The 1,153,433-nt window shown below is 37.7% G+C and overlaps 1 protein-coding gene, 2 long non-coding RNA genes and 3 pseudogenes across 7 annotated transcripts; 4 read left to right on the top strand and 2 right to left on the bottom strand.

Annotated features, from left to right (window-relative positions):
- Positions 1-50,626: 50,626 nt before the first annotated feature.
- Positions 50,627-112,218, top strand: LOC128314868 (uncharacterized). Its single transcript, XR_008297020.1, has 3 exons — positions 50,627-50,754; positions 90,813-90,913; positions 112,114-112,218. It is a non-coding gene; the product is annotated as an uncharacterized LOC128314868 (long non-coding RNA).
- LOC113594663 (tubulin alpha-1A chain-like) lies at positions 104,982-106,685 on the top strand (annotated as a pseudogene).
- A 61,993-nt stretch (positions 112,219-174,211) lies between the features above and the next one.
- Positions 174,212-174,844, bottom strand: LOC106981664 (deoxyhypusine synthase-like; annotated as a pseudogene).
- A 27,006-nt stretch (positions 174,845-201,850) lies between these two features.
- On the top strand, positions 201,851-1,057,133 carry GRM7 (glutamate metabotropic receptor 7). 5 transcript variants are annotated; one of them, XR_008297019.1, is made up of 12 exons: positions 201,855-202,796; positions 476,050-476,266; positions 633,594-633,735; positions 641,856-642,010; positions 734,934-735,074; positions 776,538-776,738; positions 783,918-784,057; positions 896,053-896,988; positions 999,812-1,000,058; positions 1,005,565-1,005,656; positions 1,009,014-1,010,345; positions 1,010,452-1,022,349. XR_008297019.1 is itself a non-coding variant. In XM_027042527.2 (11 exons), exons 1-10 carry the CDS (start codon positions 202,278-202,280, stop codon positions 1,005,633-1,005,635), a joined length of 2,769 nt encoding a protein of 922 aa, XP_026898328.1. In that variant the 5' UTR covers positions 201,855-202,277; the 3' UTR covers positions 1,005,636-1,005,656; positions 1,055,930-1,057,133. The 5 variants fall into 5 exon arrangements, 4 of the variants coding, with proteins under 4 accessions (XP_053074998.1, XP_026898328.1, XP_026898329.1 ...); XM_027042527.2 differs by lacking the exons at positions 1,009,014-1,010,345; positions 1,010,452-1,022,349 and adding an exon at positions 1,055,930-1,057,133; XM_027042528.2 differs by lacking the exons at positions 1,005,565-1,005,656; positions 1,009,014-1,010,345; positions 1,010,452-1,022,349 and adding an exon at positions 1,055,930-1,057,133.
- LOC106984176 (60S ribosomal protein L30-like) lies at positions 781,214-781,555 on the top strand (annotated as a pseudogene).
- On the bottom strand, positions 874,108-875,434 carry LOC113594638 (uncharacterized). Its single transcript, XR_003415052.2, has 2 exons — positions 875,285-875,434; positions 874,108-874,711 (listed from the first exon to the last, which is right to left on the bottom strand). It is a non-coding gene; the product is annotated as an uncharacterized LOC113594638 (long non-coding RNA).
- Positions 1,057,134-1,153,433: the final 96,300 nt, after the last annotated feature.

The raw sequence follows: 1,153,433 nt of genomic DNA, 5'->3' as shown, positions 1-1,153,433 counted from the left end.
AGAATCTCACATTCATTGCACCATGCCCTAATGCACCTTGAGAAAGCTCTGGAATTCCTGGATGCCTCCCAGACTTTTTTTAAATTTTTTTATTTTTAATTTTTTTGTTGTTCTGATAAATGTTTTTATTATTTTAAAACAACTTTTTCTTATTTGGCTTTTCTTTAACTAGAAGGCAAAGGTTTTCTTTCTTTTTTTTCAGTAATATAAGTAAAACAGCGGAATAATGTCACTATCAAAATAAAAAGGTTATGCAGGGCACCTGGGTGGCTCGGTTGAGCATCTAACTCTTGATTTTTGTTCATGTCATGATCCCGGGATCATAGGATCAAGTACTGTGTTAGGCTCTGAGCTGAGCATGGAGCATGCTTTAAGATTCTTTCTTTGCCTGTCTTTAACTCTCCCCTGCTTGCACTTGCTCACTCTCTCTCTCTCTCTCTCTTTCTCTCTCTCTCTCTCTCTCAAAAAAAAAATATGCCTCCTAAATAAGTTAGATTTAGGCAATTCTAAGTGTAGCCTTTTTTTTGGGGGGGGTGGGTGGCCCTGGAGACATAGCTTCAATAAGATGTAGTAACAAATGTAAATTTATATTTTTAAAAATTGATATTTCACTTCACCATATGATATGAACAGGTTTTGAAAATGAAAACAAACTTGGGATTTTAAAGACTTACAAAACTATAATCAATCAGTGGTGTGAATGAAGCATTCTTCTTGACGAATCCCTCCCTTTTAGGATATTTGCTTTTGCTAAAATGCCTGGACTTAAGACATGTCAATGCAAAGCATAAGTGAAGAATTTAGAGAAACTTACTTTCACCAGTGGAAGAGATGAGGAATGGAGATTAAGGAAGCAAGGAAGTCTTTGACAAAATTAGGCAGAACTAGGGAGGGGCTTAATGTAGGTTGAGGGTGATGGGCTTTTAAGAAAGGTCTGAGGTTTCCCTTTCTCTGCATCTTTGCCAACATCTCTTGTTTCCTGCGTTGTTAATGTCAGCTATTCTGACAGGTGTGAGGTGGTATCTCATCGTGGTTTTGATTTGTATTTCCCTGATGATGAGCGATGTTGAACATTTTTTTCATGTGTCTTTTAGCCATCTGTCTTCTTTAGAAAAATGTCTCCTCATGGCTGCTGCCCATTTCTTTGCTGTATGATGTGTTTTTTGGGTGTTGAGTTTGATAAGTTCTTTATAGATTTTGGATACTAACCCTTTATCAGATATGCTGTTTGCAAATATCTTCTCCCATCCCTTCAGTTGCCTTTTGGTTTTGTTCATTATGTCCTTTGCTGTGCAGCAGGATTTGATCTTGATGAACTTTGATGAGTGGAAACAAAACATTATCAAGAACTGTGAGGAAGGGTCAGCCATTACTTATTAAACTGTGTTCTTGCAAGACTCAGTGCTTAGTCTCATTAACTAGTAGAGGGAGTTCTCAGGAATCTTGAGGTTTGGAAGAACATGATTGCATTGTATAGGGAGATATGATGAGCTAGGAGGTAGAAAAGAGACCCTGACAGGTGGGGTAGAAACTTGAGATTCAGAACTGTTACTGTTAATGTCAGATTATGGGCAACCTTGTGAGGCTTATTAGGGCAAAAATAAACTTTTTAGCTTTTTAATAAAAATTACTATAAAGGAAAAAAATAACTGACCGTAAACTGAGACCCAGGCGTAACTCTTGTTGTGCTATCCTCTTATCAGAACATAGATTGCAGAGAGGGGAGAGCAATGAAGCTACTCTTGTCAACTTCAAAATGCCACAGAGCTGGCAATCAGTGATAGTGCCATGTATCAATATTTTAAGAAAACCATCTTAACTGTTTTACCAGTATAATCCCAGGATTTTCACTTTAAGGCAGTGTTAATTCTTTGCCCTAGCAGGAGATCACACAAAGCGTTTATTTCTTCTTGATTTAAAAACAGTTGATTTTTTTTCAGGTAGATTTAGTTGAACATGTACTAAGTGAAAAAACAATATCTGGTCTGTCAATCCTAGAATTCTCCACACCGTGACCACTAGAGGCTGCTGTTTCAGTGCACCAACTAAGGCAATCAATCTTGAGTAGCAAAATAATCCAGGGCAAAATGAATTAGTAAAAGATTTCTGGGACTAAGTTATTATTATTTTTTATTGCTGTATAATTTGTACCCGATGAAATGTACCATTGACTACCCTCTTTATGAGTTTTTTTTTTCCCTTGAATTCCATGAAACCATATGTTGCTGGTCTTCCTTCTACATCTCTGTTGTCACTCCTATGTCATCTGCCTGGTAATTTCTTCTCTTTTCAGGTTGTATGTTCTCTTTGTATTATGTTGGGCTTCAGTTAGCATTTGTATGCTTATCACTGCTTCCACATATCTAGACTCTTTCTCCCATCTGCCTCATTTGTACATATCCAATAAGCAATGGGACATTTTCACTTAGTGCTCCTATAAGAACTTTACATTTATCATGTGTACAACTGAACTTAATTGTCTTTTGCTACAAATATGCTTTTAATTATGTTTTCATTATTTTCACTAGTACAAGCTATTCAAAACAATTCAAGCAATTGAGCACCTTCATGTGACTAGAGATGTGCCAAACATTACAGATTGGGTGACCCTGCTTTTAAGGAACTAATAGATTAGCCATATATTCAAGACAAGCATGCACATCATTCTGGAGTTTTGTTTTTTCCTCATTGCACCCATCCCAAATCTCCCCAAAATGCTACCTCCCTCCAAATCATCATGTACCCTTTATTCTTCCTCTGGAATTTCCTGGTGCTGTGCTTTTCTTCAATCACTATGTTGTAAAAATCATTTTCCTTTATTTCCAGGATTCCTGTGCAGATAGTAGTGTTATAATAGATTCAGACTCTGTACTTTGGCCATAGAGGTAAGGAAAATATGAATTCTGATTGGAGGATCTTAGACTTTACTCATCAACCATGTATTGCTTTTTTACTAGGCATAAAGTAAATCTAATAAAGTAGCAGAACACAAATATAATTGAACAATAAAGTAGACAACTCATTATGGGAAAATCTTCTAAATAATGCCTATTTTTAATCCTTAGATTTTCCTTTTATCAGTTAATTCTCTGCTGATCTTCTAAATAGATTACTGTTTGAATACTCACTTCTGATTCACCTTGAATCCTGTCTCAGGCTTAGATTCTCCTGAGACTATTATTTTCTTGGTTTTAGGCTATTTTGGCAGAGACATTTTCTGGGCTGCCTTTTCCAGCTGCTATTGTCTTATCTCTGTCTTTCTGTCATGGTGCCTGCCTGCCCACGGGCCTAAATTGCTACACTTGAAAATCTGTTCACCCTATTTAGTTTAAATTAAAGGGATTGCTTTATTTATTGCTTTTCAAGCCCACTGCATCACAAAAATCTTAGTTAAAAGAAGGTTTGAGGACATCTAGTTAAATTTTCCAATCAGCACTGGAAATGCTCTGAGCTCTGAGTTGCTATCTTTCTGCTCACATGGCAAAAGAGGCAAAAATAGCTGAATGATACAGCTGAGAAACATGTGTACATCACCTAGCTATAAAAGGCACTCAGAATAAGCCTTATGTTTTCTCTGGCATTCTCTTTCCCTCTTTGTTCATTTCTGTTTCTCATCTCATATCACTGTGGGCAGTGATATGCCCAGAGCATCCATCCATGCATTTTCATGGAAAGGATAGAATTTTCACTCTTTCCCATTGGAGAGAAGACATCTGTCTCATCCCTGAATTCTACTCCTCATAATTCTTTCCCTGTTGAAAGAGGAATGGATAATACTGCTACAGAACCATTCAGTGGTCTCTCTGAAGATACTTTCATTGGTTTCCTGTCTCTTGCCTTCACTCGTCTTGGTAACAAAGTACCTAAAGGTAGACTTGATTCAGCCTCATGTCTGTCTTCTAGCAGCCTTTAGATCCACTCCTCCACAAAAGAATACCAGGATTCTGGGTTTGAGGGTAAAGAAAAAGGATCAAGTTCAATTTAAATGCTCCAAGGATTCTCAAATCCAGCTTTACAAGTAATGAAGTTCCTGTTTTGGCAATGGGGCACTCTCTCTCCATTACTCATTGTTTCACTAGTTTGGGATTTCATAAGCAAGTCAGCAAATGGGAGAGAAAGAGAGAAAGAGAGAAGCAATTAATCAAGGTAAACATCCCTACATGCAACATCCAATCAAACACATTAACCAGTTCCCAGTTTGGAGCCATGGATGACCTGTCGTCAATGGTTTATATTGATTTAGTATGCATTTACCTGAGCCATAACTCTATGACAAGCATTGTGCTAGGCACCAGAGTTTCGACAGTGAACACAGGAATACATTCCTTAGTTTCATGGGACTTACACATTTACAATCTAAAAGGAAAGACAAATATAAAGCTTATCCCATATTACTTAAACGTCCAGACCTGAAATCAAATTCTAATTGTATAAAGTATTAACTGTGATAAAATACCTTTGGTTGGTTATTTTCTTAACTATTTATTATAATAGGTAGCCATGGGTATTTTGTAAGTATCATTTCCTATTAGAGAGTCAGACAAGAAGTCGTAAGAAGAGAACTGGATTAGGACTCAAAAGACATGAGTGTTGGTGCACTTGGCTAGCTCAGTTGGTAGAGTGTGGGACTCTTGATCTCAGGGTCATAAGGTTGAACCTCATGTTGGGTGTAGAAATCATTCAAAAATAAAGTCTTTAAAAAAATCCTTAAAAAAATATTTGAGTGCCAATTCAGGCCCATGAACTACTTGTCTTTGCCTCTGCAAAAGTCATTAATTTTTCTGAAGCTCTCTTCGTTTGCATTGTAGAGAAATTCACAGTATTCTGGTGAAAATTACAGGAGATTGTGAAGTTAAGAACGAAACCATGGTATACCCTAGGTGTGTAGTAATTGTCAGCTCCAGCTTGTTGTACTGTTTAGGCATCTCCATTCTTACACAGCTAGCCCTGGGACTTTTCAGGAGGTAGGATTCAGCATAGAGATGTGATGCTTTGAAGTTTTATTATTTATTTTATTTTATTTTATTTTATTTTATTGTATTGTATTGTATTGTATTTAAAAAAAATAATATTTATTTATTTTTGAGAGACAGAGAGAGACAGAGCTTAAAGAGGAGAGGGAGGTACAAAATCCAAAGCAGGCTCTAGGCTCCAAGCTGTCAGCAGAGAGCCTGACGGGGGGCTTGAACTTAGAAATTGTGAGGTCATGACCTGAACCAAAGTTGGTCACCCAACTGACTGAGCCACCTGGGCGCCCCAGATGTTTTTTTAATTTTTAAATTTTTAATGTCCTTATATAAATTGCCACTAGAGAGGAAAATGAAACCATTCTTCCAGAGGGAAATGGATCTCATGACATCTTCTACTTGTATCCATATGCCTGACCATGTTTTCACATACACAGCTTCTACGGTTGAAAATATAAGCTTTCCCTAGATTATTTGGGTACTTTGCAAACTGTAATTTATATTTAAACTAAATATACCAAGTCTTTATAGAATGTGGGGACTATAATTTCATAACCAAACTATTTGATATTCTAAATAAGAGAAGATATTTCTAACATGCAAATTGCTGGCATTTGCCAATATATTTGCAAAATACCAGGGTAGCCAGAGGGAATTTGTCTATAAATGTTCCACACGCTGTTCAAGTAATGAATTCCTTGTTTTAAGCAAGTCTAAAACATAGTTAGTTCCTAGTTCTAGGATCCCAACGTTTTGCCTATCTGTTTTAACAAATACTTCTTGATCCCCAATGTGGAAAGAGGAAAGAATCTATTTCAGTTGGAATTAATCATGATGCTTACCCAATTCATAATTCCAAAAGCCTATTGAGAAGCCTAAACTTTTGGATATAATAGAACATTATCCTAAGGTGTTTCATAGATTAAGTTATAAAGATATATATTTGTTCAGATCATCCCTAGCACTCTTAAAATCATACTTACTGAGAATATATTCCAGACCTTGTTGTAGGGTCTGTAACATAATTTAGTCCTTCCAAAAATCATATGTGTATAAAATAGCAAGCTCTTTCTGCCCACCATATCTTGTTGTTAGCTATTTACGGTAATGGACCCCTGAGGTAAGTCAGTCCTAGAGGGCGGTTTAAGTGTAAAATTTCAATTTACCGAAACTATATATTATTATAATGGTCTCTTCTCTCCACTTTCCAGATGCTCACTGATATATTCTGAGAATTCTTTCAGTGCCCACTATGTGCCAGGGAGACAAAGAGTCCGCTTGAGACAGAGGTAAGTAATACTCTGTGTGATCTTCAGCATTCATCATTCTTGTTCAAATTATTGGATGAACAAATATTCCAACAACACATCATATAGTATTAGTAAAAATAAGGAGACTGTATCTTTTGTTGTTTTAAATCACATTTTTGTTGATTTCAGAGGGTTACTTTAGGAAAATTTCTTATAGTGAAGAATATTTACAATGCAGCAATTACTTCCTCCTTTCTTCAACATCCTCTTCATCTGTCAAATGCAAGCAATAGTAAATTTATTCTGAAACCTCCAAAATCATGTGGAATGACCCCATTTTTTTCTGATTATCTGTTTTTGTCTTCCTTTTCTTCATCTGTCCATCACACATTTATTCACTTACCACTTATCCATACATAAATACATGTAATACATACATAGGTTTATTTACAAATGTCCCTGCCTTAAAACAGTTAAACTTGGGATTTTTCAACTTTATGGTGGTGTGAAAGTAAATGTATTTAGTAGAACCAGAATTTGAATTTTTGACCTTTTCCTAGCCTAGTGATACACAACAGGATCCTCTCTCCTAATGCTGGACAGTGGCAATGAGCCACAGTTCCATCAGCCCTGCAGTCACTAGGGTAAACAACTGATGTACTTAGAACTATTATATACCCCCAGAACATTATTCTCACTTTCAGTACAAGCAGTCAATAAATTACATGAGATATTCAACACTTTATTATAATATAGGTTTGTTAGATGATTTTTCCCAACTGTAGGCTAAAAAGAACATGTTTAAGGTAGCATAGGCTAAGCTATGGTGTTTCATAAATTAAGTGTATTAAATGCATTTTCACCTTAGGGCATTTTCATCTTACGATGGGTTTATTGAGATGTAACCCCATTGTAAGTCAAGGAAGATCTGTATTTTCTTATTTGCATAAGCAAGGTCTGAAATGTATGAACAATATTAGTAATTTTTTAAATAGAGGGTTTTTTTTTTACTTTTTTGTATTTTTGTGATTATGATTTTTTCCTTTAGTATTTTTACAAAATAAAGTTTTTTTAAAAATACATAAAAATAAAGCTATTATTTAAAAAAAGTAATGGTTCCAAAGTACATAGATGAACACTTCAAAGAGTAAAAAAAATCAATTTAAGGGCTCCATGCTAAAAATCAACTTAAGAGCCCACGCTGATAGCACGGAGCCTGCTTGTGATCCTCTCTCTCCCTCCCTCTCTCCCCTTCCCCACTCATTCTCTCTCTTTTTCTTTCTCAGAATAAATAAATAATCTTAAAAAATCAACTTAAAATGATTTTGAATCATTTAAAACTTTTAAAATTTAAAACTTTTTTGAATTAATGAAATGTATAGAATGTGCATTTCAGATATAAGAAAAAAAAATTCTCAAGACCTGAATGGATTACAAACCAGACTACATATAGATAGCATGTGTAAAATAAGAACAAATAAATGCAAAATATACAGTATAACTCATCCCAAGTAACACTACAGCTTTAGAATTTCTGTGTTGAGACACTATATGTTATAATGAGAAAGTATGTACCTAGTGGATCAAAATGAGGTTTTAATAAGTTATCAAAACTAATCCAGTACTCTATTAATGAGCAAGGCCTTTGCTTAAGAAAGAAATCCTAAATAATTCCAGATGACATTTTCCTCACTCAGAGCAACACATTATATAGATGTCAAAATGGTTATTATCAAGTAGAAAGATGTCTACATATTTGTTCTTAATAATTTCTACTATTTATTGAGCATTTACTATTAGGCACAATGCCTCACTCTTCATAAGAACTTTTTTCAGGTAATCTGTTCATCAACTGTTGCCATTTTCACTGGAGGAAAACAAGTTTTAAAAGTTGCAAGAAATTGATTCAAGTTTATACAAACTTGAAAATTGAAGAAGAGTGGTCTGAAGCCAGTGTTTGTCCTGACTCTAATCTATTCCTGTTTCAAAAAATTATAATACCATCCTAAGGATATGTATTGGTTACATTTTATGTGTCAACTTGCCTAGGCTATAGTGCTCAGTTGTTTGGTCAAACAAGAGTCTAGATGTTGTCAAGATATTTTGTAGATTTGATTGACATCTACAGTCATTTGTCTTTAAGTAAACAGATTACCTTTTAGAATGTGAGTGGGCCTCATTCAATCAGTCAAAGGCCATAGGAACAAAAACAGGTTTCCAGAGAAAAAATTGTGTTTTAAGATTGTAACAGAAATCCTCACTGAATATCTTGCCAGCCAGCCCTACAGCCTTCAAATTCAAGACTATAATAGCAACTTCTCTCTGAGTATCTAGCCTGTTGGCTTGCCCTATGTATTTTAGACTTGCCAGCTCCCACAATTGAATGAGCCAATTCCTTAAACTTTATAGTGTACACACACACACAAACACACACACACACCCTATTTGTTCTGTTTCTCTGGGAACCCCTAACTGTCATAGTCTATACAGTATCTTTTTATTAGGATAGCTTACTTTAACTTCCTCAAGGTATTATTTTACTAATTATTATTTATTTATTGATTTATTACAAAATTAATTACAACGTTACTTTCACTTTATGTTATAATGTTATAACATATGTTATAATTAAATGTTATAATTACTTTTATAATAAGTACATATAATCACTTGTAATTAACAAATAGAAGTATAAGAAACCTTACTCTCCCTCATCCAAAATATAAATATCCTGTTTATTTTGGGTGTATAGTTGAAGCTAGCTTCTGAACAGTTTTTCACATCTATTTTGTTGCTAACTGACTTGTGTTACATATTATTTACATTGGAAATTGTTAAGACTGGGGCCAATAGAAATGTTTCTTACCCGCCCCCAAAACCTGTAGAATACTATACTACACTTGGAGCTATTTGATTTCAGAATAAGCTAATCTATTTATAATCTACTTCAACATTTTCCAAACTTCACTATTTGAATACTACTTTATATTTTTTCTATAACTGTTGCCACTATACTCTCATTTACTTAATATTTTTAAGTCATTTCACATTTTATGCACATAAACTTATTTAAACAGTAAACTTTATATCCTATCATAAATTAAAATTTTAAATGATTTCCATAAATAAAAGGTAACGATGAAAATGAATATGAAGGTAACAAAACAACAAACAGGTACACCTTGTTTTGTTGTGCTTTGTAGAATATAGTGTTTTTTACAAATGGAAGCTTTGTGGCAACACTGTATCAAGCAAGTATAATGGTGCCATTTTTCTAACAGCATTTACTCACTTCATATCTCTGTGTCACATTTTGGTAATTCTTGCAATATTTCAAACTGTTTTCATTATTATTATGGTCTGTTCTGTGTTCATTGATATGACTTGCTGAAAGCTCAGATGATTATCAGCATTTTTAGCAGTATTTTTAAATTAAGGTATGTACATTGCTTTTTAGACCTAATGCTTTGGCACACTTAACGGACGACCATATAGAATAAACATAAGTTTTATATGCACTAAGAAATCAAAATATTTATTTGTCTCACTTTATTGCAATATTTGCTTTCTTGCAGTAGTCTAGAACCGAACCGTAGTAACTCTGAAGTATGCCTGTAATTATGTCCTAGTGAATTATAATTATCCCTTAAATACTCTGAGTCTGAGGCCTGCATTCTTCCAGTTAAAAATATTATGAATTATTGGAGTCATATTAGCCCTGAATGGAATTTTTCTCTCCTTGGGACCTAGGAAGAGTGAAGAATAACTTCGTTATATAGTTAAAGTTCTTAATGCTACCAACTAAAATTATCTCATATTGTCTTCCCCATTGCTGACTTTCACTTGAACATACTTGATAAGTGGCTACCTATTCTAAGAACTTGATATTCCCAGAGTCAAAGGTTTCATGAGACATCACATTCCCTTTTACTAAGTTAGTTTAGTTGTGAGAACACTTCTGCTAGTGAACTAACATCTTTTCCTTTATCTATCAGTCTTAGATCAGCCATCTGTATCCAGAGCAAAGAGACTAATCTCTTATTCATAAAAGATTTTTTTCTTCATTATCACCTCCATTTTCTACCTTATAATTTCTCACATGCCGTGATGTCCCTCTTACTGAACTCATATGCACATGTACCACAGTATTCAAAATGGGTAAGAAGGCAGCTTCCTTGGCAAAGAGAAATTCTTTCAGGAGGTAGAAGTTAAAGAAGTTTCGTTGTTGTTGTTGTTGTTGTTGTTGTTGTTACTTTCCCCTAGAAGAGATACCATGTTTACTGTTTCATAGCATTATTTTTAAGGTTTTAATTTTAAGAAGATGCAAAATAATAAACACAAAAAGGTAAAAAATACATACTTATGCTACAAGTAAAGGTAAGATAGGCCAGCAGGTGATATGATGGTATTTGTTACTCTGGAGTAGACATATCTTTGCTGTGGTGAGTAAATTAGGCAAGACTTAGTGTTTAATCCTTGCCACATTGCCTAGTATAGAAAGCATGCTCAGTAAATTATGCTCTAAAACACTCATCAAATGAGTTTTTTAAAAATTTTTTTTAACGTTTATTTATTTTTGAGACAGAGAGAGACAGAGCATGAATGGGGAGGGGCAGAGAGAAAGGGAGACACAGAATCGGAAACAGGCTCCAGGCTCTGAGCGGTCAGCACAGAGCCCGATGCGGGGCTCGAACTCACGGACCATGAGATGATGACCCGAGCCGAAGTCAGACACTTAACCGACCGAGCCACCCAGGCGCCCCTAAATGAGTTTTGTTTTATTTAATGAAGAATTTTACAATTTCTTTGTGTGAAATACTCTTAAATTTATCCTGTTAAACCCAAAGTCTAAGGTAAGTCATATATAGTTTTTTACTGTAGAAAACATGGCAACAGTGGACAGGTTTTTTCATGGATATAAGAAAAAAAAATTCACTGTGAATCATTAGTCAAGAATTCTTGTAGTCTTATTAAGAAAGGAAGGAAAGAATGAAGAAACAGCCTTAATATTAGTGGACACTAGGGAGTTGATACAGACGAACTTAAATATCTGTTTGAAGATAATTACTGAAACAAATCTCTAAGGTACAATTTGTTTATGTTTTCAAATGCCCTTGTCAAAATATGTAACTAATATAATTAGAATTATGGTGATGATTTTTAGATACAACACCAAAGGTGAAGTAAAAAAAAGAAATAATTGATGAGCTAGACTTCATTAAAAAACAAAAACAAGGACACCTTGGTGGCTCAGTGGGTTAAGCTTCTGACTTTGCTCAGGTCATGATGTGGTTTGTGGGTTCAGCCCCATGTTGGGCTCTGTGCGACAGCTCAGAGCCTGGAGTCTGCTTTGGATTCTGTGTTTCCCTCTCTCTCTGCCCCTCCCCCACTCACGCTCTGTCTCTTCTCTCTCTCTCTCAAAAATAAACTTAAAAGAAACAAAAACAATAACACCAAACTTCTGCTCTTCAAAAGACAATGTCAAGGAAGGAGAAGCCACTTATTAACAGGAGAGAATGTTTGCAAAAGACACAAAAAGGTCCTCCTATCATATGTCATCAGGGAAATGCAAATTAAAACAATAGTGAGATACTACTATACATCTGTTACAATGGCCAAAATCCAGAACACTGAAAACACAAAATGCTGATTAAGATGTGGAGCAATAAGAATTTTCATTCAGTGCTGGTGGGAATGCAAAATATCCTTCAGTAGGTGAATATGTAAGCTGTGGTTCATCTAGACAATGGAATATAATTCAGTGCTAAAAAGAAATAAACTATCAAGCCATGAAAAGACATGGAAGAACCTAAAATGCATATTACTAAATTACTAAATGAAAGAAGCCAATCTGAAAGGCTACAAATTTTATGATATTCTGGAAAGTTTAAAATAGTCAAAAGAGACACTGAAATGATCAGTGGGTGCCAAGGGTGAGGGTGGGGAGAGGGATGAACAATTGGAGCACAGAGAATTTTTAGGGCAGTGGATATACTCTTTATGACCCTATAATGATGATGCATGTCAATGTATATTTCTCCAAACCCAAAGAAATTACAACACCCAAGTGAACTGTAATGTGGACGTGGAGGTGACAATGATATGGTATAGGTTCATCAGTTCCAACAATTGTACTACCCTATGAGAGGTTATTAATGGAGGATGCTGTGCCTTTGTGGAGGCAGATGTCAAAAGGATAATAAATTTTTCTCTCAATTTTTCTGTGAACCTAAGAATGCTCTAAATTTTTTTTCTTTAAAAAAATATAAGGGACCCTTACAATTTGAGTTACAACCTAATATTTTTGTGTTGGTTTCACGCTAATTATTTGGGTCAAATAAAAACTTGGTTTGTTGATCTATTTGTACCTCGTGAATATAGCAGTACTGACTTGAAGCAAAGTGTTTTGTGCTGGAATAGAGGATGTTAATCACTTACTCTGTGATCCCTTTGGGTCCTACAAGTGTGAAATCAACAAAAGGAGTCTTGAAAAGTGCAGTTGGTAGATGTAGCTTAAACAAGGCCTCTTACAACTCTTTTTGAGTTGAAGATGTCCAGGGCCCCAGGGAGCTCTCTGTACCACTCTATACAGGCACAAATAGTGACTAGCTGTACTTTAAGACAGTCTCTAACACAGACCACTTTACTTCCCATTGGACAGGGGGCTCTTTCAATTGGACATGAGACCTCTTGTCTTAGTTTTAGTTAGTCACATTTCTAATGTCATGAAACCCCTCTTGTTTAATACCTATGCTCATGCACTATCACCCTGTCTTTGAAATGAAATACAAACCCTGACCATAATAATTTACATAGTGTTTATCTGTGATGCAGACATACAGGGAAAAAGTAGTGTTCTTAATAGCAAGGCTGGTTTCTTTCAAGGATACAAATTTTCCTTGATCAATGCCAAAGATTTTTCTAAAGGGTTTCTTATTTCTGTGACACCTTTAAAGAATCTTAGTAGGGCTTCACACGGGGGAGGTCAGCAGCAAATTTTGAAGGTTTTGATGTCTAGGTGCAAATAGTATAACACAAGTGTTTTAAGGTGGGAAACTAATTAGGACAGGACAAAGTTCCTAATATAGTAGTTTATCATGGGTGATCACAGCAAAGTGAGAGCCTTGAAGTGAATTTGACAAATGAGCTGTTTGCCCACATGAGCAGTCTAATGTCCCAATAGGAAGTCTATTTGCCCAGGTGAGCGAAGTGTTTGTTCAAGTATATTGGTTTATAGGAATTTACAGAAGCAAACAAGGTAGGTATCTCTTGATTTACAATCTTATCTTTCTGGGCAAGATTGCCCTGGAACAAATAGTTATGCTGATGGAGGTCTCCTCTTTTCTCAGGTTTGTTTGGTTAACCTGAACTAAACTATGTAGATGCAGGTGGCCCCAGTTCTGTTACCTCTGCAATTTCTTCTCTGTCACTGCTCCCCATTCCAACAAAACATTTCTGCTGTTGGGCAGTGACTTTTTTTGTTTTTTAGTAACAAGTTTCTTATCTTCTCTTACAGTTTACTTATGTGTCAAGCATTAGGTACACTTAGATTGTGTCTTCTTAGAGGATAGGGATAATGATTATTATTATTTTTTTGATCTCCACCTTTTAGATCAAAGTTCAACCTAATTCACAGAAGATTCTTCAAAAGTTTCCTATTGTATTTAAACTTGGTTACTTTTTTACTTCCTTATCAGTCCTTATCTTATGGTTGTCTCATATTCTTAAGCTAGGCTTTCGTTCATACAACAAATGCTTCTTGAGCATCTGTTTTATGCCAAATATTAGGTGAAGTCAGATTTTTTTCAACCTTGAATTCCATTTGAAATGTGCTAAAAGCTTTACAAGTAAAATACTAAGAAACTTTAAGTAAAAACAAAAACAAAAACAACTGATAGCCAGATCAGCACTCCGGGTTTCTGATTTATTTCATCCTGGGGCATGGCCCAGACACCAGGATTTTAAAAGCCTCTCCAGGTTATTTTAATTCGTAACCAAGAGTAAGTACCATGTGATGAAAAACACACATGTGGGTTCAGGGAACTTGATGGAGGAAGAAACACATCACACAGATATTCACAGTTATAACTTTGAATAAAATTGTGGTAAGTGAGACGAAAGAAAACTTCAGAGTGCTATGAGAGCTTATAACATGGCTACCTGACTTGTTAGGGAAGTCAGAAGAGGATGCCCTGGAACAGAGACGTGTAGGGTAGACTTGAGGATGAGCTGGAATTAACTGGAAGACAAAGAAAAGGAAGGAACAACATGCTTTGAGACTGAAAAGATCTTATGAGTTAAAGGATCACTATGAGTGAATACGGAGCTGGTTGTAGTATAATTATCATGATAAGATAAATATTTCAGGGGATTGCAGTGCAGTGAATGATTTTTGACTTTATTCTAAGAGTAATGGGAAGCTGAAGGTGGATAGTTGATTCAGAATATACTTTATAAAACTCCCATAATCAATGAACGATATAAGTGGTAGGTTTCATTGAGGGGAGATGGAACAGGAGGGGCTATGGAGCTAGAATTTGAAGATTGGAGGCTATTGCGGACTGTGTGGAAACTGCCAGATTTGGGTAGGAGTGGTAGAAGTGGTTATTGAGACAAATGGAAAGATTTGAGCTATTCTTTGGTGATGTAATCATTAGGACTTTTCAATGTCTTGGATATGGCTTTTGTTAATAATTGTGTTGATAATGTGAACACCACTAATTCTAGCACTCCTTTCTATAATTACATCATTTTAATTTAGTCAAAAAAATTTTGAGTCCAACATACTAAGGCATGTTGAGCTAGGTATTTAGAAGTTCTTGAGGGGTGCCTGGGTGTCTCAGTCCGTTAAGCCTCCATCTCTTGATTTCAGCTCAGGTCATGATCTTGCCCTTTGTGAGTTCAAGCCCTGCACTGGGCTCTGTGCTGACAGTATGGAGCCTGCTTAGGATTCTTTATCTCTCTTTCTCTGTCTCTGTCTCAAAATAAATAAATGAACTTAAAAAAATTAAAACAAAAAGTTATTGAGCATTCCATATATTCCAAGCGCTGGGTGAGTAAGTCAGTACAATTTTTTAGATGTATTGGGGAAAAAAGGAGCTTGAGAAATTAAAACTCCTTATAAATATCTGATAAAATTCTAAACTGTTCTTTTTAAAGCAAGCCAGTATCAAGAAAGTTGTCTCTTTTGGTACATTCATATATTCAAAGTGAGCTCACCAGTGTGAGCTAGATTGCTTAGGTGCGTAAGTGGCCTAGCACAAGAGATTTTAAAATAATAAAGATCATTTTGCTACAAATTAATCTCCTTAGTTGAATAATAAGAATGAAAAGGTCATTCTTCCATTTGGAGTAAATACAAAATTTGATCTTTACCTTGCTACATTAATGTTCATAGGTCTGTAGTAAACAAGGTAATAATTACAAAAAAAATTAAAACTTAGCATAGAAACAATAGAAACAATTTAGACTCACTCTGGACTCCCATGAAAAATTCATTATTTGTATGTTTAAGTATGTGTACTTAATACTGGAACATCATATACATTTCCTGAAGCAGATTTTAAGACAGTATTTAGAAATGTTGTGAAGGTTGTCAAAGCTACACTGTTGCCTAGTACCTATTGCTTTTATGCCTTTTTATGAATTCCTACTCAAACATTTCATTAACTGTATGGTGGCCCAAGATTTCTATAGCATGTGAAGATGCTTTGTTTTCTAAGACAAACTCTAGTTTGATTTGCAATTGCTATCGAAATCTGACTCCAAGTCAGATTTGTAATTGCTAACTCAGAATCTAGATGCAGGCAGTAACTATAATGATAGATATGTGCCATTATATATTTGTGAAAAGTCACAAAAATATATAATAACAGTGAACTTTAATGCAAACTATGGACTTTGGGTGATAATGATGCGTCACTGTTGGCCCATCAGTCATAACATATGTACCATTCTGGTGGGGGATAGTAGGGGAGGCCGTGGGGGTGATAGGTTGGGTATACAGAAAATCTCTATACTCTCTGCTCAGTTTTGTCATGAACCTAAAACTTCTCTAAAAAGTAAAATCTGTTAAAAATGCAGGAAATATTCAAATTCAAGTGCTCTATTGAAAAGAACAAACTGTATACAATGTATGTTACCTAACTTGATAATAAATTATATTAACAAAAAAAAAAGAAAAGAAAAATTTGCTTAATGAAGCAGAAGTCAAGACTAGAAAACACGTAACAGAATGCAGGTATCCCAGTCAAGAAGTTACAGGCTAACCTTGGTGTTATTTTATGGTATTGAACCCTCATATAAATCTGTGTGAGAATGGTGCTCCTAGCCTATCTCTAGTTGTTTATTTTTTGTCTTTGCACTGGATTTGTATTTAAAACTCTGCAAATTTATAAAAAAGATGAGTCTTGCCATTTGCAACATGGATGGGCTAGAGAGTATAACAGTAAGCGAAATAAGCTAGTCACAAAAAGACAAATACCATATGATTTAAATGCAGAACTTAAGAAACAAAACAAACAAGGAAAAAAGAGCGAAACAAATAAACAGACTCTTAACTATAGAGAACAAACTGATGGTTACCAGAAGGGAGGTGAGTGGTGGGAATGTGTGAAATAGGTGAAGGAGATTAAGAGCACACTTTTGATCAGAACTGAGTAATGTATAGAATTGTTGAATCACTGTATTGGACACCTTTCATGCTGTTACAGAACCAGGCTGGAACGCTGGTGGAAAAACCAAGCGGCACTCGGAGATCTTGGTGGATTGGAGATTTATTTAACACCTGTGGGCTCAGAGGAGACCATTTCTCCAAATATCTGGGCCCCGAATGAAGGGGGGGGAGGGTAATTTATAGTTGTCAGCTTCCATATCTGTGGCAGGTTTTCGTGCACGTGGCAAACAGGGCAAGAAGAACCTGGAGGAGGGGTCTCTAAGCTAGAGACCAGAGCTTGTTTTAGTCCTGTTGGCCATCTTTGGCACAGTACTTTATTCATTTTTCCAACATTCCCCCCTTTGATGCCTTTTAAAAAAACTTTTAGTAGGCATCACCTTTCAATTTTATAGGTTGGTACACTCGGAGGGCTAATATATGTGCTGTAGTTTGGTGAGCGACAGTGTTTTCAGTACAACGTACCAGGGTATTTAGTATACAGGGGCCAATGGTCACAAGTAAAATTATGGAAAGGAGGGGCCCTGCCAGGGCAGGGAGCCAGGATGCCCAGTCTGTGAGATCCCATCCTCTCCATTGACTGATATTTTCCTGTTGTCTACGTTGAATTCTTTCCTTGAGTTCCTTAACCTTAGTCCTGACTATTCCTGATTGGTTTACAAAATAGTAACATTCCTCCCCCAGAAAGATACAAGTCCCTCCTTTTTCTGAAGTAAGGAGGTTGAGAGCTTGCCTATTTTGGAGGGACACTGCTGCCAGGGAGTTTATTTGGCTTTGTCAGGTTAACAGGGAGTCTGCCATCCATTCCATGTCCTAGTTTGTTGGTGCAGTCTCTATTAGCCCAACAGCAAGAAGTGAGATCAGGGCTATGACACCAGTAAGGGGTAAGGGCTGGCAGAGTTGCATCTGAACCTCTGACCAAAGTTGATTCTTCTTGTTGATTCCTCAAGCTTCTGCCATGCACAGGCCAGCCAACTTCCAGGTTCTGGCTGGAGCAGGTCTGGAGATGTCAGGGGCTACTGTCTTTTTGAGGGTCAGTTTAAGTGGGTTGACTGGATCTGGGTCACTTCGCCAGGTTGAGGGTTCCTCTGAGTTGGCCTTCTTAACTCTGGAGTGATGGACCCATAGGGTGATACCTGAAACTAAGTCCTCTATTTGGTTGTATATCTGTAAAGTCTACCTCCAAGTCTTCGAAAGGGGTGGGTTTCTGGTAACTATCAGATTAGGTTTAGAGAAGACATGGTTTGCATATACAGAGATCCATCCTATTTTCCAGTTGTTTAAATAACCATATGCCCATGGGGTCTTAATATTATCCCCACAGAATAACAAGCACAGAAGATTGTCTATACATGAAATACTGTGACAGTTTTTCTGAAGTTTGCCTCAAGTTGTCTAGTTGAGGTAAACAACAAACATTTAAAGACAATCATAACTAGAATTTAACATCCATCATGGTGGATTGTTGAAACATAGTTTTTTTTTCCTCTAAAAACCCCCCTTTCTTGAGATAGCCAAATTGAGACCAAGCATTTGTAGAACAAGTCCAGTGTTAATAAACCTTGCCTAATTTACATAAGCTCAGCAAGAATCGTGATTGATCATGAGGATCTTTTAAAGTTTGCTTTGCTGGAACCTTTTATAAGGAATCTCCGGGTTGAACTTATAGTAGCCTTTCCAGGCCAGAAGCCAAGCTAAATACTTGCCATCAGACAGGCCTGCAATACCTGTAGAATTGGGTGAATTCCTCTTCATGAGGTCCCCAAGATATCCTGAGGTTCCTGCACCTGCCAGGAAGTGACCTTGTTTACTCACCTGGTGAGGCTGCTGGGAACTCTGTAAGCAAGATATTGGGCCAACATTTCCAAGGGGCTTTATGGCTCCACATTTTATAAAGCCAACCCTAGTTCCTTAAAGCTGTCTGGTCATATCTGAGTCTATGAATATCACTCTCACATATGACATTCCAGTCAAAGCCTTGGTAAAATAACCAGTATTTCCAACAGGTGACCTGTTACAAGATGAACAGATTCTTATTGAACTTATGCAAACAATTATAATTGCCATGAAAGAAAGAATACTCACTGAGAGTTTTGGAATTTCAAGGGAGTTATGTAGAGAAAAAAGATAAGTGCTTCAGTTTACAAATGAATACTTTATGACATTTCTGTATATCATAGATGTCTTAAGAGAGTTTCCTTAATTTGGAAGAGCAAACATTAGAGAGCCAGCAATAGTTTCCATAAGAATCACAAAACTATAATCTTCCTCGGTTCATTTAATCCCATGTTCCTAATTCTTGTTCAATTTGAATGCAGCTTTTTAGTACCAGAAATTCTTACCCATTTTAGTATTAATTTTAAAGATGTCGAATACCTGTATTTGTCCCCAAAGTCCTTTTTATAAATCTTCTTGAAGAAGAAACATGTTTTGTGAGAGAATAAGAACAATTATAAATGACAAAATCTCACAAATAGACATTGTTAAAGATCTGATGAGAGTTCATTATGATGCAATTGACAAAGAAATTCAGTTATTTCTGTGACACATAACACTTCAAGTAATCAGAATACTAAGTGATGACCTTATACCAAAACATTAAAACTTTAGGAATTGCATATATATTTGGGCAGTTACAGCATTTACCTTTGCAGTACAACCTAAGGTTTACCACTGTACAACAATGCTTTTCTAAGTAACTTAGCATCCCAAATAAAAGGGCCTAATTGGTCAAAAAACTTCCCATTTAAATCCTGGGAAGTTTGTTAAAACTTGAGGAAGTTATAAGTACATCCTAAATAGGATTACAGATCATTACAAATCTTAAAACTTTATTTATTCAACCAAGGTGGCAATGAAAAATCCTAAAGGTGAATGTATAGCATTATATAGTTGTTACCAAAACCTAGCTCCTTTAACATTGAGAAGTTTTAACTAAGTAATCAAAGACCTGATAAAGATGAAACCTAAGACTTTGGTTTTCCCAGAAGACAAACCTTTGTTTGCATTGTTTTATCAAGAGCAGATCAACAGTCCAAGAAAACTTTGTCATTTGAGCGAGAAAAGCAGAATTTCAACCTTATACCAGTGTACTTTAAAATTCCACTCATCTCAACCTTAGTCCGTCCTGAGCACACATAAAATTCCTTTCCAAAGATTTCCCTTCATGAACCTTTTACAACTTTACTTTGCCTTCAAACTTTGTCCCAAAGCCATTTCTCTCTAAATAACCAGTCTCATTTAGTATAAAATTACTTTCTTCTACCCTCAACAAAAATGCATTTCCATTCCTTCTTTCTTACATACCTCCTATTTTCCTACATACAGGGTTGCTTTCCTTAATTTCCATCAGTCTTAAGTACACTTAACAGAATTTTAACTCTTAGGAAACCTTAGTCTCCAATTGAGGACCTAGTGACCAACTGAGAGGTGTTTACACCAGAATTTTTTAGATGGTAAATTCATGAACCAATTAAGTACAAATCGTGTTTTCCAATAGGTCCATATTGCCTTAATTTCTCTGCAATAAGAAGTTAAAAACACAAACTTATGTTCAGTAATCAAAACTTTAGCAATTTATTCTATTTGGAAAAGACCTAGATGTCCAAGGGGGTGCACTTTACTCCTTGACCTTGAGGATGGGAGGAGGAGCCAATGGTGCCTGAGGCACTCAGGAAGGTAGAGGAACCAGTTATATAGACCACACCCAAGTTGGTGCAGAAACAGTAGGGGGAAGGGAAGGCAGAAGAGGCAAGGTGCCAGTAGAAGGCAGAGAAGGAAAACCTAATTCAAAACCTTAACTCAGACAGAAGAACAGACACCATGTTTTTTTCCTGCAAAGTGGAAATACGGAGTCCACATTATGCCAGAGAAGACCGGGAATTTCCCCAAAACAAATGAGTTTCAGCAACTGCTTGGGAGCATACCTTAAAGTCCCCATCCTGAGGTAGACTAACCACAGTTGGCTCCAATTATAGCTGTTAACCTGGGAAATGAGGGAGAATCCCTCACATCTATTAGGCAGAGGAACAGGGAGAGATAGTGTCCCCTTCAGTCTGATTCTATCTCGGCCAGACCAATAAGGTCCCCTTCTCGAGGTTCCTCCTGATATCAGCTGGGTTTCTGGGACTTTCCCTGGTTGGGATATTTATTCTTTTAATGTCCTTTTTCCTTGCAGTAGGCTCATTGACCCCTTGCTAAGGAGGTTCTGGGCCTCCCCCCTTTTGGTGGCTAGATCTTCCCTGTCCTTTTGTCATGGCTCTCTTTTACCTCTGGAGCAAACAGGTTATAAGCCTTGCATCTCATAATAATCATTGGGGTTATCCCCTTGCTGCTGGTCGTATTCATGGGCTTCTCAGTCCCTGCTCTGATCCCCTGGAGGAGAGCCTCTTGGTATGGGCGGATGTGGACCGGCATCTGGAGAGTACCTGCGTCTGGCCGAGGGTGCAATCTGGCTGCTGGTTCTTGTGGGGGAGGGTTCTCCGGGTCCAAGAGGGGAGGAGAGATGGCAGTGGTGTTGGCCTTAGTGGTGGAGGAGAAACAGACGGGGAGGAGTTTCAAGCTCAGGGGCAGGGGTGAGGGAGCTCTGTGAGTCATAAAGTGGTAGAAAGAAGGGATCTTCCTCCGGGTCTGCTGCAAACACTAGGGGAGCGGTGGGTTGCTTCTTTGGCTCCCTGGGTGAGTCTCTGGATAAAGTGGCTAAAACCTTTGCCTGGCTCTGCTTGCTATGGATGAATTGCACCCAAGTCAGTGGATTTTGGGCAATTTCAAGCCAGGAGTTGATGTATGAAAATTGATCAGGGTGACCTGGGTCTCTGGAGACAACATGCCAGATGCAGCAGACCATTGGGACATCCACGGTTCCCTCAGCTCTCCTACGCCAAAAGTGGGTCATTCTGACTCACATAGGGTCTTTAACGTGCTGGAGGTTATCTTAATTCCATAGTCTCCCCCAAAACCCTTCTTTGCTCTGTCTTGACCCCATAATGTTCCCATGAGGCAGAGTTGCAAAGACAGACAGAAGGATAGGGATGCCCCCTCTCATGAGGAGACCAGTCAGATGCCCATCTGGCCGTGTCCCAAAGGAATATTGGTGATGCTTAGCCGTAGCAGTCTCAGCTTTGTGACTTATGATTGGAAACTATTCCAATGCCACCATAGACTGTGTGCCATTCACCTTGGAATCACAGACGGGCCCACTCAGACTCTGTAGGCTTTTGGGGACCTTAAGGGTGCTTGCCTGTGGAGCCACAGAACCAAACTTGGCAGGCAAGCTAGACCGAGTGGCACATTCACACTCACATACACACCAGAGGTTATTACATTCCCTCCCACAGAATTCCTATCTCTGAGACCTCTGAGGTCTCCAGGGAGTGATCAGGTCCGTCTTCCACTCTTGCTAGTAGGCCTGACTAGATTGTGCCCTAGCCTTACTGGTTCCAATGTCAGGTCCAGGTCCTCACCTGCCAAGTCTTCTCGAGTCCAGCAGGAACAGTGGAGCAGGACTGGCCCAAGGTAACCGAGAGGGAGACTGCCGAAATTCAGTCAGGGCACACCTTCTCCCTTGCGATTCCTTGTTCTGTCACTGCCTTGCAATTCTCCCAAGCTGGTGGCAACAATGGGCCAGCGTAGTTGGGTTTCCCAGTCAGGGAACCAAATATGTTACGGAACTAGGCTGGAATGCTGGTGGAAAAATCAAGTGCTCAGAGATCTTGGTGAGTCTGAGATTTATTTAACACTGGGGGGCTCAGAGGAGACCGTTTCTCCAAAGATCTGAGCCCCGAATGAAGGGTGGGAGGGTAATTTATAGTGTCAGCTTCCATATCTGTGGCGGGTTTTCGCGTTTGTGAAACAGGGCAAGAAGAACCCGGAGGAGGGGTCTCCAAGCTACAGACCAGAGCTTGTTTTAGTCCCATCAGCCATCTTTGGCACAGTACTTTATTCATTTCTCCAACAATACTGGAATTAAAATTTAAAAGCTTAAAAAAAATAATGCTCAACTGAAAAGAAATCCATAGTTCTTTTAACCCCTTCAGTGATACATTATGTAGTAGAACTATGTTATGTTCATGGAGAGTTTGATATCGGGTGTGTGTGTGGCATATGCATGTGTACATGCATGCACATATGTGCATATGTTTGTGTGTATGGTATGTGTATGCATGTATGTGTGTGTATGTGTAAGACAGAGAGATTTTGAAAAAATTAAGAGAGAATGGACTCAGAATTCAGAGAGTTTCATTTCAAATCATACCTCTGCTATTTTCTACTCTGCTTCCTCAAGCAAAATTAGTTCACTTCACTTAGACACTTCTCTTACATATAAGATTGTGATAATAACATGACCTATAGGGGTTGTGTTGAGGAATTAGTGATAAGTGCTTTTATTTGACTAAGCACAGTGGGTGGTGCAGAATCAGTGTCATTCACTGTGTGACCTTTGATAAGCCCCCTAACTACTTGGGGTCTCCATTTCTACATCTGAAAAGAAGGTCATTGTATGAAATTATGGTTTGATCCCTTTCAGATGTAAAATGTCATGATTCTTTTCATTGCTAACTGGACCTTCAGGGAAACAATCCCGTGAGCTACTTTCTCATTAATATCATTTGGTGAACAACAGGACTAAATATTCTACTAGGCTGGAAAAATCAAAACATCATTATTTTACAGGTAGGTTTTCATTCTCCTTCTGAAAGTCTGGCAGATATTGGAATACTGGGAATATAGAGAAGGCAATTTCTGTTACATTTCCTGTGTGGTAGTAGGAGAGCTTATTTTACTCTCAGATAATTGTGCAGGTATAGCTTCCCAAATCCCAAAACCAGACATGGTCCAAGACTTGGACTTCTGGATTAAATTCAGTATGCTCAGTTAAATTTGAATTTCAGATAAACAACACATCATTTTTTAGTATAAATACTTTCCACATAGTGCATGGGATATAAGTTAAATTTATAATTTGCTTATCTGAAATGAAAATATAACTAGGAATTCTTATTTTTATTTGCTAAATCTGACAGCCTTATAACAAGAAAATTCACATGACTATTTTATTAAACTTCTGCCAGAAGTAAAAAATTTACAACTACCCTCAAATCTGTCCCCTTCTCAGTATCCCTACTATGCCTCCTGGTTGAGACTTTTTGGATTGAATGTTTGTACTCCACTCCCATTCATATGTTGAAGCAATACCTGCCCCCACAGTTGTGATGGTATTTAGAGATGGGGCCTTTTAGAGATAATTAGGGTTAGATTAGGTCATGAAGTTGGGCTCTTCAGATGAAATTAGTACTTTAGAAAAAGAGTCCAAAGAGCTAGCTCTCTCTCTTTCCTGTTTGTGAAGCTCCAAGAAAGGTTATCTGCAAAACAGAAGGAGGGTACTCACCAGGAACTTAATCAATACCGATCTTGGACTTCCAGCTTTCAGAACCATGAAAAATAAATGTCTGTTGTTGAAGCCACACAGTTATGGTATTTTGTTATAGCAGCCTGAGCAGACTAAAATAAAGCTCACAGTATCATCTCTGAGGCTAAAATAGCCAGTGGCTTCCTAATCTCTTTGCTTTCATTTTGTCTTCTGTTTGCTTTGATGGAAGTTTCTAATAAAAAAATGCTAAGAGGATGAATTTTTTCACACCTCAGTAAAGTCATAGTTTTTGCTGTTTTGTATCCTCCAGTTCTTCATTGTCCTCCAAATTCATTAACATAGCATAAAGGTAGTAAATGGTTATGGGAGACAATCACATTTTGCAGTTTTATAAGATAGTCTCTGAAATGACAAGGTTTTTTTCCAGGGTCTGTCACTTCCTACCTCTGGGGACTCTTTAATTTTTCTGAGCCTCAGTTTCCTCATTTGTAGAATAAAAACAACTGATACTGTCTGACATATATTCCTGTTGCAGTGGTTGAATACATGAAATACATTGGTAGGTTGGAAATACTGAACACAGGGCTTGATAGAGAGTGAAGTGTTAGAAAATATTAGCTGTGATGTCATTTTCTTGATGCCCCTGCCTTTTCTCCCACCACATGACTGTACTCTCCAAGTTTATCTGTCATCTTATCTCCACTCCTGGAACAATTATACTTCTGCTATTCCTCTCATCCTTTTCACATGTTCTTCTTTCTGTCTGACATGCTCCTTCTTGTAGAATTCACTTTTCTAGGCTGGTAAAATCTCATTTATTTGGGAGATCTTTCCTTGACCTTAATGAATATTAGTCTCTGTCTAGAAGTACACTACTCAAAATGTCTTATTGATCTCTAAAATCATACATGAGAGGAATAATTTGTTAAGTCTTTCCTCTAAAATGCTCATTCTGGCAAATCATCAGCAAGGTATAGCATCCTCATTTGAGTTCCTTAGGAACAGAGCTAGAGGCAGCCAGAGGCTGAGATTTGGGTGCATTATTACTATTCAGGAAGTGCTTTCCAGGAAGTGAGGAGTGAAGGAAGCAGGACAGGGAAGAAGTAAATCCAAAAAATTATGTGGACTCAAAGTGTGGGTTTAGTGTGATACTGTGGGAGTGAGGGGGTATACTGGGACATAATTTGTACCAGAGTTGTCCCTCCATCTGCTAAGAGGCTAGCTTGTGTGCGACCATCACAGGCCGCCTCAATAGGTGAGGATCAGGAAATGGGACTTGTATAATCTCTCAAGGAGTGTCTCCCTTTCTTGGCCAAGGGTGATTTTCCAAAGAAGGTCACAGAATTACCTGCACATCATCTGGAGGATGAGTACACTGGTCTGAAAAGAGGATCTGGGCAAGGCACCAGACATCTACTAGAGTCTTTTAACTGGAGAGAACTTAAGACCCTCCAATTTAATACCTTTATTTTACTACCAAAGAAATGAAAAACTAGAAAATGATTTGTCCAGGTCCATTGTATATTAAATCTGAGCTGGGACTAGAATTTGGGTCCTCTTTTTTCTAAATCAGAGTTCTTTCCACTACAAAAAAGAACATTTATTTCTACAGTATTTTCTATTAATGAACGGGACTTCATATACACTTACTTATTGCCATACTTTTACCCAGACTCTAGGTCCCCAAGGCATGCTAGCTGACCTATTTGAAAGGTACAACCTTTGATCAAGGCAAGGAAACTAACCTGCCTGCCTTGAATGAGTCAAGTTCACAATGCTCATGGAGGATAGTTTCAACTTGTTGTTATTCCAAGGTTAATACCAACCAGGTTAATGAGGTCAAAATTGCATTTGTTGGGTCAGAGAATGAAGTGGTGTTTAGATGAAAAGAAAATTGTTAAAACTGACAAAGAGAGCTAGTGATAATGAGATGCTTAATGGTGTGATGGAGGAGAGAGACAGATGTAACACTCTCCTAATGGAAGTTCAACTGATTTTTGCTGAACTTTCTCTTAATTCCTTTGCTCTTGCATAATGTATGATTTATCACAACTAAAACTGAGCAAGTGGATAAGTCAGGATTTTGAGATATGCCTTCAGACAGTCTTTAATCAGTTTCAAGGTTTTGTGATGTATAAGCTCCCTTTCCTCTTGAAAATAAACTTAGGTAGTACTTATAAGCAAGTACTGAGGAAATGTATTTGTGGAAAATATAGTGGAAAATGACCAATCCTGATTGTGATTATTAGATTCGTTGAAAAAAATTACTTTTCTAAATTATTGCATTGGTGGGCAGAAATATCCAAAACCAAACAATATAGTATTTATTGGGAATTAACTTGTCTTACAGTGTCTCCTTTCTTCGTAAAATGGCACAACCTGTCACTTATTTCCATTCATTACCACCTCAGTCTTATAAATTTATTCTTCTATGTGCTTTCTAGGAAGCCAGCATCTTAATGCATTTAAGTACTCCAGAATTAAAGGTAGGCTATATTCATGGCTCTGCCACATTGCTGCTTAATAGCTCTTTGACCTTATAGCAGTTACTTACCTTCGCTGACCCTCAATTTCCATTTTTACAATGAACATATATATAATCTGCACCTTGGTATTGTAGTGAGGACTAAATGGGTTGTTCACATACAGTTCTTTGTACATAGTAAATTTGCATTATCATGCAAGAACATAATTGTTAGTATTGGTTTAAATGTGAAATATAAAATAATACTAGTATTAGGAAAAATGGGTAAATTCTACTATAATCTTGGAGGGGGAAAATTGTCTAACTGTGACCCAAAATCAAAAATAAGAAAAAGGAGGGGCACATGGGTCGCTTAGTTGGTTAGGCATCTGACTCTTCATCTCAGCCCAGGTCTTGGTCTCAGGTTGTGAGTTCAAGTTCTGTGTAGGATTCTATGCTGAGCATGTAGCCCACTTAAACAAAACAACACCGACAAAAACAACAACAAAACAAAAACAACAAGAAGAGATAAGTTGAACTTAAAACAAACAAACTGCGGTGCCTGGGTGGCTCAGTCAGTTAAGCATCTGACTGGGTCTGATGATCTGGCTCAGTCAGATGAAAGCATCTGATAATTTCAGCTGTGGTCATGGTCTCACACTTCATGAGTTCGAGCCCCTTGTAAGGCTCTTTGCTGACAATGCAGAGCCTGCTTGGGATTCTTCCTCTTTCCCTCTCTCTCTCCTTCTCTCTCTGCCCCTCTCTTCCTTATACTCTCTTTCTCTCTCTCTCTAAAAATAAATAAATAAGCTCAAAAACAAACAAAACAAGCCAGCCTTTGCTTTGCTTAGCAATAATCAGCATAAATAAAGTTAAAACAAACAAACACCAATATCCCTGATGAGTATGGATGCAAAATTTCTCAATAAGATACTAGCAAATCAAATTCAACAGCATATAAAAAGAACTATTCATCATGATCAAGTGGGATTCATTCCTGGGCTGCAGGGCTGGTTCAACGTTCATAAATCAATCAATGTGATACATCACATTAATAAAAGAAAAGATAAGAACCTGATATGATCCTGTCAATCGATGCAGAAAAAGCATTTGACAAAATTCAGCATCCTTAATAAAAACCCTCGAGAAAGTTGGGATAGAAGGAACGTACTTAAACATCCTAAAAGCCATTTATGAAAAGCCCACAGCTAACATCATCCTCAATGGGGAAAAACTGAGAGCTTTTTCCCTGAGATCAGGAACACGACAGAGATGTCCACTCTTACCGCTGTTGTTTAACATAGTGTTGGAAGTTCTAGCATCAATAATCAGACAGCAAAAGGAAATCAAAGGCATCAAAATTGGCAAAGATGAAGTCAAGCTTTCACTTTTTGCAGATGACATGATATTATACATGGAAAACCCGACAGACTCCACTAAAAGTCTGCTAGAACTGATACATGAATTCAGCAAAGTCGCAGGATACAAAATCAATGTACAGAAATCAGTTGCATTCTTACACACTAACAATGAAGCAACAGAAAGACAAAGAAACTGATCCCATTCACAATTGCACCAAGAAGCATAAAATACCTAGGGATAAATCTAACCAAAGATGTACAAGATCTGTATGCTGAAAACTATAGAAAGCTTATGAAGGTAATTGAAGGAGATACAAAGAAATGGAAAAACATTCCGTGCCCATGGATTGGAAGGATAAATATTGTTAAAATGTCAGTACCACCCAAACCAATCTAAACATTCAATGCAATCCCAATCAAAATTGTACCAGCATTTTTCTCGAAGCTAGAACAAGCAATCCTAAAATTAGTATGGAACCACAAAAGACCCCGAATAGTCCAAGTAATTTTGAAGAAGAAGACCAAAGCAGGAGGCATCACTGTCCCAGGCTTTAGCCTCTACTACAAAGCTGTACTCATCAAGACAGCATGGTATTGGCACAAAAAGAGACACATAGACCAATGGAATAGAATAGAAACCCCAGAATTAGACCCACAAAAGTATGGCCAACTAATCCTTGACAAAGCAGCAAAGAATATCCAATGGAAAAAAGACAGTCTCTTTAACAAATGGTGCCAGGAGAGCTGGACCACAACATGCAGAAGAATGAAACTAGACCACTTTCTTATACCATTCACAAAAATAAACTCAAAATGGATAAAGGACCTGAATGTGAGACAGGAAACCATCAAAACCTTAGAGGAGAAAGCAGGAAAAAACCTCTCTGACCTCAGCCGCAGCAGTTTCTTACTTGACACATCCTCAAAGGCAAGGGAGTTAAAAGCAAAAATGAACTATTGGGACCTCATGGAGGTAAAAAGCTTCTGCACTGTAAAGGAAACAGTCAACAAAACTAAAAGGCAATCAATGGAAAGGGAAAAGATACTTGCAAATGACATATTGGAACAAGGGCTAGTATCCAAAATCTATAAAGAACTCACCAAACTCCACACCCAAAAAACAAATAATGCAGTGAAGAAATGGGCAGAAGACATGAATAGACACTTTTCCAAAGAAGACATCCACATGGCCAACACACATGAAAAGATGCTCAACGTCACTCATCATCAGGGACATGCAAATCAAAACCACACTGAGATATCCCCTCACATCAGTCAGAGTGGCTAAAATGAACAAATTAGGAGACTATAGATGCTGGCGAGGTTGTGGAGAAATGGGAACTCTCTTGCACTGTTGGTGGGAATGCAAATTGGTGCAGCCACTCTGGAAAACAGTGTGGAGGTTCCTCAAAAAATTAAAAATAGATCTACCCTATGACCCAGCAATAGCACTGCTAGGAATTGACCCAAGGGATACAGGAGTGCTGATGCATAGGGGCACTTGTACCCCAATGTTTATAGCAGCACTTTCAACAATAGCCAAATTATGGAAAGAGTCTAAATGTCAATCAACTGATGAATGGATAAAGAAATTGTGGTTTATATACACAATGGAATACTACATTGCAATGAGAAAGAATGAAATATGACCTTTTGTAGGAACGTTGATGGAACTGGAGAGTGTTATGCTAAGTGAAATAAGTCATACAGAGAAAGACAGATACCATATGTTTCACTCCTGTGTGGATTCTGAGAAACTTAACAGAAGACCAGGGGGGAGGGGAAGGAGAAAAAAAAAAAAAACGTTAGAGGGAGGAAGCCAAACCATAAGAGACTCTTAAAAACTGAAAATAAACTGAGGGTTGTTGGGGGGTGGGAGGGAGGGTAGGGTGGGTGATGGGTATTGAGGAGGGTACCTGTTGGGATGAGCACTGGGTGTTGTATGGAAACCAATTTGACAATAAATTTCATATTAAAAAACAAACAAACAAATGAAAAACTGTCAAACTAGAAAAAATTTGAGTTCTGCTGAGGGAATACCTCTAGGTAGGCACATGCTTCACTTTCCTCTACTTCAGGCTTCTTCCTAACATCCGCATGATTCCCTCTTTCTTGTTCTGTCTACCTAGAACAGTCCTGTACATTATATCCTTCTCTTTCTAGAAGATACTTGTATCCACCCCTGCTTTTTCTCTTTCTAAACCTCACCAGAATGCATCCCCCAGCTCCCCAAAAAAGAAAAACCTAAATGGGAGGTATGTATTTTATAAATAGCATACCCTTTGTCCTTGGCTGAGTAAATTTCCAAGAATATGACCACTCTGTGTTAGAACCTATTATCAGGGGTTGTGTGTCTTTCTTCTCATCCTGAGAATATTCACAGAGAAGTAAGAAAATGGTTAGAGGAAACGGGAGACAGATCCTAAGAATCCTCCTCCTTCCAGAAGTGGAATTTCCTGAAATGAAAGAGTAGTGAGCTCCCTGGGTGGATTCTAGCAACTATCTCCTTAATCTCAGTTGCTCATGGGTTGTCTTTCTGACTCACAGGATAATAAAAATTGGGCGCTCAGCTTAAATGCTGATCAGATAGCATTTGTGTCTATCCCATTTTAACTTTTTTTTTAAGTTGACCTCCCCATTTAACACTTGCATTTACATTCATATTCCAGCATGACTATCCTGTGAAGTAATCATGTGCTGGCTATTTCCAAGAACTAGTACCTACCCTTCACCCAGTCATGTGGGATTTTGTTTGCCCAAACACCAAAGATGGACAATGGTTTTAAATCAATTAGGTACATTCTCCATGTCACATGGCAAGAAAGTAGAAAGATTGGAATTTAAATAAAAATTTTTTGACTCCCTAAAGGAAGCTCTTTCTACAAAGTTGAATCTTAAATATAATGTTACTCTTTTGTGTCAAGGAATTTGTTGATTCTAGGTTTGTGTTTGAGTGGGAAAAAGATGGAAATACTCTCACCAGACTGAACCTACCTTCAGATTCCTTTTATTTTGCTGCCACCCTCTCCTTTTCTCTGGCTTGATTCAAAGACAGGGCCATTGATATCTCTGGAGTTGCTTCTAAATGGATATAAAATTACACTGTAAGTGAGATCTTGAGTTCAATTATCTTAGTCTTTTCCATTTCAGTCTGTGCTTTGGATGCCTATAAAAAACTTCCCAACCTGGCTGTATGTAATTACGTTTTATATTCAAGTATTGAACTTTCTATCAATTCAATTGATTTTGTGGAACCAAATCCATAGATCATTCCCAATGAGAGAAAAGTGGTCTGACTGGTATCAGGGTCACTTCCTTTGCTGTTATCCTTAGTGTTATGAAATAATTTAAAGAGAAATGTAAATGAAGCTCAGAGGAAAACATGGAACGTTTCAGCAGAACATCTCTACTTAAAGCATTAATTGTAATGAAGCTTTGACTCAATTCTACTATAGCTTAGATGTGGGAGTTTGCTAATAGGATATATTCAGTAGAGGAATTCACAGAACTCACAGGTGGTTAACATAGTATATGGTTCTTAACCTCTTTGGTGACTCATGGGCCCATGGACCACAAATTAAGAACCAGTTCTAGGAGATCAGTCATGGAGAGATCATAAATGTCCTGTGAAGTTTGTTTATTACCTCCTTGAAATTATTTGAAAATTGCATACATGTGTATGGTCAGTATCTGGGGGGATAAGGTCCAAGGATTTTATCAGTTTCTTGACCTCGAAGCAAGTATCACAGATCAAATAGTTTCCTTAAACTCACAGTTTTATGAAAAATAGTATTTTAGATTTTGCAGTTTACAGTTTATTATTTACAAAATAAATAAAGAGATATATTTATTTACCTCAGTGTTCAAAGAACCCTTTTCAGACACCATATGCATATTGTTTTGGAGTGGGACAAATTATGAGTAGTAGAGGAAAGCCATGCAACACATGGCTACTTAGAGGTTTTCTTGAGACTGAAATGTTTGTTACTATGCCTAGGCTTCCCAAAATAGAAAACCAGACTCAAAGTAGTTTTAAAAATGTAGAAGATTCGTTCATACAACTGAAAAGTACAGGGATAAGGTTTCACTGAGGTATAACGTTATCCAAAAGTTTATTTTGTGATTAGGGCTTTAGCTCAGCCACAATTAGTGGATCAGCTTTGTCCTCAAGCTGGCTTCTGTGTATGGACACAAATGGACATGGCAGGTCTATGTATCATGTTGTGTCAGCACAGTGAAGAGAAAGAGATCTCTTGATTGTAGCATTCCTTGGATAGTCCCAAGACTGTCTCTTTTGGGCTAGCTCATTAGTTCACATCCCAACTACAGAACTCACTCATTATGGACAGAGGTACCAAATATGCTCATTGTTTTAGCTTAGTCATTGACTGTTCTGGAGGAGCTGAGAGTAGAGTCATCCTCCCTGGGGCCTCCTGGACATCAAAATGGAAAACTGGCGGTCTTAGAAGAGGAAGGGAAATGTATGAATGGTAGAGAAGCAGGAAGGTGATCATGACACTGAGACCATAGGCACATGGAAGAAACAAAGGTGTTGACAACAAGAACAAGGAAAAAAATCTGGTGACATAAGTGGTAACAAGGCTATTTAAAATGAAGATGCAGAGGCTGAGAGTATTGGAATAGTAGCCAAAATGCATGCAGCTGGTCAGTGGAGGATTTGGGGCTCAAACCCAGAACTTCTAACTCCAAATCTATTGTACTCTCTACCATATACTGTTACTTTTACAGAGAACCTTTGAGTAATAATTTGCGAAGCCACTTTGGCTGTACCCCTGGCAATAAGGTGTGGAGTAATGTATTGTATAGACCAATGGCAGCTGCTAATTTTAGTTTCAGTTTCAAATCCAGAGAGTTTGGGGAGTGGCATGATTTTCACTTGCAGGGCACAGTAATGCTTTGCACTTCTCAGAGGCTTTTCAGCTGAGACTGTCAAAGGTCTCTGTAGAGATGAATCATCTCCTACTCGGTAATTGAGGAGCCAGAGGCAAAGGGTGGTGAATTAGCCAAGCCACCCCTCGAGCTACCCAGATGGCCTTGGTCTCCAATGAACGGTTTATGGTTGTTTTCTACTATAAATAAGTACATGCACTCAGGAGCCTTGAGAGTCCAAAGACCAAGGGTGACCCAGAGAACCTGTGATTAACTTTTCCCTGGCTAGAGAGAGAAAATGGAAAAATTAAGTAGGAAAGTATATCTTTGCTAACATGAAAGTGCCATGACTCAAGGCAGCAGATTGAATTCTGCTCCTGGCTCAGGAAGAACATGACCTTGGGCGTATTACTATTCCCCTCACTTTAAGATGAGGTGGCTGGGTAGACCACCAGGGAGGCCCATTTTAGCTTTAATAACCTCTGTTCTTCATTTTGGATCTCTTTTCCTATCTCAGCAGCTGGGGTATGGAACAAAATATCATTCAAAGCAAAGCAGACAGTGCTTAGATCAGTGCTGCTCATACCTAATGTGAAAATGGATCATTCAGAAATCTTGTAAAAATGCAGACTCTGATTGATCAGGGTGCAGGGGGAGCCCAAGAGTCTGCATTCCTAAGAAACTTCTGGTTGATACCACTGTGGCCCATTCTCAGCCCATATTTTGTACACTAGGAATAAAAAGCCTTTAGAGTTTAGTATGCTTACAGCATATCCATCCAGAGAAGAAAACAAGATGAGAAAGGGGATAGAAGAAGTGGTGACTATCAACACAAAATTAAAGAATGTATAAGTCAAATAAGAGTTTGAGACCTATAGATGAAAAAACAAAACTATACTTTGATAAAAGTATTAATCCAAACCAAAAAACTCCATCGGAAGAAGTTAAATGAATTATTAATGTCTTTAGGGTTGCTTGTAGTGATAGCTGATGAGGAGAACTACATTTGGTTCTCTCTTCTTTAATTGGCATGACACTGAGAAATATGAAATAGGTTTTATTTTTTTTTATTTAAAAAAATTTTTTTTAATGTTTATTTTTGAGACAGAGAGAGACAGAGCATGAATGGGGGAGGGTCAGAGAGAGAGGGAGACACAGAATCCGAAGAAGGCTCCAGGCTCCGAGCTGTCAGCAAAGAGCCTGACACGGGGCTCGAACTTACAGACCGTGAGATCATGACCTGAGCTGAAGTCGGAAGCTCAACCGACTGAGCTACCCAGGTGCCCCTGAAATAGGTTTTAAAGGCTGCCTGCACTGAGCAGATGAGGGCATTCCCCATTATAGAGGTTTTATTTTATTTCTTCAGTGGCCTGGGGTTGTACTGCCAGGTAGACATGTATGGAAACTCCTACCAGGATCTCTAATTCCTGGTCCAGGATGATTCCTATTACATGGCACTGTTCCACAAGCCGAGTCATTTCCTCTATGCCCTACATTCTTTTTTTCTTCTTGTGTCAATGGAATTATTATATCCCTGCAATGAAATGCAAATCATTTTTTTTAAGTAATGACCGTGGTGATCTTGAAGCTTTTTGTGTGGACACCCTTCATTTATCTTTCACTGTAATTTCACTAATGAGCAGAAAAGGATCTGGACAAAAATTTGTGTGAAAATACCCAACATAAGATCTCGCAGTGACTCATTTCACAAGCTATCTTTTATTTCTGCTATTCTTGCTCCCTGGGTCATTGATGATCTCACAATGAGCCTAGTTGCAGGCCTTGCTTCATATGCTCCCTCTTGCATGTCTTTCAATAATAATAATTAGAGCTTCAAATAAATGCATATCCTAGAATGAATGGACTGTCCTTTATTCACCAAACCAAATGTAATTCAAGATTCTCAATTTTTTCATCACCATTTTTATTCTGCACATCCTCTTTGTTCTCTGCAGTGCTTTATCGACCCCTGTCAGGTTGAAAAGAAGCAGATAAGACAGGCAGCCAATCAGGATTTGGGAAGCATGTGCTGTGTGAATGCCACCTGGCTCTGAAGGAGCAGTAGGCTGCAAGCCTGGGCATTGCTTTCTCCCTGGTTTCAGTAGATTGCACAAGTACATTAGGTTATGTATTTACTGATAATAATATCACACTCACCCCCTTAATTTAGAAGGACACTGGGAAGAACATCATTCTGTTGGCCATTTTCGGGTATCCTGGTTACCTATTTCAAGTAAGTTTGATTCCAGGAGAATATTTTTGGTTATTAAAACCATAACATTTATAAGTCATAGGAAGACGGTTGGTAGTTCTCAAATACAACTCAACTCCTTAAGCATACACATGTTATTAAATCCAGTCCCTAACAATAAAAGTATTACCTCATTTAGTATTCTTGGTGAAAGTATAAAGCAGTTACTAATCATTCATCATCATATAATAATAGCAATAATAATTATTATTATTGTTATTATTATCAGCAGCAACAACAGCATCCCTTGTCTATAGGTGAAAAATTCATAGCCTGAGGAAGAGTAAGTAACTCATCAAAAAGTCAGGCACTTATTGGTTCTAAAGCCAGTATTGAAACTCAGCTCCAGAAATTTTGCTCTTAACTCCTATAGTTGGGCTTCCCTGGCTAAAGCCTAGTATTGCTTGTTCTGTTAAACGTTCTTCCTCATTAGAGGGACTCCCTGAGAACAGACGTCCTGACTATCCTATTCCTGTAGTGATACCAGCACTTAGAATTGTGCTTACCACATAGCAAGGACTTAATGACTAACTGGAGAGACTGAGTTAAGAGGGTGAGATGAAGAGGAGGACAAGGAAGGGGAAGAAGAAGAAACCAAACAAGAAAACATGTGAAGCCTTGAAAGACTTCACTGTTTTCTGTTTAATCTGCGTCTCTCAGGAAGCCACTGAAGGAAGGGCAGAAAGAGGACATGATAATGATGTTTGAGGAAAATTAAATCAACCTGGCAATACTGTAGGTAAAACTTTCTGCAATATTGGGTTTAATGCAAAATAGTATTTTATAAAATATTCATTTAAAATCTGTCACACAGGGGCACCTGAGTGGCTCAGTCAGTTGAACATCTGATTTGGGCTCAGGTCATGATCTCACGGTCCGTGAGTTTGAGCCCTGCATGGGGCTCTGTGCTGACAGCTCAGAGCCTGGAGCCTGCTTCAGATTCTGTCTCCTTCTCTCTGTGCCCCTCCCTGCTTGCCTTCTCTCTCTCTCTCTCTCTCTCTCTCTCTCTCTCTTTCTCTAACATAAATAACCCTCAAAAAAAAATAAAATCTGTCACAAAAATTGGGAAGATACCTCAAAATGCTTTAGGTGGTATAAATATATTTATAAGTAGTATAAATATATTTGCAGATATATGTATATACACACACAGATAGATATATATAGATTATATACATATATATACAGATATATATGTATATATATGCAGATATATATATATATAATATATATTATATATATATCTCACCAAGAAATTTTGATTAATTGATATTTTAGAAGGGCAGATGAGTCAGTTTATGTTATCAGTAGTTGCAGTTGTTCTTTTAAAATATAATTAAGGGGCACCTGGGTGGCTCAGTTGGTTAAGCATCCTATTTCAGCTCAGGTCATGAGCTCACTGGTTGTTAGCTCGAGCATCGCGTCACGCTCTGTGCTGACAGCTCAGAGCCTGGAGCCTGCTTCGGGTTCTGTGTCTCCCTCTCTGTCCCCTCTCCCCTGCTCATGCTCTGTCTCTCTCTCTCTCTCAAAAATAAAATAAACATTAAAACATTTAAAAATAAAGATGGTAACTAAAGTTATTTTATGTGACATAAAAGTACTTTTATTATTTGATTATAATGGTTTATAAAAATGCTTTTTTTAAAACTTATTTTCTCTCCCTCTCTCTTAGTAAATTTTAGTGTCAATATAAAAGATGCTGAAGAAAATATACCATTTGACAATACATGTTGTATTTCATTAAGTTATAATTGCTTCTCACCTCCCTGTTCCTCTTCCCCTTTACCTCTAAAATTCCAATAACCAGTGTTGGCATAAAGATTTGGATTTATCATCACCTAAAGCAAAATGCAGTGAGATTGCCATAAATGATCCAGGAGCTTGGAAAAAGGAAAGGGGGAGAAGCATGCATATTTATATATTAAACCCTTCCCTTCTTTATGCCATTAAAATGTAATCTTTTATGTTTGTAAATTCACCAGAGAGGGTGATATTAACTTAGCTCCTCTCCCTGGGAATGTGATATCCAGCTGTGTTTTCATGATGAACTTCCATCACAGTAAACACTCCAGATGCCCTAAAGGTTTAGATGTAATGGGATTTGATCCATATCAATTTTTCATAATGTATTCCATGTTGAATTTTTAATCCTTCTCTCTTCAAAAACATTGGGATGTACTCCACCCTACATGGCTCCCTTCTGAGCCACTCTTTTGATAATTATAGAAAAAATTACTCATCATGTTTTCATTAACATAAATCTATCTCTGTTTTCATTACCACAACCAAGTGAAATTTGTCAGCAGTAAGAATATAGGTAAATAGGAACTTTTAAAGTCCTCCCAAAACCATATGCATTGTAATTTTGAGTTAAAGCCACATACAAAGTCAGTTTGAGATAATTTGATATAAAAAATAAAGAACTAGATTTAGCTTGAGAGCTTGAACTCAAAAGACACCTAGTCCTGCTAACTCAGAATGAATATATTATAATAGTCTGTGTTTTTATTCAATTTAACCTTTCATTGTTCAACAAATATTCATTGTTCCAAGTGCTGGGAACCTAGGAGTGAACAAGAAAAAAAACAAAAACAAAAACAAAAACAAAAGACAACAGTGCCTGCATGGAACTTACGTTAATATTTGATATTATCTAAGAAGGGTGTGTGTGCATATAGATGGTCAGTAATGTTTGCACTCACTCTGCACATGCACACACACACAAATCCATTTGATATAAAAATCTCCTTTGTATCTTCAGAGGATATTTAGAGTATAATTCATAGTAGAAATATGGTTTCCAAAATTAACTCCCGAAAATATATTTTTGTCCCTCTTATTTGTCAGGCAGAAAAGCAATAGGTTTATAAGAAAGGGAATGAAAAGGAAGTTTTGATAAAATTGTATAAGTGAACATAATTTGAGGAAAACTTATTTGGAGGCTTTATTAGTTTTTTTTATTAGTGCTACAACAAATTACTACAAATTTAGGGCTTGAAACAAGATAAATCTAGTAACTTAACATTTCTGGAGGTCAGATGTTTTAAAATCAAGGTGTTGGCAAGGCTGTGTTCCTCCTAGGGACTGTAGGGGAAAATCTATTTCTTTGCCTTTCCAGCTTCTAGAGGCTGCCTGCTTTCCTTCGCTTGTGATCTCTCCCTCATATAACACCAGTCCTACTTCTGTCATTATCTTTTGTTACCCTGCCCGAGAAGCTAGGCTAATTTCTATATTTTAAGATCTTTAACATAATAATGTGTACAAAGTCCCTTTTGCCATAAAATAATATACAGATTTGTGGGTGAGGATACAGACATCTTTTGGGACCCATCATTCAACCTGTTACAGAGTCTGATGCATTCTATGAAATATTCAGGTTCTGACTTGAATATTTGTTCCTACGGTGCAAGTTTCTGGGGTCATAGATGCCACCTCTGAATCCTCAGGCTCCCTGGGTGTTATATATCATCTTTTAAACCAACTTCTGTTTGCATTGCTGCAGATAACATGACAATCAGAATTTCCTTGTTTCATCATTAGCAGGAATGCCATGACATTCATCAGTTAAAATCAACAGATGCCTGCTATTCCTTTAAATTTACCATTAGGAGTTGTATCTCTATAAACACACACATGCACATGCACACATTTTATTTTTTTTAAATTTTTTTCTATATAGTCTTTTCTGGTAGTGCTCTCAAATGAAATTTCTTAGGTTGCTTAGCTATGGCTATCTTTTAGAGTTAGAATTGTCAGTAATATAGGAATTAGTTGTATTTTATTTTGTATGTCACATTAACTTGTTACACACATTCATGTGTTTTCTTCTTTTATCTGAATTATTCTTTTAGCATCACTCATCTGAGACAATGCAATGCATATAGAGTTACATAATGACAGCGTTAAGTGCTTTTTGTAAAGAACTTAAAGATTCTGAATTGTGAAGTTAATTAAATAAATGGCCCTTTCTCTTGACAGCCCTAAATTATGATGGAAATGACTGAGAAAAATGATGCTATATAGTTTTTCGTATCCAACTTACATATCATGTTTATTGACATTCAATTTTAAATACTGAGAACAGGTTTCAGACTGGAAAAAGTAGTTTTGAAAAACATATAGATTTGTTAAGGTCAGGACAAGATGGTATAGAACCATGTCTTCCAGCTCATGCCCTAAATTAAAGAAAAAATAGGTGCAACTAAATATAATTATCAACCATGAATGCAGCACAAGGGACAACCATCAAAGACCTCTGAAATGTGGTAAGAAGGTAAACTAAAATTAGGGACCTTAGGACTAGAGAATAAACACAGCTGCAGAGTATTTTATGAACCCCATTCAACACGAAGAAGGGTACTTAGATTGAATGTTTCCTGACACCCAAACCAGGAACAGAAAGTAGCCCAGATAGCCCTATCCCCCATTCAAACTGAGCCAGAACCCCATGGAAAATACAGAACTTGCAGGATTGGAAAGAGGATCAATTTGGAGGTCCACTAACAATAAGCCAGAGAAACACTCTCCTTTTCATCAGACCCGAGGTGAGACTTACTCTTCCAAAGAGAGATGCTAAAGCTGCTCTTGGCATTTGAAAGAGAAACATAAGAGATTTTACTCGGAGAGGGACCAACATGGCAGAGAAGTAGGGGTATCTGTATTTCCTGCATCTCTCAAACAAAGAAGGGCTAAAGCCAAAGGACTTTGAACCCCAAGAGTCTGGAAGGAAAAGAGAAAGAGTCTATCAGGGAGAAACTGGGACAACCTTAAGGGGCGTAGGGTTACTTCAAGGAACAAATCAAAGCACACCTGGTGGAGGGTCCAAAACATCACTAGGAGTAGGGAAGTAAAATAACCAAAGTCACAACAACAGAGAGCAAGTAACACTCTCCAAAAAACACCTCCTGAAGGTGCAGGCCTTAGACAGTGTATGATCCCCCCTTTAATATAGCAGTGCTAGCAGTTTCAGAGTATACAACAAGTTTTTAAAACTCATAAAGGACAGAAAACTAGCCAAAATGACAAATGGAAGAATTCTCCTCAAAAGAAATTCCAGGAAGAAGTGACAGCTAAAATATTGATCAAAACAGATATAGGCAATATAACTGAACAAGAATTTAGAATAATAGTCACAAAATTAATCACTGGGCTTGAAAAAATCATAGAAGACAGCAGATAATCAATTGCTACAGAGATCAAGGGGCTAAAAAATAGTCATGATGAATTAAAAAATGCTATAAATGATGTGCAACATAAAATGGAGGTGGCCACAGTGCAGATTGAAGAAGCAGAAGGGAGAGTAGGTGAATTAGAAGATAAAGTAATGGAAAAAGAGGAAGCTGAGAAAAATAAAGATAAAAAAATTCCAGGATCACGAGGGGAGAATTAGCGAACTAAGTAATTCAATCAAATGGAACAATGTCTGTATCATAGAAATTCCGGAAGAAGAGAGAGAGAAACGGGCTGAAGGTTTACTTGAACAAATCATACTGAGAACTTCCTCAATGTGGGGAAGGAAACAGGCATTGAAATCGAAGAGGCAGAGAGAACTCCTGCAGACATAACTTGAATTGATCTTATGCACAACATATCATAGTGAAACTGGCAAATACAAGGATAAGGAGAGAATTCTGAAAGCAACTAGGGATAAACAAGCATTAACACAAAAAGGTAGACACATAAGGGTAGTACAGACCTATCTACGGAAACTTGGCAGGCCAGAAAGGAATGGCAGGAAATCTTTGATGTGATGAACAGGAAAAGTATGCAGCCAAGAATCCTTCATCCAACAAGCCTGTCATTCAGAATAGGAGAGATAAAGGTTTTCCCAAACAAAGAAAAACCGAAGGAATTCATCACCACTAAACCACCCCTACAAGAGATCCTAAGGGGGAGTCTGTGAGTGAAACGATGCAAGGACCGCAAAGGACCAGAGACATCACTATAAGCATGAAACCTACAGACATCACAATGACTCTAAACCCTTATCTTTCAGTAATAACACTGAATGTAATGGACTAAACAGTCCAATCAGAGGATGTAGGGTATCAGAATGGATTAAAAAAAGCAAGACCCATCTATTTGCTGTCTATAAGAGACTCATTTTAGACCTGAGGACACCTTCAGATTGAAAGTGATGGGATGGAGAACTATCTATCATGCTACTGGAAGTTAAAAGAAAGCTGGACAAACTTATATCAGACAAACTAGACTTTAAAAACTGTAACAAGAAATGAAGAAGGGAATTATATAATAATTACAGGGTCTATTCATCATGAAGAGCTAACAGTTATAAATGTCTATGCACCGAATTTGGGGCACCCAAATATATAAAACAATCACAAACATAAGCAGTCTTATTGATAAGAATGTGGTGATTGCAGGGGACTTTAATACTCCATGAGAGAATCTGCAAAGAAACAATGGCCCTGAACTATGCATTGGACCAGATGAACTTGACAGATATGTTTAGAACTCTACATCCCAAAGCAGCAGAATATACCTTCTTCTTGAGTACACACAGAACATTCTTCAAGATAGATCACATACGGGGCCACAAAACAGCCCTCAATAAATATAAAAGAATTGAGATCATACCATGCACACTTTCAGATCACAGTGCTATGAAACTTGAAATCAACCACAGAAAAAGTCTGGAAAACCTCCAAAAGCATGGAGGTTAAAGAAAATCCTGCTAAGGAATGAACAGGTCAACCAAGCAATTAGAGAAGAAATTAAAAAAAAAATACGGAAACATACAGAAATGAAAATACAACAATCCAGACCCTTTGAGATGCAGCAAAGGCAGTCTTAAGAGGAAAATACATTGCAATCCAAGCCTATCTCAAAAAACAAGAAAAATCCAAAATGCAAAATCTAACAGTACATGTAAAGGAACCAGAAGCAGAACAGCAAAGACACCCCAAACCCAGCAGAAGAAGAGACATAATAATGATCAGAGCACTAATAAACAACATAGAATCCAAAAACAAAACAAAACAAAACAGTAGAACAGATCAATGAGACCAAGAATTGTTTTTTTTGAAAAAATAAACAAAATTGATAAACCTCTGGCCAGGCTTCTTGAAAAGAAAAGAGAGAGGACCCACACAGATAAAATCATGAATTAAAATTGATTTATTACAACAAATCCCTCAGAAATACAAGCAATTATCAGGGAATCCTATGAAAAATTATATGCCAACAAACTGGACAACCTCAAAGAAATGGACATATTCCTAAACCCACACAGTACCAAAACTCAAATGGGAAGAAATAGAAAAATTGAACATTCAGACTCATAACTAATGAAGAAATTGAATCAGCTATCAAAAATTTCCCCAAAAATAAGAGTCTTGGCCAGACCAGATGGCTTCCCTGGGGAATTCTACCAGACATTTAAAGCAGAGTTAATACCTATCCTTCTCATGCTGTTCCAAGAAATAGAAATGGAAGGAAAACTCCGGGACTTATTCTTTGAATCCAGCATTACTTTGATTCCCAAACCAGACAGAGGCCCGGCAAAAGAAGAGAGCTACAGGCCAATATCCTGGATGAATATGCATGCAAAAATTCTGAACAAGATACTAGCAAATCGAATTCAACATCATATAAAAAGAATTATTCACCATGATCAGTGGGATTCATTCTTGGGCTGCAGAGCTGGTTCAGTATTCACAAATAAATCAGTGTGATTCATCACATTAATAAAAGAAAAGATAAAAACCATATGATCCTGTCAATAGATGCAGGACAAGCATTTGACAAAATACAGCATCTTTCTTAATAAAAAACCCCCAAGAAAGTCAGTATAGAAGGAACATACTTAAACATCATGAAAGCCATTTATGAAAAGCCCACAGCTAATATCATCCTCAATGGGGAAAAACTGAGAGCTTTTCCTGTGAGATCAGGAACACGACAGGGATGTCCACTCTCACTTCTGTTGCTTAACATAGTGTTGGAAGTCCTAGCATCAGTAATCAGACAAGAAAAGGAAATCAAAAGCATCAAAATTGGCAAAGATGAAGTCAGACTTTCACTTTTTGCAGACAACCTGATACTCTACATGGAAAACCTGACAGACTCCACCAAAAGTCTGCCAGAATTGATACATGATTTCAACAAAGTCACAGGGTACAAAATCAATGTACAGAAATCAGTTGCATTTGTGTGCACCAATACTGAAGCAACAGAAAGAGAAATAAAGAAACTGATCCCATTCACAATTGCACCAAGAACCATAAAATACCTAGGAATAAACCTAACCAAAGATGTAAGAAATCTGTATGCTATAGAAAGCTTATGAAGGAAATGGAAGAAGACACAAAGAAATGGAAAACATTCCATGCTCATGGATTGGAAGAATAATTATTGTTGAAATGTCAATACTACCCAAAGTAATCTACACATTCAATGCAATCCCAATCAAAATTGCACCAACATTCTTCTCGAAGCTAGAACAAACAATCCTAAAATTTGTATGGAACCACAAAAGACCCCAAATAGCCCAGGTAATATTGAAGAAGAAAACCAAAGCGGGAGACATCACAATCCCAGACTTTAGCCTCTACTACAAAGCTTTCATCATCAAGACAGTATGGTATTGGCACAAAAACAGACACTTAGACCAATGGAATAGAATAGAGAACCCAGAATTGGACTTGCAAATGTATGGCCAAGTAATCTTTGACAAAGCAGGAAAGAATATCCAGTGGAAAAAAGACAGTCTCTTTAACAAATGGTGCTGTGAGAGCCAGACTGCAACATGCAGAAGAATGAAACTAGACCAGTTTCTTACACTATTCACAAATATAAACTTAAAATGGATGAAGGACCTGAATGTGAGATAGGAAACCATCATAACCCTAGAGGAGAAATCAGAAAAAAACCTCTCTGACCTCAGCCATAGCAATTTCTTACTTGACACATCCCCAAAGGCAAGGGAATTAAAAGCAAAAATGAACTACTGGGACCTATTGAAGATAAAAAGCTTCTGCACTTCACAGGAAACAATCAACAAAACTAAAAGGCAACCGATGGAATGGGAAAAGATATTTACAAATGACATATCGGACAAAGGGCTAGTATCCAAAATCTATAAAGAACTCGCCAAACTCCTCACCTGAAAAACAAATAATGCAGTGAAGAAATGGGCAGAAGACATGAATAGACACTTTTCCAAAGAAGACATCCACATGGCCAACAGACACATGAAAAGATGCTAAACGTCACTCATCATCAGGGAAATACAAATCAAAACCACACTCAGATACCACCTCACGCCGGTCAGAGTGACTAAAATGAACATATCAGGAGAATATAGATGCTGTCGAGGATGTGGAGAAATAGGCACTCTCTTGCACTGTTGGTGGGAATGCAAATGGTGCAGCCGCTCTGGAAAACAGTGTGGAGGTTCCTCACAAAATTAAAAATAGATCTACCCTATGACCCAGAAATAGCACTGCTAGGAATTGACCCAAGAGATACAGGAGTGCTGATGCATAGGGGCACTTGTACCCCAATGTTTATAGCAGCACTTTCAATAATAGCCAAATTATGGAAACAGCCTAAATGTCCTCAACTGACAAATGGATAAAGAAATTGTGGTTTATATATACAATGGAATATAACTTGGCAATAAGAAAGAATGAAGTCTGGCCATTTTGCAGCAACGTGGATGGAACTGGAGGGTATTATGCTAAGTGAAATAAGTCAGTCAGAGAATGACAGATACCATATGTTTTCACTCATATGTGGATCTTGAGAAACTTAACAGAAGACCATGGGGGAGAGGAAGGGGGAAAAAAGTTACAGAGAAGGATGGAGGCAAACCCTGAGACTCTTGGATATTGAGAACAAAATGAGGGTTGATGGGGGGTGGAGGAGAGCAGAAAGTGGGTGATGGGCATTGGAGGAGGGCACCTGTTGGGATGAGCACTGGGTGTTGCATGGAAACCAATTTGACAATAAATTATATTAAAGAAAATAGAAATATTGAAAGAGAGACATAACCAGCTCACTAGTTAGAAGAGCCTTCTTGTTACCATGGGCCTGAGATACCTTCTTCCAGTGACATCAGAGCATCACACCACCTGTTCTAGGAAGCTCTCTCCAGATCCCTGCAGGCAGGGGGTCCTTGCTATATAGCAAATCCCAAAAGAATGCCCCCTGCAGGCCTAAGAATGCCTACCTGTCCTGGGAAACACCAATGCAGGCAGATAGACTGAAAGGAGAGACCTAGCCATGGAAGGTGTCCTGATCTACAAGGTCTTCTTTTCTATCCACAACAGAGACACTGGAGCATTTGGAGGTAGAGAAGCACAGATAGAGTGATCCAACCACAAATGGGCATCTGGCCACGGAACATCTCCCTGCTAGATCTGGCAATTCTTTCTTCACTAAGGGGATACCCAGTTCTCCCACCTGAGTAATTCTCCTAAATTCCTCCTCAGGCAGCACCATTAAGAGCCAGTGGGACCCCTAGGGGCACCAGACCAAAATAACAATAAAAGTAAAATAGTAACACCACAATGGCTATGAAAATTAAACTATTAAGGAACTCCAGTCCTCAAAATAGACTAGGATTAGCATGTTACAGTGAGACAGGGTGACTGCCTGCTCAAATGAAACATTTAAATAGGCTCCAGCATCTCCTAACCCAATAGACATTATGTCTAAGATACAACTGAAAATTATCCATCATACTAGGAACCAAGAAAATGAAAACTTGAATGAGAAAAATACAGTCAAATGACAGATGTCATCATTGAGATGAATCAGATGTTAAAATTATCTGATGAGAACTTTAAAGTAGCTGTCATAAAAATCCTCAGCAATCAATTACAAAGTCTCTGGAAACAAATGAAAAAAAGAAAAGTTTCGTGTAAAATACAGAAGTTGTTTAAAAAAAAAGGAAAACAATACAATGCTAGAAATAAATAATTCAATGGGCAGGTTCAATAGTAGAGTGGATATAATAAGGGTTAGAATCAGTGAACCTGAAGATAAATCAATATAGTTCACCCCTTGAAAAAGAAAGAGATGAAGAAGCAAAAGCAGAGAAGAAGGAAGAGGAAGAAGAATAAAAGGAGAAGGAGAAGAGTTAATCAGTATAACCCACCATATTGACATACCACATTGAAGAAGAAAAATTACATGATCCTATTTGTTGGCACAGAAAAAGAAATTGACAAAATTCTACACCCCATTCATGTTAAGGAGACAAGCAAGTCAAAGGTAGAGGGGAATTACCTCAACTATTTCCCTATAACAAATTACTTACAGCTCATATCATATTTAATGGTAAAAGGCTGAATGTTTTCCCCTTAAGATTGGGAATGAGGCTAGCATGTTCACTATCACCATTCTTACTCAATATAGTACTGGAGTCTTTAGGTATTATGGTGAGGCATACAGATAAAAAAGGAATATATAAAAATGTCCCTGGTTGTAAATGACATAACTGTTTACATAGAAGATCCCAAATAATCTACGAAAAAAAAACCCATCCCACACCTCCTATAATTAATATGTGAGTTCAGCAAGGTTTCAGGATATAAGATCAACACATTAAAGGAATCATTTCTGTATACTAACAGTGAATGTGCAGAAACTGAAATAAAAGGAAATACCATTTACAGCCACTCAAAGATAAGAAAATAGGTACACCCTAAAACAGGCTCAGGTTCTGTTTGTTGGTTTTTACAAAATGTTGCTAAAAGAAATTAAAGAAGACCTAAACAAATGGAGAAACATTCTCTGTTTAAGGATTGGAAGATTCAACATAGTAAAGACAACAGTTATTCCCAAGTTTAGGTACAGGCTTAATGCAATCCCAACAAGTTTTGTTTTGTGTTTTGTTTTGTTTTGTTTTGTTTTTACAGGCATAGCGAAGCTTGTTCTAAAACGTATATGGAAAGGTAAAATTCCTAGAATACCTAAAACAGTCTTAGCAAAGAAGAAAGTGGGAGAAATCACTTTACCTGATATGTAGGGTTATTACATAACTACAATATTCAAGGCAGTTTGCTATTGGCAGAGGGATTGATGTATAGATCAATATAAGAGAATAGAGAATCCAGAAATAGCTCCACACAAATATGCCCAACTGATTTTTTACACAAGTGCAAAAGCAAATCAATGGAGGATAGATGAGTTTTTAAACAAATGGTGTTAGTGTAATTAGACATCCATAGACAAAATAATAATCCTAAACTTAAGTGTCACATCTTATACAAAAGTTAAAAAATGGATTGTGTACTTAAATATAAAACATAAAATACAAACCTTTTTAGAAAAAATATAGGAGAAAATATTCAGGATTTGAATTCAGGCAAAAAGTTCATGGTCTTGGTAATAAAATTATAATCCATCAAAGGAAAAATTCACACATATGACTCGATAAAAATTAAAAGCTTTTGTGCTATGAAGATTCATATGAAGAGGATGAAAAAGCAAGCTACAGACAAGGGGAATATATTTGTAAAACTCATATTTGAAAGAGAACTAGTATCTAGAATGTGTAAAAAAACCTTAAAACTCAATGTTAAGACACAACAAAACCACTACAACACAACAGTCTAATTAAAAAAAAATATTCAGACATTTCACTGAAGAGAACATATAGGGGCCAAATAAGAACATAAAAAATTGTCAACACCACTAGCCATCAAATAAATGCATACGAAAACATTAATGAAATATCAGTACAGACCTAAGGAGATAGCTAATTTTTTTTTTTTTAGATGACAATAATGTTGGCAAGAATGCAAGGAAACTGGATCACTCTATATTGCTAGTGGGAAAGCAAAATGGTACAGCCATTTTGGAAAACAGTTTGTAAGTTTGTTACAAAAATAAACATATAACCATACAATCCAATAATTGTACTCTTGGCATTTATCATAGAGAAGTAAAAACTTGCCTTCACACCAAAGCTTATACACAAATATTCACAGCAGTTTAATTTTTAATAGCCTCAAACTGGAAACAGCCCACATGTCCTTCAGCATGTGAGTGGTTTAAAACAGTATGGTACAAGGGCGCCTGGGTGGCTCAGTCGGTTAGGTATCCGACTTCGGCTCAGGTCATGATCTCACAGTCCGTGAGTTCGAGCCCCACGTTGGGCTCTGTACTGACAGCTCAGAGCCTGGAGCCTGCTTCACATTCTGTGTCTCCCTCTCTCTCTGCCCCTTCCCTGCTCATGCTCTGTCTCTCTCTGTCTCAAAAATAAATAAACATTAAAAAAAATGTATGGTACGTACATTCCATGCAGTACTACTCAGCAGTGAGCAAGTGAGTTGTTACCAATGTAGATGATTCTCCGGGGAATTACACTGAATGGAAAAGGCCAATCCCAGAAGGTTGGAAAAGTATGGTTTTATTTATATAAGATTTTTGAAATGACAAAATTTTTTTTAAATGGATAGAAAATGAGTAGTTTCCAGGAGTTGAAAATATTGGGGGGAGGGTGAATAAGGAGGGTAGTATTCTACATACAAGATATTTGGTGGTGATGGAACTCTTCATTGTCTTGACATTGGTTGTGGATAGACCTTCGTTAGTGATGAAGTTGTATAGAATTAAACATATACATGACGATAAGTAGAACTGTGGAAATCTGAATAAGATTGGTGAGTTATATTAATGTCAATAATGTGGTTGTAATATTATAGTATGGTTTTGCAAAATGTTATCATTGGGGAACATCAGGTTAATAGGCATAAAAATGTCCCCTGCCCATATCTGTGTCCTAATCCTGGAACCTGAATATGTCCCCTGAATGACAAAAGGGACTTTGCTTATGTGATTAAGGCTGTAGGAGAGGGATATTTTGCTGAATTAATTACCTAGGCCCAATGTAATCACAGTGGTCCTTATAAGGGAAAGAAGGAGATGGAAGAAGCAGAGATTAGAGTGATGTAATTACTGTCTGGGTGTCCCTAAGCTAAGGAATGTGTACAGTCTCTAGAAGCTAGAAAAAGCAAACAGATTGTGCCCCAGAGTCTTCAGGAGGAATGCAGTTATACCATTATTTTGTTTTTTATCCCAGTGAATCTTCTTTTAGACTTCTGACCCCCAGAATGATCAGGTAATGTTTGTGCTGTCTTTAAGCCACTAAGTATGTGGTCATTTGTTACAAGAGCAATAGGAAATTCATATACTGGGTGCAGTGCATATATTCTCATGTTATTCCTCTGTACTATTCCTTATAACTTCATGTAAATCTATAATTATCTGAGTACAATTTTCAGTGAAGATAGTATGAATCGGATCCCTCTATTTTGAGCAATGCCACTTTGAGTTGTCTTCAACTTATGAAGGTTGGTTGTCATAAAACCAGGACAAAAAGATAATGAAGAGGCAGAAAAGAAATTTCTCCTGTTGTTTGATAAGATTTATAATATTTAAGCTTTTTTGGGGGGGGGATATGTATTATTGGCAGTTGAATAGCTCCCTTTCTATAACACTTCCTGCCTTCTTCCGTCCAGTACAATAATTATGTTGATAAAATAAGGGTTTTGGGGTTCAAATGCCTCTGTTCATACTTCAGCATCACCCAAAGGCTGTGACTCCTTGGACGAATTCCAGGTTTGTTCATTGTAAATTGGAAATGATAGGAGTATCTCTTTCAAAGGACAGTTTTAAGCAAATATTTCTCGGAATGTGATTGTGGTATGTTGGTGGCCAGTTCTGTGTATTTTCCTAAATTCTCCACCAAGAGTCCACAACCACTCTTCTCCCTCTAGGTCCTTATCCTCCAAAAGGTAACCATTTCTGTAGTAGAAGGCTCTGAAGTGGCTTTCAGTGATACTCTCTCCTAATATCCATGCCTTTTTTGTAGTCCACTCCACCAGAGTGTATGTCAGAGTTACTAAATTTTGTTGAATAGAATATAGCAAAATAGCAGGATGTCACTTGAAATATTAAGTTACAAAACAAACAAACAACAACAAAAAAAACCCTGGTGGCTTAAAACTTCGGTGCCCTCTCTCTGGATCTTCTCACCTGCTTGGTCTGGTAATTCAGGCTTCCATGATATGAGCTGCTGAGACATGCATCTAAGGGCAGTCTTCAGCCAGAAGCCAGCATGCACCTGAAGCCCTCAGTCCAAAAGTCCATAGGGAACTGAATCCTGCCAAAAATGACATAAGTGAGCTTGGAAGGAGACCTTTTGCAGTGAAACATTAGGATGAGGTGATTGCCATGGCCACCTCCTTGACTGCAGCCTTGCAAATGATCCTGAGCCAAAAGACCCAGCTGAACCACATCAGGATTGCTGATGTACACAAACTATAAGATAATACTTATTGTTGTTTTAGGTTTCAACAGTTTGGGGTAATTGGTTATGCAGCAATAGATAGCTAATACAATCTACATTCTGTATTATTCACAGGCGTTAAAAAAACAAATAATGACAAAACCAGTTATTTTCCTCATGGAGTAGAGAGAAGAGTAGCAGTCTGAATGAGTCACTTCTTGTCCTATGCAGAAGCTGGAGGTTTCAGAAGTCTACATAAGCATTTATGGTAAGTAGCATGAATATGTGAACAAATGCCTGACAAAACTGCTGAAAGTGTTGTTTTTATTTTAAGAAACTCTTATTAACCCTTATTAAGTCTATTTTTGGTGGGTGTTTATTAAGAGTAACACAATAAAATATTTGAGGCAAGTTTGATGATTGGGAAGGATTGAAGGATAACTAAGAACTGGCACATATTTACAGATCTGCCCAGAACAAGCCTCTTTATTCCAGCTTTCTTCACATTCTCAACTCTTTTTTTTAAACTTAAGAAATTATAGATATTTTCAAAAGGTAAGTTACTTTTCCTTGTGTATGGTAGTGGTATGTGTATTGGGTGTGGGGTATGGTATGTTCCTGAAGCAAGAACATTGGCTGCTTTGTGTGTAAAATGCATGCTGAAGTTAAATATGAGAGAGATTAAAATATGCATTTTTCATCTCCTTTGCTGTGTAACAAGATTTGTCACTGAAATACATAATGGCATTTGCTATAGGTATGTTCTCCTTTATCATGGGGGGAGAAAACAAGGTGATGTTTTTAGATGTCTAAACTACGGTAATTCTGATAGACCATTATTTTCTACCTAGGATCCCACAGACCTAAGTCTGAGAGCTGGACAGGAACTCACTTCATTCACAGTTCATAGTGGTATCTACCTCCTTCAGGAAAAAAAAAATTTACAAAAAGAAAAAGAAGGTTATTCACCCAAGATCCTTCTTTCTTTATTTGTTTTCTTTATGTTGTTAGTATATCACTGATACCACTCAACAAGATGTTTTCTGAAAATAATAATGTCTACCAGTGCAGCAAACACTGATTGCCCTGACTACAAATACAAAGATGAAGATTTTGAAATAGGCTTAAATGTTAACCATAATTTGAGTTAACATCCAAATGTGGCTCTATGCCAATGGCAAGAAATATACAATCAATCAAAGACATCCATTAGATGGAAAATGGATGAAAATGGATGAAGATTCTTCCTTCATCTGTTCTCAGTATTTTTTCCTGATAGCCTGGTCAGGTCCCCAGCCTCTCACTGATTCCATGCTTGGGGTAGTGCATCTGTAGCCTTATGTTAGTGGATGCCGTCATGAAATTTTGTGGCTGAAAGAAGAGTGTCTGAGGGGAGACAGGCTATTCCTTAGTATTCGTAAGACTGTCCCAAAGACCTGCGTATGAACAATGTGAATCAGCAAACTGGGCAATTGCTAAGTGAATTTAGTAATAAAAGATCTCTGTAAAATACCTCCTATGGCTGAGGCTTGGAATTGACATTCTATCTTTTCTGGCACCATTGGCCAAACCAGATCCATAGGTAGAAGACAGTCTGAGCAATGAATCTGGAGAACAGAAGCTGAAACCTTTTTCCTTCCTATTTGATGGTTGGGTTTATAGGAATTTGAAATAGTTCTACAGCTATCAACTATTCACCACTTACTTACAGGAACCATAGGGAAAGAAAAAGAAAATTAACAGTAGTAGCCAAAATGACATTTGAAATTATCTACCAGTTTTATTTACACTGTGTCACAAATAAGTGAGAGTGCTTCTTCAAGTTCCCAAATTTGATAGCAGCCTAATAGGGTAGAGAACATTTTTTAAATTGCCTAATTAATTTACTTTCAGTGCATAGTCTGTATACAGGAGAATCTGAGGCCTTGTTTGAACAACATTCTTATTAGGTGTGTTACATCACACAAATAAAATGGTGTGCTGATGATATAAAATTTAGTGCAACCTAAAGCTAAACTTTGTGTAGACATTTTGTCAATAAAGTTAAGCTAATGAAAATGAAGACAGATCCAATGTAAGTTAATTGAAAATTATAAAAACAATTTTAGTTTCTTCTAATTTATTGTTACTATTATCAGATTTACCTTAATGATGAAATTGTATATAAAGTGTTTAGAGAATAAAGTGAACTTAGTGACATGTATTATGAGGCAGTATAAGATTTTTTTCCATTTACACCAAAGAACTGGTGAATGGTATCCAATTTTATAGCCCCTACAAAATATTTTATAAATTGACTTTTGTCACCATCTTAATACCATATTAACATGATGTAATTATGTTAATCCCCTAATACCACATTAGTATATAATGTATGAGACACTTCCTGTCATTATCACAGATCTACAAGTTAATCTTAGAACCATCCATTTCTCCCTTTCCAGCCAGCCAGGACACAGTGTAGGCCCCATTGAAATGAATGAATGGACATTCATTATCATGACCATTCTAGATCATCAGAGCGGGAGAAAAGAGAGGGAAATGTTATTCCATTTCCTTCTCAATTCTCTTCTTCAAATCTCATTTTATAAATTTGAATAAGCACGTCTCTGAAGGCCAGGCAGTTATGCTGAAACATGTTATTCCCAGATTACTTTCTGTGTGTGCAAAGGCATAGATATTCTATTTCCTATGTGTTTTCTTACGTACTCCTCTTTAAATATGAAGCACCCATCTTCAACATTCTCAGATGGCCAGGTTCTATCTGCCCATCATTTAAAGCAAAAACACCTGCAATACCCTCCCAAGGTGGGTGTAACTGTTTTCTAAATTTTCTAATTTTTTTGTGTGTTGTATTGGTTAAATTTTGTAAAAATAATACTGCATAACAAACTTCTCCAATACTCAGTAAATTAATAATACAATAATCATGTATTATTGCTAATGTGTTTATGGGTAGGTTGGGCTTCAGATGGTGTAGGTAGCATTTCTTTTATTGCAAGTCTACAGGTCAGCACATGTGGCTGTCCTCTTTCCCCTTCTGGGACTATAGGATTAACTATTGTGTGTATTCCTTGTGATGATGACTGAGTTGCCACCCAAATGTGGTTCTAAATGTGGCATAAAAGGCCAAGTAGAATCATAAAACACCTCTTAAAGCCTTTTCTCAGAATTGTCACACTGTCATTTCTGCCCATATATCTTTGGCCAAAGCTGGTCATAGACCAAGTGCAAAGTGAAGAGCCCAAAGTCACATGGCTCCAAGGCTATGATGAGGTAATGGCAAGGCTGTGGATTCAGGAACAAGTGACATTTTAATATATAATATAACCTGTCACTTGCCTCTCTTAAGCAATATCACTGATTATATGTTATGATAGTTATCCGAATGCCTATTTTTCTCTGCTATGTTAGTACCTAATTTCATTGATTATTTTATTTGCATGGTGTGTGCTCTCCATACCAAAGAAATGTAAAAGAAAGAATGACTTTATTCTCTCTACACATAAACTCATATAACCTGTTGTTTCTACAAAGACAGTAATGGGAGAGCTTAAACTTTTTGCACAGAGTTGCTGTTCGGTCTCACTTCACGGAATCATTGTGTACAACTCAGTAGAATTAAAATGTAAGCAATTGTAATAAATGTAATAAATATTTATTTTCTTTCTTTTAAGTTTATTTATTTTGAGAATGAGAGAGCAAGACAGACAAATGGACAGAGTAAGCGTGAGTGAGGAGGGGCAGAGGGGGAGGAAAAGAGAGAATCCCAAGCAGACTTCGCATTGCCAGTGTAGAGCTGGATGCAGGGCTTGAACCCACGAACCATGAGATCATGACTTAAGCCAAAATCAAGAGTCAGAGGCTTAACTGACTGAGCCACCCAGGCAATCCTAAATATGTATTTTCTGAGTTAATAAAGTTACACCATAAAGCTTGTTAAAATTTTTTAATTTAGTTATGACTAATGTCTACCTCATATGGATACTTTAGCTCAGTTACTGTATACTTATGAATTTTGGTGGTGGACAGTGGAAGAACAACTAGAAACACTGAACTCGTGTAGAGTAAATGGTTCATGGCCATACTCTGGACTTTATTCTCATTAACATTTACCTATCTGTTTCCATTTACATACCTCTTACCTTTAGCTCTCTTTTTCCCTTAATAGGTTGGTCATGGCTCCACGTAAAAATTGATTTATAATTTCATATATATATATATATATATATATATATATACACGATACGTATGTGTGTGTGTATATATATATCGTATATATATGTGTGTGTGTGTGTGTGTGTGTGTGTGTGTATATATATATATAATTTTTGTTTAATTTATTGTCAAGTTAGGTAACATACAATGTAGTCTTGGCTTCAGGAGAAGATTCCCGTGATTCATCACTTACATACAACGCCCGGTGCTCATCTCAACAAGTGCCCCCTCAATGTCCATCACCCTCCACCCTCCATTCCCATTAACCCTGATTTGCTCCGTATATTTAAGTCTCTTACGGTTTTCCTCCCTCTCTGTTTGTAACTTATTTTTCCCTCCCTTCCCCTATAGTCTTCTGTTAAGTTTCTCAAATTCCACATATGAGTGAAATTATATGATATGTGTCTTTCTCTGACTGACCTATTTCACTTAGCATAGTACCCTCCAGTTCTGTCCACATTGTTGCAAATGTCAAGATTTCATTCTTTTTCATTGCTGAGTAGTATTTCATTACATATATACCACATCTTCTTATCCACTCATCAGTTGATGAATGTTTGGGCTCTTTCCGTAATTTGGCTCTTGTTGATATTGCTGCTATAAACATTGGGGTACATGTGCTCTTACAAATCAGCACTCCAGTGTCCTTTGGATAAATTCCCAGTAGTGACATTGTTGGGTCATAGGGTAATTCTATTTTTAATTTTTTGAGGAAGCTCCAGACTGTTCTCCAGAGTGGCTGCACCTGTTTGCATTCCTACCAACTATGCAAGAGGGTTCCCCTTTCTACACATCCTTGCCAACATCTGTTGTTTCCTGAATTGTTACTTTTAACCACTCTGACCGGTGGTATCTCAAAGTGGTTTTGATTTGTATTTCCCTGATGATGAGCTATGTTGAGCATTTTTCCATGTGTCTGTTTGCCATCTAGATGTCGTTTTGGAAAAGTGTCTATTATGTCTTCTGCCCGTTTCTTCACCTCATTATTTGTTTTCCAGGTGTCTAGTTTGGTAAGTTATTTATAGATGTTTTATACTAATCCTTTATCTGATATATATTTGCAAGTATCTTCTCCCATTCTGTCAGTTGCCTTTTAGTTTTGTTGATTGTTTCCTTTGCTGTGCAGAAACTTTTTATCTTGATGAGGTCCCGGTAGTTCATTTTTTGCTTTTATTTCCATTGCCTTCAGAGACCTGTCAAGTAAAAAGTTGCTGCAGTCAAGGTCAAAGAGGTAGTTGCCTGTTTTCTCTTATAGGATTTTGATGGTTTCCTGTCTCACATTTAGGTTTTGCATCCATTTTGAATTTATTGTTGTGTATGATGTAAGAAAGTAGTCCAGTTTCATTTTTCTGCAGGTTGCTGTCCAGTTCTCCTAGCATCATTTGTTGAAGAGACTATGTTTTTTTCATCAAATTCTCTTTCCTGGTTTTTCAAAGATTAGTTGGCCATATATTTGTGGATCAATTTTTAAAAATATATTTATTTTGAGAGAAAAAGAGAGAGAAAGACAGTGCAAGCACAAGCAGGAAAGGGTCAGAGAGGGAGAGAAAGAATCCCAAGCATCCTCCATTCTGTCAGCACAGAGCCCAACATGGGCTCAGTCCCATAAACCACGATCATGACCTGAGCTGAAATCGGGAGTTGGACACTTAACTTGCTGAGCCACCCACATGCCCCATGATTTATAATTTCTTTACTGGACTCATAGAGATGTATCTGAGTGAAATCTCCAATTAGAGAATCTACAGCTAATCTTCTATGTACTCATCCAACAATAGGAGAAAAATTAAAAAAAAAAAAACGTTATGAATGTTGAGGTCAGGATTTTTTTACTTCATTTTTTTCCAAAAGAAGTCTACATTATCTTTCACTTGTCTAATATTTTATCTTTGGCACACTTATAAAAGTTGACAAATTTGAGTGGCTATGCTAATGTATTGGAAAGCTTTAAGATGAAAAAAATAAGTAGATAGAATGTTAAATTTAGAGAAAAAACAGGCCATTTGTTCTTTGTACTGGGTGGTTTGCAGTAATGGGAATAATTTTTTTAAATATTTTTAATGTTTATTTATTTTTGAGAGAGAGAGAGAGTGAGCGAGCATGAGTGGGAGAGGGATAGAGAGATACACAGAATCCCAAACAGGCTCCAGGCTTTGAGCTGTTAGTACAGAGCCTGATGCAGGGCTTTAACCCACGAACCAGGAGATCATGACCTGAGCTGAAGTAGGATGCTTAACCGACTGAGCCACCCAGGTGCCCGTTATTTTTTAAGTTAATAGGAGGAGATTAAAAATGAAGTTTTGTCCATAAAGTATTTGTTAGTTTAATGAACAAACAATGAATATTATGAGGCCAAATAAAACTTTACAATACAGAATATCCTAAGCTGTGAATTTTGATTCTTTTTTCAATTTTAGTGTCATAGTGGTGTATACTTATAAATATAGATGTAGATGTATAAGTGCTTAAGAACTGCATAGTGCCTCGATCTTCAAATTCTTTCCTTTTTCTCTCCTGTAAACCTATGTCCCTATTACCCTACTTACCATAAGATCAGACTCAATATGATATTCATTAAGAAAAACTGATTATTAAAAAAATAAACTTTGTAGCATTTACAGGTATAAATCCTCAAATTAAGTTGCACTGTACAAATAGTATATCTGGCCAGTAATATGATCAAAGAGAAAGTTCCACCTGATTTTACTTTCTCCCAAATCAAAAATATAAAAGTTTGTCTTGCTGGATAAGATAATGTTCTCAAATCGTATTTGAGCAAATTCATTTCTGTGGAAATTGGTTTGTGGTATAATATCCTTGATAAAATAAACAGGTTGGGTTTCTACTACTTGGTCCTCAGTCTCATCATTGTCCTGCACACTTCTCTATCAATCATAGGCACCTAAATGGCAAGGACTCTGCCTTACTTATCTTTATATTCCACACATTCAGCAGTGCCTGGTTTATAAAAGAAATGCCAGATAACACCTGTTTAAGGAATATGTTCAGTGGTCTCTTGTTACTTTCTAATTCTTTTGACTCTTGTGTATCATTTAATCCTTCTAAGCATTTTAGCAGGCACTCTTAGTTCTTACCTAAAACCTTCCTTTGCTTCCACCTTACTTTTGGCAGAATCTAATTTATGGTTCATTTCTGCCAGACTGTGTGACCAGGAAAGGATCTTTATCAAGTTTAAGTGAATTATAGGTGAAATCTGTTCTCCTTACCATTGATTCGTTTGGGAATAAGCATAGACTATGAACATGAACAATGAGCAGTGAAACAAGGTGAGCCATTGAACCTGGGCAGTTGTCAGGGGATGATTGTGTGGGGAAGATTTTCTGTGAATAAAAGGAGGTATAAATGAAACATGCCTGTTGTTCCACTGGGCTTCATGATGTACACATGTTATATCTGGAACTGGGGCATCTGAAAGGCACTCACATGCTAAAGATGGTGGAGCAGAAATTTTGCAGAACTTGAACCTTTGCCACTTGTAAGCTATTTAAATGCAATCTATTGAAGAACTGACCTATGTGTAATTTCTGTAAAATTCCCTGTGATTAAACTAATTTAAAGTTGAATTTCCATTTTCTTATAGTCTGATATATAACCATCCACTTGCCCAAACTCTTTATTCTTCAGGTTTATATGATACTGAGATTGACTGCTCTTTCTAATTCTTTAATTGAAGATTTTCTCTGTGTGTTTAATATTTTGTTTGTAGTCTTATTCCAAGATTTTCTTCTTGGTCCCCTTCTCTGCTGGGTGTTCTTGGTGACTTCATCCCACAGCTTTATTTATCAACTGTATTTTGATAACTACTAAATCTCTTCTAAAATTTGACCTCTAAGCTTCAGGGCAAATTTGCTTGAGGTTTTATAGATTTCCTCATATTCCTGAGTTCATTTAAGAACTCAAGAATTTAAGATCTTCCCAATCTCATGCTGGTTCTGCTCTTGTCTTAGAGAACAGCTTCCTGAGTATATTTGCTTAAAATTTGGCAGTCATTTTTGGTACCGTCTTATCTCTGTCTTCACTCTCTTTTAGGTAATGAACCTCTAAACCCTGGTATTTCATCTGAATTGTTTTCTGAATCACTCTCTTCATTTTCATTGCTACTGGTACCATCCAGTAGGTGTTTCAGACTTACCTTCTCTGGGATAGATGTATGAAATAATCTAAGATGAGTTTAGTTTTCTTGCCTTTCAAATTCAACTCTTATTTTCTCTGTACAATCCACAAGGTATTCTGAAGTCTCTCTATAATACAGAGCCTAGATTTGAATTACATTTTATTTTTCCTGCTTGGAATGTGTTTTACATCTGAATCATAAAATACATATTTTCACATCCATATGACTCTTTAATATTTGCTCTTCAGATTCTGCTTACCCTTCATTCTTTCTATTATCTTCTTTTTGAACAAGATAGTACTTGACAGTTTTTCATTTCTACGTACCACCCTGAGTGTCCTTTTAACATTTTTCTCACAATAATTGTATTTCACTTAACTGAAGTAACTTTATAAAAGACTACCACAAATGGAAATGCAGTGTCAGGAGCCAAAAAACCAATAACTGTACCAGGTACTGTTCTAAGTATTTATGTAAGTTAACACATTTTATTGTCACACCAGCCCTTGTAACACTGTTATTATAATCCCTGTTTTATAAATTAAGGAAATACGGCACAGAGGAGTGAAATGACTTTTATTTGGTCATAAACCTCATAAGTAGTAGAATTTGCATTTGGGAATAGGCTTCAGAATTTACTGTTTTAAATATTACATTCATTGGTGGCATGTTTCACTATCCCAGTGTGTTTCTCCTTCAGGGTTCTAAGATATTTCATTGTGAACTAAAAGAAATAATTTAGTAACCAGAATTCAGTGTCACTTAATTAAAAAAATATAAATTGAATGCATAGCAATGAACTAATGAAGAGTTTTAAGATAAATTGTATCAGTATAAATAAATAAAAATAACATCTAAAGTGAGGAAAAGAGATATGTGCAGGTAATATATAGTTTTAGGAAGTGTTTTAGGAAATTTTAACAATGTCTTAGGAAGTTTCATACTATGGTGTCACTAGCACCCAGGCCCTTAGAACAATAAGTTATTTCCTGCCCCCCTCAGCTGCATGATACAACTCAGTCAAGTAAGAAATATATTTTAGCATCTTTATATCTAAATTTTAAACATCACTGTGAAGTACAAATGAAGTGTTCTTTTAAGCTTATAAAAAGTAATGATCATTACTGAATCTGTTATGTGATGTTAACATGCTACATCTACTGTAAAAATACAAAATTATTTTCCTCCTTGGAGAAGATGCATTCAGAGCCCTGGGTTGTCTTTTATGTAATTTTTAGAAGATGGGGCACTTCTGCTTCTCCCATTCATGATAAGAGAGGTGGTAAGCTGACAGAAACATTTTCTTTTTATTTACTGGCCATTAAAGTTATAAAATACTGCAGACATGAGCCTACCATAAATCAGTTCCCTGCAGATGAATGTGCCTTCGGAGAGTCTTTCTGCCAAGGTTTCTCACCTTGGCCATATCTCTCTGGAGTACTCTTGGTCTGTCTTTGGCAGCCTTTTTGAATTTATTTTGCTTTTAATTCTGAATAATCCTCAATCAGGAGACAAATAAACAGAGGCTCAGTACTTGAGAGTTGAAAGGGACTTTAGAGGTTATACCAGTTAGATCATCTCTATCAGGACTCTTTCCCCTCAAGCAACTGAATACATGACTTAAACTCACTTAAGGAAAAAGGAATTAATGGTCTCTGTAAATTAGTAGTCTGAATATAAGTCAAGCTTCAAGAAAGGCTTGATCTAGTGGCTCAAAATCTCATAAGAACTGTATCACTTCCCATTACTCCACTCTTCATTTACAAAATGTACTTCCTTCTCAGTTTTCATATGGTTCCCATCACAAGGAGATGGAATGCATTGCTTTACCTTAGTGATTCAGAGCCCACCCCTTCATTTGGAAGTACAGCCAATACAACCCAAATGAGAACCCAAATGGCTTCTCTACAAATGGAAATTCACAATGCTAAAAGAAGAGGGAAAGATGGATGTTGGGGAGGAAGTCAAAAGATATCTATGTTATCAACCCCATTATCTTGCAGATGAGAAAGAGAGGTCTCCGAGCTACCAAATGGGAAAAGAAAAGCATCTGTTCTATAAACTTAAAGTCACATGACCAGAAATAAATATTGATTTTATTAAGCTAGTGAGATGTCGAAGTTATCCCCTAATAGTAAGGAAATGCAAATTTTGTCCATTTAGTCATCTTTTCAGCATTCATTTTGAGTTTCAGTCATTGAGCTAGGTACTGAGGATGAACATGCTCTCCAGCTGTTACTTATCCAGAACATATACTTTGAATCTTTAGACTCCTGAGTGATTGAGTTTTCTCACTTAGCAAAACAGGGACAATGAGCAATGTATGTAGTGATGAAATAAAACATTCAGTGATTAGTTGGATAGCACATAAAGACAGTTCCAGCTGCATTTCCTCCTGTGTTGGGCACATTACTTGGCACCTACTCCTTGAGGTAGTACAAAGAAGGCTTTTTGTTTGTTTGTTTGTACAGATGAGCAGTAGACTGATACGCCTTTTCAGATGTTAGGTCACCCTCCCAGGAGATGTTGATCTAGTGTCTGACACTGCCAGATCTTTTGTATGGGACTCATTTACTCCATAATATTTATTGAGGGTCTTTTATATGTCAGGCAGTCCTCCGGATAATTGGAGATATGTATGAACAAAATGGAGATAAATTCCTGCTCTCATTGTATTTATGTTACATTATCATGGCACAGAAAGAAAATAAGCAAATAAGTAAAATACATTTACATTAAATGGTATGAGTGCTGTGGAAATAAGTAAAGTCAGAGAGGGGGATAAGATGGGTAGTATGTGATTGATTTTGCCATGGTTAAAAAGCTAACTGATAGACGTTTTCAGATTAATGCCTGGTTTTATTGTACGGTTCTATAATCGTAGGACATTGTCTCCATTGTTATAGGAATTGAGTACAACGAATTAAGACCTTAAGTATTGGTATGTCTCTAGGTAGCGCTGGTTTTTAAGAAGATGTATTCATGACCTCTCTCCCTCTTCAAGTCTTTTTAAGATGTCATTATTCCAGTATGTGTATGCTGACCAATTATTTAAAATGGTATTACCTGCTTTCATACTCCTCATTCCCCTCCCCTTCTCCAAATTTATTCCATAGTGCTTATTACCTCCTAACATACTATATAATATATATACCTGTTATGTTTCATGGGTATTTTCTGTCTTTTCACATAAGAATTTAAGTTCCACTGGGGCACATGGGTGGCGCAGCCGGTTAAGCCTCTGACTTTTGATCTCAGCTCAGGTCATGATATCACAGTTTGTGAGTTCAAGTCCCACATCAAGCTCTGCACTGATGGTGCATAACCTGCTTAGGATTTTGTCTCTCCTTCTCTCTGCCCCTCCCCTACTTGTGCTTGCTTGCTCTCTCAAAATAAATAAATAAACTTAAAAAAAATTAAAAAAAAAGAATTTAAGTTCCACAAGATAGGGATAGTATGTCCCTTTTTATTGCTGTATCCCTGTACCTAGAACAGGTACAGTAACAATAAATACTTGTGGAAGGAAGACCAAGAGAAACAGAGGCCATGGAGTATGGTAGTTAGAGTACATGTTTTGGAGATTCACTTTCTTGGTTCAGGCATGCCCTGAGTCAATACAACCTCTTTAAGCCTTAGTTTATTGACACTATGAAATGAAAGTCAGTAATATTATTGTCTTGAAAAAAAAATCTTTGTAGGAATGACACAAAATAAATATGTAAAGCTTTAAACCTGTTTCTTACCCAAAATAAATAATACATGTGGCTGTTGCTCTTGATCATATTGTGCTAATGTTATTGTTTCATGATTTGACAGATATCTGTTGGATACCTAATAATGTTCTAGGCACAGTGCTAGGCAAATGCTGAGATCAGAAAATTGTGAGATTCTCTCCTCTGGCCCTGTAGTGCTGGAGCTCACCCTATTCCAGAGTTCTGTTTCCAGTCATAGAATCTTTTGGTTATGAATTTCATCTGGTTATGAATCTCAAGACTTCAAAGAATTTGCTAAATACACAGGTCCATGGGGATGGAGAAGCTCACTTGGGTATTATAGCTCAGGTTCAGAATGGAGAAGGCTCAAAGTGTGTTTTCAACAGTTTTGAGATGATCTGTTTAAAAAAAAAACCAGTTGCTCTTTAAAATGAAATTTTAGGAAACCAAAACCTACCCTGCAATATACCTACTAATTGTTTTAAAAATTATTTCAGAAAGATATATTTTTACTGTGACCAAGAACTTCTAGATCTTGATGCTAATTATTAGAAGCAGGCAATCAGTCTTTAAGAAGATAAGTAGTAGTAATAGGGTGAGGTTTATAAGAAGGTTTGGAGTAGGGAGAAGTTTGGAGTAGGGAGAATCTTTCAAGTAATATTTGATAAAAGATCATCTCATGGGTAGTTAAGAGTTTCCAATGTTGGGGATTTTTGAACAAAGGGGAAAAAGAGAAAGAGGGAGGCAAACCAAGAAACAGACTCTAAACTATAGACAACATACTGATGGTTACCAGAGAAGTGGGTGAGGGTATTGTGAAATAGGTGATGGGGAATGTACTTGTTGTGATGAGCACTGGGTGTTGTATGGAAGTATTGAATCACTATATAGCATACCTGCAACTAATATTATACTGTGTTAAGTAATTAAATTTAAATAAAAACTTATAAAAATCTCTGGTTCATTTGAAAATTTGCAAAGAATTTGAAAACAAACCTTTGTGTTATGCTAAATGGGAATCTTTTCATGCTTAGGCACTTTGGCTCTAGGTCTGCAGAACATTCTGGGTCTTTCTAGAAACTAAGATCCAGAGAAATGAGCGGTATAGTCTTTACTTTTCATATCTTGGACCTGGCACAATGCAGCCTTGGGGCAAAATACACCACAGTCAAGTTAGACGTTTTGGCCTTAACTTGGGCATCTTCTGAAATTCTGTATCAAAAGAGACTCAACTGGATATTTCTACTTAATTAAAGCTTTTATCTAGGAAAACTATGTGGAAGGAAATGTCAGCTCATAATTCTTTTTTTAAAATTATTTTAAGAATAAGTTACCTTTGCATCTTTGTATCTGTGTGTGTACGTATGTGTATGTTATATATATACCTATAGATATAGATATGAGGATGAGTTATTACATAATGAGGGAAGGTAGAAATTGGGCAGTTAGCTTTTTCAGAGGCAGGAAAGAGGTAATTTATTGATAGGGCAGGTACCTATGAACAGACAAAAAAATGAATATGGGAATTCTTTCTCCACACAAAAAGAATCGCAGCTTTACAAAGAAAGAAGATGATGCAGGTGATGAAGAAATTAGGGAAGTTGACTTCTAATGCAGTTACAGAACCAAGAGAAATCCCATAATTGAGATAAAGAAGAATCTACGGAACAAAAATCTGGCTAACATTTAGAAGATTAAAAAAATTCCAGGAAGATAACGAAAAATCTAATTATCATCATTGTGTTAGAAGGATTTAATAATGATAAAGAAACTTGATGCCAGTTTGGAAAATGCCACTTACTCTGGGAGGTTATTATGCTGTGGAGATCCAGCTATAATGTTGTGCTGTATATCCAGAGATGAAATTACAGACCCACCATCTGTTTTACTGGTGATGGGGATTCATTTGGACATTTTAGTTTGTACCAATGCTACACATTTGCAAGGCAAGAGCCACTGGCTTCTGTCTGTTTCCATGGCCCATGCCAAGTTATACTTGAGAACAGAATTCATTTGCACTAGCTGGTTTTACCAGTAAGAGATAATGCACCATGTGATAAAGATGATGGCTTCTTAGCAAGGGGTTAGCAATTAATGATACGTGATAGGTCTTGAGCTATAAAGGCATTAAATTTGAGAAGCAGCTAAGTGTCTAGACAGAAAACTGAAAATACTGACTTCTGGCGTTTCATTTGCTATGTGGGTTTCAACCAGTGGTTCTCAACTAACAGGGCACTTTCATCCCATTTAGAATATTTGGCAATATGTGTAGATATTTTGATTTTCACAGCTTGGAGGAGATACATGCTACTGTGATATAGTATGTAGAGGCCATGAGTGCTGCTTAACATCTTAGAAAACATAAATTAGCCCTTCATACAGCAAAGAATTATCTGGCCAAAAAATATCGGTAGTGTCAAGGTCAAGAACCCTAGTTCAGACTAATATTTTACTTTTTCTGAGTCTTTCCCCTGCCGCTTTCTTGGTAATAGGATAATTTCTTACAGGTTAATGTAAAGAATTAATGAGATGACATATATATAAATGCTTGAAAAGTGGTAGATGTTTACTGAATTTTGAATATGAACATTTAAGATTGTCTAATTTTTTTAAATGTTTATTTTTGAGAGAGAGAGAGAGCACAAGCAGGGGGTGGGGCAGAGAGAGAGGGTGACAGAGGATCCAAAGAGGCCTTCGCAATGATAGCACTGAACCCGACGCGGGGCTCGAACCCATGAACTATGAGATCATGACCTGAGCAGAAGTCAGATGCTCAATCAACTGAACCACCCAGGTGCCCCAAAACTGTCTAATATAAATTCATTCTAAAACTTATAAAGTAGGTTAGGCTAGGATTTTGAGTGTAGAAAATGGGTTTCACATTGTAAGTGACCCTGAACTGCACCATTGGGGACAGGAGAAGTACGTAAGATATTTATTTTATGTGTCTTATATAATTGTAATTATGTAATTATTTCCTATCCTGTGCAGGATTTTTTTTTAATTTTTTTATAACGTTTATTTATTTTTGAGACAGAGAGAGACAGAGCATGAATGGGGGAGGGTCAGAGAGAGAGGGAGACACAGAATCTGAAACAGGCTCCAGGCTCTGAGCTGTCAGCACAGAGCCCGACGCGGGGCTCGAACTCACGGACCGCGAGATCATGACCCGAGCCGAAGTCAGTCGCTTAACTGACTGAGCCACCCAGGCGCCCCTGTACAGGATTTTTTATAAGAACTGTGCAGCCCTCTCCTATCATACTCCAAAATATTTTTTATCGTATGTGAATGGACAATTTAATATGAATAGAATTATATAGTTTGAGAATATCATGTTTTTTTTTAATAAGCTAACTTGTTTTACAAATGTTCGCAGGAGGATATGATATTTCCTAAAAGACGAAGGCAGCACTATTTTTCAAAATCTTTTAACATCTCACATTAAAGTAAGTTATTTAAAAATAGTTTGGGAAACGCTGAAGTGAAGGAAAGAAGACAAGAAAGAAGAAGTGAGTGGTAGAAGGGGAGAGGGAGGGCAAGAGAGAAATTGAGAGGATAGAAAATATATATATTTGTGTCACCAGACAAATGATCAGTATTAAATAAAACCCTGGAACAGAAATAATTGAGTTATAAACACACGTCATCAAGATGTCAATAGCCTCCATTTGGAATAGGAAATAATGACAAGGTTAGAGAGTCAGTCATTTGTTCTGGAAGAACTGATGGGACAGATACTGAAGTTGTCCTCACCTTAACTATGTTGTGCTATTGGAATTAAACACAGTCCTGAGAATTGGATTTGGAAACATGTTTATAGTCAGGGAAAGTTACTCATCACAGCTATAATATTCATTTTCTGTGACTCATGTGCACATTCAGCCATGCTGTTCTTTTTGGTCATAATGTGACGTCTTAAAGTCTTTTCTCAAGTGTGAGTCAGAGAAATCTGAAGGAGTTGGAATAGAGAAGGAACCCTCACACTCTGTTTAGTGGTTCTTCAACTTGGCTCCACATTGAACTCACCTGGGGATAATTACACAGTACGGAAGCCAGTTTCTCTGCCCCACCACCACCATCAGAGATTCTAATTTAGTGACTCTGGCTGCCTACTAGGCATCAGAGGTTTTCTATCACCCCTAGTGATTCTGGGGGCAGTGACCTAGTCAGTGTCTAACCTAGAATGCATTAAAATTAAAAAGCAAAAACAGAAGACTTTGTCTTTGTAAAGCATGTTAAGAAGCTATAGGGACATCATTGACAAACTGGATTGGAATACCTCCTGAATAAAGAGAGCAATAATGAAAACAATGCACTAATGGCTGATATTTACTAAATACCTACTCCATTTCAACTTTGTCATTGTCCTTTACTTCCATTAATCCATTTAAGACCCCAAACCACTCTGAAGCAGGTGTTGAAATGCTCAGTGAGGGGATACTTCTGGACAGAGAAGTTAGCTGACTTGGCAGTGTCATTCAGTAAGAAACAGTATTCTTCTAGATTCTGAGCTAAAAAGCAAGGAAACACAAAACACTAAAACTAAGCTCTTGGATTCACCAGAACCTGACCTTGACAGAAAAGTCTAGTTCTTGATTCTGGGTGCACACTAGAATCTCCTGGTGAGCTTTAAAAAACTTCATTCTAATTTTTAAAGTGGTAGAAATATTCTATATGATATTTTAGTGATGGATACTTCACACTGTGCATTTGTCAAAACCCACAAAATTATACAGCTCAAACACTGAAACTTACTATATGCAAACTTAAAGTGTCGATTAAGAGATCAGAGAATCCCAAGATAGAATGCCGACTGTAAACAAAGAATCTAACTATGTAATAAATACATAACCTTACTGAATAAGGTGGAGGGAAAAGGTGTTGCACTAAGTAACTTTAGAATTGAGTAGAGACTAAGGACTAAAGGTAATATAAACTCTCCAGAAATACTGTACTCTAGTTGGTAAAGTTAGTGTCTACAGAGGCACAGGTTCATAATCCTGAAGCTGCTATACACATATAGATAGAGTTGAATTGAACCATTAAGTAAATAGATGGTGAATAATTGAAGCTAGGTTTCTCATTACTGGAGGGAAGGTTTTAGATAAGGAAGGGCAGAAGGCTAGAATCATCCATGGGGTAATGGGTTAGAGCTGGCGACATCAGCATGAACTCATATTTAGTTTATTATAGATACATGCTTATTTATGGGTTAGTAATGCACACATGTAATGTCTAACTCTATTCTTTGACAGAGTTAGAAGCAACAGTACCTCAGAAGCAGTGGGCACACCATACTCCCAGATATTGGCTTCTAATATCATGTTCCAATAAAAGGAACCAAGCAGGGCTTCTTGGAGAAATGGATTACTGTAAGGCAGGGGCAGAGAATATGCAGATAAGTCTAGAGCTCAGAAAACATAATGATAGGGGTATGTAAAGGGGATAGAGGAGCCACATAAAAGAGCTCTCAATAGTCTATTTTGCAACAGTTGGAATTACAAAATAAATAATATAATATTGGAATATAACCCAAAGTATAAACTAAATACCCATGAGTCAATACTAATATAAATAATATATAATATAATATAAATAATGAAATAAATGACTACATGAATAAATGAATAAGTAAGTACATACATAAATAAAAACACTCAAGTCTCCTGAGCAGAAGAATTCCAAGTAATTTATGTAATCATTCCACTTTCCAGAAGGATATAACATAACTACCTTCTCTGTAAGTGTATATAATGACTTCCTTCTGAAGAATGTAGTAACAAAGGTGGAAGAAGTTGTACTTTTACAATGAGAAGCCTGATAAATAGCTATTTTAGCCAAATTATCAAGGTCGTTTTCAACAGTAATATCGTGTTGATGACATGTACTCTCAATGTGATATGATGAGAATGGTACTTTATCTCTGTTTTTTTTTTTTCCTCAAAAGCCCCTAACTTCAGTTCATTCTTGAAAAAAAAAAAATCAGGCAGATCTCAGTTGTTAGATGTTCTACAAAATTCCTGATCAGTATTCCTCAAAACTGTCAAAGTCATAAAACCCAGGAAATTCTGAAAAATTGTCATGGCCAAGAGAAGCCTAAGGAAACACGAGGACTAAATGTAATGTGCCATGGCTGGGATCCTGGAACAGAAAAAAGGGCATTAGGTAAAAACTAAGACAAGCTGACTCAAGTATGGGCTTTATTTTTTTCTCTTAATGTTTGTTTGTTTGTTTGTTTGTTTGTTTGTTTGTTTGTTTTTGGAAGGGAGTGCATACCTGAGAGAGACAGCCCATGCATGCACAAGACAGGGAGAGCCAGAAAGAGAGGGAGAGAGAATGCCAAGCAGGCTCTGGAACTGTTAGTGTGGAGCCCAATGCAGGGCTCCTTCCCCTCAAACTGTGAGATCATGACCTGAGCTTAAATCAGAATCCAGATGCTTAACTGATTGAACCACCCAGGCGCCCTTCAAGTATGGCCTTTAATTAATAACCACACATCACTTTTGGTATAATCATTATAACAAATGTATCATATTAGTGTTAAATGATAGTAATAGGGGAAATTGGGTGTGGGGTATAGGGCGACTCTAAATTATCTTGGAAATTTTTCAGTTATCTTTTGCAAATGTGCAACTATTCCACAGGTAAAAGTTATGTAAACAAAACAAAACATGTCTTAGTACACCTCTAGAGACTCAGATTTAATTTGCCGGGATGGAGTTTGAACACATGTATGTTTTAAAAGAGCCTCAGGTGATTCTAATAAGCATCAAATAAGCATTAAAATCCATCAAAAATTTAAAAATCCATCAAATTAGACAGTAACATGGCACAACTTTTCCTTTCCAACAGGTCCTAAAATTAGCCTTTTCAGTTCAGGGATCTGCCCTCTTCCCTACAGATTTTTTCACAAGTGATCAGTAAAATCATCTCTTTTGAGTGCTTTGAGAAAACTCCAATATTTCTAAATTTAGTAGTATGTCCTGATGTCACTTAACAAAAAAATCATGTAGCCTTTTAAATTAGAAGAAAAAAGACTTAAAATTTATTAACTGAGGTCATGGTCCAGGAAGATGATGCATTCCCAAAATTATGGTGCCTCAAAAGTGGCAAAAGAATGACCGGCTGTTTTAGTATATATGTTACATGTGGCAGATTTATTTTTTTCTGTGCACAAGTTTGGTTTTGAAATCACAGCAGGTCAGTATAATAAACATCACTTAAAGGGACACAATCATAACCCTTTGAGATTGTCCAGTCTAGTGGTTTTCCTCTGTGCCACATATTTCTTTGGAAGCTTCCTTGGTGTTTCGGTGGGGTGAGTTCCAACCTCCGCTCTGTCTCAGTCAGACCAGCTCTAATGTAACTGGTGTTTTCTACATAGTGTCCGATTTTAAAAAAGACTTCTGATGCCAAAAAAAAAATAATAATAATAATTCACCAAACTAGTCCAGGTACTTGCAGGTAAGTTATGTAAGACCCAAAACTGTCAAGGGCACATAGTTCTGATGCCCAGTTATGTCTCCAGTATACATGAAATTATGTGTAACCTTAATCTCAACTTGAACGTCAATGATGGCAACAAACCAGACTTTGTAAGGTCTTGTATGTATGTATTTCTGATAACCAGGTGAGCTCAGTTCGTGAGCTCAAAAATAGTCAAGCATTAGGGGCATTTGGGTGGCCCAGTCAGTTGAGTATCTGACTCTTGATTTCAGCTCAGGTCATGATCCCCTGGTTGTGATATTGAGCCCTGAATCTGGACCCATGCACAGCGTGGAAACTGCTTGAGATATTCTCATTCTCTCTCTCTCTCTCTCTCTCTCTCTCTCTCTCTCTCTCTCTCTCTTTCTGGCCCTCACCCCAACTCATGTTCTCTCTCCCCCTCTCTCTAAAATAAAAAACAGAATTAAAAAAATCAAGCAGTAATAATAAATAATGTTATTTATGACCTTTTATCTTCCTTCTAAGGTATCAGGTGATGTAGGTGTTCCTTTTAAAGGGCAGGTTCCATCATATTTGTTTGTTTGTTTTTAATTTTTTATTTGAGAGAGAGAGATGGAACATGAGTGGGAGAGAGGGGAAGAAGAAAGAGAGAGAGAGAGAGAGAGGGAAAGAGAGAGAATCCCACGCAGGCTCCACGTTCAGTGTGGAACCCAATGTGGGGCTTGATACCACAATGCCAAGATCGTAACCTGAGCCAAAATCAAGAGTTGGACGCTCAACTAACTCAGCTACCCAGGTGCCCCACCTTCCATTATTATTTGTTCAGCTGTAGATACCTGTTTCAGTTGGATCTTGAGCCCAGATGAAGTAAGACATACCTGTCTATGTGTGACTCCTGCATATCTGACTTTGCTGATTCCCCCAGTAAAACATGGCTTAAAGTCTTCCCAGGCACTACTGGGAACTCCCAGGCCACTATTGGTGGGGAGTGCTGAGCTCAGGTTCTGTTCTCTCTAAGGGAAAGTTTTTGTAGCACCAATGGTTTTTAAGACACTTAGACTAGACCTAGGCCAGTTGGCTCCAAAACTGTCAGAATACATTGCAGGAAACTCTGGGCAAATGGCATCCTAGTAATATTACCTATTCAGCACAATAAAGTTTGAAGCTAATCAATTCCAACAAGATGATTCAACAGTTTACACTTAACTGTCACCTTGGCTTAACTTTCAACAAACATACCATTGCACAAAGAGCTTTGGCCTCTCTAGTGGGTACACTTCAAAAAGCTTTAGTGCTTGGGAAACTCAACTGCACAAACACAGGCATGCTTCTGAATATGGCTCAAGAAAGCAAATACCACTGTTATTTTCTCTTAAAAGCCTGTAATAAGGTAGAACTAGCAGATAGGATATGGCCCCTAGGTGACTTAACTGTATAACTCTTTTGAAAGTTCTCAAGACTAAATTACCCTTAGTGTTTGACTCAGCATTTTACAAGCTAATACAAGAACATCTATTTAGCCTTTATTAAACACCCTGGAGAGAACTGTTATCCTGTTTCTGGAAATTTTTAAAAGAATTTAAAGTGTTTTGAAAGAAAAATACTGTGTTCTGTAAGTACACTTTGTTGAAAATCTTATTTAATTTTATTCAAGGTGAATTGTGTTTTAACTTAGAAGTAAAAATTAGTGAATGGAGAGAAACACCAGCGTTTCATTGATTAGAAAACGTGTACCCATGTGTGTAAGTTTTCTGGATAACTGAACCTTATGTCCTTATGCATTACTTCTTTTTAACACAAGTCATTTTGTAAGGATCATTGCATGTTTTATTACACAAAGTGTATTGATCACAGTTATACCATTAATATGTGGAAGGAGTGGATGTTTTGGTTTGACTTCCACTTCTGTAACTTGCTAGCTCTGTGACTTTGGACACATTACCTCCTCCTAGCCTTAGAGTCATCATGTAAAAAAGGGTAATAATTATTATACATATCTTACAGAGTTGTTTTGAGAACCAGAATAAAATAATCCATGCAAATCCTTAGTGACTTGCATATAGTGAAAAGGTATATAGTATAAAAGAAAGATGTAGTAAATATTGGATATTGTTGTTGTTGTTATTTTTTATGGTGATGATATAATACACAGCTCATTTCTGTTTTTACCTGTCTGCCAGACTGTCAGCTATTGCTTTTATTGCATTTTCACCATTTCCCTCCTCCACCTCATATTCCTTCCCCAAATCCTTCTTTTATCTATTTTTAATTTTCCATGGACTGGAAAACTAGGTAAGAAAGTTTATACAGTATAGTAAGCTACCAAAGAGTTAATAGGCTGTAAAGTAATAGAGTTAAACCTTTGGCTTTAGCATGGGAATTCAGAGCAAGATTTGGATGTTAGTCAATTTTTTATTTCAGAGTGTGGGGATCTGTTATATGGAAGTTTCTAGAAATCTGATAAATTGTTAAATATGGTTAAATTATACACATATGACTAAATTCTACATGCTTTCTAATATACATAGCTCACTTATTTTAGTAATATAAAACAGCTTGTCATTTTCTTCTAGTATATAATAATTACTTAATTACAGTTTTTAAAAATGTTTATTTATTTTTGAGAGAGAGAGAGAGATGGTGCTAGCAGGGGAGGGGCAGAAAGAGGGAGACACAGAATCTGAAACAGGCTCCAGGCTCTGAGCTGTCAGCACAGAACCTGATGCAGGGCTGAAACCATGAGATCATGACCCGAGCTGAAGTTGGATGCTTAACAAACTTAGCCACCCAGGCACCCCACTTAATTATATTTTTAAGACAATTGTATTATACATTTACATAAAATTACACCTAAGTGTTCAGCATTGAACATTTTTAGATATTTGAGTAATTACAAATAGTTTATTTTTCGTATCAATCAATATTCCAACAACTTTTAAAATGACTTGACAAAAGAGAGGGAAGACCTCTCACCAATTTCACCATTCAGACATATGTATTATTTCTAATTTTGTGCATTCTCCTTTAGCTCTTAATCATAAACACATAAATTTATATCATTATGATAAAAGAACATAAATTTATAAGGACTAAGAATATCATGTTTTAATTATCAGGTCTGCAAAATTTTAACCTGGGCATAATAGATCTGAAAGTACAGGATTCTCATCAATCATGAACATTTAGCCAGCAAAGAAACCAAGATATTCCCTTCACAGTAGATGTGTTAGTCAATTTCAGAGAACAAAGTAAGAAAGATATATATTAATTTACAGATGATTATGATGATAGTAAGTATTTCAAATGAAAGCATGTTCAGAGTCTTTTTCTCTCCAATCATCTCGTCTATGCTTATGCATATTTTAATCACATACTGACACCCATTTTTGATAAAAGACCAGGAAATCATTTTTCTTGAAGGTTATCAGCATCAAACAGTGTTTAACCAGATGATGAAATAAATTAAGATTCTGGAAAGTGATTATAGTCAGCACATATACACACATGGATTGAAACACTAAAATTTTAAATTATATAAAGATTTTATTTTTTATTAAAAATTTTTAAAAAAATCTTTATTTTTGAGAGAGAGACAGAGACAGACAGAATGTGAGTTGGAGAGGAACAGAGAGAGGAGAGAGAATCGGAAGCAGGCTTCAGGTTCCAAGCTAGCAGCACAAAGCCCTATGTGGGGCTTGAACTCATGAACTGTGAGGTTATGACCTGCTGAGCAACCCAGGTGCCCCAAGATTTTTTTTAATCTAATGGAATTTTTCCATGGCTTGCTGAAAACTTTTTCCCCCAGTAGTCATAGTTTATTGTCACTGAGTTGGGAATGGGTTTGGCTTGAGTGATCATGTTAATAACATCCTTTCTAAAATACTAAATATTCTAGAAGGACAAGATCCTAAGCTAGAAATTCTCATATATGTATAAAGTGGAAAGAGATTGGGGCATACTGCTATCTTAGTGTTACAAATATGTGTTTGTGAGAACAGGCAATGGAGGAAGTCTCATTTCTCTTCAGATCTTGAAGCTTTCTTAGATAGTTTGTGGTAATTAAATGAAAAAAGAGTATGATAACTTTATATAAAAACTATGAAGGATTTAGAAGAGTTGTTAAGTAAAGATTGCATCATATTACAGTTGGCTGTGTTTAAAATAAATACTCAACCTTTTTACACATTATATCATCTATACTTGGAATATCATTTGTTCTTGATTTAAATATATCTGTACGTTTAACAGTTGATATTTAGGTGGTAAGTATGGATCACCAGTGAGATCTGTAATTATATAAATTGTGAATGTCCCCACCATTAGTGTTAAAAGTTTCAGGGTAGCACTTTGTATACCCTGACTCTTAGTGACCACAGAGGGTTTAGGACTGAGAAGTGCTTGTTTGTACTAGAAGTCTTAATCACACTTTTCCCCTGGCCTCTCCTTCCAGTTTCTGCCTTCTGCCCTTTTCCCACTTGTCCTCCATCTGTCTGACTCTGGCTAGACTACATTGTCTTGACCATCTTGATTCCTGACTGGGTCTTCAGTTAGTAGTTTTACTTTTCTGTTTCTGACTCTGAATTATTACCAAGTTACCCAGTCATCACCATTCAAAGAGAACAACTGCAGCCCCTGTCTTTAGCAAATTTCTTCTTTAAATTGTTGGCATCAATCTATTTTCTTCTTTGGATAATAAATGCCATAACATTCACTTGTATCCCTGAAGGTCACATCAGTGATTTGTTAGTCCAGTTGAAAACGACTCTCTAGTTCACCATGATAAATCCATTAAGCAGGCCAATTTCAGGTCACAAGTTTCCGGTAAAGTGAGTTCACGCTGAACATATAATTAGTTCTAAATTGTTCAAACTCCTGAGCCATGCATAAATATAAAAAGCTGCTTTTCACAGCTCCCAGTCCTCTACCTTTCTATATTGGAATTGATGGCCTCCATACAAGCTACAAATGAAATGTCCAGTTCTTGGTAACATGTGTTATTTGAACCTTGTCCTAAGAAAGACTCCATTAAGCATTATCATTGGCTTGGCACTTACAACAGCCAATTTGATTCCTTTTTCCAGGTTATTTTCAGAATAACCAGGTATTTGCAGAATAATCATCTGGTCTCATCTTTGACTTGGGGTTTACTAAAGGGAGCCAACTACAAGGTTCCTTCCCCCTTACATTTTATTTTAGAAATTGTGGTTGGCAGTGGTGCCATCAGCACACCTATCTCATGATTTCTTTCCATCCTCTGGACTTAATGCAGATTCTACTGGATTTTACTCTGTTGTCACTATTGAGCCATTAGTTTTATTTTCTGTCTGACTTCTCTGCCTACCACATCCCTGCATTCTTCATATTAAGAGCCATTTTAGAATCATTTATCATATATATGATTTAGTGAGTGCCAAGATAGAGGCTCATCCAGTCATAGAAAGGGCAATGCAAGACATGACTGAAATGGAGAATAATGAGAAGGTCATTTGACCTGGCTCATTCAGGCTTAGAGACCAGTAAGTATGTGGAGCACAGTTAGAGGAGAATGCAGGAGTGTAAAATAATCAGGTGAAAATCTGACATCAAAAAGGTCTGGGGGCACCTGGATGGCCCAGTTGGTTAAGCATCTGACTCTTGATCTCAGCTCAGGTCATGATCTCTTGGTTCGTGAGATCAAGCCCCAAGTTGGATTCTACGCCGACAGTGCAGAGCCAACTTGGGATTCCCCCCATCCCTCTCTCTCTCCTAAAATAAATAAATAAACCTGGGGAAAAAAAGGTCTGACATAAGTTATTAAAAGCAGAACATGGAGATTATATTTGGAGGGTAGACTTTTGTATTTCGATTGAGCAACAAAACTTTGAAGGAGAAAATAGTCTCTCAGAATACAGTGTCAAGATAGGATCTTAGGTATGAAGTAAAATAAGGAAGTGTCATGTGGGAATTGGTTGAAAAAATGACCACAGTTGTTTCTGTCTCTCTGTATACATGCTTGTCTCCTCAAGAAGTAGAGTTCTATCTCTGTCTTTTGTAGCTGGTCTGGCTTTGTGGGTTGGGACCTGCTTTGGGCAATAGAATATGTCTGATGTGACAGGGGGAGTTTTAAGCCTAAGCATTGGAAGACCTTGCATGTTTCCTCTTAATTTCTTGGATCTCTGCATGCTGTCAGGTGAATAAGCTAGAGGGTGAGAGACCATGTGGAACAAGGGAAGCTGTGCCTATTAATGTTGTCATAGACCAGCCAATCTTCGGCTGACCTGTAAGCTGATAATATACCCATCAGTGAATCTAACCAAGAGTAGAAGAACCACCTATTCCAAATTGCCAACCCGCAAAATTATATGCTTAATTAATAAATGGTGCTTTTTCATATACTTAATAAATGGTCAGTAAATCACTTAATATAAGGATGGCTTGATAATACACAGATAACTAACCACTGAAACTACATTTACTAAAACGGGTTTTACAGAGTTTGGATTTCATGTAAGAAGAAAAGATACATTCAACATCACTATGTGACAAAATTAGTATTGACCAACAATGATACTAGTCCAGAAGTTTGTTTATTTTTGCATAGCATGGGAGTTGTTCTAAATTTAGAATGGGCTTAAGTAAGAGCCATAGATCTAAATTCTAAAGTGTGGAAGCAAATAGAGATTGTTACTGGAGGAAATATTTTGAAAATATCAAGTCAATTAAACTACCTTCATTTATTAAACACTATTAAAAAGGAAGGTGGCCTAAAAGAAGTTAAATAGTGAAAATTTTTCCCAAAAATTTTAAAATTAATTAAAGATCTTGCTGATCAAAAATTCTTAGAAAACAAAAGAGTGAGTTTTGGCAAGGATGTGGAGAAATTGGAATATTTATACACTGTTGTTGGGAGTTTAAGTGGTGCAGCCAGTATGGAAAGCAGTATGGAGATTCATCAGAGAAGTAAAAATGGAATTACCACATGATCTAGCAATCCCACTTCTGGGTATATAACCAAAAGAATTGATACCAGCATCTTAAAGAGATATCTGCCCTCCCAGTTCATTGCATTATTATTGACAATAGCCAAGATATGGAAATGACCTAAATGTCCATTGACAGATGAATGGATAAATAAAATGGGACATAAACATATATTGGAATATTATTTAGCCTTAAAAGAAGGGAATTCTGCTATACACAATGACATGGATGAACCAGGAGAACATTGTGCTGAAGTAAATAAGCCAGTCACAGAAAGACAAATATAGCATGATTCTGCTTATATTAGATATCTGAGATAGTCAAGCTTATAGAAACAGAACAGAATGGTGGTTGTCAGAGATTGAGGAGAGGGGGAAATGGGGAGTTGCTCTTCAATGGATATATAGTTTCATTTATGCAAGATGAATAAGGTCTAGAGATCTCCTGTACAACATTATGATACTTAACAGTACTGCATTGTGCACTTAAAAATTTGTCAAGAGGATAAAGCTCATATTAAATGTTCTTACCACAATAAAAAAATTACAAAAGATCAATAGGAACTAACATGATTTGCAGATTATTTTTTCCATATAAGCATAGATACATGAGATTTAACAGTTGGAACTACTTCATTAAATTTAGAAGAGAAAGGAGTCATAGAGATTATATACCACAGTTCTGTCATTTTTTCATTGTTACCAAGGGTCCTTGTTAGGTCCTATAAATAGTAAATGACAGAATATACTGTAGCATTCATTGATTTCTTCTCATCTGGTGCTTTGCCTATATAATCTAATGAATTCTTTCGAAAGTTATATTGTATAAAATATTTATCTCCAGGGCCAAACTAAAAACAGATGTGGGTTTAATTTTATAAAAACTGTCTACCTTGACTTTTTGTTTTCATTCTTCCTTAAGCACTATTATTATTGCTATTCTGGTAGCATATTCCATTGCTAAGACACTGTTTCCCTGCAATAAATTTAAGAGCCAAAGGATCTAGTAACTACTAGTGTGGTAGGAAAGCCACACTTAGATTGATCTTGGGTAGAAAAAATTAGGTAGGAATGTCATCAGACTTTTTGTTTTCAACCTAAAGAAGAGAAAGCTGATGGAGTCATTTAATAATGTTCCTCCAAATCACAGAGTTTCTGCATAAGCATTGGTGACCAAGTTTTGCTCTTTTTTGTGTGGACATAAACACAGTCTTAAGCACAAAGAGCCTAGAAAAGAACAGAAGTATGAGACTTATTCACTGTTCTCTGGTAGCTTGTAAGTCAGTTACTGGCAGCATGAAGACATACACACAGGAAAAATGTGCTATTGTCATCAGTTCAGGCTGTTATAAAAGAATATCATAGACAATAAACATTTATTTCTCACTGTTGCAGGGGCTGTGATGTCAAAGATCAAAGTGCCGGCAGATTTGGTGTCTGGTGAAGGCCTGCTTCCTGATTTGCAGGTGGCCACAAACAATGGAGAGCAGAGAGGAAGCAACCTCTCTTGCCTCCTTTTTAGGGTACTAATCCCGTTCATAGAGGTTCCACTCAAGACCTCATCATATCCCAATGACCCCACCTCCTAAATGGGAGAGGAGGGTTGCTATTTCAACGTGTGAATTTTGAGGGAGACTCCTATAACAGCTACGCCATACAGCTTTATGTATGGTACATCTAAAATACTTTATACAGACAAAAAATACCATAGACAACATGAGATTGATGTAGTCTAGAGGCGCTTAGGAAATGCTTTTTAAAAATGTGAGATTTGAGCTTGAAGGAAGGATGGAGAGGAACTCTAAGGAAGAAGAACCAGAATGAAATTCCAGGAGAAGGGAAAAATAAATGCAAAAATTTTAGTTTGTCACTGCTGAAAATTTAGTGAGGTAATCTGGAGATCTACGTGATTAGAGTAGTATAAAAAGAAATAAAGAAATAAAGTCAAATTAGCTAGAATAGACAAGATTAATGGGACTATTTCTATGCTAGCATGAAGAAATTAGAATATTATTCTGTAAGCAAATCTAATTGGACCAAATGGGCCCTGTAAACCAAATTAATCCAGTCCTTGGCAGACTACCATCTTCTCACCACCTCTTTTCATCAATAACTGTGGAAGACTATAGCAGTTGATTTTTCCATTCTCATCAAATCTTATCAATCGAAATATATTGACTCAGTCAGAGGGTCAGGGCTCCAAGGATAATTGGCATTTTGACTAGCTTCCCATTTCCCACAGTGGACCATGATACTTGCTGAGAAAGAGAGTATTCCCCGATTTCTAAAAGGTCCCTGGTGAAATTCCCTTAACTTGGATAGGCTTTTAGCTTTGTCAGCCTAGGGAAGCAGAAATCTCACTTTTGACTTTCCAGGTATTTCATTGGCTCTTCCAGATATTTCACTGACCTGTCATTTCTTTTTTAAACTCTAGTTTTACTTTAAACTGTAGCATTGCATTTGGTACAAAGGAGATGTGTACTGTTAAATAAATGAATGAGTAAATGAATGGACTTTGGTGATGATGCTTTACTAAGAGTAGCTGTTAGTAGTAACAGTGTTCTAATATGAGCTTCTTGAGGCAGGCATGATGTCTGATTTTACTCCTGCATTTTTCCCGGACACTTAGCATACCGCTGCATAAATGGTGGGAGCTTAATCTGATAGTTGTTGAACTGAATTGGTTCAGTGACCATAGGATGTTAAAATTGGAAAGCAAATAAAATTCTGCCCTTTCCCTTATTGAGCTTTAAGAATAATGTGACACACAGCAGCATCATTATATATTTAAATTAAGTAAACACTTATTAAAAAAGTGCTGATGAAATTTGGTTTATAATGGGTATTTATTTCCTGACCTTCTTTATCTTAGCTCTTTGGAACTCTTCATTAATTCATAAAGCTACAGGAACAACTTACTGGGGGAAAAATGCAGGTTTTATTGTGGTAAAGACAAAGAAGTGTTCTGTTGATTGTTGGTTTTCCTTGAACGTCTCTTCCCTTTGTGCTCTGCACCTCTTATTGCTCTCTCTAGACTCATGATTCAAATGTTCTAGATGATTTAGGCTACCTAGTGACTCTCAGTTTCTGAGACTGCTTACGGGCAGCTGAGCCATCTTGTCACATTATGTCTTAGCATTATGTCCCATAAACTATACGTGCCAGCCTACAAGTAACAACTCGAAGCTAGGTTCACTGTGCACTTGGCAGTTAATGCTCACTCTTGATCTCAGAAGAGCAGTCAAATTATACAAACAAAGCCTTCCCTGATAGTGCTGTGTGGCTACTGCAATGATATACAATTATTACATTGCTCGTTTTGTGTTAGACTTTCTTGGAAGCCACATCATAAGTAATATCTTCTAGTGGGGGCAGTATCATGTCACAGTTAAAAATGGCAGCTCAAGAGTTAGACCATCATTAAAAATTGCTTCCAAAATATATTAGTTATGTGACCTTGAGCCAGTTGTTCAAATTTTCAGTTTCTTCATCTCTAGGATGGGTACAGTAATAATTGTTGTAAACACTAAATGAAGTGATTGGCATATATTACAGCTACTCCATAAATGACAGCTAGTCCTGTTTTTTTAATCTAATCTTTAATTAGAATTAATATGACTTAGAAATCAAAGAGGCCCAGATTGGAATCCTGCTGCTACTTTCAAACTTTATGATCATTTTTGCACTGATGGCAAAGGCAAAGGTGAACAGAGGATGATTTGCATAATGTTACCAGCTCTGATTTAGACATATATATATATATTACATGGAGCTATCAGGGTGAATATTTTAGGCCACTGGATGTATGAGTAAACGTATTTACATTTAGCATCCATTCATTCGGGTTGCTAACTGATTATTTAATAGTTTGAATATAACACCAAGACACGAGTATCAAATTATTTGTTATTGTTTCTGTTGATGTATGGATTTAAACAGACATTCAAGAAACTTCAGAGGAAGAATAAGGTTACTGTGAGATACCCATAGATGAAAAGCTTTAGAAACTGCCAATTCTGTGAATCAGCTATTCTCATTTTTCTCTTGGAACACATGTGGATCCTTTCCATGGAGTTTCTCTATCATCTTGACACACTACCTTTGTGTCACAGCTTCCTTATAATTTTTCTTTCTTTTCTGTTTTTTTTTTTTCTTAGTTTTCAGGAGTTTATTTTCTGTTCTCCCTTCTCCTTTTATGCATTTATGTTACTATTAATTGTTCCTATTACTTTGTGTTTCCTAGTTCAAATTCCTAAGGAATGATCAGATTACCCTACCTCATTTCTTTTAGATACTGACTGATTTATAGATAGCGGATCTTTTGTTAACTACTCACCTGAGCTCTATAGCTGAGGCCAAGGAGTGGACTGTGACACAAGGTATAAAACATGGCTCAGATATGACAAGGGTAAGCAGAACAGTTTCCCTTAAAATCTGTGTGGCTCAAGCAAGCATGATGACTCCTGTAGATTGGTAATAACATCAAGGCATGCCATGACTTACTTTTGTTTGACATTTTAGTCAAACTGCTTATTGGAGCAGTTCTGTTGAAGACAATGACTTCTGATTCTTTTTAAGGCTTGGATGTTAGAATCTAAAATAAATTGAATCAGGCATAGTATACATGGTGCAGAGGAAACATCTAAAGAGGATTTTCGGGGCGCCTGGGTGGCTCATTCAGTTGAATGCCAACTTCGGTTCAGGTCATGGTCTCATGGTTCGTGGGTTCAAGCCCTGCATTGGGCTCTGTGCTGACAGCTCAGAGCCTGGAGCCAGCTTTGGATCCTGTGTCTCCCTCTCTCTCTGCCCCTCCCCACTTGTGCTCTGTCTCTTTATCTCTCAAAAATAAAATAAACATTAAAAAAATTAAATATAAATAAATAAATAAATAAATAAATAAATAAATAAATAAAATAAAGAGGATTTTGGCCACTTCTTTAAAAAAACTGTTATATTTAATTAAAAGGAAACATTAGTCTAAGAATGGGCCTTTTAAGCCAAAATGGTATAATGTCAGTATTGTTCATGGTATGGTAAATAAAACAAAATAGAATGAACACACAAAAGATTATTAGGATACACCATCAGATACTACAATTTTTACCGCACATATTTATTTACTGATCATTAAAGAACATTTTCAGCTGTCCAGAAAGATTTAGCTGCATTTTATTTTAGCATGTCTGGAGGATTACTTTTCTTTAACCATGGGCAAGAAATGCTGCTAGAGTCATATGCTAATGTACCACAGGATAATCAGTAGTTAGAAATATTTAATAATGAATACTAATAAAAGAAATTTTGTTTGAGCTGTGGAAGAATGAGAATCAATTATTTCATTTCTGTATAATTCCTTGGGCAAGGCATGCTAATTTGTTAACAAATTTACCCCTATCTTTTTTAGCTTTAAATAAACATTAGTCACCAAAGTAGGTTTTGGGGAATCATCAGAATACTAAACATCCCTGCTTGACTTCTCCAAATTCAGCAAAGCCCCCAAGAAAGGCTCATATTGTTTGTTAATAAATGAATAAATAGTTGGGGTGCCTGGGTTTTCAGTAGGTTAAGCATCTGACTTTGGCTCAGGTCATGATCTCATGGTTTGTGACTTTGAGTCCCACACTGGGCTGTATGCTGACAGCTCAGAGCCTGGAGCCTGCTTTGGATTCTGTCCCCCTCTCTGTCTGCCCCTCCCCCGCTCATGCTCTGTCTGTCTCTCAGAAATAAACACATGGTAACAAAAATAATAATAAATGAATAAATAGCTCCATGTTTTTCAAATCTGAACTTAACCATGTATTGATTTCTTGCATGTTTAAAAACTACAGCTAAAGCCTAATGCTCCTAAAGCAGATGGAAGAAAATAGTCGGTTCTGTTCGCTATGTCAAATTGTATAGGTCTTGGCCATCAATGATCCTGTTTTAAAGGTTTTTTTTTTTCCTTCTTAGAATTTAATTTTCACTTATTCTAATTACAGTACTAATTACTTCATAACATCAGTATTTAAGATGAGCTTCCTTAGTGTGAGGGACTGACGTGAGTTTTGTCAGACTCAGCAGACAGCCTTGGAAAACAACACACTTCAGTAGAATCGCTTTTCCCGTTTAGATCGTAGCTGACTGTAGGTAACACTCGATTGGTTAGTAATTTTTGTGCTCCACACACTGATCTACAGAAGCGTAGGTTTTCTTATACATGTTAATTTTAAGAAAAATTAAAATTAAAAACAAAATGCCTTCAGCTAGTCTTGTTTGTACATCTTAAAAACAAAGCTTTATGTACTTTTATTTCACCATAAGTCACTTGCCTTCATTCATATGCACTTGACATTTTGCCTGTTTAACTTTTTGAAAACATTATTTTAATACTGTTTTTGTTACCCAAACAAAAAATAATATATAAATCATTCTTACTCTTTATATATCTGCTGTTGAAATAGGAGATATTTAAGTGCTTTCAAATGTTTTAAGCAAAGAAATCATCTGGCCTGTGCCATAAGGATCACATGAGATTGCTGTGTGTTAATAGTCTAGGGCATAGCATGGGTATCGTTCAGTGGAGTTACGGAAGACTGGAAGCATGAAATACAACCAAGAGGCTTTTTCAGACATGATTTATTTGCGGTTTGGAATAGAGTGAAGACACATGAATCGGGAAGAAATGAATCCTTTTAGAATCCTCTAAGTCTCTCTGTAGAAAATTTAGCATCATTTGCTGATGGGTAGCATGACCAAAGGACGTGTAAAGACCGCTGTATTTCCAAGATTCCAGGGTAGGAAAAATCTCAACCAGTACCCACTTACCACTTAGCGGTAAATGCGTGGTGTGTGTGTGTCTGTGTGTTTTTGTCTGTGTGTGTGTTTTATAAGATGTGATAACTGATGAAAAATAGCACTCTAGATATATCTTAGTTCTGTACTATTTAGATTCTGGTGTTTGGCAATCAAAAGAGAGTCATGCTCCTGTGAGATCCTTTCCCTTGAGTGTGAGCAGACCTGTGACTCACTTGCTTCTAACCCCACACATATATATGTATGCTGCATCTGAGCACCGCAGAGTCAGAGGTAAGGTAAGTGTCCTCCCTTGCTGATTCTGAAGAAGTGAGTTGCTGTGCTGTGAAAGGAACTGTGAGTGCCCTCGAGGAACGGAGAGCGGCCTCCAGCCCATACACAGCAAGAACACAGAGGCCTCAGTTCCATACCTACAAGGAACTGAATTCCACCACCAACCACATGAGCCTGGAAGAAGACCCAGAGAAGGAGTGCAGCCCAACTGACACTCTATTTGTTGCCTTGTGAAACCCTGAGCAGAGGATTCAGCTCAGCTATGCTTGGGCTTCTGGCCCATGGAAACTGTGAGATAATGCCTGAGTGTTGCTTTAAACCTCTAAATTTGTGAAATGTGTTAAGTAGCAACGGAAAGGAATATAGATGGGTAAGAAAAAAGATGAGTATGTTCTAGATGTGTAGAGCCACATGCACTAAGATGCAGAGATCAAAATAAGATTGGTATATCCTTCATCTACTCGTAGACTGAACGAGCATTTCCTCAGTGCTCACTGCGTGCTACAGCCCTATCAGGAAATGAATAGGGGAACTGAAGTTAAGAGATTCAATGACTTGCCCAAGGTGACAAGGAAAAATGTGTAAGAATATAAGAATTCTGTGCGGGAAAATGAAAGCATGTTCATGTAGCATCACGACTAGTAGGGTCTCTGAGCACTTACTTTCCATCTTCGGGTATATCTTGTTTTGAGTTATTTCCTTTGCACTGTAGTTGAAATTTTGCATGCAACCAGCCTCAAAGCACTCATTTTCCCTAGTGTCCAGGGAAGAATTAGGATAATTAAACAATAAATAACTGGGATTATCTCTGTGAAATATTTAGAGTTTTCTAAAACAAACTTACATTATTTGTTTACTAAGTTTCCCAGACGGTAGAATAGAATGCTGACAATTGAAAAAATAAATAGATCCTGAAGAAAAAGTAAAAATAGGAGCTACTGTTTCAAAACAGTAGAAACTGTTTTGATCTTAGAACTGGAAAGCTTAAGTCCATGAAATATTAAGAACTTTGAACTTTGGTCTGACTAAATTGGAAGGTGTTAAATTGTTTGCCTTTCTGGGAATTCTTAGAAACCTCCCTAAATTAGAACTGCTGCTTCTGCTGCTTTGTTAACTGGTAGTTTTTGAAAAAAAAAAATTTTTTTGGCCTGTTGTGCAATAACAGGAAAAAAGTCTTGTTTAACTCGATATTTTGGACAAATGAAGTATTTGTACATAAAATAAAATTCTTTCTGAAATGAGTACCCCTGTGCTCTGCCCAGATGTCCTTGGATCTCTTTCTCTCTTTAGGTGCATCCCTCTCCTGCCTTAGGGCTTTGGAATCCTTTACCCACATGCTGCCTAGTTTATTTCCCACCTACCCCCAGCTTCAGCAGTGGCCCTTAGTCAACTAATAACTGAAACCCAACCACTTTGTCTGGAGCTGGATAATTGAATTTAGTTAAAGCTCCTAAGATCTCTTGCTGGAATAGACTTAGAAACTCCAGAGAGACATTGTCTGAAACCCCCTCTTTATTGGGCTTTCTTCCCTTTCCTGTTCCTCTTCTCCCCCACAGTCCCTTACTGATATCCTGTGGGAGCACTTAATAAATAAATCACTTTCACCCAAATCAAACCCTGATCTCAGGGTCTCCTAGGGGACTCTGCCTAAGACAGGTACCTTCTTAAGTGTTTGCTGAAGTAACAAATTAAGTCATCAATTCAAAACTGCCTAAGGATTAGGTACAAAAAGAGATATTTTAAAATAGGTAGTTGACTTGAATTTTTGTCATTTTAATAGCATTTTTTTTTTCTGGATAATAAAAGTAGTCACATCAGTGTTGAGTTAGAAATAAGATTAAGTAAACTAAATTATCCATAGCAGTTATTCATATGTTGGTCAATTCCCCCCCTCCCAACTGCAATCAAGACTAAATCTTTGAGTGTGTTTACTAATTTTCTTAAACAAAATTGTGATTCTAATCAGCATACAGGATTACACCTGCTTTTTTATACAAAGATAGTTTAGTCATTTAACATGTTATAAAATAAATAGCAGCCCTTTTCATGTTTTAAATTATGAAGAAAAGGAAGGGAAAGAAAAGGAAAGGAGGATGGAAGGAAGGGAAGGAAGAAAAATAAAAAAAGTAAACAATGAAAAGAATGAAGAAGGCATAATTAAAATAGTACTTTCTCCTTTCCATTTTTACTTCCTAAATGTAAACACTGTTAAAAGTTTGGTGAAGATCATTCTAGATTTTATATGCATATACAAAACACACACAAATATATATATATATATATATATTTTATATATATATATATATATTATATATATATTTGTGATTGTGTTTTGTGTGTGTATATATATATATATATATATATATATATATATGATGGGTTTTTGTATTGTCACCTTTTATGAAACTATTTTATACTACATGTACATTTCTACAGTTTACTTCCTTTAATCTGGGAACATTTTACTGAACTTTGTCCACATTAGACCATGGAAATCTACGTTAGTTTTACTCAGTAATAGGTAACTGCTATTTTTCCTGTTAAACAGTACTTCACTTCTTATCCTTGTGCATATCTGTATGCATTTGTAGAGACATTTGTTCCATGTGACAAAAACCTAATAATGTATGTACCTACTGATTACTAGTAGGAAATATTTATTCATTTATATTAGTTTTTTATTTTTATTTTTTGTTTAAATTCATGTTAGTGAACATATACTATAGTCTTGGCTTCAACGGTAGAACCCAGTGATTCATCTTTTACATGTAATACCCAGTACTCATCCTGAAAAGTGCCCTCCTTAATGCCCATCACCCACTTAACCCATCCCTCCCCCATCTCCCCTCCAGCAATCCTCAGTTTTTTCTCTATTTAGGAGTCTCTTACAGTTTGCCTTCCCCTCTGTTTTTGTCTTATTTTTCCTTCCCTTACCCTATGTTTGTGTTGAGTTTCTTAATTTCCACATGAGTGAAATTGTACAATATCTGTCTTGCTCTGACTGACTTATTTTGCTTAGCATAACACCCTCTAGTTCTGTCCGTTGTTGCAAATGGCAAGATTTCATTATTTTTCATTGCCGACTAGTATTCCAGCGTGTGTGTGTGTGTGTGTGTGTGTGTGTGTGTGTGTGTACATGTGCCACATCTTCTTTATCCATTCATCAGTCAATGGACATTTTGACTCTTTCCATAATTTGGCTATTGTTGATAGTGCTGCTATAAACATTGGGATACATGTGCCCCTAAGAAACAGCATTATTATATTCTTTGGATAAATTCTCAGTAGTGTAATTACTGGGTCATATGGTAGCTGTATTTTTAATTTTTTGAAGAACCTACATACTGTTTTCCAGAGTGATTGCAGTGGTTTGCATTCCCACCAACAGTGCAAAAGTGTTCCCCATCACAAAACACAAAAGTTCTCCACATCCTCGCCAACATGTGTTGTTTCCTGAGTTGTTAATTTTAGCCATTCTGACAGTTGTGAGGTGGTATCTCATTGTGGTTTTGATTTGTATTTCCCTGATGATGAGTGATATTGAGCATCTTTTCATGTGTCTCTTAGCCATTTGGATCAACAAAACCAAAAGGCAACCAATGGAATGGGAGAAGATATTTGCAAATGACATATCAGATAAAGGGTTAGTATCCAAAATCTATAAACAACTTACCAAACTCAACACCCAAAAACCAATAATCTAAGGAATAAATGGGCAGAAGACATGAAGAGATAGTTTTCTAAAGAAGACATCCAGATGGCTAACAGTAAGAAATATTTAAATCAGCATGTAATTCAGTGCATTTAGGAAAAAAAAGTCTCTTTTGAGTGTAAATCCCTAGTTTCTCACAAATACCTCCCTCCCTAACATCGTCCCTTCTTTCTCAAAGTATTGTTTTGGTTTAAGTGAATGGGGCAGTTTATGTATCCTCAATTAAAATGTTAACTATTATAACCAAATTGTCCTACAACAAATTACACTAATAAATACTCTATCTAATAGTTTTTATCTGAGTACATCAGTCTTTATATTTGTAAATAATTTTCTGATTCATCTGTGAGTTTAAAGTTATTTATAGTGTTATTTGCCATATAGGAATTTAATTTTTGTTTCTTAAAAATTATGTTTGAATTAAATTGAATATTAATTGTTCAATTAAAATGAAAATTATTTAATTCTTTTATAGCTTGTGGCTTTTATTTTATTCTTGAGGAAGTATGCTTTCTCCAAATAATATGTGTATGTGTGTGTGTGTTTGTATATATGTATTTTTTTCAGTATTTAAAAAAAATTTTTTTTACTGTTTTTATTTATTTTTGAGGCAGAGAGAGACAGAGCATGAGTGGGGGAGGGGCAGAGACAGAGGGAGACACGGAATTGGAAGCGGGCTCCAGGCTCTGAGCTGTCAGCACAGAGCCCGATGCGGGGCTCGAACTCACGGAGTGTTGAGATCATGACCTGAGCTGAAGTTGGATGCTCAACCGACTGAACCACCCAGGCACCCCTTTTTTCAGTATTTTAAAATGTATTTTCTGTCATAAATTCCATTTGGAAGGTGTGTCTGTGGGGGAGGGGTATGCCAGGTAGTCATCTAACATTTTTTTCCACACAAGATGATAACCTCTTATAGATACTCCTACTACTGAATGGTTCATCCTCCACTTACTAATTTGGAATTCTATATTTTCATATAAGAATTTGTATATATGTGGAAATTCATATATATGTATGTCTATTCCAGACTCTACTCTGTTGTCCTGATGTCTCATGTCTACTTCAGCACTGTACTGATGTAATTGTTGCAGCTTTATAGTGTGTTCCCATATGTGGCAGAGCAAGATCTCAGTCTTATTCTTTCATTTCAAGATTATTATAACTAACCTCCCCCATTTATCTTTCTTTCCTGCCTCTCTTGTTTTATGTAGCCTCAGACCTCTTGGCAAAATCCACATTTTCTAGCTTGATAATCTGATTCTAAAGTCAATGTATTTGGAAGTGTTTTGTAAATTCTAGGAGACCTGCAGATGTAAACAGTGCACAGCTCATGGGTAGTAGCATTTCTCAGATAATTCTTATTCATCTTAGCTATGGAGAGAAAAATGCAACTTTTGTCTGTGTTCTGTAACTATTTATATTTGCCTCCTCCAACCTGATCTACAAGTTATTAATACAAATTTATTCAAGGTATTTGGAAATTGTTTAGATTATTTGAACATAATCCCTTACTCTGTCTCAAAGACTGCTCTACCCCAAATATCCCTGCTTCCTTCCTAAAGAAGATGTCTGGGTACAGGAGAGGGATTGCTTATGCTTCCTCTTGCCACTGTTCTGTTGCCCTGGCCTCCAGAGTGATGTCCTTTGTCCATTTTGGAACTGTCAGCCCTGTTGGCATTTAGGACTATAGCCATCATCCTTTCTCTGGGTATAGACAGGGCCCTGTGATACTTTCTGGCTACCTCAGAAACATGTGAGCTCTTGCTGGTGCTATCCATGCCCTGATTGTCTAACTGTCAATCCCAGTTGGTCTGCAGTCCTGGGAACAGAACCCCTAATCTGCTCAACATCCCACCTGTTCACCTGCTCTAGATATACCTTTGCCATATCAGATCTGAGGGCCACCCGGAAACCTAACTCTCTACAGCCTTCTGTTTTTATGTGCCTGTCCTCCACATGGTTGTGGAAGCCCTCTACAAGGCAGTCCCCTTCCAGATTAATAGGGCAATCATTCCTATCATTCATGATTTCCTGAACTATCAGATGCATTTTCCCATCTGGGACACCTGATCTATTCCCTTCATGAACAACTCTGCCCTGACCTTCTCCTTTGCATCACCTAAGTGGACAGCAGAAGTTGTTTTCCCTTCATTTCCCGTCCATCTTCTTGACTCTGGTCTAAATCCATCTGACTTTATGTGGGATAGAAGTATCTCCTTGCATTTTATGTTTTCTATGTAATGGCATTCTTTGGAGAAAACCATTGACTACTGTGAGGATGGTACCTTTTGTAGTTCAGCAACTAAGAGGTCTTGATCTCTACACAGTGAATACAGTGAGGATGGTACCTTCTGTAGTCAAGCAATTTGGAAGGTCTTGGTCTCTACACAGTGGGTGAATTTTGCAGTGAGTCTGACTAGGTCAGTCACGTGAAATGAAAAGACAGAAAATAATGTAGCAGATCTGTTATGAGGACGGTAACATATTTTTCAAGGCTGTTGTCCTACTGAATTTTGACTGTCAGTGATAGTGTCTCCTTTTGGCATTTATTCTATAGTAAATTCTATCGGACAGATAGATACCTAGAAATTCTGGCAATAAGATGAAAACCAGGTACTGTAAAAAGTGTAAGAAAAATTAAACAATTTTTAAACATTACCCTCATTCATAACAGAGCATGTAAGACAGTATTAGTATGAGAAGGAGAACATTAGTCTCAAAGTCATTGTCACCTACAACCTCAGGTTTTGTGTATAGAAGATGGTATAATATTACATTTTCGAACTGTTCATGAGATTTTGAGATGGGCCTGAAAAGCACCATGTAAACTATAGTCTGTACCATTAATCCATGTTTCTCATCACCTCCCCCTCCCTTTACATTTCATCTCAGAAACTGATTTTATCCTCAAATTAAAGACAACAGTTAAATTAAAATCAATTCATATTTTTGCAGCTTCTAGAGGTTAAAGTGTGGCAGGAAAAAAGAGAAATTAACAGTTTGGGGGAAGTTAACAGACATTATGCTTATATTTTAGCTTGGTTAACATTCAGAAGACTTATCTCCATTTTACAGATGAGGAAACTGAGGCACAGGGTAGTCTGTAAATTGTTCCAGCTTACCAGCCAGCAAGTAGCAAAGACAGAGCTGAAATCCAGCCATGACAAACTGCAAAGGTATTCTTTCCAAGGCACTTTTTACTACCAAGGGAGTATGTTGCAAAAAAATTTTAAAAAGTGCCTTTGTGCTTGTTAAAGAGTTATGTGAGTAAGTCAGAGGTCTTTGTGGGATAAATGTCATGCTGCTATGTGATTCATTGTCAGTAGTTTTTTGGCAATTTGAATTCCTCTGGGTTTTGCCATAATAATTTCAAGGTTAGGTGTAAGAGTAAGCCAGTCAGTCAGACTGTGTTTTATAAGAATAAATATCTGTTGTTCTCTAAACCCTGTTTTACTTCTGCCAATCACTCCATCTTGTCATCTCTTTCCCCTCAAATATACACAATGCCATCATTTAAATTTCATCATATCCATGTTCTCACTTTAGTTTTTATTTAACCTTGGCTTAGATCTTAGTTATTTCCAGGGAAAAAGTGGCACACATTTTAGGAATACCTAGATAGATTTAGGAATGATGTATGGTGTGTTCAACCTCATTTAATATTCCACTTTACTTGGTATTTAATTCCCCTGTCACTTCCAAATACTTTGGGTGACCACGACTATGCAATTTGTGTGTTCATTTCACATTTTATATTGATCCTTCTGACCTTATGTATCATGCTTCATGTTTTTATTGCATCTTATCAGACTGGATCTTATCATCAGATGTTTCACTTTCTCCCATAACTAAGATTTACTGTGTCCAAAGGCTCTCAAATTTTAGAAGCTATTTCATTTTAATTTTGTGTCATTGTTTTGAAATTAGCTCCATAATGTATATGTACCTTTGACTTGCCTCAAATTGAAATTTATTATTAATTTCCTTTTGAAATTGGAGACAGTTTATGTGACACCAGGTAAATGGTTACTTGAACAGTGAATTGGAACATCTTATTTGTGTCCTAAAAGCAAAACCATTGCTATAAAAAAAAATTGTAGGTACCAAAGGTCATAATGTTTTCGTATTATCTGGGGTCATGTTCCTTATGTACAATGGAGATTCTAATTTTTTAAGTTTTTTTTTTGTTTGTTTTTGAGAGAGTGAAAGAGAGAGAAAGAATCCCAAGCAGGCTCCACACTGTCAGTGCAGAGACTGAAGCAGGGCTTGAACTCTAACCACGAGATCATGACCTGAAGCAAAATCAGAGTCATACACCTAACAGACTGAGCCACCCACACATCCCATGAGATTCTATTTTTATCTGAATTAATTTTTAATAGTTCTTTCATTGGCCTCTGAACTACCCTGAACCAGATCATGGATGTTCCAAAGTTGAGCAGCTGCTGAAATAAGACTACTTATAAATTTAATAGATATATTTATAGGTCTATTTTAAGGTCCTAGTGAAAATAATTTCCACTGAAGGTTTTGCTTTTAGCTAGTCTCAGGAGCCCTAAGAGTCACCTGCTTTAAAAACAATGACAGGCTTTAAAAATAGATAAATCAAGAGGAGATATAGTCATGTTTAGAATGAACCTTTTGAGTTCAGAATGGCCTCAGAATCTCATTTCTAGGAATTTAACTCAAGGGAATAATCAGACATTCAATGATGTATTAAGTATATTTCTTTTTTATAGTAGCAAAAACATGAGAAACAAAGTATCCATTAATAAGAAATTGATAAATATGGATTTTCTATAGTAAGCTCCACAGTCCTTAAAGAGTTTGATGACAAGAAGTGACATGGGAAAAGTTGCACAAACTGACGTTAAAAAATAAAACAACAAAGTAAAATATGGAAAACTGTTAACATTATGTACAGATATGATGTCAATGAAAACATCATTTTTATATACATATAAAGAGATTAAAGAGTTCACCTTAAAATTATAGTAGTGTGGTAGACAGATTGGTAGAATTAGGGGCAACTTTTATTTACTTATTATAAATTTTGGCAGAAAGAATCTGTAATTTTTTTAGCATTAGAAGCATACTGTACACTTTCCAAAAAACAAGGATGATTCTATCTTTCAGAATGAGCTCAATTCTTGGTTTAAAATATGTATTATTTTTGAGTATACATGGAACTTTTTCCAGAATAGATCACATACTGGGTCACAAATTGGGCCTTGACAAGTACAAAAGGATTGAGATCATACCATGCATATTTTCATAGCACGATGCTATGAAACTTGAAGTCAACCACAAGAAGAAATTTGGAAAGACCACAAATACATGGAGGTTGAAGAACGTTCTACTAAAGAATGAATGGGTTACCTGCTTCCTTAGTGTAGTAGGCAGCACATCGGTCTCATCATAATCTGAAGAATGAATGGGTTAACCAGGAAATTAAAGAAGAAATTAAAAAAATATATGGAAGCAAATGAAAATGAAAACACAACAGTCCAAGCCATTTGGGATGCAGAAAAAGCAGTCCTAACAGGGAACATATATCAATACAGGCCTACATCAAGAAGCAAGAAAAGTCTCAACTACACAACCTAAGCTTACGCTTAGAGGAGCTAGAAAAGGAACAGAAAATAAAGCCTAAAGCCAACAGAAGAAGGGAATTAATAAATATTAGAGCAGAAATAAATGGTATGGAAAAAACAAAACAGTATAACAGATCAATGGATAGGAGGAAGAATTAACAAAATCGATAAACTTCTAGCCAGACTTATCAAAAAGAAAAGAGAAAGAACCCAAATAAATAAAATCATGAATGAAAGAAGAGAGATCACAACCAACACCACAGAAATACTAACAATTATAAGAGAATATTATGAAAAATTATATGCCAACAAACTGGGCTATCTGGAAGAAATAGATTAATTCCTAGAAACATGTAAACTACCAAAACTGAAACAGGAAGAAATTGAAAATTTTAACAGACCCATAACCAGAAAAAAACCTGAATCAATAATCAAAAATCTCCCAACAAACAAAAGTCCAGGGCCACATGGCTTCCCAGGGGAATTTTACCAAACATTTAAAGAAGAGTTAATACCTATTCTCAAACTGTTCCAAAAATAGAAATGAAAGGAAAATGTTCAAACTCCTTCTATGAGGCCAGCATCGCCTCGATTCCAAAACCAGAAAAAGACCCCACTGAAAAAAAATGCAGGCCAATATCCCTGATGAACATGGGTGCAAAAATTCTCAACAAGATACTGGCAAATTGAATCCAACAGTGCCTTAAAGGAATTATTCACCACTATCAAGTGGGTTTTATTCCTGGGCTATAGGGGATATTCGCAATCAATGTGATATACCACTTTAATAAAAGAAAGGATAAGAACCATATGATCCTGTCAATAGACGCAGAAAAAGCATTTGGCAAATTACAGCATACATTCTTGATAAAAACCGTCAACAAAGTAGGGCTAGATGGAACATACTTCAACATCATAAGGCTATATGTGAAAGACCCACAGCTAATATCATCCTGAATGGGGAAAAACTGAGAGCTTTTCCTCTAAGGTCAGGAACCAGACCAGGATGTCCAATCCCACCATTGTTACTTAATACAGTACCAGAAGTCTTAGCCTCAGCAGTCAGACTACAAAGAGAAATAAAAGGCATCCAGACCAACAAGGAAAAGGTCAAATTTTAACTATTCATAGATGACATGATATCTATGTAGAAAACCTGAAAGACTACACCAAAAAATTGCTACAACTGATACATGAATTCAGCAGGCTTGCAGGATACAAAATCAACATACAGAAATCTGTTGTATTTCTATACGCCCGTAATGAAGCAGCAGAAAGAGAAATCAAGGAATAGATCCCGTTTACAATTACACCAAAAACCATAAGATGCTAGGAATAAACCTAACCAAAGAGGTAAAGGATCTATACTCTGAAAACCATGGAACACTGATGAGAGAAATTGAAGATGACACAAAGAAATGGAAAACATTTCATGCTCATGGATTGGAAGACCAAATATTGTTAAAAATTTGTACTACCCAAAGCAGTTTACACTTTTATTGCAATCCCTGTCAAAGAATTTTTCATAGAGCCAGAACAAACGATCCTAAAATTTGTTTGGAATGACAAAAGACCCCAAATAGCCAAAGCAATCTTGAAAAAGAAAGATAAAGCTGGAGACACCATGGTTCCAGACTTAAAGCTATATTACAAAGCTGTAGGCATCAAGACAATATGCTACTGGCACAAAAACAGACACTTAGATCAGTGAAACAGAATAGAAAACCCAGAAATGGACCCACAACTATATGGTCAACTAATCTTCAACAAAGCAGGAAAGAATATCCAATGGAAAAAAAGACAGTCTCTTCAAAAAATGGTGTTGGGAAAACTGGACATTGACATGCAAAGAAAAACAACCACTTTTTTTAAAATGTTTATTTTTGAGAGAGAGACACACACAGAGTGTGAGCAGGGGAGGCACAGAGAGAAAGGGAAGCACGCAGAATCTGAAGCAGACTCTAAGCTCTGAGCTGTCAACACAGAGCCTAACGCAGGGCTCGAACTCATGGAACTGTGAGATCATGACCTGAGCCAAAGTCAGATGCTTAACCTACTGAGCCACCCAGTTGCCCCAAACTTGACCACTTTCTTGGACCATACACAAAAGTAAATTCAAAATGGATGACATACCTAAATGTGAGACAGGAGTCCATTAAAATTCTAGAGGAGAGCACAGGCAGTAACCTTGTTGACCTTGGCTGTAGCACATCTTACTAGCACATCTCTTTAGGCAAGGGAAACAAAAGCAAAAATGAACTATTGGGACTTCATCAAGATAAAAAGCTTCTGCATCACTAAGGAAACAATCAACAAAACCGAAAGGCAACAGATGGAATGGGAGAAGATATTTGCAAATGGCATATCTGATAAAGGGTTAGTATCCAAAATCTATACAGAACTTACAAAATTCAACACCCCCTCCAAAAAAATAATAAATAATCCATTGCAGAAATGGGCAGAAGTTGTGGATAGACATTTTTCCAAAGAAGACATCCAGATGGCTAACAGACACTTGAAAAGATGCTCATCATCGCTCATCATCAGAGAAATACAGATCAAAACCACAATAAGATACCACCTCACATCTGTCTGAATGGCTAAAATTGAGACTACAAGAAACAACAGATGTTAGCGAGGATGTGGAGAAAGGGAAACCTTGCACTTTTGGTGGGAATGCAAACTGGTGTAGCCATTCTGGAAAACAGTATGGAGATTCCTCAGAAAAACTAAAAATAGAACTATCCTATGACTCAGCAATTGTATTACTCAGTATTTACCCAAAGGATACAAAAATACAGATTCAAAATGTAGATGTTTATAGCAGAATTATCAACAATAGCCAAACTATGGAAAGAGCCCAAATATCCATCGACTGATGAATGGATAAAGAATGGATAAAGTATATATCCATATACTTATGTAAATGTATACACACACACAATGTAATATTGCTCAGCCATCAAAAAGAATGAAATCTTGCCTTTTACAATGATGTGGATGAAGCTAAAATATATTATGCTAAGTGAAATAAGTCAGCCAGAGAAAGACAAATACCATATGATTTCACTTATACATGGAATTTAAGAAACAAAACAGATGAACATAGAGGAAGGGGTAAAAAGAGAGGGAGGGAAACCATGAGAGACTCTTAACTAGAGAACAAACTGCAGTTGATGCAGGGGAGTTGGGTTTGAGACGGGCTAAATGGGCGATGGTATATTAGGAGGGCACTTGTTGGGAGGTGCACCTGGTTATATTTAAGTTAAGAATCACTAAATTCTACTCCTGAAACCAGTGTTACATTGTATGTTAACTAACTAGAATTTAAACAAAAACTTTAAAATGCAGGAAACAAAGGCTAAGAGAATACCAAAAGGTTGTTACATTATACCTTTGTTGTTTACTCAAAGTAATGCTTGTTTCATCCTCTGTGAGATTCCTTTACCACACATACATATCCTTTCTCCCCCTGCCCCCAACTCTGTCTCTCTCTCTGTCTCTCTCTCTGTCTCTCTCTCTGTCTCTCTCTCTCTCTCTCTCTCTGGTCTGAATCTCTCTTTGCCTAAGTAGAATCATATTTTGCTCACCATAATAGTCATTTGTGTCTGGGAGGGAATTTGGGACTTTTTAAAAATCATTCTGTGGATTCATAGATAAGTGGTCATGACATTCAACATTAGTCCATTTAAGGCGGCTCCACTAGGCAGGTTCTTCTCTGTTCCTTGGTACCATTATTTAAACTGTAAAGTGACAGTGTTTGTGAAACCCAGAATTCTCCCAGAAGCCTGGAAAGGTTTATTCCTCATTGCATTTGTTGCATAAAGGGGAATTTATGTGTGTAAGAGAAGTATGCACCATTCCTGATGCAACTTCCTTGAGTAAATTCCTAAGTTGTAAGCTGTTAATACTGTTTTTCAGATCCAATCTTCCACACCTCTATAGCTGCATGGTCCTTCCCCTGTGCCCATTGGCACTCACAATCTGTCATTGACAAACTTGCCTGTTTTGCCAGTTACATTTACTCCAACTGAAATCTGCTGTCCCTGGGTCTCTCTCCTTTCTCCGTAGTCCTCTACAGTGCAGCCTGTTTGTCCCCCTTGATGTTTCACAGCACAGGATCTAGAAGTGGGATGAATATCCAACTTGCCTCCAACTGATGGCTGGACCATGTGTCACCCTCTCAAAGCCATTGCTGGTTCTTTTTTGTTTTTTTGTTTTTCTGTTGTTGTTTTGTTGTTGTTGTTTTTGTTGGTTAAGGGCAGTAATCTGTCTACGGTACCTGCTCCACCAGCAAAATGTTTCATCAGAGGTTTTATCAGTTGCTTCTCATACTTTTCTTGCCCCTTTCCTTTCCAGTACAGATTTCATAGTCTTTCAGATAAACATTTGTTTGTACACACCCACAGTTCCCTTGTACCCCTCTTTCTCTGTTGTATTCACTCAGCAAGATTTCAACCCTCACTGCTTCTAGATTTCTGCTTGTGCTGCTAAACATCTGAGGGAGCAAATGACTTGGCTGATTGATGCCATTTACATTTCTACCCACAGATCTCAACTGGGTCTTTAGCTAACATTTTTCTGATGGTCTCCTGCTCTCTAGAGGACAATTTTGTATCTACTTTCTCCTTCTCTGACTCATTTTTATAGAGAAATAGTCATTTTATTCCATCTTCTTTGTCCCTTCCTCCACTTCTTCCTCACCATCCCTTTCCCAGATCTGCTCCTGAACCTGTCTCCCCTCCTGTTATAATGAATGGATTTTGCTTTGTCCCCAAGTACAGCCAACATTAATACATTGCTCCAGTCCATTGTGCTTATTCACAGAAAGCTTTAGACTCTCATTCTTTATTCCTTTTTCACTCCCATCAACATAGAATCATACAAAACTACCTCTCATATTTAAAAATAAATCCCATCTTAAACCCTGAAACTTCTTTCAACTGTTACCCCTTTTCTTTGTTTTGATTTGTAATAAAAATGTTTGAAAATGTTTTCTATACCTGCTATGTATGCTCATCTCTCCCCTTTTATTTTTCAGCGCCCTCCAGCTGAAACTACTTTTGACAAGGCTAATAAATTAGTTTTTTAAAGGGAAGTCTTTCCGATGGTCTTCAGGAAAAATCTTTTTTTTCCCCCTCATTATTGAAAAGAGAGAGTCAAGGTATTAAAAATTAATATTTTCCTTGACCTACTGAAGGCAAAATAAATATGGGTACCTGGTGCTGATTCATTGTATGCTTTGAGTTTGGTGGTAACAATCCAGAGAGGACCACAGTGTTACAATGTAAAAGTCACTAGAATTTAAAGTTTTCTACCAATTACAATTTGTAGGCCACAATATTTTTTTGTCATTGTTTTTGTTTTTTGAGAGAGAGAGACAGAAAGAGAGCATGCACAAGCAAGGGAGGGTCAGAGGGAAAGGGCAGAGAGAGAATCTTAAGAAGCAAATCTCCATGTTGGGCCCCATGGGGCCCGACCAGGGGCTCCATCTCAAGACCATGAGATCATGACTTGAGCTGAAATCAACAGTCCAAGAGTCAGATGCTCAAGATATTGAGACATCTAGGTGCCCCTTATAGGCAGGAATTTCTAAGTTTCAGTTTTATTTATAAGTTGTAAAATCTATTTCCTGATTTCTGGATTGTTTCATTTTTAATTTTAGTGATATTACATTTTTTAGAAGTTATATATTGGCAAATAAGATGCTATACTTAAATTTTATCCAGATTAGAAGATTTTATAAGCTGAGAGATGTTTCTTGAATCATGAAATTATAAGTGTACACAACCTTTAGACATAACATTATGATTTTTAGTCTTTTTAGTTTTCACTAAATCTTACAAATATAATTTTAATATTTTGATGAGTATTAATATATAATTTATTATTTCAGTTCTTTTGGTGTGAGCTCCTCATCCCCCAACCCTCTCGTAGTCAGGTTCAGTGCACCCACTGGATTTGGGCACTTTGACTATTTTCAGTGGATGATGTAATCCAGTATGACCCTTATCCATCTTTAAATAACTGTCTGTTTTAAAAAGTTTGTAGGAATTAGTAGTGCTGAAGAAATATCCTGAAGCAATGTGTGTGTGTACACACATTTGTATAAATAACTTATTTCCCAGTTGATTTTAGTGTTTTGTTGTGTATTTTTCTATTGATGGTTGTTCAGCAGTTTTTAATCTTCATGTTAAGATTACTTATTTGTGAATGACATCTATGAGTTTTTTATTTAAAATATCAAATGCTATTGGGGTACCTGAGTGGCTCAGTTGATTAATCATCAGATTCTGAATCAGGTCATGATCTCACTGTTTGTGAGTTCGAGGCCTGTGTTGGGCTCTGTGCTGACAGCTCAGAGCCTGGAGCCTCCTTCAGATTTTTTTTTTCCTTCTCTCTCTGCCCCTCCCCCGTTCATGTTCTCTCGCGCTCTCTCTCTCTCTTTCTCTCTGAAAAATAAACATTAAAATTTTTTTTAAATACCAACTGCTGTGGTATTTCAGTACACTTTTATTTCATCATTTATAACTTCTTTATTTATATTTTGAATTCTATGATTTTGAAACTAAGCCATCTTTAACTGCCAACTTAAATTTTGACCAAAACAACCTGGGTGTAGAACTCATGTAATTTAGTTGCAATTTAAGTGTGTGTGAAAATTCTTGGAAACTTGTGTGTGTTACATTTGAAACTATTTTCTCTTGTGCATTATCATAGAAGCTTTATACAGCTTTGATTGATTTTCAGTTGATTATAATAATTAAATACTTAATGTTTTTCATTGCTAACATTTGGAGAATGAAAGCTTTTTTGAAGTCAGTTCTTTTGTTCCTCTACCACGATTTCCACATATATTTTAATTTGCTTTTGTTTACTGCACTAGGTCTATCTTGAATTTTCCTATATCCCCCAAATTTCCCATAGCCCTAGTTACTTTGACTGGTTATTAATATACAGATATTGATCTACGTGTTAGATATGTATATTACATAATTTCCTATGAGCACTATATGTAAGTTAGGTAACACAGACTCCTAACAAATTTATGGCAGAACAGAAAAATTACATTTTTGTTGTTTGTTTTTGACAGTGTGAGCATCTGTTGATATTTTTAATTTATCTGAATTTTACCAAGTGCCTTTATATTCTTATATCTTTTTTTTTCTAGCAGACTCATCTCTTTTTTGTGTAGTCATCTTTGTGTTATATACATTGTCACATATGACACAAAGTCATACTGTAACATAAAACATACTACAAGATAAATAACACAAAATACTTAAAATTTGAGAAACAATTTTCTACTACACAATTGAACTTTGCTTAAGCTAGATGAAATAATGTCACTCATGAATAATTCATATACCTTTAGTTTTTAAATTTCAGGAAAAATAATCATGTATGTAAAAATCCATAAATAAAATACACATGGGAATCATCTAATAACTAAACTACGTAGTCTTTTAAATATTTTGTCTGCCCTAATGACTAGAAATTATTTTTGTAGTACATATACCCAGATGATTTACAGTAAGCTGTTAATGTAATTACCATGTATATGGTAAACATGGTGCTTTTAAGCAGTGATTGTAGCAATGTAAATTAGTAAAACATTTGTCGTAAGCAATTAAGAAAACTATATCAAATCCTTAAACTTTGGTTTATCAATTTTATTTCTGGCAACACATATATTTTTTCCATGTGGAAAAAGTTAAACAGTAAGTTGACCTCCATTTTGTGGTTATGTTGTAGAACGTTATCTCCCAGCTTCAAAAGTAGGCACGGGACCAAGTTACGTGAATCATAAAACTTTACTTTTACTGATTATGCCAGCTGGCCTAAGAGATGGACACTGACCCAAGACAAAGGCCAAAATAGGTTTCCATATCAAAATAAGCACAGGAAATTTCTGTTTTGAGCATTGAGCTCTTAAGATGGGAGCCTGTAGTTCTGACGACATGGAAATCATGGGAATAGGAAGTCTGAGAGGCAAATTCAAAACATAGCAAGAAGCAGTGTGAGCAAAATTCAGGGGGAAGAGAAAATAACAAAAAACAAAGACAGCAAATCTGATGGTGTTTTGTCACTGAATCAGTTTCACTCTGTTCTTTCTGTGGTATAGTACGTTAACCAATATATTCTCACTTTTATAAAAACCAATTCCAATTGGATTCATGTTTTCTTAACAACTAGAAAACCCTGACTGATGCAAGCTTTATAAGGACCATAGCTATCATACAACTACTTATACTACAACATTAAATACAGAAATCAAAAATGTCTTATCTAGAACATTATTGTAGATGGCATAAAAGAAACAATAAAAAATATATACTTATACCTAAAAAGAAGAAAACATATCAAAATATGAAAAATAGCTGTCTTTAAGTGGTGAGGTTAAAGGGAATTTTTTTTTTGAGATTTTTAAAATTTGTCTTGTTTTCAATTTTAAAGACTATTTTAAACTTAGTTGAAAAATGAACTCATGTGTAGAAACAATATGAAACTTTTTAAATTATAGTGTTTAGTTCAATAAAGCTATTTCCTAAAGCAGTGATACAGAAGAGAATTACCTGGAGGTCACAGACAAATGGGCTCCCTCCCCATCCTGCCAAGTCAGAAATGCTAGAAATGGGGCCCAAGCATTCATATGCTTTCCCAGTTTCCAGAGTGACAATGTCTGGGACTAGAACAGAGGTGGTATAAGGTAAAGGTTGGGAGTGTGGGGTTGGGTATTTGACAAACCTGGATTTGAACTTTGGTTCTGCCATTACTAACTGTAACTATACAACTTTGAATAAGTCATTTGTTTCCTGTAAGCTGTGACTTTTTATAATCTCTAAAATGAGGTTATTTTCATTGTGAGAGTGGATGAAACAATGTTTGTATGGCATGTAATATGATAATTAGACACTGTTAGCACTGAAAATAATAAAATCTTATTTAAAAACATGAAATAACATAAAAATTTTAAATGAAATAAAAAAAATAAACCCCACCACCATTATTATTAGCCTCCTGTTAGCCTAGCATGATGATAATGCAAGTCAACAGAAAAAAAAATTAAATTGCCTGAAGTTAATTTATGTAAAAATTTCAGGTTTAGTGTGGGGGAAATTTTCTATCATCTTCTCTCCAGGGCATACTTCCAAATAGCTTCATTCTCTGTCAAAAATAACTTCCATGCTTTTTTCTTCTTTTTAATTTTATTAGAAAAGGAATTGAATTTTAAGAATCACTAGTGCTGTACTAGTTTCAAAAATAAAAGCAAACAAACAAAAGTCACCTCCAGTGTTCTTTAAAAGGAAAAAAGCAGAGGGACATTACTAAGGTTGAATTACCAGAGACATTTACTTGCATCCCAGGTGGTTGGTTCAGGCTTGATCCCCATGACAGCCAATGGCAAAACTGAGTTCATGGAACTACAAGGAAATTTCTAGATGAGGCCAGGTAGTTCAACTCACAATCTGAATTCCAGCCAGCCCTTTAACTGGCAGTAAAATTAAAATAATAGGCAAACAAACATTTGTGAAGTCATCATAGGGAAATCTAAACTAGGGTTTTGTATCCTGGAGCTTTTACAGGTGACACGTCAATAAAGTCCATTAATACGTGGTATGAAAAAAAAACTAGAAGATACATATCACAACCATTTATAAGATGCTTGAATATATTTCTTTTTAAAAAAAAACATTATTTATTTACTCCTCCACTTCTGTTTTATTATTCTTCCTCAGGAAGAAATAACACAGTTTTGATAATTATTTTATTTTATTTTTTTTTCAACGTTTATTTATTTTTGGGACAGAGAGAGACAGAGCATGAACGGGGGAGGGGCGGAGAGAGAGGGAGACACAGAATCGGAAACAGGCTCCAGGCTCTGAGCCATCAGCCCAGAGCCTGACTCGAACTCACGGACCGCGAGATCGTGACCTGGCTCAAGTCGGACGCTTAACCGACTGCGCCACCCAGGCGCCCCTTGATAATTATTTTAAATGTATTTTACACAGATAAACAAACGGTATGATAATATATTTCTGGCTGTTATTTCAACGATGGATTGGGGGGGTGAAATTAGACTCAAGGACATTAATTTGAAAGTTATTAATGTATTTTTGATAGAATAGTCATTGTATGGGTGTGTTTGCAAATCTTTCTCCACTGAAATTATATTTTATGCAAGCCAAATGAAATACATGCAGGGCAGAGGGCACTATGTAATTAAATGATTGATTTATTTGTATTAATTAGTTATTCTTAGTTCATTGGGGCAGGGATAAGGGATATGTGTCAGTTGTGTTCATTTGTTGGTTTTGTTTTTTCCCTACTGCTCTGCTATCAGCAGCGAAGGTACTCAGTAATATGTGTTGGGCATTTGACATAGAACATCAATAAGATAATGTATAGGGTGGCAGAATGAGGATACCTCTGTTCTTTTTTATCTGGAACAACTCTGAAAACAAAAGGCACTAACAAAAAACAAACTAATAGATACCTGAACACTTCAAATCACAAAAATCATAAATGGTTAGGAAGGAGTGCCATGGGAAGAAAGGATCTGATGGGGTGCCAGGAGAGGATCACTCTTGGAGCAGAATGCAGCAAAAGTTAAAAAGATACAGAGGGGTCCAAATAGCAATACTTTGTAACAAATGATTGAAATGCACAGGTTGCTACTAAGACTCATCTAATTAAAAGTAAGCAATATTGTAAAAGGAATAGCTGTATAAAGATATTTAAGGAGCAGCCGTAGGTTGTGGGGGAGGTTAGAGAAAAGGAGGAATGGATCTAGAAAAGCAAAAGGCAAAAAGAGAACATACTTCAGAAAAATGTTGCCATTGGGATGGCAAAATCCCATGAGTTGCAAAATATTGCAACCAAAGTTATTGCTATGAACCCAGAAAAATTTTAAGAAACAATCCTAGATTAAAAGTAAGTTGATGCATAGATGATTTCTAGGAAGAAATTATAATTATGCCCAACAGAAACAGATGAAAACTGAGTTGGCAGAGCTCAGGAAATAAGTGAAAAATAAAACTATCTCAGAAATTAAGACACTATCTGAAAGCAAAACAAAATCAAACTAATGAGACTTCAGGGACTTTTTAAAACACAATACAAATATAGAAGACAAGACACGCTAAAGAAAGTAAACACATAGAGTAGAAACTGATAATGGATTTAATAAGGAAAAAAAAAAGGATACCAAAAACAGATAAAGGAGTGTCAGTATACATTTTGTATCGTTGAATAAAAACCTCCTATCAAGGTGGAAACTGAAAACATATTCTAAAATACCATTTAAGAATACAATCTAGAAGTAAAGATTGGAAAACACATGATGACTAAAGAAAAACGAGTTTAAGGTATGTTTAAAATTGAAATACAACCTAGTAAAGTTATGACTTTTAAAGATAAGTATATAATTCTTTGAGCATTCTGGCAAAAGTCAGATAATTTATAAGGGGAAAATATCAGGCTATCCTTAAAGTTCCCAACAATATACATCATTAAAAAACAGTGTTTGGATAAATGCACAATCATCCAGGAAATAAAGTTGAGCAAAACGTTGTATCTAGACAAATTGTTTCAATAGAAAGGCAAGAGTAGATACTTGCAGGTACTATGAGAATTTATTTCCTATAAATCTACCCTGAAAAGACTGTTAAAGGATTAAACCTCAGCTGAACATCAACAGAATAGAGATATGTAGCAAAAATAAACAAAAGAAAACAAAAAACCAGAAGTGAGCATAAAAATGCAATTAACTTTAAAACTAAGTAAAGAATAACCCTTTGAATCAGTTTCAGTATATAATGTGAATAGAATGACAACAAAGAAACAACGTGACTGGTAAAAGTTCGGACGGAAATTAGACAGTTATGTAAGAATATTGATTTTTTCATCTTTTATAATCAGAAGTTTAAAAGTATCATTTAGCAGATTCTCTTCTATTGACCACCTGAGTCTTGCTGTAAGAAGCAACCACCTCTCCTCTTTCTCTCCACCATCTGCTTGGCAGCTCCAAAGCAGCAACCAGATTGGCAATGCCTCTTGGGAGCTCTGTTGCCTGGAACACAGATGGCATCCAGCCCAAGGGTCAGTTGCCAATTGACAAGACCATTGGGGGAGATGACTCCTTCAACACCTTATTCAGTGAGACAGGTGCTAGCAATCATGTGCTCAGTGCAGTGTTTGTAGACCTGGAACCCACAGCTATTGATGAAGTTTGCACTGCCACTTACTGCCAGCTTTTCCACCCTGAGCAGCTCATCACAGGTGACGAAGATGCTGCCGGCAACTATGTCCAAGAGTGCTACACCATTGGCAAGGAGATCATTGACTTTGTCTGGGACTGAATTTGGAAACTAGCTGACCAGTGCACAGGTCTTTAGGGCTTCTTGGTTTTCCACAGCTTTAGAGGGGGCGCTGGTTCAAGGTTCACCTCCTTGCTGATGGAATCTTTCTTTGTTGAGAAGAAGTCCAAGCTGGAGTTCTCCATTTACCCAGCGCTCCCCCACCCCCAGATTTCCACAGCTGTTGTTGAGCCCTATTACTCTGTCCTCACTACCCACACCACCCTGAAGCACTCTGTGGCTTCATGGTAGACAACAAGGTCATCTAGGACATCTTGATAGAAACCTCAGTATTGAATGCCTAACCTATACTAACCGAATTAGGTTGATAGGTCAAATTGTGTTCTCCGTCACTGCTTCCCTCAGATTTGATGGAGCCCTGAATGCTTATCAGACAGGATTCCAGACCACCCTGGTACCCTATCACTGTATCCATTCCCTCTGGCCACATATGCTCCTGTCATCTCTGCTGAGAAAGCCTACCATGAACAGTTTTCTGTACCATGAAAAGCCTACCAGTACATGCTTTGACTCAGCCAACCAGATGGCAAAATTTGACTCTTGCTATGGTAAATACATGGCTTGCTGCCTGTTGTACCATGGCAGTGTGGTTCCCAGAGATGTCAGTGCTGCCACTGTCACCATCAAGACCATGCATACCATCCAGTTTGTAGGCTTGTGCTCCACTGGCTTCAAAGTCAGCATTAAATAACAGCCTCCCACTGTGGTACTTAGAGACCTGACCAAAGGTCTGGAGAGTGAGCTGTGTGCATGCTGGGCAAAGCCATAGCCATTGCTGAAGCCTGGGCTCACCCAGACCACAGATTTGGCCTGATGTATGCTAAATGTGCCTTTGTTCATTGGTATGTGGTTGAGAGCATGGAGGAAGGAGTTTTTTGAGGCTCCTGAAGACATGGCTGCCATTGACAAAGGATTCTGAAGAGGTTGATGTGGATTCTGTTGAAAGAAAGAGTGAAAAGGAAGAGGAATACTAAGGTTAAAAATGTCATCAAGGTACTGCTTTTGCTGGGAAGTTTATTCTGTTTTGAATGTTGAAAAGTTGTGCTTTGATCATTTAATTTGTGTATAACAGTGTATACTCTCATATACAATTACTGACATGTGCTTTAAAACACAGCACTTTGTTACAGACCCAAATTGTCCATTTCTCTAATGGGTTTATAGCTGGTAACACTTGCTATTTGAGTATAGTTTAAGGCATAGAGTAAGCATTAGAAGAACTAATGATTATAGCAATACCTACTAAACTGGTGTTGGAAAAAAGGAATTGGATATATCAATCCATCATTGTTTCTAGTGTCTACAAAATAGGAGATCAAGTGTACAAAATAATGTTTTAGAAATAAAATAAAACATTAAAATGACCCAAAAGAGAAAAGAAAATTTCCAAAACATAGTATGCTACCCAAGTCACGCACAACAAAGCAAAGAAATATACAGAACACAGAAAAAATAAAGCAATAAAAGAGGAAACATATCATAAAATATGATGCTGGAATGAATATAAATAATATATTATAATATAAATGGGATACACTTATTGAAAGGAAAGAGTCTCAGGCTGTATTACAAAGCACAAGCAAAACAGTACTGTATGTGTGTGATAAATCCAAAGCAGAAAGATTAAAAATAAAAGGACTATAACAGCATACTGAGGCCACACATATAATACAATATTTATGCTCTTAATACAGACAAATATAAATCACAACATTGAAAAGCATTGCATAATAAAGATGATGTAGGTTGAACTGTGTTCCTATGGAAGACGTTAAAGTCCTAATCCCTGTACCTGTGAATGTGACCTTACTCATGGGAAATAAGGTCTTTTAAATGTAATCAGTTTAGGATGCGGTCCTACTGGATTAGGATGAGCTCTAATCCCATGACCGGGTTCTTAAAAGAGAGAAGTTTGGACAGAGCTATACAGAGGGAAGATGGATATTTGAAGATGGAGGGCAGAGGTTGGAGTTTAACTGTCACAAACCAAACCACAAACAAAAATTACCAGCAACCATGAGAAGTTGGAAAGAATCAAGGAAGCACCCTCTCCTAGAGTCTTCAGAGAAAGAGTGGCTCTGTTGACACCTTGATTTTGGACTTCCAAACTCCCAAACTGGAAGGCAATACAGTCATTTTGTTCTAAATGACCACATTGTGGTCCTTTGTTACGGCAGCACTAGGAATACACCGGGGAAACAAAATTCTGATTAATACAATTCATAAAAAGTACAGCAGTTCAGTGGAAAATTAGGAAAAACACATTGGTCATAGGAAACAATCAATTATTTATCTCAGGCCAAGTAAGATCAAGTATACCAAAGGTGAGTTCACAGAAAAATAAATGACAAATTGAAGTAGATGAAGTAGATGTAATTTAAATATATCAACATCCATACCCTGAAAGAGATAGTACCTAGTATCCTAGTGCCAATTAAATTACTTACTAAAAGAATAAATGACAAAATATTACAGACAACTATAATTCCAATGCAACAAAACTAGAAATTAAGATCAAAATTGTAAATCATGCCTGACAACCTGGTAAAATAAATGAAAGAGCGAGGGGGAGAGAGAGGAAAAAAAAATCAAGGATAACTGGCAAGGATACGATAGAGATGAATGAAGAGAAAGATCAGGTGAGCATATTACCTTAATGTTGGTTTAGCAAAGAAATCAAAGTAAAAGATTCAGTATATATAAAAAATGATAAGGAAAGTAATACATATAGAATGTATGAGATGCAACTAAAAGAGGGCTCAGAGAAAAATATATAATCTTAAACATTTACATTGTATACAGGTGGAATGAAAATCAAAACGCTTTGAATATGCAAGTCAAAAGATAGAATTAGTATTTGCAACTGTATATTCCCCCAAATCTATATTTAGCCTAGTTGGAAAATACTGTAACTTTTTCTGGAAGTTAAGATATAAACAAGGATGGTTCTGTTTAGAAGTATCAATGTGGCATTAAAAATTGGAAAGAAGAGGACAAGAAATACAGCATGCCTGAAAAACATAAGAAAATCAGCTGGGAACTTATACCAAATGAGAGAATACAGAAAATAACAAAATTAATATTAAAAAATCAGTAGACTTGCTGTATGCAAACAGCTGTATTTTAAAGTGGCAGAAGAGATCCTACTTCTAATAGATATTGAAAGATGAAATCACTATGGATAAACCAAAAACTACTGAAGGTATATTTTTTGAAGAAACTATAAATGTTAGTGATACCTAAAAGGAAACTTGAGTGGAGGGAAAAGCATACTGATCCTGAGTAGGTGGACTCTATGCAGTGAGGATTTAAATTTGCCCTAAATTAATCTATACATTTAATGCAAATCCAGTAAAAATAACAACAGGATATTTTTCCCTTTGGAATTAGACAAACAGATTCTGTAGATCATATTGGAAAATAGCCATTAGATAATAGAAAAGTTCTAAAAAAAAAAAGACTAGAAAGATATGAGAATCAACTCTCCAAATCATACTATAGACATTATCCACCTGAAGTAATGTCAGATGAATTATTGGAACAAAATAGAGTTCACATATAAACCCATATAAATAGGGGATTTTTTTGTATTTCAAAAATGGAGCATATATCAAGGAAGAAAAGATAGATCATTTGATAAATACCATGGAGAATACTGGGTGAAATATAAAAAAGATATAAATGAAAACGTGGTTATACTTGATGCAAACACGGAAGCGTTATTGTTTTGGAGTGAGGCAGACTTTTCTTAGAATGGCTTAAGTGGTAAAAACCATACCCCAAAATTGATACATTCAACTATATCAACATTTTGCCTAGAAAAACAGAAGAAACTCCATTAGCAGTGTTAAAAGGCAAGAGTACAAACTAGGAAAAGATATTTCCAACAAATAGCATAAATACAGATAACAGTCATTTTTACTACATAAAGATTTTTTTTATGTATTAGGAAACAAACCAATGGGAAAAAATAGGTGTAGGATGAAAAAATGTTTACAGAAAAATAAATTATGGCTTTTGAATACTTGAGAAGATGCCAAGCTCTACTTACAACATAGAACCATAGAAAGCTGCATTGACCGCCTTTTTCCATTCATCCATGACAGGCATAGAAAAAGAAACATTGTCTTTCATTGTTACAATAGTAAATTGTGAAACTTCTGGGGCACCTGGGTGGCTCAGTCAGTTGAGCTTCCAACTTCAGCTCAGGTCATGACCTCATGGTTTGTGAGTTCGAGCCTTGTGTCAGCTTGCTGCTGTCAGCACAGTCTACTTCAGATCTTCTTTTCCTTTCTCTCTCTGCTCCTCCCCAGTTCATACTCTGTCTCTCAAAAATACATATATATATAAAATTAAAAATAAACTGTAAAACTTCTGCAAGAGGTCAGCTTGATAATAAATTTAATAATAGTTACCAACATTTAAAATGTACCTATGTTTTGAATTAATAAATTCTATTTTTTTCTTCAAGCACTCTAAAATTTAAAATTTAATAGGTAATACAGAAAGACATATGTATGAGAATCGTTACTCAAACATTTGTTGCAATAGTTAGAAATACTTTCAATGTTGAATAAGATCCTGGATTCAGTCTTGTGGTATAGCTTGATGATATCACTATTTGTGGTGGTATAGGCTTAGATTATATCTGGAAGAATTCACACAAAAAGGGTAATAGTGCTTATATATAAGAAAGCTAACAGGAGAACAAAGAAAGAAGGCGTCTTACTTTTCCTGGATGTTACGTTTGTAAGTTTACTTTTTATTTTTAGACATTTATTCATTTATGAGAGACAGCACAAGCAGGGTAGGGGCAGGGAGACACAGAATTTGAAGGAGGCTCTAGGCCCTGAGCTATCAGCATAGAGCCCCACGTGGGGCTTGAGCGCATAAGCTGTGAGATCATGACCTGAGCTGAAGTGGGACGCTTAACTGACTGAGCCACCCAGATGCCTCGTGTTTGTAAGTTTTGATGGTATACTATGTGCATGTGTTAGTCATTCAAAAAAGAAATGGAAGAAGACATAATGGAAGTGCAAGGGCTGTAGGAGGCCCTTCATAAGTAGTGTTTATACTGACTGACTTACAGTATGAAATTTTCCTTTAAAACTTTAGTGTTATATGATTTTGTTTATTGGAATAGTTCTATTTAATTTTTGGAGGCTAATATACATATTCAATTGTTTGACTACACACAAACTTCCAAAACAGTTAACAAATCAAAAAGTTATCAGTTTTTCCAGCATTGATTTGGTGGCCTATTTATACTTAGTAAGATAGGAAAAAAATTAAAGATGATTTTTTCCCCAAAAATACAGTTATCAAATCACCATTTCCTGCAGGCTTACCTGTTTATATTTGACTCAGAATTGTTGAATGCAGCCCATTTGCATAGGCCAGTTAATAAATCCTCCAAACATTTAATTTGTATGCAAGATATATCTAACCCACAGGCTCTCATCTATCTGGATTTAATTTGATACTCTATTTCTTTATTTTAGAACAGTCTGAATATTTACTACAAAGATTTTAGTTTCCACTGAAATTCTCTCATGGACCTTTTCATTCACTTCACAAATATTTACTTAAGCTCTGGGTGTATGCACTATAGAAGATAGTGGAACAGAGAATTACATGTAAATATCATATTCTGAAGTGCCTTACAAGCCTCTGATTTTTTTGCTGTAATGTGAAATATTTATTTACATTGACATTCAACTTACATTTATTAGGTGGCACACACTGGGTTATAAAAATAAATGAGCCATGGTCTCTGATAATCTAGAAGTATAGAGAGATACATGAATGATTAGTTATAATACAGTGTGGCAAATGCAGTATAGAAAGCAGAAGAATATATATATGGCAAAGAAAAAGACTATATACCCCCACGTGGAGAGTGAAAAAGGGGAAATCTTGCTGGAGTTGGTGACTCTGAGTCTGAAGAGATGGGCTGTGCTTAAGGGAAAATAGAAAGAATATTGCCTAGTGGTGAAGCACTAGTTTTGAATCTCGGTTTCTAAAACTACCTACCTTCATGACCATGGGCAAGTTATTTAACTTGTTTATAATAGTAATTATAATATCCCATACCTGTCATTGTTGATTGAGGATTAAGTGAAATAATTACAATAATAACTGGAGTGTAGTGAGTACACTATAAATATAAGCTAATATCTTATTATTAATTGGGGTAGAGCGGTAGGAAGAAGAAAAGAACCTCATAGGTAAACAAGTTTACTGAGGCAGGAAAAGAAAAGGAAAAGAAAAGGAGCTCTGTTACTGGGTGAAGTTCAAGGGAAGAATGACAAGTGATGATCTGGCAGGGACCAGATCACTGTGACCTTGAATGTCATCTTTAGGCACCTGGAAATCATGCTGACATGGGGATATTCTTTGCAGGGGAATATTGCAGAGATGTGATCCATGGGTCATGTGGATTCCTGCTTGAGACCAGGTTATCAGCAAAGAAGAGAGCGTCCAAGGTAGGGAGATGGTAAGTGAGCAAACAAGTCATTATTCACGATGCTTTTAACCATTTTTTTGAAATCCAGAACCTCTCTTTAAACAGTTAAGCCTTTCAATTTGCTAAAATGTCAGTTCACTTGAACATTATGGAGAATAAGGAAGTAAGTAAGAGTCTCCCCTGACAAATTATGCCCTCTCTCTGTCGATGTAAATGCTCCTTTAAATCACCCTTAAATTTCTCCTGTATTCCTGAGGAACTGGTTGGGAACCGAAGCAGGCTGTAATAATTTAATGTCCACATAAATTCATAAAGTGGAAGTGACAGGACAGAGTTTCCCCCTACTATATTCTGAATGTTCACATCTCATTTCTGGATGCCATTGAATCTTTGCCCATTAAAGGAACATCAGATTCTTACAAATCTGGTAACTTTCTTCTTATTTGATTTGATGTGGCATTCTGAAGAAATTCAGGACATTTTCCTTCTTTGCTTTTACACATGTGAATTCTGTATAGATGCTTTCAAGGTCTTAGTTGCTGAATCTGCATTGTTGGGATGAAATCAGGAGCCTTTTGATTTAATGTAAGAGCTTCATTATTCTCAGCTGTGTCATTTGGTGCCTGAAAATGCCATTAGGATTCATCTAAATAAACAAAACTCTCCTAAAATTTACTTTCTGTCTGAGAACAATAGGAAAAGTAGTGGGAAGGGTAAAGGAAGTTTAAAGAGGATGCACAGTGTAAGTGGGGGAATTGAATGAGAATAAAATATGTACATATTTTCTTGCCTGAAAACTTTGTCTCATGCCAACATTTTGAAAATTTCGGGTAAGTTCAGAGAGAAACCCCCCTTTCCTTCCCAAAAAGGAAAAGTTAATATTAAAGATGTTAAGATATTTTCTCTTTTAGCTTGTGTTTACCTTGTATTTCATAAAGTTGAAATGGATGCTGATTCCTGTGACATTCATATTTTTATTTATTATGTACTCTTTATGGATCAAATTGAGTGTATCAGAGAAGGTGGAACGAGTATCACGTACAATCTTACCTGTGAAATCAGGCTTTGAGATAAAAAAAACAATTACCTTTTCCAAAGAAAGATCTTACTATTAAAGTGCCTCAATGTAAATAAATAAATAAATAAATAAATAAATAAATAAATAAATAAAATAATTGAGAAGTAGAGCCTGGGAGGTTACCTAAGACTTCTGTTTTCTAAAGCGGTGATATATAGCAGAGCACTAAATATGATCTTGGGTATAATACTACAATGGAATTCAATTAAATGGAAACAAATAATCAGGAAAATGTTACTGCTTTAATTCTTTTTTTGGTTCTTCTGATTATTTGAGGGCAGCGTTGTGTTAAAGCTGCCTTGTTGATGTCTTGAGAGCTGATGCTTTGCTTCTCTCCTTTAGTTCAGTGATGTCACCTTGAGACCTTAAAATTATCCATAGTAGGAGTATTTACACCACAGAAATCATAAAATACTGTAAGTCACCCTCCTTCCTCCAGTTGTTGTTAAGCATTGACCCCTACATCTCTGGTGAAAGGGGATGGTTAATCCTTTAAAGACCCAGACCTGAGGCTCAGAGCCTTCTGTCCACATGTAGACTCTCTGAGCACCATTTTCCTTTCTTTGCCTTTAATTTTAGAGGTGTATTCAATTTATACCAGAATGATGGTGGTTTTGCCTTTAAAGTAATGAAATGCATGAAGATATGAAGTATCTTTCTATAAATATATTTATTTAAATCAATCTAGTAAGAAGGCTCAGCCCAGATTTTAGAAATGGTAATAATATAGGGGCACCTGGATGGCTCAGTTGGTTAAGTGTCTGACTCCGGCTCAGGTCAAGATCTCTTGGTTTGTGAGTTCAAGCCCCGTGTCAGGCTCTGTGCTGACAGCTCAAAGCCTGGAGTCTGCTTTGGATTCTGTGTCTCCCTCTCTCTCTGCACTTCCCCCGCTCGTGCTCTATTCTCTCTCTCTCTAAAATATATAATAATTAAAAAATTTTAAAAATTAAAAAAATGGTTGTAATATAAATTGTATGTAAGTAAAGCCAAATCAAGAAAGTAGTACTGGTAAATCTAAATTTGGAGGCACACTGGTCTGGAAAGATTTCCAGTATTTATTACTATACAGTCAATGAGTCTTAGTCACAATTTTTACACTGATAAACTAGCTTGGAGGAGTAAGGCCCAAGTATCAAAGAAGTATGCTTGCTTTCTCTCTCTCTTTCATTTTCTCTTTTTCTTCACCCAGTTCATGTTTCTGTGGAAACTAAAATGAGAATTTCTCTTTGTCTGAGCTTCGCCCTCTCTTGAATGGTTAGTCCTGTTTTAACGTTTGGTGTGGTCCTGTAGTTTTCTGCCTTATACATGAAACTTTTTCCTCCCGGTTCTTCTGTTAGGTCTCAGATGTCTTCCCAGGGCTCATGATGTGAATGTTGGGAAAAGAATTGATGGCTGGGGCAGGGAGCAGAGCAGGGCTGAGACACATGTTGGAAACTTTGTAGTTTCAGAGGCTTTATTTGTGGCTTGTTTTCCTCTGTGTTTGAGAGGAAAGGGGAACAGATAGCATAGGTGCTGGAACAAACTGTGGCAAGTATATTATCACTGTAATGTTGACTTTGATTGCCTCCTTTTGACTGTTTTATTGATATCTAAGATATATAAACAAGACCAACTCCTTCCCATAACTCAAACCAACAGCTGATTTATACAGCACTATATAGTCTCTTCCAGACATGAGCATCAGCATTCGGAAAGAAATGTGCTATTTAATCCCTTTTCTGACTGTAATTCTCTTCAAAGACACTATTTCTGGGAAGATATAAAGGTGAAAATATAAAGTGATGTGGAAAATAGTTTTAAAATTTGCCAGTGTTCAATATTTAGAAATCAAAAATTAGTTACTTCTCCTTGCTGGGGATTTTTTCCCCCCTTCAGTGTTCAGTCTTCTAGATAAGCCCAGGATGGAGACAAAATATTTTAGATGATTTGAAATAGAGGATAAGATTAAACCATCGTTCAAGTGATTTTTCAGTATGGTTTGCTCAAACATTTCATCTTGATTTCCATTTGCTCTTTATATAAAAATAAATCTAGGTAGATAGAAGCTGAGTCACCACTAGAGCATAAGACATTTTACATTGTCTTTCAAATACAAATGCTATTGTAATGACAATTGTGCACATAGAAAATGTCCATGTTTCCTTTTGTTCTCACACAACAGCTGCTATGTGCGTGCATTTGGATGTGTGTCTCTGCTCATGTTTGTATGGTACAGAATTATAGCATCCATTTGCTTTTCTGTTATATGACCTTCTATGATCCTCTGTCTTAAAACAGAGCAACTTCTATTTCAAAATAAATATTTTGTTGAAGGAAACTTCGTGGACTGGAGAGCCTGTGGGGTTTCTCTGGAGAAACTTGTACAGGAGGCTGCCATGGTAAATCTATACTGTAGGTTCATTTACCAGCAAAATAATATGCCAGACTCAGTGAGAGAAACATCTGGGCCTGTTGGAAAAGGAGGTTGACAGGTGGCAGGAGGCAGGCTCAGACCTGTGAGTACAAGACTTTACTTGATGCTGAGGACAACTATGGGTGAGAGAGACCAGGATTGCTGGGAGAAAGACCTATGCCCCTTATGAGGCAGGCCCTTCTTCACATACTGACACGGGTAGCATATACACAGATAAAAAAACATAATTGAAAGGCCCTTGGCTTTGTCAACAGCATAGCCTCAGAGACTCACTGCTGTATGAATGAATGAATGAATGAATGAAAGAAAAGAAAGAAAGAAAGAAAGAAAGAAAGAAAGAAAGAAAGAAAGAAAGAAAGAAATATATGTATATATATAATCAAAATATTTTATAAATGAATGTGGAGAAGTTCTGAGTGGGCATAATTTTCAGACACCCAATATTTTTTCTAAAGCATTATCTAAAAATTCATACACTGGGATGAAAATGTTATTTAGGAAAGGGGGAATGGAGACTGAACAAGAGGGAAGAAAATAGGAATTAACTCTCTGTTTCTAGGATCATTACATGTTGCATCTGACTCCATGCATAATAACATGTTGCTAAAAGAATATCAAGTCATAGGTTCCTCTTTTTATAGAAGAAAACATCGGAACACAGAGCAGGACACCCAGTTTTGATTGGCCTTAGACTGGAATCCAGTTTCCCCATATGCTCTCCCTGTGGACATTTTGCTATTCCTATATGTACAACAAAAATGTGACCATAGCAAACATTAGTTATATATATTATGTAGTCATCACCAAAATATATTCACTGTGTTTATCTAAGAAAGAAATTTACTCGATTTTGTTTTATAAACCTTTGCACAAAGGAATATCAGTTGGAACATATATTCAAAGCTTTCTCTCATGCGTAGTTTAAACTATTAGATGTTTAAAAGAATTCACACATTAGGGTGGCCTTTCTGCTCTTTACTTTCTGGAGATTGTGGTAAGTGTGAACTTGAAGGGGCATTTCCAAACTGTGCAAGTTTGGGCCCATATTCTCCTTCTGTACATCTTGGAGAAGTGGACAGAAAAGCATTGAAGATAAGGTGAGGCTAAACAGAATCTGTCTCCAGCCAAACACACTTCATCCTGTAACTACCTCTTTCCCAGCTTCAACTGTAACTCCCTTGGAACACTGTTTCTTGCCAGATCAACACTTTCAGGCAGGTTGGATGACCCCTCCTGTTCCCACAACATCTTGTGCCAGACTCTGTGTTGAATGAGACTCCAAATTCTTTGAGTATGGCCCAGTAGCCACTGTAGTTCCAGACACAAGGTGAAGCTCAGGTAGTGTTGGTAAAATAATTGTTATCTAAACAATTTCCCCCAATATGAAATTCCCCATTCCCTGCCATCGTTTGTCATTGCCTTAGAGAGAGCCACTTGCATTTTCTAGCTTGATTGCCCAATATCCATTCTTTAATTACATGAGTTATTTGAGATTGAAATCTTCATTTGAATAATTATGGTGAATATTTGTTTGAGCCTGACAACGTAGACTAGAAGTCAAAGCCTTGAGGTTACCAAGCCCCAGGGTCTAGAGCCACAAAAGCCTGTTTTGTTATCCAGGATCAGCTGCTTATTCTCTCAGAGCTTTGGTTTCTTTGCATGTGTAAAAGAAAAATCCATTATTTCCTCATAGCATTGGGGTGAAATATATCCACACAAGTGTTTCATTAAAAATACTTAGGATGTATTTAGCTGTTACTGTGACTTACCAGTCACAAGTTAGTTTCTTCACACCTGTTATCCCAAGTTACATAGAACCGTGATTCAAACTGGGCATTTTGATTCTCATTCTCACTCTACTCAATTAACTCTCCTCTCCAATACTCTTTGCCATCAATTGAGGTAAAATATCTAAGTATTTTGAAATATAGCAATATTACTTATAAGGCTACAAGTACAGACTTGTAAGCCTTATAAGGCTTATAGTACAGACAGTTAGTGTTCCTAAAATAGATGCGTAGCCTGAATCTTTAATTAATAAGCAAGACAAGAGTGACATGGGGAAATCCAAAGGTATATTCTACCCATGGAAGAAAGAGGAAAAGTGGCCCAGAGACATATGTCAAAGGAATGGGGAGAGAAGTTGGGATTGGCTAACAGAATTACATCCTTTCCTACTTACCTGGCTTTACTTCAGGTGGTTTTCTCAACCTAGAATTCCCATTCCAACCTCCCATTCTTCCACTCTCCCCACATTCACCTCCCACTACATTCTCTTAGCTGGTAGAAATCTGCTCCTTTAAGGTTCTGTATAAGATCCACCTTCCCCTGATTTATCCTTGGGTTTCTCAATTACTGCCTAACAAATTAATCATTTCTTCTTCTCTGCTCCCACAACTCTCTTGTTTTACTTCTATTTCAGGGTTTCTTAGTTTGGCATTCTTGATATTTTGGACTATATAATTATTTTTTTAGGGCTGTTCTGCATTAAAAGAAATTTAGCAGCATCTCTGGCCTTTACTCCTTGGATGCAGTAGCACTCCTTCCCCAGTAGTGACAATCAGAAATGTCTTCAGACATTGTCAAACATCCTCTATCAACCAAAACCACCTCTGGTTGAAAGTTACTGGTCTTTTATCTATTGTAACCCAGTTTTATGGTAGTCTTATGCCTGAGCACATTGTTCCAGTTTTTACTTTGGAAAATATTCTTCTGTATCTCAGTGTTTCTTAGGTTTTATGAGCATTGTAGTCATCTGTGTGTGTGGGGGGGTGCTTATTAAAACCCCAGTCACTGGCCCCCTCCCACTTTTCCTCAAGTTTCTAACTCAGTTAGTCTGGGTGAGATCCCAATGCATCACCTTTCTAACACATTTCATAATGTGCCACCAGTGATGGGTCTACTGCTGTTCTGGTGACCACACTTTGAGAATAATTGTCAATATCACGGCTGAGCACTTCTGCTTCAGCTTTTGCTAGTTAGATCCCTGTTAAGCAGGACCATAATTTCTTTGTTGTTTCTCTCTGCGCCCAGCCCTGTGCTTTGCACATAGTAAGCCTACGTTGAATTGAACAAATAAATCAATGAATCTGAAACTACTTTGCTAAAGATTAAAGGGATTTACAGATATAAAGTGTCATTAGTAAGGTACTGGGATATGTGAGAATTTGGGGTCAGGTGAAGACAGTTCTGTTTCCAGAAGTGTTTTGACAGAGTGTTAAATCAAATGCCTCCACTGAATTTGAATTCATTGTGAGTCAGACAAAGGATTGCTGTAAATTATTCTGTTGTCATGGCATATCAAGGAAGTTGATGGATAAAGGGACATGCTAATGAGACTCTAAGTGACAATGCGAAATGAAATCAATGGTCTCTGAGAGACTTCTTTTCAACAGCATTGGAAAAGCATCTATTCTCATCATTGCCAATTATCAGGATCACTAAGCTTTTTAAAGATGTGCATTAACTTGCAAAGATCCTGTTCTTCTGGACCATATCTGCCCAGATATTGGGAGGAAAAGTGGTGAGGGACCATTTTGGGAGTGTAAAAAGGGAGAACGTTTTCACTTGTATGCATGCGATAGCCATGCTTATATTTTCTAAAAGAATTCACACCTAATACCTTCTGCAATCCCTGTATAACCCCTTGAAAGTAAGTAAGACAAGTATTTTTTTACATGTTTAGAAAGAGAAACGGAGGCACACAATCTTTACTGACACAGAAACTCTTCTAGATGAAAAAGAGAAACAGAGGCATAGAATCTCTAATGAAGACCAAAAGTAAACCTTTAAATGAAATACAGTGTTTAAAATAGAGCTAATGTGAGAAGATAAGTACAGTAAAACCTTGGTTTGTGAGCATAATTTATTCTGAAAATGCTTGTAATCCAAAGCATTTGTATATCAAAGCAAATAAGAAATAATGGAAACTCAGATGATTCGTTCCACAACCCAAAAATATTCCTATAAAAATGATTACAATACTGAAATAAAATAAAAAATAATAAATAAAATACAAAATATAGTATGAAGAAAAATAAACAAATTAACCTGCACTTACCTTTGACTTGTTTTATTTTTATTTTTTTTAATTTACATCCAAATTAGTTAGCATATAGTGCAACAATGATTTCAGGAGTAGATTCCTTAGTGCCCCTTACCCATTTACCCCATCCCCCCTCCCACAACCCCCCAGTACCCTCACTTTGTTCTCCATGTTTATGAGTCTCTTTTGTTTTGTCCCCCTCCCTGTTTTTATATTATTTTTGTTTCCCTTCCCTTATGTTCATCTATTTTGTCTCTTAAAGTCCTCATATGAGTGAAGTCATATGATTTTTGTCTTTCTCTGACTAATTTCACTTAATACCCTCCAGTTCCATCCACATAGTTGCAAATGGCAAGATTTCATTCTTTTTGATTGCCGAGTAATACTCCATTGTGTGTGTGTGTGTGTGTGTGTGTGTGTGTGTGTGTGTGTATGCAAGTCTTGCAGAGGCTAAGACTTCCAGTATGTATGAATGTGTACACACACACACACACACACACACACCCTGCATGTTCTTTATCCATTCTCCATCAGATGGGCATTTGGGCTCTTTCCATACTTTGGCTACATATAGTGCTGCTATAAACATGGGGGTGCATGTGTCCCTTTGAAACAGGACACCTGTATCCTGTGGATAAATGCCTAGTAGTGCAATTGCTGCATCTTAGGGTAGTTCTATTTTTAGTTTTTTGAGGAACATCCATACTGTTTTCCAGAGTGGCTATACCACCGTGCATTCCCACCAACAATGCAAAAGAGATCCTCTTTCTCCACATCCTCGCCAACATCCATTTTTGCCTGAGTTGTTAATGTTAGCCATTCTGACAGGTATAAGGTGATATCTCATTGTGGCTTTGATTTGTATTTCCCTGATGATGAGTGATGTTGAGCATTTTCTCATGTGTCGATTGGCCATCTGGATATCTTCTTTGGAGAAGTGTCTATTCATTTCTTTTACCCATTTCTTCACTGGATTATTTGTTTTTTGGGTGTTGAGTTTGATAAGTTCTTTATAGATTTTAGATACTAAACCTTTATCTGATATGTCATTTGCAAATATCTTCTCCCATTCTGTCAGTTGCCTTTTAGTTTTGCTGATTATTTCCTTCACTGTGCAGAAGCTTTTTATTTTGATGAGGTCCCAGTAGTTCATTTTTGCTTTTGTTTCCCTTGCCTCCGGAGACGTGTTGAGTAAGAAGTTGCTGTGGCCAAGATCAAAGAGGTTTTTGCCTGCTTTCTCCTCTAAGATTTTGATGGCTTCCTGTCTTACATTGAGGTCTTTCATCCATTTTGAGTTTGTTTTTGTGTATGCTGTAAGAAAGTGGTCCAGGTTCATTCTTCTGCATGTCACTGTCCAGTTTTCCCAGCACGACTTGCTGAAGAGACTGCCTTTATTCCATTGGATATTCTTTCCTGCTTTGTCAAAGATTAGTTGGCCATACGTTTGTGGGTCCATTTCTGGGTTCTCTATTCTGTTCCGTTGATCTGAGTGTCTGTTCTTGTGCCAGTACCATACTGTCTTCATGATTACAGCTTTGTAATACAGCTTGAAGTCTGAGATTGTGATGCCTCCTGCTTTGGTTTTCTTTTTCAAGATCGCTTTGGCTATTCCAGGTCTTTTCTGGTTCCATAGAAATTTTAGGATTATTTATTCTAGCCCTATGAAGAATGCTCGTGTTACTTTGATAGGGATTGCATTGAATATGTGGATTGCTTTGGGTAGTATCGACATTTTAACAATATTTGTTCTTCCTATCCAGGAGCATGGAATCTTTTTCCATTTTTTTGTGTCTTTTTCAATTTCTTTCATAAGCTTTCTGTAGTTTTCAGTGTATAGATTTTTCACCTGTTTGGTTAGATTTATTCCTAGGTATTTTATGGTTTTTTGTGCAACTGTAAATGGGATCAATTCCTTGATTTCTCTTTCTGTTGCTTTCTTTGTTGGTGCATAGGAATGCAACCGATTTCTGTGCATTGATTTTATATCCTGCAACTTTGCTGAATTCATGAATCAATTCTAGCAGTTTTTTGGTGGAATCTTTTGGGTTTTCCATGTAGAGTATCATGTCATCTGCAAAGAGTGCAAGTTTGACCTCCTGGCTGATTTGGATGCCTTTTATTTATTTGTGTTGTCTGATTGCAGAGGCTAAGACTTCCAGTACTATGTTGAATAACAGTGGTGAGAGTAGACATCCCTGTCTTGTTCCTGACCTTAGGGGGAAAGCTGTCAGTTTTTCCCCATTCAAGATGATATTAGCATTGTTCATATACGGCTTTTATGATCTCGAGGTATGCTCCTTCCATCCCTACTTTCTTGAGGGTTTTTATCAAGAAAGGATGCTGTATTTTGTCAAATGCTTTCTCTGCATCTGTTGAGAGGATCATATGGTTCTTGTCCTTTCTTCTATTGATGTGATGAATCACGTTAATTGTTTTACAGATATTGAACCAGCCCTGCATTCCAGGTGTAAATCCCAATTGGTCGTGGTGAATAATTTTTTTAATGTATTGCTGGATCTGGTTGGCTTATATCTTACTGAGGATTTTTGCATCCATGTTCATCAGGGAAACTGGTCTATAGTTCTCCTTTTTAGTGGGGTCTCTGTCTGATTTTGGAATCAAGGTAATGCTGGCTTCATAGAAACAGTTTGGAAGTTTTCCTTCCATTTCTGTTTTTTGGAACACCTTCAAGAGAATAGGTGTTAACTCTTCCTTAAATGTTTAGTAGAATTCCCCTGGAAAGCCATCTGACCCTGGACTCTTATTTTTTGGCAGATTTTTTTTTATTACTAATTTGATTTCTTTACTGGTTATGGGTCTGTTCAAATTTTCTATTTCTTTCTCTTTCAGTTTTGGTAGTATATGTGTTTCTAGGATTTTGTCCATTTCTTCCAGATTGCCCATTTTATTGGCATATAATTGCTCATAATATTCTCTGATTATTGTTTTTATTTCTGTTGTGTTGTGATACCCCCTCTTTCATTCTTGATTTTATTTATTTGAGTTCTTTCCTTTTTCTTTTTGATCAAACTGGCTAGTGCTTTATCAATTTTGTTAATTCTTTCAAAGAACCAGCTTCTGGTTTCATTGATCTGTTCTACTGGTTTTTTTTTGTTTTTGTTTTTGTTTTTTGTTGTTGTTTTTTTTTTTTTTTGCTTTTGATAGCATTAATTTCTGCCCTAATCTTTATTATTTCTTGTCTTCTGCTGGTTTGGGGTTTTATTTGCTGTTCTTTTCCCAGTTCCTTAAGGAGTAAGGTTAGGTTGTGTATCTGAGATTTTTCTTCCATCTTTATGAAGGCCTGGATTGCTAAATACTTTCTTCCTATGACCACCTTTGCTGTGTCCCAGAGGTTTTGGCTTGTGGTGTTATCATTTTCATTGACTTCCATATACTTTTTAATTTCCTCTTTAACTGCTTGGTTAGCCCATTCATTCTTTAGTAGGATGTTCTTCAGTCTCCAAGTATTTGTTACCTTTCCAATTTTTTTCTTGTGGTTGATTTCAAGTTTCATAGCGTTGTGGTCTGAAAATATGCACGGTATAATCTCCATCTTTTTGTACTTACTTAGGGATGATTTGTGTCCCAGTATATGGTCTATTCTGGAGAATGTTCCATGTGCACTGGAGAAGAATGTATATTCCACTGCTTTAGGATGAAATGTTTTGAATATATCTGTTAAGTCCATCTGGTCCAATGTGTCATTCAAAGTTATTGTTTTCTTGTTGATTTTTTGATTAGATGATCTGTCCCTTGCTGTGAATGGGGTGTTGAAGTCCCCTACTATTATGGTATTACTATCAATGAGTTTATGTTTATGATTAATTGATTTATATATTTGGGTGTTGCCACATTTGGTGCATAAATGTTTACAATTGTTAGGGCTTCTTGGTGGATAGACCCCTTGATTATGATATAATGCCCTTCTGCATCTCTTAATACAGTCTTTATTTTAAAGTCTAAATTGTCTGATATAAGTATGGCTACTCTGGCTTTCTTTGGTCGACCATTAGCATGATAGATGGTTCTCTATCCCCTTGTTTTCAATCTGAAGCTGTCTTTAGGTCTAAAGTGGGTCTCTTGTAAACAGCTTATAGATGGATCTTGTTTTCTTATCCATTCTTTTACCCTATGTCTTTTGATTGGAGCATTTGGTCCATTGATGTTTAGAGTGAGTACTGAAAGATACGAATTTATTGCCATTACGATGTTTGTAGAGTTGGAGTTTCTGGTGGTGTTCTCTGGTCCTTTCTAATCTTTGTTGCTTTTGGTATGTATGTATGTATGTATGTATTTCTCTCTCTCTGTATATATTTGATCTTTTCTCCCCTCAGAGAGTCCCCCTTTAAATTTCTTGCAGGGATGGTTTAGTGGTCACAGACTCCTTTAATTTTTGTTTGTCTGGGAAACTTTTTATCTCTCCTTTTATTTTGAATGACAGCATGGCTGGATAAAGAATTCTTGCCTGCATATTTTTCTGATTTAGCACACTGAATATATCCCACCACTCTTTTCTGGCCTGCCAAGTTTCTGTGGATAGGTCTGCTGCAAACCTGGTCTGTCTTTCCTTGTAGGTGAGGGACTTTTTTTCCTTGCTCGTTTCATGATTCTCTCCTTGTCTGAGTATTTTGTGAATTTGACAGATATGCCTTTTTGATGGTCGGTTTTTGTTGAATCTAATGGGGGTCCTCTGTGCTTCCTGGATTTTGATGTCTGTGTCTTTCCCCAGGTTAGGAAGGTTTTCTGCTATAATTTGCTCATATAACCCTTCTACCCCTCTTTCTCCCTCTTCCTCTGTTGGGACCCCTATGATTCTGATCTTGTTCCTTTTTAATGAGTCACTGATTTCTCTAATTCTTAAATCATGCTCTTTTGCCTTAATCTCCCTCTTTTTTTCTGCTTTGTTATTGTCTATAAGTTTCTCCTCTGTATTGCTGATTCTTCGTTCTGCCTCATCCAACCTTGCCACCACTGCATCCATCCATGATTGCGGCTCAGTTATAGCATTTTAATTTCATTCTGACTATTTTTTTACTTCTTTTATCTCTGCAGAGAGGGATTCTAATCTGTTTTTGACTCCAGCTTGTGTTCTTATTATCGTGATTCTAAATTCTGGTTCAGACATCTTGCTTGTATCTGTGTTGATTAAATCCCGAGCTGTTGTTTCTTTGTGCTCTTTCTTTTGGGGTGAATTCCTTCGTTTTGTCATTTTGAATGGAGAAAAGGAATTAATGAAGTAGAAAAATTAAAATTAAAAAATTAAAATAAAAAATATTAAAATTAAAAAATTAAACACACACACACACACACAAAACTAATAAATGATTCAAGAGCCTAGGTGTGTTTTGGTCTGGATGTTGAAAGTGGTTTGACAGATAAGGGGGAAAGAAAGGAAATCGTTTGGGAATTTGAAAAAATGAATATACTGAAGTAGACTAAAATGAGATAATGGGAGTAAAATAGAATTTGAAAAAATCTACACAAAATAAAGAATATAGTAGGAAAAAAATAAAAATATTTTTAATAAAAATTTTTAAAAAATGAATTTTTTTCTCTTATTGTATTCAAGAAAAAGAAGAAAATGAAAAAGAAAAAAGAAAACGAAATCATTTGAAAGTTTGAAAAAGTGAATACACTGTAGTAGGCTACAATAAAATCATGGAAGTAATATAGAATTTGAAAAACTTTACATAAAAGAAAAAAATATAGTAAAAAATTAAAGAAAAATATTTTAATAGAAATTGAAACTAAAAATGAAGTTTTTAATTTTCTGCATTCAAGAAAAAGAAAAGAAACAAAAAAGAGGAAAAAGGAAAATCAAAAAGAAAACAAGGAAATCATTTGAAAATTTTAAAAAGTGAATACACTGAAGTAGTCTAAAATAGAATGATGGAGTTAAGATAGAATTTGAAAAAAAATTATACAAAAGTAAAAAATATAGTAAAAAAATTAAAGAAAAATATTTTTAATAAAAATTGAAAATAAAAATGAATTTTTTCTTTCTGTGTTCAAGAAAAAGAAGTGTAAAAGAGAAAAATTAAATAAAGAAAGAAAACTGAATAGATGAACCTGCTGACAGATTGAAGTAGGACTGAAATTACTTCATTTTCCTCTAGAAGTCTGTCTGTGGTAGCGCTTTATAGTCCATAAACTCTAAGCCGGTGGTGAGACTTGTGTTCTTGAAGAGCAAAGTTGGCCCAGTTGGGCGGGGCTCAGTGTAACAGGTCCGCTCTCCCCTAGGTGGCGCTGCTAGCCTACTGGGGTGAATTGTTACAGTGCTGGTAGGTGCGTATGCGCAGGTGCAGGAGTGGTGAAAATGGCGTCACCCAGCTACCCAGTCTCTAGTATGGGAACTCTGTTCTCTCCGATCAGCATTGAGGCACCCGTCCTCTGTCTTCAGCTTTCGTCCACTCCCTGCTTCTTCATTGTGACCAAGCCCCAGGCAGTACCTCTCTACCGAGTTTTGTCTCAGATGTGCCTGTTTTCCCTGGCCCCTTACTTCTGAAGGACTGCGGCTTTGACCCATTCTGCCCCTCTGTGGGAGGGTCTCACCAAGCAATGGCCAAATGCTGGTGCCCCAAGACTGTGGCCAGGTGCCAGCCAGCCCCAGAAAAAGTTCGCGAGATAGTGTAGCAGCATAATCCCTGAAAAAGGGATTATGGAAAATCACAACACACATCTGGCATCAGGTTTCACCCTTAACATCCTTGTTCCAGCACCAGCAAATGTGGCCATTTTCTGGGGTCTGCTGGGACCAGGTGGCTTCAACAGTCTCTACCAAATGTCCTTCCAGCAGTGGAACTGATTTTTCCCTGTGGCCTGAGAACCTCCCAGACCCCACTCTGTTCCTGGGGATTCGCCCTTCCTACCAGAGCACCACCAGGTATGGAGCTGCTCCCCTTGTTTACAGTCTTATTGGAATTTAAACCCTCTCCTTTCTCCTTTCTCCCTTTTTAGTTTAGTCCCTGTGGCTGTTTCCAATTTTCCACTTTCTCTCCAGCTGCTTTTGGGGAGGGGTGCTTTTCCCGTATTCTCCCCCGCCCTAGTCTCCATCCTCTCTCTACCTGCAAAGGCGGCTCCCTGCCCGCCGCTGGCTTCTGTCTCCCTAAGTTCACCTCTCTGTGCCATGTACCTGCTGAATTCTGTGGTTCAGGTTGTGCAGATTGTTGTGTTAATCCTCCAATCAGTTTTCTAGGTGTGTAGGATGGTTTAGTGTTGGTCTGGCTGTATTTCATGGACTCGAGACACACAAAAAACCTCCATGCTGTTCTGCCATCTTGGCTCCTCCCCAACCTGCACTTACCTTTGAAAACCTTTGTGGCTGGTGTGAGGGAGACAAGAGAGAGGAGGGTTATTGTGTAGGACGACTTTCACTACCACTAACGAAATCACTCCTGTCTCTTGGCTCAATGGCATCATTTTCTGCATGAGAGTCATTGTATACACTTGCACACATCTTGACCAACGTGCAGTAATAATCAGCTCTTGTCATATAATGTATTTAATGTAACTGGCAATAAGTTGGCAGAGGAAAGGGTCTATATATGCAGGCAGCCTGACAAAGAATGAAGCAAAACATTCCTAAGCTTACTCTTGTATGGAAAAGCAAAGGACTGTCCATAGGTGCTTGGGAGTGACAAAAAATACACTAGTGCCAGTTGTGGGCACCTTCCAATATTCTGAAAAATCACTGAGATCTGCCAGACACCATGGCCTGAGACTGAGCATCCAAGCACGGGAGACTATTACCCACAATCCCGCAGAGAGAGACAGAGACAGAGACAGAGAGAGAGAGAGAGAGAGAGAGAGAAGAACCATTGGCTCACCTGTGATTATGTGACATCTGGCATCACGTACTACTCGTATTGCAAGACATTGCTCTTTTATCAAGTTAAAATTGATACTCTTCAGGTCTGCTGAAATGTCATCTCTTCCAAGAGGCCATTTCTGAGTACATACTCTCTTTTAAGTTATACCCTATCTTCTCAGACCTGTCACCCTGCTGATTTCATTCATGGAGCTCATCACCATCTGATACTGGCTTGTGAATTTTTTTCTCTCTCATTGGATGTAAATTCCTTAAGGGTACAGGCATCTGTTGGCTTATCTATCCTAATATTGAGAGCACCTTAGCACAGTGCTTCAAAATAACAGGAATTTAGTGTGTATTTGTTGACTGAATGGATTCATCCTCCCTTTATTGAGTTCCTGCCATGGGCCATGTGCCAATAATAATATTAAACACAGCTGTTGCCTCAAATAAACTAATTCTTGATGCCTTGAGATCATACTAAGCAGGGCCAATCTCTGTTTTCCCCTTGTAGCACATTATTAGTCTTTTACTGATCTTGCATTAATAATATTGCAGCTGCTAAAAGATGCCAATGATCAACAGATCATTTAATTTAATAAGAAGAAATAGAGCATAATTATTAACAGAATAGGTGTTGGAGCCAGATTTCATGGTTCATTTCCCAGTTTTGCCATTTACTTCCAGTGTGGCTTTGGGCGAGTTACTTAACCTCTCTAAGGCTCACCTTCATTATCTGAAATAGAGATAATAATATTCATCTTTGTTCTAAAGCCTTAATAAGTTTGTGTGTGTAACGTGCTTAAAAGTAGTGTCTCATCTATACTGAGTACATTATTAATATTAATTGTAATTATTATATATAGCCACAGATGAGAGTGCCACTTAAAAATGAGATTCCATATAGATTAAGTTATTGAAATTCAGGAGATCACCCCAAAAGCCATGATCACCATTGAGAAATATTAAGAGATGCAGGGTGAGGATATCTTAGACTTACACATGTTAAGCTAATATGTTTTCCCTTAACTTTACTCTCAAACCCATTTAGATTACATGTGGAGAACATATTTCAATTTCAAAGTAAACGGAATGAACTTAAGAAAATTAACAGCTCTCATAAGATGTCATGTAATAAAGCATAAAGCCACCTTTGATAGTTTGTGCTGAAAAGAGTGATGTATGGTTCCACACATTCTAAGCATGCTTTCATTTAAAGGGACTTATTCTCTTTCTCCCTCTTTCTGCCCCTCCCCCCCAGGCGCGCTCCCTCACATGCATGCTCTCTCTCAAAAAATAAATAAATAAACATTAAAAAATTATTATAAAAAAAAAAGGGGGAGTGCCTGGGTGGCTCAGTGGGTTAAGCATCCAGTTAGTAATTTAGGCTCTGGTTATGATCTCAAGGTTCCTGAGATCTGTGCTGAGATCTGAATCTGTGGGATTCTCCCTCTTGCCCCTCCTCTTCTTACACATGCTCACTTGCTTTCGCTCAAAAAATAAATTAACATTAAAAAAATCATTATAATGGGACTTAGAATGTTTCCACATGGCTCCAACAGACAGGGGAGGAATAAATAGAGAGATGGGCTACATCTCAAGCAGGGGTTATGGGCATATCATAAGTACTGCCTTAGCAGCAATAGCTTTTGGCTCAAAGGATTAGTCTAGAATCACTGAACAGAGATGAAATCAAGGTAGAAACTCAACATCTGAGCAGAAAGCAATTGAAAAGTTTAAATAAAACACACAGCAAAAGATTGGTCAATATAAACACTAATAACCCCATGCATGCCAAAAATGATTGCATGTAAACAACTCACTTTAAAAATGATAACAAATTTTTTTTGACCTTTATTTTGTTAATGTATCCCTTCTGCCGTGTGAAAATGTTTGACATCTCTAACTGAAAATTAAGGTTCCTGGAAAAAGATAACAGCAATAATAATTTAGGTTCTACAATGCAGCAACAGACCATTTGAAATGTGTATGTTCATGTTAACCAGAAAATGGGTTTTCTGATCTTAATTTTGCAGATAAAGTATGTGTCTTTGGTTAAATGTTTCCCAAACCTTTTCCAGATTGTTAAAGAAGTCATCATGCTATAACTTGATCTATTTAATCTTGTTTATATTCTCTCTATATAGCAGCCACTAGCAGTTCCCACTTACTCATTTCCAGACTTTTCACAATTACTGCCAAAAAGCATATCCATTTGACTGTTCTGTTGCAATTTTGCTACTTCTTTTATTATGCTTCTCAATCTTATTCCTGCTCCTGTAAAATTTAGACTGTTAATCTGTGTCTTTTAGATAATCTGTTAACCTGCAGATGACATGATGTCTACTTTATATCTAGACCTCACCATCTACCATTGACTTCCAAATGTCATCTTGCTCACTGAAAATCCCCTATTTGTCACTTCTGCAATAATTTCACCTATAAATGTCCTAATTAATAGGACACTTATTTTCCTTGTTAATTTTTCAAAGGCAAAATCTCAAATTATAAATTCTTGTCATGGACATATATCAGAGACCTAGTGTTAACAACAATGACAACGAAAGGTCACAAAGCATTAAGGCATTATGGGGACTATGATCCTGTTTTTATTACAGTAAAAATGATGTAATTCGTGCATAGAAAAACAATAAAGGGCTTGGTCAATTCATTTACTGATTGTCTCTTAGAACTGAGAGTTTAGGGGAGTTTTAATTTGTATATATTTTGTTTCTGTACTTTTTCTTAATGGACAGTATGCACTAGTTTTATTATCAGGAGAGAAAAACAAATACTTGTTTTCTTAGTAACAAAACAAAGAAACATATCTGTTTTAGTGAAAGAAAGGAGATAACTGTGAGATACACTTGATGGGTTTAATGGTGATACACGTTTAGTAGCAATTATGTGTAAGTAATAAGAGTAACAGAATAGAAAGAAATGAAAGATGGGTCTCAAATCTTCAGGTGCTTTGCATTAACCTACATGATGCAATAAATGATTCAAAAGTCATATAACTATTTTTTATTAAAAAAATATTACAGCCCTTTTTATTCAGTGTCAGGAACTCTTCTCGCGTGGAGGTGTCTTCAAACTATCAAATCCTTGTATTTTTGTAGCTAACATGTTAGTGGAGGAGATACGCTACCAACAAATGAACATCCTACCTGGCAGTAGTGAGTGTGAAGAAATACAATGCAGGGTAAGAAGAGAGAGGGTGACAGAGCAGTGACATTTTAGATACGGCATTAAGGAAAGACTTCTCTGAAAAATAAAGATTTTAGCAGAGACAAATGTGAGGTGGCTCTTTCAGAGGACAGCAGAAGAGAACACCAGTGCAAAGGCCCTGAGGTAGAGCATGCAAATAGCATTTGAAGTAACTCAAGAACCAGTGTGGCTGCAGGATGAAATTAAGAGGCAGTGTGATGGAGAATGAAATCAAAGAGATGAGGTGGGAGATAAATCAATAAGCTCTTAAAGGTCAAAGTAAGGATTTTGAATTTTGTAACAATTGTTACAAGAAGCTGTTGAAAGGTTGAGGGAAATGGAGTTATATAATTTATTTTCATTATAAAAGACTCATCCTGCTGTCTTGTAAAGAAAAGTGTTTGTTGGAAGTCAAATAGTAGGAAAGATGACCTATGTGCTGAGAGATGATAGTTTGGGCTGGTAGTTGGCAGACTACAACCCGTGACCAAATCTATTTCATTGACTGCTTTTGCCATTTAGTCTGAGAGCTAAGAATAATTTCTGTGTTTTAAAATGGTTACATTTTAAATGATTCTATAAGTACCTACATAAGATTCTTGATTTTGCCTCTTGTCATGCTAAGTTTAAGATATTTACTATCTAGCCTTTTAAGAAAAAATTTGCCAGCTTCTGGCATAGGTAACAATGTTAGCAGTTGGGCCCAAGCAGTGTAATCATTTGTTATTTCTCAGTGCAAATTGTTACTCTGGAAAGACGGCAGATGGAATGAAGGGCAGAACATGGGGAAGAAATAGTTGGATTCAGGAGGCCAAGTGACAAGATTTGCTTTTGAATCAAATGTGGTGTGTGAGAGGAGTGAAAGATAATTCCAGAGGTTTGGGCAACTGGATTGGATGATGGTGCCCATTTTTGAGATGGCATTGACTGGGAAGGAAGATGTTGCCAAGTAGACAGAATTGAAGGTATTGTTTTGGACATGTTAATTTTGGGATTCCCATGAGATGTCCTTGTAGAGATGTCTAATGAATGTGAAGAAGGTGATGCAAACAGTATGTGCTATAGAATTTCAGAAGAGAGCCAGCACATGGGGGCGGCTGCATAGCGTAGCTGGCATATGAATAAGACTAGTAATTATAATGAGGATAGTAATAATTAATAATAATAATAATAAGACCGTAATCTGTTTGAAGCATTATGCATAATATATGGCATCCATGAACATGAATCTGGCAGACCTCTAATTATGAGGAGCGTAACTGATCAAGGGCTCCAGCTGGTGAGCTCTGAAATCCTTCGCTGTGGGTGCACTGGAGCTGCATCTCCCATGGTTGACTCCTGGTGAAGGAATGAGCATGGCAGAGATTCTAAGGCAGATGGGACTCCTTTAATGACTGAGTATAGCCCCAGGACATTCCCTCAGCCTGTTGAAACTTTGTTAGACTGTATGGCAGGTAAGGACACTCCCATGCAACCTTCCTTCTAGAGTCAAACTTGCCTCATGGTCCTTTGGCTCCGGTTTTTCAAGTCTCATCCCTTTATCTCTCACATGACCATTTTCTCCAATCAAATATTTGTGAGTTTAATCCCACTTGATTTCTGCTCCAAACTAAACCCAGGAGCTGACATATACAGTTGAACCCTAAATGGTAGAAGGGTTAGGGGCACCGATCTCTGTGCAGTCAAAATTTTGCATACAACTTTTGATTCCCTTGAAACATAGATACTCATGCCTATTGTTGTGCAGAAGCCTAATCAATAACATAAACAGTTAACACATATTTTGTATGTTCCATGTACCATATACTATATTCTTACAATAAAGTAATCTAGAGAAGAGAAAATATTATTTAAAAAATCATAAAAGAAAATATATATGCAGGACTCTGTTGTATTTATTTAAAAAATCCACATATTTGGGGTGCCTGAGTGCCTCAGTTGGTAATCGTCCGACTTCAGCTCAGGTCATGATCTCATGGTTCATGAGTTCGAGCCCCACATCAGGCTCTGTGCTGACAGCTCAGAGTCTGGAGCCTGCTTCAGATTCTGTGTCTCCCTCTTTCTCTGCTCCTCCCCACTTGCACTGTCTCTCTCTCAAAAATAAATAAACAATAAAAAAATAAAAAAAAATTTGTTAAAAAAAATCCACATATAAGTAGACCCATGCAGTTCAAATATGTGCCTTTGGGGTGCCTGGGTGGCTCAGTAGGTTAAGCATCTGACTTTGATTTTAGCTTAGGTCATGATCTTACAGTTTATGGGTTTGAGCCTGCATTGGGCTCTGTGCTGACAGCAGGGAGCCTGTTTGGGATCAGCTGTCTCCTCTCTGTACCCTCCCCTATTCACACACGCTCCCTTTCTCAAATACACGTTAAAAAAATTACATGTTGTTTGAGGGTCAGTGTATTATCTCATTTAAATCCCATTAGGGGTCATTCAATAAACTCTTTAAAACAGATTCCTGTATTATTTAGAGACCAAGAAACTAAGGACTGGAAAGGTGAGGTGATTTTTTTTTTATACTTTTCATCCATTATTTTCACAAGTTATTATTGAATGCCTGCTATCGTCTAAAACAGGGAAAGGAGCTGACTTTCCTACTCTAAAGCATGTGGTTAACCAATGTTATAGTAGTGTTTCTCAGTTGGGGGTAGTTTTTACATGAGATATTTAACAATGTCTGCAGACATTGCTGATTGTCATAAGGAGGTGGGGTGCTGCTTAGCATCTCATTGGTGAAGGCCAGGAATGCTGCTAACCATCCTGTAATGCACAAGATTGCCTCATCAACAAAGGATTATCCAGCATCAAATAGCAATTGTACTGAGGGCAAGAATCCCTACGTGCTACCACTAGAATCAGACAGGGTTAGAAAAAGAGGCAGATCCCTGACACTTAAGAGTATTAGGAGAAGCGGGAAAGTGAGGGTAGAAGAGTAAAAACAAGTAATTGAATAAATGAATAAGTTCAGTCTTCATGTCTAAGTAAAGAAGAAGCAGCAAAAATAACTGTAATTAATTAAATTTTAAATGTCTACTCTGTGAAAAATCTCACACTCTGCATGGCCAAGTAGAATGGGAACCAGGAAAAAATAATTGGTTTGGGCTAATTTTAAAATCATTTGACTTTTGCTGAGCAAGTAGCATTTGAACATTGCCTAGAAAAACAAAAAACAGTTTATATGTAACATATGTATTTGCATACTTAACTATGTGCAAAGCATTTACGCTAAGCATTTTATAAGAAATACACTATTATTGACCTCACTTTAAAGATGAGAAGACTGAGTCTTTGACCTAGAAAGGAATTGAGCTAAAAGAGGAACTAGAGCCTGAACCCAGAACCATGTGCTCTACAATTTTATTCTGAAGACCTGTGAGAGATGGAAAGAAGTGACATGGTTAGCAAGAACTTCTGCAAATTTTAAGAGAGCTGATAATAATTCACAAGCAAACAGTCATTGAACAGATAGCTATCCATTAATTTGATTTCTCTTTACACCACCATTTTCTTTCACTTTTTTTCATACATAATCCTAGATAGCTCTTGTACTTGAATGCAGGGTTTTATCAAAAACAAACAAGCAAACAAAAAAGCAAAAGAAACAAACAGCCCCAGTAGCTTTTTTTTTTAATATGAAATTTACTGTCAAACTGGTTTCCATACAACACCCAGTGCTCATCCCAACAGGTGCCGTCCTCAATGCCCAAAACCCACCCTTCTCTCCCTCCCACCCCCCATCAACCCTTCTTATGGTTTTGCTTCCTCCCTCTCTAACTTTTTTTTCCTCCCCCCCCACCACTGCCGTGATCTTCTGTTAAGTTTCTCAGGATCCACATAAGAGTGAAAACATGGTATCTGTCTTTCTCCGTATGATTTATTTCACTTAGCATGACACTCTCCAGTTCCATCCACGTTGCTACAAAAGGCCATATTTCATTCTTTCTCATTGCCAAGGAGTATTCCATTGTGGAGAAAGAAATTGTGGTTTATATACCCAGTAGCTTTCTTTATTTTGACATGCATATGTGTTGTGTTATATATACTAAATGTGAATAATATGCTCTGGGTTGAGACGTGATACTAAAGTATGATGAAGGTACATTATATCGATTAACTTGAATTTTTTGTACCACATGGAGAATACACATTGGCAGTTACTCTCATTTTCGTTTGCAGATATCACTTGGTTAACAGGAGCTTCACATTTAATTTATTACTTTTGTAGAGATAGGTATTTTATTGATCAAATCCTTACTTAAGTGTTTCAGGAAACCGTCACTTTGCAGGATATAGTTTCCCTAGAAGTTTCTAAAACTGTTTTTTCAGAACGGTAAACAATTGCCTTATCATTTCTTGTTGCAGTATTTATATAGTAATTCCATTGTGGAGAGAAGATTTTGCTAAGACTTTCCTAGAGAACTGAGGAACTGTGGTGATCAATATAAAGTAGTGAGGAAAAGATTTTGGCCATTTTTTGTTGGTGTGTTTTCCCCATTACATTGGTACTTAATTATCTTGCATGAGTTTTATTGGGTGTTAGAAATGTTTCTTGGAAAATACACTGGAAAAACAGTATACACACACATACACTTGGAAAATACACTTGGAAAAATATATATTCTGGAGAAGAAAATAAGAAATAAAGACTGGCAGTTTACACAAAGGACAGAAAATGTTCTGAATAAAGTTCTATTATATGCTATTTTATCTATCTATCTGTCTATTTGTCCATCCATCCATCTACTGACTTACTTAGAAATATACTGGACAGGGGTGCCTGAGTGGCTCAGTTGGTTAAGCGTCTCACTTCGGCTCAGGTCTGATCTCATTGTTTGTGAGTTCAAGCCCCGCCTCAGTCTCTGACAGCTCAGAGCCTGGAGACTGCTTCAGATTCTGTGTCTCCCTCTCCTTCTGACCCTCCCACACTTGCACTCTGTACCTCTCTCTCTCTTTCTCAAAAATAAATGAACAATAAAAAAAATATACTGGACTGATAATGATAATACTAATCACAATGTCTAAAATTTGTTGAGTACTCTCTGTGCTATGCATTTCATCTTTACTGAGTCTTCACATTATACATCTTAAGAGGTTGCTCCTAAATTTCTCATTTTACAAATAAGTAAAAAAACATATAATTAGTATAATATAAATAAGCCTCTGACTCTTGATTTTGGCTCAGGTCACGATCTTGTGGTTCGTGGGTTTGAACCACATATTGAGCTCTGTGCTGAGTGTGGAGACTGGTTGGGATTCTCTCTCTCTCTATCTCTTCTCTTCACCCCTGCCCCCACTTTCTTTCTCTCTCTCAAAATAAATAAATAAACATTTTTAAGTTAAAAAAAAAACAGTTAATTGGAGTCCAGATAGGAAGATCTTGACCAGAAGACCTGCAAACAGCATTGTCTTTTGTGTACTCCATCTCTCATTGAACCCCATGCAGTGACCTTCATTTAGCAAATAACAACTGGGCAGAATGACACACACTATACCAACTATTTGGAGTTAAGGACTCAAGCCTATAGGATTAAACATTTTGGAGTACAATTAAGTCTACCTCTTTGGGTCTAAAGAATATTCATTGTAAAACTTAATGGACTACATTATATAATCTCTGCACTCCTTCTTCACAAGCTCAAAAAAAAAAAAAAAACAACTCCAAAGGAAAATGTCATAGGATTTAATATTCTTCATGTCTCTTTTAGGTGTATTTAGGTACATAGATCTACAGCCATTTCTTGAAACAAAAGTGTGAAATAGGTATGAAGAGCTTCTTTTATAGATGGGTGCTCTTCTGTGCCTTCTCATTAAAAGTGCAGAAATAAAATTAGATACCTGCTCTGTGGGTTTCCCATGGTTGATTTGATACCAAAAGAATAACTTAAATATGAGTTAGTAGGGGCAAGGTCAATAAATATAATTTATTTTAGTATAAACTATTTCTACTTCTCTTTTAAAAATTTTTTAGTTTATTTATTTATTTTTGAGAGAGAGACAGAAAGAATGAATGGGGGAGGGGCAGAGAGAGAGGGAGAGAGAGAATCCCAAGCAGGCTTGGTGTCAGCACGGAACCCGTTGTGGTTCTTGAACTCACAAGCCATGAGATCATGACGTGAACTGAAATAAAAAATGGGACATTTAACCGACTGAGCCACCCAGGCACCCCCTACTTCTCTTTCAGGAACAGTGTCAGCAAACATGAATGAGGATGGCTATAGCATCCTCCTGATAAGGTTTATCATTTGAGAGAAGGTTTTTCATGTGAGATAAACCATCCTGATAAGGTTTATCATGTGAGAGAAATTTTCTTGTGCTGAGCACCTTAACCTGTGTTATGGTATAGCCATATTTCTCCAAATTGAACAATGCAAATTTAAAATAATGAACTAATAAGGATATCAAAAGAGTCTTACTTTACTTATAACATTTGAATAAGGAAAATTCCTCCTCAGTGAAAAATAGTTAAAATCTTGTTATTGAAAAACTGGTGAGTCAAATACACTGGAAACTGATTGCGTACTCCATATGGTGGAGCTAGTTTAGCCGGTAGAAAAATACCCATGTTACCGCCTCACAATTAGCCTTGATTTTTTGACATTGTTTGGACCATATCCCTCTCTCATAAGTTAATGGTTTTGTATCTCTTTCAATCATAACATGAGCTCCTGACTCTATGCCTAGGAATTCTCTTGTTAATATAACATTATTGTTTCCATCTACCTGTTATAATACTAATTTCCACCTGTAAATGAAAATGTGTTTAAATTCGTATATGTGAGCATGAGGTTTATGTGTGTAGGACTAAAACCCAACACTTGGCATAGCCCAAACTGACTACTTGAAGCTTCTTTTGAGGCTTGTACAAAGAAGCTTAAAAGCTAAAATCTTACAGATAAAAACGGAGCTACAACATAGATTATTTTTTTAAGCATAATCATGAACAACCATGTTCAAAATCACATAAATTTGTTGAGTGAGAAAGAAATCCTGTGGCAAAATTCTCATACAGCTTAATCTGTTAGAAACTTTTCTCTTTAGGATATACATTTATCAAAGTATACCTGTTTCTATAAAAACTACATTGCCCTTTAAATGTAGCTAATTAAAAAGAAAGAGCCTTAACTTGTTATTTTTTCCATCTTCAATATTATTGACATAAAAATAGTCATTCAGAATGCTCATAAAAATCGCTTTCCATGTTTCTTATGACTAAAAACAGTTTTTCAGCAATTGGATTAATCCTCAGTCTCTGTAATGTTTGCCAGAACTCTGAGATAAAAAGAAAAACATTCTTGTTATGTACACTTCTTGAGAGAGCAGTAGAGGCAAAATCAGAGTCCAAAATTATTCATTTCTGCCTCAAATCTTTCTTGAAACATTTTCCATGACTGTGATGTGCAACAAATAGCTGGAGAATTTTTATCTCCACCCCCTCAAGAAACACAAATCATCTGCTCCCCTTTTTCCTACAAATATGAAAGAGGGAAGCTGTCCATGATGATTTGTGGAGAGTAGGTGTGTGTGAGATCTGCTATTTCCATGGTTAGTTCTGAAGCTGATGTCACGAATGCTTCCTACACAACAATATGGGAAACCACATTAGCAGCAGGAATCCCAGTTGGCAGAATTGCCAATTGTACCTGTTAAACAGACAGTTTTTTGGGGGTGGAATCCTCAGGACACCTTAGAGAAGTCAGTCAATGTTTTATTTAGAAATTAGAAGCTCCTAAAATGGATCATATATTTCAGTCTTTTAGAAGTAAGTACAGTGTGACACAGCAGTGTTATTAATATTATCATGTTTGTTATTAACTTCTTATAGCTGTATACAAGTCTTCCAACAGACACAAAATAAGTTTGTCAGAAGGCAAGAGTTGTGTTGAATAGGAACGAACCTCAGTATTAAAAATTAAATTAAACATTTCAGAAATTGCCTGGAAGAAATTTGGAGTGGAAATGATGATTTGGAGATAGATTAGAAAATGATGGGCTGAGACTGTGAGAGAACCAAAAACTGAGCATTACTTGCTAGGAGGTCATTTTAACAGTATTGCATTAAGACTAAAATACCTACCCTAAATAGCTGGTACTATGAGACTGAACAACGGATATTAATGTGACAGCAGTAGGGGCATTGCTTTGAACAATTCCAGGGGCTTGTTCATTCATCCATTCATTTATTCCATAAAATACCATGGAATAGAAGATGCTAGGAAGAAACAGTAATTTGGAAAGACCATCTTGAGAGATCCTACATAAAATCAGACTCCTCATCTACAAGGTATACATTGAGATTGATGTCATTTGGTTCTTGCTCTGCAGACACCTCTGTGCTGATGTCTTTTCTCTTTTTTTTCTATATTATGACATCAAAGTGGATTTTCCAAGATACCAAGCTTCTCTATACCTGTGGAGGCTGATCTTCTCTTCTTAGAAAGGTGGCAGTTGTTCTGATCCAGCCAGTGTACCTGTTATAACAAGAAGTTGTTGCTAAATTCACTTTCCATGTTATTATTTCAGTGGTTCATTTGGAGGCCTCCTCTGGTACTGAGCATGGCCTGAACTTGGGAACTACTCATGTTCCAAATATAATGGTTTTCAAACTTCATCTTGACTGAACAGTTCTTTGTTCAAAGAAGAACTTAGAAAGATGCTCAATAAATAAAGAAGAGGAACTGTTGTTGTTGATTTTGGGAGCCTTATCTGTGCACTGCTTACATTCACCTGCGGTCTCTGCTTATTCCACAGTAGCCACTGAGATAATTCCGTGGACCATCTATGTGTCTGCCATATCCAATGTTAAAAACACTGCTTGGACAAAAATCTGTTTCATTGTCTTTACCTCTATTTCTGAAGGTCTGTCATCATGTTACTTGAAAATGTTCTTTTCCCCACTCTAAAAGTAATCTTGGATTCTATTTCATAATCTAAAATAAGGATTGTGATATTGATCTGTGTCTGTAGGGCTGTATTATTAAGAAGTCTTTTGGTTGAAAGTGGCAGAAAACCCTACTCATTCTGAGCTAAAGGTGTTCTATTGGCTGATATTTTTGAGATGCATAAGGATAGGACTGAGTTTACGCACAGCTGCCTTCCAAAAGACTGAGAAGATACAAGATTCCATGTCATTCTCTCTCTCTGTTTTCCTGTCATTCACCTTGTTTTACTGATACTGGCTTTGTTTATGTGTAAGCTTTCTTCCCGCGGTAGCCCTAAGTAGTCTTTAATCGGCTTTTCTTTTCTCCAGTAATTCTAACAGTTTCTGGAATTGTGATTCATTGTATCAGTTGTTTTTAATGAATCGTTTTTTTTTTTGTTAGAGAAGTTTAGGTTTACAGATAAGTTGAACAGAAAATATAGTTCTCGTATACTATTTCTCCCTACATGCAGTTTCTCCTATTAATATCTTGCATTAATGTGGTAAATTTATTACAGTTGAGGAGTTGGTATTGATATATTATCATTTACTAAAGTCCGTAGTGTGTTTACATTAGGATTCACTCCTTCTGCTATACAGTTGTATGGGTTGTGACCAATGCACAGTGTCACATATGTGCCATTACAGTATCACAAGGACTAGTTGTACTGCCCTAAAAGTTCCCTGTGATTCATTTATTTATCCTTCCCTCCCTCCTGCTGAACCTCTGGCAACCAGTGATGGCTTTGCTTCCTACAGAATGTTGTCTAGTTGCAATCATAGAATATTTAGTCTTTTCAGACTGGTTTATTTCACTTAGCAATATGTATCTAAGGTTCTTCCATATCTTTTTGTGACTTGATAGCCCATTTCTTTTTATTTTGGATTAGTATTCAATTGTATATACCAGTTTGTTTATCCATTCATCTACCGAAGAACTTCTTGAATGCTTCTAAGTTTTGTCACTTTTGAATAAAGTTACTATAAACATTTGTGTGCAGGTTCTGTGTAGACATGTTTTCATTTGGATAAATACCAGGGAGCATTATTGCTGGCATATTGATCATGTTGTAAGACTATGTTTAGCTTTGTGAGGAACTGCTAGGCTGTCTTCCCAAGTGGCCATACCTTTTTGAATTCTCAATGGCAATGAATGACAGTTCCAATTGATCCACATCCTGGTCAGTATTTGTTGTTGCATTGTTTGAGATTTTAGCCATTCAAAAAAAAAATGTGTAGTAGTATCTCATTGTTGTTTTAATTCTCAGTGCTGTAATGAGACTGAATCTATTTTAATTGGTCATTGCTGAACCAATCTTTGCAGTAAGAGGCATGTTGATTAGATAGGTTTATATCTCTATCACTCAAGCAAGGACCACAAGGGTTGATAGTGATTTTCAGTTACCAGTTTCACAATGAAGAGATGATTTGCAGTTATTTGAGAAAGAGAATTGGATTGCACACTAAAAATCACTTCAGATAAACACACACACACATATATGCATACATACACAAATCCCCTGACAAAAATATAATAATGTTAGAGGAAGTGTTCATATTTAAATAATTGTCAGATGAAAAACACATGGTGAATTTCAAAGGTCAGGAGGTGGTGTCCATATGAAGTAAGGGTTGGGATAAGTGGCAATGGGAATATTGGACTCAATTTCTACAACTTAAAGAAAAAATAGAATAAAATGCATTTATTTTCAGTATTAATTTTTGGTTGTGCATATTGATTCATGACTATGTATAACTCCTTTCTGTGTGAAACATATCACATAGTGGAAAAGAAATAAACAATCCACTAGAGGTCTTTTATGATTTAAATTAAGCTATTATTCAATGTAATTACTAGTCTGAATGTTTTAAAGTTTCCCTAAATAAGAAGTATAGAGGTTGTTTACACAATGGTTCATTGCACAATTATGAATAATCAGCAATGACTGTGAGTTGACGATCATAGTGCGTGTTTTACTTGAGAACATATTTTTAGGCAATGAATACAGTGGCTATTCAGTCATAGAGCTTTTTACATATGTTGATTCTCTGAAAATGACTTATCTCGGCCCAAATAACAGGTTTCCAGACCAAATCCAATTGATGAGTGGTGCCTAGGTGGCTCAGTCGGTTAAGTGTCCAACTCTTGATTTCGGCTCAGGTCCTGATCTCATGGTTGGTGAGTCCCCACCTTGTAGGACTGCACACTGACAGCCCGCGGAGCCTGCTTGGGATTCTTTCTGCTGTTTCTCTCCCTCCCCTGCTCGCATGTGTGTGTGTGTGTGTGGGTGCTCTCTCTCTCTCTTTCAAGATAAATAAATAAACAATTAAAAAATGCAGTTGATGAGATTGAATCATGCAGTAGAAAGGAGTGAGCATGGGTTAAATGTAGATGAATATTGGCACAAGTTAGTGATGGGACTTCAAGAGAATATAAGGAAGTTAGTGTAGAAATGTCATGGTTTTATAGTATTTGCACAATGATTGATTTAATCTTGGGATTGATCATTAGCAAGAGTGTAACCCATATGGCCACTGACATTTACAAATGTACTTTTGTCTTTTAGTTGTATTCATTGGGGACAATAATTTAAAGAGTCAATATTCTGTACTTTTTTTTTTTAATTTTTTTTTTCAACGTTTATTTATTTTTGGGACAGAGAGAGACAGAGCATGAACGGGGGAGGGGCAGAGAGAGAGGGAGACACAGAATCGGAAACAGGCTCCAGGCTCTGAGCCATCAGCCCAGAGCCTGACGCGGGGCTCGAACTCACGGACCGCGAGATCGTGACCTGGCTGAAGTCGGACGCTTAACCGACTGCGCCACCCAGGCGCCCCTATTCTGTACTTTTTTTAATGCAGTGTTCTGAAGACTTCATTCATTAATAAATACATTGTTGGAAATCTTTGTAGTATCATGGAAGAATGGTGTTAGAAAAGAATTTAAGTCGATAGACTGCTTTTATTTCATCCAAAGACCTGTGTTTATTTCATCCAAAGTTCTGAGAACATCAGCCATTGATGTTTTCAGGAAATGCATTGGCAAAAAAAAAAAGAGAAAAAAAAAGAAAATAATATATTTACATGGGGGATGTAGATTTTTTATATTATCTGTGAAAAACTACATTCAACTGAAGTCAAATGGCCAAGAGATTATGTAATTTCCTAAAGAAATAAAAATCTTAATATATTTCTATGAATTTCATCAATTCCCATCTGTTTTTTTAATCTATTGAGATGATAAGATTTGGGAAAGAAGATAACTGATTTAGCTACCCATTCCACTAAAATCTGTCATAATTGCTATAGGCCTAATCAGCCCACCTTTGTATTTGAAAGGAAATAAGCTATATTTGCCTCTGTAACAGCAGGTAGAAGACAAAGGACCATATTTCCTGACTATGAATTGGAGAACTTAATTCTGAATTAATTCATTTATTCAGGTGGTTTAAGATTAAATCTAACTGTAATTTAAGATAGCATTTAACTATCAGCTTCTAATAATGTAGGACTTTATCATAACATTTCATTTCACGACTGACATAATCATAAATATTACTGTTATCATTTTCATCATCATCAACATTTAATTTCTATAGCATTTTGTAATTGTCAAGTGGCACACTGCCTAAAATAATCAAATCAAACATGGTGCCATGTTTTGGTCACAATTATTTTTGGTTTTGAATTTACAGGAAGGGAGATTAAAAGAGAGTCTATCGAAAAGAATGGATTTAAAGATGAAGTCTATCAGATAGATATAAAACTAACAGCATAGTTAATTTGGATCAGTACATTTTACTGCAGGTACAACACAGGATTGAGGGTAAGAAGGTATGGCTTGATTATTAAATGATTTTCCAAAACACACTTACTCATTCTGAGCCTTAATTTCCTCAGCTGCAAAACTGGGAGAGGAGAGAACGTGAAATCAACATAGATACTTAGCTTATGTAGCCACTGTCTTTCAAAATATATTGATGTTTCAGTGAAATGTCACTTCACTTCTTCCTGGCATCTTTATCACTGTTGCAATTTCTGAAAGAATTGCCATCTCTCTACCCAGCTCATTCTGCTCCACTCTGGGTTATGTAGCAAACTGGCTTTTGGTTCTCTGCTCAGGGTAAGATCAAACTTGCTTCTTGGGTGCTTTATTTTAGAAGATTTCTCCTGTGGCAAAAGACAAATATAAACAGACAAATCAGATAACATCTGAACATTTTTTAAAATGCCTTTGATCTTGAATGTTTCTAGAAAAGAGTGCTCTTAAAACTTGCTGCTAGTATTTGCCCAAATTCATTTATTCAGTTTGGTCCAGAAAGAGGGAGGTAGTTATTTTAAGAGCAAATATAGGACTCAATATTTCATTTATTCAGAAGGGGGCACACTTGTGCTTTTAATAGCAGATGTATTTAGATTTGCTAGTATGCAAAATTTATACATAAACTTTTAGGAAATGATAGAACCATTCCTCATTATCAGGGTTTCTGCCATATATATATATATATATATATATATATATATATATATATATATGGCATACCAATTTAATCCTCCTTAAATATGGAGAGTGACAGATTTCAACATGAAGATTTCTTTTGGGGGATGTATTTTTTTTTAAGTCCAGAGTCCTATCAATTTGAAAACTTTATAATTTGGTCTGATAATTATTCATAGTTATTAGATTTACTGTTCATAAATACTTATATGACCATGGAAATAACATGCTTTTGACAACCTCTGATAAATTTTAATTTTGTTTCTGAGTTTTGGAAAACATATAGCCTTAAAAATGTTTTCCACATTGGTCTTTATTAATAATGTACAATATTTTGTATGTGAAGATGACACAGGCCCACTTGGAAGAAGAAGACTTATGCAGTGAGGTATCTTTCTATAGTTGGGCTAAATTGTACCAAGTCATAATCATCTTTTTCAAGAATACAGGTCCTTGGTATGGTGTTTGTCTAAGATGAGTTCCCTCTGCAGTTTTTGAAAATCATGTCTAGCACCCAAAACTTTGACTTCGTGATTGGTATGCTCTTCCCAGTTTAAGTATTTGGTCAAGAATGATGAAGCCCAGACAGTTTAAATCATACAGGAATATTTGTGCTACACACAGAGAATACAAGAAGATAGGATATAACAAAATTTTGCTTTGAGGTCTTGTTAAACATTATGTTGGTTGTGTCTTGATGACAGTATATATGACAAAGGGGAATGTATTTAATATATAAAGAGCTCTTACAAAGTATAAAGAATAGTTAAAATTTAGTATAAAAATGAGCAAAAGTAAAAGATTATCATTAGACAATTTACAATAAGAAGATGAATGGAAAATTGTTACATATTTAATGTCTATAGGAGAATAGACATTAGTCTAGATTACAATATACAAATTGTACAATACAATGTGTTGTACAAATGTACAAATTGTACAATAGATACAATATACAAATTACAATATAGAGTATTGTATTATACTGTACAATATAAATTGTACAATACAATGTGTTGTACAAAATGTACAAATTGTACAATAGACACAATATACAAATTACAATATAGAGAATAGTCTATATTGTAATTTAAAAACTGCATGCTACACAGTTACTGCTACACAGTAACATTGAGTTTTGGACCTGTGTGAATGTCTAAGATTAATATTAATAACTTATGTTGATTTACATGTTATTAAGAGGTATATGTATAAATGTCTATATACCTATACAGAAATACATATTATAAATTAAGAATATATCTTTTGTGCATATAACAATCAAGACTTTTAAATTATTACATGTGACAAAAAAGAAAAAAGAGATAAGAATAAGATTGCATAGCTTTTGGTTCCTGAGTATGAGCTCTACCTGAGTTATCTCTCCTTTTCAATTCCGAGGGCTGGTGTTTATTACCTCTCTCCTTCCTTCAACATTTTCTCAATCTTCTGCATTCACAAATATTTCTAAGAATGATAATGTTGTTGCAGATGTAAATTGGAGCTGTCTTCCTAGATGGTAATCAGGCAGTATGTATCACCAATTTGAATGAGTATAACCCTTGACTATCCATTCAACACCTCTCTTAATGGAAATAATTGAGCATTTTAAAGAGATAACTGTACACACATTTTTATTGCCATGGTGCTTAAAGTAGTGAGCAGTTGGCAACCACATAAGTGCCCATCAAAGTGAATGAGTTAAGTATGTTGTGATGAAATCCTTTCAGTGGTACTTTGTAAGTATTAATACCATGAAGAGGATCTACCTATATTAATTAAAAAGTATATATGTATATATATATAATAAATGTTTATTTATATACATTTATATAATATAATAATATAATTATTATATTATAATAATATAATAAATGTTTATTTTTGAGAGAGAGAGGGGGAGAGACAGAATCTGAAACAGGCCTCAGTTTCTGAGCCATCAGCACAGAGCCCAATGCAGGCTCTCATGAACTGTGAGATCATGACCTGAGCTGAAGTCAGATGCTTAACTGACTGAGCCACCCAGATGCCACCATATATTTTGATAATTGAAAAAGCAGTTTAAAGCAGAGATTATAGAGTGATTCCAATTATATGAAGTACAAACATATAATTTTGTAGGTATTAAATAAATACATGAACTATATACTCCAAAATTTTTTAAATAATTATTCCCTTGGCCTGGTAGGATTACATATGTTCTTTATAATATGTTTTATAGTATCTGATATTTAAAATCATGTTCTTAACTTCTATTCAGAAAATCACAGAATTGTTGCTTAAAACACAAGTAGTCTTAAACTCAAATTACTTAAGGTTTCTTTGAATGAAAAACACACCAAAAAATTTAACTTTGTAGTGATAAGAGAGATGAGAATAGCAGTCAGAGAGAAGAGGGGAAATGTAAGTACAGAAGGATTGAAAGACCCAGCTTCTAAACCTTTCTCTTCTATCAGATGGTCTTCGGTTTTCTCTAAACTCATACAAAATGAGAAGGTTGATTGTATGATCTCTAGGTTCTCTTCCAAGTTTTAACTTATGACTTCATGTACAGAAATTAGTTTAGTTCATGCAGATTCAACGTTTGTAATGAGGTCTTTTATCTGTAAGATAAGTAGTAAAGATCCTTTGGAGGTGAGCATTGGTATCTACCCCAGCCATAAAATTTAAGATACGTCCCAATCTTTTAAGATCCCTTCTTAAATCATTTAGGTTTTATACATATTCTCTTTTCCTACATGAAGACATGGGGAACAGCCTCAGCTGAGGTTAAGGAGAATCAGGAAAGTATCCATAGGTGGCATGATAGAATCTTCTGAGATACTTTTTGAAGGAGTTAGTCCATTAATGTGAAATATTGAAAGTCTTATGGTACAAGCAAGGTGGTTAGTATGTGGTCTAGGTCAGCAGCATTCTAGCTATTGGCCTCTTTTATCTTTTCCAACCAGGCTGTGAGGTCCTTAAGGGAATGACAGTGCCATATGCAAGATTGCATCTCTCACCATCATCTTCCTCCAGTATTAGCACACTGTGGGCAAAGTGTTTGTTCAAGGAATGCTTATTGAGTGAATAAATAAGTGAAAGATTGAATGCTTAGGTTAATGAATGATTAATTGGACCGTTGGTTGAATTCATAGATAGACGGATAAGAAGATACATTAAGTTGGTGTGTAATAAACATATGTAATACTAGTCACGGCATTCACTGCTTGTATGTTGCAAATGAAATCACTTTCTGCTCCTGAACTTCAGCTTCTTCACATGTAATATGGAGAGCTAGGACTGCATAATTTCTAAGCTCTCTTTTAATTTTAAGATGGCAAGATTCTATAAATATATGTGTACCAGGCAGTTTTTCTGATACGTTTTCTTTTTTTTTTCATTCCCCAAAACCAGTTCATCATCCATTTCTGTTTTGTAAAGGGGGCCTGAATATTTCCCACTGCTGCCACCATCCTAGCCTGTACCACCACCATCTCTCATCTGAACTCTTGCAGTTCACCTAACTGGTTTCTCTGCATTGTTACATTTGTCCTCACACAGTCTGTTCTTGACAACATAGCCCACAGGGTAGCATGTTTTAGGAAACATCTTGGATCATGTAATTCTCATGTTCAAAACCTTCCAAATTACTGACCATAGCAATTTTAATGATATTTAAATCTTACCCTGACTTGTATGATCTAGTTCCTGTTTAGTTACCTCTTCTCAGATCATTCTCCTCCACTGTTTAGCATAGATCTTTCTGGCAACTGGACCTAGCAAACTAACTCCCACCTTGGGGTTTTATAGTTGATTTTCACTCTGTCTCCAAGTCACCTTTCTTAGAACTGTGCACTCCTCCTACATTTAATCATTCAGAATAGAAAATAAATAGTACATAAAAAAAAAAAAAAGCTTTCCTTGATCATCCTAGTATTGTATCTCCAAGACACCATCCAATATACCCTTAAACTGTGTTATTACCTTCATGGTGCCATTTACCTCTCCTAATGACCTAATTTAGTATTTGGTTTCCTAGTGTGTGGTCTGTCTCCACTCTCACTCGCATATAAGTTTGCTAAGCACAGGGAAATGTTCTGTTTATTCATTGCTCTGTCCTGATTGTGTAGAGAACATTGTTAAACATGTAGTAGGTGCTCAAGAAATATTTGTTGCATATTAACAGGTAATTTTCCCTCCAGACATAACCAGTCTGAGTGTGAGTTTTTGACTGGTGCAGTGATTCATATTCACCTCCCTATGGTATTTGTAGGATACCATTCTAAAATACTGCTGAGTGTGTTATCTCCTTCACAGGGAGAGAGGGTGTTATAAGAATTAAGTGAGATATTGTAGATGAAAGTCTCTTTGTCAGAGAAAAAAAATGAACATTGTTCTAATAGTATTTATTATCACCACCCTGATTTCACAGTTGAGGGACCTAAAGCTCTAATGGGTACATAACTGCCGAAGGTCACAGATAACGAGCTCATCTGTCTTTTGAAGAATACCACAGATGCACTTTTACATAGTTTGGGGGGGGGGGTTCTTTTTTCTTTTTTTTTCCTTTGACCTGAATATCCCTCATCAAAAGGTCACAAGTATCACAAAGATGTTTCCTGAAAATTGGGAAGGGGAAAATAAAGCTACTCTGGAAGAGAAATGGCATATATATCAATAAAAACAGCCAAAGGGGATATAAAAATTAAAAAAAAAAATCAGGGCAGAATTAGGCCTACTTGTGATGTTTAATGTGAAGCCTAGAAGAGTTAGTAGATTTGTGAGCAAATGTCCCAAAATCTCAGTTCAGGGTATTATTTCCTAATTCAAGAAACTTTTCTACCTTGAGGGTAACAATTTTTACTCAGCTTTTGTGCAAAGAAACCACCTCTATTTCATATTTTCTTTTCCTCTTTCCTTAATAAAAGTGTTCAGTATTGCTTAGTGGAATTCTGCCCTATTGTTTGATATCATGACACTTTCTTCCAGGCAGTGCAGTGTGTTAGAACCATTGGTGCTAACCAGAATAGTGTGTGATACCAGGGACTATGCTAGTATATTAAATTATATCTCATATTCTTTTATAATTCACAAACAAGCTATTTAAAAGAAATCACTTTCAGAGCTGTGGGATTTCATTTCTAGGATACTTAAGTCACATTTCAATGTGATACATGGTCATTAAAAACATGAATTATCTTATTTGTTTTTACATCACACAGCTAGTAAGTGAAGGAACTAGACTTCCAGACTTCATTATTTGAATTTTTAAATTCTTCAGTATTTGTAGGAAGGCAGAACTTAATTTTTCAGCTACCTCATCAATTTCCATCTTCAAATGGATATATACTGGTGTGTTCTGAAGTTGTGTAGCTTTGATGTGCAATCATGTGACAATGTAACAATACCCTGAATTGGATTTACTGCTGGTTATAATGTATCCCCACACTTCGTCAATTTCTGAGGAAGCTGACCAGAGCTGAACTTGCCACCAGATGGCCACTGAGGGAAAGGCGAGGAGAACAGGCTCATAGGCTTTGAATATTTGATTTTATGCACACAGTCCAAGCTTCTAATTAAAGAACCGTACTGTAGCTTCCTAAGAGAATTTGCTTTCTAGACTCCAGATACCAATCATTCAAAGGGATCTAGTTCCAGTTTAAAAGCCTACATGCAAAAATAAGTGAAGTACCTTGAAATTGCCAGTGAAGAGGTCACCCTGAAATCTACAGAATGAAAAGCAGAAGCTTTCCAAGGAGGAAAATCTGTTTTCAAAAAGAAAACAGGTATTATAGCTTCTTAAATGCCATTTATTCAGAGAAGGTGAACCAAGAGGTATAAAAGACCTTGAACAAAACTCCTTTATCGTGTTGATTTAAATAAGAATTTCACTCAATCTGTGATACTATTAAATAGCCTAAAATTTATAGTGGTATTTCTTATGTCCACATATGTGAAGATGATTTTTTATATAATTAATCATGGGTCATACTGAGGTGGCTCTGAAATTGTGAACACTTTCTAATAGTTTCACCTAAACAATACACTTGTGTTTATTCATTCTTAAACATTCGGATATTGTATTAAAATAATAACCATATTATTACCCGAAATCTAAAATATAATTGTTCAGCCTGGCTTTTAATTCCAATTGTATAGAAGCTACAAATATGAGAGTGTAACACTTTTTTTTTTAGATTGTAGATTATTTTCTAAAAAGCTTATTCACCTGCTGAATAATTCAGTGTACATTTAAAGTTCTGCTCACTTGGTCCAGCCTCTGTTAAACCGGAAGTCTGCTGGAGGAAAAGCTACGTAACCTTCAAATTTAAATGCAGTATAACAAGTGCTATAATAGGGCCAGTGCAGCATATTATAATCACATTTTTCAGGATCCTCTTATTTGAACTTGGGTCAGAGAGAGTTTCCAGGGAAAGTGACACAGAAGGTGATACCTGATGTATTAGTTGGAGTCAGCCAAGTAAAGATATGGAAAAGAATGCTTTAGTCACACAGTGTGCATCATATGTGAAGGTATAAAGGCAAAAGAGGATTGATGTTCTCTGAAGAAGTAAGAGTTTAATGTGACTGGAAGTTAGAATTCTTGAACAGAAGAAATAGGGGTTGGGTATAATAAGTAAGACTATATTGCATCATGGAAGTCCATTTTTACCATATTTAGCAATTTGACCTTCCTTCAAAGAGCATTAGGGTTTTGGTTTTTCAGTTTACTTATTTTGACGAGAGTGAGAGAGCATGTGAGTGCTTGAGTAGTGGAGGGACACCGAGAGACAGGGAGAGAGCGAATCCTGAGCAAGCTCTGCACTGTCAGCACAGAGCCCAATGCAGGGCTTGAATTCCCGAACCTTGAGATCACAACCTAGCCGAAATGAAGAGTTGAACACTTAACTGACTGAGCCACACAGGCACCCTGAGCCACTGGGATTTTTAGTAAGATTTTCTTTTAAAAGCAGCAACCTGGCTCAGATTGCATTTTAGACACATCTCAGTGCCCTAGATACTGAGGGTCTTATTTGGAGTAAGCTTTAGGGTTCCTGGCAAAAGCCCCTATTGACCTCAACTAGAATACCACTAAGGAAGAATGCAGAGGAGTAGCTGGGATCATCTGAGTTTTAGAAGATTACATTGAGAGGGCTTTGGAATTGTTTGTAACTGGAGGAGGGTGAGGGTGAGGGTCAGGGAACCTAAATTAGATCTCTAGAACTTACAACAGTGGTGACTGCTTCCACTTCCAAAGATAGAAAACATAGGAGAGGCTTGCAAGTGAAGGTCATGAGATCATTTGTGGGCACAGGAAGGTTTATGTTTCTGTAGGACTCCAATTGAGATGACCAGAAGAAAGTTGGATCTATGGATCTTGAAGCTGAGGAATGAGATCTGAATTACAGATATAAATTTTGGAGTTTTCAGCAAGTAGATGTTAATTGAACACGTGGAAATAGATGATATTACTCAGGGAAGATATTTATTTATTTTATTTTATTTTATTTTTAAAATTTTTTTAACTTTTATTGTTGAGAGACATAGAGAGACAGAGTGTGAGTAGGGAAGCAGCAGAGAGAGAGAGGGAGACACAGAATCTGAAGCAAGCTCTAGGCCCTGGGCTGTCAGCACAGGGCCTGATATGGGGCTCGAACTCACAAACCATGAGATCATGACCTGAGCTGAAGTCAGACACTTAACCGACTGAGCCACCAAGCTGCCCATCAAGGAAGATATTTAAAAGAGTGATTCTCAAACATTGGGTTCAGATAAATTACCCAGGAGACCTGGTAACATTCAGAGCACCAACTCCAGGTCGTCTGATTGAGCACGTGTAAGATGTAGTTCAGAAATCTGTGTTTTTGACAAATAAGAGTCCCACCCCATTGTTTGGATCAGATGATCCTCTGACCCCCCTCTGAAATAAAAGCAGAAAGAGGGACTTCAATAAAAGCCTTAGTAGGATCAGCACATAAGAGCTGGGCATAGTAACTGGAACCCAGAAAGAAGACTGTGAAGAAGTAACCAGAGGCATTGAAGGAAAACCCAGGAGAATCAAATGACACGAATTCTATGGGAAGAGAGTGGGTACAAGAGAAGGAATGGCCAACAGGGTCAGAAGTGTTGAGAGATAAATAAAGATGAAGGCTGAAATACACCCACTAGATGTAACAAAAAGGAGGTCATAACGAAGTTGGCAAGAACGGCTTCAGTAGAATAATGTGGGCTGAAGCCAGATTTACAGTGGGTTGAGGGTTGGATATGAGATGAAGATTCAGAGACATGAAGCAGAGACAAAATCTTTTAAAAGAAGCTATAGGCTTAGAAAAGGGAAGGAGGTTGATGCAGCAGAGCAGGGGGCGGAGGCCAAAATGTTTTAGGAAGGAAACAACTTGAGTAAAAGTCGTATCTCACACCTGACATGCTCTATTCCTAATTTTTTAGAATTTTTTAGAGTTTCATTGAAGTATAACTTGCATCTTATAAAATCCATAGAGTGAAAGTGTACATTTCATTGGCTTTTAATAAAATTACAAAGTTGTGTAACCATTTCCAAAATCCAGTAGTAACTGATTCCTTTGCCCCAAAGATATCCCTCTTGCCCACTTGCAGTTAATTCCCAGTCCCACGCCCCGTGCCAGGCAAACATGAATGCACCTCCCATCTGTATCAGTTTGCCTTTTCTAGACATTCTGTGTAAATTATATAATATGTGGTCTTTTGTGTCTGGCTTCTTTGACTTAGTATGATGTTGATGAGGTTCACCCATGTTGTAGCATGCAATTAGTATTTCATTCCTTTTTATTGCTGAATTGTATTCCCTTTATGGATATACCACCTATTGTATATCCACTCATAAACTGATGGACATGTGGATTGTTTATACCATTTTGATGATCATTCGTGAATGGTGCTGCTACAAACATTCACACGCAAGTCTTTTTTTCTAAACAGATGTTTTCATTTCTCTGGGCTACTTATAGAGGAGTGGGGCTCCTGGGTTGTACGTTAAGTTTATGTTGAACTTTCAAGAAACTGCCAAATACTTTCCTGACGTGGCTGCGTCATTTTATATCCCCACATTCCCACCTCAGTCCTATGGAAGCTTATATTTTATTTACATTTGTAACAGTATTCATGTAGTTAGCCTGGAAGGAAAAAGAGCTGTGCTCCTTTGAAATAGTGGGTAGCAAAGGAAGTTGCTGCTTCATGTTTTGTGCATGACAGTGATGCTTAAAAACTATTAAAATGTGTCTGACTATCAGTGGTGGTCTAGATTCCAAGCATCCAGTCTTAGAAATGGCTTTTTTCTACGCCTTCCATCACAGGCTCTATCACTCTACCCCTGTCCTTTCTTGCAAATACATGACAGTCAAAAGGTTGTTTAACCACACCCAAACAAATTTAGGTGGTGTATTCTGGGGTCTAGTGGGGCAGATGGACGGAAGTCCCTACATTCTGCTCTGTACTTGAGATACCAATATCTGCTAACATAGCTTAAGCATCACCAGCAGGGGACTTTGGGAGTGATAGTGAACTTCATTTAAGGTCAGTGTCCTCATCTTTACAATGAAGATTATAATAATACCTACTTTATAGAGATGTTGTGATGGTTAAATAAGATTGTATATGTGAAGCACCTAACAGAATTCAACCCACAGTTGGCATTCAAAAATTACAGCTGTTTGTATTTTATAATGATAAAAATGATCGAGAGTATAGGCAAGTACTATAATGCAGTTATATTCATGAAATTTATTTTATGTGGCTCTCATTTGCTCATCTCTTATGTTAATGTTCTCTATCTCAAATTGAAACCTTTTTAAGTTTAGAACTAGATTGTTTTTATTTGACATAGGTAAAAATCACAGTAGTAACGACAGTAATGCCCTTCATGTTTTTAGAGTAACAGTATATCAGGACATTCACTAAAATATTCCTTGTGTAAAATTTAGTGCTGAAATAGTTTTATGAGGTAGGCAAATATCCCAGATGGTCTGTGTTGGAGAAAAGATTTTTCAGCTGTATCTTTCTCACCACGACTCCACATCTTGACTACTTGCTGTGCTGGCCCTGCCAGTGGGAATGACCATATCAGTTATAGCTGGTTAATACTGAGAAGTACAAAGACTAGAAAAGCTTGTGAGTTGTAGCTCAGGCTCATCTCTTGCATGTTTGTTATTCTGACAAAGAGGCAAGACCAGGAATCACCTATATCTGATGATTATAATCAGCTGTTTGGCATTTCAAGCTGCCTCCATTCTCCTTCCCGCCCCACTTCAACATGTATCCACTTTGTTTTCCACTTTAATAGCTGAATTTTGCTCTGAAACAGCCAAATTTAACTTTTGACATTTTGTCCACATAGATTGGACACATGGGCTTTCTCTTTTTATCTCTTAAAAATGCTGCAGACTCTGTTTGTTTAGGATTTATTTTCTGATGGGAGTTTTTAAGTTGCTCATTTTATTGGGGTGTTTTATAACATTAAAGAGAAAGCTCTCCCTTAAGCAGAGAGCGTGCCTCTAGTACAGAAATCAGGTGTTGGGAGAGAAGACCCACCGCAGTGTTCGCACAGTTCTTGGGTGGAAAACAAGGAAGCGTCTTCTTTGTCAGACGTGATGGACACTATCAACGTTCACATGTCACATGCCTCGGGAGGCATGGCTTCTCTTCAGTATTCAGTTATTTTGTGAGAGAAATGTATAACTTAAAGTCGCAAGCCATCATGTAAACACATATGCTAGGCAACAAAATAGATGTCATTGATGCAGATGGTGTCATGAATTGTTATTTTCAATGTGGTTCCACATTTGGAAAATATTTCTACTATTTCTTTCAGTGTGATCAGTTTTAATGTCTTCTATTCCGTCTAATTTTTAAGCTGTAAATATATTCTAATATTTGAAAAGAAAATCAAAGTGACCCTTAATACTGGCTGCTAAAACTAATTTGGTATGCCAGCAAAATTAGTCTTTAGTTTATATGTATCTAAATGCTGGTAGGTCCATAAATACACCCATAATTTAGCCTAGAATTCTTCAGTTAATAGTAACCAATGTGAGAATAAATTTGTTTCTCTCATATAATTTGTTTAAAGTTTATTTATTTATTTTGAGGTGAGGGGAGAGCATGAGGGAGGGAAGGGACAGAGAGAGAGGGAGAGAGAGAATCCCAAGCTGGCTCCTTGCTGTCAGGGCAATGGGGCTCTATCTCATGAACCGGGATATCATGACCTGAGCCGAAATCAAGAGTCTGGGGCACCTGGGTGGCTCACTCAGTTAAGCATCCAACTCTTGGTTTCAGTTCAATTCATGATCTCATGGTTTATGGGTTCGAGCCCTGCATCAAAGCCTGCTTGAGATTATCTGTCTCCCTCTCTCTCTGCCCCTCCCCTGCTCAAGCTCTCTCTCTTTCTCTCTCAAAATAAATAAACATTAAAAAAAAAAAAGAAAGAGTTGGACGCTTAACCCACTGAGCCACCCAGGTGCCCCAGCTCTCATATGATTTTTTGAAAACATGGGAACACAAATTTAAATATCAGGAGATTCCATAAAAAATTTTTCATTTGGACTTCTTTGATAAAGATTTTGGGATGTCTGGGTGGCTCAGTCGATTGGGCATCTGACTTTGGCTCAGGTCATGATCTCACAGTTTGTGGGTTTGAGCCCCATGTCAGGCTCTGTGCAGGCTCTGGAACCGACTTCGGATTCTCTGTCTCCCTCTGTCTTTGCCCCTCCTCCTCTCGTGCTCTGTCCCTCTCTCTCACTCAAAAAAAATGAGTAAGTATTTAAAAAAATAGATTTTAAAATCCTTTCTTAGACCCGAGTAAGACTATGGTCAGGTAATACACTCTCCTCTTTGTCCAAGTGCCCTTGCACAGTTTTGCTTTTGGTTAATATCAGTGCATATTTAATCTACTAAAATATTTTAATCCATTTTACCGTTTAGAAAATTGAACCTATATTTAAAGGGCCCCCTTTTGTTGAATGCAATTCAAGCCAAAGCTATAATTAATTTAAAGGTAATTTGGGGATTAATTTAAGTGTGTAGATGGTATGGCAAAGATTTATTTAATTTCCTGTGCTGATATAGAAATGATACCTAACAAATATTAAACACCATGTCACTTGTGGGGTACGTGGATGGCTCATCTGGTTAAGCATTGGACTCTTGATGTTGGCTCAGGTCATTATCCCACAGTTCATGGGTTCCAGCCCTGCGTTGGGGTCTACACTGAAGGCTCCAGTCAGCTTGGGATTGTCTCTCTCCCCTCTCGCTGCCTCTCCCCCACTCTCTCTGGCACTTGCTTGCTCTCTTAAAAAAATCTTCAAAATAAACAAATACTTTGTCAGTTGCTATGGTTTGCATATATTATCTCATTTAATTCTGACAAGTAGCCCTAAACTAGATGCTAAACTCTATTATTACTTTAACAACAACCTGAAACTTAGGGAATGATGCATGTTGCCCAAGGTCACAAAGCTTGCAAGGAGTTGAGCTGAGAGAACCTTTTCTCCAAAACCATTGTTCTTAATCATTCACTCTCTACTTTGTCTTACTGTGACATTTATATTCTATTTTTAAAGGTATATTGCCATTGTTAAATATTTTAAATATAGATGCTTAAAAACATATGATTATATAAATATGTATATTTATATAAATACATATTTTCCTCATACTAAATAAAGTACTGCAGATACTCTGCTCCCTGTGTCCCTTTGTAGGTCACAGAGGGTTCTCTCTTTAGGAATCACCCATCAAAGGGGTCAGGGTTGTGTAGCATTCTCCCTCAGTATTTTCCTTTTTTCCACTATTGTGAATGAATTATGTATACACCCTGAAGTAATTAGCAAAGACACTGTTGTTCAGCTGAATTTTAAACTAATTAATCTGACCTAATTCCTGTCAAAAATAATTAGGATAAAATATGTCCTCCCTAAGCAACTCTTTCAAGCTAAGATGCTAAAGCACAGTATCTCCTGTGTATTCACTCTGCTAAAATCGAGAGAGCTGTTTATTAATGGTTTTAGAGGAAATGCTAAAATGCTGCTCATGATATGCCACCTGAGCATCACCTCCTCAGTTTCTCTAAGTAAAAACAAGAAGCTGAACTAATAACAGGGAGTGTGACATGCGCCTTGTCAGTGACCCCTTAATGTATTGTGGTTGATGATTAAAACTTAAAATCTAGTTCCTCCTTTTCCAAAAGGCTTTTGGATGAACACGTGTGTTCCATTTCTCTGCACATTCACTTTTCCTAATATGAAAGCTATTCAGCTCTCTTCTAACTCTCCCATTCCTTATCTGTCATTTTTATTTTTTATCTGTAACATCCTTAGTGAGCTCATGAAATGGAGAAGTGTTTCATGTAGTAGGCAAGCCCTCAGCTGTATGTAGGAAGATAATTTAGGAAAAGTAAATAAGAAAGTTTTACTGAGAGATGCAGTTTGTCAACAGTTTGAGATGGTCTCTGGTTGCAACGACTGCAGGTTTGAATGTGATGATGGTGTTTGCTCTCAATGGTTGCCTTAAGCCTTGGCCATTGTCCTGTCATCCTATAGCAGTTTCTTCTGTGTGCCCTCTAACCTAGCTCTCTGATACTTGAAGAAGTTCTTAGAAGTGAGCATTAGAGAACACATATATTGCAAAGCAGTTCAGAGTTAATAATTTCCTTATTAACCCTATGAACCCTTCATGTTTTGTAGTTTTCCCTCCCCAGCCCCCTTCCAAGTTAGTTTCTAGGCAACCAATATGCACTGAATTACATTCAGCTCTTTATTTCAAGGCTGCAGTTCAGGATTTTGCTGGATGTTTGTTGGCTCATTTATGGAGACTGCAGCCTAAAACTCATTAATTCTGTTTAATCTTCAGTACTTCAGTGATTTGGTTCTAAACCACATTACCTGTACCTGTTTCTCATGTTTAAATCACCCCGCTGCTGTGATGCTCTTTTATATGCTGGTTATGCCAGAGGCTCTGTAAGCTCTAATTTGGAATCACAGAAGCAGAATTTCCACAATTTCCAGTTCTTGGTGATCATTCAGCCTTTTGGGGTAGCCTATTAGGAAATTAGAATTTTCAAAGTCTCCTTTCTTGAAAGGCCTACATGTCTAGAGCTGACTTTTGATAACAGAGAACATACAGTTTAGGAATAGTCTGAAAATGTACTAAGCATTTATAAAAGGGTATTGTTTGCTTTAACAAATTAAGATTTTGATGTGGAACAGAGGTTCTTGGAAATATCCCTTTGTTGGTGTGAATCAAGGAATCAAGGTTCTACTTCCAAATTTCACCCATTACTGTGTAAGAATGAAGATTAATCTCTCAGCAGAACTGTTCCTTGTTTTGAATGTTGAATGTTTTGCAATGCTCTCTCAAAAACTCCAAGCAGGGCTTCTTTGTGTTATGTTATATATGTGTGCACATACATTTACATCCTCACAATTGAGCAAAAACATAAATGTTCAATCTCTGGTTTCTTAAAACACAAAGTAATCATCTGCATGGATCACATCAAAGGATGGCTTGGAGAAGAGGAAAGTCAAATGCTTCAAACCCTGATGCACTTCTTTTCCCTTCACCTGCTTGTAGTCTAGCTTGTGGAATATAAGGCTGGATGAAAAAATGAATCGGATAGTCTTATAGCAGGCTTAGCCAGCTGTCCACCTCAATTTCATGATGGCCAAACCTTTCAGAGTATCTTTTCACCAAGACAGAACTCTTCAGACAAGGTGTGCATTGCCCAGCTCCCTTCGCATCTATGAGGTGCCATGTTACTGGGTTTTCCTCAAACAATGTAGGCAGAAGTGATGTATGCCATTCCCAGGCTTGCCCCCCCAAAATCCTCCTGCACGATCTCCCATGTGTCTCTCTTTTTCCCCTCAACCTGAGGTACAGTTAAATATCTTGGCAGAACTTCTATCAGCCACCAGTGACTACATGTAAACACCACCTCTTCAGACCTTGCCAGTAAAACAGTTATTAATTATTGAGAATCTGGGTGTATCTGTTCCAACAGCTAATATTACTTTAACTTATAAAAGTAGGGGAACCTGGGTGGCTCAGTCAGTTAAGCATCTCACTCTTGATTTCAGCTCAGGTCATGATCTCATGGTTCCTGAGATCAAACCCCTCATCTGTCTCTGCGCTGACATCACAGAGCCTGCTTCGGATTCTCTCTCTCTGTCTCTCTCTCTCTGTCTCTCTCTCTCTGCCCCTTCCCTGCTCACGTATGCTCTCTCTGTCTCTCAAAATAAACAAATATTTAAAGAAATAAAATAATAAATAAAAGTAACATGATCCCTGAGATAGTATGGTTCCACTCAGTGGAACCACAAACACTCAGAAAACATTTCACTTACTGCTTCCTTTCACAAATGAGGAGAAATGTATTTTCCACGTTAACAATGCCATCTACTTTAAAGTGAAATATTTAGTATGTACAGGAACTATGTTATTCTCTATTTTTAACAATTTTTTTTTATTGTGAAACTTAGCATCCATAGAGATGAGTCTGCCAGAAAAGATATATAGGTCAGTAATTTACCATGAAATTAACACCCCTGGAATGCTACTCAGGCTGTATATTTGTAACTTCCTGCTCCCCAGAATTGGTAAATAGCCCACCCCAATTCCAACCCATTTTCTTCTCACATCCTTACTACACTTCCTCGTAGGGTCATGATTATTACTTTTCTTTTCTTTATAGTTTTAGTTTATTCACATGCATTCAAAATGATGTTTTTTTAGTCTATTTTAAGTTCAAGTAACCTGAATCATAATGGTATGCATGCTTTTATGTCTGGGTTTTATCATGGAACTCTACATTTGTGATATTCATTCACGTTCTTGTTTGTATCATTACTTGGGTCATTTTCATTCTATTGTATAAATATGTCACAATTTATTCTACTGTATAAATATCCTAAAATGTATCTATTTTAGAAAGAATAACATTTGGTTGTTTGTTATGAATAGCACAGTAGTCTTGTACCTGTCTCTTGGCACACATATGCATATATTTCCATCTCCTAGTTCTCAAACTTTCTTTGGTGTTATATCAGGCAAGCATTCTTCTGTAGAATTCCAAGATATTTTATTATTAAAAAAGGTGCAAAAGGAAGAGCTGAGGTAACATAATAGAACCAGATATACTGAGTTAGTTACCTGTTGGCAGTTTCACAGATTTTTAGTTCAGTCTTTAGTGGATTAAGCTGAGTTCTGTTGTGCATCATTGAAACAAATGAATAGGGAAAATAGATGATCATTGTCCCCTTTAGAGTGTCATTATTCATTCTCTGGTAACAAGGTAGGATGCAGTGCCTTCTTCCTGCTCTCAGGTTTGGATTTTACCATTTGTGTTGTATTACTTCTGTCCTGTTGTCAAGCCATGTTTTTTCCCCACACATCATGGAATATGCTGTTCCATTGGCCTGGAATGTTTTTACTGTAAAACCTTGCATGGCTAACTTTTTCTCTTATTGTGGTCATTTCAACTCAACTCAGAAATCTCCAATAGTCTTCCCTGCCCCTTGTCACCCTCAATTACCTTACCTTTTGTAATTGCTGGTAGAGATTCATCACTGTTTTTTATCCTATTCATGTTTTTTTTCTCTTTTCCTTTTTCCCTTTCCTTCCTTCCTTCCTTCCTTCCTTCCTTCCTTCCTTCCTTCCTTCCTTCCTTCTTTCCTTCATTTTCCCCCCTTTCTCTTTCCCCTCCCTCCTTTCTTTCTCTCTCTTACTTTTCTTTTCTTTTCTTCCCTTTTCTTTCTTTTCTTTTTTTCTCTTTCCTTCCTTCATTCCTACCTTCCCTCCTTCCTCCCTTCCTTCCTTATTCCTTTCTCTGCCTTCCTGAAATATAAGTACTAGGAATCTCATCTCTTTTGCTGAGCAAGCTAGTCCAAGCATCTGGAACAATACCTTGTATATACCTATTACGTTCAATAAATGTCTAATAAATAAATGGAAGGATGGAAGGAAGGAAGGAAAGGGAAGGTGGAAAGCCAAGCAGTAAAAAGGCCATCCACATTTATAAAAAATCTGTAATTCTGCATGACAAGTATAAATGAGAGGAGATTTGTGGGTTCAGATCTTATTAGGAGACTACACACAATCCAAAATATACCAAATAATTAAAGGTTAGGAAGAAACAGAGAGCCCAATGTTTCCTCACAGTGAGGCAGACAAAAAGTAACAAGGGAAACCAAAGACACAGAACAGTGTGTGACCATCATTCCAATTTTCTGTACATCTCTGTGCCAAGCAGTATATACACGAATTCCTAATGGTCTGTTTATCTCAAAGAAAGAATCTGAGTCAAAAGCGACCTCAGGGTTACTAGCCATGGAAACAGAGGAGAGAGAGTGTGTCATTAGATGCTGTTGTCAAAGAAGGGACAAAAAAAAAAAAAAGGAAAGAAAGAAAGAAAAGGAAAGGAAAGAAACCCAGTAAGCAAGAGTTTGATAGTCTGTTGCATTTATTTGGAGCAAATTGGCTGATATCCAAAGTTTAATGTGAGTAAGGCAATTGGGTAACCCTGGGAGAAAAAGTCTTCGAAGGCTTCACAAAATTGCTTGTCTATAGCTATTATGGTAACAGACACAAAGGGCCAATATTTACAAGGATCCATAGGAGTATAAGTCTAGGAATGGCCTCTAGGAAATCACAGAACAGTAAGGCTCATAACAGAGGTATAAATTCTAGGAATTTACTAAAGCATTAGCAATAAAATAAATGTATATTTGACACCATAAAGAAAGGAGAGGCGCATGCAATGGTAGTTAGATTCAAGAATGTAATATAATTCTTGTGCTTATGAACAGGGAAAAATGTTTAAATATCTATAGGGTCAAAATAACATATATTAACCCTTTAATAAAAAAAAATTGCTTTCTACTCATTTGGGCTGTTTTCTTTTACCCAAAGGTAGTAACTTTAATTTTACCGTGTTTGTGAGCATAAGAAATGACTCATTTTACAGATAACTTGACAAGAATATGAAGTAAGAAAAGGAGGGCATGAACTGTGTCCTAAAGATAACAAATTCCTTTTCTAAAGTCATTGCTGAGAAAATAGTGGAATGGAACAACCCAGGAAGCCCAGGGAAATTACATGGGAGAGTAGTCAATAGATTGCAGAGTAGAAAAAATGTGAGCATTTCTCAGAAAAAAAAATGACTTTGATGTGAGGACTATGACACCTAAATGGAGCAGAGAATCTGGGACATACATCCACATCTCTCATTTGTACGAGCTCAACAGGAAAGATTTATGCTGAGTAATTTTGCTTGGTAATGAACTTAACACAGCCCTCCTCTTCACTCAATTAAAAAAAATGCAAAATGAGACTAAGTAGCAGAGCGAGATCATCTCCCTTTTAAAGCTGACTCAGCATTCCATAATATTTATATATTGAATTCCAAGAACTATAATATAAAAATGGAGTTCATGTTGCTACCTTGTAAAAGGAGCTTTCATTTCCCATTTCTCCTACTTGTGGTTCACGTGGTGAGGACGTATGGGATGGGTTGTTCCTGAGGACCAAAGAGACCCAAAAAAGTTACATCGGCATCTCAACTCTGATTTCTGTCTGCCCTGACTCAAAACTGCCAAGCCCTGTGTGCACTGAGGATTTTTCTATTTCTCCACCAATCTCTAAGAACAAAGGTATGACTCTTTTACCTGGGTGTCTCTCAAGGATCCAAAATGTATGATCTGTTTCACTAAAGTAGTACAAGATATCCCCAATGCTGAGAAAAGAAGTCAGTCTAAGTACAACCCTATGAAATTTTATTATTTTCTAGTCTGGGGATAGGCAAAAGTGAATGAAAATTCTCAGTTTCAGCTTTACTTAGAGGTAGTTCAGGTCAGAGAATCGTAACAGTTTCCATGCTGAAAAAGATATTCCTGACCATCTATAAATTGCTCATTTTCCCAATGAGGATATTATAGACTAGGGAGGAGAAGTGACCTATATAATTCATTCTTTCATACATTTAGATAACAGTTATGTACTGGGCACCAACCACACACATGCCAGGCCCTTCATTAGTGCTTATACAGATAAAATGGTCACTAAGACTTGATTTTTGCCCCCAGGAACTTGCAATAAATTGGGCAGCTAAGATGAGTAAACTGTGAATGTTGGCCATCACTATAGCACAAAAGAGGACAGGATATGCAGTCATTAAAAGCATGTACTGTGTACTGAGGCTGTCTGAGTTCACATTTAACACCACTGTTCACATGTTGTATGGCTTTGGGCAATTGAATTTACTTAATTATAATTCAGTTTCCTTTTCCATGAAATGTCGATGTATTTATCTTATAGAATTGCTTGAAGATTAAATAATAATAATGCTTAGTAAAATATTTAATAGTCACTGATCAATAAGTGTATTTTTAGTAGTTGTTGTAGTAAAATAGTAATGTCATTATTACTATTAGAATTCAGACCTGGGGGATGCCTGGTGGCTTAGTCAGTTGAGTGTCTGACTTTGGCTTAGGTCATGATCTCACGGTTTGTGAGTTTGAGCCCTACATTGGGCTCGCTGCTGTCAGTGCATAGTCTGCTTTAGATTCTATGCCCCCTTCTATCTCTGCCCTTCCCCTGCGTTCTCTCTCTCTCTCTCTCTCAGAAAAAAAGAAAAAGAATCTAGACTTGGAAGTTAAAAAGAAAGCTTCCTGGCACTGTAATTTGTAGGTCATAACTATATTAAGGCTTAGGAAGAGTATTCTGTCAAAAGGCATTAAATAGTGTTCTGCTTCTGGTTTCCTGAACTTAATTTCTGACTTTTGGGGGCTTTTTGAATGCCATATTTTGTCCTGGGCTGTAAGTACACTACACACATAACTTGAGGGATGTCTCTCATGCTCATGATGATCCTAGACTCGTATCTCATGTATGTCAGTAAATAACAGTGAAGTTCATGAGGAAGGAGTAGCTATTCCTAATTCACACAAAGCTGTTGTTTCAGTTGGACATGTGGCTTTCTGGGTGAAAGTTCTTACCCACTAACCCAAACACGATGAACTATATGAAACCATTGTATACACCATACTATGTAACTTAAATTTAAGGTGGTAATATTTTCTGTCTTCCACTATAGGCTGTAAGCACTCTGAAGTATGGGATGTATGTGTTACCTATCACTGAGTAACAAAGTGCCCCAGAGCTCAGTAACTGCAACAACAGTAATTATTGAATCGACAGTCTGGGCTCAGCAAGGATGACTTGCTCTGCCCTGTGCAGCGTCAGCTGGGGTGGTTTCACTTGAGGCTGGGGATCTACTTTTTTTGTTAACTTTGCTTTGGGAGAAAAGAAACATTTAAAAAAAAACTTGTTTTTAATGTTTATTTCTGAGAGAGAGAGAGAGAGAGAGAGAGAGAGAGAGAGAGAGAGAGCAAGAGAGAGAGAGAGCTCACAAGCATGAGCAGGAGAGGGGAAGAATCCAAAACAGGCTCCAGGCTCTGAGCTGTCAGCACAGAGCCTGAAGTGGGGCTCCAACCCACAAGCCGTGAGATCATGACCTGACCTAATTAATGCCCGACCAACTGACCCATCCAGGCACCCCTGGGGGTCCACTTCAAAATGGCTCACTCACAGGACTAGCCAATTGGTGACAGCTGTTGTAGGGAACTCAACCAAAACTGGGGGCCTCCTTTCCTGCTGGTTGCTTGTTTAGGCTTCCTCACAGCGTGGCTGCCTCAGGATAGTCAGACTGCTTACCTGGCAGCTTAAGGCTTCTAAGTGAATGTCATACAGAAACTATGTGGCTTTTTTGCTCTAGCTTCAGGAGTCAAATAACATCAGTTCTGGCATAGTTTGAAGCCCATGCAGATTCATGGGGAAAGAATATAGACCCTTCTTTCTCTACAGGAGAAGTATCAAAATTACATAATGAGAAGAGCATATGATTGGGACCACACTGAAAAAATAGTCTGACAAAAAATACTATTTCTACTTTGCCTGCCTGACTGCCCAGTATAGTGTCTGACACAGTATTGGTACTCAATACATATTTGCGTTTTGAATTAATAAATTCACTGCATGAAAATAACATGGTAAATCCTTATTATTATCCTAATTCCTGCTTTTTTTCCCTCACTGACACAGATTCTTGGTATTAGACTCGGCTCCTGGATTGAAATTTACTCTTTAATCTGGGCATTTACTTTTGTATGTCTTCGGTTGATATTGGAGCCTTAAATTCCTTTGGAGAATAAGGAAATGATCACAAAGAAAGATTGATAGTGCCTTTGAAGAATAGTAATTTGAATAAATGAGGTGGAATTTGTAAAGATTTATCAAGTCATCAAAGAATATTAGAATAGAGGAACATAATTTTGAAGGGGGGAAATAACTGATGATGAACCAATGTGGTTGCAGTGAAGGACACAATTTGATGACAAGCAATTGGGCAGCTTCTGGGAGAACAGCAGCCAAAAGAAGTATCAGCAGAACTATGTTTAATTAATGAACAGCAGCAAAAGAGGGTGCTCTAAAAAAGATTAGAGATAGCAATTGAGGCTGTACCTCCTGGGAAATATTGGATGACTGAAGTACTTCTGTGTGTGATGTGATTAAAATAATCAACGAGAATGTTGAACATCAGTTCATGAATTTAAAAGATTCAGTGTCCCTGTCTAAAGCTGTAGAAAACATCAAACAGTAATTTCTGATTAATCTGAGAGTATGGGGAAGACCACCAATATAGTGGCTGTTTTCATAAGTTATAATGGAAATGTCTTCTCCTTTGTTCGTAACAACCTGGTTTATTTTTTGTCCATCAAGATTGAATTCTGTGCCCTTATTATGAAACGTATTCAAAACTGAAATTTGCAACTTGAACTGCATTACTTAGGGCAAGTTACAGATCATAGATTTCTCCTCTGTATTGTCTATAATTATTTCTATTTTTAATGAAAACAAAGAAAATAGTTTGTGCAATCTTGTTAGTAAATGGAAACCCCTCAAATTTCAGAATAGAAAAAAAAAGTTTGCTGCTGACCATGTCATTCTTGTTTTGCCAACATCAAGTGTTTCTTGAATTCTTATGGAAGTGTTGACTTTTTCCCAATTTTGACTGAAGTTAAGGGAAAAGGAATTGCTTCTTTTATTCTCACTTTATCCTTTTCTAAGTTTTTGTTATAGGAAAATAACACACACACAAGGATTTAACCATTAGGTTTCCGAGTGTCATAAATTATTAAGAGAGTGGTATCAATTCCCATATCTTTTGACTGAACCAATCTGCCTACTCTCATGGTGGGAATGACAGATAATTATATTGTTGTTTTTTTTAACCATTATTTCACTTCAATAAATACCTGTGTAGCTGAATGTGTTAGACGTAAAACATACTTTTAGTATGTGATGAAATTTATATTTATTTATATATTAATGGATAGGATTTGGACATCCTAATGTTATCACTGGCTTTAAAAAATACTTAGAGGGGCGCCTGGGTGGCGCAGTCGGTTAAGCGTCCGACTTCAGCCAGGTCACGATCTCGCGGTCCTTGAGTTCGAGCCCCGCGTCGGGCTCTGGGCTGACACCTCGGAGCCTGGAGCCTGTTTCCGATTCTGTGTCTCCCTCTCTCTCTGCTCCTCCCCCGTTCATGCTCTGTCTCTCTCTGTCCCAAAAATAAATAAACGTTGAAAAAAAAAATAAAAAATACTTAGAATATTCTTGATTTAGCGTCAGATTTGCTATGAGAGATTTAAAATATAGTATGTTCTAAATTCAAGGGCTGAATACTCAAAGACATTGTACTTTAAATCATGCTTTAATTGACATTGCTTGCTCTGTGGAAAATTATGTTTTATATAAATAAATTGGAATTAAAAGGTAAATATATAGATTTTCTTTGGCATAATTCATATTCTCAAATTAAGGTATCCCAAGAAGGCTGGTCGTGAGCCTAGTGATGGAGATTCTAGAAATGTTAAACCTTTACGACACATCAAAACATTGCATACAAATACATCAGCTATATCTTCAAAATGACACCAAATGTCACCACGTGGTTTGTGAAGGTGATCATACAGGAGGGAGAAAAATATTCAGACGGGACTGTGGCTACACAGTGAGACCATGACCTACCCACCAACCTAAAGTAGTTTATCTTTGTTATTCTCACTAGCTCCTCATTTACCATAGTCCGAATCATCACCTACAATTAGATTTTTATTTGTGCATTAATATGCTTTAATATCTGTCTCTCTCATTAGTCTGGGAGCTTCTTATGGAAGACGATGGATAAGTTGTGGTTCCCTCTGAATCTCTGGTGCTTAGTATAGGATAGATATTGCATATAGTGGGCACTTCTATTTGGTTTTATTTACACATTAAAGCTACCATTTTAGAAAAGACTTTTCTCATTTAACCTTAAAGAGAAGCATCAGAATCAGTCCTGAGCATAGATTTCAAGGCCTCAACTTGTTATGCTCAAATATATGTGAAATCACCAACATTGCCTTCTCTCTGGCAAGAGTCATAGGAATTTAATTCAGGATCTATTTTCATCTTTACATTTTCTCTTTACATGTCCCTTAGAGATATTACTCCTTTAGATAGCCTCAATATTTCAAGGTGACTTACATGCTATAAAGTCTTTGATAGGGTCTTGAGGCATCTGGTAGAAAGCTATGACTAAAATCTAACAAAAAAATAATAAAATCTATCAAACCATTTCATCTTTCTGTTATTGACATGCCCCTCTAGGGTAAAGAGTAAACTAAACATTTGGCTGGACCAGGCTGTCAGTCAAAAAGAAGGAAAATGGCTTTCTCTGTTCACTTTATTTTTCTCTCATTAGACACTTCTGACTAATATAAGACTAGCTCCATCATTAATTGACCATGCATTTCTTTTTTATCCCCTGTTCATGTCTTACAGCATCTGCTGTGGCACTTTATCCAATGAAGATTTTCAACAATCTCTATTGACTTGAATTCACTCACTGCTTAGTCATATGGTGGCAGGAGATGGCAAAGGTAGACTTAAAAAAAAATGTGAGGTGGAATCACAGTTCTCTGTTGTTGAACCTTGAGGATTTAGTGCTGACAGTAGCACTTTTGAGCTGTGTAATCTTGGTTGAGTTCCTTGAACTCCCAAAATCTTAGTTTCTTCATTTATGAAATAGAATATTGTTGTATTTGATATGATGCAATTTTTGTAAAACTCTTGGAACAGTACCAGCATAGTGTGCGACCATCCCTTCTGACAAAAAAAAAAAAAGAAATGAATATTTATTAGCAAGTAAATAAGAAAATTTACCCTGCAATATAATCCCCTAAACCTTTACAAACTGCCAAAACCAATTTAGTCATAGTATATTAAACTGCTCCATAACTTTAGCTTAAAAAAACGGAAGATCAGAAGATCAGATCTAGTTTGGACTAAATCACGGGGGTTTTGCCAATGACATAAAGAGAAGGATCCAGATCAGAGCCCTTTGTTTCCTATAATATAGTCTTACTTATCCTGAGCTGCATTATGGAAAGATGCTGGTGTATTTGTATCTCTCAAAACTTATTTAAAGGTGCCTTAAAAATGTTTTTTTTTTTTTTTGCAATAACTATAACACAGGAGAAGGTGAGACTCTCACAAGCTTAACAAGGGAAATAGATCAGAAACTTTTTTTCTCTAAATAAAGATCTTATTTTCATGGTGTCTGGTCTCTCTGACCTAAATTGCAGTAATTCAGTATGTGTGAAATTACCTTTTCTAGGACGGGAAGATCGTAGCAAAAAAAAAAAAAAAAAAAAAGGAAAATGATGGGAGAAAGGAAAGAATATACAATATAGGCAAGAGTTCAGGCTGTGTGACAAAGAGCCTGAGACTAATAAGAAACTAAATAGTTTTAACAAAGTGGACTCAGAAAAGGTAACTACTAATAAGAAGGACTAGCAATTATCTCCATTCTTCAGCCATGTTTAGGAGTGTGAGGACGTTTTTTAAGAACTAAAATAAAATGATGCTCAGGCCAAAGAATGGCATCTAATTGAGTTCTCTATTCCTGGGGTTTATTTTATTAAACTTTTTTATCACATTCAAGTTTGTGGAATGGCATCGCAGATTTATTTCTGTAATTAAATGGATTGTTATTTACCAGCAGAAATAAAGCTGGCATAAAAAGACACACTATCAGTAACATAGTTCGGACTTTATGAATTATTACTTAGGGGTGATGAATGGGATCATTATTTCTTTCCAAATAGGTTAGCATTTTGTGTCTCAGGTCTGAACACTGGAAGCATATCAGAAAAGGGCAGTAACCAGCCAACTTGTGACCATACATGTTTCTTTTTTTCACCTCCTCCTTTGCTTTAGAATAAGTCATAAAAATAACACTTTTTTCATAGTGCTGTGGTCAGCACTTGAATGATGTGAGTTACAGTCATAATATTATTGCTGGCAGGTGTTATTGTGGGTTGGATTTTGTAAACCAGGATTTGATGTGTGGGAGCCTCTAGCTTGGTGTTGGAGTCCCACATGTTAGAGGTGGGTGGTGTATGAACAGACAGGTTCTCAGTGAATCAGCCTGATATAGGCTGGACATTTTTACATGCTTGAGGAAACTTCTAGACTTGATAAATTGATAATGACTTGATAACTCTAACACTCAAAGACTTGGGGTTATTACATCTAGAAGGATCTCTAATTGGGCTGAAAAATATTATAAAGGGGCAATGCAGTCTTCATGGCAATAAGAGGGGGATCAAAACAGGGGTTCTGGGTCCAGCATCTAACATAAGTTTCTGCTGAGTTTTTACAATATGTGCTGGACCTTTGTGGAGTACATCTTTAAATACTACTCATGAAATGTGCCCCAGTAGACCAGATTCAGTTTAAGAATGAAGGATAAAACAACATTCAATTTTCAGTTTGAAAAGTTTTCTAAGTCTCTAGCAAGTTGTATATATAGTAAGATCAAATATCCCTCTCTCTCTTTTTTGTAATAGCCATAAACTAGCAGGAGTCAACCTTTTGAAATTTACATACAAAGGAGAGAGAAGACAAGGGATCTATTGGTAATTCATTTTGCTAACATAGTCCCCAGATCATTCAAGGTGGGTATGTTTATGCTGTGCTAACAAATGCCCCAAATCTCACTGGCCCAAAGCAACAGAATCTTTCTCAGGCCCTATGTCCATTTCGGGTCAGCTGGAGTCTCTGCTTCTCATTGTCTCTACTTAGGTCCCCTGCAGGCCCAACTTCAAGTGCAATCTGACCATACTTCCAGAATGAAAAACACCAGAAATACTTGGTAAATAGCCATAGTGACTACCGCAGCACCCATCTTTACTTGATTAACATTGTTCCTCAGGAAATATGTCTTTTACTATTACCCATTGCCCCCCTTTTCCTCCCTTACTGTTTGAAGTAGTCCCAACAAACATCCCTGAGTTTTGTTGTTAGAAAGATCTTAAATAATATATGATCAATACTCTCACTTTACAGAGAAAATTGATGATTAAAATCTGATCAGATATGTTAAATTACCTACCTAAATGCACAAACTAAGTTAATGTCAAAGGTGAGTTCTGATTCCCCAGTGGCATCTCTTCTGTTCCATTGCACAATATCTTTTGGAATACTATAGCAATAACTGAAGTTGTTGAAGACTTTCATTTAGGATATCAATAATACTCTACACAGAAAGCAGAACATTTTCATTTTCTTAATAATGTATTGCATATATCTATATTCTAGTATTTGCAAACCTTTGATATAAGTAGATGACAGTGGGACATTTGTACTTTATGAACTGTTAGATTACCAGTACCTATAAGGGTGTCAGGCACGTAGAAGCTATTGAATTAATATTTGCCATTTTTAAAATCATCTGTTCAGTGTTTGCATATCCACCTACCTGGCTCTCTAGTGAATTGAGGAGGAAAGCTTTCAGTTTCAGTGGTTTGTGTAGCATCAATGCTTAGCCAAAATACTTAGTTCTATGAACAATAACAGTAGTTAAATTTTGTGATGAATGCATAGGTAAAAGAAATGGCAATGTCATTAATTGAGCTAATTATGAAGACTGCAGGGCAAATCTGAATTGGTGGGAGATCTGAACTGCAATATACTTTTCAAAAAAAAATCTGATTTTATTTAAGTTCACATAAATGATGACAAAGCTAACAATATCACTCAAAGAATTCTTTCTTGAAAGTTATAGCTTATATGCAGAAATTTACCTGCCCATTTGTGAATTAGAGTGAAGATCTCATAGATTATCCAGTAAATCTGCTCTTTAAAAGTCATTATCCTTATCTCTGTTCTGAAATAACTGCCATGCATCCCATTTTAAATGTTTAAAAATTTGGAATGTTGAACCAAATTGACCGTTGTCTAGCAAATATGGCAAGTGGACTTGATTTGAATTTATTATATTGTCCTATTAACATGTCTTTAAACTGCTGATTTACACATACTTAAATGAAGTATTCTTAATAATTTACTAAAATTCTCTTTTCACTACAGATTTTATTTTCCAAGTGTGTGAATTGCTTATCTCTTCAGCAAAACATTATTTGACTTAAATCAAATAGCTCAAGTTTTGACACATATACAAAAAATTAAAATATAAGTGCAAACCTCAAAACCAACGCTCCCTTTGGATGAGTTTCTCCCACCTCACCTCATTTTATTTGAAGCTTCTTGGACATCCAGCACATTTTATATGAAAACTGATTGTGTTCTCTGACTAGCCTGGTCTGTCTAGTAATATGGTGGTTAGTATTATGGTGTACTGAGATGTGTGTGTGTGTGTGTGTGTGTGTGTGTGTGTGTGTGTGTGTGTGTGTGGTAGGGTGGAGAGAGCCTGGGGAGCAGGCTGATTTTATTTCTCAGTTGAAGAACGTTAAAAATAAAAAAAAGCTGATATAAAAGGCACATGAGCTTGGCATCCATGGGATTGCCTGGAGCAAATAGCACTGTTAGCATCTTTAAGCAGGATGTGACAAGCTCCTTGCTCACCACCTTTGGAGAAGCAAAGCTCAGCATTTTGACATATCCTAGGAACAACCAACTCTACATTATATTAAAGAAAAATTGATATTTTTACTATTTCATGAAGACCCATGAAAAACAGTCTATTTCAGATACCAGATTTTATAAATGCATCCAAATTTCCTTCCAATTTCCTCTCTATTTTATCTCCCATCACTGCAAACAGTCCTTTTTTTCCCTTTCTCTGCAGCCTTTTCAGTCAGTCAACCTGGTTTCCACTTTCATTACCCTCTCATCTCTCTGTACACACACACACACACACACACACACACACACACTCCTGTTCTTATCTCAAACAAATAATCTCTCTTGGCTTCATCAGTAAGGATTTTGGTTCTCCTTTTATTCAGAAATATAAAAGGTATGTCCTTTTAGGAAGCAGCAGAGACTATCTGTGGTAAAGAATTTTTTCCCTGTCATTCATATAGGAATTGGTCCTCTGTTCTGTGTTCAATTTTGTCCCACGGTTGAATCAACATAGTCATTAATTTAGTCAACAAATACTTATTGAGTGACTGACTACAAGTTCCAGACATTTTCCAAAAGATGAGCTCAATATTTAATAATGACTCTCACATCCATGTTTTGTTTGACTAAAAACCTTCCTGTCATTTTCAGTAAATATTTACTATATAGTAATGGTCAGAGACCATTACTGTAGGTGGTATTGGAAAGAGGAGGGAATGTTTCTGATGCTGAAAAATGGCAGCCAGCTTTCTTGGACATGTGAAATTGTTAGGAGGAACTTTAGCATAATGAAAACAAAGGCTTGGAAATGCACATCAAAACCACAGTGAGGTATCAGTCACTTCACACCTCTCAGAATTCAGAATGGCTGTCTTCAAAAAAACAAGAAATAACAAATGTTGGTGAAGATGTAGAGAAAAGGGAGCCCTCTTACACTGTTAGTGGGGTGCAGCCACTGTGGAAAAAGTATGTAGGTTCCTCAAAAAATTAAACTAGAAATATCGTATGATTCACTAATTCCATTACTGAGTATTTACCCAAAGAACACAAAAACGCTGGTCCAAAAAGATGTATGCATTTGTTTGTTTACTGCAGCATTACTTAAATTAGCCAAGAAATAGAAGCAAACTGAGTGTCCACTGATAGATGAATGAGTAACGAAGATGTGATATGTATGTATGTGTATCTATATATCTATATCTGTATCTATATCTATATCATCTGCAATGGAATATTACTCAGCCATAGAAAAGAATGAGATCTTGCCATTTGTGATAACATGGGTGGACCTACAGGGTATTATGCTAAAAGAAATAAGTCAGAGAAGGACAGATACTATATGATTTCACTTATATATGGAATCTAAAAAACAAAGCAAATGAACAAACAAAGCAGAGAACAAACTGATGGTTATCAGAGGGAAGGAGATGGGGGGTGGACAAAATGGGTGAAGGGGACTGGGAGGTATGGGCTTCCAGTCATTTAATGAATAAGCCACAGAGATAAAAGGCATTGCATAGGGAATATAGTCAATGGTATTATAACAGGGTTGTATGGTGACAGATGGTAGCTACACATGTGGTGAGCAACAGCATAACATATGGAGATGTTGAATCACTATGTTATACTCCTGAGACTAATGTAACATTGTGTGTCAGCTATATTTCAATTAAAAAAAAAGGCCTAAAAGGTCACTTTCACCACTGGATACTAATTTCTTGCTGGAGAGTAAAGTTTTATAGATCCAAGGGTGAGTATCAAAGAGTAAGTAAACTAAGCCTCAGGCTAAATAGGAATAACAGGTGGTCATCTAACCACCCTGAACATGCCCGATCTTGTCTGATCTCAGAAGCTAAGCAGGGTCAAGCCTGATTAGTACTTGGATGGGAGGAATAACAGGAGGTCAGAGTTGGAATGGACCTAGGAGTACATACTCTTCAGTTTTAAACAGGAAATATGGGAGTCTTAACCTTTTTGGACAGCCAGCATCTCACCTTCCTTCTTAGACTTAGGACTAGGAAGGACTTTTTTTTTTTTCCAGGCTCACAGAGACCATTTATCATAGACCTGCTGCTGACCAAGGAGCAAGGGGAGGACTGGGTGTGCACGCTAATAAATAGAGGAGGGGAGGCTTCGCTGGTGCTGTAGCCATTCAATCCTCATTCTTCTCAGGCGTGAAAGCATCTGTCTTCTGGGCGAAGGTTTCAGCCACAAGCAGGGGAAAGACCAGGGAGTCATGGGCATAGACTTTGACAGGCTGTGTGTCCACCTAGATCTTGCCCCAGGAAACCGCTTCGTCTGGCCTGGCCCCAGAATCGGAGCCATCAAATTCCTGGGCCGAGTTAATGTAGACATCATAGTTGGCCCATTCCACATGAGGTTGGCGTTGGTGATGTGGTGCTTGACCACACTCACGCCCAGGATGATCATGATGGTGCGCTTGGCAAAGATGGCCTGTGTGTTGATGAGCCTCAGGTCCTCAATGATGTCCAGGACCAGACCTGGATTCTTGTAGGAATGGAAGTAGATCATGTCGCCCAGAGAGCCATCTGTAAGCGCTGGGCTCAACACGGGGATGTGGTTCTTCTGGGCCCAGTAATACACGGATTCTGGGTTGTTGATCTCCTTGCCCAGCTGGACGATCATCTTGGAAGGTGTCCACTTCACACCCTCTGTGTTCTGCTCCAGCACCATCTGACCCAGAATGGGCATCAACCAGTCCTCAAACTAGACTTCCACAGACTAGGCTGTGAAGCAGTCTCCCCTCTACTACTGCAGTGAAAATGTCCAAACACAAGCTTTCCTGGCTTACTTTTACGCAGGGGTGGCAGACCGATTTTTAGGTGTCATTTATAGTGTTACAGTCACTGTCCTAGATTGGCAACATTCTAGAAGTCCTTGAAGACTCCTAAAATTTTCCTAATAAATCATGTTTCATCTAAATTAACCAGAAAGGTTTCTGTGGTATGGCCTTCAGAATTCCACATACATAGTATAGTGAAAGAAGATAGAATTTGATGTGCAAAAGTGATTTTTCTTTCTGAATCTCAGCTTTTTAAACTATGGAAGTTGGGATAATAATAATGAGCTTGCAAGTTAATAGTGAGAATTAAGTAGTGTGATAATTGTCGAGTTTGAAGTGCTATTATCTCGTAACCGAAATAGGGTTGTATAGTTGTATGATCTGGTAACAGAAATAGATTTCCATACAGTTCCTACAAACTAAGGAATTCTTTAAAAAATTAAAAATAGGAGACTTCACAAATTTTCAGAGAAAATAAAAATTAAACACTGACTTTATCTTGTAAGCAATGGGTTACAAATCTCTTTCTTTCTGACAAATTCTGCTTTTGGAAAATGATCTTCCTTAGAAGATTATCTCTCACCCTTGAGGTAATTTTCTCTACTCCTAAACAGTCCTTTCTTAGTGAATAGAATCCTATGGTAGAAATCAGCATTAAGGAGCATTTATTGAACATAAGCTCTGTTACCAGAAGTTTTACATGTTATTTCAATCCGTCCCTAAATCTGGCATAAACTTGCTGAAAATGCCCACTTCTGAGACCCGAAGAGTAAAAATGTACTTTATTTTATTTTATTATTATTTTTTTGTGCTGGCTGAAGTTTTAAAATCAGGCACACAAGGCTATTGGAAGCCATATGTTTTAATTTCAAGCCCAGGACACTTTCTACTTTTGCTTACAATAACAAAATACTCATTTTCCTGCCACCTCTTTTCCTGTGTGAGAGGTGAAGATATCAAGCCTATCAAATTCCTGAGAAATTCCTGGAAAAAACAAAAGAAGTAGGTATTATTTCACTGATCTTTGAAATGTATTGTACACATTTATCAGTTTGTTGTTGTTGTTCCTATTTAGTAGTGCAGTAAACTCAGCAGAAGCCAAAGGGGAAAGGAGAAATTCATTTCAATTTTGGGTGATGCTTAAGTAGAAATGTCTTTGATACATGGAGTTTTCCTCTTTTACTATAACTTTTTTGCATTTTATTGACATTTTATTAGGCCCATATAAACACCATTTTATTCCTAACCAGCTAAGCAGATTAGCTTAAATTTCAACTCATCCAATATCTAGCTGTGTAGGCCTAGGAAAATCATTTAAACTTTCTGTGCATTGGTGTCCTCATCTGTAAAATGAGGATAATGTCTGCACAGACTTCATAGAGCTGTTGTAAGAATTAAATACTAGAAACATTTCTGTGTAGTGCAAAATGTCCATCAAGCATGTAGTGCCTAGATTATATTCATTTATATTTCTAAAAATAAAATATTAACTGCTTTCAACAGTTATTTTCAACAGAATGTAGTATTAAATATTATAAATATATTAAATATGTAATTTATATATATATGTTCAATATATTTACATATTTGGTCAAATTAATCAATATTAATCAATATAGTTACATATTTGGTCAAATTAATGTTTCCTTTATAATTATATTCATAATTACTGACTGCAGAATAGTAAAACTAAATGGTGGTGGTGTCTTTTCTTGTTTTTGTTTTTGTTTTTTGGTATAATTGCCTGTTAATGACACTGCAGTTTTTATGCACTGAAATAAAGAACAATCTATACATTGTTATAATTAATAATGGCTTGTGCCGATTGAATGATCAATCCCATTTGCACATTATTCTACCCCCATTACTGCCTAAGCTTGGCACAGGACTGGAGGATTATGGGTTCATTTATCAGAATGAGATCCAACCCAGCAACTAATTCCAATGATCTCTTGAACTAAAAAGGATTTTCCCTTCTATTTTTCTGGTGATTAAACCAGATTAGGTAAATATTCCTCTAAATCTATTGTTTAGGAACTGGACTCTTGATTCACAAAAATGCACTGGGAAGCAGAGAAAATAGGAGTTGATTTCCTTGCTACCTGAATATCATCAACTGTGCCTCTAATTCCATACCTTTTTTCTCATTAATTTTATATGAATATATACTGAAATGATATTTTAGTTATATTGAGTTATGAAAATTCATTTTATCTGTTTTTATTTTTTTTTATTTTTTATGGAAGCATAGTTAACGATGTTTCAGGTGTACACCATCAGGATTTGACAATTCTATACATAATGAAATGCTTGCCACATTAAGTGTAGTCAAGTCTGTCATCATACAATGTTATTATAATAATTGTGACTACATACCTTGTACTGTACTTTTCATCTCCATGATTTTTCATTTTACAACTGGAAGTTTGTACCTCTTAATCCTCTCCAACTACTTAACCCATTTCCCACTGCCCCCCTCTGGCAACCACCAGTTTGTCTCTTTATTTATGGATCTATATCCAGGTTTTATTTGTTTTTTAGATTCCGTGTATAAGTGACATCATATAGTATTTGTCTTTTTCTGACTGACTCATTTCACTTAGCATAATACCTTTTGCTGATGTTGATGGTGAGGGGTCCCATGGCTACAAGGAAATTCAGGGTAAGGAAATCTCTTATCATGTCTCAGAATGCATCTGAGATGCTAACTGTGGTTGGGAAGCTAAATGGCATTAGGATATGAAAGTTAATAGCATCACACTCATTGCTTACTTCATGCTTAATTTTTTTGTTTGTTTTTATTTCTCTGAATTCTCTTTCTCCTCCCCTCCCACCCTATTCTTTTTTTCTTTTCATTTCCTTTTTATATTCCATTTCCTCGTTTCCATTCTCTGTGGTTTCTTTCAGTAAGAATTGGGAGACAAATTCTTAAATACATTTTCAATACAAGCATGTGTTCCTTTGACTGAAAAGATACAATGACTTTATTTTACTGTAAGGTATAAATGACTACCAGCAAATCCTTTTCAGAGAGAAGAATTTTTAGGGTATTTAGCTGGTAAAGGGGCACTACAACCCGCTTAGAACTAAGACAACTTCAGAAGAAACACAAACATATGCTTCTAGGCACCTTTCTTGCCAGAAGAGAAACTTTTTGAAGTTTGTCACTGACTGAGATCTCTGTCTCAAATACACTCGCATTTATATTCTTTGACCCAATTGTCATTTTCTTTTGATCACCCCGGGCAGAAGTTCTAATGATACTGTCTATGTTACTTCATCTTATAAAATAATTAGAATGGTTGCGCATTTCTGGTGAATAGTGAGTTTTCCAGTTTCTGATTGAGAACCACCCACAGAGACTTGGCTACTCCTTTTAACAAATGAAAGGGAATTTCTTAAATTTTTAGCTCATCCCCTGGTACATGGCAGAATGAAGAATCAAAGATCAGAGTTTTGCTTGGTTCAACCACCAACTGTCACTCTATTCTCAGTGTCATGTAGCCATGATACCTGGATCTCTGCCCATCCTGATTCTAGCCAAGAAGATAATTGCTTATACTCAAGCCTAGCATGCAGTATGCATTGACTTCCTGTTGGGACCCATACTCAAAGAGAGTGTTGCCAGTTTCAACCTTTGGATCTAATGTAGTCGGTTTTATTTTATTTTGTTTTGTTATACATCTTGACACAAATAATTCCTCCTTACAGTTTTTGGAATAACAAGAATCCATGACATAATTTATTTGGAACCTTCCTGTAGACTGTGGGACAAAAAAAAAATGTATGCAAAGGATAGTCATGCTTGCTGGGGATCAGCATGCTATTTGCTCTGTTTTTATTTAATTTATTACTAATTGTAATTTCAAGAATATTTTTTTCACTGTATATCTGAAATAAAATCAGCTTGGCTGAAGTCACTCTATCGAAGAGTTTGAAAAAGTTTATAGTATGTTGCAGAATAAATTAAGCAATTTACTTGAAGGAGAGAATGTCTCCCAAAACTAAATGTCTCCATTATTAGAAGTTTGAGTTACCTCATTCACCCTTTTACTATGCTGTAATCTGACCTAACAACAACAACAAAAAGTTAGTGAAATATTAACTGTAAATATAATTAATGAATACAAAGGTCTTTCAAAGCACATTATATTTTATAATTATTTATAGTGGTAATAGAATAAAAGTAATGAAAACCTTGGATGGTTGAACTTTTATTAATTGCAAGATTTTATAGTCCTTGAAGTTATTGGGTGTTGTTTTATTTTTCTCAGAAACAGCTTGAAACTTCTCATTTATTTTATAAAATGCCAAATTTTGCAGAAGTCTATGAAATTGTCATGATTTGCCCCACACCAGAATTAAATGTATTTCTCAGAAATGTATTCCACTTAAAACTTTCTGATTAACACAATTACTTCTGAGTGTTCTTAGAAATAATTTAATTTAATAATTCCTGCTTCAGAAAAGTGAGATGTGGATAAAGTGTAAAATAGATTTGATAGTTTACCCTAAATGGTGTGGGAGATTGGACCATGGACTCAGAGTTTGTAACAGAGGAGGAGAAGAATTATGGAAACAGTCATTCTAACTACAGGGGTATAACAGTTGTTAAAACCCATGGCCCGTGGCTATTATGGACCACACTTAGGAGAATGGTAAGTAGATCTTGGAGGTAGACCGTGTGTGTGTCCCAAAGTAAATCTGTTGAATGGTATGTGCCCAAACTCTTGCACCTCAGAACATCCTTATTCCTATTTGGATAAAACTATCATTGACTGGAAAAAATAGATACTCCACAGTGCTTGTACTATTAGCATCTTTGCATTACTAGAAGATGATGGTAAGGATGGCACCAAAGCCAGACAGTGTTTTATGATGGTAAGGAGTCTTTTTTTGTTTTGTTTTATTTTATTTTATTTTATTTTATTTTATTTTATTTTATTTTATTTTATTTTATTTTATTTTTTTATTGTTGAAACAATGTTTTATTTATTTATTTATTTATTTATTTATTTATTTTTCAATATATGAAATTTATTGTCAAATTGGTTTCCATACAACACCCAGTGCTCATCCCAAAAGGTGCCCTCCTCAATACCCATCACCCACCCTCCCCACCCTCCCACCCCCCATCAACCCTCAGTTTGTTCTCTTGTAGCAACATGGATGGAACTGGAGAGTGTGATGCTAAGTGAAATAAGCCATACAGAGAAAGACAGATACCATATGTTTTTACTCTTATGATGGTAAGGATTCTAATAGTTTAGAATGCTATCATAGAATTTGTAAATCATCACCAAGAACTCATTACTTTTTGCCCTCTTGGACATTTGGTATTTTGAAAATGAACCACACTTACACTTTTGCAGTGACAGCAAGCCCTTCTCATGACTATCATGTCTTGGCTACTGACCAACATTCCAACTTCTCTGGTGTCACTTTCTACCTTGCTTACTGCATTGCAGATACATTGTTTTCTCACATTTTCCTTCCTTCCTACCTTCCGTCCTTGTTTCCTTTCTTCCTTATTTTATTTTTTTTTCCTCTCTCTCTTCCTGTTTTGGAATTAATCTCTTTTCACATTCAGGCCCTGCCTGACATGTCACTTATTTAGAGATGCCTTCTCTGCCCACCTCATCTAAATTAGGTTTCCCCATCTCACTTTCAGGTATATCTGCCTCAGTACCTCATTTTCATCAAAGATATATTAAAATGAGAAACTATATTTATTTATTGTATACTTCTTTTTGTTCCTCTCCTCTATTTGAATGTAAGTTACATGAGAACCAGAATGGTTTCTATTTTATTCAAGGATGAATTACCAGTACATGGTAGAAAGTGAATGCGTAACTTCTGGGGGGAAAAAGAAAATTATGATTGGATTTAACAGCTTTAATGAGAAGCAAGTCAATACAACCTGCTACACTTTTGTGCTATTCTAGTGACCTCGTGGGAAACCATGACTACCTGAGACATGTGGTATTAGTGAAAAAGTAAACCTTTATTTCCCTTTAGATCAGGGAATAAAATGTGTTTGGGAAGAAACTCAAACTTCATCTAAAGAATATTGTGTCTACTGTTGTCTAGAAAGATTGATGAGAATGTTAAAGAGTGAAAGAACAATGTCTTCTAGCAAAATTAACTTTGTTAGAAGAACTTTACTCCCTTTGGATTTTTCTGGAATTAATATGGAATTCTCACTTATGGCTGATAGAGTAGAACTGACTCAAGTTCCCTGTCTTCTAGAAAATAGCCAAGCACTATTAAAGACTATGAAGAGAAAGTGATCATAAATAAAATATTGTTTTTAAAAAAAGAGCATATCTTGGGATGCCTGGGTGGTTCAGTTGGTTGAGCATCTGACTCTTGATTTGACCTCAGGTCATCATCTGACGGTTCGTGAGTTTGAGCCTCACATCGGGCTCTGCAATGACAGGGCTGAGCCTGTTTTAGATTCTCTCTCTCCCCCCCTCTCTTTCTGTTTCTCCCTTTCTTGTGCTCTCTCTCTGTCAAAATAAATACACTTAAAAAAATAACATAAGAGCATATCTGTAGTTTCTGAATTGGTTTCAAATTCACTGAAGCATTTCTCTGACAGTATTGTATGAGAGATTCTTTTTGGGAAACAATGGGCAATTTTGGGGAAAAAAAGAAAGCAACGTTGAGAACTTCAGCATTGAAGTTCTATGACACTAGAATAAAATTTGCCATTATTGCTTTCAGATAATCAAGAAAAAATAATATTTGGGAAGAAAAAAGTCAAATTGGTTGTTTTGTACAATGATGATAGAGCTGTTGTCTTGCTAAACATTTGGTTCTTTAAAATGTATTGTAGTGTTCTTGTGAAGACAGACTGATTCATTAACAACATGTTATACATTTCATCAAAAACATAACTTTTCAATAAAATGCCTCCCTGTGATATGGTGTTATTCTTATTAAATTCATTGGTCTGATTCATCAGCCATGAGTTTTAAAAAATGAGAAAACAAGACCACAATTAATCTCATACATGAAATAATTCTCCACAGCTCTAGGGCTGCCATATGTTTTTAGGCTACTGATATTTACATATATCAGAATAATTAACTCTGGTACATGAATTCTTATAACTGTCTAAAAACATTTTGAGGGTATACACTAAAGAGTTTCTTTTTTCCAAAACTTCCCGTGAATCATTTTAATAAGTATAACAAAGATGAAAACTATACACTTTCATTCATTTCACTTTTCATTAGAATCAATGAAATAAATATTGCTTTCTCTGAAGAGCGATCAACATGGTTTCTTCTGAGATACTTTCATTTTCTGTTCTTAGGTTTATGTGTATATATGTTTGTATGTATATATGTTTATGTTAAAAAATGTGTATGTTCCCACTTAAATGTGGAAACAATAAACCATATGGTTTCCTTCTCTATAAGTGAACTTCAGAAAAACTTTTAAAGTTCCTAAGGGACGATCATTCTTTATGAGATGAATATTCACTCAAGCCATAGTTCACACTTACTATCCAGGTTGTTGATCCCATTTCAAAGGATGTTCCATGATTCCTCTTCCTGGTATAAGTCTACTGTAGGCACAGAGAGATACCTGTCTGTGCCCATGGATTTGGAGAAGAGGCCTCTGTTTTGAATGCTCTTCTCTTTCTGGGTTCACATAAATTCTAGATGATTCATAACTCATCTTAACTACACTCTGAGCCATGGATTCACGTCTTTCTCTACCTACTGCTTAAGTACCTTGATGAGGGTATATAACTTACAGTCATTCAGAACACCGTGGTTCCCTTTCCTCAGTAACTTGGCTCTATTTTGGTTCTCACAGTTTCTTCACGTCCTCTGGATCTCAGAAATGCTTGTCATCCAGGCCTTGGCTTAAACTCTTCATGTCAAGACAACCGTCCCAAGCCTACCTGTTCCCTCATCAAGGTGGTCCTAGCTTCATGGAGAGCTTGGCTCCCAGTTCTGAGCTCTTCCACAGAGGAATACCAGATCCCTCTCCCATTGCCTGCAGACCCTACACTATTCATGTTTATTCTCTTCTTAGACATCGCAAGCCATTCTCTTTCCTCAGCTACAACTAACCACTAGCAATTCCTCTTCACAGGGAAAACTTTCAGGGTGTTTACCAAGAGGCATTGCTACATGATTTAAAAAGCAGACATCCAGAGTGGAAAGAATTTTCTAGGTACTTCTCTTGCGAAAAATAATTTTGAAAAGATTATCTATAAGTGACAGTGAGGCTGCTAAGTAAAAGACACTATATATAAAAATACATCTTCAGTCCTGGCTTCTATCTTGTTAGGTACAAGATCCATAGGAATTTTGAGATTCTGTTGTTGTTGACATAATCAAAGTATGAAGATAAGTTTCCTCCATGGGGAAAAAAAAGACAAATGAACATTGAGGACTTGAAAATACACAGTGAATGTGTTATTCTGAGCTGAACATGCCCTATTTTTACCTGAGGTAAAAGCTTCATGGCCAAGCCTTCATAATAGAGTGGATACAAAGAAAGAAATTGACTTAACCAATAAGGAGAGGTACTGGGGAACTGTTTTAAAAATAGACGTCATGTATCATACATTGTGCTTTGTTTGGATAGAAGCCTTCTACTTAACATAGAGGCACTATTTAACAATCATTAATTTTCCAATATTTTAAACTAGGGTGACATTTTGGTTGTTGCTTGTTCTTTGTTTTGTTTTGCTTTTTTAAAGTTTATTTATTTATTTTGAGAGAGAGAGAGTGAGAGAGCAGGGGAGGAGCATAGAGAGAGGGAGAGAGAATCCCAAGTAGGTCCCATGGTGTCAGTGCAGAGCCCAATTTCAGGGCTCAGACCCACAAACTATGAAATCATGACCTGCGCTGAAACCAAGAGGCTGACACTTAACCAAATGAGCCACGCAGATGCTCCTTGTTTTGCTTTTTTAACATGGATTCGCTTATTGAAGGGCTGTGTTTCTTATCTTTTATAAACTATATCCACAATACACTGTCTTTAATTTCCAGGTTGTCTGTAAGTAAAATGAGAACTCAGACATATTGGCAAAACAATCCAAGATGAGAATCCTCATAGATGTTACGTTCTCCTTCCCAATCTTGTACATTTGTGTTTTTCTGTATATGATTCAAGGCTTTTTATTTTTCTTTACAACTTGCTTTGAGTATTTTGAAACCAGTAAGTATAGTTTTCTAAAGAACTCTTCCCATGTTCATATTCCATTAGTTGTATAGATAATAAAAGAAGTAATAAAAAGTACACCTGGAAAAAAACAGATTATTCTTGGTAAGCATGCAGCTTATCTAGTGGTAGCAGAAATGAGAGAATATTAGACCATAATTTAGTAGCTGGGAGCAGTGCTTGGGTGATGAACATAAATTATGAGTTTTGCAAATGGGGATTCTTAGTTAATCCAATAGGTTAGTTAAGTAGAAGCCAGTTAAAAGGGCTTCTGCTGTATTTATACATGTTTTTGTATAGTAATATCAATCACTCATATATTATATAATTCCTTTTTTCTCTTAGCTTAGTTGAATTCAAGCACCTTCTTGTGGACACATACTCAGTTAAATATTGGGAATATCAAGATGAATGAGGACTGGACCCTGAATGCAAAAAGAGTCATCCAAAAGGGGCTAACAAACATTCATCCGTATTTTCTATGAAGTGCAAAAACTAATAATATAAGGCGTTACCTATTAGAAATAGGCCTCCATGCCATTTATTTTTATGTCAGTTTTTCTTCCAGTGTTTTTATGTAATGTTTTACTGTATAATTTAGAGCAAGTGTTAAAGACATAAGAACCCTTATCACTAATTGTTAGTCTACATTAGTTACAATTCCTTTAAATGTTCTTCACTCCAGTATGAGGAGGGTTAAATTTAAATCTTCCTCAATCTCCAGAGATTTCTGAATCATATATGTAGTTGTTAAAAACTGAGCAGGATAGCATCCAATGCTTTGGCAGATGGCTTTTTACTTACGAACTTCAGTATGCTGTATGCCCCATTCATAACCTCTTCTAACTCTGATAATGAGTAGATACCATTATTTGGCCTTCCAGTACTCCTGGTCAATATTTGGCCAATGTTATTTTTTCCCTGATTTTCCTTCATATTTTTGAAATTTTTACTAAACCCAAAACGGAGTAATTATTTGATAGTTAACATAATACAATTTTTTAAACCTGTGCAACTAGGTCAATTTTATTATGTTTCAAGACTATGAAAGTATTTTACCATTACACATTTCTTTAGTGGTTCCCTTAACAATGAATGTATTAGTTTTTTTAGGTCATTTTCCAAGCTGCTTTTAATTTCAATTATGATTTTGTGGAACATATTTTTTTAACACACATATAAGAGAATATAAGACTTTAAAAGGAAATGTAAGTCACATTCTTTAGAATTGTCTTTCTGCTCATACCTGGTATTTTTTAATGATCCAGTGCCTGACATATACTTGGCACTCAGAAAAGTTTGTTAAATGAATGCAACTGAAATAACATAATTGCTTATTTAATACTTATCTTAAATGGTTTTTTAAAAATAAGATCTCATTTTTAAAGAGAGATAATAGAGAATTTAGAAACGGAAAAGTAATGTTAATAGGAACCATAGCAATTATCTAGATCACCTTCTCCAATTTTCAAATGAAACTGATAGCCAAAGAAAGTAAGTGATTTAACTAATGGCATGTTTAACTGAGTTCAAATTTTTATATGTATTACTAAGCCATGTGGTTTATTTAGTTCAAAGTTTCCATTCAACCAAGATGTATTGTGTAATGATGAATAAAGGCACTCTAATAAGTGCTTAGCTTTAAAAAAAAAGGGGGGGGGTTGGGGATGAAACACAAAATTCCTATCCACAAAGAGTTTGTAAACTCTGGACTAGTATTTGGGAATTACTGAGATTTAATTCTCAGACTCATGACTGGAGTCTGTGTTGGAGATACTGATTTAAGACTTACTCATCCAATTGTGAACTGAATTAATATAGTGAATGAGATCACCTGAAAAAGGAAATTGAAAAAAGAAATAATTGACCTAAAGGTGGAGTCTTACTGGAAACTTGTTTATAAGATGATATAAAGAGTTGAGGATGAAAAAGCCATTTAGAAGGAGGAGAATCAGAAGATAATAATAATTCTTTGAAAGTCAAGGGATACAGAGAGTCAACTAGTAGGTGATGGATAGTTTTATATACATTGCAGAAAACCCAATTATGATGAAGACTTAAAAGACAACATTGAAATCAGGAATTCAGAACCATTGAAGATTCTTGTAAAAGTGCTTTTACAAGGGTAGTATGTTAAGGGCCATAAAACAGATTGTAAAGAATTTTGAAGAGAAGGGAAGGAAGATAAGTCAAAGGTCAACATTTTCCAGAATTTGTTCCACTAGCTTCATAGGTTTTAATAGCTATTACTTGAAAAATATAAAAGAGAAGGTTGGGGAAGAGATCAGTTGTGAAATATCTTAGGGAAATAATATAAAAAGTTAATTTTGCTGCAGGACTTCTTGGAAAATTTATTTGGCAATGGGAATGGAGAATACCCACGAGAGGATGTATTTGGTCATTTACTTTCTTAAATAAAAAAAAATTAACACTTTTTGAAGTTAATATTCTACATTAGTCACTTGGGAAATTTTGTTTTGTAATGAAAAGAGAAAAACCAAAATATTTAACACTAACAGAAAAGAAGGGAAGGAAAGAGCAGGAATTAAAAAAAACTTTTTTCCCAGTTTTATTGAGATATAATTGTGTAACACTTAAGGTATACAGTGTTGATTGGTTACATTTATATATTACAAAATGATTACCACCATAGTGTTAACTAACACTCCCCTCATATCACATAACTACTATTTCTTATTTCTGGTGAGAACATTTAAGATATACTGTCTTAGTAACATTCAAGTATATTAAATAATTTTATTAACTATAATCACCATGCTGTCCATTAGATCCCCAGAACATTTTCATTTTAAAAGTGGAAGTTTGTACTCTCGTTATGATCTTCCCTTTTCCCCTGCTCTCTTGCCCCTGGTAACCACCATTCTAGTTTCTGTTTCTATACATTATTTGTTTGCTAGTTTCCACATAGAAATGAGATCATACAGTATTTGTCTTTCTGTGTCTGTCTTCTTTCATTTAGCATTATGCCCTTAAGATCTATCCATGCTGTCACAAATTGCAGGATGTCCTTCTTTTTTCATGGTGTAATAATATTTATATATATCCACCCCACATCTTCTTTACCCATTCATCTTTGGAGGGACACTTAGGCTGTTTTCATGTCTTGGCTATTATGAATGATGGTATATTGAACATGAGAGTTCTGATATTTCTTCAAGATCCTGTTTTCATGTCCTTTGTGTATATACGCAGAAGTAGAATTGCTGGATCATATGGTAGTTCTATTTTTAATTTTTCTGAGGAATCTTCATACATTCAATAGCAGCTGCATTAATTTATGTTCCCACCAACAATGCATAAGGGTTTTTCTCCACTTCCTCTCTAACATTTCTCTCTTGTCTTTTTGATATAACCATTGTAATGTGCAAGGTAATGTCTTGTGGTTTTGATTTGCATTTTCCTGATGATCAGTGGTGTTGAGTACATTTTCATGTGGCTGTTGAACATCTGTGTGTCTTCTTCAGAAAACATTAACAAGTTTGAAATCATATCAAGCACCTTTTCTGACCACAGTAGTATAAACTAGAAATCAATTATAAGGAGAAAACTGGAAAATTCACAAATATTTGGAGCTTAAAAATTCACAGATATTAAGCATGCTACTGAGCAACCAGTAGGCCAAGGAAGACACAAAAGAGAAATTTAAAAAATCTTCAGACAAATAAAATTACACTGTACCAAAACAATGGCACACAGCAAAATGCAACATATTAAAACTTATAGTACACAGTTCTAAGAAAAGGGTTTACATAGTGATAAACACCTACAATAAGGAAAAGATAGATCTCAACTAAACAACCAAACTTTACACCTCAAGGAACTAGAGAAAGAAGAACAAACTATATTCAAAGTTAATAGAAGAAAAGAAATAACAAAGATCATAGCAGAAGTAAATGAAGAAGAGACTAAAAGATAGTAGAAAGGATTAAAGAAATTAATAGCTTGTATTTTGAAAAGAAAACAAAATACACAAACCCTTACCTAGACTTATAGAGAAAAAAGAAAGAAGATACAAATAAAATTTGAAATGAAAGAGGAGACATAACAACTGATACCACACAAATACAAAGGACTATAAAAATTACCAAGAACAGTTATACGCCAACAAATTAGGTGAACCAGAGGAGATAGATAAATTCTTAGTAAGTTCTTCTCCTTGTTTTGTATCCCTGCTCATTTTCTGGCACTCCAAAATCTTCTTTGCAAATTTTAGTGTAAAACATTGTTAGGAGAATCCTCTGGTTAACAAAGAAAATGTTGTTTTGTATTGTTTCTTTTTTATTTTTTTAATTCATAAGTATTTTTTGTTTGTAAGACTTTTACCCCCCTATATCAAGTGAATGCTCTAGGGAGTGAGCCTCCATCACTTGTCTTTGTCTCTGGAACATGGTTTGCTCTGTGACTTGGCATTTTGGAGCTGTCCTTTTTAGGCAAGTCTTGGAAAAGCTATCTTTTCACATAGTTTGACAGAAGTAAAATGGTACCCTCATCTAAAATGTCACCTGCACTAAATTGGCATTATGCTTGAGATTATAAGTATTACAGTAATTTCCAAAGAACCCTCTCTGTGTTTACCTCAGAAATGTTCCTGTATGATGGAGTCTAAAAGGATAGATTGGCTTATTTTGTTAGGTCAAACTTTAATCCCTGATAGAGAGCAAAGAGTTATAAAAATGGGGCGTAGGACAGATAGATTTTGCTTTAGTCATTAAACATTAGTGCTGAAAGGGAAAATAGAGTTAATTGAATTCAGTGGTTAGTAAAATGAATTTAGAAGAATCCACATTCTGGTACCGTTGTGGAGGAAGGAGGTGAGCTAAGTTAGCAGGGTTCTTGGTTCCTCAGGTTTCTTCCACTGTAGCATTTCTTTGAATTTCTCTTTACGTTGTGGTCTTATTTATTAGATGAAAAAGTTGTTTTATTTTTTTATTTTTAATGTTTATATATTTTTGAGACAGAAAGAGACAGAGCATGAATGGGGGAGGGGCAGAGAGAGAGGGAGACACAGAATCCGAAGCAGGCTCCAGGCTCTGAGCCATCAGCCCAGAGCCTGACATTGGAAGCTCAACCGACTGAGCCACCCAGGCGCCCCGAAAAAGTTGTTTTAAATCAATGATCTAATCTAATATTTTATACTAAAAGGTGGAAAATTAGTTTCTAAGGGATTATATGATTTTCCCAAGTCATAACTCTAATAAAAGACAGTTAGAATTAGGACCATGGTTTCTTGAGTTTTAGTGCATTGTGTTTTTTAATTCACTTTTCTATTAGAGATCTGAGAACCCATTGCAATGTCATACTAGGACACGATGCCTTGAAAAAGAAAAAAAAAGTGAAAGAATAAAAGAAAAGAATTATAAAGAAGATTGAAATTCTTTATCCATCTGTTTGAATATATTATGGATATTGAATGTGATAAAAAATATAAAAAAATTTTGCCCAAAACCCATGAGGTTTTAATCCAGATCAGGATTTCTCAACCTCAGCACTATTTAAACTTTAGGCTGAATCATTTTTTATTTTTTTGTTTTCCTGTGCATTATAGGATATTTAGCAACATCCTAGTAGCCTCACCCAACTAGATACAAGGAGAGATCTCTCTATCATGACGATTGAAAATGTCTCCAGACAATGCCAAACATCCACTGGGGGGCGATATCACCTATGGTTGTGAACCAGTGATCTATCTAAATAATCTAGATCAGAATTGAGAGACCTAACTGAAGGTATGTTACCATATATTAGTTATTGTGTATGGACATTTGTTCCAAGATTTTAAGTTGTACAATGAGATATTTTAGAAATTATAAGGAAAATAATTGGAGCAGTAACAAGTGAGGCAGGTATGGGAGTCAGGTCTTCATGTTAAAAGATAAAGTGGGCTGCCTGTGAGTTGACTTATGCTTGGTGGGTATGGTAAGTCAACAAAAATATTTAGTATTATAATTTAACAGAATTCAGTTACCACTAACTGGTCTATGTGGCTCCACTTGGCAAGGCAGTGAAACTTTAGAGCATGGTGATGTTGATGGGATTTCTTTAAGCTTGTTTTTTGATGCCTGGATGTGTTTTAGAGAGGGAAATGGAAAAGGTCATGCATGAAGAAAGGGCTGTCTTGAGGAATGGACTACAATATTCTTCTGTCTTGGGTCTATTCCTGTACTAACCAAAGACAAGAAGCTCTGTAAATCAGCTTCCCATAATTATAATAAAAAGGAGTTATGTGTTGGTTTCTTCTCCTCCTCCCCCTCTACCTCCCTCCCCTCCCCCTCCTCCTCCTCCTCCTCCTCCTCCTCCTTCTCTCTCCCCACACCCTCCTCTTCGTATTTAATGAGCTACTATTTTTTCCACTGTGGAATTGTTTTCTGTTACTCACATGATTCTGTTGAGTCTTTTTAACCACAGTGGCTGGCTGATTATTTCTTGGTGAAAAGCATGACTCAGTTTTGGCCAACATTATTACTTTTATGATTGTTTTTTGTATTTATATAATGGCCATTGGCACAGAGATCTGTCTCTATCACTTGTGGATTTTGATCTTTAGTGATTCTGTAAGGTGGTTGGAACTGTGAATGTCTTGTCTGCCAATGCAAGGATCCTGGCCACAACAGGAGATAATAAGGCCAACAAGCAAAGAAAGACAAAGGCAAACAAACCCCGAAAGACAAACAGCCTCAAGACTTTTTTAAGTACCTGGATCCAGCCATATCTGAAGCTAGTGTTTCCCTTTGGTCATCCCACAATATGACTCAACAAAATTACCTCTTTTTGCTTTGTTTAGTTTGTATTAGATTTCTATCACTTAAAATTGAAAGAGGTCTGCTCCATATATAGTGAATATTTCCAGGAGCAAATGTGGGCAAGGAATTGCAGATACAGAGACCACAAAGTAGCAGCTGTAGAAATGAAAGACCAACAGTATAACAGCAAGGGGTAGAAAGCTCCTTGAAGTTTAACACAGGAATAATGAACAAATAAAAAGTGAGTTTGTTAGTTGTCTCGCAAGCCTTTTCCTCAAGGACAAGCAAGGCATCAGAGGAAAATTACCTCATAACAGACTGAAATAGAGACGATAATGGAGGAGGGAAATGTCCAGAATCAAACCAGTCACTTTGTCCTTCTATTCACCTATGTTTTGTGAATTCTAATGATGGAGGACAAATAGTTCAACTCATCTGTGTAAGAATTGCAAAATTTATTTATTCAACCAGCCTTTCCAAGTCAACAACCAAGAGGGTGGGATTCTAACTGGATGAAGATTCTCTGGACTTCAGTTGTTGTCAGAGATTCTAGACCAGGGAGAAAAGAAACAATTCAGGAAATCATGCACAGTATGATAGCTATTGCAGTGGAGGCAAGTGCAGAATGAAATGGGAAATTCACTGTATTGTTTGTGGCTTCTTTAGTTTTAGGTGACATAAAACAATTCAAACCGGCTTAAGTAGGAAAAAACACTTGCAGGGGGATGCATTCAGGTACAGCTGTACTCAGGAGTTCAGCCATGACACCAGAACTCTATCTCCTCTCTGCCTCTTAGTTTTGCTTACTTCTAAGTTGACATTATCCTCAGGAAATGTCTTTTCATGTTGTGGAAAAGACCATTGGCATCTCTGGGTCATGAATCCAGAAGCAAAAGCTCTACCTCTTTTCCCCAAATGATGCAGATTGACTCTGCTTTAGTCTAAGACCTATTTATGGACTGATTCTTGTATCTAAGAAAATATATGTCAGCTTTGTGCATGCTCTGTTTCTGCATTTGCGTCCTGGGGCCTTGAGACTAACAGACCTACAGAAAAAGAATCTTATTGTCAATATCATTTATTGTTATTTTTAATGTTATCATGTTAATCATCTTTTGTGGATCATCCTTCAGTCTCTTTAACACATTTTGGGTGGGAACTAGGAGTTGTTAGATGACATCTGAGCTAACTGTTAAGAAGTAAGTATTTATATGACCACCAGTGGGTTAGGCTGAAAAACAAGAGGATATATTAGTGTAGAGGATTTGGTATAATTGGGTAGTCATGTTTTGGCAAAATTCACTGATGTGTGTATATGCAGAAATATTATTTTCCATTTATTGAGTATTGATCATGTGCTAGGAATTTATTAAATAAGGTCCTTAATTTGATCATCTCATTCAATTCTCCCAAATTTTACAACATAATTATTACTCTTTTTCCCAATTTGCAAATGATGCTCAATGAGGTTAAAGTTACCCAACCAGTAAGTGGTAGAGAATGGATTGAAACATGGGAAGCATGAAACAGAAACAAGAACTTGAATATTTAATATGACTTTGTACTTAGGGTGACCATAACATCTTAGTTTATGTCTCTTGTCTTCATATAATTGTTAATTAGCATCCCCTTCTACTCCAAGAAAAAAAAGTCTAGATTTGGGGAGTAAATTATATGATCACCTAACACAGCCTCCCTCATTGATATATATGAACTCCCATATATTTTATATACATGCATTTTATTAAAAATGATTTTGGTAAACTTCTGTTTTAGGAGAAGAGTGCAGTGATAGTACAGAGTTCTGATATACACCAAACCTAGTTTCCCCTATTATTAGCATCTTATATAATTTATCACAACTAATGACCAGCATTAGCATATTATTAACTAAAGTCTGTGCTTAATTAAATTTTTCTTAGTTTTCATCTAGTGTCTTTTTGTTGTTATTGTTACAAGATCTCATCAAAGATTCTTTATTATATTTAGTCATCATGTCTCCTTAGGGTCTTCTTAATTGTGACAGTTCCTCAGGCTGTCCTTGTTTTTGATGACATTGACACATTTTGAAAAGTATTGCTCAGGTGTTTTGTAGACTGTCTTTCCATTGAGATTTTTCTTATGTTTTTCTCACTATTAGAATTGGACTATGGATTTTGGGGAGGAAGACCACAGAGGTTAAGCGCTGATTTTATTACATCAATTCAAGGGTATATACTATCCACATGGCTTGCCACTATTGATGTTAACCTGGATCACCTGGTTGAGGTGGTGTTGAAAATGTTTTTCCACTGTAAAGTTACTCTTTTAAAATGATTACGAAACTTCTCAAGGTATTTTTGTATGGAGAAAATGCACACATTTAAATATATGAATCATTTCTTTCAACAGATATATGTACCTATGTAACCACTATCACAGTCAAGATGTAGAACATTTCCATTGACCCTCTCAAGTTGTTTTAACTTCTTTTAATTCAATTCTTTGATTTCATAGAGTCCCTAAAGAATTCTTTCAGTTATAATTGAGCCAGGAGTGCTCCACTGTAGCAGACATATCACACAATTTTGAATTTCTCTGGAAAAATAGCTGGATTGTTAACTACGTTTGATTTTACCAGGCAACTTTTTATAGACTGGTTATCTCTCCATGTATTTTTTTTTTTTTTTCTGAATGGAGTAACTAGGAAATTCACCCTGCAAAGTTACTAGCAAATTTACCATGTAATGGGTTTAAAATCTTGTCCCATAGTAGAAGCATGAGGATGAACATATCTCCTAAGGAGATTTCTTTAAAAAACCCCACAAGGAACCAACAGCTTCCTTCGTAAATGCTGAGTGTGTGACAAGATGGGAAGAAGTCTTACATGACTTTGACATATCTAGCATAGAGAAGACTATTTTGGATAAAATCATGGAATACCACATCCTTAAGAGCCAAGGATGTCAAGCAAGAGAATCAAATGGTATTTTATATTAAAATTTTTTCTAAGAAAAGAGTGGGCCTGAAGTAGGAGTGAGACTTTATCAGTGTTGGAGAGAAAATTTTCTAGAAGCAGCACTTTCATCAATGCCTTTTTGAAAGTGTTATAACAGTAACCACTGTTTGATTTATGGGAAGATAATTTTTTTTACAAGAAGCAACACAAATAGAAGTGTAAAAGTTCATGAGGAGACATTATGCAATTTTATGTTTTATCAATAATTAGAAAAATCATGGCATGTAATTAGAGCTGAAAGAAATGTTAAAATGCAGAGTAAAAAAAATCTCTTTAGTTTATACATACTAAAAATAGAAAGAGAAGAGCTGATTAATATTTGTCCAGATCATAGAATTTTTTAACCTTTTATAAAATTTTTTTTATTGAGGTACAATTTAGATAAACAAAAATGTACACATATTCAATATATAGGTTGATGAGTTTATAAATATATAAACTAAGGAAAGTTTTATATAAGAAACCATCACAATCAAGATCTAGAACATGCTCATCACCCTGAAAATGTCCCTTATATTCTCAGTCTGTTCCCAGACTCAGGCTGATCTGTTATTACTATACATTAATTTTGATTCTTCTAGAATTTCATATAAAAGGTGTCCTATGGAATACATTCTCTTTTGTCTTTCTTATTTTACTTCATATAATATTTTTAAGATTTATTTGAGTAATATGTATCAGTAGTTTCTTTTTATACCTGAGTAGTATTTCATTGTATGGAAATTCCATGGTGTCTTTATCCTTTCGATGGTCATTTGGGTTTTTCCATTTTATATTTATTTTGAATAACACCATGGTAAACATAAGAAGTCTCTGTGGACATGGATTTTGTATTTCCTTGGTTAGAAGTGGAATTGTGGAGCTGTATGTTTAACTTTATAAGAAACTGGGGAAGAGTTTTCTAAAGCAGTTGCATCATTTTACATTCTGGGTAGCAGTGAATGAAATTACTAGCTCCTCTGTGTTTTTGCCACACTCACATGTTCAATCGTTTTAAATTTTGGCCATTTTAATATGGAGTGGGATCTCATTATGGTTTTAATTTTCTCATTTCTGATAACTAATGGTGTTGAGCATCTTTTTGTGTGTCTACAGACTTTTGTATATCTTCTTTGGTGAACATTTCTATTCTTTATTCTATGTGTGCATATAATCTTTATATATAACTTATTTATGAAATACATGTTTTGTGAAACATTTCTGCTCCCTTCTGTTTTCTGAAAGTGTCTGTGTAATATTAATATTTTTCTTTAAATTGTTGATTGAATTCAACAATTTCTTTGAAATTGTTCAAAATTCAAACAGTTCTTTCATTATATGGAGAATTTTTATATATTACTTTATTTCTTATTTAAACAGATTTATTGAGATATATTTTACTTGTACACTTCACCAATTTGATTTGTTGATGTAACCATTTTAGTTACTTTACCATCAACATAAATGTGCAGCCGTCAACATAAATCAGTTTTAGAACATTTTCATTCCCTTGATAAAATCCTTCATTCCCATTTCCAATTAATCCCCATTCCTGCCCCAGGCAATTGCAGGAAGGTTTTTAAAAGACATTTAAAAGAAATTTAAAAGACATAAACTTTTGTTAAATTTAACTTCAGTACTAGAGTGTAGTATTGGTTTCAGGAGTAGAACCCAGTGATTTATCACTTACATATGACATCCAGTACTCATCCCAACAAATGCCCTCCTTAATGCCCATCACCCATTTAGCCCATCCCCCCAATCCACCTCCCCTCCAGCAACCTTCAGTCTGTTCTCTGTATTTAAGAGTCTTTTATGGTTTGCCTCCCTCTCTGTTTTTATCTTATTTTTCCTTCCCTTCCCCTATGTTCATCTGTTGTGTTTCTTAAATCCCACATATGAGTGAAATCATATGTTTGCCTTTCTCTGACTGACTTATTTTGCTTAGATAATATACTCTAGTCCCATCCATGTTGTTGAGAATGGTAAGATTTCATTCTTTTTGATGACTGAGTAATATTCCATTATATATATATATATACACACACACACACACACACACACACACACACATACATACACATACATACACACACACACATACATATATATATATATATATATATATATATATATATATATGTACTGTTGTTGGACATTTGGGCTCTTTCCATACTTTGGCTGTTGTCTATAGTGCTGTTATAAACATTGGGGTGCATGTGCCCCTTCCAGTCAGCATTTTTGTATTGTTTGGATACATTCCTAGTAGAGCAATTGCTGGGTCATAGGGTAGTTCTATTTTTAATTTTTTGAGGAACCTCCATACTTTTTTCTAGAGTGGCTGCACCAGCTTGCATTCCCACCACCAACAATGCAAAAGAGATCCTCTTTCTACGCATCCTCGCCAACATCTGTTGTTGCCGGAGTTATTAACGTTAGCCATTCTGACAGGTGTGAGGTGGTATCTCATTGTGGTTTTGATTTGTATTTCTCTGATGATGAGTGATGTGGGGCATCTTTTCATGTGTCTGTTTGCCACTTGGACATAAAACATAAGTTTTTTCATTTTTTCTCCTTTTTTTGGGAATCAGTTTTGTAAGTCATTTCTTAAAATGCATTTTTCAATCTCATTATCAGTTATTTTATATAAAATTTTCATGACATTTCCATATTATTCTTTTAATAAGTCTAGAATCAAGAGCGATCTTTTATTCTTTTTATATGAATCATTTCTTTCTTTTTTCTTTTTTCTTAATCTGTCTACCTAGACACTTAATTTTTCTGATCTTTACAAGGAACAGCTTGTTATTATTGATTTTTCTTTTTGCTCTTTTCTATTTCATTGATTTATGCTCTTTATTCTTTCTTTCTACTTGCTGTGACTTTATTTTCCAGTTTCTAAAATTCCAGTTTCAAAATCTCGTTAAATTTAAAAATATTTTTTTCTAATATGTAGGATTTAAGTTATGAATCTCTCTGTAAGACCTACTCTATCTACACTCAACAAATTTTGACAGGATATTTTTGTTATCATCATTAAAAATATTTTCTAATTTATCTGAATGTTTTTGTTTGAATTGCCATTTATTTAATTTCAAACATTAGGGGATTTTTCAGATATTTTGTTATTGATTTTTAAGTTAATGCCATTGTTATCTGGATGAGTTAAATACTTAAATGTATTATGACTTGCTTGTGGAACAATATATGGTCTGTCTTGATCATTGTTTTGTGTTTCTTCAAGTTCATCGATCTTTTCTTTTGCATTGTGCACTGGCTGTTACACATATGCAGTCATTTTCAGATAATGTAGTTTTCACCTCTAGACATTTTATATTTTTTACACCTCTCCTCTTATTTGTGTTCATGTTCCCTTCAAATTCTTGAACATATTTACACTAGCTGTTTATATTTGTTTCTATTGCTGTGTCAAATTCGGTGGCTTAAAACAGCACTCATTTATTTCACAGCTCTACAGATACTCAGAAGTATGGAGGATGGGGGGAGTGCTCAGATGGGCTCTTCTGTGAGGCTCTCACATGTCTGAAGTGAAAGCGTCAGCAAGGCTGATCTGTACCTGGAGGCTCTGGGGGAGGAATCCATTTCCAGGCTTACTCAGGTTATTAACAGAATTCAGTTCCTTGCAACTGGAGGGCTGATGTCCCTGTCTTCTTGTTAGCTGTCATTCAGGGTCCAGGCAGCTGCTAACGCCATTCTCAAGTCTCTATGTGGATTCCACCCTTTCAGCCACAGAGAACCTCCATCATGTTGAATCCCTCTCGCTCATGCTTAGTCTGTCCCTTTTGGTCTTTTACAACCAAAGAGAAATCTCTGCCTTTAAAAAAAGGACTTATGTGATTAAGTTAGGCCCACCTGGGTAGTTGAAGGACACAAAAGTTTATTTAGGTGGCTGTGTTCAGGGATTGTGAAAATAGAGCTATTCTAAACTATAAAATACTCAGTTAACTAATATTTACTGAATCATATGCCTTAGTGGATTGGGCTAAAAGGGATACTTGGGAACTGGGAAGGAAGATATGCTCTTGGCTTATTCCAAATGAGGCATGCAATGCAAATGTCAAGATTGTATTAAACAAACAAACAAAACAACAAAAGCAAAAACACAACTATAGATGAATACTTAGATGAAGGAGGGAAGAATAGCCAGAATATCTTAGCAGCAGTAGCAGGAGTAGCAGCAGGTAAGGAGCACAGCTTTGTAAATTACAAATTGGGTTTAAAGAGGGAATGAGAAGTTAAGGCATTATTTTCTGCAGAAATATCATGGGTAGAGGAGAACAACAAAGCAAATAAATAAAACTGAGATGATTAAGAAAACACAGTGCTAAAAAGATAAAATTAGAACTGAGCCCTTAATTTGAGTTACACAGTTTTACTAATCCCTGGGTGAGGACAGATTAAGGACTACACAGAACCAAGCCTGTGAACACACTTTATAATTATGGTCTTTGCACCTAAAACTAGATTCTCTTCCAGTTTAATATGACACTAGAAGAATGACTGGCCTGGTTTTAGATTAACCAGTCTTACACAAAGATTTTTAATTCATATAACCTCAACACACACACACACACACACACACACACACACACACACACACACACACACACAAATACCCATGTCTCTAGTTAAGGTTCCAGATCCTATGCTCTGTGGCTAAAGATATAAAGATGAATTCGATACTGTAAGTACTGGATGTACTTATAAGTACTGTATCTGCCGACATGGATTTTGCAAGCTCAGCGTCACTTCCCCAGTTTTCTGGTAACAGATCACTCTTTCCATTCAGTGCAAGTAGTGCTAGTGCCTGGCTTCTGCTCTTTCTCAACCAGCCTGTGACAATGGCCCAAGTTACTAGTTCAAGAATTATCAGTTGACTCAGGAAGAATCAGTTGAAGCCCTCTTTTATAGTTGATCAAGAGCTTTAAGGTATTTCAATCTTAGGCAGTTTTTGTAAAATGAAATTATTTCACAATCTACTAATTATCCTTTAAGCTCTAGAAACTGCATACTGTGACTAAGAGGACAGTCATTTATCTGATATTGTTTCTGCTCTGCCCACTTGAGGTTTCCATCACTATCAAATAAAGGCAGCAGGGAATGGCAAAACCAATTCTGATTCATTCAACACATAAGTGCTTTTTAGGTACAAAACACCATTCTAAACATTGTCCGGGAGTAAGAGATAAATAATACCAGCCCTTACCCTCAAGGATCTTACAACTTAGCAAGGGAGATAAGACATGAACACAGATGACTGCAATAAAAAGAAGATAATGATTGCTGTCAGATGTTTGGGGAGAATGAGCAGAGCAAAGAGACAACACAGAATAAGGCAACATTCGATACTCAGCCAAGCAATATTTATTGAGCAATCACAAATGCACAATGGAAATGGAAGAGTAAAATGTGGACTGGGACATGGGCAGGTGAAAAATCAAGTGACATTACTTGTTACCCAACTTTTCAAATACTTTTTTTCACTGAGTTCCTAATAAATAGCCTTAAATTAAAAACTGAATAAGGATATAGTCTCTGTGAAATACAGCCTGAGGCACTAACACCTAAATTCTAGGATCATAGTACTTGTGTTCCCAAGTATGCCTTTCTATTGCTTTGCTTCTCTTTCCCTTTCCAAATTAGCTGATGGTACCTTAAGATATCCATTTTAGCTCTCCCATCCTTTTTGAGCCAGTGTTTTAGAACAGGTGAATTAGAAGATCCTTTTGGTTTCAAACAAGAGAAAAAAAATACTATAAAATTGAAAAAAATCCAGAGGCAATCTTTCAGACCTGCCTGGGTCCAAGAGTTCAGATGTTTTTATCAGACCCCTATCTCCCTCTACCCCCAGCCTGATTTCTCCTTTCCTTCTTCCCTCTCTTATATCTCTTGTTATAGGATTCAGATATCTCTCTGTTTATGTGGAAGCTCCTAGCACAGCTACAGGCTTATATCCTTACAGCTTCAGGACTGATAGGAAAGAATGGGGGCTGTGACAGCATAAGGTTGTAGCAGGTGCATCCTGTTTAAGACTGATTGATACATTGTATACAAAAATAGATCAGTATATTAATTGCAACACTGTTTACTTGAAGACCATATAATGTTGTGTTCTTTAAAAATAAGAATAGTGTAGCATTTTCCATAAGATACACTTGAAGTAGTTTGAGGAAGGGAGGCCCCCTTGTTTTTCTCTAACTCACTCACAGATTGTCTATTGGATAGTGGTAACCCTGTTATACTATAGTAGGTGCTGCAGCCAAAGTCAAGGGATTAGCCATGCATAGCTCTGGTTGGGCTCTATTCTCATCCTTGAACTCATCACAATAGCCAGTCACCAGTCCTAAATTGTAAGATAGTGGGTCCATTCTCAAATTATAAGTATGAAACATGGAGGAAGGGCCTATCCAAAAAGAAACTGATGGCTTGGACCGTCCCTATAAGGGAGAGGAATAGATGGTAAGCATGGGGGAAAAAAGTCCTCTATAGCAGGAAATGTTTGTAATGTTCTTTGGAGATCAAAAAACTGGTCTCCTATGCAGAAAGCAATAGAGGATATTGGTTTAAAAAGAGCCCCATGGCCAAAGGGATATGGCCTGTTTTAACAGAGGATTTGGGATAACATGGAGAGCATCCTGTTCAATTTCACTATTTCACACATTATTTCTTGTCTAAAACCTAGACAAGAAAACAGAAATGCTGAGTACACACAGGTAGTTGGAGACAGAGACAACCCACTACCAGTCTTCTGACCTTGTATTGTGTGTGTGTGTGTGTGTGTGTGTGTGTGTGTTATGTTGTTTGTTTTTTGTACCAGGACATTTTTCTTACAACAGTAACAACAACAGCAACCAGTATAGCCTTGCTTCTGGTTCTCTCTCCATTCTCAAATCTGTATAATATATTTTTGCTGCACTCCAACAGAAAACCTCAGCAAGAAAGGAGTTAACCATCCTGAGTCCCTTCTGGTACCAAGGACAGAGACATTATCCTTTCTTCATATAAGAACTAGGGCCACCTGTTGCTTTAATAGCCAAAGTTCGGTCTCAGCCAGCAGGAGAGGACACCTTTGAAAATCAGCTTTCTAACTGCACTGCAGCCTGTCCTGGTATCCTGATTTAGCTACCAAATCTCCAGCCAGAAAAAGAGAGAAAGGTATCTGGATCATCTGGGAAACTTCTACCTGCCTTTCTTTCTTCCTCCTACTGTCACCTCTTTCCTGCTGTTTCCTGCCTGCAAAAACCTGTCAGCAGCCCAGAAACATCTTTGGAAAAGGGTAGGAGGGAGCCTTATACCTGTCAGCACCAGAGAAGAAAGTGCACTTTGCAGAGTTCTCAGTTGTTACATCTCTGGCGATGATAGAATGAAAAGAGGGGAGTCCGAGGTTTCCACCACAGATTTGCTAGAGACCTCAGTTCATCCTTGTCTGCCCCCCAGTAACCCTTGAAGACCAGGGTGCACTTACATTCCTAACGTTTCTTGGCGTGTTTTCCTAAGAGCTTGTCCGGTGCCTGGTTCCTACCCCCAACCCCCGCCCTCCCCCGCAAGAAGTCTCCGGGTAAAGGTTCTTTAAGTCATGAATCAGGCTCCTGTGTGTACGTGTGTCTTTCTTAAAAACTGGTCCAGACGGATTAGTAGTAGAGAGTGGGATCTCCCACCTCCCCTTCATCACTGCGTTCTCTACCTAGCGACTCGCTCGCAGTCTCAGGGATCTGACAGCCAGGGTTCGCGACCTCAGGGTTGGGAGCAGTCAGCACCAGATATCCCTGCCCCCTCCTGGGGTTGCTGCCACCCGTGCCTAGAATGTGCCAGTGGGTGCAGGCGGGCGAGCTGGACGCTTCTACCGTAAGAAGGGAGTTCAGCCGTCGCCTGAGACCTGCAATCCTCAGATTCCCTGGAGACCGCGAAACTCCCAGTCGGAGGCACTCCCTGCTTTGCCGCCCACCCATTCCCCCCTCCTTACCTCAGCACGCAGCCCCTCCCTGCGTGATGATGCAAACCAGTAGGGAGGACGGGCTCTGGGAAGGGTGGGGAGTGTCGGAGAGCTAGCGAAGGAGGGAGGGAGTGGGAGGAGGAGGAGAGGGAGCCGAACGACCATTTAAAGCGATAGCAATCCTTGCCCTCTCCCCAGTGCTGGGTTGTTGGAGAGCGCGAGCGGCAAGCCGGGGAGCGCGAGCGCGGCGCGCGGGCGGGCGAACCCGGGAGCGCACGGAGCCCCAATCTGGCAGGCGCCGCGGGACCCCCCATCTTCTCTGGCTGCCCCTCCCCGGGCGCCCCCACCCTCCGTGCCTGCAGGAGTCTCAGGGCTTCCCCGGAGGACCTCACCCCAAGGGGCCCGGACCCCGGCGAGCCCGCCACCATCCCCTCCAGCGCTGCCGCCACCACCGCAGCAGCCGGAGCAGCATGGTCCAGCTGGGGAAGCTGCTCCGCGTCCTGACTTTGATGAAGTTCCCCTGCTGCGTGCTGGAGGTGCTCCTGTGCGCGCTGGCGGCGGCGGCGCGCGGCCAGGAGATGTACGCCCCGCACTCTATACGGATCGAGGGGGACGTCACCCTCGGGGGGCTGTTCCCGGTGCATGCCAAGGGTCCTAGCGGAGTGCCCTGCGGCGACATCAAGAGGGAGAACGGGATCCACAGGCTGGAAGCGATGCTCTACGCCCTGGACCAGATCAACAGCGATCCCAACCTGCTGCCCAACGTGACGCTGGGCGCGCGGATCCTGGACACTTGTTCCAGGGACACTTACGCGCTCGAACAGTCGCTCACTTTCGTCCAGGCGCTCATCCAGAAGGACACCTCCGACGTGCGCTGCACCAACGGCGAGCCTCCGGTTTTCGTCAAGCCGGAGAAAGTAGTTGGAGTGATTGGGGCTTCAGGGAGTTCGGTCTCCATCATGGTAGCCAACATCCTGAGGCTCTTCCAGGTAGGGAGGCGCTCCCTCCGGGGCAGAGCGCGCTTTAGCTCCCCGCGCTCTTAATCCTAAAAGATGGCTTGGACTCCAGGGGTGCGGGGTCAGGTCAGCCTTCTCTCAGTTTCACCCTGGAGATCCTGCGAATCCCTCCCACCCCACCCGAGGAGGTACCTTCCCTGCTTGGTTCATTTCCCTTCCATCTCTCCCCTGTCCGCGCTCCACTCCATCCGGCTTGACATCCTGGATTTATGGCCCCATTTACAAGAAGCAATCTGCGAAAAACAAGGCGATGATTTAAATGGGTTTGCATTAGAGTGAAATATGGTCCAAAAAACAGGCTTGTAAAAGTGCCGGGCTCCTGTGAGAGCCGGTTGGGCTCGTGGAATATGAAAGATGAGAAGACGCCTCGAAACTGGGCATTTCTCAACTCCCCAGCTTCCCAGCCCCAAGCCACCCGGCAAGCCGCAGCTCGCTTGGAAAATTTCAAGAAGAGCTTAGGGAGGCACTTCTTAAACCGAGGGCTAGGTTTTCACCTACGCGTGGATGTCAATTGCCCATCTGTCTCGGGTTGGATCTCCCGACCTGTAGCCTGTCTCCGCGAGGGCTTTGGGGCGGAAGGCGCGGGGACCCTCCCCAAGTGGGGAGATGCCACCCGCAGACGTGACCCCCGGGTGATTTGCTCTGGGCAAGTGTTTGCACCGTCTAAATTGCATTTGCAGTCCGGCCACTGGCAGGAGCTGGGCGATCAGCTTTCTACTCCTGCCCCTTCAGAGCCCAGGGATGAGCTCATGCTAACTGCGAAACAAAATCGCTTTCGCTGCCTCCGCCCTCCGCCCATCCTTCCCACGACCTCCCTACCACAGCCCCCCAACCCTTCCCTCGGCTCCGAAAACGACTCCCGGAGCCAGGCGAGAAGGCGCCTGGAGGGAGGCACTAGGGTGCGCTGAGCAATGCCGGCCGCCCTCCTGCTCCGGGCGCCAGAGGGCAACGGCGAAAAAGGGAGGAAGGCGGATCCGGGGCAGCTGAGCGGTGGGTTCTACTGCAGTGCTCTCTCTCCGCCCGCTCCCGCATTTTGTGCCCCGTGGCTCCTGTGCTGCATTGGGTATAAACTGATGCATTTTGGATTTTAAGAAATTGAGTTCCAGGGTCTGTGTGATTGTGGGTTCCCTTCTCCTTGTTTTTCCGTCTTTCTTTTTTTCTTTTTCTCCCTCCTTTGTGTTTTTCTTCTTCTCTCTCCCTCTTTCAGTTTCTGATTCTTTTCTTCCTCTCTGCCCCCACCCCCAAGGTTTTGGTTTTTTTGTTTTTGTTTTTGTTTTTGTTTTGTTTTGTTTTCGTTTTGTTTTGTTTTCATCTCTCTTGAGATGATCCTTTCCTAATGCACAGCTCTCTCCCTGCCAGGTAGTGCCCCAACCCAATTAATCCCTTCTCTAGATGTTCTGGCTAACCGTGGTGTCCTTATGCTCCCCATATCTAACGAATTGGCTCCCTTCCAAATGCTTTCCCAAAGGGTGTTGGGTTTCTGAAGGGGATTCCTTTTGAGATTCAAACTGTCACCACGTCAGCACCTAGGAGTGTGAAGTTTGTGTGTGCACTAGAAGGACAAGTGCCTGCCCAAGGCTGCAGCCTGGTATGGCCCCTCTGATCTTCTGAACATCCCTAACACTTCTGGAGTATGCTGTTGTGGGAGTCCCTAGATATCTGCAAACCCAAAAAATGCTTTGGGGGCAGCCTTCATTCTGAGATGATGCTTTTGGGAAGAGGTTGGGTTATTGTAAGCCAAACCCAGAAGCACTTCCTTCCTGTCTGAGCTTAAAGCCTGGCAACTTAAGAGGGCAGTGCTGCAGGAGAAAGTGAAGTCAGAGATCACCTGGGAACCACTAGGGCCACTTGCAACCCTGTGAGCCCGGAGCCCCGGGGGTCGAAGGCATATTTAGTGTTTCACATGTTTAAATTATTTTGGTGCCTGTTCCTCTCTTCACTCAGAGCACTGGTAGTACTGCAGATGGGCCTGTTTGTCTGAAAAAGAGTGCAATGTTCAAGTCAGGAGAGGAATTGCAGAGCAGGCTGAAGGACTGTGTTTGCTGAGAAAGATTCCAGGGGGAGATGATTCTTCCTCTGGTGTGTGAACCTGAGGCTCTTGTGAGCAAAAGAAATAGCTTGCCTTATTCCCCCATTCCCTGGGCTGGGAAGAAAGGAACTGAATGCCAATGTTAGTGTGGGTTGGGACCACAACCATTCAGAGAAAACACTGTCATTTTCCTCTAATTTGCAAATTGCAGCTATTCATGTTGGATTGAACAGCTGAGGGAAAAAGAGCCCCCAGTTTTCACCTGCATTTATGGAGAAGAGGCTGGGTAGCAGGAAGAATGCACCAACTTGTGGCTTGTGCTACAAGCCGGGTATAACTCTTGGTGTGGGTATCCTGCTTCACCATTGCCCCTGTTGGAATATATAGCTATATATTCCAACAGTCTCTCCCAGTAGCCTTTGTTTTTTTTCTTTTGCACGTGATTGTAGGAGCTCTGGGCATGCAAGTCTAATCCCTAATTTCCCAGCTTCTGTAAGCCTACAAAATGAATAGAGAGAATAGTGGTACACAGACCCATTGTTCCAAAGCACAATCAATTTAGAGAGAGAGGGAAAGAACTGTAGGTGAATCTTCTCTGGGACTGCAGGGTTCAGCTCAATTAAGATTGTCCTATATAAAAGAAGCTCCTGTAAATGATTGAATTCTTAGCTCTCCAGAGATTTGAGTTTTCTTTTCCAGGGCCCAGTAGGTTGCTGTGGGAACCATGCCAAACCTATCATTTGAGATAAAAAATTACGGTGAGATAAGCTTCTAGGCTGGAGGAAGGAATACTTAGTGACTTAGTGACTTAAGTACTACACACTGGGGGTGGGGGACAGGAAGGAGTAATGAGATAGTAATAAATGTAACTAATGTTGTTGTCAGAAGAAACTGGAATGAAGTTCTTTCCTGAAAATTAGGACCTGGGGCAAGAATGACTCCTCAGATATAAATAGTGTCTATGACTTTGAATTTTCATTTGCCTGCTGGTCTACCAGACCAAAGATGTGAGCTGAGCAAGTCCTCCCTCTCTCTCTCTCTCTCTCTCTCTCTCTCTCTCTCTCTCTCTCTCTCCTCTGTATGCACACTGAATTGATTAGTAAATGACATGTCAGAGGACAGGAATGATGTCCACTGGGTCTTTCAAATCTAGGAATTTGAGGCTAATGAAATTAGTGTGTGGCCAGGGCTCTGCCAACAAGAATTAAGTCACTGCAACCACCCTGCAATGCATTTTCAGCCTCAGAGAAACATCAGGGAGGAATTTCTGGAGATTTGTTTCTGAGCCTGTACAAAATAATACTCTCCTAATGCTAAGAAAGATTAAATGTAAATTAATTTTGACTATGAGTAACATATTTAAAAAATAATCACAGAGTGGGGATGGCTTAAAGTAGAGAGCTTATATAATATGGTGTCCAAAGGATAAATCTCCCCTGACCACTGTTTTATGGGCTATAAGTAAGATATATTATAGTGGAAAGTAATAGGCATGTTTTTATTCAAGGCTTCTCTGTTATTGACTTGAGAGCAAACACTCTGAGAGTATAAATTACTCTTGCTACATCCTGACTCTGAATGAACAATATTTCATGGCCAGTGACATGGTCTAAGCCATAGACTTGGAATTGAATGGCATCTGTTTCAGTTGCTTTGTTCCTTCAAAAGCAACTAGATGGAAAAAGTGGCCAACTTGACTCTTGTTGGAGCATATTGCAGATCTAAACCTGTGGACTTTATACCATAAATGAAATACATTTGTAAATTTCTAAATGTCGTCCTTCTGTTCATTGAAGCTTGAACATAATCTCAAACTTCCAGGGCATTTTACATATACATACCTAGTTTTCTTCTTCCTTCTTTCTTTTGCTTCCTCTTTTCTCTCTTTCTGTCCATCTTACATAATTGGGTAGAACTGGGCACCTAGGATGATATGGTATTACTATAGTAGGAATTTTTTTTTAAACAACTCTAACCTACTCTTTTTAAAATTTCATAAATACAGGTGTCAGTGCCATTTGGAATAGGCTCTATAACAATCTCTGCCTCCACATTTACTGTGTTTCAGGAAATTTACCTAACAGATGGTGAGTGGGCAATTTTTAAAAGGGGCATTTTTGAAAAGAGCAGAGAGGGAAGGAATAGAGGCAGGCACATACTATATTTGAAGATACCTCCACGTTTATATTTTATGTATACAGGCCCATAAGATTAAGATGTCTTTGGGAATTTTTCTCTTCAAAAATAATGGAAATAATGATGGCCTTTGCTTTGTTTTCATAAATTCTTAGAGTATAACAAACCATAAATGTTCCATTTCCTATATATATAGGTTGTGTCATGGCCTTAAAAGACCATAGCCAGATTACACAAAGTGCACTCCAATCTCATTCCTGCCATTCATTAGTCTTGTTACCCTAAATAAATTGATTATTTTTTCCAGGCCTCAGTTACTTCATCTGATTTTTTTTTCTTTAAAAATAAATGTTTCTAAGTCTTTAATCTCTTCAGGTCGTAGTTTGCTTGGAGAAAACCTGCTCTTGTCCAAACTCTATAATGTCATATTTCTGGCTCCCGCTTTGAACTTTGAGCGAGTTTGGGGGAACTTTTAAAGAATATTTTCACCGGTATCTTAATATCAGTCTAGCTCATTTCTCATATTCAGACTTTTCCCCCTTTTTCTTTTGCTGGTGTGCTTCTTAGTCATGTATATCAAGGCTGGTGTTGAGGAAAATGACCTTCTGGGTTGGCTTACTGCATCGTCAGAAGACCTGGGACAGGGAGCAGGAACTGTGGAATTTATAGAGGCAGATATAGCTTTCATTATCCAGTGCTGTCCCCTTTCATCTTGCAAAAACACCAGGCTTTCTTTTGGAAAACTGCCAAATAAGGACTTTCTGCCTCCTCCCTGGCCCAAGTAACTGAACTCAAGCAAAGCAGGTGATGGGTTCAGGTGTAGGCATCTGACCTTGGCCAGAATCCTCCCCAAGACTTTTCTGTCAGAGGAAAATGGGAAAATTGGCTCCTCTCTCTGGAATTTCTAAACTGGGGAGAAACAACTCTGGGACTCCCAGTGGCCATTCAACACAAGACAAGACTTTCTGTAGAATAAAGCCATACAGAGGTAGGCAGGGTTGAGTAATGGAGAGAAAGCCCGAGCCCTGTTGATATTCTGAAACTCTCAAACCCAACTATATCTGAATCAGCTGAATCCCTGAATTTTCAGAACTTGTTCTTAAAATAAATTAATTAATCAAAATTCCTTCTACTATTTTCAGTTTGTTTTCAGCTATGTGCAGTTAAAAGTCTCCTAGCCAGGGGCTCCTGGGTGGATTAGTCGGTTAAGCATCTGTCTTTGGCTCAGGTCATAATCTTGCAGTCATGAGTTCGAGCCCCGCATCTGGCTCTCTGCTGACAGCTTGGAGCCTAGAGCCTACTTCAGATTCTGTGTCTCCCTCTCCTTCTAACCCTCCCCTGCTTGCGCTCTTCCTGTCTCTCTCTCTCAATAATAAACACTAAAAAAAACAAAAACAAAAACAAACAAAAACAAAACAACAACAAAAAAAACCCCAACAGCCTCCTAGCCAAAACAAGCGATTTCTTAGCTTAGTGTAAGGCTTGCTGATTGGCATCCATTAAGTGAGAAATAATATAAGATATTTTCTTTACATTAAATATAATCCTTCTAGCGCAGGTGTGGGATATTCAGAACTCTGCATTCTTCCCTCTCTTCTCAACATTTGCTTTATTAACATGAAGGATTTGTTATCCCATCTTGATGCAATTGAGAGAGAAGGTGAACACTTCTGATGTGGAGTGTAGCATATAGGCCTCCTATTTGGAAGCTTTAGAACCATCCTTGCTTCCCTTCATTACAGCAAATCTTTTGTTGATGTCTCCAGGGAAGAGCAGCATTTTCCTGGCATAATGGAGTACAAAATGCATTAAACTCCTGGGTCACTCTACAGTAAGCATCAAGCCTAACTACTTGTCTTCCCCTTTTACTTAAAGTAGACAAAAAAGAACAGTCACAAACACATTTTTCCAACAACTAACCTGTATATGTGACTACTGTTTAGAAGACAGTTATGCAACATACATTCAGACCAATGAATTCATGGACCTTTTCTCAAGTGACACAGTAAATAGATGTATTTTATGCACCTAACAAAAGCAAAACAAAATCTTTGTTCAGGTAAATATCTGAGAAGAATGTTATGGCAGCATTTATGATTATGATATTTCCATGTTTGACAAGTAACTTCCTTTCAATTATATTTACTGCTAAATGTTTCTTGAATCAAGTTATTATATTATAAGGTCAAAAATAAAATAATGTGAAGTTACAATATAGTATACATATCTGTTTTATGAGAACCAAAGCTCTAATTTCTTTTCAATAACAGTAGTAGTAACCACATTAATAATTTGATCTTTGCTAGGAGCCATTATGCCATGCACTATAAATACTTTATCTCATTTGGTTCTTACAATAGTTCTGCAAAAGGCTTATTATCATCCCCACCGTACAGCTGAAGAAAGTGATTCTCATAGCCCCAAGTCACATGACTGGTAAGTGGCAAAGTCTGGATTCACACTCAGGTTTATCTGACAGTACCCTGGTTGTCAACCACTACGAATGCTGTTCAACTCTTGCACAAATGCAGAAATACTTAAAATAATTATAATTCACCTACCCTGAAACTGTGGTGAAATTTGAAGACATCAAAGTGGCTGATTGCTTAACCACACCTATTTCCAGAAAGAAATAATATTTTATTTCAGTTCTACAATGAGATTAATTCTATAGGTCTGTTAAAACTTGAGTACATAGGGGCGCCTGGGTGGCGCAGTCGGTTAAGCGTCCGACTTCAGCCAGGTCACGATCTCGCGGTCTGTGAGTTCGAGCCCCGCGTCGGGCTCTGGGCTGATGGCTCAGAGCCTGGAGCCTGTTTCCGATTCTGTGTCTCCCTCTCTCTCTGCCCCTCCCCCATTCATGCTCTGTCTCTCTCTGTCCCAAAAATAAATAAACGTTGAAAAAAAAATTAAAAAAAAAAAAGAAACTTGAGCACACAAATCCTCATCCCCAAATGAAATATGGTTGTTGTCTATTATTCAACAGGTAGCCCTTTATGTAGGAAACAAATACATAGTAGACTGTCTGTGCAAATAAAAGAGAAAAGATGTGTTTTTTTTTTTGGTCCTGATTCAGTGCCCATCATTATGGATTATGATGGCTCTTTCTGAACTTTATTTCATTCACTCTACTCTTTCTACAAACCTCAAGTGGGAAAATCCATCATTCAGATATATGTGCAAAGTGAGCTGACTGTATTAATACAATTGCTGAAAGTCAAGTTGATAGAGCACAGGAAATACATCCTAATAAATGCAACATTAATGTTTATGTGGGCCGTAGAGTGAGGGGAAGGAGAATTTTCAGTTTAATGGATTATTTTGCCTCTTGCTATGAAAGTGCTACAGCTAAATAGTTTTATAATTGGTCATTTACAGAACTCTCCATCTCTGGATGTTGTGCTCTCTCTCTTCTGTGGCTGCCAATCCTTTCTCTTGTTCTTGTTGGAAGATAGCAACGAAGCCACTTCAAGGGCTCAGCCTGCTTTTCTACCTTATTGTTTAGATGAAAATATTTCCATTTGTTAAAGTACTACTTAAACATTTTTATCGGGTTTTAAACTTGACTGTGTTCTGAATGTAGTAGCACAGGCAGACATAATGCGGGATGTTTTCCTGGAGAAAACTTACTTTTATCAAAGGAGTCATCAGAATTTTCATGTAGGGATGAAGAACAAAATTCTGAAGTTAGGTTTGAATTTAAATTCATCCTCACTACTTTTTACCAGTCTCACCTTGATCAAACAGGTACATTTCTTATCAACTTTCTTATATTTGAAATGGGAGTGATACAAGTATACTTGTCTGATAAGTAATTGTAAAGATTGCACAAAATAAGCATGGAAATATTTTAGCACTGAGTTTAGCATGTGATGAGTGTTCAATACATTTAAAAGCTGTTATTTTATTATTATTATGCTATTATTACTAAATATAACTATTTCTTAAATGTCACTATTGCTAAATTTACTGTAAAATTACCATAATAATCCATGCTGGATTTCACTCTTTTTGTTCCTTTGTTTAAATGGAAAATATTACACACACATACACACACACACACACACACACACACACACACACACACAGTGAGAACACATTAGTAGTAGTATTCAGTGGAGTGAGAATTTCTATGGCTCTGATTAAGGTGAACAAGGAATGCCATGGACTTATATACCAGAGAGGCTAAGAGTAGTGGGCTATGGGGTTAGTCAGCCCCAAGTTTGAAGTCCACTGTGACCTTTTTGTAGCCATACAACCTTGAGGAACTTACTTAAACTTTTTGAGTTCTACCACTGGTTTCCTCATCTGTATTTTTTTCCAGAAATATTTATTAAGCATCCCTCTTGTGCACTGTTTTTTGTGCTTGGACATATCAGTGACTAAAAGAGACAAGTGTGCTCTCTCTCTCCTTTCTCTCACCCTCCCTTCTGTCTTTCCTCCCCTCTCCTCTTCCCTTTCTCCTATCTCTACTCTTCTGTCAGCTTACACTCTCATGTGGAAACAAATAGATGTGATAAATAAGTCCTACAGTATGATAGTTGATGAACCCTATGGAATATGGAAAAGAACATTAAGCATGCTGAGGAATGTTGGGTTGGTAGTCCTGGGGGGTGTACAGGTGGGTTCTACTTTTAACTATGGTAGTCAGGGTGGATTTCATAAGGTGACAGTTGAGTAAAGACGTGAAGTGAGGGAATTGTCAGAATGGATTAGGGGAAGACCATCCCCTGCCAGCTGGAACAACCAGTGCCAGAACGCTAAGGCAGAAATATGCCTGGCAGGTTGTAGGAACATCAAAGATGCCACTATGACTGAGTAAGTCAGGAAGAGAAAGGGGAAGCAAGAGGGCTTGAGATTAGAGATATGACAGGGCAGTTTGGGAAGCCTTGGTAGTCCTTGGAAGCCATCACATGTATTTTGTCTTACCATAAGTGTAGGCAATGAGTGGTGGGATTTTAGCATGATGCGTCTGTTGGTTTAAAACAATGTCATCTGTGGTATTGAGGATGGGGGAAAGAGTGGAATTAGGGATCATTTCAGGAGGTGATTACAGGTGCTTAAGAGATGACTGGTGGTGGCTTGGGCCAGGATTTTAGCAGCAGATGATTCAAGAAGTGATACATTTGGAAGATGGTGACACTATTTCCTGGTAAATAGAATGGGAGATGTGAAAGGAAGAAAAGGGACAAGGTGAATCCAAGACATGGGGCCTGAGCAAGTGGAAAGGTGGGATTACTATCACTTCAGATGGAAGAGGTTTGGAGTGGAGCACATCTGGGGGATCAAAGATCAGATCTGGAGGTAGAAGGTTTGAGAAATTTTTTGACATCCAGGTAGAGATGCTGAATGCACAGTTGGATATACAAGTCTGCAGTTATGAAGAAAAACCTAAACTAGAGATACATTTTCATAAAACGGAGATAACTAAGAATGACTACATGGGAATACTATTTTAAAGATTAAATGAAATAATGCGGTTAACACTGGGTATTTCCCCCAAATTTAATAACTACTAGCTAAAGACAATTGTCTGAAATGAAAAAAAAATCCTATAGTTTTTGCAGTAGAACTGAACAAAGTGATGTCACAATCATTTTAACAGTATTTGTGACACAATTGTTTTAAGTCAATTTATATAACATAAAAGTTGGGGATTTGCATCACTGGTATACATTTGACCCTTAAACAATGTGGGAGTCAAAGGTACTGACCCCCACACAGTTGAAAATCCACACTGAGCTTTTGAGTCCCCTAAAAGTTAATAGCCTACCATTGACCTGAAGCCTTAGTGATGACATAGACATTTGATTCACACATAGTTTGGTTTTTTTATATGTATTATGCACTGTATACTTAGGATAAAGTAAGCTAGAGAAAATAAAATATTACTACGAAAAATCATAAGGAAGAGAAAAGACATTTACAGGACTGTACTGTATTCATTGAAAAACCCCATATATAAGTGGATTTACACAGTTTAAACCCATGTTGTTCAAAGGTCAGTTGTATAGGAGAGTTTGAGCAGAGACCCAGGTATTCAAGGAAAAATAATGGGACTGTCTTATAATATCCTTATGGGTACAGACTTTGATCACTTCATTGGGCATCTCATATCTTCCATTCACTTTGCTATTGAATACACGGTGGGGAAAATTTGATCTTACTGGTTTTGAGCTCCCTTTAGGTTTTTACAAATCGTTTAACAGCCTTTGTAGCTTATCCAAAATTCTGTTCCTTATTCATTTGATTATCGGATACTGGTCTAAGCATGTCCTTATACTAAAAAATGCATGACCATGTTGTCTCTACACATCTATAATTGTATTTTAACACTGTCATTATGTAAGCTATATTTTAATGGCAATTATAACAAATTTTGTATCAACACATCCGTTTCTAGTGTTCAGGGGGAGAGCAGCATGTAGTAAATTTTATCAAAATATAGCATCTGAAGAACAGAACAGAGGGTAATTGTGTAATTCTGTATTCACTATAATTAAGTTCAGTGGAGTTGGCATAATAGAATTAAGATAAAAAAAAAAAACCAACATTGAGGCACCATGGCTCCCTATCATAACACACCCTTTTCACATCAGAGAACATACACTTGGCGTCTTTCTTTTTCTTTTTTTTAATATGAAATTTATTGTCATACGTCGCTCCTCATCAGGGAAATACAAATCAAAACCACACTTAGCATATTTCTATACAGAAATGGAGAAAGGAAGAGGCCAGAGGATGAATGGCAGACACTAAAAGAGCAGGATTATGAAAAACAACATAGCAATGAAATATTGCTTCTGGATTTGGTAGGTGGGGAAAATCTACTAGCATGTATGCCTGCTGGGACCACATTTTCTGGAACACTTAAACCCAATGTCAAATATGCTGTCTCATCTTCCTTGTAAATAGGGATGTATCTTTGCTTCCTGTTTCTTGAAAATGGGTTGTAAAGATTATCACAAGAACTGTACCATATGATAAAAGTACATTGTTTTGAAATGACTGACACTCTGTCAGGTGTCACACTCCAAGTTTGCTGTCTCTTTCTCTTAGACTTATTTTAGTTTGCAGTATGGGACTGGGTAATGGGAAAGATCACTGGAATTTTTATGTCTTCAGAAGGCAGTGTAGCATAATGGTTAAGATTGTAGGCACTGGGCATAGGTTAAATTCCTGCTTTCCACTTGCTAACTATATTAGCTTGGTCAGTTTAGCTGATTATCTGCCCCTCAGTGTTCCCATCTATAAGGTGATGATAATATTCCATCCTCTTAGTACTGTCTTCAAGATTAAATGAAATTACCCATGCCAAGCACTTAATACAATGGCTAGAGCACAGCAAGGTCTATTTATCAACATTATCATCATCATCATCACCATGCCAGGTACTATCTCTCTAATGCATCATTTCATTATCTCCTCCCCGCCATTTCTATTTCTGCCATGTTTCTATATAAGAGTAGGGTTGTGACAGAGCTTTTCCTTCCACTGGTATCTGATTGTTAGTCCTCAAGGTGGATGGACTTGGAGACAGCATACTGCTGCTCATTGAAACAATTCCTGTTTGGAAAGGGTAGTTGGATGTTGAGGCCAAGGAATTTTCTCTCTTCATCTGGGAGACTAAAGAAATATTCAGGCCTCAGTAGAGAAGTCAGGCAAAGGGCAAAATGGTTATTTTCATACTTTAGTGATTAAGCACAAGTCAGGCAGACTGAATTTGAACTACTTTCCATTGTGTATTGACAGTGAGACGTTAGGTGTTTTTTGCAACTCCTGTGAGTTTACAGTTGATAAAAAGAATAATAATATTAGGACCTACTGTATAGCATCATTGTAATAAGTGAATAAAGCATTTAGCATGTTTTTGGCATTCAGTAATCACTTAATACTTATTAACTTTCACAAATACTATCAGTACTACTAATATTACTAAGTAGTTGAACAAATCTGATGTCCTTCCTTTTCTTAAGTTGAACATAATTATTTGAATAATCACCTTACGTTTATTAAGGAGTGCTTATAAAGCCTCATGAACCCCAAAGGTCCTTCAGCTCTTCTCCTCATCAGACCTGTCCTGGAGGGGTGGAGTCAACACCATCCCATCACTGCCATCATTGTCACTTAACTAACCATACTGAACACTTTCTGTGTGCTGGGCACCAAACTTGGCCCTGTATGTGTACTATATCATGTTGTTCTCACATTCAGGTGGGAGACCTGATTATCATCATCCCTACTTTACAGATAAAGACACTGAGGTGTTAAAAAAAATAAGCATTTTGACTCACAGCAAGAGATGGAGCTGATATTTAAACCTCTGTCTCTCTGACCTCAATGGCCTGTAAATTTTATTATACTACATCCTGGTAAAAAAATATGCTTCCAGCCACTTAGATAAGAGAAGTCTTGATCCTCATATTCCTATATATCCCATGCTGTCCTTGCCTCAGTACTAGTAGGGAGAGGAAGGGCCCTTTTCAAAGACCAAAGGGAAATTACTCCCTTTTGCCTTTCTTCAATCAATTAACCAATATTTTATTTCCTTAAGAATCCCCACATGTTACTTTTGGTACTTACCTTGGCCTCTTAGCATTCTTACATTCTATACATGACTCATCCACTCTATTACATGTTAATTTACTTGAGGTCAAGTATAGGGTCTTATCCTGAAATGCAATTTTATCCCAGTAGTGTCCAACTGTGCTTTTCTTTTTATAGTTTTATAGTGCATCTGCAAATATTTATTTGAGTTTTGTTGAATTGTGCTCATCAATAGTGCATTAAAAGTTATATACAGAGAGCTTCCTTATAAAGAAAACCTTCTAAATAACTTTCTAGCTGGTTCTTTTTATAGGATTATTCTAAAAACCATAATCTTCAGATTGCTTTGTTTTTAGAGTAAGTACTTCATGTTACCTTATTTTAACATATAATAACATAGCTCTATTGTCTATATCAAACCTATGAGTCTTCACTGGCTTGTAACTTCGCTTGTTGATTGTTGTTGATTTTTCCATTTACAATGACATAATGTGGTCCTGTCATGGGTGGGGCTGGGTTGGAAGATACATCTAAGAGCCACAGATTGGTTTTCTAAAGAATTAACATAAAGAACTAGAGTTCCTTTCATATTTTGCAGAATCAAGAATTTCATTTTTATAATTTCATTCATTAAAGAAGTATGGCACTATTTCAAAATACTATCCTAATTTGATAATCTTCTTCTCCTTAGTCTTAATGAGAAGAGAGTAGGCTGAAATGAAGAAGGTCACTATGACCATTGGAACCACTGAGGTAGGAGTTAGTCACTGAGTTTTGTTTTCATCTCTCCTCTGTTAGCTTATGTCTTTCAGAGCTTACTAGGTGCAAGGTACTTAACTAACCATTGTAAATGGGTTGTTTCATGATCCCCTGATAGTGAAACAGGAAAGATATGTATTATTATGATCCCCCATAATGCACATGTGGAACAGAACCTCAGAGGTAGTATTTGCTCATTAAAATATGGTAGAAGTGGAACTTGGATTCAGGTCTGTTTGACTCCCAAATCAGTGATTTTTAATTAAGGTTATATAACCTTGTGTTACTAGATTGTTTCCAAAATTCTCTCAGCTCTAACTTTTTATAGTTAAGTGTTTGATTGCAAGTTTAACAGGGGTGAGGAGAGGTAGGGAGGAATTCCAGAATATTGAATGTTTTTTTCTTCATATATATCTCTATATAGGTGTATATACACACCCATATATATATATATATACACACACATATATATATATATATTATATAAATTCCAGAATATTGAATGTTTTTTCTTCATATATATCTCTATATAGGTGTATATACACACCCATATATATATATATATATATATATATATAATGTATAAAATTATTCATATTTAAGAACAGTTTTAAATTGAGGAAATATATATATATTTATATTTAAATTTTGGCTTCTTCTAGCCAGTAGCAAATGAAATTATTAGCACAGATAGCACAGATATACGCACAGCAGAGAAATAGCCAATCAGATTTAATTCAGTAGCTTGCTTTTTTTTTTTTTGGTAGATTTGTGTGTTGTGATTTTATATCTGCAGGTAATTTGTTGAAGAAAATATTTCTACCACTCTACACAAAACTAAATTCATTTAACAATACAGTCTGAAATGTCTTAGTACATCTTTAATCTTTAATGTCATCAGATATATAGAATTATAGACATACCCCAAAGAAATAATTTGAAGATGTAATTACTTGAATTTCCCTTATACCTATTTACTTTTGTGAATTAAAAAACTATATATTTCATTGTATTTATCTGTTTCTCTGAAGATGGAAAATACTGACTGAAACACAAAAAGTTAAAAAATATTATCTAAAATTACAAAAACTGAGAAAATGTCAAAGAAATAGCTTTTTTAAAAAAAATAAAACTTCTTCCTGTGGAGTCTGATGCAGGGCTGGAGCTCACAAACTATGATATCATGATCTGAGCTAAAAGCAAGAGTCAGACCCTTAACCAAAGGAGTCACCCAGCCACCCCAAAGAATTGAACTTCTAAACAGTGTTTTTGTGTGTGTGTGTGTGTGTGTGTGTGAGTGAGTGAGTGTGTAGTATTTCTTCTGAAGGAATTAATCTCAAAGCTCTACTAAGACTTTTCAGAGACCCATTTAATGAGCAACTATTTTGTGCCTGAGACTGCACTCTGCACTAGAGATTCTAGAATAATGATAGTAATAACAATAATAAAAATATAAATTTTCAAAGACCTTCCTTCCAAGTAAAGTCCACTGGGCAAACAGAGTGAGCCTCACATTAAAAATGGCAGTGATTCTCAAACATTAATGTGCTGAAGAATCATGGCAGGCATGCTGACCAGTCCAGTTCTGTGTGTGTGTGTGTGTGTGTGTGTGTGTGTGTGTGTGTGTGTGTTAGTTTATTTTTGAAAGAGAGAAAGAACAAGCTTGGTAGGGGCAAAGAGCGAAGGAGACAGAGGATCTGAAGCGGGCTGTGCGCTGAAAGCAGAGAGCTCCATGTGGGGCTCAAATTCACAAACTGTGAGATCATGACCTGAGCTGAAGTTGGACTCTTAAACCAACTGAGCCACCCAGCTGTCCCAAACCAGGGTGATTTTTGATCCCCTTCTCCAGTTGGTCAGGTATGAGGTCTAGGTAACTCTATCTTTAGTGAGCACCTCCAGGAGAGTCTAAGATGGATGTTCCCAGCTGTCCTCAGTCTTCAGTGAGCATCAGATTTGCTTGAGAGTATTGTTAAGAAAGATTGCTGGACTCTACCTCTACACTTTCTGGATCAGTAGGTTTATATTTCTAATCATTCCTTAGTTGTTGCTGACATTGCTATCGAAGGGACCACACTTCAGGAACCACTTATCACTTGTTTATTGAAAACATGCTTCACAATTCTGTAGTATAGGATTGTGTGTGCAGTGAAAGAGACATGCACAAAGACACATGGAGGCAAGGGGACTCCACCCTAATTGGTCAAAGGTAACAATAGTAGCTAGAATTGATTGACTCAGGAAAGGTTATAAGAACTTGCTCATTTAATCCTTTCAATAAAGTATGTAAGGGCTACTTCATGTCCCCATGTCCTAAACTGGTAGGAAGCAGATTAAGAGTTCAAATCTAGGAAGTCTGATTCCAGAACCCACATTCTTAACCATTCATAAAGGTTGTCAGTGAAGGCCTTCTGGCCTCTAAGTGTAGATAGGACGATGAGTGGACACAAATCCAGTACTCATCTGGTGTGTGTGTTGTAGGAGGTGGGAGAGGATGAGGGCTTCCAGAGGAACCAGCCCTACCCACACACCTACCCTAAGTAGGTCTGATTATTAGGAGTCTAAAACAAGAGTATAACTATGGTATGGTGAGAAGCATTCTAGAAACCTGGGGTTAGAATTCTCTGTTAGTAATGAGTTTTGCTGAGCTAAGAAAAAGTAAGAGTGACTTACTTTACTTTTTGCATGTGAAAAGAAGTTTGGAGATAGTCCCACTAGTGTTAATTCTGCTGTGGAAGAAGTGCCCGCAAGGGACAAGCTTCCTCCACCTTTTATCTCCCACTTCTCTAGCATGTCACTGTGATCCCTCTACTTGCAAGGTGACTGCTGACCCTCTACAGTTCTCTAACCATCAGGCAGGAAGAAAGAAGAGGGGGGAGAAAGGAAAGAAAGACAAAGACAGATAAAAAGCGTGTGTTAGGGAGCCTGGGTGGCTCAGTCCATTGAGCTTCTGACTTAGGCTCCGGTCATAATGTCACAGTTGGTGAATTCAAGCTCCCAGCATCAGGCTCTCTGCTGTCAGCTCAGAGCCCACTTCTGATCCTCTGTCTCACTGCCCCTCACCCACTCATGAACTCTGTCAAAAATAAGTAAATGTTGGGGCGCCTGGGTGGCTCAGTCGGTTAAGCATCTGACTTCAGCTCAGGTCATGGTCTCGCGGTCTGTGGGTTCGAGCCCTGCGTCGGGTTCTGTGCTGACAGCTCAGAACCTGGAGCCTGTTTCAGATTCTGTGTCTCCCTCTTTCTCTGACCCTACCCTGTTCATGCTCTCTGTCTCAAAAATAAATAAATGTTAAAAAAAAAAAAGTAAAAAAAAAAAAGTAAATGTTGAAAAAAAAAAAGAATGTGTGTTGTGTGTGTGTGCTGTGGGAGGACACGAATATCAGGGCTACAGAAAGGCAGTGTCTAAATCAGAGAGCAAATTATTTGCTGCAACTCATCAGCAGACTTCCATTTAGATCTCAAGGATGTAAGGCTTAAACCTGACTACCTTAATCTTAAGGATAATGAGGTCCACTAAACCAGGGCTCTGATAGTAAGGAATAGGCAGAGAGTGTTTATTGATTAGACAACCAGCAGTCGGCACAGATTTCCTCCCCACCATTACAAACAAATACCCCCCCAACTGTATTTTATTTCATATATTGTACTTTAAAGAATGGTGGGAAACTTTACTTATCTGTAAATAGTCTCTTAGAAAGGGTACAATTATATAATTATACAACCCCCTGGAGACCTCCTTTCTTCTAAAAACTCTTTGAAAACTGTTCAAGGTTGAGGACATTTTGATCTTAATTTAGTAACTTGCAGTTGATTATCCTGGAATGACATCCTCTCTCTGCAGATGTTCTGTCAGGCTTTAGAAAATTCTGGAAGAAGTGGACAGAGATGTTTTATGGTACATGTATAAGTGATATGAATCTATTCAAAATAAAATTCATTTAGGGACCAAAAGGCATTCATTTCTGCTGTGGTTTTTCTTCTTTACATGTTCACAAATTTTCCTTTCTAAAATGCCTTTGAATGAATCTGTTAGATATCATGTATCTACTTCTCCTGTCTGAATTCTTTATAACCAAACTTTCTTCAGCCTGTGCTCTCTCATTCTTCTTTGTTGAAAGTATTTCTCTGGATCCTCACCTCTTCTTCTTACCTCATATTTGAACTCCTATCTTAAACTAAAGCAGTAGTCTTCTATGACTTCTCCAGCCCTTGAAAAACCTGCTTTTGTGGGACAAAGAAAGAAAAAGGTAGACTTACTGGTTAACTGAGAAGGTGAGCAATATGTGGAGTGTCTCAGAGAATTAAAAAGTAAGAAAAGTAAAAGCACTAGAAGAAACTGAGAGATGGGCTTGTTCAAACACTTTATTTTACAAATGAGTAAATTGAGTTCTAAGAGAAAAATATGACAAACTGCCAATCTCAGTGGCATGACACATTGGAAGTTTATCACTCACTGACTCAGTAGTTCAGTATGGACTTCTGTTGTTCAAAGGTCAGTTTTCTGCTCTGTGATTCAGGAACCCACCACGTCCATCATGTGCCTTTACATTTGTCTCAAAAGGGAAAGGGGAGAGGAAGTTGCAAGCGCACAACCCATTATCCTTCAGATATAAACTCTTCGCATCACTTTTGGTCAAGTTCTTTGGGAAAGAACCAGTAATGTGGCCACACACAGTTGCAAATGGAGATGGGGGATGTTGCCCCTGGCTTGGTTTTAGTGCTGCTTTTATAATCTGGAGGAGCTAATTAAAAGTCTTCCCTCTACAACTGGTTGTTTCCACCACAATGAGTGATCAGCCTGAGGCAATAGATTCAGTGTGTGTGTGTGTGTGTGTGTGTGTGTGTGTGTGTGTGTGTACAGACAGTTTAGTATGAGCTGACACTTGGGGGCCTGTACCTTAAAAAAGAGTACAGATCAAATTGCTTCTTGCTTTCTTTCCTAGTTCACGATGACTCCTCCCTAATTCCTATCATCCTGCTATTTCACTCCCACCTCAGTATCAGATAAAAGTTGTGAAATAAATTTTTCCAAAGCCTCCAATGCTTTGAAAGGTAATAAAGTACTTGGACCCTCTGCAACTTCTACCAATTTCAAATGGTAAATTTGTGGAAAGTAAATTGATATTGATTTAAAAAAAAAAGATGTTTTTTTTCTTGTACACCTACACCCTGAACCATGGTGCAAAATTAATGGAAAATTAGAGAATTCTGTCTTCTAGTTGTAAATTAAAATATTTTTAATTGTAAAAATACAATTTTTTACAAGTGCAAAAACTACAAAAATGGAAAATACACAAAGAGAGAAAGTAAAAAAAATAACTGAAATTCCCATTTCTCATAAATCATCTCCCTAACATTTTTAAAGTTGTGTTTTGAGACTATTTTTGTGAGGGAAGGTGCACATAAACACAACACAAACATATTTTTACTTGGTACTATATTATGAACATGATTCCATATCATTTTAATGAAAATTTGTATTTTAATTTTTAATGGTTGAACAGCACTCCATTATTTATTTAACCAGTTCCCTACTGCTTAACATTTAGATTATCTCCATTTTGCTTCTCTAAACAATGAAAAAAACATCCCTCTTCCCATTTCTTTGAGCAGTTGTTCACTTATTTCCTTAGAACGGATTTCTAGAAATTGGACGGCTGCTTGTTAATTTTGGTATTTACACTCCTACTGTCTTCCAGAAGTGTGACACTGCATCACTTTTCTGCTAGCGGTTGAGCATCCTGTGTGGTTTTAACCTGTCACCAATACCAGTATCACCACCTATTTAAGTCTTTGTCATTCTGATAAGTAAAATCTGACAATTATTTTTTTTATTATTTAAAAAAAAGTTTTAATGTTTATTTTTGAAGGAGAGAGAGACAGAGCATGATCTGAGGAGGGGCAGAGAGAGAGGGAGACACAATCTGAAGCAGGTTCCAGGCTCGGAGCTGTCGGCACAGAGCCCGACAAGGGGCTCGATCTCATGAAATATGAGATCATGACCTGAGCTGAAGTTGGATGCTTAATTGACTGAGCCACCTGGGTGCCCCAAATCTGATAATTATTTTAATTTAATTTATTTGATTAGTAATAGTAAGGTTGAATACATGTTCATATATTCATTGGCTGTCCCTCTTCTTTTGTGACTTTATGACCTTTACCTATGTTGTTTCATTTGATTTATAACTTTGAATATATTAATATGTTTATTTTTTATATATTATATGATGCAGTTTGATTTCATTTACTAATTTTTCTGTGTATAAGAGATGTAATACTGTCAAGTCTATTAAAAAAACTCTTTAATGAACACAGACGTGTAGAAAATCACCAGTCACCCTCTTGAATTTTATAGTGATTTCCTTTTGGGCAGTATGGGAATGTAAATCCTTGCTTCATATATATTTTTTAATTTTTTTAATGTTTATTTTTGTGTGTGAGAGAGAGAGAGACAGAGCATGAGCAGGGAAGGGGCAGAGAGAGAAGGAGACACAAAATCTGAAGCAGGCTCCAGATTCTGAAATGTCAGCATTGAACCTGACTCAGGGCTCAAACTCACAAACTGTGAAGTCATGGCCTGAGCCTAAGTAGGATGCTTAACTGACTGAGTCACCCAGGTGCCCCAATCCTTGCTTCATATTATGGTTGGAAAGAATCTATCCCTTTGAAGAATCTTGCCTTGTTTATAAAAATGGCATTTGAAGTTGTGTGCTTGCCATCAGAAAAACAGAATTAATTTTTAGTATGAAATGCTGATTATCAACAACGGGCTAAGATAGTACCTAGCAACATGAAGTGAGGGGCCGTGGGAGGGGGGGAAGCCTCTGTCCCCTCCAAAAAAAAGTAGGGATTTAACCTCTGGGACTCCTGCTTGGGGTGTCTTGATACAATCAGCCTAGGTAGTATGTCTTTTGAAGTATGATGAGTAGGTTGAGAAGTCAAAGCATTTATTATCCTTTGTCCCTTCAGAAAATGAGTGGAAAGTGTTGTCAGGCAGAGGTGATCAAACCGAGATATGCAGACTTGGAGCTCCCTTCTTGGTCCTTAAAGTCAGTGTGACACAACATGCCAATATAAATTATACTGATAACAGTATCAATGAGGCAACATTTAGTCCTTTAAATGACCTAACATTGTTTTCGTAGTATACTGCCCATTGGTAAATAGACAGCTATTGAATAAATCTGTCCATTATAATGAATGAATCCAGCACTCACATTTTGAAAAACTGAAACTGTATTCATTTGTCAAGAACAGAAGCTACTTGTTCTGCTTTATTTCCTCAGGTAGACTAGATGATTTTGTGGGCAGTAAGATGTTGCTACATCCCCCACCCCCACCCCTAGAGCTGTCCAAAACTTGAAGAAGGTGCCTGGTCAGGTAGTTGGCTCCTTATTACTGAGAATATTAAAGTAGGTGTGTATGGTCAGCTAATTAAAGAAACTATTTATAATCTCTACAACTGTTGTATTCACTAGGGCATCCAATTACTCTAAAGAAGTCCTAATGATGCCTTAAGATAGTTTTGATTTTGATTAGCTGTACTCTTCTAATTATATTATCCATCATCATTTTGAGTATTAAAACATGCCTTTGTTCTCTTGTAACCTAGCTATGTGGTCTTGGGCAAGTCACTAACCTACTTGGATACAGTTTTTAAGATGAAATAGAAATAATATTATAAAGCTTTGAAGGACTGCAGAAAGATGAGATGTACTATTTATAAAATGCCTAGTATGTAGGCTGCCCCATGATACCTACTTGGTTAATTATAAATGTTGTTGATTTTATTTTTAATTTTGTTCCCAAACATCAATATTTGTATGTGGAACCCTAGAATTTGTTCTGAGAGTAGAGGACTTTGGCAATCCGGAAAGCTATTTGGACTCCTCCAATACTCCACATATACATTTCGCTTCTATTCCTCGAATCTTTATATTAATAGAATAAATGATGCTTTGTATGAGGACTCCAAGGTGATGAGAAACTATGGTTTAATATACACCTGGAAGTATGGATGGATTTCCATGCCTACTGCATATGTGAGAAAGGCATTATTCCCACATTTTAAGGAGGTGGTGAAACGAACAACCAACTTGAGGAGACACTGGGGTAGGAAATCAAAGACCTCATTCCCTCTTGTGTTTACCCCACAACTGCCCACAGGGGCTTTTAAGTTCTGCAACAGGAATTCCCACCTCATAACCTTGTAGTTAGAAGTAAATTATGACACATAACTGATAACTAATAAATGTTATAGTTATAATAAATATCATTTATGTTTGCTTTGTGTTAAGCATTTTACAGTTATAACATCTTGAGGGATGTATTGTAATGGTTAAGAGTGTAGTTTTTCGAGGGGTGCCTTGGTGGCTCAATCGGACTCTTGATTTCGGCTCAGGTACTGATCTCACAGTTCATGAGTTTGAGCCCCACATCAAGTCTTGCATCAGGCTCCATGCTGACAGTGCAGAGCCTGCTTGGGATTTTCTCCCTCTCTCTCTCACTCTCTCTCTCTCTCTCTTTCAAAAATAAGTAAACTTTAAAAAGTATTTTTAGGAAAGAGTGTAGTTTTTTGAGTTAGATAATCCTGGGTGGGAATCTTACCCTGATTACTTCTTCTTTTTTTCAGTTTTATTGAAGTATAATTGACAAGATTATATATAAAGTATACATTGTGATGATTTGGTATATGTATACATTGTGAAAGGAATATTTCTATTGAGTTAACACATCCAACAGTTCTCATATTTATAAACTTTACTGTGTATGGGAGAAAACACTTAAGTTCTACTCTCTTAGCAAATTATATAGTACAGTATTTGCAAGTATAGCCACCATGTTATACATTAGATCCTCAGGCCATATTTATCTTATAGCTAAAAGTTTGTACCCTTTTAGCAACCTCTCCCTATTTCCCCCCACCCCCCAGCCCCTGGCAACCATTTTTCTGCTCTCTGTTTCTAGGACCTTGACCTTTTCTACCTTCCTTCCCCTTCCCTTCCCTTCCCTTCCCTTCCCTTCCCTTCCCTTCCCTTCCCTTCCCTTCCCTTCCCTTCCCTTCCCTTCCCTTCCCATCTCACCTATAAATTATTCCATGTAGTATTTGTCTTTATCTGGCTTATTTCACTTTGCATGATGCCACCTCCAAGTTCATTTATGTTGTCACAAAGGGCAAGATCTCCTTTTTTAGGCTAAATAATATTCTATCACCTCTTCACTGAGTGACTTTGGGTATATTATTTATACTTTCTAGGCCTTGTTTTTTTGTTTTTGTTTTTTCCATAAGAAACTATACTAACAGTTTATTTTCTGATACAGGGAACCTTTGCTGAATCAAGAAATGCTTAGCTGAGAGGATAAAAGTGACATTTAACACTGCATTAATATTTATTATTACTCTCCTTATTAATTTTTATAATAAATTATATGATAGTAGTAATAATAATAATAATAGTACTAATTTTATAACATGCTTAGGATGTATCACTTCCCATATATTATCTCACTTAATCTGTATCACAAGTTACTATATAGATATTATCTTCCACAATTTTTCCTTCAGGGGAAATTGAAGCTCTGGGTAGCTTTCTCAAGATATAAACTCAGGTCTGAATCACTCCAAAACTGTGTTCTCAACTACTCTGTGTGTATAATTCCACATCTGAATTTGTTGGTGGTTGTTGTTTTTAACTTCCAAGCATCTGATCTGAAATTCCTTTCTTTATTTGGGGAATTTTCCACTTTGTGAGTCTTGGTGAGAAAAAGAGCCTCCCATTATACAAGCTGAAAATACCAGATATATTGTTTACTCTCTTACTCAGTCTCCCTTACAGCTGGAAGATTGTCAAGTGACCTAGAGTTGGCCAATTACACCCATGTCCTAGATTTTGAGTTAGAAATAAATGATGTGAAGAATCAGGGACACCAGTGCCTGTGTCAGCCTCCCGTACCCTGTTCCTGCTGGGTCAGCAAGGCAGCTGGGGACATATATTGCTTGTCATGATTCTTTGATTTCAATAGAATAGCCTTGGCTTCTGGTTGTTTAGTCTGTTTCTAGTTACTGAGACCTAACCAGTAACCTTTCAATAATTTCCTTTTCTGCTCAAATCAGCCATATCTGGTTCCTGTTGGTTGCAAATAAGAACTTCCCTGATATATGATGGTGACCTGCTTTGCCAGTTAGATGTAACATATTCCTCTCAGGGGCAGAGGGAAGGAAAGTTCCCTGAACATCTAAAAATGGGAAAAATGACCAAAGGAGGAAGAATTGAATCCTCTGTTACAATTTATCTTCCACTCCCTTTGTTTCACAGATCACACACTAAGTAAATACCATAGCCCTCACCTGTTACACACAGGTGAAGTAAACCCAGCACTGCCAACTCAGAGACCCACTGAGCTGTACCATGTACAGTCTATGATGTGAGAGACTTCACTCAGTGTCATTGCCACTTGACACTACATTGGTCCTCTTTTTTGGAAACAACTTCTGTGTGTGACAAGAATATGCTAAACTAAGACACAAATGGATGGAAGTCAGAGATGCCAAAATTAGCTACAGGGGAAAAAAAGCATAGAGACTTATGTTTTCTACTTTTAATGATGTTAGGGCCCCACGTAGGGAAAAGTGAGCCTGGCTTGGGAGTGTTGAACTTCCATGTGGCAATATGTCCTTGATCGATGATGATGATGATGATGATGATGATGATGATGATGATAGATAGATAGCATCATTAACATTTGTCAATGTTTCCTGGGTGAAAAGCACATCATTCTAATTACTTTTTACCTCTACTACAACCCTGTGAAGTAGGAGAAATTATTCCAGATTCTTCAAAGTTCCAAAAAATTAGCAATGTAACCTAGGTCACAGTTGGGTGGTAGAACAACCAGAGCTGAACACTAGATCAGCCTGAATTCCTACCCTGTGATCTTAGTAATTATACACCCAATACAGAGTCAGTTAAATGTGACCAGAGCAGGGGCTCCTGGGTGGCTCAGTCTGTTAAGCTTCTGACTTTGGCTCAAGTCATGATGTCAAGATTAGTGAGTTCAAGTCCCACATTGAGCCCCTCATTGGACTCTCTGCTGATGGTGCAGAGCCTGCTTCTCTATCTCTCTCCCTCTCTCTCCTGCTTGAGACTCTCTCTCTCTCCCTCTCTCTCCTGCTTGGGACTCTCTCTCTCTCTCTCTCCTTCTCTCTCCATCCCTTCCACACTCTTTATCTCTTGCTCTCTCAAAATAAGTAAACAGGGGTACCTGGATGGCTCACTTGGCAAAGTGTCTGACTCTTAGCTTCAGCTCAGGTCATGGTCTCACAGTTTTTGCAACTTTGAGTCCCATGTGGGGCTCTAGGGTGGCAATGCAAAGCCTGCCTGGGATTCTCTCTTTCCTTCTCTCTTTGTCCCACCCCCACTCATGCTATCTCTGTCTCTCTGAAATGAATGAATGAATGAATGAATAGTAAAGAAAGAAAACTTAAAAAAATGTTGCCATAGCAGTGAAACATGTACCTACTTTTGAGATTCTACCTCAGAAGCTGTGGAGTTAAGTGCAGAGCAGTTGAGTATGATTGAACTAAGATATCTTTATAGATAACACATAGTATAAGGGAGTTCTTTAAAAGTGTATTGGCATATTGTGCTGTAATGTCCTATCTGTGATTGTTTAACTTTTGAGTAACTCACAAATCCTTATCTGATCTCTAGCCTCACTATCTCTTATATAATATTTGGTCCAATTGAGGTAACTATCTTTGTTCTTTCCCTCAAACACCAGTTGAATGTCAACAACATGCTCACCATCTTGTGGGTATATTCCTTTACTTATTCAGGAGCTGAAGAAGAGCAAGAGAGAAAAAAAGACACAAGTCTCCCAGCATATGAAATATGGTCATCATGTTTTATATCCTTTGTATTGTTAGTAGAATCTACTAACTTTTATTAATTTTTTGTATAAAAATCCCATCCACACTGCATTTTTACCAATGGGTTATTATTTATATTCTATTTTATTAGCACTGACAATTATAGACTATTGGCAAACTCATCAGGCCCTACATTTTCATTCTAAAATCATGAAAATAAGGTGGAGAGTGGAAAATCTATGTATATCTTTTCTTTGGTGAGATGAGAGACTAACCTTAATATCACTTTTATCATTCCTTTTAAATTATGTATTCTTGGGGCACCTGGATGGCTCAGTCAGTTAAGTGTCCAACTTCAGCTCAGGTCATTATCTTGCAGTTTGTGAGTTCCAGCCCCATGTCGGGCTCTGTACATACAGCTCAGAGCCTGGAGCCTGCTTTGGATTCTCCGTCTCCCTCTGTCTCTTCCCCTCCCCTGCTTGTACTCTGTCTCTGTCTCTGTCTCTGTCTCTCTCTCAAAAATAAATAAACATTAAAATTTTTTTTCTTTACTTGTGCGTTCTTTCCTTGATACATGTGAGAGATTTCTGTTTGGGCAAATGGCCGTCTTAAGGGAAAACCTTCAGCAAATGGAAAGTTTTTAGGTTCTGGTAAGATCAAGCACATTGTTTTCCCAGTAACTAAAAAAAAAAATTCTTCCTGGACGTTCAACCCTACCATAAGTTTCACACTGAAAATCTTTCTGCATATAAATATAACTTCCCACAAAATTCTGGGAAATTTTATTAGTAGAGACTGGTGTTGAATATACCCACTTCATTTCTCTATGCCTTTTTTCTCTCCCTAGCTATCTTGACATTAAAATATAGTAGAGTCACAGAATAAGCAGTGTAAGAGATTGATATGGCATTTGATGTAAGTCTCCCGAGTAAAATTTAGATGGGGATGCTATGAAAGTAACATGGGGGAAAAAATCTGAAAATATTATTATATATTATATATATATTATATATTATATATTATTATAAAAAGTGCTAAAATAACAGCAGTAAATCTTATTTCTAGCTAATAAAATATCATCCCTTAAATGATGTTATATTATTGCAGAAAAGCAATGGATACACCTATCTTCTCTATTCCAAAGATGCTAAGGAGTGGGGACAAACGAGCTACATTAATTGTTTTGGATTCAAGTTGTAGTTTTTAGCAGCTCTCCTTTTTTAGTAAGTTTTCCAAAGTGAATGTTGTTCAGTTATCATCACCACTAAATATGCTATTGTGTAAATTTATACACAAAAAATTATTGCATATATATTTTTAAATGATTTTTATAAATATGTCTGTCATTGTTATTATTCCTTCCCATTAATTTATTATACATTATGTTTATCTTTTATGGTTTAAAAGGGATATATGTTCAAACTCATTCAAATATTTATTTGGTGTCTACTAAGTGGTAGGCACTCCGCTAGGCAATAGAGTTATTGCATTAGACTTGGAAAATGTCCTTGTCCTCCAGAACTCCAGATACTGCTCTAAAGAATTACTGGGTCAAACTAAGTCAAACAGTTTTTTTATGGAAGAGCTTCTTAAGAGTCTTGTGAATTATGAGTCTCTGAGAAGGAGATGTACTGGACAACCAGTGCCAAATTTGTTTGAAATGGACCTTTTCTTTCATGGAATTTTTTTTTTAAGTTTATTTTTGAGAGACAGAAAGAATAGAAAGAATGAGCATGAATAGGGGAGGGGCAGAGAGAGTAAGAGAGAGAGAGAGAGAGAGAGAGAGAGAGAGAGAGAGAGAATCCCAAGCAGGTTCTGCAATGTCAGCACAGAACCCAATACGGGGCTTGAACTCAAGAACCATGGGATCATGACCTAAGCTGATATCGAGTTAGATGCTTAACCGACCGAGCCACCCAGGTGCCCCTCCTTTATGGACTCTCTCATAGGATTTGTGATCCACTGAACACACTTGTAGACATACCAGTATTCTGTAATGATTAGTTAATTACTTTTTATTAAGCAACTATAAACTGAACCTATGGCATTAGTCTGGGTTTTTTGAATGATGCAATGATGTACAATGATGAACATTGGGATTATAAGGGAGTCGGGTTTTTTTTTTTTCATTTAAAGAAATACACACACATATCCATATATTTATATGTAAGATACATTTTATATAATACACAATGTCCTCTGAGGAGGGTAAAGTTGTTTTCAACTTGGGAGCTCATAACAGGTTTAACTGAGCATGAGAATGTAAGCCGAGCAGAATTTCAGTAAGTTATTTGATCCTGACTGTTGGGTAAAATCAGGCATTTCCACTGGTCAGTCTGACCTCAATGGAACAACATTCCATCTGGAGGGAATAGTACGATCAGACATATAGTGGTGGGGATTGCCAGATTGTAATATTCCAGTACCTGGAAAGTATTGGAACATCTGCTTTCTCCACGGTCTAGAAAGTCAAATCTCAAGTGAAATGCAAGTATAACACAGGCCAGTGCTGTTTGCTTTGCATGCTCCTTTCATTCTGTAGTGTGCGACAGTGTAGGAAACTGTTTAAGATTATTGTTATCCAAGAGGGTTCTCAGTCACAGGAGTGGAAAAAAAAGTTTCTCTTCCTGTGTTTCTGCCTTCTGCTCTTGAGTGAGAGAAGCTGCCAACATCACTGACCTTGTCATAGGTATCTATCTACAGGGAGAGTGTCAAGGCTCACTCTGGTGAGAGGTAGTTAGAAGTTGAAAGAAGGACTTCAGAGATAGGCTACAACTTTTGTACACTTTCTACACCTGTTACAGTAAAGATGTCACCTCAGTGATCCCCTTCTCTGGTAAACCCATTATATTTTTCCCCCATTGTGTGGCAGAACTTTAGAGGTAAAACTGATACAAGTTTGGAGAACAGTCTTAAAATTCTAGCTCCTTGAATAGGGCCTAACCCAACAGTTTTTCAATAATCTTAATAACCACACTCATAATAATGACTATCATATTAACTGTTGTTTGTGCCAAAATACATTACCACATTTTTTTCTTCAGCTTTACAACTTGGGTTCTACCATTATTTCCATTTTATGGATTAGGAAAGGGAGGTTCAGAGATGCAGAGTTACTTGGTCAAGGGTCACACAGCTAGGAAGGGATAAATTTGTGCCCTTTCTGTTGGATCCTACAGTTCTTCAAAATGTACCTAAGGACATTTGAATGAATTAATAAATAAATCCTCATAGTCACACGGACCAGGTCATTAAGCTCAGCATAGTGGGGGAATGGCATAATAATAGTTGGACAGTTAACACCTGAATTTCCTTGCATTGAATTTTCTAAATGATGTTTAGTTGATGGCCTCATGATTACTACCATGTGATAGGAAAGGGTACATTTTGGTGTTTGGGATAAGATCTCACATTGAGTAGAATAGGTTTTTATTTCTCGACTAATGGGATATGAGTAACAGATGACCTTGAGGTGCCATCTAGAAGTGCTTCTGTGTAGTTCATCATGTCAGCCCAGCCAATAATTTTAAAATGTTCAGAGTTGATAATATATGCAGCCATAAAGCATATTTCTAATCAATGCAAATAATATTTTTCCTATGCTAAACCCAGAGTTAAATTATAACACACAGCATAAGATTAATGGGCCATTTTTTCATCATCACTTTGTTAAATTACTTATTTTGGAAACCATTCAGAAGGATGTGAATTGGAGCTGTGCTGAGCAGTTGGAATGAGGTTTTGTCTGTGATAGAAGTATTCCCACCTCTGACCCCTACTTTCAGCTTTTCAGGAAAGAAGGGAAAATTTCTCCTAGAAAAAAAATCACATGCTTATAAGCTGGCTCATATATCAAAGAGTGTTATGTCTTCTAAGCAAAGCGTATCTTGGTATATAAAATATTTTTTACCTACCCTTTATACAGTGAACACTGCTTCTGACGTGAGGTCTTTTGCTATTTGACTCCTGGATCACTTTTGTGAATATATTTTGCTTGAGACTGAGTTTGAATTTGGTATATCTCCATAATGCAGTGCATCTAAGTGATGTGCATGATCGAAAAGGCACGCTCCTTGAGGGCAGGCGCTGCATGCATCATTGGTGTAATAACGGAGCTGTGCTCGGTGTCTAGTGTTTAGGCAATGCTATTTTCAGTAAGCATTTGTACTGAATAATGTGTGGTTCTAATGAGAAAAGCATGGCTTCGTGTTTTAGAGAGGCAGAGTATCCACACTTGTGTTCTGTGACCATTGAGTACCAGAATCTTGTGTTTTTCTTCAGTTCTCTTTGTGAGTTTCCTGAAAGGATGTTGCCTGGTCCTTAGAATACCCATCTCCTCCTGTGTTCCTGGAAGGATAACTCTTCTTTTTAAAAGTAGTTAATCCCATTATTGAATGAGATAGAATTTATTACCTCCCTGTGAAGAGAATTTATTTCCCCCAAACTGCACCTGTCCACCGGTGTATGTCTGTACACACATACACAGACATACATCATATATGCTCTATTTCAGCAGTTACCCAATTGCACTGTACTTACTTGTTAAGTTCTGCTTGTTCAGAACAAGTTTTTAAGTGTGGTGCTTTTCTCTTTGACATTTATCACTACCTAATTATTCTAACACCTAAAATGATGACTGAATTGGATCACATTGTATTGATAATATATAGACAATAATCCTTTGTTCTTATGACTTCTAACTAGGGATTCAGCTGAAAACTACCTTTAAAATTTTTGTACTTTGTACTGTTGAACAGCTTCTTAAGTCATTGCATATGGGACACAACCCGGACTAGGGGTTTTCAAAGTGTGGTACCTGGATTAGCACATCAGCTTGTCCTAGGAATTCATTAAATATCAAATTCTTGGGTTTGCTCCACAGCTACAGAATCAGACAGTCTGGGGGTGGGGCCCAGTGTTTGTGTTTTAACGAGCCCTCCAGGTGACCTTCATGCATGCTCAAGTTTGGAAACTCCTGGCTTAGTCGTGAAACTTAGGGTTTAGGCTTTGGACAGATCCACTAAGTCACTGGGGTGACCATGAACAAGTTACTTCTCGTGGCTTCTTACTATTTTTGTGCCTCACTTAGCTTATAGTGATTTATTTAAATTAGATTAATACATGAAGTGCTTTCACCAGAGTGACCAAAACATAGTATCTGTTCAATAAAGTCTAGCTGTTATCATTATCATCAATCAGAACTTTTTAACTCATCCTGAAGACACTTTGTAATAAATGTAATCATGCAGTGTGAAAAATTAGCAGCTTAGTAAAGCCTATTAATTAGTTTATCTGACAGGCTCTCGGTAGGAAATCAAGGGTACACCAAAAAAATAATTTGAGCAGAATGTAGAGAAAAAAGATAGTGCAGCATTGGGTTCAGTAAAGGCTTGGCGAGTCTATCACTTCCTCTCCAAGAAGAGGAAGGAGAAGGGAGGTATTACTAGAGAGAGAGGGCTCCCCATGGAAGCTCTGCACCCCTCATAAAGCTGTACATTAGCCGAGGGGTGTAACCAACCCTGAGGAACTTGGCAGGGTGGAAGACAGAGGAGTTAACATCTTGACCTCACTCTCCTCCGTCATTCCCAACAGCCTTTTTTTGATGCTTTTAATTGGGAAAGCCAAATAGAGGCCAGAGCCAGGATACTTATTAAGGCCAGCCATGAGAGCCATCCATACCACAGAGTTGGCTAAAGAAAGAATCTGGAAGGGCAAATAGGATATATTTGCCACAGGTAGTGAGCAGGTTCTAAAATCACTTGCCATTTTTACATAATTAATCATTGTAGAAGAACTGAAGAACAAGTGGTTGGTTCTGACCTGACGGATCCAGGATACTTCAGGGCAGAACTGGTATTTGAGTTGGGTTTCAAAGGAAGAACTGGAGTTTAATGGAGAATGCGGAGTAAGAATTGGTGAAGAGCCAAGGGAAAGGGAGAGAGTCATTGCAAGTGAAGAAAAAGCAGGACGTATGGTATAAATAGCAAATATTCTTTGGAGCAGAGAATGGGTAGGCAATAGCTGGAAGTTAAGATGAGATCAATACTCAAATAATATTAAAGTTCCCTCCTTTAAGCTCACTTTCTACCTTCTACTCCCTTCACTAAGACTGAGGGAGTGAAACTTGACTCGGGGAGGGAGCAATGACAGGATAAAGAAAAGAGAGGAGAATAAGAATAGAAAATTTAGTAATACCATAGTGCAGCTGTGTAATGATGGGTACTGTCACTCCATCCACACATGGGCATGTGATTGTGACAAATACAGACTCAGTTCTTGACTCTGTGTCTTCCCTCAAGGTACTTAAATCTCCTAGGCTGCAGTCTCTCAGTCTGTGGGATGGGGGTACAGTGTAGCTCACTTCAGGGTTACTACAGTGTTCTCAAGAGTTGCTGTAGGGATCTAATAAGAAATGGAAGTAAGAGTGAGTCCAGAAATGAGTTTTTAATACATATAAACTAATGTGATGATGGCGGTGATGACGGTGATGGTGATGAGAAGAATCATAGCTAACACCCATTGAACATTTGATATGTGCCTGCTACTTACTGTGCTAGTTCTTTTACATATCTTTTCCCAGGTAGCTTTCTTCTCTCTTAGCTCTCTTTCTATAGACAAGAGACAATCAATGGCTCAATCATGAGGAAAGTATCAGAGGGAATATATACCAGAAAGTTAATTCTTAATGAACCCAAGAGGGCTTGTAAAAAACAGGGCATGTAAAATTCTGACAAAGACCTGTGGCTAAAGAACTCAATTAGAAAACTTTTGATAAAGTATTCATACATAGGCACAAACAAGTCGAGGCTTATTTGGTGAGTATGTGGTAATTTAGTACTAGTGTGATGTCTTTTGAAAGTTCTATGTTCTTGAGAGGTCAAAAAGAATACCAGGAAAGGGTGAAAATCTCTCTCAGCTGTTAGGGAGGGCAAGTCACTAGGACTTCAAAGGGGAAATCAGTATGAGGGTAGGTTACTCATAGGCCTTCTAAGAATGAATCCATGAAAATATTTGCCACGATTGGATGCAAGAATAAAGGGCAACACTGGCTTCACAAATGGTAATTTATTTTAGACATGTGGACTAATGATAAAAATAATGACCGTCTGATGGACTTTTGAGAGTTTCATTAACCAAACTGAGACTAAAGAGCATAAACAGCAAGATATTTAGACTTTTAGTCAACTCACTTTGGAGTTAAGCAGAGAGAGCACCTTATACCTTAAGGCACTTTTATGCATGGTGACACAGTTATTTAGTGGTACATTCAGGACATAAATCCGTTCCTAAAATTGTCAGTTCAGTATTCTTTCAGAAGTCAAATATTTGCTTGTCAAAAGTAGCCATGGACTTACTTCCAGGAAAAATGCCTAAGAACAAAATAATCTGAGCAATGAAAGATACTGATGTAACAGCTAATTTAAGAACCCAAAAATAGAGGTAAAAAGTAAAGCAATTATCAGTTAAAAGAATGCATAAATTCAGCTGGAAGGGGGATATGGTCAGAGATGGCAATTTGAAAACAGTGAGTCACCAAAAGTAAAAGTTTAAATTATAAGCAGTTTGGGAGCCTTCAGGAGAGATTTTATAGATTGAACAACAACAGCAACAAGTTAAGAATAAAATATGAGGCTGACATGTTGACTGCAACCTGGAAAGAAAGCATTGCAGAAAAGCCACATCAGTCTAAACTTACATTTCTGTATATTTTGGTTGGAGAGCAGTAAAGCCATTGTTTCAAAAGCATATCACTTAATTTAATCAACTTCTGAATAATATGAGGTGTTTTTGTATTTACATTATTTAATGTCCATAAATACCACTTTAAAAAATGAACACAATGCATAGTCCTGATAGTACTATAAGGAATGGAAAGATAACCTTTGTCCCGAGGAGATATGATAAGGATGAGGGCATAGAAATTTAGGGAGATAGCATTTTTGGAAAAGTATATTAACATTTATTACCTGCTACTGTTTTGAAATGTGATGAGATAAAAAGAAGTAGACCATTGATTTGAAAAGGTAATGTGTTGGCTGAAAAGGAGAGAAACTTGTAGAGACCTAAAGTGTTCTTTAAAAGATGTGTTTCAATGTCATTTCAAAAAATAAACACATTTCCTGTAACAATGCAGTGAGGTTAATGGAATAATGCAAGTGAAAGCTTTTTGGCCCAAAGAAGTACCATCAGGGCAAGGTATTACTCTTTAACATACCACGACCCAGACCTGTGAGTGCCAGAACAATGGCTATTTTTACACTGTCTAGTGCAACATTCATAATATTTCTGGCATTAGCACAGAAAAAGGATCATTCTTTTTGTGTCTTTGTGATTGCCTCCTCCACTGAAACTGGATAATCCAACCTCTCCTAAAGTAGAAAGTAGTTTTCTTCATTCAGTTAAAGCTAAGGTTTATTCTCCAGGTCGAGCTTCCCTAGCTCTCAGAAGTTTAAAATTCACAATGTGAAGTATACTATATTTGCATTCATTTTTATTTAGGAACAATTTAAGGTGATTTAAGTTAAGCTGATGTAATTAAATAGAACTTGCATGGCAGATGCCAAAATCAATAAATAAATAATCAACTAATTTTCTTTTAAGATCGTGTATATTATATAACAGGATCCACCTAAGAACTAAAAACATAGATCGGTATAAAGCCCAATTGTTTAAAGGCAATTTTGTTCCTATCACTTTAGCAATAAGTGATTCTTAGGACAATTCTGGGGGAAAAAATCTGATTTTTGTTTGTTTTATTGCAATTTGTGATATTTATGAGAACTTTTGTGAAGCCTTTGGTAATACAGCAAATTTAATAGGTTTTCGACTTTGCATTGGCTCATTTTTATTATTTTAAATATTTTCTTTTGGCTCCTAATCTTTACTGTCTCCATTTACTTTTTCATTTAGAAATAATTTGTTTTTTCTCAGGATTGCAATCTCAGTGAAATCCTCTTAAGTTTGTATTTGTTGGCCTTTCCCTTAGACTACTTCAACATCTTTGGCTATTTCATACGTTTCTAGCTTTCTACACATTTTATAGGAACTTTTTCAATCTTAAGAACTCTTTGTATCTTCCTCTTGGAGGCAATTTTTATGGGACTTTCTTCGGGCTTAAGTGAGGAAGAAAAAATAATTTTTATATGAGAAAGTAAATGCTTTGTTGCAAAGTGAGTTAACATTATATGTATTTTTGGGATAACTTCTGGACTTCAACCAGATCACCTACCTCTTAAACTCCAGATTAATGTCTATCACAAAGCACATACTTTTTTTTTTAATTTTTTTTACATTTATTTATTTATTTATTTATTTATTTATTTATTTATTTATTTATTTATTTTGAGAGGCAGAGAGAGACAGAGCACAAGTGGGGGAGGGGAGAGAGAGAGGGAGACACAGAATCCGAAGCAGGCTCCAGGCTCCGAGCTGTTAGCACAGAGTCTGACACGGGGCTCAAACTCACAAACTGTGAGATCATGACCTGAGCCAGTCAGAGGCTTAACCGACTGAGCCACCCAGGCGCCCCAAAGCACATACTTTTTTTTTTTTTTAATTTTTTTTTTTAACGTTTATTTATGTTTGGGACAGAGAGAGACAGAGCATGAATGGGGGAGGGGCAGAGAGAGAGGGAGACACAGAATCGGAAGCAGGCTCCAGGCTCTGAGCCTTCAGCCCAGAGCCTGACGCGGGGCTCGAACTCAGGGACCGCGAGATCGTGACCTGAGCTGAAGTCTGATGCTTAACCGACTGAGCCACCCAGGCGCCCCTAAAGCACATACTTTTAATACATGGCAGTGTCTTGTATTGCTACACGTCCAGGGGAAATTGCTTTGCCTTCTAGCAAAAAGCGTTAGCTTTTTGCACATGTTTTTTAAATAACAGCTATCCAGAATTCAAGCTGAACACTTGCACGGGAGAACACAAAAGCAAAATTTTTAGGCAAGTCCAACATCTGGCTATAATTTTTAGTCACTTAAAGAGAAAACCTAAGGCAGAGAATCAGAGATTTTTAGGGTTATTGTAGTATATACCTCTAGTTTATAGATAAAAATTTGAGTCGTAGAAAATCGAGTTAAATTAGCTGAACTCTAGAACTAAAATTTTACTGCCCTGAATGCTTGGGCATTGTTTTATAAACTCTTCATTATTGCTGTGGTATCCATTCTATTAGTTGCAAAACTGAGTTTATTGAGAACATACACACACCAGCATGCACCTACTCTACAGCCTAGAATTTTAAGTTGGAACTTTTTAATGTGCTTCTGGATTAAATGGACCATGTATTTAGTTGGCATGCTAATTAGAAACTCTATAAACAATTCAAAACCAGCTTCTTAAAATTCTGTTTTAAAGAAATGTTGTTAAATATTATCCCAGAGGAGTTCTACTCTGACTTTTCAAATTGATTTTTCTCCCTTTGGTGGGGTAAACAGTTAGGATATTTTGTTTGTTCACTTATCTTTCATTGTAAAATATTCTCTTAAAAGCTGATTTCCTTTTGCTTCCTTAGCATGGATGACATAGTAACAATGATGATATTTCATCAGTCTTTGTTTTTAAATGGCAGGTTATGTGTTTCTATTATATACTGCAATGATGCTAAATATTTTTGCTTTAGATCTTATTATATTATTTTTTTTGTTCATTTTTAAGGCACTTAGAAAAAAATGGACCATAACTCAGTTCATGTTATTTTATCATCAATGCATATGGTCCCCTATCTTCCAGTATCTTATTATTATTTCTTAGTGCTGGTATTCTTCTGGCAGGTTTAATTCCTTTCTTCCTCTCATTCATTTAGTATGTAATTTCCCAACTCACCTTTCATACTTATTTTATATATATATATATATATATATATATATATATATAATAAATTATATATATATATAATAAATTATATATATAAACATATATATTTCATACTTCTTTATATATATATGAAAAATGGATTGAATTGTTTTATTTTCTAATTTTTGCAAAACTAGTATAGACAAAAATCGTGTTTTATATTTTAATTTTCCCCACAGAATTATAGTTTTTAAATTTATGTATGTTGTATCATTAAAGTGATTTATTGCTGATTGCTTCTAATATTTCACCATATGTTAGTACCATGTTTTGCCTCCCCATTACCCGAGTGATCCATACTTAGGTTGTTTTCAACACTTTTGTACACCTAAGGTGTTAATAAATTCTTTCTACATGTCAACTTTAAGAACAGTGCAGAGTTTCCCTGAGGCTTACCCTCAGAAATGCAGTGGCTGAAGTAGAAGTTGTATATATATCTTATACCATAGATCGCTCCCTAGGAGAGCTGCACCATTTACCTCTCACCAGCAGTACTTGAAATTTCTTTCTTACCATACACTCTACCACCACGCTATATTAATTTGCTTTCTCACTTTTGGAAATCTAGCATAGTTTCATATGTAACATTTGTTTTAATTCTTATTTTTCTGATACTAACAAGGTTGAGTCTTCATATACATTCTTGTTATTCACATTTTTCATTCTGTAATTGCCTATTCATGATCATTGCCCATTTTTCTATTGGGTGGCCTCCATTTATTTAGATTTATAGGACTTTTTTGTATTTAAATGTGAGTCCATTATTGATTTGTAGATATTGCATATGCCTTCTATTTATCAATTATTTTTAACTCTGATGTCAGAGTTACTTGATGTCTTCTAGTACAGAGGTCTAGTACAGATGTCCATCAAGATGTACTTGATGTCCTCTAGTACAGAAATCTCTTAATTTTAATGTAGTCCAATTCATCAGTTTTGCTTTATACAGTGCACTTTTTTCAAAAATCTATTTTATTCTCTTCCCTGAAATCACAAAGATACTCTCTTATTTCTTTTATTTTCTAGGTTTTATTTTTCACATTTAGATATTAGTTATATTTTAGTTTTACACCTTGTATGGGATTATACAATATAATAGTTGATAGAAGGATATTTAGGATAGACTGTGAATTTAAGTTCCAACTCTGCCATGTACTTCTTAGGTAGTCACTTTGTCTTTTGTATTTCACTTTTCCCACCTGTAAAGTCAGGAAAATAGTTAATGCCTCTTGGGACTATTTGTGGGGATTAAGCAAGCTATAGAAGGTTAAGCACAATAGGCATGATATCATTAGGCTATGATCCAGTTTTCTGTCCCTCTGTGTAATGAGCTTGTTTCCCCAAAAGCTATAATACAGCTTTATCTGCAGGACTATGATGGCATTTCCTTTGTGTGCCAACTTCCTGTCTGTATATGCCTCAATTTCTAGACAGCCTGTCTGGTTGGGTTTTCTTGTTTGTCATTTCTTCCAATAGCATCATACTATTTTCATCCATCATGACTTCTCAATGTGTCATAATATCTGGTAGGGGAAGTTCTTCATTTTGGTCTTAGTTTCCAAAACTTCCTCTATTGTATGAAGCACTTTATTCTTCTAGGTAAATTTTAGAATCACTTTTCATGCTGTCTCTCAAAGACATACTGGATTTTTACTGTATTTGCATTTAATTTATAGATTAATATAAGGAGATTGATATTATTATAGTCAGTCATCTCACCATAACTGTAGTATGTATTTATTTTATTCATTTGTCCTCTAATATGGAGTTAAAGAGTTCACTATGAAGATTTTCTGCATTGTTTACTAGATGAAGCTCTATACCCTATAGTTTTTGTTGCTGTGGCAAATGTGTCATGTATGTTATCTGGTTATTAATGTTATTGGGGAATATATTTGACTTAGGTGTAATGATTTTTTTCTAGCCACTTTGTTGAGCTCTTTTCTTATATTTAATACCTTGTTGCATTTCCTGTGTTTCCAAATAAATAAATTATGGAAACAATCTATAAATATGACGTCTTAGGGGTGCCTGGGTGGCTCTGTGGTTTGGGCGTCCGACTTCCGCTCAGATCATGATCTCATGGTTTGTGAGTTTGAGCCCCGCAACAGGCTCTGTGCTGACAGCTCAGAGCCTAGAGCCTGCTTCAGATTTTGTGTCTCCCTCTCTCTCTGCACCTCCCCTGCTCATGCTCTGTCTCTCTATCTCGAAAATAAATAAACATTAAATTTTTTTTAATATGACATTTTAATGTATATTCTTCTAAACCTTCTGTTTGTCTTTGTATTTCTCTCAGTACACATCCTGTTATTTTGGTCAGTTGCAAAAGATCGTGTTCAGTGGAGGCAGTAATGTTGGAAATCTTCATCTTGATTCTCTCCTTAAAGGAAATGGTAATGTTTTTTTTTTTAATTAGTAGTATCATTTTTATTACTGTATACATGTGCAATGTATTTTTGGTATGCAGCCTTTTTCAAGGAAAGATGGTTCTTATCTGGATATAGTTTTTTAAAATTTACCCCACCCAAATGTAAGTTTTGAATTTTATAGGATACTTTGTATCTCCTATATCTAATAAAATGGCCATATGATTCTCTTTATTTAACTAATATAGTGAATCACATTGATTGATTTTCTGCTGTATAGCCAACCTTAAAAATTCCTTAGGATAAAAACCAATTGACCCTGTTGTATTGTTGTATAAATTAGTTTTTTTTTTTTTTTTTTGCTGCATTACTAACTTAGTGGCTTAACACAACAATCACTTGGTAATTTGGGACTGGATTCATCTGGGTACTTTTTTACTTGATTTTTACTTGATTCATCTGTGCTCACCCACAGCTTTAGTCAGCTAATGAATCAGCTGAGTGAGAGCTGATGAGAGAAAGCCTCATTTACATATTTGGTGGTTGGCTTGAGCAGTGGAAGAACCCAGTACACTTGTCTTCAGAACTAGTAGGCTAGTCCAGGACAGCTGAGAGGTCAAGCTCCTTCATTGTTATCTCACTATTTAGAGCAAGATATATGCCAAAGCCCAGAGTCCTGTTGAAGTAGGTGACCCAGGGATGAGGATTCAGGAAGGGGGTTGTACCATCACTTTTGAAACATCCTATCATAATATATTTAATACATTTTTAAAATGCAAAATAATATTGAGGTTTTTGGCTCCTATTTTATAAAGCTAATTTGACTTATGCGTGTGTGTGTGTGTGTGTGTGTGTGTGTGTGTGTGTGTTGCCCCTATTTGGTACCATATTCTTCTTTCATCTCTAGCGCCATCATTCTAGTTTGAGGTACTTACATGTATTGAAAGGAACAGAAATGAGTATTACATCCTACGTCACCTTGGACAAGTGGTTCTCTGCATGCACTGAGGATGTTCAGAAGGCTTTGCTCTTGTTGTGGATTCTTGAACCCATGTTTGCACCAGGTGTTTTCAAGGGACATAATCACACAGTATATCACATTTATACCCTACTAGCATTTCCCCCTAACTTTTTGGCTAGTGTACAAGGAATTAAAATTTATTGAAAAGTATCTCTAGGATTAAAATATGTTTCTTTGAGTATGTTTTAGATTCTTACCTTGACAGGTTTTTTATAATTAATACCTACTAAATGTGTACAACGCATGTGCACACTTCTTGTGCTGGATTCTCTTTCTTTGTCTTAGTTCTTTTTCTTTGTTTGTTTCATATATATGAACAGCAGAAGAACCTTGGGAAAGTGTAAAGAAATTTTGGGTTCTATCTTAAAGTAGGTTTGAAAAGTAAATTCCAAGCTCTCCTTTCTAATGCAGGGATGTGAGCTGAGGCTTTAATTTGTTTCTGAAAAACACAGTCAGCGTTCACAATTTTTTCATAAGGTTATCTTTACCTTTGGAAATTTGTAATGATAAAAAGAATACGATGTACTTGGGTGATGTCTTCTTTTTTTGTCATGGGCTCAGTGTACTTCACTTTACAGTCCTGATCTAATTCTCCAACAATCCTGAGAGGGAGCAAAGGAGCAGATGTTCTTTCCCTCATTTCACAGATGAGAAAACTGAGGTTCAAAGAGGTTAAATGATTTCACCAAGGTCATTCATGAGGTGATGCTGGAGACAGGAATAGCACCCCTATTCTCTTGTCCTCTCTCATGTGATTCTCCGTCTGCTTGTCCGCTGCTCTGACTGTAAAAATGCACTGTACCTGTCCTCACAGTCCCTGAGATGTCCTTTTGTTAGGACACTAACACAATGACAACACTGACCAGACACAAAGAATGCTGTAAAATAGGCACAGTCTTTTTTGTTGACTCCATCCCCTAAAATTCCACAGCCACACTGCATGAGAAACATGAGACATCCATTAAGATCATGTTCCCAGTAGCTCTAACTAGAACTAGATTTTGCAGAAATTAAAGATACATCTTATGGCCTGACTGCTAAAATGAGTGTCTTGGGAATCAGAGATGCATTGCTGCTCAGGTGAGTCAAGAATGCCCTTTGCTAATTGTTTCTCCTCCATTTCTTAGAGAATTTAAATTTCATGATCAGCACCATCTATTATATTTCAATACTATTCATCATCCATCTTGCGCATATTGGCAGGAAAGAAAGTTGTCCAAGTCATTAAATCCTCCATGACTCAAAATCTTACGACCTCAGGTGGCAACCCAGCAGGTAGCTTACAAGGTACTTTAAATCATCTCTGTTATGGACATACAAGAACATGACCTTCCACTTACCAAGCTGGCTCTTCATGAAATGAAAATGGAACTGAGAAGTTAAGGAAACTTTTGCAAGGGTCTGGTTCTTGTCGTCATCTAAGGAAGTCCTCATTTCTAGCTGCTAAGCCTGCCCTTTGCTTGGTGGTTACCCCAAAAATCAGTGATGATAAAACTGTCCAACTCTTTGGAGATATTTTTCTCTCTGCTTTCTATTCCTCATGTGTGCGATATAGGAAACCACTCATTCAGCCCATTATCTTGTGTCAGTCACAGTTCAGGGATAAGTTAAGTCTTCCTCTGTGAGCTTCATCAGTAAAAACCTAGTGTATTATTTTCACTGTTTCTCAGAATGTAGCACAGTGCTGGGCTACAATGAGTTCTCAAAAACATTAAATGCATGGGTGGATTGTCAGTGTCACATAGCTCACAAACAACTAAACTAATAGCGTGATTTTTACTGTATATAACAAGGACATGACTTTGGTCAGGGAAATGAATGCCTAGCACGTATGCCAACACTTTTCCCTCCCCTGTTCATTACAGTACTTGCCAATCTATCATGATGTTCTTCCCTTTGGGTCTGGACATGACTTTAGGATCCTTGTACAACACCTCTACAATATAAACATTCCTTCACTATTTGATTTGAGTCGAGACACAAAAATACTATTTTGTATCCATGACATATACATTAAGCATAATAACTAATTTTTATGTAAAAATGTAGATTTGCAGAATAGAAAAAAAAAAAAAAAAACAAGGTTTAAGAAGTGACCTAGTGATCATCTGAGTCTCTCTGTGACCTGATCCTCCATGATTATATCTGTATAGAGGAATGATGCTAGCTTCCCCAAGGGGAAGTTGGGCTGGAGAAAAGAGATAGATAGGGAAGTACAATGGATACTTATACGCTGATACAGTCATCAAGAAGTAGTATGAGAAATAATTTGTGGTAGATGGAGTAAATGGACAGTAAGAAATGAATAGGGTTGGTATTGAGTAGATTCATCTCTAGTCCACTGGTTATTACCATGTACCAATTTAGCAATGAATGAGTGAAGGTGAGCAATGCTAGATACTATAACAAACACTCCTTAAAGGCAAGAGTCTTTACTCAATAAATGTTTATTTCTCATGTCAGACACCAATGTGGATCGGGCGGTTCTTTTGTTTTCTTTTGTTTTCCTTTCTTTTCTTTTTTCTTTTTTCTTGAGGTTTTTCTTTTGTTTACTTTTTTCTTTTCCTTTCTTCTCTTTCTCTTTTCTTTTTTCTTGAGGTTTTTGTTTATTTATTTTGAGAGAGAGAGAGAGAGGCAGAGAGGGAGTGATTCTGAAGCAGGCTTTGTGCTGTCAGCCCTGAGCCTAAAACGGGGTTCAATCTCAGGCTTGATCTCATAAACTGAGGTCATGACCTGAACCAAAATGAAGAGTCAGATGCTCAACTGACTGAGCCACCCAGGTGCCCCCAGGTAGTTCTTTCTTAGCTGATTGCCTTCAGGAACCCATGCCCTCTCCATCTTGTGATGTTGTCTTAAGTGCATGACCTCCTAACTTACAGCAGAGGGGAACATGGACAGTAATGTATAAGTTTTCTTGATCAGGCCTGGAAATGTTGGAGCCATATCATTTTAGCCAGAATGCAAAAACATGACCTCTACCCAGCTACAAGGATCTTAGAAAAGGTAATTTTTCTGTTGTGTCCAGGAAGAGGAAATAAAATGGATCTCACTGTCTCAGTCACAGCTGAAGACAAGTAATCTGTGGCAGAGGGCAATATTTGCAGATGGTGATGCATGAAGGTTGAGGAAGATTGATTTCTTAATCATCGAAGAGCACTATCCCATCTAACTGAGTTCTGAATGGTAATAAATTAAATCATCCACTGAAAACTACCAATTTAGTTTGCGTAATAGATAGCAGGAATTATAGTCTTATCATTTATTTAGTAAACCAACAAATATTTGCATCTACCAAGCACTGTACCGGCAACTGCAATATACCACTATCCCCCCACCCCCCGGACCCTGGGTGATATCTAGTACTTAGGATCTCAGCAGTTCACTTGATGCAGACACTAGCTGTCTCTAGCCCCCTTGTGAGGGTCTCTAACTATCCTTGACCAAAGACAAACAAAAGAAAGGTTTACTGCTCTGCTTATCAGAAAGTTTGTCTTAAAATCTAGCTTTTTTCTGGCCACATTGTAATAATTCTTCTTTCATATTTCTTGGCCTACTGAACACTGTAATCAAATTCTCCCTCTGTTTTCTTTTTGCCAGAATATATACAACCACATTTTCTTCAGCCTTCTTATATTATGTAATTTTGGAATATGTGATATCATTAGATATTCTGAAATATAAATAACAAAAATAATTATCCTTAAAAAAGATAAGTGTTGGAAATTCCTTCTGGGATTTTTTGCCCTCATGTGACCAGTTTTAGAGCTCTTTTCCCCTTTCTTAATCACTATAATAATTTCTTATGTGTCCATAAGAATACTTTTGCAGACATAGGCAAATATATGTATATATGCTTCAAAGATTTTAAATTACATTTAAGAAAAGAATTTTCACGGCCAATGAAAACTTCTTCCATTTTAGCCCTTGCCTGTTTCTACTCCTGATTTATTTTTAATTTTTGAAAATTGTCTTTAAGCTTGTTTAGGTTAGGACTAAACCTTCCAAGGTAAAAAAAAAAAAATGCTTTTATTAAAGGTAGATTAGATTAGACTTAGAACAATGGCTATGATGTGAGGGAGCATGCGACCATCATATATAAGACCTTTATGAAATGGTCATGTCAGCCACATGCAAGTCCCACAAAGGAAGCAAAAAAAAAATCTGATAATTAAGGCAACTTTGCAGATTGATGACACTGGAATATTAAACGAGATCTCAATTTTAAACCAAATTTTCCCCATCCCTAGATATGATCCAAAGAACACTAGCTTAAGGTAATTTTATTTAGTTAGATAGCTGTCTGATTGTTTAGTACTTTCACCCCCCCTGTTGTTAGACATTATGAATATCATTTAGGCTTCCATGAGATATTAGTTGATATGAAGTGGAGAGAAAAAAAGAAGAAAAAGGACTTTGGAGTAAAATAAATATGAGAAATGCTGGATTTGATAAAATTAAACATGCTTTTTCACTGGAAAGCTTTTGACCTATGTAATGAATTATAATGTGTCCTGTGAATTCCTATGTTAAGTTGGGTTTGATGTAAAGTATTTATTTGTTTGTTTTTATTATAGTTCATATACATTGTTACATTAGTTTCAAGTGTACAACATGGTGATTTGACAAGCTTATATGCTATGCTAGGCTCACCACAAGTGTAGCCACCTGCCCTCTGTCTGTCTCCATACATGGCTCTTACAGTAACATGGACTATACTCCTTTGCTGTGCCTTTTATTCCTGTGTCTTATTCATTCCATAACTTGAAGCCTGTATCTCCCACTCTCCTTTGCCCATTTTGCCCACATGAAGCTACTCATTTAGCTTCTCAGTAGCTTCATTTAGCTACTCTTTGTCGATGGAACATTTTAAAGGACTCTTGTTTCTAGCAACTCTGGAAAATGCTCTTCTGGTCTCAGTTACGCTGTTGAAATCTTAGCATTTGGAAGCAGGCCCACAGGCAAGCTCATCCAGTTTCCAATACAGAAACGTACACTATATCCATGTAGACTCATTTGGCTGTGGATGAGTATTTTGATAACAAAATGCTCACTACCTTAAATCTGATAAATCTATAGTTGGAATGCTCTTCTGTTAGGAAGTTTTAACTTTAAAGTGGCTTTTGCTATTGCAAAATGCTAACTTTTAAATTTTTTTCTATTGGACCTGTATCTGATCTCTGGATTAAGACAAATCCTACTCAAGTAAAAAAATATATTTCTTTTCCATGCATGAAAACACAAATAAGCAAATACTTAAATTTATCTATAAATAGTGACCACAGATTTAGTTAAAAATACTTATAAAAATCATCTTGACTTGAAATTTATGTTGAAATATGTTGTCATTACATAAATAAAATCAGTAAATTTCCTCTTATATCTAATAAAATTGAGGCTAGGTTGTAATTGTACACAATTGCTAAAATGAAAAAAAAGTACATGGTGTTTTGAGCTATTATTTCAAACTGAATTATAGAATAGTACCCTGTTTTTCACTACGTGTTCAATGTTAGCATCTCAATCAAACAGGATAATTCTGGCAAAAATTCATCCAGTGAGTTCATCAATTTTCCTAAAGCCTGTCTTAATCATTTGATACTGAAATAAATTTATTTTTCCTTTATGGTGTTTTTTTCTTTTTAAAAAATTTTAACCATAAATCTTTGCCAGCTCTTCATTTAGCAATGGCTTTGTATGTTTATTCTAGCAAATCTCTGGGATGATTTACAAAGGCTTTATGCTATTCTATCTCAAAATTTAAGATTTCACTCTGAAATTGATTTGAATTTTATTTCTCTAATTTAGTATTATGTTTATTTTATGCATACATCAGTGAGTGACTGAAACAAGATTGGTAGGTTACCAACTTAGAAGATTAGAAAAGCTGGATTCTGTGGACAACTTAAGATCACGACGATGTAGATAATGAACACATGGATGACAAGAAACCTCTACTAAGTGAAAATAGGCATAATAAATTCCTCAAATTTTATCTTCCCTGTTTTTATATTTCGCCAATCCTTTGTTCCGGAGGCCATAATTGTCCAGTCAGTACTGAATTCCTGGCTACTTGTAGGCCTTTTCATCATCCTCTCCATTTCTAGTTCCAATTTTGATGAGCCTTTTGGTGTCATCCTTGATTGATGAAGTGGTGTTCCTAGTCAAGTGAGAATGCTGTTCTAGTTAGGATTTAGATTTTTTATAGTTTTAGTAGTAAGGGTAAGGAGAGTTGTTCTCAACCAGTCACAGTCTTGTCCCCAACCCTCTTCTGATCAACAACCAGATTGAATGATTGAGCCCCTAACACTGACTAGCAATTTACTTCTCAATCTTTGTCTCATGGTTATACCATTCTTCTGCTCGGAAATGGTATGCCAGTATTCAAGATACTGCATACTTTAATCTCCCAAAACCTACTTCAAATCTTGCTCCCCACTTTTTTCATACACTGAATATCTGTTCACATGACTGCTTCTGGTTATCTGGAATACAAGTTCTTTTCCTTCTCTTATATTCCAGTACATACCTGTTTCCTCTGCTTAGAAAGTCCCTTCAAATTCTTTAGAGTCCTAAATCCTACTTGGCCTTTACTTTACTACACTTTCCGCTTGACCTTAAGAAAACAGTTCCTTCCAGAATCAATAAGTCAATCAGTCAGTAAACTATTAATAGGTTCATAGGTTGTCAATGAAGATCTCTTCCTCAGTCAAAATAAAGTTGTCAATTTTTATTAATAACAGCTATATTGCTCCCATAGAAATGTATTTGAAATCACTTATTTGACTTTCTGCTACTTAAAATGATAATATCATTTTTTTCATTGTGTTGGTTATTTTCACATGGTTTTATGTCCCAGTGATGGTATCTTCTCCTTGAAATCTGAAAGTATATGTTATCCAATTTGAATTCATTAGTATCCTGCCCTGTTTTATACTTAGTGTTTAGTAAATTTGACTTTGAAGGAAACTTCCCCCAATTCTACCCATCTCTGTTCACGACAAGTGTGGGCCCCTCTCTTTCTTTCCACAGCATTACTTGTTTTTAGCAGTTGAGCAGATGTGTTTGACAGAAATGTTAGAAAAAGTCTACATGTTCCAAGACCAAAGCCAATATGCACAGCCATATGAGCCTCTTATTCATCATCATGAATAGTCTTAAACATATACAATGGAGAATTGCACTTTTATGATTCTGTGATGAATCACATGTAAAATAGTCATTAATATTTTAAATACTCTTCAGAGAGTAGTTCTTTATAGTTGTATTTTTTATTCAGCAGAATATAACAGTCATTTCACAATGAACAGAAATGAAAACATTACAGTTGAGTTTTCTTGTTCTGTTTTATTCCATACTGTATCTTGGAAATATTGGGGAGATAACATATTCTTTAAAGTTACATTCTTGGGGCACCTGGGTGGCTCGGTCGGTTAAGCATCCGACTTCGGCTCAGGTCATGATCTCGTGGTCTGTGAGTTCAAGCCCCATGTCGGGCTCTGTGCTGACGGCTCAGAGCCTGGAGCCTGTTTCAGATTCTGTGTCTCCCTCTCTCTGACCCTCCCCCGTTCATGCTCTGTCTCTCTCTGTCTCAAAAATAAATAAACGTTAAAAAAATTTTTTTTAAATAAAGTTACATTCTTATAGTCTATATATTGTATATACATATATATATACATATTCTATTACATATATATTATATGTATTCTTATATTCTGCACATATATGCACAATGTTTTAAAATCTCATGTATAAATATTAAATTTTACTGTCACTGCATGACAGATATAAAGAAATGTGATTCATTAAAATATTCCTAATTTCATGATTTAAAAATAGGAAGTGCTTTCTTCAATGTTCATCACTTTGTACAGTCATAAAGTTTCCTACTTTAACAGAAGTCACTTGATTCTGTGCATGCCAATGAACTTGAATGTTAAATTTATAAGTTCATGCTAATGTGTTCTCGGCTAAATTTGGGAAATTTCTTTCTGTGTATCCATTGATATTTCATTATATATCAAGGTAGTGTAAATGCTTGGGTGAGCTTCACCTAGAGGCATCCAAATTCATGGAAATAGATATGGAAATTCTACGATAGAAATAAATATCACAACCAGTGGGCTTGATGCTTCTATTTCATTCTCTACCCAAACATATTAAGAGTAGATGTTTTTAAACCTAAGACTCAGTTCTATATATAGTTCAGCCCGCAGCAGAATTATTCTAAAGCATCCCATCTTTGAATCCAGCTCATCAGTTTAATCCTATATGTATAACAGCAAAGTCATTGGCTGGTTTTTCTTTCTTCCATTTGGCAGCGTAGTCAGCAAACAGGAACCCAGTTTGAGAGAGTCCTGGTTATGGACTCAGAGTAAATTTTTTAAGATGGCACTGCTGTTGTTTATGTTATGATCAATTAGATTTATTGATCCAATCATTTATTATTCATTCCTTCAGCACATTTCCTGGATACTTACCATGTGCCAAATAGTGAAGCTACATACAGTGTTGAGCAAAACAGACATAGCCCATGTAGTCATGGATCTTATATTTTAGAAAGCACAAGTAGACTAAAGTTTTCCATAGAAAGAAGGGGTTCAGGCATTAAGTAACAATACAAATATATGTGAAATAAGTAACAAACATGATGCTGTGAAAGCAAGTAAATGGACTAGTATTTTCAGGAGGTCCAAGAAAGACTTCCCTGTGTCAGCGCCATTTGAACTGAGATCATAGGGATGCATTAAGTAAACAATGTCAGTGATGAGAAGTATTGGAGAAGAGTGATATTGGAGATGAAACTTTATTAATTAATTTATTTATTCATCCAGAACGTATTATGTGTCAATACCATTCTCAGCCTTGAGATGTGAGGAGAAAAGAATAATTCCACAAAAACCGAAAGTGGTGTTCGGGTGCAGGCAGGGAGTGTTGCAAGATGAGACCAATTCAAGGTAACCACTGTAACTAGCCCTTAGGATTTTTCCCAGCTCACACATGGTTGTCCCCTTTTGACTAGGGAGGAGGGGTTGCAGATACTTCTAGTGACTATTCATAAGAACCCCATCTATTCCAGTCACTAGTTGTATGACCTCAGGAAGGTTATTTAACCACTGTGCCTTTAAGCACCAAGCTTAAAGGATTTGGTGAGGATTTCATAATCCTTTAGGACTATGTCCAGTATGTAAATATGAGCTACTATACAATATTTTTACCCATACTCTTCTAAGTTTGGAGCAGGTTAAAGAAAAGAAACATAATTAAATAATGGTGAATTTTGACATTAGATTTAGTCAAAGTAGTTGCAAGTGATAGATAAAACTTTCTATACAATTTCAAAATTCTGATAGGAAGACAAGGAAAATGTTGAAAGAGGCAAAAATAATGATGTGAACTGAATAAAATATATGCATTATAAAATGACACCTACAAAAAGTGGAAATCAATGAAGTTTTGTTAATTGCTATTTTTTGGAAAGGGAAGATGGATGTTTGTAATAAACTTAAATGAAAGATTTTTAAAAATGGTTCCTTGGGAACAGAAAGGCACAAACAAATGCTCATAATTTTGTGGCTTGGGCCAAAGCATTTCTCAAATGTCCTTGAAAGTTCCCAAAGACAATCTTTCCACAGGAAAGTATTTCTCCTGTGAGTAAATAATGTTCTTGCCTAGAAATGAAATGCAGTAATATATTACATTGCTACAGAACTGATAGCAAGACTGGCAGCAGAAGTTTAGAAAAAGAATGTCACATTGCAGTCTAGAGTTTGAGGCTCTGTATCCAAACTTCCATAGCTTCTGGAGGAATACCTTTCATATTAGATCAAAATAGGTCAGAAAAGAATTTTGACTACTCTTTACCTAACCATAGAGGAATTTCTTTGGAATTATTATTGTATCAGAATGTCCTGCCTTAAGTTTTGTATGGTTCAGCTGCACAATTGATAAGCTAAGGTTTCTTTGTACCATAAAAAGCTCCTTGTAAGGGGTCCTATAGCAAGGACATTTACAATTTTTGCTTGATTTTAAAGGAAGCTTCATACTTTCCAAAGTGCTTTATGTATTCATCTCTGTGAGGCAGGTAGGACAAGTCCTGTCAACAGTATTTTAGAGAGGAGGAAATGGTGGCTGCAGAGGAAAACTGCTTGCTCAAGGTCATCCAGTGAGTTAAATGAGGATTTCTTCAAAGCGATTCTGAAAGTTCATCAGGGAAGGCAGAAGGGAATGCTTCAGCCTCCAGTCCATTTTTACACTGTATTTTTGTATAAATGAAAAATTTATGCAAAATGAAGTTCATTAGGTACCTAGAACCTTCCTCATGTTACTTAGTGTCTGGTGAGGGATTTAGACTGGACATATTCTATCCTGATGAAGATAACTTCAGTCATTCTGATGGCTGATCACATGGGCTTTAGACTTTGAATTGACTGCATTATGTGCCTGCTGAAGGAAGTTACCTAACTTCCTTCAGAGCCTGTTTTTCCTTCCATTAAGTGGCGATTTGAATGCTGTCGTATATGTTTATTAATTCATTCACTTCACAAAGCACCTGCTGCATGTCAAATACTCTGCTAAGAATAGTTAAACTTCCCTAGGAGGCCAGAAGGCATCTTTCAGTGGATATCAGAGGTCAGGAGAGGTTAAGACTTGAATTGACATTAGGAGATGATGAAAAGCTCAGATGGCAGAGAAAACAGAAAGGACTAAGGACACAGGTTAAAGAGATAAGTCTGGAGACATTTAGAGTGACAATGTTAGTGACTTTGGATGCACTACACTTCTAACCTCAGTTTCTACTCTTGAACATGGGAATAATGATCAAATATGTCTCACAGAGCTTATTTGGTAAGGATTAAATGCAGATTAAATAAACATGGAAATTAGCACAGGAAGAAAGTGAGAAACTCTTATAGATGAGGGTGTGTATAAATAAAATCAATCTCCATGACCTCTTTGCACATCCAGTGGTCACGGCACTCTTTAATTTTCTAGCTGAGTCTGGATATGGACTGTAATTTTATTCAGCCAGCATGTAAGGCAAACTTTTCATTTGGTTAGAAATTCTTGTCCCCCTCCTCTAATATAATTTACTTTTAATTTTGGTTCTTAAGGTATGTGGGATAGATAGAGGGACTCTTAAAGAAATTATGTGTCAGATTTTTAAATCAAAATGTGGACAAACATTATTTCATTGTTTGTCCTTTTCCCTCTGGTTATACTGCTCAGCTACTTTTTCTTCTGCACGCAGACAAAGGAGATTCTGAAGAAATTTAAAACTTTTGATTTCTGGTATAAGATAATGGGGAGCCTCTCATTACTTGATTTTAACTAACCCTCAAGTTTAGGGGGATAATATAGAGAAAGGCAATTTTTAGAAGATTCCAGATTATTTACTTCCTATATTATATTTAGCCATTATAGGAAGTTAGGATTTGACTAAAACGTCCTTCCTTCCTGTCGTTGAACTTTACTTTGTTCACAGAGGGCTTGTGCCTCTTTGCCTTGAGCTTTTCACCTGGTTAAGTTGCTAAAATCATAGGCGAAACTTAAATTCAGCTTCTTTAGTTTACTCAAATGACATTGTGCTTTTTCAGCAAATGTTTCCATACCTTTTTAATAAAAGATTTAAAAAATACATGACACCATTTACTCATGTTGTTTGGAATATATATATATATATATATATATATATATATATATATATATACACACATATATATACATATATATACATATATATATATAATTTTTAAAATAAATATATGTGTATTTATTTATTTATTTATTCATTTATTTATTTATATTTAGGGTAGTTTTAGGTTCATAGTAAAATTGAGTAGAAGGTATCTAGATTTCTCACATAACCCTCCAGCTCCCACACAGGCACAGCCTCCCCCATTGTCAGCATCCTGCTCTAGAGTGGCACATTAGTTCTAGTCAATAAACCTACACCAATACATCATTATAACCCAGAATCCATAGTTTACATTAGGGTTCACTGTTGGTATTGTGCATTCTATGGATTCAGACAAATTTATAATGGTATGTACCCAAGTTCTTACAGAGCACTTTCACCTTCTGATAACTATTAATATTTTTACTATCTCCATAGCTTTGCCTTTTCCATAATGTCATATAGTTGGAATCATACACCAGTTAGCCTTTTCAGATTGGCTTCTTTCGTTTAATATTATGCATTTAAGTTCCTTGCATGTCTTTTCATAGCAGGCACTTTTTATAGTGGGGAGTAGAACACAGTGGGGAAGAGTCAGTTAGACAAAGCCATGTTCTATTCCTTAGCCCTAGCAATTTGTATATAATATACAGATGCTCAGTGCTATAGAGCATGATATATATGTAAGGTGTAGTTTTCTTGTTGGTTTTATTTTTAACATAGTCACACAATTATTTAGAGATTTCAGATTGAGAGGAGATTTGAGATTGCTTAACTATAATTAGTGTTAGAGCAATAATACACTTTATCAACCCCAAAATTGAGTAAAATAGACATGGATGAGTTTTCTCACAAAGATAGAGGACAATGTCTTTGCAGGTCAAATCAAACTAGTTTACTGTAGCCTCTCGTGAGTTGGGTTTAATTGGTAGCTTACTTTTATTGACTCTACGCCCCATGATTGCCAACACTTGGGGCTGGGCCTCCCTCTTCCTTTAGGTTTTCAGACCCGGTTGAGTTGTTTTCCACGTGCTGCTGATCCGTGAAAGCCCTGTTCCTAAGAAGTGACCTCCACATGGGCTTCTCATTTCATTTTGGCTGAGTGACCCAGACATGATCTCAGAGTCATACCTTCCTGAGGATATTATCAGCATGTTTCCATCCAGTAGATAGAGTCTGATCTAAAGGTGCTTCTTAATTGATGGCAGCTTTAGTAAAACCTAAAGAGGCAGATAATTTTTAAATTATGGCCTATAGCTTCTAGAGACTGACAGTCTCATGTGAGCCAATGTGAAAATCACTTCCAAAAGCATTCATCACCTTAGCTTAGAGGAGCCTGTTCCTTCAGTAAATGTATCAGCCCATGCTGCATCCTTACTTTGGCTTATCTGTGTGGTTCAGTTCTAGCCCCCAGCAAGAACAAAGGCTGCCGAGAGGCAGCTTGTTTGGTTTGGGAGCCGGCCCGATGTGAAAAGTTTGCAGGCAGAATCAGAAAGAGCAGCTGCAGGAGGAGAAATGGGGGTAGATGACAGCTAATGATTTAGAAAGCAATTTGCATGAGAGCCTTCTGCTTAACAGGAGGCAGCGTGAGCCTGGATGATGGTTTACTACCCACTGCCAAGCTGGTTTCTACACCCTGAGTCCACATTCAGTCAATACCTGTGTCCTGAGGGAATGCCCAGCCAATAGCTTCTACTTACCTGAGTTAGCACAACCTGCCATCTAGAATTTCAAAGAGCTTTTCATTTATTAGAACATATGGATCCATTTTATCCTGAGGCTCAGGATGCCTGGTCCCACACAAACTGATTTAACAACAAAAGTTTAAGTACAAATCCAAGGCTATGTAGATAATATTCTTTGACAACTTATTGTGTACCAGGAACAGCACTGTGCAGTTTACATACTATATCTGATGTAAATTTGTTAAATGTTTATTTTTGAGAAAGAGAGAGAGAGACAGAGTTGGGGAGGGGCAGAGAGGGAGGGAGACAGAATCCGAAGCAGGCTCCAGGCTCTGAGCTGTCAGCACAGAGCCCGATGCGACGCTTGAACTCATGAACTGAGAGATCATGACCTGGGCGAAGGCTGGACGCTTAAGCAACTGAGCCACCCAGGCGTCCCCCATACTGTATCTTATTTAATAACAGACCTCTGAAGTGGGTCTTTAAGGTTCCTGCCAAGGGCTATATATACAAGGAACAAAGCCAGAAAAGACCAAAGTATTATTTATTAATAGTTGGCTAGCCCCTGTTACCTCATTTTGGAATTCTAAATTGGACCCATTACTTTCTTTTTTTCTTGTCCCCAAATGACAGATGACCATATCTCAGGACAAGCCTAAGCTAATATGCCTTATTTTCTGAATCATAGGCTGATATACTGGGGCAGACTGACACATTTAGCACTGTTCAGTGCAGTAACTCTACTCGCTGCTCAGTAGTTGTTCTGGCTACTGACCAACGACATTCACAATTCCTATTCCAGGAATAGGATGGAAGGAGAAGACATCAGATCTCTTATTTCTTCCCAAACCTATAAAGGCCAAAGCACGGCATATCTCTTTGTAACACATTTTATTCCCTGTTTTATAGATGTGCCAATGGAAGATTGGAAAAGCTGACTAACTTGTCTATGCCATACAGCCCATGCTTTTAACCTCTCTATTATGCTACATATCCTTCTCATCTCTCAGTCTGCCTTTTATACTGATGTCCTGAGAAATGGACCACTCTTCAGGGTAGAAATCTTACTTCAACCGGAAGTAATACTGAATGGCACTTATATTTCCATTAGCTAATATGGTCAGCAAGTAACTAATGATGTGCTTCAATTGATTAGACAAGAATTCTCCCAACATAATATTCCATAGAAGAATTATATATTCCTTTAAGCTGAACATACTCTTCTAGAATTTAGATTCTAAATCAAATAGCTTTCTGTTTTTCATAAAGGAAAATAAGTGAATACAAGATTCACTTATAATTTTATCTACTTTTTTTTTTTCCTAGTTACAAGCAATGACTATTGTTGGGTTGTTGGACATGGTAGATATAGAGAAAATCAGATAGATAGATATCAGATATCTGATATCTGATAGAAAATCAGATAGATATATAAGAAAATCACATTTTAGACACTCTAGCATACATATAGCTCAGAACTGCAAGAGACCAGAGGGAGACTAACATGCTAGAAAGTATATTACAAATCAATATCGAAATAGAGCTTAGCACATAATTTATCTGGAAAGAAGCTCAGAATGTGACTGCCAAGTTATTTAATATTCTGTTCGAAGACATTGGAAACACTGTTGAAATATGGTATTTTGACTACCATTGGAATGGTCAGGTTTCAAACAGCAGTGCATTAGTTGTGCTCAAACGGGTAAAGAATGTTGAATAATTAAGTGAAAAGGAAATAGGAGACCTGCATTCTAATCTTGCCTTGGCCATCGACAGGAATAATGTTGACTTTAAGTCCATCACACATTCATTTACTATCTTGGTTTTTTGTATCAGTCAAATGAGGGAGGGTGTGACTATAGTTCTTCAGTAATCCTTGATGATCTTTATCTGTATGGTTCTAGAAGCATCTTGATTTAATACAGTTTGAGAATTTATGCGTAAACTCTAGCAAGAAGGCAAATGTTCTTTCACTTCCAAAATGGCCTTGACACTGCATTAACATAGCAAATGAAATCTTTTGAGGGTTGTTCAACGAATCATTAATTTAGAATTCATCTCCACTGTTGATTTTTATTGTCTGTTTAACTTTTACTAGATCTATAGCAGTTTTATTTTTTTTCCTCTGCACCTGGACTGGCAGACTGGATTATTGGAAAAGCACATCAACACTTATTTTAGATACTTTGTTATCAGAGCCAACTCTGTGATCTTTGCTCTGTCTATGAATTATTTATTTAATTTGATGTGTTTTTCCCTGGATTCATAGAATTTCCTTTTGTCCTGATGTTTCTTCCCATTTATGGGACTGTAAATACAGCTGACTAAACCTCTCGAATGGCTGAACACATATCAGGTCTTTTGTGCAAACGATGCTAACTGTCTTCCTGTTCATAAGCCTGCTACATTTTCACTTACTTTTTTTCTGATCACTCATGACAGTAGGGTCTTTGGAATAAAATAATGACACCTAATACGTATTTAAATTGGAGTCAGAAAATCTTTATCTTTTCCTAACTTTTAAAATTTTCTAGCTTCATGCTAGTATGCACCTCTCTTTCCCTCTCTGAATCTCAGTTAACCTTCTGTGTGGGGATAATTATGCCTACCACACAATGTGGTAAACATAAAAGAAATTCTACCCATCTGCTAACATTTTGAGGGAAAATAATTGGCTTGATTTTCACCAGATTTGGAAGCACATGTTTACAATGGTCTGTTTGAAAATATTGGTTACATGGAGTATAGTAGGGCACTCTGAAGTCACCTCAAAGAGGTCTATCAACAACCCTGATAAAGCGGGAAGCATTTTGACTTCTCATTAGGAGAGAGGTGATCTCTGATATTAGTGGTTCTTAACTTTGGCTATTCGTTAAAAATCTCCTGGGAATCTTTTAAAAATCTTAAAGACCAGGCTATACTTTATACCAATTAAGTATGAATTTCTGGGGAGTTGGGCTGAAGCATTGGCATTTTTTTAAGGCTTAGAGAACATGATGGTTAATTTTATGTGTCAATTTGACTAGATGATGGGGTGCCCAGACACTTGGCTAACCATTTCTGGATGGGTCTGTGAAAGATTTTCAGATGAGGCTAGCATTTGAATTGATAGATGGAGTAAGCAGATTGCTCTTCCCAATGTAGGTGGGCCTCACCCAATATGCTGAGGGCCTGAATTGAATAAAAAGGCAGAAAAAGGGAGAATTTGCTCTTTCTGTCTGATAACTTGAGCTGGAAAATTAATGTTCTGCCCCCATATGGTGACTTACACCATGGGCCCTCCAGTTCTCAGACTTTCCTGTGTCTCCAGCTTACATTTAATATGCATATGTATTTAATGTTTAATGTAAATTTAATGTTAATTACATATGTGTGTGTGTGGGGGGGTGTATTTTATTGATTCTATTTCTCTAGAGAACCCTGACTAATACTCAGGGTGATTCTAATACAAAGTGAAGATTAAGAACTACTATAATATCTTTTTTTTTAATTTTTTTAAATTTTTTAAATGTTTTATTTATTTTTGAGACAGAGAGAGACAGAGCATGAACAGGGGAGGGGCAGAGAGAGGGGGAGACACAGAATGGAAGCAGGCTCCAGGCTCTGAGCCATCAGCCCAGAGCCCGACGCGGGGCTCGAACTCACGGACCGCGAGATCCTGACCTGAGCTGAAGTCGGATGCTCAACCGACTGAGCCACCCAGGCACCCCTTTTTTAATTTTTTAAATGCTTATTCATTTTTGAGAGACAAAGCCCAAGTGGGGGAGGGGTGGAGAGAGAGGGAGACACAGAATCTGAAGCAGGTTCCAGGCTCTGAGCTGTTAGCCCCGAGTCCAATGTGGGGCTCCAACTCACCAGCTGTGAGATCATGACCTGAGCCGAAGTTGGATGCTTAACCAACTGAGCCACCCAGGCGCCCCTTATATATCTTTTTTTTTAATGTTTATTTATTTAATTTTGAGAGAGATAGTGAGCAGGGGAGGGGCAGAGAGAGAGGGAGACAGAATCCCAAGCAGGCTCCGCACTGTCAACACAGAGCCCAGTGTGGGGCTCAGACTCACGAACTATGAGATCATGACCTGAGTGGAAACCAAAAGTGGATTGAGCCACCCAGGCACCCAAGAACTACTATATGCCTTAAAATACTGTGGCAAAGTATCACAAAAGTGGATGCTCTGTCAGGGTAGTTCTGCTTCTTTCATGGGCATTTATATGAGGATGATGAGCAATGTGAATTTTCTTTTTTAATGGTGGCCAATCAGATATATAAAAATACTTTGGGAGGCTATGAGACCCTAATTAAAGGAACTTAAAGTATGTTTGCATTAAAACCACATTTCTAGGGATTCTAGGGATTCTGAGCCTGTGATTTAGAAGCTTCCATACCCGAGTTGTTGGGAGAAATGTAGGAAAGATCCCAAACTGCAATTTTCAGCAAAGTCTTGCTACCCTTTTGGGGTCATGTATCAGAATTCATTGGCCTTTGGGTCCTGTTTCATAATATAAGGAGGGACACACAGTTATATAGGAAATTGACACCTAAGACTTCTTTTCAGCTAGAATTGGAAAGGACAGGGTAGTTTACTGAAGCAGGAAAGGAGATGTAAGTGGGGAAGACACTGGAAAGAAAGAGAAAAGCAGAAGTAATCTATTTATTTATTTATTTATTTTAATTTTTTTTTCAACGTTTATTTATTTTTGGGACAGAGAGAGACAGAGCATGAACGGGGGAGGGGCAGAGAGAGAGGGAGACACAGAATCGGAAACAGGCTCCAGGCTCTGAGCCATCAGCCCAGAGCCTGACGCGGGGCTCGAACTCACAGACCGCGAGATCGTGACCTGGCTGAAGTCGGACGCTTAACTGACTGCGCCACCCAGGCGCCCCAGAAGTAATCTATTTAGAGAAGACTTGCTCTTGGGGCAAACCATGGACATAAAATCATATAAATTTCCTACCTCAGGATGCATGGCATGCATTACTATATATAATAATTTAATGATCTGAATTCCACATACTTTAAGTTCCATTAAAGGCATTCCCTTCTTATGGAATTTTGTTCCATGAGATTCCAGGCACTCAGAACAGTCCCTCAATATGTATTTGTTAAATGAATGAATGCGTGAATCAATCAGGCAATATGACATCAATCTCAGTACCCTTCTCAAATCAGTTACCTGCTTTATATAGTATCATCTGAGAAGATGATACTATAATATTATTAGTTTCAAACGGAAATGTGATTTGATTTTAGAAGTTGAGATTATTGCTTCTGTCACCTCATCCACTGTAGGAATTTACTGTATACAACCAATACCAGTCATGTAGCCTCAGGTTGGGCACTTCTAGTGATTTCAGTGCTCTACTTGGTGAGCTAAATCATCATATATATGCACAGCTATAATTTCTATAAAAACTTCCTTATATTTTCCTCCCTGAAGCATCCTACCCATTTGTCTTGTCTTGATATGATGCACCTACAGAGAAAACAATTTCAGTTTGAATACCATGTTGGCACTTCAGACATTTGTAGTCTATTGTCACACCACTGAAGACTTCTTTGCTTCAGGACAAACACCAGTATTTTTTTTTTTTTCTTTTCTAATAATCCTGTGAAAGTATGTCTGGACCCTCTATCATCTGGTTTGCTCAAGTTTTCACTTCCTTTTGTTTTCAAAAATATCTTGGAGGCACCTGGGTGGCTCAGTCAGTTAAGCGTCTGACTTTGGCTCAGGTCATGATCTCATGGTTTGTGAGTTTGAGCCCCGCATTGGGCTCTGTGCTGACAGCTCAGGGGCTAGAGCCTGTTTCAGATTCTGTGTCTCCCCACTCTCTCTGCCCCTCCCATGCTCATGCTCTGTCCCTCTCTGTCAAATATAAATAAATGTTAAAAAAACTTAAAGAAAAATCTCTTCAAGAAAGGTAGTGCTCAGAACTGGATCTAGTACTCTTGATGTGGTGAGACCAAACATACACACACATATGCACACAAATAGAAAATTATATTTCTATTAAATATAATTCTATTATGTTATATATAATATAATTCTATTATATTATTAAATATAATTCTATTAAATATAATTCTTATATCACAAAACATACATGTTTATTTCAAAAATAAAAATATAGAGTAGCCTAAAATATGCAACATCTTATATAATGGAATATAGAGATAGAGTAGTATTAAAAAGAACACCAGAATCATTTAAAATAATCTATTGCCCAAAGAAAAGCCCTTGCAAATCCTTTCAGATCTTTTCATTTATTTGCTTTCTGTCACCTTATATTGGGTGCCCATTTGTGTGAATATCACACAAACACACATATGTACCTATACACAGTTTTACCTAAATAAAGATGTAGTGTTTTAAACGTGTGTTTTAAAATTTAATGTAAGTATTGGACGTTATTACATGGCTATAAATTTAGTTCTGTATCAAACTGTGCAAATTCTTGGCTGATGGGTTAAATTCAGCCTACAAACATTTCATTTGCCCTCTGGACCTGCACAACATTTGAAAAGCCTGGAGAATTCACAGCTTCTCTTGAAAATTGAAAAATCTGGTGATGCTGGATGTACAACTTAATGTGAATGTGATGAAATCTGAATGGCTTGCTTTTCACTGGGCAGGTGTTCTCCAATGGGCATAGCCATCAGCATTGTGTGTTTCATACAAACAGTCTGTAAGAACACCCCCTCCTAAGGTTGAGTTTGTGTTCTGTGAACATCATCACTGTAATAGCTGTAGAACTACCTGCAATGGATAGACAACATCTTGGTAGACTTTAATGTTGGTTCTATGTTTCTCCCATTGTGAATAGTGTTGCAGAACACATCTTTGTACAGTGTGTTTACCCAGTTGCTTGATAATATTATGATGAACCCCTAGAGCAGAAGCAGAATTATTTGGCCAAAATAGACTTAGTAGTTTTAGAACTTATCCTCGTCCTTTAAATATCATCAGGTCCACAAAACACCCTGCATTAAAATTTTTTTTTAATTACAGTATAATTAAAATCCAGGATTATATTAGTTGCAAGTGTACATTATAGTGGTTCAACAATTTAATACATTACTCAGCGCTCATTATGATAAGTGTACTTTAAAGAAAATTAAAAATATGTATTTATTTTTGAGAGAGAGTGAGACAGATCGTGAGTGGAGGAGGGGCAGAGGGAGAGGGAGACACAGAATCCGAAACAGGCTTCAGGCTCTGAACCGTCAGCACAGAACCCTATGTGGGGCCTGAACCCACAAACTCCAAGATCATGACCTGAGCTAAAGTCGGATGCCCAACCAACTGAGCCACCCAGGTGCCCCAGGTAAGTGTACTCTTAATCCCCTTCATTTATTTTATCCACCTCTCCCACCCACTTGCCCTCTAATAACCACCAGTTCTCTATATTTAAGAGTCAGACAGCCTGCATTTTTCATTTGCACTGTTAGACAAAAACTTGACCACTGTATATGTAAAAACAAATTTAAAAAATGGAATTGTTCAAAAATATGTAGTAAGTAAATTAGTATTTTATTGTAGAGAAATTGTAAAGTGTGAAAAAATATAAAGGAAAAAAATAAATATACCTATACTTGTAGTACTTCGAGATAATTACTATTAGCTTTTTCATTTTTGCTTTTTCCACATATATGCATATATGTTTATATGCACATATGTTTACATAGTCATATTTTATGCACATATAATTTAATAATGTTAAGTCTGTGGTCATACCACCCTGAACACTCCTGATCTCATCTAATAATGTTAAGTTACACTGGTTATTTAATTTTTATTTCTGTTACATTTTTACCAAATACTATATTATGACTCTTTCTCATAGAATCTAATATTCCTCATTTAGGTAATTTGCAAGTTGCTTAATATTTCAACATATGGGATCACTTATTTAAATAATTCCCTGTTGTTGGACATTTAAATTATTTTCACATTTTCCTTTTATACCTAATGTTGCAGTTAATGCCATTGTACCCAGATTTCTGTGACTTCTTTTATTTATACCATCAGAATAAATTTCTACATATGTAATTACTAAGCAAAAAATCCAACATGTACTCATACAATTTTTTAAAAAATTAAATCAGACGTTTACATTCACAATTACATGAATTATGTTTATTTGTTGTGTCCCTTTGTTTTACCCTCTTGATAGATGATAAATAAATAGATAAATGGATAGATATTTTAATTTAACACACCCCTCACTGATCTTGTTGCCCCACACCTGTGCCACATCTAACCACATTTGCAGAGTTTGGGCATTAACTAAACATTTTCCCAAAAATCAGTTCAGATTTCTTCCAAGATTGTTGCTCAGTAGTGCCCCTCTCCTCAGGTACTAAAAAATGCAATTTGAATGATTTGGTAAAGTTTGTTAACATGGATGTGAGTCATCCCCACAATGTTTCTGTCAGAGCTTCCTATTTGGGGCTAGATCCACAGAAATCTCACAGCATTATTTGCACAGTGAAGTTGCATTGATATTTCATGTACAGCTCACACATATGAGGAAGCAATATCTGTGAAAGTATTTAAATATGAAAATAATTATGTAAATGATAAATACTATTTATTAGTAAGGATAATTAGTAGTTGCCAAGCAGATCCTCTTCTGCCAGAGTGCCACATACCTTTCAAAATGAATGCTTGTGATGAATAATATTTGGAGAAGGGAAAAAAGAGTTTTCTCAACTTTTTCATCACAGCCCAGGTATTGCCAGGCAAACAACTTGATAGAATCAATAGAAGCATAGTTAAGCAGGTGATAATCTCCTCTTGGCCTCCAATATATCACTAAATGGCTTTTTCATGGATAGCAGTCATTGAAAGGTTGTAATTGTAGCCTTCTGCTGTATTTGCCATTAGAAAATTTCCTTTTAAATGGAGCATGCTGTGTTAATAAGTAGTGGTTTTGCGAGCTCTTGTTTGTCATTCACAATTATTGGGTTCCCCCATATTTGAATTGGCACATGAAATGCCAGTTATAGTATTTGTAAGTGATTTTTCTATCTGCTTTTCTGGTTAGAAGCCCTGTTTAGATGCTTAGGTAATGTCTTGCTCCACTTGTTCTCTGCTAGCAAATGAGAGAGCTGCACAGGATCCCCACAGCCTTCTCGAAAACTGAGAAAACATTGGAAGGAGATGGTGATATCTGTAGCACTGTCAATCCTCTCTATTCAGCGTGATATTGTTATAGCACAGGCTGAGTTGTCAACAAAAATCAGAGTCAAAATAGTCCAGGTAGGGAGGTATGGGAAAGGGGTCATTTTAATTACATAAGTGTAGTACATCTGGTTGGCAAGAGGGCCCATATTCATCTTGAGTAATGCAGAGAGCTTCTATTCTCTTTCCTTGCCCTCATTACTAATCTGTTTAGGTCTCCATTCCTTCCTGACCACCTCCCCCATCTTATTGGCTGCTCTTTTCTGTACTTGCTTTGAAGTATCTGCTGGAGACAGCACTGAGAGCACAGGGCCTGATCTCTGCAAAATGAATCAGTTTTTTATGAGCTGCACAAAATAAAAAGAGAATAAGGAAATTAGTGAAAGGGTATATGAGCTAATATTGAATAATTATACCACGGTATCCTGCTTGTAAAGATGATACAGCAGACTTCCGGCCATGTTATCACCCAGCAGGTGTGGTGTGCTTCTCTTCTCTTCTCTTCTCTTCTCTTCTCTTCTCTTCTCTTCTCTTCTCTTCTCTTCTCTTCTCTTCTCTTCTCTTCTCTTCTCTTCCCTTCCCTTCCCTTCCCTTCCCTTCCCTTCCCTTCCCTTCCCTTCCCTTCCCTTCCCTCTTCTCTTCTCTCTCCTCTCTTCTCCCATTTTTTCTTCTCTTCTCTTCTCTTCTCTTCTCTTCTCTTCTCTTCTCTTCTCTTCTCTTCTCAACTTCTTTCTTGGCTGGAACAAAAAACAGTCTCTACACCTGGCTCTGTTTACATAGACTTGTTAAAATGAACATCTATAAGAGGATTTTAAAAAACTGATCAGCATCATAAGAAGCCATAGGAAAGGTAAAAGGTGCTGATCACACACATTGCTTAGGTACTGCTGGAGTGATTTCAGGGCTGATGGAGAGTATATGAGTCCTAGATCTTTCTAGCATCAGATGGAAACAACTGTCTCCCTCAGAGATAACCCACCGTTACCTCTTCTATAAGATAGGCCACTGTACATGTGGTATCTGTAGTGATCATCTAATTGTCTCTAACCCACATGTGGCTGTGGAATAAAATAAAGCCAATGTGCAGCCAAGCAAGTGGTATTGAAATGATAAGAGCTCTGCAGTGGGACAGAGCTACATGAAAACCCCGAAACTACCATGCATTTTAGTTTTGTAAATTGAACAAATTCCTTAAATTCTCTGAACTGCAGTTGCCTTATCTGTAAAACGGACATGGAGTCCACCTTTGCTGGGTTACTGTACACATTAGAAACAATATATGTAAAAGGCACAGTACTGACATAAAATAGACTCTAAAAGTGGTGACTCAAGAAAACTCAAGAAAAGTAATCTAACCAACTTAGGCAGTTCTAAAGCAAAATAATATGCAATAAAAACTTAGAAGAACTTAGAAGTAGGCAAGGGTTAACTGATTGTGTGATTGGATCCCATGGCTAGGTCTCAGTACATGAATTCACATCCAAGAACATTCTCGCTGTGGAGTGTAGGCAACACATTTCCAATTCATGTCATCATAAGAACTAAACCTTTGTAATTCTTTGGTTTCTAAGTGTTTGATTTTTCAAACTTAATAATGCATTAGAGTACTCCTGAGTTTAGCTCTTACTAAATTATCAATGCTATAATTTTATACCTAAGATGCATGGTTCACTGAATGCAGGTAGAGAAAAATAAACATTTTAGACATGCTGATTCTGACTTCCTGAGTCTAAGGGGTGGAGTCCAGCAAAGCTGATGGTTATTTCTGCATGCATAAGTGTTAGATCAAGATGCTAATTTCCAGCTGCGTACCCTTTCAGATGGTCCCCTTTGTTTCAGTATAAGGATATTTCTTTCTCTGTATTTTTGAGAGTACATTAGTTCAGCTGTCCCAAGTGAAAACTATGAAGTCATTAAAGGGCACTTAGTGGCTCCCAGCTGGTCATTTCCCTCACACTCAGGAGCAGCCTTAAATGCTAACTCCCATCAGTGACTGGGATGCCCTGTATTTTGCCACTATCATTACCTTCACTACCACCATCATTATAATCACTCCTATTAATTCAGCACTTATAATGAGCCAGGCTTCGTATCCATTGACATTGCTCACTGCTTTATATATTTTAGCTCAGTTTGCTAGCTCTTGTCTTTCTCAAAAGGTTATCAAATCCTTTATTCATTATGTAAAAATGATATTAACGACTTAAATCAGAAAGGGCAAAACAGTATCATCTCAAGTACCCATTTTGAGTGATTCATAGTGGCTGCCAGAAGCACTGAGTTAAGAAAAATTTCAAGACTGTGTAATGGGTGAAGGATACCATGATTGATTAGTAATGTCTGTCTCAGGTGAACAAAGAAAGAATAGACATAGGATATATGACACACAGTGCTGAAAGGCTCACTAATTTCCTTGCTCTCTGTAACCTTTTTGGAGATAGAGATAATGTTTCTTTTGTCCATCATGTTGCTCCACAGCTCATTTCCAGACCATTCATTTATTCCATCAGTCCTCTGCTTATTCCTGCTGAGTCTTCCCTGACTCAGAAACTCCATACATGATACCTCAGCCTGGATGCTCTGCTGAGCCCCCATCTTCCAAAGTGGCATCTACATGGAGGCCTTCTGTCTATCCTAAGAAATTCCCCCAGGTTATTACGTGTTGTGATATCCTTCTCTTTTCTGCCATAGTACAGATATGAATTTGTGATTATTTATTGGAATGTTTACTTGTTGTATTTATTGTTTCCCTCCCTGAACTCTAAACCCAATGAGCTCAAGAACTAAATCTCTTTTTGACCAGCCACCTTGTACCCAGCATACACATCTGGGAAAGAGTAGACATTTAATAGATATTTGTTGAAACAATGAATGCACTAAATTTTGGAGATTCAAACTTAATAAAACAGGGATCCTAGCTTCATAGAACTCATATTCTAGTAAAGGAGAAATATTATTAAGTAAATAATTTTTATACACTGTGATAAAAGAAATACACTTGGCTGGATGCAGGGACAAGTGTTGAGGAAGCATCCCAGAGGAGATATTAAGGTAGGGTTTTGAAGAATAAGGAGTAAAAATGGACCACAATAAATCTGGTAAGAAAAACTGAACACTTCAACTTGTGTTATCTGTTTGAATAATATGTTCCATGATTAAAGTTTTTTTTTGTTTATTAAATGCCAGCTACATTAGCATGTACCTATTGCATGACCCTAAAGTCATTTTAAAATAAATATAATGAATATTTTACCTCGAAAGGACACACAATTAGGCTTCTCCCACAAGGATATTCTTAGTGTTAAGCCCTTATCCTGCTTTTTACTTGATATATCCACTAATTGTTCTGATCCAGTGGCCTTGATGGAAGCTTGTGGTCCATTTGCTAAAGGGTCAGTGGGGATTATGTGACCACTGTCTTCTGAAATGACTCAAGCATCTTCTACAGTTAGAGGGCATGTGGTTACAGTGGAATAATTTAGAGGAATGAAACTGCATTTGGCTTTTTAGGTTTACATATATGACTTGGATAATAAAAGAAAAATCATGACCAGTACACCAAGGGATGTTTACAACAAAAGATGGTTTTAGGTATTCTACTAACTTTATTACAGCTTCAGTGATAAATTATTAGGTGTATTGATTGTAGCAGGAGGTAACATTTACCTTTGCAGCTGCAGCCCTTTTAAATAAGATGGAGTTTTTTGCCTTGTTGATTGATTGATTGATTGATTGATTGATTTATAAGGTAGAGATTAAGGAAGGGAGAGTTAAATTGAGAAAGCATGGGGCATAACATTTCTTTAAAAATCACATTTAACGTAACATGAAATTTAACAAAATGCAGGAAGTAAGGCTGAAAGGCAACACTCACTTAAAAAAAAAAGAAAAAAGCTTTTATAATTACATTACAGCACTTGAGAGAGCTGTGGAGAGCATAGGCCTCTAAAATTTCCCCAAAACATGCTCATTCACCTTGACTAAATCAGGTGCAGAAAAGAGTTTCCTTGTTGAGTTGGTAAATCAGGATCATATCCAGGCTCTAATTGGATCCTAACACTGCTGCAGCTCTGTATGAATCCATATGTCATGTACAGATAGAAGCAGAAATAGTGTTTAAATCAAATGGATGCTGCTTACTTTAAGATGAAAGCTACCCAATGAATTTTAAATTAAATTGGAAGAATTTATGCAAAGTCAGTGCCATATTCAGCGTCTATTTTATTTGGAGTATAGGAGGCCACTGATGTAAAATGCATCTTGAAACTTGCTTCAGAACAAACTAAAATAGGAGCAAGGGGAAACAAAGTGAATGTAAGCCTTGGATTACAAGATCAAACCACAGTGTTAGTCCTGTTCCTGAGATAATAAAGATTAGTGCTGTGCTCCATACCTATTTTGTAATCAAATAGGCTACATTTTACCAAATGTGTAATTTTATTTAAAAAAACCAATAAACAAAAATGTTAATTATTCTCAAAGTCAGGTACAAAACTGTGCCAAAATGATACTATTATTCAGAGAAAATTAAGCAAAGAGAGTGCCTGGGTGGCTCAGCTGGTTAATCTTCAAGCTCTTGATTGCTCAGGTTGTGATCTCACAATTCATGAGTACCAGGCCCATGTCAGGCTCTGCACTCACAGAGCAGAGCCTGCTTGGTATTCTCTCTTTCCCTTTCTTTCTGCCCCTCCTCTGCTTATGCTCAGTCTCTCTCTCTCTCTCTCTCTCTCTCTCTCTCTCTCTCTCTCTCTCTCTCTCATACAAAATAAATAAACATTAAGAAAAGAAGATTAAGCCAGAATAGTAATTATTTTATTTATTGGTCAATCTAAATGGCAGGAAATATAAACTTACAGACTTCTTTTTGTCAACTGAGAGATTATATAGAGAGAAGTCAATCAGATCAAGGTGCAGGTTAAATAAGCTTACGTTAGGGATAAATGAGTAAAATAAGGAGTTTTTAGAGCTAAGCCAGTGCCAGTGAGCAGCTGGCAAACTCACTGTGAGCATGGGGAGAACCATTCTTCCTGACTGCCAGTAGACATGATGGTCCATTCTACAAAAAAGAGGGTAGGATTGCCCACTGATTATGTCCTAGCCTATTTATTCATTCACTAGGATGCAAGACCTTTAAAAACTTACAACATGGTACATAGGACATAATAGGTCCTCAATAAATACCTGTCGAGTGAATGAATGAACTGTAAGAAAGTTTTCTGTTTTCTGAGAGATACTCAGTGACATTTGTTCATTCATTTCTTTTCATTTATCATTCAACAAGTTTTTGGTTTTTTTGTTTTGTTTTTTAATGTCCCTTTTTTGTCAGGATCATGTTGTGGAAATATATAATAGTAATCAACAATAGCAACTGTCCCTTGCTCTCCTGGAATTTAATGATATTGGGAGAAACCAATATTGAAAAAGAAAATTAACTAGAGAATATATAGTTACAATCCAAGGTTAGTTCATGTTAGATACTTACCCTAAAGTTAACATGAATATGTTGAAGGATTTTAAGTGTATGTGAGTATTTGTTGGTCTTTGCAGAGTGTGGAATGTATGACTGGGTATATCTTTGGAAGAGATTTGATGGTGTTATGGAGAACAGGAATAGGGATGGAAAGAGTGGATGTGGCTATTATTAGATTATTGCAGTGCAGGTGAGATATGATCTAGTCTAGATGAGGTTGGTGGCTGGACAAAAGTGAGATATACAAGATTAAGGAAATATTTAGGGTATATTAGAGCAATAGGACTTGTGAAAGGTTTGTTTAATAAGAAGATTTCAAGGGGGTCTCCAACATTTTAGCCTCCCGTAATGTTTGTATCATGCTCTGAGAAAAAGAAATATTGAAAGATGACCAACCTTTTTAGGGTGGAAGAGTCAATATAATTGGTTTTATCTTAGACATGTTGAGTTTGATGTGCGTTTGAGATACCCCAAAGCTTGAAGACATTGAGTAATTAAGTGGAGACATACATACATGTATATGTATTGATGTGAGCTTACTGTGAAGACAAAAGTTGAGTCTTTGATATATAGATGGAAACGTAAGTTGTGGTCATGGGTAAGACTACCCAAGGAAACAAAGAAAGGGCCTAGAGCTTGATTTTGATGAGCTCCAACAGTTAATAAGTGGGCTATTGAATTGGGCTCCCAAAGAACTTTAGAGAAAATAATTGGAGAAATATAAGGGAAACTGGAAGGAAAATAATCATGAGGATAGTGTGTTTCTTGAAGGAAGAAGATATCAGCAATATCACACACTATTTTGATCCAGTAGTAGGTCTAGAAGCCAGATAGAGAAATGGGAGAGTGAGTGGGAAGTAAGTAAAAAGAGTCAGTAAATAGAGAGGAGGAATGTACTTTGTATTAGTTAGGGCTGTTTTGATTTTACCTTTGATCAAAAGAGAAGTTCAAATATAAGGATAAAGAGGGTGTTCAAAACCTCAGAGCAAAGATACATGCACATCTCAGGAACTTACAGGACCCAGGAACAGAAGCCTACTTGGAGACCAGGAAAGAAATGTCCTCTCTGGTTCCTCACTACTCGTTCTGCATATCTGCTTCATTCCTAGGCTGAATCTTTATTTATTTTTATGGTTTGTATTAAGAGAGAGAGAGTGAAAGAGAAAGATTCTCAAGCAGGTTCCATGCTCAGCGTTGGAGCCTGATGTGGGGGTTGATCCCACAACCCTGGGATCATGACCTGAGTCAAAATCAAGAGCCAGAAGCTCAACCAACTGAGCCACACATGAATTTTTTTTTCCTCTTTGTGCATAAGCTAGAAAGTAGAAACTGCTGTTACTTTCAAGTTTACCTCTCCTTCAAAAGGACAGGCTATAGAGGAAACTCTTAGCCCTACTGTCTCATACCCCAGGGCTTTTTGTCATTGGCTCAGCTGGATCAGGCCCAATCACCTGCAGATGGAGAGTGTGGTACAAACATGGCTGTGCCATCTAATACCATATGGATAGAGGAGCAGGAGGGTCACTTCTTCTAGAGAACTATTAGGAAGAAATGCCTGTATTTGCCTACCATGGTGACGAACTTTTCAACATTTATTTCAAAGGCGCAATTCATCAGAACCACTGGGTATGTTTTGTAAAAATGACAGATACCAGATTCATATTCCAGATCTATTTTCCAGATGGAACCCAAGAATCTTCACTGCTAACAAGTTCCTTAGTTGGCTGCAACTCACTCAAGTTTGGGGATCAGTGCTCTAGAGGAAAAATCTTGGTTCAAGTAATTATCCACCACCTTTGAATGTCACATCCATTTTTAAAACTTTCACCTCTGCCACATCTCTTTCAAACCCATGGCACATAATCTGGAATTTGGGCTCAGAATTACCTTTTTTTCCCAGTTGTAGAAAAACTCCAGCCTGAAATTGTAAGGATGTGGAAAGTTCATCCCAGAAATATTCATAGGCAGATTTTCTTAATGAATAGAGTTTGTTACCTAAACAGTTCATAGGTGAGTGTGATATTGATCATAGAGGCGTTATCTTTTTATACTTTTGTATACCATATATAATATTCATAGATAGATGTTCCATCACAAAATTGGCAGTGCTACAAGCAATTTCTTTTCTCTATTCTTGTCCGTTTGCCCTTACAACCACACCCAGCCCCATTGCTTACACATACCAACCCCTTTGACCAAAATTAAAAAACAAAACCAAAGAAAACCATATCTACTGTATCTCTGTGCCTTCTATTTGAAATACAGCTAAAATAATTGTGTTAATTTAGCTCATTGCTTTGTGACAGTTTCTTTCATCCTGCCTCCACTGATTTAGAGCATCATTCCTTAAAACCTTGCAGTTCTTGGGGCACCTGGGTGGCTCAGTCAGTTAAGTGTCTGACTTTGACTCAGGTCAAGATCTTGCAGGTTCATGAGTTTGAACCCCCTGTCGGGCTCTGTGCTGACAGCTCAGAGCCTAGAGCCTGCTTTGAATTCTGTGTCTCCCTCTCTCTCTGCCCCTCCCTTGCTCACACTCTGCTTCTCTCTCTCTTTCTGAAAAATAAATAAACATTAGTAAGTTAAAAAAAACAAAAAACACTGACATTCCTGCCCCCAAGTAGGAGTATACTGAAAAGGGTCTATAGGGTAACCAATCCCCTCAGGTTTTCAATGAATATCATCATTTTATACATCCTGAGAAGTTCAGTAATATGTCAGCCCATTCTCTTTGGCCCATTGATCATTTCCCAAAATTACTTCACCTTGTACCCACCTTCCTCCATCCCCACTGCAACACATTAACCAGTACACCTAGAACATACATTAGACATAGTTTATTTGGAGAACTAGAACTCAATCCACATTATTCCTCCAATTAGATGGAGTGTTTCAGGTAGCAGAGTGGGAGAGAAATTGATAGGCAATTCTCCTAGGATTCAGTGATCCTTTTTTCTTGATTCCATAAAGTGAGTGAGACTGAGTGATTATTCCCTTAAATCTGCAGCATCCACATTGCACTTTGTACTTAATTCTTTATCCTGTGAGTAATTCAATAAAAAATAAAAGGTATTAAGTGAATAGTAAGTTTACTGGGTAGCTGAGTTGATAATTTTATTTTTTTTTACAAAGGAAGTCTATTTATTTACATTTACATTGCAGGAATATGGCAATGCTCCAAGAAAAATGTGAAATTAACCTATACTCTCACACCCAAAGAGATCCATTGTTAGAAATTTAATATATACGGTTTATGCCAGTTTTTAAAATGTATTGCCTTTCAGCCTAAATTCCCTCCTTTTTACCTGCTCTCTGAAAATAGATACAGGTTCTTTAAATAGTCTTTCCTTTGCCAGCTGGCGTGATTTTCGCCTTTACTAGTAGATGGCATTGAGGGGCATTGCAGAAAAAGGTTTTGCTTCATGATGCCAGTGTGCTTCCTTGTCAGTCTCCTGGTGGCTTCTCCAGTGTCCCGTTCCTATGACACCTGTGATTCTCTCAGTACCCAGCTATGCAACGCATGCAGTTTCCTCTAGCATTCACGGTTGCTCTAGCACCCAGCTCCTGCAGCGCTGAGAGCCTCCTCAGTGTCCAGCTTCCACTGTGCATGTGTCTCTAGTAGCTGACCTCAGCAGTACCTGGCAGCCAGCAGCTTCCCCCAGCACGTCCTGTCAGCAAGTTTTGCAGTGTGTGCCTCCAGTGAGAAATCTCACCATGAACAGCTTTCCCTGGAAGTGTAGAAGGTGGATTTCCAGCAAGTCACAGAGGGCATATTTCCAGAAAGTTTCCCCATGAGGCATCATGGCAACTTCACTATCTGGTGATCCTTGGTCATGCTCTCTCTAACCTGGTCTGGACCTCAGTCCTGTCAGGAGGGAGGAGAGCTTCCTTCTAAGAGGGAGGATTAGTGGCTATTCCTTCTATCTGGTATCTCTGTATATTTTATAGTTCTTTACTCATCACCAGCTGTGCCCTTATTACCTGTGCCATATTTAATAATATTTTTTATTAAACTTTACATGGTCAAATTACTATATGGTTTTCCTCTACTAGTTGAACACAGAATAATGTCCAAGTTTCCCAATCTAATACTGATGTGTGTATTATTTTAATTTTTAAAAGGATTGTGAACCCCTTTATTCACAACATTCTTCAAGTTTCTACACCATTATTTCAATGGTTGCAAATTAGCCTGTATAGTAGTGCATACTTCATATTTTTCTTTCATCTCTTACTTGTTTTATACACACAGATATGTATATTTACACTGTTCTCATTTTCACAATTGTAAACAATGCTCTAGTAAACATCTTTGTACACATTCTTTGCACATATCTATAATTTTATTGCAACTAGCTCTTGGTCATTTGGACATTTTAGGCAGAAGCAAATGATGAATATATCACATAAAGTGCTTTATGTATTTCCAGGGGACTACTGAGAATATTATTTAGTGCTGTAATGAAACATCAGAAAAAAAAGTGAGGAAGTCATGATTTTTATTGTCTTCTGCCAAACTTTCATAGCAAGAATCTGAAAAATATCTCATCTAGCACAAGAACTGAAACTAGATTTGAGATTGAGCCATTAAATATCAATTATCATAAATCATTTCTAACTGCTTTTCTGATCAAATATGTTCCTGTGTTGTACAGTTGGGGAATGCACCTCATCAAAAGAATGGGAGGTGAGAAAGAAGTAAATGATTCAGAGTATCTTGGTGGTTCTTAGAGTGCTTTGAAAAAACAAAGTGTTAACCTGAATGTCTTAAACAAATTGAACTTGGCTGATTTTGAGTGTTTACAGAAAAGAACTCCTTCAGCTTCAGCTGGAAACCCAAATCACTGGCTCCATTGTTGATGTCTTTTGACATGACTACATCCCAGGCATAAATAATCTCAAATGTTGAACTAAACATATCTTAACTATTGAGAATCTTTCAGGATAATTTGAACTAAGGGAATGATCATGACTGGCAACCACTGAAAGTTCCCTCTTACCAGGAAGTATGTGGAAGCAATGCCTTTTAGAACCAGACATGCTTCAGAGACTTAATTCAATGTTTGCTTTCAATTTGACACTGATGTTTGCTAAGTGTTGAGCCATGTGTTGCTTTGCAAGTGAGATTGTACTAATCCCAGAACATGAAGGTGTAACATGTATTATGTATAATCACAATATAATAGATAGCTAGACACATGGAATCTTTGTTGTCACGGTCAGTATCAACAAAGCAACACAAGGACTGCACCTTATTGAGCACCTACTGTGTAGACAATATGCCCCTTGTTCATGGGTTAGTTTAGCTAATCCTCACAAAGCTCTTAATAAGAATGTACCAATGACATCCCCATTTTACAAATGAAGACATTGGGGAAGAGAACACTTAGAAATTTGCCTCTGATCACACAGTTACCCATCTGTTCAGGCAGTGCACAGATTAGACTGTCTGACTTCAAGATCAGGTGAGTACGGTGGCCTAACCAATATGCATTACTGCTTCTCACATGTTTAGAGCTGAGAGAAATCAAACAGTGCACTTTAAAGAGGATCTTTTTCCACTTTCATTCAATCCCTTTCAGCTTTCATTTCAATGGAGTCTCTGTTGGATTTAATGTATCATGTAGAATTATCAAGTTAAATGACTGCATTTTCCCCTTAATTGACCATTTTGAACTGAATTGCTTGGATTTATCAGATGTTTTATAGTGCAATATGGTCTAGCATAGCTATTACCAACCTCTTTTCCACCATCACCACACCTGACAAATAAAATTCACAAGTACAACATTTTATCCTGTGCTTCTCCAGAATTAATACACAAAGCTGTGTAATTAAAAATCTGTACTTTATGCCAGGACAGTTGCAACTCCATTCCTTTGTCTCCCATTTGTCCTAGGGGCTACAGTTAAGGACCTATAGTCTAGAGAAGTGGAGAGAGACATGATGGCTTGACAAATAGATCTTGAGCACCTATAACGTGTAAAGAGCTAGATCACTGTGGTAGGCTTGTTGAGGATTTAAAAATAACAAGACAGCCTAGGAAAGACAGGCATTGACACCATTGCCAAAAATCCCTTTAATCACAAGGCAGTGAAGAAAGGAGCAAGAAGTGGGGAAGATCATGTCAGCAGGGAGTGCTGAGTGCAGCCCATTCGCAAGTTTCTTAATTGGAATTCTACTGTTCAAATATGGATTACTTCTGGGAAATTTTGTACCATGCAGGTTTTTCTCAGTGTTAAAAAAGAAAAAAGAAAAAGAAAGTCTGGCAAAGAAAGGAAAGGCACTGGAGATAATAGGAGCCAGTGTAGGTAGCACATGAGAAAGCTGTGTCTCATAAACAGGGGGAGGTCAATCCAAACTCAATCTCAAAGTATATTCATATCCCATAACATTAGAGAATCACTATCAGGGCCCTTGGTGCTTACTTTTTAGCAAGTAGCATAGAATAAAATCAAAAGAACTCAGTGTATAAACTCCCCCACCCCATATTTAAATTTACAATGAGATTAAGTACTTCTAAGATTGTATACATTTATTTATTTTTTCTGTTAACAAGTCATACAAGATCACAAAATCACAGGATGCTCAAGGGAATTTAGTAAATATTTAATATAAACTTCTATTCTAGAGATGAGGAAATTCTAGCTCAAATAAGAAAAGTGACTGGATCCATGCACAACCAAATTATCTATACAAGAGTTGTAATCAGAAATGTTTAGTTGTCCTGTGCCCTAATGGTGTGATTTCTCTGCATCACCGTCAATCAATAAATCTGATTCTTCAAATACAGAATACTTTGGCTGGGCTTCATAGAGTAAGATTTTTTTTAAGTGGGTAAAGGACCAAATAGTAGCAAAAATTAAGTAACTCTGGATTTTTTTGCAACCAGAGTTATTTGCATTGTTATTTTCAGCTCAGAGTGATAGATACCACATTTAAATGGAAAATATATCTATTCCATATTTATAAATCTTTATTTTCTGCATGTGTCATGAAAATTGTAAGTTTTACAACACTGAGCTATATGAAATTAATTTCTATTCTGGGTCAAAAAGCTCCATGGTAGGCAGTTAATGCATAAAACACTAGTGATTGCAGCCCTAAGGGCTACATTGCCAGATGAAATTACAGATCTCAAATCCCATCATTATGCTGGTATTTATTTTTTGTTTGTGTTATCTAAGGAGCATATAGTCTAAAATTGAGTATTTACCTAATGAACAGGCTAAGGGTGTCTTCTGATTTCTTCCCCTGCAAATCTAAAATAAAGTGTCTAGTTGTGGATATTAACATGTTGTTCGTATGCCAGGGTACCAATGCCTACTGTTTCATTTATCCATACACTTATAAAATGATAGTAAATGATAGTTGTAGGCCTCACTAAGGTAATACGGAGTGGATCAAAATGGAACTTGATAAAAATCGTATACCCTTCTTTAAATTAAGCAACGACAATAAAAATAAAATCAAACAACTATAAGTAAAAATTAAAGAAACATAAACAACTGCAGTAAAACCTTGGTTTCTGAGCATAATTCATTCCAGAAACATGCTTGTAATCCAAAGCTCTCATTTTTCAAAGTGACTTTAAAGAACCATTGGCTCAGTTGTGATCATGTGATATTTGGCATCACATACTAATATTGTAAGACATCACTCATTTATCAAGTTAAAATTTATTAGAAGTATTTGTTCATCCTCTGAACACTTGCAGAACAAGTTACTTGCAATCCAAGGTTTTACTGTGTAATAAAATACAAGGTATTTGGGAAGATATTAAATACTTACATAAAACCTTCAAATAATTTTTTTCATAATTTTTACTGGGAAAGTTGTCCTTGCTTCCACAAACATAAGTTTTCCCATCAGATTTTATGTTCCAATTTTTGATGATCACATTCATTAAGAAAATTTTAATGTTTGTAATCATTTAAAAATTTTCAAGAGTTGATTTTTTTCAAAGAATATAGTTTTTCTCTTTTTTCTTTTACATGCAAAAATTATCAAACTATCGTCTTCTAGTGTGTATAAGATTGAATTCAATCCAACTTGTTGCTTTTATAAATATGTCACAATAACTACAGTGGGAGGCACTGCTGTGTTAAAGCACCCACAGCTATGAGTCAGCCATATCATCTTTTTTTTTTTTAATGTTTTATTTAATTTTGAGAGGGAGAGAGCACACACATGCATGAGTTGGGGGTTGGCAGAGAGAGACAAGGACAGAAGATCTCAAGCAGACTTTACATTGAGAGCAGTGAGCCTGATGAGGGGCTCAAACTCACAACCCGTGAGATCATGACCTGAGCTGACGTTGGAAACTCAACCAACTGAGCCATGTAGGAGGCCCAAGGAAATCATATCATCTTTAAGTAAAGGCAGAGATAGGAACAACTACCTAAAACCATGCTGACAAGTTCTCCCTGAACTTCCACTCCGGACTTGTTGTACTCATGCCCTGGAACATGAGTTCTTCCAGCAGTCTTTTTTTCACTGTGAGCATTGATACTGTACAGCTAGCTATTGCAGAAATTGTTGTCCAGTTGGTTGAACGTTGAGCAATTGTGGTGGAGCCATGGGTGTGGATCTTTCTCATTGGGCCTACCATCTGTGACCACTTTGATCCCCTATCAGATTCTGCCTCTCTAGGATCACCTTCCTGGGAGACCCCAGAGAGGCTACTCATGGCTGAATGTGAAGAGCTCCAGGATTTTAGGTAACCCTGGAAGCCCCAAGGGTTAAAGGGATCATTACCTCCTGCCCCACATATAAACATTAATTCGCAACTGTATATCCAAGCAGAATGGTTGGGCCCTCTGCTTTAGGTATATGACTTTAAATAGCCTTGAAGAACCTTGAAAGTAATGCCCCAGATGGCAGACTTCTCTGTTTTACCCTTTCTTTATCTGTACTAAACCTGAAGCTGAAATAGAGTTTTCATACTGAGAATGCACATTTATTCTTTGTCTACCACTTAACGACAATCAGCAGGAAGGTAACACTTTGGACAAAAAATGAGAATTCAAATTAAGTTGGTGCTTTGCCTCAGCCAGGAAGGTTTATGGAGAGAAAGTGAGGAACAAGAGCAAAATAAACAAGCTCTTTTTGCTCCATTTAAACTCTGACCATTTGCCTTAACTGTGTTATTAATGATTTGAACAGATTTAGATACACCCACATTTCAATTTAACTTCAGAAAGGGTTTCTAAAGTCAATGGAATATTTTAAGTGGTCTGGATATTGAAATAATGTCTTTATTCTCTGTATACTCCAGTTTCTTCTTTCATTTGTTCATACTTGTATTCATTCATATATTCACCAAGTATTTGTTGTTGTAGACCTTATCTGGTATTGATCCAGGTACTGGACTAGAGAGGTTAGAAGGCATCATCATCACCTTGGAGGGTCTCCTCCAAGTCTTGAGGGGAGTCATATTGGTTAACATGTAATTATTGTACAGTTGGACAAGTACTGCCATAGTCATATGAGCAGAATATCAGAAGAGAACTGTTTCATTCAGTCTTGTTACATATTTGACTATTTACCTGTCCGACTCAGAAATCCACCTAATAGAGGTGGTGCTTTTAAGGGCACCATCCATATCTTAATTACTTTTATTTTACCTGTGATGCATCAGGTGCTTTTCATACAAGTAACTGTATTTATATGTTTCTCCTGCAAGTAACTATATTTTTATTGAATATATTTTCAGCTATTTCTTGTGATTCCCCAGAAGTATGGATTTTATTTTTGTAGACTGGCAACACTACCACAATTTCTGCCAGTAAAAATGTGAGGATTGGAAGAAATACTGCATTTAAAGGCCTGATTTTTTACAAAATGTTGAGGTATAATTGGCATAAAACAAAAATGATTAAAATTCACAGTACATGTGTACATCTGTGAAACCTGTCACCACAATATCCAGCGCACAGAAAAGTTTCTTCCTGCATTTTATTTTTGCTAGTATAGATTTGTTTGTGTTTTCTAAAATGTCATAAGAAAGGACTGATAAAGTCAGAGTTTGGCTGCTTTTACTCAGCATAATTAGTTTGAGATTTATCCATGTTATTGCATGTATCAATAGTATATTTCTTTTAACTGCTAAGTAGTATTCCATTGTGTGGATGTACCACAATTTATTCATCCATTCATTTGTTGATGGGAATTTGGGTTATTTCCAGGTAATTCAGCTTTTGACACTAAAGCTGCTGTGAATATTTATGTACAACTCTGTATTAGGTAGATACATAGAAGTGGAATAGTGGATCATATGGTATAGGTATGCTTAACTTTTTAAAGAAATTGACAGACTGTTTTCCAAAGTGGTTGTACCATGTTACATTTCCATCAGCAGTGTAAAAGAGTTATAATTCTTTTACATTCATCCCAAATTTTGTATAGTCACCCTCTAATTTCTGCCATTCTAACATGTGTGTAGTGATAACTCATTATTGTTTTGATTTCTATTTTCCTAGTGACTAATGATTTCAATTATCTCTTTATATTTCTTTTTGTCATCCATATCTCTTTGATAATATATCTGTTCAGATCTTTGTTCAATTTCCGTTGTTGTTGTTGTTTTCTTATTGTTGAGCTTTTGAGAATACTTCATATATTCTAAAGCTAAATTCTTTATCAGATATATGATTTGCAAATTTTTTTTAAGCTGAGGCTTCTCTTTTCATTCTCTTTATATGTCTTTTAAAAAGCAGAACTGTTTTATTTTTATAATTTTTTTAAAAAAATATTTATTTTTGAGAGACAGAGAGAGACAGAGTGCAAGTGGAGGAGGGGCAGAGAGAGAGGGAGGCATAGAATCAAAAACAGGCTCCAGGCTCTGAGCTGTCAGCACAGAGCCAGACACAGGGCTAGAAGTCACGAACCAAGAGATCATGACCTGAGCCAAAGTTGGATGCTTAACTGACTGAGCCACCCAGATACCCCTGAAGTGTTTCATGTTTTTAAGTCCAAATTATTATTTTGTTTTTTCTATGGATCATGTTTTTGGTATGGTATCTAAGAAATCTTTGCCAGACCCAAAGTGCCAAGAGTTTTCCCTATGTTTTGATCTAAATGCTTTGTAGTTTTATGACTTGCAGTTAGGTCTACAGTCTATTTTGAGTTCATTTTTATGTGGTGTGAGGAATGGATTAAAGTTAATTATTTTGTGTATGGAAATTCATTTTTTCCAGCATAATTGTTTAAAAAACTTTCCTTTCTCCATTAAATTGCCTATGTCAGAAAACTATGTGGGTCAATTTACAGACTGTAAATTGGTTCATTTGTTTACCTTTATATCAATATCACACTTCTGAGTTACTCTAGCTTTACAATAAGTATTGAAGTTGCGTAACAACCATCTGACTTTGTTCTTTAAGATTATTTTGCCTATTCTGAGTACTATGTATGTGCACGTGAATTTTGGCATCACCTTGTCAATTTTGACAAAATCACCTGTTGTATTTTGTTTGGGATTGTGTTGAATTTATTGATCACTTTGGGCCTTCTGTTAACCAGAACTCTTACTGATTATATAAACAGTCAATTTACACATGTTTTGTACATTATATGTATTTTATGTAATGTACATTAAATGGTATTCTTATAATAAATTAAGCTAGAGAAAAGAAAATGTTATTAGGAAAGTCATAGGGAAAAGAAAATACATTTACAGTACTGTGCTATATTTACTTTTTTTAACTGCATGTATAAGTGGACTTGTGCAGTTCAAACCCATGTTGTTCAAGTATCAACTGTATATGGCTTTTTTTTAGTATGTTAATATGTTAAATTACATTGGCTAATTTCCAAATGCGAAAACCAGCCTTATATTTTCAGAATAAACCTACTTGGGATGACATATGATGCTTTTTATTTTTGTTAGATTTTATTTTCTAAAATTTGGTTTAGAATTTTTCATCTAAATTCATTTAGTTTATTTTCTTGTAATGCTTTTTTCTCCCATTTCGATATCAGAGTAATAACTGGTTTCATAGAATAAGTTGGGAAATATTCCCTTGTCTTCAATTTCCTGGACTTTGTTTATAATTGTTACTGATTCTCTCTTAAATACTTGGTAGAATTTACCAATGAAGTAATCTCATCTGGAGTTTTTACTGTGAGATTTTTTTTTCATCCAAAAATTTGATTCTTTAATATATTCATGTCTATTCAGATTTTCTGTTTCTTAAGTGAGCTTTGGTAACTTGTGTCTTTCTTCTAAAGTATCAGTTTGTTGGCAAAAACACTATTCATAACTTTCCTTTATTTTACATTTAATATGTGTAGAATCTATAATTATTCTACCTCTCTCATTTCTGATCTTGGCAATTTGTATCTTGTCTCCTTCCCCCCTCCCCCCTCCCCGCCATTCATCTGACTAGAACTTGATCAATTTTATTTATTTTTTTAAAAAATCAATTTTTGGTCTGATGTATTTTATGTATTGTTTTCTGTATTGCTGATTTCAGTCTGATTTTCTTAAGCTGACCTTGGGTATGATTTTCTCTTTTCTAGCCTCTTAATGTGGCACTTGAGGTCATTAATTTGAGATTTTTTTTTCTTTTTCCAATATAGGTATTAGCTGCTATAAATTTCCTCTTAAGTACTGCTTTAGTGGCATTCCACAAATACTGACAGGTTGTGTTTTCATTGACATTTAGTTCAAAACAGTTTTTAATTTCCCTTTTGATTTATTCTTTGACCTATGGGTCATTTAGAAGTGTGTTAAAGTTTACAAATATTTGGAGTTTTTTTTAAGAAACCTTTGTCTTATTGATTTCTAATTTGTAGAGCTTGAATCCTTTTAAATTTCTTGAGGCGTGTTTTATGGCCCAGAATATGGCTTTTATTGATGAATGCTTCACATGTACTTCAGTGTGTGTGTGTGTGTGTGTGTGTGTGTGTGTGTGTGTGTGTGTGTGTTCCACTACTGTTGGATGAAGAATTCTGTGAATGTCAATTAGCAAGTTAGTTGACCATGTTATTAAAGTCTAATATATCCTTACTAATTTCTCTATCTACTTATTCTTTTGATTATTTTGCTTCATGCATTTTGTAGCTCTTTTTGCCTGTTTGCATAGACATTTAGGACTATTATGTCCTTTTGATGAATTGATCCTTTTATCATTATGAATTGCTCTTTCTTGTTTCTGGTAATATTCTGTGCTCTGAAATCCACTTTAGCTGGTCTTCATATAACCCATCAGCTTTCTTTTACAAGCAATTATTGATATCATTGGCTTTAAGCCTATTATCATGCTACATACTCCAGTCTGTTCTGAATCTTAGGTTTCAAATATTCTTGAGCTTTGTCCTGTGATGAAGCTTTCTTACATGAAATAGTTTCATTATTTCTGATCTTGCTTTTAGGCATTGTTAGGTAGGACCAGAGGCATATTTAATATAGGTCTAATTATTCCACTCAACAAGGCTAGACTTTTCCAGGTCCTCTGTCCAATATCCCATGATTTATGAGATTATCTAGGTTGGGTAGTAGGAATTGGCACTATTCCAGGTGCTGTGTGCACCAGGCACTGTCAGCTCTAGTCCTTTGGAACTATTTTTTTCCTGCTTTCTGGTGGTTTTTCATATGTGTGAAAATCAGCATACTTCTAAACACTTGAGAAAGATCCTTTGCAGATCTCTGGTGTTCCCTCTGTGTGCAGCTCTCTCCTTTCTAGCATTCTGTCCTGTCAACTCTAGTTGCCTTGATTTCTCCAGGCTCTTTGCTCTGTGTCCTCAAGGAGTCAGCCAGGCTCCGCCTTATTTCTTCTTCCTGCCCTGTGCTGAAAATTCTATCAATGCAGTAATCTGGGGGCAAGTATAGGGCTTGCCCCGTTTGTTTTCTCTGAGGGATCACTGATTTTCATTATCTGATAAATATCTTGAAAATTTGCTTCGTATGTTTTCCTTTTTTTTTTTTTTTTTTTTAGTGTTTCAGATAGAAGGGTAAATATAGTCCTTGTATTACATCTTAACTGGAAATTGGGAGTTTGTAAGCACACAAAATTGAATTAATGGGACCATATGACTTTCCTTCCCTTATTACTCTACTATCAACATCCTCGTGGTTGAAATGAAGTTTCACAGTTCCCTGTGGATTTCTCCAACGTAGTCGTGATGCAAAATTCCAATGACAATGGATAATTGACTGCACAATACAACATCTGTTCTTAATGAAATAAAAAAGATTCACGCTTCTATGTTATATTAGTGTGGGTAGTACGAGCTGGTGTAACAACAAATCTCTATTTGTTAGTGACTTAACATAAAAAGAAGGTTTATTTCTTGTTCACATAAAAATCCAACATCGTGTTTCTAATTTGCTGAGGGCTTTTTTCCAAGAAATGAATTAAGGACCCATGGTTCTTCTGTGTCCTGACTCTGCCATTTCCTAGGGCCTCAGAGACTTTGGAATATAGCTGGAAGACAGAGGAGAAAAGGGTATAGAAGGCTCTGTAATCACCCCAATATAGAAGTGACACTCACTACCTCAGCTCACATTTCACTGGCAAGATATGGATGCAGGAGGTGCTGGAACATGAAACCCTGGCAAGCCAACATCTAGCAACAACTTTATACAAAGAAAGGCAAGCAAATTGCTTGCCGTGTTTTGACAAACATAAGGAACTTTGTGGACTTTTACCTCCTTTTTTTTTAAGTTTGTTTATCTATTTTGAGAGAGAGCAAGTACACCCAAGTCTTGGAGGGGCAGAGAGAGAGGGAGAGAGAGAATCCCAAGCAGGATTCTGCACTGTGAGTGTGGAGCCTAATGCAGGGCTTGATACAGGGCTCTAACTCACAAACTGCAAGATCATGCCCTGAGTGGAAGTGGGACACTTAACTGACTGAGCCACCCAGGTGCCCCACATTTTATCTCCTTCTAAAATGCATGTTTTATTATTTTTCCATCTCTCCAATTCTGATCATGGTCAACAGCTTGAATATTTCTTTAGTGTTTCATCCATTTACACTGTCAAGGGAACCTTCTTTTGCACAAAAACGACAGTAAACTGTGTTTCTTTTCATAGCGCATTTCCCACATTTGGATCAAAACTATGCATTGCATTTCACCAAGTGACTGCTGAATAATCTCAAAACTGTGGTATCCATATAAAGGAAAAGATAAGGAAGTTTCCAAGGCATTTATGGGCCAGAATTGTTCTGTTCCCCTTAACCAGGTAAGTTAGTGCCTGTTGGAGTTTTTTTGAGGGCTTTGTAGACTGCTTCCTTGATTCGCATAAAGAAATCATAGTTGGAATAGGGTAGTGCTGAGGATTAAATGAGATATTTTATTTAAAGTGCTAAATATAGTCTAAGGCACATATAGAAAGTGATCCATAATTGAGGCTTTTTGTTATTATGAACTAAGGATAGGATATTAAGCAAAAATTGAAGTGCCCTTGTTGTGGATGATGACAATATATAGAAAAATTTAAACTTGCTTTGTTTTCTACAATTACTAATAAGGTTTCAATGTGTGCTTGCTGTCTGATTTCTCAAGAGAATGTATTTTTCCCCTCACCTTATCATGGAGATATCACCTGAATAAGGGCTGAATTCCTGTAACTGAATCCACTTGTAGAATTTCACTGCCTTGTAAAAGGCAGCAAAGTATATAACAAAGAACTTTGGTTCTAAAGTCAGTGTTTAAACCCTACCTCCAATGCCTGTCAACTGTATGACCTTGAACAACCTTTCTTCTGAATGTGTGAATTTTAGCCAGTGGTGTTACCTTCATAGGGACTTTACGGTAGGAGTAAGATAAGATATATATAAATCACTTACACAAAGAGATGGCATATAGTTAGTGCCTAATAAATGTTATTACAATTATTACAATTATAAACAAGGGGCATTATAATACAGTAGGCAGAATATTGGGATTAAGGTCAGATACCTTACGTTTACATCCATGCTTTGTTGCTTTTAATCTTGCCAGACCTCACTCTCCTTATCTGTAAAAGAAGGCTAATAATATTCTCCTCACAGTGTTGATATAGCGATTATAAGGTATGTGAAAGTGCATAGAACCTTGCCTAGAACGTGCACAATGCTAAATAAATATCTGTTAAAATTCTTTCATTTACATTATCTGTGGCCCTAGGCAAGTTGATCTTCCTCTCACATAAATTATGCTTTCTACTTGGCCTGGTAGAGTTAATATTAAAAAACAAACCTCAAGCAACTGTAAAGAATAGTACAATTAATATTTATTAACATTATTATTTAAAAATAGAGTGGCATACTTTTCCTGAAGGATTTGGCCACTGGATTCATGTGGTAACATTTCTTAAACACCCGATATGGCATGGATTGCTTTCATCACAAAGTAGGGGAATATTGATGTCTATGATTTTATAAGCCCTGCTACCTCAGGTTAATTTTAAGATCGTTAGTGATGACTAATTCCATTTAGAAATTTAGTCACTTATGAGATGCTCTCTCACCGCAAATGTAGAAAACATAAAAATAAATTCAGAAACAGGTAAAAAGGTAACTTATGCCATTGAACACCATATTCCTAAGCAGCCCAAGTCTGAGGTCCATGGTCACAAAAGGGTTTTAATATATTAGTAACACCAGCAGTGGGTAGTGGGGGGTGGGGGGGAGGGAGGAGTTGCAAGTGCTGCCTGTTTACCCTCCATCTGTTCTGAGGTGGTTTCTAATGCAGATTAGATCCTTAAATCATTGCTGAAAAGCCTGGCTACTCTTGGGATACTTTTCTGTGAGTCTTTTGGGTTTTTTTGTTTTTTTGGTTTTTTTGTTTGTTTTTGTTTTTGGTAGGGTACAAGTGAGTGAGGGGCAGAGAAAGAGAGAGAGAGACAGAGAGTCAGAGAAGCAGGGCTGGAACTCACCCAAAGCTGGCCTTCTGTTTACTGGAAGTAGGGCTCCTATTTACAGGAAACTGGGCTTGTGCGCACCTCAAGCAGGGCTCAGGGCTAGAGCTGCCAAAGGGGGACTTGAACTCATGAACCGTGAGACCATGACCTGAGCCAAAGTCAGATGCTTAACCGACTGAACCCCCCAGGTGCCCTTCTCTGAGACTTTGGACAAACTTAGGCACTATAACTTTTTTTTTTTTTAACACCAAGGAAAATCTCAGAACTTTCTCTGGCATCTCTCTCATGTTCTTTATCCTATTATAGGTGGATGCCAGGAAGGCATCTTGTATCTTGTATCTCTTGTATCACTTACCCATCTCAGAGCGCTTCAAGAGTAGTCTCAAACCCCTTCTGTTCTATGAAAAGTTACCTGTTTAGTACTACTCACATAGACCTTTCGTCTCTTTGAACCCTTGACACAGTGTTCATATCTTTCAGTTGCATTAAGCCACAGAATTTCTTTTGTCTTATTAAGTTATATTACTATGTCTTATTCATGTAGCACAGGGGGCAGGGAATGTTATTTGAAGAGAGAGGCTAATCCTTGAAGGCAGGCATTGATTATATCTTAAATTACAGTTTGCAACCCATTGGTACTGAACACATTGGCTAAATAAATATAAATTCAATTAAAATGGCATCCAGTGATGGCTTTATAAAGATTCTGTTGAGAATAACATCAAGTTCACATCATATTGAATATCTAAAAATAGCTAGATGAATATATTTAACCTTCCATTTGCAGGCATAGATATAGTGTAAGGATTTGCCCACTAGAATTTTATTTTCCATGGTAGGTCACTTCAGATCCCTTAAGAGACCCTACAAGCATCTTTTAAAGATTACCTTTGGACTTCTGTGTTTCATCTTAGGACTGCCACCATGTCAATCCTAAACTTTTCCATAGAGCCCAACTCTTGCTTTAATTTCATGAGCTGTTTGCATTTAGTTAAAATTAATCTCTTGGCTGCAGGAATATCTCCCAGGACTCAGAGCTTTCCATTCTTGGTTAAGGTATCTAACCTGCCAACTTTGTTAGGGAAGTGAGCTCCAAAGGTAGCTGGATGGCAATGGAACCCTAATGTACTGCATGATATCATTTCATTTCAAAATGGCTGTTCCCTTGAGGGCTGCATCTAACATGTGTACAAAGTCTCCCTCTGTACTTGGATTTCCAACACCAACTGTAAAATGTAAGCATTATTCTTTGGTGTCCCATAGGTAGCACATTTTCCCTGGGATATTTTTAAATTTTACTGTACCTCTGTGTAGATTTTTTCTTTTACTGGTTTCTGTGTGTACGTCAAGTTAAAACATTGTTTCTTCCATATGTCATGTCCACCACTGTTCAGTTTTCATCTCTTACTGGCATACCAGATCATGGTAAGTGGACACCTTTCCTCGCATTCACCTTTGGTCCATCTCCTATTGCCCTGTCCTCAGAGGACCTGATTTGACAGGAAAGGAGAGTCATTCCCAGGTAGTTACCAGCACAAATGAGACTATCAGTGATTCATGTCTTCATTTACTGTGTTAGGTAGGTAGGAAACACAGTGAACAAGAGGGGGCATCTAATCTGCCTGCATGCAACTGACAGTTTCTAGGGGAAGAAAGACATTGAGCAAATGGATATGCCACCAATTACAAAACACAACTGGATGCATTTTATAAATGTGAAGTATGGGTTGTTGTAATGGGACATAGAATGGGGAACAAGTGCTCACCTGATTTGGAAGTAAGTGATCAGGGGTAACCGGTAGACTTAAAAAAAAAAAAAAAACTTGATTGAGTTATCATTTACATACAGTGCATTGTTCTTATCTAAAGTATACTAAATAGTATGAGTTTTGACATAGGTATACACACATAGAATTATCATCACAATCAAAATACCAAGTATACTACACCCCCCTGGGTTTTCTTGTGTCCTTTTGCAATCTCTCCTTTTTTCTTAAAGAAATTTTTTTAACGTTTATTTGTTTTTGAGAGGCAGAGAGAGACAGAGCGTGAGCAGGGGAGGGTCAGAGAGAGAGAAACACACACACACAGAATCTAAACAGGCTCCAGGCTCTGAGCTGTCAGCACAGAGCCTGACACGGGGCTCGAACTCACGAACCTCAAGATCATGACCTGAGCCAAAGTCGGACACTTAACCGACTGAGCCACTGAGGCACCCCCTCTCCTTTTTTCTATGCCTTAGTTATTATATTAGTTTATATTCTAGAATTTTATAAAAATGGCAACATGCTCTCTTTTTTTTTCCTTTTTGTCTCATTTGTTTTACTTAGCTTAATGATAATGAGATACAGCCATGCTATGGCATGTATCTTTATTTATTTACTTATTTATTGCTGAATAGTATTCCATTGTAAGAATATATCACAAGTTGTTGATTTGTTCACCTGCTGATGGGTATTTGTGTTGTTTCCCGTCTCATCTACTATAGCTAAAGCTGCTCTGAATACTTGTCTACAAGTCTTTGTGTGGACATTATACTTTCATTTCCCCTGAAATGCTGGGATGTAATATGGGAACTTTTAACTGATGCAAGAAAATAGGGCAAGAAGTTGGAGCACACATAAAAGTGGATCTTTGAAAGAGGAAATTTGGGACATCTGTTGGTCCCTTACCAACTGGCTAACTGTATTTCAAAGGAACCTCAAATTTGGCAAGTTTTGAAATTCAGTTCTTAATCTTATGTTTCATATGGTCCCATCAGTATCCCTTAGTTTAGTAAATGGCACCACCATCTGTAGAGTTGGGCAACACAGAAAACCAGCCTTGACACCTGTTCTTCTTTTACTGTCTTTATTCTGTTGGTCCTCAAGTTCTGTGGTTTTCTCTCATGAAAATCTCTACCATATGCACTGCTACTGTTCTCGTATATGTCACTGTGATGTGCCTGCTGGACCACTGGGGCAGCATCCTCACTGCTCTCCCATCCATTGACTTGTATACTTCATCCACATCTATAGTTAAAACAAAATGAACTTGAAAAAATTGTATACTCAATATAAACCTAAGTATATCACTCCACAGATTAAATCTTTCAATAGCTTGCCATAATCCTTGGAAAAAAGCCCCCAATCTTTACCATGGTTTACATAGTCTGAATATCTATGTCCTTGTTTAATGCAAACTTTAGCACTATGCCTCAGTAGTATCTTCCTGTTCCATTTTATATTTCACCTATACTGAGCTTTTTTCAGGCTACATCAAATTTTCCACATTCCTTCTTACCTTTGAACCTTTGCACTCTCATTGTCCCTGCCTTTATGTCCATTTATTTAACTCTTGTTTAACCAACTTAAATTTTATTTCCTCTGGAGAGCTCACATCTAGGTTAAATAACTTTTTAGCCCGGCACTCTATACCAATCTTAAGCTATTATGATGGCCAAGAGTCCACCTCCCTAATTAAAGGTAGGGCCTAACTTACTATGATTGCATCCTTAATACTTAGTACAGCAGCACATCTTGAATATATTAAGTCCTCTAACACATTTGATCATTAAATAAATGGTTGTGACATTGATCTAGACCTTATGTAACAGATGCCTGACAAATATTTGAGAAGAAAAGTTGAGAGAAATTAAATCTAAGAACAGTTTCCCAATAACCAATAGGGATGTCACCAATTTCATGCACAAAAATCCATGACTTTGCTTATAAGAGAGTTTCTCTAGCTCTCATTCAAAATCTATTTTATACTTTTACAATCATAGTAAATTCAGGCATCAAGTGTCTTATATAAGAAGCATAAAATCCAGTGGTGAAGAGAAGAATTAATTCAGATATGTGTATATATATGAAGATTTGGACAAACATGAAATTATAATTCAAAACCACAGTAATCTTGAGCCATTTTGTCAAGGGTCATATGACCTGATGGCATCATTTGATTAAAGTGGAGGCAAATTTTGATGTTACTGATTAAAATACTGATCTGATGAGGCTACTGATAATAGGAACACTTGATTATGTTTTATGTGCCACAATTGAAGCTAAGCTGTCTCTATTCATTTTCTCATTAAATTCTCATAATGACCCTGTAAAATAAGTATTGATATATTTTATAAAGGCAGAAAAGAAAGTTGAGAGAACTTAAATATCTTGATCTTAGTTACATACATTTTAGCCATGACTACAGCCTGCTCAGTCAAAGTAATTGAGAAAGGATCAAATTATGTTCTTTTACTCTGTTTAATTTTTTTAATGTTTATTTATTTTTGAGAGAGAGAGAGCGTGCAATTAGGGGAGGGGCAGAGAGAGAGGGAGACACAGAATCCAAAGCAGGCTCCAGGCTCTGACCTGTCAGCACAGAGCCGGACTCAGAGCTCCAACTCATGAACCGCGAGATCATGACCTGAGCTAAAGTCGGAAGCTTAACGGACTGAACCACTCAGGAGCCCCTCTTTTACTCTGTTTAAAGAAACAACAAGTTTTTAAAGAACTCCATCAAAAACAGATTTTTTCTTTAAATTTTGGATTCTCCATGGGAGTGTTTGAGTCATCTAAAATGGTACTTAAGGTAGAAACACTTATTTTCCAATGGTGCCAAAGAAATTAAGATTTTTGTAAATGCTTTCTGATGATTACATTATACTTCATGATTATCTATGAGGATATGAAAAGACTCTAGCGAACAGTGCCCCCTGAAAAGTGGCAATAGCATGATGCTAGATGATGTATTACCTCAGATGGGCTCATTAAGGGGCCTGGTTATCATCTTTAATTGCAAAGAGCATATATCCTTCAAATGAGTTTGTAGTCTTTTTTAATAAGAGGTACTAGAAGTGTAAATAGAATCTATCACCAGATCCATTTAGAGTCCATTTATCTTTATGACTATACGTGTTATGGATCATCAGCCTTTGATCATACAGGCCCCTTCAACGTTCATCTTCCTTATGGCAAGTTCAAAATGCAGTGTCTGTACTGGGAGATTAATTTTTTTTTTCGTACTTGTGAGTGATAGACTCCTACATTCCTGAACACATTTTACTTGAAGTAATTAATTCTCGTGTTGCAAGGCAAATATGTACTCCCCAGCTCCCTCTTTTAAGGTGAACTCCAGGTCCAGACAATGACTCAAGGTCAGCCTGCCCTAAATCCAGTCCTATGTTCTCCCCAACCTCTTCATGTTGGCTGATTCCCTACCTCCCCTCTTTCTGATATCTTTCACTCTTCTGCATTTTTTTAAGTTTATTTATTTTGAGAAAAAGAGAGTGGAGGAGGGGCAGAGAGAGAGAGATGGAGAGAGAGAGAGAATCCCAAGCAGGCTCTGGTGCTGTCAGAGCGGACCCCAAGGTGGGGCTCAAATTCACCAACCGTGAGATCATGACCTGAGCTGAAGTCAGACACTTACCAACAGAGCTGCTCAGGTGCCCCTCACTCTTCTGCATCCAAAAAAGGCCCAAAGAATTTTCTGTGGTCCCACTATTGACTTCCCCTTCCCCAGCCATGACCTCACTTTGAGCACTTTGGTAGCCCACGGAGCATGGTGCATAACCAACACTCCCAGCAATACAAATCAGCATCTCCAAATTTCCTCTCTTCTCATCACTGATTCATCTTCCCCCAGAAAACCAGCAAGATTAACCTCACTGTGCTTTCACTTCCATTTTACTCTGTAACTACCAAAAGTTCAAGAATTCAGGATCTTTAAACACTCAGTTTTTATCCCCACAACTCCTTATATGTCTTAATCTGTCACAGTTTCCCATCCCTTTCCAATTCCTCACTCTCCAGTTTCTGTGTACCCTTTGAAATATATACAGTAGTCTGTCATTACCAGAATTTCCCATCTTCAGCATTTTAATGTTTCCTTCATCTTCCAGTCTGAATAAAATAACTGACTTTCCCTGATGCCAGAGCTTCTCTTACAGTCCCCTGAGAAGACTCTGTTTCCTCCTACATCCTACCCATTATAGAGCTTAGACTAGATTGCCATTCTCTCTCTCCCTCTTTATTGCTGTTTCCAAGACATTTCTCCTAATTAAACAAACAAACAAAAACCAAGAAAAACAACAATAACAAAAAAAAAAAAACTCAGCTTGTTTGAAGTACATGCCAACAGTCTGTGTTATGCAGGTTGTTATAACCTTCTTTAAATCTCATTCATTTCTCTTCATTTTCTGAATATTTTTGCTTTCAGCCTTATTTCTGTCACTATTCTTTTCATTATTTTTGGAAACTTCAAAATCCACATGAATCATCTGCCCCGAATCCCATTCTCTCAGTTCCCTGGCTTGGTGATTCTCTCAGATCACCTTTGCCTTTGGTGATCTCTTCCACCTAAGTTCAGTTGCACATTCCTTTGCATGTATCCTAGAATTTGTCATCATCAATAAAAATGACATTTCCCAGATCTCAGTTGCTAGCATCTCACATTCTCACAGCTATCTTCTATCTTTCCATATCACACAAATAGTCTTCATGCTTAGAATTTGCTTAACCCTTTCAGATCTCCAACAGCCCCCATTCAGGCCAGTCCCTCCTTCCCCAGTTTAATGGCTATGATCTTTGTCATTATCACTTCCTTGCTCATGCCTTCAACTCCTTTGCCTCTTTTCCATCTGTTCCTCTGACCTGACAATCCCATTCTAATTCTCCGCCTATTACACCCCTGACCCTGAACAGTAGACTATGGCTTGAGAAAAACGCACAGGTGTTCTGACTGGTCTCACACTAGTGTCTCAGTGGATCTCTACACTGACTGGAAATCCTGCTCCACTGTCCATCAATCACACCTTCTCTTCCCTGCTTAAGTTGCTAGCCAGTCTATCCTTCTTCTTTCTTTTTTACTCTCAGTGATTCTACCTCTTTCACTGAAAAATAAGTGATATAACCTTATCTTCCTCTTATTACATGTACTAATGCACCTGCACTTTACTATGGGTGCTATCTCATTGTCCTTAACTAGAGCCAAACAATCACTGGTGTACTGCAGTCCCTCTCTTGTCCCACTTCAGCACTTTGTTCATGCAGTGGCAACTGGATTGTCCTCACTGGAATATAAACAAGCTATCATGCTGCACTATATATTCCATCTAAATTTAAAACAAACAAAAACTAACTATAAATTTCCGATAGCCAGAGTCCCATATCTCCTTTTCCCTTTATCGCAAAATTTCTTGAAAAATGTGCCCAAACTCCTTCAACCTCCAGTCTTTCTTCACTCCATTCCCATTGAGTTTCCATCTCCACATCTTGAGTTTGCTAAATGCAATAGCCCATTCCCATTCATCATCTTATGCATCCTCTTAACTCTCTCTTTAGCACTTATTTTGGTACATTATAATTATTTGTCTATTCCCAGTGAACTTCAGGGACACTAAGACTGCAGCATATTTATCTCTGCATCTGCATAGTCTTGTGCAATCCTGGTATGTAGTAGATAATGAATAAATTTTAAAAATTTAATGTTTATGTATTTTTGATAGAGAGAGAGAGGCAGAGTAAGAGCATGAGCGAGAGAGGGGCAGAGAGAGAAAGACACAGAATCTGAAGCATGGTCCAGGCTCTGACCTGTCATCACAGAGCCCAAGGGGGGACTTGAACTCAAGGACCAAGAGATCATGACCTGGACCAAAGTTGGACAGTTAACCTACTGAGCCACTCTGGCGCCCCATGAATAAATTTTTATTGAATGAATGCATGAAAGAATAAAAAGTTCTCCCATTGGTTAATGGTATCTATAAAATGTACATCTATAGACCCTTGATCCAAGATTCAGGGGACTAGAGAACATGAAAAAGTAAAAAGAACAATATGTTAGAATTGGTCAAAAGGATGAAAAGAGGGACCCAAATAGATAATGAAAGGGAAAAAAGCTAGAACCACAAAGATAAAACCTGAGGCACATGAATATTTGAAACACCCTTCAGTAGTCAATGAAGACAAAAATTATATATAATATATTATATTTACATAATATATATTATATATTGTATATTATATAGTATTTATATATAATATATTGTATTTATATTTATTATATATTGTATTGTAATGTTTATTTTTGAGAGACAGACAGAATGTGAGCAGGTGAGGGGCAGAGAGAGGGAGACACATAATCTGAAGCAGGATCCAGGCTATAAGCTGTCAGCACAGAGCCCGATGCTGGTCTTGAACCTACAAAGTGTGAGATCATGACCTGAGTGAAGTTGGGCACTTAACCGACTGAGCCACGCAGGTGCCCCTATTTATGTATATATAATTACAGAGAGAGAGAGAGAGAGAGAGATAGCATGAGCAGAGGAGAGGGACAGAGAGAGAGAGAATCTTTATTTTTTAATTTTTTTTAACGTTTATTTATTTTTGAGACAGAGAGAGACAGAGCATGAACAGGGGAAGGGCAGAGAGAGAGGGAGACACAGAATCTGAAACAGGCTCCAGGCTCTGAGCTGTCAGCACAGAGACTGATGCGGGGCTCAAACTCACGGACCGTGAGATCATGACCTGAGCTGAAGTCGGACGTTTAACCGACCAAGCCACCCATGTGCCCCAAAGAGAATCTTAAGCTGGCTACATGCTCAGGGTGAAGCCCAACTTGGCTCATTCCCATGACCCTGGGATCATGACCTGTGCCAAAATCAAGAACCAAACACTCAATTGACTAAGTCACCCAGGTGCCCCAAGAAACAAAAATAATAGTAAAATGATGAGTAATGATAACATATTTATTCCCATCCAGCTGACACATTTAATGCAGGCAAGAAGAGGTTAAATATGACAAGGATCAGGTAACACAAGTAATTTGACTAGTGTTATTCAAATGAGTAGTTGTATGGAGACTGGGATTCAAACCCACAACCAACTAGAATGCTTGCTTGTAACCACTATGCCATACTGCAGCAAGAGTTATATTACCAAAGTAGTGGAGGGAGATAGTTCTAGGTTTTATCAAGAGTACTAACAACCCAATAGAAGAATAGAAAGGACTTCTTCAAAAAAAAAAAAAAAAAAAGCAAACACTGTAATCATTTTACTTTTAAAATGTAAGCTGCTTACTTGTCTCCTGCTATTATCAATCATGAAGTGATTGTGAGGAAGTACACTTCAAGGTTAAATGCAGGGGGGATACTGCATTCATCCCTGGAAAACTGCCAAAGGACCCATGTTCAGTTCGTTTCTCTGCAGTGTGTAATTGCAGCTTTTGTAAATAAGATTAAAAGGATACTTGAGAGTCTGTGGGAGCCCTTACTTTCTTTGGAGATGTTTTTCAGGTGGCCAGTGTTTTGCAAAGTGGGTATAGCTGCTGCTTCAGCATAAACATAATGCTTTGCAGTATTTTCAGGAGAGAAGTAAATTATTTGCCAAAATATGGCCACGTAGAGAACTCAGAAGTTGAAGGTTCTTAAGAACTTTTATTGACTGATATTCATGCTTTCTTAAGCTAAGCAACCCCAAATACCTACTTTATAAATGAAACAACTTCTGTGTAATAGTTCTGCCAGAATCCAGATGTTTCTAGGACTATGTCATGCACAAAGATGTATGGGTAGACTACTACATTAAAAAATACCCCCCTGCTAATGTTTTGCACTAACATAGATTAGATAATAAAGGTGGTAATCCTAACACTTAAGTTTATCTACACACACATTTTAGCATTTCTGAAATCAGGGTGTAACTTACAATTGATGTGGGTTGTATTTCAACTGGTAGCATTTTCTCCTTATGTAAAAGAATGTGACTTATGTGATGGCATCCAGGTTTCAGTGAAATAAATGCTAATGTTAAGGATATTCTCTGTGAGGGGGCACCCAAGTGGCCCAGTGGGTTAAGGGGCTGACTCTTGATTTCGGCTCAGGTCACGGTCTCATGGTTTGTGAGTTCAAGCTACCTGTCGGGCTCTGTGCTGAAAGTGTGGATCCTGTTTGGGATATTCTGTCTCTCTCTCTCTCTCTCTCTCTCTCTCTCTCTCTCTCTCTCTCCTCTTCCTCCTCCTACTCCTCCTCCTCCTCCTCCCTGCATCTCTCGGTAATGCCCCCGATTTCGAATCCAAGAGACCACCAAGGAGCCGATACCGATGCAAACCCACGAGGGTTTATTTGCAAGCTCGAGCTTGGGCCTATGTATACCCAACACAGCGGAGCAGGGACTTGGACCCCTAGGTTAAGAGGCGTAGCAGTTTTATAGGGGCCAGTGGCCAATGAGATTGTAACAGACACAGAAAGTTGCATAGTCATGTCAGTCCACACACAGGTGGCCAATTGAATTACAATTTACCCTATAGTAACTGTTTAAACTAGCCTATCACTCTGGTCAGAATCGGCGCGCAAGTTTGGCGGGCAAAAGGCGGGGTTTACATTCTTTGGCAGTTAGGGGTTCCGTATTCCTATATGAGCCGGTTTCCAGTAAGGGTGTGCTCAGCGGCTTGACTAGGGTGGGGGAGTGTTTTAAGCAATAAGTAGGTCATATGGGGGTTATACATGAGATGGTGGGTGTAGCACAAAATGGAGTTAGTCTTGCTCTGCTTGTGCAGGGGTAGGGGATTTTTGTTAAATTCCTTGGGTCCCACACTCTCAAAATAAATAAACAAACTTAAATTTAAAAAAATATTCTCAGTGTGAATTTCTTTTTTCATTTCTATTGTGAAATTCAGATTTTGCCAAGCTTAAGTTCTTTTGCAGTTTTCTCTACAACACTTGTTTTTGACACTTCATTGCCTCCAGGCAGCCACCTTCATTTTACCACTTAATTTCTTTCTTTACAAGGCCATCTACCCTTGCTGCCCCCAGGTTCTTACCACTGACTTTCCAGGCCTGTCTCTACTTCCCTTTGCAATGTTTAAGTGAACCTGTACTTTTCAGGTCAGCAATAGTGTCTTAATTGCCAAATTCAAAAGTCTGTTGATAGCTTTTGACACTATTAAGCACCCCCTTCCTCTTCAGACTTTCTCTTGCCTGCCATGATGGCTCCTTCAACATATCTGGTCCCTTCTTTACTGACTCTGTTTCTTCCACATGCCTCCATAACCTAAACACATCTTAAGAAGCAGTCTTCAACTCTCTGCTCTTCCTACAAAAATCAACAAATTCCCCACCTGCCCCTGAATTCTCTGTGTAAAGTGTCCTAAAAGATTTATTTCTGTCACTTCCCTCTCCTAAGCCCAGGTCTCTGATTACCATTTTCACATTATTTTTCTGCTTTTATTTCATCTGCAAACCAAACTTATTATAGTTCTTTTATACCAGCTGCCCCTCCAGACTTCTTAGTATCAGACAGCATCATCATCATCATTTTCCTTGTCTACTATGTTTAGTACCTTGGTGGCAATTTTGATTGTTGCTTTTTGTTTTCTTTCACCTTATGTTGGATTATTCCCTGGATGCCATGGATACTGTCTTCCAAATGTATTCTATCTGGGTTTCATTTTCTACATTAATTGCTGTCACTGTGGCTCATATCTGTGCTTCTGACAAATTTATCACTGAGGGAAATCTGAATACCAGGGAAGCAACATGGCACTCCCACCCTTGACCTTTACTATCCAGTTTGTACACTCCTTTGGGTCAGAGCCCAAGCTCTATGTTCAGCAATACAGGAGTCACTCAATACCCTTTGCCTATTGAATGGAATTGTGTCATAACAACCAACAAAGAGTAAGGATACCTGGGAGACAGGAGGAATGATGATGGTATTACTGACAGATACACCAAGAAATATGGAGGGTGGGCTGGTGTGAATGAACCATGATGAGTTTGATTTTAGGTGCAGATGGAAACAGGAAAAACACCTGTAAATGGTCATCAGAAGTCAGTCTTGAGTCAGAAAAGGATTGGACCCTCAACTCTGCAAGAATTTCACCCCTTTCTCTTGCTTTTTCAACCTTGCTAAAATCACTTCGTTTTAAATCTTCTAGATGCCAAACATGATTCTTTAAAAATGTCAGTGTCTTTTACTTTCAAGCCCTTTCAAGTTTTCAGACAACTTTAAAGAAATTTTGAGACAAATTAATGGAAAAAGCTCTATATTTGTAGTAAAAGATGTGAGATTTCACTGTCATTCACAAGCTAGATTTTTAATGTTATTCCAGCTGAAACTCATGTAATTTTTTCCCAGCTTTATTGAGGTGTAATTGACAAGACGTTGTATGTATTTAAGGTATACAATGTGATGTTACCATACACATATATGTTGTGAAATTATTACTCCAATCAAGCTGAATAATATATCCATCACCTCACATAGTTATCTTTTTTTTTGTTTTTTTAGTGGTGAGAATACTTAAGGTGTATTCTCAGTAAATTTCAAGTTTACAGTGCGCTATTATTAGCTATGGTCACCATGTGGTACATTAGGTCTCCAGAACTTATTCATCTTATAAATGAAAGTTTATATCCTTTGACTAATATCTCCCCATTTCTCTCCCTGCTCAGACTCTGGTAACCACTGTTCTATTCTCTCTCTCTTTTGAATGAATTTGACTATTTTAGATTCTAAATATAAATAAAAGCATACAGTATTTGTAAGGCACATTTCATTTAGCCTACTGTCTTCTGGGCTCATTTGTGTTGATGCAAATAGCAGAATTTCCTTTTTTTTTTTTTAAGGCTGAATAATATTCTATTATGTGTATATATAGCACATTTTCTTAATCTCATTTAATTTATGTTAAAATGAGGATTATAGGGGCGCCTGGATGGTTCAGTCATTTGAGTGCCCAACTCTTGATTTCAGCTCAAGTCATGATCCCAGTGTGATGGGATCAAGCCCCGTGTCAGACTCTGCACTGAGTATGGAGCCTGCTTAAGATTCTGTCTCTCTCCCTCACCCCTCTCCCCCTCTCATGTTCTCTGTCTCTAAAATAAATAAAAAAAAAATGAGGATTGTATAGTCTGTCATACCTACTTTGTAAGGTTGTTGTAAAGATTTTCTCAGTTAATAAATGTAAAAGCATTAATCTGATTTCTAATTTAATCTTTTCTGATTCAGATCACTGTCCTATGAGAATTGTGATGCAGAGAAAGTTTACTGTTCATTTATTTACCTGTTCTTCAAGACCCACTTGAAAAAACATGATGACATTTTCTTTAAACCAAAGTCCTTCCAATGATTATAAACTTCTCCTCTCCTCTCTCTCCCAGAAATGTTTCCACTCTCCCTTCAACCCTGGCCTCATAAATAACCCAACTCAATTTTGAACTAACTCTTATCTAGGTGACATTGAGGGAGGTGAGCTGATATATTAATTCACATTAAATGTCATGGATGACTGCTGACATGAACTCCCAAGATATATACCCATAAACATTTCTTTTTGTTTAAATGCAATATAGTAAGCAGTATGGTTGATAAATTATATACAGTCTAAATGTCAAAAAATGGGGGACATATTTAATTGTTGAATAATATTCCATTGTACAGAATTAATTCCATTTTATAATATTTAATAGTCCAAAAATGGGGACATTTCTAATTGTTGCACAGTATTCCATTGTGTGAAGTTAAATCCATTTTTATAAAACTCAAGAATTACAAAACTCAGAGCAGGGAATTGATTAAATGAATTCTTTGTTATGTAATACCATTCAGTCAGTAGAAATTATGATGTATAGCTACATTGACTTGGAAGTATATTTGTGAATATTATTAAATTCATAACAATAATATAAAATTATTTATATAATGTGTTTGTTTTGTCTGTATACTTGTGCATGTGTTTATCTTAAAATATATACACAAAAATATTAATAATTATAATTTAAAGTGGTAAAATTACTTTTATTTCTTATTTCTCTTCTCTGGACTTAACAGATTTTCATATAATATTCGGTTAAATTATAATATTTAAATTAAGTTAAATGCCATGTATTATAAGAAAGAAATGCTTTACAAATGAAGGGAGAGATTTCATACATTATGATGGGAGGGCATAGGCTATATTTGGAGGGAGAGATTTTACCTATTTTAAAATGAATAAATGAATTCATTCTTTCAGCTGATGTTTACTGAGCATCTCCCATATGCTGGGCCCTGTGCTAGGAACAGAGGAAATAAATGATGAATAAACATACCCTGTTGCTACTTTTGTGCATCCCATTATTTAATGGAGGAGACCAATATAAATCACATTATTATACACATGCACAAGCACAGACAGTAACAACTATAAGGGAAATGTAAGAGATCTACTTATGGCTCTGAAATTCAGGGGTGTGTGTTACAAAGAAGGTGTCACTGACAGAGGGTCATTTTGGCTGAGATTAATTAGAGAGATACGAGTAGATCTTGTCTGGTGGAGACAGAAGAACATCCCCAGCTGGGGGAAACTCATGTCCAAAGACCCAGGGTGAGAGGGAGCACCCCACTTGCCACTTGACAGGAACTGATTGAAAGTCAGTGTGACTGAAAACACAGGACAAGAGAAAGTTGCTTAAGAACAACCCTGGGTCTCTTGGTCATGATAACTAACTTAAAGAAAATACCTTCTCAGGGCACCTGGGTGGCTCAGTCGGTTGAGCATCCAGCTTCAGCTCAGGTCATGATCTCATGTTTTGTGAGTTCAAGCCCCGCATTGGGCTCTGTGCTAACAGCTCAGAGCCTAGAGCCTGTTTCAGATTCTGTGTTTCCCTCTGTCTCTGTTCCTCCCCTGCTTGTGTTCTCTCTCTCTCTCTCTCTCTCTCTCTGTGTCAAAATTAATAAACATTAAAAAAAATTAGTTTTATTAACCACACCTTTTACTCTCACTTCCCATCTGCACTTGATAGCTCAAGTAGGTCCTATGAAGAGATTCCTTTTAAACTTAAAGTCTTAGGCTGCTCTTAATCCTCCCCAGCCCAAATTCTGCCTGTGAACAACCATTTTTCAATGCATTCTGAGGGATAAGTGAGCACTGTTCTGCTTGCTTCAAAAGGTCTGCTGATGATAGACAGGAGAAGGAAGTTCAGCAGCTCTTCAGAATGTGCACAAACAGGTCACACTCAAGTTGAGAAATACTATCTATACTGAACCAAAATAGTGTTTTTATTATCTGTGCTACCACTCCCTATGATTTGCACCAAAGTGATTTCAAAGATTTTCAAAACTGGGAGGAGAATTTTTTACAGGAATGTGTTAAAGGGAATTTAAATATCGTTGGTGGTCATATTAAATGCCCTTTGGGTGCTCCCCCAGACTGTTTCCTGTGCTGGTAATAATAATTTACTGTGATTCCACCAGTACCAGTTAGAGTCAGGGAATGGTTAGCACTTCTGGAATTTATTTTATGTATTTGGGAAAGCAATCTCCTTCTCTGCCAGACCACATAATGAGAGTAGGCAGGAGGTGAAAGAGTTGTGACAATATAATCCTCTTTCATAATTGATTGTTTTCTTTTGCAAATCAAAATAGAATAACCTTAAATAGGAGAGGAAAGATGTAAAGATGCATGGTTGGATGAGTAACACAGAGACCTTCTGGGGGTTTCCTGGGGTCTTCCAGCTGTAAATGGAAGGTTCAGTATTTTGGAAGTTTACATTTCTTTCAATGAATACATATTCTTAGAAAGCAGAGTCAGATTTTACCAATTGGTGAACTTTCTAAAGACTGCTCATTAGATTCAAGTCAGACAAGAATTTGTACAACCATTTCCCTATCTTGCTACCCTCACCCTGCAAAGACACTTTTAAAAATTGAACTTCTGTGTAAGGTCAGTATATGTGATAGATCAATGCATCTATTAGAAAGTTCCAAGCTTTCCCATAATGGAAAAAATGGGTCACAGAGAAGGGTGACATCTTAAAGTCTGAGGCAGTAACTGATCAGTAAAGCAAGAGAGTTTCTATAATTGTTAACAAAGCCCACATGTTGTAGTGAGAGCAACAGTTTTAGAGTAGAGATCTGGGTGTGTAAAATTTGGCCTTACCATTTATAATTTATGTGATCCTTTGCCATGAGGCTTAACCTCTTTTATCTTCAGGTATCTCATAAGAAAGAATAATAATAGTAGTGTACAGAATTACAATAAGGATTAAAGTTGATTAAATGATATTAGGTATGTGAGTGTGTGAAAGCAAAGTAACTGAGGAATTTTACAATACCAATATTAGTAATCACCATAGGGATTGTTTTAGGTTGCTACACTGTAAGAAGACCTTCACAAGCTCTCCGTGATTTCCTGTAAGTGACTACTTTACACACCAGTATCTTCTCACATCATTTAAAGAAGTGAAATGAGTTTATGTAACTATAAGTTATAAATGATCATTTTGTTCAGTCTTCATGGAGAGGGATATACTTTTGGGGGAGTATTTTATCTTCATAATCAGTTGGAATGGATACTCTTAGGCACTGATGCAAAACAAATGTAAAAGAAAAACTCTTATGTCCTACATAAAGTGTAGAATGTCAATGCATTGTCTCAAAGCCAGGCTTGAGGTCCAGGAAGGTGTGGGTTGGATCCCTATTCTGCCACTTCCGATAGTGGTTCCTAAACCTGGCTGCACAAGAGAGTCCTCTGTTAGTGTCACACCAGGCCAGTTAAATCAGTGTGTGAGTGGGGAAGAGGGAGAATAAGAAGATTTGGGTGTTGGTATTTGCTATAAAAACAAGCACAAATTCATTGCGGCCAATGTGAGAATTTAATAGCTATTTGAGTTAGGGCCGTTTATTTCATCCTCTCTGAAACTTAGTGTATTAGTTTCTTAGGGCTGCTGTAACAAAACACTACAAACTGGTGGATTAGAATAACAGAAACATACTGTCTCACATTCTGGAGGCCAGAAATTGGAAACTGAGGTGTTGGCAAGCAGGGCCAAACTCCCTCGGAAGTGTTGAAGGAAGAATCTGCTTCATGCTTCTTTCCTCGCTTCTGGTAGCCCCTTAGCTTCCAGAGGGTCATCGTCTTCTCCTTGTGCCTCTGCAATCATTTTCCTGTCCATGTATCTGTATTAAAACTTCTCCATTTTATCAAGACACCAGTCATATTGGATTAGGACCTATCCTAATGACCTCATCTAATCTTAATTGCTTCTTAAAAGGCTCCATTTTTAAATAGGGTCACATTCTGAGGTATTAGGGGTTAGGACTTCAAATATTTTTTGGGGAGGTCACAATTCACCTCATACATTTAGTATATGCACTTGGAAATGGACATAATAATCATATCTCTCTCATTGTGTTGTGAAGAGAATGAAGTGGGATCATTAAAATGTTTGTAGCAAAAATCTAGATAAAAATAGGCTATTTCAATATTGCGTCTCAGAATCATTTATTGTGATATTTTTTTCTATTATTATTTACTTTGTCCTTTATTTATCTCTTCCCTGTTTAAAGAAATAGGCAGTACTTTTGGGTTTCTGTAATTCAGGGATGTGTTTTTGCTTGTTTGTTCGTTTTTTGAGAGAGAGACAGAGAGAGCAATGAGCAGGGAAGAATGCTGGAGGAGAGAGAGAGAGAGAGAGAGAGAGAGAGAGAGAGAGAATCTCAAGCAGGCTCTACACTTACCGTGGAGCCCAACATAGGGCTCAATACCACAACCGTAAGATCATGACCTGAGCCGAAATCAAGAGTCGGACACTCAACTGACTGAGCCACCCAGGTGCACTGGGAGGTTTTTATTAGAAATTCAGGAAGTAGAAGCTGACTAGAGTTCTCTCCCTATCTTTTAAGATACAGTGAAAAGTGTCCCACAACAAAAAGCTACACATTCAACGCATTTACTAGGAAACTCTTGTTGTTAGATGAGATATGAGCCCAGATGGTCAAACTTTCTCAAATACACCAAGAATTCAATTTGTATGTGATATCTACCAAACATTAAATGTTGGCAACTAATTCTATCTCTGCTCAGCTCCAGCATCAATGATGTCATGTTGGTAGCTTGAAATTGGCCATGGCAGGAGTATTTATACTACCGAAATCAGCACACTACAAATCAGCGTTTTTTGTTTGTGCCTTTGGTTTCTGGAGAGCGAATGTTTAAAAGTGTACAGCACACCCCTTTTATTGTTGTTGTTTTTTAAATTTATTAAAGTTGTGGTTTTGAAAGTTGGCTCCATCAGGGTAGGCTAGGTAGTATGTCACAATAATGTCATAAGAATTATATATCAATACCTGACTAAAGGAGGTCTTATATATTATAAGGATAGCCCCTTAGTCATTCATAGAAATATTCGTATGTACATTCTCTGTTTTCATCTTTAAAATAGCCATGGGAGATAGTCACCATTATTTCCACTATACAGATAAAGACAGTAACTACCCAGACAGGTTTATTCAACTTCCTGAGGTCACACAGGTAATGAATATTAGTGAATTCATGAATAGATACTTGAACCCAAGACTTCTAACTCTACACCAATGTCCTGCCCACTGTGACTCATTTCGTATGTAGGAGATTTTAAAGAACAATGGGAATATCATAGATTTTGAGACTTCTTTTTCTGAACTAACACAGTAGGTCATGAATGAATAAATGGGTGGCTTGAACAAAAGTAAATTTATCAGTTCTTAAAAGTTCATGGGAAATCTGTGTCATATCACCATGGTTTCACCCCAACTACATCTTCTCTTGGAAAATTAATAGTTCTAATTCATTCTGAGGTCTTCAAAGATATAAGGTAGTGACATTTGTTTGGGAACATGGTAGGTCTTCATCCCCAAATAGATTTGGCCCATTAGATTTTCCTAGAGTACAAGGACATTAACAGGAAGAGTGAGTACTGAGTAGGATTAGAATTGTCAGCTCTTGTTTTCTCACTGCCACCTTCAGAATGTGTAAAGCAGAAATGCAAGTATGCTTTTCTAAGAAATGGAAGAAATTTCCTCCTGCCCAAGGTGAGAAGGAACAGAACAGACACTCCCCTTACCTCTTCCCAAAACTGAGAAGCAAACTAGGCTGGTAGGTACATCGTTTATAAAATCATAATTCTGGATAGATCTTTCAAAAGAGGAATTTACTCTGTTCTACCTGATTCTTAGCCAACAATGACTCAGGACATCTTTCAGCTCGAAAAGCCAGTTTTCTTTTCTGAAACCAGTTCCAAGACTTTTCCTTCTGATCTGCAAATCAGAACAAATGTGTACATGAGTGCAGTTTAATTAGGGGATGTTAACTCAGCAAACCAGAGGTAGCTAGGCCTCCCGGCTAAATCACTGTGTTCAAACTTAACATTTTGTCTTCAAAGGTAATTGCTTGTATTTAAAACAAACATCAAAAATAACAGGAAGACACTATGTTAATTGGTCCTAATTTCTATACACATTTAAAAAACATTTGCTTAAAACCACATGTATCGGCAAAAGAAAAGTAAAAAAAGAAATGATGGTATTCTAACCTTGCTGTTATTTTGAAACAATTATGGACTTACAGAAGTTTACAGGAAGAACTTTTCTTCCTATTCTTTTTAAACCTTTTGAGAATGAGCTTGCCTAGCCCATGCTTATCATTTCTGAATATTTTAGTGTGCATTTCCTACAAATGAGGACATTTCTCATACAAAACCTCAATACAACCATCAAAAGCAAGAGACTGACATTGCTTCATTACTACTGTCTAATCCTCAGTTCTAATTCACATTTCACTGATTGTTCCAATGGTATCTTCTATGGGGAAAAAAATCTAGTTCAGGGAACATGCATTGCAAAATGTTTGATTTTGCAAAATGATAGAGGTTAGCCAGACGAATACTAGCTTTCATACATGCTTGGGTATAAACATTCAGCCCCAAATCCTGTTTTGTTTCTTACCACCCATTTCAATTTATGTATTCATTCATTCACTTCATTGAGACAGAGATAATATGGGTTAAGAAATCTTTCAGAGCAATGAAGAGAGTCACATTGACTAAAATAAAAGCAGCAATAATTTTTTTAAAAAGTTGATCACAACTATTTTACTAAACTAAAAGTAAAGTTTAGAAGTATGTTATTAAAGGGCAGTTTTATTGCATTTTTAGTGTAGAATTAATAATAATAGCAAGTGATGTTTATTGAGCTTTATACTAAGCTTTTTACAATATACTATTTAATTCTCACACAACCTAACAAGTAGGCATTACTATTTTTAGTGTCCCTATTTTATTTTATTACTTTGTTTTATTTTATTTTATCTTATTTTATTATTTATTTATTTATTTATTTTTAGTGTCCCTGTTTTATAGTTAAGGTATCTAGGTGTCTATCTGCCATTATCCCCAGCTAAGTTTGTAAAAGGGAGATTTGTGGTATTAGCCCAAACTTGTGAGAGACATGTGAGTTGTATTAAATAGTGTTTTCTCACTTCATTGATGTCAGAACATGCCGTGCCTTTCCCTTTTGAAATGTGTTGGCCTCCTAGGTCAGGAAGACACTCAATTATAGAAAGCATCCTGTGACTTTTCTCTGGACTAGATTTTGAATACACAGGCCTGTCCTCAAACCGGGGTTTTTCATTTTGAGAGAGTTCTGATTTTCCTTGTCCCTGGGTCTTCTGATAGAAAGCAGGAGATGAAGATGAGTAAGGAAAAAATGTCCTTGTTGCAGTGTTAGGAGAACTATATGATAAGGCATGGCTGGTAAAGTCCCTCACCTTTCCTTGCTTTTGGTCCAGTGCCATCCCTGGGGTGTCTTGGGTATCATCCATTCATGTGTGCTGGTTTAGATTTTCTGGCGGGTGGATGCTGAGATGAAGATACTAGTTTAAAAGGTCCCTTATAGAGGGACCTATGAGAGAAAAAGACAGGAAGCAGGAATGGGCAGGGAGAGCCCTTGGACTCTGGCTTAGATCCGAGAAAGTCTCTGCCAGGCCAGTGGGCAGCTCTGAAGCATAGGTGGTTGCCTAGAAGCATCTGTGTCCACCAGAAATAGTTAAGACCTTACATCGTCACCTTGCTCAGAGATTGGCTCCCCAAATAGTTTGACCTCAGGTGAAAAACTGAGGGAGATTCTAGATTCTAATGAATCTAACAGACTGTACGATTTGTTAGTAAATTGTAATTCTTGTAGCTAGACAGTGAGCCATTTTTTGAGGGAGAACTTCAGTGGCAAGTATCTGTGTCTCCAACAGGGTGATGTAATTATGAGCCATTTCATGGGGAACTAGAACTTGAAGTAGAGCCTGAAAGTATGGGTGTCAGTTTGGGTTTCTCTGTCTACTGGCTATGGCACTTTGAGTCTACTTTCTTCCTCTGTAAAATGGGAACATAATGTACATCAAACATAAAGAGGGGTAGGAAGGCAAAAATGAGGTAATGGTTATGCAGATGCTATTGTGGGTTATATAAATGTGTCGAATTTTTATGTAGCTGTTATTATTACCACCAAACAGAATAAGTAATTTATTCATTCATTAGTTGAAACAGCTCTTAATTGTGGACTTATTATGTAGTGTGCTCCTTTTTTAGTAATGAGATTGTAGCAGTGAAATAATCAGACAAAATCCCTGTTCACAAGGAGTTTACATGTCAATGGGGAAAAAAGTGGACAGTAAAAAAATAATAACTACATAATATATCAGGTGGTAATAACGGCTTGGAAGGACATAGGGGAAGATACAGGAGGAGGGATGAGGGTAACATATTACACGTGGTAGTAAAGGCACGTCCTAGTGATCTAGTGATATCTGAGCCAGATAGAAACAAAGTGAATGTGAATCACCAGACTACTTGGGAAAGGAACAATTCAGCAGAATAACGGGTGCAAAGGCCATGAGGTGGGAATGTGCCTAGAATGTTCTAGGAACAACAAGGCAATACATGGTGAAGTGAGTGAGCAAAGGGAGTATAAAAGGGGATGAAGTCAGAGAGGTAGATATTGTGGATACTTAGCAATGTCATAAAGACTTTGGTATTGATTGAGGAGAGGGGAAGCTATTGTAGGAATTTGCACAGAGTTGGGCATGATGTATTGGACTGGCATGTTAAGAATGGAGTGTAGGGGCGCCTGGGTGGCTCAAGGGCGCCTGACTTCGGCTCAGGTCATGCTCTCATGGTTTGTGAGTTCAAGCCCTGCATCGGGCGCTGTGCAGAGCCTGGAGTCTGCTTCTGATTCTGTGTCTCTGTCTCTCTCTGTTCCTCCCCCATTCATGCTCTGTCTCTCTCTGTCTCAGAAATAAATAAACACAAAAAAAAAATTAAAAAAAAGAATGGAGTGTATGAGGAAAGGTGCTGAATGGGGAGACCTCAGTTACATGGCCCTACAATAATCCATGAGAGAGATGATAATAGTTCAGGCCAAGGTGCAGGTTTTAACTTTGAAGTGAAGTGATTGAATTCTTGACATGTGTTTGATATCAAGTCAACAGTTCTTACTGATGAGGATGGGAGCAAAAGTTTTAATCCCTGAACAGTAAGAAGGATAGGCTTTTACAGAGATAATAGAAGATTATAGGAGTAGCATGTTAGCAGGGGCATTGAAGGTGGTGTCTGGGGAAAGATTCAGAGCTTAGTGTGAGACAGAATTTGAGAATGTTTTAGTAATAATTCTAGTGTGGATGTTGATTAGGCAATGTGAAAGGGCTCTTAGTATCCAACTGAGAATATCAGTTTGGGAATGGCCTAAAGATGCTATTTAATGCTTGGAGAAAGCAATTGGGGTTATCAGGGGAGTGAGTCTGCATTAAAGATGGAAAATGGGTGGCTCAGTTAAGCGTCTGACTCCTGATCTTGGGCTCAGGTCATGATCTTGTGTTTCCTGACTTTGAGCCCCGTGTTCAGTTCCTTGCTGATAGCACAGAGCCTGCTTGAGATTCTCTTTCTCCCTCACTCTGCCCCTCCCCTCCTTGCATGCACCCCCCCTTCTCTAACTGCCCATCTTCTGCCCCTGCTATCTGTGTCTCTCAAAGTAAATAAATAAACATTGAAAAAAAAGGGTGGAAGATGTCCAAGGACTGAGTCCTGAAAATCATCATTTGGCAGTCTGTAGAATGAGGGGGATCAGTGAAGAATACCACAAAGGAGTCTTCTGTGAGCTGGGAAGAGCAGGAAGAGAAACTGGTGTCCTGGAAACCAAGTGAAATAAGTATTTCAGAGAAGAGGGAGTGACCAACAGTGTTAAGGGCTGCAGCCATATCAAGTAAGATGGAGTCTGAGAATGGTCCATTGGGTATATCACATTCACATTATCTTGTGACCCTGATGAGGTATAGTTTGGAGGAGTAGAAGATAGATGTGGAAACTTGATTGAACTGTGTCTTTTTGGTTTTTGTTCTGTTTTGTTTTGCTAGAAAAAGGAAGGAGAAGAACTGGGAATTGTGTAGAGAAGTTATTCAAGGAGTTCTGCTGGAAAGGGGAGGTGGCAGTGAGGGAAAAGTGGAAGAGATTGTGCTTTGGGGACATACTGGGAAATATCAGTGCCTGCTTATATATTAATGTATTTGATCCAGTAGAGACAGATAATCATGATGCAGGAGAAAATGGAGATAGCTTTAGTAGAGGAGTTGCTGAACAAGCAAGGGGACAGGTTTTAAAGCACAAAGAGCAGTTGCTCTTAAGAGCAAAGGCAGTACCTTTGCTGGAACACATGGTTGAAAGTATAAATGCATGATAAGTAGCCACAATGGGAGAATACGTGGAGAATCTCCAGATTTCTTCTGTATTTTGAGTAAAAGTTCATGAGCAGAAAACGGTGTGGTGGAACAAGTTCTTGAGGTTTCAGAAGAAAGAGTAATGATCAGAATAAAATCTACCAGATCTCAAATCCTAGCCTGAAAGATCTCAAGGCAACTGCTCTGATTATAATTCCTTTCTGAAAGATTTTCAAGGAGATTCATGTAAATTTCAACTTGAGTTCCAATTATCTTCTTTTGTACCTATGTGAGATTTGGAAAATCACCTCATTTGGCCTCCTTTTTTTTTTTTTTTTTTTTTTTTTTTTTTTTTTTTTTTTTTTTTTATCACTGTAACATGTAGGCATTAGGCAAAATCAGGGCTTTCACATTTATTTGACGAGAACTCTCTTTAGGACATTTTGTATCAGACCCACTAAAGACATAGGCTGATGTAGACACATGTACTTGATGAAAAACCAAAGTTTAAAAAAACAATGTTTGGAGGCGCCTGGGTGGCTCAGTCGGTTAAGTGTCTGACTTTGGCTCAGGTCATGATCTCACCGTCTGTGAGTTTGAGCCCAGGGTGGGGCTCTGTGTTGACAGCTCAGAGCCTGGAGCCTGCTTCCGATTCTGTGTCTCCCTCTCTCTCTGACCCTCCCCCGTTCATGCTCTCTCTCTGTCTTAAAAATAAATAAACATTAAAAAAAATTAAAAAAGCAATGTTTGGTTTTCTTGTATGTGATACTATCTGATATTTCCTATTCTATGCTAATTTTTTCTGTCCTAATGTATTTTTAGTAATGTATTTTAATGTTTGTTTGTTTATTTGTTCTTAAGCTGGCTAATCTGACTGTGCAATAGATTTCATAAACCACTAATGGATCATGATGCACAATTTGAAAAGCACAGTTTTAAAAGACACTCATAGGTGCCTCCCAATCTGTAATTATGAAATTCTGTCAACTTTTGAAGAGAACATGAGAGACAAAATCATCTCAGTCAGAGCAAGCATATTAAGAATATGTGGTCAGAAAACTGGACCATAGGTTGATTTTTGTTTAAAAAAATTAGTTACCAAGATTCTAACCTGGGATAATTCTACAATTTAGATTATTACATCTAAATTAGAAAAAACAGCAACAACAACAACAGAAGAATTGGTGTGGCTGTCCTTAGTCCCTCCTTGAGTTCTTCTGTTTTCTCTCTCTACACTTGAATCAAATCATTAATTTAGGCCACTACCTTTAATGCTACAGGCATATGAGTTTCTCACCCCTGCTGTACCAACTGAGGCATTTCCTTAACTAAGTTTCAAAATATGAATGTTTATTAAGCACTGAAGATATGCCCAACATTGTGTTAGAAATTGTATAGAATAAAGGAAGTTTCTGGGTTTTTTGTTTGCTTTTTTGGTTGTTTGTTTTTTGTTTCTTTTTCTTTTTCTTTTTTTTTTTTTTAGAGAGAGAGAAGAGTACATGTGCACATGCACACAAGCAGGAGAGGGTCAGAGGAGAGAGAGAGAGAGAGAGAGAGAGAGAGAGAGAGAGAGAGAGAGGAGAGAGAGAGAAAGAGAGAGAGAAGAGAGGGAGGAGAGAGAGAATCTTAAGCAGGCTCTACATTCAACATGGAGCCGAGCCTGGGGCTTGCTCTCAATACCATGAGATCATGACCTGGGCCAAAATCAAGAGTCTGACACTTAACTGAGCCACCCAGCTGCCCCAGAAAAGAGGAAATTTGAGTGAATTCATTCAGAGAATTTATAATCCACTTAAAATGTTTCAATGAGAGGATAAACTTCTTATAGATAAACAGGAAATCAGGTACCCATTTGACTCAGATTCCAGAAAAACAAAAATAAAACAAATGACTATAAATGAGGAGGCCATACATCACACTTTGCTAGGAACCCTCTCCCTTTGCACCTGTTGTTTTAGTGTAATTGTTAGTATAACACCCTTTTCACTCTTAAAAATCCTGGTCTTTTTAATTTCTATGTTCTTTGTAACTATAGATTATTATTTTATTTATTTATTTCTGAAGTTGGGGGAGGCACCAATTCTGAAATTAGCGGTCATTGATTTATTCCCTCTGTTTGGCAGAATGTGGGATGTCCCTCATGTTCACCATCAATCCTCCATTTATGTTCTAATTGTTAAAAATTTGTGGTCCTAAGTTTATTAATTTACCAGCATTGTCTTCTTTGTATTCCATGTGTTCCCTTTTCCTACTACAAGTGTTCTGAAAGAAAAGCTACTATCGCAGGCATTATATACATAGGTGAGATGAGTTATAATACCATTCAAGAGAATTTTGATAATAGCATGAATCAATTCCAACATGGGATCCAGTCAGACTCTTTTGGGGACAGTCCCTTTACCTCATACTTCTGCATTGTCCCTTTCAAAGGTAGATAACCCAGCCCATAGAATCCAGCCAAGAGATAATCCAGCCCTGTGCAGAGGCTGAAGCTATGATGTGAAGTGACTGTGAACAAATTGATGGTCACTGAATAGGCAACTGCTACATGGCATGATTCCTGGCCATTTATTCACTGATCTATCCAAGCAATGTGATACATTTCCTCCTCCCATTGCTGGCCAGCCAGGAAGAAGTAGTGAAACCAACCTTTGGCTAAACAGGAGGCTACAGGGAAGGTTGGGGGTTAGTTATTATCATAAGCAAACAAAGGAGACTAGAAATTAACTACCAAAACAAAAGTGCTTCCAGTCTGCAATGTATTGTATTCTTTATCTTGTGCTGAGATACTTCTACTATACCTATAATGGCAGATGCTGAAGTGGTGTGTGTGTGTGTGTGTGTGTGTGTGTACATACTGTTTTGTATGGGATGAATGATTGAAATAGGTCTTTAAGATTTTTCTGTAATGAAAACTGTAACCCTCTAATCTGTTCTTTTCTTCAATGTCAGGGGTCACAGAAGGTTGAAATTTAGACCTAGCAGTATCAACTCACCATTAAATGGAGGAAAGCAAACAAACCCACATACAAAAGTAAAAACAAGCAAGCAAACCAACACATCAGCCATAAATATGACTAAAAACTAATCCAATATTTATTCCTTATATTGTAGATGAGCACTTTGATAGATTATACTAGAATGGGCCAAGATGTAGACTAACAGGAGATATTAAAGGCACTGAAATATATGAGCATTGCCAAATACTGGGCTCAAGCATGACTTTGGCGAGTCAAGGACTTATAAATTCTTGGAAAAATTGCCTTTTAATGCAGTTCTATCAGAGAGTATTTTGGCCAATGGTTGAGTGATTCCAGGAAGATTAAATACTTTTCTTGAAAAATGAACTGGGAAAATAATGTTCTGCTTTCATCCTATGTTGATAAACTATTAAGTTTATTTGCAAAGCTCTAGGTGAGCAAGAGTAGTGGGTTGAGTGGTGGCTCCCCCACAACATGTCCATGTCCTAACCTACAGAACCTGTGAACACAAGCTTATTTGGAAAACAAGAATCTTTACAGACACAATTAAGAATTTCAAAATGAAATCATCCTAGATTATCTAGATTAACCTAGATTATCTGGCTGTGCCCTGAATCCAATGATGAAAAGGAGGCATCTTGTAAGAGAAATGCAGAGGGAGATTCAACACAGACAGCAAAAGAAACATAAAGAGAAGAGGAGAATCCAGGTAAAGATGGAGACAGATGCAGTGATGCAGCTGCAAGCAAAGGACCTTCTGGAGTCCCCAGAAAGAGTCAGGGGAAGATTCTCCTGTAGAGGCTTAGAAGAGAGTACAGCTATGCCAACATCTTAATTTGGGACTTCTGGCCTTCAGAACTATGAGAAAATAATTTTCTATTAAGTTACTCAGTTTTTTGATAAATTTTTTAATGGCTGCAATAGTCAGAAACAAACATAGCAAGGACAATGAGAATTACTGTTTTCTCTCCTATTAGATCCAACAATTAAATTGCTATTGGGCACTGAACTCCATTGTTTTTTAGAGTAATATTCTACACACAGAGACTTTATTTTGTCAGATGAATGCTTGTTTGGTAGAGCTGCAAAATGAGGATGTTTTATCTGCTGCTTCTCTTGATGAGGATGAGTGGGAGGGTAACTTATCTACATTATTGCCATTGGAAGAGAACACAGTAGCATGGCAATAAATGAAAATACCTCTTAGAATATTTTTTTAATTAAAAATAATAGGAAAGACTTTGTTAACAAGTAGAAACTTATTAACCCAGAGTTTATGTATCTGTTATGCAGTTATTTAATATTGTTCTTCCAACTTGTAAGGCAGACATCCAAACACTTCAGAATATACACTCATCCTTGATAGTGGCTTAAAATAAAGAAGGACCTAGAAAGAAGAGCTCACACAACTCTTTTCACTCTGCCCAAGTTCTTATAGGAGGAAGTTGCTTGGAGAGTGTATAGATATTTTAGAGTAGCCTCTCTGCCAAGTACTAAGCGAGGAGGTAAGACAGATTATTTCAGTATAGCTATTGCATTCTTGAAAGTGACTAACTGAATAACAGGTATCTGCACTAAAATATATCCCAGTAAAGTCAACCAAAAAGACCTATCATTTGGCTTAAAATTTCTTAATGGGAAATTTTTTAATGTTTCCTATTAATGAATGACAATAAGGAAATGAATCTAAACATTACCAGGGGAGAAATTTCTACATTAGGACATGTCATTATTTATGATCTTAAGTCACACTATGTTTAATAAGATGTTCAAGAGAACTGTCTGGACTACCCTGAGAACCAAGGTCTTCCTGCCAATGGGTAGAGGAAAACATTTGGTATCTTTGATGTTCACCAAGAGCCTTAGGCAAACATACCAATAATCACGTGCTTGTAAACATTCTGGTCCAATAGCCCTATTTCTAGGTGTTGGGGAGGAAAAATTTTTTTTCTACCCTCCAAAATTCTTCTAGCTGCTCTTAAGAATTAAATTGACATGAGAAAGATTAACAGGAGAAAATAAAGTTTAGTTGTGTATGTATGGGGAATCTACATAAACATGAGAGTCCAAAGGCAGTCAGGCAAAATGAGGTATATATGTCATTCTGGACTGAGGAGGAGGTTGTTGGGTTCTAGGGCTTTGAAGAGAAGGAAGGCAGTCACAGGAATAATAGAAAGAATAAATGTTTGGTAAACAAATGTTTGCTGGGACTTACAGAAACAAGGGGAAACAGAGAGGATTTTTAATGAACAGACTTTGCTAGTTAATAATATAGTGTAATTATCTGTAGTAATAGCACTCTTTCTGGATCAGGTCTTGTAGATATTTTTTTTTTTTTTATGCAGTTAGGAGAAGGTCAGAGTTTCTTCCTGAGCCTCTGCTTCATGAATATAATCAGCCTAAAATAAATCCATATGTTAAAGAGACACATTCTGGGGTGGCAAATTTTGCTCCCCTACACAGGACTAATGGTAATCATGGTTATGCATTTATCTACAAGGATGTTCATTTCAGTGATATTTACTAATAGCTGAAAAGTCGAAACAAGTTAACATCCTGATATGGAGATTAATTAAATAGCTGCCTGTCTTGGTCACAGAATAATCAATTTTTAAAAATTGCAAAGATCTATATTTGTTGAAATATTGAAAGTACAGATTGATAAATATTAATTACTGCCTGATCTCATTAATGTTAAAATCTATATACATAAAAATATATATACATAATGCAAAAATATATATACATGTAGAAAAAATAGACTAGAAACTTACGTACTAGGTGGAATATTGTGATTTATATATGAAATATGTATTTGGTCTTTAACCCAGTTCCAGGCACAGATTCTCTAAAACCCTTGGAACTTCCCGTAGTAATGACCACAAAGATATCTTTTGTTATGTTAATGGAGTGACTTTAGGAAAGCCCTTAGGTAAACTAAGGTTGGGGGCTGGTTGCCAGGTGAATCAACCATGTGATTGAAGAGTTGGAACTTTCAGTACCCACCCCTATCTCCAGAGAGCAAATGGGGGCCGAAAGTTGAATCAGTCACCAATGACCAATGATTTAATCCATCATGCCTCTGTCATGAAGTCTCCATAAAGTCCCAGTGGACAGTGTTCTGAGAGCTTCTGAGTTGGTGAACACATGGAGGTTGAGGAGAATGGTGCACCTGGAGAGGGCATGGAACCTCTGTACTTTTCCCCATGCCTTGCTCTATGCACCGGTTCCATCTGGCTGTTCCACGTTATATCCCTTTAAAATAAACCAGTAATCTAGTAAGTAAAATGTTTATCTGAGTTCTGTGAGCCTCTCTAGCAAATTGATTGGGCCTGAGTAGGTATTCCTGGGAACCTCTGATTTATAGCCAGTTGCTCAGTAGTACAGGTAATAATCTGGACTTGGAACTGGTGTCTGATGCGGGGAAAGGGAACAATCTTGTAGAACTGAGCCCTCAACCTGTGGAATCAGGTTATCTCCTGAGAGATGGTGTCAGAACTGAGCTGAATTGCAGTATACCTGGTTGATGTCCTGATAATTGTTGGTATTGGGACTCCCATGATCCCCCTGCAACACTGGAATTGGTACCAGAACCTATTCACTAGATTATGTGTGATTATCTATCGATCTGCCTATGTGGCTCTGTGAGAGGTAGCATATTCCATTTTATAAATACATAGGAATGAGACATACAATTAATCATTCTTGTTGAACAATGCTGAATCCTAACAAGTTTTCTTGGGTTTATGCATCCAGCTTCTGGTATTTCATAAGTAATTCTCTGTCAGACCAAATGTTAAAAAGGAATATATTTGGGGACACCTGGGTGGCTCAGTCAATTAAACATCCAGCTCTTGATTTCAGCTCACTTTATGATCTAAGGGTCATGGAATTGAGCCCCTAGTCTGGCTCTGTGCTGGGCATGGACTCTGCTTGAGATTCTCCCTTGCTCTCCCTTTGCCCGCCCCCCTCCCCACCCTCTCAAATAAATAAATAAATAAATAAATAAATAAATAAGAAAAAATATATATTTTGCTCACCTCAACTTCATAATATGTTTGTTTCCTTGTTTGTTTATTTAAGTTCTAATAAGAAACCTTGGGAAGGAAAAGAAAATAAAACCCTTATCTGAATAATCATGTCATAGTATTAATCATTAATTCAATTATATGGATCACAGACCTATATATAATCTGATAAAAACTATTGATCTTTTTTTCTAGAAAAATGCACATACATAAAACTTTGTATACAATTTTGGGGAGACAGTGGTGTTCGTGAACTGTTTGAAGCCCATTACAAATCACTTTCCTGAGTTCAGGTTAGGAACTCCTAGAGTAAATAATCTTTGATATAATTTCTAGTAGTGTTCTAGACCAAGACAAGTGTCAGTCTTATATCCCTACTTGTTTATGGAACTAATCACTTTTTTTTTTATTTTTGCAACAAATCCTTATAATGAGATAAACAATTGAATTTAATTCTCCCTGCCTATTTCATACTCTGAAAATTTGGATGTATAGCTCTATCCATGGGATCCAACTAACTAACTTATAAAAGAGATAAATTCTTCCTGTATGAGAACTTCTACTGTTTGATTATGAGGATATGTGTTAAATGAATGATCTATATCTATATATCTACTTATTACATGCATATGTGACCACTTGGAATATTAAGCACACACCCAATATACACATAATGACATGTTTAGAATTCTCATAGCCAGGCAATATCTAAATTCCTATTAGAGAGACATGTTAGGAAAATGTAGTACCTAGGGCCTGAGAGAGCTTCCTTCCTGGTGAAAGGAAACAGAACTTGCTTACTACCCCAAAGAAGGAATGGGAGAACTCTGAGAGAAAAGTGTGAAGCTAGAAGGCTGAGAAAGGCTACAGATGGGGAGATGACCCTTTTCCATGATCCAGCCAGTGTAAACTAGTGAAATTATTGAAATTACAAAATCCTAAATTAGGAAGATATTATTTATCCCTGATACAAAGCCTCAAAGGAGCTAAATTGTATTGTTAGCCTGCGTTGGGGCAGAACTAAGAGAAAATGGATGCAGAGGTGAAAACAGAAGTCCTGGCAAGAATTTATAGGAACTTGTGAAGGCCCTGTAATGGAATTCAAAGTTTCACCAAGACTCAAAAGAGTGTTGGGACCTAACGAACTTCTGGATTGCATAAATTTGCTATTTAAATGTTTGATTCATTTATAATTCAGATGTGTTCTTTTAAAGGAGAAATATCTTGGCTTTGAGAACTCTAATATAGTTTAGGCATATTATGTAATTCGCCACAATTTCTGAGCTTTCTTTGCTGTGGGTGCTTTTCTCTAGTAGTTGAAGGTGAACAAGGCACTTGGAAGAAGGTAATGGAATCTCTCAATCCCTGTTCAAAATTATTTAAATGAGCCTCCAGAAGTGTCCTTGGTTCTTTTTATAAATAATTGTCCATATCGAGAGGCTAGTGTTGGCTAAGGCCTGTCCATCGTGAGTGTAAAAATTGCCTTGCATGGTAATTACTTCGTGTCCTGTCATTCCCCTTAATGGGGTGGGGATTCATCTCCCTCGCAGGTGACTTTCTAACCACTCAGTCACCCTCAAATTGATAACCTCTGATTCTGGGTTTTCTAGCTTGCAGAGGAGGACTGCCTTGGTTTCCACTGAAATCACATTTTGGTCTGTCAGAGGATGCTATAAGGAGGTCAGTAGAGAGAAAACTGAATATATAATATAAAAACCAACTATAAGTTATCAAGGACTTTTTTCTCTGATTTTTCTGTTTAAATCATCACATAATAAAACCACCTAAATGTTAACACTTGCATAGATCTGTGGAAGTATCATCACAGGATACAGAAGAGTTCCATTACCCACCCCTTCCCCTGGCCCCCAAGAGTCCCTCATGCTATCTATCCCTTTATAGTTAGATTCTTGCCCAGCTGCTAACCTCTGGCAACTACCGATCTATTCCTCATCACCTTAGTGGTGCCCATTTGAATGTTACACATATGGAACCACACAGTATGAAACTCAGCATTTTTCACCTAGCATGCCTTTTGGATTCATCCAAATCGTTGTGTGTATTTATAGCTTATTCTTTATTATTTCTGAGTAGTATTCCATTGTAAGGATTTACCATAGTTTGATTGTTCATTCACCCAGTAAAGGGCATTTGGGTGGTTCCCAGTTAGGAAATATTACAAATAAAACTATTAGGAACACTTATATTGAAGGATCTTGTATGAATATACATTTTTGTTTTTCTAGAGTAAATACATAGGAATGGAATTATTCACCTAAGGCTTTTGGGGGGAAAATGTAATGAGTGAAGAGATTCACAAATTATCTCTAAGAAATTTCCACTTTTCCTGTAGAAATTCTAGTTATATTGATGTTTTTATCTTTGTGCTTATATGCAAAAACAAGATATGCTGGAGAGTTTAGGCACTATCACAAATCACTAAAAAGTCACACATATCTCTGACTATCCAAGAATATTTGGGAAAAAATGCCAATTTAATTAGTGCAGAAGGGAATCAATAAATAGGGAACAATGATAATTAATGGTAAATACCTTATTTTCAAGAAAATGGGTAAATAGTTTCATTTTCAAGGAAAACTTAAGTCTGTATTTCCAACTTGGGAGAGAGAAGAAGCTGTCATAAATCCACTAAGGGAAATTTCTCAGATTTCTGTGGTTAGGAATCTTTAGGGATTGGGTAGAAGGAAGGGTTACACTGCTTAAAGGTTTCAAGAAGTTGATTTTTTTTCAGAAGTAATAAAGGGATACATTAATGATATTGAGTGAATTGAATGTTTACTGAGGGTCTCTTTATTGTTTATAATTCTCATTTATAAAATGAACTCAAGGTTTATTAAAAAGGCATAAAGTTTCATGTTTGACCATAGCATTACAAATTTGTCAATTATTCTGGGATATTTTGATTTTCTGGCCTGACATCATATAAAGCAGTTCATCTGCATTTATAGACTTAAATGCATTAACTTTTTCCTACAATCTTACCTTCAAATGACTTTCTTCCTTCCTTCCTTCCTTCCTTCCTTCCTTCCTTCCTTCCACCACATTCCCTCCCTCCCTGCCTCTATCCTCTCCTCTCCTCTCCTCTCCTTTTCTTTCCTTCTCTTTCTTTTCTTTTTTCTTTTCTTTTCTTTTCTTTTCTTTTCTTTTCTTTTATTTTCTTTATCTTTCTTTTTCTTCTCCTCCTCTCTTCTCTTTTCTTTCAGTTTTCTGAGTGCCAAAAAATTGATGGATTTCACTGAGAAGACCATCCTATTTAACCCATATGACAACCAAAATAACCCTGCATGGTTTGTTTTCTTCTGTCATCATAAAACGAGGAGCTTATATCAGGCATAGAACACCGACAGGTAGTCACTTCCTTGGAATAAGTTGAGAGACAAAGCTTACCTGCTGAAAAATACTTCTCCCCCTACTCTGCCACATGTCAGACATTCTTTGAATTGAGACATTATCCCCAGTTAACCCCTGCTAAAATATACATAGATTCCTCAGCACATCATCTTGGAGACAGTGGAGCCTCATGGTTAAGAAAGAGAACTATAATGTCAAGAGCGGAATGAATTATTATTATTATTATCCTTATTACCGCACCAATTAGTACTTATCTCATGACAAAAAGCAGAACACAGAAGATTTTGGAGAAAGAATAGTGTTTCATCAGTGAAGTTAAAGTGTCTTGCATTGATAATCCTGCCATCTAAGATATATCCCCAAACTCTTTTGAAGGCTGATGAGTTACAATGACAATCTTTAGTGAGGATTACATGGCTTTCATTCCATCAGTGCTTACTGGACTCATTACTGATCCCTTTTTTTCTTGTTTTCATTAATGATTGATTGCCAAGTATTGCATAGTCATCACAGTAAAAAGTTCCATATCTATGCTACAGCAATTAATTTATTTTTTCTTCCAGGAATATTGTAGACAAATTTGTCTTAACATAACTTATATCTACATGTGTCTTTTGGTGGACTGACCAACTGTTTCTGTGGATGTTGCAGTCACCCTGAATGCTATCTTTAGCTTTTGTGCAGGGAAATTGTCATACCACCCCTCTGGTAGACTGACATATCCCAGTGACAGTTATGAGGTCAGTGTTTGCCATAATATGAAGTGCAAGAAAAGTAAGGTCATAGACTGTTGAGAAAGTGTTCCTGGAGTAAAACAAAATCATTTCCCACTGGGACCTGGGAAGGGGGTTGCTGACTTAATGCACATCATTACAATGGGCCTTCATGTGCCAAAACAAGTTTGTATGTATGCTTAAAGTGAAGAAGCAATCCGTTTCAGTGCCTTACCTTTTTATTCAGCTTCAGATGGATTACAAAGGCTGCAGCCACTGGTGTGGGCAAGGCTCACACCTCACTGTCTTTTGTCATTTATCACATTTTCAGTGTATTGTCCCCAAACCTTTTTCACAAGCATGAGGTGGTTTAACCCCAACAAAACACACTTGGAGGTATTACTTATGAATCCCATGTTATAGATAAAGAAACTGAGGCTCATAGAGTTTAAATGACTCACCCAATGTTACCTGGCTAATATGAGGTAGATCTTGGATGTGAATCTCTATTTTCCAACTGATCTCCATTTATCTTTCAACTATTCCATAGGTACTGGTGCTTAGGTGGAAAAAAAGGGATGCAGATAATGGCAGAAGCAGATTGGCCCCTGTGTAACAAAGGTGTATTTTTAACTGTCAAAATGGGATCAATTAAAAAGGGGCTAAATTATAAAGACATACATGATACTGTAATATTTTTGCTAAAATAACGTGTAAGAAGACCCTGCCCAATAATGTTATCAAGACTCAAATTCACCTCTTTGGGAGCTTTCAAAACTCCCAGTAATTCTACTATAAGCAGTAATTTAGTTCTAGAACTTATTCCTTGTTTTCCTGACTTCTTATGATCACCTTTTAAGGTTCTTACTTGGCTTCTGCCTCATACCCTAACTTGTTATTTCATGATCTTGGAATTAATCATGATGGTTTTCTAAGCTCTCTTTGCCTCTTCCCCTCTGCACCCTCTGCCTGGAATAGATTCTTGCCATATTTCATTTGGCCAACGTCTGCTTGTTCATTCGAATGCCTTTTTTCCAGGAAACCTGCCTTGACGTCATCCATGTATGAGAGTGGCCATGTGTCTTCTGAGTTCCACGGCCATTCTTTGCATGTTTCCATCTACCATTCAGCAGCCTTCTGCATTCACTTGTTCTTCAAGTGAACTGTAGTATCGGAGGTACTATGCCCTTCATCTCTATACCTTCAACTCTTGTGTATTTCTTGTTATTTCATCAGCATTTAATATATGCTACAGAAGTGAATGAATGAATAAATGAGTGACGTATTTTTCCAAATTTGTTACTCAGTTACTCAGTTAATCTGTAACCTATTCAACAATAGTTCTACTTGCCTCCTCTAGGAAGCCTTTTCTTTTCTAGTTTATGACAAGTGTTTCTTGAACACTTAATATGTGGCAGGAACAGATGTGTTCCAACAGCAGAATGGCAAAAACTGCAGACAATTTCCCTGCATTGAGGGTACTAATATTCTAGTAGTAGAGAGGAGATAAACAACAAACAAGCAGTAAATAAAGACAAGTAAATAAAGAACTTGTTAGTGCTATAAAGAAAAATAAATAAAATGTGATAAATTTATGACAAAGTAGCAGCCATTGCCTTAGTTTTTTTGTTTTTGTTTTTTTTTTTAATCCAATTTAGTTAACATATAGTGTAAAAATGATGTCAGGATTTCAGGAACAGATTTTAGTGATTCATCACTTACATGTAACACCCAGTGCTCATCCCAACAAGTGCCCTTCTTAATGCCCATCACCCATTTAGTCCATCCCCCCACCTACCTCCCCTCCAGCAACTTTCAGTCTGTTCTCTGTACTTAAGAGTCTCTTATGGTTTGCCTCCCTCTATGTTTTTATTTTATTTTTCCTTCCCTTCCCCTACTTTCATCTGTTTTTTTTCTTAAATTCCACATATGAGTGAAATCATATGATATTTGTCTTTCTCTGACTGCTTGATTTCACTTAGCATAATACACTCTAGTTCCACGCATGTGGTTCGCAAATGGCAGAATTTCATTCTTTTTAATCACTGAGTAATACTCCATTATGTATATATATACCACATCTTCTTTATCCATTTGTCAGTCAATGGACATTGGGGCTCTTTCCATAATTTGGCTATTGTCAACAGGCAGGCACTACTTTAAATAAGGTGGCCAGGGAAAACTTCCCTAATAAAGAGCCATTTGTGTTGAAGCTTGAGTAATGAGAGGAAACAGTTTCACCTAGAATATGAAAGTAAAAAGATTCTGAGTCAGGAGTCAGTTTGATGTATTCAAGGGGCAGAATGAAAGAGCAGAGCTATACCAACATGAAGTTGAAGAGCTTTTCCAGGCCAGATTGTGCTAGTTGCCAGTAGACCGCTCTTTTCAAAGTACAGTGGAAGGCCAGTAGAGGGTTTTCACAGGAAAGTGGAATGATGGAATGATCATATTCCCATGTTTAAAAAAAATCACAGTGGCTGCTCTATGAAGATGAAGTATTAGGGCCCAATACTGCAACATTTCTGGAAACAGAGAGACCAGAAGGTAGCTATGGATATAGTCCAGGAGAGACTTGATTGTGGTCTGGGCCAGGTTAATAGTGATGGGGGCAGAGTCATCTCTGTGACACTGTTGCAGTCATCCCAGAAGAACAATATAAACTTAAAGGATTAACACAAGCCCACAGAGCTGTTTTTTTTTCCCTGCCTGAATTATCCCTGAGAATCAGTCTAGCATAGGAAAGCTGCATCAACTCCAGCTTTTGCTGGTCATCATGGACTACTCTTTCAGGAATTTACACATGGATGTTTTGGGTGGCCATCAGGACTTCTAGCAGGCACTGGAGGGACCCCGTATTCTCCAAGGTGCTCTTCAATCACTGAGGGAATTACCTTTTTAAAAACACTATTGAGTTTCCTACTTATTAAGTCTTATAATGACGTCTTAATGTTATTCTTGTAATTATTAACTCTAAAAGCTTAGAGAATCAACACTCACAACTCGAGCTCAGGTATACACTGAAAAATATGCTTACTTTTATTTCTTTTTGTACCAGAACTTCATGAAATTTCATACCATTTGTTCCCCATTTTACATGATAGCACTAGAGATTGAGGTCTTAGAATTTAATTTTTATTTGCAAGTCTTCCAAACAGCATGTACTCCTCACTGTGCCAAATTTTTCATTTGGACTATAAGTTCCAAATCATTTATATTTTCTTTTTTTGAATTGCAAACCATCATGAAACTTGGCAATTTCTTTACTCCATACACACCAAAGGTAGGATTTTTCTTAAATCACTAAATAAATCCCTCTAAGGCAGTATTTTCTAAAAGCTCAAGTTGATTCTTGAGATATTACTGGTATTATTACCAGGAAAAATTTCTGCTTCCTGATATTTTTTTAATGATAAGTTAATAAAATCAGTTTTCTTTAGGATGGGATTTCCCATATTCTTCAGGATGCAAATGTGGTATGAGGCTCTCTAACTGAGCAGGGGTGAGTAGAATGTACCACATTTCTCAATGTGAATTGACAAGAGACTCTTTTTATGCAAAGCTTCTAGAAGTAGTAGTCTGTGAATTACACATCAAAAGGTATTGGGGCGCCTGGGTGGCTCTGTCGGTTAAGCGTCCGACTTCAGCTCAGGTCATGATCTCACGGTCTGTGAGTTCGAGCCCCGCGTCGTGAGTTCGAGCCCCGCATCGGGCTCTGTGCTGACCGCTCAGAGCCTGGAGCCTATTTCCGATTCTGTGTCTCCCTCTCTCTCTGCCCCTCCCTTGTTCATGCTCTGTCTCTCTGTGTCTCAAAAATAAATAAACGTTAAAAAAAATTAAAAAAAAAAGATATCACTTGAAGGTATATATATGTTCAAATAGCAATTGGAAAGGTTATTTTTTGGTCCAAAAGAAATAATATGTGTTTATGCTTTCAATGACCTCAAATTCTTTAATACATTGGCTAATATTATTAATATTACATAGATCAACATCGACTAATAAATCCCTGAAATCTGGAATTTTTAAAAGGCTGCTCTCAACTTATAAATGAGAAAACTCAGAGCCATTAGGGCTAGGTGAATTGCCTGTGGTAATATAGTTGTTTGGGGGAGAGATGTGGTATTCCATTTCTTATTCTATATTTTTAACTGGTATGTTCACACCTACCATGTATGAGTGGAAAACCTACTCTTTTCTCAGACTTCCTTCCAACTTTTACAACCTGTCTTCCTTTTTTTTCCACATCCTCACTCTGGACCATGCAACTACGAACAACCATGATGACAAATACGTGAGATAACTGAATCTAGAACCAACAAGTGTTTTAAGAGAAATTGACCAAACTTAAGAAGACAAAATGTGAATCTGGATCAAGGAAAGTTCCAACCTTTAGTTTCAAAAAGTCAATAGGTCATATGACCTGAGGAGTATTGCTGGTTAGAAGGATGCACTGGTCTTAAGTCTTAATTGACCACTCACTGAATATGAATCTATCAGTGTTACATAGCTGTTAAAAGAGCTAATGTTATCTTTGGATGCATGAAAAGAAACAGAGTTTCCATGGGACGCCTGGGGGGGCTCAGTTGGTTGAGCATCTGACTTCCGCTCAGGTCATGATCTCACGGTTCATAAGTTTGAACCCCATGTCGGGCTCTGTGCTGACAGCTCAGAGCCTGGAGCCTGTCCCCCTGCTCTCTGACCCTCCCACACTTGCACTCTCTGTCTCATTCTCTCAAAAATAAATAAACGTTAATTTTTTTTTAAATAAAAAAGAAATAGAGTTTCTAGATTAAAGAGGAAGACCCGTATGTACCACTTATTCTTCTCCTGAAGCATTAGTTAAGCATTCAGAAATGTGGACAGCAGTTGCTTCCATTTATCTTCAGAGCTTCTCTTCCTTAAGTTGGAAATTCTGTGATTTCCAAGAGCACTTGATGTGAGCTGACTCTCCATATCCTCTCTTTTCCTTTTTAAATATATTTTGTTTATTTATTCTTGAGAGAAAGAGAGTGAGCATGAGTGGGGGAGGGTCAGAGAGAGAGGGAGACACAGAATCCAAAGCAGGCTGCAAGCTCTGAGCTGTCAGCATAGAGCCCGTTGCTGGGCTCGAACCCACGAACCTCAATATCATGACCTGAGCCAAAGTCGGACACCTAACCAACTGAGCCACCCAGGTGCCTCTCCATATCCTCTATTAATTACATGTATTACTTCCTCCATTTCTAAAAGCCTCTAATAGAGCTGCTTCCCTACCCTCCCTCAGCCCCCACACACAAATCAGGGTTTTCTGTCAACTTCCTGGATGTTAGAGATAGGTGTTTCCCAACTTTCCCCTTTATCTTGAACTACTTGAAAACTGAAGGCTGGTGGTGGTATTCTGATCTCTTGCAGACTTCCTTCCTTGTGCTATAGTATAAAACAGATTACCCAGGAACCATTTTGTGACCTGATACTTTTTGATACCTCCATCAAGAGGTCTCTATTTGCTTCCTCATCTCAATTCTCTCTTCTCTCTTGCCTGTGATGATCTGTGTCCCAGGAAGCTGACTCTACTTGACTGCATTACCTAGCCTCCCACATCAGCTGACTTTGAGTTTCCCTTGACCAGTAGGATGCAGCAGTAAGAGATAAGAGGATCAGAAGAGAGAAAGTTGCAGGTATTTCTTCACTCTCTCTGCTCAAGGCTGTGTTTTCTGGCAGTGACCACGGTTCCCAAATGACTATAGCTCTTGTGGGGCAGCTCTCATCCATGTGTCTACCCCTACCAGGCTCAGTAAACTCTTTCCTCTACTGGCCTCTTTGGGGCTGAAGGTAACAGTTTCCCCTGATTGCTAGTTCCTGTAACCTCAACAGCCCTTGTTAGTTCCTTAGAACCTATCCCCATCTCTGTCTGCAAGAAGTAGGGTTGAAGGAGAAAGTGATTAATTCATTTTTAGTTACTTGTGCTGGGAGTGAAGATCTGGGAATGGATTATGGGCTGAATTTGTAGACTTGGGAGTCAACTGCATGAATACGGTAGTTGCCTAAGAATGGATATAGTTGCCAAGAATAGAATGCAATAATAGACTTGTTAGTGGAAATTCGGTGAATAACATCTTAGTAGATGTGATTATGTAGAGTTGAATACAGGAAATAGATGTAGGGAAAGAAAGGGGGGAAATATTCGAACATTAGAATCCATGTAAAGAGGCATTTTTAAGGTGTATTATTTCAAGTAAAAATCAGGACTAAGAAACGACTGTTGGGTTGTGTAATCATGTAAATTACTCTTGCAGACTCTGATGGTCAAGGAGCAGAATGAGTAGAGACCATATGCAGGGTGGAGGTCCGGCAGGAATGTGGTTTTGTTTCTCTAATAGAGAAGACCTGAGCATGTTTGCAGGGGAGAGGGGAAGCAATTGTCTTGGTCTCGTATTTTCTACCTGGTTTTGTGTAAATGAAACAGGATTTGTTGTCCTGAAAATGTTTTTAGTAACAATATGCTAGGAGTCCACAGGATGGAGAGATTAGTTTCTAAATGTGACCAATGAGTAATCAAATTGTCATAATGTCCCAGTACTTAAAGCAGAAATATAAAGCTCTATTTATTTTTTTCTGTTGAAAATTTTTAAAAGGAACCATTTAAATAATACTAGTGGGACATTTATCCTGGACATGTTAATTCTTTAATCTACAATATCACAGTTTTTTTTTTTAAGGACAACTTACTATTTGTTAGTATGATTTTTATATTTGTAGACCTTAGCCAGTGATAGTAACATAAAATATTTTTGCTATCTTTTTAGTAATCATATTTCCTGGTCATATTATAGGTGGTTAAAAAAATAATTTTTAGTGATTTTCTGAAGTCTCCAATAGTGAAATTGTATGTCTGAATGCCTGGATTAAGTTGGGTTTTACACTTCTATGTTTAGAAGGAGATTTTATTTAAGGGTGTGCTGTTGGTATTTCTGGTTCTCCTCACCCAGAGCACATGGGTTATAGTCCCCTACATCTTGACATTAGTTAGGGTCACATGATTTGTGGTAGTTAATAGAAAGTAAGCAGAAGTGATGCATTCAAGAGTTGTACAGTTCTTTCCATGCTCTCTTTTTCTCCACTGGTAAAACATGGCTTTACCCGCATGACCCCAGTGAGCATAGTCTCTCCTAGCCAACCTGTATTCTTCATGAGGTATGAATGGAAATAAATTTGTTGCTATAAGCAAAGGTCGCCAAACTTTTTCTGAAAAGGAAAGGATAACTATTTTTGGCTTTGCAGGTGATAAGGTCTCTGTCACAATGACTCACCTCTGCCATTGTAGTGCAAAAGTAGTCACAGATACTAAGTGAGTAAATGAGCATGGCTATGTTCCGATAAAATTTTATTTATAGAAGCAGGCAGCAGCCAGATTCAGCCAACGGGCCATAGTTTATTGGCATCTTCTTTAAGCCACTGAGTTGTTGAGTTTGTTAGGGCAGCATAACCCAGCCTATACTATCTTATGTGGCTACTACTATACTTTATAAAGGGAATGTGAGAACTGAAGAGTCAGTGGTGATTTGTGCTTCTCTAGGAGAATGTTTATTAAAATGGGACCATATAAAGTCACTTGGGGTTCAGATCTTTAATATGATGTAGTCATCTTAGGAATCAAAGAAATAAGGACTTAAAATCTACTTAGGATGGCTATTTAAGAAAAGGTGGGCCAGGGATACCTGGGTGGCTCAGTTGGTTAAGCTTCCAACTTTTGATTTTGGCTTAGATCATGCTCTCAAGGCTCATTGAGCTCTGTGCTGACAGTGTGGAATGTGCTTGGGATTCTCTCTCTCTCTCTCTCTCTCTCTCTCTCCCCCCCCCCTTCTCTCTCAAAACAAATAAACTTAAAAAGAAAAAAGAAAAAGTGGGCCAAACATTTAGAATTTTTTTTTTCAAATTCAAACATGCAGGAGAAAAAAAGAAGAAAGAAGAAAAGAAAGTGTCTTTCAGAGGCTATAATGATGGCCAGGGAAATAGTACCCAGAAAAGAACTATGTCTAAGTAAAGGTCCATGGGAAGAGGTCTTCTGAATTCTTCCATATCACTTAAACCCTAACTCAAATGAAAGTTGAGTTTAAATGATAATTATCAAGGTTTAGAAAGAGGCAAAATTAGACTTCTGGGACTAGTAATTTTCTGACTCTCACGTTCAGTGCCGGCTGCATCAATGTGCTCTTTGGGAAGAGCATTTTGTAAAAAGGCATCTAGCTGTACATCTGCAACATGTGGCCATTTCTGCATGTATGTTCTACTTCAGTAAAAAGTTTCTAAAACTAATTATTTAAAGAACGAAAGTGAGGGAAGTCAGTTTTGAAGTGCTACATAATAAATGCACAATCTGTTTTTAAGGCTGGTTGGTAAAGTGTGACGGTTATGTCAGTAAACCTCAGCTTTCTATGACGTAGGAGTGGCTCAGGCAATGCTGTTTGTGAGTGGGCTCCTGAACTCCCTTGTTTTCTAAATAAGTGCTTCTCTTGGTAAACTTCACAACCATCCGATATCTCTTTGGTGAGAAAATGTACCAAATTTTCTCCACCCGTTAGACATGAGGGCCACCTCAGACGAATTTATTACATCCCTCACATTTTCTGTCACAGAGGCAGAGGGTATCTTCCTTCCCTTCCTTCCCTTCAACCTTTGTGTCTTATCTCCTTCATTCATGTGGCTGATTTCCTGCTTTGTGTAAACAGAAGCCTGGGCCAAGGATTCCATATGGGAGCTGAGAGGATCTTATTCACCAGAATCAAACCCATGGCAAATAAATCTGGGGAAGAGGAGAGCATAGAGACAGTCTGGAGGGAAAACTACCCACCCAATCCCCTAACCTGCAAATGCACAGATTAAACCCTTCAGAATGAAAAATTATTATGTACCAGCAGCATAGAAAGAAGTAGTGATTAAGAACAAAAACAGATATGTTAATAATTTTGGAATCCTGTTTTTAGTTATTATTTGTTTATTGTATGTGAGAGGAAAATTGAATGTGCATATGTTGAATTCATTACTCTGTAGCTTTTTGGTTCTCTTGTTTCTTTCTCTCTTCTTTCTTCCCCCGCCCCACACACTATTAAAGCTGGTTTTATTAGCTACGTTGGACAATTAATATTTTCTTGGTCAGATGCCATGACTAAGGTTGCCTTTATATGGGGATAATTTATTTTATCTCCTTTTTTTTATTTTTAATTTTCTTTATTTTTTAATCTTTATTTTTGAAAGAGAGACAGAGCGTGAGCAGAGGAGGGGTAGAGAGAGAGGGAGACACAGAATCCAAAACAGGCTCCAGGCTCTGAACTGTCAGCACAGAGCCCAACATGGGGCTCGAACCCTCAAACTGAGAGATCATGACCTGAGCTGAAGTTGGACACTTAACTGACTGAGCCACCCAGATGTCCCTATTTTATCTCCCTTTAATAGAAACTTTGGCTTAATATCTTAATAGCTTAAGTGAATATGATTACTATTTTTGAAATAAAAGGTGTATTAATTTTGTTTTCAAATTGAACTTCAGAACATAATATATACTTTTAATAATAAACTGCAAGGGGTTAATTATGTACTATGTGAACATGGTAGAGTGGCTTACATATTTTTCAAGATTTATCTCTCTTAAGTTAAAGTATTTTGTAACCATTTTTTCATCAACAAGAATGCAGCTGCTGCAAGAATGATATAGGGTTTGACATTTTACAGTGCACATTCTGAGGTTTCCTAGTAGGAAGAGCATGGACTAGAAGTAGAGTCTTTTAGAAGGAAGTTTAATTTCCATCTCCACACATGTTTGCTCTGTGATTTGAAACATGTTAATTTCTATAAACCATAGTATCCTTACCTGTATAATGGATCTAAATCCCTATCTCACCTAGCATTGTCTGAATTCAATGGGTTAATAGGCAGTTAATCAGTGGTCAAATCTGTTGCCCTTTAAAGATTTTATCTCATTTAAATTATACAGCAGTCCTCTTGAAAGATGATTGTTTCAGTCAACTGCTTTAATGAACACTCCTCAAATCTTAGTGGATTACAACCACAGGCATAATGCCAAATATATTAGCAACTTGGACTAACTGATGTGATTCCATGTTTCTTCTCTCTCTAGGATTCAGGCTCAAGGGTTGCCCACTATTTGGGACAGTCATTCTCATGAAATGAGGAAAGCAAGAGACAGAGCCAAACTTGTGCATGATGGCTTTATGACACCCCTGCTTACGTTCTATTGGCCAGAACAGGTCACATAATAGAGCCCAGCAGCTGTGCGGGGATGTGTCCTCTGACTACAAGGGTCCTTGAAAACATAACTTCAATATATCTATGGGGATGAAAAGGGGAAACCATGATTAGAAATCATGTAACATGCCCCAATGCTACTTCCAATTGGGGGATACTCTGTGCAGTAATGGCATTCTTCAGAAAGTCCTAAAGTCAGAAAATGGTGGTAACTGATAACCTAGCCTTCCAACATAACCCCAAATGAAGTAAAAAAATAATAATAATATATTTTTAAATCAAACTATTGGAGAATTTATATTCATGCAAAGCTTTATAAAGGCTATTATTTTTTTACATGTGAATATGATATATTTTAGGGGAGCTTGCATATTAACTTTATGTATGTATAATTTATAGGTGAACTAGTTAATTATGAACTTATCTGTAAATCTCTTAAGACTGAATGAAAAACATATCTATTTGTAAGCTGGAAAAAAGGCTCTTCACCACATATAAAGAACAGCTTGTTTCAGAGTTTAAAATATAATAAGGTTAACTTTTAAATTGAGTTGAAAAAAAGAGTAAGTTACAGATAAATTGAGTTACTAGAGTGGTTTCACTTTTTAAAACTGAATTAAGGGCTTTGAAATTAATTTATTTTTGAACAAAATGTGCTCAATGTAAGTTTTATTAATATGTCTTTAGACTGACTCTTTTGAATGAAAAACAAACTTACTTTAAAACTTTATTTTTCACATTTATAGCCCTGCATCAAACTTTTCTCTGCAATAAACATGAATTATACACCACTTGCAGGTGGGAGTCCCATCTGTACATTGATTCATATTCCTTGGTCTGTCACTGTAGTATGCACTAAGTGCTCCAAACCAACTACTAACTTGAGACTTTTATTTTATTTTATTTTATTTTATTTTATTATTTTTTTAATCTTTATTTATGTTTGAGAGAGAGAGAGAGAGAAAGTGCAGGCAGGGGAGGAACAGAGAGAGAGGGAGACATAGAATCCAAGGCAGGCTCCAGGCTCCAAGCTGTCAACACAGAGCCTGACAGGAGGCTCAAACTCACAGACCATTAGATCATGACCTGAGCTGAAGTCAGCCACTTAACCAAGTGAGCCATCCAGGTGCCCCCATTTAATTTATTGTAATCTTTAATTATATACTTTTGGGACACATGGGTGGCTCAGTCAGTTAAGGGTCCAGCTTTGGCTCAGCTCATGATCTCACAGTTTGAGTGTTCCAGGCCTGTATTGGGCTCTGTGCTGACAGTGTGGAGCTGCTTGGCATTCTCTCTCTCCCCCTCTCTCCCCCTCCCCGACCCATGATCATGGGCACTCTCTCTCTCTCTCTCAAAAAAAAAAAAAAAAAAAAAGGAAAACAAAAACTGAATTATATCCCTTTTTATTAATGGTAGAAATAATCTTAAATTAATAGCATCAATATTCCATTTTATTTCATGGGACACGTTCCAGAAAAGTTGAGAGACTTCCTTATATATCTACTATTTCAGCGTTAAAAAAAAATCAGAAATATAAAATGAGAAATAATTTTATTTGAAGATTAAACCATTAAGAATAATGAAGAGATGCTAATACCTCGAGGGTCTAGTGGTTAAGAGCAGGGGCCTTGAGTCAGACAGATCTGCCTTATTTCTAATCTCACTCCACAACTTTCCTGATTTGTGTTTAGGGAAATTTGCATAGTTTTTATTTCACTTCATTTTTCCTCATCTGAAAAATAGGATAATGATAGGGTTGTTCTAATCATTAAATTACAACTAATGTGCCTAGCAGGTAGTGTTACTCATTAAAGCCTAGCTTTTATATTATACACCATTTAAGAGATTACACGATATTCAAATACACAGATTACCAACAAAGAATCACAATATACAAATGTTTTGAATCCATAAATGAAAGGACATTATTTATTGAATACCAACTTTATCCTGAGCACTCTGCTAGATACTGGGAATACAGCGATGTGCAAAAATAGGAATGGTTCCTAGTTTAATGGTACAGTCCTTAAGAGTTATAGTGCTCTGCAGTAGACTTAAACCATAGAACATTGCTCTATGATGATTTAACATTTGTGGGTGATCTTCACGGGATTATACTGTAGAAAACAAGATGTTGCTGGGAAACCATGAATTTTGTTCATTCTAAGACTGATATGTGGAAATGAGTCACTAAGCTAGTGAATGAGTCTAGATCTATGTCAAGCACATGCTTCAGTTTTGTTTCATTTTGCAATTTTACCTAAGTGCTGGGTGATTGCTACTATAGTAGTAATTAATGCATTGTAGTGCTATCATAGTGAAGTAACTCAATGGTACATGTATCTATTCTGTGTAAAAATTTCCCCCCTAAATGTAGCAGCTTAAAGCAACAATAACCATTTCTTCTTCTCCTTCTCCTTCTCCTTCTCCTTCTCCTTCTCCCTCTCCCTCTCCCTCTCCCTCTCCTTCTCCTTCTCCTTCTCCTTCTCCTTCTCCTTCTCCTTCTCCTTCTTATTTTATGCAGTGTCTGTGAGTGAGTCAGGGGCAATTAGAGCTGCTTAGGTGCCTCAGGGTCTCCTATGAGGTTTTAGTGAAGATGTCAACTAGAGCTGAAGGCTTGACTAGAATTGGAAGATCCACTTCCCAGGTGGTGTATTCAGGTGGCTAACAAGATAGCCTTGGTTGTAGAAGAGAGGCCTCAGTTCCTTGCAATGTGGAGCACCACATAAGGAAGCTTGAGCGTCTTCACATCGTGGCAACTGGCTTCCACCAGAATAAGTGATCCCAAGGGGCTTAAGGCAGAAGCCACAGAGACCTTTATGACTTAATCTTAGAAGTCATACTCCATCATTTATGCAATACTTGTTATATATGTCAGCTATATGCAAAGAAAGAGGTGACTGAATGAATAAAAGGAGCTGAGAATAATTGGGGCCCACTTTAGAGATCAGCTACAGTAGTGAAAATAAAATCAAGAGTTACATGTTTATAGTGCTCTGAGATAAACTGGAAGAATTTGAATGTATCCAAATGAGGCATGGTGAAAATATTTTTTATATGTATTGTATGATTTTGGTTAGATTTATAAAAGTAATAGGGCCGATATGAAATCTTCAATTGGGTAAAATGTTTAAATAAAATCTATTTAAGTTACTAATGAGAAGCTTGAAATTTCTTTGAGGACAAAATTTTTATTTACTTATTTATTTTTAATGTTTATTCATTCTTAAGAGAGAAAGAGCATGAGCGGGGGAGGGGCAGAGAGAGAGAGGGAGACAGAATCTGAAGCAGGCTCTAGGCTCCACCCTGTCAGTACAGAGCCCCATGTGGGTCTCGATCTCACAAACCGCGAGATCATGATCTGAGCCAAAACTTTTTAAGAACTAGTTTTGTGCATGAAATGGTTCTGAGGAATTTCTGATCAAGCCTTTTTTATGATAATCTCTTCAAATTCTTGATAGGCATCTTTAACAAGAAACTTCATTCACACAAGTAGATAATAAAAGAATTAAAATCATTTATACTCATTTGAAATTTATATAAAATTATGTTTTAAGATTATAACAGGTCTTTCTTTCCAATTTATTGTGATAATGTAAATGGATTTCAAATCTAATCAAAATTTTCCCATGTCAAGTGTTTCAAAGTAATGATGAAACTCTAATTTATGAACTGCACTGTTATTGGATTAGAAATCCTACAAAAAGCTTGGATGTCTGTTAAAAAAAAAAGGAAAAAAAAAGACAAATGCCTCTAAAAAATGTAGATAACAGGTGAAGTCCAAGAGGACTTAGATTTCAGGCTGCTGTGTGGAGTTGTGTACATCAGGAGTCCTGCCCACCATCTCCATCCACAGTCCCCTCTACATACAGATTGCCCCTTGTCTATGCAGCTGACTTTGTAAAAAGCTTGATAGTGTACTTTGTCCTTGTCCTTGACCAAGCATATCATGGAGGAACAGCAGACGTTGGATATTGTTCACCATTTTCACTGCCAGATAGGACCATGAGCTTTATGATCTTACTCAGTAGATGTACTCCCAAGACTACCTTCTACGGATGCCTAGACTATACTCACAAGTGGAGGCAACCATCCCAGTGGCTTTATCTAACTAGATGTTAGTTGGCTCCAATTCCACACCAATACGTGGTATCCCTATCCCTCGCCCAAACTATAACTCATTCATAGCACACAAGTAACATACTTTAAGAGTCTGATAATGGAAGTCTATAATCTAATCCTTGAATCTTTAAAGTTCATAAAGCATCTCAAACTTTTCAGTAATACTGCATTTTATAAGTGAACTTATATTTAATAATAATGTATGCTTATTTGGGTGTTTGCATATATACTAAGATGTGCTTCTTGAGAATGCTTTATGGTGTTCTCCTAACTTGGCTGATTATGAAACTCATCTAGGAAGATTTGTATGATTTAAGCATCATGATGATTAGGCATTGTCGGTTGTGACTTTTGCAATAGCAAGTATCAGTAATTGAATTTAAATTTAAAAATCCAGGATTACTTCAGCACCAAAATCCAGGAGTACCAAAAATGGCATCAGAATATTCACTGGCCCTCTAGATTTCTCTCTGTTGGCTCTCTGTATGGGCAGTATCAGGCTTACTTCCTATCTTCATACTGTGCTTAGCATGTAAAGGTTGCCTCTTTTCTAACAGCTCTAACAAAGGGCTCAGTATTGGGTCTCATTTCTCTGTTGCCAAGCCAGTCAGTAAGGTCAACAGAGAAGAAGGCTCTGAGTGGCCAGAACTGTGGCACATGCCCACTCAGGTAATGAAGGGTATAGAGCCAACTTCATTCAAACCACATCTCTGAGATACGGGAGAGGCCTGATTCCTCAAAGGAAAAATTAGATGTTGTAATCAGAAGTAGAAATAGATACTTGGCAACACTTTCACTCTCCCCATTCCCAAATTCATTGTATTGGCTAACCTGAACTTCAGAAGAGCAGGGCTTTGAATTTTTATTTTGAAAGAGTTCCCCAGGAACCTAGGAACCACTGGTCCATTGTATGCCATAGCCTTTATCATTTCTAGATAGATAGGATAACAGAAAGCTAATTGTATCATTAATCCTTACTGAAGCTCCATAGATACCTGAGCTTCAAAGTCATACCAATTAGATCACCAGGAAGAGTGTGAAGAACATCTCTGTTTGCTGTGAACTGTAATCTAAGAAGTCCATAGTGTCACTCAGTGTGGATGGCAACAGGGATAAATTCCTGTTAATACCAGTTCTTAATGAGTTGATGTGCTTTTTTCCATCAGATCATAGAGATTTCTAACCCAGTTATCTTTATCTTTTTACTCTGGATGCAAGGTAGCTTAAAGGGAAAGATATTTTTTGTTTGTTTGTTTTGGCCATGTTAATAATAGTAGTTTTTGTGGCCATTATCTCTCTCTCTCTCTCTCTCTCTCTCTCTCTGTGTATATATATGTGTGTGTGTGTGTGTGTGTGTGTGTGTGTGTGTGTGTGTGTGCGCGCGCGCTTGTGTATACAGATTAGATTTGAAAGGACCTAAGAAATATCAATTTTAGTGTACAAGGTTGAAGTATTTTTAATGAATTAAGTTAAACAAGTACTGTTGAGCACCTACTATGTGTTAGGATCTGAAGGAAATATGAAGATAAAAAAGAAGTGATTCCCCTTCAAAAGACTTGACAATACTGATAAGACACATGTAAATAACTTCAAACAATATAGAATATCTCAAGTAACATAAGAGAGTCTATTCATGAAGAATAACAAACTTTGACAACTTGATAGAGCTAATTTGACTATTATTTCTGGATAGACTTGAATATACTGGTCAGAGGTATTTCTACTTGGGTCTCCAGCTTAAAGTAAATTTCTCAAATAATTAGTGACCATGTGACTAATCAAGAGAAAGCTCAAAACTGGGGCAGGTGACCTCTCTCACCTTTTTATTCTGCCATTTAACAGCTGCTGTGTGTCCCTCTTCAACTTTGGCTTTTTATGTTTCCCCATCAATCACATAGAAACGAAGGCTGCATATAACCTACATGTTGGCTGCAAAGATTAAATGGCACAGTTTATATAAAACAGTGCAAATACGAATACAAATATGAGTTCTTGATATTATTGGTCTTGGAGATCTTCTCTGCAATCTTAACTTTCTTGTAGCAGATCTTATATCCCCCCAAAATAGAGATAATATCTGTCATATTGCTAAATAACAAAGGTTCAGATAAATCTCTTAGCAAGTATGCCTCAACATTTGGAATAGTCCAAGGTCTCTAAGCACAAATTATCTCATGCTCTTGTTACTTTCCCAATTCCTAGTCGCATCTGTGACTAAAATGAGAAATTTTGAATTATCGACCTCTGAGTTTTCTCTGCCCTGAAAAATTTGGCTTGTGTTTTCCTCTTGCTGCAAATTTTGATATTATTATGAAATAATTTTTTTAAATTTCTAATGTTTATTTTTGAGAGAGAGAAAGAGAGACAGAGTGTGAGTGGAGGAGGGGCAGAGAGAGAGGGAGATACAGAATCCAAAGCAGGTTCCAGCCTCTGAGCTGTCAACACAGAGCCCAATGTGGGGCTCGAACTCACGAATCGCGCAAGATCATGACCTGAGCCACAGTCGGACACTTAACTGACTGAGCTACCCAGCTGCCCCATGAAATAATTTTAAATTATATGATGCCCCACAAAAAGTCATATTCATTCATGGATTATTCCTTTATTGCAGCAGAATACACTAAATGTTTTATATACAGTAGTTAGCAGTGCCTTCAGATTAAATCCAAATTGAAACTGCATATAGGTTTGACAGATTTAAATATTGAGAAATAGGCCTTTTGCCTATTAATGATGATGTTGGCATATCAGCCGTTGGTCCTTTGCTCAAATGCCCCTGTTGAACCAGGAATATAAGAATTGGTCAAAACACTCCCTACTTCCTGTCCCACATTGAAATGAAGGTAAATCATAATCTTTTCCAAGCCAAAAGTTCAACATGTCCCCAGGAAATGAAAGATGGTACAGACTTGCTGGCAAAACGGTACAGTGTTCATTTGGATGATGTCTGTAAATAACAATTAGAATGCAATTTAAAAAATTAGTGTACAGCACTCATCTATAGCTATTTCTTGGCCTTTTTCTTGGGGTCACTTACAACGCAGGGTTTCTCTCCTGGTGACAAGGTGCCTCTGATCAGAAGGAAGTATAAAACTGATTGACTCTGAAGCATCTGTGAAATATCTGGTGCATCAGTGGGAGTTGTCTTTCCAGTTGTCTATTGTCTTTATCAAGAATGGTTATTGCTGAGGATTCAAGGTGATCCTTTGTTTAGGGCCTGGTCCTTAGGGAAATTTTGTGGTTGACTTGGTTCTAAGCAAACGCTCATAACTAATGAGGATTCTGATGACAGCTCACATCATCTTGGGAGGCCTGTAGACACTTCTCCACTATTTACAATTACTAAATGGAGGATTTTATTTCTCTCAAGTACAAGTTTATATCTAAAATTTTAAGTGATATTCTTACTTGTTTTTACCTCATTTTAGCGCTAGACGTATATTTCAGGGCTTACCTTAAAATTCCTCTATGGTCCTAGTCTTCCCTTCCTCCTCTTTTTCTCCCTTCTTCCCTACCCTCCCTTCTTTCTTTCCTTCCTTCTTGCCTTGCAGGGTGCTTAGAACCAATGAATAATATTCTAGTTATGTTTGTGCTGAATATTAATAGCATGAATTTAAATATAACACCTCACTTATCTGAACTTCAGCTTTTCTTATCTAAAAAATTCAGGTGATAATAATGGCCATCTGAGAAAATTTATGTGAGAATTGAATGAGATAATGAATGTGAAAGGATCTTCTCCAAAATTCTAAGTCTGTAGTGTTAGGAAAGAACTTTAATTTTTATTAGTTTTTGTGTCAGGAAGGCCTTCGTTTATCCCCAGGGAAACAGATTCTGCTTTGTTCAGTTAAGCCAGTTTCCTATTATTCTGTGCTCAGAAATAAAACACCTGGTGCCTAAATTTGTCCTCATCCTTACCTCTGTTTTGCTAAGGTTCATTATGTCATAGTGATGCTGGTATCTGTCTCACTATATATTCACCATTTTGATAACATGTATTTTGTATGTACTGTATGTTAAGTATTAAACTACATAATATAATTAATTCTTCCCCAACTATGACACAAGAACTATAAACAAAGTTGCTTTAGAAACGAGGAAGTTGGAGTTTGTGGGATTGTCCAAGGTCATGAAGCTGGTAAATGACAGAACAGTGTCCATGCCCAGTTCTATTTGCCTAATCCTGTGCACAGTGCCTATTTTTAGTGGTTAGAAATGTCATCTTTTTGACACTGTGTTGGGTGGTCATAAGAGAAAAAGTTCTTACCCAATTTAAGAGTCCATGGACATCAAGGATATCCTCTGGATTGGCTTTGGGAGTGTGAGAAATCTGTGGAATTAAATACAACATCTAGTAGGTGAGTAGTTTAAAGCTTCTCAAATTTGATTCCAAAATGCCAGGACCCAAGAAGATACTCTAAATTACATCTAGCTACTTTGATTTTTATCAAAGAGATCCTTTCTCTGGACTCAGCATTAAAAAACAGTTTGGTTTCCAGCTGCTCTTAGAATCCCAGCTTGAGGGGAAAACCAGCAACCATCTTTCAAGGCTCAGTCCCCTTTGTAGGGAATTTATTAGGCAAGATTGTGTATATTTGAGACCACAGAACTTCCAGAGAATGTAAAAGCATTTTCCTTGTGACATTGAACATTTAGGAAATTGATTATAGAAGCAGAGTCAGGGGCGGAAGTGTCTTCCAGATCCTTCAAATTATATTCTTTATGTTATTTTATTTTTTTTATCTATCTATCTATCTATCTATCTATCTATCTATCTATCTATCTATCTATGTATCTATTATGTATTTATTATGGGAGAGAGAGAGAATCTTAGGTAGGCTCCACACTCAGCACTGCCACAGGAATCCATCCCATGACCCTGGTGTCCTGACCTGAGCCGAAGTCAAGAGTTGCATGCTCTACTGACTGAGCTACCCAGGCACCCCAATCAAATAATATTCTTGATACCTAGTTAAAAAAAAAAAAATTGTGCAATGGATAAGGCCTTGACTGTTGATGAAGGTTTGAGTCTTGGTTCTCTAATGTGGGAAAAATGTGACGGAAGAGTGGTTAATTAATACTTAATTTGTAGGATTGTTATGTGAATTAAATGAAATGATCCATAGACATGGCTAGAATGGTAGCTGGCAAGTATATTAATGCTGTCAATGATACTACTAATAATATTAACATGGACATTATTGAAACCCTATACATAAAAGAGCTATTAACAAATACAAGAATATAACCTTTATTACCATTAGTTAGTTCATTGATAAGTCTCTGACATTCTTAGTGCCCAGTTTTCTCTTTAAAAGCATTTATTAGTTTCATTAAATACTTTAATTAAAAATTTTTTTAATGTTTATTTGATTTTGAGAGAAAGAAAGAGATAGAGTGTTAGCAGGGGAGCGGCAGAGAGGGAGACACAGAATCTGAAGCAGGCTTCAGGCTCTTAGCTATGGGCACAGAGCCTGACATGGGGCTCAAACTCACAAACCTCAAGTGAGCCGAAGCCGGACGCTTAAGTGACTGAGCCACCCACGTGCCCCTAAATAACTTAATTTTTAAATGAGTGTTTTATATTTCTTTGGTGGTATATAAACACCATGAGGTAATCTTTTTGGCTATTTTTAGTCTTTGCATACGTTCCCCCCCCCCCCCCCCCCGTTTCAATGTAGAGAACAGAGACAGAGTAATTATCTCTTTTTCATTTACATTGCTATCATTCAATGCCAGTGGTTTTAGCAGTGCAAAATCTGCTTTATCTAAAATGGAATCCATTTAATAACACCAAGAACTTATTCCTATAATTGACTAACAATAGAAAGCAAACCTAGAAACAGAAAAAAAGGCAGTTACCTATACTAAGGGCCATGTGTATGATAATGGGAGTCTCTTTTCTTCAGTCCTAAAGGATTAAAAAGAGATTTTAAAATGTTAAGTGAATTTGTAATGGAAACAGTGGGAAAGGTATCATTTTATATATGAGCTTCTACAAAAGCCTTAGGAAATAGCTATCAGCCATTCTCGTATATGTGGCTCATTTTTATTCTTTCCTTTGTCTTGTAAATGAAGGTTCCTAGAAGAGAGCTTTCCTCTAAGATAAAGCTTTTGAATTAACCTTAGAAGGGGGTTAAACAGCTGAATCAGATTAACCCTGACCCTGAGTTCTATAGCTTGGGCTGTGGTTTGTTTTTTTTTGTTTTTTTTTTTTTTTCCTGCCACTAGAGTCTCAAAGCACTATCTAGGTTTCCAACCTGGTGCTGCAGAGAAGTCTAGTTTTCCCAGAGGTCAAATGCGCTGAGTGCATAGGAAAATACTGCACATGAATGAGGTTGGTCAAATAAAGACAACTGGAAGTAGGGACAGCCATGGTCAACATGAGATAAATAAATGTGGCTGATCTAAAGAAGAGGTCCCAGCTTCTCAGTGCTCAGCTCTAATTTCTTGCTGCCTGATACTTAGATATTTCAAGATAAGTTGAAAACCTGGAATTTTATCTGAAATCTAATTTTAAAAAATGTTCATTGTTATACCAAACACAAATAAAGGCAGAAAATAGTATCTAATGAAACTCCACATACCCATTACTGAGTTTCCAAATTGATCAGTTCATGGTCTTTCTCCCTCTCCTTCTCTCTGCTTTGAGTATTTTGAAGCAGACTCTAGATATATTATTTCACCTGTAATAATTTTAGTGCATCTCTTTAAATGTCAAGAACTTAAAAAAAAATAACAAATATCACAATCCCTAATCATCATTGAACATATAGTCAGTATTTAAGTTCTAATATTTTCATAATTTTCGTTAATGTTTTAAGTGCTTGTCTATGTTTCTTTTTTTATCTCACTTAAGAGTTTGTTTTCACTGAGAGCTTAAAAAAAGTAATGCATTGTAATTGGTTTTTATGTCTTTTAAACATTTTACCTCTTCATCTATTAATATGTCTTTCCTTTTCTTATTTATTTCTTTCTTGTAAAGAATTTGTGGAAGAAACTTACATGTTTTTCCTTTGTAGTTTTCCACAATTTGGACTTTGTTCTTTGTGCCTTTAACATGTTTGCTCATTCCTTTAATTATCAGTATATTGATGATTATATATAAAGGTTTAAACAAATTCTGGTAGTTTGTTTGTTTCAAGAATACGTGCAACCATTGTGCCTTTGTGTACTTCCATTTGGATGCATATGACTTCTGGATGCCTATCTTGTAGTAATACTACATCTCTTGGTAATCAATGCCTACATCTTTTAATTTACTAGGGGATTAAAATAAAGAAAAACTCAAGGTACTGTCATCGCAAGTTTATGACTCTGCTCTAGAATTTCTTGTTTGCCTTGAATTTGGAGAGTAGTTACAGTTTGGCTCAGTGTGATTAAGTCAACAAAATTAGCATATCTTTATACCACTTAATATTAGCTAAGGTTTTACTTTATTTCCTGTGTTTTACCTCAAGTCATTTATCAAATATTTAGTAATAGTTATCTCTCTCCTTGTCTTCAGGGTAAGTTCCTTAAGGAAAAGATCTGTATCGTGCTGACCATTGTATCCCCAACATCTAGAAGTGATACCTGACATATCATAGGTTCTTGATAAATATTTGATGGGTAGATGGATGGTTATGATAGTGAATAAATGATTCAGTGAATAAACGGATTAATACATGCTGTTCTCGGCACCGTGCTTTCAGTCTATTAGAGACACACACGAGTAAATAATGTATCTGTTATCTCTTGCTGCACAGCAAATTAACACAAAACGTAGCATCTTAAAACAAGAAAAAATTATTATCTCATAGTGAGATTCTATGTGTAATTCTATGTGTAAGGAATTCCGGAGAAGCTTAACTGGGTGATTCTGGCTTAGGGGGTATCAGGAGATGGCAGTTAAGCTGTTGGTTGGGGCTGTATTCATATGGAGGTTTGTTGGGAACCCGAGGATAAATTTCCAACATGGCTTCCTCATGTGGCGGTTGGCAGAGCTCCTCATTTCCTGACTTCCTGTTTGGAGATGCCCTCTGCTCCTTGACACGTGGACCTTTCCATACAGGTACTTGAGTGTCCTCCCAAGATGGCAGTTGACTTCTCCCAGCGTGAATGATCTAAGAGAGAGCAAGAAGGAGGCCACAGTGCCTTTTATGACTTAATCTCAGAAGTCACACACTGTCACTTTTTGCCTATTCTATTCATCAGAAATGATTCACTAATTCCAGCCCACACACAACAGTTAAGCTACCCCTTTTGAAGAAAGTGCCAAAGAATTTTTGGACATTTTAAAACCACTATAAGCGATAATTACCACGATGTACAAGAGAGGCTATAGTAGAGAGATGTCCAAAGTGGTCTGAAAGCACTGGGAGTCTACCACAGAGGAATAAGTGGTGAAGTAAGGGTTTGGAAATCTGAGTTGAAATCTTGGCTGGCTATATTACAAGTTAAATGGGAAACTTTGAGCAAATTATTATTATTATTATTTTCCTTTCGGTCACACTTTTGGCAGCTGAAAAGAAGTTTGGAATTGAACTTGACTATAATTATAGTAACAATGAAATGAAGTAATATTTATCAGGTACCTACAATAGCACTGAAATTCTAAGTGCTGTACATAAAGTACCTCTTTCAATCATCATGGTAACCACTACTGTTCTGTTTAAGAGATGAAATGCAGCCTGGGGAGACTGAGTAACTTGAGATCACTCTTTGATAGAGACGGATGTCACACTCTAGTAGTTTTGATTTCAGTGTATACTCTGGACTTTAAACCTTACCTCTTGATTTGTTGCTTGCAGCCCTGTAGCATCAGCATCATTTTGGAGCTTGTTGGAAAAACAGAATCTCAGGCCATATTCCAGATGTACTGAAGCAGTATCTGAATTTCTAACAGGAGCCCCAGATGATTCAGATGCATGTTAAAATTTGGGTGGCCTAGTCGGTTGAGTGTCTGACTTTGGCTCAGGTCATGCTCTTGTTCGTGAGTTAGAGCCTCCTGTTGGGCTCTGTGCTGACAGCTCAGAACCTGGAGCCTGCTTTGGATTCTCTGTTTTCCTCTCTCTCTGCCCTTCCCCTGCTCGTGCTCTGTCTCTCTCTCTCAAAAATAAACATTAAAAAATAAACAAATAAAATAAAATTTGGGAAGCACTTAGTATGGAACTATACTATTTATGTCTTTAAGGAAACTTACGGTCATAAAAATAACTGTAAATTCTGTACATTTTATAACCACGTGAAAGGTATGTACATAAAAGAAACTAAAACTTTTGACTTGTTACTATTGTGAAATTGTTCGTGTTTCCACATCTCTCCTTTTGTGACAATTTTCGACAAAATTAAGAACCATTCAGACTTTATGGAGAGGGAGCAAGTTGATTTTGTACTTTTACTAATTATAATAATTAACAATACAGGGATGTGGCAAAGTTTTCTCCACACCAAAGAGAGAATGAAATTTATTAAGTCCACTGAGTATCAACTCCTGTGAGCAGCAAGTCTCTTTTGCTAATCAAAATTGATCACAATCATATTCTGATCCTAATCATAGGAATTGAGGAAAATTTCATAGCCTTGGATGCTCAGAAGTAACTATGTGGAAAGTAATGATACTCCCACAATCTGTCATTAATAGTCATTTTCCCCTAATCTGAGGTAGATAAGATGTGCTGTCTAGACAGACTTTTCTAGAGATTTCCTCCTGTTACACATTCTAATCACATGGGAGGTTCCTTTAAAAATACTGATGCTAGGGCCTATTTCCCAGCAGTCATGACTTACTTGGTCTTCTGTGAAGTTCTGTAATCAGAATTTTTAAAAAAGCTGCCCGCATAGGTCTAATTTGAAATCAGAGTTGAGAACCACTGACCTAGAGAATTACTGTGAGCTCCAATCTGTCTTTGTACTTCGTGATTGTTCAGTTAGTGCTAGTTGAATGAGCATAAGTGGAGATAAAATGAAAAGTTACATAATAACATCTTATCCATTGCCCTACTAGACTTACTGATTAGGTCTTTAGGTTCCAAGCACCTTAATCACATAAGTTTAATAAATGTGAAGGGGGATTTTCTGGAAGAATGTGAGGTAGTGCACCAAGTTGACAGTGCTGTCCAACATGAATGTGAAGCATATATCTAATTTTATGTTTCTTTTTTTTTTAATTTTTTTTAACATTTATTTATTTTTGAGACAGAGACAGAACATGAATGGGGGGAGGGTCAGAGAGAGAGGGAGACACAGGATCCGAAGCAGGCTCCAGGTTCTGAGCTGTCAGCACAGAGCCCGACACGGGGCTCGAAGTCACAGACCGCGAGATCACCACCTGAGCCGAAGTCGGACGTTTAACCGACTGAGCCACCCAGGCGCCCCTCTAATTTTATATTTCTAGTACTCCAGTTTATAAATAAATAAATGAATACATACATACATACATACATACATACATACAGGTAAGATTTTAATTTCAATAATATATTTTATTTAACGGGTGAAAGAAAGAAAAACCTCCATTCTTTTCATATTCTACTCCCCTCTCAATACTTTGGATATCAGATGTGTGTATGGGTTTTTCCCACCTCATGCAGTTTCCCAACACATTCAGTACCTGGAGTTAGCGTAAACCACATAGGTTAAGGGCTCAGTCCCACAAGTCTGTTACCCCTAGTATACATACTGAGATACCATTCAGAATCCACATTGTTGTCTGTGCTTCTGACCTCCGGTGATAAATCAGAGGCTACCAAACCCCCTCCTCAGATTTGACAGTCTGTCAGAATCGCTTACCAAACTCAGGAAAACAGTTTACTTACTAAATTCCCAGTTTATTGTAAAATATTACTGAGGAACAGCCAGATAGGAAGGATGCATAGGGCAAGGTATGGGGAAAGAGTGTGGAGCTTCTGTGCCCTCTCCAGGCAGGCCACCTTCCCAACCTCCACGTGCTCACAAACCTGGAAACTCTAAACTGTGCAGTTCAGGGATTTTTATGGAGGTTTCATTACCTACGCAGGACTGATAAAAATCATGAGCACTTCTCCTGGGCAGGGGAAAGGGGAGGGAGGCTGAAATTTCCAACCCTCTAATTAGTTGGTTCCCTTGGCAACCAGCCCCAATTAGAGGCTTTCTAGAGTCACCTCATTAACATAAATTCAGAAGTAGTTGTTAGAGGCTTATTATGAATAACAAAAGACACACCTTTCAACTTTATCATTGTTATCAATTAGAAAATACCAAGGGTTTTATGAGCTCTACGTCAGAAATGGGGATGAAGACCAAATATATGTTTCTTATTGTATAAATCACAATATCACAACTGAATATATTCAGAATATTATTTTCACATGTAATCAACAGGACAAATTAATTAAGAAGATATTTGCATTTTTTCCCATACAAAAGCTTTGAAATCAAGTATATATTTTATAGTTACAATATAACCAAATTCAGACTAGCAACCATTTAATGTCAGTTTACTTGAGAAAGAATTCAAGAGCGTTGGAATGAGAGAAAAAGTAGAATTTCAGAGAAAGGGGCAAAGTTGTATTACTATGTTGGTCACCCCTATAGGTGTCTGATGTTTGATACCTTCTGCGGAGTCTCATTAAATATGTGTGAGAACTGTTCTGATGGGATGAAAGAAGGAAGTTTGATCCATCACTCTTTGAACAAGGGTGTCCCCACAGCCAGAAATGCCCAGCATTTCTGTTTTGTGAATGCCTGTGGGCCAAGCAGGTTCCCCTGGAGTCCTTTGTAGTAAGCAGCGTCTTGGGTCTGCATCGCGTCCCTTGGCACAAAGTGAGCAAGGATGTAGAGCAGGCCCAAGGATTGTGTTGTCTGGGCACACCTGAGATAGACAGAGCCCAGAATAGTCACTACAGCCCGGGGGTGGGGTGGGGTGGGGGGGGGAACTGAGAGGCTCTCAGTGGCTCAAGAGATGTACTATACACTAGATAATATCAGTTCCCCCAGGAAGTTAATAGTGTTGTTTAAAAATAAATTTGGTGAATTTAGAATTGTGGCAGTGTTGTATGACTTGCCATAAGTTCTAATATATTACAATCCCATGTATTGTGATATTTTCAAGAGCATGCTATAGCACATAGCATTGAGAATGTTTATTTGTCCAAGTGTAACCAAACCAAAGTGAGTTCACTCCTTGGTGAGTCAGAAACTGCACCAGCTTGAGTTTTCGCTTGAAGAAACTTTTATTTGCAACAAATAAAGAGATTGAGGGGAATGACTCCCCAAGAGAGGGTGAATGGATTCCTTTTGTTTAGGGTTAGGATGAATACTTAGAGGTGGAAGCCTTGTCACTGTATGTGAGATGAGCATAAGGTTGTATATGCGCCTTGAGGAAACACGCCTCTACATACATTGTGTTATGTAAATAAAGGCTGTGGACCTTCTTGGGTGGAGATTTTAGTACTATTAATGAGGTAAAGGGGATTTTAAGTCATTCCAGATGTCAATCCACAGTCCATCTGCACAGGTGCGAGTCAAGTTTGGCTCAAGGGTCTTGGTGGTTAGAGCCAACCTGAGTTCTTGTCCAGGGAGTTGCCATGGCCTGAAGGGTGATTTGGAGTCTCATTTGCCTGAGTTAAGAGGAAAGCCAGAAAGAAGAGTTTAGGGGAAAATGTAAGACAGAGGTCAGTGAGTACAAGCAGGTGGGCAGTAAAGACCAGATCTTGGGGTCTAGCTGGTGACACAAGGAACACTTTTAATGAGGTGTGTCTTACGAGACAAATGTGTCTTTATCGCATTTTGCAGAGAGATGCTGTACATCTTTGCTACTCAAAGTGTGTTTCGTGGACCAGCAGCCTCAACACGTGTTTATATACATTGCCTAAATACCACTGGAAACATACAAGGGAGATAGAGAATTCATCAACGTAAGGGCCATACCTGGAAGTTTTTAGAATGCAGAATCCCAGGCCCACCTCAGACTCAATGAGTATCTGTGTTTTAACAAGGTGTTCAGCAATTCATAAGCACACTAAAGTTTTAAAAACAATGCACTGCAGCAGGATTTAGTCAATTCAACTATCTGTTTAAGACACTTTTGTGATTCTTTTACTGTATAAAATAGATCTCTAAAATGTGAATTATAATCTTCTGCCAGATGTATTACAGGAGATCTCACCACTGAGGACACTGTTTCTCAAATTGTTTATCAGACATTGGGTTTTATTGTTCAAATGCAGATTTCTGTGGTGTACCTTATATCTACCAAAATCATAATGTGGGAAGGTAGGTTCTGGACCCTAAATTTTAAAGAAGCTACCGACACAGTTAGCATACCCATTAAAGCTTGAGAACTACAGTTCAAAGGGATGCCACTGTGCCATCTATTACATAAAGCCCTCTTTTATAGACTGAGTACAACACTATAAAACTCATCCCAAATGATCTTGTGTGTAAATATGGAATTTCAGCTTATTCATGCTTCATTTATGCATTGGTTTACTTATCTAATCTTTTTCAAGTGTCTATATGTACAAGACTCTGTTTAGATGGTGGGAAATTTATGATAAAATAAGATACTATCTCTTGTCTAAAAATGCTCAGTCTGGTTGACAGAACATAGATTATCATTCAGCTTGATGAGTGTCGAGTTACATAATGTAAAATATGTTCTGAGAGTCAAGAAGAGGACAGCCCCAGCTATGATGGTGGATGGGGCCTTTTAGGAAGGAAGGAGACTGGATCACTTTTTTAAATGCAGCATGTGAAGCACAGCAGATCACTTTAATCAACTGCCAGACTCTGTGTTTCCTAGACACAATTTTTTAATGATTCAATGATAATATGAATATGAAGATAATGACCAAATCATTATTTTAAAGGTGTTTACTATATGCATTTTTTTCTCTCTCTAAAGTAACTGTCTGGGCCTTTAGTTGATGAATTATCTATTTCCCCTGTATGTTTGCAAGGGCATGTAGGCAATGTATATAAACGCATGCATTGTCCAACTGACTCAAGAACAAATTCCTATAAAATTCACCAGAGCAATTTCATCTTAATTGAGGAGAAGCCACTAATTTAACCTGATTTTTCCCCCCTTGGGGTGGGGATAGGTGTAACCTGCTCATAATTGTCCACTTAGTACATCAAAAAGAACATTAAGTGAATGAACTTTAAGTTATACTAGGACCTTTTAGTGATGGAAATGCCTTCCTTACCTAGGAAAGGTCACTTATGTGGTAATTGCTAGAGGATCAAAAAGCTGAACATCTAGAAGCACTGTGGGGCACCATTCTCCAGTGTCCCCTGTACACAGGTCCCTCAAGAGCAAGGACATTTCTGATGAATGAACTAAAGAGGTGAACCCTGTCTAGGAAATCTTAAAGCAAGCCTTGGCTTGAAAGGTTTTAAGACAAAATATGTTTCAATTTCTTGTTTTCTTATTTATTTATTTTGCTTGTTAATATGTTGGACAATTATTTGTGGAATGCTAAAATTCACTGTTAATTGTTTCTGTAGCAATTAACACTGCTTGTGGCCTCAGCATTGTCAAATGCATTACAACACTAAGGGGCTTTCATATAGAAATAAGTTACATACAATGCCAACTACATAGTTAACCAAATGTAACATGATCTAAGAGAAAACTATAAAAATTATATTAAAAAAAAAGATACCTGTGTGGAGATATATTTCTCCGTACACTGTCCCAACTCAATGAACTTCTGTCTTTTCAGGTTCTGCAGAGTCTACATACTTCTAGGGACCCAATAAAATGTTTTAATTTCTTTTAAAATTAGAAGAAGGGGTGCCTGGGTGGCTCATTCAGTTAAGTATCCAACTTTGGCTCAGGTCATGATCTCAGGGCTCGTGGGTTGGGGCCCCACCTCGGGCTTTGTGCTGACAGCTCAGAGCCTGGAGTCTGCCTCTCTCTCTGCCCCTCTCCCACTCGCACTCTTTCTCTTTCCCTCTCAAAAATGAATAAGCATTAAAAAAATTTAAATTAGGAAAAAAACTTTTAGGTTAGAGAAAATGTTTGAATATATATTAATACATTAACCTATGTATCAATGCAGCTGCAAAATACGATTATATGTATTATATATATATATATATATATAATATATATAATATTTATTTATTTATGTATTTATTTTGATGGAGAAAGAAGTCCATTAAACAGAAGTGCTTTGAGCCCGTGATTGTCATAATGCAGCCAGGGCAGCAGAGACAGGGGCTTTCCTGTCCCTACCCTACTAGGTGTCCTGGGCTTCCTTTTCTTTTTTTGGCTCATAAACTTCCTTCTGAACGATTGTGTGTTAGTTTCCTAGGGCTGCAGTACAAAGTAGGAAACCTGGGTGGCTCAAAACACAAAAACTTGTTTCCTCACAGTTCTGGAGGTTAGAAGTCCAAAATCAAGGTGTTGGCAGTTGGTTTGTTCTGAGAGAGAATCTATTCCATGCCTCTCTCTTAGCTTCTTGTAACAACTGGTGATTTCTGCTGTGCCCTGCCTTGCAGCTGCTTTGTATCAACCCTCTGTTCTCACATGGCATTCTTCCTGTGTGTCTTCCTCCAAATATCTCTCTTATAGGACTAGTCATGTTGGTTTAGGACACACCCTAATGATCTCATCTCAACTTGATTACACGTGCAAAGATCCTATTTGCTAATGAGGTCATAGTCACAGCTGGTGGGGGCTAGGAGTTCAATATAGCACTTCTGAGGACACAGTTCAACCATAACAGATTGTTTACATGGGATAGTCAGAAGGGGACCAAACAAAATTGGTGATATCCCTCATGAGGGGAGAGGAGCTGCTGAGTAAAATCTTCATAGGGGAGGGCTGGTGATGGAGGACCAGCCTGCTCTCTGCTGGCTGTGTAACCTAACAAAGGGAACCAAAACCAGGCCTTTATCCCAGGGCTACAGGTCCACTTCCTTGCTGCACAAATTCCTTTGATAATTTCTTTCCTTCAGTGTTGTTTTAATTGTGGGGAAATCTTACCACCTTTTATTTCTGTTGGGGGTGATCTCTCTTTAGACTTTCCTTTTGCCTTATTTGCAACAGACCTATTTAATTCCAAGTCTGAGACTTCAGTAATGGAAAAACTAGTTTCCTCTCATCTAGGCCAGGGAAGGCTTACTGTTTAAACCTTCCCCAAGAGGAAGGGGAAATTTATCCTCATTTGTGGCAAAGGAGAAGAGGCTAACTCAAACCCACCAAAGCAAATGCAATCTCTGTGGTTCCAAGGTAGAGCAGACTGATCATGTGTACCCTTACGTTGACATCATGCCACAGAAGAGAGAAAAATTAGTATTTCTTAAGAGGGAAGATGGTGAACATAGAAAGCCTCAAAGAGGAGTTGATGTTAAGATTGGGATTTATGGACAAATAGAAGATTGCTGGGCACAGAGAGATAACTTTTAGGACCGGTGGGTGGGGAGAGCATTCCAAGTGGAGACCACAGCACGAAAAGAGACCCAAATGTGACAACAGGTGACATATTCACAAAATAACTGTCTGGTGTGGCTACCCGACTAAAATGTGTGTGATAGCAGAACAACCTTGAGCCAAGAAAGGGCTATTTGTTAGACATCGTTTTACTGGGACTCTATGTGGGGAGTTATTGAAAATCTTTCCCTAGAACTGTCTCTGCCCCAGGAATCTCACCACGGAAACAGTGGTATTGTCATGCAGATGATCCTGGGGAATAGTATGAGTATGTTTTCTATGACAGCTGTAAACAATTACCACAGACTTACTGGCTTCTGAACAGTACACATTTATTATCATATGTTCATGAGAAGTTGACATGACTCTCACTGGGCTACATCAAGGTATTGGCAGGGCTGGGCTCTCTTCAGGAGGCTCTAGGAAAGAGTCTGTTTTCTTGCCTTTTCCAACTTCTAGAAGCTGCCCATTCCTTGGCTCATAGTCTCTCCCCTTCCATCGTCAAAGCCAGCAGTGGCTGGTCCAGTTCCATCACACTGACTCTTTCTTCTGCCCTAGATTTCCACTTATGAAGATCCTTGTGATTACATTGGACCCACTATGATCATCCAGGATAATCTCCCCTTTTCCCGGTTAGCCAATTAGCAATCTTAATTCTATTTACAACATTTCCCCCTTCCCTTATAATAGACATATATAGTTCCAGAGGTTGCTTAGGGTGTGGACACCTTTGGGAGAGGGGCATTATTCTGCCTACCACTAGGAGATGCTAAAATACAGACTTTGGTCCAACACATCCCTGTTGTGTGAAGAAGTTAAAGGGTAGTGCATTTTAGGATTTAATATATAGCAGAGTGGGTGTCAGCAGTTCCCTGTTTATACAGAGCTGGGGGCAGATCTTGAGAAATGTCTTAAGACATGACGTTCCAGCATCCCCCAGAATTTTCCTCTCAATCATCTCTGTAAAGGCTGGGATGCCAACTCCCCCAGTCATGCTCATGGGCATATATGAGTATGTTTTAAGACCAGAATTATTGGTATACTCCCCTGCCATCTTTTTCTCTCTCTTGTATCTTTCCTGGTTTTTCCATTTATGGCCTTTCTACATGTGTGTTTTGCTCTGCCTACATCTCATTCTAACACCGGCCTCCTGTCCTCTTTTAGAAGCCTCATTGCCCAAAGATCTAGTTAAAGGGGATTAGCAAGTGACCGTAACTGGGAGAATGACATTTGTAGCATCTGCATTTAAAAGGCAAAACCTTTCCTGCATGAGATCTATCATGTAGTTACAAGTAGTAGGAGCCTCCAGCATCAGAATTATTGCACTGATGTATTTATATCCCTTGTATCTCATGACACATACCTTGCCAAGCCTTACATGGCTAAAAGAATGAAGCTAGGTGACTACCTGTGACTATTTATCATCTCTCCCACCCCCTGACAATGACTAAATTGCAGTTCCTGAGTGCTGATCACTTACTTTATACACTAAGCAAAAGGGGATGGAGGCGGAGGGAGTGGATCCTGGCAGTGTCATATCAGTCCTATCAGAGAGCATGATGGAACCTGCCATAACCCGGTGGTTTGGGGAACATGACTCATGCAGCCTCACTAAGACAAGCTGGACTGCACTGTAGGCAGCCACCAAGGTTGTTACCTATCCGGGCCACCTCCAAATGGCCAGGAATTCTGTGGCCAGTAGGAATGTCACAAATGACAACTGAATGCTTAACAGATCTAGGCTGTTTAGCAGAAATACCATCATGTATGTGAATAGCTTCAGTTATCTCATTCAAAGGAGGATGACTGAATTCTGAAGGGACTGCCTGTTTTAGGACCCCATCATTTTTTCCTGTTTATAGAGGACTCATGACATTGAAAGTTCAAGGGCTTTTCTAATACTGGGAGTTTTCTCTGCTATATTTTTGAAAATGGGGCTAAATTTACCTTTACTAAAGCACTTCGGAATATTTATCACCATGACACCTATATAAAAGAGAAACATCCTCCTGGCACTCAGGAGAATAGAGAAAAAATGTGCATTTATGATAATGCATACCCAGAAATTATACCCATGTAAGAATAATCACTATTGATACCAGCTCGATTTTTCTCCTGTAAATTCTCTCTGATCCTTCAGTTAACCAGTTTAAGCATCTAATGTAATAGTTGTTAATAAAGCACAATTGTTGAGTCACTACAGCTTGACTGTACTTCTTCAGAAGTACAAATTCCAAAACTGCCCAAATTAATGTATTTGACCCCAATCTCACTTTCCAGCTGGATTCACTTTGCTCTATTACCAGACTCCTGGTGTTGGCTAGTGGACTCTTCTTTCCCCAACACTTTTTAAGTCTCATTAGACTTTTCAAGTCTCATTTCTGTAGCACATACCGTGACTTCTTTCAGTATGCCTTCACCTTTCCCCCGAAGCCATTCCCAACCCGTATCATCTATCTCCAAGTGAGCTTTTAATGTGCAGGAATCACAACACTTAACATTCAGTCTCTCTTTTCCTGGATGCCTACATCCTGCCTTTAAACTTTTATATTATCAGTTGATGCCAAGGACCGCAAACTTGGTCCATAGTATTCATTGATCTCATGGACATTTTGAGGCGCTCCATACAGTATATCAGAATTAGGATATCTTAAACTTTGAGATGTCTGGACCCTTGAAAAAATTATAACAGCTGGCAACACTGGGCCTATATTTAGAGTGGCAACAATCAAATAGAACTGAGTGATAGCCTTTCCCTGTACATAAAAATATTTACTTCAGTTTGCTGAAGATTACACTATTCCCTTTTGATTTTATCCAGCCAGATTCACTCATTTTTGTTATTTCATTATTATCTCTCCCAGGAATGTGACATAGCACACACACTGGCCTTTACCCCCCCCTTTTTTATTGTTGTTTTTTCTCATATTTATTATTTTGCTTCCCTACTGTTTACTCTCTATGCAGGAGCTGGAATGATCTTTTAAAAAGGAAGAAAAACAAAATGAAACAAATAGTACATAAGTGGCTATTTCCTTTACATTAGTTAAGCCATCTCCCCCAATGCTTTTCCACTGAATTTAGATAAATTGCATATTCCTGTTATACCCACCCCACCTGAGATCCCTCTCCCAGTTACTTGTTACGCATCAACCACATTGTCCTTTTTTCTCTTCCTTGAATATGCCAAGTTGTTCAGTCTGTATACATTTGTTCTTCTTCCAAGTCTTTTTTCCCCACTTTTATTGAAATATAATTGACACACAGCACTATATGAGTTTAAGGTGTGCAGTGTAATGACTTGACGTATGTATATTGTGAAATGATCACCACAATAAATTTAGTTAACATCCATCTTGTCATATAGATACAAAAACAAAACAAAACAAAAACCGTGGTTTTTTTCCCTTGTGATGAGAACTTTGAGGATTTGATCTCTTATACATTTTGAATATACCATACATCCATGTTTACCATTGTCATCAGGTTGTTGTACATTATATCCCTAGTACTTATTTATCTTATAACTGGAAGTTTGTACCTTTTAACCATCTTCATCCCCCACCCTCCACTTCCAACTTCTTCCTCTAGTTACCACAAATTTGATCTCTTTTTCTATGAGTTTTTATTTGTTTGCTTGTTTTTTAGATTTCATATGTAAATGAGACCATACAGTATTTGTCTTCATCTGTCTTATTTCGCTAAACATAATACCCTCAAGGTCTATCCATGTTGTAGCAAATGGCAGGAGTTCCTTCTTTTTTTATGGTTGAATAGGATTTCATCGTGTGTGTGTATGTATACAGATACATACACACATATAAATACAAATATATATGCAGGTATCTATACACACACGTCTCACATTTTCTTTATCCATTTATCTATTATTGATGGATACTTAAGTTGTTTCCATATGTTGGCTATTGTAAATAATGCTACAGTAAACACAGGGGTGCAGATAACTCTTTGGGAAGGTAGTTTTGTTTCCCTTCGATATATACCAGGAGTGGAATTGCTGGATCATATGGTAGTCTTTTTGTTCATTGTTTGAGGAACCCCCATACTGCTTTCTACAGTGGCTGCACCAATTTACATTTCCACCAACAGTGCCTGAGGGTTCCTTTTTTTTCCACATCCTCGAAAATACTTATTATCTCTTGTCTTTTTGTTGATAGCCATTCCAAAAGGTGTGTGATGATATCTCATTGTAGCTTTGATTAGTGATTTCTGTAATGATTAGTGATATTGAAGGTTTTTTCCAAATCTTTACATGGCTGGTGGCCTCTTCTCATTACTTAGGTCTTAGTAATCTTAACATCTTAGGAGTTATTTGATCACCCCATATAAAGTCACTCTCATTCTTCCTCCCAAATCCTGTTTGCCCCATTATCCTATCTTATTTTCTTTGACGGCTTATCTAACATGATCCTATTTATGTATTTGAATCCTCGTATTCTCTATTTCTTTCCGCTAGAATATAAGCTTCAGGAGGTCCGAAGCTGTGTTTATCATTTTCACTGCAGTTTTCCCAGTGCTTACCATGGGGTATAGCAATTGCAGGTGAACAACAGTTCTAATGACAGCTTATTAAATATTTGTGCCTACCTGACTCTTGGTTTGTAATGTTATGAAAGATATTTGTGGTTTTACTGCCCAATGAGTTTGTAAGAATCTTATAAATGGAGACCTGTCTGCTAATTTTCTGAAAAGTACAAAGTAGTTAGCTCTTTATAGATGTTTAGTAGACATTTGACAATATGTTTATAGATTGATTCAAAAGTGGGTCTGAAAGGCCAGGGTGAGAAAATGTGTTTATTATGTTAGCTTTAAAATTTTCAGGTAATAACAGCTGTGGCTCAAAAATAGTCAATCCATACTTCCACTTCTGGCCAAGATGGAGTAACAGGTACCATATTTATTCCCTTATTTGAAACAATCATTTAAAACAAAACCAAAACATTTATGAAACATTTTTTTCTTTTTATATTGAAGTGTAGGTAACATACAGTGTTATATTAGTTTCATATAATGATTCAACAATTCTATACATTACTCAGTGCTTATCATAATAAGAGTCTTCTTAATTCTCTTTATCTATCTCACCCCATCCTCCCACCTACCTCCCTTCTGGTAACCACCAGTTTGTTTGCTGTTTAAGAGATGGTTTTTTGTTCTTTTCTCATTTGTTTTGTTTCTTAAATTCTACATATGAGTGAAATCATATGGGATTTTTCTTTCTCTGACTTATTTCAGTTAGGATTATACTGTCTAGGTCTATCCATGTTGTTGCAAATGGCAAGATTTCATTCTTGTTTTTGGCTGAGATGAATAAATAAATAAATAAATAAATAAATAAATAAATAAATAAATAAGTCGCATGCTCACACGCGCGCACACACACACACACACACAACTTCTTTATCCATTCATCTACCAATGGATACTTGGGTTGCTTCCATAACTTGACTATTGTAAATAATGTTACAATAAACATAGTAATGTATATATCTTTTCAAATTAATGTTTTTATTTTCTTTGGTTCAAAACCCAGTAGTGGAATTACTGGATTGTATGGTTATTTCTATTTTTAATTTTTTGAGGAACCTCAATACTTTTTTTCCACAGTGACCACACCAGTATGCATTCCCACCAACAGTACACAAGGATTTATTTTTTTCTGCATCCTCACCAATACTTGTTATTTCTTGCCTTTTTCATTTTAGCCATCCTGATGGGCGTAAGGTGATATCTCATTGTGGTTTTGATTTGCATTTCCGTGATGATTAGCGATTTTGAGCATCTTTTTATGTGTCTATTCGCCATCTGTATGTCTTTTTAAGACAGTATAAATTAAGGGGCACCTGGGTGGCTCAATCAGTTGAGCATCAGACTTCTGCTCAGGTCATGGTCTAATAGTTCTCTTCCTGAGTGTGAGCCCCACGTGGTCTTGCTGCTGTCAGCACGGAGCCTGCTTTGGATCTTCTGTCTCCCTCACTCTCTGCCCCTCCCCTGCTCACACTGTCTCTCAAAAATAAACATTAAAAAAAAAGTGAATATCAAGCAACTAAGAACAAAGATTCCTGAGGGATGGGAAACAAGTAAGGCTTGGTACCTATGTTTATGTCAGCTTATTGTACAACTAAGTGCATGAAAAGGTGCTCAACACAATTAGCCATTTAGGGAAGTGCAAATTAAAACCACCATACCTTTACATAACAATTAGGATCATTAAAATAAAAAAAATCTAACCTTACCAAATGTTTGCATTGATACAGAGAAACTGGAAGTGCCACTAGGAATGTAAAATAATGTAATCATTTAGAAAACAATTTGTCAGGTTCTTAAAAAGTTAGAAGAAATTGGAATACTTGTACATTGCTTGTGGGAATGTAAAATGGTACAGCTTCTGTGGAAAACAATATGGCGGTTCTTGAAAAACTTGAACATAGAATTACCATGTCATCCATCAATTTCACCTCTGGGCATAAGCAGGTATTTGTACACCAATGTTGATAGCAGGACTATTCAGATAATATTTCACAATATGGGAAACATCCCAGATATCCACTGACAGATGAATGGATGAACAAAATGTGGTACATGAAATTCTGACACATGCTGTCACAGCATGGATGAAACTTGAAGCATTATGTTAAGTGAAATAAATGTGACACAAAAGGACAAGTATTTTATTATTCTGGTTACATGAGGTACTTATAATAGTCAAATTCATAGAGAAAGAAAGTAGAATGGTAGTTGCCAGGGCTTGGGAATGGGGAAATGGAGAAGTATGTTTAATGGGTTCAGAATTTTAGTTGGAGAAGATGAAAGAGTTCTGGAAATGAATGGTGGTGATGGTTGCAAAACAATGTGAATGTACTTAATTCCACAGAACATTTAAAAGGTAAATTTTATCTTATGTATATTTTGCCAGAATGAAAAAAACCCAAAAAAAAAACAAGTTAGAACTTTACTTATACTATGATCCAGCCCTTCTACTCCTAGGTTTTTACCCAATAGAAAAGAAAGCATGCATCTATACAAAGACTTGTATGTGAATATTCATAGCAGTTTTACTTGTAATAGCCAAATACTGAGGACATTCTAACTATCCATTAACAGGTAAATGAATAAACAGTAGTGGTGCATCTATACAATAAAATAATGCTCAGTAATAAAAAGAAGTGAACTATCAAGGAACACATCAAGTTTGATGCATATCAGAATAATTATGCTGAGTGAAAGGAAACAGCTATACACTCTATAATATTTATAGAAAACATTAGGGAATTCAATATAATCTATAGTGACAGAAAGGAGAGCAGTGATGGCCTACAGATTCGTGCGTGGGTTGGGGGAAAACAAGGGTGATGGCCACCAAGGTGGGGTGGAGACATTTCAAAGAGCCACTAGGAAATTTTGGAGGAGGATATGTTCATTATCTTGTTGGTAGTGACATTCTAATAAATATATACCTACGTTAAAACTCATCAAATTTAACACTTTAAATATGTGAAGTTTATTGTATTTTAATTATTCCAAAATAAAGGGTGTTAAACTATCCTAATATCTGCACATATTGGCCAGCCCTCTGATCCAAAAGCCATTGTTATTTATGAAGGGCACAAGCCAAGACCTGGCTCATCTTCACAATAATTTAATCAAATGGATCCTGGAAACCATTGACTTTAAGAGATGGAATGTGTTGTTGTCCATGCATCTTAATGAAAATTAATGATAATGGTTTGGAATTTAATGGATTCCTTGCAGGCTTATTGAAATTTAATAGAAAATGGTATAGTATAATATGAAATCAATTTAAATTACCCAAATGAATAATTAATATGTCTGTCATAAAATTGTCTAGCATCTATTATTTAGGAGCAAATGATTCAGAATCAAGTTTACCCCAAACCCTAGCTCTCTTGAAGTGTAATGTTAAAGCATCTTCCTCAACTGGCCCTCTTTGGACAGTGTTTGAAACATGAAAGAAGAGATTCTGCATTGTACTTACTGAAAAAAATATGTAGTAAGAAATACCTTATTTTGTATGACACTTGTAAAAGGCATATTCATGAACACTGTCACCTTCTTCCTTAGGTAGAAAAAAAACTGTGATAAATATGACTTTCCTTATTTTAGAGATTTTAAAATTTCATTATCTGCAAATTAAAACTCAGGATAATATGCAACCACTTCATCCCATGTCCCTGTACTCCTTATATTTTATACTCTGGTATGCTGGCTTTCTTCAGTTTCTTCGAAATGCTAAGGTCCATCCCACCTAATACTCCTAAGATACTTTTCCCTTGTTTGGATATTACTTTCATGTCTTCAGTGTGACCTTCCTTGAATTCCATTGAAATCTGGACCCTCTTTTATAGTGTAATCCCAAACACATTCTCTATATAGACATTTCTAATATCTTGTGTTAATTATTGTGTTGATTTGTTAATATTAACATATTAATATATGACTTTGTTTAATTTCTCTCTCCATAGTGTACCCTATGCTCTGTTTCCATTGTGTTTTCAGTAATTTATCCTTAATTTTTAACACAAGACCTAGCACACATAGGCTTCTAGTAAACATGTAGTGAATATAAAACAACGAATCAAACTGACACGTGGACAAGTTAGTGACCTGCCCAAGGAAACATAGTTAAGTATACTAATGTGATCTTCTGACCTGTGCCCTTTCCATTAACCCTCCTGGCCTCTAACATTTGAGGGAAGTGGTAATCAATGCCTCTATGTCTAGGGGAAGGAATTGCAGATGAATATTACATTTGAAGCATCTGATCTCCTAAAATATGTAAAAGACATCTCATATAGCTGTCAGCCACTATGGGAGTTAATTTGGTAAGCCAGCTTGTGGAACAATATGTTCTTATACTTTAAGTGATGATTTTGCTCTAAAAAATGTATGTAGGCCTTCTGCTGGAGAGAAACGTAGAATCTATACTTCATCCCCAAATGCATGACTGATTAAGTAGCTGTGGGAAAATGTGGCTTTTAGTCCAAACTTATATGCTTATATGCTTTGGAATTTATCCTGTGAGTTATTCGATTAGAAATGAGTAGTACAGGTAGGCAGCTCTATAATATTTTATTTCAATTTCATAGAGTTGTGTAAGGATTAAAGGAGATAATAGATACACAGCATTTAAGAGAGTAAGACCTACTTAGTGCTTAATAAACATTAATTATTATTATTACTGTCATGCTTAGGAGAAACTCAGCCAGAAATATACTTGCAGACAAATCCTCTCCCCTCTAGTCAAATGAATATTGTTTCCCCAGCCATATTTTGGGTCCATTTCCTGGGGTATTTTTTATAAAAGGGGCTGATAGATCTTGGGGTTTTCTCAGAAATACTGATTTTCTCAGAGAAAAAAAATGTTTTCTCAGAGATATTGATGTATGAGTTATGAGTAGGAGGTGACTTATAAACTTGTATACACAATGATAGTTCAAAACTAATAAAAAAAAAGATTCACTGATACTCAGATCACAGATTTTTTGGCGGGGTGGGAACCTTTGGAAAATCATCATGTTTTAATCTATTCTCTCATTTTGCAAATGAAAAAATTAGAGTTCAGTAACATGTTCAAAATAACCAAGTGAGTCAAAGGCCATCCTGGGATTAAAATCTAGACTCTGTTCTCTCATTCCAAGGGCATTTTCCATGCCCTTTAACATATCCACTTCTACCGTGGATTCATTTTCAAGGGCTGCCATAACAAATCACACTAACTGGGTGGAGATTTATCCTCTCACAGCTCCAGAGGCTAGAAGCCTGGTATTAAGGTGTTAACAGGGACAGTTGCTTCTGGAGGGTCTGAGGGATGATTTGTTCCATGTCTTTCTCCCAGCTTCTAGTGGTTGCTGGCAAGCCTTGGCATTCCTTGCCTTGTAGACACATCACTCGAATCTCTGTTTGTGTCATCACATGGTCGTCTCTTCTCTGTGTGTCTATCTATGTCTCTGTATCTCTCCTAAGGACACCAGCCACTGTGGGGTCAACCCTAGTCCACTAGGAACTTATCTTAACTAATCATATCTGCAAAAACTGTTTCCAAAAGGGTCACATCCTGAGGTTCCACGTGGACATGGATTTTGGAGTCTTCTATTCAACTCATAAAACAAAGAATTGTTAAACAATAAAATGAAGAGTTTAAAATCAAGTTTTCTCTGTTTTATAATGTTACTCAGGGATAAAAATCAAAAGCAATAGTATTTATGAAAACCACCTTCAAAGTATAAATGTAAAACTATAGTCCCTATTATCCTACACACATGTATTTTCAGGTTTATTCTTTCTTGAAATGTGCTTCCTTCACAGCCCAGCCATATACAGAAGGTTTCTGAGAGAAAGGCATTTGTCCATAAGGCTACAGATGGGCTTCTCACTGTCTCCTTTACTTTTTTATACCTCCCCAGATCTCCTAGTTTTCTTTCTCTCTGCCTAAGAAACATGAACAGAGAAGTGTGACCCACCATTCCAATTTTTGTAGGATGTCCTGGGTTTAGCATAGCCCCACATCCTGAGGAAACCCTCAATCCTCAGCATACTGGGAGATTTTCAAACCCTAGCATGGAAAGTGACCCAAGGGTTTAAAGTATATGAAGAGGACTAATTACTATTCATCAGTGAATTTGTTGTATTTCTGAAAGTGAATTCTTGTGGGAATTGCCTTAGTTTTCTTGTATGATAGAAAAATGATTAAACTATTCAAGTGTGATTTTATTACAGCCATACCTAGGCACCATTATAGAACATGAGGTTTGCATTTTTCAGCTACCATTCACCTTCAGTTTGGTTAATACTTTGTTCCCCCTTGAGCTAAAGAGACATACAACAAGATCTAGGGGCTAGTCAGGGGTAGGTTGAGGGGAGGACTTTCCTCCTGGGTAAGATTAGACCAGGTTTCTTGAGTGATCTCATTCCACCATTGCTTGTATGTTCCATTACCCAAATAACTTGGGGGTCATTTTAGGAAAAAAAATTCTTTCTGACCCCATCTCCAGAAGTTTACTAGGTCTCTGGTGGAGTTTAGAAATTTGTGTTTATCAGGTGATTCTGACAATGAGCCAAGTTTGGGAAGAACAGAAATACTTGGCACACATTTGGATTATCAACAAAAGAAGCAACACCAAAGCACTGACTGGACAAATAGTTCTTACCGTTCGAAGCATTACTACTTGATTTATAGCTGCTCTAGAATAAAGTATAAAAATAATAATAAAACTTGAATCTTATGACTTCCTTCTAGACTTTATTAGTCATGTAATTCGAGAACTCTCAGTCCATCACAAATTATGCCCTGTTCTCATTGTTGGCAAATATAAACCCTGGAGCCAGGGACAGATGTTTGTGATGATAAGCAATAAAAAGTCAAATGACCTGTGCACAGTAGCCAGGACCCTGAACAATTAGAGGGTGACTAGCTGAGACCATTTCAGCCTGGCAGTTGAAGTCTGTGTTGATTCCCTACCCTTCCCCAGCTCAGGAGGAAAAGTGTTGTGACGGCTAGGGGACAGGGTGGCAGTATGGAGGGAGACCAGATAAAATAAAAGGAGCCAGAGTTTACAGGTATGGTTGGGTCACCGTGTACAGAGCACATGGCTTCTTGGGGAGGGGCGGTTGGTCTTTGCTAGGTTCTACAGAGGCCCATGGATATGGGCTGGCTACGACTAGAAGAGCAAGTGGAGGCATGAGTGTTATAGCATTGATCACCTTTTTGGGACTGAGCAGTTGCACCCTCTGAGGGACTGTGGGTATACCCTGTGGTCCCAGGGGTAGGGTTACTTGTTGATAGATGAGTCTTCTTTGACATCAGAGATGTGTAATGCCTGAGACTCCAGAGCCCCTGACTATGGAAATGGCTGCAGGAAAAAATGGAAGCAGAAGAGCCTTGTTAGGGTTTCTTGCTTTTTAACTAGGAAAGAAGACATTTCAGATACTTAAGCCAGTGACTTAGAATCCCATTGGAATAAAATGTAGTCACATTAAGGGTGGGGAAAGTATGAAAGACACAGAGGAAAATACACTATAGTAAATGCTGTTTGAAAGCCCATACAAAGACTTGTATAAGGAAAGTGCTACCTGTAAGAAACTGCCTGAATGTAACACATCCTCTTAGAAATCATTTAAAGGAGATAATTGATCATAATGATGATATGGCTTCCCATGAGCCTGCAGACATGTGAAAGTGAGGAAATGTGAAGGATGTGAGGACATTCCAGATACTGGTCTCAGAGCCACCTTCTCAGCCCCCTTGTTGAAAATATTAATGGGTTGTTTTAGCCCAGGCAAAATACCCATATGGCTTAAGCGTGAATCAGTATTTTCTGTTAGTTAACACTGTATTGAGCACATACTATATACCAGGCTCCATTGCTAAAGTTTTGACTTTGTGGTGGGCAGGGGGTGGATAATTTTTCCTCTCTCCTTCTGAGCTCTTAGCTGAGACTTCTGTAATAAAAGATGGGTTAACAAGACAAACACACACAGAAATTTTTAATTGTGTACATGGACAATCCAGGAAAAGTGAGTGACTCTCAAAGAAGTGGCTTTAGAATTCATGATTAAATGCCATCTTAATAGAGAAAAAGAAGTGGGGGGTGTAGTCCTCTCGGGAGAGTAAATGATTTTTAGGAAAGATGAATGAACCCTTAGGAGAATAGATGGGAAGTTTGATAGTTTGTGACAGAATTAGTTGGTGTGTGTATGTCTACTTCTAGTCTCCTTTGCTGTGGTAAGTCAGCCCTCTGTGGTTGATAAAATTCCTGGAGAGAGAACATATGACAGTTGATTTCCTTTTGGAGCATTTGTCTTTTTAGGTAGATAAGAGGAGTTCTGAGAATGCCTCCCCCCACCGCCCCATGAATATGTTGTTTTTGTAGTGCCCAGAACTCAAAATAATCAGTATATACAAGTGGCATCTATTGGGGTGGGATGTTCTCCCTTCAGTGTGTATAATTTTGTTTATTCTTGACAACAAATACAGTATTTTTTAGGACTCCCATTTTACAGATAAAGAGACTATGAGAGGTGAATTAAGTTGTCTAAGGTTATGGATTCTGGGAAAGACAGAACTGGGACATGAACCCAGGTCTGTCAGACTCCAAACCAATTGTTTGTAAAACCCATGCTATAGAGGTTAGCATACTATGATTGTATAATAAATATCCCTGAAAAGAGTAGATAAAGAAGAGGCTGATAACTGAGTTGTGGCCATTGACTGGGAGAAGGGTTGAGGAGAAAAGAGTAGAGGAAGAAACATACTACAGGCTAATAGCATTACAATATAATTTCCATGGCTAATTTTATTTATGGGAGTGAATTTACTTTATTTGCTTTGTGGAGTGAGAACATACCTCACGTTGCTTGACCAATGCCTAAATGATAATTTTGAAAATGGGAAGAGCTCTGGAGGTTATAATCTTGAGAATAACGTCCAGATAGTGAAGTTCAGAGATGATTAAGGAATCTCTAATTTATATATCGAATTTATGAAAAATGTCTTCTGGGAGAGGGAATAACGTGGAATATAATCCAATTAGAGTTCAATGAAGAGCTAATTGAACTATAAAATAGACATTTTATTTGGTTGAATTTTTTCCTTAAAATCTTATATACTTTAATTTTGCTGAACGACTAGGAAGGGTTCTCTATTTAATATATAAATTACATTAAGCTCCAATTTCTTTGTTATTGCCCCAAAGTTTTGCAGTTTAAATCACTGTTCTTCTAAACATTTAGGAATGTCTTATTGCTTTTTAGCATGCTGTATAGAAGTTACAAACTCAGTCACAAGTTTTGAGTAAGATTCAGACAAATCATGAACAGTCCTGTGTTTCAGATTGCTCCCTCCACACATGGTATGGCCAAAATGTTTCCTAAAATTTATGAAATGAAAACAGTATAGCAGAATGAGTTGTCTTGAGTTTCAGATGTCTTCATCTATGCAACAATCTAGCCATTATAATCACTGAATTACCTGAAATACACATGGCATGGTAGCATGGGTAATCAGTAGATGCATGTTTTAGGTGTTGAAATGTTTATTAATGTTTCTAATGATGTCTCACTAAGTACCAAATAATACCTCTGGCCTTGGGTAAATGCCTAGAAATACTTAAACAGCTGTATGAGTTTTTCCCAAATCCGAAGGAAAGATATCAGTGATTTATTTGCACTTTACTAGTTGACTCAATTGATGGGATGCTAATGGGCTTTCTATTAACTTAATTAAGTTATTTATTTTAAAGTTTATTTATTCTGAGAGAGACAGGGTGTGAGTGCAGGAAGGACAGAGAGAGAGAAGGTGGGAGAGAATTCCAAGCAGGCTCCACACTGACAGTGTGCGAAGCTCGAACCTGCAAAACTGTGAGATCATGACCTGAGCCAAAACCAAGAGTCCAGTGCTTAACCAGCTGAGCTACCCAGGCACCCTTCCATTACCTTCTTTTAGAATAAAGTTATCCTTATCAGCTTGGAAAAAATATATTCTATCTAATACTAAGCGTGAAGCAATCTGAATACCATACTGTATGGGTTTTAAAACCTGGCTTTGCCACTTGATAGCAGTATATCTTTGGACAAATTATTTAACCTGCTCTTATCACATGTTTCCTCATCTTAAACATAGGAATAATGAAACTATGTCCTAGGCTTGTTTTAAGGATTAAGTAAGTTCATGTGTGAAAAAAGGCTTAGAATAGTGCCTGGCACACAGAAAGTGCTAGATAAGAATTGCTATTACTTTTCTCATCTTACTTGGATCTGAGATGCCTTTCTGCATAGATGTGAAATATTTTCCCACACTTCTTGAAGAACTGAAAAGAACTTTAAACATACCATGTCTGATTCAATGAAGGAACCAACAAGCGTGTGATATATTTAATATTGTGCTAAATGTCTTTAGGAACAGGGAAAATATATTTGGTACAAATATTTTAATTTCCTCAAGAAATAGAACCTGTTACTGCAGCAACAGCTGTACATCTAACTACAATGAGTTCATAAAATAAAAGGGAGAGTAGTCATAGAAACCACAAAGGGGAAATTATGCTCTAAGCAGATTCCCAAGCCTCTAGTTATTAAATAATAAACTGAGACATCATAAACATGGAAATGTATTCTAAACATAAAGTACTCAAGGTCTGCTATACTAATTTAACTGAAGTCTAATTTCTTTCCATATTAAACAGATAGCCACTCTTTTTTTTTTCATCTTGCCACTTTTTTCTTCTGCTGATGAATTATAATAAATAGTATAATTTAAGTCAATAAAAAAGACATTTAATAGAAGTTTCTTTTCCTTTGTAGAAACCCCTCTGTAGACTGAAGATAGGTTCATCCACCACAGCCTCACGATACCTCCATCCTCCACCAGGAACCAGGCTGTCACTGCCTAGTGCCCCTATAACATGTTTGAGGATATATTATTATTTTTTAAATATTTAGTAAAGATTTTTGCTTGACCAACTTCCACTCGGCAATCAACCAAGAGGGGAGGCTTCACAGTATTCATTAGCACACACTCTCACAGACCATTCTGAAGGATCACTACTCCCAAATTCTTGCTACCCTGTAAACTACTGATAGGCTTGCTCCATTCTCCTTTTTCTTGCTTTTGGCACTAAACTGAGGCAGATTTTGTCAACAGGTGAGAGGAAGCAAAAGGAAAGCTCATTGATTTAGCTGTTGCCCAAGAAATTCCTTAGCTTTGAGGGTAAGAAGGAAGGAGTGAAGAGCTAGGCAAATACTCCGCTGGTTTTAAGCCTGAGGATACTTCCCCCAAAAGGCTACCTACCTATATTATTAGCTGCTATTAATGATGGTGAGTTGGCTAACTTTTATTTATTCCTAGAGCCTACCGTCCAATGATAACTTTGTTACTAGCATCATTCTATATAAATCTCTCATCTGTAGAAAGACACTGATTCGATTATTATTTTTATTTTGCTTATAAAAAAGCTGAGACATAGAGAATTTTAATAACTTGCTCAAGGGGGTTGTAAGCAGGTCATAAGGTGATTAATAAAGACCCAACCTCCCCTTTTTTTTGATACCAACCCCCAAGTTCTTAATCTTTCTGCCAGTGGTCCTCAAAATGCTCCCAGCAGGTAGCAACATCTCTTGGGAATTAGAAATGCAAATCCTCAGGCTCCATCCCAGACCTACTGAAATAGAAATCCTGGGGGTGGAGCCCACCCATCTATGTCTCAACAGTGTGCCAGGTGATTTTAGTGTGTGCCAAGTTTGAAGACCGCTGCTTTATGCTGCAAGGCTTCATGTTTAAAAAAAAAAGTTCAGTGTCAGAAAGTGACCTCATAGACCTGGCTAAGCTTGTGGGGTTTCTTATAAGCCTGTGGTTATGGAATTTGTGTGGTTTCTTTGAAGAAAGAATAAGTTGTTGAGAAAAACTTCCAAATTTTCCAAATTCCCATCACCCTGTAGCATGATAGTTATGATCCTAACTATGTAGGAAGGCAGATGACGTGGAGAAAATTGCTTAGTCTTAAATGAGAAAGTGTTTTTCATGTATTGTGACAGGTATTATATGGATTAAGAAATTACATTTATGTCTTTATTTCCCTAATGAAGAGCACTGAAGTAAAAAGTAACCTTCTTTATCCTGAAAATTTGTGACAGCTTATTCCCTTTCAAGGGATTAGAGCAATGCATATGCTAATCAATCTATAGTGGCATCATTTTGCTTGCAAAGATGACAATATAGCAAATGCATGTTCCCTGTATAACATTGGATGTGCCATGATGGAAGAAAGTAAAAGACATAATTTCCACGTAAGAAATGTCAATCAATATAAAGTTGAAATTCAGTTCAGGGGAAGTGTCATTCTTGCAATGTTCTGTCAGAATAACTGAGAAAAAATTCTTTGAGAATTCCTAGATAAACTAGAATCTGTTCCATGGACTTGTAGATTCGATTTGCTGTTTCTAATCTGTCTTTTGTGACTAAGTGTCTCTTGTGAATATGTAAACTGATTATTTCCTTTTTTATTCATTGTTTTGGAATGTTTATGAGTAGGAAAGCATATCTGGTTTCTCTGGTCCTATCCATGTCATTTTTAAAACAATAATTTTGCCAAGTTTATGAATGCCAGTGTTTTTTATATATTGTATCCTCTGTGTTAGGCACACAGCTTTAGCTTAATGCATATCTGTTGGATGGGTGGACGATACTGCCCTCAGCGAAGTTATTCCTGAGCCCACTGCCCTTATGTTGTTTCACTGTATACCCTTTATATGGCCTCATTCCAAGATCACTAGTTTATAAAACACATTTACTTGAAGTTCAGATTTAGCGAATCATCTTATTTTAGCATTGGAAGGAAGCTCAGAAATGTTTCAGATCCAGCCTGTCTACAACATGGCTGAATGCTAATGACTACTAACACTTCTAACAGTAACCTTGCTGCTCCATAATGGGGTATATTTCATAGTTTGACCTTCTTTTCTCCCTCCCTCAACTCTTAACCTTATTGCTTAGCCCTGCTATTTGAAGTCTCAAGTAAGATCCTGGTCTCTTGCTACTTAAAAGATTGTCCTGGGACCAGCAGTATGGTCCTCACTGGGCACCATGTTAGAAATATTTTCAAGCACGTGTCAGACCCCTGACTCGGAATCATCATTTAAAAAATCTTCAAATTTTGGGGTGCCTGAGTGGCTCAGTTTGTTAAGTATCCAACTTCAGTTCGGGTCATGATCTCGTGTTTGGTGATTTCAAGCTCCACGTCAGGCTGTCAGGTTCTGTAGTGACAGCTCAGAGCCTGGAGCATGTTTCAGATTCTGTGTGTGTGTGTTTGTGTGTGTGTGTGTGTGTGTGTGTGTGTGTGTGTGTGAGAGAGAGAGAGAGAGAGAGAGAGAGAGAGAGAGAGAGAGTCTGCCCCTCCTTCACTCACTCTCTCTCTCTTCCTCAAAAAATAAACATTAAAAAAATAAAAATAAAAAATCTTCAAATTTACAAAATATCCTCTACCAATTTTTAATCTACTTCTAATTCTTTTTTTTTAATGATTATTTATTTTTGAGAGAGAGAGAGAGAGAGCAAGTGGGGGAAGAGCAGAGAGAGAGGGAGACAGAGAATCCAAAGCAGTCTCCAGGTTCTGAGCTGTCAGCACAGAGCCCGACTCGGGGCTCGAACTCACTATCTGCGAGATCATGACCTGAGCCAAAGTTGGATGCTTAACTGACTGAGCCACCCAGGCACTCCAAATCTACTTCTAATTCTATCCAGAGTATTTTTTATCTTAGACATTATCGTTTTGATCTCTAGAATATCTGTTTAAATTTTGTTCAATCTTCCAAGTCTCTCCTTTTCCTGTAATGTGTTCTTCTAGCTACTTGAACACATAGAATGCAGTTAGAATACTTGTTTAAATGTGCCTGTCTACTTTACCATTGTGTCATTCCTGTGTTGATTTCAACGGACTAATTTTCCTTCTCAGTATAGGTCATATTTTCCTTCTTCTTGCATGGCTAGTAATTTTTGTCCCATTTGTTTTTATTTTGTTTCCATTGCTTTTGGTATCAGATTCAAAAAATCATCACCAAGTTCAGTGTTAAGGAGCTTATCCCCTTTGGTTTCTTCCAGTTTTGTGGTTTTAATCTTACATTCCAGTCTTTAATCCAGTTTGAGTTTGATTTTAATATATGATTGTGGTCGAGTTTCATTCTTTCGCATGTGGCTGTCCAATTTTCCCAACATTATTTATTGGAGTCTGTTCTGCCCTTTCCCCATTGTATATTCTTGACTCCTTTCTTGTAGGTTAATTGAATGCATATATGTGGGTTTTTTCTGGACTCTCTACTCTTTTCTATTGATCTTTGTGTCTGATTTTTTTGCCAATATCATACCACTTTGATTACTATTACTCGTTTTTTATAAGAGAGTTTGAAATAAAGAAGTATCATGCCTCTCAGTCTTCTTTTTCCAGATTGCTTTGGCTATTCAGAGTCTTGTGATTCTGTGCAAAGTTTAGGATTTTGTCCTATTTGTCTAAAAACTACCATTGGACTTTTGATAGGAATTGCATTGATAGATTGCTTTGGGTAGTGTGGACATTTAAAAAATACTAATTCATCCAATCCTTGAGCACAGAATATCTTTCCATTTGTTTGCATCTTTAATTTCTTTCAAAAATGTCTTATAGTTTTGATGTATAGGTCTTTTATCTCCTTAGTTAAATGTATTCCTAGGTATTTTATCTATTTATTTATTTACTTATTTATTTCTTTAATTTGTTTATTTTGAGAGAAAGAAAGAGTGCATGTGTGCATGCAGGAGGGGCAGAGAGAGAGGGAGAGAGAATCCCAAGCAGACCACCACACTGTCAACACAGGGCCCTTTGTGGAGGTCAACCCCATGAACCATGAGGTCATGATCCAAGCTGAAACCAAGAGTTGGATGCTTAACCAGCTGAGCCACCCAGGCACCCCTCAATTTCTTTTTTCTGATAGTTTATTATGAATGTAGAGAAACACAACTAGCTTTTATATATTGACTTTGTACCTTGAAAGTTTTTTTAATTCATTTATTAGTTTTGTCAATTTTGGGGTAGAGTCTTTAAGGTTTTCTGTTTATAATATAATATCACCTGCAAATAGAGACAGTTTTACTTCTTCCCAATTTACATAGCCCCCCCCCTTTTTCTCTCAAGCTCTAGCTACGAATTCCAGTACAGTATTGAATAAAAGTGGCAAGAGTGGGCATCCTTGTCTTGTCTTGATCTTAGCTTTAACTTTACACCATTGAGTTTGATGTTAGCTGTGGGTTTGTCATATATGACCATTACCTGGTAATTTTTGATTGGTTGTCAAAAATTATAAATTTATTTGCTGAGTACTGGATATTTTTATATTTTTACACGTATTCTTGTGCTTTGTTCTAGGATGTATTTCAGTTACATGAAGCCAGTTTGATCTTTTCTTATTTTTCTTTCAAGCTTTGACATATGGAACCAGATTGGTGTTAAGTAAAGAGCTAATTTTTGCCTCACTGCTGAGGAAAACACTCTTCTGAGTACTGACACCATGAATTGTGAGGTTTTCCAGTTTGAATAGTGGGAACAGAAACTAGTTTTAGCTTTGTGAGAAGTGCTATTTTTCTCTCAAATACTCTCAAGAATCTTTTTTTTTTTTTTGGCTTCAGAAAATGACCTCATATTAATGAGTTCAGTACTCCTCACCTATGTACTGCACTTGGGGAGTACTCTGAAGACCTTCAGAGTTCTCTTTCTGGGTTTCCTCTCTTCTCTATGATACTCTGTCCTGAGAACTCTCAGAACATTTGTCCCCCTGGACTCTCAGTTCTGTCTCTTCACTTCATGAAATCTTCTGGGCATTGTCTGTATTTCCCCCTCTGTGTCATACATAGCTTGGAAACTCTTTCCATCCAGTAAGCAGGGTTAATTTCTGGACTCCCCTCATTCATTTCCTATCTTTCAGAATTCACTGTCCTTCATTACCAGTTGTCCAAATTCTTGAAAAAAAAATAACCCATGTAAAAAATGTTCCAAAGACAAATATAAAAACAAACAAACAAAAAACAAGGATCACCTCTCATCTCACACTGCCAGGAACAAATATGATTAGCATTTTCATTAAACCCACAACTTTATGCATTAAAAACACAAAATATAAAAAAAAAAGTTTAAAAAAAAAAAGAAGAAGAAGAAAGGGGCGCCTGGGTGGCGCAGTCGGTTAAGCGTCCGACTTCACCCGGGTCAGGATCTCGCGGTCGGTGAGTTCGAGCCCTGCGTCGGGCTCTGGGCTGATGGCTTGGAGCCTGAAGCCTGTTTCCGATTCTGTGTCTCCCTCTCTCTCTGCCCCTCGCCCATTCATGCTCTGTCTCTCTCTGTCCCCAAAAAAATAAACGTTGAAAAAAAATGTTTAAAAAAAAAACACAAAATATTTCTGATATCATTTAGGTTTTGGGTAAAGACTGAAGATATGTCTTGATATTTAATTGTCTTCTGGCAGTAAGATGGACCTTATCTAGTAGAGATCACGCATACTCCCAAAGACCCTGAATCTTTCCATCTTTTCACTGAACTTGTATTGATATTTATTTTACCCAGCCCAACTTTCAGGTCATTTTTTAAAATAATAATTATTGTTATGACATTAATAATTATAGTAATTATTATTATTAACATAATTATTTACTATTATTACTTCTTGTGTGGTGCAACCAGTGGAAGCATTTCATTTCCACTCTGTTGATATTTATTGTTGAAGCATCATCACAAAGGCCTATCTTTCTCTTTCTTATTTTTAATATAGAAACTCACCGCATACAAATAGCTGAAGTTCTCTAAAAGCTATTCTCAAGTGTGACTGTGACAACTAAAGCTGTGTGTTAGTGTGAGAAAAGCTGGTATGCATTTTATGTATAGCCTGCCCTTGTTCATAACTGTGAAATGTTAGAAGGTTGAATTGCCCCAGTTGTTGTGTTAGGTCTGTTGATGTCAGCTATAATAAATTGCCCCAAATCTTCATGGTTTAGCATCAAAGTGCACACAGTCTTATCAGATGTTTGGTAGTCAGCCTTCCATGCAATATTCCTTTCATCTCATCCATCTTAGGACCTATTTCTGAATCTTCTGCCTTTGGTTGGACAACAAGTGAAGAGAATGCAAGAAGCATCAAATTTCAAGCTCCCATCTTGCATGAGAGAGTGGCTGTGACTTCTGTGTTTAAAGATTGTGAGGGGGAAAGAGGAATCGGTGAGCATCTAGCCAGATTTGACCACAAGAGAGGAGCCTTTTTAAATTGTTTTCACTGTTTTGCATATGTCCTAGTATACTGCTAAGATTTTCTAACAGGTTTATGTTCTTTGGCTATCATTGCATGACTCCATCTTTTGCTGTCTCTCCACTCCTCCTGACACCGCACACAGAAGTCAGCATTATGTCTGACACAGGTGGCCACAGACTAACGGACTTTCCCCTCAACTGTCTGTTACTATCCTCTCCCAATATGGTAGCTAGACAAAGCAGTGTGTCACCCTCCTATTCAGATTCTCCCTTTGGCTGACATGAGCCAGGAATGGTGACTCCTCTTCATGCCATGGAAATGCCATAACGTAACATAACATAACATAACATAACATAACATAACATAACATAACATAACATAACATAACACACACACACACATACACACACACACACCCTGAACTTGTGCATATTGCTGCTAGCAGGATGACCATACTTTGCTTATGGTTTTTGACTACTTTGTTCATAGTTTTGTTATAAACTTGCTTCTTCACAGAAAGAAAGATAGCAGGGGAAGCACTGTATCTTGTGACTTACGAGTCTCCCTCATTGTATATGTCTCTTAGGATAAAATACTTACAACTGAAACAAACTAACCCAAATGTTTGATGGAAAATTGCCTCAAAAATCTGGGTATATTCCCTCTTTCTTCCTTTCCTTTCCATTGCCCCTTATGAGTGATGGCACTGAAGGGGACCTTGCTCTTGAGGTACCCATTAGAATTTGGAAGTGCTGCCTTTTGTGCTGTTTTTGGACACTTCCAAACAGGACTCTAAGGTGAGTTTAAATGAGTGCATGTGAGCAGTTGGCAGAGTTAGGGAGCTTGGTGAGCTGGAGCTGGACTCATTCCGAAGAACTTGACTGTCACGGTGTTTATGGCTTCTCTACAAATATCAGCACATCTTCAGTGTGGTAAACCACACAAAGTTGTTAGCAATTTGTTTGCCGTTGGTGGTTGATACAGTGGGAAGACAGACTACCTTTTTTAGAATTTGCCTTTGCTTACTTACTGTCTTTTTCAGAATCTGGCAACAACCACATTTGTTGCATTTTCTGGCTTGCAATTTTGTCTTTTCCAGGCTGTTTACTCAAGGCACCCCTCTTCTAGAGACATACACAGTTTATGTGGTAACAACTGTTTTCCCTGATGTGCTGGTTCTGGGAGGTAAAGTTAGGTAAATAGCTGAAACCAGAAGCAGATTATAACATAAGAAAAAGTGGATACTTTTACAAGGGTCCTCAGAAAAAAAAACCATATTCTGATTGATAAAACTTTAGTTTCTGGAAAGGAGAATCTGATGTGAAAGCCATTGCCAGAAAGTATTGCCTTTTTGCCATGAACTGTGTTCAAAAATAAGTTCTGAGCAGTAGAAGCTATAGAGACAATGAAGTTGTTCTCATGAAAAAGAGGAAGGCAGAAGAATTAAAAAAAATGAACTCTGATAAGAAGAATGGAATTATTTATTAAGTCAGTCCAAGCCATTTGGGCAGCTCTATGGATAGAGTTGAGAAGGGTTATTTATCGTAATTCCATAGTTGTGGTTGCTATGGTATGTACCAGGAGCTGGCAAAATTCAGTCTATGCATCAAATCTGGCCCACTACCCATTTTTATAAATAAAGTTTTTTTTAAATTTTTTTTAACGTTTATTTAATTTTGAGACAGAGAGAGACAGAGCATGAACGGGGGAAGGGCAGGGAAAGAGGGAGACACAGAATCGGAAGCAGGCTCCAGGCTCTGAGCCATCAGCCCAGAGCCTGACGCGGGGCTTGAACTCACGGACCGCGAGATGGTGACCCGGGTGAAGTCGGACGTTTAACCAACTGAGCCACCCAGGCGCCCCAAATAAAGTTTTATTGGTAAACATCCATTTATGCGTTTCCTATGGCTGCTTTTGCTCTACATTGGCAGAATTGAGTAGTTGTGACATAGAAATTATGTGGCCTGAAAACGGATAGATATTTACTATCTAGGCCTTTACCAAAAAGTTTGCCAACACCTGCTATACATAGTAAATGCATATGTGCTAGAGAATTGTTATAAACAAAATCCAATGTGAATGGTTAGAAATACCAAGGCTCTGGGAAATAGGTGTATGACTTTAAAGTTGAGCTTAAGCGTTCATTCGGGTCATCCACTTTAACATCTGTCTCTCCTGCCAGTAGGAAACCAAAAGCAAGAAAAGTGAAGTGATTTCACCAAGGTTGCACAACAAATAAGAGACAAAGTCAGAATAAATCTCCAGGCTGCTACATTTCATGTCAATATAATTCTAGAAATTGATAAAGAAGACTTACATTATGAATAGATAAGTGGTCCCTTTTGATTAGTATTTGACATTAATCACTCACAGTTTGGGAAACTGCTGCATAGTGGAATGCTATGTTCAGGTCTCCTGGACACTACCTAAGAAGACAAGTTATTCCTTAGTAATAACAGAAAGACCTTACTATAATGCAGACCTGTTTAATGAAGATCCTGGAAGGAAGTTTTGGGTCAGCATATCATAAAGCTTGAGTGATCCTTCAAAGGTTATTTTTATTGATTCAAAGGATGATTTTGCTCTCAAAAATCTCTATTTTTATTTTAAAAATTTCTATGAAACCTCAAATTCCCAGTTCTACTAATGGAATTGAGGCCATGGTGCCATGGTGCCAAATTATACTTCTTTTCAGCTGCACTTTCTTGATGATAAGTATTGTCAATGTGAAGATTTTGATGTTAAATAACTTCCTCTGACATGAACGTAATTAATGACCTTTATTCAGAGTTCAACATTGCAATGCAATGAAACACAGCCAAATTTGTGCGTTGAGTTCTTGGATTATTAAAGTCCTCCACAAAAGTTTGATTTTCTATATTTTTAATTATCTCTGACTTACATTGTCAAGCATAAGAGATAAGCAAAGTAACAGATTACATTCAAAGTTTTCTCTTCCTGTTTCAAGCATAACTGAGTTATTGTCTTTTTATATGTCAGAGCACACAACTCACAGTTGGGTTAGCATCTGACATGAGAGAACTGAATAGGTTTTTCATTCTTGTTTGTTCTGATTTTGTCTGCACTGAAGTATACACATGCAATCAATACTTTGTCATTAAAATCAGTGTCTGAAGTTTCACTTTAAATAATAGTTAATTGAATTTTATGCTAAATTGATGTTGGTGTTCTTGTTTTGCTGACCAAAGGAAGTCCAAGTTATCATGTTTAAGGAAAAAGAAAGAAAGAAAAAAAAAACATTGGGGAGAATAACTTAATTAGAATTCAGTGAGGCTCATAGGTTTAGAAAGACAGTCTTTACTTTCACCATGTTTTATACAATGTCTTTCCCTTAATGATTCTGTTTCTCAGCCAGATAAAGGAATATGCATCTCTGAAGGTTAAGTAAGTGAGTTGTCATAGTGTTATTACTCAGGGACTAAATAAGTATTAAAATCTTGAAATGAAGCATTTTACTCATCCCCATTTGTTCTTCTCTCACACTTGTTCATTAAACAAGTATTTATTGAGAGTTCACTATGCTCCTACCCTCTATTAGGCATTTGAAATAAATGGTGACCCAAACCATGCACTTGCCTAGTTCTCCTGAGGCATATAGTATTATAGTGAGGGAGGCAGCTATTAATAAAATAATCCCATAAAAGTAAATGTAGAGTTACTCCCTGAAAAAAAATGTTATGGGGGAAGAGATAATAATTCTATGGTTCTATGAAAAACTACACAAAGGAAGCCTGATCTAGACTGGGGATGCAGGGTCCCTTCCTATTTTCAGAGTTTATTTGAGCTGAAAGATAATTGATAGGTAAAGAGTTAATTCAAGATGAGTGGAGGACAGAAGGAGAGCCCCAAGCAAAGTGAGCTGCCTGAACAAAGATTCTGTCATGGAAGAGCAAGGATGATGGCTCCTTTAAAAAATGGAGAACACCAACCCAGTTCAGTATCTGAGGAAGTGGTGTTGGAAAGCAGAGATCACACCATACTTAAAAGTTTGGTTTTCCTCTAGGAACATAACCAGTCAAGACTTCATTAGGGTGGTAATGTGGCTGTATTTGAGAACTAAAAATACCACTCCTACTGCTAGTGTGGTAATGAATTGGAGCAGGGGCAAGAATGGAAGGATGTAAGGCTATGGAGAGTTCTGTGTTAAGAGACTTGTGCAATGGGATGTCTCTTCATGCCCCATGCTTTCATAACTATGAAATTTTCCATGGAACTCACCCATGTAATCTTTTGTGAAAAAGGAGACTTCTTTGTTAATGAAAGAGGGGGGATACTAACTAATATGAAAGTCTGCTCTGAGTCAAAAGCCTTACATACATCAAACTGCTCAACATCAACATCACAAATATAAGGGGACCTTATTCTATACATGAAGAAATCAAGCTTTACAAAGCTTGAGCGACTCTCAAAGACCCACAGCTTATTAGCATGGGAACAAAATTTAAATCCATGATAGTTTCACCTCCAAACACACGTTTTTATCTAATACAGTCACCTCAGTATCCTCTCTTAATGTAAATATTTCAATAGGGACCAATGTCCAAGTAGATTACTTAATAAAACGTAATGAAGTTTTGGAAAGTAAATCCATGTTTCTTTTCAGAGGTGGAGCTGAGAATCTTAAGGCCAAATTAAATCATAACCTGTACAAATGAAGGGGGCAAATCCCAAAAGTTCATTCCAGTTGACTATCCAGGTGTGTAGAGAAATGTTTTTGTTTTGAATATTGCATATGCAGTGTGGTCATCCACCAGGATTTGGAATTGCATGTACTCAGAAGCACCCATAATCTCTTACTGGGACAGTAGGATTCAACTTACAAATTCTCCCTGCTGCACAGTGTTTGATTGACCACCAATTACATGCCAGTTGGAAGAAAATTTAGTTGTTCTGAAATCAGAGTTCTATTTGTTTTATATTTGATTAAATGTGTTTACATGTGAAAACTCCTCAGGAAAGTGAGACAGATACACACACACACACACACACACACACACACAGACAAACACACGAACACACATGCACATACAACAGTTTGGGTTTTGTTTGTTTTGTTTTTCGTTGTTTTTTTTGTTTTTGTTTTTGGAGTTTGGAGATCAGTGCTTCAATTTAAGGTAAAAATCCTACAGTATTTGCAATTGAGGACACTTGAAGTTTACACTACAAGATCCAGAAACTTCATCTTGTTCAGGAAAGTTCCTTATAAAAGGTTCTTTAAACGTAAAAAAATATATATATCAAACTCTTATCATGTAATCTTTACCCCAACCCTATGAGATGGACTAGTTGATTGAAAACAGGAGTTGGCCTGAACTTGAGAAAGTTTACATACAATGAATGCAAGAATATAAATTTCTGCTTAACAAGATGAGATCGTGGAGTTCCTAATGAATTGTAAGGGTACATACTTGTGAAACTGAACCCAAGTGTCTGTCTATGAGAACCTTTGCTTCTGTTTTTCTGTCTCTTAGGTAGCATGTCTCCAGTCTGAAAAGAGGTTAGCTGCAGAACTTATAAGCAATGAGTCTTGGGCAAGTTTTTCCTTTTAACTGCAACTACTGCTGAAGGAAATCCTTTGAAAAAGTTGGTCCAGTCCCATCCGACTGTAAAGTGTACAAAGGTATTAGGTGAATGGGAAGCTTTCTTCTTTTCTCCCTCCTCATGACTGTAATTTAAAAGATTGGTTTCAGTTCTTTAGAGATTCAAATGAAGTCAGCAATTTAAAGTGCTTTTTAAGGTGCAAGAATATTTCTTGTATTCTGCAATAGCTCCTATTGATTTCAACCAGAACAATATTTTTAGAAGGATTCAGTGTGGATAATGAAAACAGGAAGACATACTGATTCTGACCCGCCAGATCAACCTATAATCTCTACATCAACAGGCAACTTTATTTAATAGTTTAGAAACTAAATAAATCTGATCTAATAACTGGCTTAGCTATAAAAGATATTTATGTGCATTAATTTTTAATTCTTTGTGCCAGAATGCATGATGATACTCACCCTCCCTGTCTTCAGAGAAATAGTCAGTTTTAACCTATGCATTAATAAATCATGTTAGGATTTATCTCATTGCTTTAGAAATTCTCTTTTTTCTTATGCTTTCTTATACTTTGCTCCAGGGGTCTACTTCTGGAGCTTTCAGATTACCAAGGAGTAACACGATATTTGTACCAAAAATGTATTTAAGAATGAATGATTGTCTTTGAGTTTCATTATCTTGGTTTTAATCTGGAAACTTCATTACCTAAGACATACCATGCTGGTCTAAACTTTTTATCCATCCTGTTCAGTTCTATGTTAACAATAATATCAAAAAAAGTTTCATATAACAGTGCATTCATTGGACTCTTTGAGAATTATCCAAATCTAAGCACTTAAGAAAAATTAACTTTTAGATTTTTTCTATTTTTATTAGTTTAATTGGAGTATAATTTACATACAAAAGTCATCAATGTACATGTACAAGTTTTGAAAACCTAAATCACCACCACAGTCAAAATATGAAACTTTGCTATCATCCTCCAACTCTCTTTATGTTGTATTCGCTTTGAATTCAGTCTTCTCCCCCATCCACAGACCCTAGTAATTACTGGTTTGCTTTCTATTGCCTGCTAGCAAACAGTATGTAATCTTTTGTGTCTGGTTTCTTTCATTCAGTTTAATGCTTTGAACATTCATCCATGTTATTGCAACAATCAGAAGATTGTTTCTTTATATCCCTGAGTAGTATTACACTGTTTAGATGTATCACTGTTTGTGTATACCCTAGATGATGGGTTTTTGAGTTCTTTCTATTTTGGAGCTATTAAGAATAAAGCTGTTATAAAGACTTTGAACAAGTCTTTCAGTGGACATATGTCTTAATTTCTCTTGGGTAAATACCTACTAGTGTTTTGCTGGGTTTTATATTATGTATATGTTTAATTTTATAAGAAACTGCTAAACTCCTTTCCCAAGTGGCCATATCAGTTTATATTCCAACCAGTGTTTTATATAAGAGTATCAGTTATTTCATATCCTCAATGACACTTGCTTTTTCTCTTTTATAGTCATTCTAGTTGGTATGTAGTGGTATTTCATTGTGGTTTTAATTTGCATTTTCCTAAGCTTTCATGTTATTAAGAGTCTTTTCATGTGCTTATTTTCCATTCATATATCCTTCTACTCTCTCCATAGTTGTATCTTTACCAGAATATCATACAGTGGGAATTACATAATATGTAGCCTTTTAAGATTTGTTTCTTTCATTTAGTAATATGCTTTTAAGATTTCTCTTATATCTTATCATGGGCTGGTAGCTCATTTTATTTTAGAGTTCAATACTATTCTGTTGCCTGGGTGTACCACAATTTATTTATCCATTCACCTACTGAAGGACATCTTGGCTGTTTCCAAGTTCGGGCGATTATGAATAAAAGTGCTATAAACATCCTGTTCAAGATTTTATGTGGAAATAAATTTTCAACTTCTTTGGGTAAATACTAAGGAGTGAAATTGCTGGATCGTATGGTAAAAGTATGTTTAGTTTTTTTCTTTTTTTAATTGAAGTATGGTTAATATACAAGTGTTATATTAGTGTCAGGTGTACAATATAATGATTCACCAATTCTATAAATGTTTCATTGCTCACCACCATCAGCCACCTAGCAGAGTATGTTTAGTTTTCCAAGAAACACCAAACTGCCTGCCCAATTGTCTCTAGCATTTGGCATTTCCACTAGGAATGAATGAAAGTTTTTGTTACTCCACATTATTTTTAAACATTTTTAAGTGTTTATCTGTTTTGAGAGAGAGAGACAGAGAGAGAGAGAGAGAATGGGGGAGGGGCAGAGAGAGAGCTATCAGCCCAGAGCCTGACACGGGGCTTGAACTCATGAACCATGAGAACATAACCTTAGCTGAAGTTGGATGCTTAACCAACTGAGCCCCCCAGGTGCCCCTCTCTTACTCTACATCCTTACCAGCATTTGGTGTTGGTCAGTGTTCCAGATTTTGGACCCACACTAACAGTGGTGTAATGATAGTCATTGTTGTATTGATTTGCATTTCCCTGAATGCCATATGCTAATTTGCCATCTCTGTATCTTCTCTGATGTGATATGTACTAAAGTCTTTGGTCCATTTTTTAAATTAGCCTTTCTAAATTTTTATTTTATTAAAAAATTTTTTCTTAATGTTTATTTATTTCTGAGACAGAGACAGAGCATTAGTGGGGGAGGGGCAGAGAGAGAGGGAGACACAGATGCAGAAGCAGGCTCCAGGCTCTGAGGTGTCAGCACAGAGCCCGAGGCAGGGCTCCAACTCACAAACCGTGAGATCATGACCTGAGCCGAAGTCTGTCGCTCGACCGACTGAGCCACCCAGGCACCCCTATTTTATTTTTATAATTTCAGCTTTATTGAGGTATAATTGACAAATAAAATTGTAAAATATTTAAAGTGTATGTCATGCTAATTTGAAATATGTATATATTGTGAATGGATTTTCCCTATCTCTTTAACACACCTGTTCTCTCTTATATTTACCTTCACGTGTGTGAGAACATTTAAATTCTACTCTCAGCAAATTTCAAAAACAAAATAGTGTTATTAACCATAGTCACCATGGTTTTCATAAGATCCTCTGACCTTATTCATCTTATGGCTGAAAGTTTGTATGCTTTTACCAACCTCTCCCTGTTTCCCCCACACCCCAGCCTCTGGTAATCACTTTCCTACTCTCTATTTCTGTGAGCTTGACGTTTTTTTCTCTTTTCTTTTCTTTTCTTTTCTTCTTCTTTTCTTTTCTGTCTTTTTTTTTTTTTTTTTTTAGATTCCACATACTGAAACCACACAGTATCTGTTTTTCTCTGTCTAGCTGATTTCACTTAGCATAATGCCCTCAAGTTCTATCCATGTTGTAGCAAATGGCAGGATATGTTTCTTTCTCCTGAGTAGATTAGATCTCATTATTTTAGTGAGCCTCCACCTCTGTACTCTGACCTTCCCTATAATTTCTCAGGTGTCACCTCACCTTCTCTTTCTTTTAGGTAGGAGAGGATGGATAGAATGGGCTGGATTTGGTTATTTCCCTTCTCCGTGGTTGGTTAGGTTCTGATAATACCCCAACAGGTCAGCTCTGGTTAATTAGTTTCCCCTGGAGTGCAGGCTTTGTTAAGAAGAGTGCTCTGGTTTATTTCAGACTGGGATCCTTTTCTCCTTTCCCTGCGGGGATTACTAGGGGATTCCTTCCTCCCTCCCTCCCTCCCTCCCTCCCTCCCTCCCTTCCTTCCTTCCTTCCTTCCTTCCTTCCTTCCTTCCTTCCTTCCTTCCTTCCTTCCTTCCTTCCTCCCTCCCTCCCTTCCTTCCCTCCCTCCTTCCCTCCCTCCTTCCCTCCCTCTGTGGTGGGATTTACTGATATTTGACCTAGTGAAGCTCCAAGAGGTAAATCTCACCATATTGTGAGCTTCTTCTCCCCCATCACTGGATTTCCTGGAATTTTTAATTCTGAGTTGTTTGCAGTGATATTCCAGAAAATCTTCAACCACAGTGTAGGATTTTCTACCCTGGTGCCAGTTCCTTCTGTAGTTTCATTTTAGGAGTGTCTACTCTGGTAAGTCATGAGTATCTGAGCTTGCTGTCTGTCTCTCTAATCCTGGGGGGCTTGGGGTTTATCTGTGTCCTCTTCTCTTAAGGATCCAAGAACTGTTGATTTTTCAGTCTGTTCAGCTGTTTACTTGACAGGATAGAATGGTGACTTCCAGGTTCCTTACTGTGGCAATGGAAACTGGCTGAGGGTAGGTTTTGTTTCTTTTTTATTGTATTCAGGTTGTTTCTTCCTGAGTGACTTTTGGTAGTTTTGATTCATTAAGGAATTTGTTCTTTTAATCTAAGTTTTCTGAGCTATTGGCACAGAGTTTTTACTATTTCCTTCTTACACTTATTTTAATGAGATTTAGTTCGTAAAGCATAAAACTCTTTTAAAGTTCAGTGGGGTTTGTGTATATCTGCTTGCTCTTTTAATGTGTGTAGAATCTGTACTGCATCATCTATTTTATTCCTAATATTGGTAATTTCTGTCTTTTTTTCCTGTGTTCATTTTGGCTAGAGGTTTATCAATTTTATCTTCCAAGCAAATAGTTGTTTAGTTTTATTAACTTTATCTGTTTAAATTTATTATTTCTGCTTTTATTATTTTCTTCTACTTTTTTTTGAGAGGGAAGAATTCATTTATCTCTCTTTTATTTTTAGTTTCTTCAGATCGAAACTTAAATGCCATATTTGATACTTGCCATATTTGATATTTTTATTCTCTCTTTTTTTTTTAAAGTTTATTACTTAGAGAGAGAAAAAAGAGAAAGAGCGGGAGGGGGTCAGAGAGAGAGAGAGAGAGAATCCCAAGCAGGTTCTGTGCTGTCAGCACAGAGCCCAGTGTGGGACTCAGTCTCACTAACCATGAGATCATGATCCTAGCCTAATCAAGAGTTGGACACTTAACTGACTGAGTCACCCAGGTGCCCCACTTCTCTTCTTTTCTAAAATGAGTGTTTAATGCTGTTTCCCTTGCATCATTCATTTATTAGCATGCATCCCACAAATTGTAAATACTCTGTTTTTACTTTCATTTAACTTAAAGCACTTTATAATCTTTTTGTGATGTCTTGGTTAGCCTTGGTATATTTTTATAAGGGTGCTGTTTAATTTCCAAATATGTGGCTATTTTTTATTTATCTCTTTGTTTTTTGTTCCAATTTCTTATGTATTCACAGTACATATTTTGTATGACTTCCATCTTTTCAAATATATAGAGACTTGTAATTTTTCATTAAACACACAATTACCTTTTTTTTTAAGTTTTATGTATTTAAGTTATCTCTACACCCAATGTGGGGCTCGAACTCATGACCCTGAGATCAAAGAGTTCCATGCAGTTCCCATTGAGCCAGCCAGGTGTCTGGCTACAGTTACCATTTTTAAACAAGTTTAAACAATGAAAAACAAGCCTTTATATTTTCTGGTTCCCTTTATTCCTTATTGTATATACACATTTCCATTTGGCATCATGTTTATTCTGTCTGGGAAACTGACTTTAACAGTTTTTGAAGTTTATATATAGGTAATTAAATCTCAAATTTAATATGCTTGAAAAAAAATCTTAGTTTCACCATTGGTTTTGAAAGATATTTTTTCTGGGTATAAAATTTACCTCCCTCTGCCCCCCACACACCATTTATTTGCCTTAAAATTTTCACTCAATAACCATCTGTTTGCATTTTTTCTGAAGAAGTCTACTACCATTCTTATTTTTGTTTTCCTGTATATAATATACTTCTATTGCTGCTTTAAAATTTATCAGTATTTTTTTAGCAATTTGCTTATAATGTCTTTTTTGCCTTTTTGTTCTGCTTTGCATTCACTGAATTTTTATTTATATTTTATAGTTTATATCAAACTTAAAAAAATGGTAATTTTTGTCTTTTTTTTTTCCCAGCTGCCTCTTCTTGTCTCTCCTTATGAGATTCCAATTAACCAACATGTTAGTCTGCTTGGTATTTTCCCACAGCTGACGGATAAACTCTCTGCTTTTATCAAACCCCTTTTTCTCTTAAGTTTTAACCTTGGATGGTTTCTATTATAATGTGTTTATTTTTCTTAATGTCCTTGTATGCTTTTAATTCTGTCTGGTGTAGTTTTCATTTTAGATTATATATTTTTTACCTGTGGAAGTCCCATCTAGGTGTTTTTCATATAATTCCATTTCTTTCATCTCCTGGGAATTCTTTATTCCATCTTCTTTTTATATATTATATAAATATATATTATATATTATAATATATATTAATATAATATATAAAATAATATATAATATATATTTTATTATATATAATTATATATATTATATATATATATATATATATATATTTCATTTATTTATTTATTTTTGATAGAGACTGAGCGTGAGCAGGGGAGGTGCAGAGAGAGAAGGAGACACAGACTCCAAAGCAGGCTCCATGCTCTGAGCTGTCAGTGCAGAGCCCAATGGGGGGCTCAAATGCACAAGCCCTGAGATCATGACCTGAGCTGAAGTTGGACACTTATTAACCAACTGGGCCACCCAGTTGCCCCTCTTTTAATTTTTTAAAAAATGTTTAATATTTATTTTTATTTTTGATGGAGGGAGGGAGAGAGAGAGAGAGAGAGGGAGGGAGGGAGAGCGAGGGAGAGGGAAAGAGAAGGAATGAATGGGGGAGGGGCAGAGAGAGAGGGAGACACAATCTGGAGCAGGCTCTAGGCTCAGAGCTGTCAGCACAGGGCCTGACAAGGGGCTCAAACTCACGGACTTGTGAGATCATGACCTGAGCCGAAGTCAGACACTCAACTGACTGAGCCATCCAGTTGTCACATTTCTTCTATCTTCTTGAATATATGGAGAATATTTATAACAGATATCTCCTTGTCTTTATAACTAGTCCCTCCCTGTCAGCTACATCCATCATTGCTAGATTTGTTTCTATTGTGGTATTTCCTCCTAATTTGGGGTCAACTTTCCTTAGTTTTTTATTTTTTTTTTTCAATTTTGATTAGATACTAGACATTGTATATTTTACTTTTTGATTGCTAGTTTTGTTGTGTTCTTTTCATTAGTGTAGGATTTTGCTTTGTTTTCAAGTTAAGTTACTTGAAAGCAGTTTTATTCTTTTGAGGTTTACTTTTAAGCTTTATTAGGTCAGATTCTGTGTAGCCTTTAGACTGGGGCTCATTTGGCTCCACTACTAAAGCCATACCTTTCTAAGGATGCTACTTGATGCCCTGTGCAGACTGGAACACAGATAACCTCAGTTCTGTTGTAACTTCTTAATATTGTCCCATCTACTCCTTCACCGTGGTGCTTTCTACAATATTGCAGGTTTCCACACATACATGCACAGATCCTTATTTGGCCAAAGAATCAAAGGGACTCCTTTCTATTTGTCAACTCCTTGCCTCTCTGTGCATCTGCCTACTCTTTATCCCAACTCCTTTCATCTGTTCTTAAATTTCTAGCCATCTTGGGCTCCCTGAAGCCCAAAGTCTGACTCTTCAACTCAGGAAATGTACCAGACTCTGTTTACGTTACTCCTCCTCATGCCATGTCCTAGAATCTCTGTCTAGGCAATGAGCTGGGGTGACTGCAGGGCTCACCTAATTTGTTTTCCATCTCTCAGAGATCACTATTCTCTTCCTTCCTGGTATTCAATGTCTGTAAAAATATATGAATACGTGTGTGTGTGTGTGTGTGTGTGTGTGTGTGTGTATGTGTATAATATGTACATATTCTTATGTATTCATAGGAATTGTATATATATATTCTAGTTTTCCTGTTGTTTAAAGTTGGCATATAAACTATAAATCTGGCCTCTGTTACCCGTTAAGAACCCAAAGAAGTTTATTTATTGGTTTTGTACCATTTTTTAAATCTGTTTTCTGTTGTTTGTTGCTTGGAACAATACAAATCTACAGTCTTTGAGTGATGTTTTATCTCTTTCTCTAGAGTTTTAGTTAATATATCAAAGAATATATTGGGATTGCCTTTGTCTTTCTTTTTCTTGCTGTCAAATGGTGACGGTTGTTGCTTGTCATTAGCTATTTCTCGAGATGATTTTTAAAAAATTGTTTTTAATGTTTATTTATTTTTGGAAGAGAGAGAGAGACAGAGAGACAGAAAGGGCATGAGTTGAGGAGGGGTAGAGAGAGAAGGAGACACATAATCTGAAGCAAGCTCCATGCTCTGAGCTGTCAGCACAGAGCCTGATGTAGGGCTCAAGCCCACCAACCGTGCGATGGTGACCTGAACAGAAGTTGGATGCTCAACTGACTGAGCCACCCAGGTGCCCCTCAAGACAGTTTTTTAAAACCAGTACCCAGTTTTAGGTCGCCAAGCAAGCTGGGAACATCTTTACTCCAATTATCTCTCTTATAGGTGGTAGACAGTTTTGTTGAATTCATGCTATTGATCTCTCTTACACATTCAAATCAAGAACTTAAACATGTACATGGCCCATATACTCATGGCCTATTCATTATTGGTTGGGAGAATCATTAAACTTCGTTAAATAAACCCCCACTGCTACTCACCTTTAAATAAATATTTCTAGCTATTCAAGTGTGAGAAGTAGCCCAGGAGTATATCAGTTTTTGAAGCTACTGTGGAAGATGACAGCGTATTTCTTGGAGGTCTGTTTACCACCCTAACACAGTTGTAACAGGGTCCTCAAAGAAAATTGTGTGTATACCACGTTACCTATACTTATTAGATATACAATCCAAATTTACTTAAAATCTCGTGTCTGTTTTCAAATAGTGGGACAACAAAGAGACAAAAATCTTAGTGATTTTCCTCGTAAAATTACTATTGTATTTCATCACATCATAAACGTGAATTCTGTAGACCTCATAGATGTCCTTATAAGTTGTAAGGTTTTTAAAAATGGCATTTTCTTTTTCTTATCTCATTCAATTTTCTAAGCCATTCTGCAGTACAATTAAATATACTAATTTGGAATTTGTAGGGGCAGCCTATATAAATGTGGTGTGAATTAATGAAAATATTAAAAGTAATTCAATTAAGCTCATTTCAAGACCATTTGGTGTGAAAAGCTAGGCTGACAAAGTAAGTGTTGTCTGGGAGAGATCCCTAGGAAACTTGTTTGAATTAGTAGATTGGAATGATTTTCAATTAACATATGGGTTGTTTCTATGCAAATAAAGGTTTCTCAGTCACTTAAGGGAATGTAGGAAAAGTTCATTTAATTACAGTAGTTGCGAGTATTACCTCTGAAATCTGTTTACCCCTGTACTTATGCATTTCTTTTGTTTATAGATGATCCTTAGTTTTAAGTAACCTATTCTAAATTCGTATAGTACGAAATACAGTGGTTCTCTCTAAATGGTAGGAATATGGATCATTTAAAATTTCTCTTTAGATGTTACCTTATTATTTTAAAAATATATTTAATAAACTTTTCCCTAAACAACTAATTCCTATCTACTTTGCAGATAAAAATGACTGGAAGCTTACTTTCTAACACATCATTTTCTTCTTCATAACTGAATTGTGGTAAACCAGTGCATTTTGCATACACAAAATAATATATTTCTAGAGAATGTATAACCTACAGCATATCTGCTTTAGAATACTAGAATGTTTGAGTTAGATGCACTGATTGCTAAAATCTTTTCCAATTTGAATCTTCCAGATGGAGAAATTGAGTCTCAACAAGATTTTAGGATGGATGCATATAGTTTATAGTTTAATGGTTCACCATGTCTTAATTTAGGGTCACTTCTATCTCTACTGCATACTTTATTGCTTAATTTCTTGTTAGTCAATTGACCTGCACAGGCAAACTGACCAGTATTTGGTCGGTTCCCCCTCTTTGACCTAATTAAATTTCCTGGGGATATTGGGAGAGCCTCATTTGATTGTCAATCACTTTGACTTTAACTTCTTTGAGAATAAACATGGGAAGCCTTTTGTATTTTGTAAATTCAGATACTTTTTTACTGAATTTCAGAAGCTGAGGGGTGCCTGGGTGGATCAGTTGGTGGAGCATCTGTCTCCCACCTCAGGTCATGATCTTGTGATCTGTGAGTTCCAGCCCTACATCCAGTTCTGTGCTGACATCTCAGAGCCTGGAGTCTGCTTCCGATTCTGTGTCTCCCTCCCTCTCTGTCCCTCCCCCACTGGCACTCTGTCTCTCTCTGTCTCAAAAATGAATAAATGTTAAAAAAAATGAAAAAAGAAGAAGTTGAGTTTTGGCCTTTGTGAGATGATGGATCATATCAAATTTTCTTTCTTCAGGCTACCTGTATGTAGTTCCAGGTAACTAGCTCTATGGAAGTCTGTAAATTAATTCTGGAAAGTGTGAACTAAATAATTTTCTATTTACATATTTATATTTATGCATTTTACAATTGAAAAGTATTTAACACAAACATTATATTAAAGCTTTCTCTTCATGTTAATGTAGAATATCACATTGATTACTATTAAATGTTTAGGAATGTTTAGGTTTGGAAAGAGTTGACTCAATTTTGTTTCACTGAGTTTTTTTGTTTTGTTTTTCATGTGTTTATGACTCTATGTACCAGTGGCATTAAAATTTTGATTGTTGGCAATAATGTCATTTATTTGGTTAGATGTTGTCTTTAATTATCAGTGTTTCAGTAATATGTATTTTATAGGGCAGAGTGAATCCACATGGACTGAGAGACTGAGTTTTATTTTTTTTAATGTTCCCAAGCAAGTTTTCATACCAATGACCAAATCTAAAGAGCCAGTATATAATACCTCTTTACACAATTTCTCCTTCATTCCCTGCCATTGTTTAATTCACTTATTATTATAACTGGGAAGGTCTTTACAAAAGTTTCCTATTCAATCTTTATCCTTCTATAAGATAAGAAAAAGAACATCTCCAAAGATTAAGAGGTTTGTCTATATTAGCTCTATTGATCATTACTAGTTCTAAATTTTCCCCAGAACATGGGTGGAATTCTTGAAAGGAAACTTAAATCTTCCAAAAATAGTTTATTTTCTATTCCCTCCCTGTATCCTGTAATTGATTGAGGGACAGAAAAAGAGGAAAGGGAGATTTAAGAAGATGGATCAGAGATTTTAGGGAGTTCCTTCCAGTTGACCTTTATTTCTGTCCTTTAGAGTTAATACCTTAAGATGATTGGTAAGGCCCTTGGGTTCATAATTACAAGTATCTCCTTCAGTTTATCTGGCTGTTGTAGTTGTGGCAGAGAGAGCAGTGTCTATAAAGAGTCAGCCTGTCTTTGCTGTGTTTTGGTAAAAAGCCATTGGAAGTGGCTGTCCAGGAGGTTCCTAACTTCATACCTACCACCACTACCACTGTCATAGCAACCTTGCATTTGGGTGGGACTGTCTGACTAGTTTTTGCCAACTGACTAAGCACAGAAAGGGTATATCATTGTAGGGAGAAGATGTTGAGACAAAGATGTGCTTTTTCTACCTTCTCTTTCTCTCTTGAGTGACTGAGGTACAGAGGAATCTGTGGCTATAGGAGACGCCAGTGTACATAGAAGGAATCATTTAGGGGAAGAAAGCTGCCTGTGAATCAAGAACATCCTTAATGAGCTGTTATAAGAATGATAACTAAACCTTTGTTATGTTAAGTCCCTCCAGTTTTGGTGTTTATTTGATACAGCCACCAACATTACAGTGACTGCAAGTAGCTTTCTGTATTAATCATGTCAAATAAAAATAATGTGCTTATTCCTTTTACTGCCTAGATGTTTTCCTATGTCTATAAAGGAAGAAATCGCCTTATTTTTATTGTGAAAAGTAGGAAAGAAAAAATGTTATGAGGAAAGATAAAGGCAGTGTCTTTGAAGCATATGTTTATATTTATAAGGCATATCATTGTTTATCTCTCAAGCAATTTTCCCATCTCACATGAGATGTATCATCTCTTTTCACATGCCTACCGTCATACTGGGTGACTGATTTATAGAACACATTGCCATTGAATCTGCAAGCCTTCTCCCAAGCTATTTCTGTGAATGTAATATAATGCCCTTTAAGCTTTATTTGGAATTCACTGTCGTGTTAGTACAGGCATTTTGTGACATACTTTCATAAAAATATTAAGATTTATATGCAGAGCAGTCTCCTGAAAATCACATCCCTCATGTCAGGATTTGGGGTAAGATAAATCTTGTAAGGCTGTGCATGAAAATTCCACATAATATGGCTATGTCACTTTTATATTGGTTGAATTCTTCTTAGGTACTTGGAGAGTGACTGTTGGTTATAAAACATGGCAATATATTATTAGTAATAGTAATAATAATAGCCAGCATTTTTGAGCCTTTACTATATATTATATACTGCTCAAAGTTTATAACATATATTAACTCATTTAATCTTCATAGAAAATGCATGAGGTAGGTTACTAACATTACCCTCATTTACTGATGGATAATAAAAAAAGGGATAGAGATGTTAACTAACTTATCTAAGTTTCCACAGAGAGTAAGCTGACATTTAAACTTGGAGTTGATTGGGGTGCCTGGGTGGCTCAATTGGTTAAGCGTCCAACTTTGGGTCAGGTCACGATCTCAGGGTTCCTGGGTTTGAGCTCCGCATCAGACTCTGTGCTGACAACTCAGAGCCTGGAGCCTGCTTCAGATTTTGTGTCTCCCTCTCTCTCTGCCCCTCTTCTGCTCGTGCTCTCTCTCTCTTTCTCTCTCTCTCAAAAATAAATTTTAAAAAATTTAAAAAATAATAAACTGGAAGTTGATCATTGTTAGCCACTATATTACAGTATAGTAATATATACTATTATTTTTTAAATATTTTTAACATTTATTTATTTTTGAGAGACAGAGACAGAGTATGAGCAGGGGAGGGGCAGAGAGAGAGGGAGACATAGAATTCCAAGCAGGCTGTACAAGCTGTCATCACAGAGCCCAAAGTGGGGCCCGAACTCACAAACCGAGAGATCATGACCCCAACCGAAGTCAGACGCTTAACCGAGACACTCAGGTGCCCCTGATGTATACTATTATTAATATTAATATATAATACCTCCTAATTAAGATTTGGGAATTGTGATACAAAAGAATACAAGTTTTCTATCTCACCCTTTCTCTACTGACAGCCAGGCATGCACATGAATTAGATACCTCAACAAAGAAAATGAATAAGCATATATTTAATGAGAAATAGTGACATTTGATCTGTGTGCTAGGTGGGATATGCCAGACTTGAAAGAGAAAGAGAGGAGCAAGAACTAACTTGATGAGCACTTTGTATATACGTTCTTAATTAATACTCTCTCCCCTGAATAGTCTACCCAGGAAAATAGTTTCTTACCATAGAGTTTTAAAGCAAGGCAGTTAAAACACAAGGAAATTAAGTAACTTTCTTGTCAAAGTAAGAGTAAATGTAAGATCTCAGATTTAAATTTGGCTTTAAAATACAAAATAGCAGAATTTCCACTATTTATATCTATTCAGCTAAGGTGTCTTCCAGGAAAGAAAATGGTATAGGAACTCTTAGAGAAATTAACATAGTGAAAATCAAACATTTTGAATTGTTCAGAGTGAGGGATCTTAGAAGATAAGAGATAAAGGCATGGGAATCAGGAGATGGATTGGTTAATGGGTGGGAGAAAACATAATACTGAGGTGTTTTTTTTCATGTTCAGTGGACATGAAAGAGATATTGTAGCATTTTAGGCAGATAGTAAGGCTGTGGATTGAATTCGAGAGCACCCATCTACAAATGAAGGAAGAAATAAAGAGCCAAGAAAAAGGAGGGAGGAAGAAAGAATCAAGATGCATTAACTAAGAAATAGAGTATCTATTATATGTACAACATTAAGCTAAATTTTAGAATAAATACAAAGAAATACAAGATACAGTTTCTGTAATTCAATACCGATAATTGTGCTAATCAAATGAGGGTGTTTGCCATTTTGAATAAATGTGACCCAGATAATGGGTCAGCCCAAAGCATAATTTGGTCATGATAATGAGCAATTGAAAATTCCAAGTAAAAAGTTGACTTTTAGCATAATTGTCTAATCCTGTCTTTTCATATCTAAATTTAATTAAATTACTAATTTGCAAAAAAATGACACAAACGATATCATTAGTAGATGGTTGTCATCAACAAACTTAAAAGTCAGGGCAATTTCTGTTAAACATGGTGCATAAGTGATTAAATTTCAAAAAAGTATTTATATTATCTGTGCCTCTTATTTCAAAAAGTATTTATAGTACCTATGCCTCTTCCTAGATAGGTCTATAAGAGAAATAGTTCTATAAGAGAAATAGTTTATGCTTGGCAATGCCACTAGAAGAACTATACTAAAACTTATAATTGAAAGAAGTAACAATTGTCTGAGGGATCATCTGGTTCCTACTGGTGTTTTAGAGAATCATGACAAACACCAGAAAGTCATACTGAGAAGAGTACTTGGAAACATTTGATTCCTGCCTCCCCTCACAAAATAACACAGACAGTTAGCTCATTTGCTGCCATTTTGTTCTGAATATATTTGCTATTGTCTTTCTTAAACATACTCTCTGATGCATGAGTATGGGATCTTGTAGCCCAGCACTCTTGGGCCATGGCTAGTTAGTCTAGGGAGTAACACATCACTAATCTAAAGGCAATTAAGACCTAATTAAAGTGTGGTATGCAAGATTCATTGAATGAGAGATTAGTTTATTAGCTCCATTTATATCTATTCATTTGCCTTCTGTCAAGAGTTTGAACTCAGAGACTGTTGAGCTATATTGGTGAATGCTGGGTTGGTGGCCATGTTGGACCATGAGTCTGGTATAGCTGTGGGTTAAAGAAAGGATGAGAGGGACATCTAGAAACAGCAGAAATACAATTTTAGCTACACCTTTGAGGTAGTCGGTTCTTCAGTTTATGACAGATCTTAACTCTCCACAAAGTTCGTTCTCCATGAATTCAGTAAGACTCATACATTCATAGCAGGATTCTTGCACAGAGAGTCATGACACTGAGGCTTTTTAATTTCCAGGAAGAAACTTTATTTGTGCTGGCACCCCTCAGTTGGGTTCATACCCAAAGAACTGAGCACCGAATGTCACATGACATAGTTTTTTTTTTAAATACATTTTCTTTTTCTTTGTCTCCCATACATGGTAACACACACAAACATGTAGTCTGATGAAGTGGTCTCAGTTTACAAGGTCAAGAGGGATGTTGTACCATGTAGCCACATTACCTTCAAATTTTGTTTTGTTTTTGTTTTTGTTTTTCTTTTCTCTCTCTGCCTTTTTTTCTCTACTTAGGGAGGGGACCCTACCACACCTTAAAATAATTTCTTTTTTTGTGAAATAATTTTGATAGGTGTGTAATCCTTGTAACCATAAGTGTCTCAATTAAAACATATCAACTGAAAAGAGAAACTAGTTGGTGGATAAGGTGGAATTCCCTGCAGACTCAGTCCCCAGATTGTTCCTTATAAACTCTAGTGCTGGATTACATGCAAAGTAACCCAAGAATTAAAAAAAATATGCCCCTGTTTTTCTGTCTACAGCTTTTGAATAAGAACATAGATAATGTCCATCAGAAGCTCTACCTGTTAGTTAAAATAATACAAGCTGTTATGATGTGTTTGGTGGAAGCTTCTGATCCACCCAGTCATTAAGGGACCTACGCTGACTGAGGAGCTGCCATTTTTAGTGCACAACTCCCAAGAATATTGTGATGATTGGCAAGTGGTCAAGAGACAAGGGGCAAGAGAGAAGTGGGAGACCATAAGGGAGCTCCATAGTTAGGTTTGGAAAGAAAATATATTAACTCATGCCTAAAGTCTGTTGGCCAGAATTTAATGATAAGGTCATATCTGACTGCAAATAAACTTGGGAATGGAGCACATGGATGGCTCAATCGGTTAAACATCCAACTTTGGCTCAGGTCATGATCTCACAGTCCATGAGTTGGAGCCCTGCATCAGGTTCTGTGCTGATAGCTCAGAGCCTGGAGCCTGCTTTGGATTCTGTGTTTCCCTCTCTGCCCCTCCCCTGCTCACATAATGTCTCTCTCTCTCTCTCTCTCTCTCTCAAAAATAAATGAACATTTAAAAAACAACTTGGGGAATATAGCTGTATATCTAGAGAGAAAGGAAATAAGTTTTATGATCAACCAGCCAGTTGGTGCCACAATATCTCAACTGCACTGTTTTATTATCTGAGAATACCTACTCTGTCAAACTGAAATAAGTACTGATATATAAATACTGAGGAATTTAACCAACATCTAGCCTATGCAGAACAACTTCCATCCTATGATGTAGCTATTAAAAAAATAGAACATTTAGATATCTTTTAATTCATAGTGTATAAAGACATTGAATATAGATGCTGAAACAAGTCTGTATGACAAATCATCTGAGATTGGGAAGTTGCATGGAAATGGAAAACATATTCAGATGTGATTTTAGAAAACTTAGAGGTAATTACTGATAACATAAATGCAACATGTACATCTTTCTAAATCACCAGTGGAACAACAGATCAAAGGAGGACATGATAGTTGTATAGGCCTACAGTCTGTTCTGGGACAAATGCATGCTTCCATAGCTTGAGTTAACCCAGTTGTTATTTGTAAATAGGATGATGATGTCGGGATCACGTGGAAGTCACTCTGATTTGTACACTTGTTTTTCCCCCAGCCTATTATGGTTTTTTGCCATCAAGAAATAGTAGTTAACAACAAAGTATACTAATACAGCTGATTGCAGTCAACTGTGGAGCAATATTCTACTGTCCAAGACACCCAAACACATCACCATCTTCTCCAAGGACTATTTGACCATGTGCCCTATTTTGTGTTTTGTACAACATTGCTTACTTTGGCTCAATTATTTTGGAAATGTAGTATATCTTAAAAAGATAAGGGGTATTTTTATAAGGATTGTTTGAACTAGTGTGTGAGGTACAGAATTGTAATTGTAGAGGTTTTGAATGTTCTGCCCTCAAACCTACTTTTCTCTATAAACCATACTATTTTTATTGGTGTTGCAGAGTGTGAAGTTCTCAGTACAGCATATATTCCGTTACAGAAAGCGCACCTCTATTTTCAGTTGCAAATGTCAAAAACCCAGTCTCAACTACCTCCAAGGAAATGGAGATGTATTAAATCATGTAACTGGAATGCTCAGGGGTTTTGCTGGCTTCAGGCACAGCTGTCGCCATAACTTAAAGCAAAAGCCAAACCGTTTTTAAGGTGTTCATCTCTTTGCTGGACTTCTCTCAATGGACTTTAGTTTGAATGCAGGCTTTCTCTATAAGGCAGATTAAAGGGGTATATTCAGACTAAGCTCATTCATGGTGTCATGATATATATATCAGTCTTAGCAAGAAAAAAACTAGCATAGTCAACAGGATGATCGAAGAAAATTTAATATGGGAGCTATTGGCAAGTTTCAGGCAGGTCTAGAGACAACTACTACAGATGGTGAGGGACACTGGGCTGGCCTGGAGGAGAATGCTTTCACTCCCAGGCTGAAGAAATAAATGGAAGGCTAAGTTATCATAATCAGTGACTACTGCAGTTGTAAGAGAGGGCCACCCAACTTGAGCTGTGGCCTTCGGTAGAAAAGCTAATGCTAGACTGCAGCTCAGAGTGAGAGAACTAGAAGAATACATATCCCAACCTTTCTTTCTAGTCTTCAAGTGTGTCCTATGAGCCAAACCTAACAGAATGTAAGAGAATCCAGTTGATTCAGGCCACAAATGTCAGCTCCCAAGGGTACAGAGCAAGGTGGGAATTTAATATTGAGGGGGAAATGGAGATATTCAACATGTCCAATTTAGCCCTTTGAGTAAAAAGATAGGGTTTTTTTCCAGTTGCCATTTGTAATTTTTAGGGCAAGTTTTCATTGACCCACATGGACCACATAGGTACATGTGGTAGCCAGAGAAATGTTGTGTTCTGGTTGTACAGCTTTGTCAGTGTGGGTGTCTAGATAATATGATTAGTGACTGTGCCAATGGCTTGTCTATGTGGAGGTGTTTCTGAACAAAACACTTTGGTAGTTCCAAGAAGCTGACAAAATATGACAGCAGCACAGTGAACCCCAAGTCTCAGGTGGAGGCTCACATTTTCCCTACAGATGAGATAACCCCGGTTAATTCCAACCCCTTTGTAGTTTACAACAATTAAAAAGTTCACTTTTCTACAGAGAATGAGGAAGAAGAAATACAGAAAGTGAAACAGTGTGTATAAACCATAATGTTTTCCTTTGGGAAGATGAGCTAAGTTTGTAGTTTGTTTTTAGGGAAATGTATGAAAGAATAATTCCTCGTACTTCAAAAAATATTTATATCCTTGGAGTGTAACCAAACACCTGAAAAAGAGTAATTGGTCAATAATTGTTTTGTGAAGTAGCTAATTGTCAGAATAACAGTTTCCAAACTGTGGAATCCCCCAAGTAGCTGAGGAAAATGAAAGCACCTGCTGCAATAGACCATGTACTATCCAAGTCCACATGCCAAATGATGAACACTTTTTTCCATATGTAATGAAGGTTTATATTAATTCCAAATTAATGCTCAACATAGAAATAATGTTCTGCTAACATACTTATTTTAGTTTAATAGTTAATGATACAGAAAACTGTAGTCATGTATAAATACTATTCCAGTATAAGGACTTAAAAGTGTTTTTCAAGTAGAATTGCTCCTTGGGTTTGATGAAAATAGCCAGTCATATAACAAAATAAAAAAAATAAATAAAAAGAAAGAAAGAAAGAAAACAAAGCAACAAACCAGTCACTAGGGGAATATAATGGACATCAAGCTGTTTTCTCTCTCCGTCCATTCTCTTTTATCACAGGAATTTGTACCTTGAGAGCTTTTAAATGTCTAGATACAGTCAGTTGCTCATAATTTCTTTTTAGTATTGTGAGAATGCGAGTTGAAATAATTGCTTAGGTGGAGGAACCAAGAAACACAGGCAGGACTAAGGAAAGTTGTGTATATCCAGTAGATAGAAGCCTACTGATTTATGTATCTCTTCGAAGAGTCCTGCTCTAACGCCTGGTTCCTGAAGTGTCAACTGGTTCAACTTCACTAAAATGACTTTTTCTTTTTCTTTAATTTGCTTTTTAAAATCATTGTCCAATACTTGCACTGAGAGTGCTGAGGGTTTTCCCTCTGAGATCCTCTGTCCAGAGGAGACACTATGTCCATTCTTTATACAAGAAAATTGTGTGTTCATTTGAAAGACTGGGCCTCCCAGTCTGAGGGGCACAGAAGTGATTTAGCAGGCCCCACTGGAGTGAAGCTTAGCAAGGGATCAGAGCTTTGTTCTGTTTGAGTTTTGCCTACACTAATTTGTCTGTGCATGGGCATTTGTTTTCAAGATGTTTTGTACTTAAGCCTATTTCAGTCATAAACAGAACCAGAAATGAGTTGACTGGAATGAAATAGGTGGCCTTTTTAAAAGTCACTGTCAGAATAACTTTTAAGCCCTTTCAAAGAAACATCCAAGACTGAGAGACCCAACTAAGTTTCATCTGGACAAAACTTGCAGATCATGTACTTATTATAAGGGAGAACATGCTCTAGATATTCCAGGGGTGAGGAAATAATTTCCTATGCTTTCTAAACCTTTTTACTCAACGTTCTTGCTGTTTCATCCTGTTATTGAGATGCTTTAGTGAGTTACTGTCTTTGCATTAGACTGATCAATGTCCAAGAAGTGAACACCTACTGTTCCCCAAACTGAGGAAAGAAGGATGTCATAAAAGGAACTATAAAACAAAACAAACAAAACAAAAAAGTATCTTTTCCTTTTTTGCAATAAAGTTTGTAAAATACTTATGAATCAAGTCATACCACATTTGCTTTCTTGACAGTTATTTTTATCATTTTTGGGTCCAATCAATGACTAAAGAAAATTCCTTTAAAATTAGCTGATTTGTCAAGTTAGTGTCAAAATCATGTGGGAATGAATTCCATTTGGTCATGTTAAAACTACAATAGCAATACCACTGATTTATCATAATATGTAATATTTACTAAATATTTCTTAATCTCAGAGAATTGTCTATCAAAAAATGCTTGAGTTAAATTCAGTCCCACTGTTACCATGACAACTTCAAGGAGAGGAAGAAGTCTGTCTTCCCCTTTCATGGATGAATTCACATTATGTCTCAGTATTTGCTCCCCCAGTAGTCCTGGGTAACTCCAGGTGACACTAAGATTCTCAGTTTCTACTGAGGAGAGATTTCTGTGTGGTAATAACCTGTAGCATCTCTGGTAGGAGAGTATGGTGTAGGTGTATAATCCCTTCCCCTCAGGCTCCATTGGCTCTTTCAAACTCTCACATTGGACCTGGAAAGGACATTTGTTATAGATGGGGTTCTGTGAGATCATGAACCCTTGAATATTTTTAAGCTATTGTGTATACATTCATTTATCTGCCAAGTTATGTCATATCTAAAGTTGTTACCTCAAGTTAACTTAAGTTGTAAAGTGTCCCCTAGCTCTATTTGTCTAGAAATTTGTGAAAGGGTACTGATGCTCTTAGGATTTAAAAAAAAAAATGTTTCTTTGTATGAAGGACCACTGTTTTCCTGAATCATACCATTTTGGCTAAAGTCTGACCAAATTTAAGATCATGATATTGAACACTCCTCAGTGTGTGTGCTGTCATATTGCTTTTGTGGAGGACCTGTAAGAAGGATTGAAGGGTTCAGAAGTAGAAATTGATGGCCCCTCTGTCAAATAATCTTTAAAGTAGTTAACCTTATGAAGGAGAGCTATATTTTCATATGATAGCAAGCACTATGGAATTCTTTTTTTGTACTATATGTTTTTTGTTTTCATGTAGCATAGTCAAATGCTACTATTTTTAATTTAATGACATATATACAAAATACATGACCAATGCGGTAAATCCTTTCAGATTGATAAGGTGATAAAATAGTTAAATGGATCCAATATCTGAAGAAAATACTTGAAATACTTTGTCTCATATCTCAAAATAATTCCTCTTTGTGGCACACCTCTTGCCTTGAAAAAATGAATGCTGATTAGCTAATGGCAATGCAGTCTGAAAATAATGGTTCGTGTATTCCCTTAAATCCTTGGAGCTGGAAGGGATTCATGAAGAATTTCTGACTAATCCCCGTGTTTCAAGACAACAATGTATGTTAGTATTACTGACAAGTAGACTATCTTCTTTTTTTTATTTGAAGGTAAAAACAATTGTAGTTTTCCACTAATGGTTGATTGTCAGGCCAAATTTCAAGAAATCTTTGATTCCCAGATGACTATTGCATAAGCTAATAGTTCATTGGAGATAAAGAAACAAGGCTGTGTTCATCTAATGTAAAAACAGTTGTTGATTTTGATGAGTTTTGTCAAGCTTACATGTTAGTCATTGTAAATAGTTTATGCTAACATTTCCAGATTTGACTGAATGATCGGGATTTTACTTCAATAAGTATTTATTGAGCTCTAAGTTCAGGGTATATTAGGTACTTCTGATGAAGGTTAAGAGGTCACAGTTTCCTTACCATCATCCACAAGGGCTGGAGCAATAAATAGATAATGTGTACTGCCTTAGACAGGAGCTACCTTAGTGCCCTGAGGGAGGTGGAGAGGAAATGTCATTGAAATTAAATATTCCATAAATGTTTCCTGATGGTGGGGTGTTTAGAAAAAAACCTCACAGATATGTTTAAGGAAACACATGGTGGGGACTGAAAGAGAAAGATCACTAGATAATGTTGAGATGAAAAGTGGCACGGGCTCAGGTAGTGCTTATGGCAAGAGAGGAAGGAGGAAGATGAAGATATTTCTGTAGTTATGTTGATGATTAAGAATGGAAACAACAACACGTACCTGAGTGTTTCCAATGTACTGAAACGTACTCTGAGCATTTTACATGCATCGACTCCATCCATCTGCAAATAGCACCATGGAGTTGCTTCTCTCATTGCCCCAGTTTTGTAGCCAAAGGAAAATGAGACTTAGAAGTTGGAGCACTTGACTCAGGTTACACTCTTAGTGAGTAGTAGGGCTCACATTCAGATTCATTAAGTCCTACCAACAATAGCCTGGAGGTAAATCCATTTTGCCTGAATCCCAGGATACAGAGCGGTTTCCCATAGCAGCTAAGGGTGGAAACCATCTTTGTGGCATACCCAGCACTGCTCTCAGATCTGTGTGATGTAGAGAGCACCACTCCAAGTGTGGTCACTGGGTTTCTGCCATTGTATTGCTTACTATTATGTAGCAATATAAATAACAAAATTTAAGAATCAGCACTTCAGAACTTTCATGACTATTTGACAGTAATTTTATGTGTGTTGCATCTAATAATAATGAAAAAATGACATTGCATTTTACACTTTTTTATTCCATATTTCTAGGACTTTATTTTTAGTGTATTCTATAAGTAATGATCAACAACAGATTGGACAATTTAAAATAATAACAAAACAAACTGTTATTTTGTTTTACGTAGTTTGAGAACCACCAGTGTAGAATAAAGGCTGGCCTGGTTTCTATTCATTTCTATTATTCTTTCAATGGGTTTAACAGCTACCTAGTAAGATCGCTGCCAAATTTAAAACAGGAACATAGTAGCTAGCATCTAGCAGTGTGTTTAACACATGGTAGATTTTCAGTTACAGCCAGCTAAGCATGTTACCATAAGAACAAAAACCAGGAGTTGGTTAACAGCTATTTCATTGCATCTGACTCCAGTGAACGTCTTGGAGGAAAAGTCTTGAAGCAGAGTGTCCTAAATCAGTCTGTTTTTGTAATTTGATCCGAGGGGAGAGGGACAAATGAGATGAAAAAGGCCCATGTTAGGGATTTATGCAAAAAATAATTTGTAAAGAATTTAGAATCTGGTTGGACTCAGATTCATCTTCTGCAGCAGTTTACAGTGAAAACTGAGGCTTTAGAATGAGGACTTGGACACGCACAAGGGGAATCCCTGGTGCTCCATGCCCAGAATTTCCCCACCAGAGGCAAACAGGAGGAGCTTGAGCACGAAGGAGGCAGCATTAGCTGCTGCCTTCAGGGATTTCAGTCTGATGTGCTGACTTCCCACGTTTATCTTTGAGACTTTTCTTCTCTGCCACTTCTGTGCCTCCCAGGCCTTCCTCTCCCCTCCTTCAAGTCCACATGGAGGGTTTCCTCTTCATCTCTTTTCCCTCTACAAAACTTCTTCTTCTAAGACCTGAATTTCCACATGTCTTTCCTAGACTGTTGTGGAGTCTTTCATAGAATCTTCTTGTCCAAATGCCAACCTATTTGAGCAATCCTCTGTGCCACATGCCTGGAAGATAGATTTTTTTTTCCTTCCATACTTCAAAAAAGAGTTTTTATTTTCTGGTCATATCCCTCTAGCCCATATTCTGAAACCATATGAAAGGAATCACATCTAGGATTTTAAAGTTAAAAAAAATCTCGACTAAATGAATGGGTAGTTTGTAAAGATTTACTGTGTACTTGCTATGTCCATGGCACTCTGCTGGACGTGGGGAGAGTACAAATAGGGGGTCACTGACTCTTGCAGTATGTACTGGGAAGATCACTGTACTACACCTTAGGAATAATTCTAAAACATATACAAATAATAAAAACAGAAGAAGACAAATACAAAGAGAAGTTCTTTTCTTTTCTTCTTGCTCCCCAGTGGGCCATCTGTAATACGCCTTAGGCAAGTGTACTACTGTAAAGACCGCCGTTCAAAGGTGAAATCATACAGGTGTTAGGTAAATACATCACAGAGTAGAAAATAGGAGTTACAGGTGTAATGATGTGGAATAATAGCTGGGAGCCATTATTTAAAACTGAATGGATTCTAAGCGTTTATTTCATAGCTCTCTCTATGCACCCAGATCTGGGAATTAAAACACAAAATGTATATGACAAGATAGTAAAATGAGCAAGAGCAGAGGTCAGCATCCTTTTTCTTAAAAAGGCCTGTAAGCAAATATTTTATGCTTGCAGGGCTGACTGCCTTGGTCACAACCAGCTCAGCTTTGCCGCCAGTAGCTTGAAGGAAGGCAGCCACAAGCAACGTTAAAAACACTTAGCCTGGCTGTGCTTGAGGTCTGCCTACAGCCCAGAGCTTGCTGAAACCTGATTAAGAACACAGGCTTTGGAATCACCCTGGGTGATGGAGTCTGGTGTCAGTGCCAGGTGTGTAGTGATTTGCCTGTTACGTAAACTCTCCACTCCTTGGTTTCCTCAGTGAGCTCCCAGTAGGTCTCATCTAGCAACTAGTTAATAATGTAGAATTTCAGGCCTTGCCCAAGCTCTGCAGACTCAGAATATGCTTTTCAACAAGCTCCTTGGGATACATTTTTTTTGCTCATTAAGTTGGAGAAGCACTGTGGTAGATAATGCTGAGGGTTATGGCACGAACTACATAGGGTGGTTTGGTTACAAGATTAATTGAGATGATACTCTTACAGTAGTTCCCATAATGCTAGGACTAACATAATCACTCCCTCAGTTTTGTATTCACTCATACCCTCTGTTAAGATTTCTCAGAGGAGTGCCTGGGTGGTTCAGTTCATTAAGTCTTAGGTCATGATCTCGTGGTTTGTGAGTTCGAGCCATATGTGGGGCTCTGTGCAGAGAGCTCAGAGCCTGGCGTCTGCTTTGGATTCTGTGTCTCCCTCGTTCTCTGCCTCTACCCCGCTTGCACTCTGTCTCTCTCTCAAAAATAAATAAACATTAAAAAAAAAAAGATTTCTCAGAGATTTCAGAGTCTAGTGGGATTTAGCAAAGTATTATACGAAATTGCCCTTGAATGATAAGTGGGATTTGGTCATGGAGTGATAGAGACTATAGCATATTAGTGTCACTGTTTAGCCAGTAAGTCATAGCTGTACTCTGAGTAATTAATTAGTAAGTCATTTTTGGTAAGTCAGTGGGAGAAATATAAGCTTACCTTCTGTTGGCATTTTCTTACTTCTCTTGGAATCCATACACACACACACACACACACACACACACACAATCATTGCTTGGCTGTGGTAATTAGAATTAATAGATGTCATCAGAATGAGGTAACTGGCATCTTTGACGTGAAAAAGATAAAGAGATATATTTGAGAAACTTTGCTTTAAAGACTTAAACCAAAAAATAAGTGCTGTTAATCAGAATTTAAGTAAACATGAATACTGCATTATTTTAATTTTGTTATATGGTGATTAGCAGTAATAATAGAATGACTTATGCTTTCCACATTTATTTAACTTTGTGATTTATGTTAATGATCCCGACCGTAGCTTGAATGCCTCTTCTTCCTAAGAAGTGTACAATCTGTAAGGACTTACTAATGGTTAGTTCACTGCTGACCCAGAATATGAGGGGATGTAGGCTAATAAATGAAGCCTCTTTGCCTTCATAGTGGTTTTCTCAGCCGTTAAATGAGAATAATGCCTGTTCTTCTACAGATACTGTGTGGACAGATGATAAAGGTCACTATGCTCTCTGAAGAAATGGCACTATATAAATCCAGCATAACATTAAAATCGAAATTTCAACCTTTTAAGCAGGCAGTGATGACTTAGAAGCAAAAATGGAGACTTGTCTAAATGATGGGTGAGTCTGAAGCAGTTCAGTTTGTTCTTTAGAAAATTAATCCAAGGTGACTGGGAGAATTTTCCAGTCAGAGCTGGGTGATTAAATATTCCACCTAGTAGGCATTTAGTCAATGTTTGAGTGTCAGTACCAAGGAAAGGGATGTGAAGGGGCAGGAGAATGTACCTGGTATAGAGATGTGGATTAGGATAAGCCAGCCTGTGGTTGTGGGTCAGTTTAGAGGAGTTGATGAAGTGGGAATTTGGAGATACGTATTAAATAGAGGCCCCTGAAAGTAGTTTACACTAAAAGGTAATCACAATTAAGTTATTTAGTGGTTTGGATAGCTCTGCCCGTGTTGGGGTGTGGTGAGAATCTCAGGTGGTCACGAGCAAGGGAGAACTTGTATAGTCTGTAATAGGGAACAAGTGTTAAAAAAATGTTTACTCATTTGATCTTAAAGTTGGAAAGTCTGATGCTAGAGTTCATTTGATGAGTGGAATTTGTGTGAAAATTAGTAGAGCCATTCTGATTCTTCTGCCGATTCCAATCAAGCTTCTAAAAACACCTGTCCATCATAGGTTCCTCACCTGTCCCTTTATCGTCTGTGTTATGGTGTCTCTATTCTGCTCCCACTCACCCCACAAACTTCTCCAAATTGCCTTTTTCTCCACAAAACTCCTCCAAAAAGTATCACCAGCCATTTTGGTGCCTTTAAGGTCAGAAGACATTTTCTGGAAGTCTAATCATATTAAGTCACTCAACATTTTTGATACTATTAAATATTCCCCTCTTGGTGAAACACTTTTCCTATGGACTCTGTAATACCAGAGTCTTCCTATCTCCTGACTGCATACACTTTGCTTCGGAAATATCATTCATAGTCATGAAGTTATTGACCAACTTTCCTATGACAAGTCCAAAGGGTGACCCCTTGGTAGGATTTTCATTCTGTGCATCACAGTAACCAGTAGTACTACCTACTTTGCTCTTTTCTTAGCTGTTTCCTAGGTGACTGAAATGTAACAAGTCCAGCCTAAATTCCTCAATATAACAGGATATTCTTTGTTATAAACTGTACTTTTCTAGCACTCTAAGATTCGATCTTAGCTTCATCTCCTCTTATAATTAGACATTAAATGGTGATTATATTGTCTTTCCCCTTTACCAGACTAGAAAGAAAATGGAGACTTTTTCACAGCCGCTGCCTCCTACTTGCTCTTTCTTTTTTTTTTTTTTTTTTTTAACGTTTTATTTATTTTTGGGACAGAGAGAGACAGAGCATGAACGGGGGAGGGGCAGAGAGAGAGGGAGACACAGAATCGGAAGCAGGCTCCAGGCTCTGAGCCATCAGCCCAGAGCCTGACGCGGGGCTCGAACTCACGGACCGTGAGATCGTGACCTGAGCCGAAGTCGGACACTCAACCGGCTGAGCCACCCAGGCGCCCCTCTTTCTTTTCTTTCCTTCTTCTTTCCTTCCTCCTTCCTCCCTCCCTTCCTCCCTTTCTTCTTTCCTTCTTCCGTCCCTCCTTCTTTATTCCTTCCTGCCTTTCTTATTTCTTTGCTTCTTTTCTTCCCTCTTTCCTTCCTTCCCTCTTTCCTTCTCCCCTTCCTTCCTTCCCTCCTTCCTTTCTTCTTTCCTTCTTTCCTTCTTTATTTCCTTCCTTCTTTCCTTCCTTCTTTCTTAAATTATCCCAATGCACCCTATACCTAGATAAAGACTGGCATATAATTGGCACTGAAAATATTTAGCAAATGGATTAAACTAGTGTAATGAAAAAAATATAGGCTAAGTTACAAAGTCACAAAAACTTGGGTTGGATTCCGAGGAATCCACTCAAACCTATAATATTTAGTTATGTATCTTCTCTGAACCCCTTCTTGTCATTTTACTACTGTGTATAAAAACAGCTATAGTACAGAATTCTTGTAAGAATATAAATGATGTTATATAGTAAGTGTCTACTGTAGTGCATGATACAAAAGCATAGTATGTGATCTTATGTTAATTTGTCACTCCTTTTCTAGGTTTATATTCATTTTTTTTCACTTATTGATCCAATAATGTGTCAGCAGTCATTGTGTTAAGGGACTGTTCCAGGTGCTGAGAATCCAGTGGTGAACAAAATAGGGCACATTTCCACTCATGATTACCTTTACTTCACAGGGGGAGACAGATACAAAGTAAGTAAGTACATTTACGAAACTTTAAACATATTTTCTGTAGGGGTACCTGGGTGGCTCAGTCAGTTAAGCATCTGCCTCAATTTCAGCTTAGGTCATAATCTCATGGTTGTGAGATTGAGCCCCACATTGGGCTCTGTGCTGGGCCTGCAGCCTGCTTTAGAGTCTCTGTCTCTCTCAGGGCACCTGGGTGGCTCAGTTGGTTAAGCCTCTGATTTTGGCTCAGGTCATGACCTCACTGTTTGTGAGTTTAAGCCCCTCATCAGGCTCTGTGCTGATCAAAGCCTGGAGCCTGCTTCAGATTCTGTGTCTCCCTCTCTCTCTCTCTGCCCTTCCCCCACTCACACTCTGTGTTTCTCTCTCTCAAAAATAAACAGTAAAAAATTTTTATAAAAAAATTCTCTCTCTCTTCCTTTGCCCCTCCCCTACTTATACTGTAACTCTGTGTCTCTGTCTCTCCCTCCCTATCTCTCCCTGCCCCCCCATATATACATATATACACACACATATATATATGTATATGTATATATATAATTTTTTTTTCTGTGAGTGCTGAGAGGAAAGAAAAAGCAGTTCTGATAAGATGCCATTGGAGCACATTGAAGGAATATATCACCACAGTGTGGAGGGTAAGCACTGCAAGAGGAACTAACAGCGACCTAAATAGCATTGAGGTGGGAATGTACTTGGATGTTCATGGAGCAGCCCCTTCTCCCCCACCTAGTACACCTGGAGAAGAATTAGTGATTTTAGAGAGGTAGAAGGGGATATCAATGTTGTAAGGTCTTTTAGGTCATTATAAAGACTCTAGATTCCTCTCTGGGTAAGATGGGAGTCATGAGTCGATTTTAAGAAGAAGAGTGATATAATTTGACTTAGATTTAAAGCAGATCATCTGCAATACTTTCTGGAGGAAAACCTCAAGTAATAAGGGATGAAAAATGGAAACTAGAGAGGAGTCTATTAAATAGTCTAGGCAGGATGTATTGGTGACTTTGTACAGGGACGGTCATTCTCAAGGACATTTCCTAGAGCAATATGAACATTACCTAGGTCCCACCCCAGACCTTCTGAATGAGAGACGTTTAGGAGTAGGGGGAGCCCAGAAACATGTGTTATAACCATCTCTCCAGCAAATACTGATGCTCACCAACATTTGAGAACCACCATTCTTGGGCATGAATAGCTTTGGAAGCAGTAAGAAGTTGTCCTTTCCTGACATATGTTGAAGCCAGAGTTAACCGGATTGACTGATGCTTGTATGTGAGGTAGATGTGTGAAAAGGATCATTGTGAGGTTTTTGAACTAAGAAACTGGTGGAATCAGGTTAGCACATGCTGAGAGAATCCTGGGAGGAACAGTTGGAATGGAGATCTTTTTAGTTCTGATATATTCTTTTCAGTGTGACCAGCAGGCATCCAAGTGAAGTTGGTAAGTAGGCAGTTGGATGTTCGCATGTGGAGTTCAGTTTCTCTGTAATAAATCTATTTAAGAAGACTAATTGACTGCTATTATGGTTTTTTGTTGTTGTTGTTGTTCAAGAAGTGGAAATAGTTGAGAACTATAGAGATTAAAGAACTATGCAGGGCAGCAGTTTTAAAATTAGCTCAAAACGGGGCGCCTGGGTGGCGCAGTTGGTTAAGCGTCCGATTTCAGCCAGGTCACGATCTCTCGGTCCGGGAGTTCGAGCCCCGCGTCGGGCTCTGGGCTGATGGCTCAGAGCCTGGAGCCTGTTGCCGATTCTGTGTCTCCCTCTCTCTCTGCCCCTCCCCCATTCATGCTCAGCCTCTCTCTGTCCCAAAAATAAATAAACGTTGAAAAAAAAATTAAAATTAGCTCAAAACAAAAAGTGAATTCTTAAATTTTTCACAAGACTAATTCCTCTAATTTGTCATATGCTGGGGATCACCTAATAGAATCTCTTAAATGACTAAGTATTTTTTAGGGAACCTAGAAATTAATATCATTCCATTATTACTTTGAAAGTCAACAGTGACATGACATTTCATATCCTCAGACAGTACTCTGTATGTGATTTAATAACTTGCTGAGGGGCCGACTTGGTTTGGAAGTCCATAGAGTGGTATTTTTTTTGTGTGGAGATTCAACTAAGGATACTAATAGTCTGTAAAATCTGTTCTACATCAGATATTTTCAGAATCTGCTAGGCCTAATTTGCACCAATCAGTTTAATTTTGTACAGTTTAACATGATATTGGCTGTTGATACATAATTTATTATTTAATAAAATTTGGATATCTGTGTATGTCATCCAATCTCCCCTTTGTTTGAAGTACAATGCATTTTCTTTATTTGTTATTTTTCAACCAACAATATGCCTGAATGATAATGGGATAACCAGTTATATTTAGACCTGTTAAAGAATTAAGAATCTGAAGTAATAGCATTACTCTCTACCTAATTGTTAACAACAGTAATTGCATGGTTCTGTCCTGAATTATGGTTTTGATGTATTTTGATGCTCTAGAATTTCAGTAGTAGTGGCAAATGTAGAAGAAAGCGTCAGAAACTAGAGGAGAGTTTCAAGCTAATTATTCTAGGTGTTTTGAAGATGGAACAGTTTGTTCAGTTCAACTAATTCTTTTGCTGAGTACCCAGGTAAAATTTGAGTGGTGGCATACTATGGTGGAAGCCATAGTAGGTGGCATGGCTTCCATAGCTCCTTTATACCTCCTAATGAAGAAATAAGTAGTTGGCCAAAATATCTACCTTCTCGTCTACTTATGGAACTTACCCAATCCACTGAAATGTGGATCTTGTTCAGTTGTTTAAAGTCATTAAAGGCTATTCAAATCCATTAGAAGTGTCAGCATACTTTAATGATGCACATTTATGAATCAGTCATAAAAACAATGTGTGATCTGCATAATTAAAATAAAGCCATGTGATAAAAATTGTTCTGGTAGAGTTTGAACTGGAATGACTTGGCTTTGAGTTGGTAAGGATAAAATTCCTCCCTGGTTGAAAAAAATTGCTAAAATTACTTCTCTGAAGAGAGATCCATTGATCCTAATAGGTCTAATAATTGCCAGGGGTGTGTGTTCTCGGTTGTTCCTAGATCCCAGTTATCCTCATGTGTTCTGCAGTTGTTTTTCACTGTGTCCTGTAACATTTCCATTCACGTCCAGCTTAGCTCAGAGTTTCTTCAACTTGACATTAGCTGATAGGACATGCAGCTGGCATTCTGGTTCATGTATTGCAGAAAAGATGGCTTCCATGCTGCTGATCTGGCTTTGTTAGATGACTCTGTCTTGTCATTCAGTGTTCAGTGAGACTGAGACGTGGTGTTTGTGAAAAATGCTTCAGGTAATGGATGCGCCTTGCATACCCCCTCCATGCTCTCTACTTCTCTGGGCATGCAAGCGTTCAGTTTTAAGTTCGGTTGGAAATGTGAACAATGGCTATGGCAGGAGTATTTCGTTTTAGAAGGGAGATGTCAAGATATTAACCTCTGCTGTTTTAGCCAAAAGGTGTGGTCTGGCACACACAAGGGGCCATGGAAATTTTTGCTGTTTTATAAATATAATGCCCAAATGTCAGATGAAGGTTGAAAATAATTCTAACAGTACTCATTATAAATCCTGCAAAAAAGCACCTTATATTGGATTTCTTATAAACTCTCCCATAATGTAAGACTCTATTTATTTAAAGGAACAAAGCACTGCTTAGAGAATACACTGTAGTCTGAAATTACCCGAATCAATGTTTATTTTGGATGCTTAAGGGGATTATATAACAAAAACAAAGAAAAATTAGAAAGAAAAATTGAGATAGATTTGATATATACTAATGAAAATATTATCTCAGAATTAGAGGTATTTGGTGTCATTCTAAGCATATCTTCAAATTCACTTTACAAAGTAGTAAGTAGTTATCTTGTAGAAATCATGGTTATATGCTTAAGGGGTGGATACAAAAATGATCTGTTAGAGGATTATGGAATTCTGTTTTTCAGTTTGGGATACAATTTTTAGGAATAGTATTATACTCAAATTAAATAAAAATCATATTTCAAAAACATGAAAGAAAATTTACTTCAGAAAAATATATTACAATGAAGACAAAGAGGCTTATGTTGAAGGCATGAGTACATATTTAAAATAGAATTGTTTCATGAATCTTGGGGAGGAAAGTTTTAAATGTATAAATAAATCAATATATGGACATATAATAAAAATATAATAATATATACATATGTATTTTTATGATATATTTAAAAATATGCAACCTTAGGTAAATAAATATAAATAGGATTCTATTTCATATATGTATACTTAATTTATTTGTTTATATATTTATTTACTTATATATAATGTACTTTGTGTGTACATGGTGTATATAGTTGAGATGGCTAAACATATTTTATTTTATTAAACTCTAACTCATAAGGAAAAGACATGATCTTCTTTAAATTTGGGGCAATTTCTTTTTAATCACAGATGGTGTTTCCTTATTGCTTTCCACGTTTTATCTATTAGTATGTATACTTTACACTCCTGTGTTCCTTTTTAAAAATACATGTGTCCCTTGGGAGGGCAAGCATAGAATAGGTTATCCTTAAAAAGCAATGTGTTATCTTTATAACATTCAGTCAAACAGTGAATATGTTAGTTTTGCTGGGCAAACTAGTAAGAGGATATCTGATATTTTTGGAGAAACATAAAGATTAGAACCGAATATTACCTTGGCCACTGTAGAGTTTGGGCCTTTCAATAATACTCTTAAACTCTTCCTTAAAATGTGAAATAGTAATGAAAATCCTAGCTCTCATTTACCTCAGTTATTTAAAAAATCCGAATAGATACACAACTACAGAATCTTAGGAATGTAAGAAACCCTACTCGGTTATCTAGGCTAATCCTCTCCAAATACCATCAACATCCCTGATAAATAGTTGGTAAGACTTCTTCATTACTGTTTCCAATGATGGGGAAATTCTACCACCTAAGCATTTTACTTATTACATTTATATTTTGCATTTGCTTGGGTTTTGAATTTATCTAGAATGACTTTCCAAGTGATGCTTTTTATCAGGATAAATAAATAAATATGCATGTGAGGGTGTGTGGGGGGGGTGTGTGTAAATCTGCATGTGTTTATAAATGTATATCTTAAAATTTAAAAAGTCCTTTAGGGACATAAGTTGTTATTCTTTTTAAAGATCCTTCAGTCAAACTAGGGTGGCTTTGAGTGTTGAGAAGTTTTGTTAAAGTAGAGGAATACATAAGAGCACAGGGTTTCTAGAAGGCAAAAGTGAGGGAGATAGAGGGAGGAAGTTATTTCCAAAGAAATATTTCACATGTTTCGTGATACTTGGCTAATACCTTGGTGTACAGGTAACTGTTGATATTAAGGTCTAGGGCTTGACGACTGGGTATTATTCTCTTGTTCATCATGTTGTTCACTTTTTAAAAGGGGAAGTTGCCAAGGAATCTAGCCAGTTAGAAGAATAGAAAGCCACAAGGCCTTAGCAGGTGTCAGTGAACTGAAGGAAAAAAAGGGTTAGTCTCATTTTTGTCCTTTCTTGTTGCATCTGTGTGAGAAAAATATAAAAGAATAGGAAGAAGAAAGATCCAGGCTCAAGAACTCAGGAGTGGAAATTTTGCTTCACATAGAGGTGACTCTCTGGCTGCTGGATGTGATGCCACTATTTCTGAGGCTAATGTTGATTTCAGTCTAGGTAGCTGTCATTTTGGTGCTTCTTCCAAAAGTAAATAAGTACATGAAACAGACCCATTTCCTGGATGAGGCAATGAGTGCTAATAAAGGAAGACATTTTACGAGGCCAAAATGAAAACAAACAGAAGAAAGTCTAAAATTTTCACTTTTAAGTTTAGGGACCATTTTTAAAATGCCCCAAAATATCTGATTGAGAGACATGCCTTTTCTTCTTATAATTAAGAGATCTACTTAGTTTGATAAAGTCTCATTGGTTTATTTTTGTTTTTTTTCCCCTTGCCTCAGGAGACATATCTGGTAAGAGATGGTTACCAGAGGGGAGGTGGGTGGGTGAAATAGGTTTTGTGGAAATAGGTGAGGGCACTTGTAATGAGCACCTGGTGTTTTACATAAGTGATGAATCATGAAATTGTATGCTTGGAACTAATGCTACACTTTATGTTAACTAATTGGAGTTTATATAAAAACTTAGAGAGATGTTTAATGATTAAAAGATTAGTTTATCAAAAGAGTTATTCTAAGTTTGCTAGATGAAATAACATTCCTGGGAGCTTAAACTCTGTGGAACATAACCCTCCCTTACTACAAGTTAATGGTGGTCTTAATTTCATTAAGGTTGTGGATACAACTAATGATTGTATCTGATGCATGCCAAGTTTTCTGCTAAGTGACTGTATATCTTCTAGGTTGGAATAGACTCAATTTTTTCACTCTAACTAAAAAAAATTCTTTATAGCTATTATGACCTTTTCTCCAATTGAGAGCTAGGACAAAAACAAGTGTATTCATAGCTGAAAGAAAGAAAACTTTCAGGGTCTATGGACTTGAGAGAGACAGCTGAGGGAAGAGAAAGACCTAGACTTTTCAATGTCTGTATTTCCTGATTGTGTTGATTCATACAACCAACATTTTAAATGCTATTGTGAGTCAATACTCTGTTCTTAAACCCTGAGTAGAGAAATGAAAGAGATTAAGTGAGAGAATGATCTCAGAGCTGAAAGCTCCTTAGGAAAAGTGTTTTGTATATGCAATACACAGACTCTGTAGCATTAGGGTTTATCAAATTAATTCTTTAACATACAAATGATACTTTGCCCATCTATTTCAAAGGTTGTGGGAATTACATGGTGTATAAATGTGAAATGATTTTATTTGTGTTGATAGAATATCCTAATAGTTGGCCAACATTGGCTAATAGTTATAGTGTAGTGGACAAAATAATGATATAAATCATAATTTTTACAGTCAGATAGGACTAAGTTCTCTACTGCTTAATAACTGTGTCCTTGAGCAAAGTAGTTAACATCTCTGATCCTCACTTTTCATATCTGTTAAAATAATAGTGACACCCCCTAGTTGGCAGTCATACTGGGAAGATGAATGTGGAGAATCTAGCAATAAACCTGTGGCTGATCCATAAACAATTAGCTATTATTGTCAATCATTACTAAGTTCAGTTGCTAAGGGTTCAGCACCCTTTCTCCATTCCTCGGGCATAGACCTGGTTGCCTTACAGAGGAGGCTTATGCTGGAAGAAAAAGTCAGTTCTGCCTTTCTTGATGGTTGCCAAAATCTAGAAGTGTGTAGAACTGGTTGCCAAGAGGGATGTTGACTCAGATATATCTTGCAGAAGAAGCTGAGAGATTCTTCAGAACATCTACAAAATGAAGTCATGAATGTAAGATTTATATGAAATTAAAAATGGCAAAAAATGGCACATTGATTATAAGTGGGTGTTTAGCTAAAGTGTTTTTATATGTTTATTTATTTTTAATTTTTTGATGTTTATTTTTGAGAGAGAGAGAGAGAGAGAGAGAGAGAGAGCGAGCATGAGCTGGGGAGGGGCAGGGAGAGAGAGAGAGACACAGAATCCGAAGCAGGCTCCAGGCTCTGAACTGTCATCACAGACCCAACGCAGGGCTCGAACCCAGGAACTGTAAAATCTTGACTTGAGCCAAAGTCGGAAACTCAACCGACGGAGGCACCCTGTTTGTTTTTTAATGGCTATGATGTATCAGTGAGGATAGGGGCAATGATCTAAATGTGTGGCCTTGGAAAATTAATGATTATAACTTTCACATTTAATAACTAAGTGTGGGTTGTTGAATGATCCTTTAGTTCATTCTCTAAAATATCCCAAAGCCTTGAGTGGATCCTAGAAGTTTACTGATTTCTCATTCCACAGGAGCACTTGTGTGCTAAGCAAGCATGCTATAAAACAGATGATTCTGGTGACAACACCCTCCATGACCCCATACTTTTGACTCAAAGAATGAAGAATTGGAAACTACTTCTAGAGCAACATGAATGTATGCAGTAGGGTTTTTTTTAAAGAATTTTTTTAGACTTCTCAAAGCTCTGAACTTCTTTAGTGAATGACATCCTGAGAAGATGTATTTCAGTGTCCAAATACACCTGTTCTCTTAAAAGCAAGACCTTCTACCATTGCCGATTTGTTACTGCTCTACCTACTTCAGAAAGAAAAGGCCAGATTTCCTCCAACCAAAATCAAATGCCACTGACAAAAATTGTATGTGAACTTTTCATTCCTTTGAGTTTAACCTCCCAGTTTTCTCATGGTTTTGGTAAAAAGTATATATATCTTTTGGGAAATTCCCACTTCACTTGGTAGAGTTACTTTATCTCAAAGTCTTTACCCAATGTCTTAGAGAATTCAGTAGTACCAGGGATAGCATAAAATCTATAAGAAATAAGTAGGATAAAGAAATATCATAAATAAAACATCAAGTCATAAAATCAGTGAGAAAGGTATATAAAAGTATAGGCTTATGGTATTATGCAATTTTCTTGTATCAGCGGTGGGTTCCACATAGTAGAGTATTTTGTATATCCATTTCTTTTTAAGGCTGTTTGTGTCATTTCCATAATTCTCCAAACATATACTCTGCCTCATTTAATAGTATATATTCAACCAAAATGCTGACTATGAGGTGTGGGAAAATCGGAAGAATTATGTATATTATCTCTGTTCTTTAAGCAATGTTTTTTGGGGGTAATTAAAAGTGAAGACAGTAAGTGCTGAGGACCATGATAGTTGATAAAGCTACTTAATCATATAGACAATCAGGAAGGAGGTTCTCAACATGGATTGACTTGTGAACTTTGTTTAAGAGTTTAAAACCTACAGTTTAAAGAGTTTAAAACCAAAGCTACAGCTTTGAAGACCTTTTGTTTCAGTTGTTAGAGAAAGAGGAAGATACTAATACACAAAGAGCTGGATGTTGGAAAATAACTACATTTCAAAGGCTCCTGATATGGGCCTGACAACAGTAATGATAGGAAACATAGCTAAATAATACTAATTAAAAAGAAATGGGTTGTAGGGAATGTAGAGTTTGGGGATATTTTATGGATATACACACAATAAGTAGAATTTGAGAATGGTAATGTTGGAAAGAGGATTTGGGATGGTTCTCTGTGCGTGCGCACAAGTCACGTGTGTACGTGTGAACAGTGGGCAGCCACTGAGAAAGATTAATCTGAAAATCATAACTGTGGAGTAGACACAGGTAAGTCTGGAGCTGCAGACCAATGAGGAGGATGTATGAGTGTAATATTGGCTTGAGTGATGTGACATTAAGAATGGGACAAGGGGTGAGCATACGAAACAAGCAACGGTTTCCAACATATGGCATTCATTCAGAATGCAAGAATGTTCCAACAGTGATGTTACCAGCTGTCTGTGCTCTCCTCTTTCCAATCTAAAGATTTGATCAAGTGCCATTCCACTCTGATAACTGCCTAATTCATTGATAATGCCTATTTATTATTTTAATGTCAGCAGGCAATTAAAACTTCTGATTAGTAATGGCCACAGAGAACTGATAGTATTCCAAACCAAAGATAAACAATTAGATTTGACTACCCTGTATACAGATAACTCTTATATCTCCCAGTTATTATTTTCAAGGAATTCAGAGTAGGAACCAGTGATAGGTAATAAAGTAAAAAAAAGAAAATAGAGAAAACTCTAAGATTGAGAAAGCGATTCTTTGTCATCCTTGGGTAGCTGACTCAAGTTCAGCAATGAGTCTTTGAAGTCCTTAAGAAAATGCATTTAGCTTCGTTGAAAAAAAAAAAAAAAAAGAGGTTAGAGTGGGAGAGAGCCAAAGCATAAGAGACTCTTAAAAACTGAGAACAAACTGAGGGTTGATGGGAGTTGGAAGGGAGGGGAGGGTAGGTGATGGGCATTGAAGAGGGCATCTTTTGGGAAGAGCACTGGGTGTTGTATGGAAACCAATTTGACAATAAATTTCATATATTAAAGAAAAAATCATAAAACTATTATGAGATCCCCTTACTGAGCTTTTTCAAACAACTATTTAAGAAAATTACATGAAGGTTAAAAAATAGAATAGTGAAGACATGCTGAGCTGAACAGAGAGAATTTGACTCTAAATGACTAGCATATTAAATGTATCTGTAATTATTTATATGTCCCAAGATACTGTCCTTGTATTTTCCTATATGGGAACATCCTTCGGAATGTGTAGGATGTACCCATTAACTGATGTAAATTCTCTAGCTCTGCACAGGGTACAGGAATTTTACAGATTAATGGATGTCACAAGGATACGTGTGCAGGTCCAGCAGTGACCTGCCAAAAGGGCCTATGATGGAAGTCAGCCAGTGCATTTGTTAAATGTTGATGACTAAAAGGCCCTCTCTTGGGACTTACACACCCTCTGGGTGTCTCCAGCCACATAAAGAGATACCACAGCAGGTAGCAGAAACACACAACATCATTTCTACCTTTTGATGTAAGATGTTTATTATTTTCATCAGACACAACACATAAAATACCTTATGAATGGCTGCCAAGCATATTGTGCTGTGCCTCCTGGTGTGTTTACACTGGTCCATTTTCAACAGTTTCCTTTGCTACCGGCATCAAAAAATGACCTTTTTTAGCAGCGTCTGTTCCCTTTTGGATTTGCGCTCTTGTCTAGAGTCCCATTATCTCAAAATCATTTATGTGCAGGAGGGGAGATGCAGTAATGAATTGCAAAATCTCACAATTTGTATTTGATATGTTCTGCCTTTTCGGCTAACACATTTGGACTAAAACCTGTATAAATAACTTAATTAAAGTCAGGTATTTAAAGTCAGTAATGGATATTTTTGACAAGGTGGTGCAGACTGAGTTTAAAATCTCAGAATAATTATAGAAGCTGAAATGATACAGTAGCTACTTTATGCTGCTTTATACTTTATGTGAAGTTTCTGCCTTAGTACAATATAGGAAAGCTCTTTATTGACCAATATTGTAATTATCAATCTCAGAGCAGTCACATGATTTCACTTTGCTATCTGGAACTTCAAGTTCCTTATTTGTAAAATGGAAGAATGTATTGAATAAAACAAAGTTTCTTTTAAGCCATAAAATAAAGGAATCAATGACACAGTGATATAGCAGCCTGGAATCTAGTTAGGAGCCCATGAATCAACTTTTTCCATGGCTAATTAGGCACATTTAGGATAAGAATTCTTTTTTTTTATTTAATTTTTTATAGTTTATTTATTTTGAGAGAGAGCAAGTATGAGCGGGGAGGGTCAGAGAAAGAGAGAGGGAGAGAGAGAATCAGAAGCAGGCTCCGTGCATTGTCAGCATGGAGCCCGATGTGGCACTTGATCTCATGAACTGCAAGATCATGACCTGAGCAGAGATCAAGAGTCTGCTGTTTAACTGACTGAGCCACTCAGGCACCCCAGAACAGGAATTCTTACTTTTTTTTAATGTTTTTTTAATGTTTATTTATTTTTGAGAAACAGAGAGAGAGAGACAGAGTTCAAGAGGGGAAGGGCCACAGAGAGAGGGAGACACAGAATCCGAAGCAGGCTCCAGGCTCCGAGCTGTCAGCACAGAGCCGGATGCAGGGCTGGAACTCATGAACCAAGAGATCATGACCCAAGCCGACGTCGGACCCTTAAGCGACTGAACCACACAGGTGCCTCAAGGACAGGAATTCTTAATCGATATAGTTTCTTAATTGATCTTAGGTGCATTTGTTGATGTATCTCTAACATAAACCACAGAGATTATAGTTACTTCTTGGTTTAATCTGGGATCCACTACTTCCTAGTTTCATGTTTTTGGACAATTGATAATCATTTTGTACTTCTGTTTTTGTTTTTGATTTTTGTTTTTGTTTTTTTTTGTAAAATGGCATATTGAAAGTATACATAAGATAATTTATGTTGAATGGTTGAATCTGACACTTAATGAACATTCAAGCACTAGGTCCTATTGGTTATTCTTTGTGTTGATGTTTTCAGTTGCAATAATATACTTCGAATGTGGGCAGCTCATAGGTTCATTAATTACTTGGGATCTTGACGTAGCTTTGCAGGCTCTGATGACTACTGTGCCCAGGTCAGAGGAACTGTTAACATTTGTGAGAAAGGTGGCAGTCATGTTTACAAAAGCCCCACTGGAATAGTTAAGGTTGACCAAAATGTAGACGCTCTCCTACTATCAATATTAAACTTCAGAGAAATTATTGAAGTTTTAAACTCTGATTTAGGAGTGACACAGAGAACATTGATAGTGACTCTCTTTTGCTTGGAGACTTCAGGCAATTAAAATATTTTTAGTTTTCCAGTGAGGCAGTTAAGACCCAGTTTGGTTACTTGACTTTTCAAACTCATACAGACAGACTGCAACAGAGAAGGTAAATATTACTAGGTTTATGACATAGGCGCGTGTGCACATCTGTATATCTATCAGGGGAAAAGAGGGAATTCTTATACTTTGTTAAAGTAGTTGCTTTTGCTTCTTAAAATGTAAGATATTGGAACCAGGTGGAGAGTTTTGTGTTGAGTTTCAAAGAACTCCTATTGAGCACCACCTGTGTACCAGGAACTGTTGTAGTTGTCACCTCTGTTGTATCATTTATTTATTTTTGTTTTGTTTTGTTTCTGCTATATCATTTAAAATAGTGTGATTAGAGGGGTGCCTGGGTGGCTCAGTCGGTTGAGCGTCCGACTTCAGCTCAGGTCATGATCTCTCAGTTTGTGGGTTCAAGCTCCGCATCAGACTCTGTGCTGACCGCTTGTTCAGAACCTGGAGCCTGCTTCGGATTCTGTGTCTCCCTCTCTCTCTGCCCCTCCCCCACTCACACTTTGTCTCACTCTGTTTCTAAAAAATACATAAATGTAAAAAAAAATTTGTTTAAAAATAGTGTGGTTAGAGACTAACAACCAGAGAAGAAGCTATTAGCTCAAATGTAGGAGGAGTTAGAAAACTGTATTTATGGGATGAAACTCTGTGTGTGTGTGTATGTATGTACTAATTAGCTTACTTCACCATCTTTACATTTTGTCATTGAATTCTTTAGCCATTTTCTTTTACTCATTTTTCCATTCAACATTTACTTATTGAACATCATGTACTGGCCACTAAGTACTATTTGTTATACTACAAATAGATAAATTTGTTGCCCTCAGAGCTTTCATTCCATTGGAAGAGATAAACATTAAATAGATAACTAATATAATGTCAGACAGTAGAGGTGACTCTGTAGACAAGTGAAGTAAGTGAAACAAAGCAAAGTTCCTTGAGACAAAGAGTAAGGGTGGCATATTATATTGCTCAATTCTCTGCATTTAATCTGCACAACTGATTGTACAAATTCTTTCACACATGTGAGGACTATGTCAGATTATGGCCTAACATCATTTCACATAGGAAATGGCTTTTCCCTAAGAAGGATGACCTAGAACCAGGAGAAACTTAGGACATCTTTCACACCATTCTTCTTAGTGTACACATAGAAAACTAACAATTAGCTTGATCAAAGCCAAAGAGGTAGGTAACAGCAGAACTAGGCCTGAAATATGTTGCCTATCTCCCAAATACAATACTTTTTGACTTGCATCAGATGTACTCCCGTCTGGGGATATTTTTGCCTAAACTAAATTGTCGCATAGAAATACTTTAAATAGCTTTTGTAGGCAATATAATTAAAACTATAGGCTATAGGGTTTATATTTTGGCTCTGCTACTTATTGCTACATAAGTGGGGGCAAAATAATTAAACTTGCAGAGCCTCATGGTTTGTAAAATGGTAATAAAATAAAATGAATTAGATATAGTATAGATTTGGGGAGGTAAATGCATACATGTAAGTCACTTAGCACACAGCCTAGTATATAATAAATGTTAAAAAATTACTCTAAGGGGCTCCTGGGTGGCTCATTCGGTTAAGCGTCCGACTTCGGCTCAGGTCACGATCTTGCGGTCTGTGAGTTCGAGCCCTGCGTCAGGTTCTGTGCTGACAGCTCAGAGCCTGGAGCCTGCTTCGGATTCTGTGTCTCTCCCTCTCTCTGCCCCTCCCTTCCTCATGCTCTTCTCTCTCTGTCTCAAAAATAAATAAAAACATTTAAAAAAAATCACTTTGAGGGGCTCCTGGGAGGTTTACTTGGTGAGGCATCCGGCTTTGGCTTAGGTGATTGTCTTGTGGTTCATGGGTTTGAACCCTGCATCAGGCTTTCTGCTGTTGGCACAGAGCTTGAGGTCGGCTTCATACTCTGTTTCTCTCTCTCTCTTCTCTCTCTGTTTCTCTCCTGCTTACACTCTGTCTCTCTCTCAAAAATAAATGAACATAAAAAAAATTACTTTGAATTAATCAAGGAACTCTAATAAGTACATTACAATATTTTTAGCACATGGGAACATTTATTAATGTTTGATTAATAATATGGAAAAATGGTACTTCAATGAGGGCCAAAATGTGTGTAATGTATATATGTGTGTATACTGCTTTAGTTTCTTGTCCATCCCCTATAGTATGTTCTTGGGTTGCTATAGTACAGTCTCTTGGTCCTTAGTATTTATAGTCTTCCCCAACCTAGTAAATGTAAGGAGCAAACTTGCTGAAAATAAAATGAGTTTTCACCTTCAACATACTTTAAGAAATTAATTAATCATCCCTAAACCTCTCAAAATTAAGTAACTTTAATTATCTGACAGATGGATAAATAGAAGCAATGCGTCCCTAGATTCTATTATTTTGCTCAGATTACAAAATGGCTTGACTTCATCCATCAACTCTTTAATTCAATACTTTGTACTTTACTTTTTAAAGAATTCCTCAGTGAGAAATTAATCACCAAATTGATGCCCTGCCTTTAAGAAATTTTCAAGCTTAATGTCTATCATTGCTTTGAATTTTCTTTTTTTTTTTTTTTAAATAATAGAACTAATTCACATTGAATGCACACATTGTGGGGATCCTGGGACTTTGGGAGATGCAAAACAACATTCTTTTTCACTGGTTGTCTGAAGAATAAATCCATGTGTCTGTTTTATGTGAGGCAGACATTTTTCATATTTCATTTGGAATGTATTCTATATTATGTTCGTGGAATATAGAGATGAGATAAAAATGCAAAATATCATAAAGAATTGGGTCAGCACTTCAATTTCAGGGGAAGTTATCTCTTCTGTGTTCGTTTAGCCATATTTCTTTCCTGCTAATAGTTAAATTTCTTCACTTCTGTTTTGATCCTTTAAGATGCTCAATTTACCAAGGAAAAGTAGCAGACTTATTAAAAATTCAAATTACTTGTAATAGAAGACTTACCTAAAAGTAATAAATATATAATTCATTTTATACAAAATTCTAGAATAGGCAAAACTAACGTATGCTGGAAAAATCAGGATATTTGTTGGGTCTGGGGCTTTGGAGAGAGAATTATGATGCTGGTGTGTTTGTAAGCTTATATATCTCTTGGATCATGCAGGTGTATGCATTTGTCAAAACTCAACTGTCACTTAAGATGTCTATTTTCCAGTATATATGAATCTTGCATAAATTTTAAAATTATTGAACACTAGTTAATTACATATACTTTGAAATATTTAGAGAAAAGTGTACTGATGTTTACAGGTACTTTGAAATGCATTAAAATACTTTAGACTGAGGGATAGGTCTGTGATAAGTGGTATAATAAAATGCCAATAGTAGAATCTAGATAGTAGTTATATGGGTATTCACTGTGAAATTTCTTATACTTTGCTACATGTTTGAAAATGTCCATAATAAAATATTGGTTGTGTGTGAAATAAAGTGGAAGAATGAGGGACATATGAGGGGTTTTAAGAGGACTTAGGATTCAGAAGCTGTCTACTCTGTTTTATTTAACTTAAAAAAAATGCTTGATAACTGAAATACAGATTTGTAAATTTTTCATTCTTGGTAAATAAGCACTCATACATGTGTAGAAAATTCTGAACCACAAGAATCTTGTTGGAAGGCAAAGCCTAACTTCGAATAAAGAAGCTAAAAGAGTTTCCCTGCAGCTTAGTTGAAGATCCTTGCAGTTTAAGAGTTTAAGGCTCAGTCGCTCAGTCATCCAGTCTTAGGCTTTGAATTTCAAGCTCACAAATAAAAAATATAGTGCTGATAATTCTCTTTTAGCAGCAATAACCAGTTTCCAAATACAGTGTGGTCATAGTGACAGACAATTGTGTCCTATGCTGGTGGTGGCACTGGTGTAAGATATTATTTGCAGGTATTGGTAGCCTTCCTCATGAGCTAGATCTATGAAGTAATTTTGACATGAGTATGGCTGTTCATTTTCTAAATCCTGATCTCTGAATTTTCTGGCATTCCTGGAACTACTTAATATCCTATGCCCTTTGAGAATATATTTGTGTGCATGTATGACTATATGTGTATGTGCATGTGTGAATGAATATTGTATATGTGTGTATACAGTTGTGTGTATATACATGTAGCGATTGGTGAATATGTGTGGTGTATATACATGCACGTTTTATACACACATATACTTATGTAATATAGTAAAATGTAGTAATACATATACTATATATACTTTATATATATAAAGTACTTATGTATATATACATACACATATACATGCATATACTTATTTCTATTGCTTAAAACTAAGAGTATTGAAAATAATGTATTTTTTGGCAATATTATTTATTTTAATAAATTTATTTTTTTAAATACAATTTTTTGTCAAATTGGCTAACATACAGTGTGTAAAGGGTGCTCTTGATTTTTGGGATAGAGCCATCACTTACATACAACACCCAGTGCTCATCTCAGCAAGTGCCCTTATCAATGCCTATCACCCATTTTCCCCTCTCCCTTGCCCCCCATCAATGCTCAGTTTGTTCTCTTTATTTAAGAGTCTCTTAGGGTTTGCATCCCTCCCTCTCTTTTTGTGACTAGAAAATAATATATTAACTTTATAGGGTGAATCAGTTATTTTTGCAGATGTCTTTCAAGTATCTTCTCTATAAACTTCTTCTATCATGTCTGCAAAAATATTCTAGTCTTTCCTATCCTAAAGGTACTTCAAGTCAGCTGGCTCCTTAAGGTTCTATTCTGTACTATCCCCACTGGCCAGCATCAAGTGGGTGTCCAACATTACAATAATAATGCCAACCACTGGAGTTAGGACACACCCTGTACATTAAGGGCTCTGTGTTCCACAGGATTGCTCTTATGTCACATGCCAGCAGCACTTGGAAGGCAGCCAGGCCACCCACATTTCTTATGTATTAGCTATAAATTTGAGGGTTCCCATAACTCCATCAGGTTCAGTGATTTGCTGGGATGACTCACAGAACTCAAGACAGTGCTATGCTTAAAATTATAATTTTATTATAAAGGATACAGATAGGGTAAAATCAGGAAGGGGGTGCAAACCTTCCATGTTCTTTTCCATGAAGTTTGGGTGTATCATCCTCCAGACACATCAACATGGTCACCCACCAGGAACCTCCACTGAGCCTTGGTGATTGGAAATTTTATTGGGGTTTCATTGCCTAGGCATTGTTGATTAAATCATTGGCCACATGATTGAGCTCAATCTTTAGCCCCCATTGTCCTCCCAGGAGGTTGGAATGGTCCACAGTTCCAGTGTCCTAATCACATCATTAGTCCTTCTGTTGACCAACCTCCATTCTGAAGCTGTCTAGAGCCCTACCATGAGTCATCTCATTAGCATAACAAAAGACACTGTTATCTTTCAGGAAATGCCAAGAGGTTTTAATACTCTTGCTGGGAACCAGGAACAAAAACCAGATATTTATTCTTTTTTTATTATACTACAGATTCTGTCTATCAAAATCATCATATAGTCACGAAATGAAGGCAAAGACAGATGTGTATTAATAGTGGAGCTGTGGAACACCCTTCCCTTACCCCACCTCCCATCTAAATTGTAAGTGATGAATAAGAAATACAAAAGGCCTAAATGTGGAACAAATGAGCATACAGTATGAATCTGGAGCCCAATTTAGTGTTCCCACAACTTTCCCTTTACAATGAAGCCACCCATGCATGCAGGACAAAACCAATTTGATCGCTTACCCAATGACAGGTAAACAAGATGGAGAATGGTAGATACATCTACCTCAGACATTGTTGGAAACTTTATCCCCCCCTTACCACTTAAACTCATAATCAAGGTGAACATTATACCTACTCATAGGCATGCCTAAGATGATGTGAAATAACTAGAAAATGGCTACCGCTGTGTTTTTCAATGTAATAATGATACACCTTGGTGAAAAAAAGAAGAACTTTTTATGCTAGTCTCTTTTTCCAATTGAATCCATTATTTTTACAACCTTGGCCCAAAAGGAGTAGTATATGCAGAATTGTAAATAGTCCATAAAATATTTCTTTCTCCTATGGAACAGTGTCCAAGTGTCCTTGACTCAATGAAACCTTGAGATAGCACTGAACTCACCTACTTACTAATAGTTGTCAGTAGAGTGGTATGAAATTTAAAAGAATTAGGATTATTAAAATGATTAATGAATAAAGAAACTTCCATTCACTTTATGAGCTATAAATAAATAGAATCCTCTCCTTTGTTTCCCTTTCTTCATCATGTTTGCCAGAACTTGGTTTCCATACTGTTGATACTACTCCAAGTTCTCTGAGGGGTCTTCAGAACTTCCCAATTGGCGTATTCCATGGTCTTGTCTCACAATTCAAAACCCTTGATTGCTCTGACTCCTTTAATGTTTGCAACCACCACCTTTGTGTGGAAACTTTCTCTCTTATAATCATTACTCAACAATGTTTGAATTTGCTATACCTATGACTTGTAGAGGTCAATAGGGAGCCTTTGAATCTCTTTGAGGAGATGGGTAACTGGTGAAAACCCAATATATTGTATATTTTTAGCTGTTATATCCTGATGACAAACATTAAAATGGCAAAGGGACAAAAGAAAAACAAAGCCTGAAGCGTATGGATATTGTGTTTTCAAAGCAGCTGTTAATTTCCAAACTTGAAACTGATTACCCAGAATAATTTTTAAATCCTTTATAGAGTTCCCTTATTTCCCCAGTAACAGCTGTTTCTGTCTTCTAGTGATTCAACTTTGTGTGTCATGAATGCTGAAATGACATGCCAGGAAATATAAACTATAGCACTTTGAATGACTTGATAAATTAATTAACAATTTCAGATAGATGTGGTATATTTCTTGGGTCCTTCTCATGTTAAAATAACAACAGTAAAAGCTACATCTGTAAATCCAGAAGGATTCATTAGACTACCTTGAAAATCTAATTTTATATTATATAACACAATTCCTTGGATCAACTAGTGGTTTCTAGGGTCACTTTTGAGCTATTTATTAAGAACTGTTATTAAGTTTATTAAGAAATGTCTACCAACCCCAACATTTAGAATTGGATATGACATTTTTTCCTCCTCTGTAAATAATTTCATATATTATGTGTCCCACATATTTATGTAGTCTACTAAATAGCAAGGAGGACATTAAAGATGAACTTGAAGGTGAAAATATATATTCTTAATTTTTGGTTTTATTCTTCATTAAGACTATAATTATAGCTCTAGTGGAGAAAGCTTTAGGAAATATTCTTAGGTACCATTAAAAAAGAAGAAAAAAACCAAAGACATCTAAGTGGGGTAATAATTTCATTGGACTTCATTTGTTAGTACTGTAAGATGTCACAATCTGGGGTGCCTGGGTGGCTCAGTTGGTTGGGTGATGTACTCTTGGTTTTGGTTCAGGTCATGATATTTACAGTTCAGGGTTCAAGTCCTTGTCAGGCTTTGTGCTGATAAGATAAGATAAGGCAAGGCAAGGCAAGGCAAGGCAAGATAAGATAAGATAAGATAAGGTGGTTGTTGTGAAAAAAGCCATTATAAAAGTACTTGAACTCCTATGTTTATAGCAGCACGATTGACGATAGGCAAAGTATGGAAAGAACCCAAATGTCCATCGACAGATGAATGGATAAAGAAGAGGTGGTATATATACATACAATGGAGTATTACTTGGCAATCAAAAAGAATGAAATCTTGCCATTTGCAACTATGTGGATGGAACTGGAGGGTATTATGCTAAGTGAAATTAGTCAGGGAAAGACAAAAATCCTATGACTTCACTCATATGAGGACTTTAAGAGAAAACAGATGAACATAAGGGAAGAGAAACAAAAATAATAAAAAAACAGGGAGGGGGACAAAACAGAAGAGACTCATAAATATGGAGAACAAATAGAGGGTTACAGGAGGGGTTGTGGGAGGGAGGATGGGCTAAATGGGGAAGGGGCATTAAGGAATCTACTCCTGAAATCATTGTTTCACTATATGCTAACTAATTTGGATGTAAATTTTTAAAAATAAAAAATAAAATTAAAAAAAAAAGTTCTTGACACTTCTTTTTGTAGACAGTTGTTCATCTATTTTGGAGTGGAATTGCTAGGCCACAGGTAGCTTTATGTATAACCTTATTTAAAAAAACAAAACAAAACAAACAAACAAAAAAAACTCCTAAACTATTCTCCAAAGTCATTATACTATTTTGCTTTCCAACAATTGATGCATAAGACTTCCAAGTGTTACATAGCTTCTCAACTTTTGATGTGGCCAGTCTTTTCGATTTTAGCTTTTCTGAAGAGTGTGTATTTGTATCTCATTTTTGTTTTAATTTGCATTTCTCTGAGGACATGTCAGATATTAAAATAGCCTACCTGTTTAAATGCTTATGGTTTGCCTGATTTATCTTTTTACTTTTCTTACTGTGTCTTTAAAGTGCAGACTCTGTAGATAGCCTGCAGTTGTGTCTTTATTTTGTACTGAGTTCATTTGAGTGTTAAGGACAGTTACATGTAGTATAATCACTGATATGGTTGATGCTATCTTTTTTTTTTAATTCCCTTTTCCTCTTTTCACACCTTTTCTTGGGTTAACTGAATACATTTTAGTTTGTTGGAATTTGGCTAAACTGTTTTCATGGCTTTTGCCTATAACTTTTTGTATGTGTTTCAGTATTTTTTTTCTAGAAATAGCCATGTATATTCTTAATTTATCATAGTCCGTTTAAAGATAGTATTATACCACTTCACATAAAATGTGACACACTTGCAGAATTATAAATTCATTTAACCTTCCCCCATCCTTTGTGATATTTTTGTCAGCTGCTTTATATCTACATATATTATATATCCCATAATACAATGTGAACGTTCAACATGCAGTTATCATTTGCAGCAACTAAGAAAAAACAGTCTTTATCCACCTGTTTACTATTTATCTTTGTGTTCATTCCTTGTTGCTTTCAGCCTGAAAATTTTTTGTTTGAGCATTTATTGAATGCAGTTCTGCTGCCAACCAACTGTCTTAGTTTTCAATTGTCTGGTGGTATTTTATTTTGGTAGGTGTTGCTGTTTTGTGTATGCATTTTTTGACTTCATGTAAATATTTTTTTTCCTGATAGTGGAATTTCAGTTAAAAGTTTATCTTTTTAGCACTTTCACATTGCTGATCCATTGTGCTCTGGCTGCCATTGTTCCTGAAGAGAAGTCAGTTGTTGTTGTTGTTGTTTTCCCAAATCAGTGTCCATTTCTAATAATGTGCTATTTTTCTCTAGCTGCTTTCAAGATTTTCTTTTTATATTTGATTTTCACACTTTGGCTACGATGTGCATAGATCTGGTTTCCTTCATATTCTTCCTGTTTGGAGTTCATTGAGCTTCCTGGATCTGTAAGTGAAAGCGTTTTCCTTGAATCGGGGAATATTGAGCTAATTTTTCTTCAACTATGTTTTTCAATTCCATTCTCTCTCTCCTTTATTTCTGAGGCTAATTATACACATATTTGACTGTTTTGGATTGTCTCATGGGTCACTAAGGTTTTGCTCATTTTCTTTTTAAAAGTTTTTGCTCTCTCCCATATTTACATTGAATAAAGTCTGTTTTTCAGTTCTATGAACTTTCTTATTTTTATTTTTGCCTGTCTTCAGTGTTAAGCCAGTCCAGTAAATTTTCATTTCATATACTGAATGTGTGTGTGTGCGGGTGTGTGGGGTGTGGGTGTGTGTTAGCTGTAGAATTTCCATTTGGTTATTTCATACAGTTTCCTTTTTTATGCTGGGTTTTTCTTTTTTCCTTCATTTGCCCATCTTTTCCTTTAAGTTTCAAATGTATTTATAATAACTTCTCTAAAACAATATGTCCTAATTCCAACAACTGGGTTATTTGAGGGCCTGTTTCTGTTGATATTTTCTCAATTTTGGATCACATTTTCATGTTTCTTTCCATATATATATATATATATATATATGCATATATATATATATATATATATATTTAATTCTGAATAGAAATTAAGAATAACATACTGTAGAAACTCTGGATTTTATTATCCTTTTCGAAAGAAGGTTATGGGATTTTTTTTAGTATGCTGTTAAAAATCCTCAACAATTAACTTGAACTTACAGAGGCTTTATTTCATAAATTGTTTCAGTTTTGTCTTTTAGTCTGAGGGTTAAGTCTGAGCCCTTAACCTTTGTCTCTGAACTTTGATCCTGAAGCATTTGCCAAGCTTTTTGTATTTGGTGGGATTCAAACTCTGAATTCTGCCTGCCCTATAATGGGCAGAAACCAAAATTCTGCTCATCTTCTCTAAATGGCCAGCTATCTCTCAGGATCTATGGAGTTTACTCCACATATATTTAGCCCAGGTTTCAGGAAGGATTTGAACTTCTAAAATAGGACTGTTGTGTCCAATGTTTCCACCACATCTGGATATTGCACCATTCTGGTTTGGTTGCTACAGGCTTTTGAGTCCCAACATTGGGTTCTTCTGTTTGCCTAATTTCTCCGTATTTTTTCTTATCTTCTCTTTTATGATCTGGTTACTTTCTCCTTTTCTTATGTTTATAAAACTCTGCAGTTGTGAGGGCTTCCTAAACTGTTAAATCATTACCTCCTTTGCAGGAATCCTCCTTCCCCCTCATTTTTCAGCCATTCTTGGACACTTGACCTCTATCTTATGACACTCCTGGCTGTGCTTCTAACACAAACAGAGGAGTGCCTTTAGGTGGTAATCCATAACACCAAATGGCCTTTACCCATAGACCATTCTCTTCTTTTAGTGGTATAGTACTCTGTGGTTTCTATCTGGTTTTGGTCACTCCAGTATACTCAAATAGGTTTTTCCTTAATATGTTGTCCAGATCTTATAATTTTGACCTGTGGAGAGTTTAGTCCAACACAAGCTACCCTGCCATAACTGGGATAATATTTGTGAAAAATCAAAGCCTCAGCTGACAAATCATTGACAACTGTTAAGGATTAAATTATGTAATTCTATTTCAGTTAATGTTATTTATTATGCAGACCTTTCTTGAGATGACGTGTTTACCTGGAGACTGAACTCTTCATTCTGTGATATGTCTCTCACTAACCTCATTCTAATTCTAGCTTTCGGAGATTTCTTAAAGCTTTTTTTCTTCAAGTCCCTGCCTTTATCGTGCATACTTCAGAAGGTGTATGCATATCCCTTTTAATGAAGGAAATGGGTTCTTGCGCATATTATTGCAACTGAACCAGCTTTATGGGGGTCATTATAACTTAGTGTTTCTAGAGATTACTTGCTGACTAATCTAATACTAACGTATGCAATGCAATTAGCCTGTTAGCCTGTGCCATTTTCTTCTTAACATTCTTAAAGTTCTCTTGTAGGTGATAAGGGATACCCCCAGGTCCTCCTGTAGTTGATGCCGTCCAGCTCCAGCTTCATTCAGCTTTGTACTTTGACAAGTAAAATCATCCCATGTTCACTTATACTTTGAAGGGAAATCAAAATATTTGCTGAGAATGAAAAGACCTTCAGTCAGCGAGCAAAAAGAAAATAATAATAATAATAATAATAATAATAATAATAACCATAATCATAATATATCAAAAGGACATCAAGGCCAAGTTTAAGAAATTAAAAAACAGGGGCACCTGGGTGGCTCAGTTGGTTAAGTGTCTGACGTTGAGATCAGGTCATGATCTCATGGTGTCTGGGTTCAAGCCCTGCGTTGAGGTCTGTGCTGATAGCTCAGAGCCTGGAGCCTGCTTCGGATTCTGTGTCTACCCTCTCTCTGCCCCTCCCCTGCTTGCACTTTCTCTCTCTCTCTCTCTCTCTCTTTCTCAAAATTAAATAAACATTAAAAAAAAAAGAAATTAAAAAACAAAACCAAACAAAACACTGAGTAAAGAGGAAAGTTTCAAACAGAGCCAAGTCCATTATTTCCTATACACATTCAGTAGCCTGGAGCACCAGTAGCCTATCCCTCTTGAGTCCATGATAAATAGTTCTGAACCAAATCGTTCAAGTAGGAGACAGGGATAATTCCATGCATTTACAATCAAATATGTACAGCATTTAATTGCGTGGCTTCTTCACACCGTCTTTGTTTGATCCTTAGTCTTGGGTCTTTTTCTTTTTTCTTCCTTTTTTTCCTGAGAGGTGGCTATCATTATAATTAGGTCTAGAAATCCACAACTCACCAAATTAAAATTGTTTATGGCCGATGTTTTTAATATCCCCAGTCACTGCATCATTGTGATTTGTTGCTACAGGTTTTCTGAATTCCAACATTGGGTTCTTAAGTTTGTCTGACTTTGCAAATTCGATCTCCATGCAATGGACGTGAATTGTGTGCTTCCTAAATTCATATGTTGAGGCCCTAACTCCAATGACATTTATTGAATATGCGTTCTTTGGGGAGGTAATTAAGATTAGATGAGGTCATGAGAGCGATACCTTTATGATGGGGCAATGCCCTTATAAGAGAAGATAGCAGAGAGCTGGCTTGCTCTCTCATCCTCTTTCTCTGCCCTGTGAAGATACAGTGAGACAGTGCTTGGCTGCAGGCCAGGAAGAGAGTTTTCACCAGAACCTGACCATGATGGCACCCTGATCTCAGTCTTCTAGCCTCCAGAACTGTGAGAAAATAAATTTTTGTTGTTTAAGCCACCCAGTGTGTGGCATTTTGTTATGGCAGCTGCAACTGACTTCTAACCACATCCATAATCTGTTTACTTATCAAATTTATTTTCCTGTTTATAAAAATGTTACGCTATCAGTTTCCATTAACCTGTACTACTAAAAGTAGTACCAAATCTGGGTGACTTAACATCACAAAGCTATGTGATTTATTTAATGTCACAAAGCAATGAATATAAATTAAGTTGAAAAAAATTTTTTTTTTTTTTGAGAGAGAGCGTGCATGCACATGTGCATGTGCACAGGGCAGGGGCAGCGGGAGAGAGAGAGAGAGAGAGAGAGAGAGAGAATCTTAAACAGGCTCCATGCCCAGAGGAGAACCTGACAGAGCAAGCCCAACATGGGGCTTGATCTTACAACTGTGAGATCATGACCTGAGCTGAAATCAAGAGCCGGATGCTTAACTGACTGAGCCACCCAGGTGCCTCTAGGTTGAAAATTTTTTGCAAGGAGAGAGTAAAGAAAGAATATTTTGCCATCCTTGGAGTCCTATTTTTTATTTAATTCTGTATTTTCATCTAATAATGTTTTGATAGGGTTTTCCCTGAACATGAAGGTATTACTTGGTTCCCCATAAGTAGTAGATATAAGAGATTATCTTATATTTATGTATTTCGTTTTACTCAGGACCATATTTCTTAAATATCCAGATTTCAGATCCTAACATATTGTTTAATTCGGCCTTAATATTCTTCATCCTAATGTTGTAATGACAGTTAAAAGCTTAACATATGTGGAAAGTGAAGTCTTTTCTGAGTTTAGGATGGCCAGGAATTTAGCTGTTGGCTTAGCACTAGTTAGCAAATTTGTTCCAGAGCTTTGATTTTCCATCATGAATGAGAAACACTGACATCCTTCATCTGTAACCATCTTTCTGGAGATGTAGCTACAAAGTTGAAAATCCTGGTGGCCGCTTTGCCTACTTTGGGTTTACCTGCTGGCCCTTAACCCTCTCTCCCACATTATGCAGTACAATTACTTGTATCATGATCCAAGTTCTATTTTAATAAGTCCTCTATGGTTTTCAGGGTTTTTCCTGCCTCATTTAATTGACTAAATTACCCAGACATCTAAAGTTGTAGGAACCAGTAAGCTCCTCTTAAATATTTCAAAGACATTTTTTGTAGAAACTATTGCCTCCCTTACTTATTGAAAATTTTTTTGTGATCTTAGAAATGTTGATGATTCTTACTCATTGATTCTGTCACCTGCCACATCTACTTTACCTTCATTTTCTTTGTTTTCTTTTAATTCCTTCAAGTATTTTGTGAAATAGGTGGAATTATAATGTTAGGACAAAAATTTAGAATGGAGTGGGATGAATAAACCCAAATAATCTTCTATTATTAGTATTTGAAAATTTTTAAATAGAGGGTTTTTGTTACAATTAAATATGGACTAATACTATGTAAAAGTCATTATTATAAATATTTTTCTGTTCAATAATGATATTGGAATAAGTTGAATTTGCTTTCAAAGGCACCCGTTTGAAATTTATAGTGGTGTTTATTGGTACTTTGCTCACAGTTCAAATTATATAGTGTAATCCTGCCTGGAAAATCATTAACTTCTCAAAAACTGTATTTGGAAAATGTTTATAGGCTTTATATTTCCCATTCAACTAATTCCTGTTTAATTCAGTTCATTTGCTTCTCTGTCCATTCATTCATCCAACTAATGTTCACATCTGACTAATGCTTTTAAACTAAAAATCACAATTTATATCTAAAATAAAAGTATTAGTTTTTTTTCAAAATTCAAATTTCTGAGAAAATTAAATTAGAGAAGAAGCTGGAGAAGGTCAGTAACAGCTTTAATAAAGTAATTAAGTTTTTTTTCTTCTCTTTGTTCTTTTTTGGAATCATTCTGCTTCCTTATTGACCCCGTTGCTGGTCCAATTCTTCTTTCATCAAATGCCTGAGTTTTCAAACTTCTTGGACATTGCTATGTTAGGCAGCTACAAAAAATTTCAAAATGTGGTTGATAATTTTCAAGAAAACAAAGCTCCAAATGAATGGGATGCCTATGTATTTCCAAGAATGGGGCAGCAATCAACAAATGGATAATGGCAACAGCTGAGTTGGAACAAATGCGGGATGCTCCAGCTGAAGCAAAGGCCACAATTGCATTAATTGTGCATGCCGTCCATTTTTGTTCCAGCATCTGGACATTTGATTTCTGCTAGTGACCTAATTCTACCTGATATTGTCACTGCTTCTTTCGGACACTTGACAAACTTTGTGGGATGGAGTTGCAATGCTGATCTGGACTAAAGCAAACTCCGTACTGTGTTTCTTCTTTACCCATTTACTGAACAGCTCCAAACAGATTCTGCAGTTCTTACAGGAGAGGAAGTCTTACCCAGTATTGCTTCCCCAAGACTATATCCAACAAATTAGAAGAGAAAAATCACTCCATTCACCAAATTGATTGAATGTCAACTCTAATGTCAGTTGGTATGATAGAGATATAATGATGACCCAAAAAACCATTGTCAGTTCACTGAGCTCAAAACGAGTAACCCTTTCAAACTCACACTCATGAGACATGAGTGAGGGAAAGGATAGCCTGAGTTAAGACTGGTAGAATATGAGATGCTCAGATTATGGAATGTTTGCTTTCCTTCATTTAACAAACTGTTACTGGGCTCTCATAAAATAGTGATACACTTTCCAGGCACTGAGCAAACAGTGGAGAGTATTACTCACATACACGGTTCCTATTAATGCCTGAAGTATACATTCTCTGACCAGTTAGATAGGTGCCTAGGGCCCAGCAGGAGCTTGGTAAATGTTTGCTGAGTGAATATTCATGTAATATATTCTATAGTAAAGGCTGTTCCAGTTTTTTCAAGTGGTCATGTACCATAAACCTGTTACATGGATGAAAATTCTTTAAAGGGGAGCTTCTCAAGGGTAACATGCATGACGATTATCAGGTACTTTGCCATGAATGAGGTGAGAAAGGTGTATCCCAGGCAGGATATTTGCCACAGCATAGTCCCCGGAAAAACATCCTGTAGATAGCACTAATCACCCATAAATATTATGAAATAGATGCTGAACTCAAAGTTCCAGGAAAGCCAGTGATTTTGAAGTTTTAAATTTTAAGAAGAGACACCAGTGAGATCAGTTTTGAGTGTAATTTTAGTTAATAGTACACTTAATTGCAAATAGACTGGCAAGAAGTGTTTGCAGGAAGATAACCATTGTCTGGAGAGTTTCAAAGAAAGGGTAGTCATTTTTACCATGCGACCTAAAGGTCAGTCAATATGGGAAGTGAAGAGATAAAAAATTAGGTTTGGGAAATTAGGAGTTCCTTGGCCTTTTACTATGCCAGTTTAAGTGGCAGGATATTACCAAAGACTCAGTATCAGACAATTAGAATAAAAGAGAAGGAGATGGGACAGGTGTTACATATTCATAAAATGCTTAGCCATGAAAGCAAAGTGGGCAGAGAGAACAATTTAAGTGCAGGTAGAAAAAGGATGAATACATGCAAGTCTTTAAGAAATAGTAATTTTTTTAAATTGTCATTCACTGCACCACACAGTAGGGTTGTTTTCTTGGATAGAATGTGCCATTTTTAGTGGAAATGGTGTTTGTGCTATGATTGGAGCTTGTTTAACTTTATAAGTAAGTGCTGCTTGACACAGCATTCAGCAAACCATATAGTATTCTACAATCTATATTTTCGAGTGAAAATGCACTGTCAGCAACCATGTAAAGGACCTGTGTTAGGCTCTGATTGTAAGAAGAAACGGTATGGTCAGATGGCCTTAGGTGATGGAGGTTATGAAGGAGTCTGGGCAAATATATGGCTAGGCTCTGTGGAGAACTGACAAATTGCTGATTTGTTATTAAGTATAGACCCACTGATGTGACTCTGAGGACTCAGTGAGTTTGTATTCCATTAGAAGCAGGTGTTTGATTCTCCTGTGACTTTCCCATATCTTAGACTTAGCCATTACAGTCTGCTTTTTGTTTTGTTTCTTGTCTCCTTGAGATCTCTACTTCTCTATTATTGTACTATTTTTTGTCTGTATTTTAAGTTCAAAATAATGCAAGGGGAAAGATTGGTACAGTCAGTCCCCATTCGTTATGTGCTAGTTCTGTTTGATGTCTTAGACCAGACCAGATTAGAGGCTATTTGCACTGTGGTAGCTACTTTGGGCATGGAAGTAACTTCTTGGCCCAATCCATAATGGCCAAAATAATAGAGTCACAGGCCATACAGCACAGGCCACTTATGTAGAAGGGCTATCCTGGGGTGTTTCTCTCAGAAGGGAGTTGCAGCCATGTCAGGGTTTCGATGCAGATAAGTTTCCCAAGTTTCTACAGAGTGATAAGATTCAAGATAGTAGCAGAACTCAGAAGCAAATTGGTCTCAGAAGTAGCATGCATTTGAAGATTTCATAATTTTTTTCCAAAGAGTAATGTTATTATTATCCTATTTTTAACTTAAAAAATTTTTTCACAGAGACTGAGTGAGTGGTAAAGGTCTGGGTAGACAGAACCCCCAGGCAAATGTGTATGTATGATCACCGAGCACAAGAGAGGCTGATGGAGAATGAAAAACAAGATACACTCTTCCTTTTCCTTCTTACCTGTTTCTTTTGCTGAGATAACACTTGTGTTCACTTTTGGTTGGCTATAATGTCTAATTTGAACCAGCAGTTAATAGAAAGTTTGGATTTATGGGAGTGGTCATTTTGAAATTTGGTCAGCAAGAAACCGTTTGAGGAGAAATAAAAATTGGAAGCCGAAGTCATTGTTTTAGCTCTGTGTAACTTATGTTACGTAAATGTTGTTAAAAGGCTATTGATTTTACTAAATTCTCTGCCAACTCTGATGAATATTTTGTGCCCTTCCCTCCATTTTACCAAACTGTATTCCATAATATGGGTTTAAACTAAGTCTCCAAGGGAAAAAAAAAAAAAAAAGAGGTTAGAGTGGGAGAGAGCCAAAGCATAAGAGACTCTTAAAAACTGAGAACAAACTGAGGGTTGATGGGGGGTGGGAGGGAGGGGAGGGTGGGTGATGGGTATTGAGGAGGGCACCTTTTGGGATGAGCACTGGGTGTTGTATGGAAACCAATTTGACAATAAATTTCACATATTGAAAAAAAGCTTAGATATATGCTATAGAACTTTAATAAGCATTGCTAATATTTTAAACATTTAATAAAGTAATAAATTTAATCATTAATAAATTAAAAGAAACTAAGTCTCACACTTTTTTTATGTTTATGTGTTTGTTAGCTTTTTTTGTTGTTGTTGAGGCATGTGATCATGTTTAGGAAAAATAATCATTGTCCTTAGACTTATTTTCCAGGGATGGCCAAACAATGACCCAAATATAGTAAATATAGTGCTGTGTAGCTGGGGTTCTCTAGCATTCTCCTCTGCTGTTCCAGCTCAGTATGGAGGAGGCTGAATTCTTTTCCACTTCTTCTGCTTTTTTCAGCTTTACATGCTAAAAATAAAATTTAATATACAAATGAAACAATTCACTTGTCAGTAAAAGGAAACTTTCGTATGCATCTTTCTTCGATTATTTTTGAAATAGTATGTAGGTAATATCAACTTAGAGAAAAGCAATACCATTGCAAGCAATTATTACAATTTCCCCATTCTGCCCACCATTGTGAAGAGCATGTCCGTGATTCCATTATAAATGTAATCTTCTCATCTTGAATTGATTTTTCTTTTTTTTATGTTTTTATCTCCCACTTTTAAATTAAATCTGTTTAGCTTCCCTTAAATTAGATGAACAAAAATCAAAGCCAAAGTGTTCTAACTACAAATGTACTCCAATCCTTCTCTGACTGTAAATAGTAATATTAAAAAAAAATTAAATGGGATGTGATGTTCTTCTACCCTGGAGACTAAATCTCATTATTTATTTTAAAGCACTGAAGCTGTAAAACTTGGATTCATTGACTGCGCAAAATCATTTCGTGGCCCAGGAACTTAACACATTACCTAAATCTCCAATACCTTTGATTAAGGTGAAAACTTTTCAAAGACTTTAATGCCAGGTGTTTACCCAATTCATATTATATGAGTATCGATTATTATTCCTTATAGGAGAGTATAATGTGAAGTGTAACACTAATTTTTAAGCAAATAAGAAACATACCGAAAATCTCACAGATAAATTAAGTGAAGTGAATTATATTAGGTTACTTAGCTTCAGGGTACTTGCTACAATTATATTCTTGCTGGTTGTGCCCTCCCATTTCAGTGAGTCCTTTGGCATTCATTTCAGTTCATAAAATATTCGTGGATCACCTACTAAGTACCAGATGCTAGGTTGAGAGTGCCAGAATGAATAAATGTGTAGACTTATTTGTGAAGTAGTCTGGAGGGGAGAAGGATATGTAAATAAACAACAGTAAGGTATAACAAGATCTGCAAGAGAAGTGAATACACTGAAAGTGAACATAGATGAGGATCATTCAAAGCAGCGTGGCTGGAGGGAGTCCTGGAAAGATGCTTCCAGAAGATGATGTCTGAGATACAAATTGAAGTAGCAGTAATGAGCCTGGAGAAGAGATCTGGGGTGGAGAAGAGGTAGGAGAGAGGGCTGGGATGAAGGAAGGAACTGTATTTCAAGTCAGTGCAGCAGCATGAGTAGTGGCAAGGAGTGGAGAAATCGCCTGGTGGAGGAGAACTGCATGTGTCAGGGCTTAAAGTGCAAGGCAGGGAGTGGTGTTCACATAGACTTATAGGGATTGATCAAGGTCCCCCTCTAGAGGGCCTTATACATCACACCCAGGTGCTGCCCCTGAACTACGGATAAGGCACTGAAGTAGGCTTTTACGCAAGAAGATACATGGCCTGACATGTACCTCATGATACATGATGATAAAGTAGATTGCAGATAGGCAAGAATGGGGCGCCTTGTTGGCACAGTTGTGTCCGACTCTTGGTTTCTTTCAAGGTCATGATCCTGCAGTTTGTGGGTTCAAGCCCCACATTGGGCTCTAGGCTGGCAGTGTGGAATCTGCTTGGGATTTTCTGTCTCCCTCTCTCTCTGTCCTTCCCCTACTCTATCTCTCAAAAATAAATAATAAACATTTTTTTAAAGGAAAGTAGGCAAGACTAGAACAGGTTGTTCTAGATGTTAGTATATTACAGAGGTCCAGCAGGAGGTTATGGGGGCCTGACAGTAGGAAGAGATAGATTTAAGGGGACCAAGTCAAGATGCATGTACAAAGTAAAATCTGCAAGACTTGGCCATGGATTGAAGATCGGGAGGGAAGGGAGAATGGAAGAAAGGAGCCAGATCCCATTTCTAATATGAGTGGATAAGAGATGGCCTTGTGTCTAGTTGACAAATTTGGAAAAGTAGAGGTTCTACTTAAAGAATCAATTTAGTTGAGACTATATTTATGATTAATACAAACATAACTTGTTGCACTTCACTTTTTGTATTTTGTAGATATTGTGTAGATATTGTGTCTTTTACAAATTGTGTCTTTTACAAATGCAATCCTGCATTAAATAAGTCTCTAGGTACCACTTTACCAACAGCATTTGCACACTTTGTATCTCTGTGTCATATTTTAGTAACTCAAGCCACATTTCAAAGTTTTTCATTATGAAGTTTGTTAGGATGATCTGTGAACCGTGATCTTTGATGTTACTGTTGTGATTGTTTTGTGGCACCGTGAACTGTGCCCATATGATAGTGAATGTAGTTGATAAATGGTGTGTGTGTTCTGACCGCTTTACTCACTGGCCATGTCTCTCTGTGTCTCTCTCCCTCTCTTTGAGCCTCCCTATTCCCTGAGACACAGCAATATTAAAATTAGGCCAATTAATAACACCTGATGGCCTCTACATGGTCAAGTGAAAGGAAGAGTTACACATGTCTCACTTTATTTATTTTTTTTGGTGACTGGTTACAAGTATGTATTTTTTTTTTCAGTATATGAAGTTTATTGTCAAATTGGTTTCCATACAACACCCAGTGCTCATCCCAAAAGGTGCCCTCCTCAATACCCATCACCCACCCTCCCCTCCCTCCCACCCCCCATCAACCCTCAGTTTGTTCTCAGTTTTTAAGAGTCTCTTATGCTTTGGCTCTCTCCCACTCTAACCTCTTTTTTTTTTTCCTTCCCCTCCCCCATGGGTTTCTGTTAAGTTTCTCAGGATCCACATAAGAGGGAAAACATATGGTATCTGTCTTTCTATGTATGGCTTATTTCACTTAGCATCACACTCTCCAGTTCCATCCATGTTGCTACAAAGGGCCATATTTCATTCTTTCTCATTGCCACTTAGTACTCCATTGTGAATATAAACCACAATTTTTTAATCCATTCATCAGTTGATGGACATTTAGGCTCTTTCCATAATTTGGCTATTGTTGAGAGTGCTGCTATAAACATTGGGGTACAAGTGCCCCTATGCATCAGTACTCCTGTATCCCTTGGGTAAATTCCTAGCAGTGCTATTGCTGGATCATAGGGTAGGTCTATTTTTAATTTACTGAGGAACCTCCACACTGTTTTCCAGAGTGGCTGTACCAGTTTGCATTCCCACCAACAGTGCAAGAAGGTTCCCGTTTCTCCACATCCTTTCCAGCATCTGTAGATCTGTAGTCTCCTGATTTGTTCATTTTGGCCACTCTGACTGGCATGAGGTGATATCTGAGTGTGGTTTTGATTTGTATTTCCCTGATGAGGAGCGACGTTGAGCATCTTTTCATGTGCCTGTTGGCCATCCGGATGTCTTCTTTAGAGAAGTGTCTATTCATGTTTTCTGCCCATTTCTTCACTGGGTTATTTGTTTTTCGGGTGTGGAGTTTGGTGAGCTCTTTATAGATTTTGGATACTAGCCCTTTGTCCGATATGTCATTTGCAAATATCTTTTCCCTTTCAGTTGGTTGCCTTTTAGTTTTGTTGGTTGTTTCCTTTGCTGTGCAGAGGCTTTATATCTTCATAAGGTCCCAGTAGTTCATTTTTGCTTTTAATTCCCTTGCCTTTGGGGATGTGTCAAGTAAGAAATTGCTGCGGCTGAGGTCAGAGAGGTCTTTCCCTGCTTTCTCCTCTAGGGTTTTGATGGTTTCCTGTCTTACATTCAGGTCCTTTATCCATTTTGAGTTTATTTTTGTGAATGGTGTGAGAAAGTGGTCTAGTTTCAATCTTCTGCATGTTGCTGTCCAGTTCTCCCAGCACCATTTGTTAAAGAGACTGTCTTTTTTCCATTGGATATTCTTTCCTGCTTTGTCAAAGATTAGTTGGCCATACGTTTGTGGGTCTAGTTCTGGGGTTTCTATTCTATACCATTGGTCTATGTGTCTGTTTTTGTGCCAATACCATGCTGTCTTGATGATGACAGCTTTGTAGTAGAGGCTAAAGTCTGGGATTGTGATGCCTCCTGCTTTGGTCTTCTTCAAAATTACTTTGGCTATTCGGGGCCTTTTGTGGTTCCATATGAATTTTAGGATTGCTTGTTCTAGTACATGTCTCACTTTAAAACAAAAGCTAAAATGATTAAGTTTAGTGAGGAAGGCATGCTGGAAGCCAAGAAAGACTGGAAGCTGTCTTGAACAAAACAGTTAAGTTGTGAATGCAAAGGAAAAGTTCTTGCAGGAAATTAAAAATGCTATGCCAGTGAACACTTAAATGATAAGGAAGCAAAACAGCCTTATTGCTGATACAGAGAAAGTTTTGGTGGTCTGGATAGAAAATTAAACTGGCAACAATATTGCCTTAAGCCAAAGCCTAATCCAGAGCAAGGTCCTAACTCTCTTCAATTCTGTGAAGGCTGAGAGAGGTGAGGAAGCTGCAGAAGAGAAGTCTGAAACTAGCAGAGGTGGTTCATGTGGTTTAAGGAAAGAAGCCATCTCCATAACAAATAAGTACAGCATGAAGCAGCAAGTGCTGATGTAGAAGCTGCATCAAGTTATGTAGAAGATCTAGCTGAGATCATTCATGAAGGTGGGTGCACTAAACATCAAATCTTCAATGTATACGAAGCAGCCTTTTATTGGAAGAAGATACCATCTAAGACTTTCATAGCTAGAGAGAAGTCCATGCCTGGCTTCATAGATTCAAAAAACAGTCACATTCTCTTAGGGGCAAATGTAGCTTGTGACTTTAAGTTGAAACCAATGCTCATTTTACTATTCTTTTAAAAAAAATTTTTTTTAATGTTTATTTACTTTTGAGAGGAAGAGACAGAGTGTGAGTGAGGGAGGAGCAGAGAGAGAGAGAGAAAGAGAGAGAGAGAGACAGAATCAGAAACAGGCTCCAGGCTCTGAATTGTCAGCCCAGAGCCTGACATGGGGCTAGAACTTGGGATCCATGAGATCATGACCTAGGCCGAAGTCAGACGACCAGCTGACTCAGCCACCCAGGTGCCCCTCATTTTGCTATTCTTTAAATCCTAGGGCCCTTAAGAATTAGGCTAAATCTACTCTGTGCTCTAGAAATGAACAACAAATGGGCTGACAGCCCATCTCATTACAACATGGTTTACTTAATATTTAAGGCCCACTGTTGAGATCTACAGCTTGGGGGGTGGGGGGAAGATTCCTTTAAAATTGTTACTGCTCACTGACAATGCACCTGGTCACCCAAGAGCTCTGATGGAGGTGTACAATGAGGTTATTGCTGTTTTCATACCTGATAACACATTCATTCTGCAGTCCACAGATCAAGGAGTCATTTTGACTTCCATTTCTTATTATTTAAGAAACGGATTTTGTGAGGTGCCTGGCTGGCTCTGTTGGAAGAGCATGGTCCTCTTGATGTTGGGGTCATGAGTTCAAGTCCCATATTGGGTGTAAAGGTGACTTAAAATAAGCAAATGAACTTAAAAAAGAAGAAATTCATTTTGTAAGGCTATAGCTGCCATAGATGTTGATTCCTTTGATGGATCCGGGCAGAGTCTGCTGAAAACCTTCTGGAAAGGATTCACCCTTCTAGATGCCATAAGGAAAATTCATGATCCAGGAAAGAGGTCAAAATATCAACATGAACAGGAGTTTGGAAGAAGTTGATTTCAACCCTCATGGATGACTTTGAGGGGTTCATGACTTCTATGGAGGAAGTAACTACAGATGTGGTGGAAATAGCAGGAGCACAATTAGAAGTGGAGCCGAATGGTGGGTCAGAATTGCTAGAAGCTCTTGATAAAACTTGAATGGATGAGGAGTTTCTTCTCATGGATGAGCAAATAAGGTGGTTTCTTGAGATGAAATGTACTTCTTGTGGAGATGCTGTGAAGATAGTTGAAATGACAACAAAGGATTTAGAATATTAAATAAACTTAGTTGATAAAGCAGCAGCAGGATTTGAGAGTATTGACTTTAATTTTCAAAAAAGTTCTGTGGGTAAAATGGTGTCAAACAGCATCACATGCTACAGAGAAATTACTTGTGAAAGGAAGAGTCAATCATGCAGCACACTTCACTCTTGTCTTATATTAAGAAATTGCCACCGTTACCCCAGCCTTCAGCAACCAGCACCCTGATCAGTCAGCAGCCATTCACATCAAAACAGGACCCCCCCACACACACCAGCAACAATATTCGACATAATGCTGTTGCACACTTAATACACTATAGTGTGAGCATAACTTTTGTGTGTACTGGGAAACTGGACAATTAATTTGATTTGCTTTATTGCAATATTTGCTTTATTGTGATGGTCTGGAAGAATACATCCAGTATCTCTAGGGAATTGCCTGTATTTAGGGTAATAAGATAAACTTGTTAATGGATTATTTCCATATATTTTCACCTATATTTTTTCAGACTATTTCAAGGTTTTTTTTTTTATTTCTATTTGTTTTACTTTTATCTTTTAATTGAATTATAGTTTGCATGCAGGAAAATGCACATCATAGCTATGTGGTTGTTTTTACTTTGCAAAAAAAATCACTAAGCTATAAACTTAAGATTTGTACACAACTCCACTTGTTTTCCCAAAGTGAACACATCTATGTAAATAGTACCTTGAATCAAAAATCAGAATACATTGCTAGTCCCCTAGAAAGCCCTACTTTAGGGCCTTTTATTTATTTTTTTTTGTTTTTATTTTTTATTTTTATTTTTTTCAGGGCCTTTTAAACTTAAGCCTGAGATTGGCTTATTGTAAAAGTTATATTTTTCAGGCTGCCCAGTGTTTTTGGTAAGGGGCTCAAACTGATGAAGTTGAAATTTAAGTTGGCAGGAGTTCAAAAGGCAGGGGATTTATCAAAGCTGTTAATACTGTAAATGGCAAAGGTCAAATCTCACAAAAGGAAGGGTTATGCAGTTAGTCCATGAATTGATAACTGTAGGAACCTGGCTAGCCATTTCTATGGAAGGTGGTATATTTCTCCCTAATAGTTTGCCAACCAACATTCCATATTTTATCATTTTTCAATGCGTTTTTCCACAATATTGTATCCCTGACACTGAGACATACAGTATAGTTGGTGTTGAGTTACAGGCACCATCAGGCTTGTATGTGGTGACTCCCACTCACTTGCCTTTGCCCTCACATGTTTGCATCTGGTCTGAGCCATAGCTGTCGTCACTTCGTAGGAGTTATGTTCATTGCTGGTGCTGCACGTGTTGGTGCCACGTGCTGAACAGTGCCACCAAAGGCAGGAGAAATTAAGCCATCCCTCAAGAAGAGGAGAAAGAATTGTCAAAGTCACAAGTGACTGGTGTGACTGATTCAGCAGGATTTCTGGTAACACATCAAACAATGGGAATGCAACTTCCTGCTGACTTTGAACTGAAGTTCCTTTGCTTCCAGTGGCCTATGACTCAAAAGAGGGGAGATGGAACCAAGTGTGATCAGGTAGGCGAGTGCTAGCATCAACATTGGCAAGATGAACTTGGATGAAAATTCTGTAAAAAATAATGGAGCACAGACATAAGTGGTTCCCAGGGGAAATAATGATTATGAAGAGTTGGATCCTGAATGTGATTAAGTTTTGGGAATACCTTATCTACTTCATTTGTTGTGTTTTGTTTTAATTACACTGTAGAGCACACATAAAAAAATATTATGTGATTAATATATTTATTTCAGTATATGTAAATGAATTCTTTATATAAATGCAAAACAATTCTATGTGATAAGAACACATTGTATCATAGTATATTGCAGTGTTTAATATTGTTATTTTATCGTTACTGTTGTTCTTGGTGGTATATTAAGTACAGTGAATGATGTTAGATATGATGAAACACAGTATGTCTCCTCACTCCCAACTTATGAGCCATACCCTGAACCCTGTGGAAGCTTCAACAGATCATGGCTAAAGGAAAAATAGCAGTTGACATTTGGGTACTTACTACGCATCTAGTATTCTGATAAGTGATTTATGTGTATTATTTTGTAATGTTAACATCTCTAGAAATTATTTTTATGATCCTCATTTTATAGATGAAGTCACATTGCTAAAGATTTATAGAAACTTAGTGCCCAAGTTGGATTTTTAACCTACATCCTTCTTATTCCATGTGCCTGAATTTAATTACTCTACATGTTGTCTCTTAGATAGTAGATACCAGAATCTTTTCTAATCGATTATGGCATATCAAGTGTAAGTGTCCTACCTAATGGAGAGAAAAGCTTAAGACTTTGGAAAAACATTCAGAAGTTTAAAGGCTTTCATAATGCTTTGGTTACTCTAACTCTGATGTGAACATTAGCACATACTCACTAGAAGTGGTTTTCAGTGTCTGCTGCTAAACATTTTAATAGTTTAATGAGCAACAAGGTCATCACACAAATGCATCCATTCTCAAGATGCCCAGTTCCATCACATACCTCATTTCAGAACCTACTTTGGTAATAGCAATAACAACAACAATGATGACAATAATAATAATAAATGTCAACATTCTACTAAAACCTGTTCTCCAGTGTGTGGCTAGTGTTCTTGAGCTCTGGTTTATACATTCATATTTGGTGGCCCCTTGATAAATTAGGAGGTTGTTCTCCAACACAGCAGAATAAAGTTGTTATATAAAATTTTATATAAATAAAATGTACTTATTTATTTTTTATTAATACCCTTTATTTATATAAATAAAGTGTGCATACCTGGAAGATACAGTCTCCTTCTGTAAAGGAGCAGAAAGGTCACTCCTCGTTCCTATAAGACCACAAAGAAGATCAATCAATTAATCTGTCCTTTTGGTATAAACAAAAAGGCTCGTTGATAAAAGTACCCTCCCCCCACCAGCTGACCTGGATCTGTTGGAATTACCATAGAACTCCTGTCTTTGGAATGTTTAAAGTCCACACTTTAGGGAAGCTCAAGAGTGTACCATTAATTAGAGTCAGTTGTGAGGATAAGACGAAGGGTCTGGAGAAAAAGAATCAGTCTTGGATCAAGCTTTGTCAGTTTCTAAAGATTACCTCAGGGTGATTGCTTTTTATTGCTGATCTCAGGCCTGATTGGAGATCATTACTGCCCCAACCTATTCTTTGTCTTCTCCTGGAGGCAAGATTCTGTCTCTCCTTGCTTCTCTGTACAAGGCTGTTTATGAGAAGGTTGAATGAAGTCATGAAAACCACCATTTGAGGAGTACTTGCTGTGTGCCAAGCACTGAATGAAGGTGATGTGTATGCATCATCTTTGTTATTCTGTGATTTCGCCTGTTGCCCCAATCTGCAGATGTGGTCTCACAGTCGCAGACAGGCTGTGTCATTGATCCAGGATCACATAGCTGGGATATGGCCCAGTGGTGACTTGACTTTAACTCTTTTAGACTTTAAAGCATGTGATCTTTAAAATTTTTTTTTTAATGTTTAGTTATTTTTGACTGAGAGGGAGGCAGAGAATGAGCAGGGGAGGGGCAGAGAGAGAGGGTGACACAGAATCCAAAGCAGGTTCCAGGCTCTGAGTTGTCAGCACAGAGCCTGACACAGGGCTTGAACTCACCATGAGATCATGATCTGAGCTGAAGTTGGATGCTCAACCGACTGAGCCACCCAAGCGCCCCTTTAAAGCATGTTATCTTAACCACTATGTTGTATTTTTAAAAGCTTGCACTTTAGGCCATTCTTGGCTCATAGTGTCCTTCTGCTTCTTACCGTGCTTTCTTGTACAAGTTGCTTAACTGTTCTGTGCTATGCTTTCCTTACCTGTAAAACTAGCAATAACAAATTTGCTGACGTTTTGTAAAGAATTTTCAAGACAGCCTATGCCAAGCATCCAAAGCAGTGCCTGAAAAATCCTAGGTTCTCATGATATGTTAGCTTCTTTTCCAACTTTCCTTTTTCCTGTGTGGTTCTGAGTAGAAACTTAATATTTTCAGAGTCCCTTTTGCCCCTCATGCCAGCAAAGAACTTATAGATGGATGCTAAAAAATATTTCTGAAAACATTTTCCTCATGTTAGAGTCAATAAAAGGCCATTGGGTGATAACCCAAGCCTGTTTTCCAACCCTGGGTGAGGGCTAATCTATTACAAATGCTAGTCTTTCCTGGAGAGTATATGGGAAGTTATTCAGGATAAGTAGCTATTATGGAGTTATTTAGGTCATCTAAGTACATGGTGTCAGCCCATTTAATACATTCACCCCCTTCCAAAAAAATTCCTAATCTGAGCAGATAGAAAGGGTGGTAAGAGAGAACTTGAACTAGTACCTGAAGTTGTGTCAGACGATTGAATGAATTTTCCAGTCTCCAGAACCACCTAGTTATTGCAAATTAATAACATGATACTAGTTTGTTTGAGTTGAAAACAGGGACCAGAAAATTATCCTGTTTATACATTGTCTTTTTTCTATTAAGTGTCTTATCATGGCCCCTCTAGATACTTAGATTTTTCCAGAGGACTAGTTCACAAGCCTCCTGGCGGTTAAACTGCAGACTTCTCAAGTAAGGATTTAAAGATGTTGTAAGTCATGAGGTTTGTTCCCTAGACTTGTCCTTAGCATCTTCCAAGGCTGTATGCTTGTTGTGTTTGATAGGATTACTCAAAGACTATACCAGCATAGTGTGGTGATGGTGGCAAAATATTCCATCCCTTTTAGAATTGGTAGCCATTCCCTTGGTGATCACCAGAACAATTGACTAACTTGTTGTTTCTCTTGAGGGCTGCCAGATTTACCATAAGCTGAAAATCCCAAGTCACAACAAGTGCAGTACAACTGAAATTGATATAAGGCCTTATTATGTTCCAGACACTAGTCTAGACACTTGACTTGTTTTGTTCATTGAGTACATATAACAACCTGCCATCATGCCCTTATGCAGAGGAAGAAACCGAGGCACAGAGAGATGCATCTGGTAGGTGGACAGCCACCAGTTTGCATTCAGGTGCTCTGACTCTGCAGCTTAAGTCCTTTACCATTATCTCTTACTATTTATTTCTATTTATACCTTTATTTAAAAAGTGGACTGCCATTGCATTTGTAAAAAAGCAATATGGTTACTTTACTATTATAAGAAAGCAATACCTTCTGGAGTAAATAGAAAAGAGATGACTTGGAATGGTGCCAAGAAAAAATAATTCTACCATCATTATTGTACTTTGCAGACTTTGGTCATTGGGAGCAAAATCTAAATCTTCTCTTTTCAGGTAAGCCTTTATTTGATTTCCTCCCTTCAAAAAAAAAATGTCAAGGTTTATTTTGCTGTAAAATAACATCATCAACACATACTCCTACTCTGGGTACCTTTTGAAAAAGGAATTGGGCCATAGGTGGATTCTTCCTAAGTGTTTAAAATTTCAGTTGCTTGTGATTATGGAAATGGATAATTTGCCTTATACCCAGCAACATTTGACCAAATTAGAAGTTCAGGGCTTCAACCCATATTGGGGAATAAAGCTTTATCTCAAACAATTTGATTCTTTGCACATAAAGGTAAATCTGTAAGAATGAATTAGGGGTAAGTTGGATAGTAATGGGGCGTGAGCACTTCTGTCATCATATGCCAGGCAACCTGGTCTGCTCTGGGAATACAGGGAGAGTGAAATTCCTGTCCTAAAAGACCTTGAAGTCCAGTAGGGGAGGTGGAAGAATACAACAGTGATAGCCATGCAAGGAAAAGAATCACATATTAGAACATGATGCTATGTTGGACACTTCCACTGGGATCTTTACTATCACATAATTCAGATGTGGAGGGAGCAAGTCCAAGTATAATGCCTGATGTTTTTCCTTTCCCTTTCTTTTCTAACAGTATCTGAAAAGAAGAAATAACATCAAAATTCTTTCCCTGAGGACCCTTGGTCTCAGTAAATTCTGAACTAAGAATTTCTTTTCTTTGGAGCCAGAGAATAACCCACTTGCATCTCTGTAGCCGTGGACCACATAAGAAAACATCCTTTCGTTGTAGCACTTAGTCTAGGTGGAAGGTAGCATCTAATTACTTCTCCAGGGTGGTCTAAGCTATACTCTGACACTACAGTCTTTCCAGGCGTCAGTAGACTTGGTATTGAGTCCAACACCCACCACCAGTTGTCTTCATGTTTCTTGTTCAGTTATTCCACCATCTCAGAGCAAAAGGAAGGAAAACCATGATAGTTGAGATAAGAAATTCTAGTTTAAAATTCCAGTTCCACTCTTGTAGGTGTGTGAAGTTGGACATATCCTTGGTTACTCTGGGCCTCAGTGATGAAATTTTAAACTAGAGCATCAGTCACTTGTATGCTTATAATAAAGAGTATATGAATTTTTCAAAATGCCAGGCTCCTAGAAATTGCCCATTAGTAACTTCTTTTTTTCCCAAAGTTAGAACACCATTTTTTTGCCATTGATAGACCTGTAGGATGATTCTGATTCATCCTCAGTCAGAATCCAGAAGGTCCCAGGCCTCGTAAGAAACATCCAGTATAGCAAAGAAACTTAAGTATCAGTATGGATTGCAAAAAAAAAAAAAGAAAAAGAAAAATTCCTGTCCAGGAGAAAAATATTTTTCTTATGCATAATTATCTATAAAAAAACCTTTTTAAAATAAGGAATACAATTTAATGTAGTCATATACTTCTCCCACAAAATGTAAATTACAGAAAACAGTGGTTTGCTTTTTATTCAACATTAAGTGACATTCTGTGTAAATTTGGGTGTTGGGCCAGTTGAGTGCTTACATTCCTACTAAACAAAACAACAACAACAACCAAGAGAATGAATAAAAACTGCTTCTTCCCTTCTAATGGTGAGATTTAAAAATCCCATGTTTTCATGTGGTTTCTGTGGTATCCTACATGAAGATAATGAGCCATTGCCTTTGGAAATTTCCTAAAGATAGATTTTAGCTGTTTAGATTTTAAAATACAATTAAAAAATGTACTTTTTTGTTCTTTGTTTTATTTGTTTTTGTTTTTATTTTTTGTTTTGTTTTAAATCACAAGAATATTAACATGCCTTCCTCCTCAAATATGTGCACATCTACATTGCATCCTACCTAGGAATTTGCACTCATCTTGAAAGTGTCAAGTTTATGGTCATGTCTTGTCTTGCCTTAAAATAATAATTAATCTCTCTTTCTCTTCTCCTAAGTAACCATTAACATTGCTATTTCTTGGCTTTAAAACCTAGAAACAGCTTCCCTACCAAATTCTCATTTAAAAAATCAATTAAATTTCTAGTTCCTTTTTTATTGTTTATCTCTTATCAGAAACCCAGAGTGTGTGTGTGTGTGTGTGTGTGTGTGTGTGTGTGTGTGTGTTTTGTGTGTTTGATCAGATTTTTCTGGCAATCCAGTGCTGTGTATAATTTTGCGTAACATCCTTTCACATGTTCTTACAAATCCCTTAGGATCATTTTTCCATAGGATACATTCACATTTTTAGGGATGGAGTTTGTCCATATTCCTTTTTACCTCCCTAAAACCTTTTCAAAACTGATCTCTTGAAAAACATCATGGGACGATTTTACTGAACATGTTTGACTTGAAATTGTGTACTTACTGGATATGAGTGTTTGTTCTTGGCTGGATGACAGCAGTCAGGTATGCCTTCATGAGATTTGACATACATAATTACACTGGTGGTATGGGTAACTTAGAAATCTCACAAAGTGTTCCACCAAAACAAAAACTATTAATTATCAAATATATACTTTGCAGTTTCCCCCATTATTAGATATTTGAGCTCCAAAGTGGATATTTTGGGTGGATCAGTTGAAATGTACCCTAACATCTATAATCTGCAATTGGATTGGATATTTCCTTGTAGTCACTTGTGTTATGTCAAATCCTATATATGAAAGGGTTAGCCTAATTGTTTCTCTGAGCTTTTCCTCTGTTCCAGAATCAGGAATTAGGTATCTGTACACAAACACAGTTTCATTAGAGATGAATTCAGTTTGTGTTTATTCCAAGTAGAGGAAAATCAGGTCAATATCTGAGAAGATGGCTTTAGCTCACATTTCAAAATTATGGGTGCATCCAATTTACATAGCTCATTTCTTCCCATTGTAAAATGTGTTTACATGACATTTGTCTTGTTTTCCTTTAATATGTTCTTTCCTTGTAAGGTTTTCTAGAAAGGACAATCTTTCATTAAGGTAGCAAATGATGACTTCCCCGCCCCCCCCCCCCAGTCTTGCAAATAAATCCCAGGCAAATGAGAGATGAAATAAACAAGCACAAAAAGTCTATGATAACATTTAAGAACACTGAAAACCTTTGAGATCCTTAGCTCTGGATGAAATAGGAAGAACGGAGCAAACAAACTGTTGGAGCTACAAAAAACTGATATATGCAGTGGCTGAAATATTCATGTGCTAGAAAAGCGATAACAAAAACAAAAACTTCTGAGTCAAAGGTGGAAAAATTGAGATTTTTGTATGGGGGACTTGAGTTCTGCATTTCTAAGATTTCAAGCTTCTAAATATTTGGTATGTAGTTGTCCAACTCTACCTTAATTTACATGGTATGTTTTGGGTGTAAAAACCTGGAAAGATTTTTGGTATTCATTCGTCATCATAATTATAGTATTAATTCAGTGTTTCCCAGATAATTGCACAATATACTTATCTTGCTATAGAAGTGACTAATACCCTTAGGTACTAAACATTTTCTATTACACATGTATAGTTTTATGGAAACATAAGGTCTATGTAACAACTCCATGAGCAAATTTATAAGATTATATCAGGATTCTACTGCATATATTTAGATGTATTGCAAAAAAAAATTCACATTAAATATAAAAACAATTTCAACAACACGTATGGACTAAAGGCTATTTCCCATTTCTAAAACCAACCAAAATCTCAAATCCATAAACTTTTTGGATCAAAACTGTTTATTTGAACCATAACATTACAACTCGTATAATATCCTACATTTCAGGAGCTAGTTTTACCCAGAGGCCACAGTCAGGTTACCTATATAATTTTCTTGAAGACAGCTTTTATTTGTCAGGGCAGTTGGAATTCTAAAACTTAAGGAGAAGGAAATCTTAAATTGTCATCAAACTCTGTCACAATTTATGTGTTCTTCCTTCTGCCTCCGTTAACATCCTGTTCTTACTGAATTGTGACTTTTTTCTCTCTCCACAGCTACATGTTAAACCATCACATGCTCCAAACCCTAGCAGGGTTCCTGACACATACAAATCTCAATAAATATTTATTGAGTTGAACTGTAAGTGCAAGAGTATTATCATCAGGTCTTTCTGCTATTGCCATAATATTCATTTGTACTTGGCCCAGGAACTCATTGTATTCTGTGGCAGATTTCACTAAATGGAAGTGACCAAATGACCATGTGTCCCAGCTGCACATATAGACAGAAAGATCATTTAACCTTTACTATAGTTTTAGATTACCTGTGTGGTTTTTCCTTTTTTCCTTCCTTCCTTCCTTCCTTCCTTCCTTCCTTCCTTCCTTCCTTCCTTCCTTCCTTCCTTCCTTCCTTCTTTTCCTTTTTTCCTTCCTTCCTTCCTTCCTTCCTTCCTTCCTTCCTTCCTTCCATCCATCCATCCATCTATCCATGTATCCATTTATTTTATAGAATTATGTTTATGATACTTTGCCTGTTACATAAGTAGATTATTAATGATTTTGTGAATATCATCTTGAAGTCATTTGGATATACTCTTTCAAAAACCTGAGGTGCGTGAGTGGCTAAGTCCGTTAAACATCCCACTTTGGCTCAGGTCATGATCTCAGAATTCTTGGGTTTGAGCCCCACATGGGGCTCTGTGCTGACAGCTTAGAGACTGGAGCTTGCTTTGAATTCTGTGTCATCCTCTCTCTCTTCCCCTTCCCAGCTCATGCTCTCTTTCTCTCTGTCTCTCAAAAATAAATAAATGTTAAAAATAAAAATTTAAGCCTATGCTTCAGGCTAGTGCATTTAAGTACTGTCTTAGTCTGTTTGGGCTGCTGTAACAGAATACCATAGACCAGGTGGCTTACAAATAACCACCACAACAAAAAATTTCCCACTGTATTGGAGACTGAAAAATTAAGATAAGGTGCTTTCAGGTTTGGTGTGGTCTGGGCCCCCTTCCTTGTTCATAGATAGCCATTGCTGTGTCACCACATGGCAGAGAGGGTTAAGGAGCTCTCTGGGGTCTCTTTTATAAGGGCACTAATCTCATTAATGAGAGCTCTGCCTTCAAAGTCTGATCACCTCCCAAAGGCCCCAACTTCTAATACTATGTCACTGGGGGTTAGGATTTCAACATATGACTTTTATAGGGAACACAAGCATCAGTTTGTAGAAACTACCAAATCCAGATATGGATTGAGCTTCCCAGAGACCTTACAACAAAGATTTCAGAGTCTCTTATGGTTTGGCTCCCTCCCTAACTTTTTTTTTCCCTTTCCTTCCTCCATGGTCTTCTGTTAAGTTTCTCAGGATCCACAGGAGAGTGAAAATATATGGTATCTGTCTTTCTCTGTATGACTTATTTCACTTAGCATAACACTTTCCAGTTCCATCCACATTGCTACAAAAGGCCATATTTCATTCTTTCTCATTGCCACATAGTATTCCATTGTGTATATAAACCACAATTTCTTTATCCATTCATCAGTTGATGGACATTTAGGCTCTTTCCATAATTTGGTTATTGTTGAAACTGCTGCTATAAACATTGGGTCTTAAAAACTGAGAACAATCTGAGGGTTGATTGGGGGTGGGAGGGAGGGGAGGGTGGGTGATGGGTATTGAGGAGGGCACCTGTTGGGATGAGCACTGGGTGTTGTATGGAAACCAATTTGACAATAAATTTCATATTAAAAAAATTTAAAAAATTAAAAACATCAGAATGAAAAAAAGAAAAAGACTTCAACATGATTCATTTTCCTCTTATTTCTCATTCTTTTCTGTCTATTACCCAGTCTCAGTGAAGGGACAATTTATCACAAAGAGCCACTGAATATGAATTGAACATCTATGGACATAAGCATGCATGGATATACCATAGCATAAAGGAAGCAGAGATAGAATTTGTGAATAATGCTGAAAATAATACTAATATGGGTAACCAAACCTAAGCGTGGTAAGAAATGGGTCCTGAATAGCTGTGGGTGTACATGGCTAGGAAGGTGAGGTGTACCAGTCTATTTGCACAGATTTTGAGAGGTAAGTATTTCCACAATATGATCCTATATTTACTATATTTTGCCCAAAAGTTACAGTTCTTTATCCTGATTAAAGAAGTAAAGGGGCGCCTGGGTGTTTCAGTCGGTTAATTGTCCATCTCGTCTGACTTTGAATTTCAGCTCAGGTCATGATCTCATGGTTTCGTGAGTTCGAGGCCCCCATCAGCCTCTGTATTCACAGTACAGAGCCTGCTTGGGCTTCTCTCTCTCTCCCTCTTTCTCTCTGCCCCTCCCCTGCTCACACTGTCTCTGTGTCTCCCAAAATAAATAAACTTAAAAAATTTTTACAGAAATTAAAAGTCATAAAGAACAAATTTCATAAATTTTGAAGGCCAAGTAATGATTTAAAATGTGAGTACTGGATATAATAAACTTCTAAATTGTCAAAACACAGATGAAAAAAACGTAAATCTTTTTTTCTGAAAGATAAAATGAGTCTTAAGACACATTAAGAATTGATCAAAATATTATCTGTTTTGATGTAATTAGTTCTTCAAACTGTATAAACTAATTTAATAAAGCTGCATATTTTACCAATATGATTTTTACAGAAAATGGTGGTAAAATGCTTTGAAAACCATGACTGACTAACCTATACAATGAGTATTTAACTTTTATTCTCCTTTGAAAATACTTGTGAACAAAAGATATTTCAGTGCTAACATTTTAAATTATTGAAAATAGTACGAGAACATTTCATGCATCTAGCACATGTTATTTAGCAAACATCTGTCAGGGTAGGTACCTGCCATTAAGTACAAATTACTTTTCAAAAATAATAGTTAGCTTTTAAGTCTCAGATAAATCAAATACTGAAAGCAACTAATATGCTCTTAGGAAGGATTTTATCGTGAGGAGGGGCATCTGTTTATCCTTGAATATCAGCAGTAGGAAAAACTTAGTACCTATAAAAAAGCATCCCTGGGAATTTTTGAAAAGGTTCCATTTTCCCTGTTGAGATACATATGGAAATTATGCACCCTCGCTCAAAGTGAATTGGTAAATCAGAATCACTATAATCAGAAACATTTCATCTTTGAATATGTCAGTGGTGAATGCACGATTCACATAAATGATTTGCCCGTCTTGTGTTCTTTTCATTTCTTTCTTCTCCCACCTCCATTGAAATGAGTACTGACTAATGTATAGAATTGTTGAATCATTGTACACCTGAAACTAAAATGATATAATAATGATAATGATAATAATAATAATTTTTTCTATTTATCATCATAGTAATGTTTGCCAGGAACTTTTAGACCCATTTTTCTATTTTTTTTTTTTTTTTTTTTTAGCTGCTTAGATGTGGATTACCAATGACTTAGGGAAGTTGGCCTGTTTGAACAATGGTGTGCTAGTTACCATAACTAAACTGTTACATGTGCTAGTTACCATAACTAAACTGTTACATGCTGTTGTTCTTAAGGAAGTATGATGCCTTGTTGTTGTAGAATACACATTAGGGATTATCTTTCTGATTCATCCACTGCCCCCTCCAATGGGGCTTTTCAGTAATTCTAAATCAACGTTGGAAATCAATGCTTCCTGGATCTCCCTGTGCCTCTACAACAATAGAAATGCCTTTGTATTGAGGCCTCCTTTGCCTCCTTGATAAAATCTCTCTTGGCCACTTAAATCTTATCTGCCTGTCCTTTGGTGTAGTTGTCAATTCCTACAAATCATTTTTCTGTCCTGCCCCACTGCCCCTGAATTTGGGAGCCTCCATTTCACTAAGTTCTACTTTGTTATATTTGCAGGCCATTCAGAATGGATTGTGTCCTGGACCCAGTCTTTCTCCCTGATGCCCTGCTCTTATCTTGACCTATTGCCTGTTCTAATCCAGCAAGTTTTGTCCATTTTTTTCCCTTTTCTCCACCTTTAATATGCTACTGCTTATAAACTATTATAAAACATATCACTTGTGATGGAGCTGCCATGGACACGATTGTTTTTATGGTGTTTTAAAGGCATAAGTGAAGAAAACAATACTATTAAATCAGAAGTATAAACTAACCAATAACAGAATTCTGATTCTGACAACCTCTTGATTGAAGAAACATCCCAGTTTCAGGAGAATTAAAACGTGAAGTATAGAAGCCTTATAAGTGAAGAAATGTGGTAGTGCATAGCCTTTTACCTCTATGGAGGAGAGCTGTAGTTATCTAGAATTAAGGGGATAAATCCAGACTGGGGTGGGAAGCAATGGAAACAAGATGGGAAACCTGGCAAAACCCAGAATAATTTTGATTAAAATTATCTAGTAATTGACAATAATTAATTACATTAATTACTTTGCTACAGTAGACACAAGCAATATTTATAGCTTGTTCAGTTTCTTGGATCACACCAAGTACACTTTCCCTTAATAATAGGGAGGTGGTTCAGTCCTTTATTAATAGATCCACTTCGCTCTAGGGCTCTTCCCCTCAGAATGAAAAATTTTATGAACAGAAAGAAAAGTGGATCCAAGAGTAAGATAACATTGCAAGATAATATTTAGATATGCCCATGTTTCAGTCCCATGGACTAATTATGACCTTTGTATCTGAGACATACAGTGCAAGCCTAAGGTTAATGTCCTTTTTTACTTCTAATATTTCCTTTATTTTTGGTGTCATCCCACCCTTGGCATCTGTGTTTCACTCTCTGGGTAAATTTTTGTGGAACATGTGTAGAATAAAGATAGCCTGTTGTAGGAAAAATTAATCTGAGATTTAAAAAAAAATCTATTTGGCTAACAGATTTTTAGAGCTTGCATCCACATGATTAAAGATAAGAAGGTTATAACATCTCCTTAATCCATTCTGAGCTAAAATCTCACATGAGGCCGGGCTATCTAAACATTCCCACCACAAGCTGCACATTTGCTTATTTTCTGCCTTTTGAACACTTGCACTCATTCATCTCAGAGCGCCCTGTTGGGCTGCGCTCAACATGCTGACATGACAGCTTTTAGTTAGCCTTATAAGGGCTGCTTTGCAAGATGGCTGTTTCGCATCACTCCATACCACATTAGAGACTTGTTGGCAGTGAAAATATTTACAGTGAGAGGGTTCTTTTTTCTGTTGTTCACATCTCTGTTGTTGCTGTAGTTGCTGTCATCTTTGTGATTGCTTCCTTCTCAGGGCAGTGAACCAGCTAACAACAGCATCCACTAAGTATCTATTTTGAGGGTGAGAGGCTTGCCTTGTTTGTGTTGTTAGAAATGGGACTTACCCATGAAAATTGACAGCTGAATTGTCACCTTCCCCTCAGGTAGTTCCCTAATTATAATCTGTTCTGTGCAGTGTCAGGAAATAGAAGAATAGAAAAACAGAGTCTCTCTTACTGCTGCAAAGTGAACAGGATCAGGACAGCCTGGGAGCAGAGAAAAGTCACACTGGAAATAGCTCAAAGGTTCTGGCCAGTTGTGAAGATGTGCTCTTCGGGAAGGTTACTCAGGTGGTTCAAATTGCCTCTAGCCTTTAGTGAACTTGACTAATGATGGGTTCAGTGATTTCTATCCCAGAATAGGCTGGTGCTCTGGTACTTTGTTAAGATTTGAAATTACCTTTCTGAAAGTGCCATCTATTACCGTAACTCTGCACTCAAAGTCCCATTTTTAAGTAGTCAGTTGAGGTCAAATGTGTGACACTCAGATGGAGAGCAATGAATTAAAATCACCCTGATGTTTTAATTGCCATGCTCTAGACAGAATAGCTTATTTTAAATTGCTGTGGGAAACCACTAGTCGCATATGAAACCCTGATAGTTTGTCATGTTTGATGGGGGTATGGTTTGGTGGTTGAAAAATGATCAGGCTTACAAATGCCGGGGCATCTTACTTGTCAGTGTTTTGTTTCGTATATAACCTTGCGCCTTTCCCAGGATTATGTGGAGTTTGGAGGGGAACTGAGTTAATTACTTTTATATCATAGGGAATTTAAAAAGATCCTTAATTTACAAAAATTTTAACATCCCAAGATAAAAAAAAATATATTGTCTTTTAGGGGCACCCGGATGGCTCAGTTAGTTAAGCAACTGTCTCTTGATTTTGGCTCAGATCATGATCTCATGGTCTCCTGAGTTAAAGCCCCACATGGACTCTGTGCTGACAGTGTGGAGACTGTTTGAGATTCTCCCTCTTTATCTGCCCCCCCTCAAAATAAATACACCTAAAAATGTTCTTTAAAAAAAATTGGGATTACCACCTCTTCCTCTTTCTCTCCCCCTCCTCTACCTCTCTTTTTCTTTGCCCTTCTGTTGTTTTATTATGTGTCAATCTCTTCATTTTCTCCGGTCAGCATATCTCTGTCTCTTACTTGCCTCTGTGACTTCCTTTTATTTTTCTTCCTCATGGACAGGCTACTTGTAGTATGATAAAGAAAAAAAAAAGAAAAATTGCCCTTGGACACCAACTCTCTGAAATATTGGGATCAAGGTGCACACAATTCTCTTTTATTAATTAAGTAAATCTCACTTATCTAAATGTGCTACTTCAAAGAAATTATGCAAAAGTAAGCAATGGTCAACAAATTATGCCAAATTGGCTTCATACTAATCTTAGAAGGAGTTATCACTTCACTAAAAAATGATGTCACTTGTGAAATTATCCAACACTCTGGCTTTCTATTGAGCAGGTGGAAGGAGATATTTGGGGAAGATAATCTTTTATTTGCATTCTAGAGAGCAGCCAATTTTACTATATATTTATAAGGTCACAGCTCTCTCCCCACTAAATGCTTGAAGAGAGATTACATCTCTTTGTGTCCCTAACGTCTTCCACAGACTGAAGTATTCGGTGAAGTATTGGGTGAATGGAACTGAACAGAGAGATCATTGCTACAAAGCAAATGGATCATACAATCTAACTCTAACAGTGTGGTATCCCTCACACAAATTAGAATCAATGCTTCAGCATCTATTTTCCTTGTCACCAATAGCTGCTAAACTCAAGGTGGCTGTGTTGTACTCCATGGTTAGTAGTCTTCAGAAAACCTTCTGGTTACAATATTCCTTACAATGGATGCAGGTTTTTAGTTTTATTTTTCTTCATGCTAACTGAGAAAACATAAACTTTAAATCACATGAAATTTGTAGTATTTATCACTAGTAATATACACAGCATAATGATACTTAACATTATTCGTAGTATGTATACATGGACATATACCTAAATGGGAAATGTACAAGTATTTTATACTAAGACTGAAGAGTAACTAGCTTGTAATTTTCTCACATTCTTGGTACTTCTAATATTGTTTGCCTAATCCAAATGACCAATCTTCAAATCTGTACAGTTTTCTACCAGAAGTGGAGAAGCCAGAGCTCCTTAATATGCGTATTGATTTTGCTGTGGAGATAGACTAAGATCAGAATGAAAACAGAATTTTTTCTCTGAGGTATAGTGTAAGCCTGTGTAAATAGGATTCATTTAAGTAGGAAGCTCACACAATGTAATTTCAGAGAGATGAAGGGAAAAGATGGCTAAGGGAAGACTAGAAGTCATGATTAAATACATGTATGGGCCCTTTGCTTTAAACAAATCTGGCAGATGTAAAACCACATGATCACTATTGGATATTAAGTAGAAGTAATTTTCTACTTGGCACAGTGGTTTTTCAGTTTTCAAAAAAATGACATAAAGTATTGATCCATCCCACAAACCAAACCATGAGATCATGGCCCGAGCTGAAATCAAGAGTCAGATGATCAACCGACTGAGCCACCCCGGAGACCTGCTTGGCATTTTAGCTGGGAAATTATCTTGTCATTCATTTTATTTTAAATTCTACGCATGAATGCAAACATGCATGAAAGTCTGACTGCTGAAAACCTGACAGCTAATATCCTTAGCTCATTGCTCCAAGATGCATAGGTTGATAATGATGACGTTTGAATCTCATGAGTTCTTCATTTGGGATGATAGTTTATAGCTATAGCTATTTTCCTGCCCTTGGTAGTAGAGAAATCAAGAATTGTAACTTCTTAATTGCTCAAAGTGGAGTAGGTTAGAGGAGCTATCTTTCCAGTCCAGGGAGGACCATTATAGCAAAAAAAAGAACCCACAAATAATCACAAAGTTGCCTGTAAGCTGAAGGTAAGAGGGAAAAAAACACCTTTAAAAAATGTTTTTTAATGTTTATTTTTGAGAGAGGTAGACAAAGACAGAGTGTGAGCAGGGGAGGGGCAGAGAGAGGGAGACAGAAATGGAAGCGGGCTCCAGGCTCCATGCTATCAGCAGAGCCCAACACGGGGCCCAGAGACCAACATAGGCTCGAACTCAGGTATTGTATGATCATGACCTGAGCCAAAGTCAGAGGCTTAACCAATTGAGCCACCCAGGCACGCGCCAAAATACTTTTTTTTTTTTTAATGAATATTAAACTTGCTCATATTAAAAACATTTAAAAAAGAGTGTTGTATGGAGAAGATTGGAAACTTTTAGTGAACTTTCATGGATATTTAAAGCCGAAGAATTGGGAAATTATAAAGTCCATGCCATTTTAGTGTCTGGAAGGTTTTCATGGAAATAGGCATACTATTTGAAGGTTATTATAGGATAATGTTAGTAGGAATGTACACCCAACATGATTTATCACCTGTGATCAATATATGGTTAATATCCTAGCAGGCGATTATTGATTATTATTTTGTCTTCTTTGTCTTGTATATAATCGTTTTGGAAATTGATTTAGTCATACATAAATTGTCAAATGTATCTAATTACTAGTCCCCTTGCCTAGAAATGCAGATGGCTGACTCATCCATCCTTCAAGATTGTGTTAGGTAATGGCCACTCTGTCTATATTCATTCTTCTTCCTTAGTAATAAACTTCAGTATTATTTGGGATGACAGTGCACATGGCTAAAGGACAATATTAAAAAAAATCTTTTCTTGCAACTAGATGTGACTATGAGACTATTTTGGACAATGGCATATAGGTGGAAGTGTTCTATGCAAGCCTGGGAAGGTGCCTTAGAAGGATTTCATCCAAGGGGTGCCTGGGTGGCTCAGTTGGTTGAGCGTCGGACTTTGGCTCAGGTCATGATCTTGCGGTTCGTGGGTTCAAACCTTGCGTTGGGCTCTGTGCTAACAGTTCGGAGCCTGGAGCCTACTTCAGATCCTCTGTCCCTCCCCCCAACCCCTCTACTTAGGCTCTCTCTCAAAAATAAATAAACATTGAAAAAAAAAGGACTTTATCCAACTGGAAAATGTGCCCCCTTATCTTTTTCCATATCTCCCATATTGCTGCCTGAAGTGAATCTATCATTGCTGGAGCTTTGATAGCATTTGGAATCATAAATGGTCTTAATGATGGAATTGACATTCTAGGATGTTAGAGCAGAGAAATACAAAGGCCCTGGTTCCCTGGTGACAGTGGGACTGTCATGCCAGCTCTGGACTGTTTACATATCAACTTATATTGTATGACAAAGAAACATATTTTTGAGTAACTGTTATTTTGAGTTTTCTATTTTTGAAACCAAACCAGTTCATAATTGGCATCACATAAAAGCCAAAATCAGTCTTCCTCATTTTGAAATGTAATATGCAGTGGGACTGAACACGTAGGACAGTATGGATTTTTGAAACATCACTGTAGGAACTAGTCAAAAGATGTGAACTTAACAATTCCTCACTAACATTGTGACAATGTGACTGTATAAATTACATTCCCTCTCTGGGTATTTTTTTTCTTTTTTTTTTTTTTTTAGTAGAGATCTGACTCCATTAGCAGTAGCATCATATCGTTGGCCATTTGCAACCTGGCAACTAAAGTACAAGATTAGGGAGAACACATGATACGTCCAGCCAAGATTTGCACCTAATAAGAATCTATGCATCACAGAGGGCATTATCAGCTCCATCTCAAAATCTTTCCTAAAACAGTCTCATTAAAATCCAGCTGTGGTTCTACCATTGATGATATTCTCTCTCCCCCTCAATCTCCACAGGAAGCAGTCAACCTAAAATATAATTACATGTCAGAAATATGCAATCATGGTAATTGGATGATGATATGGTGGCAGGTGATATGATAGCAGAAGTTGCAGGATATAGGGAAGGAATATTAAAAATGGCAAATTCTAGAACAAATCAATATTTCCAACAACATGCCATGAACAGAACTTATCAGGCTACTTTAGCCTGAAAAATATCTTGGAAATTTTACAGAAGGTATTGTAGCATACATATGCTTGACCAAGAAATAGGCTTTGTCAAGACAGAAGCTAAAATAGTGAGGGGTGCACTAATTATCTTTCTAGATGGAGATGTCTGAGTCCATGAAAGACATGAGTGCATTTACAATAATTATATTAAGATCTATTAACCCTGGATGAACTTCACCAACATTTGGACCTCTGGCTGGGAGACTTTACCCTTCCAAAATCTTTACCATAGTTTTCCCTTTTCTATTCTTCATGCCCATCCAGCAACTAGGAAGGACTGGAAAGAAAAAAAAATAGACAAATGCTTAGCTTTGCTGCTTCTACCAACCCTTGAGATTATATGCAGGAGAGGTACCTTTTAACAAAGTGACCAAATTCCTTATTTCCTGTAACAACAGGGAATAGCCCACTTCAGATGCCAGATGAAAGGACGAAAAACTTGTCATGGAGACCTTGTTGAACAATCAGTGACACTTTCTGTAACTGAATCATTGTTGAGTGAAGGAGCCTCTAAGTTATTACACTGCGGGTACTTGGGACTTAGTAATTCTTAAGATTTCTCCTTTTTTTTTTTGTTAACGTTTACTTATTTTTGAGAGAGAGAGAGAGTGAGTGAGTGAGCAGGGGAGGAGAAGAAAGAGAGGGAGACACAGAATCCAAAGCAGGCTCAAGGATCTGAGCTGTCAGCACAGAGCCCAACATGGGCTTGAACCCATGAACCATGAGATCATGACCTGAGTCGAAGTGGGATGCTTAGCCAACTGAATCATCAAGGCTCCCGGCGATTTCTCCTTTTGTGTCACCTTACTGTTCTTCTGAGAGTGCAGTAATGGGTGTTAATAGGTTCTGTATATTTTATTAGTGTTGAAGTGTTATTGTTATAATAAAAGAAACAAAATACTTTTAGATAGGTATTAGTTTTATTTTATCACTTAGCTCTATCCTTTCTCCAGCTCTAAAGCAAGTGGAACTATGGATTCTACCCTCCAGCCATACGTATTCCCCTGCTTTCTTCGAAAGCACCCCATGTTTTAGTTACTCTACACAGTGTTTTCACCATTTCCCCCACCCCCAGGAAAGGCTTTCTCTTGCTCCTTTCCTGGGGGGGATATCTGCCTCCTGTCTTCCAATTAGCTTAAACAACACATCTTAGTCATATCTCCTTTAAATTTACAAATTAAATAGTTGTATTCTCCTCAGTGACCTTTCAGTATTTCATTCAAACCAGTTTTCCCCACCAAAGTGGTTTCTGGGGAATAATAATCACATAAAACTAAAATGAATGCAGATTTCTTTATATATTAGATCATCACACCCCTAAAACTGGTGTATCTAATTCTTATATCTACAGTTCCTAAATTAACAAACTTAAAAAAAAAATCTGGTCCTATAGTACTGGCATAGAATTGTAATACCTGAATTAAATACTATGTATTTATTACATGGGAATCTTACAAATCATCCTATCTGCATTAATAAACAGTTGCTAATGCTTGTTTACTCAGAACATGAGCCATATAGAAGCTAAAATAAAGAACATAGTTTTCCCTCCCTGTAGAAGGGAATAAAAAGTAAATAAGGAATTTTTTTCAAGTAAGCCTCTTTCAGGGAATCAGAGGATCAGCCCAGATTTAACTTCATCTTCTGGAACATCTACATCTGTAGTCTTCTACAATGAGAATTAATGTACCTACAGTCCTGCCATACCCTGAAAGGGGCTTCTGAATCCTTCAGCAAAGATTGTATCATGTTCAGTAGCATTTCTGTTTAGTGCACTTTATTGTGCCCTGACTTTCTGAGAACTGGAATTCATATGACACATAGTTCACTACAATATTTAATTAACTGTAATACTCCATTTTCTTTTTTTTTAATTTTTAATGTTTACTATTTATTTTTGAGAGAGACACAAGCAGGGGAGGGGCAGAGAGAGCGGGAAACACTGAATCTAAAGCAGGCTCCAGGCCCTGAGCTGTCAGCACAGAGCCCAGACTGGGGCCTTGAACCCACCAATCATGAGATCATGACCTGAGCCAAAGTTGGATACTTACCGGACTGAGCTACCAGGTACCCCTGTAATACTCCATTTTCAAGCATCCTGAATAATCAAGATTATTGGATTATAGCACACTTATAAAGGTGGCAATGGTTCTCAGAAAATAAATTCAGATTTCATTTTATTTTCTTCTCCACTTTAAGAAGTTCCTGGTTGGGGTGCCTGGGTGGCTCAGTCGGTTAAGCATCCGACTTCGGCTCAGGTCATGATCTCGCGGTTCGTGAGTTCAAGCCCCGCGTCAGGCTCTGTGCTGATGGCTCAGAGCCTGGAGCCTGTTTCAGAATGTGTGTCTCCCTCTCTCTCTGACCCTCCCCCATTCATGCTCTGTCTCTCTCTGTTTCAAAAATAAATGAACGTTAAAAAATTTAAAAAAAACAAAAAAAAAACCAAGAAGTTCCTGGCTGTGTCCATGTAAAGGACTTTGCATTGCAGTAGCTTGTATCTGTGCATTCTATTGAGAAACCAGATAATTGAAGGTGACTGGGAAACACACACAGCTTTGATAATTGGAACAGATTGGCAAGTAGAAGAGAAAACATGCAAAGCTGAGTTTACAAGACATTAAAAATATCTCTTCATTTTTATTTTGTGACCACAGTATGATGACTCCAACTGGTCTTTTCCACAGATAATCCTCCACTGGTTCAGCCAAAGCAATTTTGCACTCTCCACCCCCCACCCCCACTCCCCAGCCCCACATACAGACAGGGATGTCTTGCATTGTCTGCATTCACTTTTGACTGTGACAACCTCAGGATGTGCTACTGGCACCTAATGACAGAGGTCAGGGATGCTACTAACCATCCTACACAGAACAGGAGAGTTCATCTCCTTACCACCACAAAGGCTTATCTGAACCCAGATATCAATAGTAGCAAGGTCTGGGAGCCCTGATCTATAGCGATTTGACATTTATGTTGCTAGCGGAATACCTCAAAAGTCAGCCTTTAGTGTTTGGTAAACCAAAGTCTAGGCATGAGACTCTGGCCCTTATGGCCTTAAAAGAGACCTAGGATCAAATCTAATAAATATGAAAAATGTTAAACACTTACTGTGGTTACTTTTTATTTTTTTATTCATATATGGTTGTAGGAATACTTGCCAGAGATAACTCATGGATGTGTAGGATCAGGAAGGACCATGAAAGATTATAAAGATCACCCCCCTCCCTGTTTTCTTCTATTTCTCTAATAAAGTATATGCCGATGATTTCTGTGGTGCCATGTCGGAGTAGCAGGGAGGTTTCCATTGTACTTTGTCACTGAACGCTATGGAGATATGGGTGGAGATACTTCTCCAATCAACAGAAGTTCTCAGGGAGCTATATGCTACATACACATATATCCCCAGACACACTTTTAAGTAGGATGCTTATTTAAGCAAATAGAACCAGACAAAACAGCATTGTATGCCAGTATGACATGTAAAAATATTGTTTTGTAGGTATTTCACCTTTACCCTGTGATGTAGGTTGGGCTTATATGATTAACCCCATTTTATGGATAGAGATATAACCCTGGAGAGCTTGTCTAACTTGTCTAGCAGTAACTTGTGCTATCACTGTTTTGGCTGCTATTAATCATCTAAAACGTCCCAGCTTTCTCTTGACTTTTTATGGTTCATGAGAAATGTGGATCAACAAGCTGTAAGTGACATAGAGAAGTTCTAAGGACATTTCCTAACCATTCCTAACATTTGCTACCTATTGGATGTGTAAGATACTAGGTTGCCTCATTTTGCATTGATACTGCATCTCATTTATTCACATTGGGCTGGTGAGGTCATGTCCTTTTCCTTGAGTCACCTTTGTGGCTACAGAAATCCTGTGTTCTGTTTGGCCACATGTGCCAACATCTGGACTCTGAATTACAGTTATCTTTACATCAACTCTAGAAACTTGGAGATGAGGAAGGCAAAACAGAATATTCATGACAGTAACATTTTTACCTGTTACATGTTGTTGCAGAAATCCATGAGGTTATATATGTAAAGAAGCACACATCTAAAAGTCCAGTATATAGAGAGATTTAATAAAGCAATAGCAATAAAATCAATAACACATAAACCTTTTTACACATGTATTATACAAATTTGATTGGCAGTCCACACGTAGAACTCTTGGCTCTCAAGAAGATGGTTTTTACCACTCACAAAATGTTGAAGGTGTTATGAAGTTAAAGAAATGAAAGATGAAAGAAAAAAATTGCAATACTTAATGATAATCTCTGTCATGAACAATTTAAAGTTGAGTGAAACTCCAGATTGTAGATAGATTGGGAGTTATTAATCATTACTAAGTGCTTTGAAAGAAATAAATACTACCAAAAATCCATATTAAAGCCCAACCATCCAAATATGTACTGAGATATTATTGAGAGAAGAGGTAAGTATGAAGTGAGGAGAATGATGCTTCAAAGAATGAACCTGAAAGGGTTATTCATTCATTTTCCCTTTTGGGGGATCCATATCAATAAAGCTTAATAAGAACTAAGAGTGAAATCACTGCTAACTGTGAACTTAATAATGCCCCACTGGGAGTTCATTAATATCTCAACAGGTACACTGAAGCATTATCTTAATTGCACATGATACTTTCAAAAATTGCCTTTTACAATTTTTGTGGAAACTGCCCTCTAGAATAAGCATTAGTACATTTTTTATTGCCTTCCCTAGCTATGCAGATTTCCCAGGAACATGGAACTGTAAACCTTTTTCACTTTTACAAAACTAAGAAGTTCCCAGGTGACTGACCTTGTCACAGGCACTGTCCTTAGAATATAAAGAAGAGGAAGCTCAAAATGCACCAAATCAATTTCAGGTCCTTCCTTTTTTCTAAAAAAGTGAAGTGGTTCCTTCATTTTATAAATGTTGAGGAATGTATTTTGAAGAGAATCGAGTTTGTGTTGGAGTAGCGGTGACCATTTGGATTTTAAAAATATTAATGTAATCACTTCCAAATCTGGACTTTGGTCTTCAGTTATTTTGACAGACGTTGACACTATGATGATGCTTAGAGGAGTGCTGTTTCCAAGCCCAAGAGATCCCTTTGCCTAGAAGTGTTTGACTTTGTAGTAATTATGGGATAAAATTAAATTTAGTAGAGTTCAATCTTGTCAACACTTGGAAAGCAAAAGTGCATCACACACTCATTTGATTTTCTATTAGAAATGACATGGAATTATTTTCTCTAGCTTTGTTTAATATATTCCTTCTTTTTCCTCCTGTTTTGATTTGATAATGGCAATGTTAACATAAAGTAAAAGCATTGAACTGGAACCAAGGACCTGGGATGCCAAACACTAATTGCTTCTTGCGTCTGACATCCAAGCCTGGTTGTATAAGGGAGAAAAGCTAAGGAGACAGCAGGGCAGAATGACCCTGTTTAAAATGATAAATTTAAGTATGTTTTGCAGAGTTAGACTGAACTCTGGCTGCTTCCTGGAGGTGTCTTGAATTGTCAAGTCTCAGGCCTAAGAGAAAAAACAGAATGAACAGTTGAAATGACTCCCTAGATCCCTTTACCTTTACCTACATTCCAGTGATGAGGAAGGTACTCCTAAGGACTCATGGGCCAAGGATAAATAAAAAGGGTGAAAGAAGTTGTTTGCTTCCATGCTTAAAGCTGCCAGTCAGTCACAGGTCCGACAAGGGCAGGGATAACTCCCATAAACTGTGAGTCTCTCTTGCCACCCATCCAGGTAGATGAGGGATTCTGTTCTCTTAGCGTTATTCTATTCATTCGTTGGCTGGCTTACTCATTCACAGTGCTGTCCAGTGGTGATAAAATGAACAAAGTCTTTGCTCTTTGTGAGGGTAAGTACTCTCCAGGAAAGGTGAGCAGGATAAACAGATAATTACACAGATAACTAACAGTGTACCCAGAAAGTTGTGACACTTGTTTCCAAAGGAAACCACAGCATTTCAGAACTCCTCATTGACCTTGCTATGAACTCCTGCTTTCTAGGGTGAATATTGAAGATTAGGAGAGAGCCCTGTGCATCTCCTAGTGATTGCTGTGTTCCAAGAACTGGATGTAAATTAACTTGATTATTTTTTCTGTCCACCAAACAAATCCATTACCACAATCACTTGTATTGTGGGGTACAAGTATTAAAAACTTGAATGTTTTTAGAAGTGCAGAGAATGTAAGTTATATTTAAACGTCTTTTTTTTTTTTTTTTTTTTTTTTTTTTTGAGAGAGAGCAAGTGCGTGGGGAGGAGTGTCACAGGGAGACAGAGAGAGAATCTTAAGCAGGTTCCATGCTCAATGCAGAGCCCAGTGCAGGGCTCAGTCTCCCTACCCTGGGACCATGCCCTGAGTCAAAATTAAGATTCAGATGCTCAACTGACTGAGGCTCCCAAGCACCCCCAAAATTCTTGAAATGAGTTTTCCTCTGGCCTTAATTCTCTTAGATTTATAGGCATTCTTAGGATCTTAAATGTTCATATATATTTTAAAAGTTAAATTAAGAACTCAGTAAATTGGGATTTTTGTTTGGTTGGTGTTGTTCCCTTTTTCTGTTTTAAGAGTAAGATATAGGTTTGGGAAATGTCGCATCTGATAATTGAAGAATGATGGGTTTATTGCTGTTTTTATTTGTTTGCTTTTCAATGTTTAAAAAGGGTCCAGATTGGCTTCTACATAACTTTGAAATGACTACTTTCTGGTGTGAGAACTATTCAAAAACTTGATTACTTGAAACAAATTTCCATCTTGTGATTATTGTCACTTTGATTCATATCTTGGGAGAAATAATTGTAGAAACGAGATTTTTCTCTTTTTTAAATTTTTTAACATTTATTTCTGAGAGAGAGACACACACACACACACACACACACACACACACACACAGAGAATGCAAGTGGGGGAGGGCCATAAAGGGAGGAAGACACAGAATTTGAGGCAGGCTCCAGGCTCTGAGCTGTCAACCCAGAGCCTGATGTAGGGCTCGAACTTATGAACTGTGAGATCATGACCTGAGTCAAAGTCAGATGCTCAACCGACTGAGCCACGCAGGTGCCCCTTGATTTTATTTAAAAAAAAAAAAAAAAGACTTGGTGGAGAAGTATATTTTTTCAACTATTTGGAGACATGTATAGTAAGTACTATGAGTTCTAGCTGAAGACTGTATGTTGTCAAAATAAGATTTTAACTGATAATCTTAATTCTTCCTTTGACTATACATTTTTCAAGATGAGAAATAATAATAAATTCTAGTTGACTTTAAACACTCACTGTGGATAAATGTGAACAAGGAAATCTATTTTCACCTCTATCATTTCTGTTTTCCTGGATATTCTAGCTGATGTAATTAAAAAATAAAACTAAATTAATTTTTATAATATGAGTTCCTTACCTGAAAATCCCAAGAAAATAAACCGAAAGCTATTAAAACTAATAAGAATTTTAACAAGGGTGTAAGTCACAAAGTAAATATACAAAATTAATAGATCCCTATATACCAGCAATAAATAGAAAACAAAATGAAAATGTTATATCATTCATAATGCAATAAAAATAGGAATTATCTAGAAATAAAGTTAATATTAATTATCTAGAAATAAAGTTAACAGTGTGCAAGGCCTACATGGAGACAGTCATAAAGTTTTACTAATAGAAAAGAATGAACAACAAAATGGATGAAAATAGTTATTTTCCCATAAGGGAAAATAAAATATTATAAATATATCAATTCTTCCCACATTAATTTATAAATATAATGCAATTCTCATCAAAATCTTAATGGAACTTTATTATAAACTTGAAAAAAAATATGCTAAAATTTCAGCTGGAAAACTAAACAGTGTGATTGCCCATGGTAATTTATAAAAGAACAGTTATGAAGAGAGGATACATTCCAACTAATATAGCCTTAAACACTCTAAGCTTATAAGAACTAAAATAGTAAAACACTGTCCTAAGACTTGGAAGATAGAAAAATGGAATAAGTAGAGAATACACCCTGGTGATCCAAGGATATTTAAGGATTTAAGCTGTGGGGTACCCAGATGGCTCAGTTGGTTAAATGTCCAACTCTTGATTTCAGCTCTGGTCAAGATCTCATGGTTTATGAGATCAAGCCCTGCATTAGGCTCTGTTTTGACAGCGTGGAGCTTACTTGGTTCTCTCTCTCTCTGTCTCTGTCTCTCTGTCTCTGTCTCTCTCTCTCTCTCTCTCTGTCTCTCTCTCTCTCTCTCTCTCTCTCTCTCTCTCTCTCTCACACACACACACACACACACACTAAATAAACTTAAAAAAAATTAAGATGTGACAAGAGATAGTCTTTGCCATAAGTATAGACTGCTGCTCTACCATCTATAATGATTCCAAATAATTTCAATATAGGGAAATATTTAAACGTATTTCCCTAAATATTTCTGTCACATTGGTGGGGGTAGGGGCTTGAACAATATTCTAACAAAATATTCAGGGATATCTACAGAGAATTGAATTAGCTTTGAAGATTCTTTTTTCTTCTAATAGCAAAAACTTAGTAAGTGTTTTAAAATTTAACAATAAATGTTAGGTTTAGATGAGCAGAATATTCTACAATGAAAAAGAGAGAGAAAGACAAATGAAAGGGTCAGGGGGAGGGAAGAGAGATTAAGACCCACATTTTTATAGTTAGTAATATGTATATCCATACCCAAATGCACACACAAAAATGAGAGACAAATTGTTAACAGGGATGAAGGTATTAAAGTTATTTCTTCTTTTTGTTTTCTAAGAAAAAGCACAAACTCATTCTAAACAACTACAATGGATTGTAGATGTTTTCATTCCTATTTTGGACTCATCATTAGTGAAAACCATGTTTCTGTGATAGGTTTTTATGAAGAGCAGAGAATAATAAAATAAGATGAAAATTTAGTCATCTGATTCAGATGAAAAGTGCTTTAGTTTTTTTTTTAGAGGCTTTTTTAAAATTTATTCTGAGAGAGAGAGAGAGCACGCATGCAAACAGGGAAGGGGCAGAGAGAGAGAGAGAGGGAGGGAATCCCCAGCGGGCTCTGTTCTCTCACTTGGAGCCAGATGTGGGGCTTGAACTCAGAAACTATGAGATCATGACCTGAGCTGAAATCAAGAGTCAGATGCTTAATCAACAGAGCCACCCAGGTGACCCCCCCCCATGTTCTTTTTAATCAGAGAAAGGAAGTTTCAACAAGAGATGAAATACCTACTTTCTATAGCCAAAGTGTCACTACACTAAATTTTCTTCATCAAGAGATCAATTCTGCATTTCCGTAGGAGATTGGCAAGAGGGGAGGGTTTCAGTAACAGAAAGAAAAAGTAGCGCTAAGGTATCAAGGAGAGTGTGAAGGTCAATAACTGAAGACAACTCATAAAATTTGGCCAGTTGTAGGTACCAGTTATAACACATACTTCAAAATAATTAGTTTGTGTGCTTAAACATTCTTTTGAAAATAAGTAAATATACAACATAATACTTAAATAAATGCATAGATCATATTTCATAGGTTACATAAATTCTTGCAGTCCTTCATCTCTTACTTTGAGGAGGCATGTCCTTATGCAGCTATATTTTTATCACAGAAATGAAACCCATTTGTTCTTTCATTCCTTATTCTAGCATATGCATAATGTAGAAATAAGTACACTGTGTATAAGATGTTTGCATGATCCTAAAGGACTATATGAGTCTTAACCTGGGAGCATCTTATTTTTTATGAAGAACTAGACCACATATAGTGACCACTTTCAATGGGTGCAGGTAGTGAGGGAAGCAATCTGTTTCACCAGGATTTTCATTACTGAATTTGGGCACAGTTTAGAAAATGCACTAGCATTGGGAGTGCTCCATAATACTGATATTTTACAGCAACTACATAAATGCAAATTCAAGTAGAGGACTGGATGTATCTTCATTAGCGCTGTTTCAAAGGTAGAAAGGGATTTTGGCAGGAAAGACATCTGTGCAACAGCACGAAGCTTTTACATTTTCACAAGTTGAAACTGATGGAAATGAATTGACATGCTTGGCTTCTTTCCTTTTTATTTCTTATATGAAAAAGTCTCTCTCTCCCACCCCCCACCTCTCTCCCTCTCTCTTTGTCCATTCCTTAATCTATTTCCTTTTTTTCTGCCTAGAGTTCTTATTCAGTTGATGTTTTCCTACCTAAAATTTGTAAGCTTGGGACTATAAATGAAACATAGGGAGCTCATTCTACTGAGATATTTGTATAAGCTTCAACAAGACGTTTACATAAAATGTTTGAATAACAGTCTAAGAATGATCACTAAAAAACTTTCAGTGGCTCTGTAGTCAGTTCTGTGGACAGAAATTGTCCTGAACTCTAGTAATCTACTTCCCTTCTTTGTCTTATTCTTCTTATTAAAATGTTTTACCAGCGATTCAGCAAAGTATGGTAGTTAAGAGTTCACAAGTTCACACAGAGGCACTCCCAGGTGTGGGTGCTGCTCTGTCTTACAACTTTGTGACTTAACACAAGGTCATATTATTCTACTTCCAAGTTTCAATTTCCTCTTATGTAAAATGAGGTAATAATAGTATAGAATATTTACTGATGGTTGGATACATTCATGCATATAAACTTATAGAACATAGCTGGCAGTAAGAAAGAGTTGGGTAAATAGTAGAGATCATTTCTAAAGTGATAATGATAGGAATGTATAAAACTATGTCATTCCCTTAGGACAATGAGGGGAATGTGATAATGTGTCACAGAGAACTTGGGAAGTCAAATGAGGGGAATGTGTTAATTTAGGAAACACGCCGTTCTCTGTTTGGATTATCATTGCCCCCATGTATTAATCAACCAGTCTGTCCCAGTCATCATGCTAAGCAATGTATAATCATTATTCTTATCCCTCAAAACAAACTTTTATTAATGATAGCTCATTAAGAAGTAAACTAACTTCACCAAGGTAAACACTCATGAAGAGAAACATCAGGCTTTGATTCTAGATCTTGTCAATACTAAAGCCCATTTTATTTCCACTGTACCTCACTACCCCTGTCTCAGGATGTTGCTCTGGAGACTGAGGCTTTCTCACACTGATTTGAGGCTTTGGATCAGTGACAGTGCCCCCAATGGTCATGGAGAAAAAGTACATCAAGGGTGGACTGCATGGTGGGTCATCTACTGCCAAGGCCATGTGACTTAACAGTAATGCAAACCTAGGAAAATTGGTAGAGGAATGAGCTTTCAGAGGTGGTAACCAGCTTTAAACAACACTGTTTGGTTTAGGAATAGATTAATATTGAGTAGAATTTTTTGAGGGCTCAATCACCTTGAGTGTAGCTTTGGCATCTTTGGAGCAGAGTTGACTATTGGGCTTGGCTTGAAGAAAGATCAAAACTGGCCTTTAGATACTTGAGAAATACTTATGATAAAGCAAGGGTGAGTCCTTGGAGAGAATGCAGGCAGAATTTTGTGAAGTTGCTCATTTTTATAGGTGGACTAATGCATGCTAGTGTTAGCCGATTGCATACTAGTGTTAGAAGAATGAGGGGACAGAGCTTGTAATGGTCATTAGTGAGAGGTCCTGAGGTTAGGACCTAAGACAGGGTCCTAACTGATTGTTATTTCAGGGCTTCCCCTTGGGTATTTGGAATCCCAAGCAAACATTTTTTTACAGGGCCTCTTTATTTATACGTAATTTGACTGAACTAAAATCAGAGTGTCAGGCCTACTTAGGTAGCCTTATCTCATGTAATCCTAAGAAAAAGTACTATACCATGTATAGTATCTGCATGTTAGGCTACCCTCCTGGAACTGGGTCCCTGCTATGGGGCCCTAGGATGATCCTTATAAGTATAAGTTCTAGAGCTCCTTGGGGCATCTGGTTAATCCTGTGTAAGGTAGAGGGCCAGAGGATTCTTTAAGTGGGAAAAATGGGAATCAGACCCCCATGCAGGCTCCATGCAGGCAGGAATGCCAACCCTCTACCATCACCCAAAGAGGAGCTTAGAGAACTTTAAAGAAGGCCCTCCAAAGTGCAGGGACCACTGATGTAAAGGCCTTGTGGCAGAGAGCCTCCAGCCTGGTTCTAAGGGTGTTATTTAGCTACTTTATAACATTTTTTGAAGAGTCCATGAGATAATGCATGCAGCTTGCTTAGACATTTCCTCACAGGTGATTGGTACTCAACGTTAGACGTCTGATGACATCTACCAATATTCATGGGCTTTGTCAACTACACCGATCCTTTGCAAACTCCAGTTAGGTGATTGTGTTTCTGTTGTGGTGGTGATGATGGTTTCTAATAGTTTATAAGAAGCAAAGCATGATTCTGAATGTTTGTGAGAATGTTTACAAAGTTTGTTTTCCTAACTACCATGATTCCTGTGATTTCCATGCCATCCTCATTCCCTCTTCTACAGAGGAGGAAACAAAAGGCCAAAGCACAAAAGTACCGCCTTTTGTGCTGTCAGAAGGTGATTGGTTGCATTTAGGTGGTTTACAGTTACCTGGTGCAACGTCTTTGGACGTTGAGCAAGCCCTGTGTTGTGAGTCAGTGGTCATAAGTATAAATAAATCTCTCACATCCGGGTGGTGTGCTCTCTCATGTGGTGCTTTCTTTTCTTTCCAGATCCCCCAGATCAGTTACGCATCAACGGCACCTGAGTTAAGTGATGACAGGCGCTACGACTTCTTCTCTCGTGTGGTCCCACCTGACTCCTTCCAAGCTCAGGCTATGGTGGACATTGTAAAGGCCCTAGGATGGAATTATGTGTCTACCCTTGCATCTGAAGGAAGTTACGGAGAGAAAGGTGTGGAATCCTTCACGCAGATTTCCAAAGAGGCAGGTAGGAAGAGATTGCAATGGTCAAGATGACCCTCTTCACATACCTGTGGCTTGTAGTGTTCTTCTCAATCTTTACTAAACACACACTGTACATAATCACCATAGCCCTACTCTCACATTCCCTACTGCCTGTTAAGTGAATTTGTAAAGACTTCATTTATAACACTTTGCCATTTTTGAAGAGAATATTTTCAAAAGTGTGAAACTGAAGTACTTGAAAGTATTAGTAGCAGAAGTGGAGAAAAGATGCTGTGCACTAAATTTGGTATCTTATTTCTGTGTAATGAATAACAGTGTGGATTGCAGCCTGCATACAGAAGACTAAGACAGTATTGCTAAATGTGCCTCTCCACACATACCCTTCCTCTCTGCCCCTCTCCAAAATGCATAGAATTATTTAGAATTATGAGACCCTGGTCATGGTGGCCCTTTGCTTTGAAGAGAAATGACAGTGATAGCTCTGAATTACTTGTCCAAAATAAAGTTAAATAAATTATCTAGGCTATAGCCTGTGTTTAGACAAATAATCTTTGGAACTTTAGATTATTTTGAGAAAAATGGTTCAATTAAGTAGTGCTTGTAGTAGATTCTTTTATGTTTATTTATCTCAAAATGGAAGTAAAGGGTTCAGCTGTTTGGCCAGCCTGTTTTCATTGGGCAGATTTTGAAAAATGAGATAAAATTCTTGCATGTAGAAATTCTGGCAATAAATATTTAGACTTCCCCTAATGGAAATATTGGATGTAGTAAACACATATTTAAAAAAACACATGCGTTGATGTTCCTGTAAAGTTCTTAATGCTAATGTTAGGTCCTCCATTTGGTTGTGAGTATTTCATCTAATCTAAATTGTTATTGACTGGAGTAGTTAAGTAATCATAAAAGCAAACAAACAAACAAGGTGATAGAAACAGAGGTCCTTTTCATAAGGAAAGATGTCATAAATCCTGAAGACATGGTTTTGAATATTTGACTCAGACTACAGATATACCCAGAAATGTAAAACATTGGCATGTATCTGCACATGGCTACTGAAAGGAGGCCAGGGCTTGTGTAAATCCCATGATTTTAAGTCAGTACATTATCATTAGCTCTAATTTGAATAATTCACTGGAAGCATTACTTTTCCTTCTGACTGAAATATTCTTACTCTTAGTACCTTTGACTAGATAACTTTTGATCATTCATAGGTCTCATCCTAAATGCCATTTCTAGGTTAATATAAACATTCCCCAAATTGCCTTGGTTCTATTTGCTTGACCTTGTATTTCTAGTGTCTTTTCCCACAGCACTTGTTACATGGTAGTATAATTTGTTGGTGGTGATGTTTTCTATCTTGCCCCCTAGACTCTACTAGGGGATCATGTCCATCTCATTCACTACTGCTGTCCCAGCTGCTGTGTTTCCAAGGGAAACGTACTTAATATAATTCATTTAGAAATTTTCTGATTAGGAAAGAAATCCTGTGTTCTTGTATCATGCATGCCATGATTTGTAGGAGTCATTAATAATTGACTTTGTGCATTTCCAAAGAAATACCTAATCAGTTTTGATAATTGTGTTTTTATTTCTTTCTTTGTTTCTTTGACTTCTGCTTTGACCCAAATGCTAGAAGCCAATTTAGAGCAATAACTAAAATATGAGTGTAAAAGCCAATAGACAAGACAAGTTAAAGAGAAAATATGGGTAAAATAGTAAGATGAAACTCAGAGATAAAGTTCAGATACCATCTTATTCTACGTTATTGCTGCAAGTGGGTCTCAAATTTAATGCTGATCTTTTGTGCTGGACAAAGCAAAGAGCACTACTCATTTTGTTACAAAATTTACAGTGTTCATAAGGTCAAAATTATGTTGATTGTCCGGTAAGGGACAGGAACAAGACAAATTTTTGCTCTGGATCTTTTATAAAGAGCTATATTTTCTAGACAGGTCAGTGGTGAATTTCATATGGTTGTTTATTCCTAGTGTCACTTGGTGAAAACTTAAGATATAATATCAGAGTCTGCTGTATAATGACACTGCAAAAAGGAAAAGCCTTTATGGTAATATGGTATCAACTCCCAGCTCATAACTTTAGCTAAACATACATTGAAATAACCCAGCTCAGAAATAAAGATTGTATCCTCAGCAGCCATTTCAGATGAGATCCTTCAATCGGAGAGCCTTTGAATTGGGGATGAGAGTAACTAAAAAGCCAGCTGCAGAATTGCAAGAAAACACTGAGGGTTTAGGTAATGTCTTACAGATTAGTTTTCTTCCTATAAGTATTATAATATTCATTATGTACTTACAGTAAACTTAATCGAAACTGTTGCATTTGTGCAATTAATTTAAGTGAATTCACTCATGTGCTTAACAGACACCCCTGCCCCACCCCTAAAGAAAAAAAAAACAGAGAAGGGGGAAGAATTGCAATTTAAGTGGCATGTAGTACCTTTACTCACCAATGTATACATTGCTTAGAGAAAACTTGAGTGGGGAAACATGATTCCATTGCTTCTTCAGCTGTGTTCACTTATGTGGCCTCGTAATATGAGCATCTTGCTACCCCAAATGTGACTTCAGTAGATAGAGATACATATTCATATGCCACTATCTCTACAGTAATCCAACTGCCTCCTCTGATATTCAAAGAAACACCAATATATTCTAATTCAGAACCATAAAAAGGAGCAGAAAAATTTCCTTTATTGGAACTTCTTGAAAGTATACATGCTTAGGGAATTTTAAGGGTAATTTTAATATTTTTAAGTTTATTTAGTTTGAGAGAGAGAGAGAGAGAGAGCGCACAAGTGAGCAGGGGGAGGGACAAAGAGAGAGGGAGGGAGAGAATCTCAGTCTCACGAATCATGAGATTGTGATTTGAGCCAAAATCAAGAGTCGGAAGCTTAACTTATTGAGCCACCCAGGCACCCCAAGGGTAATTTTAAATGTCTACTTTTTCTCTTGTCTGATGACTGTGGAACCTGGTCCTCAAAGATACAGGTCCACGTGCATGTGTAGGAGGGGTGGCATGGCACATAGATAAGCAAGCACTGTGGTGTCAGGAACATGTAGGTTTGAGTTAACAGATGCTATTACTTTCATGCTGTAAAACTTTTGATATATGATTTAACTTTTCAGGTCTCTGATTCCTCATGTAGAGAATGCAGTTAGTACCTGATTCATCAGGTTAGTAAAGTAAATAACATCATATATAGGGAATCACATAACACCCAACAGCACCAGATTATTATTAATGCATCACACCAGTTCTCTATAAATTAGTAGAGTTATTTGAGTTATAAAAATTTGAAAATAATGCAAGTGATAGATGACTTTTGCCTTTAGTTATAGCTACAAGGTTATATATATATGTTATATATATAATTATATGATATGATATAAGTTACATATATATATATAATAGTAAGTTGCTATTTTTGATAATATGCTTTCATTATATAAGAAGCATAAGAAGAAGGGGCGCCTGCGTGGCAGAGTCACTTAAGTGTCCAACTCTTGGTTTTGGCTCGGGTCACAATCTTTTGATTTCGTGACTTTGAGCACTGCATTGGACTCCAAGCTGACAGCCTAGAGTCTGCTTGGGATTCTCTCTCTCCCTCTCTCTCCCTCTCTCCCTCTCCCTCTCTCTCTGCTCCTCCTCCACTCATGCTGTCTCTGTCTCTCTCAAAATAAATAAATAAACTTTAAAAAATGCTTGAGAATCATTAAGAAAAAGAAGTTAACTGTTCAAATTGTCCTATGTATGTAATGTGTGTGCGTGTGTGTGTGTGTGTGTGTGTGACAGAGAGAGAGAGAGGGATGAGAGTGAGGGATGTTTCTATGTACCGCTAGCAGGCTTGAAGGGGTTACTCCCATTCATAACCATTTGACCTTGAAGATTATGCTTCTTCTCTTTTATAAATGTCTTTAAGAGTTTCACCCTTTCAGAATACTTTAGTTCCAAAATTTACTTTAGATTTAAGTCCTGAAGCAGAGGCTACTTGTAGAACTACCACCTGAGGTGTACCTACCATGCCCATAGTCAAGAACATGGGTGAGCTCTCCTTTGCCATACTCTGGTAGCACAAGTGAAGACAATGATGTTTGAAGAAAGAAGCCATCCTTCAACAGGAGGCCAAGTAATTTGTTTGGAACATGGAAACCTAGGCATATATCTTCTCTATGCTGTCAAGGAAAATCTCAGTAATTCTCCTCTCATGTAGTTGTGGGAAATTGAAACATGCATGGATGCGGCTCCTTGTTGAACTTTCAGAGAGGACCGTAACATGATTCTCTCAGATGATGAAATTTTTGTAGAATAGTTATACTTGCACAAATTGCCCTGTGTGTTTGAATGAATGCACATGTAACAGCAATGAAAGCAATTTATTGCTTAGTATCACAAGGAATGAGACAGTTCACTCTCAATCCACTTTAAAGTTCAGGTTGATATAATAACCTAAATAGCCTAAAGTAGAGATACAGATGCCTCTAAGTGACGGTAAAAGTAAATACTTATGAGAGTATTTACACCATTAGTATATTCCAGATTTTTGAAGCAAATTCAGTTCAAGGATTATGAGAGTAAGGACACCACATGTGATTCTTAGACTTTGTGAGACAATTTTCAGGAGAATCCCGAATGACCATTCCTTCACAGTATGACACAAACAGTAATGATTTGCTACTGCCATGGTATCATGATATATGTCAACTTTTCAAAACCTGAAATAACAGTTGAACTATCCTTTGGGTATTTCATGCCAATCACTTAATTAAACAGATATTTCAATTTGTCTTATAAAGTAATTACCATTCTTATTCAGATAAATTGTAGAATTTATTTTTATTTAATACTTTATTTTAGCCTAGAATATTTTTTCCTAGAATAATTTTCTAGAATAATTAGGTGAGACTTAATTGACAATTAATAACTTTTATACAGCCCTTAGTCTTTTAAGATCTCAGAACTAGTTGCTTATTACAGGATTCTGTGCTCTGTCTTCTGAAATGCAACATTCTCCTTCGTTGTGTATGAATTGTCAGTCTTCCCCATCCTCCCATAACCTCTATGAGGTCAATGATTTTTGCCTTACACCCCTATCATCTACTGCAGTATTTGACATATAAAAGGCATTTAGTAAACATTTAAGGGAAGGAGAGAAGGAAGGAGGAATTGCATTTCTTCCTTTGCCCTTTAGAAAAACAAAGCCTGTAGAAGAAGCACTTATGACATAAAATTTCATGATATATAATTTTGTGACTTGTGGGTCACACTACATTCTCTCTTATGATCCCCCCACAAAACTTAAAGCAGTATGATGCAACAGTCTGTAATTCCCAATGCCTCCATCTAAGGTGAATTTCAGGATAAACTTTCCTTTCCTTTCCTTCTTCCTTCTTCATTCTTTCTTCTTCCTTCTTCCTTCTTCCTTCTTTCTTCTGTTTGCCTGTCTCTGTCTATGCCATGGTGACTATAGAAAACTTAGAGGCATTTTTATATGTAGTTACAGTATTTCCTGAATGAAGTGTTCAGTGGTCCTAGTTTAAATACAGGCATTAAACATTCAAAGTCTAAATTTCAAAATACAAAATCACAAGGACGCTCATGGTATCATTTATCTTCAGTTGTCCTTAAAACTGAACTGTAAATTCCTGAAGAAGAGACTTTATATTTTTTTATTTTATTTTTTGGATTTTCTGTGGTTAGCACAACATTTAAAAAATTTTTTTAACGTTTATTTTTGAGACAGAGAGAGACAGAGCATGAATGCGGGAGGGGCGGAGAGAGAGGGAGACACAGAATCGGAAGCAGGCTCCAGGCTCTGAGCCATCAGCCCAGAGCGGACGCGGGGCTCGAACCCACAGACCGTGAGATCGTGACCTGAGCTGAAGTCGGAGCTTAACCGACTGAGCCACCCAGGCGCCCCACAACATTTTAAATTTTAACTCATACTCCATTTATTAGCACATCTTAGAGGTGACCCCTTAGCCACATCATCATTACCATTTAGTTCTGGGCCACATTTGATTCACCTTCATTCATAGCCACAGCTATCCATGCCTCCAGATTAGCCCCTCCAATAGTATTCATTCAGCTATAATGATAATTTTTCTAAAATACTAAGAAAGCCATTTCATTATTGTCTGTTGCCTCTCTTTCCCCAGAGGGTTAAGTAAAAGATCTAGCATGGCATATAGCTTCTTTCTAATCTAGTGTCTGCTTTAATCACCAGTCTCATTCCCATACTATCCTTGCCCACTTGTATTCCCATACAAGCCTCCATATGTACTCTCTCTACCTGCCACACGATCAACCTTCTGTGACTATCAGGAGGCTCTGTTCCATTGCAAATGCTATGCTTCTGCTTGGGCTGCCAGATAACTCCAATTTGTTTTTTTTTTTTTTTTTTTTTAACTTAACACCTTGGGAAAAGCTATCCCTGACTTAATCTTCCTTCATGATCCTATTTTTGATTGCTGTGTATACATTTGTCTATTTTAACAGCACTCCATTTTAAGTCTACCTCCCTGAATAAATTCATAGAGAATGCCCATCTGCACAAGTCTTGAGGAGAAAACAAGCCTGCATACTGCTATAGAGCTAAAAGGGTCAGGTATTCATCTTCCCAGCCTCCCCTGAAGCCAAGGCACAGCCATGTAACCCAGTCTTGGCTAATCAGATATGCCCACCATAGATGAATCAAGAGTTGGGGCACAAAGAAGCAGGAGCAATGGAAAAACCCATGTTTTTTGCAACAACAGCAGTGTTACCCATGTTTCTGGGAGGGGAGGGGGTGTCCAGCATGAATGGGCAGCATAGTATAATCTCCAACTCCTCATTCCATGAGTAGTGGCAACAGTGCCCCAGCTAACTTAGTTCTGTGACACCTTTTTTGGCTTTTTCCTAACAGCTCAGTCATCCTTTGTTTAGGCTCATTTTCTGTCTTTGACTCCCTGGCCTCCCACTGATTCTGTGGGTTGTCCAGCATAATTTCAGTAATAATAATTAAAATTTATAATTTATTTTCTACTTGATCTAGACAGGCTTTACCTCAGTTGTTTGGCTTTTACCTTCATTAATATAATTGAGAGTGAGTAGAACTCTCTTCTGTGAGTTCTATAACAGCTTTGGTATAACTCTGTCATGGAATTGGTTGTGTGTTACTGTAATCTGTCTAATTATCCTCTCCCATTATAAGTGTATTGAGGATAGGCATTATGTTGTATTTGTCTTTCAACACTCTATGCTCAGATAATGTCCAATATATATTATGTTCAATAAATCCACATTGAATTTAAAAATTATTAATAATGGAGGAGATGATGATTTCATGGCTGTAGTTGGTACCGTGAAACTGTTAGAAGTTTTTCCAATTTTGGCTTTCTAAACTTGTTATTAACCTGTTATAATAAACTGACTTTATAGAAGGAAAGATCTGACATAAAAAATCTGCTGATTCACCTTACATTCATCCAGTGCATGTCTGAGTATTTTCTTTCTATCAGATACTGTGTCGGATAATAGTTATAAATAATTATAGTAGTAAAAAGCACAAAACAAAAATAATAATCCTTGATTTCTAAGGTTAGAAATACGTAAGTAGAGCCATGAAAAGAGCCTTGTTGGGGCATGCTGAAAGGGAGGACTCTGGAAGAAGGTAGATGCTTCGCTAAGCCTCAGAGTACTTAGGAGTTAGCAGATAAGGTTTACCTAACTGGGGTAATGAATGACATTTTAGGAAAAGAGTCATATTAAAAACCCAAAAGAAAATTATCTAATGGTATTTTAAATTTTAAATGGTATAAGAAAAATAGCATTGCTTTGAAAAAAATTATGAGTCTTGAATTACTGTGATGTAAAATGTTCTCCCACACAACATGGAAACTATTGCAGAAAATGCTCTGGCTTTTGAGCCAAGAACTTCTGGTTCTGGTCCCAAGTCCTGTAGTAACTGACCAGGAGTCAGCATACTGCTCTTTGAGTTGTAAAGTCGGTGCATATTTGTTGAGAAAACTACTCTTTCCTTGTTCAGGCAGTTCTCAGATGCATATCAAGCTGATTGCAAAGGATGGGTTTCTGCCAGGCAATAATAGACTGTCATTGTTGATGTGGGACTAGAAATAGATGATGACAGAGTAGTTTTGCTGCATGAAGGAATAGACACTGGAAAAGACATCTCAGTAATTCCTTCTCACCTCTTCTACATACTTTCATTGTACCTGAGCATCATGGAGGTATATGAAAGGATCTGAAGATAGAGTGAACTCCTCCTTTTCTCACCTACTTGATATGATTACCATATGTTGCATATGCTTAGGAGAGAAAAGACATGGGATTGTGGTACTGAGATTAAAGATGAAGTGAAAAGGAACTTAGATCAACTTTTGTTGAGGACTGTATTAGGCAATAGAATCTCTTGGTCAGTTGGGTAGAGGAGAGGAAGATTGTTGTTCTGGGGTAGTTTATTTTGGAAAGTAACCATGATTTTGCATAATATTATACCCACTGAACTTTAGAAACAGAATGCTTGATTTATTCTCCCTACTTAGTAACGCCGCATTCAGCCTTCAAGTGAAGCTTTCTTTTCTCAGTCTTTACAAAAGTGTTCATTGGAAAAGACTCTCAATTTGATTCTCATAGGTTTTGAAGGATATCAAGAAAAGAGAGAGATTTCAGTAGAAAAAAATAGAAGAATATCAGTTAGCTTATAAAACTAGAAGGAAATATACAGAGTTCAAATGCTTTTTTGGCGTGCATATGTTTTGGTTGTGGGAAAGTAGGAACCTTGATTTTGAGTCCCATTAAGACCATACACAGTGGGGAAGAGACATTTCCCAATGGAATGTCAGTGACCTAACCAAAATTTGGGGAAGGTCACGGTCTAAAATATATTATCTTCTTGGTTGCCTTTTCCAGAGGCTTCCCGGGGTTTCATTCCACTGGGATAGGTAAGTAAGGGGGAAGAGAGGTTTAAACAGAATCCACGCAGAAAAATGCATTCATCAAAATGGTGGCAAGGATGTGGGCGCTGGAAACAGTCAAATGGATAGTCTGAAAAACAAATACTCTAGTCCAAGAAACCTTAGATTAATAATAGGTTGCTTCAAAATATCTATTTACTGGACTTCAGCTCCTTCCTAAATAATTTTGTATTTTGAACAACTTGATGTGTGTAAATGTAGCCTCTTTGAGACCTGCACAGTGGGATCTGTTTTCCTTTTATTTGACAAATGGAACCCTGCTGTTAAATCTTTCAAGAGATTATAGGTAATTCTACAAAGCTTTCCATCAGTTGCATTAGCACTCTCAGGCAAACTGAAGGATCAGTAGCTATCCTAAACACAAACTACATTAAGATTTTGAAATGCTTTGACCTTGGGTAGCTCCAAATGTGCCTATTCCTGATTTTTTCACATTTCTTGTTACTCTTTTGGCTGGATATCTTAAATAACAAAAACTTTAAACATATTGCTAATGATCATTAGATGACATTATTTGATTACATTAATATTTTAGAGTTGGCATTAACTGTCAAGTAAACTCCTTTTTAGATAGATATCAGTGGGATGCCATCACTCTTTTTAGGTCATACTGTCATGGTGACCCTTTGAGAAACTAGTATATAGTTACAACATAGATTTTTACACAGAAGGGAAAATATTAAAAGAAAAGTTATCGTGATAATGATATAGGTCTTAAGAGAATAATTAGAGCTACATATTAGAAGTGCCTAAATAAATGAATACTTAACTAAAAATGTCCACTTGCAAGGACGGTTTCTTTTTCTTAGAGTATTAGTGATCCTTTGCATTTAAATTTTTAAAAATTAAAAGAAAAATAATACACACACAAACTTGGTGTATTTCTTATCAAAGAAGGTTAATTTCCTGGGAAAGATAAAGTTGTCAGAATTTGAACGACAGAAATTTTGATAAGTGATGACTAATTATATAGAAGTGTGTTGTTTTTGAACTCATAATGCTAGAGGGTACAAAATTCTTTGGCATAAACATTGTTAATACTTACTTTTATATCAGGATCATGAGTGTTATTTTCTAAAATCCTGTTATATGGTAATGCACTTGGTACACATTTCACTCTCCACACTTTTGAGTAAGTAATGTTAATTTTGCTATCAGTCTCTTCTTATGGGTGTTTTGTTCAACAGTTACCAGGGAGGAACTAAGATAGGACGTAGAAACTGGAATGGCTTACATGAGACTCACAGATTGCATTCTTCTTGAGGGTTTGCATTATTTATTTATTGGGCTCTCACTATATTTTTTCCCAGCTTTATTTAGATATAATTGGCATACAGCATTGTGAAAGTTTAAGGTATACAATGTGATGATTTTTAAACACCTATATATTGCAAAATAATGACTACTGTAGGGCTAGTTAACATCTGTTGGCCTCACATGATGACCATTTTGTTTTGTGGTAAGGATATTTAAGATTTGCTCTCTTAGCAACCTTCAGGTATGTAATACAGTGTTGTTAATTATAATCACCATGCTGTACCTTAGATCCCTAGCATTTATTCATCTTCTAAATGAAAGTGTACCATTTGACTGACATCTCCTAGCCACCTACGCCTCCCAACCTCTGGCAACCACCATTCTACTCTGCTTCTATGAGTTCGGCTTTTTACGTTCTACCTATAAGTGGTATCATACAGTATTATTTGTCTTTCTTTGTCTGACTTACTTCACTTTAGCATAATGTCTCCAAGGTCCATCCATGTTGTTGCAAATGGCAGGATTTCCTTCTTTCTAATGACTGAACAACAGTGAAGTGTGTGTGTGTGTATATATATATATATATATATATATATATATATATATATATAATTTATATATATTATATATAGTAAAACCTTGTGTTCCTATTTAGATACCTTTGTTTCTTTTTATTGCCTGATTGTTCTGTCTAGGATATATAGTACTATGTTGAATAGGAGTGGTGAGAGTGGATACCCTTCTTTTGTTCCTGATCTTAGAGAAAAAGTTTTCAACCTATCACCATTGAATATGATTTTAGTTGTCAGCTTGCCATATTATTATGTTGAGGCATCATCTCTCTATAACCAATTTTTTAAAATTTTATTTAATATACCCAGTTGTTGAGAGTTTTATCATGAAAGGATGTCGTATCAGATGCTTTATCTGCATCTGTTGAGATTAACCGTATGTATGTTTTTTTCCCCTTTTATTCTATTAAGGTAATGTATCACCTTTATTGATTTTACATGTTGAACCATTCTTGTAGCCCCAGGAAAAATCCTGCCTGATTATTGGTATATGATCATTTTAGTGTGTTTTGATTTCAGCTTGCTAATGTTATTTATTTATTTAGTTAGTTAGTTAGTTAGTTAGTCATTAATGTATACTTGACAAAAAATGTTACATTACTTTCAGGCATACAACATATGTAGATTTGTTGAGAATTTTTTTCTATATCCATCAAGGATACAGGCCTGCACTTGTGTTGTAGTATTGTCTTCTTGCTTAGGTATCAGAATAATGCTGTCCTCATGAATTGAATTTGAGAATTTTCCATCATCTTTAATGTTTTAGAAGAATTTGCATTAGGTTTTCATTAAATTATTGGTAGAAGTAACCAGGAAAACCATTTGGTACTAGGCTTTTCTTTTTTGGGGAGATTTTGATTACTTATTCAGTCTTCTTACTAATTATTGGCTTGTCAGAGTATCTCTGTGATTTGCCCTTGCTACGTTGTATGTTTCTAGACATTTATCCACTCCTGTGTCATCCAATTTGTTGGTACATTATTATCCACAGTAGTCTTTAAAGAACTTTATTTCATCTGTAGTATCATTTGTAATGTCTCCTCTTTCATTTATGATTTTATTTGATTTTTCTCCTTAGTTGTTTAGCTAAATTTGTTTTCTTAGTTGTCTGGCTAAAATTTGTCAATTTTGTTTGTTATTCTTTCCAAAAAAATAGTTCTTACTTTTGTCATTATTTTCTGCTATTTCATTTATTTCTGCTCAAATTTTTGTTCAAATTTTTGTTATTTCCTTTATGCCTGACTTGGGGCTTAATTGTTTGTTTTTTTGCTTGTTTTATTTTTTTCTACTTAATGTAGAAATGTATTGCTATAGATTTCCCTCTTACAGCTACTTTTTCTATATCCCATAAGTTTTGATATGTTGTGTTTCCATTTTCATTTGTTTCAAAGTATTTTTTGATTTCTTTTTTGATCTTTTTGGTGCTCTGGAGTGTGTTGTTTAATTTTCACATGTTGTGAAATTTCCAGTTTTCTTCCTGTTATTGATTTCTAGTTTTATATCATCATGGTTGTAAATGACACCTGGTATGATTTTGATCTTCCTCAATTTTCTAAGACCTGTTTTGTGACCTATCATATGATCTATCCTAGAGAATGTTTTCTGAGAACTGGACAAAAATCTGTATTCTGCTGCTGTTGGCAGAAATGTCCTATATATGTCTGTTAGGTTCATTTGGGCTAAAGTAGAAGTTCAGTGTTTCCATATTGATTTTCTGCCTGGATGACCTATCCATTGGTAAAAGTGGGCTACTGAAGCCCTCCATTATTATTGTACTGTTGTTTATTTCTGTCTTCAAATCTGTTAGTATTTGCTTAATATATTTAGGTGCTCAGATACTGGATGCAAATATATTTATTATTATTATTATAGTCTCTTGATGAATTGACTATCATTATCTGATGACCATTTTTAAGATTTTTTCTTTCTTTCTTTCTTTCTTTCTTTCTTTCTTTCGAAGGTGACCAGAGGAGGGAAAGAGAGGGAGGGTGAGAGAATCTTAAGCTCATCTCTGTGCCACCAGTGCAGAGCCCAATGTGGGGCTTGAACTCATGAACTGTGAGATCATGACTTGAGCCAAAACCCAGAGTCAGATACTTAAGTAAGCCACCCAGGTGCCCTTCTGATGGCCTTCCTTTGTCTCTTATTGAGGTTTTTTTTTTTTTTTTTTTCTTTTGTGTTTTTGTTTGTTGTTTTTCCCCATACTCAGTTAATCCTCTCATATGGGAATGAAAAGTCCACTTCTAAAGTTAAAGTACTTATCAGAATACAATGATTTAATGTTCTTACCTCTTTTAAGGTCTTCTATATGTCCCCATTCCAACTTTCAGGATCTCATTTTTCCAAATAAGTGTTCTCACTTTAATAGTAGATAGCCTTTGAGACATGGTATTATGGTTTTTGGCTTAAAGTATATTTTGTGTGATGTAAGTATTGTAACTCTTGTTTTCCTTTCTTTTATACTTGCATGGAATATCTTTTTCTGTCCCTTCACCTTGAGCCTTTGTAATTCCTTAAAGCTGAAGTGTCTGTTGTAGGCAGCATATATTGGGTCTTGTTTTTTGTTTGTTTGTTTGGTTTGCTTATTTTTCTTCATCTGTTTTTTGAATCCATTCAGCCACTCTGCCTTTTGACTTAATAATTTCATCTATTTACATTAAGAGTAATTATTGATAGGTAAGGACTACTAATGACATTTTATTAATTGTTTTCTGGCTATTTTGTAGTTTCTCTTGTCCCTTTCTCCCTGTCTTGCTGATTATGAATTGGTGATTTTTCTTCGTGGTATGCTTTGATTTCCTTTTTGTTATCTTTTATTTACTGTTGCTTTTTGTTTTGTGACTCTTATAAAGGCTTACATAAAACATCTTATAGATATAATATCTATTTAAGGCTGATAACTTAACTTTGATTTCATACAAAACTCTACTCTCTTATTCCCCCACCCTTTTAGGTTTTTAATGTCACAATTTGCCTTTTTTTATATTATATATTCATTGGCCTATTATTGTAACTATAGTTTTTTTTTATACTTTTTTTTAACCTTTATACTAGAGTTAAGTGGTTCACATACCACATAACAGTGTTGGAGTGTTCTCAATTTGATGTATCCTTACCTTTACCAGTGTGTTGTATATTTTCACACATTTTCCTGTTATCAATCAGCTGCCATTCAGTTTCAGTTGAAGAACTCCTTTCAGCATTTTTTTTTTTTTTGTAAGGCGAGTCTAATGATGAACTTCCTCTGCTTTTTGTTAACTGGGTAAATCTTCATCTCTTCTTTATTTTTGACAGAAAACTTTGCTAAATAGAGCTTTCTTGGTTTAATTTTTTATCATTATTTTTCTGTCATTACTTTGTGTGTATCATCCTACTCTCTCCTGGCCTTTAAGATTTCTGCAGAGACATCTGCTGATTGCTTTATGAGAGTTCCCTTGATTTTTATATGTGTCTTGGAGGAGATCTCTTTAAATTGAGTTTGTTTGGTGACCTATGAGCTTCATAAACTTGGATATCTGAATCTCTCCCCAGATTTGCAAAGTTCTCAGGCATTAATTTCTTCAAATAAGCTTTCTGCACTCTTCTCCATCACTTCCCCCTTGAAACTCTGATAATGAATAAAATGCTTCTTTTGATGATATCTGATAGATCACATAGGTTTTCTTCATTCTTTTTTTATTCCTTTTTCTTTGTTCCCTTCAGACTAGATAATTTCAAAGTTCCTATCTTCTAATCTATGGATTCTTTCTTTTGCTTGATCAATTCTGGTATTGATGCTCTCCACTGCATTTCTTGTGTCATTCATTGTACTCTTTAGCTCCAGAATTCCTATTTGACTCTTATGATTTCTATCTCTTTATTAAAGTTGTCATTTTGTTTGTGTGTTGTTTTCTTGTAGCTCATTGAGTTTCCTCAAAATAGTTATTTTGAATTCTTTATTGTATAAATTGTGGATCTCCATGTCTTTGGGATTATTACTGAAAGATTACTGTGATTCTTTGGTGGTCTCTTGTTTCCTTGATGTTCCATATTCTTTGAAGTATTGTGTTGCTGTCTTTGAATTTGCAGTAGTGGTCACCTCTCAAGTCATTACTAACTGACTTCAGGAGAGAAATGACTTCCAACATTTTGATAGGGAGTCTGAGGTTTCCTCTGTCTTCCTTTGGGTGCTTTATGTTTCTTGCTTCCTGTTGTAGCAGGATTCTTAAGCTTGTGTGTCTTTTCTTGATCCTGCATTGTACCATGGCAGGTGGTGGAGCTAAAGTTCAATTTTGTGGGCTTTTTCCTGGCTCACATATTCATGTTGGCATTTTCATCAGATGTCTGCCAAAGCTCAGGCTTGCTACCTTTCGGTGCATGTATAGAGAGCCCGCCATAGTTTGGAAGTGTGTGTGGATGAGGTGTACACAGCACTGGGGATGCCTGTTGGCAAGCTAAGGTGATTTGTGGACAAGGTGTACCCATCAGGTCATGGGTGGATTTCTTGATGGAGTCTGAAATGCAGTTAGTGGGATCTATATCCCTTTCTTCTGAGAGTCCTGTGTGCCTCTCTCTCTACCTCTTCCAACCCCCCATGGCTCATGACTCCATAATCTGATGGTGTGAGACAGAACTGAGACTCTTTGGTAATGTCCCATATAGCTGGGGAAGACAAACATTCAGTCCCATGCTCTTATTTAATCCCCAGGAGAAATCATGTACTGAGAAGATCTCATCTGGCACTGAATTGTGTCTCCTTGGAGGGGAGGTGATACAAGTCAGACTCTTCTTCTTAACCCTCTCCAAAACTTCCAAATTCATACTTTTTTTGGTCCTAATTATATGCTGGGACTTCTCCACTGGAAACCTGAACTGTCACTACAGCTTATTTGTCCATGGGTGATTGATTAAGACAGTACTCTCTAAGGACTTATGAACCCTAGCCTAGAGGATCACATTCATAGGCCACTGCATGCTCCATGTCCAAGGTCTGTATGCCTGTTACCTAATGCATGGGTGGACAGTATTCCTCTTGGATCCCTTGGATCCCTTGGTGTATGGTGTTCACTGCAGCTCCTACAGAGGCACTTCTGTCTGTGGATGGATTCCAGTTGTTACTGAAGGCAGATACAACAAAGGATGTCATATTCAGCCATGTTGCTGATGTCACTCCTCCCACTATATTTTTAAAGAACAGAATAGGAGTTATACTTGGGCATACTAAATCTAAATTGGAAAGGGAAAAGATAGAACAAGCACATTTTGTAATGAAAATATATGTGTTAACCATGTAATTGCCTTTTTAAAGAACTGGATCAGATTTAATATATTTTACTATTATTCTGTGTGTTTTGCTAAATCAGTGTAAGGCACTCAACCAAATGGCAATTCTAAATTGCAAACATTTTTAAACTTCTGAATAAAATCTTGTGTTAAAAAGACAGAATAGCTGACAGAAGATGCTGGTTGGAGGACATGCATTAGTGGTAAAGATTGCTGGAGTAAAGTCAAGATCGCAGGATGCTAAGAATGAGCAAGGAAGTCATGGGGCAGAAAATAATCAGGAGGTGAGGGTCTCTGAATATAAACTCCTTTACAAATTTTCTTTGGGTTACAGTTTTCCAACGTTCTCCCTTAGTGTTATTAAAGAAAGAAAAGTTTCCATTTTCTTATAGTGTGAATTAAGATTTAACAGTGGCTTATTTTCTCTGAACAAATTCACTCAGCCTTATATTACTGCATCTATATTAGAGTAATGGCTTTGGTAGCAACTTGAATCGATAATATAACAACACTTCTGCAGAGCTGTCTGATTCCCAGTTTGACTGGCTTTTGGCTGATAATTATTATTTGCTACCTGGCCTGTATCCATTCCTTTTAAAGGTAGGAAGTCATCCTCATATCTGTTATGTGAAAACATAAAAACAGGTTTATAGTTGAGTGTATACAAAAAACAACTTCAGCCTTAAAGTCAGCCTTCTATATATAAAATGCCTGAATTCATTCACAGCGAAATGGGTATATACATCTTTATATCATGACCTTGTCTTATGCTTAAGAAGGGGAGAACTGGTACCATGAGGCATGGCAGTAGAATTTCTTGTTATTTTAGAAGTTGTTTTGTTGTTGGTGTTTTTATTTGTTTGATCTTATTAGATATTTAAATCATTCAGTCAAAAATGTTTGAGAATTACCAAAAAAAAAAAAAAAAAGAAGAAAAAAACATGTAAGCAACATTAACTATGGGTGGTTAAGGGAAAAATAAAGGATGGTTTGGAAGTTTATGAGGTATCAGAAAGAAAAAGAAGAAAAAAAAACAAGGAACTGAACTAAGCTTGAAACAGGAAGAAAGGGTACTCTAAAAATTTAGGTAGCAGGAGATGACGAACCATTTCCTTGGGATACCACCAACAGGATGGGTCAGTTCCAACTCCACTTAGACCTTCAGTTTTTCTCTCCAAACTCAGAATCTAGTGGAAAGTATTCCTATATTCCACTGTGTGCCCATCCTTTGGCCATTGACTGACAATTATACCAGACAGTTTTTTTGGCATTATTGTGGACATCTAAGATAAACATCAGATCCTAATATCCAAACAGAGGTGATTAGTGCTGATGACAATTGTGTACTACCAGATGTGATATAGTAGATTTTCTTCCCAGTCCCTGTAATGTCTTTCCTTGTGCACTTGAAGGAAAAAGAATAATTTGTAGCAATGTAAAATGTTCTAGTTGAAGCAGATCTGTTAAATTTCTGAAATAACATTATTTTTCTTTTTCCTTTAAAGATATTCTCAAAAGAAACCATTTTGACTTTAAATACATGTAGAATATTCCCCAAACCACTAGCTTTCTAAAAAGGTAGGGAACACAATTTTCCAAGCTTTACATCTGTGACAGAATTCATTAAGAGCCAGATTTCAATCATCAGGTGATCCAATTAGTTTTACCTTACCCCATGACTTGAGATATAAAGAATGAGAGTAGGGGGAGATTTTCCACCACCACTGGAAAATTTCACAGAATCTGAGCATTCTTCTAATGATAGAGGGTCAAGAGGAGCATTTTTACATGATAAGAATGGCTTTTGCTCATTTGTGCTGAGTAATGTAGAAAAAGAAATGTAATTTCATTTTTTTACATCCCAGAATTTCTCCAAGCCAACCTCTGTGGCTGTGAGGTTTAGATAATGGGAGTAAACAAACTTCCTTTGAAATGTTGAAGTGGCAGTAGACAGGCCTTATTCCTGGGTTCTTCCCTGCAGGGGCATGAGTTTAATAAGGTAGCTGAACATTCTGTGTTGAAGCCCAAGAGAACCAAAACTTGTTGAGAAGGAAAATGACAGGGACCCATTGCATGCTGGGATAGCGATGAGAAGCTTCTGGCTGTGTTTGCCATAGAGCCTAAGAAAACACTTTTCAAACACTATGTGGGAGACAGAAACATTTCTGGTAAAGCAAGCTTTAGAGAGCCTGCCATTAATTTGGTTGGGAAAATGCTAACTGTGTGAAAGAGGAGTTTTTAACACATATATCCACTTTCCCAAGATGTGAATAATTATAACCTTGTAAAGTATAGAACTGAAATGCAAATAAGATGTCAGTTATTATTTGGTTATGAAGCAAAGTTCAAAACATAGACTAATACAGAAAAAAAGAGGATTGAGGACTCTTCTTTCTGCTTTTAATCTATTTCCCCTTCTCTCAGTTTCTGTTTAACCCCTGGTTAGTTTCCATTGTCCTTTATTTTCCAAGCTGTACCCCAAACACGAAACATTTCATCCCTCCAGGCTTTTATTCAACTGGTTTCTTAAACCTGGAATATCCCCTCCCAAGTTCAGGTGATTGTCATATACCTCCCTTAGTAAAGTTCTCATAGTGTGTTATTTTCTCCTCATCTCCATCCCTGTCTACTGTTCCTTCCACTTGCACATATATCTGTGGAGATACTACATTTTGTCACTGTAGTGACACGAAAGATTATGAACTCCATATGGGCAGCTACAGGTATTAAAAATGGTGAAGGAAAACTGAAAATTTGGGGGCATTTCCCACAGTCCAGGTGCTAGCCAGAACTTATAAAACAGTCCCATGGAAATATTAAATAGTAAATAAACATTTGTTTATGTAGTGAAATTCTGGTATCTAAAATCCATAAATCTACTTGCCCTTTTCATTCAAATCCTTCTGTAAATTTCACCTCTCCAGAGAGTGTTTCATCCCACCTTGTGTAATGCTGGAGACAAGCTGCTGTGGCAATCTGCTAAAGAAACCTGCATTCCCCAGTTTCCTAAGGTTGGTTTAGCTGCGAGTTTATGATGGATTAGAAAACTTACACAATGTTAACATAGTTTTATGATTCTACTATTAGTGATTTTCTTTTTGTCAGTGCCCGCTGAGTTTGTTAAAACAAGACCTAATCTAATCAAATTATTAAGTGAAACCTAAACTCATTCTGCACATAGATTCAAGGGTTTGTTTTATGCGTTTGACACGTGAAGTGGATTTTCATAGATTTGTGTGTGTGTTTGTGAGAAAAATTACATTTAAAATAGGGAGACAGTTGATATATGCTTGGGAACCAGAAAATTAAAGGCAAGTTGTTTTTGTTGAGTTGGGAGGTCAAAAATGAGGTTTGTTCATTTACTTATCTTCTAAATTAAGAAGAGCTATATGTAAAAGAAACAGACAATAAACCATTAAATTTCTAGAGAAATGTATTTTCCATAAGGTGGGACTACTATCTGGTTCGAGATAAACTTACCTTAACTTTTGCAGAAATCAAGGTCTGAGAACACTCACCAGAGAAGAGGATAAGTGTCATACTGGTTTCACTTTTCTTATTTCCCTCCCATGTAAATGGGATCAATCTGGTAGAAAGATCAAGCTTCCTTCTAGTTTTTTGGAGGAAGACGAGATTACCACCAGGAGGTTGGCAAATATTCAATACCTGGCGCTCAAGCTTCCTTTGTTCTCTCTTTTTTTTCCCCTTTCCATTTTTTGTTATCGTTTTCACAAATGTCCATAGAACACCTGAATATCCCTGTCTCATGATGCTTAAGAGCATGTTTGAAAGTTAGTTGTACCTAAGGGTAAAACCTAGCTATGCCCATTACAGAAATATAGAAATCTCTTATCCTCACAAAGATTCCATTTCCTGTATATAAAACAGAAATATTACTGGTTCTTTCCTTAAAAAGCTTTTGTGTGTAATAAATGAAATACTCCAATGCATAAAATTTCTTATCATGGTACCCATCACAGACTAAATACTGTATAAACATTAGCTGCTATAATGATTTTTACCTTAATGATACTACCACTACTTCTACTAATAAGAATGCTTCCTTTCTTATTACTTCTATTTTGTTCATTTATTTATTAAATATTTATTGAGGGTCTAGTGGTTTCCAAGCACAATTCTGGATGCCAGGGATACACAAAACAGATCTAGACCTTTTTTGTACATTTTATTTATTTATTTATTTATTTTAAATTTTTTTAACGTTTATTCATTTTTGAGACAGAGAGAGAAACAGAGCATGAATGGGGGAAGGTCAGAGAGAGAGGGAGACACAGAATCTGAAACAGGCTCCAGGCTCTGAGCTGTCAGCACGGAGCCCGACGCGGGGCTCGAACTCACGGACCGCGAGATCATGACCTGAGCCGAAGTCGGACGCCCAATCGACTGAGCCACCCAGGCGCCCCTTTTTTGTACATTTTAAAGAGATAAGCAGATAATAACAAATAAGAAGATAGTTTTGGGGATGTATCAGTGAAAAAAAAGTCTTTTAAATTAAATTAAATTAAAATTTTATTTAGGTTTAAGTTTTCATTTTAATTCCAGTTAGTTAATATACAGTGTTGTATTGGTTTCAGGTGTACAGTATAGTGATTCAGCATTTGCATACATCACATGCTGCTCATTGCAGCAAGTGCGCTCCTTAATCCCTATAACCTATATCGTCCATCTTCCCACCCACCTCCCCTCTGGTAGCCATGAGTTTGTTCTGTATAGTTCAGAGTCTGTTTGATGGACATTGAGGAGGGCACCTGTTGGGGTGAGCACTGGGTGTTGTATGGAAACCAATTTGGCAATAAATTACATTAAAAAAAAAGAGTCTGTGTTTGGTTTGTCTCTCTCTCAACAAAAACATTGTTTCATTTTTCTCGTGCATCTTTATTTTCATGGCCCTCTAACTGATATTCAGAGTTTCATTGGATTATAAATGTAGACAGTGAACCATTGTAGTAAGAACAGTTCTGATGACTTTGTAAATGATAAAAGTCACAAATACTTTTATATTGCAATGTAGCTATTGCACATACCGTGATATATCATGTACATGGGCGTTACTGCATTACTGCATTCAATTGCTGAGAGTCATTTTATACAACAGTGAAATTCCTTTTCTTTTTGGTGCTTACATTACATTAGGGACATAGATCGCTTGAAACGGGGTGAAGGGGAGTAAGGGGTGACAAATGCTTGCTTAGATTTATGAGGTGGAGCCAGTACTGAGGAGGGATTTGAGGAGTAAAGTGGATATCAAGAGCCCTCTTTTGTTCTTGTGATGCTTAAAATACTTACAGTATACCCAAGTGGAAGAGCTGAGCAAGCATTTGAGAGGTCCATGATGGAGATCTAATTCTGAAGATTCATGAGCATATAAATGGTGTGCAAATGCTTTGCGGTGGGATGTAATCACTTCAGCAGAGAAGACACAGGAGGACTGACCCAACATAATATTTAGAAGTCCATAACTAGAAATGGCTCCAGAAAGATGCACTAAAAAGTGCCTGAAGAGCTAGAAAGAAAGCCAGAAAGTATTGTGTTCTGGACACCAAGTTAAAAAAGTGTTTCATGAAGCAGGGAAGATGAATGAAAAATCAAGTAAGATGAGACCTAAGAATTGACTATTAGATTTTGTCCGTGGAGGCCATTGATGGCTTTGAAAGAGGTTTTGGGGTGTAATGGTGAGGCCAGAACCTGAATAGAGTAGGTGCAAGAAAGAATGGGGGCAGGGGAATTGAACAAAGTGAGTAGAGAACTTAACAAAGTGAGTAGGAGAGTATCATAATGGAAATGAGACAATTAGCTGTCGGAGTTGGGAGGGGTCCAGGACAGCATATGTGGGAGTCTATTTTTCACACTCACCTCCTGTCCTGTTGCTCCCATTTTTCTTTTTCCAATTCTTCTACTTCCTCCACTCCTCTCACCCCTATTCTTCCTCTGTTTTTCTTATCTTCTTTTTCTCCAAACTCTTGCTGCCCTAGACTACACTGCACTAAGGATGCAAATATGAGGCTACTTAGGCTTATCTCTCAGAAACCTTATTGTCTAGGTCCAGGCCAGGCAAGTGGTATATATAGCAGGTGCACAGCTCTAGGACAGGCTCAGAGTGTCAGAAGAGGTGGGTAGATCTCTGGCTAGATCTTTTAGTTGTCCCCCAAAAGTTGCAGCCAGAGTGTTGATCTCAATATCAAGGAACACCTTGTTCCCAATCCTAGTACTTGGAAATGTAAAAGAATCTTGCTTAGAGATTGTAACCAGAAGTTCTTCCTTTCCTTGAACAAGGAAAGAACTCAAAAAGGAAAGGGAGATTTTCATTTTATTCATTCATTCATTGACCAAATATTTAGTGAGTATATACTCTGTGCTCACTGCTGTTAGAGTTTTTGAGTAATCAGTGGTAAATTGTTCTTGTCCTTATGATGTTCTTGTCCTTATGATGTGAGCAGAGATAAGAACAATAATAATAAAGCAGAGTAATGGGAGGGAGTGAAAAGGGTGGATGTTGGATGTTATTTTAAATAGAATGGTTGGGAAAGCCTCTCTGAGGAGTTGATGCTTGAACAGTAAGATGAATGAAGTGAGGTACTGAATCATGAAAGTTTGGGAGGAATCATTCTAGGCAGAAGGAACAGCAGTGTTCAAAGAGCTTGAGGTAGGAATGTCTTATTACTTTCAAAGAAAGAACGTCATTATATGGAATTATTTTGTTGAGGTCATGCCTGAGTCATACTTCATACTTTAAAAAGTTCCTTTGATCCCTTTTAAAGTTTATAAAATTTTTGAAACAAGAGACTAAATCCTGTCATACTAATATACCTTCCCTTTTAATGCAGAAATCATCTTAACAGCTTCTATGTCAGATGGCTTCCCTATAGCCCCTATGCTAAACATTCTAATGGCCACCTCTCAGATTATGTCACTTTGTTGTTTATCAGAAAACAAAATCTCAACCTGGACTCAAACTAGTCTTCTTATACCTCTGGACATTTGTGGAAGTGAGCAACAAAGAATGTCAATACTTTTTCTCAAAGCTGCATTTCTACAGTCAGTTATCACCCACACCCCAAGCCATGTCTCACACAACACCCCTAATTCTGTCTCCTGCATCATCATTAACAGAGTCACATTTTCACCTCTTCCTTTCAAGTCCCATTGGTTGCTAGACCATATCCTCTTCCACTGATGTTGCCATAGAAATCAGACAGAAGGTTGCTAGTAGCAAAACCAAACTATCACTAATTTGAATATAAAGAAATGTATTGGAATCAACAGGAAGTAGCTAATAAGAACCTGAATGCATTAGTGAGAGTCACCCTCTCATCATTGGCCCTGCTACTGGAATGAACACATTTAAAGATATCTTCAATCCTTTTAACACTTGACTCAAAGGCAAAATCTAGGAGAGAGGTTCTGGTTGCACCTACTGGGTCCCTTGCCCATCACAATGTGATAGCTGTGTAATATGAGAACAAGCTGAAAAGAAAAGAAAAAAGAAAAGAAAAGAGAAGAGAAGAGAAGAGAAGAGAAGAGAAGAGAAGAGAAGAGAAGAGAAGAGAAAAGAAAAGAGAAAAGAAAAGAAAGAAAAGAGTCTGGGAGTCAAATTATTCCCATAGTAAGAAGATAGACATCTGTATTTATTGCCCCACCAACACTATACATTTTCCCACGGACATTTCAGCATGTTGTTAGAGATGGGGAATACATTCAGGAAGTAAACATAACTGACATCCACTTTAGATTTATATTATCCCTCACTTGAGATACTAAGGTAGCATTTTCCAGGTTTCTATGTTTCCATTCTTCCCACCTTCCTCACCACCTTCAACTCTGCTATCTGAGGAGCCACCCCATGGCACATGTCAGCAACTGCATTTCTTGCTTACATATCTTCAGTGATTCCATAAATAAGTATACTGTACAGAGAAATCAATCATGAGCTAGATTTGGTCATAAAAGGCCAATCTCTGGCTCCCTAGTGGTACTATGTATGATAAGAAAAAATTAGAAAAAATTAAACTATCTGAGTAATTTAGAATCAAATGTTTTATTTAATAAGGTTCATTCACTTCACTCTTTTAGTATATGAATATATTTTAATGTTTTTTTTAGTCGGACCGTAATTAGTTAATATTTTTGGTTCAAAATTCCACATTATTTTCCTGTAGTATATATGAATAATTTTAATACAGCATACTTAGTAAATTCAGCATCTATATAGCTTGTCAAAATACTAGGACTTAAATACTTGTGATCATGACATTAGGGAAAAAAATATTGGTTACCACAATTCTCTTCAGGAAATTTTACTTAAAAACATTTACTTAGAAACATATATTAATGGTAAACTCTTTAAAAGTCTATTTAAATATTTAAAATTTCAGTTGAGCCATCTGGCTTTCTAAAATTATATGCTAATACCAACATTTGTATTATATATTTGGCATTGCCAATTAATTTTTCATTCTCAATGAATTTTCACAGTGATTGCAAGTTTAATTTTGCTTTTAAAGTCATTTTAAATTCCCAAATACTTGGAAATATATTCTTACTCTAATGTCAAAGAGGGAATGTTGATTTTCATCAATATGAATGTTAAATTTTCTTTATCTTACTATTATGTATAATATGTTATTTGCACAGTTCACTGATTTGGCTAAGGGTTAGCAGTAAGTTTTAGAATTAGAGAAACTGAGGCAGAGAGCTCTTGTATAATTTTGTACTTAGCAGTCGCTGCATATTGAAGGCAAAACACTGGAGCTGGTATTTAAATTATGAACTTTGTTCTTTTGAGGAAGGGAGTTTTCACTGGGTTTAACTAGGGAAATGTTTTTTTCTTGATTTTCTAGTAGCGGCATAGATGAATTACTCTTTCTATGCTTATGCCTATAATACTGTAATATTTTTTCAGGACAGAAGAATTATGTATCCAATTTAGCCAGTAGCCCAAATGAGCATTTGTGATAATAGCTGTTGATGTATTTCAGCACTAGAACTGTCCCCCACATCGGCTGATGAATGAATAATCCAGTAGTTAACAGGAGATGTTTTCTCTCAGATGACAAATTGGTATGAACCCTCCCCTTCCCCTCCCCAGCCACTGCCTCCACCCAAATTAGGAGATTGTTTTAGTGCCATATAGATTGAATTTCATTCTAAGGCAGCCTGAAGTGACAGGACCAGAGCTGGGATTCTTGCCCAGAAATGTGCACTCTCAGCCTGCTGTTCTAACCACTAGACCATGTATACTGAATCCCTGAATTTTCTAAGCCAATTCCAGGGCAGCTGCTTATTAACAAACAGATGTCACTTGATGGCACTGACATCCATCAGAGAAAATGATTCTGCTTGAATCAGTCACTGTGCAGTGCAAAAGTCACTATGGTCAGCATTGCCCATGTTGCTTGGACATTTATCTGGATTTAGGAAATGAGTAAAATCTGCCTATTTGTGTTTAAATGGTATGACTTGTAAGTCATGGCAACCTTTGTGTTTTATTATATTTTAGTTATGAAACAAAATAAGCTTTTCCTGGCTGAATGGATACCTCGAACAAGTGATAAAAGATGGAATAGTATTTTAATAACACAGACCTGGCTCTTTGCATTTTAATATTCACTGTTTTGTTGGTAATGGAACCCTAAGAAAATGATTTTGGTTCAATCCATCAAATATTTCTTCATTAGCACTCTAAGCAAAAATACTACAGGAGCCCTTCTTAAATAATTGCCCAAATAGAAACACCAACCCTAATAAGTGTAATTTGCATTAGCCACACATAGTAAGCATTCAATTTTGAAACTTGTTAGTTTTGTATTCAGCCTGACACACTATTTCTAATCATATTGTGCTGATACCTTCACTTTCTCTACCCTATTTAGATTGAAAATCAACAGTTTTTCACACATCCCTGCATATGCTTTTGCAGAGTGCCATTTTGTGGTTAGTTAAGAGTTCTTTGGTTGCAAATAATAGAGATTGATTCTTACTAGCTTAAGGAAAATGATGAATTTCCTGAAAGGATGTTTGCCTATGCCACAGCATTCAAGGCAGACTAAAATAAGCACTTCTGAAAAGGTAAGATCAAAAAAGATCACCCCCTTTCATGGTGGGTTCTCATGAATCATCTTTGTAGAATCTTTCTTATCAACTACAGTGACTTAAAGAGCCTCTCATTTAAAAAATAATAATCCAAATTCCTGAGATAATCTAGCACAAATGAGATCTGATGTTCACTCTTAGATAGGACCACATGTCAGCCTGAGAGTGGGTGTAGGGAGGATCCTTGTGAGCTAAGTGGTCAGCTCAGGAATACCTCCTGTATTCCACCCCTTTAGTTTTTCAGAATATACAAACACTCCCTTTTTATAGAAAACACTTAGAACAGTGCCTGATACCTTATAAATGTACAATTAAGTTTCCATTATTTTGGTGATTGTTACATAATTGTTTCATTGTTGTTATTATTCACAGCATCCAAATATATTGCTATTAACACAATCCAGTATCCTGTACAAGAGTAAACATTTATTTGACTTTCTCCAGTGTGAGAAAATACATGGCGATGTGTAGAGAGTGCATTAAGAAGTGATGTTATGGAGTAATATCCCCTAAGGAAAGTGACTGGCCTCTCTTTGGTAGAATTTTATCTTGTCTTGATATTCGGCATGTAGTGGACAAGTCTCCCATTTAATTACCCCTACGTTGCCCATATTTAACATAGTCAGACAAATGAGAAGAAGAAAAAGTACCTATATTTTTTATATGTGCCTGAATATGAACACCTATTTTTTTTTTGTCTAGATGTATGTATATATTCAGAGGATTTCAAAACTGCTCATATAACCATAGCTTGTATTCAGGACCTCACCCCCACCCCACCCCTGCCAGGACCCATTCTACTTTCTGTTTGCCTTGCATTGACATTTCAGCTGGCTCCTGATTATTTCTTGGTAGTCTTTCTCTCCTGAGGTAGAAGTACAGGACCACCACAGATTTTCTCCTGGCTTCCATTCAGTATCTCAGGGCATCCATTTCATAGAAGTACATTTTGTCTCAGTTCAAAAATGGTACTCATTCCAGTCAACACTATGACTCCAGCTCTCTGCCTCTCCCCGCCAACCCCCCCAATCCCCTAGGGTAATAAAGAACTGAGGTAGCTACTTGGAAGTACCAGCTTCAGTTCAGTGGTTCCATTGTGGGGTTGCTTAGCTGAAGGGTTGTTCACGTGAGTCCTTGAGTTTCCAGGTCGACCTCCCCCACAAAAAAACAAGGAAAAAAAACCAAAACCCTCAGAAAATTGGATGTGGGAAACTGTGAAGCACTGAAAATTACATCATTGAGTGAAGTGTAATGTTATCTGAGCTTTGAAAATTGAATAAGGTAGTAGCAGATACCTATGAAGGTAGGTAGAACTTTAGGTAAAGCTGTAAGTTAGTTTCATCTTACATAACATTTTTGATGCCTGTACTGTTATGTGTATATTGTCATTGGGAAGAATGTCTATTGTCCATCATCCCCTTTATTTTTTTAATGTGTATTTATTTTTGAGAGAGAGCAAGAGAGGCAGAACGTGAGCAGGGGAGGGGCAGAGAGAGAAGGAGACACAGAATCCAAAGTACGCTTCAGGCTCTGAGCTCTCAGCACAGAGCCCGACACGGGGCTCGAACTCACAGATGGTGAGATCATGACCTGAACCTAAGTCAGACGCTTAACCGACTGAGACACCCAGGAGCCCCTCCATCATCTCCTTTAGACACAGAAAAGGTAGACAGAGTTCTTAGGCAGTGATTAGCCCAGTTTGACAAAGAGGATAGGAGAGTAGAGATATTTCTTAGCCAATCATCAAATTATTGTGCCAGTTCAATCCAAACACTGAGGATCTAAGTATGAGTAAGATGTGGTAGTTTCCCCAAGGAGCTCACAGTCTGGTAGGGAGGAAAACATTTTTAACATCTGTTAAAATATTAAAAACAGAGGTATATATGGGGCAATGGTTTTCAAACTTTAGTCTGTATTAGAATCACCTAAAAGACTTGTTAAAACACATATTTCTTGGCTTCATCCCTAGTGTTTCTGACTCAGTGGGTTTGGGACAGAGATTGAGAATCTGTGTTTCTAGCTCATCCCCAGGTATTGCTGGTCCGAGGACCAACCTTTAAGAACCAGTGACATAGTAGCCTGTAAAGGCATGATTGGTGACTGCTTTCTCCACCTCATGGGTGATTAGGGCAGCAAATCAGTTATTAGCATTCTTACTTATAAAAAGCAGATTTTAGCTATTTAAGTAAAAACATTATATTTAACATTTTTTTAACATTTATTCATTTTTGAGAGACAGCAAGAGACAGAGCACAAGCGGGGAAGGGGCAGAGAAAAGAGGGAGACATAGAATCTGAGGCAGGCTCCAGGCTCTGAGCTGTCAGCACAAAGCCTGATGCAGGGCTCAAACTCACGAACCATGAGATCATGACCTGAGCCGAAGTCGGACGTTTAACAGACTGAGCCACTCAGGCGCCCCTAAGTAGAAACATTATATTAAATAGACATTGATGGTTAAAGTGAAATCACCTTGGAGGCCAATTTTCCAGGAACAATGACCCAAACCACCTGAAGCAAATAGCCTGATGACTAATTGACCAGTAATACCTGAGAAGGGGTGTATTTGTTATAGTTTCAAAACTTCCAGGAACATCACTGTGTGGTAGCTTTGATTTTGCCAACATCGATGCTGCTTCTTAAAAATACTATCATCCCCTGAACGTCCTATGTTTTCCACTCATGGATTCTTTGTAGAGCCTTCTTCCCCAACTGGTTTGGTTTTGAGGCAAATCGTCACAAGTTCAAATCTGATTAGTAGATGCTTATCACACAGCAATGCATTAGATATGAAAGAAGCCAGGGAAGTGACACTAACAAGCCTCATCATGTCTTCATGCACAGCAAGACTGTTCACAAGGGACTGAGCATAGAAAACACAGGTCCACTGCAGGGAAGTTATACAGGTATTTGGAAGAAGAAACGGATAAAAGTAGCCTATCTTATAAACTGGGAGATGATGTTTAAAGATCTTTAGATGATCTTTAGAATCTAAAGAATATACTTAGATCTAAAGAATATCTTTAATGAGACCTACATTGTCCTTTGCGATCTGGCTTCCACATCCATTTCCAGACTTATCTTGTCTTTCACTTCCTCCTGGTCGTTCATCTCCACGTATGTCAGAGGTCTTTCAGTTTCGTATGTGCTAAAGCATGTCTGTGCCATGATGTTCCCTATGCCTGGACTGCTTATAAAACCTCTTTATTTGTGTCTGGTTCCTGCTCAGCTCTCAGCTGAGGTGACACCTCCTCTTGTGATCCTCTGCAATCTTTTTCACTCCCATAACAAAGAACCACAGACTGGGTATCTGAAACAACAGAGATGCATTACCTCACAGTTCTGGAGGTACGAAGTCCACAATGGATGTGTTGATAGGGTTCTGAGGCTGTGAGGGAAGGATCTGTTCCAGGCCCCTGTCTGTGGTTTGTAGACATAAGGCTTTTCCTTGTATGAGTGTGTCATTGTCCCTGCATATGTGTCTGTCTGTGTCCAAATTTCTCCTTTGTATTAGGACACTAGTGATATTAGATTGAAGCCCATCCTAATGATCTCACTTTAACTTGATGACCTCTATAAAGATCCTGTCTCCAAATAATGTCACATTTTGAGGAACTGGGGTTTAGTATCACACCATATATTTATTAGGGGAGCTCGATTCAACCCATAGCAATAGGTGTCATAGCACCATGGATTTTTAATTTTAGAATATATTAGAGTTATAAGATTCCTGTTATTTATGCAGTGATGTGATTGTCTATCCCCACCACTGGATCATATTCCCCAAGGGGGCAAGGTCAGGATGTTAGAGTTACCATCATATATATGTTAAATGAACAAAAGACAAATGCTCTGCATACCAGTCTTAGTTGTTTGGTCTTTTTCAGGTGGGCCATGAGATACAGGGCATGACTTGTTGAGGACTCTGATTTAGAAAATGAGAATACCACCTCCTCCCTACACACCAGCACCAAGTAAATGCCAAGTGTTTTTGGGCGAGGGTTATGTGCAGTCAGGAAAGCTTCACAGTTTAAAGCATTCTCTCTACAACTTCCCCTAGGAAAATAATACATCAGCAATGAAGTGAAAACAGCATGCACTGTTCCCAGTGCACTTACTCCCTGGCTGCAGAAGCAGGTTTAGAATACATTCTTACTAGAAATATGTGTGTCTTTCAGCACTTATGTGGGAAAAGGACTTCCATGCTGGCATTTGAAATTGTCAGTGTGTTCTGTTTCCGCATGCATTCTTTTGGCATAGGATTTTCAAAATAATACAATGGCAGTAAGACATGAATTGTTAAACTCCCAAAAGATTTTCCAAAGGAACATATGAGAATGCCCTCTGGGGCTTGAAATGATAGGGCTCTACTTTTTTCTTTTTAAGTAAAAAAATTGAGAGCTAAATTTAGGGGAAAATTAGAAGGGTAATGTGGTGGACACTTAAAAATCTTAAATAAAATAGCTATATTCACATCACACTATCCCTTAAACATTAGCTACAGTCTTTCTGAAGATAAAGAAGTGAACTAGATGATTTCCCAGTCATGTTTGTATGACATCGTGGTCTTAACTCAGACAATAGCAATTTCAATCACCTGCGCTTATTTTCAGTAGCTGAGCTAGCCTAGAAGCTTGAAACTTTGAAGATGATGCTCACATCCTTCGCAGCTCCCCAATCACCAGGACATCCGTGAAAGTCCATACACAGTCTTCTACACACATTATATAATATGGCATTGCATATTCATTCCCAGATTGCATCATTGGGCATTGTGTTAATGGCTATAAACTTAATTTGTGATGTTATATTTTGGGAAGGAACAATAAGTTCTGAGTATTTGGTAGTATGATAATAAACATTTGGAGTTCTACTTGAAAACTGCTACTTCTTTTGAAGGGTTACACCCAGTGGTACAATTACAATGAATTTAAAAAAAAAATGATACATGCATTATCTCTGTGACATTATGCTCTGTCAGTCCCACCTTTAAAAAATAGTTGTTCACTAGAGGAGGATAAATTATCTATGCTATAATAATAATAATAATAACAACAACAACAACAACAGCAACAACAACTACCACCACAATAAATACACACACACACACACACACACACACACACACACACACACACACACTGATAAAGTGTTATCCTCAGAACTGTCTTCCAGGTGATGCTACTGAGTTATAGTAACTTGTTTGAGGTCACAGAGCTAGTGACAGAGCTGGTATGCTAAGATTATGAGTAGGTTTGACTTCCTACCTCCTCCTGTCTTATGCCTCCCAAAAGAGAGACTAAGCACTTCAAGAATATAGCCAACTACATTCAAATTAAGGATCAGATTCTCTTGCCCTTACTACTCACAGTCTTCTTGGATTCGGCCACTTCTCTCCATTTCTACTGTCACTACCCTGGTTCAGATCAATGGAATATCTCACATTACCTTGGACCATTACAATGGATGACAGCTGCTTTTTCCATCTCTTTTACTTCAATTCATTATCCATATGGTGGCCATAATGATCCTATACAATGCATTGCATACATAATTCTTTCCTAAGCCTGCCCAGTGGTTTACCATTTCTCACTGGATGAGAACCAAAATTTTCAACATATCCTCAACATTTTAAATGATCTCACTCCTGCTTGGCTGTTTTGTGCCTCTCTTTTCCTTGATTATTTTTTGTCCCAGTCATACTGGCCCTTTCTATTCCTCAAACATGCCATGATGCTCTGAACTTGTAGTGTAAACACATCCTATTTCCTCTGCCTAGATACTCTCCCCAAATTACCCCATCATTTGTTCATGCATTTTCCACGTCATTTCCTACCCATTCTTCATTACTTGGTTCAAATTTCACTCCCCCATGGAAGTCTGGTTTCTTCCCCCAGACTGAAACAGATCTTCCTTTAATCAGTTGACTTGGAAACCTATACCTCTTTGTTAGTCTTTGTCCCAGTTGTTCTTCATTCATTTATTTATTTTGTGTTTGATTGTCTCTGTCCTGTAAATCTTAAAATCATGAGAGTTAGGTATTTTTCAGTTTTGTTTCCTGCTGTAACCCCTTTGCCCAGTACAAAATCTTGTGTGGTTGAATTTATGAATTTCTGTTAAATGACCAGAGAAAGATAAATATTTTTATTGAGGCAGGCAAGGAAGCAGCATTGAGAAGATGGTGTTTGATCTCCATTTTACATGGTAACTAGAATCTAGAGAAGATTAGAGGTAGGAGTAGAGGAAAAATATTTCTAGGTAGCAGAAATCTCATAAAAATCTCAGTGATGGAAAAACACAGTATTTATAGGTGGTGAAAAATGTAGATTTATTCAAGTATGGAATGAGAAATTGGGATTATCAGAAGATGATTTTGAGAAACTAGTGTCAGGTAAAATTGAATAGCCAAGAGTCATACATTTATTCTTCAAATAATGAAAGTGACTAAAATAATAGGGATAAGAGTGATAAAACAGTGATTTGAGAAGAATTATTTGATATGAATGTACTTAAAATTTAGTGTCTCAGAGTCAGACATGTTAGGTTTTAATCCCAGCTGCCATTCTTACTTGCTGTTTGACCTTGGAAATTATATTTAAGCCCTATATTAGTTAGGGCCATGCTTTTTACATAAAACAAATTCTGAAATTTCAGTAGCTCAATATAATAAGTTTATTTCTAGCTGTTGTTCTATATGGGAGTACTTGGTCTTTATTCCTTATGTCTAGTGGTTTCGCAGTCCCCCTAAATCCTCAGAGTTTGCTACGTTCAGGTGACAAATAGGGTATGAGGTAGGGAACAAGGTCTTACTTTTTAAAAGCTCTAGCTCCACCTTCCTGAGTGAGAACTGCACACATGATCACGCCTCAGTGCAAAAGTATGGCAAAATATAATTGCTGGCTGGGTAGCTGCTTCCCAGGACAACTTGACACTATAGAAAGAGGAGTTTGAAATTTTGGTAGGCATTCAGCCAATTTTCTTGCATAGTCTAAGCCACAATTTCTTTTTCAGTAAAATGATGATGGCAATAGCTAACATATAGATTTTTAAGAGAAATAATTACATGTGAAGTATCCCAGCATAGTGTCGAGAACGTAAGTGATCTATTCCTTTGGATTAAGGAGAAAGAAGATCAGAGAGTAAACTCCACTGAGGACAGAGGAAAAGGAAAGAAATGAAAGAAACTAAGAAAAGTGTGAGTTAAACTTGGTTCTAAATTGATGTTTTCAGTTTTGCTTTTGGAACATGTATTTATACTCTTGAGAACGTGAATGAAAATGATAACTTTCCCATATTCAGCTAGAGACAACTCTGTAATGCAGCCAACAGCTGCTCCTAGCAATCCTATTCTATGCAAATGTCAGAGTCCTTCATCTCTCAAGTTAGCAGTGTATTCAGAGATTGCCACAATTTTATGATCTTCGGCAATTTTACTTCTGAGTTAATTTTTTAAAAAATGGTTGACATTGTTTTAGTGTCTCAATGAAACAAACATTATTGGACTTTGCTTGCTGTTAGAAGAGTTTAGTATTTAACACAGTGTGGTGAACAAATATGAAAATAATTTAATGATGACTCACAACTTAAATCAACTTGAAATTTTATATTTTACCAAAAAACACCATCAAAAGCCACAGAAGTCAGCACAAAACCATTAAAAGTAGAAGTGGCATCTTCATGCTTGGCTAATATTTGTCTATATTTCTGTCTGCCTGTCTGTGTCTGTCTATCCATCTGTCTATCCATCCATCCATCCATCCATCTATCCATCCATCTATATACATACATTTGGAAGAATTTATACTTGCATTATTAGATACAGCTTTTTCAGTGTGATTCCTAACTTTGACTTTAACTTCACTAAGATTATACTATGTGCCATGGAAAACTTAAAGAGAGATGGATTTACATTTGTTAATTAGCTAAAAAAATCAAATAAATCCACAAAATGGAACATTTCATGTTACAATTGTGCAAGCTCATCCTTTCATGTTTATTCTTTCAGAGAAGAAAGCAAATGCAATTCACCTTCTAAATTACCTGCAAAAACTAAATACTATGTGTCTCCTTTCAAGAGTTATTAGATATTAAGTAATTTTTAATGACTTCTAGAAAAATAAGATAAATAATTAAAAATGACCCTTACTGGAGCCCAAAACTGGAAACCTTGCAGTTGTTTCTACATGCATGTCTCTTCCTTGTTTCTTTGACCTATTTTATTGGTCAAGGCTTTGAGTTAATTCTATTTTGGTCACACCCTATCCTTCTGTCCTCAAACTGTCTTTTTTTTTTTTTTTTTTTTAAGTTTATTTACGTATGTTGAGAGGCACACATGCAAGTAGGGGAGGAACAGAGACAGAGGGAAGGAGAGAGAGAATCCCAAGCAGCCTCTGCACTTTCAGTGCAGAGCCCAATGCAGGGCTCAAAACTCAAAAACTGTGAGATGATGACCTGAGCAGAAATCAAGAGTTGGACGCTCAACTGACTGAACCACCCAGCCGCCCCAAACTCTCTATCTTTATTCATCTTCTTACCTCAACTGTTAAAATAGCCAATTAATCCAATCAGTCTTCTATTTTACACCTCTCACTTAATGGATCATCTTCATTCATACCATTCAAAGTTCTGTGACTCACTATTACCTATGGAAGAACAGAAGCTAACCTTGTGATTAAGCTTCACTTTTGTCCCTAAGTTTTTAACTGGTGCCATTCAGTGAAATCAAAGTTCAAGTAAGAGTGACCTTATCACTCTTCTTTCTCTCCATAGACCCCAAATTTCCTGAACCTCTCTCTTTGCTTGTTCTGTTCTTTCCCCGCTTAACTTCTAATCTCTTTGATTCAGAATTCAACCAATTCTTCAAGAGTATGGATTCTTATGATAGATTCCCAGAATTGTGATTCCAGTGTTCTGTTTGTTTTTTTGCAGAGCACTGAGCAGGCTATTTAAATATCTGGAGGCTTTGTTAAAATATGCCCCCAAATGTGTAGCCTTTAGAGCTCTTTGAGGTTGAAATCTCAAGGTGAAAGTAAAATCTATTCCTTCTGAACAACCATGGCACGTTTTCTGTTTTTCTAAAATGACAGGTGCCACTTTGCTTACCTTATGCACTGGTCTTATTTCTGCTACCTGAACGCGAGCTGTTGGAAGATATAGTAATTATGTTTAAGTCATCTTGGTATGTCTTTTGCCCTGGCATTTAATGATGGAAAGGCAGTATCTGATTTATGTAGATATCCAGCTGATATGTTGTGTTTATTAAAATGAATGGAAGGAAAGAGGAGAGGAGGGAAAGAGGGAAATAATATCATTTTTGTTTGTATATCTTGAGATTATAGACATACAATATGTTTTCAATACTACTACTTATTAAACCATTTGTCTTTATGTATGCTCTTAGGATCCAAGAGTGACACTTTCTTATTGTTACCTATAATTCACTATTACCTAAGTCCTCAAGTTTGATTAAATCCTATCACAAATGAGAATACTTTTAAAATAGAATTTTTCATTACAATATAATGTCCTTTGCCTCCCAGAAATAACTCCTTTTAATCTTGTTCAAAATATATAGTCCCATGTTAAATGTTAAAGTAGCTTGCTTTTTTACTTAATCTCTTTCTTGCTTTTGCTCAGGTTTGCTGATTAATTGCCTTCCTTATTAGCAGATGACACTTTAATGAATTTAACATTTTGGTTAAGAATATCTTTCAGCTAATATGAAAGCAAGACTTCTTAGAGAATAATTTTTCTGTGTTTTATTGAAGCCAGAGTCATATCATGGCATCAGAAAGTCTAGACAGAATGTCTAAGGACGTTTAGTAGCTAATTGAAATTACTATAAAGGCAACACCTCTGATGTATTGGGCATTAGGACCAAGATAAAAATTGATTTAGAAACCCTCTCACTCTTCTTCACTGCCTTAGTTCTGTCATTCTCATCCTGATTTATTACATATCATTTGTTTTACATTGTTTAGTTAGATTTTGCCTTCTTTTTTGCTCTTTGAATTTTAAATGGCCCAGGGATCTTGCTCTTCTGTTAGGTCCCTCACATTCCTGTTGATCTCTATCTACATGTGAGCTGTATAATGAAGAGAGCTCAGTGCTTACCCCTTGTGCAGCTGCAGCCCCAGCTCTGATTCTTTGCTTCTATGTCTTTAGGTTTAATTTACACATATAAAATGAGTATAATGGGTAGGTTCACAAGTCAGCCCATAAGGCAGTCATTGCAGATTGCCAAAATCATCCTTGAGAATCCCATACAGATGTACAAAAGTTGGAGATGGACATATCTTTCAACTGGTCTAAGACAGCTGAGTTTTTTCCTTAACTTTGAAACAGATATCCACTTCTTCGATTGAACACCAGATAAATGTGTTGTGCTTTGTTTCAGGATGGTATGCAAAAGCAAAAGAAACAACAACAAAATACATGGTATTCCTCTTTTTTTTTAATTGAAGTATAGTTGACATACACCATTCCTCAAAAAACATAATATCTTGGTACTCTAGAATCTCAGTATGTACAGTTCAAACTTCATTATGCACAGAGGAACTTGTTATCTGAAGTCATTGGAAGGAATGTCGTATTCATGTCTCCCCACTGCCCACCCATATCAACATTCACAAAAACATTAAGCACAGGGCATGAGCAAGTAGAAGCATCTGTAATATTTAATTAAATTTATTAATATTACAACCCATAATACGCAAACGGTGACTATCCAACTAGAAAGCCTGAATCTAGTCTTATTTTTCAGATATAGTAGAGTTGCTTGAGAGTTGCAATATATCCAGTACTGAGTAAGACGTTTAAGTCTCATGTTAAACTTTTTACATGCCCTTAGCTGTGTCATATTTAAGGGAAAATTGGTCTAGCTAGGGATTAGTTTCACTTGGTGAAGAAATAACTAAGTAACCATGTGAAAAACACCATTTACATCTGCTTTTTTACTTTACACAAAAAAATGAAAGTTTGGGAAATCTGTCGTACCTTATTCCCCATTCAGAGATTCACCATACATTAGCATATTAATAGCTCTGTCAAGTCCTGAGTAGAAACCCTTTAATTTGGTTAACAAGGCAATTTTCAAACTTAATTGACTTTGGAATTCCTTTTCTCCTATTGTTTTCTTTTGTTTTTGTTTTGTGTTTTACCTCCTATAAATTAAAATTTCCTGACATTCACAGAAAATAGTTTTAAAAATTGTGGTCTAGGGGAGCACCTGAGGGGCTCAGTTGGTGAAGCATCTGATTTGGCTCAAGTCATGATCCCACAGTTCATGAGTTCCAGCCCAGCCTCAGGCTCTCTGCTGTCAGCGTGGAGCCTGCTTCATATCTTCTGTTCCCCATTCTCTGCCCCTCCCCCCACTTGTGCTCCCTCTCTCTCAAAAATAAACATTAATTATAAAAAAAGGTAGTCTAAGAATACTAAAAAAAATCAATGCTTTAATTTTTTATTGTGGCAAGAAAATACATAATATAAAATTTACCATCTTTTTAAAAAATTTTTTATAATGTTTATGTATTTTTGAGAGACAGAGACAGGTCATGAGCAGGGGAGGGGCAGAGAGAGAAGGAGACACAGAATCTGAAGCAGGCTCCAGGCTCAGAGCTGTCAGCACAGAGCCCAATAGGGTGCTCAAACCTATGAACCATGAGATCATGATCTGAGCCAAAGCCGGATGCTTACCCGATTGAGCCACCCAGACGACCCTAGAATTTACCATCTTAATCATTTCTAAGTGTACATTTCAGTATTGCTAGGTATATTTATAATGTTGTGCAAATAGTCTCCATAAGTTTTATATCTTGCAAAATTGAAACTTTGTATCTACTAGACAAAAACTCCCCTTTTCTTCTTACTCTATCTCCTGGTACACACCATTCTACTTTCCATTTCTATGAATTTGTCTACTATAAATATTTCATATGAGTAGGATCAGACAGTATTTGTCTTTTTGCAACTTGCTTATTTCACTTAGCATCATGTCCTTGATGTTCATCCTATTATAGCCTGTGTCAGAATTTCCTTCTTTTATAAGGCTGAAAAATATTCCCTTGTATTTACACACCACATTTTGTTTATCTGTTTATCCCTTGATGTGTGCTTGAGTTGTTTCCACCTCTTGGCTTTTGTGAAAGTGCTGCTACGACATGATGTACAAATATCTCTTCAAGGTCCTGCTCTCCTTCTTTTGGGAAAAAAAATGAGAAATGGAATTGCTGGATCATATGCTAATTCTATCTTCTACTTGTTTGAGCAAGCACCACAATGATCCCTACGCTGCCTTCAGCATTTTACATGCCCACCAGCAGTGTTTGAGCATTCCAATTTCTCCAATTTCTCTTTGCCAACACTTGGTGGTTTTTTGTTTGTTTGTTTGTTTGTTTCTTTGTTTCTTTGTTCTTTTTTTTAATCATAAATACGCTAATGGGCATAAATGGATATCTTATTGTGGTTTGAACTTGGACTTCCTTAATGATTACTGATGGTGAGCATCTTTTCATATATTTCTTGGCCATTTGTATATAATCTTTGGAGAGTGTCTATTCAAGTCCTTTGCCCATTTTAAAAATTTAGTTATTTTGTTCTTGTTAAATTATAGATGTTCTTTATATATTCAGGATAGTAACCACTTAGCAGTTTCATGATTTGCAAGTATTTTCTCCTCTTCTGTAGATTGCCTTTACACTCTGTTGATGTGTTCTTTGATGTACAAATTTGTCTCTTGTACTTTTGTTGTCTGTACTTTGGTAGAATATCTCAGAAATCTTTGCCAAACCTAGTGTTACAAAGTTTTCCCTACATTTTCTTCTAAGAATTTGATAGTTTTAGGTCTTGTGTTCAGGTTTTTGTTACTTTGGGAGCTAATTATATATATGTCATAAGGTAAAGATCCAATTTCATTCTTTTGCATGTAGATGTTCAGTTTTTCCATTTCTCTGTTTCCAAACACCATTTAAAAAAATAATCAATTGATTTTATCTTACTTTTTTTTTTAAAATGTGTATTTATTTTTGAGAGTGCAAGAGGGGGAAGGGCAGAGAGGGAGGGGGACAGAAGATCCAAAGTGGGCTCCACACTGACAGCAGAGATCTGATGCGGGGCTTGAACTCAGGAACTGTGACATCATGAACTGAACCAAAGTTGTATGCTTAACCAAGTGAGCCACCCAGGTACCCTGTTATACTCAATTGATTTTAAAACACATTGTCAGAGAAATTAGTTTGCAACAACTTGCTGCTAGTAACCAGACTAGAATCTGGTGGTAACTACTTTACTTCCAAAATGGTTGAAGATCATCTTGTTTATTTGTACTGGAGTCTTGGCCAGCATTGTCAACAAATAGCTTCTATGTCACTATCTGCAAAGAAAATGATGGAATCAATGTGCATTGTGCTCTTATGTGCGGGAAGCTTGTAGGTCTTAATATCTTTTACTTCTCATGATAGCCTAGTGCACCCCAAATGGTTGTCTGTGGACCTGCACTGATTGGCTGCATAGGAGTATAGGTCAGGGTGGCAATCAGAATGATCTCTTTTTAAATGCACCCCAGCAATTGAAATGCAGTTCAGACACATGCCACACTCACCTCTGGTTGGTGTAACTCACTCACATCACAGCTTCTAATTTGAAGAACTGAAGGCCCAATCCAGAGCCCGAAATTCTGACCTCAGATTCATATTCTTTTTCTAGTATACCTCAAGTCAAATCAAGGATTTACTAGATACTTCTTTTTTAGCAAGGAAACACTTTAGCAGATGGTTGGCAAACTTACATTTTCCATTACTCTTAAGTCTGTTTTCTGTTCCAGTCAGAGAGTAACAATATATTCTATCTGACAAGGCATCTGCATCTAGCACCTTTTGGCTCCTGTTATTTTTATTGAGCTTTACTATCATATTTACTACCTTTTAGGTTTTTTTAATTTCAAGCTAGTCCATTTTGCCCACTAGTTGACCTCCATTTCTAACAAGTCATTTTTAGTGGAACTGAACAAAATACCCCCATAATCATTAAAAAAAAAATTCCATTCAGCAAAGCCTTGATGATTGCTGAGATTATTTTCCTCTTGCCTACAGTCTCTTTATCTACTTCTTACCAATGTTTTGAGCATTGATATGAAATCATAGAAGACCCAGTCTTCTAGTGTAGCTTCCTTTAAAGATCTTAAATTAGTCCCCTTTTCTTGTTGCCTTACTTCATGACCTCCATAATGATTGGACCTATGGCACTCCTACATTTATCATTCTGTATTCCTTCCCATGCTTTTTTTATTCAGGTTTAATTTACAGACACTTCAACTGGATTTGTCTCTCCTCAGTGTAGATCCATGTTCCCCAGTCTTTTCTTATGCAAAAACCCATCATTTTTGAGCTTTAGCCATTTGGAAATCGAGACTCCATTTATTGATCCTAATTGCCTGTAAAGTTGGTAATTTTCTATTTTCTCATGTTTCTTTTAAAAAAATATTTTTTTACATTTATTTATTTTTGATAGAGAGAGACAGAGCACAAGTAGGGGAGGGGCAGAGATAGAAGGAGACACAGAATCCAAAGCAGGCCCCAGGCTCTGAGCTGTCAGCACAGAGCCCGACCTGGGGCTCGAACTCACAAACTGCAATATCATGACCTGAGCTGAAGTAGAATGCTTAAGCGACTGAGCCACCCAGGCGCCCCTATTTTCTCATGTTTCTTAAAAATAATTGAAAGTAGCAACAAAAGTAAAAGCCTGGGCTTTATGGGCTATGCTCTGCCATATATTACAAGGAAAATACCTTGTCCTCCAGCTTTTAAATAATATTCAGTTACACAGAATTTAAGAAAAGGTATAAGAATTTAATTTAACATATATACGTATATATAAATCCAATTAGCAGTAGCCTTGATAAAATGTTAAACTGTTATTTTCTTTTGCAAGCTCATGGCTAAAGAATAGCACAGGCCAGAAATAGTCTTGTTCCACTTATAACTGTTTTCTACTTTTGACATCTTTTTTCCACCTCTATTGTTCTTGTTCTTACATACCTTCAACATTCAAATTCATTGAAGTAAGCAGGTAATAAAAATCTCTCAGAATTTACTGATAATGCAAAAAAAATCCTACTTAAACAAAAGAGAATCCTAATATATTTTAACCTTTAGATAGCCTCGAGCTTTTCACCCTTTTATGTGCCATTATCCAAACATTGTATAAAACTGTGCTGTGATCAGCTGTTTAGTGTAATTTGGAGATTTTCTTCCCTTTGTATCTTTTCTGATACCTCTTAAACATTATCACTTCAACAGAAATCTTTTGGAAAGGATTACTTTGGTTTTTGTGTATTGTATTTATTTATTTTATTGTTTACCTTTTGTTCTCCAGTAAAGGAAAAAAGACTTGAGGAGAGAAAAAGATACAGTTACAACGTGGTACATCTAGCAGTTTATGTTCTGTCCTTAGCTCTTTTTATAAAGGTGAAGTTCAGAGAGTACCAACTCCTTCAAATGGGCTTTGCATATTTTACTTCAGTCCCCAGATTTCTCAGGAAAGAAATGTTAAATTAATTGGAACAAGCATTTCTTTGGAAGAAAAATTTTCCCTAATCTCACCAATAATAAAAAGCCATGTCCAGGGTAAGAGAATTATCGCTGAAATCACTGGGATCCTTTCATTCATAATGTCTTCCATTACTGAAGTCCACACACAAAAAAAAGACCCACATTATTTTATGCAATCATATGTGGTTTTATCTAGATTTTTTGTGGTCCTACTATATGACAAATATTAGGTGTGAGATGAAGGGGGAGATGGTAAGAAAATTTTAAAAGACGCACAAACATATAGCCAACTAATCTTTGACAAAGCAGGAAGGAGTATCCAATGGAATGAAGACAGTCTCTTCAGCAAACGATGTTTGGAAAACTGGACAACAGCATGCAGAAAAATGAACCTGGACCACTTTCTTACACCATACACAAAATTAAACTCCAAATGGATTAACGACCTAAATGTAAGACAGGAAGCCATCAAAATCCTCTAGGAGAAAGCAGGCAAAAACCTCTTTGACCTCGGCCACAGCATCTTCTTACTAACCACGTCTCCAGAGGCAAGGAAAACAAAAGCAAAAATGAACTATTGGGACCTCATCAAAAAAAAAAAAAAAAACTTCTACACAGTGAAGGAAACAATCAGCAAAACTAAAAGGCAACCAACAGAATGGGAGAAGACATTTGCAAATGACATATCAGATAAAGGGTTAGTATCCAAAATCTATAAAGAATTTACCAAACTCAACACTCACAAAACAAATAATCCATTGAAGAAATGCACAAAAGACAGGAATAGACACTTCTCCAAAGAAGACATCCAGATGGCCAACCAACACATGAAAAAATGCTCATCCTTACTCAGCATCAGGGAAATACAAATCAAAACCACAATGAGATACTGCCTCACACCTGTAGAATGGCTAACATTAACAACTCAGGTAACAACAGGTGTTGGCGAGGATGCGGACAGAGAGGATCTCTTTTGCACTGCTGGTGGGAATGCAAACTGGTACAGCCACTCTGGAAAACAGTATGGAGTTTCCTCAGAAAATGAAAAATAGAACTACCTATGACCCAGAAATTTCACGACTAGGTATTTATCCAAGGGATACAGATGTGCTGTTTCAAAGGGGCACATGCATCCCAATGTTTAAGCAGCACTATTGACAATAGGCAAAGTATGGAAAGAGCCCAAATGTCCATCGACGGATGAATGGATAAAGAAGATGTGGTATATATATGTATATACACACACACACACACACACACACACACACACACAATGGAGTATTACTCGGCAATCAAAAAGAATGAAACCTTGCCATTTGCAACTATGTGGATAGAACTGGAGGGTGTTATGCTAAGCAAAATTAGTCAGAGAAAGACAAATATCATATGACTTCACTCATATGAGGACTTTAAGAGACAAAACAGATGAACATAAGGGAAGCGGTGCAAAAATAATATAAAATCAGGGAGGGGGATGAAACATAAGAGACTTTTAAATATGGAGAACAAACAGAGTGTTGCTGGAGGGGTCATGGGAAGGGGGATGGGCTAAATGGGTAAGGGGCATTAGGAATCTACTCCTGAAATCGTTGTACTGTATGATAATTAACTTGAAATTAAAAATAGATAAATAAATAAAGGCAGTGATTTTGAATTTGCAAGCCGAATATAGAGTTCCTCAGCACATTATGGTAAATATAGTAGGATAGCATAGCATGGGTAAGTATTGAATAGGCTGGATGTCAAAATGAATTTTAAACCTTTTAAAAATATATATTCTTGGGGGATGGGAGGGATGAGTATACAGAGAATTTTTCTTTATATAATACCATAGTGATAGATACATGTCATTATACCTTTGTCCGAACCCATAGGATGTACAATATCAAGAATGAACTCTAATGAACTCTAGTTCTAATGAACTCTAATGTAAACTGTAGACTTTGGATGGTTATGATGTGTCACTGTGAGTCCATCAGTTGTAACAGTTTACCGCTGTGATGGAGGAATGGTTATGCATTTGTAGGACGTGGATATATAAGGGAGATCTCTGGCCCTTCCCCTCAATTTTGCTGTGACCCTAAAATGGCTTTAAAAATGTATAGTCTTAATAGCAACAACAACAAAAGGAATGGATAAATAAAAATGACAGGCTTACCTCAGTGGGGAAAATACATGTGATATGAATCATCTGACTCTTGGTAAATTCTAATCAGTCAAGTAGAGCTTTTAAAATGTTTCAGTAACCACACATACACACACCCCCACACAAAAACATTCTTGCCCTTGCTTTGCTCTAAGAGATCCTGGTTCTGCAATTATAGGTTGTACCTGAGCGTCCATATTTTTGAAAGTTCCTCACATAAATCCAAGCATTCAAGGATAGTTGTCAGTGTTATGGTCATTAACATCAAAGACTCCAGATGAAAAAAAAAAACATAATTCAGTTCTACTTATTGTACTTCCTAGTTGTGTACCAGAGAGAAAAATACTTCATGCTTTTAACACATGACACCATATATTTTAATAAGGATCTGAAAGTAGTGATGCGTGGAGAACACTTGTCATGAGTTTGGTATTAAGTAAGTACTCATGACATGTTAATTTCTCTTTGTCCCACTGTGTTCATTGTGATTGCTGTTGGTGCCATTAGGAAAACAGACTATCATAAATGCTATACCAGATGTGTGTGTGCACGCACACACACACACACACACACACATAAACATTGCTGTAAAAACTCAAAAACAAAACAATTCAGGGTGGAGTAATTAAGGACATCTTTAGAGGAGAAGATAAATTTAAGAGATTGCATTAACAATTGAACATATAGAAAAATAATACTTTGAAGACAAAGTATGAATAGTCCTGAATGCCATTTGCACAAATGTGGCCCTGATGGAAGATGTCAATCACAGAAAGTGACATGTGTCAATGGATGAATGGGTTAAGAAGATGCGGTCTATGTGTATATACATAATGAAATATTATTCAACCATGAGAAAGAAGGAAATCCTACCATCGTGACAGTGTGGATGGACCTTGCAAACATGCTAAGTGAGATAAGTAAGACAGAGAAAAATAAATGCTATATGGTATCACTTACATGTGAAAGTTAAAAAAGCCAAACTAGTAAAAAGGCAGGAAAATGGTAGTTACCAAGGGATGAGGATAGAAGAGTGGGAAAGATATTTTTAAGTGTACAAACTTTTAACTAGCAGATAAGTCTTGGAGAGCTAATGCATGGTATGGTAAATATAGACAACATAATTGTATTATAATCATCAAACTTTCCAAGAGACTAAAATTAATTATTCCCTCCACAAAGAAAGAAATGAGGAACACCTGGCTGGCTCGGTTGGCAGAGTCTGAGAGTCTCAATCTCTGGGTCATGAGATCAAGGCCCATGTTGTATGTGGAGCCTACTTAAGAAAAAAGAAATGATAATTAGGTGACATGATAAAGGTAGTCACTGATGCTACAACAATAGTGGTATCACAATATATAAACACATCAAATCAACATGTTGTCCACTTTAAATTTACACAATCTTGTATGTCATATTTCAAAAAAAGAATTTTGCAAGCAAAAAAATAAAACTGATAAATATATATGGCAAAAACAGTGACATCAAATTTGTGTTTTGGAATGATTAATCTCATGATAGTGGGTATGATGATTAAAGGGCAGAGAGAAAAGGAGAGATTGAGACAGAGAGAAAAAGAGAGGGAGTGAGACCAAGGGCAGAACCATTTTATTAGGTACATAATGCACTAAGTAGTATGCTTTTGTAGCAGAAAATCCAGCTTTATATGGAAAATAATCTTATTTCCTTCTCTGAGAAAGTGAAAAAAAACACCAAAAAACTTGTAAGTATGGTGTCTGTAAATCTTGTCATAGATAATTGGTCCCTATTGTCCCCCTTGTCTTTTTACAGAGCTCCTTGTATTAGCTGTATTAATTGATTTTATGTATCAGTTTCTGACATAAAACTAGTTTTGTTGTTTTTTCTAAATAAAAACCAATGTATTACAATTGTAAAATACATATGTGTTTATGACATGTTTTACATAGTTATTTTATAACAGAAAAATATATGTAAGAAAGTAAAATATGTTAATTATTCTACTGTTCAATGATAAATACTGTTAATATTGTGTTACATAGATTTTGACATAATTCTTCTCTGTTCTGTCTCTCTTCCTGTGTGCATCTTTTTCTCTATTTTGTGAACTGCTTTCTTTATTTCTACTAAGTGCATCATGGTATCTTATTATACAAATGAATTAGAACTACATCATTATTTTTAATGACCATATGGTATTCCATTACATGAACTCTAATATATTTAAGCAACCTACACTTGATGAATATTTATATACTCAAATGTTTTGCTTTTACAAGCTGTGTTGTGATGTATGCCCCTTACATTATTAATATGGCTGTCCTGGTCTGCCTTTATATGTCTGTTGTTGATCCATTCCCATTTTGCTCTTATTTTTCTAATTAATGATATTCTGTGCTCACCCAATTGTCAATAACAGCAGTAATAATCAGAAGAAAAATACAGATATTGAGAATTTACTGCGTATCATTCATTATGCTGTTTTTATATGTTCTGTATTTTTTTTAATTAAGGTAAAATTTTTAGAGCAGTTTTATGTTCACAGGAAAAGTAAGGGAAAGGAGCAGAGATTTCCTATAAGCTCCCTGCCACATACATGCATAGCCTGCCCTATTGTCAACATTCCCCACCAGAGTAGTACATTTGTTATAATAATTGATGTATTTATAGTGACAGATCATGATTATCCGAAGACCAGAGTTTACATTAGGGTTCACTCTTAGTGTACATTCTGTGGGTTCAGACAAGTGTGTAATGATATGCAGCCATCATTATCATATCATGCAGAGTATTTTCATTGCCTAAAAGTCCTTTTTGCTCTGCATATTCCTGCTTCCTCCCACCCTAGCCCCTGACAACCACTGATCTTTTTGCCATCTCCATAGATTTGCTTTTTCCAGAGTGTCATATAGTTGGAAACATATAGTTGGAAAAGCATTCATGTTATGCAGCCTTTTCAGATTGGTTTCTTTCACTTAATAATATGCATTTAAGGTTTCTCTTTGTCTATTCATGGTCTGATAGCTCATTCCTTTTAGCTTTGAATAGTGTTCCATCGTCTGATGTACCAGTTTATCGTTCACCTACTGAAGGTCATCTTGTTTGTTTCCAAGTTTGGGACAATTATGAACAAAACTGCTATAAATATTTGTGTGCAGGACTTTGTATCAATATAAGTTTTCAACTCCTTGGGTAAATACCAAGGAGTGCCATTGCTGGATTATACTGTAAGAAATTTTTTTGTTTGGGGGGAGCCTGGATGGCTCAGTCGGTTAAGCATCCAACTTTGGCTCTGGTGATTTTGTGATCTGTGGTTCATGAGTTTGAGCCCCGCATCTGCCTCTGTGCTGACCACTCAGAGCTTGGACCTTGCTTCAGAATCTGTTTCCCTCTCTCTCTGCTTTCTGCCCCCACCCCCTCTCCCCACATTCACACTCTGTCTGTCTATATCTTTCAAAAATAAGTAAATATTCAAAAATGTGTTTAAAATATATTTTTTAAAGATTTTTAAGAAACTGCCAAACTGTCTTCCAAAGTGGCTGTACCGTTTTGCATTCCCACCAGCAGTAAATGAGAATTTCTGTTGTTCTGTATCATCACCAGCATTTGTTGTTGTCAGTGTTCTGGATTTTGGACATCCTAATTTTTATGTACCATGGTATCGCATTGCTTTAATTTGCATTTCCCTAAAGACATATGGTGTGAAACATCTTCTCATTTACTTATTCCCCACGAGCATACCTTCCTTGGTGAGTTGTCATTTAAGGTCTTTGCCCTTTCTTTTTAAGCCCGTTTTTAAAAATCAGATTATTTTCAGTTGTTGAGTTTTAAGAGTTCTTTGCATATTTAGATAACAGTCCTTTTTCAGATGTGTCTTTTGCAAATATTTTCTCCCTCTTTGCAGCTTGTTTTCTCATTCTCTTGAAAATATTATGTTATTTTATTCTCCTAAGAGTACTATGAATTAAGTGGCATTCCCACCATTTTGCTAGAAGCAGAGGCTTAGAAAGTTGGGGAAAAAATTGCCTAAATTGACATATTAGAAAGTGCTCAAGTATAGATTTAACTTTGGTCCCTGTGAATGCAAGAACCATATCCTTAATTAGTAGACATGTTATAATGAAGGCAAAGAAAGTACTTTTATCTTCTGATATTCATGTTTTCCAAAATAAACCTTGATGCCTTCACAAGGAGGTTGGAAAGACTGTTTATATGTCACAGTACCACCGTACATAGGGATTTGAGAAAGGATTTTTTTTTTGCCTTCATTGTATATTTTGTTACCATGTCCACAAGTTCATCTGAGCCTACCAAGTAATTAAAAACCTCAGAGAAGACCTGAAGACAATTTATGCCCAAAATAAAATACTCATTTTGGCCAGTTTTCCTCAATTTTCAGGTAGATCCTAGTATGTAACTCTATTTGGGCATTTTAATTAAATTTCTGTGGCTGTTTTTCAGCTCACCAGTAGGAGTGAGCCCATCTAAAAAGCAGTGCTGTTCAGTATGGGCTACTGTCTAGAAATCCTAGAATTTTATTACTGAATTTGTTCTCAACGTGTTCTCAAATCAGTATTAACTGATGACCTATGAGAAATGCAAGTTCTTGGGCTTCACGTCTCACCTACTGACTCAGAAACTGTGGGGCTGGGGCTCAGCCATCTGTTTTAGCAAACTCTCTGGGTTGGGAGCCACCTGGGTGGCTCAGTTGGTTGAGTGGCTGACTCTTGATTTCTGTTCAGGTCATGAACCCAGGGGCAGGAGATCAAGCCCTGCATCAGGCTTCAAGTTGGGTGTGGAGCTTGCTTGAGATATTCTCTCTCTCTCTCCCCCTCTCCTTCTCCCTCTCCCTCCCCTGCTTGTGCTCTCTCTCTCTCCCTCTCTCTGTAAAATAAATAAATTAAAATATTTTTAAAAATTGTCTAGGAGATGGGGCGCCTGGGTGGCTCAGTCGGTTGAGCGTCCGACTTCAGCTCAGGTCATGATCTCACACTCCGTGAGTTCGAGCACCACGTCAAGGTCTGTGCTGGCAGTTCGGAGCCTGGAGCCTGCTTCAGATTCTGTGTCTCCCCCCCTCTCTGCCCCTCCCCTGCTCATGCTCTGTCTCTGTCTCAAAAATAAATAAAAACATTTAAAAAATAAAAATAAAAAAAAATAAAAATTGTCTAGGAGATTCTTTTACTTGCCAGCCTGGGAGATCCAATGCATTATGGTTTATGTAGCCAACTGGGAACACCTGCCCTTCAAAGTTTCCAAATCATGCCAATGCTTATATTTCTGGGGCCAGATATAAATACTTTACCAGGAAATTGAGCAATTTGTGTTTTTGAGGGCAAATTTGGCCGCCTTTCGTCACCCATCTTCAGGTGGAAGTAATATGGCTTTCTGTCTCAACGAAAATGAGTCAAGATCTTCAAGTTTCCTAGCAAAATGTCAGCTTTACCATGGGCATATTTGGCTGCTGGAGCAAAGGTACATCTTCCAATAACTAGGAGACAAAGACTGTTTTTCAGTCATTCTACAGGGAACTGACTCTTTGAACAACTGCTACTCAGGACCTGCCAGAAGGTTTTCTTATGTCCATTGACATTCAGGAGAAGCAGTGTAATGAGCTAAATAATCCTCCAAATTTCAAATTTTGTTTCATTTTTGCCTTTTTGCTCTATCCATTAAAATCAACAAAAAGTTAAGTGGTTGGCACATGGTTTTGTTTCATTTTCCTTTTTTCCTTGAGAAATTCAAGTATAGACCTGTACTTTAAACTTACACTTCTTCTAGAGTTGATTTTTTAAAAAAATTCTTACATGTGAACATTTATTTGTCCTTGTCTAAGAATCGAGGCAATACATTTTTAACAAAGTTTACTGCCAGCAAAAGTTTGTACCAATTGCCTTGGTATCATTCCTAATTGGTCATCAAAGAACATTTTAGTTTAATTTAATAAAATGAGTAAGTTCAGGGCATAGTTATTTTTAAAAATAAATATCTAACCAGATAATGCAACTATATGGGTTAACTGATTCTCTTTCTTTAATCAGACAATATTAGCTATTTTTCTCTCTTTATTGTGTATATTTATATTGGTTACTGTGTAGCTCAGAGACATATTTAATATGCCATTGTAATAACGATCTTTGCCCTGTCTTTCTGGAATAATTGTGGTCTCCCTTGTACTATATTATTTTTCCATTTTTATTTTTATTTTAATGATCCTGATGTTAATTAGTCTTCTATGGTTAGCAATTTCAAAACTTCCCTGGAACTAGCATGATTATAAATGATGTTTAATTTTTTTTGAGTACACCTAAGTATCTGAGACACTGCCCTTCATATAAGTATGCCAAAATTAATAACTGATTTGATCTTAATTCTTGTATCTCCATCAACTGAATGCTCTTCTGAAATATGCTCACCGCTCAGCACGCACACACACACACACACACACACGCACAGTCTTCGTTCCTCAAGCTAGCAACAAGATGTGCCTTTGAAACAAAATAAAAAAGGCATGAGACAAACTGTTCCCTATGTGCTTTCCATGCTGCTCTCTGATTCTCCTTGATAGCACTTATAACCTTGTATTGTCATTGCTTTCTGGTCTGTTTAGTCCTACATAAATTTCTCAAGGGCAAGGGCTATGACATATGCATTATTGCAGTCTCAGTGCCTTTGACAATACTGGTGCATAGTTGATTCCCAAGAATATGATTAAGTGCCAAATAGTATGATGTAGGATTTCTCTTTCAGGATCTCAGAATAAAGACAAACTTGGAAGGATTGGAGTTTTCTGGTCAAGGTTTATAGAGGAGGAAAGACATGGAGTAGTCATTGACTGTATGGTCTTGTACTTGGCATTGAACTTGGGGCAGAAACATGAATAAGTGCTTTACAGGGGAGGTCCACATAGGGGACAAAGGATGTGTGTAAGTGGGGAATGAAGAGATGGTCTTGTTTTGGAGAGTGATTGGAGTGTGGGAGGATGGGGGGCAGTCAGCATAACCAGCTTGGGTAAAAGTTTGGAATATAGGAGAAAACTTCATAGCTGATAAACTAGGAAGCATAGACCTAAAGAACTTTGTGAATGGCTATGTAACATAATATACTTTGTAATTTAAAATTTAGCCTGATAAAATATTCCTAAGTTAGGGGCTGACAAACTATGGCCTGTATTCCAAATCCGTCTCACAGCCTGCTTCTGTATAGCCCTCAAGTGAATACTTTTTTTAAACATTTTTAAAGAGTCATTAAGAAATAAACTGTAATATGCAATAGTGACTTTTTGTGGCCCTTAAAACCTAAAATACTTACTATCTGGCCATTTTGGAAAAAGTTTGCTGGTCCCTGCACATGAAAGTGATAGGAAATAATGAATAAAGATATTGGAATAAAGGCTATACTTGAGTGTGTAAGTGAAGGAAAGACAATGATTACAAATAGGTCTCTCCATTTGAGCAGCTAAACGCAATAGTGTCTTTCTCACTCATACAAAAAACAGTTCATTGTTTTTTTGGGTTTTTTTGGTGGTGGTAGTGGTGGTGTGTGGCTTTCTCCTGTGTGGTGATTTTGGGACTCAGGGTCTTACACTCCTTTGTCCCTGAATTCCATAGGATCTCATCATTATTGCACCTAATGGTGAAAAGGGAAATAGAGTGACAAAGAGACATACCCACTTCTTAAAAACCTTGGTTTTGAAGTGACTCCCATCCCTCCCATTTACTTTGTGTACATTAGCTCTTTGTGTGGTCTCATCTAAAAATAGAAGTGTTTGGAAGTTGAACTTCCTGGCTGAATGGCCCCTTTCTGGTCATAGATCTGTGCTATGGCCATGAGCTCTGTGTTAGCCATTTCTTCCAGAGTGAGAGGTGGCTGTGGCAATGAAGACAGCTGCCAGGTGCTTGTTTTCCATAACAGTGAAACCAGAAGGCTTATAGTACACATAGGTAGATCTTGCATATATGGATATATATGATGCATATGTATACACATATATATAGTCACATACACATATATAACTTAGGTACACACACACACACACACACACACACACCTATGAGGAGGCAATGAATCATGGGTTGTTGAAGACTAAAGCTTGATCTTCCCTACTTGCTACTTTCTGGATTTCTCAACTTTCTCCTACAACTTCTGGCTCTTCTTTGTTCCAGTTATGATATTGAGAAAAGTGTTATACTTTCTAATGCACTTTTATTTTCTCATCTGTCAAATGAGGATTATCTGACTCTTGGCTTTGTAGTGAGAGTTAATACTGTGAAGGCTTTAGATCGTTGTCTGACATATACTAAATGCTCAATAAAATATGTCTGCTACTGCTGTTCCTATTATTATTAGTGTTGTTGCTCTGTTAAAATAGTCTAAAAATGTTGATGTAGCTTAGCAACAGCTGACTATGGATAGATAGAAGCGGGACATAATGCTCAATGAGCTCAAACTTTTGTCTTACATAATAGGATAATGGACCCAGGGAAGATGGGAAAAGCTGGTTTGCAGGGTAAATTTAAAATATGTGTTCATCATGAAGCAAATACAGTGATAAAAATCATTCCTTCACCTATATGTTCCTTAGGGACTCAGGAATTTAATAGTCACAAATCAAGCAAAAAGGATCATAGAAATGTAACAATGCAGAATGAGGAATATAAATAGTTATTTGTCCAATGATGTATTAGAATGACTAAACATTGTCTCTTTTGCTGAGACTATTGCAGTACACATTTTATACACACACTACACATGCACATATGCACACACACACACACACACACACATTTTCCACAAACAACTTTCACAGTAAGCAAATTGTCCTTTCCTGAGAGGTTGTTGAACAGTGATTGAGTCTTCATGTCTGTATTATTTTTTATTCATGTCCTAAACAGGAGCCATGGTCATTACTGTAATTGTACTCTAGTCAAGTAACACATCCTTGATGCCATTTGCACATATCATTTCTCTGTGCTTTCGTGATAGTCTTGCGTAATATACAGTTTTAGAAGCATCTTGATCAGAGGGAAGCAGGCGTTTGGCATTCATGTCATATAAGTAAGCCATATAAGTAATTCCTTGTCCAACTTAAGGCTGTCTATTAGTTATCTTCCATATACAGTGTCTCTTCTCATAATGTTCCTTAAATGGATGTTGTCTGAGTCAAAAAAACAGATTCAAAAGCAGATTTCACAAAAAAAAATGTGTACTGGTTTTAGACAAATGGGCTTCGTGGGCCCATTTTTAAAATGAAGGAAGACTCTAAATTCTCTTATTTGCTCCAGTTTGGAAGCAAGATCTGATATCCCTTGATCCCTCCCTCCTTATTTCCTCAATAACTTTGCTTTATTCTATAAACTTTTTCATAAAGAGCTCAAGTCATACTAACATAGTGCTTTGTTTTTGCCAGTTCTGATTTCTGGCGTGGACCAAGGCGCTAGAGACCATCATTTTGGAAGCTCATTACTATGTTGTAGCTCTCTCTCCTAAATGCAGTTTATTCTTGGGTTGTTTTTCACCATGGGCTCCCCCATATAGAGCGTATAGGCATAGATGAACCCTTACTTAACACATGCCAGTGAGTGGAGTATTCTTTTAGACTTGGACGACAGGTGCAGCCTTTGGCTCACTTCAGCCAGAAGTAAGACAGTCATCCTACAAAAGCTGTATCAGTATATGGGAATCTATTTCCCATCATCCCCAAACCATGATTTCACAATAGAAAGAATGACTTAAATGCATCTGATCTCCTTTCCCACAGCACTAACAACGTATATGGTTACTCACCCACCTCCTCTGAAATAATCATGCCCTCTGGCCACTACCATACATATGCATGAGTCTTCTTTCTTTACCAAGCATTCGTTGACTGCATGCTACATGTTAATCTTTTGATATAGTGGTGAAAAAAAATATCAATGAAAGGGGTTTTTGTTTGTTTGTTTCTTACTTGATTTAGATTTCTTACAGCTTTCAAGCCCACAGGGTTCACAGAGTCCTATAACTTTAACCATAGGAATGAGAGGAGAAAGTGGTCTTTCCATATAATCATACCAGCCTTGAGGTAGAATATGTTGCTCTTCAACCCACAGCCATTGCTTCCTCCATGAGTCCCTACCCCTTACCCCATGCTTCAATAATTGTGTATACTCTCATCTCTTCTATCTCATGTTGAAGGTCATTCTGCATCTTATTCAACACTGTGATAATTCTTCTGCACTTAGACAATTAAAATGTTTATTTATAAATTAAAAATGACTGCTCGTTAACTATTTATTAATGAATTAAGAATTCATTTTGTAGAAGTCCCACTCATGGCTCTTTACACTAAAGAAGTGAAGGCTTATGTTAACACAAAAATTTGCCCACATACGTTCATTACAGAATTTTTCATAATTATAAAAACTGGAAACAACCAAACTATACATTTAATGGGTGAATGTATAAATAAATTGTGGTACACCTGTATATATTCAGCTATAAAAAGGAACAAAATATTGATAAATCAACAATTTGAATGAATTTCAGAGGCATTATGCTGAATGAAACAAGTCAGTCTCAAAAGTTTACACACTGTGTGGTAACATTCATAGCACATTTTGAAAGGACAAGACGTAGTGATGGAAAATTGGTCACTTGTTGCCAGATGTTAAGAACTAGGGGAGAATTTGACTATAATGCACAAGCAAATTATTTTGCTTGATTCAACTGTTCTAATTGTGGTGATGATTACACAATCTTATATATGTGCCAAAATTCTTACAACTGGACATGGATATTTCAATTTTACTGTGTATTAATTTTTAAAAAGTTAAATTAAAAATCCTCTTCTGTGAGCGTATACACCATTATTAATACTCCTTGCCAAATTCCACCACATCTGAACTTCAGATCAGTGTTCTTAAACTTGACTGATCATCAGATGCATCCAGGTCTCTCATTAACAGTAGAGGCCACCAGAACTCTCTGCTGAGGATATTGATTCAATAGATCTGGTCAAAGTCTAAGAATCTGTGCAAGAGCTTAAGTGAATCTGGGGATTGAGAATGTTTGAGAAACTGACCATATAAGTGGTTCCAAACTTCAGTGAGCACAAGAATCAATTTGGGAAGATGTAATAAGGTCTGGAATGAGATCTACAAATTGGTATTATTAACAAGGACTTCAGAAAAATCTAATTCAGGTGGTCCATGGGACAGACTTTAAGAAATGCCACTATCAAGTGAATGTCAAACTTAGATAGCTCTTTCGTGTCTGCTCAGTAATTCTAAATGTCCTTGATTAGCCTTCTCTTCCATTGCCCAGCATAGGTATTGCATACTGCACCAGCCCCCTCCAATTCTTTACCTCACTCTTCCAGTAGTTAGTGGAACCTTGCCTTTGTCACCTAGAAAAACAGCATTTTTAGATGTGCTCTCCTTCAACTTCTTCTTGTGTTTAAAAAATATAGAATTGCATCTAATTTCATTCTCTTTTTCAGTGCCTGAGGAAGAGGTATGTCTTATCTTCAAAGGTTACATATCTCTGCCTCTGTGCTCTTCGTCTGAGTGCATCTTGACCCTCTGTTCTTTCTCTCCTGCATTTCCAATTATTCTTTCTATACTGGTTCCTTCCACACAGCCTGTGAATGTGCTCATCACCTCTATCTTATACCAGCAATTCTTCTTTGACTTAGAATATCCTTTTATTGCTCACCCTTTCTGTTTTTCTTCACAGCCAGAATCCTCAAGTAGATAATCTCCAATTACAGTTTCCACTCAATGGCTATTCTTCACTTGTCAGTTCACAGTAATCAGGCTTTTACCTCCAACCCTGCACTGAGATGTCACAGGTAAAAATCTGCCAATAACCTCCTGGATACGTTATTGGATAACGTAAGCCTCTGGCTAATCCAGTCTTCATCTGATTTGATCTTGCTGAGCCCTTCTTTCTTATTAAAAAGTTATACCTTTTCTGTTCTCCTCCTAATTTTATGACTATTTCTTCTAGGTTTCTTTCCCTAGCTCATAATTCTTTATGCTTCTATGTCTGCTTTGTTCAGAGGGGTCTATTTCTGGCCCTCAAGTCTTTGCACTGATTTTTTTACCACCTTTGGGAAATCTCTTCCATGCTGATGATCTATAGGCTCATGATTCCCATAACTGTCCATAACTGTTAAGATCATAGGCCTATAATTAATAGGTACTCAGTATATGTTTGTTGAGAGGATAAATGGATGGCTGCAAGGATGGATAACTGAAATAATATCTATGAACTAGACAAACACCACAGTCAAAGGTAATAGGTCACTGATTTCTGATTGTGTGGGTTTGTTAATAGGCATACACAGACTCTAAGTTGCTTGTTTGCTTTCATTACTCCTTTTTTCATCACTAAGGGATGGTCAGAATATGAAATTGTGTTTAGCTTATAAGTTCCATGATGGAACATGAAGCCTTGTTGACCATTGGATCACTTTGGGAAGGCCAAGGATTTAGTGGACCTCTCACTCCCTATATTTCTTCCAGGGACCCAATTTTTATTGTGCAAATTAAAAAAAAAACAAAGTTCTGAATTAATAAGGTCATGAATGGTAATACATGGGAACGACTTCTTTGAGGCATCTGTGACAGCTAAGAAATTTTGTGACATACCCATTCATACTCATTCTCTTTATCTCTCTCTCTCTCTCTCTCTTGCTCTCTCTCATTCTTGTTTTCTCTCTCTCTTGGTCTTATTCTTTCTTGCTCTCTTTCTCTCTCTCTCTCTCTCTCATTCACTCACATACAATTAAGGATAGGTGTTGGGGAAATTTATTAAATTAAGAGGTATATTTAAAACATGTATGCAGCTCCAGCTACAACAAAAGTATAGAAAATTTGGCACTTAAACATGGAACCAGAGACCAGACTTCTGACAACTATCAGAAACTTCATAGTATCAGGCATTAGTAAGATGACAGGTGTTAGTATAGATTGAAACTTAATACCTTGAGCTGTTATAAGGGGTCTTGATTACTTCAGGTTTAAAAGCTATAATCCACAGGCTCTGGAAAGCACTGAGTACAGAACCTAGTATGTCATTGATACTCAACAAATGTCATTTCTGTTCTCCTTCATTTCTTTTCAAACAGACATGTTTACTCTGCTTGAGACATCCTCTAGTAAGCCACAGAGTTCATCTCCATTAATGAATGGAAAAACAAACTGTGTATAAAATACATTTTCTGTCACTCTTAGGTCACTCTTCTTTCCTTTTCTATTTTGTGGTTTCTGGTTTACTCCCCTTTACAATCACCAAACGTTTTTAGACGATGGACACAGAATCATTTCTGGTCTCTTGCTGGCTCACAGCAAGGTATTATCCCTGACTTCCTATGTTTTCTTCATTGAAATGGGGAGGTGTAGCACTACCACATAGGAATGTTGAGACGACTAAGTGAGATGAAGCAGATTGTGTGCTTAACACAGTTTGGCAAATAGGGAACATTCTAAGAATGTTAGATGCTCTTGTTGTGTTATCGATCTATCTGTCTATCTATTTGTGTTATTTTAGATGCCATATTGCTATTTATAGATTAAGTCATTTGAGTTCTGGAATGTTTTGAATCCTTGGGTTTTAGAGTTCTGGAATGTTCTGAATCCTTTAGTCATGTCTCAGAGCTAAATTAATCCTCAGGGAGGCCTTTTCTAACTATTCCTTCTATGTGGACTCTGATGCCTTCCTATCCTAGCCACCCACCTAACATGAAAGTGAGAGGCACAGATACTGGAGTCAGAGACCTGGAGGCAAATCCTGCCTCTACCTAGTGTCAGCCAAATTCATTAACCTACTGATGACTAAGGATCCTAATCTGTTAAACAGATAATAATATTACTTGTCTCATAGAATTGTTGTGAGGGTAAAATTAGTTCAAGTGAGTAAAATGCTTTGTGCTGTTGCTGGCACAAAATATGTTAAGTGTTTGTTCTTTTTATGATTATAGTCATAGCACTTATTGGTTTTTGAAATTATCTTGCTTGATTATCATTTTATAGTTTATTTCACCCATCCAGAATGAAAAAGGAGTCAATAGAAGAGGAAAGATCCATGCTTCATGTTTCCTTATTTACTGCTGTACTTCCAGAGGCTTTAATAGGGCTTGGCATTCATCATGTTTTTGTTGAATGAATAGTGTATGATATCAATCATTCAATTCCTAAAACTTGACATGTGCATAGTAAGTTATAAAAATATATTTGATTATGAAAGCCCAAATATCATTCATGACTTAAAAAAATAAACAAGAGTCATGCAGGCATTGCATAGTGAGAAAATTGAGAGCTGTAATTGCTGAATTGTATGAATTCTTTGAGAAGAATTCTGCCATCCTTCCATGCTTTAGTGAGTCAGTCAGGATGCCTCTGTCTCACTTGATTCAGTCTGGTGACTTCCCTTGGATGGGAGCTATGAAAATAAATTACAAGAAGACCTCCCTACCATGCACCCCAATTCAAAGAAAGTTCTTTAGAGATTTATTTCTAGAATGGAAAATAAATTGATGTTTGTTTTAACTTGGGGATCTGGACTGAATTTTTCTTGTCTGTCAATGAAACACACTCTGTATGTGAATTCTAGAGAAAGACTATTAGGATTTTGGAACTATATATAGTTGATATGCTAGGAGCAGTAGAGTTAAATGGGTTTCAAAGCTGCTTTATTTTAGTGATTTCTCCAGTAAAATCTTTAAAACAGGGAGTTGTAGAACTTTTGAGATTGGACTTTACGAATTAATAGGGGGATAAAGGAAAGATATAAAATGCATGGGAGAGAATATTAAAGAGATAAAGGGACTAAAGGTAGACTATGAATCTGGTCGCCCTTTCTAGAGGTCTATATATTGAGATAGCAGGATATAAATGTATCTACAAAAACCAAATATGTGATGACCAATATTTGCTAAAGCTACTTCTCTGCAATGGCTCTCATTCTAATGTTTGGCAAAATAAAATATGTATTATAAGTTTTCCTACATTTGTTTTATTACGGTTCTCCAGAGAAAGAAAACCAATAGGATATATGTGTATGTGTAAAAGTCTGGTAAGACCAAAATTTAAAGGGTGCATCAAGCCATAGTTTTTTTTCATTATACTCATCACAGTTACATGGCTTGACATATTAGTAATTATAAATTTGTTTTCTGTATCTATTAGTTCCACATATGCTTTCCCTTTCAATTTAGATACTCTGTGAGTTCAGGGACCTGACTTCTTGTATTAACTCCATGTCAGTACACATGGTAGCCACCCAATGAATACAGAATAAACAAATAAATAGAGCTGCAGGTAATTGGAAAAAGTATTTTCCATATTAAGGTTAGAAATCCAAAGAATCCTTTGAATCAGGAAAAAATTGGAACACTTTCTTACACCTTTTGCTATCAAAGGCAAACATGTCTTGAATTAAAGTAGATCTTAAAGCTTGATAGGCACTTACTTAAAAATGTATATCCTTAGCCACTATGTTTTATTTGATTCAGTAAGTTAGCAAGTGGGACTAGGCGATTTCTGCTTTGTAAAAAGTGCTCCAGTGACTCTCATGTTTGTAGTTAATATACCAGTAGCTGGGAACTACCTGTATTGACCAAACTTTAACCGAAGTCAAGACTCCCCGCTCTGATGATGGGAGCACATTGTCTGCTGATGTTGTGTGTGCCATATTGGCACCCATAGATAAGACCAAATTCTAGACTAAGTGCAAGCACAAATAATGTTCTTTTAAATATTTAAAAGACATCTTTCATTTCTACTATTACTTCATGTTCAAAACAATTACAGTTCTGTCAGTGACTATTACTCTTTTCTAGACTCTTAACCTTCCCTGAAGACTTTAATCCTTTTGTAGATGGTACCTCCAAAGCTGTGTTTATTAGACTCACTTAATACTCTTTTTTCCTGACCTATTTGTAGCACAGAAACTGTTTAGTTCTTCAAGATAATACAGTTCTATTCATATAGACCTCTGTTCACTTGTTTCTCTAAACCTCTTCTATTTTACCTGTTCCTGACCATGTTATGTTTTTGAAATATCAATCAAATTTTATATTTTGAGAATTTCTGCTTCTAATTGAGGTAATATCTTAAGGAAGAAATACTTTCTACCTCAAGTTTTTTTTCCAGTCTATCCAGAAACAATTTCAACTTTCTTATGTTATTAGATCTCAACTGACAAGTTAATGGAGTATATAGTTACTCTAGCACTTAAAAACTCATCATTGAAAGCCCGGCCAACTCAAGTGAGTAGGGAAAAACAAAAAATGACAGGACCTTGGGAGGAGATCCATTTCTCCATTTAGATCCCAGTAAAAGACTGAGTGAAAACATGGTGGACGTCAATGATTAAATGAGACCCAGTAGGTATTCTGATTAGTAAGTAACATAAGATTTGGAAAGTAGATTGGTATGAGATTATGGAGCCTAAGCCCTTTGATTTTACTTTGAAAGTAGTAGAGATTCAGGATTCTGATGATGAGTTTTTATCAGAAAAGCTGTAGAATCAGCTTTAACAAAATATTAATACAGCTGAGGAATAAAGGGTTAAAGACAAGAAAAGAGATGTATAGGTATACCACTCAAGGGGAGGTGAAAAATATCAGGCTTTCTAAATAACAACACAGATGGATCTTCCATATACAGTATTGTACAAAATAAGCCATGCACAAAAAGGGTGATATTCTACAACTCCATTTAATATGAAACTGAAAAGTAGGCAAAACTAATTCACAGTGATAGAATTCAGTGGTTACTTTTGAAGGGGAATAGTCACTGGGAGGCTTCTGGGAGTGCTGATAACCAATATCCTGACCCAGGATATAAAAACTCACCTAGTTCTACAATTTAGTTATGTGCACTTCACAGTCTGTAATAATTCAAGAAGTTTATTCCCCAAAATGAGGATGAGGTCAAGAATGAAGGCAAAGAAATTGCAAAGCCAGAAGAAATCCTTTCCACAATGCATCTCTTGGCTAGGGGTTGGGGGGTGAGTATAATAGGATATATCCACATGGTATGAGATGTTCAACATCACTCATCATCAAGGAAATGCAAATCAAAACCACAATGAGATATCACCTCACACCTGTCAAAATGGCTAATATTAAAAGTAAAGAGGCAACAAGTTGTTGAAAAGGATGTGGAGAAAAAGGAACCCTTGTGCACTGTTGGTGGGAATGCAAACTAGTGCAGCCACTGTGGAAGACAGTATAGAGGTTCCTCAAAAAATTAAAAATAGAATTATGCTATGATCCAATAATCACACTATTGGGTAGTTCAAAAAGGTTACATGCACCCCTATGTTTATTGCAGCATTATTTACAATAGTCAAATTATGGAAGCAGTCCAAATGTCCATCAATAGATGAATAGATAAAGAAGATGTGGTATATGTATATAAAATGGATTCTTATTCAGCCATAAAAAGAATGAAATCTTGCCATTTGCAGCAACATTGATGGGTCTAGAGAGTATAAGGCTAAGGAAATAAGTCAGTCAAAGAAAGACAAATGCTATATGAATTCACTCATGTGGAATTTAAGAAAAACAAATGAACAAAGGAGAAAGAAAAAGAGAGAAACCAAAAAATAGACCCTTAACTATAGAAAAAAAAAACATAAGGTTACCAGGGGGGCAGTGCAGGGGGATGGGTGAAATAGGTGAAGAAGATTAAGAGTACACTTATCTTGGTAAGCACTGAGAGATATATGGAACTGTTGAATTACTATATTGTACACTTGAAACAAATAGTACGGTATGTTAATTACACTGGAATTAAAGATTTTAAAAAAGAAATGCTAAGAGAAAATATTATATTGAATTTTTAATATTTTAGATAAACATACTAAATTATGTGTAAAAAAAACCCCATGGTATAGCAATTTGTTATTAAAGTGCACTGTATCTGCAAAATTCACTGTGGTAAATAGTGACTGTCATCAACTCATCTCCTCCTGTAAATATGCATGGTCTGTGTGCCTCCCCTTGAATCTGGGCTGCCTTTGTGATTCACTTCTATCCATAAACCATGGAGGAAATGACATTGTGAAAATTCCATACCTAGCCGTTAAGAGGCCTGGAAGCGTCTGCTTTCTTGGGAATCCGTCCACCATGTTTTAAAGAACCTTGGGTTGGCCTGTCAAATGCAGAGACATCACATGGATAGAGAGAGCGCTAATGACCAGATGTGAGGTATTTATGGATCTTCCAGTTTAGCTGCTAGCAGAAGGCAATGAAAGGAGTGTCATGGGATGATGCCATATGGAGCAGAAGAACCACTCAGCCAACCCTGCCCTGAATTCCTGGCTCTCCAGAAAAACCACATGGTTATTGTTTTAAGCTCCTAAACTTCAGAGTAGTGCATTATAAAATAATAGCTACAGTTACCTTCTAGAGTGGTGGTTCTCAGTAGAAGATAGAGGGACTTTTTACAGTAGGAGACATTTGTCAAGGTTTGGAGACATTTTTAATTGTCAGGACTGGAAATCTTGCTACTAACATCTAGTGGGGAAAGGCCAAGGACATTGCTGAACACCCTACACTGCACAGAAAAGCCCTTGCAATAAAGAATTATCTGGCCTAAAATGTTTATAATGCCAAAGTTGAGACACCTGGTACAGAGCAATGATTCATAAGTTAGGTGATATCCAGGAAATTTTCTCCAAAGCCATATTTCCAAACTTTGCTGATAATATTAGTTATCTAGGATTCATGTTATACATATAAAATCTTAAAATCATCCCAGACCTTCAGAGTCAGAATCTCCAAGGAAGGACCTTAGGAAGTTACATTTCTACTTTCATGGAAGTTTATGAAACACTGACATAGCCTAGCATTTCTCAGATTTTAATGTGCATACAAATAATCTGGGTATCTTTTTAAATTTTAAAATCTTATTTACTTGAACTGGGGTGAAGCCTTAAATAGCTAAAGCAATCTTTGGAAAGAACAAAGTTGAAGGTATTATAGTCCCAAATTTCTGATTTCTAACAAGCTCCCAGATGATGCCTAAGTATTGCTTCTTGGAGCACACTTTGCATAGGAAGACTGTAGATGTAGTTATCAAACTTTTGCATGCATCAGAATCACCTTGAAGACATGCACCCAGGTTTGATTCTGCAGGCCTGGGGTGTGGCCTGAGATTTTGTATATCCAACAAGTTCCTAGGTGACACTAACGCTACTAGTCTGAATCACACTTTGAGAACCAATGCCTTAGATTATTATTTTGCACATCTAAGTGTACATAAAAATTTCCCTCTAGCGACTGCAAAACTTCAAGGTTTAAGAACTTTCCTCATTCCCCACGGCATTTCCACCCTCATTCTGGGCTGGGAACAAAATAATTTGCATAAATAGCCTCACCTGGGGTGATTCTAATGTTAGTGGTATAGGACAGTGGCTTATGAAATACTGTCCTAGGGGAACATGTTAGGATATCTTGAGTTTGAAGGTGGGGCATGGGCAAAACATGGAAAAACACATTTAATTTTATAATTAGTTTGATTTGCTCTTGATTCTCATTTTTAATTTATTTTGAAATATCAAATAGCATTGAAAGAGTAGAGGAAATTTCTCTGCTTATCAAGGTGGCCATGGGTTATACACTAGAGCCAGAAATACTGTTTTAGAAAGGATGTTTTCTTCCTGGATCAGTCACTCGGTTCTTTGTGACCCCATGTGTTTACATTCTCCATAGCAGCTACAAATTGTGTGCTGCTGCCAATTTAGAGAGAAGACACTAATAGTAATGGCCACAGTTAAACTTTCTTGCATTTTTGCTACGTACCAGACATTATTTAAATACTTTGCAAAAGCTGTCTAATGCAGCATGCCAGATAAGCCCTTTATAAGCAGGTACTATTATCTGCAGTGCACAGATAGGGAAATTAAGGCATACCAAGGTTCAGATACTTGCCCAAGATCATATAACTAATTAATATCAAAGCCAGCATTTTTACATTGTCTCGTAGGATAACTGATAGATAAATAAAAGGCAGGCTACTATTGGACATCTGTATTTAAATATAATTTTTTAAAAAGAACAATCTTATCTGAAACAGCAGCCAAAATGGAATGACCTCTCTATATAATGAGTAAAGGTATTTTGGAACAAGATATATTGCTTCAACAGGTTGTGGCAATGGCTGACATTTCTTTTTATTTTTTTTTTCTCTTTTTTAATGAAATTTATTGTCAGATTGGTTTCCATACAACACCCAGTGCTCATCCCAACAGGTGCCCTCCTCAATACCCATCACCCACCCTCCCCTCCCTCCCACCCCCCCATCAACTCTCAGTTTATTCTCAGTTTTTAAGAGTCTCTTATGTTTTGGCTCCCTCCATCTCTAACCTTTTTTTTTTTTTCCTTCCCCTCCCCCATGGTCTTCTGGTAAGTTTCTCAGGATCCACATAAGAGTGAAAACATATGGTATCTATCTTTCTCTGTATGACTTATTTCACTTAGCATAACACTCTCCAGTTCCATCCACGTTGCTGAAAAAGGAATGGCTGACATTTCTACTATTTTCTACTATTAATTACATTACATTACTACTATTAATTACAAAACAATTTTGTTTTGTTTTTTAATTTTTAACTCTATTAAAAGTGTACTATATTCTTCTTAACGTTCTACTAGGATCTGAAGCTTTTGGAGCTATATATTCCCTCGTAGTGTGTTTTAGCCTGTCGGTATGGTTAATTAAGAAAGTCTATAGTCATTTTGTCTCAAATCTAATTTTCAGCGTTATGTTGTTCTCTTTTCTAATTTTTTTTTAATGCTTATTTATTTTTGAGACAGAGACAGACAGAGCATGAGCAGGGAAGGGGCACAGAGAGAGGGAGACACAGAATGTGAAGCAGGCTCCAGGCTCCAGCACGGAGCCCAACGCAGGGCTCGTACTCACGAACTCTTGAGATCATGACCTGAGCCAAAGTCGGACGCTTAACCGACAGAGCCACCCAGGCGCCCCTGTTGTTCTCTTTTCTATGATACATGTGAGCAATAATGTGTTTTCCCTGTCATCTCTTACCTTCTTTCATTAAATACCTGCTTTTAGGTAAAGTTTCAAGTGGCCTTTTGCTGTTGCCATTCTTCAGTTTCCTACTCCTAAGTCAAATATAAAAAATATATTTAAAACAACAGCAAGCACACACAGTTTCTTTTGCTGCTTTTAAAAATATCACTCATGATTCTCCACTCTGTCAAAGATATACTCACCTATCTTGAACACAGCCCAGACCTTCTGAAGCCCAAATATCCAGTTTAAAAGACTATTTTTTAAACCTTTTTTAAAATGTGAGCTTCTGCATTAACCACCATTTTGTTTAGAAGGCCGCTGGTATTTTAGAAACTGATTCTTATTGAAGGCTTCTTTTACAAGTTGTCTTTTGAGTCCAGACTATCTTTTAAATTATGAATCTTCTGAGTTTATTAGACATCGTATAGTATACAAACATATTTTGTACTGAGATACACAGAAAATAGATACCAGGTGTATTTGTATCCACTCCCTCCCTGTAAATTTAGATACTTGAAATTAGATTGATTACAGGTAAAACAGGAAAGACTTGCTGTGAAAAACAAAATTAAATTGTTAAAAGAACAGAAATAGGCAGTTGTAAGGAGACAGGCCTTTTAGTGTTTGGAGGAAGCTGGGATATAATATTTGTGATTGAAGAACATGTCAAAGTATTTTGGGTTATAAATGGAAGGAAGAAAATTCAAATTAACACAGTATGGGAAATGTATTCCTTCATTTAAAGGACAAAGTTCAGATGTAGAATAGAGGTCAGGCCTCATTTGCTTGGGACTCCTGCCCTTTTTCCCTGAATCAGCCACCTTTCCCCTCTGGCAGCCTCACAGATGGCTCTGGCATGGCTGTGGCAGGTCTAAGCCTCAGTCAGTATTTGAAGTTCAGAGGAGGAGAGATTCCAATGGTTCTCTATTGGAAGCAAAGAAATCTCTTTTTCAATGCCCTGAGCAATAATTCAGTATGTTTTACTGGCCAAAATTGGGTTACCTGCCAATTATTTAGCCAATCCCTCTAGCCAAGAGCATTTTATGAAAGTGATTGGCTTAGCCCTGCATTATTGAGTTCATCACTGACAAAGGGAAAAAGGGTCCCCTAAACCTAATCAGTGCTGGAGGTTAAGTCAGCTCTCCCTGAAGCACATGGGCTACCTCATAATAAAGGGTGGACACACACATGAAAATGCTGGAGAAAAGGGTGCTGGGTGTGCAAAGAACCATTAGGGAGATAGGAAGAAGGTGTTGTCCTAGTGTTAGAAGTGTTCTTGACTACACTGAACATCACATCCTCACTTTTTCACTGTGAATGCTGGACAGTCTGTTGCTTTTTAACAGAAATGGAAAAATACTGGACCCAACACTGCATTAATTGTAGAGCAGTTTTTTCTCCTCCATTTGGAAATGAACGCATTAATAATTTCTCATATTAAAAATAGTCTTGTAAGAGGAAAAATATGTATGTAAGAGGCAATTTATGTTCTGGGTCAATATGCTGGGGATTTCTGAGTTGTTTTTCATTTGTAAATAAGTAATTCAGTGAAAACTAAAAAGGTTTGGCTCCAAGTAAGTAAATAATTAATAATCATCATGCTTTCTGGGTGATTTATTTAAGTATTATGTCTAAAAATAAGTATGGAAAAAGGAAAGCAATGTGGAAGAGTGACTATGCTTTTTACATTGAAATTGAATCATATTCTTATGAGGACTAGGGTTTTAGACTCCCAAATATGTCATTTTTTTACAGTGTAAAATAGCTTTCCCCCAGATTATTATTTTTTTAATATTTATTTATTTTTGAGAGAGAGAGAGAGAGAGCGAGCACGAGCAGGGGAGGGGCATAGAGAGGGAGACACAGAATCCAAAGCAGGCTCCTGTCTCAGCTGTCAGCACAGAGCCCGACATGGAGCTTGAACCCACGAACTGTGATATCATGACTTGAACCGAAGTTGGACTCTTAACTGACTGAGCCACCTAGGAGCCCTCTTTCCCCAAAATTATGCTATGCCTTTGTAAGTTAGCATCAGTGTTCTACTGAACTGGGTGAATTGGTCTTGGTTTTCAGAAGCATGTTTTTAAAATAATAATAATAATTTCAAAGAAGCTTAAGATCTGGGGACATTTGCATTACGGATGTATATTAGATTTAGTGTCGCCATTTTCTAATAACTTTGATTGATAATTTGGAAATATCTTTAAGTAGGACCATAAAGTTGTTCACTTCAGCTCCTTAGCTAGATCAACCAAGTAGCACATACTCCTGGTTGCACCAGGAAATGGAAAGTCTGCCTTTCAGGGCTGTCCTTAGTTCAGAGGCACATAATTCACCTAGAATCATACACAAAGGGAGATCGTCAAGTCATGCTATTTTTATTTAATAGTCTTACATCATGTTTTCTTTTGAAATTGCTTTCCAATATCAAGACTCATTGACTTTAATATTCTCTATGATGGTAAATCTTTATTTGAAGATGGATTCAGGATTTGGAGATACAACAAAGCCATTCAGAATAGTTGCAGGTTAATTATGTGAGTATGGTGACCCATCATGTGGAGACAGGGAAGGCCAAAGTAAGATTAGAGTACAGAGTGATAACAGTAATTTCACACGCTGCTGATAAACTTGCTAGGAAGATGATTTTTTTAAAAAAGGAATGTGTATTGATAATCTGATCATTTTTACCACATCAAAGAAAGATTTATTTGAAGAGCCTTAATTTTGATAGTTTGTTTATTTATTTATTTATTTATTTATTTATTTATTTATTTAGCTAGTTAGGTAGTTGGCTTCATGCCCAGCATGGAGCCCAGCGTGGAGCTTGAACTCACAACCTTGAGGTCTGAGCTGAAATTAAGTATTGGACACTTAACCGACTGAACCACTCAGGCGCCCCACTTTTGAAGTTTATTTAAACACCATGGCTAAATGATATAGGGATGGATAGAATTGTGCTATGTGTCTTTAAATCATTCTTGAATTTCCCCCAGGTATCTCACTGTATTCAACATGATTGTCTTTGTTCATGACATTGTATTAGTACTCTAGTTCTAACTCAGACATACACCAAAGTGTTACAATAAAGAGAGGAGGCTCTGAAATAGTGAGTAGGGAAGGAAATGCACTTGGTTCTGTGTTTCTTAGTCATTTTGCTTTTATTTTCTTTTTCTCTTTTTTACTGCCTCCTCTTGGCCACTTCTTTGCTCATTAGATCTCTCATTAGAAGGCAGATAGGGAAATCAAAAGGTAATGAAACTTAAATCTGCTAATTTTGCAACTTGTTAGCAGTTCCTATTAAATGTTCAGTGGGAGAAGCAGCTACCATTATTAGCTAAAAGGAAGCTTAGGGATAATCTATGGAATTTATTTGTTACTAATTCATTAATAATTGATCATTAAATTAAGCCAGCCAATTTATTGTACAACTAAATTATAGCAAATGTGCTTTTTCTTTGTCCACAGTTAATTTTTTTCTTACTGGAAAAGAAATAAAGTATTATATATTTAATAAAACTCAAATTTAATAAAGCAAGGTCCATAACCTTACAAAGCCAACCTCCTTTATTTTCTGGGATGTATAACAGCGCTAATAATGGCTACATTGAATCATCTTGGACAAGGCAAAAATAACCTTGTTGTTTCTGAGGTGCAAGACAGGAGAGTCTATCTATATATCTGCTAAACCTTGGCAAGAAAAGCAAAAGGAGAGATAGCATCTGAGAAAATTCAGAGGTGTTGGTAGCTTTCGGGGCCCAGCTTGTGATAGTGTGACTATAATTGGTATAAAGAATAAGGTGATGTAAAGGAAATTAGAAACCCTTTCAGCCCTCTTTTATCATTTGATGTGCTCTAATGGATGCTTGCTTCTAAACAGCTGGCTTTGTAATAGAATCCGAACCTAAGGTGCTGGAGATGCTTAAGTGGACGGAGCACCAGAGAAGAATTTTGGTTAAAAATATGGACAAGATCTATACACGTAAAATGAAGTAGGAGTTTTGGTTAAAAATAATTTGCACATGGAGTATTTGGATGGAGACAAGGTAACAGTAATGAAGAAAGCTAGCCTGAGAAAGTAAACGTATCCTGAAAGAGGAATAGAGAAAAATAGAAAGGGACCAAACACCTGCGAGGGAGCATGCGGAGGATGAAGGGACATATTTGGCATTGTTCAGAGGAGCCGCTGTGACCACCGCTTTCTCACAGCTGTGTCTGCACTCGAGACACCAAGACACTGGAACAGCATTTCTCACGTTGGACTTTGGAATTACCTCGGGAATTTGAATCTCTGCTGATGCCTGGGTTCCACTCCAGGAGATTCTGACTGAATTGGTCTAGGACAGGGCTTGTACATTTGGTGATTCTAAGGCACAGTCAACCTAGCCAAATACTGCTCTGGAATATGAAGATACCATTTCATGCCATCTTCTCTCATGGTGTTTTCCTTTCCATCTGCAAGCTCACTTTTTATATCCTGCCCATCACCCTCTCCCCTCTGCATAGTCTCAGCCACAACAGAAATCTATATAAACTGATAAAATATCCTAACACTCGAGCTGTAGAAGCAAATTCTTTATAGCAGTGTTTCTGTAAATGGAGGTTTTTATGTCAAGCTGAGGAGCTTCTCTCCTTCTCTTCAGCTTTGGACACTAAATGTGTAAGATTTTAAAATCTTTAATAGGAGACAGTAGAATAACAGAAGATATTTAACATTTTTAAGACACTCATAGCATAAATTTCAGAACATGTTGCTATCTTTTGCAAATCATACTGGCTTTGCTATATCTGTTCAAAAACATGATGAAAATGGTACATTTTATCTTTCAGAATGCCTCTGCAATTATAACCATGAAAATGGGATTTATTTACTCAAACCTTTTTATTTTTAAAGAAATACCTGAAGCACAAGGGAGAAATGTTGTTAAATAGGTCATTTAGATATACTGGGCCTTCTATATTTAGTACAGCTGCCTTAAAATCAACTGTGGCAAAAGAAATTGAGAAGGCACTCTGTAAAGGCATTAGTACTTTTGACAACAGCATATTCAGCTACAGTGACTCCTCAGAATCAGAGAAGATAGACATTTCACCCCCCTCCCATTTGATCTCTTTCTCTAAAGATTCCTTCCTTCCTTCCTTCCTTCCTTCCTTCCTTCCTTCCTTCCTTCCTTCCTTCCTTCCTTCCTTTCTTTCTTTCTTCTTTCTTTCTTTCTTTCTTTCTTTCTTTCTTTCTTCTTTTTCAAATGGCAGTGGTACTGGAAGAAAAAGCAAAGTAGACATGGCCCCAGCCCTCACTAGGTTTAATGCTTTCCTTAGCAGTGATGAGGTGACACAGACAGTATGAATTTGGTGTGAGAGAGTGGGGGCTGGGGGGATCCAGAGCTATAGTTCCCAGGTTGGCATTGCTGTCTTGTACTTCTAGTGTGTGACCTTGTGCAAGTTGCTGAGTGGCTTTCAGCCTCAGTTTTCTCATCTGTGAGATACAGATTTATTTGCCAAATCTACCTTGGCAGCTTCTGTGTGTTGGGCATGGTGCCAGGTGTTGAAGTTACTAAAGGGCCCAAGCCTTGTTAACAAAGGCACAGTTTTTACATAGCACCCACTACAAGAAACACTGGCTGTCATGGTTTTATTATCACAGGACTGTATTGAGTTATATAGGGGATTCAGAATGAGGATGATTACTAATACATCCCATTATACTTCTATAAAACATTGTTTTATCTTATTTTGTTTAACCAAATCTGTGGCATCACTTCACACGGCTGGCTCTGTAATTTGTCTTTGTTAGCAGCACTCAGAAATCTGGGTGTTAAAGCAAAGATGATAACCATTTAACGTGATTCTGGACAGAATTTTTCCAGGAGGATGTGATAGAGAAGAGATGAAGTGATTCAGGGTTCAGCAAGAGCATGGTTGGATGTACCCTCCACAAGGTCAGGCTTCTTGTCTTTGCTATTTACTGCTATATACTGAGGGATGAATAATACAAACACTAGGAAATCAAGAATTAGTTGAATGAATAAATGAATTGAGGGAAAGATCTAAGCTGGCAAGATAAAGGGATAAGTACATGAGAGGAGGGGCCCCATAGAGGGAGAGAAAATAGGGAGGTTAAACATCCAGAAACTGTACTCTGAGTGAGGGCGAACGAGAACTGGAAGTGCAGGGGGTCATTGCCAAAGGGCCAGGCAATTGATTCAGAGCTTTAAAAGATGGTGCAATTCAGAAAGTGTCAAGAGCCAGGTAGATGCTGCCCTGTAGCAGGTAGAGCTAAGGTAGAATGTGCAGGAAAGACAAAGGGAACTAAGGAGCTGTTTGTTGACTACATAGTTCAAAGGCCTGTGGAAGTCATCCAGGAGCCAGAGGGTAAGAACAAAGAAAAGTGTGAACCTGAAGCAAGGTGTTAAGTGAATATAGACCTGACCTGGGACTTAGTGGAGAGCCATCCGATGGGGCAGGAGATGAGGTGGTGAAAATAGAGGACGGTGTAGCTGGCTGGCATGGGCCTGGAAGGGTAATTTTTATGTTTGTTTTTCACACTAGGGTAAAGGAACAATACTTTGAACCTGGCAGGGCATGTTTGTATCTCGCTTCTCAGGAATAAATGCTAGAGGGGTGAGGATGAGAAATGAAAAGACCCAGACAGTAAAACTTTTAAGCAAGATGGACTCACAGCTCATGCTCATGACCACCCTTGCAGAGAGAATACTTTAAGCATGATAATTAAGTGTTTCCTTTTGGTCTACTTAGGAGCCTAATCTTCATCAGCTGTTCACAGTCCGATCACATAAAATACCTCTTTGCCTTCAACTATTGCCACATTCTTCAAGGTAATTGGAAGTGGCTTGGGTGCTGAGTCAAGGAATCCTAGCTAAGGAACTTCACACAGAGCTTTTGCTGCACAGGGCTGGCAAAAGTATTATCAGCTTAAACGAATGGAGGATTTATTCAGTTCTCATCTCTTAGCTGCAGTGGCTTCACAGCCATTAGAAATGCACCAAAGAGGCGCTCCTACCACTTCCTTATAAAATCTTAGCATGCCATTCAGCATATGAATCAGGCTTGGGTATCTCTGGAGGATTTTCTCTCCTGAAAATAGAGCCTGATTTTTTTTTAACTGATAAGCTCTAGGGAGTGCAGGGGTGGGGAAGCATGGGACCAGGTGTTACGGAAGGACTGTGTTTTTAAGAATCAAGTCAAGAACAGAAATGCTGGAAGCCCCACAGATGGGATTTTAATGGAAGTTTCCTTCTAATTTAAGATCTCACTCTGTCCCCAAATCAAGGCAATATTCAAGAAAGGTTGTGTAAAGGAAATATCTGAATATCTCAGTATCAAAGCGGAAACTGAGGACAACGTTCACCACGAAAGACTTCTATGACCACTCTGCCCTCTGCTCACATGCTTTAGGTATATGAAGTGAAAACATAAAATGCCACAGCAGTAGGGGCAAGTATTCATGGTGTTGTGTATTGGGTTTTTGAGGAATTACAGTGTCCTGTTTGTGCCGGAGAACATTTAAAATGATGTTACTTCAGGGCCACCCGAGTGGTTCAGTCGGTTAAGCATCTGACTCTTGGTTTTGGCTCAGGTCATGATCTCATGGTTCCTGGGTTCAAGCCCCACATCAGGCTCTGTGCTGATGGTTGTAGAGTCTGCTTGGGATTCTCTCTCATTCTCTCTGCCCCTCTCTCATTCTCTTTCTCTCAAAAATAAATAAAATATTTAAAAATGTAAAATGATGTTACTTCAGAGGAGGGGTGTTCAGATGAATAACTGTATAAATAATTAAAAAAAAGGCTACACAATATTAGAAATGGAAACCACTTCATTATTAAATGGAGAAGTTTCTAACTCCCTGGTGGTACTAAATCATGTACAGTGATATCCACTAGTTTCATTCCCAACTGAAAAGGCAACTCTGCAAATAAAATAGTAAGCCACTAAACATTTATTATTGTGTTTATTACTGAGGTACTCAGGCTTTTCCCCACGATAGTATTTATCATGAGTAAGAAAAAAAGTAGGCTTTTCTACTTCACCTTAGATTAAAGCATCATACCTTTGTCTGTAATTTGACCACATCTTCTAAAAGGCAAATGCATAAAGATGACTTCTGCATTTTCAAATGTGGTTTTGCAAACTATGGTATCTTGTTGCATTTGTACAAGCAAGTTCCTTTATGGACTTCCACATCAGATGTCCAATCCCTGTGGTAATCTGGTTCAAGTAGGAAAAGAACAAGGCATTGAGAGAAACTGGATTTGGGTCATGCTTATCTCAGGTTCCTGAGTGAGAGCTCTGTAGCCTTGAAACCCTAATTGGCAAAGCCTTGCTCTAGTTCTTGCCAGGCAGAATAAGGTGAATCCATGCTCTATTAAGTATCAGCAGATAGAATCTATTTTGGGGATTGAATTTTATACAAACTTATAAAAAGAGCCAATAATTTCCCAGCATTCCTTCTGTACTTCAAGAAAAAAAAATGGCACCCTAAAGGGGAAAAAGCCTTCATTGTGCTTGCCAACTAGGAATACTTATAAAAGGTAAGTACAAGCAGAAATGCATTTTGCATTTTAGACTTCACATTGTATCTAATAGCACATATTGTTAATGAGGAATGTAAGGGAGCCAGCTCTCTTCCCCAAGCCCTCTGCTACATCGGATATCACCAGTGGTGGCTGCTTTTTTTTTAAAACTTTCCTACTCTTATTTCCCTGACTTGAACTTTTTCAGTCGCACTGGCTCTGTGACCACCTTTTGACTGGCTTCTCTTTTTTTTGGATGGCACTTCTTCCCAATTAACACATATTCCCTCAGGTGCAACATTTTCCTTAAATAGGATCAACTGTTAACAGGCCTGTACATTCCCTCCTAAACTACTGTCCCAGTCTTGATTTCACTAAATTCAAAATTATATACAATTTCCAGTTGAAATATCTTGTTCATATGTCAAACAATGGAATTAACCTGCCCCTTCTTATATTTTTTAATGTCTATTCATTTTTGAGAGAGAGAGACAGAGCATAAGTGGGGGCGGGGCAGAGGAGACACAGAATCCAAAGCACGCTCCAGACTCTGAGCTGACAGCACAGAGCGCGATATGGGGCTCAAACTCACAGACCTCGAGATCATGACCTGAGCCAAAGTCGGATGCTTAACCAAATGAGCCACCCAGGCATCCCTGACCCGACCCTTCTAAATACAGCATAGTTTTCCAAATTCCTGTTCAACGTCTGTCATTTCCTTGGGTCCTCTTTGTTTTTGCTTGTGTGTGTGTGTGTGTGTGTGTGTGTGTGTGTGTGTGTGTGTGTGTGTTTGCACTGAGATTTAGATCTCTCCTACTTTTTGATTTCCCCTAATGGTAGGAAAACTGAAATATCTACCTGTTTTCCCTGATTTCTCTCTCTCTTTCTCTTAATCTCTCCTTTCAGTTTCTGTCTCTTTCTCCCTATTTACTCACACAGTACTTACCCATCCATTCATTCATCCATCCATCCATCCACCTGTATAATAAGTACTTATTAAGTGTCAGCTATATGTCAAGCATGCTAATTTCTAGAGATAATAAAAGAGACAGAGTCAATCTAGCATGTATTGAACTTTAATGACTAAAAATTATTGAAATAATCACAAACATATATAATTGAAAACTTTGATCAACATTGGGAAAAAATGTCAAGAATACTGTGAATCTATCTGTAGAACCTGATCTCATGAGTTTGCAGGAAGAGATGGAGGATATTTCTGAGAAAGATAATTTCCCCCTGGAATATAAGAGAGACACACGTGGCTGATGCTGAATGGGAGCAAAAAAGAACATTCTACAAGTTTTATTTATGTTTTTATTCATTCTTTCCTCCATATACCAACTAAGACTATTTGAGTGAATATTTGGTTCCTGGCCCTGTACTAAAAACAAGAGATTCAATGGTAATCAATGCCTTAAACAATTCCATACATGTTTATCACATATCCGTTAGAGGCTGGGCACTGACAAGATTCTGCATGTTGAGTTTCCATTCCTCAAACACACATGTGTGCTACTGCTTCTTCTTTGATGAAGGTCTTGCAGAATCTTCACTGAGTAACCAATTCACACTTTCTAAAAGAGCCTTCTTGGGCTACAACAATCGTACCATATTTGATTACCTATTTTTCTTTAATTAAAGTGAATCAGTGTCTGATCCTTTATGGCAGACACACACTAACTCAGTCTTTGTGCTTTGGTACATACGTGTCTCTTGGTACATCGTAGCTGGGTGAAAGAGGGAAAGCTATGGTGACAGATTCAACTGAAATCCGAGCTCAGGCAATAACTAGTCATGGGACATTGTGGCTTAACCTCTCTGACCTCTGACTCCATTTTTATTACCAGAAAAAAATGAGAAAATAATGAACTTGTCAAGTTATTGTTCATGCCAAGTAGGACTAAGTACAATGCCTGATGCACAGCATATGCCCAGTGAATCATGGTTGGTGGGGCGGAGGAGGTGGGGGAGAAGGTTGAAGAGGCTTTAGAAGCATTATAGCAGCAGTGACTATTTCACACTGCAAAACTTGGTACAAAATTCTTAACTATTTGGAAGTCTCAGGTTTTCACCATTCTGATTCCACTCCATTTTCGCGTGTTTACTTCCCCATGTTGTCATTGAGCTCCAAGTAAGGTACTTACTAGCTAGTTCTATCAATCCCTGCTCAAGACAAAAAAGAGTCCTTTAGATACCAGCTCAGGTCAGAAACAGAATTCTCAGACTTTTCTTTTCTAGACAAGAAAAAATAAGGTTTTGTTGTGTCATCCTGATATGAAAATTGGCTTTGAACAGTATTATCCAAATACTGCTTGAAAAGATTGAGAATAATTATGCTTTTCCTTTTTCCAACATCTATAAAATTTATCACTTATTTATCTCATAATAACATTATTGGGTAGTGGAAGCATACAACTTTAAAGGGAGGAAGGCCCTTGGAGATCACCCAGTTCAGTATTTTAATAGGGCAGATAGAATAAGAATGAAACCCAAGGATGTTAAGTGACTTGATCACAGCTATGCAAATACCGTATATACTGTAATATAAAGTATCTAAAGTTGGGTTATCTGGGATGTAGGTTATGAGAGGTGTGTGTTCAGGTTTACCGGGGAGACCTCTTGAGAACACCTGTGAGGGAGTACAAGGAGGGCAGAGGAAGGGATTGAATTTCCCTGTGTTTACAACAAAGGCCTCAAATAATACCACAGTGGACTATGGTCTTGGATGGCCCCTTAGAGTTGTCCTTCCTGGAGTAACATAAATAAGTCTTTGGGGGTGGGCTACCTCTGGGGAGGCCCCATGACCTTGGACAAGGGCAATTCTAGGAAAGGCATCACCTTCCAACACTCACAGCAGCTACTTGAGAATGAGGCCCACAGTCCCGAGGGATCCATGCCCCTCAACAGCCCCCACCACATAAGATGAGGGTAATTTCACAAAAATACCTCCCAGTAAGTTTGGGTAAAGAGCCCTATATTTGATTCCTTAATAGATTACTCTTTATTGGGTCATGTCTTGAATACTTATTTTATACAAAAAGTACTATTTGAAGAAGTTATATTCACCTGAAAAACCTCATTCAAAGTTAGTTTTGGATGTCCATAGAGTTCATCTGAGCTAATTGACAAAAGAGAAGGAAAATAAGCTGAACCCAGTGATGATGTTTGAGGATAAAACCTTACAATTAAAAGCATCAGATACTGTTTAAACCAAGTTTTTGAAGGTCATTTGTGGTGCAGGACAATAAATGTCCAGGTCACAAATGCACGCCCACAGGAAAGTCAGAAAATCATTTTTAGTAATTGCCTGATAATTGGATTAAAAACATTGCTTTTCAAATTCCTAATTCAGCAAATATTTTTTGTGCACCTTTCTGTCCCAGGCAATATTGTAGGTGCTGGAGATTGGACAACAAAATGAATGAATGAATGAATGAATGAATGAATAAATAAATAAATAAGTCATCATCATCATCATCATCAAGCCCTTGCCCTTATGACCTCACCTCTTTCAAGTCATTCTATTGTGTTATCCTATGTCTTTCCCTATTTTGTGGATTTTTTGGAGGATCCACTAATTATATTTTTCTTTATATCCCTAGTGATTTCTTTTCTGGCATATAAATGCTTGCAGGATGAAATAAGTAACAAACTGTTCTACACATGTAGACAAGTACTTGAACTTCAAACTTCGTATGTCTAAATATTTAATTGTGCCCAAAATAATTTCATCTTGAGCCAGTTTTCAGAGATCTCATAAATCTTCCTGAGGTGGACTCGAAGGAAAGGAAACTCTGCCAGGTTTGAAAAATACATACAGAAAAAAAAACGGATTATGATTGCTAGTCATTGGAAAAAATAATCTTGGCTTTGATTTTGTTGTTGCTGTTGTTCTTATTTTCTTGGCATAGTATTCAGACACCTAGAGACTTTTCCTAAAAGATTACATACACAGTTTATAACATTGAATTCTTTATACACTTCCAGATTTTTCTGAGATTAGTGTTCAGAAAGACCTAGAAGCCTCATTAGCAAATAATGATATTCCTCCCATTTAAACCTCTTTCATAGTAAGAAAGTATATTTTCTGTGTTTCATGAAACTATATATTTTTTATGAACTTTAAAAAGTGATGCCACAAAAATGGGCAAATGATTTAACAAGGTGGCAAAATATTTGGTACCACACATGCATCACTTGCGGGTTTGCCGAAAAATATATTGCCCTATAACTTTTCCTCTGAAACTCTGATTCAGAAAATCTGGGCAACCCTTTGTAACCTCGCATTTCTCAACATTCAAAATCGTTTGACCTATTGAAAAGAACAAAGTTTTGGAGTCCCAAGTGAAATCTGTGTTCTGATTCTGAAGTTTACTTCATGACTTTGGGCAAACCTCTGAGCTTATCTGTGACTCAGTTTCCTCACGTGTTTGAAGTGATACTTCTTTTCTACCCTCAGAGGTTCAGTAACATGCATTAAAAAAGCAAGTGTGCATGAAAGTGTCTTATCAACCTTAAAGGCTACACAAATGTGTGAATGAAATTTTGAAGAACTAGACATTATCCCTTTTTCTGAGTCCCTTAACACGGCTTTTGGAAAACTGGACAAAGCTCAGCTTTTCCACCAAGAGAATGCTTGTGTCTCCCTGGCAATCCCCGTCCAATTGTCTCTTTTTGAAAACCCTCCTGACAAATATACCCCGTGTTAGAGGACAAGAGTAAGAATTGTCAAATATTCGCCATTCAAAAGACAATTAGCCCTAGCTCTACATGAAGGTTTTTAAATTTTCTAATCTTCTTAAAATAATAAGGTGAATGTTTTCCCAGGTCCAGTTCTGTTTTTATATCCAAAGGGTTTTAGAAATGCTTTGGGAACTTATCTCTTTCTACTAATCCTTTCACTCCAAAGAACATACCTGATTATACAGGTGGTTTTATGCCTATAGTTTTGTAATTTAGAAGTGGGGAAAGCAAAGGCTGTGAATTTTTGGTAGAAAACATACCTTTGCACTATTATCCTATATTAGCATAATAATATAAGCAACAAGAATACTTGATTGTTAATTGACAGAAAAAATTAGACAGTGTGTGTGCATGTGTGTGAATGAATGTGTCTGTGACAGGCTTTGAATGCAGAATTCGTAATATATTTTGTAATTTTTATTTCCATAGAATAATAAAAGTACCCTCTGAAATTGACCACAGAGTATTTTCATACTGCCTTTGCCAACCTTGTGAAAAGATGAGATTGTCTCAGGTCTACATGATACGTAAGGATTTGAGATTGCTTTAGATGCTTATTCACAATTGGAAGAAAAATCTTTTGTCCCCACATCCTTATGTATGCATATTACTAATATCACTGCCCTAGCTGTCCCTAAAAATACCTGAAATGATCTCTTCTTTATTACTGCAGAAATCTGTTAGCAAATGTTTTTATTACTAAGGTTGAAACGGCACATCTGAAGAATGTTTAGGATTTTGTTTTGTTTTGTTGTGTGTTTGTGTATGTGCGTCTGTGCGTGTATGTGTGTGTGTGTGTGTGTGTGTGTGTTGTCCTCTCTGCTGGTTTGTTTTCATTAGGCACAAGTGACCCAACTGACAGCTTTATAGATGCTGTTGGATATGCCAATACTAAATCTTGCTGCATCAACAAATTTTAGGGTATTTGTGTAAGTGCAAGTGTCTGTCTTTGATATGTGATTCAGGCATCTCTGTAACCAGGTAAATGGAAAATTTTCTAGTAATTTATATAATCATATCATTTGTTTTTTTTTAATCTTGAGTAAATGGTTCCTTTCTTTAGGTGAGCTGGTGTACCTCTAAGGTCATTTGTCTGCTTAACTGTTGCTGAAATTGAAAGAAAGGGAAAAATAAGCATAAAGAAAAAATGCCTTTCTTGACAGAAGGGAGCTAATTTGAGACAGGAATGAGGGATTACGATGTCCAGATTGAGAAAAGATGTGATGAAGTACAAGCGAATTACAAATGGGCCCCCAGTGACCCTGATGATGGGATTCAAGCAAATTATAATTTTGCTCCAATGGCATGTCGACTTAAGTGTTTGCCAACTGACCTAATTCCCACTCAGTGGCAGAGTATAGAGCTGTTATTGTTTCCCTGTGGCTTCCTGGCTGTCCTCTTGAGCTCTATTACCTACAATTGATTTTTCCACTCTGGTTAGGATTCTTACTACAGACTTTTTAAATAGAAATGATTATCCAGTCTTAAATCTGAAGAAAAACAATTACAAATCACCAAGACTGTATTACTTTTTATTTCATTTAAATTACATTTCAAAAAAAATAAAAGACATTTCAACAACAATAGAGAAAATTCTGAGGAAAATAACCTTTGGGCCTTTGTTCGTGTTTATTTGGCTTTTCTCACCTATACACATGTGTACTAATTGAAAAAATAATATGGGCACATTATGAAATCTTTAAAATTTCTATAAGAAATTATCTGTAAGATAAAAATGTTTTGTAACAAAAATTATATTTTTATTTTAAATATTTTAAAATTCCTAACCTCAGAGATAATTTTTGTTCATTTACACATAGGATATGAACAATTGTGAGCCCGGACAATGAATGACTAACACTGTAGCAATCTTACAGCTAACCCCCAAAAATCCCAGATCATTTACATATCATAAATTTCTAAAAGTTCAGTTGCTGATTAAAAAGTATGTTTATGTTTAATACTTGATATATATTTTCACATTCCTACAGAAAGCACTTAGTGATTTACAATCTAAACAGTACAGCATTGTCAATGTTTCATCACTGAAAATTTCTTAGGTGATGCAAGATTTTGCCTTAATTAATGATACTTTGATTTCTAGTAAAATTCAAAAATTTGATATGTTTATTTTCAATTTGCATTCTTTGAATTGTCTATATCCACATTTTATCCATATTTTCATTTTTAAATAAAAATACTTTCACTTGTTTAATTATGTAAATAATAAATTTTCCTTGTGGGAGAGGATCAAACAATATATACAAGTTTAAGAGAAAAAGGGTAACTTTGAATATTTCAGTTTCTGTCACTCACTAGTAGAAAAGGGCATGTAATTTTTCATGTATTTTCCTGATTACTTGGGAAGATAGAGAATCTTTTCAGACTTTTTTGACCATTTGAATTTGCTCTTCTGTTAACTGCCTATTCATACTCTCTATATTCCTATTGTATTGTTTGTCTTTTCATATCAGTTTGTAAGCTTTCTTTGAATATTAGAGTTATTGGGGCACCTGGATGGCTCAGTCAGTTAAGCGTCTGACTTTGGCTTGGGTCATGATCTCAAGGGTAGTGAGTTTGAGCCCCATGTTGGGCTCTCCACTGACAGCTTAGAGCCTGGAGCCTACTTTGGATTCCCTCTCTCTCTGCCCTTCCTCTCCTTGTGTTTTGTCTCCCTCTCAAAAAAAGTAATTCAGGGGCATCTGGGTGGCTCAGTTGGTTAAGCATCTGACTTTGGCCCAGGTCATGATCTCATGGTTCATGGTTTCAAGCCCCGCATTAGGCTCTGTGTTGACAGCTCAGAGCCTGGAGCCTGCTTCGGATTCTGTGTCTCTCTCTCTCACTGCTCCTCTCCTACTCACATTCTGTCTCTTGCTCTCTCAAAAATAAACATTAAAAAAATTAATAAATAAAAAATAAAAAAATAATTCAAATGAATGTTATAGTTGATTTGTCTTGTGCATTACAAATTACAAAATTGTTTTTCAAAATAGGTTTTGTCTGTTGACATTGTATTTGCAACTTTTGCCATTAAAAGAAATTAATGGTGTTTATGCTATTGATTATGTGGTATTTTTGGAATTAGTTCTATGAATAATGTTGTGTTTTGATCATTCACCAAACATGTTTTCACACAAGATTTTCCTTTCCTATTTATTTATTTATTTATTTATTTATTTATTTATTTATTTATATGAAATTTATTGTCAAATCGGTTTCCATACAACACCCAGTGCTCATTCCAACAGGTGCCCTCCTCAATACCCATCACCCATCTTCCACTCCCTCCCACCCCCCATCAACCCTCAGTTTGTTCTCAGTTTTTAAGAGTCTCTTATGCTTTGGCTCTCTCCGTCTCTAACCTCTTTTCCTTTCCCATTTAAAGTGTTCAGTCCTTCTCAGGTTAATTATTGCATACAGATTGAGGATAAACTTTATTTTTTTTCCCAGCTCTTGAATTTCCTTCCTTTCTGTGGCTAGATTCTTTAGATAATGTTCAATGACTTTTTCCTCAGTTTCTCTTATTCATCTTTTATTTGCTCATCCATTTATTCATTAATTTATTGAAAATTGTTACTTGGGGACCTTTTCTAATTAGACTGCATAGTATGATATAAATCTGCATATGGGATACATTTATTTAATTGATCATCTATTGGTGGTTAAATTATTTTTATATCTTGACTTACAAGCAGTGCTACAATGGGTGTATTTGTACATATGTCATTTTGTATACGTATGAATTAGTCTGTATAATTGAAAGTGCTGGATGTGCATTTTTATTTAAAAGACATTGTCTTTTTTTTTAATATATGAAATTTATTGCCAAACTGGTTTCCATACAACACCCAGTGCTCATCCCAAAAGGTGCCCTCTTCAATACCCATCACCCACCCTCCCCTCCCTCCCACCCCCCATCAACCCTCAGTTTGTTCTCAGGTTTTAAGAGTCTCTTATGCTTTGTCTCTCTCCCACTCTAACCTTCTTTTTTTTTTCCTTCCCCTCCCCCATGGGTTTCTGTTAAGTTTCTCAGGATCCATATAAGAGTGAAAACATATGGTATCTGTCTTTCTCTGTATGGCTTATTTTACTTAGCATCACACTCTCCAGTTCCATCCACATTGCTACAAAGGGCCATATTTCATTCTTTCTCATTGCCACGTAGTACTCCATTGTGTATATAAACCACAATTTCTTTATCCATTCATCAGTTGATGGACATTTAGGCTCTTTCCATAATTTGGCTATTGTTGACAGTGCTGCTATAAACATTGGGATACAAGTGCCCCTATGCATCAGCACTCCTATATCCCTTGGGTAAATTCCTAGCAGTGCTATTGCTGGGTCATAGGGTAGGTCTATTTTTAATTTATTGAGGAACCTCCACACTGTTTTCCAGAGTGGCTGCACCAGTTTGCATTCCCACCAATGGTGCAAGAGGGTTCCTGTTTCTCCACATCCTCTCCAGCATCTATAGTCTCCTGATTTGTTCATTTTGGCCACTCTGACTGGCATGAGGTGATATCTGAGTGTGGTTTTGATTTGTATTTCCCTGATGAGGAGAGACTTTGAGCATCTTTTCATGTGCTAAAAGACATTGTCTTAACTGCTGGGAGAAGTTATAGTAAACAAGGGGAGAGGCTATAATGATCTGTGTGGTAATGGATTAGAGATGGAGGAATCAGAATGAACTCATGTTTGGTTTCCTATAGGTATGGATAGTTACATATAGAAATACTAATAGATATCTGTATACACGTGGGTAAGGAACACATATATGTTGTTGCTCTGTTAGTCAGCCAAGAGGACTTAGAAACAACTACCTGGCACCCTGGTCTTGATTTCTATTCCATTTCCTGGTAAATTGGAACCAGGGCTTCTCAGCGAAATGGTTGATTTTATGATTGGGGGAGGAAATATGCAAAATGAACCCAGAATATTTACAGGTCTAGAAAATAAAGAAGTACAAAAAAAAAAAAAGAAAGCCACAATGATGAAATCAGTCAAAGGGACACAAGAACCAACTGAAAGAGTTCTTGATGGCCAAAGCTAGAAAAATTTGAGCAACAGAAGAATGTAGTATTAGATTATAACTTAAAGTATAAAATAAATATCCATGAGTCCATACTGATAGAAGTAAGTGACTAAGTAAGTAAACTGGGGAGAGTAGACAAAGCTCCCATATGAAAGAATTGAAATAATTGTTGTAGATACTCCACCTTCAAGGAGGTAGAGCATCATTTACCATTCCTTAAATTTGGGCTGTGTATAATGATTTCCTTTCAAAGGGAGTACTATGGAAGGCAGAGGGGGTGGGACAGGGAGTAGCTTTTCAGTGTAGAAACCTGATAAACACTACTTCAATCAGTGACTAAGGCAAAAATGAATACTGTTAAGTTATAAGCTATGTTGAGTACATAACCTTGATATGATTTGGTGAGAATGGCAGTTTACTTCTCTGGCCTTCCTTTCAAAAACATATTGACACTGGGGTACCTGCATGGCTCAGTAGGTTGAGCATCCAACTTCGGCTCAGGTCATGATCTCACTGTTCATGAGTTTGAGCCCCACTTCAGGCTGGCTCCTGTCAGCGTGGAGCCCACTTCAGATCCTCTGTCCCTCACTCTCTGCCTTTCCCCCACTTGCTCTCTCTCTCAAAAATAATAAGCTTTAAAAAAAACATACTAAGACTAATCATGAAAAAAATGTCAGACAAATCTTTTTTTTTTTTTAATATCCAAAAACATCAGACAAATCTTAATTAAGGGACATACTACAAACTATCTGACCAGTACTTTTCAAAACTGCCAAGGTCATAAAAAACAAGGACAATTCAAGAAAATGCCATAGCCAAGAGGAACCTAAGGAGGCATAATGACCAACTGTAAAATTGTTACCTGGATGCATTCTGGAATAGGCAAGGGACATTAGGGGGAAAAATCTGAATAATGTAGGGATTTTAGTTAATCATAATATATCAATGTTGGTTTATTAATTGTAACAAACTAGTAACAGGGAAAACTAGGTGTGAGATCAATTGTCTTCACAATGTCTCTGTCCGTCCAAAACTCTGAAATAAAGTTTCTTTAAAAAAGGAGACATCATCCAATCTCCCTACATTGAAGCTATATCATCTAAACTTCCACTAGCAATGTAAGAGATGTTTCCTTTAGAAAATATTTACCAGAGATTCTGTACTTTGCTACTCTGTTTAAAGATAGAATCTCAGCATATTTTTTCTTTTAAAAAATTATTATTCAAGTATAGTTAACACATAATATTATATGAGTTTCATGTACACAACATATGAATTAACAGTTCTGTGCATTACTGATCACCATAAGTGTAGTCACCATCTGTCAGTGTATTAATTTTTATTTTTCTTCTTATGATAAAGTTGATCAGCTGTTCAGATGTTTAAAAAACATTTGCATGTTTTTCTGTCAATCCATAGCTCTTGTTTATTTCTCCATTTGGGTGTTCTTTTTCTTTGATTTATAGAAGCCATGCAACAAATAGTTTTCTACTTGGTTATTCGTGTCTTGACTTTGTTGCATCTTGCTATGTGGAAATATTTGTTCTTTATTTAGCTGGCTTAACAATCTCTTCTTCCATGGATTCCACATTTTATAATTGCAAGGGCTTCCCACTCTGAGGTTGTTCCATGTTTTCATGCAATACCTTTATTGTTTTTTGCATTTAATTTCACATTTTGCCTTTATTAATGTAATTATTAATTCGATTTCTTTCGGATCTTTATATATATTTTGCTATGTAAGTTTTCTTTTTTTCATTTCTTTTGAGTGGTTTGGAGGAGATACATCCTATTTTTAAATTTCTTAATGATTACTTTTCAGTTTTAAAGTAATATTATTGGAAGTTGTACTTATGAATCATCACCAACAATATGACAGTGTTTCTGAATGCCTTTGTTGCCAGGTATGGTAGGCAGAATTTCAAGTTATCCTTCCCCCAAAGATTTCTGTCTCCTGGTTATTCAATCAAACAATAATCTAGGTATCTGGTAAAAAGATTTTGCAGATGTCATAAAATATTAAATTAGAGAGATTATCCTGTGTAACACAGGAGCATTTAGAAGTGGAGGGGAAGGCAGAAGAATTAGAGAAATGTGTTAGGAAGAAGGAGAGAAGATGAGGCAAGGGAGGATGTCATGGATTTAAAGTGGGGGCACATATTCCATGATAATTGGTTTTGAAAATGGAGGAGGGGCGTCTGTAAGCTAAGAAATGCAGGAAGCTCCAGAAGCTGAGAATGACTTCTATCTGGCAACAGCAAGGAAACAGGACTTTGGTCTTACAACTACATAGAACTGAATTCTGCCAAGAGCCTGGGTGAGTGAAGTAGAATTACACCCAGAGCCCACAGAAAGCATGTGGCCCCACTGACACATGGATTTCAGCCTGTGAGACCCAAAACAGAGAAGCACTAAGCCCACCTGACTTCTGACTTACAACACTGTGAGATGATAACTGCTTATTGTTTTAAACCACTACTTTGTGATGGGTTGTCATGGTGGCAATTGCAAACTAATAGAGCAGGCAGTGAAATTAGCTCAATCTCTATTTTCCTTTATACACCATCCTGCCTTAGATTTGTTGGTGTGATCTTGAGATTTGCATTACATTTTACAAGTGTTAATTAGAATTAATTTTATCTTTAAATTATTTCTTTGTCCAATGCCAGTCTTTCAGTAATTTTACCCAGTTTGTTTTCTTAGCACTTGAATGTGTAAGAGTATTTATCTCTTGCTACCAACATAAATGACAGCGTATCTGGATAGTGAATTTTGGGGTCACACATCTTCTTTCTCATAATTTTATTCACATTACTAAACTAATGTTGGAGAGGAAACAGAATATCCCCCCCTTTTTTCCATGTTGTTTTTCTAGATATATGTTTTTGAATTTGTATACTGACTGAACTATGTTATGTATAGGTGAGCTTTTTGTTGCTCTTAATCTTGCCAATTAATTGGTAAGATCTTTAAATCTGCACTCAGGAATTTTTCATATATTTGACTTTAAGCATTGTTTGTTTTCCTAACATTTTGGTCTTTGAGGATTCCAATTTTCTCAGTATATTTCATTTATAAGTTAGTCATGTCCCATAAACTATTTTAAGAGAGATTCTGAATTTTTGAAACTCAAACACTGGTTTGTAAATGGTCCCTGGGATATCAAGTTCATCTGACAATCTACTTACCATTACTCTTTATCTGGGTCTCTTTGAAAACAGCAAAATAAGTTGTGAGAAATTTAGAAGGTTTATATCACATCCTCAGATCTACATGGCCTTTTTTGAAATAAAGAATATCAGTGTCTTCCATTGGTAAAGCGGTAGTCCTAATTCTGGCTTTTACTGGGTACCTATTATATGACAGGTCCTGAGATTCATCAAAAATACAGAAGAACATTAATTTCAGAGCAGAAAGTATATTGACTTTCTATTACTGTATCACAAATTACCATAAACTTAGCAACTTAAAACATTACTCATTTATTATGTCACACTTAGTATTGGTCAGAAGTCAGGACAGTGCTGCAGATGAGCAATTACGGCATCAGCTTGGGCTGCAGTGTCATCTGAGGCTTGACTGGGGGGAAATCTACTTTCAAACTCGTTCAGTTTGTTGTTAGAATTCATTCTTATGTCCATATGACTGAATGTCCCAGAATCTTACTGTGGGACTAGAGAACACCCTAGGTCCTGGAGGCCTCCCACATTTCCCTGCCATATTGTCCTCTCTATGGTTGTTGCTTCTTCAAGGCCAACAGAAAAGTCTCTCACTCCAGGTGGCTAGGATGGAGTCCTCCAAAATATAACATAAAAACAGGAGCAATACCCCATTAACTTTGACATATTCTATCAATTAGAAGCAAGTCACAGGATTTTACCTGCACTGTGGGGGAGGGTATTATACAAGGGTATGGATTATTCAGGGTGTGTCTACTGAAGAAGGTAACCTGAAAAGTGAATTTCCTGTTTGAAATTGTACAAAACAAGCTTTGTTCCCTGTTCTTCATTATTTTCAATTGATTCTCTCATTTATCTACTTTGTAACTGTGAAAGTCCTCATGTTGTGTTATACTCTATAGTCAGCTTCCAGTGAATTTGCATGATAATAAAACTCTATTTTAAGGTTTTTATTTTTTCATCCCAAACATTTCTTTCAGGATCAACTCATACAAAGCTTAAGAGTGGCATTGCTATAATTTGCCTCCATAAATAAATTTCACTTACCATTAAGCATATTCAGAGAATATTCTCAAGGGCATTCTGAGTTAGCTAAGACTTGATAGAGGTGAAGGAGTCACCTAGAGATTAGAAGAAAATAGATATCCTAACTGGAATATCTGTACAATTTTTATTAAATTATTTTATTATTAACTAAGGTATCTCTTGCAGTATTCAGACTATTTAACTGTAGAAGCCTTATTTGGTCATATTTTAATCCTTTTTTATATTAGATAAAATTTATTTTTGGATTGCCCTTTGCCATTTGTAATTTTACCATTTTTATGAATCTGTGGGAAATCACAGGGATTCAATTCACATTGAATGAATGTTTACAGTTAAGGCATTTAGAAAATAAGGGGCATTCATTTATTTTAGAATAATTGGGGAACTCTTTACAACATGGTTTTTAGAGTTCTAGCAGATAATAGAATAACTGTTGCCTCTGGAGTACCTATGCTACTGCATTTGACATCTCTTTAATATATTCACCATTTTGTACCAAAGAAAGTGTAGCCTTGAATTCTAGGAAACCTAGAATTGTGCCCTATGCCTACCTTTTGGTAAGACTTTGGATAAAATACTTAACCATTCTTCCCTCTGATTTTCCCATCTGCAAAATGTAAATAATAGTGCTACCTTCCTCATGTGGCTCTTACTACTTTTAAAATGAAATGGCAAACATAAAATACTTTTCAAAGTAAAAAAATAATAAGAACTTAACATGCAGGAGTTTTTTTAAACTACAATTAGTTCTAAAAGGAATAAAAGGACACCATTACTCTCATGTGTTGGTTAGCATCAGAACAAAATTGTGAGACAAATTTTCACTGGCTGTCATATTGGATGCAACATTTTTTATTGCAACTGACAGAAATATATCTCCTAAAAAGAGAGAGGTAAGCAGCATAGTGGCTTAGATGATTCAAAAGTCCATGATGGTTCTTAGTTTAGGGATAGTTGGATCCCCAAGCTCACAAACTTTGGGAATTAGGCTTTATCCACTGTCTACTGTCTACTTTGGTATGAAAATCTTCACTGAGTCACTGCCTTTCTCCAAGTGACCTGAAAGGTATTCCTTCATGATTTGTTTTGCCAAAATACCTGTGATTGGTTCTAATGTTACCAATTTATGTCATGAACTCATCACTGAGCCTGTAACTGTGATGAGATAAATTAAGTGCTAAGGTTGCCCAATGCCAGCACATGTGGGTGAGGCCAACCCAAACTGAGGCCAATGTACTATGAATGGATGAGGGAAACTGTTGATATCATAAGGTGAGAAGGCTGAATGCTACATACTATACCAAAGACTAAAAGAGCAGATGTTCAATACAGCTGCCTGTTTGTGTAAGTGATAAGGTAAATGCCTGTTTGTGTAAGTAATAACATTTTGTAGTAAGAAATAGATACTGATCCTGGATAACACTAATAAAAACAAATTTATTAGAAGGATGGAAGATCAGAAATAAAATCCAAAAAAATAGGTGGGGAAACAGGATTCAGGAATTTCAGGACCCAGCATCTTTAAGAATCCAATCTTGGGCTATGGCTTAAAGAACCTCTGAGAACTTGCTCCAAATATGTTTGAAAAGAGAATCAAATCCTAGGAGAAGAGTGAGTTATCCCCCTAGCTTGGTTCATGTCTTCATCCTTTGCACAGGAGTGGGGGATTATGAGAGTATCTTGTACAGCAATCCCACTAGTATTGTGTCCAGTGGAGAGGGACAGCTTCCCAAATAAAAATCTGAGGAGCTGCTCCCAAAAGACTTAGAAAGGGATTTTTGGCACACGAGAATAACAAAAGATTCTATAGTCATACTCTCCATTCTTATGGTAAAGTCCCTTCTACTAGAGGTTTGTGGAATTTGGAATCGAGTGTACTAGCTTTTATACATGACTCCACTCCCACGTGTCATATTGGATACCTCATTTACCATTTCCATTCCTTGACTTTTTCACTGTGGATAGTATTGGTAAATACATTTTAGAAGTCTAGAATGGGAAAGGATAGTAGCTTTGATAATTATGTTAAAAGATATGACCCAACTGCCTATTGATTGGCTGAGGTATTTTAAAAAAAATTTTTTTTAATGTTTATTTATTTTTGAGAGAGACAGAGACAGAATGCGAGTGGGTTAGGGGCAGAGAGAGAGGGAGACACAGAAGCAGAAGCAGAAGCAGGCTCCAGGCTCTGAGCTGTCAGCACAGAGCCCGACGCGGGGCTCGAACTCACGAGCTGTGAGATCATGACCTGAGCTGAAGTCTGATGCTCAACCGACTGAGCCACCTGGGCGCCCCTAGGCTGAGGTATTAATAGTTTTATTAAATATATAACAAATGTTGGCATAGTAGTGAATATTTATTTTTACATGAAATGAAAAAAATCAGGCTTTTCTTATAAGACCTCATGGCATCATTCAATGGAAAGAATCATGCAGTGAGAATAAGTGGACTTGAGCACTTTCTCTGATGTCCACCGTAATTATTACAGGTGACTTATCTTCCTAGCTGCAGCTGAGAGATGGTACTGGGGGAACTTACGGATTTGGGATTTACCTTCCAATATCAACATAGTGACAATAGAACCGAAAAACAGAAAGACAAAATGGTTACTCTACAGAAACATTTTTATCATTAGATAACCTTTGAGCGTTGATTATGTAACAGGCACTGATTTAAGTCTTCTTTGTATTAATTCATCTATCCTCCCAACAACCCAATAAGAGTGGGCTCTTTTATTATTTCCTTCTTATAACTGAGGCAAGTGAGGCACAGAGTGCTAAGAAACTTGTACAACGTCTCACATCTACAAGCGTTGGAACTAGGAATGAAACACAACTACGATATGCATGTTTTGTTAAACTGCCTCTCACTACACATGAAGATACTAGTCATTTATCCATTATCTTGTTTAGTAGACTCTAGATGTTTGAAAAAATTTTGTGACAGTTTGAATTTTGTGTGAGAAAAATTGAAAAGTGGACAGAATTAAAAAATTAATGTTTATATTTGAGGGGGGGTGTGGTGCAGAGAGAGAAGGAGACACAGAATCTGAAGCAGGCTCCAGGCTCCATGCTGTCAGCACAGAGCCCAATGTGGCACTTGAACTCACGAATGGCGAGATCATGACCTGAGCTGAAGTTGGACACTTAACCAACTGAGCCACCCAGGCACCTCAAAAATAGTGTCTGGATTTTAGTGTGACATACTCTCTTGAGAAAGGAAAACAACAATGGGAAAGACAGAAAAGAGATGGGCTTCTTAACTTACCCAACTCAGCTAATCCTAGACACATTTTTTTTCTGATTGTCAGATGTTTAATGCTTCTTTACCTTTATACATTTTATGGATCAGGAATTCCCCAGGAAAAAAAGAAAGAAAAACCTACTCAAATTGACTAAATGAATAGTGAAATTAATATATGTTCACAAATGTTTTAGAATAGAAACTAACAAAATTTTGTACTCAACATTTGGAAGGAATTAAAAATAAAACAGAAAAGGCACCATGGAGATGCTTATCATTTTGGAGGAATGTGTATCTTAAAAGTAAGCAGGGTCACATGGCGTTGGGTTTTCACACCCTCAGTCAAGGGTCAACAAGTTGCTATTATGTATGTTACTTGAATTCTAGTCATAGGGTTAAGTATGTACCAGCAAACGTTTCTTACTGTTCCCTCTGAGTGAAGGTTCATTTTTTAGTAAGAGAGGCACTTGCTATAACTTTGATTTTTCTCTTGCAAATGTCCAAGATTCATCTGAAGTCAGTGAGAGCAGTGTGAAAGTTAAGGAGACACTTGGACATAGATTGAAAGTTGGATATGAGCCAGTGACTTGAAGAAAGCTTTCAAAGAGACTTTATGTAAGAACAGATTTTTTTTTCTGAACAGCATTTGTGAATTGACAATGACCTGGAAAAGATTAAAATCTTATGTGTTAAGGATTTTTTGCAAACAGTATTAAGTATGCCTCAAGGAAGAGATAATGGAGCAAACCAGGGTTGTTAATGTAGGAGTAATTCTGGGAAGCAGCTATTGCATAAGACCCTGTTGGTATATTTATGAACCTTGTAGTGGTGGAATAGTGATATAGACCATTACCACCTCAATTGGACCACAAGAAACAACATTCACACCTACCCATCCATTCACTTATTTGCAGGAGCATTGAAAAACTACCCACCCAATAGGCTTAAACTCTCAAACTTGGAGCTATTACAAAAATGTGTGTGTGTGTGTGTGTGTTTGTGTGTGTGTGTGTGTGAGAGAGAGAGAGAGAGGGAGGGAGAGAATAGGAAGAGAATAGGAAAACAGCTAGAGGAAGAAAAGAGGGTTCTGTGCACTTTTGTACAGATGTTGTCTTTCACATCTGGGCTCTGGGAGTGAGTCCTGCACACTGAATTAAGCACTCACTGAATTAGGATATTGAGTAGGTGATTCCTAGACATCGTCATTTTCTTGTTGCACACATAATGCATCCTATGAACATGTGCCTTACAAAGATTACCTGAATAAACTTGATAACCAATCAAAAGGTGTCTAATAGTACAATGTCAGCACATAAACATGTTACTTTAGAATTTTGTCTAATTGGCCATCTCCAATGTATGAACAGATGGCATTCCACGATATTTTTATATGAAATCATTTTTTAATTGGGAGTATATAATTCTTTCCTTGCAAAACACAGTTTATATTGGTAAAGTTCCATGGCTAACCAACAAAAGCATCTTTGCTGGGATGCTCCTGGGTAATGACATGACAAATCTATGGACAAATCACTATGACAACAATAACAGCGGCAATCCTCACAGCACCTGGATTTACTGAATGCTTACAATGTAGTAGGCACTGATCTAAGGAATTTCCACCACTGATTTTTCAAATCCTCACAACTTGTCTCTGGGATAGATATGATTATCTGTTCACAGATGAGGAAGCAAAAACATTTAATGTTTGAATAATTACTCAAAGACCCCCTTTGAGGAAGTGGCAGATCTGGATTCAGGCAGGCAGTCCAAACTCTAAACTGCCCCCTTAACTACTGTCATCCAGTGGAGTAGCACTTCCTTTCAACATGTATCAAGACCCAGTTTATACTGGGCACTGTACGAGGCGCCACTGATACACAGGGGTCCCAGTCCATGGGAGCTGCTGAGGGAAAGGGATGTGAACAGATCACTATACACAGTGCACCGAACAGAAGTATGTCAAGAATAATCAAGTAGGACAGAGAAATAAGGGATTAGCTGTCAAGAATCAGGAAAGGAAATATTCCAGGTATGCGCAACATCTGAGGTGCCTTTTAACGCATGAGTACCAGTTTGGACAAGTGAAGGGATAAAGGAAGAAATAGCACCCATGCACAGTAAGGAGGCATGAGAGAGCTTTCTCTTGTATGTGGGAAGACTCTTTTCCAACATGTTTTCTCACTCAAATCTTGTAAAAAAGTCAAATTCACAGTGTCGGCTCTGGATTGACTCAAAATATAGATCAGTTTTTCCCAAGATGTAGGTCAACTTTTCAAAGTCAGACTGAGCCTTTTAAAATTATTACTCTTTTATTAATGCTTTATGGGTTTAAGACTTTGTTAGAACAGTTTAAGGGGTGTACGGAGATTGAGAGAAAGGTCCAGAGATTTTTGATATACTGCCTGCTCCTCCCCAATGATTAAGGCCCCCACCAGAGTGGTACATTTCTTAATAATTGCCACCCTGATTCCATAGTTTACCTTAAAGTCCATCCTTGGTGTTGTACATTCTATGTGTTTTGACACATGTATAATGACATGTATCTATCATTACAGATTGAGCTGGGACAGAGATGATAGAAAACAGGAGGGTAGACACTGAACATTTATTTTCCCTTATGCCCATCATAGACCCCTTCTAGAAGAATCTTGGTGGAAGTGGAGAAAATGGGCTGAAATAGCTGATAGGTGGAGACATGTAAAACGGGGCAAATTTTCTTGGATCAGTTCATATGGCAAGATATAACTCATCCCTCATCCTTTTGAACTTCTTGTAATTCCTGAGAGATAGATGAAGGGTACTTATTCACAGTATGTAGTGAAAGACTATTTAATATTTGGGGCCATTTTTTTCCATTTTTCCACAGTGCTATGCACTGTGTTTTGCAAGCTCTAATTCAATTGATGCACTCAACAACCTGACTTCAATAGCTACTTTTCTTCAAAACATTTTACAGATGAAGGTTACACATTTGCTAAGAAAAAGAGCTAAGATTCTAACTGAGGTCTGATAGGCTCAATTTCAAGCTGATTAAGATGAACTTACAAGCCTCCTGATATAGCCTTCTCATCACCCTTCTAGATGGCTTTCTTCTGTAGCTCTTCAGATGGTAGCCAAGTATGGATATTGATGGATACTTATGAGTGCCCTGATGGGAATGCTTGGTGAATGGAGAGCCTGTCTGAAAACAGATTCTGTTTTACTTGTATGACCACAGAGTGATATTAAAATAGCTTCTTGAATTGAATGAACTTAAAGCTGTTAACAAGTTTTGGTCTGGACTTTTTTTTTTTTCTTTTACTTCAAAGGATTATTTTTTCTTTTGCTTCAAAGACTGATTATACATTCTTGAAATAGAGAATGGAATATATATGTCCTAGTTTAGAATACTGGGAAACTTTGTAATTGAAGTTACAGAATTACATTTTGAATTGAAAAAGCCCAATTTATTTAATCTGCTTACTGCAGCTTTCCAAGATAAGACTTGTCAGAAGGCTAAAAAGTCTTCCTGACCACTGGCAAGTTCTTTTAAATGGGCACTTTGATTAATTATGATCCTTTCACTGATTAAACATCAGTGACTAATCCTCTGATATAGTGGGAAGTAACCCCTGCCATAATTGTTAGAAAATGCAGGAATAAGGATGCAGACAATAATATAAAGTTATGATTATGATATCATATTGCACCAGCTATTATAACTGAGGGTTTTTTTTTTTTTTAGCCTTGCAGCTTATTTAATCTGAGCCATGAGAATAATACCTATAATAGCTCTTTGGAAAACCACATAGTCGGTGTAATTGTACCAACTATGAGCAATGCAGCAATAGGCATTTATTGAATATCTACTACATGTGGGACACTCTGCTGGAGGAAAGTGTCAGATGACTAAAACTGCTCTATTTAGTTTGCATATAGACCATGATTTTTGAACAGGTCAAAACTTTATATATATATATATATATATATATATATATATATATATATATAGTATATATAAAGTATATATATAAAGTATATATAAAGTATATATATGTATACTTTATATTAAAATATATTAAAATATATATTTATATATATGTGTGTATATATATATAAATTTCTAAATTGCAGTGAGTAAACCCAATTACTGGATTCCTATAGAATGTCTAGGTTGGAAGAGGGACCATCTAATCCATCCTTTCCCCAGCTACCATTTAATATCTTCCATCCTGCAGCATTCCTTCTGAGCAGTTACCTTGTCTTGAATACTTCCCATCATGAGTATTATATCCTGAAGCAACTCAAAGCATGTTCAAGTAATTTGAAACATTTAGTTTTCTTCCTGAAACTTCTACCCAGTGATCCTAATTTTAGCTGTCCTATACTCTACTGTCTTTAACACAGTTTTAGATATTTAAGATATAAGCCTTTATAATAGCCAAAGACCAAGGGATTCTTAAGCAAACTGAATGGGATTTAAGAACACAAAATTATGTCCCTTATTTACCCAGAAAGAATTATTCAATAAAAGACTAAAATATAAGGTAACTTTAAGAAATGGAAAGCAAGTTTGACCTTTGACTTGGATTCTGAGTTTCATTAGAAAATATGTACCCACCTCCCATCACCTAAAATGTGTTAATTTTCCCTTCAGCTGCACAAAGGAAGACAGCAGTCAATGTGGATTCCAACTGCATGGTTTGGATTCCTATCTCTACCATTTACTAAGAGTACTGCTTTTGGCAAGTTACTTACCTCTCTGGGCCTCAGTTTCCTATCCAGTAATAATAGTACCCACGTCATAAGATTGTTATAATAAGATTATGTTTATAAAGTACTTAGAAATGGGCCTGATCCATAAAAATACACTCAATAAAATTGTCATTCAACAAATGTTCATTGATGACACATATATCAAGTATCTTATCTAAGGAGTGATGCTTCCCCCCCCCAAGTTTTTATTTAAATCCAGTTAGTTAACATACAGTGTAATATTAGTTCTAGTGTAGAATTTAGTGATTCATCACTTCCTTACAATACCCCGTGCTCATCACAAGTGCCCTCCTTAATACCCATCACCAATTTCACTTATCCCCCCACCCACCTCCCCTTCAATAACCCTCAGTTTGTTCTCTATAGTTAAGAGTCTGTTGCCTAATTTGCCTCTCTCTTTTTCTTTTTTCCCCAGCGTTCATTTGTTTTGTTTCTTAAATTCCACATATAAGTGAAACAGTATGGCATCTGTTCTTTTCTGACTGACTTATTTCATGTAGAATAATATTCTTTAGCTCTATCCATGTCATTGCAAATGGCAAGGTTTCATTCTTTTTGATGACTGAGTAACATTCCATTATATATAATTATATATACCACATCTTCTTTATCCACTCATCAGTCAATGTACATTTGTGTTTTTTCCATAATTTGTCTATTGTTGATAATGCTGCTATAAACATTAGGGTGCCTATATCCCTTTGAATCAGTATTTTCGCATTCTTTTGGTAAATACATAGTAGTGCAATTGCTAGATCATAGGATAGTTCTGTTTTTAACTTTTTCAAGAACCTCCATACTGTTTTAAGGAATGATTCTAAAGATGACCTATGTGGGGGGTGCCTGGGTGGCCAAGTCGGTTAAGTGTCTGACTTCAGGTCAGGTCATGATCTCACAGTTCATGGGTTCAAGCCCTGGTTTGGGCTCTGTGTTGACAGCTGGAGCCTAGGGCCTGCTTCTGATTCTGTGTCTCCCTCTCTCCCTGCCCCTCCCCTGCTCGTGCTCACTCTCTTTCTTTCTCTCTCCCTCTCAAAAATAAAATAAACATTAAAAATAATTGAAGATGACACTTGAGTGATAACACTTTCTCAGAAACTTTTTTTAAAAACTTGCATTTTTCCACATATTTTTTTCTAGCAAAGCCAAAAGAATTTCTTTATATTTTGGGAGAAGGGTCATTAGTTTACAAAATACTATTTAGTTTACAAAATACTATTTGGTTGGAAAACACTGCTATTGAGAGAGAATTTAAGTTAGATAATACACTGGTGACATTTTTTTGTAAAATATACTTTTAGTAAAGATGCCGTATTGCTTTACTACTCAGTATTCTCAAAAGGTGCCAGATCAAAGATTCTTTCATTACACTCATTAAAGTTTATTTTTTTCCTTTGAACCATTTTAGGGCAGGGTTTTGTAATATGACACTCATCTATCTTTTTATTGCCTATTATGAGACTGAACGCTTTATAATATTTATTTATGTCACACTTCTGCAGATCCATTTGGTATCTAATTATTATATAAGAACTTCTCACCTTAGAATAAAGTTTCCAATCTTAAAGTTAGAAAACTAGTTTTAAAGCTTTTTTCCTTGGGGCGCCTTGGTTAAGTGGCTGACTTCGGCTCAGGTCATGATCTCCTGGTCCATGGGTTTGAGCCCTGCTCTGTGCTGACAGCTCAGAGCCTGGAGTCTGCTTCAGATCCTTTGTCTCCATCTCTGTGCCCCTTCCCTTCTCATGCTCTGTCTCTCTCAAAAATAAGTAAACATTAAAAAAAAATTAAGCTTTTTGCCTTAAACCTAAATTACCTTGCTAGTTATTACTAATCCACCAGATAATAAACAATAGGAAGGGCCAGTGCTTCCCTTCCTTTCTGTTTGCATTTTTTATGTCCCCGTATTTGTATATAGTCCTTCATGCATTGTGCTTCTGCAATTTTCTGCTCCTGTAAATAGCATTTTTCAGCTCTCAGTATGTATGTCAAGTTACTCATTGTATTTGGTACAGCACTTTTCATGCATGGGTAAGTACAGTCTTTTTCTTCTTAACCTTCTCTGAAGAGATGTGTTTATTCTAGTATCTTGGCCACCACTTATATGAAATTCTACAGTACTGATTAATACTCCTGGGCCCCATTATACTCTGATATTGACCCAGCTTTGTCTCCAACCTTTAAGGACTGTGCTAATCAGCATTACACCAGTACATCCTGGCATTTGGCCTAGACCACCAAGCAGATCCTTCATAGCAAGTGACAGGGCAACCCTCACTTGGCACTTATGTCTTGCTTCTCTAACACATCACGAAAAGATGCAAATTCATTCAACTCACAACGGAAACACATCCTATTTTTGAGCTGCCTACACAGATAATATTCATCACTTCTAAACTAGATGTAAAGAATATAATGTACATATAATTTGTTTTTCACCCAGAATTAAGTCTGTTTGGAGTTTATTTCTTCTTTGAAAGAAAAAACACAAGCTGTGAAGACAGTGTTTGATTGAATTATAGTGCACAAATTAGATTGACACAGGAAAAGCTCTATCACATGCCTAGAATGTGCCGTTGTTCTAGGTCTTTGCAATACTTTGTCTCATTTGATCTTTACCACAAATGTGGTCAGATATTGATTTCTCTTTTTTTTCAAGACAAAGAGATGTAATAGATTGGTTGTGACCTTAACTTTTCATGCCTTCCTATATCCATGCCCTATGCAGTATGACTTGACAGCTCCTTTTTTTTTTTTTTTAATGTTTATGTATTTTTGAGATCTCTCTCAAAAGAGAGAGAGAGAACGTGAGCAGGGTAGGGGCAGAGACAGAGAGGGAGACACAGAATCTGAAGCAGGATCCAAGCTCTGACCTGTCAGCACAGACCCTGACACGGGACTCGAACCCACAAACTGTGAGATCATGACCTGAGTTGAAGTGGGACGCTTAATCGACTGAGCCACGCATGCACCCCTATTTGACAGAACTCTTAAGAAGAGATGGAGTTTTCACCCACTGCTTGAATATGGACTGCCCTTGTGACTTGCTTAGACCACTTGACAATGTGCCAGTTTCAAATCTGGCTTTCAAGAGGCCTTCCCTCCTTTTGCTTTCTGTCTTTGAACCATGCCCAGATACCATGGTAATAAGCACAGGATAACCTGATGGGTGATAAGGGATCCAGGATCCAGTTCCTACCCTTGCCATAGCTAAGAGCCAGCTAACCACTAGATTGCAAGTGATATCTTTCCTAGATATCTTACCCAACTGACCACAGACCAGGATCTGGTTATTAAAGATCAGCCAATCCTGGCCCACATGGGCAGAAACACTCATATATTCCTGAGAAACAATAAATGCATACTATTTCAAACCACTGTGCTTTGGGGCAGTTTGTCACAGACTATAGCTATCTGATATAGTAGGCTTTCTTCCTTCTTCAGTGACCTACTGTACTGACTACTCGTGAAAAAAGGGGGATGGAATTACTAAATACTTCTTGTTGTCCCCCTCTGTGAGAACAAAAGTAAACTCATTTAGTCCCCAGTTAATTTTGTATCTCCAGAAGTATCTTATCTCCATTCACAGATGAAGACACTATAGTTCAGAAGAGGTTCCTTGTACCCAGTCACTTGGACATTAAGTGGCAGTGACAGCATTTGAGCACAAGACTAAAGCCCCTGTTTGTTTTCTTTCAATATTCCTCTTGCCCCCACATCCATTTTTGGCAATGATGTTTAGCAGTTGTCTTAAGAAAGCCTCAAGTCAAAGTAGTCTTTATTAGATGCTCTGGGAAGCCTATAGAACATCTAGTAGATAATTATTACGTTTTTCTACCTCTTGCATACAGGCTAGCTCAGGTGCTAAAAGAGGCAGGTAGTCTGTGGGCCATGGTTCATTGAACTGCTGATCCAGAGTTAGATATGTTGCTGACTGTTGTCACAATGGACAGTTGTGACAATGTATCAGTTTTACATTTCTTCCAGCTTCTTACTGCTTTGGCTGGATTTCCAAATGCTGTGGAGCCCAACCTGGGATCAGCCTTCCTGAATTTCCCCTTGTAATTCACTTCAGAAAGGCTGTCTCTTTCTGCCACTTGCAGTTTCTGCAGAGACCCTCCTGACTGTCCCTAACTCACCTCCCCCATATCTTATGAACATAATTTCAGGGGCTGGGCATGAGGGGTAGCATGAGTCATATTTGGACTGGAAACTTTTCCTGAAGACTCTCAAAGACACTGCTTGTTTAACTGGTTTCTGAGAGGAGAGGTTTGGGAGCCAGAAACATAGAGGTTAAGGCTTCGTGTTCATTCTCCCAGCATCAGGGTTTTCTCTCAAGGCCTTAATTCACAAGTTAGTTCTGCCCTTCTTCTAAAATCAGAGCATCACACACTGTACCAAGTAGTCTGGCTGTAACTTTTGATCACATTTTCAATTACTTTTGGCTGCAAGCAATCCCCCAGATTTCAACAAGAATTCTAAGAATAAAAGCACTGTATCATTTTATCAATTAATTTTCCATACCCTATCAGAGATAATGCCCAACAATAGCAGATATCCACTCTCCCCACTTGTTTCCCATCAAATATCCATGAGTTAAGAGTGGCAGCAATTTTTCAGCATGTGTGGGTTTTGGTTTTGGCTTTGGTTTTTTCTCATGGTTTAATTGCATTCTGGTTTGACAATCTTTTTTAGAAATAGCAGAGACAGATCTAGGTGGTGTGGGATTGAAACTTATTCAGTGTAGTGGTAGCAGCCCTTCTAAATATATAAAATTAGGTGCAGGGCGCTGTAAGGATTTGTGCTAGTGAGGGGCCCCTGAGCTTAGGCTTCATTAGCTTTGCAGGGCATTGTGATAATCTAGAGGTATATCAGAAATCTCTGGGCATTAGGGCGCCTGGATGGCTCAGTAGGTTAAGCATCTGACTTCAGCTCAGGTCATGATCTAGCGGTCCGTGGGACCCCGCATGGGGCTCTGCACTGATGGTGTGGAGCCTGCTTCAGATGCTCTGTCCCACTCTCTCTGTGCCCCTCCCCATTTCTCTCTCTCAAAAATGATAAATAAATAAACTAAAAATAAAAGAAATCTCTGGAGACATAGTGGGGGTCACACCCTTCAATGCGTGGAGGGACAGAGCAAGTCATATAAGGAAGTGAAGTGAGATACTTGCATGCATGTTCATTCATGGAGTGAATAGTGGGACCCTGACACCCATGAGAAAACAAACCTTTTCTAAAGAAAGCACCTGCTTTTCCTCTTCAGCTTATTGTGCTCATGCAGGAATGAAGGCCCCACATTGTAACATCTTGTGCTTTTTTAAAGCATCTAGACATATGCTATATATTTTAAACCTGAAAGCTCCCAATTTTAAAATGCACCAAGTAAACATGTCTGTTGGGAGTAAACTTAGCCCACTAACTTAGAATTTTAAGTTCGTTTTTTTTTTTCACGGTTGCAAAAAGACATTAAAAGTCATTTGAAATATGAATGAAGGAATTATATAACTACTAATACATGGTTGGATATTGGCATAAGTTGGAGATATAGCTGATAAGAAATACCGTGTGTCTTACTCAGCCCTCAGACCTTACTCTTACTCAGACTGAAGCATCCATCAGCAGCCTAATTCTCCCATTTGTATCATTGATCGTGAATTGAGAAGTCTGGTTTTTACTTTGCTTTTTAGGAAGATTTTGGTCTTGCTTCTGACTGCTTATTCCTTCACTCATTCTCTCTCACATGGTTCTTTGTACAGCGCCAGGCACATAAATAAGCAACCAGTGTATGGTTGTTAAATTAATTAACATGTAATTTAGCCAAAACTTACTTGAATGTTGATGTTCTTTGCTTGATCTTAATTTTGAGAGAACCTTAATAAGTGAACAACATGGTACATGACTTAATTCGATCCCAAATGTTCGATTTCGATTTTGCATGTGAATAAAGGTGTTTATATGCATTGTGAGCATCTTAAAATACTAACCATGTTAGTACTACTAGTGGTAGCAATAATAACAACAACAGCAACAACAATAACAATACTTAATGCTTATGTATGTGCCATGCACTGTTTTGAGTGCTTTGCACATATCAATTAACTTTGTACTCATAGTTGGCATTATTTGCTATCTATAGAGGAATTTACTTTTTAAAGTTTAAATTAGGAACTTAATGGAGTATCTGGGTGTCTCAGTCAATTAAGCGTCCAACTCTTGATTTTGGTTCGGGTCATGATTTCACGGTTCGTGGATTTGAGCCCTACATCAGGCTCTGTGCTGACAATGTGGTGCCTGCTTGGTATTCTCTCTCTCTCTCTCTCTCTCTCTGTCTCTCTGAGCCCTCGTCTGCCCTTTCCCTGCTCACCCAGGCATGCACACACATTCCTTCTCTCTCAAAAGTAAATAAACTTTAAAAATAAATAATGTTCAAATTAGGAACTTCAAAAAAATGGTGAAATAACTGAAGAAGACCATCCCATAAACCTGAGGTCAAGAAAGCCAAAGGAGAACTTACAGAAAAGATTACTTAATTTTCTGTTACATGTACTCTGTCAAGATATATTGGTTACCCACTCTCAGCTACACACTCGGCTAAATGCCAGGCTGCATGCTTGGGTGAGCTAATGAGTGAAGGAATGAACAGATGAGAGACTGATTCTGAATTTCCAAAACGATTCCAATCTCTTATCAGCATGAGAAATGGAGGATGTAGGAAGCTGGTGGTACTTCAGTTTTGCCAACTGGTAAGTCATAAGGTTCCTGTAACCAGTTTTCTAAGGCACCCCTCCAGATTTCTATTCATGCACAGATGCATGTATTGGTTGTTAGAACATCTCAGAGACCTGCAAGCTTCCGAGGGTCCCAGCTTTGTCATCATGCCTCAGAAGCAAGTTTCTCAGCAATGCTGGCACACAGTGACAATAACTACAGCTGGTTTTCCTGTATCCCCTGCTGAAATTCTTGGTTTTTACCTGTGGAAATTTTTTACAGGTTCAATGAAATGGGATGGAAGCAACATCTTTATCTCTGAGAAAACATAACAGGCACAGGTACCACCAACTAAGCTGTTAACTTCTAACCCATTTTGTGCTAGGTTGTTTTGTCAGAATCCCTGTAGGATATAGCTTAGCATCAGGAGATTAAACAAAGATGCCAAACTTAAATAATGATTCTCTGACTGGCGAGGGATAAATGGTCCAGAGAGATGATAGCACATGCTGTTTACTTACCAGGAAAGGAAGCCCCTGGGTTCACAGTACGGGATCTCTTATAGGGTGTAAACCTCAAATTAGATGACCTTGGTTGAATACAGTGTGACAAAAGAACCTATTTGCTTTATCAGAAAATGATCACATTTGGCATGGTCTTTCTCATCTTTAAACTGACGGAGTTGTACTAGAGGATGGGTTCAGATCTGTTCCAGCATAATCCACCGCATCTTTCTTTGTGAAACTTGGCGTGCCCACATTCAAACTGTGCCTTGCTTTCTGCTCTAGACTGTTTGAATGCCATTGCTTTTTTGTCTGTTTGTTTGTAACTTCAGACAATTTTGTTGCACATGTGAATGCACTTATTGAATGTTGGGTATTAGTCAAATGATGGAAAATTTAATGTTGATAGGGCCTTTAGACTCTGTATCTATTTTGACATGTTTGCAGTTTTAGATGTAGTATTGCCTTAAAGTTGGGTGTGGCCATAAACCATCTAGGTTACAAATGAAGTGATCTGATCTATTTTAGAATTATTTTTAGGCAAACTTTTCTCTAGTGATCCTATGTGTCTCAGGTTTGTGTGCTAAAGTGTCTCTCCATTTGTTAATTATACCTTTCCTTTTGTTTCTTTCTGTGTCGATATAACCCATTTCTCTCATGGCTGTACAATATGGTTTTGGACTTTGCTATTGGAATTTTGCAGCCAAAATTGATAAATTTTGTGGATTTTATGTGGATTCATAAAATGATATAGATTAAAAATCCCTTGGGGTGCCTGAGTGGGTCAGTCAGTGGAGCGTCCAGCACAGGTCTTGATCTCACGGTTCGTGAATTCAAGCCCCGCATTGGGCTCTGGGTTGACAGCTCACAGCCTGGAGCCTGCTTCAGATTCTGTGTCTCCCTCTGCCTGTCCCTCCACCGCTTGCACTCTGTCTCTCGCATTGTCTCAAAAATAAATAAACATTAAAAAAAACCCTTAAAAATACCCTTTCACAGCTTTCTTATTTTTCATATGGTAAAAATGAAGTTTAGAAATATTAAATGGTTTGCTTAAGGCAATGCTTTCCAAACATTTTCATAACAGTGAACAGATTGAAGATAATGATATGCCCATGACAAGCTGGGATAACCTTTTCAGATATTAGTGGGTATAGTTGACCAGCCCAACAATTCCAGGGGCTGCAGATCTTTCTGACCTTCCTAAAACATGAGAGATTAAGATCTAAGCATATTCTTTACTCATTTTTGACACATTTCATCATATACCATTTACAAATCTCTGGCCTAAGTTCAACGAGTAACAAAGTTAACCAATAGTTAAGTCTCTATCAACTTAAGGTAAGATGATATGATTGCCTTATGCAGTATAAGCAAAGGTGAGGCTTAATGCAGTGTATCACACTTCATCTGGAATATCTTCAATTCTTTAGTTCAAATTGTCTCCCTGTCTCATAGTATGTTGGCCCTATTTTCAGGAGGTTGTTTATCTCACAATGGCAAAATGGTTTCAGAAATTCTAGACGTTTCTGTGTCTTGGAATAAAATCCTAAAAGAATGAGTAGTTCCTTCCCAGGATTTCTGGAGAAATTTTTCTGATATCTCATTGGTTCTGAATAAAACATGAACCTATACCTACACCAATCACTTTGCTCAGAAGACTGCAAATCACCAATTGCCCTAAGCTAAGGTCATGAACTTTGCCATTGAGTCAGTGTGAGCCTAAAAAAAAAGGCACCTCTCAAAGTAAAAGTTACAGTTACCAAAAAAGGGAGGATGGATGGCTGTTAAAATAATAGATGTTCTCCGGTTTGTAAAACCTACATTTTCTGGTTTCTAGATCACTGTGATTTTTTATTACATTATATTCAAGAGAATGGTAAAAATGCTTTAAAGTGACTAAAAGGAAATCTAGAACTGAAAAATGCAGTATTTAATGTCGCAGATTTATTAGATGAGAATAATAGCATATTGGACATAACAGATACTTTGATCAATCTGCTAGAGGAAAGGTAAATAGCAATCATCTAAATGAAGCTCAGATTGACTGAAAAAAGAAGAACGAAACCTCCATCACCTGTGGGATAACATCTCTCCCCAATAAGGGGATGAGAGATAAAAAGAGGCAGAAAATATATTAGAATATATAATGGCAAAAAAAATCTTAAAATGATGAAAAACAATGACTTCTAGATCAAAGAATTGTACTGAACCTCAAACAGGAAAATAAAAAGAAAACCATATCTAGGCACACAATAATCACATTGCTGAAAACCAAAGAAAATGAGACTTACTGAAAGTGGGCAGAGAGAAGAGAAACATTAGAAAAAAGAAGAAGAAACAATGTCCTACTTCTTGTAACAGACCGTGAAAAAAAAAATCCTTAAAATGCTGAATTTGAAAAGAAGAAAAGAAAGAAAAAAGACAAGAAAATTCATAAATCTGGAGTTCTATATCAAAGGAAAATATCTGTGATGGTTACTGGGCTAAGGGATGCCCAGATATCTGGTAAAGCATCATTTCAGAGTATGTCTGTGAGATTGTTGATACAAGAGATTAGGATTTGAATCAGAAGACTGAGTAAAGACTATTGCCCTTGAAGTACAATCCATTGAGAGCCTAAATGGAACAAAAAGGTGGAGAAGGGAAAATTTGTTCTCTTCTTGAGCTGAGATACTCATCTTCTCCTGCCCTCAAACATTGGTGCTCCTGGTTCTCTGGCCTTTGGTTTTAAACTAGAACTTACACCATTGGCTCCCCTGGTTCTCAGGTCTCAGGTTTAGACTGGATTTACACCATGGACTTTCCTGAGCTTCCAGTTTGTAGATGGAAGATCATGAGACTTCTCAGCCTCCATAAGGATATGAGCCAATTCTCTATCAGTCAGTCTCTCTCTCCCTCTCGACACATGCACAGGCACACACACATGCACTCACACACACACACACACACACACACACACACACACACAATAATTCCTGAATGGTCATTTAGACAGAGAGAGGGAGGAAGAGAGGGAAGGGGTAGGGAAGAGAGAGAAGATAGAGAGAGAGAGAGAGAGAGATGCATGTCTTCTCATGGTCCTGTTTCTCTGGAGAACTCTGACTAATACAACATAATTTGAAAATAAAGATAAAATAAAGACATTCTCAAATATGAAAGTTGGGAGAATTCATCTCAACAATTCTTCCCTGGAGGAAACAACAAAGAGAATTCTGTATGCATAAGGACAATGATACCTAGTGGAAATTTGGATCTTTGGAAAGGAAGGAAAAACACTAGAAATGTGAATATTGGGCAAATACAAATCATTGGGTTTTTTTCTATTCTTAAATTCTTTGAATTACAGTTGAATATTCACATCAAAATAATAATAATTTGTTTAGGGACTTATAACACATGAGAAAGTAAAAATTATAGCGGTAGTAAATTATTTATTTGTACATTTCTTAAATTACAAGTGCCTTTTGATATAGAATCAAAATAGTAACATACCTAGTAATAAATCAAACATAATATGTATGTGACTTCTACCCTAATAATTTCAAGACAACGCTAAGAGAAATTAAAGAAATGTGTACATAACTGGAGAATGATAACTTGTTCATAGTTCAAAAGACTTAATATTGCTAGTTCATCGTTAAATGCATCTTTAAAAAATTCTTTCTCCTTCTGCATGAGAACATGAAATTGGCATCAAAGTGGAGTATGGTATTGAACTACATAGAAATTTTATTAGATATAAAAATTATTAGATTTATACAGAATTTTCTAGCTCTGCTCCCCTAGAAATGGGCAAGGGGCATTAAGGAATCGACTCCTGAAATCATTGTTTCACTATATGCTAATTTGTATGTAAATTTTGAAAAGTAAAAAATAAAAAATAAAATTAAAAAATGGAACATTAGCTATATGGTAAATGCGATCTTAGAATAGCATCTACCTGGGAAGTGGTATAATTTCCTGATAAAAAGACTTAACCTTGGATTTCCCTTAGCAAAGTGAATCTTATATATTGACACATTTCTTGCAGAATTCCTGGAAACTATATCTATTAAGTTGTTACAAGAGATATTGTCTCCTGTGTGCTTAGGGCTAAGAAAGGTGGGCCTCACATCCACAGTAGGGATCCTGTTTCCTTTTACCTCAGCTGTCATCACGTGGTAGGACAAAGACAGTAATTCCTGGATGGTCATTTGTACAGAAATAAGACCTACATTCATCACGAATACCCAACTGTGTGCTGCTGCCAGGTTCTTGCCTGATCTGAATCCTTGTGAATAGACTGGTTCCAGCTGTGGACTCTGCAGATCTTGTGAGTCGGAATAAAACATGAATAGACCCAAGAAGTCTCCCTGGTAACCATCACTATGTCAGTTCTCCAGTTGATCTATAGATTCAAAAATAATTCCACAAGGATTTTCTTGTGTACAGCTTGCAAAAGCTAATTCTAAAATTTATAGGAAAATGCAAGTATTATGGAACAGCCAATAGCCAAAAACAGTCTTGAAAAATGAGAACATGATTGGAGGATTTACAACACCAGATTTCAAGACCCATTATGAGGCTATAGTAATCAGGACAATATCACATTGGCATAAAAATAGAAAAATAGAACAATGCAATATAATACACTGTCCAGAAATAGATCCACACATGTCAGTTTATTTTCTATAAAGGCACCAAGATAATTCAGTAGGGTTAGGAAAGTTTTCTTAATCTAAGTTTAAAAAATTCAACTCTATCTCTCAACAAACATAAAAATTAATCAGAATCATACATATAATTGTAAAAGTTAAGACTATAAACCTTTTAGGAAAAACAAAAATATGTAAGAGTACAGTTAACCCTTGAAGAACATGGGTTTGAACTGTGTGGGTTCACTTACATGGATTTTTCTTGGTAGGTACAGTACAATACTGAAAATGTCTTTTCCTTATGTTTTAAAGGTTTATTTATTTATTTTTGTGAAAAAGAGAGAGATGGAGAAAGAGAGAGAGAGAGAGAGGTAGGGGCAGAAGAGAGAGAATTAACCTCAGGCAGGCTTCACACCTCCATTGTAAAGCCCAAATGGGACTGAAACTCACTAGAGATCATGACCTGAGCTGGAATCAAGAGTCAGATGCTTGGGGTGCCTGGGCAGCTCAGTCAGTTTGGCATCCAACTCTTGGTTTCAGCTCATGTCATGATCTTGCAGTTCTTGGGTTAGAGCCTTCCACTGGGCTCTGCATTGACAGTGCAGAGCCTGCTTGGGATTCTCTCTTTCTGCCCCTCTGCTTCTAGTGCTCTCTTTCTTTCTCTTTCTCTAAAAATAAATAAATAAACTCTAAAAAAAAAAAAGAGTTGGATGCTTAACCAACTGAGCCACCCAATTGTCCCATCTTCCTTATGATTTTTTAAATAGTTTTTTCTTTTCTCTAGCTCACTTTATTATAATAATATAGTATATACTATACAATATACAAAATATGTGTGAATTGACTGTTTGTATTATTGGTAAGCCTTCTGGTCAATAGTAGGCTAGCAGTTGAGTTTGGGGACAGTCAAAAGGCATATTCAGATTTTCAACTTCATAGGGCATCAGAACCCCTAGCCCCCATGTTGTTTAAGGACCGGTCAGCTGTATGTATGATAAACTTACAGTAAGAAAAGATTTCATATGACATAAAAAGCACTAAGTATAAAACCAAAAAATGGATGAGTTAAACTTTGTCAAAATTAAAAGATCTGCTCATCAGAATGGTAGACTACAAACTAGAAGGGAAACAATATAATAATATATAATATATATATATACTCATATATTTTGTTTTTTATATATGGAGAATGTCTACATGCCTACAAATCAATAATAAAAAGACAAAGAATCCCGTAAGAAAAGGTCAAAGACTTAGGAAAACTTCACAAAGGAACACATAAAAGAGAAATAAGCATTAGAAAAAGAACTCAATGTCATTATCATCAAGGAAACGCCAAATAAAACTGCAATGAGAGGCCACTATATAGCCACCGGAATGCCTAAAACTAAAATAACAAGTTACTGACCGTATCGATGTTGTCCACAAGCTAGAACTCTCATATTCTTAGTGAGAATGTAAAATTTAGTGCATTAGAAATACATTTATAGTTTCTTTATAAATTTAAATTACACACCTGAGCTATAACCCAGCAATTCACTCTTAGTTAAGAAAGAAAGAAAGAAAGAAAGAAAGAAAGAAAGAAAGAAAGAAAGAAAGAAAAAAAGAAAGAGAAGAGAAAAGAAAGAGAAGAGAAGAGAAACCATGAAAGCATGGGTCCACTTAAAGAGTTGTGCATAGCAGCTTTATTTATTATGGCCCAAACTAGAAGTCACTCAGATGTTCATGGAAGGATAATGCAAATTGTGATTTATTCATACAAGGGAATACTGTTCAGCAGTAAAAAAGGAATGAATGACCAATACACACAGCAGTATGGATGGATCTTAAAAGCCTATCTGATAAATGAGGACAGATACAAAAGCAAACATACTGAATAATTTCATTTCTATGACATTCTTGAACAGTCAAAGCTGATATGTGGTAATGAACATCAAAACAGTCCTTACATTTAGAGGAAGTGGGTTACCTGAAAAGGGAATTTGAGGGGGGTGATAGAAATGCTCCTTTCTTGATTATGTTGGTGGTCACACATTTGTCAAAGCTTGTTGAAACTTAAAACCTGCATTTTATGACATGTAAATTATTTTAATTAATAAAAGATTTATTGGGAATGAAATTAACCAGTATGGGTTGGTTTTATGAAACATAATTAGGTCGTTTTGAGTTCTGGCCTCCAATTAAACAATTTTAGCTTCAAATAACAGTTCTGTCACCTTTTATGGAGGGCCTTTGACCAGTGATAGAAATATTTTATGTTTCGAATATACCATCTGGGGTAAATTACCTATGAAAGAGACTTACTTTAAAGATTAAATGATAGAAAAAGTGCTTAGCACCTGAGGCATGGGAGGCCATCATTACAACTAATTGCTCATCTTATTGTTTTTATTTTCTCCTTTGTCATTATCCATAAGTGGAGATCAGATGGAGAACACAATAGTTTATTATACACTAAATGTACTAAAACTCCAGGACAGGGGCTCCTGGGTGGCTCAGTCGGTTGAGTGTCTGAGTTTGGCTCAGGTGATGATCTCCTGCTTCATGGGTTCGAGCCCTGTGTCGTGCTCTGTGCTGACAGCTCAGAGCCTGGAACCTGCTTTGGATTCTGTGTCTCCTCTCTCTCTGCTTCTCCCCCACTCATGCTCTGTTTCTCTCTCCTTCAAAAATAAATAAACATTAAAAAAATAAAAATCCAGGACAAAAAAGGATGGATGGATAGATAGATAGATAGATAGATAGAAGATAGACAGATATAGGTACAGATATGGATATGGACATCAATCTCAAGTCTGGGATTTTACTCTGGAATTCACATATGGTACTCTAGAAGTCTTTGAAGTGACTTTACCGAATTATATATTAAATGTACCTGTATATTTATATGTACGTTATTTGGGATTCTTAAGATTTTCAAAACAATTTTGTGACCTCCCTCAAAAGATTAATTATACCTATTCATGGAATTATCTTTCATGGCATGCTTTTATTCCAAGCAGTTACCTAGCTTATGAAAGTACAAGGAAATGGATCCTAGATCATACAATGAATATGAGTGTGCCGTCTGTAGATCTCTTTGCATGTTTTTCTTGGGCTTTGTTTAGCTTTTACAGTTCCCCATCATTTCTTGGAGTGAACATAAATGAGGAGGGAGAGGAAAATTATTCTCAGTATTATTTTGGACAGAATAGTTTTATGTGCTATCAGCCATATACCTAGAGACTCTTGAAAATGTGGGTAGGAAACATTATTTATTTATTTATTTATTTATGTATGTATGTATGTATGTATTTATGTATGTATGTATGTATGTATGTATTTATTTAAATATGAAATTTATTGTCAAATTGGTTTCCATACAACACCCAGTGTTCATCCCAACAGGTGCCCTCCTCAATACCCATCACCCACCATCCCCTCCCTCCACCTCCCATCAACCCTCCCATCAACCCTCCCATCAACCCTCCCATCAACCCTCACAGCCCTCAGTTTGTTCTCAGTTTTTAAGAGCATCCTATGTTTTGGCTCCAGGTAGGAAGCATTTTGAATGCTTATCTTCAAATCCATTGTGTTGTATGATTTTAAAAATTAAGTATGGGTCAATAATATCGAAACTGACTCTGATAAGGGAAATGAAATTATATTTATAGCTAGAAAAGAGCATGACTAAACAAATCACTTCTTAATCACCAAAATGAGAAGTATTGGCATAGACAAATCACCACATTAGAATAAGGTTCTTTCCTGAACTTGCCATGTGAAAAATCTGTGGAAATCTTCTTTATTTGTTGTAATATAGTTATAGCTGTGTGTCAGAGAGAGCATAAATTACACAATAAACACAAGAAAGAAGTATATCTCTATGCCACTAATGTGGCTCTGTCTACACATCGTCAGGGGCCCAAACTGTGTATTTCTCTACCATGCCCAGTGCATTGTCCTCACATGTAAGAATCAAAATGGCATTTCATTATGTCTGTGTAGTAGGAAGGAAGGAGGAAATGGGAAGGCCAGAGAACACTCTTTGCTTTAAGGTCATGGCCGGAGGTTGCTGGCCTCCTTGTGCTCATATATCTTGTCAGAAGTTAGTCACATTATTCTTTTTGTCCAAACACTGAGCTAAATATTCTACAGAAAAAGACAAGAGTAAATATTCATGGAAAAACATATTTGAAATTGAATATCCCTAAAGAACCAAAGCTACAAAGAGGGGAAAAAATCAAAAGATACATTTTCCTTTTTACAGTCTTTTTTTTCAAAGAATTGTATTATTCCTTGGAATTGGTAGTGACCATTACTGGGAGTGGGAGGATATCATTTTTTCTTTTCTATTTTGGCCAGAAGTACTTAGGAATAGATAAAATAATGAACTTCTTGGGGCTCCTGGGTGGCTCAGTCGGTTAAGCATCCAACTTTGGCTTAGGTCATGATCTCACGGTTTGTGAGTTAGAGCCCCGCATTGGGCTCTGTGCTGATAGCTCAGAGTGTGGAGCTTGCCTCAGATTCTGTGTCTCCCCCTCTCTCTGCCCCTCCCATGCTCTTACTCCGTCTCTCTCTGTCTCTCAATAATAAATAAACATTAAAAATAAATTTTAAAGAATGAACTTATTTTATAATATTATTTAACTACAGAAATAACTTGTGCTAATAAGTTAGGATTCATGTAAAAACTAAATATTCACTAATATTTAAAAATTAAAAATAATTTGCAGACTAGAAGTATCTTGAAAACGCTTGCATGGTGGACACTTCATTTATGAATACATTAGATAACACATTTGGTTACAAGTGAGAGAAACCAATTAGGGAAGCTTAAGAAAAGGAAAGATGGAGAGAACATCAATATGGCTAAAATGGAAGTACAGAGTAAAGGTGGAAGATTATAATGGTGGAGAGGTTGACTCAGGTTAGATTGTGAAGTGCCTTCTAAAGCTTGGTAAGGAGTTTAGATATTATTCTGTAAGCAATTGGGAGACATAAGGTGAATGATATGTTACTAAATCTTCACTAATGATATACTGAAAGGAATGTGGCCATTGTTGATGTAGTTCAACAAGGGGCTATTAAAAGTATGAATAACTAGGGAGAATGTTAATGTTTTCAAAGCAGAAAAAAGGGAGTGGTTTATTTCTTGGTAAAAGTGGACTTGACTAGGAGTCAAGAGAATTACGTTATTCTCTCAAATACCTGATCTTACATCATTTATTTTTTTTAGGGTTTCAACAATGCTGGGAGGGTATGCTATCTTTTTCATAGAGATAGCATACAATATAATGAATATATATGAAAAATAGTAAATGCTGTTTAAATCCCATATACTTAAATAATTTGAATCATTGCTCTAAAATTACTGTAATAGAGCAAACAATAGAGAATAACATTAATGATCTGTGTTGGGCTATTCTGATCCTTGTATGTTAATACTCGTTGTGAGACAAGAACCATCATAGGTGACTGGTTTAGATGATGGGAGTGCAAAAATATCCAAAGCACATTGGGCACTATGCGGTTCTGTTCTAAAACATTCAGTCCTTCCAGTAAACTCTTGTCTGTGTACCTAATCACTGTAATACTATATATATATAGTGACTCCCTCAAAATATTGCCTGGCAAGCAGGATTTAAGGCCTTTATGTCCCTGTGTATGCTGTGAGCACCCAGGCATCCTGCAACACTGTTTTAAAATAGCAACTTCATTCATTTACATTAATCTCTTGTTAACTCATACTGGGCTAGGTAGATCACTTATTTTATGATTTCTTGCTTATACCTCCATCCAAAGGAAATAATAATAATAATAATCAAACCTATATATTATTCAGCATTGCCGGGTGTTCTTAGCACTTTATACATTTTGATTTATTTCATATGCTTGGTGTCCCATTTCTGTTCCCATTTTATAGCTGAGGAAACTGAGACGCAGAGAGGTTAGGGAATGTGTTCCAGGTCACAATACTAGATGTGGTAGCATAAGGATTCAGATGCAGACATTCAGATTCCAGAGATGAGGCTTTTAAAGTTTCCCAAATGACCTCTCAAACATATGTTCCTGGATTTGCCCACCATGAGACACTATATTGATGAACTGCACCTCTTTAAGGGACCCCACAAAGATTTCTTGGACGCTGGTTTACAGCCCTCTCAAAAAACACCTTATAAATGCTCACTTCAGGTCATCATAAAATAGATATTTATGGAGTTGTTTCATCATTGTATCATATGATGATTGATTAAATCAAAACTGAAATTGTTTGGCATTTATGCAGTCTAACAAATGATGGCTGCAGAAGTATTGCTTAAAAAAGAAGACAAAGAGTGAGTTTGTGTTAAGGGTAAGGAGCACAGCTTTGCATACCATTAAGCCCTGTGGGTTGTGACCCATGTAGATAGCTACACAGTTTTCCTCCCCCTCCCAGGAGGTCAGTTATGTGTAAGAAGGAGTAAAATGTACCTTCCTTATGAATCAAGATTACTTTGTCAGACTCTCTTGGGCATAGTTGTTTCATAGTCCAGTCCAGCAAGTCTATGTAAGGAACAGAGCTAGCTTTATGGGCATGTAATCTGGACACTCCCACAGGGCCCCGTGACTAGAAAAGGGCCTTTGCTTGGTGTAATTCTCCAATTGCCTGGGAAATACTGTTTTATAACAAAGGTCTCCCGTTTTCATTTTGTGATAGACCCCATCACATTTTCCAGTAGAGCTCCACAAGGCCAAGGATCTTTATCTATCTGTTCTCTTTACTGGACCTTCAGAACACCCAGAACAGTGCCCACTCACATTGCAAGCACTCAGTAGACATTTCTTAAAGAATGTTAAGAGTACAGGATCTAGGTCAAGATACTTTTTCTTTAAGGGCCAGAGGGTAAATATTTTTGGCTCCGCCCAGCTGTGTGATCCCTGTTGCAATTACTTAACCTTGTCATTGTAGCCTGGAAGCAGCCATGGCAATAGAGGGAGAAATGAGAGTGGCTGTGTTGCAATAAAACTTTATCTGTGTAGTCAGGTATTGGTCTTGATTTGGCCAACAGACTACAGTTCACCGGCCCTTACTTAGAGTCAGACTGCTCAGATTCAAACCCTGACTATACCATTTACTCTCACTTTGGGCAAGTTGCTTAACATTTCTGAGCTTCAGTTTATTTTTCTGTGAAACCAGGATAATATACATGCTTTGTTCATGAGGTGGTTGTTAGTTTTAAATGAGTCAGTGCATAAAAGTCATCTAGCCACAGTTTAACATGTGGTAACTCCTTCAACTACAACAGATACTACTTTTATAATCATTGCTATTAACTGCTTGACTTTCAGAGTTCTGTGCATTCTGCAGATAGAAACACATAAGAGATAATTTCATCAAATCCTTTGCTGGATCAGTCTTGAGAGAAAAGCAAATATTCTCTTATGTACCTTAATTAAACAACCTTTCTCTACCTTCCTTTGCAAATCTTTGTGGTAAGGAAGTAACAATTTTGGTCTTCATGGAGGATCCATTTCATTGGAACTAGTCAACCCAGAGGCAAAGGAAGGCCTGGTTTATTCTTTCCAGGCCACTACCATCTTCAAGCCTCAGTTTCTCACCTACAAATGAAGGGTTTGCACTAGAACTTTTTTTAAATTAGAGATGTTCTATTATGTATATAATCAGGGCTTAGACTCTGGAACTGCATTTGGTTTTAACTGCTGTCTCCACTAGTCTCCAGCTTGTGATGTTCAGTTGAGTCTCAGAGGGACCACTGCTTTCTCACCCCCCCCCCCCCGGTGGAATGGTCTACTCACTTCCTTCTTAGTTGTTGGACTCTTCATGCATAAAATAGGGAATCAACACAGTTTCTTGACAATCCAAACCTGATTTTGAATTAAAGCTAGTGCATTATAAAAGGGTGCTCTGAATTGTTCCCATTTTAATTATATGATTTGGCAACACTGTATATTTACTGCAGTATTTTCAGATAAGAATAAAAACCAATGTGGCCTAAAAATAATCATTCTACTCATTCAAGGTGTTTAAACAATATACCTTTTTTTAAATGTTCTATTTTTTTTTTTTTTGAGAGAGAGAGAGAGAGAGAGAGAGAGAACATGAGCAGGGAAGGGGCAGAGACAGAGGGAGACATAGAATCTGAAGCTGGCTCCAGGCTCTGAGCTGTCAGCACAGAGCCCAATGTGGGGCTTGAACTCATGAACTGCAAGATCATGACCTGAGTCGAAGTTGGACACTTAACCGCATGAGCCACTCAGGTGCCCCAACCATATACCTTTTTAATTTAAGGGATGGTGGAGAGATTGTTTGGGTGAAAGCCCTAACCATAATAGTTTCCCTTCTCCCATGAAGACACTGTTGATGAGAACTGTGTGATTTTCTCATAATTAACACCGATTCTATCTGATCCCACAAAGCATGTCAACCAGCAATAAAATGTCATTCCCCAACTGGATTACCACGGGAGTCTCCCAAGGGATTGTGCATTTCCACTCTTGCTTCCCTACAGTCTGTTTATGGAGCTACAGAAGTCACTGAATAAAACTGGAACCCAAACTCTGCTACTGTCCAACTCAAATTTCTCCATTAGCTCTTGTATAAAATACACATCTTTCAATGGGTCATAGACTTGATACAGATGTCTCTGCCTGACCCGCTTGGCCCGTCATTCACGGTCCTGACCTTTTCTCTTTGTGTCCACTGCACCATGCTTAATTCACATTGAAAGCCTCTGCTCAGCCAATTCTTCTATCCAGAACAATACTTCTCCAGAGTTTTGCATGCTTGTCTGCTTGTTATTCTTCAGGGATCAGCTCGAACATCAGATAACACTTATTACACTAGGAAATTATCTGTTTTATTCATTAGTTTATGCTTTCCCCTGCCAGAAGGAAATCACTTTGAAACAAAGGATTGTCATGTTCAGTCCAGTCCCTAGAACACTGCCTGATGCTGTTAGGTGTTCAATAAATAAGTATTTATTGAATGAATAAATGAATGGGTGGATAAGAATGATTTCTGTTTCTAGTTTATTTGAAAGAACATATTTCAATAAGCAGAATAGGTTTCCTGCTCACTATTTTATCATTTGAATATCAGAGAATATCCTGGAGGGTTACTGGAGTGCCTCTGTGACTTTCTGTTGTTATCCTTACAAAGTTTTTATAGTTGGATGACCCCTTTGAAGTAGTATGATGGCTATTTTATCTGTGAAACTATTGAGGTGCCTCGTGGGTCAGTCTGTTGAGTGTCCAACCTTTGATTTCAGCTCTGGTCATGATCCCAGGGTTGTGGGATCGAGCCCTGTGTCAGGCTCTGTGCTGAGAGTGGAGCCTGGTTAAGATTCTCTCTCTCTCTCTCTCTCTCTCTCTCTCTCTCTCTCTCTCTCTCAAAAGAAAAATAAAGTATCTGTGAAGCTATAGACTGCCAGACATTCGTATATATGCTCACATGCACACACGTGCAAGCTCACACACACACACACACACACACACACACCACTATAAGTAGTATCAAGTCCCTAAAGGAAGGTATTCAGGTTCCATTAACTAAGCACCTACTGTGTCCCAAGGAATATTCTAGGCCTTGGAATGGAAAAATGGCACTTATCTTAGAGGAATTTATCATCTAATAGAGGATAAAGATCAGTAAACATTTTAGTAGAAACTATTAAACTATTAAAAAAAATGCTGTGAAGACTTAAGATAGAGTGATTAAGTTTCTCACAGGTACTTGAGAAGCCTGGATTAGGTACCTCGGTCAACAAAGGGATATAGAATTTGCCAGGCAGATAAAAAGATAATACCATTTCAGCAGAGGGATATGGTTAAGCAAAGGTATGAAAGTGGCATGGACATGGATTTCTCTTTTCCATTCTGAGTAGCGTAGGTTGTCCCTTAATCCTCAGATTCTGCTTTGTTTGGGAGCCCTAAATGAGGGAAGGCTTTGAGGTAGGGGCATGGTAGATGAGGGATCTTGTAAGGTTTTCTGTGCAAGGCAACTCTACCAGTAAGTACATGACTCAAGAAAGCCATATCCCCCACCTTTTTTTTTTAACATAATGGTCTCCCTGCTGGTTACTGTAGCCCCAGTCCCACCCACAAAGGAATTCTCTAGGGATGTCTTGATCACTGAAGATCAAAAGAGTCTTTTTGATAAAACGCAACATAGCATTTTAAGTAGCAGAGCGAATCTCTCTGAATGGCCATTAAAATCTGCTTACCCCATTCCAATTAACTTAGGAAGCTCAATGCCTCAGGGATGGAGGTATCTAGAGAGCTCTAATTTAGCTTCTGCTCCTTTCTCTTTTCCCCACAAACATAAATATTAAACCAGGAGTATAGTTTGTTCACATCTATTATATGCATTTATTTATTCTATCCAACTGACCTTGGTAGAAAACTAGCAATGGCAAGCAAATTTATTCCTAACTCATACTTAATTAAGATAGTGATTGCTTTTGCAAAACCACTTCTCTTAGTAGTGTTTAGGCTTTCAGCACCTCGCATGTCCACCTGTAGCCTCTTCCATAAATCCCATCACAATTTTGTGAACTTTTACTTAGGTTTCTTTCATTCATTGACCCTCATAAGAGATTCACATAGTGAATGGTTAATGCCTGTAAAATATTCATGCTCTTTTTCCTTTTCTTTACCTATTTTGGTGACTAGCCATAAAGAATTGTAGGGAGTATTTTCCAGTTACCTTCTCACATACACTTAGGAGTTTCCAGTGACTGAACCATCCATGTGTCGGATACTGTGCTAAGCATTTCATTTAATCCTTACACTCCAGCCCTAGATGTGAGATAGTGTTTGCAACATATTGTTTTATTCCATTGAGACTACTCAGGTCCAGAGAAGTACAGTAGTTCACAAATTATATCTAGCAGGTGACTGGTTCAAATTCTGTTAACTACTATGCATAATGTTTTTATGCCAATATCCTTCTCTAAGTTTAAACCTTTTTCTTTCTCTGCCTTCTTATTGCCCTATTTTGTAGCTAGTTATTTTTTTTTCTTCTCATTCCACTTGTACCATGTCATTGGAGGTTGGACAGAAGCATGCTTAAATCTAGATTGTAGGGGACTGAAATGGGTGGTCAGGTTGAGAAACTAGGCTTTCTGTCAAAATTGAAAAAACCAAAGGCCTATGATCTGAGTAGGTAATATTACCAAAATGACAGACAGGCTATGACAGCAGTAGAGGGGGTATTATGATCAAAGGCAACAGGAGAGCACACACCCATGTGAAAAGGGAAGCTGTTATTTAGCCCTGGACAGATGGGCCCTTGTGGCTAAACTCTCTGATTCTCCAAGAAAAGCCAGAAATGCAGATCCTATAAGAAAGTACGAAGTTTTAAATGGTGGCCACTAATTGAAATATTTTAAAACAAATGTAAACAAAAGATTCTTGCAAACTGTGTTTGGAACAGGTGCCACAAGTTTATCTTCCTGGTTTAAACTATAGGCCTATGAATGTTTTTCACGATCCATCATATCCTTCTGATTTATTTCAAGGACATCTGTGCTATAAATTTCAGTGCACTGTTGCCATCCCAATAGTTTGTGATGAATCAAAAGGAAAAGAAAATGACAAAAGGATACTTGGGGGAAGGTGGTGGTCTTGAACATGTGCAGAGGTACTGAAAAAGCAGAAAGGAAAAGCTATGTAAATGTGGCAATCCAAGATGAGTATGGAAAACTCCAGGAATTTGGTAAAACTACTTTACAAGACTCACTTCAGGTATGTGTGAAGAAGATGTGCACCCTGCAGGATGTTCCAAGTGAATGCATTGGCATTGGTCTATTGCTAGATTGGAGGCAGATGGAGTAGTCAAAGCTGACAGTGTAAATGATCGGTTTGTGATCACAGCCTTTCATACAATCATTTTAAATCTCTTTTTTATATCTTTTCTGCTACAGCATTTGCTCAGCAAGCCCACACTGGTTAATTGGAATTCTAAAGTCCATATTGGCTGCTTGATAAATTTTGGAATTTTTAAAGAATGTTACTTAATATGTAAAGTAGAGGTCTTGAAAACACTCAAGCCACACAGAAGAGCCATATCCCTCATAAGATGGTTATAAACAAAGTCGATATCATGGAGAAATATGTGCCAGGACTCTGTAAGGCAGTTACTGGTGGAGATACTCAATAGCACAGCTCACTGCTTCACTGTTTTACTCAGAAAAGGTTCTGGTCAGAGATTTTGATTTCCAATAGTTACAGAACATTAGCCAGATAAAGGCCCCTTGAGATCCTTGGGTATGTTAAACTCATTTTGCTGATGAAGAGCTGAGACTCCAAGAGATTAACTGAGTTGCTCTGAGCAAAGGCTGAATCTGGTTCTTTGCATTCCTAGAGCTCTGGTTATAAATACCATAACCACTGGAGTCTCAGAGAGTAAAATGCAGACTCTACCAGTTACTGGCTAAGTGACTTCTTGGACTTAAGAGTGCACTGTTCTGTAAGCTAAGGATTGCTGTGAAAACTTAGTGTGTGAATAAGTGAAAAGCACTTAACATTAGGGGTGTGTCAAAAACATAGTAAGCTCACTCCTTTGAGCTCAGTTTCCTCACCTTTGAAATGAAGGTAGACCAAATGAGTAAATGTATTTAAAGCAGCTTCCATCAAAGCCGCCCCTGAGTTGATAGTCAATGAATGCTGAATTGATTTTTAGTTAACTTTTAATAAGTTTATTTTCATTGGATCTTTATGTGCCTTTCTCAGTGAGGATACATGTTTAGTGGTTAGTGAGGAGGAAATATTTCTACTTAATTTACAAATCACTGGTACTCTTCTTTTTTTTTTTCAATATATGAAGTTTATTGTCAAATTGGTTTCCATATAACACCCAGTACTCATCCCAAAAGGTGCCCTCCTCAATACCCATCGCCCACCCTCCCCTCCCTCCCACCCCCCCATCAACCCTCAGTTTGTTCTCAGTTTTTAAGAGTCTCTTATGCTTTGGCTCTCTTCTACTCTAACCTCTTTTTTTTTCCTTCCCCTCCCCCATGGGTTTCTGTTAAGTTTCTCAGGATCCACATAAGAGTGAAACCATATGGTATCTGTCTTTCTCTGTATGGCTTATTTCACTTAGCATCGCACTCTCCAGTTCCATCCATGTTGCTACAAAGGACCATATTTCATTCTTTCTCATTGCCACGTAGTACTCCATTGTGTATATAAACCACAATTTTTTTTATCCATTCATCAGTTGATGGACATTTAGCCTCTTTCCATAATTTGGCTATTGTTGAGAGTGCTGCTATAAACATTGGGGTACAAGTGCCCCCATGCATCAGTACTCCTGTTTCCCTTGGGTCAATTCCTAGCAGTGCTATTGCTGGGTCATAAGGTAGGTCTATTTTTAATTTTTTGAGGAACCTCCACACTGTTTTCCAGAGTGGTTGCACCAATTTGCATTCCCACCAACAGTGCAAGAGGGTTCCTGTTTCTCCACATCCTCTCCAGCATCTATAGTCTCCTGATTTGTTCGTTTTGGCCACTCTGACTGGCGTGAGGTGATATCTGAGTGTGGTTTTGATTTACAAATCACTGGTACTCTTCTTAATGGGTACCTTTTTTGGTTGAGTGGGAAGCTGGATATTTGTGAATTCTTTCCCAAGGACTGGGGCCACATTCAAATTTATCCTATGCCAGAAAATATATCAGAAATGATACAATCCAACTCCCTCTCTACTAGCATCTAACATTCTAACTCTCTCTGGGCATATTTTGATTGGAAACTTTTTCAGTTTAGAATTCTGATGTCATTTAACTTTAAGGGTGGACATTTGGAGAAAATATCTATTTTGTAATTTACTTATTTAAAATATAGGTATAGAACTTGCGATGTCCCAGGTTCTTTTTCTAAGAACTTTAGAGATCATAACTCTTAGCAAATCCTGTGAGATAAATGATTATTATTCACATTTTACTCATTAGCATCAGTGGCAAAGAAAGATGAAGTAACTTTTGTATGTGTGTGTCATAGAACAGTTTCATGACCTTGGGAAAAAATTATAGATAAAGGTCACAATTCCCCTCTCTAGAGGTATTTGGTCCAAAGACAAAGGGATAATACTTCAAGTTACATCCATAAGAACACTAGAGAGAGATAATACTTCCAGCATGGATTTCACCAAGTTGGGTACTGTACAAAATGTTTTCTGGACATGGGGAGGGTGAGCAGAGCTTAAGGATGGTTAAGGGAATTTCTCTTCTTGTTTCCTGAAGTCCTGTTAGAACTGTGTGTGCTTTGCTTTCTATCTGTTACAGTGCAAAGCATGACATGTTACTTCTCTTTTTTCCTTTTGTAGCTCCCTGAATTTTCTTCTTTTTCATTTTCTAAAGATTGCCCTGCTGAGAAGGTGCAAGTCTGTTGATGGCATTATCTCCTTAATCCTCCTAAATGCTCTGGGAGGCCAGGTGGGGTTGCAGAGAAGGGTATCTGGCCATCTGATGCTTCTGCTCAGCAAGACAGTGGTCATTCATTGCTGGACATGTGGCATTGTCTTCATCCTGACTCCAGGGAAGCTGTGTGATAATCTGAGCCCCAGAACACGTTGGTCTCCACAACAGTGTTGAAAAAAAAAATGGCTGAGAGAGAGAGGGCGCTTTAATAATCACTAACATGATGAAATGACCAAATCAAGATATGATAGGTATAATAGTATAATAATAATATACTAAAAGACAAAATGCTAGTCTATTGTACTAGAAAAGGAAAAGGAAATCCAAAATATAGGTTATGACAGGTGCTATGAAACTCAGTTTTTGCTAGTTAGAAATGGAAGGATTCAGTATTACTTTTCAAAAGAAAGTATTTTCTTTTCAAAACAAAGTATTACTTTTCAAAAGAAAGCATTTAGTTTTATAACATATGCTTGACAATCACCTAAATTACTATATGAAATTACAAGAAATGGTCCTGAAAAATGAAATCATGTCATGAAATGTGGAGTTTCTCAGTGGAGGTAGAGGTTGCTGGAAATAGATTTTTGTAAGGTAGCCTAAGTGACACCAGAAAGGATTGTTTACGTGTGGTCAGACTTGTGCCCAGAAGTTACATGCAAACAAGAAATGTCTGTGAATTAGCAGTACTTAAACACAGATACTAGTCATCCTTGAAAACCTTACATAGCAAAAACAATGTGCTTACTTATTTACTTTTTTTACCAAACAAAATGATTTTTATTTTATTTTGTTTTTTCTAGGTTGCAAAAATCATCCACCTCAGGATTTTTGGTATAAATCCAATATAGCCCAGAAAAATGTATTTATTTTATGACAATCTAAACAGAAACTGCATTGTATCACATTTCAAGTGGTGAATATACTTGAACTCTACAATCATCAAATTACATTTGCTTTTTAAACTGGAATAATTCATTTTTTTCAAAAGAAGTAGCTAAACATGTATTCTGAAATAAGTTTTATTCTTTATTTATATGTGACTTTAACTTATTTTATATCCACTCAACTGACCCTTTGACTTTGAGATTGCTGGGAGGCCCTGTCAATTTTTTCACGGGCCATTTATTTGATTTTGTAATAGCATTTGGTAGTTTCCATACAGAGTGGGGATACTTGCTAATATTCTTCGGTACTTTGTTTCTTGTTTCAGAGAAACTCACTGTAACTATTATTGTACACTGGGAATCTGTGGTTAACTATCTTATTTTTATTCATTCATTCATTCATTCATCAAAAACAAGTGGAAATTACTTCTTCGGGAAGAATTCAAATGTACTGATTATATTTATTACAGAAATGTAAAGGTTCCATGTTGAAAGTGCTATATTTTGGGCACCTATTGCTTAGGCCTGTTTCACTATTTTTGGTTGGCAAGGAGAAAAGAAAGCTGGGGTTTTTGGTTTGTGTGTTTGGTTGGTTGGTTGGTTCGGGTTTTGGTTTTGTTTGTTGTTTTTGTTCTATTTACTCCTCTCTTGGCAAAAAATGTTCAATAAGAGAAAGAGTATCCTATCTCTCCTAAGGAAAACATGCTGTTACTGTAAGACCTTCTTAAAATGTTGTTAATTTATTTCACTGAAATGGGTTAATAAGAGAATTGTATCAAGTGGTATTCTAATGAGAAGTTGGGAGACAAGAGGTTAAAATTGTACTTTTGTGATAGTTTAATTTTGGAAACCCAGGGAAAGAATGGAATAAATGTTCAGTTAGTGAGTGTTATAAATACCCCTTACTGCTTTTCATTAGCCCTAATAGAGAAACCGTATCATATCTCTACATTTTTCAAGCATCTTCAGTGCTAATTTAGAGTCCAGGTTGTGTCAAAGTATCACTTTTCAAAAAAGGTAAAATTATGACTCTCATACAGTTATGAAATGAACCCATTGAGTTTTTTATTTAACTAATTATTACTGAAGGAAACAAGGAGATGTTATCACCAGTTCAGAGGAATAGCCAAAGAACAGACACATTTGTAGATCAGGAATACTGAAATGTGCTCTATCTAAATGGATACAAAATTGGGTCCAGGGAAGGGTAGTCAACTGAACCTACATCAGACTGAATATATTTGCATGACTTTAGCCAAGAATTATTTCCCATTGCTATCAGTTATCTACGAGTCATGGTGTTGTAAAATGGCTCAGAGGCGATGAAGAGATAGGGCTCCCACAAAATTAGAATCAGGTAACCTAGAGGGAAGGGTGTTCTCTAAACAAGACATAGTTTTCCATGGAACCACATAGTTTGTATTACCATTATATGTAGAGATCTGTAATTCATTGTGCTCATGGAAATGAATCTACAATTTAACAGAAAACCTTTTCAATGTGAACAAAAGAGGCTTAAGCAAGATAATCAAAATGGTCACTCCTATGTTCTTTCTTGCCTTAAGCATTAAGAGAAAATCCACCACAGCTATGATTTTGCTGACACTTTTTTTTTTTCAAACTGAGTGGTGCTCCATCAACTCTTGCTGCACACTAGAACAGTTTGGGGAACTTTAAAATATCTGATGCTTGGACCCAACCCCAGAGATGCAGTTTAATTGTTCTGGGTTTCCCTCCTGCCTCTTATATTGTTAGAGCTCCTTGGGTAATTCTAGTATGGAGCCATGCTAAGAACTACTGCACTAAAGAACTGGGTGTGACTTCTTAACTACTATTCCTGTGATGATTTAGCCCAGGTTGCAAAACCAAAGGCCTTTGGGGGCCAGGCTAATGGTGTAAATGCAGGACGATCTTGCGCCTCTTATTCAAATTAAACTTGCTTTTTCCCACTAGCTAAGGAAGTTAGGACTCTGAACAAATTCATTCTCTGGGCAGCCATTTGGTGACCCATCACCTGTTGCTGTCTCTTGAACCTCTCTCATTCTAACCCTCCCTCTCCTCAATCTTTGGCATGTTAACTCCTACGCTTCCTTTACTTTACTATTTCTCGAGCTTTAGTATGTATTCAAATCACATGGAGGACGTGTTAATGCACCCAGCGTTGAGTCCTGCCCCTAGACTTTTGGCTCTAGTAAATGTGAGGTAAGGCTAGAGAATTTACATTTCTAACAAGTTCTCATGTGATGCTGATGTTGCCCACCTAGGACCACACTTTGAGAACCACTGCTTTAAATCTTAGCTTACTGTCATTTATTCTTTGGTGGTTTTGATAACTGATTAGCCCTTCATGACGCTCTAACTAGGCCTCACTTGAGTACAAATATTGTGTGTGTGTGTGTGTGTGTGTGTGTGTGTGTGTGTGTGTGTGTCATAGTATCTTCAGCATTTATATTGCATGGCAGGCTATTAAGTATTAAATGGTGGATAAATTTCTTTTTGTTAAGCATTCATCTTAAAATGTAAATTTTTCTCAGTAACCCCTTTTCTTTGAGTTACTTTTTAAAAGTTTATTTATTTTTATTTGACACACACAGAGAGAGAGCATGGCAATGGAGGAGATGCAGAGAGAGAGAGAGAGGGAGAGAATCTTAAGTGGGCTTCATGCTCAGCACTCAGTGCAGAGCCCCATGCTAGACTCAATCCCACAACCCTGAGATCATGACCTGAGCAGAAATCAAGAGTTAGATAACCGACTGAGCCACCCAGGCACCCCAAGTTATTTTGTTCTCAATTCTTAATGTATGATGTTACTTTCTAGCCATTTGGAGGTCTTCTCTGTGACACCTCGCCTTGGTTTAAGAATGGATGCTTCTCCAATTGCATATTCTTTATCTTCAAAATGTGATTTCAGAACCAGCAGGTTCAGCATTGCTCAGAGCTTATTAGAAATGCAGAATGTCAGGCCCCTCCCTGGACTCATTGAATCAGAATCACATTTTAACAAGGTCCCTAGCTGATTCCTCTGCACTTTACAGTTCAAGAAACACTCTTCTCTCCATCAGCCTCAGTGCATCCTCAGTCTGTCCCATCTTTGTATTCAAACAAAACAAAACAAAACAAAACCTGCCAGTTGAGTTAGCTGCTTCCTGTTTTCTCAGGGCCTTTTTAGCTGAGTACCTGTCAAATCTTGTCAACACATTTGTGTTTGCATTCTTGGCAGCTGATAACCGCTTCCTGTACCCTTCCTCAGAGATCAGCGATTTAGTTTTAACAGGGTCTTTCCAAGTCCCATCTAAAAGAATGAAAGAAACAGAAATCATAAATATTGTGACAGATTTATGGAGGAGAAAGACTCTAGGAGGGAGCTTTAAAGCTACTCACATTTTATGGGAGAAATCCAGTTCTATGTATTTAGGATGCCATCATTTATTCTCACATACTATCTCCATATTATTTCTCAGTTGTCATATTTTTGGTCATTCACCCCCATCTTTTCTTCTTTCTTTCCATGACCCTTTCTCCTCTTCCTGTCATATTATTAAGCATTTGTATAACATCATTTCATAATGTAAACCATCTCATTTGGAGTATCAACTTCCACATAGTGCAGGCAAAGAACATGCACACTCATTTTCCTCGTGAGTAACTGAGGGTGGAATATTAGAAGCTTCTGATGCCCAATCCAGTGATCTTTCCTCTTTAAATAAAGAGTTTGACCAAACCTACTCTCTGCTGAGCACATGTCCCCATGAATTAGGACTGCAGAGGGGTGCATGTTGTAGGTGATTGCAGAAGATTACACACTGCCACACTGTGCATGAAATGTTTCTCATTTTAACCACTACTTCTTAAATGAAATATATGCATGAAATTGTCTCTTTATTGTGAAAGCATTGCCTCAATCTAAAAGAAAATGAGAAATCTCTAAAGTTTAGTATTTCCCTTCCAAAATCATGACTTCCATCACCAACCCAGTTAATAGCAAAAGTATGACTTGTTTAATGTGTCTCCTGATAACCTGCTATGATACACAATGGTTTGCTCAAAGACACATTGCATGGCAGTCTCCCCTAGGCAGGAGCCTCTCTAAGGTTCAAACTGGACCTACTCCTTTGAGTGCTTCCCATCCCTGATCTAGCCCAATACTTAGTATCACTGCATGCTCCATAACAATCTTAGATGAAAATTACTGCAGGATCAATGGCAAATGTAGAGGACTAAAATACACTCTTAGCATTCTACTTGTGAGGTTCTTTATGGGTTATTTTTCAGACCATTCCAAACCATGCATGATGCTACATGATCACTAACTCTTTTATTTATTTTTATTTTTATTTTTTAAATTTACATCCAAATTAGTTAGCATATAGTGCAACAATGATTTCAGGAGTAGATTCCTTAGTGCCTCTTACCCATTTAGCCTGTCCCCCCTCCCACAAACCCACTAACTCATCTTTTTGATGCAGCGAAATATACCCCTAGCCCTTGGAATTAGTAACACCTAAGTTTCCTTTGCCGTTTGTTTGTTTGTTGCTTGTTGTATAGTGAGAACCAAGTGTGCAGTGTCATGGAGAGGGAAGTGCTTTGTTGGTACAGTAATATATTAGTTATAATTGTTGTCATTATTATGCTCAATAATGATTTATTGTGAAAGTTCAACTACTTCCCAACTTAGGTTTGCGATAAGGGTGGTTATTTTCAACTTGAAACAATTAAAAGCAATGTTATAATTGGTAATCCGTCCAGTCAAAGAAAGAACACTTAATCTATCATATGACCAAATTTGTCACTGATGGTTTGTTACCTACTTTACCTTTGTGTTAGTCAGGGTTTTCCATGAAATAGAGCCAACTCTGTATATATAGAGAGATATATATTTACATATGGAAACTTATTATAAGGAAGTTATTATAAGGAAATGGCTCATGCAATTAGGAGAAGTCCCATGACTTACCCCCTGGAAGCTGGAGGCTCAGAAAAGCTGGTGGCATAGTTGCAGTCCAAGTCCAAAGGCTTGAGAACCAGGGGAACTGACAGTGTAAGTGCTAGTCTGAGTGTAAGGATAGGAGAAGAACAATGTCCCTCCTCCATAATCAAGCAGAGAGAGTGAATTCTTTGTTGCTCTGCTTTTTGTTCTATTCAAGCCCTCAATGAATTGGATGAGTGCCCACAAGGGGCACATTGGATAGGACAGTCTGCTTTACTCAATCCACTGATTCAAATGTTCATCTCATCTAGTGACACTCCCAGAAAGAATGTTTAATCTGACATCACAGGGCCCAGTTCAAGTTGATGTATAAAAGTAACCATCACAACCCTAGGGCCCAATTTTAACCTCATATTTTCTCTTTAATAAACACTTTATTCCTCCACCTTAAGCTGGATAGGTGATGTCTATAAGGGTGGATTTTGTAAACCAGACAATTTTCTAAGAAAACAAAAATGTGTGGGCTAACATAAGATTACCAATGCTTTCTTTGCCAAGTAAGACTGCTTGAAACAAAATCCATTTCTTTCTACTATCCATATTATTTTATAAAACATGAATGTCTCTTATTGTCAATAGTTGATCAACATCGCCATTCTGAGCCAATTGCTAGTGTCCTGGGGTACAGGTACATACAGTACCAATCAAGCTGTCTAGAACTACATTAAGAAGAAATGGTTGTTACTGTACATGTGAAATATTTTCATTTTGTCATCTATACTGTTACAGGTTTTTTTTTTTCATGACACGTTAAAAAGGAAGAGAATTATAGAGAACAAGATGAAGACAAAAGAAAATGGGCAGGATGGTGTACTCTTGACACATTTTATATTTTTCATAGCTATTAGCTAAGAAAGATGGTTGTGATACCTATGTATTATATTTTGAATCTATTTCTTCCTTAGGCCACTATGAGACTAAGTAATGATGATTTTTCAGGATGTTATGAATTTAAAGTCATATATTATTGCTGAGAACAAACACTTCTGGCTTTGGTATTTGCCTTTCAATATTTGCTTTTCAATTGCTTTATCATTTTGATTTTTAAATTAGGTTTGCAGTAGCATTTCTATATCATAGCGAGTTTGATTTAGTTAGCATAATAAATATTCTTAGTAGTGATAAAATATATGAAAACCATATTTAAGATACATTTAAAACCATAAGGCCATATTTAAAAGAACACACTTCAAAAGCAAGTTCTGAATACAAAATCTTAATTTATCAAGGATTAGTATTGGGCTCTGAATTTTATTTTGTCTCCGATTTTAATTTCATCATGGTTTAGCTAAATCTAAGGCAGAAAAAATTTGATAAAGCCTGAACCCTATGATTTGTCTTATATGAGCAAATCAATACTCTGATAAATGAAAACATGTATTTGATTAGTAACTCTATAGTATGTTTATATTTTTAAAAACTAATGTCATTGTTTTAATTCACTTATTATACTTCTTAAGATAAAAGAACATCATCTTCTACTCTTCTTTCTTCTTAACTTATTCACTGATCGTTTAATGTATATTTTTTTTATTCATTTATTTACTGAGCATCTATTTATACTAGGTATGTACTTAGTGTTAAGGACATAATGATGAGTAAGATGTGATTCCCAGTATCAGGTACTCATTTTCCAGTTGGTAAAACAAGTATATAAGCAAGCTCAGAAAGTATGACAAGAGCCAGGATAAAGTATGGGATTGAAACTGCAAGGGCATTAATATAAAAAACAAAAACAAAACAAAAACAAACTGAAGTATAATTGGAATACAGAGAATTCTCAGCTCTTTGCTGAATGGGCTAGGTACAAACTGAGTCATTTCAAAGCAATAAGAAATATCAAATACAATTATCAGTTAGTTTTTTGGTAGGCCTAAGATTAGAAATTTCCTTATTATTGAAACCTCTTGTGAAAACAATGTCATGCTCAATATAGATGGTTTCTGTAGTTCCTTTTCAAACTTGACAATTTATAATTCTAATATCTACTTTGGTGGAATATTAAATATTGTATGATAATGCTTCAGTTTTTCAACATAGATAAGAAAACATTATATTAAGGATTTACCCACAACTGAGTTCATATAATGGATTTGTTGAGGTACATCAAATACGAGAGTGATTTGTTAAATAAAGGTATAAAATCATTTTATCTAAAAATCTTATTGTAAGCAGATCTCCATGTATTCTAGATAATAAAGGTGAGTGAATCAATTTTAACACAATGGGAGTAGGCAAATTTTGTCTTAACCACACTCAGAAATATATATATATAGAATATATATATATAGAATATATATACACATATATATAGAATATATATACATAATATATATTCTATATATATGTATATATAATATATATACACATTAGGTATATATATACATAATCTATATTCTATATATATGTATATATAATATATATACATAATATATATATGTATATATATATATCCTATATATATATATATATATATATATATATACACACACATATATATACATAACATTTGCAAAGAATTATCCTCCTTTTCCTCTCTGCACAATGGATTGCATAAGAAGTGGACATCTGACCAAATTATATAGTGCAGTACTGAGACTAGAGACTGTTAGCTTTGGTGTTGGCTTTAAGAGTTGGCACCACAACCACCAGTAGATGTGTGCAAGCTAAAGTTTTGAGGGGATAGAAAACATGAGGAAACAGAGGAAGTTCTCTGTGGAAAGTAGGGTACAGCAGATGAATGGAGGTAAGAAGATAAGAAATCAAGAAGCCCTAAAATGAAAGAGTAGATGAGGAATAGCTGAGACCCAGGAGAACAGTTTCCATGGTTTACCTGCTTCTCTAGGACTCCATACTTGTCTGGTGTGAGTCTGTGTATGTATGTCTGTGTCTGTTTATGTGAGAGAAGAAGAAAATTTAAGTTGTCTTATACTCCTTGACACCAAAATCACTGCTATTCTGAAATGCCAGTCAACTTGTGGTTATGATTTTTCCTGCTGGGAGACGGATTTTCCAACTGTATGGTCATATTTGGACTGTTTCTTTTGCTCTTGAGAACAGTGTCCCATGCCCTTCCCTATAAAACCTCACTGTGGGCTGGATGTGAGGAAGGGAGGCTAGTGACCACAAGGGAACCTCGTCAGCCTGAGTATCTTAGGACATATTTCCATCAGAAATGGGTGTGCTTGCTTTGTTAAAATAAAAGCTAAATTACTAATTTGGAAGTCAGAAATATTGAGCACTTTATATCCTCAATCATAAAAGGGCTCACCTCTTCTTTATTCTTATGGGCAAAATTGATTCTACACTAGCAAAACTCAGTAAAAGGTAGCACTTTGAGCCAGTATATCAAGACAAGCTGCAAAGTCCTTTCTCTCTGAAAGTAGTGCTGCATACAGATATGAATTTTCATGCTTTCTTTGTGACATTTGGCATATCATGCTTCCTGGGTGTTGGTTTTATCATTTGGTAAGTACAATTTTATATTTCTTGGAATTGTGACAGTTATGTCCTATAATTATTAAATGAATGAGCTCTAGAACCAGTCTCCTTGTTTCAAATACTGGCTTCTCTACTGATTAGCTATGTGATCATAGGCAACGTATGTGATGTTTGGGGAGACTTTGTGCCTCATCCTGTGCATTTGCGAAATTGAAATAGCAATGGTGCCTATTTATGGGCTGTGGTGAGAGGTAAATACAGTGAAATGTATAAAGCACTGATACAAAGCCTGGTAGTGCCCAGTACATTCTAAGAGCTCAGAAAAGTGTTTATAAGAAGTGTTTACTATTACAGTGCTTTAATTATGCAACACTGTACATATTTGGTAATGTTCAAACAAAGGTTTCTTGAGGTACAAAATTATATATTTTGGATTAATCTTCAAAACACCTACAATTGGCAGCTTGCTAATAGGTGAGTCTGTAATTTCTGTTTCCTTGTGTAAAGACCAGTTAAGTAGAAATGGTCTATAAATGAGCTTTCCTGCAGGACTAAGCAGGTATATGAAAATGCTTTTATCATCATTGCCAGACTTGCAGGTACAGAGAATGCATTTGTTTCTAGGGACTTTAACTTGGCACCTTTCATGAACACTAAATTTACTCTGAAAAGAAAAAAGAAAAAGCATCTGTTCTTTTTGTGCAGGCAGAGTTAGGAGAGAATTGTTCTCTTTAGCACCTTCAAATTAACTTAAGCTCTGTTTTCCTCCCCCCCCTCCCCCTGCCCCCACAGGTAAGAGGTAAGATAATTGATGATGCTTTCTGGTCCCATGCACACAGGTGCTTCTAGAGCAAGTATGAAACATTGGAAATAAAATTTGTTTTAGAATATAGGTTTTAAAAGAGAACAAGACAGAAGTCTCCAGATTCTTTTTTTTTAATTTATCATTTTATTCTCTATAAATCTAGTTCTTTTTATAGTGATAAGTGGAGTTTTTTATATGACTTTCTTATCAAATGTGGAATGCTTTATAAAAACTCCTATTGTGCCTCATACTTCTGTCTTATTGGTGAGACAGATTATTTCTAATCTATCAAAGAGGGGACATCTCAGTGACTTTTTTTCCCTTTATCCAATTTCCTTAAAAGTTTTTCGTTGTCATAAATACTGATGGGACAATACTTACAAATCTATTTTCATGATCATATATTTGCAGCCAGACATAGTCTTTGTGAAACTTCATGGGATTCCTTTTACTAAAGTTTTACTAAGAAGACTGGAGATTTTATTTTCAAGTATTCATTAAACTTTACTGCCCTAGAGAGGGAGGGAGACAAAACATAAGAGACTCTTAAAAACTGAGAACAAACTGAGGGTTGATGGGGGGTGGGAGGGAGGGGACAGTGGGTGATGGGTATTGAGGAGGACACCTGTTGGGATGAGCACTGGCTGTTGTATGGAAACCAATTTGACAATAAATTTCATATTAAAAAAAAGAAGCTTTCTGACAAAATAAATAAATATAACTGAAATATTAAAAAACAAAACCAAAAAAAACCCCTTACTTCTCTAAATGTGAACATCTGACCAGTGTCAAGATGAGGATCACCTTGGAAGTTGTTAGAAATACAGAATTCGGGCCCTTACACAGAATCAGAATCTGTGTTTAAAAATGTACCTATGTAATTCCTATGCATATTAAAATTTGAGAAGTGCTACTTTAAAACGTCATAATTCCATGATCCCCAAGCTTTCGAGATGTGTCTCTTCCAGCCAGGATGATGGACTAGATTAGTATTTCCAAAATGGCAATAGGTGTTAGAAGAAAAATAGCATATTAGTTTCTTGTTTGCTGCTACCACAAATTACCTTAAAATTATTGGTTTACAATAAAATAAGATGCATTATTTTATAGCACTAGAGGTCTGAAGTTCAAAATGTGTCTCAGTGATCTAAAATCAAGGTTTCAACAAAGAAGATTCCTCCTGGACACTCAGGAAGAATACATTCCTGCATCTTCCAGATTCCAGAGGCTGACCTCATTTCTTGGCTCATGGCCACTTTACATCTTCAAAGCCAATAGTGTAGCATCTTCACATCTTTGTCCGACTCTGATGACTCTGCTTTCTTCTTTCACTTATAATGACCCTTTTGAATACTATGGTTCCATTAAATAATCCAAGATAATGTCCACATCTCAAGATCGGTTGATTAGCAACCTTAATTCCATCTGCAACCTTAATTTTCCCTTTCCATAAAACATAATATAATCAAAAGTTCTGGGGGTTAGTGTGTTATTCATATTATAAAACTTTGAAAATGAGATACACTGTATAATAATCCCCAAATGTGTTTGGCCACATGACTCTTTTATTGACATTTCCTGGAAGAGAGGACTTTGGGACATATGGGCCAGAGCAAGGTGTACTCTTCCTTCCATTCTTTCCAAGCTTAACCTACACATAAGAGAGCCCTGGGATTGGAGATTTAGGACTAGGTTTTCCTTATTGGACCTTATCTGAAATTACTTTAATTGTAGGCAAATTACTTTGCTCTTCTGTTTCAATTCTGCTTGGTATATTGGGAAACTTACATTCTCATCTTGGACCAACCACTTATACTTTATATGGCCTTGATTTTAATCTCTCTAATTCCAAGTTCTGAGTTTTGGGAAATGTTAATAACATGGATCCTAGAGTCAGACATCCTGGGTCAGACTGCTGATGCTGTAGCCACGAGACCCAGAAAGGCATTTGACCTCTTTGTGCTTTAGCTAATGGCAAGATAGGATCAACCTCATAAAACTGTGAATTTATTTTTTCAACATACTTTTTAAAATGTTTATTCATTTTTGAGAGACAGAAAGAGAGAGAGAGAGAGAGAGAGAGAAAGAGAGAACACAAGTGGGGGAGGGGCAGAGAGAGAAGGGGACAGAGGATCTGATGCGGTCTCCAGGCTGACAGCAGAGAGCTGTACATGGGGCTCGAACTCACAGACCGTGAGATTATGACCTGGGCCAAAGTCAGATGCTTAACCAAAGGAGCCCCCAGGCATCCCATAAATTGTGAATTTTAATTAGTTAATACATATAAGATACTTGCAAAGCCTAGCACACACCAAGTACTGAGTAAAAGTTTTGATGAGGGCTTTATTTTTTGGTTATTACTAATATCGTCATCACTATTATTAATAGAAAGTAAAGGTAAACAAGAAAGTCCTTTGCACGTAAATAAATAGTATAAGAAGGATATACTGTTCTTCATGGGAATGTTGGTTTAATGGGTGTGAAAGATTACTTTTGACTCTAAAAAATTTGAGGGAAATTCTAAGTTAAGATTTACTGTTAAATACAAACCAGGGAAAAGAGTTTAGAGTGGCATTTGGTTGAATAAATAAGATTTAAGTTTAAAGGCTTTGGTACATTATATGGCAAAATACTTTTATCTGTGAGTAGTATTTCAGTTGAATATCTATACAGATCTAGCCTACTTGAGCCAAATCACTGAAAGATTCTTCCAAGTTCTACACATGGATTTGTACTGGCAGTTAAAAATTTCACAAAGAATTATTGACACACATAAAACACTTAAGCAGGTTTTTTTTTCTAAAGAAATAAATGGGGTTCCTGACCTGGTATTTTATTTTTAAGTTCTAACAAAACCAACTTATATGAAAGCTGATTCCAGCAACATATTAATCAAACCAATTCAGAAGATTAGGTCTTGTAATTACAAGTGCTGTCTATACCTTTCTAAAATGACAGTTCAAATATAACTGGAACTACAGTGTCAATATCTTTCCTGAGAGGGGAAAACATAATCAGGAATCTTAATTTGTCTCTACTACAGCCTAATAACTCAATTAGGTTGTGGTAGAAAAATGAGCTTTGAAGGAAACTGAGAGAAACACACTAATTTCCCCAGGTTTAATTAGCTAAGTCAAAATCACAATACTCATAATCACAGATATACATAGTTACAAAATCCTGATTACCAAGGTACCAGAGTGGTTAGCTTCAGGAGTGAGGAGTGTGTAGCATATGGTGTCTGTGATATGTGGTGTGTGCTGTATATGCTGTGTGTTTGTGTGTGTATGTTTGTGTGATGCATGTGTGTGTGAGATATGTGTACATGTGCTCTCTTTCGGATCTCACATCAGCACAGAGAAGCAATGATAGCAGTCAAAACGGACAGATATATTTAAAATATATCCACACTACATCATGTAATAGTATGGAATATGTCATCTCTTAGAATAGGGAGATCTAGTTTAGGAAAGGTTGGGGTAGGTGAATTTAAAAGTTTTGACTCTGGGGCGCCTGGGTGGCGCAGTCGGTTAAACGTCCGACTTCAGCCAGGTCACGATCTCGCGGTCCGTGAGTTCGAGCCCCGCATCAGGCTCTGGGCTGATGGCTCAGAGCCTGGAGCTTGTTTCCGATTCTGTGTCTCCCTCTCTCTCTGCCCCTCCCCCGTTCATGCTCTGTCTCCCTCTGTCCCAAAAATAAATAAATGTTGAAAAAAAAATTAAAAAAAAAAAACTCTGTTTAAAAGTTTTGACTCTTTCTGCTTCTTTATAACAATCTAGATGTAATCAACTCTCAGTAGAGCACTGGCTAAGAATACTAGGGCAGGTTTTCATCTTCTAGCTCAGGCTTACTCTAACTCATGATCATTGTTTTATCTGTTTATTATGATGTAATGGGACATTTGTGTTATAGAATTAAACCTAGTTTTTATTCTAGGTCTTGGGCAAATCACCTCCTTACCTTTTCTCCATTTATGAAGCAAAACGACTGTTTACCTGAAGGGAGTATTTAACCTGTTTGACTCTCAAAGTAAATAAGTTTTTAGCAACTGATTTCTCTACAGGACAAAGTTATTTTCAATAATAATCATGAAGTAAAATGAATGATAACAGTAATGACAAAAATGAAAGTGGTAAAAATCTCATTATTGAATTTCACATGTATGTTCATACTTGTAATAAAATTTTAAATAAATATACAAATAAAATTTGGAGGGTAGGAAAATAGGAAGAGATAAAGTTTGTTATTTTTTCAAAATAGAGAAAAATATTATACTTCCATGTCGGTTGGCCCATTGTTGCAACAAATAGCATTACATTTTTGTTTGAAGGCTTTTACAATGACTTAATTTGTCAACTACTTTGTAAAAATTGATCTTTGCATATTGTATGTTCAGTGGACAACATAGTCAGATTTGTCAATGTGTATTTGTTCAATCAAAGAACATTATTTTACTAATTTTATTTTTAAAAACTTTATTTTGTACAAGAAGTGATAGATACACAATTTGGAAAAGTCTTGAAGATAAGCATAAGTTTGGCCAAAATTCATGAATTCCTATTTCATTATAAACTTCAGAAATTGCCATAGCATCCATGTCTATATTTCTTTATGAATGATTTTTCAAATGTCTCCATGTTTGGAAAAACTTCTCCTTCTTTGTCAACAAATTCATTTTAAATGTCTATTATATTTTGTAACATCTCAAGTTTTCTTTTTCAGCAAAATTAGATAAAATGGTGACTGATATCAATTACTGACATTAATCCACTGCTTTAGAACAATGAGCAGAATTGAAGAATTCATTGTTAATGTTTCTTCATCTTTGCAATCACTGTGATATCACTGATTACTGCAAATGCACTATGAATGCAAGAATATGCAATACTGTAGGAATTGGAGGGATGAACTATGCCTGACGTGAGCTTGAATGACTTCTAGCAGTTATGAACTTACTTTTGAAATAAGTGTGTGTAACTGAATCGGCATGTGTCAGAGGTCAGCTACATAATTTGGGTTTCTCAGTTCACTTACCTATTGAATGCAATATTTGTAAAGGATAAGTCATAAGAAAAATGGTAGGAACTTGTGTGTGTGTGTGTGTGTGTGTGTGTGTGTGTGCGTGTGTGTCTAAAAGTCAACAGTAGCTAGATCAATTGTTTAGAACTTGGACCAGAATTCAGTAAACTTTGACCTGCAGGTCAAATTTGGCCAGCTGCCTATTTGTATGAATATACTTTTTAAATGTCCAATTTTAAAATATATTGGCTAGAAGGGTACCTGGGTGGCTCAGTCAGTTGAGCATCCGACTTCAGCTCAGGTCATGATCTCACAGTTCGTGGGTCTGAGCCCCACCTAGGGCTCTGTGCTGACAGCTCGGAGCCTGGAGCCTGCTTCGGATTCTGTGTTTCCCCCTCTCTGCCCCTTCTTGCATTCTCTCTCTCTCTCTCTCCCTCCCTCTCTCTCTCTCTCACTCTCAAAAAATAAATAAAACTTTAAAAATAAAAATAAAATAAAATATATCATCTAGGGAAGTTGGCTCAACTACAATAGAGTTGAGTAGCTATGACAGAGACCATACAGTTTGCAAAGTTTAAAGTATTTATCATCTGTCCTTTTACAGAAGGAGTTTGCCGACTCTCGACATAGATCAACAAAAGGTTTTGAGGATAGTACTTATTTTTTTTTTACTTGCCATTTTTTAGCATTGCTATCATATGGCTGTAATAAAAAGTAGATTACTTTTAGTTGTTTCTTTTTTTAAATTCCCACTATAGACGGTGTACCTCTTATTGTGTGACTCTTCCTACCACCCCATCTTGATATATCTCTGATTCAACCTATAGTTTTTGTGTCATGTTACTGAATAAAGATTATACATGAGTACCAAATAGAGTCTAATACACAGTAAACCTTCTGGTATTATTCGTATGCTTTTCCTTTCAAGAGCACAACAGTATAATTTATACAGAGAGGTGGTCATACAGGTAGTAGAACTGGGAATAAAATGTATGGCACAGTATTCATATACTCACAACATCCATATAATCTCTTATACTCCAGAGGGCCACACCGGGCTGAGTGTATATACTAGGGCCTGCTGAAATTCCAGATGCCTCTACTTTGCAGATAGTAATTTGCCTTTTTTTAAAAATTGTTGTATGATATCAATTCCCTCTTGGTAAGACAACACTATGGGCTGAGAGGAAAGAGTTATTAATTCTGTATATATGTCTACATTTCTAATTAGCATCTTTCTTTATGGAATTTTCCTCTTCCCATTTACCTCTCAGAGTAATTCCCAAAGTGCAAGGGTGATTTTAATATAGGACAGCTTTTGGAGCCTAAATCCCTATGGTGTCTTTAGCAGGTGACATTAGTTGAATCCACACCATGTGTGAATATAGCATATCCTCTAGATGTGTGTTCCTTTGGTTCCTTTAAGACACAACATGGTCAAAAAGGTAGCAACCCAGATCTGATCCTAACCTCTAATTAAGGTATTTGAATGAGACCACATGTGTACCTTCCCCTCTTAGGGACAATAATTTGCTAGAGCTAGCTTAATGCTCAGAGCTCACATAATCACCAAGGTGATTGCTTGGTCCAACCTAAGCAATAAGATCCATATTCACTGTTGCAAGATTACATGTGTTTTAATATTTTGCAAGGAACATTGAACATTCGGTTTATTAGACTGTATTTTGTGTAGTCACATTTCAAGATGTAATTTGGCATTTGTTGGGCCAGTGATAATTCTAAGGATCATGCCACAGCACATTTCTCACTTTGGGTAGAAATTATGTGATGTCAACAAATATTTGTTCTCCATCATTTTTTCTTATAGGTGTTACTCTTCTACCAGCCTGAAACTCAGTTTATCAGAAGCAATTGGTTTACAGGCCCAGCTGCTTCAAAAGCATTGGTTTTACATTTATGTGTGGCACATAGTCCTCTTGTTAATTTTTTATTTATTTTACTCAGGTTCAATAACCCTTTGAAAATATGCATGAACAAAAGTGAAAATGATGCTTTATGTTTGTTGTCTGTTTTTTCTCTTTGTTTTGTCACCCAAAACATAAAGTCTTGTAAAGTGGTCATGTTTTATTTAATTATTCCTGTCTCTGTTTAGGATTTGAGGATATCTGCATACATGCCTTTTTTTTCTCTTCTTTCAAGACTTACAAATGGTTGACCAAATTTATATTGAGGTCATTAAAGGTGTGATTTATTTATTTCTCTTTTGAATATACTTGGTGTTTGAGAATGAAAAATTTTTCATTATTTTTATCAAATCACAATAAAAATGATTGTCACAAAAGAAAAGTATATTTGCAAATATGGTAAGAAAAAAACATTTCATTTTGGTTTAATACCAACAGTACCTTCCTGGAACAGAACCTTGTCTTTATCAGATGCAGTTTTGGGTAAATCACTTGTGAGCTGATTGTAGAAGAATCAGTTTCCTGATATCTAGAGAGAGAGATTATACTCCTTCTAGAGCTAGCATGGTTGATGCTATGGAAGGAGGTAATTTTTTTTCAGAAAAATCCTGTCAGTAGGCTCTTATCTTATTTGCAATTGATACACAAATATTACTGGAGGATAAATTCTTCAAACTCTTAAGTGACCTAAGACCTCAGAAAGTATTGAATTTTCAAACTTGTGGCCCATTTTGTAGTATGACCTTTTGGGGGAATTCTCTAAAGAAAACTCAAAGGGAACAAGACTTCTCCAAGCGGAGACCACTAAATAAATTGAAAGATGAAGGAATCTACTTGTTCTACCAAGACACTTGGGAAACTCAGTGAACTCATTGCTCCTTACTGTCAACAGTAGAATTGATTTCCTGGGCCTTGGAAAGCATTTATGCAAAGCTACCTACCTTGGTCCCCTAAGATGAAGACTGTGCTGTTAACCAGTGTCTTCCTTTACCTCTTATGATTAAAGAAGTGTCAGCTGACATAAAGCCTTAAATACTACACTTCTTAGGAGAAGAAATTTTTTTTTTCTGGGCTTTCTGAAAAATGGTGAGGGTAACACATTGCTAAAGCCATTAAATGTCAGATTGAGTTTGTTTCCACTTCTTTGGGTTGTACAGAAACACTAACAAATAGCAAGAATTATTTAACAGTGATAGATGCTCAAATACTTTGAAAATGTATTTTATTGATATGTTTACTCTTCCAAGTCTTAAAAAAAGGCTAACAGTTTACTGTAGTACTGATATATCTTAGCAAAGACACTAAGGGAAAGAGGGAAGAGAGCCGCAGAAAAAGATGCTGAAAAATATCACAATTCTTCAACTTCAATTTATCTTTTAGCATGTAGAGGTCACTATTTTAATGATAGCTAATCATATTATATAATTTTAATTTTGTTATCTAGTGTGGCAAACTGTTATCCAAGTTGATAGGGTTAATCATATAAAAGTGATGTTTTCTTTATATTTCTTTACAAAGTTGAATTATGTGTATTTAAACATTTCATCACCCGTGAAGAACAAGCCTAGAGATATGTGTACAAATTATTCATTTCCTATTGACAGGATGAGGTTCAATTATTTTTTTATCTTCTAAGAATATACAAAATACATATAGTGGTTTGTTTGAAGATTTTAAGTTGTTTGAAGATATTGAGTTGAAATATCTGGCACTGATTCATTAAATGAAGAGACACTGTTATAAACGAGTTAAAAAATGTTCACTATTCAGGAGAGTTTGGAATTATAAGCATTCCATTTATTCTGTTTTATCTATTCATTGAGATAAATGTGATAGAGAAGAGGGTAAGAGACTAGAGGTGGAGGAAATGTCATCAGAATCCTTAAGAGCTGGTAGGGAAATAGCTCTGGATTAGGGTCAGGTATTCTCAATTTTTTTTACTGGTTCTGTATGTAACTGTATAATATTGTGCAAATCAGCTTCATTCTCAAGCTCCTGTCCCTTTGTCTATAAAAGGGACCAGTACTCCCAACTGTCCCTACATCTGGTAGTACTTGGTGGTATTCAAATAAGCATAGATGAGCTAAAAAAGGACCAAGAAAAAGAATCATTGTAGGGGAAAGACAGTAATCAATTAGTGAAATAACCAGTGAAGAATGACAAAAATCACTTATTAATTTATTCGTGGAAGATAACAGTATGAAAATGATTTTTTTTAAATTACTGTGGTATAGTACTGCAACAGCACTGTACACACAAGTTACTGGAGAATTCACAAATCTAGGAGTATATTTTTAGAACCACTGCCCTAGGAATATACAGAAATTGTGTGTGTGTGTGTGTGTGTGTGTGTGTGTGTATGTGTGCGCGCGCGCGCGCGCGCCCGCATGTGTGCCTTCCCTAAATAAGAATTCTCTGGATGGATTTCCCACACAGACATGATATCCCATTATCTCCTTATTTTCAAGATATAAAATGAATCATAAAATTGGCCTGGGCTATTGCTTCATTTCGAGCCCACACATCCAAGGTAGAAGAGAATAAATGCAAACAGAAGTTGAGAAATATCAGTCATGTTTTAGACTCATGAGTTGACCTCCTTTTTATTGTCCAGGGATGCATAGTGGGACATCCTTTCAAAGCTGCTGCTTGGAGACAAGTGACAATTGATTCTGACTGCCGAGGCTGCTAAAGCCACAGGGAAACCAGTCGCTGTAAAAAATCAGCCAATTTCATAGATCTTTTTCAGGGAAAGGAACAGCTTGTCTTCCAAAGGCTTCCTGAATCAGACCAGTTTCTTGATTAACCCACTCACGACCTGCCAAGACACCAGCTGTTGAGAAAAACTTGATGTTCCGTATTGGGATTTTGGTTGTGAGCTAAACTCGGAGCATTCTCAGAAGCCAGCACAGTTTTGAAAAAGAATTAGAAAGAAAATTTGTCTTATTAGTATGTATCCCCATGTGAATGAGTAGGATGTTTGTCTTTTGTTTTGATTTCTATATCACCAGCAACTAAAAGAGTGCTCAAGTCATGGCAGATGCTTAGTAAATATATTTTTTAATAGAGTGGATGAATGCATGGTTGTAAAATGGCAAAGAAAGCAACTCACAGTGTAACATCACCAGCTGGAAGAGTATTAAATCAGGAATCAAAAAGCTTAGTTGCCGAGCTTCAGCTCTGGGACTAAATGGGTTGGTCACTTCCCGTTTCTCAACCATTTTCTTTTTTAAATTATTATGCAGCTTTACTTTTATTTTTTTCATATAATTTATTGTCAACTTAGCTAACACACAGTGTATACAGTGTATTCTTGGTTTCAAAAGTAGATTCTCGTGATTCATCACTTACATACAACACCCAGTGTTCATCCCAACACGTACCCTCCTCAATCCCTAACACCTACTTTCCCCTCTTCTCCCCCTCCTCCCCAATCAACCCTCAATTTGTGCTCTGTATTTAAATGTCTCATATAGGTTTGCCTCCCTATCTTTTTGAAACTATTTTTCCCCTTCCCTTCCCCTATGGTCTTCTGTTAAGTTTCTCAAGCTCCACATATGAGTGAAAACATATGTGGAACACATATGTCTTTCTCTGACTGACTTACTTCACTTAGCATAATACCCTCCAGTTCCATCCACGTGGTTGCAAGTGGCAAGATTTCATTCTTTCTTATTGCCAAGAAGTATTCCATTGTATATATAAACCACATCTTCTTTATCCATTCATCAGTGGATGGACATTGGGCTCTTCCCATGATTTGGCTATTGTTGAAAGCGCTGCTATAAACAATGGGCTACTATGAATCAGCACTCCTGTATCCTTTGGATAAATTCCTAGTAGTGCTACTGCTGTGTTGTAGGGTAGTTCTATTTTTAATTTTTTGAGGAACCTGCACACTGTTTTCCAGAGGGGCTGCACCAGTGTGCATTCCCACCAAAAGTGCAATCGGGCTCCCATTTCTCCACATCCTCGTCAGCATCTATTGTTTTCTGAGTTGTTCATTTTAGCCACTCTGACTGGTGTGAGGGGTATCTCAGTGTGGTTTTGATTTGTATTTCCCTGACGATGAGTGATGTTGAACATCTTTTCATGTGTCTGTTGGCCATCTGGATGTCTTCTTTGGAACAGTGTCTATTCATGTCTTTTGCCAATTTCTCCACTGGATTATTTGTTTTTCAGGTGTTGAGTTTGTTAAGTTCTTTATAGGTTTTTGGGACTAACTCTTTATCTGATATGTCATTTGTAAATATCTTCTCTAATTCTGTTGGTTGCCTTTTAGTTTTGTTGATTGTTTCCTTAGCAGTGCAGAAGCTTTGTATCTTGATGGGGTCCCAATATTTTATTTTTGCTTTTATTTCTCTTGCCTTCGGAAACATGTTGCATAAGAAGGTGCTGTGGCTGAGGTCAAAGCGGTTGTTGCCTATTTTCTCCTCTAGGGTTTTGATGGTTTTCTGTCTCACATTTAAGTCTTTCATCCATTTTGAGTTTATTTTTGTGTATGGTGTAAGAAAGTGGTCCAGTTTCATTTTTCTGCATGTTGCTGTCTACTTCTCTCAGCACCATTTGCTGAAGACTGTCTTTTTTTCCATTGGATACTCTTTCCTGCTGTGTCAAAGATTGGTTGGCCATACATTGTGGGTCCAATTCTGGGTTCTCTATCCCATTGCTCAATGTGTCTGTTTTTGTGCCAGTACCATACTCTCTTGATGATTATAGCTTTGTAGTAGAGACTAAAGTCCAGGATTGTGATGCCTCCCGCTTTGGTTTTCTTTTTCAACATTACTTTGGCTACTTGGGGTCTTTTGTGGTTCCATATAAATTTTAGGATTATTTGTTATGGATTTGAGAAGAATGGTGGTGCTTTTGTTTGGGACTGAATTGAATGTGTAGATTGTTTTCAGTAGTATTGACATTTTAACAATGTTTGTTCTTCCAGTCCATGAGCATGGAATGTTTTTCCATTTCTTTGTGTCTTCTTCAATTTCTTTCATAAGTTTTCTATAGTTTTCAGCATATAGATATTTTACATCTATGGTTAAGTTTATTATTAGGTGTTTTATGGTTCTCGGTGCATTTGTAAATGGGATAGATTTCTTGATTTCTCTTTCTGTTGCTTCATTATTGGTGTGTAGAAATGCAACCGATTTGTGTACATTGATTTTGTATTCTGCAACTTTGCTGAATTCATGAATCAGTTCTACCAGCTTTTTTGTGGAGTCTTTCAGGTTTTCCATGTAGAGTATCATGTCATCAGCTAAAAGTGACAGTTTGACCTCTTCTTTGCCAATTTGGATGCCTTTTATTTCATTTTGTTGTCTGACTGCTGATGCTAGAACTTCCAACTCTATGTTTAGCAGCAGTGGTGAGAGTGGACATCTCTCTCACATTCCTGATCTCAGGGGGAAAGCTCTCAGTTTTTCCCCATTGAGGATGATATTAGCTGTGGGCTTTTCATATAGGGCTTTTATGATGTTAAGGTATGTTCCTTCTATCCCAACTTTCTTTAGGTTTTTGTTGTTGTTGTTGTTGTTGTTAAATGCTTTTTCTGTATCTATGGACAGGATCATTATGGTTCTTACCCTTTCTTCTATTAATGTGATGTATCACATTGATTGATTTGTGAATATTGAACCAGTCCTGCAGCCCAGGAATGAATCCCACTTGATCATGGTGAATAATTCTTTTAAGATACTGGTGGATTCTATTTGCTAGTATATTGTTGAGAATTTTTGCATCCATGTTCATCAGGGATATTGGCCTGTAATTCTCCTCTTTAGTGGGATCTCTGTATGGTTTGGGAATCAAGGTAATACTGGCTTCGTAAAATGAGTCGGGAAGATTTCCTTCTGTTTCTATTTTTTTGGAATAGCTTGAGAAGGATAGGTATTACCTCTGCTTTAAATGTCTGGTTGAATTCCCCTGGGAAACCATCTGACCCAGGACTCTTATTTTTTGGGAGATGTTTGATAACTTATTCAATTTCTTCCAGGGTCTGTTTCTTCCAGGTTGTCCAGTTTGTCGGCATACAATTTTTCATGGTATTTTCTAATAATTGTTTAAATATCCCTGTTGTTGGTTGTGATCTCTCCTCTTTCATTCATGATTTTTATTTCTTTGGGTTCTCTCTGTTTTCTTTTTGAGAAGTCTGGCTAGGGTTTTCATTAATTTTGTTTATTTTTTTCAAAAACCAGCTGTTAGATTCATTGATTTGTTCTACTGTTGGTTTTTTTTCGATTCTATATTTTTTATTTCTACTCTAATCTTGATTATTTCTCTTCTTCTGATGCCTTTAGAGTTTCTTTGTTGTTCCATATATATATATATATATATATATATATATATATATATATATATATATGAATTGACCAAGAATAAAATCATAAAATGCAAAACCACTGGACTGATATCTGATGGTGCCTTGGAACCGGTGGTTGTGCTGGTCTGGAGGAGGGGCTGTCTGGTTCAGTCAGTGCCAATCTTGCTCTGGTAAATGTGCAGTTACCAGATGCAGAAGGGCATGGTTTGGTGTAGGCAGTCCTGCCTCCCATTGTCCCTTCCCTGAAGTCCCACCTTATTGGTGATAGGGAGAAAAATGGTTACGTCCTAGTCTTTCCCCACCAGGTCAGGTGTCCCAAACCACTTTGTTCAGGCAGTCCTCACAGTGCCATGCAGGTGCAAGTGGGCCAGTTTGTTCCACTGTACAGTCTCTTGTGCCTCCCAGGCGCTTGGCTGGGATTCAAACCTTGATGACTTAAAGGGTCCTGCTCTGTGCACACAGGTTCCAGGATAGTGCCACTCCACCCAGCCAGCCAACAAAGGGCCTCTGGCTGGCAGGTGCCTTCAAAGTCTTTTGTCCTTGGAGGCTATATTTCTTCTTCCCACAGCACTCAAGGGAGAGGATTGCTCTCTCCGCTTGAGCCTCTAACCTGGCTACAGAGCCCAGAGCTGGCTCCCTCCTCCCCAGACATGCGAACAGGGCAGCAGTCCCCAGTCTGGAGAAAGCCCGGCAATCCTAGAATGAGATGGAAATTGGTTCTTTCTCCATTTTTTCCATTCCCCGATCTGTGGTTTTTCTCTTGTCCTACACTTCCATAGCCTGTCTTTCGCTTCCTTTTTTCTCTCTGCAGAAGGGGATCCCTCTCCTCCAAGTCTGTGCTCCCCATTTTATCTCTCCCATTTTTCAGTCATGCACCTATGGCCCACCAAGTTGTCCCTGTGGGCCCCTAGAGATGTTTTTGTCACTATGTAGCCCAGATTCTTGCAATTCTAAGTCTTCTAGCCTCAATACTTGCTATGTTTGAGAGACAAGGAAACTTCAGGTCCCCCTACTTCTCCAGCATGTTGACTCCTCTCTCTACACCATTTTCACCATCTTTACAACAGGAGGGTTGTGCGAAGTGTTATTTCAGCTCTTAGGTTCTAAGATCAAGTCAGCTAGAATATACATGGTTCTGCGCAAGATTGCTTCAAGCTTCAATGTCTTCCAAAATATGATGCAAATTCTTCTCAGGAAAAATGACACCACTGAAATTCCTAAACATGTTTAACTGAGACTTGCAGTCTGACATTTCTAGGCCAAGAGATGTGATGGAGTAACCTTGTATGAGTATGTGCAACAGTGCATGAGCTCTGCTTTTTCCTCATTGGCAGGGTATAAGCAGAACATTTCTTGCCCAAACCTCTAGTTTCTTGTTACAAAGTCTTCCATACAAGCCCAGCCCCATCTGTCTAACTACTGCATTTTATTATATTTTGCTGCAGGTAAGCTCATCTCTCCGTGCTCCCCAAAATGTTATTTATATTCTGGTATCTGAGCATTTTCTTGGCATGTTAATCTGTCGTTGCTTCCTGCCTTCCTCCTTTCCTTCCTCTCCCTTCTCAATCCAGAAAAGGACAAGGATATGTCAAAGATTAAATAGAAACAAATAGAGAGTTGATGGCTAAGAAAAACAAGAACCCTTAAGTCCTAACTCCCAGGCTTCCAACAAATATGCCTCCATCACCAAAATCCTTGCTCCCCCCTCCTCCAATCCTAGGTACTGTTTCTAATGTCCATGTTACTCCTTACTCTTTTGCTTTGTCTACCTCTCCTACCCAACTGTCTTGTCCACAAATACATGGAGGTGCCAATCAGTCCCTTTTCCCCAGCTTCTCTATGCAGTGGTGATCCCTGGTATCTCTTCTGCTTTTTATGCTTCCTTGAAATTCTTTCACTGTCAGGAATTTTCTACCCCTTCTTTATAGGTGTAGAACTTTTGGATGGCAAGGATAAAATAGGAATATGTTCAATTGCAAATAACAGAAAATTGACTGTTGGTAATTTAAATTAAAAGGTGGTTTGTTTTCTCCCATATCAGGAAGTCCATAAGTAAGTGGTTACTGACATTTCTTCTGCTCAGTGGTACATGACTTCAGGAACTCTGGTTCTGTCTTTCTGTTTTCCCCTTTTTAGTGTGTTGGTTTTCATCGTTTTTCCTGTGTCCCAGTGATACCAAAAGGACAATAAAAACTCCAGATATAACATCCAGAATGCTGGAGGAAGGGCAAGGTCTCTCCCTCTCTCTCTTTCACCCTCTCACTCCCTCCTGCCCTACAGCCCCCCCCCCAAGTTTTAGTTTTCCAGAACTGTCCCCAGAAAATTTATGTCTGTTTGATGACTAACAAGGTCATTCCTACTTGTAAAAGATGCTGGAGATTTGAAAACAGAAATGGCCCCTTTGGTGGTGATCAATGATGGGTTGTTGCTTGGGAATGGAGGGCTCACTTCCCTTAGCACCAGGTATCTATCTGCAAATAAAAAAAAAGGGGGTAATGGAGAGTTGGACAATTTTATCCAATATGACCTTTCCAGTTTGATCTCTCTCTTCTCTTCATTATGTATTTTTCCACTGACGCCCTCCACAGATGTGCTATAACCCATCTAAGACTAAAGTTCTTTCATAAAGCCTTTGGTGATTTATCTAACAAGATGTATTATGTCTACCCTTTTTAAAATTTTTTTGCTTATACAACATTTATCCTACTCTTCTCTCAATTGTGAAGTATATGAGAACAATAGTGTTGTGTTATCACTTAGCATGAAGAATAAGAAGACAAAAATCCTATATTTCCCTGCCATTAAATTTATGATCTGGGGGTGAGTTACTTAACTTGAGAATGCCTCTGTTTCTTCCTGTCCAAATGAGGATGTTAGCACACCTGCCTTATAGGGCTGTATGACAATGGACTGTGTCAATGACATAAAGCACTTAGAATGGTATCTGACACATAGACAGAACTCAGAAATTGGCAATCCTTCTACTACAGTTAAACCCTCTGGACCTCAGTTTCCCCATTCAGAATGGGGAATTAGATAAGGTTATTTCTCAGGCTCCTGCTTTCATATAATGTTTCTTTAACAAATCCTAGAGAGACTTTCACATAAGAGTCTCAATATTTACAAAATTGAATCGGCATATCTAAATAATAGAGCAGATCATCAGTACAACTGTACAATGTATAACCTCTGATAGGATAGAACTACAAACTTTAAAAGGTTTCCTATTGCTTCTGCTTATTATATGAAAAACTATCCATTCTCATTAAGAGAGAAAAGTATTTTTAATGGAAACAGTTTGTGGTGTAACTCCTGAGGTTCTTCTTGCTGTTACAGGTTGCTAGCTACCATGGGCAGACAGAAAACTGATCAGTTTTTAGCTTCAAATTGAGAAGCTGATTGATTTCTGAGACTCTGAAATTCTTTCTATTACCTCAGTGGTTTGTATCTCCCTCCTCCAGCCACTGCCAGTGGGCTTTCTTAATCAAAACTGACATGTCATGAATGACGTTATCCTATCTGTGTTATGCCCTTTCTTTTGCAACATTTATGATTATACTGCTCAATTTTTCCTTTATGTTTACTCCCCACAGAAGTGAAAATTAATTTGGCAGTTGCAATGACAACCTGCACCATGAAACTCCATTTAGCTTTCATATGCATGTGTAATGCCCCTCAAAAGTGAGATTCTTAAGGTTTTGATAGGTTGCTCATATACCTTGGTGACCAAATAACAGCAGAAATGCAACAGCAGGCAAGTTGAATCCACTGTGAAGAAGGTCTAAGCTGAAACACAAACAGAGAGAGAACTTTAGCGTTGAATAGGGCAGCAGTTTCGGATGGAAATATGGATATGTGTCAGAGGAGAATGTAGTGTACTGAGTTATCCACCATTATTGAGAAATAAGCTAACTGATACCAGGACACCTCGAGTGTGTGTGGGCATGTATGTGCTTGTATGTAGACCATTCCATTCCTTGCTGGAATAGAACTAAGGCTTCTTGCATTACTTTCCACAGTGACACATTTCTAGCGTAATACACTTTGGACTGAATACTTGAGGTGAAGTCATCTATGTACAATACACATAGATTTTTCAACCTACTACATTCCCTTATGGAGGTGAGGCAAATGAACTGTCTTTTAAAGAGGTACCACTCAAGCCTTCCAAGAGCAGAAGATCAAAACAGCTTGTTTATTTCTCATCCTTTGTTTTCCAATCTTCTTTCTTTTTTAAGATTTTAGTTTTATGAGCATGTTCATTCCCATTAACATGTTAATAGCCAATTTCACTCTTCTGTTGTGTTGTTTGATTTTGCACACCTGTGAGCAGTTCTCTTTGAGAGGGGGCGACCATCTCATTTTTGTAATCACAAAACTCCATGCATGGATTCCTCCAGTGTGCACTGGGTGAGCCCTAAATCCGTGAATGCAGACCGCCCCTCCACTAATCACATCGCCAAATGGAGTTTGCTCTAATTTGCTTAATCACTCAGCTGTAATTGAATCCTGATGGGAAGCTGGGTTTCCATCCAGAATTATTCCCCTTCTCCTGCCGAGAAGGTGGTAAAGTAGCCATTTCTTCTCCCCAGCAGCCCCAGGACAGTTTGCATATGGTTTCATTTCTCCCTACTCCATGATGTTTTCCAGAGTTGGAGGAATTACGGCATGGAGATTGTGGTCCCCATTCTCAGGGATATTTCTCCTGTTGTTCTCTCTCTCTGCATCGTTGTAAACCTTATAACCATGTATAATGATCCATCTCTTCCTTCCTTCTCTGTATCTCACCCTCCTAAGAGCTCTCTACAAAAAGTTTGACTAAAATATGTATGCAAATATGGTACTTCCACCTGAGCTGGGTACAGTCAGTTTGGAGAGCCCAAGTGAATACTTCTGAAAATATGCTCCCATAGCTACCTGCATATGTATCAGTTAGAGCAATGGTCTCCAAGTGTGGTCCTTAGACCAGCAACACAGAATCCCTTGGGAAGTTGTTAGAAATGCAAATTCACAAGCTTTACTAATCCCACTGAGTGAGATTCTCTTGAGGTGGGGCCAGAAATGAGTATTTTATCAAGTCCTCCCAGTGAACTAATACCTAAGGATTATTGCTAGAAATTCAGATTCCTGGGCCTGCTTTACTGCTGACTAAATAAGCATTCATTGGAGGTAAGATCTGGGCTAGGTAGATTACCTAAGTAGATGATAGGTAGGTAGATAGAAGTATACATATATATGCATACACAAATGTAAACTTTTAAAAATTATTCTAGATTTACAGAGGAGTTACAAAGATGGAATTCCCACATACCCTTCTCCAGGTTACCCCAAATGTTAATATCTTAAACAGCCAGTATGCATTTATCAAAACTGAGAAATTAACAATGGAAAAATACTACTTCAATACAGATTTTATTCAGATTCCACTAGTTTTTTACATGAGTGTCCTTCTGTTCCAGGATCCAATCCAGTTTTCAGTTTCTCAGTCTGACTTCTTGACCTTTACAGTTTCAAAGAGCCCACGTCAGGTATTTTGTAGAATGTCCTTCACTTTGGATTTTTATAGTATTTTCTCATGATTAGATGAAGGTTATGGATTTAGGGGAAGAATGAAACACAAATGGGGTGCCCTTAACATCACATCCTATCAGAGGGCACATGAAATCCCCATGACTTATCAGTAATGATGTTCACTTAGTGATCCAGTTAAAGCAGTGTCTGCCAGGTTTCTCTACTCCTAAGTTACGCTTTCTCCTTTTATATATTCTTTAGAAGCAAGTCACTAAGTACAGCCTTAACTCAAAGGAATAGTGTCAAAGAAGTTATAGGCATGTGTTCAGACCACTAGAGTAATTAGTAAATATTTTGAGGGAAATACTTTTAAGCTGTATAAATGTTCAGTGTCTCCTTATAGTTTCCCACACTAACTTTAGCATCTACCAGTGACTCTGATGTGCAACAATTATTACTGTAATGTTCTAATGGTGATATTCCATTTCTCTCATTCCTTCTACATTTATTACTTGGAATTGTTCTGTACAGAAAATTCATTCCTTCTTTCTTATTTACTTATTTAGTCTTTTTTGTTTCAGTATTGGTTTGTAAGTGTGTATTGTAGTCTTTGGATAATTATTTAATACCATTGTTCCTTATTTTGTTAATATTGTTTGAGCTTTGATCACTGGGCACATTTTTAGGTCGCTTTTGTGTCCTGTTGACGTAACCCCATATTTTTTTTTGCCTTTGTGTATTTCTTAATTCCTGACTACAGCCTCATTTTGTATGTGCCCTGCCCCAGCCTTAGAATCAGCCATCTCTTCAAAGAATTCTGTTTCTTTTTTCTGAAAGATGATATTTCCAAACCAACACCTGTGTAGTAAGAGGGCTGTTTGCTCTGGTATGTCATTGCTTCGAGGCTTTCTCAGTGGATGGTGCTAGGATACATATGTATGTATACTAACCCATGTATACAGGCATATCTCTCCCTCTCTAAAACATGAGTTTATGCTGATATTTCTGACCCTTTCTGGCATCACATGGTTTATTCTAGCCTGCCTTTTCTGCGTATGCATAAATTCTTCAACAGTGTAAAACCTATCTGCCATTATCTATAATTAATTTACTGTTTGTTCAACCCAACTCAAATATGGACAGCAGTTCCAGAATTGCTAACTCATATCCCTGTGAAAACTACACAAATCAGAGTACCATTTTATATTCAGTTCTTTTACTCTCTAGCGTTAGACTTTCCAGTCAAAGTGCAGTTTTTAAAAGTTGTTTATTTAGATCAACTTATTTTCTACACATCTCCATCAGTAAAATTGCCTCAGATATTAGTAATGCCATTAGATTAATTTGTCACAGTTGCATTCCATTCTAGGATCCCCTGATAAAACCTGATCTTTTAAATTTTGCATTATTGTGGTGTGTTGCTCTTAGGGTTTTGACAAGTGTGTGGAATCATGTGTCTCCTACTACAGTACCATCAGAACATTTCCATTACCCCCAAATTCCTTTGTGGGCTCCCTTTGTACTCAACACCTCCTCTCAACCCTTGGCATCCATGGATCTGTTTTCCACCCCTACAGTTTTGCTTTCTCTGGAATGCAATATGAACAGAATTATACAATATGTAGTCTTTTCAGTTTGGCTTCTTTGACTTAGAAAAATGCTTTTAAAATTTATTCATGCTCATCCACGAATCAGCAGTTCCTTTTTGTTACTGAGCAGGATTCAGTTGTATGGATGTACCAGTTTGTTGATCTATTCACCAGTTGACAGATGTCTTAGTTGTTTCTAGTTTTAGTGATTATGAATATAGTTGCTGTAAACATTTGTGTGCACATTTGTGTGAGCACAAGCTTTTAATTCATCTGGATAAATCCCTAGGATTGGAACTGACTGCTGCTTGATAGGTTACCTCTACATTTAACATTTTGTGATGTCAAACTGGTTTCCAAAGTGGCTGTACCATTGTACATTCGTGTCAACAATGAGCAGACATTCCTATGCTTTGCATCTTCTCCAGAATTTGATATTGCTGGATTTTTTGAAAATTGTTTTAATAGGTATTGTAGCATTATATCATTGTGGTTTTAATTAGCATTTCCCTAATGACTGATCTTTTCCTGTGATTATTTACCATCTATTTTGTGTGTGTGTCTATGCAGATTTTATGCCCATTTTGAGTTTTCTTTTTTTATTGCTGAGTTTCAGTACTTTATGTATTGTAGATATAAATCCTTTGTAAGATATATGATTATCTCCCAGTCTCCAGCTTGAGCTGTCATTTTCATAATACTGTCTTTCATAGAACAAAAGTTTTAAGGTTGCATAAAATTTGATTTATCAATTTTGTTCTTTACAGTTTGGGGTTTTACTGTCATACCCGAAAACTCTTTGCAAAACCTAAGGTCATTACAGATTTCCCTTTGTCTCAGTCTGAAAGTTTTTTTAGTTTCATATTTTAGACTTAGGTCTATCATCCATTTGAAGTGAATTTTTAAAGTTTATTTATTTACTTATTTTGAGATAGAAAGTGCACACACCAGTGACCAGGGGAGGGGCAGAGAGAGGGAGGAAGAGAGAAAATCCCAAGAAGACTCTGTGCTGTAAGCACAGAGCCCAACATAGGGCCAGAACTCATGAAACTGTGAGATCATGACCTGAGCCAAAATCAAGAGTTGGATGCTTAATCAACTGAGCCATCCAGGTGCCCCTAAAGTCAATTTTTATATGAAATATGAAGTATATGTCGAGTAATTATTTCTGTGCATGAATATCTTTTTGTTTCAGCATCATTTGTTTAAAAGAGTACCTTTCTCCACTGATTGCCTTCGCATCTTTGACAACAATCACTTGACCGTATTTGCATTGATCTGTTTCTGGACCTCTTTTCTGTTCCACTGATCTAAGTGTCTGTTCTTTTTCCAACCCCTCACCATCTTGATTACTGTAGCTTGGGATTGATAGTAAGTCTTGAATTTGGAAAGTTCACCAGTTTTGTTCCTCTTTTTCAGTTGTTTTGACTATTCTAGTTCCTTTGACTTTCTGTATAACTGTTAGAATTAGCTATTGATATATAAAGTGAAACCTTGGATTGAGAGTAACTTGTTCTACAAGTGTTCTGCAAGACAAGCGCACATTTCTAATAAATTTTAACTTGATAAATGGGCGATGTCTTGCAATATGAGTAGCATGTGATGCCAAATGTCACATGATCACAACTGAGCCAATGGTTCTTGAAATTCGCTTTGATATACAAGTGCTTTGGACTAAAAGCATGCTTCAGGAATGAATTATGCTCACAAACCAAGGTTTTACTGTATTTTAAAAGGTTGCTGAGATTTTGAATAAAATTGCAATGAATCTATAGATAAAATTGGGGAGAGTTTTTTTTTTTCTTTCAGCCATGTTTCATAATTTTCAGAATATAGCTCCTGTACATATTTTTTTTAGATTTATACATAAGCACCACGTTTTTTATTACATTGTTAATGACATTATTTTAGTTTAAAATTATAATTGTTCATTGCTGATCTGTAGATATATGACCTTTGTATTTTGAATTTCTGTCCCACAACTTAGCTTAACTCACCTTTTAGTTCTAGAAGATTCTACCTAGACAGTTATGTCATCTGCAAATAGAGACAATTTTAGTTTTTCATTTGCAAACTGTATGCCTTTTGTTTCTTTTCTTTTTTCCCCACTTATTTCTCTGACAAGGACATCCAGTTCAATGTTGAATAAGAGTGTTAAGAGAAGAAAAAGTTGCCTTGTAATTTCTTACTATTAAGCATGATGCTTGTTGTAGGCCTTTAGTAGATGCCTGTTATTAGTCTTAGGAAGTTCTCATCTGATCCTAGTTTTATCATGAATGTATATTGAATTTTGTTTGGTGCTTTTTCCACATATATGAAGGTGATCATATATGGTTTATCTTATTTAATCTGACCATATATAAATTATAATACTTGATTTTCAAATAATGATTCAGCATTGCAATCCTTGGATGAAATCCACTTGTTTATGATATATTACTATTTTTTATAAATTGCTGGATTTATTTGTTTAGTGTTTTTTTTAGAAGTTTTGCAAGTATGTTCATGAATGGTATTAGTCTTTTTAAAAATGATATCTTCATCTGGTTTGGGTATTAGGATAATACTGACCTTATGAAATGAGTTATTTTCTCTCCTCTTCTCTTTTCAGTAAAAGAGTGTATAGATCATGTTTTATTTCTTCCTTAACTGTTTGGTGGACTTTACCAATGAAACTATGTGAGGCGGGATCTTTCTTATTTGGAAGTTTGTGTTTGTGTGTGTATGAATTTGGTATCTCTAATATATTTAGAACTATTCAGATTATATATCCCACATTCAGTTTTGATAGTTTTTGTCTTTCAAGGAAGTCATCCATTTCATTTAATTTGATAAGTGTATTGGCAAAAGTATATTGTTTATAATATTCCCTTACTACCTTTTGCTACCTGTGGGATCAATCAGTAAGGTTAGCCCCTCTTTTATTCCTGATATGAATAATTTTTGACTTATTTCTTTTGGTCAGCTTTGACTGGAGATTTACCAATTTTATGAATGTTCCCAAATAAGCAGATTTTTTTTTAATTTTTCTCTTATTTTTTTCTGATTTCAGTTTAATTGATTTTGCTCTTTTATTATGTCTTTCTGCTTTTTTGGGGGGACAGTTATTTAGCCATTTCCCACCTTATTCCTTAAAAAGAGGCTTCAGTTGCTATTTTCAATATTTGCTCTTTTCTCACATAAGCATTTGATGATTACAAATTTTCTCCTAAATACCACTTTCGTTGAAATCTATACATTTTTATATGTTCCACTTTTATTTTCATTTAGTTTTAAATATTTTAAAATGTCACTTGACATTTCCTCTTTGACCCATGGGTTATTTAGAAGTGTGTTGTTTAATTTCCAAGTGTTATTGATTTCTAGTTTAATTGTTAGGTCTGATAACATTGTATGATTTCTATGCTTCTAAATTTGTTTTGTTCTTGTTGTTTTTTAATGGACCAGAATATAGTCTAGCTTAACAAATGTTCCACTTACATTTGAAAAGAATGTGTACTGTTCTGTTGTCCTCTCGATTGTTCTATAAATGTCAATTAGGTCAAGTTGGTTGATGGTGTTGTTGAAACTCTACATTTTGAAAACGGACTATCGGTGATCTTGTGCACACTGAAAATTAAGAGCCACTTATAGAGAACTAACACTGATTAGGATGAAAGTGTAATGGAGGTTCAGTTTTGGATGAGGTTTCATATTTGTTATGTTTGTGGAAGCCTAGTATCATCCACTCAGTTGTCCACGCTCAGGATGTAAGCTTAATAATAGATATCTCCCAACCACATTACAAGAACAAGTTTTTCCTCTTCACCTATAGGTCTTCTGCCCATTGGATGGCCTTTGATGCCTTTCCTACAAATATTCTCTCACCCCTTTCACCTGTACCAGCCTTTCTTTTCTTTTTCTTTTTTTAGTTTATTTATTTATTTTTGTGAGATACAGAGACAGCATGAGTGCAGGAGAGACAGGAGAGACAAAGAGAGAGAGGGGGCTCTGTGCACCAGTGTGAGCCCAATGCAGGGGCCAAACTCATGAAACCATGAGATTGTACCTGACCTAAGACCAAGAGTCAGACACTTAACTAACTGAGCCACCCAGGTGCCCCATACCAAGCTTTCTTTTTTTTTTTTTTAATTTTTTCAATGTTTGTTTGTTTATGTATTTTGAAAGAGAGAGAGATAGAGCATGACCAGGGGAGGCACAGAGAGAGAGGAAGACACAGAATCTGAAGCAGGTTCCAGGATCTGAGCTGTCAGCACAGAGCCCGAGGTGGGGCTTGAACTCATGAACTGTGAGACCATGACCTGAGCCAAAGTCAGCCGCTTTACTGACTGAGCTACCCAGGCACCCCTATACCAGCCTTTCTTAAAGTGTGTTTTATAAAGTACTATATCCAGGAGCTACTACTAACCAAGAGGTGGGGTCATGAGGAGTACATCAATTGCTTAGTAAACTGCTGCATATTTTCATCTTGAAATTCATGACAATTAATATCATAACAGCTCTGAGAAATCTGAATAAACACATCTGTTTTTTAATTTAATACCCTTTCTTTCTAACAAAAAATACATAATACCAACTACCTTATAAAGTTTTTAAGATGGGATAACATATATAAAAACACATATTTGAGGGTTGAGTACATATTACCTGGTCAATAAATGTTTGTTACTGTGATTTATAGTAGTTGGTGTTTTTGATGGTGCTGTTTTATTTTTAGATTTATTCCATTGGCTGACCTTTAAAAGTTGGGATAGATATGAAGGTGAAAGAAAAAAAAACATGGGAATGCAAACACCAGGAAAGTCACAAAAATTGACCTGAGCTTTAACTGTTTCAGTACATTTTTATTGTAGTTTATTGATTTTAGTTTTCTTGTAGTGTAGCACATTCATTTTAAAGACCTTCCTCCACCCATTTTGTCAACCTAAATCTGTCTCCTCAGGATCAGTATCAATGGTGTTCCTGGGCATTCTTAAGTGCAGTACTAAGAAAATCAGGCTGTGCAATATCATGGAGGATGCATCTATTATGAACAACAGCTCAGGACTTCACATAATACCTGCAGCCATCCTCATTCAGCAGCATCACCAAGAAAGTGCTATGTACTCAGAAATCAAAATTCCCTCCTCCTCAGCTACTTACCCTGGTTCCTTTGGTATCTCTGAGGGAACTTTATTGACACTCTGCTTTCTTTTCTTAAACAGGTGGGCTCTGCATTGCACAGTCTGTGAGAATCCCCCAAGAGCGCAAAGACAGAACCATTGACTTTGATAGAATTATCAAACAGCTCCTGGACACCCCCAACTCCAGGGCCGTCGTGATTTTTGCCAACGATGAGGATATAAAGTAAGGATGACTGGTGTAATTCATTAATATGCATGCTGCAACTTTTGGAGACAGAAGGATCAGGATACTGGCAGAGAAAGGGGAAAAGATAGCACAGAAGCAAATCTATAATTACATAGTGGGGAAGTCTGTACGTGCTCTCTCCCCTACACACGTAGTGGTAGCCAACCACGGAAGCAGCAGTGTGTTCCTGTCATGTCTTCCCCTCTGTTAGCAAAATAAATGTATTCAATTACTTGTAAAAAGAGAAAACCACTGGACCTTTCAGAGGTTCTTTTATTAAAAATATACCCAAATGTAACAGACTTTTATCCGAAGAATGGTTCCTCTTAATGTAAAAGAGAAAACGTCTTATAATTCTGGCTATATTACTACTGCTTTAGACTCAATATGTTCCAAACCAAGCTTGTCCACCTCCACATCTCCAGTCCACTTCTTCCCCTTCTTATCTTGATTCTTCTTGGAGTAAAAAATCTGATTGGAATCATGACTTGTTTTCCTCATTCCTGCATTCTTGGCCAAGCTATGTAGAGCTAACCTTTGTTTCTAGAACATAATGTGTCCGGAATATGTTTTTTTCTTTTTTTTTTTTATTATCTTCAATTTGTCTTTTTTTTTTAATATGAACTTTATTGTCAAATTGGTTTCCGTACAACACCCAGTGCTCATCCCAACAGGTGCCCTCCTCAATGCATGGGGGCACTTGTACCCCAGTGTTTATAGCAGCCAATAATAGCCAAATAGCTTTCAACAATAGCCAAATTATGGAAAGAGCCTAAATGCCCATCAAATGATGAATGGATAAAGAAATTGTGGTTTATATACACAATGGAATACTATTTGGCAATGAGAAAGAATGAAATACGGCCTTTTGTAGCAACGTGGATGGAATTGGAGAGTGTTACGCTAAGGAAATAAGTCACACAGAGAAAGACAGATACCACATGTTTTCACTCTTATGTGGATCTGGAATATGTTTCTAAGACACAAATGTGCCTTGATTTCTTCTCTGACCACTACCACCTTGGTCCATAATATTTATTTATTTAGAATAAATAGTAATTACACTTGCTTAAAAATATTTTAAAAATCTAGGTTTATAAAAAAGTTCCATTCATCCTACCGCCTCCCCCCAGCTAACAGGTTCTCTTTTTCAGCTGCAGTGGCTAGTGACCAGTTTCTTGTATACTCTTCTAGAGATAGTCTATATTTTTATATGACGGTGGCATACTATGTGTACATCTTGTTGTATTCCCTGCTAGCTTTTCCTCACTATTTTATCATGGATGTCTATGAATATAAGTACCTGTCTATCCAGTCTTTCTAATAGCTGTGCAGAATTTCATCTTATACCCATACTATAATTTGTTTAAATGCTGCCTTATTGATTGACATTTGCAGACTTTTGTAATTATAAATAATGCTGCAATAAACTTCCTTTTCCACATCTGTGCATGCAAATATAAATATGCAAATACAGATTATTAATATATGCATTTTATGCAATAGATAGATATGTGGTAATATAACACAAATATATAAATGCAGTTATATTATGTATTTATCTTATAAGTTTTTTTTAATATTTTATTTTTGAGAGACAGAGAGAGAGAGAGACAGAGTACAAGTGGGGGAGGGGCAGAGAGAAAGACACAGAATCCATGAAGCAGGCTCCAGGCTCTGAGCTGTCAGCACAGAGCCTGACGTGGGGCTCGAACACATGAACCACGAGATCATGACCTGAGCCGAAGTCGGATGCTTAACTGACTGAGCCACTCAGGCACCCCTATCTTATAAGTGTTTTCAACATAAATGCCTAGAAAAGAAGTTTCCAGGACAAAGATGTATTCCAATATGAATGTTGTTTTCCAAAGAGATTGTGCTGGTGTATATCTCCACTGGTGTGAAAGAACTGGATGGAATTATTTAGTCTCTGTCTTAGAATTCAAAATACACCATTTAATTTGAAGGTGAGTATCTTTTATTCAGAGTGAGGTTTAAGGGCTCAGCACATTACTGCATCCTGCTTGGATTACTGCACTGTCATCATTGTCAGCCTTCCGATTTTGTGCCTCTCCCCTCCACACACACCCTAAATGTTGTTTCTGAATCCATCTATCACTTTCCCAGTATTAAACTCTGACCTAGGGTGTCAGGATTATTAAATGCCAAGCATAGTAAACCTGAAATTGAGATCCCTGAGGTATTTTGCAACTAATGAGCACCTGTGCAACTGTGTCACCTTGGGAAGTCTCCCCACTGTCACTCACCCCCATCCTGCTTCCCAATTTCTGAGGCCTCAGTTCTCCCATCAATAAAAGGAAAATCCTTTTAAGCTCTTTTTCTGTTTATCCAGCCTCGTCCCACCTTTCTAGTCTTATTTCATTCCCTGCTCCTCCATGTTTTGTGTTTCCTCACTCCCTGGTCTTGGTGTGTTCCCTTCTACCTGCCTAGAATGGTTTTTTTTTTTCCTTCCTCATTTTCTCATTCCAGTGCCATCTCTAGTGTGGCTTTCTGAGGGAAGATGTCTCTGAATGATGCACCTTTCGCAAATTCTTCATAGTTTATGTCACTAATGTTATTTTGAATCGCTTGATCATTTGTTTAGTGTCCATCTTCTCCACTAGTCTGTAAGCACTGTAGAGGCAGAGGTGATACCTCTTTGGACTTCCTTCTGTACTTTAGTCCCTCACATGGTGTTTGGTAGATAGTAAATGCTCAAGAAATGGTACCAAATAAATGAATGAGTGAACTCACTATGCTAATGCACACTCTTTATTAATTTAAAGATAAGCTTCTCTATGTGAACTTCACAATGCTTTAAAATGTGGTCCTAATTTAACATTTAGACCTCATCCCCACTCATCCACTTCTATACCCAAAATACATGGCTCTGGTCCTCTAGCAGTTCTAATGGCTTCTCCCCATGGTGTTTTGTTTTTTTTTTGTCTGTTTCTTCCTTCCTTCCTTCCTTCCTTCCTTCCTTCCTTCCTTCCTTCCTTCCTTTGATGGTGTTTTTTGTTTCTCTCCTTCTCTACCTGTTGAAATTGTCCATTTTTAAAGTCTGTCTCAAATATGCCCTTCTCCACGAAACTATTTCTGGCCATCCCTTAAATGTATTACTTCTCTTCTTACAAAATTCTAATATGTTGCTCCTAGGCCATTTTCTTCTACACTTTGTGTGGTAGTTACTTGAAAGATTTTGTTTTCATAATATTACTCTTTTGTTTTGTTTTTGCTTATTTCTCTCATCTCTATTGATCTCCTTCTTAATTGTCTCATAAATATTTTTCATACATCATTTTACACATTTTCAAAGTATTGAGAAGGTGTGGCTTTGTGTTTATTTCTAAATACATGGTATATGTCATGCAAAAATTACTGCAAATAGCTTTGGTGACTAATTCATCATAATACTCTTGACTTGTAGATAATGTGTGGTTTTAATTTGGGCTGTAAAAATGCATACAATCCACTCAATAATTATGCTTGTTCTTTTTGTTATGGGGTTTGTGTGCTGAATATTATTGTATACTGTGATCCATAGCAGTGATAGCAGAAATAGTTCTTGAACGCAGTAATAAAATTTAAGTGCATTTATGTTTCTTCTAAAACATGATCTCAAATATAGTAATGTCTGAAGAGTACTGTTAACTCACAATATTATGTTATTTCTTTTTTCAGAAGATTTACACTGTAAATGGGAAATTTTGAGATTTCTTAGAACATTAACTTCAAACACTTTGTTAGAGAATAGCAGTGAGAAGATAGTAATATCTAGATTTTAAAGCTAAGACAAATGCTCAGTAAGTCAAGGCCACTGATAATTTGAATTTTAGACAATAGTGGATCCTTTTACTGAAACACTTTTTTTTCTGATTATAAAAGTAATACATAACTATTGTACATCCAGTGAAAAACATGGTAAAGTTTTTTGTTGTTGTTGCTCTTTATTAAAAGGAATCTTTAAGTTTACTTTGCCCTGATTATCTAGAAAAGATTAAGGTTAGAGAAACTAATCACAAGCAATGATTTTAAATAATCTCTATAAAATGTGAAATCCCAATAATCAGAGATAGAATAAAATTCTGGTTTAATGTTTACCATCACTTTTTCCCAAACATACAGATTTTCCCCAAAAGAATTTCTCACTTTTTATCTTCCACTGTTTGTAATTCACATTTCACTTAACCGTAAGTATTTTTAAGTAGTTTACTCTTAGTTTTCTTAATAAATAAGCTCACAGTTTTTACATTTACATTAAAGTGAACATCTACTTTTTGCATTTTTTTAGTTTTGTCTTTTCTTCCTTGTTTTACTTGGCTTCTGCCCACCTTTGCATTTGCACTGTCTTCAATCTCAGCAACACCTTCTCAGTGGACTGTTAGGTTAACAATATGTTTTTAGCAGTATCCTTATTTTTCTGTGCTCTCAGATGACCCTGTACTTCTAACTATGTATATGTATACATACACTGGCAAAGTTTAGCCAGCTTTTATTATATACGACTTGAATAACCTATTGCAGTTTTTATTCATTGATTTTTCTTTTTTAACAAGTGCTTGTGGAAAGCTAAGTATATTCACTTTTTTTTCTAACGAAGCATATTCTTAATTACTTTTTAATCCATCCTTTGGATGCACTCTTGTTTGTTTAGACAGTCCCCTATTGCTCTACCTTTAGGTTGTCTGCAGTAACGAACATACATTTTTGACAGCGTTTTTGACATTTCCTTTGCATAGATTAGTAGAAATAGTATCTCTAGGTCAAGAGTACAAATGATTGATTGTGTTTATTTTTATTAAAATGAAAAACACCTATAAAAATTAAAATATAAGTGAAACACTTTGATACAAACAGCAGTGTCCAGTCCCTTCAGACTCTCTGGTTAAGCTCTTTTTGAGCAGTTATTTTAATTCTTTCAGCTATTTCTTCCTGTCTTATCTGCATAATGTGCCAATAACACAATTTTGGAATTATTAAGTTTAAATATTATCTATTAATTCCTCTTATGTTAGGTAGAATTTGGCTCACTTGTACCCTCCCTATTCTCTCAACGTTATCCTATAAGGTTTTCATTTAACAGAAACGAGTACGTGCTTTATTATGATTATATAAATATTATATACCACAGCATCAGATCTTTTTTCTATGATATGATTTTTTTGGGCAAAAGGTTTAGTTTTTCAAAGCATTCATATGATGATTTTTTACTTGCTTTTTCTTACTAATGTCCTATGTCTCACATCTGTTTCCATATATTCATGTGAAAGATAATCCATGAGTTCCATTTTTTTTTCCTGGACACTTACCTTCTCAAATATCCATCTTCCTGTTTTATTCTGGACCAATCTATATCATGGTAAGAAATTTTTCCCTGTCACTCATTTATGTTTATGGTTTCTTTCCTCATTTTGCTGTAGCATGCTCTTCAAAACTTTCTAGTAAAGGCTAAATTCAAGGAAAACATTTTGTGTTGCATGCCTAAAAAAATGTTCTCATTCTCCATATTTACTTAGTAGTTGGAACAGTTAGGCATAGCTTCATGTTTGTTTGTTTGTTTGTTTGTTTAAGTGTTTATTTTTAAGAGCATGCAAGCTGGGGAGAGGCAGAGACAGGGGGACAGAGGATCTGAAGCAGGCTCTGAAGTGGGCTCAGCGCTGACAGTCTTGACAGCAGTAAGCTCGATGTGGGGCTCAAACTCATGAACCCCAAGATCGTGATCTGAGCTAAAGTTGGATTCTCAACTGTCCAAGCCATCCAGGTGGCTTCAGACTTATTTTTAATTACATGATACCTGGCACATAAATGATTTTCAGCCAATAGCTATGGTGGCTAATGAGTTGTAGGACTTGTAACTTGCAAGGAGTTTGAGGTTCTAATTTTGGATGGAAAAGTCTGTAAGTTCTAGAGGACACATATGCTAATTCTGTTAGTACTGGGATTCTTTGTGTGTTAAATATTAGAATTCCAGATTATAATTTTTTTTTCTCAGAATTTGGAAGGCATTGCTCCACTATCCATCATCTTTTGTTTGCTTGGTTTTTGTTTGTTTGATTGTTTTTGGTATTAAGGGGTTGGTGATATTCTGCTTCTTATTTTTCTCCCTGTGTCCTGATCTTCTTTTGGAAGCTTTTAGGATATTTTAATTTTTTCCCCAGAAATCTTAAATTGTGTGACATGCTTGATTTTTCCCCATTATTTTGCTGAGTGAATCTTTTAAATTTGGAAATTCATATTATCAATTTCTTGGTCTCTTCTTCATTAAAAATATATTGTTACAAAATTCACTCTGTTGTCTCTGTATATTTGTTCTGGAAGTTTTATTAGCTGAATATATGTGTCCCTAGATTCATTCTTTAAGACTCTTATATTTTCTGAAATGTGTTCTACCTTTTTGTTGTTGTTTTGCTTTCTGGATAATTTTCTTCACTCTTTTTTTTTCTCTTCTAACATATTTCATATTTTAATAATGAAGAGCTATTTCCCATTGTTTGTTTCTATTTTCTATGTTATCTCGTTCTTGATTACAGAAGATATGATAATTCTTATTTAAATATATTTGTTTTTGTTCTTTTCTATATGTTTCTCTGCCCCACTATACATCAGTTTCCTTTTTGTGTTAACTTATTTGGTTTCTAGTTTACATTGGAGATTTTCTGCAATTACAGGTGATTTCTGGAAGTTCCCATTTGAGAGAAAGACCAAAGAGTTCTTGATACATGGACAGTGCATATCACCTAAAAGGGCTCTCAGTGGTCTGGTTAGACATCCAAGTTGCCATTCCATTAGAGGGTCTCTCTATGGCAGTGTATAGAATTATTCTTCTAGGGTGGTCCAGATTTTTTGAGAAAAGCTGTTTTCTCCCAGGGGAGACACTCTCTTAGTTTTCAGCATTCTGTAGGCAGAAGTGTAAATTTCCCAGAGAGTCTTACCATTTTAATACTTAGTGATAAATTTAACTTATAATTAACAGGTTTAATTCAACATTTCTCATTCACAACTTTCTGGTATTTGGATGTTTACAATATCAGAACCTATTCCTTATAGTTTTAATAGAAAATTACCATTCCATTTTCTGCCAAGAAGAAAAAGAATTTGGCCATATACCTATGTGACAAAGTACCTCCAAGTCTTGAGAAACAAACAAACCATTTCTCCTGTGGTATGACCCACCAGAGGACTCTTAGTTGTAGCTTCCTCTGTTCTACAAATGCAATCACCTTATCCACCTCTTCTTTCTTCCAAAAATATATTATAACTGTACCATGATTGATTACTTTTCATTTTGTTTTATTTGCCTTGTTGCCCTTGATATCTATATCTATATCTATCTCTATCTATATCTATATCTATATAAATTTTAAATGTTTATTTTTGAGAGAGATACAGAGACACAGCACAAGCAGGGGAGGGGCAGAGAGAGAGAGGGAGACAAAGAATCCGAAACAGACTCAGGCTCTGAGCTTTCAACACAGAGCCCGACACGGGGCTTGGACTCAGGAACGGCGAGACCATGACCTGAGCTGAGACATTTAACTGACTGAGCCACTCAAGTGCCCCATTTATATAGTGTTTTTATTTATAAAACTGGGCTGTAAAATTTTCAAGTATGGCATGCTTGTTCATTTCAATGAATAATTTAAGACCCTTAATTTAGATTGACATGGTGCTTTCCAGAAATTATATAGACCACCAGCAGTGAATGCAAACTCTCATTTCTCCAGCCCCATGCCCAGATTCACAAAACAAAACAAATCTTTTGGTCAACATGAAAAGCAAGTGTGATATCTTACCTTATTTTACATTTCCCTCCTTTCTAATGTATATGAATATGTATCTCCAGCTTACGGGTTATTTATATTTCTCCTTTTGTCATTTCTCTTTTACTGTTTCTTTCCTATTTTCTTCAAGCTGTTATGATCATTTTTCTTAGTGATTTATAAAATTTCTTTATATATGCAGGGATATAAATCCTTTGACGTACTTCTTTTTTGCCATTGATTACTTACTTTTTGAGAACTGGTAGCTTGCTTTCCTTCTGCTTGATTCCTAATTGATATATATGCATTCAGCAGCTGTTCCTTATCATTAATATAATTTTTTCTGTTTTTTCACAGGCAGATCCTTGCAGCAGCCAAAAGAGCTGACCAAGTAGGCCATTTTCTTTGGGTGGGATCAGACAGCTGGGGTTCCAAAATAAACCCACTGCACCAGCATGAAGATATTGCAGAAGGAGCCATCACCATTCAGCCCAAGCGAGCAACAGTCGAAGGTATGGGTTTTAACCATTGTAAAATATGCTAAGAGACTGGTTTGTGCCATGCAGGATGGCTCATTCAGGCGTCTCTTTGAGGATTTGGTATTTTTACATAATGTATGCAGTGTAATTTCAAACTTGTAGCCATGAAGTGCACATTAGGCCATATATCTCGTCTGTTCTTTTCATTGATAGTCCTCTTTTGAAGAGATCATGTGTTTTTATAATATCAAAATTCTTATTTTTTTTTATTGTGGCACCAGAGCTTTCTGAGAGAAGAGCATCACCATTAATAAGTGAAATAATAACACAATCCAAGTGTACATAACTGAACTGCATTTTTCTGAAAGAATATTTTCCCTTTGCAATGTATCCATTACTTCAACAGCAGAATAACTCTGGGGATTCTTTTCTTTGTTACTTCGTGGAGTGTCTTCCAGCCCCCAGGATCTCACTGCATACCACCTCTCTCAGGCACCAACATCACCTTGCCTTCATGGGTCTCTTTTTTTCTCACTCTCTTTCTCTTGCCTTCCTAAATCATTGCCTCTTTCTTTTCCTTTGCCTTCCTTGCTGCTACAAAGAGTCTTCAAGAGGAAGAATGAGGAGAGGGTGTTTATTGGTATCCTTCTGATCTAACAGAAGTTGCTGATTACAATTTATGTTTTCCTTTAATTTGAAAAGAAAAGTTATTTTGAAAAGAAGATACTGTGAAGAAAAGGAACTCCTCCACTGGTATCCTGCTGGTGTTTCTTTTCTGGTGGACTGTGTCTCCAAAGATTCCCTAAAACATGCTTGCTTTGCACGTTAAAAAAGCCTCTATCCTCTCACTCAAAAAGGGATCAAATATTTGCATTTCTTTCTATTCTGTCTCCACTCCAGTATAATTAATTATTCTCCCCAGAAGCCTGCATGGTCTATGGAGACCTTTTTAAACAAGCCAGGTTGTGGTTCAGTCACTGTTGCCTTTCTGTGTTATCTGGGGGAGATAAAGATCCCATGAGTCACCCATGTGTTCATTGGGAGGCTTTGAATTCATTTCATTCCCCAGTACGTGTCCTGAGAAGATTGCTTATCTTACAACACAGACCAATGCATTTGCAGATGGGTTGCAAAAATAAAAGATAACATTTTAACTATCTCCACTCCTTTTCACTAAAAATTTTGAGTATCCACCATATGTCTTGCTCTGTTCTGAGAGTTGAAAAACAAGATGAGGACAAAATCCTTACTTTCAAGGCATACAGAGCTGAGAGAAGGTGTCAAAAATAGCCATTGACTGAGTAACATGAGAAACACTGTAAATGCAATATGGAATCGATACCACAGGGTACAAAGGAGATACTGTGGAAGTTTCTCTGAGTGGTGGTGTTGCAGTTGGGGATACTCCTGAGAGGAGCTAAAGTCATGACTTGAAATGTATCAGGCAGGTGAGGAGAAGAACACCATCCACCCCCAACCCAGGGACAGAAACAGAAGAGTGAAGGAGCAGGGCATGCTGGGATAACAGTAAATAATTCATTCTACAGCACAACCCTGAAATCCTGAAATCCTTATGGTTCTTTAAAAATGTTCCCACTTACAGGGCATTGGGACAACTCTTTTCTCTCCTAGAGTTCCAGTCACTGCACTATTGGCCTAATTAACTCCTAATTCTGTCCTTTAGGACTTTGCTCAGACATTAATTTTCCTTGGAAGCTACATGTGACCATTCCACCTCAGCCAGGTTTGGGTTAGACACCCTTTCTGTTGCTTCTGTGGCATCCTTCATGACCCCTACCATTGTAGCATCTCTTTACTTGTCTCTGTCTAGAAACATATCTGTTATGTATGCCCTGCATTGTGTCCCCAGCACCAGTACCCCTTGGCCTGCATATGGAAGATACTCAAACAGATTTTTAAGTGTTTGGATGCTGAGATGGGTGGAGGAATCACAGACCACCTGACATCCTGCCATAAAATATGGCAGGGAAACGGGCCAGAGTTGGATTATGAAGGGTCTTGAAATTATGCTAAGGAAAGTGTTCTTTATTCTGAAAGTCTGGGCAGTGTCTGGAAAGTAGAATGTGATCAAAGGTGGTTAGAATGTTCACTCAGGTGATGTTATGGAGAAGTGAAGTGTAAGAGTCAGGTGAGAATGAAAGCAAGTAAGGAATGAGTGAGGTCCTTTCTTCCTTGGCTGTAGATGCCGCAAGACATGGATGCCTATACTCCATGGTTACTAGCTCCAGTTTCATGATATTTAGGGAAATTATTAAGTATCTTGAAGTTTTTATAAATTCTTGAAAAAAAATGTCCCGCTGTGTGTTTAGGGATACACAAAGTTCTCTTTTTTTGGGTGGGGAGAGGGGTGATACGCAAAGCTCTTAAATCAAACACAAAACAACATCCTAGATCTGAAAAAACATATTTATATCTACATTTGTATCTATATCAATGTCTATATCTATATCTATGCCATTTATATCTATATCTCTCTTTTGGGGAGGGGTTGTTCCAAACAATGAATTGAGAGAGAGATATTGTTAAAATTGGAACACGGTAGGGCAGCAACTCTTTATACAAAACTCTCTGCTCCTAACCAGATAAAAATGAGGATTTTCTCTCTCTCCCTCTCTCTCTCTCTCTTTTTGGCTGGTGTGTGTGGCTTATGTCTAGCCATATTGTCTATGTGCATTGCTACAAAGAACAGACTAGAGTTGCTCACTTAGAAGATGAGACATCAAGATTGTCACTGTGCATTTATAGTGACACACTCCTAAAGAAGTGCAAAAAGAAATGCATTTGCTTGCACTAAGGTTTGTAAAGCAAGCTATGAAATATCCCAAATGAAACTAATAAAATGGAGAATGTTCTGTATCAGCAAATAAGTTGTCCTCTCCTGTCTAATGTTTCTTTTTTCTTTTTGATAAATATCCCATATTGATTTCTACTGTCGTGGAACATCCTCCAAATATTTATAATACTCCTATATCCCTGTATCTTTGTGTTTTGTAATGTTGTATGTACAAATGCAAACAGGAAAAAGGCAATCAATAATCAACATGTTTCTTTTCTTTAGATTTATATTTTGAACATGTTCAGCAAAGATCTGAATTTTTGGCTGGTCTTTTCTCTATCTGCATGAATAATTAACAATAAATTGCTTTAGGCAAAATTGCTAGCAAGCACATGGCCTCTGTGAGAGTAGTGCTCATCTTCTTTTATCTTCTATCTGTATTTATTCTCCATTTATAGAAGAAAGGGCTTCTGTGTTTGCTAGCCAAGTGTGTTGTTCTTCCCCCTTTCAATTTGATGTTGATAGGAATTGTGCCCGGGAAAGGTCGGCCATGGCCCTGATCGCTGCCCAACACTCACAGGATATCTGGAGAACGTCTCCACAACTTGGCAGCTCTCCTCCAGCTCCTGAGCCAAAACACTTCTGTAATTTTCAGTGTCTCTGAATTGTCTGATGAGCCAAGGGATCTCTGGCATTTTCCTCTTTTCTGTTGCCCCATTAACTAGGATTTTCTGTCATCCTTTCCAGCCCCCAACAAGTCCTCAGAGCAAAAAATGTCCATGTTGCTTTCAACTCTTTGCCCTACAAAGTGCTCTGCTTCTCTGAGAATAGGCTGTCCAAGACAGCCTCTAATTATAGTCAACAGGGATTGTGGACCAGTATCTTTTCATCTCTGCTATAATCATTAACATTAGGGAGCTAGTGTAATGAAGGGTGGATTTTCAAAGCTAACTATAATGGCTCTGACTATTGGTGATGTTTTCAAATGTGTCTGTGGAACAGCTTGGTTCCTGAATTAAATCTGCAATCTATGTAGGAGAGACAAAAAATGCTCTGGACCTGGCATAAAAAGTTGGTTATTTCATGCTTTTTAAATTCAAGACTGAAATGAATTCTTTATTTTTCCTAAAACTGGAGATCAAAGCTATGAAGAGCTAAACTAAAATATTTCTGGCTCCAATTTAGATGTGTCCTACTTTAGCCTTCCTTGATTACCTAGAATGTTCCACACATATCACAAGGTTTTGTAGGTGAATGGCAGAAAATGACAAGAAAGAAAACATTGCCTTAAACCACAGTGCTATTTCTGAGCAATGCATATGCCTTTTAGAGCTATAACTGGTTTAATAAGAGAGCAATGAGAGTTTTGCATGTTCAGTGTCATGACAATTGGTTTATTGAATCTTTTATAAATACTGGTAAACTCTAACAGGGTATCAGGCACCAACCTAAACAGTGAGATATAGCAAATGACAGTCTAGACCAGGTCCTTGCTCTCATTAGTTGCCTACTTAATTTAGAAGTGACAGGTGATTAAAAAAAAGTATAAACAAGAAAATATCATATTAGAATAATTTTACATTTTCCCCCTAAAAACCAGCTTGCAAATTATGGAGATACGAAGGAGGAAGAGAGACCAGGACACAATACAGGTCCAAACAAAGATTGGGAGAATGTGGGTGCAGGTCAGTGGCTCAAGCCTCTGTAGCCTACTCTAGATTCCTGGCTCATATCCATAACAGATTTTTTCAGTGCTTAAAATCCACCAAAGTTTCCCATTTCTCTATTTCTTACTTCTCTGGAAAATAACTTTTTCTTCGGTCCAAACAAAGATTGGGAGAATGTGGCTGCAGGTCAGTGGCTCAAGCCTCTGTAGCCTACTCTAGATTCCTGGCTCATATCCATAACAGATTCTTTCAGTGCTTAAAATCCACCAAAGTTTCCCATTTCCCTATTTCTTACTTCTCTGGAAAATAACTTTTTCTTCAAGACAGATCAAATCATTAGTATTTTCAAAAGACTTCCTGCTTTTCTCAGAGTTAGTCTACCCTGCAAAAGCAAACTCATTGCTCCCAAGTCTAAAATGTGCTACATGCCCCCTTTCCTGAAAGCACCAAACACACCAGGCTCACCTGTGGCACTTACAACTAGAATCTGAACCTTAAGGGCAGTGCCTACCACTCATGGCTTCCTTGAGATTATCCATCTTGCACCTCTTGCATTCTTTGTATGTCTTGCCTTTTTTTCAAGTTTGGAGAGACTATCTGGGCAGCACTGGCCCTGTGGATTAATTAGGTGACTTGCTGGAATGTTCCAAATACACAAGGGAAGCCTCAGCTCTGACTCCTCAGAAAGTAGGAAGGCACAGGTAAGGCTGTTTGTCTTAGACACTCCATGGGCACTTCCTTTCTGAACTGTACTGTTTCTACTCATAGAACAGACAGAGAGAGATGGTGAGCAGATCACGGGTGTGACAAGAATAGGTATGTGAAGAAAAACACCATCTCATTTTTTATCTTGTGTTGTTTAAATTAGACATTGTTGGCCTTGAGCAAGTGGTAAGAAATGTAAACAGAGAAATCTCAATTGAAAGTAACTAAGGAGAGCTGAGAACAATTCACTTTATGTGTATAAAGTCCCAGGTTTGGGGCCATGCCTTTTCCTGTCTCATAGGATAGACAATTTCTTTTTTCTTTACTTTATTTTTTTTAGGAAGATTTTTCTTTTTTTCTTGTTTTTTTATTTATTGAAATTTTTAGTTAACATACAGCCCAATATTGGCTTCAGAAGGAGAATTGAGTGATTCGTCACTTACATACAACACCCAGTGCTCATCACAACAATGCCCTTCTTAACATCCATCACACATTTAGCCCATCTCCCACCCACTTCACTCCATCAACCCTCTATTTGTTCTCTACTGTTAAGAGTCTCTTGTTGTTTGTTTCCCTCCCTTCTGTTTCCCCCTTCCCATATGTTCATCTGTTTTGTTTCTTAAATTATACATATGAGTGAATTAATATAGTATTTGTCTTTCTCTGATTGACTTATCTCACTTAGCACAATACATTGTAGCTGCATCCACATCATAGCAAATGGCAAGATTTTATTCTTTTTTGATGGCTGAGTAATATTCTTGTGTGTGTGTGTGTGTGTCAAACTACCAAAACTGAAACAGAAAGAGAAAATTTGAACAGATTCATTATCAGCAAAGAAATTGAATCAGTAATCAGAAATCTCCCAAGATACAAGAGTCTTGGGCCAGATGGCTTCCCAGAGGATCCATGCTTTCTTAATGGGCTTCGCTTAACTGACCACCAATAATTTCCTAACCAGTGAATATGTAAACCAAAAAGAATGTATCCATTCTGTTTGCATGATATGCTGTCTGATGTCCCCAGTACCCTGAACACTCCCCGTTAATAATCGGATCCCTAGTATGTCCCACCAGTTTAATTTTTAGCTCTCAGGAATAGCTATTTTTGATTCTAAATGTATTTACTGCAGTAATATGTATTACCATAATTATTTCATGTAATGAAAATCATATAAACCAATGAAGTGAGTGCAGAGAGAGTAAAAGAGAATGAGAGATGCTGTTTCAAAGAAGATACATTTGAGTTCCTTGGAAAGATTTGATAAGTTTGTAACTGTTAGTTGTGGGCTAAATTTGGTGGAAATTTTTAAAGGAAATCATAAACACTAGAAACATACTGCACTTAACTACTGGTCAACTACCTTCAAGTTTTTATTTCACTTTAAAGACCACAAAACTGAATTTTATTATAGTTGATTTTTTTTCAAGATTATAACAGGGAGGCCAAATGGGTGATGTATATTTGGAAAAAATTTTCATGATCATACACCAGAAGATTGGCAAGTGAGTGTGTGTGTGTGTGTGTGTGTGTGTGTGTGTGTGTGTGTATGGATGGATTTTGAGTCAAAATATTTGATATATTTATGTATTTTTAATGATTCTTTGCCAAGATATAAATGTTTTATTAATTGACCTACCTTGGGTCTCAATAATATTTAACTATTATTTAATTATAAAGTTTCCAATATATTTACATTTGGGCTTTCCCTTTCCTAGGACTTAAGTTTTTCACCTGTAGGTGAAAATTTTCAACTCTATCATCCCCAAAGGGTCCTTCATTGTGAGAGTGATTATCTGTTATTTCTGCCTACCCTGCATCCATTCTCTCCACTTGTTACAGCCCCCACATTTTCACCTGCAGAGCCCCACACTCTACTTACTGTCAGCTCATGTGACTCAGGTGACACTGATTCAAAACCTTGACTCAGAGATAAGGCGTGGAGTTCATATCACACCCCTGGCTCCCCATGTCTGGATCAGGACTTCGCATGTTTACCAACTATAGACTCCTGTTACTTGTATAAGATCCGTCAGAAGGGGCTTCTGTAACTTACAACTCAAATGACTTAACAAATATGATTGCATATTAGGACAGTCTTCTGCCAGGCCTTTTGTTAAATCTTGTATCTTCTCTGAGTTACATCCTTTCCAAGTGCTATTTACCTCACATGGATGTCCCTTTTTAATTATTCTCCCCTTCTTTATCCCTTTCTTGTGAAATCTATATATTCTTGTCTTATGAGACCATTAGTCTCATCAACCCTATGATGTTTTCCTTCCCTTGTCATCTGAGCCTTATTCCTAATCCCATTATCTCAGCCATGCAGTGGCTATTCTGTTCATGAAGCATCTTCACATATAATCAGTTATTCTAAGTTATATATCGCAGAATGTTGATGAAGTCTAAGTGATGGCTTCAGATATTCCTGAGAAATACTGATGAACTATCAGATCACTCTCCCAAAATCTAATTGTTTCAGAATTGAGCAGACCTGTGAGAGAGAATCCCTTCTAAAGGAAGAATGACAAAATTAGTCTGATCCAGTAAGAAAGTCTTAGTTGTCAAAAGAAAGAGACCAAGTTATTCTTCCCAGGCCAGAACCCATTGAATTCACACATGATTTCCATAGGGAACAGTCAGACTCTACAAAAAAAAAAAAAAAAAGTCTCAGTTGGATAGACTAAGCTACACTGTGGTGACCAATTCTCAGTAACTAACACAACAACAAATAGTACTCACCCATGTGAAGTACTCTCTGACTCTAGGAGACATTGCAGGGTAGTTGGCCTCCATGTATTTGCTTAGCCTTCTAGGCTGTTTCTATCTTATGGCATATCCATATCAATACATTCTGTGCTGCGTTGCCAAAAAGAAAGAGTGGCACATTCACAAACTATTCTTAAATGCCTTTATTTTGAAGGGATGCGCTTTATTGCAACCTTAACTTCTTTGGCCAAAGCAAGTCAAAACAAGTTCTCTCCTCAAGGGAAATTCTGCTGAATATTGCTGAAACTAATTCGTATCCATCTCAAGTTCTATTTTCCTAAAAACTTTGTCAGCCATTGGGACACTCATAGTAATACCTTGGAATGTCCTAACAGGAGTCCAACATATGGAGAGAATAGCATTCTCTGCTACTTTGCCCCAGACCTCTGAATAGCTTTGACACCATGTGCACTGCCTTGGCAGCAATGCAAAGCAGGGGATCCTGGTGTTACTGGAAAACATGATGCTTGGCAGAGCTCTGGAAGTTCCACTGAACCCAGAAGATATCCAAAGGAAAACAGTGACTCCTAGGAAATAGTAAGATATTTGACAGACTTGTTTGTGAGAATGTATGTGATACCCTTGAAGATAATGTGCATGAACCACATAGGAAAGTGTCAGTGGGGCTTGTGAGGGCCTAGATAATGTGACTCCATTTATTCCTGCAGTCTGTGAGGTTTGAGAAAATTCCAGTTACCTCCGAGAATGCAGATTTGTAATTTATGGCCTATGCTCTTAACTCTTGAAACAACAGTCATTCTTTCACCCTTCTTTTTGGCCAGAAGGGTGGAAGCCTCCTCATTCTGTGAAGGTTTAAAATGCCAACTGTTCACTTACCCACGTCTCCCTGCATTTATGGGATGAGCAGGTGAAAACATTTTCTGAAGGAGGCTCTCAGAAATATTTTCCTCTCTCGAAAAAAAAATGCATGCTACTATAGCAACTATCTAACTTATTTATTATCCAAATCCAGGACAAATTAGAAATAAAAGAGGGGATAAATTGCAATTGTCCCAGGCAAAGCAGAGTATGTGCCCATCCCTCTCACAAGGAGAAAAATCCCTGCCTTCCCTTTTTCTTGTGTTTGTCATGGTATTTTGTGAGGACAGGATACTTGTAATGATGGCAGTCCCCTTAATGAGAGAAGTGAATGACAACTGAGGAAAGCTAGGAGACAGATGGAAAACCTGGGTCCATAATGACTTAAATTGTTGAAACAATCCTGGAATTATTTACCTCAGGATTTCTTTTCATGTGAGAACAATTACCCTTTATCTTTAAGCCACTGTTAAGCTAGATATTTTGTTACATGCAGCCTAAGGTAATCTTAATCATGCATCTGTCTTATTCACTTCTGTAGACCCAGCATTTGCAAAAGGCCTGTAAAGGAAATGACGGTCATAAATATTTGTTGAATAAATAGATTTTATAAAATGATGCTTTTTAAAAACACATTATGTTTTTAGAGCAGTTTTAGGTTTACAGCAAAACCAAGAGGCAGGTACAGATATTTCCCACTTACTCTTTCCCCAACATATGTGTAGTCTACCCTATTATCGCTATCACTCAGCAAAGTGGCATGTTTTTTTTCCAGTGATAAACCTACCTTGACCTAAAATAACCACCCAAAGTAAATCATTTACCTTAGGCTTCACCCTTGGTGTTGTATATGCTGTGGGTTTGGAAAAATGTATAATGATATATATTTATCATAATAATATCATACAGAGTATTTTCACTGCCCTTAGTACCCTTTGTGTTCTGCCTATTAATCCCCCCCCCACACACAAGCAACCACAGATCTTTTATTATCCCCATAGATTTTCCTTTTCTAGAATGTTTTATCACTGGAATAATAATACTAAGTAGATTTTTAGATTGGATTATTTAACTTAGTAATATGTATTTAAGGTTCATCCATGTATTTTCATGCCTTGGCAACTCATTTCTTTCTAGTGATGACTAATATTTTATTGTCTGGATGTACCACAGTTTATGTATCCATTCAACTACTGAAGAACATCTTGATTGCTTCTAAGGTTTGGCAGTTATGAATAAAGCTGCTATAAACATCCATGTGCAGGATTTTTGTGGACATGTTTCCAACTGCTTTGAGTAAATACTAAGAAGCTTAATTGTTGGAACGTATGGTAAGACTATGTTGTTTTGAAGAAACTGTGGAATTGTCTCACAAAGTGGCTATACCATTTTATATTCCCTCCAGCAATGAATGAGTGTTCCTGCTGTTCTTTGTCCCTCCCAGAATTTAGTGTTGTCAGTGTTCAAGAGTTTGGCTATTCTAATAGTGCTATCCCACTGTTGTTTTAATTTCAATTTCCCTGGTGATATATGATATGGAGCATCTTTTTGTGCACATATTTATGTCCGTATATTTTATTTGGTGAGGTGTCTGTTAAGGTCTTTGGCCATTTTTTAAATCAGGTTCTTTGTTTTTTTTATTGATGAGTTTTAAGTGTTCCTTATATATTTTTGGTAAGAACTTTGTATCAGATTCATATTTTGCCAATATTTTCTTCTACTCGGTGGTTTGTCTTCCATTTCTCTAGATATTTTCTTTGCTAGAGCAGAGGTTTTTCATTTTAATGAAGTCCCGTTTATCAGTTGTTTCTTTCATGGATTGTTACTTTCATGTTGTATCTTAAAAGGCATCACCATACCTAAGGGCGTCTAGAATTTTTCCTATGATCTCTTCTAAGAGTTTCAAAGTTTTGTGTTTTACATTTGGGTCTTTGATCCATTTTGAGTTAGTTTTTGTCAAGGGTGTTAGTTTGTATCTAGATGTGATATTTTGCACGTAGATGTCCAATTGAACCATTTGTTGATGAGGCTATATTTGCTCCATTGTCTTGCTTTGCTCCTTTGTCAAAGATTATATTTATGACAGACTATTTCTGGGCTCTGTATTCTATTCATGATTTTTTGTCTATTATTTCACAGATACCATATTGTCTCAATTACTATAGCTTTATAGTAAGTCTTGAAGTTGGGTAGAGTCACTCTTCCAGGTTTTTTCTTCTCCTTCCATATTGTGCCAGGTATTCTAGGCCTTTTGCCTCCCCATATCAATTGTAGAATCAGTTCGTCAATATCCATAAAATAACTTGCTGGGATTTTTATTGGGAATGCATTATATTGGGATTGCATATCTATAGATCGCATTGGAAAGAACTGGCATCTTGACAATATTAAATCTTCCTATCTATGAATGTGGAATATCTCTCCATTATTGTGGTTCTCTGATTTCATTTATCAGAGTTTTATAGTTTTATTCATACAGATCTCATACCTATTTTATAGATTTATACCTAGTTATTTTTGAGGTGCTAATATAAATGTTATTGTGTTTTAATTTCAAATTTCACTTTTATATTTTTGTTATAGAGGGAAGCAATTGATTTCTATATATTAACCTTTTATTCTGCAACTTTCTTATAAATGTTTACGAGTTCCAGGAGGTTTTTGTTATGGTGGTTGTTGATTCATTTGATTTTCTACATAGATGATCATGTTATCTGTGAAAGAGGACACTTTTATATTTTTCTTCACTATTTATATAACTTTTATTTCCTTTTCTAGCATAATTGAATCACCAAGGAATTCTAGTAGGGTGTTGAAAATGAGTAGTGTGGGGGACAACCCTTGCTTTGTACCTTATCATTGTGGGGAAATTTTGAGTTTTTCAGCATTAAGTATGTTAGCTGTAGGGTTTTTTTTGTAAATATAATATCTTTTAAAATATATGTAGTATGGGGGCGCCTGGGTGGCACAGTCGGTTAAGCGTCCGACTTCAGCCAGGTCACGATCTCGCGGTCCGTGAGTTCGAGCCCCGCGACGGGCTCTGGGCTGACGGCTCAGAGCCTGGAGCCTGTTTCCGATTCTGTGTCTCCCTCTCTGCCCCTCGCCCGTTCATGCTCTGTCTCTCTCTGTCCCAAAAATAAATAAACGTTGAAAAAAATTTAAAATATATGTAGTCTGTAAGATAAGTCATATCACTGTAGAGTAAAAGTTCAGATAGTCAAGAATGCTTGTTGCTTTCATTGTATATGCCTATATGTATCACCCTAAGTAATGTTATCTTAAGTATTATTATTAAGTGAAGTCATTTCATAAGACTTTGTATAAGAATTATAAGTTATATGAAAATATCCAATGCCAGAATTACCCATGAAGGAAAAATGTAAACTAGAGAATGCTCTTAGACTTGTGAAATCAGTACAGCTTGTGTTTCATACAGGCAACAAAATTGTAAAACAAGGGGGAAGGATTTATTATTGCAAAGAAATACACTTCCATTTTGAAATTATAAATGTGTAAATGTTGACAACCTAATTTTAATTTTGATTGGAAAAAGCAGAATGTGAAAGTATATTAATAAACATGTTTTGGGGTCAGGGAAATATTATACCAATAATATTACTAAGGATTTCACTGGATTATCACTTTCTACACTATGGAGATTATTTCTTTAAATAAATAATGACTGTTATGTGATCTTTGCCCAACTGAGAACTGATTGTAATGTATTCTCAGGGTTATAGACTGTTCATCCAACTGTGTTACTACCAAATTTCCTCCCTGAGTTATCACTTATAGGAACTGTCACTTTATAAATGTACCTCTCTTTTTCTTTACCCGCTCCCAAATTACTTTTTATTTTATAGCATCATCACTAATGTTTCTTTATATTACATAACTGTAGTAGGATGTAGAAGAGACCACTTATTGTCAGTTAATGTTAACAAATCTTGACTGTCTACTATATTGAAGGTATTAGTTAGGTACTGGTAGCCAGAAAAGAAAGATCCTTGCCCTTGTGGAGATTATGCACTCACAGAGGGGAACAGATAATAATTAACAGACATAATAAATAGGTAAATAAAAAATATTAGCAGGAAATAAATTATATAGATTCTATCTCTTCATTGATATTCTCATTTTGTCCATTCATCATTCTCCTGGTTTTGTTTAGTTCTTTGTCCATGGTTTCCTTAGCTCTTTGAGTATATTTAAGACAATTGACTTAAAATCCTTTTCTAGTAAGTTAAAAATGTCTAGGCTTCCTAAAGCATAGTTTCTGTCCTTTTTTTCTTTGAATGGTCTATAATTTACTATTTATTTGTAACTTTGTGATTTTGTTGTTGTTGTTGAGAACTGAAAATTTGAATATTATAATGTGATAACTCTGATCATCAGATTCTAAATCTTTTCTATGGTTTGATATTATTCATTATGGAAGGCTGCAGCTGTTGGTTTGCTTCATGAATTTTCCAAACATGAAGACTGTATTCCTTGTCATGTGTGGTCAGTAAAGTGCCTGCTCTATTACCTTGTATTCAGCTAGTGTTTTCGCAGAGTTCTTTGAATGCCAGGGGATAAAACAAACAAACAAACAAAAAAAATGCCTTTCATGGTAAATTAGTTTGTTTGGGCTCTCATAGAAAAGCCCTGCAAAATAGATGGCTTAAGCTGGAGCAATTTATTGTCTCACAGTTCTAGAGGCTAGAAGTCCAAGAGCATGGTTTTGGCAGGGTTGTTTCTTTTCAGAGGTATGAAAGAAAATCTGTTTCATGCTCCTTTTGTAGTTTCTGATAATTTGCTGAGAAAGCCAGCATTCCTAGGCTTGCTTTTATTTTTCACATGTTTTCCCTGTCTGTCTCCCTGTCCCACTTTTCCTTTTGTATAAGGACAGTGGTAATATTGGACTATGGTTTACCCTAAAGACCTCATCTTAACTAATTATATCTGTAATGGTCTTATTTTCAAATAAGGGCATCTGTGAGGTACTGGTTATGAACTCACCAAATAAATTTTGACAGGATCCAATTAAAACATACCACCCAGTCTTGTGGGTTGGCTCTGTTCTGGGGAAATACTTCAAGGCTTAACCAAGCCATGTATAATTCTGCCTTAACATTTTCTTTCTTTCTTTCTTTCTTTCTTTCTTTCTTTCTTTCTTTCTTGTTTATTTATTTATTTATTCTTGAGAGAAAGCATAAGCAGATGAGGAGCAGAGAGACAAAGAGAGCCCAAGCAGGGGAGTGGCAGACATAGAGGGAGACACAGAGTCTGAAGCCGGCTCCAGGCTCTGAGCTGTAAACACAGAGCTCAACATAGGGCTTAAACCCACAGACCATGAGATTATGACCTGAGTCAAAGTTGGGTGCTCAACTGACTGAGCCACCCAGATGCCTGTGCCTTAACCTTTTCCTCCTGTATGTTGAGCCTAGAGATTAGCCAAAGATGAGAGATTAAGGTCTCAGGTATTTCCAGGGCACCCATCCTGCCCTCTCTTTTGTTTTGTTTTGTTTTGTGTTTTGTTTCATTTGTTTGTTTTTGTGGTTTTCTAAATTCCCAGGGCACACAGGCACTTGTGAATGTTTTAATTTACCAAAGAAATTCTCTTTTCAGATTTTTCTCCTAGGGTTTAGGCTGTCTATTGTATGCTTCAATTATAATTTTTAGCTCTAGATGCCTGTGGGCTTTTCATTCACTTTATAATGATTAGGAACACTATTTACCTCATTCCCACACTTAATGATTTCCAAGTTAGGCAAAACAGAGACTATTAAGTTGTTTTAATCCTTCAGGTACCCCCCAGAAAGGTTAGAATAAAGAAACACAACACTTTTCTAATAAGGTCTGCTCTGCTTTCTTCCCAGAACCAAGTACAAGGGTCTCACTCCAGGAATGCAGGCTGTGGCCTTCAGGCTGTCCAGACTGCCATTGAGATAGGGAGTGGATGAGAAAAAAGCAAATAAAAAAGCCACAAAGCTTTCCTAACATTGTAAAGTTGTCTTTTTTTCTTGATTTTGCGTTCACTTGGTTGCTGTAAACCTTTCAGTGTCTTCCAGAGTTCTGACAAAGTTGGTCTTGATAGTTTCTGATTATTTTTGGTATTTCTTTGGAGGGACAAGAGTTTACAACTTCCTATAGAAAACAATGTAGTTGCTCTGGGGGAGGAGCATGCCTGGTGTATGTGAGAAAAAGGAATTTGATGAGGCTGGAACAGAGTGAGGAAGAAGAAGATGAAGTCAAGAGGTAATGGGATGGTCAGATAATATAGGGCCTAGCAGGCCATTGTAAAGATTTTGCCATTTATTATGAATAAAGTAGAAGACCTTTGCAGGATTTGAGCACAGGAATAGGATGATACGTCCTCCATATTAAAAAGATAATACTGTTGGGTTGAATATAGAATATAGAGAAATAAGGATAAAGTCTAAAAGACTGGTTGTGATGCTATTACAGTAGACTAAGTGAGAGATAATAGTAGGGTGAACCAGGGTGGTAGCATTGAAGGTAATAAGTGTTCCAATTTAAAATATTATTTGAAAACAAAGTCAATAAGATTTTGGACAGAAAAAGAGATGAATCTCTAAGAGTGATTGCAGAGTTCTTTACTTACACAACAAATGCAAGAGATGGAATTGTCATCAGCTAAGATAGGGGAAATTGTCAGTAGAGCAGGTTTTAGGGAAACAAACAAGATCCATTTTGGATGTGCTGGATTAGAAATACTTAGACATCCAAGTAAAAATATGAAATAAGCAATTCATTATAGGAACCTGGAATTTAAGAGAGATTTCTGGAAACCCCTTAATTTTCTGGATTAATTACAGTATAGATGGCATTTAAAGAAACATTTTAGAGAATAATAAGAAATTATAAAAATAGTGATTGCTAGAATATTTTAACATGAAAAGTCAGGGAAAAGGAGAAATTAGATTGACTAGTGAGTTTGGGAAAGAATAACATGACCATGGTTTTTTGGAAACAAGACAATATTTCAAATCAAGACAGTATTTCAGAATACAGGAATGTCATCAGCTTCATCAAAATACTAGTCTTCAGTCAGGCTTAACCATTCAGTTTGACAAAATGGAGTTCATTGGTGAATTCTGACAAATTGTTACCTTTGAGTGGTATTTTTAGTTTAGGATGGTATTATAGCAGTGTGTCTGTTGTTAATGAATACCATCCCATAGAATCTCCAGCAACCTCTCCCCAGATTTATTACCACAGACCTAAAGGAAGGAGGGTGTGGTCACCTAGATATTTGGAATATCTTCAAAGGACATGCCATTATAAATGGAAAGGACATAAAAGTTTAAGACATGTAATAATCCTACCTCTAGAATGTGAAGCTATTTTTATATCTGAGGCCATGTTATAACATATAGATAGAGCAAAAACCTTAGAGGAACTTCCCAAGGCAGGTATTTACTATCTTAACACCATGATGAGTTTACTAGTAGGCATTTATTTCATACACTTGTATTTTTGGCAGATACAAAAATAATTAGTGAGAAGTGCTACAGCCCTAGTTATATACTGCAAAAAAAAAAAAAAGTTGTGAGTGTGTGTCTGAGTGTGTGTGAGTGTGTGTAATGTAGACAGAACTAGCTGTGAGGGAGCTGTCCTGCTGTGAGGGAGCACCCAGGGAAGACAATAAAGAGATAAAAATCACAAGTGTAGTAAAGTTTTAGAACAGTTGTAGATTGTAAAATAGGCCAAAGGCATTTTTGAAAATACCCATCTTGAAATACCATCAGAAAACAATGAAATTATGGGAGGAGATGTTGAAGAAGGCAAGCAAGAAAGGGAATCTGGGAAAAGGGTGATCTGAAATTGGAAGTTCAAGGAAGGAAAGAAATGTATATGTTGTGTAAGGAGAGGGAAAAATCACAGATATCCTAACACTTTGAAAATCTCTATCTTTTAAATTGAGCTGTCCAAAACCAACTTTTCTTCTCTTTCCAGAACAATAGCTATTTATTTCCTTAACAGAAGGCAAAGGAAACACTTTCTGTCTGTGTTCACCATTTAGGAGAGCGTTGACTTGTTGCATTGCCTAGAAGAAGATGGTTAAATAATGACCCAGAGAAAGGATTCGCTTTTTTGCCACCAGTGGGGTCATTGCAGGAGCCTACAGACTCCACTAAAGGCTGTGAAGAGATGCACCTAGTGGAGTTAAAAAGTGCCATTAGTTTGGATTGAGTGTGAACAGAAACACTCGAAACTATTAAATGCCGAGCTGACTATGAAAGCAAAGCAGTAGTAAGAATTTAAAGGGTCATCAAGTTAGCCAAATGGATGGAAAGCAGAAAAATCATTTACAAAAATTGAGAGGTTGAAGGGGATTCTTTAATGTTCTTAACAAAAATTAGATGTTTGTTAATCTCTCTTCATTTGGAGAAAAAGAAAAAAGACCCCGCTAAATCAGATAAGGGATTTTTCAGGCTCAGTATGTATGACATTAGGTGTGTGCTATTAGGTTAATTGGAATTTTCAAGTTAAAATAACCTTCTTCTAACTTTAAATAGAAACTTGTTTTTTTTTTCTAGGGATAAGAAGTATGGTACCATCCCTTTAATATGCTCATGGTGTATTTGAAGAATCAGAAAAAAGATATCTGACTGTCTTAATGGCAGAGGATGAATTGAGCTCATAGGGATAATCCCAGGGTCTGTGTGAACACCAGTAGGTAGAGGGTATTAACCGACAAGTGTAGGTGTCAAAAGAAGTAATATTTAAAGAACAAATAATAGTTAACCTAGTAAATAAGAGGTAGAGGGCTTCTGTTTAGTGACAGCAGAATTTATAAGGGAGCTGAAGTAGCAACTAGTATTTCAACATGTTAGAACAAACCGAAGAGCTTGAAGGGGTTTGAATGAGTGATGTAGAGACTGGAAGGGACCCAATCACAAACAACATCCTGGACATGCTTTCTCAAAGACCTGCAGCAAAATGGATCAATCTGAAGCTTTGAGATGTTTGTCCCAGGATCTGATGTCAACATAGAGCTCAGAATGATCTTTCTTAGATTTGTTACGGACACCAAAATGTATCCTAGAGAACCAAGAATGTCCATGGTGTAGCAAAAGGGTCCACATCTGACTGGCTATTTGAAGGTATTTAGTTCCAGCCTGACTGAAGCTACTAGTCAATGTTACACAAAACCCAACAAGCTTCTTTCACTTATTATGGCTAATGAAAAAACTGACTATTCTTGCTTTCTCATTGTTCTTTACATGCATTTTCTGTTCTAAACCTGATTTATATTATATTGCTTTGCTGTGTTTTTTTTTTATTTTACTTTAAAATATTTTATGGGAGTACAATTTCCATAGGGTTGAATATTTAAATCTTAAATGCACCATTGAGTGACTTTTTACCAATGTATACAGCAAAGTGACCACCACAAATCAAGACATAGAATGTATTTTGCAGCACCTGGGTGGTTCAATTGGATGAGCATCTGACTTTGGCTCAGGTCATGCTCTCACAGCTTGTGAGTTCAAGCCCCACATTGGGCTCTGTGCTAACAGCTCAGAGCCTGGAGCCTGCTTCAGATTCCATGTCTCCCTCTCTCTCTCTCTCTCAAAAATAAACATTAATTTCTTTTTAAAGACGTAGAATATATTTATCATCCCAGATGAATTCTCTTGGTTCCATTTCCTGTCACTAATTTTCCCATCCTCAAAAGGATTAATGCTGTCTTTTCTTTCACTTTGTATAAGTAGATTATTTTTTTAATCTCAAAGTAGATCAATTTTGCCTCTGAACTCCATAGAATCATACATGTAAGAATGGAATCATACTGTGTTTATGTTTGTGTGTGTCTGATTTCTTTGCTCAATATAATGTTTTAGAAATGGAACCCTATTGTTGCATATAACACTGCTTATTCTTTTTATTGCTATGTAATATTCCATTGTACAAAACACTGCAATGTGTTTATCCACTGATACATCATAAACATTTGTGTTATGGTACTCTGCCAGTGTAATTTTGGATACTTCCAATTTCAAGCTGTGACTGTATTAAGACACAAATATCCCTGTTATCTTTTATTACTTTTTGAAGAAAAATTTACTGGGGAAATTCATATTCTTGCACATTTTTCAACTGCTGTGCCATTTTAACAAAGTATCCTAGTGCTTTTTTCCATAGTCTGTCTCACTGTCATTGATCCCCCTTGGTGAGCTTTTGATGCAGCCATAAAGTCACAAAGTAAACCAATATATATTGATGGAAGGGAAAGTCAGTGAATGCAGAAAGATATGGCTATATAATGCAGGCAGTAGTAGGATTATTTATGATCTAAGCCTGAGTTGTCATACAAATACTATAGAGTTCATGAGGTTCTGAGATTAATGATGATTCTAACAGGTTTTAAATTTAGATGAGATTTCTGTTTCAGATCTACTTTTAGACTCAAGCCTCATGACTTGTATATATACATACCAATATATGTAACTAGAGAGTTCAATTCTTTGGTGAATTTGATGAATATAGAAACCAACCTCTGACCAGTCCCAAAAACTAGAATAATTAATTACATAATTTTCTTCCTTCACAAACAGATAATATTTTAGTTTTGTATGATCTCTCTGCTATATTTTATTATCTGTTTTTACACAACAATTCATGGTGGAACAAAAATTCTTTTTGCCTATTCATATTTTACATAGTTTAACACTCTTGGGTTTGTGGCAGTATTTTGTTTGTTTGTTTGTTTGTCTTTTTAATCAAATACCAGTTTTCCAAAAGCCAATCACTCTGACACTGACATTTGGGGCACTAATTTATTCTAACCTCAGGGAATTTGTTTTTTAGGAATAAACTGACCATTAAAAATTTTTGTCTGATGTTTTTAAAAAGGTCTTATGGAATTTCTTATACAAAAGCCAAATGGAGCACCGTGTGTTGGCACTTAGCCAATACTTTGGGGTACCATGGGACTGTTCTTGCCTTGAATTGATTATTTCAACTCTCAACATCACTAATGCAGATGTCAGTGACTTATGCCATGCTCAGGTTATATCTGGCCTCCATATGTCAGTGTCAATATGAGTGGTCTCTAATAAATTGCCATGTGAGTCCAAGAAAGAACCCAAGAATTATAAAAGCATAATCAAGAGGGAAATGAAAACAGGATTCCCTTGAAATTAGCTATGTAAATAGTAAAAAAAAAAAACAATAACAAAAACAAAAACAAAACATATGGAAGTTTTGTTCCCTTTTGTTTTCCTGTTCTCCATGGATAGGGTGAATATATAACTACATGTCTCTATTTACCATAATGATGATGATGATGTGTTAATGTTAACAGGAATGACATTATTATTGAACACTTATAATATACAGATATTATGAAGTACAATCTTGAAAGTAAGAACTGTTTTTATCCCCATCTTATAGATGAAGAAATTAATGCCTGGATTAGATAACATGCCCAGAGTTACACAAGATAAATCTGCTGAAGCTGGAATTTTATCACAGCAACCATTTGATTCCTAACACTTTTTTCTTAACCACTATTTTGTATTCTATTTAGTGAAGGGTAGATTGACCAGTTGGTGTTTAAAAGTTATTATTATTTATTTAAAGGGAGCTTGGGAAAAATTTATTTAAAGACACTTGAAAGTGTCTTTTGGATGTTAGAAAGGTGCCCTTTTTAATGGCATCCGTCTTAGATGGAGTTCCTTAGAAGCAGAGTGTGAGCCAGGAATTCTGATACAGATGTTTTATTGAGGGAATGCTCAAGGGAGACATGGAGTGAAGGAAGAAAGATGGGGGGGGGGGGGCACTAAGTAAGGACATACCTGCCCTTGGGGCACAGCTTCAGCCTGACTCAGAGGAGATCTCTGTAATGTGAATTGATCCAGAGAATTGATCCCCCTGCAAGGCAATAGAAAGGGATATTTGTATCCCAGGGTTACTTATTCATTAGCTTCAGGCTGCCCTAGGATGAGGTATAAATAACTTCATAGAATCATTTCCTGTTTAGCCAAAGAAGAAGGAAATGAGCTGTGAATCATTAACATCTTATCATGTGTCTTTGACCATCAGGGCTGCTATAACAAAATACATTAGATTGGGAGTTATATACGACAGAAATTTATTTTTTATAGTTCTAGAGGCTGAGAAATCCAAGATCTAGGCACTGGCAGATTCAGTGTCTGTTGAGAGCCCACTTTCTGGTTCATAACTGGCCATTTTCATACAGTGTCCTCATATGAAGGAAGGAAACAGGGAACTTTCTGGGGTCTCTTTTATAAAGGCACTAATCCTATCCATAAGGGCTTTGCTCTCATGACCTAATCACTTCCTCAAGGTCCCACTTCGAATTTTGGGGCTCCTGGGTGGCTCAATCAGTTAAGCGTCAGACTTCAGCTCAGGTCATGATCTCACGGTTCCTGGGTTTGAGCCCCACATCAGGCTCTGTGCTGACAGCTGAGAGGCTGGATCCTGCTTCAGATTATTTGTCCCCCCCTCTCTCTCTCTCTCTGCCCTTCCCCTGCTCTCACTCTGTCTCTCTGTCTCTCTGTCTCTCTCTCAAAAATAAATAAACATTTAAAAATTTTTTTAAAAAGGTCCCACTCTGAATTTAACACATTAGCCATTCGGATTTAACATATGAAATTGGGAGGGTAAGCTGCCAGTACTCAGTCTATAATATCATGCATTGTGAATCATTTTTAGGAGTAAGAGGGGTCAGGGCACAATTTTTTTTTTACTTTGAGGGATTACTCTTGACATGTCCCAAACTATTAAACCCCCCAGAAACTTTACTGACATAGCAGGATCCTAAGTCTTCACAATATGCATTCCCACCATCTGTCTTACTAAGACATCTGCAGAGCGTGCTACTTATTGCACAACATGTTTGATGAACATAATATTTGTAGTATAGTGACCACATTTTATTTTCTACAGAATGTCTATATTGTTAAAATAAACTGTGGCAGAGTAGGAAGTTTATAATCCTGTAGCAGTGTTCATGCATACTATTGTTTCTCCCATTTGAAAGCAAACTGCCTCTGATAGTTTTGCTTTGGGGGGGCACTTTTGTTAGAAACATTGAGGGATCTGACTTTTGTTAGATCAATAGCCATGACCACATACCACACTCTGCTGTGGCATTTTGGTATCTCTACTTCTAAGAGCCATTTCAACATGGTAAGGATGGAACCAATAGAATACTTGCCAGGATGTCCAATATGAAGTCATAGGTAAGTGTCCAATATGAAAAAATTCTCTTACCCATCTTCCTCTTCTGGCTCCTTCTCCTTTGACCTAACACCTGAGGTCCTATTTCTAAATATACTCTTCTGGTTCCTACCATTATATATTAGTTGGGTCCTGCAGCTTTTCCAACCTATAATTCCTTTCCTCTGTTAGCAGGCTAGCACTTCCAGTCAGGCTATGCTGAGATTACTTCTGGTTATTTTTCCACTGACCAAGAATGAAGGGGAGGTGGAACATGAGGAGACCATACATTGTCTTATAAGCCACTTGCCTCATTTTATGTTTTTTTCACAATATTCAAGTGAGAGTCCTGCACTATGCTCTAGAAAGGGGTGGGCCAGAGGATTCAGGGGAACTTGGGTATTGAAGGTGCTTAAATATACCTACTAAGATATCATGATGCCAAGTTCCTTGGTGGGAGAAAAGAGATGGTTACTTCTCTTGATAGGTCCTGTTTTGACCTTAAGAGGATTTTCTGGGGCAATGTTTTTCAAACTTTAAGTGTTTATCAGAATCACCTGGAAGGTTTCTTAAAACACAGATGGCTGGGTCTCAACCAGAGTTTCTGATTTGCCAAGTCTGAGGTGGGGTCCAAGTTTTTGCATTTCAAGTTTCCAAGTCACTGGTCCCCTGATCTAAGGATCACATTTTGAGAAGCACTGCTCTGGAGAAAGTGTCAACTCTGAGCCATTATCAGCCAACACACATCTGATGTGTAGATACACCAGCCTGCTAAAGGGAATTTGGGGGATGCCAAATCAGATATACCTACTGCTATATGAATCTGAATAGTGTTGAACTAATATTCTGATCAAATGTGACTTATTTCAGAACAGAATTTCTTTTTTTTTAAGTTTATTTACTTATTTTGAAAAAGAGAGAGCACAGTGGAGGGTGGCAGGGAGAGAGGAAGACAGAGAATCCCAAGCAGGTTCCTTGCTGTCAGCACAGAGCCCAATGTGGGCTTGAACTCACTAACCATGAGATCATGACCTGAGCGGAAATCAAGAGTCAGATGATTAACCAACTGAGCCACCCAGGCCCCCCAGAACAGAATTTCTACAAGAGTCTCAATGTATCAAGTCATTAAAACATTTGTAGCATGAAAAATAATATAATACTTTTATTCTTCCAAATGATGCAGCAGTAAAAATTTTGCTGGGTGCTGGGCTTTCTCCCCACTTAATTAATTCATAATGTTGTGGGTTTTTTTGTTTTGTTTTGTTTTTTTTGTGTGTTTTTTTTTACTCTGTCTCTCGACAATGAAGGAATATTTGCCTAAACCCGTTTCTGGGTAAGAAACGGTACGAAAAACCATGCTTGAGCAACTGTTTCATCCTAATGAGCCATTGCTTAAAGGAACATCATAGTAAAGTGAAATCCAACTTGTCTGAGGAAAATAAACGACCCCTTCTATTCTACCCAAAGCATGAGTACCACCCGATTCTTAACAAAGAGAAGAGAGCTTTGAAATCAGATTTAAGAAACAACCATAGTAATTAAAGGTACCAACATCTGTTGGACAACAGTAGGAAAAAAATTACTCTTTTTGAGGGGAAAACAACAACCTAATCATGTGGTTTCCTACAAGGAGGCCTACTTAAAAGTTCACATAATTATGGGATAGCAGTTTCCTTTCTGTCAGTGTTGAGCTAATTCCATCTTGAGAACTCATTAGGGGCAACTGCAGGTGAGTTACTACAATAGTCTTTGTAACTACAGATGAAGGTGCATCTTAGCAAGTGACTTAGCCCTTCCGTAAAGAACTCAGCATTAAAGTGTTTGCAGGTAATATTTTTGTCAGTCAGTGGTCATATCATCAGATAATAAGGTTTAATTAAGCACTCTATGTGTCAGGGAGAACGGAAGACACATTGAGGAAAAGTAAAGTAGAGAGAGGGATTGGGACTGATGTCTGGGAGGCAGAGTGACTGAGATGTTGAGAGAGCAAGGTGAGGGCCTGGACTTGTGGGGCCATGGAGGACAGCTACTGAGGGGGAGCTGGAGAGATAGAAAGAGGAGGGGAGAAGAGAGTGAGAAAGAGAGAGGGAGACGGATAGAGAAAAAAACAGAGAAAGAAAAGAAAGAGACATAGAGACAGATGGAACAAAGTGGTGTGGAGTGTGGGTGGGGAGAGTAGGAAAGGGGTGTGTTTGTGTGTGTGTGTATGTGTGTGTGTGCACACTCGCGTGCGTGCTTTGAAAGAAGGAGGAAATTTCTAGATGAATTTACATTATGAATGTAGTTAGAGCAACATAATCATCAAAGGCAAACCACCATTGTGGAGAAAGAATAACATTTATTTTTATCTTTACATGTTGGATCCAGTCCTTCCAGGTTAATGTGAAACTAGCTTTAGGAGGCTGAGATCTTAGGAATCTCTCCTCTCGTGTGGTTGTCTTACCTTATGAGACACTCATGTAGCCTGGTCCTGCTGCTTCACAGTGGCCTCCAAGGATGGCAGTGTTGCTTTCCAGGCAAGTGGGGGGCCAGTCCTCATTTATGCAGAGAGATGGTGGGTTCCTCTAAGCAGCTTTGCAGAAACAATACTGTGATCAGCTCTGTTTGGGAGAGGGAGGGGACCTGGGAAGTATTACGTTAGTAGATTTGTTTTTCTTTCTTTCTTTTTTTTTTTTGTTACTTGTCAGTAGTGGCAACCTACTTGTCGTGGCTTTTCAGTTTCATATGCATATAGATCATATGTGTAAAGTACTCAGGAAAGTGCCTAGCACATAGTAAATACTCAAATGTTGTTTTTATTGTTGTAGTTCCCACAACTGTCACTATTATAATTGTGTCATTTTTAAATTTATTTTTTGCAAGGGGGTGGGGCAGAGGGAGAGAGAGAGAGAGAGAGAGCGAGAGAGAGAGAGAGAGAGAATCCCAGACAGCCTTCATGCTGTCAGCGCAGAGCCCAACTTGGAGCTAGATCCCATGAACTGTGAGATCATGACCTGAGCTGACATAGAGAGTTGCTTGCTTAACCAACTGAGCCACCCAGGTGTCCCATAACTGTTTCCTTTTATCTTTGCCACTACCCACCCACACACTCCTGCATCTGTACATTCTTTTAATCATCCTTCATCTCGAGGCATGTACAAACAGTTCTCTCAATATCCTTCCTTCATCTTTCTCTTTCCTCTCAGGCTGGTGTTCTAACATGTAACCTTCTGTAATCACATAACAAATACTATTTGAAATACACTTTACACATTCACTATTGTGAAATCTTTGCCAGGTCCTTTGCTTTCTGAAAAGGGGATGTAATTTTTTCCTTCCTTTCTATAATTGTTATGATACTTGGTACATGAAAGTCACTGAGAAGAGAGGTGTCAGATTTTGGCTCCTTCTCCCTTGAGGCCGAAAGAGCCTTGCATGATTTGACCTGACTCCCCTCTGCCCTAAATATGCACCCCCATGGATTACTGAACTTCAGATGCATTGGCCTTCCCTGGAGGTTGTAAGCTTCTGTCTTGTTCCAAGACAGTACATCTTCATATATATTTACTCATTTACATTTTAGCGTTGGCCTGTGATGTTCCCTGTGCCTTCAGTGTTTCTCCCAGCTCTTCTGCTCGCCTTTCCTTATTATAATTTCTCAAAGGGACTTTCTTTTTCTTCCTCACTACAGTTAATGCAATTATGTTTAAATACCTATTTGCATAAACATGTAAAATGTCTGTCTGTGTCCCTAGACTTTACGCTTCCTAAGAACACATACTATGTCTCTCCACTTAAGCATGGTGCCGGGAATAGGTGCTTAAGAAACTGTTACAGAAATTAACTGATTAATTAAAGTACTTTTCTATAACAGCCAACATCTCTGGACCTAAAGCTAATCCTGAGAATGCTTGTGAATTCACTGTTACTTGTTCAAATAACACTTAATAAGGATAAACTTATTGATGGAAAAAAAATCTTCTATTGGGTATTTTAAAGATGGGCTCAGAGTTAATGTCCATGAATTTATTCCTTCATTGCCAGATCTTAGGTGTCCATTTCCGCATTGTTATTTACCAGTGAAAAATACTGATAACTCTCCTCTGCCTCTTGCAAGAGAAGGGAGAGAGATTGGGGGCAGGGGAGGAAAAGAAAAAAAAAGAAGAAAGAGGAAGGAAGGAAGGCAGGAAGGAAGGCAGGCAGGAAGGAAAGAAGATGTATTCTAGTTCTTTTTCCTCAGTCTGAATATAAATCTTTGATGCAAAATTTAGTTAGGCATACAAGGGAAAAATAATTATAAACTCTAATAGAACATATTCAAATTCTTTTATTTATTTATTGATTGATTGATTGAGAGAGAGAGACAGCGCGCGCAAATGGGGAGGGGGGCAGAGAGAGAAAGAGAATCCCAAGCAAGTTCCACACTCAACACAGAGCCAAATGAGGGGCTCAATCCCATGACTCTGGGATCATGACCTGAGCCAAAATCAAGAGCTAGATGCTCAACCGACTCAGCCACGCAGACACCCCAAGATAATACTCATATTTATATTTATTTACATATTTAACATTTTGACCTTAATTTTATCTAATTACAAAATTATTTTTCTATATTTACTCTCGAAAATTATCTTGGTATTCCCCTGTAGCATTCTCATAATAGAAAAACAGTTAGACTTCTTTGTTTTTTCACACCAAACTTTATGCTTGAAGCTCCAATGAAGCCCATTAAAAAATAAAGATTCTAGAGCCCTATCACCTGAAGTTCTGATTGATCAGATCTAAAATGCCATCATAATTAACTTTTAACAAATCTCTCAGCTGACCCTAATGTGCAACTCAAACTGATGTTAAAATTGCATCTAATTCCAGAAGCAACTGTTTATTGATCTGTCTTGAGCCAGACTCTATTCTAAGTAATATAAAAGAACATTATAACTCCTACCAGAAACCTATGAAAAGGTAAGTGATATTTTGTAGACAGGGAAAGCAAGGCTTTGAGAGGGTATGATTTTGGTCAGGGATATTAGCTACAAAGTGCCATGACAAGATTAAAACACAGGACTCCCAAATGGTGAAACCCCTCCTTTTCTATCACACCACACAGCTACCTACTAAAATTTAATCATTGTGGCTCATCTGAACTCTAGGGTAACCAAAGATTTGCCTTATACATGGTTGATTTATTGAGGATAAGAGATTAGGAAAAAAAATTACTAGATCTCTGTCATGATTTTTGTGTCCTGTGCTATTTAATAAAAAAGTTATTGTTACTGTGCATACCCTGATTGCATGGCCTACTTCAGAAGTCTCTGAAGAAATATTTGCCTGTAACAGAAACTTGATTTTTTATGCCCCCAAATCATTTCCATTACCTCACTAGTAGACCACCTTTTACTTAATACTTTAGTTTCTCTGCTTCTTAAGGGTGGCTAAGTGACTGAGTTTTGGTCTTTGAAATACAAACAACAGCATGGCTCTTCTCACCTTGACCCATATACATGCCCTACATGCCATGCAGATGTGAGCTGCCATCTTTCACCTTTGATTCAATAAGCCAGTATTGTAAAGACAGCAGAGTGGACATTGAAAATAAACCTGGGTCTCTGATGACATTGTTGAGCTTTAACACTGACCCTAGACTTCAGCTTTCAGAGAATACTTATTAGGAAACAAAATTACATCCTATCTGTTATGGTACTGTAAGTCATTAATGCTATTACTTAAAGCCAAATTCATCCCTCTGTTGACATGAATTGTACGAGATATAGAAAGCTACGTGGTAAATCCCTCACAGATAAGGTTTATTGCTTATTCCTCTGTCTATAATTGAGTTTTTCATATGGGATGAACACCAGGTAGTTTTTGTGGGAATGGGTATGTGTGATGTCTGTTTTAATGTTTTGGTATGTCTACCTTCTGTGGTACAGGACCTTTTGGTCTTTGTGGAGATATTCTTCCTCCTGAACATAAATTAAAGTTCTGTGAGAGTTAGCTTTGATAAAGAACCTAAAATAAAATCAGATCCCAAGCCCTCTTATATTTATAACCTGGACTGTATTGAGGACGTTAGCTTGGTGACATTAGCATTAATCATAACTTGCCTTCTGCCACAAAAGACATCATCAAAGCATCCAAACCAGGGCCAAGAGTCACTGTAGGAACATTCTGATGACAAATTCTCTCCTAAACTTTGTTACTTTGCTATGATTTCCACTAGGAGAAAGACAGGTTCCCAAGGGGCTCATTCTAAGAGGGACAGCTATACTGAAAACTGCTCAATCCATCATTCAGCAAGCGGGTCTCTTCAACCGTCCTTCACCATAATCTGTTTTACACTGCCACTCACTCACATTGGGCCTTGGAGAAGCTGCTTGACCCGTGATGGGCTAGACTGCATTGCCAGTAATTGAGAAGTTGCAGCCTGATATTATTCTTTCTCACTGGGTGTGTGTAGCCACTTACCAATTAGCTACTGGTCTTCTTGCCCTGCTTTGAAGAGTTGAGACTCAGGATATTCAGAATGAAGCCAGTTGACTTGATTAGACCATAATTTCCAAAAGGATGGTATATACACCATCAATGAAGTGATTTAGGGTATACATAAGTCAACATTTAATATTTTTAATAATCATGTATTTTAATGTAATTTAAAACCATATTTAGCAAGCCACATCCAAGGATGCTCAATAAGATTATGTGTACATATATGTGTTTTGTGTTTCTCTTTAACATATGTTTATATGTGTATGAGTATGTGTATGTGTGCATGCACATATACACACATAAATGTACATACATTTTTCCCTTTAAAATGGGTTTATTTAAATAAAAAGTATTTTGTTTTAGATAAATATATTAAGTATTCAGTAGTATAGGTGGTAATTGAATTTAGCAAAAATCTTGAAGGTGGTGCCTGAATGACTAGTATTTGGGAAACACTGGATAGTACTAATTATTAAACTCTTAGAATACCACTGAGAGAAAAAATGTAATTTTGCAACACAGAAGATAATATTAATGTTACCTAAATGAGAGGTTGTGACATGTAGTACCCACTTCAGATAAATAGAATCCTTTCTAGATGAATTCAAAACGTCTCATAAATTGTACTTCATAGTCAGCTTGACAAATAGATGTTGAATTCCTACTATTTGTAAGGCATTGTCTTAGTCCTACTAACGACACAAACATGTCTAAGAAACACTTGATGTTTTTAGTGATTCTCTAGTGATATATGGAAGAGCCTCACATGAAATCTACCAATGACATCTGTTCCAGTTGAAAGAAAGCCTCACTTTCTGTGCTGGTTTAGGAGGGCTACAGCTAACCTTCATCCTCATTTTCTAGCCTTCTACTATCTTCCTGACAAGGTGGCCTCATTTCCTTTCTTCCAGTGCTCCATGTTTTTTCCTGCTTAAGGACCTGGAGATAGGATGGTCCTTCTACTTGTTATCTTGTTTCTTTTCTTTCCATTGGTCTCATTTCTCCCACTAATTCAGCTCTTACCTGAAGTCTCACCTCTTCACAGATGTCTCTCTTTCCTGAGCCCCTTCAAAAACTTTCTATCTTATATTTTTTTGTTTGTTTATTTTTTTGTACATCACTTACCAGTATCAGAAAATTGCCCCTATATTCACTTGCTTATTACCTTTCTCTCCCAGTAGAACAAAAACTCCATAAAATTAGGGACAATTTCTCTCTTAACACTATCTTCTCTCTGAACTAAAATTTGAAAAATAAGGTCTAAAAACACTAGGTACTCAATCAACATTTTATTTATTTTTTGTTTATTTATTTATTTTTGAGGGAGAGCACATGCGCAAGCTGGGGGAGAGGGCAGAGAGAGAGAATTCCAAGCAGGCTCCACTCTGTCAGTGCAGAGCCCAATGTGGGGCTCAGTATTATGAACCATGAGATCATGACCTGAGCTGAAATCAGTATGTCAGACACTTAACTGACTGAGCCACCCAGGCATCCCTTGACAGACACTTTAAAGTAAATGAATACAAAGCAGGCATGATGTTTCATGGCCCAACTACAGAAACATTATAGAGTGGAGTGAGCATGTCTGATAAGGCAATCAGGAAAGATCCATGATAGAGGGGGTACTTGGCAGAATTTTGACAGGCACAATTGGAAAAATGGAGAATTTCCTTGAAGAAGAGAATCATATGATCAAAAGACTAAAAGAAGGAATACGGCAAATTGGGGAAGATTCTGAAAATGTACCAGAAGCAGGGACTTCCATGTGGACACACCACCAGTTAAGGTTGTTGAGAAACAAAATACCACACCCAAAGCATAATACATTTTTCTTCCTATAGACATTTAACCAACGTCTGTGAGGCTGCAGCATGGATTCTATATCCAGAAATCCCAGAAGTTCTGCAGCTTGGGACATAGATGTTTTGGCTTCATTATTCCCCAGTCTTCTAGGGACTTTTGCTCTGTCATAGAACAAGGTCCTCCTATTGTCGTCCTGTCCTGTCTCATAATTGTTGTATGGGATATAAGAAGTCTCTTGTCTTACTGAGCCTCAGTTTCCCCATATGTAAAAAATACAGAAGTAGCTGTCTAAGGGCTCTACCAGTTTTGGCATTCAAGAAGTAGGTAAGAAAAAAGGAATAAATTTCAAGAATATTCTGTGAAGGTTTCCATGCAGTACCATGCTGGCAAGTGCACCAACCCAAAGCAGTTCTATTGGGTATATCTGGACAAGGATGTTAAAACTTAAAGGAGGTAAGACATGATGGTGACTCAGACGTAACTGGTAACAGAGGTAATGGTGAAAAGTCATCAGATTATAAATACATTTTGAAGGTATACCCAGCAGGAATTCCTCTTTTGTCTCGAGCGCACTTCAAATCCTTGCAGCACAAAATAAAATGCAAGTGACACCATGACATAATAAAAGTGAAGGCCAACTCAGAATCCCATAATTACTGCTGCCCTGAGTTTTAAAGTGTTTGGAGCTTACATAGCTCCTTCCCACTTATTACCAAATGTGGTCTTCCCAACAACTTTGTGTGGGGAGAGGAAATAGACTATATAGTTTATCTAATTTATAGGGAAAGAAATAAAACTAAGATTACCTAGAGTTAATAGTGAAGGTCAGACTGGTACTGAAGCCTCTTGTTTCCATATAGTCTCTTGGGACTAAAGGAGGTAAGCTATGGTCAAAGAAAATCAATATTGAGACAGGCAATAAACTATCTTCACTGTATCAAATAGTCTTTCTACGTAGTTTAACTAAACTTTAAAATCATAGATTTATGTCTTTGTCTAATTCCCGCTGGGTCATATATGAATCTATAATACAATCAATAATAACCAAGTCTTCAAAGATCTCTTCCTTCAAATAAGAACACATTTCCCTCACATGAGCCTTCAAAAGCAGTAAACACCAGTAGCTGATATTTAGGGAATCTGAATAGCATTTCATGACTACGTGGAGAACATTTACCTTTTGATATTCACTATCATGGAGGATGTGTGAAAATGTCTATATTTCTTCAAATCACTGGACCACGGGTATTAAAATGAGTAAACTCTCTTCATTTTATATAATGATTATAGAAATAACACTTGGTCATTGTCCCCTGAAGAACCTTAGTATTAAAAGCAGCAAATCATCTCTTTGATTTTATTATTGTAGAAATAAATTGTGGCCTATAATATAGTTTGGCATTCTTCCAGGGGAACACTGCACCTGCCATAATTTCTTAAAAAGAGACTTCTAAGTAAAGCTCCTGACATCAACAGCCAATAATATTATTTTTCCATCTATCTAGTTCAGAAGAACATCAAAATTTATAAAATAACATTTTAAAAATTAAAAATCTTTGAGCCACGGAAAATTATATTTAGCAATAATTTGATAATATATAATGGATCATAAGAGTCCTATCTCAAACATGAACTAGGCAAGGATATGGGTAAATATTCAGAATCCCTCTGAAGGAAATCTCTAGATAAATCCATTTCATCCTTTGTCAATTGACAAAGTGACTACTCCAAGGCCACTTGGGTAGGCATATAGATCTGTAACAGACTGTACAACAATCAAAAGAACAAAGATTAAGGCAGTTAGTAAGTGCCAACTCTTAATCTCCATTTCTAGCTTGCTGCCTTTTCTTTTTATCAAGCAGGCTTGAGTCACATGGGGAATACATTTTTTCAGTAATCACAGTAATTGGCCACAGGGTATAACCTTTAGCTGAAATGGCATTTCATGTGAATACAGTGCTTTAGATTTGCTGGTCTCTGATAGAATCTATAACACCCTGTGTTGAGTTAGGAGCTTGTTAGTTTCCTTAGGGCACTGTCAGAATTTCATAGTGGCCTCCTAGAGTCTCTGAACTCCAGCATCTTTGACTTTCAGAGTCAGCTGAAACAATAGCTAGGCAGACAGCACCTAGAAGATGAGTGTGCTTGCTGTGCATTTTCCATGTTTTAAAGGAATTGACTTAAAGGAGAAACAGGCTACTTCGTGGCAAGGAGCAAAGTCGGTCATACCTCATTAAGGATGGGAGTAGTGAACTGAAGGGCTTTGCTGAGTATTCCCTGGGTGTTTGGAGGAATGAGCTATGGAACTTTTTTTTCCTACATAACTGGCCAGTCGAGTTTGTTCCACTACTTCAAAGAACACATTCTACCAAATATAAAATGACTTCATTGACTGCTGACTGTATTCATTTGGGCAGCAGAAGACGAAAAAATATAAGCCAGGGAACAATACATGTTTTGGCTCTAAATATTGTTATCCAAAAGTCCAGATCTTTATGAAGCTGAGAAATAACTTTCCTAAAGATAATTTTAACTATTTAGGAATGAGATGATATATGCCTTCTAACACTCAAACATTTAAGACACATTATATGTTGAATAAGTGATCTCACATTACAGTTGTTGGGATAGTTTGTGATCTTCTTTCTCTACAGTAAGCTTCTGAGCAAGAACAGTGTCATTTCTTTTTTCCATGTGTTACAGTGACCAGGGTGAGTGCCTCCATGAAAGTATTATACTCTCTGTAAACATCTCTTAATGCATTTTCATATTTCCTCCTGGTGAGGAGGAGACCATCCCCAGAAGTGAGAGCTCTTGCCTTCAACCATAGTATTATCTCAGTATCAGATCCATCACTTATACTATTTTATTCAAGAGAAGTGAAAAAAAAAATCCATGATAAGCAGTAAAATTAGTAACTGCCAATCTCTGACCAAGAGGCTTAAGTGAAATAAAAGTTTTATCCTAAAAGCCAATCTCCATTGTCTTTGCAATGAGCTCAGACAGCCCAAGGATGTGAGTTGGGTGCCTGCATCGAGCTTCGCACAGGGCTGAGGGCCAATATATACTGCCTCCCCTGTGTATACTTCACCAGCAGAGGCAGCCTGAAGCTGCCACAGCTTCCTGCAGCAAGCAAAAAAAAAAAAAAAATCGTCAAACGCAGCCAAATCCTAGAAATGAAGAAAGCTCACACTGACAGATGACTCTCTTTATTCTTAAGCATTGTTAATTTTGACACAGCTTCTGGCTATAGAGAAGAATCACTACTGGAAAGATATCCAGTGTCTCTGTGAAAGCCAAGGGCCATAGTTAACGAATGCTATGGAAAAGAACATTTCCTCAGATTTGAGAGCACTATTAGAGATTATGTGAGGGGTGAAAATTCAATTGATTTCACTTCAAGCATCAAGAGGAGAATATAATTAGAGATCGTGGGTTTGTGGAGGGGTTGTAGAGATAATATTGTAAATAATGGTAAAATTCAGATCATGTTTTCCTTGTTTATTTAACAAACATTTACTCAGCATTTACTTTGAGTTTGGCCACTGCAAAGTTTAATAAAATAATGTCTGTCTCTTACAAGAGCTTGCAATCCAGTAGATAGAATTGTACTCTGCCCATAGATCAGATCAGCAGAACTACCTTAGGCAGAAGTTTTTGTCATTGTGAATCTATTTCATTCAAAGAGTATGTGGCAGGGTACAAGACATTTGTCTCTCCCAACAATGAGCTAGTTGTCTAATTTAGAAGACCAATATTTATTAAGTGTTTACTATGTATTTCATATGTGTTTCATTCTGGATAAAACCTTTTCGGGTCGGACCTCGTATTGTCTCAAACTAAAGTTAAGAACTAACTAAACTTAGAACTAAAGAAACTTGCAAGTAACTAAAGCTTAAAAGTTTAAAACCTTGTTCAAGTGTCATAGCAAGTTAAGAGAAGAGCTGAGCTTTGAACGTAGGCTGTCTGGATCTAGAACCAGTGCTCTGAACCATTAATTTATTGCCTCTGTCCTTGAAGAGACAAGGTTATACTCACAGAATGTGAAGTGAAACATGAAGATTATGTAGACAATAGGATCATTTAGGAGAGGTAGATGATACTAGGCACTAAGCTTTACTAAATAACAAATATGTGAGAGTATGGGATATAAGCATTCCTTTATTGTACCCCTTGTCTTTAATCCACATTCCCTCAAATAAAGTCCCTGCAGGATCTGTGCCTGTGTCTGTGTGGGGCACTGAAATCAATTGTTTGCTTTAAGAGATATTGCAGTGATTCGGGGAGCCAGAGATGATATTTTCCCTGACAACCTTGCATGGTGATTTGTAAGACAAACTAAGTTTATTCCCTCTGGCTTCAGTTGCTTTTCTTAGGTGGTCCCTCAATCTCAACCTCTAAACTTGCCAGCGAACCTCAAAAGTATCTAGGTCCTGGATTCTTTAATGCTGCTATAGTGTAAAAAGGATGCATGCAGTCTGCATACTACTTATCCATCCTTCCATGCCCAAGTCCATGATGGACATCATCATAACTTTTGTGAGTGGCATAAGAAATGTAATTTTGTTTTCTACCTCAAGAGTTTATTGAGGACAGAATGTGTTGTGCTCAAATCTGCCCCCCCCCCACCCATACTCGTCATTCTCAACCTTTAGCCTGCCTCCATGTTACCTGCTTAGCGTTAAGTTACAACACATTCCTGGGCTCAACCCCACAATACTCAACTCTGTGTATCGGGACTGGGGCCAAAGAATTTCTCTTTCTAACAAGTTCCCAGGTGATGCTGATGCTACTGGGCCAAGTACCACACTTTAAGAACTACTGCTGTTTAATTATTAATATGATTGAGATCAGGGGCTCTTGAGTCAGTTACCTTGCTTAAATATCAACCCAGACACTTAGGAGGTCTGTGGCTTTTGACACATTATTCAATTCCAGGCTGCCTATAATCCCTCATACGTAAAACATGGTAATAGTAATACCCCCATGAGGTTTTTGCGAAGATTAAGTGAGTTTAAATATGTTAAGTGCTTTAAAAATACCGAACTTAGTGGGTTCATCAAAATGTGTTAGCTAATTAATATATTCATTCTGATTTTTTAGTCAGTTCGGAGTTGCCTATATGGCAGGTCTTAGATGCTCATCTTATCGGAATTCAACATCTAGGCCTATGTGACATGGGACTGCTCTGAGCATCAGAAGGCACCAGAATGTAAGAGGTTAGAGCAGTTCACAGCTCTTATAGGAGGCCTTTTTTAGTTGAAATATTTATTCGTAGACTGTTTTACCCATTGCTTGAGTTTTTTGATTATCAAAGTGATGAACAAACATGCAGACTGTTGCACAGATTGATGCTCAGAACAAAAACAAATTACTTGCTATAGGAAAGAAAGACCAAATCAGGGAAACATCTTCAGCACTGCATTATGGTAAAGGTAGAGCAGGATGCTTCTTTTCAGAAACTGTGAGAGCTTGGACATAATTGTGTTGGCACCAGACCATGGCCTGGTTTTATGACTGGCATTTCCCATGATGATGATTGAAATCTGTCATCTGAATTGCTTTGCTCTTTTTATCCTTCCTGCATGTGCTACAGTCATGCATTGCTATCAAATTCCTTCACAGAGGGGTGCCTGGGTGGCTCAGTTGGTTGAGCTTCAGACTTTGGCTCAGGTCATGATCTCACAGTTTGTGAGCCCCATGTCAGGATCTGTGCTGACAGCTCAGAGCCTGGAGCCTGCTTCAGATTCTGTGTTTCCCTCTCTCTCGGCCTATTTCCCGCTCACACTCTGTCTCTCTCTCAAAAATAAATAAACTTAAAAAAAAAAAAAAGAAAGAAAAGAAATTCCTTCACAGCCCCTCAGCTACAAATTGCATACAACAGGTGGGGAAAGAGAGACCTGGGAATTTGGTGCCCTGATGCAGAGGCTACAGCTGAAGGGTCGACTATTTATCTGAATCTAAAATCACAACACTCAAATTAGAAAGGCCTTTTCTCCTCTGACTTTTGAGTTTGTGTGTATATCTATATCTGGGTGTAACTTGTGTAACTTTAGTTCTTTATTCACCAGATCATGTTTATGAAAATAAGGAAAATGTATAACATGGGGAATGATGAAAAATCCAGAGTATGTGATTGTTATATAGAGATAATGATCTACTATTGAAGTGGCATTTGAATTTTCCATTATAAATATCCAAGTCTGAACTTGATCTGAGCTTGTATCACATGGGGTTGCCTATAAAATAATGATAATGATTTTCACTTATGACTTGTGGAATATGTTCAGGTCTTCATGATTATTCTTTACAATGACCAGCAGGACTTTTTTTTGCAGCCTATTTTAGGTGCAGTGTCTAACTTATAATAAGCATTTGAATAAATGTCAACTATTTGATTATAGCATATGGTTAGCCACTATAATGGGTGGACATCAACCCAGATTTTAGATGCTTCCCATATTTTATTCGTCTAACCATTGGGAGAAGTTGAGACCTGCAAGAGGCTGAGGTAAGATGTATTTATGCATAGAGAGTCACAAAAACTAAATGAAGTTGAATTTGGAAGATGTTTATCAATCTTAAGAATGTTGATGTATTAATTAATGTAAGGCACAGTCACAGCTTTCAAGGAGAGTATAACGATGTTATGATTAGCAATGTTATTAAAAAATTACAGAAAAATAATTATAAACTATGAATCCTTTCCCCCAAATACATTGACCATATATGGCCTTTAAAGCTACAAATTAATAGTGAGTCACTAATCTAGGCATTTATGCACCTAGTATGCATGTAACAAAGACTCTCATGTTTTATTTGAATAGGATGATAGTCACCATAGTAGGGTGAGGGCATGCTTATAATATGGTTTTTATCATCCATGCTCTGTGTGCCTATGTGATTTCAACCATGTGAAACCACAGATTTCAGATTTTAACAACAAATTTGCCTGCAAATGGTGTATACCACATCAACTCTGATGTGTTCCAGAATGACCTGTAGCAATTCTAATAGCCCACCTCAGTTTGAATGCTGGATTTTGTGAGTTTCAGGAGCCACCAGAAGGTCTCCATGTTTTCAGTCTGTATGGAAAGTGGATGACATAACTTCTTTAGAACTAAACCAAGAATTGAAATACTAATAAAAATTCCATGAACTTCATTGGGATTTCTTGGTTTCTCCAGTGAATCATTTCCTTGTGAGAAAAATCATATTATGTGGAGATGCTAAGAGAAGAGTTACTTCCAGGAATGTTTAGATTCAAGTGCAATGATGTGGGAGAAAAAAAGAGAACTGTAGTTTCATTTATTTTTCCTCTGGAAGTGAGCAGTTGTAAGATTCATAGTTTCCTCAGTCTCCTTATTGTTGTTCTGTTATCAAGTGAGCAGTAAAAGCGCCCATCGATAAATGATCACCTGTGAACTAAGGGTATATATCCTTTATAAAATAGCTTTCCCAATTATTTGTGATTTCATCATGCAAGTTGCATCCATTATATCAAATATGATACTTTCTAATAAGATAGAAATTCTAGGTGAGCCCTGGAACCAAGAAAGTCTATAAGTCTAAAACATGAAATCTTAAACCCCCATGACAGCCCCTAACATCAGCTTTGGAACTTTTGATTTCAGCTCAGATCTAGTGAGATCTCATGCTATGTCTAAACTCTCTAAAAGAAACCAGACACATAAAATGGTCAGACAGATGGGTTATGAAGGGAAAACACTGTATTAAAAATAAATAGGACATCCACCAGGGAAAAACGCCCTTGAGGAACTTTTAGTGTTTTAAGCTCCCCTAAGTTTTCAATCAATCCAAGTTACTTAGTGAAATCGATAAAATGCCATCGCAGTTCCAAGGAAGCCTTCAAGTATGTTTAGAGAGAAGAATGACTCTGAAATTTAAATGGAGTATTGTTGCTGGAGTGCTAACACAACACACTTAAAAATATTTCAAGACTGATCCTTACAATGCCTTTGAGTTTAAGACAACATGCCTACCCCTCTGTCACAGCTTCCATTTTCTTGTGTGAATGGATATTTGGAACTTACTGTACACCAACAAATGACTCCCAAAGTGGATCCTTTCCACTCTCTGAACCCTTGTTGGGTCACCTGCAACATTTGCAGATCTGCCAGCAACATTTTTGGGAATCAGTCATTTTAACTTGAAAAATATTCTCTCCAGTGCTGCAAATTAAATTTAGAATAAATATTTCTGCCATAGAACCATCCAGATTGTCATACACTGAGCTCTTTCAAGTAAGCCATGGCATACTTTTGCCATAGTTGTTTGGATATCTGCAGTATCTAAACACCCCACCAGCCCATATTTTTCAAAGGCTTCCACAAATCTACCTTTGAGCAAACATGAACTAGACCTAAAACAAAAACAAAAAGATAAAACATTTCACTGTGTTGCATCTTCCTCTCTTCAGTGTTTCTCTCTATCCCACTCTTTAAGAGTGTCCTAGTTTAAAAATATGAATCCAAGTCCTACTCATCACTTCCTCAACACATGTAATTGGTTGTGAAGTCCTCAACGGACTTCTTTGTTATCGTCCTTGGGTTTATTCTTTTCTTTTGTTTCTTTTGTGTTAATTCTGGCCTTATAGCTAATAGTTATTTTGGGTCTACAGCAAAGTATTGTGCTGAATGCTTTCCATACACACATGTATTGGCTCCTTATAATAACCCTGAAGGCCATCATTCTTATTTTACAGAAGAGGAAACTGAGGCTCTGACTGATTGAGTGACTCTGTCATAAAGTCACCCTGCTAGTAAATTTGTATGATTCTGAAGGATGGTAGTAGGCTCCTACATGGCCCCCTGAGATCCACATCCTTTGCCCTCTAATCTAAACTTCAGGCAATCATTCTTTTAAGCAGTGACTTTTGACAGCCTAGTTAATGTATTTGCCTAGGAATTCCCCTTTCTTCTTTCCTTTTGAGTTCAAGTTTTTACTCAGTCTGACATTCTAAGCCATATTACCAGGGACTCCATTTTATGTCTTGAGAGTTAGATCCCTATTTTTTACTAATGTAAATCCTTTACTCCAACTAAGTCATTCTGCTTATTGATATGTCCCAAGCACACCAGGATCTCCAATTCCACTCTCAACTCTGATTCACTCCTGTTTTCTCCCCAACACTGACCTGTCCCTCAAACATTCCTTATACATTTACTCCCTCTATTAGTATGGTAATGATAGCTTCTCTAGCAGATAGACCCCCAAATATATAAAGTTGCCAATATAATAGAATAATATATCCATGATCAGCAAATGGCTCTTGTCCACACGGTCATTCAAAGACCCAGACAATTCTTATCACATGACTTCTCCATCCCTCACAGACTGGTCCTCCTATAAGCAACATCAGCATCAGCTGGGAGCTCCCTAGAGATGTAAATAATAAGGTTGTATCCCAGAGGCACTAAATCAGTAACTTAGGGAAAAGGGCCAAGATTTTTATGTTGGCACAAGCCCCCAGGTGATTGTGATTGTGATGCACAGCAAGCCTGAGAATCCCTATTCTACAGCCTTATGGACACCCACATCCAACCTGTGGAAATTCAGAGACTGTGGACTAGATAGATATACCCGTTCCTTAAAAGCCTTGTCCTGCAAATGATGCATATCATTTTCATTCATGTCTTATTGGTGAGTGCTAATTAAATGGCTACCTCAGTGCAAGAAGGGGGGGTAAATGTGCTCTCTGCAGTCCTCTTCTCAGTAATATATTAGATAGGCAAGTGTGAGCATGGTTCTTTTAAGAAATCATCTTCTGTCCCTGGTTTCCAAAGAGCACACTTTAGAATGCAGCCTGACAGGTTGTTAAAGTCTGTTTCAGTGCTTCTGTCAGTTTAGTTCCTTACAATGAACATTTTTATTCATTTTCCTTCTTTATTGTAGTTTGATTTTCTTCATCATTTTGCTTGGTTACAGCCTGACATAAATTTCTTTATTCATTAAGAGACTGGCCACTGCAAACTTGCAGTTGCAGGTTGCTGTAACATGTCAGCTTGTTTTCTACAAGCATAAAGTGGCCCAGCTGACAGGCTTGTCATGCAGAACTCAGAACATAATGGCTAGCTGTTCTTCAAGCACAGTATGAGCATTTCTACTTTTGAATTTGTCTTCTCCACATGTATTCTGCACTGATATTCATTGGCACTCAAGTCCTGAAGTTGTTTCTGGACAGCAGGGGTATTTTTTTTTTTAACTCATGGTATCATAGTAGGTAAACTGAAACTCCCCTGTCTGCCTCAGCTTGGTGCAACTCATTACCATAACTTGGCTCAGGCCCTAGAAACATTTGATAGTATAAGGAATGACCAAATCATTATGGAACCACATATATTACCTATTCCCTAATATGAAGCAACTTCCCACTTTTCCTATAACAAGATTTAGAAAATTTATTTTTGGCTGATTGTATATGTAACTCTTAAGGATATAGATTAATCAGGTATCTATTTATATACTACTTACAAATAGTCAAATATCTATATACTTTATTTACTTTAAATAATCAAGTAAGTATTTATGTGCTCTCCGTATACATTTTAATCTACTAATTTTATTATATGTAAATTTTTAATTTATATGAAGAATCACATACTAGTTTAGAATTATTCTTCTTTTTCTTTTCACAAAATAATTGTGTTCAAATATTTCCTAAGCATGTTTAAGCCCAATTCTTTTGTCATCTCTAGAGCTACTTTTTGCATGTTTAAGCCCAATTCTTTTGTCATCTCTAGAGCTACTTTTTGAATTATCTTGCAGTTTTCCAGAACATACCATCTTGACTTCCTCTTATGTTTTTGGAAACACAGTTCTTATTCCATTTGTGCATAAGGCCATGGCTGGAATTGCTGGTCCTTGTACTATAAGTGCTTAATCACAAAACAGAAGGACAATGTTGTTTTTTATTGTTTAAAGTTTACTTTATTCTTGTGTTCACAATGATTTCTGCAATATAGTCATGTACCATATTGCTTTCTAAAATGAGTTAGAAAACATTATTTTTATAGGGCTGCTAATACTTATCCCTTTTAACTCATACCACTGAGAATAATTCAGAGCTATGTGTTAGATTTATTTGGCTTTTTTTTCTTTTAGTGGAAATTGGTAATACCGTAAACTGGCATTGATTGAGATTATTATAGGTTAGTCTTTTCTGGTGGTGTTCTGACATACAAAGAATGCCCAGTTGTATGAATGATTTTATATGAATTCAATTATAAAAAATTCCTTTTGGTAGAGGAAATGAAAGTAGAGGGCTTGAAGCATTCGACTCTTGATTTTGGCTCAGGTCATGATCTCAAGGTTCGTGGGATCGAGCCTGGTATCAGGCTCTGTGCTGATAGTACGGAGCCTGCTTGGGATTCTCTCTCTCTCTCTCTCTCTCTCTCCCTCTCTCTCTGCTCCTCCTCCACTCATGTTCTCTCTATCAAAAAAAATAAGTAAACATCAAACAAACAAGCAAGACATAAAATTAAGTATATAATATATAATCAAATGATAAAGTTTGAGGGGTAATCTGCAAGGTCTGTAGGATATCAGACTAAATTCTCATCAGTAAAGGCACATGACCTCTTTTATTCTTCTATCAAAACTGTGAAGTGGGTATTTGTCTTCTTGTTTGTCATGGGGATCCATAAACTCTTGAGATTTAAGTGATTAGTTCCCAGTCAGTAAAGGATGAAGCCAGGATTCAAATCCAGGTTGGTCTCAAGGTATAACCCATCACACTGTCTCTTCTTATAGAAAGGAGATCATAATGCAAGCAGCCTCCTTTCCATCAGAGTGAAATGATTTCCCTCCAATTACCATTGGGTATCAGACATAAGACATTCATCTTATGTCCCCAGAAAACTGAAAAACATGGCAGGGACTATACTCTCACCATTTGTGGGTCCCTTTTTGCCAACATCTGGTTGGCTGCCTTATAAGCTGAACCAGCCCTCCTTCATCCTGTAATGATAGCACCTTTATAGTCATGGGACCCTAATTGGAGCTGTGGTTCCATGCTGTTGAACTGTCCAAACAAGCAAAAATAAACAAGGAATTTTATTTTTTTACACATGCCCTTAAGGATACATAGGGAGATGCAAGGCAGTTCACGAAGCTCTATGATGTTACTCTCCCACCATTCTTGCCAATTCTTTTTCACCAGAAACTCTTGAGAACTGAATTACAAAAACTCTTTCATTTAAGATTTCCATTTCTCCTCTCACCTTCTTCTCCACCTGAATTCTTCAGGTTGCAGACCCTGCAGGCATGTTTTCTTTTGCAAGGTGTTTTACAAATATTGAGACAATATTAAAAAACCAGAGATTTCTCATGGCATCCCTATAGCTGGCATCCTTTAAAATAAAATCAGAATGTCCTCCACTCTTTTCTTGGCAGGTGATAGTTACAGCTGTATAGCTTTCTGCAGCAGGGAATACCATGTTTGGTTGGGACATGCATCCTCCTCATCTACCCCATGCATCGCTCTCCCTGCCCTCTGTGGTCTTCCTGATGTTCAGGCTGACTGGTTACCACATATCCTAGCTTTTGCACTCTTGTTTTTCCTCATAATAAAGAACTCTTTCTCTTTGTGTATCTCTTTATCAGAAGTAGGACCTTGAAAGACTGACCAAGAGGATTGCAGTTAATAAGAAGATTAGTTTTCAAAACTATGAAAAATATTGCTTCCAACCCAGTAAGCCAGTACTCAGACTGCTTTACTCATATCACTTACCTGCCTGGCCCCTGTAGGCATGTGAAATTATGACCTCAGTATACATCTCTGTAATGTTGTGGTACCTCCCTCCCTTTCTCCTTCTCCTTTGTTTCAACCCTCCTCCAACCTATTCTAATATAACATGTCACACAACTCTCCTCGGAAGCCTGGAAGTTGAAATTTAGGGATGGTATTTGGAGAGCTGGGGGGAAAGGAACAGATCCATGAAGAACTCCAGGAGTAAAAAGAAGAGATATTTCATATGTGAGGATTATTATTCTGTTTTTTAATCCTTATTTTATTATTATTTTTTTTATTTCTTTATATTAAATGTAATTTATTGTCAAATTGGTTTCCATTCAACACCCATGCTCATCCCAGCAGGTGACCTCCACAATGGCCATCACCCATAAGGATTATTATTCTGGAGTCCAAGTGATGGTAAGGGAAGAAAGGATAGACATCAATTTATTACTAGAAATCTAGTTAATTAAGTCCACAAACAATAGTACATTAATTGAGTCCCAGGCAGTCACTACCCAATCATTCAATTAATAACAAACATTCTTAAAAGTTGAAGGAACTCAGTGATCATGTGGACCAGAATTTCCTAAGTATCCTTTCATAGAACACTATCCTTGAAGGGTGCCTGGGTAGCTCAGTCCATTGAGCATCTGATTTTGGCTCAGGTCATGATCTCACAGTTTGTGGGTTCAAGCCCTATGTAGGGCTCTGTGATGAGAGTGCGGAGCCTGCCTGGAGCTGTCTCTTTCTCTGTCTCTTTCTCTGTCTCTCTCTCTGCCTCTCCTGTGTGTGTGTTCTGTCTCTTAAAATAAATAAATAAACTTAAGAAAAGATCACTACTCTTGAAAATCTCTGTACTGGAAGGATCCTGTGGACAAATATATTGGGAAATGAATTTTACTATTTTTTTTCTGGAAATTCAAAGTATATTTTAATACTATAAAGGCTCTGAGAGGTCCTGCAATAAAGAAACCAATTCAACTTGAACCTAGTGCTTCCAAAATTTATTTCTGCGTATAATAATTTTTAACTTCTTGTCGAATTAAATTCCACCTAATGCCTTTTGTGATAAGCTTCTTTATTGAATACAGATTATGTTTATAGGTGATTGCCCCTTTTCATCATTTCTTTTTATTTATGAGCCTTTCCTCAATGTATTGTACAAGTACTTTATGAGCTTGAACTCAGAAAATTTCCTTAGGTCTATATATTTTATTTCAAAGTGACTTTGCCTTTACTGTTTTATAGGATGTGTGTATGTGTGTGTGTGTTGCAGTTTTATACTCAAGCTTTCCTTTTTATTAGACGCTAAAAAGTAGCGGCTATATCCCTTTGAATGTCTCCATCCAAGAAACATACTTTTCTGTTCTCTTTCTTTTTTGTAACCCAATTCCTTTAAGCTGACTTTGTATCTTCATGAATGAGGTCAATACATGGCACAGGATAGATGTGAAAAAAACATTTGTGGAACTCTACTGAGCTGAATATAAACTTCATGCCAAATAAGGCCTTTATCTTATAATTCTTGTTATTTTTCCATTATTTATCATTTCTTCCTTTTCAGAATTCATTCTCAAACAGGAATTCTCCTTGAGGTTTCTTCTAATCTCTGAGAAATGGGTTAGTCAGCCAGACATGCAAGGTCTTTATTAGCTCCTGAGTTTTTAAGCAGACATAAAATGCCTCCAGAAATCTGCTTGTTGATAGATAACTGTTTTACAGTGCTTGATATTCCTCTTTGATGTTGGGGAAACCTTGTTTTTATCCTGAAATTTCAATTGTGTAATGTTGGCAAGCATGAGAATTCCTCTGTGTGTGTGTGTGTGTGTGTGTGTGTGTGTCTGAGTCTGTGGTTCACATCATGCCCTGTAGGCTACCTTGTCCTCTTTCTGGAAGTTGAGAAACCACTCAAGCATGACTGTATTGTTTGGGGCTCTTTGGTTGCAAACGACAGAAACTAGTGCACACTAGTATATGCTAATTTAAGAAAAAAGCATATTGGAAGTATATGGTTTATAAAAATGGGGAGAAAACCCCCAAAAGGACAGGAAGTAGGACAACTCAGAAGATCTGGGAACCAATGGATATTTTCTTCTGGCTGCTCATACATCCCCGGTTCCAAATGAGTTCTCAAAACTTTATGTTCAAGGAAGAAGAAAAGATTGGATGAATATTGCTTATATAGGATCCTAGGGGTCCAGAATTAATTAAGATTGAGAACTATAGAATTGGAGGATCTCTAGGGAAGATTTCTGCTGATTTTAAGGGTTAAGGAGGCTCTGATCAATGTTTATACATCAGGCACATATTAACCAGTGTTTGACAAATAGGTTATTCATGTCCCAAGTTTCAGCTTTGATGGTAGGGTCATATTGCAACATACATACATATATATTGCATATTGTATGTCATTGTGATCTGGGAGATGAAGGGGTAAAACTAGAAATAGAGAGTTATATTGTATCATTAATTTGAAATAATTTTTTTTTAAATAATGATATCTTCAAGCCATTTTAACAGCATGATTAAGGTGCTTGAGGATATAGATGAACGAAAGTTGAAACTGTATTATTAGCATTCAAATAAGAAGCAAGAAAGAAAGTACTTGTAATAGTTTTGGGCACATTTAGAACATAGCATAGCAGGTTCCCATATTTAAAGATATATTCTAGTTTCTTTTTAATGTTTATTTATTATTGAGAGAGAGAGAGAGAGAGAGAGAGAGAGAATGTGAGTGGGGAGGGGCAGAGGGAGAGGGAGGCACAAAATCTGAAGCAGTCTCCAGGCTCTGAGCTGTCAGCACAGAGCCCGATGTGGGCTCAAACCCACGAACCTGGAGATCATGACCTGAGCTGAAATAGGATGCTAAACCAACTGAGCCACCCAGGTGCTCCATGGTTTTAAAACATCTCTTGTCAGATATTAAAGAAGTTTATATATATACACACATATATGTGTGTGTGTATATATATATATATATATATATAATTCATTTTGTTCCACTTTGGTTTTGACTGTATATATATATATATATATATATATATACACATACGTGTATATATGTATGTATATATGTATACATACATGTATATATGTATGTATATATGTATACATACATGTGTATATATATATATATATATATATATATATATATATATATACAGTCAAAACCAAAGTGGAACAAAATGACCATACTTTAAAATAATTGTTATTTGTTCATTACTGTAGCATAATTTGAAAGCAATATTGATATTAGATGTAAACATTTTAAGAAACATTGGGAAAATATTTCTTTTTTTCACAACAAGCTGTTAATATATTTCCTCCAGAAACTGCCTCTCATATGTTGCTTATGCATCTAGTCCAATTAATAGATATTAGTGATAGCCACAACTACTGATGTATCACAGCCCTTGTTTAGTAGTTGTACTCATTGAAAAATAATTAATGAATATTTATTTGGAAACTTCTTTATAGGTAACACGAATAACAGCTCTAAACGTATTCTCCCAAGTTTATGGGTGGTGTCATAAAAAAAGATGTGCTCATTCAAATATCAATTCTTCTGCTTGTTATTTGTCAGGTCATATTAACCAAGCTTCAGTTTCTTATATCCGAGAACAGGGGGAGTGATACAATATATCTCACAGAGTCACTGGATATTTAACTGACACCATACGCAAAGTAGAAAAAGCCATGTTTGCTCTATTACCTTGATTCTATAACTTGTCCTACACTAACCCATGGGCAGGACATGATACCACAAGAAGTCTCTGAAGAAGAAAGAGGTCATGATACATAAAGTTAGGGAAAATCCACTTTATCTAAAACTTGGACCAGCATGACCAAATGAGCAAGGTACACAGCCTAATGAACACTATTTAATAACCAAAGTCATGAGAGACTTTGGGAAATCCAACCTCCCTCCAAACTTCTTCCTTGTTCATGTGTGAGCTTCCCTATAATCCTCTCAAGCCAAATACCAACTACATCTCATAATACTAATTTACAAAACCTCTTTTTCTCTACTTAAGATTAACAGACGGTGTATAATAAACGTCTCCTTTTTCCCTCTATATGCACTTACTAGTAACAGCACCTCTATTTTTTTCTTTGGAGAATCATTCCCCAAAAAGAACCAAGTAGTGTGTGTGGTGCCTGGGTGGTTCAGTCATTTAAGTGTCCAACTTCAGTTCAAGTCATGATCTCGTGGTTAATGGGTTTGAGTACCGCATCGGGCTCTGTGCTGACAGGTCAGAGCGTGGAGCCTGCTTTGGCTTCTGTGTCTCCCTCTCTCACTGCCCCTGTCACACTTACGCTCTGTCTCTGTCTCTTTCTTTCAAAAACAAATAAACATTAAAAAAATTCAGGGAACCAATAGTGTGAAGTTCTGTCTGATCTGTACTGGTCTACCTTGATAACTTAAATGTATTGTAAAATCCTACATGGTCTTAAATTTTACATATATTCTTTTAAGTGGCATATGTCACTTCTATATTTTTTCTCATTCAACATTATTTGTTTGACATTATTTGAAACATTATGTTTTAGAGATTTAATTTATCTTAATTGATTTAGTTCCTGTTTATTCATTTTAATTATTGTTTATGATTATGCCAGAATTTATCCATCCCCTTATTGGAAGGACATTTAGTGTATTCCCAAATTTTCCCTCTTACCACTTGGAAAGATGATGAACATCTTGATATGTACATATGAGAGCTTCTCTACAATAATTCACATCAAAGGGAATTAATTTCTGGAGCATAGCTAATATGGGTACATTCAATCAAATTAATGTCAAATAAGCTGTCAAATGATTTATCCCACCAGCAGTCAATGAAAGTTCCTCTTATACTGTATCCTCAGCAACACTTGATATTATTAGATTTTTATAGATCTGATGGACAAAATTATTACTGTGTTATCTTGCATTGTCCTGATTATTAGTATATTTCTCATATCTTTATTTCACATTCTAATTTTATCTTTTTGCAAACTTACTGTTTATATCATTTTTTAAAAATGTTTCCATTGATGGATTTCCTACTCATGAGAGTATTCTCCAATTTTTTGAAGTTGAGTACTACATATATTGTTTATAAGGCTTATTAATTGTGTCATTCAAAAGTATTTTATTCTTAATAGATTTCAGGCTATTTAATCTGTTTCTGAGAAAGGTGTGTTAAAATGTCTCTTCGTGATTGTGTGTGTGTGTGTGTGTGTGTGCATGTTGAATTTCTCCATCAACCCTATCAGCTTTGACAAAGAGAGCAGGGGTGGAGATTGAGTGATTGAGATTGATTGCCTTGTTCTTTCTGGTTAATTTCCCCTCTCATAATGACTTCTTTACTATTGCTACAGATTTTTGTCCTAAATTTTGTTTTGTCTCATATGCAGGCTCTCTCAGTTTTAGTTGGTCCATTTCTCAATTTTTTTTCATAATTAAGGTAAATCTCTTATAAGCAGCAGCTATCTAGATTTCTGAAAATGTATTTGAGGATCTTGGTCCTTTCAGGAGTAACTTTACTTGTGTCCTCTTTTTTGTGACTACTTGTATTTATTTCTACTACTTTCCTGTGTGTTTTCTACATAACAGAATTTTTACTTGCCATTTGATCCCTTTCTCCTCCAACTATATTTAACATTTTTTTCATTCATTTTTCTTCTCCATATTAGGAAGCTAGGAATTTTATTTTCCCTTTTTTATTGATAATTCTGAAACTATAACATTCAATTTGACTTAAAAATGAAAAATTGTGTCTTTTCTCCTCTCAAACAATACTAGGTTTTCTTGGGGTGCCTGGATGGCTTAGTCGGTTAAGCATCCAAGACTCTTCATTTTGGTTCAGGTCATGATCTCACAGGTTCCTGAGTTCTAGCCCTGTATCAGGCTCTGCACTAATAGGGCAGAAGAACCTGCTTGGAATTCTGTCTCTCTCCCTCTCTCTCTGCTCCTCCCTGACTTGTGGGGTGCACCCTCGCTCACAGTATTTCTCTCTGAAAATAAATAAATAAACTTAAAAAAATACTAGGCTTTATTGAAGGATGTAACCCTGCTCACAGGGTTTTGTAGTTCCACGGGTTTTGTATTCCACAGGCAATTTTGTATTCCACAGCTATGTCTATTTCTATTAAATTCCAGGGCTTATAAATTCCTTAATCATTGTCTTCATCATGACTAGTGTTGTTTAAGCCAGAGTTTTATTTAGATTAGCTCACATGATAACAAATTCCCTTGCTCATTATTTATTTTTGCATCTACTTGCTTATCTCCTTTATTCTTGTTTTTCTCTGAAAAATAGCATTTAGTGTTTATTTCAATAAGAGTACATGAGTATTAATCATTATCTAAAATTGCCCTTACTCTGTCTATACTATTGATGGACAGTTTAGTTAGGTATAGAAATATGAATTAACAGTTGACAGTTTTTGCCTCTCAGCACCTTTGAACATACTATTCCATAGTTCTGGCTTTTCTGTTGCTAGTGAAAGGTTTGCTGCCACTAAAGTTCTTTTACATTTTAATACAATATGCTGTTCTTTGATTATTTTTAAAATAGCTGCAACCCTGTGGTCTGTGATTTATCTATTATAAAGGCATAGGGAATTTCTATGTATCAATTAGTGTGCTTTTTTTAATGTTTATTTTTGAGACAGAGATAGACAGAGTGTGAGCAGGGGAGGGACAGAGAGAGAGGGCCAATAAAGTTCTTTTACATTTTAATGTAATATGCTGTTCTTTGATTATTTTTAAAACAGCTAAAACCCTGTGGTCTGTGATTTCTCTATTATAAAAGCATAGGGAATTTGCATGTATCAATTAGTGTGCTTACTTTTTTTAATGTTTGTTTTTGAGACAGAGAGAGACAAAGTGTGAGCAGGGGAGGCGCAGAGAGAGAGGGAGACATAGAGTCCAAAGCAGGCTCCAAGCTCTGCGCTGTCAGCACAGAGCCCGATGCAGTGTTTGAACTCAAGAACCGTGAGATCATGACCTGAGTGGAAGCTGGATGCTTAACTGACTGAGCCACCTAGGAACCCCTCAGTGTGCTTTTTAAGTTGAAGTTGATATGTTACATAAAGCCAAGAAAAATACAAACTATTTTCTCTTTGAATATGGACTCCTTCTCTCTAATTTCTTCTTCTGGAAATCCTTCACAAGTTCACTGTCTCCATGCCTGATAAAATCACTTCCATTTTCTCTTCTGTTCATGTCTTTATGCTGAGAATTTTCTCAAACTTCCTTCTACATTACTGATTATCTCTTTATATCTATTATAATATTTAACCCTTTGCCATGGCTTGCTTTGTTCAAGTATAATTTATTTTCTATATTTGTCATTTCAGATTATCTTATTCTTCCCCCCTTACTCTGTCTAGTGTTCTGATTTTTTATTGTTATACCTATACTTTATTTTATATCTTTAATCATCTAAGTCCAGTATATTACTCCCTCCTTTACATGGTTTTATTACCCAATTCACTGCAGATTAATTTAACTGTTTGCTCTCTCCATTAACTCTCAATCTCATTTATATATTTTCTCTGGTTTATAATTTTTACTTTCAGACTTCTTTTTGATAGGTACTACTCTTTGCATGTAGGGTTGGGATGACTTTCTCTGTGAAAGTGCGACTACAGAGAAGATTAATATATAATATATTTGCTAGGATCCTGGGACTTTTAGCAGTCTAGGACCAGTTTTTATATTGTTTTCAGTGTAATACTCTTACACTACACTGTAAGAATGTAGCAGAGTGAATTTTGACCATAAAACAGTGTGGGGTACAAGATGGAGATGGTTTGCTTTCATTACTTCTCTGGACTGAAAGAGCCATATTGTTTTGTTTTACTGTAATGGAGGGAGCTATCTTTCCTGAGTTCTAGTGTATACAGAGGTCCCTTGACCCTTATGGACCCAAATTTGTATTCTCCACCCCCAAGAAGACTTTAACAGTTAGCCTGTACTTGTGCTGGCCTGTGTCTGGATAATACTACCTTTTTTGCTCTTCCTCTGTGGCCTCTGGCATTATAGTTTTTTTTCTTTATTTTTCTTACATAATATTGTCACCTGGGCACTTTCTCTACACTCTCAAATTATCTATGCATCTAAAAAATGTTAAGTTTTATGCCATCCACACTTTCTAAGTGACTTTTTTTTAAAAAATAAACTATTGGCAAGTTTGCATATCATCAGTCCACCATGTTGCTAGAAATAGAACTATAGTTCATTTCAATGTTTTTATAATTTTTTTTGAGTAAAGAACATGCTTAAATAATGTTTAATTGATGAATTTTGGAAATGATATTTTCTTATTCTTTTTTTGTGTTAACTCTGATAGGAAATAATCTAAAATTGCTCTGTGTATTTTTCTGTAAGTGCATACTATTTAATAACCCTAATCTTTGTCTAGTGTGAAGATTTTTGCAGTGTCTCAAATATGCCATTTACAATTTCATTTCTCACTGTATAAAAAAAAAGATTGAGAAAGCTATGTGAGAGAAGAATTCTGAATCACAATAACTAGAATTTCTGTATAATACGTAGCATCGCTTATCATTTTTGAGTCTTTCTTCTAAAAGTAATGTATTAGCAAAAGCCGTGGGTAATTGAGATTTCCATTAATCAAAATAAAATTTAATAGGAATTGGTCAGATAAGTTATACTGGTTGGTTATGTTATAGTTATTAATGAGTTCTTTAATTAATGTTAAAATTATCTTAGAAGTACATTTTCTTACTTTTATTATGAATCTCCTTAAGGATGCTTGTAGAAACATAATAAAATTCTATTCTAAGTGGCTTATAGGTCATCTCTGCAATTCTGCTGCTTAAGGTTTTCCTGGAGTTGATCCATCTCTCTCTCTTTTTTTTTTCCATCTCTTTTGACATCATATGGCTCTATATTTACTCTAAGACTGTTGACATTGCCCCCATCCATGCTTTCTAGATAACACTTCTAAAACCTTGTTAAAGAAGGTTCACAAATATAATGTATTGTTACTTTTTCCCTTCATGGTGCTCTTTTTATTTTTAAACTCTTTTGTCTTTATGTACAACATCATGGCTGTATTTCCAATTATTGTTGCCCGTATTTCATCTTGAAAATGGATTTTGAGATCAATGGATTCTTTTTTGAAGCTTTTTGTTCTTGTTGTTGCTGCTGCTCTTTTGTTTTGTTTTATAAGCATGGTAATTGTCTAAAATGTAAATGCAACAAGAATCAGTTTACTTTACATTGTTAACATATGTTAGGGATTACAGAAAAGTTACTAGAAAGAAGGCTTTTAGGTTTTTTAGTACAATATGAAAATTGTTTATCCTACTCTAGCTTAAAGTTTACTTATTTTGAGAGTGAGAGCAAGCAGGAGAGAGGCAGAGAGAGAGAGGGAGAGAGAATCCCAAACAGGGTCCATGCTGTCAGTGCAGAGCCCATTGCGGGGCTGGAACTCACAAACTGTGAGATCATACCTGAGCCTAAGTTGGATGCTTAACTGACTGAGCCACCCAGGCACCCCTATCCTACTATCTCTTTTCCTCTTGTGTTTTCTTTAGACCAGTTTAACTCCTCTAGGAGAACAGGGGTGGGATGAGGAGAAGGCTCTGAATAACAATCCTATCTAACTAAAAAACAACAACAATAACAACAACAAAAAACCTCCAATATCTTCTCAAGAAACCCAAGTGTATTTTAACAGTGCAGTCTGGAATGGTTGCTCAAAGAGAGAGACAAAATAAGTAGTATTCACTGGTGAAAAGCGTCTGGGTAAGTGAAATCCTCTTGCAATCTTTCTGTCCTCCATCTAGATGGGACCCTGTAGACAGCTGATCCAAATCTTTCTTCAAAGCTTCACAGTCTGCATTCCTCCCTTTGCAGTACTTATTCCCAAACCTAGCCATTAAGAGAAAAGGAACATCAATCCTTTAAAACACACACACACACACACACACACACACACACACACACAGAGAAATAAGCAATAAATAAAATATGAATTATAAAAGGGCTTAAAAGAATTGAAGGAGTAATGTCTGCTTGGAGAAAATAAAACAAGTGTAAGAAGTGAACGTAAACTGCAAGACCATCACACCTTAAGATACTACATACTTTACCTGAGTGGACCCATCTTCCTGGGGATTGGCTTGGGAAGACTAATAGGCATTTTTAGATATAATGGTGAGTTTGTCAAACTACAATGTACAAATATGCCACTAATTACAAAATGGAAGTGATTTACAAAAACAAAGTGATACATAATTATATTTCCTTACCATCTTACAAAATGAATCCCAGATTTTCTTTTTATAGGGCTTATTTTTGTAATTTTTTTTAATCCAGTAGTTAGTTAAGTTCTTAGAGTTTGTGCATTGGCAACAGGTAAAATGAGACTCAGATAGTTTTATTGGTAGTAATGGATAATTCACTTTGCATAATTCTCTTTTCTTCAAAATGTAACTTAGACCTTTGGATTGCTTCAGGATTTACTGTTGAAACTAGAGATGATATATTTCCTACTTCGTTTTATGTTATTCCACAAGGAGTTGCATGATTTAGTTAAGAAAGTATGGGGTGTAACAATGAAAGAAGCCAGATTTGGATCACATTACTTAAAAATCCTCTGAGCTTTGTCCTTCTGATCTGTAAATGTATGATTATGATAATAAACACCACAGTTTGGTTATAGTGAGGATCTGATGGGTAATGCATGGGACAGAATTGTTCTTGGTGTAGCTTTATGATGTCAGGGACTGTATCTACTCTTTATTCTCATTATATCTGTGATGTTAAACTCATTGCTTAGGACAGAGTGGTAGTCTGGTAAAAAAAAAATGTGTTGAATAATAGTAATCAGTGTTTTTCATGCTTACTCTGAATCCACCAACCTGTTTCCATTGCTTTTCAAAAATTTGACTCAGTTCCAACCATTTTTAATTCTCACTTAGTCTGAATTATCTTTCCTAGTGTTCCCCCTCCATAGTGCAACTAGAGATATCTTTTTAAATAACACACATATTAAACATTGATCTTAAGATAGTCCAAATTTCTTACATAGGTTCAGGACCCAATACAGCACAGCTCCCATCTTATACTCCAGTCTTCTTTTTAACCAGAAGCTTTTGCATACTCTGTTATCCATTTTACACTGAACATACCCAGAACCTAGTCAGGTGTCCAAGCTATATTCTCTTAGTTAAGGTATATGCTAAGCTGACATAACAAAGAGACCCCAGAATGAGGTTAAACAGGATAAGTATTAGATTTTCTTATAGAGCTTGAGAGAGGTAAGTGGTCAGGCCCTGTGGGATGATTTGATGTCATCACCATGTGTCTTCCATGTCTGGACAGTTGTCATGTTCAGTTAGGAGAAAGGATTAAGAGGTCCGGGAAAGGGAGAACACATGGACTCCTTCCCAGAGTTGCAATATTTACTTCTTTTTACATTCCCTTTGCCAGAACTTTGTCACAGGGCCACAACAAATTGCAGGGAATCTGGGAAGTATAATTTTTTAGGTATGTTTCCATGGTGATAGCTAAAACATGGGAATTTTATTATTAAAGATGAGGGGGACAGATGTCAGGGTATGATTAGCAGTTATTGCCATGTGAGTTTTCACAATTCCCTCTTACATTACTATTTTCCCTGAATAGTAGATGCCATTTCATTTTATTCTGGTTTTCCCACTAAGGTCTAGAGTTCTTGAAGACAGAAAATACATCTCTATCATTTTGTCACTAATGCTGATCATAGTCCTTGATGTATAGTATGTGCTCAGTTAATATTTGTTAAATGAATGAACAACCACAGAATCAAGGCAGATTTCTCAGAAATAAATGTTAAAGGTTTTTGTTTTATTTTTTGTTTTTTTTTTTAATAGCATCATTATACCCTGGTTTATAAATTATTTTCTCGCATTTTCTTTATCTTTATTCTGAACTAACTGAGGATCCTACAGATGAAGGAAATAGCTGAAAAGATGTGAGCATCCCTTGTAGGAAATTTCTCTGGGAAAAACAAAAGCAAGGCAAACTTTGATCACAGTCTCTCTGCTGAGTGCAGGCTATGGGGTGACTGCATAATGTATGAGATTAATTCTGTCAAGGGCCCCTACTTTCCTGGGTTAAAAACAAAAATTTACACTTATCTTTCTCAGAGAACTAAAGTGTTTTTTGGTATCTGAAGCCAAGACTTAAGTTGCTGATACTGAGGGATTTTTTTTCTTCTAATTAGTCAATTAAAAGTGCTTTAATAAGTTTTCCAGTATCTATCAGTATCAAATGTTGATGTAACATCTTTATAGACCCGTTCCTCATGTTCATGTACCCCTGAGGCATGGTTGACCTGAGCCCAAGTTGGAGAAAGAGAAAGGGTTAAGGATATCTTCAGAAAGATCCAGAAACTTGGGCACCTGTGTGGCTCAGTTGTTAAGCATCTGTCTTCGACTCAGGTCATGATCTCGTGGTTCGTGAGTTCAAGCTCTGCATAGGGTGAACATGAGCCCTGCTTTGGGTGAGCCCCGCTTCTGTCTCTCTCTCTCTCTCTCTCTCTCTCTCTCTATCTCTATCTTTGTCTATCTCTCTATCCCTCTATCCCTCTCTGCACTCATGGGATTCTCTCTCTCTCTCTTCCCCTCACTCTTTCCCCCTCACTCACTAGCGCTGTCTCTCTTTCTAAAAATAAATAAATAAATAAAATGAAATAAAATAAAATAAAATAAGAAGAAAAGAAAGCAAAGATCCAGAAACTGAAAGGCACACAGTCAAATGGGTACAAAGGGACCAGAAATGATCCCTCTTATTTTATGCCTTCATATCTCACCTTACTTTGCAGAAGGGATCATGAGCATCAGCATCAGAGTTGACACTTCAGCTGATATGTTTGGTGGTAGAAAAATGAAAATCAGAGCTCACACCTCCTATTCCATTCTTTAAGGCATTGATGCAGTAGTGTGCTTTACACATGGTAGAACAGGTTTTAAAAATAATTTTTAAAAAAGTTTCTGAAATTCATAACTTAAGAAATTCGTCTATATTAAATCTCCTCCAGTCATGAATTTGATTTCAGAAGCCTGATTCATGGGATATCTATATATGCTGCTAACTTGAACAAGAACAGAAGTCCCAAGTAAAACACCATTTTGAATATTTTTTTTCTTCATTCAGAGCTTATTAAATATCCAGTGAGCATCTAGTATAGGTCACTTCATGGGCTACATAATTTAGGACAGTGAAACTGAAAATCTTTAGTAAAGGACTATTTATTCAAAAATAATTCAACAGATTGCAGAGCAAAGCTTCTATAAAATAGAATTAAATGTTGTAGTCATGGCCTAGTACTTTGAAAGTGTCTAAAAGCTGGCTCAAGTTCTGATGCCATCATGCTGTGGAACCCCAGTAGCAAGATCTTTGCAAAGAGTCCACACTTGCAGAGCACTGATCCAGGAGATGTAAACAGGAATAGTATTTCTCCTCTTAAGTAGCTAGCAACTTAGTGGACACTTAGGTGTAATTAATTCACAACTAAAATAGGTAATAATTGCAGTAAATGTTTTATAATACTTGACCTAAAGATGAGAGAAGCCACCAAAATGGTTTGGTTAAACTTGATGTGCTTAATAGCAATCACTAATAATTCTTTATTTCTTATGATGTGCTATACTAAGTGCTTTTCACATGTATCAAGTTATTTAGTTATCAGCAGTGCATAAGGAGGTAGATACTGTTGCATTGGTAAATCAATACTATAGAGGAGAGATGGGCATGCCTCCATCTCTCTATGTCCCTTTGTTTCTGTCTCTATCTCGGTCTCCTCCTGTACTCCCTGCACACTGCTCCCCACCACACACAGACTACCAGGCCTGTCAAGTAAACAGCCCATGGGCCCAACCTCTTTGGTATAATGCTTTGAGGGAAGAGTTGAGCTTTGAAAAGGGAAGGAGTTTCTAATAGATGTGGCAAACAGAACGAGCACAAGTATGAATATGGTAGTTAGTGAGCTTGGTGCATGTAGACCAGGGTTCTAGGACAGAGGACCCTGAGGGTACAGTTGGAGATAATTCTAAAGAAGTAGAAGATGTTCAGAAGTGAGAAGTGGTTGAATCTGCTAGAAAGGCAGATACGGGAGATGTAAGAGTCTGAGGGAGAGATATTCAGTTAGATATTCTGCCCTGTAGGTAAGGACCTCCCCTAACAATAGGAAGCTATAGGGGGGCGGGGCATGGGCACTGTGACAGGAAACTGCTACTAACTAAGTAAGGGATAGTTAGGTAAAGAGCGGTGGTGTGGGGACAGAAGATAGCGTTCTCATTAGGAGTTGCTGCTGGGTTTGAAACGTTGGCCAGGCAATCATATACAGACGTATATGTGGGTTTGCTCAAGATCCTAATATGTGTCAGACACTCTTGGGTGCTGGAAATATTCATCTTCTGTTCTCAGGTTGCATATAAGCTAATGATGTTCAGCAAATATTGAGAAATTCAAGGGTAGAGTCTAAAGTGAAGTCTTATCTTTAAGGCTAACTGATCTTTAGGAACTAGAAGTGTAGAAAGTGGTCTGCATGCATAAAATTAGCTCCCAATTAGCCTTGGTGCTACAAGCACACAGAACACTCCCGTAGCCCCTAATTGTATGCCATTCACTTTGGTCACTGTTTAGACTCTTTAATATTTCAGCAACGAATCAATCATCTTTCTCACAGGTAGCAGGATGACTCAGAATAAAAGCTCCCAAGAGGTAGTGGGTATTTTAGAATTCCACACTTTGGTACAAAACAGGTAACTATTAATACTTTTCATCTTCATCAAGGACAGTTAGGACTCCATAATTTATTTTAAACCATGTTATATCTTATCACAGCAATTTTTACCTGCATCACATTTTATGTTTGGTGTAAGAGGACTCTGTTATGAGGGGGTGGGGTGGAGGATAGAGGAGAAAAGAAAATAGCAGAAAGCCTTTTAAAAAATTACAAGAAACGTGTCCTTGGCAGTGAAGGACACATAAGAGATACTTTCTCTTTTTATTTTATGTATTTTTCTTGACAAAAGAAAAGTCTTATATAATGTACCACTAAGCCAACACAATTCAAATTGCCAGTCGGAAAGCATAATTAGAGCAGTATATTTGAAATCTTTCTGGAATTTGGAATTTAAGAAATCTGAAGGCACTCACACTGTTTTAGTCTCTCTCAAGGACACCCTGCATAAGGACTCAGAGTTCAAAGGAAAGCTGCCACTCTCTGCTTAATACCTTAATTATTTGAGGTACCTTATCTTGGTTACCACTGATATCCTGCTTTCTAAATCCCATTTGCCAAGTCTTTCTTTCAGAATGACATGTTGCTTTTACACTTGGTACCCAAGAAGTCAGATCATTAATTTTCTTCAGAACTGCTTAATTTGGTTAACTTAAGTTTATTTGTAATATTATCCCCCATGATGCTAGTTTGGCCAATTTTATTTTATTTTATTTTTATACACATAGGAATATAAAGAAATCAGATTATGCGGCTACTTAGACTAAGCTTTAATCCCCCATATAGTGTCTGTTAGATAGACCTTAATTATCAGGCTCCTTTAGTTAATCTCCAGTTTCCATTAAACTGCATTAATAAACATAGCACCAAGAAGCCAGTCCTTCATTAGAAAAACCTAGAGCATCATTGCTTAAGATCTTTTTATTCACACTATGCTTGTTCCTTGTTTTATGGTAGAACTCTTGCATCCACAAATGGGTCTTGGTTACTACAGGTCAAAGAGAAAGAAAATAAAATGGGGTCCCTTCCCCTTGTCCTGGGTTTGTGACCTCAGAAGTCTGGTTCAAGTTTCCTACTTTAACAGGTTTAGAATGTGGCACACACCTTTGGGATTTTGCATTCTGAAGTAGCCCCACTATTTCATACAACTTCCTGCCTTAATGAAAGTCATACTTTGTGCTGTGCAATATGGTAGCCACTAGCCATGTGTGGTTATAGAGCACTTGAAATACTGTTTGTTTCATGGAGAGACTGCATTTTTTATTTCTATTAAGTAATTTAAATTTTTTTGAAGTTTTATTTTATTTTTTGAGAGAGAGAGAGACAGAGCACAATCAGGGGCAGAGAGAGAGGGAGAGACAGAATCCAAAGCAGGCTCCAGGCTTTGACCTGTCACTATAGACCCTAAGGCAGGTCTCAAACCAATGAATGCAAGATCATGAGCTGAGCCAAAGTCAGATGCTCATCCAGTGAGCAACCCAGGTGCTCCTATATTAAGTAATTTAAATTTAAATAGTCCAGGTAACTAGTGACTTGTGTCAAGGAAGTGCAGTTCTGAAGAGTGGTCACCTCAGTGGCACATTCTTTGGAAGATGCAACATGATGTGGGGGAAAGCCAGCCTCTTTAGTTAATATCGCTGGGTCCTTAGACATATTATAATGTTACCTATGTCTTTGAAACTCAGTTTCCCAACTAGAAAAAATCCAAGTAAAAACTCTTTCTTACATGAGCACTAGTAAGATATAGCATGGGTGAAACAGGCTTTCTTGAGGTCTAGCACATGTGGACATTCTATAAACATTAGTTTAAAAAATATAAAAAAAGAGAGCATGAGATAGAGGGCTTGGATTAAACCTGAGCATCCATACTTGAGACAGTGAACTAATGACTTAATATTTATGAGTTTGAGGATGTCTGAGTGGTGTAGTCGGTTGAGCATCAGGCTTTGGTTTCAGCTCAGGTCATGACCTCACAGTTGGTGAGATGGAGCCCCACGTTGGGCTCCGTGCTGACAGAATGGAGCCTGCTTAGGATTCTCTCTCTCTCTCTCTCTCTCTCTCTCTCTCTCTCTCTCAAAACCAATCAAATACACATTTAAAAAAGGATGTCTGAGATTGTTACCTCATTTGTAAAATAAGATAATTCCTGCCCTGCCTATTCAAGGAGACTTTCAAGTTCTGAAATTCTTACCTCCTAAGAGTTTCTTGAGTCTCTTTCCTTTCCTCCTTCCTTTATCACCACCTCATCTCTCGTGTGGATGACATTACCACATCCTACTAGGTCTCGTTGCCTCCACTCTCCTCATCTACAGACTTTGTGTTATAACTTGAGTTTTGAAATTTGAAATTCTCCATCACCTATAGAATCAAGTCCATAGCCCTCCAATGACAACCAAGGACAAACCATGAACTGGCTCTCACTTAAACATCTATTCTTTACTTGTTTTCTTCCTTAAATATAATCTCCAGCTTCCCTAGACTCCCTGCCATGCCCCTACTACATGCAATGTGCCCCACTGTTTTTCAACTCCATAGCTTTGTTGTCCCTGTGCCACCAATGTCATTTTTGTCTCCATCTCATCCCAACCCTTTCCTGGATTGGCTAACTCTTCATATGTCCCTTCCTTTCCTACTTCCCACCCCACCCCAATTTCTAGATTGGCTTCTCTTTATTTTAGCACTTGATTCAAGCAAGACAACCTAGGAAAACCTCTCTGACTATATCTACCCTTGGCTTCACCTCAAAGCCAGGCTATGTCACCATCCTCTTTCAGATGAAGATCACTTTCCCTAAAGCATGCTGGTGTTCTGTGTCTCTTTCTGTCTGTCTTTCTTATTAGAATAAGGTCTCCTTGAGAGAAAAGCTCAAGTCTCAGTTGCCTCTGTAACCCAAATACCTGTTAGTTATATACCTCAGAAAGGCTTACTGAGGAGATACAACTGTCCCAGGGATCCCATGAAACAATGTAGGTGAGAGCATTTTCAAAATGGCAAAGCACTCCAAAGACATAAAGTGATACTGTTTTAATTAAACCTTCCTGCTGACTTGGTGTCTGTATCATGCTGACCAGCTTTATGACAAGCAAAGAGCTCACACCCCATGGTTCTAGCTGTCTGGATGTTTCTCACCATGTGGGCCAGACAACTCTATTTCAAATAGGATGCTTTCTCTCCCTTCTGATTCTCACTTGTTAGCTCGTGGCCCATTGCTGCCAGCTCTCTGCTGATAGCCCACTCTTATAAATACTGTAATCTTTACACCAGGTTGGTTTCCTAATAAGTGTCATGTACATATTTTCCCCCCTCTTCTGCAAAATGACTTTAAATTCCTTAAGGAGAAAATAATCGAGGATTTCAAACAAGGTAGAATTCCCTGATGCTCTTAGACAGGATGATTCCTTATCTGAAAACAGAGTCTTCCTCAGAATACTAATCATAGAGGCTTCAGCTACCTTTTGGGTCAGGCAATTTCAGGGACACTCTAGTACAGGGTTTGGGAAAGGTATGGCTCTCAGGACAAACCCTACTGCCCTGTATATCTGTATATGTAAATAAAGTGTATTTTTTTGAGATAATTTTCTTAGGGGAGCCTGGGTGGCTCAGTTGGTTAAGGTCCAACTCAGCTCAGGTCATGATCTCATGGTTCATGAGTTTGAGCCCCGCATTGGGCTCTGCGCTGACAGCACGGAGCCTGTTTGGGATTTTCTGTCTCCCTCTCCCACATGTATGCTGCCTCTCTCTCTCAAAAATAAATAAATAAACTTTAAAAAAAGATATTTTTTTAAATATTTATTTATTTTTGAGAGAGAGAGAGAAGGTGCATAGGAGGGGCAGAGAGAAATGGAGACAGAGGATCTGAAGCGGACTCTGCACTGACAGTAGAGAGACCAGTGCAGGGCTCTAACTCATGAACCATGAGATCATGACCTGAGCCGAAGTGGGACACTCAACCAACTGAGACACCCAGGCGCCCATGTAAATAAAGTTTTATTGGAACACAGCCATACCCATTTGTGTATGGATTTTCTGTGGTTGCTTTTACACTACAACAGCAGAATTGCTAGTTGCACCAGAGACCATTTGGCTTGCAAGGCCTAAAATATTTACTCTGTGACCCTTTACAGAAATCTTTTTTCCTAACTTCTGTTCTAAAGCAATGTTTATTAACCTCAGAATTATTGTATTTGGGGTAGGGTATCTGATGTGGGGCACGGGTAGTCCTGTATCATGTGGCACATTTAGCAGCATCTTTGGCTTCTACCCACTAGATGCCAGTGTCATTCCTTCCCCATTTGTGACAAGCAAAGATGTCTCTATTGCCAAATGTCCCCTATGGGACAAAATCACCCCCATTTGAGAACCACTTTCTAGACACAGTAGACACAAATACATTTTACAAGAAAGCAAGAGCAAATCAGGTGTTGACCAATGTAAAGATGTTAGATGTATCACCTACTTTCCTTCTTTTGGCAAACTCCTTACACAGATTTCACTGACCTAAGGACAGTACAGCTCTATCTGTGTGGTTAGGAGGGGAAAAAATATTGACATTTTTCTGGCCACATTCCTATTTTTATCCTTCTACCAGAAGTTCAAGTCAAGGAGTGTATGTGGATTGACAGTATGGCCGTAGGGCATTGAGTGCAGTCTGTGGCATGTGGCAGAACTGAGTTTGTATAGATATTTTTTAGTGTTTTATTTATTTTTGAGAGAGAGAGAGAGAGAGAGTTGGGGAAGGGCATACAGAGAGGGGGGCAGAGGGTCTGAATTGGGCTCTGCATGCTGACAGCAGCAAACCCGATGTGGGGCTGACAGCAGTGAGCCCAATGTGGGGCTTGAACTCAGGCATCTTGAGATCAAGACCTGAGCTAGAGTGGGATGCTTAATGGACTGAGCCACCAGATGCCCCAGTAGAACTGGGTTTAAATCTGAGACTGTCAACCTACAAACTCCATAAGTTTGGGCAGATTATTTTGTTTTCTCTGATCCTGAGTATCCTCATTTGTAAAATGTGGTTAGGTGTAAGTAGGTGAGATCACGTTTTTATAAAACATTTCAGAGAGTGCCTGACATCTACTGAGTGCTCAAGGGGTGGCAATGATGGGAATGGTAGTGGTAGAAGTGGGAAGGAAGGGGAAGGAAAAGAAAGAGGAGCAGGGAGAGTGGGAGGAGTAGGGAAAGGAGGAAGGAATATTAATACCATAATATGTTAGGGTTGAAAAAACATTAAAGGGACACAGGAATCCCTGCCATGCTTATGTGTTTGAAGACAATATATCCCCTAAAGATGTAAACTAGGTCTTTTGATGAAAGACACGGTGCAGTTCTTCAAGCAGCTTCTCTAAGAGACCAAATAGAAATACTTACATAACAAGAAATTATGTAAGAAGAGACAAAAATACTGGATACTAGTTGTGTTAATAGAACATGAAAATCTTGCATTTAGAGTCTCAAAAACATCGGGAGTTGCTGCTTCATGCTAAAGTTTCATTGCAAAAAATCTCAGGGTGTGTATCCGTGGAGGATGAAATGGTGGTTCTCATTTATATGGAATGACTATTGCTTTCATTTTCCCAGAATCTAGTTATCTACTTTTATCTTCTTTCAGGAAGTCCACCTCCCCGTCTCAATCCATGCTGTCTTTGTGAAGCTGACTGTAATCTCAATTCCAGGCAAAAGCACATGATGATGTCTGTCAAGGCTAATAGGCATGCTACACAGCCCCCTGGTAACTGGGTGTGGAATGGCTGCACAACCCAGGTACAGACAATACACTCATGGATTTCTAGAGAAAGAGACTCTCCCTTGGATCTTCTCGTCCTGTGAGTTGAAAAGTTATAGAGGTTGGAGTCGTTACCACCATCTTGCTGCCATATGAAGTCTGAACATGAGACTCCAGAGTAAAAGGCAGAGATGAAAAATAGACAGGAATTGATCCTTAATGATATTTGTGTTCTGATTCTCCCAAGCCTAAAGATAATTGGACCACCTGGGCATGTAAACTTATATGAAGTAAAAATTTTCTTTTGGCTTAAGCCAGATCAGGCTAGATTCTCTACTACTTGAAAGAAAGAAGTTTCAAGTATTATCTCGGTTACTGGAGTTAAAGGGCCTACCGTCCCCAGATGGATCAACTGCTAAGATGAATCTCTCATCTCCTGTATTTCTCTTTATACAAAATGTCATGTTAGAATTCATGCCAAATTAGAATCCTATCTGTGACAAGGACAGTTAGGACTTTAGAGGCATTTAGAAGTTAATTGTATTATATAACATTATATTAGCTAAAATTAACTATTAATGTAATAAAATATATTGCAATATAACACAACATAATATGTTAACTAATAATGATTGATTTTTGCTATGAAAAGTTACACAAAGTCAAAGTGGATAAAATAATGGGATAAATTCCCATATAGAAATAACTTGCTCTCACCAGTTACCAAGATTTTACCATATTTGATTCATCTGTCTGTGTTTTTATTCCATACTTAAGTGTTTCAAAGAAAATCTGAGCCATCATACCTTTCCTCCCTTAAATGTTTCAGTATGCTTCTCTAAAAATTAGGAATATTCTCTTATATAACTGCAATGTTACTCTCACATATAACAGAAATAATATACAGTCCATTATTAAATCAAATATCAGATTCCGTGATTAGTTAAAAATGTCTGTGCAACATGGCTTTTGGATAAATTACATTTATTGAACACATATTATGTCTCAGACATCTGGGCATTTTATATGCATTATCATTACAACTTCCAAAGATTAGAGATATTCCAAGACTTGCCTAAATACTGTCAAACTCCATATCCTAAGCCCTAGACAGCTAACAATACCACCTCCTTTGTTTTCTTAAACCTTTACTTGTATCTTTTTTTTTCTTTTTTGATTTCTTAAAAATTACAAAAGAGTGGGTTATTCTGTTTTTCTTAGATATTTTTACTCTTCTTTTTTGTGTGAGATTGACCAAATGTTTTATAAATCTGTAAAAAATGCAAGTATGTTAATTTTCAGGAGGAAATGTATCCTTGGTGGAGATTTAAAATTTAAAGCATACCCTTTTTGGGAATCTATTTTACATATGTTCCTTCTGTACCTAGGAATGTGAGGTCGCCCTACATTCTTATTCAACTTCTCCCAGCTGGCTCTTTCTTGCTCTCTGTATCTTTATTGCACAGAGGTCACTATCTCCAGAGAGACTGAAACAGATTTTCTTTTCCTTACCTGCTTCCTAAATGCAACCTCAGACACTACATACCAGTCTTCTCTTTGTCCTCTCCCTGGGTCTTCAACTCTCCAAACCTTCTTCTTACCCTTTTTCCTTTTTCACTGGCAGATGACCCTGTGCAAAAGCAGCATATACCTAATTATCTTCTCTAGCTCTAAATGGAATTTCAAAACTAATCAACAACTTGAAAAACAAGCAGAAAGTTTGGCATAGCTTGAAATGTGGGAGTCCATATTCACTTGTAAAAAGAGAATATTGGTAACACTTCAAGAGAAACAAAGAATTGTTCAGAGAAGTCTTATGTGTCCCATATGAATGCAGGCAATGGTCTAAATGACCTAGTTTGATCACAGCCTTAAGAATTTTTAATATTACACTGTGGAAGATCTGTGCTATTGAGGCTCAGAGTTTAGTTTAGAACAAGAGAAAAAGAGAATGTGTACTCTGCACATTATATTCTGTTCAGAACATGTATTCTGTTAAGAAGATATTTTTGTGTCACAAGGGCATCAGTGAGAGTTGAAATAGGGGATGGATGAATGTCCTGATGGAGAATAAATTAGTGCATCATCAGATTGGTTCTGTGCACATTTATTCTCTCTCAACCTCTCTGTTCCTTTTGCTCTGGCTAGAAATGTAGTGCTTGTTGACAGTATAGATATCTGCTCTGTAAATCAATTAATTGTTAACTGTTTGGCACTGAGCTATTGCACCAGAGTTAGAAGGAGGTGGGCCCTACAGGAGTCGTAAAATTCTTTCAAAACCTGCTCAGATTTGAACATACTAACTTACCTGAAAGCAATGTTGGTTGAGCATAACTAAAAAAGAGTATGTTCTCTGAAGTGTTCCAACTTATGAAAAGTCAATATCAGTGGGCCAAAATTTTACTAGGCCCCACTGGAACTGCCCAACCAGATCCATTTCTGCTCCTTCTGCTTACATTATTCTTTCCAAGATACAACCCTGGGGAAACTGGTGTTTTTCTATTGTATTATAATATCCACAGTCTCTGTGAAACTTTTGTATTAAGGTGAAGAATATGAAAGGAGGGCTGGTGTGTCTTGAGGTCATAAGACAAGGTGTGCAAAAATGGCAGATTATAATAAGGGAGGTATCAGGTGATAGAAAAACTCGAATTTGGAAGTCAAAGTAATTCATCATTTTTTCTTTCTTAGCTCTGGGCTAGAGGAAAGCTCAGAGCCAATTTTACTTTCCCCACATAAATATCTGTGCTCCAGCTGTCTGCTTCCCTTGCTTCATTCTATTATTTAGTATATTATTTAGTATATTTTGATGCTCACTTCATTACTCCTAAAATACTCTATTTTTCATTTTTCATGTTTTATCATTTCATTTACAGTGTGTGAGGCTCTGGGATCATGCAGATCTAGACAGGAATTCAGGCTTTCCTACTCAAAAGCTATGCAGATTTGGACAGGTTCATTCTTCATTCATTTTTTACCTATTCATTAATTTATTCTGCCAATACTTGTTGAGTGATAACCAAGTCCTATGAAATGTAAAAAAAAAAATATATAGGGTAACAGTGATGAATAAACTAATTAAGGTCTGTATTCTTGGAGTTTATGGTCCAATAGGGGGAAGTAAGCATTAATCAAGCAATCATTCAGAGGAGTATATAAATATAAATTGAGATAAGTTCTCTAGAAAAAGGAAAAACAAGTGATAAAATCATTGATTTTATAAGAAGATATATCCAAAGAGCATGATCACTTTGAAGTCTGACTGACTTGATCTCTGAGCCTCTATTTCCTCATCTATAGGTACAAATAATAATAGTGACTACAACATAGATGTGTCATGGGGACTCAATGTTGTATTGCAGGTTAAGTGCTTAGCATATTGCCTGGAAAGAGTAGGATCTCATTGATTAAAATATTCACTGCCATTGTGATTTTTATTATAATCTATTAATATCATCTTAAAGCAATAATACTGAGATACACAGTTTAGAGTTTTGGGGACATCTGAGAGTACACAGTTAAGCATAAGTAGACATCAGAGGCTGGTCAAACACTCAAACACCACATTTTACATATGTATGTTTATTTCCAGAATTAAATTAAAAAAAATTTAAGTCTATGACTCAAAATAAGTTAAGAATCACAGATAAAAATAAAATCACAGAGAAAATAAAATAATTCTTAAAAATAAGAATCACAGATAAAAATAAAAAACAAAAAATGTAAAACAAAAAAACAAGAACCATTCTTCAATGTTTTATGAACTTCTCTATAATGATCCTTTATTCTCTCTTTTCAAATGTGTGTGTGTGTGTGTGTGTGTGTGTGTTTAACCTGGTTATATTATGGATTCTTTTGCTGTCATAAATTGGATCTTGAGATTTCTGAAGTGTTTAACTGATATGAGAGATAGTTGTTGATATTTACCAAGCACTCTTGTGAACTCTTAATGCTTCTAGATCATCATAGACTTTCTTTGCATACAAGTCTACTGGCTGTAAAACAGGAGGATATTGTCTCCTTGTTTCTAATTCATATGTCTCTTGTTCCTTTTACTTTTGTTATGTTAGAGAAGCTCTCCATTTTGGTGAAGAGGGCAGTGATAATTCCTCTTTTTGCCTTATTCCTAACTTTACTGGGAATCCTCCTCCAACCATCCAAATTTTACTATTGAAAGAACAGAATCCATTACAACCTTTAAGAATGTAAACTCTACAGAGCAGAACTTTTCACTTATTTTGTTCAGTAAGTCTGACTTTTGAATAATAACTAATATATAAAAGACACTCAAGGAAGTTTGTTGAATAAAAGGGTAAACAAAAAGCAAGAGCAGAGATTGACACCTAAAAGTAAGTGTTAGAGTGTTTGTCTATAATTTAGAAGTGGGTAACCTAAAATGACATTTAATGAAATTCAGGCAGACTACCAGCCCACCTTCTCAGTTACATTAAGGAAGCAGACCTTGAAGATGACAGGATTTCTCAAGTCTAAGTAATCAAACTACAGTGCACAATTTCAGTTCACTGAGGGGCTTTGGAGCAGATCATTTAATCTTTACGTCACACATATTCATTCCAGCTTAACACACACGGACACCCTGTCCTTACCAGTCATAGACAGTGACTTCAAAGGAAGGAATTTGCCTGGGGTTTTTAACCATGCCAAGTCAGTAATGTGTTTGAATTGATCTTGGGCTATTCGTGAGTGGTCTCAAACCAGATTCAGTGTCTAAATCCTCCCCTCCAAATTTCAGATGGAAGTCATTGGTTACCAAGACATTGATCTGGAGAAGATACCGTATCCTCTTTTTTTTTTTTTCTTATGGGTTTCCAGGGGAAATGTTTTAAGGTGTTTCATTTAGATGTATTTAAAAGCTGGGTGCTTAAAACTTCTGGGTGTGTTTTACCCTCCATCTGGCTCTTTGGTTGATTTGTATAACTGTAGTAGCTGAGATGACATTGTACAAACAGAAATGGGTGCAAAAATGGTTTGTGGAGGAGTGGAAGCTGTAAACTTTGTGATCCAAAGACATAAAAAAGGAAATGGATTTTTATTTTTTTAATTTTTTTAATGTTTATTTATTTTTGAGAGAGAGAGCAAGCGAGAGGGGAAGGGGCAGAGAGAGGGGGAGATACAGAATCCGAAGCAGGTTCCAGGTTCTGAGCTATCAGCAGAGAGCCCGACATGGGGCTCAAACTCACAGACCATGAGATCATGGAGCTGAAGTCAGATGCTTGACTGATCCACCCAGGCACCCCAGAAATGAACTTTTAGACCATTACCATGCTATTAGGAAAAAACCCCTTGTGTATAGCCATACAAAAAAGGACACACACATTCAGTCACTGCATATATACATACTTTCCTATTGATTATTACAGAGTAGTATTTACCTATTAAATAAGATGCTCTGAAGATGAACAGATTTTGGTAGATAATTTGAAAACCCACCATCAATGAGCAGGTCCATGTGAAATGTCATAGATTCCCCTGGAGACTTCTTAAACTAACCCTTTGGCTTTCTGTACTACATTGAAAAACAAAGATATACAAACAGAAACACATCTGCATTTAAGTCATCCAAATATTAACCCAATGAAATATACAGCAGTGTACCCCTACCACAGTGGGCACAGATGAAGTCTACCTCAAGATTTATTTTAATTAATATTGATGTTTGCCTTTTTAAATGGAACTATAATTTCCCTAGTGTCTCCTTAGCTTTGTGAAATTTATTTTTTATAACTAACTACATTAATAATTCTCACTAGGAATAAACTAGCCACCTAGTGGCTACTCTTAGTGTAAAAGTGAGCTTTTTATGACATTATAGACCAAAGAATTTGGTCTATATTTATATTTATATTCATTTGAGGAGTATCATGAAATAAATTCATGATTCTGAAAAAAAATCTTATGAACTTTTGGAATATTCTGTTTTGTTAAGGGTCTGTAGCGGTGCTATACAATAGAAACATAATGCAAACATATATGTATTTTTTATTTTCTAGCATTAAATAAAAAGAAATAGGTGAAATTAATTCTAATAATTTATTTCATTTAATCTAATATGTTCAAAATAGTATCATCTCCACATATAAAAATTATGAATATTTTACTTTTTTTGTACCAAGTATTCAAAATCCTGGATGCATTTTCAATTTAGAGCACATCTAAGTTGCTCTAGCCACATTTCAGTTGCTCTGTAGCCACATGTGGCCAGTGGCTACCAACCTAGACAGTACAGGTGTATGCAGTCACAAAACAGCTAAACTCCAATTGCCCACAGAGCATCAGGGAATATCTAGGAAGTTACCATCTCTGCCTGATCAAAACTGTTGATTGCCCATCGCTTCTCTTGTCTCTTTCTTCTGATAAGTATCAGAATTTTAAGGAATGTATTATGAAAATCAAATGTCTTGCAAGTAGATTATAAACAAATACATGTGACTAATATTTTTTTAAAGAAAGACAATATTTCACCTTCCTTTGTAAACTGCCTTTAAATGGAGAATATTTCATCTGTAAACCCTCTAAACAATATTCAGAGTCTACATATCCCCTTAAGGCTAAAGAAAGAAATTAAAGCTTCCCTTAAAAAAATGCATAAAAGATCTTAAAATTCCTTTCTTATCAAGATAAAGGAAAATGCATTTCTAGGAAATTAAATCAGGTTATATTTGACCATATAGAATGTGACTTTTATTTATTTTAATATATGCTTTTCTGAAAGGAATGTGTTAGACGTATTGATAAAAAAGCACTTATCTGTGGCCAAGACATATTGCTAAACCTTAATTCATAGAAACTATATTCAACTATTATTATTAAATTTTCTTGTATCTCATTTCTACATATATTTTTATGTGCAGAAATGTCAAAAGAATAGATTTAACTTACACAAATTAAATATGTAATGGAAAATAAAAATAAATATGCTTGGAAAATAGAAAAATAACTTAAGTAGTAACTTTAATATATTTTTCATGAATACTTTCCCATGTGCACATAAATGTACTGTAAAACATGAACAAAAATATTCATAGCATACTTGTTGCCAAAAGCCAAACATTGGAAGCAACTTAATTATCCCTCAGTGATAGAAAGGATGAGATGCTGTAATATATTCATATCCTGGAAACTATACAACAATAAAAATGAACGCATCAATGAGAATGACTGTTCATATTGAAACAAAATGTTGAACAAAAGGTACAAAGCACAAAGTATATACAGCATGATTTCATTTACATTAAGTTCAAAATACCAATATATACTGTTTAGCGGGGTGTACAATGTGATAAAACCAAAAAGCAAAACAGAATTGATTCTCATAAAAACCAGGATAATGATTAGCTTGTGGGAGACAGGGAATGTGACAGTAAAGGGATAGCTCCTGGAGGCTGACAGTGTTCTCTTTCTTGACCCAGTTGTTGGTTACACGGTTGCTTGCTTTATAATTACTCATTTTACCATGTAGCCAAGTTTTATATCATTTTCTTCACATGAATTATAACTCACAATTAAAAGGGTTTTGTGTGTATGCATACGTGCTTTACTAAATATCATCTCATTTATTACACAGACTGTTGTGTGTCTCCTGTGACACTACTAACTCTCTTCTACATTTCAAGCTGAGTAGGAATTTGGTAAATTTAACAAATAAGTCTTCCTTCAACAAGATGTTGATTAAAACCATGCAAAGGTCAGGAGCAGGGAGAGCTCCTGTAGCACACTCCTTAGATACCCCCCATTAGAGTGTGATAGTATTAGTATTGATAGTTATAACAATAATCAGATGGTAAAATTTCTTCAGCTTAGGCACTCTGCATATATTTTACATATATCATTTTATATGATGTTACAGAGTGTTATTATTTTAAATCCTTTCTAAGTCTTTATTGGAATCCCCATCTTAGAGATAAGTGAATCCCCTCTTAGAAAATGTAAATAGCATGCCCAAGGCACATCGCTATATGGGAATAGAACCTAAATGTGAACCCAGATATATCGGATTCAAAAACTTTTTTCTCTTCTCTTTCTCTCTACAGTCTTGCCCTCTTGCTCTGTTTGTATTCAACAATCTTATTGCAGTCTGCTGTAAATCTACCTTATTCACATTTCTCCAATGATGGATTCAAACAGCGTTTCTTTTGTCTGTTCACAGGATCTTAAAAGGATGGTAATGAAATAAACATGTCCAATGAGGACATGTACAGTGTTCTAGGTCTTCTGTCTGCTCATCTAGCTTGGTCACTAAAACAGAAACTCAATATCAGCTTGTTTTTGTCAAGACACGTTAGCAATGTCTCAATCATCATCTAATTCTTTTCTTGTATTCACTATAATTTGTTATATAAGTGCATAGAAATTTTCCAGAGAGTAGCTTCAATGTTTTCCATAATTCATCTTCCTTTGTCCTCCCCTTTCTAAGATAGGGAAAACTTTTTTTCTAGTCTGAGACCTGACAGAACTATAATTTTTATAATTTTCATCAATTTTTTACTGTCTTCCTTTAGTCTTGCCAGAACTTTCATAGTACAATTGGTTTGGACCTGAATTTGAACTCATTAAGAATGACAAGATGCCCTCTTTCTCTATCATAATTTTGTTGGAGATTTTGTTCCCATTTTGTGATTTTTTTCTTCTTTTTCCACTTGATGTATATTTTCCTTGGAGCAAAAATAGTCAAAATAGACCTTAAACAGCCTCATTCACTTTTCCGCCATCCATTTGAGTTACATCACATTCACCAAATAGGGTACACATTAGTTCTCATAATAAATCTAAAATAACTTCTCTTACCTTTTCTTTTCTTTCCAGTCTAGTAAAGAGATTAACTTCAGATATCATTTTTTCTCCCCATTTTTTTTCACCCAATGAAAATTAAAAATTAAGTGCAAACTATCACAGTTCCTATTTATCCGTGATTCTCGAGAGGGTCCATCTTGGTCAAAATTATTGAAGTCCTCAGTGAGACTCAAGTAAGCTTGGGAGGAATTAGGAGATAAAACCAAAAGTTTCTCAATAATAGCCTTTTAAAAAATCATTATAACAATATATTTGATTTAATATAACATTAATTAATTAAATAATTTATTTTTAGTCCAATAATACTTTTTTTGGCTTTTTAAGTTTTTATTTTAATTCTAGTTAACATACAGTGTTATATTAGTTTTAGGTGTACTATATAGTGATTCAACAATTCCACACATCACCTAGTGCTCATCACGACCAGTGTACTCCTTAATCCTCATCACCCATTTATACCATCTCCCCACCCCCTCCCCTCTGGTAGCCATCAGTTTGTTCTCTATAGTTAAGAATCTGTTTCTGGATTTGTCTTTTTTCTTCCCTTTGCTCATTTGTTTCTTAAATTCCACATATGAAATCATATGGTATTTGTCTCCTACTAACATATTTCACTTAGCATTATATCCTCTAGTTTCATCCATGCCATTGCAAATGACTAGGTTTCATTTTTTATAGCTTGGTGATATTCCATTGTGTGTGTGTGTGTGTGTGTGTGTGTATACACCACATCTTGTTTATTAGAAGCTGTAATGGAATGAAAGTGCAACTGCACAAAATAAAACACATGAATCTGAGAAGACATGTCTGAAGCAGTGAAAACAAAAAAACCCTTTTCTAAAATTTTCTTTTAGGGGCGCTTGGGTGGCTCAGTCAGTTAAGCGTCCAACTTAAGCTCAGGTCATGACCTCACAGTTCATGAGTTTGAGCCCCAAGTTGAGCTCTGTACTGAAGGCTAGGAGCCTGGACCCTGCTTCAGATTCTGTCTCCCTCTCTATCTCTACCCCTCCCCCACTCACACTCTGTCTCTTTCCCTCTCAAAAATAAATAAACATTAAAAAATTAAAATTTTCTGGGCACCTGGGTGGCTCAGTTGTTTAGGCGTCCAACTTCAGCTCAGGTCATCATCTCTCGGTTCATGGGTTCAAGCCCAGCATCAGACTCTGTGCTGACAGCTCAGAGCCTGGAGCCTGCTTTGGATACTGTGCCTCCCTCTCTGTCTGTCCCCCCGTCCATCATGGTCTGTCTCTCTTGAAAAAATAAATAAACATTAATTTTTTTAATTTTTAATTTTCTTTTAAAAACTATGCCACAAAATAAAAGAACTTTATATCCTCACCACTTAACCTGCCATCATTTGTAAAAAATAATTCTCATCTTTTGCATTGTGAATTAGCGTATTGGAGATTTTCTGATTATCCATATTTTATGACATATATTGCTATTATTTTGGGATGAATGCCTACATGAAGTTTTAGGAAATGCAAGAATAGTGCCTCCTGCTCTGCTTATATCTGTATCTATTTATATCATCAAGATAAAAAATTAGTTGTATAAGAAACATGTTTTAGATGCATAAGTAGATGTATAAAAGGAATTCGCTTTGGTACTATTTCTGAAGAAACTCTCCAGCCCCCCACCCCCACCCCATACATGTCATCTGATGCCAATGGCACCATTTTCCCTCTTCCTTAGGGGCAACTATGCTTAGGTGTGGCTACTTCTTCATTCTAAAGCACTATCCCTGACTTATCGTATCAGCCTACTTTTCCTATGTGTTTATAAAATAGTCTTGGGTCATAAAGTAGAACTTCATGGACTTTACCATTGTTTCCATTTCCTATAAATTGTAGGGTATTGGGTTCGTGGGAAACAAAGCAGGGAAAGCCTGTCTCGAATCTTCCTTGAATGCGTCTATTCCCAAGAGCTCCATTTCCTTACTACTCATGTATTCATTATTTGATTTCAAAATAAAAATGCCATTTTTATCTGATCATAAAAAGTATTCATTCTCATCATTAATAACTTAAAGAGTAATATGGAAAGTGTGAAGAAGTAACTAGACCACTAAAAGGTATAAAGAAGGAACTAAGGCTGATTCCCCAGGGAAGTTTACCATAATGAAATTTTGATTACTCTCCTTGCAAGCATCATAATATTAATAAATAACAGAAATAACTGTGCGCTACACTACACATTAATTTTACATTCATTTTTCAATGTGATTAAAAGTAAGCCCTGTAATTTATGGAAACAAATACCACACACTCAGTTAAAGCCATCATGTAGAGCTGTTATACTTTAAAATCAGTGGTTTTCACTTGAGGGTGATTTTGCCCATCAGGAGACATTTGATAATGTCTGACGACATTGGTTTGTTACAATTTGGAGTAGGAAGGATCTATCAGGTAGAAACCAGAGATGCTGATAAACATCCTACAATGCACATGACAGTTCCACAACAAAGAATTCCTTGGGCACTGTGTAAATAGGGCTGCGATTGAGAAGCCATAATTTAATGTGATCCAAATCATCTGCAACATACCCAAGTTACATTTGACCCACATGATGAACAGACTCTCCAAATTGTAGGGAAAGTTGAAAAAAGTAAGAAGATTCTGTGTAAATATGACCATTGCCTTCTAAAATTTTTCAGAATTGGGGAGCCTGGGTGGCTCAGTTGGTTGGGAGTCTGAATTGGGCTCCGGTCATGATCTCATGGTCGGTGAGTTCAAGCCCTGTGTTGGGCTCTGTGATGACAGCTCAAAGCCTGGAGACTCCTTCAGATTCTGTGTCTCCTTCTCTCTCTGCCCCCACTCCCTGTCTCTCTCTCTGTCTCAAAAATAAATAAACATTAAAAAATTAAAATTTTTCAGAATTACCATGTGGGAATTAATTTAAATTTTAAATGACATATTCAGAAATCTTAATGGGTGGCTTGGCTCATAAGTACATTTTAATATATTTTCTGAAAGTGACGAACCACCTATATGATTCAGAATCACTTTAATTCATTAGTAATTCCTGAGTGACTACTATGTGCTAACACCCTGTTTGGCAATTGGCAGTGAAGAGTTTTGGGGGTTTATGGGACAAAACATTTGAAATCTAGTAAATCATGAAAGTTAGAGATAAAAGGGCAGCACAATTATACTGACACTTGTTTTCTTCAAGAGAAAGACAAGACAAATGCATAGAAATTACAGAGAAACACATTTTATGTTCCTATAGAAGAGCTCTTCAAAGTTTCTATCTGTCTGAGAAGGCAATAGACTATCCCTAAGTTCTTTGGGAATGGATAATTTATAAAGAAATTAGATAGTGTATGATTGGAAAATTTTTAAAGGAAATACTATCATTGAATGGGGAATTGGAAAAAATGACCCCTGAGATCTTTCTAGGACTGGCTATCTTTTTTTGTGAGGACCAGTACAAAATATAAATATGAAAGCCCTTATTCAAAAATTAAGAATTTCAAAATGGTGACATGAGAGTATTAAACCCAAGCATGAGGCCCTCCTATAGTTAATGTCCTGTGTAAGTCTCAGAGCATAGACCAGTAAAGAGAACGCTAGATCTTACCGAGCTGTGGGATCTTAGAAGTATCCTATGCCCTCTTTCTGTTTCTCTGACAATTCCCCTCCCATCTCCATTGATGACTTCTTTCTCTTTGACAGCCTTAAATAATGGGCATTTCTCATGACTCAACTCTTCATGTGCCTTTCTGCTTTATATATTTTATTTTATTTCTTCTTCTTCTCTCCTCCACCCCTTTCTCTTGCTGCTTTTTATTTATCATTTTTCTCAGTTCCAAGTATCACATGCATTTGTTTGACTTCTGAATCTATAGCTTTATACTTGAGTTCAACCATCACCTAAAGTTCAGTGATTGGGAAATCACACCATCTTTTTATTTAAAAAGAAAAACAGAACAAAACAAAATATTCCTTCAATCTTTTCCCCCAAACTCTGGATCCAGTCACCAAATCTCCTCTCCATTCAGGTCATTTTCAATCTGTCCTTATAAAACATCCTATGTTAGTTGACATGCATATTCTTCCTTTTTTTTTTAATGTTTATTCATTTTTGTGAGAGAGAGACAGCGTGAGCAGGGGAGGAGCAGAGAGAGAGGGAGCGAAGCAGGCTCCAGGCTCTGAGCTGTTAGCACAGAGCCCAATGCGGGGTTCTAACCCACCAACTGTGAGATCATGACCTGAGCAGAAGTCAGACACTTAACTGACTGAGCCACCCAGGAGCCCCTACATGCATATTATTTCTTAGTCACATGCTGCTGTAATTGAGTGGCTCTAAGCAGAACCATGAGCACATGCTATAAAGCTAGAAAATCTGGATGCAATCTCATCTGTCTGAGTCATGAAGGAATGAGTTTCCCATCGCCATGGACAAATGTCCCATGCTATGTCTGCTTCACTTTTCTCATCTGAAAAGTGGGGATAGTATAGTACCTATCTTATGGCTACTGGAAGGTATAAATAGTTTATTTAATATAAATCAGTTAGAGTCTAGAAATAATAAGTGCTCAATAACTGTTGTTATTGAAAAGTATTACTTTTATTATAGCTTTGCAATGTCTCTTTGTTTATAGTTGTTCATATTGAATTGTTAAGAGTATGGGTTTTAAGTTTTAATATTTAAGACTAAAATATTATGTCTACTTTTTTTCATTTGGTGACCTTGAAGGAGGCATTTTCCCTTACATGCAAGTATGGGCATGGCAGTTTCTTTATTTCAAGATGTTGTAAGAATTGTATTAGACCACAGAGATGAATGCTTCTATCACAATGTCAGTCAGGAAATGTGAACCCTCCTCCCAATCTTGCTAGTGTATTCTTCATTAGGTACTTCTTTTACCATCATATACATTGTTAAGAACTGACCTTCAATGACTTCACAGTGCCTATGAGATAATATCCAACTTTCTTATACTTGAGACATTCCACAATCTAGTTCCATCCTACCTTTGCATAAGGTTCTCCTCTGCATAAAGCATCCATTGTAGTCACCCAGAAACATATGATAAAACCACATCACCCCTTTATTCTTGCTATTATCGTCTACTCTCTTTAGTTCTTCCTGTGTATATGAACTCTGTATTTTCAAGGCTAAATTCAGATCACAGCTCTGCCATGGAATAAATGCACATAACTATAGCCTGGCATTACCTTTCATCCCCTGAATTCGTGTAACATTTATAGAGTACCTTTGAAAATTTTATATGCCTTTGTTCTCTTATTTCTTTTTGCATTGTGGTTAAGAGCTTACCCTTTGGAATCAGGCAGACTGTGTTCAGGATCCACTTATTAGCTATGAGCCTTTGGGCAAGATATTTACACTACATAAGGTTCAGTTTATTCAGTCACCAAATGGGGATAATAATGATGGCAAACTCATAGGATGTTTGTGAGGATTGAATTAATACATTTAACATACTTAGCCCAGTATTATTATTGACAATTTTTTAATAAATATGAATCAGTTTTACTCTTATTGTTATTATTTGTGTTTTCTTATCTACCCCCAAAGACTGAAAGTGCCTTGGAGGTAGTGATTATGTATTGTGTTTTCATAATCTCTCTTACCATGGGGCTTCTTGCTTTAATTAATTTAATTAATTTTTGCTGTGATTACTTGCTCTGTCATTTTTTTTCATATAAGACATTTGAAGTTTGGATGACAAAGAAGCAATCCCTGGTAACTGAAAGGGGACTGTATTTCTTTGGATAATGTCAGTGACCTAGGTAGCAAGCTCAGGCTCTGCCAGTTCCTGTCACAGAATTCTCCTCTGGCATTCTGTGCTGCCTGCTGTAAAGAGAGTGTTGTCAGTAGGGCTCTGGTGCAAACAAGGCTGACTGTATTTTGTTGTTGGAAATATGTCCAAGGCAAGACCATATGTATTATGTTGCTATATGGTTTGAATACCAAGTCCATCCTATTGCTTACGCTAAAGTACACAGAGCATGAAATTCTTCTATGAAATATTCCACATTGAGAGGAAAAACAAGGATTTCTGTGCCTGAACCAAATAGCATAAAATTGAATTTGTACTCATGGAACATCAATTACCTAGAAAAAATAGTGTTGGTCATCATTCTAGGCATTTTCAAATGCACTGACTATCACTGCTGTGAATTTTTTTTTTCTGATCCACCTTCTCCAGAGCCACGGATGTTTGCTTCTTCCTATTAAAATGTCTATTATCTCACTCTATAATTTCTGAAACTCTCCCTTTTGTTAAAATTATCTGTGTGTATCCTACTTAGCAATCTCTTCAAGATCTATATCTGACATATCACCACATCACTATTATTTACAACCCTTATAGTTGCCAATCAATGGCAGACACCCGTTGGGATTTGCCTAAGCACACAGGAGGGGAGATAACTTATTATAAAGTTAAAAGAGGTATCTTATAGAACCCACGGGCAAGGAATATATCCAGGTCTTCAAGAGACATAGGAACCAGGTACTTAATCCCTATAGAAAATACAAGACACTTCTTTTCCCCCCACCATGTCTCTTCTCTCTTGGCAGCTGACTGACTCATTCTTTGCTCCCGGTGCAAACTGCCTTTTCCTACTTCCCAGTCTGCCTGAGTGCTATCAGCAACTCCTAAGTTTACATCTCTAGTATTAAAGTAAACAGTTTGGGTTGATTCCAGAATTTCATTATTTCCAGTTTCAGGTTCCCAAATTTCCTAGTGAGAATTTGATTGACACAGATTGGATTTGGTGCTTACCCCTAACTCAGTTATTCACATCTAGTACAACCATATAAATATGTAAGTGGATTCCTAGATAATAGGATACAGTCGCTCAAAAGTGAAAGAGAGAAGAGTTCATAATGAATAACCTTTCCTATTACAGCACCTAATGCAGTGTCTTCATCCCCAAAATAGTTTGCTAATGTGGGTGGGAAAATAATTAAATAATCTGAATTTGCTTCTTGAACTTGATCTTTACATGAAGACATTGGGACATTTATTTCAGCTTGTTTTTACCTTTCTGAAAGTACAATGTCTTCATTAATATGCCAAATAATACACAAGAAATAATATACATCAAAATAACATGCTTTAGGGATTGCTCGAATAGGGATCAAAAATCCAGGATATTAAAGAGTTCTACTACACCCCCAAGATGAGATGTTTGTCGTGCATTTATTAGGTGCTGTTTTACAATGAAGTTAAGCTTTTCACAGTCTCCAATTTTTTGTCTCTTGATTTATATTTCCATGGGAACTGAAATAGTAAATGGTCAAACATATGGGGCATTGGTATTGTGTTTTAAGGGTTTTTTTTTTCCTTATTCTTTTATTTTTTCTCTCAGATTCGCACAAGAAAAATCTTTCCTTCGAAAAATTTTTTTTAACCCAATGTTTAGGCAGTGGTTGAATCTGTGATTAGGAAGAAAATGAAAGATCATTTTGGTAAAATTCCTTCTGGGTTGTTATAGATGTTTGATTATGTAAGTTTAGGTATTGAGCTCAGTGAAAACTTCTGGCTGGTGAGACATTTTTAGATCAGGGTACAAAATGAAGATGGTAACCAGGCAACATGGTTTTGTACAGTTATTAAAAATAAAATGTGAAGCTTCCACAATGCAGAATAATTCTCTGGCAAGTTTGTCTGATTTTCACTCTCTTATTGCCTGGAAAAACAGGTAAGTTCCAGTAGTTAAAGTTCAATGCCTACTATGAGCTAAAAGTCCTTACTTCGAAATGTTATGATTGTTGGAAAATCATATGCACACATGACTGTAATCATAATATGATTTTTAAAATTCTTAAACATTTCTACACAAAAAGTATGTATTACAAATGTTCACACAATTTACTATGTAAATATAAATCTGACTCTGCATTGAGGATGATATCAAGCTTGAATAGACATACATATACTCTCTATATAGCAGAGTTTATTAATTAAAATGTTGGAAATCTTCCATATAATGTATAAAAATTTTCAAAGAATGACATGAAGATGTGATCAGTTGTGACAACATATTCAATCATTATTTGATATTTCAAAAGACATATGAGCAAGTGATATTATCAGAGTAATCATGATATACATACCAAAAATAGCTATGTTCAAGTTAAGATTCCTTGTCTTTTGTGTTTCTGATGTCCCTTGGACAACTCTTCTAGGACTGTGTGTAAAATATACATATGAGTCATAAAATCACATAGTATTCTAGGGCAATATTCTAGACTGCACATCAGAATAACCTGAGAAGTTGAAATGCTGATGCTTAGGCCCACCAACAGAAATTCTGATTTACCTGGTCTGACCTTGAGTCCAAACATACGAGTGTGTGTGTGTGTGTGTGTTTTAAGTTTTATATATAATTCCAGTGTGTAGCCAGGGACAAGAACTATTGTTGGAGACAGATATTCGGCAAATACCTCATGTAGAATAGAGGATGAGTTTCCAGATAGAGGAACTCTACAGACATGAGTATTTGTGGGCTATTATAGCACAGTCCTAGGGAAATGCAGCATGTCTTGGCAAACATTCCTCTTATGTAAAGGCTGTCTTTTATAAAAGGCATATCTCAGTTGGGGAATTTCCTGGAAGATCCTCAGTGATCATTTTGGATTTGATGTGCTCTTCCCCAGCTAAGTAATTGGGCCAGTGACCTGTCTGGGAACTTAGTGCTGTGTTCCTTCCTGGATGTTGAGAACATAATAGAAGTTAAGATGAGTCTTGGATTTTAGGAGACAGAAAATAATTCCTTTTCTCTGGTGGATTCTTGAAGCCATGGTTTAAAAAAAAGTGATGGAACTTTCCTAGAATCTACTGATCACAGGATAGGTTTTCAACCCTGATGGCAGCAGGAGTGCAATACCAGGACGTGTGTTCTGTATAATGTAGGCTATGGTCCCTTTCCGCCTTGCGGTTCTCGCCCACGGAGAAGCCTCTTGATGGCCTAGTGGGAAATCCTAGAAAATCCTTAACTTTTTTGAGTTTTACAGGTAAATACACACAACACATACACACACACACACACACACACACACACACACACACACCCCTAATGCAAATAGCAATGTTAAGCCACAGACACTAACCAATCAATAAACAAGGTTTGGAACACACCCTGTTATTCTGGGTTTCGATAAAGATGATCCCTACCATCCACCATATTTTCTTCTGTGAAAATTTAAGCAAAACCACCATGTGTCTTTCCATGTTTTAACTATTCCCTCTGAACTTTTATGGTGAAGGGACATTTAAGATAAAATCTTAAATGTGCCTGGGTGGCTCAGTTAGCATCCACTTCAGCTCAGGTCATGACCTCAGCATTCCAGAGTTCGAGCCCCACCTAGGGCTCTGTGCTGACAACTCAGAGCCTGGAGCCTGTTTCAGAGTCTCTGTCTCCCTCTCTCTGTGCCCCTACTCTTACCACACCCTGCTTGTGCTATGTCTGTTTCTGTCTCTGTCTCTCTCTCAAAACAAACAAACAAACAAACAAACAAACAAGATCAAATCCCAGACATTAGGACTTCTCACCAAAATATTTCAGAATGTATTTCTAACTGGTAGGAACCTATTTTTTATATAATTGTCTGCTGGTATCACATCTGATAAAAATAATGATTTCTTCATATCATCTAGTACATCATACATGTTTTCTAAAAAATACATATACTTATTTTATTAAGTAAGTACCCTGGACTAAAATTGGTATATCAAAGAATTTGCACCTTTTTTATGACTTTTGATACATAGTGCTAACATGTATCATGGTCAAGATTGTACAGATTTAGCGCCACACTTCTTAGGTTCATTGTTACTGGAGAGGGAAGAAAGACATGGAAAGAGGAGGTATCCTGAAAATAACATAGCATAGATGAAGGAAGGGGAAGTTGAGGGAGGCAGGAGGGGACGAAGGCAAGAAATGAGAGGAACAACAGTTAAAAACCCAAGGCCAAGTTAATGCCATAAACTGTGTGAGTGATCAGGACTCCTGAGTCAGGCCCTTGAACATCAATGTATAGATTTAACCAGCTAATGAAGGGGTTCAAGCTGAGCATCTTTATGAGGGGGGAGTACAGGAAGAAGAGCAGGAGCCTTCCACCATACCCTATGGCCTCCAGAAAGCTGGCTTCTCAAATCTCACCTCCTAAAGCACTCACTTGAGGGATGCCCTTTTATCTTTCTTCTTGACTGAACTTGTGCACCCTGAGCTGCCACCAAGCAACATATATTCCAGCCCTTAGTCTCACAGGGCTCCACGTGGCATAGGAAATCAAAGAGGGGCTTTCTGAGAGGGAAGATGGTTACTTTATACTGTCTGGAACTGAGCTGAAACTGCTTACTTTAGCAGGAGGAAGGAACCTCTAGGTACTGAGCAACTTTAAGATATTAGCTGGTTTAGCCTTTGTATTTTAAAACTTTACATCCTTCTCTAAGCTAGGTACAGCTGTATTCATTTAGTAGATGACATAAACACACAACTTTTATTTTTTTTTTCCAGAATAAGTGAAAGAATGAATGCATGCATGCGTGCATAAATGAATGAAATAGCAAATGACTGAACGAATATCCAGTTCAACAATAAAATATAACCAGCGAACCACTGACTTAGCATAAGTGAAGTTAAATAAAAAGTAGTTGGCTAAGGCAGGATTCAAACTCAGGACTATCTGACTCTAAAGCCAGGACTTTGATAGATGAATATTTCATCAAGAGTTCCTGGTGTTATGAGGCACTGGGGTGACTCAGTTAGCTAAGTGTTCAACTCTTGATTTCAGCTCAGGTCATTATCTCAGGGTCATGAGATCAAGCCCCACATAGGGCTCTGTGTAGCCCTCTGTTCCTCCTGTGCACACCCCTTTGTTCTCACTTGCTCTCTCTCCTTCTCTGAATGAATGAATGAATGAATGAATGAATGGAGTCCCTGGTGTTAAAGTTCAAAATTTTTTGAATTTCCTCTTCTTGTACTCTCTTTTCTCACTTTACATGTCTGTGTTAATTTTCTTTTAAGTTAGCTAACATCTGCACTCTTATTATATGCTATTCATTATTGTCACCACTGCATATATTCTCACATGGAAGCCTCTTAACAATCCTATATTATCATCATCCTCATTTTATAGACTGAGAAACTTAGATTGGTTTGCTCATTTGCTCAAGGTCATCTAGCTAGCAAGTGACAAAGCTAGGAATTGAATCCTAGAATTCTAGTTTAGGACTCTGCTTTTAGGCATTCTAATGCTAAAACTATCAATTTAATATGTACTGTTTATACCCATATTCGTTCCTATATAAGTGTACTGAGATTACATAAAATGCCCTTCTGCTTCCCAGACAATTTAAAAGAGTGAAAAATGGCAGGCATTCTAGCATTATATAATATGCAACAGCCCTTTGGAGACATTTTGTGGAATAATATTGCAAGCATTATTCCTTCTACCTCATCCATAACACATCCCATGGGATTTTTCTTCTTTGTGGGATAATTTCCATTGCAGTAATTCTTATTTGTTTTCTCAAAAATAATGGCTGGTTTCATCAGTAGATGCAGCCAGCAAATTTGGGGGTGCATCTGAGAGCCTAGACTTATCCCACTAGATTAGTAATGATTTTCTTGCCAAACTGACTCAACATGTCTCCAACTCTAGTTTACTTCAATAAGTGTTTACAGGCAATTGGGAAGGTGGGGATGAGCAGGGCACAATCTGCCCACTTGGAGCTCAATGTCTGGAGAGAGAGAAAGAAAGAGAGAGAGAGAGAGATTGAGAGAGAGAGAGAGAGAGAGAGAGAGAGAGAGAGAGAACGACATGCTGTCCCACAGCACTGTGCAGGTGCAGTTAGGGCCATGTGCCCAGGGAATGGGGAGCATATTGGGTGTCGCTGGACCCCACTGTAGATGTCCTGTGCAGGTGGCATCACACCAATGGTGGAGGATGTCTGGTGTCTGCAACTGTTCAAAATCCCTTGTCTTGCAGAGATGGGAAACCCCAAATTCACTTACTATGGTTAAATTCATGCAATGCTTCCCACATTTTTTGTGGGGCTAATGCAATGTTATATTTCTAACTGCAATGCAATCTGATCATTATCCAATTATGCAATCGGTTGCTATTTATTATTATTATTAATAGGGTAACATGTTTCTAGTGATTTGAAACATTACCTTTATTTGCTAGTATATGCAATTCCCATGCGCAGGGAAGTCTTTCTGGGCTTTTCATTCTATCCCAATAGTTCACTAATTTCTTTATTCTTGTGTCAGGACTTTTTTTTTCTTTTAAATCATAGAAAATTTACAATCTGTTGTTACACTATCTTACCTGATAGTGTGCCCTTCTCACCTTCACCTTCAATCCTCAGCACCAAATACTCATGCTGTGGTGTTCTCCTTTTCAGAGGTCTCCTCATTCTTCTATTTTTTTTCCATACAAACTTTGAAAGTAATTTGCTCCAGGGGAAAAAAAGATGTTAATATTTTTATCAAAATCATGTAAAAGGTACAATTTAGCTTTGAGAGAATTGACATAAGGGAAACTTTTAAAAATTAATTAATTAATTAGAACAGAACTCTTGAAGGACAAAAGTCAACTTGATTACACAGAAGGATACATTTCTTTGTTGTTTTTGTTATTCTTTTAATTATAGTCTTCTCTTCCACTACATCTTTTAAGTGATTATTTTTTGCATATAGGAGGATAGATTTCTCTGTGTAATTTTAAATCCTGCTTCTTCCCCAACTTCCCTTTGTTCTTGATAGCTTTTTCATGGGTATATTCTCAGTGTCCTGAATACTCAATTCAGTGGAGATTGTATACCATTCACATTGCTGCAAGTGTCTGTTGAAGAAAGGGGCGATGCATTTCTTGGTGGTGGAAATTTCTGTGTCTACCATGACAGTACATGTCTTACAAATGTGAAAAGAAGCCAGGCTGAAGCCATCAGAGGTGGTGGGAGAGTACTGTGAGCCAGAGAGCTCAGGCTCATCTTAAGGGAATAGCCATTCTTCAGAACCCAACTGCTGCCACATGGGAATGGGGTCTGTGTGACAAGATCTTCTGACCTTACAAGCGAAGCCAGAAATTAGGACTTAGAAATGAAATTTTCAGATTTTTAAATTAGTTTTAAAATACTCTTGGGAAAAATAGAAAGGACAAAGTCTGTAGGTTAAATATGTTCTGCCAGACATCAGTTTGCAACACCTGAGTGTTGTCATTCAGATCAGACAGAGCTGTTAAAAGGCATCTATGATAGGATTTTTTTTTACTTATCATGAATGCATTCATTCACCAGGATTCCACAACAACTGACCACAACCTTAGTGGCTTAAAAAAAAACAAACAAAAAAAAAAAAACATAACTTTGTAATCTTACAGTTCTGGAGTCCAGAAGTCTGAAATGAAGGTATCATTATGGTGCTGCTTCCTCTGAAGGCTCTCTGGGGAGGACGCTTCCTGCCTCTTCCAGCTTCAGGTGGCTCCAGATGTTACTTGCTTTGTGGCTGCATTACCCTACTCTCTACCTACACCTACACATGATCTCCTCCATGGCACCTGCTCTCTATGTGTCTCTTATTAAGGATACTTGTGATTGGATTTAGGACCCATATAGACAATGCAGGATGATCTCATTCAGAGATATTTAACTTAATTCCATTTGCCATTTAATTTCTTGTTATACATTACCAAAATATTTTTCAAATAAGTAAAATGAGTTTAGGGGCTTTTGATATGGACATATCTTTTTGAGGATCACAATTTAACCCACTAGGAGTTATGTCACAGCAATAGAAAAAGGAGTGAAATAAATAAAGACCTGTTTTCAAAATATGTTTTTTTAGATTTACTCTTTTGTTAGCAGACAATATGAGTTCCTCTACTTCTTATTCTATTCCTTTTTTCTCTTGCCTCCCCTGGTACCTTCCCATTCAATCCTCCTCCCCCCTCTCCTCTCCTTTCTCTCCTCCTTTCCCTTCCTTCCTTCTGTCATTCTCTCTCTCTGTTTCTCTCATTATCTGTCTTTTTTCTTCTTTTTATTCATTGTTTCACTTATTTATTCTGTTAGTATTGCATCTCTGTGATATGCAAGGACCTGTGTGTTTCTAAGTCATTAGCACATCCTTCCTGAGTTGAACATAGACCAGAAAGAGCTAAGAGCCTCTCCTTAGGCTGGTGAGAAGGAAGCCCTGGGTGCTCCCTGCCATGTAGGCTGACAGTGATGTTCTAACCCACAGTGCATGACTTGTGTGGTTAAAGCAGCAATCAGGACTACTTACTGGTCACTCTCTTATGCTGTGTGAAGCCCCATTAGTATCTGTCAGTATCCCTTCACCTTGGTCAAGCAGGCAGCTGTGTCCTCTAACTCCTCTTAACACTCTGATAGCATTCCTCTCACGCCACACACTTGTGAGGTCTTCTTCCTCCTCAGCTGGAAAGGTCCCATCCCAAACATACCACCCTGGATGAATTATGCATCTATTGACTTGCACGCTCTTGTCTTGGCCACAAATTTCAGAGGACAGCACCCCAGTTAAAGAGGAAAGAACCATGCATGTGTAGTTGTAATGCCAGCTAAAACCTGGCTTGTTATTTCCATGTTGTTTTAAGTTTACTTCCAAAGTTATACAAAGGTTGTACAACATGTATGCAGTGAGACATTTGCCTTAGAATCAGCTGTAGATTAATTTCAGAATTTAGAATAATCTGTTCAACAAAAAGAACAATTTAATACTAAGAATTTCATCAGCTCCACATACAAGAATGACCTTTCTCCTTTAACAGAATTCTTATTCTGTTTTCTGTGAGCTGAAACCTCAGTGTTGATGCCTTGGGTTAAATTGTAAAATTCCGATAATTTAACCAATAATAAAGGCATGTGTGTTCAGATCACTTTTCTTCTGAGTTCTTATCAGAAAGGAATAAAGTCTCAGTTCACTGGGATACACACACATACCCTTGTATACATATATAATTAGGTTAGATTACAATTATTCTGCCTTATACTTCTGTGTCTGATTCTGTTGCACCTTGGTGATTGTACATCTGGTATTAGGTAGTCTATTCCTTTCAAAGCAAACAGGTGAAATCACTAGGCTACAGAAACTGTAATCACAGGGCAAGAGTGTTGGGTTACTGCTTGCAACCAGAGAGAAAGCTTTGGACCATCACATATCAGAAGCTCTTTCTCTATTAATAAAGCAGAGGTATGATGTGTGCTGAACCCAAAAGGCAGCCAATAACATTCCAAGGCATTGCGGACACATGGCTACAGCAAGGTCTCTTTTAGAATCTTGAATCTTTCACAGACAATTTCATTCCATGTGAATGAAAATGAGTAGAGGGAACCAGTAAGACTTAATTTATCTCTTGCCATGGCCCTGCTAAAGAGAAATAAACAAATTGCTAAGTCCTGAAAGAAATCTGACTCAGCTAAGCTGAGATAAATCAGCAAGCATTCACTAAATTGAATAACATCTATTGACTTCTGCTTCTGCTTCTCTCAATTGTCTGAAGGGAGCTCTGTTTTCAGAAATTGTTTTTTGCCCTAGCACGGTCAGCCCATGTCACCAGTTTTACCATTTTGATTAGCTCACCCATTCCAGAACCTGACTGTAGAATTGTTTTGCTCTTCAACCTGTTGAATTGTCTGTCCAGTTGCCTAGTGGAAATGATATTTGATGTAGTTTGGTGATAGGGCATTTATTAGAGAGGGAAAAGAGGTGGCATAATACTGGACTACAGAAATGCTCTATAGCCATGGTTCTCAGTCTTTAGAATGTGAGAATCTCTGGGGTGCCTGGGTGACTCGGTTGATCAATGGACTCTTGATTTCAGCTCAGGTCATGATCTCATGGTTTATAGGATTGAGCCCTGCATCAGACTCTGTGCTGACAACGCAGAGCCTGCTTGGGATTCTCTCTCTCTGCCCTTCCCCCACTCATGTGCACATGGACACATGCTCTGTCTCTCTCTCTCTCAAAATAAACATTACAAAAAGAATATGAGAATGTCCTGGCGAACTTGAAGGGAAAGTAACAGGGCTGACCTACCTCCATGAGCCTGATCTCTGTTTCTTCATCAGCTCTCCAGATTGTGATGCCCACCAAAATCTGAGTCACTACTTTATGTATGGAAGTCAAAAACTGGGGTCTAGAAGCAGGCTAATTTGGGTCCAGATTTCTCTCTCAGCCTTAGTTTTTACCTCAAAAGTGGAGATATGGTTAGTACCTACTTCTTAGGATTTATGTGACACTGATAGAGGAAATGGATATGAATGCTTATTATTTTTATAACTATTAGTGCAATTCTCTATGACTAAATAGAAATCTGACAAAGATTTTGATGTCTACTCACAAGAATAACTTACTCATATTTATTCATTCATTACATAAATGTTTATGCCATTGGTTTATTAGAATTCTTGTGGCAATTCCAGACAGCATATACATAGAAGATGGTTCATTTATATTTGTTGATTTTAAGGCCTCATCATCCTGGGAGATTTTGTAATGCGAAATGCTTCAGTATTCTTATGACAAAGCACATGTTGTTCCATCTGAATAAATGTCTAATCTCTGTCCTCCCCCCACTTCCAGTTAAAACCTATTTTTCCCTTTTCTCATATGCATTTACTTCCCCAGCAAGCCCTCTTTGGCACTCTAAGATATTTCTCTCTGTCTGCATGTGTGTTGTAATTTTATATTTATTTAAATGATACTTTTCAAATTCCATCTTCCCCATCAGGCTAACTAACATTCTGATTTATCAATCTGATAAAACCCATGTATGTTTTAACCCAACATTTGTGAGTGTAGAGAATTGTGCCTGTCACAGGGTTAAGTGCTCAGGAGATTATAATGGATGGGTGTGGTTATTTTACAACCAACAGTTACCATTTTACTCCACACAATGCTGAGAACTTGACAAATAATAGCTCATATAATGCTTGTAACAGCACGAAATTAGGTATTAATTTTAATCCTGTAATTAATTTTAATATGTAAAAAAACAGATTAGGAAACAGAGACACAGAATAGCTGAGTCATCTGTTCAAGGTCATACAAGTGGAAAATGGGAGTTGTTGGTGTCAGACTCACACAGTGTGTCTCTGATGTCTACATTCATCTGTACATTGTGTGGCTTCCTGGAAGGAAGTATGGCTCTCACATGGCATGGCTGTTGAGGTCTTCAGGAAACCATTCAAAAGTGAATATATGCTGAGTTACTACTTGGGGGCTCTGAGTGTCCCCATCAGGAGCCATGGACCTTCAGAAGAGGTAATGAAGACACAGGGCTATTTCAGGTTACCTTTTGAGCAGCACTAAGACACAGCAGCCAGATTGAAATTCCAGGCTGGAGAGCCCAGCATGGTAACAGGACATACAGGTGAGGAACAAAGCTTTGGAGGCTGCAGAGGGGCCCAGAGCAGCAATGCTCAGGAATATAAAGACACAGCAAGCACACCAGGAAAATTCACCAGCAAGTGATACAGCATGTTCTATCCTCCTGGGCCATCTGCAGGCTATAGGATGGCAAGGCAAAGCTCCTGCCATGAGCCAGGTACTGAGCAAAAGTTTCAACTATAGAAGCAAAGCAAAGACCCTCTCATCTAAACCAAGGCATAAATTTGAGGCTGAGAGGGTGACAATACTGAGATACTATAAATCGAGCTGGAACTGCTCAAGTCCCACCCACTGAAGTTTAGGATTTGCTCAATCATCCTGCTTCTCAAAGTATGGGCAGGAAGCATGAGTATCAGCTGGGGCTTGTTAAAAATGCAGCATCTTTTGCCCCACCCCAGACCTCCTCAATCAGAACCTGCATCTTAGGAGATACTCAGGCAATTCATATATACGTGCATCTGAGAAGCAAGAGCAGTTCTCAACTTACAGGTGAGGTAGGCATCAGGCCCACAGGGAGGAGGAGCAGGGGGAAGGGGGAGGAGGAAGTTAAGTACCAGCCATATATATATATATATATATATATATATATATATATATATATATATATATATATATATGAAGGAAGGAGGGGGGTTTTGGTTCAGAAATGTTGTCCCTTTTCCGTTTTCTGCTGTGTTGTGTACAGACAGCCCTCACAGTTCTTGCTTGCGTTCCCAAAGTCTGTTTATTCACACTCAGAACAGAGGGAGATTTTGACAGCTGCTTTCCTTTCTTTCTCCTTTTAAATGTTCCACAATCACCTACCTGCGCGTTAGCCACACATAGTCCTTCCTTCTTCAACGGGCTTTTTCATTTCCAGCAGACACAGGATTCAGAGAGAGGCGTTTTGAACCGGTAGACATTTTCAACAATGGGGTTTTCTCTAAAGATGTTTTCTTCTGAGCTGGGGCAGGTATGTATCTTTGCTAGAGTTTGAGCCATCTTGGTAGTTTCTATTCTGAGGCTGGTTGGAATTCAGAGCTGTGGCATGTGGCCGAATGATTTACTTCTGAAGCTTCTACGTGTTCTGTTGAAGGCACTTCTTCCTGAGGTGTGTGTTGTTTTGGTGTTGCACAGAGAGAGGCTCAAGGTGCTGTGATAAATAAAGAGTGTTTTAGTTGTTTGACTACATTAAAAAAACGACCTCAGATGTTACTGGTTTAACAAACAACCACAGTTGTGCAAGGAGAGCTGGTCTCGGCTAAGTGGTTCTTCTATTGCAGTCAGCTGGAAGGCTGGAAGGGCCAAAGGAGTTCTGCTGAGCAGGGTGGAGACTGGTTGGGCTTCTTCCACATGATCTGCCATCCTTCTGTTAAATGTATTCGAGCACAGCAGCAGGCTTCCAAGAAAGAGAATTCCACAAAAACAAGCTTCAGTGAGCACAGGGTTTCCCAGCGTCTGCTTGTGCTGCACCTGTCAGTGTCCCCCGGACAGGGACACAGTGCCTAAGAGGCAGACTATACATGGGTATGAAACCCCAGAAGTATGTTCCAATCCGGGGCCATTTCCACAGTCTACCACTGTTGATTAACTTGTTTGGTTTGTTTGTTTGTTTCAGGCCTGGTGGGGTTGGGAGGAGGACAAGGGGCAAAAATGGTGAAAAAAGTGAAAGCTAGTCACCAGTCACCATATATGAGTGTGTATATGTACATACATGACTGAATGCACACATTTAGTGTTCTGGGAAACAGGCGGGACTCCTCTATTTTCCCCCCAAAGATTCTCCTTTGTTTAGAAATATTAGGTTACTCTATGTAATTAGGTTACTCTATGTAAGTTGTCTGGAGGCAGGGTTGTGGGAGAGAAGCTAAGCAGAAGGAGGATTTTCAGACAAATAGTTTAATCAGTATTGGTATTAGAATGCGATCACATACTGTAGCCAGATTAGTTTCAAATCAGTTAAGGGAGTGGCTATAAAAGGACAGTTAGCCAGCATATACTGACAACAGCCTGGAAAGTGACCTAAGGAATGTCAAATATTCTTTATTTTCCTCAAAATATTATGGAATCTCTTGGGCTTTGTTTTTCTCTTTACTCTTTGTTATTTACTTGTTTCAATTTTTCCATTTATAGTAGGTTTAATATATGTCAGGCCATGAATTTGGTGCTGGCCACGTAGTGATAGAGTTAACCTGATATGCTTCTCTCAGGGAGTTTAGAGTCTGGGGCTTCCCCCCCCCCCCCCCGCCTTATGGCCTTAAAGGGAACACAAAGTGATTTAAATAATGTGAAAACAAGTCTATTTCCTGTGGTTGTTAACCTTGAACTGTAAGTTTCCAATGTCTTCCCACAACTACAAACAAGATGCTGGGAGGGAAGGAGGTAGTGTTGTCTTTACTTCTACAGGAAGATTAGGATGAGGAAGGCATGGATTTGCTTATGTTCCCCTGAGTTGAAGACATTAGTGGGGCTGGTCCTCAGGCCTACCCTTGTGTTATTGAATCTTGTCTGATCACTATAAGACCTTGTGGCTCTGTTGGAACATTTAAGGCTGCACTACTAAAAAGATAGAAATTCTCTGCAGACATGGCCTCTTGAGTTTCTGTTCCTCACACACATCAGTTCACTCAGTGAATAGCACTGAGCTTTATGTTAGACTGCCACTTACTTAGGGCCTTTGCAGAAACTTTGATTTTTATTAAAACATCAATTATATAATGGGACATTGCTAAATGAAAAGAGGGCTTAAAATGATACTCACCGGTCAGTAGATCACATAATCAGAGATGCAGGATGGCCTAATGGTTGACCTTGGGCATGCTTTTATTTCATCTGAACCTCTATTTTCTCATCAGCAAAGTGGGAAGGATAGTAGTTGCTTATAGGTTGTTGAGATGAATAAAAGAATCCAAGAATAAAAGAAGCACAGAATCCTATCCACAGTAAGCCCCAAAATGATCAATTATCATCTTGATGATTATGAAGATGCTTTGTCCATAGTCTAGCATCACTAGAGATAGAAAGTTTGTTGTGTCATTGCTAAGGTCTGTGATGCAGATTTCACTGTAGCAATGTCATTTGTAGGCCACATGTCTGCCTGACAGATTGAACTAGGGATTTAGCCATAGGTTAGCACTGGAATTCCCTTTCTTTCTTTCTTTCTTTCTTTCTTTCTTTCTTTCTTTCTCTTTTAATTGACATCCAAAAGCATCCAGTCTACTAAAACAAAGAAAAACCATCACTTGTTTTTTTTATTTCCCAATGTTCCAGCAGTGGCCCACAAGCAATGACCTTCTCATTTAACTTTCTTCAGGGTTTGATGCCTATTTTACGTCACGCACACTTGAAAACAACAGAAGAAACGTATGGTTTGCTGAATACTGGGAGGAAAACTTCAACTGCAAGTTGACAATTAGTGGGTCAAAGAAAGAAGACACAGATCGCAAATGCACAGGTAATTTCATTCTCATTGTCCTTCTCCAGTTACTCTACGTGGCCAGCATTGAAATGGCTGCATAGCTGACAGAAGGAAGCTTGGCTGGAGACAAATTGAAAAAGTAAATTGAATTTTACTAGATTGTTCAGAAAATGGAACAGGAGCATAAGTCTTACAGGACAAGAGAAGTACAGACAACATTGTATTCTTTTCTGCCTGTCCATCTAGCAGGAATTGACATGTTCATTGATTCTTGGAATTCAAAAGGGTCATGTTGCTTTGAATGCTCTCAGTGATAAATATTAGTTCATGTTTTAGCCAGGAGTATGAAGTCATCTTCACAAAGACAAAATCTGGTGAATATCTTATCAGCACCGGATTTAATGGTTATCATGGACTGTACTGTGTTTTGATTAAAGAAACAAAATACTTGGTTTTAGAGTAATGAGAATCTCACTGGATTTCCATAACATCCAAGTTAATGAGTCATCTGCTATTGAAAATACACTTCAAAATATTTAGGGGTGCATCTGGCTGGCTCATTCAGTACAGCATGTGACTCTTGCTATTGGGGTCATGAGTTCAAGCCCCACATTGGGCATAGAGTTTACTTAAAAAACAACAACAACAAAACTTCCGGCAACCTCATAGGGAACCTTGCGTAATTATTCCAAATTTAAAAACGTGTATGGGATGCCTGGGTGGCTCAGTCAGTTAAACTTCTGCCTGGAGCTCAGGTCATGATCTGACAGTTTGTGAGTTCAAAGTCCGCATTAGGCTCTCGGCAGTTAGCACAGAGCCCACTTCAGATCCTTTGTCTTCCTCTCTCTCTCTGCCCCTCCCCCACTCATGCTTGCTCTCTCTGTCTCTCAAAATAAACATTAAAAAAGTGTGTATGCCATGCATATATATGTATATACATGAAGTAGTCATAAAACAAAATTATTCACTGATGCATTCACAAATATTTATTGAGCAACTCCTTCCTGTTAAGCACAATACTAGGCACCATGATGTGATGGTAAGCAAGCCAGGTAAAGACCCAGCTTTCATGTTGTTCAGGGGATAGTGGGGGAAGATTGACATTATTCCAGTCATCTCTCAGTGAATACATAATTACAAGTTGCAGTAAGTGTCCTGAGGGCTATATGGGCATAGAACCAAGAAATTTCCCTTGTATTGAGGGCAGAAGCTATCTCAAAAGACCTCCTTGAAGAGTGAGTAGGTATTCGCTAGTTAGGAAAGGGTAAGGACAGATAAGAGAATTTCTTATAGAAGAATAACATGGCAAAGAGCTTATAGCAGTAGCAATTATGGTACCTCAGAGTATAAGAAAAACAAATACCTGACAGAAGTACAGTTAATAGGACAAATGTGTGAGCTGAGGCTGCTAGTGTAGACATGTGGAAAAGGAATAAGCCACGTGGGGACATATGTGGAATTTGGTCTTTCCCCTAAGAGTACTGGAAACTGGGGGTGGGGTGGAGGAAGGGGAGGAGATAGGAGTTGGGGGGGTGCAAGGGGTTACAGAAGCATGTGATGTATTCTATTTTATCACCTGGCTGTATATCACATGTCAATACCCAATTTCATACTTCAGTACCCTTTATCATTTGTAGTGATGATCTTGAAATACCACTAAACCCTAAAATGTTTTTCTGTATAATCTAGAAAAGCACACTCAGGTTGGATACACTAATGTTTGGTTTGTGGGTCTTTGAATATTGGTCATCCAGATACTGTAGACTGACACATTCAACAAACACCTATTAATGAGGAATAATGCATGTGAACCATGGTCCTAAAAACATCATAAGTGGTGTGAGGATGCTTAAGTTTAGGTCTTTTCTTCAAAGTGTTTTTGTGAAGGAAAGATAAAAAACAGTGATATGAGTAAAAATAATACAAAATCAACATATTGCATGATTAGATAAATAACTCAGTAAATTACAATACCAGCTTAACCATTCTCTAGACCATTATGTGTAGCAACAGTGTTTTCAGAAGTATGATCTTTATAATATTGTAGGGAAAAAAGAAAAAAAATTATTTCAATGTTGACTAGACCTGGGTGAAACAAAGCTCTCAAGAGGAAACTTAAAAAAATTCATTAGACATCTGCATAATTTGTCTATATGACAAGCAACATCCAAGTGTACTAGAAGAATCTAGATGATTGATGACAGTTTTTTGGTTTCTTCTGACATTTTGCGTTCTGTAGAGTCTGGAAGGTAGATTATCTTACGCCCATTAGGGCTGTTCTAAGGCCAAGCCCCATGCTCTTAGTGTTTTAACAGTGCTGTTTTATTTGTAGTCACATTTTCATGCTAATTGTCAAGAATTGCAGTTAATAAAATTAAGCCCATTATCCTTTTTCAAAAATGAATATGGAAGAGTTTTTCATATCCCACTCCTTCCATGTGACAAATCTCTGATCACATTTACTAAATTACCTGTGACCCCAAATTATTTAAATAATGTCCTTGCTCTCTTTCCTTCCTTACCACTTTCACAGTTGTTAGATTTGCTGTATTGAGTAGAGACAAATACTATTACCATCGTTGTGTCTCTTATTCCCATTATTGGATTTGAATACATGGGTGGTCGTGTGTTTCTTTCTTGTACTGCCTTTCCTAAATCCAACTAAACCCATATTTTGCTTTGGAAGTATTCACAAAATACTGTTTACAAAATTGTGGCCTTTAGCAACAGTTGACCCTTAAACAATTTGTGTTAGAACTTCCGGGGTCCATTTAAACAGATTGTTTTCAACAAAGACAGTACTATAAATGTTTTTTTCTCTTATGATTTTCTTAATAACATTTTCTTTTCTCTAGCTTACTTTATTAGAATATAGTATATAATATCTATGACCTACAAAATATGTGTTAATTGACTATGTTATTGGTAAGGCTTTTCAACAGTAGGCTATTAGTAAAGTTTTGAGGGAGTCCAAAGTTAAAGGATGATTTTTGACCACGCAGGGGATTGGAACCCTAACTATGCACATTGTTCAAGACTCAACTGTATGCTTCGACTAGGAAATGGAATAATGTGAGGAAAAGTGTGCTGAGATTAGCTAGACTTAGAGGGAAGGAAGAGATGGAGAGAAGTGACAGATGGAATTGTAATGATAAGAGTTCTTGAAACCATGATGTGAAATTAAGTTTTAATAATGGAAAAGAATGGGTAAGAGAGGGAAGTTTGGATGGGTTTAAGGATGTGGGTAATGAAAGGGAAAGCTGCTTTGGTAACAAGGTTTTGAAACACTAGAAGAATGGGTACATTGGAAAGAAATATCCAGATGAAGAAGCAGGCTGAGTAGTCTGGCATTGCAGACAGTGAGTCTGGCTCCAGGCAGTGTAGATAGTGCATGTTCTGAGAACTGCAGAAAACAGCCCACCTCACAGATTTTTATCTATGACTGGGCTCTGCTAAAGAATAAGAAAGTCTTGGGGCCCCTGGGTGGCTCCGTCACTTGAGCCTCTGAGTCATGATCTTGGAGTTCGTGGGTTCAAGCCCCACGTTGGGCTCTGTGCTGACAGCTCAGAGCCTGGTCTCTGCTTCAGATTCTGTGTCTCCCTTTCTCTCTGCCCCTCCCCACTCATACTCTGTCTCTGTCAAAAATGAATAAACGTTAAAAAAAATTTTTTTTAAAACAAAGAGGAATAAGAAAGTCTTAAAATACCCCTAGGATTTAGGCACACATTAAAATGCCAACTTGTTTTTCTATATTTTTTTTACAAAGTCTCTTTAGCCATAATGATGAGCCATAATAATTCCATATTAGCCTTAAGTAGACAATGAATGAATCAATCATCTGACCAGACAAACTTTGAGGATGAGATATGGGTCCCATACTATTTGGAGAGAGCAAATACCTGTGGTAACAGAATTGCAGTGGGATCTGAAAGGCCAAGGTGGTAAAATGTCATGAAAGGAAGAATAATCGATGAAAAAATGATATATTATTAAACTATGTACACTTCATAATTTAACTGGGAGCTAGATGTGCATGAATTCTTGTAGAAATTTACCTGAACAACCAGGCGATTCTTACTCTTATAAATTATCCATATGCGTTTAAAGTCTCCTTCAGACAAGGAAAGCTATCGTGTTGTTCAGTATTTTAAGAACATTCAACTTTGCCTGATAAACCAATTCCTAGTTCTCTCAACCTTAAAAGCTAGTCACTCTTCATCCCACCTTCACTGGTGATTGCTTAATTTTCACTGATACAGATCAATACTTGCCAGCAACCCATCCTGCTCATGGCTGATCTTACCTGCCATCCCCCAAGGGCACATGAGTTAAGTTTACTGGTGGTTTAAGCTTTCATAGAAAACACAAACTCTAACAAATACGACGGCGTTTCATAGTAGCCACACATTTTGTCATGGAGCTAGTGCTACCTATACACAAAATAAAATAAGTATCCTTCTAGATAATTTTAGTAAAAAGTGAGTTCTTCTAGATACTTTAAAGAATAAAATAAGTCCTTCTGGGTACTTCCAGAAGTATACTTCTAGCCTATTTGTTGTCTGGGGACAGAAAGATTGAATGTCATTTTCTTTCTTGAGCTTCCCCATTCTCACCCCACTGGCTACATGTGTTTACCTTAATACCAGCTAGTATATTGTTGACACAAAGACCAGTTTAAATTATGATATTTTGGGCAATGACATGTTTTTATGGGGATAACAAGGTTAAGGAAAGAAGGAAAAGTATACAGGTGGTGATAATTCTGAAAAAGACACTGAGGCCATCTTGGAGTCCAGAAAATCACTCTGTTGGAGAAACCAGAGTTTTGGGCATGAAGGAGGCCTGGGTTTGTGTTCCAGAGCTATTTCCCAATGCTCCTGTGAGAGGTTGGGCATTATTTAATTTTTCAAAGCCTTTTCTCATCTTTGAAATGGGAATAATAAAACTTTAATTCCAACTTTAATGGTATCAATTACCTACTGTTTGGGGCTAAATGCAGTTGCCTGTGAGGGTTTCATAAAGATCCTGTTGTCATATGTTACTGCTATAGAAAATCAAGGTGAATATCAAATTCTTCCAGGAAAATAAAACCAGGGAATTGAATAAGCAAAGTAGATACAGGAGCTTTTCATTGGGATACACCGTGCATAGCAATATAATAGGATATCAAAAGTTGATAGGCAGCATGCAACTTCCTTTTCTGAATGGAATGTGAAACTCAGGGTTTAAAGAATTTCAGTGCCATAATGTAGAGTATGTGTCTAAGCATCGCTGGGCCTTGGACTGACTGACTGCCCCCCCCCCCCACCATGGACCAACTTTTGTACCATTTTCTCTCTGACATGCTAGATCTTTATGTGGTTTGTAGCATCTCTAAGGTCTTTGCTCTGAAACCCATTTTTTAAGCTCAGAAGGATGTTTTGAGAATCTGAATGTGCTTGCCTATTGCAGCCCATAAAAATTACCACTCTGTCATATCTTACGACTTACACAGAACATTTGTCTGACTAATATTACTGTTCTGCCAACTGTCACTTTGTGGACACTGATTCATCAGAGTTACCTCTTAACTGAACAGAAGGAACTCAGTATTTAGAAATCTATCATCCCATGAAGGGACAATTTGACTTTCAAAGATTTGTTTTCCTTTTGAGATGACAGAGGATGAATAAATTGATGATTTTTTTAAAATAAAAAGCCATTGTTTTCCATTGCTAGTGCTTAGAAATCACAATTCAATTTTGATTGGAGTGCTTAATCAGTCAATGTTTACTGTGGAAAGAGATCAGAGGCTTAAGAGCATACTCTGGTAAATGTTCACATTTTGGGAGAATCCTTAAATCATCTTTATCTGGACACCTCCCTTGTCAAAACTAAATAGTTTAAGTAAAGGTCACTTTCTTGGTGGGGCCAAAAGTCTTTTAAGAAATGCTGTTAATGAATAAACCATATTTTTGTCAAGGCTTCCTTCATTTCACATGGGACCCAGGCCCATCAGAGCCTATATAATTTAACAAGTCTGTCAAGACAAAGGAATAACACTTAGGTAAGTCAAGTGCTTTGAGAATCTATGTGCAGAAAGAATTTATGACTAATTAATTTTCCTGCCGTTTTATCTTATTCTGAATTGACCTTTAATTGTTATATAGATGTTATATTGCAGCACCTAATTTACTCAGCATGATTGTGGAATCCACGTCAAAATGTTAAAGATAATGTCTAACCATTTGGTACTCGGACTTTTTGAAGTCCTTTTGATGAGAAGCAAATTAAAATACATTTTTATACCTTTGTGCTTTTTAAATACAACTTCAAGGCAGATTAATTATGATTGAGTCTGCGTGTAGCAGCCATTAGAGAATCCTGTGTTAATATGTTCTTCATTAATTTTTGTATTCTGACTTATCTCTAGAAATGAAAACATTTGTTGATGTTTCTCTTGCTACCATCACCCTTAAGTTTGCCTCTCCCTCCCTTGTTAATGGCTGGTTCCTATCATTGTGGGAACTGGAACTGTATGAGTCAAATTAATATGAATTTTTATTTATTAATTTATTCATTTAAAAATAAATGTTAAATAAGTATTGAATATCTGAGAATCACCACAGAGAGGCTCAGGTGTTCTTGTTTTGCACTGGTTTCAACCAGTGTTGTCAATGGACCAGTCCTTGTGGTTTTTATTATGTTTTTGGAAGAACTGCTTCTGCAACAACATCAGGAAACCTTGAAAAGAGTATGGGTTTATTCTTATGAGACCTTGAGATTACACAGTGGGGTAGTGGGTGTAGAGAGAAAATACTCAGGATCCTGTGGTTCTACTTTAATTGAGATTCAGGGTGGGGCCCATAGTTTGATTGGCTTATTCTTTGTTGGTGAATTTAAAAAGAAATAGTGAGAGGGGCACCTGGGTGGCTCAGTTAAACTTTCCACTTGGGCTCACCTCATGATCTCACAGTTCCTGAGTTTGAGCCCCAGGTGTGGTGCTTCACTGACAGTGTGGTACCTGCTTCAGGTTCCCTGTCTCCTTGTCCCTCTGCCCCTCTCCTGTTTGCACTTTGTCTCTCTCTGAAATAAATAAATAAACATTCAAAAAAAAAAACATAACAGTAAGAATTTAAAATGCAGAAAGACAAAAGGAAAGTGGCCCAAACTGTTAGTTATTGAAACCAACCAAGATCTAAAATAAAGGAGCCTCACTGGGGGAAGGTCATCAGGACTCCTGATCTGTTCCTGTGGCTGGCAATGTATGAATTGAAGATAGCTCTCTTTGTAAAGGATGCCTTTGCAATCATTGCTTTTGTCAGGCACTTGAATTACAAAAAAGAGAAGAAAAGAAGGAAAGAAGGACAGAAAAACTGTCAGGGCTTACACTACAATCCAATCCACCCTGTGATGCCAAAGCCTGAAAGTTAACGATGAGGACATTAACTTCTTGGGTAGCTGATAAGCTGAAAGTCAGGGGTAGGCACATTGTAACCCAGAGAGTACACATCAAAATAGGATTATAGTAGTAAACCCAATAATAATTATAGAGGCAGTAGTCTGAAATCTAGTCTGTAACCATTGTCTCAAACAAGGAGGGTTCAGCCATGGAAATAGGTCTATAATCTCAGCGGTGCACCCTGATAATCTGTTCAAAGATTTGAGTAATACTGGGAAATATTTTATCACCTTGGGCCATCTGGTGTAAGTAGGTTTGAACCTGTTCTGAGTTAGTAGATGATTCCATGTCATTGAATGAGTTTCTTAGTGCTGAGAATAGGTCAGTTCAATTAAAGAAGGCCACAATGCAGTTGGATTACCCATGTGAGGCCTATGTGATACAGATATTTAATAAGCATTTCTATGAAAACAAAAGAAAAGCAATGGTTAAGAATTGGACATACTAGAACTCTAGCTTCTGAGTTCTAAATGCAACCATTTGAGAAGACTTCATAGATGGGAGGCTCAAAGCATCTTCAGATGAGGTGAGGATAAGCAGTGGCAATCTGCTAGATTTTGTTGGTTTGTGGTTTGTATGTTTCTGCTGATCAGAGGACTGGACAAAAATTGGAAACTTTTTTTTGAGAATTGTGGTCAGGTATTGGAGGACATTGCAAGAATTGAATATATAGTCCAATGTACAGGTAGAAAACAAAACCTCAACAACAGTTAACAGAACTAGAGTCTAATATCTGCAGCATATCTTACGGTTTCTACTGACCTATCTTTCCACCTATAATTACCTCAGTTTCTATCAGAAATAACCATAATTAAATCCAGTTTCTTTCACTAATCATGGCCTGATGACTTGGGTAAATGCAGCAAGAATAATGACTGACCATATAGGTTTTTAAAAGTCTGCTTTATTGGAATCCTTTATAAGGAATTTTATTATTTTTTTAACATTTATTCATTTTTGAGAGACACCCTGTGAGTCGGGGAGAGACAGAGAGAGAAGGAGAGCCAGAATCTGAAGCAGGCTCCAGGCTCTGAGCTGTCAGCACAGAGCCTGAGATGGGGCTCCAACTCATGGACCATGAGGTCATGACCAGAGCTAAAGTTGGACACTTAACTGACTGAGCCACTCAGGCGCCCCACATGCATTCTTATAAGGAATTTTAGATTGAACTTTGAACAGCCTCTCTAGGCTAAGAAGCTAAACCAAGAACTTGGCATCAGACTGCCTGGAATACCTATAGATGGGGTGGATTCCTGTCTACTTGAGGTCCCCAAATATCCTGAGTTTCCTGGACCTATCAGGCAGTGACACCTGGTAAGGCCACTGTATGCAAGTACCACCCCATTTTTCCAAGGGGCCTTTTTGGCTCCTTCAGATCAACTTTAGTTCCTTAAAGCTGTGTGGTCATGCCTGAATGTATGCATATCCCTCTCATACAGGACATTCCATTCAAAGCCTTGGTAATACAACTAGTGTTTCCAACTGTGACCTGTTAAAAGCACAACAGATCTTTATTGAACGTATGCAAATAGCCATATTACCATCAAAATAAGATACTCACTGAGAGTTCCCAAATTCTGGAGGTATCAGGTCGGGAGAAAAAGATAAATGTTTCATCTTTGTTCACAAAGATAAATTCTATATTACTGTAAGTTATAAATAGCTTAGGAGAAAAGGTCTCTTTATATGCAGAAAACAAAAGATTAAAGAACCAGCAATATTTCAAACAAAAAGTCATGAAAAGTATAATCATCCTTATCAGTTCATTCAGTCCCCATGTAATTCTTGTTGATCTTTTGTTAGCAGTTTCAGGAATCCAGTTTTTTTCCTTAGAATTCTATAAATTCTTACCCAGATTGAACTGGTATGATTCCAAAGAAATCAGAAACCTACATTCTGAAGCACTGGCCAGAGTTCTTTCCATGAATTTCTCTTAAAATGAAACATTTTTGCAGGAACGCTTGAGAATTCATTGACAAGGAAATTAGCTTATTTCTGGAGCAGACAACATTTTCAGATGAAAACTAGCATTATAAGTGATAAAAGTATACCAGGACATGTCAGATTTTTAGGAATTTCATACAATTTCTAGGATACATAAATTAATAACATTTACCCATATAATACAACTTAAGAATGTTTGTCATCCCTTATTTCACAGTTTCCCATATAATTTAACATATCAAATAAGCGTAAATAGTGTAACATCCATCTCTCTCTCTCTCTCTCTCTCTCTCTCTCTCTCTCTCTGTCTCTCATTTCTAATAAGGAGAAAGAAGACATCATGAAATTTTCCAGGGAGCCTCTGAAAAAAACCCAGATTTAGTTCAAGGTCAAAAAGACTTAATTTTGAATTTGATTTGAGTGAAGTTTGTCAAAAACATCAAAAGATTTGGACACGTGGTCAAATAGGATCATAGGTCACTATGAAACAATACTTAGTTATCCACATAACCAAAGTGACAATTGTGTTTGCAAGTGAACACAAAAGTTACATAGTGTGTGTGTGTGCGCGCGCGCGCATGTGTTTTAAAATAACTTAGCTCTTTTACTAAAGAAGGGCCAGCCTTCTTAAATAATCAAAGACCTGATAAGAAACACAGAAAAGTATTTTGAGAAGACACAAAATATTTGTCTTCCATACAGATTACTTCAGAGGTAAAGAAAAACCTTTATAACCTCACAATACCTAAGCAAGAGCAGATACATAGTCTAAGAAAACTTGACCTTTCAGCAGAAGAAAACTGGTTTAGTTTTACATAAATACATTTGGTATTAAAGCTTAATTTTAAAATCCTGAAAATAACAATTTAATTGTTGGCCAATTTGACCACACAAGATAAAGTTCTTTTTTCCTAACTTTCTATACCATATTGTCCTTTGTTTTCTCTTTCCCATTCTAAAATAACTAATTTTACAATAGGACATATTTACTTTTTTTCCCCATAACAAAAATGTATCTGTTATTTCATACCTTTTCTTAGCTAAAAACACATCCTACTTTCCTTGCATACAACTGTTTCCCTTGCTTCCAGTAGCCTTCATTGTATGTATGTGTGTGTGTATGTGTATATATATATATATATATATATTGGAATTTTTAACCCTCAAAATCCTTTATTTCTGGTGACAATTAATTGCATAACTTTGAACTACCTATTAAACTAGCATTCTTTAGTTTGGCAAGTATATGAATACACTTCATAATTTCTAGAGGTACATTTTTTTTTCCAATATGGCCTACAACATGTTCATGGGTAGATACGATTATCTTTAGTTGCTCTAAAAAAGAAGCCATGGGAAAACCTGCTTTCAGTAATGTATTTTTCTGTGTTTCTGTGTTATCTTACTTGGAAGTGATCTAGATATTCAGTGAATTTTCATCATTGAAATTAGCAAAAACTCTAAGAGTTTAAGTTAGTGAAGAGATTTAGAAAACTTTTTAAGTAGACCGATCATAAAACAATTTTTGCTAAAAGCTTCACCTGAAGACTTATCTCACATCTATTGAATTCACTTGTTCTTAACAACCGTACTTAGATCGCTCATGAAAATTTCCTAGAAATTGAAAGCAGTTAGCCATCCTTTTAAGTTATCTTTCTAGCTGACAAATTTTGTAAAGGAGGTAACATGAGCTTATTAGACTTTGAGTGAACTTAGTTAAAATAGAAGGTTTACTACTTATGCTGATAACTCTAAAGACATGACTGTGTTAATTAAACCAACAAACTTAAACTAGTTTTTATTTACCGAAAATTATCCTAGATTACATGAACTTGAAAAAACATTTGGATTAGTTTCTGTTACATTTCTGGAATTTAGAAATAATCCATAAGTGCTTATTTTTAAGCCATTAAACAGAGCTCTTCTACAAATTCTGGAAATCCTATCCAAGGGTAGGGAAATACTGTATCTGTAACATACGTACATACCTAGACTTCCATAAGCAGACAGAGACACTGATCTCTTGCTTTCATTCCAAAACTGAAGCCATGAAGCAGAAATCATATAAAACTCACTAGTTTCTAAGTAATCGTGTCTTTGGCAGACAGAGCAAGTTAAAGTTACCTGCCTAAAAGATTTTTGTTAATATTGGTGGAGAAGAATTTTAACTTTTTAATTTATCCTTGACAAGTAATCTTACGGAGGCTGTGATCTAGAACCTTTGTATGTGTTTCTATTTTAAAAAGATTCCTTTGCTTCTTCTTTTTTTTTCCTTCATTCTCCAACAAGTTTTAGTTCCCTCCTAGGGTGTTTACATTTCAAAGACGTGGTAAAATTTTTATCTTCAGGCGACAACTTTCTCCTAGGAGTTTGAGTGCCTTTTGAATAGTTTTGGAATTCCCAATTAAAATGTAGTAACATCACCTTATAATTAGGGGGAGTACCTTGGGGAGAATAATTATCTGGACCTAGGGTCAGATGGGACCTCTTCAAGGTTGGAAACCGAAAGGGGATCTTTTGGGTCTCTCTGGTCGTGGAAATGATAAACCCCTGCAACCACACCATTTTTTGCACAGTAGGAGAAAGCCTTTATATTAATGTTTTGCACTCGCTGTGAGCTATAGCGGTGATCACTCTTTTGGAGGCATGGGCATGGTGCCAGGCAGTAAACATCCAAGTAAGGAGAGGGGAGACCCTGTTATAAATATCAGTGGCTCCAGACACCTTTGTCTTCCATTTTCTTTCGTCTTCACTAGAGGCCTCCATGACCAGTCAGCTTTTCCCTTCCTGGCAGGGATGCCTCATATGGTGTCTTTCTGAGTTCTGCCCTGATCAGGGAAAGCCAAGGGGGCTCAGAATTGTGCTGCATCTTTGTGAAAATGAGCAGATAGCCCTGATGGATCTTTCAGAAAGTTACAGATTTGGGGTCTTAAGGGATAGTGGTCAGTTGATTGATTTTGGCAGCTATAACAATTTAGAACCCATTCCAAACAAACAAGAAAATCTGGAATACCAAATCGGTTCCCTGTTGCCTTCTTGTTGCATAAAATCTTGAAGAAAGATTTGAATTTCACTCAAAGTATAGTTTGTGTGTGGGTTTTTTTTTTTTTTCTACTTCTTGGTTTTCCCCCTATCCTAATTTTATGTGTTACTACTGGAACATTTTGGGTAATGTCACTGTGAGCTCTGTCTGTAGTTGGGTGCTTTCTTTTCCAGGGTGTCTGGAGAGACGTCTCTGAGATTAGGATCTTCTTCCACAAGTGCGATAAGCACTGGATCTTTAGAAAAAGCCCCTAGGCCTCTGGAGCATATACCACAGTGCTGGCCTTTTGGTATGCGTGGCATTGAGTAACACCCAGGAAGAGTCGCTGAGGTTTTGCGTTTATCAAGAAACTAGTGGGATGCCTGGGTGACTGTAGGTTAAGTGTCCAACTTCGGCCCAGTTCATGAGTTTGAGCCCTGCATTGGGCTTGCTGCTGTCGGCACAGAGCCCAGTTCCAACCCTCTGTCCCCTTCTCTCTCTGTCCCTCCCCTGCTCGTGCATGTGCGTGTGTGTGCGTGTGTGTGTGTGTGTGTGCTCTCTCTCCCAAAATGAATAAATACACTAATATCAAGGAACTGGTGTATTTTCACATGGTTCTTAGGAGGCACTGGAATGAGATGTTATATTTGGCAGTTAAGTTTTTTAGGGAATGTCATGCCAGGGATTGGACCCAGAATATCTCATCGGGTCAGAGGACAAAGAGCAATAGTAGTTAGTAGAGCAGTGACACAGAGACTATAAGGTCCCGGTTAGGTTTTCCCTCCTGCAATGCCATTGCTTTCTGGTTGTAAGGCTCTTTGACTCTCCTGGGCTAGGACATGTAGTCTGGGCACAAGCCACAAACTCAGTGATCGCAGGTTGGGGTCTCCTGTCCTCGGATAAGGGGAATCTTTTCCTCCTGCTCTTCACCCAGAGCCTCTCCTTGGGTGGTGACAAAGGCCTTGCAATCCAATCCACCCTTCTTAACCCTCCTTGGCCTTGAGGCTTGGAGGACCTCTACACACATTAATGGCCAATTAAATCCTTTGTAATTAGTAGTATAATAGTCTCATTAGACCATACGGCCTTGATCACAGCACTCTGGGGAGATCATTGGATTTCTATGGCAGCTGTAACCTGCGGGTTTGGATACTGCGGGTAATACACGACACAAGCAATATGCAAGAGCACACAGCAGCAAGAAGGATGCCAAGCAAATGGTCCTCCTTTCCCTGATGGTGGTACCCACCTGAGTTAGGTGGTTAGCAAGCAAGTTGTAGTTGCAGGGTGTTCCCCTTCATTGATTGCAAGAGTAATCATGCATTCTTGCCAGTTATACCAACTGCTTTTGAGCTGATGTCGGACTCTCAATAACTGGTGTTGGGACTGGTCTGGCCTTTGGGGTTCTCACGATGATTTCAGGACACCTCTCATCAACAACCATCAGGAAAGTTTGAACAAATAGGTGTTTATTGCTTACAAGACTAGAAATTACACAACATACCTGAGGCTACACAGCAAGGTTGCAGGAGGAGAGTAAGAGGGCATATGCACATGGGCCTGGTGTTCTGTTTTTATTAGTGCTCAGGGAGGGCCTAAATTTTCACAGGCTCACTTGGTATTGGTGAATTAAAACTTTAGAGTGATCATTTAAAGTGTGGAAAAAGACAGGCGGTCCAAATGGTTACTTACCTAATCAATCTAGATCTTTAAAACAAAGGAGTCTCAGGTTAGAGAGGTGGCCAGGATCTTTATATAGTTGTGTGGTTGGCAAAGTATTTATTGGAGAGAAACGTCTTTGAAGTGGGTGCCTCTGCCTTACAAAACAGAAAAAAATAAATAACTGTCAAGGATTATACTACAGAAATACAAGTTTGTGGATTTAGTACAGCATTTGATAGTATCTATTTGGGTGAATTTACTAATAGAATTTAGCTAGATGAAACAATAATTAAAATAGAATCTCCCAAATTAAAATTATTTGAATGTCACATCTGAAGTCTTCATTGTTCTTGGAAAACTTTAAATTCTTTTTGGAACAGGACTATTGGATAAAAACCCCATGTCCATAAAAGATTATTATGTTTCTAGTAATAGTCTAACAAAAAAGGGCATCTTCACGTAAATGCCATAGTAGTTCTATGGCTTTGCCTTTAATGCATTTAAATATTAAAGTTTAGGGGCGCCTGGGTGGCGCAGTCGGTTAAGCGTCCGACTTCAGCCGGGTCACGATCTCGCAGTCCGTGAGTTCGAGCCCCGTGTCAGGCTCTGGGCTGATGGCTCAGAACCTGGAGCCTGTTTCCGATTCTGTGTCTCTCTCTCTGCCCCTCCCCCGTTCATGCTCTGTCTCTCTTTGTCCCAAAAATAAATAAACGTTGAAAAAAAAATCAAAGTTTATATTATTATATTATTTTAAAATCAATACACTTATTTTTTTAAAGGGATTGAAGAACAAAAATGTGGCTTCTTTTCGATGGGCAGAACCTCACTAGCTATGTCAATTGTCCCACCAGATAAATTTGAGGGAAGATGAGCAAGATGGTAGCAGTGCTTGATTCTGAGAGGATGATTAGTGTAGCCTCTCCTATGGCTGTCTATTAAAGTAGGCACAGTGCTCAGAAAACAAAGCCAGCGTGTAAAACAACGTAACTTCTGATTGTTTTTTATAGTTTCACTTTGTGTTCAAGACTCTATTTCAATGGCTTTTTGAAATTTAATTAGTCTTTTTAGAGTCTGTTCTACCTGGTCAGCAGGGTTGAATCATAGTTATAGGCTTTTTCAAGGCCAGACTATAGGAATTGCTTACAGAGTCCCTTTGTTCTGTGCCTTTGACATCTTTCCATGACTTCTGACTGTGCATGAATCCACCTCAAGGAATGTACCTTGCATGTGCTGGCCCTTAGTGGAGATTTGAAGGTGTCTATAACTGATTCTGGGTCCTAGCCTCAGGGTGTCTCCAGGTTCCCTTCTGATTTTGATTACTTCCATGGCCTTCCTGTGACATGGTTGGGGAGATGGCAAGCTTAGGATTCTTTACAGGTGCATACCCCAGCATTCAACTTGATGCTTTCCCCAGTCTCTCTCTCCTCATCTTCTATTTCTGAATGTCTTTGTTAGAAGTGAGGGAAGAGGCTAACTTAGATCCAATCCCATCCTTGCCATCCTCTTGTATTTGGTAGATACTGTGTGTCCTGAAAGATTGCAGCTTTTGGAGCTCAGAGCCTAGTACTGACCACATGATGCTGGCTTTTAAAACTGAAAAGTCCTGGGATGAGCACTGAGTGTTGTATGGAAACCAATTTGACAATAAATTTCATATATTAAAAAAAAAAAAACTGAAAAGTCCTTTTTTTTTTTTTGTCTTCCTGTGGTATGTTATTAACTAACTAAAAAGCAATAAATGAGAGCTCTGTCGCTTCCAAAGCTGAGAGATGGAGTTACAATAAAGGAAGAAGGGAAGAAAGAAAATGAAGGGCACATCCAAACAATATGTTAGGGGTGCCTGAGTGGCTCATTGGGTTAAGCTTCCCACCTTTGATTTTGGCTCAGGTCCGTGACCTCAAGTTTGTGAGATTAAGCCTCACATTGGGCTCCATTCTAGGCATGGAGCCTGCTTCATATTTTCTCTTGCTCCCTCTCCCTCTCCCCCTCTCCTGGTCCTTCTCTCACCACACACGTTCTCTCTCTTGCTCAAAAAATAAAAATAGAAGAATATTACCGTACAACACAGTATTAGCACAACCAAGGTATAAGAGGTATGGATGGCAGGGCAGGCCCTGGCCTTTACTAAATGGTACAAATATAGCACTAAACTCCTAAAGTTCGTTTTCCTAAATTTTGCCCAGATACCCAAGGTAGGAGCTGGCTAATCTTGAGCCTTCTGAAATAGATGTTTATAGGACCCTGCAGTAAATAAATTCTGCGTTTCACCACCAACCCTGCAGAGCATATAAAAGGGTCTCCACCACACATCATTTTACTTCAAGCTGTGCTCCCTCACATTCTTCTCAGCACACCAAAGCATCTGTAGGAGTTGTGCTTATTTCTGTGCAGACCCAAGCCAGGCAGTGGAACACCAAGCTGAAAGTCCGGGTTACCCAGGAAAAATGGTTTCCATAACTGTTAGAAGCCATAATTACTTGAGCTGTGTGTCATTTCTTTCTCATTAGCTCCGCTATGCAATGGCTTTGAGAATGGTAGTTATGGCCTTTCCAGATTCAGTAAGTCTGTCAGGCTAGGCAGTTAATGAGAAGGAATTTGTGAACTAGGGGAATTGATGGGTAGGCATCTAATCGGCATCACTCCTTGTAAACAAAGTGTCTCTTCGAAGCAATAGAAGTATTATAAATGGGATGCTTAGAGTCATTTTAGTAGGTATGAGAAAGGGCTGTTGAATGACTTATCAAGTATCATCAAGCAACTTTGAATGGAATATAGCTTTCCTCACGAAGAGTTTCTAATAATACAGGTTTTCTTCTGCTTTTTCCCCTTTTCCTCATCCAAAGAGAAATAAGGATACTAAAAGCATTTTAGGTTTTTATAGTGTCTGCGGCATCATACTCATTTTTTTTTTTTTAGAAAATAAAAACGTGCCCACCGAATAAATACCTACCATGTATACAAACCCAGATTTAAAAAACTTGGAAGAGCAACTTGTAACTTTGTCTCATTGTTTCTAGTAACAGTAGATCAGGTATGTGGATGAATACAGGGTGAGGCTCCCCATTCCTTTATCCTCAGATAGTACTTCTTTGCTTCCTGGGCGCTGAGCGCTTGTGCTGACTTGAAGGATAGTGACTATTAGAAACATGCTATTTAAGCTGCCTGAAGTCATAGGTAGTTGACTCACCAGGGGCAGGTTACTGAAACATTCTGAGCCTCTCATTTCCTCAAGTGTAAAATTGAGATAAAAATAGCCCCTGCAACATGGGATCCTGCACAAGGGTAAGCAGAATGGTGCAGCTCGGAATTTGCATGCTCAGTGGGTTTAGATGCCACTGTTGTTGTGGTTGGTGATGAACAATGCCACCTTCGGCCTAAGAAAATAAAACAAAACGAAAAACTCCTCTATCAGTTGGAATTCGCTGTCCTGTTATTTTCATGCCCAGACTTGTCCTTCCTTTACATATCCTTTGCCTTCTATATAGCTATACACATATCAAGACACTTTGATGTGTTTATATCATCTAATTTGATGCCTGTATTGACCTTGTGAAATAGACAAGGCAGCTGTCAACCCCTTTTTACAGAGTAAAACGAAACAGAACTGAAGGTTAGAGAAATCCTCTGAGTTCCATGAGAGCATGGTTGCTAATAAGGAAATGTAATAACCTCAATGGTTTACGTTCATTCTCATGAATTCTGTCACTCCTTTGTTCACTTAACAAACGTGTGGTCAGGCCTGTGCTGGAGGTGAGAATACAGGCTTTGCTTTCAGGGGCATCCATTCCAGTATGGGAAGCAGAGAGGAAACCAAAAGCTGATGAATAAAATAATTAGAAATTGTGACTAATGCCGTGAAGGAAACAAACAAGCAGCTGAAGTAGAAAACCACAGTAAAGAACTGTTGCAGAAAAGTAGGATTGGTAGAGATCACCACAATAGCCCTGGCCGTCCCTGAAGGTTTATTATGCCCATTTTGCAGATGAGGAAATTGTGTGATCACTGTGCCCTTTGTCCTCTAAGACCTGGTTGCCTTTGGACTCAGGGAAAACTGAGTGTGAATAGGCACTTGCTCATTTTGGGTAACTTCATGGTTTTGTTTCTATAGCAATTCCCTTGCTTTGTGACACCCAGCCACATAAAGGCTCTTAGCAGAACATATTTAAAATGACCCTGGATTGGTCTGTTTGATCCTTTCTTATAAACAGTACAATGCAGTGGAGAAACAAAGTTGACCTCATTTCTTTTCTCCTGTCTCGAACTTAAAACGGGGCATTGTTTACCAGTTTGTGCTCGAACTTTGTTATATTGATGACACATTAGTAGCTTGCACAAAGAGAAAGACACAGGATTCAAACTCCTCGTCTCATAATTACACAACAGGGAGTTGCAGCCCTGACCGTAAAATTCTCTCCAAACGTATCTTATCCCTGTGGGATTCCCTGTCCTTGTGTAGTGGGACACATGGACCCTCAGTCTTATCAGAGCAGACGGTGGAGACTGAAATAGTGAGAGCTGGAGGAGGTACAAAATGATACCTTGAAGGGGATGCATACCAAGAGTGGATTTGCGGTTAGAAGTGTTCTAATGCTCTGGCAGAAGTAGGCAATTTACTACGGAAGGAAAATGTTGAATTACACGATGATATTGCTTTTTCATCTGAGAAAAATGAAACTGTCATGAGCAAGTTTCAGGCAAGTTTGTAACAAATGGCTACATTTTCAAAACAAATTTTTTTTTCAAAAAACATACAAAGAAAAAGAAAATTATTCCAAGAGCCAGTCTGAAGCATTTCTCCTTCTGTGCATACAAGCGTGTACAAATCATGAGGACAAATACCTATTAGATTTGTGATGTTTGACAACCTGACTATGAACGTGGCTACAGAAATCACGCTTCCAACATGGACTATATTTCAATATATTCTTTCTTTCCCTGGACAAGTTTTGAGATTGCAGAAAAAGCAGTGAATTTTAAGAAGTGCTCACAACCCAAATTGGTGCTATTTTTAGCATGTGGTAATCATGTTATCCCAATACTTGAGGCATTTCAATATCCATATATTGTTCACTGGAATAAAACTAAAATTCTAAGCCAGGTTTCCAGGGTCCCCTGTGGCAGGGTGCCATCTCCTATATCTGCAGCTCTGAACTTGATGTAGTTGTATAAAGGCACTTGGATTTTCCGTACCACAGGGCCTTTGTATGTGCTGTTGCATCTGCCCAGAATTCTCTTTCTTCATGACAGTGGATTAGTTTGGCTACTTAATACTTCCTCACACTTTACATCTTAAAAGTGTCACCTCTTTGAGAAGCCTTCACTAATGTTCCCACCACAATGTAGGTAAAGTTCTTTGTTATCATCTTCCCACTTACTCATCTTTGGCCTGCATTTGTGTATGTTTGTGATGGTGTCTACATTAGTTGGAGTATGTGGTGAATATCTCTTTATTGTACTCAGCTGCAGGCTCATTGAAACGAGGTACCCATGTCTCTGTTGATGATGTTCTTTACACCACCAGCCCCAGCTCAGATTGGACATAGAGTAAGAGTTGTCAAAGCATTAATTTAACTTTTTTAAAAAAAATTTTTAATGCTTATTTATTTTTGACAGAGAGAGAGAGGACGAGCAAGCATGAGCGGGGGAGGGGCAGAGAGAAAGGGAGACACAGAACCCGAAGTAGGCTCCAGGTTCTGAGTTGTCAGCACACAGCCCGTTGCAGGGCTCGTGGGGCTCGAACTCACAGACCGTGAGATCATGACCTGAGCTGAAGTCGGATGCTCAAATGACTGAGACACCCAGGCACCCCTCTTTTCCTTTGTTTAAAACAAAAATCTGCTTTGCATAAAACATGTCAATGCGATTGATCAAATAGGGAGGAAAGGGGGGCAAGTGATATGTGCCTGTATTTTCCTAAAGGTGTCCAGCTTCTTGTACCGAAGAGTACTGAAACAGAATCTCTGATTTATAGAGTCAGTTTGGGCAAATGGATTGAATCAAGGGCTTTGTAGGATTTATTGGGCTGCACATGTTAAATGTTTCAGAAGCCCATTATGTTGTTTTTTACAAGACACAGAAAGAACATAGCAAGATCTGCATTTGTTTCAGTTGACAAGTGCTCCATTTTAAGTAAAAATGTGGAAACTCCAAATCCAATAAACTATAATATATAAAACATTCCTCCCTCTTAAAAACAAAATCACAGGAACAGAGGAATAAGAACACATCAGCCTCCCAGCTTTGACCATATCCTTCCCTCTACTGATTATTGCTATTTTCATAACTAAAGAATTGCTGCATTTTATACACTCTGAGGAAGAAGTTAGATTCAGGGCCAGAGTAACATAGTAACAAAAATTATAGTAACACAATAGTAACAAGAAACATAGTAACAAAAATTATAAAGTAGCCAATGCTTATTAGATATTTAAATGGCAGTCTCTCATCTGACAAATAAATCCGTGAATACGTATCTAATGAACAAACACTTTAGCTTTTTGCAAGTTTTACATTTAAGACTTTTATTTAGAGCATCTTTTTAAAAAATAATTACAATAAGCCCTGTTTATGAGTGCTTGGCATGTATGAGCCACTAGCTTAATTACTTTTCATAGACAATAATGATCCTCAAAATGAGTATTCGATTTTTGTTGTCAACTGCTAGTTGAGGAAAATGAAACAGATTTTAACTCTTTTAATCCTCACAACAACCCTCAGAGCCATTTCTTTCACTGTTTCATAAATGAGGAAATGGAAGCACAGAAGTCACGGTGACTTGCCCAAGCTCACATGGCACAAAATGGTAGCTAAGCCTTCGGGAGCTTCATGACATCACATGTTCATGGCCATTTGGTTAGAAAGTGGCAGAAATAGAATCCAAACCTAGGTCTGGCCTGATGTCACTGTGTGGGTTGTTGTTTTTGTTTGTTTGTTTGTTTGTTTGTTGTTATGTTCCAAGCATCCTCCTGAGTAGAGACAGCTCATAGTGAAAATGGTGTAATGCCAAGACATTCAGACATTGAGGATCCAGCTTTGGATCCAAAGATGGGCTTTGAACATCTGCTTTAACCTTCAGTGTCTGATAGGAGCTCTGTATCATGGGCTTGTCTACTATTGAGTTGGCCAACCAAAGTAGAGTGTGTCTATCTTTTAGTGCCTTTGCTACCCTGCAGTAGAGAAGGGACATGGAGAAAGGAAAAGCGGTTGTCCTTGAAAGGAGTTGAACTTCTCTGATGGAGTAAATTGTAACATAATAAACTCCAGGCAAGTGTTCCACTAAGACTATTTCCCCTCTCCTGGGAGAGCTTCTTTGATTGTTCATCTGTATCTGATTTTCTTCTGATTTTAACACCGGAATGTGTGTTGTTGCCTTAAAATAGGAATTGCAGCTCATCGGTTCTTTCCTATTGACTAGTGCTCATGGAAACACAGAATTTCTTTTTAAAAAAATATTTATTTATTTATTTTTGAAAGAGTGAGCAAGTGAGCACAAATGAGCAGGGAAAGGGCAGTGAGAGAGGGGGAGAGAATCCCAAGCAGGCTCTGCACTGTCAGTGCAGTGTGCAATGTGGGGCTTCATCTTAAGATGAGGTCATGAGGTCATGACCTGAGCAGAAATCAAGAATTGGACGCTTAACTGACTGAGCCACCCAGGTCCCCTGGAAACACGGAATTGCTGGTGACATCACTGGGATTTGTCACTATGGTCTTAGCAAAGGAAGGAGGCCTTTTTGTGTTACTTCATAGTCCTTGAGAAAACTTCCAATGGGCACACCAAAAATACTGGCAATCCTACAACCCTAACATGGTGACAATAAGAAATTCACATAATTTAATTTTTAAAAAATTTCTAAACTGTCAATACTGTACTTAGAGCTTGCTTATTTTGAGTATTCTGTGATAGTTCTATGAAATGATATGATACACCATCACTTGTTGAGTCTTTACTTATATTGTGCCCAATGTTAACAGGTATATAAAAAAGACATTAGAAAATATCTTCAGACTTCTTGCTTTTACTTTCTTTTGGATTACTTTCTCCGGATGAATTTCTAGAAGTTGTTACATGGAGTAATAAAGAATAAGGACTTTGAAGTCAAATCACCTTAAATCAATTTCCACCCCTGCTCTGTACTAGCACAAAGCCTAACCTAAATGATGTTGCATTCCTGTGCCTGTTTCCTAATTTGTAAAATGTAAATGATAATAAAACCTGATAGAGTTTGGTTTGGTTTTATGTTTTAAGGAGAAGCACTAAGTGAGCTAACCTGTACAAAGTTGTGAACTGCTTAGTACAATGCACAATAGGAAACATTTGGTAAACAGTAGTAAAGCACACATTACTTTTATAATTACAGATTCAAAGTATAAATATTTTTGGACAATTGAAATGTATTGCCAATTTGTTTGCTGCAGGCTTTATGTTAATTTATTCAGCTGCTGGGAAAACTACTAAAATGTTACCTCTGTTTTGATTTGCATTTCTTGGAAAACTTACAAGATTGGATTTTTTTCCATATGTTTGGGTCCTGATTTACCGTTTTTGTGAGCTGTACTTTAGAGCCTTTAAATTGTTTTAATATCTCCTAGGTCATATGATAGATCATCCCTGCCACTCAGCAGAGTTGGCAGAGCTGATAATATTTACAGTATACAGAAAAGAAAGATAAAAGCAAGGTTCTTAAGAGATTTGTTGATGACTTGCTCAGAGCCCCTTGCTTGGCTAGTGTCTTGCAAAGCTGTGATTTGAACCAAAACATTTAGCTTCACTTTAGTAAATAGTGACTTCTGCAAGTGGTACCTCCTGGCATGAAAAGGTTAATACAATATTTTAAAAAACAAACAACAACAACAAAAACAATGCCTAACTTTTCCCTATAAAAAGCTTAATTAAGTCTCTAGAGGAATATGATTTAGACATCCTAGAAGCTGCTACCTGTAGTTCATTTGGAAACCACTAAAGAGACTTGACATTCTGACTCCTTGAAAGACATACTAAATGACAAAGAATTAGCCATAAATTAGAACTTGGAGGTAGTTGTCTTATAAAGTATTATTTAGTGGCTGCAGGCAATAGGATGGTTTCAAAATAAATAGAATTTGATCATCATCCACGCATTTACCCTGTGGTCTCTTGGACTGTGGCACCAGTCTACTAGAGAATTGGCATAGTCTGGGCTGCTGGACTGCTAAGATACTTAAGAAAGGAAGCCATTAGATCTGGTACAAATGGCCAATAGTCACTGAAAAAAATGCAACAAATCATAATTCACCAAAAAAAATATATACAAACTGTAACCACAGTAAGATTACACATGGATAACATGAAAAGATACATAGCATCAAGTGTTGAAGAAGATCTGGAGAAGCTTTGCACTTGATACATTTCTGTTAGAATGTAAAACGGTATAACTGCTTTGAAATAAGGCACCTTTTTTTTTTTTTCCCCCAGAGAGAGAACATGACAGGGGCAGAAGGGCAGAAGGAGAGAGGGAGAGAGAGGGAGAGAGGGGTAGGGGGAAACCCAAGCAGTCTCCACACTCAGGGCAGAGCCTGACTTGGGGCTCCATCCCATCCCTGGGATCATGACCTGAGCCAAAATCAAGAGTCAGACACTCAACCAACTGAGCCACCCAGATGCCCCATGGCAACTTCTTTAAAAGTTAAAAAAGCATGATCCCATGACACAGCAACTGTTAAATATTTACCTGAGAAATAAAAACCTTTATCCTCAAAACCTTTATGCAGAAATGTTCATAGTAAATTTATTAATAATTAGCTTATTAGGGGACAACCCTATATGGGTCCCTTATGTTTCTGCTTATCCTGAGAACAGAAGCATTGATGATGTGTTGAAGATCATCGGTACCGTGATGGAGAAACAACACTACACATTGGTTCCTTTTTGCGAGAACACCTCTCCTCTTCTGGGATACCATCCGTACCTAACAATGTGCTGTTCACCAGCTTGTGTGCTGAGTCTTTAATAAGCTAGTGTGACATTTTGTTAGAGCACAACTTCTTGGCAAAGGGTATGTGTAAGACAAGTGAGAGCTGTCCTATTGCCGTACTATATTGCTATCAAAGACGTTTCGGTAAAGATAATGTCATACTGTAAAAGCAAATGGGACCTAAGTACAAGGATCATCCAAGTGGGTTTTCAAGTCTCTTCTGATGAGCAGACTTATTCTAGGACTATTCCAGATGAAGGAAATCCATGCCAAATGTATTTCTATAACCGAGGGGTACCCCCAAAGGATGTTTAGTGTCTTCTTAAGGCTTATAACAAATACTTTTAAAAATATAATTTTCTTATATGGTGACACTGCTGTCATCCTGTCACATCTGTGTGTTTTGGGTGCACCTTCAAATGAGAGAAGCAACGGAGCTTCACTGAAGTTACACTGAACCCATAGATCAACTTGAATAAAATGGATATTTTACTAATACCGAGTTTATTCATGCACCAACATCTTATGCTTCTATATTTATTTCTCTCAACAGTTTTCACTGTATATATTTTTGTTGAACCATAGGTATTTTATATTTTTATGCTACCACAAAATAGTGATTTTGTATTTGTTTCCTATTTTTAGTGACTCCTGTATACATACCTTGATTATTACAGATTTGCTATGCTTCTTTACTAGTTACAGTAGCTCCTTCATAGATTTTTAGGTAGATGATCATGTCATCTGTGACACCATACTTTCTTTTTTTTATCTTTATTTTATTTTTAGAGAGAGAGTAAGAGCAGGGGAGGGGCAGAGAGAGAGAGAGAGAGAGAGAGAAACAAAGGATCTGAAGTGGGCTCTGTGCTGACAGCAGAGAGCCAGATGTGAGGCTCAAAGTCATGAACTGTGAGATCATGACCTGAAGTTGGATGCTTAACTGACTGAGCCACCCAGGTGTTGCATACACTTTCTAATCTCATTGCATTTTGTTAGTCTTGTTGTATGGCACTGATTAGAACCTCCAGTACGATTTTGAGTGGAAGTCATAATGAAAGTATGTTACTTGGTTCCCAGTCTTAGGGTAAAGCAATCCTGGACCAGTGAATATGATCATAGCTGTAGATTTTTTATAAATGTTGTTGGACCTACTTGATAAGGTTGAAGAAGTCCCCTCCTATTCTAATTTTCTGAGTTTTATTATCATTAATAAATTGTTCAAGTGCTATTTTTGCATCTATTGAGATGATGCAATGCTTGTTTTTTAGTCAATATCATGAGTTATGTTGATTTTTCAAATATTAAATTTATAATCCTAGGATAAACATGCTTAATCATGTATTTTTTTCATATATACTGATGTATTAAAATTGCCTATATTTTGTTAAGGAGTTTTGTATCAACTGTCATCATGGACCTTGGTTTGTAGTTTGCTTCTCTTGTAGTGTCTTTTTCTGGTATTGGTACCAGATTAATGTTGCTCTCAGAAAATGAATTGGGAAATGTATTTACCTCTTCTACTGTCTGGAGGACCAGACCATCCTCCTGTCATCCAGTCTCCTGCCTGTGATGCCCATTTGCTAACTGAACTGGATGTGAAAAGGCAAGAGAGTTCTTTGATTCTTTCTGTCAAAGTGAGCTTTTCAGGACATTGAGAGTGGTGCTGAGTGGATCTTGGGAGAAACACAGTTTTTCCGGTGCAGGAGTTCTCATCTATTTAGGTGGCAAACATCTGGAAGGTAGGAAAGGCAAGAATCTATTTAGTTTTGGACATGTTGAGTTCATTATAGCAATAAGGCATCAACTGGAGGGGTTAGGAAGGCAATTCAGTGCCTGTGTAGAACTCGGAAGTCTGTGTTGGAGGTAGAGTGTACATTTGTCAGTAGATGATAGTAAGTGTTGTTTGAATGAATATGATTTCCCAGGAAAGAGTGAGGGTTAGGAGAAAAGAAATACGGGTCTCAAACCCAGACACTGATCAAGTGAGGAGAAGAATGAATGCTGTTGGGAGGAGACTGTCCATGGATGTCTCATGTTTCTGCAAATTGTGCAAGCAGAGACACTAAGTTCCCCTCATTCCAGATTACCTTTTCAAGGATGTTTATGTAGCAAACCATCTTGGAAGGTGGAGGAAGTGACTTCTGACAAAGGTCAGACATGTTTATGGTAAAAACACTGGGATCTCTTCCTGTAGCACAGCCCACTATGTCATTTGGCCCTCTTTCTGTCACCCTGTGTGATTAGGGGTGTGTGTGATTAGAGAGTCAGAGCCAGCAAATGGTGACACTCTACCTAGCGCTATTGCTGTGAACAATAAAGCCCTTGGTCACTGACCCATGAGTCTCTTGCCTTCCACCAACGTGTCTGTGACTTGTAGGCTTGCAAGTATGGTAAAATCTCAGACCCTTCATAGTTCTTAACAAATGAGTCAAGACCTGTAGGGAGTAAGACTCAAAGGAGCAGGAGTTTTTTGTTTTTTTTGTTTTTTTTTTGTTTTTTTTTTACAAAAGGAGAAATAAGTTAGAGGAGGCAAGTGGTATTGGGGAGCAAAAGGTCACTGAGATACATGTGTTATGTAAAGGGAGAAAGATGATCTCCACTTAATAGAGTCACAGGGGAAGCAGTGTTCTCAGCAAACAGATTTTAGTTAAGGAAGTATTTGAAAACTTGGATAAGACCATATTAGAGGAATGATCAATGTGGATTAAAAATCCCAGAAAGTACAGCCAAAGATGTGAAGAAGAAGGAGCTGGTGGTTCAGCAAGGCACAAGATAGCATATAGGGGTGAGTAAAGGGCCAAGGGCAAGTAAAGGGTCATCAGAGAGGCAGTACCCCATAAAGCTTGGATAGGAGGCATAAATAATTTAGTTTTGAGAATTTTCTGGAGGAGGGTGATCACTTGTGCCTATGAGATTTAGGTGAACTTGGGAACCATCAGTCCCAGTAGGGCTGAAGTAAATCATGATCTCTATTTTGGTAGCTCATTTCTGGCTGTAAACTTGGAAGCATTGGAACTGATGCAAGATTTCTCATGTTATCTAGCGACATGGATAATGTAACCAGCTTCTCTTTCATAAAGTCTACGTTTTTATAGACTAAGAAACAAGCTTACGTCATATAACTTTGCATCAGACACATATATAATGCCTACAGAGGCAGAATTTCAACCCAGGCTTGTCTGATATAAGCCTACATGCCCCTAATTCAGTTGTTGAGCTGATTGTAGGAGAGATGGAAATGCCATCACATACTGGTTTCAAAATGTTGGTGTTTTGAAGGACCTAGATCCAATTAAGTCATACTGGTAACCTGTGTGTTTTAAACTAAGCCTGTGCATCAAGAACCTCCCCTATATGCTCTGTGAAGAGTTTTCTTTTCATTACTACTGAATTACTTTGTTCCACAAGTAGCATGGATGTGGCTAACTGTTCTTCAGGAAAATTATTCAGTGTGTTGGGAGTGGTGAGCTGTCAGTTTCAACTTTCTGGTTAGGAGTAGGTTAAGATGCTTTCTTTGTCAGGGTAGTGATTTGATTTTTCTTTTATTTTTTTAATATTTACTTAATTTTGAGAGAGAGAACAAGCTTCGGAGGGGCAGAGAGAGAGGGGGAGACACAGAATCCCAAGCAGGCCCCAGCCTCTGAGCAGTCAGCACAGAGCCGGACACGGGGCTCGAACCCACGAACTGTGAGATCATGACCTGAGCTGAAGTTGGACACTCAACTGACTGAGCCACCCTGGCACCCCAGTCATTTGTTTTTTCTTAACACAGGTGCAATGTGACATTGCTAAATGCAGTGTTTTCAGAACTTGGGAGTGGAGAATCCTTCTAACTTCATTTCTCATCACTTAGGAATATTGTTAAGGCCTCATATGAGGAAACTGGTCTTATTTTTGAACTGTCATAGCTAAATAGTCAAAAGTATGTGTGAAGAAGTATGTGTAAACCTATACGGTTTTTTTTGTTTGTTTAGTAAAATTAATCTTCAAAAAAAAAAGCTCACAATATTTTTATCAACTTTACTTAACTAATTGACACCAGTGAAAGCAGTAATTGAAGTCTTGGGGTACATAAAAACTCAGTTTGAAAAACCCCAATTATCCACAGTGAAGGATCATTACCTTCCTTTTCTACTCTTTTACAGGAGCTCCTTGCTCATTATTTTATTTCCCTTCCCAAGATACTTATTTGTTGTTTCATCCTTTATTCAACACACATTTGGTGGGTGTCTACTATCTTCCAGGCCCTATCTTGGCTCTAGGCATATGGCAATGTGTAGAGGACAGTCTTGCCTTTGGGGAGTTGAGCATATATGTATATATATTTGTCTGTTTGATTTAGAGTTGCTTACACCTGGATATGGAGCCCAGATGGAGGTAAACAATAGTTTTTTTTCTTTTTATATACACTTTCACTGGACTGAAGATTTTGAGAAGTCCTTTCAAACCCTGCAGTGGGACGAATTCCCTAAGGACCTTTGCCTATGCTCAAAAGGTGACGGGTCAAGGTGCCAGTGAGATAGAACCACTCCATCCCCACAGTATGGCCACTGTGCTTCCAGGAAGTGACATTAGACTGGGGAGTCAGGTGACCCTGCCCGTATGCCTTAGCATCTACAGTGTGTGTGCCCCTTAACAAATACCTGGGAAGCAGAGTCATTCTGTCAGACCTGAGATGAGAGACAGAAACCTTTTAGCAGGAGTGGAGCTGTGAAAAGTGCCGACAGGACACGGTTCCGTATTGATACCTATAACCCTTGTGTCTAGCAGGGTGCGTGGCACATAGTAGATGCCAGTTAAATGCAACTCACCTGCCTTCCTGCTTAGTTCCCCTTTTCTTCATCCCAATACTCTTCTTTTTGTTATTTTTTTCTCTCTTTCTTTCTCTTTCTCCTTTCCCCTCCCCAACCCTTCACAGGCCCCCCTCCACTGCTCCTTTTATTCTTCTTCCTTTTCTTCATACTCTTTTTCTCTCTTCTCCTTTTATTTTTATTTTCCTTAGCATGTTGTCTTTCTGGAAAACACAAAAGCTGAGAGAATAATATAATTATTCCCCCTGCATCCATCACCAAACCTTAGCAGTAGTCCATTTATACCAATGTATTTTATTTTCATATACCCAACTCATGTTTTATTTTGTTTTCTCCTCTCTTCACTGGCCAATTTAAAGTAAACCCAGACATTTAATTTGTCTTAAACATTTAAATACACAATTCTGAAAAAAAGTTCTTAAAAATACATGATAATACATGTACACAACAAAGAAAAAACGATAGTTCCCTATAAAATAGCCTGCCCATTCTCTCTTGAACATCTCCATGCCATTAGCTTGTTCACATGTGTACCTAAAGTAAGTCCATGTGCTCTATTTTTAATGTGTCTTTTTTAATCTAAAAATGTTCCTCCTCATTATTTTACTTCTTGCCATTGTTGAATAAAACAGCTTATTACTATTACTACAGAATTTCTCATATATGGTTTTGTTCTTTGCATCTGTGCAATGTTGATTTACCTGTTCTTCTGTTTTCTGTATTTCCTCAATATTAATCAGTAGATCAGATCTAGATCTTTCCCTCCCTCCCTCTCTCTGTGTCTGTCTCTGTCTCTCTCTCTCTCTCCCTCACTGTCCTTCTCTCTCTCCCTCTCATTCTTTTTCTTTCTCTGTGTGGCAGTCTTTTCATACATTTGACATGTTTACCAACTGATAGATTTATTATTGTATTATATCAAGGATATATAACATTCTGGTTTTATTGTGTGTAATGTGAAGTTGAGAAGATGTCAAGATGGTGGTTGGTTCTGTTTGGAAGGGGGGAGCACACTGGGGGCAGAAGAGCTAAGTTGACATTTTGTTAGTCTGAAGATGTGCTGTTGTGAAGTTTTTAGTTTTGCATGCTCCTTCAGTTCTCATACATGCATATACAATGCTATCTTTCTAAATTAAAACAAATAAATTGTGAATGTCTAAGCCAAAAAGAATGAGGAGGAAGAGGTTGGGAAGGAGAAGGAGAAGAACAGGAAAGATTCAGCAGTGAGGCCATTGTTGTCAAAATAACTATTCACTGTAAAATACCCATAAGCCTTTGAATTCATGGTCTGATCAGCTGCTGCTGATTGCACAGATCCACTATTTCATGTGGTATCTAAATGCATTTTTAAATAAACTGGTTAATTAATATTGTGAAGGCTCAACTTGAATACAATTCCTGGAATGACATAAACAGAATTTCACAGGGTCAGGACCCCATCACTGCAGCAGCTATAGCTGAAGAAGTGGTTAAGAACAGTCATCTATGGCATAGTTTTTCTTAATCTTTAAGTCAGTTCTGGAAAGAAACCTTCGCTAGTGATTTTAAAGTTTGCATGGAAGAAGCAATAGAAAATATATAAACAGGAATTCAGCTGAAGAAATCAGAAAAGAAATCTCTATGAGAAATTGAAACTGTATCCATACTCCTCTTTAAGAATCTACATCTTTTTGTTTGTTTGTTTGGTATAGCACGTTTCCTGGTGTGAGCTTCAGAAGGAGTGTTCTTACCTTGACTGAATTGGCTCATGTTACATACAACAGGCTCTTCTTGGCAGTGAAAAAAGTCCTTGGTTGAGTCTCTCAGAACACCACCTACACGTTTGAGGTGTGTGAATGTTGGGTCTGAAACTTCATGCCCTTTCATTCCTCTTCCCCAGTACATTGTTTGAAAACTAACCCCCTATCCCTGCCCTGCCCTTCCCTACCCCACCCCACCACACACACATATTTACTCACTGCTTATATTTTTATTTGCACTTACCTGGAAATTGGAAGTGGAATTGCAGAAGGAAACTCAGTTTTAAGTGACAATTAAATGCTCCCCCCCAGGAAGCATCCTGCATGGAAAATGATTAGAAATGAGGGTTTGTGGCTAGATATTGTGTATCTCCCTTGCTGGAAGTCTTTATGAATCTATAACCAAGTACTCCATGTGTATCCACTGCAGAACATTAGGATGTTAATGGTTCATTTGTAATCAAATTTTGGTCATCTAAAGTAGAGGATCAGTTAATAAGTCAACTGCCATTTCTGCTTTGTTTTCTTGGTTACTCTGCCAACATTTTGGTCATTTCTCTGGATACTTTGTGCACTCAAGGAGATATCAAGGGGAGGATATGGTGGGGGTTGTCAAAACCATCCATTCCCTCCTTAGAGGAAACTCTTGTAGTGAAGTATTCAGTGGGGATGAGAGGATGTACAAGTCATGACTAGCATAAACCTGGAGGTCATTTGTGGATCTAAAGTTGAAAATGAACAGAGATAAAGAGGAAAAGTTCTAGTTCATCGCTTTCCATGTGCACATAAGGAAGGAACCAGGTAGCTAATTGCCCATAATGTATAGTGAAGTAACAGGCAGGAAATGGATGGTAAATGGAAAAGACAATAGTACTGACCGAAGAAAGTGTTGTGAGAGTTAAAAATGAAGCCATGGATATGCTCAGCCCAGAGTCTGCTGCATAGAAAGCACGCAGTAGATACATGCTCCCTGTAGTACTATGAACCCTGCCATTTTTATCAGGAGTTCTGTTTCTCATTGTCTACAACTAGAAGCACAACCACGTTGAAGGCTTTTGGTTTCAATCCAAACCTTCTGACTTTGACTGATATTTATTGCAGGCTATGGGTTTTTACTTCTGAGATTCTATAAATGCAGTCACTTAAAAAGATGGCAACAGAGTAAACTTCCTCAAACACAGAATCCAGTTTTACCATTAACATTCATAGTATAAGTAGAAATGTATGCCTCTAAGGGGGGAAAATATCCAGTAAGTCAAGTTATTTAATTTTAAAATATGGAATGGACTACAGAAAGATCTTGATAAGGCTTGCTGAGGAACTGTAAGCCCTGCAACATTTTCTAGCACCCCAGGGTACCCACCGAGCTGCCCCTACCCAGAATCTAGCAGCTTTGTTAAGACCGAAGTCTGCCCTCACTCTGTTTTGAGTGCCTGTGACATACTCTTTTCCTGTTTATTAAGGTATTTGTCATTTGCAATAAATCCAAACATTATTACCATAGTTAATTATACAGAGAACTACTTAGCACGTCAGCTTCAAGAAATATTTGAGTTTGAGGCTCTATATTCAATAAAATAAATTTGAGTGATGCATGGTTTATAAACATGGTCAGCACCAGCATGCATTACTTGAGAGAGGTCTTTCCAAACCAAATAACTTCAATTAATATTTTAAATCAAAATAAAAATCAGTTTTTCACTCCTTTAGAAACATATGGTACGCATTAGACCATTTGTTCAAATCCGCTGAATCTTTCTGGGAAGTTTGTCAGTCTGCATTAAAACATCTTTTGTTTCCTGACTTCCTGCTACGCCGTCTCTTTCTTTTAGTTTCCTCAGTGAAATGAGATCGTTTATATTAATAACTTGCCATATATAATGTCTTGCATTTTCTATTCCTTTTTTTCTTCTAAAAATTTGCTTATGCATATTAACTAAGGCATACATTCTAAGAAAGAAGTATGCAAAAATGAGTAGGTTAAGCAGGTCATTCAAAGAGAATCCTTCACCAGAAGAATGAACACTAAAAATTCTGATAGTGGAAGAGTTTATGGATTATCTGTGTGTAGTACAGATGAGAGTTTATTCAACAGAATGTGAAAAAGGTGTGCATTTTGAAGGTAAATACTGGACTCTTGGACACAAATACCAATAGAGCAGGAAATCAGGAGAATTTATTTTCATTTATTTTTTTAATATAGTTGACACACAGCGTTCAATTAGTTTCAGTTGCACAACATAGTGGTTCAACAAGTTTATATGTTATGCTATGTTCACCACACATGTAGCCACCATTTGTCTCAATACATAATTACACTATCATTGACTCTATTCCTTATGCTATACCCTTTATCCCATTACTTCTTAATTCCATAAATAGAAGCCTGTATGACTAGACACAGGAAAAAATGCTCAACGTCACTCATCATCAGGAAAATAAAAATCAAAACCACAATGAAATGCCACCATACACCTGTCAGAATGGTATGTTGGCAAGGATGCAGAGAAAGAGGATCTCTTATGCACTTCTGGTGGGAATGCAAACTGGTGCAACCACTCTGGAAAACAGTATGGAGTTGCCTCAGAAAATTAAAAATAGAACTACCCTATGACCCAGCAATTGCACTACTAGGTATTTATCCAAGGGATACAGGTGTGCTGTTTCGAAGGGGCACATGCACCCCAATGTTTATAGCAACACTATTGACAATAGCCAAAGTATGGAAAGAGCCCAAATGTCCATTGACGGATGAATGGATAAAAAAGATGTGGTGTATATATACAATGGAGTATTACTCGGCAATCAAAAAGAATGAAATCTTGCCATTTGCAACTACGTGGTTGGAACTAGAGGGCATTATGCTAAGCGAAATTAGTCAGAGAAAGACAAATATGATATGACTTCACTCATATGAGGACTTTAAGATAGAAAACAGATGAACACAAGGGAAGAGAAGCAAACATAATATAAAAACAGGGAAAAGGACAAAACATAAGAGAGTCTTAAACATGGAGAACAAACAGAGGGTTACTGGAGGGGTTGTGGAAGGGGGGATAGGCTAGATGGGTAAGGGGCATTAAGGAATCTACCCCTGAAATCATTGTTGCGCCATGCGCTAACTTGGATGTAAATTAATAAATAAACTTAAACAAAAAATAGAAGCCTGTATTTCCTATTCCCCTTCATTCATTTTGTCTAACCCCCCTCTCCACTCCTCTCTGTCAACAACCACTTTGTTCTTTGTAATTATAGGTCTGATTCTGCTCTTTGTTTATTTATTTTTTTTTCTTTTAGATTCCACATATGAGTGAAATCATATGGTATTTGCCTTTCTCAGTCTGACATACTTATCATAATACCCTCTAGGTTCTTCTATGTTGTCACAAACAGCACAATCCCATCCTTTTTATGGCCGTGTGATATTCCTTTGTGGTGTGTGTGTGTGTGTGTGTGTGTGTGTGTGTGTGTATGTGTGTGTGCTCACGCGTACACCATACTTCCCTTATCCATTTATTCATTTATCTGTTGAATGGGGACTTAAGTTTCTTCTGTAATTTGGCTGTTGTAAATAATGCTGCAGTAAACATAGGGATGCATAGATCTTTTCAAATTAGTGTTTTCAATTTGGGGGGGGGGGTGGGTTGAGTAAATACCCAGTAGTGGGATTATTGGATCTTGTGGTAATTATGTTGTTAATTTTTTGAGGAACTTCCATACTATTTTTCACAGTGACTCTACCCATTTACATTCACACCAACAGTGCACAAGTATTCCTTTTTCTTCACATCCTCACTAACACTTGTCATTTCTTTTCTTTTTGATTTTAGGTATTCTGACAGGTGTAAGGTTCTATCTCATCGTGGTTTTGATTTGCACTCCTGTTAATTAGTGACGTTTGAATATCTCTTCATGTTCTGTTGGCCATCTGTATATCATCTTTGGAAAAATGTCTTTGCAGGTTCTCTCCCCATTTTTTTAATCAAGTTTTTTGTTGGTGGTGGTGGTGTTGAGTTGTATACATCCTCTACATATTTTGGATAGTGACACAATATATATATTTGGATATATAACTTATAAATTTTATGTATAGATTACAAATAACTTCTTCCATTCAGTAGGTTGCACTTTTGTTTTGTTGGTTTCCTTTGCTGTGCAAAAGCTATTCATTTTCATGTAGTCCCAATAGTTAATTTTTGCTTTTGTTTCCCTTGCCTTAGGAGACCTAACTAGAAGAATGTTGCTATGGCCCATGTCAGAGAAATTACTGCCTGTTTTTTCTTCTAGGAGTTTTGTGATTTCAGGTCTCCTATTTAGCTGTTTAATCCACTTGAGTGCATTTTTATACATGGCATAATAAAATGGTCCAGTTTCATTCTTTTGCATGTACCTGTCCAATTTTCTTAGCACCATTTATTGAAGATAGTGCATTTTCCATTGTATATTCTTGCCTCCCTCATCATAGGTTAATTGGCCACATACATTGGCATGCATGTATTTCTGGGCTCTCTGTTCTGTTGAGATGATCACATGACTTTTATCCTTTATTTTGTTGATGAGGTGTGCCACATTGATTTGTGAATATTGAGCCTTTTTGCATCTCAAAATTTAATCATATTTGATTATGGTGAAAAATCCTTTTAATGAATTGTTGAATGTGGTTAATATTTTGTTGAGGATTTTTATATCTAGGTTCATCAAAGATATTGGCCTGTAGTTTTATTTTGGGGGGCATGTTTTAGTCTGGTTTTGTTCTCAGGGTAATGCTAACTTCTGGAATGTTTTTGGATTCTTTCCTTCCTATTGATTTTTTTTTTTGGAGTAATTTGAGAACAGTTATTAACCTTGGTAGTAACTCTTCTTTAATGTTTGGTAGAATTCCCCTATGAAGCCATCTGGTGCTAGAGTTCTGTTTTTTTTTTTTTTTGGTAGTTTTTTAATTAATGACAAATTCATTACTGTTTATTAGTTTCCTCAGATTTTCTATTTCTGTCTGAGACAATTTTGAAGGTTTTGTTTCTAGGAATTGATCCATTTCCAGAAAATCACAAGACTTTAAAAAAGATAGTCCACTTTGTCTGCTGAAGAAGTAAAAGATAGTGCTGTAGAGTTTTCCTCATTTATCTAAACCTCAGACCCTTTCCTGGGAAATAAGTTGAAAAGGTTTAACTTCATCCAAGAAAAGAATATGATAATATGTCAGTTAATCAGAAAGATGGAAAGAATGAGCTGTTAACTGACAGTTGATTGAAAAGTGTTCTGAGGTGCCTGGGTGTCTCAGTCAGTTAAACCTCTAACCTCATAGTTTGTGTGCCCGAGCCCCATGTCGGTCTCTATGCTGACAGCTCAGAGCCTGGAGCCTCCTTCAGATTCTGTGTCTCCCTCTCTCTCTGCTCCTCCCCAACTTGTGCGCTCGCTCTCTCTCTCTCCCTCTCAAGAATGAATAAACACTACAAAAAGTTTTTTAACATATTAAATGTTCCTGTTTTCCTCTACTTCAATCTATGTTAAAAGTATTTCTTAAAACTTCATTTCATGGTTTTTATGGGGGGGGGGGCTAAGTTGGGGGGGATGGTTAATGCTAGGATTTTGTAATTTTTAAATGTTTATTTTGGAGAGAGAGAGAGACAGGGTGTGAGCAGCAGAGGGGTAGACAGAGAGGGATACACAGAATCTGAAGCAGGGTCCAGGCTCTGAGCTGTCAGCATAGAGCCTGACATGGAGCTCGAACTCACAAACCATGAGATCATGACCTGAGCAGAGGTCAGATGCTTAAACAAGTGAGCCACCCAGACACCCCTAGGATATTATACAGTAGTACATGAATAAGAAGTGTAGCATTCATAAAAACATGGGAATTAAGGAGTATTAAACATTACTTACATGGAAAAATTATTTAATATATCACATGGAAAAAATGTAGGATTATTTCAGGCTTGTCTAACTTACAACTTACTTATAGTTTCATATACATAGCACATTTTTATGCTGTCCTTTATTTGCAGTATAATGACCAGAGGAACACAAAATGACCAGAGTAATTGCAAGGTATATGTTGGGCTTTAATTTTGTTAAAACTGAGTATGTCTATTTATAAGAACAAGTAAACTATCTCAGGAATTTCCACCAAACTTTGCTTACATCTCATTAGCTAGAATTGTGTCCCATGCCTGTTCTAAATCAGCCTTTGCAGAGGAAATTGGATTGGCTTAGAGAAATCAGTATTGACTCAGTGAGGCTCGAAGAAGGTTCAGATCATATTTCTCTTTTCCTCGCTTTTTCTCCCCTAACCCTCTTTCTTACTCTCTCTCTCTCTCTCTCTCTCTCTCTCTCTCTCACTCTCTCTCTCTCTCTCACACACACACACACACACACACACACACACACACACACACACACGGTACAAATATCTGAAGACAACCAGATTTCAAGTAAAGAAGGAGGGGAGAAAATTGGCAAACAGTTGTGCTTGTGACCCTTGAGAAAATAAAGTTAACCTTGTTTTTTTAATGAACCTGCCATTTCTGATTCTCTTGATATAAGGTTACATTTTTCAAGTCATTATAGCCCAAAAGACAAACTTGTCTCTTAAGTCTTCTGAAAGCCTTTAATAAGCTCACCTACATGGTGACTCCCTAAGACAAGGATAAAACATACAGTGTTTCACAAATTATATTATTTAAAATGTAGCAATTATTTTCCAGGTATTCTTTCTGGGATAAATGATTCAATGAATGCAGAATAGAAACTGATCTCCTGAATTATTAGTCTGAACCTATTCCATAGTATATATTGTATAGCGGTCATAATGCCTTCACGGTGGCCTTTTTTAAGTACTATAAAAAATAAATTTGTAAAGTAGCAGGTTATAAAACTAATGTGAGAAAATGAATTGCCTTGTAAAACAAGTATTGTAGAATGTTAATGTAAAAATCTAGTTGGTGGGTTCACTGTAAAGTACTTTCAACCTTGCACTGTGTTTAAAATGTTTCATGATAGGATGTTGAAAACTAATAAAACCACAACAAACCAAGAGTAGCTTTTACGTATGTAACCAGAAACCAATGAGAAATTCATAGCAAGGAAAACTGTATTTATAATAGCAAAAATAAATGAAATACCTAAGCTAACTTTCAGGAAACACTCAAAACTTTTGTTTTGAGAAATCCTGAACAGTTGAAGGAAGTTAAAGAGGAAAGACACAGGTAGTGAGACTCACCTTCATAAAGACTTCTATTCTAGTTTATTTATGAATATAGCATAAACCTAATAAATGTACCATCAAGGTTTTTTTTTTCTTAAGCTATTCAAGCAATTAATAAAGTTCATTTGAATAAGTAAACAAAAATAACCAGGAATATTTGAAAGAAATGAATAATTATGTGGAAGAAGGTCTAACTCTACCAGTTATTAAAATGTTACCCTTCATAATTGGAACTCTAGCATTGGTGCATGAATAGACAAACCAAACAATGAAACAGATCTTTTAAATCCAGAAATAGACTTCATTACTAAATTTCCATATGTAATGAATCTGTGAAACTACAAATGAAACTTCAAATCTGTGACAGAAGATGAAGTCTTGTATGTTTTAACCCAATAGCTATATGGAAAAAGATAAAATTTTTATTTATTCCTCATCCTGTGCACAAGAATACATTCCAAATGGATCAAATACCTAATTTTTGAAACCAAAATTATAAAAGGACTATAAGAAAACATGGGTGGAATCTTCTTTATTCTGAAGGTGGAAATTAAAAATCCAGAAGTTAAAAGAAATGGGTTTAGAAAAAATTCTATGTTTACAGAAATTTCACTTGGAAATTGTGTGTAAAAAGGAAATGAGGGGTGCCTGGGTGGCTCAGTGGGTCGAGCATCTGACTTTGGCTCAGGTCACGATGTCATGGTTTGTGAGTTCTAACCCCATGTTGGGCTCTGTTCTGACATGTCAGAGCCTAGAACCTGCTTTGGATTCTCTCTCTCTCTCTCTCTCTCTCTCTCTCTCTCTCTTCCTCCCCTGCTCATGGTGTGTCTGTCTGTCTGTCCCTCAAGAATAAATAAACATTAAAAAAATTTTTTAAAGTAAATGACAAACGAGCAACTGGGAATAAGAGTTACAACTTAAACTCAAAGATTTAATATTTGTAATTAACAAAAAGCTTTTAAAATAGATAAGGAAAAGTTCTTGTAAAAGCTGGCTAAATTACAAACAGTTTACAAGGGAAAAAAAAAAGCAATGCTTCTTAATGCAAAGATGTTCAACCTACCCTATACCAAGAAAGATACAAATAAAAATGCACTGTGGAGTTGTTTCTCACATAACTGTCTGATTGACAAAATCAAGTTTGACGATATACTTTGGTGAGTTGCTTGGGGAAATGAACACTCTCACCCTCTGTTGGTAGGAGAGCAAATTAGTGCAATCCCACTCTAGAGGGGGATGTGTCAATATTTAGCAAAAGATACATATGAATGTACTCTTTAACAAAGCAATCACTCTTAGAATCCATCGCCAAAACAGGCAAAACATTGAAAAACTATTTTCAGAAGGCAGTTAATATACTGTACTTTTTAGACTGTTAGACAAGATATACTGACATGATCTATATTATGGAATAAAGCAAATAAATAACCAGAATGGTATTATTAAGAACCAATATTTTTCTCATAAAAGGGAGGCAGTAGAGGTATAAGAGTGCCAAAGTTAATTAAAAAACAAAAACAAACAAACAAACAAACCCTGTAGTCATGAATTTCAATTGGAAGTAGCACTATGGATTTATGATCAGTTTTATCTTACTCAAAAACCAAAAATCCTGGGACACTTGGGTGGCTCAGTCAGTTAAACGTCTTCACTCCTGATTTTGGCTCACTTGATCTCATGGTTGGTGATTTGAGCCCTGCTTCTGACTGCACTGACAGTGTGGAACCTGCTTGGGATTCTGTCTCTCTTCCTCTCTCTCCGCCCCTTCCCCTGCTCGCTCTCTGTTTCTCTCTCTCAAAATAAATAAACTTTACAAAAAAATTACTGTACACACGCTGAAAAGCCTAGCTCCAATGACAGGCAGCAGCATGAGGTTATTGGTAGTTAAATGAAATATATATAAAACATAGAAGTGTCTTCCCTATGAGATATTAATATGTGCTTTGAAAAGGAAAAATACAAATTCAAGAAAATTTGGGAAATTGTGAAATTTCATCCTGTAGATTATAATTTTTCTGATAACATTAAATGGTTTGGAAAAGTCAGTAAAGAAATCTAAAAATAAGTAATGCAATGTCTGTCAGGAACCTTTGATTTTTCAGGGGAGAGGACTGGAGTTGTAGCATTCCTCTTGCTTTTTTTTTTTCCACTTAGAAATGTGCCATGGAAAACAATTTAGGAAATTCTGCTGTGAAAGTGAAATGCAATCTGTGGATAATTATTATTCTTTCTAAAGGATCAAGAGGTCTAAAGGGAGTTCCTGGTATCATGTACTTAATGAATGCATAATTTAATACAAGTATTGTTTAGAATCTACTAAATACTACATGCTGTGTTTGCTGATAGCAATATAAGGTAAAAAGGAAATGAAAAAATCTAGAAACCTAGTAGAGCATTAAAATATAGTGCTACTATATGTGATGAAAATCTTTAAATATGACTAAGTGTAGGAAACCATTGCATTGCATCATAGAGAGGGAATTAAGTTGTGACGAGTGAAAGCAAGAAGGAAAGATGTTTCTGGTAAAGTAAAGAGCATAAGAAAATATAACTTGACATTAGAGGTGGGGTGTATTCAGAAAAATAGAGCGTCATATCTATCTGGAACAACAACAACAACAACAACAAAATTACAGGGAAAGGGTTGTGCGGGGCTGATGTAGTAAGAAGATGTAGTGGGCTTTGGGGTTGGACGAACCTGAGCTATCATAATCATTCTACCCGTAAATGATCTTGGGGAGTTACTTAATCTCTATAAAGCTGACCTTTTCTATCTGTAGAGTGAGGATAAATAATGTTTAACTCCCAAAGTAAGAATGAAATAAGAATAATGTGTGCCAAGTTTCCAACACAGTGAAGGGCACTTAATCCCAGTTCTTCTTCCTATTAGGCAGATGGGGGCAAAGTGATGAACACTCTGATTTGTCAGGAGAAAGAATTTGGACTTTATTTTGTAGGCAGTGAAGAACATGGAAGAATCCTGAGCATGAGGATGAGGTGATAAGCTCTGTTATTCGGAAACATGGATATGGAGTAATGACCAGATAAGACGAAGGGAGGTATCTAGCATTGATTGCATCCTGATGGAAGATAGAAGGGCATAAATGGGATGTCGGTAGTGTGGCTGCATATGTTCAGTGTTACAGAGATAGAGCTGATAGAACTTGGCTTCTCTTAGATATGTGTGGGTGGGAGAGTTAAAAAGGAAACAATAAAAAAATGACATGGTTTCTAGCCTGAGCACCTGAGTTGTCAGGAATACCAACCATTGAGCCAGACAAAAGGTGGAGTGGATATACAGAAGTTCACGTGTGGAATTTAGTTTATTTTATATCATTTTCCTTTGTATCCATCACCTCTTTAGAGTGAGTAAGCTTTGAACTTTTGAATATAGCGTCCCAGCCTCTAATCCATGCAATCTCTTTATTCTATGGGACCACTATATTTTGAACAGTATGTTGGCTTATTACAAAAGCCATTGTGATCTTGTGGAGTGTGCTTCACAGGTTTGTCTAATACGTCGGAAAGGTTAGTGTAATGGACTACCAAGTCAAATGCCAAACACTATCCAAACAACTTAATATGGTAGCTAAATGTGGATATGCTGTTTGCACTATTGTATTCTCCAAAACATTGTTTGCTTTGAGCATAGTTGGATGTGAATGCAAATTTAGATGCTTTACTCAACACCAATCTTTGTGTGTGCATGTTTCTTGTTTTAATGTGCAGGACAGGAGAGAATTGGGAAAGATTCCAACTATGAACAGGAGGGTAAAGTTCAGTTTGTGATTGATGCGGTCTATGCAATGGCTCATGCCCTTCATCATATGAACAAGGATCTCTGTGCCGACTACCGAGGGGTCTGTCCGGAAATGGAGCAAGCTGGGGGAAAGAAGTTGTTGAAGTATATCCGCAATGTTAATTTCAATGGTGAGTCACCAAATATCCATGATTTGGGGAATTCTACATGTTGGCATTCTGTGTTTCCTGAGTTATGTAGTTAAATTATTTACTGTTAAGACCTGGTTGGTGATAAGATTTCAAATCAATCTTATGAACAATAAATAAGCAAATGAAGGAAAGAATAAATAAATACTTGGGAGTTAAGATTTATCTTTTTTGGTAAATATTAGTAAGAGTGGGAGGGGAGAGAGGAAAGGAAAGGGATCTAAGTAAATTGAAGTAATGATTGTAAGTTGCTATAACCACATCCCACATTACACACATTTCTCAGAGTATAAAACTCTGTTAGAAATTAATTGGTTACCTAAGAGAAGTAGGTAGAGATGGGTGGGAAAATAGGCAAATCAGGTAGAAGGCATAAGGGAGAAATACCACTTCTCTGATAATATAGTCTTGAGTCTTTACAACATGTGAACACTTCACTTATCAAAAAGTAAACAAATAATTAAAATAAACCTGAATGCGGGCCACATTAGTCAGAGTTCTCCAAAGAGAGAACCAATAGGACATGTGTAGAGATACATAGAAGAGACTAATTTATAGGTATTGGCTCACACAGTTACGGAGACAGGGAAGGCCTTCTATCTTCAGTCTTCAAGCTGCAGAACCAGGGAGGTTGGTGTTGTAATTCAGTCGAAGGTAAACATTTAAGAATCTGAGGGCTTATGATGTAAGTCCTGATCTGAGTCCAAAAGCCAGAAAACCAGGAGCAACAGTGCTGAGGGCAGAAGAACACACCTGTCGCAGATCAAATAGAGACAGTGAATTGGCCCTTTTTCTGCCTTTGGGCTCTAGTCAGTCTCTCAAGAGACTTGTTGATGCCCTACCCCCATCCACCTTGGGGAGGGCCACCTGCTTTATTCAGTTCACCAGTTCAAATATTGATCTTTTTCAAGTATGCCATCACCGATACACCCAGAAATAATGTTTTACCAGCTATCTGGGCATCCCTAGTCAAGGTGACACATAAAATTAGCCATCATGTAGGTGTAAATTCAATACAGATAGTAATAAATAAATTTAAATATATTACATATGAGCAATGTAACCACACCGAGGGGTTTGGGGAATCAAAAATGAGCACACGTAGTTTTGGAAGATAGTATTTGACTGTATGCTATAAGACCAAAGGCAAAAAATAACTGTACACAATTATTGTACAATAGCTAGTAAACTTGTGGGTTCACAATTAAGAAAATAATTTACGTATGTGAGAGGATTGAGAGAATAATGAGTATATTGTAGATAATGAGAGCCATGTTTCTTACTGTTAGAGAAAGAAGTTACTAGAAAGAATGAGAGAAAACTAGAAGGAACCTTGTTGTGTTTGGATGGGAGATACCTGAATGAACTCTTGGCTTTTAATATGCATGCAGATGGGTAGATACATAAATAGATTTGTGAATGTTATATATGTATACATACCTGTGCTGCCTAGTTCTGTCCACTGAGAGGGCTAGCAGTAATGAGATCCTGGTAGAAAGGACAACACCTAGTATCCACATCTTATTTATGTATAACAATGGCATGGCCATTCTTACCCTAGTTACAAAACAATTGATTTTGCAAATGCCCTTGGTGACTTTACCCTGACTCTTTTTCCAGGTAATGTCTGTAAACTGATTTGGTCAAGATGACATTTCCCACTGATGAGCTAGAGTTTCTGAGCTTCCGACTGGACACAGTGCTCCTGTTTATCAAATGATTACTGTGTGCCAGATCCTGTGCTAAGTACTTCACTTGAGTTGGCTTACTTAATACCAAATTATATAGATTCTGTTATTTTCCTTGATTTTTTTATAGATAAGGAAAGTGGTTCATAGAGAAATTAAGAACAACGATGTTCAAAAGTATATACACAGTAATGATGCTACTCGCTTTGGTACTTGGGCACCTAACTCCACAGCCTGCTCCCTTGACTACAATTCTTTAAGTTTCTGATAAGGGTTTATTGCATCATTCCTGCTGACCGACATCTTAGGATGGAGACTTTTTTACGCGTTTTATGGAGGATTTTTATTTTTCTTGGTCTCAATCAGCTTAATTTTGTGCTCTTACGTTACTTTAGTACAAAGTTTCTTGTACCCCTGGGAGTTTTGTTCCAGACGAATAGAGTACAATTTAATAACTCTAAACTTCACATTTACCAAAGCGTCATTTTATGAAATAAAAAAATGCCCTAAAAGTACTACTACAGGTTCACCAAGTACTTACCCTTCTTTTATTCAGTAAGAGAAAAGATGGCTAATTTTGTCATTATCATTTACAACCATTTTTTCCTACATCCCAAATGAATGCAATGACTTGAGCCTAAATATGATTTAGTTATGTCTGTGTTGGCCCATCCAACTAGATGGTATTATTGTAGATGTAAATTTAACAAATTTGTTACCTCACATACATAATCTTATAGCATTGCTATATAGTGAAGTACTTAATATGAAGTGTGTCTGTATCTAGATTTGTTAGTTTCCAGAGAACAAAGTAGATTGGGGTATATTTTTGTAAGGAAGACACACCTCCTGTCTTTTTTGAAAAATGACGTTAGCTTTCCTTCATTGGCAGGCAAGATCTGGTTTTCCTCCCCTTAAATCTGAGTGAGGCTGTGACTAATGCAGAAGTGACACTATGTAACTTCTACAGCATAAGAGTCATAAGTACTCTGCCTGGTACTCTTGACACATTAGTATTACAGAAACAGCTATCATGTTGGGAGCAAGCCAAGAACTCAAACAGGCCATATGAGGGTACTCCAGCCATAGTCCCAGCTGAGGTCCCAGCTGACAGCCAGCATCAATTATCAGGCATGTGAGCTTCAAGCTGCCCCCTCTGACATAAGTGGACCAGAGAGGTGATGTCCCTGCTGAGCCCTGCTTGGATTTCAAAATACAGGTCATCATTATTTTGAGCAGTAATTTTTAGGGTGGTTTGTTGAGCAGCAGTAGATAATTAAACACAAATCAATGCAGCATTTCTGGAATCTGTGTATGAAGTGGTAAAATGAGAGAAAAATCCTAAATACCTTGATGCAAAGTATTCTTTTGTCATCTGGGAAATCTAGATCCCGAATTCTTCTCTGTCCTAGAAGAAAGGAATTTCATTCTGATACTCTAATTCAATAGAGGAGGTGGAAGACAAATACTTGCTGTCATCCAGTTTCCTCTCAATATCCCAGCTTGTCAAGTGGCCCTGCTTCCTTCACTATTGTGCCCTTGGGTTCTGGCCCTGATACCTGTGGACATTTCTGCAGGGGATCACTTCTCTTTTGATAACTTCTTTGTCCTCTCTGGACTTCTTTGATCTTTTCTTTTTTTAAAATATAGTCTTCATTGAACAAAATCCCCTTTATTCTCTTTCAAGAAGTTCAGGGATACTGTTAAAAAGGAGCTGTGTGGAAAAAACCCTGGAAATAATAAGCCCAGTTGCATTATAGAATCCATCAAAAAGGTCAAAGCCACACAATATGCTATTACCAGTCATCACTTAGATAAAGTGTTCAGCTCTTCTGCCTTAATTTTTTTTTTTAAGCATGAACTTTAATGAGAACGGAAAGGGCATGACAAGAATCATTTCTCCTAACAAAGATTGTAAGAAGAGAGAAAGATTAGGCGGTGTGTCTCATTTTGGTGAATATTTAGCTGGTGAGCTAGAGACCCTTTGGAGCCCCAGGCCTCCAGTATTACTGCTCTCTCGTCTCAAAGACTATGAAAAGCTCAAGTCCTGGTATTTAATGAATAGAAGCTGTAGAATTACCACAAAGCACAACATGAATCCTAGCATCCAATGTGGAAGAAAAGAAAGGTGAGCATATGAATATTAATATCTTCCTGTGAAATGATAGGATTTTCATTTTCTTGCTAATAACATGTGGAATCCAGATTTCGTTTCTTTTCCTTATGCTTAGAGCTCACTGAAAGTGGAAATCCTGTATTAAAAAGCTGTTTTTGTTATCGATGTTGTATGTGTTTTTTTTCTCTGTCTCTCTACTGAAAAAGCTTATGTTGATTAGCATACAGAGAAGGCTTAAGAGCTTTCTCTCGTGATAAAATTGGGTGTTTTTGTGGGCCCTGGGGATAGCTTTCAGATAAAACATAGAAGAAATAAGTTGAAATGGTGCCCTTGGCCACACAAAATGCACCCATTGACTCAATTTGGTAGCACCAAAGCAATGCTATTCATACGTCAGTGTACATCATCAGAATGGGCTCTAGTCTACTCTTTGGGAAAAAAAATCACTGATAGAGAAATTAAAATAAGATACCAGTTAGGAGAGACAGATTTTCTGCCTTAAAAGACAGCCTGAATATCTGAAGGCAGGTGTTTTGGTCTTGAGATATGAGCACATAAAACAATGATAAAAAAATAGAAGTGTTTCCTTTCTCGCTCCCAGCCAACTTGGTGGCTTCTCTTCATTGAGGCCGTTCTGCCCCTAAGGCAGGAAGATGGTGGCTATGAAGAAGATGAAAAAGTCAGTGCAGTTGATCAACCTAGGCTCCAACTCATTACGAAAAGTGGAAAGTACACGCTGGTGTACAAGCAGACACTGGAAATGATCTGATGCGGCTAAGAAAACTGCTCATCTTGACCAAAACCTGCCCAGCCTTGAGGAAATCTGAAATAGAGTACTATGCCATGTTGGTCAAAACTGCTGTCCATCACTTCAGTGACAATAATATTGAGTTGGGGGCAGCAGGGGGGGAGTACGTGTGTGCACACTGGCTATCATTGATCCGGATGATTCTGATATCATTAGAAGCTTGCCAGTACAGATTGGTGTAAAGTAAATCACACAAAATTTTTCTTTAATAAAACCAGGCAGAACTTTCTTTAAAAACAGAAAACAATTAAAACAGTTAAAAATATCATTACCATCTATTGAGCATTTGTTATGTAAAAGGCATGGTAATAAGCAGTTTATATACTTTATTACATTTGATCCTCACTAACCCTAGGAGAAAGGTGTCACTAGGGACAGTCAGAGACAGAAGCAGAAAGAATAACTTGATAAAGGTCGCACATATAGTAGGTGGTTCTTGGAATTAAAACCCCTTCTTGGGGATTCCAAAGCCAGTTATTAGGCACTATTCTAGTTTAGTTAGCTGAGTGACCCTGGGGCAAGGAATTTCAACCTAAGTATACTTTGTGACCTGTAAAATTAAGAAGTTTGGTGTTCTGTGTCCTCCAGCTCTTGATTAGTTTTCTATTGCTACTTTAAAAATTCCATAAATTTAGTGCCTTAAAAAACATACATTTATGATCTTATTGTTCTGTAATTCGAGAGTCTGACCCAGGTCTCACTGGGCTTTAGTTAAGGTGAAGGCAGGGCTGGTTCCTTCAGCAGACTCTGTGGAAGAATCTGTTTCCTTGTTTTTTCTAGCTTGTGAGGGCTGCCTGCCCTACTGGGATCACAACTCCTTCCTCTTTCCTCATTTGATTCCTGCTCCCTCTTACCTATAGGGATGATTATGATTGCACTGTGCTCACCCAGGTAATCTAAAATAGTCTTAGCCCATCTCATGATCCCTCATTATTATCTGTAAAAAGTCTTAACATGTATGGTAACATTCACAGGTTCTGGGGATTAGGACATGGAAATACTTGGGGAGCCATTATTAAGCCTATCATAAGCTCCATTTTTTTTCATTTTTAATAACAAAATGTCATAAAATACTGTGCCAAATGGTTGTAGGATGGTGTGGAGTTCTTTAACTGTTCCTGTATCCTGCCTATATATTGAACTGCCTCTTTCACTAGAGGTAACTTTATGCACAGGATTGTAGCTCTGTGTGTTTCTGATGACTTAGTATGTTGTCTCTCTTTCTGGACCCATTTTCTAACTCTGTTCTGTGTTAAGTGATCATTCACTTGTGGTCACCCAGCATCATGCCTGCTTCCTTAAGTATAGGTGCCTTTTTTTTTCCATCCGTGTTATTAATGCAAATATCATCTTGCCCCAAATTCTGCAGAAGCTAATGACCTTGCTAACCAAATGTAGAGCTTTGCCATCATAGGGTCTTAAATTTATAATGAGAGTTCTCAAAAGGGCTTCATTCTCATTACCCGAAGTTACCCTACCCTTCCCCATGAAAAATTAGCAAGATGAACTTCTGTTCTTAGTGATTCTGTTGCAGCTTATAAATGATCTTTAACTTACTTATAAAAGACAGGAAATATACCATTGTTTTCTATGAAAATTATCAATCCAGTATTAACTTACAGAGCAGATACCAGTCATATACCCTGAGGCCAGTGGTATTTATCCTATTGCCAAGGGATCGTAAGAGAAAGAACACTCATTGTGCCAACTTTTGATGAATCCTTTGTAACTGTTGCTAAAAGTAAGCCGAACCCCCATTTTTCCTTCTCTATATATGGTTTTTCAGTTGTTCCATGTGGTTAATACTAAGGAGCTTTTCATTAATATCTAATTTCCAAAAGATGTACACACACATACACACACCCAGACACACAATAGATGTATTAGACTTTTTAAATTGACTTCAGTGCCTAATTCTGCCAAAATAATGGGTTTCATCCTAAGACCCACATTTTAAAAAAGTAAGACCCACATTGAGATATTGAGAAAAGAATAATATCTATTAAACACTTTCCAGGTTTAATGCTCAGCATTTTAGACTCATCATTTAAATTAGAAATAATCAACAAATATGTTTAAGTGCAATTAATATCTAAGTACATATTTAAATAAACTTTTTTCCTTGTGTGCTTGTTTATAATTCTCTTAGATTTTCTTTTAAAAATCTATTAATCATTTTTGAAATGGTTCTTTACTAACCACAGTCAATCATTAGGTGGAAACTAAAATAATAATACAAGTTAAGATAGTCCCTAGAAAATAATGCATTTAATTTTCTTCTCAAGGGGGACAGATTTGTATAAAATACTAAGAAATACTGAGACATATAACTTTTCAAAGGGGGTGGCTGGTCACCTTCCACCCTCTATAATAAGAATCCGCAGACCATAGTGCTGACTTGCCTATTGCCCATTTGGGGGGGAACCATTAAATAATGGGGTTTTCCACCAGTTACCTTGCTCATCAGCTGGTTTCTGGACCATCACCCAAGGCCTAAGAGGTAGAAGGAATCTTGTTTATGAGATCTGTTATTTTCTTGCCTCCCTCAGGTAGTGCAGGCACCCCAGTAATGTTTAACAAGAATGGGGATGCACCAGGGCGTTATGACATCTTTCAGTACCAGACAACAAACACCACCAATCCTGGTTACCGTCTGATTGGACAGTGGACAGATGAACTTCAGCTCAATGTGAGTACTACTTGTTCCTCTTCCTTTGCTCATGTGATGAAAGAGCAGACTCCAAATATGCTAAATTAGGCAAACATTCCTTGCTCGTATGTTTGCATGCATATACAAGTGAGCATGCATTCTGTTATAATCATCTGTAGCAACTGATAATCCATAGTAATAAGAGAATGATCATGATGAGGATTATGAAGATAAAAATGTGTTTTGAATTTCTGCTGGGCATTATACTCAGGACTTAACGTGAATGATCTCATTTAGCCTGAGACTTGGATTGTTTAACCAACAAGTTACCAGCTAATATGTTAAAAGATCCTTCTCTTGGTCAGGTTTTCTTTCTTTCTTTCCTTCCTTTCTTCTTCATTTGGTGATGTATGTTTTAAAGCATTTCCGTGAGTCACTTTGGTTTGTACTGAGATTCTCTGAGTAATTGCATTGTTAGTTTCCATAACCTCTTCCTCTTTATGTCAAACATGACCTTGAGTAAGTAGCTGCTTCCTTGTGCAATGTTATGTCAAAGTTCACCAGCCAGAGCTATTAAGAGCTCGTCTGTAGTCAAACACAGTTAGATTTATTTAACTTGTTTCATGAAGAGAAGCTCCTGTCAGCAAAACTTCTTAATTATGAAAGAGTTCAGATGTCATTTATTATATGTTTGGGGCTGAGATCGGTGATTTTTAGGAAGTTTAGAGAAACAAAGGCTTTGGCTTTGATCCTCTAAGGAAATAGACATAAGGTGATGGTTGTACATCTTGGTAATGTTTGTTCCAAGGATGGGAAGATAAAGGCTGAGCAAGAGTTGTCACTAACAAAGAAGTAGTAGGCACTTTCGAGAGCTGAAAAAGGGAGATATCATTTTTGTGGTTGCAGAGTATCCTTATTTCTAACTAGTTCCAGACCCAGTTGTGGAGTGGCCTTGTTTTTTTCCTGTCCCACCTTAGTCATTGAGTGACTTTGTCTGATTATCATTTATATTCTAGTAACGTTGTTGATGTTCTGTTTGGAATGTGCCTGCCTCAATATTAGCTAACAGATTTCTGGCCATTTAAAACAGTTTTTTAGTTTCTTAATATGTCAGATTAAACATTCAGTGGTGTTCTTCTAATAATATTTCCAATGCCCCATTTGAAATTATTGTTAATGTAAATAAATATACCAGTCTTCACAGCGGCAAAGAACATGAGCCAGGATACTTCCATCCTGGCTGGGCTACATAGCTGGAACTCAGCATACCACACATCCTCTGCTTTCCCCCCCTCTCCCTTAAATAGGCCAGGCCCCAGCTTGGTGCTTGGGATCCTGGAACCTAGGGCAACAGAAGCTGGAGAAGTAAGAGTGTTCTGGGGCCACTGTGCTAAGGTGGGCTGGATAGGGTTACACTTCAAGAGATGCTGTAGCAGGTCCCTTCCTGCAGTGGCCTTGCAGCTGGGTACATCGGGCATGGCTTACAACTTGGGTAGAACATCCCAGGTTCATAAATGCTATATTGTATATGAACACATGATCTCCTTTTGTCCAGAAGGTTCCTGAATTACTCTAGTTGCTTTAGAGAAATGGAACTAATAGGATAGATGATAGATAGATAGACTATAAGGCAATGGTTCCCTCAGCTATGAAGGATAAGAAGTCCCAAGATGTATAATTGAGAAGCTGGAGACCCAGGAAAGCCAGTGGTGTAATTCCAGTCTGAGTGTGATATCAGGGGAAGACTCATGTCCCAAAGGAAAGACAGGCAGAGAGGATTCTTTCTTACTTAGCCTTTATGTTGCATTTCCGCTTTCAAATTTGTTGAGGTATACTCACACTGGAGAGAGCAATCTGTTTTACACATTCTACCATTTTAAATGTTCATCTCATTCAGAAACACCCTCAGATACACACCTAGAATACTGCTTAACCAAATAGTTGGGTACCTCATACAGATAAAATGAACTATCACAGGCCCTATCCCAGAAAATTCCTTCTAATGCTTCTTACAAAGCTCAAAATTAAGCTAATACCATTTATCATTCTACACATTTAGAAGACACTTTGGAAATTCCTGAGAGTAAGGCTTCTTGAGAGTGTAATATAGAATTAATGTTATGGGAGTGGGGAGTTTGGGGCATGGTTTATAAGAAGAGAGGATTATTCATAAGTGGGAGGACTGGAGGCTGATGCGGCCACCACAGATCAGTTACCTCATTTGTACAGTGCCTGGCCTAGCTCTGCTCATCCCTGTCTAGTTCTTCCTCTCCTGAGATCTTCCATCCAAGTGAGCTCACACAATGATTGAGTCCAGAAGACTGTGATGGAGCCAGACCGCAAGTGTGAGCCATGGCTATGATGTGTGCTGAGTACCAGAAGCAAAGGAAAAGCTAAAATTATCCTTAACTTAAAGTGTACTAAATTTTGAGCAAAAATAGAAAATGAAAGCAAAACAAACAAACAAACAAATCAAATTCACCAGGTAGACTCAAGGGGTAATAATGAAAAGCAAATCAAAGTAGCATAATCTGGCTGACATACCCAAAGTGTGTTTTGATTGGGTGTTGCCTATGGCATACAAAGATGGATCAGCCAGAACTAAATATAGGGAATCAAGGTCTATGGTACACATGTGAAGTGAGGCTTATTATAAAACCCACAAGATTGTATAGGTACATTAATCTTTGCTAGCATAACCCCCTGCACCAATGTTAAATTCCTGGCATGTATAATTTGTTCATTTTGTCCATGCACACAAGAATCCCAACCATGCTTCACCAACTTCAAATATTACCTGGGAATTCCTTTTTTTTTTTCAGAGAGAGAGAGCATGAGCAGGGAAGGGGGGCACAGGGAAAGAGAGAGAGACAGAGAGAGAGAGAATCCCAAGCAGGCTTCATGGAGCCTGATGCAGGGCTCAAGCCCATGACCCTGGGATCATGACCTGAGCCAAAATCAAGAGTTGCACACTTAACTGACTGAGCCACCCAGGTGACCTTACCTGGGAATTGGTAAGCCCACAATTTTTAATTTTTTTAAATTTTTATTTATTTTTGAGAGAGAGACAGAGTGAGTGGGGGAGGGGCAGAGAGAGAGGGAGACAGAATCTGAAGCAGGCTCCACACTGTCAGCACAGAGCCCAACATGGAGCTTGAACTCATGAATGGCAAGATCATGAACTGAGTCAAAGTCAGACGTTTAATCACCTGAGCCACACAGGCGCCCTTTAAGCCCACAATTTTTAAGAACCAACATCAATACCAATCTTATTGTTCTTTATTTGGTTTGTATTTTATCCTTCATAAGAGTTGTTTTTGATTAGCCATTTAACAGGTTTTCATTTTTTGTTTAAAAAAATTTTTAATGTTTATTTTTTTGGGGAGAGAGAGACAGAAACAGAGACAGTGTGAGCAGGGGAGGGGCAGACAGAGAGGGAGACACAGAATGTGAAACAGGGTCCATGCTCTGAGCTGTCAGCACAGAGCTCAATGTGGGGCTCGAACTCAGGAACTGCGAGATCATGACCTGAGCCAAAGTTGGACACTTAACCAACTGAGCCACCCAGGCACCCTATTTTTTTAATTTAATGCATTTTTTGTTTGTTTTTAATGCATCTATGACATGGTAAACATTTCAAGAGGCAGTGGGTGCACGATGGGGAAGAAAACACATGTCGTCCCTGTTCTCACAGAATTGATGATCTGGAATGGTGGTACGTGACACAAAAGGAAACAGAGAAGATCCCAAAGTTGTGAGAAGAGGCATGGAGCAGGGAGAATAATGGAAGTGGAGAAAGACTTCCCAGATGAGAAGCTAGCCATGTGAGGAGTATGAGTGATCTACCAAGCAGATCAGGAGGCTGACATTGCAATGGCATGACTAAGGGACAGGAGGAAGAGTGGTAAGAGAGGTTAGAGCCATTGCTAAGACACACAGCATAAAGTCACTTGCAGGCTATGCTAAAACATTTTTAAAATTTTATTCCAAGTGCATTTTAAAGCCATTAAGAAGTATTAAGCAAGGGAATGACTGGATCAAATTTAGGAATAAAAAATTACTTTGTCTGCTAGGAAGGTAATGAATTGGAAGAGGTAAGAGTGGGAGAGGAAGACCACCTGAGAGTTGATTTGAGCTGTCTGGCTAAAAAAGGATGGTTAGAGCAGGGCTTCTCAAACTTTAGCATATAGCAAGATCATCTGGAGTATTTGTGAAAACGTACCTTGCTCATGCCCACGCCCACAGTTTCTGATTCATGTGGTGTCTGTCTTGATTGGGTGGGGACCCTAAAATGTGGAGTAGGGATCGAGTTGAGGCAGGTGGCATGGATGGTGAAAGGATTCACCAAAGGCACAACTAAGGAGTTCGAATTTTATTGGATACACCACCAGGGAGCAGTGGGAGGGAGAGCAAAGGAGAGATTCTCCAAGGAGACAGTTGATGGGGCTGTTTTTAAAGAGAGAAGGTGGGAGGTATGGAGAAGTATGGAATTTCCCTCCTTTGGTAACTGTGCTTGGTTATAAATAGCCCATTGGTCATTTAGGGCCCTGGATATTTTGCGGTAGGTTGCCTCATGGTCCTGTCTATATTCAGCCAGGAGGTCTCTGTGGACCCTTTTACCTTGATCAAGTTTCCATTGTTCAAACCTGTTGTCCAAAAGTAGCCTCTAAATTCAGAAGGTCTCAGAGTGGGAGGAGGCTGAAGCATTTACCTAAGAGTCTCTGTGTAATGCTGGTGGCACTTTGAGATCCACTGGCTTAGAGAGTGTAGTGATAGTGGAGGGATAATGAAGTGAGTAGAAACATATAAGTGTCTAATGCATATAATACACACGTGTATATATATTTACATACACATATCTTAGAGGTAGAAAAGCATAATGTAGTGATGGCTTCACTTCTGGTATTGGAATAAAAATAAGAATCAAGAGTGAACCCCACATTCATGGCCTGAGTGGCTGTGTGGATGATAGCCACATAACATGTGGAAGGCTGCTCAGTGTAGCAGGGGTCAGGGGGAAAGTAAAAGTGAGAATCCTAAGCTAGTGTTCTTAAATGTATAAGAGCCAAGATGAATTGGATTTAAGTCTGAAGCTCAGAAAAGGGTTTTGGCCTACAGTTATTTAACAAAAACACAGTTAAGTTGTCAACCTATAAATGACATTTAAATCCATTAAAGAAAAAGAGAATAGCTTAGAACCCAAGGCCTCAAAAACCTCACAGGAAATGGTACAGCTCGATTCCAGCTTTTCAACATAGCACCCAGCTTCAAATACTCGATTTCATGAGCCTGGAAAGTTGGGGTAAACATACACTTGGCTTTTGTGTTTGTTAATGGAAGCTAAATCAGGGAGATACAGCCTTAGATGGGAATACTTCTTACTCTATTTTGTCATGCTGAACGTGTTGTGTCATGAAGAGCATACAGGACACCTGAGTTCACAGGTGGATCCAGTAGTGTCTGCTTGGTCCTGCATGCCACCTGAAGGTATGAATGTGCCAGGACAGGGCCATTTTCAGAATGGTGAGAGGCTGGATTAATGCAATTCAGGAGAGCTGCAAGGATGACTAGCCTTGATAGGCGATTACCCTGTTGACATCTTTTTTTATGGGATCCTTAGGAGATCATGAAGTTGAATGTAAATCCCAAAGGAAAGACAAAAGAGGAGATAGAGAACCCAGAGGCCACTCCTGTACCCTGCCCTGGACAGCCAGGGCCATGCCCAGGCAGCCAATCCAATGGTTAGTATCTTACCCAACATCACCCTACACATAATGTTCCTTTTGCTATAATTATTCTGATTCAGTTAAAAATTTTATAAGAGTGTAATTGGGCAAACTTAGTTTTGTATGTTTGCTTTCTTTTCTTCTAGTCAAAAGAACAAAACAAAGCATTTCAAAATGGCAAGTGTACTTCTCATTTACAAAGACTCAGGAATATGCTTTCAATCCCCAGTTAGATCATCTCTAGCAAATGAAATTTTCATGAGCACTTTCTCTGTGGTCAGTAATTGCAAATGAGTTTCTGAGCCAAGAAATGAGAGTTTTAAGAATCCCAGCCTATTGAGCAGACAGCTCTGCTATTCGGTATCCAATCCTCTGGAAGTTAGGTTCCTAAGAGCGTGCTGTCTGCTAGGGACCGTGGTCATGCTCCCTTATTGCTGGAGGGGTAGCCCTGGACACTATCTCCTCTCTGGACTAAGAGAGGACCACATGGTTTGCTACTAGGATATTTCTGCACTAACAAGATTTCATCACAAGGAAATCATAAAGAGTAAAGCCATTTACTCTCTCAATTGCAACCTCTACAGAAATAATCCTGACTTGCTGTCTCAGGTTTGTATTTTGCTACACAGAGATTCCATAAAACATGATGCCTGGTGGAAGGGCAGGAAAAGCGGTAATGAGACAAATAGACATTGGTTATCTGCAGTATGTCAGGATGGATGATAGCTAGTGGAGCTGCCAGGATAGAGGACAGGCAGGCCCTGCACTTGAGCTCATGGACTGGGATAAAGGGTCTGTAATGAATATACCGCATATAAAGGGCTTAAACATTATATAATCTAATGTGTATTTTTTTAACATTTATTCATTTTTGAGAGACAGAGACAGAGCATGAGTGGGGGAGGGACAGAGGGATGGAGACATAGAATCTGAAGCAGGCTCCAGGCTCTGAGGTGTCATGTCAGCACAGAGCCCGATGCAGGGCTCGAACCTATGAACCGTGAGATCATGACCTGAGCTGAAGTCAGATGCTCAACCACCTGAGCCACCCAGGCACCCCAATCTAATTTGTATATTTACATTTGAACAGCATTTTGAAGCATAGGTGGTAGTTCCCAGATAGGAAAGAAGAAAAAAAAAATGTTTTACAATGCATAATGTAGTACCATTTAAAATTGAGATACGGGAATATGTCAGAAAAAAAGACAAGAATGAAATGGAGATGCTTTTCAAAATTCTAAATGTATGATATGAAGTAAACTCTACATTTGTGATGTGTATTAGAAATAAAGATGATTTTTGTCATCTTTCATTTATTTACAATTAGTAGGAAATTAGATGTGCCCATAATGTTAAATTTTCAAATAACTGAAATTATTGAAAATACCAAAATGTTAATTAGAGTTTAAGAATAATGAGTACTCTTAGTAGGCACCTTCCTGCGGTGAATTGCACTGTCTTACATAAAAGGCTCTGAATGAATATTACTTAACCTTTCCTGGAACCTCAATCATCTGCCATTCTGTAAAATAGTCTGGCTTAGTGATCTTGTGAGGTACGTGAGGCTTGTTATCTTTTTAAGTGATTTGTTCCCCCATTGAACTTACTTTCCACCTATAGACTGAAAGCTCCTTGAAAGTAAAACCCAAATTTTAGTCATTGTTTTACATACACACTAGCAAAGTACCTGGCGCCCGGTAGGCATCTGGGTTTTTTTGCTAACACATAAAACCATGTAAAATGAATATGATCTCTTTTTAATGATGGACAGTACCTACAGCAAGCAGCCTCTGCTTCCTCCCTATGGGAAGAGTACCCAAGTGTCCTTTGAGCCATATGGTTTGTGCTAGATAATTCCCAAGACCAGGGGTGGGATCTGATTGAGCTTAAGCTGGTTGCCAGGACCATTGTAATGGGATTGGTGCCAAACTAAGTTTGCCCAATCAGGATAAAGCACTAGATGTCTGGTGGCTAATCTGGGATACCAAAAAGCTCTTGTCCAAAGTGGATGTGACCCTCTGGATCCACAAGGAGCCATTTGGAGGCCACAATGCAGGAGCGCCAGGGAAGATGAGTCAAACTTGAAGAGAGAAACAGGTCTAGCTTACAGTCTTTAAGCCCTAGGAAAAGCTTGTTGGAAGCAATGCCTTCTGGACGGCTCTGTTATCAATAAATCAAGGGCATTTGAGTATTTTTTAAAATATTCCCAGGTCAGAAATGAAAAAAGAATCCACCTACCCTCAATAAGCAGAATTTTTCACATTTCATTAAATTGAAGTAATCAAAATGTAATTTTAAATGTTGAGATTTTGTTATATATTGAATCTTCCTCAGTGCTTAGAATTTTGGCTCTCACAGGCACCTGAAGATATAAAAAGTACAGTTAATTGCAGAAATCATTGTTTAATCAAATTACATATGCCAAAATCAATACTTACTTATACCTGCATATAAAACTACTAATCACTCTATTATTTCATAATTGCAATAGTAAAAATGTTCTTTAAAAATGTAATCACACTGATAATTTACTGTATTGCATGAACTATGAGATAATAGATAGCCATAATCAAAGCAGTGTTGACAGGAAAATGTGTGTAAGTTGTCAAAACCTAGAACTTCTTTAGGTTCAGTTTGCAGTCTTAAAGAATCACTTGATTGTGCATCCTAATAAATAATAATGAATAAACCTTATCTTACAATTTATAGTTTTCATGTTATGACTACAAGTCATGAAGCTGACCTGATTAAATGGACCTGAGTCTCAGCTCTACTACTTACTAGCTGTGAAGTGGTGTTACAATAGCATGAATTCCATAAGGTTATTGTTAGAATTAAATGTAGTGATATATGTAATGTACTTAAAACAGTGCCTGGCACATAGTAAATATTCAATAAATGTTAGCCACAGGAGAAACAATAATTTAATATCCCTAGTTGCTAACATTATCTGTAACTGCTCAAAATGTCAGTTTCTAGTATTTAGCCTCATTATTTTTTTATACCCCTGCACCCAGTATAATGCTTAGTATATAAAAATGGCTTGTTCTATATTAACTAGATGAGGAGATAAACAGACAAACCATTGAATTACACCATAAATGACCTAGGGGTGATGAATGCCAGTTTTGATGTAGAATTTCCAGTGTCTGTTGGATGAATGGACGAGAAGATTTGTCCAGAGTTCTACCCCAATCAGCAATTTCATATGATTTAGGGATTCATCGGAGAACTTGGTTTACCAGACAGGTTCCCAGTTCCATTTTGTACATGGTATGTAGGTAGGCTGGTTCAAACTGCAAAGATAGACTGCTTTGGTCTCGGAATGATAAGGCAAGTCAGGAAAAAAGGAGAAAGAAGGATAAAAGATGGCTTTAGTTTTGTTTCAGTTGATCCTTAGTTTTAGAAACCTACCAGTGGCTCTTGAGAACATGGGGTGGGACTACTGTCCTGAGGGATCAAGTGGGAGAGTCATTGGCTATGTTGGTATTGGTGAAAGTAACTTAAAACTTAAGCCATTGAAGCTGGTTCCATCTGCCACCTGCTTCTCTACCCTTTAATGCTACCTTAGTGAAGAAGTCAAAACAGCAAAAGATTTAGGATCACAGCATCTGGTGTATAATCATTCTCCTTGCAGTTATTAGATCTGTGAACCAGGACAAGGAAGGTTTCTCTGAAAAGATGACATTTATCCTGAGACCAGAGTCACAACAGTTCTTTGCATTTGTCAGTGCATTCTAATTTATTGTCTGAATCTAACATTAAGTACTGTTTTCCAATTGTCAGGCAGCTTGAGACCACAGATCCCAAAATGAATACAGTCAGCAGGTATGTTTAAAAAGTTAATGACTTTGGAGCACCTGGGTGGCTCAGTTGGTTAAGCATCCGACTTCCACTCAGGTCATGATCTCACAATTTGTGAGTTTGAGCCCCACATCAGCCTCTGACAGCTCAGAGCATGGGGCCTGCTTTGGTTTCTGTGTCTCCCTCTCTCTCTCCCCCTCCCTTGCTCACTCGCTCTCACTCTCTTTCTCTCTTTCAAAAATGAGCAAACATTGAAATGAAATAAAATAAAAAGTTAATGACTTGACAGTATTTTAAAAATCAATAAATTCCATAAGAATAAGTATATTTTGGGCTGGTCTTTTAAAAATCAGAAAATCTGGCGATAACATGCGATTATCCCATGCTGTAACAGCTGGCTGGAACTAAGTAGCAACTTCCCACTTCAGACAAAGTATGTGTTCTCCCAAGTTCCCAAGCCCACCACTACCTTACTCCTGTCGTTGTGTTTCATTCTCCTAATCTAGATTTAGACTAGATTCTAACTTATTTCCACTTATTTGGTTTGAGCACATGCTTGACTTTTTTCTCTGGAAATTGGTTTTTAAAAAACAACAATAACATACCAATTTTGTTAATGACCCCAAATACCCATAAGTATAAAAAACATTTTATTTAAAAGCATCAAGTAAAGCACTTAGTGAAGATAGTGCTTTTGTTTGGAAATACGTATTTGTACATATTCTGAAACATATTGAAAATAAAAGAAGCACATCACCCTTGCATTTGTCAGCATTTTTTTTCTAGTAGTCAGTGGTGTATAACTGTGTTCAGTCTATGAACGTCTGGAAGATGAATGGTATTTATAATTACCAATATGGCTCCACAAACACGTAAACAGAGAACTCTAAACCCCGACTTTTGTTTTGGCATGGTAGGTATTCACACAAGTCACTTCAAGTTTATGAATATACAACCACGTTGTATAGGGAAATTGTTGGATTTTATTACTGTGTGCATTTTGAACTCAGGCATAATACACCGGCAAGGAGAAATAATCAGAAGGACAAGTGGAAAGAGTTCAACTGTTAGAACAGGGGCTTTCAGCAGATGCCGACAATCCAAAATTATAGTAAGGAAAGAGATGAGTTTATGGACCCTCTGCCTGACTTTTTGCCCTGTGAAGCTAAAACTGCTAGAATGATCCAATCATGTTAAAATTAAAATATAGGAATTTGATTTGACATGTTTTCAAATGCATGGAAGTTAGTCTTAACAAGTGAGGCCGTGTCAGAAGGCCGAGCTAGAATCTGCCTTTGCCACTTAGTGCTTTAGCAGATCTTCTAACATCCCTGAATCCCAGTTCCCTATGAATTTAAAATAAAGTGAAGTCAAGCAAAACAGCTACTTCACAAGAACACTTGGAGAATAAATTGCAATAATTTCCCTGATGTAAGAAAGCCTATGGCATTTGTGGTTGTGTTTCTTGTATGCGTTTTTATGGGTGCTGTAAATAATACCTAGAAATTAAGTAACTGAGAAAAGCACAAATGAATCCTCTTAGAGGTCAGAAGTCAACATGGGTCTCACTGGGCTTCAATCAAGGTGTCACCAGGGTTGTGTTTCTTTCTGGAGGCTCCAGGCGATCGTGTGTTTGCTGCTCATTCAGGTTGCTGGTAGCATTTGGTTCTTTGTCATATGGCACTGAGGCTCTCTCTTGGCTGTCAGCTGTGAGTTGATCCCAGCTTCTAGGGACTGCCTTCATGCATTGGTTTGCACCCCCTTCTTCCTCAAAGCCGGCAATGACAGGTTGAGCTTCCCTCATGGTTCCCGTCTGCACTGCCTTCTCTTTCTCTCTCTCACTGGTCCTTGCACCTTCCTCTTCCACTTTGGAGGGCCACTGTGATACACTGGGCCCAGCCACATAATCCAGAATAATCTATTTTTAAGGTCTGTAACCTTATTCCATCTACAGAGTCTTTTTTGCCATATAGGGTAACATATATACAGGTTCAAGAAATTAGAATGTGGACATTTCTGTTTGGAGTGGGTGCATATTATTTTGCCTAACCACAGTTCTTTACTGCATAACTCTTTACCTGAAGTCTATAACATCCATATCAGATTCTGATTCTTCATAAATAAGGAGTTAATATAGTTGTGTACACAGATAGGAGGTTTATTCAGTTCTCTAAACTTAAGCACTTTTGGTGTCTAAATGAGCTAATGTGTTTGATTAATAAATGTTCTAATCCTATTTCTAGAAAAGTCTAGGGAAAAATCCTGAATTAAGAACCTTGAATTAATGAGAATTAAACAGAATACCCCCAAGTGAGGAGGCAGCATTGAAGACTATCAGGAAGAGTAAGTGATGCCAGCACAACAGGAGACTTAGCTGAGCTCCAAGAGGGAGTTCTGTGACCTCCAACTTTTTCTCAGTCAGATAATATGGCCCAACCTGCTTATTAAATGAAACTCCCAAAAGGATAGTGAGGGACAAGGCTTCATCTTGCATTAACTCATTTTCTTTTTTCATTTGTCGGGAGATAGTAATTTGATGATACTGACGTTTCCCAATCATCCTATCCCCAATTAATTAATCTTTTAATTCACACTCTTAATCTAGAAGATTAATTCTTTTAACCTTTTGTTCCCAATATAGCCCCCAAGTTCCTGAGCATTCATTTTGATTGCATTAGTTCTCTTTAAGTGGCAAAGCAGAAATGCAGAGAGAGAGAATATATTGGCAGTTCTTTTTTTTTAAATTTGTTTTTAACGTCTATTTATTTTTGAGACAGAGACAGAGCACAAACGGGGGAGGGCCAGAGAGAGGGAGACACAGAATCTGAAACAGGCCTCAGGCTCTGAGCTGTCAGCACAGAGCCGACGCGGGGCTCGAACTCACGGACCGCGAGATCATGACCTGAGCTGAAGTCGGTCGCTTAACCGACTGAGCCACCCAGGCGCCCCTAAAAAGCTAAAAACATAGAGTTGCCATAAGAACTAGCAATTCCACTCCTAGGTATATACTTAACCCAGATGTTCTCTGATCCCTGAAACGCCACAAGGAGTAGAATATAGTAGTAACTTGGAATATGGGGTGTTTATTGCCAGCTCCCTGACACAGCTACCAACATGCCCTGTTCATAAAGCAAAATCATATTTACCACACAATAAGGGAGATCACCACCTTTACAGAGTCTTAGTAGCCTCTCAAAGGAGGAAGGGCATGTGTGGATTGAAGCACTTCTTTTCATGAGGGAGGCTTGATCAGAATTGAGCAAAGTGTGTGTTATTAGAGTTTCATGTTGGTGAACACAGCAAGGAGGGCTGGGGAATAAGTATTTTTGAGCAAATAGTCATTTTATTGGAGGGCTTGGGTCAGTAGAGTGATAAGTGATCTGGAAAATGACTTCCCCTATGGCAATTTATTTTCCTGGGAATAGGATGATCTATTATTCAAATAGACACATTTTTAGGAAATTCCTCATATAAATTACAAAAATATTTGTAACTTCATCTTCCTGGTCCTGAATTTCTAGCATTATGGGACCATCATTAGTGTAGACAGAGTGTCTTTGATCCTTGCATGCAACTTGTTCTGAGGTGGACCGTTAGAATGCTTTTGTCTGGGATAAGCTAACTGTGTGCAAAGTCATCCTCAGTGGAGTTCTGTAACACCTAGCAAGAGGCTATTTTGTGGTATCATTGCTACCCACATGTAAGGATAATTCTTCCTCAAATGTGAAAAGTCACCCCTGTCTTCTTTTTCCATTCTCTCCCAACCTTCAGAACCAAAATAGCACAGACACCAAGGTATATGTCATCTCAACCTACCCCACTTGCTTCAGGAAGCCACCTCCATAACTGATGCTATTAAAGTCCATCCTCTGTTTAAATTGGTGTCTGTGTCCTAACCTCAGTAGGGTCCCTCGTCTGATAGAGTTCACTTTTCTGGTTACCGCCCTGGAAGGCCCCACTCTTATTTTTCTCAGGTAAGCACTGCCCTTCCTAAGGATGCTTTGTGCAAGCCATCTTTCTTTCTTTCTAGCAGCTTATGTGGCATGATGTCTACAAATAGCTTCTCCACATGATCTACATTTGAGAGTAGCAAACCCTCCCGCATAAAAATCTGAATGAGCAGACCTTCCAGCCCTTAATTATGTTGTGCATGTTCACATATGTGTTTCCCATGCCTGGGAACAGGTTCCAGCTGGTCTTTCCATGGCTGCACAGATTATGTCTCATCGTTAAGAATAAAAGTGGCTTCAGTGGGTTTTTACCCCCAAGCCCACTTAGGCTCTCTCATTTGATGGATTGTGTAGCCCATGAGAAATCTCTGTCCTACTTGGAAAATGAGGTGTGAAGAGCCTGGGAGTGGTGGTCTTCAAGCTATAACCTTTGTCCCAAGCTATACCTCAATCCCAAGAAACTGTCTTGCCTGCCACTCCAGACACAGCTCTCTGGCCAATAGGTGTTCATTCTTAACAATTTCTTCAACAGACACTCAAGTATTCAGATGTAGGTGGTGTTTCAATTGCCCTGCTTAATAATCCTCCCCAATATGACAATGAGAAAGGAATAACAAGCTCAGAACAAGGAAGACAGAAAAGATGTGATAGGAAAATAAAAAGAACTGTAAATTTCTCATAAATAACAAATGCGTTCTTGATTTATTGTGTGGTGATACTGTAACACAGCCTTCACAATGACTGAATAGGACATAAGGGCCTTTATCTTAGCAGGGAACATGATGTCTGCCATTTGAAATCACACTCTGAAAGCCGGCTTTAACACAGTGATGGATATGCGTTGGAAAGGGAAGTGGCTCTTTGAAATTGCTCTGAAATCATTTATGCTTCAGTAAGAAGCTAGCAGCGAAGTTGGTAAATAGTCAGTTACATGATTTGTGCGCATATTTCCCAATAGTTAATTTTTTCCCATTAAAGGTATAGATCACCTTGGCTATAAATGCCAGTTTACAGAATTCAATCAAGAGTGGCAGATTAGACTGTCAGGAGTCTGGCGAGAAGGGGTGGAACCGATAGTTATTCTCTCTCATCCCTGCTATTGTTATACAAATGAGTACCTTTGCAACTTGAGGTGACTGCCTATAAAGAAAGGAGGCTTGAGCAGAAGACCAACTGATTTGCCTTATAGTCATTAATTTGCAGCATTGTTGGAAAACTATTGAAGATGTCCTAGCTGTCTTGCAAATGTCACTGTCAAGCATCTTACTAGGCATATCCAGTATTTGTAAGTGTTTTTTGTTTAATTTTTTTTTTCAACGTTTTTTATTTATTTTTGGGACAGAGCGAGACAGAGCATGAACGGGGGAGGGGCAGAGAGAGAGGGAGACACAGAATCGGAAACAGGCTCCAGGCTCCGAGCCATCAGCCCAGAGCCTGACGCGGGGCTCGAACTCACGGACCGCGAGATCGTGACCTGGCTGAAGTCGGACGCTTAACCGACTGCGCCACCCAGGCGCCCCTGTAAGTGTTTTTATAAAAATGCATTTGGGGGCACCTGGGCGGCTCAGTTAGCTAAGCCTCTGACTTGGGTTCAGATCATGATCTCACATCACAGTTCATGAGTTTGAGCCCCAGGAGGGGCTCTCTGCTGTCAGCGCAGAGCCTCCTTCAGATCCTCTGTCCCCGCATCTCTCTCTGCCCCTTCCCCATTTGTGTACTCTTTCTGTCTCAAATAAATAAATAAACAAACAGACAGACATTTATTTATTTTTTTACAATGAAATTTTATTTTTATTATTTTTTTAATATATGAAATTTATTGTCAAATTGGTTTCCATACAACACCCAGTGCTCATCCCAAAAGGTGTCCTCCTCAATACCCATCACCCACCCTACCCTCCCTCCCACCCCCATCAACCCTCAGTTTGTTCTCAGTTTTTAAGAGTCTCCTATGCTTTGGCTCTCTCCCACTCTAACCTCTTTTTTTTTTCTTCCCCTCCCCCATGGGTTTCTGTTAAGTTTCTCAGGATCCACATAAGAGTGAAAATATATGGTATCTGTCTTTCTCTGTATGGCTTATTTCACTTAGCATCACACTCTCCAATTCCATCCACGTTGCTACAAAGGGCCATATTTCATTCTTTCTCATTGCCACTTAGTACTCCATTGTGTATATAAACCACAATTTCTTTATCCATTCATCAGTTGATGGACATTTAGGCTCTTTCCATAATTTGGCTATTGTTGAGAGTGCTGCTATAAACATTGGGGTACAAGTGCCCCTATGCATCAGTACTCCTGTATCCCTTGGGTAAATTCCTACCAGTGCTACTGCTGAGTCATAGGGTAGGTCTATTTTCAATTTTTTGAGGAACCTCCACGCTGTTTTCCAGAGTGGCTGCACCAATTTGCATTCCCACCAATAGTGCAAGAGGGTTCCCGTTTCTCCACATCCTCTCCAGGATCTATAGTTTCCTGATTTGTTCATTTTGGCCACTTTGACTGGCTTGAGGTGATATCTGAGTGTGGTTTTGATTTGTATTTCCCTGATGAGGAGTAATGTTGAGCATCTTTTCATGTGCCTGTTGGCCATCTGGATGTCTTCTTTAGAGAAGTGTCTATTCATGTTTTCTGCCCATTTCTTCACTGGATTATTTGTTTCTCGGGTGTGGAGTTTGGTGAGCTCTTTATAGATTTTGGATACTAGCCCTTCAGACAGACATTTAAAAAAAGAAGTATTCAAAACTTAGGGACTCCTGCTGAAATCACCCTACTCTTACTGGTATCGGCTCCATGTTTAAATTTATTAGTATTTTTTTAACCTATAGCTAAAATTACTGATAGGATTATTTTTAAATAGAATATGCTGCTGATTCCTTTCAGTGACCTTTCCTGAAACAGATTTGTGTTATCTGCCTTAATTTTCCTTGCTGAAAAATGGAGAGGAATTAATAGGTCACCATGAACAGGTATCCTGGCATAGGTCATTTCTGAAGAGGCAATATGGCATAGCGTTAACAAGCATGGGCCATGGAGTCAGGCTGCAGGTTTAAATCCTGAGCTTCACTACTTACTAGCCCTACTTCACCTCACTTAACTTGCCTCACTCACCCTCTCTGTAAAGAGGGACTAATAAGGATAGCTACTTATTAGTAGGATTTTTGTGAGGATCCCCTGCATGAAAAGTGCCTATGATCGTGGTTTGTATATTCAGTATTTACTAGGACTACCATTATTGTCAGTGCATCTTTTCTTAAAACCTGACTTAACCTGGGGCACCTGGGTGGCTCAGTTGGTTGAGCACTGAACTCTTGATTTCAGCTCAGTTCATGATCCCAGGGTCCTGGGATGAAGCCCCACATTGGGCTCTGTGCTTAGCATGGAGCCTGGTTAAGATTCTCTCTCTCTCTTTCTCTTTCTCACTCTGTTTCCCCACTCGTTTGCCCCTTCCTGCTCATGTGTTCTCTCTCTAAAATAAAATAAATAAAATAAAATAATTAAAAAAAAACAATTTGAGGGACACCTGAGTGGCTCAGTTGGTTAAGCATTCAACTCTTGGTTTCAGCTCAGGTCATCATCTCACGGTTCATGAATTCAAGTCCCACATCAGGCTCCATGCTGACAGCACAGAGCCTGCTTGGAATTCTCTCTCTCCTTCTCTCTCTGTACCATTCCCCGCCCACCATCAAAATAAATAAACTTAAACTGAAAAAAAAAAAAAAAGATTTGATCTTGTCATTCTTCTGTGCCAGACCTTCACGCTGTCCTGTCCTTCCTCCAGGATCAGGGTGGGCACTCCTTTTCAGCTTCTGCCTTCTCCCCAGGTAACCTGGGTTCCTCTCCACATGCTTATATTCTGTTAACAGACCTCCCTAAATTGTCATGGATCTGTCACATTCTCTCTGACATTTCTGTCTTACCGTCACTTGGAATGCCATAGTCTTCCAAGAACTTAAACACTTGTCCCTGAAAGTACTCTAACTTGTCTGGAAAGACCCTACATCAAGCCTTTCCTCCCCTGTGCCCCACAAGTGGGACTATTCCTCTCCCCCTGGCAAATTCTTCTCTCTAACCACATCCATGAAGTCCTCAATGGCCCCAGTCCTCCTGGGGCCCAGCACAGTGTTAGACACCAAAGACCTACTTAAAAATGAAATTATTAGCAGGAAAATATTGAAAACTTGGATATCTTCTCTGGCACCAACTTCCTTTTTGTTGGAGAGCTCTGAAATTGCGGTGTATGGAGAAAGGTCATTATTGAAGCTGGCAGAAGCACCTCTAGCTTAAGTTCATAAAATGCACTCAACAGAGCAAGATGCCCAGTAGTCCAGAGCCATGCATTGCTCAGACCCTCCGGGTTCAACCTCACCCCAAAAGAGGACTAAGAGGGCACAGGAAGTCTTCTGTAGACAGAGACTAAGGAAGCATTAACCACTCCTCTCAGACCTTCCTGATTCCGATATATACTTCTGCAATGTTACCTTTTTAACTTGCTAATGCCAGCTGGCTTTCAGAATGAATAGACTGAGATCAATTAATATCCAGGATGGCTATTTTCAGAAAGATATCCATGGGTATGTGGTCGGAGTTAACAGGTTTACCTGTGTTAGGTAACTTCTTTAAGAAGGAACCCTCCACCAAGGACATGGTTTTGGGGCTATTTTTAGCCTGCTTCTCATTTTGCTTGTTGCACTTTGAGATGCGGATCTTTATTATTTTGTTTTCTTCTTCTTCACTGATCACAACAAAGAAAAAGCATCATATGTTCCTTTTAAAAATAAGCCTTTTGAAATCTAATTTGAATGTTTTTGAATCCCTTCTTCCAGCCATTTCTCATGGGATTGCTAATTTTCCTCTCCCTCCTGCAAACTCTGTATCCTCCAATTAAAAAGTAAAATCACATACAAATACATTCAGTAAACTTGGTACATATCAATTTCTAATCTAGAGCATGGTACAAAAGGGCATCTAATGGCCATTTGTTAAGGTGCAAAGTATTTAACCATGACCCCTTGTCCTTTCCCCTTGGAAGATCAAGTTCAGAGTGTCAAAACAGATGACTTCATTAAAGCTGAAAAATACAGCTTTCCAACTTGCAACGTGAACTTGGCAGTCCTTCTTGGTCTGTTGTGCTTGTTCTTGTCTTGCAGTCACTTTCCTTTCCTCAGCCCACCGAAACTCGCACTGACAGCATTGTTCAGTAACCATGAATTTGCAGGCGTGGTCTCTCCCAAGCCAACTGGAGGGAAATCTGGGGAATTACTGGCCTGTTGAAAGACCATATGTTTCTGCCATCCTAGGTGGAAGTCTTCACAGTTAAGCACTGGGCTCTGTTTCATCAGCTTTTGTGTTTTAGGGAAGGTACCGACTGGGTAATTGCTCATGACATTAAAAATTTATGTTGCTCAATGTATCAAGTAGACATTTATTTTTAAGCTGTGAGATGAAGGGGTCACTTGAAAAGGGAGAGGGGAGAAAGAACATTGGATTTGAAAAGTAAATATCCTTGCTAATGCTCTTCATTCTGCCAGGGGGTAGGGGGTTATACAAATATTTAATAACCAATAAGATTTGGGACCAACTAGTCTGTACAGTCACCAGCCCTTGTTAGACTAGAGTCCTGGAAGGCCCCTGCTGCACTAATGCATGAGTTTCTGAGTCATGGATGGATGCAGGGTCGCTCATGGCAAGGCTAGGGATGCAGAGCAGTAGTGAATCCTGGAGGGAGGAGGCAGTTCTCCCATCCAAGTACTAACCAGGCCTGACCCTGTGGGAAGTTCTATTCATCAAGTGGTATGAAGGCATTTTAGTATTTTAGCAACTCACAAAGTTATTCTTGTGTATGTGACTGCTTATTAGTCCATCTCTGCCCACCTCCCCCAGGCATGCAATTGCCTGCTCATCTTTGCAGGTAGTTCAAATATCACTATCTCTGCAGAACCTTCCCTAATTCCCAACTGATTCCTACTCAGTGTCCCCAGAACACTAACCATGACTTTGATACTTAAAATCATATGCTAAGGACCCAAAGACAGTTACATCATGGAAGAGAAAAGAGTATGGTCTCTGGGGTGCAGTGAATTTCTCTGGCCTCAGTGTACCTATGTATAAAGTGGGGACATTTGTATTTTCCTAGTCTACTACATTCTTCAAAAGGCCAATTGTGAGACAAGGATTTGGATGCAGACATTCGGGAGATGATCACAGCAAACATGTGAGAGGGTAGGGGAGTGAAGCAAGAAGGGATCAGTGCAGAGTGTGGCCAGGCAGGCTTTCTTTGAGGGCATCTGGAGCATAGTCCCACTGGAGATTCCGAGAGAGTATACAGAAGAGCCTCAGAATCATGGCAAGGAAGCTGGGGGATTTATCTACAACTGCATACCTCACAGGTTGAGGACTGTTCCTTGGGCATTATCTCCCCAGAAGTTCCACCTAAAAATGGCCAGAAGATATCCTCAGACATGGCAACCAAGAATGACATGTCAGTATGTTGGAAGTAATTGGCATGTACTGAAACTATCCACAGACTAGCCTCTGAAGTGGGACAAGTTGGTATGAGTAGAGCATGGACAACACCTGCTACAAATACCCCCTTCACAGTTTGTGATACTGTATGCAGAGGATCTAGCTGTGTGTCTACTCCATAGAGCCTTCTCAATAGTCATTTGATTAATAATAATATTAGGTGACCTTTTTGATCACCTATAGTGACTATATGCCAGTCACTATTTGCATGCCAACTTATTTAACCCTCATAGTTAACTAACAAGGGTATTTTTATTCCCACTTTATAGGTTAGGAAACCAAGGTCTCCAACAATGGTGGTGAAGATTAAATAGATACTAAGTGGGAGTTATAAATCCAGGCAATCTGGCCTCACAGTCCCCACTCATAGCCACTATGTATTATTTCTCTCTGAGTATAAGGGAAAAAATGGCTGAAAAGATCTCTAGATTTACATAAATGTTAACTAACTCTAACCCTTATTTTTAGTTTGTCACTCAGCCCATTTATATGACCCCAGAAACAGACCTTTGGAATAAAAGACTTGCCACTTTGCTTAATTTAGACCAGGCCCATTCATTTGCAGTACACAGTGGATACTGTGCTTGTCAGACACAGATGCCATCATTAGTCAAGAGCATTTACTTGAAGGTTTCTCATGTGGAGAGCTTTGTTCCAGGAGCTGTTGGGAGTTAGAGAAGAAGTGGGGGAGACAGTCTCATCCATCACTGAGTCTAACCAGGTAGTACAGATGCCCATAATTTCCTACCTCAGTGGCAGAAATGAAAACTAAGCATGCAAAACTCAGCCAGGCCCCTTAAGGTAACACAGACAGGTTCTTCTTCTTCCCCTGCAATGTGTTTTCCAGGTTCCAGCTGGTGAAAATGCAGATTTAGAGCAAAATAAGAAAAGTCACAAGGGGGAGGGACCATCCTCTTCACTAATGTCAGGGAAGATGGGTTATATATAAACATACCTCAAAGCAATTAGAATCAAATCATGCTTTGGGTTTGGAGCTGTGTTAAAAATGACTTGGAGACTGAACTTCAAAGTATGAAATAGGCCCCATAATATCCACTTCTCCAGTGAGCTGCAAGGTTAACTAAAAAGCAAACTAGCAAAATGATGGTCCATAAATGTTATTTTTTTCTTTCTCTGCTTACACTTTAGGAGCAGTAATTCATTGTGAGTATTGCAGACTTACGGCTAGTGGGGGATAGGGGATGTTAAATGTACAGTTTAGAGCTGTGAGTTTCAAACTTTGCCATACATTCCTATTGGCATGAATGTTGAAATGGAGATTACCATAGACAGCCACCAACTCTGAAATTCTGATTCAGCTAAAAAACATTGTTCGGTGTTGAGGAAATTCTGCTGTAGTTGGTGTCTGGAACACATTTTGGAAAGGCTGGCCCCTTATTCATATTTACCAAGGAATCCAAGAGTGAGCTGCATAAAATTAATAAAGTGATCAATTAAGAGCCTACTCACACAGTTACAAAGTGCATTAAAAAAGGAGACACTTAAGCATGGGATTGTGTTACAGTCTGAATAGTTACCTAGATGCTAGTAGTGCCAAAGTGTGTGAATGGGTGGGCATGAGTGAAGGCATGAGGGTACAGGGTGCATTAGTCTTCATACTTTTCTTTTTCTTTTCAATATATGAAATTTATTGTCAAATTGGTTTCCATACAACACCCAGTTCTCATCCCAAAAGGTGTCCTCCTCAGTACCCATCACCCACCCTCCCCTCCCTCCCACCCCCCATCAACCCTCAGTTTATTCTCAGTTTTTTTTTTAATTTTTTTTAACGTTTATTTATTTTTGGGACAGAGAGAGACAGAGCATGAACAGGGGAGGGGCAGAGAGAGAGGGAGACACAGAATCGGAAACAGGCTCCAGGCTCTGAGCCATCAGCCCAGAGCCTGACGCGGGGCTCGAACTCACGGACCGCGAGATTGTGACCTGAGATGAAGTCGGACGCTTAACCGACTGCGCCACCCAGGCGCCCCTGTTCTCAGTTTTTAAAAGTCTATTCTGCTTTGGCTCTCTCCCACTCTAACCTCTTTTTTTTTTTCCTTTCCCTCCCCCATGGGTTTCTGTTAAGTTTCTCAGGATCCACATAAGAGGGAAAACATATGGTATCTGTCTTTCTCTGTATGGCTTATTTCACTTAGCATCACACTCTCCAGTTCCATCCATGTTGCTACAAAGGGCCATATTTCATTCTTTCTCATTGCCACTTAGTACTCCATTGTGAATATAAACCACAATTTTTTAATCCATTCATCAGTTGATGGACATTTAGGCTCTTTCCATAATTTGGCTATTGTTGAGAGTGCTGCTATAAACATTGGGGTACAAGTGCCCCTATGCATCAGTACTCCTGTATCCCTTGGGTCAATTCCTAGCAGTGCTATTGCTGGGTCATAGGGTAGGTCTATTTTTAATTTTTTGAGGAACCTCCACACTGTTTTCCAGAGTGGCTGCACCAATTTGCGTTCCCACCAACAGTGCAAGAGGGTTCCCGTTTCTCCACATCCTCTCCAGGATCTATAGTTTCCTGATTTGTTCATTTTGGCCACTTTGACTGGCGTGAGGTGATATCTGAGTGTGGTTTTGATTTGTATTTCCCTGATGAGGAGTGATGTTGAGCATCTTTTCATGTGCCTGTTGGCCATCTGGATGTCTTCTTTAGAGAAGTGTCTATTCATGTTTTCTGCCCATTTCTTCACTGGGTTATTTGTTTTTCGGGTGTGGAGTTTGGTGAGCTCTTTATAGATTTTGGATACTAGCCCTTTGTCCGATATGTCATTTGCAAATATCTTTTTCCATTCCGTTGGTTGCCTTTTAGTTTTGTTGGTTGTTTCCTTTGCAGAGCAGAAGCTTTTTATCTTCATGAGGTCACAATAGTTCATCTTTGCTTTTAACTCCCTTGCCTTTGGAAATGTATCAAGTAAGAAATTGCTGCGGCTGAGGTCAGAGAGGTCTCTTCCTGCTTTCTCCTCTAGGGTTTTGATGGTTTCCTGTCTTACATTCAGGTCCTTTATCCATTTTGAGTTTATTTTTGTGAATGGTGTGAGAAAGTGGTTTAGTTTCAATCTTGCGCATGTTGCTGTCCAGTTCTCCCAGCACCATTTGTTAAAGAGACTGTCTTTTTTCCATTGGATGTCCTTTCCTGCTTTGTCAGAGATTAGTTGGCCATACGTTTGTGGGTCTAGTCCTGGGGTTTCTATTCAATTCCATTGGTCTATGTGTCTCTTTTTGTGCCAATACCATGCTGTCTTGATGATTACAGCTTTGTAGTAGAGGCTAAAGTCTGGGATTGTGATGCCTCCTGCTTTGGTCTTTTTCTTCAAAATTACTTTGGATATTTGGGTCCTTTTGTGGTTCCATATGAATTTTAGGATTGCTCGTTCTAGTTTCGAGAAGAATGCTGGTGCAATTTTGATTGGGATTGCATTGAATGTGTGCATAGCTTTGGGTAGTATTGACATTTTGACAATATTTATTCTTCCAATCCATGAGCATGGAATGTTTTTCCATTTCTTTATATCTTCTTCAATTTCCTTCATAAGCTTTCTATAGTTTCAGCATACAGATCTTGTACATCTTTGGTTAGATTCATCCCTAGGTATTTTATGCTTCTTGGTGCAATTGTGAATGGGATCAGTTTCTTTATTTGTCTTTCTGTTGCTTCATTGTTAGTGTATAAGAATGCAACTGATTTCTGTACATTGATTTTGTATCCTGCAACTTTGCTGAATTCATGTATCAGTTCTAGCAGACTTCTGGTGGAGTCTATCGGATTTTCCATGTATAATATCATGTCATCTGCAAAAAGTGAAAGCTTAACCTCATCTTTGCCAATTGTGATGCCTTTGAGTTCCTTTTGTTGTCTGATTGCTGATGCTAGAACTTCCAACACTATGTTAAACAACAGCGGTGAGAATGGACATCCCTGTCGTGTTCCTGATCTCAGGGAAAAAGCTCTCAGATTTTCCCCATTGAGGATGATGTTAGCTGTGGGCTTTTCAATAAATGGCTTTGATGATCTTTAAGTATGTTCCTTCTATCCCGACTTTCTTGAGGGTTTTTATTAAGAAAGATTGCTGAATTTTGTCAAAGGCCTTTTCTGCATCGATTGACAGGATCGTATGGTTCTTATCTTTTCTTTTATTAATGTGATGTATTATGTTGATAGATTTGCGAATGTTGAACCGGCCCTGCATCCCAGGAATGAATCCCACTTGATCATGGTGAATAATTCTTTTTATATGCAGTTGAATTCGATTTGCTAGTATCTTATTGAGAATTTTTGTATCCATATTCATCAGGGATATTGGCCTGTAGTTCTCTTTCTTTAATGGGTTTCTGTGTGGTTTAGTAATCAAAGTAATAATGGCTTCATAGAATGAGTCTGGAAGTTTTCCTTCCCTATCTATTTTTTGGAATAGCTTGAGAAGGATAGGTATTATCTCTGCTTTAAACGTCTGGTAGAACTCCCCTGGGAAGCCATCTGGTCCTGGACTCTTATTTCTTGGGAGATTTTTGATGACTGATTCAATTTCTTCGCTGGTTATGGGTCTGTTCAAGCTTTCTATTTCCTCCTGATTGAGTTTTGGAAGCGTGTGGGTGTTTAGGAATTTGTCCATTTCTTCCAGGTTGTCCAGTTTGTTGGCATATAATTTTTCATAGTATTCCCTGATAACTGCTTGTATATCTGAGGGATTGGTTGTAATAATTCCATTTTCACTCCTGATTTTATCTATTTGGGTCATCTCCCTTTTCTTTTTGAGAAGCCTGGCTAGAGGTTTATCAATTTTGTTTATTTTTTCCAAAAAACCAACTCTTGGTTTCGTTGATCTGCTCTACAGTTTTTTTAGCTTCTATATTGTTTATTTCTGCTCTGATCTTTATTATTTCTCTTCTTCTGCTGGGTTTGTGGTGTCTTTGCTGCTCTGCTTCTTTTTCCTTTAGGTGTGCTGTTAGATTTTGTATTTGGGATTTTTCTTGTTTCTTGAGATAGGCCTGGATTGCAATGTATTTTCCTCTCAGGACTGCCTTTGCTGCATCCCAAAGCGTTTGGATTGTTGTATTTTCATTTTCATTTGTTTCCATATACTTTTTAATTTCTTCTCTAATTGCCTGGTTGACCCATTCATTCTTTAGTAGGGTGTTCTTTAACCTCCATGCTTTTGGTGGTTTTCCAGACTTTTTCCTGTGGTTGATTTCAAGCTTCATGGCATTGTGGTCTGAAAGTATTCATGGTATGATTTCAATTCTTGTATACTTATGAAGGGCTGTTTTGTGACCCAGTATGTGATCTATCTTGGAGAATGTTCCATGTGCACTCGAGAAGAAAGTATATTCTGTTGCTTTGGGATTCAGAGTTCTAAATATATCTGTCAAGTCCATCTGATCCAATGTGTCATTCAGGGCCCTTGTTTCTTTTTTTTTTTTTTCAACGTTTATTTATTTTTGGGACAGAGAGAGACAGAGCATGAACGGGGGAGGGGCAGAGAGAGAGGGAGACACAGAATCGGAACCAGGCTCCAGGCTCTGAGCCATCAGCCCAGAGCCTGACGTGGGGCTCGAACTCCCAGACCGCAAGATCGTGACCTGGCTGAAGTCAGACGCTCAACCGACTGCGCCACCCAGGCACCCCTGGGGCCCTTGTTTCTTTATTGACCGTGTGTCTAGATGATCTATCCATTTCTGTAAGTGGAGTGTTACAGTCCCCTGCAATTACCACATTCTTATCAATAAGGTTGCTTATGTTTGTGAGTAATTGTTTTATATGTTTGGGGGCTCCTGTATTCGGTTCATAGACATTTATAATTGTTAGCTCTTCCTGATGGATAGACCCTGTGATTATTATATAATGCCCTTCTTCATCTCTTGTTACAACCTTTAATTTAAAGTCTAGTTTGTCTGATATAAGTATGGCTACTCCAGCTTTCTTTTGACTTCCAGTGGCATGACAAATAGTTCTCCATCCCCTCACTCTCAATCTAAAGGTGTCCTCAGGTCTAAAATGAGTCTCTTGTAGACAGCAAATAGATGGGTCTTATTTTTTTATCCATTCTGATACCCTATGTCTTTTGGTTGGTGCATTTAGTCCATTTACATTCAGTGTTATTATAGAAAGATATGGGTTTAGAGTCATTGTGATGTCCGTAGGTTTCATGCTTGTAGCGATGTCTGGTACTTTGTCTCACATGATCCCCCTTAGGATCTCTTGTAGGGCTGGTTTAGTGGTGACGAATTCCTTCAGTTTTTATTTGTTTTGGAAGACCTTTATCTCTCCTTCTATTCTAAATGACAGACTTGCTGGATAAAGGATTCTCGGCTGCATATTTTTTCTGTTCATCACATTGAAGATCTCCTGCCATTCCTTTCTGGCCTGCCAAGTTTCAGTAGAGAGATCAGTCACAAGTCTTATAGGTCTCCCTTTATATGTTAGAGCAAGTTTATCCCTAGCTCTTTCAGAATTTTCTCTTTCTCCTTGTATTTTGCCAGTTTCACTATGATATGTCGTGCAGAAGATCAAGTTACGTCTGAAGGGAGTTCTCTGTGCCTCTTGGTTTCAATGTCTTTTTCCTTCCCCAGATTAGGGAAGTTCTCAGCTATTATTTCTTCAAATACACCTTCAGCATCTTTCCCTCTCTCTTCCTCCTCCGGAATACCAATTATGTGTAGATTATTTTTCTTTAGTGCATCACTTAGTTCTCTAATTTTCCCCTCATACTCCTGGATTTTTTTATCTCTCTTTTTCTCAGCTTCTTCTTTTTCCATAATTTTTTCTTCTAGTTCACCCATTCTCTCCTCTGCCTCTTCAATCCAAGCCATGGTTTTCTCCATTTTATTTTGCAGCTCATTAATAGCATTTTTTAGCTCCTCCTGGCTGTTCCTTAGTCCCTTGATCTCTGTAGCAATAGATTCTGTGCTGTCCTTTATACTGTTTTCAAGCCCAGCTATTAATTTTATGACTATTAGTCTAAAATCACTTTCTGGTATATTGTTTAAATCCTTTTTGATCAGTTTGTTAGCTGTCGTTATTTCCTGGAGGTTTTTTTTAGGGGAATTCTTCCGTTTCGTCATTTTGGGTAGACCCTGGAGTGGTGCGGAACTGCGGGGCACTTCCTCTGTGCTGTCTTGAATAACTTGCATTGGCGGGCGGGGCCACAGTCAGACCTGATGTCTGCCCCTAGCCCACCGCTGGGGCCACAGTCAGACTGGTATGTGCCTTCTCTCCCCCTCTCCTAGGGGCGGGATTCACTGTGGGTTGGTGTGGCCTGTCTGGGCTACTTGCACACTGCCAGGCTTGTGGTGCTGGGGATCTGGTGTATTAGCCGGGGTGGATCGGCAAGGTGCACAGGGGCAGGAGGGGCAGGCTCAGGTAGCTTTTCCTTCGGAGATCCCCTTCGGGAGGGGCCCTGCAGCACCAGGAGGGAGTCAGACCCGCTGGAGGGATGGATCCGGAGAAGCAAAGCGTTGGGTGTTTGCAGTGCAAGCAAGTTCCTTGGCAGGAACTGGTTCCCTTTGGGATTTTGGCTGGGGGATGGGTGAGGGAGATGGCGCTGGTGAGGCCTTCGTTCCCGCCAAGCTGAGCTCTGTCCTCCGGGGCTCAACAACTCTCCCTCCCATTGTCCTCCAGCCCTCCCATTCTCCGAGCAGAGCTGTTAGCTTATAACCTTCCAGATGTCAAGTCCCGCTTGCTGTCAGAACACACTCTGTCCGGCCCCTCCGCTTTTGCAAGCCAGACTTGGGGGCTCTGCTTTGCCAGCGGGCCGCCCCTCTGCCCCGGCTCCCCCCGCCAGTCCGTGTAGCGTGCACAGCCTCTTTGTCCTTCCTACCCTCTTCCATGGACCTCTCGTCTACACTTGGCTCTGGAGAATCCATTCTGCTATTCTTCTGGCGATTTTCTGGGTTATTTAGGCAGGTGTGGGTGGAATCTAACTGATCAGCAGGACATGGTGAGCCCAGCGTCCTCATACACCGCCATCTTCCCCAGGTCCAAATTCTCCGTCTTCATACTTTTCAAAGCAAGCTGAAATTCATTCCTTAATTTGATGCAAATACTAGGCAGTTTGTAAGGGAAACATGGAGTTGAATCTCAGATTGGTCAAATAGTGGCTGTAAGGCTTTGAGCAACTTATATGGCCTCTCTGAGCCTCAGTTTCCACAGTTGAGGAAGGGGGTACAATAACCAGCTAACAGGATTGTTGTAAGGAAAAATGGTAATTGTTATCACTATGTGTGACTGAGCCCTCAATACATGTTATATTGACTTGGCAGAAAGAACCTGTCTCAGGGAGGTAAAAGGACTCATGTCTATTCATGTGGATATTGAATGTGCCCACTCCCTCCCCAAGGTTGTTAGAGAATATGGAGGAAGTATTCTCAGTGTAGCCGGACTGAGCATCTGGCAGCAACCATGCAAAATCCCTGCTGTGAGCTGCAGAAAGCATTGAAGGTGTGAATGTACTTCAGAGGTCAAAGCATTTTGCTAATTAGAAATTAGTATTTCACACCATGGCAGGCAAGTTGGGTCCTGTAAACCCGGTGATTTTGATTAAATGATCTCAATCCCATAGACAGTGCTCTAGACAAAGAATCTGTCAGTTGATTGATTCCATGTAAACTCATGTCCTGAAGTAACGACCTCATTAAATGCAGGTGGGAAGAGGAACTGTTAACACAGGTACCTAGTTCCCATTAAAGTGCCAGCAGTTTAACTGCACCTGGAACAACTGGGGAAGGTCAATGACAAGTTGGTCTATAAGGTCCTGAAGGAAGACAGTGCCAGGAGGGAACACCATATCTTCAGATAGTCATGAAATGAGAGACTGGAGTGATACAGAGGCGGTGATGCTATATATAGGCCAACTTGGTATCCAGTGATGAAAGACTCTACAAAGTAGCTGGCTTATTTTCTGGAAGAAAGTAGATGACAGAGGTTTTTGTAGAAGTTTAAGGGAAGAAAGTGAGAGAATGAGCAACCCTTATTAATGGAAGTTTAAGCAAGGAGCTCTCAGAAGTGTTTTGGAAAAAGGTTGAGGGTATGGTTCCTCTGATTCTGAGGATCATGTGCTCTGTTGTGTCATGCGACTTTTTTCCTTTTTTAAAAAATAAACGACATTAAGAGAATTATATGGTCCTTGGGGAGAGAAAAGGAAGAACTAACATTCATTTTATGCCTCCTCTGTTATCCTTATCATTGAAAATTTACTTTTATCATCTATGACATTCCTAGCAAACTTAAGAAGTATGTAGCTCTTGAATTGCCCTTTTTCAAAAAAGAAATGAACAAGAACATGAGTAATACTACTGTCTTCCTAGCATATCCATTGATTCATCCAATAGATATGCACTGAGTGCCTGTTGTGCCAAATGCTTTTCTAAATGCTGAGGGCTCAGCCTCTTGGGCGAGAGGAAGTAGGTTCATGTTCATATGAAGCATGACATCCAAGTGCAGAATATGGCAGTAAACCAGTAAATAAAGAGACAGTTGCAGATGCTATGTGAAGATAAAATAGGGTGATGGATACAGAGTGATACTTTAAACTGGAAGGCAGAGCCCCTTTGTGGAGGTGACAATCAAGTTGGCATGGGAGTGACAATCAGCCAGGGAAACTAATCTGGGGACAGAATGGATTTGCTACGTGGAACATAAAGCAGTCAAGGAATAGAGCCCTCAAGGAGAGAGGACACTAGTGTGTTCTGGCAACTGAAGGAGCTACCAGGATGCTGGAAAGTAGAGTTAGGGGGATAGGTAACAAGGTCAGTAGTAGGCAAGGGCCAGTGGATCTTGGATCTTGGGAAAAGCTTGGATTTTCTTGAGAGTACCAGAAGTCATTTGAGGATTTTAATTAGAGAAGTGATATGATCTCAGTTATATCTGTGGTTTGGGGACTGAGACTGTGTTGTAGGGGATGGGAGCAGGAGAAAAGCTAGTTAGGCTGAATGGTTTTATTATTCCAGGTGAGAAGGACTATTTATAAAGTCTTTGAACTGGAAATTCCAAAGAGTAAAAATGACTTTTGGCATTCCCAATCTCTCTTTCTGTGTATGAATTGATATAAATATATGCTTGTATCTATATATATATATATATATATATATATATATATATATATATATATATATATATATATTTATGGATGTATAAAATATATGCATTATGTTGGACTATGTAAGGACTACTATACCATTTAGGAATACTATAAAACACAAAATAGACATTGAAAATCTAAAGAGAAAAAAATCTGCTAAAGAGGAAAGAAGTATTTTAAATAGTTTATTACATTAAAAGTAAAAAAAACTGCTGTCACTAAATATTGCTATTAAAAACACCATTAACATTTTGGTGGGTAATATAATCCAAAATACTTCATTATTTTTTTTTAATGTGGTTTAACAAATTCTGATACTAAGATTCAAAGATCTGGCTCTGAAGTCAGTTTATTTCTGGAATGGTTTTGAATAGCTGTCACAACTGAGACACTACCTCCTAAGGGAACAAATATAAATATAAAATAAATACTTGTAGTAAGGTGTGTTATTAATGAGAGCAATCTTTAATTTCCAGTTGTCTTTTGATACAGTTCACTGTGCGTGTGTGGAATTTGTCAGGCTTAACTGGATCAGAACATGTTACACCCTTTAATAGCACTTAAGAAGGAACAAGAGAAGTGGTACCTCCTCCATTTTCTTGATTTCCACTGGTAATATTATTTTCATCAATCCAAGGTTCCATTAAATCCATTTGTCCATACTGTGAGGATTGCTTGACACTGGATAATAGCAATTCACAGTAAGTGTAATAGGTGGCAGTGTCTATCATGTGTGAAAATATATCTCCTCCAGTGTCCAGAGCTGGGAGGATCATAGAGTGGAGATTAAATGCTCCCAACCTCTAATTGTGAGGATGTATGAATGGAGGCCCAGACAGGGGGCATGAGTTATACATCCTCCACACTTACCTTCATTCAGTTGTGTGCCAGGCACTGTTCTTAGCACTAGAATGCAATTGGAATAAAATAGACAAAAAGTATTCCTGGGGTTAGTATGTTTGTATGATTTCCTTATAATACTACTTTTCTGATTTCTAATGTTGAGAAATTTATGATTAGATGGAACCTTTTAACCTCTGGTAGTGGGATCTCTAAAATAGCCCAAAGTGCTCCTCAGCTTTCAGTTTCATGCTTTTCCAACCCTCTTCTCTGTGTGTTAGCCAAAGCTAGAAACTCACCTGTAGCAGATAAAAATAAGCAAAGGTGGTGGGTGTTCATAGCTTGGAAATGAACAGTCCTTCTTATGAGCTTTGATATTAGACTCTGTCTCATTTGGCATCTTGGCTGTAGCAGTATGAGAGACTGTGAGCCACAGGACCCAATTAAGGTATGTCTAGATTTCCAACCCATAGAATGTATGAGAAAATAAATGTTTGTTGTTTTAAGTCAGCAATTTTGGGATAATTTGTTACACAGCAATATCTAACTAATATGCGATCTTTCCCCTGGATTCAACTTTTTTCTTTTCTCTCTCTATTTCTTCCAAATGTGGACATTCTCAGGAGAGTTAGAACTTATCAGTGAAGTGTTCCTTAATGAGCTTCTCAACTCACCTATTAAGACTGCTCTGGACATGTCATTTAGATACATCCAGTTGGGAAAGTATGCAGTATATCACCTCAGTTCTAAGATGACCAGTCATCAGGTTTCTGGGAGATAGATCTGTTCATAATAGTGTTACATGACTTTTAGTTTGTACTTACATTTTCCTGTTTGAATGAGTGGGGGGAAATTTTTTTTTAGAAACTTAAACACAAAAGATTTTAAATTTGAACTTTAAGATAAACATTAAATCACCCCAAAGTATTAGAAAGTACTAAAGGAAGTTGAGGAATTGCTGATTCTTTTAACAGATATGACACTAATTATTTTCCCAGAAAGACTCTTTGCTGTCTTATTTTTTGCTTTTTCAAAGATTACAGAAAATAGATTTTCAAGTATTCTTTTCCTGTCCTTTGTGTCTTATCACAACAGCGAGAAAATTTGTGGTGCCACTATGTAGGAAGTTAATGGCGCAGATTATTAATCCATGTTCACAAACTCTGCCTACATGTAAGGATGAAAGGGAAAATCGGAAGAACTTAAATGGTTGCATTTCTCCAACAATCCATGAGTAGATAATAGTAGAAGCTGTAACTTGGGGCACCTTTAACATGTAAAGACATAAGTGAATGCATAAGTAAGTGTATATATAGAAAAAGATACATTATATATGATCAAATCTTCGAGAAATAAGTACCAGGTCTCACAGAAGTTGAGGATAAGCTTTAAAGTTTTTTAGAGTCAATTAGGCAAAAATGTAGATCTTAAGAGCTGCCTCTTCAACTGACTCTGACCTAGGAATGTTTCACTTTGCTCTAAGGAGGTACAAGTAAAGATTTTTCATAAATTTAAATTTATCTAATTAACTTTATTCTGGGATTTTTTTTCTGTTTGTAAGTATTTAAGAGTTCTTGATTTGTAAGGTGTGGTGGTTGTGGTGGTGATGATGATAAAACGTGGGAAGATTTTGTTGCTTGTTCTTATGTCCTTGGCAAAATTATAAATTAGTTTTCTTATTTTAGTCTCCTCTCTCCACTGTTTGATCTTGTTCCACATTCTGGAAACCAGTGATAAAGGAAGGTCTTTCTTTGATCTTTTAGCAGAAGGCATGACATAGTAGACAGAGTACTTAGCAAATCACATTCTTCACATGGTTGGAGACAAAGTGACAAGATCACCAATACCAATAGTAACTGCAACAACTAGTTATAATTGCTAATTCTTACCATTTGCTTGCTTTGTGTAGCTGTTGCTTCAAGTACTTTGCCTGCTTAAACTCATTTAAAAACAACCCTATGAAGTAGGTATTAAAACCATCCTCACAATATTAAAGTATCTGAACAGATACATTAAAAAAAACTGGAGGGGTGCCTGGGTGGCTCAGTCAGTTGAGCATCCCACTTGATTTCCCAGGGTCATTCCATCAGGCCCCACATCAGGCTTTGCACCAAATGTGGAGCCTTCTTAAGATTCTCTCTCCTTCTGTCTCTCTCCTTCGCACATATTCTCTCTCTGTCTCTCTCTCTCAAATTAAAAAAAAAAAAACTTACTTGACTATGGTCCATGTAAGAAACCTATTTCTTAGGACAACATACAGACATACAGACATATGTTTTGAACACACCCAAAGTATTTTTATTCTTTGACTTTTTATTTTTGTTGAAAGGTTGTGGTTTTAAACTCATAAATGCTGTTCCCTTCCTCCTCTTCGTTTTCTTCCTCCTTCACCATGACCACCATCTGTTGAATATCTTTATATAATGTAATTTACTTTACATAATGTAATTTAGTAACCACAACAGCCTTTTTTTCAATGTTTGTGTTATTTCCATTTTACAAATGTAGCTTGGAAAATTAAATCTTACATTAATACTTACAACCTAATAGACTGTAGAGTCAGGATTTGAACCCAGATATGTTGTTTTAAAAACACACATTCTCCCCATACTGCATTATAAAGCCATGGCAGGGGTGCCTGGGTGACACCCTTGGTTAAACATCCAGCTCTTGGTTTCAGCTCAGATCATGAGCTCATGGTTTGTGAGATCTACTGACAGCACAGAGCCTGTCTGGGATTCTCTCTCTTTCCTTCTGCCCCTACCCTGTTAGCATGCATGTGTGAGTACATGTGCACATACACACTCTCTCTTACTCTCTCTCTCTTTGAAAATAAATACACTTAAAAAAATAAAAGCCATGCTAAACATGATATCCATCTACAAGATTTATTCTTTGAGTGATTCTTTGGGTGTAGGCTGCTTTTGGTTCACAGCCCCCTCAAGAACTTCCCCAGGTATAATATGAAACTGGCCCTCATACATGGATAGCAGGGAGACATTGAAGGAAGATATGGAGCACTCCAGGTAGGTAGGTGGCAGGTTTCATAAGGGAGGGAGCTTACATATGACCCTCATCTTAAGCAGCTGCAAGAAGAGTAGATCTCTGTACTTGCCCACCAGATAGTAAAAGCTTGTGTAGTGTCCTCAACTGGGTTCCATCATGTGTACTGTCCAGATGATCTCAACATCACAACACTCTTCTCAAGGCTGTATTCTTGGGACAGCTTCTGGGAACAGGGAAGGCAAATAGCATGCACATTCCAAAAACAGGGGAGGGGGTGCAAAGCCTCCGATGTTGGGGTCTTGCTCACAGGTCACCTTGTAACAGCATCCTCTCAGTGACCTCCCCCAATAGCTGCCGTGCATTGTTCCTGTGATTTAGCCAAATTATTTAGGTAGAATGCAGTGTAGCACCAGAATCCTCTGATTTTGTGTGTGTGTGTGTGTATGTAATTATTATTTGTAGTAAGATATATGATAACATACATTATTTCCTATAACATAATGTTATAAACTCTATACACATATACACACAGATAATATTATATTCCCAATATTAATGGGGAGAAATATGAAAAACGTGCTAAAACCTATCAATCAAAGATTCCTAAATGATTATCACATAAAACGTTACCAAGTGAACAATAAAAACAAATCTATATAAATACCCATCTGAAAATCAATATATGGAAGTTATACATAAAATATAATGAAAATTTAGTTTATTCATTATTTTTCTCTTTTTCTGAACCATTTTTTCCTCAATGTTTTTACCTTGGGGTCACATAGTAACCTTGCACTTCAACTTGGAATAATAGAGAAGTAGAGTAAGTACTGAATGAATTCAAGTCTTAAGATTTTTCCCTCTCTAAAGCTCCCCCTTGGCATAGACAGGCAAAGCTACATTTTGGATTCATCCAAATGTAGCATGCAATTCAAATTTTTCCTATGTGATGTTCTCTAACCAGAGACTGACTTGTTGAGTAAATGTGTGGATTCATCTTAGCCTGAAACTGTAACTTGAAATATCATTTTTAACATATTTATTTAGTAGATTTTGAGTGAAAAAAAAACAGCTCTCTTCCAACTCACTCCAATAAAAAAAACAGTTGACAAGTGGTATGTAATTATTGAAATGAATGTCTTATATATGGGGGGCCATTAGGCTATCTTTCTAGATTTGCTTATGTTTCAAAAGTCTCATTAAAAACGTTTTTTTAAAAATCTCAATACCTAAAGTTGCTCCACGTATAGTGTAACACTCCATGTATCTAACTGGTAGTTGTATAAAGTATGCACAGCTATTTCACAAATAAATTGGGAAGTACATTTGAGCACAGTAAAGGTGTGCATACTCTTGAAACCCCACAGCCACACTTTATGAAGTCTAAGGAAAAGACATAATGGCAAACAAAAGAAAAATGAACAAAAAAACTTCATTATTCCCTGAAATAGTAAAAATCTAGACATAATTAAAATATTCTACATTTAAAATAGGGAAATTAGGGAATATGTTTTGATACCTCAAAATAAAATTATGTGGACATGTAAGAATGTTACTATGATAAAATAATAAAAATGGACTCATCACTGTCTAATTGTCATGAAGATAGAGACTATTTTTGATTTTCATGATATCACCAAAGTGAAGAAAATTTCCTAGTTTATATTAGTGAAAAATTATATAAAAATAACAATTTCAGGGGGACACCTGGGAGGCTTAGTGGGTTAAGCTTCTGACTTGGGTTCGGTCATGATCTCATGGTCCAGGAGTTTGAGCCCTGAATAGGTCTCTCTGCTGTCAGCATGGATCCCCCTTTGGATCCTCTGCCTCCTATCTCTCAGTTTCTCCCCTGCTTGCACACATGTGCATGTGCACTCTCTCTCTCAAAGATGAACATTAAAAAAAATTTAATAAAAAAATGACATTTGCGGGTAAACAGGGACTAGAGAGAGATAAGCAAATATGAAAACAAAGGTGATTTCTAAGGGCTTTGTTAGTGTGTTGGAACAATGGGTGAATTATTTTACATGTTATGATTTCTTTTGTGTATGCAATAAAATATTAAAGAAAATTATTGGGTCGCGTGGGTGGCTCAGTTCATTAAGCATCTGACTTCAGCTCAGGTCATGATCTGCCAGTCCATGAGTTGGAGCCCCTCATCAGGCTCTGTGCTGACAGCACTGAGTCTGGAGCCTGCTTCAGATTCTGTGTCTCCGTCTCTCTCTGTACCTCCCTGCTGGCTCGTTCCCTCTCTCTCTCAAAAAATAAATAAACGTTAAAAAATATTAAAGAAAATTATTGATATAATATGTGCAATCCGTAGAAAGTTCCTCTAGTTTGTAATTTGCATGAAATATTTGTTTATTGTGTGTGTGGTGTTGCCCTGAGCTCCAGAGAAGGAAGCCCTGAGACTGCCCCTCCACCTCTCATCGACAACGTGAGGAACTTGGACCTCTAAACCCTGCATTTCCTTCCAGTTTTTAAAATGACCAGATTTTGTGATAGCCTCCTTCTAGTCGACAGTGGAAGGTATAATGAACATGGGTGTTGGATTTAGACACCAGCTCCCCTAAATAAGAGCTGTGCAACCCTAGGAAAATGTTTGAATCTGCTTCTGTATTTGAAATGTGGAGATAATAAAGATTAAACAAAAATATGGAAACACCAGATAAAGAGCTTAGTACCTGGTAGATGTTCAGTAAATACCTAAATGACATGGAACCTTTCAAAAAGACTAACTATAGTGTTGAAAGGAATGTTTTCCAGAACCCCTCTTGAGTAGCCCTGGTCCATCTGGGTTCTTACACTAAGACAATGACAGTGGGGGAACATGGACATAAGATCATATCATCTTTCTTCTTTAGCCTGTTGATATGGTGGATTACATGGATTTATATTCTAATGTTGAATCAGCCTTGCATACCTAGAATAAATACCACTTAGTTATGATGTATAATTCTTTCTCGACAACATTATTAAATTTTATTTCTAATAATTTGTTGAGGATTTTCATCTGGACTAATGAGAGATACTGGTCTGTGGTTTTTGTATTATGTGCTGTGTTTTCCAGATTTTGGTATCAGAGCACTACTGGCTTCACAAGATCAGTTGGGGAGTGTTTCCTTTTCTTCTGTTTTCTAAGAGAGATTGGATACAGTTGGTGTTAGTTCTTATTTATGTATTTGATAGAATTGTTCAGTGAAGCCCTCTGGGCCTAGAGATTACTTTTTTGGGAGATTCTAAATTATAGATTTGATCTGCTTGATTATTACAGGACTATTTAGATTGTCTATTTCATCTTAATTGAGTTTAGGAAGTTTTTAGTTTTCAAGGAATTAGTTTATTTATTTTTTCAACGTTTATTTATTTTTGGGACAGAGAGAGACAGAGCATGAACGGGGGAGGGGCAGAGAGAGAGGGAGACACAGAATCGGAAACAGGCTCCAGGCTCTGAGCCATCAGCCCAGAGCCTGACGCGGGGCTCGAACTCACGGACCGCGAGATCGTGACCTGGCTGAAGTCAGACGCTTAACCGACTGCGCCACCCAGGCACCCCAGGAATTAGTTTATTTAAGTGCCTAAATTTGGGAATATAAAGTTGTTGGTCATACCATTTTAATGACTTAGGATTTCTAGTAATATATCTTATTTTATATCTGGTGTTGGTGGCATTTGTCTTCTCTGTATTATCAGTATTACCAAAAGTTTATATTTTATTGATTTTTTTAATAGCTTTTCTTTCACTGTTTTTTCCCCTTATGAATTCCCTATTTTCAATTTCAATGATTTCTCCTTCTATTATTTCATCCTTTCTACCTGGTTTGGATTTATTTTATTATTTTCAGTTTCTTGAGGTAAAAATTTAGGTTATTAATATGAGAACTTTGCTCATTTCTAAGGTAAGCATTTAGTAAGCATTTTCCTTCATGGAAGTTTTGAGCTGTGTTCCACAATTTTTGATATGAAATGCTGATCTTCTTTGATATCTACAATTCTCTTTGTCATTTCCCTTTTAACCCATGAATTATTTAGAAGTGTGTTGTCTTTTACATATTTAGAGATTTTCCTGTTGTATTGTTGTTATTGACTTCTAATTTGATTCTATTGGTATTCTAAAGCATGCTGAATGATTTTAAATCTTTTAAATTTGTTGTAGTTTGTTTTATAGCCCAGTATATGGTCTATGTTGATGAATGTTTGGGAGCAAAAAGTAGAGATTTTTCTCTGGTTGGCTCAAGTATTCCATTAATGTCAGTTAGATCCTGTTGATTTACTGTGTTGTTCATATCCCAGTATCCTTGCTGATTTTCTGTCTAGTTGTTTAAAAAGTTGCTGAGAAGGGAGTGTTGAAGCCCCCAGCTGTAATGGTGAATCTGTCTGTAATAGTTTTTAGCAGTACCAGTTTTTGTTCATTTATCTTGAGGCTCTGTTTTTTGGTGATTATGCACTTAAGATCATTATACCTTCCTAGTAGATTGATCCTTCTATCATTTTTGTTACATATTTTTTTTTGTCTCTGGTAATTGTCTTCACTCTGAAGTCTACTTTATGAGATACTAAATAGCCACTCCTGCTTTTTAAAAAGAATTAATATCTGCATATCTGCAATATATTTTTCTATCCTTTTATTTTCAACCAATCTATGTAGGTAAATTTGAAATGAGTTTCTTTTAAGCAGCATATATTTTGGTTATATTTTAAATCTATTCTTCCCATCTCTGTCTTTTAATTAGCATATTTAGACCATTTACATTTAGGGTAATTATTGTTATATTTGTACTTCAAACTGGCATTTGATTATTTGTTTTCTATTTTCTCTGGTTCTGCTCTTCTGTTTTTTTGTGTTTTGTTTTGTTTTGTTTTGTTTTTGCCTTTCCTTGGTTTAAATATTTTTGATGATTCCAGATCAATTTAGTGTTTTTGTGTGTATTTCTCTGTATATTTTTCATAGTGGTTATTCAGAGTGTTATAATATACATAAATAACTTGTAACAATTTACTGGCATCAACATTTCACCACTTTGAGTGAATTTTGGAATCTTTATTTTCATTTTAATTTAGGTCTCTTTACCTTTCCCCACTTTTAAAAATCATTGTCTTGTGTAACAGGCAGTGTTGGAGGTTTTGTTTTACATCAATTATGATTTATGAAAATGATGGATTATTGTATATACCCATATTTCTACCACATCTGTTCTTAATTAATTCCTGATGCTCCAAGATTCCTTCTTTTGCCATTTCTGTTTGAAGAACTTCCTTTCAGAGTAGCTCTAGTAGTAATGAACTATTTTTGTTTTCATCTGAGAAATTTCTATTTCCTGCTTATAAGTGTAATTTCACAGGATAAAGAATTCACAGTTGACAGTTCTTTTATTTTATCACTTGCAAAGTATGCCCTTCTGACCTTCATCATTTCCATAAGAAATCTACTGTCATTCAAATTGGTATTCTCCTACAGATAATGCTGCTTTCAGGATTTTTTCTTTCTTTTTTTCTTTTTCTTTTTTTTTCTTTTTCTTTTTTTCAGAAGTTTAATTAGGGTATGTCTTAGCATATGTTTCTTCTGGGTCATCCTATGTGGGGTCAGTTCAACTTCTGGAATCTGTAAGTTTGTGTCTTCCATCCAAATTGGGAAGCTTTAAGCCATGATTTATTTTAATGCTCTTTAGCCTCACTCTTTTTTTCCTCTCTTCTGGGTCTCTGAAAATACAAAGGTTGTATCCTTTGTTATTGTCCCACAGGTGATTGAGGTTCTCTTCATTATTTTCCAGTCTGTTGTCTTTTGTTCAAATAGGGTAAATTGTACAGATACATCCTCAAACTTACTGATCGTATCTTCTATCATATCCACTCTTTGAATGAGTTCATCCAGTAAGTATTTTCTTATTGTTATTGTAAATTTAAGCTCTATCATTTCCTTTTTATTTTTTAATAACTTACTATTTTACTTAATGTGGCTTTAATTTTTTTCATTTGTTTCAGGAGAATCTGTAAGTAATCATTGAATCACTTTTATAATGAAAGCTTTAAAATCTTTGTCCGATGATTCCAACATATGATTCAGTGTTAGCATCATATGGTTGTCTTTTCTCATTTGAGTTGTGATTTCTTGGTTCTTGGCATGATGGGTCATTTTCGTTTATATCCTGCATATATTATTTATTGTAATAAGAGACTCTGGGTCCTACTTGAATCTTTAATTTTGGCAGGCAGGCGTTAACTGCATTAAAATTTAGCAAGTGGGTCTTGGCCTACTTCTGCTAACTGTGGTTCCAGTGGCAGTTTAATTCTTGCTGTCTTTGCAGTATTATTTTAGTTTATCAGGTGTTACTGCAACTCCCTTGGTCCCTGATGGTGTTGCCTGAGGGAGTAGAAGAGGTTTCCAGAGGCCAGGCTGTGGGTGTCTTGGTGGAGGAGGGCTGTGATGAGATCCTGCTACTGCTCCACCCCTCCTCTTGATTTCTCTGTGTAGGGGAGAAAGGAGGAAAGTTAGGAGACTGCAAGAACAAAGAGGCTCCTTGGATCAGGATGCTTGCTGGAGCTTGGTCCCTCCCTTACCTGCCTCTGTGTGTCTGGGTGGGGGGAAGTAGTCTCAGATCCCTAAGGACAAACATGCTTCCTGGTTACATATCCTCACTGCAGGTGGGTCTTGCCAGTTTGATCTGCTCTATCCATCTGAGTATTTCTCCAGGTAAAAGGGGAAACTCAGGCCCAGCAAAAAAAAAGAGAGTATTTCCCCCTGATTGCTTATTTCTTGCGGGACTCTCAATAGATCTCCCTTACCATTGGTATCAGAGACACCCCTGTTTTCTCAGGAGGAATAACTTTACTTGGATTCTTTTATTGATAAATCAAGTATAGGGCAAAACTGGGTCTGGGTCATCTTCAGTTGCATAGGAAGGTGTAAGATGCTCTACTACTCTGTTGTTCCCAAACCGTCTCACTTTATACTGACCACCTTTTAGAGCTTTCCTTTGATTGTTTATCAAGCCATTTCCAGAGGGAGAGCAAGGAAAAATGGGTCTGCTCATCCAGAGAGGAAGTATAAAAAGTGTTTTTATTGTCAACTTTTCTTCTATCAAGTAGTGCCCAAATGTTTGTTATGGGAATCATCTTACATCCCTCTCATCAGTAGGAGGAAAGTGGAAGTCTGGGGACAGAAACATATAGGTAGCTGTGGGTTTTGACCCTTAATCATGGACCCAAAAGTTAGTACCAAAGTGGTTCCCCTCAGATCACTTATTCATGGCAAGAGAAAGAACAAGATCTATGAGGGGAGAAACCCAGTATTTTGACTGAATGATCATTAATATCATTAACAAATGCAGATGGACACCATAGATCTCTGGATGCAATACGTTGAGAAAGGACATACCATAAATTATCTGTGTAGTATTCTGGTTAGGAATGTCTAACCAGAATTTCATCATGAGGAAACATCAGAAACCTAGCAAATGAGGGACATCTATTAAAAAAGTAAAAACTGGCTCATATTCTTCAAAAATGACAAAGCCATAAAAACATTGGTGTTGCATTTCCTGATTTGGTAACTGTGGTTATGTAAAATAATATCCTTTTGTTAGGAACTAGAAACTGAATATAAAAGGATACACACACACAAACACACTTGCATGCCTGTGCACACATATGCATGCTGAGTAAGGGAGAGAGAGGATAAGATCAAGAATGTAGCAAAACATTGAAATTAGTAAGAGTATAAGAAGTTTTGAGTACTGTTTTTGGAACTTTTGCTTGAGCTTGATAATGTGATGTAAGCTACTTTCAGTCATATATAGAATTTATGTCACCTGTGTAGATAAACCCTGAGATACCTCAGGGATGTCCTAGTCAGAGCAAATCATGACCACACCATGGCATGAGGTCATAAATAGAAAATATGGCAGTGTTTCTCAAAGTGTGTTGGCAACCACATATAAGTCTCTCTTGGAGCATAATCCTACCTGTTGGGATCAGTTTATGCCTCATGAATCCCTCCTTCTTACCAGTTGGTTTTGATCCTAGATTTCTCTCCATGTAGCCACTGTCCAAACAATACAGATTTCAGTGCTTGGCTAGATTCATCTTTTTTGTCTCAGAGTCCCATTTTCTTGCAGATTACATGGTAGTGCTTTCAGTTTATAGAGCATGTCCACATAATTTATCTTGGGTAATTTTTTTCTTGTGTCCATTTAAAGAAGAGATAGAATAGTCAGATAGTGAATAATAATATTATACATATTATATATTCTCTCTCTATATATACCATTTGTGCATATACACATATGTGTGCTTATACACACACATATGTATATATATCTGTGGCCTGAGCAAGTGTTAAACCTGTCTGAGCCTCAGTTTCCTTATAAGCACAATGCACATATTAATGATAGGATGAGTGTAAGAACTACATATATATATTTTTTAATTATTGTGTATGTTGGGGACTCCAATAGTACTAACAATAAATCATATTCGTGTTATTGATTATTTTTGTGGTAAGGCTGATCCTTTGGAAAGATTCAATAAAGAAATACAGATCTTTGTTTGAGGACCTCTTCTTAATTCTTTTAGTGTCAGACTTCCTTAGGCTGTTCTTCATCTGAATTCCTCACCACTTATCATTCCTCCAGTACACATGAAACAGCCCTTTTGGGCTCTACACCTTGCTTGAAGAAATTATTTTCATGGCATTTCCACCAGTAAAACTTGTCTCTCTGCTTTTATTATCTGAGTCCTCATACATCATTGCTTGTCCACAGGAGAAATTAATGTGTGTAAATGACTTAATGAGTTACGTCTCCCAAATGGCAAAGCCTTTACCCTAGAGAATGTGCAGCTGGGGTCAGTGATTTGGGTTGGCAATATTTTAGAAGCTAATTGTGCCATGTAACTGACACTCAACTTACAAGTAGACATGGCCCTCATTCACAACTTTCCTTAAGAAGCACGAGGACTGTTTCTTGTTAAGTAACACTGCTCAATTTAGCACTTGTAATCTAATTAGAAGGGTGGGCCCTGAGATCAGAATGCCTGGGTTCACATCCTGCCTGTGTTATTTCACAGCTGGTTAATCTTGGGCTGGGGAGCATGATGAGTGTTTAATGATTCAGTGTAAGATTCAGTGGATGTAAAGCACTCTGCACAGTGTGTGTGGCTTATAGTACATAGGCAAGTATTGTTATCATTTAAAGTGAACTACATACTTGAAACTGTGGATCCAGAAGACGTTTTACATAGTATCTAGTTCCATGGCTTTCACAATCTTGTCTTTTAGCAGTAAAAGTCTTTTTTCCTTCAAAATTAAAAAATAAAATATATACAATGTATTTTGATATATGCAGTGTATGAAGGAGAGTTATTCTGATTGACATTCTGATTGAGTAGCCCTTTCTGGCTACTGAAAGTGAGGCTGAAATTTTTCGCAGTCCACAGTTCTTTCTGCTAGACTAAGAATTAAATTCATAGGCAACAGATTAATAGGGAAAAATTATTATGTGTACATTGAGGCCCAATAATGAAATTGAGACATGAAGAAATGACCAAGATAGGCAGTTTTTATACTTCTTAGACAAAGACATAGTCAATCTGTCAAGACAAAGAAAACCGAACTTTAGGAGTTTCAATTAATAAGGAATTCGAAATAGAATTTTAGCTAGGGCAGTAAATTAGTAAAAAGTAACAAGGGATGTTTGTACAGTACTCTCAGCTCTCTATTTTCCATCTCTGGTGATAAGAATGTCTCTTTACCTCCTGATACAGGGACGGTACCTTTCACATGGAAGATTTATTTCCTGATTTCAGGGGGACAGAGGAAGTTCTCAGTGTCCTTGTACAAGCTGTCTCTTAAGGAACTTTCATTTAAATAGTGTACCTAAGTGGCACATTTGGGGGCAGCCTGTCCTGGGTCTCTATATATACTTGGTTCTCTTCTTCCACTGGGACACTGAAGGATCGCTACAATTTGGGTATCTACTGGTGCATGACAAATCATGGGAAAACAGTGACCAAAAAAAATGACAATCCCTGATTTTGCCCCTTCATCTGAGGTTGACTAGTCCCAGTGAGTCAGCTGTTGTTTAGATTCTGCCATGCAATTGCAGTCACATGGTGATGGGGGTTGGGAGAACTTGAAGGTTTCTTTGGCTGCATCCAAGAGAAGGAGCTGAAGCATCTCTCACTCTCTATGGGGTCTTGCGGGTGTGGTCTCACCACATGGCAACCTCAAGATCACTGGGCTTGTTAAATGGCAACTGAAGGCTCCCAGAGAGAGTGTCCCAGGAGAAATTAGCAGAAGTTGCAGGTGCACCTTGTCTAAAGTAGCCTCCAGAGTCACCCAGAAATTCCAAAATGCTCTATTTCTCCAATTCCTGAAGACCAACTCACTTTCAAAGTGGGATGGCACAGATGATGCATCTTCATAGTCCCTGAATTCATAGTCCTGTTATAAACTCTTACACCCTATAATGTAGAGAATCTTGTTTCGAAGATCCTTGATGGAATAAGTTTCTATATACTCTCATTATGTATACAATAATGAAAATGTTGCTTAGACCCATAAAAGCTAATATTTAATAGGCGATGACTCTATAGAAGGCACTATTTAAAATATTTGGCATATCAAGCTTTACAAATGCCTACAAAAGTAGTTACCTATTTTCAAATGAAAAAACTAAATCAGAAAGGGAGAGTGGCCCAGATTAAACAGTTAGTAAGGTTTTAGTTACTAATTAAAGCTCAACCCTTGACCACTCCAGAGTTAAAACTGCTGAGACCGAGAAAGCAGTGATTAAGTCATCATAGCACAGATGAATTGTAAGGATTGGCTTCAGACACCATGCTTTCTCACTCCCTAAACCATACACCTTTCATTTCTACTTCCCACATTATTCCTTATGAGCTATTTTTACAAAACTGTTTTGACATACTAGGGTAAGATGTCCCCTTAAATTCAATATGAAGCTCACATGAACCCTTGTCTCTGGTTTTAAGCGTCCTTTGGTCCACTGTATATGAAATATTCTATTGCATCAAATGCATAGCATTCATATGTCAGCTGTCATCTGATTTTGGAAGGAAATCGTTTTTCTTTTGAGATAGATTGAAGGTGTCACCCCTTTAATGGTAATAATTCAGAGTTGGCTTATGCTTCTCTATGCAGTGCCCTGAGCTCTAGCTTTCCTTATTTGGAATTCCAAATGCCGCCTTGCTGCCTGAGGGCCAGTTTTCTTCAACTTGGTCTTCAGGAAATGATCTTAGGGGAAAATTGAACCTGATTGTATCCAGTCATCTGCATCCTTAGGGTTTGGCTACCCTGAGGCCAGGAGGGAAGTTTCTCTGATAATCGATGATGTCGATTAAATTGGTCTAACTCTTGAATACTTTGAATCCAATTTTGATGGATTTGATTATTGTTTATCAAATCTTCTTTTCTGTCCTTCACTTTTTTGGGCAGATAAACTTCCCTTCCTGTACTAACTTGGGCTAGGTCATGTGACTTGCTTTGGTCACTGAAGTATTTTCTTTTAAGTTTATTTATTTTGAGATTAGAGAGATTAGAAAGAGAGAGCAGGGGAGGGGCAGAGAGAGGGAGAGAGAGAATCCCAAGCAGGCTCCTCACTGTCCCTGCAGAGCCCAATGCAGAGCTCAAATACACTAACCTGTGAGATCATGACCTGAGCCAAAATCAAGAATCAGACACTTAACCAACTGAGCCACCCAGGTTCCCCTAGTCATTGAAGTATTAACAAGCTTGACTACAGCAGCAACATGATTTGGCTTATGCCTATACTTCTGGTCTGCAAATAAATAAGACATTGGGGCCACTGCGGTTGAGCAGCTGACTTTGGCTCAGGTCATGATTTTGCGGTTCCTGAGTTAGACCCCACATCAGGCTCTCTGCTGTCAGCCAGTCAATGCAGAGCCCTGTTCGGATCCTCTGTCTCCCTCTTGCCCCTCCCCCACTTGAGCTCTCCCAAAGATAAATAAATATTTAAAAAAAACGCAAATTAATAAGATGTGCATTGGAAATCCACTATTACCAGGAGTATGAGAAAAACATTGGTTAGTCTCAGACTCAACCTCAGCCTTCACTTCATGAAGGCAAGTTGCCTGGCTCTACCCAACCTGCTTCAGCCAAGTCAGTCAACCTGCATAATTGTGAGAGTAAGAAATACTTGTCCTTGCAAGCCATTGAGTTCAGACTTTTGTTTCACAGCATTAATGAAGCAAAACATAGCTAATGTAACAGGTAATATTTAATGACTACATAATTGAGATATCATGATTTATAATAGCAAATTTATGTTTGGTCTTCATCCAATTTCTGGCCCAGAACTTCTAAAACTCTTGAGATTTCCTAAGTGATAGGAGACCCCCCAAAAAGGTGTCTTTTGTTATGTTAATGAGGTGGTGTTAAGATGGGGGCTGGTTCCCAGGGCAGTCAATCCTGTGATTAGGGGGTTGGAATTTTTATTTTTATTTTTTTTGAATGTGTATTTATTTTTGAGAGAGAGAGAGAGAGAGAGAGAAAGAGACAGAGCATCAGTGGGGGAGGGGCAGAGAGAGGGAGACAAAGAATCCAGGCTCCAAGCTGTCAGCACAAGCCACCCAGGCCCCCAAGGGGGTTGGAATTTTTAGTCAGACCCCCTAGCCTCCTGAGAGAGAGAGAGAGTGGTAGAGAATCAGTCGCCAACGACCAGTGGTTTAATCAATCATGTGTATATAAATAAGCCTCCATAAAAACTCAGAAATACATGGTTTGTAGGACTTTTGGGTTCCTGAACATGTGGAGGTATTAGGAGAGTGGTTGACTCGGAGGGCATGGAAGCTCCACCTCCTTTTCCCATACCTTTCCCTGTGCATCTCCTCCATTGTGCTGTTCCTGAGTTATGTCCATTATATAAAAAAAAGACAAAAACTAACAAGTAAAACAGTAAGCAAAATGTTTCACTGAGTTCTGTGAGCTGTTCTAACAAATTAATTGAATCTGAGGAGAAGGTCACGGGAACTTCTGATTTCCAGCAGTTTGGTCAGAAGCCCAGGTGACTCTGAAGGTTAGGGGAGAAGTTCTGTAGGACTAGGCCCTTGACCTGTGGGATCCCACGCTATCTCTGGGTAGTTAGTGTCACTATTAAGGTGAATTGTAGATACTGGCTGGTATTGGAGAATTGCTTAGCGTTTGTGTTGGGGGGGGGGCCACATATTGAAATTAGTGTATCAGAATCATAATAGTATTGACTGTTTTAAAATTATTATTAAGTACCTAAGATGTGCTATCAGGCACTGTCTAAGCACATTTCTTACATTAACTTTTAATTCTAAAACAAGCCTATGAAGTATATAATATCATTATCTCCATTTTTGAGTCTTAAAAAGGCCTTTGCCTTTGATGAAAATGATTAGAATAATTTATCAAACTTACCCCTTTGAACAAGGCACCAAAGTGGATTTTGAAAATCCTTATTAAGATCAGAAAAGCAAATGCTTCTGAAATTCTTAGGGAACACTGACAGCTTCTGTTTTTTAAGAACAGATCTTGGCAAAATCATCCTGGAAACCACTGTCACAGGCATAGCTGGTAAGAGCAGTGATCAACGGTGTCATTTATTGACTACTTGTGTCAGACTCTATGCTTTGATCCTGTGACTTATTGCACAATAGCCATCTAAGGTTGCTATTTATCTTCCTGTATTATAGATGGACAACTAAAGTTCAGAGAGGTTAAGTAATGTACTTAAAGTCACACAGCTTGTAGGTGACGAAACTAGAATTCAGATGCAGCACCTGACTTCGAATCTACAGTAAGCCACCTATGATAGTACAGATTGCTGCATATTTACTACTTCGTTCAGAGACATTATCTTTGTAGAGAAATTATATGTCATATTTGAGTGGCTTCACCCTGTCTTTGCAATTGTTCCTTGAACAAGTATTTATTGAGACTATCTGTGCCAGACACAGCACAATAAGATAGAAGTGAATAAAGGAAAGAGCTTGGGACTGAGTATCAGAAAACAGATTCTGTTGCTGTATTATCCCAGAACAGAAGAGTAGGATGGGCTCCATATGCAACTTCTATTGAGATTTCTATCCTCTGGAACTTGTTGCTTGATTTGGTGGACAATGAAACATGACTTAGTGGTAAAGAGCACTTGGTTTTGGAGTCAAACAAAACTGGACATAAACTCTGGCTCTGCTCACTGCTACCTAGGAACTCAGGTAAACTATGTCACCTTGCTCAGCCTCATCATCTTTATCTATACAACCTTCAGTGTATATAGATTACCTCACATTGTTGTAGAGTGAGTCAAGAACGAAAATGTATGAAAGCCCTTGGCTCAGTGACTGCCCTCAATAAACAACAAATCATACAGTGGCAATCACTGCTGTCTAAGAAGGAATTGTGACTTCTTTACTCACCATCCTGATAATTCTAATTTACATATATTCTCATTTGAAGACATCACTCTTTAAAACATCACAGATTTGAACACCTTCTCATTGGTTTTCAACACTAGTTGGGTGGACACAAGAAACTAATCAAGTCTCTTCCTCTGCCTGGGCCTCAGTTCCTTGACATTAAAATGAGGTGTTTGGATTAGATGAACTTTTATTCCTTCCAGGTATAAAACACAAGCAACTAACAAACCAAAATGCATGATTCAAGAGTAAATAATCTGAATAAATATGAATTTATTTTTAAAGTTTATTTATTTTTGAGAGAGTGTGCATGTGAGAGTAGGCGAGAGGCAGGGAGAGGGGAGGGAGAATGCCAAGCAGGCTCCTCACTGACAGCATTAAGCCCATTTAGAGGCCCAAACTCACAAACTTTGAGATCGTGACCTGAGATGAAGTCAGATGCTTACCCGGCTGAGTCACCCAGGTGCCCCTGAGTAAATATGAATTTTTATGTTTTTGTGTATGTGTGTGTATGGCTGAATGCTCCCAATTGGCCCTATGGAATAGATCCACTGTTACCCCTCCCAGGGAATGTTGTATCCTAAGAGGCTAACAGAAAATGTAGGGGATACTTGTATTTATCCAGGAAAATACTTCTCTACTGGTCAGTAAAGGGTTACTGCTACCCAAGTGGGTGAGGATATTGGTTGTAATAAATCACAAACAAAATGCAAGGCTGTTTATTGCAGTAGTGACTGTTTGAATATTTGTCAACATTCATTTTAATTCTAATGCAGTGCTTGAAGTGTGAAAAATCCCATTTCACAGATGAAACTCTGAGAGCCCACATAACTAGACGACCCCTTCAGTGTTACACTAAATTATGACTTGTGATTCTCAGTTTAAATTCCTGCCCTACTTCTGTGCCCATACAAAAGACTTAGTAATAGCTAACATATGTATGCATATTACTATGCCTGTCACAATGCTGTGTCTAATTAGCATCAGAAGCACTGTCTAGAAAGCAGGGCAGGAGAAAACCAGGCAGGGTAACACAATTGCTTTTCAGGGACAAATAAATCCTCCATATCACTACTTTTGACATAATCAAACAGCCTAAAGGATTCTGAAATTCACTTAAAATGTAGAGTTCCCAAGAAGACAAGGACCAGATAAAGTTCATCTCCCTTCTTTGCCTCTATCATATCCCCACTGTGTAGCTTCTCATTACCATGGGAACAAATGGAAAGTACAGCTCTTTGTTAGATGACAATAGCCTCTCCACCAAGAGGAAAAAAAAATATTTCCCTAAATTTTCCTGAGACATCCCCACACATCACATCAAATGTATTATATTAAAAACAAAAAGCAAATGTAATATATTTCAGTTATTTCGATTTCCAGAAACGTTCTAGACAAGTCAGTTACCCACCATTTGGCACATCCCTGGCAATTGTTCCTTTTTTTTTTAAATCAATTATGCTGGAAACATTATCTTTTAATCATCCACTACAGAGTGGATCCCCACTTGGTGGTATGTTGCATATACCCTCTGTATATGGTGTTAATGCAGTGTATTAAAGACGATTATTTTTTTGTGTTAGCAAGGATTGGAAATGTCCACATGTTTGTCATTGTTTGCTAAATCCTCTAAGTCAATTGCTAATTATAAGAGCTTGTAACTTTAGGGACTTAGCTGATGAATCCAATTGAACTGTCAGCTTTTTCAGGCTAGACTGGATATATAAAGAATCTCCATCCTAATTGCGTTAATTAATGAATGCAGAAAGAAGGCGGCCCATGGAGAGAAGGCTGCAGGATCTTTACAGCATGATTGCCACATGTGGTAACAGACTCACAATAATCTGCTCTTGATGGGCACTTGGGATATCAATTGCTGTACTTTTACAGAATACCTACCATGACATAATGTGTGGGGATAAAAACAAAGTGCCTGACATGTCCCCGATTCTGAAAGGGCTTATAACTTTATTGAGAAGCAAGCCTCAAATGTATGAAACAAATTGAGAATAAATAAAACTTTTATGATAAAATAATTTCAGTGAAAGGAGAGATCACTTTCGGAGTAGTGTTGCCTCACAGGCATTTTATAGCCACAGGTGCTTTGGAAGGGCATTTAAGGAGAGACTGGGGCCCACTGAATGGAATCAGATGTTTCAAACTGTTCTTGGCAATTGTACCTAAGCACAGACACTTTTGCCTCATAACTAATTGGTTATAAGGCAGTTTTGCTATAAAATATAAAATAACAGAAAAATAAGAGAGGGGCATTGATTGAAAAGGACATAATGAAACATAAAAAATGCATAGTGAGGGACCCCTGGGTGGCTGAGTCAGTTAAGCCCCAACTTCGGCTCAGGTCATAATCTCATGGTTTGTGTATTCAAGCCCCATGCCTGGCTCTGTGCTGACAGCTCAGCCTGGAGCCTTCTTTGGATTCTCTCTCTCCCTCTCTCTGCCCCTCCCCAGCTCATGCTCTATCTCTGTCTCTCAAAAATAAATAAACATTAAAAAGAAAAAAAAATTAAGTGAATAATGAGATTTGAAAGGGTTTATTTAAGGAGGGCGCTTTTTGGGATGAGCACTGGGTGTTATATGTATATGATGAATCACTAAATTCTATTCCTGAAACTATTATTACACAATATGTTAACTAACTTGAATTTAAATTGAAAAAAGAAGAGAAAAATAAATACTTAAATAAGAAAAAAAGGGTTTATTGTGAAATACAAACTACTTGAGTGCATTTAGAATGTATGGTATAAACTCACGGCAGTACTGCACAAATAACTGATTTTATTTTATGGATTATACCTAACCACTTGTATTCACAGCTTTTTGTTGATAGTATTATACTTGTTTTTTGTTTTTGTTTTTTTTGGTTTTTGTTTTTTTTTTTTTTTTTTTTTTTTGCGTATTGATTTGTCTCCTTTGCACTTTTTCTTTTCTGCTAAAACTTCTTCCCCCATGGAGAGAGGTACCAGAGTCCAGATCCTAGGATGTGCACTTGTACCTGAGCTTTATAATGCATCGTGAAAGTCTTATGCACTGTTTTTGTTGTTTGTTGTTTTTGTGGCATATTGTAACATGTCCACGGATGGACATTTCAACATTCTATGGAAAATGTGTGTTCAAACCTGTGTACTACCATAAGGATCATTATGGGAGCTAAGATGAATATAATATAAAAATTGGAGTACTGCATCAGTAGAGAAATGAAACCAAACTGTCAACCAGTTTTTGTTTTTTTCTCTTTCATGGCGAAATTACCATATAGACTATTAGTTATGCAGTAAAAAATATTTGTGGTGAAGATGCCTGTGGAAAGATGTCTATGGTGAAAATACCTGACATAGGTTCAACCACTGTCCTTAAAACTGCCACATTACTGGTTGTGAGGGCGATCTGGCTGCGACATCTGTCACCCCATTGATCTCCAGGGTTGATTGAGCTGATCTGGCTGGCTAGGTGGGTGTCCCCTTCCTCCCTCACCGCTCCATGTGTATCCCTCCTGAAGCTGTGGTCTCGGTCACAGAGGACAACCTTCGCCGGTAGAGGACCGTTCTTGGGTCAAGGATGTCGGAGTAGCTGCGCCTCCCTGTTAGAGCCTCCACACAAGCTCTCAAGGTCCCTTTGTAGGAGAACGTAGGGTGGTCAGGCTTCCAGTACTAGATACATCCAAATGAAACACTGCATGCGGCAGCCTGCCTTTCTTTAAAAAACAAAACAAAACAAAACAAAACAAAACCAAACCTGCCGAGGTCTTTCCTCCATCTTTGTACTTGTTCCTCGCTCTGAGTTCAATGTTCTTGTTCCAGTTCTTCAAACATCTGCCTCCTTCTCTCCACTTAGATCTGTTCTTTAAAATTAGCCTGAGAGGGGCCCCTGGGTGGCTTGGTCGGTTGAGCGTCCGACTTCGGCTCAGGTCATGATCTCACGGTCCGTGAGTTCGAGCCCCGCGTCAGGCTCTGTGCTGACAGCTCAGAGCCTGGAGCATGTTTCAGATTCTGTGTCTCCCTCTCTCTCTGCCCCTCCCCTGTTCATGCTCTGTCTCAAAAATAAATAAACGTTAAAAATTTTTTTTTAATTAAAAAAAATAAAATTAGCCTGAGAGAGTCATCCCTGTGTCACCATATCTAAAGGGACACACCACCCCTCTCACACCCTGTGTGTTTTTCCATACTGTTGTTATAATCCCCTCTTCTATGATCTGAGCGCCTTTGAGCAGAGACTAGTTCTGTCCATCATTAAAGCACAAGTGCCTGACAGACCATGGGCATTTAGAAAACATCAGTTGAATAAACGATTTGTCAGATAAGGGTATTTTACTGTAAGTAGCAGAAATCGAGTCTGGTTAATTTAACCAAAAGGGAGTTCTAATGAAATTTTCTCTTGTGAGGTTGGAGAACTAGGCTTGGGAGCAGGTAGGAAACAGTCCAGTCTAGAGAACTTGGAGTCAGGAACTACAGCACAGAGCTCATGGTAAGGAGCATCTGGTCAGGACACAGCTCTGGGGTCAGTAAACACAAACTGCATGTTTCATCTTTGGACATGTAGAGGATTTTTATTTCCATCTAAATAAATTTGACCAGATAGGAATCAAACTAAGTCCTGAGAGAGAGCAGACATAATAATGTGTGTTCATATTATGGGGAAAACTACTTCTAGGAAAACATTCACTATTCTCCAAAGATTTGTCAGACTAAGGGACTACCGTGGTTCTGATAAGGTGTGCAAACTAACTGAAGCCAATTAACTATCAACAGATAAAAGCTGAGGCCAGATTCCCTTTTAATATATTGTACAACTGGAGAACTGGTATAGTTCCACTAACTTTGGATACTTGGGACAGATCGAGTAAATCTGAATTGACTATTACTTGATGGTTAATTACAACTATCGAAAGTTAATTACAACTATAGAAAGCACGACATTATTTCAGTTGTTTTAATTCTTTTAAAACAGGCTTACTTTCAGACTTCTGTGTATTTTATTTGTCTTTTAAAGAACTCATAGTATACAATGTAGGGTTCAGTTTTCTTTCAAACAACGTAGAATTCCTAATATATTTAGGTCTCAATTTGGTCAGACAAGATAGACAATTTCTGGTTAATATTTGCTTGCACAACACTTAAATTTCCATCCTTCTGATGACAGCTCCTTGTGTTGCTTCCTTTGGGCAATCACTCCTCTTCCCATATCCTCATCCAGGAATAGATTTATAGTATCTGAGAACAGAAAAAGACCATGTATGTGATTTTCTTACCTAGAATATTCAAAACTTAGCCAATGTTTTGAATGTCTAGGTGCTAAAAGCTCTGGTCTGCATTTTTTTCCTTCTAAGATCTTTGTCAAGCAATTCATCCTGGTCAATCCAGTGATTAGAGGTGGGAAGGGCTGTAGTTGTAGTGAAATGTGGGCCAGGCTTTGAGTGACAAAATAGCATTAGGAGTGGAAATCACATTTACAATTAGCCCTGTGGGAAAAATACAAAGTGAGGCTTAAACTAGGGAGTGATAAATAATAATTGAGATGTTGGAGAGAAGGACGTGATCTGTGCCATGAAGTCCTATTTCTTTGAATGTTCAAGTGGCGTTTTATACTTCTATTTAAATGTGAACACAAAGAATTTATCTTCAGCAAATATTTTTACACTGAATATTATTGTATAATTTTATATGCATGTATACGTGTATACACATGTGTGTATATATATACACATAATTATAAAAAGGGGTTAATGTCTTCTATGGTACTCTAAATACTCATAAATGATTTCCTTACAGCTGTTTACTTTTGGTAATGAGCAATATGATGGTGAGGCTGGAATGAACCTATGTTTGGCTAGTTTTCATTTTAGTGTATTAAAAACTTTTTTTTGGAAAAGTGGTTCACACAGCATTTCCTCTGAGAGCACTCAAGGAGAGGAAAATGAAACAAATTCAGAATTTACAAAAACCTTGGGAAGGCACCAATAATGCCATATTAACATAAGCTCAGAATACCTCTGTGAATTGACAGTGCCTTTGTTGGGTTCTTGCTACATGCCCTGCACCACCCCCAGTCGACAGTATATCTGCGTTTGCATGCCAAGTCTGAAAGAGGCACTACTTTGGACCTCTCTCTCCCATGTTAGGGAGATCCAGCCTGTGCTCTGATAAACCACTTCATAAGGGACTTGGACAATAATCCCTTTGGGAAGAAGTATAGTCACCCAAATTCATTCAGCCCGGAAAATGACTGTCTTAAGGTCAACCTATTAACATATCTTACTAGTGCTTCAGAAAGCCTTTGTAGAGAAGGCAACCACAACTCAGTTCTTCTTTTTACATGTTGAGTTGCGGAGATTTTCTTTAATATTAAGAAGGACCTGGGGCACCTGGATGGCTCAGTTCGCTGAGTGTCCTACTTTGGCTGAGGTCATGATTTCACAGTCCATGAGTTCAGGCCCCGTATTGGGCTCTGTGCTGACAGCTTGGAGCCTGGAGCCTGCTTCAGATTCTGTGTTTTCCTCGCTTTCTGCCCCTCTCAAAAATAAATACACAGCAAAAAATACTAAAAAAAAAAAAAAAAAAAAAAAAAAAAGCACCTCCCTAGCCTAAGTAAGTATCAGGGGATAAAACCAAGAAGAGGTGAGAGGAGGAGTATGGAATCACCAATGAGGACTAGAAAAGCCAAAACCCTGGATGGGCTCATTTGATTACTTACCATCTTAGAAGAGAGATAGATTAGGTCCCTTTTTGTGTGTGATTCCATCCATATTTGGCAAACTATGAAACCATGCTGGTGCCATCTCTAATATTTATTGTTTCGTCTTTTAGCCAATGAAAAATATGTTGTCTTGTTTATGTTGATTTTCTGGGATTTTTTATTGCTTTTTCCTCTTCCTTCTCTCTAAATGAGAGCTTTAAATTCTTCTGATGGCCCTTAATTTGTTTTCCCCTACAAGAATCATTTCAGAGCTCAGTTGTTCTGACCCACTCTTGTCATCTTGGATTTTGTAATCCACTCCCCCCACCCCCTCCCCTGGAATATGTCTTTTAAACATCCAGGCTCCCCAGAGAATGTCCTGTGCAGCCAACGGTGATTCTTTTAAATCCCCACCTTTATTTCTCATCAGGGTTGTCCATACCATTTACACAGGAAAGCTCCCTCAGGAAGGCAAAATGGTGTTAGCCTAAATTATAGCAGTATTCTCAGTGCCTGTTACATTCCTGCAGCATAAAAGGTGCTCAACACAGATTGAATTCTTGAATGAGCAAATAAGTAACTGAACACTGTTGGCTGGGGAACCTTGTTGCCAGTGTGTTTTGAACTAAATTCACTGCGCATTGTGGTCAGTCTTCTTTCCTTGCAGGCAACAGAAACTGACTCTGATTAGATGAGGTATAATAAAGGAAGTCAGGGGTAGTTAGGGGTCAGGTCACATTGGATCTATTGCCTGTTTTTATACAGCTCATGAGCTAAGAATAATTTTCACATTTACAAATAGTTGAAAAAAATCAAAACAAGAACAGTATTTCACTACCTGGACCTTTACAGGAAAAAGCTTGCCAGTTCCTAAATTAGCTCATGATATCTGAGCTGGGCAACCAGAGCTTAGGAAATTCAGACACTGGGGAACTATTGAGAATCTAGGTAGCAGAAAGAAACTGTCATTTAAGGTACCACCATCAGACGAAATCTGCTTGCCCCCATCATTTCATTTAGCTCAGTTTCAAATTCTAGGAAAAGAGAGGGACTGGCTTAGGTTACATGCCCAGTCCTTCACTGCAGGGATGGAGGAAACCTTGATTAATGTCTCCATCATCTAGAAACTTAGCAAAAAGAGCAGATGTTCACCACAGTACTTGAACATCAATGCCAAGATAAAATCATAGCTGAGACTGCTCCCTTATCCTTCCAAAGATAAACAGAATCTGTTTGTTTCCTGGTCACATTCAGAGGCTGCTGAGTGGTGGTAGGCACACACCTGACACCGTGACCTCTTGTCATTAAGATTGAGTGGCCTCCTCATTACCTAGTGTGTTCTCATTCGTCATAAGCGTCAACTTCCATCTCTTCAGCTGCATTTTGCCCAAGAAGATCAGACCCAGTGATGCACCATCTCATGCCAAATGTGGTGGAGCCCCAAGGGAAGCATGAGTACGTTTTTTTTTAAGATTTTTTTTATTTTCCCAATCCAGTTTTAGAACTTCTGTAAATCACCTTTTAATGAAGCTAAACCGGAGGTGTCTAAATAAGACTACAAAAGAGTCAGTGCCTGTCTGCAGAGTTGGAAGAGATGGCCCTGAGGAGAAGGAGGCTCATCGCCATCACGCCTTCAGTGTGTGTCCAGCCTCCACCCTCAGGAGTTACTGCCATGAAATTAAAAGCACCAATCAGTGACCATGGAAAGACCCTTGAGTAGCTGTTTTCAGCACAAACACCATTTTACCTTTGTTCTTGAGAGAAGCTCATGTTAAGCAGAGTAAGCAGTGTACGTAATGTCCAAACCTGAAAGATGTGAAATTCAATTTTACTAAAAAAAGTTAAGTGTAGTGGAAAGATAAGAGGTTGGTAAATTACTTCCAGAGTGAAGGTCAATTTCTCTTTTTAAAAAAATGATAAAACTTCTGTAGAGCCCGTATGCAATCATTGTAGAGAGTGAACCCACTTGCATATGTGTATGCATGTACATGGATATCTTGTATATGATGATGTAAAATATTTGGCCCTTGATGTGAATGTGCTTTGACTCAACCTTTATTTTCCTTATTTCTGGGTTCTAGAAGAAGGGAGACACTTGAAGTACCTTTTGTAGGTGGAAGCCAATATACATCTGTGTGTGTCTGGGGGGTGGGGGTGGTGTTAACTTTTTGTTTTGGATTTTCTTGTTTACTGATTTATTTGTTTGGGTGTTTTTGACGAGAGGAGAATCTTATGGAAATTTGAGGGATGGGTTTTTCGGTATTCTTCCTTCAAATCTAGGATATGAAATAAAGTAAAATGCTCTTTTTTTAATGTTTATTTATTTTTGAGAGAGAGAGATAGAGAATGAATGGAGGAGGGGTAGAGAGAGAGGGAGACACAGAATCCGAAGCAGTCTCCAGGCTCTGAGCTGTCATCACAGAGCCCCACACGGGACTTGAACTCATGAACTGTGAGATCATGACCTGAGCAGAAGTTGGATGCTTAACTGACTGAGCCACACAGGTGCCCTGAAGTAAAATACTCTTTAAAAGCCATCAGATGATACTGAGGAAAATATTTTTACCACCCTGGAGCACATTTGCGAGAGGCCCCAGCAGCTACTGCTCTGAAGAGGAGAAGCTAAGATAGACACTCTTAAAAAGAGTAGGAAAGACACAAGAAGGGGAGCCATGTGTTTGGCCAGGCTAGACCTGGAAGATGTCCTTCCCCCTCCCAGACACTAGAAGGGGTCGCTGTGTTTAAAAAATTCATCAATGTGATGAAGGCAGGAATACTAATTAAGTGTTTTTAGCATAATAGAAAATCAATTTTAATTGTCCCAAATGGAACTCTTGTTTACAGTTACAGATGGCTGCCAGGCAGTACCTGGAGAAAATAAATGAGTCCAGGGAGTAGGGAATTGCTTTCAGATCCTAGGAGCATTTCAGGGGGGGCATTAGAGAATTCAACCTAAGAAGGCTGTTGCATAGAAAACAGATTACCCATAAAGTCTGCACATTGGTGTTTTTCATTAGGACCATACAGCCAGTAGTGTCATCTATTTCCACATTCTCCTCTCCCTCCTGGTGTTCCTGTAGGACAAGTGCACACTCAGAATAGTTGTCAATGAATGGATTAAAAACAACACCAGAAACAACCACCACAACCTCCCCCAACAGCCACCAAGTTGAAATTCCTTGTTACATAGCCAGGGCTTTCTCACCTCTAGGCCAATTCTGCTTCCTCCTGGACTATGTCTTCCTTCAGAATAATAAAATGGATGCCCAGCTACCCTCCACCTACATTCGCAAATTAACACTTTTGTCTGTTCCTGAGTGTGAGGACCACACTCAGTGGGTGTGGTCAACATATACTCCACATATGCTCCACATATACTTGAAAGACCACCTGTGATCTGAGCCCTTCGCTGGATATTCTCTTTTTATTCTCTGAGTTTTGAGGGGCATGGAAGGTCTTTTTTTTTTTTCTAGACTTTGTCTTTCCTATCCGTAGTTATATGCATATTTGTCTTATCTTTCAGCTACTCAAGAAATTCCTCAAGAGCAATACCTCATTTTAGTAATGAGCTAAACCCCGTTCTTCACTATTAACTGTGTGCCTTGAGTGACTGACTTAATCAATTTCCTCAGCTGTAGGGTGGGGGTAGTGATACTGAGTGGGGTGAGTAAGGGTGAGTATACTTACAGTATAAGTTACTGTAAATGAAGCTTCTAGCAGAGCTCTGGTGTGTGTACTTGGAATTCAAACAAGAGAGCAGCTAATACTATTTTTTATTAAATTATAATTGATATATAAATTAGTTTCAAGTATATAACATGTGATTCGCTGTTTTTATATATTATGAAATGATCACCATATTAGATGTAGTTACTATGTCCCACCATACAAAATTATTTCATTATCATTGACTATATTCCCTATGCTATACATTACATTCTGGTGACTTGTTTATTTCACAACTGAAAGTTTGTACATCTTAATCCCCTTCACCTATTTTTGCCTGTCTCCCCACCAATTTCCCCAACCTCCTCTCTGGCAGCCATTAGTTAGTTCTCCGTATCCATAAATTGGTTTGTGTTCTGTTCTGTTTTATTTTCTTTTTATATATTCCACGTATAAGTGAAATCATACAGCATTTGTCTTTATCTTGTCCAACTTGTTTCACTTGGCAAATAACCGCTAGGTAGACCCATTTGCCAAAAATGGCAAGATTTCATTCTTTTTTATGGCTGTATAGTATTCCTGTGTATGTGTGTATGTGTGTGTCCATCCATCCCCTTCTTGCCTCTTTTCCACCTTTTTCAATAATGTATATCTTAGCTTTTCCTCCTCAACACACACACACACACACACACACATCTTCCTTTTATACTTCTCTCTTGATAAACACTTAGATCGCTTCCATATCTTAGCTATCGTGAATAATGCTGCAATGAACAGAGTGGCACATACATCTTTTCAAATTATTGTATTCATTTTCTTTGTGTAAATACCCAGTAGCAGAATTAAAGGATCATATGGTATTTCTATTTTTAATTTTTTGAGGAAACTCCATACTGTTTTACACAGTGGTGGCACCAATTTACATTGCCATCAACAGTGTGTGAAGGTTCCTTTTTCTCCACATCCTCACCAACACCTGTTATTACTTGTCCTATTTACTTTAGCCATTCTAAGTTTGAGGTAACAACTCACTTTGATTTGCATTTCCCTGATGATTAGTGATGTTAAGCATCTTTTTATGTGTCTGTTGGCCATATTTATGTCTTCTTTGGGAAAATGTGTAGGTCCTCTGCCCATTTTCTTAATCAGATTTTGTGTGTGTGTGTGTGTGTGTGTGTATGTTTGGTCATTGAGTTTTGTGAATTTTTTATATTTTGTGAATTTATATATATAGTTTGATATAACCTTATTGGATACATCATTTGCAAGCGTCTTCTTCCATTCAGTAAATTGTCTTTTCATTTTGTTTATGGTTTCTTTCATTTTCTTTCCAAAAGTTTTCCAGTTTGATGTAGTTCCATTTGTTTACTTTGCTTTTCTGTTGCCCTTGCTTAAGGAGACAGACTGAAAAAAAAATAATGCTTAGGCTGACATCAGAGAAATTACTGCCTATGTTTTCTTCTGGGAGTTTTATGGTTTCCAGTGTTACATTTAAGTTTTTAATACTGTTTATTTTTGTATATGGTAGAAGAAAGTGGTCCAGTTTAATTCTTTTGCATGTAGCTGTCTAGTTTTCCCAACACCATTTATTGAAGAAACTTTGTCCATTTTATGCTCTTGATTCCTTTGTAGTAGATTAATTGACCATAGAATTGTGTGTTTATTTCTGAACTCTCTGTTCTGTTCTGTGATCTGTGTGTCTGTTTTTGTGCCAGTCTCATAATATTTTGATTACTACAACATTGTAGTATGTCTTGAAATCTAGAATTGTGATTCCTCGAGCTTTGTTCTTCTTTCTCAAAATTGGTTTTGCTTGTTTTTGCTATTTGGTGTCTTTTGTGATTACACACAAAGCTTAGTATTATTTGTTCTAGTTTTTGACTAAGGCTATTGGTGTTTAGGATTGCATTGAATATGTAGGTTTCTTTGGGTAGTATGGATATTTTAACAATATTACTTCTTCTAACACATGAGCATGGAATATCTTTTCACTTGTTCATGTCACCTTCAATTTGTTTCATCAGTGTTTCATAATTTTCAAAGTACAGGTTTCTCACCTTGTTGGTTAAATTTACTCATAGGTATTTTATTCTTTTCAATACAAATACAAGTGGAAATATTGTCTTAATTTTTCTTTCTGATAGTTTGCTATTAGTACATAGCAATATAATAGATCTCTATATGTTAGTTGTATCCTGCCAAGTTACTGTATTTATTAGTTCTAATTCATTTTTGGAAGAGTGTTCAGTGTTTTATGACAGGGTTTTCTGTCATATACAAATAGTGACAGTTTTACTTCATCCTTTCCATTTTAGATGCCTTTCATTTCTTTCTCTTGCCTAATATCTGGGACTTCTAATACTATGTTGGGTAGAAGTGCTGAAAATGGACATCCTTGTATTGTTTCTGATCTTAAAGGAAAAGCTTTCGATTTGTCACCATTGACTAAGATATTAGCTATGGGATTGTCATATGTAGCCTTATTTTGTTGAGATATGTTCCCTCTGTACCCACTTTGTTGAGAGTTTTTATCATAAAAGGATGTTGACTTTTCTCAAATGTTTCTTTTGTTTGTTTTTTGTTTACTTTTTCTTTCGCTTTTATTCATTGATTGAGATGATTATATGGTTTTTATCCTTTGGTTCATTAACGTGTTATATCATGTTGATTGGTTTGTGGATGTTAAACCATCCTTGCATTCCTGGAATGAATCTCACTTGGTCCTGGTGTATAATCCTTTTAATGTATTGTTGGATTTAGTTTGCTACTATTTTTTGTTACCCTTTTGTCTCTTTTCTTTGAAGAAATAATTTGAGTGTATCACATACCAAAAAATATATAATTCTCCCATTGAAAAATATCAGGGATAGACAAATATAAGGTTGGATATAGAGGCTCATTCTAGGTTACTTTCAGTATAGGTTGGTTTAAAGCTTTAATTAGAAGGACCTTGTGCATGAAAACTTGTAAATATTGCAGATTCCTATTGAATAAGAATTTCTGGGATAGGAACCCCAAATATCTGTTTCCTTAATGAACTTCCCAGGTGACTCTGATGAAAGCTAAATTTTGAGAATTTTCATCAAAGAAAAATGGTCAATCCTGAATTAACTAAGGGGTGAATCCCAGATTATAGTCTTTGATATGCCACTGTATGGTGTTTCACTCCTTTTCTCATCAGAGGGGTATTGGTTGGGATGGCTATGACCAGTCAGTGCCCCATTCCTATTTCCGTCCATGACAGTGAGGATAATTGATTTCTCGGAGAGTCTCCTGAAGCCCTTGGGCTCTGCTCCCAGGTCTTCTCTGAAAGTACTATAGGCCATCTTATTTAAAGAATTTAATGATTGACATAAATCACTGCATGGTACAATCTAAGTCTAGGGTGTGAGCCTGACTTCGGTTAAGTATATACCATGACTGAAGGAGCTGGTGTGACTTTTTGCTTACTGTGCCACTCGGTGCAATACTTTCCATATGACATAAGCACTTGATTTTATTCTCCAGAGTCCTTTTCAGTGAAACTTTGCTTAGCTTAGTTTTTAATATCTCTAAAATTCAATTGCTCTTCAGGAAGTAGCTGGATTTCTTTTCCCTTGAACTCAAATTAGGAATCCTAATTCATAAAGGATATCTAGTGTATGAGACAAACCTGAGTTTGACTCTTGTTCTTATGGGAACTTAGGCAAGTTATTCAACCTTTCTGATCCTCATTCTCCCTCTGTGTAAAATAGGGATACTGATCAATACCTCAAAGGGTGTTGTGAAAATTAAGAATACATTTGAGAGTAAAATGATAAAGAGATGTTAGTTCCTATTCCTTTGGAATACAAGTGCAGTATTACATGGAGAAGAAAAAGGAAATAAATTTTCTCTTAAATAAGGGTTTCTCAATAGAAGGACTATTGACATTTTGAGCCAGATCACTCTGTGTGTGTGTGTTGGGGAGGTGGGGTGGAGAGTCAGGGGGCTGTCCTGTTTATTGTAGGAGGCTTAGTAGCATCCCTAGCCTCTACCCACTAGATGCCAGTAATACCCCATCCCCTAGTTGTGACAACAAAAATGTCTCTGGACGCTGGTAAATGTTTCCTGGGGAGCAAAAATCACTTCATTGAGAACTTCTGTCTTAGCTCTTTGCCTCTTATTTTAAGGGATTAAATGATAAAATAAGAGTGAGAAAACAATACTTGCTAATATTTTATCAAACTAGCATCAGAAGGGACACTAAAGCATTACCTAGTTATGATGGTTATCTGTTGTGATAATTCCCCAGCATTCTGAAGAAGTTTCATAGTGCCATTAAGGTATAGCAAGGGAGGCTGGCCTGTCACCTGGAGAACTCCCATCAAATTGATGATTTAGCTACTCCAAAGGCTTGGATTCTCAGCCTTGAAAGTCCATACCATCTCAGACTTACTTATCTCATAGATCTTATATACCTAGGGCCAAATGTTTTTGCTGCATAAACTAGGGGGCAGTGACTCCTTCATGTGACTGATATAAAAATTAGATGGTTAGTTCATTCATTTGTAAAGAGAATAGAATTGTTAAGACTACCTAAATTCAGGTTGATGTGACCAGTATAGTTGATTCCTAAAACAATGGTAGAAGAATCCAGATTTAAAAAAAAAAAAATTTAATGTTTATTTATTTTTGAGAGACAGAGCATGAGCATGGGAGGGGCAGAGAAAGAGAAAGAGATACAGAATCTGAGGTGTCCGCACAGAGCCCGAGTTGGGGTTCGAACTCACAAAAGCCGTAAGATCACGACCTTAGCCGAAGACAGACGCTTAACCAACTGAGCCACCCAGGCACCCCAAAAGAAGCTGGATATTTGAAGTCACCTGGTAAGCATGCAATGAGAACAAAGGGCATGCACTGGAGGGTTGGATGGCATTAAGCCACCAGATCCCATGTATGTACCCCACAATAGGGATGTGTACCAGTGAAGCACTTGTGAGTTCTAAGATGGGTATTGCTAACATTTACCTCAGCAGTCTCTCTTTTTTTTTTGCTTCTGTTGATGACTCAGCCTTGTCTTCAGTGACATAGCATTTCAGATATAACCCAGACTCCGATTTAACCCAGTCTTATTTAACACAGAGCCTGGCTATTTGCATTGGGATGACTTAGTGAATCTCCTGTTTGATGAGAGAACCTTAAGTTTTACATTGCTGAGAGGCACCTCCCTGCAGGCCCCATTCACAGCCTACCACCTAGAACATCAATCTCTCTGTTGCCAATCTTTCTGGAGTACACTGATCCTGCCCAGAATTCCTTTCACAAGCATGGCTATGGCAGCTTTCTCACTCTGTGACTTTCTTGGCATCATGGTCCCAGGACATGACAAGACTGGAGACAATGAATAGGACAGGGCTGTATAAATCACACTGAGACTCCAGTTGTCCTGTTTCCTTTCCATTGAGTTAAACTGAGGCAGAGATCACAAGTGTTTTTTGATGTTTTGTTTGTTTTAATTTTGCAGAAGTTGCGTTGTACTTGCTTTACATGTAGTTAGTAGATATTAATAAACATGTATAAAATGGAGGATAATTTGTATAAATAGTATTATAACAGTAGTTATTATTTATAGTGCTGGTTATTTTTAGGGCTTACATGGGTCAAGCACTAATACTTGCTTGGATTATCGTAATTCATCTACACAGTGGTTTCATAATTCATCACTTCTTTTATCCTCACATTTTAAGTTAAGTAGCTGTCCAAAGCTTACCTAGGTTACATGTGGCAGAGGTGGGATCTGAACAGCTGCCCAAAACGCAGGTTTAAGATGGCTCAGGACCCTGCAGCTAAGCCTCCAGAGGGAGCAGCTGTGGTGCAATCCTTTCTTCAGAAGGAGGACTTCAGAAAGTCTTCTGCTGAGAGAGCCTTTGCAGCCTTTCCAAGGGGTGAGGGAATTCTATCTATACCAGTGGAAGTTCTACAAAATCAAACCCAGGATGGAGATAGCTCCAAGTTAATGCCATTTGATAGTTCCTCTGTAAAGTCCATCAGAAAGAATCATGAAAAAGCTTTCTCATCTTGCCTGTCATGGCCTGGGTGTTCCCTCTCACCTTATGTAATTCAGGCATGGTAGGTTTTAAGCAAGAGTTATAAAAAGGTGCCAGCCACAGTTTTCCTGCCTGTCTTCCTAGGAAAAGATTGCACATCTCAGATTCCTTTTCCTGACTTTACCTTGCTCCTGTCACTAAGCCATTAACTCATTGACATTAAAATGCTAAGAAAAATACCTCAGAACTGGTTGGACTTTTCAGACGTCAAAATTATAATATTACAGCTGCCAGCTCTGGTTTCCTGTAGCTCATGTTTTGGCTAAAAGACTAACATCAGCCGATCAAACTCTGAGAAGCCAGGGTATTCACAATTAGAGCTGTCCAAGTAGAAATTAGTAGCATGGCTTTCAGTAAATGGAAAACAAGTTTCATGTAATACCTCAGAAAGTAAGTTAACGAAGTAAGTTTTCAATTTTCCTTAGTGAAAAGGGGACCTCTCATTAATGTTAAGATTTAGATGGCTATTTTTAACATTAGTCCTTTAAAAAAATCATTAAAAAACTGCCATTCATAACTCTCATTCATGTAATAATTTTGAGCACTTTCCCTCTATTAAACCACTTAATTGGATCCTCACAGGAACTTTGCTAAAGAGACACTATTCTCAGTCCATTTTTACATTTGAGGAAACTGAGGTCTGGAGAAATTGATTTGTTCAACTAAAATATGACACTGTGAATACTTCAACCCAGTTTTTTTTTCTTGTTATAAATGTACTACTCTTCATGAAACCAAACTGCTTCTCAGTAGAGCTTAAAAGTGATTATGTTAGGGGCACCTGGGTGGTTCAGTTGGTTAAGCGTCCGACTTCAGCTCAGGTCATGATCTCATGGTTCATGGGCTCAAGCCCCACGTAGGGCCCTGTGCTGACAACTCAGAGCCTGAGCCTGCTTCAGATTCTGTGTCTCCTTCTCTCTGCCCCTCCCCCACTCGTGCTTGCTCTCTCTCTCTCTCTCAAAAATAAATAAATGTTTTAAAAAAGTGTTTAATCATATAACTGATATTTAGCCACTAAATTGCTCTTCCTCTTGAAAATTGATAGGTTTATCCGTAACCTGGGCTGAGTCTACAACCTTTGTTATTATATGATCTTGTAAAGTTACTTTAATATCCAACTCAAATAACAACATTTATTTATTCCTGATTACCCGGGACAGGGGTCAGAGAGGCCACAGATAACTCCAAATTACCAGTGAAGCAAAATTAGGATAATTTCTTGATTATCCAGGAATCATTCCGCCATTTTGTGCTTGAGTAATGTTAGGCATTTCTATTTGTTAGCTTGGGCCTCCATAACAAAGTACCATAGAATGGGTGATTTAAACAATGGAAGTTTATTTCTCACAGTTCAGGAAGGTGGGAAGTACAAGATCAAGGTGCTTGACCTGCTTTCTTCCAGGTGAGAGCCCTCTTCCTGGCTTGAAGATGGCTGCCTTCATGCAATGTCCACCCATGGCAGAGACAAAGCTCTGGTGTTATTCCTCTTCTTAGAAGGACACTAATCCAATTATGAGGCTTCACCTCATGATCTCATCTAACCCTTATCTACAAAAATCTCACCTCTAAATATTGTCCACTGGGGGTAAAGACTTCAACATATGAATTGGCAGGGTTGTGGGGGTGGGCACAATCCAGTCTATAGTAGCACCTGGGACGCATTCATCAGTAATAGTTACCTATTAGCAGTGTAAAAATTACCCTGCAACTTGGCTCAAAGCAAGACGTATTTCTTTTGTTCATGAATCTGTAACTTGGGCAAGGTTTGGTGGGGAAGCTCACCTCTGCCCTACTTAGCATCAGCTGAAGCAGCTCAAAGAATGAGCACTGGAATCATCTATCCATGTTCTCTACCTATGGACTCGTTTGTGATTCCTCACAGTATGGTTGCTTGCTGCTAAGGGGCAAGCATCTTAAGAGTGAGATTGAGAGAGACAGGTGGAAACTATAGCCCAAGGACCCAACCTTGAGGAAAAAGCATAGCATCATTTCCACCATACTCTGCTGACTGCGGAAATCATAACCCCTACCCAGATCCAAGAAGAAGAAACAGAGATCTTTCCTTTTGAGGGAGAAAATATCTTTCATATAATAAGAGGAGCACATAACATGGGCCATCTTTGGAACATATCATCTTCCCAAAGAGCTTGGTCATCTGATTATCCATGGTTGCTGAAACCCTGATGGAAAGTCAGGAACACAAGAAGGAGGCAGGCAAGTACCTGCTGAATAGGTTTAAGAGCCACTTTAGTGGACAGCCAGGCTTGTGTCTAGTTTAGGCACATAAGAGTCCCATCTTAATCTTATTAATCCTCTTAATTTCTGGTTTTCCTCGCATCACTTAGTTCTAAATTCTGTCTTCTTTATGCCCCACATTCAAATGACTCTCTAGGTGTAATAAAACACTGTCATGGGACTCTTAACATTTGTCCATTAAGACAAAAATGCATCTAAAGCCCAGAATCAACTGAGACTGACCCCAGTACAAATTCACGTTTTATGGATTATTTCCTTTTTATTTCCCAGGGGGCTTCAGGATGTGGAAAGTATGTTTCCTAGGACCCAATGCATAGCTTGCCCTTATGTGAGGCTTATAATGCTGTTACATAGACAATTGAGCTGTAATTGTAGCATTCAGATTCCCATTTAAAATAGATTTCATTCCCTGGGTGAAATTATCCCAATGGCCTTCTTTCCAGAGTGGGACATCAGAAATGTTCCTGTCGGTGCGCAATATTGCACTTGATTGTGAAGGCAAGTTAAGTTCCCACATATTTACTGCACATCCCTTCAATATATTTTAAACTTGGGGATTTCCCTTCCTAACATATCCCAGATTCTGTTTTCCTCTCACCCCTGTACCCCTCCAAATTCTGAGTGGTAAGTACGTTCTAACCCAGGTTTTACTTTTCCTAAAGAACATAGTAGGAGGTGGGAGAGCTAAATTGATAACAGGATGATTGTCCAGACATAGAGGGTAGAAGTATCTGGCCAAAAATTCAGGTGTGCTAAGAATTATTTTTAAATTAATAAATTTTTATACTCCTAGTTTGGGCCCCATTCCACTGGGCAATAGAACATAATGTTAAGCAGACCAGAGTCTCTCTGCTTTCTGTCTTTTCCTAGGTTTCCAGTGGCATAAGGACACTGACCTCAGAGTCACGGTGGCGGTTGGGTGTGGCCTCAGTCTTTGATCATTTTCCTGCTACAGGGGACCCTCTTCTTGTCTGGGGGTTCATGTCTGAGGTACCTTACTACAAGATATACTCAGGCCTGGCATCCCTCAGATACTATTGTGTCCCTTAGAAATAAAAGAAACAAGGAGTTGCCCTTTTGAGCCATTAGGAACTCAATGGAGATAAAGTTATTCATCACTTTCCTGCATAAAAACGATTTAAGGCTTCCTGATTCTCAATGGATCAATGGAGCTGGATGAAGCCCCCAGAACCCCCACCTACCTCCATACGTCACATGGACATTTATGTTCTCTGGTTCCTTCTTCATGCTGGAGTGTGGAACTTAGTATCTTAACCTTGGGCTTTATTCAGGGAAGCAGCTTACAGAGGGTTGTAACTTTGTTTCCTCTCTAGCCCATCTTGAAGGTCCATAGACCTATTCAGGTTTGACTTGGACTATACCATCTGGAATCTTCATTAAGCCTGGTGATAAATAGAAGAGAATGGAATAGACTGGCTCTTTCTGATCAAATTCATTGTAATATGGCTTGACCTTAGCTTTTAAAACCCAAAATTTGACTCTCCTCTCATGCTGTGTCATCCCTTCCTTATTTATAAATGAAGTCAACTTAAAAAAAGAAGAAATCTAGGGTTTGGACACATAGAAATAGGCCAAAAACAGCAGTTACAATTCCCTGTGCTACTTTTCCCACTTAGCCAATCCTCCCAGGATCCTCAAGTGCCCTTGGCCTTGTATTCCCATGTATACCATCTTATATGCACCTCTCTTCCCAAGTGGAGACCCATGGCTGCTGGCCCTCAGTGCTATAAAACCTACCCTTTTGTCTCTCAGTGATCATTTTACTGCCTCCCCACCAACAACCATATATACATGCATGTATGCATGCATACCTGTAGCCAGAAAATTCCTTTTCAAACATTGCTGAGCTCTGGTCACATCCAATACTTCCAGAATGTTTGTACTTCTTAATTTCTTTTCTTTGGACTTGTAGGAAAAGACTCAGAGAGTTCAAACAACACATCAAGGTTGCAAGCTGGTAAAAAGCACAGTGGCCTCTGAATTGCTATAGACTGAATTGTATCCCCCCTAAAATTCATATGTCAAAGCCCCAAATGCCAATGTATTTGAAGACGGGGCCTTTGGGAGGTAATTAGGGTTAGATGAGGTTATGAAGTGGCCCTCATAATGAGATTAGTGCCCTTATAAGAAGTGAAAGAGAGACCAGCACTGTCTTCCTGCTGTGTGAGTACACAGAATAAAGGCAGCTGTCTGTAAGCCAGGAAGAAGACTCTCACCAGGAAGTAAATGGGCCAGAACCTTGATCTTAGACTTCTCACCCTCCATTAGTATGAGAAAATATATTTCTATTGTTTAAGCCACAGTCTATGACACTGTGTTATGGCAGACGGAGCTAATACCCAAATTCTTTTCTGCTGAATGCTCTAGAATCTTAATTCAAATGCAGTGAGAATTGTTTATAGTAAAGAAGCGATTTTGAGTGAGAAGAGAGTCTTACCCTTTTGCATTAGTATAGAGTCTACCTTTGTAGTAAATGTTAAAGCTGGCAATGTCTGTATGTGTGTATTCTCCAGGGTAAAGATTAAATACAGAGTTATTAGTGATAGTTATTACAATAAAACTTATTTTTAAAAACAGGAAAAATGCTTCTGTGCTCTCATGTTTCTTTTTTCTTTTTTCTTTTCCCTAGTTAGTACATTTTCTTTCCATTTTCTCCCATGAGAGAGCTATTTGTCATCAGTTATTTCCTATGGTGGCTTTAAACAAAGAGGTAGGTCAGAGAAGGGGAAGGAACAGTTGACATACAGAAGGATTTTTGTTTCTAATGTGAAACTGTCCAACTCTCCCCTGCCCTATATCTTAAATTAAACCTTGAAACCACCTAAGCAAGTTTCCTCGTTGCCTGTAACAGATGGAGTCTAAGAGACCCTGAGTGTTTTGCTGGTCATATGCATTCCATTTTGCTGCACTGTACTTTATGAGAACAGTGTGGCAAGCAAAGCATCTCTGAGCTGATAGCGGGATGCACTCCTGCTGTATTCGGTCATGTGCATGAAAGACCAGAAGCTAATAGCACTTAAATAATAAAAGTGCCTTTTGACACATTTGAAACTTGAGAGAAATAAGCAAATCTGGGAAAACTGCAAGGGGAGTTCTTTCCTAACAGTGACACCATCAGAAAAATTGTTGGGGAAAGAGAGGATTTTTTTTATTTTAGCCTTTGTGGCCATAATGGTCACTGTCACTGTCACATTAGCGTGTGGCTGGATTAGGGAGATGCTGGGAAATAAGGGCTTAGTTATAAAGATACAATGATGGGGAGAGAGGATTCCAGGAAATACATCCTGACTTTAAGAACAATAAAGGATAACTAGGGATGGAATCTCAGCATAGTGTTGTGTGTTCTGTTAATGCTTTTGTAAGACGACAAAAGTCTCTGGAAAAGCCCCTCTTATTCCATCTTGCTCCCCCAGAGGTCACTGAAACTACCAGTGGGCTGGATCGAGTTCAGTGTGGACCCTAAGTGGACCACACTGTGGTCCTGTGTGGACCCAAAGCATTCAGAAGATGCTTTGAAGCACTGTTCACTGTTTCTCAGAAGTCATCATGAGCCATGTGCTATTTAATGTTTTGGTGTTATTCAAAATGCATTTTTTTTTCAATCCAAGCCAAAGTGGACTGAATCAGAATCTTTGGGAATAGAGTCTGGGAAACTGAATTTTTAGAAAGAGTCTTGGAAAATTGCTATGTATTAGAGTTGGAAAGTCCATTATCCTGGGCATTCCAGTGTCTAGTAGAGTCACAAAATAATTATTGCAGTAAATGAATAGATCCCATTGTCTAGCACACTTCCTGACTCAGGATAGTATTAGGTTAATGATTGTTAAATGAATGTTTAAGATAGCTTCTGGTTCATAAGAGTTGCTTCTGAATTGAAAGAATCCATCGATCCAGTAAAGTAGCTAGCCATCCATCCACACATTCATTCAACTTAGGGGATTTGGCAAGGCAGCAGACTACTGAAAGGGGAGAGAGCAGTTATGAATCACCACTGATGGGCAAGGATCTAAGTTATAAGAATAGAGGTGCAGGACAGGGGTGACAGCAGAGAAATGAGGTAGAAACTAGACCTTCCTTATGACCCTCCTTATGCCCTTCCTGAATAGCTAGTGCAGTCACTGAAACAGCAGTAGGGGAAGTGACATTCCATTGGTTTGGAGTGACATTGAGGTATGAACATGAACATGGGCCAGGTATGGTCATCCAGAATATTCATAGCAGGGGCAAGTGAGCAGCAGGAGTAGGTCCTATAATTAGACCTGCTTTCTTCTGTCAAAGCTTATCTGACCACGAACCCCAGCCAGCTCTCCAAGGGTCACTCCAAAAGCTTTTGGGAACGCACTTGCAGCACAGTTTGAAATTTAAGGGATATAGGAGAGAAAACAACACAAGGACAGCAAATACGGTAAAGAAAATCTCTACTGTTGTTGGGCACTTTCTTACCTCACGCTCCTCAAGCCCATCTTGAGGTAGAATAACATCCAAGACCTCTTCTGACTCCAAGAATTGGGTTTATAAAGAGGCTTTACCTTGGGAGCTTATAGCTGAAAATAAAGTAAGAGTTTTCCCAGCACATTTCCCCCATTTTGATTGTAACCCATGCTTATTCTAGGAAGTTTTTAAAAACATACAAAAAGAAGCTTTTAAAATAACCCCAGGTTCTGCCTCAATGTACATTTTGGCCGTTTTTCCCTAGTTTGCTTGCTGTATACATTCTATATGGCTATTGCTGTTCTCTATGTGTGGTTTTCTGTTCCACCATTTTGTTTTATTTAACTTTACAAAGTAATCTGTTATTACATGGTTTTGATAAGCACTTAGCAGAGGTTTGGAGCATGAACTCTGGGAGTTAAAAGAATCTAGATTGGCATATTGGCTGCCACTACTGCCTATATAATCTTGGGTTTGTTTTGTAAGCTCTGACCTCAGTTTCCTTTTCTGTGAAAGAAGACTAGGCAGTCCCTACCCCTGGGTGGTTGTGAGTCTTGAATGAAATAGGTAGAGCCTGTTACCTAGTACCTGCCATATGGTAAAGTGCTTGAAAATATTTTTTTTAATAAAAAAAAGAAGAATTTTAATGTCTGTGTTAAAGTTTATCAAAAGATGTGCCAAATCCCACCCCCGGTTAAACCTTTGTAGCAAAGTGCATCTTTGTGCTTTAAATTTCTTCATACACTTCGTGTATTTTTATGGATGTAATGTGCTCTTACTGCCAAGGAGAGAAACCTAACTCAAACTCCTTTAAGCAGAAGGAGGCCAGTTTACTCACCTGTGCAATGAAGCTGTGAAACAGGTGTATAGGAGAGCTCTCCAAAATCACTGAAATCTGGGACCCCTTCATCTGGAGTCTCTTGCTCTCTCTCAATTTCTCATCTTCTCATCTCTTTTCACAATGCTTAAAACACCTTCTGAGTCTGCAGACCTGGTCACCAGGAGTTATAGGCTGACATCCTCACAACCTCACGGAAAGGGAGGGAAAGAGCCTTTCCCTACGTAGCTCCAGACTGTGTGTGGAGAGGTGGTGGAGGGGAGACAAGTGGAAATCTCTGTCTTGGTTTGAGTCACCTGTCCATTTGCTTCAGCTGGGGAATGGGTTACCATCAGTGGTTCAGTATGTGTCATGGCCCACTACCTGATGGGGTGAAAGAAAGCTGTGATTGGCAGTTCCCTCCTAGAATGACATGGTACAACCCAGCCCAATAAACCTAATAATTATTTCCTTAGGACAGAGCAGAATTACTCTGAGTGAATTCCATCCAAGAGTAGAATCATTGGATCAGGGTCATTATCATTATAGAGACTCTCTGCATGTACATATTGCCCAGTTTTCTTGCTCCATGACTTTTTATGGACTTTCCTCAGGTTCTCATACCTTGGTTCCTAGCCCACTGTTAGTGTGGTTGTTTGGACTTTCAAAGACCTCTGCCTGATGCTCAGGGTTCATCTGCCTGCCTTAATGTGTGTTCCTACTCTTCCTTGTACACATCTAGTCAGACTCAGGGTCCTGACACTTCCGCTCAGTGCTGTCCTTAGGATGTCAAATTCTGGCATGACAAGAAGAATTATAGTCATTCTCAAAACCTTAACCTAGGGAATAACTAGCCTGCATTTTACAATTCAGACTGGTAGAGGTTAGGTTCTTGAATGGTTGATTCACCTCCACCATGTAAATCAGGCAGCCTCACAGAAGGTTCTCAAAATCTAGAGGGAGCCCCAATCCTGAAGAAATAACAAACTTTTGTGATATTTATCAAGTTTCTGTTTAGTGATTGACTGCTATCTTCTACTCTGTTTGAAATCAATAGGCAACTTAACGAAGTGAAAATAAAATCAGTATTTAATTCCCACAGGTAAGAGATACTTCCCTGGTCTCCATTCAACTGCCAACTTCCCTCAGTTCTAAAGGGTATTAAGAGCTGGACCATCTCAGCCTCACAACCAAGACATATATCTCTAGTTTCTTCCATAGTGATTTACTACATTGCTACTATGCATCAGGCATTATGAGTAGTACATGTGTATCACCTCCACACAATAATCCCAACAAATGCTTTATTAACAGAGTATTAAATGTGTGACACATAAAGTACTAAATACTTTAAATATACTATATTATTTAAGTCTCACTTCCATACTTTGAGATATGTTAGTGTCTGATTCTACAGATGAGGGAACAGGCACAAAAATGTGAAGAAATTTGACCTGTTAGATTATTGCAGAGCTAGGATATGAACCCACATCTCGCTAATTCTACATCTTGGTGTTTTACCACATTTCACAGATGTGAAAACTGAGACTCAGAAATAACATTGCAAGCCACACACAGCTAGCAAGAGGATCCTTGTGCCTTGTTTCCCATTCACAAGTTCCTTTGAAGTACAAGTTTCGCTTCTCCCATTTGTCCTATTTATTAAGGTGCTACAGTAAATAAGGCGCTGTAGTCAATCATCTAGGGAATATAAAATTAAAGACACAGTCCTCATTCTTACAGAATGTATGGCCTAGTTGATGGCAACGTAACAAGTAGAAACAAAACACAGCATGTGGGAATCCAGGCATGGCCTATCCAGTGAAGCCATTGAGCTATCTTTGACTTTTAGGAACAGAAATCCAAGCAAGACTCAAATTGACTTAAACCATAAGAAATGTATTTCCTTATATAATGTGAAAACTACAGACAGGGTGGTTTGGGGCTGATTCATTCAGCATCTCAGTAGTCTAAGGATGCAGATGTAGGTCATTCTTCCCCTCTTTCCACTCTTCTACTTTTGTTTTGTCATTTGTCCTGAAGCTCACCTTCTTCACTGTTACAGGGTAGTCATGAGAGTATCAGGTATTTCATTCAGAAATGACCACAAACTAAAGGATATACCACATCTTCCTCTGTGCCTGTTTTCTAAGAGGAACCTTTCCCAGATGTTCCCCCACAGACCCCTGAGCATCTTTGGCCAGAATTGCATAATTCCCATCTCTCAAACTTTTAATGTCTCAGGAAATGGAACAACCATAACTGATTTAGAAGACCCAGGGCTGAGGCAACTGGAGGAGGATGGACATCTAAAAATTATATGTGTATTATATATAATACTCCATTTGAAAAAAAGGTAGGGGAAAGTTGAAAGAGCACTGGGCAGTTGATGAAGAGTATTGCTTTACTAATGAATCTGAGACAGTCACAAAATAGTTCTAGGAGCCAGCTGGGATGACCACTCTTGGGTGTGGGAATGTCTTGGAAGTCACAGGAAGCACAAGGGAAGCTCAGGGACATGAGCAAGAAGCACTTCTACAACTCTACCTCTTTACCTAACCTACATGTGTTCTATTTCCTTGACTGCATAATAAGACTCTTTATCAGGCATTGAAAATGTGGACTATCCACTCCCCATACCCAGGGAGACCAACAATAAATATTCCTCAAAGCATCCAATAGAGCAGAAGACATCCACTGGGAATTTTTGCTCAATAAAGATATTGTATAACATTATCCAAACTGCAGGGAGTCAAGGGGAGTTTAAATCCAGCTGTTGTTTCACTTGCCACACTGTGCATCTTGCTAGATGCTTCCACCACCCCAAGAAGAGCATCATCCCACAGTCACATCATCCACTGGCCAGGCCAAAAGTCTAGGGGTCTGCATCTGCACAGGAAGAGTAATACCTTTTAAAAATTGGCACCAAGCACAAGAGTTGGCAGTGGCCCAGCTCCTCAAGATGCTCACGGTGAGGAGCTGGTGCTTTTCTGCTGGGCCTTCATGGGAGACAATGTTCAGGAACAATAGGCATGGGTTTTAATTCTTCTTTGTGGAAGAACATAGTACCAAAAGGTCATGACAGCCATGAGCTGTCTTTATTTGTGATTCTGAGCCAAGGGTTTGAGGGCAGGTGGATCCCAGGAAGCATGGCGAGGTCGTAGGGAAGAGAGGAAAGCTAATACCAGTTATCACTATTGGCAACTGGAGCTATTCCCCCAGACACTGTCTGATGGACTTTATAGGACACAACTTAGAGTTGTCTCACCAGGAACAAAAACTCAGGTATTTAATCTAATGACTCCTGTTTCTCATAGATGAAGGTTGAGCCTGGGGACATGTGGTAGCCTACTAGAAAACCTCAATCATCCCTGCCTTCTGGTATTTGTGCCCTTGTGTGGTCTCTTGTCACAATATATCAGGATAGATCTATGTGACCGGTAGAATAGGGCAAAGTGATGGGGTTGCCACTTCCAAGGCTAGTCTGTTAAAAACTTTGTGGCTTTTGCCTTGTTTTCTCTCTTGCATCACTCACATGGGGAAAGCCAGCTGTCACTGAGGAAGCCAAGTAGAAAGGCTCTTGTAGCTCCTGTTGGTTTCCTTCTTACAAGAAGCTATTTTAGGAATGAGTGTCCAATTCTGTAGCTTGAGGCAAACAGCAGGGTCAACCACAGCAGATTCGTGAGAATTGGGAGGAAAGGAGAGTAACTCTCCAAACAAATAAAATAAATACATGCAAAGGCAAATGGGTTGGTTCAGTTTTAACCCCAGTCTCAATGCAAGAGGCTTCAGGTACTTGCTTTTCATGTTGCATTTCCCCAAAAACAGTTGTCCCAAGGCTTAGACCTGAGGTCAGTTGCAAAAAATGCTTTAGAGGCCTGATCATGGCAGGCCCTGTGCTAGCAGAGCTTATTCCTCAGAAATGGTATGTGTAAGCTTCCTTCCTTCTGGAACACAGGCTGGTGGGGGAAGGCAGCCCAGGGAATGATCATTTTCATGTAAATGCTTCAACTAACTGCACAGGTGTCTATCTTTAGGGGAGAAAGTCTATTGTTTTGACAGATTCTTTAAGGTACCCCAATGTGTGAGAACTACTGACCAAGGCTGGTGTGGTCTGCAATTTGTATTAACAGGGCAGAAAAGAGAGCTTCAGCACAGTTTTCTTCCTGAAACTTGTCTTGGCAAGATGAAAATAGTATTTGGAAGGAATATGCTTCGCAGCAGTGTCCAAAATTTAACTGGGTTTAAGCTTATCTTCTTGGTTCTGCTGGTTCCATGACTACAACAGGAGTTTCTGCCCATGTCATTAATGCATTTTGATATGTAGCCTTTGTCTGTGGCCCTCTTTGACTGTTTCTGCCCCTGGGCCAGGAGCCAGCCTGCCAGGCTGTAGAAAGTATATCACTAAATGTGCACTCTTTCCTCAAGGCTAAAAAACACCAAGGTTTAGTTTAACTAGTTCTGTTGGTTGAGAAAAGTGTATAAGCATGTTGGCAGTTTTTGTAGTGTTGGTAAAATTACATTCAAATCAGTAACATTTACTGAGTACCAGCTAGATGTCAGATTCAGAGCTTATAAAGCAATGCAGTGCTCCACAGCAACCAAAAAAGAAAAAAAAATTAAGGTGATGAAAAGAACATAAAATTAAATACAGCTTAATTGTGTTCTGAGGATTCAGAAGGAATATCAGCTGTTCTAGGAGCATTATTTATCATGGATCTTGTTTTTCTTGCTGTTTTTGTTCTTTTTCTAACAAAATCAAGTGAGTAGATGCTAGGTAAACCTGGGTTACCAAACAGGTTATCAGAATAGGGACTTGGCAAGTAGGATGTGATTTTATGCTTGACTTTGGCTTGTAAGAGAGAAGCTGAGTTTTTCCCACACTGTGCCTTTGTATTTCAGAGAGGAACTCAGAGCAGCCTCCACCCCCAAACTAAGTGTCCATTTGCCAAATGATGCAAAAGTTGGTTCCTCTTCATGGACCTCTAAAATTAACTTTCAGATGGTTGATTCTTATAGATGAGAACTGGGATTCTAAATACTCAGAGGCTATAGAACATGAGGTGATTTATTGTGCCTAGATCAGCAGAGAACTGGGGGCACAAAAGCTAAGTAGACTATACCTCTCCGCCCAAAGCCTTCACCCTAACATTTCTTCTCTGGCCTCTGGCTGGGTTTTGTGCAAGCTTATGACCAAAAAAAGTCCCTACAGCAATTAGCATGTGTAATGCTGTGAAAAAGAAAATTTGCTTTTTTTTTTAAATTTTTTTTTTACATTTACTTATTTCTGAGGCAGAGAGAGACAGAGCATGAGTGGGGGAGGGTCAGAGGGAGAGGGAGACACAGAATCCGAAGCAGGCTCCAGGCTCTGAGCTGTCAGCACAGAGCCTGATTCGGGGCTCGAACTCACAAACCATGAGATCATGACCTGAGCCGAAGTTGGTAGTTCAACCAACTGAGCCACCCAGGTGCCCCAGGAAAATTTGCTTTTTGCTTATGAATATTAGGAAGTTCTTCCAAATGGAGTGGCAAAGTTTTTCTTCCTTTTTTTGAAAGCCAGTCCCCTCATCAGTCCCTGACAACCTGGTAAAGACAAACCACTATCATGCAGAAGAGGTGTGCTTCAAACTCTAGGGTGTTTCAGCTTTAAGAGTTCATTAGAATTGTAAATGAATTGGCACAGAGTTGAATTTCAAAGATGGCTTGTCTTACTTAGTCATTAAAATATCTTGTGTGTCTTGGTGGCACAGTAAAGAAATGCTTTCTGTAGCTCTTTACTTTCCTTGATTCCATCAGCTTTATAATAAGGACACCTAGCAATTTAAATAGCATTCCGATACCTACTATTGTATTTGATTCTCTTAATAACTTTGCATATGGATTTTCTTATTGAATCCCCATTTTAAAATAAGGAACTATCTGTAATCAAAAGGCAAATGAAAACAGGTGTTAGCACCCATGTGGAAAAATTAGAACCCTCTTTCTTCATTGCTAGTGGGGATGTGAACTGGAGTGGCTGCTTTGGAAAATAGTTTGGCATTTTCTCAAAAGGTTAAAAATGGGGTTACGCGATAACCTTGCACCTTGGCTTCTAGGTGTTTTCTCAGGAGAGTCAAAAATGTATATCCCCACAAAAACTTGCACATGAATGTTCATAGTAGCATTGTTCATAATAGTGAAACAACTCAATTGTCGACTGATGCGTAAGTAAACACAATGTGGCATATCCATGCAAAGGGATATCATTCAGCTAAAAAAAAATGAAGTCCTGATGTGTTACAATAATGACTAGACTTGAAAACATTATGCTAAGTGAAAGAAGCTTCCCTCCCTCCCTCCCTCCCTCCCTCTCTCTCTCTCTCTCTCTCCTCCTCACCTCATCTCCCTTTCCCTCTGCATGATTCCATTAATATCAAATGCCCAGAATCAGCAAATCCATAGAGACAGAAGGTAGAAGAGTAATGGCCAGGAATACAAGAAAAGCAGGATTAGGAGTGACTGCTAATATATGGGGTTTGCTTTAGGGTGATGAAAATGTAGAACTAGTCAGTAGTGATGCTGTATAAAAGTTTGTGAATCTATTAAAAGCCAACTGATTCTGATACCTGAAAATGGAGAATTTTATGACATGAAAATTAGATCTTCATTACAAAATATGTGTTAGAAAAAAATTAGGAAATAAGATTACTGAAAAGTGATTTAATTTACCCAGCAAGTGATACCCATTGGCAGAAGAATGGGTTATTAATAAAATTGCAGCATACTCAGAGTAGAATATTACACAGAAGTGAAAATGAAGCAACTGCAATTACAGGCAAGGGCGTGGATGGAACTGAAACACACATTCCAGTGGAATAAAAAGGAAGTTGAAGAAAAATCCAGAGATTGTTGAGTATGTATATAAAGCTTGAAAACATACGTACACCGTATTAAATAACAAGAATTTCAACTGAGTGAATTTGAAGATCTAATTGGCTTTATTCAGTGATTCATGAGTCAGCCAGCATCCCACAGAGAAAATAGATAGGACTTCTACTGAACTGTAGTCAAGGAAAAAGGTTTTTAAGGGCCAAGAGGAAACGTAAAAAGGAAATTATCAACAAATAATGTGTTGTTTTAGGGGCGCGTGGGTGGCTCAGGGGGTTAAGCATCCGATTTTGGCTCAGGTCATGGTCTTGCTGTCCATGAGTTCAAGCCCCGCGTTGGGCTCTGTGCTGACAGCTTAGAGCCTGGAGCGTGCTTTGGATTCTGTGTCTCCCTCTCTCTCTGTCCTTCACCCGCTCATGCTCTGTCCCTCTCTCTGTCTCTCAAAAATAAATAAACATTAAAAAAATTAAAAAAAAATAATAATGTGTTGTTTTAGGTAAGGTGGCCCTTCAAAGGGGAACAGAAGGGGTCTATCAGTAAATTTGCTACCACTGCCCAGGAAATTCCATGTTTGTCTGGTTAAAGACCACATTCCTGGTGGGAGGGGAAGGTGGGGACTGTGGTTATGTTAGATATTAAGTCTTGGTTTGCTGACATAAGACTTTAACATAAGTGGTTCCATTTTGGGCTTGTGGTTTTCTTTTTAATAGTTGATATATTTGTAAGAGGAAAATATATACATATTTAAAATAAAACCAAGCATTAGTCATCACAATGATAGGGGTTGAGAGAAAGACAAGAGTCTGGCAATATTCTGGTCCTTAAATGGCAAGTATGCTAAACATCAACATTTATTATACTTTATTATATATTGTACATATTCTTTTCTGTGTGAATATGATATTTGGTTAAGCCATAGGACATTGAAATTTTTCTTGGTCAAAAATAGTCAAATATCAGAAATTTTCTATTCAAACATTTTGGACACACACTTCCCGACACTAAATTTAACATGGTACACACATTATGGAGCCAGATTTTGTACCAGCCCTCATTGGATTGTGATATAGTAATATTAACAGTAGCAAGAGTTGGTAACTTTCTTAGATGTTTATTATGTGTAAATCTTCCCAGCAAGTCGATGGTTCATACTTATCAGAATAAATTATGGAATTGTTTTATAAACTTACCCCAAGTGACTTCAGGAATTCTAGTTTCTATGTCTTTTCCACTGTCCTACATAAAAACACTGGCTCCCATATCAAAGCCTAGCTAGTGCTTTCTCTTCATCTTCACTGTGCCGATCTTAGTCCATGCCACCACCATTCTCTCTCTTTGCTGCTGCAAGTGTCCAGTGTTCCCCAGCTGCTGTCCTGTTTTCAGTCACTTAGAATGAAATCTGGAGTCTTTACTGACATCTACAAGGTTGTATTAGTTCCCCAGTCTTGACATAACAAAGTACCATCTACCTGGGGGATTAAAACAACAACAGAACTTGCAACAAAATAGTTCTGGAGGCTAACAGTCCTAAATCAAGATACTGGCAGGGCCATGCTCCTTCTGAGTCTCTGGGTGGAATCTTTCCTTGCTTCTTTCTAGCTCCTGGCAGTAGCTGGAAATCCTTCACATAATTTGCCTTATAGCTGCATCACTCCAGTCTCTGCCTCTTTCATCACATGGCATTCTCCCTGTGTGTCTGTCTCTCTTTTCTTTTCTTAAAGGATCATATTGGGACAGAACCCAGCCTAATTGCATATGACCTCCTCCTAACTTGATTACATTTGCAAAAGCCTTATTTCCAAATACAGTCACATTCTGAGGTACTGGAGGTTAGGACTTCTATGTATCTTTAGGAGTGATACAATTCAACCTATAATAAAAGTCTTTCAAGACCTGCCTAGGTGTCTATTACCGAATGCCTGCCTGTCTCTCACTGTGCTCCTACACTGATGTTTCAGTTTCTGGAGCATCTAAGTTAGTTTCTACCACCAGCTCTTTGCATGTACTGCTCTCTGCCTAGAATATACTCTTACAAATTCCTCTACCTGGAATATACTCCCTTGACCTTCCTATTCCTTTCTTCATCTTTGTTTTTATGTCTTAACTTCAAATACCACCTGCTCTAAGATGCATTTCCTGTCTCATCCTCTCTTGAGCAGGACCTTATCCCTCTTTATCATTCTCCTTCTCCTTCTCCTTCTCCTCTGATAGTTTCCTTCATAGCCATTTGTAGATAGTTACAATCAAGTTACAAATAAATTTAGCTATTTTCTTGCTTGTGTTTTGCTCCACGGCCCCCTACCCCCAAATAAGACTCTGTGATGGGCTGGGATCTGGACTGGTTCTCAACTGTAGCACACATACACAATAAGTATTCTAAGTTTTTGTTCAGATGAATAATTGAATGAACAAATAAGTGAATGAATAAACCAGAAGCAAGTATGGAAACACAAATCTCTGTCAAGAAGTCAGTCTTACATAAAAGGTTCAGAACAGAGAGGTTAATATGAGACAGATTTTTCAATTTCATGGCTTACCATGTGACCTTTGACAGTGCCTCTATGTCACCCACCTGGTTCAATAACTGAGGAGAAGGCAGAATAGAGGGTAATGGGTGGTAGTAAAGGCAACAACAGAAGGAGAGTTTGGGAGTTGATCAAAAAGCAGAGATATAGGTTAGGGCTAGCCAGGAAGTTCTCAAAGAAAAAATCTTAGCTCATGGGCCAGTTCCAAAAAAAAAAAACGTGGAGGACAGTATTATCCTGAAGCCACTTTGTGTGTGGTTTTCACATTAAGCTAATTGCTCTGGTTCCAGCTTTGCCACTAGGTTACAGGCCAGGGAAACGGCCCGTTACACTTAGTAGTTCAAATCTTGGAAGTACTGTGGCAGTGCAGAAATTTGGAAAGTCTATACTTGGGATTTTATGGAGGAAAATTTCAGTAAGAAGCTGTGAAGAGAGAATTGGCTAGAATTTAATAGAAGAAGAAAATTCTATGGCTGTGTCTTTAGAAGCCATAAATCAAGACCAAATCTGCAGCCGCAGTGAGCATTTGCTGCGAGGGACAGAAGATAAAATACAGGTCTGGGGCTGGTGCTGCACTTGAGTTAGCTTTAAATGAGAGGCACAGATTCATCTCTGGGCTTATGCTGACCCAGTAAAAGCTAACTCTCACTGCTCTTTGGGAAAAGACATAATGTTTTCCTTAAATCAGAGCTTTTCACTATTATGAGCCAATTGTATGGATTATACATTTACATTAAGGAGAAATTTGACATGAAGCTCTTAGTTGATTACACCCAAGAGGGAGCAAGTCCACTGTTTGGTGTCCAGAGTAGACAGACTTTATCTAAAATTCTACTTCTGTCACTGGTAGGATCAAAGAGCATACACACACTTGGACAGGAATCAGGTGGAGAGGGCTCTAGATGTGAAATCACCTTTGCCTCTCACTTACCAGGTAGGGGATCTTAGTTAGCTGTCAGCCTAATTAAGCCCAGTATCTCTATTTATAAATGGAATATTACAGATGCCCCAAGAATCCCTTCAGGTACCTGGAGGTACCTTCCAAGTTGTTGCCTACAAGAACTCACAGCTACCTGTTCTCAAAGGTCCCTGTATCTCTGCTCTTCTAATACTCATGACCTATTTGCTGTAGTTCTCTGTAGACCAGCGTTTCTCATTGGTGTTACATTAGTGTTCTTGAAGGATTATTTTTGGCACATTTTTTCCTAATTGTGCTGTCCCCTCCCCGTGATATTTTAACATCTCAGATATTCTATCAGTTTGTGTCCTGTAGTCCCTTAAAGGGTCACAAAATATTGTAAGATTTAATTTTTTGCTCCCCCCCCCCAAGAATTCTTGCCCTTTTGGGGCAATGTTGCTGCCTGTTGAGAATGCATGCCCCAGACTACAAATTACAGACTCACAAGAAGTTATGTGTCTTGTTTATAACAATATCCTTAGCACATAGCACATAAGAAATGCACAATGATATTTATTGGATGAAGGATCAGTTGATGAATGAGGATTAACTGAAAACAAGGTAAAGAAATTGCCTAGTCTTATGCCTGGTACATAGCAAGAAGGAAACATAAATTTGTTCCCACTTGTGAAAACCAGTCCAAACCTTACAAGAGCATTGTTCAAAATTATCTCATATCTTTGTTTTCATCTCTAACCTAATTGTTGGCATATTGAGGACACATGTCAATTTCCTATTGCTCTGTATCACTGTGTCTGTTAACTTTTTAAATTAACAAATACATCAGAGGCAGAATTAAAATGTAGATCTCCATCATCCTGGGTTGAAATAATTCCAAGAGTGTGGAGATCTCTCCACTAGTGAAGGAGTGGAGCACAATACCTTTACTCCTAACCACCATTTCTGTTTCATTGAAGTGTTTATTTTTGCAACCTGGAAGCCCTGGGTAGGCAGATGAGAAAGAAACCTTGTACTTTCAGGTAGTGACGTATTCACCTCACTTTTTAACCAGAAATCTTTGGGATGAGAAAGCTACTACTTGCAAAAGGAGAACTTTTCCCTGAGAATTTGGATACAGCAAGAATAAGGACAAATAAATTGAATCTAGACTATTAGAAGTTAGGAGAGGGGGTAACTTGAGGCACAGGGACAGTGATTTGGAGGGAGAATGAGGAGCTTTAAAGGTTCTGGGGAGTTTCTCTTTCCCAATCTGGGTGCTAATTACACAGATATGTCCACCTTAGGATAATTCACAGCTGGACCCTTATAATTTGTGTATTTTTATGGATGTGCATTATCATTTAACCAAAAAGATAGACTAATTAAAACCAGGGAATGAGGACTGAGCCTTCTAAAGGTCACTTGCTTAAGCAAGTTACTCTCCTCTCTGAGCTTTGATTTCCTTCTTTGTAAGCCAGAAATAATACTAGCATCTACCTCACAGATTTAATAATAGAATTTAATGAAACATAGTATACAAATGGCTTAGCACAGTGTCTGGTTCATTGATTATTAATTATGAATTAGCTGGTATTCATCAACATTACTAATTTAGCTGAAATTTACTGAGACTGAGTTAGAAGTGTCCATCACTGTCAATTCATGAGCAGTGGCAGTTTGAGTATAGAAACAGGATGAGATGTAGACTCTCCTCAGCCCCAGCATTTCATCATGAAAATTTTCCAGCACACAGAAAAACTGAAAGAAGGGTAGGATGAACTCTTGTAGACTAACCATTGAGTGTATTCTACACTCAACATTTTGGTAGATTTGCTGTATAATGTATCCATTCACCAATGCATTCCTCAGACCCTAGTTGGGCTTTGTGTTAGAGACCTGACCATGGCCCTAGAATGAAGCTGGTTAAGGAAACTTAGTAAGGAAAACAATAGACTAGTATCAGGAAAATACCCCAGGTGAATTTACCTGAATGGTATTGCCTCTTATTGAATGATTCAGGTCTTCATATTTAAACCTCTCAGTAGGCCGTAAACAAAAGACACTTGCCCTGGGAAATGGAGGTAATACAGCTTCATGGCTACTGTGTCCTATGCAAAAGCAAGTGAAAAACAAAGCCTTTGGGTGACCTCAGCTTGGCCAAGGGCATATGCTGCATAAGATGTAAATTCTTCCCAAGCTTCTGAATTCATGAATTAACACTGACCTTACATTAGTCATATTTTCCACTGGATGGATTCTGAAAAGCCTGGAGATATTTTTCTCTTATATACATGCTGAGTTTTTATATTCTAAGTTTTCTGTAACAACTACGGATCATTTGTACAATAAGGCCATTTTTTTGGTTCCTGCTTTAATAAATCATGGTTCTGCTTTAATGAATAAAAACAAATAATTTATAATTTGTCCATTAATTATTTGCATGTAAATGTGACTATTGGAGTAACTTACTAAGCCATTGAAAAACATTTTCCACTGCCAGCTGAGTTACACTCTATTTAGTAACCATCTCTTTTGGGGGAGAGGTCGTTTAGTTTTATTTTGTTTGAAAGCAGGGAGGTGCTGGGAAACTAAATCAGATTGAATCTCATGAATATGAAACATCATGAATCCACCAGGCCTAAGGTAGAAAGAGAGGATTCAGTGAAAATTTAGTTAATTGAAGTGTTTATTAATGGACCTGTCCTATACCAGATCGATGAGGAAGGCCCTTGGGAGAGTGGCCTTTCTCAGCAAAGCCATCCACAGGGTGAATTTTTAATAGCTGGCATTTTCCAAACTTTGCTGCACATTAGAATCATCAAGTCAGCTTCAAAAAATCCCAATGTCCAGGCCCTACCCCTTATCAGTTAAGAAATTCCAAGATGGAAACCTGACATCAGTGTGTGTGTGTGTGTGTGTGTGTGTGTGTGTGTGTGTGTGTGTGTGTTAAAGATCCATGGATGGTTCCAGTGTGTAGCAAAGTTTGGCAAACACCAGTCTAAGAAAGATCTTCCTTCCCTATCCATGCCCACTTGTACCAAAAGGTAAAACAAACAAGCAAACAAACAAAAATGAACAAGATGACAAAAACAAAGAAGTACAAGTATAAACTACTCCTTAGCCATTTAATAAGAAGCCTCATTCCTTTGGCTCTTGAAAATGCAGTTGACTTGAAGACAGGTGAGTCGTTTGGCTAATTGGAGATCATTTCCTGAGGAGCTAGTTTGGAAAAGAGAATGGTTAGATTGTAGATTCCTGAAGGAAGCCCAAGGAAGGCAAGGTGATGGTGGAGATGGGTTAGAGAAAGACAAAGGGGTAGAGTGGCAAGGACAAGGAAGGAAAGTAGGGTTAAAGGTGGATCAGGTTTGGATTCTAAAAGCTTCCAACCAGGAACCCAGAGCATGAGTGAGAAAAATATTCTGAGAGACACCCGGACTACATCTAATATGGAAAACCTAAGGTAAAAAACATCTTCAAAAATAGTATCAAGGTGTTTGCTTGGAGTATGGGGAACAGGGCCATCTGTTACTCAGTCTGTATATCTCTCTGGTTCTTCTCCTAACCTTGACCCCTAGGAAGGAAGGGGTCTTTGCCTGACTCAGTTTAAACCCTCTCTTGAAGCCATCTCCAAGCAGCAAAGTGTGAGTTCAAGAACAGACGTGAGTATGGCTTGGTTGCCATGCTACATGTGCCTCCTTTCTAAGAGCCTCTCTCTTCATTTTGTCACGGGAACCAATATTTGAAACTTTGTAAAGTTAATGTGAAGACGTAATGAAATCGTGACTGAAAGCATGTCCCGCAGTGTCTGGGACTTTCTAGGACTCAGTATTTTACAACATTTGCTCTTAACCCATCAACTAGCATGGGATGTGTTGTTCAGTTTTCCAAAGTTGGCTTTGTAAGCAGAGCGCAGAAAGAGTATGCCAGTGCAGAAAGAGTTCACCTCCTTGAAGAGAGCTTTGGGGTATGGCAGTGGCCGGTGTATCAGCTGACTTAAATATTTAGGAAATCTGAGAGGTAGTTTTTAAATGAACATTAAAATTAAGTGGCCTCAACTTACAATCCAATAAATTAAAAACAAAGTAAATACTCAAAATTCATACTTCCTAATAATTTTACTGCATTGTACTGTTATCTCTGTGATTGAGGTCATTTACTTCTATTGAATTCGTATAGTAGAAATACTGTATAATTGTTTACAGTGCTTCTCTATGACATCACATTGCTGACTTGTTAACGGCCACGGTAAATATTTATAGTGTGGAAATCAACTAAAAGTCAAGGCTTTCCTTCCCCCCCGCCACCTTACTGACCTGGTTATAAACCTTTATCAGCACACCTCTGGGTGTTTTTGGGGAGAAGGGATGGGTGCAGATCAAGCACCTTAATTAGTATTACGAAGGACAGGTGATGAGTTAGACCCAGAGAAAGATTTTCCCAAAAGGTGCTTAGAAAACCGAGGGAGGAGAAAGAACTTTCACAGTCTTATTCAAACCAGGCAAGATGCTGAGGAAAGAAATCCAGCGACTAGCAGTAGAATCCATGCTGCTTTCTAATGGTGAAATCAATTCTGTTTTCACAAGTGACGATGATGCCAGAAGCTTATGAAACTGCCTAGTGAAATCCAAGGAGACCAACTTTCCCCATCCTAAGACTTGATCTTGCAGAAGAGATAATCCTTGATCGTAAATTTGTAGTGTTAGCAATTTAACTGAATTTTTAAAGTGTACTGAAATGGTCCAGACAACCAGAAGGTATGGAAAGTCATGAAGTAAACATAATACCATCTTTCTAACACCCTGTGCTCTCTGTACTTCTGCTCTTTTTATACATCATTTGTTCCTTATTTGCATATCCAAGTAAATATAAAATGTTTCTTTTTTACCACTATCATTCTCCCATTTATTGCACAAAATGTTGCATAATATACTCATTTGCTTTTTTTTTTACCATTAATAATAGATTTTCGTTATCTTCCCATATGAGTGCACAAAGAGCTCCTTCATTTTTTTAAAATACTAGCTGAAGAGTATTCCATTATATGAATGGACTCTACTTAATCAGTTATTTCATTGCCCCCTAGGTTGTAACCAATCTTTTGCCATTGCATAATGCTGCAATGAGTAACTCTTTGTAACAGTAGCAACATAAGGAGTGTCTGCTTCCTGGCATCCCAAGAAAGTGACTGAGTGGTCGAAGCGTTGGATTTTGCCAATCTGACAGCTGAGTAATGGTGTCCCCATGGGATTTTAATTTGTGTTTCAGTTACTCTGAGGGGCCCTCACTTCTCTTTATAGGTTTAGAAGCCATTCCCCTTTCTCCCTTGTCTTGTCTTTTTTTTTAATGAGTTCTCTTTTCATATTCTTTTCTCATTTTCCTGTGTGGAGGTTTGGCTTATTTCATTTTAAAGCCTGTAGACATCACCTACAAACCTCCAAGGATGGAGCCTATATTCCCATGACTGGTGAGATCTGTTTGTTGTGGCCATCCTGCCTAAGCTTTTGGGTAGCTGGGGCAATTGTAATATGGGATGGTGCAAGCGGGTAAGCTCATCTGAAAAGGAGAGGCAAGTCTGCTCTGAAAAGATTTGTCCATCAAACACAATACTGACAATCTGCATGTGAATTAGATGGCTGCACAGAAACTACACACTGTAAAGTAAAAACCAACCTTCAAGCTCAAGTCCAGTCACACCCTCTTAGCTTCTCTCTCTCTGCCTCTGTCTGTCTCTCTCCTTTGACCCTGATGGGGCCTTCCCACCTCACCTGAGTAAATTGTGCCTCCCATTTTCTCCACACCTTTCCTGGCTGTGTTCACTTTGCCTGGCTGTGTTCACTTTGCCTGCATTGCCGAAAACTCATGTATGCTGGTGTTTGTTTGGTCAGTAGCTGTAGTGTGGTGGTAACACCACCAGGTCTGGAGTTGGATGGTGTGGACTCAAATCTCAGTTTCCTCACAATCTCCTTCAGCATTGAGGGACTTTATCTTTCATTCCTTAAGCCTTGGTCTCCTGCTCAGGAAAACCTAGAAAAAAATGTTGCATGGTAGTTAGGATGTGGCTTTTAGAGGTAGTTAGACCAGAGTTGGAATCCTTGCTTCTCTTCTTCCCAGTCATGGTAAGTTAATTGGGAAAATTACTCAATGACTCTAGACCTGTTATCACATTCATAAAATAGGAAACAAATCTCCATGGGTCTGTCACATTTCTGCATGTTTTGTGAACAAATTAATTCAGCTTTTGTTCCAGACTGGTTTTTTCAAGGATATTTATATCATGAACACTGTGGAAGACACAAGTTTCTTCTTATAGAGCAGATGAAAGATTTGTTTTCTGTCCAGGAAAATAAAAATAATGTCCGTCCATGTTAGAGCTTGGAAGGTATATGTGTGCAGGCCCTATGAGATCCTGGGGTTTTCTAAACTCAAGGTCCTTCATTTGTAATGCAAACCACAGCATGTACAGCATCTATCTGGCCCTTCTTCACATCACCCTGTGAGAATTGGGGCCCCAGAAACCAGCACAAATGATGTGACTCTGGTTATTGCTATTACTTTGAATAGTAAATGGTACTTTGTCTCTGACCCAGGGCTTGCATATCTTCTACCAGCATCCAAAAGACTGTGGTAGGCTAACTTGCTAGTTAAAAGTAGGGTGAAATCTCAGAACCTTAACATTTCTTGGCATTTATTTCCTGGATGTGTTGCAATAATTAAATGTAGTAAAGTCTGTAGCATGTATGGCATTGTCTATGCCTAGTCCATAATAGAAAGTAGGTCGAAACTAGAATTATTATTTTTCTGGTTATTATTGTTATGATTATTTCATTACTTGTTCCAGAGGATTGATGTGGGGAATTAGGTGAATGATATTAGTGGCTAGTCCATGGTGGGTTCTCAGGAAGATTTTTTTTTCCATTCATTTAGTGTATCGTCTTGGGGAGGCTATGATAGCAGGGAGAGACCATAGCCCAGTTTCAAAGGATTCTCAGTGTGTTTTCAGTAAGTCAGTTAAAGGAGAGAGGTCCTACAGGGCAGGGGCCTCCCACCTGAGTGTGGGTTTCTAGGACCCCACCCTCTGTTCAAACCTTCTATAAGCCATGCAGGGTAGACTTTAACCAGATCTAGGGACATAATTTGGTGCTGCATTCTAATTTTATATTAATACTTCTCTTGGGGAAGAATATATACAACCTTTGAACCTAAAGTTTTCATTTAAGAATACACTTAAAGACACGAGCATTTCTGATTCTTGACTTAAATTTCATTAAGCACAGTTCCCATGTCACTGGCAGTGGGAGCACTTTGTGACCTGACCCCTGATCACTTAGTTGCCTTCATTTCCCGCCCTCCCAATATTCCATTAACAAATATTACCGGGTGTTTGCTGCAGGCTGGGCATTTGCTATTAGCTATGGTAGTAGATGAAACAGATTTGGTCACTGCCCTCACAGAGCTTACAATTGAGCAAAGAAGACAGCAGTAAGTGAATAACATACAAATAAATTGTAACTGCCAGTCAGTGCTGTAGAGGACCCGAACACTGTTGAATTAGTTAAAGTAACCCACTCCCACATCTCAGCTGCTTATCATAATAATGATTTCTTTCTCACGTTGGTCACAGGCCAGGATGGTTAGACATTGTGGACTGGGGTTGGCGTGGAGATGGAAGGACCTGGGTTCCATTCAGTCTTTGAAGTGCCCAGACTGTCCATTCGTCCATGTTGCCATTTCTAGGGCCTCCTCCCTTATGTGGCAGGTGGACAGCACTAAGGCAGCTATTGGAGGGGACGGCTCTATGGGAAGATCTGCCAATAACACACACCAGTCTGCTTATAGCATAAATGCAAGGGAGGCTGAGCATGGACAAGCTGTGTGCCTGGAAGAGCCTTCGCTTGTTTTCTGCCTCGAGGATGAAAATGTAGAGAATAAGGTGGTCAAGTACAGTGTTGCCCAGTGTGACTTTGGTTAGGAACATAGCTTCTGGAGTCAGGCTGCCTGGGTCTCCTCCTGGCTCTGCCTCTTGCAAGCCTGGCAGTTTGGCTTTAGTGATCCAGACTCTCCATGCCTCCCTCTTCTCAGCTGTGAAACCTGGATGACAATAACAGAGCATTGTTTTGTGAGCAGTGACGTGGAATACCTGATACACTCTATAAATAACATTTAGCATAGGGTTTGATTAGTTTATTCCAAGCACATCATTCCTTTAAATTATTATTGTGGTGGTCATTAGTAATGATACGGCAAGACCTGAAGGAATTAGAATTTTAAATCAGAGCGGCAGAAAACACTACTGTTTCTCCAGTACCATATGTCCATTTCCATGTCAATGTGACATTTCACCTGGTCCTTTGCTAACCAGCCCTATCACCTCTTCCCTTCCCTTTGCCTGGTTATATCAGGCTCCGTGCCTGCCTCCTTACCAGGACTCTGACAGGGTAGATGTGTGGCTTTCGTTTTTACTCAAATTTTGTAAGTAGCTATTGGGCTTTCCTGTCACATAATATGGTAGGTTCAAGTTGCTTTTCTCCAACTGTTAGTCCTAGCAGTCTATGTATCTTTTCATGGAAAACTAAAACAGTATTATGACTGCCTGAATCCCAGGTGGTCTGTTAGGCAGTAGGAATCTTGAATTGGCAGATATGTTCAATTATTGGTACTTACATTCAAGGCGGACAATTGCAGTTAAGGAGCAGAATCACTACTCAACACAGTGGAACAGCTAGCAGCCCCTCATGTCATCAGTCTGAAATGTTTAAAGGGGAATCAGCATTTTGGATAATTAACGTAGATTAAGTTGTGTGTTTGATTATTTTCACCCTCTAAAGTAGGGTTTAAGAGACATAATACTTGTCATAAAGATCCATTGTGATCCAGACAAAGTGCCTGGCATGTAGTAAGCATTGAGTTATTCCTACCTGTGGCTGTGTATAGTTTTAGTTTACATACTGATTTGACTAATCTTTGTTGGTTGTCTGTTTGATGCTAGGCCTTGTGCTGGCTGATAAGGACATGGTGGTAAACCAAAACATTGCCCTTTTGCTCAGTGAACTTGCCACTTGGTAGGGGAGGCAGATGACAATCACATGCTCTCTCACATACCATATCAAACTGCATCTGTGACAGTGAATGATACTATCAGTCCATTATAAGTGAATTTCACCAAGATGAGAGATTAGGAATGACTTCTTTGAAGAAGTGATCTGGGAGCTGAGGGCTGCAGGATGGAGCAGGAGCTAGCTAGGGAAGAGGAATCTATCAGAAAGAGCCATGTGTGCTCAAAGATCTCCTATACGGGTAAGCCTTTGCAGAAAGCTAGGGGATCATGTCATTTGGGATAAGGCCAACGAAGTATGTCTTGAAGGCCACAGTTAGAATTATGGTACTTTGCTTAAGAGCATGGAAACACACCCATTTATAGGTTTTAAGCAGAGAAGAGTAGGGTTGCTGTGACTAGATTAGACTAGCCTTTTGAAAGATACCTGTATGTGGCAGATGGAGCCAAGCAGATGTGTTTGGATGAGCATGGAGATTCTTCTGAAAGTCCAGGGTTTCATGAGAAATGAAAAGAGTTCACTCTCTGGGGATAAAGATGGAGAGTGAGAAATGAAGTTGGCCAGGATAGGCACTTAGAAGGTTTAATTGACAGGACTTGGAGATAGATTAGTTAGGGAAGGACAATATGGAGGGTCACTCTCCAAGGATTCTGGATTCCTCAACTGTGGGCATAGCCATTCTTTTCACAGGGACAGTGCCTGATCGAACAGATCCTCAACTAGTTTTGAAGTTTGAGGATATATTTTATAATTAATTTAAAATTAAAACTAGAATGGCAATATTTGTCAATTCAAAAAAAACATATTGAAGGAGGGAAAAGGAAATAAATTACCATGTATTCATCACTTTCTGTGTTTGGAGTCTTTTAATTTATGTTCATTCATCTTTTTAGAAACTTTTAAGGCAGACACTTGCCTCACTGATTGAATCAGAAAAATGTTCTGAAAGATCTATTGACTTGCCTAACAATACAAAATAAAAGATAGGGAAAATATGTGTTGGGTCTCAGGCTTATATGAGACCAAAATCTACTGCAAGCTTTCTACCACAAAATATTTCCTCTGTACTTATTTCATGTTGGATTCCAGCCCTGGAGGAATTTATAGGAAGATGTAAATGCAAATCTTAGAGAGATGATGGTTATAATTCCACAGTGGAAGTTTAAGCAAGATGCCCTGGGTCTTTAGAGGAGGAAGCCTAAGATTTCTCTGAGCCTTCTAGAGAAGAAAGACTCTGAGCGGGGTCAGAGAAAGAGATTCACTTTGACCAGGGTCAAGGATGCACAGATGTGGCCGGCCTCTATGAGATGGATAGACTGATCACATGAAGAGGGAGAAGAAGGAGGGTGTGTAAAGACATGTTAACGCTACTAGAATTGTTGCCTACATTTAGAGACCCAAGTTTGTGCATGAAAACTGTAACTGAACATCATATTAAACATACTTGATAACAGTAAAAGACTTAACCTCATTAACAATCTTCAAATAATTTATAATTACTATTATTAAAAATAATTCTGAACAGAGGCATAAATATGCAAATTTCCTTTTCATTCCCATAAGCCAGCCATTTATAAACAAGGCAGATCTTTTTATATCTGAGTGTGACCTCAGAGAGCCATAGAGTCCAGTGAAGAAGGGAACAATCCTTAGAAATAAGCAGGATTAATAATTAATGACTGCGGTTTTGAATCCCTTGGAGCTCTTCTCTTTTTTCCTCCTGGGTGGGGAGGGAAACACGGCAAAATTAAATAAGCACTGCAATTAATGAAGATATTTTTACAGATCTACTAAAATGTGTACAAGAAAGTAGTAAGCTTGTTTGCCTCTGGGAGTTTGGTTGCAAGAATGTAAAGAAAGTAACTCTTAGTAGTATGAGATTGAGTACCCTTTGAATTTTTAAAAGATAGGTATCTAAATACATTTTTAAAAGCCCATTATTTTTGTGTCCTTAAAGCCATCAAGATTATGGACTCAGACCCTTAACACCAGAGCCCAGGTTTCCTCATTCACAAAGCCCAGGGACTAATTCTTCCCTTGAATGGTTTATAATGAGGATTAGAGACTGTATATATTTAATGCCTAGCATTCAGTTCATGTTCAATAACAATAATTGTATTATTGAAGAGTAAAAACCTTTTTTCATAGGCTGTAGCTAAATAAAATATTTTCTGGCTGCGTTTTAGGTCTGAGGAGGTTTTGCAAGTAAAAATATTGGCCTGATATTGAAAAAAGTAAAAGAAAATATGTGAAGGCCTCCAGCATTGATAGAGTGTTTCTGGGCTATAGGAGAATTCCACATTCTAGTGCCAGGAGCCAAAGGGAGGGAAGAAAATAATAATAAATAACAGCAACAACAATAAATTGATTAGTATTATTATGCTCAGAAAGCTTATCTGACCCAGGTGCAAACTTACTTCCTCTTCATCTCGTTGTATTTCCTAAGAGAATTCGAAGTTCATCTATTTCAGTAGATTGCATTACCTAAATGTTACTGACATAGTTTGGGCATTAAACTATTACCATTTTCAACTTTTGGATTAAGAAACTAATTACAAGGCTTTAATAGATAAATCCTAGCTGCCAAGTCTTATGATTATTATAGTGCTGTCTATAAGGCTGAATAATTCTTTGATCTGTTCACATGGTAACTGTTTTGTAAAAACCATCTGTAAGGTTGTATTCAATCTTCAGAGCAGTCCTCAAGAATTGTGTTCAAATATGGCCATTGAAATCTGGGAAGCTTGTTATTAAAAGCATGTCCAACAAAGTGGTTAATTTTCCTCCGAGAAGATGTCAATTAACCCTAATAGAATTATTTTGGTACTGATTTTGTTTAATCAAACATCACAAAATAATTGAGCTCAGAACAAATGGCTTATTACAGAAATGTGCAGGTTGGCAAGAAAGACTAGAGAGTGCATTTCAATAATGCATATATATTAACAGTTACTTTTTTTCATTAAAATGGGCAGTTACAGAGGGACCTGGTGCTCCAGGCATCGATGGGATGTGTGGGCCTTACATCACTGCTTGGTTTCTCATCCCACAGAAGGTTCAGGGCTCTGACAGAAGGGAGCACTTGGAGGTTTGAAATGAAGGGAAAGTGGTGCTAATTTATCACCTAACAGGTCTGGGGTGGACAAAACCCAAGGTTTGTGACACACATTGATTTACAGACTTCCCACAAGCCATCCCTGCATCCAGGGTCTCCAGAAACATCTTTAAAAACATAATTTCAGCCACTATTTCAAACCTCTGGCTGCACATAAGAATCATATGGGGAGCTTTTAAAATCTACTGATATATAAGCCCTGAACAATTAAATCAGACCCCCTCTGGCTGGGCGGCCTTGATGTGGGTATGTTTCTTTTTTTCCTTTTTTTTTTTTTTTCTTTGATGTCAAAACCTCCCAACATATCCAGGGCAGAGTACTATGGCTTTGAGTCATCAGTCATTGTACAGGGTTATTTTGCAACTTCTCTGCAAAGGTGAGTTAACGTAGAGGATTAGTTTGTCAAACCCGATTTGCACAAATCAGTGATTTTACCCAGCATATTAGCTCAGGCCACTGTAACAGAATACCACACACTGGGTGGCTTCAACCTCAGAAATGTATTATCTCCCAGTTCTGGAGACTAGAGTCCAAGATCAAGGTGCCAGCAGGCTTGGTGTCTGCTGAGACCTCTCTTCCTGGCTTGTAGATGCCAGCTTCTTGCTGTGTCCTCATGTGTCCTTTACTGTGTACATACACACACTCCTGGTGACTCTTTACGTCTTATGAGGGCGCTGGTTCTGTCAGACTAGGGCCCCACCCTTGGGGCTTTGTTCAACCTTAATAATCTGCTTAAAGCCTCATCTCAAAATAGAGTCACATGGCATTAGGGTTAGGGCTTTAACTTAAGAATTTGGGGAGGACATTCTTCATGTCCATAAAACCCACTAACAAGCTTTTTACTTTGAATTCCAGAGTTACAAATAATTGTGAGACACAGACAAAGTAGGGAGAGGTCTGAAAGTATCAACACCATCCCCTGGGTCCTTTCTTGCCTTCGGTCTCTGGGTAAGAAATGAGGTTTGTAAGTAATTTATGTGGCTACATAGAAAGAAAAAACTTTTTCTGGACATGAAACACCATTATTTTAAACTTAGATAGGCACACAGCTTACAAGGTGTTTTCTAGGATATCATACCCTGTAAATTGATAGATTCTAGCTGGTTTGTTTAACATAAGCAATTTCACACTGACTAGGTACATCCTGGATAGGAGCATCCCAGAGATAAGAATCTCCAGCTGCCATTGGTTTGTTTGCCAGGAAGCCCATTGTTATAAAAAGGAGACTTGACTCAGCAACTTTTTTTTTTTTTCCGGAAGATGCCCCCATATTCACTCTCCCCTACTGCTCCATAAAGGAGGAAAACAAATGGTAGCCTTGCTGATAACCATATCCTTCATAGTAGGATGCACAACAGTTCTGGGTTGATCTCCTTCTTAGTCTCCGCCCTTATTGAGAGTGTTGTTAATCCCACATCTAGGCTCTGGACATTCTGACTTCAGTTCCTTAACACTTTGCTGTTAAGGTGTAGTCCTTAGACCAGCACTGTCACCTGGGAGCTTGTTAAAAATGCAAAATATCAGTCCCACTCCAGGTGGACTAAATCAAACTTTGCACTGTAACAAGATTCCCAGGGGATTTGTTCACAAATTAAAGTTGGAGAGGCACTGTTACAACATGCCAGTCTTCTCAGCCTCAGGGCCTTAGCAGTAGCCCTGTTAATTCCCATGCTTGTGTCCTTACCTTTCAGGTCATAGCTTAAAAATTACCTTTTCTCTTTATCTATGGAGAGGAGCTGCCCCCTTGTTATTCTTGCATTAGTACATTATTTATTCCCTGCTTAACACTTGTTATAATATATGTTTTATTTGTTGTATTGTTTATTTGTCTTACTAACTTAAGCTCTTTGAGGTAAGGAATCCTATCCAACTGGATCATCAGCCATATCCTAATCAACAACACTTTGTGTATACTGGGTAGACAGTAAATAGTTGTTGAATCAATAATAAGCAAACTGATTTTCCATGATCTGGTGCCTGTCTGTGTCTGTCTCTAACATTATCTTCTTTATTTTTAACTTGTACTCTGTATTTCAGCTCAACTTAAAATACTTATAGCCCTTTATCCTCAACCCCATCCCTGAATTGAGTGTTTTCATGCTTTCTTGGATTTGTTTGAGCTGCTCACTCTTCCTAGTTGCTTTCTCCCCACTTTTGTCCCTCTAAAGAGTGCATATTCATCCAGAGACTCTGCTCCAGTATCCTACAAAGGCAGGTAAAGGATCAGTTGGGCCACAATTGTATCTTGAGTTACATTGGATTTTAGTGACATTTATGTGCAAATGTCCAGGATGACACCAGAATCCTATTGAGAGAGAAGAAGTAAGTGTTTCTCATATCTGTATTGTCATTGCTTAATGTGGTGCATGAGCACGGGAGCTTCTTAGTGGCCTTTGAATTAGGAGACAGGAGAAATACAAGATGATGTCTGGAGGATGATTTAAAAACATGTCTCCTTAAAAATTTTGCTGTGAAAGATCCTTTCCAGACATCATAGTTCCTGTAGTCCTGTATGCACTTTCCATGATGAAAAAGTACTTTTCATATCCCTTTATTTAGTTGTCTAGCATTCCTGGTTAGATAAGCTGAATCAAATAAACACTTCATTTGCCTTGCTTGCTGAAGATAACCTCGCTTCTCCCTGTAAAAATAAACAAATATGCTGTCCCCATTCATTCAAGCTATCATGACCAAATATCATTCACTGGGTGGCTTGTAAACAACAGAAATTGATTTTTCACAGTTCCGGAGTCTGGGAGGTCCAAGATCAAAACATCAGCAGATTCGGTGTCTGATGAAAATCTGCATCCTGGTTCAGGAACCCCTGTCTTTTCACTGTGTCCTCATAGGGCTGAATGGGTGAGAGAGTGCTCTGGGATCTCTTGTGTAAGGACCCTAATCCAATTCAAGATGGCTCCACATTAGTGACATAATTACCTCCCAGAGGCCCCATCTCCTAATATCATCCCATTAGGATTGGGCTTCAACATGGGAATTTGGGGGAGAATTCAGTCCATACCATATCCTGTTTGGTTTAGAGGTCACTTCTGTCTTAGCTTTGTGAACTTTAAATGTGTGAGATCATAGACTCCATTTCTTAATTAGTCTAACATCTCCACAGCCTTCTGCAAAACTCCTTATGGCATGGGACAGAATTTAGTGGCGGTAGATGACTGCTTACTTAGATGTAGTGTGAACGATACCAAAAGGCTTCTTACCGAAATATGTCACTACCACATCTTCTGAGCTGACAACTGAGCCTATAATTCCAATTATTTGAGTTTTTTCCTTGGATTAATGTGGAGGTGTCTCTTAAAGAGGTAAATTTCCAATTCATCATTGAAAAGTTTATGGTTTAAACACTGCTGCCTTAAGCTCAATTTGTAGGCAGCTGTAGCCCATTGCCCTGTAATATGAAAGTTAACTTTTTAGTTTGGCTTGCCTGATGTTCATCAGGAAGACACATTTGGCTCAGTCTTGCTGACCTGAGTAGGGGAGAGGACATGCCAGTTAATAAGGCTGTGTGGTCAAAGGGGTGGAGGCAGTGAAAAAGAGAAAGCTAAAAAATTCATGAATACTAGTTTATTCTCTTTCTTATGAAAAAAAAACCCAGAAGAAATAAAAATACTTACTTCAATTGAATATTAAGTGTTTTTAAATAGTCTTATATATACAGTTGTATTTGTTTCTCCATTAGCTAACTCCACTTACTGGTGAGGAAATGAAGCTTCACGGGAGCCAAAGATTATCCAACTAGCATCCTGATGGGTGACAATCCATTTCATGTTCTTTGACCTTCCATGATGTGAAAGATTACACTCATCCAAGAAGGGAAAAGATCTGAAAGATGGTGCCAGAATCCCAAAGTATTAATAAACTAATGTCACTATTTTCCCTAGTGTTATTGGACAGATACAGATTCTGCAGGATGTTGAGAAAATCGATGTTACAGAAGGGTAAAGAATGCTTGTTCTGCACTCAAATGAATTAGAAACCACTGTCTTAAATCAAAGCATAGTCTCTTTTTAACAGCAAGATTTCTCAGGCTCTTTAATAAACTGTTCGTTGGTCCCTCCTGACATGGCAATGGTTAATGCAAGGTGACTGGGGTGGGGGGAGGTTCCTATGTTCAAAATAATATATTATAGGGCTAGTATTCATCAGAATGAAATGTGGGTTAAGTTTCCTAAAAAAAAAATCAGTATAAAAACAGTTTCTTTCCTCTAGTTTAGAAAAGGGAAGCAAAATACTCAGAGCTTACAAAAATAGAAAGGAGAAAAAAGAAAAAAAAAAGAAGGCAAATCAAAAGCCCTTCTGTCTCAGATGGTAAACTGATCAGCATTCTTCCCCACTTACCTGGCAGATAGCATGACTCACCCCAGGTGAGTGGGTGAAAAGCAATTTGCAAGTTGCCTCGGGTGTGAAAATCTAAGATGAATGGCTGAACTGGTTAGAAAAGAAGATTTAGTAGCAGTGATATGAGGACTTCTATTGTTCTTGCTTATATAGTTTGTCATATTTAAGCAAGTCAGAGTTGGAAGGCTCAAACAAAAAGCAAGAATACAGGAGTGTTGAAGGGCATTAACAAGAAGCCATTTTTTTTTCTCCTAAGGATTTATCCGTTTATGTCCTAATCCTGGGAGTTCTTTCTTGGAATGGAATCTGTGGTGGTTCCAGTCCACCTTCTAGTCTCTAAAGGGTTTTAAAAAAATACATGGTGGGCCCCAGTTTTCAAAGTATAAGAGGTAGAAGAATAGTACAGATACAAATGCTAAGAGATGTCAACAAAGGGAGAGTGTATTTGTAGCAAAGAGGCATCAGGGAAGATTTGGGGCATTTGAGCTAGTTGTTTAAGAATTAGAGGAAAGCATAACAACTAAAGGCTGAGTGTGAATGGAAGAGTGCCAATGGGGAATCATAGGGTATCAAAGGGAAACATAAACAGTGCCCTTTTCTAGAAGAGTAATGGGTGTTAGGGTGGTTGGTGAATGCAGATGAGGCAGGAGAGGAGGGACTTGATTGCCAAAATCAGGTGTCTGCACTGTGTCAGGTGGACAGTGGATTTTAATCCAAGCTGCAATAGACCCACACCTTCCAAGAAGGCAACTTCATGACAAAGAGTTTTTGAGCGGCTCCTCTAGGTACAAGGTAAACATAAGGAAACAACTTGGATGTGCTCTCTTCAAGTGGAGAGAGACAAAGAAGTAAATGCCTGGATGTTTCATTGACTATAACTGCTATAAAGAGATACCAGAATAATAAAGTAAGAAGTGAAAGGGAAGACCTAAAATCAGAAAGCAAGTAAGAGAACACAATAATGATAACTTTAGTAGACCCTTGTCATTGGGGACAAAGACAAAACGGGTTCACAGAAGAAGACTGGAACAACGAACTTTGCAACTGTTATTTTTTGAGGGGAGCAAGGGAAGAGAGGTATCAAAAGTGACAGTATTGGGGCACCTGGGTGGCTTAGTTGGTTAAGTGTCCGACTTCAGCTCAGGTCACAATCTTGCAGTCAGTGAGTTCGAGTCCCGCATCAGGCTCTGTGCTGACAGCTCAGAGCCTGGAGCCTGCTTCAGATTATGTGTCTCCCTCTCTCTCTGCTCCTCCCTCACTCACACTCTGTCTCTATCTCTCAAAGATGAATAAATGTTAAAAAAAAAATTTAAGTGACAGTATGGTCACTTATCATGATTTGAATAGACATAACTCATTTAGTTTTCACCATGTGTAAAACAATGTGTGTCACATACACTAATTTTCTCAGGAAGTCTAGGATGTACTCTTACCATCTAAATTTCATAGATCAAAAAATAAAGCTCAGAGAACATAAATGCCTTGTCCAAGATTACTCTGTTAGGATTTTAGCACATGTGCCTCTGAGTTAATTCATGTTAACTACCCGATTATACCAAGACAGTTTGGAGGAGGTAGGTGAAATCAAGAAAGGGAAGAAAATGCTATGTTCACTTTTTGATGCATAGAGTCTGAAATGCCGCTATCGCATTATCGCTGGTGATATTCCATTGGAAGAGTCAGCACTCAAGAGCGAATGGAGAATTGGGAATGGCCATCCTAATGTTCTTTGCATGGCTTAAGTTGCTCACTGATGCCCTAGCATATTCTAATGACAGTTATTCAGGAAGCTACAATGTGTCAGGCACCATGCTAATTCTTTAGACATGTTATCTCCTTCAGTCTTCATAACCAATAAGCTTGGCAAAAAGATACTCTGATTGTCTACTTGCCTTTGGGTATAAAGTCTGGACATAATGAAATCTATCTTTGAACCCAGGAACCCAGGAAAGTTGGACTTCACAGATCATGCTCTTTCTACTTTGAGCTGTAGCTTACCTTGCTAATGGAGAAGGTAGTATTCAGAGAAAATTTTGTTACTCCAAAATGGGTTTGCCTCTTGGTTGGTGTTGAGTGAAAGATACAACTGAACGAAGGAATAGGAAATGGGAGGATTTTTTTTGCAACAAGTCAAGGAAAACACTGGAGATCTTTCCCAAAGCTGTGTCTCCCTGAACAACAAAATTGGGGAAGTTTTAAACTTAGGGTGGTTGCATGCTAGGCAGTTCAGCATGGAAGTGGGGCAAAAGTCATCTTAAGGTGATAGAATCCAAGTCAAGATCAGGAGGTTCCACAAGAGTCAGCATCATCAGTTCTCTGGCTTTTGTTGGTTTAGTATTCGAGTGCTCACAGGGCTTTAAATCTTGCAAAGATAATTCAAGAGTGTGCATAAGGTTAATCAATTTTTGCTTTTGAACCAGCACTGGGACTTTGACCACTGATTTATTGTCCCCAATATGATGATTATATCTGTGGCTATTCTAACATTCTTTTGTTGCCTTAACATCATTATCTACTGGGGTCTCTTCTTCTGCAATTTTGACATATTCCAGAAAGTTATTTTTTTTAATGTTTATTCATTTTTGAGAGACAGAGAAAGAGCATGAGCAGGGTAAGGGCAGAGAGAGGGGGAGACACAGAATTCGAAGCAGGCTCCAGGCTCCGAGCTATCAGCACAGAGCCCTACACAGGGCCTGAACCCACCACCCATGAGATCATGACCTGAGCTGAAGTCAGACATTCAACTGACTGAGCCACCCAGGTGCCCCAACATATTCCAGGAAGTTCTGCAAGAAATGTGCTTTGGGCAAGTAGTGCTAGTCAGGCATAGATCACAAGATGGCCAGAAGCCTAAAATGAGTTTTCTTATGTCAAGAAAGCTATACCTTGTCTTCATTTGCCTAGGAGCCCCTAGCTCTTTCTGCCTATATGATCAGGTGTAACTGAGCCAACATGAGTTCACTCCTTGGTGAGTCAGAACCTGCACTAGGTTGAGTTGTCCCACAATGAAAACTTTTATTTGCAGCAAACAAGGAGATCATGAGGAGTGGCTTCCCAAGTGGTGATTCTCTGGGAGAGGGCATAGGGGAGCCTTGCCATCCTATGTAGAGGTGGGCATAAGGTCACACATGTGCCTGAAGTAAACAAGCTTATATATACTTACATTGTATGTTATGTAAATGAGACTAAGACTCCTCCTTGGGTGGAGAGTTTAGTGCTACAATGAGGTAAAGGTAATTGTAGGTCATTCTAGAGGTGACTCCATGATCCATCTGTGCAGCACAACTCAGGTTTAGCTGAAAAGGTCTAGGTGGTCTAGGTCTAAGGCAGGTATTGTCAGGAGAGTCTATCACCTGGGGTGGTTTCAGGTTTCATTTGTCTGCGTTAAGGGAAAAGCCAGAAAGAAGAGCTCAGGGAAAAATGTAAGACAGAGGTTAGTGAGTACAAGCAGGTGGGCAGTAAAGACCAAGTCTTGGGGTCTAGCTGGTGACACAGAGACCTATTCAAATCAAGTTCTGCCCTTGGCTGCAAATTGTCCATGACTTGTTTTTCTCCTTTTCTGTGATGTGTTAATTGTATTAATTTCCCCTCTACCTAGCATTTCAGTGCTCCATATTTAATTCCCTTTCTTCCCTGAAGAAAATGCCAAAGACTTTTCAACTGTAAACTTTCACTCTATAGATGTATAGTAAATGACCTGAAAACAGGGAGACTCACATACATAATTAGGGATCCTTTCATTGTTAGTTAGAATCAAACTCGAATTTTGGCTGGGGAAAATCAGTTCTAGAGGACTGGTCAGTCTCCTCTGTCCTTCACACTGCCATTCAGCCATTCAGTCCAACAATGTTATGGAGCCTCCTCCCAGATTTTGAGTTTCTAACAAGTGAATAAAGTGGACAGAAGCTCTGATTTCAAGAAGCTTAGGTATAAATTGGGAGTTAAGACCTTAATGAAGTAACATATGTGCATAATTACAAATTGTGTTAAGTTCTTTAAGGGGGGGTCTTTAGAGTTTATTAAAGGAGGAGCCAATTCAGTGGGGGTAGGGACCTCCTGAGCAAGAATTTAGTGAACTGAAGAATCACAGAGTAGCATATTGTGGCCCATACTCATGCTGGGGCAGGAACCCTCATGGAACCCAGCTAAAGCCTATTGCTCTGTGTGTCTGCTGGATTATGACGCATCTAGGATGTTTTATAGCAAGAAGTCACTAAAGAGCTTAAGCATAAAGGTGACATGACCAAATCAGCATGCTAAAGGACCCTTCTGGCTATAGTGCAGCTAATGGGATTAGGAGGGAGCCAGCAGGAAAAGGGAGGTGGGGAAACTCCACAGAAAGATTTTGCAGAGGAGATGGTGATAGCAAAGATGAGAAAAGAGGATTCATTTCTCTAAGGCACTTTTTTTTTTCTGTTTTGTTCTCAGCAAATAAACAGGGTGCAGCACCAAAAAGTTTGCAGGCATGCCTCAGAGGTAGTACGGGTTTGGTTCCAAACCACCACAATGAAGTGTATATCACAGTAAATACTGTCAGATGAACTTTTTGGTTTCCCGGTGCATATAGAAGTTTATACTAGACTTTAGTTTTTTAAGTATGCAATATGGCATTGTGTCTTAAATAATGTACATAACTTAAAGAATACTTTATTGCTAAAAAATGTTAAGCATCGTCTGAGCATTTGTCAACTTGGGTTTATTTTGTTGTTTTGTTTTGTTTTGGTTTGGTTTGGTTTGGTTTTTTGCTGGTGGGGTGTTTTGCCTTAATGTCAGTGTCTCCTGACTGATCAGGGTGGTGGTTGCTGAAGGCTGGCATGGCTGTGGTAGTTTCTTAAAATAAGACAACAATGAAGTCCGCCAAATTCATTTCCCTTGAACACTACAGCCCATTGTAGGGTTATTAATTACCTTAATTTCAGTATTGTTGTGTCTTAGGAAATAGGGAAGCCTAAGGAGAGGCAGGAAGATGGGGGAATAGCTGGCTGGTAGAGTAGTCAGAACACACACAACATTTATTTATTAAATAAATTATCAATTAAATAAAACCCACTCACCATTTTATGTGGGAGTGGTTCATGGCAGCCCATAACAATTATAATTGAGCATCAGAGATCATGAATCATGGGTAATCATAACAGATACAATAATATGAACAAATTTAAAATATTGTGAGAATTACATAACATGATATAGAGATACAAAGTGAAAAATGCTGTTGGAAAAATGGTGCCCACAGACTTGCTCAGTGCAAGGTTGCCACAAACTTACAGTTTGTAAAAAATGCCATACCTCCTAAGGGCCATAAAAGGAAGAACAATAAATCAAGATGTGCCTGTATTTAATAAATAGTTTGTTATATGAAATGATTAACTTAAGTGATTTCAAGAGGTAAAATCTACATGATGTGTTGGTAACTTAACTATGAGGGGCCAAGAGAATGGGAGATGTTGAAGATGACAAAACTTATGGTTTACAGATACATAAGGTTGCCATGCACTAGGGCTTTGTCATTTTGTTTTCTTTGGATCTGTGTCAGTGAATATTTTCTATAAAGGGCCAGATAGTATATACTTTAGGCCTTGCGGTCCATGCATTCACAGCTACTCACTTCTGCCATTGTAACAAAAAACTGGCCATAGACAACATGTAAGTGAACAACTGAGATGATGCTCTGATACAATATTATTGACAAAACAGGCAGTGGGCAGGATTCAGCCCACGGGCAGTAGTTTGCCAGTCCCTGAGTAAATCATGAGTTTAATTTTAAACAAGTTTAATGGGAGGTATTTTTGAGGCATCCACACGAATATGTTCGTTCATGTTATTATTAGAATATGTTATTGTTAGATCCAGCTTTTTTCAAAAGTACTTTGAAATGTATTTAGTAATTACACAAGATTAAATACCTAATATTTGATTGCTAAGCATCTTTTAGGGAACTGTCCCCAGAGAGGGAATAGATCAGTGGTCACTTGTAGTCAGCATATACACTGTAAGGAGATGGCTTCTATGGTGACAGTATTGTTTCAGAAATAGGCAGCTAACTAGTGTCAGCAGATGTGCACTGTTTGGCCCTTAGAGTATATGATATCTTTAAAAAGGCATCAACTTTTAAAAAAAGTCAGAAGGTTCCATATATTCTGAGTAGGGGGTGGGGAGGATAAAAAAGAAGTTCTGAAACCAAGCCTAGTCATCCCTTTTAGTTAGAAATAGAGAAAAGCTTCATAAAGAATGAGAAACCTAGATTTACTGTAGGGGCAAACTGTTCAGTTAATCTGGGAGGTTTCAATTATATACACTTAAAAACAAGCACCCACCCACTGTTGCTTGTATTTGAGGGAAATACAGGCATTGAAACAGTGAGTGCAGATCATTTAGGCAGAACTGTTATGAAATCTCTTCTTGATGTATAATTTAACATCTATTTCTAAGTATGCATAATCTTACTGTGTTCCTTTAGACTTGGTTGTTTTGGGGACAGAAATGTCTCACTACCTCTCCATTCATTTACTTTCTATGTTCTGCTGCCGTAGGCATTTTAAATTGTTTGGCCAATGACATAATGAAACGTAAGCCTAGAGACCTTACTGACCATGCAACTCTGTAATTTCACGATAGCTTCATACTGTCCCATTAAATTGTCAGAGTATCACTGAGCATTTTATGTGACCCATTCTGAATTTTAATGAGAGATACTGTATCGTAAGGTTGAGAATAGAAGTCCAGGCAAGACCACCTCTGTGGTCACTAAGTTGTCTACACAGCACAAAGATTTTCTTCCAAACCCCAGCTCTTCAGTGTGTGGTTCAGTGGTTCCCAAACCTGTCTACATTTCACCTGAGGAGTTTTAAAAGACACTGATGCTTCTTTGAAAATTTTAGAGGCTCTCCAAGTGATTCACATGTGTGGCAGGTTTAGGAAACACTGGCTTAATTCAAAATAAAATCTCTATGACGGCATAAATTTATCCACGTCCTGGACTTCCAGAGGCTCGGCGGTGAGATGAAGCTCTGGATCTTTCCATGAGAATGCCCAGGTTCTACCATAGCAAAAAGCCTTTCCTAACAATATGGTGGTGCCACTTTCTTCCTAGAGTACATAAAAACAAAGATGATTCTTGGGACGCCTGGGTGGTTCAGTTGGTTAAGCGTCCAACTCCGGCTCCGGTCATGATCTCCGGGGTTTGTGAGTTTGAGCCCCACAACGGGCTCTGTGCTGACAGTTCAGAGCCTGAAGCCTGCTTCAGATTCTGTGTCTCCCTCTCTCTCTTCCCCTCCTCTGCTCTCTCCCTCTCTCTCTCTCTTTCTCTCTCTCTTAAAAAAAAGTTCTTTTATAAAGTTTGAATAGGTAGAATATGAATTAATGAGTGTTTTTATCGTAATATGGCAGCCCTGAAATTCTGTTTCATAGTCTAGTCATACTGCCTATGGTTTAAAAATAGAAGCTGAGTCTTAAAAAAGAAAAAGCCATTGAATGCTGCTACAGGATTCCTTGCGGAGCTCTTAGTAGCCCCTCTACCTTGCTTACTTGACCCCCCCCACCCCCTGCAGAACTGAAACCTGGCTCTTTTCTAATATCAAGAATTAAATATTCCTGTTCATTTTTCCTAAAACGCTCTTTCCAAAAATTAGACAAGACAAATATATTTTAATGAACAAATAGTGTTTTAATAAGAAGGCTCTTTTAAAATTAGCTCATTCTATTAAGGTTTTAATAAGTAAAAAAATAATATTGTAGAGAATTATTCAATAAAAGCACCAGCCAGCTTGGTCTACAGAGTAAGCGTAGGAAACATGCAAATGGAATTTCACTAAAGAAAATATCCCTGCAGTGACAAAATTTTCACTTAGATAGAAAATATCTATGTGGGGAAAAGAACAGATCTCTACTAGATACAAATGATACACCAAACAGTGTATTCTGCTTTTGTTTGAGTTCTGCCTTTAGCAGTAAGACAGCAACTCATTTGGTTTTATTTTAAAATTCCAGTGATTATAAGGTCTGCACATTCCCTGTGAAGTAGCTCACTCTCTACTAGAACCAGACCCCAATTTTTCTTTGCCAATCACATGTGCTACAGAACTTGAGCTGACAGGTGCTTTTTCATTGTTTCCTCTCTGAGCCAGGAGCAATGGAGTCCCAGCTGATATTCTGAGTCTGGGGCTTTCCTACTCTCTTTTAAGAGCATTCCCAGGAGACAAGACAAGTGTTTCTGATCATTTGTTGTTTGAAAGTCCCTTTTCCTTCTGGAGCTACTTGCTATCCCTATTAGAATTTGAATTATTGGCTAATTGTCTAACAGTCTCAGATGGTCTTCACATAGTAAATGCAGAAGTAAGAAAAAGTGTATTGGTTAGAATGTTTCATTGCAAGTAGTTGACTATGCAGGCAATATTGGCCAACCACTAAGGAAAGTTTATCATTTCATGTTCAAAATTCAGGGGCACATTAGCACCAGTGTTGGTTAATTTGGTGACGTCATTATCGTACTGTTAAAGAATGATTAATGAAAATCATTTAGATGATAGAAACTAACTTTAAACACTTCATGAACTAGACAGTCTCCTTTCAAAGAACCACAAAATGGGATGTAAGGCAGGAAGCTTTTTACAGGATAAAGAATAAACAACAAGGAAAAGACAAATAGAAAAGAACTGATAGTCTGGGGCCATATAGTCAATCTTGTTTGGGCCAAGAAGGCTCAGAGTTGGTTTGGCATTCTGAGACTGGCTAACTGAGTACACTGTGTGTCTGGTCAAGGGGAACTTGTTTATAGGGGCACAGAACTTATCCAAGTTTGGTTTGCTGAGGTGACATCCTGAGCAGCAGTGGCTCCATCTTGGGCCCAGAAATTATTTCAGCACCATCAAAGACAAAAATTCTTTTTTTATCTATTGTTTTCTATCCTCAGGATATGGGCTTTTTTCCCATAAACTTGTCTTCATGGTTAAAAAGTGGCTGCTGAAGCTCCATACATCATGTTTGTACACATCAGAGTTCAAAGGCTAAAGACCATAGATCTCTTCCTTGTATCTCTTTGAAGAGCGAAGAGCCACATTCCTAGGACTCGACATCAGGCTTATGTTTGCTTTCATTGCCCAGAACTACATTTCTTTCCTAAACAATTGATCTGCCTATCCATATAATCTATTTCAACATCTCTTCCCTATGAGCCAGCTACTGAGCAGACCCAGTATCCAATGACTATAAACAATGGTGTCCGGGAGGAAAATGCATCCTTAATCAGGGAATGTAGAACTGTATCTTCTAAAGAAGATGGCAGTAAACATCCTAGCCCTTTTTTCTAATCTTTCTGCACCTTCACTTTGGCTTTCCAGCTAAGGGAAACTTGGTTTTCTTGCAGCCATCAAAATAGAATAGAAATCTACATTCCTACTAGCCTCTGGCAAAGAAAATTGACACTATACTTGAATATTCATAGTCCTAAATTAGTATTCTCCCTTTAATAAGTATCCATGGGCATTTGCAGCTGACTGTTTATTCTTATGAAACAAGCCACTGAGTGTGTGTGGATGGGTATAGATATACACAAATCATATGTATAGCTTTAGAAGAATTCTCACTTACTAGAGCTTTTAAAGGTTACTTGGTATCTTCATTCAACACAATATATTTTCAATAATGATTTTTTTGGCAAAGCGAGTAAATTAGACTTTTGTTCATTTGGTGCAAGAGGCAACTTTGTTGCTGTAATATATACAATTAAACGGAGTTGAGATGTACTTTAAATGAAAATTGAAAACAAATTAAGTAATCAGTCAATGTAATGTTTGTGGTTATAGCTCTTGTATATATTTGGATAAGTTAAGGGTGGAAAAAAGCTGTTCAGCATTGCTGGGCATTTTATTTTATTCCAAGGGGAAAGAAGTAGCTGGCAACATTTGAAATTGGCTGTAAAATATTACAGATAATGATAATTTGTTTTTATATTTGTATGAGCCCTAAATCTATTCCCATAGATCAAGTTTAATCATATGGCATATTACTATCTACTAGTGTTAGAATTAGGCAATCTGAAGTTTAGCTAATGAAATATATTTATAGGTTTTTGGGGTTTTTTTTTTTTTGGTTAATCTTTCTTACTAACCAGGAGTAGGACCTTTTAATTTGACATTTGGAAACATTTGTATTAATAATAGCAATTTTTTAGGTTCCATCTTCTCACAGTTTGACATTTGTAAAGTTAATGTGTATCTTTTTTATCGCTTATTACAAATTATTTCCTTAATTTTATGACTTTGGGATGGCTGCCAGTGACTTACTGCCTCAAAAATCATGATGTTGAGAAAGAGATGATTATGTTTTATATTTAGTTAGATTTATTAGTACTGACTTGGGCTTTGTGCTGAGGCAAATGGGTTTACACAAGTCATCTGAAGATTTTTGGGTCTCTGCATAAAGTTCAAATTCAACCATTACAAGGCTATGATAATTTATGAAGCTTAATCCCTGAGCCATTATTTTTCACAGTTAACTACATTTGTTTTAGATTTTGAATGGGGATCTTAACTCAGGTTTTGATGCAAGTATCACACCCTGCTATACATTGCATTCTGTTTTAATACAGTACTAAACTTCCAAGAGCAATAAATTAGTTTGTTTTCCCCCTCACCTCTTAAAATTACGCATTTGTAAAAAGCCTCTGATTTTCCAGTATTTTTCTGTCCTATTTTTTTAGTCCAACTGTATTAAAAAGGTGTGGGGGATAAGGGGTGCCTGGGTGGCTCAGTCGGTTGAGTAACTGACTTCTGCTCAGGTCATGATTCATGGGCTATCAGTTGGTGCCCCATGGACTTTGTGCTGACAGCTTGGAGCCTGCTTTGGATTCTGTGTCTCCCTGTGTCCCTGCCCCTCCCCTGCTTGTGCTCTGACTCTCTTTCTCTCTCTCTTTCTCTCTCTCTTTCTCTCTCTCTCTCTCTCTCTCAAAAATAAATAAACATTAAAAAAAAAGGTATGGGGAATTTCAGCTAAATTTGTTCATTGGCATTTATTCTATGAATTAATTTTCTGACTTAATTAAAGTCATATTTAATTTATATTTTTTTATTTAAGTTATTTAATACATGTATTTTTCAGGACTGTTGATCACAAGTAACAGAAATGCCATTGAAAGTGTTTCAGCATAGCAGAATTTACTGGCTTGTATAATGGCACAGTCTAGGGAATTCATGCTTCAGGCATGGCTGTCTCAAGTACCTCAAACAGGCTCCTTAGTAATCTCTCTTCTTCTCTTTCTCAGTAATGCTTTTCTTTTTGTTGACTTCTCTCTCTTAGAAACTCCTTCATTCTTATAGCCTTGCACACTGGCATCATTATATCCTACAAACTGCCAGTCCAACAAAAATGAGAGATTTTTATTACATATAATCTCAGTAAAAATGAAATTAAATTCCTCTCCATTCTATAACAATCCCATCCCTGACCCATATTTTGTGGCTAGGAGGTTGGAATGTATCCATCTTTGACAAAGTGTGGTCCCTAGATAACCCCCAGAAACATCACCAAAGATTTGGTTAGAAATACTTATTCTCAGATCCCTTCTATACCCAGTCAAAAAATCCTACTGTGGGACCCAGTATACTGGGTGGTAAGGAACCCTCCTAGTGAAGCATTCTCAAGCTTGAGAACCCCTGCTGTACATTAACTGGCCAAGACTGGGTCATGTGAGCAACCCCTGGAGCTTCAGTGTAAGTTTCATCTCACAGCAAGCATGTAGAAAAGAGTTCTGAGGAACCAATATCAGGAAAGAGGAAGAGTAGATGGTGTGCTGACAAGAGATCTCTGCTACAATGAAATTTCAGCCCGACACTACTTTTTCTTTGTTTCTAATGACATTATTTCTCAGAACACTGTTGATTATGAATTCCCCTCTAGAAAACCACTATTCTAATTAAAGCAAATCAATATTCATCCTCCTCTAGGATACGGTATTTTAGTTTTAAACTTCATCTCTGAATAGGTAGGTACGTGGCCAATATTGAAAGGTTTCCAGACCATATTTTTTTTTATTCAAATGCTTACCAATTACTTAGATATGGCCAACTACCATTATATACCCTTCAGTAATGAACCTTATTACTCCTATGTGATAAATAATAGACTAAAATGAATTTGCTTCAAAATTTCTCATTGCTAATGGCAGTGATGCCTACAGAATTTTAGGAAAGGTAGTCAACATTGCAATATCACCTAAAATAATTTTAATACAAATTTTTAAAAAGCAGCTAGTAAGGGAGATGCATGTAACATTTCACATTACTTAAAATTTGTGTTTTGATTTATCATTTGTTAAAGATTTGTTAAAGATCCAAAGGTAGTTTTTTTTTTGTTGTTGTTGTTGTTCATTTGTTTTGTTTTTTTTGTTTTTTCCTTTTAGTATATTCTTAATTGGAATGTGTAGGGTAGGAATAGGGAATATGTATTTTTTAACAGTTGCCACAGGGAATTTTTTTATTATTATTATTTCTTTATTTTGAGAGACAGAAAGAGCATGAGCCGGCAAAGGGCAGAGAGAAAGAGGGAGAGAGAATTCCAAGCAGGCTCCATACTGATTTGGGGCTTGATCCACGAACTGTGAGATCATGACCTGAGCAGAAATCAAGAGTCTGGATGCTTAACCGACCGAGCCACCCAGGTGCCCCAACCACAGGGAAATCTTAAAATCAGGCATGTTTGGCATACTCCATAGTAGCAAAAAGTAAGGATGCTGTGGTGGAATAGTTGGGGTCAAATCTTGGTCTTAGTTCAAACTAACTGTAGGGAGGTGGGTAGTTCTTTAGCCTTGTCAAGTCTCAAATGCTGCTTCTATCATTGTTGTTGTTTCCTTCTCTCCCTTTTCTCTTAACTAATCTGCCAGTTACACCTTCTCATTTCTTATGCTGCAGATAGAGGACATGCAGTGGGGTAAAGGAGTCCGGGAGATCCCCCCCTCAGTGTGCACACTGCCATGCAAGCCTGGGCAAAGAAAGAAGACTCAGAAGGGAACTCCGTGCTGCTGGACCTGTGAGCCTTGTGATGGCTACCAGTACCAGTTTGATGAGATGACATGCCAACATTGCCCCTACGACCAGAGGCCCAATGAAAACCGAACCGGCTGCCAGGATATCCCCATCATCAAATTAGAGTGGCATTCCCCCTGGGCCGTCATCCCTGTCTTCCTAGCAATGTTGGGGATCATTGCCACCATCTTTGTCATGGCCACTTTCATCCGCTACAATGACACGCCCATTGTCCGGGCATCTGGGCGGGAACTGAGCTACGTTCTGTTGACTGGCATCTTTCTTTGCTACATTATCACTTTCCTGATGATAGCCAAACCTGATGTGGCCGTGTGTTCTTTCCGGAGAGTTTTCTTGGGCTTGGGTATGTGCATCAGTTATGCAGCCCTCTTGACAAAAACCAATCGGATTTATCGCATATTTGAGCAGGGCAAGAAATCAGTGACAGCTCCCAGACTCATAAGCCCAACATCACAGCTGGCAATCACTTCCAGTTTAATATCAGTTCAGCTTCTAGGAGTTTTCATTTGGTTTGGTGTTGACCCACCCAACATCATCATAGACTATGATGAACATAAGACAATGAACCCTGAGCAGGCCAGGGGAGTTCTCAAATGTGACATTACAGATCTCCAAATCATTTGCTCCTTGGGATATAGCATTCTTCTCATGGTCACATGTACTGTGTATGCCATCAAGACTCGGGGTGTCCCAGAGAATTTTAATGAAGCCAAACCCATTGGATTCACTATGTACACGACATGTATAGTGTGGCTTGCCTTCATTCCCATTTTTTTTGGCACTGCTCAGTCAGCGGAAAAGGTAAGTGAAAATGCACACCACACCACACATTCAAAATATGTCCGTTTTTGTAAATATTGAAACCAAATTGATTGTATAAAGCAAGAAGTTTTATATCCTGAATTACTAGGCTTCAGTGCTACAGGAATCTAAAATCTGCAGGGAACTGTGCCACATTCATTTCACTGGAAACCAACAAGAGGTAGCTTTTTCAAGTTAATTTGTGATGGAATTATTCAGTGTAGCAAGAGCTCATCCAGTATAAAATCATGCAGTCTGTCCAAATGAAATCTTCCTATTCATTCATTACCCGCCCTCTCTTCTTACACATATATTTCCTTGGGATAGGAGAAAAAGGCCACAATGCTTCACTGGGATGAAGATGGTCATTACTAGCTCTCTCTGTCTTGTTAGTGACTTTCTAGGTTTTCACCGCGGATTGGACCTAGTTTGTGAGCAACACAACATACTAGAAGTTCCGTTTGCATATTTTATATGTATATACAGGTATATATATATGTATATACACGTATATATATACATATATATACGTGTATATATATACATATATATATACCTGTATATACATATATATATACCTATATATATACACACACACACACACATACACACACACACACATATATATGATATATATTTCATACATATTCATCCACTATATATTTATGTGTGTGTGTGTATATATATACATGCATATACATGTACATATATACATACCTACATATATGCACACACACACACACATACATATATACACACATATATATAGTGGATGAAAATAGGAGAGTTTTGGTTATCACTGTATCCTGGGCTCCCTAAAGCTAGATATACATCTGTCACATCAAGTGATTCAGAGTGATATGAGAGACTCAACTTTCTAGCCATGGGAGGGACAGTATGTAGTACAGCAGGTGTCATCAAACTGTGGAAACTCAAAGTTGGCAAAATTAGTGGACCCTAATATGTTGGTCCTAGATAGTGTGCATTCTTCCCCCCCATATAGTTATACAGTTTTATGAGTCTGTAAGTTAGGCAGCCCTAATGTGTTGATTCTTAAAGCAATTAATATATGTCTAGCTGTAGGTTCAACAGGCATGCAATTAGGCACTGCTAAAGCCTTGATTCTACATGAGATTCCTACACATCTTTTATACTCACCTGGATTTGGTTTTGTGTGTATGCAAATTGGGCAGTTCTAATATGGTTATCTTAATAAGATGTGCTGTCCTTCATTCCTTAAAGTCAGCTCTGGCATGGTGGTACAGCTAAAGCCAGAACCAAGACCTAGAGCACTAACTGGAACACTGTATAAGAGAGGGCATGCATATAGCTTGATTAGAAGTGAAAATGTAGGGAGTGTAGCCTGATTCTGTGTTACTTTGTAGGAGTCTCTGAAGCATTCAAGGACTTAGTGCCCTAAATGAGGAAAACAAGGATTGAAGTAGGAATCTACAAATTCACAAATCTGTGCCTCTAGGAATTCATTGAATCTGAATTTTTCATTATTACTTCTCTTCTCATATAATCCTGTAAATTATTAATGACCTTTGACTGGTGTTCCAATGGAGAAGATGTCTCTCATCTAAATTGTGTGATTCAGAAGCCATCAGTTTGGACTGTGTGGGGTTTGGGGGTTTTTTGTTTGTTTATTTGTTTTTAATGAGTATCTCACAAAACCACAGAGAATTCTGAAACCAAGGACAGTGAATGGTTCCAGATATGGTTTTAGTCATGAATGTCTTAGAGGAAGTTCTAAAATACATGCTCAACAAGCATAGTATGTTTCCAACAGTATGTTTCAAATTCATAATGCATGTTTACTGTCTGTGAAACCAACTTGAATTGCATTTTATTGCTTCTATCTATCCCTGGGCCAAGGGAATAGTAAAATATGAGTTAGGGTAGTGAAACGCAATAGAGAGAAAAAGGAAAAGAATTTCCCAAACGTATGCTAGTAAGTTGATAACCATTGAACTTTTTATGGGAAATGATGTGTATTATCAAAACCTATGAAGATAATAATTATTTTTTATTAAAACAAACACAAATCCCTATGTAACAGGCTAAAAACATTAAATCCTTTTCTTATAAATTTATTGTTGGGGAATATAAAAGGCAGGAGTACCTGCAGTTTTATAGATGGTCCCTGTTGTAATGATATTTGACAGTTCAAGGCTCTACCCTTTAATTTGTCATTTCTAGCCCTTTCTGGTCATGACTGTGAATCCTTTCTGTAAGATCATGGGTATAGTCGACTCATTTAAATACCTGAAAGTGATATAGGGCTTCAGGAATTGAATTCACTGGTTCCAGTTGTTCTGTAAGACTTTGAGCTGGTTGAACTGAACTACAGCAATTAGTAGGCTGTCTTTAAGCAGTGTGCTTTGTATCCTAGAGTTTTGAAGACATGTATGTTTTTCTTTGTATACTCTCAATGGTTTGTGATGTCTTACATGGTTGATTGGCACAATTAAAGGTACTAAATTGCCAAATGGGAACAGTGAATTTTATATGGAAATTCACACATCTTAAAGATAGGCATATGGCTAGAGAAGCATGAGTGATAAATTTAAAATATTTTTTTCTACATGAAACCATGGAATTTAAATTGTGGAAAGCGGCAAATTGACAAATGCAACAGAGATCACAGAAAAAGGCATCATTGCCAAGCTAAAAATATTCAGAATCACAGCCCTTCCATTTCTGTTTAGATTGAAGCGTCTAAGTGTTTAAGTGAAAGAATTCCATTGTAACAAAAATAAAGGATTAGGCGGTGATTTCAGTAATAACTATTTACTGTTTTAGGAAATTGAAATGATTTTGATTATGATAAGGATATCTTTGTGAAGTTTCTCATCAGTTGAGTTCATTAGCACAGCACAAAGTATGAGAAATGTTTATTTTCTCGTGAAATATCAACTCTCAGTATATTTTTGCTTTTGTGAAGAAGGATGCAGGAGATTACAGTTATCTTGTTTTATTGTTGCTAACCCTGTGATTATGAGGATCATGCAACAAGGTTAGGCATGATGAAGGAGGTAAACTTGAGCCATAAGAGAATGATCCCTGGTTTTAGGAATGTCTATTTAGGTGACTGAGATGATTCAAGGAAACACTGGAAATAATAGAGTTATAGAAATGTGGGAACTAGCTGGTCTAGTCAAGTGTGGTAATGTCCCATTGCTATATACTGGCAATGGCTACTGGAGGACTAGATTGTTTGCCATGAAAAAAAGTCTTTGTTTATGGCTTATCTATCTTTTTTGCATGCCTCCTGGAAAAGAGCTGGGTTCATACAGGGAGGATACAATCTACCCTGCCAAAATAAGAGAAACCCTGTAGAAGTTAGGTTTATCCAAATCTTTTTAACCAGTTGTCAGGAGAGCTTTCTAGGTAAGCCAGTGTTTTTTTTGTTTTTTTGTTTTTTGTTTTGTTGGGTTTTTTTTACACATGGATGAGGAGAAAACCTTTACACCACTTGGCTCTGCAAAGGCAAAGTAGACCTTGATATAAATGGAGTGGAGTCAGAGGGTCTCAGAGGTCTTCCCCTCTGTGCATATGTATTTGTTTGGGTAGCCAGGTGGGGAGAGGAAGAGAAGGAAAAGCATTGAGGCATTTTATGTTCAGGGAAGAATGCTGGAAAAAGAGCAGTGGCTGAAAGGAAGGAGGATGTCTTCTGTAATGCGGCCCACAGGCCATTCTTCATATATCAGAACAGAATTGCAAAGATTATAGCAAGTAAGTAATAAGATTCTTTGGTTTTCACTGAAGCATTATTCCACGAGGTGACAGAAGAGGGCTACTGCTAGTAATCTCTGAACCAACTCAGGATCCTTAATTCCATGGTTCTTAAAATTGTGTGTATGATAATCCCCATTGGAACTTGTCTTTAAAAATATTCCCAACTGGTTCAATAGGGCAGTGGGATGGGCATAGAACTCTAGACTTCTTAACAAGCATGCTGGAAGTATGTCAGCGCAAACCAAGCATGCTTCTGAAAACTACCTGAACATTTTCTTCCTAATCCACCAAACATGTCATATAAATATTTCTTGATCTCTATTTTTAGAGCCTTTAAGAATAAATTAATTCTAATCTCAAGTAACTGGGAGGTCCAGAGATCAAGGAACCAGGAGATCAGAAAGACATTATTCAGAGTCAGAAACAAAGTTTAGACTCAGGAGGTCTGAATGAAGTGTCAACTCGTAGGCTTAGGCTAGAGACCTTAAAAGTCAGGACCAAGACATTGACCCTGCAACCAGAGATAGCAAAGAGGCAGAAAGAAATGTCCACGAGTGTTTCTAGAGGATTTAGACATAAGGCAACATTTTGATCTTCCACATGTGACAGAGCCCCAGAATCTGAACACAGTGAACTAATCTAGGACTGACATTAAGTATCAGAAATATTTGGCAGGTAGGTAAATATTTCCTAATCTGTGCCCTGGGCAGACAGTGGTAATCAATTATGGCGAGCTTTCTCTAAACCCAGGTGTGGTCTTAAAATCCTTATCAACACAGTCGTTAGGCAGCCACTACCAGTAAGTCAGAACTGGCAGGAATGTGAAATCCATGTGTCATTTCTGATTATTACTGGACACTGACAAATGACCTTTGATATCTCTGCCAACTCAGCTGTTTGTTGTCCTTGTGCAAGAGCCATGGGGTGGCTTTCATTAGAATATATCTGCTTAAATATAAAGAATACTCAGGAAAATGGGAGTGTGCTTGAATTAGTCTTTATCTTGTCTCTGATTATACATCTCTAAGTTTTCAAAGGCCATACAGAAAGGAACAGTCCTAGCTCCCTTTGGGAGTCATATATTAGTTTATGCCTCTGCCCTATTTGATTTGATTAAGATTTTCTCATGGTCTTTGAGCACTTGCTCCACCAATTGTGAAATAACCTACTATGTCCCTAGTATTCTGTGAAGGACTGGGGAGGAGAGGTGAAGAAGGCACCATGTTCTTCAGTCAGGAAGTCACAAGCTAGCGATCAACAGAGATGTTCAAACCAACTTTGAATAGTGTGAGGCACGCTACAGTTGTCAGACGAGGACTGAGAAAGACAGGCACCCCAGAAACCAGAACTCTACTTCTGATTCATGGAGGAGTGACAAGTGGACTGAAGTTACCAGGCAGAGGAAGCGCTGTGACAATCCAGTGAGAAATTATATCCCATGTAAAAAAGTAGGGAGTGGTGTTTTCAACACTTGATGTGTAGAGAGAAGAGACAGATTGCACTTAAGGCGACTTTGACTCTTGCAAATATGAGGTGTAAGAATAAAATTTAATAAAATCGCATTTTATGGGAAAACTTTAAAACAGTGTGAACCCCAACATTCCATTCTCAAATTAAACTTTTGGCAAGAATCCCATCTTTCAAAGTGATGGACCAAGTTAATTTTAAATACTCTAGCTTGTAAGCTGAAATGCCCGCTTTCCCTTCTTAGGGTGAAATATTCCCCTCTGCGTATGTTGAATTATGCAAAGTCTTCTCTCTAACGCAATTCTTCCCTCTCTGATGTTGTGGGCCTGGGCCCTGTGACAGAGATGGTGATGCGGTGAAGAGAAACAAATCCAAATTAGGGAGGACTGTGTTTGGATTCTATTTCTGTAAGCCATGGAGAGCCAACAAAAGGTTTATGAAGGTGGGAGGAACATGAACATAGGGTATTTTGGAATGTGAATTCCAGGGATCCAGGGACAGTGCTTGAGGATGAGTAAAGGTGTAACTGCTGGTGTTAAGAAAACTAAGTTAAGTGGCTATTGTAATAGATTGACAAAAGATGGTGCTCATTTAAAGAAGGTCTGAGGGAATAGAAAAGATAAAGCAGGTTTGAAAGCTACTTTGAACACTTTGAACCTTAAAAGAGTAAGGGAATATAACATGCCTTACCTTTCCTTTTGTGTTATGCTGCTTTGTTACTGTAATAGAGATCTGCTTATAGGTACTTTGTTTGGAATTCGCAAATAGCATTCCCCACTACTCCATGTTTGAGTTTTGTTTTGTTTTGTTTTGTTTTTGTTTGTTTGTTTTCTAACAGCAATAAATAAGGAAAGAAGAAGGACTCCCTCCCATTATTCTGTCCTCTGTATACAGTCATGGCTAACAGTCTGATAACAGCTTCTGGATATGTAAATACACCAGATTCATACACAAATGTAGATGTATTTTAAAACAAAAATTCTGACTTTCTTTTCTGGAAGGCTTGGTAGAACCTCCACCTTGCCTGGAAATGCATATTGAGAGAAGTGTCCCAGTGCTTAGCTTCCCTTGAGGCCCTTTGTGCACTCATGCTGTGATGGGCAAGGGGGCCAGTGGTTGAGGTCTTGCTTCTGTTGTTTAGTTTTGTCTGTTCAAATTTATAGTAGAAGCACATGGAACAATCTCCTTTCTGCTTCCTCCTGTGACCCTCATGATAACTGAGCTTCTCTCCAAACAGCCCTCTGAAACCAGCTGTTTGCACGTCTGGTGTTAGTCAGTGGCTTGGGATAGTGCTGTCCTATACTCCCCTGCTGAAGCTAATTTTGGGTGCAGTCACCTAGGATAATGGGAATCTTCACCATCTTAGTCCCTTCCTTTATCTGGAATAGCTAGTTCAGCAGGCAAATGCAAGAGCCGTTGTAAAACTGAACTGAGTGAGACTAACAAGGAAATCACTTACTATATTAAAATAAAGTCCCCACCATTCAAGGTTTAAACAGAGAAGTGCTCAAGAAAGAGAAATTGCTGCTAAAGGGAAAAACTAAGCAAGTCTTGAATTGGTCCCCTGTGAAGTGTACTGGAGAGCCTAGCTTTCCCATGAAAGTGTCTTTTACTGTGAGATCTTAGCCTCCAAGAGACACCAGTCACAAAGATGCAGACCTCACTTTTATAACTAGTAGTGGGATGTTCAGAGAAATCCCTGTTGATTGGCATCTCTCAAGCATCACAGGCTACCTATCATTTTCAGAAACAACTCTTCTTAAAGCATGGGAAATCATAGCAGAACACTGCTGATGAGGAGTTGGGGGCCTGCCAAATCCAGGTTTGGGGTCCTAAGATACCTATAGTGCAGAGCCTAACACCGGTCTACTTAGTGTTTTGTTCAGGTCCCGGATGCCCTGTGGTCCTATAAGACGGTTCCTCCATCACCCATCATGCTGTGGTGCTCTGGACCAATTTCATTGTACCTTGTGACTGTGTCATTTAACCTTTGTGGTCCTAGGTTCTTCCATCTGTAGTCATTCCTACTTGTAGATTTATGTAAGAGAAAATGAGAACTTTAAATTGCTTAATACTGTGTTCATAAAACTGATGATAACATGGGCTGGTAAAGATGTGGAATAACTGGAACTCTCATGTGCTGCTAATGGGAATGTAAAAGTTAGTCAATCACTTTGGAAAATAGTTTGGGAGGTTCTTAAAATATTAAGCATAAACCTATTGTACTACACTAGCTATTCCTCCTATCTCTTTACCCATGAGAAATGAAAGAATATGTCCACACAGATTTGCATATAATTTTTTTGTATGTTTAATAGTCAAAAAATTGGAACAACCCGAATGCCCATCAGTAGCTGAATAGATGAACAAGTCATGGTCAGGCGATAAAATGGAATACTACTCTGAAGTAAAAAGCAATAGATTATTGATCTATCCAACAGCATGGATAAGTCCCAAATAATTATGCTCAAAGAATACAGGCAAAAAGAGTATGCACTATATAATTACACTTATACCAAAATAGTTTTAACATTGGAATTAATCTTTAGTGAGAGAAAGCAGATCATTTGTTGGCTGGGGATGGGTGGGGGGCTGAAGAATTACAAAAGAACACAAGGAGCTTTACATATTAATAAAAGCTGTTAAAAATCTCCTTGCTAGAAACCCTCTTCTTTCCTCTTCCTCTTTTCTTGAGCCTTACTCATTAAGTGCTTTTATTATACCTAGTGGCCTATTTGCACAGTACTGAAACTATAAATTGCATTGGCAATAAGGCCACAATTGTACAGATGGGTTACAGTAGAAGAGCACTTCAAACACTCTCTAGCACATGGTAAATGCTCAGTAAAGGAGAACTGTATCCTTCCACCCTAGGCTCACCTTAGCAAAAATTTCTTTCTAGGTCAAGGCAGGAGAGTCTGCAGAAGGTAACATAGTCCTGTATCTGGGGAAACTGAAAGTAGAGGAGTTAGTATGAATTAGCAGGATGACAGGATCTAACTCTGAAGAGGCAGGTAGAGGTGAAATCTTGAAGGATCCCACATGCTTGATTTTGTTTATAAGGCAAGCAGGGGAAAGCGGCCGTCAATGAATTTTAGGGCAGGGATGTGTGTGACATGTTCGATTTATGCTTTCAAAAGATTACTCTTTCCTTATGAGTAAGCATTTGCATGATAGTTGTGATATTGTGATTTATAATAAGAAATGTGTATTTACTCTTTGTTCCATTTCTGGCACAGAGCTTCTACTACCTCTGGAATTTCCAAAGAGATGAAAGCAATAGGGTGTCTTTTTTATGTTAATGAGGTGACTTTTTGGACCATACTGAAGGATGGAGTCTGGTTACTAGGAGAGCCAACCATGTGATTAGAGAGTTGGAACTTTCAGTCCCACTTCCTGGCCCCTGGGAAGGACTGGAGGTTGAATGGATTGCCACTGACCAATGATTTAATCAATAGTGCCTATGTAATGAAGCCTCCATAAAAACCCAAGAGGACAGGGTTTGGAGAGCCTCCAGGTTGATGAATACTTTAAGATTTGGGGAGAATAGCATGCTCTGAGGGCAGGGAATCTCTGCTCCCTTTTCCAGTACCTATTCACTATGCATCTCTCTCATCAGGCTGTTCCTGAGTTATATCCTTTTATAAAACACACACACACAAACACCAAACAAGCAAACAAAAACACCCAGTAATGTAGTAAGGAAGATATTTTTGCATTCTGTTAGCTACTTTAGCAAATGAATTCAAGCCTAAGGAGAGTGTTGTTGGAACCTCTAATCTATAGCCAAAGGTGGTAAGCACAGGTGACAACATGGACTCGAGACGGGCATCTGAAGTGGGGGTGGGAAGGTGCCGTCTTGTGGTACTGAGCCCTTAACCTGTAGAGTCTGATGCAATCTCCAAGTAGAGAGTGTCAGAATTGGGTAGAATTGTAGGACACCCATCAGGTTTCAAAGCTTTGCTTGGTGGTGAGGGGGAAAAAATCCAGACATGAGAGCTGAATGCACAACCTTAATATGTGAAATTCTACCCTGGGGAGATAGACAGTGGTTACCAGTGATAATTTAAACGGACTTTCCTTATGTTTAGGCTTTTATTTATTAATTTTTATTTTTTATTTTTCCTATGTTTAGAGTTTTAGATCCATGATAGTACAGTATACAACTCAAAGGATAAGGATGACTGAGAACAGTCTCTTAGAGAAAAACATTGGATCAGAGCTGCAAACCACTGGTTCTTCCCTTTACTTCCCATTTAGTAAAGGAGCCAAACAAACCTCCCACATCTGGGAGTAATACCTTGGATCTGAAAATTATGATCCTGCTCCCTTCCCTGCTCCAGAAGATGGCTGGTGGGGAGGAAACTTGGAACACTGCATCCAGTCTATATCCTCTGTCCCCAGGTAGAGAGGTACCCACAGGAGAGACTATACCACAGTAGTAGTTGATTTATATTATTGGTATTGGTAAGAATGGCTTTGAAGAGGATATACTCTAAATACTGTACTGTACTATACACAGTCTTCCTTGTTTTGGCTATCATCAGTGTGTTGCCACCAGTCTAGCTTTTTCCAAGGATAATTAATGGGTCTTTGGCTTTTGAATTGTAAGGAGTTCCTAATGAATAAAGCTGACTGGCAGCTGACTGGCAGTTGGATCTTAGAATCAGGATGCATGCCAACTGCTGTGGAGTTGCACACCCTCAGATGGCCAGGTTTGTTAACCTGTACTTTGGTAGCATTCTACCCTAGTTTAGTGTCACATTTGGCCCTCTAGGTCTGACTGAGTTTGGCCATAAAACCATGGGGAAGTCAGTGCATCAAGAAGTGAGCAACCTCAAATTTTACACAATGATCTAATTACAGACTTCAGAGAGGGCTCATATGAATTCCTCAACTCTGAAAAAAAGTCACACTTTCCTATTTAGGTCTCGTGTACATGGAGTTGTTGGGGAAGAGAAGGGTATACAGTCAACCGAGAAATTACAAGGCAAGGCTGAGAGTACACTGTATCAAGGAATGTAAAGGACAAATCAATACCACTAAATTAGCAATTCCTTGAGATTCTCAAATATCTCTATATATTCAAAGGGGGAACCTTAGGCACAATGGGTTATCCATAAAAATCTGTTTGATGGGCAACTGAGTTCCTGAAACAAGAAGTCCCATTTTCCTTCTTGTATTGCAGGCTCTCCAATTTCACTTGGAACTTTGATGTGATAGCACTTTTCTGATTTGTCACTTTCAGGAAGCTGATAATGTTTCCAATGAGGCTTGATTTATATATAAGAAGTCAGTCATTCATACCTGGGAGATTCTGGCTAACAAACCCAAAACCCCAGATCAGTTTGTGATGATTGGGTTTTAGCATCCAAGACTAGATATTTAAGCTAGCTAAATCTTCCAATTCTATACAGTCCATTGTGTTTCTCTGGTAACCTACCCAGTCCCCTGTCAAATTGACTCGGTTGGAACACCATGGCCAAATGGCATTGTTGATGAGGCAAGGGCTGCTGTCTGCTGCTGGACCAAACACCAGATGAGTAGAGTGTTTCATTTTGACTCAGAAATAAGATAATTATCTTTTGGTTTAATGTTCCAGATTTTAAGATGGAGAAGTATCCTGTTCATTTGTTCATTTTCCTTCCTTCCTTCCTTTCCCTTCCCTTCCCTTCCCTTCCCTTCCCTTCCCTGCCCTGCCCTGCCCTGCCCTGCCCTGCCCTGCCCTTCCCTTCCCTTCCCTTCCCTTCCCTTCCCTTCCCTTCCCCTTCCTTCCTTCCTTCCTTCCTTCCTTCCTTCCTTCCTTCCTTCCTTTCTCTCTCTCTCTCTCTCTCTCTCTCTCTCTCTAAGAAATTTAACTGAGAGCCAAGGGGCCACATAGATAATTCTAATATGCATAGATGCATAGTGAAATTCATTCTAATTCCTCATTTCTTTTTCCCAGAATCTTTGCTCTGTGGACATGGATGTGTTTTATCAGACTTTGGCACTTGTGTATAAGTTTCAAAATTGGGATATTACCCAGTGAAATTGTAGTGGGGAACAAGCTCAGAATCTTCAGATTTTCCATGGTTGAAAATATGGCACAAACACTAATAAACAACAAACAGAGGCAAACAGCTGACAGGAAATGAACCAGATACTGTAGGAATGCTTATGGCAGAAGAGACGCACCTTCTGATTCCAGTGTTAGAGCTGTGCGAATGATTGGTGAGTGAGCTCATTAAGTTTTAGATCCTAATAAAGAGCTTTGGGAAATGGAAGGAGCTATTGTTTCATTTTGTCATAGAAATCCAGTTTCCCACTACAGCTGTTAGGAAAGGAAAATGTGAGGAAGTGATTCCTTAACGGTGATGCTGGCAATCATTCTACCTGACACGAAAGCACTGGTGTCTGTAACAGGTCCTCAGGTGCCTAAAATTGAAAATCGTCTCTCTAACATGTCTGTGCACTCCCATTCAGCTTTATGTTCCAACTGATTGCTTGGCTTATAATCAACAGTCAATTTTTTGATCCAGTGCTTCCCATTGCACTGGTCTAAAAATACCAGGTTAGTAGATGTACTGAAATAGCAAATATGAAAGATTTTTGTTCCGCATAATAACACTATCTTTATTTTTATTTTTTTCCAGTGCCTACCACCCCGGAGCTAGAGAGAGAGTTTTCAAATAGTTTATCTTTTAGAATAGCCTTTGTTACTAGCAATTGATTTTTAATTGCCTGTAACATGCCAGGTCCTGAGACCCCAACAGCTGGGATTCATATCCCTCTTTTTTTTTATTTCTATGCATATTGATTGTCCTTACATTTCAATACGTATGTACATTGTACTTTTCTAAAATATGTGTGTTTCCATCACCCTCCCAAACAATTCAGGAAATTTAGCATGATTTAACTTCTCTTTGATATGCACCAACTCCTGTCTTACTCATAGTTTTGGCCATTGAGTAAGTATACCAGTTCATATAGTTTGTAGTTTTTATATTTTGTTTAAAAATTTTAATTATTTTTATAAGTATCAAAATTATACATATATAAATGTCAATAATTTTTTTAAAACTTGCAACAAAAATAATAGCATTCATCACCTTTTTTTTCCATTTCCAAATACCCCTCATTAGAGAAAACTATTTCTAATATTTTTCCAATGTTTTTTGGGGGGGGTGGTTTGGATATCCCTCTCTTTAAAAAAATTCTCTAGTGACTTTCCATTTATATTAATAGTGGTAATATTATTATGAATATTAGTATTGCCTCTCTGTCACCATCCAAACTATAGCATTTAAACTCTTCCTTAGAAGCTATGAGATTTAGAACAAGGGTCACAAACTGTGGCTGGCAGGCCAAATCCAACCAGCTGCTTGTTTTCATAAATAAAGTTTTATTGGAACATAGCCACGTTCATTCATTTACATACTGCCAATGGCTGCTTTCGTGCTCCAAGGACAGAGTTCAGCAGTTGTGGCAGAGATCATACGGCCTGCAAAGCAGATAATATTTATAACCTGGACTTGTACCAAAAAAAGTTCGCTGCCTCTGCTTTAGATGATGAGATGCCTTCCTATCTTTCTGACCCTCATTTCCTATGCTTTTCATGCCCACTTATATCCCTTCATCTTGCTGATATTATGCCAGTCCCTGAACATACTGAGACCATTTTCTTCCCAGGAACTTTACATGGGATGTACCATCTGTCCAGGATTCTGTAACCTAGAACTTTTCTTTCTCATCATTCAGATTTCAGCTTCTAGACTTCTCTGTGAGGGGTCTTTACACTCTTGCATCTCAGGTAATATTCTCTCCAACCCATTTGTATCCTTTTTCTTCCTGTCTTTCATCAGTAACTAGTGTCAGTAATTGTTTTGTTCATGTACTTTTTGCCTGCATGTCCTTATAAATATAAGTACCTTGAGTGTAAGTACTTAGTTTACTCTGGATCAGTAGGGCCCCCAACGGTGACTGGCATATAGCAAATGCTCGGTAAATCTCAGTGGGTGAGGGATAAATGAATGAATCTATTTTGGAGGAAGATGCAACCCCTGCCTTCAATATAAAACCATCAGAAAGTAGCTTTATAGCAAGAAATGACAGAGATTGGTCTTCCTGGAGCAGTATGTCTATGAAGACTGCACAGACAAGGCAAATTTTCGAGCATGATCATGCATTCTTAGATAGATAGAGGCTTTCTAAACTGAAGGAACTGATTGGGGAAATTATTTATTAAAACTAATTAATGATTAATATATAAAATATATCCAACCTCAAACCAGTTTTTAGTCTTCAGAATAGTAAAAATGAAAAAAAAAATCCAGTAGTACACATGGTGGTGAGGGAAAATGTATATTCTTATTAAATACAAATGGATGATAAAATCTATTTTTCCTTTCTCTAATTGACATATATTTGACATATAATATTGTGTAAATTTAAGATACACAACATGTTAATTTGATATGTTTATCTGTTGTAATATGATTGCTATTGTAGCAATAATTAAGATCCCTATCACATTACTAAACAGATCAAATCATAAGAAGGGCCCATTTAATGCTATGTACCAAGAGCTTTTAGAATATGTATAACTTTTGACCTAGTAGTTCTATTTCTAGGAGTTGATGATAAGGAAGATATTGGAAAGGTTTCCAAAGTTGGAGGTATCAGAATGCTAATCAGAATCCAAATGCCTGGTCAAAGAGAAGTGGTTAAATGCACTGTAGATCTTCCATACAATGTACTACTTATGAATGTTAAAAACGATGATGCAAATTATAAAGACTGGAATACCAGTGGTTGAGCATTCTCTGTGCATCAATCCCTAGACTGAATACTTTGTATATATTATCTCATTAAAACTCCACACCAAATTCTAAATAGATGTTAACATCCACCCATTTATATATGAGAAAACAGAGGCTTACAGAGGTTAAGTGATTCTGGTCCCAGATCTGGGAAAGGAGAAAGAAATTTGCTGATCAAGGCCTTTCTCATATAACTACCATATTCAGGAGTACGGACATTGACAGTAGAAACCATCATTCCTGTTGCCCTGGAAAAATTACTTGATCTTTTTGTGCCTCAGTTTCCTTTGTTGTAAAATGAGAATGACAGTTATATTTATTTAAAAGATTACCATAAGGATTGATGAGTTAACTAATTGCACATGTGCACATGTATCAGGCACTGTTGTATATGTGGAGGAAGCAGCAGGAAACAAAGGAGATAAATTTCCCAGTTTATACTCCAGTAATCCAGTGGAAGGAAGATAGAATTTAAATAGATGAAAATACAGAGAATATTAAATTATGGCAAATAATATGGAAAACCCAAAGAGAAACACAAGTACCAGGATGGGGGAAATGGTATTTGCAGTTTTGAATTGGTGTTCAGAGAAGTCTCCAATGAGAAGATAAGATTTGGGCAGACATTTAAAGAAGCAAACTATGAGGAGATATAAAAGAATATTCCACATAGTGGGCATGGCAAGTGCAAAGGTCCTGAGGCAGAAACATGTCAGGAATATCTAAGAAATAACAAGGAGGACAGTATATATAAGAAAGGAGGAACATAGTGCTTGATAGGGATAGGAGAATAGAGAACAAGACACCAGTTCATGTGGAATCAGATTGGTTGGAATAGGAAGATTTTAGAGGATTATGTATGGAGGCAAAATTATTTGATTTCAATTTTGAAAGGTTCAATGTGACATACATTTATTTCATATAAAGTAATCAGAACAGTGCCTGGTACATGATAGATATTCAGTAAAGCTTAGGTATTTTTATTTGTGATATTAACGTCATCATCTATCTTCCAGTTTCAGTATATCCAAAATTTCTTCCGGACTACTATATATTTTAAAAGAATAAGAAAAACTTCATCTTCCTTTATCCTCTTATATGTTCATGTACGTGCCGTTGCCTCATTGCTTGAGAGAAGTCAGTTTGTGCTGGAAAATACAAGGACACTGAATTCTTGCATCAACCCTGTCCTGGCTCTCAGCCTAGGAACAGCTAAACCTGAATAGACTTCAGCAGGCCAGTAACTTCCTTCCTGAGACCAGCCACTAGGGCTTCCATATGTAATTATGCAATAATGCAAATGTAGGATCTAGTAAGACTATGGAAGTCCCTTTAAAATAAGTGTATCTCTCTAGCTCTAATTCAACAATAACACGTTTTGCATTTAAAATACTATTTGATGAGATCAGTGCTTGTGGCAACTGCCCCACAGGATTTCTTCTCTGGTGTTTTTAAAGTACAACTTTTGGAGCCTGGGTAGTTCAGTCCATTAAGCATCCAACTCTTGATTTGGGGTAATGTCATGATCTCTCAGTTCCTGAGATTGGTCCCTGTGTTGAGATTATCTCTGCTAACAGCACAGAGCCTGCTTGGGATTCATTCTCATTCCCTCTCTCCCTCTCTCCCTCTCTCTCTCCCCCTCCCCTATTTTTATGCACATGCACTCTCTCAAAATAAGTGAATAAACACACACACAAAAGTACAACTTAAACAAGTAGCAGATAGTCAAAGAATGGTCCCATATTTATAACCTTCTTTTCTTCTGATTTTCTGTGTTTATCCAGGTTGCTGTTTTTGACAGTTTCCAATTTCAAACATTCACTCATTACACAAATATTTATGGAAAGTCTAATATGTGTCAGGTATTTTTCTAGGTGTTAGGGATGGAACAGTGAGAATAAGACAAATCCTTGACCTCAGGGAGATTCTATTCTGCTGGAAAAGTGAGATAGTATTCAAATAACTAGATAATGACAGGAAGAAATAGGGGAAATACAGGAGAGTCTGGATAGACTTTGCAGAGGCTTATTATAGATGGGGGTGGTCAGGAGAACTTCTTGGAGGAGGTGCTGTTCAAGCAGAACTCTGCATAAAATGAGATAGCAGAGGCCAAGTTGTCAAGGGAAAACATGGGCAAAGTTGCTCAGAGATGATTGGCTTGAGAAATAGAACCTGGAGAGTAGAGGATGGAAGTAGGAAATGGGATGGGAAGGAAACAGGGGGATGTTTATGCAGGGCTTTAGAATCCATTCTGAGGGACATCTGGGTGATTCAGTTGGTTAAGCATCTGACTTCAGCTCAGGTCATGATCTCGCGGTATGTGAGGTCTAGCCCCACATAGAGCTCTGTGCTGACAGCTCACAGCCTGGAGCCTGATTCAGATTCTGTGTCCCCCTCTCTTTCTACCCCTCCCCCCCTTTCTCTCTCAAAAATAAACATTAAAAAAATTTTAAAACTAGAATACATTCTGAGCAAGATGGGGAAAAATAAGAGTCTTCAAAGCCTGATTTGTGTTTTAGAAAGACTACTTGTGCTGCATGTAAGGGGAAAACTGTAGAGGACCAGAAGCAGGGTCAGTTTCAGAAGCACACATGCATTTGATAGAGATTTTGCAGCTATATTCTTGACATAATCCATGGAAGGAAAAATTGAAATGAAAGTGACTTACAGCATAAGCATCTCACTTTTCTACCTTTGGGGTACCCACTGTATCAGATCAATTAGGTAAGCAAGGTCCTACAACTTCCTTGATGGAGGCAAATTCTACAGGTAATTACTCAGGGTTATGTACCCTAATTCTTGATTATTTTCCTTCTGAAAAGAGGTGGGTGTTTCAGGCCCCACCCACCTGCCAGGTGGCCCTCTGAGGTAGTTCCCTGATAGCAAATGAGCCTCCCACGTGTCTTCCTCCCCCATTCATTCAGCGCATTTTACAGACTCCACGTGCCATGAGTCAGGGTCACAGTGCTGGGCTGTGCAGGTTGTATCCTGCACAATCCCAGGGACTGCTGTTCATACAGACTATGATGGAAATGCTACTTCATGGAGTTGTACAGTGTGTAGCCTACACAACTGTACCTTATAGCCTGCCACTGTGCCAGGCACTGGAAATACAGATGAGCAAGAGATGATCCTTTCAGTTTCCTGAGAACCTAGATTATAGTGATTATCCTTGTCTTGACTCTCTAATGAGGTCATTTGTTTCTTAGCATCTTTTCGGTAAATACAGAAGTGGCTGCATGGACAGCAGGGTGCATTTTCAAAAATACAAAACCTTTACACCTGTCTCCTAGACAGGCCTCTGGCAGGACACGTTCTGGAAACCCATCAGAAACATTTCAGATCAAAGCAGGTAACAGAGGTGAAGCATCTGATCTGAGATTCTAGACACATCCCTGAGCACCATCTGGGCCTCTTGCTGAAACATCTGCAGGCTTTCTCGAAGCTCAGGGCCCTCACATCATGAGCAAGATGAGATACCCAGTCCAGGAGAAACCAGCAGATGGTGAGTTGCCTGACCTCTCATGAGGCTAAAAGTGTCAAGTCAACATCACTGTGGAAGGAGGGGTAAAGTCACTTTCTATTTCCTGACCCCTCTCCCTCTCCCTCTCCCTCTCCGTGTGTGTGTGTGTGTGTGTGTGTGTGTGTGTGTGTGTGTGTGTGTTGGTTGAGGTCCACATTTTCCTGTCTTATGGGATCTATTCAGTCATTTGACTTACTGATATATATGTAATACATATATTATATATACATATACACTATATATATACACACACACACATTATATATATATATATTTAGGACTATGAACTTTGTGCCTGGCATTGTCTAGGCCTTAGAGAGGGGACACAACTGACAAGTTAGAGCTTTCATTCTAGTGAGGAAAACAGCTGACAGATAATTTCACATAGTCATATGTGCTCTGAAGAAACTAAAACAGGCTAATGACAATTGAGAGTGGCTGGGGGGAGCAGTGGTCCTTCGAATTTGTACTCATGAAAGGCTTCATGAGGGACTGAGTTACCCTGACTTTGTGATGAGAAGGACCCAGAGAGCAAACAGGATCTGTTAAGCTTGTTCACACTGAGGTGCCAGATACTTTGTCTTCCCCTTTCTATTCTTTTCTTGTTTTTTTTTTTTTTTTGCCACATATTTGCTGAGCATCCACTTTAGGGAATAAAAGAGTTAAGGAATCAAATTTCCTGTTTTTATAGCACTTTCATGCTCGTGCAGAGACCAATATTGAATTAATTAGCAAATGAGCATGTGATATGATATCAGTGGCTTAAATGTCATGACATGATGGGTTGGAGAGAGAACATGTAGTTAGGCGAGGCCTCTGTAGGGAGTGACGTGTGTGCAGAGAACAAGGCAGAGCAAGGAGCTATGAATAAATCTCAGGGGGAGGTGGACAGTGGGGAGGAGTACTCTAGACAAAGGGACACACAAGTGCGAGGGCAGGTGTTCAGGCAGAGGCAGGACTGGTAAGAGGAAGAGCCAGGGGGCTCATGTGTCTGTAGTAGAGCAGGCAGGAAGGTGTGCTAGAGGGAGCAGGAACCCAATAATTTAGCCATGGGCCATGATGAGGAATTTTTTTTTAATTTTTTTAATTTAAATTCAAGTTAGTTAACATACAGTGTAGTCTTGACTTCAGGAGTAGAACCCAGTGACTCATCACTTACATATAACACCCAGTGCTCATCCCAGCAAGTGCCCTCCTTAATGCCCATCACCCATTTAGCCCATCCTCTTACCCATCTCCCAGCCTGCAACCCTCAGTTTGTTCTCTGTATTTAAGAGTCTCTTATGATTTGCCTCCCTCTCTGTTTTTATCTTATTTTATTTTTCCTTCCCTTCCCTTATGTTCATCTGTTTTGTTTCTTAAGTTCCATATATGAGTGAAATCATATGATATTTGTCTTTCTCTGGCTGATTCATTTCATTCAGCCTAATACACTCTAGTTCCATCCACGTTGTTACAAATGGCAAGATTTCATTCTTCTTGATCGCAGAGTAGTATTCCATTGTGTATAGATACCACCTCTCCTTTATTCATCAGTCACTGGACATTGTGCTCTTTCCATAATTTGGCTATTGTTGATAGTGATGCTATAAACACTGGGGTGAATGTACCCCTTGAAATCAGGATTTTTGTATCCTTTGGATAAATACCTAGTAGTGCAATTGCTGGGTTGTAGGGTAGTGCTATTTTTAATTTTTTGAGGAACCTCTGTACCCACCAACAGTACAAAAGGGTTCCCCTTTCTCCGCATCCTCGCTGACATCTGTTGTTTCTTGAATTGTTAATTTTAGCCATTCTGACAGGTGTGAGGTGGTATCATTGTGGTTTTGATTTGTATTTCCCTGATGATGAGTGATGTTGAGCATCTTTTCATGTGTCTGTTAGCCATTATATCTTCTTTGGGAAAGTGTCTATTCATGTCTTATGCACATTTCTTAACTGAATTATTTGTTTCTTAGGTGTTGAGTTGATAAGGAGCTAGAAAAGGAGCAGCAAAAGGAATTTCAGTTGTATTATGCATTTCATGGAAGGTTTGAACAAGGGAATGACATGGTTTCACTTATAGTTTACAAAGACTCTGTGGCTGTTAGGAGGAGAACAGTTTCTAGGGGTAAGAGTGGAAGCAAAGATGAGTCAGGGGCAATGACTAAAATCCAGGCAAGAGACAGTGGTCTCCTGGGCTGCAGTAATCCTGTTGTGGGTGTTGAAAGTGACTAGACTGTGGAGATATGAAGGTGGCCTGAACAGAATTTGGTGACTGCCTTTGTATGGAGTATTAAACAAAGGAGAGGAATCCAAATGAGCCCCACGATTGATTGTCAGTGTGAAGAGTTGGGTGGATAACAATGTCATTCCCTAAGATGGAAGAGACTGCAGGAGGTGCTGGGAAGGTGCAATTTTGGACACATTAACTCTGAGATGCCTGTCAAAGATGGTGAAGATGTCAGTTAGGAGTTGGCTATCTGACTCTGGAATTCAGGAGAGATGCTGGGAGTTATCAGATAACTAATGACACATTAAATCTTGAGACTCAATGAGGTCATTTAGGCATGAGACAGGAGAGTCAGAGAATGCTCCAATTTATAGAACTAGGGAAGAAGGGAGGTGGTGAAAGAGCTGCACAGGAACCTGCAGATAGAGATGTCCATACACCCAGGGAATAAAGCGGGGGGCAAGGAGGGAATGATGGAGTACTGATGAAAAGTTGAGAAAGATGCAAACTGAGATGTGAACATGGAATTGGGCAATGGGGTCATCCCAGAAGACCTTGCAGAGTGTTGTGCTGGAGTGACAGAGGTGAAAGCTTGACTAGAGTAGATGCAAGAGAGGATGGGAGGGGAGAGAGTTGGGTCAGTAAGTATAGTGAAGGCTTCCAAGGGGGTTACTGTAATGATTCCATGAACGACACAAATGTAGCTGCATAGATTCAAGTGGCAGGTGGAGGTTATAAGCCTAAGGGAGAGTGTTTTCAAATGTTTGGATGATAAATACAAAGGTCTTGCACAGAGAGGAGATTTAATCACTAATAGAGTGATATGTGTGTTGTTCATTTGCTTATCTGTTTTTAACAACCCTTACAATCTTTTAAAAATGCAAAAAACCATTCTTAGCTTCTGGGAAATACAAAAATATGCTTTGTATACAGGGCAGATATGGCCCATTGGCCATAGTTTGCCGACCCCTGCAGTCTACCTGTTAAATTGTGTTCCATAAGTAGAATTAGATATATTGTTTTAACACATACAGTTGTTGTGTATGTGGAGGTATGATGCTTCCATCTATTAGATGGCATATATCATAAGGCTTCTGATCTGGGATCCCTTTGTTTCTTGGTGTGGCTCAATTTTTTGTTGTTATTTGTTTCCATGAGGATGAGATTTTAAAGTATGTTAATTGCTGGAACCATGAATGGTGTGAGAAGTTAGAACTGCAACTTTCAGTGAACAGCTCCGATGGTGCTGGTAGATACCAGGAATGGAGGAAAGCTAGGACAGGAAGCAGACTAGTCTCCAATTGACCAGGACACATCACAGATAAAGAAACAGGGTCATTTTGGGATGGACAACAGTCTCCTTCTATCTGAGACAGCAAGGCTCTCCCTTCTCTTTCTACCTCCTGGACAGAAAGAGTGAGGGAGAATTTCATTCTTAGGAAGACTAGACAACGAATTCCCCTGGACTATGGGGTGAATGTGTTTGAAACCTGTTCAGCGATGAAATTTGCATGCAAATCAGAACCCTCTCTGAATCTCAGGAGTCTATTCTTCACTTCTCAATATTTAACATATCACAGATAAGAAAGCTGAAGGATAAGAGAGGAGCAGTGACCACAAAATTCTGGGTAAATGTCAGTGTCAACACTTGTATTCATTCATATAGACTAGGGTATGACACAGTAAGAGATGAATGTCCACATCCTAGTGGCTGTTGACAAGGTAAGTTATGATAAGGACTGGGCAGCCCTTCTCTATCTTCCAGGGATGCTATCTGTAACACACAACTTCCAAGGTTGCCACAGAGTGGGAGGGGTAAGAGGTATCTGAGAGATGGAAGGGAACACAGGGATGTTAGGTGAGCACTGTGTTTGCCACAGCATGTGATGTCACCAGCATTGTGTCCTTTGATAACATAGGCACACTCCACTTACATGCCCCACTCATTTATGTAGCGTTCTCTCTTGTAAAGACACAATGTCCCCAACCCCTACCATAGAGGAAAGAAACTTGTCTCATGACATTTTTATCAGTTATCATAGAAGGGGTCTCTTGCTTTTGAGCTTTGATCACAAGGGTCTTGAAGTTGTCCTTCATATGATATTAAATCAAATAGGACTTTTTAATCCTTGAAACAATTGTAAAATTAATTGTAAAAGTTGTGATCTTTACTCAAGCTTCTGAAAATCCTGTTGGCAATTCTGCATTTAATGAGGCACACTTCAAAGTGGCCTAGACACAGATAATTCTTGACAGAGCAGAAGAGTTTCACCATGATGAAAAAAATAAGCATTTGTGTCAATAGTGAAATAATCAGTAATTGACTTTAGTGGATTAAATATGGAGCAGTGATGATTTGAAACATGAATTTGTCTTTTCAGAAGGACTCCATGCTTAGATATAATGAAGATAGCTAGAGTTAATCAGAGCAGAGGGCAAGGATGCCCGGACTTCATTTTTTCCCTTATATTTTATATATGCTTTTTGGAAGAGAACCTCCCCCACACACACACACTCACAAGATAATTGATTTGGAGGAACTATAGACAGGATCTGGTCCAGCTTTTTCATTCTACAAATCTGAGAACAGAGACTCAGATTTGAAGGGACCTGCCTAGGGGCCCATCATCACTGGCAGCATTGATCTCATTTAATGGGACACATGCAAATTATGTTTCCCAAAATGCACTGAGAGTGCTTCCATGTCCTTTCCTATGGGCTTTTTCATTATTTTGAGAAGTCCTTCTTGATGTTCTTATTATAAAATTAATGTTTGCCATACAAAATTAAACACTTGGAATTTTAAGTATTCTTTGTGCTTTCTCATTCTTTTTTTAAACCATGAAACTAAAATACATTTACTTCCTACTGGTTACTGTGCATCCCCAGAGAGGTTCAGAGCATCACTTAATGATATATTATGGACATCTGTTTAAACTTTAGTTCCTGTATTCTCAATGAGTGATGAGAAATCCTGGTCCTCAAAGTATTAGCTTCAGTTTTTGCACTGACATCTGGTGTGTTAGTTTTAGTACTGGCAGTATGTCTCCACTCTTATATAGAGAGGTGGACACACAGATATCCATGCTTGCTTCAGTATCAAAAGATGCATATTTCATGACTAGCAAAGCACTGCATAGAGAAGTCACCCTTATGTGACTCGGCAAACGTTTTACAGGCTCATTATGGAGGAGAGGTTGTCAGGATAGATGAGAATAACCAATAAAGGATTTTGATCTCCCAAAGTTCAAGGCATTAGTGGCAGTGCAGCCCTAGGTATCTGCTGTTGTTTCAGGAGCACACTATTTGGTGCTGGGTTTTAAGTCCCAGACATACATGGTTAGAGGGTTTCTAGTGAGGACTTGAAGGTTGTTGAGACACTTTTTTTTTTTAGGCTTACCAATAAATGTTATTCATTATTTATTTTGTTATTTTTTAATATGAAATTTATTTTCAAATTGGTTTCCATACAACACCCAGTGTTCATCCCAACAGGTGCCTTCCTCAATGCATAGGGGCACTTGTACCTCAATGTTTACAACAGCACTTTCAACAATAGCCAAATTATGGAAAGAGCCTAAATATCCATCAACTGATGAATGGATAAAGAAGTTGTGATTTATATATACAATGGAATACTACTTGGTAATGAGAAAGAATGAAATATGGCCTTTTGTAGCAACATGGATGGAACTAGAGAGTGTTATGCTAAGTGAAATAAGTCATACAGAGAAAGACAGATACCATATGTTTTCACTGTCCTGTGGATCCTGAGAAACTTAACAGAAGACCATAGGGGAGGGGAAGGGGAAAAAGAGACACTTTTTAAAGTTATTCCCTTTTATTGAGTGAGAGAGTGGTATATTCCATTAACTGTCTTATCGCCTTGGCAATGTGTCAAGCTAACAGGTCATTTAGCATCATTCATGTAAAATGTCAGGAAGACTGAAGGTTTTACTGAAGCTACTGAACTACCCTGCAGTGTTGCCACCATAGAGATAGAGTAGCTGTCTCCAGGAAAGGAATCCATTTTCATAGCTAAATTTTTCAAAAGGCATACAATGGCTCCATGATTTTTATGCTTCTTCTTGTTATTTTTTTCCAGTGGATACTTAAAAATCAATTTATTTTTATTCTGATATGTACCAAGGGTATAGTGTTTGTTAGGATGAAAAAGCAATTTTAATTTAGTGGGAAATGGATTTTCTTTATCACAGAGAAGTGTTGACGAGATGAGAGACGCACCAAATGAAATTCTCATTCCGGATCCCAGGGGTTGAGGGAGGGGAGATGGGGCTGGCAGGAGGACAAATTTAGATTTTGATAATTCTGTGTGAATTTCTCCTTAGAGCCCTTAGTTGTCAATAAAGCTCTTGGTAAGCAACACAAATGACCTCGTTATGCCTGTCCTGGTGAACGGGATGTTCTGAAGCAATAGAGTAGAATGTTGAAATTTTCAAGCAAAAGGACTATAGGGCTTGGGTCTGGCTCTGCCACTATCCACCTGTGTGACTTTGAGCAGTCACTTGGTCCTCTCCAGGCCTCAGTTTACCTATCCATAAAATGGATTTTAACACCACCTGAAGTCTGTGATTCTTAACTGTAAAAATATCTTATAATTTTCCCATATCATCTCAACCAAGGGTTTTTTTAGATTATAATTTAGTATGGATTATAGTATCTCTGGGAAAATTCACATGTAAAAGAATTGATGAATGGACCCATTCATTTGGAAAACTACATCTGCAGTTTCCTTTCTATTATTATTTCATTGCTATTTCATGTGCTATTTCAGCCAATGTGTGTGCTATTTCCTTACTGTAGTTATTTGTGTGTGCGTCTGTGTGTATGTAAGTACACTGTGTGCAAGACACAGGAGAGGAGAGATGAAAGGAAAGAGAAAGAGGGAGAAAAGCAATGAATATTCACCTAATCAACCTTATTTATATATCATGTTTTACTAACTCTGGGATCCAGCCACATTGGCCTTAATCCTCCATACTTATATTGTCCTGCACGTGTCTTTGCACATGCTGAATATCACACACATATTCAAATCACATTATACTTGTTGTGGCTATCTCAAAGTATCATGTCTGTTCATCTTTACTTTTTTAATGCTTACTTATTTTTGAGAGAGAGAGAGAGAGTGAGTGAGCGAGTGGGGGAGAGACAGAGAAAGAGGGAGACACAGAATCTGAAGCAGGCTCCAGGCTCTGAACCGTCAGCACAGAGCCCGACCACGAACAATGAGATCATGAACTGAGCTGAAGTTGGACGCTTAACCAACTGAGACACCCAGGTACCCCTCATCATTACTTTTAGATTATGCTGGCTATTAAATCTTCTGCCTTGATCTTGTTGTTTAAGGCATTAATAGAGAAGCATGTGTGTGTATGAGTGTGTCACAATTTTTAAAAGTGTTTTGATAACTGTGTATTAACACATGTGACTTCCTATGTGGTGTGATGTATTTTGTCCTGTACATCTAAAGGCAATATGCTGAGAAAGTGTCCACAACTTCCACTGACTGCCAAAAGATCTTGGGCATCTAAGAGCTTAAGTTAACCTATATCAGACCATAAATTAGAGAGAGGTTGTAGCTGGATTGGTGTAGTGAAGTTTCTGGCAGCCTGGAGATGGTAAATAAATGTATGTTGAGTGAATAAGTGAAAAAAATAGAAGGTTGGAGAAGATAACTCTTCTTTGAGGTAGCTAGTTACATGATATGGGCTGCTGACATTTAATTTTTAGAGAAAAGGTGCATAAAAAGTTCTGTTTAAAATGATTTAGGCTGCAAAGAACAGAAACCTGACTCAAGGTTATTTGAATACCAAGGAGATGTGTACTCATGAAGTCTAAAGGTGGCCAGTTTTAGGGTACCATGTGGTCAGTGTCTCTGAAACATGGAAAACTCAGGCTATTTCCAAGCTTCTGTTCTGCTGTTGGCAGTCAAGCTTATAAGATGCTGCTAGTAACAACTGGGGCCATGTGCTTCTTTGTTTCTGTGTAGTTGAAGAGAGGAGACCTTTACCTCCAACCATGCAAAATAAATTCTTCCCTTCAGTTTCACTGGGCCAAATTAGAATGAATGCCTTTCCCTGGACCAAGAGTAGCTGTCAGCATAATACCACATATACTGATTGGGTAAGACTGATAAGCATCCTTGTCTGGAGCTGAGGAGGGGGCTGATTGAAAAATAAACAAACAATAAGCCATGCTAGAAATCGGAAGGAAGAAATATAAGGTGTGGAACCAGCAGAGTCAGTGACACACATCTCTTCAGGGAGGCTCATCAGAGGTCAGGTATTAGCAGGAAGAAATATCATTCTCTGTTAAATACTTAGAAAAGAAAGTATGGGGAGAGCAAGTCTATAAAGGGTAATGTTCATAAGCAGCCCTGCTTTTTTTTTATGCCTTTAGAACAGAATTTCACACAAGAATGTGTAGGGGGAAATAGAAGCATCTCACTCTTCTGAATAATCAACCCCCCTCTCCCCAAATCAGGTGGCACATTGTGAATCAGGCTTTACACGCTGTGAAAGAAAGGATATAAAATGAACACCAAAATGTAACATGGTTCATTTTTGTTGTCATATTTTATACTTCATATTCATTATCTGTCTCTCTGATTATCATCTACAGAAGAGATTAAAAAAGAAAAGACCTGAAAGTCATCTTCTCCCTAAAATTGTGTACAGATTCATATGCCTACCACCAGAAGGAGAGATACTATCTCAGAGAGGTAACAATTCACGTCTCTCCAGTACTGTCCCTTGCGTCCCAGCTTTCAGCATCAGGGAGTACTCATGCATAATTAGCCCTCCATTGATTTCCTGAAATTTTAGCTTTTGGAATGGAAATCTTTATGAAGATGCAATTGCAGTTAATTTGCCTGCTACTGTTTCATAATAAAGCAAGTTATTTAGGAAGAAATTAGTTTTTTTAAGTTAGAATTCTCTAAGGTAGGCTGGTAGTCAATGTGGAATTCTTTAAAGATTTGCAAGTTTGGTCTTTGATGTTCATGTAGAAAATCAGGGTATTCTCCTATCACTGCCACCTATGAGTAAGTATTCTAGCCACTTATACTATTTCCAGAGGCTTGTTGCATATTGGTTATGAGCTAGTGAGTTAAGCTTTTAGATGTAGGTTACCACTGGTAAGCAAAGTATCTACTGTTAAAAATGGGGGATATCTTGTGAACTCGTTGTATTGGTAAATCAGAAATAAAATTGTAGTCCTCTGATTTCCTACAAATCTGTGGCATAGACTGTACCTCATAGAGCAAGTCTGTCTAGTTCAAGCCACCATTGAATAATTGCACTAAAGCCCAGTTATGTGCCTTTCAGTCAAACTTGTCTGGTTTTAGTTGGTACAAAAGAGCTTACATTTCTTCCCCAAACACTTGGACATATACATGGTCAAGTGCAAATCTTATGAAATGGAAACAAAATTCATCGTCTCTGATCCCAAGGCCATGGGATTGAGCCCTGTGTCAGGTTCTGCTTTGAGCATGGAGACAGCTTAAGATTCTCTCTCTCTATCCCTCTGTCCCCTCCCCCACTCATACACACTCTGTCTCTAAAATAAAATAAAATAAAATAAAATAAAATAAAATAAAACAAAATAAAAGTCAAGATCCCTGATATTCCAAAAATGACACTAGAATCCCAAGAATTCTCCTTCAGGATTTTGTTACCTCTTAAAGAAATACAGTGCCACTGAGTTAAATTTCCAGAATAGCAGCTCATACAAATGTCTTATATTTTTTCCATAATGCTATCACTTTGAAATGTACTAACTTACACACTCATTTTATTTTCTCTTTTCCCCTTTTGGTGTTCATTTTGTATACATTATTTTAGAGTGTCAGTTCTAGGATGATAGGATTTTTGTCTGTTTTATCCTCACTATTGTAATTGTCATAGGTTTCAGTCAAGGAAGAAGGTGGGATGAAAGTTATTTTGATACTATTTAAAAAACTCAACTTTGCAAGTTATCTAAAAGAAATGTTAATACATGTTTAAGATTTTTTTTTATATAACTCATAGCATTATTAATGAGGGCATCAGGCATATGTTACAACCAATTCAGAGGAGAAATCAAAGAATCACAAGTTTATATGCAATAAATTAAAGTTGAAATGAATATTCAAGTAGACACAAAATTGGCTTTTGCCAATTTTTGGTAGGGGTAGAAAAATCGGTTTGACTCCTGAACATACTGGACAAAATTGATCTGTCTATAGACAAGAATTATTCAGCATTTATATGAGCTAACTACAAGTTACAGAGTATAAAAGAGGTCAAAGGCAATGAAAGTTCAAATCAGATAGTCTGGAAGGGCTTGCTGTAAAATATGCATAGTTTTCCAACAGAGACATTTATTAATCATGTGCTTATTCCCAGTTTTCTTATAATTCTCCCTCCTTTTGACCGCTAATAATCTCAAAAAAAGATTATGTTTGATTATAAAATAAGACTAGTCTCATTAGGCTTGGCCTAGTTATTTATATAGGTGCAACAAGTGTTACTTTATTATCTAGGACAGTTTAAGTTTGCTTTGTTGGAAATTTTCATAAGGAGTCTCATATTGGACTCGTGAAGGATCTTTATCATTTGTCATTCGGAGGCTAGGAGACCAAGCCCAAGAAAGCCTACCAGATTTCCCCTGCAGTATCTATATATTTGGTTAAGTTTCTCTCAAGTTTCCCAAATTACTTCAATATTCTTGGCCTGCCAGAGAGTGGCATTCTTACCACCAGTAATCTGAGACCCCATAAACCCAGGTACCAAACCCATGTTCTTGTGAGGGCTCTATAAAAGTCATTCTTCCTTAAATGTGGCTTCCCATACCTGATTAAATGAATATCATCCTCAAATATGATACACCAGGCAAGTCTTTCATTGCATAACCAATAATTCCTATTATAGTCTGGTAAAAAAAGGGAACAGACTCTTATTGAATCTATGCAAGTAGCTATACAGCCATATGAAGTAAGGAGATTCAAAGAGTTTCTGAACTGGGGGAAGGAGACTGTGGAAAAAATGAAAGAGATAGCATTTGCCAATGTTTTATTTTGGTCTACAAAAGCAGAGCCCACCAGGGGCGCCTGGGTGTCTCAGTTGGTTGAGCGTCTGACTTCAGCTCAGGTCATGATCTTGTGGTCTGTGGGTTTGAGTCCCACATCAGGCTCTGTGCTGACAGCTCAGAGTCTGGAGCCTGCTTCGGATTCTGTGTCTCCCTCTCTCTCTGACCCTCCCCCGCTCATAGTCTATCTCCCTCTGTCTCTCAAAAATAAATAAACGTTTAAAAAGCAAAAACAAAAACAAAGCAGAGCCCACCAATCTGTTATGAGTTACAGCTAGCTTAAGAAGGAAAATGGCCTCCTTATCTATTCAAATTAGGACCTTAGGCCAGCATCAACAGTATTGCAAACAAATGGATACAATTTCCCTCATTAATTCATTCAGTCCTATGTAATTAATTTTTGTTCCATTTGGACTCTTGGGTAGCAGCAGTCTCATGAAGCTGCCTGTTTTTTTCATAAAAAAAAAGTTCTGAAAATCCAGGTGTGGTCTTTAAGTTGTGCAAATCGTGCCATCCACATTTGCTACAGTCCTTTTCCTTATGACTCTGAGAGGGTCTGCAGTTGATTACAAAGCCTTCAGGGAAGAGTCACAGTAAAATGGAGAGACTCATGGTGGCTCTGTTTAATTTAGTACTGGCCATCTTCAAATGTAAAATGCCTGATGAGCATTCACATCAAGTATAATTTAATGACAAGGAAATTTGGTTGTTTCTGTGGCATGCAAAACAAGATAACAAAGCCAACCCAAAAATGTTTTAGACAAACGGTTCCTAAGAATAATGATTAAGGCTTTTTTGAAAGAAGATAGGGGATGCTACATATAAAACTTAATTACCATAATTTTTATAGAGGAATGAAATCTTGATGTGTAACATATAATAATCTGGAGATATAACACACATGGTATACCAATGACATACCAAGAATATGGCAAAAATGTTTTAACTCTAGAATAGGCCCTAGATATCTGCATCTTCATAAAACTGCATAGGTAAGGCTGATGTGCACCCTTAATTGAAATCCACTCTTCTAGAAAATGAGAGATTTAAGTAAAAGAAGTAAGGTTGTGGCCAAGTCAGTGTCTTAAATAGTAATTAAAATTAGGGATAACACTATACCAGGCTTCAGTGAACTTATTGTGTAACAGGCCAATTACTACATATTTTCGGTTGATAGTATACAAGATCTCTGCCACACTGCTCTCAACTCTATTATAGTATAAAAGCAACCATAGACAATATATAAACAAATGGGCTTGTCTGTGTTCCAAGAAAACTTTATTTTTAGAAACAGGTAGTGGGCTATATTGGGCTGATGTACTGACCAAATGGCTGCACTATATACTATTGTTGTCTACTATCATCAGAGCACAATCAGGACTCTGAGAAATAAAAACCAATTGGGAACAGTGAGGATGCCAACAAATTTCTAGGAACTTTCCATAAAACATGTAATTTCTGAATATTTATAACATTTACCTTATACAAATTTAATCTCAGGAAAGCTATTCTAATTTTACTTTTCCCATGCAACCCCCATAACATAGCAAATGAACCTAATTACTTCTAGTTTCTCTTTTTTTGTAAGGTGAAAGAAAAAAAATCTATGATTCCAGGTGCCCTTTATGAAATCTCAAAGACAGTTTTAGGTAGAAAAGATACCCTGAATGTTTTTTTTATTTATTCTTTTTAATTAAGAATCTCCTTTGGGGAAGGCAAAATATTTAAAAAAAGTGAAAGGTGACTTGGACTCTTGAGATGTGACAATAGAAACGAGAATAAGCATACAAGGTAATATAATTGTAAAGAACTTTGGCTTTTTTTTTATAGTGAGGAATCTTTCTTCTTAAGGGCATAAAAAAATGAACATAAAACAGGAGTTTATCTGCTAAAATAATAACTTTGTTATCTAGACAGATTACACAGAAAAAAATCCTTATTGCAGCTAAAGTCATTAATTCATAAATTAAGAAAATAAGCTCATGAAAATTGAAGTTTTGCTAATACTTGAACACGTTGTATAGTTTCGCAGATTCAGGTATTCTAACCAAGGCAAATAAATTTCATTCTCCAAGTTCCATCTGTTATTATGTTCTTTGATGTTCTAGAACCAATGGAGGCTTTATTTTAGGACAGATCCCAGGGGGTACACAGGTCAGAATTAACCTTATACTCTTACTAAGATGTCCTAACATGAGATGTCTTCTTCTTTGCTATCTTCATATGAATCATTATATAAGCATTGTAAAACTAGTTTCTTTTACATTTCCACCATGGTAAATACCGATAGTTACAACTAATAAATAAAATCTCCTTGGAGTCCTTAATAATTTTTAAGAATATAGGAGTATAAGTTATGTGAAGAGAGGGAGACCAAAACAAGAGGAACAAAAGAAACCCAATTGCTCACTACTTTAGTATAAAAGCATACACATGGTTTTATTTCCCTGAAATCACTGGTCCTAAGTATAATCTCAAACACCTATATTAATTACAATTGTTAATTAAAATAAATAGCCACTATTTCACGGAGAAAGCTGGAGGGGTGGATAATTGAGAACTGCCTGCCACACACTACCATTTCAATAAACTCACAGAACTCATGAACACACTTAACCTTCTACCACCACACCCGCCCCTCGTACAAGTTCTCAAAGTGGCAAAAATGAATACATTCATTTATATGGTCCAAAGATACAGCTTGTAAGTAAGAAACAAATGTACATAAGTCAGAAGTATGCTATTCTATTTTAGTTAGAAATTTTCTAGGTATCCAAAACTACAGAAAAGCTAGGAAATGACATTTTATTTGGAAGTGAAATCAGTAGGTAAAATTAAATGTTGGCAGAAATAATACCATCCGTGCATGTAGGTAAAGATGATCTAGTAAGCAGGGAGAAACTGATGATGCATGGTGGGGGGCAGAGATTGCTGGAACAATGTTCTTGAGTAGGGGAGAGTAGATTAGCTTTATCGCGCCAGTGGAGCACTTGACCGAACTGAGGATGGACATTTCATTTGTGTCACCAGGAGGAAGCCAAGTACATGACACAGGTGTAGGCAGGTGGGTAAATGTGGGCTGAAAGCTGGTGGAAACTTCTTTCTGATGGTTTCTTTTCTGTTAAATAGAAAGCAAGGGCATCAAATGAGTATCAGGGGCAAAAATGTTGAGATTTTAAGGAGAGAGGACAATGTATGACACTCTCACCTAGAGAATTGGAACAGGTAGGACCAACAATACAGTCTGATGTTTAGGTAACATCAGGAAGCCACTTGAAGTTAGTAGCAATGAATTTAAAGTGAAACCAGCCACTGTGAAAAGCCCACTTCTAGAATTTTAAACAAGAACACCGAAACAAGTGGTACCAGGAAAGAATTGGTTGTAAATCTAGCCGTCCCATGCCAAATAGATTCCGAGTCCTTTAACTCTTCTTGCTTCATTTGGTTTTACTTAAAACAGACTCAACCATTGTTGTCCCATGCTTGATGTTTATGTTTTAATTTTTTGGAAAGAGGGGTGGTCCTTTAAGCAAATATGAGTGAACATCTATTTTACTGAAGGTAAGACACTTGGAAGAATTCTTGGCTAACTGCATTAGGCTAAAAGTTTCTTGGACTTTAAGTCTAAATTAGTATAGGATTTTAGTCCCTAATAGCGGTAGTTATCTCCAGGAATCATTTCTTTAAAAATGTATAAAGCCACTCATGAATTGTCTACTGAGTAAAGAAGTAGCCATAATAGAGATGCTTTTCAAAGTAATTTGAACTCTCCTCCCCAACACACATACCGATTGATATGAGAGTACATTACAAGAATTTCCAATAGCCCTGCTGACACTGGTTTCAGTCTAGTCAAATGAAGCAATTACCCTGCAGATGAAACAACCAGATAGGATTTTTTTAATTTCTGCAATGTCATAAGGCATTTTCATTTATGTTCTCATTTCTATTAAAATACATAGCTATGGCCATGAAACTACAACTTAGAATTAAATGATCTGCAATATATTTGGGGGGAAATTTTCAGTTTTCAGTGGTTAATTGGCCTAACAAAAATAAGTACACCAGGAAAATACAAATCAGCTATTGCAAAGGTGGCAAAATGAATTAGGTACAACATGTGTCCAAAAGAAACATCCCGGGATTTTGTTTCTTATTTTCATGATTCAGGTCATTACATCTGGCCTATTCTATTGTCCCCATAGCAATTGAAATTGTAGTCTTTCACAGCCTCCAGATAATCCCCAAGGCCACATTTTCTTAGAGGTGAAATATTTTTTGTTTCTGGGTTTTTGTTTCTTCTGTAGTTATCGCACTATGAATTGGAGTGGAAGATTGTAAGCAGTGGGCTATGGTTAGCTTAAATTTTCCTTGGATCATTCTTGCCTGGCCCACTAAGAAACGAGCATCAATAAGAAGATATTTAATGTGTAATAATAGATTTTTTTTCACTAGACATAACAGAGCCAGTGGAGTGTACTATCAACCCTCAAATATTTAGATAGCATTTATATGAAAAGCAGTCTTACAGAATATGTAGAATTGACTTGTACATTTCCTCATGGATCATAGTCATTTTAATTCTACAAAAGTGTATGAATATCCCAAGGCTTGTGCTCACTACTTATGTTTGCCAAGCCTCATATTTCTCATTTATGAAGTGGAGATGCTAATAGTACTTATCTTCTTAGATTGTTGTGAGGATTAAATGAATGAATCCACATAAATTCCTTTGAACAGTACTTGACCAATAGTGACCAATAATCATTATTAAAAACAAAACAAAACAGAACACTGTTGCCTTATTGTATCAATGGCCCTGTAATTTGGTAGAGAATGGTGGGAATGAGGACAATGAGCTATGTTACACAGGTGAATGAGCTATTTGTGGTAAGGAGGAAACAAGGAATTTAAGAAGAAAATATGGGGATGCAGAAAACCCTTTAGGGAAGATGAAATGGTCTCTGATCAAGTCCCTCCTCGAAATTATGTCTGTAATACCTCTTTCCTTCTGGTCTCCATTGCTACCACCCGAATCCAAACCCTGATCCTTCTTGCCACTATGACAGCCTCTGGACTGGGTTGTTTACTTCCATTCTTTTTTAATGTAAAGGATTATGGTTTTACCCAATTGAAACTTTCAACCATGTGCACCCACTACTCTGTGTAGGAACTCCAAAACTTAAAAGGACCACATGGAATGGTCCTTGCCTCTTTTCTAACCAAGCTTATCCATTGTATTGTCTTCCTTGCCAAGCTTCCTCTTTCTATTCATGGAACACATGATGTTCATTTCCTATTATACTTCTGTATGATCTCCTGAACAGTACAGAACCCTCTTTCTTCACCTCTCACAACTCTGGTCTGAGCACAAAGGTCACTTCCTTAGAGAAGTCCTCCATGACTATGCTAAAGAGAATGGCTCTCCTTTCATGGTCGTTGTCTCCCAGGTCACTGTGGATCACATTGTTCTGCTTAGTCAATTCCATAGGACTCATCCGTGAACGAAAGTGTGTTTGCTTACGTGGACTCTGACCACCAGACTCAGTTACCACCTATATAAAAGGCCCACTTGAATAATCCAAGCTCAGGAAACTAATTTCAAAAAATAGAATAGTTGATGATTAGTTTGCAGTGTCAAACAGAACTGCCATTGGAACCATATCTACTTCGGCACAGCTTGTATGTCCTCTCTCTTATAGTTAGGTAAATAATGGTGGGGGTCAGATGAATGAATGGTTAAGGGCTTCAGGCAGTTTAGTAACTCTCTCTCTCCTCAGTCAGGAGGCTTTTGCTGAGAGAACTAGATACCTGGGCATCTGGCTCTTAGAAGGTACTTGACCCAGGCAAACCAAATCTCTCTCATGCGCCTATTCTTGCTTTAAGTCTTATAGCCTTGTATGTCTTCTTCGGCTTTAATCTTCTGGGCAAGGACCATTTTCTCTTTAAGGTGGCTTTACAGATTCTGACCCCCTATTGTTGACTTGGAGATGAAATAGAAGCACCTTGTTTTTAGGTATAGTAGTGAGAGAGGACTCTATCCCCCAGATGATGATGATGGGTATGATGAACTTTTTGAAAATGCTAATAACCTCTAGAAGAGAAGGCAGGTGATATGATTGAATCTGTAACTTACTTGGGAGTGGAGGTGGTGGTGGAGAGAAATAGAACCAAAAGTCTGTTGATTGTCACACTGCGCTGGTGTAAACACCACCTTGATGGGGGGAGGGCTCCTTTTAACCACTTTGTGGGTAAATGGGTTGTATGCAGTTTGCAGATAAGGAAACTGAGCTTTAGGGAGGAGTTCCAAAGTTCCAAAGCCAGGATTGGGAGACAAGTTTGTTTAGAAGGACTTTCTTAACCCTAATGTACATATTGTAATCACAGCTAACAAACTGGAAAGTCAGCCAAGAGGATAGAGAAATTAGGAAGGAGAGGCCAGGAGATTAATGAGGAGAGAGAGAAACAAGAAAAAAATACCACAGGGGTGCCCCGGTTAGATATCTGACTTCAGCTCAAATCGTGATCTCACAATTCATGGATTCGAGCCCAGCATTGGGCTCTGAGCTGACAGCTCAGAGCCTGGAGCCTGCTTCAGATTCTGTGTATCCCTCTCTCTCTGCCCCTCCTCCTTTCTCTCTCTCTCTCTCTCTCTTTCAAAAATAAATAAACATTAAAACATTTTTTTAAAAAGAAAAAATACCACAAACTTGATGGAGCTCGAAAGAGTCTTTGTGATTATCAAGGCCAAGCCTTTCAATGACTGGAAATGGAAACTGGATCCTAAGGGACTAGAACAGCTTGTGTCCTTGCTTGTAAATTCAAACACATGGACTGAAATCACTGGCATTATGTGGGAGCACTACAGAAATGTAGACTCTCAGTCCTGACCCCAGAATCAGAATCTACATTCTAACGGAAAACCCAGATTATATGCATATTCCCATTAAAGGTAGAAAACGACAGCAAAGAGAAATCGAGATGTGGAACACTGAAGTTAATTCAGTTTGACGGTGCATAATCATAAATAAGTAAAAAAGAATATGAACAATGTTTTAAATTCACAGTGCTCATGAATAATATTGTGGGGAGAGCTTTGAAGTGAAAGGCAATAGCCTGGAATTTTAATCCTAATTTTGTCACCTTAATGTCTCTTGTCCTCTTTTGGATCCACTCCTTCTTCTGTCTACCTTTGCTAGATCCTCTCTTAGACCTTTCTGAAAGTCTTGGATTGTAGTTCTATATTGATGGCATTAATAATACAGCATGGTAGGATGGTTAAAGAATAGCATTTCAAGAGCCTGGACTCCAGAGCCAGACTTCCAAAGCCCTAGCTAGCTCACTACCATTGGGTTATATGCCCTTAGGTGTCTTAAACCTTTCTGTCTCAGTTTCTTCATCTCTAAAATGGGCATAAAAACAATAGTCACTACTTTCTTGAGTTGATTTTCAGAATTAAATTGAAATAGTATTTATAAAGTGTTTAAAACCATTGGACAATATACATTTCATATGTCAGGACCCAGGCTAAGATCGGCAGCAAAGAAGAATCTCTACTTTTGAGGAGGGAACTCTCCTTTGAAACTGCTGTCAACTGTTGGAATCAGGGCAGGTCTGGATTTAGTGTGATTGGCCAAGTTCAAAAAGACCATGGAAAAACTAAGCTCAGGGGGGTAATAGGATATATTTAACTTGGAGAAGGTAAGACAGCTACATTAGACATAATAGACATCTTATATACAATGGGTGTCATAGAGTAGAGGCTCAGACGTCCCCATGTGGCATCAAGGCACAGAATTAAGATGAAGGGTAGAAGGGATTTTAGGTGGATGTCTCCTCAAGATTTGGGAAATAGCCATTCATATTTGCTAATATTTGGGAAGGCCTGGGTTTAGAGGAGAGATTAATTTATTGGGGCACCCAAGAAGTCTTAAAGACAGCTTCCGTAAAACTGCATGAATTTGAATTAGCTTGTGGAGAGGACCAATTAGATTCAGTAAAATATCCATTGCTTATCTTTAAGGAAGCAGAATTTCATTTCTTTCAAATATGCATCATAACTTGAACCAATTACTCTTTCAGAGTAAATTAATGAGCTGCTTTAATGAACAGATAATATGAACATATAATTATCAGCAACATGAATATATAATTAATGTTTCTAAGTCTTTAACATACTTATGTGATGTAAAGACCTTAAAAACAATCTCCTAATGTATTTACCCTCTCAGTTTGCCTGGGAAATTCTTTTCATCAGCTGAGTTAAAATCTGCCTGTTTCACTTAGTCTGAATGAATGTGGATTTGAGATCAGTGACTACCAGATTAATGAGATTCTGCTTAGATAGGAAAGGTAGGAGATAGTGGAAGTGTTGGGTTGACCAGTAAATATCTGTTTCTACAATTGCTCTCCAAGTGCTGGATAGGGCTTAGTCTGTGCATTCAGCATTACAACCATAACATACATATGTCCAGCATATTTCAACAAGATTCAATTATAGCTGACAAAACATTTGTAAAAGCAGCTAAATTTCAGCCCAGATGGTGATTGGGCATTTGAGGAACACTCTAAATATGTGGCATTATTCATCCCTGACACTCAGAATATAAACATAAGGCAACCGTCTCTCCCTGGGCGGGGAAGTAGAGAAGGAAATGTCTACATCTTCCAAATGTAGAGTTGTGTTTTTCCCTAGAAGTTGAAGAATGTTTACTATTTAACAAGAGAGAATATCTTTCAAGCATTCTCCCAAACACATATGCCCTATGTCTGGGAAAACAGGTGATCTGGGCCTTGGTTTCTTCTCTGTGACCACTTCTGAATAAGACACTGTCTGATAACATGATCTAAGCTAATTCAGAAGACAGTGGTAGTTAAGTCTCAACTTCTGTCATCAGGGCCTCATGTTTGGTATTTTGACTGATCTTCCTACTGCAAGTAACTTAAGTCCTGGTAGAGGGAAAGTTGGAGGAAACTTATTTTTATATTACAAGTTCTGATAATGTTGCTATTTAACTCGTGGGAAACATTAATTAAAAAATTAACTAGCTGATGAGTTAATTTAACTAAAGTACCTGAACAATGCAAGAGCACCTCAATGAATTTTCACAAAATGAGCACATCCAGATAATCAGCACCCATGTTAATAATCAGAGTATTACTGCATCCCAGGTCTCTCTTCCCTCTCCCTTCCCCTGTCACTACCACCTTAGTAAGTTTTGAGTAATGGCAGAAACTGAAGAATCCAGTTGAAGGTAAGAACCCAGAATCCACAGCCTTGGTCCACTCCTCTAATGTATTTAGCATGAACAGCCAAGTTCAAGAGGAGTATAACATCTTCCCCATTCTCACTTTCACTGCATACTGAGACTCTAAGTTTAAGTAACTTAGAATGCCTTAATGAATCTCTTACTTTTGTTTCAATTTTCTCTTTTTAGTTATTTTCTTCTGACACACCTTTTTTTTTAACTCTTTCTTTTTTTTTTTTTTTTGAGAGGGAGCATGAGAGGGGCAAAGGGAGAGGGAGAGAGAATATCCCCAAGCAGTCTCCATGCCCAGCATGGCCTGACATGGGGTCTAGTCCCATAACCATGAGATCATGACCTGATCCAAAATCAAGAGTCAGCTGCTCAACTGACTGAGCCGCTCAGGTACCGCTCTTCTGACATATCTTCTAATCTTTTGAACTCTGTCCTAATCTACCATTAAATCTATTGCATTGAATTCTGAGTTTTTTGTTTTTTGGGTTTTTTTTGCCATCGTTTCAATCTTGTTACCTTGAATAACTAATAATTAACACCAACTGAATATTATATAGGAGAAACTGTACAGATAATTTGAGGTAGTAGAAAACATTGACTTTTGTTCTAAGCAAGTCTAAGCTGAGCTCTGTAAGGACTGGTATATTTCTAGATAGCCCTTATTACCAGCTTATGACCCTTTGAGGTCTCATACCAAAGCCTGGATGAATATGATATTTTCTAGAATAAGCACACGGCTCTTGGAGAAATACAAAATGGAAGAAAAGGGGAAAAAATAAAACCCTCCAAAATATGAGGATTATTGTTTACCTTCTTTCTTATGATCTTCTCCCTACAGTTTTTCTCTTTAAAGAAAATCATCTCTTTAATGATGTTTTATGTAGATGCTACTTTACTTAAAGGTCAAATAAAAACATTTACTGTGATAAAATACAATGTCTTATGCTAACAGACTTTACTGTTGGCAACATTTTGCACACATTTTTGAAGGTTCTAAAATGAAAAGCATAGGGCTCTTTCAACAGTAAATGCTCCCCCTCATCACCGTAAACAAACTTGTAGCTTGGAATATATTCAAGTACAACCAGCTATGATCTGTGTGCTTATTACACCTAACATAGACTATCCTTGAAACTTTGAATCTCAAGATGCTAATATAGAATGTATCTTGCATCTTGTTAAGCTCATAGTTTGGTGCTTTCACGCACTAATCAAAACTTTCAGTAGGTATATCAGGACCCAGCTAATGTCCCCATCCTCTATGCAGGTACCCTTAATGACTGCAGGCATATTGAACTTTCCTGCTACCACACTCCAGCATTCATTATCTGATGGAGCCTGTGTTTATTTGCTGTATGATAGGCTTTTCTTATCCCATGTATACAGTTGGTGTTTCCTACATATTTATAATAAACTTATTAAGGGGTAGGTAACACATATAAATAAAAGGATCTCAAAACCTTTTTATCCTAACAATGGGAAACTCTGAAGTTACTAATGAAAAGCACTGATTAATTTAGAAGCCCTGCCATAAGCAATAGGTTTACTTTAGTTTTACTGTCATAATTAATGACTTTAGGAAGAAAAACTGAAAGGATGCCTTAATGAATTGAGAGATAGGCTTTGGAGAGGAAGAAGATTATCAGTTCCAAATTAATACATGGATTCATTGTAATTCTGGTAAGAATGTTTATGCTAATTTGAAAGGTAATATGGAAGAAAAATAAATAATAAAGACAAGTTTGGAAAAGTAGTGTTAGTGGCTTACCATATCATATGGCAAGATATCTATCAAGGCTAACATAATTAAAGTGTTGTGGTATTGTTTTAAGGGTGGATAAATAACTCAGTGGAACCTAATAGAAGAGAAACTCATGTGTATGGGAATTTGCTTTATAATAAAAGTGTCATTGCACATCATGAAGTTAAGATGTTCTGCTCAATGCATAATGTGAAATGAGCTGGATATTTTCCATGAAAGAAAAAAATATTTCAACCCATACTTCACATGTTGCACACAAAGGAAACTGTAGATAAAGAAAATGGCTAAAATTAAAAAGAAAAACATCTATAAGTATAATATAAATTTGAAAATATTAGAATGGGAAGAACTTTCTGAGATGAACAGTGACCCAGAAACAATAAAACACAGGAATGACAGAATGGATGCAAATATTATTAGCAAACAAAAGAAACAAGAAAATATAAAAGATTCCTGTAAGTAAAGAAAACAAAATAAATCAAGGAGAGAGAAAACAAAACAGAAAGTAACTCTGAGATAGAGTGAACAGGGTTGATAAAGTCATATGAACAAATGACAGAAAACAGCACGACACTATCTTACCAGAGAGAGAAAAAGGTTTGGAAGATTTGGGGGAGTCTCCATGACAAACAATTCCAAGTGTTGACCCTTGATTAGAGAATAAGGATTTGTTTTTAAGTAAATCAAAACTTTTTCAATCCAGTGAGAAACAATTCAGGACAATGGATTGGATGCAGGGGGAGAGCAGGGTTCCAAATGCCTGTCCTGTGCTGTTGTCCCTGGATGCATCCAACTTTAGACCTTGGGTAAATCACATAACAACCCATCTTGTGCCTTAGTATTCTTACATACAAAGTGGGGGTGGCAGGGTAGGAATACATTGCACAGAACTGATGAGGAAAAGACTAGATAATGCTTAGCTCAGTGACAGGCACACAAGTACATCATAACTGTTGGCTGATAGACTTACTTTCACTGCTTCATTTTGAGTCAGGAATCAAAACCCAGTTCTGTGTGAAGGAGCGAGGGGTGATCTTGAGTAAATCACTTAACCTTTCTGGCCTCAGTTTCTAGATTTGCCAGTTGGAGAAATAATAGTACTTACACAATGGGGTTGATATGGCAGTGCAGTGAATTAATACTTAGAAAGCACATTTGCCTTTGGAACTAGGGTGGCATCCATTAAGTGCCACTGAAGTGTTTGTTAAAAGAGCACTACTGGGTCTAGCTAGCAAAAATTAGCTGTAGTGATCAGGACTGCTTAAATGTTAGAAGGAACATTTGGGAAATGTGGTAAAAAATGTGGGAAGGGGGAACAAGGTGTTTTTTTGTTTTTTTTTTTCCTTTAGTTTGTGTAGGCCCAAGCAGTTTGCTTTCTTTTGCCAACTGTGACTTTAAAGAACCCAGTTAAATATCACAAATAGAGTGAGGGCAGATAGTATTTAATCAAGTCTGGATGAACATTGTTTTAAAAAGTCTTTTTGACTTTAACCCAGAATCCCCTGCATAGGTAACCAACACAAAGCCACATCTCTTTCACAGAAGCTGTCAGGCAACTATTCAGTCCACGTACTCATTTAAGAGAAAACGTGCCTTCATTTGAAGATCCAATTCTCTTGACCATCAGCACCCGTCTCTAAGCAGAAATTTCCCACTTTCAGTCCCTTAGGAAAATTCAAATCTGTAATGAGTTTTGCTTTATCAAAGTCTTTATCAGAAGAGGTCCAGGGATAAAAAAAAAAGATTCATTTTCAGAAAAAGGTCATATCTTTGACTAGAGAGTGTGTGGGCAGTTTTGCCTTTGACCTAATAATGCTAGAGAGGACAATGATTAGATACAAACGGGACAGAGGTGGAAAAAAAGCCTGGGATGTTCAGGAAATGAGATTCACCAGGCTTATTTTAGTCTGCCCACTTTGCAAATATGTGTCACAGAATGCTGTCGTCCTTAATGAAGGTAATTAAATGTAATTTGAAGACAAGTTTCTCCTCACTAGTGGTGGCACAGCTTCTGCTAACAATTTAGGTTATCAACGTAATGTGAAGACTAAATTGGCCCTAAATGATGAAATTTAAGAATTGGGATATTACTCAAATGTCAGGTGTCAATAAAAGTCTAAATTGGACAGTGCAATGGCTCTGACTCATCATGTGGGCACTTAGAGACATAGGTGAATTTTAGGAAAATATCAGCCTAGAATTATTGCATAGAAAGATCTGCATGGTCTCAGTAGGTTGAGTGAAGGCCAAACACAAACCTATGTAGGGCATATGTACTAACCAGTATGACTCGAGTTAGTTCATTTTTGGAACAAAGAAAAAGTCAGCCTAGAATTACCAGCCTAGAATTATTGCATAGAAAGATCTGCATGGTCTCAGTAGGTTGAGTAAAGACCAAACACAAGCCTATGAAGGGCCTATGTACTAACCAGTATGATTTGAGTTAGTTCATTTTTGGAACAAAGAAAAAGTTTTAGAGATGGCTTCAAAAGCTGCTGTGAAAAGGTCTGTCCTCCAAGGATCATTGGCAACTGCTATGTTCTCCATTTGTCCTCTGAGAAGAGCAGAAAACATGAATGCTATCCAGGGATTTCTTTTTAAGGAAGCAAATCTATCCATGTATCTACTTATGGCAGAATTCAGTGTGTAGAGAGCTTATTCAAGCTAGACATAAAGAATGCAATTTCTTTACATTTTTTAAAACATTTATTGTTAAGAGACAGAGACAGATCATGAGCAGGGGGAGAGAGAGAGAGAGAGAGAGAGAGAGAATCTGAAGCAGGCTCCAGTCTCTGAGCTGTCAGCACAAAGCCTGATGCAGGGCTTGAACTGCAAGATCATGACCCGAGCCAAAGTCAGACGCTCAACTGACTGAGCCACCAAGGTGCCCCAAGAATGCAATTTCTAATCAGAAAATTCTCCCTCAGAACAAGTGACCCAGAGTCCTAGACAAATGGTCAGCAAAGCTTTATGTTTTGTAATAATGCTTTAATGACATTTTATGTTTTAATGACATTTTATGCCTTCCGTTCTAAGTTCAGCTTCCTTAGCATTCAGCACTTCTGGCCTTGGTTATCCATGATGAGTGAGATAGCTGTTGGCAAAATGTCTCAGTAGCCCAATGCCATTTCTTAAAATTCTGCCTTTGCCCTCTTATGCAAATGGCAGCCAGCTGAATATGAACCACTACTTTTTAGGCTTTCTTCCCCAAATCTCACTGCCCATTCCCCTCACTTGCCTGGCCTCAGCAGGGAGCTAAGTATTCATTCCTAGTATGAAGAAGTAGAAAAGGAGAAGAGACCTTTGACATCCTTAATAGTGTTTCAGGATTGAAAAAAAATTACATTTTGTCTCTAAGGTTGCCAGATTTAGCAAATAAAAATACATGATGCCCAGTTAAATTTAATATTAGTTACACGGAATCATTTTTGGTACACAAAACATGTACTACTTAGGACCTATGCATACTAAAAATGCCTCTGTTGTTAATCTAGAATTTAAATTTAACTAAGTGTCTTCTATGTTATTTGGCAACTCTGTTTGCCCAGCTAAATGCAATGCCATGGGGCAAAAAAGTTAGGTTTCAGGATTTTAGACAGGTAAGGTATTAAGTTGATGTCTTAAAGAACTATTATGACTTAAAACCAGAGTTCATTTTCAGAAACAGAACTGCAAGAAATGAAGAGTGGCAAGGGCTCTTGATTTATATTTACAGCATACCAGGCAGTATTGTGGCACTTGGGCCCAGCACTAATATTATATATGTGCTACACATAAATATACATATGTGGTTTTATTTCACAAATGACTTTTATATGCTGGTGGAGGAATGTAGCATGTTACTTTCCCTTCATTTTTATAGCCAGTTACAGAGTGCAGAAATTGCTTTAAAATGACCCAAATTGTAAACTACCATTTAGCAACTGCTATTCAGGAATAGCAGATTCCATCTCCTTGCCTGTTAGGTTATAGCAGCCTTGTCCAGAATTTCAATGGTGTACCTCTGTTTTCTTTCCAGTGTTGGAACAGATCCTGGTGATAAAATTACAGAAAATAATATTCTTGCCACAAGGGAGTGGGGAGAACAGCCCATCTTAGAGGAGGAGGTGAATGATTAATTTCAAGGCTGTCAAAGTTTTAGCTCAACACACATTGTATCTTTTCCTTTTTGTGTTGTAGAAAAAAGGACGTCTTTCCCCACCCCATAGTGAATTTGTATCCATTTTTATGGACTGCACTATCTCCCTAATTGAACATAAATATGAGGGATCTGGGAATGATTGGAACTTGGCAAACATAAGTGAAATGACAGACTTCCTATAATGACATTTGTTTGAAACAAGGAGCTCCACATTGCATTCCAGAGTGACCACATCCCCATTTAGCAATAACCATAAACGTATGCTGCAGAGAGCTGTGAATTTGATGGGTTCAAAAGTAAAGCCATACTTGTTTTAGGAATTATGACGAAGCCATTGGTTTCCATGGCTACTGTTTGCTCTAATTGTGATACATTAGTAGCAACAAGAATTGGATGGTTCAAGTCATTTAGTTAATTAAACAGAAACTTGGACTCTGCCAAAAGAATTATGGGTGAAATTAGCATCCATTGGAATGCACCTGTAAAATGTGTCTTGCATAAGCCCTGTCAGCTGAGGATGAGAGGGAACTGACATGCTTGTATATTCTAAATACATCTTTCTTAGCTGTATCCCATTACAAGACTCCTAATTTATTTTTAAAGTATGTTCTCAAATGAAATAAAACAGCACCGATCAATGAAACATGTTTTTTTGTTGTTGCAGTTCATATCAGGAAAATATGTGAAATGTCATATGGAAGGAGGTGGTAGCTCACAGCAATTACAGAAAATGATGAAACCAGAGAGTCTCCACTCACACACTGAACTCCTGAAAATAGGAGTCTGTAATGGAAAAAGCTTACATAGGAAAAACTGTGGCATCCCAGCTATGATTTGACATCATTGAAAGCCGGGTGGGCTTTTCACAAAGAGAAGCAAGAACATGGTAGATTGGATTGAGATAAAGTAGGATGGGTTGTTAACATTCTGTTTGTGAATCTGGGGAAAGGCTGGAACAATACCTCTCTCCTCATCGGATTTTGTAAGTGTATGTCTATATCTCTCTTAATATTCTCTGTCCTAAAAGGAAGGTGTTGTGATCATTTTTCAGGTAGAATTAAGACTTAGAGAGGTAAAATGATTTCCCCAAGTCACTAAGCCGGGGCCATTTTTGTCTGGAAGAGTGTAGAGCAGGGCTTCATAAATAGCTCAGGGATGGATTTTAGAGTGTCAGTTTGTTGAATCATTCAGTGAACGTACTTATTAAGCACCTACTCTGTGGTAGGCATGTGGGATAAAAAAGTGAGCAAGATCTAGCCATGAAACTTCCCTTCCCATATCATACTACCTACACCATAATAGACTACCTTGACTTTCAACAAATACGTTCAGTACCCATACATTGTAGAGATATCAGTTAAATAAATACATTGTGCAAAGGGATAAAACAATGAATAAAATAGACATGGCTCTTGTTTTCCAGAACTATGGTCAGGGAGGGGAGGCAGACATTCTTCATGTAATCCCACAAATAAGTGGGATTTTTGTGACAATGATAAATGCTTTGGGAAAGGATATTGTACTATAGGGCACAGACTAGGGTGAAACTGATCCAGTTCCAAGCAGGGATGGAGCTGATATCTGAAGAAGACTTAGCCAGGCTTCATTATGACAGGCAGAACAACCAGGGTGTTGTGGCAGCCAGCAGTGCACAGTTTGTAAGACTGTCATCCTGGCATTTAATACTGGAACATGGAGCCCACAAGGCAGGCATCTGAGGACAAAACAGGGATATAAAATGGTGGGGGGGGGGGGGAGCACAAGGACAAGCTGGAGCCTTTAAAGGCTAACTGAAGCCTGTGTCAGTATGTGCTGCCTGTGACCTGACAATGAGTCATTGGAGTTAAAAACACACACACACAGGAATCAAAGAAGCTGGAGGATCCAGGACAAGGTGGGGTGAGTGTAGGTTTAGAAGATAACAGGACAGAAATAAAGAAATGGCATGGCTGTTGATTCACTTCTGTCTGCCCAATCTCAGGTACAATTTCCCACACAGGAAGGCTCAGAACCTTCAGTCAAGACTGGTTTGGCTTGAGTTTTGGGGAGCAGAACATGTTGACTTTGTCAAAGTGTCTTAGGGGACAGTTTGTCAGATTCACGTTAGAATTTTGGCGCAAGTTAGTACAACACTTTAGACTTCAGTCCCTTATAATATAGGGGTAATGTTACAGGTGGGAGAGTCTGAATTGTATGAATGAAAGTCTCAGTTCTTGGATTCCCCACCAAAGATTTATGTGAGGATCCACACCCCAATAAAGACACTCAGAAGGAAAGTATTCAAGCACAAGGCAGCTTATTAAGAAGAGTACACTCTCAAGGTGGTAAAGCAGGCAGGCCCAGAGGGAGCAACTGCACTGGGGGTAGGGTTGTTTTTTTCTATTTATGTTTGCATAGGTTATGGGTCATAGCTAGGGCTGGTTTTGACTGAGTTTATTTCTGGTCATCCAAGGGCCTCCTCCTACTAGTCAGGAGGGGGAGTTTTTGGTCCTACAAGGTTCTTGCCAGAACTGTCTTGGCCATCTTCCCCCATGGCAGGGGGTGGTGGTGGTGGTGGTGGTGTGGAAACTACAAAACAAATATATTATAATGAAGTTACAGGTTATTGTAGGAAACAGGCTGGAAAGGAGAGTGCTTTCTCTGCACCTGTTGTTCTTGGTCTGCTAGCCCCAGAAGATGAGAAACCAAGAAACCATTGTTTACCACCACCCTTGTATCCAGTTCATATCTAGCTAACTGCCTACTCTATCAGTAATACTGTCTACATGACAAGGTTGTTTTGAGGACTGGATATAATAATGAGCCAAACACAGTAACTAGTCTTAGAGGTAGCTTTCAAACAAAGATGCAGAAAGTAAAGTGATGATGATTGGCAAGAAGAGAAATAAAGCAAGATGAGAGGTCAGAGTGGGGTTGTTGGTGTCTTATATATGGGATGAAGAAGAGCCCTCCAAGAAGAAGCCATCTTCATATGAGAGATACCATGTGGACTTCAGGAATTAAGGATTTGAAGTAGGACTCTACATAGGAAATCATAATTGTATCAGTTTAATACACTCAAACTACAAACTACACATCATTTATATTTGGCTTTGTAATAACTATGCAATTACATTTGGATAATAGTACTGTAGAATCTGGTAACAGGAGTTTCTAGCGACACTTTTTTTTAAGTGTTCGTTTTAGAGAGACAGAGCATGTGATCAGGGGAGAGCAGCAAAGGGGGAGAGAGAGGGAGAGAGAGAGAATCTTTAAGCAGGCTCCATGCTGATCCCATGACCCTGGGATCATGACCTGAGCCAAAATCAAGAGTCAGATGCTCAACTGACTGGGCTACCCAGGTACCCCTGAATTTCTAATGATACTTCTTACTGTAAGTTGTATGAACTGCATTGAGTTCAGTTTATGTAATGTTTCTCAAAGCCTACACAATCTTAATGTATGGAAATTGCTAGAACAGTTTGTGAATATTAAAACTAAAACTGTCAATTATTTTACCAGCAAAAATGGGTTCATCCAAAAATAACAGAACTGTAATTCAGCCACATGAAAGCTAAAGCAAAACCAGGGGCAAGTCCAGCAAACAAAGGAAAGGAAGGTTACTTTATGGAGAAGTACTACATTGGGAGGGGTTGTTTTGAATGAAAGTCCACTAGAGAAAAGCAAGAGTTCAGGGTGATGACAGCTTCTCTCTCATTGGGTTGTGGGGATAGATTTCTTATAAGAGATGCAGTCTACATCTTCTCCCTGCTGGGGCCTAGAATTGATTATTCCTCCTTGTTGATGGTTCTATTGGGTCTGTAGTTGACATTTCTTCCTATAATTGACATCAGGAGGTAAGCCTCCCAATTCTGTTAGTGAGGTTTCCCTTTACTAATTTTCAGTGTGTTCTATTAATTTACCTATTAACAATTATGTCTACTGTGATATAATCTATTTCTGAGTTGTTATAAGGATTTAATGAGATAATGTATGGGAAATACCTAACTTAGGGTCTGAAGAGTTTTAGAGGCTCAATAAACATTAATTTGTCTTCGAAACTTCACTACAGGTGAGATTAGTGATAATCTTCTGGTTTCTCCACTTTGTCTTTTCCAAGTGTTAACTTCACCTTCAGAGAATTGGAGCAGGAAAGGAAAGCAGAAGTTTAGAAAGGCCAGTTTATACACAACATTGAATACAGTGGGCAGTGGGAACAAATTTCCAGAGCACAGAAATTCTTAAGATGCCTCCAGTAGCTGTGATAATGACCAATTCTGGGATGATGCATCTGGAAAGTTGAGTCAGATGCATGCAAGGGATTAGCAAAGAAATAAAAAACAAGGTTTGCTAGAGAAGGTAGGAATGAAAAGAATCCAAAGCCCACAGTCTGGAGAGGAGGAAAAAATAATGGAGCTGTAGCAAAAAGCAAGGCAACCAGTATAGGAGTTAGATTTTGTTTCAATCTCTGAATTTTATACCTGAACAAGCCCTTATAAATCATTTGCTTCTTTTCTGAGTGGGAAAACTGAGGCTCAGAAATGTTTTGTTAAAAGTTGCACAACTCCTGGGGTGAAGTGATAAGAATGGGAAGATACCCTCTGTCTTCTGTACAGGCTGCCTTTGTAGGTTCAGATTGAAGTTATGTTAGATATCCAAATGGAAATGGACATATGTTAGGACTCTCAAAGAGAGATACAGGCTGAACAGAGGCATCTACATCCAAGCATTTTGCTGGCAATACAGCAAAGGGAGAAAGTGGAGGAAAGGTGAGCAAAGACACAGAGTTAAAAGAGAACAAGGAACTGGAGGGTATTATGCTAAGTGAAATTAGAGAAAGACAAAAATCATATGACTTCACTCATATGAGGACTTTAAGAGACAAAACAGATGAACATAAGGGAAGGGAAACAAAAATAATATAAAAACAGGGAGGGGACAAAACAGAAGAGACTCATAAATATGCGAACAAACTGAGGGTTGGTTGCTGGAGGGGTTGTGGGAGGGCGGATGGGCTAAATGGGTAGGGGCATTAAGGAATCTACTCCTGAAATCATTGCTTCACTATATGCTAACTAATTTGGATGTAAATCTTAAAAAATAAAAAAATAAAGTTAAAAGAGAACAAGGAGAGGCCCAAGAAGGGAGAAAACATGCAGGTTACATATGGTCTTTACAGCTGAGAAAAGGGCAGTTTTTAACAACATGGAAAGATGTTGTTAAGCATCATGGAGCTGTTTCTTAAGGAGAAGGAGAGTTGTTTCAGGGCAATGGAAGACCTAGAGGCTAGACCACAGGAGGTAAAGGGGGGGCCCATATCAGAAGCTGGTTTCCCAGGCATACTACTTTGAAGCTCTTCCAGTGTGAGCCCAGGACTCTTCCTCCCAGCGTCTTACATTGATGGTGTAGCTCACTAATTGGTAGTGGGTAGAAGCTAACTATTACTTGGTAGGGAATAACAGCTCTGTGGTGTAAATGTATACATTGGATCCTTGAAGATAAAAAGTCCTGCTGGAGTCCCCAGGCAGATCCTCTGTCAGCTCTAAAATCATCACACGAGCAGGACTGTATTTGTTTGCCAGGGCTGCTATAACAAAGGACCACAGACTGTATGACTTAACAGAAATTTATTGTCTCACATTTCTAGAGGGTAGAAATTGAAAATCAGGGTGTCATCAGGGTTGGTTCCTTTTGAGGGCTGTGAGGAAGAGCCTTTTCCATGCCTCTTCCAAAGCTTCTGGTGGTTTGCTGGTGATCATGGCTGTTCCTTGTTGAAACATGACTCCAGCCTTTGTCTTCATCTTCACATGGTATTTTCTCTGTATGTGTGTCTGTGTCCAAATTTCCCTTTTTTATAAGGACACTAGTTACCTTGGATTAGGGGCCCACCATGCTCCAGTATGACTTCATCTTAACTAATTATTATATCTACAATGACTCTATTTCCAAATAAGGTCACATTCTGAGGTAGCGGGGATTAGGATTTCAGTATATGAATTTGTGGTAAGGGAGACACAGTTCAGAAGTACCAAGGGCTTTGACATGTGAGAATCTGCCATTACCATGGTCTTATTTACAGTACCTCAGGTCCAGAAGCCTACACAAACACCTCCTTTCATTTTCACTTTATAGACACTCTGAAATCACAACTGTGTTCCCTTTGGCTGCCTTAAAAGTATCGGTAATTCAGTAAGGGGGGAAGCATCATTGGACCGCAGTCCCACCTCAACTGTTTTCAGGCCATGTTCAGCTTGGGGTAAGACTTTGAGCCTCAGCTTGCTTGTCTACATAGAAATACATCCTTCCAAGTCAGAGTACTGTGGTTCAGATCAAATGAAATGCAAAAACAGATTAGAAAAGCTGTAAAGCACACACACACTCAATGTTATTTTTATCATTTAAAGTTTATAAAGACAAAACCAAGAAGAAACCTAGTCATTTTTATTTTTCCTCTTATTGATCAGCATATCTTTGAAATCCAGCACATGGCCTTGGGTGGCAAATTAGTCTCAAAAACGTTACCTGAAGTACAAATTAACACTCCAGCTTTCTGTGGATGTAGAACAGAGATCATGTCCCTGTTTTAGATGTTCTTGTTAGCTTATTAAGGTTGGATATCTCAGGAAATAATTATTCTCTAGTGGAAGAGTAGCATCTCATATTCATAAAGACAATAAGAAATTTTCCTTTGTAGATATAGAAAGGTCAGCATGACAGATATTTGCATAGTGTTAAAACTACAAAACCTCCACTAGTCAGAGTTGAAGGCTTGTTGCTGTAGCCTGCTGGAAAATACTTGTATCTCAACATATATCTTTTCTACTGTATTAGTTTGCTAGGTTGCCATAAACTAAGTACCACAGACTAGGTGATTTAAACAATAGAAATGTCTTGCCTCCCAGTTATGGAGGTTAGAAGTCTAAAATCAAAGTGCTGACCTGATTTCTTTTGATACCTTGCTCCTTGGCATGTAAATAGTCACCTTCTCCTTTTGTCTTCACATGGCCTACCTTCTGTGCAGGCACCTGTCTATGTATGCCCAAATTTCCTCCTCTTCTAAGGACACCAGTCATAATGGGTGAGGGTTCACCTCAATGACTTCATTTTAACTGAATCAACTCTTTAGAAACCTTATTTCCAAACAAAGTCACATATTCCAAGGCACTGAGGCTTGGGACTTCAACATATGAATTTTGGGGGACACAACTCAGCCCATAACATTCTGGTCTTTGATTACCCCAAATTCATGTCTTCCTCACAGGCAAAATATATCTACCATTTTACTTTAGAACTCCAAAGCACAGCTCCCAAGATTTTTACTAAAATTGAGACAGTTTTTCCTTGAAATAACAAGAAATTAGGGTCATCTTTCCTTTCTCTTAAAATAGGTGGTATATACTTCAATTATATTACTGATAGTAGCTAATTCACTCACCATACTTTTCCTAAAGTTCTGCTGTGTGCCAGCCCAGGGATTGTGGTAGCATCTTCAGATAAAGTTCTTACTCTAACAGTCCCCAGTGTATTTTTTCACAACTTGCCCAGTCTATAACTTTAGAAAGAACTCAAACCATTTCTCCTTTATCTCCACATCCTCAGTGCCTGCTACTTCATTATCAGCAGTTAGTTTTACTATGTAATTGAAAAAAGAAAAAGGATTAGTTTGTAACTATTTTAGATGTAAATGTTTTAACGTGTTGTGTAAAAAGCGTGTCTAGGAGTCCTGGTCCTATGCCAGCAATGTCAGTCACGTTAATTTCTTCCATTGTAAAAAATGTGTTTTAGAACAGAAATCTCTAAGGGCACTTTGAATTCTGTAATTCCAGGGCTAACTCAGATTTGGGGAGTCAGAGAGGCCTTCTTGGAAGAGGGAGCATTTGAGATTCATTGTGAAGTACAAGCGAGAGTCAGTAGAGAAGCATTTGGGGCAGTGGAAGGATCAGAAGTGACAGCAATCCTTGTGTGTTTGCAAAATTTGACCCAAGTCCTGGGTACCATGTTGGTAGTTGAAGCCGAGTTTGTGCCTCTAGGAACACGCAGTGACATTATTCAGGCTACACAGTGATTAATTGGCCTTTAAGTAGTAGTTGTTGTTTGTGTTTGTTCACCTTCAATTGCTATCTGGTTTAAGCTAGGCATGGGGATATATATTCTGCATCTCAACCTATCCTGTACCTAAAGCTTATAATAACCTAGAAAAAGCAGGATGATCCTAGTAGACCAGTGGATAATATTATTTATAAAGACTCTGTTAAGGAAGCAAGTGACATGACTATCACAGCTTAAAATGCATGGACTTAGGGATAGCTTTTTTTATTACTCAGTATTGGGTTCACCAGTTAGATGAAATTATACAAGAAATGAACCTCCTTGTGAGACTTGACAGTAATACATGGTATTATATGACTAAAGGAGAGAATTAGGTAGAGTTGTGGATTAACTTGGGATACAAAATACCATAGTGTGAGTAGCTTAAACAATAGACATTTGTTTTTTTCACATTTCTGGAGGCTAGGATTCCAAGATCAAGGTGCCAGCAGGGATGGGTTTTTGTGCAGTCTCTCTTCCTGGTTTGCAGGTGCAACCTTTGTGCTGTGTCCTCATGTGGTCTGAGGTCTGAATATACATAGAAAGAGAATTATCTGGTGTCTCTCTTTTTAAATAAAAACACCAGTTCCATCTGATTAAAGCCCACTCTGATGATTTCATTTAACCTTAATTGTCTCCTCAAAGGCCCTATCTGCAAATATAGTCACATTGGGGGTTAAAGCTTCAACATGTGAATTTTGGGGGTACTCAATTTAACCCATCATAATGTTTATACAGAGCTTTATGTATCATCTTATGTTAAGCATCATATGGATGAGGCAACCAGAACTTACCATCTAAACTCTAAAATAGTATCTCAAAAGCCAACACAATTCTGAAAAGATAACCAAGTTTCTTAATTCTGTCTCATAGATAAGATTATTCTACATTCCATTTTTTTCTCTCTCAGCCTAGCACATTTTAAAATAGGTTTGAAACCCAGGAAATTAACACCTTCAATTTATTCCCAGAAGAGATAGCTAATAAGTAGGGAAAATTAAAAATTTTCAGCCAGTTTGCTTTCATGTTTTATAACACATACCACTTTGGCTGTGGAGTAGTTTAATTTGAATTAATCATTAGACTCTCTTCAGAGTTAGAAATGAGGTGGTATTTAAAGCAAGTTACATTGTTAGTATAATCTGACATCTAAAATTTAGCCTGAGGTGCAGTCATTTGTACATATGCATGATACTGTGCTTTTTTGCCCCCCAATTTTTAATGACAAGGATGATTTCCATTATAGAGGTTAAATGACTTGAGGGTGGGGAAAGACTCATGAAAGAAAGCCCCCTTACGAACACAGGGTAGGGGGTAATAATTTCCATCTGCTCTATCAGACTGGGTAATCTTCCTAAGATGTTTGATCAGACACAAACAAGAGTGACAATAGAATCACTGAGTTACCTCAGTATTTTTAGTACATGGCCAATGTGGTGCAAATTTACAAAATACCACTGATTACCAAATCAGATTTCATTGGTGACCTGCATCTCTGTGGAGCTCACCCACCACACTGACAGCATTTCCAGGTATACTTCTGCTGACAAGATGGAGGGAAAATAGGGGCAAGGGATGGATGGTTGCTATCCAAAAATGTTTTCTCTCACTTCATGAAGGCTTTTAGAAATCACTTGGAACTGGAAATAGCAGATTTGGCTGGTCCCTTAGAATTCATTGGTATCATCATCCTACCTCTGTGCTTTGGTGAGCTGACCTGTCTCCAGTGACAACATTTGGCATTATCGGTGAAATCAAGCAATTCCTTTATAGAAGAAAAGCCTAACTTTACCCAGAACAGTTAGGCTTACGTCATATCTCCCAATTTCTTAGACCTACAAATTTGGGACGAAACTCTTGACCCTCAGGGAATAGCTGCATATTTGACATTATTTTGGCATTTGGGGGCATTAGATGTATGTTACATACTTTTAACTTTTTGTCTGATTATGTTGCCACCAAGTGTCTAGTCCAATAGGTGAATGAGGAATTCTTATTTAATAATATGACTTTTCCAGAAATGCCAAACATGATAATCACTGCAACACTTAGATATTATAAAAGGGAAATTCCTGTAAAGCCCTCATTTTAGTCCCCTCTGGATCTGTAGTCTGTTTCACAGCCAACTGCTTGCCAAACAGACCTCTGAGGCTGAGACCATTCATTTTTTCAGCTGTGGGGACCAGACAACAGGAATACAACTGGCCCCTCCAATGACCCATGTAATGTAGAAGATGGATGGTGCACTATCACACCAAACCACCAGTGGGCAAATAGCTGGCTGGAACCCACTGTCCTTTTTTCTCTTTGTGCCCTGTGATGTTCACCTTTGGTTAAGTCTGTTTCTGCTACAAATCTCTGGCTTCTTACATGACAAAGATTCAAATAGACGAATACTTGTGCCTCAGGTGGAAGTAACCTGCAATGATGAGTATTGGAGAGTCCCAGCTAAGGATACTTACTTAAGTGGAACACCTCCCCCCACCCCCCAAATGGGATGAGACTCCTGGTAGAATCTGAGATCTCTGCATTTGGAGGGCCTCTGGGTGTTAAGAACTTCACCCACCTTCCCCTCTTTCTTTATATTACTCACTAATTCATCCGCTAGGATCATTTGCTGGGTTGTGGGACCACAATGATGAATAAGCCAGAGAAGGGACAGCCTTCATTAAGCTTTCAGTATAATGATGGAACTAGATCTGAGTTTTTCAACTTCAGTATTATTGACATTTCATTTTGGTTAATTCTTTTGGGGGATGGGGAGAAGTAGAACTGTCCTGTGCATCATAGGATATTAAACAATATCCCTGGCCCCTACCCGCGAGATGCCAGTAATAACCTCCCTTACCTGATTGGAACAATAATAAAGGTCTCCAGACTTTGCCAAATATCCCCCAGGTGGAGAGGTAGGTACAAAATTGCCCTTAGTTTAGCTAGATTAATATATAAAGAAACTAACAAATCAATACATGTGTATTTTTAAGTTATTATAAATATCACAAAGGAAACAAATATGACACTAGGTAAGAGAAATTCATAGAATTGGATTTAATTAATGTTAAAGGGTTAGGGGAAGCATCTTTTAGGAGGTGATATTTAAGAGAAGACCTAAAAGGATCATGGTGAATATAGAAGTGTTACACAAAGACCCATACTTAGGCCCAGCTTGAGGCAAATGTTGATCTATTCATGGAATTAAAGCAGGCCAGTGTGAGTGGAGGGACTCGAGGGCTGATAGGAGTATGGATTTTATTATAAGTGTGGTAGGGGGGTGCCTGGGTGGCTCAGTTGGATAAGTGTCCAACTCAGGTCATGATCTCACGGGTTTATGGGTTTAAGCCTCGTATTGGGCTCTGTGCTGATAGCTCAGAGCCTGGAACCTGTCTCAAATTCTGTGTCTCCCTCTCTCTCTCTGCCCCTCCTGAGCTTGTGCTCTGTCTTGGTCTTTCAAAAATAAATAAACATTAAAAAAAAGTGTGGCAGGAAAGCTTTGGACAATTTTAAGCATGGAAGATATAGTACTTACATTTTAGGACCAAGTCAGCATCATTACTCATTCTATTGTGTGAAGGCCCTCTGCGTGTTTCACTTGTGCTTACAGGGGATACAAAGTAAAGGAATAGAATCCTATGGAAAATACGACAAGAGCCCCATCAATATGGGAAAATTAATTTGCATCCAAACCTGCCCTTAGATTCTATTTCATTTAAAAAGAACTGATGATGGTACAAAATCAAAATGGGTAAGTGATAAGATGTGTGTGAAATGTGCTGAAGATTACTTTCCAACCTGTAAAATGGGGATCAAAAAGAATGTATTAAATATCTGTTAATGAAGAGTGAGAATTCAGTAAAATCTTATTCTATGTCAACATATTTTAATTACTATTATCAAGAACAATATTAACTTCATTAGAAGCCAAAGTTCAACTGAATTAATCGTAAAGATCTTTTTGGATTTATTCAACAATTTCTGAGTTGGGCAGTATCCCATCTAGCATATGGAAAGGAGCTACAAGAAGCTTTACAAAATGAAAGACTTCTATAAGCAGAAGGTAGTGGGGACAAGAGAGTTACACTAGCCAAAAGCAGACTGGTTGTAGCAAGGTCACTTTCCTTTGGGGCATCTATCAGATGGATTTCCTAACTAATGCTGATCAGGCAATTCCTGATTAACTGGGAGAGCTGAAACTACAACTGAATCTTGGTGTGGAGATGTGAGGATTAGCATAAGCCACTCCATTTGGGGCCTATTTTGTTTTTAACAACTTCTTCCATGTTAAGTATCATGTTTTATCTCCTACATGTCTGTCAAATTCATTTGCTCTCCTTGACCACCTTCAGTCTAGAATCTATTCCTTAGCCTAAACTTAGTTATCAAAGTTTGCATTTAATGTGTTTTAAACTTACTTTATTTTTTTAATTGTAATTTTATTTTATTTATTTTTCTTTTTTTATAGGTAAGCTGTTTACGTTTTTATTTTTTTTAATTTTTTTTAATATATGAAATTTATTGTCAAATTGGTTTCCATACAACACCCAGTGCTCATCCCAAAAGGTGCCCTCCTCAATACCCATCACCCACCCTCTCCTCCCTCCCACCCCCCATCAACCCTCAGTTTGTTCTCAGTTTTTAACAGTCTCTTATGCTTTGGCTCTCTCCCACTCTAACCTCTTTTTTTTTTTTTCCTTCCCCTCCCCCATGGGTTCCTGTTAAGTTTCTCAGGATCCACATAAGAGTGAAACCATATGGTATCTGAACTTACTTTAAAAAGAAAGATCTTAGTGAATCTATTTTTAATTAACGATAGACCAAGAAAAGTCTGAAGGAAAACATTTTTACTCCTTAATATCATGTACAGTGTTGATAGCCAATCTTGAGTTTTACAGGATAACCTGAAGAACCATACACAGAAAATAATATTATGCTTTGATAGAAATAAAAACAAAATGGACTAGTGTCGAATGACTACCAAAAGATGGTGGAATCAATCATTCATCCACAAATGTGGATTGATGTCTATACAAACTTGGTACTAAGATAAAACGGGCATCAAAATCTAGAATGGTCCTAGCCAATGAAGGAATAGGAGATACACTTGCTTATAATGATAACGTGACCAAAATGTGGACTTGGGAACAAGTGCCATAAAGCTTTCCTGAAGATAGCACATTTTGCTAATGATGGCATGCACGCACAAAGAACTTGCTGTGTCCCAGGAATTTTCATGATTGTTCTGTTACTCATTTAATACCCCTATCAACTTGATGTAGTAGGTATTGCTATCCTCATTTTATAGATGAGGAGACTGAGGGCTTAGTGAGGTTTAGTAACTTATCCAAAGATACATGGCTAGCAAGTGATGTTCAGGATTTGAAATAAGGTGCTTTCATTTCAGAGTCTATGTTTTAACCATTAAAATATACTGCTAAAAGGGTGCCTGGGTGGCTCAGTTAAGCTTCAGACTTTGGCTCAGGTCATGATCTCACAATTTGTGGGTTCCAGCCCTGCGACAGATCAGAGCCTGGAGCCTGCTGCAGATTCTGTGTCTCCCTCTCTCTTCCCCTCCCCCAAATGCACTCTCTCCTCTCTCTCAAAATAAATATAACATTAAAAAAAAACAAGGACACCTAGGTGGCTCGGGTCGTGATCTCAGTTTGTGGGTTCAAGCCCCATGTTGGGCTCTCCACTGACCACTCAGAGCCCTCTCTTTCTCTGCCCCTCTTCTGCTTGTGAGCTTGCTCTATCTCAAAAATAAATAAGTAAACATTAAAAATAATAATAAAATAAAAATAATTTATGGGGCTATAAATTAGGAGAACAGGAGAGACAAGAATTATCAGAAAAAATAACAGAGAAGCTGGTGTGCAGAGCAGGGTACGTGTAAAAAAGGAGGAGGTGGTTAGGAGGAAAGAGGAATAAAACAGGAATTACTGTAATCCTCAATATTGAAAACTTTTCTGACCCTGCAGTATTCCTGGCAGCTTTTACAAACCACATCAAACTAGTTTCATTTTTTTGTGCTATGCACACTAGCCTGTCAGAAGGCACTAACAAAAATTTCCAAATTATCATTGATGTTCTTTCCCTGCAAGGCATTCCCATTACATTATTTCTTTGTATGCACCCCATGATTTATCAACAAGACCCTTTCAAGCTGACCTTTTCTTTTTAATTATTTTTTGCATCTTTTGTTATAGTTCATTTTCATCAACTTAATTACGTTCCAATAAATAGGGTTCTTTCTTAATTAGCAATGTCCTACTCCTTGACCTTGGGATGTATGTATAACAATAGACATTGCCAGCAGCCTAAGAGAATATATCCCAATTTGTCCTATGCATTATGCTTACTTTTTGTTCACCAAGATGCTATTAATTTAGTAGTTAAGAAGCATGATAGATTTCATTCCACAGATACATAGAACCGCCAACATTGTGCCTAGCTCATGGTATCATACCAAATGTCCATTTCCTGTTTCCCTTCATTCTATGTCTAGGGTGACATTTGGATGACTTGGCTGACAATGTAATCTGAAAGAAGCAATAAGTTTCAGCTCACATCTGTGTAACTAATCTTATTCTATAGCAGGCAGTTTACTCACACTTCTGATATGTCCACCACTTCCAACTGCTTATAATCAAGTAATTTGTCACATATCATCTTATTTCCTGGGCCAATTAGGAACCTATTTTCTAAACAAACAGCAACAAAAACATCTCCATGTGTTTTTCACATTGCAAACTGAAAGCATATGCTATGTTTTAAACACATTGTCAAATTTTCACTAAAGGTGGGAATGGTTGGGATTTGATTTTGCACTTAAAAAAATGAAACAACTATAGATCTCTCAAGTTTACTAGTAAGTGGTCAGATTTTGAATAGTGTATTGAAATAAAATAATAGTTTTTAAGAGGTACAAAAGATCTCTTTAAGAGCATTACCTAATACTCTTGTAATATGGCTAAGTGGGATTAATCATGGGTACTCATTGATCAGCAGTGCCCAATAGAATTTTCTGTGATGATCACAATGTTCTATATGTGCATTGCCAAGTATGGTGCCACAGCCTCAGGTGGCTATTGAGTACTTAAAATGTGATTTGTATAAGTGAGGAATGAAATATTTAATTTTAATTCAATTTAAATAGCACATCTGGCTACTACCTACCATGTACCACAATACGACTATAGATAGTCTATAGATAGGAAGAAGGCGGGAATTTGTAACTCCTAAAACAACATCAGTGAATAGATGGGACTTGAAAATTGTGAAGAGTGAACCTAGCAGGTGTAGGTGGATTAAATCTCTCCAATGACTAAAGAAAACTCTGGTTAAAGTCAAGCAGAACTTGAGGGATGTTAAACAATGTCTGTTTCATCAGGAACTTTGAGGAATGGGGCTGTCACACCAGGCTAATTCTTTAATGAAATGGCATCTTTAATTAACTTTTCTAGATGATATCGTCACTGGTGTTTAAGATGAAATTCATTATTTCTCAGCTGAAAACTATAGAATGCCCTGCTGTGTTTGCAGGTAACATCTTCAGTAGATAATTACTTCGATCTTTGTTAGGAGCTATTCACACTGATCTAAGGCCCAGATTCTTTGGTGTAATACTATCATGATCCAAAGCCAAAATTGCTGCAAACCTGTACAAGCTAATTCACTCTGCCACAAAAGTATATCTGACTTATTCATCATTTTAAAAAATAAAATATGCTATGTTATCAGAACCAGCAAATTTTAGAAAGGGATTTCTTCAAAATCTGTTTATGGTAAATTTTAACTGTAGATGGCTTATCTTGCCAGAAATACCCTTTCTGATCTTGTCCACGTGGCTAACTCCTATTCATCTTTCAAGATTTAGCTTGAGCTTCACTTTATGTCTTCTCTTGCCCTACTTCCCAGGTCCTACGCTTTCTTGCAGTCATATTAACAGAGATATCGGAGTGAGTGTTCTTTTCTTTCTCTGCTGCTGGACTTAAACCAAATGAAGACAGAGACTGTCCTATTCATCTTTATTTTCCTGAATATCTATTAGGGGCCTGGGCATAGTAAAGACACTGCAACTATTTGATAAATTAGCACATATTCATAAAAACATTTCCATGAAGTATACTAGAACAATTCTTAAGGGTCAGGTCTCAATGAAGGTAATAAGCAGAGACCTGCTTGTCTATATCAGGACAGCAACTGGAGAGAGACCATACAGGTTATTATATATATTAATTGCCAAAAGGATATCTGTGATTGTATCTCAACATACCTATCTTAAATGCCATGGGTCTATTGCATATAAAGAACATTTCCACGTAGAGTAGGTTTGTGTAGACACCGAGAAAACTCCGGATTCATGGTGGTATACGTGCTAATCACTTCACTCATGTACAAACATCTCAGTACCCAAGGGTCACCCCAAGTGCCCAAGTCTTCTCCAGGTTGTAAACCTGTCAGAGTTGCTGGCAAATCATGAAAACATTAAGCATTCCTTCTACTAAAAGTAATGATTTCTATTAAGATACAATAATTTCCTCAAATTCCATATTCCAAAATATTCTTTTCCCTTGATTATGGAAATAGCCCTTAACTTAGTGGTCATGACATGACAATATTCCAGATGAATTGAGACATCCTAAACTATTGGTCCATTTTTTTTTCAAATGACCTCAAAAGAATGTCTACCGGAAATGCATGTATTGGGGTAGGATGCAGAGTTTAGGAAGAGGAATAGTTGCAGAATGCCCCCACCAGACAAGAGGATCTGAACTTCAAGAAGAGGTATATTAGGGTTTCTTGATCAGGATATGTTCCTTTGCAAAAGAATTGATCGCATTCAGCCAGCCATTTAGTCACAGTATACGTGGCTTTCCTTACTGTGCATGTCCCTGAGAATGGCAATTCTGACATGCCAGGCGCCACCCCCAATCAATAACTCAGTCAGACATAAGCCTTTTTGCAGCTCCAAAGGAAACCAATGGGACAATAGAACTTGCTTTGCACAAATTCTCTCTGCCGGCGCTTGGCAGGAGCCTGCCACCTATTGGGTAAAAAAGGAGGCACACCTAGATTGGAAACAGGACTTGAAGTCATCTGATACAAAGGCGCTGAACTGGGGAAGGCCTGGTGGCAGACTGCTTGCTGTGGTGACAGGGTTGGTCAACCTGAACAGTGGTGTTGTTCTGTCACCAGAGCATGTAAACCGGATGCATCAGTGACAGCAACAGCTAGTGCAATATCAGCAGTGAAACTTAGAGGCACAGTCTGACAGGCTGGTATTCGGAGCATCCTCCCCCATGGGAGCAAGCCTTCGAGGCAATCTTCAATTGCGGGCAACCATCACAGCGCCTGATCTGACAATTCTGACATGGGCCTCATAAGACTCTAAAAGCTATGTTTGCCCTCTATAGGCACTGCAGTGTCCAGGGACCAAGAGCCCCCTTAAGCAAACTCAATAACTTCCCTTTGGCATATCCAAGAGAATTGAGACACAGGATCAGAAAACAAGAAAAAGAAAGTCCTCTTCAAAGTGTATTCAGTTATGAGTTCCACACTTATCCACTTCTGCCTCATTTTTTTCACATTTCCTCACTCTAATAGATCCACACCCTTTTGGCAGGGGGTAGGGTCAGTTCCAGAATCACAAATTAATCTTTGCAAAGAGTAGTCTGCTTTGAAGTCTCCTGGGAAAACATTCGTCGATGGAGGAAATAGCAGGTTCACCAAATATAGGGACTTCACCATTATGAAGTGGAATGACAGCTACTCAGTTTTCCTCAATGATTTACAGTTTATAATGCATTTTGACACCAATTAATTGAGTTGATACTGAAAATAACTCTTTAAGGTAGACATCATTATCTTTCTCAGAACAGGAAGCTAAAGCTCAGATTAAAAAATTTCCTCAAGATCACACCTTGAAGATAGTAGAGGTGGGGTTCCCACCAGTTCCTCGGGTATTTAGTATCACGCACAGCCCACCCCAGCACAGGGAGGCCTCCCAAGGAAATAACCTTTCTTTTCTGAGTCAAAAATGGACCCAGTGTTTGCAATCTCAATTTTTCTGATATTTGGCTACAATATTAATTTTTTTAATGTTCATTTATTTTTGAGAGAGAGAGAGAGCACACAAGTCAGGAAGGGGCAGAGAGAGAGAGAGAATCCCAAGCAGGCTGTATGCTGTCAGCACAGAGCCCGATTTGGGCCTTGAGCTCACAAACCATGAGATCATGACCTGAGCCAAAGTTGAACACTTAACGACTGAGCCACGAGGGTGCACCCCCTATTTTTTAGTTATGTATATAAAACAAAGTGAAATACACAGGTCTTAAGTGTATTTGGGATGAATTTTGACAAATATGGACATTTGTATAACCATCACTTACATCAAGGTAAAGGTTTCCATTACCCAGAAAGTTGCCTTTGTCTTTTTCCAATTAGTACCAATTTCCAAATAACCATTATTTTGCCTCAGTCAACATAGATTATTCTGCCTGCTCTTGAACATCACATAGATGAATTTATACAGTATGTACTGTTTTGTGTCTCGATGGTTTACTCAAAACTTTTCCTGAGATTCATTCTTGCATATATACAGTGATGAACTCCTGGAGCACTTTGTTGCCACATCTTATAAGAAATCTTTGCCTTTATCTATTTTTTTGTCCACCCCTAATAAGTAATCTCATGTAGGCAGAGGGTGCAATTAATTTATCTCCTGTCTCCCACAGTACTTTAAATACACAGGGTTTAAAGTATATTTGATACATGATACATATTTGTTAAATTAAGCAAATGATAAATTCCTTCCTTGGGTCATTAGCTGACTTCAAGAGAAAGGTCAAGTATAAGCAGAAAAGCATATCCTCCGTGAAACTATATGCCACCAGGCCAGGGATTTTATAGAGGTGATGGTTTTATTGGGCAGGATGTAAAGAGGAAGGCAAAGCAATATCTATAGCACCTTATTACATTGTGAGAATTGATTTAATGTGCAAGGTTTGGGGAAGTGATATTCTGCATTTTGACATGACCATATGCCTGGGACAGGTTACCATGCCCTGCATTCTGTGGACTTTATGACCACAAATTTCAAATGAAAATGTCAAAAATTCTACTTGTTCTCAAATAATGGAATGTGATAAAGTTGAAAATGTCAAAAAATCAGCTTGTTCCCAACTAATGGAATGTGATGAAGTTGAAGAATGCAAAGTCTGAATGCCAGTCAAGCAAATATTTTGAGGGAATATATATTGTGTTTGCCCTTTTAGTTTATTTATAAAGTGAATCTGAAGAGAGGCAGAGATATTATTTATAGCAATAGCTAGAGCCTCGTACTTCAAGCTTCTAAAGTCTTAGGACTGAGTGCCAATCTAATGGGGCAGGGAAAATTTATGGGACAGGGGGAAAATTATGCCAAGCCTGCAAAGCCTTCTGCAGTGATGGCAGCTGCTTTTATGGGGAAAAGGCATATTACTTTGTCTCCAAGCTGAAGTGAGGACTATCTAATGCAACATCAAGATCTCTGACTTTCAACTAAGCTGCAACAATGACTATCATGAGATGTGTCTGCCTCTGACAGCCTCTCTGTCCATTCAAAAACCACTTAAGACTCAGTGGAGGAATCCTAATTATAGAGCACCTGTTCAAGAATAGAATTTTAGAGCCTCTGGAAATACAGAGAAGGAAGTTGCTGATAGGCCTTTCTGGTGATTATTGTCCAGACTATGGTTGAATCTTACTCAATCAGTAACCAATTTAGTCAGTGAAGAGCTAAGTTTCCATTAGTGACTGTTGACAAATGAGACAGTAAACCTAATTCCTTCCTGCTTCCTCCTACAACTCCCTGAGACCAGAACTTTCTTGGACCTATTACTGTAGTAGTAAAGGACCAGAAAGTAACACCAAAGAAGTAATAAGTCGTCTCCAAATTGATTGTGAGGCCAATTATATGTTGGATTGAAAAGATAAAAAAATAAGAGGAATTATAAGAGGAAAAGAGCACTTGCAGTATTCAAAGAGTGTAACTATGACCTGGGTTGAGCCCAAAATCACACCATATAACTAACTAAAAAGGTAAACTGGTAATGAATAAAGCCATGAAACAATATGAAATACTCATACCTGAATATGATCTGATCTTGCTATATAGAAAGACTTTCTAGGCAATGGTTCTCAACCCTGACTGCACAATAGAAGCACCTAGGGAGCTTTTGAAACTCTTGGTGCCCATGTAGGACAACAGACTAATCAAATCAAGACATCAGGGGTAAAGGAGGAAGGGCAGAATCCAAGCTACAATAGTTTTTAAAGCGTCCCAGGTGATTCCACTATGTAACCAAAGTTGAGATTCACTGTTCTCAACATAGTAAAAATAATAATGTCCAATTATTTGACTACCTAAAACAAAAATTTTGATAAACATTGGAAACATGTATAATGCATATGGTATTAGTGTCCTAGATGTATAAAGAATATAAATTTATAAAGAAATATTTTTTGCATTATCCTTTTCATGTTCTATGTGCCCACACTCTCCCAAACATGTTAATTTGAAATCACAATGATGGAAAAGGTCAGCGTGTAGATACTCCTTAACACTTTCCACTTCCTACTGCCTAGCTTTCTGTATCTAAAAGGTCCTTAGATGAATGCACATACCAAAACAGCCACATCTTGGGAACTGTTTTTTTTTTTTAATTCTAGATTTCTGGAGATAGAATTAATCTATATCATTGTGTAGTGTTAAGGTTTACAATTTGATGACTTGATATATGTATATCAAGTACATATGAATTATGTATATATGGAAATTATTACCACAATGAGGTTAATTGGAACTATTAACAAGGAATTTAAATCAGCACTTATCAGACTTTAATGTACATAGAAGTAATCTGGGGATCTTATTAATGTAAATTTAGGCCTAAGAAACTACATTTGGAGCAAAATCTCAGTAAGTGGGTCCTGGAACCACATTCTCAGTAGCAAGTACTTAGTCAACTTTCAAAATTTTAGAGAGGGTTAGAGCTTATATTCATCTTTTGTTTCTCTAAGGATCTCAAAATAAATGATCAGGAGGGTATAAAACAGAGGTATATACATCTATATATTCTCATAGACAAGAGCAAATATTATAGCTATTCTCAATCTCATGCAAACAAGTGAAATAATTTTAGTTAAAACTTGGCATTTGAGCAGTTGCCTACTTTCATAATGCATTGTCTGAAAAATGAAATCCTGGGGTTACTTTTGAAAAAGAAGACCTTTAGTCAAATGAATGTGAATATTTGAGGGCCACTACAAAAGGAATGAGGTCATGGGAATTGATAAACCATGTGAGTTCAATGTGGACCCTGATAAAGGCTGTGCCTACTGACATGAGTTAAATACTGAAGTACCTTTGGTATAGTACACACCCACAGCTCAGCGTCACTTGGATTTGATAGTTGGACAGCTCAAGTAAATAACCACTTCTACACTGTGATGTTGGTTCCCCACAGCAAAGCATAGTCCATATCACCAGGTAGGTATCCATTCATCAAATATTTATTAAATAAGTGTGGCAAATATCAATACCCAAATGGCAGAGAGGAGGCAAATATTAACCCATTCTACAAGTAATTAATGAAGCTAAGTTCCTAAAAGAATGACATCATCCAGAACCAGAGAGCACAGCACTGTGTGTGAGTGTGTGTTTCTAAAGACTTAATGATTTAATGAGAGAGAGGCAGACTAGTTTAGTCAAAGGACCAAGGGGATCCCTAGATGGTTTTCTTTGCATTCAGTCACATCACATCCTGGGTGATTGTTCAAATTTCAGATTCTTGGACCTCTTACCTAGGATTCCAAAATCTAAATTAGACCATTCTTTTTGAGAGTAACTCCATAAAAACAGAAGCCGAGATAGACTTGGTACCAGAATTCTGATTTCAGACTTCACTTGTACCACCTTTTGATCTTGGACACATTTCTTATCCTTCTGGAGAACTGGTTGCCAACTCTAGTGTCTACAGGTACTGGGTAGGGAGCTTAGTGAAGAAACAGGGCAGTCATGGACGATAGGGCGCAGTAGGTATCTATATCAACATACATTGTGTGTGTATGATTTATGTATATATGGACAGTATAGTGACAAAAGCACCCATGTTGTGTTTAAGGATGTCTGTCCCCACAAAGCTGTAGAGAAACGGTGGCCAGATCTTGAGATTTTTAAACACATTATGCATGCCACTGGTGGCTACCAGGTTATAGAGTCCATCTTAAAGCCTTGCTCTTTTTTTTTTTTAAGACTGTCAAATGAGGCTAATAACACTTACCATGCAGGATTGTGTGGCAGGGGTCAGAGATAATATAAGTGAAAAGCACTTTATAAATCATAAATCATAAAAGCAAGAGGTTGTTAATATCATTATCATCATTATAATCATTGTACCCCAGTGCCTAGCTGTTTTACATTTTGATGAGGAGAGAGAGAGAGAGAGGGCCATATCTTTTTCAAGTCTATTTACCCACTGACAGTAGGTGCAGTACGTTCACTTCTCTACCACATCCTTCCTATGTGAGAAGTGTGACTGGATGGTCATCTAAGGGGCAGGGCCACTCTATGGTCTTATCTTTCTATATGGGGCCTTGAAGAGAAAATTGTCAGATTTGATATACACCAATTATGACCTTTATTATGATTCTCAAGTACAGTTAAGTATGTATGTTGGCCAGGATACTGATAGAACACAAGATAGAATACAGATGAAGCTACAGACGTGCTTGAACATGTTTCTATGACTACAGATCTTCCGGTAATATAATTTGCAGAAATGGTCCATTTTAATAGCCCAGATCTAATCCTTCAGTTATCTCCTGGTCACGATTTGATATACATTATGTCAGAAAGTAACATGAGTTTTCTTTATTCCTTTTGTCAAGTTACCTAAATAATTCAATTGCCTTCCAGACAAGTTCCCAGAATATTAAAAGGTACAGAAACCGAGGAACAATTCTTTATTCCTAAATCTTTATTCCTCACCATGCTAAATACTGCAACATATTATTTCATTTCACTGTCTTTGAAAGGATAGTCCTGGGAATGTCAGCTGGAGAAAATGACAGTGTGAACCATTTATCCTGATCACTTACCATAGAAACTGATTTGGCCTCACAAATGACATATCGGACAAAGGGCTAGTATCCAAAATCTATAAAGAACTCACCAAACTCCACACCTGAAAAACAAATAATCCAGTGAAGAAATGGGCAGAAAACAGAATAGACACTTCTCTAAAGAAGACATCCAGATGGCTAACAGGTACATGAAAAGATGCTCAGTGTCGCTCATCAGGGAAATACAAATCAAAACCACACTCAGATATCACCTCACACCAGTCAGAGTGGCCAAAATGAACAAATCAGGAGACAATAGATCCTGGAGAGGATGTGGAGAAACGGGAACCCTCTTGCACCGTTGGTTATGCAAACTGGTGCAGCCGCTCTGGAAAACAGTGTGGAGGTTCGTCAAAAATTTAAAAACAGAGCTACCCTATGACCTAGCAATAGCACTGCTAGGAATTTACCCAAGGGATACAGGAGTGCTGATGCACAGTCAACAATAGCCAAATCGTGGAAAGAGCCTAAATGTCCATCAACTGATGAATTGATAAAGAAATTGTGGTTTATATACACAATGGAATACTACGTGGCAATGAGAAATAAAATATGGCCTTTTGTAGCAATGTGGATGGAACTGGAGAGTGTTATGCTAAGTGAAATAAGTCATACAGAGAAAGACAGATACCATAGGTTTTCACTCTTATGTGGATCCTGAGAAACTTAACAGAAGACCATGGGGGAGGGGAAGAAAAAAAAAGTTGAGGGAGCCAAAACATAAGAGACTCTTAAAAACTGAGAACTGAGGGTTGATGACAGGGTGGGAGGGAGGGGAGAGTGGGTGATGGGTATTGAGGAGGGCACCTTTTGGGATGAGCACTGGGTGTTGTATGGAAACCAGTTTGACAATAAATTTCATATTAATTAATTAAATACAAATTAAAAAAAAAAGAAACTGATTTGGCCTCAATTATCTGGATTTTTCCAGGCAGTTTCAGACCCATCTTATCTAGAAAATTGCTCCAACAACTTTGCCAATCTACAAGCAGTCCAGACAGTTTTGTTGGTTTACAAGAAAAAATATTTCTTTATTCCAGAGGAATTCACATGGGCTTTCATCTCCCTTCTGGGCCAAGTCTAGAGAATAAAATCTGGTTTGGTCCTTGCTCAGTTTCTCACTGAACCACCTCCTGCCTGGATTTCCAGTAAGATTCACAGGGCTGCCCTCAGCCTCATCAGCAGATACACCTTTCTACAGAAGCCCTGTTCAGCTAGGGATTCAGCCTGAAAGAGAGGGAAAAAAAGGAGGAGCAAAGTTCCATATTGCTAAGGTTGCATCCTCTCCGAGGCTGGCTCTCCCTTTCAAGTTCCCCCCAAATGACTATCGTATGACATTAGGTGAGAGAAATAACTCAGACCTTGCCTCAAGAACCAGTGACTACTTTCTGAATTGAGATAGATGGATCAGAGTCTACAGAAAGTGAATTTCTTGCTAACCCCTGAAAAAATGAAATAATGATTTAGGAAGTCTACATTCTCTGTCTTCTAGACCCCTGAAACCTAATTGACAAGCCAATATCTACAAGTCACTGAGTCTTAAGATATGCAGTCTTAACTTGGCTCCCTAAGTGTAATGCTGGAAAAAGCAGCAGAGGTTCTCTATGTGCTGCTGGGAAAGAGAATTGAAAATGAACCCTGTGGACCCATTTATGACTGAGCTATCAGACTTTGCATTTAGCCTCTGCAGGTGGTAATCTTCCCCAATCTGACCCCAATTTTCCTTTCAGTGTCCAAAGCCTCCTGCTATTTGGGAGTAGGTTGACACAGAATTTATCACACCCAGTCCCTGCATAAATAAGCTATTTTATTTTGTTATCGTCTGGGGAGCATCTGGTTGGTTGTTTTAAATCAGAAGGTCTTTTTGCTAAGCTCTCATAAATATGTTTAAAATCTATCAGGACATTACATCTCTTTATTCCTTTTTCTCTCCTGGTTTTAGACTTAAATCTAGTGAGCAGTTCCCCGATCTAATGAAAAAAGACAGGTCTTTGTGTCCATACAGGGTCCATGTTCCACAACTGTCACACTGGCTGCTTTTTCCCTCCTTCCAGTGTGTTTGCTTGGGTGGGCCACAGTCTATTTTCAGGCCATCACAGGCCACTTAGTCCTGTCAGATCCAATATCCAACTTTTTGACGGGCCTTGTTAGTGTCACACAGTACACATGGGGCCAAAGACATGCTTGTAATTTGTTTTTGTCAACAGCCTTCACCTGGTTCTCCATGCCCAACAAAGCCAGCTGCATATTCTCTCTGCTTCATTATTTTGGGGGGGATGAGGGAAGGGTATGTGTACATGTGTGCATATATTATAAATAGGAGTGTGGGCTTAGAATCTCTGACAGTAAATGGTTCTAGTGAACCCTCCTTTTTTTTTTGTTTCTTTTAGTAAAAAAAAAAGACACTTTCCTAGGCTAAAGAAGTTTAGGTCCACAGCTGAACTGTTTAATCAGGGAGTCATGGAAAGTCTGTATTCTCGAAGTCATTTTCAAGGGCTGAGACAGGAAAAGGGCCTGAGTCTCGGTGCTGCATCACGAGCATGCACTTTTAGATTAGTTGGGTCCAAAGTGCTATGTGTATTCTTCTTTTGTCCTAATGTTTCCAAGGCTTTTCATTCTGTCTGACCATGGTTAGTGTTCCATGAGAGTTTGCTAAATGGATAGATGTATGATTATATAGATGGACCAAAAGAAGAACCCAAGCAGGTATGACGAAGTGGATATGGACACCCATCTTACAAGAATCAGCCTAGAAAACTTATGTTTCCTCCTTCTTGCTTCCAAATCACAGTGTCTCTGACTGACTATGGCCTCCTACTTGGTCAGCTTTGAACCAGCCCCTTCCTTTCTCTTAGGAATAACAGGTGCATCCTCTTTTGTTTTCTTTCTTCCTCTACATTTCTCAGAAAACAGTTTTTTTTTATAATACATCCACCTGAATCTCCTTGCCCAACTAACTCAACCAGAAGAGAGACTGAATTGTTGGAGAAACTGCAAGGAGACAGGGGCCAGAATGTGCAGAAGCAGTGTAGACTATGATGAGGAGTCTAGAATTTACTGTAGATATTATGGAAAACCAATAAAAGATTTTTAAGCATGAGGGTTATATAATTTAAAGTAAAAAAAAATCCTTCTCTTTGCATTGTAGAGGGAACAAGAGTGAAAATGAAGACTACCTAGGAGTCTTCTAGGTCAGAGATAATGGTGGCCTGTGAGATAGAGTTGAATAGACAGAGGTTTGGAATCAACAGACATGATGTGCTGCAGGTTGGAGCTGGGGAATGGGAGGAAGGGAGGATGGAAAGACCATCAGTAGCTTAAACAGATGACACTGCTGTTGAAGGAGATGAGGTAGATCATGGAAGAAATGGATTGGGGAGGTAGCAGGAAAGAGGACAAATTAAAAGTATTCAAGTCTACTTGAGATTATTATATGTGTTATTTATTTAGCCCTACAAAAAGAACTTCAACAAGAGGGGAGTGATTTGGCTTTTGAAGCTCACTAGGCATATCTGACATTTCATAATGATGCCCCAGTTGCTCACTAACCAACCTAGAAATAAACTGGGACAAAGCTGATTTGTATGGCAGGATCTCCAAAGCAATGTATAATCTTTCTCTATCCTTTGAGTCTAAGTGATTTGGGAGCTCCCAGAGGAAGTTCTGAGAAAGAAAGAAATGTGAGAATCCTTTCTTTTTTATGTGGCTATGATTTTAAGTTATAAACTATGTCTACTTTATTTTTTATGTTTGTTATAGGAAAATAGTTGGGTTTTGTTGTTGTTTGGTGGGGGAGGTAGAAAGGAGGTAAAGTGCTTAATAGAGAAAGGAAAGACATAGACACCTGGGACACAATGAGGATCAAGAGGCTGATTTCCTATGGAGAGCCTGGGTGGCTCAGTTGGTTAGTGTCTGACTTTGTGACTTCAGCTCTGGTCATGACCTCAGGGTTCGTGGGTTCAAGCTCTGTATCAGTCTCCCTGCTTACACTGCAGAGTATGCTTGGGCTTCTCTCTCTCTCCCTCTCCCACTCATGCTCTCTCTCTCTCAAAATAAATAAACTAAAAAAAAAAAAAAAGAAGAGGTTAATTTCCCATAATAGCCAAAGCACAGACGTTTCCTCCTTCAAAGATACCTACAGTTCTTCAGATTTAGTTAAGCTAAGCTTCATACAAACTGTACTTTCTTACAAAGGGATGGGCTTACTGACATTATAAAAAATAGGTCTTCTGGGAGTTGGTGACAGGCAGAGTATTCATAGCATTTGTTCAGCCTCATGCCAGAGTCCCCTATCATTCAAAGTCAGAGGGGCCTGCTCTTTGGTTAATGGAACACACCAAAGGCAGCACTGACTCTCTTCATGCCCGCCCCTGGGCATTGTGTGTCTGGCTGATCAGGCCAGGCTCACTCTGCAAGGAAGTGACTCCCTCTGATCAAATTAAGATTTTCTTCAAGTTAACTGTGTATTGCATGTGACCAGGGTGGTAAAACCAACATTTTAGGTAAATATTTTCAAAAAAGACAAATTTTGGGGTGCCTGGGTGGCTCAGTCAGCTAAGCATCTGACTTCAGCTTAGGCCATGATCTCATGGTTGAAGCCCTGCATCAGGCTCTCCACTGTCAGCACATAGCCTGCTTCAAATCCTGTATCCCTCCCCTCTCTCTCTCTCTAATAAATAAACATTAAACAAACAAGACAAATTTCCTGCCTCCTGGTTGAGAGGTGGGTATTTGTTTTGTTTGCTAAGTGGTTCAAGGTAGTGGAGACACAGAACAAAGTAGATGCACAGATAGTGCAGTACCACCACCACCACCACCACCACCCTCCCCCCACCCCCTCACCTTCCTGCCTTACTTGCATGAGATGCTTTTACACCACTACATTTTTAACAGATTTATGTGTCTTTCTTTGGGGAAGATGAGCAGCATTGACATTTCGGTGAAAAGTGATTGCTGAGTGAATCCAACTGTTCACCATCCTCCTTCCCAAATCTCTTCTTCATTATATAATACAGCCTATGTCATTTTCCACACAAATTTCTTTCTACTACAGGTAAAAAAAAGGGGGGGGGAATGAGGGGTACTACTTTAATAAGGAGAAATGTTCTAAGCCAACATGAATCCTATAATAATTGGTAATTTCATAGTGGTGATAATAGATTGTTATTTTTATAATAATTATACCACATCATTATCTAGGCTTCAAATGGAAAATTTGAGGACTTAATTAGATGGTGAATTATTTGTTTTTGTGTTCTTTCCTACATTATTTTGATTTGAATGCCTATGTCTGCCTATGCAGCTTATTCATTAAAGGAAGGGAATCTTTTATCCTGCATCAGGAAAAGAAGGCTATTTGAAAAATGATTTAATGTTATTTTGAATCCAGTGACATTAAGTAACATTAGTGTTTCTCAAGACTTTGTATGCTATAAATACATGAGCTATGGAGTGAAGACACTCCCAAGTATGGATTCTGGCTCTGCCATTCCCTGGCTCTATGACCTTGAATAAGGATATGAGTTCTCTGAGTCTTCCTTTCTTATTGGACATCTGGTGGTAATGATGGTACCCATCTGCCCAGCACCTGAGGTGTGCAGGGACTGAGTGAGATGCTGCAGATAAAGCCCTGAGCAAAGAGCCTACTCTTGGCTATTATACCAAAAAGATGACAATTCTCCGTATCAGTCCCTATGGAAATTTCTAAATTATTCTTTCTGCTGGTTAAAAAAAAAAGTACCCCTTTCACCTTGCAGAAGGCATCCTGCTTGTCACCTCTGAAGGCTCTGGCCCTAATTTGGTTTCAGATGTGTAAAATTATTAATTACTGTGGCACTGAATGCGAAGTGTGGCATTCATTTCTGTCTTACAGAGAGTAAGCAGAGGTCATTTTCTAAGACGAGTATGAGACAACTCCAAGTCTATAGTAATTTCTCCTCATCAAAAAGACAGAGTCAGAGGGTCCTTAAAACATTACAGAAAGGGTGCTAATGAAAATTCATGAGAACAGTCTCCTGATCCCACTCCAGCCGCCAAATCTGGCTATCGGTCCTGGTTTTGAAAGAAAACTGAAGGGAACCAAAAGCAGCTTCTTTATCATTCAATACATGCAACTTAATTGCACAGGGTGCTCATGTCTGCTCCTGATAAATGACAGGGTCCCCCACTCAGGGACCCAAAGGGTTTCTTTCTTCTTCTTAAAGTTTAGCTTTAGCATGTCAAATGGAGAGCTTAGCTGTGGACCTTATGGTGGCAAAGGAATTAAAGCCACAGATTGAAACAGGGTGAAGAAAGGAAAAAGGGTTGCCTTTGTTCCAACAAAAAAAACCCACAAAAGACAACCTGCCGCTTACTTCCAAATATATCATGCAAGCTTCACCCTTCAATATTCATTTGCATTGTCTATGAATTGCCAGTTTATTTGCTTGCAGCACCGGCCTTTCTGCTACTGCAGAGATGTGGGAATAAGATGATTATTTATAGGCTTCTTAATGCCTGTTTTGCTGGACCAGAGAGGTGAATTTCTAGAAGTCAGGTGAATTGGCAAAGCTCCTGTTCTGTAATTGAGACGGCTGGTGGCAGGGAGAGCTATTTACATACATCTCATTAGACATCCTGGGGAACGAATCCCCAGTCCTGGCTCTGTAAAAACAATCACTATTTGGTTCCATGGGGTAAGTTTCCACCAAGGACATGTAGTCCAAAGATGTGCTCATTCTGTGTAGCTCCAAATGCGGATATGCTGGGCTGTGGGTTTTAGAGATACCAGAATCCAACTCTTCATTTTACAGAAGCAGCAGCAACTCAGAGACAGGAAGAGGCTTCATTCCAACATTAATATGTTAAGTTCATGGCAGAACCAAAGTTTCAGCCAACCAAACTAAGAGTGGAGGTAGGGAGAATTCCCTTCCTTTGGCCAAGCATACCTGCATGGCAATGGTCCAACCCATGAGCCCCTGCCTACAATGGAAAATAGTTTGAATATCACATGTGCCTTCCCCTGCCTCATCCCTTTGGAACTGGATAATATCTTAATAGGATGTTTTGACCAACAGTTGGGCAAAAGAATATCAAGTCCTGGAGGGCAGCACATTTACCCAAGCCAGTAGAGACTGTAGACCAGAGTACCAAAATAGTATATGGGAGCTATTTCTGAAAATATATCAGTAGACAAAATGACTCACCTAAAAGATAGGGTCAGGGCTGTAAGAGAAATGTGGATTCCAGGTACTGCTGGTTCCAAGAATGCTCCCCAACCCCCTTCCTTAAGTCATCCTGATGTGACATTGCTTCTGTCTGCCCCCCATTCTCTACCAGGGAACTCAGAATCATGCTCTAAAGCTCATAGTTAGTAGTTGTTATCCCTCCGGTCCTTCAAACCATCTCTTATAGTTTTATGGGTTTTTCCCCCCTCTGAACTCATCTATTTTTATGGCAAGCCCCTTAAAGATGTCTTTGAAAACAAAAAAATGTTTGTGGAAGTAGAGGGGATACATAAATAAGTTACAAGGTAATTGATACTGTGAGAATGCTCCAGAACCCACACTTTAGTGTGTCCTTTCCACAGACTTGCCTACTAAACAGAATAAAGGAAGGTGGAACCAGATTCATCTATCACTTCCACATCTGTTGGATAACATCTTTAGCCCTTGTGTGATCTCTACAATTAAAGCATTACCAACCAGAATTGCTATTTCTACCGTATTCTGTCTTTTGCTTGTGAATGAAAGACCTTAGGGGCACCTGGATAGCTCAGTCAGTTAAGCGTTTGACTTTGACTCAGGTCATGATGTCATGATTTGTGGGTTCAAGTCCTACATCGGGCTCTGTGCTGACAGCTCACAACCTAGAGTCTATTTCAGATTCTGTGTGTCCCTCTCTCTCTGTCCCTCCCATTTGTGTTCTCTCTCTCAAAAATAAGCAAACATTTAAAAAAATGAAAGACCCTAGAAACTTAATTTCTTCTTAGATTAGTAAGATATCTAAGAGAACCAGAAACCATCTTTCCTGGATTAGTTACTGGAGTGGCACTGTTTTATAAAGAATACATCCATTTCATTATTTGGACTTCTTTTCAGGTCAGTGAAGAGGTGGAGACCTGGGTTTTGGAACTTGGAACTCCTGGGTTTGAATGTGAGCTCCTCCATTACACAGCTGTGTGAGCTTGGTCCCACCTTCTGAGTCTATGGGTCTCATCCAAGGAGATGGGAATTACCTGAGACTGATACAGTGATGCTGAAAGGAGCTAGTGTATAAATCGCATTGTACAGAGCATGATGCTGGGCTCATAGTAAATGCTCAAACATAGTAGCCATGAATTATGTGTTGTTCCTCTGAATAATTGTCCGCTAATTGACTCCTAATTATGTGTTAGAAAATAATCCCACAGGGTTGCTCACATATATGTTCTATTTGTGGTCACCTCTATTATTTCCAGAACACTAAAAATTTGCCTCCTTTTCCCACCCATTCTCTCTCTCTCTCTTCTTTTTACAGTGTATCAGGATGTCAGTGAGTTTGCATAGGGACCCTCTTATACACTTTGAATTGACCCATTTAAATCAAGTAGGCTGCTAAAGACATGCCCAGCTTGTGACCCTCCTAACTAAGAAGACATTGAGGTTAGGTTATTTTATAGTAAATAGAAAAGCAGGTAGATTTTTCCTAGGTTGTTGTCACACACACACACACAATATAGTAGCTTTGCTTTGCCTTCTGGTCAAAGACCTAAATTTGATAAGGAGCAAGAAGTTTTATGTAAAATCCCCAAAACTGGGAAAAGCATATCTATTCCTCCAGCTTCTCTAATGAATCACCCCATGTTGTGCTGAAAGTTTGTTTCCAAAGCCTCCAAAGAGTGAATCCCACAGACCCTTGTCAGTGGCATCATCAGTTCAGACCTAGCTGTGTTAGTTTCCTCTCCTTCTGTATGCTCAAAGCATTGGCCCTCTGCAGACTAAACTGGGTCATCTCTTTTCTCTGTTTCTATTCCTTGAAGGAAGGCATGAAAAGGGCATAAGCCAGCTTTAAAAACAGCTAGAGGAGAGAGTGACTGTCATTCCCTCTGAATAATAGTAACCAAAACAACAATAAACTATTATTTACTGACCATTTTCTAAATGCCAGATGCTATATTCAGCCTTCCATCTATATTATTTCAATTATTTCACAACCAAAATCCTTGAAGGTTCTCCTCACACTCATTTACAATGAAGAAACAGGCTCAGAAAAAGAAAGCACTTGGCCACATCCCAACAGCAAGAGAGTGATAGAGTAGGGTAAAAGATAGTAGGTGATACTTCATGGAAATCAGAGAGCTAACTGAAAAAGAAATAGCGACTTTTCTTTTCTGGACACTTTGGGGATGGCTGCTCCACACTAGGAGAAATAATTATTTAATGACTGAAACTGATTTCCCATCAATGCTCTCTATCCATCTATATTCAGCAAAAGCTAACAATTTAAGGGTCGCCTGGGTGACTCAGTCACCCAGTTGCATGGTTGAGCATGCAACTTCGGCTCAGGTCAATATTTCACAGTTCGTGTGTTTGCCCTGCATCAGGCTCTGTGCTGACAGCTCAGAGCCTGGAGCCTGCTTCAGATTCTGTGTCTCCCTCTCTCTCTGCCCCTCCTTGGCTTGTGCACTCATTCTCTCTCTCTCTCTCTCTCTCTCTCTCTCTCTCTCTCTCTCTCAACTAAATAAAAGTTAAAAAAATTTATATGAGCCATCTAAAGTGTTTTTTTATAACATTGAGTAAAGGTCTGAGTAACAGATCATCTCATGTTCTGCAGAGAATACCAAAGTTAGAAGAAACCTGAGAGCATTGAAAACTGCTTTGACAATGCAGTTAAATAGGCATCAGTCTAGAAATTAGAGTGTTAAAAATGCAAAATCCCATGTCTCATTCCAGACCTGCTAAACTAAACAGAGGCTAGAAGTAAATCTTCATTTTTGTTTTAGTTCCTGGGTAACTTGTATGCATGCAGATTTAAGAACCACCACTGTGGACCCCTCTTTTCATGCTACTAGACACTAAGGTCCAGTAAGGAGAAGGGAATGTTACCTGGCATTCCCTAATCATGAGAATCAGAAGCATTCATTAAGGTTCACTTGAACAAAGGTGAAAAAATTGTTCACAGGATGACTTTGTGGGCAACCACTAATAAGCAAATGGACATTTTGTGCGACGATTGGTACATCCATTTTCCTACCCTGTTTTGGTCCAAAGGTCCTAAGTTATCAACTTTTAACCTAAGAATGAAATGAAACACGAAGCTGTGTTCCTTGGGTAAGCGGAGGGAAAATCTGTACGGATATGCAAATTAAGACCATAATAAGATACTACTATATACCCACCAGAATGGCTAAGATTTAAAACACTGACAATCCGAATGTTGGCAAGAAAATGGAGCAACTAGTAGATTCATGTATTACTAATGGGTATGCAAAAGTGTAGAGCCACTTAATTAAAGAGTTTGGCAGGTTCTTATAAAATTAAATACTATGTGACAGCAATTCTGTGCCTAGGTATTTATGCATAAGAAATGAAAACATATGTCCACACAAAGTTGTACATAGATGTTCATAGCAGCTTTATGTATAATCACTCAAAACTGTAAACAACCCAACTGTTCAATGGATACACAGATGGTAGCATATCCATACAGTAGAATACTAATCTACAATGAAAGGAAGAAACTATTGACAAGAACATGGAGGAATCTCAAAAACATCACGCTAAATAAAGATGCTAAAAACAACATGGTGCATGATTCTATTTATATGAAATTATATAAAAGTCAATATCTGGTGATTAAAATAAGCAAATCAGCATTTGTCAGAATGTAGAGAGAAAGACTTGACTCCAAAGGGGGCACGGAGAAACTTTGTAGGATGATGGAAATACTCTATACCATGATTATAGTGGTAGTTACATGACTGTGTATATTTAAAATTGGTCAATTTTATGGTATGTAATTCTACCTCAGTAAGGTTGACCTAAAGGAAGAGGAAAAGGTGGCTATGGACTGAATGTTTGGGCCCTCTGCCCAATTCATGTGTTGAAGCTGTAACCTCCAATGTGATAGTATTTGAAGACTGAGTGTTTGGGAGATTAAATGAGGTTACCAGGTGAGGGCCATAATTATGGGATTAGTGCCCCATATGAAGATGTACAGAAACATTACTCTCTTTGCAAGCAAAAAATAGTTCATGTGAGCATACAGTGAGAGGGAAGCCACCTATAAGCCAAGAAAAGAGTTCTAAGAACAAAATCTGCCTTCTGCCCCCTTGATCTTGCATTTCTCAGACTGTGAAAAATAAATTTCTATTGTTTGAGCCACTAAAGCTATGGTATTTTGTTATGGTACCCCATAGCTGACGAATAAAAAGGAAAAGGGGTAAGAGGAGGAAAAATAAAACTTGTTTCCATTGGTCCCCAAACTGGCTGCATTAGTTTCCGAGGGCTTCCAAATGATCAGAAACTTGGTGGCTTCAAATAATGATTTCTGTCACAGTTCTGGAGGCCAGAAGTTCTAAATGCATGTGTTGCCAGGATTGGCTCCTTGTAAAGACTCTGGTAAAGGTGTTTTTCAAGGCTGTCCCCAAGATTCCAGGGGCGACCAGCCATCCTACGCTTATGTGACTCATAAACACATCACTCCAATCTCTGCTGTCATGTTCACAGCACCTTCTCTGGGTCTTCTTTGCTATTCATTTCTCAAGACGCTTGGCATTAGATTTGAGGCACCTAATCCAAGATATACTCCTCTCAAGATCCTTAATGTTAACCTCTACAAAGACTCTTTTTCCAAGACTCTTTTGCCAAAACAATTCACTTTCACAAGTTCTGGATAGACATTATATGTACGTGTGTGTGTGTGTGTGTGTGTGTGTGTGTGTGCGTGTGTGTGTGTATGGGAGTGCACTATTCAATTCACGACAATGGCCAACTTCCAAATTACTTCTTGTTGGTTTGAAAATGTACCATTCTGCCTTGGGGCCTCATTGAAAAAGGGCGATTCCCATTGAATGAGATTTAGAGGTGAGACCTTTCCCTTATTACCAACACTGCAATTTAGTTTTGCTAGTTGTCATGGCTGTTAGATACTGGAAATTTCAGAACGAGAAAGAGACTAGGAATGAATTTCTGCTTTCCCAAAGCAGCATATGGATTCTAACAGTGGGAACAACTTCTCACCCTGAATAGAAATCTGCTCATCCTTGCCCTGGTTGCAAATTTTGGACATGTGGAAAAATCCAAAAATAATGCATCCATTTTCATGGATTCTTTATAAAGGAACCATGTGTAAGACATATCTGTGTTCCACCATGTACGTACTATGTGACCATATTTATGTTACATAAAGACTTACAATCTATAATATGAGAATGAGAATAATATAAAAGTGCCTAGCACCATGCTTGGCATATGATAGCAATAAAAGAGAAATTGTTGGGTGTTTCCCCAGTGATGGGTGCATATTTCTGCTTTAGATTTTCTTTTTATCCTGTCCATAAATTAAAATGTATGTATGTGGTTGTCTATTTCCTAGAACACACAAAATGACATATACTGAATGTATGGTGATAGAGAAGCAGGTAGTGTTTTATAGACCCTGTGACAGCCAGGTTAAACCCCATCTCTCTGAGCATCAACATTCGTTTTTATTTGAGACAAGCTCCTTGATGCCTACACTTAAAAGTGTAAATTACAGACTACCTCAGAAATGTCTGTTGGAAAGTGAAGCATCAAAAGAAAAAGAAAAAAAAAGGTCAAGATGAGGTCCTAGAAAAACAAATGAAATAATTGGGACTTTCAGAATATACCTTAAAAATGTCAGGACATCCCTACCAACTGAAGTATTAGGTCACCTAAAATGGGTGTAATTCCATACCAATTGAGCAGATAAGTGAATTCATATTGCCTAATGCCACTTGAAAACTGAGGCTACTGAAAACAAAGTAAGTGTTTAGGGAAAGTACAAAGATAGTTTGAAATCAATAGAGGAGAATCTTCAGTGTTTGTTTTTATAGGAACTAATGAGGCTGACCAGGTAATGAGTGCCAAAGGAGGGGCACATTTGTGCTCAGGAAAGTAAAGCCCATTTTCAATGCTTTCTGCTTATATCAGATGTGGTTGAGGAGCCCACAATTCCCTTTCAGGAGCAGTGCTATTCTGGAGTTCTCCAAATGAGAAAAATGTTAAAGTAGAAAAAATAAGTAAGAATTAGTGGGGGGAATAAGCTATTCAAGGAATAGTGATTACTTGGGCCATACCTTTTGGTGTCAGAACATTTGGGGTAGAAACTAATGGAAATGGTAAATCTTTTATCAGATATAAATGTCTGGGTTGAGCTCATTTGTGATGGGCTTGTACTGCTCTGCACCCAGGCCACAGAAGAAGAAAAGTACTAAAGCAGCTAGAGCATGCTTTTGAAGAGGAGAAAAGGTTTCATTTGATGTTAATTTCCATTGAGGTAGAGTTTGTAAAAGATCAGGACAAAGAAATTCCATTCCCTCCCCCCCCATACATTTATTGAGTGTCCATCACTTTGAAAATCCATCCCCATACATTAATGGCTAGCACATGTCCAGTGTGGTGATGGTGATACATAAACTAGTAATTATACTAATGATAGTAAAAGGAGTACCTTACTCTGCCAGGGAAAGTGAGGAAAGCTTGACATTAGCTGGTCCTGGATCAACACACCTACCCAGTGAGAGCAGGACCATTGGTCTCAATATACAGACCAGGCTGGAAATTACAGCCAACACTCATTTCTTCAGAGATCTCTCCAACTAAACAACTAAGGGAGCCTTGGGGAAAACATTCTGCTCCCAGGTACGTGTCTCTGCTAGATCACTAAGGTCTTTAATCGAAAAAATAATGATGGGCCCAGAGTTGTTAAGGATGAACAACATTATTTACATTTCTCCAAAATTCCTAAATTCACGTGCATCAAAAGGATTTCCTTATGAATGCATGCAGGAACGAGGAGTATGTGTGGACATACTAAAATTTAAATCAATCTTTGACGTGTTAAACCTTGTTGGGTCTCATGGTGAATTTTATAAACCCAGTTAGATACATTCCTAATGAATTTAGAGACTATAGTAGCAAAAACTCCAAGAAATACTCATCATATATCATTTACTAGGGACTATACCAAAAAGTAAGGGAGGAAAATCATTTGTGTCAAACTTGAACTCTTTGGTTTTGGGAAATGCCATTATTTGATAGCCTTTTTACTAGACAGAAGTTGCTTATCTTGCCAACTCATTCAGTCTATGACATTCAATAAAAGCTAGCCACATCAAAGGACGCCTGGGTGGCTCAGTCAGTTGAGCATCTGACTTCGGCTCAGGTCATGATCTCATGGTTCATGGGTTTGAACCCCACATTAGGCTCTTTGCTGACAACTCAGAGCCTGGAGCCCAGTCTGTGTCTCCCTCTCTCTCTGCCTCTCCCCCGTTCTTGCTTTGTCTCTCAAAAACGAATAAACATTAAAAAAAAATTTAATAAGAAAAAGCCTAGCCACATCAAAAGGTCTCTGCAACAAAAATGTATGCAATCCAGTGAAATTGACCCACAGTCAATTTTTAGAGAGCTGGCTGATGTAAAGCAAGTTAACAATGCCCTTTGTGATAAATGCTGCATAAACAGTTTAAGAAGAAACAGTTTGGAGGTGGAGGGAACTGGGGAAGTATTCTACTAACAGTATTAATGTATTTTAGAATAATCCCTATCATTGTTAATAGTATAGTCCACAGAATAGCAAATCCCAAATAAATGAAAACATCAAAGTTATTTAATGAGTCTTTGAATTCTAACAATTTCCCATCTATTTTTTTTGTTTATAGTATTTCAGCATTTTTCCTTTTGCTCTATATTTTTAATTTATGAAAAGACAATGAGGCATGAAAGTTTTTACAATATTAACACTTTTTTTATACAGTGTTGGTGGTATTTGATGTCAAACACGTCTTTGCATTTTAAGCAACGATTGAAAATTTCTGAAAACCAAAGTTTTTATAACAGTAAAAGTAATTACTGTTTTCCAACCCAGCAACTGAATGCTCTTTTGTCTGACTTACTCCTATTTCTGTCTAGCCATCTCCCTTCAAGACCTGCTCTGATCCAAGCCAAATAAGGTGAACATTAACTATAACTTGCTGAATCCTGGCAATTTTATCCATGAGCAAAAATAAATATTGCTGCTTCTCCATAAATCTCAGTTCACCTGTTTACTCAGGTTTTCATGGGTACAAGGGAATGAGGAAACATTGCATAGTACAGTATGCTGTGTATTCTACAAAAATATACTTTCCAGCTGAGAAAGTATATTCCAGTTGAGGTCCCACGAGGAAGAAACAAAGGGGCCCTGGATTAAAGCAAAGAACCCAATGTCCATTTAAAGGCACTGTCCATTCTGTGACTCCCATAAGGGTTAGTTTGTGACTATTTTAAAGCCGTCACATGTGTAATGTCCCAGAGCACCAAGACTGATATAAAGTAGAATAGCAACAGACATGAATCCACCTCACAGAATATAAAGTACACGCTGTCTGGAAAGGAAGTGATCACCTACTGGAAGTCCCATCTGTTCACACATAGTGCACACCATTATGCAAGACACCTGCTTTTGTTTAATGTTGATTGAGGGCCAATATAATTGGTTCATAGCTTATAAACTTACAGAGTTGATCAAAACCCAGCTGGCTTCATCGTGACAAGATCTCACTGAGATAGGAACTAAACTTGTATTGTCAGCACTTTGAGAAAGATTTTCTTTTGCCATATCCTCATGTTTTGAGGGCTCATCTCAGGTTTCTTACAGACTAACCCCACCCTTCATCAATCATTCTGCTTTTGGTACTGGAGCTAGGCAAATGTTTCCTAGTAGCCTATTATTTCTGTAAATAATAAATTTAGTAAATATTTGTAGGAGAGTGAGGATAAGGAAAGCATAGCATTTCCTTTCTAACACTTTTCCTACAGAGAAAACTGGACTTCTGTTCACTTGTATTCTGTTCAAAAGAATATTAGATAAAAACTTTCACATGTCAGAGCAGAAGTTTTAAATAAAACCTTATGGTTTAACTTTTCAAAACAATTCTATCTTCATTTACTACTCCTAAATTATTTTTCAGGGACAAAGGTAAATTGTACCTTTATAATGGTGAGATCTGGTGGTCACCACCTTACCAGCAGCAAGACACCCTGATATTATGACCTCAATTTAATTTTGAGAAAATAGACAAATCAGAAGGTGGGGTACCTTGTAAGATGTTGGCATGGCCCTGAGATCTTCCAAAGAGTCAAGGTCTTGAAAACAACAAAATTTGACAGACATGTCTATTAAAAATTACACAATATTGCTGAGGAAAATTAAAGTAGACTTAAAACATGAAGAGATATACATTATTGACATGTTGGAAGACTCAATATTGTTAATATGTCAGTCCTCCAGATTATCCTGTAAATTTAATCCATTGTCAGTCAAAATCCCCAAAGCCTTCTTATAGAAACTGACAAACTGCTTATAAAATTCATATGGAAATACAAAACCTACAACTGCTAAAATAACTCAGAAAAAGAAAAAAATTAGAGGGGTAGCACCATCTGCTTTTAAGTTATTATAAACCCCTAGCATGATGTTAGTTTAAAGAAAGTTAAAGAGATCAATGACACTGAATAGAGAGTCCATAAAAACAAAAAACAAAGAACCTCCCACACATGTATAACTAATCTTTGACCCAGGTACAAAGGTAACACAATAAAGGATAGGCTTTTTAATAAATTGTGCTGCAATCATATTTATATCCCTCCAAAATGAACTTAGATTGATAACTAATGCTACACTTTAAAGTTAATGTAAAATGGATTACAGACCTATACATTAACACCTAAAACTCTAAAGCATCTAGAATAGATAGGAGAAAGTCTTTGTGGCCTTGCGTTTGGCTAAGATTTCTTAGATATCACACCAAAAGCATAATTTACAAAAGAAAAAATTAAAAAATAGACTTCACCAAAATTTAAAACTTGTCTTCAAAAGACAGTATTAAGAGAAAGAGAAGACAAGCCACAGATTAGGAGAAAAATCTTTGCAAAACATGTATCTAAAAAAGGTCCTCTATCTAGAATCCAAAACTCTCAAATTTTAGCAACAGGAAACAACCCACAAGGAACAAATAGGCAAGAGATTTGAACAAACATGTCACCAAAGACGATACACAAATAGCAAACAATCCTATGAAACGTACTGAATATCACTAGCTACTAGGAAATTGCAAAATAAATCAACAGTGAGATTTCACTACACACCTATGAGAATGGCTACAATTAAAAAAGACTGACCATACCAAGTGTTGGAGAGAATTTTGAGGACGTGGAACTCTCATACATTGCTGTTAAGAACGTCAAGCGAGGGGCGCCTGGGTGGCGCAGTCGGTTGAGCGTCCGACTTCAGCCAGGTCACGATCTCGCGGTCCGTGAGTTCGAGCCCCGCGTCAGGCTCTGGGCTGATGGCTCAGAGCCTGGAGCCTGTTTCCGATTCTGTGTCTCCCTCTCTCTCTGCCCCTCCCCCGTTCATGCTCTGTCTCTCTCTGTCCCAAAAATAAATAAACGTTGAAAAAAAAATTAAAAAAAAAAAAAAGAACGTCAAGTGATACTAACCATTTTGGAAAGTACTTTAGCACTTTTTAAAAAAGTTAATCTTTTTGAAATTACTATATGGTCCAGATATTCCTCCCCTCCTTATATGTCCAAAATAAAGTAGAAAATAGGTTCATACAAAGTCTGGTATGATGTTGGTAATAACATTACCTGTAATAGCCAAAACCAGAAATAGCCCAGTTGTCCATTCACAGATGAATGATGAAATAGAAGTGATATAACCATGTAGTGGAATATTACTTAGCAATAAAAAAGAATGAACTATTGATATATTCAACAATATGGTTGAATCTCAAAATAATTATGCTGAATTTAAAAAGCTTGACAGAAGAATATATTATATATGATCCTATTTATATAAAACTATAAAATGCATATAAATTTACAATGAAAAAAAGAAAATCAGTGGTTGTGTGGCTTGGGGGGTAGGGAGGAATGAAGGGGAAAGATTAAGGGGCAGGAGGAGGTATGTTGGAGGTGGTATGTTTACTACCTTGATTATAGTAATGATTGCACTGCTGTTTACATGTGTCAAAACATGAAATTTTACTTTTTAAATATGTGCAGTTTATTGTTTGCATCAATAAAGCTATTTAAAAAACAAAGGCAGAGAGACTGCTCTTTAAGCATCTGAAGAAATATAATCAAATATTAATGCATTAAACTTGATTGAATTTGAGAGTGGAGAAAATCATAGGAGAATTTTGGGGGAAAATAAGAGGAATTTGACCTTGTTCCCATGTATTAGATGATACATTGTAACTGTTAAGTTTCCTAAGTATGATAACATTATTGTGGTTATGTAGTAAATGTGATACAAACAGAAATGTTTGGCAGAAAGAGAAAACAGTGTGGTGTGATATTAACAATGGTGGACCTCAATTGTACTATACATATATTCTTTCCCCTGTGTCAAAGTTTCTGAGAATTTTAGTTTTTGAAATAAAAATCTGGGGAAAACATATGTAGTGCATGTACTTATATGTATCTGGATGTGAAAAGCGGGACAGGGAAAACTTTATTCACAGGCAGGCAGTAGAAGTAGAGGAACAAGTTGTAGGGAGGGATACATTTTGTCTGAGATCTTCTTGCTCTGCCTAGTACATGCTATAACTATTGTAGGGTGCTCAAACTTTGAGGTATATGCTGCAAAAGGAGTTGCAGAACAGAATGTTTTGAGAAAATTCTTGATCGTGATTGGAACTGAGATGCCCATAAGAATTCTAACCGAGGGGCACCTGGGTGGCTCAGTCTTGAGTGTCCAACTCTTGATTTGGCCCAGGGTCATGGGATCAAACCCCACAGAGGGCTCAGAGCTGAATGCGGAGCCTGCTTCTCTCTGTCTGTCCCTCTGCACCTCTCACCTGCTCTCATTGTCTCTAAAAAAAAAAAGAAAGAAAAGAATTCTAACTGATCCCTCTAGTCCCAGGTTGCATCCCTGCTTGGAAGCCCAAGTTCAGGTTTATTCAGGAGTACCCCTGGTATCAACAACAATAGGTAGAAAGAAAAGAAACAGGATTGAACAGGAAAAGGTTGGGCCATGATGCAGACGCAACAAGGTCTCAGCTGATGCCTCTTGAGAAACTCTGAAGCAAGCTGCCCTTCAGAACTGTCCCCTCCTGGGGCAAGGGGATAAGCTTTTATGCCCCCAGTATCTCCCAGTGATTTCAGGCTCTCCCAGGAAGGGGTAAGAACCTTAGGAAATATGAGCCTCTTCATATTGCTTCATATGCTACAGCAGCATATCGGGGGAAAAATCCCTCAGTCCTGAAGGAGAATCCTGCTGGGTGATGCTGCTTCTTGTGGTTCTTTTACAAGTTCTGCATACTTTTTGTACAGGTCATGCATGACTAATTGTTTATAATGCTTATAAAATAACTGGCATATAATCATTCGTCACTTTTATACATCGTGAGTATAGAAATTATTTCAAAATCTAATTTTCTCCAAATTACGGCTTAACTTTCCTCAATTCATGCCATAATGTGGAGACTATGGGTTTGGGTTTCGTTCATTTTTGTTTTTGTTTTTGTTTTATAATGTAGGTAGCTTAGGAGAGTAGATATATTTCTGAGGTTCAAAGGTAAAGATAATACATTGTCACAAATGTATTCACAAATGGCCTTATCCAAATCCCACAACTATTAAGCAGCAGAGCAGAAATTAGAAATCAGGTTTGCCGTCACTTGAGTCCAGTGACCTCATCCCTGCACCATTAATAAATCCGTTAGCCCTAAGTCTTAACACAGAGAATATCACTTTTCCGATGACAAGGGCAATGTAGCTTGCCCTGAAATATCACCAACGTATGTAAGACCTGTACTACAGCTTTATAATAGAAGGAAAGGTGGGATCGTTCATTATTAAACACCATATATTCAGCCAGCCCAATATCCCAGAGTCCAGAGAGATTTATGAACGGTATATACCTTAAGGTTATAGCCATATTACCCAACCCAAGAAAAGTCTCCTCTCCCCTAGTCACCTAATCCCTTCAAGTTCTTGTCAGGGGAAAGTCTTTGCATTGCAGGCCACCCCCAATACTGCCTCTCTCTTGTCACTGAGGAATAAATCCCCCTTTGTCCCCTTCCTGATTCCTTGGCTCACCTCCAAAGTACCAGCTCTTGGTCACTATAGTCTGGTATGATTAGTTCACGTTTCAGACCCATGCCCTATGTCCATAAAGGGATCAGACATTTCCCACTGCCAGGTTGGGTCTCCTTTCATCATTCTCTCTTTATGTGCTATTACTCACAGAGTCTCTGCCCGGAGGGGAATTGCTAAATGCCCTTTATTTATTCCATCTTAAGATCTCATGTATATGTTAAACAGTTAGAAAGTAAAAGGAGGGTGAAGGATTTCTGTCCTACCAGTAAAGGAAAAAACAATGATACTGGGACATTCAGTGTTTGCTTGAAAATCAAAGAATACCAATTTATCTTCCTGATATGACTGAATTTCCCTCAGTTCCCTTGGTCTACTCTAGACCTTCTTAAATCAGCCAGTCAATAAGTAATAAACACCTATCAGCAGAAGCATCAGACCTTACAACCTGTTCATACTTCAGACAGTATTTACATGACATTTGCCTATTATTTTTCATCCTTTTTTTCTGCCTGCTCAAGCACACCTTTTATCATGTAGGGCATCTCCCTGGGTGTAAGTGTCTGCACAGTTGGGGGAAAGACAACAACACTGCATCCTCTGGACAAGAAGCTGAATTTGGCAAGGAAATTGGACACAGTTTCAATCACATGCAGAGGATATTTACTTATTATTCTTAGTAGGGAATATGGACTTAAATATAAAACACACTTGCACCAAGATTCAATCTATGGAAAAGAACAGGAAGCTTCTGTCAGTTCCCTTTAGAAATACTTAGAGGTGTTTGTTTTTCTAAGCATTGGCAATTAAAGCCTTGGGGAATAAAAAATGAAACAGTTCTATGATACACTCTTTTATTAAATAGGCTTTTTAGTTGAATGTGGATACAATACAGTGAGCTGTTAGAGTCAAAAGACCTTGACTTACAGCTTAGCTTTGTTCCTCATGACAATGATACCCCAACGAATCATGTGACCTCTCTGGAAGCTCAGGATTTACTTAATATTCTGAGTATACTCAATCAAGAACAAACATCTACCCAAAATATATTTGAAGCCCCCCAAAAAAGTCAGTTTTACTCATTAGGATGCTTATATTCATACCTTACTTTAGAATTATTTTAACTGCTATCCTCCCTCATTGATTCAAAAAAATATTGTTGAAGTCCTTTTTTTGTGAGGAGTATATTCCTGCCATCATAAAGCTTGAATTCTAGTAGGAGATGAAGAGATAAATGAATACATGATTATGTTGCTCATTGATTATAATACATACAATGAATAAAAAGAACAGGCTGCAATGAGAGAACATCATGGAAGGAGAAAACTCAAGTTCGTGGAGCAGCATACAGTCATAAAAAGTCTGTCAGAGAAAAATGCATGCAGGTTGAACCTAAAAGATGATTTCAGAGTTACCTGAGTGACGGGTGCTTGGGTAGCTCAGTCAGGTAAGCATCTGACTCTTGGTTTCAGGTCAGATCGTGATCTCACAGTTCACGAGTTTGAGCCCCACATCAGGCTCTGCGCTAACAATACGCAGCTTGCTTGGGATTATCTCTCCCTCTCTCTCTCTCTCTTTAGATATCTAGATAGATAGATAGATAGATAGATAGATAGATAGATAGATAGATAGATAGAGATTTGCCTGGGTGAAGAACTGAGGCAAAAAAAAAATATTGTGGACAGAGAGAATGGTGTGTGCTAAGTCCCTTTGCTAGAAATGAGCTTGGAACATTCAAGAGTGCCAGTGTAGATCAATCATATTCAACAAAGACTGACAAGTTGTAAATGTAGCCAGGCCAGATACCAGAAGGCAAGATGAAGTCTTTGAAAGATGTTTTACAGGGGACCATGTGATCTGATTTGCAGTTTTTATAAAGATCATTCTGGCTACTCTGTGCAGAGTTGCTTAAAGGGAGCCAAAAAATGGATGTAGTAAAACCAGGTGGGATGCTACTGTAGCACCCCAGGAACACTGTGAAAGTGCATCACCATATCTTCATTACCATCATCATTGTCGCTAAGTCTGAGAACTTACAAATGGTAACCACTGTTCTCTGTACTAATTTGTGTTAACTGGTTAAACATATTTAAGGTGGGGGCATACAGTGAGAAGGGAAAAGATTCTAGAAATATTTTACAGATAATATTAGCTAACTGGCTAAAAGCTTGAATATAAAGGGTACAATGTGAGGGAAAGGCAAGTATTCAAGAATAACCCTTAAGGTTCCAATTTGTGCAACTAGGGAGATGGAGGTAACACTTCCTGAAATGAAGAAAATTAGTGCAGAGGCAGGTTTCACAGGGAAAGTTCCATTCTCAATATTACTTGAGATGTCTGCTGAATTGTCTCAGCAGCTATGAGGATGGCAAAGGTGATGATCCCTACATTAAAGACAGTGGACGTCTAGTTGTATATAAATGACCATAGCCCTCTCAGAACTGTCTGCTGCAGGGTACTCTGACGTGTGGGCCTGAAATCTCTGTAGACATCATCGAGTAAACTAGGGACAAGAGCTTTCATGTTTTATTTTCCTTCCCATAGATAGCATATGGTGATTCCATAAGCCAAAACTGAACAGAGAATTTGTCTTGAAAAAAATTATGTTTTAACATTCAAGCATTCATTTTCTTTGAATTATAATCAAATGGTGACATGGTTTCAAGAGTCAGATAAAACAGCAGACCTTTAGAATTTTTTTCCTAAATTATTGATTATTGAACATATATTGAAATTATTGAAATACAGATTATTTCCAATCTATTCTTGAACATAGATTTTTTTGGGGGGGGAGGTGGAGAAACAGCAGTGTACTCACATGCCTGTTCTTAACCATTTTATGGATCTCTTTTGTACTTTCTGAAGAAGGTAGATTTTTTTTTTTGTTAAAGGGTAGGTTAGGAATTCCAAGTAGGAATAAAAGAAAGGTACAGGCTTGGAGAGGAAATCTTAACCATAAAAATAAATAAAGGTGAAGGACTGACTTTGTGTGGTTGACTAGATTAGGATCAGAGCTCACTGGGGTTGGGAGAGATAAAACTAGTTTAAATGCCTAGGTCCTAGCACTCCCAGAGGGGGCCCAAGGATCTAATTAAGCTATTATCACTTCAAATCTCTTGGAAAATTTTTTGGTCAATCCACTCTTGGGTGGGTGGGGGGGGGGGACTTTTTTTTTTTTTCTTTAGGAGAGCTGAAACCCACTCTAGGGTTTGGACGGTGCTGATGTGATTTAGTATAGTACTATCCTGTGGTTTGCATAAAAGGAATGAGGATGTAAAAAAGGATCCCTTGGTTCCTCTTCCTCTTACTTCTTCCCACCCAACCCATCCCATGTTCTTTCATTTCTCCTTCCTAATATGTCTCTTTTTGTGTCCTCCTCATAGCTATTACACTGTCTACAGAAGGTGGATGTTTTCAGTGATCTTTAGTGATGATTCTGAAAAATTTCAGGAATGATCAGAATTGCAAAACCAAAATCCATATATGCTATCAGTTAAGTTAAAGTCAGTGGCTTTTTGTCAAATAAAAACAAAAAAAAAATGCACTCTTTACTGAGTTGTCATAGCAACCATTTCATTTTCCATTTGTGAAGAGACAATTAGGTGCTAACCTGGGTGTTAGTCCAAGCTTTTTGAAGAAAAAACTCTCATTCTTCCAAGAGGGGCAGTGTTATTGATTTTCATTGTTCCTTCTGAGTCCAAAGGAGTCATTTTTGATAATTATTATCTATCTATCTATCTATCTATCTATCTATCTATCTATCTATCTTTTGGTGAACACATGAAAGAAGGATTAAGAAATGTAGGTGGCAGTCCCCAGGACAACACAGTCCTTTCCTCCCTTGGGACAGTTTGCAAAGTATTTTTTACAGGCAGTTTAAGTCCATGAAAACATCACATTTGCTCCTTCCTGCCAGGTACCCTTTTGACTCTGTCCTGCAGAATAAGGACACGTATGGAGCCAAAGACTAAATGCAATGTCAACTTCTGTATCTCTAAGATGTACTTCCCTAACAATATCAATTAAGTCACTTGTATTTGCCCTCACCCCCCACCACAGTGCTAGGTACTGAGGATACAATATGAGACAGAAACAGTCATACTTCCCGGTGGGAGAGACAGATATTTATCATACACATACACACACACACACACACACACACACACACACACACACACACACACATGTTTAGGTATGAATCTTATGATTGCTTTGAAAGCTTATGACAGGATGTTATTAGCTAGTTTTGGTTAGAAAAGTCCTGGATGAAGAATAGATGCTTGAATAGAGATCTAAAGAATAAGTAAAACAAGGTAGGTAGGATGTGGAAATATTCCAGGTTGGGGGGGGTGCATAGGCAAAGGCCCTGTGGCAGACTAGAGCATGGCATATTCAAGGATATGAAAGAGGCCATGGGCTGGGAGACATGATGAGCTGAGAGATAAAGATGAGTAAATGCCTTTGAATTTTGGTTCAGTTTGTAAAATGAGTGAAGACCATCTCATTTATCAAACATATATTGAACTTGTTCATTGTACCAGGAATGAGGGTGCAAAGATAAATTAAAAATGGTCCCTGCCTTTGATTTGCTCACTTCTAAATGTTCTGTTCCTCCCTGACTTCCACAAAATATTCTGGTTCTCTCCCTATTATATGAGACAACAGATGTCTATGTTCTGTCTTCTCTATTTATTAGCTCTGAATGCCCTGCCTGGGCCACAGGAGTGCCCCAGGTCCATGACTCGAGAAAGAAGTGAACCCACTGAAATTGCTAGAGGAAAAAAAGTATTTGAAAAAATGGGAAGCAGTTATGACTGTTCAGAGACAAAGAGCCTCTAGACATGGTTACATTGCCCAGTTCTACACAGGCATAAATTTTACCAGCACAGAACTTTGACCAGGGCTTTAGAGTTTAAGAAGTATGACCGCTTAGGGGCACCTGGTGGCTCAGTCAGTTAAGCATCCAACTTCGGCTCAGGTCATGATGTCACCACTTGTGAGTTTGACCACATTGGGCTCTGTGCTGACAGCTCAAAGCCTGGAGCCTGCTTCGGATTCTGTGTCTCCCTGTCTCTCTGCTCCTCCCCCACTCATGCTCCCTCACTCACTCTCTCTCTCTCAAAAATATTTTAAAAAAATTAAAAAGAGTTATGACCACTTACAAGTCATTTCTTCCTTGTCACATCTGGAATAGACGCCATTACTCACCTCCCTTTGTAAATAGCAATATTAAGCTTAGAAAGGCTAAGTGAGGTGCTCAAGATCCCATCACTGTTAGTAAGCTACAGTGCCTGCATCCAAATCCAGATTTCCTGACTGCAATTCCAGTGCACTGGTCATACACTTTGCTGTTCTCAGCTGCACAGTATCTCCTAGATTGTATTCATTTGTTCAGCTGCTATGCTTTGGGCATTTACTATGTTCCAGGACCTGCCTGGATGGTCCATGCCTTCATGTGGGCAGTCTACTGACAGGATATTTCTGAAATAAACACTCGTATAAGTAATCATTCACCAATTGTGATTAATATAAGGAAGGGGCAGGATAAGTTCTAGGAGCAAGAAAGAGAGGAAGGTCGTATTTTACATTTGAGAGTCAGAGAAGTGAGACTCAGACTTAAAAGGCAGCCAGGAGTGTGAATGGCATCTTAGGGAGAGGGAACACCATGTTTAAAAGCCTTGAGGATGGACACAGCATTGCACATTTGAAGGTTTGGAGAAGGTGAGGGAAGGCAGAAGGGGTACCCGCAGAGTTCCTTGGACCATGATAGGATTTTTATCTTCGTACCAAGTGTGATGGTAAGTTGAGCAGGTGCAGCAGGACAGGTGAAGCCCCCCAAATCATTGCTCTCAGCACTGAGTTGTAAAGAGAAATGACACCTGGGAAAATCTCTCATGCCTGGTAAGGAGTCCAGGAAAATTAGGAAGACAAACTCAGAGCAGGTGATGAAGGAGACCACACTGCAGGCTTGAGAGGAAGTAGATAGGAAATAGCAGTTTTGAGATCCCTGACCCAAGACCTTGCAAACAGAAGCAAAGCAAAGGGTATCTTGTGAGGTTAGGATGAAAACCATGAACCACTCAGCCCCTACTCCTTAGCTAGGCTCACTCCCTTATGCTATATTTCTCTTGGCATAATGAATGGGTATTATTTCTCTGCCTAATCTCAGAGCCCTCACTGTTCCAGTTAGGGCCATAGGCTTGAGCAACTATTTGTCTACAATTTTCTAAGTTTCATTCCAATTATTTTCTCCTTTGGGGCTTAAACCATTACACAGCTGAGGGCCTTCATGAGGAGTTCAGAGAATAAGGTACCCCTCCATGGGCAATTCAGCTGGCTTACTTTCTAGCTGTTGAAGTGTTTTGCCCATCAGCCAGGGGTGGCAGTGGGTGCCAGTGCATGCTACCGCCATGGCAGAGGTTCAGGGGCCTGCTTCTATTTACTTGCACACCGCCACATAGGTGGCAGTGGAAAAGCAGAGAAGCAAAGATAATATATGGAAGACTGAGCTAATGGAAGGGGGAATGAATTTGAAGGGCAAAAAGAAAGGTACCATTGCTCAGCAGCAAGACGGGAAAGATACAGTCCAAAAGGAACAGAGGAAGATCAACAGAAATAACAGCCAGAACTAAAGAGAGAAAGGAGAAAGCTATATGATTAGGATGATCAAAACTTGTCAAAGTTCAACAGAGAGCCATCGTCAATGGTTTGAAAACTGAGATAAGAATGCACTTTCTTTTAGTAAGAGCCTGGCTTTGTCTTCTTGTCAATGACACTCTTAGGTCCAGTTTCAATGAACACTTTACAAGTCCAACTTAAAACACATGGACTATGCCCAATAAATGCAAAGATTTTCTCTTTCTTTTAGCTATTAATTTGACATCAATATTTTCATTTGATTTCTATCTCTTTATGTTCATTAGAACTACAAAGATGACTTTAAGAGTGGGCAAGATTACACAGCTTAGCACTTACAGAAACTCCAATGACATTCCAAGTGACAACTTTATAAACAGAATACTTTAAGTTCAGACTTATTTTTTTAAAAAAATCTACTTTGTTTATTTGCAAAGTCATACAGATCATCATAGTTTACCTAATGTATTCCCCAGTGAGATGCAAACAAACATTTTCACATTATAAGAATTTGATGTTGCTTCCTATAAAAATGCTGGTAGGTTTACTCCTGATGAATGTGGCCAAGAGTTCAAAGGAAGCCAATGGAATCTGGCAGAAGTGTATCTCTCCAGGCTGACTGAAGAAAACGTTTTACCTTTGTATGTTAAATCACTGCAAGGCATCGACCTAACAATTGTGGGGAATCTCAAACCAGCAGGAATGGTAAATATCCTTTTAGATACACAACAGGGGAAATGGTGCCAGGACTGTCTATATATAAAAGAGCAAATCTTCTGACTTACAGGGGGAAAATATCTTGAAATCAAAATTGAGGAGTCAGAGAGCTGGTGGAGGAAAGAAACTGTGTGTATCAGTGTGTGGAGGCTATACTTCTATCTGTCTGGCACAATCTGAAGTGACTGCCTGGAAGAAATGGCTCTTGAGGTGGTCTGCAGTTTTTGAGGATGTTGTAGGGAACAAAACACTGAAATTACCAAACGTGGTCACTTGCACTACCAGCAACTCACTGGAATAAACACAGCACCAGGCTTCTAATCAGAAGAGCAAGGAACTGAGGTGTGGGTGATTTCAAGCATGACACAATCACTTATCCTAAAAATTGATTTACATTCACCAACAGTGTTTGTCTTATGTCCATCTAAATAAAGAATGTAATTGTGTGTAGATGTATCATGTCTGCCTAGAAATACTAAATGACGGTAACAAAACACAGTAAAACTACATCTTGTCCAATAATCATCTGATTGCCTTCATTATTTATACTTCTATGCCAGACAGCTATCCACAAAATGTGGCCTATGCTCTTTGGTGTGTGTATCTCTTTATGTATATCCCACCTCTCTCCCCTTTTTATTACCTCATCAAAGATAGGAGGTCTAAAGAGAATAGCATGAAAATTATCTGCGGAAGATGGGGCCATCTACTCTAATAAATACACCTGCATTTCCTGAGCACCCACCCTATTCCAGACCCTGTGCGCTACTATTCACATGATACCTTTTAATCTTCCAATAGTGAGAAGATCTCCATGGTAGTGGTAGAGTAAGGAAAGGTTATATATCAGAGACTCTGATAACAAATTGCTAGGGCTTGAATTTTGAATGTCACTTGCCAGAGGTGAAATACCTTGTCCAAAGTCACCAACCAACAATCTGGGGCCAAGATTTTAAATCAGTTCTAATGACAAATATCTTACTCTTTCTGTAATGTCATTCTTTTAGAAGATGTGACTCTACTCCAACAAAGCAAGAGTTGCCCCATAATTATCCTGAATGCTTTTATCATCATGTTTTACTTGATAACTCAGTATGAGCAAGAGCCCTCAATATGTTGACCCCCAGATGACTGAGCAAGTCCCACTGCAAACATCTTGTCCCGTCACCAACCATATGTCATTTTTTTTTCTCAAAAACATGGTTACTCTAATTAAGAAACAAGGCATGCAGGTGGTAAGGATGGAAAACACTGGTCTTAACTGTCAGGAACTTTCATTTCACTTTAGTCATATGAATGTTCCAAACTTCCGTCAGGCAATAACATATCCTTCATCTTTACTGTGAGTCCATCAGACACATTTTTCATTTTTGTTACAAAGACTTTGGGATGTCATGAGGTATGGGTCTCTCATCCCACTTAAAGACTCCATTAAGGCCTTCTTGTCCCAATTCCCAACTGTCACTTGGGAATGCACAAAATTTATTATTTTTCATGAAAGTCAATGACAGATAAAATAGTGGTTTGAGAATACTTTCAAACAAAATGGAAGCAAACTTAGTGAAACGCCTCTCCCTCCAAAAGGCTGCGATTCACATTTCATAAGAAAGACCATCATCTTGAAATGTATTAGGATAATATGAAGAAAAACAGCGTGGAAAACTATTTTATGTTATAGCCAATAAACAGACACTAATACACTTGATTGAGTGCTTGATACGTGCTGTACACACTTCTGTGTATTTCACAGTGGTCAACCCATTAGATCCCAACAACCTCCGAAATAGGTACCATTATTATCTCTACTCTAGAAATAAGGAAACGGGGACACACAAATAGTAATACTAACAGACTACAAATAATAACGTTTCTTAAAACAATGGTGAATGCCAAGGATATTTGCTTCAAGTGAACTTTTTGTTCAACCAGAATTTAGTAAGTGCACACTTTTAGTAGTCATTGTGCTTATTATCTAGTCATTTCTGCTACAATGTGACATATATGTCCTTACAAATTACCATATTATGCAAAATCGTGCAATAAAAACACAAGATTTATGGGAAAAAATGGGTTATGGACACAATCCTCAAAAACGTCACCAGTGACTTTTTTTAAAGAAAGAAATCTAATGAAAATGGTGGCATGGTTTTACACAATTTCAATGAAGAAATGCATAAATGTTACAATAAATATGGCATTTTATCTTTAAAAAAGGAGTTAAAGTTTGCTTGTGGGTGCAATTGCCAGAAGTGTGCTGCTTGTGATTTATTATAAAATTGTGCAAGGGGGACACAGGAAGGTGTTTGAGGTGTGTGTGTGTGTGTGTGTGTGTGTCCATTTTGTGTATTCCCGCATGGCTGGGTACAGCTGGATGCCGTTTACTGTGCTTATCCAGAATTTTGTGGGGAAGAAATCACACATGGAGACATGCACTTTGTGTTATACTCAAATTGTTCCCTAATATATAAGTCTCCAAGGGATGAATTTGCATTTTCAAAGCAAATGTTAAAGCCCAACTAACTGGCTGTACTCTTCTGAGCAGATCAGGTTATGTGCTCTTTGGAGTGTACCTTTGAAAGTGGCTGACAGGAGAAATGACTTGACTGGAGACATAGGGAATGCTTTATGTAGAAGGGACCACTGGATTAAGTATCAAATATAAATAAGGTGTCAGAGGCACAACATGTCAGCAGAGGAAATGCCAAGAAGAGGAGAAAACAGGGGCAAATATACATTGTATGAAACAGGATTTGGTGAACAATTAATGCATTAGGAATTAGTTGGTTCTTGATTGCCTTACTCCTGCTACTATAATATGGCACCCTCATGGAGGGAAAATGCCTATCATCCTCACAATGGTACACTAAGTGTTTGGGCCAGTGCGGGCACTTGCTATCATCTCACTAAAAATGGAGAACCAATATGTGGATGAATGCACCAAAAAGTAAGGCATCTTTCACAGAATCTATCTGCAAAATACAACAGTGAATTTACAGCATGTGGTCATGAGTTAATAATCTCCTATCAGTGGTTTAATGCCATCAAACAGTCCCAGAACTCTTCTTCCAATTCAAGTGTTATACAGATAAAGATGGTAATTCATTAGTACAAATATACAGTTAGTTCATTTGTGTAGTATAGACTTCTAGGACATAAGCAATAATGATGAGAGTATTTGGATGAACCCAAAAATCTGACACTGAGTTTTTCCTGATAGTTCTAGTTTTGTATCGGTGTCTGTGCCCTGAAGATTTTTTTTCCTTACTTCTTTCTTTTTGTTATTCTTTGGACAGTATTGCAGATACTATAATTTTCAAAGTTTGAAACCTGTCACTATTACAACTATTAATACCTTGCCTTGAAATCTCTCAAAATAGTGTGCAAATACACCGATTCTGAAACTCACAGTGAAGAGTTGGCAAACCTCAAAGTTGCTCATGAGCACTATCCAACCACTTTTCAAATTTCTTAGTAACTTAACAATAAAAAGTAAGACAAGGAGAACTCAACTAACCCCAATGCTACCATGTTACAAAACTATAATGACGTCTCACAGTATACATTAGCATTTTATCTGATAATGAACTTAGACCAAGATGAAAAAGTACATGGAGAAGATTCAGATGAGGTTTGCCTGGAATTAAGTTAAGCATATATCTGTATACCCTAACAATATATTTACTGGTACATTTCAGTTAGACCAGATTTAAATAGGCCTGATGTTTTAGACACTACAACCTAGTTAATCAATAAGACATATGTAAAAAGTTTAGGGGTGCCAGGGTGGCTCAATCGACTAAATGTCCAATTTTGGCTCAGGTCACGATCTCATGGTTCATGGGTTTGAGCCTCATGTCAGTCTCTGCACTGACAGCTCAGAGCCTGGAGCATGCTTTGGATTCTGTGTCTCCCTCTCCTGCCCCTCCCCCACTCATGCTCTGTCTCTTTCTCTCACAAAAATAAACATTAAAATAATTTTTAATATAAAATATATGAAAATGGTTACAGAGGAAGCCTTATCTTGAGATCTATACCCTAATAACCTAATATAAATAAAAGGCAGAATATAAATAGTAGTTAACATTTCATGGCTACTTATTTCCTAGACCTTACACTAAACATTTTTCATATATTAATTAGATGTTCAAAACCACCATATGAGGTAGGAACTATTATTGTCTTTATTTGACAATTGAGGAAGCTGAGGGACAGAGAGCATATTTACAGCCCCAAATTCTATGGATCAGACTTTAGAAAAACTGTTCTAGAATATATGCAAAGCTCTTTGTTGGCTTGACTGCAAATTCCTTGCCTAAATGCTCTTGTTCTAAAAGCTGAATTATATATGATAGGTGTTAGAAAAGCCACGTTCAACCAAGGAACAGAAACTAGATTCTGCAAATTCATTTAGGGTAATGATAAAATTAAGCCTTAATGATCAAAACATATGGAAACTCCAAGGCAATCTGCATCCTTCCCATAGACTTGAGTCATGGAGGATTGGCCAAGGTGGGGAGATTGCTCGACTGGGGATTATCCTCAGACAGCCAGAATGCCATGAGGCTTAGTTGAATGCCAGCCCTGGGAACAGGCCTAATCTCAGTAAAACTATGTATCAAGGGCCTCTATGTTTTGATGAAGGGGACCAAATTGGCCACTGATTCCTTGATATCTCTAAAGAAATTTGAAAAAAGATAAAATGTCAAAAACTCAGGATTAAACAGGGTAATGTATTTTACAATAAACATCAGGTAAAACAGGAAAAGCCTCGAAACTAAAAATAAATACATTACAACTTGCCAAAAGAATGTACTAATAGTTGATGCTGAAATAAAAAGAGTCAAAAGGTGATCCTCCCACCAAAGGCCAAAAAGTGACGTGGGTCCTTTCTTGGGGCTTGGTGGGGTTGAATCTTTGAGGACCAGTACCTCTTGGATATCTGTAGACTAAAGCCTGCATATCTATGTACTTATTCCAAAATAATTTTATAGTATTTCTAGGTATGATTCTAAATACTTTACAAATACTTACTCATTTAATCATCAACACAACATTGTGAGGTAGGTACTGTTATTAGCATCCCCATTTACAGATGCAAAAGCTGAGGCATAGAGAGGGCAAATTATTTGCCCTAGGTCACAGAACTAGTAAATGAAAGTTGAACTCAGACTAACTCCAGACCACTCATTCTTAAACACTATGAAGTGTAAAGAGGAAATATGGAAGTAGGAATTTGATCAGTGATATTAATGTTGGTTTTCACATAGTTCTGAAGTGTCATCAGAGACTGCAAAAGTTTTTTTTTTAACATTTATTTATTTTTGAGAGACAGAGAGAGAGCACAAGCAGGGGAGGGGCAGAGAAAAAGGGGGACACAGAATCCAAAGCAGGCTCCAGGCTGCGAGCTGTCATCACTGAGCCCAAAGCGTGGCTTGAACCCATGAACCATGAGATCATGACCTGAGCTGAAGTCAGTGCTTAACCAATTGAGCCACCCAGGCACCTCAAGACTGCAAAACTTTCAAAACAAAATACCAAGTCCCAATGGGCCCTAGTCAGAAAATAATGAAATCAAACACTCTATAAGATGAATGTCAGAATTTAAATCTATACAGTTGATTTCTTCAACTGTAAAATTTGCTCATGAACAGAGAAAGAGAAACAAAACCAAAGGTCCCATAGGTCAAATTATATTTTCTTTTTTGGACTGCTAAGCTACGGTTTGCAAAGTCCTCATTAGTAGGATAACATCAGGGACCACAAGGGAAGCAAGCAACATTGCCTGGGTTCATAAAGCCTTGTGACCATGGTAGCCTTTCTTAAATAGTGTAGGCTGGCATGTTGGAATGGAGTTCAAAGACTACAAGCATTCTGATAGGAAAAGATGAGCTTTTAAAATATGGTCTGATTCACAACCAAAAGGATCATTACTTCAATACTGTTTTGTCTTTCTATTTTACATTCATTATGTATTATACAGTTAGCCCCTGGCAGTTCCTTAAAACCATTCAAAGACATGCACATTCAAATTAATGTTTTTTGGAAAACTGTATTCCTTCCACATGAGATGGCAAAGTCTCTCTTAATTTCTTCACCAGAGCCTGTTCAAAAAATATTACAGAAATATCCAGGCAGCCAATAGGTCTGAAACAAATTCTTGTATGTTTAAAGGAAGGCTGTTTGACCAGTAAGTCATAGGTAGGAAAAGACATCCATTATACAAACAAGTGAACTCATCTATCATGTTTATTTAAGTGCCTACTGTTGGCCAGTACTACAGACACGACGATGTACTACAGACACATATTCCTGCCTTCAGGGTACTTGTAGACTAGTCAGAGAGATGGGCAGTCAAAAGATTGGGGCAAGGGGTGTATAATTACAAGTGGAGACCAATGATATAAAGACAACAGTTCTGTGAGTGTATAAGCAAAGAAGCTGGCCTAAACTTTGAGGCTGTAGGTGAGGGCAGCCTAGGATGGATGCTGTAAGAAGCAGAAGAAAATCATTCCATAAAGCAAGAATAAAGAAATATCCCATGTATAAAAGATTCTGTGATTGAATGAGCACAGCATCTTCAAGACCTAAAAGAGTACCCATATGGATGGTGACCTGAGGAGAAGGGTGGGGGGAAAAGTGGTGGCAAATTAGTCTGACAAAGTTGGCAGGGGGCAGACCACATGGGGCCTCATAGACTCTACTAAGGGTGGAGATTTTATTCCCTGATCAATAGGAAGGCATAGTTGTGGAATACCATGATCGAATATATTGTCGGTTTTCCACTGACATAAAAGGCCATGGTATTTATTCATTTTTTAATGTAATTGAAATTTTATGGATGGATGAATGTTTTCATTTATTTATAGCTTTACTAGGTTATGATTGACAAAAATTATATACAACCTTAAAAAGGTAAGGCATACAATGTGATGATTTAATATGTATAATTGAAAAATGATTACCACATCAAGTTAATTAACACATCCATCACTTCCTATTTAATCTAGCCTTTAGTAGTCATGTAAAATGAAAACATATGTAAATATATAGAGGTGCGGTTCTGGATCACTAAAGAGGGCACTTCATAAACATAACTGGACAAAGGCAAGGAGCTTCTGCCTTGCTGAATTACAATTTCCCACACCCATCATCAACCATCACCTTTTCAAGTTTATAACCAAGGCAATGATTTAACACACTGAGCAGTAACTGAATGGTTGTTTGCTTATTTTTCAAAGAAGTGAAAGGACACAGGATAGTTATGGAGACACCATCCAAACTACAAATAATACAGTGTCAGAATGGTTTTGCCTTATATTAGCAATTTGTCAATTGGACAATTGTACAAGCCAACATCACTAGATCTCACTTCCTCGCCATTGGTGTTTTGTAAGTCAGAACTAAGCAACAAGGGCTTTTCAGGGGACCTTAACTCACTACTTTGTAGGTATGGTGAAGGTGATCTGTTCAAAAAAATAGTAATGCAAAAAGGGACATATACTAACATGACTTTCAAAGGTCCCAGGGTCTTTGTGGAGCAAGAAATCATATAGTGTTAATCCTTTTGTGTACATATAGCGGATAAAAAATAACCACCTTACACAAATTTCTATGATTTTCATATCTTCATATTCATCTGCCATTGTGATGGAAGTGTTTCAAATCTGACTAAAGATCTACTCTGAACTTTATTTTGGAGACTTCTCCAGGACAAGCATGCACATGGATTCACCCAAAGGCATTCCATCATTAAATATATGCACAAATTCTCTGACAAATGTGCAGAGTCATTCTGACTTCCTTTTTTTTTTTTTTTTTTTTTTTTTTTTTTTTTTTATGAGAAGGCCCTGGAGATTGCTATGCTCTGTCTCCTAGCCAGAGTCATTCTTGACATTGTGTTAAGTATTCAGACTTCCTTTGCAGTCATTTTATTTGTAATAGTGTCTTGTGTGTTGTGTCTCCTAGCTCTACATACAAACTACCACGCTTACAATCTCCATGAACCTAAGTGCATCAGTGGCGCTGGGGATGCTATACATGCCGAAAGTGTACATCATCATTTTCCACCCTGAACTCAATGTCCAGAAACGGAAGCGAAGCTTCAAGGCGGTAGTCACAGCAGCCACCATGTCTTCACGGCTGTCACACAAACCCAGTGACAGACCCAACGGGGAGGCAAAAACAGAACTCTGTGAAAACGTAGACCCAAACAGTAAGTAACTTTCCTTTCCTTTCATCTTCCCCTACTACATCAGGAAGCTCTAGGAACTGTGGTATCAGCCTGCCTCTCCTTGCAGAAATATTATGTCCATCCTTGTCTTAACTGAGTGGGTTCCTGGATAAATGCGAACTTTTGCTCTTAAGAGTTTGCCTCATTCTTGGCCTCATGTCATTTTTGCTCCCTATGAGAAAAAAAGCTTTTAGAGGCTCTGCTTCTGAAGTGTGAAATCTCCCCCTTCCCTTCCTTCTTATCCTTTGGTACCAAACACTTCAAGTGACGTAAACATACCTGTCGGGCTGTGACCCACATTTCTTGCTCTCTCCCTATTAGAGAAACAACTTCCCAGTAGGGAAATTTTAACACTTGATTAAACTGTAGTAGTGGGAAGGAAACTGGAATATTTAATAACTCAGAAAGCAAAACTCCTTTCACTGGAATGTGAATGTGGAGAGCATTAGGATTCTTTACTAAGCAAGCTTTCTAGAAACAAGAAAACACCCAATTATATAGGCCATCTACCACCATGCTCATGACACCCCCACATGGGGAAAACATCTAAGACAAAACATTAGGGAGGGGATAAAGGGTGAAATGTTACATTTGATATGCTTATATCTGCAACCCCTGGGTAGCCTGCAAATGACTACAAAAAGATGGACATACTTTTTTAGAAAATAAGACCATGTAACTAGAGGTTAAATGCATAGAATACCCACTTGCTAATTTTACTAACAGTATGGTGGTAAGAGTGCATTTTAGATTAAAAATACTACTTCCAGTATTTGTTTTCTAGGAACAAGTTGACCAGTTCCAGACAAAATGTGGCAGATTTTCATACTTCCTGTTTTTAAAGTAGAGGGGGATTCAGGTTGTCCATTAAATCATTCAAGACATTTTTCAGTTATCAACTTTGCCAAGCAGAAAGGAATCCCTATTCTAAGAACTCTGAGGTAATCCTTTGTACTCTGCAAGGAAGAGAGAGATCTTTAAAGAGCAGGAGGCAACAGAGTTTGTTTTTGACAAATCCTGTTCAGAGATCCATGATCTTGGCTCATCTCCATTTCTAAGCAGTTGGCTGAGTGAATACTGTGAAACTCTTTGAAAATACATAGACAAGGTACCAAAGGCTTGTTAACAACACCGTGGGCTTTATTTTGACCCTCTAATAGAAGGGATTCTGGGACAAGGCAAGAGGAAAGACAAGGACCACAGTATGAGCAAGGAGAAACCAAATCAATGTATAGGCTCTGTTCTTGTGTCTTCAGAGCAAATGGTCAATAGAGAGGAGGGGAAGTGGATGGCGAATCCTGTGGTAATTCATGTGACATAGGAAGAGGCTTTGGGTTCAGACAGACCTGGGTTCAAATCCCATCCACTCCACTTCCCAATTGTGTGGCTTTGAGAATCACTGAGCTTTCTTAAAGCTCAGCATCTTCATGTTTGGAATGGAGATAATAATACTTATGTAAGATAATAATACTTATGTAATAAGGGTGCCATAATGTATTATGTATATGAAAAATAATATATCAATTGTTATTGTCCTTTTATTCCTTAAAAGGCAGAAAGTTCTACCTAAAAGTAAATGTAGATGTGATGGTTACAGTTCAAGGCTGTATGGAGGTAGACAGAACTAATGCCCCAAAAGAAATATTTCCATGAACAAATATGCTTAAGCATTTATTTTTATGCATACCTGTATTGATAAATATACCTGCACATTTATACTTCTGTAGTGTTTTATTCTAGGACCCCTTGCATTTTTTCAAACCCTTATCCTAGAGACATTCCATTAACAGTTTTGCATGTGTATCTGAACACACACAATTTAAGTAGTTGTGTCCAAAAATCAGTAAGTGGAATATATGATCAAAAGTCTATATGTATTGGAAAAAAATGAGCAAGTTAGAAGTTTTGAATTTAGACAACTCAGTACTTCGCTACTTAAAAATAATTAGCTTTCAAACAACATTTGTACTGTTATTAACTTTTAATGATTAGGTTCTATCCTTGTTGAAGCTGTTTTGGATAGGATAATGGTTGTAAAATGCTAACACTAATAGCTAACACTAATAGCAATATTAATACGACTAATAATGCTCGCAATAGCTACACTTTGAAATAGGTATTAATCCAAAATGCTTTGTGTGGAAGATCTCTTACCCCTCACAGTAACTCTGTAGAATGAGAATTGCTTTTCACTGAAGAAACCTAGGCTTAGTGAGATTAAGTGCCATTACCAAAGTCACACATATAGTTAACAGTGGAGGTTGGACTGAAACCCAGGTCTGAGTCTCAAATCCATGCCTGCTTCTCTTTGCTGTTCTATTTCTTAGAACCTAAGGGGCATGTCATAATTCCAAAGCAGAAATTACTCTTTTGGTTTCCTCAACTGGTGATTCAAGTTGCATATAAAGAATATAATGATATCTGTGGCAGACTCTTGAGTTAAATGTGCTGTGAAATGTATTATTACTTGCTGTGTTATCTATAAAGATAGGAGTAACTTGAGCTCAAAGAAGGCTGCCCAGGTAGAGGCCTCATCTTACTTACTTAAAAATATAAATAACTTATTATCTAATGCCAATCCTGACAACTATTCTGTTTGGAATTCACTTGGTGCCTTCCCATGAAAAAGTTTTATTGGGTTTTGTCAATGATTTTTGGTGTCTACACAGAGCAAAGGTAAACAGCCCAGAGGGGAAAATGAAATCAAATAGAGTCCTTGTCTTACAAGCAGTCCAAAACAATTTAAAAACCATTTTAGTTCTTTTGGTTTTGTGTAGACACTCCCTAAAATAACAGAAGTAATTTGAATAGATATTTGCTGAACCATAGGAGGAGATTCATGTACCTCCAAACATTGGGGTTTTTGATGACCCAGCTGCAGTGATGGAAATGTTCTAGTCATATGTGGCAAACCAGCACTTGAAATACGGTTACTTAACTAAGGAAATACACTATTTTAAGTAATTTCAATTTAAATAGCCATCTGTGGTTGTGGCTACTATATCAGAAAGCTCATCTCTGGAAATTATTATGTCTTAATAGGCAATATTTTATCTAGGACACATACTGGAAATGCCTCCCAAAGTTTTAGCAGTGATGTTGACCTGGGACAAAGTCAACTTCAAGGGATGAAACATTTGAGATGAGATAAAAATGCAGTTGATTAGTTATTTTAAATGATCCAATAGGAGACACTAATCTGGAAATAGTGGTATCATAGATAGTAATTATATTCAGAAAGCCAGTCCTGACCAATGCAAAAATGTATGTATGTAGGGTAAGAGCAGTAATGAAAAGTTCAATTAATGAAAATAAACAGACTATGCTCATGCAAAGGAATATTATATTCTATTTAATATCAAATATAGCTCAAATAGTATCAATTTTCTAAGCATTAATAACAGAGACAAAGGAATTATATGCTGAAATTAAGCTGTCGGGTTAAAAAGAAACAAAAGCACAGACCATATACTTGAAACAGGACCATGTCTTTCCAAAGGGGACATCCTATGCACTATTCTCTGAGGGAGGGTATCTGAGAGGAAGATGGGTTTATAGTATAAGCTGCAAAGTAAATAATGAAGCAGAAATGTCCCTTTATCCATTGTTGCTCTAAACAGTTAGTCTCAATGTATTTCAGTCTTGAGTGTTTTCATTTTGAACAGCTCTGCTCCGTCATTGCAGCTTGCCATCTGGTGCATGCATGCTTCTCCTCATCCAACTGCACATTGCAACTACATGTCTATATAAAAATGAATTTGCTTGTTGGCTTACCATGGGCAGAAATTACAACTGCCCCAGCACTGCCTGGGTTTTCCCCAAGAAGCTCAGTTTTCCTCTAAGGTTGCTTCTTCCATTAGAATTCCATTGTTGAAAAGAAAAATTTGCGTGTACACAAAGAGTAAATCTTAAAATTGTAACATTATCTGTGCACTACTGACATTAGATATTCAGAGCTGGGCAAGGGTTTCTGCATTCAGACTGAAAAATTGTAGGGTGTATAGGGGTGTAGCTCAGCTACTTGTTGAATTTTTATTTACACAAACAAGATTTCTGTTGCTAGACGATAAGAAGAACCTGACCTACTTCAGATAGCTTTAGATCTGGCCACCATGATGCCTTCTCCACATTCCTTTCTAAGAAGAAGGGCACTTCAACCTCTGGTTCTTGCATCTGCAGCCTGAATTCAGCATGTTTCCTTATAGTTTCTATTGCTACTTGGCAGATTTATGTTCATGGCAAACGTGTAGATGCCAAATAAACAAGAAGACCTCATTGTGCTTGGGACATGGCTTATTGATGGCCAGCAGGACCCTTTTCCAGTTGGAAGAACAATATTAACTGAGGCAGCATGGCTTTATAGGGATGGGTGGATAAGAATTGTTGCCTCCCTCACCTGGACTGGTCAGAACCAGAAGATGCTCTGCAAATTATCCTCTGTTTCAGATGCTATCCTTGTAAAGGATCACAGGGCAAAATGATAAGCAGCCCTAAGCTATCTTTGTCCTAAACTGCCATCCATTTTCTAAGCCAATGCCCCCAGGTAGTGCAGACAAAGTCCTCAAGTATCTGGATTGGTTGCAGATAGTTTAGACTCTGGAAGGTCAGTAGCAACCAGAGATGTCAGGCAGGTGGACAGCTTGGGACACCTCCTTCTTGGATATGAGAATGTATGACTGATTAACTCTGAGAAAGAGGCTAGACATACACTGGGCCAATGAGCACGTTCTATGATAAAGCATGTCTTAGAAGAATAATTTGTGCCTAAAATAGAAAAGCTAAAATAAGATATTTTAAATATAAGTTTATATTCTGATGCTGTTTTTTTACTACCATTTTTTTGCACCTACTATAGGGAAAACATATACATGAAAACTTCTGTTGTTCTCCAAGGGAATTATTACATAAAATAGTTGAGTTGTCAATATAAGGAGGCATTTGATTAAGAAAAAAAAAAAAACTCAAACTGTTGGAAAATGGATGTGGGCACCAAACCCTACATAAGTAATGATGCCTAGAAAATTCTGGAACACGCTCCTGTGCTGTGCTATTTTGTTATGGTTTTTGTTTTGTTTTGCTTCTTCATTTGTTTGGATCTCTAACATTCTCAACATTATGCTGTTTCATCCTGCTGGACTAACCATGCAGGCTGGTCACTATAGCTGGACTAGGATGAGAGAAAAAAAGGAAGGATGGCAATGGAAAGAAAACTCTGACCACATAAATTATCTGGGAGCTGGCTCCCCCAACTGCTCCAGCTTGAGGAACTAAACCCTGACTGCCTTAAATCAAGAGGCACTCCCATGTTCAGAGGTACCTGAATTGTGGTGAACTGGTCTACCAAGGTCTTTTGAACCCACTGAAAGAGTGGGCATAATGTCCAGGGTCTCTATGGCAGCCTCTTCTCCAAATGGGAAAAAAAAAGAATAAAAGGAATATTGTTTGCACAATTATTTTATACATACCTATATATTTACTTTTCCTGTAGACTGTATACCACCAGTAAGAAAGAGTGTACAAAAGTCTGTTACTTGGTACACTATCCCACCAACAGTATAGCTTTTGCCTGCTTTCTAAAAGGTAAGAAACAATCTAATTTTTATTTATTTGTATGTTCTTGTCTCTACTGAGAAAAGAAATGTTTCCATGAAAACTGCATGATTACCTATAAATCATTATATGATGAAACGTGTTTTCAAAGACAATCTGTTTGCTCAGCAAAGTGCAGACAGCTGCTACAGGTCACAGACTTGATTTCTTTTCTGGAGAACATGTGTGTGGATGTGTATACATTTGTCTTTGCTGAGCAAGTAGCCAACAGTGGTGGAATTGGTGCTGGTCACTCTGTTATATGGTCTACTTTAAAACTACTGATGGTGAGAGATTATTTTTAAATGTGTGCTGTCATGCTCTGGTTTTAGAAGCTGATGTGGCAACTTACAGGGAAGGAAGGGGAATGTTTTACAAGCCTAGCAAAAACCTTTGTTCTGGTTTATTTTTATTAAATACATTCCCAGAAATGTATTCATTCAAAAAATAACAAATGGCCTTACCATCTTAAACCCAAAATAGTCTCAGTTCCTTCTGTACAGCAAAGTGACACAAAGGCATTGCCGGATGGGCTTGATAGTGTGTTGAAGATGATCTGTGGCTCATAGTTCTGCCTTAGAGAAGCATGGAACCAACTGCAGTCATAACATGTGACACTGAGCAAGGAAAGCTTCAAGGAAAGACCTCAAGAGTGTAAAATGAGTCTTAATGTTAGTCAAACCCAGGAATTATCAATAAATACCAAAGGTGTTCAAACTAATAGCTTAGAGAAATGGTGAATGGTGTGATGTGTGAACTAGACACAGGAATGAGCAGGCATAGAAGTAATCATTGGTTCATCACTGAAGTTTATTATTTGAGGCTCTCACTAAAACATATATGCTGTGACTTTATTATTATTTTGTTATTTATTATTAGTAGCACACTTCCACCCTTTAGCCTTCACAATAGTTTAATATAGTGCAAAACAACCCTTGTATTGACAAGCATCCTTATCCAGATGGAGTCAAAGTATTCCCAACTGTGGAAAAACAAACAGTGGAAAATATGGAGCAGAGTTATTAAAATCATGTGGTGGCTGTGAATGAAAGGTTGCCTTTTGATTTGCTTTTAAACCTGGTATTGTGCTACAAAATAGAGAAACCAATCTGTAGAAAGATTCCAAGAGAGAGTGGAGAGGTCCTATCATGGGAGGGGGAAATAGTGCTTCCTAAAAGAGGCTAGTCTTCCTTGTTTCTATGTTGCTAACATAGAACTTTTATCAGATCATTGCTGTGTGTCTTGTATTTATTTATTTACTTATTTATTTATTTATTTATTTATTTATTTATTTATTTTTAATGGGGCATTTAGCACCACCGTAAGATAGGACAAGAGTACTTTCAGAGTAATTACATTTCCTGTTGATTTTAGATGGGTGCCTGCAACTCAGTCTTTAATTTAGGATATATTGTTCACATACTTATTTCCTTTTTCCATATCAACATGATCTGTCCTAGTTTTTAAATAGGGCATTCTTTCCTCCCAGTGAATATATAGTGGAATTCCAGTGAGATTTCAAGTTTTTGTACACCAAGGGCTTGTCAAAACACTGCAACTCATCACTTGAACACTCCATTTACATGAGACTCCCTGAGAATAAAAGAGAAGGAATTTTCCCTGGGTGAAAATGATAGAATTAATCTCAATCCATTAAAAATTCTCTTTAGCTCCATTCAGAGTTGATGCCTTTTGGGTTAAAGGATACAAGATGAAAATGTTCTTCAGTTAAAAAATACTTTAGGATGTGCTGTTTCAGAATAAAGTTTTGACTAGGATTTTCTTGTTTCAAAGATTGTGATTGGGTGCTCTCCTTTTCTGCCAATGTAAAGGTGTCTTTACACACTAATGATAATGATCTCATACTGCTACTTAAAAAAAAATAATTGGGAAGTTGGGGGCGCCTTGGTGGCATAGTCGGTCAGGCGTCAGACTTTTGATCTCCGCTCAGGTCATGATCTCTTGGTTCCTGAGTTCAAGCCCTGTATGGGGCTGTGCACTGATGGCACAGAGCCTGCTTGGGATTCTTTCTGTCCTTCTGTCTGCCCCTCCCCTGCTTGCACGTGCACATGCGCTCTCTTTCTCTCTCTCAAAATAAATAATAAAAATTTTAAATAATTGGGAATTTGGCCTAAGTTACATTTACTTGAAAAGGGGAGTGATTTGCCTTTTCAGGTTACAGTAAGACAGGAAATCTCAGCAGAACAGTGGAGAAAGGCACATAAAGTTGTGTGTTCAAATCCATATCTGCATTGTTTTTAGGAAGACAAAACAGTAAAGGAAATTTTGTAGATTCAAGAGTAAACAATATGTACTACTGGGCTAGTAAGACTTGTTTCAGCCCCCACACTCTAGCAAAGGCAGACTCTACAAGCAGGAACCTACTTGTAGGGGGTTGAAGGAAGCAGGTCCAAATTCAGACAGAACAGAACCTAATCTGGCTTGAAAACACACTCGACATCCTGTCTCTGACAAACACCACAGGCCAGACATCGACTGAATCAGTCCTCCTGGCATCTCTTGTCTGAATGTTTGTGGATTTTAAAACCCTGCAGAGGGTTATCAATCTAATGACATTTATTTTAAAACGCAATTAAGCAATAGAAACACAATCAATCTGGCATCATCACCAGGTCAGGAAACAGGTTGTTTTGTTAGGAAGTAAATTTTCACACCACTGGATGGTGTTCTGATTTTAAAACTTGAACTTAATTCAGCCTTGCAAGTAATAGCCCTGAGTCTTGTTTTTACAACGTATGTTCCTCCTAGCAAGTGCGCTGGTTCTAATATTATTGACATTTCACTAATTTATTAACTGGTATTGTGAAAAAAATCAATAATCTCGTCTCTTATAATTACTATAATGGGGTTATCTTACATCTTAAAGCTTTTTGGAACTGTGTGACCAAGTTTTTGTATCATGTTAAGCTCCCCGCCCCCCGCCCCTCTTTCACCTTCAGTGTGATATCTCTGCACTAACTCGAGACACTGTCAATTTAAAATCCATTTTGAAAACACTCTGTAAGTATAGGATAGCACAGAATGTACGTTACCCGACCTTTGACATAGAATCACCTTAGAAATAAATGCAGCTATAAATCTTATTGGCCTATTTCTTTCTACCTAAGAGTTCTGTGAAATACCATTATTTCTCTCCTTGGGGTCTGACATCTCAGCATCCTTAAAAAGCAATTAGCATTTGCCACCTCAGTTCTACATCTTCAGGTCAACTTAAAGAATGGGATGAAAATTCACATGGCTAGAATATGTACCCTTAGCATAAAACACTTTTACATCATGCCCCAAAGCCATGACAATTGTGTCAAGTTTTACATTTAATCATGGCAGCACATCATCTGGCCAGGATTTGTGAACGCTAAGGGCATTTTTAAGTTGGGTCCATCAAAGAAATGTTTGTCAAGCACCACTCCTCTGGGCCAGCCCTGGACAGACTAGGAATTGGGGACAGAAGCGGACGATACCCTCAGGGAGCCCAGATCTGATGGAAGACTCGAAGGTAAGAAATGATCATTCAGATTGGCAATGCCTCTTAGAAGAGGTCTATGCCAAGTGCTAGCAAGCTATAAGTGGAGAGCATCACCCAGGTTTTGTTTGAGCTGGTCTCAAATGATGAAGGACTCCAGGCAACCATAAAGAAAAGTCACAAAAGGCAGAAAACAAATATGCACAAAGAACCCAGCGTACAAAAGAATATGGTATATGGTGAGACTAGAAGGCAGTTCTGTGAGGCTGGAATATTATGTTTTGAGGCAGACAGTTGCAGGGAATGACATGCAGGAAAGCAGCTGGTATGTAGAGGGACTGAGTCACCTGTATCTTTGTGCCTGTAGCAAAGGGCCTGGCAAATACTAGGTTCTCAGAAAATGTGCATGGATTGACTGGAGTATAATACCTCACATACTAAAGGCTCCTAAACTTACCTAGAACACATTATGTACACATAATAACAAAATTCCGCATCAACAGACTCAGCAAGTAGAACTGTATTCTTCCAGATAAAACCTCTAAAAGTTATAAACTGCCTTGAAAGGCATTTTTTTTTACCCTGATGTCACAGGTTTCAAAACTATGCCGTAGTTATTACATAAAACTCTTAAAACTGACAATCAATGCTATATCTGCATTTGTGTAATTAACTAAGATGTCTTTTGATGAGCTAACCCTGTGTATAAAACCAACAAAGTTTTATGCCCACTTCTTTCCTTTTATGGACTACTGATACCCTATTTGTGTTTCAAAGGGCACATGAACTTCAAATTTACCACTGGAAATGGATCCTATGCACTTGCTTAAGTAGTTAGCACTTCTAATTTGGTAAAAACAAAAATATTATCAATTTCATTGTTTTCTGATTATTAAGTGCTTTTAAATTTTTTAAAAAATTTTTAGAGACTGGCATTTAGGACAGATTTTGTCTTTTAGGCCTCAAGTATCATTTGCATTTAAAAAGAAAACAGTGTATCCTAAACCAAAGTCAGTTAATCTGTACAATCTTTCTTCTTCCCAATTACTGGAATGAGCATCCTCTCAGGACTCAAGTGACGGTGACTCTTATTTCTGCCTTCTAAAGACATGTCTCAGCTTCGCAGATTTTTTTTTTTTTTGGCTGTACAATGGAACTTGGATGCATTTTAAATTAACTTTCTCTAGGAATCAAAGGTAATCATTATTTCTCTTTACAATCCACATGAATATTCTCATTATTTTTTTCTTTTCAAGTGTAAGATTAGTTTTGAATTCCCTTTATATTGCTGCCTTCTTTCAGAGTAACCTCTGAGGACCCCAGCTTGCACTAAGAGGACTGAGCAAATGTGTCCAAAGCCTGTTCTTGCTGAAGTGACCCAAACACTTAGAAGAACATGACAAGAATCAGCAATCCCACTTCACGTAAGTGTTGGTCCAAGTATTGGTTATGACCTTGTGTGTGCTGTTTCTTTTCTCTGGCCAAGAAAAAGGAAAACTGGGCTAAGCCCCTAATGGTGGCTCTCCTATTTGAGGTAGCATAAGCTTTATCACCTCACGAACCTCTGTGATCTTGGATAAGTCATATCCTATGTGATCTTCGGTTTCCTCTGGTGTAAGATGGGAGCATGCTCTTCTCCAGGGGAATACCATGAAGCTTGAATGGAATCGTGTAAATAAAAGCCTTCCTTTATAAAGGATGTGCATATATGAGGTAGGACTGTTAGTCCCTAATCATCTATTTTAATTGGCTTTGCTTTCTCCTTTTTTTTATGTGGTTACATTTTTTGGTTACCGTAAACCATCAAAGTTGGAAGGAATGACATCTAGATTGCCAATGAAGTCGGGCAACCTTTTCTCTAGGTACAACAGGCTCTATTTTTGAGATGGGTCACTTTGGTCTTTTGATGGGTCAGTAATAGTCTTTCGGCTTGGTGAAATTGACACAGAATGTTATCAGTCACTCAGCGAGACTGCTGTGGGACAGATAGACTCATACTGCCTGATACATGAACCACTCCATATGATTAACTTCGACAGGTAACTCCACGCTGGCTGGCAAGCTGAAGAGCATTTTAAGTACAAATAATCATTCTGGGGTATGTCTTGAGTGACAGAATAATGACTGAGTGGAAGAGAGTCCCTTAATCTTTGCTTGTGAAAACACATTTTGTTTCCTTTCAAGGCTAGGGTACTACAACAAAATCAATTAACAAAACCCCTCAGAGATCTTTGTTGGTACTTTGATGTTTGGTATTTATCAAGCTTATATCAAATATAGAATTTCCTTGAAGAGCTAGGCTCATTTATCTCAGTCTTCAAAGGGCCTCACATAACACTTTATAGCAATTTAATAATAATAATAATATCAATTAGGATGATGATAATAGTTGGACCATATTATACCTTTTGCTACAGACTTACAACCATCCATTGAGAGAGGACTTACCGTCCCCACTTAACATATGAGGAAACTGAGGCTCAGAGCAGTGAGGCAACTTCCTAGTGACACACACAACTTCCCAATGGCACAGTGGATGTCTCAACGTGGGCTTCTGGCCACAGTCCTGTTTAATCAACTTTTCTGAAATTAAATGCACTGGGACACAATGAGTTTCAGTCTGCATAATCTATCTTATCAACATTTATGGCTCTCATCGTTTGATTCTAGAGGCCCTCCAGGGCTTCAAGACAGAAATCGTAATCTGAGTTAAGGGTCATTTTGAAATGAGATGTGCCCTCTTTTGTTTTTTCTTCCTGGATGTTATTGCAAATGATGAGACTATTCGGTGTTCTTTCCACATATTCTCTAATTCTTTTGTTGGTCTGAAAAATTAAAGACTGTAGCTGTTGCTCTAAGAACATGGGTCTTCTAGACTTGAAAATGTTTAACTCTTGAGAATTCAGTGAAATCCATTGAATAACAAACTCAAGACCTCCCAGTCATCCTGGGCTGAGTGCAGCCTGTTCAGAGTTACAGTCCCAAGTCATCATATATTGATGGCTGTAAGCAGACTCTCCCTCCTCGTGAGAACCAAAGCTAATAGAATTAAGCTCAGAAAAGGATTTGCTAACATTTTTTAAAAAATGTCATGTACCTAACCCAAAAATGTGGAAAGGTAATTGCCACCATGGCTTCATCACCTGTTTTCTCTCTGCTCTTGCAGGAGTGAAGCCCCATAAAGATACTGGGCACCAGAGTCATTATCATCTGTGTTAGCTGAAAATTTGATTAAGCTGGCCTCCCTGGGTTTACATGAGAAATTCTAGATTTTTGTTCTAGGAACTTAATTCCTCTATTCCTCATTTTGGCCATGTTTGCAAATTTCCTTTGCATTTAAATTTGCCGTGGTTTGCCTGAGTCCAGACTGAGACTTCAGCTGTTGTTTCTATTCAGGTGAAAAGTGCAAGCACACCTGGCGATGTGCACAGGCATACAGTCAGGCGGTGGTCCAAGGCAAGTATCATTTCACATCCTTCTAAGTGTCCTGAGGAAGCTTTGCTACCCAGCCCACCAATGAATGTAATGAAGAGACCTTCTCCAGTTTCCAGGACAAGCTTAGTCCCTAGGTGGTCCTCCTCACATACCGTCAATGTCCTCTCAATATTCCAAAACCATGAGAAATTACACTAAGGAAGTCTTCAGACCTTAGCCCATTAGAACCTTTTCTAGGGGCTTTATTTAGGAAAGACATCAATACCATCAAATTGAGAAAGAGATCCCTACTATGATCTACTGTGATGTGACCCTTTCAAATACATTCCCTCCCTGGGTAGTGGGTTCTCAGTGCATCCTGGGTAAAGAGGCAGGTACTGTAGCATCACTGGGGGCTCCTACCTAACTCCCCTACAAAGTAAAAGGAAGTGAAATAGAGGGTCAGCATGTGATACCCTGCCTCATTTATGCCAAGTGGGTAAAGTGCTGACCCTTTAGAAAAGATCATCTCTCTGTGCCTCAGTTTCCTCATCTGTAAAACATAACCTCATAGGGTAGTTGTGAAGACTACATAAAAGTAAAGCACTTAGAACTGAGTTTGGCACAGTAGTTATTCAAATGTTAACTATCATTGTTGTTATTAGGTCACTTAACATTAACTGAATTTTTCTATTTGTGTTTCCTCTAGGAAAGAATTTGGAGATTCGAATCTGATCCTTTTCCATGTGATCTCTTGTACCCATTCTATTTTTGTACCACATGTAATAAAGTTTGAGAGTGCAAGTAATCCATCTGTATCTGATTTTTGTCTGGAAAAACTTGCAGGATTTTCAGATTGAGTATCAATACATCTCCTGTCTTGTCTTTCACCTGTTCAGTATTGATCATTTCTGAAGCAATGGTGTCTTAAAGCCAAAAGTTTACTGAAGTAACTAGATACCTGAGAAACCACACATAAACACACTTTGCTTCCATTCAGTTTCATAACACAGCATATATTTCCTGAACTTAGGCATAAATACATTCAACACGGTCACCACTGTGGCAATGTTACATTAACATATTACTGTTAGTACTCAGGTATTTAAGGAAATACCAAGGAGCAATTTTAAAATTCTATTTATGGCAGAAAATCTGTGAAGAAGAAATCTTTTTGAAATGCCTTAAAGTTTATACTCCAGTCTAATTTATATATTTTGTTTCCTAACCTGGTGCTCATCAAAATGTCACAAGCTTCCCCAAGGTTCTGATGCACATCCAGGTTTGGGAACTTTTTTTTTCTTTAAACCCTGCCTGATAATCAACACATGCAATATGTGATGGTGATCATTTAGAGAGCTGAGTGTTTTCCAAGATATTAAAATGACTGATTAAAAAAAATATTCAGGTTTATCCCACACATAGCATCCACGATGTTCCCAGGAAATCATCTCTAGCTGTCTGTTAGCACTGTGAGAAGCTATTTCCAGGTCTCCTCTCGAGAGAGTCTTCCAGGCTGGTGTTACAAACTAAATAAAGATGAAGCTAATTGCTGAGCTCTATTCCTGGAACCCAAAAACAGCGCCATCTTTTTGTTTAAGGCTGAATCTCCATGACAACATCAGATGAGAAGCTGGGTCAGTGTTTCTAGTTCCTGCAGAGGGCCACAGGTCATGGACTTTTGTAGGCACAAGGAGTTGATACATCTTTCTGCAATCTTTCCAAGCTACTCAGTAGGTCACCTCTGAATTTAATCAGCCCAGAAGTTACCAAAGAGATGACCATTTTTAAATTTTCAGTGATGCTTTTCTGCCCGACCAGGTGCAAAAAAAAAAAAAAAAAAAAAAAAAAAAAAAAGGTGGGTGAGTGCATTGCTTATCCTCTGTGCATTGACTTCTCTTCTACTAAAGGGGTAGAATATTACTAACTACCTCATAGGGTTGTGATTAGGATTAAATAAGTGTACATAGTATGCTTAACATAATGTTTGGTATATAATATGATGCTCAATAATTAGTTGTTATTCTTCGTATGAATATCACCAACTAAGCTGTAGCTGCTCAGTTCATATGGTACCCACTAGCCACAAACACGGGTTTACATTTAAACTGGTTAACATTAGGGGTGCTTAGGTGACTCAGTCGGTTAAGCATCTGACTTCAGCTCAGGTCACGAACTCACAGTTGGTGGGTTCAAGCCCCACATCAGGCTCTGTGCTGACAGCTCAGAGCCTGGAGCCCACTTCAGATTCTGTGTCTCCCTCTCTTTGCCCTTCCCCCACTTGTGTGCACACTCATGCTCTCTATGTCTCAAAAATGAATAAACATTTAAAAAAAAAAAACTAGTTAGAATTAAATAAAATTCTTTTGTTCCTCAGTTGTACCAGCCACACTGCAAGTGGTCAGTGGGCACACATAGTTAATGACTACCATACTGGACAGCAAAAATATAAAACACTGCCATCATCACTAAAAGTTCTATTGGATCATGAGTGCTCTGGGCCATCACCTAGAGAAAGTAAAAAGGAAGATAGGAACATCCTTCATAGAAGAGAGGTCTTTTGTTCTTTGCACTTTCCAATGATTGTGGAAATAGTCTAAAGACTCTCTCTGAAGGCATTGGAGTCCATTTATTTTGTAGCATCTAGTAAAGACTGGTCTACATTGTGGAATGTAAAATAAATACTGTGAACAACCACAACAAAAATACCCAGAAAATTTTCTCTCAGCTGGAAAGTTTCCCCATTGCTTCCATATACTCTCTACAACGTTCTGGATTTATTGATTCTCTAGTTGCACATAATTCTTGAAAACCAGGAAAGGTGGCAACTCTTTAGTCATCACATGTCTTACAGAATGCTGTAGTTAGTGGAGAGGATGATTTTCTCAATCACCACCCAAATGGAAGCAGTGTACATATTCATTTACCACACCAATGTTGCTCAACAGAGGAAAAGCAACTTAAATATTCAAGGATGTGAGCACAGGCCCTCACCCAATCCCAAATAGCGCCTTTCCAGGTACTTTTCAAATTTGCAATTTGGGTGTTGGGTGAAAACTTATTGGTCTTTTCCATCAGAGTCAAATTTCCACAGTCAAATTTGATTGAATTGTCCCATGCATTGGTCAATGATTTGTACTATGCATTGGTTAGTCCCTGGCATTCGTGTCTGGCAGTGGTTTGTAAATTTTTCAGAGTAAGGAAAAAATACAAGGAAAAAACAAAAGATGTCTATCATTTTCAACAAGCAGAAGTTTTATGTGAATCATGAACAGTTAGTGATGTCATATATCGTCTAAAGGAGTCTCTGCTATCAATTTATATTCTGGATAACTTTCACTGCAAAACTGACATAGAAAGCTAGGAACAAGAGCCAGTGTAATATATTAAATCCCAGAGCAGCTCTATCAACTGGTCCAGTATATTACAGTTGAAGAGAGACCTTTCCTAGCTTCTCAGATCACTCATTCCAGAACTCAGGTTGTAAAATGGCTGCATAAGGTAGAGCAAAAATAAAAACTGCCTCTTTCTGTTTTTGAACTTTCCATACAAGCTATATCTTATCTAATGGAGAAAAAACACAATGGTTTATGTTGATTGCTGATACTGTCTACAGAACAGTAGCAATGAGTCTATGTTCCAAAAGTGCAGAAAAGACAAAAAGAAAAATCCATAGAATTTTTAAACATTAGATCATGATCAATTAACTGTGAAAATCAACTAACCCTTATGCAACATTTTATAGTGTTATTTTGGCATGTGCTGGATGCACCTCATTTCATCCTCAGGGCATCACACTGAAGTAGGTGGCATCATACAGCTCATGGGGGTTAAGAATATCATCCTAGGTATTAGTCACAAGGTAGCTTTAGAACCCATTTTGACTCCATTTTACACATACCCATGTCTCTTTAAAGAGCTGAAATATCTTTAGACTGACAAGTTCATTTTTAAACCAGTTCAGGGAAATCCCTCATTATAAAAGATTCAGATTTATAGCACAGTCTGGAAAAAAAGAAAACAACTTTTTTTTTCTTCTACTTATAGATGATTATTGGCACTGAGTAGCCACTGGTCACCTTATCTATGGGAAGGTAAACAGCTCAAGCCAGAATGGAAAATAAAGATAGATGGCTATAGAAGAAATGGATTATTAATACCAGATAATAACTTAGGCTGTACATCTCCCTGAGACTAGGAGGCTGGCATGGCTGGAGATGAGTGTGCAGTGTCTGATGGAAGGGCAAAGGGCTTTGTCTTGCACTTTGTTCAGCTTCTACTAGGCTTATAAAGACCCTGCATATAACCAGTTGAAATCCAAGCTTCTTATTGTAAACTTGCAAAACTTACTAAAGAGGTTAAACCAAGTCTGAAAAGAAAGAGTTTACTATTTCTTTTGTCTATTAGTTTTCTTGTCAACAGAGCCTGACCCCAAACCAACCAACATGATTGATGAAGTGTTTACTATCATTAGGGACTGGACACATAAGGCTGGCACAGAACAAGCCACAGCTCCTTGGGGAGTTCACAACCCAAAGGAAAAGGAAGAACAACTAAGTCCTTGTCAGACACAACTCATGGATCCATTAAAAGAAGTATGTGATGAAGACACAAAGTAGCCATTTGCTCTCATGGATGGCAAGAGGACAGTCTCACAACTGTGGCTTGAACCATGAACCAACATGGGAGAGGGTGTGCGCCACACAGAGGGATCATCCTCAGTCAAGCCCAAGTACATGAAGTGGTGGCAACATTGTTACCAACAGTGCTGGGCAGCAGGTATTGAGTACCTCCCATGCACAAGCCACTATTCTAAGTACTTGGCATGCATCAGTTCATTTAATTTTAAGAATCTTATTGTATATGCAGCATTAGGCCCATATTAAGGATGAGGAAAGTGAGGCACAGACATTTTAAATAACTTCCCCAAAGTCACACAGCTAATAATTAGAGGAACTTGCATATAAGCTCAGTCTTCTGGGCTCAGAGGTCATGCTTGTGACCACTGTAATGCCTTCCAGTTATAGGTACATTTAGGAGGATCCATTCTCCAGTATAGTCAGACCACAAGGCTTCTCAATGGTGGCGCTAGTGACATTTTGAGCTGAACAGTTCTTGGTTGCAGGGGGCTGTCCTGTGCACTGTAGCATGTTTAAGCAGCATCCCTGGATGCTGACATACAGCATCCACAGATGTCAGTAGCACCTCCATCCTACAGTTGTGCACATCTATGAGAAATGTCTCTGGACATTGCCAAATGTTCTCTGAGGGCACAATTTGCCCAGCTGAAAACCACTGGACAAACATGATGTGTGAAGCTGAAGAAAGGCAGAAAAATATATCAGAACTGTTAATATCCTCAGTTCTGAAGGCTGTGGGAATGTACCTTTGGAGAGAAAGGTGCCATTTGGGGTTTTATAACTGAGGAGTAGCAGCAGAGATAACCTGTAGAATCATTATGGCAGGAGATCTGTGAGACAGAATGCATACTCTGAGTTCTTAACTTAGGAACAGGACATTATGAATGGTATGGTATGTTCAAAAATCCTGAAGTTAAAGATACCAAAGGCTAATATATAAGAACAGTGCAAAAGCTGAGGCAACAATTTTACCCAGTGGTCCCTGGAATACAGCCAATCCCTGACCTGAAAGCTCAAAACTCAGTTTTATGTTAGGCAAGAAAGCTTTTGGATCGGGGGGAAAAAAACCGACCACCCAGCCTTCTTAAGAAGCTCCAACGTCAGATATCATGTCATTGTTTTAAGTGTGAACACAGTTATGTGAACTTCAGTGAGGGCAAGATTTACTGGACACTTGGCAACAGTGAAAAAAATGGAAGTCTTCTCTCCCCAAGTCTCTATAGGGGCAAAATTTCAAACCGACAGGTATGTGTTCAGAGCAGCTCTTTTATAAACAGCAAGAAAGATCTACCCACTTTTAAGTATTCTACAAGAAACATGTCATAAAACAAAAGATGGTTTTCAAACGATCTAATTCAGAATTGAGCCTCCAGCAGTAAGCAGTGGCCTAATTGTACAATTTCATCCATTCTTCAAACATCAGCTTTCTTTTCTGTTCCCTGTTTTGACTCTCAGTGAGTTATGTCACCGGGAGGGATAAGAAAGGAGTATTTTCTGAGCTTTCTTTACAAAACTGCCATGGCCATTTTGAACCTAATGCAGTTCCAAGCTTCTAACGTGGTTTCAGAGATGGATTTCTCTTAAGAGGAGTAACTAACCTGAATTTAAATTAAAAAGAAAATTCAAAAAAAAGAACTTAATTGCCTTTGAAAAGTCATCTAATCCCAGAGGAAGCAAACAGTGCATCTCTGATAGAAAAGGCCAGCCTTCAGGTCAGAGTCCAGGACTTTGGAATTAGACATAGCATAATTTTGACACAAACATTTTCCCATCTCAGCTACCTCATGTGGCAACACGGGGATTCGAGCACATTCATTAACTAGGCTCTTTTGAGGTTGGGTGAGATGACACAAGCTAAGGTCCCAGGATGCGGTCTGACCTATGGCTGATATGCAGTAATTAGTATTCCTCTGTGTCCAGAATTTAAGAGAATCATTTAGGACTTTGGCGATATCAGACTTTTCTCAGAGACTCTTCTGTGTTCAGATAGGGGAATGACCTGTCTTCAGGAAGAGCACATCCCAGCCACTTTGTGAATCTCCCTCAACTCAGGGCAGAAAGCTGCTGCCCCCACAGCCCATCTCCCTCGATGGGAGGCTGGAAACTGGAACCCCACCCTCTCCATGTCAGCAGTTCCCCTGGGAATAACATCAGGCCCTCAACTTGCACCACAGTAGGAAAAAGACATAATGGAGAGCGTTGTCTTCGACAGCTTTGTTTTAAAAAAGATAGTCAAATAGAATGTTTAAGTCTAGATCAGGCATTCAACTAAGGATGTGAAATTTTAAGCAGCTATAGTTTTTTCAGTCTTTACAGTTTGTATGTGAAGGAAATTGCTAAGCTGTTAGAGTCTTCATAAATAGTAAATAGACTTAGACATAAATACCCTGTAATATGTTCTTTGTTCTTTTTATTCTGAGGCAAGTTGCAATTCCTCATTAAACACGATACACCATTACACAGCAGCCACTGTATGGGAGGAACAGCCAACAAGATGTACAGTTTCTGTACTGATGAAAGGCATGTAAAGACACCAAACCTCAAACATCTGCCAGCCATTGATGGCAAAGGAGAACACTAAGCAATGCCTTATGGCATTTTGAGGACAGCAAACATCTGGCATTAATGTAAGGAGTTTTAAGATGTCAGGAAGAAATTCAGATCATACGATTAGGCGATCACTGCTCATCTCATAGGTGACTCCTTCCTTCCCTGCAGAAGTGAAAAAAGCATTCCTCTCCAAGAAAGATGTTAACAACAGAAAGCAAGCAGCCAGAAAGTGCAATTGATAAAATCCCAAGAGGGCAGCGAAAACAAAGCATTTTCCCCTCTTTCCTCCAGGAAGCAGGAGCATGAAATTATTCAGACTGTTTGGGGACTGCTGATACCAGGAGTGGCACTGACAGCCACTCAAGATGTGCTTGGGACTGTGCAGTACTGAGAGGGTCTGGCAGAGCGACAGATGCCATCATGCTGCCCAGCCTTGTCCCAGAAGATGCTTTTGTTCTCAATGCCATTGATTCTCCACTCTCCAGTGGAGTCCTGGATCTGGAAGCTCGTGGTCACCTTTATTTCAAGCCATCCCTTCTGGCCTTCCCAAGAGTTGTAGGAGGAGTCTCATTAAACTGGTAGTAGGAGCTTCCCTCAGAAAATGCCCTCTCAGCCTAAAGAGTGGGCGGTCAGTTAACAGGGACTCCTAACAGAAGAGGTTCTTCACTCAAATTATTCGGAAACCAAACACTGAGCTGAACGGAACACATTCATGTATTATTCATGTAATGAGACCTGCTAATCGTGTCTCTAATTGGACAGTTTCAGACACTCAGGTCTATTAAGTTGGGAACTGTTTCTTCCCCCTGGCTATCATAGCTTCAGTACCTGGCATGGTTCCTGCCTGGCGCCTGCTGGATGGGCAGTCCACTTTTTGAGCTAATGTATTAAATACAACGAAAGATGTAATACATGTATTTTCAAGTAACATTAATTCAACTACATGGATTGTGCAGTAGCAAACGGTAGGAGAAGAAGAGGAAGAGAAGAAAAGAAAAATGGCTCTCCTTGCTTTTCTTCTTCAGTCTAGAGGCAGGCCTCCCCTCCTAGGGAAAAGTGAAGCCTCAGCAAAAATGCAAAGAGAATCCAAATAAGTAATTCTGGACTTTTCAGCTTCTGCAGTCCCAGGCCTTAGCGATTAATGAATAATTTAAGGCAGTGCTTCTCAAATTTTAATGTTCATGTGATCATCCAAGGATCTCGTTAAAATGCTGGTGTGGACTCAATAGGTTGCTCAGACTCTGTGGTTCTAACACGCTCCTGGGTGCTGCCCAGGCTGATGGCCTTTGGACCGCACTCTAGATATCATGGATTGGGGGAACTGTGCAGGAAAATTTTGACCATGCCCAACTTTCTACCAGGCATGCCAACTTTAAAACCTAACCCCTATACAAGGTGTGGGTCAACCGGATGCAGACGTTTTAAACTAACCTCACATAGTCACCGTATCATTAAATAGTGAACATGAACACTTGGCATGATTCAACCGACTATTGCTACCTGAAGGTGTTTCAGTCTCTCTGAGCAGAAAAGATATAAAAATACGGCAAGTTGCCATCTCACTTGTGAGTCATTGTAGGTTACTCTTGCGAGTACCATAGTTGAAAGCACCTAAAGTGATAAAAAAGATAAATTGTAAAATATTCAAGTCCCGTTTGCACTGTCAGATATACTGATCTTAATTACAGACTACAGATTTTCATCTAATTGCTAACAGTGAGTCGGCTTTTGAATAATTAGGAGGAGGGGTGCGACTCATGGCTGGAACAGCCTCAGAGTACAAACCACTTGTTTTTCAAATGTCACTATGATATTTCAAAAAATGTTTAAAAGAGAAAGATAGTAATACCAAAACTAGTGCAAATATTAAGCCAACATTGAAGTCTAGTGAAAGGGGCTGGCTGAGATAAAGACACGTTGAATCTGACATTCTTGGTGCTGACTGCCCTTTGGAGTTACCCGGAGCGCTTTTAACCTACACCACCCAGCACTCTGTGCAGTTACATCAGATGGAGTCTAGGCAGCTGTGGTCCAAATATCTCCCCAGTGAGTCTAATGGCGGTCAGGGCTGAGAACCCTTGCTCTAATGCAGAGATCCTCAACTCTGGTCCCAGGACCAGCAGGATCAGCATCACCTGAGAATTTATTGAAAACAAAGATTCTTGCCCACTCAGCCCCTGACCTGCTGAATCAGAAACTCTGGGATTGAGGTCTATCAATGTGTGATTTAACAAGCACGCTAGGTGCATGCTATTGGAAGTTCTTTCCTGAGAAGGATGAGGGTTCTTGTCAATGTTCTTACAGAAGAGATTCTTAGGAGGGGCCATCGAAAGGTCTCACGTTGGAGATCTGTTGGACAGCCAGCCAACTGAGCTGAAGTGTTAATTCTAGAGTTGATTCTACTACCTCCAGTCTGGGAATCTCAGCAATGGAAGGAAACTTAATGACATTTAATTAAAGATCTAATTGTCACCATGCCATTTTAAAAATGTGATCACGTATATTATGCTTGAATACCTCTAAGTGATAGGAACTCACTACCACATGGCCCAATCCTTTCCGTTACAGATGCTTACTAGGTACAGACTATGTATTTTAAAAGTTCGTTTTAAAAGTTCGTTTTAAAAGTTCGTTTTAAAAGACGATTCACAAGGTATGACAGTGACACCTGGGATGGATATTATGCTCTTCCTTGGACTCCTGCACAAGCTGAGGCTTACAAAAGTTTCAACATTGGGCAAGGTCATGCAGTTTCATACAAAATTTACACCAAGTTCTTTGTCTTGAAGCCCTATAGAGAATTCATTTTCAGAAATAATAATCAATAATCTGTTGTTAAGAAAACCTGTAAAACTGTCGCTTTACATTTTCTTGTCTCTAAAATAAATATTCCTTGTTCCTCACAGCCAATTTCTAGCCCCTTCATCATCCCTGCTGGGTCCTATTGATCAGCAGACCAAATAGTGAGACTATTAATAGACTTTGCATTCCAAATATCCATTAGAACAGTGTTTTTTTATGTGTTGGCACATGTGAAAAATGATAATACTGGTATGACATACTTAGTAAACTACACTGGATGTGGGGGGGGGGCGCAGAATCTATGTAAGACTTCCTGGAGAAACATATCTTATTTATAAGGGTATTACCAAATAATTAAAAGTTCTAGAGAAGAGACTGAATTTATATCTAACTTCAAAACTTAGTGTTTTCATTTTTTTTTTTTTTATAAAAGCTTGGACTTGCTTCCCTGAACAGATATTTCATATCCACTTATGCATAAAATGGGCACAAACAGTTCCTGGTTGAGACTATTTAATGAGGAAATCTTCAAATTCTGGATAGAGAACATAAATGATAAACTCTGTGTAAGTAGATGATAAAAAGTTTGAAAGCGTTTTTTACAATAATTGAAATATATATAGCATTTGAATTTATAATTAAAGAGTCACTTATTGAAAAAAGTAATATTAAAATGTCTTCGATAATGTAAAAGGATGTTGAGCCCAGTGCAAGTTTTTATGTTGTTAGATAGGATGCTACCCAAAGGGTACATCAGTCACAAATGGACAGAAGTATCTACTATTTATGTGAATGCAAATATATGGGGTCACCAGTAGGATGTAGACTTGTCTTGCCCTGCTATCCCCAACTGCCTGGCTTTCTTGGCACAAACTGAATGAAGTCTTCTTAAAGCTCCAGGGGGGCTCTTGTCTGTCATGGCAGTGGCACACAATATATAGAACCTTATATCCAGGTGAGAGACTACCTCATTGCCCATGCTCCATGGCAGAAAGGCAAGGGCTAGATTTCATTCATTGTGCCCTTCACCTACAGGAACAGTGAGACAAGTCACCAGTTCCTTCTCTGGTTAAGAAACTTTCAAAAGGAGCGCCTGGGTGGCTCAGTTGGTTAAGTGTCTGATTTGGGCCCAGGTCATAATGTCATGGTTCTTGAGTTCGAGCCCTGCGTTGAGCTCTGTGCTGACAGATCAGAGCCCGGAGCCTGCTTCAGATTCTGTGTCTCCCTCTTTCTCTGCCCCTTCCCCACTCGCACTCTTTCTCTCTCAAAAATAAACATTAAAAAAACCTTTTTTTAAAGACGCTTTCAAGGGAGCCCTATACACCCAGACAATGCTCCTGGTGGCAGGACATGATTGACAACATTGTCCCAAACTTTAAGTAGCTGCCCCAGGGTCTAAAGGGATCAGTCGCTTACAACAATCTGCATTACTAGAGCCCAAGAGAGCTACAAGTTGGCCAATTATCATACCCATACCATTTTTGGACATCAAAGGCACTTTTCTGAAAAGAATGGCTTGGGACAAATCCACTAGGGAAAAACATCTGCAAACATGTCCTGGATGCAAATGATGATCTTGAGTGGCTATGTTTATTTGACAGTCACTTATTTCAACCAACATTCCACCCCAAAGGAACAGCTGCCAGCATCCTACCTGACAGTTGTTATCTGAACAAATTCCAGTCTGAAGCTGACCTACACCAAAATGATCTGTGATTCTTGTGAAGAGTGCAGAACCATGGATCCACCTATATTCAAAGAACTCAGTCTACTGAAGTATCATAAAATAATAGCTAACAGAAATGAAACTGCAAATTTGAAAACACTCTGTGAAAAACAAGTACAGGGAGCTATGTAACTTATCCATGGACACCTTGAATATCTTTTTTTTTTAATGTTTTCATTTTTGAGACAGAGAGAGACAGAGCATGATCAGGGGAGGGGCAGAGCGAGAAGGAGACACAGAATCCAAAGCAGGCTCCAGGCTCTGAGCTGTCAGCACAGAGCCTGACGCAGGGCTTGAACTCACAGACTGTGGAATCATGACCTGAGCTGAAGTCGGGCACTTAACCCACTGAGCCACCCAGGCACCCCTTGAATATTTTTCTTATGAAAGGTTTGCTTGAAGGACATGTGGACACTGACAAACAAAAAGTGACAGGCAAACCACCTAGGATAAGTCATGTGCAAAGACCTTGTTATAGAGGCATGAAAAATAGGAAAGCCTGAACCAAGGCCATTGTGGCTAGAGGGAAGAGAACCAGGGGAAGTGTGGTTCAAGAAAGCCTGTGTTCGGTGTCAAGTTACACAGGTATTTGTAGAACAAATGAGATATCTTGCCCTTGTTCTAAAAGTGGGAAACCACTGAAGAGTTTTAAGCAAAGTTTAGAAAATAAGGAACAACATGGTCCAATTTACATTTTTAAAAGAAAGCACTCCAGCCGTTGTGTAGAAGAATAGCTATATGTAAACATCCATGATTCAGTTTGGAGGTATTTCATTAGTTAAGGTGATAATGTTAGCTTTGACTACATAGGGGGTAGTAGAGGTGGAAAGAAATAGAAAGAATAAACTATGTTAAAGGTAAAAGCAGCAAGATCTTCTGATGAATTGGCTCTCTACCCATAGGAAAATTCTAGTGACTTAGAAGGCAGCTCTTGCCTATCTACTCATTAATTTCTGTGGCCCTTAGACATGGAAAAACAAAGTAGGTGTGTTCAACTTTAAAGAGCTGTTTTACTCAAATGTAGTTGATTTTATTCCTTATCATTTCTCTGTACTATGAATTAAAGGGCCATTTTTCCAATGCACAAGGCCAATTAGTTTTATGATCTTTATGAAGATATCTCTGTGTGTCTATTTAGATTATATTCATGAAAGCCAAAAATAGTTGATCTTTCTATGACGAATGTAGGTCAGCTACAAAGTTTAGAGGGAGCATTCCTCAAAATTGCATCAGTTGTATGGGACAACCCACCAGCTGCAAGCTTGGAGGGTTCCCAAAACCACCCTTGGATTTGGTAAGTGCTAGAAAGATTCACTGAAAGCCATTTCACTTACAATACAGTTTATCAAAGGGAGAGAGTACAGGTTAAAGTCAGCCACGAGAAGAATTGCATAGGACAGAGTCCAGGAGGACCAGACATGGAGTTTTCATTGTCCTTTCCCCATGAAGTCAAGATGTATTCCTTTTCCAGCATCGATGTGTGAGAATACACAGAGTATAGTCAACCAAGGAGGCTCACCCAAGCCTCAGTGTTCAGAGATTTACTGGGGCTCCATTATATCTCACCACTGATTGCTTGAGTGTGTATGTGATTGAACTCACTCTCCAGGTCAACCAGGCATGACCTGCCCCCAACCCCCGCCACTGCCTAAATCACACTGTTCCTATCTGCTAGCCCGAAGCATCAAGGCAAACAAAGAGTACACCCCAGGAGCCAAGAGCAAAAGGCCACACTTCTTTTTAGACAAGATTAAATCCTTTACTTCATAATATGCCAATGACATTAAAAAATGATGATTTATGTCAATAGCAATAGAAATAGAGTTAAAGCCGGTATTGCATTGAAGTGGAATATGGGCTTATAGAAATACGCGATTTTTCTTAGAAGCAGCAGATTAAATGAACCAAGGTTAGATTCTACCTTGCCCAGAACTAGTTTCCTAACTCTTAGAAAGCTTCCTCTAAGGATTTCTCTATCTCTTCTTCCTTGAGGTCCTCATTATCTTTCTCCCCTGTGGTCAACTTAGGGGAAAATGCATTTTCTGAGATTGCCTAAAAGGGAAGTTGGTCCCCATTTCACCATTTTAATCTGTCTCCAAATCCTGAGTTTCTTAGTTGAGGCATTTCTGGTTGAGTCAGTTAATGGGCCAGATTCTAAGATCTCCCCCATCCACCCCCATCTGAGGAAAACCCACAAGGAAATGGAGAGGCAGGACAGCTTCCTGTTTGGCAGGATGACTGCTTATACTTTACCATTCACTAAAATCAAGCAACTTCCATGGAGGTGACACCTGACATAATATGTAAACAATAGTATGCAAATCAAGAGCACTGTGTTAAGTTAGCACCCTGGTAAGTGGGTGTTGCTGATGCGCCATTTTTTTTTAATTGAAGTATCTATTTTAAAGGAAGATGAAAATATTACTGACAAGACACCAGCAGATGGTGGAGCCATTATGGTCACCAGAAATTTCCGAAATCACCCAGGCCAGATGTCTCCAAAGCATTCCCAGGAACTAATTTGACATTTGTGGTCTCTACTACAGAAATTCTGAGTTCCTTTAATCTTTTCTATCCCCTATGGGCTCTCTCCACAAGCAGAGCCATTGTAAGTGACTTCTGACAGTGGGCTGGGGTTCCTGGTTTGGCCTTCTTGCTACTTAACTTTATTCTATGTAGAATCTGGTCTTTGTGGCACTGTGATAGAACATGATCACTATAAAAGTTTTCATTTTCCTGATTTTCCATGCTCTGTAGAGGAAGCTTGTTATTGACTTCCAAATTCAGAAAATGGAAGTTTGGGAGATATATAAAATTAGGCATCTCATGGAGCACTTGTCTTGGCTCATTTCACATAATTACAGGGTTTTACAGGGCATAACAAGTCTCTTCTGTAATTTTATTTCCCTCACAAAATCTCTATATTTTATTTTTTTTTTATTTTTTACCCTCGATCCTAACAACACATATCTAGTTTTCGTTTTGGTTTTTTTGGTTTCTTTTCTTTTTAATGTCAAGAACATGCTTTCATATATATTGTTATCTAGAATGAGGCCTAGTGTTTTGCCTTTGTTTATGGTTTAAGTTAATTGATTTAAGGTTTATATGCAGAAAGAAGTGGACAAATAATAATACAGATAGTAAGCAAATATGGCAAAAAATTTGAAGAGGTGGTAGAATGGCTGATTGTACAGAAAACACAGAGTGCTCTAGGGGCAGAGAGGAGGAAAGACCTAAATCTGCCTAGGGAAATCAGGGAAGGCTTCCTGGGGGAGGTGACAGTGACTTGCATCTCAAAGGCTGATGAGGCATTAACAAGATGGAAGCACACAGTCTGTTGGATAAGACAGAGGGAAGGAGCGAAGTACAGTACACATTTATGTTTATAGATACAGGAATTGGTACTCTACAATATGGACACCTACCCTGAACTTTCATTCATAACAGCAAAGATATTCACCTGGAAGAGCGAAAGGCATGACTAGGATGGAAAATCTGTGGTCAGTAATGCAGGCTAGAAACCATTCATTTTTGACAGCATGATGCCTGACATCCTGTTGTTGGACAGAGGTTCCAGCTCACTCAGAAACCTGGTATGGATCCAAGAAAGTACCTGAGGCCAGGTGTGGGTTGGTTTGGGGTTAGGCATGACTGAGGTTGGGCTTATTTTCTCATAAATATATATGTGTATATGTATGTACATACACATACATACGTGCATATATATGCAAAAGCTATACATAAATATATAAAAATTACACCGAATTTGAAAATCCTGCGCATATACATGTAGCCAGTTTACAAAGCATGTTCTAAAAATGGCACAGGGACACCAGAGAGTGTCCCAGGGAGGAAAAGAGTGGCTGTGTGTGGGTTCAAGCAGAGAAACCTCTCCATCATCTGGCATAGATTTTGGCTTCCCAGGCAGTATTCATTTGCGTTAGGGTTCCGAAGGAGTTTGCAAACTTCTACTTTCAACAAGCAGCTCAGTGTTTCTCTAATTCCTTGCATGGGTCTGGAGAAACTTAGGTTGAAGGCATCTCCCCATGATCTCTGAACCATGATTCTCCATAACAGGGAGCAGGTATCCACAGAGGGCAGTAAATGTGTCCATGCAAATGGGCCATCGGACTGTCCTGGGTCTTACTTTCATTCCCCATATTCCAGCTTTAGGAGGCACATTGGCTGTTCCTCTACCTCCATTTGGTCCAAGCTTCCTTTTTCCCATGATCTGTAGATGTTCTAAGAACTCAGGGCCTGGGATGGGACCCTTGGAATCAAATAGCTGACTTACTCCACTGTAGAATTATACTATTGCATTCATTCTAGCTTGGGTTTATATTGTTAAAAGAGGTTCAGTGTACCTTCTTGTAAAATATATTAAATATCCACAATTAGCCTCATTATCTGAATGAAATAATACATGATGCCAAAAGTTCTAAAGCTATTTTCATTTGGGGAAAAAATAACTCTCAAACTTGAAACCCCACAGGACACATTTTTGCTACAGCAAAGGTTTTGCAGAAAGTGCAACCCTGTCACTCACACAGAGTAATCGCTGGAGATTACCAGTCATTTTCATTATAGGTAATTTCAGGGTGCCTTGTTTTGCCTTGTCACTCACATTCCTGGGACCTTGCCAGAAGGTGCCACAAGGAGTAAATCAGAAAGCCAACTGGAGCCCCAGACCCACAAGATAAACCCAAGGATTAACTAAATATTCCAGGCCAGACAGCATCTACCTAAATAATGACAGGGTGGGGGAAAGGTGGGGCATTGGTCCTGCCCTAGATGAGTGAGGGACACATACGAGGAGATGCTAGGCTCCTTCCTTCATTTGTCTGGGGTTTCTGTCATACTTTGTAGGACCTGTTTGTCCAGACTGATCAGCACAGGGCACAAAGCCCCTGAAATATCTTGCCCTCTTCTCATCTCTTCTAACCCCCAATGTCATAATCTACCCTACATTCCTGCCCAACAGCATTTAACCCTCAAATATCCTGCTCTCTCCACCAAGAAACCTTCCCGCCTCCTTATCTTAATGTCAACCGTATCTTGGCTTCAGTCTACTTATCATCACCCTTTCTGAGAATTTCTCTAAGACTGGACAGAATGCCCCTCCTGCATACTATATAGTTCTGTACAGGACTCTCTCACACTTTTATTTGGTTGCCCAGTGTCATTCGCCCACACCACCCATCTTGGTGAAATGATTCCTAAAGTGTGAAGCACACTGGTATCCATAATAAATCCTTACCCCTGCAGAGCTTATGTTTCAATGGAAAAGAAAGGCAAAAAAAAAAAAAAAAAGGCTATGTTGGGGCACCTGGGTGGCTCAGTCTGTTAAGCCTCCGACTTCAGCTCAGGTCATGATCTCACAGTCCGTGGGTTCGAGCCCTGCATTGGGCTCTGTGCTGACAGCTCAGAGCCTGGAACCTGCTTCAGATTCCATCTCTTTTTGTCTCTGCCTCTCTTTGCCCGTCCTCTGCTCACTCTCGCTCTCTCTCTCTTTCTCAAAAATAAATGTTAAATTTTTTTAAGGGCTATGTTTGCAGAAACTCATCATGGCAGTGTATAGAGATAGAGTGTACCCATGGGTTGATGGTTTAGATAAAATATCCCTGAGGAGGTGACATGTGAGATGGAACTGAATAATGAGAAGGCATAAGCCCTGCAAAGATCTCTGGGAAGGCATTCAAACCAGAAATGGTACAATGTGCATACAGCAAGTGCAAAGGCCCTGAGGTAGGTGCACATTTGGCAGGCACCCAGAATGGCAAGAATGGTAGGGTAATGCATGAGCATGGGAGTGGAGGGGAGGAATATCAGAGCTGCAGGTAGCAACAGAGCATGTGGCAGTCTCTAAAGGTATCACCAACCATGTGATGTGACTTGAACTACCTCTGACTCTCCATTCAGAATAAGATTTCTCAATTACAAGATGCCTCAAAGACATATAAGGCATTCAGGAAACATTCTGCTTAGTTGCTAAAGGAACCACTGACACTGGGCAATGCCTCCCTCCCTGGGTTCTCTTGATACCTCACCTGTACATCACATATCTGGGGCCACCATCACCCTCACGGAGGACTATGATCTCTCACTGCTTTTCACAGATGAGTTCCATCTAAATAGCTGTGTCTATGAAAAGCAGAAACTGACAAGTCATTCTCAGATTTTTAACTATTTTATTAAAACAGTAAGAACAAAAACAGTCTATGTATTTCCTGCTCTTTCTGCACCTACTTAAGTTATATAACTAAACAACTGAACAGGTGCATAAGAGTATTTTAAGCCTTTGGCAGTGAGTCACTTTCTTAAAATGAGCATTTCTGTATGCTGACATGTGACCGAGCCCCAGGAGACTGTAGGGCATCCATCGCTCCTCTGCCTCCAATGTAGGGGCTCTCCAGGAGAGCCCCAGCCTCCCCAGGTAGTACATGCCTTCCTGCCCATCATGCTAAGGACAGGAGATGGGAGCATCAGGCAGATGGGACTCTGGACTCCACCTTTCACACCTTTGGGTAAGTTAACCTCTCTAGGCCTCAATTTTCACAGCTATAAAATGAAAACAATGAGAGGTATTTTTCTCATAGACTCTGTATGTGTGTGTGTGTGTGTGTGTGTGTGTGTGTATTTTCTGAAATAGTATTTATTCAGTGTTTAGACTTGATACCATTTATTTATTTATTAGATACATTATATTGGTGCCTCTAGTTGGTGACCCCCTTGGCTGAACTCCGCATAAAGGTCTATTTTGTTAGAATGACACAGTCTCCCTCTCCTCCTCTTTCCTCCTTTCCTCCTCTTTCCTCCTTTCCTCCCCCTCCCCCCTCCCCTCCTTTCTTTGTCCCTCCCTTACCAAGACCCTATTTCCAATAAGGTCACATTAACAGGTACAAAGGGTTAAGACTTCAATAAATCTTTTGGTGGGGGAATACAATTTAACCATAACATGCCCCCTTTGGAACCCCAAGTGGTTACAGGATTAAGAGTTCAAAGCTCTGGAGCACTTAAAAGTGTGAATTCAAAATAGCAGCGGCAGCAGCAGCAGTAGTAGTAATAATAATAATAATAATAATAATTTTAAAAAGTGTGAGTTCCAATTCTACTTGTGATCACTACTATGACTTTGAATGAGTTTTCTGAATTGTTTTCTCAGATGTAAAATAGGGAAAATACTACCTGGCTCAGAGAACAGTGTAGGCATTAGTGCCAAGGAAAGTTCTTAGAATAAAGCATGTTATGGGATAATGATGATTAAAACTGTTAAATAAAGAAAGCCATCAACATGGAGTTTGTGCCAGGCCTCCGAGGGCAGCAATAGCCCTGAATGTTGCTTCCCTGGCAGTGGTTAGACTTTGCCTTCTGCCAGCCTGACCCAATGCCGACTTCCTGGGAAGCAGACTGCATACTTGGTGAAGAAGCCAATCCAGACAAGTAGAAGGGCATTTCTAGAAACCATTCCCAATGCCTGTATGTTTTTTCTGGAATTAAGCAGAAGGAGCTTCTGTTGTTAGTCCTGTGATGCAGAATTGGAAAGCAGGACAACCAATCTCCGCTAAGCTTGCATGACTGTGTTTCTGAATCCCATGTCCATGACCGCATGTTGCCAACCTTACTTCGTGAATGAAGCCCGAATGCGAAACCAAACACACGACCGATCTGTGCCATCAAGAAAGCTTGGAATTATTCTGAATGCTTTAGTAAACAAACCAGACTTGGGGAGGAAATGTTGGCACAGGCCATCTTTAAATATATGTGGCAAAGAACAGAAAACTATAGATAACTATTTCGGTAGTTATTTCCAACTGAAGAACAAAAGACAACCCGGGTCTATTTCAGTGATCTCAACTTTCATAACTTGAATGGTCTTGTAAAAAGTGCCAGAACTCCTTTTAATTGTGTGTGCCAACAAGGCCAGGAGTGATAAACAGAACATGACAGGGATGTAAATTTCTAGAAATGTCCCCAATGCCTTGCTCTATTCAGTGTTTGATGTGTGAGCCAACAACAGCAGCATCACCTGGGGCTTGTTAGAAATGCATCAATTTAGGCTCCATCCCAGATTAACTGACTCAGAATTTACATTATAACAAGATCTCCAGGTGATTCATAGGCACATTATAGTTTGAAAAGTGCTCTTTGGCACCAATCTGCTCTCCCAATCTGCCTCATGCTGACCCATGTTTGCATCTATCTACCCAGCAGCCTGGTTGTACCAGCTAAGGGCCATTGACACATAATTCCTTCTGTGCGAAATTCCTCCACTGAAGAACTATTTGGATACTGAAAGGCTATATCTAAATCCATTTATTCCTAAATCCAGAGAGACCACAGCTGAATCACTCACTGGTGCCAGTGGTGTTGAAGAGTTTCAGAACCCAAGCATGGCTTTGTTCCCACCTATGAAGATTTGCAGGTGGAAAATGCTAAATCAGTCTTGTTCCCAGGCCAGTGGCAAATGAGCAGTCACCCAGCTGGTGGCTTCTCTTTCTAGCCAAACAGCAGCGGAACCTAGGTTTCTCCTTGCCAAAAACAGCATTTAAGGCTCTCCCAGGACAACAAACATGCCTTTCCATTTCAGAGAAAAACAGCCCATTTCTCTCACCCTTTGTTTCTCTGGATTTTAAAGGGATTCCCACTGAATACCCAACAGGGAATTTTGCAACCCTAGCTGCCAATATTTAAGTTTGAACTGGTTACTCAAGGCTCAAAGCTCTTCACATCCACTCCACTGAGACTGGACACTTTTTCTATTGATCAAGCTGATACTCTCACTGTTGTCAAACTTTTAAATAAACACCACTGCAAACATAGATAAACTAAGAATTAAAAGCAGTATGATTTCCAATATGTTCCACTCCACTAGGGGTAGGGGGTGAGTAGGAAATTTGCTTTAATCACAACTAGTTTATGGTAAGTAAATGAATGTCAAATGTTCCCCCTCCCCCAAAACAGTATTCTGAACTTCCTAAGTACTGTATCAGTAGAACACGTGCATTCAGTATTTAAATCCTGATAGCTGGCTGAGGCGTATCTTTATCATTGGCCATAACTCATACCGTCCATCTATTACTGACTGTGCCTTTAAGCACTGGGTGTGCTTTTTATTTGTTTTGTTGTCCATCCTGCAGTTTTGATCCTGTATTTTTCTGAGTCATACATCGCTTTTGAAAAAAAAAAAAACACTTAGCAAAACTAAACACTTTTATAAGAAGATTGTTTCTTGAGAAAAAGTTCCTTGGCGACTAAAAGGAACAGTGTATTACAATAAATTTCTATCCAAGGGAATTAGCAAAATATTGCATACCCTTCCTTTGAAATTTTTTGTGAGTGTCTAAGCAATTCTGAATATAGATTAAGTGCTTCAGCTGTGTTACTTATGACCCAACTGCTCTGTGTGGCAGTAAATAGTTCCTTAGGTGTGAGAGTCACAAGGAGGGCCATTATATAATTTACTGAAGTAGTTAAGCAGCTGTATCTGCTGAGTGATTACAGCACATCAGATATGATCAATATCCATTTCCAAGGAGGCATCTTAAGGCTGTCAGAGCCTGATAAACCACATATCCCATGTCAGTACTACTTGCACTCAGAGATGGTATTGTGTGCTATTCAACTTTAGGGACTGCCACAAGAAAATAGCATTTGCTCTGTAGGGATAATGAGCTAGTTGACCATGATTAAATAGGAATAATGAAAGATCACTGCTGGACCATAAAATCTTTTAGAGCAGGGAAAGTATTTTCTTTATGTCAGAATTAAAATGAGGTGATAGCTAGTGAGAGAGATGATCATATGGGTTCCCTACAAGGTCCCTAAGGGAAATATGTTTGTACAGTTTACCATAACAGCAGGAAAACACTATTATTTACTCTTAGCTGGGTCTTTATCACAAACCCATATGTTAGAACTGATATGAAAGCACACGGAATATTTCTTTTGCCAAAGCTAGAGGTGAGGCAAACACCTCTATTTGAGGTAGAAATATGAGATATTAGATATGAGAAAAAATGAGGTATTTTTTCTAAGGCCTGTGGTAGAACTGCTCTTTTGTTCTCCCTGGCAGGAGCCCGTGGTCCAGTTTTTCTGGACCACATGAAGGAAGAATAAGAGAAGCCAAAGACAGAGGACGAGGGCTCTGGGCTCCTGTCTCTGGACCCTTAGGAAGAAGAAAATAGGACCTGCCAGAGCATGATGATCTTTCTAATAACTTCTGGAAGCTCCACCTCTTGGGTTTGGGGCTCTGGGCAATGTCCAGAACTAGTAAAAATCTTCACTGGGAGGTGGGGGACATTGAGGTGGGGTGGAGAGGACCCTAGGGATACATTCACAAAGTATCAAACCCAACAGCATATCAATCCCAACATTCAAATGTTTCCTGTTGAATCTGAGTAAAATCCAAATAGCTCTAACAAAAGCACCTCTTTCTGTAGGAAGGCTGTTTAAGAGGCCCTTTTTAGTTGCCCAAAGCACAACAACCAATACCACACTGTGGCATAATTTACAATATCAAACACCATACCTGCCAAAGGTTGGGAATACAAGGACAGCCCTGAACTAAAAGGTCCTTAGTAAGGTCCCTTAGTAAGCAGACCTAGATTCTGCTTCCTGTAATGCCAAAATAAATTTGTAATGGAATATATCACACAATTCCTATTAAATGGGTGGCTTATCTCTTATAATTAAAATAGTGTTATTTCTATACCATGTCTCCAAGTGTTTCTCTGAGAAAGAGAAAGCAGTGGGAAAGACAGAAAGGAACAAAGGAATACTCAGCAGATCTGATGACATAATAACATGTGTATATTCAATGTTTACTAAATCTTTACTGACATAATCCTCAGAAGCATAGAGTGAGTAGGTTCTATTGTTATTCTAATTGAAGAGTTAAGTAAACTGAGAGGTTAATTAACCTGCCCAAAGTAACACAGCAAGTGGCAGAACAAGGATTCAGACTCCCACAGTCTGGCTCCAGAGTCTCACTTGTACTCCACTCCTGCTATCTACACACAGAGAAGTAAGATAGAACTTAAAGGTCACAAATTTAGACTTCTTTTAAAAAAATCATTTTTTTCTCTTTTTCCTTCTTCATCTCACACTACCTTGTGAGAGTATGTCTCCTGTCCTCCTTTGTTCATTTCCATCTCCTCCTGCAAAGAGATTACAGGAACTCAGTAGCCCTCCCCTAGATCTCTCCATAGTGGCCTTCCTCCCCTCTGATCCCTGATAGTATTCTCCCTTGGACCACCAGGCTCCCCCTTGCCTGGAACCCATCACATGCCGTGCACGCAGAAGCATCTGAGAAAACCCACGTCTAGTTCAAAGGTATGGAACTGGCCAATATAGAGGTTTCTAACATGCTGTGAAGGATGTTTTCTTATTTCAGAGACACATGGGATGGACTTAATTCATGTACCTTTGGATCCCCCTCATGGCACACAAGCTGTCTCCTTCTTAGGATACATTCTAAAATGACCGTTTCTTTGCCAGCATTTCCCCACACTCATTGTTCACCTAACCCACAGGCTGGGATACATTTATTGCCCTGATTTTCATTTCTTTGGCCTACAGAGAAAATAATAGTCTTCAGAATATAGATTAGGGTGTATAAACTGACCATTATCCAATTCCATTTCCAGCAAAAGTGATACCAAAGCTTAGTACTTTACATATCAACATCTCAAAGCCTAGGGCATATATTAAGAAGTGGAAAACATCTGTAGGCTTTTATGAAAAAGGAAATATATGGCATGGACAGAGCAGTGATTGCCTGAGTTTGCTCACAGATACCAGAGAGAACATAGAAATGGAATGAAATTAACGGCCCTGCTCCAACTTGAATACATAATATAGTTCATTTGGACATCATAATCCTGTGGATTGAATGATGCTGCTGATTGACTTTATTTTTATGGTTGGCTGCCTTAGAGAAATTGATATTTGGGCTATATTTACAGGATATCAAAACAGCTGGTTAAAAAGTAAGTGGTTTCACTCAAACTGATTCCAGTAACACTGATTAAGTAGTGAGCAAGGGAAATCCGGTGTTCGAGATTTATTGAATTTTCTGGTTGACTTGGGGCTACCTGATAAACCTCTCTTTGTTTCATTCCTTACAGTGGAAATTCTTATTTTCAAAAAATATATCACTCCACTCTGTTTACTTGGTGAAGCATGCTGAGCATTATTTCATCTTTTTTTGCTCAGATGGGAGCTCTGAAATGGCCTTGGGTTCGTTTTTCTGACCATTGGCACTAACTGTAGAAACACTTGCAAGTGTAGAAGGCTAGAATGCTGGACATATTCCCGGGATTGTCTTAATTTCCCAAAAATGGATCATTCTCTTCCATTCCTCTTCAAAATGGTGATTTGGTGACCTGGTTTCTTCTCCCCCATATAAAAATGGATGAATTATAGATGGATCAATTTGAGTTTTTATTTTGAAACCATCCAGAAAAATGGATAGAAAATGATCTAAAGTTTCATCTTAAAAAAATCAAAATCAAACTAATTTCTTTGCCAGTAGACAGAGGCAAAACACAGCCTTCTTACTGACTGCAGTTTGGAAAGGTGAAATCATGTTGCCTGGAAAATTATACAATCAGTTACAGAAAGTCTGGAAACTACTGGTGTATTTTTTTTCCTCCCTCAGAGACCAAAAAGAGTCGGCATTCAGCCATAGGATTTTCTTATCATGTATGTTTCAGTCTGTCACCTATTTTGGTCTTTAGAGAAGCAATGGATATATTGTCCAAAAGCAGAAATTATAGCAAGTTAAATGGAAATTTGGATTCAAGTGCAAGGGCCCAAAATAAATCAAATTTCTGTCCCAGTGAAAACTGATACATCTTTGTTTCTGGACACCTGTTGGCAGCCTGTAGCTTGCCAGGTACAATGGCCCATCAGCAACGGGGGGGGGGGGGGGGGGCGCTTCAGTGCTTGACAAAAATGAGATTCAGTTTCCAGGTATGAGCTTTTTCAGAGGCAGGGAGGAAAGAGAAGAATATTCATGACAGCAAATGCGACCCCAGATGCTCACTATGGATGGAACTCTGCTCTCCACTTTTCAAAATCCACTGCCATATTTGATCAGTCCTCAGTGGAGCATCTGAGTATGCTAGAGCATGCCAGCAGAATGCAACTACATGTTGTGACACCCTGCTCATTCATTTTTTCCACTCTCCCGACTTGCACTATTTCCATTTTCTAAATGAAGTAGATGAGCAAGGGCAAAGTTTCCTACATAAAGAAGAGGTTCATGGTGGGTCAGATATGAGCTCTCAGGTCGGATGACCTGGGTCTGTTAGCTCAGAGGTCTTCAGAGTTATACTTAACCTGTGTCTCTCTTTTCCCATCTGCAAAATGGGGAGAATGAAAGCACCTCAGATCAATGGTCAAATGATCTGTCTACAAGCCTGGGTGCCATTTCTGGGTATGGGAAGCACTCTATAAATGTCAACCATTACGATTATTAAGTAAATTCTCCTTCATCAGCCATTTCAAATTATTCCCTCACTTTGCAGTATCTAACAGCTCCTGAGACATGCTCATCCTCTACTTCCTTCCTTTGTACATTTTTCTTACAATGGACAAAAGAACCTTCATAACTCACTGATCATCATAAGGGGGTGGAAGGTAACGGATGAGATGTCCTTGGAACAAGGCGACCCTTAAAAGCCTAGAGAAGAATTATCCCAAACCTCATACATGAGAAGATGGCATTAATGAAAGGTGGCCAACAAAGAGAGAAAATAATTAACTTGGACACCAGGGAGTTGGAAGTTGAGGCAGCACACCAATATCATACTAGGAAGTAGGACTCGGAATGGAAATGAAAAAAGCCACATGTCCAGCCACACAGGAGACCTAAGGTGGATACTGAGCAAGGATCATTGGCCAAGCCAACAATCCAGACTTCCTACCTGGGAGGGTGGGATCAACATCTGTTCCAGAAAACAACTCCCTGGACAGAAGGTCGTATAAAACTGAAAGATGCCAAGTGACTGACTTCAGAGCAGCAGAGACTTTGGTGACAATTTTGCTAACGTTGGCAACCTTGCCGTGTACATTAGGTTAGGTTTTCTGCCGGGTTGGACTTTCTTTGAGGGCCAGGGGCACACCTTGCATGTTTGTACACCCATCACAACCCTAGAACTTGCAATGGATGATGGTTCCTGTTAGGGGCCAGGTAAGAATTTACTGACTGTTTTACCTCCTTCCACAATGAGACAGGTAGTTGTGGTAGATGGAATGGTGTGAGCACTATGGCCGTTTGAGGTGACACATCTCTGTAGCTATCTGAGGATATAGTGTTTATAAGTACTCATCAGAAAAAAAGAGTGCTGTTCTCTGTAGCAACATAATAACCAAGATTTTCAAGACAGCCCTGATATTAAGAATTTCCTTATTTAAATCAAATTTAAAATATTTAAAAATTTCTTTAGCCAAAAATTAAAGTATTTCTTTAGCCAAACTCTGCTATCTAGAAACCACTCGTATTTTCTGCTGTGATACAAAAATCTACCTTCTAACTACACACCTATGTTTTCTTTGCAAAAACATAATCTCCTTATACACTATACATAGACTGAAAAATCTCCTCCCTGAGGGCCTAGAGGATTGCACTGAAGACTGTTCAGAGTTGAATACTCTGCAATACATAATAGCAAAACTGGCAGTTCCAAGTCTCCTATCAGTTTTGTGTTTAAATCACATCCTATGAGAGGAGTTCATCCTATCAAACAAGGGTCACAAGATGACCATTCTTCTGAAATCCACAGTCTTGTATAGATGACTAGTTTTCAATTACGGTAATTAACATGGTTGAGCAGTGAAAGAGATGGAGGTGATGGTGGTGGTGGGAGGGGAGGTGATGATAACAGTATCTTCTTAGGTGTCCTGCATTGAGTGCACATCACATACATCATCACATGTGATCCTCCGAACATCCCTAGTAACACCATCCTGATATTGCAAACAATTTAAAGGCAAGTAAACTGAGGCTTAGCAATATCTCACCCAAGATCCCAGCTTACAGAGCAAAGCTGGGATTTAAATCCCTGAAGTCTGACACAAGAAGCCTCTCCTTAACCATAAATTCACATTTTTTCTCACATCACTGATTTAGGAGATAGCACCTCCCTCTTCTTTTGGGGAAGGCAAAGGCTGGACATTTGTTAATTTTTTTTTTTTTTGCTTTCAGCCACAGCTTTTTCTCCAAATTTAAAGAATGCACTGAGATCGCATATTGCATTGTCCATTTCAGATCTACTCTCCAAGTCTCAACACACACTGCATTTCTTTCTCAAAGTATCTGCCCTGCACTCGTTCCTCTGGGGAGAAGGAAGGTGATTCTGAACAATGGGGTATCACCAGCCAGGCTTTGTTGTGAGGGCATATCAATGTCTATAGGAGTGCTTCTCAGCCTCCTGGAACCTAAGCATCCATGCTGCCAGTTCAGTCACTGAGACTTCCTAAGCACTTCACAGGAGGCCTTCCCTCTTACAACAAGCTGGACATCCATGGGGACTAGGGGATGGGATTCTGGGGAAGCAATCAAGGGGGCGAGGTGCTAAAGATAAAATGAAGAGAGATGTTGTCCTGACTTATTGGAGCTTACTATCTAGCCCTGTCTGGTACATAGTAGATACTTGAAAATTGTTTGTGGAATAAGAATTATCTGCAGCCACTGACATTAGTTCCACCTCTCTTACTCCTTTCTTGCTTTTTCAAAACCTGTAATTTAAAACAGGTAGGGGTATCTGATACAACATTGGATGTGGTTATTAATCTCTCTAAGCCTCAGATGTCCTTTAGTAAAGTAGGGATGATACTGGTATCTGCCTCACAAGGCTTGCTGGAAGTATTGGAAGGGTTTGTAAAATACCACCTGCTCAGCAGAGTTCCTAGAATATTTTAAGTGTCCAACAAACACTACTACATTCAGAGCACAAGGGTCTGCACTCTTTGATGCCTCATCCAGGATCCCTGTTTCTTAACCTCAGGGAAAGCAGGACTATCAAGAGAATTTTTTTTTAATGTCCCATTATGTCGGCAATATTTGCTGAGATTAAGGATTCACCCTACACAATTTGCAATCAACTTGTATAAGTCAGACTACCCTCTGAAAGCAAACAGGTAGCTTTGGGTATGGGGTACATAAATACTCCTTGGAAAACATGGAATTTTGAGTGGTCACTGCTAAGTCTGTTTGCTCACCCACCTGGGTCATATGGACCCAGTGTACATATATATACTCAGACATCAGAGACACACAGATCGCTTCAGTCTCAGTCTGTTTGATAGAATCAGCTTAATAGTTGCCCCAGTCTTCAATTTGCTTTATCAGTGCAGACACAGCTCAATTCCAGCAAAGTTGAGGAGTGGATAAATAGAGGATAACTCACTCCAGCTCATCTGACTGACATCCGTATGGTGCTCATCAGTACATACCCAATTACTAAATCAAAATAGATAAAAGCAATACATAAGTAAACGCACATTTACAATGTCTAGTAATTGATTTTACAAGTAACATAACAGTACTACAGTAAAGGTTCCCAGAATCAATGAGGGCCAGTTCCAGTATTGCACAAAGATGACATAAATTGTATGAATGAGTATCAACAGCCATTGATTATGTGTACAAGTCTGTCCATATAATAAGAAACTGTCATTTTTGCCATAATAGAACCCGCCAAACTCCTGCCTCTCCCTTTGACTCCAGTTGACTAACACAGTCTCTCAAAGTACAAGAGGTCAGTATCACATTTTTTGCAGAGATAAAGCCATGGCTAATGATGGCAGCATAGCTACTTAGAAATGGAAATATGTTGGCAGTGACTTGACAGATTCCTTTTTCAATGAATGGATGAAATGCACCAGGTGCTCTGACAATTCCTGAAACCTCCTCAAGGAAAGTTGTTGGCACCCTAAGAGTATCCATAAACCAAACAACTAATTTAGTTTCATTTTATAGACAGCCTAACCTTCTGTTGCACAATGATCCCTTTCTTTCAAGGGAAAGGCAATGCACAGTAAGTTAGGGTTGTGTGTGTATGTGTGTGTGTGTGACAGATTCTGCAAGTGCATAGAGAAAAGACTGAATATATTGAGTAAAACCATACTAAATCCCATTCTAAGTGTCTTACATGCATTAACACTCTTAATCCTTATAACACAATTGACACTATTGTTATGCCCACTTTTTAGATGAGGAAACAGAGGCACAGAGGGATAAAGTAACTTGCCCAAGGTCATAACAGCTGAATGAGTGGTGGCTGTCCTTGTGTGTCTATCTATCCATCCTTTCCACTGCCCTGACTTTTACTCTGATGACTATTTTGAAAATCACTCTTGCATTAGGATCATCGGGCTTCCACACCGAGCCACAGAAGTGATTGCAATTTGCTTTCATCTCTTCTTGGATCTACAAAACTGCCTTGAGGGTACTGCTTTCTGGTGGCAAATGTTATGAGACAAAGGTAGGGCTAGGTACAAGCAAAGTTGTGAAGCATAAATTTTGCTTTAGAGATGAGGGGTCTTAAGCATTTTATCATAAAACTTCTCAAACATCCAGAAAAGTAGAAATAGTGGCATAATCCACCACCAAGGCTGAACAACTAACATTTTTCCCTATTTGCTTTATCTGTATCTATATATTTTTGCCTTGAACCATTTTATTTTTATTTAGTTAGTTAGGTAGTTAGTTGGAGAGACAGAGAGACAGACAGACAGAGGGTGAGCAGGGAAGGGGCAGAGAGAGAGGAAGATACAGAATCTGAAGCAGGCTCCAGACTCTGAGCTGTCGGCACAGAGCCTGATGTGGGGCTTGACTTCATGAACCATGAGATCATGACCTAGGAGGAAGTCAGCTACTTAACCCACTGAGCCACCCAGGCGCCCCACCTTGAACCATTTTGAAGTTAACTAAAGACATCACAATTCTTTACTCCAATATATTTTAGTTCATCACAGAATTCAGGCATTCTCCAATATTAATTACCATCATAACATTATCCTGTCTAACCAAGTTCATCGTAATTTTCTATTATCATTTCACACCAAGTCTATGGTCTCTCATCTTCAGAGTCTCCTTATACTTTCGGATAGAAGGCCCTCTTCTGCTTCCTCTGTCTAGTCTCTCCAAACCCAATGCCTTTAATCCAGCTAAGTGCTCATTCCCACAAGACCATGCTGAATTCCAGGGCTGAGAATTCCAGTCTCCTGTTAGATCCCTCAAGTTACATCACAAGCGTTCTGACCTTGAACACAAAGAGGAACAGGCCATGTAGACGGGTCTATTAGGCATTAGAATGGCAAAGAGAGTATGTTTAGGCAAAGACTGTAAACCATCAATTTAAATTAGGAATTTGATAGATATCCCTCAGGATTATTAAATCATCTTAAACTCCATGAGCCTAATCTATGCATTGAAGGACCATTATGCATCCACCCTCCTCAAAGCAACAGATGGGCGATATGTGAGACAAAAGTAGACAATAAAAACACTTCTAGAGAAAACACTAAGGTGGAAAATATGGAACCATTAGGTGCCTGATATGGTTGAGCACAGGCTGTGCTGTTTGGATTGGTTATGGGAGCCCAGAGTCGTAGAATCAAGTTTGCTAATCTCAGCCTTCAGCCATAACCAATTTCCAGTGTAGCCCCTCTGATAGAAGCCACTATCTGTACTCAAGCATGGTGTGGGTAGGGGGTCTGTTCCATCCATGCTTTATCTGAATACAAGATCTCTGGTCTCTTCCCTCAACTGATAGTGTGAGGACTCTGCCCTACACAATCCTAATACCATCTCATGCCCAATAACTTCAATATTGATACAATGTTACTACTTAGTATTAAGTCAAAATTCACATGTTCCCACTTTCCCCAGGACAGCCAATATTTTGGGGTTTTGTTTGCTCTTAATCCATGGTCAGTCAAGGATCAGGAAGTGCATTTAGTGGTTTCGTCTCCCTAGACTCCTAATCTCAAAGAGTCCCACATCTTATTTGTGTCCATTACAATATTGGCATATTTGAAAAGTCCACCAACTTTCTTTTAGCTTTTAATAATTTGGTCAATTGCTTTCAGTCTTTCCAGTACACAGGTTTAATTATAGAGTACTTACAATTTTGTAACCTGTTCTTTGTACTAAACATTATTAATGCTATGGCATAAACATTTCCCAAGTTCCTCCATCATCTTAATAGCCCTTACCTTTGATAGATTTAAATGTCCCATTAAAGAATGCTTTAGAATTAATTTAACCCCTGTCTAGTGCGAGTGATTTAGATTCTTCAAAATTACAAATATAGTACCTCTTCATGAGTATCTTTATGCTGATACCTTACTCATTTTTATTTTCTTTTAACACTCTTTTTTTTAAGTTTGTTTATTTATTTACTTTGAAAGAGAGACAGACAGACAAACAGAAACAGAGAAAGCATGAGCAGGTAGGAGCAGAGAGAGAGGGAAAGGGTGAGAATTCCAAGCAGGCTTCTCAGCTATCAGCATGGAGCCTGACGCAGGATTTGATCTCATGAACCATGAGATTATGACCTGAGCTGAAACCAAAAGTTGGTCGCTTAAATGACTGAGCCACCCAGGAGCTCCAATGCACACATTTTTCTTGCCCAACTGCTCTGGCCAGAATTTCCAAAATGGTGTTTAGTAGAAGCGGTAAAAGAGGGCGTCCCTTTCTTCCCGATCTTAGAGGAAAATTTTTCCATGTTTCATCACAGAATAGGATATTAGCTGTCGGTTTTTTCATATATGACCTTTATTATGTTAAAATAGTTACCTTTTTTTTTTTGGATAATGTTTATTTATTCATTTTGAGAGAGAGCGAGCGAGCGTGCACAGGCATGAGCAGGGGAGGAGCAGAGAGGGAGAGAGAGACAATCCCAAGCCGGCTCTGTGCTGTCAGCACAGAGCCCAACGTGGGACTCAATCCCACGAACCATGAGATTGTGACCTGAGCCAAAATCAAGCATCAGATGCTCAACCAACTGAGCCACACAGGTGTCCCTCTTTTGAACATTCTTAATACATATTTTTTTGTCCAAATACATATTACTTTTCTAATACTAACTCATAGGATTTACTGTTTTACTTTTAAGTTTGTTATTTATCTTACACACAAAAAAATAAAAATAAAGCACCTTGAAATTCAGTTTTTTAATGTTAATGTCTTTGCTCATAAAAACTTTGTTAAATAAATCAACAAATTAAGTTACAAAATTAATAACAATAAAAAATGAATTTTCATCATCAAAGTTCTGATGTTGAAATTGACAACAGGTTTAGTTCTGAGTATGAGCTGGTCAGTTTCATACACTGTAGACGCCAATGTATGAAAGTTGACTGTTATATACTCAAGCTTTGCACTCAGTGCTCAGTTTAGCCACCAGGGAGTCTGGTCTATTAGACTGAGACCTTCCTTCAGGATGGGGAAATGACTTACTACATCTGTATCCCCAGCAACTAGTATTTAACACTTAGGAAACATTTGTTTTTTATTTGCTTTAAACTGAAGTTATGGCTGACTTCTGGGATCTGTAGCAGATTCCAATCCTTCTATCTTGCAAAGCCAGTATCCCAAAATATGCAGCCCATAGGATACTAAATCTTTACTCCTAGACAGAGCTTTCATTCTCAGGCTCTGTCTTTGGCCTACCAGCATAAGATGAATTGGATTCTAAGAAGGAAAGTTAAGGTTTCCTTCATCTCTTTTCTTTGCCTTGACCAGTAGTCCTGTTTAGTTTCCTCTCCTTGAGCCCTCTGAGTTCTCTGAGATCTATAGTCACATTAAAAGTAAACCCAACTGAACTTAACACCACTTTATTGTCATGTCACATATACCCCCTCATAAATTAAAAATCAGTCAAACAAACACACAGGGTATCTCTGGCCTCAAGGATGCTACCCATGACGATGGCCCTGAAGGCACTTTCCCGTGTTCTCCTGCCCAAGAGAACAAGGTGTTATTTAGGGTGTTGCTGGCACAATGAGATGCTTTCTCATTTAGAATCCCACTGTACTATTGTCTTGGAATTTCACTTACCACACACAGTTCTAATCACACCATCAACTGCTAGCTGATGTCTTAGCTTGTAACTACCACCCACCTCTTTCCCATTCTCAATCCATCCTTCAGGTTACTTTTGTAACATTCTCTCCTTTATTCAAATATTGGTGAACTTCTCACAGTTCAGCTTCATATCCATATGTTACCCTATATGTAACATAAAACATCATTGCCAATCTGAGATTAATCTCCCCAACCATCTTTCCCAGCATTCTTTCTTCTTTGCATGAACACTGTCCTCTTTCAACTCTCCACACTTTTTGCCTTTCTCTCCAAACCCTCAGCCTTTTCACAGAACAGGCCTTTGCCAATGTCATGTCCTCCACATGGAATGTTCTTAAATACATGTGCCCATGACTTCTGTGTCCCCTGCCCAAGACATGTCCACAATTTACTGTTCAAGACACACTTCCATATTCCCTCAACCTTCATACCTTCCTTGCATTTCTCAAGCAGTATTTTTCACCCCTTCTTCCTTGCACAAGTTTATGATGGCACCTTCTGCCATGTTGGAATTCTTCATGTGTACCCCCATTTCTGCTCACTCTCTTTAATTCCAGCCTTCCTGGCCTTTCTAATGCCAACCTCAGGGCTTTGCACCTGCTGTTCACTCTATGATTCAAGAATTTTCATAGTTTCTCTCTCATCTCCTTCAAATCTCTGCTCAAATGTCAGCCTTGCTGAACCTTAACTGTAACCCTTCTTAGGACAGCAACCTCAGCCTAATCTAGGTCTAGCCCCTTAGTCAACTTCTTTCATGGTGTTTAGGATTGCCTGACATCAGCATAGAGTTCATCCTTATTATTCGCAGGTTCTATATTTACAGACTCCCCCACTTTCTGAAAGTGATTTCTAACTCCAAAACCATTACTTGCTGCACTGTTACAGTCATTTGCAGATACATGCAGAATAGGGAAATTATTGAGTCACTGCACACATTCTCAGCTGAGGCTGAACAAGGTGATCTTCTGCCTTGTTTCAGTTCTAAGGGTGCCTTCTGTAGTCTGCTTAATACCCAAGTTTTATATTTTTGTGTTTCTGTGATTCACCATTTAAAATATACCCCCCCCAAAAAAAATAAAAAATAAAATAGCCCCCAAACATAGTGCTGAAGTCGTGTGTAGTGTTCTTGAGTTCAGGATGCATGTATTATTCAAACTTTGCTCAGCTATGAGTTATAATGCTGTTAGTCATGAGTTCAATGATAACCAATCAATAATATATATTATATATTATATAAGGTGTCTTCAAACAGAAAAAACAAAAACATAAATTAAGGTTATATCTTGATTGGTTGATAAAATGCTGTGGCCAGAGGCTCATAGGAACCTAACCCTGCATTTCCCCCAGGAGCAATGGTTCAGAATTCACCAATTCAGTGTTTATTGCAACTTTATAGAAGATAACAACAACAGAAAATGAGAAACAGCTGAATCTTTCTCTCCCCAAGATGATGTAAGCTCCATACAGTCAGAGGCTGTACTGAATGCTAACATGGCCACATTTCCCTGTCTGTAATAATGTTTGACACAAAGTAGGTGTTCAATAACTATGTGTTGAATCACACTGAAACAGGCATTGTTCAAAGTTAGAGAATATTTCCCCCTATCTTTGTGCCACTGGTTTTTAAACAAGCTACTATTAGCACACTTCAAGTTCTTAGTATTAGTGGAACAAAGAAAAAAGAAATGAATGAATGGACTATGAATCTCCTACCCCCAAACAGCAAGGCCTGGATTTATCAAGAGCTTTTCATCCAGGAACACTAAGTATTACTCTGCTACTATTTTGTCACTACTGCCTTATTCATAACATTATCCTTAAGACAAGCTTTCAGGCACAGCTTCAGTCTTGGATGCACCATTGGAATGCACTCATAATATGCTCCAGAATGCTCACATCCATAATATATTGAAATTGCAAAATACACAAAAGCCTTCAGTGCCCAGGCAGAGTGCATAAGAAAAAGTAGAAATCCTTAATGCAGTAATTTAGTCCATTCTTTTTATTTTTTCCTAAGGCAAAACATATACAGCCTCAATCAAACTACCCAGACAGATTTTAACTTGGCCACGCTTAAAGATGTTTCCAAACAGAGACTTAGTCTATTTGCTTCAAATACATCTAAGAACCACGTAAACCTCTTCTTGATGCTTTACATCTTAAAAAACAAATTAGATTTTTTAAAGAAACACTAGAATGTTCATTGACTATTTTCATGGCAGAATTGAAAATTGATTTCTCAATTTTAGCTAGGCTGTTTTAGGCCTCTGTGGATGCTAAAAGGGGAAAAAAAGAATGTTGTGATTTAAAACTTACAAATGAAATCTGAGAAGTTACAGCAGTTGTTAGCTTTGTATACAACAGCATCAAGTTGGATACTGAGGGAAAAAAAAGAGGTTGGCAAAGCCCCTGAAGTTCCCATGTATTTGGGGAGTCGGGGGGAGGGGAGACTCTCTTTCTCTACTAAGACCCTCCAAGAGCTGACAATGACTTCAGAGAGCAGAAGCTCTTCTATAGTGATTCATTCAGTAAGTACTGAGCACTTTGTATTACGCACTTACTAAGCACTAGGATGCTTAGTAATCCAGGGATTCTTCCATTCTTACATCTCCACTGCTAATGTGTGAGACACACAAGAGCAAAATGCAATGCACCCTGGCTGTGTGCAATATGGCAAAGGAGAAATATAGGGGCCATGAAAGAGTAGAGCAGGGGCACCTAGCTTGTCTGGGGGAGGTCAGGAAATGCTCCCTGAATTTAGTCACTTTGAGAAACTTTAAGGAGAACAAGGAACAGGAGGTAACCAGATTAGGAGACAGGTAATTAGCATTGTAGGGAGGAAACTCAAGTTGAAGATTATGCTTTAAAAGCACTGACAGTTCCCCATGGCCTCCTAAACACCACCGCCTTACTTGGCATTCAAGGCCTTTGACAAGAGACTCCTTTAGGAAGCTAGATAACCATAAGGATTGTGTCTTGTTCATCACTATTTCCTGTAGCTTGAATTTAATATGGTATCATACATATTTACTGAAGTAATTATCTGGACCCTCCTACCCCTTCATTCTTCAGTTCCAGAACTTTCTGATTCCCTTCCCCATGCACTTTAATGAGAATACAGTATGTACTTTTATATCACCTGCGTCCTTCCTATGTTTTCACATTCATCATCCAGATCAAATGCCCATTTCACTGGGCATTCACTGGGCAAAGCCTTCTCAGGCTTTGTACAATATACCTCCATCCAAGGAAGAGTTAATTAGCCCTTGTCAAATATCTTTAAGCACTTACCACAAGCATTGTAATCATTTCCCCAACTATAAAATCTATTAACAAAATGGACTACACCTGACTCCTTTCTTTGTCCCTGGTGAAAAATGGGGAAAGCACTTAGCACACTTTTTCTCAAGGATTTCTAGGATGCTGCTTCTCTATTTCCCTTGAACTGGATTACTATTTATTGTCTGCAAACATGGTAGACTGGTCCCAGCAGCTTCAATGCCCCATCATCCATTGAATGGTCTCCCTCATTCAACTCTGGTAAAGATACCAATTTGCTTTGGGGACTCCTCTCAATGTGAGTCTGACCTAAGATCTCCTGCCTCATCCTGATCATGCTACATAGGGGAAAAATTTTTTAAAAATTAAAAAAAAAATAAAGGAAATGCCAAGCCCTTGTTGATGGTACATGGCAGCCCTCTCTAAATGTTGTCAAATAATTCAAATATACAATGAATGAGAAGGGAACCAAACAGCTTGCAAACTTCCAAGCCTGTTTTTGCATAATTAGCATGTAGTAAAGTTACTGGTATTTAATCGATGCTAAATAATATTTTGTTAGATGGGCGGTTGGATATATGGACAGACATTCAGATTCTGGATCTTTGGTGACTAGATTAGAATTACTGGTGATTTGGAATCCTGATGTATTTAGCTGGTTGTATTTTCACCCCTGCTAAGCTATTTGTGTCAAGATGTCCAGCTACCTAACATAAAGACAAATACTTCAAAAATTCTGGTGGTAAGTTGTTGCAACACAGCTAGAGGTGGGGAAGAAAAGATAGAGAAAAGTCTCAGCTTTTCTTAGATCAGAGTTCAAATTACACAACTGTGAATACCTCATTTTTTGATAATCATATTCCCCATTCTTGGGTTTTGCATGTTTTTAGGGGGTGTAATTTACTACTCTTGGATGATACTCAATTTAAAAAAAAGATTTAGGAAAAATCATTAGAAAATTATTTTTTAATACAATATAGGAAGTTTACTAGTTTTGAAATCCTGAGTGAAAATTAACAACTGAAGGTAACATCAACTTATCTGCCAGTAAGTGGTGGGCTAAGGCCATTTACTTGATGAAACAAACAGGCAGGAAGCAGGCCAGTGACCACAGAACCAATTACTAGGAGTATTTCCTTTTGTTTTAGTAAACATAAACTCTAATATGAAGAATCTCTCCCACTTAAAGTATTTCTAACTAAACAACAACCGTGAATTATGATTGGCAGGTAAGCAATGCCTGGAAGAAAGGAGAGACACAGATATGGCTTAGGATGGGTTCATAGAAAAGTCAGTTTGAACCAAGTTCCATCAGGCAATAAACCAGTATTCCAGTTTGGTGAGCTTTACAAAGGACAAATATAGTAGGCAGGGCCAAAATTTAAGAAATAACCAAACCTACTTCCCAAAGTACATTCTTGTACAGTACCAAGGGATCCACTAAAAAGTGGGGAGAACGCTACACAATCAAATAAATTTGGAAAACAGTGCAAATAACATCACAGAGTTACAGGTGGCTGCCCAGAGACTTACTCTGGCCCCTGACCTCTTTCCGTTGACTTGCTAAAGGTTTTAATATAATTTTGAACTGTGCACTAAAAAAACAGGTATTTTTAATGCCTGGAAGAGAGCCTAATACAACATATGCGCTCAATAAATGAAAAATGAATTTTGAAAAGAAATTTCAAAAGAATAAAAAATGAATTTTTACCTAACAACACATAAGTACAGCTCCTCTTTTAGAAATGAAATATCTGGGGGCACCTGTGTGGCTCAGTGGGTTAAGCATCTGACTTGATTTTGGCCCAGGTCATGATCTCATGGTTCCTGGGACTGAGCCCCATATTGGGTTCTGTGCTGACAGTGTGGAACCTGCTTAGGATTTTCTCTCTCCCGATATCTCTCTGCTCCTCCCCTCCTCACACACTTATGAACTCTCTCAAAATAAATAAACTTAAAAAAATGAAATATCTGACTAAAGTAAGGTAACATCCTATAAATGATTATGCTGTTCAGATGGGGCATGCGTTTTCTAGTGGATCAGATTCCATGCTATTCCTTAACATCTTACATATGACCCACTTTGCTCATTTGTATTATACACCCAGCCCCTATAGGAGAATTCCCTCTTTGAGAATCACAAACCACATAATTGTAGTAACGGCACTGGAAGGCCCACACATGTCTATGTGCACATACAAACAAGTGTCTCAGATACATATGCAGAAATAAAGTTGCTGAGTCCATCATCTCTTCTAGGTATTTCCAAATGGTTCTTTCATGAAATTTTATCACTTTCCATTCCTACTAGTGTAGTCTAAGAATCCCCATTTCTTCCCAACCTCACCAGCAAATGGTATCAGTGCAAATACACCTTTTATTTTGTAATAGCTGGGGATGAAACGCTTTCTTACTATTAATTTCCACTTTTCTAATTTATGAGGTTGAGCCCTTTTTATGATTTTTTATCCACAAATCACCTTTACATATCTTCAATTCATTTTCTAAAAATTAGCTTGTCTTTTATTACTAATTGGTCTATGTTAAAAATTTTGTGTAACAATCCTTTGTCACTTAAATATATTGCAAATAATATCTCCTAGTTAATAGCTTTATAATTTAACTTTAGAAATGGTATTCGTTTTCAGATACCATTTATTCCAGCATTATTTGCTATTGAAAATAATTATAAAGTAAGTAGAGTCCACCAAATAAAAAGTGAATTACAGAAATCTTTGGTATATTTATAAAAGAAACTATATGGGGTGCCTGGGTGGCTCAGTGGGTTAAGTGTCCGATTTCAGTTCACGTCATGATCTTGGGGTTCATGGGGTTGAGCCCCGCGTCAGGCTCTGTGCTGACAGCTCAGCACCTGGAGCCTGCTTTGGATTCTGTGTCTCCCTCTCTCTGCCCCTGCCCCACTCATGCTTTTTCTCTGTCTCTCCCAAAAATAAACATTAAAAAATAAAAAAGAAGCTCTATAGTAACTCTGATTACCCAATCAACATAAATTAATATTAAAACAACAATGTTATATGAAAAACAAGTTGCAAATGGATATGCATGGAATGGCATTTTTTAAACAATTTAAAAAACACAAAGCAAAACTATCTCTAGTTTATGGGCGGCTACACAGACTGCAGCAGCATGAATCTCACTGGGACAGAGGCACACCAACATCAGAATAATAGCGTTGGTGGGAGGCAAGGAGGGAAGCCTGTCAAAGGGGAAGGGGAAGGAGGGGAGGCTTTGAGTGTGTTTTTATTTCCTATGGGTGGATGGAGAGGCACGTGAAGCAGAGATGTTAATACATTAATGTGTTATTTTCAAGGCTGTGATATATTATTGCCTACAATTTGTGTGGCTGTGTGAATCACTTCATAGACACTGATAGGTATACATATCTACATATACATTTAAATTTTAAAAACAGCTCACAGAAACATAGCATATTGTTAATGAACTATACAATTCCTTATTATTTAAAAAATATGGAAGAGAGAAAAGAGACCTATTTAATTTTATTCATTCAAAATTTTATATTTATTTATGTTTCCCATAATTCACTGTTGTGTATAATATCCACAAGACTCTTTTTCCTTTCCATTTTTTCCTTTTTTTTTTCTTCACTTCCTATAGTTGGGGTATTAAGTGTTCCATGGAACACACCTGAGAAATTAAGTATTTTGTGAGACCAACAGGCTTGGGAGAAACTCAAGGAAAAAAGCAGTTCACTCAAGTTAATGTCAAATTGTGTGTGATTTCGATAATACACCAAGAGTAAGTTGGAATGTCTAATGTTTTTTTAAGGAACAAAGCACTTCATTGCAAAAGCCTGTGTCCACAACACTGCCTCATAGTAAACATAAACTCTTTAAGAGAGCTTGCTTTGAAAACTACTGATGTAGGTAACTTTAAAAAATTTGAGAGGAACCATGCTATATGTTCCTAATGGTCCTTAAAACTTGTAACTTTACAAAAAAACAATTCTATTTTAAAATTTAAAAAGTTTATTTCCTTAGTAAGTATTTCACTGCACAAGTAAGCAATTATCTTTTCTAGGCCATAAACTACATTGCTATTCAAATAAATAGAATTATCAGACACCACAGGCACTTATCTTATTTACTCACAAGGCTAGAACATTTTAAAAATAAACATAATAATACATTGGACACTGCTTTGAAATGCATATAAATTGCCATTCTAGGACCTGCACAACTCCATCACCATTAGTTGCAATGATCTCCAGCTATTCTGCAAAGAAAGCATGAACTGAGGCTAATCATTTGTATAAAATGTTGCAATTTAAAAATAACTTTATGGGGGCACCTGGGTGGCTCAGTGGGTTAAGCGGTGAACTTTGGCTCAGGTCATGATCTTGTGGTCCACGAGTTCGAGCCCCATGTCGGGCTCTGTGTTGACAGCTCAGAGTCTGGAGCCTGCTTTACATTCTGTGCCTCCCTCTCTCTCCACCCCTCTCCTACTCATGCTCTGTGTCCCTCTCTCCCGCCCTCTCATTCACACAGAAAAAATAACCATTAAAAACAAATTTTGGGGGGCTCCTGGGTGGCCCAGTCGGTTGGGTGTCCAACTTCAGCTCAGGTCATGATCTCACCACTTGTGAGTTCGAGCCCCACGTTGGACTGTGTACTGACAGCTCAGAGCCTAGAGCCTGCTTCAAATGCTGTGTGTCCCTCTCTCTCTGACCCTCTCCCATTCACTCTCTTTCTCTCAAAAACAAATACATGTTAAAACAATAAAATTTTTATATAAAAAATAAAAATAAAAATACTGTCATGCATTATGTTACCAGATGAGAAAATGGAGTATTTCATACATTGATGCCATTAACAAACCACAGGGTGACAATTATCCTACCTATTTTACAAAGGCTCAGAGAAGTTCAGTGTCATTGGACTGGTCTAAGTCACACCTCAAGTAAGTAGGTGATAGAGCTAAATCAGAACCCGGGGCACGTGAGTCCAAATGAAGCATGGTCTTCCAACTATGATATGGAGAGCAAACTATAGATTCAAACATCAGCCTTCGTTTGGAATGCTGGTCCCTCTGAGCCTCAGACCTCTCCTATGTAAGGTGGCAATCATGAAAGCACTCATCTCAAGGCTTGCAAACACAAGAAGATAATCCATGACAAGCATCAGTAAATTTCCACCATTGTTATTATCACTTCAAAATTTTTACCGCAACGTGATGATAGTTTAATGCAAACCAATACTCAGCTGTGCAATGTAAGGGCAACATATTCTAACTTATTCTTTTGCTGAAGACTCTTCTGGAGAAATTGTATTTTAAAAAAACCTGTTTGAGGAATTTCAATTGTGTTTTGCTTTTTTCACTAGACAGTTATGCTTATAGGGAAAACAGTCACACAATAATCATACAATAGAGGTAGTCTCATGTATTTAGGTCATTTTAAGCCTCTGAGTTTTTCCTTTGATTTCCCCCCACTTTGTCCTGAGGATAGTTAGCATATTGGCATGTGATGAGGTAGGTCGTGGTTGTTTCTTGCACCTATCTGCTCCAAGTTTTCTTTCTAGCTATGACCCTGTAAATAGGCTTCAGAGTAAAGAAAATATTAAAAAAAATTTTTTTTAATGTTTATTTATTTTTGAGACAGAGAGACACAGAGCATTAGCCGGGGAGGAGCAGAGAAAAGAGGGAGACACAGAATCCTAAGCAGGCTCCAGGCTCCGAACCATCAGCATAGAGCCTGACGCGGGGCTCAAATTCACACACCACGAGATCATGACTTGTGCTAAAGTCATATGCTTAACCGACTGAGCCACCCAGGCACCCAAGAAAACATTTTTAGAAAGCTATTCTCTTTATACTCAAACTGAGCATATAAAAGAAGACAGTAAAGGTTGTAACAACAATGGGAACCTTCTTAGAATACTGGGGCATTGCTGATACCATACATTTATTGAGGATGCGGCATCCTGACCTGTCTCATGACCATATTTTCCAGAAGACCCTCCATTTCATAGCATTCATTTTTCCTATAATTTCTGTTAATAAATGCAATGTGATTTCATAAAGGAGTCTGAGTCTTCAAATCATAATTTGTCAGAACCAGAGTCTAAATTTTTAATCCAGAAAATCTGTCTTTTTGTATAGTGTACACATGCATGTATATATCAGTAAAATACTGGCTGCTTTACTTACTCAAAGTTCAGATACAAACTCTCTCTCAGTGTGTTATTGTGGCTTCTCCATTCTTCTAAATCCCTATATGAATCCCTACTTAAGAGTTTTTTAAGACTCTTGTTACTTGTTTGTATTAAATGAATAATACTATTTAGAATAAAAAACGTTAAGTAAAATAAGCCATCAGTAAATGCTCCCTGACAGTTAATTTGTGTCCAACAGAAGCTGATGTAAAACTTCTACCACTTAATAAATGAAGAACATGTCACAAAACAGCAATTATATTACTTGGTATTGAGAACTAAAGTATAAATCAGAGTCATACGTTGGGATCTTGGTGTCTTTGTTTCCAGCCCAAGAACAGGAAAGGGTCTGGCATATGGTAGGCAACTGATGTGTATCGAATGAATGAATGAATGAATGAATGAATGAATGAATGAGTAGAGTTGGGTCCCAGAATTACTGTGCCAAATAAGTAATTTATCCCACATTTAAGGAAAACAATGTAATGCATCCATGTTGAGATTAAAGTGAGCCTCAGATTTTGATGGAAATTGTTCCACAAATTACATTTACAACTTACTGATGAAAACTCTATGAAAATCAGTCAACAGTAATTTGATTGTGTGACTCCTAACTGAACAAGACACTCTGGTTGACCTAATCTTTAGTCAACCAACATTAATTTCAGTGACCCAGGACAGACCTTTCCCAAGCAAAAACCATTTTTTATGAGAAGGTCTGGGAGAAGATTACACAACAAAATATACTGCAACATGGGTAGGCTCTTTAAGCTTAAGGTTGGCTAATTAGAAAGCATGGCATCCACTATTAATTTACTAACCATTATAAACCATAAAGAGGGAGGTTGGAGACATCTCAGAATAAAGAACACAGATGGTTTGAGAATTGCTGGACACTGCAGATTTTAGTAGACAAAACCTTAGAAAGAGTCATAGGAATCCAAAGTGATTTGTGTGTTCCTTAGTGGTGCATTGTTCCTTCTTGACTTTGCACCCAGGTCCTTCTGGATCTAAATCTGTTTCTACCTTTGCAAACAAGGTCATTGCTACAACTGACCCTTTTACATTTTTCTTTCAGGCCCTGCTGCAAAAAAGAAGTATGTCAGTTATAATAACCTGGTTATCTAACCTGTTTCATTCCATGGAACCATGGAAGAGGAAGACCCTCAGTTATTTTGTCACCCAACCTGGCATAGGACTCTTTTGGTCCTGCCCGCTGCCCATCACTGGAGGAGCATCCCCGGCCAGGAGACCAACGTTAGAGGATCGAAGTGTCCTACACAGCTGCTTTATGAAATATTCTTACTTTATCTTGGCTTAATAAGTCACTGGCATCAGCACTGCCAACTCGGCTGCAATTTTGGACCTTCCCTACCACAGGGAGTGTTGAGACTCAAGTCCCACCCAGGCTCTTTAGGATGAACCATCGAGAGCCACAGTGAACGTTTTGGGGCTGACTTGTCTTTCTACGTATGTACTTCCAGACTGCAAGGTTTTGAAATTTTCTGTACAGTTTGTGAGGACTTTTGCACTTTGCCATCTGATGTTGTACCTTGGTTCACTGTTTGTTTTCGAATGCCTTGTTTCCATAGAGCCCTATTCTCTCAGACGGCAGAATATTTGGAAAAATTTTTAAACAATTCAAATGTTAAAAAGATCTCGGCAGACTAAAAGAAAAAAAAACAAAAGAAAGAAATTAAAACCACATATGTAATGACTGTATAATTATGATTATAGTACCACTGCAAATCATGTTATTTTTTTAACACAAAAAAGGTATTTAAAGACCAAAAACTGTGCTGAGAAAGTATGCCCCACCCACCTATCTTTGGTATAAGGATAGGTCACATGAAAGGAAGGTATTGGCTGAACTGAATAGAGGTCTTCATCTTTGGAATGCATGCCAGTAATGTATTTTACAGTACATGTTAATAATTTACGTTCAATATTTGTATTTGTGTTCTCTTTTGTTATTTTAATTAAGGTAAATGGATATTTTGCAATAATTTTAATAATGATTAAGCTATTTGAAGAAAAGAATATGGATTTTTCATGTCTTGAGGTTTTGTTCATGCCCCCCTATGACTGACCAGTGTGATAAGGACTTTAAAAAAAAGCATGTATGTTTTTTACTGTTTGTAATAAGTACTTTCGTTAATCTTGCTGCTTATGTGCCAATTTAGTGGAAAAACACCCTTGCTGAAAAACTCCCCCTTTCCATTCTCTTTCAATTCTGTGATATTGTCCAAGAATGTACCAATAAAATTCTTTGGTTAACTTTTTTATTTCCTGAAATAAATATTTTTAGTTGTTTATCCCCTTTTAGTTATATAGCTTATTTCATGAAATCTTAAGTTTAGGGAACACTGTGAACAACCAAAGTTGTGAAAGAAATAAGCCTTCACTCACAAGTCCTATCTGAAATGCATAGATAAATCCAGAGACGCTAAATGCTCTCCTAAAAAAAAAAAAGGAGCTAGCACAAAGCCCATGCATTTTGTCTCCTTATAAGTGAAATTGAGACCTGAGAACCCTCAGACATTGACTCAGTAAGTTACTCACCAAAAATAGTCAAAGTGTCAGAGGGAAGAGAAAATAAAGAAATACTAGCTTCAATAAACAATTTGGGGGCAAATGAGTGAAAAGATGAAAGTCTCTGTGAAACTTAACCAAAGAACCTAAGTAAAGATTTTTACAACAATGCATTTGTCTGTACTTACCAACAAATATGGTAGCCATGTTGTCAGCAAGATTAAGACTTGGGGTTTCCCAAAGTCAAATGTGGGAAATACCCTCACAATAACTTGGGTGTCAGGATCACAAAAGAATGTCAGTTTACAGAGGGTGATTTTTGTCCTTAGCACTCAGGGTAGGGCCCCAAAATACATTTAAATGGATTTAAATGGCCCATTGTGGATCTACTTGTGACTAATTTTCTACAGTCACTGAACTCCACTAACCTCTTGCTGCTTAGCCCACGCAATGTGTACACAAAGACTAGAAACCTTATTTCAGGATCACGCTAAGAAAAATTAAAATACCACCCACTTTTTTCCTAGCCCTTAAACACCCTTCAAGCAATAGACCAATGAGATAAAAAGTTAATCACAGCAGGTAGGAGTTTTGGATCATCCACACTTTCAAGTTGTAGAGCCAAACAATCCAGGGTGAGAGCTGGCTCCCCTCCAGCTAGCTATCCTGGGGAAAGTTATGGAAACATTCTGAATGCTCCATTTCCTCCAGCAGAAAACAAGTTAATACTACTACATATTTCATAGACTTAGGAGGATTAAGAGAAAAGGAAAAAATCCATGCAAAGGGCTTAGAGCACTGCTTGGCACTCGGTTAACTTGCCACGTGTGTTAGCTAGCATCCGCACCACCATGGCTGTTACATTTTGTCTTAAAAATAAAATTAAGTGCACAGTGCTTTCTCATTCCAGACATGCAAACACAATCTGTAAAACAGCACATGGGAAAGTCAAGCTGACTTTGGGCCACGTAGAAGAAATGATTTCTTTCACCAAGAAATTGCAAGAGCCTTTCCAAAAGATTCCAACATATAAGCAAGAGTGCAGGGGAAATAACAAAAGCCCTTTACTTAGGATTGCCAAGAGCTCCTGCCAAGGACCTTTACTCTGGCCCAGGATCCTCAGCATAGAATTGAAATAACAGTGATGGAGATAATGACAAGGATAAAAATTAAAGCTTCTATAGTACTATAAGGAATTGTTATATACATTACATATATATATATACATACACTAAATATATATTGTTTACTTCATATGCCTTATATACCTCATGGATGTCATACGCATTACAATGCATACTAATCCTCAGAAGGCAGTTCTAATCATGTTCCAGAAACTCCATCCCCAACCCAGTAGCTAAGTTGAAATGTGTCTCTAGCCCTAGGACAGATGTAATAGAAAGTGTTCCAATAGCAGGGCAGCAGAATGAATGCACTCCCCTCCAGGACCCGGTGCTCTTTCCCAAATACCAGCTATTCTCTTGCCCAGCACCATCCCCCCACCCCCCTGCACAGCCACATGACTCCACTTTCTCATGTATATTTCCAGTTTCTTAAACATCAGGATATCAGATGTCTTTTCAGAGCTAATCTAAAGGAACAGTGCTCCCCTCCCACCCCCATCACAGTGAATCCACTGACCTGCTTTATTCATTTCTGCATTATTCATGACGTGACTTTTTAGATTTGCTTCTTTGTCTTTGCTAGTCCTGCTGAGGTTTTAGGGGTAATAGTGGGGTCTGGAGCCAACGACCAAGAAAGAATTCTTGAAGATGTCTTTGGTGCCAAAAGGTGATTTTATTGAAGCACAGGGAGAGGACTGGTGGGCAGGTAGAGCTGCCCAGGGACCATGAGGAGAGACTTCTTAAATACTATGGAATTGGGGGAGGTACAGTCCAGGGAAAGTTCCCAGTGAGATGTTCATATGCTAAAGAAGACTCCCGGGATACTGGAGGCCTAGCTGTTGTCATGTTGTTTTCCCTCCAGCAAAGCATTAGCATCAAGACAGTAGGGAGTTTCTGAAGAAACAGTATTTGCCAGTGGGCTGCAGGTTATAAAGAAATTTATTTCTGCCATTTCCTTCTGCCTTTGTTTCCAACATCACTATGAAAGGGTGATGGAGAAGAGTCCTGCAAGACTACAAACTCTATCAGTTAACTATTTGTTTTTCTTCTTTCCTCCCTTCTTGGGCAGGATTATCACACATATCCCACCTGGAGTTAGGGAGGAGGTATTTGTGGCCTGTCAGCTTGTCTTATGCTTTCTCATCAGGTCCTTTCTTCAGTGAGAACTAGGAGAAAAGATAGATTGTCTGGTTTGTTCTCTGTAGTATCCCAGCACTCCAGACAAGGTTTGGCAAGGAGTAGGCACTCCCTGAGTATTTGTAAAGCAGTCAGGGAAAGGAAGCATGAATGGCTGAAGGTTAAGAGTGGGAGAAGAGGGGAAACAGTGGGAGAACAGTGGGAAAGAGGATGGAGGAAACATGCTGGTGGCTGCAGCAGCCTTGGTGGCAGAGGGGCTGGAGCTGGGTCTTTAAGGACAGGTAAGGGGCGCCTGGGTGGCTCAGTTGGTTGGACATCCATCTTCAGCCTAGGTCATGATCTTGTGGTCTGTGAGTTCAAGCCCCATGTCAGGCTCTGTGTTGACAGTCTGGAGCCTGCTTCTGATTCTGTCTCCCTCTCTCTCTGCCCCTCTCCTGCTCATGCTCTTTCTCTCTCTCTCAAAGATAAATAAAGATGAAAGAAAAGTTTAAGGACAGGTAAGACCCAGGGGATCCAGATGAACAAATAGGTGAGATGTGAACATTAGGGCTCATCCTCAGCAGTAAAGGACAGAACTATCACTCTGGCATAGTGCTTCCTTTTGTCAGAATGTGAACCAGTCTTCTTAGAAAGTGAAGTGAGAACTTGATACAGATAACTGGATATTCTCTATCAGAAGCTGTTTTATCCGGGCACCTGGGTTGCTCAGTTGGTTGAGCATCAGAGTCTTGATTTCAGCTCAAGTTTCATCTTGTGGATGGTTCATGGGTTTGAGTCCCACATCGGGCTCTACGTTGACAGTCAGTGCAGAACCTGCTTGGGATTCTCTCCCTCTCTGTCCCTCCCCAGCTTGTCTCTCTCTCAAAATAAATAACCTTTTACATAATAATTCTACAAAAACAAAACAAAAGGCAAAACACCTCTGTCATCTGAAAGAGGAGGGGACGAATGGCGGCACAAGGGAGATGAAGTAACAGGAAAGTACTGGATTTAGAATCACAACTCCTAGGTCAAAGCACATTTTGGATGGGTCATCTCAGGCATCCCACACACCTGTGCATTCTTCCCATCTTCATTCTTGTCATATCAACACGACATGGATTCAAGCCTTTGCATCCATCAGACCACTCTTTAAGAACCTGTTCCAAATGTTAACTTCACGATCAAAATGTGTTAACCAATAACCTGCAACAGCTGGGAGGGGGGTGGCTGGGGTCCAAGGGGAGACTTCAGCATGAAGAATGATTCAGTTGTCACATGTGTCAGCATGATTCATGCCTAAGATATCCAGCAGTGCCTTTGGCCACCACTTCACACAAACAAACTCAAGTAGGAGACTCCAATAGATAAAATCCCTCAATCCCTCCTCCAGTTGGTACTGTTGTATTATCTCTTATTTGACATTTTTCTTTTTCTTTTTAAAGTTTGCTTATTTTGAGAGAGACCGCAAGAGTGAGAGTGGGGGAAGGGCAGAGAGAATCCTGACATTTTTTCTTGTGTAAATTATCCTTTTGTCAAATTTACTTTATCATGCCCTCAAATGAATGTCTGTTTAGATCCTGATACTCTTATCTGTATTCTAGCCTTCCAACTGCCATGGTAGTGATAAATCTGCTTAGTAACTCTCAGCCAAGGTAGTGATAATATTCTGGAGAATGCTAGAGACTAGAGCAGGGCATTGGCGGCTTCTACCAGAGACCCATGGTGAGGCTGACCTTGGTGCATTAATCAGCATTAGGTAGATGGATATAGATACAGTCATTGCTCTAATTAGAAATCCCTCAAAACTGCAGGAACAATCGTCCTGTGTTGTTTTCTCTTGCCCAACAAAAAATAACAAGAAATGAACCAAAGCTAAGGGCATTTGTGATGCCTTGTGAAAATCAACACACCTATATCCACGTTGTTTCTCTGACTCTCTGTCACAAAACCTCAGACAGACCAACAATCCTATCACTTCATGAACCATGAATGACTTCTAGGGCTGTCTTTTTTTTTTTCCCTAAGTATGGAAAATAAGACATCGACTTCATTATCTTCCCTGCAATCCTTCCATGGACTCAAATCAAGCTCCTAAGTTATTCCTAAGGCCATCCGCATGTGAAGTTCTGGCCGTGTTGTACCACCTCCAGACTCCGGGCACACTCTGAATCCCCAGGACTCCTCGAGGGCAGAGGAGAGCATGGAGCATGGCTTGGAACCTATAGCACAACACAGTCTGCTTACACCCTCAAACTCATCACCACAGTGGGGGATCACACAGTGGTTGCCAACTCTGATGTTGACCTATTGGATTTATTTTGTTTGGCTAATGAATAACTCAAGCATTGTCAAAAGAGGTGTGGGCAATTCAAGCACCTAAGACTTACAGCATACCTGTTCCATTCACATGGCCTTCCTGGCATCTGTCTTTCTTTGACCCCAAACCTTCACTATGCTTCCTGTCCCACATGCCAATGTGTTTATCCTGGCTTTTCTTGTCTCACACTTTTCCTGTTTACAATGAAATTAGTAAATCAATCAAGTTGAGGCAAGGTACAAATTCTGATTTCTAATTCCTTTAACTTTTGTTAACATTTGTCTTAGACAAATGCTTCCAAACATTAATGTGTCTTTAAATCAACTGGGGATCTTATTAAAAATGCAGATTCTGATTCAGCAGGAAGGTCCTAGGTTCTGCATTTCTAATAAGCTCCTTGGGGATATGATGGTACTGCTGGTACCTGAATTGGAGTTTGGTTCTCAACCCTGACTGCATATTCAGTTCACTAAGGGCATTTAAAATATACCCATAGCAAGAACTACCCCCCCCCCATAAAGAGTCCATTTTATTTAGTCTGGGGTAAAGCTTGGGCATTTTGTTTTTTCTCCACATGCTTCCCATGTGTAGGGTGGGAGATTAATGTTCTTAATGGGTCTTGGAACTTAGCATAAGAATTCCCTGGAGGCAATTCTAAAGCACACAATGCTGGGCCCCTGCCCCTCTCACCCCCAACCAGAGTTTTATCTCTGTAGGTCCAGGGTGGGAAGTCATAGTTTGCAATTCTAACACTTTCCCAGGTGATGCTGATGCTGCTGGTCCAGGGGCCATACTTTGAGAACCACTGGGCAAGTCTAAACAACCAAATTACTTTTTCTGTATTCTGGCTTTGCTCACAACAAAAGGTTAAAACAAGCAAAAGACTCTTTTTCAGCTCTAACTCATTTTGCACACCTCCATTCATTCTGGACTTTAGGCTTCAAACATTACCTTTGTAGGTTTCCATCACTGTTCTGCAGTGGTCTGCATTTGCCCATCTTCCAGCTTTTGCATAAATTGATTGAAACCCAACTCACTGGAAGGTTTGCTATATACCTACATTTGTCTCTTTAAATCACTTATCTCTCCTTTTCTGGGTTCGTGACCAGAGATTCAGAATTCTGTTTCTAAATGTATTCTGCTGTTAGTTCAGCAGATTTGAGTTCATTACAACATTTTGACGTTTTGAAATTCATCTCTCCAAAGCCTCATCTGCCTACTTGGCTATGAGCAGACTGGCTTAGATGCTGAGATGACATTGGTGCTTTCTTTTAAGTGTCTTCTTTACCAGGTCTTCCTTGCTGATCTGAATTTGGTTCAGAAAAGCATTATTTTCTCTTCACTGGCCCTTTACTGTTTTAATAGGCAATAGTAGAGAATTCAATCAACCGATAATTTGAGCACCTGCTATATACTAGGCACTGTCTCAATTCTTGGGGACACAGCAGTAAGAAGCCAAATCACATGCCCTCGAGAAGCTTGCATTCTAGGTAAGGTGTCAAGCATTTCGAAGATACTGCAATTTCGTCCAGAGGTGGCCTATTCAGGATGTACAACCAGATTCAGAGTCGAACACTCCAACCCAAATCTGTACTTCTCCCACTGCTCTTTTTCCTTTTCCTCCACTGCTATCCCCCACTTCTACTTAAAAAAAATTGGACATGCTGACTCTTTATTTTGCTTGCTGTTTGTTTTATTGTCCTGTGGGCTCCAAGCAGGCAGATCCCCAGCTGTGTACACACCTGGTTCCATAGTTGAGAACCTGCATTTGCCTCTCAATTGCAGGGACCTATTCACTACAATGAAGGGAAATCCTAGGGAGAAATTATTCTAACTTTGAGTCAGGCAGCCAGTTAGCAGCATCCATTGTTAGAGTAACTGGCACTTTTTTTTTAACCTTCTCCTTTGAACAAATGACTCTCCAGCCAGCTCTGCATCTGGCTACTTAGCTAGACAATGACAAAGTCTATCTTGGTGACTGTCATCCTCCCAGCGAACATTTACTACCAGGGAAATTGTGTCAGGCAAATCACACTGGTCTTTGAGCTGAGGGGGCAGGACTGCCCTTAGCTACTACCCAGACATTGTGAAGAGCCAGCTTAGAGATAAGTTCATTAGGCACTTGGTTTGTGCTCAGCACTGTGGTAAGCAATTCATAGTCACCTCATTCAATCTTAAAAGCAGCTCTGTGTGGGAGGGGTTGATATTATCCTCATGTTTATGTGTAGTAAAATAAAGAGTAGCAGAATGATTTCCCTAAAGTCACGCAATGGGTAAACGGAAAAACTGGGATTTCAACCCAGATGTCATAGATTCTGGACCCAATACTATTAACCACTAAATTATCATGTCCAAAACATGTTTTCCTTCACCCCAAAATAACAGTTATAATCACCATAGGCAAAATAAATCCCTAACCAGAATGAAAGAATATTTTTACAGGATAAGTATGTGTATGAACAATGCACAGTAATTATAGTAAGATAGACAAACAGTATTAAAATTGATTCAGAAGAATGTTGTTGTAGAAAAATGCTCTTACAATTATTTTCAAGATGATTCCAACTACATAAATTCACATATACATGCCAAGATAAAGCTTGAAGGAAAAATGCAAAATGAGCCATGTAATTACAAATAATAATTATTTTTTACTCTTAATTTTTTCCTTAACTTTTTGTTTTCTTTGCAATGAATAAGCACTATATTTATCATCAGGGGGAAAAGATAATTTGAAAATCATCCTATGGATTTCTGCTAAGTTGGCAAAGCAGTACAGCATGATGTTGGCTCCCTACTTGAAATCATCTTTGGGCATCAACTGTAACAGCTCTTCTGGACCCTGAATTTACATTAGAATCTCCTTAGGGGCTTTTGAGAAATACTGACCCACTGGCTCCAACCCAGACTAATTAAAACAGAAATTTGGAGGGAAACCTAGATACTGATTTATTTTTAAATCCCCCCACAGTGTGGCTTTGAAAGAAACACAGATGCCAGGGATTAGGACTTGGATGGATACTAGGAATTAGAAATGATGAACCACCCCACCTATCATAGCACTTTCCTCCCACGTGTTTCCAGCAGATGCTCCCAAACTGAGAAACCAGACTCCCAACAGGGCAGAATGAGAGCCTGGAAATGGAGTGACACACATGGATCTTTGCGACAGAGATGAAAAAAGAATTCTGTCTATGCAAAAAAAATTGGAACACTTGCTCACATTATACATAATATAGTCAATCCAGATGGATTAAGGATGTAAGTGTCATAAGAAAAAAAGAGAAAATATAAGAGAAGTAAGAGTAAATATAGGGAAGTATCTTTCTGACTTTGAAGGAATGATTTCTGAAGAACAAAGGGTTAACCATAGAAAAAATAATTACTAATTTTGATTATATCAGAATTAAGACTGCTATTCCTCAAAAGTTAAAGCAAGTGGAGCTAAAACTATAATCTGTAAGAAGATATTTATAATAAATACACCAACAAAGGATTAATATTAGAAATATGTATTAGGAATAAATGTACATGTGCACATGGAATATATATATATACACATATATGTATGTGTGTATATACATAAGGAATATATATGAAATATACATATAATAAAATGTCACATATATCTTATAATTAAGATAAAGACAAACTCCTCAATATTGACAAGAACAGATATTTCACAGAAGAGGAAATCCTATGACTGATAAACACATGAAGAGATGCTCAATTTCATTAGAAAAGAAAACGGAGATCACAATGAAAGAGCATTTTACACTTTACCCCATTCAACTGCAAGTGTCAGAAAGTTGTAAGAGATCTCACAGTCTCCTGATTTGAGTGTGAATTGGTACAACCACTTGGACAAAAAAAATCTCCATTTCATAAACTTGAGTATCTGTGTTCCTTATGACCTGGCTGCTCTACTGCTCTGTAGTGACTCAAAAACATTATTTTTACAGGTGGCCCAGAAGACATGTAGAGGTATTTATACTAGCTCTGTTCACAATTACAAAGACCTGGAAATACCATAGTATCCACTGACAGAAAAATGGACACATAAAGCATGGTACAGTCATACAATGGAATACTACACAGCAGCAAATCCATGAAATCACATAGATAAATCTTAACAACATAATATTGAGTGAAAAAGTTCTAGAAGAAAATTTGCAAAATTCAGGATCATGGTCACCTCTAGGGGAAAATGGGGGAATGAGATAAGGAAAAAGGCCATAGGGAGAAGTGAATTACCAGTAATGGTGAGTTCTTATCTTAGGCTAGGTACAGGTTACCAAGTGCTCATTACGTTTTATTATTTAAACATAAAGAAGGGTGGGCATGAACAAATAATGATGATGCTTTGTGTATCAGGGATGACAACTACCTCAAGTGCCCTTGTGGCTACACACAAAATATTCACACAATAATCTCAACTAAGATCCCAATCTTCCCACTATACATCTAGAAATTACCTGATCATTGTGCTGCTTATGTGATGAGCCACATTCTTCTAAGTGACTCCAAATTAGCAAAGCTCCATCATATAATCATTAATCATTTAATCGGATCTGAAATTCTGCTAGCAGAGAGGCTCTACTCCCATTTCAGGAAGACAAAACTAAGGAGTAATAGAACTAATTAAGTCAATAGCACTAGTCTTATTTCCATTCTCATGCTCAAGAAAAGCCACAGCTTTTCTCCATCAAAGAGACATTTTGCTCCTTTCTATGGCTCAGACCTTGGTTTCATTAGCCTAATGTTCTGGTAAGTCCCACTTAGAAACATGAATCCAGTGCTTCTATCTGGCCATTGACAAAAAGGTAACATCAGCTCTCTTGGCTGCTGGGGAGGGACACCTCCTGTCCACAACAAGCACCAATTATAGAGAAATAAAAGACCTAGGACCCACCCATTTTTATGCAATTCTCTAAACTGACAGTGACAAAATTTACCGATTATCCCAGTATTGTCTGTGATTTTGCTGGTTTTAGTTCAGGAAGTCCAGCCTCCTGGAAAACCCCCCGAGCCCAGGCAAACTGAGATTTATGGTCCCACTCCCCTGACCCAATGAATCATTTCATTCTGGTATCATTGGCTTTCTGCTCATTCTCTCTTGAATGGAAGAGATTTAGAATATAGGTCAAAATAAAGCTTGAGGATTTTCTATCTGGACAAATCATGTCGATCTCTCCAAAGGGAACTTGGCAGAGCTGTGCACGAATCTTTTTCAAAGATTCCTTAATACTTCCCATGTTCCCACTCTCATCTGTATTCCCTCCATCTGAAGACTCTTATTACACATTAAAAATGACTTGTATGACCCACTGGGGTGTACAAACACTTATTTTGAACAAAAGCTTCCAGACCAAGCTACTGACACTGGAAGAAAAGGAATATAAATATTACTGAATCCTAGAATTACACACAATTCATTTAATTCTCTTTGGGGAGAGACTCAAAAGTGAAAAATAAAGGATAGGTAAGCAAGAATTCCCCTAAATTGTCCTGTCAGGAGAGGAGTGGCACATCTATCCTTAGCTCCTCAGCCATGTTGGGGGGGGGGGGGCAGTTTAAATATTAATTTGCTCATCTGGTACTTTACATTTTATGTAGACAACCAGATCAATTGCACTAATGTAGGTAATTTACATCCAAAAAGGCCTGACAGTTGAGGTGAACTTGATCCACCACAGATCCACTAGCCCCAGTAAGATTGTACTTTTTTTTTTTCATATTGTGATCACAAAGTGTCCCTTGTGATGGTGTTCTTGGAAAAAAATAAAGTTGCCTGTGGTGTATCTCAAAGAAGATGAGCTAGAAGAAGGAAAGTATAATGAATACAAGCCCTGAATCACCACCACCTAACACTGGTGCAGTTGATTTCTCAAAAATGCTGGTTCTCTAACTTTAATGCGCATGAGAAAACCCATATAAGGATGGTTTAAAGGCATGTTGGAGGGTCTGCTTCAGAATCTTTCATTTAGAAGCACTGCAATGGAACCCAAGGATCTTTATTTCCAGCCAGTTCCCACTGGTGATCCCGTTCAGGACAGACCAAACTTTAAGAGTGCCCATGTAGGCCCCTGAACCAAAGGTGGGGTCAGAATATGGGGAAGCAATGTTCTTTCCCAAGCTCAGCATCCTCACATCCGACACATCCAAGACTGTATGTCTGGAGGGAAACTAGCAGAACTTCACATAGTACTTCCTCTATTCCTTAACACTTAGTAACAGAGAATTTTACTGAATTATTACAAGTTGCATGTAAATGATTTCAGATCCCAGGGGTACTAGAGTTATGTGAGGAAGCACATACAAAAAATGAAAACTGTTGAATTTATGCCATGTGTGGGACCTCACTGTGTAATTCTTCAACACGTGTGTGCATCAAAATTTTATACTGAATTTAACAAAACCCAATTTCCAATTTTTCAGTCATATTTGGGATTATATGGAAACTCCTTGGGGTGCCTGGGTGGCTCAGTCAGTTAAGTTTCCAACTTCAGTTCAGGTCATGATCCTGTGGGTTTGTGAGTTCAAGCCTCATGTCAGGCTCTGTGCTGACAGCTCAGAGGCTGGAACCTGCTTTGGATTCTGTGTCTCCTTCTTTCTCTGCCTACCCCCCCCCCCCACACACACACAACACACACTCTGCATCTCTCTCTCTCGAAAATAAACATTTTTAAACAATTAAAGAAAAAAGAAACTCCTTTAAAAGAGTTTTTTCATGTTTTATTTACTTTTGAGAGAGAGAGCACAAGCAGGGCAGTGGCAGAGAGAGGGGAACAGAGGATCTGAAGTGTGCTCAGCTCTGACAGCAGTGAGCCTGACATAGGGCTTGAACTTGCCAACATTGAGAGCACAACCTGAGCTGAAGTCCAATGTTCAACTGACTGAGCCACCAAGGCACCCCTAATTTAATTCTTTTAAAAGTTTATTTTTGAGAGAGAGACAGAGACATAGAGAGAGAGATAGAGAATCCCAAGAGTGGGGTTTGATGCCACAAACTGTGACATGATGACCTGAGCAGAAATCAAGAATCCAAGGCTTTAACTGACTGAGCCACCAGAAACTCCTTAATTTTAAATGCATTGTAATATTCCTCAGTGTTTTTAAGGGATTACATAAGGTAAAATACTACAGGCCTGACACACAGATATGTTTACATTTTTTAAAAATTTTTAATTAAAATTTTGATCTGGGTATTAGTTTGTCAGTGGGCTCAAGTGCCTGTCAGTGTGCAGGTAGGATGTGTTAGGGACAAGCGGCTGCGAGGCTGTGTCATTGAAGGATATCCACAAGGCAGGAGAAGAATCTAGGGAAGAAATTTAAATTCAACAAACAGAAAATATATAGGGGCACCTGGGTGGCTCAGACTATTAAGCATCCAACTCTTGATTTTGGCTCAGGTCATGATTTCAAGTTTTGTGGGTTTGAGCCCCACGTCTGGCTCTGTGATGTCAGCGAGGAGACTGCTTGGGATTCTCTCCCTCTCCTCTCTCACTGCCCCTCTCCTCTCCCCTCTCACTGCCCCTGAGAGACACTTTCTGTCTCTCAAAATAAATAAATACACTTAAAAAAATGAACACATATAGGAATTTATTTTTCTTAAGAAACAAAGTCTGTAGGTAGACAGTTAAGATGTGCTGTAGCTGATCAAGGATGGTATCTAAGAATCTGAGTTCTTTGTCTTCTCCTGCACTGCCCCTCATCCTTGATGTATGGCTTCCACCCTCATAATCACAAAATGGCTGCTGAACTTCCAATCACTACGTTCACACTTAAAGCAGTAAAAATAAAGCTACAAACCTCTTCCTGAGGCTTTGTCTTTTTATTCAGGAATAGAAACCCTTTTCTAAGAATTCTTACAGTTTTTTGGTCAGAGTTTATCATTTGCTCCCCAATGAAAAGCAGTCTCTTCAACAAAGGAGAGAATAGGAGTTTACTGGGAAGGTATCCTGGCTGAGAAAAAAGGATCTTTCAAACTAATGTACCAGAGGTCATAATAAATTATTTCTACTTCTAGCAACTTCTTTGTAAATACTCACAAATGTTTAGGACACAAAATGCCTATTACCAGTAAGAAAAATTGGGGAGACCTCCCAATAACATTAAATTCTGGAACACCTGTCCCAAATGTTCAAAGTGAGGGTAAAGAGATGCTCACGTGCCTATTCTGGGGAAAATCACCTGGTTGAATACTCCACAAAGCACAGGGACTGGGCAGGCTGGACTCTGAAAAGCTGTCTCTAGAAGCCCATTTAAATGTGCACCATCCTGAGGGTTGCTTAACTAAAACTCACCACAGTGAACATCAAGGCTGGCAAGGGCCACTTTGATCCATTTTACATAGATCATTAGGCTGTTGCAGAAGCCTGTTTGCTCTCTGGGTAGCAGCAACTGTCCCCACATTCACTCCCATTCTGGATTGTATTTTAAGGCAAATTATCTATTCAGCCTCTGTTGCTAGCACATGAAGAATCACAATGAGACACTCCATTTCGGGCTGCAATTTCTGTGCCAGACTGACTTGGAACAGAACCAAACATGTATCTAATTCTGCCCCTCCCTGCTTTCTTCCATTCTCCTCTGCCTTATACCAAAACTAAAAGTAAGGCTAATTCCAAATTGTGAAGATAAGTTTCCATCCACAACGAAGGCAGAACTAATCAGAGACGCAATAAAAAAAAAAATACTATTTTCACTATACCTTTGATCAGTCTTCGCCGATATCACGCACTGATTGAAAAGATTTTCAAATTCTTTTCACTGATTTGTATACTCTATTCCTTTTTATTCATCACCTTATCAGTCTTCGTGACAGTCCTTGAAAATCAAGACAGAAGCCATGAAATCATTTCCTCAGTTTAGCATACTCAGCAAACTACTTAAATATTATAAAAATACAAACCTATCATGATGCTTGCATTTATCTATGGCCAAGTTCAATGACCAAGGTTATATCCATCCACCATTCCCTCCAAGCTCCATGTTTTATTCTGGAAAGCCTAAGACCCCAGATTAAGTATAGAGTGCCTTGTATTGTTTAATGAGGGTAAGGAAAAGGGGGGAAGTTATCACAAATCTGTTAACTCACTATGTGTGTTGGATATTGTGAACTTCCTCCTCAACCACCTTGCATGCTTCTTCTAAACAGAGAAGCGCAAAAGCTGAAAGATACATTTCCCAGATGCCTTTGCAACTAAGATTCTGGATGCACATTTGTTTTCACCATTCAAAAGCACATATGTGAGTGAGGTTGAGACAAGAAAATGCAATGGATAATAAAAAATACCTTATCCTCCAGAAGCAGGCAAGAAAAAAGAGGGAGAAAAAAAAGAGTAGGACAAAGAGAAAACGAGTAAAATGGTTGTTTTAAACCTAAATTAAGTCAGCAATTTTGTTAAATGTAAACAAGCCAGTGCAAATTAGAAAAGAGAGACTGTCAGATTTTTTTTAAACTCAAGTGCTTACAAGAGACGTTCTTTAAACACCCTGCACAGAAAGGTTGCAAGTAAAAGTGTAGTTTCTAAAATCTGTAAATGTTACCTTATTTGGAAATAAAGAATCTGTGCAGATATGAGTACATTAAAGATTCTGAGATGACAAGATTATCATGGATTATCTGGGTGGGCACTAAATGCTATCACAAGCATCCTTGTAAAAGGAGGGCTAGCGGACATTTGATACAAAGTAGGAGAAATCCGTATGATCAGGGAGACGCAGGGGTGATGTAGCCAGAAGCCAAAGAATGCTGGCAACCACCAGGAGCTGGAAGAGGCAAGGAAGGGATGCTGCCCTAGAGCCTCTGAAGGAAGTGCTGCCCTACAGACACCATGATTTCAGCCTGGTGATTTTAGACTTCTGTGCTCAAGAACTGTGAGACAATGAACTTTGTTGTTTTAAGCCATCCAGTGTGTGGTAATTTGTTACAGCTGCTCCAGGAGATGAATACACTTGATGTGTCTTATAAAACCACCTGAAAGAAAGCTGGTGTACCCATACTAGTATCTCTAGTATCGCTTCTTGCCGTAGAGGGGGATATGTCATAGAGGCAAAAGGAAAAGAAAATGAAAGGAAAATGAAACCATCTTTCTGTTCTGTTTGCCTAGAAAGTAAGTTTACAGAATTACAAAGTTTTCTATGAGCAGCTTTTCAGTGTCTATTATTTTTCCTGGGTGCCAAGAGTCATTGTTCACAGTGGTAGAGGACACTGGCTTTCCTGCTTTGTGACCTTTGTGATTGTGGAAGAACAATCTTATTAAACTCCTAACACCAGTAGTGGTTCCAGAGGTAGGAACAAGATTGCCCTGGGACAGGGACCCATCCATGCTTTGCTGGGCTGATGCTTACTTTCATTATGAGGAGGGCCTTTCATAAAAAGGAATATACAATTTCAATATAAATTGCTAGGGCTCCTCCCAGAGCATCTGGAGAGGCCATGGAAGTGAAGGACCCCACATCTATAGGTCATCAGCTCACAGTGAGAGAGCCATTCCTGGGTACAGTCTAGAACCATAACTTCAACCCTGGCTGATGAGTTTGTGTGCACCTAAGCCCCCAGACCAAGTCTTTTTCTGCCCAAATACTTACAGGGATTTCAGTACTAAAGCCCAATTGATACATCTTTAAGAAGTCCCTTCCCCTCCCCAGGTACTAGCCTCTCTTTCCACCAAAAAACACTGCCATTTTAAACATTTCAGGACCCCCTCTAGTCAGCTGCCTGGATGTGCTTTCCTTACCTGAGACATTTCTTTTGTCATTTTACCTCACCACACATCTTTAATCCAAAATTCTTCAAATACCTGCCTCTGGGAATTGCATTATAAAGAGGCTGCCTAATCCATGCTTCCAAAGGGAAGTCAAGGGGTTTCTCCCAAAGGAATCTAGTCATTTTCCACTCTATTAGTGTATCACAACTCCTGTACCAGGATGCTCCCAGAGATAATTCTGCCAAGTGTATCAATCTACAGGCTCAGTGGGTATGAATATTCCTCATAATTATACAGCTTAAATGCATGGCCACTAGCCATTAGATCAGAGAACAAGCAGGACATCAGACACTGAGTATTAGCCAGTGTGGTCTCAGTCCCATGTTCCAACAGGGAAGAAGATGGGAGTCTGGAAACATACATCCTTAACAAACATCTAAAGCCACGTAAGCCTGGATCCTTCCATGGACTAAATTGAGGTACCTACCAGGTTTCTTTACCACCAAGTATCTACCATGGGTCTTTCTGAAAGACACACAGGAACACCTTCTTAGCAATATAGTGTCTTAGTCCTGTCAGCATACTTTAATAAAAAATACTATTGACTGTGTAGCTTATTAACAACATAAATTTATCTCTCACAGTTCTGACTATTGGGAAGTCCAAGATGAAGGCACTGGCAGTGCAACTTGGGAAAGACCTACCTCTTGGTTCATAGACAGCTATCTTTTTGCTATGCTCTCAAGTAGTACAAGGGACAAGGGAGATCTCTGGGGTCTCTTTTAAAAAAGCAATAATGCCATTCAGGAGGGCTCCATCCTCATCACCTAATCACCTCCCTAAGGCCTCACCTTCAAATGCTGACACATTCAGGGTGAGGATGTAGCATTTAATTTGAGGGGAACACAAACATTCAGTCTACAGCAGCAACACTCTTATTTCCATGAGGTGTCTTCTTTCACCCTATATTGTATTCCTAGAACCATAAAAGGCCTGTGGGAAGGCTCAACACACACTTGTTAAATAAATAATTGAAATCTACATAAGAGTGGCTCCTGCCTAGAGGCTTTAGGGTCCACACCAAACAATTACTGGCCATTCACAACTTAGTGCTAATTAGAGAATGATGGTCTATCAGATCCAATGGTCATTTGAGAGACCACCCAGTTTCCACCCCACAGTGGAAGCTTGGAGTACCACCACCAGATTCCAGGTAGGCAGTCACCCAGAGGGAGTACAATCCTTACCCCCTGGGCAGGAGGGAGTTAGTACTTCCTGAGTAGCTCATTTCATTCTCAAGGTGATTCAACTTGCAAAGGGCGTGGGGTAAGATAACCAATTAGCCAAACAACTAGCACCAGAGACTCTGATAGGGAGATAATACTGTTGAGGCAAATCTCCAGGCTAGAGACTGATTATTTGTATCCCCTCAAAATTCATATGCTCATCCCCAATGTGAGGTATTAGGAGGTGGGAACATGGATGGGGTTAGGTCATGAGGTTGGATCCTTCATGAATGAGATTAATGTCCTTATAAAAGAGACCCCAGAGAGTTCCCTCACCCTGTCACTGTGTGGCAATCCAAGAAAATGGCTGTCTACGAACCACAAAGTGGGAGCTCACCAGGCACTCAATCAACCAGTGTCTTGAACTGTGATAAATATTTATTGTTTATAGGCTACCTGTCTATGTTGTCCTTGTTATGGAAGCCCAAATGGATTAACACATTTACTAAATACCTTACCTGAGGAAGATGTGACCCTGTGGGTAGGAATTTGTGGGAGCCACAGCAAGAAAAGACAATGATAGATAACTTTACATGGAAAGAAAGAGAGGAGAGAGAAAGGGGGAATGGGGAAGAAAAGAATGCAAAGAATGTTAAGAAACTGGGTAGAATACTGGATCCTGAGTTGTGGAAGTGACTTAGGAATAGTTAAAAATAGGAATATCTAATACTGAACTTTAAGTGTTTTTAAATGCTGTGGTTTAAGTTTCTTCATCTTTCCAAATCTTCAGTAAAGTCTTTATCAACGCAAAATCGTGTTAAGTGAACTGTTTGGGACCATACAAAAGAAATCATATGAATTTGGGGAGAACATTAGGTTTTCACAGGTAGAGGAACACTTTTCTAATAACCTGAATTGGCAGGAAAATCTTAGTTGATATATGGGTCACATTTAAAACGTGTCTTCCAAACTAAAGTCTACCTTATTATATATCTACTATTCATCCCAATTCCTCCCTCTAGACCCACATGAAGCCAGACTCTGCTCTCTGACCACCCAACAGATCATCTTCTCTTCTCCAGGCCAAGCTACCCTCTCTCAGAAGACCCAAGTTAGTCTCAGCCACTCAGCATGCTTCCCAGCAAACATGTTCCAGTTTTCAATTTTTTCCTCTTAAAGCATAACAAAGAGAATTGAACAAAATACTTTAGAAATCACTCATCAGTTCCATGAGCACCAAGGATGTATCAGATAATATTTACATTTACACTGCCATCACAGTGATGAATCAAAATTGGTAGAATGGCAGCAAATTGAAACCCCCTGTCATTGTTCATTGGGCTGCTTCTATTAGAACTTTTTTAAAAAAAAATTTTAATGTTTTTATTTATTTTTGACAGAGAGCGCGCGCGCACACACACACACACACACACACACACACACACACACACACACGCATGAGTGGGGGAGGGGCAGAGAGAGAGAGGGAGACACAGAATCTGAAGCAGGCTCCAGGCTCTGAGCTGTCAGCACAGAGCCTGATGCAGGGCTCAAACTCACAGACTGCAAGACCATGACCTGAAATGAAGTCAGAAGCTCAACTGACTGAGCCACCCAGGCGCCCCAAGGGCTGCTTCTAAATGATGCCCTACAGTCCCTATGCCTGTATTTGGCAGTTAGAGTATTTTTTGGACCTATACTCATGAAATTCTACTCATCTTTCTTAAATTTAATCTTCTAGATGAGACCCATTGTTCCAGCTGGTTGAAATTATTTAGAACTTAATTTTAATATCTAATATTTTTACAATTCCTTCCAAATTTATGTCATCCATAAATTGGTGGTTCATGAAGTCTCTACCTTTACCCAAGACTCTGTGACCAAAGCCTAAAGAATGTCACTTCAAGTTAAATAATGAATGTTGGACACTATGGTATACTTGACCTCAGTATTTGCTTCCCATCTCATTTTGCTCTGAGCTGGCTCTGAGCTCTGGCATACCCAGGAGACTCTGGAAACCCATTGTGCATTCAAACCTTGGACTTGACAGTTGTTATGCCACTGTAACAAGTATCTGAACTTCCCCAGTGATTAGCACCATGTCTTGTATGGAGAAAATACTCTAACAGCCACCAGACTGATGCTCTATAGATGCCTCTATTTCTACCTCCTGGAAAATTAGCAGGACTGATACATGAATCAAGCTTAAAATTATCTCCACTCCAAGATAATTCACTATCATATGCAAGGAGACAAAATAAGCCTACTAATTCCCAGTATGTCCTTAACAAACCCAAAAAGCTTTTGAATTTTGCACAATTTGTATCTAGTGATCCAGAACTTTTACTCACAGTCCTGCCATTGTCAAGTTGGACCTTTCAGAGTTTGCGATGCTGTATCTGAAGAATCAAAATCAAGTAGCAAAACTGGAAAGGCCAGGAGGGCACAGGAGGCATTAGGCTAGCCCCTGGAGAGAAAGAAATTATGGAATTTGGAAAAGATGGTGCAGAGGTGTTTCAGTCATAAAGGAAAGGAATGGCAATTAAAGAAAATTCTAAGAATTAATGCAATGGACTATTTCCCTCCTATTAGAAACTCAGATAAAAATTTTAAACTATTTTGACATCATCTTATGATTATTGGGTGATGTTTCCTTGATAATGACAGCACCCTTAAACTGGATTACATGAATTTCTAGCTTTTACCTATTTCCCCCTTCTGGAATGCCTATGTTTCTATTTCATCATGTGGTAGAAGAAATGCATCTTTGCTTTTCCTCTTTTGACTTTTACCAAGAAAATTACTGAAAAAACAAGAGAAATGGGCTTGCAATTCAATACTTACAGTGCTTTAAATTAATTAAATTGAAGAGAAAACCAAATAGGAAATAGCCTTCCTGGTATACTTGCATTTCAAAAGGATCCATGCCCCTCCCCCCCCCAAAAAAACACATTTTGTCAATGGCCAGCCACCTTACTTCTAATTCACACCTTTGGAATATACATTTCGGATTCACAAATTATCTATCTCCTCAAATAATCTTATCAGAAAAATGAGCAATTTCTAACGTCTACTAAATGCCAGATACTTCATATTTATTACTTCCTTTATTTCTCATGACAGGCCTGCAGGCATTTGTTTCAACACTGTAAGTGTTACAGATTGAACTCTATTTCCCAAAAAGATGTGCTGAAGTCCTAAAGACCTAACTTTCAGTACCTTAGAATGAGACCTTATTTAGAAATAGGGTCATTGCAAATGTAATTAGTGAAGATGAGGTCACTCTGGAGTAGGGTGGGTCCTTAATCCAATAGGCCTGGTGACCTTATATAAAAATGAAACTTTGGACATAGATGCAGCAAGAACAGAAAAACTGTGACTAAGACATCACAAGACAAGCAGATGGAGTGAAGCATCTGCAAACCAAGGAAACCAAGGACTGCCAGGACATATCAGAGGCTAGAAAAGGCAAGGCAGGATTATCCTACAGGTTTCAGGAGCATGGCCCATGCCAACCTCTTGATTTCAAACTTCTGGCCCCCAGAACATGGAGAGGATATATTTGTTGTTTTAAGCTACCCAGTTTGTAACTCTTTGTTACAGCAGCCATAGGAAACCAATACAAGTCAAGAGCTCAGGGTGTAAAACCCGGCAGAGCTGGGTTTCAATCCTAGCTTTTCGATCACTTGTGTGACCTTGCATAAATCACCCCATGCTTAGTAAATCTCACATTTCCTCCTTTGTAACATGCAGATAATGGTGTCTACCAGTACACGATTTTCTAAGAAATGAATTAAATGGAAATCTCTGTGCTCTGTTTACCCTAAAGGGAAGCATTTAATAAACAGCACCTTCTGCTAGGATCATCCTAATGGTAAGCACTTCTTCCTCCTTGTGAATGAAGAAACTAAGAAATAGGTTAAAAAACATGCCCAGTGGCAGAACTGTGGTTCAAAATGAGGTCGCCCTGCCTTCCAATATAGCCCCTGGGAGAGAGATTATGTTTGTTCAAGAGTCTGCGGTGTATGAAGAGCTGGGCGGTGAGAGGTAAACCCCTGAACATGAGCAAAGAGGAGAGATAATCTTAGAATACAGTAAACATGGTGACACTGGGTAGTAGCCTCTCTAAGGCAGTTGGGGAAATTAGGAATGCTAACATCACTACTTTGTCCTTCCAGTTTCAGCCAGCACTATCTCTTGCACTGTTCCCCACTGCCCAAGTTCATATTAATGCTGTCATTTCTTTCGAGAAACCCTGTTTCATCCTTTCAACATAAACAAGCTCCTTGGACATATCCAACTTCACAACAGTGTCCTTATTCCTTGTGAAATCCAGAGGGCTGGCTTCTTTTCATTCATGTGCATGCAGTCCCTGCCTATGGCAGCACCCTAGGCAGTATGAAAGGAGGCTCTCAGGACCAAGGACAGTCTGTGAATCCAGCCACCCCCTTCTAGTCCTTGCCCACATTCACTTTACATGCAAAAGCAGTTTTCGTCTCTGAGCCAGGAGAACCAGTAAAGCAATGATAACAGTTGGATATTATCTACAAAATTTTAAAAAGTAATCTCTATACCCAATGTGGGGCTCAAACTCATGACCCTGAGATCAAGAGTAACATACTATACCAACTGAGCCAGGCTGGTGCCCCCTAAAAATATTTTTAGAAGGTAGAGAATGTAGTTTTGTGAATATTATTATACAGATTCTAGATGGATCTTTTTTATTGTGAAGCAGGGATGGGTTAAAAAGAGACGAGATTAAAGACAGAGAAACAAAAGTCTACTACAATAAATATTCAAGACTCCTATATGGTTTAACTCCCACATTAAATGCATTTTCCATACAAGAAAAATTGGGCTTAGACAGAACCTGGATCTGGCTCCATCACTATTAAGGTGTGTGTACCTGAACCCAGGCTATATGCATCTAGTTAGTGACAAACCACACGTAAGAATCAGTCTCCTGCCTGTCCCCTCCATGCATGTCCATTCTTCAATAGCAGAAGATGGCACATAAAAATAAATATGTGCTGAGAAATAGAAAACAATTTTGAAGTTGCATCAGTAAGCATAAAATTTATAGACTTCTGGTCTCTGTTCTCTCCTTGATCCCAGTTTAGTCGATAGGATTTTGTGCTTACCTGGGAGGAGGCCTTACTCTCATGAATACTGCATCCCTTTAGGTGCACTCCTTGCAAAGCAACACCACAGGTTTAAAAATGGATAGAACAATTTAATCTCTCCCTTTCAGCCATAAATGCCAGCTAATGCAATTTCTGAGATAAAATTTAAATGGTGCAGTGCATACCCTTTGATATGGGACCTACCAATAGGCTCTGATAATGAGAGAGAGTAACCAACACTGCATTAGCACATCCCCAAATGGGGGGCGAGGAGACTGCCCTGCAGATCCTACCATCTAATGAAAGAGAGAACAAGCTGTGTAGATGATGACTAAATTCACACGTAAATTCAAGGAGAGTTGAACTAAAAGAAAAATATCTTTAAAAAATCTGATTTCTTACTTCTATTTGGAAAAAAAAAACCTTCTCAAACTTGCCTATTATAAAGGAATTTAGAGTTTAAAGGCAAAAAATCCCTTTTATGACAGACCCAAGGCAAAGTTCTCTTTCTTGGCTCACACAGGAGGAGTTTGCTGCCTGATATCTTAAGGCAAAATTTGCTCCCTAGTCTACTTTGGTTCTTCTTCTTTATCCCCCTCTCCTGTGGACACTTCTTTTCTGTATTCACAGTGCTCCAAGACATATCCAGGGTTCCTCTGAGGTAACCTAGAAGGCCCATGCCTGGATTGTATGCCTGTCTCTCATTTCTGGCAAAGTCTGCCCTAACATCCATGGATTCTCATGCATCTCCCAGAACCTGATCTGACACATTGAGGTGCAGAGACTATGAAGAAACAGACATATCTGAAAGACACTGGTGGGATGGAAGTAACGGCACCTATGTCAGTGAATCCAGGAGCCAGGGGGCATGGCAGGAGTAGGGAGACAGAAAGCCATCTTCGAACTTCACACTTGCCTGTCACAGTGACAAAGATGACAGGAGGCAAGGATCTCTGTGGAGGCAGAGAGAATAATTCAAAAATAACACAAGTTGAAGCAATATGGATAGAAGAATCCTGGACCCAAAAACCTAGGGCCTTGATTAAGAGTCTCCCTTTCCCCGCTTAACTGATCCCCTTCAGAAAGGTCATACCTATCACAAGAGGTTTTTGGAAATATTAAATAAAATATTTCAAATGAGAAAATAAGCAAAGCTTATTCAGCAGATGTTTGCAGATCTGGATTCTCTATCATTTGAATTACAGAGACTTGGGGATGGTATAAAATATTGGACTGAATAAAATCTAAGATGGAAATGAAACACTGATTCATTTCTTCTGTGAGTGTGGGTGGACAAAGTCATTTTCAGTCCAAGGGGTTCTTCAGTTATGGGAAGAAGGGAGAAGAAAAAGACAGAGAAAGGTGGGAAAATGAAAGGTAAGAGGTCAATGAAATGAGGTATTCTAGAATATGGTTGGACCCCACATGTTCAAAGGAACTGAGCATTCACTGCATGTGCTAGCCTTGAACTTATCACATTGGATAAGGAATAAATAAATCATCATTTCTATCTTCAAAACCTCTCTAGCATTCTAGTAGAGGTAAATGAACCAAGAGTAATACAACAATGTGATTGAAACTGAAAATTATGGTCAAAGACTTGAGGAAGCACAGAAAGGGTGTCAATGATATTCCTGGAGGTGGGAACATCTGTACAATGTGCAGAGGGGAAGTGACACGTGAGCTGGAATTTGAAGGTTAAGCAGGAGCACACCACAGGACAAAGAGGACAGGCATGTTGTATAGGCAGAATAACACCCCCTCCCTGGATGCACATGTTCCATTCCTCAAAAAACTGCAATTATGTTACCTTACTTGAAAAAAGGACCTGGAAAATGTATTTAAGGCTGTAGACCTTAAAAGTCAAGAGACTGAGCCACCCAGATGCTCCAATCATTTAGGCATCCAACTTCATCTCAGGCCAAGATCTTGCATTCATTGGTTTGAGCCCTGCATCGGGCTCTGTGCTAACAGCTCTGAGCCTAGAGCCTGCTTCGAATTCTGTGTCTGCCTTTTTCTCTGTCCCTCCCCCCTCTCTTTCTCCCTCTCAAAAATAAATAAATAGAATAAAAAATTTTAACAAACAGGAGATTATCTTGGGTTATCTAGTGGATTCAATCTAACCACAATATCCCTTAAAAACAGAATTTTTCTGGCTGGACTCCAAGAGATGGGAGAAAATATGAGCAGCAGCTTGGTGAAAATTTTATAGAATGTGGCCATAGTGTAAGCAAAAGGCTGCCTCCGGAGGCTATTGGGCAGAGGAATGGAAACTATGATTTGAGAAAGGTGGGTAGAAAATAAATAAATTCCTAAATTGGCCAGAATTTACAAATAACAAAAGTCCTCTTATTTATAAAATCATCATCACAGTATTTTGCATTTTGACTCAAATGAGGTTGCTATGGTCTGAATATCCAGAAATTTCTCTTTTAGATCTGATTTTGAAACCACAGTAGCATACTCTTTCCTTCCATCTTAGTTGATTTATAAATGTGAATATGTTGCTTCAACTATATGTAGTCTAGTACTGGAAATAGTAGTAGACTGCTTTCTTATATAGACATTCAGCAACCCATATTGAAAAACCACGGCATAAGCATCACAGATTTAAGGCAATACAATATATATAGCAAAAATGAAATAAAACAATAGAAAATGGGAGCGAAGTCTTCAAAGATGGAGATTTCGCTTTTAAATCTATTCCTATTACCCTTTTCTAGTACCTTCTCATAGTACCCTTTTAAGTATAAAATATTTCTTCATCTGCATATAGACCATTTGGACTGATTTTTTAATACAAGTTTACAGGATTAGAGCTGTTTTACTGATCACCTTCCTTTGGATTTATAGATGCATATGATGGAGAACAACGGCAACAAAAATGTATATGGAGACAAGCAGGATTGTCCAATCAATGACCCCAGGTTCCTTCTCTAGGTTGCTTGGCAACAAGCTCTCTCGTTACTGGCTTCCCCACCTTACCCAGAGGGTAGCCCAACTCAACCTTCCACAGGATTGTGGGCCATCAAGTAGCCATCTTGCTTTCATGAGCCTTCCTGCTACAGGATATGTTGGTCTATGTTTCCAGGTGCTGAGTAGCGGGTATCCCATAGGACTTGGCTGGAAATCTGCTGCCTAAGCCCCTGTTGCCTTGAATCCAAGCAGTTAGGTTGTCCATGGTCCTATCTTTCTTTTTCTTTACAGGGGAGAGCAGAAAGGAGTGGGATCCTTCTGCTTTTGCAGGGCTCTGTGACACACCCAGATGTACTCTACCCCAATGACACTTCTCTGAAGGATGCAGTGGGACCCAAAGGTCCATGTAAACTACCAGCCTACTTCCCACCAATCCCAAGGGACTCTCCCTGGTGTTCGCTCCAAGCCATTTCACATGACAATGGAAAATAGAGTATTATAAATAAAACCTCAGCTGAATTCACAATAAATTACATTAAGGAAAAAGAGTTAGCACCTCAAAAATCAATTAGCAGGGAAGGAAATAACCTGTAAATGAAACCATGTCTGCTATTTTAATATATACCAGGTAGATGGAAAAAACACAGTGAGCAATGATAAAATGAAGATTCTTGAAAGAAGAAAAATAAAGATGGATTCTTAAATTTGACACTGGCAAAGAATGTGAGTTCATTATATGTTCTCCTTGTTGCAAGAAGGGCAAGGAGTCATTTGGGGGGAACAATTGGAACTGGATCTAGATTTGTCCTTGGCTGCCCACCAAGAAAACATAACTCACAGCAGGAATGGCCTTATGTACAGTTACTACCAATGGAGATAGATAAATGACCATGCCTAGCATGGTGTTTTCTGTACATTATAATCTTCCAAAACTAAAGGAGGTCTTTTGCAGTGTGTTTTCTATTTAAGTATTTTCTTCCACAGGTGACTAATTATCCAATCAAAAAAAAAAAAGTAATTAGTCAAGGTCCATCATACAACTAGAAAGACCAATACATTCAGCACTTACTTACCAAGCACCTCATGTTTGCCAGACACTGTGGATAGGACAGTATCAGAGACACACTGCCTGCCTGAGACCAGATCAGTGTGTTGGAGGAGGTGGGGAAGGGGAAAGCAGTAATTCATGAACATTAGACAGAGACAAAGATTTACAGTGAGTTTTTCTTTTGTTAGCACATGCCAGATACCTACATATACTCCATTTTGTTGACTCTTCACAATAAGCCTGAAGGTATGTAAGATTTTCCTATTTCATAGATGAATGAAAAAAAAACCTCAAAAAACTGGGGCTAAGAGAAACAAAGCTTATCTTGGGAAGATAAATTGTAACCAATGTAGTAAGAAATATAGCAGACATATACATGCCTAGACAGTCTCTCTTTGGGGAGCCTGAAAACCATACCAAAGGAGATTAATTAAGAGTTCGATGGGGCACCTGGGTGGCTCAGTTGGTTAAGCATCTGACTTTGGCTCATATCATGATCTCACGGTTCGTAAGTCCAAGCCCCACGTCTGGCTCTGTGCTAACAGCTCAGAGCCTGGAGCCTGCTTCAGATTCTGTCTCCCTCTCTCTCTGCCCTTCCCCCACTCACACTCTGTCTCTGTATCAAAAATAAATAAACGTTAAAAAAAATTAAAGAGTTGGAGATGCCATCTGGGAAGACATGCATTAGATGGAAAGGCAGGGACACACATTCAGCGAAGAGGGAATAGCATGTGCAAAGTTATAAGAAGATATGGTGTGTTCTGGGAACAATGAAAAATTTAGTGGGGCTCCTGGGTGGCTCAGTTGGTTAAGCACTGGACTCTTGATTTTGGATCCCACAGTTTATGAATTCAAGCGCTGCATCGGGCTCCATGCTGAGAGCACAGACCCTGCTTGAGATTTTCTCTCTCTCTCTGACCCTCCCCCATATTGTGCTCTCCATCTCAAAATAAACGAATAAACATTTTTTTAAAGAAAAATTTAGGGACATTAAATTTCAGGTAGCAGACTGGGAAATACGCTACGGCTAGATTATCAAAGGGTATATGGGCAGAGCTAAAGAAAAGAGATATTCTGTAGACAGTGGGGATGTTAATGAGCTGTTATAAGTGTGACAAGTTAAAGCAAGCCATCAGTGTATCTGGTTGCTTACACAGGACTTGAGCAGCACAATCATCACCAACAAGGAGAAAATATCAACCATTCAGGAGTGAAGGAATGATGCCCTCCTGAATTGGAAATGAACATCCACAAGATACCATCACTGAGCATCTGTTATGTGCTGGGATTTGGTACATATGTAATGATCTTTTTTTTTTTTTTTCTTTCCTGGTGCGATCTTGTAACTCCCTAAAGAGATTGCAGTACAACTAAGATAGCAGAGGTTTAGTTGTTTGGAATCTCCATGCCTAGATAGTAGTGCAGGCTGTAAGATATAGTTGGAGATAGGAGATTAAGGAGCTCAGGGGTTTGGATTGCTATCTTGTCTCAGTAGGCATATCACAACTGACAAAGTCCTCTGTGTATAACATTTGATAAAAATAATTGTATCACTAGGTTAAACCTCACTCATCTATACCATTTGTGGAATGGTCTGTGTAATTTAATAAAAACACCAAATTGTGAGATGGGATTTTATTACAAAATCAGATTTTCTCAAAGTGAGTGTCTTGAGATGCCAGTCGTGGAAATTGTCTCCAGAATGATGGCAAGGATAAAGATGCTCATGGGGTTGTTCTAAAATAGCTTAAAATATCAACTATTTTTTCTTATGTCATCATCATGTGCATCTATTCAAACTGCTTAACTGGCCAATTTTTTTTGCTCAACATGGCATCAACGAGCATCACTTACTGATGTTCCACTGACATTTGACTTTGTCTCTAGGATCTAAGCTGGCTTCACTAACATCTAGTCCTTGATGGGATGGCTGGAAGACTGGGCTCTCTCTCTCTCCAAGATGTCTTGAAGTGTGATCTCTCTCTAGCAGGGTAGTTGAATCTTTTACACGGTGCTTCAGTATTACAAGAGACTAAGGCACTACAGTTTGTTAACAGTTAGGTCTAAAACTGTTATGTCATTGGTGACATATTCTATTGGTCAAAGAACTCTCAGGCCAGCCCAAAGAACTCTCAGGCTACTCCCACAAGGAGTAAGAGAACAGACACTGCATTTGATGGGTGACTTGCCTGCCTGTATAAGAGGGGAAGGAACTGATGACGGCCATCTTGGACACAAGCTACCACGACCATGGCAATGATGAGGGCGCTGCTGTTGTTTCTGGAAGGTGGCATTTGTTTTGACAGAACTTTTCAATGAAAGGCCAGATAGTAAATATTATAGGCTTTGTAAGCCATATACAGTCTGTTGCATATTCTTTTTTCTTTGTTTTTGAACCCATTAAGAATGTAAAAACAAACAAAACAAAAAACATTTTTTATGTCACAGAGTAAACCAAAACAAGTCACAACTAGATTTGGTCCCTGGGCTATAGTGTACCAGCCCCTACTCTAGGGAGTTCCATGGCCAAACAAACTTGTGAGGCTATATATGTCATCTCTTTTCAGAGCTCCATAGCCCACATTAACATAGTGAAGTCTTAAGTAAAAAAAAAAAAAAAAAAATCTAGGGGCACCCAGGTGGCTTAGTCAGTTAAGCATCTGATTCTTCATTTCAGCTCAGGTCGTGATCTCACGGTCTGAGAGATAGAGCTCTGTGTCAGGCTCAGCACTGAACATGGAGCCTGCTTAAGATTCTCTCTCTCCCTCTGCCCCTCTCCTTTACTCATGCTCTAATTAAGAAAAAAAGATTTAAAAAATCTAATACTATAGTTTTAAAGCTTTATTCTTTTCTACTTAAAACCTATTTTAAGTAACGTTTTAGAAAACATAGCTCTACAGTCGTGTGAAATTAGGCTGCGACCAAGGAGTAGACTTAGAATCTAAAGATTTTGTTTAATCAATAGATTTAACAAATTGATTTCCCTAGAGTGGTAGTTGGATAGAGGCAATGATTTCACCAAAGTACCCAAAAATATTGTGTCCTTCTAAGTAGCTTAATCCTCCCATTTATAGTGCTATTTTAAGCCTCTATGAATTTAAAGAATGCCTGTTGTCCTAAATTATTGACTTCTATTCCAGAATATGCCTAACATCTCACAGACTGAAGTTAGAAAAATACAAATCAGTAAGTCAATGATGTTATGTCAACATAGCATTGTCAACAGAGTGTGGGACTTGGCCTTGGACCTTTGGATTATGTCAAAGTGCTGTCACATCATGGCTGTGGAATTTAAAATAAGTGACTGGATTTTTCCAACCTCTGCTTCCCAGCACACTGGAAAATGGAGGCCATTTACCTCTCAAGATTGTTGTGAGGACTGCAGGGAACAATAATGCACATGTGAAAACTCTCCACAAACTCCTAAGTCTGATGCAAAGGTATATTTCCAGAGTTGTATAGAAATGGCATCATCAGTAAGAGTAGTCTTTTATGATAAGTTACTTCTAACTTACTACATTTTGTTTCTCTTATGGGAAGTCAGAGGTAGAATTGAGGGGTATGTGGCATCAACCCGAATAGGTTTGAATCCTGGCTTAGTGTCTGTGAAAACTTGGGCAAGGTTCTAAACCTCTCTGATCTTTTACCATCCTCACCTGTAAGATGATAATAAGCTACTTACAGCATAGGGTTGTGAAAAGTATTATTAGGCAGGAATAAAAAGTGTTTTAGCATCCAGTCTATCACAAGGTAAGCAGTCATCAAATCCAAGTATTATCATTCCTAAAACTAGTAGTTACTAATGGCCATACTATAGGAATCTGATAACCAACTTGAGGTTCTAAGATGGATTTTTCAATTTTTTTTTCAAAATTACATGACTGACAATGAGTGTCAATAGTAATAACATTCCTAGTTAATACTTACATAGTGTTTACTATATTCTTAGGCTCTGGTCCTGAAGATTTACATTTATTAGATCATTTATTCTTACAATAGCCCTGCAAGGTAGGGACTATCCTTACCTCAATGATGCACATAAAGTGATTTGCCTGAGGTCACACAGATGTTTATTGGTGAGCCCATTTGCCAGCTCTGGAAATCAGCTTCCGAAGTGGAGATTCTCAACCACTGGCGTATATTGCTTCTGGAAAGAAGAAAGATTCAAAAGAAAAGGTGATAGTTAGGTAGCCCAAAGAACAGACCCATTGTCAGAAACATTCAGCTGGTAGAAAAGAGCAGAACCCTTCCACAGCATTTAATGTCCTTCCCTAGGACAAACCATACCACAGATTTCCTTCTCAATGCACAAAAAAGCAAATAATATTACCTATGGACACAATGTCACAGACCATGGATTCCTGGAAAATATGAATCCCTGTCTAAAATACTTAGTATCTTTAGAGTGTCTCCCTAACTTCCCAAGTTTTAACATCAGCCAATGCAGCAGACAGGACTTGGGACTAAAACAAAATGTGACATGACCCACTTAGGAAAGTGACCCACTTAGCCACTTCCAAGCTAGCATTTTCTAGCAACTTCTCGTAAGTGTGAGCCACATCCCATCATTTCCCATTATAGACCTCCTGAGAATAAATTTTACCATTCTCTAATAATAAACCTTTAGGAAAAAAAGACTAGGAAACAACATCTGTAAGGGATGCCTATATGAAATGTGTTTGTTGATTCAATAAATATTTACCAACTGTCTACCAGCTAGGCACTGCTCTAAGCATTGGAGATTCATCAGCAGACAAGACAAAAAGAAACTTTAATCTCAATGTATTTTCATTCTTATGTGAAAATCAAGTAAAAGCAAACTAATTTCAGATAATGAGAAAGACACAGAAGACTGTATACAAAATGAAGAGGTAATAAGGTGAAGACTTTTGAAAAGATGGTTTTACCAGTTAGCTATTTCTGTGTAACAAAGCACCCCAAAATATACGGACTTAAAAACCAAGTATTTCTCTTAATATAGTGGCTTAAAATACCAACTATTAATTCCCATGCATTAAGGGATAGGTAAGTAGTTCTGCTGATCTTGACCCAGTGAGACTAATCCAGGTTGAGTTCACTCATGAATTTGCAGTCAGAAGACAGATCAGCTTGTGCCAGGCTCATATCAAATAGCTTCTGCTCTTACGCCTGGACGTTAACTTGGATGATGAGATGACTGGACCATGTGTCTCACATCAAACAGGAGACAGGCCTGGGCTTGTTTATATGATGGAGGCAGGGGTCAAGAGAACAAGAAAAGTATGCAAAGAGTGTTAAGACCTATGATGAATACACTGGATTTTTAAAAATTAATTAATTAATTTTAATATGAAATTTATTGTCAAGTTGGTTTCCATACAACACCCAGTGCTCATCCCAACAGGTGCCCTCCTCAGTGCCCATCACCCACCCACCCCTCCCTCCCATCCCCCCCATCAACCCTCAGATTGTTCTCAGTTTTTAAGAGTCTCTTATGGTTTAGCTCTCTCCCTTTTTCTTTCTCCCCTCCCCCATTGTTTTCTGTTAAGTTTCTTAGGATCCACATAAGAATGAAAACATATGGTATCTGTCCTTCTCTGTATGACTTATTTCACTTGGCATAACACTCTCCAGTTCCATCCATGTTGCTACAAAGGGCCATATTTCATTCTTTCTCATTGCCACGTAGTATTCCATTGTGTATATAAACCACAATTTCTTTATCCAATCATCAGTGGATGGACATTTAGGCTCTTTCCATGATTTGGCTATTGTTGAAAGTGTTGCTATAAACATTGGGGTACAAGTGCCCCTGTACATCAGCACTCCTGTATCCCTTGGGTAAATTCCTAGCAGTGCTATTGCTGGGTCATAGGGTAGGTCTATTTTTAGTTTTTTGAGGAACCTCCACACTGTTTTCCAGAGCGGCTGTACCAGTTTGCATTCCCACCAACAGTGCAAGAGGGTTCCCGTTTCTGCACATCCCTGCCAGCATCTATAGTCTCCTGATTTGTTCATTTTAGCCACTCTGACCTGCGTGAGGTGGTATCTGAGTGTGGTTTTGATTTGTATTTCCCTGATGAGGAGTGACATTGAGCATCTTTTCATGTGTCTGTTGGCCATCTGGATGTCTTTAGACAAGTGTCTATTCATGTTTTCTGCCCATTTCTTCATTGAATTATTTGTTTTTCGGGTGTGGAGTTTGGTGAGTTCTTTATAGATTTTGGATACTAGCCCTTTGTCTGATATGTCATTTGCAAATATCTTTTCCCATTCCATTGGTTGGCTTTTAGTTTTGTTGATTGTTTCCTTTGTAGTACAGAAGCTTTTTATCTTCATGAGGCTCCAACAGTTCATTTTTGCTTTTAGTTCCCTTGCCTTTGGGGATGTGTCAAGTAAGAAATTGCTGCAGCTGAGGTCAGAGAGGTTTTTTCCTGCTTCCTCCTCTAGGGTTTTGATGGTTTCCTGTCTCACATTCAGGTCCTTTATCCATTTGACTTTATTTTTGTGAATGGTGTAAGAAAGTGGTCTAGTTTCATTCCTCTGCATATTGCTGTCCAGTTCTCCCACCATCATTTGTTAAAGAGACTGTCTTTTTTCCATTGGATATTCTTTCCTGCTTTGTCAAAGATTAGTTGGCCATACTTCTGTGGGTCCAATTCTGGGTTCTCCATTCTATTCCATTGGTCTATGTGTCTGTTTTTGTGCCATACACTGGAATTTTGATTGTATATTCTTGGTCACAGTATGTTTGTTTTCATGGTCAGCTCAGATTCAAAGGGAGGGGAAATAAACTGCAAAGTCACATGGCAAAAGGCATAGATACAAAGAAGAATGAACATTAGGGAAATGTCTGCCATACATCTACCGTGATCGTCAAGATAAGCCCCCTGGAGGATTGACATTTGAGCTGACACTTGAATGATGAGAAGAGGCACATATACAAAGAGCTCAGTCTAGGCAAAGGGATGTCAAGTACAAATGAATGCTTGTACTTGACCACCTGAAATATACTTGTATGTGCATGCATGTGTAAATAAGTATGTGTGTGCACATACATCTGATAATCAGTGGAATATTCTGTCAGCTGAACATGCCTGTATGCTTCTTTTCCCCACCTCCTGTCTTTTGACATAGTAATATTCACACATCAATAGAAACATAGGACTCAATATATTCTTTTCTCACAACTTGGTGTGCATAAGAACCACCTTTACAGATTCTTTGGGCCTCCTCCCTACGAGTTCTGATCCAGGAGATCTGGGGTAGGACTCAGAAATCTGCTATTTATCAAGGACACCTAATAAATCTGAAGCACAGTTTCTATATCTAATTAATTAAGAAACAATGTTTAACTTTCTCAAGCTTTGGATGATCCACACTCTTCCTGCTTTCCAGGTAACTGATGCCTAATTGTGTCTAATTTATATTAACTTAATCTATACTATCTAGACCTTTCTCCCAAAGCTAATAAGGTGAAATGTGGACTGGCTGATGAGGAAAAATAGAAATGGACACATAGCATGAGCAATGAAAACCTCAAAATCTTTCACAAGTCCCTTGTTGCTCATTCAAGCGAGAAAATTTTAATTTTGCCTGCTTCCAAGGAGCCCTTAACTCAGAGTGTATGCCTTCAAACATCAAGTACCTGGCAAAGCATTCTTTACAGAGTCTATCAACACTGCCTCCACACCAACTTTTTTTTTAAGTAAATGAGCAATTAATTAATGGAAGTGGAGAGGGGGACCTGGGCTTAGATATTTCATTTTTCAGGACTCCCCTATGATTGGAATGTACCATAAAGATTGATATCCACTGAGTTGAAGGATGCAACTGGAACTTTTAAAAGCAACAAAAAATACCAGCTTGAATGAAATATTTAGGGTAATAAGCAGCTCATGTAAATACATACAGATATGCTTCAGGGGAGTCTAAGTTCAGGGCTCAAATTCCCACTGAGCAATCAATTCTCTCATTGCCTAACAGTCAATTCTCAGGTGTCCTGCAAAAAGCATGGAGTAATAAAATCCATTTAGCTGGTAGTATAATCATTTCATTAACTTAGCAACTGCCATAAAATATAATTTAGTTTTAAAAGTAAATATGCCATTGTGATGTGATTACCCTTTAGGGACAAGTTCCCCATTTTAGAATGTCACTTAAAGTTTAAGGGAGAAAAAAATGTCACCATATTCAAGCCCACTGTATTACTTTAATAAGATACAATCCATAGAATGAACCCAATTAATCAGAGATAATACAAAGTATAGGTCACAAAAGTTTTGGAGGCTAATACACCTCAATTTGGATCCCATCTCAATGGTTTGTATGATTGGGGGTATGTTTCTGTTTGAGCCCCTATTTTTTCATCAATAAAATGCCATCATAGTGCTGACTCCACAGGCTGATGCCTGGAATAGCAGACAGAAGAAATCAGAAAACTTCTTCTGTAAAGTACCAGATGGTAAATATTTGAGGCTGTGTAGGTCAGACAGTTTCTATTCCAACTATTCAACTCTGCTGTTGCAGCTGGGGGCTGCCAGCCAAAGAAACACAAGAGCATAGCAGTGTCTCAATGAAACTTTCTATACCAACACAGGATATAGTGTTTGAAAATTCTTTGTTAACCACAGAGTTAGAGCATATATTTAAGCATTTATGTTTTTTAATGTTTATTTATTTTGAGGTGGGAGAAGGGCAGAGAGAGAGGGAGACAAAGAACCCCAAGCAGACTCTCTGCTTTGAGTACAGAGCAGACATGGGATTAGATCTCACAAACTGTGAGATCATGACTAGAGGTGAAATCAAGAGTCAGGCTCTTAACCAACTGAGCCACCAAGGCGCCCCTATAGTTAGGCATTTAACATAATTGTTTCCTATGCTCCCTGAGTTAGAGCACATAGTTAAGCATTTACCGTAATTCTGAACAAACTATGAGCTCAGTAAGCGGTAACCAGCCCTGTGGCTCATGAAGATGGTAACAATGGTGATAAGCATACTTTTGGTGATATTGTTAGCACCATCACTGTCAGGGCTGAGAATTAACAGACAGGGAATCCTGTTCTACTTATGACACTAACTTTCTATAATTTTTGGTCAAACTACTTTTCATCTACAAACATCACCTTCAAAAGAGGACATCACCAGACTACATCCAGCATTTTTTCCTGGGGCTAAGAATATCTTCTATAAATCAATCAGAAACTCACTAACACCTGTAGCACTTTCACCTTCATTACCTGCATCCCCTCTTCCAATGAGCAATAGCAAAGAATCTGGTTGGAACAGAGAATACCTGTCAAAGCTAAGATGGAGGAACACCTTTTCTCCCTAAAGAAGTCCTGCCAAAACATTTTTAGCTACAAGGCCCCTCACTCCTCTGTTGTTATTTGGAATTTGACTAAGACTGTCAAAATAGATGGACTAAACACACCATAGGATTTGACTTTTATCATAGGTTTCAAGACAGACATTATAATTGTGTAAAAACATACTCTCTTAGGAAGGTATTATTTAAAGGCAATTTATTTATTTTTATTTTTTAACTTTTTAAAAATGTTTTTATTTATTTTTGAGACAGAGAGAGACAGAGCATGAATAGGGGAGGGGCAGAGAGAGGGGGAGACACAGTATCCGAAGCAGGCTCTGAGCTGTCAGCACAGGGCCTGATGCGGGGCTCGAACCCACGAACCATGAGATCATGACCTGAGCCAAAGTCGGACGCTCAACCGACTGAGCCACCCAGGTGCCCCTAAAGATAATTTAAAAGATACCTCACTGTCACACCCACTGTCATTCACAAGGTAAAGACAAAGTTAAGAGCTGTTGAATTATAGTAAGAAATGTAACAAGTTCAAGTTTCTCAGATTGGAAGGGTTGATCCATTATTGCTGGGGAAAAAAATTAACTATAATCTGCAAAAGACACCATTTATATAGGACAGTGAATCTCAAACTCTGGGTCTAGACTATCAGCATCACCTTAAGAATTTGTTAGAAAAGCCACATGTCAGGTCCTCACCCCAGGGCTACTGCATTCAGAAACTAGAGAAGGAGCCCGGGAATCTGTGTTTTAAAAAAGCCCTCCAAAGCACACTAAGCTTTGAAAACTGATTTACGGGATAAAAGTGTCATTGAATATGGCCCTAAGGAGTCCAAACAGAGTTTTTTAACAGGTAACTGTTGTTTTCCTGTGTATCATCCCCCTACCTCCTTTGAGTAGTCTTATCATTATTTTCCTTTGAGTAACTACTCATTCCTCATTCCATTTGGTCCTGAAGAGTCTGCCCATTAAAGTCCCTGTTCTTCTGCAGCCAAGAGGTGACCTACACTGGGCCAGAGTCTCTTCTCTCGGAACATGGGTTTTGAGTGAAGGCATAGGGCACAAGAGGATTGGAGTGGCCTCATCAATAGCTGAATCCCAAAGAGAATGTCCATTCATTCCTTCTCACTAGCCCAAGAGCTGCAAGGACCATGTCCTTTCCAAGTTCTGGTAATTCAGCATTTCCCTCCACCATATATGCTACCCTGTATTCTTCCATAATAGAGTCCCTTGTTTTGCCAAAAGAGCCAGGCTTAGTTGCTGTTCCTTACAGCCACAGATGTTTTAATTACATAAAAGGACCAAGATCCTGAACAGTGAAGGTTGTTTCTAAGCTGTTCAACAAGACCAACCTACAGGAGAAACATCCCAAGATTGACCAGAACAAACTCCAGCATACAGGGAGAGGGAGGCCAACAGCAACTTTTAGCAGTAGAAAGGGATAGAGGCTGAAGCCGATGGCATGAGAGTTCAGCCCAGGAAAACCACCGTGAGGAAGACTCCAGGTGGAGAAGCTGCTATCAATTCCCTTGTTAACTACTGACTAGGGGATGTGGCTTCTCCAGTGTTCTTAAACAAAGTGACAACTATGTCAGGACAAGTCATTGAAGACCTCTTAAATTGCCTGAGCCTAGTTCCCAGTTCAAACTGACTTACATGACAAAGGAAGTTATCTGTTTACATAACCACAGAGCCCTGTGGCTGGGCAGGATTCAAATCAATCTGGTGATTCTGAAGGATGAGGAATCTAGCTCAATCTCCCTAAAATTATTTCAACATTTCCCTCTTTTTTGCCTCACTCTGGCTTCTCTCAACAGCTCCTAGGTTAAACCCTTCCATGTTCATTTACAAGAGAAGAAAGTAAGTTCCTCTGTTTGCCTCAAACACTGAGCTCCAAAGGTTCAAGAGCTGATTCTAATTTAGTAACAATGGCAAAGGAATGGGGTCAATTCCATTCAAATAGGGAATGGATGGGTGAAAGCTGGGGGATAGCTACTTACTCCTGGAACACAGGTTGGGAGAATAAACCTGCATATCACATTAAGTAGAATTGTTATGACAAACAATGTTTTGGGCAAAAATGAACAGATGGATACTGGGGTGTTGGTAGTTGGTAGGATTGTTGAAGATTCTCCAAGCCACATACTGGTACAGACAATGATGAAATGAGGAAGGGTCAGCAAATATTTTCTGCTGAGGGCCAGATGGTAAATACTATAAATTTTGTGGTCCATATGGTCTCTATTGCATTTAATCAGCTCTGCTGTTGTAGCACAAAAAAAAGCCACACATAATAAATAAATGAACGGGTGGGGCTGTATTGTAGTAACACTTACTTTACCAAAACAGACAGTGTGTTGGATTTGTCCTTCTGGCTATAGTTGAACCAAACTTTGTGTTTTGCTACACTGATTAATAGCAGGTGAGAAGAAGAACCAGCCATCAGAAACCCCCTCTATCTTTTGTCAACATCCAAAGTTCTTTGGCTTTTGCCTTAACATTTCTTTACTGAAGACCTACATTATAAGTGACAGCCTGTGTTTTTATTTGCTTGAACATCTGCCATCCTAGGACGGTTCAGAAATCAAAGGTTCATTTTTGTTTATCTTGGTGAGTCTCCCCTACTCCAGTTTTCCTCCACCCTGTTTTCAGCCCCGTTTCTACTGTTACTCTATGTCCTCTTGCTCTTGGCCTCCTTATTCTGCATGGCGCTCAACTTTCAATCAGCCATCTGGTCCTGTTGATTTGTCCCTCATAACTTAACTCATGATGCCCCCTTCTCCCCTTCCCTGTAGTCTTACTGCGATCACTAATTCTGGCCTGCAGTTGCTCCATACCTTCACTATTGCATTTAGCCTCCCCACAGTTCTCTTCCCTTTCAGTTTTCCCTTCCCTAATTATCCTCCCTCCATTCCACTGGGCACTCTGACTCTTAACAAGACTGCCTGATAGGGCACTTTTACCATGTTTTGCCTCCTTCTTCTTGGTTTTGGGGAAAGCTATAGCATCAGGACTCTCCCAGGGCACAGTTCAAGTCTCCTGTAACACTCGTCTTGCTCTCTGGCGGTACAATCAGATGGCTAAATGGTGGAATCCTGGTCCTTGTAATCTGATCCTGAAATTGGCTGTCACAAGTAGACCTATTTTTCTCACTGACGAATCAAGCTCTACCGTCAACTTCAGAATCATCTCAAGAACACATTTGTCCTCCCTTCTCCGGTACTTGGGACTCAAAAACTCCTCTCCTGCATGCTCATTCCTATCAGTTTTTAGGTAGTGCCAGTTCAAATTTTTTTAATTTCACATGGTCATCTTCCCCAGATCCCTATCTCCCTTTTGAAAGACACCATTGCAACCACTCTCCTAGATGACTGCAGTACCCTCCTATATCCTTTTTTTAAAAAATATTTTTAATGTTTATTTATTTGTGAGAGACAGAGATGTGGCACGAGTGGGGGAGGGGCAGAGAGAGAGGGAGACACAGAATCCGAAGCAGGCTCCAGGCTCTGAGCTGTCAGCACAGAGCCCGACGTGGGGCTTAAACTCAGGAGCTGTGAGATCATGACCTGAGCCGAAGTCAGACGCTCAGTCGACTGAACGACCCAGGTGCCCCCTTCCCCCCATATCCTTGTTTGTCTTCAATCTTCATCCATTTTCTCACTAGAGCCAGAGTGATTTTAAAACAAAAATCTGACCAAGTCATGTCTCCGGTTAAAACGTTCAGTGGCTTTCTATTAAAAAAAAAAAAGTTTCTTTTTAAATGGGGGCACCTGGGTGACTCAGTCGGTTAAACGTCCAACTTCAGCTCAGGTCATGATCTCATGGGTTGTGAGTTTGAGTCCCACATTGGGCTCTGTGCTGACAGTTCAGAGCCTGGAATCTGCTTCGGATTCTTTGTCTCCCTCTCTCTATGCCCCTCCCCTGCTTGTGCTCAGTCTCTCAAAAATAAATAAACATTTAAAAAATTAAAAAAAAAAACCCAAAAACCTTTTGGAGGCTTTTCATTGCCTTTCTACATTGGTTCTCAACCCTGGATCAATATAGCATGACCTGGGGTTTAAAAAAAATATGATGCCAGTGTATGAAAACCTCAACTATAATTGATGGATTGCTGGAAGCTCAGGGCAGACAATTCTGAGAGTTGAAAACCTCAGGGAGACCCATTCATTTGAGCCCGCACAATATTGTAAGATTTACTTACCTTTAGGAGCTCGACCAGGTTCCCACAGTAAATACAGGAGAAAAAACCTCCATAGGCTGCCAGCAAAGGAAGAGAAGAAACCATTTTGAAATACACCAGAGCACTCAGTTTTCTTAATAAGGTTGCCCTCAGGGGAAACTAATTAACCACAGCCTAACATGCTGAGGTATTATCAGAGCCTAACTCACAGTGGAGAAGGGAAATAACCAAATCTAGCCCACTCTTGCCATCCTGTTCCACCGAAGGGGAGGAAAAACAAACAAAAAGAAAAACCTGAGAAATTCTTGGAAGTTCACAGTCCAGAGGCACAGCCCCACTAAATGTCTGAAACCTAATCATAAGAATATATAACACTTCCCACACACATCACCATTACATTACTAAGGCCTATTTACAGCAGTCCCTTTTCCCCACTATAACATGTCTGACTACCAAGAAAATATTGCAAGGCATACAAAAAGGCAAAAAAAAAAAAAAAAAAAAAACCACAATTTAAAGACACTGATGCTTGTTTAGTAAAGAAACAGACATGGCATGTTGGAATTATCAGATCAGGGATTTAAAACAACTATGATGAGTTTGCTAAGAGCTCTGATGGATAAAATAGACTATGCAAGAACAAATGGACAATGTAAGCAGAGACATGGAAATCCTAAAAAAGATCCAAAAATAAATGCTAGAGATAAGAACCAAAACAAACAAACAAAAACCAACACAATGTAACGGAAATGAAGAATGCCTTTATGCCTTTGAAGAGCCGATTAGTAGACTGGACACAGCTAAGCAAAGAATCTCTGTAATCAATACAATCCTTGAAAACCAAAGAGAAAAAAACCTGAAAAAAAAAAAAAAAACAGTATACCCAAGAACTGTGTGACAATTATAAAATGTGAATATGAGAACATTAGAAGAAGAAAGAAGGAAACAAATGTTTGCAACAATAATGACTGAAAATTTCTCAAATTAATGTCAGGCACCAACCACATATCCTAGAAGTTCAGAGAATACTAAAGGATAAAAATGAAAACAGAAACTACACTTAGGCATATCATCTTCAAACTACAGAAAGTCAAAGATAAAGAAAAAATTCGGAAAAAAAGCCTTATCTACAGAACAAAGACAGGAATTATATCCAACTGCTTTTCAGAAACAATGCAGGCAAGAAGAGGATGGGGAGGAATATTTAAAGTGGTGAAAGCAAAAAACAAAAAACAAAAAACAAAAAAATCCCACCAACCTAGAATTCTGTACCCTGTGAAATTACCCTTCAAAAGTTAAGGAGGATTAAAGACTTTCTCAGATAAACAAAAATTGAGAGGATTTCTTACCCATAGATTATCTGGCTAGAGATATACAAAGTTCTTTGGAGAGAAGAAAAATAACATAGGTCAAAAATTTATATATATATATATGAAGAAAGAAAAAGCATCTAAGAAAAAACAAATGAAGGTAAAATAAAAACTTGTGCTTTTCTTAATTGAGCTAACAGATAAGTCTGTTCAAAATAATAACACTAATAATGTAATCTATATATGCTTATGTTTATATCTTAAGTATGTATATATATGCTTATTTATGTTTATATGTAAATAAAATGAATGACAGCAATGAAATAAGGGACAGGAAGGAGAAATTAGTATTATTTTTGTTATTAGAAGGTACATTACCTTTGGGGTGCCTGGGTTGGCAAAGCATCCAGCACTTGATTTTGGCTCAGGTCATTATTTCACAGTTCCTGAGATTGAGCCCTGCTTTGGGCTCTGCGCTGTCAGCTTGGAATTCTCTTTCTCTCTCTCTGCCCTTTCCCTACTCATGCTCTCTCTCCTTCTCTCAAAATAAATAAACATTTTTTTAAAAGTAGAAATTACATTAAAAAAAAGAAGATACATTACCTTTGAAGTGGTAATGTTATTTGAAAGTGGATTTAAATTAGTTGTAAAAATACAATGCAAACTCTAGGGCAACCACTAAAAAAAGTAAAACTGAAGAATAACTAATATGCTAAGAAAGAAGAGAAAATGAAATTATATAAAATGCCTAAATTAAAATCACAAAGCCAGAAAAAGAATCAAAGACAAAAAGAGGAACCAAGGACCTGGGCAACAAATAGAAAACAGTAAGGAATGTGGTAGATATTATTCTAACTGTATCAATAATCACTTTGGATGTCAATGGTCTAAATGCACCAATTAAAAGACAGAGATTGTCACAGTGGACCAAAATAAACAACCCAACTATATGTTGTCTACAGGAAGCCACCTTAAGTATAAGAACACATGTAGATTAAAAGTAAAAGGGTGGAGAAAAACACTAATTAAAAGAAAGCAGGAGCAGCTATATTAAGTTTAGAGAGAACAGACTTCAAAGTAAGAAAATTAAGGGCAGTAATCAGAGACAAAGAAGGATATTACATTAGGGGTACAGGGGTCAATTCCCCACAAAATCATAACATTTCTTAATGCACATGCACCTAACAATAGGGGATTAAACTACATCAGACCAAAACTGACAGAACTACAAGAAGAAACTGACAAATCCACTATCCTAGTTGAAGACTTCAACACCTTTTCTCAGAAGTGAATAGATCCAGCGGGCAGAAAAATCAATGAGAATATATTTGAGCTTAACAACACGATCAATCAACTGGGTATAATTGATATCTATAGACTAGTTTACCCCCACAAAAGCAGAATACACATTTTTCTCAAATTCACATGGAATATTCACCAAGATATAGCTCATTCTGGGTGATAAAACACACCTGAAGGGGTTGAAAAAGACAGATTTCATGCAATGTCTGCTCTCTGAACATAAGAATTAAATTAGAAATGAATAAAATGATGATAACTGGAAAATTCCCAAATGTGGAGATTTAACAACACTCTTCTAAGTGATGTAGATCAAAGAAGAAAGAAATCTCAAGAAAAATTTTAAAAATATTTTGAATTAAATGAAAATGAAAACATCATTATCTACATTTTTTGGATGCAGCAAAAGCAGTGTTTAGAGGGACATTTTTAGCATTGAATATGTACATTAGAAAAGAATAAAGATTTAACTCAATAATCTAAATTAATTTCTTGGAAAAGTAGAAAAAGAGAATCAAATTAAGTTCAAAGAAAGCAGAAGACAGAAATAATAAAAATCAGAGCAGAAATCCACGAAATTAAAAATAGGAAATGAATTGAGAAAAATCAGCAAAACCAAAAGCTGTTTTTCTGAAAAAAACAATAAAGTTTATAAGCCTTAGCCAGGTTAAGAAAAACAGAGAGAGGACACAAAGTATTAATATCAGAAATGAAAGAGGGGGGACCAATACAGATGTGAAAATTAAAAGTAATGTTATAAACAACTCTACCCATAAATTTGATAACTTAGATGAAATCATCAGTTCCTTAAAATACACAATCTGCCAAAACTTACACATAGAAACAGATGATCTGAACAGGCCTATATCTCTTGAAGAAATTAAATCAACAATTAATAAACTTCAAAAAAGAAAGCACCAGATGCAATGAGCTCAATGTAGAATTCTACAAACATTCAAGGAAGAAATTATACAAACTTTCTACAGTCTCTTTCAGAGAATGGCAGCAGAGTGAATATTTCTGAACTTTTCTATGAGTTCTAGTAGTACTACCATAAATACCAAAACAAGGAAAAGATATTAGGAGAAAAACTACAAAACAGTATCTCTCATAAACATAGATGCAAATATCCTCCTCAACAAAATACTAGCAAATTGAACCAAAGACAGGATAAAAGGAATTATACACAATGACCGACTGGAATTTATTCCAGGTGGGTAAGACTGGTCCAACATTTAAAAATCAATAAATTTAACACAATGCTCAACAGACTAAAAAAAAATTATGTGATCATATCAATAGATGTAGAAAAAGCATTTGACAAAACACATGATTTATGATAAAAACCCTTAGTAAGCTAGTAATACAGAGGAATTATCTCAATTTGATAAATACTATCTACAAAAAAAAAAAAAAAAAAAACAAAAACAAACCCACAGCTACTTAATGGTGAGAAACCAAAAAATTTCTAAGATAAGGTACAAAGCAAGGAAGTCCCCTGTTACCATTTCTTTTCAACATCATACTTGAAGTCCTTGCTAATGGAGTAAGAAAAGGAAATTAAAGTTATACACATTGGGAAGGATGACATAAAACTATCATAAAATTGCAGATGACACGATCATCTACATAAAAAATCCAAAGGAATAAAAAAAAAAGAAAAGAAAAACGACTTCTGGAACTAATACACAATTATAGCAAGGTTGCAGGATATAAGGGTAATATACAAAGGTAAATTGCTTTAGGGTCCCTAGGTGGCTCATTTGGTTACACATCTGACTTCAGCTCAGGTCATGATCTCACAGTTCGTAAGTTCCAGCCCCGCATCAGGCTCTCTGCTGTTAGTGCAGAGATGATTTGGATCCTCCCTGCTTGTGCTCACTCACTCTCTCTCTGCCAAAAATAAAAATAAAAAATAAACATTAAAAAAACACAAAAAAGTGCTTTGCTGTATACTAAAAATGAACAAGTGAAATTTGAAATAACACATTATCATTTTCATTAGCACAAAAAAATATAATACTTAGTTATAAATCTAACAAAATTTGCACAAGATATGATCTACACGAGGAATACTACAAAAAAAAATCTGATTAATGAAATCAGAGAACTAAATAAATGGAATCAAAGAACACCTAAATAAATCCATGCTCATTGTTCATGGAAAGGAAGACTCAATATATTCAAAATGTCATTTCTTTCCAACTTGATTTATAGGGTCAATGCAATTCCAATAAAAATTCCAGCAAGTTATTTGATGTACACCAACAAAGTGATTCAAAAATTTATATAAACAGACAAAATACCCAGAATAGCTAACACAATATTAAAGAGCAATGATGGAGGACTGACAATACTTTAAAACTTCCTATTAACCTACAGGGATCAAGGCAAGTGTGGTCTTGGTGAAAAGATAGAAAAGGAAATTAATATAACAAGAATGGAGAGCGCAGAAATAGACCTCTTAAATATAACCAACTGATCTTTGCCAAACGAGCAAAGCAAAGAAGTGGTGCAAAACTTGTCTCTTTTACAAATGGTGTTGGAAGAACTAGACATCCACATGCAAAAAAAAAAAAAAAAATCTAGAAAACCTTATACCCCCTCACAAAAATTAACTCAAAGTGGATCATACATTTAAATGTAAATGTAAAAATGCAAAACTATAAAATTTCTCAAAGGTATTACAGGAGAAAATCTAAATTACCTGGGGGTATGGTGATGCCTTTTTAGATACAAGATCGAAGTCAAGATCCATGAAAGAAATAATTGATAATTTAGATCTCATTAAAATTAAGAACTTGTGCTCTGTGAAGGACAATGTTAAGAAAATTAGAAGATAAGCCATATACTGGGAAAAATATTTGCAAAATAAACATCTGAAAAAGAACTGTTTGTCAAATAAACAGCTGATAAAGTATCCAAAATACCCAAATACTCTTAAAACTCAACAATAAGAAAACAACTGTATTTAAAAATGGGCGAAAGACTTTAACAGACACATCATGAAATAAAATATACACATGGTAAAAATATGTATATTAAAAGACGCTCCACATCATATGTTATTAGGGAAATGTAAATTAAACAGCAAGACACCACTATACACCTATAAGAATGGCCAGAATCCACAATACTGACATCAAAAGATGGAGAGGATGTGGAGGAAGAGGAACTCTCATTCATTGCTAGTGCTAATATCAAAAGTTACTGCCATTGGAAGACAGTTTGCTGTTTTCTTACAAAACTAAACATTCTTATATCATATAATCCTGCAGTCACATTCCTTGATATTTACACAAAGGAGTTAAAACTTATGTCCGTGCAAAAACCTGTACACAGATGTTTACAGCCGTTTCATTTGTAATTGCCAAACTTGGAAGCACCCAAAACGTTCTTCATAGGTGAATAGATAAGTAAACTGTGGTACATACAGTCAATAGAATATTATTTGGTGCTAAAAAGGAATAAGCTATCAAGCCATGAAAAGTCAAGAAGGAATCTTTAGTGCATATTATTAGGAGAAATAAGCCAATCTGAAAAGGCTGCGTACTGTATGATTTCAACCATATGCCATTCTGGAAAGGGCAAAACTATGGAGGCTATACAAATATATTTCTAGGGGTTGGGCATGGGGAAGTGATGAAGAGGTAGAGTACAAAGAATTTTTTAGGGCAGTGAAAATACTCTGTATATTATTATGATAAATATATGTCATACATTTGTCCAAACCCATAGAATGTATAACACTAAGCATAAACCCTAAGGTAAACTACGGACTTTGGATAATTATGATGTGTTAATGTAGGTTCATCGTTGGGGGAAAAAAGTACTATTCTGTTGCTGATACATAACTGGGATATTGTTAGTGGGGAAGGCTAACAGCTCTAGAGATATAGTTCTTAAGAAAAAAATGATGCCCCAGCTCCACCCCACTCAACTGATGGAGATGTCTAGAGTGAGGATCTGCTTATGGAGGGGTTTTTTTTTTAAGCTCTTCAGAGTTTGCAATTGCCCCATAAGGGTTTACCAGACTCCTAAATTGACCACAACCCATTTCTCAAGCCTAATCTCCAGTAATAATGTTTTCTTCCTGCATCTTAAATCTGCTAAGCTCTTCTCCTTGGGTCCTCACAGTTACTGTTCTTCTATCCTTCCCGCCTGAGATGATTTCTCCACCCCACTCCTACCAGTAATCACCTAGCCCAGTGGCTCTCCTACTTTGGTGAGTATCAGAATCCCCTGAAAAGCCAGCAAAGCACACAGAGACCCAACATCACTGGAATAGGAGAAGCCTGGACCTATACATTTTGGGGATTTTTTTTAATTGAGATAATTGTAGATTCACATGCTGTTGTAAAAAATAATACAGAAATCTTTGGTATTCTTAGCCCAATTTCCCCGAATGGAAACATGTATAATCTATTGTGTAATATCACCCTCAGGATATTGATATGTACCTTACATTTCTCCAGTTTTGCTTGTCTTTGTGTCTATGTTCCATCCCATACTATTTTATCCCTTTTGTATATTTGCATACACACCATCACAGTTAAAATACTGATCAGTTGTAACACCACAATGATTCTGTTGCCCTTTTAGACTGGTGGTTGTCAGAGGTTAGGCAATGGGTATGGGGATGCAAGAGGGAATCACACCTTTGCATTACTAAGGAGAGTCTCATACTCTCCTAAAGTGGAGAGCCACTGACCTAGCTGATTCCCACTCATTTCCTAATACTGTTTACCCAGGTTCAAGTCACTTCCAGACTATAATTCATTCCCTTACTATGCAACCTCTTAGCAACCTCACTTTTTAAAAACACTCTGTACACTCATAATTCTTTGTCTAGCCTTCATCTTGCTTGAATAAGCTGTCTGCAAGCAGGGTCCCTAGTGCTTAAGCTGACAAGCCCCAAATACTTTTCAGGGAAGAAGACAACCCTGGGATGTCTGAATGTAACGCATGTATAATCCACCACAGTCCCCAGGCTGTGGACAGCCAATGGCAATCTCCTCCAAGTCATCTTCCATTCACATTCAAGGCTGCTGTTCAGATTTCATTATCACCCCATCATTCCATATCCTGAAACTTTTTCTGACTTGAGGAGTTTACATCAACTGCTCATAAGTCTTATGGTATATTCCACATGCATTTCCCACATACATGCATTTATGTACACCATGTATGTATAGGAATGTGTGTGTGTGTGTGTGTGTGTGTGTGTGTGTGTGTGTGTGTGCGCGCGCACGCGCGCATGCGCATTTAACCTGGGGGATGAATATACTGAAACTAAGTAGTATAGAGTACAGAGTTCCATATCACTTTCCAGATTAATATTTTAGTATTCAGCTTGTAGAAACACTTTTCCATGGTTCACACCCTTTATAGCATAAATCATCTTCCCTATTCTAACCAGAGTCCCACTCCTTCCTCCCATCCCTTTGTATTCATATGGCTGAAAAGATAAGGGGCTTCATACAGATCCTGCATAGGCAGCTTTAATGGGTCTTTCAAGATGTAAGTACCAGAGGTGAAAATCAAACAAATTAAAATGCCATCACATCAGCTCAACTTTCCCTGAATTGTCCTCAAAATTGGGTTTCAAGGAAGGGTCTGTCTCTCATGCAATGTAGTATTTCTACAGACTGATACCTGAGTTGAACCCTGATGTTCTGATTCCTGTTTTGTAGTGTTTGCTTCCATAGACCCTCTCTGCTAATGCGGACTTTCTCCATGGAATGGAAGAAAAAAGGACAGCCAGTTTATCTAGGGGTTCTCAAACTTGTGCATACATCAGCATCACCTGGATGGCTGGTTAAAACATAAATACTGTACCTACCCCCAGAATGTCTGATTCAGTACGTCTGGACCTGGTCTGAGAATATGAATTTCTACCAAGTTCCCAGGTGATACTGATACAATACTTTGAGAACCACTGATCTAATCTAAACACTAGCTAGGACAGCAACACTGATGTTTCCAACTTGCCCAATGCACTGGTTGCAAAGTATCGGTATGCCATGACTTCCCAGGAGTCCATGTATTTTTTTTTAAAAAGTTTGAGACAACTTTGAATTAGGAAATGTCACAGTGTAATTCAACTTTCCAGCTTCCTTTTTTATTAAAAAAAAAAAGGACAAAAATATGTCTGGTGACACAGGGTCTGTCCTCTCTCTTGGCACCTGTGGGATGGAGCTGACTAGCATGGCTTTTACAGTGGTGTTTCTTTATTTTGGCTTCACATGAAATTACCTGGGAAGTTGTTTAAAACTGCAGTGTTCAGGCTGCATCCTAGCTCAATTATATTAGGATGTCTAGGGTAGTACCTACTTCCTGTACCAAATGGCAGGTATAGAACGCTACCTCAAAGAATCATCGTGAGGAATAAATGAGATAGTAAAGGCAAAAGACATGACTTCCATTATATATTGAACACCTACTCTGTGTCAGGCATTGTATTAAGTGATTTACAAGCATTAATGCTTACTTGGAAAATAATGTGCTGTCAATAGGCATCAATGATCGGAGGAGAAATTTTTACAGTGGGTGTCTTGTCAGAAGGAAGGAAATGTATTAGAGTTACATAGTAAAAGACAATAAGTTGAATTAATTTAAAACTTGACTGTACCACCGACTGTGTCATCATGGGCAAAGAAACAATCTATTTACATGTGGTTTTGGTTTCCTTGGTTGTAAAATGTAGATAATAATGTCATCTGCCTCGTTGGGTTGGAGTTAACTCATTAATTTAATAGATGTGGGCCTCTGGTGTCAGCTCTGACATGAAAAGAACTTGGAAGTCATCACTCCCATCCATACAATAGGAGAAAGCTAAAAACACTAAAGATCAATGGCTTTTCTTGGACCCATCAAAGAATTGAGGTTAGAGGACAAACCACCAGCCTGAAATCTGGAGATTAAGGTGCATATCCAGGGTCACAGTTAAGATCCACCTACATGGAGCAGAAGTTGCTGACACCATAAACTGGTAGAACACCCAAACAGTAACGTTGAGGAATTGCAGGAGGCCAAGCTTATCACATTATACTGATATCAGAATAACAGTTGGGAAGTGTTTCCTTCTTCTTCTCTCCCCGCCCCTCCACCCCCAGAAGAGTTTCCGTAGGATTGCTATTATTTATTTTTCAAATGTGTAATAGAATTCACCAGTGAAGTCATCTGGGCCTAGACATTTATTTATAACTTTTTAAAAAAATTATTTGTGGGAAGTGACACTTTCTGGGCATTACCTCCTGAAACCCTATAGGTTCTCAGGGTGAGGATCCAAAAAAAGCTTCTCTCCTGGCTCAACAAAAGATGAAGGGGAAGAGTGATCATTGTCAATCCAGAAAAAAGGCCTGCCTTGAGGAGAAACAATTTTGGGGAACTTAGCTTAGAGAAAGGCATTTCTCCTACTCATGTACACTTTATCCTGTCTCATCTAGCAAGACAAAAAATTTAATCAGCACAGGTCAGGGATTTAAGGAAATTGGTTTAGAACATTATCAAGAAGGGAATAGGGGTGGGGTGGGGGTAAAACAGCTATACCACAGAATGAACATGAGAAAGTCACAGCCAAGGGACACAGGCTCAGTAAAATACTGGATTTAATCAGAAGGTTAAAGAATGAATGCCCCTTCCCCACTCCTTTTCACCACAATAATAGGGCTCCAATGTAACAATACTGTATTATAGGTGAAAGAGTTGGGAGATGCACAGACTATCTGAGGGGCTGGACTTTGGAAAGCTCAAAACAAAATACAGACACTATAGGAACTTCAATCCTCCAGCACTCATAATTGCAAAGGAGTATTAAACACAGCCCTGCTCCTAGTCAGATTAACTTAAAATATCAGTTTAAAAATCTACTGCCCTCAACTTCTGGTGCTCAGTAAAATGTGTCTGGATTTCAACAAAAAGTTATAAGGCATTCTAACAGACAAGAAAAAATGAAGCAAACATCAGACTCAGATGTGACACAGGTGTTGGGATTATTGGAGAATTTTAAATATTGGTTAGCATGATAAAGGCCTTAATAGAAAAAGTAGCCAACATGTAAGAACAGATGGGGGATGAAAATAGAGAGATGAAAACACTAAGAAAAAGTCTAAAGGAAATGCTAGAAATCAAAACCACAGTAACAGAAATGGTTTAACATATTAGAAATTTATGACGTTCAAAAAATACCTGGAACATAAAAAGTAAAGGGTAATCATTGGCTATTTAGGATAAAGCTGATAAAACCTTATGAGGAATAACAAGACAAGGAGAAACACTCAAGGGTTCTTTTGATCACGGAAGCGAGGGAGACAGAAACACAATGGGGGTTTTACCACAAAATGTGCATCTTCAGTATTATGAACTGAATTGTTCATGTGCCCCCAAATTCATATGTTGAAGACCAATTCCGATGTGATTATATTCAGAGATAGGGCCTTTAAGGAGGTCTTTAAAGTTAAATGAGGTCATAAAAGTGGGATCCTAATTCAATAGGACTAGTGTCATAAGAAAAGGAAGAAACACCAGGGATGCAAAAAAAGCAATATAAAGAATACAGCGAGAATGCAGCCACCTGCAAGCCAAGGATAGAGGCCTCAGGAGAGACAGACTTTACCAAAACCTTGATCTTGGACTTTCGGCCTCCAGAACTGTGAAAAAATAAATTTCTGTTGTTTAAGTTATCCAGTCTGTGGCACTTTTTTACGGCAGTCCCAGCAGAAGAGTACATTCAAGAAAGGCTTAAATACCATCCCTAGTTTCCCTGGGTCCCTTCCTTAGGATAGTCATCTGCAAATGAGAAAGAACATGTAAATGAAGTAAAGAGACATCACAGGGTGGTCCACTCACAACCTAAGTCCAACTAATTCCATTTAGAAGGGATATTTGGGAAGGAGTTTGACATGTGTATGCTGAGAAAAAAATATAAAGATATAATGAACTGAAAAAGTTAACCGTTAAATTGATCCTGAAGAGGAACAATAAACACAATGGAACAGAATGGATATTTAAAACAATAATATAACAGGTGTGTCTATTTATTTAGATCTTCTTTAATTTCTTTCTGCAATGTTTTGAAGTTTTTAGTGTATAGGTATTACACTTATTTTGTTAAAATCATTCCTACTTATTTTGCTTATTTTGATATGATTGCAAATTGAATTGTTGATTTCATTACCATATTGGATATTTTTGCTACTATATGGAAATACAGTAGGGTTTTGCTCACACATCTTAAATCCTGCTGTCTTGCTACTGTCACCATTTAGTAGATTCTTTAGGACTTTTCTTCCAAACTGTATGGGTTTAATTATTTTTTCTTGCCTTTAGTACTGACCACATCCTCCAGTACACCATGTGCACAAGTGATCAGAGTGAATAGCCTTGTTTGTTTGTGAACGTAAAGGGAAGGATTCTGTTTTTTATCATTAAAAAATGTGTTAGCTGGGGACTTTTCATAGATACCCTTTATCGGCTTGAAGAACTTCCCTACAACGCTTGTTAAGATTTTTTTTCCCCTCTTACCATATACAGGTGTTGGATTTTTTTCTGTGTGTATTGAGATTATCATGTGTTTTTGTTCTTTATTTTATCAGTACACTATAATACATTAATTGACTTTCAAATGTTAAGTCAACCTTATATTCTTTACATAAACTAATTTAGTCATGGGTATACAGACCTTTCTATATATTGCTGGCTTTGATTTGTTAATTTTGTTAAGAATTTTCCTGTGTGTTTATGAGGGATGTTTGTCTGTAGTTTTCTTGTAAATGCTTTTAGTTTTGCCTTTGCAATGAGCTGAGGAGTGTTTCCTCCTCTTTTTTTCTGAAACAGTTTGTGCAGAATTAGAATTCTTCCTTAAGAAAGAAAAAAAATTACAGAATTCAACAGGAAAGCCATCTGGGCCTAGCATTTTATTTGTGAAAAAGTTTTTCCCCTCTAATTCAGAGACTTTATTTGATATGAATCAAATCAGATTTTCTATTTTTTCTTGAGACATTTTTGGTAGGTTGTATCTTTCTAGGAATTTTTCTTTTTTGTCTAAGTTGTCTAATTTGTTAGCATTGATTTTTTTTTTCAGAGGATCTTTCTTATCATTCTGTTAATATCTGTAGGGTTGAAAGTAATTTTATTGCCAATTTTGGTGATTTGTGCTTTCTTTCCTTTTTCCTGAGGAGAGAAGGAACTGTCAGGAAGCTGTAATGATGCAGATAAGAAAAGAAGTGATCCTGAAGTCAGCTAATGGAGAAGAAATAGACACAGACATATGGATATGAGAAAGACTTAGGGGCAATAAGAGGGAATACTCAGTAAGGAATCATATGAAGAGGGGAGAGAGAGGGAAGGGTCAAAGGTGTTTCCCAAATTATTGGGTTGGCTCTCTGGGTGGATGGTGATGCCATTTTACAAATCTTTGGACATCAAGAGAGAAATTTAAGGGCAAAGATCAGTTGGTTACCATTCAAAATGCAAATATCTTATCTGAAAGAGGTAACAAATTAACACAAAATTGCAGATTAAACCACCCCCTTTTTTTTTTACAAGGAGCCAGTGATGGTAACATTATAATTATAGTTTAAATTATTTTTTTAGCATTTATTTATTTTTGAGACACAGAGAGAGCATGAACAGGGGAGGGTCAGAGAAAAAGGGAGACACAGAATCTGAAACAGGCTCCAGGCTCTGAGCTGTCAGCACAGAGCCCGACGCGGGGCTCCAACTCACGGACCGTGAGATCATGACCTGAGCCGAAGTCGGACGCTTAACTGACTGAGCCACCCAGGCGCCCCAATTATAGTTTAGTCTAAAGGACATTTGGGGGGCGGGGGGAGTACACTTGAAGGACACCTGTAGGAATCAGGATGCTTGCCCACCCCCAGTAGCTTTTTCCAAATCTCCGTTGCCCCGACATCTAAATTTGTGGCATTCTGCATTGTTCCATTGTTGACAGCTGATTATATCCCTCATAGAAGGTCACAAACACATTATGTGGATACAGGAGACCAAGCCACACCTAGGGAAAATATCACCATGAAGAATTTCATTGTATTAACTATGCTTTATTCTCTGTATTCTAATGCTTTGAGGTCCTGGGGCCTTGTTGACCCTCCTAGGGTAGAGTTTCTAAAGACAGCAAAGGACTCATTGGCAAGCTAGCTTTTCATATGCGAACCAGCCCATCCAGAGCCAACACTTCAACCACTTCCTTTATCAGGCTATTACACCAAGGCCACTACCCACCTGCTGTAATTATCCCAGGCCAGGAGTCAAACAACTAGGGATGGCCTATACACTCCAGAGCCCACTGAAATTACTCAAACAAGCCAATTCAAATCTTGCTCTCTGTGCCTCACCCCTTCCTTCCACAAAAACCAATAAAGGTTCTAACACAGTTTCCCCACTCCCTCTGCCTCCTGACCTATCCCTCCCTGTACTTCCCTGTGTGACCCTCATGGCCTGGTGTGCCCTCTCATCTTGGAAATCTGTGAGCAACAAACTATGTTTTCAAAGACAGCCGTCTCCTGATCTATGGGCCTCACCATACCTAAATAAACATAAAACCTGTATTTTAAAACAATCAATGAGTAATCTCATGTACGGTGAGAACAAATTAGGTCTATGCGTGCCTGAGGAACTGAGGAATATGCCTGTACATATTCGAGGCAATCTTTCCCTCTATTACTAACTCACCACCAGGGTTATATCCAGAAACTGTGACATAATGGTTCCCACAACAGCAGAGTGTAAATGACCTTCAGAAAAGTGTTTGGGAACTAATTATTTCTGTCAAACCTCAGGGAGTGTTAGGAGACTGATTATAGAAAAGCTACCCTATTGCCTTATTTGCTGGATTCTGTCTCATCCTCTTCTCTCTGTGGGGCAAGACCAAGGAGGCGGGTGCTTATTTTCAGCTGCCACTGTGGTGAATACCTGCTTCATCTGAGCATTATGTTTGGTGAGGTCACATGACAAAGTACACCAAGTACAGGTGTGTTGGGGCATGGGAGAGATGAAGGGGAGGCAGATGATTCCTTCTGATCTGCCCCAGCATAAATGCCCCACTAGGATGATGAGATGAGAGGTTATCTGCTGTTTCCATTGTCAGTTACATTTCCCACATCCCTCTCCCAAAAGAAACGTGTACATTACATGCTGGGTGAAATGCATTTAAAAATTACAGTGCATATTTATCATACTAAGAGGTCCATCACCTTTATCTGTTGATCAAATAAAGATGCCTTGATTAGGTATAATGCTGCAGGAAAAAAATTGACTGAGTGAGCTTATTTCAAGATAGCAAATTATGGGCAATTAAAAAAAAAAAACAAGGGTGATTTTGACTATCCTGGGTGTTCCATCTCTCAATTTAGTACATAGGCTTCAAGCAAGACTTGACTTTGCTCTACATTGTACTCATTGTGGGCCAGAGACTAGGCTTGGCACTACAGAATACAAAGGAGTGTTCAGGCCTTGTGCCTTCTAAATCCATTTATTCACTCTGGCAGGGGTATCAATGGCTAAAGCAAAAATAGTCAAAATATGGAGTAAATGTCAAATGAGAGGAATATTCATTATATGTTATGTCAGTTGAATCTTGATAAACAGATTGAGCATCCACAAGAGAGGAGAAGAATAAAGGGAATCCTACGCATGTGAAATTCAAGGGAGAAAAGAAAGAATATCTGAGATATGTCTCTCTCTGCTCACCCAATTTGGGCCTGTAAGCTAGTAAAAGGACAAGGAGATGTAGCATCTTCCATGAACACTTAGAGCATGTAGACACGATGATCCTGCAATACCACCCCTGGACACACAAGAGAAATACTTGCATGTGTGAATGAAATACTCCATTCATTTTCTCTGCAGCTTTGCAAAAATATGAAAAGAGTCCAAATACCCATCAAGCAGGTAAAAGGAAAAGCAGAACATACAGTGGAGAATGGGAGTTAATAGCAATGAATTTGAACTATTTGGAACAACATAGCTAGACATCAACACATGTGGTTTAAGGAAAAAAGAAAATCATGGAATGACACACACCATACGATGCTATTTATATGAAATAAAATAAATGTAGAAAAATACCATATATTATTAAGTTAACATAATGCAAGAAAACCAAAGTAGTGGTTACTTCTGGAGAAGGTGAAGGGAATCAGGATTGATTAAATGATTAATCATTTTTTTGTAATTTTAATAATATTTGTAAACACAGTAATTATAATAGACTTTTATATATTTAGCAATCGGAAGCAATATGACAATGACCAAGAAAGGTTAATTCTGAGGAGTAGAACTATGAATGCCATCTTCTGTTTTGTACTTTTCAGATTTCAGTAGTCAAAACTCTATCTTTCCCTAACCAGAAAAAAAATGTAATTAAATTTTGAAAGCACAAAGCATAGCTGGAGGCCACTGGGGAGGACAATTGGACTGGAACATCATAAAGTGGATACTAGAAGATGGCCTCAAAAAAATAGATTGGTGCTGGGCTCTAGAAGCCTTAAAATGGAAGGTTAAGAAGTTTGGCCTTCATCCTCCACCCACTGGGAAGCATTACTTGTTTCTGCAGAGGAGAATGTCATGGAGCAAAAGGATAAATCCATATCCATCCTTTGCCTCTACCTCTCAAAGGGTATCTTTTCACTATCATCTCTGACTTGATAAAACCCTGAAAGGTTTAAGATGTTGGGAAGAAACTTTAAAGATATGTTCTCTTCTCTCCAAGGGGGGTGACTGTTTAAGGAAGGATTTCGACTCTGAAGACTTTAAAAAGCACATTAAGAAATGCCTCCTTCCTCTCCTGGCTCACCCTGATTTCGTAGCATGAATGCTCCTAAAAGACACTTGAAGATGATGATGCTTTTTCAACTGTAAGTAGCAAGCATGTTCAGCCATCAGCAGGGAAAAGTGTGATCACATCTCCTTCATCTCTGTGGCCTCCCCTGTCCTCTCTTTCAAAGGAGGAGTGAGCAGTAAACCCTTGGTGAAAGGAACAAAACAATTATGAAGAGGATGACAAAGAAACACTAGTTACTGTCCTTTCTACAAGACTGGGAGGCTGCTGAGTTAAGCTACACTGAACAGTGAAAAGCTATATGACAGACTCAGTTAGATTTCCACGATTATCATATTCTGTGTGTCTATGGTTTAGCACCAAAGCACATTACAGACATAAATAAATGGATGATTTACAGAAGAGGGTTTAAACATAATAAGTCATCAATAAGAAGAGTCTGCTAATTGTCTCCTCATCTTTCAGACCCAGAACAGCCCATCCTTGACTCTCTCTTCCCTGTTCCTCTTCTAAGTTTTTGCTCAGAATGGCCAAAGAAAGCATCCTAAGAAAACAGCCTGGAAAAAATAAACCTGATTAGATAAAATAAAAAGCAAGTGATCATAGCCACAGAAGGAAAGACACCATCATGCAGTTAAGCACCCATGTGCTTATGTGACCACACAACTTGGGCTTTCTATAACTGACAGCCTTTGACCTTCATACTTGTCACTGTCCATTCCTTCTTTCACCTCAGGTATTAAGTGCCTCCTACATGCCAGGCACTGTTCTGTGCACTGGGGATTGGTAGTGAAGCAAATAAAACCCTCACCCTCATGGAGCTTACATTCTGGTAGGGGTAACAGAGAGGTAAATCCACACCATCCTGGTCAACTCATGTCAAGAGGACACTATATCCTGAGGGTAGGCAACTTGCCTAAGTTCTGGACTATTATCTCTCAGTGATGACCCCTGTCACCATCTGGAAGGCACATCACCAGCACACAATAAAGACACTTCACAGAGGTCACTGTTTCCTACACCTTTAGTAGTTATACACACAATAGGCTTCTATCTTATAAAAAGCAAATTATTTTGTGGAGGAGCCAGCATGCAGCTTATTTTCTAAATTTGAGTGAAATACAAAATACTGTCACTAGAGGGCAAGTTGACATATACCTTTTCTTAAAAGAAAAGACAATACTACAATCTTGGAAACAGAAAACCTTGAACGGGTCTCTATTTACCATGGCAGTCTCATTTTTACTAAAATTATATGCAGAACTTTGACCAGTAAGTGGTGTTTTAGCACACTTCTTACCAAGCATTATACAAAGTTTAGATGTCAAATTACATCGTGTAGCCTGTTTTCAAGAGCATAGACTCGTTCCTCACATTTAATTTTAATAGTAAGGATTATAGGGGCACCCGGGTGGCTCAGCCAATTAAACATCTGACTCAACTTTGGCTCAGGTCATGATCCCACAGTTCGTAGGATCAAGCCCCATGTTGGGCTTTGAGCTTACAGCATGGAGCCTACTTGGGATTCTCTCTCTCCCTCTCTCTCTGCCCCTCCTCTGTTCACATGTTCATATGCGCACATGTGTGCCCTCTCTCTCAAAATAAATAAACGTGAAAAAAATAATAAAGTTTATAATGCATTAGGCATAACAAATCAAAATCAAATTTTTGTCATTCTCCTCTTTGTCTGCCTGAGAAATGCCCACTTTCCTTGCAAGGCTCAGCTCACCCTCCTCTTCAGAGACTTTTCATCTTCTCTTTCCCAAGAGTCTTGCTCTCTCTCACCCAGTGTGCACTGTGGGTAACTGTCATGACCCTGCAAGGAGGAAATGATGACTTCCCCACTTGACACATGGAGTGCACTGAAGCCCAGAGTACTTGGGAGGCTGTAGCCCTGTCATCCAGCTACCAGTGGTGGTTTATTAACACATGTTTTTACTAGACTGTATTTAACTTGAGGACAGGGATCCTCAACACATCCCTGGAGGGTCTAGTATTTTTCCTAGAATAGGTTTCATGCTCCATAAATGTAAGAATGAACAAATATTCTAAGAATTCTCAAACCATCTCCTTCTCGGGTTTGTGGTGAGGATGAGATGACCTGGTATGTGAGAAGTACTCAGCTGCATGCCTGGCACAGAGCAGATGCTTAAGAAATTCTGATTATTATTATTGTTAGCATGTCATTGCTTTTATGATATGATGTTTGTCAGCTGTTGACCTAAGTTAAAATTCACATTTCCCTCCAAGGCTCTGCAAGATCTGTCCTCTGCACAAATCTCTAGCTCTCTCTTTTGCCTTACCTCAAGTCCCAGGCCACACTCCTCACCTCTCTGCTCCTCAAATGTGCTAAGCTGGTCCCTGCCTCAGGCTGTTAGTACTTGCTCTTCCTTTAGCCAGGGTCACTGTTTAGCTTTGCACGGACATCACTTCTTGTTCTTTCAGTCTCATTTCAGCTGTAACTCCTCTAAGAAACTTTCCTGGGCTACCCTAGAGTGTACCTTCACCCATCCTTCCATGTCTCCACCTCTATCTCCCTCCTTTATAATACTATGCATGGTTTGAGATTCTTTTTACCCATCTGTTTACTTGTTCTGTGTCTCTTTCAGGTTTATGTACCATTGCTTGCATGTATCATTATGGGCTCATTGCTTTACACACAGTAGGCCATCACTAGTATTTTGTTATTAAAAGGATGGGTGCATAGAGAAAAGAACAAATAATTACCAAATGTGAAAACCTGGTGCCTGGAAAATAAAAGGGAGCCAGAGAAGTGAATAGGTCATGTTTTGGTTTAAAGTCTATTCCCCAAAATCACATGTTTAAAGTCTCAACTCCAGGTAACTGTGGATGAGACCGTATTTGGAAATAGTGTTTGCCTATGTACTCAGGTCAACATGAAATCATTATAATGGGCTCTCATCTAATATGATTAAAATACCTACAGGGAGGGGACATCTGGACACACACACACACACACACACACACAGAAGAAAACCATATGAAGACATAGAAATAGAGAAAAGACACTAATGTAAAGAAAGGGGCAGAGATTGAGGTGTACTGCTACAAATCAGGGAATATCCAGGGCTACCAGAAGTCTGACCCTCCCTGAGAGCCCCCAGAGGGAGCATGGCTCTGCTAACACTTTGATTTTGGACTTCCAGCCTCCATCACTGGGACAACACATTTATGTTTTGTGTTTGTTGTTGTTGTTGTTCAAGCAAGCCCATGTATGGTATTTTGTGACTGCAGCCCTAAGAAATGAACCAGGTGTACAGAATGTTGAAGGGAGACATACAAAAGTTTGGAATCAAACACACCAGGATTGAGCCCCAACTGTGATCATGCAAGATGTTTTATGCTGATGTCTGTACATGACACCCTTTTAGAAAAGGAAAATCTTACATTTGTTTCCCTGCAACCAAACTCCAGTGAAACAAGCAACAGAGCTCTAAAAGTGAGGATACTAGTGGGCTTTCCTTCCACCTCAATGATGACCTCTGCTAAGCTTCATCATTAGGAATGGGTGAAATGGACATACAGATGGACTCCCCACTCCAGTCTATAGAAACCAGAACTGGCTTTATAGTCTTCCCAGTCCTCTGACCAACTCTACTGAGGCCATGTGGGTCTTTCTCACAGCCTCAGTGCCATAATCAGGCCTTGGCAGTTCCTGGTCCAGGAGGATTTCAGGAGCTCCAATTCAACATCTGAAAGACTCAACACCAACGTCTACTCTTTCACCAAAACTCTGGCCCCACTGCCAACAGCTAAGCCTGTTACTCTATGAAGTAGGTTTAGTTACTAGACCCTTGTTTTACCCTTTAGTCCTTATTAACCATATTGATAACCACATTTATCTGGAATCTACTGTACCACAGTAACCCTCTGAGCAGAAGACAAGAGAGCTCAGAGAATCACATACTGAAGACAGGCCAGCATTCAAACCCAAGATCTGCTCAGTTAATTATTCCTTGAGCCACATTTGTTCTCATCCATACAAAGAACTGCTGTAAGCAAACATTTCCTATGGTTCATCACCAAGACCTGACACTGGCATTCTGCTGCACTCTTGTCTGTCTTCCTAATGCCACTGAAATGTCATCCTAAGAGCTCAGAAGTATTTATTTTCAGATTCCATTTAAGTAGACATCAAGTGCTAAGGCTTGGGTATTAGCATAGTTCATATTTGGCTGAATATGGTAAACTGAGCACGTCTGACCTGCAAGATGAAAGGAGAGGCAGAACAGAATATCTACTCAAGTACGACTCAAATTTCTCAGATTCAAATAGAAAACCTGCTTCCTGCAAACCAGCTTGATTGCTAAAAAATGGAGAAAAAAAGCTGTCAAATATGTAAATATATGTCATTCTTCACAATGCATCTTTGACAAAGGGTACGCATGGGTTTGGACGCAGAGGATCTGGGTGCCATTTTTGGACCTTGTCTGTGACAGCTGAATGCCAACCAATGGTAACAACAAAGGCAGCATTTATTGAGATAGTCCCTGTTCTCAGCACTTCTACAAATAAGCTCTTTTACCCTCGTAACAACTCCATGAGATTGTCATTATTTTGTCCCCATTGTGCAGATGAGAAAATTGAGGCACAATCTGTGTGATTCCAGAGTCCTTGCTCTTAACCACCACCACCAACACTGTTTCCCTAAGAAGAGCTACAACATTGTGAACACCTACTTGTATCACACTATGTGTTTTCATAGCTTACCTCCCTGAGGCCAACTATGAAAAGATATCACCACTCTGTGTGACAAGTTTGAGCTGATGGTTAAAAGCATATATTTGTAAGTCTTGCAAGCCATCAAGCCTTTTACAAATGCTATTTCTGTAAGGGCATTTGGAAATACCAAAAGAATTACTGGTATCTCTAATAGAAAACAATGAAATATTTTAAGCATACTCTTCTATCTGCTTTTATTCTTTCATTGACCTTGAGCTCCATTACAGCTCTGTAAGGTGCATATAACTGATAGTACTGCAAAACCATACCTGTGAATTTAAAAATACATTATTTGGTACAGGTCCAGTTGACTTTAGTCTTTTCCCGGGGATCAAAAAATAAACCCTGTTTGGTGTCAATCTGCACTCTCATTTCAATCTTTTATTTCATGTAAATTTTGTATTTCTTAGACTTCTCCTGTGAGCCTGTTATATAAAATGTCTGGTTCACTCATTAATAATGAGCTAAGTAAACTCTTTAATGTGCTCATTTTTACTTTTTTATATATGAAAATTATCCTTTAACACTATTTATTATCACTAAGATAGAATTAAAAATCTAATTTTTTGACTTACTGATTCTGTATGTATATGAGTTATCAAATCCTCATGAAGATACTTACTTCCCTTTGCATTATATTCAACGACCTTTATCTTAGCGGATGGAAAGTGGTAGAATGCATGCCTTGATTTATTTTCGTATAGAGGTAACATGCATGTATAATATCATAGAGTTGCTTCATCCTGGGTTAAAAAAATGTGGGTCAATCTACTGAGACTTAGAGCCTTCTATGATACAGAAACATATTAACTGTCAACAGGTTTTGTCCTACAAATCTAAACAAAAAGAAACTCAGTGTAACTGTCAGGACAGATGACATAAAAACAGGTTTCAGAGCAGGCATCTAAGCAAATCTGTGCTGAGTGGCTGGAGGGAAAAAAAAAAGAAGTAAGACAACAAAGATGCCTCTCAACACACAAGATGGTCAGATGAGATACTAAAAACAAATCCTCTAATAAAACACAGCTTGAAATAGAAGAGGTAGGAGAAATGGATGAGTCCATACGATGAGCAGATAGCTGATAAACCCAGAAAGAGAAGGGCAAAATTCTGCAGAAATGTTCCACAAAAAAAAAATCAACATGAAAAAGAAAAATCGCATTGAAATCCAGAGTGGTAATAATATGGCTGAGAAAGACAGGAAAAATAGGTGGCAGAGAGATGTACTTGGTTGAAAAAACAAAAAAACAAAAAACCCCACAACCCAAGGAGATGGTTGTGATATTATCTGTTTTACTTGCAAGGAATATGCAAGCCCAAAGATATTTTCAGAAGACTTTAGAAAAGACATATGATTTATTCCTTTCATTTCTTTGGAATAGGAATACCAATAAAGGTGCAAAAAGTAGGCATCCAATCAAATAAACACTATAGGCCCTTCTACGAAATAACTAGCAAGATGAAGTCAATGTCATTAAATAAAGGAGACAGTTCAAGGTGAACAGAAACTAAAGCAGGGGTCTTGGCTGCACAGGAGAAACACCTGAGGAGCTTCAGAAATACTGATGCCTGAGTTTCATACCTAGAAGTTCTAACTGACATTGAGTCTTCTTAAAAGATTCCTGGGTGAACTATTACACAGCCAAGACAAGCAGTCAAGACTGTATACTAAAGCAGCAGTTTTCAAACTGCACTGCTTCAGGATCACCACCACAGATGCTTGGTCTCAATTCTAGAGTTTTGGATTTAGTAGATCTGGGCGTGGGATTTGAGAAGTGACATTTCTAACAAGTTCCCAGATGATGCTAGTGCTTGTGGCCTAAGGATGACATTTTGAGAACACTGGACTATAAAAGATGTAACAACCAAACACAATGTATGAAATTTGATTAGATCCTGATTTTAAAACAAAGAGTAAAAGATCTTACAGGGACAATTGGAGAAAATTGAAGCAAAATCAAAAATTAAATATGATGGGTTTTTCATTTTCATAGATTTCATAACGGTTTTGAGTCATGGAAAAGCAAGCCCTTATTCTGAATACTGAAAGTAGGTAATTAATGCCTCCTGATCTTTTGACCATGGGACTAATTTCTAACTATTCTATAGAACTCAGTTGGTGCAATACTACTTTGAGATAGAATTTAACTCCTCTATTATTTAACTTAGGGGTGTTTACTTTAGACTCTCTCCAAAAAAGCTCGATTTCTTAAGCTTGAGATATGTCTGTCAAATTCACTTTTTAATCATAAATACCTACTGCATAATGCTGATCGTTCTTGAATATACCTTATCACCTACCAGAGGCCCCAGAGCAGAAGAGAAACTTAATTTTAAGTGGCATACAATTCTTTAACTCTAAAAGCTACAATTAATGTACAAACAAATCTGTTCATATTTCAGTAGAAAGAAGAGTTAATTAAAATGAGATATTTTTCCCTTGAAATATGAAACCTCATATAAAATTTTTCCAATTTTCCATCATCAATAGGAACATAAAATTGTCTGGGCTTTCATAAATTCTGAAGGACATCAGTAACAAAAGCTATCATAACTTAAGGGGGAAAAAGGACCAAAAACTAATCCTCTCAAACTGTGTCCATGAAAAGTCATGGCTTATTTTATTACTTGAGGACCTAAAACCCATCCAATATTGATGTCAGCTCTGCATATTTTATCTATTCCTGTCAAGTCCTATCAATTCTATTCCCACTTTTGATTTCCCAACCCTTTGCCCTAGTCTAAACATTTATTAGCTTCCATCAAAATTCCTCCACTTAACTGGGCTACCTATCTCTAATCTTCCCTCCATTCTTTCAATCCATCTACACACTCTTGCCAGAATGATATTTCTAAACCAGGAGTTGGTAAACTATTGTTTGTGGACCTAATTCAAATATTCAACAGGTTTTTTTTAAATAAAATTTTATTAGAACACAGTTACAACCATCCGTTTATGTATTATTGATAGCTGGTATCATGCTGTAATAGTAGAATGAAGCAGCAACAAATGTGATGTGCAAACTTGATAATATTTGCTCTCTTTGCCTTTACAGAAAAATTTTCAGATTCCCGTTTTAAGCCTTTGGTACAAAAAGTGTGACCTAGGGACTAATAGTTGATATTAGCATCACCTGAGAGTTTTGCTAAAAATGCAGATTGGGCCCTCCCCAAGACTGGTGAATCAGATTACATATTTTAGTAAAATCCTTAGATTCACATGTGGCACAAGTGCTATCCTAAAGTACACATATGATGTCATTCCTCTATTCAAAAATCCTTCTTCAGAGAAAGAAAAAGAGAGAGAGACAGAGAGAAGGGGGCAGAAGCAAACCATAAGAGACTCAATGACAGAGAACAAACTGAGGGTTGATGGAAGGAGGTGAGTGGGGGATGGACTAAATGGATGAGAGCACTTGTTATGGTAAGCACTGGGTGTCATATGTAAGTGATGAATCACTAGAGTCTCCTCCTGAAACCAATACCATGCTATATGTTAACTAACTAGAATTTAAATAAAAATTTGGGGAAAAAATCCTTCTGCAAATTCCCTTAACTGATACCAGTAAAAAGTGTGATACACACATGTGTGACAATTACCTTTGTTTTACACACTACAGACTAAATATTTGACAGACCTAACCAGGAAGTCACTCCAGAGATGTCTGTGGATATACTTCAAATATATTTATCTAAATCAGCAACAGGGAGGGGGCCAAGATGGTGGAAGAGCATGGAAGTATTTTTGCATCTCTCACTTCTGAAATGAAGCCAGATGAAAACTAAACTACCCTGCACACCTAGAAAACTGATCTGAGGATTAACACAACAATCTGCACAACCTGAACCACAGGACTCGGCAGGTATGCAGTGTGAAGAGGTGAACTGGGGGAGAGAAAAGCCATGGAGGGCAGGGAGGTGGTTTTGCTTATGGAGAGAGGACAGAGACGGGGGGAGAGTATGGGAAAAGCATCCCCCCAAAGCAGCTGGAGAGAAAAAGGAAGAGTAGAAACAGCCATGAAGGACTGAACTAAAAAGTGAGAAAGGAGAGGGGTGCCTGGGTGGCTCAGTCGGTTAAGCATCCGACTTCAGCTCAGGTCATGATCTTGTGGTCTGTGAGTTCGAGCCCCATGTCAGGCTCTGTGCTAACAACTCAGAGCCTGGAACCTGTTTCAGATTCTGTGTCTCCCTCTCTCTCTGACCCTCTCCCGTTCATGCTCTGTCTCTCTCAGTCTCAAGAATAAATAAATGTTCAAAAAATTTTTTTAATAAAAAAAAGGGAGAAAGGAGAAAGGAGAGGGTATAAATTCCATTAAGACTCTATAAACAGGAGGAGCTGCAGAGTCTGAAACTCTGTAGCTCAATACCTGGGAGTGCTCTGGTGGGAAGGGGGAATCCCTGGGAGCAGAGAGTGAGGTCTGAGGGGTCCCTGAGCCACTTGGAGAGTGGCAGTTCCCATGCTGGAAGGACATTTGGTAGAAGCAGTGCAGCTTCCTCACAGGCAAAGGTCCCATTGGACCCCAGAGAACAACCACATTCGCTGGTGTTGGAATAAGGATGTTAAGGGGGAAGCCTGGTGCCAGATGTGTGTTGAGATTTGCCATAATCCCTGAAATGCTGCTGCTACATGATCACACAAACTTTTTCTGGAGCAGGCTGGTGCCTGGCCACAGTCTCTGAGCATCAGCAATGACATGGTCTCATGATCATTTCCTGGGGGTGGGCCAGCACCCAGCCATTATTTGGTGAGACCCTCCCCCAGATGATCAGAATGGGTCAAAGGCACAGTCCCTAAGAAGTGGGGGGTTGTGAAACACAGCCCTAATTTAGGTAAACTCAGGACGGAGGTGCTGCCTGGCAGCCTGATGGCTTGGACACAGTGTATAAGTGGGAAGTGGACAGAAGCCAGAGACAAAGGAGGGGCGCTTGATTGCCAGTCAGGGAGAGCACAGAGTTCTGATACTAGACACTGGGTAGCTGGGTAATCCCATTTTCACCCCTCCCACGCATGTGCATACATACCTACACAGCCACAGCAATCCACCCTGCTAATCCAAGAAGCAACATCTGGTGGAGAATGGAGCAGTTCCACTAAGCACCACACAAATGGGCTAACCACACTCTTGAGGAACACCACAAGTCTCTCAACCTCCTTAGTTTACAGACTATAAAGCTCTTCACACTTTGACTTCTAGGGGAAACTGGATGTAATTTCAATTGCATTTGATTCTGTTCTCTGGTCCATCTATTGAACGTTTTTTCTATTTATTTTCTTTTCTTATTCTTGAATATAGAAAGAAAATTTTTATTTTCCATTTTTATTAAAAAGAATTTTATTTTCTTCTACATTTTTTATTTTTTGTAATTTTTAAAATTCTATTTTACGTCCACCATTTCATTTTATTCTATTTTATGTTACACATTTTTTCAAATTTTGGAATATTTTCCTTTCTTTTTTTTTCCTTTTTTCCCTTTTCTTATCTTTGCCCTTTTTCCTAATCTATCAAGTTGTTTTCAACAACCAGACCAAAACACACCTAGGACCTAACATCATTAATCAGATATTTTGTGTTGTTTTTAATTTTTTAATTTTTATTTTTTTACTTTATTTATTTTCTTCCTGCAAAATGACAAAATGAAGGAATTCACCCCCAAAAAAAGAACAGGAAGAAATGACAGCCAGGGACTTAACCAACACAGATACAAGTAAGATGTCTGAACCAGAATTTAGAATCGTGATAATAAGAGTACTACCTGGGGTTGAAAATAGATTAGAATGCCTTTCTGTGGAGCTAAAAGAGGTTAAAGCTAGTCAGGATGAAATAAAAAATGCTATAACTGAACTGCAATCTGAAATTAATGCCACAGCGGAAAGGATGGATGAAACAGAGCATGAATCAGTGATGTAGAGGACAAACTTACGAAGAATAATGAAGCAGAAAAAAAGAGGGGGACTAAGGCAAAAGGGAACAAAATAAGAATTAGAGAACTCAGTGACTCATTAAAAAGGAATAACATCAGAATAATAGGGGTCCCAGAAGATGAAGAGAGAGAAAAAGGGTAGTAGGCTTATGTGAGCAAATCATTATGGAAAATTTTCCTAACAAGCCACAAACATCAAAATTCAGGAAACACAGAGAACTCTCATTAGATTCAACAAAAACCGACCAACAACAAGGCATATCATAGTCAAAATTCACAAAATACTCAGGCAAGGATAGAATCATGAAAGCAGCAAGGGAGAAAAAGTCCTTAGCCTACAAAGGAAGACATATCAGGTTTGCAGCAGACCTATCCACAGAAAATTGAGAGGCCATAAAGGAATAGCAGGATGTATTCAATGTGCTGAATTGGAAAAATATGCAGACAAGAATTCTTTATCCAGCAAGGCTGTCATTCAAAATAGGAGAGACAAAAATTTTCCCAAACAAAAATTGGAGTTCATGACCACTAAACCAGCCCTGCAAGAAATTTTAAGGGGGACTCTCTTAAAGAAGAAGAAGAAAAAAAAAAAAAGACCAAAAGCAACAAAGACTAGAAAGGACCAGAGAACACCACCAGAAACTCCAACTCTACATGCAACATAATGGCAATAAATTCATATCTTTCAGTAATCACTCTAAAAGTCAATGGACTAAATGCTGCAATCAAAAGACATAGGGTAACAGAATGGATAAGAAAACAAGATCCATGTATATGCTATTTACAAGAGACCCATGTTAGCCCTAAAGACAGCTTCAGATTGAAAATAAGGTAATGGAGAACCATCTATCATGCTAATGGTTGCCAAAAGAAAGCCCCAAGTAACCATACTTATATCAGACACTCTAGATTTTAAAATAAAGACTGTAACAAGAGATGAAGAAGGGCATTATATCGTAATTAAGGGGTCTATCCACCAAGAAGACCTAACAATTGTAAAAATTTATGCTCCAAATGTGAGGGCACCCAAATATATAAATCAATTAATCATAAACATAAAGAAACTCATTTTTAATAATACCATTATAGTAGGTGACTTCAACACCCACTTACAGCAAAGGACAGATCATCTAAACAGAAAATAAGCAAGGAAATAATAGCTTTGAATGACACACTGGACTGGATGGACTTAACAGATATATACAGAACATTTCATCCTAAAGCAGTTGAATACACATTCTTCTCCAGTGCACATGGAACATTCTCCAGAATAGATCACATGGTAGGACACAAACCACACCTCAACAAGTACTAAAAGATCCAGATCATATCGTGCATATTTTCAGACCAGTATGTGATGAAACTCTAAATCAACCACAAGAAAAAAATTGGAAAGATAACAAATACTTGGAGACTAAAGAACATCCTACTAAAGAATGAATTGGCTAACCAAGAAGTTAAAGAGGAAATTAAGAAGTACATGGAAGCTGATGAAAATGATAACACCACAGCCCAATACCTCTGGGATGCAGCAAAGGTGTCATAAGAGGGAAGGATATAGCAATCCAGGCCTTCCTAAAGAAGGAAGAAAGTTATCATATACACAACCTAACCTTAAACCTTAAAGAGCTGGAAAAAGTATAGAAAATAATGATCAAAAGCAGCAGAAGACAGGAAATAATAAAGATTAGAGCAGAAATCAATGCTATCGAAACAAAACAAAACAAAACAAAATGAAAAAAAAAAACAAAACAAAAACAAAAACAAAAAGAACAGTAGAACAGATAAATGAAACCAGACGCTGGTTCTTTGAAAGAATTAATAAAATTGATAAACCCCTAGCCAATCTAATAAAAGAGAAAAAGGAAAGGACCCAAATAAAGAAAATAAAGAATGAAAGAGGAGAGATCACAACCAACACAGCAGAAATAAAAACAATAATAAGAGAATATTATGAGCAATTATATGCCAATAAAATGGGAAATCTGGAAGGACAAATTCCTAGAAACATATAAACTACCAAAACTGAAACAGGACAAAATAGAAAATTTTAACAGACCCATAACCAGTAAAGAAATGGAATTAGTAATCATAAATCTCCCAACAGACATGAGTCCATGGCCAGATGGCTTCCCAGGGGAATTCCACCAAATATTTAAGGAAGACTTAACACCTATTCTCTTGAAACTGTTCAAAAAATAGAAATGGAAGGAAAGCTTCCAAATTCATTCCCTGAAGCCAGAATTACCTTGATTCCAAAACCAAAGGCCCCACTAAAACGGAAAACTACAGACCAATTTCCCTGATGAACACGGATGCAAAAATCCTCCACAAGATACTAGCCAACTGGATCCAACAATACATTAAAAGAATTATTCATCATGAACAAGTGGGATTTATACCTGGGATGCAGGGCTGGTTCAATATCTGCAAAACATTCAATGTGATACATCACATCAATAAAAGAAAGGACAAGAACCACATGATCCTCTCAATAGATACAGAGAAAGCGTTTGACAAAATACAACATCCTTTCTTGATAAAAATCCTCAAGAAAGTAGGGATAGAAGGATTATACCTCAAGATCATAAAAGCTATATATGAGAGACCCACCGCTAATGTCATCCTCAATGGAGAAAAACAGAGCATTTTCCCTAAGGTCAGGAACATGACAGGGATGTCCACTCTTGCCACAGTTATTCAACATACTTTTGGAAGTCTTAGCCTCAGCAATCAGACAACACAAAGTAATAAAAGGCATCCAAATTGGCCAGAAGGAATTCAAACTTTCACTCTTCAGAGATAACATGATACTCTATATGGAAAACCCACGAGATTCCACCAAAAAACTTCTAGAATTGATCTATTAATTCATCAAGGTCACAGGATTTAAAATCAATGCATGGAAATTGGTTGCATTCCTATACACCAATAATGAAGCAACAGAAAGAAAAATCAAAGAATCGATCCTATTTACAATTGCACCAAAAACCATAAAATACCTGGGAATAATCCTAACCAAAGAGGTGAAAAATCTCTACACTGAAAACTGTAGAAAGCTTATTAAAGAAATTGAAGAAGACACACACAAAAAAAATGGAAAAATATTCCATTCTTTTGGATTGGAAGAACAAATATTGTTAAAATATTGATACTACCCAAACCAACCTACATTAGAACAATCCTAAAATTTCTATGGAACCAGAAAAGACCCTGAATAGCCAAAGCAATCTTGAAAAAGAAAACTGAAGCTGGAGACATCACAATCTCAGACTTCAGGATGTATTACAAAACTGTAATCATCAAGACAGTATGGTACTGGCACAAAAACAGACACTCAGATCAGTGGAACAGAATAGAGAATGCAGAAATAGACCCACAAACATATGGCCAACTAATCTTTGACAAAGCAGGAAAGAATATCCAATGGAATAAAGACAGTCTCTTCAGCAAATGGTGCTGGGAAAACTGGACAGCAACATGCAGAAAAATGAACCTGAACTACTTTCTTATAGTATACACAAAAATAAACTCAAAAAGGATGAAAAACCTAAAGGTAAGACAGGAAGCCATCAAAATCCTAGAGGAGAAAGCAGGCAAAAACCTCTTTGACCTCGGCCACAGCAACTTCTTACTCTACACATCTCCAGAGGCAAGGGAAACAGAAACAAAGATGAACTACTGGGACATCATCTAAATAAAAAGTTACTGCACAGCAAATGAAACAAGCAGCAAAACTAAAAGGCAACCAAAGACATGGGAGAAGATATTTGCAAATGACATATCAGATAAAGGGTCTGTATCCAAAATCTATAGAGAACTTATCAAACTCAACACCCCAAAAAAACAAATAATCCAGTGAAGAAATGGGTAAAGGACATGAATAGACACTTCTCCAAAGAAGACATCCAGATGGCAAACAGACACATGAAAAAATGCTCAACATCACTCATCATCAGGGAAATAAGAATCAAAACCACAATGAGATACCAGCTCACACCTATCAGAATGCCTAACATTAACAACTCAGGCAGCAATGGATGTTGGAGAGGATGTGGAGAAAGAGGATCTCTGTTGCACTGCTAGTGGGAATACAAGCTGGTGCAGCCACTCTTGAAAACAGTATGGAGATTCCTCAAAAAATTAAAAATAGAAATACCCTGCGACCCGGCAATTGCACTACTAGGTATTTACCCAAGAGATACAGGTGTGGTATTTCAAAGGGGCACATGCACCCCAATGTTTATAGCAGCACTATCAACAATAGCCAAAGTATGGAAAGAGCCCAAATGTCCATCTGATGGAGAATGGATAAAGAAGATGCGGTGTATATATACAATGGAGTATTACCTGGCAATCAAAGATAATGGAATCTTCCCATTTGCAACTATGTGGATGGAACTGGAGGGTATTATGGTAAGGAAAATTAGTCAGAGAAAGATAAATATCATATGAATTCACTCATATGAAGACTTTACGATACAAAACAGATGAACATAAGGGAAGGGAAGCAAAAATAATATAAAAACAGGGAGGGGGACAAAACAGAAGAGACTCTTAAGAATAGAAAACAGGGTTTCTGGAAGGGTTGTGGGGGGGGGATGGGCTAAATGGATAAGGGGCTATAAGGAATCTACTCCTGAAATCATTGTTTCACTATTTGCTAACTTGGATGCAAAATTAAAAATCAATAAATTAATTAAAAAAAATAAATATGCAACAAAAGTCTTGCTAAATAGCATAAAGGATGACAGTGTGAATTTTTCTTAGTGAAATGAGTACCTGAACACTACTACCCTAGAAAGACTGAACCAGCACCTCTGCCCTCAATGAGCAACATTTAAGGAATCAGTGAGCCCAATAGCTTTACACTTTGAAGTAGAATCCTAGATTAAAATGACACATGTGGTCCTCCATCTATTCTCTTTCACGGAGAAGTCTTGTCACCTAAGACAAGCAGAAGGCCAGCTGACCCAGCCATTAGAACATCAGTTCATTGCTTCAGGGTGCCTGGCCAAGTGGGTCTTTGGGAACTGACTTTTCCTTTCTATGGCTGTTTACCAACATTGTATAAGTGGCATACTCTCTCTGGGACTTGGCATCACTAAATTGAACTCCCTGGAAGCAAGCCTGCAAGGGAGGAGAGTAGCTACCCCACGCACTTAATTATTGAGGACAATTAACTATTTACCAAGAGAAAATGAGCATCGAGTGACTTAAGTGGCTTACATAAGCTTGCAACAGGCTCCCTGTGGGGTACTGCCCAGATATATGAGACGTATCATGTCCCTGTCCTGTTGGAAAGTAATAAATTTCATAAAAGGTAGAATCATTATTGAAAATTTTCAACAGGTATACAATGAATACATGTTAAAGATTTTATTTAATCCATTATTAATGAAGGAATGGTGAAATATTACAAGTTTGAAGAAGTCAAAGCAGCATTCGTTTACATGGGGCACAGGAATGCTTAAGGGAGTTTACAAATAGGCACAAAGGGTGGGAAGAGAAGCCAATTAATCTCCCACTGGACAGAATGTATTTGCATGTATACAGACAAGGATTATTTTGCGTTACTTTTAGGTACAATTTACTTAGTTGTGAACTTTAACCTGTAATGTTATATGCATAGATTTCCATTGAAGTCACCTAACACTCTTTTCTGCTTATTCCAAATTTCCTTTCCTGGCGACACTTGTTCATCTCCCCAGAGCAACATCAGGGAGCAAGTCCTGTTTCCACCGCTCACAGGACTGTAGACCCCTACTCTCTCTTTCCTCTGGGGGCACCTCTCCTTTTAGCTTGGCAACATCTCCCTTGGTAATGTATCATCTTTTTAATGACTTGGCCTTAGGGGGAAAGAAGCCCAAAGGGAAAAGCAAGAAGGCATGTAATGAATGCTAATGTTTCACTAACATAACTTCTCTTCAAGCAGAAAGAATTTAAAGGTCTGCAAAGAATGTGGTCTGCAGGGAGAGAAAACACAAACTAATACCCTGATAAATTACCTCACCAGGTTGAGATGCCTGTGGAAGAGAAGCAACTGAAGCAAGTTCTGACTAGAATCCACCTAATAACTTTACCCCTCAGTCCCCCTATGTTCTCACTGACCAATATGATCATTAGCCAGCGATGGATTTAAGAAGGATTTAAGGAGACCCAGTTCGTAGCTCAGGATAATATATTCATTCTGACCTGACTACCCAAGGATAACTGAGCTTCTACCATTTTCAAAACACAAGTTTCACTGTGAACCTTAGCTCAGGTAATGACTTTCAACTCTTGGCTTCCTACCTCATGGCTTACAAATTCCTTCAATGGATAAATGTCATTATTTAGTAGGGGTGGAGGGGTGCTTGCCTTCCTCCTGCTAATAGAATTCCCCTCCAAATAAAGCACATCCTCATGGGGTTCAAGGTCCTGTTGAAGCCTTACCTGTTCTTTTTCTCCCATTGACCCTGAACTATCCACCTACTACTGGCCCCCAGTAGCTCCCAACTTACCCCCTTTTTGTGGAGCTCTACTTTGCACACATGCTTCCCTCAGTCAGCCACATGTTGCACGTGCCATCCATGTCCATCACAACATGAGATTCTCTCTCAAGTTCTGTGTGGAACCCCCTGCCACTCCCTTTCCTTTTTCTCACCCCCTTCTACTTGTGTCACAGGGGCTAATTCCTCAGGCTCTGCTCCCTCTCAGTCAGTCTTTCCATTCCCAGCAACACTGCTTAGAATTGGCATAAGCCCATCTGTACACAGTTCTGAGTTCTATTTTTGGTGGCTGATACTACCACTGGAAGATTTAGGATGGTTATCAGCTACCCACCTGCAACCTCATTATCAAATTCCAACATAAATAAGTCTCAGGTCAAATTTTGTCTTATTCACACATTTTTTAAATAAAATTTTTTTAGCAAATAGGCCAAATTAGTTTGTACAGATGTTCTGCCAATTCCTGTAGCCCTGGTTCACTGTTCTTTTAGAGGTTCTGACCACTAGTTTGTCAGAAAGGTTTACTAAAAGCAAATATGACAATATCCCAGACCCATTATGAGTCAGATTCAAGTTAGCATCAGCACCCAGAAATGCCCTGACATTGTACCCAGGACCATCTTCACACCTTCCCTAAGGATTTATTCAGATTGGAGGCCCCACTAGAGTATTTGTTAAATTTTTTCTAATGTTTATTTTTGACAGAGAGACAGACAGACAGACAGACAGACAGAGCATGAGTGGGGGAGGGGCAGAGAGAGAGCGAGACACAGAGTTCGAAGCAGGCTCCAGGCTCTGAGCTGTCAGCACAGAGCCCGACACGGGGCTCGAACCCACGGACATGAGATCATGACTTGAGCCAAAGTCGGATGCTCAACGGACTGAGCCACCCAGTTGCCCCCCCTAGAGTATTTTCAATGGGAATTTTCAAACATACATAAATTTAGAGAGAATAGTTTAATCAATCCTTATATGCGATATATCCATTGCCAGCAACTATTTGTATTTTGCCAATTTCATTTTATCTATCCTCCTAGGTATTTGTTTTGTTTTTGCTCTTTTGTTCTTAAATTTTTGTTTTTGCCTTTGTTAGAAGATGTGGCTGGAATTTTTAAAGTGTATCCCATATACAGGATGTGTCATTTGACCTGTAATTATTTAAATATATATCTCTAATAGACAAGGAATTAAAGAAAATTTAACCACACTACCATTATCACACCTAACAATTAATATTTATCATCCAATGCATAGTTTATATTCAGATTACCTCAAATGCCTTAAAGATGTATTTTTACAGTTTATTTCTTTGAAAGAGGATCCAAACAAATTTCACCAATATTCTTATGCTCTGTCTTTGCAAGAGGGAGGACTATATGTATACACACACACACACACACACACACACACACATAACATATATATGTAGAGTGTGTTGGCTGAAATATCACAACATAAGATAAATAGACAAATAATAGACATCAATCATATGATATTTTAGTCAAGCCACAAAATTTGAATTCTGTTCCTTTCACAAAGGAGAACTCATTTCTATCAACCATCGTGCTGATTAACAAGCAACCAGTTTCACCAATAAACTAATTTATTAAGCTAACTGGCAAAAAGTTGAGTTACTGAGAACTAAAGATAGCTAAAGACCTTGCAGTAGGCATCTTTAGAGTAAAGCTTTTCTAGTAGCAGTACTAGCTGACCACACTAGAGTCTAAATCCTTAATCAAGATTCTAGCTATACCTAATAGGTTACTTACAACTAACATAAACACAGGGGATATCAGCATGTCCCTGAAGTATTTCAAAGGGAATCACAGACCCAACAAGAAACATCATGGAATATGTAAATTCTTCTGGCCTCAATTCACCTGACTGTCTAGATGTGAAAGTCAAGAGCCAAGACATGGAAAGTCACTGGTGACCAAGTCAGAAACTATGTTCCTCTGATAGGAGAGCTGAGCAGGTAGAGGCTTTCAGAGCCAGCTGAGGACCAGACTAGACAGTGCATAAGAGTCTCACTTTAATTCCCACCCAAGGAAGGCAAGAACTATCATCCTCATATGGAGAGTAAAACTCATACTCAGAGAGGTTAAGAAAAATCAAGTTCTGCCTGACTCCAAAGTCCTTATATGTAACTGTGTTTCTATACAAAAATGAAAAGGAAAGAAGAAAGGTAATTTCTGAAAAGAGGACATTTAAGACCATGCCATTTCACATCAAATAATATTCATGGGCCATGGTTTATGTGTCTACTCTTAATTTCATCCTGAACTACTGTCCATATTTACAAAGAAAAAATGAATAAATCTCTCATATGTGAATACTGATTGGGAGAAACAAACATTTATGAGAAATATCCCAGGAACAGAGACTAGCTAAGTGGGATATTTTCTAAAGATGATCTGAAAAAAAAAAACCACAAAAAACTGGTTCTTCTGAGAGAAATCTGCAACCATGTGTTTTTCTAGAGACTTGTTCACCTGTTCACATTCCTCAATTGTAAGGAATGTGACATGAAAAAACTTGGAGATCCAAAAGGAGAGAGATGATGTTATGGAGCTACAGCTCAGGACCACACACTATGGACATTACAGGCACAGCTCCACTTAACCCTTACAACAACCCTGCCAAGTAGATGCTATTTTCAGATAGGAATTATTCTCCCATGTTATAGAAAATGATGTCAGGAGGTGAGGTAGTTCACCCCAAATCACCTAACAGGTACTAGAACAAAGTTGTAGATTTATAAACATGAAAGCACCAGTTAACTTATTTCCCCTGAACTTCATAAAGGGCTTGACCTCGTTTCACAAGAAGTGGGAGGTTGTTTCCCAAACCACAAACCTCTGACTCTTTGCACGGTCTACCTTATCTATCCTCCACTCCAAATCCTCTCTGATTTTCTGCCACCCTCCTCCATTTTCACAGAAATTGTCCAAGGTTCTGAACCTATTAGACCACCAATTCAATCTCATGCCTGGTTTAATCTTATTTGAACTGAAAATTCCTGTTTTCTTTTTTTTTCCTCTTCACTGAGGCAGAATTTTAGCTATTCCAGCCAACAATTTGGGAATCAAGAAAGTATGTAATAATCATTTATTTTTTTAAAGTTTTTAATGTTTATTTATTATTGAGAGACAGAGAGACAGAACATGAGCAGGGGAGGGGCAGAGAGACAGAGATACAGAATATGAAGCAGGCTCCAGGCTCTGAGCTATCAGCACAGAGCCCGACACGGGGCTCAAACTCACAGACTGTGAGATCATGACCTAAGCTGAAGTCGGATGCTCAACTGACTGAGCCACCCAGGTGCCCCTATAACAATCATTTCTTGACAGAGCAATGTTTTTTTGAGGACATCAAAACAATCATCAAAAGAACAAGTTAATCTATAGGAGTTGTCTTAAAGTATTAATAATTGGTGTTCTCCCCCCCCCATGCATAATGAGTTCAAACTGTCAATAATTAATTACAAGAGAAAAAGCTCAAATACAAATTTAGAGTCATTTTATAGAGCTCATTTCCTTCCTTTAAAGATTACGTAAAAGATTTATGTTCTTCACCTCCATTATTGTAATTAATTCTGTTTAACAATGCTGCACCTCTGTAAGGCATTAGAAGGCTACTTGCGAAGAAGTAACTCTTACTTCTAACTCTGAGACAGTACACCTAACTGAAGAACTGAAAGTATAATCATTCTATCGACAAAGTTTTATTATCCCTCACTTAGTGCCAGGTTCCATGCTAGGCACTGAGAACTCATTTATCCAAATATTTAAGGGGTACTCACATTTGCCAAGAAACATTGTAGGCAGTAAGGTTAGAGAGGTTCCTGCACCATAAAGAGCTTAACCGGCCTTTGCCCCAGTTCCTGGGAGGGAGCTTCTAAACCCTTGGAATTTCCCAAATAATAGGGATGTTTTTGCTATTTTTCATGCTGGGCCCCTTAAACCACACCTGGCTTTATGTTAACAAGGTGACTTGTGGTGAGCCCTTAGATAGTTTAAATCAACCAGGAGACTCAGGATAAGAATGATTAGAGGACTGGGGCCTTGAGCCATGGGATACCAGCCAACCTCTGGGGAGAAGACAAGAATTAGAGATTGAGTCAACCTCATGGCCAGTTGCATCCATGTCTATATGATGAAACCCCAATCTAAACTCCAAATACGGAAGCTCAAGGGAGCTTTCCTAGTTGGCATTATGTTCTGAATATTGTCACACACAGATATACCAGGAGGGTGATTTTTCCCTAAGGACGGGGAAGATTCATGTTGGGACCCCCTCAGACCTCACCCTATGTGTCTCTTCTTTTGGCTGGTTCCAATTTGTAAACTTTCACTATAATAAAACTGTAAGTATAGTGCTTTCCTGAGGTCTGTGATTCATTTAGAAAATTCTCAAACCTGAGGGGGTAGTGGAACCCCCAAATTTGTAGCCAACTGGTAAGAAGTGAAGTGGCCTGAGGACCCCCAAACTTGAAGCTATGTCTGAAATCAAACAGTTTTGGGGGACTATACTCTTAACCTGAGAAATGTGGCATAGCTTGGGGTAGTTGGTGTCAGGAGTCACTGTGGAAGTGAACAAGGGAATGTTCTTGTCCTATAAGAATTTGTAGTCTAGTAGGAAAAAGGTAGACAATGAGCACATAAAGAGTTAGTAATAAGGATTTTAACAAGAGAGAAATGCCATGAAGGTTAGACAACTCAATGTGATGGGGAGAGACTGGCTGGAGGAAGAGGCAGAGTATGGTCAGGGAAAGCCTATCCCACCTTCAAGATGAGACTCAAAGACGAAAGGGGGAAAATGGTGAGGGTGGAGGCCTGGATCTGCCCTTCTTTGATTACCATCAAGCAGGACAATGAAGAAAAAGCAAGTCAGCATTAGCTACAGAAAAGTTCTGCTTTCCAAATGAGTTACTCTTAAAAAGTTTACCAGAAAGTGAATTTTCTGCTATTTGAGTTATATTTTTTATTAATTTCCATTATAAAATCATGGAGAGGGTGTCAGAGAAGGTCTGTGTGGACCATGGTAATGTGGACACACCAAAGAAATGTGATGTCAGAGTGACATTACAGATGAAACAAGGGTATTTTCCTCTTAATCAGTTCACTCTAGCTCTACTGGACATGACCCAGTGGTTCTCAAACTTTCATGTGTGTGTGAATTAACTGAGAATCCTGTTAAAAAAGGTTCTGATTCAAGAGGTCTGGGGCAAGATCTGAGATTCTGCATTTCTTATACAGGGGATGCTGATGCCACTGGTCTGAGGACCTCATTTTGAGTAATGCAACTCCAGCCCAGCTCTGCCCCAAGAAAGAAAATGTGAGTCACAAATGCAAGCCAAATAAGTAATTTTAAATTTTCTGGAAGCCATATTAAAAAGTAAAAAGAATCTTTTGAAATATACTTTATTTAACCTAATATATCCAAAATGTTATTTCAAAATCAACATAAAAATATTAATGAGGTATTTCCAATCTTGCCTTTATACTAAACCTACAAAATGCAATCTGCCTTTTATTCTTTATAGTATATCTCAGTTTGAGGTAGCTGCATTTTAAGTGCTCAGTAGCCCTCTTATGGCTAGTGGCTGCTGCAAAGATCAGTGTGGGTGAACTGGAGTACAGCTGTAGCTAATGAATAGTCTTAGAATTAAGGCATTACACTTATAAAATCCAAGCCTTTGGCTACTGTTGTTGAAGCAATTCAATTTTAGTGTTTTATTTCTTATAAACAGATTTTAGGATTATGTAACAATTATGGTATTTTTCTAGCATCCTCTGTAAATTGATTTCCACCTTGTTTATTCCTATATAATTATCATATATTTGAATTATATATATGCTATATATATAAAAATAAATATATATATATAGCATATATATGATGATATATAGAGAATATATGATATTTATTAGCATATAATATGTGATAATATTATACTAGAGTACAGTATAAAACGACTAGCTCAGCAGCTGTTATTCAAAGGATTGCTATGGTAGTTTCTTGCTACCATAATTCCAAGTAGGAATTTTCACAGGTGTTTCCCCTATGCAGGGTAGCTGAACATAGAAAATGGATTTTTTCCTCCAACTGAATTCTGCTGATTGCTAGCCTACATTAACAAAAGTCAGCAGGTGATCACTCAAATGACCTAGTCTCCCAGAAATGCCATCAGCATCTTTCATCCAAGTCTCCTAAGCACATTAGGAGCATAGCTAAAGCTGCAAAATGCCCTGTAACTCAAAAAGACCCAATTTACAAACAAACTGATAAGACAGCCATTGGCTGAATGATTTGTTTTCAATCCCAAGACCCACTCCAGTGGATTGGTAATCAGAAGCCATTGCTTTGGGCACCATCAACCATTAGTCTGACCTCCTATGGACACTGCATTTTTTTTTCCCTTGAATTGATTTTTATGAGTCACCTAAAGCAATGGTCTTATGAAGAATGATGTTGGCAAAAAGGAAGAAAATGAGCCGTGATGATCATTAAAATAATGATTTTTCAGATAAAGTCATAGTTGGAAGTAGATATCTTTGCACACTGAGAATTATCGATTATTTCCATAAGAGAAAATAAGGTTATAATCCATAGTAATTAGGCCTGGACCAAAATAGTAATAATGTGTTTTTATAGACAGAAGGGAAAGGAGAGTTTTTAGTGAATTGTTGGGGCAATTCTAACAGGGTGGGAGAAAATCTCCAATAACACAGACAGGTGTCACATACCCACGAAGCATATGAGTGTTAGTATTCCTTACTGCCTGATATTTCACCAACTGTATTGTTCACTGAGGCCTTCAGTCAGTTTCAAACATATAGATATTTTTATTATTAATTATTAACCATTTTGAACAGTTATCTTGCCAGCCACTACAATAAGAACTACTATATGAGTTATCATCAAATCCTAATATTAGAAAGTACAAACTCTTAAAAAACGTATTAAAGACCTTAATGTGAGACCTGAAACCATAAGAATTCTAGAAGAGAACACAGGCAATAATTTCTCTGATGTTAGCTACAGCAACATTTTTCTAGATATGTCTCCCAAGGCAAGGGAAATAAAAGTAAAAATAAATTATTGGGACTACATCAAAATAAAAGGCTTTTGCACAGTGAAGGAAACAATCAAAAAATTGTTTTCATTGTTCTCAAGGTCTAACATGGAATGTGGCACTAAGTGAGGGCTACAGAATGGGAGAAGATATTTGCAAATGACATATCCAATAAAAGGTTAGTATCCAAAACACATAAAGAACTTATACCACTCAACACCACCAAAAAACAAATAATCCAATTAAAAAATGAGCAGACATTTCTTCAAAGAAGATATCCAAATGACCAACAGACACATGAAAAGATGCTCAACATCACTGATCTTCAGGGAAATGCAAATCAAAATTACAATGAGATACCACCTCACACCTGTCAGAATACCTAAAATCAAAAACACAAGAAACAACAAGTGTCGGCAAGGATGTAGAGAAAAAGAAACCCACCTGCACCGTTGGGATGCAAATTGATGCAGCTACTGTGGAAAATAATATGGAGCTTCCTCAAAAAGTTAAAAATAGGGGAGCCTGGGTAGCTCATTTGGTTAAGTGTCCGACTCTTGGTTTTGGCTCAGGTTTCATGAGTTTGAGTCCCATATATGGCTCTGTGGTGGCAGTGTGGAGCCTGCTTAGGATTCTCTCTCTCTCCCTCCTTCTCTCCCTCTCTCTCTCTCTCTCTCTCTCTCTCTCTCTGACCCTCCCCTGCTCACGCTGTCTCTTTCTCAAAAAACAAAAAACAAAAATCAAAAATAGAACTACCCTGTGATCCAGCCATTGCACAGTTGGGTACTTCTCTCCCCAACCCCACCAAACAACAACACTAAATGAAAGGGATACGTGTACCCCTGTTTATTGCATTATTTAAAATAGTCAAATTATGGAAGCAGCCCACGTGTCTATAAATAGATAAATGGATAAAACAGATGTGGTATATATACACAATAGAATATTATTCAGCCATAAAAAGAATGAATCCTTGTCATATGCAACAGCATGGATGGAGCTAGAGAGTATAATGCTAAGTGAAATAAGTGAATCAGAGAAAGACAAATACCATATGATTTCACTCATATGTGGGATTTAAGAAACAAAGAACAAGCAAAGGAAAAACAAAGGAGGGAAAGAGAGAGAGAGAGAGAGAGAGAGAGAGAAACTAAGAAACAGAATCTTAACTATAGATAACTGATGGTTATCAAAGGGGAGGTGGGTGGATGGATGGGTTACATAGGTGATGAGGATTAATAAGTGCACTTGTGATGACACTGGGTGATGGATAGACTTAGTGAATCACTATATTGTACATCTGAAACTAATATAACACTGTATGTTAACTATACTGGAATTTAAAATAAAATTAAAAAAATAAATAGAAACATAAAAAAGGAAAGTACAAGTCTTTATTAGTCCCATTTTATAGATGAGGGAGGTTAATGAACTTGTCCAAGATCAAAGACAGGAAGCACAAGAGACAGGACTTATACCCAGGCAATCTGACTCCAGATTTACCATGCTGTTAACTACTAGTTGTTATCACCCTTTTCAGTTTTGAAAAGCCTTGGGAGTCTAAAATATTTTTTTCAATATAATAAACCATAACCTGACTCTTGTAATTTCTACCTATTGGTACTAGCTCAGCATTTTGGGGCCACATAAAAACAATTTACTCCTTATTTATATCTGGGGACAACTGTGTTTTATCTGAGATATCAATTCCCTGAACCACCTGATACTAGGTTGTTTCCACTGCCCTTCATATTTTGTGGGTCTTAATCCTTCTGCCACATCAAGAATTTATCTTCTACAGTCTCCTTTAGAGTTCCCATTATATTTGAATTAGTCCTTTTACACAATCTGCTAGCCACTCTGGTGGGTTAGAGGAAGAGTTTGATATTATGGTAGGATTTCTTACAGATCTCATGTAGTCTCAAACACCATTAAATATCAAGGTATTCTGGAAAGGACTGCTCATTTGGTGAACAATAGTCTTTGCACTCTTCAACCTCCCTCTCACTGCACCTATGCAACAAAGAAAAGAAAAGGAAAGAAAAGAAAGAGAATCAGATGGTAAATACTGTGGTAGAATAAACCTGTGAATAGTACTAAAAACTGAACAGGAAAAAAAGAACATTATCTTGCAAGACAGATGAAAGGCTAAATGCGGTAGATTACAAAAATGGCCGTTAATCTCAATCCCTTGCTGTATCCTTGTACTTTCCAATGTGTATTTTCAGCTCTTCCAACCAAAAGATGGAGTCTATTTACCTTCTCCTTGATTATGGGCTGGAATTGTGACTGGTTTTAGCCCAAACAATGGGGAAGAAATGGCATTGTGCAAGTTCTAAGGCTAAGCCTAAAGAAACTTGCAATTTTTCAGTTAGTATGCAATTTTTCAGTTAGAAACCTGCCCAGCTGCCGTGTGAAAGTCACACGCTAACCTGTTGAAATATAAGAGACCACATGGAAAAGATAAGAGCTCTCAGTGTTAAGCCCATTGGTGATAAGCCAGCCTCAGGTCAACCTAACTGTTGATCATAGGAATGTAAGTGAAACTAAGTGAAACCAGAATAACTACTCAGCTAAAGGTAAGCCAAATTGCCAGTCTGCTGAGCCATGGGCTAAATAAATAGGTATTGTTTTAAAGCCATTAAGTTTTAGGATGGTTTGTGCCACAGTTAAAGCTAAATGATACACTAGGTCTGCAGCTAACATAAAATATCCTCAAGAAACTATACGCAGTATTAATAAACATACAAAATACAAAGTAGCACAGTAATTAAAGAATAAACATCACATTCTTTTAACAATACAGGGACTGGTATTGCTACATGTGTTTGCAAGTACCTAAGAAAATGTGAACCACATACCACATGGACCAAAAGGGAGAATTTCTTTCTCAGAAAAGTTTTGCAGACTACACAAATGGCCATGGATTAAAAACATCATTTTAATAAATCATAGCAGTTAATGTATACTCATATTCAAGAACATTCATACCAGTGGCCATTTCTATGGTATTTATTGACACTAAGACATTCAATTGCACCATACTCTCACTCTGCCCTACTGTCTTGGTCAGTTGTTTAAAGCCAAGAAGTTCCTAACAAAAGAAACAAAGACGCTACAATAACCTGTAACCCTTCCCGCTGTCCTCATTCACAGATGCTAAGTGTTGACATCTATAACCCGTGGAAATGCTGTGATGTGTCTTCAATGTTTGTGTTCCAACCCTTCCAAAGACTGTTCTGAATTTCTTTTGTATGTAATGTTCATTCCATTGGTTTGTCAAACTGAAAAATCTAAGTGAGGAACTAACAATGGACCTAGTTTCTATAAATTAATCTTTGGTGAAGACAGAACAGTTTCCATCACATTACAGATTCAGAGGAACTCAATTCCCAGTAGTATCTTCTGAGATTTAAAGCACTTGATGCACTTGTCAATCTTCCACAGACTTAAGATGACATAGTGGTAGTATTTGGTAAAAACAGCAGGGGATATTAATCAGAAATCAAGCCGGTTTAGTATGTAATTTGCTAAGCTGTAGCAATTTGGTCATAGATATTGGCAAATATTAATTTTTACATTATCAACAGTATGTTAATTTCAGCCATTATAGTTGTATTGGTTAGAGCAGGAACTCTCTAATTAGACTACATGAGTGGGAATGACTTTGTTGCATCTTAGCTGTTTGCCTTTGCACAAGTTCACTGACATCTCTATGCCTGAATTTTCACACCTCAAACGTGGGAACAATCATACTTCTCTGAGGGTTAATATGCAGATGAAATGAGTTCCTTGATTCTAATATGCTAGAGGAACTGGTATTTTATGTATCAATAGGAGGAAAAATGGCAATGAATTATACACTGATTTTGAATAAGTTAAATGTGGGAGGAAAAACACCTTAGAAGTGATGAAGTTTAGCAATACTGGCAAAGTTCACAGAATGTAGTATATAAGTGCAATATATACATGTTTACGAAAACAAATATATGCAATATTTCCTACATTTGATCAATGCTCATACCTTATTTTTTAAAAAGTCAGAATTCCCCCAACTCTGAGTTGGGAAATTATATTATGTAAAGTTCCATAAATATGTATAAAGAGAAGACTATGTAAACTTATGTTTCTAGAACAGAACTTATCCAACCCTGAAATAAAATTTGTTAATAAAAATTGAAGTAAAACTATGAAATCACTAAAACAATATAATTCTGTTGTTTTCCTAAAAACAACTTGAGTCCAAAGAGTGAATGGCATACTTAGTGCTGACATATAGGCTCAAAAGAGTGCTGCATCCTTTACAATATGGCTTACCAAGAGACCCAATTTGTCTACCACTTTTCTTCATTCAAACACTCCTAGGACGTCTCTTTTCATAACCTCATGTATTTCATTTGCCTTTCACTGGGAATGAAGAAGACATAAATTTTTGATAAAGCCCATCTCTGTTCTTAAATCTCACCACAAAAATTTTAATTGGCATTTCTTCACACTAATACCATTCAAATACAACACAAACATGGACTCCGATATATTGCAGGAGACTTCAGATAGGAGGTGGTCATCCAAGCAAAAATATTCTCATTTTTTAAAAGAGAACATGATAACAACTAAACCCAGAAATTAAAGTCTATGTCTATCTATATGTCTACATACCTTCTAGATCTCAAGCACAAGAGAGTTGAGCCATGATATTTTAGCACTTCCTAAAAACCAATTTGAAAAATGTGATCACAATGGGAAGAGAATAGGTTTTGGAATCATATGTTGGGATGATCATTTCCTACCAATGATGGGTACAAGTCATACAGCTATCACAGTTTTTGCTTTTTCTTTTCTACAACACAAAAATAACAAAGATGTGCATTAGCAGCTCCTGGGTGGCAGGGCTCAACAGTCCTCAAAAATGTGGAAATAAAGTAAGATGCTCTTTAAGCGATAAACTGAAAAATGAATGCAAAATGGATGAAAGTCGATAAATGAAAAGTAGTATTATTTGCATACTTTGCTAATCAGAATTCATTTCTCCATTTCCAGGGAATAAAAGAGAAGAGGAGTAACTTCAATAGTCATTATACACTGATTCTCCACCTGTCAATTCAGTGAATGAACACATTCCACTGAGTGAAAGCCAGATAATAGGCCCAAAATTGGCTGATCCTACAGTGAGTGTCAGTTCCTGCTCATTTTTACATTACTTGGCGCCCAAGGTAAACCAATAACTACATATGGTAATTGTGTGAGGAAACACAATTCCACTGAGAAAATAAGCTGCTGGATTACTAGACATGCTATGTTAACTTCTAATATCATATATAAATGTGTGTGCTATATTTTACAATCAATTTAATATATACCCAGTATTATTTGGCAAAAGTACTTCCTTTTAAACCTGAGAACCTGACTGTAACTAAAGATGTGGTTCTGTTGTAGCTAATGGAAGGAAATGTCCATTAAATGAAGGTGGTCAGCTTTGGAATGGAGAGCAATGATGGTTCTCAGAGCCTTTTATGTCCTGGGAAGTGGATCCCAAACTGACCACATGAGAGCAGTCTACCTCTTTTAAAGAGAGAATGCATCAAACTGCCTTAGTTCAATACTTTAGCCTCTGAAATCATATATCTCATTCCCCCAACTGGGTCTCAAACTTACTTTTGGAAAGAGGTGAAGCAACCTTCCAAATACTTTGGTTTCACAGGCAGGTATATATCTATAGGGAAAGATATCTGGAATCCTCTTAAGAGTTAATTTACATATCATTCTGTGATCTTGTTTAAATTGAGATTATATCCTGAAAGATGAAAGTGCTTCCAGGAATATACAAAGTTAGTTTCCAAGTTCATGAGACTGAGTGTCCATGTATGACTGTGAAAAAGCACCAAGTCTACAAATGCCATCTTTCTAGGAGGCAGCTAACCATGGGCTGTGGTGTCAGAGGGAACTGTATTCAAATCATGGCTTCAACATTTACTAACAACATGGCATTGAACAACTGTTTAAACTGTCTAGCCCTTGTTTGTCTCATTTGTAAAATATGGATAATAGTAAATACCCAGGTTTTAGTATGCATTAAATGTAATAAAGCTTGCAAGGTGCTGATAACACTATGTGTCACATAGCAAGCACTTAATAAATGTAGGATGTGGTGGTATTGGAATTACTAACCACTCCCACATGCACTATCACTGTGCCTCATGATAATAAGATCTTTCCTTTCTTATTTTAATTTCTACAAAGCAATTGGGAGTGATCATTATAATCATACAAAGTTTCTATTACAGTGACAGGCACATAGTAGCTGCTCAATAAGTTGTAACTGTTTTACATAGAAATGAGTACTCTGATGGTCAGTCTTATCCTCTAAAGATGTGTTTATTCTTCAGCTAGTCTAAGTATAAGCAGTATTGAGTAGGGGATATATTTTATGATAATTACAATAAAACACTTCTTGCTTAAATGCAACATCCTCAGACTTGTTCTTTCAATTAGCATTGTAGATAATGAATGGGAACTCAATAAAGATTTCAAAACAATAGTATCTAAATAGACCTCTGGAGTAGTGGAGGCTACCCCAAAGTAAACATCTCCAGGAAGGAATGGATATCTGTTGAGAATTCTCACATGTTTTGTGCTGCATTTCTTCGCCCATTCCTTCAAACACAAAATGAAGGAGATGATATAATTTTACCTATTTTACAGGTAGGGAAATTGAGGCTATGAGAGTTTTAGTCATCTGTTCAGGGTCACAAGTAAAGGGGTGATATATGAACCCAACACAGTGTCTGTCAAAGGTCCATGCAATAAGCCACAAGGCAGGTGGGACTGTTAGGCCATATTATTCTTTCCTCACATAAATGTTCACACTTAACTTGCTTGAATCTCAACTTCTCTGACATTATGGGAATGGAAAAATTCAGAGCAGGTATCTTTTAGCCTGATGGTTCTGTGAGGCTCTGAAAAAATAAGGTATAACTAACTATGAAATATCTCATGCATCCCTCATTGCTGTAGATGAAGCAACATATAAGAAAGTAAAAGGAAAACTTCAGAAGCTAAATTGAAATCAAGAAGGCTTGGAGTTGGTCTGTTAGGACAGGCTAAGAAAATCAAGGCTTTTCCAACTGAGATTATACAATCATGAACGATTATGGTTTTCTCAATTCTGACCTATGTATAGCAGATAGCCCATATCTGCATGACAAGGGTACTTTTAGAAGAATAAAATGAACACTTTGAATTAGGGAGAATACATGCATGAAGCTATCTCAAGAAGTTGAAAACAGAGGAATAATCCTGCATATACCAAATGCCTATTATGGGCTAGGGCATGCTAGGTGCTTTGTATAGACCACTTTATTCCTTCTTATCACCTGTAAAGAAGACTTCATATTCCTTTAGGGATGAGAAAGTTAATGTTCATGAACAGTCAATATCTTGTCTACAATTACAGAACAAATAAATGGTAAGTCTGGAATGGAACCCAGGTTTCTAATACACAATTCTTTGCTAACGATAGCTTGAAAGGGGTTAGATTAGTGTTCTCCACTGTGTTCCTAGTAGTAGTCGATTTTAACAAAATTAGGACAAGTTGTGTTTAACCCAATTAGATTGGCTTTCTCACTGTGGAATTTATCAGAAGCTTTGTTAAATTTCTGAAGAGGGATATAACATATATCATTTCCCAGATGGAATTTGCTTTTCAAGGGAAATTTCTTTGACTAATGTTTTGAATTACAAGTTTGGGGAAGCGTTGGCTAGATATATTCCCAGATGAAATATTTATTATGGCTCCATAGAAAAATGATACAACCTCAGAGAGAATGAAGGCTAGCAATGCTGAGCTTTTGGTTCAACAATGAGAGATATGGTATTGCTTTTCCAACCAGGGGGGTGTGCTAGGGGAAGGAGTGGTCTTTTCTTAAACCTTAACATTTAAAGTATGGGACTGTTTTTTCCAGTCCTTACGTTTTGTGTGATGGTCATAACGAGGGGAGTCTTGAAAGCTGTGGGGATTTTTTGTTTTGTTTGTTTGTTTGTTAGCCTTAGATAATGCCATGTGTTGATGAGTATGTGGGGAAATGAGAAATCACAGAGTGGTATGAGTATAAAATTATATAACCACTTCAGAGAACAAGTTGGCAATTTCTAATTAAATTCTGCTTCTAGATAAATAGCCTAGAGAAGCTCTTATAAAAGTGTACAAGGAGACCTGCACAAGTATATTCACTACATTATGTTTCAAACAGTGAAAAAATTGGAAATAATCTAATTACCTATAATTAGAGGGAAATTAACATATTATTCCTATTATTCATAAATTTAATCTTATAAGGTAAGTAAATTAATGGTGTACATGGATCCACATAAATTAATATCAAAAATATAATATTAACAAAGAACAAGTTGCAAGTAACATCATAACATTTATATCATTTTTAAATTATGCAAAATAATACTGCATATTGTACACAGATATTTGCATGTCATAAATTGTAAAAGCATTCTCTATGTAATATATAAAATGAAAACTTAACATAATTTTATATATACTTAATAGTCACTAACCTTAAATAGGTTAAACCTATGGAAGGAGAAAGGGACAAAATTTTAAAAATGAACTTTCCATTGGGTAGGTGATAGATGTCTTCTTTAATTTATTTTTATGTATGTTGTTACATAGATAAATATATTTCTTTTTATTTATGTATCTATTTATTTTATTTTTTTTTTTGAGAAAGAGAGAGAGAGAATGCAATTTGGGGAGGGGCAGAAGGAGAGGGAGAGAGAGAATCTGAAGTAGGCTCCACACTCAGAAGGGAGCCCTGCGTGGGGCTCAATCTCAAGACTTTGAGATCTGAGCTGAAATCAAGAGTTGGGTGCTTAACTGACGGAGCCACCCAGGTGTCCCCGTATATTAATTTCTTTTTTTTTTAACATTTAATTATTGAGAGACTGAGAGAGATAGAGCATGAGCATGGGAGGGGCAGAGAGAAGAGGAGACACAGAATTTGAAGCAGGTTCCAGGCTCTGAACTGTCAGCACAGAGCCCAATGTGGGACTTGAACTCACAAACCGGGAGATGATGACCTGAGCCGAAGTTGGATGCTTTACTGACTGAGCCACCCAGGCGCCCATAAATTTCTTGAACCTCAAAGTCCTACCAAGATAACCAATTTGGTGGTTCATGAACAGAATTAAAATGGTCAAGGGAAAAAAGGATTAAAACTTTACCTTGTACTTTTTAAATTAATTTATTCCATGAATGGGGCAGAATTTATTTAGCACTATTTATTTATAAAGAATTACTAAAGAGACACAGCCCAAGTACTGATTTAGGATATGACAAAATTAAAACTATGCAATATGTGGTTTAATAATATAGCTACATCATATATTGGCTGGTGTTTTCTTTACATTCCAGAGTGTGGTAAAGTTTATTATAAATATCTAACATGACAAAATTCCCTCAAGAATTTATTCATTCTATTAGTGATGCACTTTTTATAGTTTTACATATTTAGATAGTCACATGTTCTAACCTGTTTGTTCTGTGTCCTACTCCTACCTCAGCAATTTCATATTTATGTGGGTTTGAACTGAAGTTACAGTGTGAGATATATCATTGCTAGCTTTAAAAACAAAAGATCGATAACAGCTCCACTGTCAACCTCATTGTTAAATCTGTCCCTTATCTATCAGACTGCAGTATATAGCAGCAGACTATGTAATTACAATTCTTCATAGCTCTACAAACTTCCTCTGACATCAACATGATTATTTCCTGAGAAGCTATAACTTTAAGCAATTCTCTGAACTTCAAACTGCATGAATCAGCAACTTGGATTCAAGATTCGAAGTGTCAGCAAATCATCTTTTAAAAATGGATATTTCCTGGAACACTTGGATTAAAAAAAGAAAATCATGTGGTTCTCCAAAATCTTCACAGGCCTGTGTGGATTTTTTTATTTTGTTTTGTTTTGTTTTGTTTTGTTTTGTTTTTAAACAGCAGGCTCTACGCTTACTCAAAAAGATTTCTAAAACCTCAAATCGTACCAAGAAGAAGAGCCAAAAAAATAACAGGTGTGCCTCACTTAAAAAAATATGAATCCTCAAGATTTATAAAAATAAGGGCATGTTCAATTATAAAGGGAAATTTCACTTTGCAAAGGGTTTTAATTACTTGCATTAATTAAAAACACTCCTGATGCATTTAAATGCAATGTGATTTTCTGTGAAGGCTTCTGGCTGGCCTTGGGCATTCCCTAATACCACAAATTAGGGAGCCTAATCTTTTCTAAAATGATGATCTGATAACATGATGTGAATCAATGATCTTAAAATCCTCCACAAGAATGTGGTGTACAGTTCTTTTCTCTTTAGCAGACTAGATTGGAATAGACCAATTATCCCACTGAAAACAAGCAGAAATTCCAGATAAAATGGTTTTTAAATAACATATTGGAAGGTATTAAAGATTAACCAAAGCAGTGAGCATCCAGGCATCAAAACCTGCAGAGAAGGTAAGTGTGGAGATGAAAACCTGACACTGGAGACAGCTTTTTGCCTCAGGCATTTACCAGTTCAACTTGGCAGCATACAAGTCAAAAATGGAAGCAGCAGATACCAAAAGGGACATAAAGATGCAAGATAACAACAATGAGTATAAAGCTGTAGCTGAGAGGCTGAACTGAACATTAGGTAATCTCAGGGAGACTAGAGAGTAGAGGGCACGAAAAATAAAGGGCCCAGGTAAACATTTCAGTTGGGATGTCTGAAGGAGTATACCAATGAAGTAGGGCTAAGTAGAAACAGATTACCACTCACAATGACCAAACCCAGTTGAAATCAACTCAACTCCAAAATATATTAAAGTGATATATCTGTAGCTCAAGCGACTGCTAGAAGCAAAATTAACTCTTAGCTCAAGAAAGATAACATCATCAGACCAATGAATCATCTCTGTACTTCTTCACACACAATATCTGACATTCAATAAAATTAAAAAAATTTTTATCATTCAACTTACCAGGAGTTAAGGCTAAATGTCCAAAGAACAACAGAATAGAAAAACAAATAGTTTAAAATAAAATATACTACTCAAAGGAGACTCAGATACTGGAGCTAACAGAAAAAATTTTTAAATAGCTGTTAATCCATAAATTCCAAAAAGCCGTTAGAAATGTTTCAGGAGACAACTGTAATCTATTAAAAAGAACCAAATGGAAATCATAAAACTGAAAAATACATTAAATGAAGTTAGAGTTAATAAAGTTGAAGGGAAGATTTGTAAATTGGGATGTTAGTCAGTAGAAAACACTAAGCCTAAGCATAAGGAGATTTTTAAAAGATAAAAAAAGAGTAAAAGCCATGGTGAGATTCAGTGTAAAAGAATAATATATGTTATGAGAATTCCCAGAAAGAGCAGAGAGAGGGAATTTTTCAGAAGTATGGGGCACCTGAGTGGCTCAGTTTGTTAAACTTCCAACTTTGGCTCAGGTCAAGATGTCACGGTTCATGGGTTCAAGCCACATGTTGGGCTCTTTGTTGACAGCTGGCAGCTTGGAGCTTGCTTCGGATTCTAGGTCTCCAATCTTTCTGCTCCTCCCCTGCTGAAACACACACACTCTCTCAAAAATAAATAAAAGTTATTTTTTTTAAAAGAAGTAATATACAAAGGGGTGTTGACCAGAAATTTTCCAAAGTGGAAGAAAGGCATCAAGCCACAAATTCAAGCATCCTAGAATCACTAAGCCAAAAAATGATATTTAAAACTACACCTTAGTTGGGCACCTGCGTGGCTCAGTAGGTTGAGTGTCTGATTTTGGCTCAGGTCATGATCTCACAGTTTGTGGGTTTGAGTCCCCATTGGACTCTGTGCTGACAGCTTGGAGCCTGGAGGCTGCTTTGGATTCTGTCTCCTTCTCTCTCTGCCCCTCCCCTGCTTGCACTCTTTCTCTCTGTCTCAGAAATGAATAAACATTCAAAAAATTTTTAAGTTACACCTTAGGACCTCATAGAAAAATGCTTAAAAGAAAAGAAAACAAAAAGAGATACATCTTAAGAACACTACCCCTAATCTTCAAAGGAGCAACAACAAGAAAAGTAATTGATCCTTGACAGAGATAATATAACTCAGAAGACAATGGAGTATGTTCAAAATAGTGAAAGAAAATAATACCCAAAGTAGAATTTCATACCCTACAAAAATATCCATCAAAAATGGGGAAAAAATGGGGGGTCCTGGATGCTTCAGTCGGTTAAAGCATGCAACTCTTCATTTTAGCTCAGATCATGATTCCATGGTTTGTGGGATTGAGCCCCACATTGGGCTCTGCTGATAGCAAGAAACCTGCTTGGGATTCTCTCTCTTTCTCATTCTGGCCCTTACCCACTTACACATGTGCTTGCTCTCTCTCTCTTTCAACTTAAACAATTTTTTGAAAAAATAGGAAAAATAATGATATTTTCCAACCAAAAGAGGCAATTTCTTACTAACAAACCCACACCAAAATGAGTACTTTAAAAAGTTGTTCTAATGGGAAGGCAAGTAGAAATAAAAATATGTGGATAAATCTAAATTAAGACTGATTATATAAAACTATAACATGTGGAGCTTAGTGCAAATACAAAATTAAAATAATTAACAAAGAAAAGGCAGGGATGGTTAAATAAAAATTAAAATATTATAAGGTTTTTACATTTCCTAGGATATGGTAAACATACCAATTTATACACTTTAACAAGATAAGAATATGTATTTTATGCTCTAGAGCTACCACTAAAAAATAGCAAATAACATAATATGCCAGTGAGGGAAATAGGTACAATAGTAAAAACCTACTTGAATATTACAAAAATGATAAAAAAGGAATATAGAATAGGTGTTAACATTGAAAATAAATGATAAAGCACAGGTTTACATTAATGTCTAAGTATTTACATTAAAGGTAAGTAAATTAAATATTTAGATAAAAGAAAAATATTGCCAGACTGAATATTATTGCTTTAAAAAATTAAACTGAATTCTACATTTTTCAAACAGACATATGATAAACAAAAAGATATGGAAAGTTTGAAAATAAAAGTATGAAAATGATATATTACATGTAATTAACTGCTAAGGACTAAACTATGTCCCCACAAAATTCAAATATTGAAGCCCAATCTGCAATGCGAATGCATTTAGCTAAAGACCTTTTGGAAGATAATTAAGGTGAAATAAGGTCATAGGGTGAGATACTAATCTGACAGTACTTGTGGCCTTATAGGTAGAGGAAAAGAGAGATAGATCTCTGTCTGTATGCATGCATGCACCCAGGCAAGACTACTTGAGGACATAGAGAGAAGGCAGCCAACTGCAACAAAAGGAGAAAGCTCTCACCTGACACCAGCTCTACTGACACCTTGATCATGGACTTCCAGTTTTCAGAACCATGAGCAAGTAAAGTTGTACTGTTTAAAGCTACCCAGTCTATGGTATTTTGTTATACAGACTAAGATACTGATGAAAAGGAGGCTCATGAATTTGTACTATGATCAGACTAATTAGGCTTTAAGACAATAAAAAATTATTATTGCAAATATAGGATAATGTATAATGATAACAGCTTCAATCACCAGGAAGAGGAAATAATTGCTCTGTGGTTATTTTTTGGCAGTGACATCACCTCAAACTATGCAAAACAAAAATCGACAGACCTAAAGGAGAAAGGTACAAATATACAGAGAAGGATATTTCAGTATATCTGTCCAACTAACTGACAAAATATGGAGAAAAATTTAAAGATATATATTTGAAAAGCACAATTAATAAAACTGACCAAATTGACATGGAAAAATGAACAATAATAGAACATATTTTTCAAGAAGACAGGAAATGTTTACCAAAATCAATACTATATTATGCCAAAAAGAAAATTACAAGAAATTTTTAAGAATTTAAGACATACAGGAACACCTGGGTGACTCATTTGGTTAAGTGTCTAACTCTTGATTTTGGTTCAGGTCATGATCTCACTGTTCATGAGATCAAGCCCCACATTGGGCTTCATGCTCAGCAGCACAGAGCCTGCTTGCAATTCTCTCTCTCCCTCTCTCTCCCTCTGTCCCTCCCCAATTCATGCTCTCTCTCTAAGTAAAAAAATAAACAAACAAAAAAGAATTTAAGTCATACAGAAAGATTTCTTAGCCACCATGTAAATGAATAGAAATCAATAATAAAAAGATAACTAGCATATCCCCAATTGTGGAAATTAATCAGTTCTAAATTTATGGTTTACATGAGAAATCATAATGAAAATTACACAATATTTTGAACTGAATGACAAAAACACAACTAACCAGAAATTGTGGGATTCAACTAAAGCCACGGTCCAGACAATATTTATAGCTGTAAATGCACGTATTTAAATAGAAGAAAGACTGAAAATTTGGGAGCTGCCATGCTTATTTCAAGAAGTAATAAAGAAATAGCAAATTAAACCCAAGAAATTATAATGGAGGAAGTATAGATTTAAGGCAAGGAATTAGTGAAATAGAAAATGAACGTACAATAGAAATTATCAATAAAGTAAAAAATTGATTCTTTGAAAAAACTTGTCAAATTTATAAACCATGGGAGGAATAATTATTCATTTAGGATGAGTTTGAACATTTCAATTAAAAGACAAAATCTTAGAAAAAATTAAGTTTACTAACATTGACAAAGAAGAAATGGACAATCTTAGTAAAATTATATCTAGCAAAAAACAGTAAATCAGGAAATTAAAAATAACAATAATGTTGTCAGAAAGCAAACTCCAAAGTTCAAATGGCTACTTCACTGGATCAGATACTTTACTGACCTAAATATGGATATCTACCAAAAATCTATAATAAACTTTATGATTAATGAGGAAATATTTGCATCTTCCTTTAAGACTGGAGGGATAAGGGCATCTGATACCATCATGATTAGTTAACATTGTTATTTGAAATACAGTACACAAAGTAAAATAAATAGATTAAAAGTTGGAAAAATAAAATAGTCGTTATTGGAAATACTTTAAATGCTACATCTATAAATTTGTAGAAAAGTGGCAGCGGATGGACTTGGAAACTCTCCTATACTCTTCCAAAAAAGACTTTAAAATCAAGTACACAAACCACACATGAGCTTTGCCTTCAATTTTGCTAGAATACAGACGTCTTTATTATAATTATAGTTACCTGTAAGTAGAGAAGAAAAGAAAGCCAACAGAGTTTCTCTTTTCACCTGTTATAGCAAGGTTGTGGAAGTAGAAAGCAATCAGCAGTGGACACTGGGGAGCTTAGACAAAATATAGGTTGAAGGTACTCCTACTGGTCAAATCTGGGATAATCTGAGCATCAAAATAATTAAAAATAGTAATAAATTATAAACCAATGAAAGAATGAGAATCTTTAAGTCCAAATGATGATACCTAGATAAAGACATAAACAAATGAAGGAGAAAGGAGGTCTCTTTCATACTCTGGAATATTGAACACCAATTGGTAAATATGGATAAAATGCTAGCAATGAAAAATTATCATTTTCCAGCTTTTATAGAAATGGCTTTATAGGTTCAGGCAAGAAACCCAGGGGAAATTTTTGACAAGGATCAGAATATTTGAACGATCTTAAATTATCTCCCTAAAGAAATCCTAGTAGGTGAAAGGAAAAACAAACAAACAAAAAACAAAAAAAAGTAACTGTCCTGTGGAGAAATTGCATTTCTTTTCTGGACAAGATGGTCAAAATTAACAATCAACAAGAGGCACATGAACACCATGTACCTCAGATGTGATACTGTGAAAAACAAACAACTTCTCTTATGTGAACTGAATCTAATCATGAAAAAACACTAGACTACACAAAATGAGATGCACTGTTACAAAAAGTGTGAACTATATACTTAAGAATCGTGAATGTCATAATAGACAAATGTTATGAAAATATTCCATATGAGAAGAGGCTAGAGAGACAGGGACATCACATGTTTTCCTGATATTAGACTGGATCTTCTGTTGGAGGAAGAAAAATAGGGCTATAAATGGCCTGGTTGGGACAATTCACAAAACTGGAATTGATTGGTAAATTAAAAATATTCTATCAAGGTTACATTAGGTAAAGTTGATTAATTATACTGTTGTAGTTAAGTAAGGTAATAATGCCTACTCATAGGAAATACACGCTGAAGTATTCAGATATAAATTGCCATGATGTATGCTACTTATTCTCAATTTGGCCAGACAGAAATGTTATACATGTATATCTAGGGAAGAGAAGTAGAGAAAGTGATCAAGGAAATAAGATGTTAACAAGAGATAAATCTGG

Source organism: Acinonyx jubatus, chromosome A2 (genome assembly GCF_027475565.1).
Source record: "Acinonyx jubatus isolate Ajub_Pintada_27869175 chromosome A2, VMU_Ajub_asm_v1.0, whole genome shotgun sequence".
In the NCBI taxonomy this organism is placed as follows: Eukaryota; Metazoa; Chordata; class Mammalia; order Carnivora; family Felidae; genus Acinonyx; species Acinonyx jubatus.
Note: the sequence above shows the minus strand (reverse complement) of the source record. Positions and strands in the feature narration are given on the sequence as shown.

Bases quoted from the DNA above. Each gene is read 5' to 3' on its own strand.
- GRM7 (XM_027042527.2), top strand. From the start codon at position 202,278: ATGGTCCAGCTGGGGAAGCTGCTCCGCGTCCTGACTTTGATGAAGTTC. The intron at 476,267-633,593 runs GTAGGAAGAGAT...TTTCTTAAACAG, and splicing joins GCAGATTTCCAAAGAGGCAG to GTGGGCTCTGCATTGCACAG. The intron at 642,011-734,933 runs GTATGGGTTTTA...AACTTTCTTCAG, and splicing joins CAAGCGAGCAACAGTCGAAG to GGTTTGATGCCTATTTTACG.